Source organism: Lynx canadensis, chromosome B4 (assembly GCF_007474595.2).
Source record: "Lynx canadensis isolate LIC74 chromosome B4, mLynCan4.pri.v2, whole genome shotgun sequence".
Taxonomy (NCBI): Eukaryota; Metazoa; Chordata; class Mammalia; order Carnivora; family Felidae; genus Lynx; species Lynx canadensis.
Window position 1 is genome coordinate 56287832 of NC_044309.1, and position 1153433 is coordinate 57441264.

The 1153433-nt window shown below is 36.3% G+C and overlaps 1 protein-coding gene, 1 long non-coding RNA gene and 1 other non-coding gene across 5 annotated transcripts; 2 read left to right on the forward strand and 1 right to left on the reverse strand.

Annotated features, from left to right (window-relative positions):
* Window positions 1-54766: 54766 nt before the first annotated feature.
* SOX5 (SRY-box transcription factor 5) lies at window positions 54767-921694 on the reverse strand. Of its 3 annotated transcripts, XM_030321940.1 has the most exons (19): window positions 921520-921694; window positions 884653-884729; window positions 788256-788341; window positions 726610-726679; window positions 606448-606559; window positions 408277-408508; window positions 361898-362108; window positions 274681-274767; window positions 259411-259583; window positions 254057-254125; window positions 182582-182702; window positions 159982-160067; window positions 124694-124840; window positions 95128-95305; window positions 83488-83633; window positions 66227-66335; window positions 62996-63169; window positions 56865-57081; window positions 54767-55268 (listed from the first exon to the last, which is right to left on the reverse strand). In XM_030321940.1, coding segments are annotated over exons 5-19 (2256 nt in total). In that variant the 5' UTR covers window positions 606450-606559; window positions 726610-726679; window positions 788256-788341; window positions 884653-884729; window positions 921520-921694; the 3' UTR covers window positions 54767-54964. The 3 variants fall into 3 exon arrangements, with proteins under 3 accessions (XP_030177800.1, XP_030177804.1, XP_030177799.1); XM_030321944.1 differs by lacking the exons at window positions 606448-606559; window positions 726610-726679; window positions 788256-788341; window positions 884653-884729; window positions 921520-921694 and adding an exon at window positions 463430-463573 and having other exon boundaries at window positions 408382-408508; XM_030321939.1 differs by lacking the exons at window positions 606448-606559; window positions 726610-726679; window positions 788256-788341; window positions 884653-884729; window positions 921520-921694 and adding an exon at window positions 463430-463573.
* Window positions 557725-600725, forward strand: LOC115518463. Its single transcript, XR_003970273.1, has 3 exons — window positions 557725-558021; window positions 596523-596584; window positions 598310-600725. It is a non-coding gene; the product is annotated as an uncharacterized LOC115518463 (long non-coding RNA).
* Window positions 921695-959315: 37621 nt separating the features above from the next.
* Window positions 959316-959422, forward strand: LOC115519535. The gene has a single exon (XR_003970544.1). It is a non-coding gene; the product is annotated as a U6 spliceosomal RNA (small nuclear RNA).
* The last annotated feature ends 194011 nt before the right edge of the window (window positions 959423-1153433 follow it).

Consider the following 1153433-nt stretch of genomic DNA (forward strand, 5'->3'; position numbering starts at 1 on the left):
TTCTTAATTTGCAGTCATTTATTAGTGATATAAACATTTTACGAAGATATATGTATATTTTCTTTGCAATTTTCCAATCCATTTGTTCCATCACAATAAAAAAATGGAAGCCAAATGAAGAAAATAATTTTTATACTTTTATTAAATCAATAGATTCATATATTCAGATTCAAAATCTCCAGAGCGGCATATTCATAGCATTTCAGGTCACATTGCATTTTTTTCTGTAAGTCACTTTAACAACTTGAGCTTTTCTTAGTCTTCCCTTTAGAATATTTGTTCAGTGTGACACAGTCAGGCACCTGATATGTTTTTTTCAAAACTATTTTAATTCTTCTGTATGAGTTCTTTATGATGGACCTGGACAGAATTTCATTCCCCGCATATTCATATGTTGAAGTCTTAACACCATACGTGACTATTTGGAGATGGGGCTTTTAAGGAAATTATGGTTAAAAGAGATCATAAAGTATGGAGCCTTAATCCAATAGGACTGGTATACTTATAAAAAGACCCCTCTCTCACCTCCATGAACACAGAGAAAAGGCCACATGAGGGCACAAGAAAGCAGCTGTCTGCAAGCCAGGAAGAGAAGTCCCACCCAAAACCAACCAACCTTACTGGCACCTTGATCTTGGACTCCAGAACTGTGAGTTAATGAATTTCTGATGTTTAAGCACCACCCCCCCCCCCCCGTCTGTGATATTCTGTGATGGCAGCCCTAGCAGATGAATGTGGTGATACATTGTCTGTGTTTGGACACGTGCTAATTGCTAAATCAAGTTTTATCAAACTAACCAGAGTTTGAAAACAGTGATTAAAGCATCTAGGATAGTTATGAAAAAGCAAGTGCATATACAATGATGAATAAAACAAGCTAGTCCAGCATGTGCTAACAGGAAATTTTCAACCCAAAAATTCTGTATGTACTAATTGTTTGTAACCTTAACATTTCCCTTGAGGGATAAAATGACACCTGACAGTTAAATGCAGCTGCGCAGATCTTTTTAGAGTCCATTCTCTGCTCTCATTTCCTTTGACCACGATTATGTTATCATTGAAATTTTAGTATAAATATTATTCCTCAAAGAGGTTTTTTTCTCTCATTTCAAGGTCTAAAGTCACCCCAGGCACTCTATTCCATTATCCTATTTTATTTTCTTCATAGCTTTATCTCAATCTAACATTATCTTAAATGTTTGTCTTCTCTTTTCTTTTTGAATCTTTCAATAAAATATAAATTCAATTTGACCTTGTTTTCATGCTCACTGCAGTATCCTCAGCACCCAAAAACCATCATAGGGACTCAATAAATATTGTGTGAGAGAAACATTTTTGGAACTGACTGCAGGAAATCTTTGAACCAAATTTATGGCCTATAATATGGCCTATATTTTGTGAATTAACTTCAGTTCTTCCAACATTGATACCTTTATTTTTCTTTGTTATTGTCTGATTTCATCTCACTTTGTTATTATCTGATTGCATGTCACTATGTTATATATATGTATCAATGTGAATTGTTGTAAACATTTTTTTTTGAGTAAGGCAGCGTATAAATAAACAAAAATCCATGTAAGTTTAGATTTCAGGTTATTCCCCCAAAATGTGTTTACTTTGTAATGAATCTGAAGTATACCCCAGAACAAGTGTTTAATTATACATAATATATTATTATAAAATATATATTTATTATTATATTATAAAAATATTTGTTTTATGGTATACCTCACGTTCATTACAGGGCTTTATTCATATATACTAGTTTGATTTTTCCAACTATAATAACATGATTTTTGTTCTCAGCCACCTGCCTCCTTCTATGGTCCTTTGTACATTTCTGAAGGTCTTTATCTGTACATTTCTTCCCTGTTCTCTGTCCCATAAGGCTGACCTCCAGAGTGACACACCCTTGTGATATGGACTCAGTTGGCTTCAGACCATGGCAGGCACCGACTAGAGCTGGAGGTTGGGAGGAGATGAAGATAGGGTATTCCTCAGCCTGGACCCAAACCTATGCTCCTTTTCTACCTTGCCACTGGTCTAACCAGTGAACTGACACTATGACCTTGGATCCCATCAGACCACCTTCTTTCCACCAACCCCACCTTCCTTCAGGAACATCATTCTCTCCTTTTACTTCCTCGGACTTAAGGGTTCCCTACTGTTGCCTATCCCAGAGAGCTTTTACCTTTCTGGCTTCCTTAACCCTGACTCACTACCATAAGTAGTTCCTTCATTTATGTCTCTTTAGTTAAAACCTTGAATATGCCACCACTTCCCCCAGGAACCAGATTGAATCTGGTAATAGAAAGTTCTCTGCCTGTGTTTTGGTAGAATAGGGAAGTGGCAAAACTACCCCTAACCATATAGCCAGTCAGTAAATATTTACTGGAAATATAAAATATGCAAAAGGCACCATGTCTTTTTCTATAATAGGGTAATGTTACATAAGACATGATTCCTGTATTCAAGGGAATATTTAAACAAAGGGAAAAATAAAATAAATTCATCTATATATCCTGATGTTAAAAGGAACAATTCCTATCATATCCATTTTGGCTAAGGTCCCAACATCTGAGAACAAAGGATATTAGTACTCTTTCACAATAATAAAGATGTATTGGATCATCCTTTCAGGATTTTCTAAGAGATGACCTATGATATATCAGGCAACATTTAGTCATCACTAACCTTGAAAGCACACAGGGGTAGTGGAGATGTCTAGAGAATCTCATTGAGACCTATTCCTATGTTTTCTCAAACTTGAGAAATTCAGTATCTTCCTCATGACTGAAAAGCAGTCTAATTGTAAGAAGTTGGCTGAATCTTTGTTAGAATATTAAAAAGAATGTACCACATCCTCACCAATGGTAGGATAATGGTTTCTCCTGAAGCCAAATGAGGACTCTTATGAAGGGACATTACCTTGAATTGCCTTGAAACTATGCAAATCTTAACCAAATGAACTCTGGGAATCCAGGGATTGGGTGGTTGGCGTGAGTGACTTGAGAAGCCAGAGTTTCCACTGGGGAATCTGTAAGGAACTCATCAGAGAATAGATCAACATTTGGAAATCTGAACCTGTGCCAGAATCCACATTTATCAGTCAAACTGTAGCTTTGTATCTTTATCTCTATTCCTTCTTCTATTCCATCCCTGAAGGAGTCCTGAGACTATACAGTGAATGGAGGAGGAACTAGAATGGAGGAACAAGATGAAGAGAATAGGCTTTCTGAGCTTTGGGAGGAAAAAAAGTTTGAACTGGAGAAGAGGTTTAACATTTAATTATTGGATTGGACTGAGCTTTTTACTATAACTTCAAATGAAGTAATTAGTTCACACTTGAATATGATGAGGAAGGATTTGGGATCAACCCAAGATATCTCAAGGAGTGAGAAAAAAAAAAAGTTCCAATAGAGCGTGGTGGAAATACAGTGATATGCAAGAATAAAGTTCCTTTTTTTATTTTTATTTTTTAAAGTGTATTTATTTCGAGAGAAAGAGAGTAAGAGAGTGTGAGTGCGCACACGAGGGCAGGGAGGGGCAGAGAGAGAGGGAGAGAGAATACCAATCAAGCTCTGTGCCGTCAGCATGGAGCCCAAAGTGGGGCTTGATCCCAAAAACTGTGAGATCATGACGTGAGCCGAAATCAAGAGTCAGTTGCTTAACTGACTGAGACACTCAGGTGCCCCTAAAGCTGCTTTTTAGTTGGCCTCTACCTAATCCAGTTAATTCAATAATACATTGGTCAATACTTTAACTCAAGGAAGAATATGGATAATCAGAGAAGACCTCAAATTTGCAATTTGTCTTGAGTAAGAAAGACTATATCTGCTCAAGCCACAGATAAAATAAAAACCAGTCAAGAAGACTGGGTAGCTCAGTTGGTTGAGCGTCAGACTTTGGCTCAGATCATAATCCCGCAGTTCATGAGTTTGAGCCCTGTATTGGGCTCTGTGCTAACAGCTCAAGAGCCCAGAGACTGCTTCAGATTCTGTGTCTCCCTCTCTCTCTGCCCCTCCCCAGTTTGTGCTATCTCTGTCTCAAAAATAAATAAATAAACATCAAGAAAGAAAGAGAAAGAAAGAAAGAAAGAAAGAAAAAAAAAAGAAAGAAGTCAGTTTAGTTAAAATGCTCATATCTGTATTTTCTGTATTCTGCATGTGAAAGAATTAAAATCTTTCCAGAGTATCGGCATACAAGAAAGGGCAAAAGTGGAGAGTTTTCAGCAATAATAATAATAATATGCTACAAATTTTGCTATAAGTTTAAATAGAATCTTGGAATACCTTGAGTAATTGGTGAAAATTCTCAAACTAAATAAAATTTTTATCTTGTTTACAGTTTTGACCATATAAATTGTATTTAGTTTGAGAAGTTTTCACCTTCATACTCAAGGTATTCCCAGATTGTATTTAAACTTACAGCAAAATTTGTAACACCATATCATTTATTGTTATTATTATTATTATTATTATTAGTGCTGCAAACTCTCCACTTCTGCATTTTCTTGTATGCCAATAATGTGGGATGGTTTTAATTCTTCTGCATCCAGAATACAGAAAATTCAAGTATCAGTCAATTAGATATAGCAGTAGCAGTAGTAGTAGTAATAGCAAAAATAATAGTAATTTTTAAAGTGTTAAGTACTTATGATACAAGACAAAGGATGAGGTGCTTTGCATGTGACACTTTTAAAAATTTTAACTCTCCTAGGAGATGTTAAATCATATTGTTTTAATTCCTAAGGCATCCTTTAATATACCATCAGATCTATGTAAAAGAAAAAACACAGGTTGAAACCATAGAAGATCATTTTACAGCCAGCAGATTTCAGCGAGACTGGGTTTTATGAATGCTTCCTTTTTCACACCTCTCATATAGTACATGAAATAACTGTATGGAGTGTGATCACTCAATAGGTGTTTGTTAAAGTAATTAATGTTAAGTAAATATTAAATGAGTGTCTATAAGACTGTATTTTTTATATCTTTGTAATAGAGGTTATAGAATATAGAATGATATTTGAATGCCTAGCATTATGTGTATCTCAAGTAAATATAAATCTGTATGTATTTCATTCCATTCATCTTAGCACTATTTATTCATTGCTAAAAGTGATAAACATTCAGCTCAGCAATTAAGGATATTAAAATCTTGACAATGATGATGCCCTAATTGAGGTTAATTTGGGATCTATTAAGATCTGATTGAATTTTTAACCCTGTGAGACGGATATTAACATTCAACATGATTTTTTTTTCTCTTACGCGTCTAAAAAACCTAAGGCAACCTAACAATAAAAACCTGATCTAAAAGATTGAAAATTGTGAAACTAAAACACAGTGTTTTTTAGCAACTGCTATTAGGCAATCTGAATGGAGGTTGTCCTTTGCACCATTCTGGAGTCGTGGCACAAGCTAGTTGGTTGGTAGCCCATTCCATAGATGAAGTGAACACACATAATCAAATTCACACTTCAGCTCCAGTTATCACCTCCTCTGTGGATCCCTTCTTGACCTCCACAGACCAACACATTCTGTCCTCTATGCTCCCACAGAACTTGGTTTATATATTTTTTTTAAGTTTTTATTTATTGATTTGGAGAGAAAGGGAGAAAGAGAGAGAGAGTGTGTGTGAGCACACAAGCGGGGGAGGGACAGAGAGTGAGGAGAGAGAGAAATTCCCAAGCAGACTCGGCACTGTCAGCACGGAGCTTCATGCAGGGCTTGAACTCATGAACCATGAGATCATGACCTGACCCGAAATCAAGAGTCAGTCTCTTAACTGACCGAGCCACTCAGGAGCCCCAGTTTATACTTTTAAATAAACAAATAAATAGCTGGATTAACAAAAATAGGAAGAAAATTAAAATGGAATGAGGAGACAGGGCAACAGCAGTCCATAGATTTAGTCATCTGTGGAATTGAGTCACAGTTTATTAGCAAATTTCATTTTAGAGCAGAATAATGCACACCACGTACTGATTTCCATGAGAAAGAAATAGGAAGAGGAAGAAAGAAATGGCCAGCTGTTGACTTCGCATCTTTTCCAAGAAGACTGCAGTTTGCATCTTGTTCTCAATGGCTATAAAAATTAATTCAAATAATAAAGACCTGTGGTGGTATTTCAGATACAGTGTTTGTTTTCAGGAAGATGACAGATTTTTGAGGAAAGGGTCAGAGTTTGAGCTGCAATGCCTATTGCTCATATTTAGTAGAATATGGAAGACAAACAGATCTGCAGACACTGGGGCCACCTCTTTATCCCAGCAAAGGTGCTTTCTCCCCTGACCTAATACCTCTCCACATCCTGTGATGATTTGACCTTCCCTCAGTATGTGACAGTGCTGCTAATAAGAGGAACATTCTATGTGCACACACACATATTTATTTAATTAACCAAAATACCTAAAAGTGGGCAAAAATTGCGGACAAAGTTAGTATCAGGAAATGGAAGACAGCCCAAATAACGAATGATCCTGAAATCTCAAAACAAATTAAACACTAGACTGAGTGTAAGAAGGGCTGAAAATTAGGAAATAATCTTGTGCATTTTACTGGACTCTTTCTGGTGGGGATAATCAAACCAAATGTTCCATTGTGCTTTGGAAATAGCCGTGATTTTGTGGGAAACCTTTTAAAATAATCTTACACTTACGGTGCAAAACTACTTTTACAACAAAGTGCCATCTCTGTTTTGCAAAGAGAGAAGCTGAGACAAAAATGTAGTGTCATCAGCTGGTAGTGAACTCAAATATGAGTTATTCCAAATTTTCCAATTTTTCCAATTTTTTCAATTATTCCAAATTTCAATGGTTTACCGCATAATTCAGTCCTATGTAAAAATCTGTGATTGGTAACAAAGACAACCGAGTTTGGATCCAAGTATTTGCATTGAAGCTTTGACACTTTAGACAGGTTTCTTTCTCATCTCTTTCATCACAGTTCGTTTCTCCTGAATTAGGGAATAAAATGTCCCAGAAATTGAGAGATAATTTACAACAGTACATGCAAAGTGCTTGGCTACAGTGCCAGGTAGCTAGTAGGACTCGACAAATAATGACAGTAGTTATTGTGGCTATCTTGATTTGCACTGGAAAACAATCACATCTTTTAGTCACATCTGATTCAACAAAATGGTCTGAAGAAACAGTGCCTAAGGGACTCACTGTTGGATAAGTTCTGAATTCAATGGTTCTCTAGGCTCCAATTTTGATGGCAACATGCCCTTAGGTTGTCTCTGTGGAATAGTTATAGCTATTACAGTGATTCTAATAAATAATAAAGGATGGCTTATACAAAAGTAATTTATATTCATGGATTAGCTGGGTACATAGGTTTAATAATATTGACATTACAGTAACATGCTTAATAGCACATTGTCACAGTATCATCTGTTAAGTATTTCTTACCAATGCATTTCATACCCTGCCTAATAAAAATTTGTTAAAGGCAATGTAGCTGCACATATTAATTCTTTCATAAATGTGAACATCACATTCTTGAATGGCACATGACTTAATTCATGATAACTTGGGTTGTGATTATATGAATAGAAACTCAGCCTCAGCTGAATGGGAAGATAGCACATTTGTAGCCTTATTACACTTGGGAAATTGAGATGTGAAAGGAGTGACAACTGCTAAGATCTGCAATAGAAAACATTTGACTAAATGCAATATAATTGCTCCATGTCACGCTTGCCATTCCTTGCCATTCCATCCTCTGAGTCTGGAACGTACCGCAGGATTGCTGAGAATGAACTGACACTGTGATCTTCATCGTCAGCTGCCCCAATTACATTCAGCTGTTCATTTCACCTTGCCCACTTCAAAATAAAATTACTGGAGCTCAACCAGTCACACTTTTGTTTATCTTACTATAGGAATGCTTAAGTGTCATTCACCTATTCAATAAGCATTTATTGATCACCTGCCATCACAAGACACTGGATTAGGCACTGCAGATCCAAGATGAAAGTCAGATCTCTTGTCTACAAAGCATCTTACTCAAGGATGGAGATTGTATGACCAATTAGAGATTGAAAAGAGAGATCATAGGCAAGCTGCAGGAATAGCTGTCAAAGCTTCTAGATAAAAAATGCATCTACTTATGATTTTTAAAAACTTGTCAAACAAATAGTTTGCCTTCTAAAATTATATCACTGATACAAGGCAGCACAAGATTATATAAGTATGTTTTAAAATAGTTGCTATTAAATGAGGGAGACAGGTTTGATTCCCATGTCTACCTTATTACTCATCTTAGAATATTGTTAAAATCGACAAGAAATCTTTCTACCTGCTTTGTGTATTCCCTTTTTATTTTATTTTATATTTTGTAAGCATACCTTTATTTTTATATTTTTACATTGTTATATTATTTTCAGATGCAAAGTATAGTGATTCAACAATTCCATTTATTGCCTGGCACTCATCACAAGTGTACTCCTTAATCTGAATCACCTCGTGTATTCCAATTTTAAATTAATTTCTTGCACTACTTGTAGTTTCCATACTTTATATAAATCATCTCATGTGATAAAATTGAAAATCTTGAGATTTAGGCAACTTAATTAATTTATACTTCAATTGGGGTGTTCCCATCTTATTGAAAAGCATCAGTAGAAAGGTAACAAGCAATTCGTGATTTTTTCATTTCTATATATCAGTAATGTCCTCATTGCTCTACAGGTAGTGTGAATAACATGAAATCAGATCCTCTTCTTTGTCTCTTTTTTTTCTTCACTCCTCTCATATGTTGTTCTTCTGGTTTTCCAGTCTCAATTCTTTGCAAAAACTAACAAGTTGATCTTAAAATTTATGTTGCTATTTGAGACCAAAGTAGTAAAAAAAATCTTGAAATAAAAAGAAGAGAGTCAGAGGACTCAAACTTTCCAATTTTAAAATTTACTTGAAAGCTACAGAAATCAAGGCAGTGTGGTACTGGCATAAGGATAAAAATAGATCAATGGAATAACATTGATAGTCCAGATATAAATGCTCACATCACTACCAGTTGACTTTTGACAAGGGTGCCAAGATAATTAAATGGCAAAGAATAGTCTTATCAGTGAAAGGTGCTAGGACAATTGGATATCCACATGTAAAAGAATAAAGCTGAGCCTCCTACCTTCTCCTATAAAACTCTTAGAAGAAAATACTGAGGTAAATCTTCATGACCTTGGGTTAGACAATGATTTCTCACATATCATATGAGAAGCACAGGAACAACAAGAAAGATATGGATAAACTGAACATCTTCAAAATTAAAAATTTTGAGCTTCAAAGGAAACCATCACAAAACTAAACAGATAATCCACAGAATGGGAGAAAATATTTTCAAATTGTATATCTGATAAAGAACTCATATCCAGAATATATAAGGAAGTATTACAACATCATTAGCCCTCAGGAAAATGGAACTCAAAATCACAATGATATACCACTTCACACTCCATAGGGTGGCTATAATAATAATAATAATAATTTTAAAACCCAGGTAATAAAAGGTGCTGGTGAGAATGCAGATAAATCCAACTCTCATACAATGCTGGTGAAAATGTAACATGGCACAGCCACTTTGGAAAACAAACCAGCAGTTCCTCAAAAGTTTAAACCTAGAGTTATGCATATGATCTAGTCATTATATTTCTGCATATATACTCAAGATAAATGAAAATATATATCTACATGAAAACTTGTATGAATGCTCATAGCAACATTATTTATTACAGTCAAAAATTATAAATAATCCAAATGTCCATTAACTGATAGTGGCTTCTTTCATATAGAGTAATGTTTTCGGTGTTCATCCATGTTACAGTAAATAGCAATACTCTATTTCTTGTCATTGCTGAATAATATTCTATTGTATGGAGATCAAGAGGGAGCAGCCAGTCAGCTAAGAGGCTAACAAGGAAAAAGCAGAGCACTGGAAGCTAGTGAAGAAAATATTTTGAGAATGAAGGAATGGCCAACTCTTAAGTGATGTTGAGAGGCTGAAGAAGATTAGGATTGAAAATTGACCATTGTATCTTTCAATAAATTGACTTTAAGAGTTCTTTGAGTGAAATAGCTGTGCTGTATTAAAGAGAAAAGATGGTAATGGAGAGAAATTTGAGATAATAAACACTGCCCAATCTCTAAGGACTTTTACCATAAAGAATGGCAGAGAAGTGCTTGCAGGAACTGGAGAGAACTTGACCACATCATCAAGGCTGCGTTTGGTATTTTTTTCAAGATGGATGATATTATGTTGTGTTAAACACTAGTGGAAAAATCTAATGACAGTGGAGAAGATAATGATATAAAAGAAAGATGGATAAGTTGATGGATAAGATGGTGAGACGGTATAGAAGTTCTCTTCTGGTTGCTTCTATTTTTTTCTTGTTTTCCATCTTGTATGATATTTTTAAGACTATTTTTCTAACACCATTTTAGGTTCACAGCAAAATTGAGAGAAAGGTACAGAGATACACCTCCTATTCTCATCCTTGTAAAGCCTCTCACATTCTCATCCTTCACCAGAGTGGTGCACTTGTTACAGTATTGTCAATGGAATATGAAACAGGCTTCTGAGCTGTGAAGAGGAGGGAGTCATAGTGGAAGTTTTAAGTATGAAAGAGTCTCTTGGACACTGAAAAGAGTGAACTGAACAGGAAAATGACTAAGAAAATTTGATAGAATTGACAATCACTATCCAAGGCCTACTTTTAGGGTCATAAATTCAAACAGAGGCTAGACATTCTAGTTGTCTGTGAGCGCCACATTCCATTCTTTGAAAGTAAGTCCACAGCAAGAGGAGAGTTAGATTTAACTTGGATTTTTACCAGTTGTAAAAACCCACCTGAAAGGGGAAGAAGGAGGGAAAGTGAGTAAAAGACAAGAAAGAAGAGGTTTATACAAGACAGTATGAAAGTAATGGATAATGATGGGCTGTGCAATCTGCCCTTCATACGAGGGATGTGATGACAAAAGTGACAGTCAACAGTTAATAGGGTCAGTGGATTAGAGGTACTGGTTTAGTAAAGAATTAATGAATTAGAGAATGTAACATGGAATTATACTTTATACAGAGAGCGTAATGCTTTAAACAGAGGTTAGATATTGTGCAGCTACCAGTGTTGACATGGACAAGGTAAGACCATGGGAATGGGTGGCTGGGTTAATGGAGAATGATTAATGAAGGTGAACTCTTAGAACTCTTTTTAATGAGAACTCTTTCTAAATGGATCATCCATGGAGATATGGAAATCACAAAGGCAGAAAGATCTCAAAATAGCCAATGGAAGGAAAACCAGGGAAAGCGTCATTGTTAGAAACAGAAGATTCATTTAGAGCAACAATGTGATGGAAATATTCAGCGAAAAGGCTGAGGTTATAAGGTTTTGTTGTTTGTTTGCTTTTGTTTTTTAATCTAGGGCAGAATGTATACTTGTCAAGAGGAAATGTTTGGGATGCTCCAGAGAGGTAGGAGATGATGTCAGAATAGCATATGCAGAGGTTGTAAAGAAGTACAATTTGCACGGCTAGCTCAAGTTTACAAACTGTGTTTATAGTCACAGATGTGACTGGCCTTGCACACTTCATTCAATAGTTTGAAACCTTTAAACAACATGAGTACATAAAACATTATCTGCCATCACAAATGAAAGATTTGAAAGTTTAACCATTTCACCTAATTTTGTGTCTGGGCAATGAGATAAATCAGAACACCTGATAGTGTTGTGCTGTAAGATGCTGTACTCATTAGCATTATTTCCATTTCCTTTGAGTATAGCCAAGAGCTTTATTCCCACAAACAGAATACATAAGGACTGAGTATCTGTTTGCCAATGGACCACTGGATGGGATGAAGACAGCTCATTCTTTATTCCACCTCGATCTCTGGCCTGTGTGATGATACTGTCAACAAGGGGGTGACACAATGCCAAGTATCGTTGTGATTTTTATGACCTGGACATCTGTCTAGTATGTACTAGACTAGGACCACAAGTTCTATCACAGAGGCCATGGAAAAACTGCCAGATGGTAATGAATTTTAGCCACTGCTGACTTCAGCTGGATACAAACAAATGACCTAAGGGGACCAGATTCCATATCTCACTTCCAATTCTTTCAAGCTAACCATTCTTTCCAAGATATGATTACAAATGCAATATTAATGCAGAAATAAACTTAAGGTCATGGAGTAGCATTAATGTAAATAATTTGGGTAACATGGCAAAAATTAAACACTTTCATACAGATACTGAGCCAAATAATTCATTTCTTTTCTTTTCTTTTTCTTTCTTCTTCTTCTTTTTTTTTTTTTTTTTGCAAACCTTTATACTTCCTTCCTTCATCTGAAAGGGCCAATAATGAAAACTTGTCACATTTGTTTTCCTGTTTTGTTAACCCCCAAATAGAAAAGGTTATTATAATTATTGTCTCGCTCACAACATTCACAGAATAATGTATAATAAAATGATACTTTTTTAAAACAGGAGTATAGCCAAAGGATAGTGTTTTTGCTCAGACAAATTTAATTTTCTAATAAAGAGTGTTTTATATTTGTTTTGTTTTTGTTTTCATTTTTACTTTAGTTTCAAGTCTTACTTTTTTGTATGTATAAGCAATTATCTCAGTAATATAGTAAATGGAAATGACTACTGAATTTTTTACAGGGTCTTATGATCATAATAATGAATCTTAATTTGGATGATAGACGAGATAAAACAGCATTTATACTTAACATGAGCCTGTTTTGTTCATTCTAGTATACAACTAAATTTGTGTATTTTTTGCTCTTTCTCCCAAAAATGAGAAGAGAAAAATACTAACCCACTTATGGTCGTGATTAGCTGGTGTCCAACTAATTAGTTTCAGCTAATTAGTTGGTGAGTTGAATGTTATTGTAACGGTAACTCTTTGAACTCTGAACTCACTTTTGGTATATAAATCCATATGGTAAATTACATGGGCTTTTGGTAGGAACTGTGCAGAAAGGATATAGTAGACAGAGCATAAAAAGACCCACTTTTTAGGCACTCTTTTTAACATACTGCCCAAATATGCGTCTCCTATGCCCCTTCTTCCACACATCCAGTGAGACCATCATGGAAAATCTCTTTCCTGACAAATATTGGAGGGCCTATGGCGAACACTTCTTTCACAGTGCTCAGCCATTAGAAGTTTTACTAAAGGCTCAATCTGAAATGTTGGTTTGAAGCCTCCATAATTTTTAAGAGGTAATATAAGGAAGGAAAATAAACAAAATAATATCAAGTTTCAGATAAATGGAAAGCTGGGAAAAACAGTTTAGAAAAATTAGTTGCATAATTATCTGGATACATTCTTTGAATCAAGGTCTAATATGTCTTATGACATGATACCCATCTTATCTTTCCTACTGGATTATAAATGTTTAGAAGGAAATAACTGTGTCTCATCTATGTTTGTATTTTCCATGGGTCTTCTATGAAACATATGCTCAATAAATGTTTGTTAAATAAATGAATCCCTAAGAAAGTTATATTCAAAAACAGTAAAGTTATAATCCAATGCTTTTTTTTAACTAACTAGAAAAAAGATTTAGGATATCAATAGATCTTTAAAAAATAATTGTTAACTGGAAATTTCTTAACTTTTTACATGTCAGAATATTCTTGGGGAAGCCAAAAATAAAAATTAAAATTAAAAGGACAGTCCTTAGGGGTGACCTACCCTGTTCTCTATGCAGTATCAGGGACTTGCTAACTGGGTTGTCACTCAATCAAAGTGCTTGGGATTTATGTCACTATCCAGGCTTTGCCCAACCTCAGGAACTTATAAGACTGATGGTGAAATAATTCATGTTTATTTTGGAAAAAAATAGTATAGTCCCTAAAACCTGAAGAGCTAATAATCTGGGAGGATTAAATAAGGATTATATAAAAGAAACTAAAATAAACACCAAATATTATGTAAGAAAATGCAAAATGGAGGGGCATGGACTCAAGACCACTATAGACAGTGGTTATCAAAATTATTGGGAGCCCTCAAATCTTTCTCTGTTTTCTTTTTGTATTTTAAAATTTTATTAGAAGTATAATCGACAGAGAGTGTTATATTAGTTTCAGGTGCACAACATATTGATTTAACAATTCTACACATCACTCAATGTTCACCAAGATAAGTGTAGTTACCATCTGTCACCATACAACGTAATATAATATTATTGACTATATTCCCATGCTGTACTTTTCATCTCCATGGCTTATTTATTTTATAACTGGAAGTTTGTACCTCTTAATCCACTTCATCAATTTTTCTCACCCTTCTCACTCTCCTCCCCTCTGGCAACCACTGGTTTGTTCTTTGTATTTAAGAGTGTCTGATTTGTTTGCTTGCCCATCTTTGAATTTTTAAAGTTTCCCATATAAGTGATATCATATGGCATTTGTTTTTTCTGACTTATTTAACTTACCATAAAACTCTTTAGGTCCATCCATGTTGTCAGAAATGGCAAGATTTCTTTATGGCTGAGTAATATAATATTCCTGTGTGTGTGTGTGTGTGTGTGTGTGTGTGTGTTCTTTATCCATTTAGCTATTTAAGGACACTGGTTGCTTCCATATCTTGGCTATTGTAAATAATGTTGCAATAAGCGTAGGGGTTCATATATCTTTTCAAATTAATGGTTTCATTTTCTTTGGATAAATAGTCAGTAGGGGAATTACTGGATCATATATTATTTCTATGTTTAATATTTTGAGGACCTTCCATACTGTTTCCACAGCAGTTGCACCAAATTCACCTTTCCACCAAGAGAGTATGAGGGTCCCCTTTCTCCACATCCTTGCCAATGTTTGTTACTTCTTGCCTTTTGGATACTAGCCCTTCTGACCAGTGTGAGGCAATATCTCACTGTGCTTTTGATTTACACTTTCCTGATTAGTAATGTTGAGCATCCTTTTACATATCTGTTGGCCATCCATACATCTACTTCAGGAAAATGTCTATTTGGGTCCTCTGACCATTTTTTAATCAGATTGTTTTGTGGGGTTTTTTGTTTGTTTTTTAATTTATTTTATTATTATTAATTTTTTGGTGCTGAGTTGTATAAATGCTTTACATATTTTGGATATTAACTTCTTATCAGATATATCATTTGCCAATATCTTCTCTCATTTAGTAGGTTGCCTTTTCATTTTATTGATGGTTTCCTTCACTGTGCAAAAAGTTTTTTTTGGTGTAGTCCCAATAGTGTATTTTTGCTTTTGTTTCCTTTGCCTAAAGAGACATATCCACAAATATGTTGCTAAGGCTGATGTCCAAGAAAGCTGCCTATGTTTTCTATTAGGGGTTTTATGGTTTGGGATCTGACATTTAGGTCTTTAATCCATTTTGAGTTTATTTTTGCATATGGTGTAAGAAAGTGGTCTAATTTCATTGTTTCACATGTAGCTGTCCAGTTTTCCCAGCAACATTTATCGAAAGACTGCCAAAGAGCTTTCTTTAAATGCAAGTATATCTATTGATATTTGCCATATTAAAAGTTAAAATTGTTAAAGAGCTCATTAATTCATCTTTAAAATAACAATAAAAGATTCTTTGTGACCTCAGGGTCACTCCACTCTTTAGGAATCTATGGCCTAGGGAGTCAGTGAAAGAGTGATAAGCCTGGAAGAGTAGGAGAAACTTTTTTTTGTTTTAGTTTTTTTTTAATGTTTTTTTTTTGTTTGTTTGTTTTGTTTTGTTTTGAGACAGGGAGAGACAAAGCATGAACAGGGGAGGGTCAGAGAGAGGGAGACACAGAATCTGAAACAGGCTCCAGGCTCTGAGCTGTCAGCACAGAGCCCGACACGGGGCTCGAACTTACGGACCTGAGAGATCATGACCTGAGCTGAAGTCGGCCGCTTAACAGACTGAGCCACCCATAGAGAAACTTTAATAAGACTTTTCTTGAAGTAACTATACTGGAAAAAGTTCAGGTTTAAAGACTTGGATTTGAGACTTCATGAGTCACTTAAACCTTTTTGTATTTCAACTTCATTGCACTATCCAAGTTTGCTATGAGGATGTACATATACATACATGCACATATATATGTACATGTATATATATATATGTATATATATATATATATACACACACACACACAAAAGTAGAAGGGCATGGACTCAAGGCCACTATAGAGAGTGGTTATCAAAATTATTGGGAGCCTCCAAATCTTTCTTTTTTATTTTGTATTTTGAAAATTTATTACAGGTATAATTGACACGCAGTGTTATATTAGTTTCAGGTGCACGACATATTGATTAAACAAGTCTACACATTACTCAATACTCACTAAGATAAGTATAGTTACCATTATCACCATACGATATAATATAATATTATTGACTATATATTCAGAGGAGGGGGGCGCTTTGTGAAATATAAAGATTTTTGTACCTGCTATTATTTTTGTCTGGTAGGACCCTGAATTGGGATTCAAAGGATGGAGAGTTAGCATGAAGATGTCTAGATCAGAGAGAAAGGAAATGTTTTGTCTTTTTTTTTTAAAAGTTTATTTATTTATTTTGAGAGAGAAAGAGAGAGTGCATGTGCATGAGAGCAGGGGAGGAAAGAGTAGAAGGATAGAGAATCCCAAGCAGGCTCTGTGCTGACAGTGAGGTTGAACTCATGAAACTTGAGATCCTGACCTGAGCTGAAATCAAGAGTCAGATGCTTAACCGATGGAGCCACCCAGGTGCCCAGAAATGTTCCGTTTTAGTGCTGTGTCTGATGATCCACTTTAGTCTTCATTGCACTTGCCCTCCTGAAATAGATATTAATCTTTTCCTTTAAATATTTTCTTTATCAACCAGAGTATTGCTTTCTGTTCTGTTTGATCATCTTTGCCGGTTACTCCTCTCCTCTCTGAACAATTATTGTCGGAGCTCCTCAGCATACAGACCTTGACCCACCCCCCACTCCATCTCTACTACTCCCTAAGCAATCTCATCTCATCTCATGGTCTTAAATAGCACTCTTATGCTAATGAATCTCAAATTTACACCCCTAAACTGGAATAACCAGCTGCCTATTTTACATATCTACCTGAATGGCCAATAAGAATTTCATACTTCTTATGTCTAAGAGCAAACCCTACCTCTGCCTACTACTGCCTGATCAGTCTCCTAGTACAATTGATGCTTGAACAGCACCATTTGTCCACATATACGTGGATTTATTTTCAGTAAGTGCAGTGCAGTACTGTAAATGTATTTTATCTTCCTAATGATTTTCTTAAAAACATTTTCTTTTCTGTAGCTTACTTTATTGTAAGAATACAGCATGTAATGTTATATATGTAATACATATAATATACAAAATATGTGTTAATCTACTATTATCAGTAAGGCATCCAGCCAACATTAAGCTATTAGTAGTTAGGTTTGGGGGGAGTCAAAAGTCACACTTGGATTTCCAACTGAGGAAGAGGAGGGTCAGCACCCCAACCCCCATGGGGACCCCCCATCAGGAGTCAACTGTCCTTATTCTTTCCTATTCTGACTTACAGAATTCCTTAACCTTCTAACATACCCCACAGACTTCTTTTTACAGCTCTTCTCTCCACCCACAATGCTCTCCCTCTAACTGCACCTGTGGCCCTTCCCAGTTAATCTTTGTTCTGATGTCACTTTCACAGTCAGGCCTGATTAAAAACTTCAAACTTACTAAAATGTCCAACTCTATGATCCTCACTCTTTCCTGGCACTTTCTATTCTACCTGATATCTATATTATTATATTATAACATATATTACATACTGAAAGATTATATAATTTTTCATTTTGGTTGTTTCCCTCCCTTGGGTGCCAATTTTGTTTCTTTTCTTTCTACACAAGCTCCATAAGAATAGAAATGTTTGCTTTGTCTGCTACCATATGTATTCCTAGGTCCTAGAATGGTATCCAGTAGGCACTCAAATGTTTGTTTAATATGTAAATGTTTGTATCAAAATCCAAAAGTCATGGGATCTAGAAGCAGCAGAAAATGTCTATGGTGTGGGTAACAAGGCAAAGTGGGATGCCTGGGGGGAAGCAAATGTAATAAGTGTAAACTAAGCTTAACTGGAAGAGTGTTCATGCTGCAGAGCCAGAGATGGAAGCGTGTTCTTGACAATAATGAAAGGTAACCTTAAACCTTAAAATAAAATTTCACAGGATGCTGTGGCATCTTCTTCCATGGAGACCGCTAAAAATAGACAAAGCGATTTCTCAGCCATCTTTTAGTTTAATCTATTTGGAAGCAAAGGCTGAATGAAATGATTTCTTGGTCCTTTCCAGTTCCATTTCTTGTCATATATGAATATGAACTTCATATATGCACAGCTCAAAGAACAATTGCTCATGAATCCAGTATGTACCTGGCCTGCTACCTAATATAGGTAAGGTAGATCATACAAGCCTATTTTTGACAGGCTGTAAATAATAGAGGTGAGTGGGAATACAGATTGAGGATGCTATAATGGTTAATAAGTTATTTTTTAAAGTTAACTTTAGTTTTGCCAATTTGCCAAAAATAATACTAGCAATTATTTTCATTATTTTTTTAACATCTTGTTGTTTTATTGCACCATTACAAAGCATTTCTCAGTCCTCAATAAAGATAAGATTTTCAAGAAGGGAAAACCTGTAGAACAAGTTTGGAGGTTAAAAACTCAGTAATGAATGTTCTTGTTCTTATGGCTTATCTCAAATCCTTAGCATTATTTTAATGTCATTTTTTAATGTGAATTTCCATGCTATTTTAATTCATTAGTCATGGGCTATCATTTTTCGAAGTAATTACTGTAATTTCATCAAATGACATAATTATAGTAAATACTTTGATGTAATTACCATAAATATGGAAAGAGACACCCAAAGGTGTAATAATGTCACAAACCAAGATATTTATGATGTGTAAAGACAAATTATGATGACATTTATGACATGCAATAACATCACAGAGTTCTATGTTTATGTTGTATAAAGAATAATGATATAAATAGAATGTAAAATTACATCATATAGATTAATTTCTTTTATAAATAGTATAGAAACTTGAGAGCTCTACAAGGCTTCAGGTTTGGATTAATAGATCATGGCCACTTGTTGGCATTTTTCCCTTTGAACCCTAATAAATGACTATGGTATTTTATTGGGGGGTGAAAGCATTTCCCCTTAAAAGCACAGACAGACACAAAGCAGAGACACAAAATGAAAAACTACATTTAGTGTTGGGAAAAAAAGAAAACCAAAACACTCATTAGAAGAGTTGAAAAATAACTTTATGTTCAAAAGAAAGTCAGTGTTTTGTCCATATTATCAATTTAGACTAATGGGTCATTTCAGTATTTTCTTAAAAAGAAGTCAGCTTGACCATTTGGCACTCACCAAAGCAAGTATCTATTTAGTTGAGACATTTCTTCTCTTGTCATATTATTGACTTTTGAGTCCATGAGGAGATAGCTTTGCATATCTACAATCTGACTATTGGAATAATGTGAAAATAGGTTTTAAGGAAAAATGAAAATAGAAGACCAGACACCTGAAGCCTAATTTTGTGAAATTATTCTGTTTTTATTGTTAGACGGAGACGAAAAAATACCTTAAAAATAATTCCTACTACAAAGATGTAGTGGTGGAAGGTATTATGGACATCAGTTAATTTATTGATTATATTATTAATGATCAATGTCTTCTGGCATACAAGAGAAAGCCAATGTCAGAAGAAGAGAGACATTTCCTAATAAATTAGTCAAAGGATATTTTGTGCTAGTCACTTGATCTGATGATATCTTGAGTCATGGATTAAATAGCCTGGGATAGTCATTCTGTATCCTTGTATTCACTATGTATTCACAGTGCAGTTTAAAACCGTCTTCCCTCTGTAGCCTTAGTGGTCCTCCTGGCCTTGATAATGTTTTAGGGCATGGTAATTTTCTCTGCCTGAATACTTAATGCCAGGTGACCACGGTGATCATTTTGTTAAGTGTGTTAGCACTTTCCACCATGAGCTGCCCAATAATTACAGGAGAATTATTCTTGGTTTTTGTTTGTAAAAACCAGAGCTGACCATCGGTCCACAGTTTTGTATTTCCTTAAAGGTTTGTTGCTCACAAGCGTTTCTGATCCCAATTTATTATGCATTTGCAAGGGTTCTTATTTGCAAGCAACAGACTCCGCTCCACTTAGTTTAAGCTGTAAATACATTTTTAAGTCACACTTTGCAGTTCACATAATCTCCGTGAGGGCCCCAAATTAGACTCAGAAGCTACACTATTAGCAAAAAATCCAAATATGTCTGGACCGCTTGTAGGAATAATACCACTCACTTCCACAGACACGTGGTAGCCCTTCGTTGGGAGGGTAAGCCTAGAACGTTGGGAAGTTACTGCGGGGGGGGGGGGGGGCTCTGTCCCTGCCAAATCTGACCCTTCATTGTCCCTGAGCCACATTCCTCCACAGGCTTGGGCACCGCGCATGCCCCACGCCTCCCCTTGCTTTTAGCTGCAGGGAAGTCATTGTCTGGGTTCCCTGGGATTGTTGTCACGTGGCTGCCCCTCACCTGCAGCGCAGACAGAAGGGTGAGACCTTGGCCGAAAACTTGACGAAGAGGAAATTATAGTGTGGAAAGCTATCTTAAAATACAAAAATAGTTTTCAAAAGTTTCTGGGCTGACATAAACTTTACACGTCTGCTACATCTGGGAAATACTCTACGGGACCTCAGCTTTAGAAAACATGTGGAGATATTTTAAACTGTTCCCAATCATCTCACTCAAGGTTTACCCTTGGATTAAATTACAAAGATATTTGCATGCTTTTGGAGGTTATCCCACTGTGTCTGTGTAACTCTGCCTTTCAGAATCAGGATGTGGTGATGGAGATGAATATGCAAATAGCTCAGGTCTGAAAGGATAGGAGTTGCTAAAGTGAAACGCTGTTCTAAACTAAATGCCATTGCACTTTTTTAAAGTTTCCTCTGTCATCAGGATCCCAATATCAATTTAAAAGGCTTTGGATTTCTACTACATTGTGAGGGGTCACCCCGACACGTCTGCCACAGAATTGACCGACTTTTATGTATCAGGAGTTCAGTCACAGTTTTTCAAAAAGATTTGGACAGGCAGCAGAGTCAGGAGGAGCTGGGCGCTGGGGTAGCCCGGATGTTAGAATAACACTTTTTTTTTAATTTTTTTTAAAACTTTTTAATGTTTATTTTGAGAGAGAGAGACAAGCAGGGGAGGGGCAGAGAGAGAGGGAGACACAGAATCTGAAGCAGGATCCAGGCTCTGAGCTGTCAGCACAGAGCCCGATGTGGGGCTGGAGCTCACCAACCGTGAGATCATGATCTTAGCTGAAGTTGGTCGCTCAACCGACAGAGTCATCCAGGCACCCCTAGAATAACCCTGTTCTAAGTCAACAGTTTCCATTTTGGAAAAAGTGGTCACAGTGATTCAGTATCACAACAAAACTATGTGCCTCCTCATTCCACTGAGAACCCTGTTTCCAGGGTTTTGCCCCCAATTTAAGCAATTTTCCTAAGAGAAAAGCTCACCTCACACTCCTTCATACTGAGGATGCTGACAGGTTAAAACACAAAATTGAAAGAAAAAAAAAAAAACAGCCCACACAAAAGTTACAGGATTTTGCGGATGTTTGGGGATAAATCATTAAAAACTACCAGAATTTAGTCTAGTGTCATGAAAAATGTAAGGCCTACTTTTATAAAATCTAGCTAAGAAATAGCAGAAAGAAAGAATAATTCCTTTTTGAAGTACTGAGAACCTGATAGCTAAAGGTTTCAGAATGTATATATTTAGCAAAGAGATGACATAAACAAAGAATTTGCAAGTAAATTCAGAGGGCCCAAAAATCATATTTTTTTTTAGTGATTTTTAGTTTTCAATGGCAGAATATTCCCTTAAGTTTACTATCGGTGCTCCCAAGGCAGATGTGAAAGATGATCCATTCTCAATTCCAATTTGTTTTGCTCTATGTGTTGTTTTGTTTTTGAAACCACAATGCATCAATAGTTCACTAGTCACTAGAATTATTTGCCATCCAAAACATAAATGATGTAATTGTAAGCAGCTCTTTTATTTTCCATTTTATTACATTTTAAATTAGTTTTATAGTACCGAATGTTTTAGTTTTGATTGAAAGCTGCACTTTTTTCAGCCCATCTTTAATGAAAACATATCTGAATGGGAAGACTTTCTGAATAGGTGAGTTAGAACAAAAGATGCCTTCAAACCTCAACATGGAATAACAGGGGTGCTACAGAGAGGCATGAAGCCCCTCACCCCCCAAGAATGATCGGTGTATTTAGAACCTGTGAATTCTGGACCTGACTCTACTCCTGCCTTCCTGTGTGCTGTCCTCAATAGCTTATCCAACGTCTCTTGCTTCTGTGTTTATCATCTATTGAATTAAAGGTGGTAGAACAGTATGCCTGTCAAATAGCCACAGTATGATAGGGATATGTTTGAAACTAGTAGAAAGTGTTTTGTCCATCTCCTCAGCAAAATGAAACGAGCCCCTATTGTGTTCTAAGAGTGAACTCAATTGCCTGATTTATGCTGTCACATGTTTGCAAAGAGTGTAAATTGATTTTCACTCAAAACAGACTGAAAAGCCAAAGTGCTTGCCAAACTTGAAATCTCTAACCTGTCTGGAAAAGCTCACCCAAGCCCATGGAATCTGAAGGACTATAAATGTTTAAATCAGGCACTTGGAGAAAGCTACTTCAGCCAGAATCGTTCACAGAGGCAAGCTAATTGTAAGCTATAGACACAAACAAACAAACAAAAAATTTGTCTCAGGAGTGCAATGGCCGGTTTTTCTCTAAATTGATTCACTTTCAGTACAACCAGACTGAAGAAGCTTCCCACATATTTATTCTGAGAAAACTAATTTCTCATGGCAGATCTGTAGATCCGCAGTGTTGATCTGGACTAACTTCTTCTCCACCCCCTCTCCCCCCAACCCGAGGCAGGGAGTGTCTAAAAAGTATTGTCCTCTTGGGATAGAGCCAGAAGTTTTTGAGAATTGGGGAAAAAAACCCTCAGTAACAGCATGATTTGCTATTTAACTGCATTTAAACATTGTGGCCACAAACGTAATCCCAGTTTTTTACAAACCTCAGCTTGAAATCCAGTTCCACGTCTTAATATTCTGTGTTTACTTTCGTCATGTGTCAGGTGGAGATGATGATGGTGCTTACCTCATAGAGCTTCTATGAAGGCTACCATGGTGAAGCCCACAGTCCACAAGAAGATGCACTTGGTAAATGCTGAGTCTTTATCAACAGCTGCTGAATCACTTTATTCTTATAGGTTAGGTTTTTTTTGTTTGTTTCTGTGTTGTTTTTTTTTTTTTTATGTGAAAGAGATAAATGTGCTCCATGATTTTCTAGTGTGACCCACCATCTGGGTTGTTCCAGGACTGGGGCTTTTCATTTTTCTTTTTTAATGTTTATTTATTTTTGAGAGAGAGAGAGTGTGAGTTGGGGAGAGGCAGAGAGAGACAAAGACACAGAATCCGAAGCAGGCTCCAGGCTCTGAGCTGTCAGCACAGAGCCTGATGCACGGCTGGAACCCAGGAACCAGGAGATCATGACCTGAGCCAAAGTGGGATGCTTAACCAACTGAGCCACCCAGGCACCCCAGGACTGGGGCTTTTTGAGAATGTAGGGCATTCCTTGCAAGAAGGAGAATCCCTGCCAGCCTGGGATGGTTGGTCACCATAGCCTTTGATAAGGAGCCATTGAAACAAAGCAAGGTCAGAATTGTGCCAAAGTTAGTGGGACCATGGAATGGAATCAAAACCGGCTGTGTCTTTTTTACTTGGCCTTGTGTCTCTTCAGTGTCATGAAGGCGAATCAGCCATCGCAGTTGTCAGTTGAACAACCAGTGCAGTTATCTCCTTCCTTTAATTATTCAACAAATGAAGTGAACAAAAAATGAACCAAATGTTTCCACAGACTCATATTGAGGATTTACTACTATTATGCGTAGTTGGAAGTCAATAAATATGTGACTTCACAAGTGAGATAAAGTGTGATAGATGACATAATAAATGTAAGGGCAAGGTACAGTCTTTGGACAAATTGTGATTTATTTCCAAACTCATAGTGTTAATATTTGCTAACATCTGCTTCCCTTAATATATCATAAACTCCTTGACAATAGGACATGTGCATGTCTTCTTCACCTATGAGCCTATAGTATCTACAAGAGAGCCATGTAATAGTCTATAAGCATTCATCAAATAAATTATATGACATTAAGAGCATATTCTCACAGCACTTTGTCCTAGTATCATCAATTACGTATTCCCCATCAAGAGATATGTTGAGATCTGAAAGATGTTAAGATCAAGATATTTATCTAGCAATGTATACATATAAGCATGCACACATGAATATAATGTATACTGTGTGTGTGCTTGTGTGTGTGTGTGTGTGTGTGTGTGTGTGTGTAGATCAGGGAAGAATAGGAGCTAAAAATAATGATTTAAAGATAGTCACTATAGAGAGGTTGGTTAACTTATTTTCAGACATCTTCAATGGATATGTACAGATAGAATAATAGAGTGATTGAAATGTCCATTTTAAAAATATGCTCTAATTTTTACAATATTTTTCTACTTACAGAAAAATAGTTCATTATTCACATTTCCATAGTTTTCTTCCCATTGTCCTTTTTCTGTCAAAGGATCCTTTTCAGGATACCACATTACATTTAGATGTCACATCTTCTTAGATTCCTCTTCACTATGACAGTATTTTGGATTTACCTTGTTTTAAATGAACTTGGCAGGTTTTTTTAAAACAAAAATTTTGGGGCGCCTGGGTGGCTCAGTTGGTTAAGCGGCCGACTTCGGCTCAGGTCATGATCTCACGGTCCGTGAGTTCGAGCCCCGCGTCAGGCTCTGTGCTGCCAGCTCAGACCCTGGAGCCTGTTTCAGATTCTGTGTCTCCCTCTCTCTGACCCTCCCCTGTTCATGCTCTGTCTCTCCCTGTCTCAAAAATAAAGTGTTAAAAAAATAAAAAATAAAAAATAAATTTATGTCAAAAAGTTTTTTAATGTTTATTTATCTTTGAGAGAAAGAGAGAGTGAGCAGGGGAGAGACAGAAAGACCGGGAGACACAGAATCTGAAGCAGGCTCCAGGCTCTGAGCTGTCAGCACAGAGCATGACACGGGACTCGAACTCATGAACCGTGAGATCATGACCTGAGCCAAAGTCAGACAGTTTACCGACTGAGCTACCCAGGTGCACCCAGGTGACCTTGATAGTTTTGAGCAATATTGATACGATATTTTGTAGCATGTCCTTTTACTGGGATTTGTCAGATGTTTTTCTCATGATTAAACCAGGTTTGTGGGTTTGGGGGAGGAAGACCATAGATGCAAACTGTTATTTTCCTCACATCAGGCTCCATGCTATCGACACAATTTATCATGGTTGATATTGATCCCGATCACCTGCTGAGATTATTGGTCAGGTTCCTCCACCGTAACTAAGTTTTTAAAAATGAGATTACACTACACATAAAAATTTTCCTTAAAATTATTTATTTTTTTCAAGAAAATTGAAATGAAACTGAAAGATTTGCTGTATAGAGAACTTATTTTATATATGAGGTATATTACTCATAAAAGATTTTCTTCACTATTGCAGTAAACATCTACTCTTTAAACTCCTCCTTTTGCTGGTGTTCTAAGTTGGAGAACAATCCAGACCTATTGCATGCACTCTGGGAAGGAGTGTCGATCAAGATGTCCTGACAAATCTTGGCTAAGAGATTAGGGCTTATTTAACAGAGCAAACTGATGCATTTTCCCAGGTATTTGAATCTTGAATCTTAACACTAAGACAGGAAATAGTCAAAGCTGATTTGATGAGAATGTGGTGCTTCCAAGAAACTGTTCATTAATCCTAGCTATCCTGTTCCCCAAAGCTTTTCCAATTACCGTTCTGATGCCAATTGTTTTCTTTCCTTGATTTTGTGATCTACTCTGTTATCTATTAATACATTTTTTTCTTAAGCTTTGATAGCATTTGTGTCTGTTGCTAACAGTGAAAAAAATCATTAATTGTAGTTCTTTTTAAAAATTTTTTAATGTTTATTTTTGAGAGAGAGAAAGAGAGAGAGAGAGAGAGAAAAAAGCATGAGTGGGGGAGGGGCAGAGAGAGGGAGACACAGACTCCTAAGGAGGCTCCAGGTTCTGGGCTGTCAGCACAGAGCCCAACGCATGGCTCAAACTCACAAACTGTGAGATCATGGCCTGAACCAAAGTTGGACTCTTAACCGACTGAGTCCCCCAGGCACCCCTAGTTATTTTCAAGTAATAATGAAAAACTTAAGAATTGGTGGCCTTATTTTCCACTACATATTTCATCTTAAACAGATTCCATTTCCTTCTTTCTCAGCTTGTGAAAGTTTCCTCCCACTTCCTCTCTTTCCCTCATTTTTGTTAGTTGATCTATTGTTTTTATGGTTTACAAAAACCATAAACCATATAAACCATGGTTTATGACTACGGTGATCAGGAGGGCTTAGTTAAGCTGGATAACAAGCAACCATAAATCTTAACGGTTCAACAAAAAGTTTTTCCCTTACTCATGCTGTATGGTCATTGTAGGTCAACTGAAGGCTCTGTTGTGTGTCTCTTTACTTAGGGATAGTATTTCCATATTCCCGACAGACATGAATTTTCAGGATTTGAGAAAGAGAACAGCATTTCTGTGGATTCTTGGAAATTCCCCCAAATGCAAGTTATTCTGTATGTTGCATCATACTCTAACATTTTAAAATTATAATATATGACCATGTCTATAAAAGTAAATTATTTTTTGTAGTGTGGCTATGCTAAAACTCTCAGAGGTTTTATTTAATACGAAAAAAGGATTCTGACTATGGGTCTAGGGTTCATTTTGGGGTATGATGATCATGTTCAAAACTTAGTGGTATTATTTACACAACTCTGTGACTTTATTAAAACCACTGAATTGTATACTTTGAAGGATGATTTTTATGGTATATAAATTATATCTCAATAAAGCTGTTCTAAAAAAAGAAAACAGATCATAATAAAAGAATAATAAGTTATTATTATTATGAACTGAAACATTGTGACAAGATTTTATATATTCTCTCTCCTTGTATATTTTCCATAATATTTTGTATATTCTACTATATATTTAATATGTTATATGTAATGTATATTAGATATTATAAATGCTAATATATAAATCTTGTCACAATATATTGCTTTATAATAATTAGCTGTACTTTTATTACATATCGTAATATATCTTATAAGCACATAAATGTTATGTTATTTATGGTACATAATAATATATATTTATAAATATATATACATGCACATATATCAATGACATGTGAAAATAATATTTACATGATATTGACATTTGTTAATATCAAACCTTAAAAGAAAGTATTAACACAAAATAAATACCAAATAAAAATCATTTAAATAATTGTAGATAAGACCCCAAATATTTAAATTCCCTTGCCAACTTTATTATTTTTTGGTGTTGAATTGAGGCCCGTTGTTTCTGAATGAGTCTAAGCTTACTCGTGTATGAATACTGGCACACATTACAGAAGTTATCACTTATGGGTATGACACACATCAGTCCCTCAAGTACTTTGCAGACTCTCCCAATATCTTCAATCCTGTATTCTGGTCACTCATCTAGCAAGTTATCGCTTAAGTTTCTGATACCTAAAATGGAAACAAAAGGTGATATACTTCCACAATGTTTTTACTCTTAACTGCTGGCATACACAATTACTTGTGTTTTCACATTTTTTTTAAAGTTTTATTTCTTTTGAGAGAAAGTGAAAGGGACCGTGAGTCGGGAGGGGCAGAGAGAGCCAGAGAGAGAGAATCTCAAGTAGGCTCCATGCTGTCAGCCCTGACTTGGGGCTCAAACCCACGAACCTTGAGATCATGAGCTGAACCAAAATCAAGTGTCAAATGCTTAACCAACTGAGCCACCCAGGTGCCTCAACAAACATTATCTAGAGCCAGATTAAATATAGCCCTTGCTATGGACTGCATGTTTGTGTCTGCCCTCCCACATCCATATGTTGAAACTCTTAAGTTCCAGTGCAATGGTTTTAGGAAGTGGGGCCTTTGGGAGGTAATTAGGTTTAAGGAGGTCATGAGGGTAAAACACCCATGATGGGATTAGTGTCCTCATAAAAAGACAGAAGACTAATGCTCTGCTCTTTCAGTCAAGTGAGGATACAATAAGAAGACTGACATCTGGAAATCAAGAAGAAGACTCTCAGGAGAAATTGAATCATCAAGCACCTTGATCTTGAACTTCCCAATTTCCAGAACTCTTCAGAAATAAATGTCTGTTGTTTAAGCTACTTAGTCTATGGTATTTTTGTTATAGTAGCTTGAACTGAGACAGCCCTGTAAGTTTTAGAAGAGTGACCAACATGGAAAATAGAAAATACTAGGACAGGCATGTGATTTTGTTTCTATCATTCATCTATCTTCAAAATTTAATAGAAAAAAATAAAAGCAAAAACAAAAACAAAAACATTAGCTAAGCCCTTGGTGATAAACTGGCCACCATCTTTAACTTCTGTTGATACTTTGGTCTTGCCTTAGCATGTAACTGCTCTTGGGCTTTTGATGTTGCCAGCGAAGTTTGGGGTCAGCGAGTTCATCTTCCTTCTCTTTGTTAAAGGAAAATTGTGCAGCAGTGGCTGATAAAAATTTTAACGAAGGACACGTTAGGGTCCCAAGTAATCTGTTCAACCAGAGTTGCATCTGAAGTCATTAAACCTTTGGCCTACACTTTCTGGGCATGTGCCCAAATTAAAAAAAAAAAAAAAAAAAATGAAACAAAAACCTCAGTCCCATTACTACTTCTTGCCATAAGTTCTTTGTCTTGGTGAATAATTTGTATATGGAAAAATTATATCTGTTCTTGGCAAATGCTTACTTACACAGGTTTTTTTGTTTGTTTTTTTTTTTGTTTTTTTTTTGACATGAAGACTATTCTCTACAAAACTGAAGCTAAATATTCTTGCCTAACTTTTTTAGATGAGAACATGGGAAGTATGTAGAATTTTTTTTAATGTACTTCTTGCGTATTTGTATTTTTTCTGCTGGTTCTTCTCATTTATTTATGCATGAGGACAATTTCTATGAGTCAGTGATTAAGCAAATACGATTCTAATACCAAGGGGAAGTTTCCTGTACAAATATCATTTTAATAAAATTAAATAGAGGCTTAGTGAGGGAGAGAGGAGGAGTTTTTCATGTAGTATAGAGAGACTATTTTAAATATATATATATATATATATACACATGGGGCACCTGGGTGGCTCAGTCAGTTGAGTGTCCAACTTCGGCTCAGGTTATGATCTCATGGTCTGTGAGTTCGAGCCCTACATTGGGCTCTCTGCTATCATCGCAGAGTTTGCTTCAGATCCTCTGTCCCCCTCTCTATCTTCCCCTCCCCCCTTACTCTCTTTCTCTCTCTCAAAAATAAATAAACATTTTAAAAATGCATATATGTATGTGTAAGTCTCATCTTAGTTACTGATTTATTTAATATAATATATAAACATTCATTGATTATAAATTTACGTAAATGCACACACAATGGTATAATGCATATGCATGTATATTTTTAGCATATTATCTTTAATTTTATTTTCTGTTTTTACCTAATATAGTTATGTTAAATGAATATATGTATCTGTCTATGTGAGCATACACATATGTGAGATTATTAGGTCTTTGCTTAGTCGACTAAAATGGGATGGCAGTAAATATGCTTTTTCTATCTTGCTCTTCTCATTCAACAGAAGTTCTTAGAAATCTTTTCAAGTCAAGTGGTGTGATCTTGTTATTTTTAATGACTTCAAAATATTCTAAAATGGGGCACCTGGGTGGCTCAGTCTGTTAAGTGTCTGACTCTTGGTTTCCTCAGGTCATGATATCACAGTTTTGTGAGATTGAGCCCTGAGTTCTGAGTCAGGCTCCATGCTGGGATTCTCTCCCTCTTTCTCTGTCCCTCCCCCACTATCTCTCTCCATTTAGTTATTAAAATTTAATAACTAAACTTTTAAAAACACGAAATATTCTAAAGTATGGATTAAGCACAATTTGTTCAATCCTATTCATATTCAGTCATTCCATTTGTTTCTTTTTTTTTTTAATTCTAATATCTATGAACAATGCTGCAATAATTATCCTTGAATATATTTCCATACACATTGATGTTTTTCACTGTTTGGAATAGATGCCCAAGAGAGAAATTGTTAAGTCAAAGCATGTATCAGTTGCTGTAGGCTAGACAGTGTGACTCAAATTCTTCCCTCTTTGGTGGCTCCCTAGCTTACCATACTAGCAGCTGGAAGGAGAAAAGAGCATGGAGGAGCACATCCCATGTGTGAGAGGTTTATATAGACCTGGCCTAGCAGGGGTACTGTTAGTGATTGATTGTTTCTGACCCCCTATCCTATTCATATATTAAATTCCTAATTACCAATGCTACTGTATTTGGAAGTGGATCTTTGGGAGATAATTAGGTTTAGATGACATCATCAGGGATGTTGTACATCAAAATGTCACATTGTATATCTTAAATATTGACAATGATCATTTGTCACTCATTCCACAATAAAGCTGAAAAAGTCTGTTGCCTTAGCCACCCAGTCTGTGATATTTTGTTATAGCAGCACAAGTCAGCTAATACAGGAAGTTTCTGATCCTGCTCAGTGATTGGCCAGAATTCCATCACGCAAGGCAGGAAAATGTAATTTAACCACATGCCAAGGAAGAAGAGAAGAATAGATTTCGGAGAGCAGTGGGCATTCTCTTTCAGTAAATGTGTGTGTGTATTGCATTAAATGTTGGTAGTTTGCTTTTCAAAAAGTCTGTAACTCCACATTTCTTTTTTGACTGAACATAGACAGGTGTTTTAGGTCTTTTTAACTTTGGACACTATGAGGATTATTAACTGATCTAAAAAGTTAATTTGCATTTGTTTTTCTGTTTGAATTAAATTCAAACATCTTTTCAAATGCTTCTGGCCACTTGTATTTGCTTCTCTGAATTGCTACTTCATGTTCTTAGCCCACTTTCTAGTTGAGGATTTTGTTGCCTTATCAATTTGTAAGAGGATTGTGATAGTTATTAACCTCTGAATTGCAAATATCTTTTCCAAATCTTATCATTTTCATCCTACTGCATTTGTGGTATCTTTTCCTGTAAAAATGTTACATTTTAAAATAATAAAATGTTCTTTTTTCTCTTATGGTTTCTGGTATAACCTCCTGGTTAAAAACTTCTCCACAAAAATTATGCATATAGTCTCCCACACTTTATGCATAATGTTACAGCACTGCTAAAATTTAAACATTTCATCCATCAGGATATTATTCATGTTAAGAGAGCTAATAAATTGTGGACATGAGTAGAGAGGTGAATTCATAACAGTAAAATTAATTCAAACAAACTTTTTGGCCAAACACTGACTTGTACAATGTAAGACAGGGTTCAATATTATTCTCTTACAAATGTATATAGGTCCAATCTCTAAGTTTTTGGTTTCTCAATGATATTTCAACCAATATTAGAAATATTCTTGCCTTTTTTTCCCATTGCTCATCTTTTGGAGTGTATGAAAACAGGTCAATGAGATCACCATAGAAGCCTCTTGAGATTTTGTAAAGAAATGAACATTCACTATCACACTGTAAAGAAGAGAAGCCTGCTTTTCCAGGCTTCTCCAGGAACTGATCAAATTCTGTGAAATTCATCACTTACTCTCATAGGAAAAAATGTAAGTATAAAAAGTAACTGCAGACTTAAAACCATAAACGTAATAATAAAAATCTATACCATTAAGAAATCTACAAGATGGATGTGAAGTCTCATACACAGACACATTTTTCCCTTCATTCCTTTTGCCTTTATGTTCAGGAAGTAATTGTGACCCATTGATTCTTTCCTTTCATTGTCAAAGAAAAATGTCAAGGTTAGAAACCACTTCCAGTCGCATTACTTTGGAGCCCCATTTTCCTTTCACTTATTCTTTTAAAAGCCCTTTGCTTGGGCTTAGTAGGGCAAGTTGAATGTCTGAGATCTAAAATGTCATAAAGAAATGCTCTTGTTAAAAAAATCACATTTCCATGAACAGAAATATTCAGAACACAAGGAGAGGATAGCACATTTTAAAATACCAGAGTAAACCATGGTATTCTTTCCCCAATCAGCTGTACACAGCTTCTGTTAGATTGTATGCTAAAGGAGCCCTCACACACAGAATGTCACTGACATGAAGAAATTCTAAGAAAAATTTTTAAATGAAGTTTGATTTTCCTGGCAGACATTGCTAAAGCTATTCCAGTTTAGATGTTCTGAGCACAGCCCTGAATTTCAGCACTTCTCCAGTTTCAATCACTTCCACGGGCATATCTTTATTTAATCATTTCAGTTTGAAAGGCATATTTGTTGTCCATTTTAAGCACATTTCTTTCATTATCACTTTGTCACCCAAAAATAGTGTTTTCTTGAGGGCTCATTTTTATTTAGCAAAAATGACCATAATGCCCTTTAAAAGTTGTGAAATCTTCTTTTGAATATTTTCAAATACCTAGAGCCATAGACTTAAAGATTTTCAGAATGATTTAACTTGTATTCACGTATCAGGCTAAAATATGTTAGAAAAAGAAACAAAATAGTAGGTATAGTGGGGCGCTGATTTCCTAATTATAAAAATTGGTACCACTCAAACTATTTTGGCAAAAACATCTCCTGGGATGACTCTGGTCATTTTCTTGAAAACATTTTCTAGTCTAATGCTTAATTACTGCCTAATGAAGAGAGCTGCCATGATTTATCTGGTTTCTCACTCTTCTTTTTGCTGTGCTTTGTGTTTGGAGAATGGCTTGATTCGATAACTTCTCTTATAGCTATAAAACATCATTATGTCCAGAGGTAATGAAAAATGTAATCACTCTCATATATAATAACAGTAGCAAATTTATATTTGGTTTCTGGAGAATTCTGACAAACTGAGGAAAGTTAAAGTCCCTATTCCATGAACAATGAATGTAAAGAACAAACATTGGTGGGTTGGTGAGGTGTTTCTTTTACTCCATGAAGCCCATTAATGGACAACTCTCTAAGACTCAATGTCTTATTGCAGTAATTATCTACTGCTACGTGACAATATTTCCACAAACGTAGTACTTAATACCGCACACATTTTTTTTATCTCACAGTTTCTATTGGTAGGAGTTTGAGCTGTGGTTAGCTAGGCACTCTGCTTCAGGATCTCACAAAGTTGTACTCAAGGTATCATCAAGGCCTATGGTCTGAGGCTTGAGTAGGATTCATTTCCAAACTTGTGTGGTTGTTGGTAGAATTTAGTTTCTTTCAGGGCCGTGAAGGCCTGGTTTCTTGCCAGCTGTTGGTTAAAGGCTGCTCTGAGTGTAGCTCATGACATGACATTATCACTTACTTCTTTAAAGCCAGCAAGGGGGAGAAATTTAGCAAGACCAGTTTCCAATTTTTTTCAGCTTTATTAAGACATAAGTAACAAATAAAATTTGTATATATTTAAGATGGATGACTTGAAATTTTGATATGCATATACATTTTGAAATGATTCCCCCAATAAAGCCAGTTAACATTTTCCATCATCTCACATAATTACCATTTTCTTTCTTCTTTCTCCTCCTCTTGTCCTCCTTCTCCTTCTCCTTCTTCTCCTTTGCCTCCTTCTCCTTTTGTGGTGACAGTTCTTAAAGTCTCTTTTGCTAGCAAATTAAATTATACAGCTTTTCTTTCGTTTTCTTGGCTGGAACCATGGAGGGTGCAGAAGGGAAGAAAAAGAAGGTTCCTGCTGTGGCAGAAGCCCTTAAGAAAAAATGAAGGAATTTCACAGAGATGAGATCAAACATCTGAGAAAGAAGTTTGCCCAAAATGCTTTGAAAGGCAAGGAGGAAGCTTGTTTATGAAAGAGCTAGGCATTATCACAAGGAATATAGGCAGATATACAGAACTGAGATTTGAATGGCTAGGATGGCAAGAAAAGCTGGCAACTTCTACGTATCTGTGGAACCCAAATAGGCACCTGTCGTCAGAATCAGAAGTATCCATGGTGTCAACCCAAAGGTTTTAAATCCATTGCAGGTTCTTCATCCTCACATTTTCTGCATGGAAGATCTGATTCACAAGGTCTATACTGTTGGAAAACATTTCAAAGAAGCAAATAACTTCTTATGGCCCTTCCAATTATCTTTTCCATGAGGGGAAATGAACACAAAACTATCAATTTTGTAGAAAATGGAGATGCTGGCAACAGGGAAGACCAGATCACTAGGCTTATTAGAAAGATGAACTAAAGTATTTATCATGATTCATGTGCACAGGGGAATACAGATATCTTGTTGGGATACTGATTTTATTTCCTTGGATATGTACCCAGAAGCAAGATTGCTAGATTATATGATAGCTTTACTTTTAATTTCTTGAAGAACCTCCATAATGTTTTCCAAGTGGCTATAACAATAGAGGACACAAGAGTTCGCTTTTCTCCACATGCTTGCCAACACCTGTTGTAATTTTGTAATTTTGATAATAGTCATTCTAACCTGTATGAAGTTTTAATTAAAGTAATAGAAAATATTCTGGGGGCACCTGGGTGGCTCAGTTGGTTGGTTAAGTGTCCAACTTCGGCTCTGGTCATAATGTCAAGGTCTGTGAGTTTGAGCCCTGCGTCAGGCTCTGTGCTGACAGCTGAGAGCCTGGAGCCTGCTTCAGATTCTGTGTCTCACCTCTCTCTCTGCTCCTCCCCTGCTCGCACTCTGTCTCGCTCTGTCTCTCAAAAATAAATAAATGTGAAAAATAAAAGAAAATATTCTAAATTTCTCACTATAATATGGAGTAAAAATTAAAAGTTCTAACAATTTTTAATCATGCACAAGGTTACCTAAAGTTGTATTCTATATTCAAACAGCTTAGTAGCTTTTACCTGATCGATGAGTTACTACATATTTCTTTACCATATTTTTTAAGGAAACATTTTGGCTTATGTTTGTTATTTTCAAAATGAAAACATGTATTAATATCAAGCCCTGTGATCTAGTTATTTCATGGATAAAGTGATAACATTTTTGCACAATTTAAAAATCATATAACACAGTACTTTAGGAATTGTTTTCCCAGAACCCCTGTGATCAAGGTCATTGGGCAATAAGTAACCATCAAAGATGAGAAGAGGGAGAATTTAATTGTTATTGAAGTAAGTGATCACAAAGGACTTCAAGAGGGTGACCTATAAAAAGTTTTTGAGACTGGGAGATAACTATAAGATAATTTAGTCCAATGGCCATTTTACATGTGTAAAGACTGGCATACATACTCCCAAGTCATATATATGTATGTATGTATACATATATATACATGTAAAGGGTATGTAAAGCTAGACAGTCAATCCTAGTACATGGATAGTCTACTCTGTCCATTTGGCATGCTATTTCTATTTTTAAGGATTTTCCAGGGAGAAGTAAGGGGTTTTACTTGACTTATGATTTATAAATTAGGTATGGGAAAGAGTTCTTTATCATAAATGGAGTTCATTTATTCCTTCCACGGAGACTCTAAGCTTCTTATTTTCAAAACAAAGAAATGTTTTCCGAGGCAAAATGAATGGAGTTTTGGAGGAGAGATCCAATTGCCTTAAAGAAGGCATGATCTAAAATGTACTAGAAGCAAAAGAGATGTAAATTTGTACATTGTCTGAAAAGAAATTTGGCCAGAAAAATTTCAAACATTCTGACCTGTTATTATCTATAAGGGGGGAAAAAAAAACTGTACCAACAAAGATTTATATACATAAATGTTCACATTATTTATAAAGCAAAAACTGAAAATTATCTATGTGCTTAATTAGAATAAGATAGCCCTTGGTATTCTGAATTTTTCCTTGGGGTTAAGTCCATTCTGATATAAGTAGAAGTGGAATGGTAACTTATCAGGTGGAACCATATTAGCTGAAATCAAGGCTAGCCCAGTTGTACTTTCTTTTTTTTTTTTTTTTTTTTTTTTTTTTGGCAATTTGGCAATTTGGCAGTTTGGCAATTTTCAGAACTGCTGCAAATTATAAAAATGAATTCCTAAGCTGCCAAAAAATTATTGGCTCAAATGAAGGCAGTTTCTATTTGGCTAAACTCTTTAAGAGGATATTTACATTTTGAAGTTTCCATCATTTGTTTTTCCTGAAGTTAAAGGGAAGTTAAACTGAAAACTCAATGAAAATTTTCCTATATTAAAATAAAACAAAGTTCTTTTTCTCCCCCCCCTTTTTCTCAGTTGTTTTTATGAGACTAGATGCTTGGAGACAAAGCTAACACAACAAGAAATTTTAAAAACATGGTTTCAAACAGCCTCACTGTCTTATTGATAAACTGATATATTGTTATTAAACTATTAATTCAGTCTTCAAATTTCCATAGTTCTTTCAGAAACACTGGGAGACACTTTAAGAATAATGCATTTTGTCCATCATTTACTTTCATCTGTCATTTAAATACTGATTTTTCCCCCATAGGGGAAAAAAAAAAGAAAGTTTTACCACTGTTTTCAACATGCTGTCAAGGATGTCTTTATTGTCATCCCAGGAGATGTCTATGCAATTTCCTCTCCCTGAAGGGATGATACACCGACCTTGCTTATTCAGGCAGAATGAAGTAGGTTATGGTGGCACTACCCACCTCCTACATATAATTTCACTCTCTATCAGCAGAGAGACAAAAGAAACTTGAAGAATTAAAATCTCTTCCACTTCATTTTCTCAGTGCTCCTTTTAGATGGAATTTGGAAACTGAGGTTGAACCTTAATTAAGGTTTAAACATTTGCAAACTCCCTCTCAAAGTCAACCCATTCATAAGTGGTCTTACTAACTGATAAAAGAGAGAGAGGAGAAAGGCAGGAAGCATCTTCTGAAACCTCAGAGACAGAATGGGTTCAACAGACATGCCCAGAAGTGGCAGTTGCAATACAATGTGCCTGGGAGAAACTTAACATGTCTGATTCCATATCGCTTCTATCTCCCTTGCTGCTATGACCTGGAGTTTAGAAACTTCTGTTTAGCACTACACACAGACATGTTAATCATCAAAGGAATTTGCAAAGGAATTTATAGCTGAGATTTGCAGAAAACTGCTTTTTTATCCCAAACCTACATCACTCAAGGAAATAAGGGAATATGCACAGAAATGACTACTCTATGTTTAAAGTCTGCAAGAATGACATGACCAGATTCCCGCACCAAAATCAAATGACCAAGGACAAAAGAAATCACTCAACATTCCTCAGATGCCAGTTACCTTTTCATTCCAACCCCCTCCGGCGTTCCCCCCTTCCTAACATAAAATAAGCTCAAATCTCATGCTGGGGAAGATGGTTCTTTGGGACAGTAACTGCCATGTCCTCCATTTGCTGGTTTTCCAAATAAAGTCACTTCCTTGCCCCAAATCTTGGCTTTCAACTTATTGGTCTGCTGTGCAGCAAGTAGAATGAGTGTGGACTCGTTTACAACACTCCTTTGTTTAAGGAAAACACTTCTTACATAAGTAAAAAATGTATATATTATGAGATGCTATGACGACATAGTTTCTAAGAGCAGGTTTTTTTTTTCATGTTTTTGCTAAAATGGTTAAGATTCTGTTCAATTTGTTTTTCAAAAAGTTAAGAATTATATCATACTCCCCAAATTAGGGGGGAGATTAAAGAATATATAATGAATTATTTCCTCAGATTAGGTTAATGAATATAATAAAAATGACCTCCGAAACATTAATAGGACCAATGCCTGGAGGCTGCGAAGTAGTTTGACCAGTCTTAGGGACACGTTACCAAGTGTCAATGCATGTTATTCTTTAAAATCTCAATTTAGTAACAATTACATTTAGTTAATTTTAAGTTAATTTTTCAAGTAATTGCTCTTGCAGATAAGAATAGAATATTCATTGGTATGAAATTATGCCCAAGACCTATTTGCGAAGTCCCCATGTCTATCATCCATCCATCCATCCGTAAGATTTTATTATCTTATTTATTCTGCAAAATTTATTGTCAAGTGCCATGCACTATCTTAGGTACTGAGGATACAGAACTAAAAATGATACATTCCCTTTCCTTAAGGAAGTTCAAAGTCTAATTATCAAAACACATTTGCAAGGTAATAAATACAATTACAATATTGTATTTTAAATAATATTTCAAAAGTATATACAGCTTTATATTTTTAAGGTATAAATAAGAATGGTAAATTGTGCTACAGAGAAGGAAAATTAGAAAAGATTTTATGGAAGACATTTAAGCAGGAAACCATGGCAAAATTATACTAAAATGATATAAATTACTCTGACCTTGAATCCTTAACCCCCAAAATTGGATTACCATTTTCTATTAAAGAATGGAGGTTAAAGAGATCAATTAACTTGCCTAAAGTTGCCTAGTGACTAGAAGTCATTTTGGATTTTTATCTAAGCCATTGTCTCTCTAAAACCTGTGTTCTTTCGTACTCATTTCCATGCCTCCTTGTCTGAGACCCGCTGTAAAGATTTCTCTCCTTTCTCTGCTTATTTTCAAGATCATTGCCACTAAATACATTTCTTCTTTTTTGGGGACCCTTATTGTATTTAGATTCAAGGAACTATAGAATCATAGAAATGGAAGAGATATTTGAAGGCATCTAATTCATCACAGTTCTTTCACAGCAGGGAAAAAGAAAAAAGATCCCAGTGAAGTTAGGTCACTCAAACAAGGTCAGAAAGCTAGTTAGTTGTAGAATAGTTCCAGAATCATCTAGTCCAGGCACATTCCCATATGCCTAAACTGTCCCTTCTCTGGGTGATCATAATATCCAGCAGGTATAGTTCGCTTTAGGGAAAGAACTGGCTTTCTTTTTTTTACCCTTAAAAAACATGCTAAGTATTGGGGATGGGAAGCCAAGAGCCATGAAACGAAAGGTAACAAATACAAAAATAATTCTGTTCAACACAAGAAATGCAAAGGAATTGGGAAGTAAAAGAAGAATCAGGAAGGCAGAGCATACAGGCTGGAGGCTCAAACTGTCAAGGTCAGTGAAGCCTACATGGTATGTTAATTGTGTGGCTACAAGTTGAATCCCCTCGAAAGAGGCCTTCAACTACCTCCATTTTGACCTCAGTCTGTACTTTCGAATTGATTAAGTTCTTTCTAGCTTATCTCTTTTTCTTTTAATTTTTTTAATGTTTATTTATTTTTGAGAGAGAGAGAGAGTGGGGGGATAGAGTGAGACACAAGCAGGCTTCAGGCTCTGAGCCACCAGCACAGAGCCGGATACAGGGCTTGAACTCACAAACGGCGAGATCATGACCTGAGCCGAAGTTGGATGCCCAACCAAGTGAGCCACCCAGGTGCCCCATTTCTAGCTTATCTCTTAACTCAAAAGACCCTGCAGAACCAAGCATCCCATGATGGAACAGAAACTACTCCCTTAAGCAATAGGGACTGACCTAGAGCCAGCAAGACTCCATGTGATGGACCCCAAATGATCCACCAGACCTTTACTGCCCAGCTGCGTGTACCCACTGATCTTTGTCCCACACTTTCCTTAGATAAACCTTGAAGTGTTTTCAGTAGTTTGGAGACCATCTTAGTCTGCTGTCTTCCTGATGTTGGCCTCACTGAAATAAATTCCTGTCCTGTTTCACCACTTCCTCTCCCTCTGTGGATTTTCCCTGCAGAGAACTTGGTCTGTTTGTGGACCTGAAGCCAGGTGTAAATGCACCCCTGCTCCCCATTTACATTCTTTGTCTTCAGCTTTCAGGAAATGCTACCATAGTCATCAATTACCTTATAGTATGGAAATGAAGGAAAATGAATTACATTCCATTTCTGAGATTATGTTGTTAAATAAAAGCCAAATTCATATACATAGTATATATATATATTATATATATACATGTACATACAATGGAATGTTACTTAGCCATTGAAAAGAATGAAATCTTGTCATTTGCAATGATGTGGGTAGGGCTAGAGTATATTATTTTAGGTGAAATAAGTCAGTCAGAGGAAGACAAATACCACATGATTTCACTCATATGTGGAATTTAAGAAACAAAACAGATGGACATATGGGAAAGGGATGGAGGAAGAAAGAGAGAGGGGGACAAACCATAAGAGACTCTTAAAGAGAAAGAACAAACTGAGGGTTGATGGAGGGTTGATGGAGGTGAGTGGGGTATGGGCTAGATAGGTGATGGGTACTAAGGAGGGCACTTGTTATGGGTGTTGTATATAATTGATGAATCACTGAATTCTACTCCTGAAACCAATATTTCACTGTACATTCACTAAGGAGAATTTAAATAAAATTGTAAAAAAAAAAACAAATCCTAAGTTAGTAAGGAGAGACTGTTAGAAAAGATTGTGGAGGGGCGCCTGGGTGGCGCAGTCGGTTAAGCGTCCGACTTCAGCCAGGTCACGATCTCACGGTCCGGGAGTTCGAGCCCCGCGTCAGGCTCTGGGCTGATGGCTCAGAGCCTGGAGCCTGCTTCCGATTCTGTGTCTCCCTCTCTCTCTCTGCCCCTCCCCCGTTCATGCTCTGTCTCTCTCTGTCCCAAAAATAAATAAACGTTGAAAAAAAACATTTAAAAAAAAAAGAAAAGATTGTGGCAAGATGGGGTGGGGGCAGGATGGGACGATTCCAGGGGGAAGGGGGCTTTTTCAATAGGGAGAACACTGACAATAACCCAGGTTAGAGTTATTAGGCACAAAGGGTTGTGGGTTTTTTATTTGTTTTGTTTTGTTTTTATAGGGAGGAATAAACAAGCCTAGAAAGACCCATGAGTGGGAATGTAGGAATATAGGAATATAGGATAGCCTGATGGGAGAGTAGATCAGAGATTAACCTTGAGGCCAGGCTGTTCTCAAAAGGGGCTGTGTGCGAGCTCACTGAAGGTGGGTCAAGTTCAGGGGCCTGAGGGAAGGAAAGAAACTGAACCAAAGTTTGACTAACAAGCCTTTTGCTCCCATAGGTCTGAGAGCACAAGCAGTTCAACGAGTCTTTTATGGCATAAAGGATGGTAAGTCTAGATGGACTATGGCCTAATCACAGATAAAGGGGTGGGAAAGAAGAGTATCCATGAGTCTTAGTTAAATCATAAGGGAAGGGTTGTTCCTCGATGTAAGTCTTTTTCCAGAACACAAAGGATGGGGAGAATTTGTTAACTTTTGCTGATTTCCAGGAACACAGGTACCAGGTAAAATTCCACACTGTAAACTTGAAGCAGAAAGAAGGAATTATCTGTGAGAGCTGAGAGTCAGATAAGAGTCTCATGGAAATCAGGATTCAAAGTCACCAAAATGGTATCTGAAGTCTGCAGAAATGCTAAGAACACTTGTGCACACTCCATGGAGCAAGTCATGGTGGCTGGTCCTCCTCTATTCCAGTAGCAGGATGCTTGTCTGCTCCTTGAAGACAGATCATTTGCCTCTCTTCTCTGTATGTATCCCTAGAACCTGACGTCAAGTAAGTGGCAGGACTTAATTTCTGTTTCTAGTGTTTGTTTCCCTTAATTCACATTATTTTTGTAGAGAAAGCACAAGGGTTTTTTGTGATTGACATAAAGATCATGTTGGTCTGTGGATGCATTATAATGCCACTACAGTATAAAATGCAGCTGTAGGAAGGAGCCCTTGGGGGCCACAGAGCCCTGTGCCCTGTGCGAGGCAATGCGGCTGGAGAAAGGCCTGGGCAGGGTTGCCTCCATTGCAGGAGCGACCCCAGAGCCCTCAGGGAAATCAGCAGGAATCATCTGTGTTGGAGAAAATAGGAAATTCCAAGCTCCCAGTGGAAATAGGATATGAATATCCTATTAAAGATATATCCAATTAAAGATATAATTGTAGGACAGAATTATGGCTTATGTTTTCTAAGCTTATTGTTTAATAAGAATGCAGATGACTCACAGATATTGTTGCTGAGATTTTTGTCACATAAAGTCTTTTCTTCCAAAGTACCGAGGAACAGAATTTCTTCTGAAATGTTACCAATCATTAATGTACAACAAACTGGTCAACATTGGAAGAACTTCCACCTTGTACTGGGTCAACCAGATCAGTTACACAAGGAGTGCCTGCAATTGGACATAGCCTGGATACGTGGTCTTCTTAAACACCCATTTTCACATGGGCAGGCCACCCCCAAATGTACCACAATGGCATTGAATTGAAGAAGCTAATTGAGAAACAACCAGTGCAAAGACACTCGGACCCTCCTCTGTCTTCTGAAAGCAGGATACAAATATCCCATATGAAAAATACCCTCCCTGTACTAAGGAGTAAAGAGATATCCTTATCATTGGAGATAGGGAGTTGAAAGTTAAGAAAACTATAGAAATAAACCTTATTACTTTTTTACTACTCTACTATCCCAGCCAAAATTCCACTTAGAATTCCTTACTAATTAATGCTCACAAACACCTGTTTTCCTTATCCTGGAAATTCCTCACAAATCTATTGTGTCTTTGTCTCAAATGTATAAAAACTGCTTTCCTTGGTCATTTCTTGGGGTCTCAATTTCATTATTGGGTCTCCATGCACACATAAGAAAACTTTGTGGTTTTTTCCCTCCTGCTAATCTGCCTCATGTAAATGGAATTCTTGTCCAGCTGGAAGACCCTGAGGGTAGAGGATGAATTCTCTCTCCCCAACACACACTTGGTGGCTATTTGTTGGGAAGAGATGAGGAAGAAAACTTCACAGCATTATTAGCCACAAATGAAAGTGAATACGCCCTCATATGGGATGATAGTATGAATTGGGGTATTCTTTGCACAATAGCTCTAGCTGATCACTCTAGTCTGAACTCAGACTTCCTGTTACCATGATCTATGTCAAGTAACAGCTGGAGGTTCCCAGAGTCTTGTTTTTTCTTTCATACCCACTACAGTTTGGAGAAGAGGTATAGAGGAAGAAGGAAGAAGCTCAAAGGGATATTCCAGTTGAGAGGAAAACCCATGAAGACTATGTGGTAAAGTAGAAAGAGCCATATGAACTATAGGAAAATAAAAACACGGGAGGCATTAATACCCTTATTGATCTATGATATTATATTTCCATGAAACTGGAATTTTTCTAGCTAAATGTTGTTTATTAGTAGGTTCAATTCTATTGGGTTAAGAAATAGCCCCTGCATGATTTTTTTTTTTTTTTTGATACACTACATTGTTGATTTTGGTAAATGTTCCAAAGCACCTGAAAAGAATGTCAATTCTTTCATCACTGGGGGAAATGTTGGAAATGTTCTATACATGACCATTTGGTCATGTTTGTTCATTGTAGTATTCAGAACTTCTATAATTTTCCTAATTTCTTCCAGCTTGTTTTAATAGCTATTGACTGAACTGCATTAATGTTATGCTGATAGATTTGTGTATTTCTCTGTTTAGTTAGTTCTGTCATTTGGGGCTTGTTTTATATCATTTGAAGTTATGATTTTTAGTATATAGATTTCAAAAATTCTCATATCTTCCAATTGGATTGACTCACTTGAAATATATTTATCTTTTGTAATGCTTCTTATCTGCAAACCTCCTTTGTCTGATGTTAGTAAAGCAATCATAGTTTTCTCTTCATAGTATTTACACAATCTATCCTCCCCCACCCTTTTTCATTCAACCATCTTAAGTGATATCTCTTGTGGTAGCATGCATCTTATTGTATTCAGTCTGACAGTCTACAGTCTAGTCTCCCTTTAAATTTTTTTTTATTCCATTTTTTTTTTTTCTCTCAGAAAGTTGGTTATAAATTCTTTCACCATTCTCTATCTGGCTACTCTAGAGATCACCAAATGCATCACTGATTTTTTTTTTTTTAATGTGTATTTGCTTTTGAGAGAGAGAGAGAGAGAGACAGAGTGCAAGTGGGGGAGGGACAGAGAGAGAGGGAGACAGAATCTGAAGCAGGCTCCAGGCTCTGAGATGTCAGCACAGAGCCAGACGTAGAGCTCCAACTCACAAACTATGAGATCATGACTTGAGCCAGTCGGACGCTTAACCAACTGAGCCACCCAGGTGCCCCTCCTTCACTGACTTCTTGATGCTGCTGGATAATTAGATTTTTTAATCTATTTAGCCTCTTCCCTTGTTTTATTGTTGTCATGAATTTACTTCTACATTTATTTAAAACTTGACAAGGCATTGTGTACAGATCCAAGTCATTTATATTAACACATATATCTACCATTTCCAGGATTCTTCTTTTACATCTGCAGTTCCATTTTTCCATGTAGAATCACTTTCTTTCAGCCTGAGGCAATCTCTAATATTGTAGTCAGATCTGCTGCTGCTGAGTACTCCAAGCCTTTGTTCATTTGAAAATGTCTCTGTTGAAACTTCAATGTTCTAGGATAGTTCCTATGGTATGTAGAATTCTAGTTTGCAAATTTTTTCCTGTAGCACTTTGAAAATATGATTTCATTGTTTTTTAGATTTCATTGTTTCTATTGAGAAGTCAGCTGTCAGTTTTATTGTCACTTTTTCTGATGATAATGTGCTTTTTCCTCTGACTGCTATTAAGAGTTTATCTGTCATTGGTTTTCAATGGTTTTGCTATAGTGTTTATGTATGTGGTTTTCCTTTCCTTTATCCCACTTGGATTACCTGAACTTCTTTAATCTGTGTGGTATCTTTTATTAGCTTTGAAAAGTCTCAGCAATTTTCTCTTTAAATAGTTTTTATAGATCTCTGTATTTTTTTATTAAACTATTTCTTTTTACTAATCTTACTAATCTTGGCCTCTTCTGTGTCTAGTTGATTATTATTCATAGATTTCACCTCTTTATTTTGTCTATTTTTTCACACATTTTAACTATATCAGCTAGAGTCATGTTAAAGCCTTTGTTTGCTGGTTTTAATATCAACCTCACTTGTGGGAATATATCTACTGTTTGTTTTTTCTTTCATTATCAGTCTTTTTTTTTATCTTTTCCTGTATTTAGAATTTTTTTATTCCTAAAATTTCTAAATAAAAAAACTACAAAGGAACTCTTTGATTTCATCTTTTGCCAGAATGGAGTTTCCCATTGTTGTGTTAGACAGATAGGGTGAAGGGCTGATTATCTTACTCTTATCAGAAATTTAGCTGTGTCAAGGCTGCTTGGCAGTTTTAATAATACTCAGACTACCTTAATTTTGTCCTAGAGTGTGGTTTTCCCAAACTTTGCTTGTGAGCATAATGGGTGTTAGTCTCCTCAGCCATGAGAGACTACAGGGAATTCAGTTCTGCCCTTCTAAGGTATGCAGTCCAGCTGTCTAGAATTTTACCTTTTGAAGATAAAATCTGTCAAATGTTTTGACAGGGAGACTAGCTGTACACTTGAGGAAGGTCCCGCATCTCTGGCGGGACTTTGTTTCCCAAGCACTAACTGGCTGTAGACTTCAGTCTTTCTTTGAGAAACTTTTACTATAAATCTCTTGCATCCCACACACAGCCACAGAACTCAGAAAATATGCCATTAGTGAAACCTGTCTTGTATTTGAGGTCCCTTGAGTTTCCAATTTGTTTCTTCAGATCCACACAACTGCTTTGCTGGTGTCCCTTTCACCCAGAAGCTGCCAAGTCTTGCTATAAAAGTTATTTCAGGATTTGCTAATGTCTTCATTAAATAGAAATGGCTAGCAACAATCACCTTCACCTTGGACAGATTCTTGCTTTTTTGGAATCGTGGTTCATCTAGTCTCATTTCTTCCATGGTTTCCTAATGCCTTTAAAATATACTTTTTGTAATTTTCTAGCTTTTTCTAGTTGTTGAGTTGGAGGGTGGCCATTCACCACCTCCTACCTTTATTTAGTAGCTGACATCTTGTGAGTATTCAAATGATTCTTGTTCTCATTTGAAATCTTCTATCACTTACAGTCTTTGGTTCATTCATCATATTCTTATATTGTTTTATTGCTTAATGTATACTAGTCTTATTCCTTGGAAATTACAAATGTTGAGGGAAGAAATGTTTTATATCTTTGTGTACCTATCATAATAGTGAACATAGCATAATTAAAAGCCAATTAGAAACATCTGATGGTTGAAAAAGCTAGTCTGTGGGACACGATAAATATTCATCACAATCACAATTCTGCCAGCTTTATCTTGTAAATCCTCCTCTAATCAATATATCCAGTTATCTATTCATATGTATACCCTCTCTCTCTCTGACCCCCTGCAAGTTGTCTTCATAAAACTCTTCTCAAGGACTGATAAAGTATATAGGAAACAAATCTACAGCTTTTGTGAATCTGCTTACAAAACAAAGTGGTTCTTTGCATTGTTTCTTATCCCTTAAGTGTGAAATCCATCCAAGAATTTAGGGCAATGAAGGTTTACTTCTCATGATCAACTTGCATGCTTCCTTCAATTAAGCAATAAGAATTCTCTAATCCATGTAGTTTCTTCTTTGCCCTGATTGCTATGAAGATAAAGCCTATTTTGTTGTTGTGTGTTGATTAGAGTTGTGTGAACGTGTGTGTGTAATCTATTTTTATTCTTACTCCTTAGCCTTGTTTCTTTATGCGGTATGTGTTAACTGTACTGGTATAATTGTATTTGTGTATTATTACAAGCATACCAAATTTTGAAAATGGGTAAGAGTCTATATATTTAAATAAAGCCAACATGATGCACTGGAGAGCCAGAGGCTCATCAACTTTGACAGGAGTTAGGCTTTTTTATTCCCAGAACAAGGTTAACATCATTCACTTAATATTTGCCAAATATTGAATCATTACCACAACCTCATATGATTCTTATCATTTATTTTTCCTGATTTGTATTTTTTTACTCATAAAAAGCTTTATTTTGATCATGATATTTTTTCATGATACAAACTCAAGGTTTGTGTGTTTAAAATTTACATAAAAAAGTGTAAAATTTACAAAACTTCCTAAAGGTTTCCAACATAAACTTTGGGAATCTGGAAGTATCTGAAAAATCAAGTTACTTTTTAAAGTTTTACTATAACAGCAAGAGACAAAGATAAAACTCTGTCAGAGGATTTTATGAGAAAGAGTCCAATATTTGGGTGACATAATAGGCTATAATACCAAAGCTTTATGGACCTGTGGTATTAGTAGGTTAGGGAAAAATTGATAAGTCTTTAATAACTCTAACATTTTCTTTTCAATAACTATAGTTAGCATTTGTGCCCAAATGTTATACCCCTGGCAAGTTCATTTTCCAGATGTCAAATAAGCTCTGCCCATCAGAAAGCAGATTGTTAATTCCATTCGTGCATGTTCACCCAGTAGAAGACAATGTTCTTTGAAGGATCATTTCAAATAAAAAGGACAATTTGTGTAATTATTTGAGGCTTACTAGTAATGATTATAGTCCTGAATCAAACTTAAGTTCATGCAACCACAATTTGTAAACTTGTGTAGTCAATTGTAGGTTTGGTATATAAGGCAAAATGAATGCTCACTGAGGGCCAATGTTGGAGCAAGTTGAACAAAATTAGTCCTCTAAGTAATTAATAACCTAAATATGTTCTGTGGTGGCTTCTCCAACATTCTACCAAGACCACATTCGTTTATTAAAAAAGTAATCACAAGTGATTTTTATAAACAAAAGACTTTATTTCAAATATATTGTACAGTTTGTGTGTAATTAGGATTGCTTTCCAGACTCTAAAATTTAATACTAAATTGAACAGGCAATATACAAAATGGCGGTGTTTACTTAGGCCTACTGACTTCCTACAGTTGTTCTGGTAATTTTTTTTTTTCTTCTTAAATTGAATCAGTAGAGACATCAATGATAAAACAACTTCCATCCTCTTGGTTCTATTGTGAATAGCAACAAAATACCATTCCATTCCATATTCGCCTGCATATTTAGACAATGGCAGTAATGGGGGAGTAAAATCTCATGAATCTGGACCTGACTAATTGGAAAATAGTGATTATTGTGATCAGAGCTGAACTGGTTCATTCTTGGTGGTAAAAATAGTTTGCTAAGCAAATTGGTAGAACAAACAAGATTGTAGGACAGATGTTTAGCCTGTTTAAGAAAACATAACTATTTTTAAGAACTTTTAGCAATACTATTGCATACACTTTACATTCTAATTACAATGCTTACTTATAAAACAGGTCTTCTCAGCTAGCTCTTAGGTTGCTTTAGTAGTTCAAGAAAAATAAATCTATTTTTTCATAAATATTCTTTAGTTCAGACATTGGACTAATTCATGCTTCCCTTCACCTCCATTGCTATAACTGAGGTTTCAGTGATGGTGTTAAGTTATAAATAGGGCTGACTTCTGAACTTTAAAATTTGGTAAGAATGACAGTGTCCTGATGTCTTAAAAACACATGTGAACGTCCTCAAACACCAACGACTGAAATTGGCAAAATTGAGATAAATGAAAAAAAGAGAATGAGTTTCTTTTCACTATTGCCAGTATTTTTTGGTTGTTGAAGGCATTGACAGTAAGGAAACAATCCGTTATTGCATGCTAGTCCTAAATATTCCATAAGAAACTAAAATACATAAAGGCCAAGAATAGAATGCTTCTAAACTGAAGTATCACAGAACAAAACTAAATGAACTTTATTTGGTAGGAAAGAGAGGGTGGTGGTTGGGACTTAACACCTTGAGTGATCAGGTTTCATAACCAGACAAGATTTTCCCTGCCCACATACAGTTAGCACATCCTGATAATGCTGTTTTTTGAAGTAACAGTATGAGACTGTGACCAGTGTAGCCATAGGCGGTCTATTATAATAAACACTGCATGGGATGTTTATCTCTTCACTTCTACAATGGATATTTTCCTTTCAAATAACCTCAGTTCATTTTGCAAATACTAAGTGGGCGTAGCTTTGTGTGTTTCAGTTATATTTTCAGTGTTGCACTCGCTTGGAGTCTCTGAAGCCTCCTGCTTTGCCCATGAACAATGCCAGAGCAGAGAAACAAGGATAACACACACACAAGCATGGTACTGGGGTACTGGTGGATCAAAAACAATCTACCAAGTGACAGATCGAGAGCTTTTTCCAAACTCTTGCCTCTTTCTGACCCTAAGCTTCAAGGTTTTCACAGAGGCTTAAGGTTAAAGTATGGTAGGGCACCAGATCTGCAAAATTGGACATGCAAAGAAAGTCAATAGGAGAGGAAAACAGCCCCACCTCCTGGTTGTTTTGAAATACCAGCGTGTGCAGCATGATTATTTGGAGCTGTTAAATAGCAACAGCTTTATCTCTATCCCTAGAGATTCTGATTGACTACATCTGGAGTTGGGCCCAGGAATCTACATTTTTAACAGTTAATTCTGAAGCAGGTGGTCCATGGACCAGACTTTGTAAAATACTTCTGTTAAGGGACACAATGGGCAAAGTGTTAGTAGACTATATCCTCTTTATATACTTTATATTTATTTGGACCACATGCTATCTGACCTAGCATCTTGATACTTATTTAAAAACCAAGCAAGCAACCAAGGAAACAAACAAAAGCCCCTGCAGGAACCTATTACACATAGAACTATCAAGATAGAAAAACATCATATGGTGAGAAAGACCAGCAAAAATGGTGGCTTCTCTTTTTTAACATTTGCTTTAAGAATTGAAGGTAGAATCCAGAAGCTAACTTAAGAGTGTTGAACAATTTAGAAACACCCATCATCCTAAATTAGATACCAGCAAGGTGAAAATTATTTCTAGTTCTTAGCAATTCCATAACCTAAAATGTGTATGCTTTCTATACACACAGGATAAAATAGAATTCTAAAGTGTAGAAACCCTGCCCCAATGATAGTGTCAAGCTTAGGAGAAGAACATTAAAAATCCTTCAGGCTGTAGGATTTTAAAGAGTATTAGACTCCATTACCTATGAGAGCTATAGCTTTTGACCTTACTGTGAAGCTAGGAAGGGATGCCTTATAAAAAGGTCCAGGGGTCCTTCTTGCAATGCCCACCATGAAGGACTAAACCCTGAGCTCTCAGTTCAAAGTCAACTTCAGGAAGTGGGGGTAATTTATATTGAAAACTAAATGGCTTTCCATACTTTTGCTCTTTTCATAATTAAAGATTATACCCTCATAACAAGAATTGTGAAAAGAAACACAGTATAATAGGTAAAGAACACATTTGCTGTTTTTATTGGTGCCTTGCATGGCAGTAATACTGAAAAAAAGAGAATGCAAAAACAAAAAAACAAAAAACAAACAAAAAAAACAGGTTGGTGGCAACCCACATCTTTTTTTTTAAGAGTACATAAACTCCTGTTTTTATTGTGGCATGAATGGTAACATAAAACCAAAAACATGAAAATATACAACTTATATTACACTATGTGTTATGAACAAAATATAAATCTATAACTCTATGTTATATTTACATAATTATTTATTTTATTAAATTTCAAGTGAGATGGTAGGTTGCACATACTTTGTTTTAAGCTCCAGGCATTTGATTGTCTCTTTTCTACTTTTTTTCCCCATTTTTACTCATAAAATCCAAAATGTTAGACGGACTAAGAGCTTTAGAGCCAGTGGAGCTGTATAAATACTGTTTTAGTGAACCAGTGACAGACACACTGGGGAGAACAGGAATCAATCAGTAGAAAACTTAACACAACATCATCTTCAACTTGGGAAACTGATAGTTATAGGAAACTTTAAAATTAAATACTGTAAAAGCCTGTCTAAACAAAAACTTATGCCCTATACGACAAAGAGATATCTGAACCACTTTAAGTGGGCTTCATAATTTTCCTTGCAGACCCCATAATTTTTATTTTACTATTAACTTGATAGACAAATATTTTATAAACCTGTTTGCAAATATACAGTTGTTTATTACAATTCAATAATTTACCCATTAGAATGAATGAAAATGTAATTACTTTTGATGTTTTAAATGTGATATAAGAGATTTCTTCTGGAAACAGTAACAACTTCTGGATTAAGAAAATATCTGAAATTGGGACCACAAAATAGTTAAAGATAACTTTCTTTAAATGAATTAAGGTAAAAGTCTACTCCAAAATCAAATCTATGAAATAATTTCATCAAAGACAACTCTTTCATATTTGTTCCTTATAAGAGGGTTTGGTTTCAATAATAGTTATGATCTTTGGGAGGGATTTTATATATGGTTAACTTTTAAATGCAGATGCCAAATAAATGTAAAAAATTGACTTAAGTAATTTAGGTACAAATGTACTGAAGAACAGTTTTGTATTTTATCCAATTGCCAAGCCAAAGTATTTGTATTTTATCCAAGTAACCAGCCAAATTAGTAGTATCTTGTAAATGAGCAACTTGAACCTATTTTCTCCAGTGATATTTTCTTAGATTCATTTTAAAACATGACTATTTTTAGATGAATTGATCACAATAGCCATAAATCAGAATTCAGGCAAGATTATTCCTCAGTACTGGGGTGAGTGTGTGCATGTGTGCGTGTGTGTGTGTGTATGCATGTGTGTATGCACTTGTGTGTGAGAGAGAGAGGGAGAGAGAAAGGGAGCAAGAGAGAGGGAGAATGAGAGGAGATATATGAACGGGGAGGTAGGAAAGGATAGAGTAGGGAAATGTTAGCTTCATTTCAGTTTGATCTTCCTCTCATTTCCTCAACTTTAGCTTTTTTGATCATCATGGGGCACAGAAAAAGAATACAAGGTTTTAGGATCCTTTGTAAAAATGATAAACCAATCAAATGCCAAAAAGGCAATGTGTTAACACAGTAAGTTGCTATTCATAGCACCTTTTATCAAAGGACATCAAAGCACTTTAAACATCAACATAATTTTTTTTCATTTTCTTTTGGGGAAAACCAAGGCAAAGAAATTGCGATAGCCAGCGAATCCTACCTATGTCAGAACAAGAGAACAGAACACAAGGCTCTGGACTTCCTGTTTTAGTCCACCATGGTGTAGTCTCTCTGACATAAACCTAACTAAATAAAATTAACTTCTGAATTTCAGCAGTTAAAGGTCACCATTAACAATTTCATTTTCCCCTTCAAATAAAACAGAATAAAAAACGAACAAAAAAAGACCACACGGAAGTGTTTTGTCAACTCACTGGTAAGTGTGTTAGAATTGGTTTCAGCTGTGATTGCCCTCAGTGGCATCTACCTGGAGCTAAAACAAAGTATTCTTGTAGCCCAAAGTAATGAAATGAAAACAAAGCATCTTTATAACGTGGTGTAAAATAAGTATCCAGCAAACGTGAGAGGTGAACCCACATAAGAATTTGTTAACAAAGACGAAGAACAAATTTTTAAAAATCTGTTTTCACATTGTACATAGTAACGATATAAAACGAGTGTCTATTTTTTTCCTTATCCAGAGTGCTTAAAAACAACAAACAAAAACCAAAAAAAAAAATGGCTCTAGATGACTGTGGCAATTACATAACTAAAATGAGTGATGAGAGCATAAGTTAATTAAGATTGAACACGACCCTCCTATTCACTCCTTTGTATGAAACACCAGAACTTGACGTTGTTGGGGCCAAATTTTTAAAAAGGAGAAAATGTACTGAAGGAGAAGTAAAATTGTGTGGGTGAATGTGTGTGTGTGTGTGTGTGTGTATAAATATATATATATAAATGAGTTGGAAGATGGGAATTTGTTTTAAATATCTAACAGCTTATTGGCTGTACTTCCAAATCAGAGGAGAATAAAATAGAGAGGGAGAAATAAATTATACATAACTTACTAATCTGGGAACAGCTGACCATTATTATTATTATTACTATTATTATTATTATTATTTTATCATCATCATCATTACAACACTAGCAAAAAGAGGCAGTTCAAATGAAAATACAGTCATCAAAAACAAACAGAAAAACAAAACAAAATCTCTGACATGCAAGATATGATCAGCTCCTCCAAGCAAAACCCCAGAGCAAGTCTTTTGAGAGAGAGAAAAATAAAAAGGATTCTTTTTCTTATTTATATGTAAAAATCAAACTTTTGGGTCAGGTTTGAGGGGTGAGATAGCAAAATGATGACTGGAGTGAAAACCATAGCACATCCAAGCTCCTGGTTGGAGTATTTACTGTCTGATGCCTCAGCACAAATAATGGCAATTGACTTTAAACGATTTTGCGTTCATTTGTACAAGCCCTATAACTGTCGTGGCATTTGGTTGGCAAAATCTAAACAAGTGGTTCTGTCACCATCAGTTGTCGCTCTATGCACATACTCTGCTGGAACCAAAAATTGGCCTTCAGTGGATTCCTCTTACAGCGAGTGAAGAGTCGTAGCGACGCTCACTAGGTTCAGCCCGGCTCCATTTTGTTGGGCTGCAATGACTTTTAATCAAATCCTGCTCTTTATGGTATGGGATGCACATGGCCCACAATTGTGAAATGCAAATGGCCTCCGCCTCATTTCATGGAGAGATGAAAAATACCTTATAAAATCATCAGTTCCATTTCCTGATCAGGAAAGGATGGAATGTTGAAGAAATAAGCTAATTCTGTGTTCCTGGAAAATGGCCAAATATATTCAAGGAAAACAATGATTGTTTTGCTCGAAGTTATCAATAGGAAAAACAAACAGAAATCATTAAGTAGCAAACATTAGTGGAACCAACTGATCAGGAAGAAGGGACATCTGGGAACAGTTTGCTAGTAGCTTCCATGTTATACGTGCACACCTCTATTACACAGGGCCGCCCAATCCATCCAATAATCATATTAGAAATTTAAAAATATAATTTCTGAGCCCTATCTTGGTTGTCATTTGAAGTGCAAAGTCAAGGTCAAGGTTGCTTCCAGACCAGTCACTTAGGAGGATGTGGGATTTCATCCCCAGATGTGGGTTTAACTCACAATGGTTCAATGTTATTCCTATTAGTACCATAATCACACACATACATACACACAAAAATCCAAGATCAGAAAATATTTTTTCTCTAAATTTCTTATGTCTCTCTCTCTCTCTCTCTCTTTTCACCTGAGAACAGCACCTACAGTTTCCATTAAAAAAAAAAAAAAGTCAAATCTCACCAGCTGCTGGTATTTCAGGTTTTCCAAGGGATTGTCTAAGATATAACACTGTCCTAACTTAAGAAGGAACAGGAAAAAGGAAAGGAAAAAAAGGAACTGGGTCAACACTTCAGTACAAATTTGGCACTTGCTCAAAGATGTAGTGTGGTGTGCAATAGACAAAGAAAGTCCTCTGAAGAAAATAATTGCTTATTTTGTGGTGGATAGCAAGGAAGTTAAAAACAGGCTCTTTTTCCCTCTTCCCCCCCATGCACAGACTTCCATCTTTAAAGTATAGAGATGGAGAAGGTGGAGAGAAGTAAAGAGAAATTCATCTTTCTTTTTTTCTGTCAGGTGCATTACAAAAAAAAAAAAAAAAAGAAAAGAAAAAAAAGGAAAAAAAAAAAAAGGAAAGGAAAGGAAAAGGAAAAAACCCAGAAGCCCCAAAAAACAAAACAAAACTTATTTCTTTTTAAAAATTGTAGCACAAAACAACAAAACACATTCACAAGCCACTTGTTGGCACTGTGTACCTGAGTGAGAATTTCTAGAACATTGTAGAACAAACAGCCATAAAGTTTATTAAAAAAAAAAAAAGTTGACGGGTAAGACTTCAGTGCTTGGATGTAGCAGCTGAATTACTGGCATTATTTTACCCATAGCTTATTTCAATCTCTTGTTGTTGATATTGTTGTTTGCTTGTATTTTTTTTTCCTTTCCAAGCCTTTTGAGGCTGAGGTCTATTAGTCAGCTGATGTCCCAACTATTTAAGACTAACAGTTAAAGTAACAGTCAGTGTATGAGAAAGTTAATGTGCTTGGCCACTGGTAAGGATGAACCAGCTAGGGCTTCTTTAAGTCCTAAGGTCACAACCATTTTTTGACCCTTATCAGTTGGCTTGTCCTGCAATATGGTTTTCACTGTCACTCCCATAATCTACATCTGGATCATCTTCTTCCTCATCGAACTCATCATAAATTTCTCCGTTGATGTCCTCAGCCTGTATCTCTTCTTTGATATGTGGCTCCTCTCCTTTCACACCATAAGTGCTCTGGATAACGGGCATCCCAGGCTCGGGGCTGCTAGACACGCTTGAGTGCTCCGAGGGCAGGTGAGGGGAGGGCATTCCAGCCATGGCGATGGCTCCAGGGTATACCACACCAGCAGTGGCGATGGGGATCTGTGCTTGTTGCCTGTCAGAGAGGAATTCCCAAAAATACACTGTGGGTGAAGGGATAGTCAGATGCAGGCTTTACTGTATAATGAATCTGCTCAGCTTGTCCAGTTCTAAACTACTGATTTTCATCTATTGCCCAACATCTAAAAAATGGTATCCTACTGTGATTGCAATAACTTACTTGTGTGTCATGCTTTATAGGCATTTACATGGGTTACCCACCTGATCCTCAAAATAATTTTTATTCCTATGTTCCCTTATGCAAAAAACCTGAGGTGTAGAAAGATTAAACAGAAGAACCTCAGTCCTTGACCCCAAGTTCAGTTTTCCTTCACTATAACACTCAGCTTTTTAGAAATAAAGATAATTCAATTTTAATGGGAAAAAAAAAACCCTAAAATATGAGAGCTCTCAAAATAAAACTTGACTGCTTGGAACTCACCGGAACTGAACAGTATCACATTGTCCACTTGGTCCCTGCAGTAGCTGGGGGGACAGGAAGCAGGGTCAGCCTCGTGGGTGCACAGCTCTGCAGCTGGAAAGGGCCCTGGGCTATGAAAGATCCTATGCTTGCTTTAAAGTTGTTGCCACAGTCTTGAAATTCTTAACTTTTTAATAGGAACCCCACACATTTTCATTTTGCTGGGAGCTCCTCAAATTATGTAGCTGGTCTTAGTGGGAAGAGATTAATAGATAATAGATAATGATCATTTCTGCCTTCTTTCATTCATTCATATGTGCTCCTCAGCAAGTGTTGGGTTTCATGCTTGGCTTTGAGAAGAGTCGCGCGTCGGGATATAAATCATGGGCCAATGGACAGAGCAGGCAGACTCTTTCAAGGGAACAGGGTAGAGCAGACTTTATAAGTCTTTTCTAAGGTATCTTCCAGCCATTTCAGAACGGTATTTATTACTATAAGCAGCTGTTGGGATCTTACTAACTTATGTTCCAGATATAAGCAACTTTATCTCTGTGCTTTCTGAGAAAATTCTGCAGAAGCAATGATGTTGCAGTTAGCCTAATATGATACTGTAGACAGCCTTGCCATAGGAGGCAGGGTAAAACCTCCTGAGAACTACACTCTTAGTTTGGAAGACAGCTTTCCCATTCACAACCCTGTGGTGCCCTAAATAGAATCCCCACTTTGTGTGATCTACAAAGGCCACATACGTGCCTTGATAGCCCAGAAATCCCCCTATATTCAAAAGTGAGTGTTTCTTTTGGAATCATTTTTATGTTGTATTTCCTTAACAAAGATGTTGCAGAATTTGTCAATGGGAAGCCTTGGAAGTAATGAAAACCAACAAAGAAAAGAACCGATAATACTTCTAAGTTGTTAATGACAAGCTTCAAAATTATTTACTATCAGATATTTTATCTTCAAGCCAGCGGGAGTAAAGCTCACACTAGAGCCATTGTTCTAGGAACTCGGGGTGGCTTCATATGGATGTATTCTTTTCAGGATCACGTGGGGGCCAGGCTAATTTCTGAAAATACATTGAGGTCAAGTTCTTTTTCAAAATGCTGCTTTACAGCTCAACGAATATGGTTCACATCCCATTACGCATAACAAGAAGTGTTCCCCATGAAAAAATGACGGAAAGGTCCATACCCAACATTGAAGTATTGCCGCATTTCCTGCCGCCTATTCCGCATGATTGCCTTGTATTCACCGATGCGCAGCTTTTTGCCATCCACGAGGCAGGTGCGCTTTGGCCTGGGCTTGTATTTGTAGTCAGGGTACTTCTCCAGGTGCTGTTTGCTGAGACGGGCTTGCTCCTCATAATATGGCTGTTTCTCTAGGTTTGTCATAGCTTTCCAGCGAGATCCTATGAGGAAAAGAAGGTTAGGATTCCAATTTGCACAGCTGCTAAGGACAAGAAAATAAATCTAAAATAAAAATGTTGGCTAAAGTCCAGAAATACATAAAAATGTGTTTGATTAGTGAACTATGACTCAAGAGGTGAGATCTCACAAGAACAGGGGTGTTGGTGGCTGTGTAGAGCAAACTGTGTACCCAAAGTTACAAACACTGGCCAATATATTTTTTTTTTTCCTGGCTGGAATGAACAATTTAGCCAAAAGCGTATATATTTACTTAAAAGCTCACAGCTAATGTTAAGAATACATCTTTTATTTCCACATTAGACCATGATCTAATTCAACTGTGACCTGAAAAATTATGCAAAAACTTATTACATATTTTCAATCTGTGGCTAATTATCTAGTTAGTATTTTTAAGTGGGGGTGCATTACTTACTACAAGGGTTCCTAACATATATAATTCTTCTCAAAATGTTTAAGTATGCTTTCATGAGTGATTGCATTTAAAAATTCATTTCATTAAAACTTAAATTACAAAAAATTATATTAATGAACATGCACCAGCTAACTACCAGGTGCTAGGTAGACACTGCGCTAAAAACTTTACATAAGTTGTCACGTTTTTAACTTTCATCATAATCCTGTAAGATAGCATTTACACCTATTTCCATAAATGAGAAAACTGAAGTTCAAATACACAAAGTAACTCGCCCAAGGTCACACAATTATTAAATTACAAATCTGTGACTCAAACTCAGGTATTTTTTTTTGTTTTTTTGGTTTTTTTCAACGTTTATTTATTTTTGGGACAGAGAGAGACAGAGCATGAACGGGGGAGGGGCAGAGAGAGAGGGAGACACAGCATCGGAAACAGGCTCCAGGCTCCGAGCCATCAGCCCAGAGCCTGACGCGGGGCTCGAACTCACGGACCGCGAGATCGTGACCTGGCTGAAGTCGGACGCTTAACCGACTGCGCCACCCAGGCGCCCCACAAACTCAGGTTTGATATAATTGAAAGTATGCTACAATGTATGTTTTTACATACCTATAACCACCTGCTATCTGTGACTTAGCAGAGGTCAGAATTACAATAAGTATGTAAGGGGTAAGATTTTTCTCTTAATAAATCACTTTCAATAATATATAAAGATGTCACTTCTCGTGATATAGTTTGCGTTAATAATGTCAAGCCAAATTGGTGTTCTCCGTCTTTTCACTTTTGATTTTGGTTTGGACTCAACTAGGATTGAAAAAAAAAAAAAAAAACACACAAAAAAAAACAAAACAACAACAACAACAACAACAACAACAAAAACCAGAACAACAAAAGAAAACAACAGTTAAAAACAGTTATGTTAATTCTCAATATAAACGTGATTTAAATATTTGATTCTATTAGTATGGCTATGCATAGTAGTAAAAGAAGTAGAAGTAATAATTTTTTTTTGTATTAAACACGTGAGGAGAATCTGTGTGTAGATGAAGTGTGTTTATCAGGAAGTAATCAGCTCAACTCTACTCAAATGCACAAGGATCAAAATAACTGGAATTGTGGGTTCTATACCAAATACTTAACAGGCATGGAAGCCTTTACCTGCCTTCCAAAGTCATCTAAGCAAGATCTTCAGGCTTTCGAATGGGTTCATTACTCAACCAAAATTCCATTTCTCAAATGCAACTAGCTCACTGATGAACCGTTCTTCTCTACAAATGCAGAAAAGTCCTCAATATGGGCTGTTTTATTTATTAAAGGAATAGAGTAAAAGGGGCAATATCTCTTCCCTTAGAATTTTTTCCTATCAGAACAGATGTTGCCTGGGTGGGTATATCCACATAGGTGTTACACAAATTTATAAACAGATTTTTTTCCAATCTAGACAGCCAATATGATTTTATTCTATTTACTACAGAAATCCAGGTTACAGTTCAAATCATAGAGTTTATTTTTCCATTCCTTTCTCAAACTTGTGTTTCAATGGCCACATCCTAAATTTGTAGGTACAATCTCAAACTCTTTATTGCCCAACACTATTCTCTAGAGGTATTTGAAACCATCATGTTATTCTCAGGGCAAATATAAATACAGGTAAAGCTATAATACCATTGAACAGGGTCAATTCTTTTTGGGAAGTTTCTTACAAGTATGTATAACAGAATTTTGAACCTCAGATCAGGGAGTGTAAAAGTGAGCTTACCAGAAATAATTTACTTCATAGTTATATAAATACACTGAAAAATGACCCAGGATGGTTGACTTTAAAATTCCCTATCTTTATCACCAGGCAGAACCAAGTAACTAGCATCCTCAATTAGAATAGAAATTGCTAATGGTACTTCTCAATGTCTAAATGTTCCATAAGCTCAAAAAGGATATGGTTTTCTAAGGAAAGGGAATGTTTATGCCTTACTGTAACCCACCCTGGAATGTGAGAACTCTTTTTAGATTTCCTACTATGTGCACCATGCTGTATTAATTACCGGATACACAGTGTGAATCATTTTGTTCCTTATCTTCCTGAGGCTCATATTCCAGTGGAGAAGAAATACATTAAACAGCTAATTAAAAAAATTTATTATTTTAATTATAAGTGGAGAAAGTACAGGAAGCTATGAAAACATAAGGAGTTGGGTCAATCTTTTGTAGGTCAGGAAGGTTTTGTGGAAATGATTCCTATAGGAATCAGAGAGGGAGAGCTTTCTATGGAGGAAGAATAGAATGGTCAGGCCTTGCAGTGGGAAGGAGGATTAGAGGAACTTAAAGACAGTTGATCTGTCTGAAATGCAGAGGAAAAAGGGATATATATATATATATATATATATATATACACACACACACACACATATATATACACACACATATATAGGATAAATAAAAGATACATATTTATATAAAGATAAAACAGATACATATATAATAAAAGATGTGTAAATTCTTAGACAAGCTGGCTTCTAAATCTGGCATGAACTGGAATCACAACATATTTAGACACTTGATAATATAATTTCTCCGGAAGTATCACTGAATCCTAAATTACATTTTAAAAGATGGCCGGAGCATAGTTCTAAGTCTTCTTAAAATTAAGAATCAAGATAGTGAAAGTGGTGCCTGTACTTGGTAAAATGGCCAACTATGCTGTTTTATGACCGTGCGGAACAAATGGTGTTTTGGTTGGTGGCTACTGCAGTTTTCAGTTTTGAATACTAACTTTTGAATAACTAAATGACAAGTTTGGTGTTGGTTTTAATGGCTTTGCAGGTACAACATCCACTGTACGTAGCTACGATGTAAACATTGAGACACACTGGATGTGAATGGTAGGAAAGCATTTTAGGTATCTCCAAAAGAGATGGAAACATCTACTTGATTTAAGATGTGGCTGGTTGCTTACCCTGGACCACGTACAGGGAGTAAGTTCTCCGCTTTTTCGCAAAAGCCTAGCCTTTTACAATGAAAAAAAAAAAAAAAAAAAAACAAAAACAGAGAAGGACTTTTGGGTATTCCTCCTGATGACAAAGAGGAAGATTCAATAAAAAAAAATATGATGTTCATAATAAGAAAAATAAAAGTCATGAAAGTGCTCTTTTCCTTTCTAAATCTGGCGATGCGATAAAAATGAAGAGTTTGAGCTGACTAGCATCGTCATCTCCATGGGGTCTGTAATGAATTTGCACATTTTACTCCAACTACTGTATATCTAATCAGAAAAAGATGTCCCCCATCCCCTGATCTAGCGCCAAACAGTAAAAGGTGATTCCTTATGTTAACAATTTCAGCAGAATGGCTTATTAAAACCAGATTTTAGGGTATTATAAAATGCTTAGAAGCCCTTTAAAATGTCAACTAGGATCCCCAGAGACTACGTAAAATGTCAACCCAGCTCAAACGCCTGTTTTAAGCAGAATGAATTAGCGGCATGCTGTCGGAGGCTGTTATCCAAAACAATCAGTAGAGAGGAAAACATCAAGCTTTCTTTGTACTTTTATATGAAATGGGCCACTTAGAATGATCTTGTGGATATTTGAAGATCACTTATTTATTTGAAGCTAAGACCAAATATTGAGGTCCCAAACACCTCAGTGGTTTTTTTTTTCCTGGATATCTTTAATTAATACAATTCTATTGAAAAGTCCAAAATTAGACAGCACTCTTTTTTCATGTACCCTATTGTGATTTAACTATATGGTCATCCTAATATTCTTTCCTTCAAACCAGAAAGAAACTCTTGTAGCTAGCCACCTCTTTCCCGTAAAGTCTTTTCCTACATCTTCTAAAGTATTTCACATCATCAAAGCTGATATTTCTCTTATACTTAGGATAAAGTTTGAATCAGTGATTAACATTTTCCAGTATTCATACACATGAATTGAATGATATAAAGACAGTTTAAATAATCTCAGTATTTAGTTCATTTTTTCATTTTGACATTTTGGGCTAATTTTGTGATAACTGATATGTTAAAATATGGAATATTTTATTCATTTCTAGAGTTTTCCCCAATGGAACAGATACATTTTTTAAAAATGGAAAATTTCATATGGAAGGTAAAATATGGTCATAAAAAGAAAAAAACAGGTCAGAGATGGTAGCAGCATAAAAATATGCATTTCCTTTTGATCAGTTTAATTTTTTGAATATATATATATATATACACATATATATATCTCCAAAAATATTCCCATTTTCTATATACCTAAAGCTTTACATACTCTTATCTTTTGAGATGACATTAATCTAAAGATTTCAAGATCATTTTAGATGAAAACTGAGACATAAGTTCAAGTGGTTGATGGTTTTTTGTTTGTTTGTTTTGGTCTCGCTACAAATGCATGCTGTGAACTGGATGGCATCTATTACCACCCAGTAACATGAGAATTTGAGAATATGGGAGCATAAAAACACATGTATGTTTAGTAACCACTTTTAGATGACCAGTTCCTTAATGTAAAGGATCAAAAGGAGCACTTATCTGCGTTAAGTACATGTAATTCCAAGTGCATTATGGATTTTAGTAAAGCTTTAGTAACTCAGAGGAATATCACTTATTTGTTGAAGCCCAAATTTACTGATCGAGCTAGGTATTCCTATTCTGTTTTTGTTGTTTAGCTCCTAGCAGTCAGAGAGTAAATAGTCAAAATTTGCTTAGCTCATCTGGTAGCTGGCTATCTGGAAGACGAGCGTGACGAAGATGAGGACGATGACAATAACAGTGATGATGGTGTCAAGTGAACAGCACACACAAAATGGAATCTTCGTTCCTTTTTCTGGGACTTAAACTGGTATACAGTAAGTCTCTTTATAATACTCTTACCTCTCGCCCATATTTTCTGTGTGCTTTAGTGTCTATGCATGTAAGGCAAATATGTACTTTATTATCTCTTAAGTTGAAAGCTGCAATGGTAGGGAAAGTCCCTTTTTACATGATGCTGAAAATGGGCTCAAGGCTACTAAAAGTGTAAATTAAAAACTGCACACACCACATGTTCTTGTGTCCTCTGACATTTTAAACTGATTTTCAATGATAGTACCAGAACAACCATCACCTATGCTTCCATCCCCAGCACATGAAGAATTCTGTAGTTCAAAGGAAAAGAATGAATATGGTCAATACCATTATTACGTAGTTCATACAAAAAGAACTAAGAACTTAGTACAAAAATTTCTAGATTTTAAAGAAGAAAAAATATTGCCACAGTTAATATAGAGGTACACAACTAAATTAGCTATAAAAACTGGGCCCATTTCTCAACCAACATGAAGTGCTCTGTCGTCAGAAGAAAAGGCTCAGTAATGGTGCTTCTTTTTAGAGAAGTAGATAACATGAGCTGCCTGGCCTCCAAAGCCAGTACCTTTCAACAACTGCATAAAACAGAATTGTACATTTATTCCATACATCATGTAACCATCAACAAGTTTCTTACCCAATATCTTGCTGATGTTGGAGTTGTGCATGTCAGGAAAGGCTTGAAGGATTTTCCTTCGCTCATCTTTAGCCCACACCATGAAGGCATTCATTGGACGCTTTATGTGGGGTTCATTGCTACCACGCCCTCTGGATTCTCTATAAATTCTTGACTCCGAGACTCCAGCACTTCCTAAAAATAGGGAACATTGCTTCATGTTAGTGTTAAGACTTTTGGCAATTCTCTTCTTTGCATTACTATCGAATATTTGTCTGTAAAATATCTATTCTAGTATATTAAATATGAATATAACAAGTATATCTGCTAATAGTATTTTCAGTTCTTGACACAGATGCTTGTTTATGAAGTTTCTGATTAAGCCCTGTAGTGGCAATTGTTGTATCTGCATTTTCATTCCATTTCTAATATATTTTTCCTTTTTTTTTTCTTCAATGGACTGTGGACTGTTTCACCATTTACTTTCAAAAGGACACGAGAAACCTGAATACGTGATCTTTGAGGCAAAATGGAAAGAGAACAGTTGGAGTATACCGGTAGGCATGCTGGCATTGTGTAAATATTAAATGGGTGAAGAACCTCAGAAAATTGTGAAACACTAGCACATTTGGCACAATGGACTACAAGTGAGGTTGTGTCTCTGCTACCTAAAGACGGTCAGAACACAGAGTAGTCATGCCCTTTTCCTCTCTCTGAGGTTATAGAAATAAAATGCTGCTAAATAAAACTTTGGGGTGAAAATACAATATAGATAATCTTCTGTAATGTGTTTGGCATTTCTTTGCAATTTTGTGCTGATAAATGCATGAAAGATGCTGATGCATCCATGATAGCCTGCTCCCCAGAAGATATTTGAAAATGGTAGGGAAAAAACAACGAACAGGTACACAACTGTGGTTTCTTAAGAAGTCTACAGCCACATATTTAAGGTGAAAAAAAAATTCATTCCCCTGAATTTTCTCCCTAACATCTAAAGTTATCCGGAGACCCCCTGAAAGTTCCCTTCAAGACTTATGACAATAGAACACGACTGAGTCTGGGTAGAAACTTTGGGAGCTGCATTCATTCCTCCAGGCTTTGCATGACTTTATAGAATAGTTTCACCAGACTAAACAGCTTCTAGAGATACTTGAGTTTAGGCAAAGAAAATCAGGAGAAGCATAAGAAAACACAGAACTGTGATACTAAGTATTACAGGGTTATCTTTAGAAAATATGGAAGAGATGTATTTTGGTAGCATATAAAATGTTTAAATAATTTGGGGATTTCTAGAGCTTGTATCATTAATCAAAGCACTGCTTTTTTCTTCTTTCTTCATACTCCTCTTCCTTTCTTTTCTCAATTAGAAGGAATAGGAATCAACCAGAATTACCCAGACTTGAAGACCTCTATAGCAGCAAACAAAAACACAGCATACCTGTTGGTGGAGTTTCTCATTATTTCTCATTCATAGTATGCTCTTTGGTCTGATGAAGATTGGAAAATATTTTGCATACACAAGCATGACTGAATTTAACAAATAACAGCAGCAAAATTGTTGATGTTTTAATGCTGATTACTATGCTTATATCTTATCATGCTAATACAACTTAAAATTTATGAAATGTCTTATTACCAGTCATTGTCTTTTTTATTGACATAAATGAGTGCTAATATATGGCAACATCTTCCTAAAATGGGTTTGTAACTAGCAAATGATCATTTGCACATCTGCTTTTTCTTGTTCTTACACCTTACAGCAACATAAGCAATAAAATGAACATAGTGTAACTTCATCAAAGCTAAACAAGCTCTTTATATGTACTTAGGCTAGGTTTATCTTAACCAAGTGATGTGGAAAATAGAAGGAAATGATTGGATCCAACAGGCTAGGACAACACTGACTTTTGTTGGATATCCAATTGAATAAGATTCGTTTTGATAAAATTATCTGGCTACCTGGTCAAGTTTGGCTACTTTTGTAGCTGGTGCAGAACTGGACTTAAAAGCAGAATTGGGGACCAAGGTACAGAGGAGACAACTAAGTATGTTGGGGAATTCAAGGCAATCCCCTCTGTCCTAAAGTATGCTTCCTAATGGTTTGCTCTGGTGCAGACTTTTCTACATGCAGGGAACTTCCTCTTCAATAGTAACACATTTGAGGACAGTGCTCTTAAAATGTGTGTTTGGTACTTGACAGTGGAGAGAGGTTCCTAGCTGGGGCTCAAGGTGAGAGGAATAACACTTTCTTCTTTTTCTTTCTTTGCTGTGCGATTAAAATTAGGGTATCAATTTATTAGTTGTCATTTTGGATTTTAGAATGTTCGGAAATGATGCAGACAACAAGAAGGCATGTGAGGAAAGCATGAGGCTGTGTAGCTGGCGTTCTAGTTGGGTTACAAAGGGTAGGGATGACACCGGACTGTACAATAGACAGTATAAGAGGGAAGCGTTTCAAAATGAAAAAAAAAAAAAAAAGAAAGAAAGAAAGAAAGAAAGAAAGAAAGAAAGAAAGAAAGAAAGAAAATCCTGAAGATGTCCACTGAGCCTTGTATTCTGGTCAGAATCTTACAAATGACAACTTGAAAATGAGCAGACAGATACAAATTTCTGAAAAGTTTGCTGAAAAGAAATAGGGAAGTGAGAGATAGATTAGACAGTGACTGTGAGTATTTGCTTTAGAATTGTGCCATCTTGGGGGCGCCTGGGTGGCTCAGTCGGTTAAGCGGCCGACTTCAGCTCAGGTCATGATCTCGCAGTCCGTGAGTTCGAGCCCCGCGTCGGGCTCTGTGCTGCCAGCTCAGAGCCTGGAGCCTGTTTCGGATTCTGTGTCTCCCTCTCTCTGACCCTCCCCTGTTCATGCTCTGTCTCTCCCTGTCTCATAAATAAATAAAATGTTAAAAAAAATAAAAATAAAAAAATAAAAGAATTGTGCCATCTTGAATCCAGGATCTGCCTCTGGTACTTACAGCCTTGTTATGTTGGGGGAAAAAATGATTCAAAATTCCCAGGGGCCAATCTCTTTATTTGTAATAGTATTTACTTCACAGGTTATGCTAGAAATTAATGAGATGATTTGTGCAGAACACTCAGCAGATTGTTTGGCACATGGGAACTGTTCAGTACACATGAGCTCTTATTGTAATGATCAGGTATTAGGCGGCTGTCTTACATACTTTTTAGTAGTTTTAATTGACGCTAAATAGACACTTCTGCACACTATTGGTATATATATGAATAATTTTCACAAACCATCAGAATCTCCACTCATATTGAAATCCATCATGGCATGGCTAAATTTTCCTTCTTCATTCTGTTTAACTGCCAGTTGCTGAGTCAGACTCTCCAGTGTTGTTTTTTCCTTAAAAAAAAAAAAAAAAAGAAATTTATAATGAGAGCTCAGTCTGGAAATTATAATTATTCAAAGACATTTTTTTCTTGGGCCATATATAATACATTAACTCCTGGGAGGGACGGGATATTGATTTATTCACTTTTGCACATTCAGCACATTCTGCTGAGATAACTGAAGCAAATGATGAGCAGGGTTTTTGAAGGAACTCTGATTCTTAGAATCCCCTAGATAGTCTTGGCATTTGGGTTTGGTATGCCTAAAGGGTATATGCTGGGATCCCTGGAGACAATCTTCCTGAATGGTAAAATGTGCAGAGTAATTTCATGAAAAGCAACCTGTTTTGCACCATTTGGAACGCTCTATTTTTAGCCAGACAGTAGAAGTATAGGAGTGGCATGGGGCCCAGAGAAAGTCTTCCAATAGTCAGGTGACCAACTGATAGAAACATAATTCACAGTAGTGCCCTCTGGTTGCCATCTCCCTAAATGCCATCTGCATTCCTCATGCAAGGGTAATGAAGACGTTTAAATATTCATTGCTAATTGCTTGTCAAGTCTCTGTACATTCAATGTGAGTGCCTGCTACTTGGACCACAATTTGATTTGGATTGCTAAGCCAAAATATTGAGTTGGCGAATTATTTGAGATACAAATACACCAAAATTAGATCTGCAAAGACATCAAGTCATTTAAAAGCATGCAGTGCATGATTTGAATTCATGGAGAACATGGCATTACAAACAAAATTATTGTCAAGGAAAATATAATGCTTAATCTAAACCACATGAAATACTAAACTACTTCCAATTAAGGAATTGGGTGATTTTATGAAAAGAAAAAGCATACAATGAAAGGTTTACAACTTTTCTAGCACTTTCCGTCATTGCTCTGAGGATGATTTGGTTCCAAAACAGTTTTAAGGAAAGGATCTATTGGATTTCATAAAATTTGGTCAGGTTTATTTATAATTATTTACCTCATTTTCTGAGGAACACAGTCATGAACTGTTCAAATGAACCCGTATACTGCATAACAGCTACTGACACAATAAATAATCAACTATTTAAGACAATTGTATCATAGGTAAAGGGTCCAACTAATGTTCCCACCAACAACCATTAGGGTATTCAAATTCTTAATGTAGTACATGCTTTATCTCTACAACATCTCTCACAGTATTACATTTATACATACTAGAGAAAAATTCTTTCAAGTTAGTGGCCTTGGAGCTCCTACATCAAAGGCTGTACATGACTTAGTAGAAATAATATTTTTAATTGTCAATTAGTACAAAACACAGCAAGGAAATTGGAAACAAAATAGTTGGTATCAACTCTAGTTCTATAGGATTATATAGTACTAAGTTGAGATAAATTATATATTTAAAAATGTAGAACCTGATCCAATATGTGTGAAATTGGCATTTTCAGCTAATTTCTATGTTCTGGATTTCTTTTGCTGAGAGAGTCTGCTGTATATATTCAGCTGAGAACAGGGGCACCAAGGACACCAGCTAAACAGACCCTTCATAGTAAATGTAGCCATTAAAATAGAAGACAGTTACATTAAAAAAAAAACAAAACACCCACATTCCATCAGCATGATCTGATAGTCTGCAGTCAATGAAGACTTTACTGTACTATCTTTGGGGAATGTACTAGGCATGGATCACCTCTCAGGTTTTGATTTAATGGTGTATAAGGTAATAATGCTACATATTTTAGACAGAGTTTTCCATTCTGAAGCAAAGTCTTTTAAGAAGAAAAAGCAAAGTGAAGGCAATCGGAGTAGAAAAAGGATGAAATGTTAAGTGACTTCAAATGTTCTATGTTGGGCTGTGAACCTTGTGCCATCTTACCAAGAGGCTAAAATTAGCAAATGATGGGTAAGAAAGTTACCATCAGTTTTTACAGTAAGTAACCTCTAACCATCTACCACTAGAACATGCAGTATAATAAAATTAGTTAATTAGTTACCCAAAATGGAATTTACAATATTTCTCAAGAGCATGTCAGTGGCAGAGAGTGGAAGTTAACAGGGTAAACTGTCTTGTTTTTGTGACCCTTTGCATAGCCGATTCCCAGACATGTGAACAGGAAAATGAGACATGACTAGAGAAACTGGAGAATGTGTGGTGTGCCTTTAATTAAAACACCTTAAAATAGGATGTACATCAAAATGGTAACACTGGCACATTTTAAAAACCCTGACAATGAATTCAGAAGACTTTAAGGAACTGAGGTAAGGGGGATATTACAAAACCTAAGTGGTTATATGGTAAATATGTAGCACTATATAAAAACACAGTGGTTATATGGCAAATAATTACCATATAATTCCATATGAAAATTGATCCTATAGTAAATAAAAGTTTATATTCCGCTCTTATGTATAGAGATACATATAAATCATTATGTGGCTAGGAGTCTAGGTCATATACTGAAACATCAGAAGAATGAGTTGAATTTAAAAATAGTTCTCAAAAGGGGTGCCTGGGTGGCTCAGTTGGTTCAGTCTCTGACTCTTGATTTTGGTTCAGGTCATGTTCGCACGTTGGCCTCTGTGATGACAGTGTGGAGCCTGCTTGGGTCTGTCTCTCTCTCTCTCTCTCTCTCTCTCTCCCCCTTCCCGCCCCCCCCCACTCTCTGTCTGTTTCTGTCTCAAATAAATAAATAAATAAGTAAATAAATAAATAAATAAATAAATAAATAAATAAATAACTTTTAAAAAACAAAACAAACAATAGAATAGTTCTCAACATTTTAAATTCAATCTATTCAGGTATACAGGAGGAGAGAGAATCAGCCAAATGTTATAAAGCACAAATGTTGGTACACTGAGAAGATTCCTCTAGTCCTGTTCCTTCCAATGCCACCATTCCCTGGTTGTCCCCTCTGCATTGTCACGTCTAAAATTCAATGATTTGCAATTCTGTTCCTTGGGTCAAATCTTTCTGTTCTTAAAAGCCTCTTTTCAAATGTGCCAATATTACTCAAACAGGTAATATTTTGATTCCCAAAGTCCTTATAATTAATCTTTTCTAAAAAGAGGCAGCTGAAACAAATCAAGCACAGTTTGATATCAGGTAGAAAAGGGATAAATGGGAAGATGCCAAAAATGGTAAAACTCAAGAAATTGAGTTTGGGGAAGCAGAAAAAAATGCTGATTGGCAAAAGTGATAATTGTTTCCAAACTTAGACTCTTAGTCCCAATTGGTTTCAATAAAAAACAGATTATTCAAGAATTTGTACGTAAGAAGAACACCTCATGTCCCCCACCCCAGCCCCCGCACCGCCCCACTATAAGATCAGTGTTCTTGAACACATATCCAGTACAACACTTTTACTTTATTGCCCTTCAATACTATCTAAATGCTGGTCTGAAACTGACACGATTCACTGGTCTTCTCTCCCCTACCTTTTTTCTATCAGAAACAAAAAAAAAAAACGAAAGAAAAATAAACACATTTAAAGAAATACTTGCCAAAATTCTGAAATGCTCTGAGTAATCTCAGAGGGTGCAAACATATTAATTACTACAAATTAGTCCAAATAAAAAGGCTTGAGGGCATATAAAAAAGGACCAAACAAGATGACCTATATGCTTTCTCTCTTGAATAAAGCTAGCAATTGGATAACAACTAGATTTCTTTTGGAAAGATGATTCCCACCTGGCTAATCAAATCTTAGACAATTATGCAGGTTTACTGATACAAGAGGAAACATTAGGTAAAGTCTGTTTTTACTTGAAAAATCTTCTGATCCTATGTTAAGTTGAAAGAGGACCCGAATGAATTATATCTCATCTGTAGAAGAAAATAAACTTTTAGATCACATAGTTTGTTGGGATCAAATAAATCATACTAAAATCCAGCCTTCAAAGAACTATTATTAATATGCTAATATTCACTTGGGCAATTTGGCAGCTGGTCTTGGGCTCTGTGGCTTTTTCAATTGACTTGCATAGTAGAAAACAACACATTGTATTGTTTGTGCATGACACCAGGCAGTGGTGGGAATCAACAAGGAAAGCCAAGTAATATCTAAAGAGATGTGAGCAATGACTTGATTAGAAGTAGTCGGCAAAGATCTGTATATTCTGAATGGCAAAAGACCATAGGGATTTTTTTAATGTTTATTTATTTACTTTGGGAGAGAGAAAGGGAGGGAGAGAGAGTATGCACACTGCACACATGTGTGAGAGTGGGGGAGGAGCAGATAGAGAGGAACAGAGAGAATCCCAAGCAGGTTCTGCACTCTCAGCACAGAGCCCAACAGGGGCTTGGTCTCATAGACCATGAGATCATGATGTGAGCCAAAATCAAGAGCTGGACACTTAAGCGACTGAGCCACCCAAGCATCCCCAAAGACCCTAGGGATTAATGGGAAATATTTGAAAATACAGAAAATGACCCATATAGAAAATAATGGGTTTGGGGACCAGAAACATCACATCTTAACCATACTATGCTCTATACATTAGCTATGTTATTTTAGACAAATCAATTATCCTCTGAGTCCCAGAAACCCTAAAATGGGGTTTAAATATAACAATAGATTCTCATCAGCTTAAAAAATGAAGATATATATGCTTTTAATATTAGGGAAAAAAGTCAGTGAGGGAAATTGAAAAAATAAAGATTCTTTCTAGCATGTATGATTTACAGGAATAGTTCAATATCAGTATTAAATAACTTGTCATGGTTATGATCTTTTATTTTCTTTTTTTTAATTTTTTTTAACGTTTATTTATTTTTGAGACAGAGAGAGACAGAGCATGAACAGGGGAGGGGCAGAGAGAGAGGGAGACACAGAATCCGAAACGGGCTCCAGGCTCTGTGCTGACAGCTCAGAGCCCAGCGCGGGGCTCGAACTCATGGACCATGAGTTCATGACATGAGCTGAAGTTGGCTGCTTAACCAACTGAGCCACCCAGGCGCCCCATGGTCTTTTATTTTCTATGGCTAGAGCAGTGGACAAGTACTCATTTAAAAGAAGAATTTTGGTAACAACTCCAAAAATTGTTGAGATTTTTTTTCATTCCTCTTGTCCATCATCTACAATGATGTATTTAATCTTTTTTATTTTCCAATTGATGCTCAGGCATGATGGCTTATAAGTCTAGTACATACTTAAATTGAAATTTTCTCCTATTCCATTACTTCAACTTATACAGAAAATAATTAAAAATTCGCCATTTATGAAGGCTCAAATGAACATCCTGTTTTGGTATTTCACAGAGCAGTCAAGACAAAACAAAAAACCCCACGAAAACTCCATTTTAAGAGGTGGTGAATATTTCCTTAGTTACCTAATCCAAAATTAAACAATGCATGAGTAAATGGTTCCTCTATTACTCCTTGAAATTGGGATTCATATAAGGTGATGAGCTTTGCTCCCCAGCAGACACACATAGACAGAAAGAGATGGGCTGTGGATCAGCTATCATAATGGACATCCCTGAAATAAAGCTCACAAAGCTATAAAACTCATAAAAAGCACATGCATGAAATGACAGAATAGAGTGTGACTGTCAAATGTTGACTCAGTAACAGTTAAACCCCTTCTGGCTGCACTTTTTTTTTTACGGTCTACTTCTATACTAATGACACAGGAGGAAGAACGAAACAAAAAAGGTTTTTAACCCTCCCAATTATGTGAGCCTCACAGACCACCAAAGAAGATGAAAGATTATTTATAATGTCATAGTGATTTATCAGTTGGAGATTTTTCTCATAAGCTTAAGTAAAATATAAAGAAATAATGCATATGTCTATCCCCTCAACCTTTCAGTTTCACCCTTGCTTACTGAGAACACTGTTTTTGTAAAAAATAACCATCCACCCACATAATCTAACAGCACAAATGGGAGAAAAGGCTTTCTTGCAAATTGTATATAAATTATATACAAATACATACTCTCTCTTTCTCCCTCTCACTCTCTCTCTAACACACACACACACACACACACACACACACACACACACACTTCTCTCCAAGAGTAACAAAAATGCAAATTGAAGAAATCACTCACTAATTTTACTCTGGCCAAATGTAAATGTATCCACTAGGATATTCCCAGACACGTTGATACTCTGAAATCTGGTATTCCTTAGGAATATTTTCCAATCATTTTCTCCATCAGAGAATCAATCATAGAGATATGTGAGCAAAGGGGTTGGAAAGGTCCATAAATGTCCTCTAATCTAGTCATCTACAAAATCAGCCTTATCTAATCTTGATGCTTTCTTTTTCTAAATTCAGAGATTCCCCTAGTGGAGAAAATCATGCATCAGAACACGTAATTTTGTTCCACAGTCTAATTTCCTTTTATGAAATTTGGTAGCCATCTTCATGAAATGTTTCCTGAAGCTAAGTATTCATTTTAATAAATATTTACCCAAATAAATATTTTAGCTACACTTCTTAGAAACTTAGTTTCATCAGGCAATCTGATCGAATTGAAATGTACTGGCAGATCAAATTTTCTTTAAAAAGTATTGTGAAGTTGTAGATGGAATGGTTTTGAAGGAAACACAGTTAGTATGAACTCAAGTCTTAATATACATGAATAATTTTCCAAGACTTGTAGATGGAATTGATGAATGCAGATTTATGATTTTTAAATAATTGGTTTTAAAGTATGAGAAATATTAGAAAGCTAATGACAAATAATTCTGTTTTTCATGAAAGAAGAGAGAAATCTGAGGAACAATGACCTGAGCAGTTAATGGATATTCCAGAAAAGACAGAGCTGATGGTTATAAAAATTAGCTAAGAGCAATTAGTAGAGGATGTAGTGACAATAAAAAACGAGTATGGATTCAGTAACAAAAACAACATTATAACGACTTCAGTTTATTTTTCTATAGGAATTAGAATGTAGACCATGATGCTCGATGGCCATAATATTTTGGGCTTTGGATTATGTTCCTATCAATCCCCTTATTGTCATGCTGGAGAAGTTGCATGGGGCCAATGAAAAAGAAAGTTGAATGAGGTGGGAAGAGCAGATCAAAAACATCTGTCTTTAAATATCTTAAGAATTAACTTATTTAAAAAAAATCAAGTCCTGGTATTGTGAGAAAGGGATAGAATTTGGTCATACGTAGTCAAGAGATACAACACTGACCAATGGTTTTAAGTTATCAGGTGAAAGATAATGAACCACAAAGAGTTGTCTAATAGTCACAAGTCTCTGTCCATTAAATGAGCTGCTCAAGATGTAAAAAAAAATTCCCCTTTCTGGAGATTTTCAAGTATGGGCTATATGACCACCTGCCTAGCATATTAAAAATATGGAAGAGGAAACGCAACATCAGATGACAGGTTGGATTCAAGGCCTTTTCATTTTCTTTCAAACCTTCAATTCTACATCCTACTTTTCTGGACACTCCCTAAAATAAAACTAAAACAATGTGACCAATGTATAAAACTATAAATATTTTCTCTATCCATAAATGACAGTTTCTTAAAAGTTTTTAAATTTCAAAACTTAAGGGCACTCCACTTATAATGGAGAAACCTACAATCATTCTATTATAGTCAAGGAAGATATTGCAAATTATGAAAAAACCTTGAGTTATTGAGGTATATTTTGTGAAGAGACTGTCAAATAGCAATCAGACTTACTGATTCAGGTACTTTGTGAAAGACACACTTATGTACCCAAATTCAACATTGCTAATTTAGTCCTTAAAACTGAGTAAGTTTTAAGGAGAGAGGAAGAAGGTGCTGCCAGAGAGAGGCAGAAGGTACTGAGGCCTGGGGGTGTAACACACAAAAAGGCCACTCAAAGCAATCTGCAGAAAACAAATCAGTCACAAAGAAGGTACACAGGAACACTGCCATGGCAAAATATTGGCCCTGGCTTATTTGTCACAGTTGTGTTTATGGTGTGTACATGTGGAGGAGAGAAGGCAGAAGAAGAAAAAAACTAAGACTCAAGTTTTCAAATGTTTGTGTATGTGGTCAGCATCCAACCAAAATTAAAAAAAAAAAGACTTTGTTATATTTCAAAGCAGGGCAGATATAGACACTGTGCACACCGAGTTAAATCAAAAGGGTTAACATGAGAAAAACAGGAGGCCAACAAAGAAAAATAATAGAATTTATAACTGACACAGGATGTCCGGTAGGTGGGAGGGCAGCATAGATGTAAACACAAAACCTGAATATTGTCTTATATTAATTATTCTATAAACAATTGATAACTCAGTTATTGAGATACAGAAATGTACAGACAGAATTTTTCTCTTTCATTTTTCCATTTCATGGAATAAAAGCTATAAAACTGCTAGCATTCTTATGAATGTAGCCTCAGTAGCCAGTAGTTACCTCAGTTAAATAAATACAATTGGACTATTGGAAAGAGTCATGGCTTGGTCCAGAAAGGCTGGGTCTGACAAATAGAAATGGGCACATCGGAGTTATTGTTCACTTTTCAATTATCTGTGGTTGTTTCAAGGGAAGGGAGAGAAAAAATACAGATTAGAATGGATATTTAAAATTTCAATTCAATAAACAGCTACAACTTCACATGTTTTATCAGCACTGCTTATGAGAAGCAAAATAAATAAGATGGAGCATGTTCTTTTTGTTTTCTTTGCTCCTCCTCTTGTGTGCGGTGGAGGAAGAGAGACCCAGGAAGGGAGCTGACACAGGAAAAACAAAGTAGTTGGAAGAACAATGTATGAATTGTGGAGATGGTGGTTGCTTAAAGGAGATTTTTTTTTTAAGTTGATCTATTATTGAGAGACACAGAGAGACAGAGCATGAGCGGGGGAGAGGCAGAGAGAGGAGGAGACACAGAATCTGAAGCAGGCTCCAGGCTCCGAGCTGTCAGCACAGAGCCTCACGCAGGGCTCGAACTCACAAACCACGAGATCATGACCTGAGCCGAAGCCGGACTCTCAACCGACTGAGCCACCCAGGCGTCCCTTAAATTAGATTTTTTAATAAAGCCTCAAATCATACTACATAATACACATGACCAACACTGGCCCAGGAGCTAATCATCAGGCAGGGGTACTTTCTTGAACTTCTTCAGCCCAGTCCATTAGAAGACAGACTGAACTTCAAGCCACGAGACCTTGGTTTAAAAACTGACCTTCCACCGGAATTCCTGTAATCTCCAATCTCATTTTTATTCTTAATTAAAATTTTTTTAATGTTCAGTTTTATTTTTGAGAGACTGACAGAGACAGAGCATGAGCGGGGGAGGGTCAGAGAGAGAGAGAGGGAGACACAGAATCCAAAGCAGGCTCCAGGCTCTGAGCTGTCAGCACAGAGCCTGACGCAGGGCCCAACTCACAAGCCATGAGATCATAACCTGAGCTGAAGTCGGACGCTTAACCGACTGAGCCACCCAGGCGCTCCTCATTTTTATTTTTAAAATAAAGATGGAATACTGTTCTGCTCATATTACAGTATGAGACTGAAAGCTGATGTGAAATCACTTGGGAAAGGGTAAAGCACAAAATAAACATCAGTAGCCATTATTATTCCTATGACTCATAAACAAGTCTTTCTCATTTGTGGGGAAAAAAAAAGAGAAGAGCTATGATTGAAAAGATCAAGGAGATCCTTGAAATACATGCTAAATTCAGAACATTTTCCTCATAATTTTTAATCTGATTTGGTAGTTTGCAATACACAACAATAGAGAATACAACACATCTAGTAAATATAAGAAGGTAACTGAAAAAACCAAACGTCTGTATCATTTCAGTGCTTTAATGTTTAAATGTCTCTAAGATGACTATTCCATCTTGGGGATGAGGAAAGGACCAAGGGAGAAAAGAAGGAAAGACCATTCTTAACAGATTTTTTTTTTTTTTTATAAAAAGAAAATGTCTGGTCCAACAACAAAAGTGATTCTTACTTTCCTTATGGGAATTAGGAAAAATGGAAATGTGGGCACATGTATGTCAATTTACAACCCCATCACCTTGGCATGACTACTGCGTATTATTCTTCTAGCCTTTTTAACATGCAACATAGAAATATAAAAATATCTAGATCGTTCTCTACATGGTGTTTTCAAACTTGCTTTTTTCAGGAATACTATTGTAAGCCTATCATGTCTTTAAATGCACAGACAATTTCAATCATCAGAGAGGCCTGTGGGTGTCTATCCGAAAGCCCAATTTGGCATGCCCTGTGTGTCTCATTTTATTGGACCATCCTGCACTAACCCCTCTACCAGAATGATGTAAAGAACACAAGACTCTCTGTTTGAAAACATGCACAGCTTTTCTAGGCTTGAAAATTAAACCATAAAAAGTTTACTGGAAAAAAAAAAAACCTTTAAAAAGCTCCTTAAAAACTCACACCATAATTGCTCCCCACCAAGCGTGGGCACTTGCTAGCTGCAAGTTGTGGCACTGTGACAAATGTAGCAAAACTGAAAGCGGGCTATACTAAGAGAAAGAAAAAGTCTTCCACTGGCCATCTGTGAAAATAAGGCATGTGGCCATTAAATGCAGAGGCTGTAAATATACACAAACTCCATGAAGCAAATGGCAAAAAAGGACTAAACTTCAAGCTCAAACAAATCAAAATGTTTAATGCATAGTTACCACTGCTGGACGAAAACAGCTCTGATCTTTGCAGTCTGCAAACTCGGCATGTATTTCAATTAAATACCCCCAAAAAGAAAAGAAAGAAAAAAGAAAGAAATGAAAAGACACAGAAGAAAACCATCTGGAACAAAAGGCTATAGACAGCCCATACTCAATTTCTAGAAACAAACAGCCCCTTTAACTTGCACCAGCCTGTCGAGAATGTCGATTGGAATTATTGAAAGGCTGACATATAGAGTGATGGATGGGTGATGACATAATACCTATTCGCCTTTTTTGTCATGGTCTTTGAAAACTGGCTGCTCTGTGCTGATAATATTCACTAAGGGGTTTTCCTCTCCCCTCCTGTCCCATAAGAAGTGTTCCCTAGCTAAGACACTCAGAATTAAGAAGGTTTTATGAATGAAAAACAAAAGAAAAGAAAACCTAAGGATCAAATGCCAACTTGCACATAAAAAGCTGGTCTAGATTTCCTAATAATCAGTTGCCTAGAAAGCAGTTCCCTATCCATTTTATATAAATTTTCAGAGTAGAGAGCCTCTAATTATAAAAAAAAAAACAAGCATTCAACATCAGATTTTATGTATCTTTTAAAGTCATGGAATAATTAATATGCAAATGTAGAGATTAAAAAATAATACTTTTATAAAGAAATACTATTAATAATTTGTGTTACTGTAGTTTTTCCTAGACAAATTCCAACCAGCAGACTTAAAAGTTGGGGAGCTTTTTAAAAATCACACATGCGTGCTCACACACAACTCGGCGCCCCCCTCACCCCCGACCCCCAGGTAAAAAGCTCCTGCTTTGCCAGGGTGCGGTGATGATCTATCTCACTTCCTCGTGCAGGATTTACCTAACATGACTTTCTCCTTCGTGATTTTTTTCCTCTAACCACTGAAATAGCTGGTTCTAATTTGACTTCTCTAATTCATTTTGACTAAAGGCAACATCTACAAAAGCCATCCATAAATCATTAATTAATTGTAGTATCTTCCACTGAACACAGACGCATGAGTTCCTTCACAGTCACTTTTTCAAAGCGTAACCTGTAATTCACAATTCCTCACATGCCTTGTCCTTATCTAAGGGAAGGAGCATGTGTTAGATAATGCTGAACTAGATACACTGTGTCAGTTTCTGAAGAGTTAACACTGCTGGCCCCATCCATCAGATGGCCAGCGAAGCATCAGGAAAGAATGATGGATGTAAAATTATTACAGGCCTGCCATCCGATACACTTACTGCCATTTGTAACTAATGCTGGGACTGACACACTTTTTTTCATTATTAAACATCCACATTAAGTCAACATTGGCCACTGTCATTTCATGTTTGGCACTCCGTTAAAGGGAAAGAAAGAAGTTGACAATAGCAGAAAAAGAGGAGGTTGTAATGGAAGTTTCCAAGTGCCAGGGTTATAAAAATTAACCTCTGTTTACAAATTAGTCCATATGATATTTGGAAAGGCTTCTCATGAGTATGACTGACAAGTGAAAGAGAAACTGCCATTGTTATTGAATAAAGTATTGTTTAAAATATACCTTTTATTTGCTAAATTTTCACCTCATTCTATGGAAATTTGCAATGAATGTTCACAGAATCTCAGAAGGAAGAGTAAGGCATTTTGCCAGGTATTATTATTTGGAGTAATAGATGAATTCATAGCATGGGTAGGCATTTAGATTTCAAGTACACTGTAGGCAATTAATGTTTGCTTGGTGGATAAATTCTCTACCTTAAAAAACAGATGCACACATCTGTAGGTTTATTTTTGTGAGTGGCATCAATTTTATATATGAAAGTAGGACCACAGTTGGCCTTAACATGTAGAAAGCATGTGTGAGAACACATATTCATTGGTTTAACCTGTCACCTAAGCAACGTTTTCATGTATGTGTGCGCACATGCTTGTGTGCGACTTAATTCTTTACGGACCACAGACAAGGTATGAGGCCCTGGGGACATGTAATGGCACAAGAGCAAAAGTAGTTAGATGACCACAAATATAATACAATGAAAACAAACAGGTTTTATAAAGAAAATGTTTGAGAGCTTTGATATTTTTATAATGCAGCTGTGGCTTTCAATGGCCTTTTCTTACTCAATAGTCATTCTGGTCCTTTTCTTCTCTGTCAACATAATCTTTGATCTTAAGATATCCCTTGCTCTCTAGGAGGATAAGGTCTCTAATTCTGTTCCAAAATTTCATTCCTGGTAAACTTAAGGCAAGTTCTCTTCCTTTGACCAGTAATTGTCTTAAAGGAATGCGTAGGACCCATTTCTACCCAAATGAGATGTTTGTGGAAGTCAGCTTCAGGGGTGCAGTGAAACATCTCTATGTGAATAACGTAAGAAACACTCCAATGTGAATGAAGGAGGGAGGAAAAACATCTCTATGCGAAAGAGGCCTGAAAAGAGCAAAGAGAAAACTCCTTCTCCTTCCTGAGCTGGCATGGTTGTAGGTAGAGCACCAGTTTATGACACTAAGGGAAAAACTAAGCGAATCACAGAGATTTCAACCCTGACATTGCTGAGCTGATAAACTAACACCATGAACTGCCCACTCCAGAACTTCATTATGTGTTAAAAATGAATCATTATTTGTTGAAGCTATTGTGTTTAGACTTCCTGATGCATGTAATGAAACACATGTCTACCAAATACCACAGCGTAGGCATCATTCTCCTAGGTTAACTACATTGGGGGTGAGGGAAATAAGCAAGGAAATTTCTGGAAATTTCTGCACTATTTCAAGTGCATTGGGTTTCTATTATACTAGTACTGCCTAGTGGTATCAGGACAAAAACTGAGGACTTTATGGTTCCCTCTTAACTATGGCTACCTTCAAACACAAGGTCAGAACCTGAGTATGCAGTTGATCATATGGTCAAGACTGTGCCAGGCGGGTGATAATGAAGCAAAGCAGGTGGTTTTGACAAGCCAAATGTATGAGAGTCTTTCTGATTCTTTCTACCTGAGAAGATTTTTTATTCATCCATAACACTAATCTGTGAAGAGCTATGTGATAAAAGATAACATTATCCGAATATGCAATCAGGCTATAATTAACCTGAAATGACAATTATAAATAACACTGTGTCCCAGAGTTTCCAAGAAACCTGACATACACAGTTTTTGGGTATGTTGACACACTTCCAAGAAAAGTAAAAAATGAAAAATCTTTTAGAAGTCTTCAATTAAAATGTGTTTTAGTAAAAATGACTTTCATTATGTGTTTTGGTGCATATTACTAGAAAACATTTGTCCCTATCTTCACACCTCTAATTGTTTTTACTACCAATTACAGCTTTTCAGAATTACGACTCTCTACTTGGGACAACCATGTTGGTCATTTGAAATGTGGAGAAAAGTTTCTGTGTATAAGGTTTGCGTACTCAAGAAAACAGATCTGCACTGCGGATTCCAACTATCTGGGTCTCAGGTTGTGCTAATCACCTTTTGGACAGATGAGAGCGCCAGGCTGGATTTCTTCTCTTTTCCCCTTTCCTTTCTCCCAGATCCTTTCTCTCTTTTTTTCTTTTATCTCCCCCTCTCCTTACATCTCCCATACTTTCCGGGTTTTGGAAATTGGGAATATTGCTTTAGTGACAGAAATGTCCTTTTGGGATTCAAATGGTATGATACAGTGCAGAAATTTACCATCTATTCTGTTTATGTCTTTCAAACGGAAGCAAAATTCCAAACCAACTACTCATCTACCTATGCTGTGGCCATGGATAAAGCCAGGCAAATATAAAAATCTATTAAAAGGTAGGTATTAGGAAATTAACAACGGGATGGCAAAGTGATGTCACTTTATGTGGAAGAATAAGCAGCCACCTTTGTCAACTCAGGTACAGAATCGATCTGATATACCAAAGAAAATGGGTGGGGCCTTTATTCACTTCCTATAAGTAGGCTCACAAACATAAAGGTGCCATGACTGACAGTCAAAATAATAATTTGATTTAAACCATATACGTCATAAAGGCAGAGAACATACTTTCTTGTTCAAGTACATAATACCACCCCCCCATACACAGCAGGTATTAATTAAAGAACATAAATTTGACATTATCACATTCCCAGGAGTTGCACATAGATCAATCATTAATATTGTAGAAATGACAAGCAAGCTAGTTCAATAGGAAAGGGCAAGCACAGTTAATACCTGCTTCTCGGGAGAGCTTCAAAAATCACACTTTCACTGTCAGGTACCAAGGAGTCATTCAGAATCATCTGCTGAAAATATTTACTTACACCTTACAAAAGTTTGCCATGCTATTATAATAATGGAACTGTTTCACTTTCCTATTTTAAGATTTTCACTTAAAAAAACCATAAAAATACAAGACTGTTGCTGATGACATAACTCAGTCGCACTGAAAGGGCACGGTGAAGAGATCTGGGAAGGACAACATTCTTGGGACTGGACATATCTTAATTGGCCAACAGATTTTGGCAGGTATTACTTCAAAAACAGATTTCTAAAAAGTTCTAATTCTACAAAAGAGAAAGGAACACTGAAGGCAGTAGCTTTCAACAAGAGGCAACTCTCACTCCTGCAGCGCAAATAGAGAAGGTGCTAATCAGAGAGATAAAGTATGCTTGGAACAAGTGGAACAAGAAGTGGAAATAAAGTTCCCTAACAATGGACAACTATGGAGTAAAGTGAATGCAGATGGCTCCACTCCTGTTACTTAATCAAAAGGCTGAGCAGAGTCACTGGAGCCGGCATAAAGTCATGTGTTAGAACAACAGCTGATCTGTATTAGAGAAGATTAACTCGCAGTGCCATGGTGGAGGGCCCAGGATTATTTTATGTACTTCCATTGCCTTACAAGCCGTCAGCACAATTATTGCCCTCCGATCTGAATGACTGATCTGTAACCACAGCTAAACAGCATGCTGCTTAGGGGCCTAGGAGCTTCATGAAGATGAATTTCCATACCATCAAAGTGCTTTTAATGGGCTCCCTGATCCAACCACAAGGCCTGTTTTGCAAGTATATAGAACTCAGGATGAAGGCTTCCTGTCCAAAAGGATTTGGTCGGTTGTCACTTGACAATTCCCAGCCAGCACAGGGGAGGAGAGGGGGGAGATAGGTAGAGTTGTCTCTGCTTTGGAGGATTAAAAAAAAAAAAGGGTACAGATGCTTGCTGAATGCAACCAACTGCTGTATCCACAGCTGAATTCAATGCGCTTAACAAATAACGGCAATTTAGCTATGCTTGCGAGGAATAGCTTGAGTCACTTCGCATTAGCATCTGGCTGAGTGTTAAACTCATTTCTACATGGGGAGCAGAGAAAAGGAATTTCTGTTCAAGCATCCTTTCAAGAATGTTTAAATATTTGAATATAAATTCCTTCATGCTTGCTATCATTCCTTCTTAGAGCTGTCACGTTGCTTTTCCCCCTTCCCTTCTGGTGCTTAGCTAGAAAAATTTTGTGCCCTTCTTGCTGCACCAATGTCGCTCTTGTTATGTTGTGTGACTGCAAGGGATGTGTACCTAACCATGCTTTGCTCTCCCCTCCAGGAACGGAGCAGAATTAAAATCATTTCCCCATCCTTTTGACCCATGTTTGGACTAGAGGAAAAGTACAGTTGTGACAGGATCACACATATATTTCACTTTCGCTATGCAGATTGTGAGCTTAGAGATTGCACATCAAATTCCATATAAAACCTGGGAAACCAGAAAGCTATCAAATTAACAATCTGCTCATTCTGGACAATACTGTTTGACTCACAAGCTTCCCATGATGGTTAACTTTCAAGTTGCTGCTAAGTAGCTGATCATTTTTTTTTTCCTCTTATTTACCGTGTCTCTTTAGCTATAGAATTGTGAAAAGGAGACTCGGTAATATTTTAAAATTTCAATTAAAAAAAATCACATATTACCAACATAAGTACATCTCTCTGGGCAGTCTATAATAACACAATATTTTTCTGAATAAAATACCATGCAGCTTAGACACAAGAATTTGAAATTAATGTATCTCAGATGAATTCAGAAGTTTCACTGGGCTTAGGCATAACAACAATGTCCAAGTTTTAAAAAGCACATTTTGTTTTATAATAAAGTCAGAATTTCTAACTGTGTGGTCATCTAAAACTTGACCGTGCTTTGCAGTGGAAACATATTATGACAAGCTCAGGATCCTAGTTACTTAGACTGTGAGCGTGGGTATCATCCAAGCTTATGCTGATTAAAGAAGATTCAGGATTTTCAAATCCAGCTCATCCCCAAATACAAGTTAAGCATCTCTGTAGAGCAAAACTTTCACTCAGACTCAAATATTTCAAATGCCATTCCATTTTAATGCAAACAGATGGCAGACAGGGGGATATTAATTGTCAATAAAGTTTGGACATGGATAGAAGAGAATTATAACTCTTCTCATTTGCAGATGGTTTTGATTAGGATGGGCATGGAGATTTTTCTGTATTGACAGAGCGGGGGGAAAAGGAGGGAGAAGCATCATTCTGAGGATGGTGAGGTGAGAAAACAAAGGAGAAAAGCTTTCAGGCAACAGAAGTAGTTTTGGAAAGTCAGATCTTTTATGAACTAACCTTTTCTGTCCGGCAGTTATTGAGACCTAGACTATTCACAACAGCCACCTTCCCATCAAGCACCTGTTGCTCCCGCCGAAGCTGCTCCTTCATCTGCCGAGCTTCTTGGATTGCCTTGGTGACAGCATCATGGTCATTTAAATAACCTGAAGGTGTGACAGAACAAAGGCTATGTTTTGTATAAAGGCATGGAGAGCTTAACCTTTAACCATAAAAACCACGTCCTTTTTGCGTAATGGCTAGTGTCTGGCACATAATAATTTTTCAGTGTCATTTGTCTACGACGAATGAACGAATGAGTAATTGATAATGACTGATTCACACAGTCATACGTGAACATGCTGCCAAGTACCTGTAATGTATACACAGTATTTAAGTGAAATATAGTTTTTTCCACATGCTTGGAAAGTTCACAATATAATTTTTAAATAAACTTTCAGTTATCTGAATGTTTTGTAGTGCCCAAATAAAACCTATCTTTGATACTTGTTTTCATGTAAGGATCATACTGCAGGATATGGGTATTGATGATTATCACTCTAATTACCGACATTCTCGCAGTGTTAGAAAGGTCAGTTTAGAGTTTGTACACAGCACTATTAGCTGTGTTATGTACAGAAGGAATAAATCATTATTAACTAAGTGAAAGGAGATCATCCCCTCACCCCCCCCCCCCATTGATGGTGAAATAAACCACAGGTGGCAGTGATTTGCTATGGATACAAACTTGTAAGAGGCTAAATTTCAAGCATGGAATGTAACCAAATACCTGTGTATTGTACGATCAGAAATTGTGGCTACTGAAAACTACACTCACATTTAATTCACACTTTTCATAAGACGATCAAATGACCAACTTGTCTATAGCTCCATAATCCAAAATTAGTTAAAAGAAAAAAAAAACAAAAACAAAGAAAAGAAAAATTGCCAAAATAATTTCTTTTAAAGAAGAGGTTTGAGGAGAAAAACTAATTTTTACCTTAATGTTAACACTGGTCACTTATTTATTTGATGCACATTATTATGATAGTCTGCACGACTTTAGGGTAGAATACCGATGGGAAAACACTGTTTTGTAAATATTGAAAGGGAAGCTAATATATCATCTTTCACTCTCCCTATCTTTTAACTAGGGCATAAAATGGCATAAACTGAATCTATAATATGAAATTGCCCAGAAAAGGGACTTGTTTGTGACATGAGGCTAAATCTAACCAGATCCATTGGTGAATTGTGACAGATGGAGGGACTGTGAGACAGAAGGCAGGCACTAATCACACATAAAATGACCGGCTTGCCTCAACATGTTCCATGGATTCCAGCAAACTTTACACCCTAATCCATTTTTAGAACAAAAAACATCTGGGCCATAAATCCTCTAATCTGCCAAAACACGCTATTAAATCCCATGATTTGTTGAAAAACACTAAGATTAAAGAAAGGAAATATAAAATGGCTAACTGCCGTGTTAGGAAAGTGTTATTAATACTCTTTCTTTGTCTCAATTATGAATGTTCTGGTACTAAAGAGCCTTGTCTAATCATGTCAGATTACACATCCTCATCGTATTGCTAGACTCTTCTATCTGATCTGCTGATTGCCAAAAAACATAGAATACTTTCTTGCTGCTTAAACATTCTATTGAAGAAGCTGATGTCAGATTAGTGCAGTGCTTCAGTGCAGGAAGGTTTCTAAAGGATCCATGCTTTCCCCCCACTCCCTTGCTATGCACAGACTAGACCTCATCCTCTGATCTCCTTGAGGCAGAAAGATAAGTTAGTTCCAGTGTAGGCGACAGAAAGGGGAGCCTTGAAAGCTACTATATGTTTTGCTTTTCAGAGCTAAATTCATTGGAACTTATTCAAAGAACAAAACCTCATTGCTCATGATAAATGCTCAAAATACAAAACCCTCATTGCTCAATATAAATTATAAATAAACACATTATAAATTGTAAACAACAATTTAGACCCAGGTCAAGCCTTTAGGGTTAGTGTTTACTTTAAATTATGGTTGTTTTTAACCTTATATTATCCTCAACATCCTGTCTTGGTTCTCTTGAACAACTTTCTTAATATATTATTCTTGAACTTATTCTGTTCATGAACACTACTACTCTAGAAAGAAATACGGCTCTTAGATGACAGTGGTGGTCTCAGTATATGTTCATTTGGTGAAAGATCTGAAGACGATCAGCCTGATTTTCCTATCCTCTAACCCCTGTTTATGTACAACCTGGCATCATGCAGTCTATTTAGCTTCTCCAGAGCACAAGTACATTTTGAAATTGTTTGGCACATGGCGTTGAATAAAAGTATGAATTCTTTATGTTTTTTGGGTGCTGCCAAGATAACATTGTGCAGAAAAAATGATTAATATTGATGCAAAAGGGATGCAAATTATATGGAGGTGAATAACTGACAGACATATGTTCCATAATGTCTATTTCCAGTTTGAGGTGTGTATTCCTATGCAGGTGGAAATGGGCATCCACTTTAAAAGAAACATTCCTGCTTTTAGAGACTTTGGAGTATTAGCTAAAATGCTATATGAAATCTAACATTTGTATCTGCTGTGTTAAATCTTAAAAGCATTTTATACATCACAGAGTTGAATCATAGCAGGGTCGCTTGCTGCTTCTTTACATTTTGTTCTCGTCACAGTCACCAAATTATCAACCTTGCCGATTCCCTCTCTCTTGGCAAATGGCCTCCCCTCTGATTTTGGAAACACCAGTATAAGGGTGAGCTCTCACCTTCCTGCCCCACCCATACCACGACTCCTACCCATGCTCGCTTCAAATCTGTCTCCCTTTCTGCCCACTGCCTCCTCCTGCTTCAGTGAAAATGTTGCCTCTACCTTCATTCAAGGCAAACCCCCGAAGCTCGTGTTCTAGATTTCTACACTTCACCATTGGTCATTCTCTTTCACATTTCTGTCACCTGTATCTGAACTTCTCCACCGTCTCTAACCACTTCAACCTGTAAGTACTTCATTTTCTCCACCTGAGACAAAGCAAATAAAGTCTCTCTCAACTTTGTGCTGCCTTCTCTTTCCAACTCTCTCTCTCTTTACCTTCTAAGATTCTTACCACACTCCCCATTCCTTCCTCACTCTTCCATTTCTGCTACAGTCTTGTTTCAGCTTCCTTGCTTTTTTAAACAGCCAAATCCAAGGTACATTAGCCATGCCTTGCAGAATGACAGCACTGACAATCCCCTCATTCTAGAAAGTCCTTTCTTCCTTGTTTCTTATCACAGCACAGGATCCCCTTTCCTCTCTGACTTCTCCATCTTCATATCCTTGCCTGGGATCTGTTCTTCATCTCTCCTTTGATTTGGTCCAAGGTTACAATTTTCAGAAAAAGTTTGCATTTTGGAGTTGGATAAGCCTGAATGGAAATCCTAACTTTGCCACTTACAAGCTATATAAATTGTACATGCTGTTTTACCCTTTTAAGTCTCAATTATGTTATTGGTTAAATGGAGATAACACCTAGAGACTAGATAATATAAATTTGTGAAGAGTAAATGAGTTAATACAGTCTTGCATAATGGTCCATGAGAGTTACTCACTGTCAGTTTATTTACAAAATGGCATAGTGAAATGGGCAGGACTTGGGCATTGGATTCAGAAGGATCTGGGTTTGGAAAGTGTGACATTTGCCAAATAGAACACTTGATGTCATTGGATTTCCATTTCCATTAACTGTAAGATGAATGTAAGATGATGGGAGAATTAAATGAAATTACACATTTTGTGAAGGAGTAGATAACATTTGGTACCTGAGGAGGCAGTAAAAAATGTTAATTCCTGTGTTTTTCTTTTCTCTTGCATTTTCTCTATATGCTCACCCTCAGCAGTCTTATTGTATGACATTGACAATAATGATAAAATCTGTGAAGGGATATCATTTCTTGTTGGTCCAGAGTTTCAAGGAAAAGGGGTCATGCCATCAGAGTCCAAAATGCCCCAAATGATCACTTGATACATTTTATTTTGCCTTAATTATATATTTAGGCACCAACTTCATCGTAAGATAAGATCAGAAGGAGGGTATGTACTTAGGAGAGGTTTGGTGAACCTCAATCTTAGGAGGGAAGTGGGAAAGTAAAGGTCAACATGACTTCCAGTTAATACTCAAATGAGATTTGGGAAATGTAGGTTAGGGATCATTAATGTAAAACGTTTGTGAGATCCTGTAACCTTATTAAATTCACCAGTTTGGTTTTTTATGCCTTGGTGTTTCTTCTTAATCACTACCAACAAAATTCTCAAAATTAAAAAGGCCCCTTTTATATATTTTCAGAGGCAGAAAAAAATGGGGAGGCCTGGAAATAACCTGTGTTATTTCATGTAATTCTTCCATCAACCTTACATTTGTTCCATTAAAAAAATGGTAAATGGTATAATATGACATCTATTTAAAGTTTATATTTTTAAAGTGGTTTATTGTTATTAAATTCCATGGTCAGCTTCACTTAGGAAACCCATGAACAATCTTAGGATAAAATTGAAACAGAAAGAGTATGGGCTGCTCCACAAGGAAAGAAGCTGTTGAAAGGTAGAAGGAAAAACAGAAAACCACTTGTAACAGGTTGAATTGTGTTTCTCCAAAAAGGTATGTCTGTGTCCTAACCCTGGTGTTTGTAAACGTGACCTCATTTGGAAATAGAGTCTTTGCAGATGTACTTATATTGAGGATCTTGAAATGAGATCACCCTGGATGTCAGGTGGGTCTTAAAGGAGAGAGATCTGATACTGAGACAAAGGGGAGAAGGCCATGTGAATATGGAGGCAGAGTCTGGAATTATGCACCTATAAGCCAAGAACACCAAGGACTACCAGAAGCTACAAGGAACTAGGAACACAAGGCTCTCCCTGAGAGCCTCCAGCAGGAACTAACCCTGCTGACACCACTTTGGATTTTTAGCCTCCACATAGTGAAAGAATAGATTTCCAGTTTAAGCGACCTGGTTTATGGTAACTTGTTGTGGCAGCCTTTGAAACCAAATACCACAATTGGTTTGAATGCACTCTAAAAGTCAAGGGTGATCCCAAGTACTATAAAATATCTGCTACCTACCTCAAATCCTTCCTGATTTTTAAATACACATACCAAGCTTAAATACACATACACATATGTTTAAATACACATACCAAGCTTCTCTACTTGTCTGTCTCATGAGGATCTGAAAAGCAGCATAGAATTCATTGTCTTCCCACTGCCTCAGCCTGTTTTTTTTCTACATTCTTTATCCCTTTCCAGTGGCCTATTCAGTCACCTGAGGGATCTCCTTTACCCCATATATATAACAGGCAACCAAGCTGTGACAGTCATGCCTCCTCCTCAGCTCTCAAATGTGTCTTCTCCATCATGATGGTCACGGCTTTCACTAAAGGCACCTCATGTCTCACCTGGGCTAATGCCTTAAACTCTTAACTGGTTTCCCTATCTTCGGGCTTACACTCCTTGAATCTATCTTCTTTATCTGCTTCCAGATAAAGCATTCCAAAATATCCTCCCAAAGGAATCTGGATCATGTCACTTTACCTGATTAAAAACCCATCTCTTGGTACCTTGGTGCTTAAAGGAGCATTTCATAAGATGATGAGATGTAATATTCTGTGAAAAAATAATTCCATGTTCAAATAAGTGTGGGAAATACTAAATTAAAGTGAAAAAAGGTTTCTTCATTGCACAAATTCCCAAGATCGTGATAATGTTAATGTGCGCTGTGAATCTTCCAGAGATAACAAAAGTATGCAGCTTTTCCCAAATACACTGGAACAAGACACCCTGTAATGTTCCCCCCAAAATGTCATTCTGGGATAAATTCCAAACACTTTACAATGGCCTAAAAGTCTCCTCATGATATCAATTCTGCTTATCTTTCCTGCGTCACTTCCTGCTGGTCTCTCTTGAGTTCTGTGTTTAAGCAGCACAGGACTATTTCCTCTTCCAAGCACTGGCCTCTGTCTCCCAAGCGTTTCTCTTTTGCTGAAATACTCTGTCTTTTTGGTGTGTTTGGGACTTTATTCAGATGTCGCCCCTTCTGTAATGACTTTCCTGATACACCCCAGGCATGCTCCTTGTCAACATTAGAACTTCTCATCTATATGCTCTTTCAAAACCGTATATATGCTTTTACAGTCACATTGCCTTCCATTTGTCTAAGTTTGTCTTTCACACCAGTCTATGAACTACTTGAGGGCATTTTCAAATTTTCAGTTTTTTATTCCTTTGGCCCGTGGCAGGGTCTATTGAAGGAATAAATGCATATTTCTAAGTTGAAAGTATCTACCTTTGCAATTCCAGGGTGATTATTTATGTCATCACATCAATGGAAGCCTGTACCACATGACACATATTTATTAAATCCATGGATTTAACAGATGCTATGAAGGCAATACAAAATCTTATTTACTACATATTTATTTTACATAGGGCTTTTCAGCAGTAAGTAAAAGCAAGGCACATGTGTTTCAAGTTATTTTTAACAAATACTAATTTTTTTCTCAATTGTTGAGGTCACTTATCATCATCAAACTTTTGGCACCCTGATATGTAGCCATTTCTTCATCTGTGAAAACTCACAAGAATTAATTAGATTATAAATGTGAAAGCAATTTGTAAATTGTAAAGTGTTATGCAAATGTTAATTGCCAGATGTTGAGTAATACCCTCAAAATCCTAAAAATCCAATGGCTTTCAATTAAACTATTATAATATTTTTGTTTAATAACCTACCCTCATAGCAGTTTTTCTCATTAAAATTGTAAACTACTGAAATTTCAAGGTAATGTCCTCCTTCGAACTTGAAAACATTTCTCTTCGTCTTATTGAATCAATGTGAGTCTACTACTTTTGCTCAGTGAAGTTTTACTTTTCAAGTGTTAATGCCTCTGAGGAATAAAGGGTAAGACTAAAACATCCTATTATCTTCCAAAGACTTAAAGAACAAGACTGTAGGCATCTAAAGCCTCTCAGACTTCCATCTGCTCATCATCCTGCCAATCATATCACATAGAGAAGATATTTGATTTCCATTTATTGGATGAGAGGATAGAGAAAGGACTGAGAAGAGCATCTAATGCGGAAAGGCTATCCATAGGCTGAAAAGAGAGCATGCCAGCCAGAGACCATGATCCTATGGCCCTGACCTCCACTGGCTGTGAGTTTGGGCACGTTACTTGGTCTTCATGTACAGTTGTTTCCTTGAAATTAAAATGGAAGAAATAAACACAGGGTCACAGAACTGTCTACACTGTGACAAGAACTCACTTAGAATTCCTGGGTAAGCACTTAGCCTCCATAAGCGCTGGTTCTTTATCTGTAAAATAACAAGTTTTGACTAGATGATATGGATATCTGCTCTATCTATTTAAGGGTCTATAATTCTAAAATCAGCATAAGTGAGAAATAGATTAAAATGTCTTGAAAAATGTTAGAAGTATTATACATATGTACAACATAGGTGAAAAAGGCCAATAGAAGAAAGATAATATTTGGTCACAAGATTCTAAACTTATCCATCATTCCTCTGACCTATTCATACCTTTTAAGGATCCCCTTTCTTTTGGAGCAACCTATCCTTCGTGTACCATACCAAAGGTGTTCTTACAGAGTACACTATAAGATTGGTCTCCAACCTCAAAAACTCACTTTCTCTATTTGAAGCTAATAGATATATAGCAAAGAGCCCATGTCATTAACGGTAACTTAAGTTACTTTTAGTTCACAGTTTTCCTTGGTTTATTAATGGCATCATACATTAATTCTTCTTTCAGGGGTGACCTTTACAACACTGTTAATGCTCACAGCTTTTATCCAATGACATTATTACTCATTACAGTTCAGCTTTCAACATCTGCCTTTGCTGAAAAGAGAAAAGTAAATCGTAGTGGCCTCAAATCCTTGGAAAATATGAGAGATGTGTACGTGGTGAAAGGATTTTTAAGGGAAAAAAAGTAAGAGAAGTTTTAGTAGTGGAGAAAGTCAAATGATAAATGTCATTGAATACATTCTTGCCTTTTTTTGGTCACACTTAATCCCTGGAATGCTGAAGTAAAAAAAAAAAAATCCTTACATGATAAAAATGCAAATCTATTAGTTATTTTGTTAGTTAAATATTCTACTTCTAGCGACATTACAAAAGTAGATCATAGACCAGCATTGTGATATTTACAAGCATCGTGTCTATTATGGAAGTGAATCATTCCTGCCAAATAAAATATTTTTTTTTTACATACTTAGGACATGAAAGTAAACCTTATCTTGGAGTCCATTTAAGATGTTGAGCAGAGTAACTGAGTTAAACCATAACAGAATGGTTCATAATGATAAAAAAGCACATGTGAACCCCAAACCTTTTTTAAACTCTCAAAATTAAAGTTTTCATAGTTTCTCTTGTCACTGCTGCCCCACTGCCCCAGACTGGCTTCCTCTTGGCAAATAATTGGGAATTCTACTTTGTGGAAATTGAAGCATTTGAAATATATTCCTTCAGTCTTCTTTCTGTCCATCCCACAACTTCTCTGTAACTTTCCCTTTCTTCCTTCGTTTCGTTCAGTCTCAGATAAAGGAAGGGCTTTGCTCCTTTCCAAGGTTAATCCTTTCTCATGATCTCTTCCATCATCATCCGTGTTCTCTTTCATATCTTTATCTCTGACTCTTCTTCCCCTTGACTTTATACATATATTGTCATATATATATGAACGACTGTCCCAATTTAAAACCTGTCTCTACTCATTCTTCTTAAAATATTCACTTCTCAATGCCAAGCTTACAAAAAGACTGGTCTATATATCAACTGCATTTTCTTTCCTCATTGTCTTTCAAATCATTGTAATTGAAATTCTCCTAAGGCATTCTCCAAAAGCTTCTCCATTAGAGTTTACCTCTCCATGAGCTCTAGCTAAATCATAAGGCTTTCTTTTTCATGTGTTTTTTTAAACTTTTCTGCCAAATGGGTGACCATTAAATACCCCTCCTTTCTGAAACTTTCATTTTTCCTAGGCTAGCATTTTCCTATCTTTATTCTTATTCTAAGACATTCACTTGCTCTTTATCAGTTTTCCCCCTAAAGAAGAATGATGGTTTTAAAATGTGTCCAACAATCCTTTGATATTGCTTCCTTCAGAGCTGGACCTTAATACCGTTTCCCTTGAGTTGGGCTGCATTTGTAATTCTCCTATAGTGAAAAGAATAAAATAGACTGGACGGTGTGTGACTTTCAAGACTAGGTTTATAAAAGGCACTGTGGCTTTCGCTTTGCTCTCCATCACCCACACTGGGGAAAGTTGGTTTCCATGCGATGAGCAGCCCTTTGAAAAGACTCAACAAGGTAGAGAATGGACCTACCAGCCAACAACCATGTGAGTCAGACATCTTGACAAAGGAGCATCTATCCCTAGTAAAGCCCATATAGATGATTGCCGCCCTGCCTAACATCTTGACTGCAACCATGAGGCCTTAACCCAGAACCACTGAGCTAAGCTGCTTCCAAATTCTGACCCCTAGAACCTGTGAGATAATGCATGTTGGTTATGTTAAGCTGCTGAGTTTTGGGTAAATTTGGTATTCAGTAATAGATAACTAATACAGTAGGTGATACCTAGGATTCTTTAGCCCATTTCTCTTTTTACTATATACACTCTTTGTTGGTGAACAACTTCTTTTTTAGGGATGCATATATCTTTTCAAATTAGTGCTTTCATTTTATTTTGTTATTTTAATCCCAGTATAGCTATAATACATTAGTTTCAATACAGTAATTTAATAATTCTGTGCTTGGTTTCAATGTAATGATTTAGTAACTCTATACATTACGCTGTGCTCGTTGTCATAAGTGTACTCTTAATCCCCTTATACCATATATAATTTTACATCTAAAATGCTAGCACCCCTTCACATATCAGAAATATTTATAGTTTCCTCCTGAATATGTATACCTAAATGGCTCCTTGTCTTTTAACACTTAGGAAATTTTTATATTTATGTTTTCCCCTTCATCAGCTTACATTCTAGTCTTCTCTTTTATGGTTAAGGGAGGTATTATCATTCTTACTTTATGAATTAAAAATCCTAGACTCCTCTGTCTTCAACCTGAACCTCACCAGGTACTTTCTATTGAGGGTAAGTTATATCAATTCTTCTTTACTAATATCTCCTCAATCTATTCTCTCCTTTGTTTTATCATTGCTTATTTTTATTTCATGGAACTAACTAACTCTTGTCCCACACTAAAGCAATGGGTTCCCTGATTCCAGTCTCTTCCTGATGCCAATACTCTTCTTTCTTAAAGTTCTGATCAGATTGCTGTCTGGAGAAAAAGTCAAATTTCTTAGGAGAGCATTCAGTCAGATTCCATCTGCTCTTTTCGGTTTTAGCCCTGATCATTTTCCACTACACACTCATTCCATACTCTCGCCAAATCAGTGCATTTCTCAAAAATATGCTATTTTACTCTGGGTTTTCTCTTAAAAGCTAAAATGTCTACGGATATCTCTCTTCCTTAAGACTCCACTTGAATTAGGCTATTCCCAACTTAGCCTTCCTTGATCCTTCCCAGATAGAATCCAATACTCCTCGTTGATTACAAAGTTGTATCTATGTTCTCAAATAGCACTCTCTATGGTTATGACATGGATGACTTTTCCCTTAATTAAGCCCTAAGCTCCTCTGGGGCGCCTGGGTGGCTCAATCAGTTGAACGTCTGACTTTGGCTCAGGTCATGATCTCATGGTCTGTGAGTTCAAGCCCCGTGTTGGGCTCTGTGCTGACAGCTCAGAGCCTGGAGCCTGCTTCGGATTCTGTGTCTCCCTCTTGCTCTCTGCCCCTCCCCCATTCATGCTCTGTGTTTCTCTCTCTCAAAAATAAATATTAAAATAAATAAGTAAAATAAAATTTAAAAACCCTGAGCTCCTCGAAGGCTTGTCTGTACTACTCTCCTTATAACTGTATGCAAATGATAAACATCAATAAATGTGGATTGAAGTAAGTATATACAGTCTAATTTATGTGTTACTATAGTAAAAATTATTGGAATTTTTAAAGTCAGCTTATAGAAGCAGTTTTTAGTATTTACTTATTACTCTACCAAAATGCCAATTATGGAGAAATGAAGCTCTCTACTTTTTATAATACTTTGGTATGTTCAAATAATACTCAAGCAGTATGGAAATGAACAAACGTCATATCCTGATGGGTGACTGCTGATCTAAGTGGAATATATTTCATCATTATGTACAGTTTGTACACATCACAAAAAAAATGGAAACATATTTCATTGATGGAAAAGGCAAGTCACCTAACAACAACATTCTGGAAACATTGTTTTCTGTGATTAAGTCACTTAGGCCTCTTTTTTTTTTTTTTTTTTTTTTTAAAGCTTAAGAACATCTGTTACATCAACAAACATAACCAGTTCCATTAGCTTTTCAGGGGGACATTGTAACTTGGACTTCAGTTATAAATTTCATTTGCATGTTTAAAACAGACCTATGAGGTTCATCAAATGGAAACTCTCCTATGGAACTAAAACCATGCACAGGGTATGCGTGATTCGCCATTAAAAGATGATTTCATTCAATTGCCATAAACAGAAAATCAGCAAGAACAAAAGAAACGGAACTTACCTATTGTGCTAACTCTGGCTGAAGGACTAGCTAATGCTGCTGGGACAGAGGCTTTGAGGGGGCCTGCCCCACTGTTTATTCTCAGAGCTGGCATATGGGGAGAGGTGGGTGATGTGGGTGATTTGCCATCAGAGGTCTTGGGTTTAGCTGATAGGTTCAGTGGCTGTGCCACTTCATCCTGCAATGATCATTAGAACATGAGCTGTGATAAGGAAAGGCTGATCAAAAAATGCCTAGAAAAACACAGGTATACAGCCTGTCATTTCCCATCCAATTACTCTACCAATTAGTGATCTTAACATTCAACCTGAACATCACAGTGTTTGGTTAGCTGTCAACAATGTCACTTCCAACTACATATTATGAAAAACCTTTCGTATAAAGTACAAATTTATACAAATTTATACTTTCTCGAGAAAGTACACAGGTACTCAACTATCCAGAAAGTATATAACTGATGTCACCTGTAAGAAATACTCTTAAAAAGCTATTCCTTGTACTATTCATTTTTATTGAGAGACCATGCATAATTCATGTACAATTATGATGTAGATAAGCTTTTCTCAACCTCCGAAGAACAGGGGTTGAGTCCCAAGCACCCTTATAGCTTGGTGCTTCGGCAGAGATCCTGGAACATCCATGATGGAGGAGTTAAATGGTATGTAGTCTGATCAGAACTACTCTCCAAATTGAATACAAAAAAGAAAGAAACTTTCTAACTTTCTTAGAAAATAATCTTTTCTCCTAGTTTTCACAGAAACAGTTTGGATTTGATCTAAAAGTGAAATTAAACATAATTAACGTTATACCAATATGTACTATTTATTCATATGCAACACTGTTCTAACCACTTTACGTTTTTAAATTAGATTTGTTGTCCAGATTTTCTTTGCAACGTATACCACAATCAATACATTGTGGTATGGGGACCTTTATGTGGTTAATTCAGCATATATGGTGATTTCCAGTTGTTCACTACTTGAATAGGTCAAGTTTACATAGTTTACATTCTATTTTATACCTTTCTATATTAGTCCTTGTGTAATTTCATACATAAAATTTATGTATACAATTATCATTAAAATTTCTACCACATCATTCACAAGAATCAGATGATATTACATCACTTTTCTGATCACAGACTGAAAAATTTATTCCTTTTTTGTGCTCTAAAATTAAAACATCATGTTATATGTTTATATTTTATTGATAACCATATCTACAATGTTACATTTTTCTTGTAGAATAAAAATTTAGCTTCTACTTAGCTACTGTTCTACCTTCATGAGTTAAGAAAATAAATATCTATTTTTCTTAGAATCAAATGGTGCCATTTTATGGCATGAACATAAATATTACTGTGTACAAAATCATATGTATATATGTATATATATATATATATATATATACACCAAAAACCATTGAAACAAATCACTTTATAAAAATGGTAAAATGGTATATGATATCTATCTAAAGTTTATATTTTTAAGTGGCTTATTGTTATTAAATTCCATGGTTAGCTGCACTTAGGAAACTCATGAAAAACTAGGAAAAATTACTCTAACATTTTTTTAAAAATTCTGTTTTCTCTTTCAGCAAAAAAGAAGAGTTATCTGAAAATCTATTAGAATTCAAATGGCAATCTGTGGTCACATTAGATGTGTAATAAGTTGACGACCATTATACTGAATTTATACGGATTCATAGAATCTTGGAAGGAAGTAAGGTAAACTAATTCCATGACTGGTTCACTATATAATTAAGAAAAATTTACTTTAGCATTTTTAAAACAGCAGGGGCAAAATTATGCCTAGATCTTTCAATCTGGAACATTCAGTTGAGCTGGTGAGCCATAATCCTTATATAGGACGTTGTCAACCTTATATAGGTTGACAGAAACCCAGAAGTATTGTGTCCTTTTTCTCTATACCGACAGTATGGATGAATAGTTTGCAAATATGATACTTGGATCAGTACCATCAACACCACCTGGGACATTATTAGAAAAGCAAATTCTCTCTTTTGGAAACTTTGGAGGTGGGTTCTAGCAACGTGTATTTTAACAAGCATTCCCAGGGGCGCCTGGGTGCCTCAGTCAGTGAAGCGTCTGCCTTTGGCTCATGTCACAATCTCACAGTTCATGAGTTGAAGCCCAATTTGGGTTCTCTGCTATCTGCGCAGCGCCCACTTTGGATCCTCTGTGCCCCTCTCTCTGCCCTTCCCCCACTCATGCTGATCTCTCTCTCTCAAAAATCAAAATCAAAATCAAAACTTAAAAAAAAAAGCGAGCAATCCCAGATGACTGTGATGCACACTAACATGTGAAAGCCACCACCATATACAATACAAAGGGAGGTAATTTTTGAAAAAATTATTAAGCTTCAAAACCCTTTTAAAAGCTTCCTCAATATAACGATGTAACATTAACAAAATATATAGTAATCCCAATCTTTAAAATTTTATCAAAGCATAACATATACTACTACTAATAATAAATGAAAACATTCATATGCATAATAAACTAAATGCTACTGACATTCAGTAGACCAATCAAGATTAGAATCCAGATTCTCTTCTCATTAATTCAGCCTGAATATCCTGTCAGATAGGTGCTTTAGTGACTGTTACCCATGCAGCCGTAAATATTCTAAACACTTTTTCCTCTATCAAATGTACCTACTTACTACTTTCTGTGTGAAGCTACCAGCTTTTGTTATGACAGCCTGAAAACTTCCCTGGGCAGTATTTACAACTCTTGCAAAAGTTTTTGAGGGGATGCTTGGAGAAATTAAGGTGGTTGTTTCACTTGACAGTGCAGAAAAAAAAAAAAAAAGAGGAAGGAATATGTTCCCAGAGTTGCAACAGAAGAGATTTATGAGCAAGAGGAAATAGAGCATGAGTATGTGTGTAGGGGGAATGAGGGTCTTGACGAAGATGATGCAGATGTAGGTGCTGATGATAGGAAGCATATGAAATGTCATAGGCTTAGCTGTAAGCACTAAGAACTATTATGTGCACATTCTGAAAAATGACTACCCAAAGCATTTATTAGAGCAAGAGACCCACTGGAACTCTTAATATTCTCCTCCATTCAGGGCAGCACAGATGTCTGAAAGCCAAAAAGTGCAAAGCCCCAAGGACATAATAGAGGTTGACAGTTCCCAAGTTGATAGAAATGTCATTCAAAATTGCCCTTTCATTCTCTTTCATTGTGTGACCAGGCTAATGGTATATTAATAAGAACCCACATGCTTGATTCTTATACTGGTAACTATATAAATAATTTTGACCCATTATATGATATTATTTCACAATTTGGTTCTTCTAATAATTTACTACTGAGCTACTATACCAAATACCTGTTATTCACGACGAATACAAAAATTACAGTACTTTCCCATTTTCTATTAATTATTTTTCATTTGACAAGATGAAAATTTTAAAACCCTAACTATAAAATGAAAGTGGACCATTTATTTATGACCTGCATTCTCATAATTATGAATGTGCGCAATAAATGCCAAAGGTAAGGTTTTTTTTCTAAATGGTTTTCTACTTTGTTTTTTATTTGCAATATCTTATAGGAGAAATTTGCAAGCTTAGCATGATCAAACCCTACTCGTACAAATAAAGCATGCATTTTAAAATTGTAAATAAATATTTTCTTATATAAAAGAATGTAAGCAATTTTCAAGGTCAATAAAGCAGTGGAAAAATACCATTTGTATGAAGTACACCATAAAGCAATAAGGAGAGCAATTTCTTTTTAATTACTTGCCCAATCATTCAATGATGCTGCCAATTGAAATTTTTTAAAATAGCATATTTCATAATTAGCTAATTTAAACACAAAATGATAGTTAAGAAGAATCTTATGTATCTGTTGAGTAGTTACAAAGTTGATATGCTAACCAAATATAAATATAAGGTGAACATTTAAGCTGAGGTAAATGCGTAAACTAAGGTAAGCAAGTTTTAACTAACAGGCTATTACTTACATGTATAGAATTCATTATAAATATTTCAAATCATTTATGTAATCTTCAATACTATGAAGTAATTAATTAATAATCTCAGAGAGGAAACTAAAACTCACAGAGATCTAAAGAAACCCACGTTTTTGGACTCAACATACAATATTCTTTCTATTTATGTAACAAATTTAATCTTAAATTTAAAAAGACATTGATGGAATACAAATTCTGGTATTCAGACTTAACCATATAATTCTTCACATAGTGAACCACACAAACGTCAATACACATGTAACAAAATGAAGTCATACACACATTTGCTATTTATGTACTAACTTCAACGTTAAGACAACATTTGACTTATTTTGGTGATTTTTTGTGCTTGTCTGATCTCCATAGTACACATCAAAACTGTCTTTTGGTAATTCTAAAGAGTTATCAAATTAGATTTTTTTTTTGAGAAAATACCAAGGGTCCATGTACAGTATATCAGAAAATACAGTAATTCAATAATGTGTAATGGAATAACATTTCACACATATAAATACAAGCTTTTGGAACCTATTTATGATTATAACTTCTCCTAATAAAGTGTTGTCTAATCTTAGTTGTCTGGGATAGAATGCAAAACAATTATAATCTAAACAAGCATACTGTTCAGGCATGTTCTGCTTACTTATAGGTACTACAACTTGTCTAAAAGCAAACATTTCACTTAATATCAACTTATGGTCCCAGTAGTAGAAATATTGTGGAGGTTCTGATGAATTTGTATCTTGGCAGTGAAAATAAATACCCCACAGAGATAAATAATAAATTTGGGTAAAGAAAATTATTTGACATAAATATCAAAAGTCTCAGGTGCACTGGAGAAATAGAAGTTTTATCATGAATGCAGAATCATTCCACACACTTAACAAAAACAGTGAAATAACTATATAAAGTTAAAATATAATTTACTCAGATGATTTTCAAATAATATGTTTATTTTAGGAAAAACATGCTACTCTAACATAATTGTATAATACTCTTAATTTTTAATGTGCAAAGACCAAATCGCTCATAAAAATCAAAGGGGGGTATGTGTGATATTCCTTGGACACTCCTGGCTGCCCAAGGGAAAAGGAAAGAAAACAAATGGTTGACTGATAGAGACCATAGTCATGCAGGACAGGAGTCTCCTTCACTTTATGGATAACTTAGTAAACTGCAAGAAAAAGGCAATCTTATCCATAGCCTAATCTCCAGAAACCTATAGACTGTTTCTTGGAGCCCTAATATCACCCTCATCAAGATGTAAGGGAGTTTAAGTGCTTGTCACAGTGATGTGGGAAATAAAGGCAAATGAAAAACTAAATTCCCTTATTGCCTACAGCCCATTGACAAGTCCTTGACACAGGCAGAGTGATCTTCCTCTAGGAGCTCAGCTGCCTTGATGATGACACTTTGCTAGGGACAAAAGGGGACTTGGCTTAACATTATCCTGACCCCCACCCCTTCCCCCTCCCCCCCCCCCAGGATCCTGTGAGTCTTCTGAAACACATAAACATTCCTTTGCAAACCTCCTTTATCTTTTTTTTTTTTAATTTTAAGGCTTATTTATTTTTGAGAGAAAGGGAGACAGAGCATGAGGAAGGGAGGGGCAGAGAGAGAGGGAGACACGGAATCTGCAGCAGGCTCTGAGCTGTCAACACAGAGCCCTATGAGTGGGGCTTGAACTCATGAACCATGAGATCATGATCTGAGTTGAAGTCGGACACTTAACCAACCGAGTCACCCAGGCGCCCCGCAAACCAACTTTAACTCCCAAGTATATGTTGGCAATTATACTCCAAGCATATGGCCCCTGATATATATCTGAAGGATCTCATGACTGAGGCATTACTAAACAGAAATAAATGGTGTTTTCCTAACAGCAGCTAACCTTCAAGGTCCTGGAAACCTTGCTTTCAAAATTCCTTAGAGACTTACACTGTTCCTAACCCCTTCCCAACCTGAAGGTATATAATCAGTCACCCTTCACAACCCCAGTGCAGCCCTTTCTGCCCACGAGTCCTGTCCCCGTGCTTTAACAAAAATCACCTTTTTGCACCACAAGAATTATTTCTTGGCTGTTGGCTCTGAACCCCACCATCACCTCAAAACCCTCATCACCTAAAGAAATCTACTCCTTTTTTTCTATTTGTATCCTTGTCCTTCACGACATAGAATATACCCACATGAAGGAGGTCCTTGGACCATAAGGTGCACCACTAAGGATGAACAGATGATTATACCCTTCAGAATAAAAATTTCACCTTTATTTATACCTTTATCAAAATTTTTCATTGGCAATTTTTATAACAAAATTTTTTCTTTAAATATTTACCTAAAGTAATTATCAAAAAGCAAATATTTATTTGGTAGTTAACAAATTTATAGCATTCTAATGGCAATTGGAAGAACATCTAAATTTATTCAATCATCCATCCATCCATTCATTCATTCTTTATTGAATGAAATTTCAACTATTTATTACTTGCTGTTATATGTTGGGCATTAGAAAAATGCAAATCACTTGACATCTAGGCTTGTGGCTTTGAGGCTGTGTTTTTGTGTGGCAAGTAATAAAGAAGGAAAAAATGTATTTACTTTATATTTAAGCAGTGAAGATGTATGTGGATGTATGTATTGTATTTTATTTAAACTGAATTATTTAAGGACAGTTGGTCTATGTATTTAATATATTCTTTCATTTGTAAATATGATTTGATTCCTTAATAGCCATACAATGACTGAGTAAAAAAATACAGAATTTCAGGCTCCTTCCTCTGTGCTATTTGAAAACTGTGATTTTCCCCATATTTATCACAAATATTCATGGGAAGTAAGTAGCAATAATAACATATGGGAAAGAGTAAAGGCATTCATGAAACATGTTGCAAAATTAATCACCCGGTTGCTATTATCCTCTCTGATTAAATAATCGTATTAAGTTAAGTAGGGAAGTTACACTACAGGTTGAATCGCATAAAGGGCGCTCTGGGGTTTCATCTCTCTCGCCTAGCTCAGCTTTGCATCTATTGTCTAGTCCTAATGGTCACTGCAGGAGCCCTCCTTCACCTTTTCCACCCAAATAAGGCATCTCTTTGTGCAGTTCAGTAGAGGTTTACTAGAGAGAAAAACAAAACAAAACAGAACAGAACAGAAATACCATGAGGATCTCCGAAAAGACTGTAGTGTCCCTGACCTTTCCTTCACGAACATAGATCAGAAAAAAGGTTTGCATTGATGTGCAACAGTCAAGCAAAGTAACACAAGATAAAACTAACTGAACATCTTACATTATTTTCTTAGCCACTAAAGAATTAGGGATCCTACTCATGTGGCTACTCCAACTCCACACTTCACTAGTAGGTTCTCGGTACCTAAAAATCAAGTCTATCATCTTAGAACACAGGGTCCTGAGGCCCCTTTCATAAACAGATGCTTGCTTTTGATCATACAAATTGCAAGATGCCTTGTTAACCAGGCAGATAGAGCTCCAGGAATTCTTTGATAGGTGTGTTTTTTCTATGTTAAAGCTACTCTTAGACTTGACTGTCCTTTAAATCCAAGTCTTAAGTGATTTAGCTGAGGGTAATGTATTCTAACTTTTCATTTAGCTTCCTCATTTTGCCATTTTACACTTTTGCCTAATATATACCTGCTTCTTTTAAACGTGGGTGCCTCTGGTGTAGCTGGGGGACATATGCTTCATTGTGGTAATTTTATATTGTTTTTACATTTAAATTCTTGGCCTTTAATTAACTTATGGGTATTCACATAGTTTTCATCATATCATTTGTTGTTCATCATGCTCTCTGTTCCTTCTCCATTAACATTTTGGTAGAACATTTCCCTTGTTTTTTTGATTTCAGTGACTTAATACCTCTAAACTGTACAAACACACACACACATATATATATTTGAACACAAATAGAGCAAAGAATAAAGAGTGTGGCTTGTGGAATCTCAATACCATTTCCTATCCATTTTTTAATTTAAAAAGTGCTTTGAAATACCTAAGACAAATAATGCCATTGTTTCTACACACAAAGTTCTTCTGTGGTAGCCAGCCTCCAAGATCGCCCCCCCAATAATTCCTGCCTCCTGGGATTTATGTCCCTGTGTATTCTCGTCCCTCCCCCCTCCACAATAAATAGGACTGACCTATACAACCAATAGAGTTTTGCAGAAATGACAGTTTGACTCCTGGTAGTAAGTCATAAAAGACATTGCAGCTTCTATCTTTCTCTTTCTTGGATCACTCGCTTTCAGGTATGGTTTCTCAGTCTCAGCACTATTGACATTTTGGCTTAACAATTTTGTTGTGAGTGACTGTCCTGTGTCCTGTAGGATGTTTAGCTTATCCCTAGCCCCAGTAGATGCTTGTAGCACTCCTGCCCAGGTTTCAGCAATGAAAGCTATCTCCAGACACTGCCAAATATTTCCTGGGGGAGAATGTCATGCCTGGAGAGGGAGGGGAGCCACCTGCCTTGTCATGAGGACACTCAAATAGCCCATAGAGAGGTCCACTTGGCAAGGAACTCAGGCCTCTTGCCAACAGGATGTAACTTGTTAGGCATGCGCACTGAGCCACTTTGGAAGTGGATGTACCAATACCAGTTAAACTTTCGTGGGACTGCAACCCCAACTGACAACTTGATTGCAACCACATGAGACTCTTAGCCAGATCCATCCAGGTAAGCTGCTCCCAAGATTCCCAACCTACAGCAATTGTCTGGGGAAAGTGTTTTATTGTTTAAAGTCACTAAATTTTGTAGTATTTTGTTAGGCAGTGATAGCTAATCCATCCTCAATGAAGGAAGTATAACCGAAACATGTGACGTTCTTTCATTATTCCAAACCCTTTTTTTACCATGATTTAATTTTGACTCCTGGAAAAACACTTGTTTCTCCTTCTTCAACCATAATATATGAATATATTTCATGAATCTCCCTCAGTTTTACTCCTTTGCTTTGCACACCTACATGTAATTCTTTTTACTTTTTCTTTCTATCTCCTTTAGTATCTCCTCTCCCTTCTTTTTAACATTTCTAACTTGGCTTTTGAAACTTTAATTTTTTAATGGTATTTTCAACTTTTTTTAATGTTTATTTTTTGAGAGACAGAGCGCAAGCTGGAGAGGGACAGAGAGAGAGAGGGAGACACAGAATCTGAAGCAGGCTCCAGGCTCTGAGCTGTCAACACAGAGTCCGACATGGGGCTTGAGCTCATGAATCATGAGGTCATGACCTGAGCTGAGGTCGGATGCTTAACCAACTGAGCCACCCAGGTGCCCTGATACGTTAATTTTACATTATCTATCTAACTTCTACTTTTTATTTTCAAAGTATGCTAAAATTATACTGTATAAATACAGTTTCTATACATTTACTTAGAAGAATATTCTATGAGAAGACTTTTAGCTCAAAATACCAAACGAAAACTCACTCACAGAAATTCTGCAGAGTAAATTTTTCAAATGCATTGTGTATTTGAAAAGAGGAAGAACAGAAGGAATACAAGTGTCAACAATAATATTTGATGAGAACATTCATAACAGGAGCCAGTATAAAATGTACGGTGTTTCAGATTCAACTTTGTTTAACCTCTGGTCCCTAGACAACTTCAAATTCCCAATAATAATGGTTATTTTGTCCTCTGGTGCTCATTATATCTGGAAGATTGCTATTATCTTCTAAAATGATTAATAGTTCTTCTACCAAGAGGCTAAAAGAAAGCATAAAGCAGTTAAGAGTTGATGTTAATAATCATACCAGTTCTTCTTATTAACCTCTAAATGCAAACCTCCAAAAGCTTTTTATAAAATGCTTTAGAGAAATTAAAGAGTTGGTCACTCCATGTGTAGAAAGAACATAATGTTTTCTTGGCACCACCTGATCAGTCCTTAAATTCATAATTAAAAAGCATTTGTCATTGTTACTTTCCTGTTAGTGTCACTTGAAGATATGTGAAAAAAGCATTAATCAAGAACTACAAAATTATCAAATGATGAAATGGATTCACACACACACACACACACACACACACACATAAGCATGAGCTCTTGGAGCAATACAGCTTTACAAAATAAACTCTAAGAAAATAGAAGCCATGTGTTTTGGGGATGGCACCTCTACGTGAACGTACAAAATGAGCACACCAACCTCTCTGCCTGAATCTACAAAAGGAATTATCAAAAAGACAGCAGAACAGTATAAACAATACCAATACAAATGAGTATTAACTCTCTGTCCCACTGTCCCATTTGGAAGCCTATTGTTCACAGGGAAAAACACTCATGAAAATAAATAAAACAAATAGAATTAAATACTTTGGAAGACTCTTAAAGGGCTAAAAAAACTTATTTTCAAGAATATCTATGGTTCTTGGGGTGTCTGGGTGGCTCAGTAGGTTAAGCATCTGACTTTGGTTTCCCAGTTCACAAGTTTGAGCCCTGTGTCAGGTTCTGTGCTGACAGCTCAGAGCCTGGAGAGTGCTTCAGATTCTGTATCTCCCTCTCTCTCTGCCCCTCTCCTGCTTGCACTCTGTGTCTCTGCTTTTCTCTCAAAAACATTAAAAAATTTTTAAAAATTAAAAAAATATATATACCTATGGTTCTTTTAGGGATTTAAGTTTTTACAGATCCTAGGAAGAGTTTGGTCTGGTTATAAGCAGATAAACCATCTTTAGATGGCCAACCTGGGAGAAAGGGAGAGAAGAAATAGCAGGCATAATCATACATAAATCATTTAATACTAACTCTCATTTAATTAAATCTAAAATCTCATTTCTATTGCCCACCTATATGCATGTACAGTTTCTAATGGGCACAAGTCCCCAGTAGACTGATGGGCCCACTATTAGTATTTAGTGATTAATGGCAGTTGTGACAGTTAACCGGTATATTGTGTGCAACTGGGAGACTTGAGTAAGGGCCAAATTGTATAGGGCATAGAACCTTGGGGCAGGATGGATATATGTGTGTGTGTGTGTGTGTGTGTGTGTGCGCGCGCATGTGTGTGTGTAATGGATTTGAAGGCGAGTGAGATAAAATGCGAAAGGGAAGACTAAGACAGCACCCTATTATTACTAACAAACCACTGTATTCTGTTTTATTGCATTAGTTGTTTTCTTGAATTGTTGATTGCAAAAAAATCAGAATTCAAATAGATTAAGAGGGTTTTACTCTTTAAAGGAATGTTTCTGATGATCTGAGTACTCATTCTTTACCACACAACTTTGAGGGCAGGCATTAGTATACTGTTTTTATCACCCACATATGGCCTTGGATAGAAAAAATACTAAACATTAACTACTAAATCTTAAGTACACGGATAGTCAAGATTAATCAATGACAAACCCTTGATAAATTGTTTTCCTTTATTGTTTTTTCATAAAGTGTTTTAAAACTTCTTTACGTCTACTATACAATGTAAATGTCACTGTGGCTAGGGAAGAATAGAAACCTAGGCACCACCATAAATGAACTCTTCTCACTACTTGAATTTCATAGTTCTTCCTAGTCTTTAGAGTTTTGTTCCCTTTTTTTCTTGCCTTCCCCTAGAGGTGAAGGTTGACATCTTTGGGACGCACTGCTTTCTAGTTAGAGATGTTAGCTAACACAGCCATTGTCAGTCACTCTTTAGTGTCAGGCTTCCTATTAATTTCTCTTGAAACTTTACTAGGTCACTACATCTAAACCACAATTCCTTCTATTCCATTCACTGTGGACAGGAAAGAGAGGCAGTCATTGAAGACAAAGGGTAAAAAGTCCAAAGATAGGCAAAAATAAAATTTAAATGTAAAACTCACTTCTTTTGCTCCCACTTGCTCTATTATTTTAAAAAAATTTTGAAAATGTTTTTTATTTATTTTTCAGACAGAGAGAGACAGAGCATGAGCAGGGGAGGGACAGAGAGAGAGGGAGACACAGAATCCGAAGCAGGCTCCAGTCTCTGAGCTGTCAGCACAGAGCCCAACGTGGGGCTCAAACTCACAAGCCACGAGATCATGACCTGAACTGAAGTCAGACGCTTAACCGACTGAGCCACCCAGGCACCCCAACTCCCACTTGCTTTAAACCAGACTGATTCTCACCCTTCAGATTAAGGGCAGTACTGGCAATTTTCTTTAATATATGGAATTAGAAGAGTTGTCCCATTTGCTCTGGTCTTTTTTTTTTTCCCCCTCTCTCACGTGGTAGGTTTATTTTTTAATTTGTTCCAGAGTATCATTTAAGCATTATTCCCAACAGTGCTAGTCATGGAGAGAAGGAATTTATATTCTAGTAGTCTAGAACTGGGATTTGGATTTTAAATCTTAGATGTTTAATTTAAATGCAATTTTCAGAAGTTTTTATAAGGTTATAATACCCTTATTCCATGGATCCTCACATCAGCTTTTCTAAAAATACAAAAAGGTATCAAGGGCATGAGCTCTTGGAATATTAGTCCTATAAAACTTGCTATTTGGGATTAGGTGATTTTTACTAGAAATAAAGATTATTTTCCCTTCCCCTAAATATTAATCAAAAATAATGATTTTATAAATATGATCAACTTAAAGTGTTTTTCCTTTCTCCTTCTCTCATAATTAACTTACCAGAGAATGAATAAAGAAAAGGCATAGTATATGTCTAATTGAATACAGAAATTATGAAACTTTTACCTGGGAAAAAGAAACCTCCTCCAAAAGAAATGCTGGTTTTGTCATGAAGAGAGCTAGTTTCTCAAGAAGTAATAAATGCTTACAGCCCTGTACACTATTTGTTACATTAATATTTGGAGGGAGTCAGTTAAATATTACAAAACATAAAATTACATCAAATAAGTTTAGTAAACTAAATATTAATATTTAAAAAATAATTTGAATATTTTTATATCTGTTCATCTTAATGCTGATTTTCTAATACTATTCACTTACTCCCTGACATCTAAATAGCTTTACTAGTTACAAAGCACCCTCACACATTTTGCCTCATTTTATTTTTTTAAAGATGTAATTTATTTACTTTCAAAATTCATTTGAGAGAGAGAGAGCCCGAGTGGGGGAGAGGGGCAGAGGGAGAGAGAGAGACAGGCAGAGAGAGAGACAGACACACAGAGAGAGACAGAGACAGAGACAGAGAGAGAATCTTAAGCAGGTTCAACACTCAGCACGAAGCTCAATGCGGGGCTCGATCCCAGGATTCTAGGATCATGACCTGAGCTGAAATCAAGAGTAGGACACTCAACAGGATGAGCCACCCAGGTGTCCCTGTCTTATTTTATTATCACAGCAAGAATGTGAGATATCATCAATCCCACTTCACAGATAAGGAAGCTGACATTAGAGATATTTAAAAATTTGCCTATGGTCCTAACTTTAGTAAGCTTGGGACTTAAATCCAAGTCTCTGCAATGTAAGCCTAGCAATGTTCCATCTAAATGTCAACAGGGAAAAGGATTGTTAAGGAATAATTTCTCAGAAAAAAATCAGACTAACAACTGAAATCTTGTAATTTCTTTTTCATTTCAAAGAAAATTGTTATATCCCATTATTATAGGGATCATGTAGAACTCAATTTGGGTAATATTAGTCTGAACCCTTGAAAAATGTTTATAATACCAAATCATGAAATATTTTACCAAAGAAGCTAGCTACAAGTAAATTCTACATGTATTCATATATTTAAAGTATAAAATTAAAGAGAACATTTTTGAAGTAAATGCATAAGTATCCTCAACACTATTATTTGAATAAACCTATTTTGTTTCAATATAAAACACACTGCCGTTTACCTACATCCAAAAGCTGTCCAGTCATTTACAGAGAAACTAATATTGCAAGAAATGAAAGAGGGTAGAAAAGACCTTTAGGCCACCTACTGGCTTGACCAAAGGCTATGAATCCATCCCAGGTTTATTTCAAATGAGTTGTGTCAAAGGTTACCCACAGGCCATTTTATAGTGATTGATAGCTGATGTCTGAAAATCTCCTTTTATTTTAATGATAACCTCAATAGAGTCATTAAGGCATTCTTGTCTCCACAGCAGTGACCAGGAGGGAACTGATGTCTTTAAAGAATTTGAAGGGGTGATAACTACTTATATAGAATGTCAGTTAAGGCCAGTGTTTTATGTTATGCTCAGGAGACAAAATATTTTTTTTCCGATGTATTGAAGATGCTTAGCTTGATTATATATTCTGCGTATTCATGTTAAAATATGAAATTCAAGGTATAGGACAAAGAAAATTCAATAAAGATGAAAAGGCTTAGAATTGAGCATCAGGTAAGAGTCTGATTTTAATTATAATGATCTCAAATTTGTATTAAAGCTCTCACAGCATAATGATCCTTAAGTGTCTGTATTGAGTTAAGCATGTCATGAAGCATGAAGAATTGCAAGATTGATTTATCAGATATTCATTTAAGAAATAGGCAATTAAAATAATTAATGTGTAGTGAAACTCAGCTGTAATGCCGCATGTTTAATTTTTCCCAACCCATAACATTAAAAGAATAATACATTTCACAGTCTGGATGGCGTAAAAGATTTTATATAGCAACTGTAATGATATCATTACATAAGAGTTTTGGTCATATCTTCTAGACTGAACTAAGGAGAAGGATTGAGTGCATTTATTTTATATTTGACCTTATTTTAAATGTTGCTTTGGGTCATTAGATTGCCAAATAAAATGAATCTGCATTCTTGATTCTTGTAATAAGGGATGACATACATATATACACACATACATATGTTTATACATGTAGAATATAAACTAATACATGAGCACGTATAGACGGAATAGTTCTTTGCCATATTTAAGCTAGATTGGCAAAAAGAGAAGCAAAGAATAATGAACTTACAAATATAAGAGAGAAAGACAAAATAATTTTCTTGCCTAAAATTTGATTTGAACTTTCCATTAAACAATATAACAAAACTAGCCAGTATTCGTATAAGCCTCTGCCTTTTACTTCAGGATCCACTTAATTCTTCAGCATCTGTAAGGGAGACCATTCACCTGAAGATGTATTCATACTAAACCAACTCATGCTGCTAACATAGAAACCAGAATTCCAATTAATTAATTTATAGCTGGCCAGAATACTGTTGAGTTTTTTAAGGTAACTTTTTCCAATTTCAAGATACTTGACAAAGCAAATTTGACAATGAGAATCAGGGCAGAAAAGAAGTATATGGTGAGTGCTTCATCCAGACCATAGTAAAGGGGTGGTAAATTATGCCTGCTTCAACTGCAGACAATAGTAGTTATGCTTCTCATGCTGCATTGAGATTATCCTCCAGTGATGCAAGCCACTGACCTTTGATACTTCCACCTAAGGGGCCCCAAACTCAGTCACATGTCTGAACATAATATCTTGGTTTGCTTCCACAGATGTTTTGCTTATTTGTTTGATTATTCTTTAACAGAACTAGAGTAATAGTTACATGTCAAATATTATGCTCGGTACTAAAAATAAGTAAGAAATAATCCCTATGCTGAAAGGCTCAGACTCATACAAGGGAAGACAATGGCAATCAAGTGTTGTAAGGGTGCTGGGATACAACACAAGCAGTATGTATCTGTGCAGTGGAGTCATATATGATGGAACAGCCAATTCTACAGAGAGGTGATAACTAAGATAGATCTCATAAGTTGGTGCAAGGCAAAAGGAAAAAACGTAATGGAGAGGAAAAAAAGCACCCCAGAGAGCTAGAGTGGAGCAAACATAAGCAAAAAGAGGTAAAACAAGATGATATAGGAGAGAGTAACTCCATATGGAACACAAAACTTGGGATCAAGAGAAAGGCACAAGTAACCAATCAGGCTAGTGTGGTGGGTGGGGCTAGGTCACAGAATGACAAGAAGGTTAGCCTTCATCCTGTAGACACTTTTCTTTCATCCTTATTCTTCTTACCTCTACTCCCAATGTTCTAGACATGCATTACAGACCACCTTATTTCTTTCTTTATAATTCAGATGAAACCCAACAGTCTGTTCTTTCATTCCCACATGCGTTTGCACAGGCTGTTTTCACTTCCTTCAAAAACCTTCTAAATGGCACATCTTCTGGAAGTCCTTCCTCATTCCCGTTTCTCCCCAGGTTGTATTAGGAACTTTTTCCCTTGCCTCCATATTGTTCTTTGACCAGTGTTTAGCCCATAGTATTTTAATTGTCAGTTTGTCCATCTTCCCCATTACACTGTACAGGGTGTTAATTATTGTTCTTTTTTGGTTCTACCATAGTGTCCACCATATTATAGGTGCTCAAAAAGTTTACTGAGTAAAACTCAGAAAATGTTCTTTCTAAAAGTGACACCTGATGGTGACTCTAGAAACCTCATTTATGAATAACATGGCCATTATGTAGTTTTTTAAAAAGATTATATAAACCAGGGAAGAAACATCTAGCTTTGTTGGCAACTGTAAAGTCTATTTCTATTGCTTGGAAAATGCTTTTTGTTTGTTTGTTTTTTTTGTTTTTTTTTTCCCCAAAGGAAGACATTCCTCTTTTTTCTAGTAGAAGATAACTCCTGTAAATGAAATCATATTTTATTAACTGTGTTTTAAGTCGATCTTGTTTTTTTAAAAATAGGATTCAAGTACATTTTGAAAGAATATTTCAAAATGTTTCTATTTCTTTTTGTCTCATTAAATTCCAATATTTTATTTTATATGCTCAGAATTCTAGAAAATAATATGGTTACACTAAAGGCCCAAAAGTTCACCTGACAATAACTAAAAACATATTACTGACTTAAAAAAAATCACTTGCACAGACACATTGTCTTAGATCGTGTGGCATTAATAATTTAACTGCAAAAATAAACATATAGTGAAAATTACATCACAAATAGTGATAAGTACAGTTTAAATTCATGTTATTAAGATTGAGTTGTAGAATATAAACATGTAATCTAGTAAACATTTATTGAATGCATATTATGGACCAGCCACTTAGAATTCAATGGATAAAGGAAGTGTATCTAATATGATCAATCTTATGAAACTGATCTTTCCTTCAATTATGTTGTTGCAAGTCCATAAACTGCAGTCTCAGATATAATCAGAATTCTACCTCCTTGCAACTCTATGAAAGCTAATAGGAAAAAAACAAGTAAAACCAAACTAAAATTACCCAGTGGTTCTCTTAAAATTGGATCAGAATTATCATTTTTTAGATAAATGACAGCACTATTTGCATGAAAATTGGCACTAAAAATTCCATCAGCTGACCTAAAATTCTTGTCTTGCCCTGTATTTATATAGGATTGACCTGAATATTGAGCTCCTGCCGACTTAAAATGAAACTTTGATCCTCAAAAGAGTTACACAGAGAAGTATAGAAAACACAAATCTGTACTTATTTAAGGACATTCCTATTGCTGTCATAATGCTTTTATACATACTTCACAACAGAATAGTTTTCTTATGTTATTTTGAGTGCTACTGGAAATACCACAAGAGAAAATTTTTGCAGTATTTCATCCTTTCTATTTTTGGTTTCAATTTCTTTTTCTCCTATTTATGAAATATCTACACTGCCAAAAGTCATCAGAATTGTACAACAAACCATAACAACTCAAATTATATAATGAACTAGAAAAATAAGATTCCTTGGTTATTGAAAGGCCCAATTTAAATGAGTCTCATACAAAAATCTCAGTCCTGAAAATTAGTCTTGAAAAGAACTACAACAGAGTTTTAATTAAAAAATATTTTGTGGTTTTATAAAAATGTAGGGTTCTTAGTATTTTCTGGTATTGGCAAACAGTTTGGGAGAAAATGAATTTTTATGTATTTGAGTATACATTTTTCCGCTTCATATTATTCTGGTAATGTAAAGCTTACAAAATGAAAATTCTGGTCTTTATTTTTTTTCTAAATTTAGAGATCTCATCTTTCTCCTTTTGAAAAATGAAAGTCACAAAGGGATTTTTTTTTTTCTTTAATTGTTGGGTTCTGGAAAAGTCACTCAATGAAATTAGCTACTCCATAGTTGGAAGTCAAGGGCTAAAAGCTGTGGAATATTGCAACTGTAAGTCATACAGCTTTGTGAGGAGGGGAGTGTAATTCTAAGAAGCATCCAATTATATTATCTACAAGGAGGTCCTAGACTGGGACAGGGCACATTTTTCCCAAGAAAACTTTAGGACACCTTTGGATTCAGGTTAAGGGAAGCTGCTAGCTGTTCATGATATTTAGACACTTGCATTTGTAGGTATGCTCCTTTCTAAGCAGCACTTTGTTAAACAAGTTCTTAACAATACTCAATACTTTGAGCCATTAAGAATGTGTTTTACAAATTTAATGTTCCTAAGATTATAATTTCATTGGGAAAAATTCTTATTCAATATAGAAAAAATTTCAAATATATTTTCAAGTAAAAGAAGAGTCATAAAATTATCTCCTAGATCCAAAAACAAATCAACAGAAAGAGGTGTTGTATATTTTGAATGCTATTCTGTGTCTCCTATGTCCTCAAACTTGGAAGATACGTAAGATAAGGAATATGCGTGCTTACAAAATTTACCTGGTCATATTAAGCAGCCACTAAATAATAATTCATAGCCAATATGAATTACACCACTCACTGTGTATCTGTTGAAGGCTTTTTTTTTTCACATTTAATACTAATCAATTCATACAATTTCTGGTCTTTGTTTAAAAAGCCCTCATTAAAAATGATTGTTTTCTTTTTTTTTATATGAAATTTATTGACAAATTGGTTTCCATACAACACCCAGTGCTCATCCCAAAAGGTGCCCTCCTCAATACACATCACCCACCCTCCCCTCCCTCCCACCCCCCATCAACCCTCAGTTTGTTCTCAGTTTTTAACAGTCTCTTATGCTTTGGCTCTCTCCCACTGTAACCTCTTTTTTTTTTTTTTTAAAAAAAAAAAAAAAAAGAATTACATGCAACAATAGAATGGTATTAATCATATGTTGGCATGATTAAATTATATTGGTTATATGACAGGCACCCTCAAAAAATCAGAATAGTTACAATGACCAGGTGATGAACAAATGCTTTGCTGAATAAATGAATAATGAATGGGAAAATCCTAAAAAAAAAAAAAAAAAAAAAAAATGATTGTTTTCTAGTTGGTTATTGCCAGTAAAGAGAAACTATATAAATGATGCTGGAGAATTTCATTATCTTGTAATTTTTTGAGTAGGCTTTGGATTAAAATAGTCTCTGTTTCTTGTTAGGCACAATTAAGGCCACTTCCATATCATATGTGCATAGGAAAATGGGAAAACAGGTGTAACTAAAAAAGAATTTCACTTTATAGAATATAATACAATATAGATCTTAGTAGAACTTAGTATATAAACTTACTATCACTAAAATAAATAGGATTTTAAGTGCATTATGAATGTACATGCCTAAAGAAATCATAAAACAATTATTGCTAAAATTTTACTAATAAAATAATCACATTATTTGTAGAAGGTTTACAGAAACTTTATAGAAGTTTCTTTTTTTTTTAAGTTGGTGGCATTGCATATTTACCTGACAAGTGTTTTTTTTAATTTTTATTTTTTAACGTTTATTTATTTTTGAGAGACAGAGAGAGACAGAGCACAAGTGGGGGGAGGGCCAAGAGAGAATGAGACACAGAATGCGAAGTAGGCTCCAGGCTCCAAGCTGTTAGCACAGAGCCCAACGCAGGGCTCAAACTCACAAAACATGAGATCATGACCTGAGCCGAAGTCTGACGCTCAACTCACTGAACCACTCAGGCGCCCCCTGACAAGTGTTTTTTAATAAAATTTTTAACTAGAGACATGGAAGGATGGAAGAGGGGAAGAGAGCAGGAGATGAAGGAAAGGAAACAGAAAAAGTGAGAGAGAAAGAGATTTTCAAAGAAAGTTATCCTCTCAAAAATATTCAATTCAGAAGAATACAGGTTCAATTTAATGATGAAAATGATGCTATTCATAATTTAAAAATACCCTTTTATAGTTGTTTTAAGATTTTAGCACAAAAAAGAGATTGTAGCACATTTTTTACTGACTTTTTTAAGCTAGCTAAAAGTCTGCTTGCTGGGAGACTTGGCAGATCTGTTGAAGTCAGACTGGGTTATAAAGTTTTGGGTAAAAATCAAACATTTTTAAAAATATCAAAAGCAAAAAGATTAATTAGAAATTAGGGTCTGTTTTCTTTTGTGGTTTATTAACATGATCAAAAGATATTAAATAAGAGTTCTAAAACTCTTATGATAGCTAATAAACAGTAATTATAATTTTTAAGGTGACTACATTTGAATCAATACTCATGTGTTAGTATGAAAATATCACTCCAAAAACTCAACCTTGTAATTTGCTTTATATAGGTGGTGCCAGGTACTGTTAAGGGTATGTGTTTTCTTATATTACTAGTGAAACAACCCTGATAAAGTAAGTCAATCTGAAGAAAACTCAGGAAATACTTCAGGTTACATTCACACTCCTTGCACTTACTTGCTGCCCTTAATAGCTATACAAAATTGTCCTTTTCCATCCGTATATCCCTTATCATATACATCACTGTATATACATGTGATGTATATATATCATGAGGGCAGAGATCTGTCTAAACTATGTGCCAGTATCCTCAGGTCCTAGGACTCTGACACATCATAGGCCATTAATAGACTTGTCAAATTAAAATGTCTTGTTCCTCCAATGGCAAGGTACAATATATCTCATTATGGTTCAAATTCCACAGTATTTCTAGGGAAGTATTGTAGAGATGCTTAAACTGTTTTTCAATTGATCCAAAGGATAAAAGGAAAAAATTTACTTCCCTCAAAAACATAGTACCCTAAGAAAGGAAGACAATGAGTAGGTAAGTACAGTTTATGGTGAATGGAAAACATATTATTTCTTTAAATTGAATGAACTTAAAATATAGCTTAAATTCCTGAACAAGAAAAAGTCATACATGATCTGGTCTTTCTCATTATCAACCTCATTTCTTAGCATTCTCCCTTATGTTTTCCGCATTCTGGCTACTTCAGCCTATTTTCTAAACCTTGAATTTCCAGATTCACATATTAGGGTCTTTGCAATTGCTTGTTCCTCCTGTTTGGAATAACTTTCCCCTAGACCTTTGCAGGTACTTTCATTTGCATGAATTAGGTGTCAGACAGGGTTTCCTCTACATCTCTATCTCAAGAAGATTTCCTTGCTTATCCTTAGGAACTTGATCTTTTACCATGTTTTATTTTCTTCATAGCACTTACCAAAATATGAAATTATCTATTTGTTTAATTGTTCATAGTTGGTCTTTTCCTCTTAGACTGTAAGATTTTAAGAGGGCACACTTTTGTTTACAGCTGTAGTTCTACTGCCTGGCATTGAACTTGACACACAATAGGCATGAATTAATACTCATTGAATCAGTGAATGATAGATGTAAGCATATATAAAACACCAAAAAGGAACAGTCCTTTGAAGAATGAGAAAAAGAGCAGAACTAAGAGTTAGGAAATACTTCCATGCAATATTGTTTGGGCTTCTGATTAAGCCAGACCTGTAGTCAGATTTTTTTTTTTTTTTTTGTGAGTGAATACATTTCCTTTTTGCTTGGTCCAGTTTGGGTTGGGTTTTCTATTACTTGCAACTGAAGGAGTACTAGCAAATACAGTTGTCATTCAGTGGAACCACACGCTGAAATCCTGGAAATCTGATTACAATTCTATTTAAATAAGAATATTGCGATGTTAAGAGTTACTCTGAATAAAATAATGCTACATCATGGAGTGGCGGCAAAGGGACCCCTTAAGTAGGTTATTATGTGTTGGACTGAAACCTTTCTGGGTTTCTTCCTTACTTAAGCTTCTATGCTTCTATAAATAAAATGCCTGATACCTTTTGTGAAATAAATGACACTTGAATACGTTGGGCTTTGAACTTGTCTTCAGCTTAGAGTGGTACATCTCTTTAATTTTTTGACTCTTACATCTACATTTAATTACTGTGTTTTCTTATCCCTCTCCATTTTTATAATGTTTAAAAATATCATAGAATGCTTTGTTCTCTCTAGACAAAAATCTATTGAAAAAATATAACTAATGAATATTTACTTATACTATTTTCCATCAATCTAAAGAGGACATTGATATTTGTTGTCCTTTTAAAAACATACCTATACTTTGGTACATCTCTGCGAGAAAGACCATTAAAATTCTTCCTATTTATGAATAAGAAAGATGTATAAACAGAATATATTTGATTAAATAGAGAGGGAATCAAATCTGAGGTCTAGAGAGGTCCTGCATGGGTTCTCTTCTCAATTCTCTACCCAAATAGCTCCAGTACACGTATGGTCTAGAGGGTTGGAAAGAGGTCAATAATCAGCTCAAATGAAGCACTGATCATTCACTTAGGTTAGAAAATGAAGGATTTGAACTGATTTGGAGTACATTTTAGGAAGTCAAAATTGTAAATGCTTTCTTAAAAAGGAAGAGAACCATAGAAGTGGGCTTTCACTTACTTAGTCTCTAACATAGTAATGATTTCCCCTTTTTAGCCATGATGTTCGTGGAGGTTGTTCTAGATCCTCCTGTACAAAGACGTCCTTTCACATTGCTGTTTTTCCTCCCTACACTATTTAGGTTTTAACTGCCTGGTTTTAAAATTAAAATGCTTTAATCACAGCTTTTTGGATGGTGTGTCTTCTTTGGGTTGGATCTATTTTAGAGGGCAACTTCCATTTAGAAAATGTGATTCTGTGGATCTTCCTGTGTCTGCACATGTTCAACATCCTCTTGCTTTCCCCATGGTTTGCATTATTAAAAAGCTTTGACATGGCTCATCAGAGCTGGCTGCTGTGTTCCAGACAGGTTCCTGTCAAAACAAACTCAGTATACTGGGGAACAGAGGCCAGGCCAGTTGAATTCAAAGAACATTACCTAAATCCCTCTGTATATTTTGCCTCTTTAAAAATGCCATGATTATGACTTGTCTGTCTCTTTGTTTTATAATTTGTACTGTTTTTTATGTTACAATTGTGACCAACCTCTCTTTTCCTGAATCATAAGACTATATTGCCAAATGACCGACTTGGATATTTAATACCACTGTGCTCAGAAAAGGCTCTGTTTAAGTACCTAGCTGTTTGAGATTCCTGTCAACTGAATACAGATGAAAAGGAAAGGGGGAGGCTCATCACAGGGGTTCTGTTGATAACACTTCATTTAACATATTTCAGTTTAGCAACACGGACTGCAAAAAAGAAAACTACTTTATTTAAAATGACAGGGTGACTCTGTTATATTCACTGTACATATGTCCCACCCAGGAAGTGATGATAATGATAATGGGTACATTTACAGTTTAACTCTATGGGGTGATTCTTCTCAAATGAATTCACCTCTTGAGTATGACACATCCATATCACATCTTAAAGGCTCACAAAATTGCTATTTCACAGATATTGAAATACCAGAGAGAGAGAGGTGTTCAACAGCTATTCAACAAAACACAAAGCAGGTGTACAGAGCAAGGTATTAGGGAAATTCTAGCATTTAATTGATATGCCAAACAGTGTTTAAAGCACAAGAATAGAAAATGGGCAATTTAAATGTGGTTATAATTAGCTGAGGCTAACACCCCCTTCTGTTCTGAAGTTTTGGGGAAAATGAGATATGTAAAAAGTACCACGTTCAACAGTTTCACAATGGATCTGTGATTTTATCTGTTCTTACATTTATAGATGAATGGCAGTTCCTCTCTTATTAATACTAGTGAAGCACTCTGGATTATTCAGAGATACCACATTCAGAGATGAATTCCAGCCCAGGGTAGTCAATAAAGATTATTTGTGATCTTGACCTGAAAAGGTCTAAGAATACATCAAATACTAGCATTCTAGGAACTTTTACATATTGGAATTTACATCTCTAGCAACTACTACCGCACAAAAGTTTTTGTGGCCAGATAAAATGTAAAAAATATGAAATGAAGTCAACAGTTATATTGAACAGTATTTTTCAAAACTTTCATCATGGAAGTACTCCTGTGAAGGCCTTGGTCCATTTAAGACTTACAAAATCTCTTTGATTTCATTTGCTTTCTCTTTAAAGAATGTGTTTCCCATAATATTAAAAATAATGTTTTTACAGTTAGTGTTAGTGGTGTTTCAACTTGATTGTGGTTACACTGTGTGCGGACTTTGGTATTCAGCCTTTTCCCCCAGATAGCATTACAGAACACGATCTCAAAGTTAGCAAAAAGCTTTGTTTCCCACATCTCCTGTTCGAACTAATTTTCAATTAAGATGAATCATGATTATCCTCGGATTTCTCATGTTCCCAACATAATGCTAATCTTGTATGTGTACCATGGTTTGTGACTCATGGTATTTAGCTACAAAATTCTACCCTGTAGATGAATGTGTACTGATGTAATGCTTATTTGATAGCATGGAACTATGTGTTTGGTACCATTACAGCAAAAAAAATAGATGCCCTAATAAGAGTCATTGGCAATTCGGGCATCACTAACACAAACACCTGGCCACCAAATCAGAAAAGATCTTCATTACTGCACTTGAGAAAGAAGATCAGATAACAATATAGTTCGCTTCTTGCTTCTGAATTTGAAGCAATATTTATAAGGATATTGCAGCTGAAAGAATCTGATTGTGTCTGATCAGCTGGCTAGGACTGTTTCTGTCTTGTCGGAAAATATTTCTTTCCCTTGTCATAACTCCCAGGTGCTACTGCTGAGCAAATGGGAACATCGCTGCTAGAAGTATTTGAAAAGAACAAAAAAGAATTGATTCAGACAATTTACATGCTCCTGTCATCGATAGAGACACAACGTGACCAAGGAGTATGACTAGGGTCATAGCAAAGGTAAAAGAAAAGCACCCAGGAGTTCTGTCTTGTCACCAGCTTTTCAAACTAACTATTCTTGGTTGTTGCAGGCAATATACAAGTTTTCATCAAATGCCAAGAGACATTTCATAGTATTTGCAAGTTGCTCTTGTAATTCTCCCAAGAGGTGGCTACTTTTACAATGGCAAATCACTTAACATGTAAAATTCAGATAGCACATCTATGACATATGAGAATTTCTTGGTAGCATGGAATTGTAAGTCTATTTATTACCAACAATTGTGTGAGTGGTGTGTGAAATTGAGTAAAAATGTTCTTCCTCCTAATATAACTATTTTAAGGCTGACATTGAGTCTATTATTTTTAAGGGAAATCATTTTTTTCTTACAAAACAAATGTTATCAAGAGATCAGTTACTATCACACAGGGAAGGCTATCTAGGTTTTTAAAAGACTGCAACAAATAATTCAGAAAGTCATTTAAGGAAGTATGTTGGTGTAAAAATGAAAGTCACTAATACATTAATGCATCCTGTGACAAAATGCTAAACTATACACAAATCAATTTAAACATTTGTTAAGGAATTTAAACAGTCAGAGCAGCAATTCTGTCTATGAGATTTAAGGACCAATATGGCTAAACAATAACTTAACTAAATCATTTTCCTTAATATGAAAAGTGGAAGTATTTGTAAAATTCCCTTGAAATGGGATCTCTTGTACACAAAAGTTCATGATTTCATACTTTCATTCAGTTATTTACCAATATTTAGCAATAAGCTAGCTGTGAAGACACTGCAAGGACACAAGAATATCTCTGAAGAGCTAAATATATTTCTTTTTGTTGGTTAATGAAAAGAATGGTCCTGGAGTAGAATCCAGAGCGGTGGGGACCAATTTTTAAAGAGACAAGTGTACATGTATTAAAAAGGATTTTATGTAACACATGAGAAATTAAAAAAAAAAAAAACAACTGCTGATGACCTTAATTTTCTAACCATTGGCAAAATAGTTTTCTTGGCTTTTGCCTAATAATATCAAGGCATTAAAAAAAAAAAAAAGAAAGAAAAATTAACCAATGACAATATGTCAGGTATTAATGAAAACAGTTCATAAGCAGTAAGTTCAAGGACATATAACTCAACAAGCAACACTACCCATATTCTCCAATGCAGATTTTGAAGAGACCAGATTTCTTTTTGTGTTTTCATATTTACAGAACGTGATTCCTGTTTGCAGTTTTTTTAGAGGTTCATTGTGAACCCTCTAAAGGTTTCTTTATCATTTAATATTATAAATAATTATGTTCCTAGGCAGCAGCTCAAAGCTCAGTACAGCACTCGTACAACACCACAGGCAGGTCAGGTGACCTTTCTCCAATTCTCCTCTCTCTGGTGCTGAGGACAGACAAAGTGATATGTCTGTCATACGCCATTACCATTAGAACAGAATCTTGTTCTTTTATTACAACTGAACTCCGCCAGATTTCTCAGCAGGAATGCTAAGTGAAATCAATGTCTTGGATTTCCAGGCTGAGCTTGGAGGTCACAGCCACTCTATCATTTCTCAGCATTATCCTTTCTCGTGCGCACACACACTCCCCAAGCCTCCAACTGGCACACAGCAGATTGAAAACAGCATGCATCAGAGGACTCATGCTGTACAATTTTACAGTCTTTTGGAGCCCCCTCCTTTTGATTCCCCCCTTCTATTTTTTGCAAATTGCAAATAAGTTTTGTTTGTGTCCTTCTCTAGAGTTGTGAGTCAAAGGCAAAGGCACACCTAGGAAGAAGGGCAGGCAATAAAACCCAGAGAACATGGTTGATTTTTGACAGCTGCCAATAAGATCATTTCCCTTACATCATCACTTGGATGTGGCTGACAATTCCATTGTTCCAAACAATAAATATATCTTCAACATAAACCATCATTTTGGCTTATGTCAGATAGGTATACAGACACATAAAGCCCACTCATAAAATAATTCCATTGTATAGTAAAATAGACCAATAAAACACACAGAAAATGCCCAAAGGACACTAAGAACTGATTGTTTAAAAATATAAACAGAACAATAAATGATGGCTATTCTAATAAATAAAATAGCTTTGTGAAGTGAAAATGTTTATAATGCCATGTATAAATGTCAGTTTCATGCTGCAAGAAACTAAATTCATGTATTGAAATGGGTCCTCTTTATTTACTATTGGTTGTATCTTTTTGGCCATGTTCTTCATTAAAATGACAACAGTAATATTTATTGGTCGGACTATTTTTAATGCACTAAACTTTACTGCTGAGCTAAAACACAAGCACATTTAAGACATCTTTTCTGACAATAAGAGTGGTTGTAGACAGCGTGCTAGAGGACATATTTTTATTAAATCATGTTATTACCTAAAAAGAGGCACTTTACTGGTTGGTTAAACTTTTAACGTCTTTTACACAATTGCAAATGGGAAGAAACACAATATCTACTACTTTCTTAAACTTGACCTGATAAAAAATTCAAGCAGGCTAGTTTTTAAAAAGTTACACTGAGTTTTAAAGATAAGCCACAAAACATATTTTAAAATTATGTATAATCATAGGTCTAGAAACACAATCCACTTTTTCACTTGTACTAAAAAATGGAGGTTTATGAAACTAAGAAAGTGGCAGAGGATTATCACTGAGATGGATAATAAGTCTGCTTTGCAACTGGTATATAGGGTTGTATAGGATTCTATGAGTGTCTAGAACCATAGAACTCATAAAGTAGTGTTCTAGTCTTGGCAAAACAAATGTTCAATCACTTTTGCATTTGCCATGGTTACCTAAAAAAAGTATCACTGTGACAACTGCTCAGTAAACATTTGAACGGATGGATGAATGAATGAATGAATGAATGAACAGATGCATAAATGGATGAGGCTGATTGACATCAAAAGCTTCCTGATTATTTGAGTAAGTAAATTGGGGAGAAGATAATAATGACAAAAAGTTATTCTAGAGGTAATAAAGAGAGCCCACTAGTTATTTACAAGTGAACTATCTAGTCTAAAATCATAATACGAAATGTCATAATGTAAGCATCATTATGAAACATGGTATGAAATCACATTAATAAATCAAGGGAAAAAAACAGAGAATAATATCTCACGGAATTATTTGTGTGTGATGGTGACTATGCTGCTACAGCTATTTATTTTACTCAAAATTAGCCCATACATGCAATATATTAAAATTGCTGGTCCATGAAGACCTCAAAATATCACTGCTTTAAAATTAAATTTTAGTTAACGAATGTTATAATTATTATCAAATTTTAAAAAATATGCTCTTCTCTGATTATAAAGAAAAGCAGTCCAGATCTTGGGTGCACATTAGGTACAGAACATGCCAAGTTCATTACACGGCTGAAATAGTTCTTAAAGGGTGCACTTGTACATTTCCCAATATCACAGCAGTGTGTACAATAATTTGAACTATATGTTTGCACATATTATGGGTGAATCATGGTCTAGGTTCCTTGTCCAGGTTTAGTTGCGCTTTCAAGTGTATTTACCTCTTAATAATACGGAAAAGGTCCTTAAGAGCTGGAGTAGACTTTCCCAACTGATCCCTTCTCCTTCTCAATTCACCTTCTGAATTAATACACTAACTGTGAAAGGTATCTGTCAGGATACTAGAATAGGATTAAAAATAAATTCTTAGAGTTTCTTTCTCTTTCAATACTTTTTAATTTTTTTCTCTGTTTATTCTTTTGCTCTTTAGTTATTTCCAATATGGCATTTGGGAAATGGAGAACACAAACAATATTCTAGCTAATTCAGCAAAAGTTGTTATTTTGGGGGTAAATTAACTGGGTCAGTTTTCTACTTAACATTTTCTAATAGAAAATATGTGTTGTTACTTCCCTAAGTAATCTCAGGAAAAAAATACTTTATGGTCACTCTTCTGTCTTCCTTCACAGAAAGTATAATGTATTCACATATCCTCATCTAAGACCTTAAGATCTTACAAACACAAAACATTTCAGCTTCAAAGTTTTCTGCTTCTCTCTCCTAAGACAAAGAACAACTTATTTGAATCCTCTTCCTGTCAATCCTTTTTCCATGTTCTCTCAAGAAATGTTTCCTTAGTTCCCAAAAGAAAACTATTTCTAAATAGTCCTACTTCTAACACTATTATTATCTTTATATCTTTCATGGAAATCTTATTGGATGGATGATATATCTAGAATTATACCCATACTGCACCACATTATAGCAGTTATTGATATTTAAATAAAACATTTTCTGTATGACCTATCTGTACTCCTATTTTAAGGTCTATTTCGGTTGCTCTTTTTTTGGGGGGAAACCCCTCCCAGGATATCTCACTGAAAGCAGGGTGTTTGTCCTAATAACTTCCAATGCATTTTATCTGTTACTCTTTATAAGGCTTTGATTCATTTATAAGGCTTCGTTTCATAGAGTATGGGTATCTATTTGATATGACTGTAAGCCACTGGAGTACAGCGTATCTAATAAATCTGTGCATCACTCACATTTCCAACTCTGGCTACCAATGCATGTTTGTTGAATAAATGCATGGCTCAACGTATGTATGTTATTGATCCTTATTGAGCCTACCAGACTCTTAGCTCCTTGAAGACCCAGTGGTTAACCCAACCGCTGGCACATAATATTCAATAAATGCCATTGAATGAAAAGTAAAGCTGTCAATTGCAAGACAGGTAGCTTCTGCAAAGGGGTACCTTGCTTTTGGGTGGTGGGCTGTTTGTGCTCTTGTCTGTGTGAATGCTGGTAGGAGATACAGCAGCACCGAGGTTGCTTTGGGGAATGCCTGGGAGCTTTCCTCCTGGAGATACCTGCATTGCAGCTAGCTGGGCAGCATATAACTGCTACAGAAGAAACAGGAGAGAGAAAGAAAAAGAGAGAGAGAGAAAAAAAAAAGTGACTATCAGTGATAAAATAAATGCACCTCTCAGAAAGTACCTGTATTCAGATGTGGTAGTTTTCCTGTGAGGATTCTTGTTTACCGCCCTGGAACATTTAAAGAAAGAAATTGTCATCTCAATGTTCATGACTTACTTCTCTGGGGAGAAATGACAGATACTACATAGAAAGGATTTCAGCTTTAGGATGTCCAGGGACTCCAAACAAATAACAGTCATTCATATTTACTTTTTCTCAATGGTAGGGAAGACAAGTATATCATAACATTTGGTCAAGACCTCTTTTTGCTCTATTTTAAAATGTACACAGTGTGTTACAAAAGAATGCAGCTTCATATACAAAGTAATTTTCTTACGATTCATATTGGTTCTGTTTTGTTTTGTTTTGTTTTACTTGTTGAAATGGGGACCTGTAACAATTCTTTTTCTAATCATTAGTTGTATAGAAATACAAAAAAAGCCATTGAGAGGGAATGGAAGGAGAGTATTTCAAGAACACTATCTGGTCAGTCTACCTACATTGATAAAATTAACTGGATGCTTGCCAGAAATCCACTTTATGTCATGATATATAAACACAGACAAACCTGAAATTATCTTGAGGATTAGGGTTTTAAGGAATACTGTCTGAAACATGCCCTCTTCCACTAAGCCACTGCATAGTCATTCTGATTAAATAACCAGTAAAATATTCTTCAACAAATCAAATTAATAATAAGAAAATTTCACTTTGATAATAATTGCCATATTATATAGTATCTTAAAACAAGGAGACTGTTTTAGATCAAATAGTCACATCTAATGTCTGGATTAATTCTCTTTTCACCTCCACTTAGCAGTGTGTGAAAATTTTAAGATCTGGATAGAAAAGATGTGCATGTGTGTACAGTGTGTGTGTGTGTGTGTGTGTGTGTGTGTGTGTGCAAGTTAGAACTTCTGTAATAAAAAGACTGGTACTAAAGAAAGAAGCTCTCAAGGGAAAGTACTGTGACATAGTTTATCTTGATTTTTCTCCACAAGAGAAAATTCAAGGGATAAAACTGCTCAGCATAAGCCAGAGACCTTGATAAGCTGGGGAGGGGGGGTCCTCTCTAGAAACAAAACTTTGAAACCTGAACACAGGCATATATTTACATGAAAACACACATACATCGTTCACAGTTTCCAGATACTATGGTCTAAATGAAACAGAGCATTAAAACTATTGATAAAATTATGTTTTTATTATGCCAACTAATGCAAGATACATTCCAGATACAGAAACACCAGAGGAATAAATTTATACTATCAATAATGATTGTCCCTTCTTCCCAAGTGTGTGTGTGTGTGTGTGTGTGTGTGCGCGCGCGTGTTTGTGTACACGCGCATTGGAATAATTATATTATTTTTTATTTCAGTCAGTGAGAAAGAAAAGACTTAATTAGTAAGTCTTAGACTGCATAAAGAGTAAAAGGATATGACGTCAAATACAATGACTGGGAGTTTATCATTTTTTTAAAATATCAGAATTTATCCACTTTCCACACTTGTGTTAAAAACCTTTGCATTATATCCTATAATTCAAAAAAGTAGTTTTTTCTCTCCTCACCCTAAACTGTTCATGAAGTTATTAAGAAAACAACCAATATGCCAAGATACCACTATGCAAATTTAAATTTTGTCCAGTAAAATACATGTATCAAATTACATATACTGAATTAAAAAATATTTAAAAAATTATCTGGGTTGCTATATATTATAAATTTAATACTGTGTTATATATTATATCTTTGTCTTTAAAAATTATTCCAGTGGGTATTATGCCGAGAGGCTAACAATACATATTACTGGTTTGTACACACTAAATATAAGATTGTTTCATAACTACTAGAGATTGACATGGGACATTTTAACATCTGTCGATAGACAAATGTGAACAAAACAATTATTCAAGATTTTAATTTGATTATTAAAGAATTATTTCATAATTTGAAAAAATATTGACTATTTGAGTTATTTAGATAATTAAATAGATGAACCAGTCACTCATAAAAGGTGACTCAATGTTCAAATATTAATCTCTATAGACAAACTCACAACTTGCAAAGAAGTATAAGAGCTACCATTGAAAATACAAGTATAAATATACTCTGAAACACTTTATTGAATGTAAAGGTTGGAGGTGACATACATTTGGAATAAAGAATATCATAGACATTCTTTCATCATTCAAATAAATGTATTTATTTTATCTTTTTAAATATGAAATTAAGGTTTATCTTAATTAAACTGCCCTAGGAAATGCTTTTGAGTGGAAAAAGTAAAAACCCTAAATTTTTAAAATAGGTGGACCCATTTAAATATTTTTATAATAACGGTATGGTATCATCTACCTTACTGGTACTTGCATATAATATAGAGATTTAAAGTAATTTATAATGAAAATAAAATGCCAGGAGCTACTAGTCAATCAGAGTATGGTTAACATTAGGTAGCTGTTCATTTCTTTCAATCTCCCATATCCCCTTCCTCCTATTTGGCTTTCTCCTACTTCACCAAGGTTTGGAAGTAGGAATTATCTATTTCCAATACTTTTTATTTTGTGTGAAATATATGTGCTTCTTACATCTTATAGAAGCATGAAAAAGGCCTCAAGTCTTAGGGGATCTAACACACTTCAAGTATGCACAGATAAATAAACCAGGAATTTTAATACTTCTGGGTCCTAATTTGGACCTAATTCACAAGTTAAAAGGAAATTTCAGTAGTTTTAAAGAAGCTGACAGTGTTCCTCATAGTTGGCTACTATGTAAGGGTGGGCAACTGGCAAAAAAGAAAAAAAAAATGCTGCTGTGACTTATTTTAATTCTATCTTTCAAAAAATTTAAGTTCACCTGTCCATGCATTAAAATGTATGTGCTGGCTAATTTTAAAACAAGGGAATCAAGACACGATATTATTTTATTTCACTTCTTACATGTTCTTGAAGCAAAATCAAGAATAATACAGAACCACTGGTTGATCTTGTTGACAAGGAAGGGTTACAGAATCTAGTGGCAACCAGAAGGCCATCTGAAGTAGTAAGCATCCTGTGAACTATAGAGCCCACTCCCTTATTGTAGATACCTCAATAATTGTGTATCTATATGTTTTTTTAAGTTTATTTATTTTGATAGAGAAAGAGAGCATGAAGAGGGGAAGGGCAGAGAGGGAGAAGGAAGGGGGAGGAGAGAGAGAGAGAGAGAGAGAGAGAGAGAGAGAGAGGATTCCAAGCAGGCTCCACAATGTCGGTGCAGAGCCCGAAGTAGGGCTTGAACTTACAAACTGTGAGATCATGACCTGAACTGAAACCAAGAGTCAGACACTTAACCAACTGAGCCATTCAGGCACTGCTATCTGTATATTAACTATATAAATTTTTTAAACAAAAACTTGGCTAACATTTTTCTTTAAAAGACTGCAGATAGGGGCACTTGTACCCCAATGTTCATAGCAGCACTCTCAACAATAGCCAAATTATGGAAAGAGCCTAAATGTCCATCAACTGATGAATGGATAAAGAAATTGTGGTTTATATACACAATGGAATACTACGTGGCAATGAGAAAAAATGAAATATGGCCTTTTGTAGCAAAGTGGATGGAACTGGAGAGTGTAATGCTAAGTGAAATAAGCCATACAGAGAAAGACAGATACCATATGGTTTCACTCTTATGTGGATCCTGAGAAACTCAACAGGAACCCATGGGGGAGGGGAAGGAAAAAAAAAAAAAGACGTTAGAGTGGGAGAGAGCCAAAGCATAAGAGACTGTTAAAAACGGAGAACAAACTGAGGGTTGATGGGGGGTGGGAGGGAGGGGAGGGTGGGTGATGGGTATTGAGGAGGGCACCTTTTGGGATGAGCACTGGGTGTTGTATGGAAACCAATTTGTCAATAAATTTCATATACATAAAAAAAATACTGCAGATAAAACCAGAGTTATATACAAGATGTATTATGATAAATATACTTTTATGAAAAGCAGTTAAGTTGTTCTAAACATCAGAAAGAAATTGAGAGATCCTAAACATAAAAAGCTAAAGCTTAAAGAGAACACTCATTTCATGAAGTTGACCAGACTAACAGAATAACTGTTTTGCCTTGCAGAATGACTTTACTGTTATCTTGAAACTCTTGTTTTAAGCTCTAAAATTCTCCAACTCCACAGATCATTAGGTTTTCCACTCTCTATATTACTTAAAATATTGTGTTCCTATTTCCTTTCCCTTCCTTTATCCCTATACCTAATTCAATGATTTTTTAAGAAGAAATTCATATAAAATAAAAATCATATAAAATAAAAAATCACATAATCAGTGGAATCTATCCATTGATTACTTAGTGTCTTTTTGGTGCTCATGTGTCCATAAGTGTACACACACACACACACACACACACAAGTAACTCGCTTTTATTTCAACTTGCTCCATAAACACACATTCTTTGTTTCTTTAGCTCTTTCAAGGACGCATGGTTTTCTATTTCTAGTGTACTTCTACTGGAACAGTTAAAAGTAGGATAAACCTCACTAATAGCAGTTCTGAACTAGTGACCTTGGGCAACTAAACCCAGCCACAGTTCCTTCATCTGCAAATTCAGGATAAATAAAACTGAGCTTATCGGGTTGATGTGAGAGATAAATCACATAGTGAGTATCAAAAACTCAGAAAAACACATGGCAAAGAATCCTTAACCAGTAAGTAACAGTTCTAATTATTAAGCAATTAATTATACCAAGAAAGAAACTAACAAGGTAATACATATGTGCTGACTTCCTACTATATACTCTGGACTGTGCCAAGTACAGTGGAGGATACAAAGCATGCTTATGCATAGTTTCTTCCCTAAATCAAGATTGGTAAACATAAAACAATGAGCATGTTAGTGTACTATAACTGCATGCCACTTTTAAAGTTGTGAAGGCAAAGGAAATGAGTCAGTATGATCTCATGTGTTTTCATAGAAGAGATATAGCTAAGCTAGGAATAAAAAAGGAGGTGGCATTCTAGGAAGGGAGAACAGTTTAAAGGCACAGGAGCAGGAATGAGGTAGTTGAGCCAAGGGAATACAGAAGATGGTGTGGAACAGTGAATGGCAGAAAAGATAGTGACTAATTGAGTGCACACCCTGTGAAGAATAAACCAGTGCTGGGTTTGTAGGCTAGTTCACCTTATAGAAGATCTTGACATAAAGACAAAGTGTAAATTTAGTTTGTAGGCAAGAGAAAGCCACTGGATTTTTGAAAGCAATATATGTGATGTTTTAAACTAGAATAAAGATAAGACAAGGTAGAAGTTATGCGGTTATTAAAATTTAGGAGCGATAATTTTTTTTTAAAGTTTATTTTGAGAGAGAGAGAGAGAGAGAGCGTGCATGCACATGAGCAAGCAGGGGAGGGGCAGAGACAAAGGGAGAGGGAGAATCAGAAGCAGGCTCCGTGCAGAGCCTGACACGGGGCCTGAACTTGCAAACCGTGAGATGATGACCTGAGCCGAAACCAAGAGTCAGATGCTTAACAGACCGAGCCACCTTGGTGCCCCAGTAATAATTTTAATGATAACTTGAGTTGAAGTAACAGTTGTGGAAGTGAAGATGAAAAAAATAAAACCAAGTTCATAGCATAGTGGACACATAAATGACTACAAATTAACTGGGGAAAAGAAAAGAAAAATGAAAGAGAAGAACAGAATGTATAGTATAATTTATATAGTCTTTACTTCATAGATAGAATATGTAAGTATTCACCTATCACATATTCTCATTTGTGTATACAATCATTATACTATCTTGTAAGACAGCCAAAACACATGAATTTTCTTCTTTAGTTTTTGAAAAAAACAAAAAAGAACTAAGTCATACAGATTTCCCTATAATTCATATCCTGATATTGAAAATGCTAGAGCCATTCCATCATGGGCTTTCCCTAAGGTATAGCTCATTAAATATTTTTTTTAAATATTAAGGGTATGATGTACTGTATCTATAACAACATGACCTTGAATTATATTTATCTTAGTTAAACTCAACCAGTATTATTTTTTCCTGTTAATGTACTACATGTACCAAAGCACTACTAGGCAGTGGGCTGACAGTTCATTAGTAGGCATTCTTCCTGTTGAACTACAGTGTGGGGTCAAAACAAAAATCTGACGGGATGATGACAAACAGATATTTTAACCTGTGCGAATGAATTGTTGCTAATTTCAGGGAAAACAGTACAGTTGTGTTTGGACAACTGGGCCTTTAAGCCACCAGTAGATACAATTGTATTTTCTTGCAAAGGTAGCCATTTCTACACAGCTATCCTAAACTAGAGGTTGGTACTCAGTGAAAGGGGTGGAGAAATTCCACAAAACAGATTATTTAAATTCTAAGGTAGACTATTTGATTGCTTCCTTGAGATCATAAAATTTTGCCACTTTTTCTTAATAGATTATTTCCCCCAAATTGTTAAAATTACAACTTCACCTATTGTTGCTACTAACTACCATCTGGAGTATTTGGATTGAAAGTATTATGCACTGACAAAAATATCTATCACTGGTTGGTCCCTCAAACCATTTACTGACTAGTAAACTCCTTGAAGGCAAGGATTTTGTCTCTATTATTTAATGCTTTCTCAGGAAGTCTTAAAGGCAAGGAAAATTAGAAATGAATAAAGGCATAAATGAACTGCATAAAATAAAACGATTAATTTTCAACAAACATAAACCTCTGGTACATATTTAATACATATTTAATAATGGCAGTAACTTTTTGTGAAAGACCTTTTAAAAACCTAGAAGGAAAGACAATGTTTTTACTACTTGAGGAATTAGAGAAAAGACGTAACAGTGATGTTGATAAAACTTCCCATTCATCCATTTATTTCATTTACTTACAGGGACAAAGAAACAGTGCATTTCAAAACCTTATCAGCATAGGAACAAAATATAGTATAACATACTTGTTGTAGTCATAATTATAACAGTAAATGAATAAGTCAATGTGGAATTATGAACCAAAAAATTGATAAAGATTATAAGAAAAAAGTTAATACCTTAAAAAAAAAATAGAACCAAGCATTTAAGCATATAGATACTCTTAACTGTTTTGGAAAAGACAAATAGGAAATGCCTTCTTTCTGATAAAGGGATATACACTATTTACTCACTGAATCCTAAATATTTATTATTCAGAGAATAAACAGGTATTTAGCAGGGTCTATGGTTGTTACATAGAAAATGTTCTTTGGGATCCTTTCCTCTTGGTTAGTTCAAGAGATCCTTTGATCTTCGTTAGATTCTTTTCTCTTGGTTAATTTTCTTTCTATTTTTTTCTTCATTTTTTATTTGAGAGAGAAAAAGCACGCGTACCAGCCAGGGAGAGGGGCAGAGGGAGACAGAGAGAATCTTAAGCAGGCTCCATGCTCAGCACAGAGCCCAACATGGGGCTCAATTCCATGTCCCCGGGATCATGACCTGAGCCAAAAGCAAGAGTCAGTCGCTGAACAGACTGAGCCATCCAGGCACCCCTCAAAGTTTAAATTTCATTTGAAATGGGATCTATTTTCATATCTCCCTTTTGTGTGCCCAAATGATCTAAATAAATTTACAGGAGACAGGGAGGACACCACATACTGGCAATTACTCAGGAGCCAGTAGCAAATGATGGTGAATGGTTTCATCCAATTACCTTACCTTCCTTTACTACAGGCATGGATTAGGACATGGGGATACTCTTTGGGAAAATAGTGCAAAATAAGTCACATTCACCATTCTCTCTCCACCTTTACCTTCCCTTTATCTGACTCCCTACATCTCTCCTCCCTATATCACAAATTTCATCATATTAGGTAGGAGAGCTGGGTACAAAAAGCATTTAATGAAAAAAAAATAAAATTATGACTGAAAATGTTGTCTTTTCTAAATGCTATGTAGTAAAACATACTGATTCTTTCAGTAAATTTGTAAACATTTACATTGCCATTATCTGAATGAGGAGTGCTAACAGACGGCACAACGATTTCATATAATTTTTGCTAAATTAATTGTTTAAAATTATTTCTATAAATAGAATCATTTTCTCCAAATGAAATATCATACAAACACCAAAAAATAAAAGAGAGAAAAAAGAGGTATACTATACAAATGAATTTAACATATTTTTAATATTTAATCAAATGAGACCAATAAGGTTGTTTTAGTTTACCCTGAGAACATAAATAGGCATTGGGATGAAAGTTGAAGTCCTTTAATCAGCCTTGAGGGTCAAGAAAGCCCTCACTCAGAAATAAGTAGTAGTCACTTCTAAACTCTCACATACACAAACATGTATAAACCTAAGTTTTTAAAAAGAACATCACAGAACTAAAAGCCCCCTGATTAATAGTCCCTTGAAGTTCAAATATATGTACAGAAATGGCAGAACATTTTGATCTTAAGTGCAGGGACTGAAATCTGGCAACAAAAATTAACATACATACAATGTGTTAACTACTTGGATTAGAGATTTTCAAATGTATGTGTTGTCATTTACTATGATTTAAAAAATAGGTAAATGTGTACTTCTAAAGTTTAAATCAAACTTAAAAGATGTGCGTTAGATCTGATGTGTAAGAAAAGCATTTGTTTGTTTTTTAAGGGAAGAAACAAGGAGTAACATTTGTGAGGAAAAAATTCAGAAAGCAATTTCAAGGCTCCATAAGTGTTATCTTTATAGCTTAATTTCAGCTTCTTAATGTAACTTAAATGTGGAGTTTAAAGAGAAACTAATGTACTGGAGAAAATCTTTCAAAACATATCAGCATGTTTCAATGTGAATAAATTTGCATTGCACATTATTTTTCATAATGTTTCTTCACAGAAAATTATCAAAGCAACTTGAGTTTAAACATGGGACTTCTTTCCCTAGCATTGTCAGCTCTTCTTTCTGATGTTATCCAAGTATATTGCAAGAAAAATAGGATAGGTCTTAAATTTGCTGGATCCCAGGGCAAAAGTGCAAAGAGAAACTCACATGGCAAATTTATAAAAACTTACAATTTACAAATTAACCTAATGAAGTATTTAATAAAATGTTTCATTCTCCCATCCTGACAAACATACCTTCAAAATACCAGAATGCAAATGAAAACCACAAGGATGGCTGTTATAAAAATACTAGAAAATAACAAATGTTGGCAAGAATGTGTAAGAATCAGGACCTTGCTGGTTGCTGGTGGGAATGTAAAATGGCGTAGTCACTATGGAAAACAGTATGGTAGTTCCTCTAAAAACTATATAGGATTAGCATATGATCCAGCAAACCCACTTCTGGGTATATACCCAAAATAATTGAAATCAGAGAGTATAATAGATATTTGTACACCTGTGTTCAGAGCAGCAGTGGTCACAATAGACAAAAGGTTGAAGAAACCCAAGTGCCCATCAATGGAGGGAGGGATAAACAAAGTGTGTTATAAACATACAGTGGAATATTATTCAGCTTTAAAAACAAAGGGAATTCTGGGGCAGCCGGGTGGCTCAGTCAGTTGAGCATCCTACTTGTACTCAGGTCATGATCTCATGGTTTGTGAGCTCAAGCCCTGCGTCAGGCTCACTGCTCTCAGAGCATAGCCTGCTTCAGATCCTCTGTCTCCCTCTCTCTCTCTGTCCTCCTACCTACCTCTCATGTGCTCCATCTCTCTCTCAAAAATAAACATTAAAAAAAACACAAAGAAAATTCTGACACATACTATAACATGGATGGTCCATGAGGACATTATGTTGTGCTAAATGAAATAAGCCAGTCATAAAAGACCAAATATTTATGATTCCATTAATACAAGGTGAGGTGTCTAGAGTATTCATTTTCATAGAGACAGAAAGGATGGTGGTTGCTAGAGACTGGAGTGAGGCAGGGAAATGGACTTAATTGTTTAATGGGTACAGAATTTCATTTTGGGAAGATGAAAGTTCAGGAGATGGATGGTGGTGATTGGTGCACCACAAGTAAATGTGCTTAATGCCACAGACTATACATTTTAAAGATGTCTAAACTGGTAAATTTTATGTTATGCATATTCTCTCCCCAACCTCCACACAAATGATATAGAGGGCAAGTTTTAATTTAGATTCTTGATCTCCTTAGTGCTCCATGTTTGGGCCCACAGTCTGCACTCCTTCTTTTCCTGTCCCCAGCACCATTCAAGAGAAGATGCTTGGCTTTGGTCCTAGATGGCCTAAATTTCTCATCTGTGACTGACTTGCAAATGGCTTCTAAAGTAGGGTCCAGAAGGTGACATGGCTACAAGCCCTGCTAGACATGAACCTTTAAGGAAGTCCAAGATAAAGGCAGAAAGATATTCTAGGCAGAGTAAACACAACATGCAAAGTTACAGTGTCAGCCTTTAAATCAACTGAAAAATATATCTATAAGCATTTAAGAATTTTCTGTATACCGCACAGGACACTTCTTAAAACAGAGGCTCTCCCCTTCCCTTTTTAAAATAAAAGAACATGTTCATTCTACTTCTCTTAGGCAGGATGTGAGGTTATTTGATTTTATAGTCACCACTACTGGAGCAGTGCTAGAAGAGACTAAACAAAAAGAGATCTGGTTTCTTTCACTCAGCGTAATGTTTTTGAAGTTCCTCCATGTTGCAGCATGTATTAGCAGTCTGCTCCATTGTATTGCTGAATGGTATTCCTTTGTATGGATAGATCATATTTGTGTGTGCATTTATCCAGCTGATGGACATTTGGGTTGTTTCCAATTTTAGGCTATTATGAATAATCCTGCCATTGAACATTCCTGTACAAAGTCTTTGTGTGTTTTCATTTCTCTTGACTACCCAATTCCTAGGATTGGACTTGCTGAGTCATAGGGTAAGTTCAAGTTACTTTTTTAAGAAACTGCCAAACTTTTCCAAAGTAGCTAAACCGTTTTACATTTCCACTAGCAGTGTTATGAAGGTCCCAGTTTCTCTGTATCATCAATACTTGGTATTGTCTACCTTTTTGATTACAACTATTCTAGTAGGAGAGAACTGGTATCCACTATACCAGCGTTTCCTCAGTGACTAAGGATGTTGAGTACCTTCTCGTGTGCTTCTTAGCCATTTCTATGTCTTCTGTGGTAAAAATGTCTACTCAATCTTCTGCCCTTTTTTAAAAAAATGAGTTTTTTATTAGTTGTAAGAGTTCTTAATATTCAAATTTGATTGTAAAGAATAAAACCTACCAGAGAAACTGTGTGAGGGTCCAGTTTAATAGCAGTGTATAGCTATTAGGAAAAGGTTCATAATGGTAAGTAATATAATGACAATACAAGAGTAATACATTTAAACATACTTTCCTCTCATGTAAATTTTTATATACTTATACAATGATAATTTTTTTATTCTTTAATTTTCAAAAAAATCCTATGAGAGAAGTACAGTGACGATTGTGAAGGGCTATTCACTCTTTGTCCCCATCAAGGAACATTAGCATGGTAAAGCAAGCTCTGAAAGTTGATGACTTTCAGAAACCACTAAGGTGACTTCTGGAAAAAAAAAAATGAAGACTAGACACTTAGGGCTAGCTCTCAAGACTGAGAATCTTTTCTTGGTCAAGTCTGTGAGGATTAAATTCCTGGGGTAGAGAGTAAATGGTTAAAGTTCTCTCCTAACTTCCTTGGTGGTTAAACCCTAGAAACTGGGTGGGGGGTAGGGGTATGAAACATTTCTCCTGTTGCTTCACCCTCACTACCACAGTTCAGGGAGGAAAGTGACTGGGGGGGGGTGCCTGTGTGGACATGGCAAGGGTTTTCACTTCATCTCCAGTCTAGAGTTCCAACTGGGGAGTTTTTCCCAAGGGAGAGAAGGGAGTGACAATCTGGGTATACCAGGAACCAGGGTCACTTGGAAAAGCTAACTGAAGTAAGTATACACAATGTGAGAGATCCATGATCTGCTGTATTTGGACACAATTCCTAAGGAAACTTGAGGGCAAGAAAGATGCATCAAACAGAAAGAGTACGTAAACCTAGACTTACTATAGATTTTTCCAAATGGAGGATAACTAATAGCTAGTATATCAAGGGTGCAGAATTAAAAAAAAAAGAAGTTGAAGGTATTGGAACATAAGAGCTTCAATATCAGGTTACACAAGGAAATGAGTTAGGTGGACAAAGCCTCTAAGTCTGGATGGCCAGCTGACATCTAGAGGTGAGTTCAAGATGGCAGGGGGGCAAGACACAAGGGAAAAACAAATGTTATCCACTTCAGAGAAGGAATTTTCTGCCTTCAGAGAAAACAGGTGAGCTGTGTGGAAAGCATGTCTGAGGAAACAAGGGGCTGGCTGGTAGGGGCTCCAAGGCAGAGACTCCTGCAATTATGACCCACACATCCTTAAAAGTATCACTCCTGGATGATATGCCTTAGAAAAGCTGGCATACAAAAGTAAAATATTATGTCTGGCTAGAGTGCAGTTATACCATTAAAAAGCTATCATGAATACATGTACAGATGCTATAACGTTATATATGTAAAGCTGCTATCACCAAATGTTAATAATACATAGACAATCTTTATTACTTTATATTAAATTCAGTCCCACTCAGTGTGATACTTGGACAGAATACGGAGCTATCAATGAGGAGTGGAGTGTTGATAGGGTGTGAAGATGGCATCTTGATAAAAATTAAAGAACACATTTGAACTTACTTAAATTGTAAGACCTTTTTCACAGGTATGATGCTCTCAAGCTGTTTCTGTCACACTGCAGATACTGAAGCGTATAAATAAGAGATGCTTCAAATGTACTGGATTTTAAAAAGCTTTCTTCATTTTGTTAGACACCAATAAATCTTGAACAGTTAGAAAAAACATTTTGACTTTTACAATTGAAGCCATTCCTTAAAGATCCAGATATATTTGCAAGAGTCATGCAAGAAAACACCAACGGATAGTTTATCTATCTCTCTCACTCCCTCCTCGATTTTTCTACTCCACAAGCCATCTTCATGTACTGCACAGTAATCCATTACAATATGTTCCAACATCTGCCTCCCCATATGATGTATGACCTATTCGATTGACCCTTTTTATGCCGCTCCAGACTTTCTGCTCATGACTGTGGGAGGAGGAAAGCTCTGCATCTATTCCTGAGGTCACTAACCAGTAAATACATCTCCATTTGGCAAGGTAAAGGGGACACTGGCTGGAAAGGTCTGCAAATCTTTTATATATCAGTGACTATCCTCATAGCTTTAATTAGTTTAATTTATAGGGGGGAAAAAAGGCACTGCTGAAAATCCTTTGAAAGTAACAATAAGAGGAGAAATGCTTATTTATCAAGGGGAAAAACTCTGTTGTTATCACATATTTTTATTCACTATAAGAAAGCTGGGTATCATCAGAAAGACCTTTAAAGCAAATGCTTACCTTTGACTAAGTTCATAATTGTGAAATAATTGCTCATTTTATCCCAATACATTGGGGGTGGCATGTTATAATAATCAAAACATTAAAAATAGTGAGCATTTTTATTCAGTAAAAAAGAGAAATTGTGTGTTAAGTCATATTAAATCAGACTATATATTATTTTGTATATTGTAAAAAAACCTACTTCCAGATTGCATACTTGCTGGAAGCTTGAAAATACTTGGCACATATGGGGAGAGGCAGTGCAAGAGCCATGATTTTCTCAGTGACTACGAAGTGCCACTCACTTTGCTAGAAGTCTGCATGCTATTTCAGGGATCACCATAACACGTCTGTGTGTGCAGTGGGGGTGGTTCAAAAACTTGACAAAGATAAAACAACTAGTAGTTTCAGAAGTCTGGGTATCCCCTAAAGTTTTCCTTTCTACTACGTGTCATACAAATTTACCATATGGGGATAACAATGCTACTATTAAAAATGCTTTCCAGGTGTCTGGGTGGCTCAGTTGGTTAAGTGTCAAACTTCAGCTCAGGTCATGCATGATCTCACGGTTTTTGAGTTCAAGCCCCGCACTGGGTTCCACGTTGACAGTGCATCTCTGTCTCCTTCTTTCTCTGCCCCTCCCCCATTTGCACTCTCTGTCTCTCTCAAAAATAAAAAAATAAAATAAAAATATAAAATAAAAATCTTAAAAAAAATAAGGCTTTCCAAACTTAAACGTTATGTGATGAATTCTCTCTACTGCAGTGGGATTTCCCTAACTGCTTGCCAATGGAAACAGGGATTTTCCCTAACCTCTGAGCCAATGATAGTTTACAAGCCCAGGGGTTAAAAGGCTTCAAGAAAAAAGACTTCTTGCATCACTAGTGACAGAACTCTACTCTCCCTGAAGAAAGCACAGCCATTTAAGATTTTTTTCGCTAGTTATTTTGTTCAATAGCTGGTACCAACAGACAGCACATATGATGGGTTAGAATTAAAAACACTTCTTCCTATGGATTTGTCCCTTATTTTTTCCTTCATTTTCTCTCGTAAACTTTTATGACTAAGAGAAAATTAGATATTATATTAGTGTTGGTTATTTGACTACATAAATTTATCTAAATTTTGAGAGAAATCTGGACACAGAATGGTAATAGCAGCAAAAATAACCATAATAGCTAAAATGTACAGGACTCTTACTGGGTGCCAGGCCCATGCTGTCTCTCTCGGAAGCTTAGGAAATAGACACTATTCTTATTTTGCAGAGGAGGCCACTGAGGCACAGAGAAAAGTAAAAGTCACTGTCCTAAGGCACATATGTCAGAGGTAAAGCTGAGGGTAGAATCCAAGACTTTAAAGTCCATAACTCTTAACCAATGCCTTATGAACATCTTTTCTGGTCATTTAAATACAGTAGTAGGGTTTGGGTCTTTTGGGCAAAGAGTTGGACAAGGCCAGGGAGGGCAATTCTAACAGTACTTCTGACAGAGCCTGGGCTCTTATGATAAGAACTATCTTACGGCAGCTGTAGTGCAGGAAAAGACATGAGAAGCACCCAAGAGGACATTTTTCCTATGATTTTCATCCTCCTTCTTCTTGGCCACTGCCAGTTGGAAAAAAAAAAGGTTCAGTTTGGTCTGCTTCTCAATCATGGTGTTTTAAGGGCATGTAAGAGAGAGCGATGATACGGTCAGACAGATCGGGAAAGGCTCCTCTACAAATACGATTACTTAGGGGTCAGAAGAATGAGAGGATGCAACTGTGTACATGGAGTAGGAAAAAGTACTAGCAAAACAAGCTACTGGTAGGGTAGATCATGACAAAAGCAGAGTACTGGAAGGGCCAGTGAGACTCTAGTGTGGTGGGAGAGATGCTCAAAAAGCTAGATGGGAAGCCGTAATAGTTTAAGAAGAGGAATGACATAATTAGATTTGCATTTCTACAAGACTAGTCTAGCTATAATATGAGAATTGATTGGAAGGGTTTGATACATCTACCCCCCATTTTAATGGAATAAGATTAACATAATCACTTTTTTACATGATTTAAAACTGATTCAAAATCAATTATAGAATAAGTCTGGCTATATACTTTTCAACATTCTTAGTCTCATCCTTATTTCAATATTTGCCACTTCCTGTATAATTTCTGTGGAGAATTTAATCATATTTAAAACTTTATATTTTTATTCAATTCATAGTCACTAACCTTGGTTCTTTTGGATAATTTAAAAAAGAATAAGAAAAATGCATTAAAAATGAGTCATTTGCACTACCTACACCACACATTACTCTTAAATCAATTACAATAATAGAAACACACTCTAATAGTACCTTGCCTTTACAATGTGTCTTGACTGTCATTAGTTCTTCTAATCATGGCAAGCTTCCTTTTCAATCGCACACGACATACTTCTCATATATCGTCAGAATAGTCCAGAGAAATAGTCAACAATTGTTAACTTCTGCTTTCCTGCCTTAAATTGATTGCTTCATTCAGTATTTATTTATTGGGCACCTATTATTTACCAACCACTGTTCTAGACACTTAGAACACATCAGTGAACAGAGATCTCTGCCTTAATGATAGGATTTTAAATGTTTTCCTCCCCAAAGACTTGTTAGACTTTAATCTTTCCTTCTATCTATCTAGTACTTGTCTAATATGCCCCCTATGTGACACTATATGTGACTTGTGGTTATTATGATTGGGAATTTATATATCCATTACTCTTCATATTTGTAAATGAATACTGCTTTTGAAGAAGTGAGGTCATTCTTGAAAGTACATGATTGAGTGATACATGCTTACAACATGGGTACACCTTGAAATCAATAAACCAGACACAAAAGGATAAACATTACATGATTTCACTTATATAAATAGGTAAGTCCGCAGAGACAGAAAGTATAATAAAAGTTACCAGCGGGGGCACCCGGGTGGCTCAGTGGGTTGAGCATCTGACTTTGGCTCATGATTTCACGGTTCATGAGTTTGAGCCCCGCATCTGGCTTGCTGCTATCAGCTAAGATCCTGCTTTGGATCCTATGTCCCCCTCTCTCTCTGTACCTTCCCCATTTGTGCTCTCACTCTCAAAAATAAATAAAACATAAAAAAAGTAGTTACCAGGGGCTGAGGGAAGGGAGAACGGAGAGTTATTATTTAATGGGTACAGAGTTTCCATTTGGGATGATTAAAAGTTCTGAAGGTAAATAGTGGTGATGGTTACATAACATTCTGAAGGGATTTAATGTTATTAAACTGTACCCTTAAAATGGTTAAAATGATAAATTTTATTTTTATGCATATTTTACCACAAAAGTATAATAATTAAGAGGGCAACAGAAAGAAGAAAAAACCAAACACTGTTTTCCAGTACCACATTACGCTTTATTTCTTTAAAACATTTTTTCTAATGTGTTCCCATGTGTTGGTTCATTTTGTACATTAACTCAAGAGAACATATTTAAAGGGGGAAAGGAGTAATGGTATTCTAAAGTAAAAGGAGGTTGGAAATATTAGATTCTTTTAAAAAAATACTTACTAAAAATTACCCTTTTGGAAACAAATACAAACAAAAGAAAGAAGAGTATGTTCTAAATCAACCCAGTCCAGTAATGCTCCTTTCTTTCAAGTTAATGATTGCTCTGAAACAGAAGCTACAAGATCATGTCAACCCTTCATTGACTTTGCAAAAAGCACAGCATTTGCCAGTTCTCCTGTAAAAGGTAGTTCTTTCTTCACTTTCCCCTCCTACTCCAAAGCTAACTTCTTTTTCATATTCAGATGACTGTTTATGAGCTCAATCCTGTTTCAACTGTCACTCTTTACATCAAGGAAAGATAGATGGGACACACCAACCCCAACCTAAATGACCTTTGGATGTGACAAGAGTTTTAGGTCAGCCTTGCTAAATGGAGGCCTTGGTGTATCGAGACATGCCTTGGGGTGAAATTTACAGTGAATTTATTATCTCCCAATGCCCTTTGGACTGCTTCCCACCATCAAACACTATGGCAGCACTTGGAACAGGAAGAAATACATTAACTGGAATCTGATCGTTTTAAAAGGTTACAGCTGCCCAAATATAATTTAATTTCATACTTGCCCTTTGAGGGTTTGGTGTATATTTTCATTTTATGACTGCAAATGATAAAGCTCTTAAGATTCCAGGCAATAAAAAGAGGGAAAAAAAAGTATTTTAAGGGTTAGAAGTCTATTCAGTTCATACTCAATGAGTGAAGTGACAAATTAGCTTTTTTAAAAAAATCTAACATTTCTCTTTTTTATTTGGACCATCTCTTATTCCTCTTCTGATCCTACACGTCTATGTTTGGTTGAAATTAGTATATGAACACTGACCTCAGATCTCAGCCAGTTTGAAAATAAAAAGGTGATAAAAGAAAAAAAAATGAAGATAAAGTCAATCTGATTTAAAGTAAAAATACTTTAGTATAGGGGACACATTTTTCAGTAGTGTTCTCTCTCATATGATTGGGAAAATTTACCCATTAGGGTATATCAACATCAAATTGACTTACCATTGATCTTGTACTTCTATAGTATTTCACACTTCCACAAACTTTAACAAAAGGTTCACAAAATCTTCTATAAATGCCACACCACAGCCTCATTAGTTTAATTAGTAAATATTATTACTATTATTTTATTAACAGAAAGTAAAAGGTATGGTGTTATTAATTCAATGGAATTAATCAGAAAAAAATAGAAGCAAAAATCAGATAGAATTACCTACAGTTTATTATTTTAGCCATCAAAACAAAACAAAAATTTGCCAGACGTCACAGTTCTTTAAATATCAATCCAATAGAGTTGGAGGCAATACAGTATTTTGGATTCGCTGCTAATAATGAGAAAAGCCACATAGTGAAACTTTTAATCTATATGAGCCAAATACAACTTAAAGTTGTGTGTGTGTGTGCATGTGTGTGCGCACGGGCACACACACATATATGTGTGAGCATATCTGTGTACACATATGCATTCATTCATCATTCTTCAATTTAATCAATAAATATTTCTTGGAAGATATTGAGCTAATTCCTGTGAAGTTTATACTTAAAAAATTTACAGATTATTTTAAGAGGGTGTTCCTAGCATTAACAACGAAACAAAGAATCAGCATTTAAGTATTACGAAACTTAAACATAGCAGATAATTATAAGCACTAAGGTATCTTTATTAGCAAATTAATTTCCTGTTGGTATGTCACTAATTTAAATGCATTTTGCATAGTATTTAATCTGCATAACAATTCTAAGGGTCAGATATTACTATCCCTGTTTATAGATTATGAAAATGTAGCCTAGCAAAGTTAAGAAATCTGCCCCACATAGCAAATCCAGTCCTAAGACTCAGATGCTCTGGATGATAAAGGGTAATAGGTTCTGTTCTTTTATTCATTCATTTATGTATCCCTCTCTCAATCAACAAATATTAAAGGCTCACCTAAGGTGGTAACAATGAAAAAGCAAACATTCTCCAAGAATCAGTTCCCAGAAGCTCTTGTAAAAAGGATATTCTCATTTCTCTAAAGATATAGGGATGGCCAATAAGCACATAAAAAGATGTTTAATTTTACTAATCATTGGGGAAATGCAAACCAAAGCCACAGTGAGGTATCACCTAACACCCATTTGTGTGGCTATTATCAAAGTTAAACAAAATGAAACAGCAAAAACCATAGAAAATGACAAATGTTGGCAAGGATGTGGAGAAATTGGAACTCTTGTTCATTGGTGGTAGAAATGTAAAACGGTGTGGAAAACATGGCAGTTCCTCAAAAAATTAAACCTAAGGTTATTAGATGATGCAGAAATCCCACTTCCGGGTATATACCCCAAATACTTGAAAGCAGGGACTAAAACAGATCTTTGTACATCCATGTGCATAGAAACATTATTTACGATAGCAAAAGGTGAAAACAACCCAGATATCTGTCAATGGATGAATGGGTAAACAACAGGTAGCATATACTAACAACAGAATATTATTCAGCTTTAAAAAGGAAGGAAGGAAATTCTGACATGCTGCAATATGGGTGAACCTTGAAACATTATACTAAATGAATAAGCCAGACACAAAAGACCAAACATTGTATGATTCCACTTACATGAGTTACTTCAAATAGAGAGTTCATAGAGACAGAAAGTAGAATGGTGGTTCCCAGAGACTGGCTGGGGGTCGGTGCTGGTGAAAACATCAGGAGTTATTGTTTAATGGGTATGAACTTTCCATTTGAGATGATGAAAAAGTAGTGGAGATGGGAAGTGGTGATGGCTTTACAACATCAAGAACGTACTTCATGCCACTGAACTCTGTGCTAAAAAATGGTTAAAATGGTAAAGTTTATGTTTATGTATATTTTACCATAACAAAAAGTAAATCTATGGAAGCTTAATAAAAATTAGCAAAGCTTGGATCACAATCAAAATTTTAAAAAATAAATTTAAATGCAGAAATTAAACACTTAAGTCCAACAAAATCAGTGGAGAAGGTACTGTAAAAAAAAAAAAAAAAAAAAAACAGCCAAATAAGGGTGCCTGGGTGGCTCAGTTGGTTAAGCATCCAACTCTTGACTCTGGCTCAGGTCATGATCTCATGGTTCAAGAGTTTGAGCCCTGCATTGGACTCTGCCCTGACAGCATGGAGACTGCTGCTCGGGATTCTCTCTCTCTCTGCCCTTCCCCTGTTTGCTCATGTTCTCTAGTTATCTCAAAATAAATAAATAAATAAATAAATAAATATCCAAATGAACAAAGCATGAACAAAGAAATGCTGGAATTAAGGAGAGCAGACAGAGCTGAAAGCCATATTAAAATAGTGGGCTTACAAGGATGCCTGCTGAACTAGAAGATAGCTTGCTCCTCTTAGCTTTGACTGTCTTGTCACAGTTAGGTTTCAACTCCTTGGGCAGTCGATGACAGAACTTCTTTCCCAGGTGGCTAAAAACATGAGGGAATTTGAGGGGTGATGAAGCTGTCTTGTTTCCTGACATGGTAGTGATGGTAGTGGTGGTGGGAGTGATGGTGAAAACTCATAGAATTGTGCATCCAAAATAGTCAATTTTACTAGATGTTCATTTTAGAAATTAAAAAACAATTGAAGATACCATGTAAAAATGGAAAGAATCTTATTCAACAACTTTGACTTATAATTCTGAAACACTTGGGCCTTCCTTCCCAAGAAAGAGACAGGAAAAGTGACAATTTGCTAGCACTGTAGATTACAAAGATTTTTGAAAACATTATAAAATTCAGTCCTGATCTTTCTGTATCTCCAATATCTCCATATGGGTATAAAAATGAATTACAAATGGTTTGAGTGTGCAGGAGAGCAGCTAGCCAGGGGTTACCACCCACCATTTGAGATAATAGGAGTATAAAGTACTGAGAGTAGACTATTAAATAAACAAGGTGAGAAGCAGTTCTTTCCATTTCCACTGATGCTAAGAAACCAATTGTGCTGTACTTTCTTAGTATAAAAATAATGAGCAGAGCTTTCACATCTACATGTTTCCTTTCCAAGAGAACTCACGCTTCTTTCCCAATCTATGAAGCATAGTTTGAAAACATACCAATTCTAATGGGAGAGTGGGTAAAAACAGGACTGTTTCAACTGTTGGTGTTCTGGTCTGAATGGAAGCCTGTATCACTGACATATTTGGTTTTATTAATAGAGAAAATGAATAGGCTAGGATCTTCTGAGATCATTTAGAATGTTATGAATTCTATTTAGAGCAAAAGAAAAAAGGCCCAGATATACTTTCCTCTGATAGTTTCCATCCTTGCCATTTGAATATTCCTAATTCCAATTTCTGACTCCTCTGCTCATATCTGGATTACTCCTGTAATTATTTAGTCAACAAGCAAATACATCCAAAAAAGATAATTTCCCCACTTTTTCACTGTTGTGGGAGAATAAAAAAGTGGTTACAGCCTCAGATCTTGATAAACAAGAGAAGAGAAAAGACCTGAAGAAAAGAGAAGAGGGGAAGAAAGAGGTAAAGAAGGATTAACACAGGAGGGCAGCTAAGAACATAGGAAAAGTTAAGTGAAGAGGGAAAAAAAAGGAGACACAAAAGTAAAAACAAAGAGAAAGATTTCCGACAAACAGGAACAGAAAGGCCAATTTTTAACTTTTAAAAAATATTTATTTATTTATTCTGAGAGAGAGAGAGAAAAAGAGAGACCATCCCAAGCAGGCTCTGCACTGTCAGTGGAGAGCCTGATGTGGGGTTCAATCCCATGCACCAGAAGATCATGACCTGAGCTTAAATCAAGAGTAGGACGCTCACTTGACTGAACCACCCAGGCCCCCCAGAAAGGTTGATTTTTAGAATTATGTTCCTATTTTTTTTTAATTTTAAAAAAAAAAAATTAACGTTTATTTATTTTTGAGAGAGAGAGAGAGAGAGACAGAGCATGAATGGGGGAGGGTCAGAGAGAGAGGGAGACACAGAATCTGAAACAGGCTCCAGGCTCTGAGCGGTCAGCACAGAGCCCGATGCGGGGCTCGAACTCACGGACCGCGAGATCATGACCTGAGCCGAAGTCGGCCGCCCAACTGACTGAGCCACCCAGGCGCCCCGATGTTCCTATTTTAAAACCTTTAGCAGCCCTAAGGACAAAAAAAGTTGGTAGTGTCCAAACACCGTGACTGTAATTAAAAAATGACAGTATTCTGATTACTGCCATGAAGTTATTTTATGTGAGATTGTTATTTATTTATATCTAGATAGCTCTTCCTTTCTTGTGTTTAAGTATGCTGTTAGGTTGTCTATTGGGCAATCTAGTCCTGGTCTGACCTGCTCATCTATCTTCTCATTCCATGGAGCTACCTAATAGGAATAAATAAAACTTTCTTGCCTAATCGGATCTTCAGAGCTAGCTTGATTATTTTCAAGTGTGTAAAGCATTTCTTTTGAACGTCTCAGATCAATAATTGCCTCATTACCCTTGTCTCATGTTTTCCTTGACAGCATATGAATAAACGTGTCCATAAATCAGAGAAGTCCACTTGTAAGGTGCAAAGGCTCCTTCTGGGGATTTCTGGGGCTACTGGTTACTTTCACTAGTCCTTTTTTTGCTTCATTTTTTTCCTTCCTCCATTATATATAGGTAGGACAGCTAGAGGTAGGACAGTAATATGCATTTTACAAATAAGAAAACTTGAGTCATAACAGATTAAATGATTCAAGACCAGAATCCTACATCACTTCAAAGGCAGGCGAGACTAGAACCCTTATTTGTTGAACAATTTGGGTCGTTAGGGGGATAATGATGGTTAGATAAGCTACTTTGGCTGCCTTTACTATGCCCTAACTATTCTTATGCCCTAACTCTCCATGTTGTTAAACTCCCTTCATTGTAACAAACACTACAACTTTCCAGTAGCACATCCCTTCAAAAGGAAAAGCTCGTTCCTTTCCCAAATGATTGCCAATGCCATAAAAGCTCTAGTAACTCACGTGGAATGAAAACATTAGAGAGATAGATTCTATTTATTTTTAGGAAGAACTGAAACATAGGTTTCTTGTAGTCTTACATGTACAAGAAAGATTATTTTAAAAACGTATTTTATTTTCGTAAAGACATTCTGCTTGCATCAAGTACTTGAATAAGATGGATTTCTACAATAACCATACTCCTTGTACTGTAAGACATAATTGCTATATCCTAGACAATTACTTTCTGACTTAAATTACAAAATAATTTGTTAGGCTCTTTTCTTACAAGGGTAAGTACTTGAACCTAGGAGATAATAATGAGGATGACAGCAGCTAATGATGGCTGACAGCTTATGCTATACTAAACATTTTGTATTCAGTATCTCATTTAAACCTTACACTAGCTTTGCCATGCAGGAAGAATATTAGCAAATTTCACATGTGAAGAAACTAAGACTAAGGTATTGAGTACCTTGACCACAGACACACAAACAAGGTGTCTCATAAAACAAAAACCCATAATTCATTATATAGTATATAACATTTGCATATTATTTATTTGTTAGTTTTATTTAAATAGTTAAAAATATTTAAATCAAGTTTGGGGAATACGTTTAACAAAAAGGAGGAAAAACAGCTAAAGCCATTCAAGTCATCTAACTAGTTACTATGCCGCATACTACTAAATAGTTACAAAGCAAAGATTGAATCTATGACAGGATACTTTATGGTTTCATAATGTATTTGATGCTAGCCTGTGTCTAAGGTGACAGTAAAACATCTAAGTTTAAAATTGCTCTGGAAATAAACCAGATAAAAGATGAATCAAATGAAGAAGGAATAAAAATGAAGACACATAGGGCCTAGCTTTTTTTTTTTTTATTGTTTGGTTAAGTGTCTTGGCATAACTTCTATGTTAATCAAATGTTTTAGGTGCATGGTTTATAATAACTTAAGATTCCTTTACAACTAAAGAGCTAATTTAGAGGGATAGAGGGAAACTAGTCATATGAAAAATATTTTGAGCACGTACTTGAAGTGGCTGGAGTTGTAGGGCACAGTATAAAATTCCAATGGAAACTTATCTTAAAGCAACTACCATAGATGGACAACATTTGCTATATAGTTCTGCCTCATTCCTAAAAGGAAGTGATTGCAATTTTCACTATCGCTATTACTTTTTTTTCCATTCTATGTTGAAGAAGTTTTAATAATGGGAAAAGGAAGAGACTGCTGTTGTAATGTTCATGTTGGAGGCATTAATTATGCTGGCCCAATGCTCATTGTAGCAAATCATCCACGAGCATACTTTGAATCTATTCCTCCATTTCTTCCTGTCTACCTCCTTTATCCAAACAGTAGCTAGGTAAGAAAAGGAGTATGACATTAAAGTAAAGGTCAGGATTAAGAAATATGAAATTATTAAGGGTTCATTTCCCACCCTCCCCCCCTTTCTTTGCATGCCCTCAGTTTGGCAGGACAATATTGAGAAACTTCCACAGGAAACAGCAAATTTGAAATATATGGGACTGGCTTCAGTTTTTCATCTGAAGGAAGCAAATAGGGCTCTATTTTCAAGTCTCCTGAAGACATTTGCCAACCACACACAGCTCAATATTGTAATGTGATTTTTCTCCTTGGTCTCTCTCTCAGAACAGTTCTTTCATGACTACAAAATCTTATCTGCATGATTATATAATCATCTTTGAATACTATCTTTCTTCTGAGAAGCAAATAAAATATCAACAAGACTTGTGATATAAACAATCCCACTTTGAACCTTCTATGAACAAATAGATATGAAACAGCATGCTTCTCTGTTGTTTTGTTTTCTAAATTCCTTGATCTTTCAATAGCTTTTCACAAAAGAATTAATTCACAGAGCACAATCACTGAACTCAGCAAAATGAAAGCAATTCAGAAGGTTGTCATTGTTACTGGTATGCAAATCCTACCCATTGTCTTATTCATCCTTAATTTAATAGTCTAAAAGCAAAAACAGCCATTTTTCTCCCCCTTTTATACAAAAAAAACTACTTAAAATAATATATACGAATATATGAGTTTATTTTTAAGGATACCATGGTAAAATGGGAACAAGCTAGATTTAGCTTTCAGTTGCTAGGATCCCAGGTGGTACACTTCTGCTAATAATTGGATTTAGCCAGGTCACCACTTAGAGTCCAAATGGCATCATCAATAAAATTATGGACGTGGACTAAAAGAATGGTTTTAAAATTTTGTTTTAGCAGCAGATTCTTTCATTCAAACAATCTTAGCCTGTATAACTAGATCTATAAAACTTACAAAAGTGAATGTTATCGTTTAGGGTTCTTGGAGCTGCCTGGATTCCTGTGAATAGTTTCAAATAATGGTTTTCAATGAATGGTCTCTGAGGTCCTTTCCATTTCGAATATACTTGATAGGAAAGGAGGTTTTATGACTTTCTTCAAGTTTTACTCCACTTTCACACTGCATTCATTCTTTTAAATTTCAGGCTTCTCGATAATCCATTAAGGATTCTTAATTGACTCATCTTTGCATTCCTTAACATGCTTAGCTGAAGAGCTTACAAAGAATAAATATTTTCTGAGTAAATAAAATTTTTAGGATACTATGGGGTTTATAAAAATAATTTGCTTCCACATTCAAGTTTGAAACCAAAAGAATTTTTTCTTTAAAGAAAGTCATACAAAGTTTATAAATTTTCTCAGATTTATAAGAGAAATAGTTTAGTATGTATATATAGACAACAGAGGAGTAGAATAAGAGTAAGAGTATTCTTACTCTAGAATAAGAATAAGAGTAAATATTCTATCAATATACCTCAAAAAAGAGATATGACTTTTGAAGGGTGATACCAGAAAATCTTTTTTATATTATTTATCTAAAAATGCATATTACATTAAAGGCATCTATGTAAATAACTTATTTTAAATAGTATAAGGTATTTATTTAGAATAGCGTGGGCAGCTCATTGAGACAGTCCATTTGCATTACACCCATGGAAAAACAGGACTCAACAGGAGGCATTCTTTTTCTTTTCTAACTTTTTTAATGTTTATTTTTTAGAGAAAGAGAGAGAGAGAGCATGAGTTAGGAAGGGGCAGAGAGAGAGGGAGACACAGAATGTGAAGCAAGCTCCAGGTTCTGAGCTGTCAGCACAGAACCTGACGCAGGGCTTGAACTCAAGAACCACAAGATCATGACCTGAGCCGAAGTCAGACGCTTAACCAACTGAGCCACCCAGGTGCCGCAGGCATTATTCTTATTTTATAGATATAAATATTGAGACAAAGAGTGAGTAATAGCAAAATACAGAACATTATGCTCCAAGTAACTTCTTATATTTTGGTGGGATAAGTAAACTCATTGCTTCCCATAGATTCTTGTGATGGGTCTTAAAATTGTACCACACAGGGGAATATAAGTATTTCCTCATAAATAGGATGATATACCTCAATTTTACTAACTTGCTTTACCTGCTGACCTGCAAAGTAAATGCACATAAGTCTGCCAAATCCTAATTTGTGAGATTTCCTTTTAGCGATAGTTTTAGGGGTGCCTAGGTGGCTCAGTGGGTTAAACATCAGACTCTTGATTTAGGCTCAGCTCATGATCCCAGAGTCACAGCATTGAGCCCTGACAGTGTGGAGCCTGCTTGGGATTCTCTCTCCCCTTCTCTCTGTGTCCACCTCCCCTCAAAATAAACACACATTAAAAAAAAGAAATAGTTTTAATTTCAGTGAATAACAGTTATTAAACAACTAATAATACCAAGCATTTACTATTACTTAGCACATAATATTTGATAAACTGTAATTAACACTTTTGTTGCTTTGCACACTTTATATATATTACCTAATTTAATCCTCACAAAAAGATATCATTTATGCCCACATTATACAGACAAAAAATTAAGGCATGGAGAAGTTAGGCAACTTGTCCAAAGTCACAGAGCTGGTGAATAACAGAATAATAGTTCTTTAAGGCATGGATGGCTGCAGGTACCACACTTTCAACCATTATGTCACAATGCCTCTCATTAGGCAACAGTGCCTTTTAAAATATTAATCCAAAGACAATGCCTTAATATAATAAAAATTTTTCCTTTAGTCTTTATGTTTCCTAATTATCCCCTGCTAAGAGACTAAATTTTTCTGCATATATTAACTACAAAGACTTCTGTCCTATGTTTACCAGTTGTAGGTAATGCAATTTACATGTTCCAGTTGCGCCATTTGAGACTTCACCATGGCAAAGAATGGATATTATTCAACAGTTTTCTGGTACCAACAAACCTCAGCATTTGCTCCTCTTAAGAGGCATCTGTCTTCATCAGGGTTCTTTAGGTTCAAGATTCTTATCGGTCCTATCAAGGCAATTATGTGAAATACTACTCTTAACGTTGAATTTGTCTTCATAAAAGTTTCCTTGAATAATTAAAGAATACTCATAATATAAGGTCAATTGACAGTTAGGTTGAAGAATAAATTTCTTATATAAATACAATCTGTGAATCTGAAGAATGTTAGTTGCTCTTTCTTACATAGATATAGCCACGACTAGAAAATTGAGTAGTGTCTGCTTTTTCAATGAAATGAAAAAGCTGTACACTTTTTAAAATTTTAATACATTGATATTGTATTAAATTATCCAGTCCTAGGAAAGGATAATTTACTGTTGGCCTTGAGCCTCACAATCCTTTTATGTATGGTAATTAGCCACAAAACATGTCAGAGTAACCTACGTATGTTTTGATTAAGAGAACACAGAATGCCATCAAGTAATGGGCATTGACTGACTTGTGACCAGAAAATCTGGCACTGACAATAGTTGTATTACTTTAGTGTAGGGCGATGATAGGACTTCAAATACAATGTAAATTTTAGCATTTATTTGATTGGCTATTATGATAAAAACGGGTACTATGGAAAAGCACACATGTACTGATGTTTCTGTTAGCATGTAATGACACACCATGAAGCTGCTGGAAACAAGAAAATACAGAAATAGCATGAAAAAGACACTGCTTGTACTGTCTCCATTGTCCAAATGTCAAAACAGCTCCCGGGAACCCTAGGGGTGGTAATAAGTATGAAAGTAGTTCCTACCAGGTTCTTCCTTAAAGGAGATTCTTGAACACTGCTGGGTTCTGACTCTAGCCCATATGGGCTTGGAAAAGTCAGAGAAAATGTTGGCTGCACTTTTTCAGGCCTATTTGCATATGTTCTTTTAGTATGCAGGATGTCTCTATATAATTTAATTGTTGGGTTTTTTGCCTCTATTAATACATATGCAAATGACTCACACTTGCAGCTGTGCTGTATTAATCATATGTGTGCTTCTGTCTGTCTGCCCTGCAGGCTCAGGGTCGAAGGGAGACGCAAAGAGGGAATTCACTCTTCTAACCTGCAAGAAATCTCACTCATGCAGACAGAAGTCCAACAGCAAACAGCGCACCAGGGTTGCAACTGAAATGAGGAGCAGTAGAGCATTTTTCACCCTGTATGAACATGACAAGGACCTAAAAGTTACGCTGAATAGTACAGTGTGTAGGTAGGTAAAGAGAAAAACCATCCTTGTAAGCAATTCTTTCAATAAGAAGGTAAAATTCCTCACATCCAGACCTCTCCATATGGTTATTTCTCCCTTATTGATTTTCTGGGTGTTTCTCTTGGTCAGATACATAAAGCCATGCTCAGTCACTTACAGTGCTGTGGGAAATATGAAGCATTTATCTGTGTCCTGTCATAATTATTGACCTCCTTCGGAGACTGGCAGGAGGTTGATAAAAAGATGAACTTCAGTTTTTTATCCATGTCTGCCTTGATGTTACTGTCTGTCACACAGAAGCTTAAGCCATTTCCACTAGGACTTGCATGTACCTTTGATAGCTATGAAAAAAGACTGATTTCCGTTGATATTTTGTATGTTTCATTCTCTAACGTGATCACGTGACACCTCTCATTTTCTCAACCCCAGAGAATGCATGTTAGTGATGATACCAGTTACTGGAATGATAGCCCATGAGATTTCAATTATGGCAACTTGTAATTTTGAGGCTTTATTCCAAAAATACCATTATGAATTTAAAAAATGATCCTACTGAATTCATTAAAAAGTTTCACTAATTCAGTAAAAAATCTTGAATGAATGCTACTTGCTTATTTTGAGTAAAATATGACAATCCAAGGATAATCTCAATGTTTTTTCCTTTGCTTATCACTATTAATCATTGGTTGGAGTCAACATTTTTGGCTTCCTATAGGTAGAACAGGTGGCAACCATCTTTTGGCCAACACAAATACGGTATTTATAAAGTGAGAAATAAATGGATAAATATTGCCTTCTAATTTCAAATCATAGAAGCCTAGCTAAAAAATAGAAATAGTACACTACATTATAACTATTACTGTTAAAAAATTAATGATGTCCATTAAGTAAAATGCAAATTAATGACAATGAATATGAGGAATGAATGTCAGATGCACTGTTACCATTATTTGGTTTTATTAATTAGAAATAGATGATTCGCTTAGCTGATTTTAACCAGTCCAAACATCCAAAAGATTCAAAGTGTAACTTTATTTGGCTTAAATAATTATCCTCACTTTTTGAAACTGAAATGAAGCTATATTAGTTTTCTGCATACATGAACCACCCCCCCCCCCGAAAAGAGACAATATCAGGAAGATAAATACCAAAAGCATCATTGGCTCTTGAAAGAAAAATACAGGTAGTTTGAAGAGGAAGAGGAAAGAAAAAAAAAAAAAGAGAGAGAAAGAAAGGGAGGGAGAAACATAAAAGGGTAAACCCAGAATATGATATTGTTAATTAGATAGTTACTATTTTGATAATACACTCTTCTATTATCTGGAAATCACTTACTTTAGTTTTGTGTGGCAAGGTGCGCCATATTTTTTTTTTAATTTTTTTTTTTTATTTTTCAACCTTTTTATTTATTTTTGGGACAGAGAGAGACAGAGCATGAACGGGGGAGGGGCAGAGAGAGGGAGACACAGAATCGGAAACAGGCTCCAGGCTCCGAGCCATCAGCCCAGAGCCTGACGCGGGGCTCGAACTCACGGACCGCGAGATCGTGACCTGGCTGAAGTCGGAAGCTTAACCGACTGCGCCACCCAGGCGCCCCAAGGTGCGCCATATTGAGTCAAAGTACCTCCAGCAGTTCATATTCTTATGTATGTCTGTACATACATTGACAAACCATACAAGAATAATCTAATGTTAAGTTGTTTGGTCTGTTTTTGTGTGTATAAATTCTAATTACTTTAAAGGAATAACATAAATTGCAGGAAATGCTAAAACACATTCTCTTTGTAGCAGACCATGGCTATGATGAGATAAAGGGAAGAAAGAGCAGGAGAGATAGAGTTAGGGATTTCTCATATACTGAGAATCTCCTAATAGGGGCTGAAAAATATAAAGTTCCCAGGTCTTTAAATTAATAACATTTGTTCCAGAAATTAATGACATACTGCCTTGTTATATTATTAAAATGATTATTACCCTTAACTCATGATAGCTTCTTTCATTTCGTAAATATATATTGAGTACCAGCTATTTGCTAGGTATTAATCTGAGCACTTGAGATACATTATTGAACAACAATAACAAAAATAACAGTCCCTGCTCTGGTGAAGCTTACGGAGTATTTGGAACAGACAATAAATAAGGAACATAATACGTAACTTATATAGGATGTTTGAAGATAACAAGTGCTATAGGAAAAAAAAAGAATAAGGGAAATAGAAGATGTTGTATATCTGGCAGGGTTATTTTGTGATTGAAACAGGTTAGTTAGGGTAGGTGTCTTAGAGAGATGACATTAGAGCAGATTCTTGAATGAGGTGAGAGAATGAGCCTTCCAGGCAGAGGGAAGAGCATTTCAGGTAGAGGGACAGCTAATATAAAACTCTAAGGTGGAAGCTAGGAGCATGCCTTGGCATGTCAAGGGACAGCAAAGCCCTTAGTGTAGTTGGAGCAGATTGAATAAGGTAGTATGGAGTGAAACTGTCATAAAAATATTTTTTTAAATACAAGTAAAGAAAATACTGTAGTGCTAACCATGGTGCTAGGCATGTAGTGTTCTCCTAAGGTTATTTCATGAAAAGGGAATAAGTTTTTTCTATTATAAAATTTCAATATATATCTTACTGAATTCAAACTACTAGTTTTTTTTTTCTTCCATGAGCCAATGACACCTTTGGTGTTTGTAATTTGGCTATTGTGTTTTTTAAAAGATGAAAATTAATTTATATTGAAAACTAATCATTACTATTCAGCTTAATTCCAATATCATAAAGCAGAGTAGCTCTTTGAGCAAGATAGATACCTAACTTATTATGATGTTAAGATTCATTTTTCACCCTTTCATATAATAGATACTGAGTTCATAAAATATTTCAAACACTTGGTTAATGTAAATGATGATGAGTCACCGTCTTCATAGATTTTGCCATCTGGTAGAAGCCAGAAAGTAGAATTTAAACTTTTTCTACAAGTGTTATGAGAGGGGAAATACAGTGTGCTCTTGAAGCACATAAGAGCTACATTAATCTAGACCTGGGGACAAGGAAATATTTCTTTAGAAAGTGATGTTCTATCTTGCAATCTGAGTGAAATAGGAGTTGGCTTGGTAAAGGTGTGGGTAATGGGGTTCCAGGAAGAGGAAATACCACATGTAAAGATCCAGAGAACTTGAAAACAAGTAAGAGAAGGACATGATCAGATTTTCTAAAATCAGAAAGATTATTCTGATCGAGTAGAGAGAGCATTGGAGGGGGTAAGATGAAGACAGAAGACCAGTGCAGGAGCTATTGTGGTAAATTAGGCAACAAATGAGGGGAGCCTGACCAGAAGGGTAATAATAGGTAAGATGGAAAAAAAATGGATGGATCCTTGCTGTATTTATTAGGTGGAATGCATAGACAATGAATGAACAGATGTAGAGGAAGAGGAGACAAGGATAACTCTCATGTTTCCAGATTGAGCAAAGATGGAGTGGAGCCATTTGCTAGGACCAGAGAATGAGCAGGTCTCGGGGCAAGAAAGAGAACTGGTAAGTTACATTTGGTATTCAGCTTATACTGTCTGTAAACACCTATATATTTCCTCTTGACAGTCAAAAGTAGTTGTCTATATGGATCTGAGGCTCGGGAAAGACTTTAAAGGCAGAAGAAACAGAATGATATCTCACTGTAAAATAAATAAATAAAATAGTCCCTTGGCACAACATTTAATTACATAATCCAGATTAAGCCACTTTTTTCTCTATAAAAAATAAACACATCACAATGCTTAGACTATTTCAACTGCTCCTAAAGTATATAGTAAGGTGATTTTAAAATATAAGGTGTATTTTATTACATGGCTAGAACTTCATTATTTTATCCAGGAACATGAAATAATATTTAAGTAATAAAAAGTGGCTGCATTTAAAACACGTCCTCTTGTTCATCTTTTAAAATAACTGTACTCTTCTTCATTCTTTCTTTAAGGAAGATCCTGGATTTGTGGTTCTACTCTATGTCATCCAAGTATGAACAATGACAGGCAAAGATTGTTTCAAAAGAAAACACAAATGGTAGGCAAAGTCAATCATGAGTAGGAATACATCTATAGGGCCCTTCTTAGATCTAGATGTTCAAAATGAGAGGCTTGAATTAACATATATCTGTGTAAAGAGGGATGAAATTGACATGCAGTCTGAAATAGATAACTGCCCTTATGAATCGGGCTACTTCTTTCAGCAGTGTGATGCATAGAGAGTATTTGTAGAAGTGTCAATTCATCAGCATTTTTGTTATAATTTGGTTAGCAGGTTACTGAGTTAGCAAATGTCATGAGTTTGAAATGTGTTTGCATTTGAGTAGCATTTTTAAATCATGAGTAAAAAATTTGCATGTGTGTTTATGTGTATGTGTTTATTTTTTTTAATTTTACTCATTTATTTTTGAGAGAGGAAGAGAGAAGAGGGAGAGAAAGCACAAGTGGGGGAGGGGAAGAGAAAGGGAGATGAGAGAATCTCAAGCTGGCTCCACACTGTCAGTGCAGAGCCTGATGAGGGGCTTGAACTCATGAACAGCAAGATCCTGACCTGACCAAAAGTCGGATGCTTAACCAACGGAGCTACCCAGGTGCTCCTATATGTGTTTTACTAGTAGCTAGTGGCTTACCACAAAAGAGTTTTGGATTATTAATTTCCTGTTATACCACAGTATTGGTTTACTGAGATCCTAACTAAAACTCATATATGTTAATGGGCACAATGTCACTTATATAAAAAAGATCTTTATTCTACTTATAGATTAAATTATAGTGAAAGCAAGAGCAAATGCATGTGGTGTCTTTTCCTCGTTCTGAAAATGATTTTTTTAGATCTTGATATTTTAGGGGAATCTGATGTATTATAAGGATGGAAATAAAAGAATTTCAAATATTTTAATACCATCTCTGTAGGAAGAGAAGTTTGGATTGTTGCCTAACAAAGCTACTTTCTACTAGAATCCTACAGTGAAACATATTTGCCCCAGCTTCCTCTCACCATTAACCCAAGGGTGAAAGGAGACAAGAATGTCTAACTTACTTTTATTTATTTTTTTTTTAATTTTTTTTTTCAACGTTTATTTATTTTTGGGACAGAGAGAGACAGAGCATGAACGGGGGAGGGGCAGAGAGAGAGGGAGACACAGAATCGGAAACAGGCTCCAGGCTCCGAGCCATCAGCCCAGAGCCTGACGCGGGGCTCGAACTCACGGACCGCGAGATCGTGACCTGGCTGAAGTCGGACGCTTAACCGACTGCGCCACCCAGGCGCCCCATCTAACTTACTTTTAAAATGGACATCAGAAATCTCCAAAACTCCTATTTCTACATTCAAATATATTTCCAGATATGCTTCCCTCTTCCTTTAATTTCACTACTCTTTTTAAGTTTTACTGGTTACAAACCCACTTTCCCATATTGTCATTATTTCCGGATGCCATTTCAAAGGGTAACAAGTGTTATGCTACTTTTATTGTCTCCTTGGCTCTAACACTTTCCAAGATACTTCCAGCTCAAAGAAACACTTACTCACACTGTAGCTTTTTGTGGAAAAGGTAGATTAGGAATGACTGTTATTAACCTCTGTAGAACACAGTATGTCTCAGCTCCTCCTGTGTTCTTCCTGTGAGATTCAACTGATTTTTCAGAAACCCGTCAGGTCTTCTGACAATCCCCAGTGCTGGCCAGATATATTTGTCTCTTAATGCTACAGTATAAAACTCTATTCTTCCTTATAGGTTAAGATCATCTATCATGACAATGCATTTTTGTGCATACAAGTTAAGTTTATTAAGCACAACTGGTATATATCTGGGTTTACAGATATACTGTGTCTCTCAGGCAAAGGAAAATACACAATTCTCACAGGGGTGATTGATTCTATTATTAGATGGTTTGTTATCCTCATTAATTGCATAACTATGAAGTCCATAACAACAGAAGCTAGGGAAGATTTTGAGGGATGCTGATTCAAAGATTTAAATAGTTAATGAAAGATATCTTTAATATAATATTATTGATATTCTTTTCAACTCCGGAGACAAAATTTCTAAAATCACTTGGACATCTGGTAAAGTTATCACTGACATTCTTGAATATATGGGAATATGTATTCTTCAGGGCTAAAAAGGTCTTAATTGGAATGCCTGGATAAAGTTGTGCTCATTTAGGCGCTCGCTTATTTGGTTTATTTCTCTTTGCTTGCCCAACTGAGTTGGCATTAGCAGGAGAATAAAAAGACCTACAGAGTCAAAAATATTGGGTGTCTTGAACATTTTTTAAAATGTAATTTCTGTTAAGTTGCCTTGATTCATAAGTATCTGTGTGAATGTCTTTGACAGTTTTGTTCTTTTTATCTTGATGAGGACCAGTCTGAGATGAAACTGTGTTACACAGTAATCAAAGCAAAGCCTGAGACCGTTTTGTTAAATCATACCAGGCGATAAAAATGTATAATAAGCTCTCTTTAGTACAGAAAACAGGGCCACAAATTAAAAGAGTCAACCACTCAACTTTTGGTTGAGAATCAGTGCAAGGGAAGTCAAAAACAAAAAAAGAGTGAGACAAATATCACTACTCAGCTTTATTTTGCTTTAACACGATAATAGCTGTTTTGCCTGTTTACTTAACCTTTGTCTCCTCTGCATTGTTTCCCGACTTACCTGCAGTTGGAGCGGGCCTAAGCCTGGTGCTGCTGCAGCGGCAGCTGCCATGGTAGTTGGGATCAGCTGAACAGGGTAAGGGTCACCTAAGTAAGAGAAGAATAGAGGTGTCAGCACCTTTTATCTACTCTCCACCTGCAAATTAAACTCCTGCATTCACTCTTTCCAAAAGCCTTCCTTTGTGTGCCTTGCTGGGGCCTAATGAAAAGCTCTATTGTGCAGCCTTTTACTAACACTCTTTTCACAATTCTGGCTGAGAGAGGAATGTGAATAAAAGGCACAAGCAATTAAGGCGGAAACCTCATCCTTTTTTCATGATGTATTTAGGAAAATGGGAGGAAAAAGTGTGCATTGATCAGAAGGCTGCACTTTATAACACACACACACACACACACACATACACACACACACACACACACACACACACACACACCCCTAACAGTCTTGACATGAGCCTACCAACCCTCAGCAAATTTAAAATGTTACCATAAGAGGAACTTAACTAAATTTAATTCCATTTTAACAAACTCAACTCTAAAGATGTAAGCCAAATAGCTTACCTTTTGAATGCAATGTTATTGTCTTAATTCAAATAACCTCTTAAGTAGTGTCTTGTGGATGATTTGAGAATAAAGAAAACATTTTATGCATTGTTTTATATAAAATATTGGTATCCTTATTATCTCAGAGATAAATGTTTATAAAATATATTATAAAGAAAACAGAATATAGATGGTCTCTCCCTGAAGGGTTTTTGTTTGTGGTGATATCTGAAAAACCAAAATCTTAGTAATTCAACATTAAAGTTTTAATACATGTGATCTATAAAGATATAGAGACACACACAAATATATATACATACAATCTAAAAGATTGGAGTATACATTTTTGATGCAATTTTTTTTTCCATTTGGTCAAGAAGTACAATAGACTTTCTGCTTAGAGCCCACTGACATGCTAACAGGCATGTACATTATTGGTATTTGAAATACGACCGTAGCAAAAAATAAAAAAATAATAATTATAAGAACAATTTTTTAATATAGAAAAAATCTATTTTTAGTAATCTAATTTGTGAAAATAAAGTTAATATATCCATTCCAAAATATTTGTTGAGTATCTGCTACATATCAAGCACTGCTCTCAACACTAGAAATAGATTTTTTTCAACTTTTTTTTTTTTTTTTTTTTTTATTTTTGGGACAGAGAGAGACAGAGCATGAACGGGGGAGGGGCAGAGAGAGAGGGAGACACAGAATCGGAAACAGGCTCCAGGCTCTGAGCCATCAGCCCAGAGCCTGACGCGGGGCTCGAACTCACGGACCGCGAGATCGTGACCTGGCTGAAGTCGGACGCTTAACCGACTGCGCCACCCAGGCGCCCCTAGAAATAGATTTTTAAAGAAGACTGACTTGTAGAGGTGTGTTTACTGGGAATTTAATGAAGCTTAAGCTTTGGGATTCTGCGAAGGGCCTCTGGAAGCATGTTTACAGTATCATATGCTTTCATATTTGTCAGCGTTTTTACTTTGTTGTGATTTCTTTTATAAATGAAAACTCTCATTTTCACTTGAGTGTGTGTATTTTAAATTATGTGTATATAATTAAAATAATAATTATAAATAAATAATTAAATATATATTTTTTTAATGTTTATTTACTTTTGAGAGACAGAGCACAAACAGGGGAGGTGCAGAGAGAGACACACACACAGAATCTGAAGCAGGCCCCAGGCTCTGAGCTGTCAGCACAGAGCCAGATGCAGGGGTGAAACTCACAAACTGTGAGATCATGGCCTGAGCTGAAGTTGGATGCTTAACTGACTGAGCCACCCAGGTGCCCCCATAATTACATATATTCTTAAAGAGGACCCCAAAGTTATATTTTTCAGGCTTCAAAATACCTGAATCTACATCTGCTGACTTGGTCTCCCCAGAACTTTTTTTTTTTTTTTAATTTTTTTTTCAACGTTTATTTTTGGGACAGAGAGAGACAGAGCATGAACAGGGGAGGGGCAGAGAGAGAGGGAGACACAGAATCGGAAGCAGGCTCCAGGCTCTGAGCCATCAGCCCAGAGCCCGACGCGGGGCTCGAACTCACGGACCGCGAGATCGTGACCTGGCTGAAGTCGGACGCTTAACCGACTGCGCCACCCAGGCGCCCCATGGTCTCCCCAGAACTTATAGCTTAATGGGAGAAAAAGAAAAAAGATAATTCAATGATTAGTAGAAAATACACTGACTGTTAAGATAGGGAAGTATGTAACACTATGCACTACACCATAGGTGCCTTAAACCTAGTCTAAGAGATCAAAGATGGCCTCCAGGAAGAAGTTAGGTTTAAGCTGAAATCTGAATGAAGAGAAGGCTAGCCAAACAAAGAAGAAAAAGAAGAGCCTTGCAGAAAGAAAAAACATTTTAATGAAGACTTACAGTCAAATGGGAGTGTCATATCATAGCCCAGTCCCTGCACTGCTTTAGAACACAGGTAAACAAAAAGAGATAAATGGGACCGGAAAGGGAATCAGGGGCCAGATTATGTACAGCATTATAAACAATATTAAAGAATCTAAAAACTGAGAACAAACTGAGGGTTGATGGGGGGTGGGAGGGAGGGGAGGGTGGGTGATGGGTATTGAGGAGGGCACCTTTTGGGATGAGCACTGGGTGTTGTATGGAAACCAATTTGACAATAAATTTCATACATTGAAAAATAAAAAAAAAAGAATCTAATCTTCATTCTGTAGGCTAAAGGAAACCATGAATGTAGAAAAAGATGGGTTGAATAAAATCATCTGGGCTAGAGGTTAGAAGCTATAATCAATAGTAAAAAGATCAGAACTCTCTGCAACACATAATAATGGTCTGTACAAGGGTGGTTATGTTGGGATGGAGAATGATGGAGAAAGTCAAGGGATAAAAAGAGGCAACACAGACACAACTTCATGATTGTTTACATATGAGAGTAAGAGAGGACTCAAGGATGACTCTTGTGGTTTTCACTGAACAGCCAGATTGGAGAGTAGTACTGTTTGTTTGGTTTGCAAACATAAATGAGAAGCAAGATTGCCAGGTTGGGCCTGGTGGGGAAGGGGGAGGCCGCGGGGTATGAATAATTCTATTTTGGACACTTTAAGTTTGAAATTACTATTAGATATCTGAGTAGAGATGTTCAATGAGGCACTTGGTAAACACGTCAGTATTTTAGGGGAAAAATTTATATCAGAAATGTAAATTTGAGAGTGGTCAGCATATATCTGGAATGTAAAGCTATAAGCTTTCATTAGACTGTTTAGGAGTTAACTGTAGATAAAAAAAAAAAAATAGGTCCAAGGGTTGGTTGTGGAATATAGTAATATTTATAGTCAGGGAGATAGGCAACTAGCAGAAAAACTAAGGAGAAATATAAATTTAATGTTCCAGAAGCCAAGTAAGGAAAGATTTTCAGAAAGAGTGATTTTATTTCAAATGCTGGATTTAGTAATGTGGAAGTCATTGGTGACTCCAACATGGGCAATTTCAGTGTAGTGGAGGGTGAGAAAGCTTAATTGGAGTGAGTGTGACCAACAGAGGATGATTAAAAGTAGAACTGGAGTCAGGAAGTGTAGACCCTTTCTTTTCAAAATGAAGTTCTTGGAGAATAATAACGGTTATCACCTAGGAATTCGTTAAAAATGTAGAATTTCAAACCCCACACCAAATCTACTTGGACCGGCAGCATCTAAGATGGAACCTCCCAATGACTCTACTTCTTTCCTTGTGTTTACATCCTTGTAATCTCCTACCCTTGAAGAGAAGAAGGCAAAGTGATGCGATATTACTTGTGACATTGGGTTACAAGAAGATTCTGGTTTTGTCTTATTTATCCTCTCCCTAACCCTACCCTGTCTATCTGTCTTGGACTAAGCAGCTATGTTGAGCTGCCCTAAAAAGAGGCTCACATAGCAAAGGCATGATGTTTTCAGCCAACAGCAAGCAAAGAGATGAGGCCTGCAACAGCCAAAGGAGAAAGCTTAGAAGCAGATTCTTCCTCAAGTCAAGCCTAGAGATGACTACATAGTCCGGGCCAACACACTGGTCACAACTATATGAAAGATCCTGAGCCACAGGTTCCCAGCAGGGCTGTGTGCAAATACATGTTTTATTGTTTTTTTTTTTTTTATTTTTTAAATTTTTTTTTCCAACGTTTATTTATTTTTGAGACAGAGAGAGACAGAGCATGAACGGGGGAGGGGCAGAGAGAGAGGGAGACACAGAGTCGGAAACAGGCTCCAGGCTCTGAGCCATCAGCCCAGAGCCCGACGCGGGGCTCGAACTCCCGGACCGCGAGATCGTGACCCGGCTGAAGTCGGACGCTTAACCGACTGCGCCACCCAGGCGCCCCTAATTGTTTTAAGCCATTAACTTTTGGGAGAATTTGTTAAAGCAGCAAGTATATACCTTCTGAATTAGAAATTAAATTTCAACAAGAGTCCCAGACAGTTTGTACTTATTTGAGAAGTGACGGAACAGACAATTCTAGTGAGGTGTTTTGCAGTAGTTATTGGAGGGCATGTGATCCAGAAAACCTTACTTAAAAGGTATACTTGTAAAACTTGTAGAATGCTTGCATGCCAGTAAGAACGATCCAGTAAATATAGGAAAAAAAAAACCCCTGATGATACAGGGGAGAGAGTGGACAACTGACTGATGTTACATGGATAAGGTTTTATTTACCATTTAGTATTTTTAATATCTAATCTAGAAAACACTATCTGAATTTATAAGGGGAAGTTTAGATGTTTAAAAGCTGAATTTGTACTATGCAAACTAGCAAAAATAACAAATATTATAGTATGACTATTAGAATAGGCAACTTAAATACTTAAACTATGTAATTTGTTTCTATTGTTCATTTAATCAATATAATCTTAAAATTAACTATAGCAAAAAGTAGAGGCTGTGATGCCCTTCACAGTGATCATTTTATATAATTTAGTTACCCTGTTGCGAATTAATCAATTAATCAGTACTTAACAACATCTACCATGTGACCAGAACTCTGCTAGGTTCTTTGGGAGGCAAAACAAAACAAACCTTGGTCTCTATCTACTACACATCCATCTTTTCTAATTAAGTGAGAGAATAAAGACGAAAATAAGAGTAAGCTTGGCCTTGAGGATTTGCAGGTAGAGGGGGGATAGATATTTTGGGTGGGTGAAACACATTAAAACATGTATGACATGCTGAAGGAATGGAGAGAAATCAGTTTACCTGATAGGTGATAGAATAAAGTAGAGGGAAAAGAGACTGAAGGGAAGGAGTTGGGAAACTTAATACCCCGCACTGGAGGCTATTTGGATACAACACGGCAATGACTATGAAATAAAGTTTTAGCAAGTATCATTAAAGAAGTTAGGTAGCAGGGGGGTTTTAAAAATGACCCTGGACCTGAGGGCACCTGAGTGGTTCAGTTGGTTAAGCGAATGACTTTGGCTCAGTTCATGATCTCGCAGTTTGTGAGTTCAAGACCACGTCGGGCTCTGTGCTGACAGCTTGGAGCCTGGAGCCTGCTTCAGATTCTGTGTCTCCCTCTCTCTCTGCCCCTCCCCTCGGTCTCTCTTTCTCTCTCTCAAAACTAAAAAAAACATTAAAAAAAATGACCCCAGATCTCGAACCTAAGGACAAAGACTTCCTCATACATTTGGATTGATAGCAAGCACCTGCATAGGTATTTTGGGCACTTCTCAATTACTATTATCTAATTGTTAATAACAAATTGAGTGTGATACATACATATAAAGTTCATTATCAAAATCTAGATTATTCTATAAATTTTAAAAATGCATATATTGGTATTTTATCTTTTATCATTTCATTTTCTAAATTCATTAATGCATATTAATGAATGAATATAGTCAATTTTCCTTTGTATATATGTGGATCTACTTGGATATATATACACACAGTTGCTACTTGAACACAGGGGTGAGAGGTGCCGACTCCCATGCAGTTGAAAATCCAGGTATAACTTTGGACTCCCCAGGGACCTAAGGGCCACTATTAACTGAAAGCCTTACTGATAACATAAATAATCAATTAACACATATTTTATATGTTATATTATTATATACTACATTCTTACAATACAGTAAGCTGGAGAAAGGAAAATGTTAAGAAAATCATAAGGAAGTGAAAATATTTTTACAGTACTGTATTATATTTATCAAAAAAAATCTGCATATAAGAAGACCTGTGCAGCTCTAACCTGTGTTGTTCAAGGGTCAATTGTACATATATGAATGAATAACTATCATGTTATACACATCCCATATTGTATGTGTGAGTATAAATGCATGTATGTATATATATATAAAACATTTATACAAGCTAAATAATTGTATATATGTGTTATAAGCTGAGTTGTGCTCCCTCCTTCCAAATGTATATGTTGAAATCCTAAATGAGGTCACACAGGTGGGCTCTAATTCAACAGGACTGCTATCCTCTAAGAAGAAGAGACTAGGATGCAAACAACACAGGGGGACAACCATGTGAGGACAGAGGAGAAGATGGCCATCTATCTACAAGTCAAGGAAAGAAAATTCAGAAGGAAATTTACCCTGTTGACACCTTGATCTTGGACTTCCGGCCTCCATAAATAAATTTCTGTTGCTTAAGCCACTCAGTTTGTGCTATTCTGTTATGGTAGCCTTAGCAAACTAATGTTTGCCATACACAGCCACACATCAATGTATTTGATGTTTAAGTAAATTGGAGAAAACAAAAGACTGGCAGCTGTAGTTAAAAAGACTGTGATAGCTAATATGTGTCTTTAATCATATACAGTTTCCAAGATATAATTATATAGTCATAAACAGGATATCAACTAATTTTAAAAAGTTTGTGTCTAAGGTACCACATTATCACAACCATCTCCTTTTAGCATACACACATACATAACTTGACCCATGTCTACCTTATTACCAATTTTTCAGACCCAGATATCCAAAACTAGTTTGACTCAAATTTGTCCCAAGTTACTAAGTAAATACAAATACAATAGCTGTGAAGCTGGCCAATATAGCAATTTCACTCTTAATTAAATTCAAAATATATTGCATGCATATGCTGGTGTCCAAAGCAAACACAGAATCTATCAGACTTTAAAAATAAGGTCAAGGGTGGTTCTTAATGGCAAAAGAGTAATTAAGACCTACTGGGGAAAAAAGATCCTTTATTGAAGTAAATACTGTCATCTATTTGTGCCATCCCTTATTTAACAGGTTTATTTTGTAAATACTTCATGAAGTACTTAGTAAAAATTAAATAATGGAAAATTCTGACTTTTAAAGTTCAACCATGTGTAAGTTATTCAAATTGACTTTCAACTAGTTAAAAGTAATATCTTTTACTCTTTCCTAGGTTTTAACCATTTGAACAGTTTTTCCCTAAGCCTTTCCAAAATTAATTGGCTTCTTATTTCAAAGCCAAGTACGGAAAATTCTAGCTCAAAACAATTTTTTTCAAAAAGTTGAAAAATATGTGAGGTATATTAGTCAATTGTTTTTAGAATACAACCTAGCTTATAGTGTCTATTGATATAAATGATATAGCTAATATTAAATAACCCAATAACCCCTTAGAAAGCATGTTAATTGCAATAGTGTTAAAGTAATGAATATTTAGATAATAATAATCCCTACTGACATTAAGAAGGATTTACCTCTCTGATATATAATAAAGTAAGAGAAACAATATTTCCCAACAAGGTTATCTAGGCTCAGGAAGATTGTCAAAGCAAATATATTCTTACCCCGGGTCAAGGACCTACATCCTTTCATCCATGGATTAGTATAAATGTTCTGGAAAGTTTTATGGCATTATTTTCACTGAAACAAGGAGATGCATTCCTTTATTAGCCCTCCATGGTGTTTTGTTGGTTGGTTGGTTGGTTGGTTGGTTGGTTTGGTTTTCTTGACAAATACCAGATTGCCTTCCCTAGGTGCTGGGAAATACAAAATTTAAAACCCATACCCCCCCCCCCCCACACACACACACAATCCTAGCCCTAGACAAGTTTCTAACCAAGTGAGAGGGATAAACATATAAGCCAATTGGATGATACAATGAGCAAATCAGAAGGTAGTGTAGAAGGTACTCTGAAAACCTCAAGAAAAGAAGAACTTAACTTGGAAACAGTGTGAAGAAAGGTTATTTGCTAAAATGTCTATTAAAAATAGCTAGGTTCAGGAACTCCTGGGTGGCTCAGTCATTTAAGCATCTGACTCTTGATTTCAGCTCAGGTCATGATCTCATAGTGGTGGGATTGAGCCCTGTATCCGGTTCCATGCCGACAGCACAGAGCCTGCTTGAGATTCTCTCTCACCTTTTCTCTCTGCCCCTCCCCTGCTCATGCTGTCTCTGTTTCTCTCAAAAATAAATAAACTTAAAAGAATGTTTAAAAATAGCTAGTTTCACTAAGGCATTGCCTTTCAGGACCATTTTATCACCTACTTTCCATGTCTTCTACTTGCTAGAGTCCCACAGTAAGCTTCCACCATTTAGTACAACCAAAATTGCTCTAATTCACCATTTTCTCAGATAGTACTTAAAACATTCTGCTTTTACTACTCTAACTTCCAGGTGGACAGAGCTCTGTAGGAATCTAAGGAAAGAATGACATTAAAAAGGACACTATGGATAGAACTTTTGAAGAAAATTGCTTTCTTTCATCTTAGGGAACCATAGATTAATCAGTGGGTTCCTCTGGCTTGGAAGGAGCCCCCTGCCATTGATCAGGCAGTGCGAACAATAACCACCATCTTTTACTGACCCCTACTTTCGAGGATATTTACTCTCACTGTGTCTGATGCGGTAGGGGAAGGGTAAGCTATGCAGCTAAAAAGGAGGTAGAACACATATCTTATAGAATCTTGTGCTTTACTTCAAAGGCAATGTTAAGTCACTGAAAGATTTTAAGCAGGAGAGTGACATAGTCTGATTTGTGTTTTAGATCAATTTTGTGGCAAGGGATAGAATCGATTGAAAGAGGGAGAGACTGGAGACAGACTTGTTAAATACCACTGCAATAAATCAAGCGGAAAATGATAGTGGCCTAAACTAAGCATAAGGGAAGGAGATCTGAGAGACAGATTTGATGACCAATTTGATGGGAGAAAAGAGAGACAGGAGCAAAAAAAAAAAGAAAAAAAAAGTTATAGTTTGGGCTTTTATTTTAGTAAATTATTTAAAGAATGAATCATTCTTACCCAAGTAGTTATTCAATTGCTCCAACATCCTGTTTCAATAATTCATTTTTTCCTACTAATTTGGAATGTGAGCAACTAGTATTTGTTGAATTTTAGCACTGTTAAAATATTATATATATATACACACACACATCCACATACATATTTACATGTGTGTATAAAATCTCACTTAATCTTCACAACAACTCAGTAGGGTAGATATAATTATTCTTATTCTATAAAAAAAAAGTCCAGGACTTTACAGTAAGTACTATAAACATTAGTACTTGAATAAAAACAAAACAAAAAACAAAAAAACAAAAACAAAAAAACAAAACAAAAAACAAAAAAACAAACCCCAAATGTATTATTTTAGAAAACATAGACTATTTTTAGAAAAAAAGTATTATTTTAGAAGACATCATAGACTATTTTTAGAACACTATGCAAACACAGACTTCAGTTTTCAAATAGATACATTCATTTAGAGCTTATCCAACTAATATGTATCAAATACTATGTGGAGGGCACAAAGAAATAAAAGGTATAGTTCTTGCCTTGATGACACTTTCAGTTTCACAAATAAGACATACAGATATCAAGAGTGAAATAAATCAAAGCCATAAGATGAAAATCAAATGAATAAGAAAGAGAAAAATTACCAGAGAAAAGAAGAATTTATTCAAACTCAAATCATTTGAGAAAGAATTGGAGAAAGGGCTGAGCTTGGGTTAGATCCTCAGTAAAAATATAAGACTAGGGGTGCCTGGGTGGCTCATTTGCTTAAGCATCCGATTCCAGCTCAGGTCATGATCCCGCAGTGAATGAGTTCGTGCCCCTCATGGGGCTCTGTGCTAGCAGCTCAGAGCCTGGAGCCTGCTTTGGATTCTGTCTCCCTCTCTCTCTGCCCCTCCCCAGCTCATGCTCTGTTCTCTCTGTCTCTCAAAAAAAAAAAAAAAAAGAATAAATGTTAAAAAAAAATTAAAAATATATAAGACTAGATAAGATGAAAGAGGTCCAAGAGCCGCAATGCCTGGTACACAATAGATAATAAATATCTGCTGAATGAATAAATGGATACGCCTAAAAGTAAGGATGGGAGGAACCTCCAATGGTTTTTCATTTCCTGGAGCATACACAGTGTATAAATATTCCCCTGAGTTGTCTCTTCTTAGGTCCTCACACTACTCATCATTTCTTGCCTTATAATTTACTTTTATCATTGAACTGTTATAGGTCCATGTACACCCCATTCCATCTCTTGCTTTCCAGCCTTCGTCCAGGCTGTTTTCTTCTGTTTAGAATGTTATTTCTGTGTTCCTTCACCTGGACAACTTCTTCAAATGCTTTTTTGCCTGCCCCACTTCATCCTTTGGAATTTGACTTATGGGTCCCCACTCCAAGTAGCCTTTCCTGACACCTTCCACCTCTCTTAAGTATGAATTCATTCCTTTTCCCCTGACCTCCATCAAAAATTCTAGGCATACGTCTATCATATTACATCTGTTTATGCCCCATTCTCCCCAACTACACTATGAGCAACCTACAGGCAGAGATTCAGTCTTACTCATCTTTAAATCCCCAGTTCTTAGCATAGGAACTGTTAAAGTGCATGGTTCTGTTAAATACATAGCACAGGCTGTTAAAATGTTTACTGACTGAATAAATGAAGAAACAATTCATTTAATTAAGAAATTAACAAATATCAACACAGGAGACCACTCTTCCCATATCAAAAGCTTACAGTTTAGTAGAAGTAACAGATTGTAAGCAAATAATTATACAAATAAGGAACAAATTAGTATTTGGACAGGGTTTAATTCAAACAATAATGATGTGTTAGCTCAGCAACCAATGATACAAAAGTAGAATAGGAAATCAAGAGGAAAGAGAAGCCTAGAGCTTGGGGATATAAGGAAATATGGACCCAGAAGAGGTAAAGAATGTTCTGTAAAATATTTTCATTTATCAAATTATTCTTTTATAATATTCCATAATCTGTCTCTTTTATAAATTTTAATTTTAAAGCAAGTCATATCTCATTGAGTATTTGAAATAAATAATATGAAATTCCTAAATCTTAACACAATTTCTGTTCATTAAAAGGAACCCACTATTATGATGGCATTAAAGTACCTGAGTATGGTCAAAGTGTTTACCAAAAAAGATGTTATATATAAACAAATGACAAAACAAAATCTTTCATTGTGATTGTTCAAATCACTTTAGACTTTCATAAATCCAAGTGAGTTGAACTTTGATTTTTTATAGTACTATGCTCAGCTATGTTTCCTCCCTCCCTCCCTTTTAGGTGGTTAAATTTATAACAATTCCACTAAATCGTCTTGTGGAATCCAAGTCAAGAAGTTCAGAACAACTGATATGGTATACATGAGTTAAGGTAAAGGGGTTTTATTAATTTGTTAGAATAAGACTTTGATACTTGAAACTTGTTTGTGAGAAATGCTAATATTTTATAGGAGACTCTCATAAAATAATAGAAATATTTCATGTGAATTTTGAGAAAATAAGATTAATAATTATCCTTTGTTTAACTAAACATCTATTTTCAAAAGATATTTTAAGATAATTGTTCTCAATTGCTCTGTCACAGGCGTTTTCAGTAAAAAGTTTTTAAAAATAAAAAAAATATTTTTATGTCTTTTTAATGTAGCATAGCAAATGAAAACTTTATCCTATTTAACTAATAGTTACTCAGTTGGCTAGTTTAGTAAAAGGTTATAAATTTTTTAAGAAATGCCTCTCAAAATGGGAAGACATTTCTGATTATAAGAGATAGAGCATTCTTTCTTTACCTCTTAGCCCATAAATTAAATGAATTCTAGTCCTAATGAAAATTCCTGGGTTAATTATCTAAGAAATCTGAGTATCCCTGAAAAGGTGACAATGAATCAAAGAAATCTCCTTTTCCTCCTGCATTCCAGTATTGCTACAAAGGCATATTTAAGCTATTGCACAATAATTCATTTTAAGCTGCTCAAAGAGAATCATTAATTAAGGAACAGCTTCTATATCCAAACGTACATTAGATTACTATGTCTATATTTTGCTTCTGTGTCTTATGAGGAAATAAATGGCACAGAGAAAAACACCCCAAATGATTCAGGTACTTAAAAGCAGTGATTTGGAAGAGGGGCATTGGTATAAGCCACTTATGATAAAAGCAAATGCTAGTTTTTATTTTCCACTTTTAATACTAAGGTTTAGCAAGCATTTCATTTCTTTGACACCTTTTATAGCCTTTCCACTTTTCTGTCTATCATGGTTTTTTGATAGATATTCCTCCTCCTGGAGTGTCGCTGGAATCTGGAAACTGCAGGTTGAAAACAGGAAGTTTCCTAGCCCCTGTAACAATAAGCCTGTGAGCTGTATGTTTGGGATGACTTCTGGTCTAGAGTTTCCTATTAGAATGATACATTTAGAACTCTGAAAATTAAGAACCGTTATGGCATTTCCCCTCCCCCTAAAAAAAAAAGAAAACCAAATAATGCAAAAGTCTTGGTTAGAAGTATAGTGACCTAGAATAAACTCCTGTAATTCTTTTCATTATGTCACATTCTAAATGTTCAAAACAGACTTCTACATTTAATAAATAATAATTATATGTTATATTTATATTGTAATTTAAATTCCTCAGAAATGCACAATTTTTACAATCCCCTTATGAAGTGGGTAGGGCAGACATTATTGTATCTCACTTAAAGATTAAAAATCTAGGGCACAAAGAGGAAATGACTTTGGTCCTAGCCTAAGGGCACAGAATAATATGAAATGGGATTTTGATTACCAAGGTCTTTTGATATCTTGTTTAATTTTTTTTTCAAAAAATTTTTTAAAATATTTATTTATTATTGAGAGACAGAGAGACACAGAGCATGAGCAGGGGAGGGGTAGAGAGAGGGGAAGACACAGAATGTAAAGTAGGCTCCAGGCTCTGAGCTGTCAGCACAGAGCCCGATGCGGGACTCGAACTCACCGTGAGATCATGAACTGAGCCGAAGTCAGTCGCCTAACCAGCTGAGCCACCCAGGCGCCCCTTTAATTTTTTTTTTCTAACAGAATTGACTAAATCCAGACAATTAATAGTTTCAGATTACAAGTCTCATTGATGCTTATTTATAGCTTGACTCAGATGAGTCAATTTTCAAAGTTTTAGACCTTCCATTAACCAACTCAGAGAGCATTAGAACTTAGAGGCAATCTCTCAGGTGAAAACTATTCAGAAAGGAACAAATGAATGAAAGTAAAATGCCATATACTGGGACTAGAAGAGTTCATTTGGGGCAAATATGTGCACACAAAACTGTTTACTGTAGAATTATTTAACTGTAAATATTGTAGACAAAATTAAATGTTCATTAGTGGGAAATGCAAATAGAATATGGTAATCCAGCTTAATGAAATATTATGCAGGAGAAGTTAGATCTAAAAGTATGGAAGAGGATGGGGCACCTGGGTGGTTCAGTCAGTTAAGAGTCTGGCTTCAGCTCAGGTCATGATCTTGCAGTCCGTGAGTTTGAGCCCCACGTTGGGCTATGTGCTGACAGTTCAGATCATGGAGCCTGATTTGGATTCTGTCTCCTTCTCTCTCTGCCCCTCCCCTGCTCACGCTCTGTCTCTCTCACTCTCAAAAATGAATAAATATCTTAAAAAATTAAAAAAAAAAGTACAGAAGAGGAAAGATAGTCGTGATTTTTTTTATTTATAAGTAGAATATAGTCCATAGAACATTACCCTCATATACATTATATATTATTTAGTACAAATCATATATATATATATAACATCTATGTATCATTACATACACATTACAACCTACAGATATGTTCACATTTTACATATCACATATGTGTATCTATATATAAATAAATGTATATACTTATTTATATATAAACACATACATATTTCTATCTATAGTTCTGGTAAATAAGTACCAAATTGTTAACAGTGATTACATATGGGGAGTGGGATTATAGGGGCATATGAGTGTAGACAGACAACTTTCGGTTTCTGTTTTCTATGCTTCTACATCATTTGAGATTTGTGCAGTCAGCAGGTGCTATCTTTAATATATTAGGAAAAAATGCGAAGGGTTGTTATGAGATGACTGTATTAAGTAGGTGTAAGAAAATATTCTTTGAATATAGAGCCAAAATAAATTTTTAGGGAAATAGTATTATTTAAAAAGTCGCTGTAGTTCTTCTGCCCTTTCCACTGGCTGGAATGGGGATATGGTGGCTGGGGAAGATATCTAAGACAGAAACTATAGTTTGTGGAAGGTGGTATAATAAGAGCACAAGCCTGGGATTTGCTCTTATGGAGCTACCACAAGAGCAATGTTTGGACTATTATGTAAGTGAAAAAAATATTCTTTCATCATGTTTCAACTAATATTATTTTGGCCTTTAAAGTAGATAAACCTAAAACAGTATATGATTCCACATGATATTATAAGAGCATGATTTGTTCAGTCCTCATAGAAGATATGTATCTATTGTAGAGTTGGAAGCAAATACTATCTTCACCTGTTTTACTAAATACTTTTTCTGTTTCCATATTTTCCTATCAACCTCATGACTACAGTTTGTCTTCTACTGGAATTTTCTACAGTGAAAGAATATGCACACCGGAAAACAGAGGTGTTTGGTATCACTGACAGTTCTATTCAAATAAATATTTTATTCAAATAAATTTATTCAAATAAAATATTGCCTTTCTGGGCTTACATTTCAGTCTGATGACCTTCATGTGAGGCTGCTACAAAGATGAGATTCCATGTTTGCTGTGGCCAGAAAGATATAAATTTAGAATTCTGAGGGTTAGGCTGGACTATGGCAATGTCATATATGGTATTACCACATTGTGAGGCCTCTTGGCTGAGAGCACAGAGTGTCATCAGCCAAGCACTCTTTCTTTCCATTTGACAAATCTACATTATCAAGAATTATGTCAAAAAGGGAAAAACTGACCCATATGGGTTTATATTTAAATTGAATGGCATGCTTATGTTCTTAAGTGTTAAAAAGCAAACAAGATGGATTAAAAGATTAAGTATATATTTTTGGTCTAGTAAAATCTGAGGAATTTTTTGAAAAAGGGGCTTTTGCTTTTTGTGTTTGCTCATGTGTGTATTTTGATAGTAGTGTGTGTGTGTGTGTGTGTGTGTTGGGAGGACGGGATTCAACAGTAGTTACTAACATAGCTTAGTTATCAGCTCACAGAGTTATGATGCTTAAAATTAATTATGTGTCTATGTTTTATAAATAAGGCACAATATAAGCTATTGTTTTTATACCAAGTTATGACACTTTGTCACAACATACATCTCCCTTCTCTCAGTGATGAATCTTGTAAAAAATACTATAAACTCCCTTTTAGGAAAAAAAAAACACCACATTTTTATTGACCTAAAAACATCCTTCCCATGAGAATTGGAGGGTAGCTTCCACCATAATTGTGGAATGTTATATACATTTTTGCACTCAATTCTCTTTACTTTTTAATCATCTCACATTTTAAGCCACCAGTCTAACTTGTTTCAGATGGCAATTTAAATGATTGGCTGTGCAGGTACCACAGCAATTCTTTAAATAAATATATCTAGATCTAGATATATATTTACTAATACTACTAATTTATATACTAATATAATATATATTACAAATATAATGAATACAATATAAATTATATATATATATATAAATTATATATATATATATATATATATATATATATAGACTAAATTCTACAACGAAGTTGGGTTCACCCAAAGTCATTGGTTTATAAGGTGTTTCAGGGGAGGGGGGGTAGAGAAGAGCTGGTCACAATAATTTTAAAACACACAAACACAGAAGCCTGAATATATGATTACATCCTCTTCTCTCTGCTAACGTACAAAGAACTTACAGTATGTGATCCTGACAACACATGTTTCCTATTTTGTCAATTTGATAACAGCGTACCATGTCAATGGTTTTTAGCTTGTGATTTGGTGATTGTTTCAGCACTGATTGTCAACGACCTGTATGTCAGCTGACACAGTTAAATCAGAAATTAGCATGCAGTCTCCTAAAATGCCAGACACATGGACCCTTTACACGAGAGAGATATAATGGAACCCACATGATATCCCCATTAAACAATGAAACATGTGACATTAACCAAAAACAGGAACACATCAGCAAATATGCCTGAGGAAGTTTATGGTATTTAACTCCTAAACATTAATTTTATTGTGGTGTATGAGGAACTAATTAACTGAGAGTTTCCTTTTTTATTAGAAGCGGAAATACTGTTCAGAAAACTGATGAAGAATAAATACAGCATATTTTAAGTTTATTAAGCTTGGCTCATCGACTTCTATTTATTTAAGCTAATCTCATAAGGCAATTAAATATTTCAATCAGTAACGTTATATGGCTATTTTATTTAGCACATTTCTGAAAAATTAATCAATGTGTTAAAATGTGGAAAGTATGTGAATATATTTCTAGTTTCACACAGCCAAAACAATGATTAAATACATTTTCAAAAACAAAAAAAAAACGAAATGACCTGATCTTTTCCAACATGAGCTTTGGTAAATATACAAGTGGAAAATGACAACAGAAAAAGTTAAAACTTGGTGATTATGATGTAAATAGTTAAGGCTGTATCTACATGAGACAAATGGTTTCCATCAGCACTGTAATACTTTTCTCTAAACAATTCAATTTTCCTAGTCAGAGGAAGCCCCATTCAGGTGTGGTTGAATGAATTTGATCCTGGATAGGATACGAAATGCAATTAATTGCCAGGTGTGGTTTTAGAATATATTCTTTTAAACCAGATCTGTGTTTTCCTGGCACAATGCTACCTAGGTACTAGTTCATATACAATCCCATTTAATCTTTGAAACAATTAAGTAAAATGGGTGTTATTAGTCCATATTATAGATGAGGAAAAGAAAGCTCAGTAACTTGCACAAGGACAATCACAGTAGCAGAACAAGGCAAAACTTAATTCAAGTCCACGTTCTCTCATTCCAAGTACCTTTCAGCTTGTAGTTGTGTATTTCACACTGGGTTAATTAAATCAAAATGAAACAAAAACACAGTTAACTATTTGAAGTCACATAGACAAAGGAATCAACTGGTATAGACAAATGAATCAACTGCTTTATGTATACAATATTGTCCATAACCCATAAGTACAAGATAAATTTTGTTATAATATTCCATTCTATGATTGTAATATGATAGGTCGACACCAATAACCTTCTAGTAAGATAGGTCATATTAAGTTTTTAAATGAACATGTACTAGACTAGGCCAAAAGCTCCTATAATTTCTTGGATTCAGGCACCATCCACAGCTCAATAATTTTTTCATGGCACCTGCAGTACAAAAGAAATACCCAACTCTTCCATTTTGTTAAGTAGTAAAGGTCTAAACAGCTAAGGTAGTTTATGTAGTGTCTGACAGATGTCTCTGTATTTTCCTTGAAATTTTAAAATATGTTGTATGCCCCTGTGAATTAGTAAAGGCACCCTGGTACCTTAGCACACAGTTTGGGAACTTCAGCACTAGGCACATGCCCATCTATGGGGAAAGACTATCTGCAGCTATGTGACACATTCAATTTGACACTTTGGGCTAAACTCTTGAGCCAACTCTTTTACCACTGTTTGTTTTATACTGTATATAGAAAATGGGTTATTTTATTGGATTGCCTTCCTGCAGATTTTTTTATTTCCGCATAAAATGTGTTCCTGTCACAAATTTCTAAGGCAGCTGTTAGAATTATATGACTAGAAATTTTACACCCAAACAAAAAGGAGCAGAGGACTGTAGTTATTAGTGAAAAGAGAAACACCTATTCCTCTCATTCCTGCCTACAAACTATGTGTTCCAAGGGAACACCATTTAACTTTGAGGGTGGGGTGTGAGGAAGCTGTGTGTCCTGGAAAGAGAACTGGAAGTTGGAATCAGTGAAATTGGTATTAACCAAACTTAGGACTTTCAGCCACCTTATCTCAAAAGTTTCTCTCAAGTTTAAAATGCTAAAACCAATATACACATTCAAAATTATTGTGAAATTTGTTAGATTTTTTGCCATATGAGTGAACACAAAAGTGGGGTCTTCTTGCGACATGAAGTATTCTCTAGGTGTCAAATGTGTGTACATTGTATTTCACAAAAGTCTAGATGAAACAACTTTTGTGGTTCACAGGTTGAAGCCTTTGGTTAAGAGGTTAGGATTTCATTTAGACTTTTCAGCAGAGGGAAGTGTACTGGGTCCTTGGACTCCTCAACCATCCAAAGTGTACTTGAACCAATTCATTTTTACACCATTTATTTTATTATTCAGTATTGGAAACTTAGTTTTAAAATTTATTCCAAGAACTTTAATGAGAGTTTACTGATTAAACTGAGCAGGTGCCCACAAACATAATTTAAAATTGGGATTTTTAATTATGCATTATAAAAATTGGGGTGTGTCTACATATAGCAACTTAGTTGACAGTTTTCATAGAATTGACAAGTTAAAAATACAGATTATTTCATTAATTTTTCCCCTGTGTGGAATGGTCTGTGAATTGAGGTAATTGATCAAACCAGTGTTTTTATGTAATTGTTTTCAAGTTATTATATATATTAAAAATATTAAACTTAATAAGACACCATTATCTCTACCACCTTAGAAGTTTGGAAGTATTTTTAGATATTAAGAAATAAGTAGGGGGCCGCCCGGGTGGCTCAGTCAGTTAAGCATTTGATTTTTGAGTTCAGCTCGGGTCATAATCTCACAGTTCGTGAGTTTGAGCCCCTCGTCGGGCTCTGTGCAGACAGTGAAGAGCCTGCTTGTAATTCTCTTTCTCTCTCTCTCTGCTCCTCCCCCAGCCACTCATTTTCTCTCTCAAAATAAATAAATAAACATTGAAAAAATAAGTAAGAAAAGTAATAACTAGATATGGATCCGTGAAGAAGTGTGGTTTCATACTTGATTTCATTAATAGCAAATGCCAAAACAGAACCTGAGATTCTGATAATAATACATCAATATCTGTAAACTGATCTACATAGTCACGTATACGAGTGGACTACAACATTCTTTAAAACTTCTTTACTATGTAGCCAGTTTGCTCTGAAGTCTTTGGTTGTACTGCTATTAAATTATTCTTCTATTATTTACTGACATTCATTTTAACAGTTAAGGGAGAATCCAGCAGTAGGTCTCCATTCTATGCCATACTTCCACTATTATATTTTTCAAAGAGAAAATATCTTTATGTCCAACAGAAAGCTTCTTTTTTTTGAAAACAGCAGATGCCCACTCAATTGTGATGCTTATGTTCCCCAACTTAATGTTCTTATATTATCTTTTCCCTCCTGAGAACATTTGAACTTTCTCGTATAGTTCCAGAGATTTTTATTTTATTTATTTGATCAAGATACATAGTCTAAATAGAAAAATTTATCATCAATACTTTCTATGAATGGACTGATGAAAAGCATTTGAATTTCTGATACCACCAAATATGTCTTTGATATTCGCTTGAAACAGAAATCGAGATGAGTTGGTCAGTCTTCTTCATTGAGAATTAGGTAATCATACTCAAATTAAAACAACTGATGTGTTGTTGGCAATTCTGGGGAGAAAATTAGGAGACCCACTGAAAAGAGATGGCAAGATTTATGTCCTTTCCTATCTCTGTTCTTTCCTGCAATGTGATTAGTGAGGAAATAGCCTGGACTACTTAGTGCTTCCACCCAAACTGAGTCAAAGTGCAAGTGTGTCAACAAGGGTGGTCCTTTCTTGTACCACTGGCTTCTGAGTTTCAGGGTTTGGCATGATACTAGGTTCAGGCTTGCCAGCGGCTGTAAAGGCTATATTCTACTTAATTTCCAAGGTTACAAAAGAAATGGTATTATTTGTAATTTTAAGCACCAAAGGCATAAATATCAAATGGATAATACATGAACGATTTTAGAAAGGGAGAAGTTTCTCCATGCCACATCACATTAACATTGAACAAATTTAGCATGCCAATTCTGGCAAATGGGAGTGAGGTAGAGGTGTCCTTGACCTTTTCCAGGCCCAAAGTTACTCTATTGTTCATACCCAACATGGTTTTCTCTTCAGTACAATATTTGCTGATGGGACTTATTTCTACAGTTACTTAAAAAATGCCTTTCTGGAAAACAGAACTCGTCTATACATACATATTGCAGGTGCAATCTCAGACAACTGATGATTTTCAAAAGTGTCTTTTGTTTTTCTTTTTAATAACCAAGATTACCAAAAAACACATTGGCAACGTGCGTTTAAGGTGAATAGCAATTCCTTAGGAAAATGGAAACAAAACAAAACAAAACAAAATTTTACGATTAAAAACTCAGAATTTAGTATAGCAACAGAGTTTAAAATCCTATATTTAGAATTTAAATTATTCTTACAACTTAAACATTTAGAATATAAATATAGTCCTTAATCATAAAAAAATGTTGGTGTTTCTGAATGAATCAATCTATGAAGATAGAATAATGTGGAAACTAATATTAAAGGAATAAACTCAGGACCCAGAGTGAGAACACCATCTTAAAACACATGAAACCAAAGTCAAGAGAAAGACGTGAAAGAGTAGTTTCAAAACTGCAAAGGGCAAAATATCATACAAGTGTGAATTTTTATAGTCCCGAGTTTAGTTCACTTTTACCTAGACTCTGTAGCTGCAATCTACTCTTCTCAAATGGCTTTGTATATTTAAAAAAAATGCATCCCACTTCTTCAATATTATATAGAGAAATGTTTAAAGACTAAGAATAAATGTTAAAATGTGAAAATCCAAGACATCATTTTTACAGGAAGCGTAGATCTGATCTCTAGCAATGTTGGATAGAGTTTCTCAAATGCAATAAATACTGAAGCATAGCAAGATGTTAATGGGACAATTTATTAAAATATAAACGAACCCACATATACTGGGCTTTACAATACAATATTCTACATGAATATCTAAAAGATGATCATATTTCATTAATTGTTTCCGATGATGTTTTACTTTTATCAATAAAAATATTTTAATTAGCTTGACTTCTCTATATTCTTTCTGGCCATGGTAATAATGTTCCAGGAGATATGTTGCTTAGTGGTCTATTCTCTCTTTGGAATTTGTTATGATTTTTATTTAACAGATTATAGTTGGCATTTTGGCTATTTAAATTCTGGAAAGTGAAATATTAGAGTGTTTACACAACTAACAATATACAATTTCAGTTTTGATAAAAAAAGAAAAAAAGTCATAAAATCACCGGCATCTAAAATTAGTAAGCAATATAAACAATTATCTTGGAATAACTTCTCACTTAGTGCAAAAATGCCCTTGTAGTGTTTGTAACAAGTGGTGATTCATTCATTCATTCATAACAAGTAATTGAATGTTGTACTAAAAGTTTAGACATAACAATGAATAAGACAGAGCCAGCACTTGCTCTCATAGAACTTACATAAAATTAAAATAAAAGGGAAAATATACAGGATCCAAAGGAACTAAGAGAAAGGGATCTAACTAGGTTAGGCAAGTTCTCCCTGATCTGAGTCGAAAGATGTTCAGAATATTCTCAGAAACTTAACATAAGACCATGGGAGAGGGGAAGGGGGAAAAAAAAAGGGAGGGAAGCAAACTATAAGAGACTCTTAAAAACTGAGAATAAACTGACGGTTGATGATGGGTAGGAGGGAGGGGAAAGTGAGTGATGGGCATTGAGGAGAGCAGCTGTTGGGATGAGCACTGGGTGTTGTATGGAAACCAGTTTGACAATAAGTTTCATATAAAAAAAAAAGAAAAGAAAAAGAAAGATGTCCAGAATACTGAAGAGAGTGAACACTCACAATTGTAAGTCCAGAGTCATGAAAGAGTATGGTTTGGTCTAAGAACTAAAAGAAGACTAGTAAGAAATTAGGCTGTAAACGTAGGCAGGAGACAGATAAGGAAAGGCCAACTAATTCACATTAGGAAATGAGTTTATCTTAAAAGGCAATGGAAAGCAATTGAAAAACATCTTCCTATCTTATCTTTGCAAAAACAAATTGAACCTGAAAATTATATTCATATTATGAAAAATACACGAGAAATGAAAGTTATGAAACTGAATTATTAAGAGCAAATATTGGCTTCAGAAGCGTAGAAATAATCTACGTTCTTTTAAAAAGCAACATAAATCCTTTTCTACACTTTTGGTGTGTTTCCTCTTTAAAATAAAAATGCTATATGAGTGATGTCATTTCTTGGTGTGGCAGGAACATTAAATTGCCTAATTTAAAGCCATGCCCTCCACCCACTCCCAAATGGAAAATCAATGGTACTTACTACATCCAGCCTTATAGCTGAAGCCTGGAGGAAGAAGGAATCCTTGCTGGGCAGCTGCAGCCAGTGTCCGTTGATCAGGAGGGAACACGGGAATCATTAATGGCGGCAGTTGACCTTGAACCTGCTGAACGTGATAGAGCGAATCAAAGAGACGAAGTTTTGGTGCTCCATGGTTCCCGCCCTCCTTACTTTATGACAAAAGAAAACCATTTATTCGATTCAATATAGTGGCATACAAGCTTGCTCAAACACTGGCCCTGAGGTCAAGCCTTAGACAGCAAAATTAGAATATACTCTAGTTGGAAGGTGTTACCAAGTTCATTTTCTAACCTGATGAATAATTTCCCTACATGATACCCACATGAAGCATCACTACTTCATACAATAAGGCTTTTTCTTATTGCATTAATGTAATGGTTAAAAAATTGCCCTGAGGTTGAACTAAAATCTCCTTCTATAAATCCTGTTTAGGGCTAATTCTACCTTCTAAAATAAAACTAACTAAACTGGTATCATTTTACATATAAATAGCTTTTATTACTTGAATATAATTCCCATGTCCACATAAGATTGACATTTTTTGAACAAAAGAGCTGGGAAAGAAGGTTAGAGAGTTATGAAGACTTTCCCTTTTGTTTATAGAAAGGTAACTGGGGCCAAAAGAGAACCGACTTGTCCATGGCCATGGAAGGGGAGAGTTAGACTAGGTCTAAAATCAGTCCCTTGAATCCTGCTCTGTGTTATATACACTCTTTTGTCTTCATCTATCCTTTGACAAGCAATTGAACCACTCTTCAAACCACATGGTCTGTGTTTTGGTTGCCATCTATGGAATACACTTTAATTTGCAGATGTCATTCTCAGGATATGGGGTTCACATCAGTAAATAAATAACCCAGCATAACAGAATAACTATCTTCTTGGAATGGAGCAGAGATTTCTAGGAATACAACCTAATGTAGTCATTTATGCAGCAATATCACATTACCGATTAATACAGTGGTTATCATAACTAAAATATTTCCCCAAAATAATTATTAAGCAAAATCTCCCTGATGAACATTATTATTAGATGGTGTTTTTATTAAATATATGACCAAGAACTTAGGATCATGCTAAAAATCAAGTATCTGATGCTTTATTCTCTCTTACTACTCCTTCCACACATTAATTCAATTATTTGGAAAATATTTAAAAATTTTTGATGTTTATTTATATTTTGGGAAATGAGAGAGAGAGAGAGAGAGAGAGAGAGAGAGAGAGAGAGAGCATGAGCAGGGAATGTGGCTGAATGAGAGAGAGAGACACAGAATCTGAAGCAGGCTCCAGGCTCTGAACTGTCAGCACAGAGCCCAACGCAGGGCTCGAACTCAGGAGCCAGCCATGAGATCATGACCTGAGCCGAAGTTGGATGCTTAAGTGACTGAACCACTCAGGCACCCCTGGAAAATATTTAATTGACACTTACCATGTACAAGAAAATGAGCTTGGCAGTAGAAAAACAAGAGTAAACAAGAAAAGCAAGAGCCTATGCCCATTACATTACAGTAGAGATAATGATAGAAGACTAAGAAAACAAATATCCAAAAAAGACTGCAAATTCATTCAGTTGCTAATCCTAACAGCAACCCTGAACACTCCCTCAGATTTGTTTTCTCTTTCTCCCATTGGCACTGAACATTCTTGGGGCACTTATGATTCCCATAGTGCTCATCATTTCTCACTTTAAAAGTCCACCTACAGTTTGTCCATTATTTCATCTTTTACGGTAAACTTCTGAGCTATTCCTGAGATTTTGGTTGGTGAGTGTATGCACTGTGGGGTGGGGTTGGGGGATGTTTGAGAAAAGGGTGGGAGGGAGGGGGAAAGAGAGACAGAGACGGAGAGAAAAATAAGCACTATAAGAATGAGAGATCTGTTTTCAGCAATGACTCTAAATTGGAAGGCATTTCTTTTAGCCAAAAAGATTTTAAACCTATCACTGCCACTGGAGTGAAACTAAAAGGGAATGACAACAAACAGGAATACAAAAAGACAGTGTCTTAAGGTTAGAGCGAAAGGTTTATATCACTACAGCCAGGCTTTTTTGAGCATACTGGAGGAAAGATATACCTGATGTAAAAACCTATGGAAAACAATTGACTAAAGACTCAAAATTAAGAGACTGCATATGGAGCAAGTTGGTAGGAATAAGTGGGCAAAATAAGGGGTAGAAATCAGAAGACAAAGGAGCATGGGGGCTAGTTCAGTGCAAGAAGAGGGCACTGACCAGAATACCAAGCAAGGAAACGAACAGACCCAGCTGCTGTATATATTTTATATTTCATTGTTTGTAAGTTATTATATTTTACACAGTACACCTCCTCCTTTCGAAGACACCACTGGTTATACGATGTACACATAAATTTAACAAGAGCATTTTAGAGGGAAGAAGAAAGGAACTCCAAATGAAACACACAGAAGGGTTATAGGAAGTATCCAAATTTCAGATAGTTTAAAATTGGGGAAACAAAACTTTAAAATTGCAGGAACAATAGGTTCTTGTTTTAGTGCAGTTTTCAAACTTGAATGTATATTAGAATCACCTGGCAAGCTTTGAAAAATTCTCAATGCCCAGACTTCTTCCCACGCCAATTGAATTTGAATCAATAGGGGTGAGACCCAGCCAGCAGCATTTTTAAAGTTCCCCTGATGTTTCCAACATGCATCCACATTGGAGAAGTACAGTTGTATAGAATGCTTTCAGTCACTGTCAACTAATCTTTTTGTCTTCATGTTTCGCCTTGAGTCACAAAGCACCCTCAGGTATGTAAGTAGTTGAAAGGCACACTGCCTGACTTTTGCAGGTTTTGGTGCCCACAGGATAGAACCAGACATTAAGTCAGATTGCTCATAGAATTCCTTCTAATTGAGTCTTTTATCTGTTTTTATATGTCCCTTTTGTGAGAAACTTTTAATGATTTGCTTTTTCCTAGAGAGTCACAACCAAACCCTTCAGCATGGTATTCAAGATTCTTCACAAGTTGTCCTCGGTCTATCTTTCCAGAGATGTTGCCCTGCTTCAGATCCTGTACTTTTGCCTCAAAGGACCACGAAGAGTTCCTTGCATACTCGGTGTTTTTCCATGCCTGAGTGTGCTCTAAAGTGTTTTCTCCTCTGTTTTGAGTGATTTCTCTTTTCCTTTTTTTCTTGGCAAAATTCTACTTATTTTTCAAAAGCTTTTGAGACCCACATAATGTGTCTGCCTGTGAAACACTTCTTTCTTGTGGTGCCAATTTTCAGGCAGAAAGAACTGTTACTTCTTTTAACCTCATAAAGCTAATACAATACTTACTGTATTGAATAATAGTTACTTGTATAACTTGAGCCTCCCTTTTGACCTATGAGCTTATTTAGGAAAGAAGTTGTAACTTACTTATTATTGTACCTCTAGAGAGCTTAGCACAGCAGCTGAAACTACTACATGTATTGATAATTCATGAATAAAAAAACAAGAACAAAAAAACCTGATACAAGAAATTGTATCAGGTATTTATTTTTTGAGAGAGAAAGAGAGAGAGAGACGAGAGAGAGAGAGAGAGAGAGAGAGAGAGAGAGAGAGCGAGCTGGGGAGGGACAGAAAAAGAGGGAGAGAGAGATCCCAAGCAGGCTCTGTGCTATCAGAGCAGAGCCCAATGCAGGGCTTGAACTCACAAACCAGGAGATCATGACCTGAGCCGAAACCAAGAGTCAGATGCTTAACCAATTGAGCCACCCAGGTACCCCTATGTTCCCATCTTTTAAACTACATCTATTTAAAAGTATTTTTTAAGAAATTATTTATTTATTTTGAGATAGCATGAACTGGGGAGTAGGGAGCAGAGAGAGATGGAGAGAGAAAATCTGAAGCAGCATCTGCACTGTCAACACAGAGCCCCATGCGGCTTGAACTCCTGAACCATGAGATCATGACCTGAGTGGAGATCAAGAGTCAGACACTTTACTGACTGCACCAGGCACCCCAAAATTTGAGTATTTGAAAGAACACATTGTAACGTATTCCTGTGCTTTTAAATACCTATGTAGTCTAAGCCTTTTATCTTAGTATGATTATGGAAATGCATTTTTATTTAGTGTTATGATTTGTTTTAGAGCCTAAATTTTCCAAGATCTGCATATATAGAATAACAGAGTTTTAGGGTTGACAAAGATCCTAGAGATTGGCACAACACAATCACTCTGCTGAATGGGAAGAAAATACTGCCTTGGCCATATAAATTGTCCAAGTTCCCACCTCAAAGTAAGAGGCTGAAACTATATGTCTTAACTCTTAACCTAGTACTCGTTTCCTGCACAATAAGAGAAGTTGGAGGGGAAGTTGAAACTACAAGGGAAAGAAAGGAACAACAGTGGTGAATAAGACGAAGTTCATTGTCCCAATGATGGGTTTTCTTTAGATTATCATACAACAGATTATAGAGCATTGTACTAATACTCAGAATAAAGACTAAATAAATATCAAAATGTGTGGCTAATGCACATATGCAACTACAAAGGCATCTCAAAATACAGTTGATCACTATTTGTAGAATCTGTATGTGCAAATTTGCCAGTCAGAAATTTACTCCTTACCCCCTCCCCAAATTTACTGGTACCAGTGCTTTTGCAGTCACTCACAGACGTGCACATACTAGTAAGACATTTTGTTGGCGATTTCACCGTTTCAAATGCACATAAAATCAATAATAAATATTAATAAGGTGTCTTTAAAATGAAACACACATAAAACAAAGTTATATGTTGATCAGGTGATAAAAACGGTGTGACCAAAGGCATTTAGGAACGTAAATCTGTATTTTTCCCAGGAGCAACTGTTTGGTACTTGCTAATTCAGTGTTCATGGCAACTTTATAAAACTCAACTAGTGAAAATAATGAGCATCAATTGTAGTACTGCTGTATCTTAACTAATTTTCAGTTCACTTCTGCTGAAATTTAGTCACCCTTTGGGAGTAACAGACAGATCACATCAAAACAGCATAATGATGTCTGGATAAATTCTAAAACTAGTTTCTTATATGGTTAGTAATTCACACTTACATACTTGAAGTTTTGAGTACTTCCAAATCCTATTCACTATTAACTTCATTTATTTTCTTTCAATTAATGCGTGAAATTCCTTTTAAGCTTCTAATTAAGGTTTAAAATGTGTGACATTAATAATTAAGTTTCAATAAAATTCTTTTGTCACAAAATTTTAGTCCTTTTAATAGGTGGCATGTTACTCCTTAGTTAGAATAACCCACAATAAATTTAAGAGGCTACTTCCTTTAAGATGGTGTATTATGTTTCAACATCATTTATCACTCTACCACATAGTGTAAACTTGTCCTCTAAAATCTTAAGAATCCAACACAAGCCAGTCACATTAGGATAATTGTAAAAAAAAAACAAGTTAGTACGTATCAATAGATACGTTAAATATTATTATAGTAATTATTATAGTAAATATTATTATAATAATATTATTATAGTTAAATATTTTATATTTTATGTAAATGTTCTATTGCAAAACCCTTTAGTGACTCCTGAAACTAATATATCAAGTAGGTACTTAAGATTATTCCTTTAGCTTTCAGTCACATGCCTCTGTTTATTAGTTTATTCACTCAATCAACAATTTCACTAAGCAGAACATGCACTTTTTTCTAACGAGGGATACAAAGATGAGTTCACACATAACACCTACCTTCTAGGAGCTCTGAGTCTGGTCAGGCAAATAGGTATATAGGTAACTATAATCCACTGCCATTAATTCAGTAACAGAAACCTGTGTAGGAGACTATGGAAGCAGATGAGAGACTCCTAATGTAGCCAGGAGAAAACAAGGCAAGCCTCATGGGGATAGGTATACCAGGTACAGGGGCTGAACAGACAGGTAGGAATCAGCTAGGCAAAAAGATGGTAGGGTGGGAAAAGAATTCTAAGCAAAGGAGCAGACATGAGGAAAGAAACAGGGATAAGGAAAAGCATCATGTGAAGGGGACACCATCTGGGCAGTCTGGGATAACGAAAAAGTAAGAGGAAACCAGTGGTGAGAAGGTCTGTCTAAATGAGTCTGTGTGGCAGGGTAAGAAGCATGAAATTCCCCATGAGGCTGTGGGGAACAACCAAGGGATTTTGAGTAGGTTAGGTAGAATACTCTGATGGGTATATGGAGAAGAGATTTAAAAGACCAAGCATAGACACCAGACAGGAAGCTAATTGAGTAAACCTGGCAATAGATTATGAGGGCTTGATTAGTTATAGGAGGGTTAGAAATGAGGAGAAAAAGCCAAGAAATATTCAGAAAAAAGGGGGGTATTAATGATGGGGGGGATGCTATATACATGTGGGTATATGAGAATATATATATATTCTGTGAGTCTTCCCTTTCCTGTGATTTTTCTCAGAGTTCCTGTCACAGTGGTTGAGGAGCAGAGAAGGTGAATTCCAGCACTCAGCTTGGGGAAGACAAGGAGATTGTGGGAAATTCAGCAAGGACATTAAGAGGAAACCAAAGTTGCTTTTGAATGAAAATGGGCCCTGGGCTCTACCCCAGGAAGAGAGACCTGGAAGGGCTTACTAGACTGGAAAAATACAGAAATCAAATAACTAGAGGGAGTCCACATCAGTATCAAGGAGCAATTTGTGTGAGAGCTCAAACAACAGGAAGTTAGGTTATGATGGTACATTTGCTTAAACTACATACACAGATGTTATAATGAAAGGCAGCTGTATGATTTAAGTTATCACAAGTACAAATAAAATGTAAAATCTAAAACTTTCAAATGTTCCTCAGGAGTTCAGTCAGATGAGTACTGTTGTGTTCAAGCACACATCATCTTTAGGGATCAGTTCACCTACAGATGAAATTCAGCCATCTTCAGGGGAGAACACAGCAGCTGTTTAGAAGCACACAGTGATAGTACACAGTAGTTCTTGAGAAAATGAAGAATATAATATCCAAATGAGATTACAAGAGGGGTTTAGGTAGGCAGGATATAATTACCCAAACTGGAGTAACCAGGATCACAAAGCTGACTTTCTACCATTAGCAAGAAGAGGCATGGGATCTTCAATGACCACTAACAGTTTGTGATTTTTCTTTTCATATAAGAGAAAGATTTGTCAGTTTATCCTCTCCAATGCAATGGTCTTTAGAAAAAAAAAAACTACACTAAAATTAAGAGTAAAGGAGTCCATTTTATCTTCCAATTAATCTACTAGGAAAACTAAAGAAAATCTCACTGAGAGCTAGAGACATAAAAACACTGCTAAAATTGCTATGCCTGCCTCTCACCTCCCAATAGCCACACTGGAGTTGTATCACCTCTAATTTCATGTGATTTAAGACAAAGACAAAGTAGCCATATTCTTTTAGAACAAAAATGAACAGCCATGTGGATTTTTTTACATAGTACTCTTCTTCGGCAAAAAGCCACAGAACTTTTTTTAAAAATCGTTTCCAAGGATGAAAGTGACTTTGCCAAGCAAAGTGGCTTCAAAACAGGCCTCAAAAATACTAATAGAAAGACAGATGGTTCTACTAAGAGCTTGGCTGCCAAAATTAAAAAAAAAAAAAAAGTAGGAAAAAAATCCAGAGTGATGCTATTGAAGCTGACTGCAAAGTTATCTGATGACTACAAATACTTTTGTCCCATCGCAAGTGCTAACTCTGCCTCCAGGGCTGATATAGCCAAACTACTAACTTCCCCACATCCAGTCCCCCTGGATTCCCACCCCTCCTAAATAAAACCTGTCAGTGCCAAGCCCCACAAAACAGCACAAGCATGCACTTGATTCTGACTGACTGCTCTGCAGAAGCAAAATATTGCATTGAAGAACTCCTATTTAGGAACAGACCCACAAGGAAAATTGCTTTTCTTTTCAAAACTGCCTGTCACATTTTCTTTTTCTAATTCCCCCTTTCCTCCTCCTCTCTGTCACCAAAGGGCCCCTGGGCCCTATGAGTTTAGATGATACAAACTCAATTTGTATAAAGAAGGCAAGAGGCAGCACCACAGAGAGGTAGAGATAGTTTACAAGGATAGAGAAATAATCCAGTCAAGACACAGTGCAATTTTCTTTCCAAACTACTACTACAATAATACCTCCACTTTATTTCCTTCAGGGCAACTGTCATTTCTTTTTAACCAGATTGCTACTAGATATAATAGAAACTGAAATATTATATGGTCACTGACTCTTCCTTTCAATGGCTCATTTCACGATTGCATTTTTACTTTTGCATGATGTTCTCATTGTTGGCATTGTTACTAGCATACAACCACTTTCAAATGATGTAGAATTAAGACCTCTGTCACTTTAAAGCAATAAAATTTCATTCTTACTATTGTGCAGGTTTCAACTAAGTAGTTTTCTTGTCTAATAGCACCTTTTATTTATATTCAACACTTAGGCATTACATTCTTATAAAGCACCATTTTAATATACATTAAACTCATATCAACCAAAATGATGGCATTTCTTATAAATATGAAACATACTTAAACAAAGTATCTTTGCTGACTTAAGGAAAAATCTCTATTTTAAAGGTTGATAATCATAGAAACTTGAGGGTGGCAAAAATATGGTGTTAAATAAGAAAGCAATTGTGAAGGAGTATGGGAAAAACAGCCATTCAATTTGCCAAGGACAATTTTGCACTGAATGAAAGAATTAAAAAGGCAATGATTAAAATATCTCAAATGATGCATTACTCAGGATTAGGTTATCACCTATTTCTTAAAGGCAATATTTTATGTAGCTCGATAGCTGTTACTTGATAAAAGCAAAGTCTTTCTTTATAATGCAATGCTATTTGTTCCCTCCAATGCGTGTGACTATTTGTATTACTTATCATGGTTCCTGACAACAAAACAGCCCAGTTCATATGAGTATGCATGTTCTCTGTTAGCATGAACAGAATCAGGCTTTGCCAATACTAATACAATCTTATTTTATATCATGCATTACTCTGTCAATTGTCATTTACATGCAAATGAAAGACAACATAAAATATAATGGCCAACATGAAATATAATATATTTTTCAATTATATTTCTCAGGACACCATCATTAGAAAACTTAATAAAATTCACTATTTATTGATTTCTGATTTATGATGTTTTGCTCAATGGCCTACAATAGATTATTAGTGATTTTTTTTTCTCATGCCACATAAATCTTAGTTCAACATAAGTTGTTTAAAATATTATACCTCAAAATATTATCACTTTGTGGGGAGGGTTAAATTGGAAATGACTGCTAATGCATACAGGGTTTCTTTTTGGAGTCATGATAATGTTCCGGAATTAGACAGTGAGGACGGTTACAAAACACCATGACTATACTAAAACAACTGAATTTTATGCTTTAAAAAAGGGTCCATTCCACTCCATTTCACTATTGCATGTGAACTGTACCTCAATTAAAAAAATAAATAAATAAACAAATTTAAAAGACCACATCAAAAAATATACAATGTCACTACTATCTGAAGCAGGATTAAATGTGCTTTGAAATAATCATATCTTGTGTTAGAATCACGTATGATTATTTTTTATTTTTATATTATTATTTTGTATTTTTATAAAGTCCTTTGACATAAATTAGTCCAATTACACTTTATCCTGCCTCTTGGAGATCAGTAGGTCAGGTGTTGTTATTTCAATTTTATTAATAAGGAAATTGGAAATAGGGCACCTGGGTGGCTTAGTTGGTTAAGCAGCCGACTTCAGCTAAGGTCATGATCTCATAGTTCGTGTGTTCGAGTCCAGCATGGGGCTCTGGGCTGACAGCTCAGAACCTGTAGATGTCTCCCTCTCCCTCTGCCCCTCCCCTGCTTGCATTCTGTCTCACTCTCTCTCTCAAAAATAAATATACGCTAAAGAGAAATTAAAAAGAAAATAAGGAAATTGGAAAGGCAAACAAATAATTTGGAGATTTACCCATGATCATATACTTAACCAAACAATAAGCCTAGAACTTATTTTTGAGTCTACTTAACTATAAAACAAAAACGTAATAATCTTCTAAAATAAAAATACTGATTTATTTAAAAAGAGTATAGAAACATTGTCAAAATTCCCATATTATGTGCTCAGCATAAAAATGGATCACATTTAAATTATCTTGCAAGGATAAAATTCTATTATGTTTTCAGAGACTTTTACCACAAGGATGGCATTTTCACTTTGATTTTCATATTTATTTTACATTTTATTTTGTGTTATGTTTTCTGTCCACAGTGTTTTTAAAATTTTCAATGTATATACATACTAATTTAATGATCTGAAAATTAATCAGAAAAAAACAGAGATGTAATAGAATATTACAGAGCCTGGCATATCACAGAAGAATATTTAATACAGGAATTGCTATCCTAAAGATCTTAAAGATCTTAAATTGTGACTCTTTGTAGCCTATTTTGGTAGAAAATAGGAAAAAATTCTTTAATATGTGACTGAAGAATCTACTAAAATGTAGGGGAGCCTGGATGGCTCAGTGGGTTGAACATCCAACTCTTGATTTCGGCTCAGGTCATGATCCCATGGTTCCCAGGTTTGCTCCCTGCATCAAGCTCTGCATTGACAGCATGGAGCCTGCTTGGGATCTCTCTCTCTCCCTCTCTCTCTGCACCTCTCTCTCTCTAAAATAAATAAATACACATTAAAAAATAATTTTTTCACTCTGATTTTCATAAAAAGTATATATAATATTAACATTTATTTCAAAGTTTCCTGAAATCATTACCAATTATTTGACCTTTATTAGTTTACTTCTTGCTGAAATATCCTACACCACTAGTATTTATTCTATGCAATGAGCATTGGATTATGAACGCTTTTAACATTTTCTATTTCTTGCTTGTATTAATTTACACTTCCCTCATTATATTTATGATTATTTCCAGACAAGAGATCTTTTATTCTTTGACTTGTTTTCAAGTTAGAGACCAGGAAGTGAAGCTGAAAACTTCATCTTATTTCTACTCAAGAACTACTTTTTCCTCAAAACCTAACTTAAGTGTCACTGCCTTTATAAAGACTACCCAAACTCCCAAGCAAAATATATTCATTCATGGGTTGAGTGCCCACTTGTGCTAGGTATTACTATCGGTTCTAGGAATATTATAATGAGTAAGACAGAAAAACACTACAGAAAAACTAAAGAAAGAGGAAAAGAAATGTCGGGATGGAGGCTGCAAGTTTAAATATGGCATCAATGATATGGTGCCATAAAGATCTGGAAGAAAGGATACAATAAACCTCTCAGTAACCTGGGGGAAAGTGTTCCAGGCAAATGGAAGAGAAGATGTTAAAAGCCTGAGGTAGAAGTGTGCAGGCTGTATAAAACAAACTGTTTCATTCTTCTCTCTGTACTCCATATAGGGATTCCACTAGGTTGAAATTACTTGTGTCGGTCTCCATGAGCAAACTGCCTTAAGGGCAGGACATTGCAGATTCATATTGGTATCCACAGGATCCAAATTACTGCCCAGAATATAGTACCTGCTCAATTTATGTCAATTGCACTAATTATTTTAAAAGACAATTACAGGGGCGCCTGTGTGGCTCAATTAGTTGAGTGTTGGACTCTTGATTTAGGCTCAGGACATGATCCCAGGGTGGTGGAATACAGCCCTGAGTCAGGCTCCACCCTGGTTGTGGAGCCTGCCTAAGATTCTCTCTCTCCCTCCTTCCACCCCTCTCCCCAGCTTTCCCTCTCCCTCTCTCTCTCTGAAAAAGAAAAAAAAAAGACAATTACTATTAGATAAGGCTACTCATGTTTTAGTCTCAGTGTCTCGTAAGAGGAACAGTTTAATAAAACATTCCTTTTATACAATGGATTTTAGGCTTTATTTCATTTTCATTCAGGATTTAACATTCTTCCCCAAAGTAATGTCCCAAAACATGGCATATAACTGTTGCCAATTTTTACCCCAATTCATGACCTTCCTCAGAGCTTAGTTTTAGTATCGATTATGCTAAGTTAGGTTTTGTGCACTTCATTGTTCCTCGGGAGAAGAGAGAAAGAAGTCTGATGTGTCGTTAGTGAAATACCATAAGAACTACAGTTAGATGTTATTTAAGATAAAACTGTATTTTTTATTACTCATATGGAATGAATACACATTTTACAAGATTAGGAAGTCAATTCAAATGAATACATTGTGTGTCACTGAACACAGTTGAATTGTTTGCTCTTATCCACATATCAAGACATAAAGTAATGTGACTAAAAGGTAATGGAAACACATGAAGAATAGAGTTTAATTTGTAGGCATGAACTTGTATATGCTAAAAAAGAGTTTTTTAAATTTTTGACTAAAAATTCAAGTACATAGATGTATCCTTAAACTACGTATTAATTTTATTTTGTTTAAGAAAATAACTGCGATTATACTATTTACGTTTCTTTTATTCAGACTTTTCCCAGTGTGTAATTTCAATATTTTAGCAAGCAGGTGCTAGATTGATGTGAAGGGCTAGTGTATGGGGATTTGTTTATTTGTAGCATGCAAAGTGTATACTGAAGCAGCAATGAAAAATGTTGTATCTGTGGGAAGAAGCCCTTAACATCAAGTATTCCTGCAAGCAAAACCAAAAATAACATTTCAAACATCGCCCCCAAATGCAACCATATTAGTGGCAGGTTAATGTGCAGTTCTATTGCTTAGAATGTGAAAAATCCATGCTCTTTGAATAACAATGGATACTGCCTCATAATCTCAGTTGGAACTTGGTACTCAGATGCTTCTCACTTGACTATAGTTGAAGACATTCTAGCAGTAAGCCACTCACTAGAACATTTGTCACTGAAAATAAAACGTGTGAAATTCCCAGAAAGGGCATGTTAGATGTTTCTTAAGCTGAAAATGTGAAATATTTTTGTAATTGGACAACCCATTGAACACAGTGTCATTTATATAATCAAAAGTTTTTAAATCTGGTGGAGAAGGAATATTATAAATTATTCCACTGTCGGTACATTCAGTAGGGAACTCTACACTACCTGCAACAATCTATGTCAGTATAGCTAATTTCCCTACTTTGCTAAATTTACTCGATCCTGTACAGCAAAAAGCACTATAACTTGCCCACATATAATGACAATAGTTAAATAAAGGTGAATTATGCAATACCATTGATATTTTGCGAAATCTATAAACTGCTTTTACTATTAGAAATGTTCTGTATGTCATCAAAATTGTGACAATTCTAGCTTTATATGGGTGTTTTGTTAGATGAAAAGAGAACGTGGACTGAATGCATGATTTTTTTCCATCTGCCTGCCCTTTACCAAAAGTATTTGATAGATAATTGTTAATGTTATTAACATCTATTCTGTTTCCCTAAGCTTCTCTCATGATCCTTTTTTTCCATGTTGACTTTTGCACAATTCTACTTTCACTCATCCAAACTCACCAAAACCCAATGAAATAGATCCTTCCATCACCTCCATTTTACAAGGGAAGAAACTGAGGCATGCCTCAAATAAGACAGATTGTAAGTGAAAGAGCTAGAATTCAGGTTTTTCACCATCACACTTTACAGCCACTCAAATAAAGGATATACTTATAAATAAATCTTACCATAACAAAATACATTATAACTTACATGAAAAATTTTTAAATCACAAATATTTTGAACCACATGACTTGAAAATAGTTATTTGAACACATGATTTTAAAAAAAAGTATAATGGAAACAGTATTAAATATCAAATATCCTAGAAAACTCTGCTGCTATAATACACATAGATCCTGGTTACATAATAATCAACATATTTTTTTGATTGAGCCTCCAGGGAAGTTGAAAAACAAAATGAGGACTAGTAAGTTGAGAGTAGGTGGGTAGAATGAGGGTTGCACTGGTGGCAAATGTAGGTAATAGCAACTAGAACCCAGGATGAAGCCTTGGGTCCCTAAAAAGCTGACCTTCAGATTCCTGTACTAACACAGGAAAAAGGAGGGATATACCATTACTGAAAGATAAGTTTAAAAGAAATATTGCAATTAAAGCAGGCATACTGGAATGTTTCTACAATACCTCTGGTAGAAAACCACTGATGAGAATAATGATGGTGATGATGATAATTTGACAAATATTTATTGAGGGCCTACAATGTACAAGACATTTTCCCAGGTACTTAAAATACTATAGTAAAAAACCCCAACAGACTAAAATCCCTGATCTCATTGACTTTACATTCTACTACCATAAAAACCTAGTCATAATAATTGTACGTCCATTATTCAACTACAGGCTTTACCTAACTTGGGTCTGCAATTGAAATCAAAACTTCCTATATGGTCAGTGAAGCCCCAAACTACAAAATTAAAAATAAGTGGTCTCTGGTTTATATTGCCTCCTGGAACCTAGCAGAACAACCCAGTACAGTAGACCAGTATCACCAATTTAGATACGATGATTTCCCACAGATTAAGTTGAGCCAAACATAAAGTCACTAAAAAAATTTAACAAATACATAAAGAAGAATCTAGCATGTATAAGAGCAGAATCAAGAAGCAACAGATTTAGACATTCAAAAGCAGTCAAGTATCAGATGAAGAATAAAAACAATGCTTAAAATGTTTACTTAAGTAAAAGGTGGAAAAATAGAATGAAATAAAGAAAAATTATCACAGATGTTCAGGAAAACTTAAAAAATAATAGAACTTTGAAACTTTAAGAAATGAAAAACAGAATAATTGAAATTTAAAACTCATTGGATTGATAAACAGTAATTAGATATAGGTGATGAGAGAAGTCATTAAATTGAAAATAAATCTAAAGAAATTTGCCAGATTTTAGTTGACAGAAATAAGGAGATGGAAAGTTTACAAGAGTAGTTAAGTGTTAAGGTGCTAGAATGAGATGGTCCAACAAATCCCAGCAAAAATTTTAGAAGACAATAGAAAAAAATAAAGATAAGCACTGTTCTAAAACTAATGGTTGAGAGTTGTTCTGAATTTGAAAGATATAGACCCATAGATGCAAGAGGCCAACTATATATGAACAGAATGACTGAGAAGAAAATATCACTTAATACGCTTTTAAAAAACTTCAGAAAAACAAAGGCACAGAGAAAAATCTTAAAAGCAGCCAGACACAGGGTATCAATCTAAGAATGATAACTCATTTGACAACAAACTTCTAAGCAATGGTACTAGAAGCCAATGGAGAGATAAAAGAAAATAACAGTCAACTTCAAAGTATATCCCAGTAAACAATTTGAAAAATAAATGCAAAATAAAGCCTGTTTTTTTTTTTCAGGAAAATCTACCACAAATTCCTTCACTAAAAGAATTTCTAAAGCATGTCTTCAGAAAAAAGGAAAGTACCCTAAAAAGAATGAGTGAAGAAAGTGGTGAACATATGAGCAAATAAAAATAATTTGTTCAATGAAAATAATGACCAATGCTTGAATTAAAAAAGAATCAGAGCTAATTCCAACAACAATGACATGTAAAATAAGAGGAATATTCATATTTATGGAGTTTTAATATTATTTTATAATCCAAGAAAAGGAATACAATATTTGTCAATTTCAGACTCTCTTACCTTAGGTAGACATGTTAAATTTTCAAAGGCAATCCATAAAAAATAGAAATAGAGTAGATAATGATTAAACCAATAAAAAGAAAAAATGACACAAAAGAAAACCAAACATTAATAGCTAAAAAATAAAAAAGGAAACAACATATACAAAATATGGTGCGAACAGAAAGCATAAATAAAATGAGAGACTTAAGTTTGATCATAAGAAATGTTAAATAGATTAAGCTTATAAATTAAAAAACAGAGATCAACAGATTACATTTTTAAGAAAATCCAGCTATATCTACTTTATAAGAGATATAATTAAATTATAATGCTAAAGAGTATTGAAAGGGATGAAAAAAGGTGTATCAGGCAAAATCAATCAAAATGAATAAAGAAGTTTAAATTATACCTATTTTAATATAAGACAAAATAAACTTTAATACTAAAAGGATTATTGTGGATACAAAGCTTCCAGAAATAGCCATACAAGTTTCATTTCATCAGGGAGATACAATAATTCTAAAGTGTGTATATATATATATATATATATATATATATATATATACACTCACCATATTAATTGGAAGATCTAGCCATAGCAATCAGACAAGAAGAGGAAAAGGCCTCTAAATTGGTATGAAATAAGTAAAAGTTTCACTATTTGCAGATGACATGATACTATATACAGAAAACCTTAAAGATTCCACCAAGAAACTACTAGAACTAATGCATGAATTCAGTAAAGCCACTGGATACAAAGTTAATATGTAGAAATCTGTTGCATTTGTATACACTAATAATGAAGTAGCAAAAAAAAAAAAAAAGACCACAAGAAATTAAGTAAAAAATCCCATTTACAATTAAACCAAAAATAATAAAATACCTAAGAATAAATTTAACTAAGGGGATGAAAAATGTGTACTCTGAAAGCTATAAAACACTGATGAAAGAAGTTGAAGACAGCAAGGAATGGAAAGCTATTCCATACTTATGGATTGGAAAAACAAATATTGTTAAAATGTCCATACTACCCAAAATAATCTACAGATTTTTACAATCCCTATAAAATACCAACAGTATTTTTCACAGAACTTGAACAAAGAATCCTAAAATTTGTATGGAACCTCACAAGACTTCAAATAGCCAAAGCAATCTTGAAAAAGAAGAACAAACATAGAGGTATCACAATCCCAGATTTCAAGATATATTACAAAGCTGTAGTAATCTAAACAGTATGGTTTTGTTACAAAAATAGACACATAGATCAATGAGCCAGAATAGAGAGACCAAAAATAAACCCATGCTTTTATGGTCAATTGATCTACAACAAAGGAAGGAAGAATATACACTGGGGGCAGGGGGAGGACAATCTCTCCACCAATGGTGCAGGGAAAACTGGATAGCTACATGCAAAATAATGAAACTGGACCACCTTCTTATACCACACACAAAAGTTAACTCAGAACGGATTAAAGACTTAAATGTGAGACCTGAAACCATCAAATCTAGCAGAAAACAGTCAGTCATTTCTTTGACATTGGCTGCAGAAACATTTTTCTAGAGATGTCTCCTCTGGCAAGGGAAACAAAAGCAAAATTAAATTATTGGGACTACACCAAAATAAAAGATGTTTTGCATAGCAAAATAAACCATCATCAAAATGAAAAGCAATCTACTAAACAGGAGAAAATATTTGCAAATGATATATCCAATAACGGGTGTATTTCCAAAATATATAGAGTTTACACAACTCAATACAAAAAATAATCCAATTAAAAATGGGCAGAGGACCTGAAGAGACATTTTTCCAAAAAGACATACAGATAGCCAGCAGACACATGAAAAGATGCTCAACATCACTAATCATCAGGGAAATGCAAATCAACACTACAATGAGATATCACTTTACACCTGTCAGAATGGCTAAAATAAAAAAGACAAGAAATAACAAGTGTTAGCAAGGATGTGGAGGAAAAGAAACTCTCATGCACTTTTGGTAGAAATGCAAGTTGATGCAGCCATTGTGAAAAAAGAGAATGGAGATTCCTCAAAATATTGAAAATAGAATTTCCATATAATCGAGTAATTTCATTGTTGGGTATTTACCCAAAGAAAATGAAAACACTAATTGAAAAAGATGTATGGGCCCCTATATTAATTACAACAGTCAAGATACGGAAACAACCCAAGTATTCATGGATAGACATATATAGAAGTATATGTATATATACACATACAATATATACATAACAGAATATTACGTAGCCCAAAAAAGAATGGAATCTTGCCATTTGCAACAACACAGATGGACCTTGAGGGTATAACATGAAGTGAAATAAGTCAGTGAGAGAAAGACAAATACTGTATGATTGCAATCAGATGTGGAATTTAAGAAACAAACAAAGAAAGAGAAAAGAGAAAACAAAACAAAACAGACTCCTAAATATAGAGAGCACACTGGTGGTTGCCAGAGGGTAGGTGAGTGGGGAGATGGGTGAAATAGATAATGGTGGAAAAATAAAGTTCTATCCTCATAATTTATAATGCAACAATTGAGAGCTACAAGGAGAAATTCATAAACCCTCATTATTGTAGGCCATTTAGTACACTTTCTTAATTACTAATAGTGCAAGTGAAATTAGTGAAGACATAGTTAATTTGGAGAGCCCAATTAGAATGCTTAATCTAATGGACATATATAGAATTCTGCACTCAATAATTATAGAATACAAACAGTTTTAAGGCAAACAGGACATTTATGAAAACTGCCACATGCTAGGCCATAAAGCAAGACCCAACGGATTTAACAGATTTAGTAATATGCAAAATTATGATGAAAGCATTTGGTTTTAGAAGGAGGGGAAAATTAGTTTTAAAAAATGGACTCCATAAATAACAATTTCTCTTTTTGAATGAGGAGTTTGTCTAATTTCAGATTTACAGAGGTATATTTTAGAAAAGACTGAAACATTTACCTGGGAATTGAGTGTATGTTTCTATGAAAAACACAATTTGATCACTGAAATATGATCCTTATTTTCTAAATGTGCTTTACCATTGACAAGTGGGATCATTAAAATTGCTGTGTTTGTTCTAATTAATGTGTGGGTGGTTGGCAGGAATTAGAGGTTATTTAATATCATGTAATGGTTAGCAATTCAAAACCTGTACAGTTTGAAGACTGCACTATTGGGGAAAACAATCAAGAATAAATAATTTAAAGTCATTATGTTTTTTAAAGAGTCAACATTACACACAAAGCTTTTAAATTGTGAACATGTATTTTAAGGTCTTTGAACAACATTTTTGTTCACTGAAACAAAAAAGGACAAAAAATTTGTGGATGTTTGAAAAAATATACATGATATACCTAAACATGTTTTCAAAAATTTTGAGAAAATCTTAGAAATAAAGTTGAGAAGATATTAGCAGTAAAGAAATAGAAAGTTGATATAATCTTGTAAAATAAAATGCCATTTAACAAGTTGTATAAAGATTTTGATACAAATGAAGTTTTTAACATTTTCACTAAAATGCCCAGTTTTTAACTGACTTTGTGAACTCAACACACTTTTCAAATGAATAAAAACATACATGATATGGGCATAAAAGCTATAATAGCATGCTTTTATGTATATCAAAATAATTTATATCAATATAAAATAGTTCATAAGAGTTAATATGAAACAATGATTGAGGTAGCTTCTACACAAATTTATAAAGGAAGCAAATTCTCCAATGTGATATGCAAGTCGATAGGAAGAAAACCTAAGCCCTAATGTTGATGTAAATCTCTGTGTTAAACATATTTCTGATTACAGAAGAGGGAGATGCTGAGCAAAGATTTCCCAACATTTCAGTTATTCTGCCTTGTGTCTGACTGTCCTCCCGGCCAGTGGGATTATTCTGCAATTTATTTCATCGCAGGTTTTTAAAAATAAAATGAAATGTACCAGAATCCTGAAAACGTTTGTCAAAATGTCTATTCACATCCTTGAATTACGTTCATAACTGACCCAGTGAATCTATCACCCATTCTAATTGGGTCATTCATCTTGCAAAACTACAGGTTTTCATTTATTAGTTGTAACACGATTAATATTGCCTACATAGTGCTACTTCTGAGGCTCACATGTGGGTCTCAATACTACACACGCATTGAGCAAGACCTGATCCCCATCACAGGGAGATTTCAGTCTGTGAATGTTTCACCTGGAAGAATGCAATAACAGGAGAAAAAAAAACTCACTGTTTTAGTACATGAATTTATCAGCAACAGAAAGCATAATAGTTCAAAATGAAAAGAAATAATAGTATTTCAATTTTATTAGCAAGTCACTTTTACTTGACATTTTGTATGTATTTGCTGACAGTTTTCTTATTAAATCTTTCCCTGTACTAGCCCCAACACCCCATTGGTTTATAAGTCCTTTCACCACATAATTCTGAGTAGGGGAAAAATAAAAGAAAAAAGAAACTTTTCAGACAGGCTTACAGAGTTAAAAATATTGAAGTTAACAAGGGGGTTAAGAAAGATGGGACCAGTAGTGGAAAAAAGGGGAAGGGTGTGTGTGAGTGAAATAAATGCGTGACTAAGAATATATGCAGTATAGAGAAGGGAAAAAACAAAGAAAATACACTTTCAACAACTCAGTTTCAGTGTTATATACTAAATGTATAATCAAGATTTCCAGGCTCATCTCTTTCAACTAGAAATGTGCTCTACTCTTACTTCCATTTCTAAGCCACTATAGGTATTAAACAGCAATTTACATGTGATTTGCATTTTTTTTTTTGTACTTGTGGTTTTGGTAAGTCTTCCAAACCTAATGACTGTTCCTTTGGCCAGCAACATAAATGCTATAATCACACAATTATTGTGCTGGGAACAGTTTAATTCAGCATTTTGTTCTCAACCACAGAACAATTACTCAACAATTTCGGTTAACCAGACTAGCTAGCTGCCTGGAAAGAAAGAGGAATATTCACAAGATCTATTGTCTTACATAAAGGCAGCTACTAGATCGGCTGAAACTTTCTAGTATTGCTCTGCTCTGTGCTTCTTTTCAGGATCTTTCAGATATCTGTCCTAATGAAAATGACAAATTGCAGGTTTTCCTTTATGGACTTGCTGTTTGTTCAGTTCTTGTAATTACACATTTGCATATTTTTAAAAAAGACACATTGAGATTTTTGTGTCTGGAAATATAGACCTAGAGATAAATGTACTTAAAAAAAGCATTTAATATGATAGTTAATGCAAAGAATTGCAAATTCAAAAGTATAAGTTTAGAACTCTTTCTTCCAGCTAGCCCATGGTGCTTAAAGTAATGGTAAACCCTTCTGAACTATGGGTGATTTCATCTCACCAAAATTTACATTCTTTCCTAACAGTGCAACTCATTTAATGTCAACCTTCATTCCAAATTTTAATTTTTAAAATATAAATGAAGGTGATTTATATAATCATGGTTATTAAGGTTCTCTTTGTATTATTTTGTTTAATATTAATTTTACTTTATCAGAGCCAAAAAGTCAGGGCCAAGTTTATCAGTACAAAACTATTTAGAAATAGATCATCAAATAATTTATGCATCTGTGTAAAAATATATGTACACTGAAATTGTCCTGTCCCTTGACTATTTCTCATAAGCACAGGAAACTATTACATTAGCTCTGTATCATACTTCACAGGTCTTGGAAGCTACAGACAAAGAAGTCAATGGTGAACTGGGCCAGTGAGTAGTAAGGGTAGTAGTGGATGAAAATACGCTATCCTAAAAGAAAGAGGTGTCCTTTTCTCTTCCAGCGTTTTTTTCTCTAGTCTCTATGTTTTCTTTATGATTTCTTTTTATTCTCCCACTTTTACTTTAAAAAGTATAGAGGATAGAGGGTAGAGAAATTATAACTTCATGGTTAGAAACATCCTAATTTATAGCAAAAATGCCCTGAAAACTAGAAAGGAAAGAAAAAAAAAAAGCTCAAGCATAAAGATAAACTTTTTAGTAAGAAGTGAAGACAAAAGAAGATTTGACAGTTCTGGCAACTTAAAAATTTTAATTGTTTTTCTATATTTGAATGAGCAAATAAGAATAATGTAGTGAAATACTATATTGATGAGGGATTCTTTATGCATAGATCATTCACTTGCTGAATTTTGTTAGTCTAAGTTTAAGGAGAACCTTTAATACTTGGGGTCAAATTTTTTTCCAGTAACAGAAATCTTTGTTCCAGACAAATCTAATGTATAGGCCTAATGATGAAAGTTTGGCATGGACACTTAGGCTCACCCACACCCACCAGCTCCTCTTTCCTTTTTAATACTATGATCCCACCCCAGGTATTCATGGGAGGACCTCCATGGACCCTATGAGGGCCTGTCAACAAAATTTGGAAACACTTTCTCCTGTTGTTATTATTCAATACCAAAATCTAATAATATATATAATATAGTGAACACTGTTATGTCTAATGAACTGAACCACATGCTCAATTATTATGGTGTCATATAGACTGCAACTTGTAATAATACACAGGTCTATTCTAAGTTAGAGACTTTATACTTACTAAAACATCGAGTCCAACATCTTCTATACAATAGTCACAGAATTGTTTTTTTCTTAGGCATAAAATCCATTTACAATATAGTATAAGCCCCTGGTATAATTTCTAATTCTTTAATCCAGGTATTGAAGTGAGCTATAATTAGAGAGCAAACATTTGTAGAACAGAGCATAGTCTATAAAAAAAGAATGCCAAAATAGTATCAGGTTCTTCTGAATGAAAATAACTCAACTTAGTGCAAAATTTATGCTTAAAAATGAGCCAGATATTAAATTCAGAATGAAAAAAAAATTGGCTATATCCTTGCCACTTCCTGGTTAATTTGGCAGAGGGCCAATTTTCCGATATTATGACCATCCTGTAGCCCCAGTTGTTTTATTTATTTATTTCTGTATTGCATAAAAATATCAGCTTAAGAAGGGAAAATGTGAAATGGATGACATATTTTAGAACAGCTTCTCCCAGAATACAAAAATATTCCCCAACTCCAAACTGAAACAAATAGTAGAACTACCAGGCAATGCCAATTGGCGACTCTCTAATGCCATTCAAACTTCGCAAATACTGGGCTCTCAAACTGATTTTAATTATTCAAAAGAAAACTAGGAAATGATTCAAATATCAATTGCTTTCACAGAAATACAAATTCTCTCTTAAGAGAAGCACATGACATATCTTTTCTTTATCCTGTAACATTGCAGTTAAGTACCTGTTCAGTTTTTCCTTCGCGTAGGGCAATAGCAAAAAGGGGAGTTCCCTTCTGTTGTCCTCAAGATTACATTATGCCCCTTGGAAGTTATTTTTTATTGATAGGGGGTAGGAAAAAATTGTGAAAAGAGATAGATTTACTATTGAAAACTGGAGGAGACAGTAACGCCGAATAAGACATCATTCACTGTGTCTACATGCTTTTCTGTTCGGACACATTCTAGAGACATTTAAAAAATCATTTCTGTGGACAGACAGACTTTGTAAAAAAGAGGGCCTTTTGTAGGTGTTCAATGTCAAGTTACACATGAACCTGTGTAAACTTATTGTAAACTCAGTTTGCTACTGAAGATTTACTTCACTTTTTGGTATTGGGTATGTGCAAAGATGACTGTATTGAGGTTCTCTGAGACAGCATTATGACATTTAAATGTCTTTACATATATTATCAATAGGTACCAGTGACAGTAATGCCACTTAACCTCAAAAAAGTCTCTAGGCCTATGTGTATGGTAATTAAGAAATAATAACAGTTTTTTTTCAAGGTAGAATTTTGTGAACCTAAGGCAAAATAAAATAAGTTATGATAAAAATTACCAGTGCTTCTTACACGCATGCCAACAACTAGCAACCTTTGGAAGTGATTTCATATATATCCAGTATTAAACTTAGCATGGAAATGACAATATTTCCTTAAAAAAAAACACCGTTTTTGGATGAAGTGATTCTAAAAGCAACCACATTTTCATTGATCTAAACCAGCTAAATTTTTGACAAGGAATTCGCAGAATTTTAAATATATCTAAACTCTCGAATAATAAATTGTAGACTACATATTCAGTCTGCTTTTCAACATGACTCATTCACTCACAGAAGCCAGGGGTGCTGTGGCTGGCTTATGGTAGCACTTTAAATTAGTAGTCACACAATAGAGAGCTTATATGATTGCAATGGTCCATATCCAGTAAAACTGCCTAAACACCAAGAATAATGGGCTCAGTCTCTAATAATTCAGAGAGAACCGCTTACAGCTGCACACCACATATGACCATCTCTACAATGGCTAAAATAAAACACCAGGGATGATTTCCTCTGAATCAGTGTTATTGGGTAGCGTTGGTTCATGTTTTTTTCATCTTAACAAAAAAGTTTTGTTTTGTCTTACAATTGGCCTGCCACTGATCACCTTTCACATATTAGCCTCTGCCCTAGAATACTCTAGACAATAGTATTGGTTCCATCTGTGCTTTCCATTAAAACCTGATAATCCTTCAAGAACAGCTGGACCTTCGGTCCCACACACACAAACTCTTTCTGTAGATCTGTTTGGCTGATGCTGTACTTACATCTTGCTTGCAAATGCCTTTTATATGGTCCTTTGGGGTTGTGAAGTAGAATCGCCTGACATCACCAATTCAACAATACAATGATATAGTTCTCATCTCAATTATAATGTGGTATTTAGTCACCTCTGAGCTGCACTTAGAAAATTATTTTTTAGACATGTGACAACATTAATGATAAGCTTCCAACTATACTGTGTCATTAAATAATCAGGAAGTAACATCTCCAGTTAATCAAACAGTTTTGATATACTCTCAGTATTGGAAACACTACAAATCTTACGTTTTACTCAAGCAATTTTTATAAGCAACACAGTAACTTTTTTCACTGTAAAATAAGTTCATTAGATTCATATGACTACATAATAATAATAAACATTTTTAAATGGCAAAATGGGAGTGGCAATAAAGGTACATGGTCAAACTGGTCTATGTAACTAGTGGTTTCTCACTCATATTCTGTTCCTCTTTCTTATTTTCCAGTAGTTTACCAAGTTATCAGAGATCATCTGCTACACACTGCCTAACTAATTGCTATCAGTTGGGTCTCATATTTGCCATGTTGACATGAATAATTCCGCCATTCACTCAAAAACACATCTCAATGTACTCAGTATACTCAATCATGCAAATAATATATATGCTCACTAGCTGTAAGATCTATGGGGCAGAGATTGCTTACAATTTTATCTTTACCACTGAGGTAGTAGGACTCCCTGAAATAGTAGATGTTCAATAAATGCTTGTTGCATGAATAAATAGATGAGAATATATTCTTTTCACTTAAAGATCAGGAAATTGCGTACAATTTTTCCTGTCATATTCCAATATTTCATAAGCATCTCTTTTAGAAAATTGTTACCTGAGAGAAATCCTTAAGCCATGGTACAAACTCATTTTCTTTGGTTTTCCCTTCCGTGTAAAATGAAACTGCTCTTTCATATATTTGACCTTTATTGTTAAGTCAATATTGATATCCTTTTTTCCAGGCCATTTAGATCTAATTTCTTTAACTATTCTAATGCATAAGGATTCTGTTTTCTCCTCTACAGCCGGGCCGGCTATATAGCATTCTCCTACAAGTATAACTAAATTGATACAGACGAGTTTATTCAGACATCCAAGTTGTATATTCTTAATTAGGTTGTATTGTCCTACATGCCTTCAACATCAACTTTTAAAGAAATTGAGAGACTTGATGGTTATCTGCTGCCCAGTGTGTTATCTTCAATGGCTCAGGGTCACTTCTGTTATGCGCATGCATAGCATTCAAGCATTACTTTTCACTTTCCCCTCCACACATACACTGTCATACTACTTTCATTTTTATTGACAGTCCATCTCAAATTCACCTAGGTTGTTTGCATTCAATTTCAATCTCTGTAGTTTTGACCGCCTCTTCTTATCTATTTATATGCTTTTAGCCAGATAAAACTTAATTAGGGCATTCTCCATCGTGTCATCCAGGTTGTAAGTTTTTATCCCATTTGCCAATAATACACATTGTATACATCACCTCATATATCGTTTGAGCTTTGGTATGATAAGATTATGGAAGTATGGAAAAGGAAAAGGCACTGCTAAGGAGGGACGCAGAGGACAGGAAAATATGAGATGAGAATGAGGAATAAAGGATTTTGAAGTATATCCTAGAGACCGGTAAATAATCTCCTGTACTGAGAGATGTGTTCAATTAAAAAAGATACACTTAAAGCACAATGTTAGCGTCGAGGCTACCTGGAGGAAACACGTTTTAATATTCACACATATGCATCCAATTTCATGTTGCATATTGTATATTTCACAAGGATTTCAAATTCAATATGAATAAAACTGAGTTTAGACACTTTCCTTGCAGAATCTGCTTCCAACTCATGTAACCACTATCTCAAATTGGGTCACTTCATTGACTGAGTAATTTTACTAAGTCCTACTCACCAATTAACATTCAGCTCAGGCTTTACTTCCTCCAGGAAGACTTCCCTAGCCCCTAAATCTTTATTCATGCCTCTGTCTCTTCCCAATTTGGGGAATGGAGCATATCTGCACTATTTCATTCATCACACTGAATTACAGTTTAAAAACTTGGTCAAGAGACAGGTCATACTGTAGAATATAAAACAAATTCATCTTTGGCTACGAAATATGCCAGAATTGACAGTCAAATTCTATCCCTTCATTCAATGTAATACATATATAAAAAACCAAAACCAAAACCAAACCAAAACAAAACAAAACAAAAAACCCACGGTCTTTCATTCATTCACTCTATTGTAATTGTAATTTATTTGTGTTGCCTCATATGCCATTGTTAGACAATAAGGTTAAAAAGATATGCCCTAATCAATTACCAAGTTGATAAATATTTATGACCAAATCCCCTACTCTTTATTCCTACATATTTCCAATATTATAATTTAAATTGTCTTCATCTTTCTCCCACTATTCATAGGCTTTAAAACTGGTTTCCACTCAGTCACCAGGTGTACCTAAAATGTAACCTTCTCCATCTTAAAACTCCTCAATAATACTCTCTCCTGATTGTAAAGCACTAATTCTTCAACCTGTAGTGTAGCCTTGACCTTACTCCCTCCACCTACCTTACTTCCTGCCTGCCCCCTTCTGTGCTTCCCTACACACCCCAAATCCCCGCGCACCCCCCTTCCCCTTCCACACCCATTGTTGCCAATATCTCAGTGGCCTTGTCATTCTAGTCACTCTAGCTGAAATGGTCTTCTCCCCACTTAACTCACTTCTACTTATCTTTTACCATTCAGCTCAGGGTGATTTACTCTGGTAAACCTTCCTTAGTTCCTAAATCCTGATTTTTCCTCTCCTGCACTCCTTACCTCCACCCCTTCCCATCCTGGGTGAAGGGAACATGCTTTCACACTGTTCCACTCACCATACACTGAATTACAATTACTAATCTTATTTTCTGTTTATCAACTGGTCTGAGTATCTTGAGGACCCAGCTCAAAGTCCAGAAGAACCAATCAAGTTCAAAGGTTTCAATCATGGTGGAGATTCTATCTTTAGGAAGATCAAATTGGGAGCAATGAGAAGAAAAATTTGGAGAGGCAGCTAGGCCAAAGGCAAGGAGGAAAGGAGGGTGTTGAAATGACTGTGGGAGAAGTTATGGGTACGAAACAAGACAGTGGCAATTTTGGAACTTTTATTTTTTTGGTCACACTATCAAACACGATTATTTTTTCTCTTGTTTAGAGTGTCATAATTCTAGCCTCCAAAAGTGTTACATAGAACATAATTTTCTCTTCTCAAAAACTTAACTGGTTTGAGTCAAGACTATACTAAGTCAAAGAACAAATTAGTAAGTAGGACTCATTTTCTATTGTCTGAAAAGAGTATACAACTGGAATGGTCTATTCTTTGAATATTTGATAGAATTTATATGTAAAACACTGGGCTCAGTGTCTCTCTGTGGGAAGATTTTAAATGGTGAAGTCAATGGATTTAATGGTCAGAAAACCATTTAGGCTTTCTATTTCTTTTTCTTTTCTTCAAATGTTTTATATATTTTTGAGAGAGTGCGAGTGGGGAAGGGGCAGAGAGACAGGAAGACAGAGGATCTGAAGCTGGCTTTGCACTGACAACAGTAAGCCTGATGCAGAGCTCGAACCCATGAACTATAAGATCATGACCTGAGCCTAAGTCACTCAACCAGCTGAACTACCCAGGTGCCTCCAAGTTTCCTGATTGAAGTTTCTGTACATTTTTTTCCCTTTTCCTAAGAATTTGTCCACTTTTTAAATTTAAAAATACATTAGCAAAAATATTAGTTTTATTGCTCTATTTTAAATCTTTCCCATGGCTCAATTTATACCTTTTCTATTGTTTGCATTACTTACTTTTGTATTTTTTCAGCTTTATTCAGGTATAATTGACAAATAAAATGGTTAAGATATTTAAAGTATATAAAATACTCATGATACACCTATACATTACGAAAGGATTCTCCTAAGTTAACTAACACATCCATTACTTCATATATTTAACTTTGTATGTGTGTGTATGTTATATGTGTATTATATAAGTGCAAATTCCACTTATATAATACAGTGTTATCAGCTGTAGTCACTGTTATATATAAGATCCTGAGACATTAGTTATAGTCTTTTTTGTTTGTTTGCTTGTTTAGCAAAGAATCTCACTAAAGATTTGTCCATTTTACAAATCTGTTCAAATAAAAAACTCTTTTGGCTCTACTGATCCACTGCACTATATATTTGATTTTTGGTTCATTAATTTCTCTAGCATTTATGATCCTTTCCATTTTTTTTTGCATTTAGTCTATCCTAGCTTCTTAAGTGGATACTAACTTAATTTTCTTTTTTACTGATATGTAAGAAGTTGATATTGAATAGAACGTACTATTTCAGCTATATGCCAAAACGTGAGAAATCAAGGTTCTTACCAATAAGCTCTGAGAATGTTCAAATGTTCTTGTACAAATTCCTCACACCCTCAAATTCCTTCTTTGCCTGCATATTATTTAAGAGACAGTTTATACTTTCTAAATATTTGGGATTTATTTATATTTATTATATTTTGGTAAGGCTAAGTTAATTACATTAATTGTAAATAAATATTTTTGATACCCTATTCTATAATACTTGTTGAGACATGATTTAAGACCTAGCCTATAACAAGTTTTTTTAATGTATTTTAATTGTATGTTTAAGAATATCCTCTAAATATTAAATGTAGGATTCTCAAAATTTATATTAGGTCATGCTTTTCACTTTTTTCCCAAATATTCTATATCTTTAGTAACATTGTATCTACTTAGCCTCCAATAATGGAGAGGAGCATTTACACAATGATCCACAATGATGATCTATTTCACAATTTCTCGCTGTAGTTCTTTCAGTTTTGCTTCGTAAAATAGGAGAATATTTTATTAGATGCATTCAAGTTTAGAATGGTAATATCCTCCTGGTGAACTAAACCTTCTATCAGTATGTAGCAGCCCTTTTTATACCCAGTAATGCTTTCTGGATCAAAGTCTATTTTTTCAGGTACTGATATAGCTCCTAGCTTTCTTTAGATTGGTCTTTGCCTAGTATGTCTTTCTTTCATTCTTTGATCTTCAAACATTCTATTCACTATGTCATTTTGATTCCCACTAGTAATTTATGAGAGCTTCTGTTTCTCCTCAGTCTTTCTACCTGCTGTATGGTCAGTCCTTCTAATTTTAGCTATTTTTGTGTGTGTATGGGTATTGCATCTCACTAAAGATTGATAATGAGCACATTTTCAGACATCCTTATTTCTCTTAGATTAAGCCTCTGATCAATTCTTTACCCATTTTTATTGAGCTACTTCTCTTACTGTTTTGTCTAAAGAGATCTTGTTTTATTCTTAATATAAGCCTTCTCTTGGATATATGTTTTGCAAAAATTTTCTGCCAGCCATTTACGTTTTCATTTTCTTTACAGTGCTAAAAAGTCAACAAAAGGTTTTAGCATTGATGAAGGTCATATTATTATAATTTTTTTCTTTTAAAAATTTTTAATGTTTATTTATTTTTGAAAGAGAGAGAGAGAGAGAGCATAAGTAGGGGAGGAACAGAGAGAGAGAGAAGGAGACCCAGAATCAGAATCAGGCTCCAGGCTCTGAGCTGTCAGCACAAAGTCCCATGCGGGGCTCAAACTCACTAACTGTAAGATCATGACCTGAGCCAGAGTTGCATGCTTTACCAACTGAGCCACCCAGGTGCCCCTATTTTTTTTCTTTCATAGTTAGTGCTTTTGGGGGGTTGCTATTTAATAATTTTGGCCTAACTCAAGGTCACTAAAATAATTCTATGTTTTCTAGAGAGCTTATGGTTTTATCTCTAATATTTATATCTACAGATCAATTAGTTTCAATTATTTTTTTACATGGGCAAGAGAATAATTGATATTATTTGTTTATATATGAATATCTAAATGTCCCTGCACCATTTGTTTAAAAAGATTATTTTTTCTCCACTGAATTGCTTGGAAACCTTTATCAAAAATCAATTGGAGAAAAAAAGAAAAAGAATCAACTGAAGATCATTTGTATGTATATCTCTGAATTCTCTATTCTGTTTCAGTGATCTATACATCTGTCATTATGCCAATATCACATTGTATTGATTAGCATAGCTTGAAAGCAAGCCAGAAACAGGAAGTGTAAATCCTCTTTGTTCATCTTTTTAAGAATGTTATAAATGTCTATAATAATTTTACAATCAGCTTATAAATTATGACAAAAATAAGATTTTGATTCAGATGACATCAAACCTACTGATAAATTTATGGAGAATTAACATCTTGAAAGTATTGAGTCTTCAAATGAATGAATGTGGTATGTATCTATTTAGCCAGCAAGTTTTGTAGTTTCCACCATACAGGTCTTGAATATATTTTCTCAAATATATCCCCAATTATTTAATTTTTTGATAAAATTTTAAACGATTTTTACATATTTCAATTTTTAATTCCTTGTTTCTAATATTGTATACATTATATCCTGTGTCCTTGCTAAATTCACTAGTATCTTTTTAATAGATTCCTTAGCATTTTACACATAGATGATTATATTATTGGTACATAAATACAACTTGATTTATTCCTTTCCAATCTACATGCCTTTTATTTATTAATGTTGACTTACAGCACTAGAGGATTGGACCTCCAGTAAAATAATGAATAAAAATCTTAAGAGTGGTCAATCTTAGGTGGAAAATGTTTAACAACATTATATATAAGAGTAGAAATTACACACTTGAGAAAATTTCCTTCAATTCCTAATTTGCTGAGATGATTTTACTATGAATAGGTGTTGAAGCTTGTTAAATGATTTTTCTGCTTCTATTGTATTGATAATAAATTTATAATAGATAATTATTTTACTAATCTGGCAAATTACCTTAATTTATTTTTGGATGATAAACCAAATTTGCACTCCTAATAAAAACACCATATAATCCTAATGTTTTCTACTTTTAAAATATTGCTAGGTTCAGTTTGCAAAATTATATAGAATTTTACATCTACATTGATGAGGGACATTGATCTAGATTTCTTTCCTTCACATTATCTTCATTTAATTTTGGGAAATATTCTTTCCTCTTCCACTTTCCCAAAGCGTTTGTGTAGAATTGGCATTACTTTTTATTCCTTAGATATTTGGTACGATTTATCAGTGAAGCCATCTTGGGCTGGAATTTTCTTTGTGGGAAAGTTTTTAGCTCAAAATTCAATCTCTTTAACATTGTAGAGGTAGTAAGGGTATGTATGTCTTCCTGAGTAAGTTTTCAATTAGTCTGTCTCTAAGTTTTCAAATTTTTGGGCATAGAGTTTTTCATAATAACTCTTTCGTTCCATTTTACCTTCTGTAGACTCTGTAGTGATGTCTTTTCTCATTTCTGATATTTCTAATTTGTGTCTACGTTTTTCCTCAGCAGTTTATTTTTTTTTAAATGTTCATTTATTTATTTTGAAAGAGAAACAGAGAAAAATAGAGAGAGAATAGGGGAGAGCCAGAGAAAGAGGGAGAGAGAGTCCTATGCAGACTCTGTGCTGTTAGCACAGAGCAAACGCTGGGCTTAGTTTCAAGAACCATGAGATCAAGACCTGAGCAAAAGCAAGAGTCAGATGCTTAACTGACAGCCACCCAGGCATTCCTTTCTTCAGCAATTTAGCTAGAGTTTATCAATTTTGTAATCTCAAAGAATTAACTTTTAAATTCACTTTTCTCTATCATTGTTCTATTTTACATTTCAGTAAGTGCTACTCTTTATTTTTTCCTTTCTGTGCATAATTTGGGTTTGATTTTTCTCTGTTCTCTTCCCAGTTTCTTATGGTGGAAGCTTATATCTTATCATTTTTCTTTTTAAAAAAATTTTAAATGTTTATTTTTTTTTCAGAGAGAGACAGAGAGAGAGAGACAGAGAGTGAGACAGAGAGAGACAGTGAGTGCAAGTAGGAGAGGGGCAGAGTGAGAGACAGAATCTGAAGCAGGCTCTAGGCTCCAAGCTGCCAGCACAGAGATCTATGTGGGGCTCGAACTTGTGAACCGTGAGATCACAACCTGAGTGAAAGCTGAACGTTTGACTGATCATCCAGGCGCCCACTCAGGCGTCTATTTTTGTAACATAAACATTTGATATTACACATTTCCCACTATGCATTGCTTTATCTATGTCTCACAAATTTGGCATTTTTGATTATTTCATTTTCATTCACTTCTAAATATTTTCTCATTTTTTTGTGTATCTTCTTTGATCCCTGGGTGGCTTAGAAGGGTGTTAGCTTCCAAATAATGGATTTTTCTAGACATTCCTTGTTTATTAATTCCTAATTTAAATCCATTGTGATCAGATAACGTATTTTAAATTATTTCAATCCTTTCAAATTCATTGTGAGCTTTTATGATGCAGAATATGATCTTCTTGCTTAATTCTCCATATGTACTTTAAAGGAATAATTAGTCTGCTCTTGTTAGAGGGAGGGTTCTAGAAATGTCAATTAGGTCATCTTGATGAATATTATTGATTCTTATTAATTTTCCAAGTTTTCTTCAAATATTGAGAGAGAAAATTATGAAAAGCTCAACTATAATTGTGGACTTGTATTTTTTCCTTTTAATTTTAAAACTTTTTATTTCATAGAATTAAGGTTCTGTTGTTAGGTATACAAACATTTAGGATTTTTATATTCGTTTGATGAACTGACCACATTGCCATTATGAAATGAATCTCAATACTCCTGATATTCTTTGCTCTGAAATGTACATTATTATAGGCATTCCATTTTTTCATTAGTGTTGACTTGGTATGTCTTTTCCTAATCCTTTGATTTAACCTGTCTATTTTTATATTTAAAGTGGTTTCCTGCACACAACATAAAGATGAGTCTTGCTTTTATTTTTTAAAGAGTCTAATATGACAATATCTTACTTCTAATTAGTTTGTGTAGACCATTTATATTTAATGTGACTAATGACATGATTAGGAATAAAGCTACAATCTTTCTGTCTTCTATTTAATTTCATGTGCCCTTTGCTCCCTATTTTATCTCCTGTTACTTTGGACTGAGTATTTTTATGATTCCGTTTTATCTGTTATTGGCTTATTAGATATTCCTTTTTGTTTTCTTTTTTTAGGGGTGCTCCATGATTTACACATACCTATTTATCACAGTCTACTTCCAACAATGTTATACTACTTCATATATAGTATTAAAAAAACCTTTCAACAATTTACTTCTGCTGCAGGGAATGTATCATTTATCTCTGGCTGCTTTTAAGGTTTCTTCCTCGTTACTGCTTTTCAGCAATTTGATCGTGTTTCCTCTGCTTGGGGTTCACTGAGGTTGATACATGAGTTTATAGTTTATAAAAGATTTTGAAAAATTTTGGAGATTATTTCTTCAAATATTTTCTCTGCCTCTCCCAATCCCATAGCCCAGCTAAATGATACTCTATTTTTTATCAATATTTTTTCTCTGTTTTATTTCTGGATAGTGTCTTACTGTATCTTTAAATGCACTAATCTTATCTTCTGCAGTTTCTAATCCCATTCAGTATAGTTTTTATCTCAGAAGTTGTACTTTCCATCTTTTCTTGCATCTTCCATTAATTTCTTCATCATGCTCTTGAACATATATATGGAGTGTATCTGTGATAGTTGTTTCAACATCTTTGTCTAATTCTAACATCTGTGCCACTTTGGGTTTGGTTTTCACTGATTGATTTTTCTCCTGATTATGTGTTATATTTTATTGAGTCTTCACATGCATACTAATTTTTGATTGGATGACAGATACTTTGAATTTTGTCTTTTATTTTTTTGCAATCTCTTTATTTGACGGGATTTATTCTAGGATGTTTTCTACTAACTTGGATACAGTTTGATCCTTTCAGTTCTTACTTTTTGTTTGTTTTTTTGTTTGTTTTAGGTCAAGTTTAGAGTAGCTAGCAGCCTAAAATTAATATGGTTCTACTACGAAGGTAGTATCTTTCTTGAAGGATCAACCTAATGTCCCGTGTGTTAGGAATCTATTTTGGTTGGTAAAAACACAACATATTCCTAGTCCCATGTGAGAACTGAGATTATAACTTCTGCCATCTCTTTTCCAAAGGTATTTTTTTAACCTAGTTTTAGTAGTTTAAATACATAGGCACTGATCACTATTCAGTAAAGACTAAAGACCTTACCAAAAAACTGAAGATTTCTAGAGAGTTAAGAGTCAGTCTCTCTCTTTCTCCCTCTCTCTATGCAAAGCTATCCTCCCCAGTCCTCTATCCACAAATAGATCTGTTTACCTGCCTCGATGTTCCTGAACCCTGGCTGTCCCTCAACTCAGAAGGATTGTCAGGCTGTGCCTGGGGTCCCTCTCTCCAGCCAGGGAACTGCAAGCATGCACTGGGCTCTCTCTTCATCTGTTGCCCTTCTCTCAGGGAAAACTGTGCTGTCTACTCTCCAGTGTCTGAATACCTTTGTTTCATATGTTATGACTGATTGTTTAAAGGTGAGATGGTTAATCTGGCCCTTGGAAGAAATCAAGAGCTGTCCATTTACTGACTTTGTAATTCAAATTCTTATAGTTTTCATTTCCACCGAGTTCTTTTTCATATATTCTTATTTTCTGAGTTTTTGATGCTTATTGTTTTTTAATGATTTCATAATTTACTTCCCTAAGCATTTCATGCATATTTATTTTATACTGTCTATATGATATTTACAATATCTGAAGCCCTCAGGGTGGAGGGGCTAAACACTTCAGCATTTCTGCTGACTTCTATTCTTTACAGATTGCTTCTTTGTGTGTTGTGTGATTCTTATATTGAGTATATATTCTTTAATCTTAGTTTGTGGGAACTTTGAGAAACTAAATTAGAGACATTTTCCTCTAGAAAGTACTTGACGTTGTTAGGTTTTCAGGGGCACAACTGAACGACTAAGGCCCCATGGTAGAGTTTATTTTAAAAATAGGTGATGTCCTATTTTTACAGGGTCCCTTCAGGAAGATTTTACTTTTTTTTACCACTGATATTGGTCATGGCCATGTGACTTGCTTTGGCTTATAAAAATGAGAAGATATAATGGGTACAACTTCAAGCAAACCTTTAAGGGCCTTTGCATACTTTTGCTATAACCTTTTGCCCTTCGTCATTAGACTATCACGTCCCAGATCAGAGCCTGATCTTGTATTGAAGAGAATGTGGAACAAAGCTGCTATTTACTGACACACAACGGACATAAATCTGAGTGAGATTTTTTATCTCTAAGGATTTTAGCTTTTTGTTTGCTTCATTTTGTTTGTTACTATGGTGTAAGTTAGCCTAAACTCAGATTAAGCTTCACCATCTCACAGGTGATTCAAAGCTTATTCTCTGATCTTAACATTGGTATTGGTATGTAACCCAGGGACAAGCCCGACTTTTATGGTTGCTCATAGTGCAGTTCTCTGTGTTCTAAACTCACCTAAAAGATTTTTCTTTCTTATATTTATTTCTTGAGATTTTCCCATTAAGTTTCCTAAGGGCAGAAATGCATTAAAATGTATTTTTATCCAGAAACAATTTGTTTCAGCATGAAGAGCCTTTGATTACTTGTTCATTCAAACAGCCACAGGTAAAAGCCCTACAATTCAGGATGAATGGGTTGATGGCAACAAAAGTTGAACATACCATTCTTGGTCGTTAATAGTTAATAGAGAACATGTTAATAGTTTCTATAAATATGTAGAGAAGAATCAAGTTGAGAAAAATTATTCAAGCCAAATAAAAACGCATGAAAATAGATTACTCAGAAAATAAAGAAGAGCCCAAATGAGCTCTTCCTTAGTCTACTGTGGCTACTTATGTAGGATTAAATGGTTTTTTTTTAATTTTAGAGAGAGAGAGAGAGCGAGAGAGAGCATGAGTGGGGGAGAAGGGCAGAGGGACAGAGAGAGAGAATCTTAAGCAGGCTCCACACTCAGCACTGAGCCCAACGCAGGCTGGATCCCATGAGCCTGGGATCATGACCTGAGCTGAAATCAAGAATCAGATGATCTCTGACTTCAGTTCAGGTCATGATCTCAGGGTTCATGAGTTTGAGCTCCACTTCAAGCTCGCTGTCAGTGCAGAGCCCGCTTTGGATCCTCTGTCTCCCTCTCTCTCTCTCTGGCCCTCCTCCTCTCTCTCTCTCTCTCTCTCTCTCTCTCAAAAATAAATAAATAAATAAATAAATAAATAAATAAATAAATAAATAAAACATATGATGTTCAACCGACTGAGCCACCCAGGCACGCCTATCTTTACATGTTTTTATCAGGTTGATAGCTAATAGAAGTTTCAAAAGATTCAAATGGAAATATATATAGCCCAGTCTTATAACTTTTTATGGAGAATTCAGTGATTTAAATAGTCAAACTTTACTGTTTTTGTTGCACTACTTTCAATCATTTGATCTGTAATTTCATTGTACACACATAGTTGTTTAAAGAAAAAGATGTTTGAAAAGAGAATGTGGGCATGCTCAGTAAGTTCCCATACATGGGCATAGCAACCTCACGTCTTCTTACCTCATGAAGACCAAGCATAATCAAAGCTCACAAATAATTTTCATTAGCAATAGCAAATACAAATTAGAATTTTAGAATCTCTTTAAAACAGTTTTTAATAAAAAGCAGTCCTTTTCTCAAGCTGCAGTTCAATTTTGTGTTATTTTTTTAACACTGCTACTCCCTTCTCTAAACTTTTTCTCTCTCCAGCATGAAAATAGCAATGAATAGCTCTTATTTTGAAAAGTTAAACAAGTGAATTGTTAATCTTTATAAACATAATATTAAGCCCAAATACTGTCTTTATTTCCCAACTCGTGTATTTTGAACCAGCAACTATTTATTAATTCCCTCAACACTGACTACCTGTTTCTTTTCAGTCAACCATATTATCATGTAATTATTTAAAATGTAGACAAGACTTTTAACCGAGATTATATGCCAGTGAAAACATTCTTAGGCCCTCAAGCAAGGATGGATTGGTATGAAAATGGAACACCTTTCTCAACATCCTGGTAATTGGTATTGGTTCTCTCCAATGATTACCACCACTCCCAGGGAATTGCAAGTACATAGAAACCAAGATTTCTACATTCTCTTTCATCTCTGTTCTAATTCTATGTGTTGTCAAATATTCCTTCTTCAACCTCAACACATAGTAACATATCAATTTTTTAAATACCAAAACTTAGTGACTGGCATTTCATAGACTAAAATGAACACCCCTGAGCATTCTAGTGGCAAATCACTGAGTAACAAAATATAGCGGTATTTGGGAGAAAAAAAAAATGAAGAGAGACTTACCTCATGGAAGACAACCTGAAAGCATAAGCTAAGTCTCTTGCCTTTGCCCCTGGTTGAAATAGATTCACACCGTCTAGTTTTCCCTTTTACATGTAATAGTGCATGTCTCAACCAGGATTTATGAAGCACTTGTATATTCAGGATTCCTATGTTTAGTGCCTGTGTTACAACATGAATAATATAAAACTTAAGGAGCCCTATTGTATCAAAGATGAAGGTCAGAAGGTTCAATCTTTTAAAAGTTATCTTTTTAAGAGAAAAACTCACTTCAGACAGAGTTTATGCCTGAGTATATTTTCATTTCTAGGTCTCAAAAGATTCTTCCTCAAAGGTACCACCTACAAAAGGTCAAATCCATTTTGATTCATATGCATCAAAGTTGGGTTATTTAATTAAGTGGTAGTAGTTACTAATTATATTTGGATGTGAACCAAATGAAGCTATTTGTTCATTAGAACTAGAGGAACCATATTTTACTTTGACTGAAACAACACTTAAATATTAACTCCTGCTGATATCAATGGGAATCCTGAATAGAGTTCAAGGACAGTCTTTGGCCCTGGCAGTAATCCTAAATCTCTTGAAATGATAAGAAGGAAAAAAAAAACTGAAAAAGGATGTACACAAACAGTAAAATTCAAGATTCTTTATTATTTAGATGTGCATAAATTAAATACCACAGTGAGTTGGACTTATTCTGAAGGAAAATGAACCAAAAATGAATGCGTGTGTGGGTGCACACACGCCCACGTGTCTGTGTGTCTGTGTGCCTATGCATGTATGTTTGTGTATGGAGTAATCAAATAGATAAAGTGACCGTATAGTTTAAATGTAAAAGAATTCACTCATCTTTTCTAATCTCACCGAAAAGGCCACAGTGAGTGCAAGCTTTGAGAATTTCTCACAGAAACCAAAGACCTTCTTGTTATAATTTGTAATTGTCCGTGGGTAACTGCACATTCATTTGAATTCCTGAAAGACTGAATCTTGTAAAGAGAACAAGATGGGCCCATATTAAAACTTTTAATGACTTTAGTAAAAAAAGGTGGAACTTTGCAGCCAGCTGGCTCCATACCGAAAGCCAGGCTGCACAGCTTGAACTTAAAGCTATCTTAACATAATGAATAAGTGCCAATAATTAGCATATGTAGTGTGAACAGGTTTGCTGGCACAAGCAAGTGAAAAACTCCAAGGTAAAGTTATTATTAGGGAGTAATTAGCTCTGTGAAGTAAATGAGTGAAACAATAGCTGCCAGCACTGACAATATGGCTAACATCTGACTATGTGGAAGATAACATTGTAAAGTATTGCTCCCTGAGCTAGAATCTGTTAATAACCATATGTTAGTGTAATTAATGCAGAGTCTTTCTGACCTGTTGTCACATAAGAACAATACTTTCTTGGAAACATTCAAACAGGCAGTCCCACACTCTGGGTAAGAAATAATTGTGAAAGTTGCTTACAAACAACTTTCGCATCTTTATTTTTTTAAGAAAAGAAAAAAAAATCAGTGAATAAAATGCTGAAGGACAGAGAATGAGACGAGGTAAAACTGTTTCCCGTCTGACATGCCAGACATGAAGAATTCAACTGTAATGGGATGGATCCTTCAAGGTGACTGAAATTTAGCATAGATTTGGACAAACTAAGTTAATGGACAAAGTAATTTTAACATGAAATGTTGGAGCTATATATCCAAGGCTTCATGGGAAGCATGTGTGTAAAGTGGACCCTCTCTCACACAGACACACGGACACACACACACCATGCTATGGTTTGAGAAGTACTTAAAAATAATTTTGAGTTCCAATACTATTAAGCATTTTTGCCACTAAATCTAAACTCCTCAGGAACCAGGGCTGCATCCTCTCCACCCTTTTATTGTCTGTGAGGGTTAACAGAATCTTGCACATGTTATCTTCAGTAAGTATTGGTTAAATGTAGAAGACACTTCTGGATTCTCACTGATTTTGAAGATCCAAATAGAAATGCACTGGGGAAATGGGAAAAGGGAATTCATATAATGGGATTTCTAAGAGGCAGTCAGAAAATACTGTAATAAGGGGCGCCTGGGTGGCGCAGTCGGTTAAGCGTCCGACTTCAGCCTGGTCACGATCTCGCGGTCCGTGAGTTCGAGCCCCGCGTCGGGCTCTGGGCTGATGGCTCGGAGCCTGGAGCCTGTTTCCGATTCTGTGTCTCCCTCTCTCTCTGCCCCTCCCCCGTTCATGCTCTGTCTCGCTCTGTCCCAAAAATAAATAAAAAAAAACGTTGAAAAAAAAAAAAAAGAAAATACTGTAATAAATAATAGTAAATAAAACTACATGACTCTTCCCATTAAACAATTCTTTTCCTTCTCCTAAACTTTTATTCATCTTTACCTTTTCATCCTCCTTTTTAAAATTTTGCATCTGTATAGTTTTTATTAGTTTTAAAATGCTTTCATATACATATACATATGTATATGAAATTACACATTTCATGTATGTGCAATTCACTGATCTTTCTACTAGTACACTATTATTTCTACTGGTTCACTAATGTTTCTATTAGTGGCGATGAGATCGTTAGCCATATTTTGTTGAACCTGAATTTAATATTGAATGAGTTGAAAACCTGTCATTTTGTACTGACAAAGTATACTTTCTAGTGCAAAACATGCAGAATCAATTCCTCTCCCTGATTTTGTCAATCATATATAAAAGTAAGAATTTACAAGGGTATTCTCATCAAGCCATTGTCTTAAAGTATTAAAAGTGCCAAGACCAGTTGAATACTCCTTTTTACCAGTTTGTATGATTCTACAATAACAGTGTGAAGACAATTTATAAGATACCTAACAAAGTTGTTAACACCAGCAAGACATATTGCTACAAGTGTCAGAAATCTCAAGTCTACATTCCTCTGTGACAGCAATAAAATGATAAAATAATTGATATTATATATTTATCTCTGAGATATATACATACGTTATACACACGTACGTGCACATACATACATACTCTGCATTTTCCCTCTTGACAAAGAATGAAGTGAAGCCATTCATAGCATTTCTTATTATATACACTTGTAAAAAATTATTAATAATGTACATTTCACTATGGAAATTCAGTTAAATATATAGGTTTGGTATATTTTCATAATTATGAAATTTTTTCATCCAATATTATCTCAAAACTTTATATTAAGAATATAAACAATATATTACTTAAACATTCTGGTTTGGGGCTAAATTTAATTTACCTTGACTATTCTACCTATTCCAACTAAACTTCTCAAACTCAGGTCATGAGGCAGAATACTCATAAACTCCTTAATAAGCATTTCATAATATAAGATAGAGTGTGGAAATATTCATCAATTCTTGCAGAAAGTTCGGTAACTTCAAAACCTAAGCTGTATTAAGTCTTGACAATAAAAGGCTGAGATTTAATGGAAGCTGTTAGTAACTTTTTCAACCTTTTTAGAGGAGGTTTCTTTAGCAATGTCTAATACTTCACAGACTAAAGTGGCCAAGTAAAAGAGCGCTGCATGTTTGAGATCTCACACATTCATCTTCTCACTAAACATCTGTTTAAGGCCTGTGTGATCTACCTGTCAGCACCAGTGATCCATAAAGTGTTTGAACCTCCTGTCACAAACCTCTGAGCTGGTTTGATCAGAAGCTTTGTGCACACTAATCACACCCTTTATCTTTCTAATGTTAGAGGGGGAAAACACACACACATACACACACGCATACACACACATACACACACATGCACACACAGAACAAGGCTATCCTCTCAACCTGACTGTAATTAATCTTTCTGAGGGGGGAACCTGCCTGGCTTGAAAAGCAAAGATCTGATGGGCTGCTGCTCTTTTTGTATAAAGGCCTTATTTTCCTACCAGGCATCTTTATACTTGGGTGGTACCTTTTACAAACCACCTTAACTGTGGCTCAGTGACAGTGAAACAACCTTCAAGATCACCTTATGAATGAACCTGTTGGTAACTTTACGTAAGAAAAGAAACCAATAAAAGGGAGTTCTACAGGAGCTCCTTTAAATGATTCTCTCTTTTTAACTGCATGTAGGAAGAAAGGAGCCAGAATGCGAAGCGGTCCCCTTTTCATGTTCCTTGTAAGCTTCTCTCTCCACTAATAATCCCACTGCTACTTTTCTCTTGCTCAGTTGCACACAAACCATATCAAGAGCTGCAGGAGCTCCTAGACAGAGAACATTTAACATCTTTTTTTTTAACTGTTTAAAGTAATGCTTTATGCATCTTGCCTCTTACCACTATTTGCTTTTTATTGCTTTAAGTGAGATTAATGCCATGGTTGAAATAACTTGGAATGGCGCTGATATTCAAAATGTAATGGACCATTCCCAAGGGACATAATCCCTTGTGTAACAGTTTAAAAACAATTTGGAATATAGTAAACAAAGGCAAAGAGGGAAAAAACAATATGAGTCAGCCATAAAAGTAGATAAAAGAGTACAAATTACAGTCATTTGACAATCTTTCCCAATTACTGGCTGTCTTATGAAATATCATGTTTAGTACTTATACACACTATTGAAACCAAAGACCACATTGTTATTAGAGTGCACATAAGTCCCACGAATAAGATATTTTGTCAATTGCTGTGTAAATTCCATCTAGTTATGCAGACAGATTCTTACAGCATTGGGTAGCACAGACTAACTTAAAATGAAGGCATGTCTAATGCCTGGCCCCAAGTTTACAACAAAACTAGAACAAATAAAAAATTAAAAAGTCTCTACCACAGAGGACAAAATCTATCACACCTTATGATATCTCTGGATAAGTGAACAAAATTAAATTGTACAATGACAAGTTTTCTGAGTATTTTTGGTATTAAGGAAAAATGCATGTATTCAAAATAGGGCTACGCTTTTAAGTTAAAACATACAAAGTTCATATAAAGAAGTTCAAATAAATACTATGTAGAAATTCCCTATTGGTTGAAAATTCTGTTTTAAAACCTAAAAACAATTAACAACTGGGGATTTTTAAACTTAATAAAGTGTTACATTAGCATTTTATGCCAATATAAACTACCAGTGTATCTGTAGATGTGGTGATATTTTAGCCCTAATCAAATATAATTATAAATATATTTGAAATTGTTTCAGAATGGGATAGAGAACATACCCATATCTATGTAATCCACAACTTATGGTTACAAATCACACTTCAGACTGTAATCCATGTTTAAAATACATAACTTAGTTTATAGTTTTAAAAAATTCTCTGTAATGCCCAAATGCCTAATAATAGAAACTACATTTTCCAAATGTGGCAGTTATGAAATAAATAATTAAAAACCAACTTGTGTAGGGTTAGAGGACTGGATTTAGATTTTATTCTCTTGAAAGTATTGCCTTACCAATCAGCTTGAGCTTTCTCCCCAGTGTAAATAAATAAATAATAATTTTTTTTTTAAAGCTATTCATTGCCTTGGCATCCATGGCTCATTGAGAGGTTTATTTTGTTTCTAGGCTGGTGCTTTAGGTCACTCAATCTTTAGCAGACACTGTATATCAAGAGAAGAGCAGCACAGGACTGGACTTTTAAGCTAACTTTTTTCTTTCCTTAAGTTTATTTAGTTATTTTGAGAGAGACAGAGACAGCACGAGTAGGGGAGGGGCAGAGAGAGAGGAAGAGAGACAGAGAGAGTGAGAGAGAATCCCAAGCACGCTTCACACCATCAGCGCACAGCCCTATGTAGGGCTTTAACTCATGAAACCATGAGATCATGACCTGAGCCAAACTGAGAGTCAGACGCTTAACCCAACTGAGTCACCCAGGTGCCCCTTAAACTAACTGCTAAATACCAAAGCAAGCTACAGAAATTCCTGACTGTTGAGCCCTTGAATCCTGACTACCCTGCATCAATTGGTCTAGGTTTCAGGAGCACGAGTCAGACTAAATGTGCAAGGTGATAGCTTAGCTTCAGGGAGGATACAGTGCCATGAAACTTTGCATCCTGAAAAAGAGAAGAGTAGAATGCACAGAAAACAATAATTCTATGCTACAACTTAACTGCCTTTTAAAGTCTCATAATCTGTAGGATCATTCACATTTGCAGCCTGAATTTTTAGCTTTGGACTTCTTTTTTAAGCCTAGAATTAAAATAATTAAACACCTATCCAATCATTTTAAGATCACATTTTTATATTATAAACTTTTTTTTAGCATAATGATACTTGTGTTTCAAAATAGACACTTTAAAAAATTTTTTTTGACATTTATTTATTACTGAGAGAGAGACACAGAACATGAGCAGGGGAGGGGTAGAGAGAGGGGGAAACCCAGAATCCGAAGCAGGCTCCAGGCTCCGAGCTGTCAGCACAGAGCCCGACGTGGGGCTCAAACTCACGAACCACGAGATCATGCCCTGAGCCGAAGTTGGACGCTTAACCGACTGAGCCACCCGGCACCCCTCAAAATAGATACCTTTTTAATCATTCTTCAGAAATTAGCTGAAAACTTAATTTGCACATACGCAAATTCTCAACAATGAATTTGAAAATGTTGATTGTAAAGACCCTTGATTTGATTAAAGCGCACAGAGTTTTAGAGATAGGTTTTGTTAACCATACCAGCCTCTTAGAGATGAGGAAGCTGGGGGCTTTTAATTACTTTTATAGGTATCTTTATTGAGCAATTAATATGCCTCCCACAAAAGAATCAAATATATGCTGTGCAAATACAAAGATAAATTCTATCAATGGTTTCCTTGTAATAAGAGAAGATAAAAATCATTTTAAAAAGTGCAATACAAGGTAGAAGGTAATAATACCATAAAAAAAGTACAGAATGGCAAACGATATAAGAATTCAGAAGAATTTTTTGCTCTAGGAAGATCATGTAACTATTTATGAATAAGAGGACATATGAATTTGGTCTTAGTGTGTATGAATTTTCTAGACACAGGGAGAAAGAATGGATAATACAATTCTAGGAAAAGGAATCCAAATTAGTAAAAACACAAAGGCCAGAGGGTGAGAAAGTGTGAAGAACAGAAGAATAGTTGAGATAGTTGGATCATCAAGTCCATAAAAGTAAATGAGAGAAAACAAACAGAAAAATAAGAGCACCAAATGGTAAAGGGTCTTGAATGACAGGAGGTAGGGAACCATTTAATCTTGTAAGTAGCTAGGAGCTGTCCGAGATTTTTCAGCAATCCATGGACATGCATTAGGAGAGTTACTCTTTAAGAAGGCTTACTGATGTGACAGTACTGCACCAAGGCAACTGCAGAGTAAAGCTTCTAGAGTTAGAACAGTTAGGTTGCCATTGCAGGGATGAGCAGGACGAGAACTTGAATTGGGGACAGGAAAGAAAACATGTAAGCGACATCATGAAGACAAATCTATACAGTTGCAATGTTATACAAAGGGGGAGGGTGAAGAGGAAGACATCAAAAATAAATTCAAGTTTTTGAAGTTAAATGATTGGGAGACTGGATATATGATTATTAGCTATTTCTAGACCACAAATTCATAAAACAAGAACTTCTTCATATACCCTATGATATTTCAGTGACAAATTATTAATACATGGCCTATTTATCACATAAATATATCACATTCAATTTCAACGTATACCATCATCATGGAAATCATGTCATAGAGCTGGAAATTTGTTACATTGACTAAAAACTAAGAGCCAATTCGTTGCTAAGTCCAGAACTGTTTCCCACAAAGTATGAGGTTAGGAATAAACAGAATAGGTTCAGGACTCCTTTAGGAAGACTAATTACAGAAGTATCCTCTAGTGCACCCAGATCCATGGGGTTTTACAGAAAAGAAATTGCAAAATGTATTTAAGTGGCAATAACCTCATGGTCCAGATGTTCTAACAAGTACCCTAATAGGGACAAGAAAGTAACCTTAATTCTACTCCAGTCGGAATATAGACATCATAGGCATTACAGAATAAGGGCATTACTCTTACATCACTAATTTAAACAAGACTCCTAATGTAATAATACTTCTACTAGTTTAGAAGTTGTGAATAGTGTCTGATGTTCCTTTGCTTGTAACCTGCATATAAGCAGATGACTAAATCAGTATGGAAAATACTGAGTCCCTCTAGTATTGATATAGTCATATAGTATTTTGGAAATAAGTTTGATGTGGGAAAGTAGATGAGTTTTGAAAATGTTACTATAGCACAATATCGATTGCACTTTTATTAATAGTAATAAATTTTAAAATAAACTTTTGCCTAGTTCAACATTTCAACAGTTTGAAGCTAAGAAAGACTGGAATGTTTTAGCTTTTTCTCCTATTGTTTTGGTAATAGGAAGACCCATTTTTCTGAAAAATATTATTTCTATAGTACTTTGATGGACAAAGTCATTTACTCAAAAATACCTGGCTTTATTACAGGATATGAAGTTACACACAGGCACACACATACACACTCACCCACTGACACATGGATTGAAAAAAAGTTCTTTATTGGATTAGATAAACAGGTTGTTATATGTGGTACAGAATTTTGCCTGGTGTACGTTCAGTGCATCATAAGATATCAAAAACACTTCTTTCAATACAGACCCACCAGTTCAGCGGGTCCTTAAAATTAAAAATGAGCAAAGTGTGTAGTTCTCTTTTCTTTTAATTACATATGTACTACTCTCATAACAAAAACAGAAGTACTTTATTTTCAGAGTCTTTGCCATTCTGTCATGTTTACTTTAAAAATGTGACATATCATCATGTGTCACTTTAAGAAAATTCTGTTAAAGGCGTATGTCTCCCTAATAGAAAATAAACAAAGATTCAGAATGCACATCACACTACGCAGTTAAAATGTCTTCACACAATTTTAAACTTAGCACCATCAATTAATGTTTACCAAACATACCTTGTGTTTTGGTTTTGGTATAATATTGTCAAACTTTAAAATATAGAAAACAAAATGTATGTGTGTATGTGGAAGTGTGTATGTATGAGTCTATATACAAAGAAAACAATTATGCATTTGAATATGTATTTCTAACAAATGAACAATGTTGGCACACATCTTCAATAGATCTCTGAGGCAAAGTCAGAGTGGCCAAAATGAACAAATCAGGAGGCTATAGATGCTGGCGAGGATGTGGAGAAATGGGAACCCTCCTGCACTGTTGGTGGGTATGCAAACTGGTGCAGCCACTCTGGAAAACAGTGTGGAGGTTCCTCAAAAAATTAAAAATAGACCTACCCTATGACCCAGCAGTAGCACTGCTAGGAATTTAGCCAAGGGATACAGGAGTACTGATGCATAGGGGCACTTGTACCCCAATGTTTATAGCAGCACTCTCAACAATAGCCAAATTATGGAAAGAGCATAAATGTCCATCAACTGATGAATGGATAAAGAAATTGTGGTTTATATACACAATGGAGTACTACGTGGCAATGAGAAAGAATGAAATACGGCCCTTTGTAGCAATGTGGATGGAACTGGAGAGTGTGATGCTAAGTGAAATAAGCCATACAGAGAAAGGCAGATACCATATGTTTTCACTCTTAGGTGGATCCTGAGAAACTTAACAGAAACCCATGGGGGAGGGGAAGGGAAAAAAAAAGAGTTTAGAGTGGGAGAGAGCCAAAGCATAAGAGACTCTTAAAAACTGAGAACAAACTGAGGGTTGATGGGGGGTGGGAGGGAGGGGAGTGTGGGTGATGGATATTGAAGAGGGCATTTTTTGGGATGAGCACTGGGTGTTGTATGGAAACCAATTTGACAATAAATTTCATAAAACAAACAAACAAACAAACAAAAGATCTCTGAGGCAAAAGTATCTTATTTTATAAATAGATTTGTGATTAAAATCATATTTATGGTGTATTAGAATATATTTCTCTATATAAACACATTTGATGAAAATATATGCTGACCAACTTGACATAGCTTATAAAACATAAGGTGGAACATTAGCTATATGTGAACAAAACTAAACAGAAAAAATGTTAACAGGAACATGAAATAACTGCAATTGGAAAAACAGAACTGGAAGCCCTTTAAAATATTATATTGATAAAGCAACTGTCCCAACACGATAAGACAAATCCTAGCTCTTGCTTCAAAATGACATAAACCAACTCATTTCGTTGGAAATTCTACTTCTTATCTTCATTCTCTTTGTCACATAGATGCTATTAATATATTAACTACCATTTATTAAGCATGTCTTGTAAGCTGGGCACTAACTTCACACTTTAATTTACTTCTAATGATCATAACAAACCTGAACTAAGGATATCTTTATTTTAGAAGTGAAGACAGTGAATAAATTGTTCAGGTCCTACCACTAGTGACTAGCAATGCAGCCATTTAAACTGTGTTCTACCTGCCTGAAGAGTCCTTGCTATTTTCAGCACACTTCTCATGATATAACCATGTCAGAACAATGCCAGTAGAACAGTTAACTCAATAAAAACTTAGCCAATCAAGATCACTTGTTTAAAAACCTGACTGAATTTATCAAATATTTTGGTATCATATGAGACATAGCTCCAAAGTGATACATAATTCTTTTTCCAGATGGTCAGGAGTCTAGTGTATGATGGTAAGAACAATGTGTAAAACTGATATTTTAAAATTTCTTAATGATGAAGGCAATTTGCACAGATTTTATCAGCTGAATAAATATGGATTATGTGCAGACGACCCTTAGGCTATGTCCACATGCTTAGAGATAAGCTGTAAGAGACATCTATTGATTATAACCTCAGGACAAACCAAGAAGCCAGAGTCCACATGGAGGAAACATATGATTACAATAACCATCATTAATTATGAACTTTACACGTGCTAGGATTGCCTAGAATTTATATATGAATAAATCTGTAACTTGAAAAGAGTAAATAAGCTTTCTATATTTATGTAACTGCTAGCGAAAGAACCAAGATTCAACAAAGTCCCCAGACACTAAATTCAGAGTGCTATCAACTATATCACTCAATGATAATAGTGTGTCTTCACAAATCACATCTTCACTGAAAAACAACTATGCAGTCTTACCAAAAGTTGAAACATCAATTTATCTGGAATGATAAAGCAGTTTTGTGTATTGACAGTGTTCCTGTATGTCATGCACTCATTCTTCTCTCTACTCAATACCTTCTCAAGATACCTAATAATCAAAATAATTGTAACACAATGAATTAATAATATTAACAGCTATAATAAGCTGGATTATGTTCCCCCAAAAGATATAGCCAAGTTCCTACCCCTGGGACCTGTGAATACACCCTTATTTGGAATAAGGGTCTTTGTAGATGTAATAATCAAACATCTAGAGATGAGATAATCCAGGATTTAGTCTGGGCCCTAAACCCAAACACTGGTGTGCTTATAAGAGATTGGAGAGGGATATTTGAGACACACAGAGACCTAGGGGAGAAGATGATATGAAAATGGAGGCAGAGACTGAAGCAATGCCAAGGAACCCAAACAAGCTGGGCATTCAATGGCAGCTAGAGAAGAGGCATGATGTGGGTTCCCCTTCAGAGCTTGCAGAAGGAGCCAAGCCTGCCAACATCCTGATATGGACTCTGGCCTCCAAAAGTGTGCCACAAGAGATTTATTTCAGTATAAACAACCAAGTTTGTGGGAATTTGTTATGACAGGCCTATGACACTAACACAGGAGCAGTTCTAAAACTAGGGCATGAAAATTTTACTTCCCCAATATATGGTATGGATATATTTGAATTTCTTGGCATTCCTGGGTGATCCAGAAAGTCTACCATCATTAACTCAACCCTGGGAGATTTCTGGGGTGTTGGCTCTATTATTATCTGAATCATGAATGCTGCAACATTATGTAGTTATTCTTTACATTTTATGTTCCACTAGTAGAATTAAAGACAGATATTCTGTCTCTGTCTCTCTCTCTCTCTGTCTCTCTCTCTTTAAGTCCTTTGGCATGAATAGTGTATTAGTTTGTTCTATGACCAGCATTGGTCACTTAACAATATATACTGGTCATGTTTCGTGATTGACATATTTGCTCAGCCCTACTCTTTTTAGTATCAACACAATATTCCATAGTATGAATATAACATATGAATTTATTTTCTGAATCATTCTCTAAAGTATAATGTAAAGGCAGTAGCAGCAGGCTAATTTTTATACCATGAGTTACCACTAAGGTTAGAAATAATTTAAAAGTAATTTTTTACCATGTCTACAGTTGTATGTCATTTTCTATATATCTGGCATTTTGTCATCTCACATCATCACAGGAATGGTGAGCGCAAAACAGAAAGATATTTTGAGAGAGAGAGACCACATTCACATAACTTTTATTACAGTATAACGTTATCAGTGTTCTATTTTATTACTAGTTATTGTTGTTAATCTCTTACAGTGCCTAATTTGTAAATCAAACTTTATCACAGGTATGCACATGTAGAAAAAAGTCGTACATGTCGCATTGGGTCCTATCTGCAGTTTCAGGCATCCACTGGGGGGTCTTAGAGTGTCCTGCCCATGGATAATGGGGGACTAATGTAACTTACAGTTATATTAATTTTATATCATATGATAGGTCAGTAACGTTTAAAAGGTCAGACAGAAATTATATTTTGACTTCTACTCTGCAGAGATCCCACTATTACCCTAAGTACCTCAACAATTTTTATGAACATTAACAACATTAGTAGTTATCCACTAAGTACAGTTATGCCAGGTTATTGGACACAGCTGGAGGCAAGATGCCAGTTGTGATGAAGCAATCAACTGCTCCCATATGGTCCTTTCTAAAGAACGAATTCCATACAGAAATATCAGTGCTAAAGCAAGCAGAACTGAGCATAGAGTCCAATAAGTGATGTTAAAAGGAAAGAGTAATTATTTCTCCAAAGAAATACTTGGCCTAAATAGTTAACAATTTAGTTAACAAAGAACTTCAATCTCACTATCTATCATCCAAACATGATTATCATTAGTAAACATCTTCTGAAATTTGGACTTCGTGGTCTCCAAAGACCTGATAACATTTCCATAATTAAAACTTGATGTAAATTCCTCATTCAGATGATTCTAGTATTTTCGAGTTTACCAATATTTTTAATGCAAAGATACGGAGGACCCTTAAGTTATGCAACACCCAGAAGATACTGTGACCCATTGTGACACTAAAATTCTGGTAAATCTTATGATTTTGTGTGTGTTTACCTACAAATTAATTACTTTCAAGATTAGAAAGTATGCTAATACCTGAATTCTATTTGACTAAAGACGAAGTTAATTCAGAGTTGTAAATCAGCAAGGTACTAAAAAAGCTAGCATTCACTATTATTAATAAAGGAAAAGAAAAAAAATAACCTGTGAGTAGGTAATGGCTTTGTCAGACAACTCTCTTGTCCATTGTTCTGGGCAACAGGAAGGCAAGTTTATTATTTTGTATGTATAATAATGAAAAAATGTGGTACAAGGAAAACGTTGAGAGATGGGGTTGTGATCAACTAAGTGAACTCCTTTCAACACCACACTACTAATACTTATGGTACAAATGAAAGCCAATTATGTCAGTTGTAAAGTAAATACATAATTCTTCTGCTTTTTTGCTCCTGCTCTACTCCCCCTAGGGGGAAAAACAACCAAGAAACAAACAAAAATCTTCCTGGGATCCTGATTACTCAAATTTTAAGATATGAAGCAGAGGAGGGGAATGGCTCCTTTGCTTACCAACAACAACATACATTTGCTCTAACGTTCCACAAACTTTAAGACACACTCATATTACAGTATTTCATTGCTTTATCTCATCAGGTAAGATGCTAATATTTCTAACTCACAAAGGAAGGAGCTGGAGTCAATGAGATTAAATGACTTGTCCAAAGTCATATAACTAGAAAATCGTAAACTCTCCAGCTTCTCAACCCTATGATCTAGGTACTGCCCATAGAGTCTTGAAAGGAAACCAAACCAAACCAAACCAAACAAAACATCATTCTCCTTCTAATCCTGTTCCCATTGCCCTCTCAAGGCACTCTTCCTTAAGACAATGACCATCATCAACACAAAGCAATGCCTTTGTATGTCTCTGTTTAGCTCTTTCAGGTCTTTTGGATTTTCTGTTGCATTTTTGCTCATGTTTTTCAACCCACATTTTCTTTGGCCCTTCCAAGATTTGAAATAGCTAAAAGTAGGGGCGCCTGGAAGGCTCAGTCAGTTAAGCATCCAACTTCAGCTCAGGTCATGATCTCGTTTCCTGAGCTCAAGCCCCATGTCGGGCTCAGTGCTGACAGCTGGGAGCCTGGCCTGCTTCAGATTCTGTGCTCCCTCTTTCTCTGCACCCCCTTTGCCCACCCACCCCACACACGCTCTCTCTCTCTCAAAATAAATAAACATTAAAAAAAACTTTGAAATAGCTAAAATCATTGCCTCAGTTTACTTTTATAATAAATGAAGTTATTATGTCATTGGATTCTTTCCACTGGCTCCTGAAAATCTTAGTAGAAAATGTGAGCAGTGGGCTGCCTGGCTGGCTCAGTCAGTTAAGCATCTGACTCTTGATTTCGGCTCAGGTTGTGATCTCATGTTTCATGAGATTGAGCCCTGTGTTGGGGTCTGTGCAGACAGCATGGAACCTGCTTGGGATTCATTCTCTCCCTCTGTCCCTCCTTCTCTCTCCCTCCTTCTCTCTCTTTTTCCAGATAAATATTTTTTTTTCAATCTGAGCATTGTTTAAAAGGTGTTAAGAATGCCTCCATTATAGTTGAGCAGAATATCTGGGATATTTGATTTTTACCTAATTGTAGTACTTTCTGGTCCCTTATACTTTGCATAAAGATATATAAACACTCTTACTGAACTTCAATACGCCAAAAAATTCCAATTGTGTTAGTTATATACATCACTATGAATCACTACTGATGCATTAAAAATATTTAGAAAATATAAAAAAATAAATATACTTAGAAAAATCTATATTTCAAAAAATTTTAGTCAGTCCTCAACCTTCAGTTTTCTTCTTTTGCCTCAGTAGCTACCCACCAATGATAAACATTTGTATTCTTAATTACTGTTCTTTCACTTGTAGCAAGCTATTACATTGTGAAAAGAAAAAGGCCTGTAGCATTTCTCACCATCACGTTTATTAAGACTGGCTCAGGATTGCATAAGGGGAGAATTATATTTCCTAAGCAAGCAGGTGGGTATGTAGGATTGTAAGAAGAGAGCCTCAATGAATGAGTCCCTATGAGTAGGAGCAGATCATTATAACGGATGATGTGGGCAGACATCCCACTGACATTTAGTACAGCTTAACACAGCCAGAATGGAATAAAACTTAATAGTGGTCAAGGTGGAGAGAAGGGACAAGTAGTAATAAAATAAGTGCAGAACATCCTGAGGTTATTTTCTGTTTCTCCTTTAACTTAAAGCAGTACCATAAGGAAAGAAAGTCTCAGAACCATATTACAGTTACATGAACAGTCAATAGCACTGGGGGAAGATATCTAACTTTGCACATTTTCCTAGATAAGTTTTTGCCTTTATGATTTCAACAGGTAAGTTATGACATTTACCCTATTGTCAAAATGGTTGCTATTAAGGAAAAAAAATTCTTAAATATGTCATTAGCATCCTTAAAATACTTTAAAATGCAAGACACATGACAAGTTCAAGCTATTCTCACTTTTTAATCTTTATGCAAATGAGCCACTACAAGGAACCAAGCCATAAATGTGTGTTTATGGAATAGAAATTTCAAATACAAAATCATATGAAAACTTTAGTGTATTATCACTTTTTAATGCTACTGAAGTCATTAATCACAGTAAGTTAAAAAAATGAACCATGGTAATTATTTTGGGATATATACATTCCTTGAGCTTTCTAGAATATTCTCAGTGAAAATACATAAAAAAAATTCAAGAATTATTCCTTTATGTAGGCATGTGAGTTTCATTCTGAGGCTGTAAAACCATTCAAGATAAGAACAAAACTTCCTATTCTAATCTTCACATCTAGAAAAAGAGATTGGACAAATAAGTTCACCATCTTAGGGTCCATAATTTCAGGGACTTGGCAGAATTATATCACAGAATGTGAATCTAAATTAAACTGGGATGGTTGCAAAATATAATGTTTTCACAAACCACATTTAATCCTTTCACCTTTTCCTGTGAAAACTCAAACAATTTTGAATTCTCCAAGTCTGTCTGTATTTTCCAGGTACAATGTCATCACACATCAGTCTCTATCAAAAACCTCACAAAACATTACACTTAGTTTGAGAGTTTTAAAAAATAATTTTTTCCATTTCCCTTGATCAAGTTTCAAAATGAAAATCAATCAAATATTTATGAAAGGAAAAGAAAAAGAAAGAGGGCAGAAAATGGCTGTTAAATAAAAATGTACGAAGGAGATGGGGTAAATGGGAATTCTAACTCCATGTAGCTCGGAATATGGTAACAAGAAGCTTAGAGAAGAGTACCTCTATTCTGTTTTAGAAAAAAAAACACAATTCTGAGGATTTAATCAGAAAAAGAAGGAACAATGAAGATAGTATCATATCTTAGCATCAGAAGCCATTGATGATCTTTGCAAAGTGGGCAAAGTGATAGCATACATTTACTTGAAAACTTCGGTATGTTTCATAAATGTCATAATCCTGATTTTCTTTAATTAAAAAAAAATTTAACATTTATTTTTTGTTGAAAGACAGAGAGAGACAGAGCACGAGCAGGGGAGGGGCAGAGAGAGAGGGAAACACAGAACCTGAAGTAGGTTCCAGGCTCCCAGATGCCAGCACAGAGCCCGATGAGGGGCTCGAAACCACAAACGGTGATATCATGACTTGAGCCCAAATCGGACGCTTAACTGACTGAGCCACCCAGGTGTCTGGTGATTTTCTTTAATTTAAAAATAACCAAAGAATGTCCCCTGATTGGCTTTATCATTATTTTTTTTCCTCATATAATCTTATTTCTATGATTATGACTGTACAGAAGAAAAACATCAGATACCTGAATTGTGTCACCACATGCATGAGCACAGATTTACCAGATGAATTAAGACCTAAGTGCCCATTACTCAAAGCGGGATTTTGTTTACATGCATTAACACTGTATCCTAGAATGGCCATGTAAGAGATATAAAATATAATAATCATATGACTGTGAGAAGTGAGATTCACAAGATACTATAAGAAATGAGACTCTCTCATGATTAAAAAGATTCTTAGCATTTTCATGCTACCAGGATACTAAACTTTTTTAAAGCAGGTATTTACAAAAAACATGTGACGGATGGTTATATTTGTATTGTGTTCCTTCTCTTTAATTCTTGCTGAAATGATCTGTGGTCTAGGAATGAGTTTGTGTCATAAGCATGGGAATAATTGGGGAGAAAGCAACTGGATAAAAAAGTAAAAAGACAGAGATATGAGGTAGCAGAAGACAGGCTAGAGAGAAGACAGTTTAAAGCAATGATGTGTTGATGGAAATATTTGTAGAACTCAAGATTATGCTTGTAATACATTTAAGAGCAGTTAGCCCTTTTTAATCACAAAAAGACTTCACTCAATGTCTCAAGGGATAAAGATTTTAGAGAAAGATTCTGCTTTCCTATTCTCTTACACGAACGAAGAATATGTTACAGAATGAAACACAAAAAGGGTGTTTTAAAACAATAGGGAACTTCAAGATGGACATTATTTTATAGTGGGAAAAAATCAATTGCATGATGAGAAAATATTTTCCTTTGCAAAAACTGTTATTTCCTATTTTAGGTTCTTAAAAGATCTAGAAATCAAAAAGATTCTTTAAAATATTTTAGCTTTATTTTGAAAGGTCCTCAGCTACAGTTTATGAAAGGAACACTTCTCTGAGAGAAGCAGATCAGACGTTATTTTCATACTAGAACATCACTTTTTTCTTTTCCTTATTTAGTTTATAGTCTAATGATATGACATTATAAATTTTCATCTAAAATGGGTCAGGAGAAGATACTAGCTCCCTGTAAAAATAATCCTTAAAAAACAGGAATGATCATAAACCAATGAAATACACGTTTTTAAAAAGTTTTGTATATATGCCTTCCAAAATGATATACTGATAATTTTAGTGAATCAAAATGTGATTAACATTTCCTAATTGTTCTCTCCTAAGTGATGTGTTGTTTACAATTTGTATGGAAACATTCAAATATTGCTCCATATTTCTTTAGCAAAAGATTTAATATCTGCTCCAAATTCCAGATAAAGTAGCAAACTCAATTTGATGGGCTCTGCAGAATTACTGCTCATTTTGTTTTCAGGAGTGCTTATTATCTTGATTTATTTGATATAATTAACGAGGGCTAAAAGAATATGGTCTACCTCCACTTTCTTATGGGAATTTGGCCTAGCTCTTATTAATTTTGGACCACATCTTCTCTTTCTACAAAAGGAAAAAAAGTTGGACTAAGTTATCTGTAAAGTCTATTTTTTATATTATTTTATTGATCACAGAGTTCCAATTTAGTACTACTCAACGGGTTGGTCTGTGATGAGGTCAGGAGCTTGTCCTGGGATGTAATCCACCAAACTGCTTCCTTCACCAAGAAAGTATTGCAGTGAAAAGGAGTGGCACTGAATTAAAGCGGGTTTATCAAGCTCCTTATCTCATTAAGGACTTCTGCAGCTCACAAACTGGTCTGAGGGCCGTACTGTCCTAACACATTCTTTTTCCTGCTCACTTCGAGCATACCCAAAAGTTTTACAATGATGCAAACACTAATACTCTTCAGTCTTACAGCAATTGAGAAGAATGAGGTAATTTGCAGGTTTCATAGGTAACCCCTAGACCATGCAGTTGGTTGTTCCTTAAATAATTAAGAGATGATATATTAAGTTTAGCCTGCCAGCACACAGAAGAAGCTTGAATTCACCACAGCTATGGTTATTGTGACTGTATCTAAAACTGGGACATGCCCTGACCAAAAAACAAACAAACAAACAAACAAACACAAAACAAAAACAAAACAAAACAACAGTGTATTTATGAGTTTTCAGACTGAAACGAGTTATCTAAATAGACAGCATGTCATTCACAGGAGGGTTGAAATCACCGGGATGTACTGCATCTCTCTTACTAAGATCCAGAGAGTACAGAAGAACAAGTTAACTAGACAGACAAAATATTTAAAATATGAATGCCCTAGAAAATTTAGAGCAGGATACACATACACTGAACATATAAGCCTAATAGTGGAGTAAAAAAACTGCCATTTTCAGAAGTTCCTATTTGTAGAAATTACAGCCCAGGCAATCTGTACATTCTTTCATTAACATCGTCTCAAAATTTAAAAGAAACACATCTCTATCTTATTTTATTATATAATCACGCTGTTTAAGTCAGATATAATAATATTTTAAACATGTATTTTAAGTATTAAATATTTACACAAGCAAAGAAGAAGGGAAATGAAAACTGGGATTCTTCCTCAAGGTAAAAATTACTATCTATACAAGTGGATGACATTTTCATTGTTCGGGTGCTTCAAGGCATCCATTTGGTCAAAGCTAGCTGCTTATATAAATAATGGTGGAACTCATTAGTTATGTGGTTCTACATTTGGATGTTTCAAACTAAGGGCAGATTTTATCAAAGTGTGTGTAAATTATTTATCCATTGATTCATCTTGCAAATATTGACCTCTAACTACAATGCCTTCTCTTTCCCCCTCGTGCAGCTCTTCGCTTGCTGAATAATTTTTGTCTCTCCTCGCACACATATACCGCATTTCTATATACATTACTTCATTTTAAATGTCTCTTAGTGCTTCTGAGTCTGACTGATGTAAGATGTTATTTTGAACATGCCAAAGCATCTAAACGGCTCCAGTCTTTTCTTTTCAGCCCGCATTCCTTGATAAGTGGCAAAGCTTCCCACTTATCAGTCACTCAAAGTGACTGTAGCTGTCAGTTGTGTACAAAGCGCAATCAGTTTGGAAGCGGAGACACCAGCATTTTTCTTCTCAGCTTGAAGCAAACACGTTTTGACTGCTAGTCATTCAATTTTAAAGCATCCTCAATTAGGGGCGGATGAAGATATAAAGAAAACACATCCTAAACACCTCCACCAGGCAACAGAAAAATTTTATTGTTATCTCTTGATTTTCCTCTCGGCAGCACCATGCCTCCACTTTTTCTGGCTGCGAGACACGGGTGCTCGTGACAACACACCCTCTATCATGAAAAGATTGCGATCATATATTATACTGACACTCTGTGAAACCTCTGCCGAGGCCTGCTTATGTTTTCTTTTGCTCTCTCCCACTTGAACCACCCCACAACAATTTAAATAACTGACTTCTAAAATTAAAACGCAATGAACTTTTAGACCTGCTTGGCTTATCAGTGAACAACAACTTTTTATTCAATGAAAACATGAAATCCAGTTGAATGAGGAGAATAAAGAGGAGAAGACTTTGCCAGAGAAGAACTGTGGGAGAAAGAAAATAGAATTAAAAGGGTAAAGGAAATGACTGGTGGCTATGTCAGATGGTCAAGCAGCAGGTGTAGACAGAGATACTGGCAAAGTAGTGGAAAGGAATTCGGAGGTAGAGAGGGGAGTAAAAAAAATGCATTCAGAATTAGATGGTGGTTACAGTAGAAGGAAAAAAATTAAATATATATTTAAATTTTGGCAATAAACAAAGAAAACGAAGGGAAACTGATTTAAAAAGATATGTAGAAACCTGAGTATGTGTGAAGGAGTGTGTGCATACATACACATTCACACAGTGTATACACATATACTAATATAAATCTCTAAATATGTGTATGATATGCAGATTAGCTCATTACTTCACCACTTTTAGTAAACATATGTGCATGCTATGAAAGTTCATTAGTTCACATCTTCTAATTTCCCATTTAGGTGTAACAAGATTGTCGACGTCAAATAATTATTTTTAAAGATACAAACTTGTATAAACATGGCATCCCATCTTTTTTGGCATTTATAGGTGAAGATTTCATTACATGCAACGTTTGCCAATGTAAAACACAACTTTCCTGCATTTGTAATTGTTAATTTCCCCCATTTATAAAAGAGCACTCTCTTACCTGGTTTATTATAGAAAGCAAAAGTAAAATACTTTTTAAAAAACCCTGCCACATGTGCCAGTTTAATAGGTTTAACTCAGTTTGATAAGATCAATTACTCTTATTTTCTTGGGATTATCTGAATTAAATCACTCCTTGCTACTCTAATAAAAAGAGAGAGGAAGAAAGTGCCTTTTAAGTTTACATAGTACTCAACATTCAGGATCTCAGATTCATGCATACACACACACACACACACACACACACACACACACACACTTCTCAGTTCCAATGTCTATAAAATGGAGATAATATCATAACCTATCTGCATTCTTGTGATAATTATATGAAATGACGTCTGCAAAGTGCCAAGTACTTAACAAGCAACGGGCTGCTCTTCTCACCAGTATAATACAAAGTACAAAATGATTTTACAAATCATATACAGCACTAGGGAATGTTGGTTATCTATTTTTGATGGCTCCCTAAAAATCTATTTCAATCCCCTGAGAAAATTATCATCTTGCTTGTTATTACACATACTACAGAGTGGGGAATGTGCCCACAGTTTATTCATTCATCCATTTAATAAATATTTTAAGGCTGCCTTGGTGGCTCAGTCAGTCAAGAGTCCGACTCTTGATCTCCGCTCAGGTCTTGATCTCAGGGTCATGAGTTCAAGCCCCATGTTGGGCGTGGAGCCTACTTAAAAAACAAACAAACAAACAAATATTTTAAATTTTGTACTATATGCCAGGAACTATTTATATGTACTTTGAGTATAGCAGTAAGCAAGACAGATGAAATCACCAACCCCACAGAACTTAACTGCCAGGTATGTATTGTGGCAGTATGGGGTACAGCAAAACCAAGGTACATATAAGGAGGCGAAAAGTAAGGGCTGTCAAGAAACGTAAAAGCAGGACAAATGATGAGAGATGACTTAAGGGATGCAGGGACTAGTTTGGACTGGGTTGTCAGAGATGGCCACCCTAGGGAGGATGCCATTTGTAGAGAGACCTGAAAGAAACGAGGGTCTGACTTATGTGCTGAACTAAGCAAAGTATTCCAGGTCCTCAGAAAGACAAATAAAAATGTACTGATTCTAGGACATTCTTGGAATATTCCTTGAAACCAGGAAGGACAGGTTTCTAGGGTAGAAGGAATGAGGGAGACAGAGAGGTTGGAAGTGGTGCATTCAAGTACAGCCCAATAGACTGACATAAGGAGAGTGAATTTATCTTAAATAACATGATTTTGAGCACGATTATAGCATAATTAAATTTAAAATATCACTCTAGCAGCTTTGTGAAATGTCCACCCAGGGGGTCAACAGAGGAAGTTGGACGACCAACACGGATAGGAGGCGACTATATCAGGCTAAATGAGAAATGATGGTGACTAATGGTAGGTAAAGTTGGTCAACTGATAGATTAAGGATAAAAACCAATGTTGATGGGTTATTTATGAGGTATTAAAGAATGAGAGGATTTAAGGATACTTCCTAGGTTTTGGTGACAGCAACGAGGCATATGGTCTTATACTCATAGTTGGATAAACTGGGAAATAATGAGTTTAGGAAACATAATTAAAGGTTCTGCTTTCAAAATGTGAAACTTGGGTGCCTACTAGCTATGTATTTAAATAGGCTGAGTAGGCAGTTGAATATTTGGCTCTGAGGTCCAGGAGAGAGATCAAGGATGGGAAGATAAATTTTGAATTTATTATCATTAAAACAGTACACACATTGATTAGATGAGTTCATTTAGGAAGTAAGTCAGATGATGGAGAATTATAGCATGATAGCCTTTAAAGGATGTGGAAGAAATTATCATATGAGACTGAGGATGGAGAATAATAATTTATTTTGTTTTTGTTTTTGTTTCTAAGCAGATTGTGGTCTTTTGGAGACCAAATGAAGAGTGTTATAAGAAAGTGGGAGTAATGACTTTATCAAATGTTGCCATATGACTGAGAATTTACCACTTCTAGAATACTTGTTGATGAAGAAGCAATTCCAGTTTCTCTTTTTGCTTCTCCTTGAAGAGAAAACTAGGGGTCATCCTAGTATCATAAACATATCCTTAACATTCTATTTATCTTCCTTTCCATTTTATTTGACTGTTAGCCTTTCTTTTTTAAAGAAAAATAGAGCTAAACACACACACACACACACACATACAAATAAAGTAAAAAGTCAGTTTCTTTTTTGCTATAAGTTACATAAAAATTTACTAGCTTTTGTGTAGAAATTAGCCCTGTGGCTTGAGAACTGAAGGAAATTTGCCATGTACAAGGAATGACTGGAATGTATGTCTTGACTCCTGATGTAACTACTCTTCACAGAACAATTAATTTTATGTTAACACTCCGTTAATTTCATTGGCATCTAATTGTCTTCCCATTTGTCAACTCTCTTCAAAGATGGGAGACAGAAATTCTTTCTAAAGGCTTTGTGAGCAACTCCCTGCTACAGCATTTAGTTTACCACACTAGTAAATGTGTAACCTAAGGTAAAGTAAAATCAATTCATTTTAGGCCAACATATTGACTTCTGGCCTATATTTCCAAATCTGTTGCTGTTAACCTGCTTTGCTTTATTTTGTTTCCCACTATTTGATAATTACAGTCCCATGGTTTTATATAAGCCCTGATGGTCCCTGTTTTGTTAAATGATAAGATATGGAGTACAGAGCCTCAATGAAGAACAGTGCTCAACTTTTTCCACAGGTAATGTTGTTTGAGAAAAGGATGTAAAGTCATGGGAAAGACTGTTGTCAGTCTGTTTTCTGGGCCAGTCTCAGTGATTCCATAATGGCCATACTGGATCAAATGAATCCAGGCTTCACTTCCAAAATGATACTAAAAGATCAGAGAAAGAAGAAACATGGAAATGATACAGAAGTAAGACAGAAAAAGAAAAACAGTAAGGAGGATTATTTGAGATGCCACACAGAGGAAAAGAAAAAAAATATCCTTCTCTGAAAAGTATTATTTATGTTTTTAGTGAAAAGTGTACATCAGGATGAGTGAATTACAGAACCAGAATTACAACTTCCAAAAACTGCTGTCAAAATTACTTCAGCATAGTCATCATACAGAGTTACTTTAACATTATTGAGGGTCTCAATAATGCTATTAAGAAGTTTAAAATATCAGGGTCATAGTTTAAAATTTACATAAATATAAACTCATATTGTTTGATAAATCTATCAAAAAGAGAAAAAGAATGGTGATAGTCTCTATATCTATGTTCCTCATCTCCACTATTTTCCCACTAAGGAAACTAGAAAATATATTCTACATTTACAAATCTTAGTGAAATTTGGTTTTGGAGCCTCAAGCTTTTTCTTTCTACAATAATTCATTCTCTTTACAAGGACTCCTTTATTCCCAGATATTGGTTAGTGTGTCTTAAATATTTTCTCCTATTTAAAAATAAAGCACATTTTTAACTTTGCAAATTTTTAACTTTGCAAATTTTTAACTTTAGCAAATTTTTAAATTTTTAACTTTTTTTTGAGGGAGAGAGAGAGAGAGAGAGAGACAGAGACAGAGAGTGCATGGGGGAGGGGCAGAGAGAGAGGGAGACACAGAATCGAAAGTGGGTTCCAGGCTCTGAGCTGTCAGCACAGACCCCGACATGGGGCTCAAATTCATGAGCTGTGAGATCATGACCTGAGCTGAAGTTGGATGCCTACCCGACTGAGCCACCCAGGCATCCCAAAATAAAGAATTATTTTAAATGCTGTCCTGATTTCCAGTCCAAAGTGTCAGATTGACCATGTGCACTTATCTCTATTCTTTCCTGAGACACCAATAAAATGATAAAAACAAAAAATTTAAAAACCCGTACCAAATAAAGCAATAAAGAATAAGAGATATACACAGGCAATAAATTTGACTAGAGTTTCAGAAGATGAAAAGTAAGTATAGAATGTTAATTAATGTTAAGTGGGTGAAACAAACTAGAGTATACATGGAAGGAGTTAAGTGGAAATGAGGCTTAATTTGCCCTCAGAACTACCAGAAAGTTTTGGGATTTGAAACTCCAGGTATGAGAGAGAGGAGTGAGACCTGGACTGAGAACAGTAGTATTTGGGGCACCTGGGTGACTCAGTCAGTTAAGCATCTGACTCTTGATTGCAGTTTAGGTCATGGTCTCACAGTTCATGAGACCAGTCCCCGTTCAGGCTCTCTCTCTCCCCCTCTCTTTGCCTCTTCCTCTCTCTCTCTCTCTCTCTCTCAAAATTAAAGAAAACTGTAGTATTAGTTGGAAGTGGCTCCATCAGTTCACCTCTACCCCAACTACATCACACTTCCTCAAGAGAAATCCTAAAACAAAGACTTCTGTATCCATGCATGTGATGTATGGCCAGCTTCCTGTTCTCACTAGAGCAGTGTCCACCTGTTGATAAACCTCATTCATAGTCACAGCTCCCAATCAACTTTTCCTTGTATCTCTTTTATTTTTTTTTTTTTAAATTTTTTTTTTTCAATGTTTATTTATTTTTGGGACAGAGAGAGACAGAGCATGAACGGGGGAGGGGCAGAGAGAGAGGGAGACACAGAATCGGAAACAGGCTCCAGGCTCCGAGCCATCAGCCCAGAGCCCGACGCGGGGCTCGAACTCACGGACCGCGAGATCGTGACCTGGCTGAAGTCGGACGCTTAACCGACTGCGCCACCCAGGCGCCCCTCCTTGTATCTCTTTTAAATCTGAATTATTTTTTTTTAAATTTAAGTAGGACTTTAAGCTGAAAGAGAAACATCAAATAAACAAGCAGATAAAAAATGGAGGAAAAGAAAATTTGAGGAAATGAGATTTTAACTTTTTAAAAGCGTCCTCAAATTCCAACTCATTAAGAAATGACAAGAACAGAATTAAACAAGAACAGGATAAACTGAAAAAAGAATTATTAGGGAGAAAGAACAAGCTTATGGAAATTAAAAAGGCAATTTCTCCAACAAAGATGCAATTAAACTGTTTAGAAGATAAATTTCAGGCAATCTCTGAGAAAGAAGACTCAAGAAACAGAGGCAATAATATTGACAGTAAGAAATATATTGATCAATCCATAAAAAATATATCTGCCTCACAGGAGATCCAGAAAGAATTAGAAAAATAAGGAGTTAAAATGGGCAAAGAAAAAAATAGAATTCTTTAGAGCAAAAGAATGCAACTCTTTAGACTAAAAGATTCATGTTGTTTGTAATAAATGAAAAATATTTGTATACATTCCAGTGAAATGTCACAGTAAATAGAAGACATAAAAGCTTTCAGAAAGGAGAAATATTGGTCGCCATCCACAAAAAAATGTCAGATCAACATCACATTTCTTGTAGATGTTAGAAGATGATGGATCAATGGATTTGAAGTATAAGGAAAATCTTTTCTAACCTAGAATTCAATTTGCAGCCAAACTATCAATCAAGTAGAGAGCGTAAACAGATTATTTAGAACATTTTTACCCCAGACACTTTAGTTCCTAAGTATCCCCACACCGTTCCTTTTCTATCAGGAAGTTTCCTGATGTGGTTCCAGAGCAAAATACGGAGATAAACCAGGAGGACATAATAAGAAACAGTGATTCTAGCTCTGGAGAATCATAAATGGGTGACCCAGAATGTTGGCTGGACCAACCAATCTAAATGAAAGCAGGACAGATGGCTAGGAAGCAGGTATCCAGAAAAGCGGGGTTCCAGAGATTTGATTTATTCTTGAGTATTTACAGAGTTATAAAGCAAGTAACATGAGTAACATGAGGGGCAGGGGGAAGAAAAGGCAACTGGAAAGCACAGAGCTACACAGAAAGGAAATAGGAGCATCCATTTTATTATATCAAGAAAACAATACATAGACTTGTATTTTAAATATAAACACCATTTTTTGATTTTTAACTTTTAGGATTAACCAATAGGTAAAGCGTGAGAGGTATGTGTGTATACATACATACACAAACACATGTATTATATATATTTAGAGTAAACATACAGATAACAGAAATTGGCAGTTGGGAATAAGAGAAAAGAGATGCCATCCTCATCTGACAAGGCAAGTGCAAAGAGACTATTTATAGTTGATTGGAAAAGAAAAGAGGTGTAAGTAAACTATTTAAAGCTTAAAAGTACCTGCTGGAAGAATTTAAATGACTTTTATAAAGACATTGTAAGGTGCGGGAGGGGAATAGGAGAGGTTGTCAGGATGGAGATACAAAACCTAAGCAAATCTTCATTTCCAAGTTAATGATATTCAAAGTTGATAAGTCAGGAGCAGCATGATAATTATATTTTATAGACAGTGAAGAAAATACTAAGAGGTTATTAAAAATGAAAATTTAAAATATTCTAAAGTGGCTCCTTCTGAGTAAAAGGATTGGGCACAGTAAATACAGGAGCATATAAAGGATTGGGCTCTGGACAGTTGCTTTCATTACTCTCTTGTACTCTTAGCAATGTGACATGTGTTACATCAGCAAAGATTAAACTATATAGATAGATAGATATCAGTCTATATAGATACAGATATCAATGTATCAGTATCTCTATCTACAGAGACAGATTTATCTAGACAGTGCAATACTATGCTGAAATTCCATCATTAGGTAATTGCCAGGAGATGTATTAAAATATGCTTAAAATATTTTGAAGTGGCTCTGTCTGAGTAGGACAGAGAGCTGCAGTTATCATCACGGCTCCTCTAGGAGATGGCGCCTATCTTCTCGAATTGGAACTTCTACTTCCAGAAAGTGCAAGGAAGAGCAGGAAACCATCCTTAAAGCTACTTCTTTGTATCTCCATATTTTCTCCTTTTACAGTATATCTGAAAGCCAAAAACTATATCCTGTATGGTTGTGGTGTATTTTATTTCCTACAGCAAAACATGAGTCAGAGCTCAAGGAGTTAATGCATTTCCTTCTCAGGTTGAAATGCTACCTTAATTGCATGGTGTTTATTCTTGGCATTTCCAGTCTCCTAAAGAGACAAGGTTACTTTGCAATCTCTTTGTGCTCATGTATGTGCGTGGAGTCTTGTTGAGGGGGGTAAAATGCTTCCAACTTACCACACTCAGAGAAAGAAATCATAAATCAGCAGGTCAGTCAGGTACTATTATTTCACCTTTCACGTTATTATGTTTTCAATACAATTTTTCAATGGATTTTCTTCTGCATAATAATTTATCAAGAATTGCTAAAACTCTTAATGAGCTCAGAGAACTTTGGCTCCAATAAAATGAAACCTTTATCACAAATTGGTTGAGCCCATGACTGCAACTAATCATTCAATTGTACATAAGTCAAGTTGTATTTTTATTTTGTGGGAATAATTTCCCAGGGAAAGAAAACTCATTTGAAAACTTTGGGCCATTAAGCCTTAAATGGTAGAATATCAGTAAAATAAAAATGAACTGGGCCAAGACTTGGGAGACTTGGAATGCAGCCATTCTTCTACAAGTAACAACTTATGTGACATTGGGAAAATCTTCTAACCTTACTTGGTTTCAGTTTACAAATGTCAAAATGAGAGATAGGTCTAAATAAAGGCTATCTAAAAACCCCTTGTAGTTCTAAAATCATATGGATTGTTGGAACATTGAACTTAAACAGTTTTCAGTGGCCACTGCCATGTAGACTATACTCTTTTGTTCCTAGAAATTCTCCTCTTGCTGGAAATACTCATTGAATTTTGCATCATCAGAAACACAGAAGGAACAAGTTTTTCTCTCCTAATAACTTAGGCAAAAACTTTAAGCATTCTGTGCTCACTACATGCCAGGTATAATCCCATTCTTCGAACTAACCCAGTATCACTTGGTTATTACAATTCCCATTAAATAGATGGAAATAATGAAACTCAGAGGGACTAAGCAATTTTCCCAACATCACACAGAAGATGAGGTGTGAAGATGTGAAGACTGAATTTAGGTATGTCTAATTCTAGAGACCCTGCTCTCTATCTTCATTTTTAGTCATTTAATACAATTAAAGTTATATTTCACACAGCTAAATGTAGTCCTATACCACCTAAAGAGCCAAGCTCTTCCTTACATACCATTGAATATACACTGACCAGCCCAGAATACAAACGAACAAAGATCTGTCCTTTGCTCTACCCTTAGCTCTAGACAGAATCAGTGACCCAGATCTATTACTAGTCCTGCAAATGCATACCTTATGAATCAGAAACAATAAGGAGATTATTAAATATCAAATCTTTGCCCCTAAAAGAACACAATAAACAACAGTTGGAAAAGTTTGTCAAAAGGGAGAAGGCAACAGATATGTGGAATCTCTTAAGAAAATTCAAACACTGAACTTTCAGTATGGGAATCATGAGAAATATGAATTTTAAAAGAAGCACATCTTTAAAATTTCTCTTACCATTATCTGAAGTGGATTTCCTACTAGAGCATGTTGTTGGACTGACCCTATTAGAGGCTAATAAGAGCCTAAATAAAATTCCATTGAGTATTATTGAAAAAGGATTAAAAAAAATTTTAAACTGGGACATGCTTCCCCCACTCACTCCCAAAGCTAAAGAAATCCTGTCCCATACAAAGCTTCAAGAGAAAAAGGAACTTGAGTCTCTGGGGCATTCAGTTTGTTGCCTTAATGGAAGCTGAGTAGAGGTCACTCATTCATTTACTTTAAAAGGTTTTGGTAACGGTGAATGAACTCAAGATTAACCGTTGGTCTAGGATCATTATTGGAAACATAAACCACCTAACTGTCCCTATTAGAAACAGGTTGATTTAACGTAAAAAAAGAGATTAGTCAGAAAATAAAACTGCTAAAAGATGGGCACTTAGCATAAGCAAGAGAGTAAAAGAAAAAAAAAGGTTATCTTTAAAAAAATCTAAAGTTATTTTTCTCTGAAATATCTATAAATTTTATCTCACATATTAATGTGTATTAAGAGTGAGCTATCTACAGTAAGTAGGAATGCAAAAAATTCTATTTTTTTAAGGACAGTAAACAAAAATATTAAAGGAAAACACTGCTGAATGGGAGAAAAAGCAGACTAGAAGTTTCTTAGTGTCCCTAAAACTAAGAGTCTCATAAAGAAACAGACAAGTTCTTGTGGGAAGACAAGATATTTTTGGTATTATGACATGATTTTATTTGTAGAATGAACTGATTTTTGATGTTGCAGAGAATAACAGAGAGCTTTCTTGTTTCTTCTTTTATCCTAATGTGTTATGTGAATCGACCTAGAAGACTATAACTCATAAAGTCTTAGAAGACTATAACTTATAAAGTCTTTATAAGGAAGTAATGTAGATTCAGTTGTCAATCCAATTAGAATCAGGCAATTGCAGAGTTAAGTTTTCTTTTTAAAGAGAGAAAAACAGTTCATAAAAATTGACCCTAAGTGATTGAATAAAATGGGTGAATTTGCTAATTCTTATGGCATTTTCTCTTTGAATAAATAACTACAGAGTAAAACCTACTACCACTCTTTTCATCTGGAAAGAAGAGACAGAAATAACAGGCCAAGAGAAATTTTAATAACCTGGGTCATTTCAATATGTGAATGTTTATGCATACACAGACAAGTATAAACATGTTCATACATTTTTTAATTGAATGACATATACTTCAAATGGAATAAAAATGTCTAAATTAACCTCTCCTTTAAAGAGATCTCAGTAAAATGAAGAAATGCTGGGGAACATCATCCTCATATCAGTTAACATAGCCATCAAGGGTGAAAATTTGTCCTGCTCTTCTATCCTGTCAATCTAATCCATCTAGCAGATCTGCCTACCTAATGTACTGCATGCCTTTACCAACATTTGGGCCAAGTTAATGTCTTGTATATTTATAATCGCAACCGAAAGCTTAAAGGTGGCCTTAATTGTGGTCTACTAACATTTCAGTCCACTATTCTACCAACAAAGGAACTGGAATGCATTGTTTTCTAAAGCCCAAAGCAACAATGGCATAACACGTAAGAAAATGCAATCAGGATGAACAATGTAAGTAGGTATGTTGATTTCTATAAGGTCTTAGTCTCTGTATAGAAGAAAAATGAAGTAGATCAAATTCAAAATATACTACCTAAGTACTTTCAGATATCAAGTAAATGTAATCTATTATAAATTCTTATGTAAACATTGATTATGTGAGCACTGACAAAAATAAATTTTGTAATAATATTGATGACTTTGATTTGCCTTCTACTATAGCAGGTTTGATTTTTACTCTTCTTCCTTGCTATATGCTGCTAAGGAAAGGGGGATGAGGGAAGAAGAAGAAAGGGAGAGAAAATATTCTGAAAGAGAAATATGGTAAGGATTTATACGAGCAAATAAAAGTATCTGTTCTACATTTTTAATCATCTATTTCTACACATGTCACTACAGAAGTCCTTCCCATAACTGAACAATCTCTCACTAGACTAAATATATTGTGACTTTCATAATTGTTAAGTATTTGTGAGATTTCCCCAAATCAATGATTTATAAAATATACTTTAGAACTATGCTTTTAGTTAATGAATATACTAGAAGCTGTGAAAATGAATTCCTTTCAGATCATCAGTCTTGCTCAGTACCTTTTTTTTTGCCTGAAAGATTCCCTACTTCCAAGATTAAAAAAAAATAATAGATTAATGGGTTTTGACTCTGTCAGTATCATTTATTTGTGCTAACACTAGAAAGAGGACAAATAAATAGATACAGTATCTCAACATCTCTTAATGTTTTCCTAAAATTACTATTAGTATGACATTAATTCCTTTAGGGACTATTGGTGTTTTGTTTTTTTCTCACTCTGTGAACTAGTGGAGGCCAGCAACTTAACAGTTTGATCATAGAAATTTTAAGCTTTTAAAATTCTCATATTCAGCAAAATTTCTATGAGTAGTCAGAAAACTTTGCTTATGATCTTAGTGCAACCTGTAAATGGTTGTGTAATCTTGGGCAAGCCATTAAACTTGGCTTTAGCTCTCTGGAATAGTTTCCATAGTCATATCATTTCTAGGGCAGGTAAATGTTAAGGAACTTCATTTTAAAAATTCTCTGACTTATAAATTGTAGTGCTCCGTGCTCTGGTGCAAGGAATCTATCCATTTCAACACTGGGCCACTATGACTGAGTTTAAAATCCACATTTGAACGTAGTGGTCGTAACTGTGGCAGGACTCCAAAAGAACTACTGAAGGTGTTGGCTAAATTTATATGGTCAGGTGACATAGCTTATGAGCCTTCTACGTATTCATACTACTGGTTTAGATATATTTTTGCAATTCTGTTTAACAAAGGACTATCTCAGTATTACAAAAATTACAAAAATTTAAAATCACCGGTGTGTCTTCAAATTACAGTGAAACCGAGTGACTTGCAAAGGGCCATACTGCTGATTATGGAATTGCTTATTGATAATGAGAAGTTGCCATAAGCATTTTGTTGTTTTAGATTTTCAATAATTAAAAACATATTAAATGTAGTTAACCTGGTATCACCAACTAAAACTATATTCAAAGACAGCATACTTAGACTGAACAGGAAGTCCAATGAACAGTTTTAAACCACTGAATAACCACTTGCCAGATATGAACATATATAACATCACATTAGGATTTGCTGCTTGTCATTACAGTGAAGGAAAGCAAAGAATCCTGGCTGGATCATCTCACTGATGTTTCTCTGTCTCACCAACCTGTGACTAGCTCACTAAAATTTCAGGTGCCCCAAGAATGAGTAAACCCTGATTGTGCTATATAATACAGGGAAATGAAGTGTACTTGACCCAGTTAGGTAAAATGGGCTAAACTTCGTTGGCAATGAAGTCTAAATGTGATTACATACAAAAGTGAACTAATGTAGACATGTTTGCTTCTGTCTCTTATGGTATTTAAACTTAATAAAATAAATATGCTGGATTCTCAAAATAGAACTTCAAAAGAATGATAAACTTCTTCTTAATAAAATATGTTGGCATCTCAAGATAGAAGTCCAAGAGAATGATGAATTCCTCTTCTCTAACATATGCTTCTAAAGGGTAATGTTACATAGGGTTGGATTCATAGCTCTATGAATCAGATTCCCTTTCTTGCTAGTAATAGCAAGTATGTATTGAGGACCTACTGTGTGCCTTGATACTATGCTGAAATGCTCCACCCATAACTCCATTAAATCCTCATAAATACTCTATGAAATAGGTGCTTTCAGAAAGGGAATTTTCAGAAAGGGAAACAATTTTGTCATAATTCATGCCGCTAGCAAGTGGTGAAGACTGGACATCTCTGACAACTTATTTTTTCTTTTTGTTGGCAATATAGCTGCTTTCTTGTTCTTCATGGATGGCTCCTCACCATCACACGTTTCCATATAAGCAAAATATGCATAGAACATGTCTATATGCACATAGAGCCCTTGCTCTTGGTTCCTCCAGGCAACATGAAGGGTGAAATTCATCACCTTCCCTAACCTCAACCTCTATTGCGTGTGGCTCTTGAGCATACGGTAGAACATACTCTCTGCCACTCCTCTCTAACAAACTTGCCATACCTTTTTGCTTTGCCTCCCCTGCATGTCATTCATTAAGAACACTGATGGGCATGTTAAAGAATAGAGCAAATGAAATCTTTTTAACATATCTCTGCAATAATTTCCTTTCGGTAAAGGATGAAAATGACTGTCCGCTTGCTCAGAATGGAGCTTCCTGACATAGTAGGGCCTGTGATGGCCACCATTTGCAAGATTCTCATGGCACAGGAGGTAACACGGCATGAATTAAGCCAAAAATAATGTTTGTGTTGGAGGTCACTCCAGTAAGGTGATCTAAAAATTAGAAACAGAATATATATATATATATATATATATATATATATATATATATATATATATTTAATTGGAAGTATGTATGAAATTATGATTTCTGACCTGGATCTGTTGCTGAAGCAAATTGATTTTGTGTTGTTGCTGCAGGAGCTGCTGCTGCTGTCTTGCAATCTGTGGAGAAATTGCACATGAAAAATTTAAAAGTATATTGTTGTCCCAGGGGGAAATTACCAATGTTCTGTTTCTCAAAGTTTGATTTGACACTGATTAAGATGATGAAAATAGATGTGCCTGTGCCTCTACACGGTACCAGCAATTCACTCTTAAGTAAGATCAAACAAGGTATTTAGTCTTCTGGAACAGTTTCTTTTGGCCTAAAACAAATGAGGCCTAGGACACTATGACAGTGATCGAATCCAGTATGAAATGGTAGAGTGTCAAAAATCCCTCTTCCTTCCAGGCAATACATTAAGAGCGTACTGCCTCTGGCATTTTTTAGCTCTTTTCTACAAAAGAAAGTATCGCGTCAACAGGGGGTTATTTTCACCTGGGAGTTCAGGGTAGCACAAAATATTGTGTTAGGAGAGGCTGTATGCCTTCGTGAGGTTTTGGTATTTGTTTTTGTTTTTTGGGTTGTTTTTTTTTTTTCATAAATACTGCCCTCATTTCTACCTCCCACAAACCCCTAAACTGCTAAGTCCTCAATGCACTCCATTATGGTTTCTGCTCCCAGTCTTAAGGATTCTGCTCCCACTAAAAAGATTCCTCGTAAAAGTCACCGTTAACGTCATTTTTTAAACTCTAAAGTGTCTTTTGGACCTCGCCTTTTGGCCTTTCATCAAAATTCAACACTGAAGTTTTCTCCCTCGATCTGAACTTTCCTCCCTGACTTCTACGACATCACATTTCTGGTTTTGCTCCTGCCTCAGTCTGTTTCTTCCTAGTTACCTTCAATCGCCCTGTCCAGCCTTTCAATGCCATAGTTGCATATGGCTCAATTTTACACTCAATTCTTCCCCCCAGGTGCCAAGTGTTTACAAATTTGTTTCTCTAGACCACACCTTTGTGTTAAGCTTCAGACCCATTTTTCCAATGGCATTCCCGAGAATACTTCATATTCAACAAGTTCAAAACTAAACTCAGGACTTAGCCCTCCATGCAGTCATCTTTGAGTGTTTTCTAAGCCAGGGACTAGCACAATCACCTCCTGTTATTCACTCTTGTAACACCTTATACATTTACTTAATACTACATAACATACTATGATTTTATCTTTATCTTATTTTTGTTTTAATTAACATGTTACTGTCAACTAGGTCGAAATCCATAAATACAGTGAGGTGAGGAATCGTGTATATTTTACTCACTGTGCAAAGCCTGGTACAGAAGGAATATTGATGAAGAAAGCATGAATGAATAGATGAGAAGAAAATTTTAAATACTTTATTACATGCTGTCAGGTAGGAAACCTTCTCATGAGAATGTAACTTCTAACTTCATAAAAAGTATCACTCTTTTATAAATAAGCTCTAATTCTTACTCTCATCATGTTATAATGAAGATTGTTTTCATTATAAATGTATGTCCCTTAATCTCTGTATCACAAAGCTAAAAATTCAGGAAAAATTTGACACCTGCAGGGTCCATTACTCTGAATGAAAGTAAAGAAACTGTATGAGGAACATGGGTCTACCTGGCTGCACAATTAACTTTTTATTTCCCTTAACGGCACTGGTACAAATTATAGTTATTTATGTGCTTTCATTTTATCTTAGGAACAGGGTTTTTAAAAATCAATTTTTTTTCCCCTGAAGAGAGCAGGAAAGAAATGGTAGGAAAAGGAGTATCCCTCTTTTACTTAAATCTGGTCCTTTCCTCCCACATATCATTTCAGCTGAAGTTTAAATTTAAATGTTTCTTTCAGCACCTTATGAATTCATCAAGACATTGACCACTTCACACACCCCTCCACACTTCCTCCCATTCCAAGCCACTGCTTTCTCCTTCTGGATTATTATAATAGTCTCCTATTGCTCTTTCTGCTTCTGCCTTTGCTCCCTACAGCCTATTATGTATCAGTATCTGGGGAGATCCTTTTAAAATATAAGTTGTGTCATGTTATTTATCTTTTCAAAACCCTCTCACTCAGAGCAGAAGCCAGTGTCCATATGATGCCTGCAAGACCCTGTATGATTTGGCCTCTCTGGTTTCACCTTTTCCTGCTCTTCCCTGTGTACCCACCCCTCCCCTACTTTTGCAACACTGCTCTCCTGTCTCTTGAACACACCAAGGATGCTCTTATCTCCCACGGATATACCTGCCTCTGGGCTTTTGCACTTGCTTTCCCCTCCATCTGGAACCCTCTGTCCCTAGATAACTGCACTGCTCACTCCCTCATCTCCTGCAAGTCTCTGCTCAAATGTCACCCTGTCAGTGAGGTCTTCCCTGATCACCCATTTTAAAAGAGCTTCCCTACCCGGTACTCACATCCCTAATCCTCTCCTTTACTTATATCCCCTATCAACATTTACTATATATTACCAGTTTATTTACTATCTTTTCCTAATTAGAATTCAACACATTAGGAATTTTTGTCTGTTTTATTCCTTGCTGTATCCCAGTAACTAGAACAGAACCTGGCATCAAATTGGTGCTCAGTAGTTATTTGTTGAATGAAAGATGTGGAATGGCAGTGGCAGAGTCCAGTGGCAAAGCTGATCAGTAAACAGGTTCATTAGCATCTCTAAGGGCTGTAATGGGAACAGTAGAGTGTACAGAGTAGGGACACCCTACAATGAGTAGGGAGTTTGGAAAGGAGGGTCAGAAAAGGAGTTCTCAAGAGAAGATACACTTAATCTGAATCCTAAGGAGTAAGTATTAAATGTGTTTCAGAGATTTCCCTGTGTCCTAATGAAAAGACAAAAGTGATCACAAGCTTGGTGGTTATGCATGCCAGCACTGCATGGTAGAGATCCTGGGGAACAAAACAGGCTCTAGAAATCTGACCTGAAGCTTTCACAGGGGATCTTCTCTCAGGCTATGCAGGCATCATTGCTTAGCATCTGTCCAACAGAGGAGAGAAATTCTGGAAGAACCTAATGATTTCTAACATTCCAAGGATAATGTCAGAAAAAGTCAAAAAAAATTCTAGAATCTTTTGACGATGTGTGCAGATGGGCCAGAATGTGAAAGAAGAATGAAGAGGACTTTGCTCTCTATTAGTGATCGCTTGGATTTTTCAGGACAAATATGCCCTTAGATCCACCAAAGGAGGGATTCTCTAAAAAGAAATATCCCAGAAACAGTTTCAGAAGCTGTTAGAATTTTCTAGAATTCAGGTGTTTGAAAGTATTGAGAATTGTGAACAAGAAAAGAGTAGTATTTTTCTAGACTGTCAGAGGCAAACATTCTGAACTTTTATCACAAGGGTAATGCAAGAGAAACATGGGCCATATTCAAGAACGGGCCAAATGTATCTTCAAGGAAACTGATGAAGCATTTCATTAAACATGAAAGCATTATCTTTCAAGCAGAGATGAATGACCAAGTAGGGAAGAGTAAACTGAAAGGAGTCTCCTCAAATGTAACCTGAATATTTCTTCTTTCAACTCTGCTAGTTTACATTTTGAAAACTGCTTATGGGGCGCCTGGGTGGCAAAGTCAGTTGAGCGTCTGACTTCGGCTCAGGTCATGATCTCACAGTCCATGAGTTCGAGCCCTGTGTCGGGCTCTGTGCTGACAGCTCAGAGCCTGGAGCCTGTTTCAGATTCTGTGTCTCCCTCTCTCTCTGACCCTCCCCTGTTCATGCTCTGTCTCAAAACTAAATAAAATGTTAAATTTTTTTTTTAAATTAAAAAAAAGAAAACTGCTTAGGAAGGGTTTTGCAAGGATGTGTGAAAACACAAACACCCGTAGCTAAATAATGGTCTTCTTCCATTTAGGATGGTGAATGGGCTGAGCCCAGAATAGGGGATGGCAAAGGAAGTTAGCCCCAGAAAAGATGTACCATCTCTATATGTAAACTCACCCTAAGACTCCCTTCTTTCTTTCCCAACACTACCAATTTTCTTTAGTGAAAGTTCTTGTGTATCGCCTCCATTTTCCTACTATACATTTGTCAATTCTTATGTCTCATTTCTACCACTAAAGCTCCATAGAAGCCACACTCATAAAAGGCCAACAGTGAGAAACTAAATGACAAATCTAGTAGCTTTGTTTTTCTGGAATTGTTCATTTTCCTTTCTCTACCAGCTGTATGCCACTATCTCGCAAGGATCTACCCTTAGTTCCTTTCCATTTTCTCATGATGTCACCACTATTCTAATTTAGGGCTTACAAACCTGTCATCCCCTTCATGAAACACTCTGGCCCCAGATATTCATATGGCTGCCTCTTTTCTGTCAGGGAGATCTGAACTCAACTGCCAGATCCAACCACCCAATCTAAGAAACATTGCCTTGCCATAGCAATCAATATTTATTAAATTACTGTAATTACATTTCATCAAATTACATATCACTGTCTGAAATTATTTTGTTAATTTCTCTTTTTCTTCATTAATCACTTTTCTCTTTCCACTAGAATTTAGCGGTTTTATCTTTCTGGTTAAGTGATATAGCCTCAGAAGTTAGCACAGTGCCTGGCACATGAGAGACACTTGATTACTATCTGTTGAATAAATGAATGAAATTTATCTACTCCAGTGGTTTAAACTACCATCTCTATGTAAATAGTCTAAGAAATTTAGTTGAGCCCTGTTTTCCCAACTGTCAATTGGTATTTCTTGCTGTTTTTCACATACCTCTAGTTGGAAAACCAACAGCTCTAATTCAAGATGATAAAACCACCTGCTTTTCCGAATTGCCCTCTTCCTGACTTCACCTAGTAACCCTGGCTCAGTATCTTTCCTCATTCTTTTGCCCACTCAAAAAACTCAACTAATCATAAAATTTCCACCTGTTTATTCTTCCCTTCTCTTTTTTCTGTGGTCATTTAAGTTTAGACTCTTACCTAGTTTAGATTCTCACTCCTTATTGAAGTTATTATAATAGGCTTCTAACTAAACTTCCTGTGCCATAACTAATTTTCTTCACATGTTGAATCCTACTTATCTGCAAAGCTCATACTAAACACCTGTTGAATGAAATCTTTCACAGCGTCCTTGACTAGAAATATTCTCTTGACTCTCCATGATTCGATCTGGTACTTTTCGCATGACCTATCAGAAGTTCACCTTGGTTACAATTACTTCTGTGTTATATAGCACGGAAGTAGCTGATTAAGCTTTTTCAGATCAAAGTTTTTTGTTTGTTTGCTTACTTTGTATTTTGCCTTTTTATTTATTCATGTGGGGTGGGAAGAAAGGCTTTTATTGGCCTTTGTGTGCCTAGGAGAGTGACCTATGAATAGCAGGCAAAACAATGCCTCAGGAATTTGTGTCTCAGGCTCTTACTCACCTGTTCTTGTTGCTGTTTGGCCAGCTCCATTTGCTGGCGCTGTTTCTCAATCTGAGATGCAGCCAGTTTCTTCTGCTCATCGTGGGCAGCCAATAGCTGCTCTCGCAGACTGGTCAGTTGATTGATCATACCCATGAGCTGCCTCTCTTTCTCAGCTAGGCTTTCAGGAGTCCCTGAAAATAACATAGCAATAAAATATACAAGAAAAGGGAAATGAGGAGAGAGTGATTTTTCAATGACGATGATTCTCTTGTATAAGAACTATTCTAAATGTAAGGTATATACCTACTATATACCTATATACACAAGCATATACCTACTTTGGATTTTTAACTAAACAGTGAAAAGTAATGGCTAATTCCCCTTTATAAAATATCAGAATGAACAAATATTTTGATTGTTTTTATGTATGATAAGTAATCATCCATAGCTTTTGATTTTACAAGTAAATCAAAAAATGTCTGGGTGAGCATCTACTATTCTAATGTTCTATGCTGGGATCTGACAGAAATAAAAAGAAGCCTAAAGCACAGCTCCCGGTCCTAAGTAGTTTTTTTGTTTGTTTGTTTTGTTTTTTAATCAACTTAAAGAGGCAAGACAAAAACATGAACATTTAAGAACCATAGTTATTAAGAGATCAAGTTATTATCAGCAATACGATTCTCCTTTTCTCAAAAAAGAATCTTAAAGAGTTGGAACCAAGGAATTCTACATGAAAAAGGGGGAAGATATCTATTAGCCAATATAATTTTAGACAGTTTTCTCATCTGCCACTCAGAGGCTTTCTTCAAAAATAGCATATCGTTAGCAGATAAAATATTCAAGATTGAGAATATAAATTTAGGCTATCATGAGGTAATGAAATATGGTGGGAAAACTAAGAGATCATAACATAGCCACCCAAGATTATAGTTAATTCAAGACTTGGAGAAGAAGTCACAGCAGTCATTTAAGAATAGATAAGATGCTCTGGATATTTAAAACATGCAATGAATGTTCTTCGACAGGTTAAAATACTGATTTTATGCACCAGAAAAGTGAGCGGTTCACTGAAACAGGGACAATATCACTTTTAGATGTTCTTTTCAAATTCACCAGATAGACAGGACCCCTATGGTAAAGTACTCGCAGTAGGAGAGAACATACTTTTTAATTACAATTTTCACTTTAATATAAGACACTAAGCACTAGTTTAATAATGCATTTGCCACCTGTATATGTAATTAGATAGAAGGATCTGTTACAACTCAGTCACCCTTCCCCATCCCACTGTATTTCTCTCTAACAATTTATGCTGAAGATGCCTGTGCCTTTTAGGAAATAGTAGCTATCATTAGTGGCTTACAATTTTCATGTGTCCATTTGGAATGGAAAAAGTTTCTAATGTAATTTAGGGCTAGAGAATAAATATCTAGAAAAGAAATTATGAATGAACAGAAGTCAAGAAGCATGCATTGCATTCCTTATGATTAATACCTAGCATTACTCAGGGCAGGTGCCCAATAAATTGTTGCTAATAATTTATTATACTTCAGATATTTGGGTTCTACTGAACAGCTGAACACTTATTCTAAGAATAACAATATAACTGTTGCAATTAGAATTCTAATAATAAATAAATATATACTGGGACTTTTTTAAAGAAAATATTCAAGTGACGTTAAGATATACATCTTCACATGTCATCAGTAAAGAGAAATACATGGCTACCACATTTCTAGAAATACATACTAGGAAAAGTAATACATAGCAGGTCTTGGAATCCTCATTATCTGCAAAGATAATTTCACTTATAAAAATCTAGCCCAGGAAATTATAAGAAATTAAGTATTAAAAAGTGTTTTATATGAAATATTAGAAACAATCTCAATGTCAAATGGGAATAATCAAATAATTATGAACACCCAGATCATAGAGTATTTTGCATCCATGAACAAACTTTGTTAGAGAATATTTAATGAGCTTTTTCATGATATAAAGCTAGGTCAGGGGCACTTGGGTGGCTCGGTCAGTTAAGCATCCAACTTCAGTTCAGGTCATGATCACAGTTAGTGGGTTCGAGCCCTGTGTCGGGCTCTGTGCTGATAGCTCAGAGACTGGAGCCTGCTTTGGATTCTGTGTCTCCCTCTCTCTCTGTCCCTCCCCCCCTCAAAAATAAAAATAAACATTAAAATAATTTTTAAACTAGGTCAAAAAACTGGGTAACAATAAAACACATGTGAAAAGGCAACCTACTCAATGGGAGAAAATTATATATCTGATAGAAGGTTATATATCCAAAATAAATAAAGAACTCATACAACTCAACAGCAAACAAAATAAAACACTTAACTAAAATCCAATCCAATTAAAAATGGGCAGAGAATATAAACATTTTTCCAAAGAAGACATAGGGAAGGTCAACAGGTACATGAAAAGATGCTCAGCATCACTAATCATCAGGGAAATGCAAATCAAAACTACAGTGAGAGATCATCTCACACCTGATAGAATGGCTGTTATTAAAAAGACAAGAAATAATAAGCGTTGGCAAGGATGTGGAAAAAAGGGGACTCTTGTGCACTGTTGGTGGTAGTGTAGACTGGTGTGACTATTATGGAAAATAGTATGAATGTTTCTCAAAAAATTAAAAGTAGAACTATCATATGATCCAGCAATTCCACTTCTGGGTATTTATGCAAAGAAAATTAACACACTGACTTAAAGAGATATATGAACCCTCACATTTATGGCAATGGTTTTTACAATAGCCATGATATAAAGACAGCCTATGTCCATTGACAGGTGAGTGGATGAACACACACACACACACACACACACACACACACACACACACTGGAATATTATTAAGTGATAAAAAATGAATAAAATCTTGTCATTTGTGAAAATATGAATGGAGCTTAAGAGCATTATACTATGTGAACTAATTCAGACAGAGAAAGACAAACACCATATGATCTAACTTATATGTGGTACCTGAAATAAAAAGAGAAACAAGAAACCAATCTCATAAATTTGGAAAACAGATTGGTAGTTGCTAGAGGCATGGGTATGGGGTGAGTGAAATAGGTGAAAGGGGTCAAAATGTACAAAGTTCCAGTTATAAAATAAATAAGTCATGGGGATGTCATGGTGACTATAGCTAATAATACTGTACTGCATATTTGAAAGTTGCTAAGAAAGTAAATCTTAAAAGTCTCATCACAAGCAAACACTTTGGAACTGTGTATAGTGATGGATGTTAACCATACGTACGGTGGTGGTTATTTTGCAATACACACAAATATTGCATCATTATGTTGTACACCTGAAACTAATAGAATATTGTATGTCAACTGTACCTCAATTAAAATAAAGAAAGAAAACATTGTATAAATATCTCAGTGTATGCACATATCTATATTTATAGAAAAAAAAGACTGGAAGAAAATTATATATTAATGGCTATTTCTAGGTGATGGAATTATAAGCCATTTTAATATTTTTATTTTTTAAGAAAATCTTCTACAATTTTATTATTATTTACATACTTAGAAAACATAGAAAAATGTATTTCATGTAAATATGTGGAGATATAACTTAAAAGTCTAAGGTGACATTACCCATTTTCATAAGTGGTGTAATACAATGGGTAAAGAAATATACTCGTTTGTTGATGAGTATAAACAAATATCATTTTGGCATTCAGTATATGAAATATTAACAAAACTCTTTCGTCTTCACTTTGTCAGATTCAATGCTTCTCAGATACACACTGTTTATTTTAAACTCTCTGAGTCTTACAATGGATACTGTCTCAGAGTCAATGAAATATTAAGATTTATGCCTACCCCGAGTTTGTCCTCAGGCCGTAGTAACTTACTTTTACATGCAGAACAGGTATCTCTGAGTGTAGATCTCAGGCGTTTTTTTGTGTTTTTTTTTAATGTTTATTTTATTTTTGAGAGAGAGAGAGAGAGAGAGAGAGAACGCAGGGGTGAGACAGAGAGGGAGACACAAAATCTGAAGCAGGCTCTAGGCTCTGAGCTGTCAGCACATGAGCCCGAAACAGGGCTTGAACCCATGACCTGAGCCCAAGTCGGATGCCCAACCGACCCAGCTATCCAGGCACCCTTAGATCTCAGTTTTAAAATTCAATATGTATAAGGTGAGACTCCATTTTTAAAAAAAATTTAAAAGCATCATTACTCAACATTCTTAGCTAGAAATATTAACATCATCCTCAATTTGCTTCTCAACTACCCATCCTCCTGTATGTATTATATCAACAAATAATAATAATGTTTTCTCAAAATAGCCTGTTTCAGTTTTACTTTTAATTAGTTAAATGTTATTTCTTCAATATTATTATGTTCACATGACTAAATAATCAATAATTATAAAAGGGTATATAGTGAAAGGTCTCCTCTGAATACTGTTCCTTCTAAGGTAACCACAATTACTATTATTATCCTAGTCTTGTAAATGAAGATTTAACCATATACCAGAATATTTCTGCACTAATTTACCAGGGCTGTCATAACAGATGGGGTGGCTTGAACAGAAATTTGTATTTATTGGCTAGAAGTCCAGGACTAAGGTGTCAGCAGGGTTGGTTTCTTCTGAGGGCTGTGAGGGAAGGAGCTGCCCCAGATCTTTCTCTTTGGCTTGTAGATGGCCATCTTCTTCCTGTGTCTTCACATCATCACTCTCTCTGTACATTTCCATGTCCAAATTTCCTTTTCTTTTAAGGACAGCCATCATATTGGATTTAGGTCCACCCTAATGGCCCCATTTTAACTTAATTACCTCTGTACAGACCTTATCTCCAAGTACAGTAACATTCTGAGATACTAGAAGTTAGAGCTCTAACACATGAATTTTTAGAGGGACACAATTTGACCCACACAATTTACTTTACATAAAGGATACCACAGTGTAAATTGCTGCCCTATGGTATGTAGGAAGAGTTCTTGTTCCAGCCTCCCTTCCCCATGTCCACTGACATTTCTCATCAAGTTTTTTATAAATTGTTTTGACAAACTTTCAATAGAACTTCTTTTTTCCCGCTACAAGTTTATCCTCAAATCTGGTGCCAAAATTACCTTCCTAGAAAAACAAATCTACTCATGTCACTCCTATTTAAACACTTCCACTAGTTCCCTATTGTCTTTGGAATAAAATGTCAACTCATTCTTAAGAGTGAAAAGGTCCTAGGGCACTGGGTGTGGCTCAGTCAATTAAGCGTTAGACTCTTGATTTCAGCTCAGGTCATGATCTCATGATTTATGGGAATGAGTTCCATGTTGGGCTCCATACTAACAGCACGGAGCCTGCTTAGGATTCTCTCTCCTTCTTCCTCTTCCCCTCTCCCTTGCATATGCTCGTGCATGCTGTCTCTCTCAAAAATAAGTAAACTTAAGAAAAAGATGAATAAGGTCCTTCTAATTATGATCCAACCTTCTCACTTTTGTTTGTGCATCCTAGGTTCTAGCCATAGTGACTTTTGTACCATTACCCACAAAGCCAATACCTTAACCTCAGCCATTCCTTCCCTAACATTAATTCTTCATGTTCCAGATCATATGTCTTGTTCTTTAAGACTCTTATCCTGATTCTCATTGATAACAGTTGTTCCCTTCTTTTGGAATCCACACAGTAGATATCTTTACTATACTACTTAATCATTATATTATAAATCTGATTTTAACATTTGTACCCTAAAGTTAGCAGAGATAGCTGTGATGGCAACAGTTATAAATGACCGACTTTTATGCCCTCATATGCCTGGCGTGTAGCAAATCATCTAAAATTTTAATGAGTAAGTCACTTTGCTTTAAACCACTCTCAGGTTTAGGAATGCCATATAGCCAAGAGAATAAGGAGATGTATTATCTTACATGAGTTACATAGATGTTCTTCTTTGGTTTAAGAGAGTTGAGCTAAGGAACGTGAGCTTTTGCAAAAGAAGTTTTCTCCACTTTTATAAAAGTACTATGTTCAGATGGTGTAAGCCCTATAGTTTCATCTCTAAATTATCATAATCTTCATAATAATTATCTTCCAGTGGGTGGGGACGGTCCAATAAGTGGTCTACGAGTATTGGAGAAACTAGTAAGAGTCACAAAATATCCTGGACTTTAAATGTGTGTGTGTGTGTGTGTGTGTGTGTGTGTATGTGTGCGCGCGCGCGCGCGTGCACACGCAAACATCACTGAAAAATCCACAGGGCTCCCAAACAAAAAGAGAAACTACTGTTTCTTCACTTAGATTAAGATTTGTAAGAGTCATACAAGTATATAACATAATGGGGACACAAATCCTGTATCTATGAGTTCATGTTTGTGTGTCATTGATAGTAATTTATTTTCATGTTTTATTTCTTTGCACTCTAATGTGTTTTATCTATGCTAGTCCTGCTTCGATTCCCTTAGAATGAAGGATCACTGATGTAAGAGGCAAAAAAAAAATTCTGTTTCAGTTCTTCCTACTGCCTAGTAACTACAGACATGGTAATCATTTGACTCATTGCTATAGTGCTATAGGTTCCACAGAAGTACAGGTCAGAACATTCCTTAATGTAATGTGACACAAGTCATGAAGGAGGGGAACCAGATTGTCACCCCCCTCTCAGTAAGAGATATCACTATCCATATATTGCTCTATTCTTTTGTCTGCCTCATTTTCCATATCTAACTCACTGGAATCCCATCAACCCTAGAACACATAAATTAGCCCATGAATCTTTATTTCCAGTACAACCTCTTGCTCCAGGCCATCAGTATTTCTCACCTTCACTACTGCAATAGTTTTCTAACCATTCTACCTGCTTCCACTTCTTCTCCTATGAAAAGCTATTCTCCAAGCAAAAGTTCAGTGATCCATTTAGAAAGGTAAGCCAGATCATGCCACAGAGCTGTATAAAAACATTTCATCACTTTATACTCCATATAAAATAAAATCCAAACTCTTTACCCTTAAAAAGCCCTGAATGCTCTAGCTCTTACCTTCTTTGGCAACATCTCTTCCATTTCTCTTTTACAAAAATGCTTCAGTCACATGGCCTTCTTCGAGTGCCTCCAATACCAATACACAAAGTTGCTCCCACCTTAGGATCTTTGCACTCCAATTGTTTCCCATGGAAAACTCTGCTCCTAGATTAAGATTTCTCAGTCTTGGCATTGATGATATTTCGGACTAGACCATTCTTTTTCTGGGGAGCTGTGTGGTATAGCATGTCTGGCTAGATGCTAGTAGCACTTCCCACCTAGTTATAACAACCAAAAATGTCTCCAGACAGTGCCAAATTTCCCCTGGTAGAGAACCACTTCAAATGACAGACTTTTCTCTTTCATTCATTTTGCACGTACCCACAGACTTCCTTCAATGCCCTTCAATGCCCCTATTCTAGGTGTTGGGGACACTACAGTGTCTACACCAGAAAAAAAATGTCTGCTTCAGAGAGCTGACATTTAAATGGAAAAGATAATAAACAAATAAACTCAGATCCAACCAGAAGTAATTTAAATGCCAACTTCTCAGACTGCCTACCCCAAACACTGAAATTAAGGAAGACACCATCTCACTTTCCATCACATCACTTAATTTTTATTCTGTTCATAGTAGTTACTACCATAGGTTGAATTGTATTGATATAGTTATTTATTTATTGAATCTTCCATAGAGAATAAGCTTTAAGACAGCAGAATACTAGTTTGTTTTGTTCAATGTTGGATACTCAGAATCTATAGAGTAATGTCTACCACAACATAGACATCTTATAACAACTTCTTAAATGAATAAAGCAAAGTTCATAAGAAAAGAGAAAAATCCTTGATTGACTGATAATGTACAATTCTATGCACAAGGAAAACCCTCATCAGGATTATTCAAATTAAAATACATTTGAACTAATAAGAAAAAAATCTGTGGAAGCTGATATTTCTCCAATATTGTTTTCTTCCACTCAAATGAAATGGACATATGGTTTGAAATAAAATGATCAAACTCAAAGTAAATTGCTAGGAGTTATTATCCAAATACAGTAAATGTAAGAGTAAACTCACTCAAGAAGAAGGGAAAGGGCCTAGAATTTTGACACTAAAAATAAACTGGGGATTATTGTTTCTTCCTTCAAAAAACTTACCAGAAATGTAATTCTTTGTTTCAAAGTATAGTCAATTTTTGCCAGATTTTTTTTCCTTTAATAATTGGTGCTTCTTAGATTATCAGTGTTATAACTTGGACAGGATTTTACTTGGTTTAATTTTTTTAATGTTAATATTGTTGCTTTCAACTGGTATTGTACTTGAAGGATCTAAAAACCATTTGTTGTCCTGCCTTTAAAATTTCTGTCTAATGAAAGAGCCTCTACTATAATATATGCTTTAGAAGGGTAGAAATCTGTCTACTCTACTTGCTATCATTATATCTCCAAAACATAGCACGTGACAAGACAGATAGGAATATCTGTTGAATGACCTAAAAATATAATGAATAAAAACTAACTTAAGTTAGTCTAAATTTACAACTAAAGCTTCTTTCAGTGGTGCTCTTATTGAACAAGAGAGAAAAGGCACACTCCTTCATCAAAGGTATTAGTGGCATCATTCCAATTCATTAAAGGAGTATTTGTTACGTGATCTAACTTACAAACATCTATGAATTGGTCTTTTTCATCAAGAACAAGTTTAATCAAACTTTGATAAAGTTTATCTACATACACTTTACTGCTATGTAGATAACTGAGAGGTTAGATTCAATTCAAATTATACAAGGAATACCATTATTTATTATATGACAGAATAAACTGATTCTATTATATACTGTTAATACTATAAATAGTCTTAATTTATAGATTTCTATAACTGTTTTGAAAAAACAGTGTTTTGTGTTTTGAGTGTGTGTGTGTGTTTTGTTTTGTTTTTGTTTCTGTTTTGTTTTTTTTGTTTGTTTTTGTTTTTTTTTTTTTGCTGCTTCAATATCTTAAAAAGTAGGCTTTGGCTTGGATTTAAATATTCTACTATAGAAAGCTTTCAGTTTTAAAGGCAACTGACATAAGAGTGAAATGGAACACTTGACAAGTAGCTATGATCTTTACTGTTCTTATCCTATGTTGGATGTTTTGCTACTGAGATATGACATAAACAAGATGTGTGCGTCATCATTTTTGTAGTGAAAGCAAGCATCGTTCTTATTTCTTTGTAATTCCATACTATTTATTACAAATATTTACCTTCTGAGATTGTAATTTTACAAACTTTCCCTATGATTATCCCATCCACTTAGTTGGATATTATATAAAAAATGTAAAAAAAAATGTTTTTTAAATCACATCCAACTTGCCACATTACAGACTTTAACATAGCCAATAAAAATATTTTCAAAATATGGCATTTATAAATTGTCATTCATTCATCAAGTGCAAACTGGATCCCTAAGTTTGGACTAATGGTAAGCTAGGTAGTACACAAGGGCAAGGTAAATGCATAAATAGGCTAACAATACAAAACAGCTGTGTGGGCTGGGGACTGAACTGAGCTGAGAACAGCATCACTGCATCTGAGGGTGCTGCATCCAGCTGTGTGGGGGCTGGAAAGGTTTTCAAGTTTTAAAGGATTTTAGAGGTCATCCATGCCAACTTTACTGAAGAGAGACCATCCAGCCTCATGCAAAGAACACCGGCTTCGAAGACAGGCAGGAATAGGGTCACATCTTGACTCTGTCACAGTTAAAGTATGTGGTTTTGGATAAGTGATCTCTCTTTCTCTCCCTCTCTCTCTGCGAGTCTCAATTTATTCCTATGTAAACTGGGAATGAAATGTCTCTGCCATTTTGTAAGGAATAATGTTTACAGTGTGCCTGTATATAGATGGGCATGTAATCAATAGTAATCTGCAACTGTTTTTAAATGAGCAGATAAGGCAATAAACCAAAAGAGTTAAACTGATTTCCACAAGTTCTTGGAACAATCAGGGCAACATGATACCAACTTTTTGGCTACACTATGCTTCCCCAGTTAAGAGAAATGGTCGTTTAAAAAGAGGAAAAGTTTCTGGATTAATTCCATCATTTAATAATCTGGCTGGTGTAAGCTTTGGAGTCCATATCTATAAGAAAAAAATAATGTTCTTAAAATTATCTTAATTTTAGAATCTTCACTTCCATTGCACAAATGAATCTTTATTAAGTGAATGAATGTTATTTTTAAATGAGAGAAAAAAAAGGTTGAGGAAATCATATTTTTATTTTCAAATATAGAATCCAGATTAAATATGTAAGAGTATCTGTTTAAAACATGCATTATTAAGTACCTGCTTTGAAAGATATGTAAAACTTCCTAAGACAGAAATCAACGAGATCCATTGTCTGACCATTCTCTTCCCATTGTTGGCTATGTTTACACACTGGCATAAAGACTCTGGCATTCTGGGGCAGAGCAAGTCAGTGATGTGCAGAAAACATGAAGTCACTTTTTCTTTTACGGACATTGCCAAATTTATTTCAGAAACTTATATGCTGCACAGCACTAGTCTTTCTTCGTTTCTTACAAAGTGGTTTTTACAAAAAGGGAAAACATTACTCATAAGCAACTACAGAGGAACTATAAAACAAGCTCACTAGATTAAAACCATTAAATATTTACTTTATTTAGAAGTGCATGACTATATGTTATGTGCCTTCTTTATGGCTCACTCTTGCATGGAACAAATTTCAGATACAACAGTTCCCTTAATAATATTTCCAACCCTTTTATAAAAATGTACAGATATATTTTTTAGCTGAATGTACAAATGACATAAGTCACCAAGTTACTATTAGCAAAGCATGCGATTCTTAAATAGTTTTTTTTTTTTTTTTTTTGGTTTTAAAAGAATGGGTTTAAAACAACTTTCAAAGTGATACAAACCCTTACATGTCTAAATACTGGCATTATAGTTTCCATGTTTCAAATTTACAAACTCTAAGGATCTCTTTATTTATTACCTGGGATCTGATTCCTTTCCCACACCTGCTTGTTCACAAATTGTCTAATGTTATTTAAACAGAATTATCTCTTTCAAGCCACATACTGAATCCACCTATCTCTTTTATCTCCAAATGTGATGTCACCAAACAGAGGATCTACTTTAAATTTTTTTTTTTCAACGTTTATTTATTTTTGGAACAGAGAGAAACAGAGCACGAACGGGGGAGGGGCAGAGAGAGAGAGAGGGAGACACAGAATCGGAAATAGACTCCAGTCTCCGAGCCATCAGCCCAGAGCCTGACGCGGGGCTCGAACTCACGGACCGCGAGATGGTGACCTGGCTGAAGTCGTACGCTTAACCGACTGCGCCACCCAGGCGCCCCAAGAGGATCTACTTTAACCCACGTGTTGCATCTAAAAATTATGTACTTATCATGAGTTCTAAGAGACCAAAATATTGCTGAATGGCTTATTTCCTTGAATCTATTACTGGCATTCTAGAGCTGTCTGGTGTTTGCCTTTATGTCCCATCTTCTAGAAAGAACGAAATTATAGCTTTCAAAAGAGCCAATTTTTTATTATACCAACTGCAGCTGGCATTTTTCGTAATACAGGATACAACACTTTGCCAGCCAAATTAATGCATTCTGAGCAGGGTGAGAAAGGGTCTAACCAGGGATACCAATGGGAAAGAAACCAGGCTTTAACGAATTCTTCATACAAGGCTGGTGGAGAAACTGATTTGGGCTTATCTGAGTGACCTAGCCAGAAAAACCTCTCAAACAGTGCCCTGCTCTTATAACTTCACCAAGAAAGAACTATTTGAGAGAATTTTGCATGCAGATTTTTTTGGTTGCAATTCTACAAAAAAAAAAAAAAAAAAAAAAAAAAAAAAAAAATTAAGTCTGTAACATACAAATCCTGCAATGACTTTATTGAAAACCAAATGCTCTGTTTAGATTAGTCAAAGCTGCCCTGGATCCCCAGATACTGTCCTCAGGTGAAGTGCCAATGCATTGACCTTCAGTGTAATGGAATTTCATGCTAGCTAAAACAACGCGTGACACTCGTGGTTGCCAACGGGAGTGCAAGCGCTGTTTTTCTTTTTTTTTCCTCTTCTCAGCAACTACAAGGCTATAGGAGATATTCCTTCACCTTTCTCACCACTGTTACTCTGTGCTTCTGCTACAGATAACAACAACAACAAAAACCGTAAGCTGACCCGCCATACTATATCAATGACTGGAGAAGAAATAAGTCATTTTTTCAGGCAGCTAATCAATTTACATACATACATTGTTAGCCAAGCTTTTTTTTTTTTTTTTTTTTTTTTTTGTCAAACTGTTTTGTTCTGCAAAACTGGATCTAGTGTCCTTGTTGTATGTTTTTTAGAGGATTGTTTCTAATGTAACTTTAAAACCTAATCACTTCACATTTCCAAAGTACCAGACCATAAAAATGGAATAAATTCTAACAGGCAAAGTAACCTAACATGGAAAATAATTTCATGCTCTTAGAAGTGGGTGACCTTTACTAACCTGCATTGTTTCTTGAAGAATGATATTGACTTTAAGTGGGTATGACAACTATTTATTGATAGCTAAAATATCCAAACCAAATGCTATTTATTTCTCTTATTTTTAGAAGTTTATCATTTTAACTTTTTAAATAGTAATAGCAAGAAACACTTCTTTGAACTTTGCCAAGCTGTAATATTAATCTTTGTCCAAACGCTCTGAAAGAATTCACGTGCATCAACTTGAAGGTTAGCATTTAGGAACGGAGCTCTGTCCTCATCTGGCTATAATTTTAGATATTCAAGAATGGGCGCACATGTGCATGCAGACACACACACACACACTCATTTACTCACACATTTTCTGCAACTATTAAAAGTTAAATGGGGTGCCTGGGGGTCTCAGTCGGTTAAACATCCAATTTCAGCTCAGGTCATGATTTCGTGGTTTGTAGGATGGAGCCCCACATTGGGCTCTGTGCTGACAGCTCAGAGCTCAGAGCCTGCTTCAGATTTTGCATCTCCCTCTCTCACTGCCCATCTCCTGTTCATGGTCTGTCTGTCTGTCTGTCTGTCTCTCTCTCAAAAACAAACATTAAAATTTTTTACAAAGTTAAATCAAAACTGACCAGTGTAAACAGAGGAGAAAAGTTTCAATCCACAAGACTTGGTAAATACTGTAAAGGCTGTAAATGTCCTAACATATGCAAGATTTTATCAAATATATTATTCAAAATTATCATTCATAAATCATCTAATAATTGAATATGTGCATATTTCAGATTTAAAAAGCTCACCCTTATTCTTCCCTATCCCAACCCAAAACAGTGTGCACGTACATGAGACTTACACCTTTATTTGCTTCATTAAAAAAAAAAAAATGCTGCAAACAGCAAAGCCATTGTTCTCCCATAACTTCTGAGGTGGCATGAAAACCACATTCCTGGGCATGGCATAATCAGAGTGTCTGACCCCCCAAACACCATTAAGTCAAATTCATTTACCCCCAGAGGGCTATACACTATTGTATCCTTTCCACTTTCTAGCCACCTACGAACAATGGATAGTAATTGCAACTGTCACGGGCAGTCAGTAGGAAAAGTAAGCCAGCGCTATTTTCCCAGTTTTCTGCCAAACCTATCCAAGCACCTAATAACCATGCCCCCCAACAGAAGAAAGGTCTACAGTTGCTTTTAAAATGCATCGGAAAACAGCTTTTTGAACAGAACACAGGACAATAACCAAACTTATGCTCTGAATGCGAAGCTTTAAAAAACTCAAAATTAAAGACGGAAACTTCTTTTGACTGAACCGCAGCTTCCTGAACCAAGCCCACAGGCAAGCCTGGAAGAATAGCTGAGCTGCTTTTCTCTAAGCTTATCATCACTGCTGTGGCTGCTTTTAAGTTCGACTTGTGAAGAAAACTAGGGAGGGAAAAATGTTTGTCCTCCAATGGAATGAGATCACAAGGCTTGGAACAGGCGGTCTTCTCTGCTATATGCTCAGTTATCACCTCGGTCAGAGGAGAATAAAGAACCTTGGAGAACACATTCTACGTCTGAGGTGTAAATGGGTTAAAAGCCAACATAATAATATAAAGGCTCTGTGGCCTACGAAAAGAAATTCCTCTGTTCTGTTTAAACTCTGTCTTCAAGCTCTTTAAGGCATATTAATTGCTGTCTGTTTGAATTTGATTCCATGATAGATTTTAGTTACTGATTTTGTTGATTAGCACTCATTCTCTCACCACCAAGTCATACTTGATCATAACCTGAATATATTTAAACTTCAAATACAATGGATAAGAAGTGAAACACTCAGTCAAACATTTTCTGGAAGTTTCAAAATGCTGAGATGCTAGTGTCCTGCCTTTCTGCGGGATGCTGCGAGGTCATAGAGCCATAAGAAAGACAATTGCCTTTTTCATTGGGAGAACACGTGCGCATACATACATATGCAAAAAAGTTATTTATACACATATTTCTACATGTATATTAATATAAATCTGGTGATATTTAAATATATATTCAGCTTCTACAAAAAACCATATAGTGTAATATATAACTAAATATTTTAATATTGATGAATAAGTATTTTTTTCTCAAGATTAATCCTTTAGAACTCAGAATCAAGTGTGCTACTGGCAACAGACAGAAAACCATAGATTGCCTACCATGCTCTGAGAAAACACACTTTGAAATTAACTGAAATGATCATTTAACTATTTTTATATGGGAAATTAAGTCCTTTCCCACTGCTATTAGTAAAAGTTTATTAAGATATGAATATTCAGTATCATCTGAGGTTCATCTAGACTTTTTCTTAGTTGTGTTCAATGTATGATTCAAATAAAAACAAACAAAAAATGTTGCTCTTGTTAGTACAATACAACCTTTTATTAAGCTTTCTCCATTCACCATGTCTGGTTTTAAATGTAAATTATGTACCTTCACACTTCTAACAGTAGAATGTATACACTCATCTCATCATATGCAGTTTTTAACCCTGATATAAATACATTCCTACCGACAAGGTGAATCATTTAATTTTTTTTTAATGATGAAAACCAAAGCCTTTTGAAGATACAGGGGTTTAGTCTGTTAAAATAGCATTCCATTTATCAATAAAGCACAAAGAGAGAGTCAGAGTCCTGACAAGTCCACGTTCAAGCTAGGGAAAAGAAACACCAAAGACAGAATGCATGAGGCAGAAGAGGAAGAGGGAGCAGCACTTTTCACTGTTAATGTTTCTAAACATAAACTTCATTTCAGTACATTTTGGATCAAAATAATCATCAATATGTTACCTTTTATTTCACCAAAGTTCCCTGATCCCATTGCAAGAAGTTTGTCTTTCCAGTCCTTTGAGAGTAGCTTTTCAATACTGGGGGTTTCTAAGGAAAGGAAAAAAAAATGTAAGCAAATCAACATGACTGTCTTTACAATGCAGCTCATTAAAAGTCTATCTGCTAAAAATAAGGCCATCCCTATCTGGGCCCCAGTTCATAATGACTTCATCAACAAACTGATAACAGGGGGGGAAAAAAGAATGTGTTTTGTCACCTGCTGTTTCAAAATCATTAGCTTTTTTCTCTTGCGGAACAAAGCCCTACTAATTCTTTATGACAATGGGTACATATAAACCTGCAGTTCATTGTTTTTCAATTTGGTGAACAAATTCCTGCTATAATAGATGCTTGTCAATTTCAGGGTGTTAGTCTGCAGTCAAAAAATAATTATGTTGATAAAATGCAGGGGGAAAAAGGCAAAGAATTAGCTCTTAAATCTGCTACATGTAATTATATCCCTCTGTGTGTTTACAATTACATCCACTTTATAATATGTGTTTAACATCGTATGGTGGTAAGCACACTGTGGAAAGATTTGCCAGTACCATGAACATTAAAAAAAAAAAAAAAGTTCGTACAAAAGAAGCTTTACAAAGATTGCAAAATCTACCAAAGTGAGTAATGCTTACAATGGAAACCTATTATTTGCTTATTTCAGATTTGTATCACATTCTTTGAAAATGCCCACTGTTGAGACAGGGCGCATATATTTTAAAGAGCAAGGTTATGCTTTAGTCCGTTTTTTTGTGTCTATATATCACATGGTTTTTGACCTCTTCTTTTGTGTTGAATTTTAATGTATAAGTAAACATAAATGCTAATAAAACTCCCAAACATTAAACTCAATTCCAAACAATGTAATTGTATATTCTTGTCAGCATTTAGATGGGTACACAATTACAATGGCTTTCAATCCCACGATTAGCACTGCATTCAGTTAGAAAATGGAGTGTACTAAAAGATAAGTGTCCCAGTATGCTCCATCTAAATAACAATACCCACACTTATTATCTAGATCTAAGACATACACTGCCATTCTCCACATTGGTGTTTATGTGTATTTGTGCTTGTTCAGACATTTGTTTACCCCCTACTAGGAGCATAAAGGGAGTACATGTTAACTTATCAAAGGGACCGTCTGGCCTAGAGACCGTAAGATTATTAGAAACTGGTTCATTTTCCCCACAGTAAAATGCATTTTAAGGCATCATCATCATCTTTGGCTAATGCTATCTACTTTTCTCAGGCCCCCATCTTAGAGCCATTGATTGTCAGAGTCACAAGGCCTGTGTGGAGTTTTCAACAAAGTGGAAGTGAAATTTCCTTGGAAAAACTGACAATATTGAATGCCTGTATTTATTTATTTATTTATTTGCTTTTCTCAGATGTCAAAAGCTTATGGAAAATAAAATAGTGAAAAGCTCTGAGTGATTCACTGTTTTACATAGCCTATAGTCTACACATATGGTGAAAAATATATATATGAAAAAATATACATAGACACACACATAAACACACCTACCACAACTACTGTGTACACATTTGTTATGGAATTTACTGTGGAATGTGCAAAATGCATTTCTTCCTTTGTAACAAAATATCTCCATTTCTTACATTTAAGGAAGAAAGATCCTATAAAATTTACTTTTACTTTTTCTTAAAATATCCCTATTTCTGTACCATATTGTTTTGAAAATGATAATGACAATTCTGAGTAATAAAGTGGATTAAATCTCTACTGTAATCAATATTTCTATTCATTGAGGCCTTCAAAGTAACTTTAAAATACTTCTGCAAGGATTTCCAATGTTTCTACATTCCCAGTAAACACTTCATGAGTGAAATCATTTTTTAAACCTTATCAGAGTAGGTCAGACAAACACCACTGTTTCTTTTTTTCCAGCGCTCCACAAAAATTCTTGAGTAGCATGTAAACAGGGCACAGCCAATACGGTATTTGCAATAGAGTACTGTCAGTCATTAAAAGCTAACAAACCTTTGCAAAGCAGGAATGCAGCAATAGAAATCCATTGTGCGCTAACAATAGGCCCCTGAACCTCCCGGCACCAAAAGCAGACCATTTTACTTTTAAGGCTATTGTCTGCAAAGTCCATGACAAAGCTTTTCCCCTGCAGCTAGACAAAATATTCACTGTAGTGTGCTCAGAAAGAAACAGAAGTCTTCTGTCTAAGTTGCAGAGTTAAAGTAACAGCCGCCAGATTTCTGAAACCTGCAGAACATTCCTAGCCTCTTTATTAACTTACATAAAGATATAAGGCTCCTATACAGAGCCACTTTTTTTTCAAGTACCTTACTTTAAATGTACACTACAGAAAAATGAATAACTTCTTTAAGACCAAGTAATCTGAAAGATGTAAAATCAGAACATATCTAACTCAGAGTTTTCATGCCTGTGGATGAATAAAGTCACTAATATTTGCAATCTGGATGAGGCATATACTTTAAATTCAGATTCAATAAACATTTATTGAGCAGCCTATGTGCCAGGAACTATGTTAGATGCTTTTACCTGTCTGCATTCTCTCATTTAATCATAGCTGATACCTGAAGACTCAGATTGTGTTATTATATCCATCATACAGGTTAAAAAAAAAGCAAAAAGAAGAAAGGACTTGTCTGAGGTTTCACGAAATGTAATAGGCAGAGTTGTTTTTTTTTTTTTTTTCAACATTTATTTATTTTTCTTGGGACAGAGAGAGAAAGAGCATGAACGGGGGAGGGGCAGAGAGAGAGGGAGACACAGAATCGGAAACAGGCTCCAGGCTCTGAGCCATCAGCCCAGAGCCCGACGCGGGGCTCGAACTCACGGACCGCGAGATCGTGACCTGGCTGAAGTCGGCCGCTTAACCGACTGCGCCACCCAGGCGCCCCTAGGCAGAGTTGTTTTGAAGCAAGGTGTGTGTGTGTGTGTGTGTGTGTGTGTGTGTGCGCGCGCGCGCGCGCGCGCGCGCATGTCTGTGTGTGCACGCGCACGTGCGCCTTGCCTACAAATTCCTGACTCTCTTGTCAACAATGAAATGATAATGATAGCTACTATTTTGAGGGATAAGTGCTAAGCGGTGTACCAGGTCCTTTACATGTGGTATCTCAAACTTCTCATAATAATCTTCTGAATTAGGTATTTCCCTAAGCTTTGGTTTCTTAAGTGGTAAACAATGCACCGATATCTAATTCAGAAGATTATTATGAGAAGTTGCCCATATGGAGCTAAGTTCAACTTACCGGATCTCAAAGTCAGGGGGACCAAAAGCATATCATTTCACCCACTTCACCTCTCTATCTAAACTACTATGAAATAAAGAGCTTTAAGCAAGTCCACATCAAGTATTCCTCCAACTGCTACTGTTCTAATTTGTCTCCATTGGTAGTTCATGAAGAAGCGGTAAGAAATGATTTCACAATGGATGGTAACAATGATGGTTAATGATGATTTCACAATGGTAATAAATGAATACAAAGGATGCACAGGTACCAATGGATGAATTTCCCTGAAAATGGTAAAGAATCCATAGGATACACATGACTAGAACTGTAAGATGCCAAATGGCAAAATCCCAATATTTATAATACACCTGTTAATTAAATGTGTGAATGTGATTAAAGTGAAATTTGACACAATTATGTAAGTGCTGCTTCAGTATTTATGGACTAAAAAAGATAGTAGCTATCTACTAAATATTCAATTTTCTAACGTAAGATGTTATTTTTATAAGTACATGTGGAATTGGATTTTATCCTATGAGTACGTATAGTATGTTTGAGGACATAGTTATTTCCCAAAGTTCAAATACTGGATTATCCATTATTTTCACATTAAGATATGCCATAGCTTTCCTTCAAGCACCTGTAACAATTCTCCTGAGAGTTGCTTTGCTCAAACATTAAAGTATCACAATTGCTGTCAAAAATAAAAACTAGTGTTTCCTATATTAAAATAAGTATAAGAGATAATAGTAGTTCTTATTATTTGCATAGCATTTCAGTTTATATGATGCTGTCAGATACCACAATGTTGTCAATGCTATGCATTATTATTATATCCATTTTGCAGATGAGAAAACTAAGGCTCAGAAAGATGCTTTTCCCAGCAGCACCTAGGCAGAAAGTAGAACAGATGGAATACAAAACCAGAGCCTCTTAATTCAGGGATCTGTTTCTTTGGGGGAAAGATAAATATGTGCATATCTTAAAATAAAACATAGAATAAATGGTAAGAAACAAGTGATAAGATAAATTACAGGGAAATGACAGATATCCTTACCAGTCAATCCATTAATATCAAGATGACTCTGATTGGATTACTTTTGTCTCTTTGTGCCATTAGGACCCTTTTGATGTTTGCTTGATTTTCCCTCCTCATCCTTGCCTCTTTTGCTCACATATGTTTCTTCACATCAATGCCTATGGCAATCCCTACCAGTGAATGGCCCCCCCAACTGTGCCAGCCATTGTTACAACAGCATCCTGCCTCTTTAGGGCCTGCTCATTCCCTATAACTCTCACTCCTTTTTCCCTTCAGTGCCAAACACTTTTAAGACTGACTCCCTCATCTGGAACAATGAGACCTAGAGACTCATGCCAACATATTGTAATTCTCCAACAAGCTGCCAGTGCCAAGAATTAAACCACATTCGCTCCAGTGCAGTAGCTTTACACACAAGCTCGGGTTTTTGCTTTGTGTTTATGTAGGTTTTTTTCCCTTAATCTCCCTTGAGCTGCAGTGGCAGAGCTCATTGAAAAATCGAACAAGCAAAAAATATGTATGTGTAATATTTGACTTTTTAAACAAAGTCCCAAGAGTTAGGTCTTACCAAATCTACCATTGTTTATACTTTAATTTTGTAGCTTAAACTAAGCTGTGTTATTTCTGACTTGTGATAGGATGCACATTTAGGGATGGGAGTTGTCTTTGGAAGGAACGATGATATGGCTAAACTTCAAAATATACCAGTACATCCTTCAAAGTCAAGAAGTAAGAGCATATGTAGATTATTCATGCCATAGAATCAGAATGTTAAACCTGGAAGGATCTTTATATATCATCTAGATAAGCATTTCATAAAAGTGATTTACTAAAACATATTGGACATAAAGGGAACCCAAATTGTTTGGTTACTTAAAACTAAAACAAACAAAATAAGCATTTCATTGTCATGTAAATCTAATTAAAATTACACAAATTAACATTTCGTTTCTACAGCATTTAGATCTTTTTATGTGTTCACAAGACTGTCAATCCTTAAATGAGTTATGGATTCTACAGCATTATTTAAATATTTGACCAAGGAAATTACTGTGGGGAGATAAACTGTTTTGCTCAATACAATTTGCGTCATAAATGGTATAGACCAAATTCTTCATTTTACAAACTGAAATTGTAAATTAAGGTTAAAATATGCCTAATATCATAAATCTAATTAATGATACAGGTAGAACTTGAAGCCTAACTCCTAGTTCAGTGTCCTTTTCAATATGCCACACACAGCAACATGTTCTTATAATAGTCAACCTTTTCAAAATGTTAGTCCAGTTTTATTCACCTTATCTAGTTTTGAACAATTATTATATGATAGCTGATCTGGGTGCCTAATCTCTTTTTTTTTCATGTTTATTTATTTTTGAGAGAAAGAGCATGAGTGGGGAAAGAGCAGAGAGACAGAGGAAGACACAGAATCCAAAGCAGGCTCCAGGCTCTGAGCTGTCAGCACACAGTCCAACGAGGGGCTCAAATCCACAAACTATGAGATCATGACCTGAGCCAAAGTCAGATGCCCAACTGACTGAGCCACCCAGCCACCCCTGGGTGCCTAATCTCTTAATCATGTTTCATTAATTCAACACTCTCCCCTTGGAAGCTTTCACTTGATGGCCAACATAAAGTTGAAGAATAAACACAAGTTAGAACACTTGGCCAAATATATTTTTCTTCAAAAAGCTAATTACAATTCAATGTACTGTTATTTAATTATTCAATTACTGATAATAAGATTATTTTCGAGGGGAATATTGGGGTGAATCTGGAAATCAACTATCTGTACGAGTTTAATTCATGTGGACAATATGCACTGGCCTAGACAATATTTGGGGGAAAATATTAAACTATGTTATGGAAGTAATGCAAAAACTTTTATATGTCTGAAAAGTTATTTGTCTATTGAAGACCACAAGCCCTTGCAAGATTCCCATTAGCCAAGCACTGTAGCTAGTCAGCCACTGAAAATGTCAAGTTCTTCTAGGAAACATTAAGAAATAATAAATACCACAACACACAAGAGAAACACATCTGAAATTCCAAAGCGTTAGAATTTCAATAAGCCTCATTTTTATATGTAATTATCCTAAAGTGAATTAAGCTCTACAAATACTTTACTTTTAGTGGTGCCAAAATACTTGTTTGTTTCCACTTGAAAGTTAATAAGAGCTTGTTAACAGAAAGAAAAAAAATTGGCCTGCTGACTCAAGTTTTAAAATGTTTAATATGCAATCAGTTTTTGGACTATTGAAATGTTTAAATCAATACTTACAAGCTTAAATTTTCTTGTTGCACAAGTCGAAACTATTAACACACCTGCCCAATTATACTCAATCTTATACCACATTCTAGAAGAATATTTTTTATCGCATGATTAAACATGCCATAATCAATATGATATAAATGCTACATATCGATAACCTTGGGTTTACTCCTCACAAGATGGCTCTGTATTTTCTAGGCAAAAAGAAAAAAAATCCATTTGAAAGAGAAACTTATGGAGCTATACTGTTGTATCTATTCTATCACTCAGAAAGTAAGTATATTTTCATGCAACACTTTGTTTTGTCCTTGTTTCGAATATTAGATGTCAACAAAAATAACATGCAATTTGAGGGTAGCATTTCAAGAAATAGTTGCAAAGAGGTATTTCTCACATACAAAATCTCACTTATGTTGGGCTACTAGGTATTAAAAAAAAAAGAACAACTAATGTCAAATGACATGATTCCATCACTTACTAGTTTTGTGACCTTTGGCAAGTAGTTTAACCTCACTATGCTCTAATGGACTCACCTATAAACAGTAATAGTAACTGCACTTACTTACCACATATGATTGTCAAAGAATTAAAGGAGATAATTTATTTAAAGCTCTTAAAACACTGCTGAGCACACAGTAACACTTAAAAATGTTGACTAACATTACAGCTGCCACTTAATATACAACTACCCAAAAGAACAACTTCAAAATCAAATGAAACATACATGCATATGCTTTATTTGCCCATCACCAAAATGAACCAGAATTTGAAGATCTCAGGAAGGATAGTAGTACTATCTGTGCATTTTTTATGGCAATGACCCACAACCCTTAGTTTCTATTATCTACCATTCCTATGCATTTTTCAAATGGTCCAAGCCAATAAGGATGATATAGAAAAAGGTGTAGTATCATGAGAAGGAAAAGGACAGTTGTCACTTGCCGTAGGTTAATGTAAGAATTGTCCCAAAACAGCACAGATACACAAAAATACTCAACTAATCTTTGCCTGATTGTTTTTTGACAGTTGTCTTCATAACTTTCCATGGGCTCCATTACATCCTCAACAATAGCTAAAGCTTTAAGCCAGTGCTGTTGACAAGTGAAAGGGGACAACAAATAGCTGTGTAGTGCTCTTTTCCCAGGGTCACTCAACCAGCGTAATAGTTATTATTTTTATTTATTAGCACTGTAGCCCTGTCCTCTATCATGGCTAAGTTACCCCAACCCCCCTGACAGCAAAAGCATTTTAACTTTTAATAAAAATGAGAGAGTGCAGCACTCCTGTGTAAGGCTCTTTCAGCAAAGTGCACAGCTAATGAATACTGTCCATTTGTATCCAAATAATTTATGATGTCAGCAAAGTGTGGGTGGGGAAAGGAAAATTAAGTTCTAGTCATTAGTTACAATCAGAGGGGAGAGCAGGAGGAAGCAAAGGAGTTACTAAAGCAAGAAGGGTAGAATAGACACACAAAAGTAATTTGAGAAAAGAAAACTGGGAAGAAGGTGCTCATGATGTATCAATAACAGTCAACTTAAAAAGGTAAGGCATTTCTCATAAAAAATTATCATGACTATTTTTATTCATCATATAACCAACTTGCTCAGACACCAGTTACAAGAAAACCATTATTCTCCCTGCATTTTATATAAAATACTATTTTCTCAACTGTGCATATGTGAAATAGAGGAAGAAAGTAAAATAGAAGACAAGCTGTATGAACTAAATCATGGCAAAAGGTACATGAGAATCAGGCATAATTAAATACAAGCCTTTTTTTTAAATTATTTTTTATTATCATTTTTTTTGAGAGAGAGAGAGAGAGAATGTGAGCAGGGGAGAGGCAGAGAGAGGGAGACAACAGAATCTGAAACAGGCTTCAGGCTCTGAGCTGTCAGCACAGAGCCCAACATGGGGCTCAAACCCATGAACCATGAGATCCTGACCTGAGCTAAAGTCAGATGCTCAACCAACTGAGCCACCCAGGCGCCCCATTAAATCCAAGTCTTAATTTCACAGACAAATTTACAAACAGGAGTTTAAGACAGCTTAAACATATCACAGCTTAGCAAAGATAAGAATGCATAGCTGTAAGCAAATTATATATACCTCCTGATATATTTAAGAAGAAAATTACCTAAAGATGTATTTGAATTATAAATGAAGCAATCATCCTACTATAGAAGAGTATGTCTTCAGATAATTATCCATTTAATTAGATATTTAAGACCATGATGAAAATGAAAATTAATGACGATATTGTACAATTTTGTTGTTGTTGTTTAAAATTGTGAAAGTAGGTGGTAGGGATGGTAAGGGAGATACAAAAAGCATACAAATAGAAAACCGCTTAAAGTATATTAGAATAAGAATTCCAGTACTTTAAAAATATGACAGAATGTTTTACCACTGGAAGTGAGAATTAAAGCACATACAGCCTGATGCTAACCACTACACATCCTGATCTTCTCTATCACAACATATGTGAAAACAAATCGCAATTTCAGCTTGCCAGATGCCTGAAAAGATATGAACAATAAAAACTGACATGATTCATATGATAAATCAGAGATTGTGATATGCAGGTAGATGCACAGTTGAGGTGAAAAGCTACTTACAATTCAAATTATATCTTTATGTTCTGACACATAGCTCAGTTTTTAAAATTAAGAAAAATATCCTCTGATTTGCTTAAAATCATATATCTAAATTTGCACATATCCTTCTCAACCAAAGTCTCCATCTGCCTTAACAACTTGTTATATTTGGTCTCCCATAACCTTTCATGGATTTGGATCATGTCATTTTTGGAGTAATTTTAGATGAGAAAATACAATACTTATATTTGTAAAATGGCATTTAATGTTCACCAGCTTAGACGCCATCTAATCAACAACGAAAGCTTCGGTTTCATGTGTTAGCTGTGTTATGCTGTGACCCCCCACAAAATGCAGAAGAGTTAAGAAAAAAAATCAACCTGTAAGAGTCTCTTTAAGAAGCATTTGCATTTAAGGAAGAACAAGTGAAAAAAAAACATATAAAGGAAGCAAATAAAAATTTTTAAAAAGTCTAGATAAATTGAAAAAGTGAAAAAGCATAGCTCATTTTTACTTGTCCTGTATCATCAGAGACTTAAACCATTCTCAGTGTTAAAGTCAGTAGGTATAAAATTGGGCATGCAGTATCTATTAGTATAGTCATTTAATTTCTTAATTGAATGAATGCACACAATGATTATCTTTGCTTTTAGTGGCATAATGTACTATCAGAGAGCTATCAGACTACTTTAAAAAATTGGATACTGCCATTTTCATTATTTTGCAGAATTCACACACATACATGCACACAGATTAGGTAGCCTTATACTTTATCCATTTATTCATTTATTTACTTAACAATCACCTATTAAGTTGCTACTGTGGCACCATGACAGGCACTAAGATGTGGCCTCTGCACCTCAAGAAACTCAATCTTCTGAGAAAGATGTATAGACTATCAATGACCAGACACTAAACCTTTGATTGAAAATCGCTACAGTGTCACAGAATTGCTCTTCTATTGTTCCATTTATTGAAGTAAAAACAAAGAGAACATGCCTCATTTAAATATTATATTAATGAACAGTTAATAAATGTGTCAGTAGACTTTTTTCTAAGTGCTATTATGGTAATATTACCCTAAAGAGTTCTAAAATAGTCTATTGTTGGGGCGCCTGAGTGGCTCAGAAAGTTACATGTCTGACTCTTGATTTTGGTTCAGAAATCATGAGATTTCTCATGGTCATCAGATCAAGCCCTGCATCAGACTCTGTGCTGACAGCACGGAGACTACTTGGGATTCTCTCTCTCCCTCTCTCTCTCCACCCCTTCCCAACTCTCACGCATAAGCACTTGCTCTAAATAAATAAATAATGTGAAATGAAACGAAATGAAATGAAATGAAATGAAACAAAATAGGCTACCATTTATCAATCAAACCAGCTATAAAAAATTCTACTAAGAAATTCTTTCCAAAAATGGGACCAATTTCTCATCTTGTCTGTAACACATACTAATTGTATGCATTAAATCACACTAATAATATAGAGTTAAATTAAAAGATAAGAATATGGATAAGAATAGTAGAATGGATTAATTCGACAAAGAGCATGTACTATATATTTTTACAGCCATGGGGGATATTAACAGGAGCAAAACAGAAGCGGACCCTATCCACCTAAAGTTCATAGTCATAGGGAAGCTTCTTTATTTTATTATTTTAAATTTTTTTAATGTTTATTTATTTTTGAGAGAGAAAGAGAGAGAAACAGAGCATGAGCAGGGGAGGGGACAGAGACACAGAATCCAAAGCAGGCTTCAGGCTCTGAGCTTTCAGCACAGAGACCAACATGGGGCTTGAAATTATGAGCTGTGAGATGATGACCTGAGCTGAAGTCAGGTGCTTAACCCCTGAGCCACCCAGGCCCCCCATAGGGAAGCTTCTTTAAATGGTTCTTTATGTCTGTTTGAATCCAGGAATCTGTACTTTCCTGAGACCTGAGGTAATTTTTTTTGATGAGTAACACTGATAATGGGGTATAACATATGGATAAAAATTCTATTAAATCTTCAGAAACTTGAAAACTTTTTTCATGTGGTTAAGATGTGAAATAGAATACATTGAATTCTTCTAGAAAGGTAAAATAACTTTACTAATATCACAGTGTCATTTGAGTAATAATTTAAATATCATTGACTAAAAAATTCAAATAACTCTAATAGTTTCTATGTTATACCTGGATGACATATAGTCATTCAAAAAAGTCACAGTGAAATGCAATAATGAACTACCAGGAGCTAATATATATTTATTTATTAAAAAGGGTGAAAAGGGAGAATTATTATTACTGGAGTATTGGGAACAAAATTTGTTAAAAATCTTAAATAAGGACCACTAATCATGTGACCACATATTTAATACATAAACAAATACATATATAAATAAATAAGTACATATATATATATATATATATACTTCAAAGTAATATACCACCTACATAATATAAGAGGTTCATATGTTTATGTCAGCAGCAAAGAAAGAAGAGAAACTCTTGAAATGTCAGCTAAATGACAAGGGCATCCTCTTTTCAGGTTGAGAACTAAAGGTCTGCAGGTTCAGAAAAGAACAGCAGAATAATGTTACAAGCAATGTGGTAAATCAGGGAAGAATGATGGGATATATCCTGATTATTCATTTAAAGAGATGAGAGGATAAGCAATGACTAATATTGGTATTAATGATAGAAAATAAAATAATCTATACCTTGAATATAGTTAACAAGAATTCTACAGCACAGGACTATGCTGCTTACTTTTCTATATTCTTAAATATATCAGTCTATACCATCTATAGAATCATGTCCCAAATCTAGTAAGTAAAGGGAAAACATTTGAAAGGACAGAAATATCCAGAGAGAGAACAGAAAAGGAAGAGCTGTCTGTTGAATGTCCCCTCTGTGTCTTGTGCTTGAGTTTAACGTTTGGGAGTTTTATTAGCATTTATGTTTACTTATATTAAAATTCAACTCAAAAGAAGAGGTCAAAAACCATGTCATATATTAGAAACAAAAAACGACTTACTTCTCGTGTATGGAATAAACAATGGAGATATACATCCCCCAAATCTTCTCTCTTCACATGTACATATATTTAATATCAAATTTATATATAATTTGAACTCACTTATCTTGTTAGAAACATATCAGAAGAGAGGGGTGCCTGGGTGGCTCAGTTGGTTAAGTGTCCTGACTCTTGATTTCACTTCAGGTCATGATCTCACAGTTTGAACCCTGTGACCGGCTCTCGGTTTGATACTGTGGAGCCTGCTTGGGATTCTATCTCTTCCTCTCTCTCTGCCCACCCCCCTTTCTCAAAACGAATAAATTGAAAAAAAAAATGAGAAGAGAAAAAGTAGGTGGGATAGCAGGGCTCGAGGGATATTCGCCATACAATGACATGTAGCCTATGCTTTCCTAATGACTTATTGATTTAATAGAATAAAATAAGAAAGGTAGGGAAAACTTATTTAAAACAGTGTAGGATTTTGGTGAAGTTCCAATGTCAGCAATGAAAAAATTAAGATCTAGGTTAGTATTTCATCCCCAAAGGATGGATGAATCCAGTAAAGTGACAGACTACCCAATTTTCGGACCTGGGGGTCATAGAACAAGTTTTTACAAACTTGGGAATAGTCTTCTGAAAGCTACAAAGGTTCTGTGTTGCACATGTCAGAAATTCAAAGTGTTCATATCTCTGGGAATTTTTCCCTTGAGGGACATGAAAGCCCCAGGAACCTGCTATCTTAGTTCTCAACAAAAAGGTGCAGAATACATTTAAGCCCCAAGAGGTCTCTGTGACAGAACATTAGGCTCTCTCAACCCAAAGTGAAACAATGGGATGAATATGAAGATGGTTAGCAAAAAGCCTTTCAGTGGCCCTGAACTATTTGGGAAAAAATCTCGTAACTCTCTAGAATGAAGAGTCAGATAAAATATTGTTAACAATGATGAGAAATTAGAAACATTTATTTAATCATATTTATGAATTAAAGGTGTTCCAAATAATAGTTAGATCTTCAGTTGAATTAGAAGCATGTACAAATAAATCACTCTAAGTATTGCAAGCCCGTCCTTATAATCTTACTTGGCAGGAAGGCTAATAATTTATTGCAAGAAATTTGGTACACTAAACTTGGGTTTGCAATAAATGTAATAATCAATCCAACCTGATCTTTACTATTCAAAAGGAGTTAATGTTAAAAGGTACATTAATCTACTTAAAAAATATGTTCATGAAATTAAAAAAAAAACAAGAACTGTTCCATTTCTAAAGAGAAAAGAAAGACATCATTGTTCCATGGCAACTACCAAAAACAAGAAATTACTTTGTTTAATGAGGGGATTCAATTCTTTATAAGAATATTTCCAAAATTTATAAATCACATTAAGTAGACACATAATCTAACAGGTTTCCCAATTATATAGTAGGTGTCAATTTATTATTTTGGTCCAGAGTTCAAGATGTAAAACCTGCGCTATTTATTTCTCTCTTTTCTTCTCAGCAAATCGTTCAGATTATAGCACAGCACCCTCAAAATTATAAAGCAGCAAAGCCAAATCTCAAAACATGTGAAGAGCTGGTGCCAAACGGAGCCTGCATAAAAACTAAAAACCAACACCTTTAAAAAATACTTGATTTGAGTTTAATCGAAACTCGTGTTTTCATACATATTTCAGCCTTTCTGTTTTTCATCGTGACACATTAAGTGCCTAAAAATAATGATCAGTGAGCTTTCACAGCATGGAGGGGAAGAAATAATAGGGAAAAAAAGTTTATTCCACACTATTTGAATTACAGTTAGGTAGTTCTCAAATGGGGCACTACTACCAATCCTTTAAGCCCACCGGCCTCTTACCTACATTAAATTAATGAGCATCTCAGGCATTCATTCTTCACCAGCAGCTCTAGACTCTCCAGTGGACACCTACAATTTACTAAATTACCACAGTGACCTAGGGAGACATCTGTTTTGTTATATACAATATTGTATTATAATATAAGCTAAAAGAATATTTGGGAGATTAAGATGATAAGATATATGTGAATTGCATTTTCCTGGGGTTATAGGGGCCGGTCTATGGATTCTGTGATCTCTTTTCCAATACAAGTTCCTATTTTCCCCATCAGGAAGTAAAGGCCTCCACAGATCAACATTATGAAATACAATACTTACGAACAATCCAATACTAAGAGGTCGCCATTATGCCATGATACTCACTACTGCCATACAATACTTTTATTAAGCCTCAAATACATTAAGCTTGATTATAATCAAATTTTTATAATACCACCTTCTTACTAATGCTCATAACACTTGGCTCCCAGGATGTACTTATAATGAGATGGCCAGGTGTATTTTCATTAAATGCCTCTGTTGGAGTTGCTATAGTGCTTTTGTCTCATATATTTCAAGTTAAATGCTCCCTCTATTTTTATGTTTGCCTCACAATAGCCAGTCCCTTTTCAATGATTAATTTTCTATTCAAAAACAATTTGCTTTTTTTTTCCCTTTGTCCTGTCATGGTTTCAGAACTACGTCTTTCCTTTTCCCTTGTCCACTGCAGAAACTCACCTCCTCCCACCCCCCACCCCCCAGCCCCAGATCACTACCTTCTAGTCTCCAAATTCTTTTTCGGGACATATAGTCCAAATATTTAGGAGCTCCCCCAGCAGGAGGCTACTCAATTAACAAAAACAAAAGCCCTGAATGATCAAGGCTATAACTGAGCCAAGAAGTACTGTAGCCATTTATATTATATGACCTCAGCAGTCTCTTGATTGAATTGCAACCCAGCATTAAATCAAACACTATGTGTTGTGTGTGTGATTTTTAAATGCTGGGTGTGTGAGGTGGAATCAGGGAGGTGAGAGGGGTGGCATAGAGATTTATAAATACTCTCAGGGAAAAAAAATCTCGATTCAGAATGTATTTTCCTTTTCCTTTTTTAAAATGCTCTTTACTTCGTTTTGGGAACGAAGATACATTTGCGAATGCTCGAACTGGTATTCCGAGGCATGTTTAACAACAGAAATAATGGAATCATAATTGATTGCAGCTGTGGAACTGTCACCCTATCAGTAAGCAGCACCTAACTGGCAAATACTACAAGCTGTTCAGATTCCTTTCTGAATTGGGCACTGTAAGAAGACTGGGCATTCTTTATACCATACAACTCAAATCAAAAATCTTCACTGATTTATTTCTCAATTTTTACTAGACTAGAAACAGTAGTGGTTAGTCTGTTGGCATCAGCCAGTGGTTTGGGCAGAGAGGGTAGGGTGCTTGTTTCATAAAGTTAAATACGTAACAGGTTTATAAACATGCTGTATCTTTCTGTCACGGAGGGAGAATTCAGTAAAAACAATCTTCTCAGTACATGAACATTCATAGGAGAAGGGGGAAAAGTAAAGATACCTTTTCAGAAACCCATTTTTGTGAAATCAAATACTATCAATTCTCCATACATATCATGTTCCAATCAAGGACTACCAAGGTTCAATTCTTATCTAGAGAGCAGGCTTTTCTATCACTCTTTAAGTTGTCTTACTTAACGCAGACTTCCCCAAAAAGGAGCAAAGAAAACAAAAAAGAAAGAAAAAAAAAAAAGAAAAGAAAAATAAAGAAAGGAAAACTAATAACTCCACAGTAACTTACTAAGAGAAAAGCTACAGTAAGTCCCTTTTCCTATTTTCTTATATTTGTGTAGCTGTTAGACATTTTGCAAAGGAGGGGAGTACCAGCCAGCCTTTCACAACAAAAGACCCACTGTCGCTGAGCCAGTCCCAGACATGGTGGAAACCGGCCCACAGGAAAAGGCCCGGCTCCAATGTTAGGCCCGGCCGAGTACAGTCACTATATTCACTCAAATTGGCAAACAGGTCTCAGTGTTCCTGGCTTTGAGCTGTGAACAGGGTCGGGATTGAATAACCAATTATACAACCGCTGACTGAGTTTATCCAAGGTTTGCAAACTGCTATAATAGCCCAGTATTCAACCAACTGTTTTATCCTTTTCCAGATATAGTGTCATATCTCCCCTTGTGCTCCATTTACATGTCACTTTATTACATACATCCATTAAAAAGGTTAATACTAGTGTCACACTCAATGCCTACATGTTGCCTTACAGGAGTTCGGCTTCTCTCTGGGGCATTTCGTATAGACACCTTTCTCTGTCTTTCACTTTCTCTCTGCAAGTTAAAACCAAGTTTGCTGTCAAGACTGCGGAACAGTGGATGAAAGAACAGTAGCCAAATGTCAACAGTTTCAAAATACGCCTTATACTATGGGGCTGTTTTAACCCACCTTGGTATATTAAAAATGTGAAAATTCTGAAGTTTGGCAGGTCAGACTAGCACCCAAACCGAAGGGGCACATATAAATTTTTCCAAACATGTGCCTTCTCCTTTGTCAAAATGGACGTCTCAAAGTTCAAGAAGACCTACAATTTTTCCGCATATTTGCATGCCTGCCTTTAATACAAAGTGGTTATGATGGAAATTTAAAAAACAGAAATAGAATGTCAAGTACTTTTCCTAAATCTCTACAAACCTGAAATTCCTGAGTGAGTACCTTCCAACTCAATAAACAGAATCAGAGAAATGGTAGAAATATCAGGTAGTTATGAAGGAGTTGGCATTTTTTTTTATTGATGCCTTGATCTTTGGCCTTTTATTTATCCCATGCTTGGTGTTAACTGGTGTTTTACACAGTGTAAGCTTATCTCCTCCACTGAGGCTTTTTATCTTTAAAATCAATAATACAGATTCCTTCTAGAAACCTAAGTGATAGTCATTGGAATATATAAAATCACATCACATTAATGAAGCAGCCGGCTAGAACTAGGAATTGACATTATGCAAAATCACTCACATCTTTAATATTTGGAGGCCTTTCTTTATGTATAATTAAGAGAAAAAGTACCCTATAAGCCCACAATAAAACATTCATATAATCATGTATTATAATGTAATAAGAGCCAAGCAATAGTAATACTACCAACTACTAATTGAGAGCTTAAGTGATGTGAACTTTTAAGTGCTTTATATATAATTCTTTTTAATTCCTGCAAAATCCTATTTTAGTTTGTTAATAGCAGGTACTTGGTAGCCAGAGTCCGTTCTCTTCATTTATAGTTTAGACATCTTGTAAAATTACTTAACTTCCCGTGCCCCAGTATCCTCACCTGCAAAGTTAGTATATGCTTAATATGCCTACAATCTAGGGCTACTGAAGGTATTAAATGAGTTTCTCAAAGTAAAGTGTCTCATACAATACTTTATGTATTGTCATCATGTTCTCCTCCACATCTCCATCTTTATAAGCAATGTACTGCTCAAATAACCAAATCTTGAGCAGCTCAGTGAGTGACAGAGCTCGTAACAACTTTTGCCTCTTCAAGTAAATCATTATCTTCAAGAATTCTACATATTTGAATGGCTTATTAATAATATCATTCTTCATTTATTCAGCATCTATGTTTAGCAATTTGCAAAGCAAAAGTAGCAGAAAGACTATTCTAATAAAGAAGTCTGGGGCACCTGGGTCACTTGTTTGGTTAAGCATTAGACTCTAGATTTCAGCTCAGGTCATGAGCTCATGGTTCGTGAGTTGGAGTCCCACCATGGGCTCCACGCTGGCAGTGTGGAGTCTGCTTAGGATTCTCTCTCTCTCTCTCTCTCTCTGTAAGGTAAATATACATTAAAAAAAAAAACAAAAAAAAAACAAGAAGTCTAATCTCATTTCTGCAACTCAACTTTGTGATATAAATACCCAACATTTTGAATTCTCCTATGGACTTCCTTTATAACATTATTAATCCCAGCTAAGAGTTTTAAGCATGACTATTTTGGTTATTTTATATCTAAAAGCATAAACACTCCTAATTTCTTGACCCTCATCTGCAATTAGAAGTAATTTGTACACCAAATCCAGTGGTGATGTGGATTGGAAGAAAAGAATGTATGCTGAAAAACCAACTGTAAATTGTAACTATAAAGACTTCTCTGCAGCCCTTTAATTATTACCAGGGTCCTTGCATTAAATTGTAACATGTTGCTGATCTTTTAAAAAGGGGAAACAAAGTGGACTTTTACTTTATGGCAGGTTTTGGAGATACAAAGTGACCAGCCATGAAAGACAATAGGAAAACCTAATTATCAACATAAAACATTAAAATGTTAATATGAATCAAGTGGAGTAAGGCTGCCATTTGCAGGTAGCTGAACAAATCCATTCCATGACTTGATCAGTGGTAATGTAGTAGAGGGAGAAGAAAGTTGGAGTAAGAACTAGGTATGAATCTTGGTGCTGTTCTTTACTAACAAGTGGTCTTAGGCAATCTAGGTAACCAGTTTCAGGGCGCTCACTTTTACTTGTTTATTTTTTTTAGTGTTTATTTATTTTTGAGAGAGAGTGAGACAGGATGCAAGTGGGGGAGGGACAGAGAGAGAGAGGGAGACTCAGAATCCCAGAATCCGAAACAGGCTCCAGGCTCTCAGCTGGCAGCACAGAGCCCAACGCGGGGCTCGAATTCACAGACCGTGAGATCATGACCTGAGCTGAAGTTGGATGCTTAACCCACTGAGCCACCCGGGTGCCCGCAGTGTGCTCACTTTTAAAAGTGAATTATGATACCTGCTTGCCTTACAGGAAGAGAGAGAGGGAGGGAGACAGAGACAAAGACTAGCATGGCGTCTACCACATGTTAAGTGTTTGAGGAGACCTCCTATCAGCATCTCTGTCATCTTCAGCAACATCATCACGTTACCCTCTCACCTCTGTTGTGAATATAGCTGTAAGCAAAGCAATTTTATTGTTCCGCAGTAGTCTAGAACTAGTGACTCCAAGAAGCTATCTGTGTGTTTAAATACATGTATTTTCTTCAACAAACTGATACTTTGATCTGGGCTTACATCTGGACAATGGTAAGGAAAAGGACAAAAAAAGAAATTCTACTCTTATATATTTTGCCTAGAATTATAAATGGAATTAGCCAGAATATGTATCTAATGCATTTCATTCAAGTCTTGGGATAATACAAAAGACTGGCATTGAAAAGTAATAATTACATTTTTTCCTTTTTTTTCTCCAAAATTTTTTAAATCATGGAAAATTATGAATGTTTTGATTCCTGTTAGAATTCTACTCTGATGTCATCAGCATGGCAAAGAGAGAAAGTAAAGGCAGATAAGAAATTCTTCACATTCTATCACACTGAGGAAAAGAACAATTCTGCATTGAGGAGTCCTCAGTCCCTAAACTGAATCTGGTTCCTCAGGCCATTTTCTCTAAGGAGAATAATATAATAATAATAATAATAATAATGTTGGACTATTACACCAGCTAAGTGGAGAAATATGAAGAAAATAATATATAACCTACATAGGTATATATTTAACTACTTAAAATAATTTTTTGGGGATACATCTTTAATCTGAATCCATGGCTCTATAGGAAGATTTCCCCCAGCTCTTTTAGAATATGCAAAAATCAGCTACCTATCTCCTTTTGTGTGTATGCAAAACATAATTTTCCTTATAAAAGATTCTGCATTTGTAATGGCTATGAAAAACATACATTGCTTATCAAATGAAAAAAACTTATAAAACCAAAGAGACAAATTTGTAATCCCAAATCAGTTTAATAAATGCTCTAAATATCATGAATATTGTGTAGTTTGGAGCCACATTAGGCATTGTCTCTCTTCCCTATTTTAGTAATACTACTACTAATAATAATAATAATATCCTTAATATTTATTGACTTTATGTATAGTGCTGTGGTTTATGCAATTATGCCATTTAATTATTATAACAGCCTTCAGAGGTAGGTACCATTATTATCACCTGTTTTACAGAGGAAGTTGAGATTTAGTAATTTCTTAAGGACACACACCTAGTGAGGAAATAAGCCAGGATTCAAATTCCTATCTGTTGATTTTCAAAGTTTGCTTTCTTAATCAGTAACCATACTGACTCACCCAGCCTACTAACATTAATGATAGGTGACACACTGCAAATAGAATTTAGTGCACATAATACAATAGCATTCCGAGCTCCTGTTGGTGATGATTTCTGAGTTCTCAAGGGTATCCCTGGTTATTTGTGCTTAGAATAAAATCCAAAACTCTCTCCAAGGTCTACAGAGTTATATAAGCTTTGGCCTCTGTTCATCTCTCCACTCGTTTTCTGCTACTCTTCCTACATGCACTAGCCACTGAGGCCATGATGACATTTCTCCAACTAGCGAAGTCCACCCTCACTTCTGTGTGTTTCCACTTTGAGTTCTGTGTTCGCTTTATTTCAGTGACTCTTCTCCAAAAACTTCACATGACTGATTCCTCTTATCCTGAACTCATATTTCACCTTTTCAGAAAGGCCTTCTTTAACTTGCCATCTAAAGCAATATATCCCTACTATCACTCCACTCTATTTCTATCAAATTCTCTTTATTTTTTATAGCACTTATCTCTAATGGAAATCTTCTTATCTATTCATTTATATTTTTTTCTCTTCCTTCTTACTAAACTATAAGCTCTAGGAGAACTGGGACTTATCTCTCTTGTTCACTATGTATTTCCATTTCCTAAACTTAAGCCTAGCATATATCAGATACATAAAGGATTTGTTGAATGAATGAGTATATGAATTTCTGCCAGACTCTAAGAGATCCTCTTTGCTTTAAGATGACTCAAGGTTATGTATGATTTGGAAGTCATTCCAGATGTGTGGGAACACCATTATTCAAGTTACCCATAACTAAAGTATAAGATGATACATTTTCATTATCCAAGTTTCATAATTCTCTCTCATAAATGCTATATGTGAAGACAGGTATACTGGGATTATATAGGCAGGGCTATACATGTTATCTCTGATTAAGTATATCAAGAAAGTAATCAGAACAGCATAGGTTATAGGAAACTAATAGCCATATAATTTCCTTGTCTTTTGAATGATTTTGGGCTCACATTTTTCTAATTTTGGATGAATTTAGCCTTTTCTGGATGCATCAATAACGTCAGAAAGACATCACCATTGACCATCATGTCTGCTTCTGTTCCCAAGTTTTTGTATGCACATACACAAATACACACACAATTTCTTACTGCACATACATTTAACTTATATCTACAACTATATATTTCGTGAAGGATCTATAAAACGTGACAAGTGTTTGTGTCAATAAGGCAAAAAAATACCCTTCATTCCTTTACTGTGGAGTTACTTTATACAAATACTTAACTCATCTAAATTCAACTATGTTTATTTAAATTAGGAATTAAAAGAAAAATAAGGGCAAAAAACTAGCAAGTTAGGGCAGATGATTCTGTTTGTCACTGCCCATGATACGGTACACTAAATTGACACCTGTGATTTGAGACTGCTTGCTCTTCCCTCTGTTGGTCTCAGTTCCTGTTTGCTTCTCCCAGCTTGAGTATCTCACTCTGCCAAAAGGGGGTTGCATGTCTAATGACACATATATTTCATTCGTTATGAAACTCAACAAGTTCATTTGAGACATGACCAAAGAAACAGAAACACATTGCAATACTTTCATCGACTGACCAAATGACAGTGGTGTCAGTCTCCACTGTGACGTGTTCCCGAGGTATTTCCAAGGCTAATTCTATCCTTCCCACTGACTTTAGAATCTAAACCCAGTTTAAATGGGATTCTATTGTATTCTTTTAAAAGATGAATCCAACACCAAATCTGCACTTTACTATGCATACAGAGGCAAGAATAAGTTATATATATATCTTTCCTAGACTTCATTTTCTCAAACAAAATTGTACACAATATTCCAATTTTTATAATCTCTTTAAAAATTAACATGAGTTAAGTACTGAGAATATAAATGCCTATTGTTCATTAGATAACTTATATAACAAATATTTATTCTGTTATTCTATGCCCACAGTGTGTCAATCACTATAATATACACTGTAATGACAAAGATGAAAGATATATTTTCCTGACCTAAAAAACACCAGTTAGACTCATAATTACCACTGTACTAGCAGCTATGACAGAAGGATGTTCAGGATGCTATGAAACACAGAATGAGGCTGTCTGACTCAGGGAAGGAAGGATATTAATGCAAGAAGGTATGCAAAAGTAAAACTAGGTTAACTGAGCCAACTTCTGAAAGCTAAAAGGAGTTTTCATGTGAATTAAGAGGACAATATCACCCAAGCAGAGGAAGTAATACAGAAAAGGGCATGGTAACAAAAGGGAGTCTAGCATGTTCAAGAAATCCAAAGACATTTTATATATCTAGGGCATAAGATGGATATCAAAAGTGGAGACAACTATAACTAGAAAGGTACAGAGAGGTCACACCATAAAGAACCTTTGATACCCAAATAAAGAGATAGTAAGGCTTTGAATGAATGTAAGTGTGAACTGACATAATCAGATTGCTTAATTTCCCTCCTTTAGCAGTAAGGGCTAGGGGAGCCAGATTGTATGGTGTGATCCAGTGCAGTGATCTCGTGTTGTAATTCTGTCACTCAGAGTTGTAGATGATTGGAGAGAGAATGAGAAGTTTCATGTCTTCTCCATAACAGAGTGGTGAGGCTCACGGCAGAAACCATGTGTCTAAATGGTTTATAATTTTAAAAGGGCCTGAATTAGGTGTCTGAAACTGGGGCACTGAACCCGCTGGGTAGAAACTTGGTTGAGACCCCATTCATCCCCACTCCACACAAATGAGAGCAAAGCATCTCAGATGAAAATGGTCAGATGAGAGTACAATCAAAGTGAATGCAAGAAATGTAAGATTAGTAAGTCATTTTACCAGATAGGAAAAAAACTGTACTAGAGAAATCATCCCAAGTTTATGACCAATGTGTGGCTTTATTTCTTCCAGCATAAGACAGTTTCACAGTAAAACTATTCCACAGTGATTTTTAATGTTTGACTCTTGTACCTCAACTTATAAAATGGTAGTTTTCACAAATAATCATTTAACAGTGCTCTCACTTTATTGAGTATTAACAAATACTATTTTGAGAAATGCTGAATTTTTCCTCATGATACTTCAACCACAAGAGCAAATTCATGAGCAAATTCATGATAATTGCAAAAGGGAGGGATTACACTTATTATATCATCTGCATCCAATAAAATCACCTGACTTTATTTTCTCTGAATGGTCTCAGACCACTCTAAAACTTTGAGACTTGCTACACAGTGTGTGCCAACAAGTACTTTCACATGACAAAAATAAATGAACAAATACCAAAAGAATTTTAATAAATCCTAATACACAAATTTCACAAATAACCAATCAGGCTTAGTTTGGCAGTTTTTTATTAAATTCATGGACTATGAGGAAGATACCTGTGGTTTTAACATGCATCCTTATAATACAGTCATATCCTTTGCTATAACTATTTCTAGTCCAAAGATGAAGGAAATTTTTTCAGGGTTTGACACAAAGTGAACTTTGAGTAAGAAACACTGACCTAAAATTAATTGCATGATAAATTCTTATTATTTTAGTTTTCTGGCAATTGTTTTTTTTTTTATCTCAAGCATCTGGCTTTAGGAAATTTCCCTATTTTTTTACACATACACACATGCATAAATATAAATACATGTACACATAAAGCGATATGTACATATAAACTGGTAAATAACCTAGTAATCCAGCATATTGTGTTTTAACTAGATAAGAGTTTTGTGTTTTTGAGTGTGATTGTGAGGGTGTGCGTATGCGTCTGTGTTTGAAGGATAATGTTCAATACTGATCATTAACAGGCATCATGATGATCCAAGCAACTTTCCCTAAATCAATGTTGATTTGTCTGTAGTCTCTTGATAAAAATTTTAAGGTCTGTTTTTAATAAAGATTGATATAGTCATATTAGGATTACCTGCAAAATTTGGATACTACAACATTTTATGCATTAAATAGAAGTAATGCATCTAAAAAATTACTTATTTAAATGAAAGCTTTTTAATCCCTAACAGCTTTGTGTCAGCAGAAATGGCAATCATTTTTCCTTAATTTTGAAACTGAATTTTGAGCTTTCCCATTAAGAGTACAGATTGTATGTCATTAAGAGGAAAAAAAAAACAAACCACAAACCAATAAGTCAAAAAAGTAAGCTCAACAATCAGGCATTTTGTACTTTTTTTTTTAAATTGTAAGAGATTGGTTCCTGCTTTCAAGGATCTTACAATATAGCCAGAGAGATTTTTTAAGGAAAGCTGCTATACATAAAGCAAAGGAAAAAAAAAAAAAAAGTACTAACCAGGGGATCCTGATCTTGAGTGTGATGAGAAATAGAGAAGAAAGAAATATGTCAGGGCTAAAATTAGCCCAAACTCTGGAATGAGGCAGTATTTATTTTAAATCAGCAAAGAACACTAGAACAATAACATAAAACCAGGGATAGAGTGAGAAAGCACATACAATAAGTAGAAAAATTCTACTTGGCAATATATTGGGTAGATATTTGTTGAATAATAAGCAATAAAATCAACCATATTTTGGAGGCCTTGGGAAGGTGGTCTAAGAGTGCATTTGATGACATGAACCACATACAGCCATAGAAGTGTTTTAAATGTGACTGTAGGGGCGCCTGGGTGGCTCAGTCGGTTAAGTGTCCGACTTCGGCTCAGGCCATGATCTCACCGTCTGTGAGTTCGAGCCCCATGTCAGGCTCTGTGCTGACAGCTCAGAACATGGAGCCTGCTTTGGATTCTGTGTCTCCCTCTCTCTCTCTGCACCTCCCCCACTCATGCTCTGTCTCTCTCTCAAAAATAAAATAAAAACATTAAAAAAAAAGTTAAAAAAATGTGACTGTACAGGGCCACCTGGGTGGCTCAGTCAATTGAGCATCCGACTTCGGCTCAGGTCATGATCTCGCAGTTAGTGAGTTCGAGCCCCGCATTGGGCTCTGTGCTGATGGCTCAGAGCCTGGAGCCTGCTTCAGATTCTTGTCCTCCTTCTCCCTGCCCCTCCCCCGCTCACGTTCTGTCTCTCTCTGTCTCTCAATAATAAACAAACTTTAAAACAAAATAAAACAAAAATAAAGTATTAAATGTGACTGTAAAATAATAAGAGTGGCATTTGAAACCCTGAGAGGGGCACAGTAAAACAGCATGTCTTGGTAGGGAGTGAGAATTGTTGCAGGGATGTAAGTTTACAGGCTTTGTTCTAGACCTGGGGAGATGAGGCCTGCCGAACTAGTGCTGGGTGTGCAGAAAGTGAAGAGCAAATTCCTGGGAAGAATTGGTGGTACTGCCATCATGGAACAGAAGAGCTCTTTTTGCCAAGAAGATTATTAACCACTTTTATTCCATATAGTGATTTTGGCAGCCATGTTCCCCTGAGGATTCTCTTTCTTCATCTCAGAGTGTCATTCTATGAAGGCTGAGGTGACATTACCCATATTTTGGATAGGGTGCAAGGTACCAAAGGTACAATTTCTTACCCAAGGAAGAATATGTAGCTCAATTTTTCTGCATTTCCTTTCTTTTGTGCTTTTAATGGAAACCACTGCTATTTTTATGGAGGATATATTTTCTCCCTTCCTCCCTCCCTTCCTCCCTTCCTTCCTTCCTTCCTTCCTTCTTTCCTTCTTTCCTTCATTCCTTCCTCCCTTCCTTCCTTCCTTCCTTCCTGTCTCTCATCTTCCACTTTGGCCAGCTAACCATGAGGCTAAAAGCTGCCTCTCTTCTAATCTACATGTTTTGGCACTGCTAACAGATAACTGCAGAAAGAATGGAAGTAAAGAAAACATGCATGCACTAGGTCTGATTGTTAAAAACAGCTATGACTGCCTTCCTCTAAAAGAATGGGGAAAACAAAGCGTAGTTTAATTTTATTACCCATTATCACTCCTGCATTTAAAGTAACTCAAAAATTACTTTGAAATGATAAAAGGTAAAAGAAGGAAGATGGTTTCGGGTAGTCTAATAACAAATGAAAAAAGAGGGACACCTGGGTGGCTCCCTCAGTTTAGCATCTGACTCTTGATTTCGGCTCAGGTCATGATCCCAGGGTTATGGGATTGAATCTACATCCAGCTCTGTGTTGAGTGTGGTGCCTACTTGGGATTCTCTCTCTCTCTCTCTCTCTCTCTCTCTCTCTCTCTCTCTCTCTCTTTCTCTCTCTCTCTCCCTTTGCCTCTTCCCCTCTCATGCTCACACACACTCTCTCTCTTTCTCTCTGTAAAATAAAATTCAAAAAAATGAGAAGATATCAGGCAAAGAAAATTGAACACTTAGAGTAAAACTTTAAAACTAATTGAATATATTTTATTTTCTCCTCCTCCCCTCTCCTCTCCTCTCTCTCCCTTTCTCTCCATAATTTTTTTTTCCTTATCCACCTTTTAAAACACAATCAGCCTTTCTTTGGAGAGTATGCTTTTTCTTTATTCCTAAATCAACACAGTTGGGAGAATTTGAAAAACTGGAGCTAAATTAAGGGCCAAATTCAGACACTACTTTTACTTAGGCTAAGTTAAACTGAAACAATGAGTCATGATGATTGTTACACTGACAGAAAATAATAATGTTTTAAGGTTAAAAGGAACTAAAGGCAACTTACATTAACACGACGACTGGAATTTGATGGTGAGACTGAATATATATGGTTTTTATTACAAACCAGACATTTCCATGGCATTACATCTAGCACATTCAAGGCATGCAACAAATCAGAAACGTCAACTTCATTCTAATCTCCATTGGCGTATCACGAGGTATCCCAGTATGTCTTCAGTTTTCAACATTAAGGAAAGGTTTAGAATGGACGATAGAAGTATAGATCTAAATGTATGTATATACATATGCTTTTGTAAAAGTAGTTTAGAATCACACTCTTCTATATAAGCTTATATCTTGTGCCATCTTCAACTAGGTAGACATAAGGACTGAGTAGATGGGGGGTCCATGCTTTTTCCAAGAATTTGGTAGAAAAAAAACATAATTTTCTAAGAGAGAAGTAAAAAACCCCAGGATTAAAACATAATAGACATAATCAGAGTTATGAAAAAGCAGACTGGTTCCTAAGGTCCTTAAGAATTTAATGTCACTTGTTTGAGGATATATTAACATATCTAAAAACAATGTCAGTCAGAGAGGAATTCTAGGCATCAAAAATGGGGGGGTGTGTGGAAGGGGCACTGAGGATGGAAGAATAGAAGAAAGGAGCAGAAAAGTAGACTCAGCCAAAATGATCAAGGACCTGGGTACATGAGCAAGGTAGAGATGGATGCCTAAAGTTACAGCCTACATAAGACAGGCCCATCCTTATTGTTGTAGGTGCATTAGCTATAAATACCAAATTCATACAGCTCCCTCATTCTAATAACATCCTTACCAACATCTTTATGACAATTATGTTGATTTCCATATGAATCTACCTACAGGAGGACTTCGTCGTGAGGATTTTCAGTATTCTGAACCTAGTAGCAGTTATTCTTTATTTTAAAACTGTACATTTGAATTTTGGCTAAATAAATTAATCTCTTAACAGTGGAATTATTGGATCATATGGTTTTTCTATTTTTAAGTTTTTGAGAAACCTCCATACTGTTTTCCACAGTGGCTTCACCAATTTACACTCCACCAACAGTGCACAAAGGGTTTTTTTTTTTCTCTACATCCTTGCTAACACTTGTTATTTATCTTTTTTGATTTTAGCTATTTTGACAGGTGTAAGGTGACATCTCATTACGGTTTTGGTCTTCACCCCGAAAAAAATGAAAATACTAATTCAAAAAGATACAGGCACCCCTATGTTTATTGCAGCATTATTTATAATATCTGAGATATGGAAGCAATTTCAGTGTCCATTGATAGACAAATGGATAAAAAAGACATGTAATGAGTGCGCGCGCACACACACACACACACACACACACAGAGGAATATTATGTAGCCATTAAAAAGGATGAGATCTTGCCATTTGCAACAACATGGAAGGACCTAAAGGGTATTGCACTAAACGAAATAAGTTGTACTGAGAAAGACAAATGCTATATGATTTCATTCATGTGTGGAATCTAAAACCAAAACAAATGAATAAACAAAAGGCACACTCAGACCTATATATACAGAAAACAAACTGATGTTTAACAGAGGGGAGGGAGTGGGGGGGGGATGGGCAAAATGGGTGAAAGGGAAATGGGAGGTATAGGCTTCCAGTTATGGAATGAAATTGTTACAAGACTAAAAGGCACAGCATCGGGATTAGAGTCAATGATATTATATAGTGTTATATGGGAAGACGGTAGTTACACTTGTGGTGAGCATACATAACATATAGAGATGGGGTATCACTGTGTTGTAACATTGTGTGTCAACCATACTCAAATAAAAAATAAATAAAATAAATTAACCTCCTGAGCTTAGATGAAGTGAATTTCCCACAAAGCATGGATCTGCTCTCAGTGTCCTGGTAAAATCAGATTTACAAGCTTGTAAGCTCTCTGATCATCAAGTTAATGAATGTTCTTCTGTAAGCCGCCTTGAAAACCTTTCTTATGAAGAAAAGCACACTGTCATCCCTGTCAGTTCTCAGTTCAAATGCCACTTCCTTAGCAGACCTTTTCTGATCATTATATCTAAATTAGCTCATCATAGTCACTGCTTATTACAAAGATTTATTTTCTTCATGGCACATATGATCTGAAGTGATCTTATCTGTCTACATCTACTGGAATATAATTTCTATGAGAAACTACTTTGCTAATCAATGTATCTTCTGGCATCTAAAACAATGTGTAGATCAGGGGCGCCTGGGTGGCTCAGTCTGTTAAGCATCTGACTTCAGCTCAGGTCATGATCTTGTGGTTTGTGAGTTTGAGCCCCACATTGGGCTCTGTGCTGACAGCTCAGAGCCTGGAGCCTGCTTCAGATTCTGTGTCTCCCTATCCCTCTCCCTCTGCCTCTCCCCCACTTGCACTCTGTCTCTCTCACTCTCTCAAAAATAAATAAATGTTAAAAAATAATAAAAATAAAACAATGTGTAGATCATAGAAAATAAGTTTAAATGCTAGTTTAATGTTAAATAAATGAGAGACAGAAGAAGTATGCCTAGTTTCTAGAAGTATAAGAAGCAATAATTTGATAAGAAGAAAACCTTAGTCATTGTGCAATCCCTAAAAGATATACTAATTTGAAGAGAGAAGGGAATAATTAAATGATTTTTTTAAATGTTTATTTATTTTTGAGAGAGAGAGAGAATGAGTGTGAGTGGGGGAGGGGCAGAGAGAGAGAGGGAGACAGAGGATCCCAAGCAGGATCTGCTCTGTCAGTGTAGAGCCCAACGCAGGGCACAAAATCAGGAACCACGAGATCATGACCTGAGCTGAAGTTGGATGATTAACTGACTGAGCCACCCAGGCACCCCCAAATGGTGTTTTTTGACTCAACAAATTTAAAAAAAATATTTAGGTTATTATTTTATTTAGAAATATAGAAAATTGGACTAAAACTTGAGTGATTGAGTTGAAACAGAAGTTCACTTTATTCAGCCAAACATGAATTTAAAATGAAAATTACTCTTCTTTGCTTTTGTCCTATTCTAGCGAACAGGTAACAATAGCAACAATACTGCAAAGTAGAGAAGCAGAAGAGAGGATATCAGTCCACACATTAACTACCATAAGAAAATCATTTAGTATAAGCTGCACTTAGAAATTTTCATTTTTATTTTTGTGTTAATTTCACAGTAAGTTTATCCAAATTTTATGAAAAACGTGTTACATATTTTGTTAATGTTTCAGTGGGGTGGAACTGAAAGGCTCCCAAAAGGCCATTAAAATCCATTTCTTCAACATTCAACATACTCTTAGAGAATCTATCATGTACCAGATATTGGACAAGCATCTGGAAATTCAGTAATGAACATGCTGGTCACTCATGGCTTTCATGGACCTTACAACCTAGAGGAGTGTTGTAAGAAATAAACCATCTTCTGTGACCCAGTTATTTCAGTCTTCTTGACAACCTAACTCAATCATAATTTAATTGCTAAACAGTTAACCCCTGAAATTTCTGAGTAAGTCTTTAAAATACCCTGACAAAACAAAGAAACAAGGAGTAATGGAAAGGGCACCGGCTTGAGGATTGGAAGACTGTTCTTGACCTGACTTTTCTACCTGCCATCGGATAGCTTTGGGTAAACTATATACCCTTGTAGGCCTCTCCTTGGAGATGAAGGACTGGATGACAGAACTTCTAAAGTTCCATCCAGACCTGTGGGTGGCTCTCTGATTTATTCAGTTAACACATTACACATTTATATATGAACAGAAATAAAATGGGGACATGCAGCAAAAAATGGTCTTGTGTGAGGACACAGACTTCTCTTCTGTACAGACTTCAACTGATTACTCAGTTTTGAAGTATTGCAAAGCTTTCTTCATGGCATTAAAAAAATGATCATCTAGTTTTTAAAAATGTTTAATATCCATATTTGAGAGAGACGGAGGCAGAGCGTGAGCAGGGGAGGGGCAGAGAAAGAGAGGGAGACACAGAATCCTAAGCAGGCTCCAGGCTCTGTGCTGTCAGCACACAGCCCGATGCGGGGCTTGGACCATGAACCATGAGATCACGACCTGAGTGGAAGTCGGATGCTTAACTGACTGAGCCACTCAGGCGCCCCCCAAAAATGATCATCTATTTAATCAGAGCTTGACATTTCCTCTTGGGAAAAATCACAACTAACAAGTGTGTCTGACACACATTTTTAAAAATGTTTATAATGAATTATACAAAGTGAATTTAATGAGGTGATTGTTTTCCAACCTGAAAGCTTTTACTGAATTTAGACATTTGGACAACCATAGAATTCATCATGCTTCAATATTTAAAATTAGTCTTTAGAAGCTGTAAATCAAAATCTACTTTCTTTAATACCTTATTTTTCCATTTCCATCAGTTTGTTGTTATAGGATTAGTATAAATGTTGAACTGGTGTCATTTGTGTTTAAACTAAACACTGAATTATTTGTGGAAAAAATAACAAGGGACGGATGTTGCAAAATTAAATAAAAACATTTCAGTGAAAAAGTCTAGAGCATTACAAATAGTAAATCAAATAGTAAATTTTGATGTTTATTTCAAAAGGTTACTTTTTATCTAATAACTTTACTTTCCTAAGAAAGAATTATATGAACAAAAAATATAGCTGAGCATTTTTGTTTTGTTTTCTTTGTGTTTTCTTTTAACCAATTCCAAATTCACCTATTAGAAACCCAGAGATAAATCACTTATACAGATAATAATGTTTATTAATGCTATGCATTTTTTAGAAGTGTTCCTAAAACACTGAAGTGATTTACAAGTGGAATACACAGGAAATGCTTTTTGATGTAAAGAATGATACAATTCCCTAACTTTAATAAGCTTGTCTAAATCTACTAAGGAGTCTTTCCAAAATTAAACAAGAATAGAAGAATTATAGATTTTTTTTTCCTGGTGTTGTTAAATTAAAATTTTTTTTTCTCCCATTTTTGTTAGCATTTTCTTTTCTTGTTTGGGCCAGAATTACAAACAGGAAAGCGGACCATGAGGAAGTTTTAAATAGTGGGAAAAACACATTATTTAAGCTCCTTTGAATTTAAAATAAGAACAATGTTTCCAGTTATCAATTCAGTGCTTTTTATTTTAAAAAGAATCATTAGACCATTCTTTTACTGTTGCTTACCTAATTCTTTCACCAAGGATAATGAAGTCTTACTATAATAGAATACAGATCTTAAGAAATCATCAGTTTATCCCAGAACAGCTGGTGTTTCGATCATACCAGAAACACATCTTTTCAGTTAGAATATCAAAAAAGTAGAGTCGACACTCTTGGTAACAGGTTTTAGGCAATAGGTTCAAACTAATATACACAGCTATTTAAATTATCAAAAGTCCTTATTTTAAACACATATATTCTCTTTTCAATGATTACAATTATTACTCAGATCTTGACTGGAAACTAAGGAATTCTAAGGAATTTCTGGGAAAATGACATAAATGGAATAAGATACTACTTTGGAAATGACTGATTTATTTCAATTCAATATTTAATATTTGATATTTCCTAGAGAAAATCTAATAGTGTAGGTATGCAAGTACAACTCCAAAGTATGACAAATGCATAAATCAAATACATTTTTAAGCTAAGTAACTTTACTATTTTCAAATCTTTACTAATATTTGTCTGCATCATTCTCCATTTGTCTTGCCATCAGATAAGCCATGACCCATCAAAGGTTTTTCAAAAAAGTGTAAAATTAAGAAAAACAAAATTAAGAAAATCATTTATGTTAAAATTTTAAATTGTTTTTATACCATAGTAAGACCATTCTTTTGGTTTTAATAGTAAAAGGCAGGGTTTACTGTAATCATAGTTTGAAAAGCACTAAGGCTGCCCACATAGTTCCCGTAAGGTAGAACAAAAACAGGTCAGAGATTGCTATTTGTCCTGTGAGTACTCAGCAAGTTACATAACTTTAGGTAAATCACAGAATTTCTTCTGGTCTCAGGTGCTAGAGTGGAGGGGTAGAGGATGTACCAGACCACATAATTTCTAGAGAGCCTGTAGCTGCAATTTGTAAAAGTTATACTTTTGTTCAAAATTAACTGTAGGTCTATCGCGGTAGATGAAGAGATGAAGCTAGTATTTGTTAAATGAAAGTAAACGCATGGTAAAAGTACTTAAGGCTGTGAATATACGGATCAGGAGGAGATCTGACATTCTGAAGTTCCAACATGGTAGAACGTGCACACCACTTTAAGAATTGGGAAGACTTTTTCTCCCCATCATCAACTCTTGCGATTATTTTAAAAAGTGATTCAGACTCACTAATTACAAAGTAGGATCCAAATTTGGTAATTATTTTAAGCTTAAGATAAAACAAAAATGAAAGTGTGGAGTGTATACTTTTAACTAATTCTAGCCAAATAAGAGGAAGAAGTTCTTAAAAAGAGCCTGCGTGCCTCTGTCAGTTAAGCATCTGACTTCGGCTCAGGTCATGATCTCACAGTTTATGAGTTCGAGCCCTGCCTTGGGCTCTGTGCTGACTGCTCAGAGCCTGGAGCCTGCTTCAGATTCTGTCTCCCTCTCTCTGCCCCTCCCCCACTCACTCTCCATCTCTCTCTCAAAAATAAATAAACATAAAAAAACACAAAAACTGGAAGGGTCCCATGACAGACTCAGCTGCTTTGTGAAACACTTCTTGATTCAAGACTTGTTCAAATAAGGACTGAATGATGAACTAATTACTGGAGATGCCATGAAGGGTCATCATTCTCCCATCCTCTAATTAATGCCTACAAATTTTTTAGGAGTCATCTTAAGCACAGCCTCCTCCAGAAAGCCCTCCTCAGGGTCTCAGTTTGATTTGGGTATCACTGTGCATATTTGCATCCTGGGGTTATACTGAAAAGATGTTTAAATAAACAAAAATTTAACACATTTAACAAGTGGTACTGCAGACCCAATAACTAAAGCATGGTCATGAAAGCCCTATATTAATTGCCAGACATTAAATTCTTGGATGTTGGAAATGCCAAAATGGCCCTGGGGGGAAGGATAGAGACAGCCAGAATAGTAAAGGGGCACTCAGGGGCTTAGGGCACTGGCTAGTAACCAATGGCAAGGAATAGTTTTAATGCTTACTAATGTGTATCTTCTGAATATCAGCTTTGTCTCACCAAAACATCTGTCAGGGTATGCTGTAATTTATAGACCTTATTTTAATTATCATTTTTATATCTCCTCCCACCTAACAGTAAAGTCCTTAAGGGAAGAGACTGTATCTTATTTTCCTATTTTCTTTGTATCCCCAAGAGTTAGAATAGTGCCTAACCCACAACAGGCACTCAGTAAATACTGGTTGGGCTAATATATGAAGTGTTGTATATCAACTTAGAACTAAATGGCTTTTACAATTTAAAATGATATAATTGTACATTACAGTACATTTGCCATCTTAAAATTATCAACAGTGCAATACAGTGGGCATGTAATTTTATAAGATATCAGAATTAAAACACTTTTGAGTTCTTAAGAAAACAAAGCATTTTATTATAGTAAATTTCAAATAGCAATGAGACTGTAAAATCTGATTCATTCTAAAAATGTCATTGTAGGTATTGTTCAGTGTGGTTGTAAACATGACACAAAGTCATCTGATTCTCAGATATTTTAAGTGTATTTATTTATTTTGAGAGAGACAGAGTGATCAAGTGGGGAGGGGGCAGACAGAAAGAGGGAAAGAGAGAATCCCAAGCAGTCTCTGCACGGCCAGTGCAGAGCCCAACTCAGGGCTTGAACTCATGAACCATGAGATCATGACCTGAGCTGAAACCAAGAGTCAGATACTTAACCAACTGAGCGACCGAGGCGTCCCTGACATTGAGATTTTTATGTTGAGTCAGCGGAAGTACTTATACTAGACCTAATGTCCTGAATCCTCACCACAAATACTGCATACTATATTATACTAAAGGACAACTTAAAATGTCTCTTTTCTATATTATGGGTTAAAGAGAATTACACATTTGCTCTAATCCAAGGGTTGTACATATGATGAATACTGCCATCTGAAATATATCAATACTGACTTTCTAATTCTAATTCTAATTCTAATTCTAATTCTAATTCTAATTCTAATTCTAATTCCAATTCTAACTCTAATTCTATTTCTTACAACGAACACCCATTGCTAACATGGGAATTTAGTCATTATGAACAGAACACAGTATTGTGTTTCACGCTGCATATCTGAGAAATAAGCCACAGTGTCTATCTTCCAATCAACCAAAGATACATCAGCTTAGTAGAGGTGGACTACAAAATCTAGGCACATTACAGATACTATTTTTAAAGTGAAATGAGCTATAAATTCATGACATTACAGTTCAAGGTTCAATGACCATATCTATCACTTACACTCACAGGAGAATTATGTGAGAAAAGAGAAAGTACTTTCATTTGAGTACCTGGGATGCAGTAGCAGAAGAAATAGTCTGAAAGGAGGGAGAGTTTTCTCATCATCTGAACACAGAAAAAAAGGATAACTGCTTATATATTTACTTAGCATTGGTATTCCTGTAGATACTATACTAGGCAATATTACAAAAAGAGGGAATGATAGCTAAAACAGGTATAAAAGGGTTTCAAAAAAGTTGCAATATTCATTTTCATTTTTGTGCCCTCCACTTATTAAAAGAGAAAAAAATAGAATTGGACATATAGACCAAAAATGTAAAAATACAAACAAGTGCACAAATGCAGAAAAAGAATGATTTGGAATAAGATGAATTGAGGAGGGGAGGTCACAAAGTAGCATATATAAACCAAACATATGGTATAATTTCCAGCACTTCCTACTATTCAGAGCTACAGGAGAAACAGTTATAGTTTTATGATGTCCATCAGATAAAAAATCAGTTGCATAGGTGTAAGAAAGCTTTTCCTGATGCACAAATCTAAGTGAAAAACTTCCCATGGGTCCTCATTAATGGAACACCCGATTTGATTTCGTGAACCATATATCCTTGCAATAGAGTGTTTTTTATGAACACTTCTTGTTACATTCTTCAATGCAGGTAATGAAATAATGCCAAAGGAGAGTTTGATAAAAGCAACTGTACAAAGGTATAAGAATGGAACATGATGAAATCTCCTTGATTCAGGGATAAAATTTTGAAACCTTTACGTATGTTTGGACATAGAATAATAAGATATGAATATTCACTTTGCAACTGAGTACTTGATAGAAACTGAGCTTTTGGTAACAATTCTGGTAACAGAAGAGTTCAGATTTTATACAATTTGACAAGAACATTGAAAGTAGAAATTATATATTGCTTATTAGATGGAGAAGGATTCAACAAATATTTATTGAGCACATAATGTGTGCTAGGCACCATTTAAACAAAGAATCAGATTAAGTACCAATAAATTGTACTATTTCCATGTTTACTGTAGCTAAAGAAGCCTAATACAGGATAAAAATAAATATGTTAAGGGCCAAAGAGAATATCTGTAACCTTATCCCTAAGGTTGTCAATTAATCTTTTCTTCAGATAGCAGAACTGCCGCATTTAAGTAAAAATGTTTTCAAAACCTTAAACATAAATTATAAATCTCCACGCCGATATAAGAAATATATCTAAGAAATGTAGTTTTATAAGAAGGTAGATAAGCTACTGTGTATAAAAAGGAGGCATGAGATGGTATATGAAGAAAGAAAAAAAAAAACTTTTTCTGACTCTTCCTTGCCTGTTTCTCAGATGTCCTTCCTTAGCCCCCAAACATGCACAACACAAAGAATACTGAACGGGAGTTTGCCGAGTCTCCCATCACTGAGATAGGAATTATATCTTCCATACTAGACATCTGATATCATATACAGCATAGAACATCCATGAAGGTTAGGAAGGGAGAGAAGAAGGGGAGGAAGGGAGGGAGAAAGGAAGGAAGGAAGCAGGAAGGAAGGAAAAGAACTGAAAACCTGAATCTTAATGCCAGGATTATCTGTTTTTCTAATTTAACTCTGATCATTTCTTTGAAATAAAAAACTAACAAATTATGTTAACATATTTTCAAAGCCTGTCTTATCCTGTCCTTAACATACATTTTAAGTACAATAGTAATAATGTCTATTTTAAACAATGAATATGTGCTTCTTCCTATTCTTACTAGTGGTGATACAGCAGAAATCACCTTTTCTAGTAAATGTGATATGAGGGAAAAGGTGAACTATAATACTTGTGATTTTTCCTCAATCTGTCTTTGGCCTGTTCTTAAAGGAGAATACGGTATTTCTTTTTGCATTACTCTCAAAATTGAAGCATCATGTTTATAGGAGCAAAGTCAAGGGGTGAATACCATTGTAAGCAAGAGAGACTTAAATTATTCCTTGGCTACAAGCTATTGATTACAAGAAGTCCAAAATATGTGAATGAATCGGCACAAATATGTCATTACTCCTAGGAAAGCTTTCAAAGCAAGCTAGCTTTTCCTATTGTTTATCTAGGAGAGGGATAGGGGTGTCTGTCCATTCAAACAACCTTCTTAAGTATTAACTTCAAAACAGATTTTGCCTGGCTAGGCGTTTCAAAATTAAAACTGATACAGACAAGATTTATATTTGTGGTATATAGTTTATCTTTCATGCATAACCTATTTTAAGAATTTAGTTATGCGCCAACAGAGCCTCAATTTTTAAATTATCACGTTAGAACCAATTACTTGCATGGTACTACATACAGAAATGTTAACCTAGATCTCTGAAGGCTAATTTCCTATTGTATTAATAACAGCCAAAGTTGCCAATGAATTCCCAGGATAATTTATCTGCCAAGTAAATAAACTTTCAGAAGACCTAAGAAAGAAAATCATATTTACAAATATGCCAACTTCAATTTCAAGGTCTACAAAGAGATCACAGAAAAAGGTAATAGAACACAAAATCACTTTCACTTTTGTTGGAATGCAACAAACAAAATCAAATCTTCTTGATCTAGATATTGCCAGATATATGTGAGGAGGAAAATTAAAAAAAAAAAAGCATATACATAGAAACACTGATATATTCCATACTTTTCAAAAACAACAAATCTGTGCCTCAGTAAAATATAACACTCCAGCTTTATCAAGCTCAACCCCACAAGTTATTCTTAGAATGAATTATATGGTATCTATCACAGTATGTTTTCTATAAGTATTCTTAAGAGAACTAACTATGTAACATTCACCAGTAATAAATCTTTATACACAACTGCATCAAATATAGAAAACATGTCCATATAGAATGAATCTACCAGTTAGAACTCAATATGATAATCACTATAACTATAAAACTGGAAAACAAATGTATGTAATAGAATAACATTTGCTTTAATTTTCCCACTTTATGTATTCTATTTAATTGCCAGAAGATATTATTTCTCTTCATTTAAATAATTTTCTGTTTATGTGAGTTTTATTATTTCATAATCACATCCTAAGTGTTATGATTTAAAAAATATACATAAGTATCTCTTAAATCTGGATAAAATTTTTAAGGAAAGCATTGTCTTTAGAAAATAAAAATTCTATCAAGAACTGAATAGGATACATACAATAAATAACCATAGCTTTTTTATGATATTATACTCTGTTCTCTCATTTCTCTTATGGCTACTTCACTGGCCCTTCTTTCCATGCCTGCCTCCTGTACATCTTTCACACACACACACACACACACACACACACGAAAGTTCTGTGAATAATACTCTTCTCTTTAAAATCTACGTATGTTCGGGGTGACTGGCTGGCTCAGTCGATGGAGTGTGTGACTCTTGATGTCAGGGTTGTAGTTCAAGCCCCACATTACTTAAAAATAAAAAAAAATCTTTAAAAAATAAAATAAAACCAACATATTTTAAGTAGTGATGTTGTCTAGTTCCATTATTACCACTATGTAAATTAATCCTGAACCTTTCTAGCTATGACATCCAGACCATGTTTTCAACTGTCTCCTAAATATCTTTTATTATCTTTTAGTAATAAGTCAACGTATCCAAATCAGACTGTTCCTTAATAAAAATTAGCATCTAGTTATTGAGTTCATACTAAGGACCAAGTACAGTAATAAGCTTTTTACATATATAATCCCATTTTGTCCTTATGCCTGCTCTTTGAGATAGATAATTAATATTCCTTTAAAATCAAGGAAAATTTACCTATATTCACACAGGAAATAATTAGCAAAAGTGGCATTTGGAGTTCACAAAGCTCTTATTGCTTTAACTCTTCCAGTATTCCCTATCTCAGCAAACCATGTTACCAGCCTACCAACTGCTGAGGATCAAAATTTCAGAGAAAACTTCTACTTTTTCCCAGCCCATCTACCAGAAATCAAGACATGTTACACAGAGGAGGCAGCTTTTCTTAAGACAAAGAGGCTATTACCATGGATGTGCAAGGCCATAGGACTCATGCCACACAATAAAAAAAAAAAATGTTCAGGGACCCAAGTCACGAATATGAAATAATAAATCATTCCATGTTCCAGTCATATTATCCAAGACATGGCTTGCCTAGCTGTGCAAGTATACTTGAACTTCCAGTTGTTTTTGTTGGAGAAAGACATTGTGTTTCAAAGCATTTCATCTGCAGTGTTTAATAAACTGGACAGTGATGGCTATTTTATGCACATAAACACTACTGCAATCTATGGAAACTTTGTAACAGTTCTGTATCTATAGTCTGTTCTCTTGTGAATATCAAAACTAAGTTTGGATCAATTAGACCACAAATTAAAAAATTAAATTAAATTAATTTTAAATTTACAATTTTTACAATTTTACAACTGTAAATTTTACAAATTTTACAAATTTACAATTTACAATTAAAAAATCTCCAAGATGATCTGAATTGTGAAGATTAGTTTGTGTATATGAGTTACTGAGACTTAGTAACTAACTTGTAAATGGTGGCTGATGTGTCTCTTTGCAAGTAGCATGGATTAACTGAAACACTGATACTTTTACAGTTTGACAGAGAGCAAAATAAAATGTCTCTAGAGAAGAGTGACTTTAGCAAAAATTAGTAGAAGATATGAAGTAAATTCATCCTGTAGCTTTTTGTGAAATTACCCACTAATCAGAAAATATTTTAAAATTGTATTTATGAATTTAGAATTTTATGTGTGAAAATTCTGTGCGAATAATACATAAAATGGGCTGTTATAAAGAAAACCTGAAACCTTATTTAAGGTATTTGAAATTCAAACTCCATTATCAAGGCAAAACATTTCAAAGACTAAACCAGACAAACCTGGAAAAAACTTGAAACTTTCCTCTTGTAAGACTTTCACCTAGGGATTTTAGAACTTCCACTGAAATTACAGTAATCTTCCCCTAACTGTAAATTCCCCTCATGTGAAAATAAGTAGATATATATTTCCATACTTTTTCATCACTGCAAGAATTCTTGATAAAATACATGCGAATCATGAGTGACTCCAACTTTTAAAATAAAAAAAAAATTGGTAGTTACAGTATAAGCCATTTATTCAACAGGCATTTATTAAGTGCCATATATTTTGTGCCACGGATTCTGCTAGGCCCTCAGGGTTAGGGACAGACTCTCAAATTGGCACATTAGCCAAAAGCAGCTTATAAAAAAAAAATAGCCCTTGAAAATCTTTTTATTTGCCCAGAAGGTACATTATGAATTTTGTGATACCCAACCCTAAACAGTAACAGTTAAGAATAGGAATATTTAAGAACCAACTAAATTAGACTAAAGGAAAAACAGAATGCCTATGTAAACATTAAAAAACATTCTGTATTTAAGAAAGCCATTAAATCCCTACTCTAAGAATGGAGAATGGGTGGAGAATTCTAAAAGGTTCTTGCCCTTCTGCAGAATTTACTCAAGTGCCTGGTGCATGTTAGAATAAGCAGGAAAATGTCGTTTAAGGATTAAGCAAAATAATGGCGAAGCTGTAAAGAGTAAGGATCTGAATTTAGCACATTAATTAAATGTGTATACGTTACAAATACAACACAGTAAAAAGAAAGATAATCCTAGTCTCTGCCTTCAGAGGTGGAATTAACAGCGATGAGGCAAGAGAGTACCAAGGGTACAAGAGTTAAGGAAACTCTTAACTCCTAGGGTCATGCACTTGTCGACTCTGTATTTGCAAGACACAGAGTGAATGCCTTCTTACATTTTGTGACCTAGGGACTGACATTTTATACCAACCTTCCCAAGGGACAGAACGGGTCTCCAGGTTTCTTACTTTCAGAGGGTATGGGGACTAAAGCCGCGTGTTTTGCTAAAGATTAACCTATAAAGATGTATGTGTTTTCTGTATAATCCTTCATTGAAAAGATTAACATAAAATGAATTAACAAGTATTTCACTGAAACCACAGGGGAAGAATATTGGAAAAGTTTTATCAAGAAAGGAATAACCCTCTATTTTAATATACTCATATGATATGAAAGACTTTATGGACTTTCTCTTTAATTGGTGTGCTGTCCTTACTAGTTTATTTTAGTGAATATAAAAATAGGCATTATATACACATTTACCTAAATATATTTTTATATTGATTGACTTATAATTCTAGTTCCCTATAAGGTCTTAACTTCTAAAAGCAAATTCTCTTACTATGAGAGTTTTCAAGAATATAAACATATATAGTTGATGTCAGAATACTTTTCACAAATCATTGATACATGAATCAGTGATACGGATACACGAATCACTGTCTCCCAACAGATTGTAAACTACTAAGTTGAATGAAACATCATAAGAAAACTGTCATGAAATGCTAGCCCTATTCTTCATTTTTCCTGATAGGCTTAGGAGTTGAGTCTTACTTATCTTAGCATTTCCTACAACAGACAGGATAACGTCTTTCATGCAGTAGTCATTTAATAAATTAAGAAACAATCCTTAATTCTTAATAGAATGTTTTGTGTTCCATGTAATTAGAACATGTAAAAATAGTATTTCTGGGGCGCCTGGGTGGCTCAGCCAGTTGAGCATCCGGCTTCGGCTCAGCTCATGATCTCACAGTTCATGAGTTCGAGCCCCGCATCAGGTTCTGTGCTGACACCTCAGAGCTGGAGCCTGCTTCAGATTCTTTGTCTCCCTCTCTTTCCGCTCCTCCCCCGCTCATGCTCTCTCTCTCTCCTTCAAAAATAAATTGAAAAAAATAAAAAAGCATTTCTACAGAAAGACAAATAATTTTATAGTCTTTTACTAAAAATGTGGCTATCAGATACATATGCTCATATATTCAGCTGATCATAAAGCTGATTAACTCAGAACCAATTTATTTAGGTCTACGAAAGAATATCTCATTTTTATAGTATTGGCATTAAAATAATATCACTTCTTAGTCAAACACCATTTAGACACTCCTATAAGTGCTAATCATCTAATAGTGTGTTTTACATGTACTATTTAACTTACATTAGAAAGATGATTTCTAATATTCAAGATGATGTATTAAAAATAGCATGTTTCAAACAAATATACAATAAGAGAACCTTAAAAGTGAACCAGAATATTGAGTATCTAGTATTTGATGTTTATGAGTACTGATACCATTGAGTGTCTAGGCCTCAATGTTTATTCATATTCTATGTTTAAAAAAAATGGAGTTGTTCATGAAAAATGTTAGCAAGAGATGCTCTAGAGAGAGACCTAATCTGTTTAGTCATATTATGAAAAAGGAAAAGATTATATTATGACTTTAAATATAATCTCCCTCTTTCCTTACCTCAACTATGTTCCTCAAATTTTACCTTTCAAGACTCCTTTTGAATATCTTTTTAATAGAGTTAACACAAACTCGTTAAGTCTTGCCTTGTGGCTAAATTGAGGATCAGATGAGAGCCAAATGTGAGGGTGGTTTTTGTGATGTGGGATAAGCATGTATGTGTGAGTGTGTGTTCATGTGTATATGCCTATTAACTCTTCAAATAATCCAGGAAAACAGAAAAAATGCTGAATGGGAGTTTTGTGGGCAGAACTAGCCACGGAACAGAACCTTTGCTGTGCATTATTAGTTAGTGAATTTCCAAAGGTTGCTGCTGTACAATGAAGCTACAGTTTACAGAAGGCCACCCTCAGAAATGTGTGAGTGTGCACCCATTTGTATATATATACAAATATATATATATATGTGTGTGTGTACACACATATATATATATATATATATATATATATATATATATATTTGTAGCATTTCTATTGATTACCATTTTCCCTTCCTGGAAACAATCTTCAAAAAATGGAGGTTTCTGGCATTTAAATCACTGGGTAGTATTTAACTAATAAACTAAAAAATACTCTGGAGTCTGGATGACAAGGTCAAGAAAGAGGGTGTAATTTAAGAGTCTGAACCTTACTGATATGCAGCTCCATTCAGCCACATAAAAGGGAGTCTGGAAAACCCCTAACTGTTACCTATCGATACCCAATCGTCTACCAAATCCTTTTAACTACAACTCAGTTATGATGAATACTTTTAAACTACAATGAATCTACAGTGTTTACAACTCAAATTATACATTGCCATTTCATCCAAAGTCCTTTGCCTAAAGTCTTGCCTGGCAGCTGAATTCTTTCTTTCTTAGTATAAAGTGTAATGCAACATTGAACAAAGCCTCGCAGAACACAATAAGATAGCGATGGTCAATGGAGAAAAGCAGGGAAAGTAAATGTATCATTATTCTAAAGACTTTTAAGTATCCCTGGAGGATAAATTTCAGGGAAAGAGTAAAAGAAAAGTATATTTGAATGAGTAGTCAGATTTCATAAGTCACCAAGCAGTCAAAGGGCACATATTCATAGCTGAGCTGCATAGCTAATGCTGAAAAATCGTATCATGGAGTTTAATGACAGTGAAAGTTGGAGAACAGGCAGGCAAAAAACATGAGTTATCACTGGTCGCGGAATTTTCATATTCCACTGGGCCTAACTAGGAACTAGGTAGGAGGGATTAAGTCTGAATTAAACTCTCAAACTGTATTTAGCTCCTAAGCTGGATCTCGTAAATGAAGACCAATTGTTCCTGACTGCAAAATGATAGGGTTTTACAATTCCAATGCATAAAAGAACGAACTGAAAACTACCTAAAGAGATCAGCAATATAGTAATTTCCATTCTACATTAGTGTGCTTATTCATTGTTATACAGTAGTGTGTGTGTGTGTGTGTGTGTGTGTGTGTGTGTGAGAGATTTTAAACATTTTCCTCATTGCAAAGGTTTAAGGTATATTTATAAACGCGTGAGAGAAAGTGGAACTAAGCATATAAGCTTAGCTCTATATTATTTTACAATAGCTATCTTTAAAGAGAAATTAGTAAATATATTTTATACATCTTAAAGAAAGCAAAACACGACTCTAACTTGAATGTAAAATCTGAAAAATAATACAGCTTCAAAGTGGTCGTAATCACCACCAGATGCTTAATCAGTTTAAATCATATTACGAGAATGGATTCCTGATGCCCTCCTGTTTTTGTGGTACCTTAATTGTTTGAACTCTTCTAAAATAAAAGCATCATTTTTCTGGTTGTTGTTTTGTTTTTTGCAGACTAGGTATTGGCACAATCAGATTAATAGAGATATGAAAACCTTTAAGTTTTCTCTTTAATATTTGCTGGGCAGTGGTTCAAAAATCTGCTTTTAAAGTATTAAGGATATAGATAAATGTGTCTTGGCCATAGAATATGCTCTTATCGAACCCATCGGGATTTGTGGGTACCCTGGCCAAATTCCTTAATTATAAAGCAGTGATGGGACCACTAGGTCTCTCTTGAGTTTGGGGCTATAAAGTATCCTGATCAAAAAAAAAAAAAAAAAAAAAGAGAGACTGCATACTGAAAATTTTGCTCCTTTGGTTGGTCCAAAAACAAAAACAAAAACAAAATCCAAATCTTAGAGCAGGTCCTAATGGATTTGTGAAACAACAACAACAATTCCACAAGTGAGAGCAGATTCTATATACTTAACCTGATTTTGGTTTAGAAGTTCTGGGATAACTCCTGAGGCTTCTAAAACTACGGCACTGTTCTAGGGAAGTCCGAAAGTATAATATTCTGGGGCTATAAAGACATTTTACACACTTCTCTGTCAAATCCCTTCAATTGCTTTCACTTTTTTCAGTAAGGGACACTCTACCATCTAGGCGATCTTTACCTCTCTGAACTCTCTCGTTTCTAGCCTCTTCTTGGCTCATTTCATTCCAGCCACATTGACCTTGCTGTCTTCAAATCTGCCAGGCCCTTTGCACTCTGTTCTCTGACTGGACTGATCTTCTCCCAAATATCCAAATAGCTTGCTCCCTCAACTACTTCAAGTCTTTACTCAAGTGTCATTTTCTCTGGGAGGATTTATAAATTCACCCTTCTCTACATTTCCAAACCTCCACCTTCTGCTTTATTTTTTTTCTAATACCACTTATTTTTATCTGACACACGATATATTATTTTACCTATTTATTATATTTATTATCAGACTTCTCTCACTGGAGACCCGTAAATTCAGGGGCTTTCTCTATTGTCCTCTGCTGTATTTCCTGTACCTAGAACATTGACTAGGGTATAGTAAGCATTCAACAAATATTTACTGACTCAGATTAAATCTAAGGATCTAATTATTTGTTCTGTCTGCCCAAAATAAAGAATTTTTATCCTTCCCTTTCCTGTGGCTGCCATTTTTAAACAATGAGAATTAAGGGTTTATATCCTTAATCAGGATCAGAGGCAAAAATGCAGATGGCATCCTGAAGTTGGGTGTCCCTTTCCATTTGGTTAATCTCACTTAGTGCATATGAATTTTACCTATGTATATATGAGTACATACGTATTCTCATGTACGCATTAGATTTACATTTTACACACACACACATATATAATAGCATATTCCATTTTTCATCCCAAACATTTCAGAAGAATTTAAAAAAAAAACAAAAAAACAGTAGGCCCTTAAAATCACACACATATTTAACTTTACAGCTCTGACCAATTATTCTTCTGACTCTATGATGATACAATTCTGCCCTCAGGAAATAATAAAATACAAAGCTGCATTTAAAAAACAAAACTTGGGGCGCCTGGGTGGCGCAGTCGGTTAAGCGTCCGACTTCAGCCAGGTCACGATCTCATGGTCCGTGAGTTCGAGCCCCGCGTCGGGCGCTGGGCTGATGGCTCAGAGCCTGGAGCCTGTTTCCAATTCTGTGTCTCCCTCTCTCTCTGCCCCTCCCCCGTTCATGCTCTGTCTCTCTCTGTCCCAAAAATAAATAAACGTTGAAAAAAAAATTTTTAAAAAACAAAACTTGAGGGCTGCCTGGATGGCTCAGTAAGTTGGGCGTCTGACTTTATCTCAGGTCATGATTTCAAGGTTCCTGAGTTCAAGCCCTGCATTGGGCTCTGTGCTGACAGAGCAGAGCCTGCTTGGTATTCTCTCTCCCTCTCCCTCTGCCCTCGTCAGTTCTCTCTCTCTCTCTCTTTCAAAATAAATAAATAAAATTTTAAAAAATACTTAATAAATTGAGGAAAATTACTAAGGTAATATGGGATACTTTTTTAAATCAAAGAAATAATTATTAGAATTCCAATAATGTATTTAAATTATTTGTAATAAAATCATTTAAAAATTTTTGATCTACAAAAGGCAAAATATATACACAAATTTTCATAACAAATCTATTGTATAAAAAGAGGCATACTTGGACTGCTTAGCCAAAATAGAAACTTCAACATTACTAATTCAAAAACCAAGTCTGGTTCATGAAAATAGTCACTGTACTATCATTAGAAGTCTTTTTTTCTCCTCTTCAACCACAGTAAATACTTATGAAATGATGCCATCTCTTTAGCTGAGGACTTCACTGCCCTCTTCCCTCCCTCTACTAACAGGAACACTATGAGAATATTTTGGTAAAATCGTTCATTCTGTATTATTTTCTTCCAGTGGATAAAAGTGTAAGGAGTAATATTACAACTTTTTAACCATTCTTACTTATTCTTGCCCTTTAATTTGGCGGTGATAATGCTAAAGATAGTGGTATAATAACAGGTTAATAATAGGATCTGTTTAAAAGTTAAAGTGCGAAATTCCTTGCTAATGTCCATTAATTAATAATGATGAAATGTTAATGCCCTAAAAATGATAATGAGCTTCCCGGGGCACCGGGGTGCTTCAGTTGGTTAAGCATCGGACTCTTGATCTCGGCTCAGGTCATGATCTCACAATCTGTTGGATCAATCCCCAAAACTCTGCGCTGACAGCACAGAGCTTGCTTGTGATGCTCTCTTTCCCTCTCTCTCCCTTCCCCTACCCTGCTCATGCACAGCTGCTCACTGTAGCTCTCTTCCTTTCTCTTTCAAAATAAATGAACTTTAAAAAAATGATAATGAGGGGCACCTGGGTGGCTCAGTTGGTTAAGCAACTGACTTCAGCTCAGGTCATGATCTCATGGTTTGTGAGTTCGAGCCCCACATCGAGCTCTCTGCTGTCAGCACAGAGCCCACTTTGGATCCTCTTTCCCTCTCTCTGCCTCTCCTCTGATCACACGTGCTCTCTCTCTCTTAAAAATAAACATTTTAAAAAATTAAAAAGAAATATGGTAATGAGGGGCACCTTTGTGGCTCAGTTGGTTAAGGGTCTGACTCTTGATTTTGGCTCAAGTCATGATTTCACGGTTCATGGGTTTAAGCCCCACATCAGGCTCTGCACTAACTGTGTGGGACCTGCTTGAGATTATCTTTCTGCCTCTCTCTCTGACCCTCTCTCTGCCCTTCCCACTCTCTCAAAATAAAATAAATAAATATAAAAAAAGATAATGAGCTTCCAAAATCAACTCTATATCCCTTCCCCCCAACAATTTAGCCAAATCTTTCTAATTGCTTGAAACTTTTCTGAACAAAGATATTGTAGGAGTGGATATGAAACAGGTAAGCAGCAAAACCCTCAGCAATTTGAGATAGGGATAAAGTTTGATACAGCAACCAAAGGAATAATATGGAGTTTAAATCTTCTACCCAGGGACGATTTTTTTCACAAGGATGTTATATGAGACGTGTCGATGTATGGACATTAACCAGCTACTAAATAGTTTATTCTAAAAGGTAACTTCAGTATTTCTCAACTTTTGTTGTTTTTATGAAGTACACAGTAAAAAGATCTCTTTGGTATTATTAATATTAACAAAGTTTATCCTACAGAAAATTACAGTGGTCTAGAGAAGATTAAGCATATTAATAGTTACGCATGTTTCTGCTCGAAACAACCATCTAAAGTTTAACAATCTATTTTATCTATGGCGATCTAAAGTTGGACACACCGAATTTCACATTAAATAATAAACTAGACTGCTTTCCATTAATGTAATTTGAAGCCAATCCTCTAAAGGTACTGAATGTAAATATAAAAATTTTTAAAAATATGTCAGTGGCACAAAACACAGTGCACTTAAAAGAACTGAAATATTTTTAGAGTGAGGTCTAAAATGTCACTGAGAAAATGGAGGATGTCATGATACTTTCTCAATTCTGGTATCAAACACTGATAAGGCTTTTTATGAAATTGTGTCAACCCATTGCCTGAACACACTAAGAATTTCATAAATACTTGCTAATAAATGGATGCACCACTGTTAGATTGATGAACCAAAGGAATGAACATAGTGAAAAGAGTTCTTAAAATATAATCATTGATGACAAGTAAGATACGACAACACTTCAAAATTGGGACATAAGTGGTACAATACTTAGCTATCACTTTTCTGTATAAAACAAAACTTCTGTATCAAAATGTGCAAGGGGTTAAGCATCTATACCACTATATAGATGGAGAGCAGAAAATTTTATTCTTACTGTCTCCTTTTGTACCTGTCATATCGAATGCTGCTCTAAAGCACTGCCTTCCCAGAAAAAGAACACTGTGCTGTTCACGTGGCAAACTATGTTTACAATAGTAACTGCCCTGAAAGAGGAAGGTCTATCACCATACAAACAAGTATTCTCATTAGAATTTCTTTAAGAGTGTCATATATAGCTTTTGTGACTTTCCTTATCTGTAAAATTGGGATAATTTTACCTTGTAGGACTGTAAAATTAAATTAGATACTAATGCAAAACACTTAGTTTATTTGCAAAGCTGGTTAAAATGCAAACACATTGAAAAGTGCTCCGTGTTATTACGAGGCAGTTAGTGAGGCACTGGACCACAGTAAGAAATACTACTGTAGGGAATCGCTATACTTGTCACATCCAATTCCTCGTTGGGCTTATTTTCTCAAAAAAGCAGATGGGAAGTCTCGCCAGAAGCAAGAGGTGTTACTCATCTTCCCTATAGCTCCTGGGTCAGTTTTACAACACCCAAACCTGCTGACAGCATGACAGCAAAACTCAGTGGACAGGACTTGCTGGCCACAATAGAACTGGGGACCTAGTCTAATTTTAATACAGTGGTCAATAAAAAGAAAGGGAAAGGGAGAAGGGAAGGAAGGGAAGAGGAGGAGGAGGAGGAAAAGAGAGCATGAAAAAGATGAATAAAAAATAAAAAAAAAAAATAGTGTGGCAACTTTAAGGCCTTGCCCCAATCTTCCAAGTCCACAGGGTTTACAGATTTTTTTGAGGTGGTTGTCAACACACAGGAGTAACTCAAATACAATCAATTCTTAGCTTATCCAGTGGTTTGTCTATCACGTGAAATCTCTGGAGGGTAAGCCCACACTTCTACTGCAGGGTTTGCTTCAAAAAACATACCTTTTGTTGGTGAAATTTTAAAACTCAGCTTGATACAGTCAAACATTACACTGCAAGATTTCTCACCTTTTCTATACAAAATTTTCACTTTTTTTGCGAAGCATGAATTTTTACACCTTAGATTTTTTCTCCACACTTTTAAACTCTTTATTTTATCAAACTTTATTTACAAAAAAAATGTAGGGGATTACTATTAGGTAAGTTAAACTGCAATGATACTTGGATTTAGATTCCATCCTTATTGCTGATTTCAAATGTAAATGGTCCTCAGGCTTTCAGGTGCACTGATAAATTTTATCCTTGGGAGAAACAAATCAGGTATTTTCGTTCATTTAACCATTCGTGCTACTACCGTGTCCTAGCATTTCTACGGAAAGAGGATGGCCTTCAGAATCCACCTTTCAGCTATGAAAAGAGAAAAGCTTTCTTCCAGGAAATACATGCTACAACCATAAAATGCAAAATACCAGACATGGAACAAACTTAAAGGGACAGTTAATTCTCTTCCTTGTTTTTTAAGCACATGAGATTCAATTCAGGGTTTTATAACAGAGTGTGGACATCTACCATATGGTTTAGGTAATAGACACCAGCCACTCACATTCCTCATGTACTTACTAACTCTGTGCTCTTCCATTTCAAAATATGACACATTTATAAAACATGGTTTACTCAAGGATAGCAGTTTATCATTTGGCTGTGTGATTACTCTTAATACTGAAATCTGATTCTCCAAAAAGTCCACCCTGACATTTTTGTGTTTCCAGATATATAGGAGAGATAAGTAGCAACTCTAATTATTTGTAAAATGTTGTGTTTCTGGAGTACAGTTCAATACAAGCCACATAAACATCCTCCAGGTGCATATGTCATTTCAGGTAAAAAGGGAACTGCCCCTTGAACAATTAATCATCTTAATTCTACTACTACCATAATTTACCATCTTACTGATTTCTTTTTCATTGCCTTAATCCTTTGCAATCTGGCTTCTGACATCTTCACTAACTACCTATTTCTTAACCACACTATAGAATATTATTCCACTAACAACTTGTACTCCAGCCACTCAACATTCTTAAAACTACAGAATTAATGAGATGGGGAGGGGGGAATCCTTTCACAATGTATATATCTATCAAATTATCATGATATATGCCTTAAAAATTTTACATTTTACTGGTTAGTTATTCCACAATACAGCTGGGAAAAACACACACACACACAAAACCACATTCAAACTTAACTTCCCTAAAATTGTTCTTTCTTGTTTCTCTCTCTCACCATTTATTCTCTGGTACTCTTCCTCTGAATGTGTCACACGTAGGTGTCCCACAGATTCCGTCCTCCCTTTCTCTTCTAAGGTTTCTATTAAAATCTCTTCCATTCATGCATTCCAACTATCATTACTATGTGAATGCCTTGCAAATTATGTCCTTTTCTGGGGCGCCTGGGTTGCTCAGTCGGTTGAGCATCCGACTTCGGCTCAGGTCATGATCTCAACGTTCACGAGTTCGAGTCCTGCATTGGGCTCTGTACTGACAGCTCAGAGCCTGGAGCCTGCTTCAGATTCTGTGTCTCCCTCTCTCTCTGTCCCTCCCCCACTTGTGCTGTCTCTCTCTCAAAAATAAATAAACGTTAAAAAATTGTTTAAATTATGTCCTTTCCTGATCCCTTGCAAGTTCCAATTTCTCATTAAATTATTAATGTATTGCCCAGTGGTAACTCAGAATTACTATATGCCAAAGAAAACTCATCATCAGTCCCAACAAGAAATCAGGTTCTCTCATGACTCACTCACTTCATTTGATGACATCTTCATATTGTAGGTCACTTTGCATCTTTAACCTCTTCGTTTTTATCTTCACAGACTGTCTGCCACCAAGTCCCATTCATTTCTAACCTTCAAGATTTCTGAAATTGTCTTCTCTATATCCATAAAGCCAAAACCTTATTTTGGTTTTGGCCACCTCTATCACAGAACACTCTGATAGCCCTCTCACAAATCTTTCAACCTTTCACCGCTCATTCTTTCATCAAATATTTAACACTAGTTTGCTATCTACCAAATCCTGTATTAGCCTAAGAACACAAAGATGAAATGACATTATCCCTGACCTCAAGACATCTATAGTCTAGTGGAGAAAGAGACTGTGAAATTGAGTGATTAAATGCTATGAGGTATAAATAGTAAATCTTATGTAAGCATAAAGAATGAGCACAGAAGCCACGTTTCTAAAAAGCCTTTAAGAAAATCCTTCTTAGAAGAGGTGATGCTTCGCTGAGTTTGAAAGGACATGTAGGCATTATCCTGGAAAGTGAAGGGTTAAATGGCTTATAAAATGGTACAGTGTGAATATTATCTCATCAGTGGGAGAAAGTGATACTAGGTCACAAAACCAGAGGTGTCAATGGTTGTAGAGAGAGTTGCAGGTAGAGAAAGATAAAGAGTTGTAGGATTTTGTTTATTTAAATTTTACCCATTTAGCAAATAATTACTTAACTAGGCATCCAATATTTCCTCATCTATCCCCTTATTCAATAAACAAAATTAGGCAACTATCATGTACTGAAGTCATGCTATTTAGTAACTAAACAAGCTTTATGGTCTCAAGATATTTAAACTCTCATGGTAGAAATAAATATCACAAGGTTTATAGTAAGATACAAATTCTGTAAATAAGCAACATAAAATCCAGTGTAGATATATCATCTAAACACAGAGCTACCTGACACACTATAGGGTACCTCCCACCTGAAATCCCACTAAAATGGAAAAAACATCTTAGTGATACATCTATCATCAGCATGGCACTACAGTTTGTTTGGATATCGTTGTTAGCCAACGACCCAAGCAAGTGTGTGGTAACCAAGAGTAATCAATGATGAAAATAGATTTTGAACTACAACTCTGATCTGATCATTCCCTGCTGGAACAATCAATTGCTTTTCAATGTCTAACGTATAAAGTTTTAACTCTTTAGAGTGACATTCAGGGTTTTCTTTTTTTTTTTTAAGTTTATTTATTTATTTTTAGAGAGACAGAGACTGCACCAGTGGGGGAGGGACAGAGAGAGGGAGGGAGGGAGGGAGGGAGGGAGGGAGGGAGAGAGAGAGAGAGAGAGAGAGAGAGAATCATAAGCAGGCTCCACACTGCAAGTGCAGAGCCCAGTGTGGGGCTCAAACTTACAAACCATGAGATGATGACCTGAGCTGAAACCTAGAGTTGGACATATAATCAACTGAACTACCAGGAACCCTATATACTTAGGGCTTCTTCAACCTGACCCTAAACTACATTTGGAATCTACTTTGTTTTCCTTTTCTCAATTTATTTTCCTTATATCCCCAATAAACTAAATTATTTATTCCTTGTGATAATACTTGATGTATTTTAGCCTCTGTGTTTTTTTGTTTCTTTGTTTGTTTGTTTTTATTAAACCACTAAACTATTCATCCCAATTCAATCCCACTTGACAAAGCCCTAGAGGGCCCTCCCTCCATCTCTGTCTATTCAAATACTGGCTATCTCCAGGTATATCACTACATCATGAAATAATCCACTCTTTTCTCCAACAAAATATGTGCCTTTTTAATGGAATCTATTATTTCCTGATACCTTTTTCTTGCATGGAGCTTTTGATATATTTTAAAAAATGTCTTCGATACAATATCATAATTGGTGTAACAAGGTTGTCCCTGTTACTTGTTTTGTTGTATGTCATATTATTTTGTAAGCCCGGGTATTTATCAAAAAATCAGTATAAATAAATTAATTCGTGCATTATTTTATAAACTCATTCATATTAACTATGTTCATCATATTGTTTTAATCTATGAGAAATAATATACTGCAATGGTTTAAAAGCTAGTTTTGTACCAGACATATCTGAGCTCGTCTTGCTTTTACTACCTTTCTAGTCAATTTATTTAGCCCACCTAGACAACAGTTTCCTCATCTATAATAGTATGTGTGTTTGTATGTATGTGTGTGTGTGTATACACATATATATACATACATATATATATATAGAGAGAGAGAGAGAGAGAGAGAGAAAGAGAGAGAGAGAGAGAGAGGGAGAGAGATCTAAAGTGCATGATGCCTGAGGAAAAAACTATATGTTTAATAAATGTTACCTACTATTATTAAAAAGTAGCATTACTAAGTTTAGTATAATCTTTCAAGCTACTCAAAATTAGTTTGTTGTTATGGTGGTTCTTTTTTTTACCTATTTCCTACCATTAACAGATAAAGAGAAATTTTTTTATGTATGTTATACAACTTAAACACAACGTGCTACGAGTCTGACAGATAAGGATCAGACTGGTTGTCAACATAAAAACAGATAGTCAAGCATGACAATTTAGAACAAAGTCAAGATCTTCATCTAAATGAAAGTTTTGTAGTCTGCCAACTTTCTATATACTGCTGCCACTTCCTCATAATAACCTTGAAACTTCATACTTGACTGAATAATTTACTGTATGTGCAGTTAAATTTTCGTATTTGCCTGAACAGACAATATACGCTGTGGAAAGCATCTGCTCACCACTTTTCTAAGGGCATTGTACATACAGATGGAATGCATCCCTGTAATACACTCTTTGAATTTATGAAATAAGAAATAGTTTAAGGTTTAGATAATCAACGTTATAAGTAATCGCATTTTCTTCTGGCAAAATGAATACCAAAAAAACAAAAAAGGCAAATGGTGACTGTGTCTATTCTTTCCCTGCTTTTACTTGCAATAATGCCTTTCCCAGCCAAGAAAAAGTTTCCCCCATTTCCCATCTCAGTTTTTTTTCCCCCCTCGTCTATTAACCTTCCATAGTTCAATGAAAAACCCAGTCGTTTACACTTAGACCCAACATTTCTCAACACTATTCCTAAGAACGCTTTAAAGAAAGCGTGGGGCAGGAATACAGAAGACACCCCTGTCTCACAGAGGAAAGGTCAAGCAGCATGTAGCACTGCCTTCTCCTCCCCAGTCTTGAGCACTCAAGTCAGAGGACCGGGTCTCACTGCAACACTCGCCTCCTAATAGGTGGTGGAGACATGTTTAACTCGGACATAAATACAGAGAGGTCAGCCTGAGTCAGCTTCACTCAAACATTTCTTTTGATCTTTGGCTGACAGCATCAGAATCAATGTAAAATGGAAACCAAAAACTGAGATGCTATTACAATGCAAAAATTATCCTTGCTCCTTTAAAACAACAAAAACAACAACAACCCTTTTTTTCTGTAGTCACAATCCTGGCATGGAAAGAAAACAACACGGTTTCATTGAACAAACTGCAGTCATATTTCTGGCTTTGTTTTTTAAACAATAAGGGTGTTTGGCAAAATCGGGTCACAAGGGAAATACAAGTTACAAAAAAAACATCTATAAATGCTAAATATAGCTCTTCCAGTCATGAGGTGTTACAAATTTCTTCATGCCTATGATAGGCTGGGAGCTAAATCTCTGGGCAACAAGGTGGCTTTCAGGGGCACATAAACATTTTCTGATTGTTTATTTTTACTTTGTGACATTCTCATCTTCCTTTCAGCATTTCCTACCTTTTCTCCACTTCCAGCTATCTGCCCAGGCCCTTTGGGTCAACATTGAGAAGTCCAGACTTCCCACTCAAGAGTTCATTTAGGTGGAGTGCCCTGTATCAAGACCTCTATGAACTCTAAAATTTTTCCTTCTTTCCCTTTTTAAATATATATATATATATATATATATATATATATATATATATATTTTATTTTTGGGAGAGCACAAGCGAGTGAGGGGCAGAGCGGGGGACAGAGGTTTGGAAGCGGGCTCAGCGCTGACAGGCTGACAGCAGCGAGCCTGATGGGGGGCTTGAACTCACGAACAGTGAGATCATGACCTGAGTTGAAGTTGGATGCTCAACCAACTGAGCTACCCAGGTGCCCCTAAAATTTTTATTTCTCTTTCATGACTCAATATTTATTTTTATTTTCATTTTTTTTAATTTTTTATGTCTATTCATTTCTGAACAACAGAGAGAGACAGAGCACAAGCAGGGGTGGGGTGGAGAGAGAGGGGGACACAGAATCTAAAGCAGGCTCCAGGCTCTGAGCTGTCAGCACAGAGCCCAATGCGGGGCTCGAACCCACAAACTGCAAGATCATGACCCGAGCTGAAGTCAGACATCCAACCGACTGAGCCACCCAGGCGTCCCTCAATATTTATTTTTATATATCAATTTAAATTCCGATGTGATTCATTGCAATTTATGAATGGTCAATTTCCTTACCTACTCGTTTGTGTTTACATTTTTAAGAGGGTTATGGGTTGAATTGTATTCACCCAAAGAATCTATGTTGAAGTTCTAACTTAGTTCCTGTGAATCTAACCTTTAATTTGAAATGGAATCTTTGCAGATTTAATTAAGTTAAGATGAGATTATTAGGGTGGGTCCTAAGACTGGGGTCCTTACAAGAAGATGGCCATGTAAAAACACAAAGAGAACACCATGTGACAACACAGCCAGAGATCAGAGTGATGCATTTGCAAACCAAGGAATGGCAAGTCTGGATGGCCAACACCAGTAGCTAAAAAGTGGCAAAGATTCTAAAAGGATTCTACTAAGGTTCTCAGAGGGAACATGACTTTGCTGACACCTTGACTTCAAACTTATAAACTCCAGAATTGCAAAAAAATAAATTTCCCTTGTTTTAAGCCACCCAGATTGAGTTACTTTGCTATGGCAGCGTGAGGAAACTAATACAAAGACTATCTTATAAATTCAAATACATTAATCTTTACCAGAATATGTACAGAATATATTTTTAAGGCATATCTATTTCCCATTAAGACTCCCATTGTATGTTTGAACAAGCATAGTCATATGAACTCTTTCCTCTTTCTGCAGATACAGCTTTGAAAATAAAGCCTTCAATCAACATTTTTTATAGCTTTCCTATTGTCCCCAACTCTATCTCATCACCCCCAACTTCACACATATATTTTCTACATTATATTAGTTTTTAATGACTTTCTTCCCATGTAAATTAGTGTTTAGAGAAACTAAAAATGGGCACCTGAGTGGCTCAGTCGGTTGAGCGTCTGACTCTTGATTTCATCTCAGGTCATGATCCCAGGGTTGTGGGATTGAGCGCCATTCTGGGCTCTGCGCTGAGCATGGAGCCGCTTGGGATTTTCTCTCTCTCTCTCTTTCTCTCTCTCTCTCTGTCTCCCTCTGCCCCTCTCCCCAAACTCATGCTCTCTTTCTAAGAAAACAAAACAAAACTAAAACAAAACTGCTGGTAGTTCTTATTGGCATTACTAAAGATGTTCATTTTTATTAAGATCAAATCCCTAGTAATTACATTAAATATTAATAAAATGTTATATTAATAATGTTATTATAAATATTAATAAAATAGCCAAAATAAAACATGTATTCATAACTTACTATATATACATTCAGATAAATATTAAATACTTAAATGAATATACAAATATACATTAATGCTTCTAAAAATAGGATATTATATTTACTATTATGCAACTTTTTAAACTTAAAATATAAATCACAGACATGTTTCCATATTTCTATGAATAAATTTCTCTAATGTTTAACACTTTCATAGAAATCCACCGATGAATGCACAATAATACACTTACATCATCCTGTATAAAATTTTTAGTTTTTCCACAACAATGTCACAAATGATATACTTTACTAATTCTGACATATATATGTGAGAATGTTCAGCTTCTAATACTGTAATTACTAAGCCAAAGTGCAGATATATTTTAATTTTGATAAGTATTGACAGAGTCCCATCAAATATTCTTTATTCAATGTGAATTACAATATTCGCTTCTAATAAATTATGTAATTGGTACACATGTATATCATATACGTTGTAATCTTTTCCTTTATCTTCATGTACACACATGCTTCCTTAGGGAATGAATGTTATTTAACTAATATATAAATCCAGGGGTAATGGCATCCAAATTTTGGGTGTGTGTGTATGTATGTATGTATGTATAATATCCTTTAGATACACACCCTGTCACATACACACTCATATTGCTATATGTGTTTGCACATAATAAATCCAGAGATGCACAGGAGAAAACACATTACATGAATCCTTATAAAAGAGGAATTGAGTGAGTGAAGGATAGGAGTAGGAAAGAGAAATACTTTCCATTGTACACTTTTTATTACATTTTTAACTATTTATTTTGTGTCTGTAATATCCTCTTCAAAATTAGCTACTTTTTAAATAAATTTATATGAATATGGAGTCATAAATGCCTCAGATATTAATAAACATAGAACTCAGTTAAACTAAGTTAGTGTAATTTATTCCACATCAGTATAACATGAATTCAAGTACAATATTGTTGGCCAGAAATTTTGAGGCTAGTACATTTTTGTGAAAATTATTTTCATTATTGATCTGATTGCATTATTTCTAAACATAAACACTTTCAAGTCAATTTAAGTAATTTATATCTTTTTTTATTTTGAAACATACTTTTTAACAGGAAAAAACTAACACCCTAATTAAGACTTTATAAAAGAAAAATAAAACCTATAATTTTTTGATTTTACAATGTGTAAAGTTAGGATAGGAGGAATATTCATGGGTTCCAGATGGTTACATGAATGGCAAATGAAAGTCTTTCTTTGATAGAGTTGAGATCACTACACATTTTCAGTGAGTTCCAATTGTTGATAATAGACTGAATTTCATAATAGCCTTTCCTGCCCTCCACAATATTAGCGTTGAGAGCTACTGAGATAGATCCCAAATATTGAAATTACACAAGAAATTCCTCTTATGATTTAAAATGTCCAATAGGAGAAGATCAAGCCAGAAACCTTACATTATGCTTGAAAGTGCAGAGTTACTCAAACTGTTAAAAAGAAACAAAACATTTTACTGAATACTTCAGTTTAAGAAAAAAATAAAGCTAGAAGCAACTATTGTTTCTGGAAACACAGAAAGCTTTATAAGCACGTGCAATACTATCTTCTTCTAACTTTTTACTATTTCTCCCACTTTTAGGACTTCCAAGTTGACTTATTGGCTATTTAATTAAATATGCCAAAAAGTTATGTAACGTGTCCACAGAATATTGATAGAAGTGGCATACCGTACATGGTTTATTTACATATTGAAAAACACAGTACCAGAGAGTCTTCTGAAATTATTATTATTACAATCATATCAACGTGTGCAGCATCACAATACAAGCCCCTTTAAAAAAAACCAAAAAACCAAAACACAAATTGTTACTCTACCGCATTCAGAAAGACACACAATGCAGGCTCAGATCTTGGCAACCTGTGAAAGTGCCCAGTCGAAAATTACTAACAGCTGGAGATGACAGTTGTTTTAACAGCTGAGCTGACAGGATTAATTTAAATGCACTGAAATCAAAAGTAGATAACACCTGTTTAGTCTTCTAGGGCCATTCGACAAGGTAGGCCAAAGGAAAAATGCAGAGCCAGAACTGTGTCTCTCTCTCTCCTCGAAGGACATAGGGGCTTCAGAGGAGAATGTCACCTTTTTGATGGAGGTGGGGTTAGATTTCAGCAGCAGGGGGCTGGTCAGCCTTTATCAGTTTTTAACATCTGGTTCCTATAATGTACCCCCTTCCCTTTTTTCCTTCTCTATCCAAGGTCTTTGACCCAAACCCAACAGTGGATAAAGATCACTAGATTTCAAAGCTACAGCTTCTCAGTACAGCTTCCTAGAAATTCTCTTGGGTTAATTAATGTATTCTCTTTGAGCTCCACAGCCACAGCCACAGCCACAGAAGAGCTGCTCTTTTTTTTCCCCCTCCTTTCTTATCTCTGGTTCCAAAATATATCATGTCATGCAAGAGTCTGCATTTCAAATGGTGGTCACAAAATATATTCAGTGGGTTTCTGTGTAGGATATTTGTCAAGAGTTGATGGTTTTCATCTAAAAACCATTTTTCCAAAAGAAGAAATATTGAAAGAAATTTTTTTTGAATTGAGGAACAATGAAACAATGGTTTAGGTTTATATGAATGAGCATGATAGGATATTGTGATTTTTTTCAAAAGGTGCATGTAAGCCTTGATTCATGTGCTCTTATGAGCACAAGTACATACACAAAGCAAAATCAAACAGTTTGAAATCAGAAGTGTTTATTTTGCATCACTTCCAAGAATTAGGACTTAAATTTACCTGAGGAACATAAAGACTACTTTCCCTCACACGAAATAATATTTTGGCCTAATGTTAAGAATCTTAATATGCACAAATCAAAAACCATTCTATTAAAGTGTTTTGTCAAAATTATATCATTTGCAGATTAACACATAGTATATGGAATGGATGCTGAGTAGACATAAAGTTTGCTCTTCAAAATTTTACCCAAATCTATACTGGCCCCCATTTAAAAGAAAGTATGACTCTGTCCTGGGAGGCAGGGAGAGGAAACATCTTCAGGATGAAGTTGGCTTCCTGCTTCGCCAGCTCTAGACACTGAATGAAAAGCACAGAGCATAAGGCTTTTATGTTTCTTTAATTTACAACCCAAATAAAGAGACTAGCCAATAATGATTTCCTTTTTCTCATTTGAGAAAAAAAAATACATGTGCATAAGTAATTTCGAGGAGGCAAAATTTTTGAAAAACCCAAAACTTTGGGGTTATAAAAATGGTTAAAAGTGATACATATGGAAAGCAGAAGCATGATTTAGAATCTCAGTGGATTATGGAAAACATAGGAAGATATACTCTTTGGGGTTGGCCAAACTCCTAGGCACAAAGTATTTCTCATTTCCCTATTTCATAAAAATAAGTTCTGCATTAGAAGTACTTAAAAAATACCTCAATTGCAGTAATCCAGAAACTCTTCTTAAAACAGTCTTACTTAAAAAAAAAAAAAAAAAAGTGGCAAAGCTCTTTTAACCTCACATTAACATAAATACATGAATGGCTTATCTAACAATTCAAAACAAAACAGATTTAAAATTAATTAAAAAAACTTTTTATTCATCTTAATTTTATTCATTCACACACAAAAAGATGCACTAAGTGTAACTGTTCTAAATAAGGACAAAATGTTCTTATTTTTCCAAGTAAAATGCAATGGTACTGAAATATTTTTAAATCTTGGAGACTCATTAAATAATTGTATCCCTTGAACCAAATTGCAACAATATTTTTTTTCAAGCCAGGAAATGAATTACTTCTGGTATTTATAGCTTCTACAACTAATATCTAATCAGTAACTGTATGATAGAAAAAAGCTACTTATGATATATATATTTCTCTTTTTATTAATAATCTAATAACAGGTTCACACAAATATTAATTCTGGTGTGACTGGGGTTTTATTACCTAATAGGCTGCAATAAAGAAACTCTTGGTAGAATAATGACCATCATATTTTCTTGTCAACATCAAAGTTATGACTGTGTTATGGACAGTAAAAGTGTGATGACACACTTTAAATACTTTGGGTCAAAATATGTCTAGCAATAATTTGTTCTTCTTGGTAGTTTCTTAGAGCAATTCTCAAAGGAAAAACACAGATGGGAATTTTTTTTTCAGAAGGAAACATTTATGCTTTAAAGGACAATCTGTTATATGGTATCAGCTATTAGATCTCTTTAGAGAAAGATACCAGAAGAAGATTCAGAAATAATATTAAATAATATAAGCAAGGCCAAAACCAAACTGAAAGAAACATAGGTTATTTATTGTTTCCTTCATATTCAACATCTTCACTGGGGATAGAGGAGAGAGAATAGTAACTCGGTAGAGTTTAAAGCTTGAATTATCAAAATCCCACTTACTCATGAACAATTTTGTTTAAAAAAGATGAATATCAGCATGCTACATCTCAGAAAAATACATGCTTCTCATAAAATGTACACTAAAATACTTCCATTTGAAAGCATCTACATAAAGTATGCAACATATAAGGAAGAAAAAAGACAAGACAGACAGTGACCTTCAAGAGGTAGTTATTGTGAGAACCAAAAGAAATTTGCTAAATGATGTGAAAAACAACCCTCAAACTGTATTTCATTTTTCTTTTACATTCAGTTCTGCCTTTAAAAAAATCACACATTTTCACAAAATCTAATTGTATTTCTAAACCATTAAGTTCCAGAAAAATCTTGGTTTTTCTGTTTTATAATTATTTCAAAGTCTTTCATCTATTGGGAATACAATAGTAATTGTTGATCTATTCTGTCTAATGATAGATTTTTCCACTTTTATAAAAGAAGGAGCAATGCCTTCCCTGCTTTTTATCTCTTTATACAACTCAGAGACTCAAAGAAGATAATTACAAACAATGCCTGAAGAATGGTTCAGTTAATGTTAATTTATACAACAAACTAATTACTACCAAATGGTAAAAATCACATGTGGAAGTCCCTCTCTCCCACGCACATAACTAAACCAGCAGCCATCTGTCTCAGCTTGGGGAGAGCTCAGGGACACCCAGAGAAGATAAGGAAAGGAAGGGTGCAGATGTACTAGCTCATTCACCTACATACACATCACAGGACGTGATCACCGTGTTTCTGAGCCTTAAATGTGTTCAGGAAAAGCGAAAGGTAAATATATAGAAAGAAGGTGTTTCAAATGCATTTTAATCAAAGTACATGCTGTTCTGTAGTCATCACAGGTAGAAACCAACCTTCAGCAAGTAAATGTTTATTTTGTTTTAGACACAACTACATACTTTTAAACTGTCATTCTTCATCCGTGTACCATTTTTGCTCCAGAAGAAAGAACATGCATCCTTGAATTTTCAGAAGGAAGTTTATAATTTCTGAGCTCTGGAAAGTATGTGTCTATATTTTTGACAATTAATAAAATAATCTCCTTATATGTTATGAATGTAATTTGAGATATACATTCTAAACTATGTATATTGAAGTTAGTTAATATATTAAAAAATAAAATAATGCTATTGATATTTTGCCATTTAATTAGCCTATAATTATAGCAAATGCAGCAAAATAAAGGCAATATTTCCCCCCTTAAGATCACAAGGTGAATTGTGGCATTTAAATAACAATAGATTTTCAGGTGAAATAATCTAAATGGGAATAAAAATATTAAAATGCTTTTTATTTTTATAAATTAAAAGAATATTCATTTACAGATGTGTTTCAGGTATGTTTTTAACGGCACTCAGAATTCCAAAACAGAGGAATAGGCTTGGCAAATATTTAGTGAGTGAAAACAGAATGAAAAAAACTAGAAGTAGTGGCAATAATACTGATTTGCCCTAACATATATTCCCTGTGGAATTGAAGAAATGTTTAACATACAGTAGTTCCAAACTCCCTGGAACCGGTTCTCTAGACTTGTCCTTCACATACTTGATGGTAGCTAACCTAATTCAAGATAGACCACACAGCAAACCCTGAAGCAAATAGGTTATAGTAAATGTATTCTCTTTCACAATGAGATGTCCCACACTGCTTGCTTGCAGGCCCTCAATATAAGAGATTTGTACAGGGGCACCTGGGTGGCTCAGCGGGTTAAGTGCCCCACTCTGACTCAGGTCATGATCTCACGGTTGGTGAGTTCAAGCCCCAAGTCCAGCTCTGTGTTGATAACTCAGAACCTGGAGCCTGATTCGAATTCTGTGTTTCCCTCGCTTTCTGCCCCTCCCCTGCCCATGCTCTGTCTCTTTCCCTCAAAAATAAAGAAACGTTAAAAATAAAATTGAAAAAAAAGGAGATTTCTACAGAAGGTAACAAAAAAGATTGTATAACAATGCAGCAGGACCCTAATATTAGAAATGAGGAGGCTATGTAAAATTATCTATTTATTATTTCTCAAGGTTATTTCAGAAAAGTAGACACACAGCTTCTAGAAAATATATTTTTATGAAATTCTTCTTGGATGTTCACATTTTTTTCACTTCCTTTAGCAGCTTTTAAATTATTGGACACATTTTCCTACCATTCATCAACTTCTAACATATAAGTCCTACATGTGTAAAAACTGGAAAAGATTAATTTAGAGGCCATTTCTATTTTGGGCATTCCACTTAACCAGTTAGGGTTTTTAGCAAACAGTGTAGAACATACTCTTTTACACTTCAATGCTGCATTTTAATGCTGTATATAGCAAACAGTAGAAAATTTGTAATTATCCATTTGACTAATATTTTAAAATTATCTATTTTAGTTCTTTTATCTGTACTATTTTTATAGGTTTTTGTGATGATCAATTTAACTCAGGAATATTCTCATCTAAGTTAGAATCTTTTAAATAAAAAGTCTAACTTTGCCTTTTCATTGTCCTTTTAAATACGTCAGAGAAGGGTATAAATTGCACAAGGGTCTTCATCCAAAGAGTCTGTAAATTATGTTGTGATATTTTCATGTAAGATACCTTCATGACTGTCCAGGACTACAACTGGCACCTCTGTTAGAATCAGGAAGTCACTTTAGAGATGTCAGGACTCTGGAATTTTCATAATCTAGAAAATAAGGTAGGTAGGTAGGATGAGTATCAACATTACCCTTGATCTAGCTTGTAATACCTCTGGGGAGGCAGGTACATATAAGAGAAAAAAAATATGATTAAAAAAGAAAGAGAGAATAAGCAGAATAATTCAGGATTCTAGCAAAATCTAACATTAAAAGTGTCTGCCTTTCAATAAAAGTATTGCCTTTCATCAAACTTATTGAAAAAACAATATAGATGCATTATAAGCCAGGGATCTTACAACAAAAGATCTTATCTTCTACCCCAATACATTAATACTAGAGATTCATAGTGCAGACCAACAATAAACTTGATTTTTATTTGATTTACAGTGGAACACCTAATCAACCCAGTAATAAACCTGGTGTATAATTGATCTGTAAAAGTTCACTGTTCTTTTTGACCACATTTCTTAATAAGGAGCTCTCCAAACCTGTTTTTGTTCTTTTTGCATACTGAGTTAACAAAGACATTGATAGAATATCTCTAGAATTATATTTTTAAATTCTATTTTTAAATAAAGAAAGATAAAGCAGTTGTGCAAGGTTATACAGACAACGATGAGAGCAAAACTAGCACCCAGGTCTTCATAATTCATTATTTCCTCTATTAAACTTCCTTCAGGAAGAGAGCTAGAAACCCTAGGGTGGGTTAGAGGGTCAGGTCAGAGATAGCTTATTCAACCATTTAATTAACTCATTGAACTAGGAATCACTACACTAGAAGCTTTGGATAATGGGATGACAGGGACTCTGTCCCTGCCCTCCAGGACAGATTAGCAGACTTTATCCATAAAGGGCCAGAGAGCAAATATTTTAGGCTTTTGTGGGCAACATTACTCAGTTCTACCAGTGTAACCCTAAAGTACATTATATTATGGTACACTACCTCAATATATAAATGAATGTGCCTGTCTGTGTTCTAATGAACCTTCATTTATAGACATACATTTGAATTTCATATAATGTTCATGCATAATAAAATACTCTCATTTGGAGAACTGGATACTTGAGTCTCTGAGAAGGGGCTGATAAGAGGGCCTTAACTTTGCTTGTCCTTTCCATTGGTTGTGCTGTTTTCATCTTTCTAGCATGATTATTCATGAAGCCTTGCTGGGGCAGTGGCCTTTCACAGATTAGGCACTGATCTGACTGAAGGGCTGAAGTTTGGAATATGTCTTCCTGAAGAAGTGCTGTAGAGATGTCTGGGACGCCTAGGAAATGGGTCCTGCCACTTCCATCTACAGGCTGTATTGAGTAGGGAAGAGCCATGTCCTTTCTCCCTCGCTACAATGGGTTTTGTAGACACAAAGGATGTCTCCAATCTGGTAGTGTGTAGATCCTAGGAACTTACTTACATCTGTCTTTCCTTCATTAACCTGTGTGGGTAGCTGTCAACTTACTAGAGGAAAAGAAACTGCTAGGAAATTTTGAGACATTTAAGTATCATTTAGGCCACTTTGACTTCTTTTTTGTAAACAAGTACTTGGTTTTATCAAATGGATTCCAATAAAATATTTTAAAGTAAAAAAAAATATTATTCCTCTTTTGATTTTTTTCAATAATTCAAAAATGGAAAAAAAAAAACTATTCTTAGTTCTCAGGTCATACAAAAGCAGGCAACAGCCTAGATTAGGCCTACAGGCCACAGTTTGCTGACCACTCTTCTAGGAAGTCAAAATCTAATAGAGGAGAGACACAAAGACAAAATTTCTTAAGGGAGGGATGATGGGAGCCGTTAAGAGTTAGCAGAAAATATTAAGGACGAACAGCCATCACCCAGGTGCAAAGTAAGGTGAAAGGCACTGCAACCAAACATCATAAGCAAAGAAAAGCATGGTGGCTGTGAAAAGCCACAGGCAACTCGGCATTACTAGAGCAAAAGTCATAAAGAGTGATGCAGGGAATGGTAGGAAATGAGAAACGAGGCTGGGGAGTTAGACAGGAAGTGAGCTCACTGCAGCTGCAGGCTGACTACCCACCTACGTTAATAAAGGGCTAGGGGAGACCCGATAAAATATACAGGATGGCACAAGTACTACAACACATGCCAGCTGAGGCTCTTTTTCCACTCTTGAGAAGAAATTAAATAGGTCCACTTCCATCCCCCTGAGGCTGCTCCACCATTGTCTCTTCTCCTTGTGCAAGGAACTTAAGAAAATGTATGGATTGCATTTTATTAACTGCCAGCAGGACATGTGAGCATGTCAGAAGAAATGTATTAGTACTTTGTTCTATATGTGCCTCTTATACACCTGTATGTGTTGGAACTTAATCAGTTTGGTTTACAATTGGAGTGATAATGGTGGCGCCTAGGTGGCTGAATGGTTAAAGCTTCCGACTTTTGGTTTTGGCTCAGAATCATGATCGCACAGTTCACAAGATCAAGTCCCGTATTGGGCTCTGTGCTCACAGCAAGGATACTGCTTGGAATTCTCTCTCTTCCCCTCCCTCTGCTCTCTCTCTCTTAAAATAAATAATTGAAAAACTTTAGAAGAAAATTGGAGTAATAATTACAGGAAAAAAACAACCTTTTAAGGAGTTTTAATGAGTTTGGACTAAGCATTTAAATTTTTCATAATGGATCAAAACATGATTCCATAACTTAGTGTGTGTTTTAGTTCTTTGAGTAAGATTTACCTTAGGTGCCAATTATGATCATCACCATCACCATCATCATCATCATCGTTTCTGGCTCACCTTTCCAAATGTCATTCTGCTGATACTAAACCAATAGTCAAAAATAATATCCTCTACTATTTTAGTGAGGAAAAGGCTAAAGATGGATAAAGGGGAAGCAATATATTATATGCCCAGTCTTCTTAACTGGAGAACTTGGGAGAAAGCAATTAGAATATTTTCTTCAGAGCTATAAATTTGTCTCAGAAAGATGTGACTGGGCAGAAATCAATAACTTGAAAATACCCAGACAAGATGGGATGATGAGTTAAACTATACTATATGAAGGTATGTTATAAAAGGGTAGATTCAGTGAATATTGTGAGAGCTTTTTTGCACAAGCACTTAAAGAGAATTGGCTTGGGGCACCTGGGTGGTTCAGTCAGTTAAGTATCTGACTTTGGCTCAGGTCATGATCTCATGGTTTGTGGGTTCAAGCCTTGCATTGGACTCTGTGCTGACAGCTCAGAGCTTGGGGCTGCTTCAGATTCTGTGTCTCCCTTTCTCTCTGCCCACCCCCTCATGCTCTGTCTCTCTTTCTCAAAAATAAATAAACATTAAAAAAAAATTAAATAAAGAGAATTGGCTAGAGCAGTCCTGGTAGCCACATGACGTCCATAGATGACATAAACAACAACAGATATGTATGTTGTATACATTAGATACATAGTATATATAAATATTAACTCATTTTAGAGGATAAATACATGCACTGAAGGACTCTCCTCTCTAATGACAGAGCCTCCTGTACCGCCTCACTCACAGCTCCTTTCACCATGAAAACGCATGGTTTACCTTCCCCAAAAGACTGTGAGCAACACAGGGAGAGAAACTGTATCATTGATTTCTGTCTTCTCATGAAGACTTATAAAATAACCTGCATATACTAGGACTCCATAAATGTTTTCTGTCAGAATGAGAAGAATGAGTGAAGAGGTGAACAAACACAAAGGTGTCACACAGAAAGGAGGTATTGACTCCATGTTGGGCATCAAGAGAGACTTTATACAGATGCCAATAGGCGTCCAAAGGTAATGAGCAAAAAATACAGAACAGAATGCAGAGTTCTGTTCCACACTGAGATCCTCCTCCTCTGTGTATTTTCTTTTTGTCAAAAATTGTTCTAGGTCAAAATTTTTAGTTTAGAGATTAACAGTGAGATAAATGCTCCCAAAATCTAACAGTAATTTCTTATATCTAGTGTGTGTGTGTGTGTGTGTGTGTGTGTGTTCAGTTCATTCTAGGGAAATTTTGGACACCTAACAGTTGACGAGATTGTGTCTTATGTATGTGAACATAAACATATATTTAAAAAAATTAAAAAGAGGGGCGCCTGGGTGGCGCAGTCGGTTAAGCGTCCGACTTCAGCCAGGTCACGATCTCGCGGTCCGGGAGTTCGAGCCCCGCGTCGGGCTCTGGGCTGATGGCTCAGAGCCTGGAGCCTGTTTCCGATTCTGTGTCTCCCTCTCTCTCTGCCCCTCCCCCGTTCATGCTCTGTCTCTCTCTGTCCCCAAAATAAATAAACGTTGAAAAAAAAAAAAAATTTAAAAAAATTAAAAAGAAATCTAAAAACCTGTTAGAGACAGAGATTTAATTCTCTTTAACTCCAAATCTTTAAAAACAATTATTAGACAATATTTTAGATGGTTGCATATGGGTTGGAATTTAGATAAGCTACTTCTAAAGGCAATATTGTATACATCCATCTCTACTTAATGCAATATACTTCAAAACCGGCAAATATTTTTAATTTAAATATTTGAAATTTAGAAAACAAAGGGGGAAAAATCCTGGCAATAAAAAATAAGGACTCCAGGGCTTACAATGTTTTTTCACTTAATTCCTATGCTTTTATTAATCCCTAATTACAATATTCCTTAAGTGGAAAAGATGTGCTAAAAAATGTTCAACTTCATTTTATTTTCAGTTCTGGTGGTTCCTTCCTAATGAGTCCCATGAACTGAATGGAGAAAAGGCCAAGTAAAACAACAAGGTAGCTGTCCTCCCCTTTGCAGAACAAGAATAGCTAAACTTAAGTATCAAGGAGGAAAAACATGAGCAAACATGTTGAATGCCTCCCCCTTCTACTTTGCTCATGGATGTTTCTCTCCCCGGCACTGGGAGCACTACACCCTATAAAGGCTGAGAACTGGCCTGTCCTATTTACACTGCACTGCTCTCGACATCATGACCTCCCCATTCAGTGTTTCTTTTCACTTACACGCAGCATCTTGACACTGGTGGGAAATATTAGAGTGCTGGAACCAGGGCTGAAGCAAAAACCCTAGGGGATGGCGGAAAAAAATAAGCAAAAACAGAGAAAGATAACAAAACTCCAAAGGGAGGAGGGTGTGTTTTGCTCATTTAATTGGCTTTCTGCTCCCCAGTCTTCCACATGCCTAATGTCACACGACAGTATAGAAAGCTTTTGGGCAAATTTCTACAACAAACCATAACTTCTCAGAAAAGAAAGGCCTAAGCAACAGAAATTTAATTCATCTTGAAACAGCAAATCAATTCTTATCTATTAACACACTAAATACAGCATAGGAGCACTGTCCTGTTATAATAAACAGACATGCTCAATTATGGTGTGCTTTCCCAGCTACTGATCTCTTCAGTAATTATACCATGCAATGAGCTCAACATTGATATTATATTAATATGCAGGGAGGAGAGAACTTAAATACAAATTAAATCAAGGCTCGATATTTCAGTGAAGCTTACATAAGGCCTGAGAACAAATGGCATGTTTCTTAGAAGGAGGTAATAAAGGTGATTTGTATAATAACTCATTTTCTAGTTCTAATTAAAAAGTTGAGAAATGAAAACTATCTTAGAATTCTAGTCTCTTAACTGTCCATTTCAAACAAAGCTGACAAAGCTGTCTATCATGTTTCATAATCACCTGTACTTGTCATATTAACAGCAGAAACGATCTTCAAAAAAAAAACATTTTATAGAGACATGTTGCAATAAAAAGTGAATGGCAAATAGCAACTTCTACGGAGACAAAACAAAAAGATAAAGTTCAAGAAAAGGTTTCTTACCCTTTTGCAGAACTGTCAAACAACTTCTATTGACCAAGAAAAGCACACAGTAAACACACCAAAGAAAAGAAATGATGAAAGATGTATTTACTTGTTCAGGGCCTTTATTTTTCTTTCTATTTCACATACACCCACACTGAACAGTCTGCATTGTGTTAATAAATAACCAGGAGCAACCTAAGTGAACAGAGGAGGGGTTTCTATGATGCTGTCAGGTACCAGACAGTTGCTTGGCACGGCTGATACAGTTCTCTACATGGGAGTTGCACGCCCACATGAAAAAAGAGAGTGAGAGAGAGAGAGAGAGAGAGAGAGAGAATAGGTTAATGGATGGATCCTCTTACTTCTTAGGTCCAATTGGAGGGAAGGAAGAACTGTTGGAAAATGACAGATCTTTGGAGTTGTCCAATCCTTTCAATTTGAGAAGGAACAAATCAATTTTACAGACCATGTCCTGCCAGAGTAATGTTTTACCCAATAACTTGCTATGGTTATTTGGAAATTTATGAAACTATAACTTCAAATACTTTAACTTTTATGAGTTTTTTATTGCTTTATTTTTCAAACTGTTTCTAATGTTGGCTCCATGCTTTATTTAGTCTCTGTCTCTGTGTATGTGTGTACATCTGACATATATGTGTGTGTATGTATGTATAATATATCAGATTAATTTGATACATTCTTACTTAATTTGTCTGTTTCTATTTTCTAAAACACAAAAAGAAGACCAAATAACACACATGAATTGTGACTAAAATCCCAACTCAGTGTTCAGGGTGTTAGAGTTTACCTCATTTATGACATTAAATACACAAACAAAAGAGTTACTGTGTTATGCCAGCCTGAGACATTTCAGTGTTTTGAGCTTACTCTTTATAAAAGTTTGCTTCCAAATGTCCCATGACAGTCTTCCCTAAAGCTATGGGGAAAGTCTAACATAAATGAAAATAGGCTAAGTACCAACACTATCATGGTAGAGTTGAATTTTTTGTATATATATATAGGTGCATACATATATATATATATACACACACATATATATACACTATACTATATACACTATATACTATATACACTATACACTATAGTGTATATACACTATACACTATATACTATAGTGTATACACTATATACAGTATACACTATATACTATATACACTATACTATATACTATATACACTATACTATATACTATATACACATCATATATATATATATATATAGGCAATTAGGGGCAATTCTGAATTTCTATTTCAGCTTGTCTGTTATAATGTATAAATATATAGTTTTTTTTATCCACTTATTCATTTATTGCCTCATAAATGTGATATGTAGATGACCTAGGAAATAATTAACTGCAAAGATAGAGGAATAAAAGCTGGTTTTCAACTTCAAGACATAAAAAGAAGGACATGCATTCTAAATTTCACATATGATCTTCCTCTTAACTGTTAAACTTCATCATCCAAAAACAGGAGCACTGAGCACAATCTGCTATCCGAAGTTTATCATCACATAAGATGGACTTTCTTAATCAATCCAAATATCCAGGTCATATGCTCATTCTGGCTTGCCCTAGCCTCACTGCTCCCTTACCATCTTGGCCACACTTCTCCTCAACATTAAGGGTAGTTAAGAAAGGCACACTGGGAGTCCTTGTGGTCTCAGAACTCTGGGAGCAGGTGGCACAGGAAACTCTGAGTGAGCTCTCCACTGACTCTAATGCTGTCCGTGCCTTCCCTGTAAGCAACTCCTATTAAAAAAAAAGACCAAGCATCCACTAGAACAAAACCAAGCAGGCCTATTTAATTAGGGCATTTGCTTGATATCCACTTCTTCATGTTAAACACACAGCCACACAAGCCTAGGAGGTCTGATTAATTTTAATATGCATGGTCGTGACAAGTGCCTTGAGGGTAACTGAGTGAAAAAAACACATACATGCGCAAATACAGAAAATCCTCCAGCTAGTCTAGTGTGAGAAATCAGTTTCAGGAAAATGCTGTGTCTGTTCCCCAGATTAGAGTGTTACTATTCAGCAAGGGCCTGAACCTTTAATGTGAGGGAAAAGAGGGCTCAGAAACAGGTGGCTGGCTCTTCACTCTTAAATAAATGGTATATCCAAAAGCTGTGGCACATAAGCAACAAGAAGGGCTGGCACATTCCGTTAATGTTTACCTCGAAATGCACAGCCTGGGTCAGTGGGTCTTTTTAAAGTGATCCATGTAATTAAAGCTGAAAATCTGGAACTGACAGTTTTAGTGAAGGACAAGAAAAATAGGGGTGCCATATTTATCTGAAAGGTTTAGAAAATATTAAAAGCATTTGGGCATAGAGATGTTGCAGTGATCGTTTACAGAGTCTTCTCAGACAAACTCACGTATGAGCAGGAATCAAATAGAACTCTTATATTAACAGACAAATAGACACCTGAGAAAAGAATCCTGGCTAGATTGTTCTCAGAAAGATAACATTAAGGACATGATATTAAGCATCCTTTCATATTACTAACAAATGTACAAGTTCTAGTCAAAAAGAAGAACAGAAGTTTTCTTGGCCAAATGGATTTCTTGTCCAGACAATCCTGGATCTCAGCTCAGGGACCTACTACTTTATATAAATAAGAGCCCAAAGGTAATCTGTGGGCCATCACAGTCCAAGTCAGAAGGTCTTAAAAGAAAATATAAATTAATTTCCTGTAGCACTTAATGAAATAAAAAACTATCAAGATAAACCGCTACAATGGATACCACTTGAAAAAGAGCTGACAGGGGCGCCTGGGTGGCGCAGTCGGTTAAGCGTCCGACTTCAGCCAGGTCACGATCTCGCCGTCCGTGAGTTCGAGCCCCGCGTCAGGCTCTGGGCTGATGGCTCAGAGCCTGGAGCCTGTTTCTGATTCTGTGTCTCCCTCTCTCTCTGCCCCTCCCCCGTTCATGCTCTGTCTCTCTCTGCCCAAAAATAAATAAACGTTGAAAAAAAAAAATTTAGAAAAAGAGCTGACAGCAGACAAAGTTTCTCTTTAGTGTTGAAAAATTACAAGGCTTCAAACTCCACTAACTGTGCTAAAGTTAAAACACTTCTTCCTGAAGAAAGAGGCTCGGCAGCATTGGAGGGTGTCTTCTTGTCCTGACCTTTAAAAAATAAACTCTTTTCTTTATCATCATTTTATGAGTGTCGATTTCCATACAGTGGTGCCTTTGAAAAGGGTGCCTGCAGGTTAGACTCTAGCTTGCTCAACAAGAAGAGAGACATTTTCCAGTGACAGACTGCACAGATGAACACAGAGTCACAATGCATTAGGAGTAGCCTCCAACAGCAGCGGGAGTGTGAAGGAACAAAACTTAAAAGGGCTCAATTGAAAAGTACCCTTGTTTGTCCTTCAGTGGAACAGCACTTACAAAGCCTCTTCAACATGTACTTTGTCAAAAGGACAGTGAGTAACTAAACAAAAGCAACTCAAACCTCTGCCAATTAAAGTATCTTTAAGCTTTTCCCCTGATCCGTTCACTTTTTATTTTTCCCACCTCATCAAATGTGATTTTAAAACCAGAGTGAATTTCAAAGTGCCCTCTTCTTTGCCCAATTAATGGAATGCTTTGGAATTTTGAATTTAGGAAAGTCAATCTCCATAATTTCCTTATGAGAAATAGTAATTAAAAAGTTGGTAAAATTAGGGGGCAATTCTGAATTTCTATTTCAGCTTGTCTGTTAATGTAATACGGTTCAATTTAGTTTCTAAGGGGCTGCTCAACAGCAGACATTTAAATTATAAGAACAGGCATTGTGATTTATAATGTGAACTCAAACATCAAACATGCAATGCCTGTAGGGATGTTCACAAGGCCAAGTATCGTGTAGCAGGGGCCTATCTTTTCCATAGAATAATTGCATTCAATGCTGTAGCACACCACAGATGAAAATATACTATTTATAATATGTACTTTAGGACCCCTAAAATAAGTCCTAAATCAGGGGGAAATTATACCCATTTAGAGGATCTATTGGTTCTATATGTCAACATATTTATAATAAAAATTAAATGGGCGTTAACTAATTATTTCTGGTGGGGAAAAATGCATAAGTAAAGTATCATAGAAGGTGCAATCAACTAAAGTGAATTATTTTCAAAAGATGTACCAAAATGATACATTACAAAACAATATCTATACATATTTGAAAGTATAAAGGGAGGATAGTTCATGACCAACCACTTATATATACTTTCTGTTTCACAAACAGCTAGTTACAAACTTAAAAACTGTCCAACCCAACTCTGCAAATGCTACAAATGGACTTAAATGAACGGTGTTGTTTTGTTTTGTTTTGTTTTGTTTTGTTGATATTTACCACTGAGGATTTGCACTACATTGCACGGTGTCAGGGTGATATCCACTTAAGTGTTTCCACCTATGAAAACAATCTTTCTCATTGTGTCTGATAGAGACAGAGACATAGATGCAGAGAAAATGAGAATGAAAACCTCAGTATCCCCTTCACATACTGATGGTCTATGGTCTACAGATGACTCAGAGTGAAGGCTTGAAGTATGTCACAACATATACTTTTCCAAGCCTGTACCATTGTTTTTGACTGGTTCTCACAAGAAGAAAACTAACTCTTTTGTGAAGTCTGTACTAAAAGCAATGAACTGTTGCATGTGAAGCAACACTGGGTGATTTTGGTAGTAGGCTGTGCCTTTAGGGTCTTGTAATATAAACTGTGAGTGAAGATTTTCTGAAGTTCAGAAAAAAGAAGTTTGAGTTGTGTAAATAATGACAAAGTCTAGTTCTAGTAGAAATGAAATTTCACAAATAAATGCAGTTTCTTACACACAAGGAGTACACTCATCACGGCACAACAATTTTGGAGGTGTGGGCGTCACACTCTAAGAAGGAAGAACACTGACAGATAAAGATGCTAAATAAAACCAAGCATATGTGGGAGCTGAAAAGGAGGACTGCACGCACACACACACACACACACACACACACACACGGAATGAAAAAGAAAAAAACATAATGGGGGAGGAAAGGAAGAATAAGTGAACCACATAAAAGAAAGCTAAAATTTTAGAAAATTATGAAACTTTGGCCAGAGGAGCCCTCACTTATATTTCTCTTCAGCACACATTCCCATTTATTGTAGAAATAAGAATATACCAAGTCCTCAAATGCAATGTTAAAATGCCTCTCCTAGATCCATGTCGATCACAGTTTGCAACTTTATTTGTATCAATTTAGAATTTTTTTCTTTCTTTTGGAACAGTAATTCTCAAGGTAGAAAATTGCCTAATTTGGGGCGCCTGGGTGGCTCTGTGGGTTAAGCGACTGACTTTGGCTTAGGTCATGATCTCACAGTTTGTGGGTTCGAGCTCTGTGTCAGGGTCTGTGTTGACAGCTCGGAACCTGGAGCCTACTTGGGATTCTGTGTTTCCCTCTCTCTCTTCCCAACCTATGTGCACTCTCTCTCTCTCTCTAAAATAAATAAACATTAAAATAATTTAAAAAAAAGAAAATTGCCTAACCCTATTTTATTTAGGGAAATTTATATAAATAAAAACCAAAGCAACTACCTCTCCCAGGACTTTTGTAACGATTGAGTTTGTTGTTATTGTTACTGTCAACTACACATCCTAAATTTCCAGAATTTTTCAGGTCCGAATCATATTTTTTCAGTACATAAAAGCATTCTGGGAAAGCAACACTGGGAACTAGATAATGTTTCCAGATGCCTAAAGTACCAATGTTTCTAACCAGCCAAGAGGTGATAATGACAATAAGTGGTGCAATTCCAAGTTCTAGTTATAATTATAAAGTACTTACACGGGCATTACCTCATTTGTTTCCTTCAGCAACCCTCTGATGAAAGTAGCGCAGTTAGCATTGCCAACCGAAGGCAGATATTCATTATATTAACACAATTATTATAGCCACTTAAAAGCAAGAAGATATAATGTTTCCTATAATAAAAATAATAAGGTAGGGGCACCTGGGTAGCTCAGTTGGTTGAGCATCCAACTCTTGGTTTTGGCTCAGGTCATGAACTCAGGGTCTTGGGATCAAGCCTTGCATCGGGCTCAGAGCTGGCATGGAGCCTCCTTGAGATTTTCTCTCTCCCTCTACCCCTGGTCACACTCTATGCACATGCTCTCTCTCTCTCTATTATTATTATTATTATTATTAAGAAGAATAAAAAGGTAGATGCTCAGCTTTATGCAGATAAATTCTTATTTAAAACTTAAAAATCCCTCATGAATCCTGAGTTTGGAAATTCTACCCTTGAGGTAACATGCTAGAGTTCTTGGAAGACTGGAGGGAACAGAGAAGGTGTTGAAAGGAATCAGTCATAGTTTTTTCACCATTGGCCTCTAACACGAACTGTGTGTGAGTGGGGGCGGAGGAAGGTGGTAGAACAGAAGATCCAAAATTAAGAGGCCCCCATCTTGAGCCTATTATAAGAAATAAGGACTCCCTCTGCAATGCCTACTCTACACACTTAGAAAAGGACGTTGGTCTCCATGAGGCTGACACACTGTTAAAGACCCAGTTATAACTCTGAATTTTGAAAAATTATTCATAGATCAACCCAATTCACTTCTCACTTTGCCTACAGCAGTGGGGGAGAATTATTGTCTACAACCACTAATCCATAGACAATGCCAACATATTTCCCTCGAGAAATGTGAAATGTTGGAGTCATTTAAAAGATTAATGTGAATGTAAAGTTTTCATTATACATGTATCTTAGTTTTGTATCCTGGATCTTATAATACCTAGTTTTCTGACCTAAGACAAAGTTTTCACTTCCAAGTCACAGAAAAAAAAAAAAACCTGAAAGTACTGATCTCAAAGATTAAATAATGATAGAGGTACACATATGAGGAGAAGAAGTTTGGAGAAGACAGGACGATGAGACAAATAAGGAGGTCAAGGCAGAGTTTGAGTAGGATACAAAGAAAAGAGAATGTTAAAACCAGACCAAAAAGACAAATGAAACCTAGTCCAATTTCAGGGTAGTGTTAGTTAGCAAAGGCTACAAAATGTCAATTAGTGGTTTGACTGTCACACACAGTTAAAATAAACAATCACCTTTTATGTGTCATGCCCATTAAGAAACAGACAGGCACAGGTAATTAAACTAAGGACTCTTCATTCACATACTATTATAGAAGACAGGAGGTAAATAAACAATAGTGATAATGAGGTAATAAGAACTAACAGAAGTGAGCTAGTGCCAATAGGGTAGCCTAAGCCAAATCCTGACAAAGGTGTTCAGAGAAGGCGTGGAGTCTTAAAAGGTGAACAAAAATTCACTGGGTAGATAAGACAAGGAATGGCATTTCAGGCAGAAGAAACCACATATGAAAAAGTACAGTAGTATTAAAATTACAGTACTGAAAGAACCAAAAGCAGTTTGATAAGATAGCACAAGAACTTGTACCTCAGAAAATAGTGAAAAGTAAGGTTAAGGGAAAAAAGGGGTTGAGTCAGATTATATATGGTCTTATGTTCAATGCCAAGTAGTTTGGTGGAGGACAGTAATTTTGTTCCGATTCTAGTTTCTCTGTATAATAAGAACATAAACAAATTACGAAGCCTCTGTTTTTCATTTCTAAGATACAAAATAATGTTAACCTGAGAGTTTTTGAGGATTAAATGAGATAGCTCACATAATATCTGGCAGAAGAATCAGATCTTTGTTAAGGTGTTTCATCTCCCATCCCCAAGACACCAATGGCCCCATTGAGTTGAGGCGGTATAAACATCCTTTCAACAAATATTTTGAATATTTACTACATGCACTACCCTCACATTTAAGGAGTTTAACATAGGGGAAGAAACTGACAAATATATGGACAATTATATTACAGTGGAGTTAGGGTAACAATGGAGGCAAATAATAGTACTTTAAAAAGATGACAAAGTTAGGGGCACCTGCGTGGCTGTCAGTTGAGTGTCTGACTTCAGGTTGGGTCATGATCTCCTTGTTCTTGGGACTGAGCCCCACATCGGGCTCACTGCTTTCAGCAAGGAGCCACAATGGATCCTCTGGCCCCCTCTTTCTGCTCCTCCCCCACTTGTGCTCTTGTCTCTCTCAAAAATAAATAAACACTAAAAGGAATGATGACAAAGTTAAAGCAGTGAGTACAAATAACTCATTCTAGCAACTGAACTTGGAGAGATGAGAAGGAACACACAGAGGTGATGGTAATGAAGAAAAGGTAAGTTTTGCTTCTTGCGTTTCTAGAAGGAAGAGATGCAAATTTGCCTACAAGCTGAAATGGCCGTGGCAAAGAGATGTTTAACATAGCATTGATGTTAATATAGAAAAATGAAAAGAAGCAGCCTGCTATAATCTTTGTATGTAAAAGAATTCTATTTCAAGTATAGTATTTAAAGTTCTCCTCAAGGTACAAGTTATTCTCATCTGCACTGTTAACGACCCAAAGTTTGAATGAAAATCAGCTTGAGAACTTGAGAGCTCAGGACATTTGGGGAAACCTATACTATCTTGGCTTTATTAGGTAAATTAAGATATCTGGTTGCCTTAGATTCAATCAAATTTAATAAACAGTGAAATACTCTTCAATACAATGGTAGTGACATTATTTCTAAAAGACCAAGAAAAAGAGAATAAAGAATGTCAGAATGTATGCTGTAACCGAACAAGACAGGAACCTGAACCTGTAAAATGTGGACTGGATTCTCATTTGGCTTTAACACTGACTTGTTGTGTGATCTCAGGCATATCTCTGCCTCAGTCAGTCTCTGTCTCTCTGTCTCTGTCTCTATCTCTCACAAATGAGGATAGAGTCCTAAAATGTGTCTACATTTTATTCAAATTCTGCATTTCTATTATTCCACAACTATTTTGCTCCCAGACATAATGAAAACTAAAACAAATTTTTATTAAGATACTCTCCAAGGCATTTTTGCTTTAGTACTTTAAACTCAAAACAGCTTAAACTGAGCTGATTTTCAATTAAAACTTTCTGGAGATTTGATCACCACTGAGGCATCAGAAACTTACTTTAGCAGAAAATTATTAAGTAATACTTTATTATCTAATATTTCAAAGGAATTTAGGCACACACGGGCTAAAGAGTAACATTAAACTATTACTGGCAAAATTCTTAATCAGATGAAACACTGTAACTAGTGGTTAACAGCATGGATTATAGTTTAGGTTGACTTCAGTTTGAACAATGCCCCTGACACTTAGTCACACAGTGACATATTTAGTCATGTTTTCTCATCTGAAAATGGAGATAATATGAATATTTACTTCATAAGAGTGGCACTTCCTGAAATTGGGACAACTATACATAGCAGCCTTGGTTATAAGGTTTATATATAAAACCTTATAACCATATAACCATATATAAAAAAATATATAAAGATCAAATGAAGGGTTTCATACAAATTCTGAAACACTACAGTTAACACATTATATGGACTTAACACATGTTACATTTTCTCCCACCAATACATCATTATTTAATCAGTTTTGATGCAGATATTATGTCCCATATTATAATATTCAACCTCATTCATTGTTTCCCTTAGCCTCTAATAGTTAAAGACTAACTGAGAGAGCTTAGTGACTACCAAGTATAATGCAACTGTATTACATAGGCCAGATGTTTTGAGCTGTGAATTTTCTATGAAGTTTGGTACTCCATGTCAGTTAAGAGACAATGGACAAGGAAGTCTCTCATGCCAGAGTTTTGTGAATAATGACAGGCAAAAATTCTGATGGAGGAAAAAGATACAAACAAAAACACATTAATACATTTTCTCCTATTTATAACTTTTAAAATATCTTAATTGGTTGAAAAACTAACGTAGCTGGAATAAAAGAGCCATTTTTCCTTCAACTCATAAGCAAATCTAATTTTCTTTCTAACCATGTCACCTCAGTGGCCTCCTTTTGTATGACACACCATTCTCTTCTAACTTCTGAATTTTTGTTAGTTTGCTGTTGGCAGGGATAAGGTCAGAAATAATAAAGACTTTCTACTGAAATCTGCTTTCCCCCCTCAATGAGAGGAAGCAAAGGCATGAATATGGTACCCTCATAATGATTTAGCTGGGGCTTAATGAAATTTTCATCACAACCTGCTGTTCATTTTAATGGCCTTTGAAAAACAATGGAAAAAATAGCTTGGGGGAAGAAAGGATTTTTCCGTGGCATATATTTGTGAGCTTAACATTTAGTTCCATTCACCCTATCTCCGGTCCCCTCACCCCCATATTGCTGCTCTCATCACAAAGCTATTACAATGTTTTGTAGTTTTTGAGTATAAGTTTTGCAGTTCTTTTGTTACATTTATTCCCATTTTATTCTTTTGATGCTATGGCACATCACAGAACTATGATCATTTGTACTATATATATATATATACACACACACACACACACACACACACACACACAGAGTGCCTTCCTAATACTTAGATAATATCACATCTTGGTATCCACTCTTGTGTCCAACCATAACTTATGATTAATAGAGTATTTAAAGCCGATGTAACTTTCTATTTACTGTTGGGACTTTTACACATCTCGCTGGATATATTTCCCCATTTTTTTCCCTTTTCAGTTAAATAAACATTTGTTGACATTCTATTCCTTTCCTATGATATGATTTTCTGCCTTTCTATAATATTTTTCTAGGTGATTAAGAACATCACTCTATTGAATACATAAATTGCTGCTTGACATATCTCTCAATCGCTGCAGTTACTAAACAAACATTCCTGTCAGGGCAAATTTCCTTATCAATAAAAGTGAGGGCATTTACATTTCTGTGTACCGGAAACACAAACTAGGAATCTTCTATATGTAAACAGAAATGCATTGTAGTGGTCTTGTTCATACGTAAAGTATCTTTCTTGAATTCAGGCTTTTACATGTTTGCCATGGTCAATTTATATTACTGCTTCCATAAAGACAATCTCTGCATTTCTCAATGCCTTCATAGCAGTATCTTGAGCTGAGCTTTTAATATATCTGTATGAGGAAAACTGCAAAACAATTGTGGAAAATACAATAATGAAAACAGTATAATATCCACATGTAATAGTGATGTTTCCTCACGTCAGCTCCTGCTGCTGTGGATGCTCTATCTCTGCTCTTTTGCTTGTGTAGCTGTTACTAGATAATATACTTTTCTCTTAAGTCCCAATACCTCAAAATGTTACCTGCTAAGCAAACTGGGAGGCACTGTCTAGGGTCTTCTTTCCTTTGGGGAATTATTCACTTGGATCTGGCCTGTCATTTACCTCCAAAATAAGGGTCTATGCAACTACTTAGAAGCCAACATGACACCCTGGAGAAATACCAAGGTCATATACCAAATTTCCAGGGAGAACATCATCTCAAGTACACTCTCCTCCCACAAAAATACTTTGTAATCCAATATATAGCACTGCCCTGGTAGTTCTTCCTAGACCTTACACCTGGGCCACAAACGTATCTTAAAGAAAAATTAAAAATTGACATGGGAGGGAAACACTTCCCAACTCATTCTATGAATCCAGCATTATCTTGCTAGAAAAATCAGACAAAAACATTACATTAAAAAAAACAGTAACAGCAACTCTAGACCAATATGACTCATGAACATAGATGAAAAAATCCTCAATGAAGTATCGACAAATTGAATCCATTAATATAGATATTATAAATCACAACTAAGTGGAATTTACTCCAAGTTTGCAAGGTTGGTTCAACATTCAAAAATCATATCACATGAACATGTTAAAGAAGCTAGAGTGTATTGTGCTGAGCAAAATAAGTCCATCAGAGAGAGACAAATGCCATATGATCTCATTCATATGTGGAATTTAAGAAACAAAACAAATGAGTAAAGGGGAAAAAAGAGAGAAAAGCAAACCAAGAAACAGACTCTTAACTATAGAGAACAAACTGATGGTTACCAGAGGGGAGACCAGTGTGGGGGTGGGTGGGTGAAATAGGTGATGGGGATTAAGGAGTACACTTGTGATAAGGGATACGGGGGTGGCTCAGTGGATTAAGCAACAGACTTTGGTTCAGGTCATGATCTCACAGGCTCGTGAGTTCCTGCCTGGTGTCGGGCTCTGGGCTGACAGCTCAGAGCCTGGAGCCTGCTTCATATTCTGTATCTCCCTCTCTCTCTGCCCCTCCCCCAATCTCTCTCTCTCAAAAATTAATAAACATAAAAAAAGGAGCACACTTGTGATAAGCACCCAATGTTGTATAGAGATGTTGAATCACTATATTGTACAACTGAAAGTAATATTACACTGTATGTCAACTAACTGGAATTTTTTTTTCAATTAACTGGAACTTAAAATCTTAAAAAATAAATCATCTAAATAGATGAAAAAAATTGACAAGTTTTAATAACCATTCATGGTAACAACTCTCAGCAAACTAGAAGAAGAAGGGAATTCCCTCAACTTGATAAAGAATATCTACATAAAACCACAGCTAATATATTTAATGATACCTAGAAGCCTTCTCCTTACAACCAAGAGCAAGGCAAGGATGTCCCATTTTACCACTCTTATTCAACACTGTACTGGAAGCCAGCTAATGCAGTAAGACAAGAAAATGATATAGAAAGTATACATGCTGGGAAGGAAGAAATACAACTGTCTTCATTCACAGATAACATTATTGTCTATATGGAAACTTTAAAGAATAAACAAAACTCCCGGAGATAATAACTAAATAAAGCAAGGTCACAGGATACAAGGTTAATATTCAAGATCTAATTGCTTCCCTTTATACCAGCAATGAACAGTTAGAATTTGAAATTAAACATACAATATAGAGGCACAATATAATGGCTCAACTCGTCAAGCATCCAACTTCAACTCAGGCCATGATCTCACTATTTGTGAGTTTGAGCCCCATGTCTGGCTCTGTGCTGACAGCTCAGAGCCTGGAGCCTGCTTCAGATTCCATGTCTCCCTCTCTCTTTGCCCCTCCCCTGCTCACACTCTGTCTCTGTCTCTGTCTCTCTCTCCCTTAAAAATAAATGTTAAACAAATAAATAAAAATACATAATGAAAATACTGTGTATAAGCGTAACAAAATATGTAAAAGATCTATATGCAGAAAACTATGAAACTGAAAATAAATCAAAGAAAATCTTAATCGAGAAATATTTTTGTATTCATGGATAGAAAGATTGAACACTGTTAAAATACCAATTCTTCCAACTTCCCAGGAAGTAATTCTGTAGATGGCAAGACCAGTTCTAAAGTCTACAGGGAAAGGCAAAAGACCCAGAATAACTAACACAGTACTGAAGTAAAAGAACAAAGTCGGAGGACTGACACTTCTCAACTTTGAAGTCATAGTTATTAAGACAGCAAGGTATTGGCAAAAGAATAGACAAATTGATCAATGGAACAGACTATAGAGGGCAGAAGTAAACCCACACAAATACATTCAACTTAACTTTGGTGACGGAACTAAGGAAATTCTGTGGAGATATGGTATTCTCTTCAACAAATGGAGCTAGAACAATTGGACATCTACATGCAAAAACACAAACTAGACAGAGAACTTAAACCTTTTACAAAAAGTAACTCAAAGCAGATCATGGAACTAAATTGTAAAATGCAAAACTACATAACTTGTAGAAAATAACAGAGGAGAAAATTTAAATGACATTAGGTTAGGCAACATACATTTAGCTATAGCATCAAAAGTATGATCCTTGCAAGACAAGAGGTAAGTTCAACTTGATGAAAATTAAAAAATTTTGCTCTACAAAAGAAAATGTTAAAAGAAAAAAAAAAGAAGCTAGCTAAAACCGGGAATCAAATATTTGCAAAACAGATACCTGATATAGGACCTGTATCCAAAATACACAAAGAATTCTTTAAACTGAACAATTAAAAAAAAAAAAACACCTCAATTAATAAACTAGCAAAAGATGTAAACATACACAAAGAAGATATACAGATGGCAAATACACATATGAAAAGATGCTCCACATCATATGTCATCATGAAACTACAAATGAAAATGATGAGATGCCACCACAAACCAATCTGAATGGATAAAATCCAAAGAACTGACAATATCAAATGCTGGTAGGGTATGGAGCAACAAGAACTTACATCCGTTGCTGCTGGGAATGCAGAGTCTCACAACCACTTTGAAAGATGGTTTGGCAGTTTCTTATAAAAGCTAAGCATAATCTTACCATACATTTCAACAATCACATTCCTAGATGTTTACCTAGTTGAGCTGAAAACTTATATCCACACAAAAACCTTCACATAATACTTATAGAAGCTTTACTCTTAACAACCAAAAACTGGAAACTAAGATGTCCATTGACAGGTGAATAGATAAACAAACTGTGGTACATTCATATAATGGAATTTTATTCAGGGCTAAAAAGAAATGAGCCATGAACAGATATGACGGAACCTTAAATGCACATTGATATGTGAAGGAAGCCAGTTTGAAAGATACATACTGTATGATTCCAATTGTACGGCAGTCTAGAAAAGGCAAAACTACAGAGATAGTAGAAAGATCAGAGATTGCCTAGAATTCTGGGGAGAGAGGGAGGAAGGAATAAATAAAGCACAGGGGATTTTTAAGGTTATCAAACTGTTCTGAATGATACTATAATGGTGGACAAGTGACAAAATACATTTGTCAAAACATGTCAGAAATGTACAATACAAAGATTGAACCTTGATGTAAGAAGATTCTACAAGGTAATTTAAAAATTTGAGAGATAGCAGGAAAAACCACAGAAAGAATTTAATGGTATTAAAAATGCTTGGAAAAACCTCACTGAATGAGGTAGAGGAAAGATTACCTAAGTAATTTTTGAAATGAATGGCATCTGTAAAACTAAAGGCAAAGGAATTGCACATAAGTACTATACTCTATTTATAAGGATGTTTCCCATGGCAGTATCAGTTAAAAATTCTGATACTGTTATACATATACACGGGAGTTGAACAATAAGCAAATGGATGGTGGATGGTAGGTTCTGGGTTACTCACAGTTGGGATGGGAATGGAAGCATCCATAAGGAATAAGGCTGGAATGATCCATGTGGAAATGGATTACAGTTGCATACATTAGTAAGAACTCATGTTTAGCTTAATATATAGACAGTTAGACATAGAAATATTTATAGATATGTATGTATAAAGGTTAGCATGCACACATATATTTCTTTGTTCTGTCAGATAAAAGGCCCTAAAGGCAAGGACACCTTGGTAGCAAGGAACACACTTTGTGTCCAGATCTGGCTTTCTAATACCATTCTCCAATAAAAGAAACCAGGGCTTCTTTGAGAAATGGCTGATTCCAGAACCAGGGCATGTAATACCCAAATGATTCTGCAGCACCTTACAGTTCCAGAAAGTCAAGACGTGCTCAAGAAAAAAAAAATCCCACAATCCCACAATCACCGTGATATGTCAATGTGACACAGCGGTCAATAGAAAGAGTTTCCAATGGCCAAAGCTGAAACAAGTTGAGCAACAAAATAAAGTAGAATTGGAATATAAGTCCAAGTATAAAATATTCATGCTGTCCATACTTAGATAAATAAATGATTGAATGAATAAATGATGGAGAAAAGATAAATCTCTCATGCAGAAGAGTTCCAAATTAATTATGTAGATACTGTACTCTAAAGAGGGGGAACACAACTCCCTACTCTTTAAATGTGGGTTGCACACAGCATCTCCCTTCCAAAGACTAGGGTATGGAAAGGGGGCAGGAAGGGTAGCTTTATAGTGGAAACACCCGACAAACACTGTTTATCAGCCAGGTGATCAAGGTCAACATCAAATTCATAAATCAAATAGAGAGTAAGTACCTTTGATATTATGTGACAAAAATGGTACTTTACCTTATGATCTTCCTCCCCAAACATATAACCCTAGTTCAATCAAGAGAAAACCACCAGACACTTTGAATAGAGGGATATTCTACATTATACCTGCACAGTATTCCTCAAAACTTTCAAGGTTATCAAAAACAAAAACAGCCTGAGAAACTGTCACTGCCAAAGGGAGCCCAGGGAGACATGACAACTGAATGTAACATGTTATCCTTGATGACATCCTAGAACAGATAAAGCATACTGGTGAAAACTAATAAAATACGAATAAACTGTGGACTCTAGTTAATGATAATGTATCGCAACCTAAAAGATACAAAATAATTTTAAAAGCATAAAATTGATCGTGCAAAACGAACAGAATATGTGAAACTAAAGATTAAAGAGAATTGCATCATAAGGATAAGAGTTGTTATATCAGAAAGCTACTAATGTAAGCAATTTTTATTTTCCTTTTAATTTTTATGTGTTTTTAAACACTTCTTAAATAAGAAGGTAGTATTTTTAATATCAAGAAAAATTCCATCACATTAAAAAAATTGTCTAGGTCCTCCTCAAAACCCCATTTTTATCTCCACATGGATGAAAGCCAAAAGTCTTTGGCTGACTAGATTATCTCTAAAACTCTTTCCAACTGTAAGATCATGTGAATTACATAAATTATAACTAAAATCCATGTCCCAGCTATGCATCTGGTAGGAACCCAGAAATATTTAATTACCATATGACTCCCAAATATACTGGTTAACATACATTTTGTGCCATATATACTCATAATTTGCCAGTGTCCTAACAACAGACTAGAAATGAGCCCAACTCAGTGTTACAGAGTATAAATGCAGTATATTTTTGGTGTAAAATATGTCTTTTTATGTCACTATTTTTTGTTTGTTTTAAATTTCCATCTGACTCTTAAGTAGAAGGCATGCTCTTGTGTGCAATGTGGCATCCGTGCTTAGGAAGAATACAGGTTTAAATAGGAGTTAGTGAACATCTAGAACATAAAGGGTGAGTATCAGTTATACATAAACTGTGCAATTGGCATCGGTTGTTTTATTTGTTTGTTTGCTTGAATTTTACTTCATGTGCATATCACCCATTGGCTACTACCAGTAACTATTAAAGAGATTTAGAAGATGAAATCTTAAAAGAAAGGCATCATGGAAGCTGAACAAAATGGGAACTTCAGCATAGCTAACAGAGAATAATCAATGATTTTAAAATATACAATAGGCCTAAACCATATTAATTTTGGAACAGACTGAACTAAGGTAATATACGATGCATTCATGAATAAAGATTATAAAATTTAATAAAGTTGTGAAATGGCCTTGGGGACAAAAACTGGAGATGAACAAACCAGCCTGCAGATATTTGGGGTTGTAGGCGGTGCCTATTCCGGGCTCCGCTCTCACATTCTATTCTTGAATCTTTAAGTTTTACTAAACCACAATTTACCCATGTGTGAAAGTAAGGAAGACATCATAACAGAAATTAATGATTTAAAACACTGGGACAAACTGAAATATTTCTGGAAAAAATATCTATCCATCTTCATAGCATTAGGTTTCCATTTCGTACAATTTAACTTCGAATATAAGTAAAAAAAAAAAAAAAAAAAAACAGAACTAGAAGTTAAAACCCAACTCTTGAAATCAGGAGATGGCAGCAACTTTGCTTTCTCTGCTAACCTTTACCTTCTGGCTCATTTTTGATGAGCTCTTCCATTTTCCTCTGCTTCAAGGTGTCAACAACGTCAGCTAAGCTGCCTTTGCGCCGTTCGGGAGTTCCCAGGGCCGTGCTCGACAAGGACTCACCACTCTGCCTCCCACCTTCTTCTGCTTTCTGAGGTGAGGTAGATGAGTTGTGTGGGGCAAATGAAGACATAACTTTATTGCCATCAACTTCCTGAAAGAGAAAGCAAAGGAAAAAAATTTTAATTCTGGAAGCTTTATTTTTTTTAATTGGTTAGGTGGCTTATTTAGCTAAAGCATGAAAAAGCAAAACTTCATTCTGCAAGACTAGAAGAAAGAAAGAAATTAAAAAAAAAAAGAATGCATTAACTTTACAGGCTCATACAGTGTGAGTCAAAGATCAATTCACAGAAGAAATAAAAATATGGAGATTCTCTGCCTTAAGACTGAAAACAAATGGGAAAAAAAGCCTTACACAAAGCCTGTATTGATTACATGTATTTTCCTGCTTTGAAAGTCTTAGATTTTCCTATGAACATCAAATGCACAAGTCATCTGTCCTAAACATCCTCATGATATTGCAATATTTAAATAAGTAACATCATGCACTTCAAATTTCATTTTAAATATCTGCCTCTTCTTGATGGTGCTCCTAATTAAAGTAGGGTCCTTTTTTAGTTCTCCACCTCCCTCTCATGCTTTTAAGAAAGCATCAGCCACACAGGTTATTTTGACATCAGATAGGAATACTGAAAGTTTATTTCTGCCTATGCCAAAGATGTTTCCAATTCTATTTGTTACTGCAAGCATTGTTTCTGTCAATACTCTTCTCTATTTTGCACTGTAAGCCTCACATGTCCTACAAAAGAAAGGTTCTTGCAATCTTTCCCTGTTCATATTTGTGTATGTGTATGAAAAGAATTTATTCTATAATTCTAAAATTTGAAAACATATTGATGTTCTTTTTATCCTTATTTTCCCCATAATTTCTTATCCAACTGTAGCCATCTACCTAATATTTGTGGTATCTTTTGTATAAAGGTACTAAATTGATTTTTCATACATGTGCAAGAGGAGTGTTATTGAAATGATAAAGAAAAATTAATTTTCATACTTAAAGGTTTCCCTTTTATAATCTCTTACTTCCATAATCCTTTAACTTCCCACAAAGCAGATTTCTTAAAAAACTTGTATCCTAAGATCTTTGAGGAAGTTAGTCTCTCTCTAAGTACAGTTCTTAATTCTACAGTATTAAAAGTTTCCATTAAAACATATTTGAAAGGCATCTGGGTGGCTCAGTCAGTTAAGTGTCCAGACTCTTGACTGCAGCTCAGGTCATGATCTCTGGGTCATGGGATTGAGCCCCACATTGGAATCTGTGCTGAGCACTGAGCCTGCTTGAGATTCTCTCTCTCTCTCTCTCTCTCTCTCTCTCTCTCTGCGTCCTCCCCGCTCTCTCTTTTTCTTTCTTAAATAAAAATTAAAAAAAAATAGAAATATATTTGAATGTACACACATAAAATATTCAGAATAATAGATTATATTCTTGTTTATACATTTCTTCTGTAAGACATGTTAATAGGATCCCTTGATCCCAGAACAGTGACAAATCACACTGATTTGATATCTAATGTTTTTAAGGTTAATTCTAACATATTTGACTAGTTAAAAAATATACTAAAATATTTGTCATTTTAACTTCTAAAAGCAGATTAAAATAGAGATGTCAATACAAATATAATCATAATATGTTCATATGACTTTTTGTTAAAGGATAATAATACAAGGCATTAGCTACGGTGTAAGCATCAGTGTGTTGAGGGAGACTAGGCAATGTGGAGAAAGTAAAAGTAAGAAATGTGTGCAAATAGAATCTTCAAAATTATAATTCTACACCCAAAATGGTTTCTATTTCTTATAAACATTACAGAATATGCAGAAAACATTACTATGTCTTAAATGAATATTCCATAGATAATACTTTCATACATGAATCTTAGCTTACAATGTACTTGGATTTAGAAATCAATATGCACAATGTAATAATTACAAGCCCCTTCGGGCTAAGTGAAAGTACACTTCTAGAATTATTTATTTAAAACCCACACATAAATACAAGCAAATCCATACACACACACACATATACACACACACACACACATACACACACACACACACATACACACACACACACACCTGACAAAAGCAATCACAAATCCATTCAGTAAACTAAGGAATGTTTTTATGAATGGTCCATAACACACATTAGTTCAGTTTCATCATCAAATCAGAATATAGTAAAATCTCTGTATTCATTTTCCACAGATCTTTCTTCTCACTTATTTCCAGGGTCAAAGCAGAATAGCCCCAATATTAGCCTCACTTTGAACATTTCTATTCTATACACATTATATGATATGATAAATCACATTATATGATGACAAACGTAACAAACAAGAATTTGGCAGCTGCACTTCATTGCCCATAATTGAAAACTACAAATATCTTTCTATAGAATCTTTAGTAGAGGGAAAGACAACCAAATTATATACAATCACATCGATTAAGGTATCAGAAAATATTCCAAACTAAAGTAAAACAAAATAACATCCCATTTTGCATGTCTCTAATTTTTTACACCTTGCAAAGCAGGGCATATTTAAAGAGGTTATTATCATTTCACAAGTATTCTAAACTCAGTTACCACAACAGTATTAAAAGTTAATTATCAAGGCTAGCTCATGAACAAATATCTTCTCATCTGGCTATTTCACCTGTCTGATTACATTTCAGCCTCTAGCACTGTTAACCTCTTTAACAGTTTTATGTGGTTACCAGATATTGTAGGGTGGGACTCCACTGTTCATTTGCATGGTGAATAGCTTGATAAAGAGTGCTGGCACTCTTCAGTCAAGAAAGTCCTATAATTGTCCATTTCCTCCCTGGGATTGCATTTACTGTACCTAAAGTAATGACTGCATTTTCCTCTTCACTTTGCTGGCAGGCGAACATCCAGAGTCTACTAACAGAAGTGTTCATGGTCCAGACCAGCAATATATATTTCAGCAAGTTTTTGTGAGTGCTAAAGGCAAGCTTCAATATTTTGCAGTAGAGCTCTCAGAACTGCGAGGCAGGATTTCTAAAGTCTAATGATAAAAGAGGGTTCTAAACTTTTAGAACAAAGTTGATAATCTTTGTTACACTTGAACACGCTTTACCTAATCCTGCCTCCTTTGTCACCGTTGCAACCATGAGACAAAGGAAGGGATATGCTTACTGTATCTATCTTTATTTAAATAACTTTTTAAAAAATGCATTCTTAAACTGAGTGCAGCCACTCTGCAAAATAGCATGGAGACTCTGCAAAAAGTTAGCAACATCTTACAACCCAGCAACTACACTACTAGGTATTTACCCAAAGGATACAAAAATACAGATTCAAAGAGGCACATGCACCCTGATGTTTATAGGAGCATTATCAGCAATAGCCAAATTATGGAAAGAGCCCAAATGTCCATTGGCCAATGAATGGATAAAAATGTGGTATACAGATACAATGGAATATTACTGAGCCATTAAAAAGAATAAATTTTTTTAAACATTAAATATAATTGATTGTCAAGTTGGTTTCCATACAATACCCAGTGCTCATCCCAACAGGTGCCGTCCTCAATGGTCATCACCCACTTTCACCTCTCCCTTATCCCCCATCAACCTTCAGTTTGCTCTCAGTATTTAAGTCTCTTACGTTTTGCCTCCCTCCCTCTCTGCAACTTTTTTTCCCCTTCCCCTCCCCCATGGTCTTCTATTAAGTTTCTCAAGATCCACATATGAATAAAAACTTATGGTATCTTTCTCTTCCTGACTTATTTCACTTAGCATAATACCCTCCAGTTCCATCCACGTTGCTGCAAATGGCCAGATTTCATTCTTTCTCATTGTTAAGTAGTATTCCATTGTATATATAAACCAGTCACACACTCTGCTCACTGAGCCAGCCAGGTGCTCCTTAATATGTATGGGCATCACTAGCATCCTTTCTAGTACAACAAAGTTTTTAATTTAGGAAAAAAAAAAAAACACAGCACAGAAAGTTTCGACTATCTTTAACTAGATTCTCATTAGTGCAAGTTCATGATTTTTGGTATTTCATAGAGGTAGCATAAAATGAACTACAGATACCTAGAGAAAGTATGAACAAGCTTTAACATGGTCATGTTTTTCTGGTAATGTGCTGTTTTTGTAAATATCAACAGGGCAAGGCAAAACAAAATTTGAAAAATATCTTCAAAGCCATATTACTTAGGTTAAATGGGTAAAGGTGGGCAAAAGTACAAATGTTCAGTTATAAAAGAAATTAAGTCCTGAGGGTGTCATGTGCAGCATGGTGATTGCAGCTAATAATATTGTTTGTGTATTTGAAAGCTGCTAAGAAAGTAGATCTAGACCATTCTCATCACAAGAAAAAAATGGTTATATGTGGTGATGGATGTTAATGAGACTTATTGTCATCATTGCACATAATACATAAATATTGAATCATTACATTGTGCACCTAAAATGAACAAAAATATTTTGTCAATTATATCTCAACTTAAAAAGCTACATTATTTGGTCATTCTTCAAATTCTTTTAAAAACAGGTGAAAATATATGTTATCACAAATGTCTATTTTGAAACTAAATTGCACTAATTGCACCTGCTCTGTCAAGTTGGGAGATGCCACATTCACTCTAGTACTAGAAAACAGTATCTGAGGGGCGCCTGGGTGGCGCAGTCGGTTAAGCGTCCGACTTCAGCCAGGTCACGATCTCGCGGTCCGTGAGTTCGAGCCCCGCGTCAGGCTCTGGGCTGATGGCTCGGAGCCTGGAGCCTGTTTCCGATTCTGTGTCTCCCTCTGTCTCTGCCCCTCCCCCGTTCATGCTCTGTCTCTCTCTGTCCCAAAAATAAATAAAAACGTTGAAAAAAAAATAAAAAAAAAAATAAATAAATAAATAAAAAAGAAAACAGTATCTGATTATTGTGTAAATACGCAATTAATTTTAAAGCTTTATTGGTTATGGTAGTTTTTCATAAAAGTTCTTAATGATGCCCTGAATTGATTATCCTTTCGGGTTATAGATCTCTTGATGATAGCTGGAGATGCTCTCCCAAACACACATGCACATGCATACAGGCAGACACACACTCATGCAATTGCACACACAATTACACGTACAGTGTTAGAGAGTTAATTTTCTACTTTCATAGTTCCAAATGTGAATTGTCTCCATAAAATCCCCTAGAAACTCTTGTAAATCACAGATTTCAGGACAAGAAGCTTTGACCTAAATGTGTATCTTCCCAGAATCATACTCTAAACTCATCAATACATATAATTAGATGATTTTAACGTGACCAGTTAATACTTGCAAAAAAGAGCCTCAAACTATAGATTTCATTGATATTTTATTCAGATAAACTTAGCTAAAGATATATATGCTAATAAATGAAACTTTTACTGTTCCTAAGATAAGCATCTAGAAGGAGATTAGTATTTTAATTATACTTTAAAGAATAATAAACACCTCGAAGAAAAGAATGCATTACTAATGGCAATCTTGGGCTCTTAACTCAGTGATCACCTTGGGATAACATGCACGTGAATTCAAAATGGAAGGCAGAACAAATTGCTAACTTTTATAAATGAATATTTCCAGTTTTAAAAAGCATACTAGTTCAGTTTCAACTATGAATTTTCCTGAAGACAGAATGTAAACATATGAAGGATACACTGAGGCAAAAACCAACACTTAAAAAAGCTCAACAGAGAACACTAAGAGTCTTTCTTTGGTGAACATGATCAAATTCAGTATTCTGGGAACAGGATATGGTCAGTTCCTGAGACCTATAAAACAAAAGTAAGCACTTATAGTAAGATCTCTGAAGGGTGTCTGTTATACTTGTGATTACTACTGGTGTTAAAGCTATCCAATTTAAAATCTTTTCTAAAGTTTTGCTTTACAAAAAACAAAAAAAGCTGCCTGATGTGTATTTAAGTCCAGTGGTTCACAGAATAAAAACTGACAGAAACACTTTTGTTTGGGCCTATTTTCATAGTTACCTAGACACAGACCTCATCAGGACTTGTCACCTTTCTATACTAGAAAAAGCCACCAATAATACTTTTGTAAAATTACTGAATTTGAAAAACAAACTTTACCAAGTTTTATAAGATCAACAATTCTTAAAGTTTAAATCAGTATAAGATAGACCAATCGAGATTCCAGATATTAGATGAATAGTTCATAAATCTATCTAGTGACCAGCAAGTGATACATATGCTTCTTTTTTTAAGTTCCCTAGGGGTTTCTGACCATACAATGCTAGTCTTGGAAGAATCCAAAGTCAGTTTTTAAGGGCTACTTATATTTATTACTTCAACATCTTATGAGATATCGAAATTCCCTGAAAATTAGTACTCTCAGTCCTTAAAAATCATTAAATCTTCACAATTTTAAAAACAGGAAGAAATTCTAAAATACTAAAATATGTACTACATCTTTTTGCTCTATAATCCATGGAGAAAGTTCTACATTCCATATACTGATTAGTTCTAATTTTTAAAGAATATTGCAGAAACCTTAGAAGTTCATCTGTCTCTGTAATACAGACACAACCCACTCTTGGGGCTGATCTAATATTTTAAATAGTGACAGACCTCATCAAGTTTAAGTGAAAGATTATTATTTTATAAAAATGGCTCCATTATATTTCAAATATAGGATCTAGTCCATATTTCAAAATTTTTTATGTGTTTTGGACAGTGCAAACAGAAGAAGTGAAAGCTGTTTGATGTTTCTTCAAAGTCTAAAAATATGGAATCTTTTAAGGATTCCTTCCCTGTGCAATAGGATGGAAATTCAACAAAAGTCTAACTTGGTTTTTCTTTTTTTGCCAAGCACGGAGATGAAATGTTAGCTTAGGCTCATATTTAATTATTGATCAGAAAACTAAATAAACATTTAAAAGCACATTTTATCTTAAAATGCATTCACATGGGACTAAATAATACAAGACAGGTAATTTATATAGATACGGTTCTCAGATGGTGGTCTGTTCAACCAATATGACTGGCATCACCTGAGGGTACTTTACACATTTTTCTCGGGACTTACCCCAGACTTTCTGAATCAGAAACTCAGAGGGTGAAGCCCAACTATGCGATTTAACAAGGTTTCCAGGGGAGACCGATACTCAGTAAGCCTGAAAACTACTGGTATAGGAAAAAAAACTAAGAGTTAGAGAGGCAAAGGGGGAGATGACTAAAACCTGCAGTGGTCACAATGCATCACAAAAATGATGGAATTTAATGGGTTTCAGAAGAGAGCTGAATGGTAACACATCGCAGGGGGGGACGTGATGGGGTGGAGGGTAAGAATGGCCAATATATGTTGGAGGGAAATGATGTTGACTTAGTTTTTTAACAGTCATTTTGGCACATGTTGAAACAAGCTTCTGTTTGCTGATTTCCTGGAAAATCTGAGATTTATGTCAAAATTGCATTGTGGAAATGGATGGTTTTAAGAAATGTACTAAAAATGTGGTTTGAATTCATTAATAGTTTAATCTGATTTATAATATAAAAATAACACAATAATAGTAGGTTTCCTTTGTTGTTTTTTAAACCAATATCATATATGCCATCTAATTTAATTCCAGTGAGTGAAACAGAAATTTAAGGGCAAATTTTCTGACTCAGTAAGAGACTGTACAGATAGGAAAAACAGTTTTGGAAAGTATCTTCATCTGAGAGTAGATGTTACACGGGCAGAAGTTTCTAATGGTTGCTTTTTAAAAACTCCTTCAGAATCACACTTACTAAGAATCTCAGAAATGCTGCATTCAAGAAAAAACTGTATGTTTTCATGTGCTCTCAAAACCACTTAATAAGCAAAAGTGGCATTTAGAGTATTCTAATACATTAACTAATAGAACCTGTAAAAACAAAGAACATTTTGTGCTGTGACAGTCTCATTATCTTCCTGAGGATTATTTCTGTGCTGTGTCTTACTTGTGTTTAAACAATCTAGCAAATACATTTTACGACATTTGATGATCTCTTCCCTGAGGGCTCAAAGGTCAACCATAAGATGTTTCTAAATAAAAATTAGGCTACATGTCAAAACACTTTCTTTAACACTAGAATTGTAAATTATATAATACTATTTTAAGAAATAAAGAAAAAAAAACATTTATTGTAACCAGCCACTAATTGCATATAATAATTCATCTATCATTTTCCTAAGAAGCCTCCAGAGCATCCTTACAATAGTTGTTAATAAACTTGACTAAATGCCTTTTCACTCTGAGTCTGGAGGAAGAAATGAAATGTGAGGAATTCTTCAAATAGTGATCCGTTTAGGAAATGGCGAGCAATGGACACAGTTTCTTACAGAGAGCAGACCCCCAGTAAAATTAATAAGCTAAGTGTTTGCTAACATCATTTATAATTGGGAACTGACTACATATTTAGTGATATGTGAAATAAACTGTGATCCTCCATGCAGTATAACATGATGTCAGCAAAGCAGTAGAAAGCACTGGCTAAGCAAACCGGAGTCAGGAGTCAAGATGTTTGAGTTCAAATCCAGGCTCTGTCATTTATTAACTATACAACCTTTGGCAAGTTACCTTAACTCTCCAAACCTCAGTTTCCAAATCTATGAAAGGGGATAATTAATGATAAGTAATTCATATGTACTATTATGCAGTATCATTGATCTCTAGAATTTAACAGTAATGAGAATGCTTACTAAAAAATAAATATTATTTCATTCACTCAATTTTCTCTTTCATCCATGTAACATAAATGTTTTGAATGCTAACTTGTAAGGCAGTTAATGATGGCATCTAAGCACAAAGAATCAAGCCAATAGCTTTGGTTCAAATCCTAGTTCCACCATTAACCAGCTGTGTGACCCTCGATAAGTTATTTAATCTTGCTGTGCCTCAGTTTCCTCATCTATAAAATGGGGATTATACTAGTACCTACCTCAATGAGTTGTTAGTGGACTATGAGTTACAAAATAATGAGTTATAGGAGTTAGGAGACTACATGAGTTAATACAGGTATTACAAATCATAAAACTCATAAAAATGGTAACTGGGAAATGACAAGAGCTATATAAGTATTTGTTAAAATAAGCTCTAAGCATTATATTAGGATATAACCATGAACAAAACACATGATATATGAAAATAAATATAGAAAAAGCCAGTCTCTTTACTAGGAAAGTGGAGAAGATATTAACAAGAGACAAACCCCTTTCCCCACCTACCCCACCAAAAAAAAAAAAAAAAAAAAGTATTTTTGCACATTTATGTAGCTTCATAGTTCTTTCTGCTAAAATAAAACTGCATTCATGGAACCAATTTTTTAAAGATTAATTTAGGGGCACGCGGGTGGCTCAGTCGGTTGAATGCCCAACCCTTTGATTTCTGCTCAGGTCATGATCTCACAGTTAATGAGATCAAGCCTGTCTATAGCTCTGGGCTAACAGCGTGGAGCCTGCTTGAGATTCTCTCTCGGTTGCTCTCTGCCCGTCCCCTGCTTGCACGTGCACATATGAGCATGCTCTCTCTTTCTCTATCTCTCTCTCTCTCAAAATAAATAAATAAAAATGTTTAAAAAGATTAATTTAAACTTTTTTAAGGTGGACCATTTTTTAAAGATAAGCTAATACAAACTTTATCTTAAGGAAAAAAAAAGAGTCCACAAAATGTCATGTGAGACATGTGACATTAGTGTGCTTTTTATCTCTTGTTGCCATTATCATGCCACTCAATCTTCACATTTCACAGTTTCCTGGTTCTCCACAAAGTGATAACTCAGAGAAATGATCAAGGAAAGAATGTTCAATCACTCCTCATTATGAAATAAAACTTTTTAAAGTCAAAGTCTGAAAAGAATTACAGTAATGATTTTTCATAAATACATGACACCAATTATGCCATATTTCTACTTTTCGTTCATATTTCTCTTTCTTCTTGTAAAATAGACATATCAAGATTTTTTTTTGTTCACAAGAACATTGGCACCACTAGATTCTCTTGCAAACAAATCTTTTAGTTCCCTTACGCTATAAATACAAAATGGCAACAAAGGTAATATGAGGAAGGAAAGATTACAAGCTAACTCTCCACTTTTCCTATTATCCTCTCTCCTCTAGTACTTGAACAGAGTCCCTTTACCAGTATGTGTTTTTTTTTTTTTTTTTCCAACGTTTATTTATTTTTGGGACAGAGAGAGACAGAGCATGAACGGGGGAGGGGCAGAGAGAGAGGGAGACACAGAATCGGAAACAGGCTCCAGGCTCTGAGCCATCAGCCCAGAGCCTGACGCGGGGCTCGAACTCACGGACCGCGAGATCGTGACCTGGCTGAAGTCGGACGCTTAACCGACTGCGCCACCCAGGCGCCCCTACCAGTATGTGTTTTCACTAGATCACACGGATTTCATAGCCAAAAATCAGTCCATTCTGTTATGTCATTAGACTAATCCCATCTTCCTATTAAAAACAAAAACAAAAACAAAAACAAAAAAAAACAAAAAAAAGCTAAAGGCCTATTTTTCTATACTAATTAAGACTCTCAATAGAGCACTATGTTCACAGCAAAAGTAACACTTTTTCTTCGAAAGGGACCTTTAGCAGGATCTGACTTTATGCAATGATTTGAGATAAAAGAAGCACAGCTTCAGTTCTCATTCCAAAATAAAGATAAGGCATTAAGCAGTCTACATACTCATAAAATTCCCACGCTGGCCCAACTATTTCTTCATAATATAAAACAATTTCCTGAGCCTGTTTTAGTGCGCATATAAAGGCTGTGTTGTAGCACAGACAATCCCTGAGATACTGGCATTCCTTATGTAAAATACTGGGTTCTCTGCAAAGATTGTTTTCACACAATTTATAGGAGTAATGCTATATATAATTTTAGTCATTTTAGTCTGATACTTGTGAAAACTTGTAAAAACATTTCTAAACTATTAGGCATTTTCCTGACCAAATATACAAAACCTTTTAAAATTCACTAATGTTTTCAGTGAAATTATAGCTACTACTCCTGGAGTTCTTAAAGACACTGTTCTGAAAAAAAAAAAAAAAAAAAAAAAAAAAAAAAAAAAAAAAGACACTGTTCTGAAAGTTTTATGGACATAATTTTACGATTCTCAGAGAAATCCCATGCAGACTGTTATTCCTATTTAACAGATGAGGAAATTAAGCTCTGATGGGTAATTCACCCAAAGTAATAGTAGGGAATGGTAAATTGAAGAATTAAGGCCAAGATTATATAATTTTAGGATCAATGCTGGTCATCATTATGTAAGACTGCCTTCTTCAACTGATTAAGGTGTGGAAAGAGATGCCACAGATATCAAAAAATAAAGCTTGTTCTCTCTCCTCAAAGAGTTTAAAATTAAATTTGAGAGGCATTTAAATACACACACACAAAAATCAGTAATTATAACTAAATGGTATAGAAGCAAATTATACATGCAGAAGAAGATTAAAAAGAGAGAACACTGGAAAGCAAAGGAAGGTGGAAACTTCTTTATCACAGCATTAGTACACTGCTTTGGGATCACTTATTTAATTTTCTCTCTATACCCCAAAGGCAGAAAATATGTCTGACTATTCATCGTGTACTCCAGACCCTATTATTTGTGTTTATACACACAGATTGAGTTAATTACTCAACTTATCCAATCTTTATGGATAAGATAGTCTTTTGGTTTGAGCCTACAAAAATAGGTAGAGAAGTAAGATACAGCACTCTCAGAGGCATCATCCAGAAGGCATCACCATTTTCTGAAGGGTTATGAAAGTCAAATAGAATTGTTTACATTTGGGGGAGCCTGGGTGGCTCAGTCGGTTAAGCAGACATCTGACTTCGGCTCAGGTCATGATCCATAGTTTGTGAGTTCGAGCCCCACATCAGGCTCCGTGCTCACAGCTCGGAGCCTGGAGCCTGCTTTGGATTCTGTGTCTCCCTCTCTCTCTGCTCCTCTCCTGCTTGCACTCTGTCTCTGTCTCTCTCTCTCAAAAATAAATAAACATTAAAAAAAATTTAAAAATAAATTAAGAAAAAAAATAATTGTTTACATTTGACCTGACAAGCAAAAGGGAACTATTCTAGATTCTCTACTGGATGATTCTCTTGAAGTAGGTCTAAGGAAGATTAGCAGTGGTGTGGAGAATGAATTGGGAAGAAGAGAAAGTAAAGATCTCCACTGAATAGGAAACCATTATCACCTCACATATGTGATGATAAAAAGCTTTCCACTAGTTTGTAGCCACGAGACTTGAAAGGAACCATCAAATCCTAGAAACGATTTGAAGCAAGTAATGATAGGATTAGGTAACTTAAAAATTAAGGAGGAGACAGTCAAAGATAAACATATTTCTTGCTTGGGAGGTTGAAATAATAATTATGATATAGACAGAAACAGAATGGCCAAACAGGGATGATTATTAAAATAACCAACAGGGATGATTATTAAATAGAGTCGATATATCTAAAAAAAATAAATAAATAGATCTACATAATTAAATTAGTCCATAACATGAGTGTTAGCCTACTTCTGGCCACAGCACTGTAAATAATAGGATTCAAATGACAAGTTTATCGTTTGAGATCTTTAAATTTGTATGTAGAACATTCAAATGTAGATGAGCCTCAAAATATAAGAAGCAGATAAAGAAATAAAGGTTGTAAAATAATGACTTATGAACCATTTATTTCCAGTGAATGGTTAAATCCATTTTAGTAAATTAGCTCTCAGAAAGTGTCTTCTGAGGGAGAAGAACAAATGGCCAAGCCCTCTTCACATATGTCTAAAAATGACAGTTATAAATGGGTATCATCTTCTCTTCCAGTGACTCGGGTTTACCATGTACATTTCTGAAACTTTATGGTTATTTATAATTAGATTTTCAAGGATGAAAGATGTTTTGTAAAGAAAAATGCATACATGGAAATAACAACGAGAGAATATGCAAAACAGAGAAACTGGAAAAAGAGAAGACTCTAGAAAAAAAATGCTAGAAAAAATATTGGGGTTATTCTAGGGAATAAGGCAAAAGGACAAAAAGATAACACTGGAAAAATAAAGGAGAGTATTAGAAACTGACACGTTTCCCTTATCTGTAACGAATAGGCTTTTAAATACTGAATTCTTGGTGCTGTGTGTTTAATCCTAAAACTCTTACCATATTGATGTTAGAGTCAGAATGGGGGAAAAACTACAATGAAAATTATCACCATCAAAATATTCTGCAAAAACCTATGCTCTGAGCGCTTTATTAAGTTGTGATCACAGATGTAAATGTAAGAGGTGATGGTGCTTTTTCCCCATTTATAAACTACTATCTAGGGAAGCTGTTGGGGTATATGTATAAAAAATGAAATTGTATTTAGGTTAAACTAAATCCTATGGAGAACAGAGAGGAGATGTAGTATTTGGATTTTGGAAAGATGTACTCTCTTCCACAATTTAATTTGAATTCCCAACTTCTGAATATCCTTGGGTATTGCTGATATCTCAAAATGATACTGGCTTGGTGCTCCATAACCCACAAAAATGCTGGTCCAAAATAAAGGCATATATTCATTTTTTAAATTTTTTTAACATTTATTTATTTTTGAGAGACAGAGACAGATTGCAAGCAGGGGAGGGGGAGTGAGACAGAGGGAGACACAGAATCTGAAGCAGGCTCCAGGCTCTGAGCTGGCAGCACAGAGCCCGATGGGGACTCGTGCTAGAACCCACGAACCGTGATGTCATATCCTGAGTTGAAGTCTTATGCTTAACCGACTGAGCTACCTAGGTGCCCCAAGGTATATATTCTTTATATATCCCACAGAAAGATAATAGAAGCTTTATTTGTGTTATAAAGCTACATTGTTTGATTAATGGAGCTCCATTTAAATAGCCATTCTCGGGGCGCCTGGGTGGCGCAGTCGGTTAAGCGTCCGACTTCAGCCAGGTCACGATCTCGCGGTCCGTGAGTTCGAGCCCCGCGTCAGGCTCTGGGCTGATGGCTCGGAGCCTGGAGCCTGTTTCCCATTCTGTGTCTCCCTCTCTCTCTGCCCCTCCCCCATTCATGCTCTGTCTCTCTCTGTCCCAAAAATAAATAAACGTTGAAAAAAAAAAATTAAAAAAAAATAAATAAAAAAAAATAAATAGCCATTCTCTTTAAGCCTGAAATATATACACTAAGACTGAATCTCAGGATGGGAACCCAACAGGTATCCCCTATGCTCACCAGCTCTGAGACGATACAGATGCAGAGATTTCTTACAAGAGTCCCTTGCTATCCATTCATTATACTTAGCAACATCAAAAAGGGAAATAATAACTTAAAAACTCCTATTGAGCAACTAGAGACCTTGAACACAGACAAAGGGTGAACACAAAGACAGAATGTTTGGTTATGAGAATCACATTTCATCTCTTCAATTAACTTTTTATAGTGCATTTTTGGTGTTTTCATTATTTTTCTTCTATTCCCTTGGTTCTAACAGAAATATACACATACATGTATATATTTCATTAAGAGGAAATAAGAGAGTTTTTTTTAGTTAAGATGTTTCCATTCACAAAGACTACACATTTAAAAAATAAATTGCCTGAATAAATTCAATTATCTAGAGAAGCAAAGGAAATCACATGCAAATGACATTATATGCAGAGGCCATTCCGACAGCTTCATGTTTATTTTTATTGTTTTAGTCAGTGGAAGGGAAAAGCTGTCAAAAATGTAACATCTCTTCCTTTTTAAAGGTCCAATGTCTCTGGTACTGAAAATTGCATGAGCAATAATCAAGAGAAGAAATCTGTCTACTACTGAAAATAGAAGGTTCAGACTGCCTCCAACTTAATGCCAGCACACAAGCGGGCCACCATACACACCTTGGTTGTATTTTGCCTATAAAAAGCAAAAAACAGCATTTAATTTGCAAGCAGTTAGGTATCAATTCAGTCAATTAAGACTGGTCTAAAAAACAGTATATCAAAAAAAAAGTTAATAAATCCTCATATGTTAAATTAGCCTATACCATGACTATTAATCCTGTCTTCTGAGAGCAGCATTATAAATAGTAGGCACTATATATGACTTTACCAGAAGGTACTTCTTAGCCTTTTGCATTCCAATGAGCAGTAATTAAATATGACATTTTTGCCTTGTTCTTTGAATATGACAAAAATACTTGGGGCAGATTTAGGCTAACTTTTGTAACTGGTTCTTGCTGAAAATCTCTGGCTCTTGACGCAGAATTTATGTGCTACCTGAGTTCTCTTGAGGCATGAATGTACCAAGTAAATGTGGCATATGTTTGTATTTTCTTGCCAATTCCAAATTCATTCATTCAAATCACTCATTGTAGGCCAAATTCTTATCCAATTCCACAGAGCCACCGATTTTCCTGTGAATAGCAGCTTTGTGTATGGTAACAGGGAAGTCAATAGCAGGTCTGTGCACAGAACTATGCAACTAGTGGAAAGGATAAGAATTTGACCACAGGATTTTTTGAGTGTGGTAGAATCTAGTTTGAAATGACCTAGATGATGAGGCTTTCAACACGTTCACTTGGGTGTCAACTCTGAAACTTGACAATTTGAGTCACTGTGAATTTTTATATGGCCATCGTTTATACCACCCTGATTGTAATATGTGTGAGGATAAGTCTTCCCTTTAATATATGTGTATTACAATGTTCTTTATTGATTATAATTAACCTCCGATTTCATTCAGCACCTGAGGGCATATTCTTAGCAAACTCATAAAAGCATCCAGTATTAAATTTAGAAATGTGCCAATCTCTGTATCGGGTTTTTTACTAGGCTATGATCCCTCCTAACAGACCTATGAAGTAGGTATTATTGTTACTGTTTTTATACACGCAGAAATGGGGGCTTAAGCCATTAAATTCAGTGTAAACTGTTCAAGTTCAGTAAGTATTTTGAACCCATGTCTCTGAATCTTTCAAATGTGCTTTTAGCCATTTTGCTATACAGTCTCTCATTAGACTGAAAACACCTAACTGTTCTAATTTTATTAACATCGATCTGATTTTCTGGCAAACGTGTTTTGTCTCCATATTTGTTAACTCTGTCTCATAGGACATTTCTAACACACCAGTTTGGTTTCATAGGGTACTTTATTAACATACTCCGTCTTCTATACTGTTTTTAGTTAGCTCCATCCTATATTTCAATTTCCTTGACTTATATTTCCAAATGAAAATTAAGCCGTTTTGTCAAACTTGTAAATTAACATTTTAACCCCACCCCACCCTCCAACACACACACACACACACACAGCAGTGAAGCATGCACATGAAATTTGTTAACCATGTGATTACTTTTTAACAAGCAGTATCCCAGGTCCTAGAGGGAATACAAATATTATTCTAATAGTGAAATCCAGTATCTTTCATGGCTTCTTCAAAACATTTGAGACTACTGGAGATTTCTTTTCCTAGCTTTCTGATGGCCTAACATCTACTGTTCATTCTTATCCCAGCCATTGCCTGTTTTGACCTTAAATCCTCTAAAACATATTCAACAACCATAAGTTCCTACTTCTCTTTCTAAACTCTCCATCTTAGGAAAATGATCTTGACACTGTGTGTTGAAGATCTCTCAGTGGTCTGCACCAACTTTCAAGAAAAACACATATAACTCCTTTGGATGATACACAAACTTCTTTACTATCACTCTCCATGCCACTTAGTGATACAACCATAATTTAACTCCTTGCTTTCCCTAGGCCATGAACTCCTTAATTTCTTACTTCCCTGCTTCTTTCAAGATAACTGAAAGCTTTAAAATCCAGCTTAAGGGCACCTGGGTGGCTCAGTCAGTTAACCTTCTAACTTCAACTCAGGTCATTATCTCGCAGTTTGTGAGTTTGAGCCCCACATTGGGCTTTGCACTGGTGGTGCAGAGCCTGCTCGGGATTCTCTCTCTCTCTCTCTCTCTCTCCCTCCCTCTCTTGGTCTGCTCCTTCCCCATTTGCCCGCTCTATCTGTCTCTAAATAAATAAATAAATAAATAAATAAATAAACTTAAATAAATAAATAAATAAATAAATAAATAAATAAATTTGGCTTAGGTTTACTTGGGGAGTTATAAATTCTCAACAAATTTTTGTGGAATAAATGACTCTTCTTAAATTCACAATTTCTTTTTAAGTTTTATTTCTATTTATCTTGAGAAAGAGATAGAGAACAAGTAGGGGAGGGGCGGGGGGGGGGGGAGAAAATACCAAGTAGGCTCCACGTAGTTAGCTCAGAGCCCAATGTGGGGCTGGAACTCACAAACTGTGAGATCATGACCTGAGCCAAAATCAAAAGTCAGATACTCAGCCGAGTGAGCCACCCAAGCACCCCTTAAATTCACAACTTCAAATCTTGTGTCTATTCAGGTAAGGTTCACATTCCCATCTCTTGACAGAGAAGTTTCAATCACTATTTCCAACAGTTGGTATTCTACCTAGATTTCTCATTACCTCAAACCCAACACAGACAAAGACGAATTCTGTCACCCAAACCAGGTCACTTCTGTTTTCTCTCCTTACAGTGGCACCAACATTCTCGTGGCTATAGAGGATTAAAGTAAAAATCATTAATTTTGATCGTAAGCAAATCTCCTAACCTCTTAATTTTCCTATCTCAAAATGAGAGATGTGGACAAAAAGAGCTCTCAGATCTAATGCCAGATAGATTCTACAGGTCTGGGACACATAGGTGGCTCAGTTGGTTCAGCATCCAACTCTTGATTTTGGCTCAGGTAATGATATCATAGTTCCTAAGTTCAAGCTCAGCCTGGAGCTCTGTGCTGACAGTGCAGAGCCTGCTTGGGATTCTCTCTCTTTCCCTCTCTCTTTCTCTGCCCCTCTTCCATGCATGTGCAAGTTTTCGTTTTCTCTCTCTCTCTCTCTCTCTCTCTCTCTCTCTCTCTCTCTCCTTCTCTCTCAAAATAAATAAATAAACATTAAAAATTTTCTATAGGTCTGTGAGTGATAAATATATGAAAATACAGCAGGTAATTGTCTCATCTACAATCTTTATTCATCCCTAAAACCCTTATCATGTTATCTTTCTTTTACATAGTCCCCATACCCCCCAAAATATATCTGCATTTATAGTAAGATAAACTAAGAATTGGCATTATTTGCCACCAGTGAAATAGATTAAATGGCCTAAGTCTGTCCCTATGGAAAGAAATAGGTTTTTCCAGGCACTATGCCACCACTAAATGGACAGTAATACCTCTTACTGTGAAAAGCAGATCTGTAAATTAAGCTCTAGCTGGGTGTAAATAACAAAGGAAACAGTAAAAAAAAAATTCTACATACAAACATACAGTTAATATAAAAATTATGGCTTTCATTGCTAATATATGTGTATTTTACATATATACATATGTGTAACAATATATATTTTTAACAAATACATTTTCAACAAATATGTTACAGCTTTAACTGTTCTCAGTATTAGCTGGCTTAATCAGCTTTCATTTTTTGCCTTTTCTGCTTTCAGTAAACTGTTCTATCTCATGACTAGTATTTCTATGAACAAGACAATATTTCTTTTTGTTGATCTCTCTAAAATGCTTAATTATTCATTTGATTTTGCTACACTCTGACTGGTCTGGCAGAGCAAACAATGTTAAGGCTGGGAAGTAAATATATTAGAAATCCATTGAAGCAAGTGGAAATTACTTTTTTTCATATTTGAGCAAGAAAAGTAAACATAGATACTCCTGGTCGTTTTTCATACTGTTCATAAAACCTACTCACTTTTGCTTGTGCATATCTCTGATAACCCAATACTGGGTTACACGTAACAGGTTTGGTTTTGGTTTTGGTTTTCCGACATAGAACAGACAAAAAAAATGTTTGGTCTTGTTTCACAGAACTTACCTGGCACTTTATATGTTTCTCTAAACTACCAACAAGTTAATTATCAGCCAAAATATTTGAAGGCTTTTCTAAAATAGGACACCCATCACCCCTTATTCCCACTCCATCTGAGATTAAACCTTGGTTCAATTTTGGTTCCATGGATCTGGTCTAGAAACAAACCAGAATTAGACTTAACTTATTTAGAGCTTAAACTAGATGATGAATTAATATTTAGTTCACAATATAGGGTTTTTATAAGACCATTTGTGTATCCACAACTTTCATGGTTCCCCAACAATTAGAGATTATAAACTCCAAGCTTCTGATAGCATTCAAGACATTTTACAATCTGGCCTTAATCTGCCTTTTCAACTTGTTTATATTACAACATAGTCTTTTGAGTCAGTCCCATTCTTAACTGGCTGTGTGACTTTATTTTATTCTCTCCACTTTGGTATCCATATCAGTAAAATGGACATAATGATATTTTCTTTGTGGAAGATTATAAATATTATATGACATGATGAATGCAAATGCTTAGCATAATTCCTAGTCCATATTTACAGTTTGATAAATGTTAGTTCCCTTTTACCAGACTTCTTGAAAGCACACTCTAATTGAATAAACTAAGTTGCTTGGGGTTTCACATACATACTGAATAGTAGTTTCACACACATACACCATACACCATACACTTGGGGTTTCACACACACACACACACACACACACACACACACCAATAGTAGTACCATGTGTACAGAACATAACTTTTGCAATCATACCTAGAAGAACTGTTCCTTATTGAGCTCTTTCCTTCAGTCTATTTAGACTATCTCCTTCCCTTCGATTTCCTTCTACCTCATCTTGCATGTTCAAGTCATACCTATCCTTCAAGACTCAGCTTACATATCTTTGTTTTAAGGAAGCTTTCCTTCACTTCTACTCTCTCTTTGAAACTTCTCCAAGAACCACTCTACTGTCCCACTTTTGAAACTGACCCTACTCATTTCTGATTTATTATAATTTGCATATACATGTAGGATGCATGCCGCAGTCCTCTTGAGCAGTGGTCCTGAAAGCATCAGTCTGCAACAAGACAAGAAGCTGCCCCAGAACGGAAATTGATTTTATCACTAGGCACCCTGTTTACTTTAGCTAGTATTCTTTTCATAGCAAGACTTTCTTAATGAAGGGAGGGACATAGACCACATTTTGAGTGGCACTGTTCTAGAACAATGTGCTTAGAAATTTGTTCTTCTCCCTTAGTCAGAAAATGCTGTTATTCCTCTATAAACTCCCATAACATACCATAAACCCTCCATCTGTAACACTCACCACAATATAATCAAAGCCTTAAATAGGATTTATATGTGCATCTATTTTCTCCACCAGACTGTAAGTTCCCAGAAGATAAAAAATGTGCCCTTTTCATGTTTGCATTAAAATATTTTACACATAGGAGATATTCCACAAATCTTGGTTTAACCAAAATGACTTCTCTTCCCTGTCATTACACCAAAAAATGAGGCATTTAAGATTTAGGTGAAACGTGGCTTCCTTTTTTATGATAATTTTGTCCTATCAACAGGTACTCATAATGGACCTTGGATGAAGACAGTATTAGAAAGCGAGTACTGACGTAAGGGTTAAATATAGAAGGTGCTTGGAATGAAACAAATATTAAGGGGGAAAAAGTAGTTGAAAATAAAAGGAAGAAGAAAAGACAATATAGAATTCTATGCCATAAGTAAAGGGAAAGTTGAACTGTCTCTCAAAGATTCAGCACACTATTGAGAAACCACCTATATTTCAACTAGAATATTGCGGAAATGGGGGAATGCGGCAAAAGCATGAGTATAGTGAGGATTATACCTGACTTTCAAACTTTTTCCCTAAAGCAAAGTTTAGAAAAAAAAAATTTTTTTACTCTCTGTATAAACATAGAGGGTTTTCAAATGCTTAACTCATTTCTCTAACACATACAAACTAACTGTACCCATTCTACTTACAGGCAAGAAAGCATGAAAAAATGCCAACTGTAAGGAGTGATGAAAATGTAAAGGTAATCCTAAATTCATGCATATATTTAAAACTTTACATATAACTTTTAAAATTAAAAACTGCAATATTTTAGAGTACTTCTATACAGCAGAAAATCAATGTAGATTCCCCCTATATAACCCAACACTGCTGCTGAGCCTCTTTATAGCTGAGCTATAAGGTCGGAGGTTCTTATCACAATCCCAAAAACTATTCAACCTATCTTTTCCCTTTAGCTATGTAGACAGGACATGAAAACAGAACTTGGTGCTAAACTTCATTCTAAATTGGATTTGTGCCATTCCCAGTGGTTTTGCTGTGTTTGTTATTTCTTAGCTATGGCTTCTGGTTTTACTGATCTTTCAATTTTTTCACTATTGCCACTCATGTAAAATTTATTATGATATACTTTTTTTTTTCTTTTTTCTTTTTTTCCTTTTTCGTAGAGGTGCATAAATGAGGCACTTCACTCACTAAGGAAATCTCTTTATAATTACAGGGATCATATAAAAATCCCCTTATCCACCATGGAAATCTGATAGCTATTTAAATGTAACAAAAATACTTAACTATTCAAAATTAGATGAAGAGACTACAGTGACTTTTTTAAATGATAAAAACACGAAGGCATACATTTTCATCAAAAAATATGAACAATATTTAAAGAAACTAAATGCCTATGTCTATCTCATATATCAATCTAAACGCACCTCAATTACAAATAATTAAAAGTCTTCTTTTTGATGTCAGCTTTTGTTTTATTATGTCTGAATAAACTACCCAGCAAATGAAAAAGAAATTTTAAAAGTATGGAAAGAAAAATATTATGAAATTAACATCTTTTTGTGTGTTTCACTTTTATTAACTTGTTTTTTTCTCTCATACTTTCCACCTATATGTATAGCTGCTGCATTTTGTTACTGAGAGTGAAAAATAACTTGATCTTTCAATTAGGCAGTAGATAAATATTGGGATCAGTTGGTCAATACCACAATTCAAGCTACTAAAGGATTATAACAAAGCAACCTGCAAATAAGAATGACATTCCAAAATCAGACCCAGAATGATAAAACATGGAATGTAAAAAGACTAGGTAGAATTGGAGAGGAGTAAGAACGGAAGTGGTAGGAGCTCTGTATAAAAGGCATCTTTGTAAGACTTTTTCAAAACTGTTTTCTGTGTTTTACCCACTGCCTGAGCCACATCATAAACTTCCCTGGGCCTTAAGAAATTTTGCTTTCGTAAACACCTTCCTCCACAAACAAATAATGATGATGAAGAAGGAGAGGGAGAGGGAGAGGGAGAGGGAAAGGGAGAGGGAGAGGGAGAGGGAGAGGGAGAGAAGGAAGAGTATTATTTTAATTATATGACTACACTGGAAAAATATATTAGTATTAAATATTAAAAAATTTTCTTCCACCTAAAAGTTTACTTGTCTGATTTTAAAAGAAGTCAAAACATTTTCCTGGGCCCCTAAAAGTCCTATGGCCTCTGGGCACTGTGCTTATAGTGCCTAATGGCTAATCTGGCCCTGTCTATCACAATAAGTTTTCTCCCACTTTTCTTTTTTCTGATTATCAGAAGAACATTTAGCAGTGTAACATCTTTGCAAAGTTTCATTTTGCATAAGCTTTATATTACATTTATTCTCACTGAATCTTTTATACAAGTTACATTTATGTACTTGTATGACTTCAACTTGCTGACTGATGATTTTATGAGCTTTTTTCATAAACAGTCAATAATATAGGCACAAACATATGTACAACCACACTGCTGTTCTTCCAGAAGTTATGTGTCTTTTTTGTCATTAAGAGACCTAAAAATATGTTTCTTTTATGGTTTGATATGAGACAAAACATTAAAAAATACTGAAAACTGTATAGACAACCTGTATTATAAACTTCAAAGTTCTAAGAAACTAGATCTTAATTGTTCCCACCATTAAAAAAAAGACATGATAATTACGTGCCATAACAGAGTTTTTAGTTAACAGTATGGTGGTAATCATATTACAATATATAAATGCATCAAATTAACACACTGTACTCCTTAAACTCACAATATTATATCTCAATAAAAATGTAAAACAATAAATAAAATTTAAAAACTGTATATTTGTTCTGTGTACAGAACGGCAGAACTATAAAAACTTGGTTAATTAATTAACATTTAAAGTTTTTTTCTTTTTTTTTCATGACTTTGTTGGACTATGAAATCACAGGTACTTAGTATATACTTTTATGATCATATTAATATTTAGCTGGACTATTTGGTAACTAGTCCACCATATAGATTAGTAGCTCTATCACAAAGTTATTAATACATGCTTCATTTTAGAACGATTGGGAAGGCAGCTGTCTTCAAAAAGAATTCTGAATCTGCCTATGGGATTGTGCAAGAAAAGGAGGCACAGGGGCACCTGGGAGACTCAGTCGGTTAAGCGTATGACTTTGGCTCAGGTAGTAATCTCGTGGTTCCGTGGGTTCAAGCCCCATGTCGGGCTCTGTGCTGACAGCTCAGAGCCTGGAGCCTGCTTCGGATTCCATGTCTCCCTTTCTGTATGCCCCTCCCCCACTCATTCGTTTTCTCTCTCTCTCTCTCTCTCCCCCAAAAATAAACACTACAAAAATTTAAGAAAAAAAAAAAGGAGTCACCAACCTAACCAGCTATGTTAGCCAGATGCACCTTGGAAATCAAAGAAATTATAAATACTCCTGGTAGACTGTCTTCATATTCAGTGATCAATTAAAGCTAACCCAGTAGAATAAAACGTTTTCACCAAATGCATAGACAGACAAAATGACCTTTGCTCTCAAACTCTCTAAACCTGTAAAATATTAGCAAAGTTTAGCTTAATATCTTACTTTCCTCACATGAGACAGCCTTAGCAAATGAAAAAAGATTTGTTAACTTACATTATTTTTAGCGAATAAGCAGAAATTTTTTTTTTCCACTGTAACTCAAGCTTGATATTCGTGTTTCTTATTAAATCAATATCTCTAAGCATTTGATTCCAGGGCCAAGAATTAACTGCAATGTCACTGCTGACACCAAAAATAAACCACTTATTTACATGTTAATGAACCTTTATTATAAAGTACCAGTTTGTATGTCTGCCAGCCAAGCAAATCATTCTCATCAACACCTCAATTGCAAATTCTTTGCATATACTCTAATTACCATGCTATATTTGTTCTTATATCAAATAGTCTATTATTTTGCATTAGATTATATCATTTTCTTTTCTTTGCTACAAAGGACATATAGGAGCCTACTGGTAAAGGATTACTACCACTGTGGAAAGGGGTGTATAAAGGGCATGTGGATGAATTTTTTTAAGAGATCCATGAAGCAAGTTTGAACAGTTGTATGTGGTTAACTGGTCATTGTGCTACCAATATCTAACTTACTATTTAATAAAGAAATTTCCAATAATTTGATTATGAAAGACTTTTGGGATTGAGGAAGATGGCAGCAGAATAGGACCTTAGGCTCCCATTGTTCCATGAACACAACTAGATAACTAACAAATCATCCTAAGTACCCCAGAAATTGGCCTGAAGACTAGCAGCACAAATTCCACAACTAAAGGTAGAGAAGAGGGCACATCGAAGAAGGGGTTCACAGGCACTTTGACATTTTGATCAAAGATGCAATAAAACCAAATCTAATGAGGAAAAAAAAAAGACTTTCACCAGATGTACTTCACCAATGAGCTATATAGGCTTTTTCGTGAAAGTATGGTTATCTATGTGACTCTACAGTGGATTTTTTGAGTAAAAAAAATGTTGACTATTAGGTGCCTAAAAGATGATGATTTACAAAACTATATACTGTTATGTAATAAATCAAGTAATGAGAGATAAGCATAGAAGATGTATAAGAGGCGCCTGGGTGGCTCAGTTAGTTAAGCAGCTGACTCTTGATTTTGGCTCAGGTCATGATCTTACGATTGTGGAATGCAGCCCTGCCTGGGCCTCTCTGCTGGGCATGAAGCCTGCTTAAGATTCTCTCTCTCTCCCTCTGCCCCTCCCCTGCTTTCCATGAGCATAGGCATGTGCTCCCTCTCTCTCTCTCTCTCAAAAAAAAATGAAACATACATGCACACACACACGAGAAAATGCATAAAGCTAAATCGTATGAGAAGGATATTGGACAGATGAGAATAATTTTTATCTGGCCTAGAAATCTAAAGACAATGCATTTCTAGTAAGATTGAAAATATGTCCTCATCCAAATTCTTAGGTGAAAAAAAACAAACTCATGAAAATGGTATTTTAATATGAATTTATTTAAATTTAATCAATTGACACCACAGTTACTCAAAGAGGAAATCAATCGCAGTGCTGCATTTTGTCCAAGGTAGTCTAGGAGGCAACAAGGTAATCAAGTCCAGTGAAGCAGTGTAATAGAGAAGACTACAACCTTATTGCTTTTAGAGATCTCTGTGATGTTTGAGAGGACCCAATAACACCACTGTCTTTCTAAAATTCCCATAAAATAAAAGGTAACAGCAAGAGAACACTTGGTAAAAACACAATAGGGTTCCTCCTGTAATTAAAGATCTCATGTAGAAATTGGCAATATTACCAGTAGCAACTTGGAAGAAAATTTAACCAAAGGCTAACGTTACAGGAAGGGAGACCAAGTGAAATGATAATCCCAAGGTGATCTAGAACCCAAGTTGAAACCAAAGAGGCACAAGGTGAAGTTGAGAAAGCCAGCTGAGTAAAAATATACTCTCCAAGGTGACCAAACCTGAACCAAAATTGAAGTAGTCCTGAGGGAAAAAATTAGTCCTTTAAATCATGAGAAAATGCTCTGAAAAGGCAGACTGTGCCTAAAGTAAACTCCCTCGAGTCCTACAGCCAAACTGTTTTCCATCTCAAACCATGGAGTACCAAAAGGAGGTAAATAGCAATAGGAATTTCTTAGATGCATACTCATTCGAAGTTCAACAACCTTAGGCGTTACTTGCTTTAATCAGACATTTTTTAGGAACAGTGAGGAGTTTAATAGTGAGCTATCAATTTTCATTCTAACATGGTCCCAGCTCAAGGTCATGCCCATAGGATAGTGCATTTTCTTGGTACATTTTTTGTTTGTTTTTGTTTTTAACAAATATTTTAACATTTGTTAAATGTTTTAATGTTTATTTATTTTTGAGAGACTGAGAGTGACACAGTGCAAGCAAGGAAGGGGGAGAGCGAGAGAGGGAGACACAAAATCCGATGCAGGATCCAAGCTCTGAGCTGTCAGCCTAATAGAGTCCGATGTGGGGCTCAAACCCACGAACCATGAGATCACAACCTGAGCCACAGTTGGACGCTTAATCAACTGAACCACCCAGGCACCCCTCTTCATATGTTTTAAATTGAAAACATGTAGCTTGTTAATGTTAGGCCTGTAACAAATGGGTAAGAGGGAGTTTTTACCCTGTCCATGGAAGTGAGTAACCTGAAAACAAATCAGGACGTTTCTGTTCAATAATCATGAATTACAACCTTTTGACTTAAAAACAGTAACACAGAGACATTATCAAGAGAAACTGTAAATTAGTTTTCTAAAAAAAAAAAAAAGAAACCAAAGAATATAGAGAAATTGGTTTGTTCTGTATCATTAAGAAAGCTGTCTGCTGAAAAAGTTTTCATTAGGATACCTAAAGACTTCAGATCATTTTAAGTTCTATAATTCAGGGAAAATCACCCCACTGTTTTCTTCTTGATTAAAATTTCTTATAATTCTGAGAAAATTCCCTACTGTTCTTTCTTTTTCTTGAGTTAAAAGTTCCACTATTTTTTCTTGATAGAAAAAGATAGAAGGGAGAGAGGGAAGGAGGGCTGGATAAAACGGAGGATGGGAGGAAAGGAGGGAAGGAGGAAGGGAGGAACCTGATAAAGTAATATTAAATGCAAGTTGTGAGCAAGCCTGACTTATCCCTAACTTGAACTAGAGAACCTCACCATTAAGTTTGAAGTAGTTATTACAGATTGTAAAAGTGTATTAACTATTTACAACGACTTTATATAACCAACCAATGGATGTTTAATTTTATCAAACATTTTTCGGAGCATTTTCATATAAGATTTCTTCTTGAGCCAGTGAGAATACAGACAAGGGATTGACGAAGCTTCTCTACAAAAGGTCAAATAGTAAATATTTTCAGCTTTAGGGCCACAGGGCCTCCGTTACAACCACTCAACTCTGCCACTGACCCACAAAAGCAGCCATAGATAATAATAAAGCAATGGGCGTGCCTCTGCTCAATAAAACTTGTTTTTCTTTTTCTTTCTTTCTTTCATTCATTCATTCATTTATTTATTTATTTATTTTTACAAATACAGGCAGCGTGTCATATTTGGCAAGCCAGTTCTGTTGACCCCCTAATACAGAAAATGATAATATATGTTTCTTTCCCTGAATTCACCAAAATTACTCTTTTTAAGCATGATCCACTAAAAGCCTAGTAAGGGACTGAAACTTTCTCTTATATATATATATATTTTTAGAATTTCTGTATTTATATGCAAAGTGAGACTGCACTTACTTTTCTTTTGGGATTGGTTTGGTTGAATCATTATGCTAATTAGAAAAGTTTTTATTTTTGTTTTTGTTTTTTGCTTTTATTTTGGCTCTAGAAGAAAGTTTTATACAGCATGGGAATTCTCAGTTTCTTAGAAGTTGAAAATATCTGGCTGGTTATAGTTGGCATTTCTGAAGATTATTCTTCAACTTAAAAAAAAAAAGTCTTTTAACATTATGAAATACTTCCCTAATTGACTTGACCATAGAATCTTTGTTTTTGACATTGTATGGTACATGTTCTTTAGGACACAATTTCCAAAATTCTAGAATAGACTATAACAATTTATACTATCTCTCTAACAGTAATGACATTACCCTTTATCAGTTATACTTCTGTGTATTTGTGTTTGCTCTTTTTCATTTATTAATCTGGAGAAAAGTTTGCCTAATTTTCTCCCACTTCATTTATTTCTTTCCTTGTATCTCTCAGGTTCTGTTCTGTGCCTGTACTGATAGCATTATTATAATGCTTATCTGCCTCTAAAGTTAGATGTTTTGTTCTTTTTTCCTCATTTATTCAATTTAATAATAAAGGCACTGGGGGTAGGGGTATGGGCAAAATAGGTGAAGGGATTAACAGGTACAAACTTCCAGTTATAAGTAAGTCACAGGGATAAAACGTGCAGCATGGGGAATACAGTTAATAACATTGCAATAACTTTGTATGGTAACAGATGGTAACTTCATTTATTGTCATGAGCATTGCATAATGTAATATAATTGTTGCATCACTGTGTTGTACACTTGAAACCAATATAACACTGTGTGTCAATGATACCTTAATAATATAAAAAGAGTGAAAGAACAAAAGAACCAAATGAATAATGGAAGAAACTGTAATTTAAAAAAAAAGTTAAAACTATTAATGTTACTGTAAAAATGTTAAGTTAAAAAAGCTGAGATGTGCAAAAAATAATTAAGGTATTCAAAGTTATAAATCTGCCTATTACTAGAACTTTCATCATTTCATGGCAAATTTTTATATTCATGCTGTTATTTTAAGTAGCTTATAGTTTTGATTTTTAACACAAGAATTATTTTTTTTTTAATTTTTTTTTCAACGTTTATTTATTTTTGGGACAGAGAGAGAGACAGAGCATGAACGGGGGAGGGCCAGAGAGAGAGGGAGACACAGAATGGGAAACAGGCTCCAGGCTCTGAGCCATCAGCCCAGAGCCTGACGCGGGGCTCGAACTCACGGACCGCGAGATCGTGACCTGGCTGAAGTCGGACGCTTAACCGACTGCGCCACCCAGGCGCCCCAAGAATTATTTAGTAGTGTACTTTTTAAACATTTTTAAGTGATCTACATATAGATATTAAATCAAACTTATTAATTATATTTATCAAAGCCTCCATGAATTTGTATTCTATCTAATCCACCTGTGAAAGAGAAAAGGATGCTTTAATATCTCTTAGTATAATTATATTTCTGTCAACACCTCATATTTCTAGCATCTTTTTCTTTCTATAAATTGATATTTTAAAATAACATTTTCCTTATGTAGTTTATTTAATGTCTAAATATTCATGACATTTTATCTCTATATAACAACATAAAAAGACTCTATCCCAGGATTTTGATTCAATTTGGTCTGTTCATAACATTACTTCTGATTTCTGTGTGTGTATGTCTACTATATTTTTACCTTTCTTTTTATTTTTAACAGTTCAATGTTATTTTGTTTTATGTCTCACTTTTGTAAGGAGAATAAACTATATTTAAACAAATTCAGAAAAATACTAATCTTTTACAAGGTACGTTTACCCATTTATATTTAGTGTGATAAGAGACAACTGTTTTTACTTCTTATCTTACAGTCTTCCTCTTTTTGTCTGTTTATATATTTTTTCTTCCTTTTTTTCTCTTAGGTTTTCTGCTTTTCCAGGAAAATACTAGATCACATTGACTTTCTGAATAATAAGGATATCCTCAATACTCTAGTATTCAAGCACTATATTCTACTTATTTCAGTTTCAGAATAGGGGTCTCTATCATTCTACATTCCTGATGTTTATGATGTTGATGTAACAGGAGCCTGTTCTCCACCTCCTACCCTTGGTTCTGAGTCAGGAGGTGATAGAGAAGTTTGCCAGGGTCCTTTTCTGTTACTTTTGATATGTTGCTATAGCATAAGACAAAAAATTACACCTGCTCTCCATGACTTTTTATGTCAAATTTGCAATTTATCTGAAAGAAACCCTTCAAAGTTTTAATATTTAAGTGTGCAGAATGTTCATTAAATATATTAAACAAATAACAGGGACTGAGAAGTGAGGAATACAGGAAAGGTTAATATTTTTGACAACATCACATCGACTTACAGTCAAGTCCTGAACTTCACTGAAAGAATTAGTTGAAAATTTTAGAAATAGTTAAACTTAGGAGAAAGTAGCTACCTAGTGACTCTCTACTTAGAAGAGTTGCTAATGCATCTAATTTGATGAAAAATGCTAGGAAGGAAGAAATTATCAAAGGAGAGAATAAGGAGAAAAAGACAGAGTTCAATAGCTTCTCTAATACTAGCTCCCAGATAATATACAATATACAAAGGCAACTTGGTAGAAATTTCTGTCATTGTCTTTATATTTTTTGTCTTTTCCTTTCTTTGAAAAAACACCATGTTTATGACAATACTGAACAGAAGCAAACTACCTTGATATTAAAAACTTTGTGTCAGTCAAACAGTATGGTACCAGGGTTTCAAAGGAAGAATTTAACCAGTCAGGTGACTCCTAAATTAATGTGTATTTTCTATTTCACAGTTCTGACAACATGCTGACTTGGGAAAAGTGGGGAGAGAGGGCAGAGGGCAGGAGGAAGCAATTTATCGAAAAAAAAAATAGAAAATGTGTTTTATCAAAAGAAAAAGAAAAGAAAATGCATTGCCTCTCTTTCACATCCCTTGTAAGCTGAACAGTCTTTCTGTGTTTCCAGGGTCTGTACTCTGAATCCAGGGTACTGGAGAACTGAACCTCATCCTTGTACTAGAATTACAGCAAGTCTATGGCTCAAAACATGGACCCAGAAAAGAATGCTAAGAGGAACAGTGTTAAGTGGTCAGGAGCAATAGGTGGCCTACAGGGTGAATTCCAAATGTGGCAGCCCTGTGAAAACTCCCCAAGGCAGACTTGGTGAATACATTTTCTGATTATAAAATAAGCACAATCATAAGTGTGTCTGTAAGTCAGTATCTTGCTTGGTAGATCTATAGCCCCAGTGTGAGGATGTATCCTAGTACGGCCCTAAAACAGAATTAAGCTCTAGACAAGTAATCATCTATTTTGGTAGCTCAGGCCCCTTGGAGAATATAATGAAGGTAATGGGCCCTCTCTCTAGAAAAAAAATGTGAGTGCATATATCACATAGTTTCAGAGGGGACAGAGATTCTGCAAAGCTCACCCTGTGAGCCTTAAAGTGATTTAACACACGGATGGAAAACACTTGGCTCTACAGGTTAGTGAGGAAGCATGTCATAGAGCTACACTTTAAATATGGAGAGTCTTCAACTGGGGACATAAAGGAATAGACACTCATGTTATTTTGAAGCTTTACTTTGCCCTTTCCTTTGATTCAAATTTCAATAGCACATACTGAGCACAGAAAAAAATATATATATGATTTTGATTGATTTATCAACATTTTAAGATAGGAGACAAATAGTATATTTCCTATATGTTGAATTAGAAAATACATGAAGGGAACAGCTGCAGACTGGCAGAGGGATGAAGCAAATTAATCTCATGATCTTCTCTCTCTCTCTCTCTCTCTCTCTTTCTCTCCTCTTTTAATAAAGTAATTTTAAAAGTCTGAAAAATGAAGCAGTACCTGGTAAGCTCTGGGAAGAAGAGATAACTTGGGTGCTTCTATTTAAGGTATAATCCTCTTGCGAGTTCTCTTGGGCTATCCCTCCACCTGATGAGTGGGAGAACCAATGTCTGAGCCTTATTTCCTCTATCTCTTCACCACCAACCAATTCTTATGGAAAGTATAGAAATTAACTTTTACACAAATTAACAGGCTATTTGTAGAATAATAAGGGATTAAAATGAAAAGGCAGCCAATATATTCTTAATTCCAATGTATAAAGATGATATGTCATTTTTTAGAACACTGGATAAATAAAATCCTATTATTCTACCCCAAATGGCCATTTGATCTAATTACACCCTATTCACTGTAGCATTAATAGGAAAATATTTTCCTATAATATTTTAAAAATGGCTACTGTGTAACCCCCAAATGCTTTAAGGGTATAAGGGGAGAGAGAAACAGGCAGAGAGAGAGACTCAAATACCATCTCTCTTCTAGGCAGCAATTTCCCCAGATGAAGAGGTCACCACTGTTTAACAGCGCGCTGCCATGTTAATTTAGTATGACAAGATAAAGCAGTAATCTCGGCTCGTGGAGGCTGTAAACCGCCTGCTATCCGGGGACACGCTCAAGTCGATTTGCACTGTATATCACTTTATACAATTGCCATGACAAAGCCCCTTGAGTTCTCACATGTAAATCTCTCTATCCCTCTCTTCCTGTAGCCCCCTCTTTTTCATTCCCTCCCAATGTCCTTCTCCCTGGCTTCATGTCCAGGTAGACCACATCCACTCAGCACTAATCTCTGAAAACTTAATGCTCTGCACATGACAAGGGACACACAACACACACCCCTCTCACAACCACTCTGTCAAGTCCTCCGATTTAAGAGAAGATGTTCAGGGACTTAGATAATCCATTGATCCCACTTGCATCGGCTTTTATATTTCAGTCTGCCGTGTTAAGTTGTCAAGGGGAGCGATTAAACTGATGTTTCGTGATTCGAGATTTACTTTCCTAGGAATGATAGTTTTCAAAGCTTGTCTTGCTAAGTTCTGCTTAAAGATTATCCCTAAGAAAGCTGATGTATCTTTACTGGTATAAATCTAGTAATAAAACTCTAAAGTGTTTTAGGTAAGGACATTTTGGAGATATTCAGGGTTATAAACATAAGAATGTAAAACTGAATTAAATTTGGATTTTTAAAAAATGTCATCTGTGTAGTTCTCTCTGCATGAAGCAAAAACACCATATGTAAAAAAGGGGGAAAAACATGTTTCTATCTATGTAAAACAAAAATAATTATAGAACCACTGAAGAGGACATAAGTGAACAGGGAAGAGTTTATTTGATAGGAAATAAAAAGATCACATGAAGCACATTAGGAAAGTGACAAGTCAAAGTTTTATCCAATGAAACAAAAGCAGAAATACACGTTTAATCATCAAGAATTAACAGCTAGAAATATACACATTTTGGTTAGGTGTGTTAGTTTTAAATGTGACATGTCAGGTTTCTGACAGGTTCAGCTAATATCCTATAAAAAATCCATTTGTACAGTGCCTCTTATCCATATCTCAGCCTCTTTACATCAGCTCAAGCTGCTCTTATTGGTAAAGAGAAAGGAAAGATCAAAGGACTTTAAAAAGCAATAAACATAGCACAAATAAACAAAGGACTGAATCCCTCACAGGAACTCTAAAATTCCCAAAATCAAATAGGCATTTTAAAACACATTGAAATGTAAAAACAAACAAACAAATAAAAACAAAAACAAAAGAATATGCTAATAAAACCATAGTCTCAAACATGAACCTCCTTAACCATGTACTAAAAGAAAAATCACTTGCCTTCCAGATATTCATGCAACAAAAGTTTAGCAATTTTTAAATATACTATTTTCCAAAACACTTTTGCTGGTGTGTGCATGCGTGTGTGTGCATGTACTGATGTTGGTCTCCTCAGGCAGATTATTTGAAGAAGTGTAATATGTGAAGTTACAAGAGAATGCTGTGATTAGTTATCTGCACAGCAACTGCACTGAGAAAATCAGAAGGCTGACAAAAAGGGGGTCACATTAACTGCATATTCATTATACAACAGGCACTGTGGTAGGTAATTATTTCATTTACTTGTTACATCAACTATCTATGTGTAAAGTAACATTTTAACATGTAGATAAGGAAATTTGCACTCAGAATGTCTTTTATGGGCACAGGCTTTATTCAACCATTCAACCATTCAACTATTTTAAGACAATTACTGTGTGTCAGTCACTGTACCAGACTCTAGGGACCTGGTGCTGAACAAGACAGGCATATGACTCCAAAGATACCGGACAGTTTTTCCTTTATTTTTTATTTTTTAATTTTTTTAATGTTTATTATTATTCTTTGTTGAGAGACAGAGAGAGAGAGAGCGAGCAAGCAGGGAAGTACAGAGAGAGGGAGACACAGAATCCAAAGCAGGCTCCAGGCTCTGAGCTGTCATCACAGAAGCCGACACAGGGCTGAAACTTATGAACCACGAGATCATGACCTGAGCCGAACTCGGACAGTTAACCGACTGAGCCACCTAGGCGTCCCTGAGAGCTTTTACCTTTAAATGAGTTTGCATCTCATGTTCAAATTACATCCAAAGATACTGACAAAGTTTAGTGATAAGACCACTGGACCACTTAAAATGGGATGGGAATGTGCGTAATAATCCTGAGGTTACTAAAAGGAAATCGTGATTACTGGGAGCACCACCTCCCCCCCCCAAAAAAAAACCCATAGTGTTTTCTTCTAGTAATTCATAGTAATTAGTCAACAGAACACAAACGACTGAAGAACTACAGCATCTATTAAGTCTTTGCTATGTGCCAAGCATAGTTCAAGAACACTTACGAGAATTCTATTTAATCCTTGTAACACCTGTGTATATTCAGAGGTTCTAGTATCATCCTCATTTTCAGAGGAGAAAACAAAGGCACAGAGTGACACCATACAACTGAGACACCTTACAAAAAGTGGACTTTCTTGGAACCCAAGCAATTCAAGGGTGAATTTAGGCTCTTCACATTCTACATCTTTCAATCCTATCAAAATGCAGTTCTGACTTGGCTGAGGTAGATTTTTCTTGTGGTGGTGGTGGTGGTGATAGTTGCTGTTGATGAACAGCCTTAATAACAGTAAGCAAAAATTTGGCTGCCAATGAACAATATTTATGATAACTGAATCTGTCATAAATATCTGACTGGGAGACTCAGATTATTTCAGATTGATAATCCTGTGTTTTGTTAATAGTTAAAAATACAAAGAAAAAAAAACCTTTTAATGACAAGAGTTTGAGATTTCTATTGGACTTCTCATTTCAAAAGTACTCTTCCTTAGCTTTACCTTTTCTTGTAGGTCACTTAAATTTATAAGAATTGAAAGTATCGGTCATTTAATATAATGCACCATTTTTCTCCCCAATCATAGAATGTAAACATTTCTTTAGGCACTCATTGAACTAGTATTTACTAAGCTAAGTTCCTGCTATATCCCAGGCACCAGAGTGCTTTAGGTATACTGACTTCTTTAAACATAACACTCTCTCAGATGCTATTCTTATCATACCTATTTTACAGATGACAAAACTAAGGTACAGAAAATTTCTATAACTGCCAAATGCCATAAGATATTAAACAGCAGAACATGGAATTTACTCAGTAATTTTGTCACTAGTGCCATGTGCTAAACCACTATGCTTTGCCAACAGTCTCATAGGCAGAGCACAAATTACTCCTAATCTTGATGTGAAAGGTTTAGCAAGTAATCCTTTAAAATCCCATATATTACCCAACAGCCTATGCAGAACTTCTAGTACGCATTCTGAATTAGTTAAATCTCTTGGTCCATTTCAAGCCAGATAAAAAGATTAAAAAATCAAGTTGTCTCTGAGTTAAGGTATAATAGGCAACAATGAATTATTCCACCTGAATGCCCCACATGGATTTCTAAGGACTTTTAAAATTATTTATTCCAATAAACTATAAAACTGATTTCAATGTTTGTATGAGTGGGGAGGCAGTAAGTACAGTTAGTAAGCGCTTGGGTTCTAAAGTCATGACTTCAAACTCTCCCACTTACTTATTAGGCAAATTACTTCACCCAAGACTGTTGTCTGTCTGTAAACTGGGGATAATCACAGTTGTCGAACTCACCGGGCTGACATAAAATTGGCTGAAAAAATAAATGTAGTCTGGCTGGTACATAGAAAAGATTGAAATATTATACATCCCTATTATTAATTATTAGATAACATATTCTACAGAGCATTGACTATTTTAAATCTCCCATATGTGAACTGCGACTATCAGACTATAGATAGGCTATAAGGTATATTCACACAAGACTTTCAAAGTCGCTTCTTATATTCTACTGATGACTCTGGGGAAATCAAAATCTCAGATTCAGAAGAAGCATGTTCTCTGACTCCTGTGTCCCTGGTGTGCAAAGCATGCCAGCCACTGCTACAAAGCCTAAAGATGGATACTGGTAACAGCCCGGCAATATCCCCCTCTCCAGATATATGTTTACACAGAGGGAAGGGTCCAGCAGCAGCAGCAACAGAAGGGGGTACCAGGCTTAGCACCTTATTAAGTCTAACACTGTAAATTATCGTAACCTATTTTTTGTTACTCATTAATATAGGTTTTGACTTTTTACATGATACATATTTTATATTCATACACACTTAAAAAGGTCCTATTTAATAGTGCCTTTGTGGTTATGCTCCTTCTTTATATCCTACCTCCATTTAAAATTGTTTATTCACTCTTAGAATATTATTCTCTCATTTAGGGTTATCGACCAACAAGATTAACTGTTTTATCTCGAGACAGGCTGGATTTTTAAGGGCTAAGAAGAGACACTGAAGTAAACACTGCTTCTCTATATAATGATAACATTGTTTGCTCTGCTGCCGCAGAAGCAGCCTTGACTAAATAAGACACAAAATCCAGTCACTTGTGTTCATTTACTTTATCATGTGATGTCAGTGTCACAGAGCTGCCCAAGGCTGCTCTCCTTACATTCACACCTCATCTGCTCACATGGATCATTCCTAAAAACTGTCTCTGGGAAAAAGTTTTAAAAAGCTTGCCGCGTATGTATAAAGATCTGTTAACAAAAGGAACGATTACAACTGTAAATTTAAGTTAGCTTTACATTTATTTCCCCGCTACAAGTAACAAAGAACTTTCGGCTTTCTCCTCTACAGAGCATAGAAAAACATAAAATTGACTTTGTAAAACAAAAAATGGGGGGAGAAAGGGTACAAAATGATCAAGCTGGTCTCATATTAAAATGCTGTAATGAATTCATTGTTAATGACAGCTTTCATGCCAGTACAAATTATGGGCATCTCAAACTTTGTGGAGGAAGAAAAGAATTTAAACTCACTTAATGCTTTTTTTGTAATTTGTTTTTTAATCTTTATTTATTTTTGAGAGAGAGACAGAGTGTGAGCAGGGGAGGAGCAGAGAGAGGGGGAGACAGAATCCGAAGCAGGCTCCAGGCTCTGAGCTGTCAGCACGGAGCCCGACACGGGGCTTGAACTCACAAACCGTGAGATCATGTCCTGAGATGAAGTTGGATGCTCAACCAATTGAGCCACCCAGGCACCCCTCACTTAATGTTTTTAAAAGCACCTCATGTGGCAAAAATGTTCATTCTGAATTCAGATTGGCATTTCTTAAGGAACCCTTCCTTTTCAGAGTGCTCATTTCTATCTTCCTATTAGATTTTCTGTACTATTGAATTCCTTTCTGTTTTTAAAAAATCCATCACCCCCCCCACCAATGCAGGCATTTGTGTTTGTCTATACTTATAAAAGAGAAAGGTGTATGAGTCTAATTGCCAAAATACATGAGAAAGAGAAATTAGAACGAAAACCCAATACTTCCTTACATTTTTTTTTTTGTATGACTTCACTTTCTTAAGATCCAAATTAAGTACCAGTGTTTGTGCTTTTTAGAGAAACTGCTCTACAAAGATAATTCCTCTCTTTTTAGGTACAGTAGATAGTTGTATCTAACTGATAAAGCCAAGAGGGAATATGGTGTAGGTATTATTTGAAATATTTTGAGGTCCCATTGGCAATTGTAGGTTTCATTCTAATTCCTAGAATTCAGTCACCAACACTGGAAAATTCTTATTTATTTTGCATTCCCTTAAGTGACTGTCCCTTGCAGTTACAAAATAAGAAACAACGAGAAACTCGTTGTTATTATCACTCGCACGAAGTTACTACAGTTAAAGTAACATCAAAATCACCTTATAGTTATGTAAATAATTTCCATTTTTACCAATCTCTACAAAATCTCAAATTTAGGAAAGAAATATGAAGACAAAAAGCAATAATTGAGTTAAAGAAGGAATCAAGAACGTATTGAAAATAGTGACAGAAGCTGTCAAATAATTTAAAATAGAAGCTAGGAACAGGCACACAAAGAGCATAGCATATCTGCTAAAGCACTAGGTCCCAGACATTTGGATTCAATGATAAGCACAATTTCCAAAAATAATATCAAAACTAGTATAGACTTCTAAGTCCTTTTTTCCAGTAAGTACATTAAATATAATATTATAATTTACTATCAACATTGAATCATGAAAGAAAAGCAAATATGATTTCTGAATAAATTGAGTAAATATGCCACATAGTTTTGTGAAGAACTAACTAAAAATCAGTGAAAATTCTATCATAGAACCAACTGACCTTTATTAATCACATACAGTAAGAGAAACCTAGGCCGACTACAGGAAGTTTGGCAAGCCCCCAAGAGGCAATATATGTAAATAAGAAGGAAGTATATATCAGAGCACAATGGTGCTGATTCTCCAACCCTCTCTTCCTTCCTGATAATGGCTCCATTGAGATCCACAAGAGAACCCATTAAGAATGTTTTTCTGATAGGAGCAAACTGAAAGCAAGGAAAAGAGGAGCAAAGAAGGAAAAGAATCAAAGGAAGAAAATGATGAAGAACTGAGAACAAAATATCTAAGGTACAAAATGAAAGTTGGTCCCCAAACTTTTCATTATTTTTAACTCCCAAATACAAAGGATTCTATTATGCAGATCTGAAATAGTAAATGAAATAAAGAGGGACACCTATCCATTCCACAAAATCAGGACCACCAGTCAAGTAAATTTCCAGCACCGCTTCTTAGTGTCTTTGCTATTTCCAATACCCTAGCCAAGTATTTCATCGTTCTTTCCACCTCATTCAAGGTGGTCACACAGAAAAAGAAAGGAAACATGCAAAACCCCAATAACTAAAGTAGTTGATTGTTTTCCTATCAATGTGAGACATGTATTTTACTAATTTCCTCATATTTTATGTTAAGATATTTACAGTATGCTTTGTCTTCAGTATTTTTTTTTAACTTGCTCTTTTCCTCTTTCTTAGTTATTGCTCCTGGGGAAATATGTGGCAAAGGCAAAATTATACTGAACTATTAACTAAAAACCTTATATTAATGATATCCAATGAGATGTAAATAACTGTTAATCTCCTTAGCACTTGTTAGCCTGTATCAGGGTTCTAGTATTTTATAAAAAATTATGGTGATTTTCTGGTTATCTTATCCCCATACTATACAAAAAGGCACATGAAGGAAGGGTTCTTATTCATCTCCCTATCTCTGGTGATAGGTATTCATTGTATATAATTAAGTTAAATCTTTCCACAATACTTCCTATTAAATGAAAGTCATTAACTTCATTAGGCCACATATTCTTAAGCAAACACATTTCCCCGTTACTACAGATTTAGAAGTTCTTATTTATTCACCTGTCACTGGATAGCATTTTGTGGGGACACTCATCAAGTGTCCTGAACTAGCCTGCACCTCCCACATAGCACTTTTTCCCCATGGTGGGAGAGTACATTCCTTAACTTCTCAAGGCCCAGTTAACTTTAAACTCAACAGTAGTACTTCAAATATACTGTGGACATCAAATGAATCAAGGTTTTCCCCACTGATATTCAGCCCTCCCCCCAACCCAAAGGAATGAAATTATAAGGCAACAGGACAAAAAGACCCATTGCACAACTTATCCAGTGGCTTTGATGAACCCCAACTGGTTGTTTTTCACATGTCCTCATTCCTGCTAGCCCTGGGAGTAATTTCCAGAAACAATGCAAGTATAAAGATTGAACAGCTTACATTCAAACACAAGCCTTGGATTATATCTAGATAAACAGCTTCATGTGGTATTTTCTGACAACATTTACAGAATAATGTTGGTAACAATGTAATTTCATTGTATGATAAACATCAATTTACCATAAAAAACAAATACAAACTTGTCACCATTTTCACCTTGTTTCAATTGAATTGGCCTTGTTCAGATAAGCAAGACTATCTCTTACAGAAACAACAGTTTAGAGATAAACTGTGTGAAATCGGGTATGTGTGTGTAGAATTATACTGCCTACTATCATAATTTTATACTGCCACACTGCACATATGGCTTCCAAGCTTACTTATCTGAATCTTTCTGAATCTATTCTCCATGCTATTAAACTGCACACATTCCACATCGTTCAAAAGTAATTACACTTTTGTCTAGAGTGTAGGAGACTGCTCTCCCTAAACAATGAAATTCTCATTATTAGAACTTGCACAATAACCTCACTGGTGTTAACAACAGTATGCATTATACCATCATAATAACTTATGCTAAGTTTGATGTACAAAGGTAACCAGAAATTTAAAAGCTTATAAAAACTGCCATATAGAAATAGGAATCTTTACCACACCATAATTAAAGTCCTATTCTGTGACTTATTTTTAAATAACACATGTATTTTTCTCTTTTCTTTTGTATATTATCTGAACAGTACTTCATACATAACATTATCCTAGTCAAACATTGAAGATACATTACTAATATAAGCAAAGTTCATATAAAGAGTATTTCAAGACACAGCTATAATATAGCAATGAAAATTATTTGGGGGGGGGGCAAATAAGTAATCCCAGGAGTTGACAGTAATCCAGAGGAAGTAAAAACTTTTCTCTGTCACATGTATTAAGTGAATTTCATCATTAAGGTTGGATTTTATACGTTGGAGCCTTGCCATAGTGTTATACTTGGTTCCCAGCTATATGTCCAACTTCTATAGAAGATCCAACTTAACGGGCACCTGGGTGGCTCACTGGGTTGAACGTCTGACTTCGGCTCACGACATCATCTCAGGGTTCGTGAGTTTGAGCCCCATGTCAGGCTCTGTGCTGACAGCTCAGAGCCTAGAGCCTGCTTTGGATTCTGTGTCTCCCTCTCTCTCTCTGCCCCTCCCCTGCTTGTGCTCTCTCTCAAAATAAATAAATAAACATTTTTTTTAAAGAGTTAAAAAAATTATCCAACTTAAAACACTTTTGTCTTCTTTTGATGGACTTCAGGAAGAAAACTGACTCACACTGAATGTTGCTTTATGATAACTAGTGTCCCTGCAATGTTTAAACACACTGACATTAAGATAAATCAAATTATTAATCCCAATATAGTATGTCCCAGAGTTTTCTTTAAACAGTTCCAGGAAAATATTATCAATACAGACATTACATTATATATTAAAATAGATTAAAACATATTTTCAGATCCAATAGATCTTTAAATGTTAAAAAACGTATATATATGCAATATTTATTTCATAGGAAATTGAGCTATCTATAACGTGAGCAACTCAAATTATTTTTTTAATAAAAATTCTGTACTGTTATAATAAATAATTGTATATTTTAAAAGTCACTGTTGGGAAGCAGCCACTCTAAAGTTACACAAAAGTAGTCACTCAACTCAACAGGATTTTAAGAAGTCAAAAGAGAGTTTGGCTGAGATAAGAGTATACCTTCTGTGAAAAAAAACAAACAAAAAAAAAAAACAAAAAAGAGACAATTGACTATTCAGTGACCACAGGTGGTCAAGATTTTCATTTCACATCACATTTGACACTTCAACAACAATCTAACCAGCAGAAGTAGCAATGCAACCAGACAGAAAATGAGCACCAAAATGGTCCCTTAGCTGCCTCTGATGCTGCTACTTAATTTCTCTTCAGACTCCCTCTCTTCCCTTCTGGTGCTCATCTGTAATCACACTGACTGACATGAGGATATGTTTGTTCTCAACAGTTCTTTGCATCATGAAATAAATTCATCTGTATCAGAACTATTATTAAAAACCACCAGAAATTACAGTGATTCTTGCTTGTCTCTGAAGCTCTACAGTGACAGTCTCCAAACCCATGTTTAAAAAGGGGGGAAGGGGACAAGAAGATTTGATTCTCAGTAGAAGTAAAGCCCCGTACTGCCCTTCTGCTCATGTCAGACTATGACTCTCCAACCTTGACTTTCACCTTTTTGAAGATTACATGAAAATCAAAATTTGTCATTAATTGCTAATAAGAGCTTCAGAAAAGGAACCCACAAAATCTGTCTTTTACATACCTATGCAATATGTGTCTCAATATTACACTTATTGGAAATATGACAGTTTCTTAAATAAATATATGTACATAATCTGAAGACACTTCATCTACGATGTACTCTGAATAATGAGTAAACCATTCCAAGAATAGATGCACCCATAGTATCCACACCAATATAACTGTCTGTGAGCTGCTCTCATTTAGGCATTTAATCCATTTCTCCAAAACATTAAGGCAATAAACACAACTTCAGAAAGGAAGAATTATATCTTCATTTGACCCAATTCCAAATGCCTGCATACAATGGATATGAACAAACAACCCTAATTTCTCAAAATCTTTATATGGCAACAATTGTGAAGTGTACAGAACTTTTATTGCAGAAAATATTTTCCAACTTAAATGTTATACAGAGAATAGCTCTATGTAACTTCAAGCCAGCCTTACAGAGATTACTCATCAGTTTTACTTTGTCTCTAAACTATATTGGCAATATAAAATGTGGACCTCTCATGTTTTTTTTTAAATTTAAGAATAGAGTATGAATGTCACACATAAACAGGCAATGAAATCTGGAAACCTGTTTTTTTTTTTTCTCCTTAAATTGAACTCTTTGAAATAGAGACCGTGAAACATTGTCTCTGTTTTCAAAGATATTGAACAGAGAAAAGATAGAAAATGTATTTTCCTGGGGCACCTGGGTGGCTCAGTTGGTTAAGAATCTGACTCTAGATCAGTTCATGATCTTGCGGTTCATCACTTCGAGCCTCACATTGGGCTCTGTCCTGACAGCTCAGCACCTGGAGGCTGCTTTGGATTCTGTGTCTCCCTCTTTTTCTGCCCCTTCACCCTCATGCTCTGTCTTTCTCTGTCTCAAAAATAAACACTAATTTTTTTTTTTAATAAACTGTATTTTCCTACTTAAATAAAAGTTCCTGTTAAGTGAACATGACAATGGCCTACTACCCAGAAAAAGTATAATGCATTTGTGTTGAATAACAATTCTATAAATATATTCAATCATTTTGATAAACGAATAAAATATATAAATCAGCTTAACAGCTGAATATATCATGGCTATTATGACACACTTTCTGAAGCATTCTGAATATATTATGTTAGTATATTCTACTTTAGTTGTTAAATTTCTGGAAAATCAGCATATTCGCCATGAATAGTGCCTTAACAACTCTGCCCAAAACATATTCACTATTTAATCATCCATATGAACTCTGCCAGTAATTAGTAATCACACACTGAGTGTCTATTATGTGGTAAGTATCAGAAATATATTCATATATGTCATATATATGATTGGTATGACTGTGCCTTCAAGGAGAAATACAGTATACAGACAGGCAAACGTACAAACACATAAATTATAATGTAGGCCATGAGAAAAGAATAAACAAATGTCACAGATAAAAGAATAATTCAGCAAGCATTCTGCTTGGGAAGTCTGTGAAAGCATCTCAAAAAGAAGCAATTTTTGAACTCAGTCTTGTGAGAGAAACATAGTTCATCAGGAAGGTAAAATCTGAAAAGAGAATGTCTTTCAGGTACAAAGAATAAAGCTGTGTCATTCGAGGTCACCTGGTATGTTTCTGAACCTGTATGAAAAACTTGGCATGACAAGAATACCGGGTCCATGGCCAGATGTGACAGAAGAGAATACCAAAGCCATAGTTTGGTGCTACTCTATACAGAATTTTATGCTAAGCCAAAGGGTTTTAGACTAAATCCTGTCAGAAACAAGGACACACATTAGTTTCCAAAGTGGGATAAATAATCCAACTCATTTCTCAGGGAAACACGTCCAGTGAATATTGAAAGAAAAACCAGAGAGAAGCTAAAACTCTGAGATCATATGACAGACTTTTCCACAGACTTGTCTACTCAAGAGATGAAAAGCTGATGGAATCAAGAAACATTTGAGGCAGGAACAAATTTACAAACTAGTTAGACGTAAAGTAAAAGAATCAGTGTTCATGTCACTAAAACTAAGTTAAACCACTTGTATCCGGAGATCAGCTTGTGAATCTGATGAAACCTATGATCTTACTCACATGTATGCATAATACAGAATTGTCCACTCATTTTCAAGAGATCCCATAGGCCCTGGCTAAGAACTGCTACTCTAGATGAAGTAGTTTGGGGAAAAGAGTTGTGTTTTATTTAAATCTATTTCCATAGTGCCCAACAACAACAACAACAAACTTGGTACAAAGTAGGCGATTCATAGTTTGTATCCAGTTGAACTGAATTCTCCATTAAAAACTGAATGGTTTCCTTTTCACTAACATCCTGCATCACAGCATCCCCTCATGCCAACTTCAGAATGTAACTTAATATACGTTTCTTATATCCATCCTTGCATAAACTTAAAATAATCTCCCCTTTATCTTTGTGATGTTCTTCTGGTTGTAACTATTTATATCCACTCCTTCAAATTTGTGTGTTTATGTTTAGAGTAATATCACAACGCAAAAAACCAAGAAGCACTCCTTGAGAGAACGCAATGGTCAAAATATTGAGAGAGGAAAGCTATTAGCAGAGATGCAATGCCAAATACAGGGTATGATCTCCTTACCCTGTTGAACTGTGTACTACCATTTTCTCCTTTCCTTTTCCTAATTTAACCTTTTTGAGAGGAGACCAAAAAGTTGTATCATTGCACATAACTAATACGAACTCACAGTAGAGAAAGAAGGTAGGGATATGGATAGTATGATTTAGCTTGCCAAATAAGAGATAATCAGATAACAAAATATGCATGTGCTCTTGTGAGGAGCTTGTAATGTTTATAAGCATGGACTCCAAAGCCAGAATGTCTGGGTAAACAACCCTGGTTCTCCTGCATATCAACAGTGATCTAATCAAGTTATTTAACCCCTATGTGCCTCGGTTTCCTCATTTGTAAAATGAGACCAAAAATAACACCCACTGTATTACTGTGAAGGTCAAATGAGTTAATATGATAATGTGATTAAAATACCACATCTATATAAGTGTTATATAGTGTTAGCGGAAATACTATCCTTGAGGGGAAAATCTTGGCACATAGTCACATACCCAGTGCAATTCTGACCTGTAAGGCTTAAAATGTTGAAAGAGGTATTTAAATCTGATGTGAGTATCAAAGAACAGCATCCATTTCACAGTTATTAGGAGATATCTGATTCTTCTTGTTGATTTAATTCTATATATGGTAATTTAGTAACATAAATAAGTAGGCGTATTTCAGTTCCAAGCACATTTGTGATATATAATAATTTTCTAGAGAAAGCAAAAAAAAAAAGATTTCACAGAATCAACCTTGTCTTTATAAGTATGAGAATGTCTGAGGAAACATAATTTTGTTGGTGTAATCTGGTTCATATTAATGGCCCCACCATCCTTGAAGTAGAAGAGGAGAAGGTCACAAAACCCATCTACCCAAGCAGTCATGTTGAAAACGTGAGGGTGGTTTTATTGGCAGCTAAGTGCCCTGCTACCTTACCAATATGCTGATTGTGTATTTAAGTTCCTAAAAAGGACCTAAAAGCCTTACGTGTGTGTGTGTATATGTGTGTGTGTGTGTGTGTGTGTGTGTGTATGTGTGCACATGCTTATATGTTTCAGCCAAAGATGCTAAGCCACTTTTCTTCCCTCTCGTCCATGAAACCACAGTTTCCTAATCTTCCGCAATGAGCCAGACCCCAGGACAAGGGGCCAGATAAGTTATCCTGAGTTGCAAATTCAGGAATAGGATGCACCAGGGAATTACCGAATTATCAAAACAGCGTGAGTGAGACTGAGTTAGAAATTATTGCAGTTGCATTAAAAAACTGTAGTTTCTATAAAATATATTCTTCTATAATATTCCCAGTACCATAAGGAATACTGGAATCCAATCTGGGCAAAGCAAAGAATTGAAAAACATTGATTTATCATGGTGGAGATGTTCAAAATATGTTGTAACTCTATCCAGAAAAACCTTTTTTTATTATTTATTTTTTGAGAGACGGAGAGAGACAGAGCATGAGTGGAGGAGGGGCAGAGAGGGAGTCACATAATCCAAAGCAGGTTCCAGGCTCTGAGCTGTCAGCACAGAGCTGGATGCGGGGCTCGAACTCACGAACCGTGAGATCATGACCTGAGCCGAAGTCAGGCGCTTAACTCACTGAGTCACCCAGGCACCCCCAGAAAAACCTTTAATAGAAATACTGTGACATCTCACTTTCATGCTAACTTTAAATGTGCTATTTTAACATTATTCTTATATGTATGTTTTTTTCTTCTAATTAACTTGTAAGTGTCTCAACAGCAAAATTCTTGAAAAACAGGGGAAAAAAGCATCTTCTACTTCCTACTGGAATCTATTTACTTATAAAGAATTCTAAGAGGTTAGGAATGAATCTTGTGTATGGCTGTTAAGTAGATGATAATTCTAAAGCAAAAGACTGAAGCCAAACTTATCAGAGGAGCAAACTGGTCAAAAAGTGAGTGTAGGCACAAGAGACCATGAGCAACCTACCATTGTATTGTGCTGAGAGGTGGGGGTCCTATGGCCACAAGTCTCTTGCGTCAGCAGAGAAACTGGCTGAAATTCCTCAGAGTGAGGCTTGTTGGGAAAACTCACATGCAAGGGAAGGTGAAAGGCTGGGAGCCCGTCACTCTCCTCTTCTTCCACTTTCTGTCTGCTTGTCACCATGGCTACCTCTCCATCTGCTTCCCCATACGGAGAGGCTGGTCGCTTGGAAGACATCCTGGAAGGAACAAAAGAGGAGAAAATAATGAAACCTCCACATAAATCCTTAATGCCGTCATTGTGTGGTTAGGGGCCATTGTAACAGAAATGCCTTTTTGTGCTGGCAGAGAGCAGGAAACCATCCAAATACCACTGCAAAGCGCACACAATCAGAAACAATGGCCAAGCAGGTAGCAACAGAACAGTGCTTGTTTGTTGTGAGAATAATACACTAATATAGCACTCTCTTGTATTCTGGCTTCTTAAACAAGAGAATTCACCTAAGAACACTGCATAAGGAAAGACCATTCCATTTTAAAGGGAAAAAAAAAAAAAAGCAAAACATACCCATCTAGTTTTACACTTTGATAGACCTCATTGAAGACAGAACATCTATGAATAACAAATACTGTCGGCAGCTAAAAGAGGGAAAAGAACTAAAATTTCTTTCATCAAAAAATAAACAAAATAAGTGAATGGTGGCCATTATAACAAATTTGCATTTTATTAAAAGTAAGATTATTATGACATGTAGAAATAAATATTAGTTATAAGCAAACCTCAGACTTCATGACAAAAAGTTTGATATTTGCTTAAAGCTTATTAAGAATTGAATAAATTTTACAATTGCCGTTAATCTTGAAACATTTGAGGATTTTTCTTCCCTCGCCTCCCCATTTATTTCTAATATCACATATGCAAATGGTAAAAAAAAAGTGAAAATATAAAAATATTTCAATTTTCATTTCCACAATGCTATCAAAGATTTAGAGGTGGACTCTAGACTTATTTGCTCTTTAGAATACCTAAGTAAGAGAGGGAAATCAAATAAAGATGTTTGGTTTTGATGAGCTAATGCCTATAAGAAAATTCACTTAGACAATTAAAAATTAAACACTTTTTTTTTGTAGTTGAGTCTAAGAACACTATTAGAGCTTAAAATATGTGGCAATTATTCTTAAGCAGATAGTTCCCTTTCTTTTCACTACAAGAGTTATATAGAAGTAGTATAGAGTTAAAATTTCTAATTAAAGAAAAGAACTCTTGTATTTACAACTTGATCTGACCTTGAGAAGGTTGTTATTTTGCTTGACAAAGAGTGTTACCTAATCATCCATTCTTATTCTAGACCAGGCAGGAAAGTCTCAGCTGCCACACTGCTTCTTTCATATATAACCCTGATTTTTAAATTTAAAATTTACTACAAGAAAGATGCTCCTAATCATTGCTGAATAATACTATTCTTAGTGTTAAAAGTTTCAAAGGAATAGAGTATTCGAGTACTGCAGATACTCTACTAAGAATAATAGCACAGTTTAAAAAAAAAAAGTCCCTGGAATCAGACAAACATGAATTAAAATAATGATTCTACTACTTGCTAGCTGTGAGACTTACCTTGAATCTATATCAATTTACTCATCTTTAACCCTTGAATCTATCTCAATTTACTCATCTTTAAAATGAGATGTAAATATTTTCTGGTAATGCTTTTTGAGACTAAACTGTGTAGTGTATGCAAAATGACTTGTAGAGCATTCAGCATTAAGTAGACACTCAATAAACCATGGATACTATTTACTTTAAAACTTTAGGGGCGCCTGGGTGGCTCAGTAAGTGAATCATCTGACTTCGGCTCAGGTCATGATCTCATAGTTCGTGGGTTCAAGCCCTGTATTGGGCTCTGTACTGACAGCTCAGAGCCTGAAGCTTGCTTCAGATTCTGTGTCTCCCTCTTCTCTGTTCCTCCCCTGCTCACACTCAGTCTTTCCCGACCTCTCAAAAAGAAATAAACGTTAAAAAAAACTTAAAAAAATTATAGCTACAGTGTAACCTATACCTCCTCTCCTCAAAAAACCAAAAACCCAACACCAAATCTCTCCAAGATGAAGAAAGCACCTTGCTTTCCAAGAGGTAAAGCAGGAAATCAATTAGAAATATGAAATCTCCTCATAGAGAAATGCTCCCTGGCCAATCATACCTAGCAACAAACTGATCAAACGTATTTGCAATCGTAAAGAAGAAATACTAATAGCAGAAGTCTTGATCAGCTGAATAACAGAGAGAAAGGAAGAAATGGCGGCTACCAAGTAAGCACTATCTAGAGGAGAAGTAGACTGGGCCATCACATTACAGGTGTCTTTAGCTATTTCTAATCTCATTACTATACTTTACTCCACATATACTCTACGTGTGGAGGGAGGAAGCAATGGTCTAGAGGTGGAATGGTCCTAGTCTCATTGGCAACACCACGTCTATCACCAACTTGAAATACTAAAGTATATGTAATAACTCTAAACACTAGAGATACTAACTTCCACTGTTCTGCTTCTATGCTCTCCAAGCAAACTTCCAATTGCCGCGTAGAGAATGAGCTGACAAGAAGAGATTTAAAATACTTAAGGTCTTTGTGAAGCGATTTATCAGAGTAAATCAATAAAAGGACTTTTAATTATTTCTTGTTTTACACATAGTTTGACTCTAAGGGGACCCTGCATTTATTATACAAGCCATAGTATTTATGGTCTGTGTAGCCATTATCACTGTTGGTGAAATTAATAAATTGGTATTCTGGTGTCTACCTCAGTCATGTGTACAATAAGTCTCTTAACTGTCCAAAAACTCCAGGCTGTTGGCAAAAGCTAGTCTCCGGGTTATTAAAGTAGAAAGCTAGATCAGCTGGCCTTTCCTAAGTTAATACAATTCTATGACCTTCAGAAGGCATGACTTTTTTGCTGATCTCTACTTTCTGTATAGCATTATTAATGATTATGAAAATTGAAAGTCCAAAAGTAGACATAAGGTAAATATGGTAAATAGTTAAGACACTGCTACTCTTCTCAAAACATCTTGTCATTTCAGTATCTAAATTATCTTTATGTACCACTGGATAAACAGTCTCTCTTTCTATATATATCATTCTACGGAGCAAAAGCGTAAGGTCTCAAACACTAAACACGAAGGAGTCGTGATGCCAGAAGGCAAATGATTCTAAACAATTATATATTTTATGCTTATTTCAATTCCATTTTCAGACACTTACAGAATGTTCTTAATGTGCTCAAGATGAGAATCTTTTCATATAGTTCAGGTAAAAGATTTCTTAAAGATTAAAAAAAATATGGTGACAAAAATGCCATAGTTCAAAAATAGGCTATTAAGTCAGAAAAAAAGCAAATACTTAAATTATAGAGAGAGCGATCGATCTGCCTACATTCATGTTTTGCCTGACTCATAGTACTTCTAAAAATGTTGATCACAAATCACCAATAGTGTTAGATTCTTAAAGTTTTGTTCATCTACCAAACAGTTTCATTCTGGAGAGAAGAAAGTCTCGTTAATTAAAAAAAAAAAAAAGTACTTTCAATGTTATGTTATTGTTTATTCTGGTCTCCACTTTATTTCTGATTTTCTTTGTTAGGGATTTCCTTCCTCCACTAAATTTCATCTAAGTTTCTTCTTTTTCTAGTTCCTTGTGGTGTAATTTTGTTTATTGGAAACGTTTTCTTAACACAAGCATTTATGGCATAAATTTCACTCTAACATCTGCTTTTGCTGCATCTATAGGTTTTTGAATATTGCATTTTCCTTTTCTTTGGTTGTGAGACATAGTCTGATTAGCTGTTAAAAAAATGTCTTACTTATTGTAAAATTATCTACCGTTGGAATTGTTAAGCTTTCTGTCAATGTTTACTTCATGTATGTTGAACTTGTGTTTTACCCATGCATATTAACAATGATTATATCTTCTTGATAAAAAGCAAATAATAAAGGAAGATACATAATAAGAAAAGAAGTCATGTCACTTTCCACGCATTGGTTATCTGGGATATGTAGGGCTCCAATTCGTATGACTGCTTATGTGGCATGACTGTGTTACACATAAGTGTTGCAGCGCATGGACATTTTGGAACCATCTGAAGAGCTAGGCTGAAGCATGTTCTTATGTATTGATCCTGAGATGACTTTTGTCATTCCTGTGGTAGGTGCTAGACTTGCCAATGAATAAAATGCAGACTTCAAAGAAAACGACATGAGACAGACAAATATAATCCAGTGTGAAACTAACCCATGGAGGTAATAATGATATAATAGAATCTTTAACTTGGTTTTGTGTACAGACAAGAAAATCTTTTTTAAAAGAACTGGTGTCTAATTCTAGGGCAAAAGGGGATCCTCAAATCAACACCATTTACTGATTGCTTACTATGTGCAAGACACTTATCTAACGGGAATTAAAATGTGTAATTTAAGGTCTCTGCTTTAAAAGGTTTATTCATTGGTTGAGAAGATTTGGAGAAATAATAATGAAAGACAGTTCAGGTTAAGGGCCAAATGATACTACATCTAAATACCTGAGGGTTTCACGAGGCCCAGAGGATCCTGGAATACTTAGAGGAATGGTTGACCAACCGAGTTTTGGGGGGAAAAGAAGGTCAAATGGGAAGTCTGGGATAAACAGCGTGGGAATTTCATGTACGAAGTAATGATACAAGCAAAGATGCAGGGATACTTTCAGAAAGTACAGTGTAAATTTAAGTCTCAAGATTACTGGGGAAAAAAGGACATTGAGGAATATGGACTAAATCCTGTCTTTAGACTAGAACATTCCTGGAGTTGCTGAGTTACATGCATGGAATAGATAGAAAACAGCTTCCCTTCTAAAGGGCAACTTGCTTTCACATGAAGTCACTTTTCCTTTATTTGTCTTTGTAACACAATCTGCACAATCAGGCCACTCTAGTCCATATGTGAAAGTGATTTTAAAACTACTGGAGTCCTTTACTATTGGCTAAAGGCTCTCTGGGTGCACTGTAATCACTCTGTAAGTAGGATGTCCCCAACAGTACTCAAACATGCACAGCAAACTTAAGGATAGGGAACAGGGTACGAGATTGCAACATAAACTAAACCATTGGTTCTCAACGTTGGCTGCAAACTAGTATTAAATACTGCTGCCTGAGTCCCACCGCCAGGCATTCTAATGTTATTGGTTCTGGTGTGGAGGTGGAGTATCCGAATTTTTTAAATTTGGTGATTCTAATACACAGTCAAGGTTGCAAGCCATTTGCACTAGTCAGATTAAAGCTCCTCACTCAAGATTTCCAAACTGTAATTCCTGAAGCCTGTGAATACGTTACCTTACAATACAAAAGATACTTTGCATATGTGATTAAGTTAAGGTGATTGACATGAGATTATTTTGGCTATTCTGGGTGGGCCCAAAGTAATCATAAAAGTCCCTACAAAGAGGAGAGGGAGGAGAATCAAAGTCAGAGAGAGTGACTGGAAGATACTCTCTAGCCGGCTTTGAAAATGGATGAATTGGGGCTGTGAGCCAAGGAATAAAAGTGGCCTCTAGAGGCTAGAAAAAGTGATAAAAGATTCTCTCCTAAAACCTCTAGAAGGAATGAGCCCTGTGACTGGAAGACTTGTGGCCTCCAAAACTGTTAAGTGTACAGATTTGTATTGTTTAAACTACGAACCTTGTGCTTACTTGTTACAACAGCAATGGGAAACTAATACACAATGTACACATTATTTCTTTCCCAGCTGGTATTTCCTCAATCTGAAATCTTCTTAACCCAGACAGATATACACTTGCCTGTTCTCTGACTCCATTTAGAGCCAACATCATTTTCCAGCCACGCCTTCCCTGGTTGCTCCTCCTGAGCCAGCACCTCCTCATTCTATTTAGCACCTTGCCCCTCATATATGTTTATTTATTATCTGTCTGTCCCGCCATAAGTCCCAAGAGGGAAGACTTTCTTTTTGTTCAGAGGTTCATACCCAGGACTTAGAATCCTTTCTGAAGATAGCAGTTTTTCAAGAAATATCTGTTACCTGAAAGCTACCATCTAAAACCGACAACTCTCTTACTATTCTCTAACTATGAATAATTGTAAGATCTAGTCCTACAAGACAAGCATGCTTAGAAAATATCTTCATATTGTCATAGAAAAAGGAAATCCAGTTAAGGGATAACAGTATCCTTTTAAATAATGTCTGTGTAAAGGAATTGGCAAACTTAGTTGAATTAGGTTATTAAAATACTTGTGAAAAAAATCTTAGTCATTTTTTAAATGTCTATGTAAACTATAAACATGACGTAATTTTATGAAAGAATGCTACATGGTTAATTATCACCAGACCTATTACTGAGGGATCACCTATTTACTGCTTTAGAATATGTTCCTTAATTCAACTCTAAAAAATGACAGCACAAACCAAGTGAAAGGAATTTGTATATGGAACAAACATAAGATGGAAGGCTTAGAATAGGAAATGCTTTCCTTCCATAACAGTTTTCCTTTAAAGTTTTTCTTTCTCTAAATATTTTAACCTTTGATTAATTCAGACATAAAATCCTAAGAAGCAGTGCCTTCTACTGGTTATTCTTTAGGAATGATGATAGTATTTACTGTAAGGTTTGTAGTTAGGTATAAAAACTTGCTAAATAAATAAATAAATAATATCTATAAAGAACAAACTCAAATTCCTGCTCTTCTACAAAGCCTTCCCTTCCACCACGGTTGAAGTGACTTCACCCCACCTCAAACAACATCATTAATTCTCATTATTAGTCTCCATGAAAAACTGAACATCAGTATAACCTATGACATTCATTCAATAGTTTATTTTTCTTTTCTTCTTAGTACATGCAGTATCTGAAAGTAGAACACAAACACGGGAAATGCAAGAATATCATTTTTTTTTAATTTCTTGGAATCCCCATGACATGTAGCCTGTCTTCCACTTAATTAGATTTCAGTAAGTATAGTTCTACTTTTAACCATTTCACCTGATTTTCCCAAGATTAAGGCTAAAGCTATGACTATATGATAAAGGTCTTTCCAAATTGTGCCATGTTTTTTTTCTCCCCCAAATAGTCTAATCCTCTATGTTGAATAAGATACAGATTAATTATATGGCAATACAATTTCTAGCACACAGTGTATTTTCCTATGAATAAATAAATGAATTGCATGAGTGTCTATTTTGTGCCAGGCAATTTATCTTTATGTTATGGAGGAAACAGGCAACTTAGATATGAAGACCCTTCTGGGTTACTGCTAAGGAAGTACAGTTTAGATGGAAATAGAAGCTATATACCCACTCATCCATTTATTCATTAATGGAAAAACATTTATTGAAAGACTACCGTGTGCTTGCAGATAACAATGTAATTAAGAAATCAATAAATAATATTTTAAGGTAAATGACTTTTTATAAATGTGAGTACTATGGGAGACAGATAATAGCAAGATGATGTCTCACTAAAATAATCAGAGAATGCTTCCTACAAATTACAAGAATTCAACAGGGTAATGAAGGATGGGTCCGATGTCAATAGAGAAGACGAGAAGCTTCCAGACAAGATAAATGACATTAGCCAATTAAAAAAAAATTTATAGAATGATAGATATGGCATGGTTTGGCGAATAGTTTAGTTTAAGCAGAAATTTCTAGGAGCACTAAATGCAGATAAGGATGAAAGGCAGGGACTAAATGACAATGATTCTGATTAAATCCTATCTCTTTTAAATGGCTAAAGCAAAATTTGAAAGTGAAACTGAAGGCAGAAGGGGGCTGGTGATGGTTTGTGTTCCCCAGAGTAAGACAATCGAAACACTATTTTAGAAAGAAAAATCCTCAGACATTAGTAACTGATAGAAGATTGAGGGTGGGAACCAGAAAGGGAGAACAAGTGAGAGAGATAATTCAAACATAAAGAGATTGCTGGATTGTATAATTGAGAGAAAAACACTGCTAGTAAGAAATACATAAAAACTAGAAAGAAAGGCCAGTTTGGAAGAAAATATGACATCCAGTTTTAGAAATAAATCTTTGTTGATTGCAAGATTTTAAAAAGGAAACAGCAGGTACCAGAAAATGGAGAACTTCTGTGGAAGTAACTGAGGTAGCGTGGTCTTTGAAACACCAGTAGAGAGTTAACAATAATTGTAATTATTTCTGATTGCCTTCTTCCACAATGCTCCAAGTCAGTTTATTTATTGTTCTTGTTTTATAAAATAGGAAACAGAGTCACAAATTAGATATCTTTTCTTGCACTATTTGGTCTCCGCACAACAATAGGCAGCACCTCAAGCACAGAACTTTCTCTCCAAGGGAAAAACTGGAAAAAAAATAGAGCGAGGGGAAGGAAACCTTGCAGTCCATCCTACTAAGGGGGATCAGTGTATAAAAAGGATTAGCAAAAAAGAGAAGTCAAAGTGATAAGCAAAGCAGCATAATTATTCTTTAAAACAATTCTACCAAGCCAAACATTTGTTAGATGAACTTCTAAAATTCTGGACCATGACATTTATTTAACTTACAACGTCCGTTAATTGCTCTCCTAAATAACTGTTTTCACTACTTACTCTCTCGCGTTACATTTCAAGCACAGCAGAATGCAGTTTTAAAATGACAGAAAATATTTGAAGGATGCATCTTAAGGGAACAATGAATATGGGACATTAAAAAACAAAATAAAAACTGACAATCCTTCATATCCACAGATTATACTGCTTTTCTAGAAGTTACGGACCTCGGGGCGCCTGGGTGGCGCAGTCGGTTAAGCGTCCGACTTCAGCCAGGTCACGATCTCGCGGTCCGTGAGTTCAAGCCCCGCGTCAGGCTCTGGGCTGATGGCTCAGAGCCTGGAGCCTGTTTCCGATTCTGTGTCTCCCTCTCTCTCTGCCCCTCCCCCGTTCATGCTCTGTCTCTCTCTGTCCCAAAAAAAATAAATAAACGTTGAAAAAAAAAATTAAAAAAAAAAAAAAGTTATGGACCTCAAGTTTTTCTAGTAGTAAGACTATTTGTACAAGACATTTACATTTACTTGTCTGGTCTCTTCTGTAATTAAGGTTGTTGTGAGAAAGCTAATCAAGATTAGGAATTAAACTCTACTGTTTACCAAAGGTATTTTCACAATAGAATATTACTTATCTAATAAGGGAAACCAACATAGACATTTAGCATGTCTAGGCACATTTTGATCCAAATGAGTGAAACAACCAATACTTCCTGCGTGACTTATAAACACAGAATAACAAAAAAATTAGCATATCATTTAAAAGAAATAATAGTTTCATTATTCTTATCTATGAATTTCAATTCTTATTATTCATATTTCATGGTTCAGCCTTTCTGCTTCCCTCTTACATGTTTTGAACATCTTCATTTTCCTACTAAGAGTCAGCTTTGTGTTTACTTTGTGAACATTCCATGTCAATTTTATAAACAAGTCTGTCATATATAATATTCAGAAGCCTTTTAAGTTGCGGAAACCTTATTTGTGGTAAACATGCAGACTTTCCAACTTGTATAATATTTTTTTTCTTTTATCCATAAATCCTCCTTGCCATCAGCTTCTGATACAGAACATGCCAATCTCTATACTTCTCTACACTTTGCTTCCCGCATACAAAGACCTCATTCATTATATTGTTATTTACAAGCATGAACAAGTTCATCAGGTCCTGGCATAAACTATAAATGGAAGTAGAAACACAGATTTCATAGAAATATAAAAATGGACAACACCAAGTAATAAATAAGACTAGACTCCCTTGTCACTCTCAGTACACATTTCATCACTAGAGTAGAAACTTATTTCTACTAGTATTTATAAACAAAACTTACCTTACCATTGAAATCTAAAAACAAAAGTAATTTTTGAACTACAGCTACATAACAATAAATTCATTATTCTCTTCTGAAATATAATTTGAATTTGCAGAAAAATGTTAATACATATTATAAAAGTTTAAATTGTACTTAAACTGCTAAATAAAAATGTTATAGTCACCAAGAAACTTCAAAGGGACCTTTACCAAGGCTGTTGCCTGTGTTTACCTTGTCATATGTTTAGTTTCTGAGATGTTCTCTGCATTGACATCAAGGAGTTCACTGTACCATCCCTTCTTTCTGGTAAGAATGGCACTGCTTTTAACTTCTTTACCACCTTTGTGCCCTTCTCTTCACTGGCATGTCTGCCCTTACCAAAGAGCATTCCCAGCCTTGCCCCCCCTGCCCCCGCCAAAGAGTTAGACATGGAGGGAAGTATAAGAACAAGGAAAAATGAGGAGGTACAGGGTTCTTTGCAAAAGGGGTGGTGACAAAAGCAAAAATATCAGAAGTCAAAGAGAGAGAAGACTGAGAAATAGAATTTAATTCTTTTTAATACCTGAAAGAAATGAGTGCCTCTTTAGGAGTTGGACAAAGGATATTTCAAAAGTGCTTGAATTAATGTGCCTAAAGTAAGCAATACAATTCAGTTTAAAAGTCGCATTTGTTTTTGTTTTCTAAACAAGAGAGAGAAAGAACCAAAGGTAAGCATTTGGAAGCAGTTTATGATAGCAAAACTCCATCCTACAATGATTCAGAATTCAAAATTCGATTCTCTCTCCACTTCCTTTTCTTACTATTTCACTGATAATTACAAATCACTAAAAATTTCACTCCAAAATTAGACCATGTATTATTGGATGAAGACTCTCAGAAAATTTTCTAAATAAAAAGATTGCTTTATTATGAGTAACATAATAGTTGGGTTCTAGAGCCAAAATTTATCTAAACAAATGATCTGCCAGTTAAAACTTCTCATCTTTATGTTTTATTGTGTTATTTTAAAATTAATCCACACTTGCTAAGTGCCTAAAACAATAGTATTCGTGATAAATGAAAAGGTACAAAGCATATTAAATTTAATTAAACCCTATTGTAACCATTCCATAATGTTCTAATGCTTAGAAAAGTTCATGCTAAGTCTGACAAGATTGAAGGTAAACTGATCACAAGAACATTTGATTCCTAAATACAAAGTCACTTTCATAAAGAGAAGAGCGAGCAAACGTTTTTACAGAATTCTACATTTTTTTGAAAAAATTACTGAAACTTTTCTCATGATTTACAACACAAGAATATAGCAAGAAGTACTTCCCACTTAAAAATAAATCCTGACTTCCTGACTTCTTCAATAATTATTATAATTTTATTTCCTTGTCTCAAAAATAGGTGCACCTAAATTTGAGTTATTAAACATTTGATCGCAGAATCTTTTCAATTGTCAAAAACACTAACTTTCAACTAAATCTACCTGAAGAAAACATAAAACAAATGATTAAGACCTTTAAGTGTTGAAGAGAAATTTCTTTTAAGTTGTAGGTAAAATGACCAATTACATGAGTTGTGCAGAAGACAATACAAAACTGTAAACAGCAATTTGCTGTGAATTACATAATCCATGTATTGGTATACATTTGCCATTAATCAGAAACAAACAGAAAAAGAACAATTAACCTTCATTCATCTACAAGTTAAAAGTGTCAAAGTCCTTTCGTTCTGATTATTTATAAATTACTTTGAATAATCTAACATTAAGATTTGTGGTTCTAAAACTTGTTATTACAGTTAGAAAGGATATACTTTTTGAGGAAATAAAAAGCTTTTTCCATTGGAGTATGGGTTTTGCCTTTCTGACAGCTCCAAGTCCACAGGATGTGGAAGGATGATTTAAATTTTACATCAAAACTGTGACTGCACTAGACTTTTTCCCCCTTCTCAAGGGAGGCATTGTTCTTGCCTTTCCATAACCAGGCGTGACAGTGCCAGACTGGAGTCATACGGCTGGTCTCTGAGTCAGCGTGAAAGTGCTCACCTCCTGAGTTTCCCCAGATGCTCGGCTCCTTGTGAGTCTGAAAGCTGAGCACTGAGTAGCCACATACTCCATTCCTGGGACAGATAGAGGACTGAAGGGAAAATGATCTAGTGATTAGCAAAACCATCTCTTCCAGTATGTGCTGTAAAACTCTTTTACTAAGAATTTAGTAAGAGGTAACAATAAAAAAAAAAACACCGTGTATTTAATATCAGTACCACTCTTCTGAACCAAAAGTTGGGACAAATTGTTAACTAGTAGTTGTGTGCTTCTGAGATAAAGAAATAAAGGAAGTCTAAAAAATCAGAAGCTTTTAGAATTTTCTGAGACACATGGTTGCCACATGTATAAATTTCAGGTTATAGACAACTGGATAGAATAGTGAAAGAATACTATATGAAATGCCTATCTATTCTCTAGATCTCTAAAAAGATACCTTTAAAAATTGTCTGTAGAATCCCTGGAAAGGAACAATCCTTTCTGTTATCACAATAATTGGTAATGAAACAGGGATTAATTGTTTCTATTGTTCTGTCCTCGAATGAACCTTTCAGGAAAGTTTGAGAGGTGTCTGTATATATTTTTTTTAATTTTTTAAAACTTTATTTAACTTTGAGAGATACAATGGGGGGGGGGAACATTAAGAGAGAGACACAGAATCAAAGCAGGCTCTAGGCTCTGAGCTGTCAGCACAGAGCCCAACACCGGGCTTGAACATACAAACTGTGAGATCATGACCTGAAACAAAGTGGGCCGCTCAACTGACTGAGCCACCCAGGCACCCTGAGAGGTATCTGTATCTTGTGTATATGTGTGAGCAAGTGTGTGGGGAGGGTTGGGGGTGGGGAGAGAAACAAAGAGACAGGGAGGGAGAGAGAGAGAGAGAGAGAGAGAGAGAGAGAGAGAGAGAGAGAGAGAGATTGAGAGAGAGAAAGGCAGAGACAGAGAAAGAAAAAGAGGTGTGGGAGAAGAAGACTTTACTGTCTAATGATATGTTAATGGAAATTAATTATTTTTTCCTGGACTTCTCTATTAAGGATCTGACAGTACCATCTTAAGCATAAGCATATGCTAACAAGTTTCATTTGCTATATAATTCAAAAGGACTGGTGGAGGTTTTACGTATTTTTGAAGAAAAAAAATTACAAAAATAGAAGCAAACTCCTCCCAAGTTATTAGCCCATAAAAAGTAAAGGAAAAAAAAGCCAAAAGAAATATGATTCCTAAATATTACTACTACAGTGAGTAGGACTAATCTCTTAGTTATTGCTTTCCAAAATAATGCCGCTCAATTTTTTTCATGTTGTTCTCAGGAGGATATGAGTGTCTTTGCATGTTCACATATGCACATATGCACGTTTGTAATAGCCTATAATAATAGTTCACCATAAACACAGTGAAAGAAAATATATTTTCATTCTTGAACATCACTAGTCAGGTGAGGTGGATATGGACAAGCAAAACAAAACAAAACAGTTCTAAGAAAGAAAGAATATCTATTTAGGCTTAATGATATTAATCTCTCTGTAAAAATATCAGGTGAGGTGGATATGCAAAAATATAAAAACAAAGTAAAACAAAACAGTTTTAAGTAGAAAAAATATCTCTTAGGTTTAATGATATTAATCCCTCTGTAAAAATATCATATCACTTATTTTAATAAGTTGGTCATTTTGGCTCTCTCAGGAAACTCTCCCTATGGCAGAACTGCAAATAGGATATAAAATTTATTTTCCAAAATAATATCCTTAAGTTCTGATTTTGTTTTGAGCCTCCCTCTCTCCTATCTCCTTATCCGAGTTTCCTCTTAAAGTGCCCACCCCCACTCACACTCTCTCTCTCCCCTCTCACATTACTGGCTAAGTCTAAATAAATAGCAAATTGTTCCATAATCAAAAGTGACTTATTCTTAGCATGGTGTATGTCTTGAAATAAAATCTGTGGCATGTTTAATTTATTTAGGATCTAATAATGATGACAAAAATAATTAAGTAACCAATCTAGTTTTAATTTCTTTTGTTTTCAAAGGTCATTGTGAAATCAAGCAAGTTAAGCCTTCAAAAGCAAACCTCTAGAGAATGGTGTGCGTGTGTGTGTGTGTGTGTGTGTGTGTGTGTTTCCCCCAGCAGAAATGAGAAAGGAGGCTCACAGCTAAAAGGAATACTGAACATCAGCGTCAGATTTGTTAAGAATGACTGTCTAAGTAGTTCAATGAAGAAAAATATTATGACCCTTACCCTCTTTGGAATCCAGAAAAGTCTGACAAGGAAAAGTTTATACATTGCTAAATTGTGGCCAATTTAGGGGACTCTTTCTTTCCATGCCCCATACAGATTTGGTTACAGCTTGTTCCTACAACAGCTGTTGAAAAATGAATGAAGTAGAAAATATTTATGTTATATTCAAAATAGACAGCAAAGAACATATATACAGTGCAAAAATCTTTCCTAGGACAACAGCTTCTAGATGTGACAGACAGGCATGCTATGCAAAGACAGATTTTCTGAACCTCCTGACAAAATGCAGAATTTGCCATTATAATCATGAAAAGTCCAAAAGTAAGGGTGCGATGCCAAAGATGGTGAGCATCTATCAACCCAAACTCCAAAACAGCGGGATGCAGCTATGGTTGATGTTACAAGAATGCTGAACCTCTCTATTGGTTCCTTTCATGCCAAAGCCTCTTTGCTTGGATGAATATGAATTAAATCCATAAGCTTTCTTATTTTTCTAGCTTGACCTCTAAACTCATTTTACATCTTAACTGTTTATCTTCTTCCCCCCATTAATCTTTCTGGTTTTAGCACGTTCCTTGTTGTTTTTAGGGGGGAAAAAACTTTAAAAGCATGGCCCATACTGCCACTGTGGATGAGTTAGGAATGTTAACTCTTTTCTATAAATGGGTACAAACTATTAGTAGTAACCTAAAGGCTACCCATTTCTTGCCCCTGAAGTAAAAATTCAAAGGATATGGCACATGCCGCACAAAAGACAATCATCAAACTCTTATAAAAGTATGATAAGTATGAAGACATAAAATGATCCCACTACAAGGTTTACACTACATTTCACACAGGGCTAAGTGTGATGTCACTATCACATTTCCATTAAAAAATTTAAAGTATGTCATAGAGATAAACTTTTTTGAAGTAAATCATTTTTCCTCTTTATTTTCTCTTTTCAATCCGTTCCGTGGCTAAGGATATACAATGCAGCTGTTCTTAAAAATACTATGTCACTATCATAGAAATGTCTAATTTTAGATTGTAATTTTAGTCAGTAATACGAGTTCTTTCTTCTTCTGTTTATTAAAATATAGATGATAAGAAATTTCACTGATTAACACAATCCATTTACTTACATTACCATAAAATCTGTTAGGAGAAAAACCAAAAATTTTAAAGGTGTTCACTTTACAAATCCATAAAAGAAAAGAAAAACTAATCAAACGAAAACATCAACACTTTAAAGTTGGAATCTTGCACTTCAGTAGTGTTTACCATTTACCATTTTATACGCAGTCTGCCATATTTTCTGCTGTTCTGTAGTATTTCCCCTGAAGCTTAACAAAGGCCCAGCTGTATAAACCAGTTCTGTCAAAGAACATAGTTAAGGGATGGATAAAACAGGGAGGGGTGTCTAACTGGCTGACCACTGTCTGAGCTTATGAGGATAAAGGAGCCTTGGTGGAGAAAAGTAATCATCCATTGCTTTTTTTTTTTTTTTTAACCTCATTACCACATGCTAAAACATTTTTTTCCACTACCCAAACACCCTATTCCAATACCCTGTGACTTTGTGTTCCAAAGGGGACAAAATCCTCCCCAACATCCCCTTCCCTCCTCTTCTTGTTTTTGTTTGTTTTGTTTGTTGTTTATTATGCTGATTTTATGTTTATGAAGGCATGATCCTTTAAAGACTTCCTAAAATACTGGTTTCCTCTCCATTAAACCATCCACACACAGTCCCCTGAAAACATTTTAAATGGCTAAATAAACTTACTTGTTTTGGATTCCTTTTACCAAAATATTATCAACAGGTTTCCATTGCAAGATAGTTATTTCTGCTAAGGACTCTAGAAAATGACGTATCCCTTTAAAAGATAGTAAAGCATCTATAATTGAGGTGGAATGAGTGCTGAAACCCAGCATGCATCTTAACATTTTAAAGAATGTTTCCATAAAATACTTCAAAGAGAGTTGGCTACATGCACACTCAGAGTGTGTAGCAACATGAGATATGGTCCTGAAGTTTGAAGGAAAGTTTAGAGTGAGCTAATTAATCCTTTCAAAACCTAGCTCTCATGTGTCCAAGAACATCAAACTGTGGGGAAGATTTTCCAGAGATTTAAATATGCATTTCCTATTTTCAAGTTTGTCATTCTTACATACTTTGCTGACATTATTTATAAAGGACTGAAGCCAAATCTCACTCAAAGGGAGCTACCATAACTGCACTGGTTAAAGAGTCAGCGAAACACATTAAATGCCCAAGGAAATCCCTGGGCAAGTGCCACTAGAACTTATATGGAGAGAACATATCAACTCTAAAGTTCGTTCTATTTCAGGGTGTCCTTTGAGGTTGGGACAAATATTTGAATGTTATTAAATCCTCTATTTATCCAAAGGCTGCTGCAGCCGCACTGTAAGACTTCTTCATCCTGCCCTGTCAGTGACCTAGTGGGATTATCCTTTTTTTAGAAGGGGTAAAATATGATTCTTTCACCAATCTTCATACTTTCTATTCAATGTGAAATGTATACTTATAATACTAAATGCATTTTCTTTAGGGTAAACCATGAATTCCAGTTGCTTTAAGAATCTACCTCTTCCCATATTCATGGCTTGTACAGGTACCAGAGCAATAGTCATTCATACTCCACCTTGCTGCATGTGGTAGTCTAATTTCATAAATAACGGAGTCATTTGCTTCTAATAAATGTTTGGTTCTTACGAAACACTCTGAACTTATCAAAGTATATCAAACCAATACCTGCCTATGTTATATTCAACTTATCATACAGGAGAAATGGAATACAGGGGGAAAAATATCCCATGGCAAAAGGAAGCAATGTTTAAAAATTCACTTTTAGGGGCGCCTGGGTGGCACAGTCGGTTAAGCGTCCGACTTCAGCCAGGTCACGATCTCGCGGTCCGTGAGTTCGAGCCCCGCGTCGGGCTCTGGGCTGATGGCTCAGAGCCTGGAGCCTGTTTCCGATTCTGTGTCTCCCTCTCTCTCTGCCCCTCCCCCGTTCATGCTCTGTCTCTCTCTGTCCCAAAAATAAATAAATGTTGAAAATAAAAATTCACTTTTATACCATCATAAACTTCTTTCCATGCCTTTCTTTAAAGTACTTACTAAAATGTCTAGAAATAGTTGCAGATAATGTATCCAACTTTTATGAAACCCACCAAAACATTATCTCACAAAAGAAAATGAAGCCACTAAATGTAGTACCATTCTGTGATATCTTAAGAAAATTAATACTAATTAAAATAAGTATTATATATACACTAAATTTTCTCAAAGCACCTGGGTGGCTGAGTTGGTTAAGCATCTGACTTGATTTCAGCTCAGGTCGTGATCTCACCATTTGTCAGATGGAGCCCCACATGGGCTAACAGAGCGGGGCCTGCTTGGGATTCTCTCTCTCTCTCTCTCTCTCTCTCTCAAAATAAATAAATAAACTTAAAAAAACAAAACTTCTCAAATTCAATACACTTTCCAAAGAGAATATTTTAATTATACTATAACATATCCGCATGTATACAATTTTTTACATAAATCAGTAGCAGAATCTTAAATCTGCTGAAACGTGCTGTGTCTTATGCTTTTCTTGCACTTCTTTGCATTCTTATTATGTCAAACAACCATTAATAAAAAGTTTACAGTGATTCAAATATCTATAAAAATGCTTTTTAAGATAACACATATTTCCTGTTATTTAAATCTTCTTACAAAAAGCAATAAGAACAATAGTATTGTGGGAGACATCTAAAGATATTCTCTAGGACATATTTTTTTTTCACTTTGGTTTTAGAGAAGTATGAATGACTCTCACTACTTGTGCACTGATATGTGCGAGTCACTGTGCAAATGCTGTATTATTTCTCATTATCATAACTCTCTATTGGACTACAGACTAAAATGTAAGAGTTAAAATCATTAACTTCTGAGAAGGAAACATAAAGGTCAATCTTCATGACCTTGAGTTTGGCAATGGTTTCCCAGATTTGACAACAAAAGTAAAAATGACAAAAGGAAAAAGAAACTGATAAATTGAACTTCCTCAAAACTATAAACCTTTGTGCTGGACATGATACTATAAAGGAAAAAGCAACCTAAAAATAGGAGAAAATACTTGCAAATCATGTATTTGATGAGGGACTTGCTTCTAGAATATATAAAGACTTCTAATAACTCATGTATGTATATATTTACATATACATACATATTTACTAAGTTTATATATATTTAAAAATTATGGGATTACAATAAAAGACAATGATCCATGTTTTAAATAGGCAAGAGATCTGAATAGACATTTCTTTAAATAAGATTACAAATTGCCAATGAGCACCTAAGAAAATGTTCACTATCATTAGTCATTAGGGAAATGCAAACTAAAAACCACAGTATGATACCACCTTTCACCCACTAGGATGGCTAAAATAAACAAATGTCAGACAATGACAAGTATTGGAGAGAACGCGGAGACACTGGAACCATCACAGATTGCTGGGAGGAATGTAAAATACTGCTGTTGCTTTGGAAAACTTGGGAAGTTTATAAATAGTTAAAAATAAAGTTATCATATGACCCAGCAATTCTCCCTTCTATGTATACACCTGAGAGAAATGAAAACATATGTCCACAGAAAAACTTGTACACAAATGCGCGTAGCAGTATTATTCATAGCCAAGGCAGTGGAAGCCACCCAAACAGCTACCATTTGATGAATGGACAAACAACATTTGGCACCTCCATACATAAAAATATTATTTGGTAATTAAAAAATGAAGGTTGGTACATGTTACGACATGGGTGAACCTAAGAGGAAAAAGCCAGTCACAAATGACACACAATATATGATTCCATTGCTATGAAATGTCTATAATACGCAAATCTGTATATAAAGTAGGTCAGTGGTTGCTTAGGAAGGGGGTGTGGTAGAGATGGAAGAGAATGAGGAATGACTGCTAATGTACAAGATAGCTTTTAGAGTGACGAAAATATTCTGAAATTAGGATGTGGTGATACTTACACAACTCTGTGAATATACTAAAAATCATTCTATTATACACTAAATGGGCTTGGTATAATAATCTCAAAAAGTAATTTTTTAAAGCTACAAAGTAGACATTATTGCCTCCATTTTATCTATAGAAACAGGCTCAGAGCTGTTACATAATTTGATAGAAGTCTTACTGAACTAGAATTTGGAGCTAGATCTGACCCAAATATCACCACATTTTCATTATAGAACATCTTTTTTTATGAAGGAACTTAAATATATGCTTTAAAACTGATTTTTTTCTCTAAAAAGTTAGAAGTATATTTATCATTTCTGTTGCTTGTGTTTGGATACAAGCTTTTATAGAACATTGTGGTTAGACCCACATTAAGCACGAGTCCTTTTTTTTTTTTTTCTTCTCCTGACATTTTTTTCATTACTTTCTTTTAAACACCCTCTTTGTAACATTATCTTTTTGGAACTATGATAAGCAAATATTTAATGATTGTTCTAAATGAAAACACTGTACAAAATCAGAATTTATTCCTAAGGCACACAGGGCACATGATATCCTATTCTTCCATATGTTCTCAGTGGTGGGTTATCTATTTTTATGTTGATTCTTACCAATCTCTTCATTTAAATGTTTAGAAAAGATACGTGTTACCTTACTGTTATCATAGTTCAGTCTGGAGCAGTTTAACACAGTATAACAATCCTATGAACACAGGTGAAATTTTAGGAAGGTAACTTCACCCCCAGGTTATCTGAAGAAATTTCTAAGGATTCACAGCCTTTGTAAGTAATTTGTGGGATAATCTCCAAAATAATTACCACTAAGTGTTAGTATGTGTTTTTTTTCCATCTTCAGGGCTCAAGCTTAGTCCATGTCCTGTGAAATCAACTATTGTTGGTGCTAGCTGGATAATCAAGTCTTTAAAAAAATTGTAGGGGAAGCAGAATGGATAAGCTGACTGTATTTTAACATTTCCTTTTTCTTAATAGTTTGTTTACAAATGCATTCCCACTATTACAAAAGTAGAGCACGATGCTCAATTATTACTATTCCATGATATATTTTAAGATTTGTTCCACTTATGATAGTAGCTTGAATTGATTTAGGTCAATTCAGCATAGGCTCAGTTAAACAGACATTGATTTGCCTGGGCAAGTAACTTTAAACCAATTTAGAACTCAGCATTTCCTTGAAGTGCATCAGAGGAACTGTTTCAATTTTTATTTCTTTAAAAATGACTTAGACTCTATGAATGTGGAGAACAAAGAAATGCTTTAGAGGGAAAAGGCACAGACATTTGGGTAATAACAACACTAACTACAAACTATGGAAATGTAAGCACTAAAGCAAAGGAGCATATTGTTCCTAAGGACCCAGATACTTTAAAAATCAATGACTATTGGGGCGCCTGGGTGGCGCAGTCGGTTAAGCGTCCGACTTCAGCCAGGTCACGATCTCGCGGTCCGGGAGTTCGAGCCCCGCGTCAGGCTCTGGGCTGATGGCTCAGAGCCTGGAGCCTGTTTCTGATTCTGTGTCTCCCTCTCTCTCTGCCCCTCCCCCGTTCATGCTCTGTCTCTCTCTGTCCCAAAAATAAATAAACGTTGAAAAAAAAAAATTTTAGAAAAATCAATGACTATTAACATTACTAATTAAATAATTGTTTTTTAAATGTGTGCTAGTAGTTCACATTTATTAATTTCATCTTAGTTTAAATTAAGCACAATTTTTGTACTACAGTGAGTAATCTACTCAAAAATTCTAAATGTAAATACAGAAACCTCACATTCTGGTCTTTCTCTCCATTACTGAAACCCATCTAATAAACTTTTTAACCCAGTATAGACTTTTTAAGCAAACTCCAAGTGAATTTACTCACTTTGAATTTTGAAATTCATGAGTTCTCTGTGAGCTACTAAATTTGGACTATAGACTCTTTGAACCACAAACAATATTACTCATTTTTCAGGCTCATGCAAGATCTAGCATAGGGCATAGTAAACCAAACTGGAGGCTCGGGGGTGACATTTAAGAGCGTGTGCTTTGATTGACAAACCTGGGCTGAGTCTCAGTCAGGCTATCTTCTGGCTCAGTGACTTTGACCATGTAACCTAACCTCTCTGAGTTTCCGTTCTTTCACTATAGGAAATATAAATAGTATATTATTTATGCATTGGGGGGAAGTAAATGAGTACAGGGTACATATAAAACCATGCAGCAATGTACCCAACACATTATATATACTGAAAAAATGTTATCTATTATTATTGTTGTTATTTGGAACTCAATTGAGTTGAACTGAATCTAATTTAAACCACTCAAGTGTAAAGCATAGTTAAGGTTAGGATATGACACAATCTAATTAGCTATGAGAAGCCATCTGTGTTTAATATATTTGGACCTATGAAAAGGAGCCAAGAGTTATTTTAATATTTCTATACAGCCAAAATTTTTATTTTTGAATAAAAAAATAAGATTTAGAACTCACTGCACAAGGCTCAGATTTCTGAATCTTGCTGGAAAAGTGAGTAATCAAGATCTACTGTGTAGCACTGCAGCATCTGGGCCCTTCAAATAATTTTAATTTCAATTTAAGTTGAAAGAAATCACTACTGAGTGACACCAAGAGCCTCACTAATGGTCTTCCTGCTACTAACATACTAAAATTTCATCCCATCGCTAGGAATTCAGAATATGGTTTTTGCTGTGTGACATTTATTGCCAAACAACTTTTATAAAATATGTTCCTTCCACCTGCTTCTTGAGGGTAAGCTTAATCCCCTTAGGATAAAGGAGAGTAGGATGTGCTTTAAAAGATTCAGTCATTGTAAAAGTTTCATTAGAAATTGCTATTCACATAAACAATTTCCCCATTCTATGTGTAGGACTTAAGACTTCCAGACAAAGAAATGGGTTTCTATCATACAGAATAAATGTAAAACATGGGTGCATTGTATCACTGCATTTTCTACCCTTGCATTGTAAGGAACTCAGTTTGGCTTAGATAGACACCTCACATTTTGTACAGCCATCTGACTGAGAACCCTGAAGCTGAACCCCAATCGGGTAATTTTTGAAAAATCAAACAATCACAAGAGTGAAAGGGAAAAAAAAAGCCTACGAAGAATTTCTTTTTCACTCTGTGTAACTATTTAGCTACTGAAACTGTTAACACTGTTCTTTATACATTATCATCAATAATTTTAACTACACCCATTCCCAAAATGACTATGTAGTTCACCTAAAAACATTGTGTATTTCTAAAAAAAAAAATGTTTGAAAACAAATTCCAAGAGAAAACAATTGAGTTAGAATGTTCTGTCAATCATTTGGCAAGAAAATCAATTGAAAATGTGCAGTTCCAGGTAGATTTCTGCTGGCTATCACCAAAAAGCAAATTGAAATAATAGCCACTTCAAAATGGAGTGATGTCAAGATAGTTTAAGCACCACCAATTACTTGCCATATGGACTATATCCCCTCAGCTCTTGGAGTATTTAGAAACTATTCAGAATTAATAAGCACTGCTGTCACCATACTGTCAAGAAATGTAAACCCTTATTCATATTTCGGAGGTACTGTGGGTAAATATAAGAAACAGTAAAGAACTATAATCTAAGGGAAAATACATTTAAATCACATTGTCTATTGAACCTCAATGTTAGCAATGTTTTAATTGCCAACACTGGATAAACTATGTTTTATAATAATAAAAAAAACAAGTTTGCCTTCTTGATTCTTGGAAACCCACAGAGCATTATCAAGGAATGCATTATTAGAATTCCCACTTCAGTGTTAACATGGGCATCAATCCAGGAGCCACCATAAAGTTCAGGTCTTAAACATTTTTAGCAACTTGTGTATTAATTTCTGCCTCTGTGGAATTTCTATTAGAGATTTTTGAGTATCTAAAAACAGTGTTAATTTCTAACATTTTATACATGGATTTGTGTGTGTGTGTGTGTGTGTGGTGTGTGTGTGCTACGTATGGCAATATAGATCAAAGAAAACTGTAGAAAGGTAATCTTCCACTATCACTCAACTATTTCTTTTTTTTTAATTTATTTTGTATAGTTTTAGGAGATAGAACCAGAATCAGAACTATTATTTAATATTTATTGACTGTCTACTATGTATCAGGGTGCCCTACACTGAGAAAGCCAGCACATAAACAAATACTTATAATACTATATAATATACAGAAGATTTACAAAGACTGACAAGAAAATAAGAGTTAAAAGCAGACATTAAGAGAAGCTAGATTTAGGCTCAGTGTTAAAAAGAACCTTCTAACTGTCAGAGCCACCAAAAAAAGAATTGTCTCTTGAGATAATGAGATTCACAACACTTTAAGTCTAAACAGAAGACAGATCATGTATCAGAAATACTATAGAGAAGATTCACATGTATCTCTAAAAGTTGGGACTAGTTGACCGCTATGGTTCCTTTCAATGCTGGTATTTTATTCTTCTTAAAAGAATGGGTATGATTTTCTAATACCTCTATTATGGTATATATTATAGTGAGCACCAGAATTTAATGTATCTAAGGTGAGAGTACAAAATGTTGGAAAATGGAAACTATAATAGTATAAATAAAGAAGTTTCATGAGGACCAATCATTTGGACATCTATTAATTATGGATAAATCCTATGAGATGGTAGTTGATAATGTGAATATTTCATAAATTATATAGTATATTTTTTCTTGACTTTTAAAGATAATATTATAAAAACTGTGACTATGTTATACGAGTTATATTCTAAGACTGGTAGTAGATCCAAAATAATTAATCTTTTTTTATTCTTCTTTCAAACCATGAGCATGCATTTATGTTTAATATAAATACAAGGAGACATATGAACATATTATATGTGTATTTTAGTCCTACTAACAACACAATTTAGTATTTTCCTTGACTTTCTTTTTTTCCATTTCCTAATGAATTTTTAGTTTCTTTCATCTAGAACTTTTTTCCTTACACGAAGTATTTGAAAGCATATGATTCCTAGGATTTCTAATTTGGGCTAATACAGGCAGCAATTTTAGCTTCCTCTCTTTCCTCTATGTGTCATGTAACCTTCTACTACAAAGAAAGGACTAATACTAAGTCTTAAATTATCAATTAAAATACCTAAGTCCAGTATTCATCCAAGTCTTAGGATCAACCAAAAACTAAGAATACAAATTTTGGCCTATAACTCATCTCAGGTAACAAATCCAATTCTTGCTTGCTGACTATATTTCTAGGTATAAAGGTTTAGTATATAGTAAGCTTCTGCTATATTTGATCATACTTTTCCAATGTTTTACTTATTTATATTTCAGGGACTTATACATAAAGAGAAAAATGCTCCCTAAATCTGTTTAGTCTAAAAGAGTTATTATAAAAAAGTTTTTTAAGGGGCACCTGGATGGCTCAGTCAGTTAAACATCTGACTCTTGACTTCATCTTAGGACATGATCTTATGGTTGTGGGATCAAGCCCCGCATTGGGCTCCACGCTGGGCATGGAGTAGGCTTGAGATTCTCTTTCCCCCTCTCTCTGCTCCAACCCCCTCTCAAAAACAAAACTAAATACAACAAAATTAAACTAAAAATCAGGATGTATTGCAGGAAATCACAAAAATCCAGAGGCTGGAAGGTGCTGGACAGGTAATATCAGTGAGTAGAGAACATGACTGTGCAGACTGTGGTGGATGGGGGTCAAGGTGAAAAGAACACCGTAGAAAACTGCAGAATACATGCTCAGATTAGAGTGGCTGATGTGACCTTTCTCAGGCCACTAATGTGACCAAAACATCCAATTATAAGGGGAAAAAAAACAAATCTAGATTTTTGTGAGAAATATCCAATATTTTCATGTTAGTAAAACCAAAAGAAAAGCAACAAACACCACTAGCCAGTGGATCAATTTGTGACCTTTGGTTTAATGTGAATCTAAGAATGAACAGAATATTTAATATTAGAACTGTTTCAAGTTATGTCAGTATTTGTTGTCACTGTAGCTACAGTTCTTTTACCTAAATACGGTATTAACGACTGTAGCTAGTACTTATACACCACCTAATAATATATCACTCGAAATGAAATATGTCTCTATATCTACCCACACACCTACACACCTACTTACCCATCTAACCCTCACAACCCTACAGGTCATCACTACTCCTGTCCCTATCTGTGACTGAAGAAGCCAAAAAATGGAGGTAGAGTGACCTGCCCAAAGTCAAACAGCTGGTAGGAGGCAGGGTAGGATTTAATCCTCAGCCTTTAGCTCCAGAATCTACTACACTGCTTGTATTGCAAATATCTATGATGTGAGCTAAATACATAAACCACCTTTTACAAAAACACAACTACCTACCCCAAAATGACTTATCTACTGGCCAATATATTTTTTGCCACTTATGAATGAGTAAGGCAGTCTGGAAAATATAATTTAGATACCAAAATGCTGAAAACTTTCCATGATATGGAAGGTTCATTATAATATTTGACGCTAAAAGCATCCCAGAAAATCCTGTGCACATGATTAGTAGACTCTATGATAAATCTAACCTATTTTCTGTAGCCCTGTTGCCAAATATCAACAGTTAGCTACTCAGCACTGCGTTTCCCTAACAGTCTATTCAGTTATGGCACATTCCCTCCTCTGAAATAGTTTTTCTCACCTCTCTTAAAGAAAAAAAATAAAAACATTAGTTGTAAGACATTTCTAAATAGAAGTATTTTATTATAATAATGATTATTCTGCCAAAAACAACAGAAAATAATCCGTATTTCTAATGATTTGCCATTTGTTTAATTTTAATTGACTTGCAATACAGTTTTTTTAATTCTCGAGCATTGTTTGTAGCTTACTTGGACGTGACCCAAGGTGCATTTCAAATAAGGGATAAACTTTGAAACTGCTCTAATCTTTAAGGGAAACTACCCAGGTAATTAATTCTCTAGATTAGTAATAAACTAGTTCTAAGATAAAATTTCCAGCTTGCACCAGTGACATTTCTGCTTCTGCCATCTCATTCCCCAATTTGATTTAGGTTTCTATTTGAATATAGAAATCACAACTTTCACACAGATCACATGTAAGTTGGAAGTAGAAGCTTCTTGACTTTGTTTCTATGAATCTTCTCAGGAAGAGCAAAAAGAAAACAAGAATGCCACTGGCTTGATCCAGGGATCTATCCCTTATGAGATAGGCCTGCCAAAAACCATTTGTAAGTGGAAGAAAATAAGTATATTAATGGACAAAACCTGAAAAATCTTACCTAGACCTAACTCTCCATAGTAACTCTGTGGTCCTCAAAATAAGCAGTTGGTAAAATATGCGTACAATAGCATGATTTAAAACAAAACTAAAGTTATCTTGCTTATTAAGGTCTATAAGTAATGCTAATAAAGGCTAATAAAGTGTGTTGTGAAAGGAACATATAAAAATGTGTAAATAGATAACTAAGTAGACCTCCTTTCAGACTGACAACTTTGCGAGGACAGAGACCATGTATGTTTTCTTCATTTTCATGTACCTTGAACTAACACGGTGTTGACGTATAAAATATTTGTTGAGTGACTGTCTAAATACACAAAATAATTCTTCCATCAACATCACTTAAAGAATCGCTAGCACATAATCCACCTAATACACCTTTTTAAAGGGAAGCTAAGTTAGAATGGTTCTGTACTACCAAGGAAGCCTAATAAAAAAAGTACGAAAAATAATCAACAGGAGCAGTCCATCAATCAGAGGAGGTCTGATCGTGATTAAATAAAAGCATTTTAAAAAACCTCAAATTTCCGTTCATAAGTAGAATTTAAAGCAGCTGTTCAGCACTTAGCACAATGTCTGCCCTAAGAATTTAAAAAAAAAAGAAAAAAAAGAAGGGGAAAAAAAAGCAAATCATGGCAGCAGTGAAACTATTGCTCTAAGACTTCAAAGTTGATATGACCTTTAAAAAAAAAGCTAAAAATACAAAGGGACAATTTTACATTTTCATATTGCACTGCAGACAAAAAGAATCTGGTATTACAATGTTGGGGCCTCTGTTTTTAACATGAAGCAGAGAGGTGTTTCCCTTAGAAGCAAAGGTCTTAGGGGACATGTCTGTCACAGCAGTTATTTTCTGTCTCACTTGTTGGCAAACTTACATTTCAAAACAACAACAAAAACGAGCCTCCCCAGCTCCCTGTAAACCAAGGAGGTAGAAACAAAAAATATTTCAAAGCAAGAAAGCAAACAGACTGTGAGGACTGAAACTCAGACCAAAGGCATCTGCTCTCCAACTCACACTCCCCACAACCACCCAGCCTTCTTACAATCTTACAGATTTTCCTAAGAGATGTTGCCATTTTAGCTTTGTTTTTCCCTAAGTTCTGGCAATACCCATCACTGCAGGCAAGGCAGCAAAGCCACTAGCAGAATCCAAACCGGAAAACAGAAAAGCTGTTCTGTCTTTTCTTCCCTGCCACTCCATTACTAATTTATTTTTTTCCAAAGTAAAACTCCTTCCTTCTATCCAAAACGGCAATCACTAACTTCCAGCATATAACAATTATTTCATTAAGGGCAAAGAATACAGAAATGATTACAATCTGCAGAGCTACGAAACGGACTGGTCGACATACTGGACAATTTCCCCTTGGGCTCCCACTTTTCTCAGAGAGAAATAATACTGTAAACCAGCTAGTGTGTTCCTCCTTAAAAGAAGAGGACCAAAGCAATCTTTGTTTTCACTCCTTTCTAGTATACCTCCCTCCTGAATCCTACCCAATGTGGTGGTTGCCAACGCAGCTTCCTGTTCAGTCTTGATAGAAAGAAAGAAAGAAAGAAAGAAAGAAAGAAAGAAAGAAAGAAAGAAAGAAAGAAAGAAAGAAAGAAAGAGATCTAATGCCATGATTATCAATATATCAGTGAGAATAAAAAATTACGATTCTTCAAAAGATACTGTTTTCAAAATTCTACCCACACACAGTGCTTATATTTTTCCCATTTAAATTTAGAATTAACATCCCACAAAATAAACCCAGGGTTTGTGTCAAGAAAAGTATCTCTCTTTGCATGATTACAATGAGAACAGGAAATCTTTGCCTGCATTCATGGGTCACTTGTGCCTTACATAAATTTCTCTCTATGATTTACTACATTTAGCTTCCTATGTATAGCTGAAGTTCAAACTTCAGTCTTTACAGGGTAATATTACAGAGAAAAAATGAGATCCTATAGATAAATGATAGTTACCACAACATTCATAGGTAGTAACACGTGTCACACATATCCTATATTAACAATATAGAAGTTCAGCTGCCATTGAATCTGTATTGTTTGAAAATTTAATCCAATTCAACAAGTATTTCATGAATGTTGAAATTGTGCTTGGTATAAGGAAATAAAGATGAATGATTCTTAGCTGATGCACTCACAATATAGTGACATCACAATCTAGTCAGGAGACACAACTGTGGGAAACTCTACAAACAGAGGCAGAAAGCAGGTCCTATGGAAGTCACGGAGGGAGTACATAATTTTCTCAGTCAGTTAAAGCAGGATTCAAAAAGCAGACAACACCCCAAGGGAAACTTAAAGAATGAGGTTATACCAAAGGAAAACCAAAAGCACCGAATTAAAAGAAGTATAGAGTGATATAGAATGGCTTAGTAGCTAGATAAATGGGATGATAAATAGAAGGTCAGATTCAGGTTTATATATTTAATACATCCCTTGAATACCAAGACCATGTTTAACACTGGAGCCTGAGGATGCTGCAGAGGTTGAAGTTATTAAATTAAGAAGTGCCAGGACCAAAAGACACATTAACATAAAACCCATCATCCAATTCCTGCACTAAACACAAAAATCAAAACTTTCCCACGGACTAGAGAGTAACAGCCAATCCTGTAGTTTGGGGCCCTCCATAGCCTGTCCTCAGTTTACCTACCATATACCCTATATCTCAGTCCCACAAGATTCTTACCACATCCAAAGTTGAGCATGATTATATGGTTTGGCATGCCAATGCTCAGTCTTTCAATCCTATGCCAGGAGCTCCAAGAGTCTATACAACCTCCAGGAACCAGTTCAAAATCAGCACCTTTACATAATCTTTCAGCTCCACATTTGAATGTATTTTGCCCTTCTTTGAGCTCCCCAACATTTTGTATCTATTGCAGTTATTATATCATGTAGTCCTGTGATGTTTATGTGAACTTTTCTACTGTCCAAATGAAGGCTGTTAAGGGAAGATTTTTCCCCCCAAATGTTGCCTTAAAAAGTTTTGCATTTAGTAAATGTTCAATGACTATTTTTTTTTATTTTTTAAAAATGTTGATTTATTTACTTTTGAGAGAGAGGGAGAGAGAGAGCACAAGCAGGGGAGGGGCAGGGAGAGAGAGAGAGAGAGGGGGAGACACAGAATCCAAAGTAGGCTCCAGGCTCTGAGCTGTCAGCACAGAGCCTAACGCAGGGCTCAAACCAGCGAACCAGGAGATCATGACCTGAGCCAAAGTTGGACACTTAACTGACTGAGACACCCAGGTGTCCCTTCAATGAGTATTTATTGAATTGTACCAAGATAAATCATTTAGGTATGTTTGTAACTTATTTAAATGACCTTAAAAGTTTATGAAGGTAACAAATATCAAAAAACAAATATGAAGTTAACATCAGAGATAAAGCCTTCTTCCTTTCATATTAGGTATATTTTGCAGTCACTACTACCTTAGCCTATGTAGCTGTTGTGGTAAGCCTTCCTGATTTTTTTAACCAGAAATCATATAAGCAGACACGTAGTATAAAATATCTGAAGCTAAATCTACAATTCTTATATAACCGGACAAATTAAGGTGAAATTTTAGTGAAAATATCAAAAACTGCTGAGGTAATGCTTTCTTCTCTACCAGCTGTTCCTCAGTGATGAGTAAAAATGATACACATTTAAATCAGGTGCAATGGAGAAATATTACAACATTTTTAAGGTCTATAACTTGTAATCTATTGGTATTCTATTCTTCCACTTGTTTTTGTTTATGTTTATTTATTTATTTTGAGGGAGAAGGAAGGGAAGAGAGAGGGAGAAAGAGAATCTCAAGCTGGTTTTGCGCTGTTAATGCAGAGCCTGACATGGGGCTTGATCTTGCCAACCTGGAGATCATAACCTGAGCCCAAATCAAAAGTTGGACACTTAACCAACTGAGCCACCCAGGTACCCCATATCCTTTTACCTGTTAAAATCTTTAGAGAATAATGTAGTATTTGATAAAATGTTAAATATAAGGGAAAGGAGGCTTGAAAACAAAGTATCAAGGAATTCACAGAAAGAATATAGCAGGGAGAGTTTTTAGATATTCAAATTATTACTATTAATTTCAGGGCATCTAACAATTGATAGTTTGACATGGCTTGGTTAAGCCTATATAGTTAAATCCAAATAGTTTTAATTTTAAATTTCTTTTGTTCTTGTATCATGAAATAGTTTAATAGAAAATCCAAGTCATGGTTATTTTCCATGTGTTATGCCAACAAATGATCACAAATTATCACAATGAATTTTTGCAACTATCATAGCTATATACTGTTTTCATGATATAGGGACAAACCACAGTTATGACCTCATACATTAGCACAATACTTTGGCTCTCTAATACAGGTAAAATTCAAATGGAATTTCTCTCACACACCAAAAAATGTATACAGCGCCTCGATAATTCTGTGTGCATTGTATTTGAATTAATTTACTGAATAAATATTAGTGGAGAGTGAGTGGTGCACCTGTGTGACTTTTAGCATCTCCTTAATATTTAAATTATAGTAAAGTGGATCATAGGTGCTCCCTGACATGATATTCTGTAATGTTCCGCACATATAACAAGAAAAACTTCACGTGAAATTTAAGAAAGCAACAGGTAAGTTAGTAACAGGTGCCAGAAAAAGTATTTTTGAAATAAAAATTCTGAAAACTCTGTCTCAAGGCCCAGCGAAATATGAAGATAAATAACAAAGTAAATGGTGAATATCAGTTTGTATGTAGAAAACTGATTACAATGCTATTTTCAAATTTTGAGCACTTTACAACACAGTACAGTATTTCAAGGTGAATATTTAATGCCGTAAATGACCTTACCAAAATATATCTGTTTGAAAGCCAGTAACATTTCTTAGGAAGTAATAGAAAACTTACTTGTTTATCCCATTTTTTCCTATAAATAAATGCATCTCAGAAATGACAAATGTGATACTGGTATATGTCGCTCTGACAAGATTACATACACTATTTTATTTCATTTAATGCTACAATCTGTGGTTAAAGATGATGATTAAAATATCTCACTAGGGAGTATAGCAAGATACCAAACAATTTGAATGGATGCTGGCTATCAATAACCAATATAGCCACACTGGCTACAGCTGCTGTGTATCAGCCCTGCAGGTTACTCATGAGAATACAGCCTCAGTATGGGTATACATATACCATATATAACATATAACACGTATGTATATAATATATAACAGTGTGCTACTTCCACAACACTGGGATGACATGATATTTAAATTAACAACTAACTCATACTTATTTACAATAATATTTTTATATTATTGGATTTGGGTGAATAGAGAATGGTATTCCTCACCCTCACATTTATAAATTCTCTTTAGATAGGCATTTTCATTATTGTATTCTCAGTACATCTTCCAAGAAGTAAATCAATATTGTAAGAAAGTTTCTCTCACCAAATAAATTAAGGGAAAGCTGGATTAAATGAGTTTTCATTCTTTTCTTTACTGAAGGACTTGTCAGAGCCTGTAATATATGCACTAGGAAGACAGGAAAAAAAGTGAGCTGAGTTCTCTTCTTTCTTTTTTTTTTTTTGACAAGGAATCATCTATATGGGAAAAGCAAATTATTATAAAGATAGAGAATCTTAATTCATAGGTTTAATCTACTTTTAATCAATGTTTCAACAAAGACAGCTAAACTTATGGGTTATGTTTAGTATATTCAAAATTCTATTTTTGTTCTATAGCACTTTCTTTGCTTTAAAGCATTGCTATATCCATTTTTTACTACCAAAAGACGCATCATTTTGATGATAGATTTGAGTGATTTTTTTTTGATAGTAGTAAAGAATGTACGGGTAAGGTTGCCCACGAGTTCTGTTTGTCAGAGCAAAATTTTGAAAAACCTGGATTAAAAGGTTGACCAACTTCAGCAGAGAGTGAGATGCCAAGAAATCTTTTTCAAAAGGACTTGAAATAGATCTGCATGAGTTAATAGGATAAAGAACTTTTTGTTGTATGCCAGGAAGGACCCCATGATTCTTATCTATTATCTTCAGTATCAAAATGAAAAAGAAACAAAGAATCTGGTTAATACAAATAAAACAAAGTTTGAAGTATATAATTAATTTTAAAGCCTGAATTTAAAAACTAGACATTCCCTGCTTTGTTATTCTAAAAGGATTGTAGTCTGGACTACATTTATTAGTTTTATCAAAAATTCTTACACATTAGCAGGATCCCTTTTCACTGCCCCTTACCATTATATAGGAACAATTCGAATTCACCTCAAATAAGCTGCATAACCTCTTTGGGGGAGAATCTGGGTTCCATCATGTGAAGGCAGGTAGGGTTATCCTTTCCAATGGAAGCATATCACTTCTGTGAAGAATCCATGGTATTTTAATAAAGGCACTCCCTCTTATTTTTCATCACTTTCTGTTTGTCTCCAAGCTGGCATGTCTCTCTCCTCTTTTTCTCCTGCTCTCTCAATCTCACTCTTCCTCTTGCTCTCTTGCATTCTCATTTTATATACATACATACATGGATACATACATACAGGCAGGGTTACAAGACCCAAAGTCTGAGATAGTATACTTTTCATAATTAGTAGAAATACTCCACTTTATTAAAATGATGATGATCAGGGGCACACGGGTGGCTCGGTCAGCTAAGCGTCTGACTTCAGCTCAGGTCATGATCTCATGGTGTGTGAGTTCGAGCCCCACTTCAGGCTCTGTGCTGACAGCTCGGAGCCTGGAGCCTGCTCCGGATTCTTTGTCTCCCTCTCTCTGCCCCTCCCCCACTCACAGTCTGTCTCTCTATTTATTTATTCTCAAAAATAAATTTTAAAAAAATTTAAAAATTAAAAAAATAAAAATATAAAATGATGATTATCACTACAAATAGCTCTTTTAATTTTCCTGTTTCACCTCACAGGCTATATAATATCTACAAATCACTCTTCATCACTATTTAATGATAAGTTAGACAAGTTATATTGTCTATATTTGTTCCAAACAAGAAAAAAAAAAAACAAACTATGATATAAAAAATCTATCTCTGACAAATGTGCAAAACAGTAAATACTTCTGTTTGGTTCCATTTGATCTTGAAGAACCCTTGGTAGTCTGCTATATGTGGCTTATACCGTAAAAGTCCTGAGTAAAACTGAACTCTATTTACAATTTTTAAGTGTGTTGTTATCATGTGTTCTATAAAACACAGGAATCCTCACAAACTCACAAAGAAGCTCACTTTGAAATTCATTGAGACCATCTCCAAAAGGGTATTACATTTTCCAGAACCCCAAAGACGTGTCCATGAGATGGTGTGAAATGCACTCCAAAGTAAGAGGGGCATCAAAAGGAGCCCTGGAAAGGACGGAACCAGGGCATCTCACGGTCATGGAGCAGCCCAATGAAAATCTGCTGGGCAAATGAGGAAGATCACAGCGTTGTAGCATGACTCCCAGGAGAAAAAGGTAACCAAACCTGAAGGGAAACCAGATCAGCCCCCCAAAATACAGAGCGAAAGCCAAGAAGTCTGAGTAGAGCCAGATGCCAACACCACAGGACCTGCAGCGAGTTCTAGCAAACAAGAAAACTGCGATCTCAGAGACTCATTATCTATTAGCAGAAGACCTTTTGGAGGCAGGAAGGTGGATTTTCCTTTCTGGCTTTAATGGTGCTCAGTACTGTGTGTGGCCAAGGAATTTTATGGGAATTGACAAGTTACACTTTAACTGAAATAGAACTCTTTAATATTAAAGCTCCACAAACTGACATTGGAAAGATGTGTAAAACTTTTCACCTTTAAGCTTATTAGACATCTGAATTTCTAAACCTTTAAATGCTTTTATGCATTTTAATTAATCTCTCAGTTAAAATTGATAAAGAAAAATGAAAATTTATATATTATAAGACAATACGGTTTTCCTTGATTTTTTTAAATATTCACTCCCTAGGCAAAACAATCATTTACAAGTAAGGAAATTAATGTTGGTTGCCCTCGGGCAGAGAACAGACAGCATATCACTTGCCTGACTTTTAATAAAAAATATATATATATATAATTGTCCTTCTGACGATGATCTTTAAGCATCTTAGCTCTTTTGCTAATAAAGTAGTAAGCAAGAGCTAATAAGTAAAAATTTGGACTCCTAAAAAGCAGAAACCAAAAGAAAATTATCTGTTACATAGGTGTCTTAATGTCTATTACCCGCTACTGTGGTAAAATTATCTATTCATTATCAATGAGCTATCTAATTGATGCAAAGAAATATAATTATTTTAATAATTTCCAAATAAAACTTATGATTAATTAATTGACTTTTCTGGTTGTATATGTATATATTTATGTATCTGTCATCTAAAAAAATAAAAACAGAAAAAGTGAACATTAAAAGTGTAGTAGTGTTTCAAACATATACTCTAGAAATTTAAAGTGAAACAATCAGCAGGGAATTTGATATTACCCTACAGACAGCTGCTCCTTGGATAACAATGACCCATTTCCCCCCAAAAATGAATTACTCTCACATTAAAATATGTAAAACCAATAAACTAATACAAAATCCTACAAAATTTTGTTACATTGTGGAAACAAGCAAAAGCTGTATTAGACTATGATATACATGAAAAACAACAAAAAAATCAAAAGTAAAATGATTAGTTTAGAAACTGCTAAAAAGTTAATGCTGTTCCTTTATCTACTATCCTTATTTTTTTCCTCAATAAATACAATGTTTAAATTCTGTATTGTAGCTGAATGATATTACACAGCCAATTAAATGCAGTGGTCTTCAAAGTAGGAGTCAAAGTTCACACATCATGAGACTGGCCATTTAACAATAAATATCCCATACAGAAGAGTGAAATTAAGAATACTTTAAAAGAAGAAAAGAAAAAGAAAAAACCTTTCTTAAAGCAAGAAATCCAAACGTACTCAAATAGCACATGTCGGAATAAGTACAATATATACTTATATAACAATTTTTAATGTTTATGAACATACATGTTTTCACCTGAGGATATCTAATATCTTTTGAAAACAATTTTTAGAACTACTATTTTTTGAGCCCTAACACGACAGCTTGTCCTGAATCAACAGAAAACGTTATATTTAGAAATTCTGCAGTTTAAGAAAAAAGCATTGAAGTTTATCAGATTCCATCAATGAGCAGGATAATAACAACTTAACAGTTTGACCAAATTAAATCATTCTGTAGTGTTTTTATTTAATAAAAAGGCACAATCCACAGGCTGTTCAAAACCAAAACTTCCCTACAATTTCTCCACTCATCCTCATTCTGACCACACAGCGTCTCTTTTCAATTCAAACCATGCATTCTAGAGCTCCCTTTCTCACCCCTCACAAACCTTAGTGGAATGAAGGGCATTAAAAGTAAGTAAACAACCAATAAATGTAACTATGTTACTGAGTCATGTGGGGAGGAGGGCAACATGCAGAGAAAATGGCTAAGTTGTTCAAGTTGGTAAAGCAGACTTTGTTCCATAAACTTTCCAAGAACACTGGTAGAATGCTTCATTTTTAATTCATTCAATCCCACTTAAAATTTACCTGCCGGCAGCAATTTGACTAGGTTATTTTTTGCTCTCACAAAATGCCATTTTTATTAACACATCAAGGAAAAATATAAATATGTTCAGCTTGACATTCTGTCTTAATATTTTGAAGATGAAGCTCATGTAAAGTGCAAAAGAAAGCTCTGTGACCGCTTATAGGGGCAGGGTGATGAAAGCTGAGAAATATTTGAACGAGGGATTCTGGCACATTTATATTGTAAGGAGTAAATGCAGGCACGTTAGGTCCTTCCATTGATGATACTAACATCATCAGGACTTGTATAAACTGAATCCTCTCTGATAATACAGTCAGCATTCACTGGGTACTGACAATGTCAAAAGACAGTTCTGAGTTTTCCATAACTCATTTATTTTAATCCTCAGAACAACCCCATGAGGTATGGACTGTCATTTCTCCACTTCACAAATGAAGAAACTGAGGCAGGCACAGACAAGTTCAATAGCTTACCCAAGGGAACCCATCTTACAAACCACTGAATCAGGCTGGTAAATTAGATAATCTTATTCTAGAGCCTATACTCAAGACCCACATGACTGCTTAGGTCTAGAAAATTCTACCATTTATAACTTCAGTGTTTACCCCTCCTAAAAAAAAACTCTGACAGACATGGATATAGTCAATGTGTGTTCTCCCATAACACTCTTTACTTACTTCTCCACTTACATTTTTCTTGATATACTGCAATTGCTTCCATAACGTCTGTCTCCCGCAGACTATAAGCTTAATGAGGACAAGAGCCATATGTGTCTTGTCCATTATTAAATTTCTAGAAGCTAGCACTATCTAGTATATACAAAGTATTTAATAATATTTCATGAAGGAGTGTACATTTTTAAATGGCTTAAAAGATCTGTTCTCTCTACTGACAATCAAAAATTTCCATTAATAACTACAAATATTGACAATTCACCATCAATACAATAGCTAATATGTATTCAGTTTTCACTATCCTAGGTTCAGCGCTAATTTATTTATATTCTGTTACTCAATAGCCACAATCTCTTTCTTTCCTTTTTTTTGTTCAGAAGAAGAAAAATGAAATTCAGAGAGGTTAAGAAACTAGCCCTATATGCCACAGCTAGTGAAATATGCAGTCAGGAACTAAACATAGACATCTGGCTCTAAAGTCTATGCTATACACTACCTTGAAATAGGGGCAGTTTTCAAACTGCTAAATTCTCAGTTTAAAGAGAATTGGAAAATGTTGGTAATAAAAATGATCTCCATTCTGTAATCTTTTAAAAATATCTTAATATATCTTTTTTTAAATTGTAGAGTGGTAGAGTTAAAATAAGAAAGAATAAACTGTATTTGCCTCTAATTTTATTCAAAATTTTTAAAATATTTTAGAATCCTTAAAAATATTACATCTGATTTTAAAAATGTGAGAGGGTGAATGAAGAATGAGGAAAAGAGTTGAAATTGTTTTGACTGAGATAACTGACTTCTAGCACTTTATATAAAGAGCACACATTGTAGTTCTAAATATGAATTAAAATCTAACAAAATATATGGTGCTTTTACAGTGCTACACTATTAGATAGACATTATAATAAATATTTTTAGATTATTACCTGCCAAAAATTTGGTATTTATGAGAATCTGCAGAGTAAACTTCATGGATAAATTGTTAATACTTCATTGCATTAAGGAAGCTCTATATTCTCAACTAGTACCAAACAGCTCCCTCTGCAAGACAAATCATTATGGCTCAGATTGTTCCTGATCACAGATTAGATGTCCTAGAAATCTAAGCCAATTAAAAAAAAACCTCCATGAATTTGGTACACCAAAACTTGAACTTGATAGGTATCCACTTCTAACAAATCTAATTATAGTCTTAAGTGATTTTATAAAGGACAATGCTCTAATAACTGTCTTAAAATCTGTATTTAATCTGAATCTAATCATGAGGACACAATTAGACAAATCCAGATTGTGAGATACTATGTGAAGCAAATGTCTCGGACTCTTCAAAAATGTTGATGTCGATGACAAGACAAAAAGATTGAAGGGTACTATTTACAATTAAAAGTGACCTAGAGAGATATGACAAGTAAATAAAATATCTGATGCTTGACTTGATCCCGGATTTAAAAAAAAAAAAAAAAGGTAAAAAAGGCATTACTGGGGCAGTTAGGAAATGTAGATATGGACTATATCAAATAATATCACTGTATTGGGGTGCTTGGGTGGCTCAGTCAGTTAAGCATCTGACTCTTGATTTCAGCTCAGGTCATGATCTCCCCCCCCCCCTTCATGGTTTCAAGTACCACATTGAGCTCCATGCTGACAGTGCAGGGTCTGCCTGAGATTCTCTTTTCCTCTCCCTCTGCCCCTCCCCTGCTTGTGTTCTCTCTCTCTCTTTCTCTCTCAATAAATAAACAAAACTTGTAAAAAATCATAATAAAAAACAATAATATCACTGAATTAATGTTACTTTCTTGGCTGTGCTAATGTTATTGTGGTTATGTCGGAGAATGTCCTGGTTCTTAGAAGTGTTAGCCTGCAATGTGCTTGCAAATGAATCAGAAAAGAGAAAGAGAAAGTAAAAGGACCTAAATTTAATAAATAGCAAAACTTGGTGAAAAGTCTAAAGTATATGGATGTTCATTGTACTACTCCCGGCACTTTTCTATTGATCTTGATTTTTTTAATAAAAAAAGAAAAGGAAACAATAAGAAAAGCTCTACATTTGAATACTTGTGCCATGTTTTAGATCATTAGGAAGTTTTCAGTTGCAGCAAATGTAAAGTCAAAAATCTTCTGGGCTGGTGAGTTAGCTCTGCCATCGTGATCTGTAAGTGCCTAAACGTTATCATAAAGAGCAGTCCTAAAATAATCATGCCTGAACCTAAACCATCAATTTTGGTGATGTTTTAGTTGGCAAAATGTAAACAGTGATACTTTTTAATGATTATTCTCCTATTGATAACATGATAAATTATAAAAATCTTGTATCCTACCCTTTTTCCTGCATTCACCACTTCCTCACATTATTTTATTCATATTGATGTGTACCTTCATCTTGTCAAACAAATTAGTTACAAAGTAAGTATTTGCTAAATATTTTTAAAGGAACAAATCAAGATGGAAATGTTTCTGTGTCATCACTCTACATGTAGATGTGCTACTAACTCATAGTGAAAGCATGTAAAATTATCTGCTAATTTAACTCTTTCAGTTAATCTGGGATGACTTTTAGAGTTAAGTCAACCCAGAGGGCCCAATGGAATGCTGTGTTGCTTAATATCTGCAAAGGCAATCCATTTATGAAAGGGGACCATTAATGATAGACAGCCTTAACATGCTTCAAATGAAAGATAACCTCTGCTATGCGGTTATACCAAACTCTAGGGGCTCAAATGGGACACTTTACAGGTACTCGAGCAGATCCAAAAGTGTTTCCTGAGGAAAATTCCTGCTTTGTCTCCATGAACTCCTAAACCTAGAGTCAATTTAAGGACAGAAGTGGGAGTGCCCTCAATCTAGGCAAGAATACAACTCAGTCAAGAACTGATTGTTCCTCATCTCTTAGCAACAGCCTGGATGTAACAACTGTTATTTAAAGGAGATAGTTTAAGGGACATGTTAGCCTTTTCTTAGATCTCTGCCAATATCCTTTCACCAGGAAATCTACATACCTGGCAAACATTAGTTTAGCTACTTATAGAAATGCCTTCCTTCACTAAGTTAGTTATCATTCAATATTCTTTCTCTTATCTGGTCTCTACTAAAAATGGCAATGTAAAGAATGCCTTATGAATTTTCTACAATACTTCTACTGGAGACAATTTAAGGACTCAAAACATATTACTCTCTCACATCAGGGTCCTGCAAAACAATTGTGTTTACCAATAAAATGTTAGGCTTTTTTTTTTTTTTGTCAGAAAATGGTACTCGTTAACCTTATGACTGTCAGGTTAAAAAGAGTATTCTTAGCCAAGGTTTTGGGAAGAATTATCTTCCCTTATTTTATCCACTTGCCTATTTATGTGCACACATACATTAACATATATATAGTGTATACAGTGTATATATACACATATATATATATAGTGTACATAATATAGGTATAATATATAATTTTATAACATATGTATATATTTTTATATAACAAACATATGTATTATATATGTACAATATGTAAAACATATGGGATTCTATGACATGAATATTTTCTTTTTAATATTTATAATCCTTTTAGCAAGTACCTGAAGTTCTACTAAATCCTGTACAAAACACTGGCTTCAATATTATTTATTAAGTACTGGATATTTATATATCAGTATATAGTACAACGTTATTTGCCATCTTTGCTGTGTTATGTGAAATATTCTTGGAATCTTTCCCCATTATTAAGTGTAGAAAGATTACTTAGTTTATTACATGAGTAGTAAAGTGACCAAAAAGATGGGAATTATTATATCCCCATTTCACAGGTAAAGAAATTATGACACAGAAACTTTACGTAACTTGCCAAAATCACATAGCTAATAACAGTGGAGTTGTAGAATAAATTAAAGCAGTCTGACTCCAAAACCCACCCATAAGTACAGTTATATGGTTTCTCCCTGACCAGGTATCAAGAAATCAAAGAAACCACCAGAAGCTTCAGCCACATCTACATATGGAAAAATACTTAAAAGATCAAAAATTAAAACAGAGATCCAATAAAGGTTCAGTTCAAACCTATATTAACATACACTATTTTAAGAGTAAAACTGAAAAATCCAATAGAATAAAACCACGAGGTTCATTTCCATTCCCAAATGCCTTACTGTCCCCAGGAATCTTCAGTCTTTTAATAGTCCCATTATTTTACCATACCTGATTGAGTTCTCTACTCAAATTTACCAACACCCTGGCTCACTATCCTATAAAAGCAGTATGTCATGGCTACAAGTTAGATCAAAGGATTAAGATCGTATTAATTCTATCATTATTTACCAGTTTCTCACAAGGTTTCCATATTAATTTCACCACTGAAGATGTGAACACTGACATATTTAAAAATTACTATAAAGAGGTGTGCTGCCCATTAAGAGAGCAAAAACAGGGGCGCCTGGGTGGCTCAGTTGGTTAAGCATCCGACTTCGGCTCAGGTCATGATCTCGTGGTTTGTGAGTTCAAGCCCCACGTCAGGCTCTGTGCTGACAGCTCAGAGCCTGGAGCCTGCTTCAGATTCTGTGTTCCCTCTCTCCCCGCTCACATTCTGTCTCTCACTTAAAAATAAATAAACCATTTTAAAAAATTAAAAAAGATAGCAAAGCCAATCGGATAAACTTTCTGAGCAAAGATACTGCCTGTCCATAAAGACATTATTTCAATAGGAAGTACCCTGTAAAGGACTTAAGAAAGAGATATTTGAGAGATCTTACATAGCTATACTTCTCACAGTAAAGAAATTGCCATCTATAATGTGCACTGGAAATTGGTATGTCTTAAAAATAGTTTCAAGAAGCCTTTACCAAGAAACCCTTTATGTAACTGTCCACATATCTGGCTATCCACCTGCTAGCACATCACCTTGTGCCATGAATGAATGAATGGATTCAGATAGGAGAGATTAGAAGTTTGTATCACAATCATTGTATATTATGTGTGTACAGTGTCTGAAATTTTATAATAATTATTCACCAACTAAAATAATTCCTGACATAGTAGGCATTTGAAATACATTTGTTGAATGAATGCAGAAATTTCTGCCACTTAAATAATAGATTCTAATGTTCTGGAAGCACGTTTTGTTGTTGTTGTTGTTGTTGTTGTTGTTGTTTACCTAGATCAATACTGAAATTTGATGGCTAAGAGTCAGGTCTTTGGAACTGGACTGTTTGGGTTTGTATACTAGCTCTGCCCTTTGTTACCTGAGAAATTAGGCAACTCTCTTTCTTTCATTTTCTTCTTTGTGGAAAAGGGAGAACAAATGAGATTTTTGTGAGGCTAAGGCTGGCACAGCATAAGTACATACTGAATGTCATTGCTATCTTTATATATATCTCTATTAGTGTATCTCTATCTGTACAGAGATAGAGCTTGGATCACATCTTGTGGGTCAATTTTAGAAACTGTGTGTAGTATCAGCTGGGATGCAAAAGGGGAAGGTATTCCTAGCCAGCCACAAACTTCTTTAAACCCAGTGGAGAAATGACAGATACACATGGTGGCATTTCAAAAGGTAAATATAATTGTCCTTTTAAACATATAATCTCTAAAATAACCCATACAATCCTTAAGCAAACATCTTCCTTTCTATTATAACTCCACGGAAATTTGAAGAAACTGACAGAATTCGTTGGGTAAATGATATAAAGATCTGTGCAAGTCAGTGTTACTACCAAGGCTTTTTCAAAAGCAATAAAACATCACCTTCTTATAGAAGAAAGCTTAAAAAGGAGGACAGTTAATAAACACTTAACTCTTTCTGGTTCATTGTTACCCTACTGAGCTGTGGACTACTAGAATCCAGATACAGACAGAAGTTTTAATTTTCCTCGCTCCATGGAAGGGAAGAGAACTGTGCTGTCCCATAGAAATATAATGTGAGCCACAAATAAGAGCCACACACAGTAATTTGAAATTTCCAGTTGACACATTAAAAAAGTAAAAAGAAACAGGTGAAAATAACTGTAACAACATATTTTATGTAAGTCAGTATAGCAAAATACTGTCATTTCAAAACATAATCAATATTTTAAAAAAATCTTAGTAAGATATTTTACATCGTTTCTTTTCAACCAAGTCTTCAAAATCCAGTGTGTTTTTTATACTTACAGCAAATCTGAATTCAAATTAGCCCCATTTCAAGTTCCTGTCATGTAGCTAGTGGCTACCATATTGGAAAGCACAGATATAGAGGGATTCTAAGAGCATTTCCTTTTACAATTTTCCTAAATCACAGACTTCTTTTTCAAAAACTAAAAGACAATATATCATTGGTAAATCATACAACCTAGACATATCCATAATCTAACACATTCTAATAGCTCAATTTTCCGAATATTTGGAAATGCAAATATATTTCAGCCAAGGAAAAGAAAATAGGTCAAATTACTTAGTCAAAATGTATTTTTGGCTTACTATGTGCTAAGTAACAGTCTATTATAGCTTTTACCAACTACTCCATAAATTTAAAAGCTTATAGTATATAATACTTGCCAATATTCTTTTATTGAGGACTTCTCCCATACCTTTAAGGTAAATGAAATGGGTCAAATAATTAGACTTTGACTATAATTTCCTATCTATAGAATATGTTTCCCTTACTGAACTAGTGATGAAACAGCACTGGCCTGATTTAATACTATAAATTCAGAACAAATGGGAAAGCATTAAATTCAGAAGTGCTTCTGGACCATTAACTTCCATGCTGATTTGACATGCACCATAGTATTCAGGCAACAGACTCAGGAATATAACCTATTCCTAAAGCAAACAGTATTTTATCTCATAACCATCTGGGGTTCTCGTCCTAAGGGCTACTTCTGTAGTGTTGTCTGGTATATTTTAATATCCTGAGGTGTGGAACTAAGACCTACTTTATTAGCAAAACCCATTTTTGCTAGAAAAAGAAGACTGACATAGAGGAGATTATAGAGAGCACAAAATTTTGGCTGAGGCCCTTGTTTTCATTATTTAGTTGAAGAAAATCATTGGTTATATATGCTTTCAAAACCCTATGGTTTTTCTAAGGTACCAATAAAAGTGATACCATTCATAACGTGGACAGTGGTCTCTTTCATATATTGCCTATAGTCGCAAACTTAAGTGCCAAGCAGATGGTTGAAATCTGTTTTGTATAAAATGTGTGCTTTTTTTTCCCCCAACTGTGTTCTTTGTATTCATATTCAGCCTAGGTTTTAGCCATCAAAACACTGGCACTATGTCGATCATTAGCAGCATTTTAGACAACTGGCAACTAAGGTATTCACTGTTCTCCACAAAATGTTCAGCTAATATTTCCCAGATGTATAATTAAGGCAAAAGATCATCTTCTTAAATTGGTATCAGCACTTTGGATGGCTTCTGGCTTTCAACAGATTATATCAGTGGAAAACAATTTTATATCAAAAATAAAGGTTCTGTTTCTTGGATGTTTTTGTTTGCCTGTTACACAGCTGCCCATAAAAAAGAAATCTATAAATTTGCTCAAGCTTCAACTCACCATCTAAGAAATAGGTAGCTAATGCAAAACTCCTCATGTTACTTTTACTACGAAAATCTATGATGTACTATATTTGCATTGATAACTGTCTTCAAGTTATTTAATATTTTCCAATATCCAAAGTATTTGTACAAATAATGCTTTACAAAGCAGTAAATAGTGTGTATGGCTGTTTTTACTCAACAAAAAAATCATTCTTTTTTTCATTGTCCAATAACTTTTATATAAAATAATTCATTTTTATGATAATACACAAATAAATGAATTTTAATTTGCATAAAGCATAGGAATATGTTAAATCAGGAAATTCGTTATTTTAATGCTAGATATACTGACACTTGCAAAAACAACTTTCAGTGTATCATATTTCCTATATATAAAAGGGAAAGAGATGTGCTTTTCAGATATTTTGTTATTAGCACTAAGCAGAAGAAAATGTACTATACTGCTGTTATTTAGGTATAAGTTACCTGGATCAATAGTCATAAGTGCATTTAATTATAGTTGTATTTACTATAAAATTTTTAAAAAGTCAATAAATCTTATAGGCATTATTTCATACGATAACAACTATGTTTATCAAACAAAAATATACAATTCTTTCAAAGTCTGAATTCAGTGGTTTGCATTCAGAGATATCCAAATATTTTTTACAAATTTTCATAAGCTTAAAATGACTCATTACAATTAGGGGATAAATAATTTTATACTCATTTTAAAGCCCATTTTATAACTGCATGGCTGAAACCCAAAGAATTTAAATGACTTCTACATCACAAAGTTTTAATTCTTGATTTAGAAGCTGTAGGAACATACGCCAAATTTGTATATCACTAAATGCTGTATTATAAAATGTATTAGCAGGAAGTTGCCTAACTGGACGATTTCCAGATTTTCTTTCTTATTTAACAGTAGGATATTTGCACATTTCCCTTTGGTCCTAGTTCTAAATGTAGTTCTGGTTCAGTAAGGTCCTTTTCTGTTTGTTTTGTTTTGTTTTGTTTTACAACCTTTATATCGGTACCAGGAGAATAAGAGAGTAACACCCATTCTTTATTCCTAAATTAAAAGTGGCAGGAATAGAATAAAAAATTTCTACATCACACTCATTAAGCAAATAATTAATTCTAACAAAGGGCCAAATCCTATGTTATCCTAAATACACAAATATATATTTCAAACGTACACCTCATTTGTACAAGGACTTTGTCATACCATAGCCATATTTTCAAAGTGCATATAATACAGAAAGTCCTTGGATACGTAGTTAAAAGATTATGTTGCTGATGGTATAACTACACTTTTTTTCCCCCAAACATTGTGTTATAAAAAAAATGCAGTCTGCCGAATGTAACATATTAACAATATGTGAAGCTTGCCTTCTCAGATAATATAGCTTTTTAAGTACATCTTTCATTGTTCTACTCCTTGCTTCACAGAGTTTAACATTCCTTTTCTTGAAATTGCCAGTCACTAACTAATGCATATAAAATTGGTTGTCATGATCCTAATAGTTGCCTAAATTATTTTAAGAAGCACCTAAAGTCTTTCTTTGGACTGTTTGTAATCTTAATCTTGCCACTTTCCTGCCCAGTGTTTTATTTACTTATATAAAGACACAGACTGTCCATAAGCTCCCGTGTTGTCCTGAGGCTCTACTCTCTAACCTTTTCTTTTTGTTTTTTTTTTTAATCTTATCCTTATAAATACTTTCAGCTCTTTGACCCAAAATGCCACTCTCTCTCATGCTTTTCATATTACCCCATAGTTCCCTGTTCAATAATCCATATATAATTTATTTTTCACGATATTGATAATAGTTGAGGATGATGATCTGATGCACCTGGAAGTTTCAACCACATAAAATATGAATCTTCTCTTTGAACATTCAGCTTCAAAATAGTTCATAGCAAATTTGTGAACTTGATCCTAAATAAGAATTATACATAGTACTTAGATTTCAAACTCCTAAAATGTAGTATGGTTACTTGTTCCTGCACACTACCACTCAACTGAAAGGTAAATTGAGAAATGATTCCACTCATAAAGGCTGGTCATTCTTGCATCAGTGCAAAATTTCTGACCACTAGAGTAAGGAGATAGAGATGTCTCAAAGGAGCTCAAAGTGATGAAATTTTAAAGGTGAGAGATTTAGAAACTATCCAGCCCATCTTCACATTTTACAGATGCATACACTAAGACCCAAAAATTCTTCCTAGTCCATAGGGAAGAGCTAGAACTTGAGATGTTACACCCAGCTAATAACACTCTCCACATGGTTTACTTATGAAAAAAACAAAATTAGTAAAGATACTGACACATGTAAATTTCTACCAGAAAAAGAGGAAATCATTTGATGTGTTAGAGAAATACTCACAATCCACAAAATATTGTTCATTTGATCCGTATGCCTTAGGCCTCTGACACTCAACTTTCTCATCTTTATCCAAAATCTCAAATATCCGTAAATTTTATTCAAGCATCCCTTGAGCCACCAAACTTCTTGAATTCAAATTTTCTCTTCAATATGCATGACAATGCTACCCTCAGATTTCAAAAGCTAGAACACTAGTATATTTATTCTTCACAAAAGTGTTAGTGGCTCCCACTTATCTTTTAGTTTACTTATAAAAGTCCATATATTCTGCTCCTTTACTTTGATTCTTTACACTGCTATTAGGATCTTTTGGATATGCTTTTCTTTCTCTAAAAGAATGCTTTTAAACCATTAATTATTTCTAAACTCTTTATAGGTCAAATTGGATCCATTTTATTTTTCCAGTAATGTTAATTTTTTAGAGGCGAATATACAACCATATTTATATCCCATAATCCTTAGGGCTCTAAAAACAATAGCTCTTCCTTCTATTTTCCATATTCTAACTATGTTTAGGACTGGAGGGAAATACAAGTTCTTTCCTGAGAAATGGCATTCAGTGTTATCTTTGGTTTTCTACTCCTAGGCGTTGTATGATTAATGGTACTTGGAATATTACATAAACGTTTTCTTCACATCCTGATGATATTATGGGAGAGATGACGATCTGAATCTGACATTGTACATTTAGTTATCACTCATTCAAAGTTGAATTAATAAATGAATCAGAAATTGAATAGTTTGATCATCACTTCATTCCTTTCTCTACTAAAGGGTATATATTATCTAATGAATCTTCAACATAGATCTCTTGTAGTGCAGGTGAAAAAGAAGAAATAAGAACGTTAATTTTATGGGACATACATATTCCTGTAGACTGTTTTCCAACATATGACGAAACTCAACAGCAAATAAGGAGGGGGAGCATGAAACAAAGAGACATCAGGAAAAGAGCAAAAATAAAGTCTTTGGACTTTGTAAATTATTGCCCAACAAATCTGGCCCAGGTAAATAACCCAAAGAAATAATAGAAGGCAAACAAGTAAGACCTTAACTCTGGAATCAGAATAAAAATGTTTTAGAACTTTGTCAAGCAGCCTATAGTAGCTGTGAATGAAAAAGCATAGCATAAATAAAGCATTATTTTTTTTAATATTATGTTCTCAGGTGAAGGGTATTTCTCATTTTCAAAGTTTCTGTTTCTTTTTCATTACAATGTTCTTTTATTAGATAAGTATAAAGTTGTTTAAAATGACAACTCAACAGCTTCTATATGAAAGTTCTACAACCACTTCCCAAACAAACTATCCTCTTGGCATACTGATCCTAATTAATATAACAAACTAAATAAAAGCAGGAACAAAAACAAAAACAAAAAAAACAAAAAAACCAAACAAATCCAAAATCAGTAATAAAGTAAATCGTTTACTACATTTTAAAATAAATTTTGATTAAAAATGTATCAACCAAACACCATTTGGGCCTGTCTTTTTTTACTACTAGATTAAAATATATATATATATATATATATATATATATATATATATATATACACACACACACATATCAACAAGCAAAGCAGTTTAACCCTTTCCCTTCTTTTCCCAGTAGTGTTCCTGAAGCCCTTAAGGAGAAGATACGTCCTTTCTAAAATTGCTTCTCAGTGTCCCAACTGATCTAACTCTCTTAAGTTGCCAGTATAAAAACCTTGTAAGGCTTTGAGGATGCTTTTTTTTTTTTTTTTTGGCCCAGACAGTAAATTTTATTTCTCCATATAACATCTATTCTGACTGTATCTGATTCTTAGGTTTCAATGTGACAGAAAAGATTGGGATGGGTAGGGGAGGCACATGTGCGCAGAACATAATATAAAAGTCTCTGCATCTCCACAATGAGAAATATTAAAAATGAAGCTACTAATACATTTTTAAGAAAGATCATATTTTCTGTTTCTCAACATTTTCTTTTTTGAAAAACACATTCTTTCAAAGATGTGAAGAGCAGAAATAGAACGCTGTTACATATGAAAGTTTCAATGGATTTGCTGCCAGCAGCTTTTCTTTATAGTGTTCCTCTTACCTACAGTATGTGTTGGCACTGGCAGGTAGCCCTAATTCGTTAGTAGCCAAATTATTTTTGTCCCTGAAGTACGAGAAATCTCCATAGCACATGAATGAGACATGGTTTACTAGTTTACACACATTTTTATAACTCCAAGAAACCAAAACTCATTCACAAATGCTTTCATTTCAGCACAGAGAAGGGCTACAGAATACTAGAGATACCTACTTTGAATTCCTGTTCCCCACTCTCCATGAGAAAATAAAGAGGAAAAAAAATATTTTTAACTTCAATAAAAAAAAAAAAAAAACTTTGGTCCTTAATGCAAGAAAAACAAACAGCTTTCTGTTCATCACACTCCACATTTCAATAAAGTCAAAATATTTCAGTATAAGGTCTTAAGAAAAAATGTCATTTAGTAATAAACCTAAATGTCTTCAGATAAGAATTCATCATGACGGCACAGCAGGTATAGATAATGTGGTTCACAACTAGCATCCTCATATTTCATGATTACCAGCTCCATGTATATACTGTTACACCATCTTCAGTAAGTAATAGAGAAAAAATAGGAAGAAAAAATAAGGAACACTTAGAAATAAACATATAACACAAGTGATGATTCAGCCATAGCAAAAAAAAAAAAAAAAAAAAAAGTCTCTGAATTCTAAGGCAAGACAAAAGTAAATATATTAACACTAAAGAGCCAAGTGACTGAAATGTTACTTAGATAAAAGATTTAAAATACAATGAGACGAGTTCAGGTTTGAATTGATTTAAGGTTCAACACTGACTTCAAATGCCTATGGACATCTACAAGCTTTTGGTTTTAATTTTCCTTCTGTCATGTTTTATGGGTAAAAGTCCTTAAACTACCTTGTAATAGATTAATTACTTTCAAGCTGGGTGACAAAAGGGCATAATGACCGGAAAATGATACAAAAGAAACAGAAGAAGCATGTTAACAAGTTTATCAACAAACCTGGGAAATTCTCATGAAGTACAGATTAAGGTTCAGTGGTTCCAAACTGGCAGCATTCAAGTTGGGTTCATATTTGGGTTTTTTGTTTTGTTTGTTTTTTTAAACCACCTGTCCTAAAACGACATTGTTTATGCTAATTATCTTTGTTTATGCCACAATTCTGTTTGTTTACCACATTCTTTTAAAATACCATATCCCTATAAACAGTTCTCACCAGAATTCTTCTAAATCTTGTTTCGGTCTGGTCCTTCTCGGCAGCCCACTGAGCAGAACGCAGCTCTACAATGAAGGCGCAAGAGCTGGGAACAAGTTTGAGTCTCTGACTCCTCAGGCTGGCAAAGGCAGGGAGTACTGCTGAGGTTTTACTCTCAGGCTCCAAGGGAAAAGGATACTGAATGTGTAGAAATGCAACACCCCCCTATTGGACAAGCAGAACCATACGCCACAGGATCTCCAGAGATGTATGAACTCTCAACTAGTAAGTGAAGGGAAGAATAGATAATGCTAAAGGGAAAGGCATGCAGTTTCCAAACTGCAGGAGAAAACACAGAAATCAGAAAGCATAACAAGTCTTCTCCTGAACCATGATCAGTTCCTGCTTAAAATGAAGGAATATGAAGCATTCTCCTAAAGTGTCCCAAATAAACACTATTCACTTAAGCAAGATACTAACAGTCCTTATTTTTTTTTTCTTCTCTAGCAATATCATTTGATGGTGTTCACTTATAGAGCATTTGATCTTTATATTTAATATAAATGATGATGCTATCAATCAATGAAAAGGATACAAGGAGAGAATGAATGAAGTAAGGAAGAATTTGCTATGTTTTAGTCCATTTCCTGTTCAATAGATATTTTCCACTAACAGGACGATGTTTCATGTTTTGGTCAAATCTTTGAACATCTTTTTACCTGATTGCCATCATCTGGGTCAGACACCTGACATATTAAATTGTATGTGAGTTAGTATAAGAGAGATATGCAGATTGGTTTATTTCCCATGCTGCTAGTTAACCTCATTGAACTTATAAATGAACAACAAATTATGGAAGAAAGCAAAAATCCATCCATTATACTTTTTCAGCTAATCTATAAAAAGGGAGATGTTCAATCTACATAATACACATTGGCATTATACATACTGCTATTAGGTGTTTGGAGAATTGACAGTGGGAAGAACAGACAATAAAGATCGACTTTATCCATGAATGTAATTTTGCTTTTTAAATTCATGTGAAATCGCTTCTAATTCTATAGAGGAGTAACGTACTAAAGTATTAGAGCTGGTCTTGTTATTTGCCTCTCAGGTACGATGCATACACAGATTTTAGTTAAAAGCTCCCTAAGAACAGGTAAATACGTTACCATGTTATCTTAGGCTTATTATATTTGAGAAACATAAGATAAGAAAAGAACACATCAACATGTAAAGTAATCATAACATTCACACATTTCTGTATCTGTCAACTTGCTAAACACTGAGCAGCACACAGTGCCACCTGACATTTAACCCTTAATTGTTCTCGGTGATCAGTCAGGTCTCCTGCTATGTCTTCAGGATAGTACTAGCGTGTGACTGTGATAGAAGTAGTGTGTCCAGTGTTTCAGGTAAGGTTTATTCCTAATAGCTGAATTAACTTGCAAATTATTGAGACAGCAATTAAAACCTATAATCAGTGGTAGACACCCCTTCCTCTACAAAGTAGCAATAAAAAATAAATAAAATGAATTAAGGCATGTATCACAATATCCTAAAAATACAACATCAAACTTATAGGTTTACAGTTGTGATAAGGTTGACAGATGTGAACAGATAACTTTCCTTTGATTCACACCTAGAGGTCACCTCCTGACTTGAATGCACTGATCACTAATAAAGTTTCTAACTAAGCTGAATAAATATGTCTGGGTAATAAATATTTTATTACTATGGCCAAACTTTACGTAATTCAAGTACCGCTAATGTAAGAGATATTCTTGCGGTCCGCTAATAGTAATTTTACATGGTAATTACAAAACAGCTTTTCACAGTACCTGATATATATTTCTGTCTTTAGAAAATAAGCACTTAAAATTTTCCTGATGTCAAAAATTATTTCTTTAGTCAACATGACTACAAAAAATTTTGATGGGAATATAGAGCAAATAAGTTAGAATTTTACTGCAGAAGGTTCTACTCCTGTAGTGGTCTTTTCAACATGTACAAAATAGACAGTCTGTTGTCTGTACCCGTTTTGAGAGAAGCAAAGAGGTGATACTATAAGCTTAATTTGCTTCATCCCACTACCTTTAATCCCAACTTTTTTCCTAGACATCAGCCTGTCTTCGTAAGCAATCATCTTACACTTGCTTTTTAATTAACTCTCTAACATAAAGCGATGAGAAAGTCTAACAAGTAGCTTAGTCATAAAACTATTACACTATAATCAAATAGGATAAATATAAATATAAAGGAAATAATAACACAATGCTATTGATAGTATTAAAATTTGGTTTTTTATTCATCAGAAACAAGATAAAATTGATCTTTAAGGCAAATATTTTAAATATTTTCATTCTAGGAATATGAAAAAATAGAGTATTCTGAAAAGAAAAACCTTATGTCTTGATTTTTTATTATCACACTTTCTTTTAAAAATTTTAGGAGAGTTCAAGTGTTCTTTGTCATGATGCTATTAGTGACATTTAGATCATGTTGCCAGTTATGTTTCCTCTAAATAGTATAATGTAAAAGACATTGCTTACAAATAATGTCTCAGAACATACTTTGCCTATTCACCCACACCTGAGAATTGTGCTTTTCATTACTCATAATCAGTTATGACAGTGATGCTTAAAAATGAAAATAAAATATTTCTACTTGTTTACTTTTTAGAATCACTCTTCAATTTGTTCTATCTCCTGAACATTTTTTTTTAACAATGAAACTGTTACGACTTCTGAATTATTTAACAAGTGCTTATTAGTCTGACAGCATTGACCATGTTCATTTCTAGGGCTGATAATACAGACATAACCAATCTAAATCCAAATTTTGATCCTGATATTTAAGTTTTGAATATCCCTTGAAGTTCAAAATAGTCTACAGGTTGAAAAGAATAACATAAGATGGATAGGACTCTACCAATGAAGTTAGAAAAAAAGATCACATAAAACTTCCAAAATATATGAACCCAAAGCCACTTATTTATAGCCTCTAGAGCAAACTACTTTATTTCATAAAGAAATGTAAAAGTTTTCTTTTCAGATTTCTGACTAAGTTTGAGTGAATAACTCATCTATGGCAGGTAAGCAAACAGAATAAAAATTAACACTCAATGGAAATGACCTACTTATTCAATGAAAGTTGCAATAGTTGAAAAGAAAAAAAAAAGCTGACTATATGTGACAGTGCAGTTATAGCAAATATACCTCCTTTGGAGAATATAAATATTCAATATTAGGTCTGCAAGATATACTCTATGTGGGTGACTATAGATACTCACTCGTACAAATTCAGTGTAAACAAATAGTAATGAATTACTGAGATTTTTGTCTGTATTACCAATTACAACCACAGGGGAAATTATTAAGAAATTGTATATTGTATGACGTTTAAAAAATTATTTCAGCTACTAATATTTCCAAATATTCTGTCTATACTAATAACTCTATTGATGATCAGTTGCTTATTTAATTAGCCAGCAAGAAAAGCATGCCTTTGGGTGACAATAAAATGAAATTCTCACCAGGAGTAAAAAAAAAAAAAAGTTAAGAGATTTGAACATCAGAATAGTAAAGGGAAAAGTTTAGTTCAAAAGAGATAATTGAAAAAAATACAAATAAAGTTCACAGCAGGAAAGCTTGCCTATATAGAGAAATAGGTTACAGCCTGTTAATATGTAACTACCTTTTTATAAGAACAGTCTGTTAACAGGCTTACAAATCAGACTCAGAGTTTTATTTTCAAAAAGTATATAGAGTTGAAGGTAATCATGTGCTACTCTGTGCACGCTAGAAAAATTACTGTGGTATACATATTACAAACTGCAACACCAAGAATTAGTATGTCCCAATGTAAATAACTTCAGTATCTACATACGAGACAGGCTATATGTGCAAACAAAAGCTAACTATTTTAAGGAGTTAATATACAGAACTTTGAAAAAAATTAATTCAAGATTGTTAAGAAAGCTCAACCATTCACTGGAATTATCTTGTGAAGAGGCACCCTAATTAAAAAAAAAAAAAAAAGAGGAGGAAGAAGAGATGAAATGAAAGAAAGAAGACAGTATTAAAGTATACATGTTAGCTATTTTACTTTCTTCCTTGATCTGATGTTGGCTACTCTAATATGTGACCACATTCAAGCATTATTTTATTCTCAATACCCTTCTTCTCTTCCATTGCTTCACTTCTAGAATGTTTTAATCTTTGTCCTTTCTTTTTTCGTCTTTTCATATCAAATTCAGTCGTTTGAGCGATGAACAGCTTGACTTAGCATATTTTTAACCAGCTGGTCTAGCACCTAGCTTGCATTGCATAGTCAGATACAACAAATGTTTATACAGAAGGTAGCTTTCATGAAAATGAAAAAAAGCCTGGGTATCATGCATCCTGGCTTTTTTTAGCTTTTTTTTTTTTAATTCACCATACAGAATACAAAGTTTGAATTCTTTTTAATGGCAAACAAAATTCTATTTATAGTTCCAAAAAATGAACTTATGCTGGGATAAGAACTCAAATTTAAAAACTGCAATGTTACTTATAGGAACACGAAGAGGGCTAAAATTTTTTCAAAGCCCTGTTTTACTTGCAACAACATCAAATGGAAGGATATTACACACATTTCTCTAAATAGGAACTACTTAATTACAAATACACTTCTTCTCATCATAGCAAAAGGGAAAAATACAGTAAATCAAAATTAGTTTAAGACAACTAGCACAAAAAGTAGCTACTAAAACTTAGAAAGGGATCATCCGCATTTCCCTTTTCTTGACGTTTCCAGAGTACTATACTGATACACTGCTGTGATGTTAAATTTTCTTTAAAAAAAAAATCTGCTCTCTTATATCAACAAAAGGTCATGTGCTTTACTAGGCAGCTTCCAAAGTTTTACGGAAGGATCAAATAGGAACTTATAGCCTCTGTTTTAACCACCACTGAACCCTTCTGTCACCCCAGAAATTAGGAGACAGAGATATTGAAAATGGTAACACTCTGCACAAAAGCATTTAAAAAGGTGAAGAAGGGGAGAAAAATATCAATGAAGGAAGAAAGTAAGAGAGGGAATGAGAAAGAGAAAACCAGCGAGTGGAAGCGAGAGAGATGCTTAATGTTCATTTAATTTCCTGTTATAGGACACAACCTAAAAACATTAACAGAAATCTCGGAGACTTTGCCAATCAGTTCAATTTGGTCCGGGCAATCACAACAAAAATCAGCTAACAAGATTGCAGAAGCACTAGCTAAAAGCTTTTCTAACAAACACGTTTTAGGGAAGCATCTTCCAATTGATTCAGAGATGACTGTAAAATGAGAGTTGTACTTCAATATATTAGGGGGGAAAACTGTACTCACCTTTCAAACTCCTGAGGTAAATCAGGGTCAGTAAGCATGCTGGAAAAGCACAATTTCCCTTTGTCACAGCAGCCACCTATGATCGTCTCCAACTGAACCTGTCAAGTGAGTCCAAACCTTCTAAACCAATTGATTTTCTCTCTCTCTTCCCTTCTCTTCTCTCCCTCTCTCCCTCCCTCCCTCCCTCTCTCCCTCTCTCTCAATCTTTCTCTCTCTCTCTCTCTCTCTCTCTCTCTCTCTCTCCCCCTCTTCCCCCCCCCCCACCCTCCTCTCCCTCTCCTAGGACTCCTTGACCAGTCTCTTAAAGGGGTAGCGCACTTCCAGCAGCGGGGTCTGGCTGCTCCCCCCTCCGCGGGAGCCGCGCTCGGCTGCAAGGCACTAGACAACCTCAGGGTGCCTGTCCTTTCCTTTTAATTCGCTCTTCTAGACATCACCGAATGTGAGAAGTCAACTCATTTAACACGTCTCCCATACTCTCTCTCCTCTAAATAATAAGTCACACACACACACACACACACACTCATACACACACAAAACAGTATGATTTTTTAATGCATTTGCTGCTCATTAAAAGAGAAATCTGTATACTAAGAGAACCACGACTAAACTGCATTTATTAACTAATTAAGCAAAAAAATAGATGTTGGTAATATCATTTTTACACAAAGAATTGTTAGTCCCTCTCACCCCTTTCTAGGCTCTCTCCGTGCGCACACGGAAACACACACACACACACACACACACACACACACACACACTCACATACACACAACAATCAGGCATTGTTCTGAGGGAAGAAAAGCAACTTTGACAGATTGAAATATAGCAGAGGCCCCTTCAAGGAAACCTGTAAACAACTTGTCACTCACTCTGTCGGTCTCACTGTTAGCTCGTGCTTTCCACAAAGTGGTGCGAACGTCCTGGCAACCCAACCAAAGTTTCCTCAGCTCCAAACTCCATAAAACACGATGTGCGATGTGGAGGGGAATAGGTATCCACATGCCAAAATAATACACACACGAGGGAACAAAAACCCAAACCACACCAGAAAGATGGTACCAACAAACTGTCCTGTCCGGGATTGCTGGGGAGGTCAGAGGTAGGAAGCGCTCCCCTGGCTGTGGGTCTCTTTAATTTCCTCTGCCCAGGCAGCCACAGATAACAAGGTGGACAAACTATGGCTTTACAGATCCTAAGCTGGCTGGCAAGGCACAGCCTCCATAGCAGTTCCAATTATCTAGATAAAAATCTGGCAGGCGAGGAAGGTAATCAGGTAATGTACCTTTGACATGAAATGACAGAGGCACATACACACACAGAGAAAGACACTTACACAGACACGCATGCAGAGATGGTGGCTGCCCCGCGCACCGCAGCATCTGGTCAGGGAGTGAGCACACACTCACCAACACGAGATAGTGTGCATTCTTCACACACACACACACACACACACACACACACACTCAGTCACTCACACACGCTCTCCACTCCTACTGGGAGGGTTCATTCTGCACAAAAGGCTACATTACAGAGCCCGCCCCAATAAGGGAAAGAGAGAAAAAAAAGCCTTCCATTGTTGAGAGGGCAGGTCAGTTGATTAGATTTTCTGTGGAGAATTCCACGAGGAAATTCCCTTCAAAGCCGAAGTGATTAACTGGGGGCTATTCTGGAAATGGAGCAGACAATGGCTCAATAGTCTGCACAGCCAATGTCCAGGCTGGCACTGAACTCACTTTAAAAAAAAATAAAAGCCAGACTCCCTGTTCTTTTCCACACATTCCCCCCCAACCCCCTCCACTCCTTCCAACTTCCCCTCCCAATTCCTTTTATTTTGCAGCTGGACAACATTAAGGGCCTTTAAAACCACAAGGGTTGACCCCATAGCAGTTTGATTAGGTCCCACTTATTTTTTTCTGGCGACAGGCAGACAGTAAGTTTACTTTTTTAGACATAGACACCTTACACATATTCCAAACAGAAAAACCAGTTATTAACCTTCTCATATTAATAAATGTATTCTTCATTGAAAGCTTATACATTTTTTGACAAAGTTGATAATGACTTAATAACAGGATCCATCATTCACAGGATATCCTAAAAATAAATGTATACATACAACAAAATCAATGTGGAATAAGATTTAAGCATGTCACTATGGAGTTAAGATACTAACAAAACACAGAATGATGACCCACCCTGAAAAAGCTGTTAACAAGGGATGTGGCAAAAATGACTTGATGCTGACATGATTTTCTTTTTCAGCAGTTGGGGAAGGGGGAAGGATATTACTCACTATTCTTGTCATTAGCCTCAAATTATTTTTTTCATTACAACAACAACCAATTCCTACATAGCAAAATAAGTGAATTGTTGCATTTATTTTAAATACCTATTTTTTATTTAAGACCTTATGGGACCTACAATCTAATACAGTCTAATTGATAAAGTATACAAGAAATAATTTTGTATATTGTTAACAGTGGTTATGGGAACTAGGGAGCGGTAGCTGCATGGCTGCGCACACTTTAAAAAATAGTTTTTAAAAGATTTCCTAATTAGGGTATCTTGTTTCATCTAATATCAATAGAGAAAAATGAAGAAGGAGGGAGGGTGAGTTCCTAGGGGCAATGGGAGATGAGATCAGGAAGAGGAGGAGGCAGCAAGGAGAGGATGCAGGGAGAGCACAAGGAGGAGACATAGTGGCAGCATAAAGATAGAAACAAAGATAATGGCCATAAGGCAGGATGCTGAGATCCGTATGGTCCCAGCTGCTGTCTTGCTACAGCTACTACCTCTGGTTGTTTCTCTGAAACTCTAATCCAGAAGGTCACCAGAGCAGGTAAGAAAGCGAGTATGAGTTTCTGAGGCCAACTTTACTAGAAAGGAAAAAAGCTCATATCAGAATCTTCCTTGCCTTTGGTTTTATTTTCATAGACACTTGATCTATGTATTGGTAGGTATACATATATGAAATAAACACAAAGAACATATAGGAAAATGTTAAATGGTTTGGAAGTTAGTTTACAATCTCAGCATGTTTCTATAAACATCCCTATAGCCTTTCCAAAACAAATTATTTCTTGCACAATCATCCCTGCTAAGCAAATTGAAACAGACTAGGAACTAGACAGAAAATCTGCCCAATATAATAATGATTATTCTAATAATGATACTTTGAATTAATGGAACTCCAAGCTCATAAGGAATTTTGTTCACATAGATTAGCTCATGGATCAGAAAAGAGTGAGTACTGGTATATCCTTCTTTCCCAGTGTTTAAACTTGGGCAAGAGGAATTTAAAGTCATACAACTAATTAGTGGCCCATTTGTTACTTGAAACCAGATCTTATTTCACTTGTGACACCATAATACAGAATAAAATAACAATCCAGAATTTATAGCTGAATGAAAATCCCAAGATAGTACTTACTTTTAACAGACCTAAAGGCTTTCAAATAATTGTTAATAAAATTCAATTTGATATAATCTCATTGGCACTAAGTTGGTGCTGTATTTGATGGTTGAATGGAATAAATATTTTAAATGTATCTCTCTAGGCCGTAAAAGTTTTCTCTCGTTTGAGTTCTCTATTGCAAATTAACATTTCTGCAAGACTTTAGGATATCAGCAAAAGAGAAGGCAATTCTAAAATGTTCTTCTCAAATCCTGTTATTGATAATATTATAAAATGATTCAATTGATCCAATGAATCCAATATTTAATAGTAAATTACTATTATAAATACTTTCATTTTATATTAAATGTTAAAATGTGTAAATATTAAATATGTGTTAATGACTAGCACAATATATGTGTTAAATAAATCTATATCCTTTATCAATTGCCTGAAAAGTTTAAGATATTCAATTTGTTATATATCTGATATTCTCACCCAATGTGGGGCTTGAATTTAGGACCCCCAGATTAAGAGTTGCATGCTATTCCAACTGAGCTACGCAGGCACCCCCAGGTAAGTACTACAGCTTTAAAAGGAGAATTCAAGGAAAATTTGTAACAAATCTAATTATATATATGACTAAAATTCAAATTGTTTCATATCCAAGCCCTCTAGGATAAACACGGTAAGAAAAGTTAAAACCAAAATAAATAAGCAAATGATCAGAAAGCACTAATGATAAACTGAATAATAATTAAATTGGTAGGAAATATAAAAATGTCTACAAACAAAGGTACACAAACAGAAATACATCTTCAGAGCAGGAGAGAGCACAAACCACAATAGAAACTCCATAAAACAATTTTTCACTTAATGAGTCTCTTTGACACTGCTGAAACAGTATTCTGGAGAATGGACTGAACCTGAAAAGTGTGCTTTTGAGTTCATGTTGTTTCCATTGCAAATATAAAAAGGAGACTCACACAGGCTAAGGAAATACAAGATATGCTCGGAAACACTGTTGGAAAATTCTCAAAGAGAATATCAGGAACTTTAAAGATCATAGACAAGTTATTTCCAAACTTAACCCTTTCCAGACAATGTTTCAAGCAAGCATTTCTAATATTTTTCTTCTAATTTTATTTTATCTGATTTTCTTTTTTAATGTTTATTTATTTTTTGAGAGAGATTGAGAGAGACAGAGACAGAGAGACAGAGGCAGAGAAGGAGCAGGGAAGGGGCAGAGAGAGAGAGGGAGACACAGAATCCAAAGCAAGCTCCAGGCTCGGAGCTGTCAGTGCAGAGTCAGATGTGGGGCTCAAATCCACGAACTGTGAGATCATGACCTGAGCTGAAGTCAGATGCTTAACCGACTAAGCCACCCAGGTGCCCCTTTTTCTTCTAATCTTAAAAGGAACTGTTTAATTCCTCTACTTTAAGATATAATTGTTACACACCTTCTACTTTAATAACTGAAATTGCAATATGTTGTCACGGGTACAGATTACATTTTGATATTTTATGAATGTTCCTACCATCAAGCTACAGCTTTCACATTTTATGGAATTTGGAAGGTTATTTTTGAGAAATAAAACTTTCAGTATTATAACCACAAAAAATTTAAAGCAAATCAGTGTCAGACAATACCAACATTTGACACAAGAGGCTTTAAGAAAATGTACATCTATTTTTCCCCCACGATGTTATTTACTTCATCACAAAAACGTTTGAAAAGAGCCCACTCTCTTAAAAAAAAAAAAAAAAAAAAAAGAAACACAAAACTTTCAACCACTGTATATCTGTGAGTCATTCACCAAACGCCTGATAAGCTCACCATGACCTATCTATCACGTGTGGCTTCAAACTGACTTAGAGTCTTGTAATTGGACCTCTTCAGAAAACAACTAAGAAATTCAATAGCTCATGGTTTTAAAAATACCTAAACTTTCTATTTCCCATAATGCATTTTTTTGCCAGGAAATCGGCATATAATAAGAGGTTATAAATTCAAGGTTTTTGTACCCTCATACTTTCTGTATTGCCATTTGGTTAGTTAGAATATGAATTTTCCTCAGATCACGTTTTTGACCAACTAGTGTTCTTTAAGTGTTCCTTTTCACTTTAGAAACTCCATTGTCAGACTTGTCTCAAAGAGCTGATGCCATTCCCAGTCATAGTTCCCACTGATTGATACCTTACTATTTATCTCCTTTAGAATAATTTATTTTTTTTTAATTTTTTTTTTTCTTTTTCAACGTTTATTTATTTTTGGGACAGAGAGAGACAGAGCATGAACGGGGGAGGGGCAGAGAGAGAGGGAGACACAGAATCGGAAACAGGCTCCAGGCTCTGAGCCATCAGCCCAGAGCCTGACGCGGGGCTCGAACTCACGGACCGTGAGATCGTGACCTGGCTGAAGTCGGACGCTTAACCGACTGCGCCACCCAGGCGCCCCTCCTTTAGAATAATTTAAAGTGACAAAATGATAAATTTTATTTTTTGAGAACTTTCATAACTGTGAAACATATAAAACAAATTATCTCATAATATTAAAAAAAAAAACTACATTAGATATGTAGCTGTATTATCCCAACTACAAATGAAGCAACCAAGGCTAACCAATAAGTTAATTAATTTATCTGTGGTCCCACAACTAATAGGTACAGAGATGGAGAACATCAAACCTAATAACATCTTTCCTTGAAGTTCTCAAAAGGTACCAAATTCTGACTTATGTCAATATAACCTAATAGTAATTAAATATTGAGTGCACAGGAAAGTGTTCATAAGTATGTTTTAATGCTAAGTGACTGTCCAAACTTTGAACAAAGTTACATGGAATGAAGATTGCCCCATCCTCACAAATAATATCAAAGATGGTTCTTTGTACAACAATTAAAAAGAATTAAATAATAGTACTCTTATCCAATTTATGGTGATAATAAACATCAAAATTAGTACTACTCATCATATAACTTGGCTCTTTTTAACAAAATAATTTCTAAACATTCTCTTTTTTTAAGGAAACATTCATTTTTATTTTATTTTATTTTATTTTATTTTATTTTATTTTATTTTAGAGACAGAGCATGATCAGGAGACAGGAGCAAAGGGAGAAGGAGAGAGAGAGAGAGAGAGAGAGAGAGGAAGGAAGGAAGAAAAGAAAGAAAGAAAGAGAGAAAACGAAAGAAGGGAATATCTCAAGCAGGCTCCACGTTTAGCACAGAGCCCAATGCAGTGCTTGATCCCAGGACCCTGGGATCATGATGTGAGTGGAAACCAAGAGTGGGATGCTCAACTAAGCTGCCGAGGCACCCCTAAATATTCTCTTTCTCAATATGATAATTTTTGGTATCCCAGGGAAAATACAGGAGCCTATTTTGCTGTTCCCTATGTAACTACTTTGCAATGGAATTTCTGTCTTATAGAAAGAATCATTTCAGGAAAATAAGAACAACTGGACTTATACTTTATTTTTTTTATTTTTTTTTTATTTTCTTAGCTCATTACACAATCATCTCTCCTTGTGATAAGTGGTGATTTCTAATGGTTTGCAGTTCATGAGGATGAGAGGTACATGAACCAATCACTCTGGTGGTAAAAAATCATGATTCCTATTGAGTAAAAAATCCATATAACTCATGAAAATAGAAACCATATACATGGGATCATACATTAAAAGAGTGCTCTTAACCATCAAACTTTCTGTATTATTTTCAACCTGGAAAGAAATTCAGGGAATGTACTGCATTGGCATTTTACCTAGAGGCAGACCCAAAGTGAGAAGTAGCACCATAATGTTGCTACAACGTAGGTTGGGTTCTTACTTAGTAGATGATTTTTGCAAAATAGTTTAGTACACATCTTTCAGGGAAGTTTTTCACTATAGATGTTATATGCATTTCTTGATATTAACTAATCAGAGTAGAAATAAGAGATAAAACTGAGTAAATTAGGAAAACATTTGAACATTTAGCTTCACTTTTAAGTTAATTACACCTATCTATCATCTATAGTCTTCCTTTGCACACCAAGTAGATGATAAATCTTAATCCTAGTAAATGAAAATGTTACCTATTAACAACATTGTCTACTTACATCTAGAGCAGCCCAGGTGAAAGAATTATGGCTAAACTGAAATGTAGGCGTTTGTGTTCTAAGATAGCCTCTATTCCCTCCTTACTAGTGGCATGGTTTAACTTAAATCTTTAACATCTCAGGAAAAATGATTTTTAAGGTCCCTCTGACTCTCAAATTCTGACTCCATAATCTCTTCTTCGATAAGTCAATTTATAATGTGCAAAATAAAATTTCCTACCATTCTCAGTTTTATCCCAATTATATATCCTTTTAAAAAATGTTTTGCAACTACTCCCTGTAGCTTATTTTAATCCTTTTAAATATGTAACAACTCGGCATTCACATGTCAATACAAGATGATGAGAAAAATAAATCTATCATTAATGAAAGTTAATTCTGCTAAATTCATTGAAGTTAAAATCATCAGGAGAACTTAACTGGTCACAGAAAATGGCCATGTTTTCAAAAGAACTAATTTTATGACAAAATTCACCTCTTTGTGATTCTGAAAAATTTGTTGTACTTGAATTTTCAAATCACAACTTTCATTTTTTTTCTGATATGTATGAATAAACTTATTAGTACTATCTAATAAAGAGAATTAAAAGCAGTTTCTTACTATACTGAACATGTCATATGTGTGTGATGGTAGTGAGTGGCACGCATGGAGAAATAAACGGAAGCGATTCTACCTTTATCCAGAATTTTAAAACATCAAATGAGAAACTCAAACTAAAAAGTTGAAATGATAGAAATCCTGACAGGTAAATTGTGTTCAAGAAAACCTAGTTTTTAAAATAAATTTTGTGAGCACTCTGTAGAACCCCTGCCAAATAGACAGCTTCTTTTATTTGTATTATTGTTAAAAAATGACTCACTGCCGTAATTTAGAAAATAATTCAGTCAGACTATACACAGGATAAAAATGTAAGAAAACAGATATTACCAAAAGAATGTATTCATTTGATGACTCCATAAGTATGTATCAAATCTTTAACTCACAAGTGTATAGTGTGTGTGTGTGTATGTGTGTGTGTATATGTGTGTATACACATACACACACACATACACACACACACACACACACACACATATATATATATATATATATATATTAACATACATGTATTTGTATACTTCCTGTAATAAATGTATATATATTTGTAAACTTCCCTGAAACTGAAGAACTATTTAGGTATCAAATGGTATATTAGTATTTTAAAATACCTATTAATTAACTCTAAACAAATCATGGATTTGCAATCAGAAACATTTATTTTAAAATCTCTCTTGAAGTCAAAGCATAGACTAAAAGACTATATAAGCATTTGTAACACAGGCCAATATCCTAAGACATCTTAATATGAATATATATATATATACACACACACACACTATATATATATATATATATTATATAATATATACTATATATTATATACACTATATACTATATAAGTTCTTACCAACTAGAAATCTACAATTTTTACACAGATAATTTCATTTACTTTTCAAAACAAATCTAGAGTGTCTCAGTTACTGATATCAGTTCCATGTCATAGAAAAGGTAAGTGAAATACAAGGACAAAAATTATCCAGCTTCTGAAAACACAGCTTGTCAGAGGCAGAACCACAATTTCACACAAGTCTTCTAATTACAAACCTAGTGCCCATTACACTGTGCAGGAGAGCTACTTCAAAAAATTATAGGCAACACAAAATCAAATGATAAAAGTATTAATTAGGGAGACAAATAAAATTCTGTGGGGAGTTTAAGTAACCAGTGATCGTAAAATATGATGACCATTTTCTGAACTTCAAGAATTTAGAATTCATTTGTTGGAGTTAATAAAATATAGATCAGAGAATCAACTGAAAACCCCAGAAGCACTATGAGAATTCAAAATTACAGTGGGGAAAAAAAGTAATATGTAGAAATCAATAGCTTTCATATATATGCTAACACCCAGCTATTAAGAGATAATGAGGGGGGGGGAAAGGCCCTATTAGGATTTGTAGCACAAAAGATAAAAGAGCTAAGAAAGAATGCATTCACATACAAGACTGAATTGAAGAAAGCTTTAACACATATTGAAAGACATACCATGTTCCTGGATAGGTAGCATCAATATCATAAAAAAATGTCTTTTCTTTCTAAATTAATGTATAAGCTTATTAGTGAATTCAAACTAAAATGCCAGCATATGTTTAAAACACTATATAAATTCGTTCAAAAGTTAATGTGAAGCAAACAAAACAAAGAGGAATAATCAGAAAAACTGAAAAAGAATAAGGTCTCAGATCACCAGAAATTAAAATATAATATAGAGACTCAAAAATTTTTTAAAAATGTATATTGAACGGATTCGAAGACCAAAGGAATAAAAAAGAAAGTATTGAAAAAAAAAAAACAACAACAACAACACAGAGTGGGTATTTAGTATATTCTATTTAGTAAGTAGAATAGTAAATAGTAAATAGTAAACTCCAAGCAAATAGGAGTATAAATTCCAAATGGATAAAGATTCAAATGCAAAGAATAAAATAAAACAAAACAAAAACAATAAAACAAACAACAAGAATAATGTAAATCTACCAGAAGGGAAACTAAGCAATTTCCAATATAATCTTGGAGTAAAGAAGTCTTACTAACAATGGATCAAAATTCAGAAGCCATAAAATTAAAAAAAAAAAAATCCAACCATATAAACACAAAAACTTTTAGATGAAAAAGGCACCAAAAAAAAAAAAAAAGACACGAGACAAATTGGGAAAAAAATATATGCAACTAATATCAAAAGAAAGAGTGAGTCTCTATATATGAAAAGGTCTTTGAAATCCATAATAAAAGGATCAACAATCCAACAGTAAAACAGATAAACAATATAACTCGTCCAAAGAAAAGGAAATAGAAATGGTTCTTAAACAAAGGAAAGATGTTCGGCATTCTTTAATACAATCTACAATGACAATGTGATAACCATTGTTTTTAAATCTATCAGCTTGGCAAAAAATCAAAACTTTATTGAATATTTGATATTAAATTGTATTATTTATTCATAAACAATTTGTTCTCTCCCTTGCTATACTCTAAGGTGATGGAGTCTACTTCTTACCTCATTGACTTTGTCTTAAGACACGTTCTTTGCTTTAGACAATGGAATATGGAGCTTTCTGTATGAAAGATTCATTTGGCTCAGCCACCTCATCTTGTTTCTGTCTTTCCCCATGAGAATAGCATATAAAAGACCAGGACTAGTCACCTCAGCCTAGATTTTGCAATAGGAGGAGACATGGAGTCAAGGGTACTCCAGCCCAGTCCAATCAAGCCAACAAATGCAGCTGACCCCCAGTACAACCAGAGCCCTCATGTAACACATACAAGAAAAAAAATAACAATAATTGTAATCCATTGATAGAGTGGGATTGTTTGTTACAGCAAAAGCTTACTACTATTTACAGTCTTGTTTGTGACTTAGGGAAACAGGCACTCTTGCATATTACTATTAGAAATATATATCAATATAACCTTTATGGATGGCAATTTGGAAATATCTACCAAAATTACCAAGCAAATTCCACTTCTGGGAATTTATTAGAGATATACTTTGATATGTGCGGAACGTTATGTATCCAAAGTTAGTCACCGTAGAACAGCATGCAATAGCAGAGGATTGGTAATACCCCAAGGGTCTATTATTTAAGGGTACAACAACACAATGGTATACTATACAGCTATTTAAAAAAAAAAAAAGACTGTAACTATGCACTGAATCACACACACAAAAAAAGATCTTCAGTAAATTATTGACATATATTAAGGGCAAAACAAAATACATAACTGAGAACTGAGCATAGTATGCCACAAAATGTGTGAAAATAAAACATCCAGTTTCTTTTTGCTTGTATATGCATAAGAAAACAATGAAAGGACACATAAGAAAATAAAACAAAAACAATTATAATGGTGGGGCAGGGAGAGCTGGGAACTGACCAGATGTAAGATATGTGAGTTAAAACTTCTTGCTATATGTTTTTTTAGCTTTTTTTTTCATTTTGAAGTGAATCCATTAATTTTTCAAAACAAGTTAAATATACATAAATCAAATTAGTTAAATAACATCTAACAGGACTAAAAACTCCCAAAGGGTTGCCTATAAACTATACATATTTCTCAGGTTCAGATAGGCAAACCCCATGCAAACATATTTGCAGAGGCCTATAATTAATATGTAACATTTTTGTTATTAAAAAGCACTTGGGGCACCTTGGTGGCTCAGTCACTTAAGCATCTGACTCTTGATTTCGGCTCAGGTCCATGATCTCACGGCTGCTGCTGAGATCAAGTCGGGCTATACACTGACAGCATGGAGCCTGCTTGGGATTCTCTCTCTTTCCCTCTTTCATTCTGCCCCTCCACTGCTTGTGTGTACTCTCTCTCTCAAAATAAATAGATAAAAACTTAAAAAAATACTTTAAAATGCATTTTACCTGCTGGAAAAACCACAATTCTCATTTTTAATTATAATCAATTTAAAGATATTTTCATAGAATATGATTTCAATTTCTGAAATAAATATTTCTTTAACTGAAATTCAAAGATCCCAGTGAATCTATTCTTGGGGATATGTAATTTTTTTTCCCTTAAAAGAGGCTATATATAACTCAAGTTTGAGAGATGATAGCTGTATTATAAATCAAAATTCCTTAATATGGCATATTTGGCTCTGTCATGGTCTCCTTATCCAACCTGATCTCTCCCTACACACCATGAACTTCATTCTCCAACTACATTGGAGTGACACAGTTGGAGGCAAACAGCCTGCTATTTCTTCTCTTCAATGCTTTTGGGTGAAATGTGCATTACTCCTAAAATATTTTCCACAGTCCCTTACCTCAATTTATCAGCCTAATTTCTACTCATCCTTTATAGTTTGTTGAAGCATCAGATCCTGTTGGAGTCTTGGTCCCTAATTTGTTATTCTTCTTGGGACTCTCACAATACTCAGTAGAATGGAAGTTCCCACCATTTCCCCCTAAGCTCTATAAAGGTAGACACTGCATCATGTCTATCCTACAGATCATTTCAAAGTTCTGTAGTTCCCACTGCATTCCCGATATAAGGAAGAAACTAAGGAGATTTCAATATCATACATTTGTGTGGGTACTGGTATCACGAGACATTGCCCAATCTGTTTCCCCAAAATGAAACCTGCTCCCCCGTCATCATCTTTACATCTGAGTTTAAGTATCACTTCCTGGGAAAAAGACTTCCCTAGACCAGGATTGAAGTGTGGGAGACAATATGGTAGAGTATCAACATCCACGGACAACAGTGGTGGTATGAACAGCAGGTTGGAAGTTGGAATTTTTTTTGGAGAAAAAGTGATGTTACATTGAATTTGACATAGAGATTTCCAATTCAGAGGTGGAATTATTAACAATGTCCTGAAAATATAGGAAAAGCAGACTGTATTCCATAAGTTCGAAAAGCTCTTTTATAAGATGAATAAAGCACTTAACTACAAAGGATAAAGTTTTAAAAAGGACAAACAACATAATGATGATTTTTTTAAAGAGGCCTATTTGAAAAACCATTGATTTTGGCAATTAGGTGACCATTGATGAGAGATGTTCTTAAAACACAAGAACAGAGTTAGTTCATCTCTGGTAAGATGAAATCATAAATTCTATAGCCTTCCTCTACCACTCTGCAAACACACACAAACATACACAGAAATATTTTATTCCTTTCGACAAATAAAATTCTAGAAACAACATAGGAATTGCACCAGAAAAAGGAAAATATCAACTGAAAGCACACTCTAGGAAAAACAGACCAGTGAGGAAAAAAATGTTGAAATTAAAAAAAAATATCTGAAGTTTTTGAGAAAAAATAAACTAGTCACCACTTTCATAACATAATGGCCTTCTTTATTAATTTAATAATGGCAACAATCCCTGTCAAATACAGCTGCCATCCCAGTTTTCCATGTGTCCAGATGTTATTTTGGCAATTAGTCAGTCACTGCCATTTTTATTGCATTTAAAGTGATCAAGTATGCAGTTGCCCACTGTTGTCCTTTTCTTCCAGTACAAAGGTTTGAATCTTATTTTTGATCTAAAAATATTCCATTTATATCTCTTTGTTGATAGATTTTCCTGTAGCTTTATTTCAAGGTCCTGTAGAAATCATTAGTGACATTATGCCAAGGGCTGAACCTCATAAGTAAGCAACCTGAACAGTTTGATTCACTGAAAAACCAACCTACAATTCACTAAAAGAAAATGTAATAATGATCTTGTCCAATTAAAACTGTTAAATTAAATGGAGAGAATCTAATGATTTCCCCTTATCATTCTGATATTCTGGAAGCATAGCAGGGGAACAATAAATACCAACACATATATTAAAGATGCCTACTCTGTTTTAGTTTAAGAAAAGCAAGCACATTCTTTTAAAAGAAAACTGCACCATTACATAAGGGGCATTCTAATGGAAGCATCCAAGGGCATATAAGGGCAAATAACCTCCTTTTAATTAAAGCATACTTAAATAATTTCTTAAGCCAGTTTAACAAACAGAAAGCTACCTTTTTAACATGTTGAAGCACAAGAGAAAATAAGGATGCTGCCTGAACATAAGACTAGTTATGGCAAATGCAAATAGACGTCAGTTATGTTCTATAAATTCAAAAATAATAAATTTACCTCATTTGTCTTTTTCTATAATTCCTGTCAAATACATATAGTCATGCTTTTCTGTTACATATGTGCAGTTCTGTCTGCATACCTGCAGTTTAAGAAACTATAAAAGCAGACGCAGAATTCACGGAATTGTTCTTGATCCCTGAATCTGACACATCCATATAAGAGCAAAAGTCAGTTATTGGGGGAACTAGACTGGTTAATTTAGTGATCTGACCTTAGAGAGCTTTCAGAGACAATGCTCAGTAGGATTACCACAACTGACGATATCTTGAGTCTTAGCAGGCATGCATGAACAAAGTACAAAAAGTTGGAAGTAAGTTTGAGTCGATGGATTCTTTTTGCCTTTGAAGTGTATACTATTTACATAAGTGTTCTGCAAATAAAACCCATTGACAATAAACTAGTTATAACTGGTCAATAAAAATCTAAAGCAGTAATGCTCAAACTTTTTAGCCTTAAAACACTTTCTCAAAAACAAAAACAAACAAAACTTAGGTAGAAAAGAGAAAAAAATAAGGGTAAGTTTGTGTGTTAGGGATTGGAGCAAGGGAGCAAGGGTAGAACAGAAGAGGATTCTAACCTCTCTCTTCAAACACGGGTAGAAAAGCATCACACCAAAATAATTCTAAATGTCTGCAAGAACAAATTAAGACCTACTATGGGAGATAAATATAGGAGTATTAATATAATATAAACTAGATATTTATAAATATTTTATAACATATACCATAAAATGGCTTATTTTTACCACAAGTTTACCCTTTCCCCATATCTATTATTTTTTTGCTATCCTAATATGCTATATGACTGTTAATTGTCACCCTTATTTCCCACAATTTATATGTATTCTTCAGAAACACTTATTTACTATCCCCCTTGCTTACTTTGCGACCAATCTCCTGGCAGAAAAGACACACCTAAGTTATTAAGTATTTTATGCTTTCCTGAAAGATACACAGCTGTCCTGTTAGCATAGGGGTTCCAGTGTAAGGTGTTAGGAAAAACAGAACATGTTCATATCCCCTCCTAGGCCAACCTGGAAAAGGAAGCTAACATGTGACCTGATATACTCCTAGAGCAGACCGTTAACTGTTTGGACGTGTGAGGTCCAGCATAACATGGGTGCTTCCCTACGTTTATATTCCCTGAGGATGTGTATCCTTTTGCATATTCAGTTTTCTGACTTGAGAAGTAATAGTGTGGGTGAAGAAGAGATAGGAAACGAACACCCTTTTTCTTCTCCTTCTCCCCCCATTTCTTCCTGTCTATTGCAGGGGGAACCCCAAAAATAGATAGATTAGATAGATAGATAGATGATAGATAGATAGATGATAGATAGATAGATAGATAGATAGACAGATAGATAAATGCATTAAGAAGTTTGCTTGAGTAAATGCTGGACTTTTTTTTTCTTTTCCCTTCCCACATAAAGGAAAGGAACAAGTTTGTTTCTCTTGCGGCAGAAACTGAAAGGGAGAGAATTCCATGCCGTGATTGTCACAAACATCTAAGTAATAAGTTTTATATTTCAATGCATTTTATATATCAAAAATAAACACATTGAACCAAAGTAGTTTATTTGAGAAGTGAAACTACAGAAATGGCAATGAAGAAAAAGATACTAAACTGCCTAGTAAAGTTAATTAAAACTTATTAATGTAATGAGTAAATAGGCCCATTTCTGAACATTGGCACTTTAGGTCCATGATAGGACAAATTTTAGGCAATATGCATGCTGAGTACATACTTATTTATAATTCATATGCATTGATTGAATTATATACCAAGATCTCAAAAGCAATACACTGCCGAAACACAAACATTTATTATGCGAAGTCAGAGAACCTAGGTTCAAGTCATAATTCTGCTTTGACACCTCTGATCCTCAGTTGCCTCATTTGTAAATTGGGAATGATAACAATGCCTATCTTTCAGAAACGACGTAAGTATTTAATATGACCATATACATAAAAAATGCTTTGTAAACTGTGAGATGCAATGTGTTAGCAGTTATTACAGCCAATAAGGTATTGTTTATAAACTTAGAAAAGTAACTCCAATGCATAAAATAAATCACACAAAGTCCTATGTAAAATGACCTCTTTCAATAATACCACTCTTCATACCAGTGATTTTATTTTCCTCTTGAGTGAATGATGCTGAAAAGAGCAATAAGATGCTTTCCAGCAGCTGTGTATTTAACCCATAGTCAATTATTTTCAGATTGTTTATGTTGCATACAATGTATATCATAAGAAAGGAAACAAAAACATTAAGATTCTGAAATGAGCTTGTAAATGTTAAGATTATTTAAGCATTTCATTTATTATACGATTTATATGATGTATAGCATAAGCATACACACAGAGTAAGGAAATGAATTTGAAAAGTCAACACTAGGTGGGTCCATAGTAATGAACTGAACATTTCAAATTGAAATGTGAGAAATGTTTCTGTTTAAAATAGATGCATTGCAGCTCAAAAAAAAAAAAAAGCCAATTGAAACGGAGCAAAATGAAAAGCCGAACTGGTATTTTAAGAGGCATTTAAAACATATGTAAATAGGAAATATTAAAAAGTAACTAAATATGCAAAATACTCTAAATTATTTTAATTGGATGATTTAGTATCTGCCAAAACAGTTTCCTTTCATTAAATTATACAGACAATATACAACATAGAGTAGAAATAGGGAGATAGTGTTACTCTATAAGTTATCTAGAATAATAGTTCCCCAGATAAATGTCTTTTCTGATTAAAAACAGTATTTTTTCAAATATCCTAATAATTTCACAATAATTTTAAGCCAATGGACATGAGAAAAACTATGCATTTTATTTCTGTAATAAAACTTTGTAGGATAATAGGATATATGTAAAAAAAATGTCTTGGTATAAGAGAATGAGAAATTGGAAAGACTTCTTAACCAAATATTAGTAATAAGAAATTTAAATGACTACATAGCATAAACAGATTTATATTTTCCTATATGTCTGTATCCTCTTATTGTCCTAGCTTTGATGTTCCTAGTTTTGAAGAATATGAAGTTCTGTTTTGTGGCTGAAAAGATACCTGTGATATCAAGGATATTACAATATACACATCAAGGATAATTGTAGCTTCTGTTTATCAAGTATTACTAATAGCAAAGCTTTGTTACAAATATTCTTCAACCAGCCCTTTGAGGGAGGCATTCTTGTTAGTATCATCCTGATTAGAGTACACAATCAGAGATACTAAGTAACTTACCAATGGTCAAATAGTACATGGCAGAACATAGATTCTACAAACCTCTCTAGTACTGGATCTTGAATCTTTTTCAGCCAAACTTCCTCAAAACAATGTCGATGCTTGCTGTTACCATTTAAACACCTTACTTTCACTGCTTAATGAAATATAGTAGGGCTTCACCCAGTGGTGCTAAAAGTACAATTTCTTTTTTTTTTTTAATGTTTATTTATTTATTTTGAGAGAGAGAGAGAGAGAGAGAGAGAGAGCGAGAGAGCGAGAGAGGGAGAGAGAGCATGCACAAGTGGGGGAGGGGCAGGGAGAGAGGGAGAGAGAAGATCCCAAGCAGGTTCCACACTGTCAGCAGAGAGCCCAACGTGGGGCTCAATGCCACAAACTGTGAGATCATGACCTGAGCTGAAATCAAGAGTCAGATGCTTAACCTACTGAGACACCCAGGTGCCCCCCAAAACTACCATTTCTAAGATTAACAATGACCTCCATGTTACCAAACCTAGTAGAAATTTCATTTTTTCCACTACGTGACCTTGGCCAAACCTTCCTTGAAACAGTTTCTTCTCTTTATTTCCATTACAACAGGGCCCTATTTTTTTAATTTTTTTTTTCAACGCTTTTTATTTATTTTTGGGACAGAGAGAGACAGAGCATGAACGGGGGAGGGGCAGAGAGAGAGGGAGACACAGAATCGGAAACAGGCTCCAGGCTCCGAGTCAGCCCGGAGCCTGACGCGGGGCTCGAACTCACGGACCGCGAGATCGTGACCTGGCTGAAGTCGGACGCTTAACCGACTGCGCAGGGCCCTATTTTTCATCACAGTTCTCTGTCTGTACTTTTCTGGACTTTGAGTATTGTTCCTTCTATGCTCAACGTTTGAATGATGGAGCTGCTTGGTCTGAGCATCAATTCTAACTATTCTCTCTCCCATGGACAAATTCATTTCATCTTTTTATTTTAGTAACATGTACATATCAAGACTCCAAAATGATATTTCTATCTCAGACCCCTCTTCTAACTTTATATTATCTCCACTGGGATGTCTTATGGGTACCTCAAACTCAGCATGTCCCCACAGTAAACCCATCTCCTTGCTACTCTCCCCTCTAATTTTTCTGTCATGATAAATGGAGCCTGACATCCACTCAACTGTTTGGGCCAAGGCTAGGATTCAGTTATTCTTGACACTCTCCTCTCCCTTTGGCTCCCAAATCTGCTTTATCTCCAAGTCTTTCTAGTTCTTTTTCTTAAATATATATCTTGAATCATTTAATTGTCTCTAATGCCACTGTTGCCACAATAGTCCAAAGCATTATCATCTGCTAAAATACTATAATTTCTTCTTAGTCTGTCTCTACCTACTCATTCTCTCCAATCCATATTTTTTCCCCACACAATGCCCAAACTGATGCTCTTCAAACCAAAAATCTTATCGTGTTCTTTCCCATGCATAAAATTCTTCAGTCTTTACCTTTTCCTTAGAATCAAATCCCTAACATTTACTATAGTCTACACAATGTCTCTTTATTGCTACCGAGCTCCAGTCACAGCACTTTATCTCTGTTACCAAGATATACTAAACCTTTTCTGAAAGAAGGTTTCTGTCCTCTGCTATTTTTTCTGTTTGTAATCATGTTTATCCAAATTTATATTTGGCTACTGTCTACTTACACTCTACTTCAACTTAAGTTCTACTTCTTCAGGGTAACTTTACTTCCCAGCTAAGCTAGCTCAACCTAGTTTTCATTGTTGGAGCATTGCTTGCTGATTATTCCACTTATTTTCAAGGTGAAAAATGATAGCTTCATATAGTGAAAAAATTCCAAATATATTCAGCAATACTAGAGCTAAAGTCAGGCACCATTTCAGAGATGGCTGGGTATGCCCCCAGGTCGCAAATCTTCTGTTTCACTACCAACCTAGCAAACACAGTACAAATATTTTGTATGATACAAAAGGGCACAAGTGTGAGGACACGCTCCACAGTGACTTTCTAGTAAGAAGGAACTCTGAAGTTCTGGGGTCAACTGAGCCGTCCACCAGCTAAGTGAGTCATTTAGCAACCTGGAGAAGCCCCGAAGCCTTTTATAGCATAATAGCATATCTGCATGCACAGGTTCACCCTAACATGTTACACATTCTTGCTGTGTAACAGTTCATCACAGCAGCATTCTGTTTTACATTGCCACATTAGTATCGTGTATGCCATAGACTATCACGGGGACAGAAACATAATAACTCCCTTCCTCCTAACAAAGGAGCACCTAACAGACTTTTGGCTTCTTAACAACTATATTGAGTTATAACTCACATACCATGAAATTCACCCATTTAAAGTATACAATTCAATTGTTTGTGATGTATTACATTATCAATTTTTTTACTTGTGGCTATATATATATATATATATATATATACATATACATATACATATACATATACATATATATATGTATACCTCATAAAATTTACTATTGCAAGTATACAATTCAGTGGCATTAATTACGTTCATAGTGTTGTGCAACCATTACTATCATTTATTTCCAAGATGTTTTCTTCACCCCAAACAGAAACCATTAAGTAATAACTTCCCATCCTCTCTTCCCTTTCAGCCTCTGGTAACCTCTAATCTACTTTCTGTCCGTATAAATTTGCCTAATATAGGTATTTAATGTATTCATACTGTATTTGTCCCTTGTATCTGGCTTATTTCTCTCTTTGCATGTTTTTAGGTTTCAGCCATACTGTAGAATCTATCATTCTTTTTTATGGCTAAACAATATTCTATTGTATGGGTGCACCACAATTGCTTACCCAATCATCTGATGATGGACACTGAGAGTGTTTTCACATTTCGTCTATCATGAGTAGTGCTGCAGTGAACACTGATTTGCAAGTACGTATTCAAGTCTTGGTTTTCAGTTCCCTTGGGTACTTAACACTGGGTTGAGTTGCTGGATTGTATGGTCATTCCATCTAGTTTTTTGAGAAACTACTCGGCTGTTTTCCATAGCATTCCTACCAGCAATATAAGAGGGTTCCCATTTCTCCACATTCTTCCCAATACTTGTTATTTTTCTGGGTTTTCTTGTTTGTTTGAATCTTTTGGTGTTTATTACAGCCATCCTAGTAGGTGTGTCAGCTGATGCATTTTTTGGTGCAATGAATACAAATTTATCTAGGGAGATTACCACTGCAGTTACCACTAGCCCTTCTACAGTGCAGAGATTTTGCTTTAAATACATATAAATTAAACACAAAAAGCATATAATTGACTCACAGATGGCAAAGCTGTGTAGATATTTTTTTTCAAAAAATATCTTTTCACAAAAGAGTAGAATAATCAATTTTGAGCCTTTTCATTAATTCTCATATTTTGGAGAATGAGCTAGAATATGCTAAATACTTTACCCATCTCACGTCTGTTAATTAATTTGACAGTTTACATTTTTGGGGAGGGGCAAAATCAACATAGATTGAGAGCTACTAAGTGCTAAACACTGTGCCTGTGCATTTATACCCACTAAATTATATATTCCTCAAGATACACAATAATAGGTAGTTTTATATTCTCATTTTATAGATGAAAAACTGAGGCTCTAAAAGAACCATATTTATTAAAAAAATGGAAAAACTAAATGTTCTCAAAATATTACTACAGTTATTCATTTCTATAATCAATTAATATGTATTATGCTTTTAATGAAATCTTACATATTACAAAACTAAAAAGCTAAGACACTAAACATATCCAAACATATCCTGGAGAATTATAATTTCTTCTTTCTCCTTTTTGGTTTGTATGTTTTTGCTGTAGTCATTGACATTAACATTGTTTATCTTAATGACTTGAACAAAATTCTACACTCTCCTTCTGAGTTAAAAGGAGAAAAGTTTACCTAGATATGATCTAGTATTAAAAGATGAAGGGATTATAGGGGGAATAATCATCATAGATAGATAAATTCACAAGCAGCCAATCTTCTTTCCTTTTAAACTCTAGATTATGATCTTCCAAAAAACAATTAGGTACATGATTAGTTCTCTGAAATCCCTAGGTTTCTAGGCAAGAATGGTAAGAAGATAGTATAGAAAGAGAATGAATCATTTTGTAAGAAAAAGAAAGAGAAAAGTAATTTGTGGATTCATAATTTTAAAATGAATGGATTGATGCAGAAAAGGAAAAACAAATGATTAAGGATTAAGTTTGGGTGATAGTAAAATGATGGAAAACTAGTAGAGAAAAAATTAGAATTAGAATAAATTAATAAAAACTTGACATGTGTTAGGAGAAAAGACAATATTAAGGAAGAAAATTATCTAGGTATATTTGGGAAATTACCTATAAAAGGAGGTTGGCAAAAAGAAGCTAAAATATCAATCTAAACATAAATCTCTTCTATTTAAAGATAAGGTAAAGTACACCACTTCTATTTCACCATACATCTGCCTTGTATTAAATTTGTTACAAAAATAAATTAATGCCCATTAGTCATTTTTTACTAATATGTATACATTCTAAACTAGTCACTAGAAATAGGCCTATAAAATGGAAAATGTTCAAATATTTTATTGAAATAAAAGTAGATTTGCAAAATTTTTTTAAATGTTATATAGATAGCATAAGAACACCATCTAAAACTTCCTTTATTGGTTTTTCATCTTAATGACAACTCAGTACAGTAACATTAGAGCCAAACCTGACCATAACAGTTAAGGTGAATTTGATGTGCTTATATAAAAAAAAAAAAAAATTAAAGCAAGACTAAGTATAAATATGAAAGAACAAATACCCAGTTGATTGATTAGGGTCCTATGTATTCTCTATATCCAGATCTAATCTTTTTTTCTTTTTTCTTTTTTTTTCTTTTTTTTTTTTGTCATTTCTGTTGGTTGGTTAGTTGGCTGGTTGGTTAGTTGTTCTGAAGTATGGTTTGTTTTTTCTTCATTATAGTCAGCAGTGCCCTGCTATGAATCATTTGTTTGTGTTTAGAAGCTTTGAAATTTTATGTGTTTCCTTCTAGTGGGACAGTGTGATGTCACTGGCCATGGGTTTTTGAGACAAACTGTCTAGGTTTATATCCTGTCTCTGCTGCTCATTAGCTATGCTCTGTGCCTCAGTTTAACCATCTCTTAGTAAGGCTGATAATAAAAACTATTTGGTAGGGTTACAGTGAGGATAAAATCAATGAATATGCATAATGTAAGTATTTTACTCATAGTATGCACTATTTAAGTTTTTCTATTGAGACCAGAAAGGAATTCAAACACTTTATACTCTGAGAGTTGTGTTTAATCCACCATGTTACTTAACCTAACAAAAGTTATCCTTCTCAGTTTACTTGTAAGTAAAGTAGCACGGGTAAATTAGGATTAGCATATTCCTTCCAGTTATACACATCAGCCTCCAATATAGATCATGTAACTCATTTTACCTATTAAGCACACCAATGAGTAAAAAAGGCACATATTTATATAATCTTTTTAAATTTAAAGAACAGATTTTTTTATTCAACACTTATTTGTTGACTCTCTTGAAACAGCTGACTTTAAAATAAATGAGAAACAATTTAAAGTCCTTCAGAGTATGGAAGGCAGTGAAATCCTTAGATAGTCATAAAGTAGCATTTTCTGAACTGTTAAAGAAAAAAAAAACGGTCTGACTGAAATTAAATAAACCTAAAACCGATTTTGTCAGAATTGCTAAGAAACTGACAACAGGCAGTTTGACTAATCTTGAGGAAATGGTTGAACAGTTTCTAAAAAGTTTTAGTCACTTACAGACTATGTCTGTATTTTCTATTAGGTGAACACTATATATATATATATATATATATTTGGAAAAAGAAGGAGGAGGAAGGTAAGAAAGAGAAGAAAGGGAGAGAAATGAAAGTTAGCAGAACCTAAGAAATAAATCCAGGGATTAGCCTAATATTAATCATTTTATTGACAAGCAGATGAACTTTTGTTAAGCCTAGAAATCATACGAGTATAAGTAGATTTAAATAATGAAAGGAATATTACCTAGGAGGTGACTTGGAAGTCCTTTAGACATTCATTTGTAGGTGGCTTTACAGATGTCAAAAAAGTGGGTAAACTGTGTCGGTCATTATAATGATACATTTAGTTCCTTTTATATGCCTGGGGTGTACAACAAAGAACATCAAACCCACCGAAGAGACCCTTTATTCACTGTCAACGCGCTCAGTGTTTAAAAACAAAATAAAATAAAACATCAACTTTTATAAAAATCTGATGGCTTAGAAGTAGAAGAATAAACTGTTGTAAAAAGCAAATATAGGAGACAAAGATGGGAAAGAAGTTAGAAGAAAGAGGCTTCAGATTCTATGAAATGGGTTCTTTTCCCAAATATAGTAAAAGACTCTCTTGTGACTGGACTTTGTATGTAACCTCAGTACCTTCTCTGAAATATCATTCAGTTCATACTTGGATAAAAATTATTTGGGAATGAGAAATAGGTACAACAGCAAGGAAATAAGATTTGTATTACGAGACTGTCATCTATAACTTAATGTTAATTAATTTAGTCAAGATTAATTTCTTCCCACTTTTCTTTGAAATCCTCAACACAATATGGAGAGGCTAGGAGGGGAAGTAGTAAGGGATAATTTTTGAATTTGGAACAAGGTATAAAGTGATTTTGTGCTATTTTATCACAACCTCAGCTCCCAACTCCCAAAAAAGTAAAGTCAATGAGACTGAAGTTTGTAAACAGAAAGTAGTATAATAGAAAAATGTGAGGATGTATAACAAGAGGCTGAAAGTGTTGAGGACAAAATTATCTCATTATTTTATCTATACCACCCCCACCTAAGAAAAGGAAAAGGAACAAATGCTTTTCTTGTCCCTCTTGAACCACAAGTACCCCTGACTAGCATTTCTAAACCTGTTTGACCTACAGCCCAGATACTAATTTGTGGATTAAATAAGCTTTTGTGGGCTGGCCAGTTATCCAAAAAAAAAAATTCATAATTTTATTTCTGTAGGAAAATGTGTTGTGAATTCCAAATTCCAAACAAACTATTTGAAACAACCTGTTCACAAGTTTGGGACAGCTTGCACACTGTGTGTTTTGGATTTATGAAGTTAAATGACACCTTACTGGATAAAAACGTATTATGACATGTGATTCATATAACTATTATTAATCTTCAATAAATTCTGCCGGAGTAAGTACCCTAAGGTGTGCTAACTTAATTTAAACCTCTGTAAAATGTAGCTGGTAAATTTCCAAGAACAGATTGACTCACGATATTTTCAATGTCCAAAAATTTGTCTTTTAGTCATAAAGTAAAGAAAACCATGTTGCATATTTCAACACTTATGTCTTCAATCTAAAATAAAAATGAAATCCAAATGTAGCCAATATAAAAAATGAGCCAATCAAGAATATCAAAGTTTAAAACTGTTTCCTTTGATTTATTTTTAATATAGGAAATAAAACTTTATAATTAATAATAGAAAGCATGTACAGTTTTAATTATACATAAAAACTAAAACATAAGACTGTAGATAGATATTCCCAAAATACCATTACTTGTTATTGCCATATACATCATTTTTCTGAGCTATTCATTGTCCTTTGCAATCATTATCCAATGCTCTTCACAGTATATGAAACTATATAATTGTAGAAATAATGTGACATATTTGCTTTCAATCTAAATGATAAGGAATTTATTGCCTCTATCATAAACCAATCTTGAGTTCTAAGCCAATGAGAACACTTAGATTTTTCTCACTCTAGGTTCCCTACCTACCTCTAAACTATGTTGCTCATTTATTTGAAATTTAAGATTTGTCAACATTAACAGAAAGTCACTCAATAACTGATTTTTGCATTGCTATAAAAGAATTAAATAAAATTTCCCATGTACTCTATTGAATGATTTATCACCTATAGACACTATGTACAAAAAATTATTTAGGTAACTTACACTATCAAATCTTTTCCTTCTCCCTTCCTTCCTTTCCATCCTCCTTTCCTTCCTTCCTCCTTTTTAGATCATTTTTTCCTTAGTTCTTTTAGTCATTGCTTTTCTAAATTCAAATTGTATAATTAAGTGGTAATTTTTTTTAATGTAGCAATTAAAACAATATCTATTTACTTCTCTCTGTAAAAGGTGAGGTCAGTAGTAAACTTTTCCTCTACCTCTCTTCCCTTACCTCAAAAAAATTTGCTATAATTTTATTTTTATATTATGAGGGTTGATCATTTATATTCTTTTTCTCACATTACTTAGGACCACTATAGATTAATTTATTTGTTCACAGTAATTAACACAATATTGTTTTTAACTATATACTGAGAAGTAGTATTGACCTCATGAAAAATAAAGTGTAGTATTTCTTTTTTTATTTTTGAAGGGGATGTTTCAAGGGTCAGTATCTAACAAATTCTTTTTCATTCACTTTCTTGTTTCCTTCCCTTCTTAAGATCACCCTTAGCTGCTACTATTACCTGTATTTCATATATTCCTTTTCTTAAGATTCCTCTTTATTTTCCTGGCTAGATCCCCTTGAATAATATAGGGTCAGTGAATAGTATACTAGGTTACTGCATGATTGAAAGTATCTCTTGCATAATATAAAAAAAAAAGTTAATATCTTTTTTCCTCCTAACTTTGAAGACATTACTTCATTTTCTTTCAATATTCACTGCTGTTGATGAAATTTTAATGAAATATTCTAATTCCTCCAACTATAATATTTCTCCATATACATATGCTTTCAATCTATATGATATATATGACATATGTTTTATGTATAATTTGCATATATATATACACATATACATACATACATATAATATATAAAATTTGGGAAGGTTGATGAGTTCCAAAATCTGAACAGAACATGATAAGATGTGGAAATAGCATTAATAAGCCCTATATGAAATGATTACCATGAATATTGGGAGGCAACATCAACAAAGAATCCTAGCCCATATTTGATGAAATGTTTCAAAAATGCTTTTCTTTTAGTAATTTCCATTTTGTGGTTGTCTTATTCCTAACATATCTAAAAAATATGCCAAAAGGGCAATCTGGTATATTCGTATTCACCATTTCAGACATAGGATAGTCTCCTTCTCTCCCCCTCCAAATGACATGCTGTATCTGCTTTTTGTCCCCACCTCTCTCCCAGGGAGCCACATGACTCCCTTGGACCCAAGGGTGAGCACCCACAGCAACAAGGTCTTCAATTGGGAGCCTGGGCAACAAAAGACATGGGTAAATCCTGGCAGTGGTTTGGGCTGTTTGGGAAAGAATTCCTGGTTCTGTGACCTTGAAGTATGGTATAGAAGAGCAGGAGGTGGGGTCTTGGGTATCTGTGTGGGCATATACCCTTGGCAACTCATACCTTCTTGTGAGGAATTTCATGGCCAGAACAGGGCTGATGTGGATCCCTCTAAATGTTCTGGTAATTCACATCTGAAGCTAGTCTGAAGCCAGTACAGGATATTTTAAGATATTTCATAACACTTTAAAATTATGTCTGTACAGTAGGGGTCCTCAACCAGTAGATAGGATCTATGACTAGATCTCCAAGTCTAATTCCATTACCAACATGCCTCCCTTAGAGGTCTGCTGAAATACTTAAGGGAGGACATGGAAGTTGGTAGCACTCCCTTTAGGGATATCATTAACAGCTCCTCCCTCCCTGTAACATTTGTTTGCAGAATTCATAATCTTTCCATTCTGCAAAACTCAAAGAATCAATGAAATGAAAAATGAGAACATGAGACCTCTTCCTTTCACTGAAATTCAAGAATACTGTGGTAGTAGTGATAGAGTGGTAGTGGTCGTCATTATTAGAATTTAGATTATATAGTAATCATGAGACCAATGTTAACATCCAAATTTTGTTAAAAGGTGTATCATGGACTCTAAGATGTGTCAGGTAAAATATCAAAACTAGATTCGGGTTTGGGGCACCTGGGTGGCTCAGTTGGTTAAGTGTCTGACTCTCGTTTTCAGCTCAGGTCATGATCTCATGGTCGTGGAATGAAGCCCCGTATTGGACTCCACCCTGAGCGTGGAGCCTGCCTGGGATTTTCTCTCTCCATCTCTCTCTGCTCCTCCCCCACTCATACTTTCTCTCTCAAAATAAATAAACATTAAAAAATAGATTTGGGTTTTATTTATTATGTGGAATGTTTTTTGATTGTGTTTCCTAATTTTTTATGACCAACATTCTAGTCAATATATGGCATTGGTACTAATCAGGAAGTTACCTAACAGTAATGAACTATTCCTTGGTTATCACCACAATATATTACTTTTCTATGTACAGTTTACACACACGCACACACACACACACACACACACACACATTTGTGATTAGCTCACTTTTTAATTTTTTAAAAAAATAACTGAATGTGGCCTTTAAAATATTATTTCTGAGTGAAAAATCCTGAAAATATAAGCTGAGATTTATTTGCCTGTGTTTTGTTTTGTTTGTTGCCCAAGAAGAAAGTTCTTGGGTATATTTCTTCAAGAGGCTCAGAAATGTTATCAAATTGGTATTCATTTTTCTAAATTCTCACTTAATACCTAGTTGTTATTGTAGCCAATTTGTATGTGTAATTCGTATTTTCTACTAGTGTCCTCAATGATTACTAGGAAAATTAACTAGAGTTCCTTATACGCTGATATGTGAAAATATTGCCTGTGTCACTGTAATATTTATAACAACTCTCTTGTAATATATAATATAGATTTAATAATTTAATAAGTCCTATAGTGTACTACCTCGAGGGCAGAGACCATACCATTTTCTATATGTGATCAGCATCCAGAATATTCAATGAAGTATGATTGATGGAGATATGCACATAGAATGATCTCCTTGAGAAGAAACTGAGTACTAAAGAACACTTTGAGCTTGAACTCTAATTCTAAGCCTTGAGAAATGTATGTGGAAAAAGTTTTTTGAATGAATATAACCATAAACTGCCTTCTTTCCATGAAAGCCCATTTTTATGATTTATAGAACAATGCCTCTCCCTCCCTCACAATTTTTACCTTCAAGCTAGGCAAAATGCTACATCTACATTTGAAGTAGGGAAGAACTGATATGCTTGTAATATTTAAGTGGGTATAACTTTTCCACTTCCTTTACATCTACACTACAGAGAACTGGGCAGTGCATATGGAGAATCACTGCTGTTTTTATTTCATAAGCCTATAGATCTCCCAAATTCAGAAACTGTATGTCTACAGCCTCTCACTGGTCATCCGTTCGAATAAACCAGAAATTCTGAGTGGTATATAAGTTGATGGTGATCATGGTTTGTTGACTGAGAGTCTTGGTACCAGTCACTGATTTTGGAGTTTTTACATCACCTACTCTAGTCCTTAAAGGAGCTCTGTCCAATGGAAATATATGTTATGAATCACATATACAATTGTTAAGTTTTCTAAGCAGCCACATTCAAAAAAGTAAAAGTCGAAAGTAATTTTAATAATTCATTTAACCCAATATACGCAAAATAAAATCAACTCAATGTAATTTTTATTTAAAAATAATTGATTTTAAATTCATATTTCCTTACTAAGCATTTGAACCTGGTGCATATTTAGCACATCGCAGTTTGAACTAGCCACACTTCAAGTACTCAGTAGCCACAGCCACTGTCTACCCTGTGAGACAGTACAACACATTCATCATTTTATGCCTCTGCCAGCCCTTTTCAGGTTCTTGCAAACCACCAACACAGCATGATCAAGAACCTGAGTTAATCTTGGACAGCAAACAGCAGAAAATACTCAGGTTTGCTGATCTCTGGGATCTAGAGTCCATTGCGTTGGACTAAGCCCCAAGACCCAAGGTCCCTAAGGGAACCCTTAAGCATCTGTGTTTAGAGATGGGCAGGCAGCATCCTTCTCACCAATTTATATCAGTGATGAGGCATTGGCACAGACTGTGTGGTGCTTCAGAGATTTGTAAATATCCCTGCTTCCCTCAGTGTCCAGTCTCTATTCGATAGCTCCAAAGCTCAAGTCATGCTTGGCAATTAGAAGTTGAGTTTCACCAAAGCACTGTGAAACGGTAGCACAATGCCATTCTAGTATAATGTGAATAATAATAGGTTCAGAAGATTGGTCTTTGAAGTTTATCTCTCACATGAGGTCACCTGAGCTATTATTGCAGAAAAGGGAATCAGTTTTTTTTTTCATCTGCAAAATAAGGAGTTGGGCCAGATGAGCTGAGAAGTTCCTTCCTATGCTGAAATTGTGTGACTGCCATAAAAATTAAGCAAATATCATAAAAGAATAAATCTAAAATCATTTACTGAATGCACTCAAGCCTATTAAGATAGATTTATAAGTTCATTCTAAATCTATGAAAAGCTAAATTTATGAAATCTTGCTGTAAAAAAAGAGATTTTAATTTTTTAACAGAAAATGAAATTTCTAAGGCATAGGTGGTGACCAAACAGAACTTACAAACTAGATTTTCCTTAAATTTTTGTCCTTATATTTATTTCATTTCATTTCATTTCCATTTCATTTCATTTCATTTCATTTCATTTCATTTCATTTTTGAGAGAGAGTGCAAGCAGGGGAGGGGCAGACAGAGAAGGGAACAGGCGATTACAAGCAGGTTCTGTGGTGACAGCAGTAAGCCCAATGCAGGGCTTGACTCATGAACCAGGAGATCACGACCTGAGCCCAAGTCAAACACTCAACTGACCGAACCACCCAGGAGCCCGTGTTCTAATTTATTATTGGTTACATTATTTTATGTGGAGCGAGAGAAGTCATTTTTAAAGATAAAAGTTCATAGTAGTGTCCTTTAAACATATTTTAAGACAAAATGAATTAAGACTAAAATTAAGCCAAATTAAAAGATAAAATAAAGCTCAGTGGGTAGCTTGCTTTAAAATCATTTGTTTTCTTAAGTACTTTAAGCACCCCCTCTGCAAGCTCAAATATAAACTTTATTTGCATCATTTTAATTTGATTAAAGAAACTGCAGTCCATTTAGAAAATGGCTATTCTAAAATGGTGGAATCAAGATGATTAGTTTTACTGTATTTTAACTTTTATACATTTCCTTCTCCACTCCAATAAGTTGAGATGCATACTAAAAGCAGATAACTTAAACTTCGTAATTAAATTACATTGGCCAAGGGGCGCCTGGGTGGCTCAGTTGGTTAAGCGGCCGACTTCGGTTCAGGTTATGATTTCGCAGTCCGTGAGTTCGAGCCCCGCGTTGGGCTCTGTGCTGACAGTTCAGCGCCTGGAGCCTGTTTCAGATTCTGTGTCTCCCTCTCTCTGACCTTCCCCCGTTCATGCTCTGTCTCTCTCTGTCTCAAAAAATAAATAAACGTTAAAAAAAAATTTTTTTTTAAATTACATTGGCCAAGTTTGTCCAGGCTATTTTGTAATATGTGACCAAAGGAGTCTGCACAGTGAACAAACAGAACTTGAAAAAACTGAAACACCCCTCTTAAGCAAAAAGCCCTCATGGATACACATAGAAACAATTCACAACCCTTCCTTCAAAAGCTCTTTCATTTTTTGTTGCTGAGGAGAAAAGCGAAAGGAAAATTATATTCATTTCCTGTGGCTGCTTTAACAAATTACCACAAGCTTAGTGGCTTAAAACAACACAAACTTATTTGACAGTTTTGGAGGTCAGAAGTCCAAAAGGGATCTTCACTGGGCTAAAATCGAGATGTTGGCAAGGCTGCAGTCTTTTCTGGAGGATCTTTGGGAAAATTCATTTTCTGGTCTTTTCTAACTTCTTGAGGCTGCCTGCCTTACTTGTCTCATGACCCCCTCCAAGTTCAAAGTCCACAAAGAGGAGTCTTTCTCAGAATGCTTTCTCTCTGCTTCTTCCTTCTCAATCTGAGGAGCCTTGTGATTACACTGGGCCCATCTGGATAATCCAGAATGATCTCCTTATTTTAACTGATTGGCAATCTCAATTTCATCTGCGACTTTAATTCCATCTCCCTATGTAATGTAACATATTTACAGGTCACAGATATTAGGATGTGGATATCTTGGGGGGGCCTTTATTCTGCCTCCCAAAGAAACTGTCAGAGTAAGGAAATGAGTCCATTAAAAAAATTTTTTTAATGTTTATTTATTTTTGAGAGACAGAGTGCAATAAGGGGAGGGACAGATAGAAGGGAGACACAGAATTCGAAGCAGGCTCCAGGCTCTGAGCTGTCAGTGCAGGGCTTGAACTAACCAACCATGAGATGACCTGAGCAGAAGTCAGACACCTATCCGACTGAGACACCCACGCACCCCAGAAATGAATTCAGTTTTAATCTATGCTGTATATGAACTGTATTTCATTTTTGTCTAGTAAGATTTGATTGGAACACGATGGTTGGCTTTTCTGTAATCTCAAAGAAGACATAAAATAAAACTCCTGCCCACATGAAGTTTGCAGAGAAAAAAAAAATATATATATATACACACACACACACACACACACACACACACACACAAGTACAAAGTAGAAACCGTGTGGCACCAGGATCTTTCATCACTTTAGGTACTCATTTAGTACAAAAATTAAATCACTGTTATGATCATTAACCAAATTAATGTGATAATGCAGCAATAATAACAATTATATTTCATTACATGAATCATAATATACTACTTGAAGATCAAAATATGTCTTTCATTAATTGGATGATTCATCACTCCATAGAGAAAGTGAAAAATTTGATCAACCAACCATTTGAGCTACATGATGCTAAACAACTGATTTGAAGGATCTTTTATTCCATCAACATAATTTTTTCTCCACTAAAGTGAGACTACTATAGTATGAAGTAGAGGTGGTACCAGATTTTCAAAGCTATCTAAGAATCCTTCCTTTAAATGTTCTAGGAAGGAAGAAATAGTTTGGGTATCATAACCCCCATATTACTTTCTTCAGAGGTATGTAGTACAGACTTTATAAAGTTAGCCAATCTTCATACTCCATTCTCTTCCAGACCAAAAAAAAATTTTTTTAATTCTACTTTAAGTTTCTCTTCTTATTGCACTAATCAAACACTCATATGAAAGAAAAATCACCCTTATCTCTTTGTTAGAAAAAAAAAGAGTTACTTTCTCTTCTCAACTACAAAATGTAGTAGATTTCAGTTAATTAACAGATTTTACTTGCTATTACAGTTAATAATGCTAACTTCAGTGAATGGTTTTATATTCTTTTGAGCACTTACTAAGTGTTAGTACTATTCTAGAAGGTATGGATGTAGTAGAAAATAAGACAAAAAAAAAAGAGGAGACCAAAAAACTACATCAGAAAAAGAGATCAAATGGTGATAACTGCTATGTAGAGAATTAAAATGAATAATGTGATCTAGAGTGACTGGGTGTCCAGACTCTGTGATCAGAGATGGCCTCTTTCAAAAGATGACATTTCAGTTGTGATCTGAAAATGAGAAGTCAATCATGCATAGATTGATAGAAATACACTCTAGTGGTCCAGTGGGACCACTAATGGAAGTAAGCATTAATTCAAGCATGGTGTATTTCAGGTACAGAAGACCAGCAGACCTATAACATAGTAGGCCAGCAGGCTAGAAGGAAAGAGGTACAAGATGGTCTTAGCAAGGCAGTCACAACCAAAATCGTAGCGAATTCTGAAAGCCATGGCAAAATAAATGATGGGAATTAATTGAAAGGTTTAAAGCAAGAAGAGGGTATTATTTGATATTCATTAGAAAAAGGTCATCCTGCCAGCCATGTGGAAGGATAATTAATTATAAAGGGGAAACAGTGGAAGTAGAAAAACAAACAGGATTTTATGATAGTAATCTAGGTGAGATATGATGTGATTTGGCCAAAATAATGTATCAGGAATGAAAAAAAGTGACTGGCTTTGTGTTACCTTGGAGGAGGGGTGGTAGTACATAGAATTTAGTGACTGACTGGATGTGGAAGAGATAAAGATAAGAACCAATAATAACTCACAGGTTTTTGAGTTGAGAAAGTGGCTGGAAGATTGTGCTATTTACAGTGACAGAGAAGACAAACATGGGAGCAGGTTTGTGGGCAAAATGGTCTATTTTGCCCATGTTATATTTGATATTCTAACTAGACATCCGGGTAGAGATGTCAAGTAATCAATTGAATGTATAAATCTGAAAATTTGAGAGAACTGGACTGCCAATAAAAATTTTAGAGTTGTCATACTATTGATGGTTTTTGGTATACAAGATTGTATGAAGTCATCTATGGAGAATAAATAGGTAGAGAAGAGAGCTTGGGCATAGACAAGGAAACCCCCCAAATTTAGAGTTTAAGCAGAGTAGAAAGAGTCAGCAAAGACAAAGAGTCCACTGGCAAAAGTTTAGGACATGATAGTGTGGGGATTGGAGGAAATTAATGTTTACTGCTGTATTCAATATTTTGGATTAGATTCTTTGGACCATGGGAGAAGCATGTGTCTAAGGTCAAGCAAAAGGATTTGAGAGTGATATGGGAGGGAGAAGAAGGAATAAAACTATAAATTAGCAAGCACTAATAACATGATTATATGATTTCCTTCAGAAGTGCTTAACAGGTGTAGAAATAGAGAAGCTTGTCTAAACCAAAGTGGATGCAATAAAAAACCAAAGTGGACTTGGAAGGCTTCATAAGAGTGGGAGAAGTGATACCCAAATGTGTCTGAAATCAACAGATAATTAAATGAAGTTGGAGGAACTGATAGGTTAAGAGACAAAGAGAGACTCAAAGGTTTGAAAATTTTGTAAGACTGAAGGACATGTCTAGCTGGAACAAGAAAGTTAAATCTTTTACGCTACTCCAGGGGAAAACATTCATATTAAATTCCTGTAACTGTGCTCATATAGAATACAATGTGAATAGTGTTTCCTAGATTCATCCTATGTGGCCTCATTGGAGAAATAGAAGATTGCATTTAGAATCTTGAAGAAGAAGTTATGATTTCAGATGTGGGACATTGCTGAATGCTGATGAACAACAGAGTTTTGTCATGTGAATAAATGTCTGAATAGACTGCTAGTAAGACTGATTGAGTGTAGGATATTGAATGGACAGCTCATGAACACTAAAGTCATCCAAAAGGAGGGCATGAAAACTGTTGCAATAGATGATAAGAAAACAAAATCAAAAGAGCTAAAGTTAGAAAGAGAGGCATTGAGATACAAAGAGAAAACTATTTAAACAAACATTAATTAGATTTGAAAGCATATGAAAAATTAGTGTCATTATTAACCAGAATATACTTCAAGAGGAAAAAAAAGGAAGAGAAGGAAGGAACGAGGGAGAGAGAAATGGAGAAAAGGGAGGAAAAGGAGAATAAAAAGAAAGGAAGATAGGTTTTGACAAATTAGGACCAAAAGACTGCTACAGATTATGACATCTGTCCCCCTTAATTGCATTAATCTCTTAAAAGGTCTGCCTTTTTTCCCATCTGGTCCATCTTCACAAAGCTTCACTAGAGAGCCTTTTAAAATGCAAAATGGATCACAGCACTCACCTTCAATAGTTTCCTATAATCCACAGAAGAATGTCAAAGTTCCTCAGTGTGGCAATCTGAGGATTGATGATATGATCACTGCCTAGTCCTCCAGATACATTTCCCACCACATTCTCCATCATTCCCTTTCAATATAATTACTCTTCCTTCCATGCGAACACCATGGCACTTCTCCATTTGTGCCATATGCAGTCTATTTCTTTAAAATGTGATGTACTTTGAAAAGTGCATCACATTCTCTGTGAAACCTTGTTTGATTCTCCACCTGTTCCATTTGTCCATTTCCTGACATCTCTATGCCAAGGAAGAACCAGCACCCTATCACTTCCTACTCTATATTACACATCTGTATCTTCTACATGCTTCCATTATTCCATATATTCACTTGTATTATTTGTTAGCAAAGGTATACAAGCTTCTTTAGGGAACAGACATTGTTTCTTGAGAACAGAGTAGGTGCTCAATAGTTCTTGCTGAATATGTATTATCTAATTTAAGATGGAAGGCTTGATAAAGAACTAATGAAAGAGGCTACATAAGGTAGAAAGTTGGAATAATAATCAGAGCCAAATAGAACATTGTTGATAGTTTTCTAAATATACTTAATTTAGCTTAATAATCTAAAATAAGCCAAATCAGCTTCATAACACTGAAAAATTGGATTGTAAAAATATACTATGCCACGTATACTATATACATAGCACAACCAATGAGGTCTGGGGCAATATCCCATAATCAAATATGTTGATATGTCCCCCATGACATATGTGAATGTACACACTAAATTCAGTCTCTTGTCAGGTCCATTTAGGTTTTTCACAAAATGAGTTACCAAAAATTGTATTACATATTTCCAATTATAAAATGACTCACAAAAAGTTCTCAGACGCAAATAAGGAATTGTAAATATGTACTAAAATGCTATTTCTTAACTTCATAGTCGCAACTGTCATAGGAGCTAACTGTTCTAACTAATTCACTTTCCTTCATTTGGTAATAAAATGATGCATTGACACAATGGATCAAATGCAGTAGACACACGCATTGTGGAATATGAAAGGTTTTCCTTCTTAACTATTTGTATAGTTATGCACAGTATTTTAAGAGAATAAAACACAAATAATATAGACCTAAACATTACATTACAAGAAAAGACTTCCTGGACTAATCCATAACTCTCCGGTAACATGTTAGTCTGGTTTTAAGACTACCTTGTTGATAACTTCTGGTATCACTGTTAGAATGGCTTTAGCTCTAAACCAAGAAACAGACTCCTAACTTTAGAGAACTGAGGGTTACTGGGGGGACATCGGTTGGGGGGGTGATGGGTTAAACAGGTGATGGGGATTAAGGAGGCACTTGTGATGAGCACTGGGTGTCTTATGTATCACTAAGTTCTACACCTGAAACTAGTATTATACTGCATGTTAACTAGCTGGAATTTAAATAAAAACTTGAGAGTGGGGGAAGGATGGCTTTATGTCTTTAAAGAGAGACAAGAGGTACCTGGGTGGCTCAGTTGGTTAAGCAGCCCACTTCAGCTCAATCCAAGATCTCATGGTTTGTGAGTGCAAGCCTGGCATTGGGCTCTGCACTGACAGTGTGGAGCCTGCTTGGGTTTCTCTCTCTCCTCCTCTCTCTCTGTCTCTCTCTGTCTCTCTCTGTCTCTCTCTCTCTCTCAAAATAAATAAACTTAAAATAGAAAGGCAACATAAAGCCTATTTTTGAAATAAACTTAAAACAATAGGCAATGTAAAACTTACTTTATACTATACAGTTTTCTAAAAATTATATTTATTTGCCTACATATGTTATTGGCCTTCACCATCATCAATAATAAAAACAAAAATAATAAATTTACAATCCCAGAAAATCCTGATTGGAGTTGATATTAATGTAAAAAAGCAAATGCCTTCCTTAATAAGCTTCCTTAATATCTGTATCTCAATAGCTTCTCAATATTTTCTGAGGAGCTTTGATGCTTGGTCCATCAGCATTTATAATAACAACTTTAGTTAACAATGACACAGTTTCAAAAGGTAGATTTTTCTCCCTATTGCCCTCAGGTAAATATGACTTCAGAAAATTTGCACAGAAACTGCACAGATGTGCCACAAAAGAGATCCCTTCCTAATTAAGTGGTTAATTTGAACATATTTCTTGACATTGTTTCAAAGTCAAATTATGTAAATAAACAAACTATTAGAAAAATGAGATTTAACACACCATTTGCAAAGCAACCATTAATGATTTGTTTTAACATGAATTACTAAAATACTACTAGCCACCCAGAAGTTTAATATCTTTTATTACATAAGTGCATTTAATTTTCAGGAAAAAAAGTATTTCCATGACTTCATTCTCACTGTGCAATAACCCTTCTATGAATTGTCAAGAAACAATTGTCTCTAGAACTGTTAAGAATGCAGATAAGGGGGGCGCCTGGGTGGCGCAGTCGGTTAAGCGTCCGACTTCAGCCAGGTCACGATCTCGCGGTCCGTGAGTTCGAGCCCCGCGTCGGGCTCTGGGCTGATCGCTCAGAGCCTGGAGCCTGTTTCCGACTCTGTGTCTCCCTCTCTCTCTGCCCCTCCCCCGTTCATGCTCTGTCTCTCTCTGTCCCAAAAATAAATAAACGTTGAAAAAAAATTAAAAAAAAAAAAGAATGCAGATAAGGATGACCATTCAAATATATACATATTTTTCATAATTTCTTCTTTGAGGTCCATATTATACCACAGTAATTTTAGACTCAGAAAGAACTGTCCTTTCATTATATAACAAGTTTCTCAAAGTCAGAGTAAACTTTTAATTCTGCTGAAAAGTTACTTACACGACTCTATGTCACAACCAAAAAAGCATGCATGACTAGAGATAACTCCATGCTGATAGGACTTCTATTGAACCACTTCGCACAGGAGGATGTGGCAGAAAGAAAAGGGATAACAAAACTATGATAGCATCTTACTTCTTGCTCTGCTCTTCTCTGTCTCCTCCCCGTGGTTGGGCATACTGACAATTAAACTGGGACAATTCCACAGTTACTCCATTCTTGTGTTGGACATTTAATCTACAGAATTTATGATAATCATTTAGTTCATTGGTTAGATATCTCAGGCAATTTGGAATTAAAACACCATAAAGCACTTCATACTTATTGACACTATTCAAAACAATAGATGATCAATGAAATATAGAATTTCAGTCTTAACAAGCTGACTTCACTGTGACATCACTGCATGTTTCAAACCGCTTCCCTTTAAAAACAACAAATAAGCCATATTAAAGAACTGAACGCTGGTAATCAGAAAATTAAGACTAAAACATGAACATAAAAAATAAAACAAAAAACCCCACATAAACCTTTTAGTATCTCCCTTTAATTTAGTTCAAGAATACACAAGTATATTTAATTCCTAGACACAATGTTTTGTTGTTTTGTTTTGTTTTGTTTTCCAGTTGGAGCGACAAAACAAGTAAATGCTGTCATATCAGACAAGACTCCAAATTGTCATCATGACAGCTTCATTTCAGATTGTCAACAGGTCACATATTTCTCTCAGATACTATATGGTCCAGACTCAGTCACCTTTCCCCTTACAAACCTCCATCTACTCCCCCTCATTCTCGTAAAGCTTTAAGATATCCAAAATGAGAAAAAAAAATTATACTTCTTCAGAAATCTTTTGGTTAAGAAAATTCTTTTACGTTATTACTTGAAGGAAAGAATAATCAGAGAAAAATTAAGAAGCAATAGGCATTTAAAAAATGTTTCTTCAAAGATGTATCACAAGGAGGGTATCTGAAATAAATGAGTAAAGACATATGGGAATAATGAAATAGGTGGGATAGTAAAGAGGAAATGTTAGAGAAAAATGAAGGAAGGCTAGCAAAAATAAAAGGAATTATTACTTGAATTTTTCTTACATAAAAAAAGCGTTTCAAGTATCTCTTTCAAGTTTTAGAGAACAGTAATAAATTAGCCCTTTTGCTATATAAACCTGACTGAAAAATCAGAATTTCCTCCTACCCAAAGGTGTATGAATGTGTGATAGATATAATCTACAACTATGTATTTATCTATATTTAAATAAATGAATTTATTTTCTCCAAATGACTCCCACATTCAAGGACTATAATACCAATTTCTGTTTCTCTGCAATTTTACTCTATCTTCTTATGGTCTGTACTCATTCCTCCAGGAAAGAAAACTCACATGTTAGTATGGAGGGGCAAGGTGGTGGGAGGAAGGTGAAAGGCAGGAGAGACATCTCTAAATTAAAAAAAAATGATAATCATGAGATATTTTCCTAACAGGCTAACAGATCCACATTTATGGTCACTAGATGTGGTTCGGTAGCAAATTTTCCAAAACTTCATAGATATGAAAATGTTGGAATGAGCATTTTTGTGTGAGTGGCCTAATATAAGAAAATAAGCTGTTATTGTATATATCTCTGTAGATGCTCATGATTTGATGGTCAAAATGTCTAGTACAATTGGACAACAAAGTGACATAAATCCCGACAGTCTAAAAATATATCTATTACCTACAGTATGTCCAGAATCAATCTTTGTGAAGGATGATTATAGTTTGACCTGAGATCTGTCAAGTATATTTTCTTCCAAGAAGTCCCTGGTGCTTCCAAGCACAGGCTCTGCTGGGGATACATTATAGGCTCCAAAATGAACAGAATGTTAAAAACTAACAAGATCTGTGAAAGCCTTTTCTTGGCAAATTTGAAAACAATTAGTGTCTATTAAGTTTTTATTAGCCACATAATAAATGAAACAGAGGACATGATATTTAAATGTATACATTTAACACTCAGCAAGAAATATTATGAATAGAAATATTGATGGAAAAATAAATGCTTGAGAGAAATGGAAATTAACTTGTCATTACTCCTCATTTGCCTACCTGAAACAATTCAGGTAAAGATAGATAGATGATAGATAGATAGATAGATAGATAGATAGATAGATAGGGATAGATAGATAGAGATATTTTTCCCCCCTAAGGAATCCAAAAGTGGCTATCTTACTTTTCAAAAATCTCTACTGCGAACACATCTCTTTATCTTCTCCACCTATCTCCAGGCACCATGACAACTTGTTTGAAGCACTAATTGTGTTACTAGGTCTATTCTTATGCATTGATGCTCCACTTTCCAACCAGAACTTTTTTTTCTTCTTAAGTGAATCTGATTATGCATCCAGGATCATATATACCACATTGTTGAATGAAAGCCTACAAGGTGAAGACTGCCTTCCCACCTCTACCTCTCCAGTTAGGTCTTGTACCTGTGCTCTCTTACTTTCTGAAACAGTCATATGAGTCTTCCTTGAGGCCTTTGAATTCACCATACTCCTCCTGCCATGGGATTTTTGCAGATAGTATCTCCTCTATCTGGAAAGATCTTCCTGCCCTTTCATTGCCTAGTTAACAACTTAAAGGTTTCAATTGTCATTTCCCAGAGAAGCTTTCCTATGGCTCTTCTCAAGTCACAGCTACATGAAACTGCTTCATAACACAGTGTCATTGGTGCATTTTTGTGTGTGTGATATTATAATTAATATATATATATTCCCTATTAAAATGAGAATTCCATGAATGAAGGGAGGATCACTCTTCTTTCTCACAATTGAGTTTCTCTGCCAGTGGAACACTTGGCACATATTAGGTACACAAGAAATATTACTTGACAGAATGAATGAATGAACAAATGAATGAAATGCATGGGGTGGTGCACTATCTTCCTCATTTTCACTGTTGATAACCTATGCTTTTCAGCATAAATAACCAAACAGTAATCACATTCAAGACCTATTATCAGCCCTTTAGAAAATTATCTTCTTCTGGTGGCTTTCAATGAACTAAAAGTATTGGAAGTAAAATGGAGACAGTCTAACCCATGCGCTGAACAAACAAACAAAAAACATGTTTAAACTAAAAAGCATACTCACGTTGATTAATAAGTTGAAGTTATTATCTATGTGGTGTCAAATTGCTACAACTATACAACAGGAAGAAAAAAGATAATCACATCTTCACATATGAAAGAAAAACATCATTGCTGACTACTTGAGTTCCATAGTAATCAGATCTTATTTTAAAACTCCCAGTTACAAGGATAGTGGTCAGTAACCTTGAAGCTAATACTCTGTGTGTAGTAGTTACACATTATTCACCTAATAAAATTCTCCAGGTATGGATTCTAAAGTGGATGTTTTCTTTATTTTTATTTGTTTAATTAATTAAAAACTCCCTTTCTTCAAGATTTTACAAAATTTTGTTTAAAAATTTGTGTTTGCATAAACACAAACCTGCAAAATAATATGTATTAGAAGAGTCTAAGTTCTACCCCTTTCTAGGTCTCCCCTCCACATAAAAATCACAAAATATGGTTTTCCTTTGACTTTTAAATAAATAAGACATCTAGATGTAGATATTTAGGTACCTATATCTCTTTTCCCCATTTTCTTGGTTAAATGATGACTTGGAAAATTTTTCCATCTTGCTTTTTTTCTATTTAACAATAAATCCCAAAGAGCACACAACAAATAAATAATTGTGTATATATCTAAAATATATATTGTGTTGTATATATATTTAATGTCATATATATACATATATATGCAATATATATATATACACACATATATGTATATATATGACATTAAATATATATACAACACACACACACACACACAATATATATATATATATTGTGTGTGTGTGTGTGTGTTTGTGTGTGTGTACATAGTGGTATCCCAATGTGGTTTTAATCTCTATATCTTTAATGGACAGTGATGACCATGTTTTCATATGTTTACTTGCCTTCTGTCTATCTTATTTAATGAACTGTTCAAAATATTTTCCTCATATTTTGAATTAGGTTATTTATATTCATATTATTGAGTATTTTTGATCTACAAAAATTTGTTTATAATCAATATATACAACTCTGATGTATTTGGAGATAAGTATACATCTGTAGAACCACCACTATAATCTATGCCATAATCCTATCTAGCACCTTCAGAAGTTTCCTACTTAACTCTTATTAGTACCATTATTGTTTTTGTAATAAGAATACCTAACATAAAATTTACCTTCTTAGCAAAATTTTATGTATATAGCATGGTATTAAGCATAGGTACTAGATCTCTAGGACTTGTTCACTTTATATAACTGAAAAAAGAAGTAGATATTACTGCAGAAGGTTAAATTTCTAAAGGGAACAAAGTTCAATGTGAACTTGGACCATGCAAATTCTTTTACTATGTCTTATCTTGAGATATATGCCACCTCACTTCTATGGAATTTAAGACTATGAATATACAGAGAAGTGTATTTATTTCATTTTAGTTATTTAAATGACTCCATTTAATCCAATAAAGATAGATCTGCATTATGAGCTGTTTGAATAAAATGAATAAGGGCAAGACAAATTCAGGACTTTAAATGATATCATGTAACACACAGTAGAAGATAGTGTTGTACTGAGAAAAGACCACTAACTTAAATTACAGACACATGAAATCTAATCCATGGATTGTTCTATGATTGTAGTTTAAAAGCTGAAGAAGAACGGAAGATGCTTAACATTGCAAGTCACTGAGGGAAATGTAAATTAAAACCACAAAGAGATGCTGCTTCACACTCACTAAGATGACTATAGTGATAAAAAAAAATAAGTGCTGGTGACAATGTGGAGAAATTGGAACACCCATACATTGCTGCCACAGAAAAGTTTGTCAGTTTCTCAAAAAAGGTAAACATAGGATTACCTAACAATCCTACTCCACGGTATATTCCCCAAAGAACTGAAGATAAATAATGAAGCAACAGTATGTATATGAATATTCATAGCAGCACTATTCACACTAGCCAAAAACTGGAAACAACACAAATGTCCACCAATACATGAGTACATAAACATAGTTTATACACACAGTAGACCCTTCTGTCCATTGGTTAGCCTTTCATGGTTTCAGTTACTGTGGTCAACCAGTCCAGAAACAGATGATCCTCCTTCTGACTTATCATCTAAAGTTAAACAGTAGCCTAACACTACGTCAAAATGCCTATGTTATTCAACTTACTTCATCTCATCACGTAGACATGTTATCTCACATCATCACAAGAAAAGTGAGCACAGTATATACAATAAAATATTTTTAGCAAAAGGGACTGCATTTTATAACTCTTGCTTTAGTATATTGTTATAATTGCTCAATTTATTATTAGTTGTTATTAATTTTTTACTATGCTTGATTTGTAATTCAAGTTTATCATAAGTATGTATGTCTAGGAAAAAATATAGTATATATAAGGTTTAGTATGATCCACAGTTTCAGGAATCCACTGGGGGTCTTGGAACATATCCCCTGCAGATAAAAAGGGACTACTATACATATATTTAATGGAATATTACGCATCCATAAAAGGGAATGGAGTAATGATACTAACTAAATACTAAGACTACTATGTAGATGGGCCTAAAAACCAATATGCTGAGAGAGGCCAGACACAAAAGGTTATAGACTGTATGATTCTGTTTATATCAAATATCTAGAATAAGTACATCCATAAGATAGGAAGCAGATTTGTGGATACCAGGGGTTGGTGGAATGGAAAAATAGAGAGGGCCTGCTTAATGGGTTCAGGGTTTACTTTTGAGGTGATTAAAATGTTTGGAGCTACATAAGAGTGTTGGCTATACCTACTGCGAATGACTATGCCTCTAAATTATAAACTTTTAAGGTATGTAAATTTTTGATATGTCAATTTCAACTTTAAAAAAAATGAAGAGGGGCACCCGGGTGGCTCAGTTGGTTAAGCATCCAACTCCTGATATTGGGTCAGGTCATGATCTCACAGTTTAATTCATGAGATAGAGCCCTATGTGGAACTCCACACTGACAGCATAGGGCCTACTTGGGATTCTCTCTCATACTATCTCAGTCCTCCCCCACTCATGTTCGCTCTCTTTCTCTCTCAAAATAAATAAACATTTTTTTTAAAAAAAACATAAAGTTTTCCTACATGCCTAAACAAAGAGTTCAGTAAATCTCCATAAAAAGCAACAATAAAATTGCCAAAAACAATCATTTCAGAAGCTCTGAAAATTGACCAAAGCTATGAAAAATTGTAGTGAAATGTTTACTCAAGAAAAACTACTAAAAATCAGGAAAATGGTAGAAGTCTGTGTCATATTTTATCCAGGAACTGCTTTCACCCTCTTCACCAGCTCCTTTTGCTGTGTTTCTACCAGGGATGGCAAACTGTAAGTAACATAGCTTTCTTAACAGGTAAGAATTGATTTGGAACAGAGTCTGAAAAGGCCCATGCCCTGAGGTGTTGTCAAAAACAATAGCAATCTCTGTGGCAAACAGTCAAGGAAGGGCAATATCATAGATTATATGAGGATACAGTACTGGTTGGGGTGAAAAACAGACCTGCAGACAGTCAAAAATTTTATAGGGAAATCCAGCAAAAGTGATAGCCATTATGGGCTTTTATGATAAATTCCCACATGTCCTTGCAAGTCTCAGAGGCTATGAGCATGATTTCAAGATCATGGAGCTAGCCCTAGCTATTGCATTTACTCACACTTTGCCTGAATGTGAGACCTTGCTCATGCAGAAAGTCACAGCTGGGTCTGATTCATAAACTCCCTGAACTTTGTGCTCCTTGACTCATGAACAGATCCATTGACAAAGGGTAGAAGTCTTACTGACACAAGATATTTAAGCACAACTTCTGATCAATCATTGACCACTAAATTGATCCAGGGGAAACTGAGAAAGCCAGATTTAAAAATATATATATATATATATATATATATACAAAATAAATAAATGTTCAAAAGATTTAAAAAATTTAAAAAACAAGGAAGAGGCAATAATCATGCACACTGAGGGTGAGATAAAAGCCACAAATTTAGTCCAGGTAAATCACTAAAAAAATAAATAATAATATCTACAACTCCCAGAGGTTGGGTGGGGAGAGGTAATCAGACTCAGAGCTACTGTAATATATTATCAAATTGTCTAGTTTTCAACAGCAAAATAGCAGGACATGGAAATAAATAGAAAACTGTGATCCATATAGTGGGGGAAAAAAACAGTTTGAAGAAACTGTCTCTGAGGGGCCCTAGATATTGGACTTGGCAATTTCAAAAACCTCAAAACAACACTTATAATTATATTCAAAAAATTAAAAGAAACCATGTTCCAGAAGAAGATAAAGTTTGACAACATTGATTCATCAAATACAGAATGCCAATCAAATGTTAAATTATTAGGTTTTTTTTAGTGAAAAGTTTAGATTTGGAAAAATAAAGTAGGTGAAATAAAAAAATTACTGGTGGGACTCAAAAGTAGATTTGACTACCCAGATGAAAGAATCAGTTAACTTAAAGATGGAATAATAGGGATTATCTAATCTTAAGAAGAAAGGGGGGGGGGGAGATTGAGGAAATCTGAACAAAGCCTCAAAATCCTGGGGGGAAATCTTTAAGTGCACCAATATATGCGTAATTAGAGTTTCAGAGGAAAGCAGAAAAGAAAGAGGTTGAAAAAATACTTGAAAAAGGCCAACAAACTTCTAAAATCTGCTGAAAAACATAAATTTCGTATCTAAGAGTTCAACAAACGTCAAGTCAGATAAACAAAACAGGTCCACATCTAGAAACATAATAGTCAAGCTATTAAAAGTGAAAGAACAAGAGAAATTTTCATAAGAAGGGAGGGAAAATGACTCATTTACAAAGAAACCACAGTAAGTTTAACAACAGAATTTTCAAAAGAAACAATAGAGGCCAGAAGGCAGTGGGGTAGAATATATAGGTAAATATAAAATACACAAGTGTGTGAGTGTGTGTGTGTGTGTGTGTGTGTGTGTGTGTGTGTGTGCATGCACACACATGTGCCTTTGTTTCTCTTAGACAACTGCACAAAGCAATTACTGTAATAATAAACTATAATCAAAGTGCTGTGGGGGGAAGCCCTGTCAACTGAGACTTTTATATCCACCAAAACTATCCTTCACAAATGAAGGCAAAATATATTCCCAGATGAGTTAAGAATGAGAGAACTAATTATTAGTACATCTTTCATACAAGAAATACTGAAGAAATTCCTTTGCGCTGAAAGCAAATAACATCTAATGGTAACTTGATTCCATAGGAAAAAATAAAGAACACTATAAAACAGTGGAAACATATGTACTTTTTCTTATTATTCTTTAATAGGTTTTTATAAAAAACAATTTAATAAAACAATAACTATAAAATAATTACAAAACCTTATTGTTACACTCATAGCATGGGAAGATTATTCATATAAATATAAATGTAAGTGTGTCTATATATAAAGAAGGTGGAGGACATCGAGCTGTAATAGAGCAAGAAAATTAAAACAGATAAGCAGATGTAACTTCAATTTATGGAAAGAAATGAAGAGCACCAGAAAAGGTAAATATGTGAGTTGATATGGAAAATTTAAAGTTTTTCCTTTCTTCATCATACGATTTTAAAAGGCATAAAATTGCATAGATCAATAATTACAATAGTGTATTAGTAACTGCATATTGTAATAAGAGTACAAGAAAGGGGACACATGGAACTATATTGGATCAGAGTATTTTTATTTCATAAGAATTAAGTTAATATGAATCTTAACTAGATTATGATCGTATACAATGCATAATGTAATCTCTAATAAACATATAGAGAGAAAATTTAAAGAAACTAGAAAATATGTATTTATCACATAGAAGGAAATAAAGGAGGAACAGAAAAACAAAAGACATAAGATAAATAAAAAACAAATAGTAAAGAGATAAACTTTAGATTCAAAGACATAAGTAGGTTTAAAGCAAAATAACCAAAGAGATATGCCATGTAAACCGAAACTGTAAGAAAGCCAGACAGAAATCAGTAAGGGTACAGAAGAGCTGAACAATGTTATCAAAAACTGACCTGACATCTATAGGTAACTTCTCCCAGCATAATACACATTCTTTTCAAGTGCACATGGAATATTCTCTTTCGTACCCCATATGGTAAGTCATTTAAAAAGTCTTAATGATTTTTAAAGATCAAAATCATACAGAGTATGTGCTCTGACCAAAATGGATTTAAATTGGAATCAACAACAGAAAGAAATTTAGGAAATCAACAAATATTTGGAAATTAGAAACACGTTTCTAAATGACCCAAATATCAAAGAAGAAATCACAGACAAAATTAGATATAGTATGAACTAAATGAAAACAAAAATAAAATAAGTTTATGGGATATCACTAAAATAGTGCTTGAAGAAATTTTATAGCTGTACTTTCCATCTTTAGAAAGTAGAAAAAGAACAAGCTAACACAAAACAATCAGAAGAAAATAAATAATAGAGTGGAATTCAGCAAAATAGAGAACAGAAAAACAAGACAAAATCAATGAAATCTGATTCTTTAAAAATATCAATAAAATTGACAAACCTGTAGCTAGACTGGCCAAGATAAAAAGTGAGAAAACACATGTTACAAAAATCAGGAATGAGAGCAGAAATAACACTACTGATCTTATAGAAACTTGAAGTATTATAAAACCATCCAATCAAAAACTTAATGCCAACAAATTACACACTTAGAGAAAATGTATACATTCCTAAAAAGATACAAAATATTAAAAATGACTCAAGAAGAAACAGAAAAGTCTGAATTGACCTATAATTATTAGAAATTTGAATGTTATTAAAAATCTTCCCACAAAGAAAAACTCATTTCTAGATGGCTTCATTGGAAAGTTCTATCATTTAGAAAAGAAAAATACCAACCCTTTCCAAACGCTTCCAAAAAGTTAGAGGGAGGAGAATCAATTAGGAACTTATTTTATGATGCCAATATCACCCTGGTACCAAATCCAGACAAACATTGTAAGAAAAGAAAATAATAGACCACAATCGTCATGTATGCATATAGACACAAAAATTCTCAACAATATATTAGCAAACTGACCCAGCAGCATATAGAAAGAATTCTATACCCTAAGTGAAATTTATCTAAGTTATTCAAGACTGGCGTAATAATTAAACATCAATTACTGTGATACACCATATTAATAGAATAAATCACCAAAAACAAACAAAAACAAAACAAATAAAAAACAAAACAAAACCATGACCATCACAATGGCTCCCAAAAAGAAAAAATAAGTTGACTAAATCCCGCAACTGTTCATGATAAAAATTCTCAGTCAACAAAAAATAGAAGGAAACTTTCTCAAGACTAAAAAGGGCAACTTGAAAAGAAGAAAAAAATATATATAGCTAATATTATACTTAATAGCAAAAGATTGAATACATTCTCTTAAGATCAGTAAGAAGGAAGTCTGTGCTCATAATTTCCATTTAACATCATACTGGAGGTTCTAACCAGTGCAACGAGTTAAGAGAAATAAATAAAAATCATCCATAGTGGGAAGTTTTACCAGTAAAACAGTCTTTATCTGCAGGTTATTTGATCATATGTATAAAAAACCTGAAGGAGCTAATAGAAACTGTAAAACTAATGACTAAGTTTAGCAAGATTACTGAATACGAGATCAACATACAAAAATCAATTATATTTCTATATACTAGCAATAAATAACCTGTTAATGATTTCATCCACAATGGCATCAAAAACAAAATATTAAGGAATAACTTTGACAAAGGAAGTGTAAGACTTGTGTACTGAAAACTATCCAAATACTGCTGAGAGAAGTTAGAGAATGAATAAATAGACATTCCATGTTCACAGATTGGGAGAGTCAATGTATTAAAATGGAAATTTTCCTTAAATTTATCTACACATTACACACAATTTCTATAAAAATGATAGCAGACCTTTTTTTGGTAGGAATTTACAAGCTGATTATACAATTTATATGGTAACGCAGAGGACATGGAATAACAAAAACAAGTATTAAAAAAAAAAACAAAGTGGGAGGAATTAGACTTTTTTTTTTTATTTCAAGGCACAATATAAAGCTACAGTGATCTAGACATGTGATGTCAGTGGTATAAAGTTCGACATAACATCAACCCTTATATTTATAGCCAACTGATTTTTTACAAATGTGCCAAGGCAATTCAAAGGAGAAAGCAGAGTCTTTTCAACAAATAGTATGGGTACAATTATATTTCCATGTGCTGTAAGATGAATTTAGAACCTTATCTTACATCCAAAGCAAAAAATACTCGCAACTGATTACAGACCTAAATGTAAAAACTAAATTTATAAAATGTTTAGAAGAAAGCAGGACAAAAATCTTTCCGATCTTACAGCATGATGCACTAAAGGAAAAAGTGATAAATTTAACTTTATCAAAATTAAAAACTTTTATTCCTCAGCTACCTAAAGATACCCTAAAGATACCTTTAGGAACATGAAAATATAAGTTATGTACTAACAACAAAAGCATTTATAAGCCATATTTAAGATAAAGGACTTGTATATAGCATATATAAAGAATCATAAAACTTAATAAAACAAATAGTCCAATCAAAAATTCACTAGAGATCAGCATTTACATTTCTCTCTCTCTCTCTCTCTCTCTCTCTCTCTCTCTCTCACACACACACACAGCATATATGTACTCAAAAACATTAATCATTAAAGAAATGAAATTAAAACTTCAATGATATACCACTTGATACGCACAATGATGGTCATAGAATTCTAAGAGACAGACAATAAAAACATGTTGTCTAGAATGTAGACAAACTGGAACATGCATATACTACTTGTAGGTATAAAATAATATAGCCACTTTGGTAAACAATTTGGCGATTCTGTTAATGAAATTTGTGAAACACAAATTTACAGTCAAACCCAGTAACTCCACTCCTAGATATCAAACCTAAGAGATGAAAACATATATCCACACAAAGACCTGAAAAGCCTGAATATGAATGTGATAGCAGCATTATTCATGGTAGCCAAAAAATGGGGGGGGGGGGACAAAAAGTCTAGATTTTTATTAACAGGTGAAAGTACAAATCAAATGTCTATTCATTCAACAGAAGATTATTCAGCAATAAAAACAAAGAGCTGATGTATGCTAATATATTATATATATAATACATATATTATATATGTGTGTGTGTGTGTGTATATATATATATATATATATACATAGTAACCTCAAAAACATTAAAATAAGTAAAAGAAGCCAAATCCAGAAAACTACATATTATATAATCCCAATTATACACAATGTCCAAAAAAGCAAATCCATCAGGATAGAATATAGATTATTGGTTGCCTGGGCGAGGGGTACGAAGCGATTGACTGTATAAATAGGCATGATGGAAATATTCTAAAATTGGACTGAAATGGTGGTTGCATAGATCTATAAATCTGCTTAAAAAATCACTGAATAACATACTTAAAATAGGTGAATTTTAAAGTAGGGTAAATGACATCTCAATGAAGCTGTAACAAATTATTGAAGAAGAGAAGCTTGGAAGATCTTTAATCAGAAGATTGTAACGGAGACATCTGTAATATAAAAAACTTTTTTTTTCAGTAAAATATTCTGATTGTTTTCCTCACTACTACAAAATAACAAATTCATGTTTAAAATGTAACCCTTTTTGGGGATCCTAGGTGGCTCAGTTGATTAAGAGTCTGATTCTTGGTTTTGGCTCAGGTCATGATCTCACAGTTTTGTGAGTTTGAGCCTGGCATTGGGCACCGCACTGACAGTGTGGAGCCTGCTTGGGATTCTCTGTCTCCCTGTCTCTCTGCTCCTCCTCCACTCACACTGTCTCTGTCTCTCTCAAAATAAATAAATAAAATTTAAAAAAAAGAAAGAAAGAAAATGTACCCCTTTTGCCACATCTGGCCACATTCTCCTGTGAGTTATCTGTTAACCATGTTTCTGCCATGGGACCTTTGTGTCTGCATTTCCCTGTGTCTGGTATACAATTACAGAATTAGCATGACACCTTCATAGCTCATGCTTTCACTTCATTAAGAGTCCTCTGAACTGGAGGTGGCTAGGTGGCTCAGTTGGCATCCAACATTGGCTCAGGTTATGATCTCACGGTTGGTAAGTTCAAGACCTGCTTCAGGTTCTGTGCTGACAGCTCAAAGCCTGGAACCTGCTTCAGATTTTGTATTTCCCTCTCTCTCTGCCCCTCCCCTGCTTGTGCTCTGTCTTTCTGTCTCTGTTTCTGTCTCTCTCTCTCTCATAAAATAAAATAAAATAAAATAAAATAAAATAAAATAAAATACAGTACTCTGAATTGTTACCTCTTTGAAGAAGACATCTCTATCTGAAATAGGTCCTCTATACTTACTTATCTTCTTTAGTTTACATAGTTTTTCCTTGTTATATTTCTTTAAATCCCATTATTAAATAACAGAAGTGCCCCAGAATAGTATCTGGCACATATTAGGATCTCAACAAATATTTGTGGAGTAAATAAATCATGCCACAGATAACAACCATCACCATGAACAACAAAACTTGAAACTCTCCTTTAGAAAAGTTTTATAAAATACAGAGAAATGTTAAACATAAGCAAAAATGTACATATTTCACTAACTATAACATAAATTGTCAAAGCTTGGAAAGATTTACTATATATTCACTTCCAGTAATTTTTCAATAGAACAGAATAGAGAGGGGAAAAAAATCCCCTAAAGGGTGCTTGAACCCTCTATTTGCATCTGGAATAGTTTTGCACTGATATCCATTCTGGATTCATTCCTTTGGCTAGGTTTATTACCGGCTGATTTAAATGGGCTATTGACGCCAAAGGCCTTTGTAGTAATCATCAATGGAAAAGAATTATTATCCTGACCCAGTCAGTGAATAGGAAAGCTTTTGTCAGAGCATCCCATGGTCACTCTTATGCACATAAAGAGAATCCTCATCTTTTCATCATGACAGTAGTACAGAAAGAATATTAAAATAAGAGATCATCTTGAAAAAGAAGGTAAGAGAACTCTTTTCACTTATTATCTTGTTAATGGTTTAATGATTAAGCCCAAGACGTTAAGAGAACAAAAGACTAGAGAAAATTAATGGCAAAATGCTTTTCCTGTTGTTGTCCTTACTTGTGTAGTCAATTCTGTTATTATGCATTCCTGGTTTCTCACTGTCCCCTCTATTATTGCTTTTTAAGGGAGGAGCAGTAACGTGTGTGTGTGTGTGTGTGTGTGTGTGTTTGGGAGTGTGTGTGTGTGTGTGTGTGTGTGTGTGTGTGTGTGTGTGCCCGTGGGTGTGGGTGTGGGTGTGGTTGGGGGGAGGTTTGTAGGAGAAACTAAACACAGCTACCCAGCTTCTTCCTCTTCTATCTCTTGGGAGGTGGATGCTTGCAGGGATCACATGTGCTGCTTGGTTCTGTCCCTGTGGAAGGAGGCCTGCCCTGTCCATTCCTTCCACAAGTGGGTGGGCAAATCTGCCCAATCCAGGCACTCAGTATTAACTCCTGGCCCACGCTTTCTGGTATCACCTTTATCTGTAATAACCATAACCTTTCAGTCTTCATCTATCTTACTCCTTTGTATAATGGCTAGTTTACAAAAACAGGCAGGGAAGATCTTTTTATTATTACTCCCCAAACAACTCCAAATAGGTCTTAATTGACCAGTGCTAATATCTTCACTGGTAAAACAGAGGCAGCGAGAATTAGGGACTAGACAGTAAGAATTAGAGAATACCTAAGTCTTAGTACTTAATACCTAGTTTTTGAATTATTTTATAATGTGTCTGTTGTCTTATCTACTAAATGGGCCTGCAAAGTCTTTCTAATTAAATTTAAGGAATTGCCCAAGGAAAAAAAGGATATCTTCTTTGGTATAAACTTCTTAGATATTTTTAAGTATAGCTGCCACTCACTAAGCTGTGAATGATTACAGAGACCAGAAAATATCTGAAATAAGAAACTAAGATTGTTCTTTTTCCAGTTTACTAATTTAGGGACAGTTTGATCCAAACCATTTGAGATGACAGGAGTGAAAAATGGATGAAAAATTGAGGAAACTCTTTTACCAAAACGTTTTCAAGGATTTTCGGCACACATTTTCTAGAATATTATGCCAAATAAACAACTATTCTAATATAAAGGACCCATAGTATCAATTATTATCACTGTCAATCAGAGAATGAAAGCATTCTACAATGGGTCTTTTTTTTTTTTTTTAATTTTTTTTTTCAACGTTTTTTATTTATTTTTGGGACAGAGAGAGACAGAGCATGAACGGGGGAGGGGCAGAGAGAGAGGGAGACACAGAATCGGAAACAGGCTCCAGGCTCTGAGCCATCAGCCCAGAGCCCGACGCGGGGCTCGAACTCACGGACCGCGAGATCGTGACCTGGCTGAAGTCGGACGCTTAACCGACTGCGCCACCCAGGCGCCCCCTACAATGGGTCTTGACAGAACCGACTATTATGATTGTTTCCGCAATGTTTGAAATATGTAAATGAAGACACTTCAAGAAGATTTTGACACAACAGGTTTAACAGATAGGGCCTAATTATGTCAGTCAGTGGAATTCAATTACCAGGAGGAATGGATGGACATTCTAGATGCAAAACTTGGTTTAAATCTACACATATATTTTTAAGATCTAGTTTCAAATAGAAATCTAAGCTCTCAATTCCCCAAGATTCTGTTTTTAAGGTATTATGACCCTCCATTGTAATAGTAACTAGAAAACTAAGTACCCTCTTAGAAAAATATATCATTTCCAAGAAGATAATTTAAATATTCAAATTTTGAATTACTTGTTGGTAAATTTCTATATTAAATAAATTCATCCCTAAAAGTCAGGTATGGCTAATACTTAAAAGGGAGGATGGTAGCTAGTCTCCAAAGATGGCCTCCCCAATGAACAATGCTTTCTGGTATTCATACCCATTGTGAACTCACCTGCTCTTAATCTGGGTTGGCCCTGTGATTTACTTTTTGACCAACAGAATGAACCAGTAGTGATGCTGTATGCCTTCCAAATGTAGCTCATAATAAATTGTGCAGGCTCTTCCAGGGTCTCCTGAAATGCTCACTCTGGAGGAAGCTTGAAACTTCCAGTATCTTATGAAAGCCACAAAGGAAAGGGAAGTGTAAAGATAACCTATGACAGTTAATAAATTTTTCACGTTTAAATTTTTATAAGCCAGAGATATCAAATCACATGTTATTTAAGAATGTTTAAAATATTTGTTTAGTCAAAATGGTATTGTATTTTCACCCATCTCAAATACCTTCTCCCAAATATTCCATAGGAAAAATCTTCTAAATTCAGACTCAAGTTTTCCAAAGTTAAAGAAGGAACACAAAGGAAAGTAGAGACTTCTCTCTGGAATTATTTTGTGGTCTCATGTTCTTACCAAGAAGACATCTTCTAATCTCTAGCATGGTCCTCACTATCTAGTATTTTTTTACCTCCATTCAGGCATCCAAATCTAGTCTGAGATCTGGATTCAGTTTATCACTTCAGAAATAGGACTATTCTCCATATATTTCCTCTTAATAAAACAACTTCTCAATCACTACAAATAGGATTATTTTCCATTTGTTTTCTCATAATAGAACAACTTCTCAATCAAAACAACAAAAATTAAGTAACTACTATATGCCAAGAACCATTCTACTTCTCATTACTCAATACATGTGCTGAAGTCTTCAATCAAGATAAACTTACTACTTAAAAAAAATACATTTTCAATGTTTATTTTTGAGAGAGTGAGATACAGTGTGAATGGGAAAGGGGCAGAGAGAGAGAGAGAGAATCCGAAGCAAGCTCCAGGCTTCGAGCTGTCAGCACAGAGTCCAATATGGGCCTCAAACTCACAAGCCATGAGATCATGACCTGAGCTGAAGTCAATGCTTAATCGACTGAGTCAACCCAGGTGCCCCTACACTTACTGCTTTTTGACCTCCCTCCCTACTAGAATGTAGTTCCAAAGGGGCAGTGATCTTTGTCAGTCTTGTTTACTGTCGCACATCCCAAGATGTATCCTTGAAACAATGCCTGGAACATACATGTATTCAGGAAATATGTGTAAATGGAAGATTATGTGTGTATGTTTGGAGACAAAAACAAAAAGGAAGTAATCAGCAGTGATACACTGCATTGCATCGGGAGAGGTATAATTCCAATAAGAAAAAAAAATGTTATAAATAAGGGCAGAAATTGGAGCTAGAAGTCCCTTTGAATAAATAAGATATAAAAGAGATTAAGCCAAAGGACTAAAAATCAACACCCAGAACATGGGAAGAAAGGGAGCTTGTGTCTTAATTGAAAACTTCCATTGCTACCAGTTGCTGTGCATTACTTAGGGAATCTTTCTTTAGCAATTAGAATAATATCCTAAAATATTAATAGCATCGTGATGCCAAAGATGCCAGTAGACTAAATTCCAAATGACATATAATTGCTAGCCATTTTTTTTCCTGTTTTAAAAAGTATCAGATACATTAGAGGGAAATCATAACAATGATAGAGCAATAAGGTGAAAGATTCTATTTAGAAAATTATTTATAATATTGTAGCCTCCTCATACACAGGAAGAATTGCTTATTTGCAGAATGTCTACAGAAATCACTCAAAATTTAAAAATAGAAAATAACATTCCTTATAATGTATATGTGTATGTGTGTGTGTGTGCGCACACACAGGTTCACCTCACCTAAATATAAAATCACCACGACAGTGACTCGTATCAATGACATGATTATTGGTTTCCTATTTTATCAGGACTGGAAAGTGGGTTTTCTTTTTCGAACTTTATAAACGAACACTTGGTGACCAAATTTCCATTAAAAAAAAAATCCTTTCCATCATTCTCACTTTCTTTTTGTTTTATTTCTCAAAAAAAAAAAAAGAGGATCTCATCTTTTTTGTTAACAACTTTTATTTTGTAGAGTAGCAAGAAATACTGACAGCTCTGGCCCATTTTTTGAGTTGCTCCTTTGTGGTAACAACTCCTTTGTTGCTCATTCTACTTGCTGTGCCTGCAACCTTTTTCATGCCTGAGTTGATGGGAGATAAAATCACCTTAACACTGGAGGCACAGGTTAACTGTAACTGTTATAACAATTAAGGATAAATAAACTGTAATAGGTGATGAGTTTCATTTTGGATAAGCATGCATCAGCCCACCCATTATCTTGGTCAACTTTTTAAATTATACTTAACTTGGGAGTCTTTTTTTTTAAAGAATGGTATTAACATGGACCACTTACCCTGTAATTTGACCAAAAAAAAAAAAGTAGTGTTTTCTTGTATTAATTGGAGTTATAACTGTGGCAAAAAAAAAAAAAAGTTATACTGATATAACTGATGCCAGAATTACATTCAGTTGAAAATTTACTTCAATTTTTCTTCATCAGCTAGAAGTTCATTCTTTTTTAGACATACATCACTTCTCCTAACTTTTCAATGTTTAGTGAACAATCACATACTATTAATTGTTTAAAAACTTATAAAATATCTCCAAATTGTAAACTCTAGCAAGAAAACCAAAAATGATAAATTTCTACAATCTTAATTTGCAAATGGGCCATTTAGGGAGCAAGTTCATACTTATTTTTATTTTACTTTAAACAATTTTCTTCCATAGTGATACAGGCAACCAGAAAGACATGTGTTTCCTTGCAGGACAGAATGAAGAAAAGTTATGTTCATGAGGGTAATTCCAAGCCAACATCACAAAGTAGCTTTCAATAGACATGTTTTTCCACATTAAGAAGAATCCAGAAGAAATTCAGGACAAGGTAATTTCACATGTCAAGGAAGTCACTCTTTTATTAACCACAGTTTTCCCTTCAACTAATAAAAACAAAAATGTAAACAACTGAGGAAATGATGGATTTGAATTTTTTGAAACCCACCATATGAAGGGGAGAATTGTGAACTGAATGAAAACCTTTGTAATCAACCCTTGAACCCTTCTGAATCAACCTTAAAACTCCATGATCACAAAACTGCAACCTCACGAATCTAGGCTTTGTGCTTGTCATTTATGATTTAATAAATAGTACCACACATTGTTAGTTCTCATCTGAAAAACCTCCAAGGAAATCAGAATTGCTTTAGGATGAGAAATCAGCAGGTGGCACTCTTTCCTCTGCATCTATTTCGAATGACTTTTTCAGGGCAGAATATTACAAGTTACTTCATAAGGGGGGGAACCTAAGGTCTTGAGTGAACAATAATAATTCACTACTGAAGACAAGAGACATTTATGCATTAGAGAACTACCAAATGCTTCTTAAATCTATCAAGTTGATATACCCTTTTTCACTGTCTATTAACTCCAGTCGTGTTGGTAAGTAGCTATTCCCATCTCATCTAAGTGATAACTGCATTCTCCTACTAGATGAACACATTTTGTGGTTAAAGAATCCTGTCTTATCCAACGTGAACAAAAATATGTCTCTGCACATACTAAACAGTTTCCTCATTTTCATTTCTCTACCTTCTCAGCATATAATCAATCAAAGCCTTTATAAAGAGATTAGGTTCCATATGTGACTCTAGTAAGCCGAGAAGAGGAATTGGATGGACTGACTCTGCAGACAGATGAGGAAAGAGACACTGGCGTCCTTCTAGTGAGTGCTTGTTAGAGCTCAAATACTTTCTGTAAAGAAAGCTATTTTCAGCAGTGTTGACTTATTTGCTACAACTACTTTTCTGTGTAACTATGCAACTTACTAAAAAGTTTTTCATTAAAAAAAAAAGGTATTGAGAACATGTACCCAAAGCTTAAAATAGCTTAATAATTTTAATGGAAACTATTAATTTTCAGATAAGAAGAGACTACTTCATCCATCTGTTTAAAAGTAGATTCTAAAACACATGTACACACCTAGCTCCTGCCATTAGCAAGAGTAACCCTGGTTTCACAAACTAGAGCAAGATGTTCTAGCTTTTAATAATAATGTGGTATTAGGTAATTCAGCCTTACATAGTGAAAGACTCATAGAAGAGTCTTCTACCAGGAGAAGACTCTTGCTGAGGGTTTGCTCTAGTAAACACATTTGCATCTCGCTTTATTTGAAGTACTCATGGGTACACTGGGAAGCTCATCTGATTTCCTACAAAGGTTCAAAAAACAGTATCATTTGGAGGGCTTAAGTTTGGGATAAGCAAGATTTTGTTTTTGTTTTTATCCATAAAGTCTAATAAATGTTAGAATGAATTAGAATTGCAGGAGTTTAAAATGTTTTCATAGTTTTCTAAGACTGCTTATCAATCTATTTCATATTTTTCTAAGACTGCTTATAAGTCCGATGACGAAGATCATTTGGAGCTGCTCAAATGCCACAAATTGGAATAAGAAAGAAGGCAGATGTTGTAGAGGGCTAGATGAGGGATAAGCACAGAATCAATTTGGGTAGGTGTCTTTTTCCCATTTTCAAATAAGACAAGAAAGATGGGTAATACCCTTTGAAGAGAAGTGTCTACTTGCATATATAATGTACTGAGGACCATTAGTAACTTGCAATTGTTATGAAAATGTTTATGTTCCTTTTATAAAGAATGGGTTTGGGAAAGAGGACTGATGAAGAGACATTCACAGGTGTGAAGCATGGATTCCGCAGGGCATTTTAAAGTAAGCTAGTTGCTCCAATTTAATCAATGCATTTTATGACTAGAAAGCTCAGATAAGCCCATATTTGTCTCTTGGAGCCTCCTTTAACTGTATGTCATCACACATAACCTTCCTGGATGACTGCTCATTATGCATGATGGCATACCAACCAGTGAGAACATGATGCCGAAAGCATTATGCTCATCAGAGGCTGTGGGTTTAGCCAATTCTCCTGAAGAAGCCCTGAGATTTCTGAGCCTTTCAGCCTGACTCTTTCAGCTTCTGTGCCATACTCAGTCCTTTCCCTGGCGACTATTTAAGAGGAAGCAAACAGCCTGGCAACACCCTCACTGAGCAAAGTAAATGGCCACCCTATTTTAAAGACTAAGAAGTTTGATGTACAACAAAAGCAACTGGAAGTGAGTAGTTAGTAAGCCTCAATCTTAGGATTCAATAGGTTTGTTTGATTCACTGAAAAGTAAAAACATAGCTTAAACATTATGTGTCACCACAATACAACGATAGGTTATGGGAAAGCCACTTTGGAAAAAAAAAAAAAAAAAGCAGAAAAGTCAAAGTTAACTTGTCTAGACAAAAACTGGACCTGTAAGTAGCTTCTCAGAGTCACTGATTATTTAGTATGAAATTAAAAATGAACCCTTAAATCCACAATTTGGGGGCCTTGTTCCTTAACATAGACTTTAGGGCGTTGAGAAGCACAGTATATTATTTTATTAAGTGCTTTTTGGAAGAAGGGGATTTAGAGGTAAAACTGCTGGCTTTGTATGGCAAGGTCATGACCTTTGACAACTTTGGAGCTTATCTCTTTCATCTTCTCACTCCCCTGAGACCTCTAACTTGCAGAGGAATCAAGCCTGTAAGCCTGGGCTAGACAGAATTCAGCATTGTTGTGGAGCTAGGCTCTCTCTCTCCCTCTCTTTTTCTCTCTCGTTCTCTCTCTCTCTTTCTCTCTCTCTCCCTCTTTTTTTCCCCTCTAAACAAAACAGATCTGAACTGAGCCAAGGAAACAAAAATGTATTGTTCCTCGCAGATGGAAGCGAGTGTCGCCTAGGTAACCAGATTAATCTCCTTTTTCTCTCCCTTCCTCTCTTGTAGTGCGGTAATCGGTGGGCTCTTTTCACAAAAAAGCCAGCCTCAAAGCTGGGGCTCTAACTAGGTTCCTAATTAGCTGCAATTTACAATGAAGACAACATGATGAGATAATAGAAATTTGCAAAATAATGACATACCTCAGCAAAATATTCCTCCTCCTAAGAACCATTTTTATACAAAAACAATAAAGAGGGCCCTTCTAAAGCAAAGCTGGAAAATGGTGGTGTATTATGTGACACAGAACATTATTGTTCGCCTCTTGTTCCCCCAATCAACAGCTTATTGTTTGGCATCTTAAATAAAAATGACTCAAATACAGGCCACATAATGATCTCCATTGCGCTAATACACTGTATATACTGAGTAGTCAAAAATGTACGGGAGCCAATGCCAGTGGGGCTGATAAAGTAGCAGGGCCCAGGAAGGTAATTTACAATACAATGCAATAAGCATTATTACTGTTCTTAATCACACATATCTTTCTGATTCCTGTCAGGATGCACTCTGACATCAAAAAAGGGCACCCAAAAGGAGGACAGCTAGTTAATGAAATATGATGGATCACATTTGTTTTCATGTGGTGGTTAGCTCAAATGAAGCAGCCTCCAGACTGTTAGCCAACAGTATTCTCTTGTGTGACATCAAAGACTACCATTCAATGAGGGCAGAAAAAAAAAATCACAGTAAGACAGCACAGAGGGAGGAGCTCTAGGAACTGAAAGAAACATTAATAGTAATCTCTACCTTATGCCCAAAAGAACAGAGCATGAGCAAAAAAGGCCAAGGCCAACCAGTCACCGATTTCACAATGAGGATCATCAGCACCTATGCCGATTTATGGAGAATGGAACAGCTAACGTGCAGTGGGCGAGATTTGACATTTTGCTACACAGGAGCGATTTGTCACTAGTGACAGGAGGTGCATACCCTCATGCCTTGTCTGAATCAAGATTACAGCATCCTATGAAACATGGAATCCAAATAATAAAATAGAATTCAATGCCATGTTTTGCATCAACAAAAATCATTCATAAATGGCAACAGATTGTCTAACCAATCAGGGAAAAAAACAACCGTACACAAAAAGTAAGTCCACATTTGCTTATGGACTAGTAATTGTGAAGAGTACAGCTGCACATACTTGAAAACTAATGGCCCCTGGACTTCCCCATAAATAACTATTGACTAAAAACCAATTGGCCAGGGACAGAAAAAAGCATTAACCCCTTGGTCATTTGGCCTTCAGCAACAACAAGACAACTAGTCCCCTCACAAAGTAATTAAAAGGTAACAAGTAGGACAGATTAGATAAGGTGCCAAATGGGCTCTAATGACTTTGGAGGAAAAATTGTCGTATTTGGTAATAACATTTGCAAAAATGCAAAAAAGGAAGACCATCTGGGTGTGTCACAACCCCAAAGAGTTTGGCATCCGTATTTTAGAAATGTGGCAATAATATCTTGACTTGCGTAGGGTTATCAACCTTTCCAAAGATTAAAAAAAAATTTTTTTTGAATCTCAGCCAACAGAAAAAGAGAGCAAAAGGCTGTGACACAATGCTGAAAGCCAAGGATTGGTGGTCATAAATATCTGCGTTTTTGCTTCTAGGTTTTCCATGGATTTGACATTTCCCGTAAAATGAGATCTACTCACCAAACAGGGTTTACTTTTGAGTTTTATGTAATCCTTACAAGAAATGTTCTCATCCATATAATTCATTGAATGACTCAATATAATCATTTTGATGGAAATAACAAAAAGGAACGCGTTATACTATTAAATGACAGTGTAAGGCATAGGGACAAGACTGCTTGGCTTCAAGGCATTATCTAACTTCCTGTAGCCTCTGTTTCCATCTCTTTAAACTGCCAATAATTGTGTTCATATTTAAGATTGAGGAATTAATAATATCAATGCACCAAGCCATATCAACTCAGCTTTACTCCTGCATGTCCCTTCTCCAGGAGCTCCCATGCTGAATCAACTCAACAATTTGCCTTTTCTGAAGCTCACCTATCCTGGGGCAATGGAACACCTCTGCAGAAAATTATGCAATGGCACAGACCCTTGCTGCTACTCACCCATACCCGTGCTCTCAACCCTCAAGAATCCTTCTAGTTGTCTTCTCTCACCTGCTTTCACTCTCCTAAGCAATTGTCCCAAACCTTTGTGACTCTTTATTTATTTATTTATTGAGAGAGAGACAGAGACAGAGAGATAAAGAGAGAGAGAGAGAGAGAGAGCGAGCTGGGGAGAGGGACACAGGGAGAGGAGAGAGGGGGAGAGAAAGAAAGAGTGAGACAGAGAAAGAGAGAGAGAGAGAGAGAGAATGAATCCTAGGCAGCCTCCACACTCAGCATGGAGCCTGACATGGGGCTCAATCTCAAAATTCTGGGATCATGACCCGACCTGAATTCAAGAGTTGGACACTCAACCAAGGGAGCCACCCAGGTACCTCTTTACCACTCTCTTTAAAACACCAAGCCCCATCACTTTCAGATGACCTCACCTTCCCATAAATGTCATTTGCCCCATCTACACACATATCGCTTTCTGTAACCCACCAAATCAAATTCTCTACAGGGTCAGAGGATGAAGCATCTCCCCGTCTGTTTGAAGTTCACCTCCCACTAATGGTTAGGATCCCCTCTGCTTACATCACCTCGGGACTTTACTTCATCAATTTCCCCAATCTTCCTCTATCTTCTATTGACCCATTCCTCTTAACCTATTAACATATTCAAATCATTCTTGTCCTATCAGATCCTTCTTCCACATCCCGTTTCCCTTTAACCACCACTTTGTCACCTTTTTCACAGAGTCTTCTTCCCAGCCCAATCTCACTGATAACTTTTGCATCTGTTATTCTAAAAGTAAAAATTAGATTTTAAAATGTAGATGACATTTTCCCTTAAAGTTTGCTGTCCTTTTAATCATTTGCTTAGAAATGTTCCCCTATATTTTTGATGTATCTATCAATAAAAAGCTGAAAATATTCCAGAGTGAAATGCTCGATATTCAAAACATTTGAGTTATCAGTCTCAAAGTCCTAAACATGATTAAACTATTAGAATCCTAGAAAGTCAGAGTTGCAAGGAATCTTTAGTATATTATTCCTAATTCTGCCTAAGTTGGAAATGAGACTAAGCGTGTAAGGTCAAGCAGCAAGTTAAGAGTAGAGCTGTAACCTGACTTAAGGTTTCCTGGCTCCCAATTCAGTGCTATTTCCTCTACAAATTAAATTTTACTCTCTAAAATACTTCTCTTCACATAGAATTCTTACTCAAATGTTACCAAACACAATATAACGTTGAGTACAACCATAATAGGAGGCTAACTTGAAATCCAATACTGCATTTAAATTAAAATACTTTCTAGCCCTTAATCCTATGAAAAATATATGGACATCTCTACCCAATGGAAGCTTACTACTTTTCACAGACAAAAACAAAACAGAGATTAGAGAAATAAATGCCCAAATCTGGGATCTGAAATGGGATATTTAAATATAGAATTATAGTTTTAAAGATGAAAGGAACCATATAGACTCTATGACCCAACTTCCTGTTGTTTGTTTGTTTATTCTAAAACCTGAGTCTCAGGAAAAAAAAAAATCACCCACCAAATGAGCATCTGTGTTTATTCCACCCTACACCTTTGTCCGAGCTGGAAATATACATTAATAAAGAGTCCATTTCTTCCAGGTTGATCAGATACTTGGAGGGAAGAATAAGTTACCTGTGGAGTTGTACAAAGATCCTAACAAGTTTATTGCAGAAGTGGGTAATTAAATGTTGCCAGTGTCTCAGAGCTGATTTTCCACTCTAAGGAATCATTTTCTTCTAGGGAGAGGCATAGTAATTCAGTAAATTGGAGTTCAATTTTACTTGACATCATCTGATCTTATGTTAGATTTCCCTTCTAAAATATGACAAGCATTGAAGGAATGGAAGCAATTGATAACTTTTACCAAGGGGGGAAAAACTTATTACTAACTTCCCACATGATCCAGCCCAGGTTCCATACTGTGTTGCACAGCCTGTTCGGTGAAGCTGGACTATAATTAGGTCCTTCTAGTAATTAAATCCCTTTTACAAAGTAGAAGACAAAACCATGTGGTACTGAATTGTAGAGTCACATAAATCACATAAGAGTAAATTTCCAATTTACTTACTCTTACAAAGTTTTGACTAAGTAATGTTGAATAGTCCTTAAAGTCTCAAAGGAGCCAAACCCTACACAATATTTAGGTAACCAAGGGTCAAATTTCTTTGATGTGGCGGGGAGTGGGGCGGGGGGTGGGTAGGACACCGTTAACCAGCCTCCTATCCTTCACGAAGATGTGTAGTGCGGTTTTAATCAATAACTACAATTTTGACTTGGGCAACCCCTTTCGTCATTACACTTGAGGGTACTGACAAAAGTGTGGATTTCTCTCCACCCTATCCCAAAGTCAAGACAAGCGACACACATAAAAAGAGCTCTCCCAGCCCAGAATTAGCAACGTTCACTCAGTGCTCTTTACTTAAAGGAAGAAAACAATTAAGTGAAACCTTGAAGTAATCTCATTCTGCCTGTTTAGCCTCTTCATCCCTCAATGTGTGGTTAGCAAGTGTGGCAATCAGGGCTAAGGCCTGCTATCATTCGGCCTTAATTAAAAAAGACACAAGCAGTGGAGCTGTGAATTAGAAATGTAGCTACGCACTACCCCTGATTAATTCGAGGCTCATGTTGGATTAATAACTCCAAACAAAGAACAAAAGGAAATTGTTATGCGAATTGCAGCCCTCCCAGGCCAGACAAAGGTCAAATCACAGGATTTCAATTTCATCCGGAGTCGCTTAATCAAATCCCTCGGAAGGAAGACCATATGTAGTTCTGAAAGCTACCCATTGTAGTCCTCTTGTCGCTGGACCTGAGGGACGGCCCAGTCATCCTCTCAAACTATTCTCAATCGCTTCTCTTCTTTCCCCTTTAATATGACAAAAACTTCATTATTACCAGTGATTAAAGAAGAAGAGGTCTGCCCTGCAGAAAACATCTCAACAACTGCTGGTTTATGGAGGAAGCTGGACACTTGGCACCGAGCCTACAGAGCCTGCTTCCTTTCCTGAGAAAGATCTTCATCATCAGCCACAGAGTCAGAACCACCACAGGGATGACATCATCGGCCCAGCATTGGGAGGGCGGTGGTGGTAATACAATACATTTATCAAGAGATGATGAGGAATGAAGATAACCTTTGCCTGTTAACTAACAGGTAAGTGAATGAAAGGTATAGTATCCACGAGATTCAGAGGGTGTTGGAGCACAGACCTCTCTGAGCTGGCTGGCTTAGGAGTTCTGCGTGAGATAAGGACCGAGGTCTAAGTGCCTCAGGAGACCCGAGAGACATAGCCAAGCACCCCCCAGCCCTTCCCCAGCAGCTCTAGAGTTCATCCACACTTGGGGTTTCCTTCTCTCAGAAACCACACGAAGGATTGATGTAGGCTGAGAATAATGGACTCTCATTAGCAAGACGGGTTTAAGTGGTTTGAAGACGTGACGACTTACACAGCAGCATTAACACTTTGCACCCTGTCAACACCAAAGCGCTACGAAAGGTAACCTCTCAGGACAATTACAACATTGTCCTGTATAATCAAGGCCCAGTGCTCCTCAAATGAAATTCTAGCAAATTAGGTCATTTTGCCAAATGACAGAAGTCAAGTCTTTGGGGGATGTTAATAAAAATCCCAAGGTAGCCCTTTGGGCTAACAAAATCAGCATCAGTATCTTACGGCAATGATGGCAAGTATAATTCTTAATGTGGGTGAATCACTGGAGTGTTTAATAAAGTGCCCTATTTATGACAGGTGCTCAGTAATTCTGGACTCTCAGGATTTGTATAATTCAATCTGATGTGGAAAGATTTCTAGCCTCTACCTTCTGTAGCCAGTACAATAATAGTTGGTACCTCCATGTATTCTAGATTTAGTCATTTGAGAAATTCATTTATTCCCCTGAACTCCTATAGTCTTTTGTCAGGGCTTCCTTTATTGAACTATCATGTTCTCATGTATCTTGTGTTATTCATTTATTCACCCATCCCTTTATGCATTGAGCAAATATTTTTTGAGTGCTTACTATGTGTCAGGCATTGTGATAGGCAGTGGAGATAAAAAGATGACTAAAAGCAGGTAATATCCTTGTTATTGTGATTTTTACAATTTAGTCAACGAGACAGATAACATTCAAGCAATGCTTCAATAAATGCAAAATTAAAATGAGATGTGTATCACAAAGGAGAGATACATGATAACATGAAGTTTTAACTTCTTAATGGAGGCTGTGGGAGCTTTTTCTGAAGATCTGACACTTTTTTTCTCAAGTGTGAAGTAAGAATAGGAATTGAACTTGGTGGAAAGAGTGAAGATGGAGGTACAGTCTCCACTATCTGAGACAGTGTGCCAAGGGGATCGGTCTGAAAGAGGCATGTACCTAGAACTCAGCTGGCAAGGCAGACATCAGCATGAGCTGAAGCTGGTGGACCCTGAACCATAAAAAGCAGCCTCACAGGACATGTTAAGGATTCTGGTGTCACCTAAAAACAATAGGAAACCTGTGACATTCCGTAAGAGGAAGTGGTCAAGATAGAATCAGAGTTGTGTAGCCACTGTAATTTGCCTACCAATGTACAAGATCTCTAGTGGCTGAAAGCCATTCGCTTTTGTCCCTTTCCAGTACCTAGCACAACATAATGGCACCTCCCTCTCAAGGATCAGCAGGGCAAATTCTGTTGATATCATTGTTTCAAAAGTGCCCCATACCCAAGCTGTGAGCCTTTGTTTCTTTGTCTTTTTGTTTGATTGTTTGTTTTGAGGACGTGCCCATCTGCAGAGCCCTTGTTGAAAGGATGGTCTTCTCAGAAAGAGGAGAACCATTTCTTGATGAAAGATAACTTCAGCTAAATTAAGCTCAAAAGCATTTTTTAGCTTCTAATTTTTCTTTAATTCTGGTATAGTTCACATACAGTGTTATATTAGTTTCAGGTGTACAATACAGTGATACAACAATTTTGTACGTAAATCAGTGCTCATCATGGTAAGTGTACTCTTAATCCCCTTCATCTATTTCACCATTCCCCAACCCACCTCCCCTCTGGTAACCATCAATTTTCTACAGTTAAGAGTCTGGTTTTTGGTTTTCTTATGTTCATGTGTTTCATTTCTTAAATTCCACATAGGAGTGAAATCATATGGTATTTGTCTTTCTCTGATTTCACTGAACATTATACTCTCTAGTCCCATACATGGTGTCACAAACAGCAAGATTTCATTCTTTTTTATGGCTGAGTAGTATTCCAGTGTGTGTGTGTGTGCGCGCGCGCACGCGTGCGCACACACACATGCGTGTATGCCACATCTTCCTTATCTGTTCATCTGTTCATGGACACCTGGATTGATTCCATAATTTGGCTATTGTAAATAATGCTAAAAGAAACATAGGGGTGCATATATCTTCTTGAATTCATGTTTTCAAAATCATTTTAATATGCTATTTGATCAATACCATTGAATTAATGAATGGCTTTTAACATAGCTGTACCATTGGAAGATAGCAGTGCCCTCAACAAAACTTCTGATCATGAGTAAATAAATGGCATGCATTCCTCCTTAAAATTTATTGCCATTGTTTGGGTTGGGTGCTTCTCAAGGTCAAATTATGATTTCTGACTTCTGAGATATTCAAAGGTGTAACAGCATTGCTTATCACAAATTAATCCCCATATCTGAAACCTAAAGTTTTCTTTTTTAAAAAATGTTTAATTATTTATTTTTGAGAGAGAGACAGAGCGTGAGTGTGGAAGGGGCAGAGGGAGAGGGAGACACTAAATCTGAAGCAGGCTCCAGGCCCTGAGCTGTCAGCACAGAGATCAACGTGGGGCTCGAACTCACCAGCCGTGAGATCGTGACCTGAGCCGAAGTCAGATTCTTAACCAACTAAGTCACCCAGGCACCCTGAAACCTAAAGTTTTCCGTTTCAATTTAATGGATATCAAAAGAGTTACAAATGTATCTATGAGTTATAATTCCCAGGGAATATTCACACGAGTTATGTTTCTTATGTGACATACAACTATCACATAATGAGCACATTCAGAGAGCATATTCAGATGTTTGTTACACATGATAGAACAGCTGCATCAAGAGCTTTTTAAGGATTATTCAAGTTTCTCTTAAACCCACTTCATTTCCTTTCCGAAAAGCACTATTACTTGATCTGCATAGTTAACAGAAACCTCAGAAGTTGGATGAATGTTAAATTTTTCATATTAGTCTGAAACTCAGAGAAGCTGTCCAAATCTCAGATATAAAATGTACAATTATCTTGTAGACATTTTAAGTCTATGGTGTCTGATTTGGAGACATGAATTTTATCTCACTAGAGAACTTGTTGATTGTTTTAGATAGTTTGTAAACATTATTGCAAATTGTACTAACCAAAATAAGCATCTGAATTAATTGCTAAACCTGATTTTTCCTTTTAATGAATTTTGACAATAGCATATACAATGCTAAATTGGGGCTCATTCAAAATATTTATCCTTAGAGTAGACATGGAAGAATCATAAAAATAACTTCTGCTTAGTTGAGCAAGTAAATGTGTCATTTACTCCGTTATTTATTATTTATTTATTTACATATTCACTTATTTATTTCTTTATACTTTCTAACTGAGTCTTTATAAGAGAAAGCCACGAAGTGCAGGTATCCATTCGTTAACTCGATATTTATTGAGTGCTTGCTAAGTATCAAGTACTGGGAATATAGCATCAACTAAAATAGACATAATCCCTGCCCTCAGGGTGCTTTCATTATCTTTTTGACCTGCAAGGAAAATATAACTTAATGGTTGTCCCATGCCTCTGAAATTCTGTGTTAGGTTTTTGCCAGTCTGTTACACTTTTCTTAAAACATTGTGTAAAGCATTTAGCCATGGCCCCTCATGTCAGAAGCTAATTTAAACTAAGATAAATACTTTGCGAAATTCTTTAATTTTGCTAACTTGTTAGAATACAAAGAGACACATTATTGGTCCAGTATTTTGGAACATAATGGAAATGGAGTATAATGGTTAGAAGGATTAGTTATGCTTCCTAAGATGGCAGATTTCTATCTTAAACACAGTAAATAAAGCTCTATTTTATTTTAACTAGAGAAGAATTTCTTTTGACATCTTCTAAAGGGTATCCGACTCACTCAATCAAAATATCAAGTTGATTTTATATCAAGACAGTGAAATCCTATAGTCTATTATTTCCATCTACATTGCACTGTATCACATTAACTGAAACTAAATTTTATAGCAATACTAATCAATTTAGATTCAACCTCCTAAATAACTGCTTTATGACAGTTATGAAAAGTAAGTAACATTGCTTAAAAATAACCATCGAAATTCAGAAAATAATGGGAATTCATAGGCATTTGCTCAAGATGAATATTTTGCTTCAAAAGAAGTAGAGTTGACTAAATTTGTCTACATTTTAGACATTTCTAAATATGTGTCAGAATTTTCGAGCATTAATTCCAAATTATTATACTCACAGATGCTGCCAAGGTAACAGGTGGAAGGGGTCCATAATGTTAGGGTTGGACAGAATGTATAAAAAAGAACTATAACCCTTAATATCCATAACATACATAATCTGTAACTCTAAGTATTCAGAATTTTATTTGACCTAATCATGAAAAGATTATAAAGTCTGTTTAAGTACTTAGATTTTCACTGAACAAAGTTGAGTAAGATTGTCAATCCACGCCAGATTTTTCCCATAGAAAATTGCAGAAATGTTTTTTTTTTTTTTAATATTTATTTATTTTTTTAAACAGACAGCGAGACAAAGTGCCAGTGGGGGAGGGATACAGAGAGCGAGACACAGAATCTAAAACAGGCTCCAGGCTCTGAGTTGTCAGCCCAGAGCCCAAAGCGGGGCTCAAACCCACAAACTGTGAGATCATGACCTGAGCTGAAGTCAGACACTTAACTGACTGAGCCACGCAGGCACCCCCAGAAATGGTTTCTTTTAACATGATAACCTCTATGTATATAAAAACTGTGATTATTAAAAAAGAAGAAAATTACCTGGTTTCTATAATTATACATCTTTAATATCAAGAGAGAAATCTATAGCATAATATATAGAGAAGTTGAATCACTCACTATGTTGTATACCTGAAACTAATGTAACATTGTGTATCCATTTAAATTTTATATCAAAATCTTTCCATTTACTCAATTTTAAATGTTCAGTTACCTAAAATAAAATTCTTTATTAAATTCATTCCTTTTACTAAATTTTAAATGTGCAGTTACTTTAAAAAATTCTTTAGGGGTGCCTGGGTGTTTTAGTCCGTTGGGCATCGACTCTTAAAATTCCAGCTCAGGTCATGATCTTGTTGTTGTGAGATCGAGCCCTGCATCAGGCTCCTCTCTGAGCGTGGGCCCTGCTTGGGGTTCTTCCTCTCCCTCTCTCTCTGCCCCTCTCCTGCTCATGTTCTCTCCCTCTCTCAAAATAAATAAATAAATAATTTTAAAATAAGTTCTTTAATAAGTATGTAAAGCCATCTGTGGAAAACAATTTTAAAAAACATTATCTTCTTTTTTAGGGTATAAAATAGAAAAGAGAAAGAAAGGAAAAAAATTAAAGTAACAAAACAGAAGGCTCCTGAATAGAGGGAATCTGAGCAAAGTTGGAGAGGATGGGTATTCGTACTAAAAGGATATACTAGAGTAAGAAATGGGAAGATAGAAACATACAGATTGTGATCCAAAGAACATAGCAGTCAGGAATCCGAGACAAAGGTAATCCCAGTGTGTGTCTAAAGGAAAGAAACATTTTTCTAAACTCATACAAAAGGTCTGAAGGTTACATAAACAAGGAAAAGAATCTAGTCTAGAGACAAAGAACTAAAAGTTACCAGTTCAACTCTAGTTCTCTTGCCTAAACATCTCCATTTGTACTTTTTAACATAATAAAGTTTTCCCAAAGAAAATATTATGTTAGAGATAAAGAACAGTGACTCTCTGTCTGGTCTTTCAATATTCATAAAAGGAGGAGTACTTCTTAGTATTGAGAGATTCTCTGCCCCTATCTAGTGGTATCTAATGCATATTACAGGAAAGAGTAAAAATATTCCTCTCAAATCCTCACATCAGCTTATAGCTGATAAGCAGTTGGGCAATGATAAAACACCAATAAGACTTTCAAAGTTATTCACAAAATAAAATACCACACTTAAGAAAAATGACTACACTTTTGGGATGAGCACTGGGTGCTGTATGGAAACCAATTTGACAATAAACTTCACATATTGAAAAAAAATGATTACAGTAACTGAATAAAAGTATTCCATGGAATAAATAATAATAAGCATTTGCAGACACCCAATTTTCTTCTCAAATGAATCAGAAAACTGTGCTGGTCTTACTAAGGTGAAAAAGAATATTAAGATTAGCAAAAAAAAAAAAATAAATAAATAACAATAAACATAGGAACTCCAGATTTACTTTCTAATCCAAAATTCTATAATAGAGTGGATTACTGTATTTAAGTAAAATCTTAGAATCTAAACATACCCAACATAGCTTAATCTTTTTTTGAATGGCCAGATTCAACATAGCTACACTCTTAAAAAGTAGCAGAAGAAAGCAAAATATCTCATGATATTTAGGGTAAACATAGTAAAAAAGGAAGCAAAGAAAAACTAAATTTGTCATTGACAGTTTGGCTCTTTGCTTCCTAAAGGAAATCATTTTGACAGGGTAACCATGGGAGTAAAGATTTCAGTAATACGTACTTCCTGGACTGCAAAAAACAACATATTCTTGATCTGTAAAGAGCTTCTCCACTCTGCATTAGATGCTCTGAGTATAAAAGATTTCTTATCTCAAGAGAGAAATCTAGAGCATAATATACAGAGAAGTTGAATCACTCACTATATTGTATACCTGAAGTTAATGTAACATTTTGTGTCCATTTAAATTTTACATTAAAACTTAAAAGAAAAAAAATTAGAGAGAGAAATCAGAGAAAAAATCTTTTTTAAAAAATTATTGATTACAATTAGTGGCTGGGAAAATCCCATTAGTACGTGGATAGAACTGATAAGGCTGATATAGAGGAACTGTTAACTCTGGCTATGGGTGTTAAATTGTGTGCAAAGATTTCTTTAAAGTTCTCTACTGCACATCAGCAACAGAGTTAATGTAATCTCATCCATTCAGGAGGAGAGAAAGCCACCAAGGAAATAGTGTATCACCATCACAAATTCACACCACACTCCAAGGACCTTACAGCGATTGTGACTATAAACCCCAGGCCACAGCAGCAGTGAAGCATTTAAGAAAGATTTATCAATAGATAAACTTTAAAAAGTTAATTTAAAAGCCCAGTGAACCCACAAAACTTCATATCATATTGGTATAGTTATAGTGTCATTGCTTAACATAAATTCTTCATAGGAAAACATACCGAGATTGCCGCTCGTTCACAATTCACGACACAGCCTATCTGAATCCACCAAAACTCTTCATTCATACTGATAAAACTAGCCCATACTGATTCACATAGCCCTTCTCTTGCTTAATGCCACAGCATGTCTATCATTAATAAATACTCCCATTTCCTCAAAACACCTTCTCCTTTGGCTTCTGAGATTCCAGCCTACTCGAACAGACCCTTAAAATTTGAAATTCTTCATGATCTACACTAGGCATCCTTCTTTATTTGCTTTGTGCGTTATTTACTCCCATGATTCCAAGCAGCATCTGTATAAAAAAGAACACTCAAATCCACTCTCTCGATTTCAGACTATCATATTCTGCTGGCTTCTACATCTTCGTTTGTATATCTTGCAGGTACCTAAAATTCAGCATGTTTAAAATTAAATTCATTATCTCCCCCTGCTCCTCTTCAATGTGTTCTAATTTTTTTTAACGTTTATTTATTATTGAGAGACAAAGAGATACAGAGTGTGAGCAGGGGAGGGGTCGACAGAAGGGGAGACACAGAATCTGAAACAGGCTCCAGGCTCTAAGCTGTCAGCACAGAGCCCAATGTGGGGCTTGAACTCATAAGCTGTGAGATCATGACCTGAGCCGAAGTCGGTTGCTTAACGAACTAAGCCACCCAGGCACCCCTATTTTCTAAATGACACTGTTATTCACTGAAACCCCAAAGCTAGAAAATGAGGAATAATTCCTAACATCCAGAAAATGGTTAGGTCCCATTAATCTTTAGTATCTCTCAACTTTGATATCACTGTTACATCACTCTACTTCAAGCAGAGGCATAGCAAGATAAGATGTGGATCAGTGGATGGTAAATTCCCCCAACATGATTTAAAAAAGAAGCATCCTTTCTTTTGAATGGTCATCCAAATTGTTATGTGAAGGTAATATCACATAGTATTTTTTAAGACCAGGATGAAAAGCCATAAGGAGGGCAGTGTGAAAGCCAATCTGGGATATGGACAGAGGCCTTCCTAAGGAAGCCCCTTGTTCATGTGTCCAACTTTTTTTTACCAATCAAAGTCACCTTCCTGCCTGCAAATCCCCCAATATTAGAACCTGACTCTGCCTTTGAATTTAGGTTACCATGATCTCTCCCTAGAACATCAATGCAGGCTACTCATTATCTCCCTACCTCCAATATTGTTCCCCTCCAATATATCCTTCACCTCACATCTAAACACGTCCCTTAAAAATGCAAATTCCATCACATCAGACTTTGCCATTACCACCACAATTCTAAGAAAGGTCCAACATTTTTAGCAAGCTTCCAGGGCCCTTTTCAATCCAGTTCCTATTAACTACATACACACTATTCTCTCCACTATCCCAAATTTCTCACCTTTCAGTGCCTTGATTTCACCATGCTTTCACTTCTGGGCCATAAAAACTACTCTTGCATGACTTCAGGTTTTGGGGGTAGGATGGATTTCTCTGGCTACCTAGAACATGACATTTGCCTCTTATGCACCTTATGCAGCCAAAACTTTTGTAGCAATCAACATTTTCATACTAGCAGTATTTTTTAAATGTCCGTATTCTTTTCTAGTCTGTAAGATCCCTGGGGGCAGGAGATCATAACTGTCCTATTCAGTGCAAAACTCCTAGCACTTAGCACAGTGCCGATCACACAGCGGGGACTTACTAAAGATTGTTGGATAAATGGAGTTGGCAGTTTCTTTATAATTTAGATTAATAAGAGCCATGGATAAGAGTTTTAAAGTGGTAATATATCAAATTGCTAAAACGAAGGTTCATTTAAAGTTAAACTAAAATTTGGACAGTAGAAAAATATATGCTGATTGTCTCATAATGATATGTGGCATCTTCCTCTAACCTCTTGAATTTACATGCTGCTATGCCCGCACGATACACAGACTAATTTAAAAATCAAATAACAGACTCTAAGAAGTTGTAACAATCCCTGGATTAGTACAGGATGATAACTAAGGGATCTGCTATATTAAATCATGACAATAAAAGTAAAATCCCTCCATCTTTCCCTGGATTACATTTAGAGCTCAAATCAGAGAGCACTAAATGAATAATAATGAATGCATGCCTCTGTGAATGATTGAAGATTGAATCACATTTTAACTAGACTGTATTTATAAGTCCCTTTGGATGACATAATTACAATTCAGACCATATACTAATTAGCAGCAAACATCTATTTAATATTATTTAGTGGGTTTAAAATACATTTTTTTTTAATTTGTTTCTGAAAACAAATAACAGAAAGGACACTTTGCCTAAACACAAGAATGTTAAGGATGTAAGTCTAGGTAAAATTGGTTTTACCTAGAAGCAAACCCAATCAAAAATAAATTGTTACGGCTCAGGTCACGATCTCACAGTTTGTAGGTTAGAGCCCCCGCATCTGGCTCTGCACTGACAGCTGCAGAGCCTGTTTGGGATTTTCTTTCTCCCTTTCTGCCCCTCCCCCACTTGTTCTTAATCTCTCTCTCTCTCTCTCTCTCAAAATAAATAAATACACATTAAAAAAAAGTTACCATTTACAAATGTTGACCATTGTCTTTTCATGTGAGTTTCCTTTAAGTTCCTAAGCTTTTTAAGGTTCCTGAGTTATGGGGGCACCTGGGTGGCTCAGTTGGTTAAGCGACCGACTTCAGCTCAGGTCATGATCTAGCAGTTCATGATTTCAAGCCTCGTGTCAGGCTTCATGCTGACAGCTCAGAGCCTGGAGCCTGCCTCAGATTCTGTCTCTCTCTCTCTGTCTCTCTCTCTCTCTCTCGCTCGCTCGCTCTCTGCCCCTCCCCTGCTCATGCTCTGTCTCTCACTCTCTCTCTCAAAAATAAGTAAATATTAAAATAAGTAAAGTTCCTGAGTGATGAAGATATTAGGAAGAAAGACTTAAAAATTCAGAATACAGTAGTTTGAAGATAATTTTCTTAAACAGGAGGACAGTCAACTTTTAATATTATATTTTTGGATAGCTCTATTTAATCAAAGAATTGAAAAATATCGACAGCTCAGATCTGTCATATCAATACAGTACTTCATACGTGCTAGACTTGGTTCCAAATGCTTTATATCTATACTGATACATTTAATTCTCATGACAACCCTGGGAGGTAGGTTTATATTCACCCTTGTTTTACTGATGGGAAGCTGAGGCCCAGAGGGGTGAAGTCACAGGCTGGGTCACAGGGTGAGGAACAGAATGAGTCTGGATTTGAACTGAGTTGGTCTGGCTCTAGAGTCCATGCTCTGTGTGGCTGTGTTGTGCCAATTCTGTAAAACATGAATCGTGGTAATTTTTGGATAGTTCACTAACAAAAATATTATTTTCAGATTATAGGTGTTTAGGTATTATAGTTTCTAACTTTCAAAATACTAGTTTTCATAAAAGTCATTTATCAGGGAGCCTGGATGGCTCAGATGGTTAAGGGTCTGACTCTTGATTTCAGCTCAGGTCATGATCTCAGGGTTCAAGGGTTCAAGCCCCACATCTGAGCATGGAGTCTACTTGAGATTCGCTCTCTCTCTCTCTCTCTCTCTCTCTCTCCCCTTCCCTTGTTCTCTCTCTCTCTCTCAAAATAAATAAATAAGCATTTTTTAAAAAGTCATTTATAAAATATTACTTTAGCACTCTGAGTATATTGACTCGTAAAATTATTATGTAATGTCCCATTTTACACATCTTGAAGAATGAGAATCACTGGCACAAAGCATTAAAAACAATTAAAGAAATCAGAGTAACTCAGTATGGCTTGAACTTATGATGTAGGGATAGCAGTAAGCTGAGGCAGGGGACATATTACAAAGAAATATGCGGCCAGCTATGACTTCCCAATTTTATTCATAGGTAATGACACCAAAAGTGATTTTAGGCATAGGCATGATAGAGTTAAATCCATGTTTTAGAAGGATCATAACTGACGAAATAGTGAATATAAACTGGAGAGAAGGAAGTTGTTGGCAATGCTGTTGTTGTTAGTAAGCAATGGTGAGAGGCCTAAGTTAAAGTACTTAGAATGAGAGAGGAGAGGACCGCACAAAATCAACATGCAGGTAGTAGATTGATTTGATTCAGCAAATGGTAACACTGGGGCTGTGGGTAAAGTAATAAAATTATGGGGGAAATTGTAGTAATAGCTAATATGACATAAACACCGATGTCCGGACATTGTTTTGATTTTCCACAAATAATCATAGTCAATACAAGAATGATAACATAAGCCATGGCAGGAAAACAAAAAAGGCACATCTCATAAATATTAGTTTTTGTCATGAACTATTTAACATTAAATATCATTTAAATCTGAATTTTAAAATACTATCTACAAGCATTTTGTTCCTGAAAATACCAATAGTTTTTGTAATTTTACCTATAATAATACCAGCCAGCATTGACTGGTAACATATTGTTTTAGGAAGGCTATGATGTAAGACACTAGAAATTTAAGATTGAATACATTTTTCATGTTCAATTATAAAAACCATGATTATAGGTAATATTTTCACAGCAAATTTTGTATGAAGAATTAGTTCAGTGTGGTTGCATTTCCTGCTATTTAAACGGTGGCAGTTGCCAACACATAACATTGAAAAATTAACCCATTCACTAATTCATTTATTCCTTTGAGCAGACCATGCCAAGGGAGTACTGGGTACGCAAAGCTGTACTAAGCTCTTTGGGAAGTCATCATAAGAGAGAACGCGTGGTTGCTTTCTGAAAGAAACTTAAAACATAACTAAAGAAACTACGTATAGGTGAATGTCTAATAGCAGCTAAACATGTCAATGAAAAATATATCGTTTTCAATGAAATTTCCTTCAGGCTCTACTCTCTTCTACCACTTAGTAGGACTAAATGTAGCAGGTCACATATTTCACAGTTTGTGACATTTGAACTTTGTGGGTATTTTTCTTTGCAGCAGGGGTATACTGGAAGGCTCTAAAATGGTACTCTCAGACTGGAAGCTGGATCTGGGGAGGTCCTAAATTATGTTAAAATTTGTGTAGAAGCACATTTTTGAAAAGAAGGTCCACAGATCTCATCAAAATTTCAACTGGTTTCATGACCCCCAATAGGTTAAAAACCACTGGGTCTTCTTTCCCAATAGGAAATTAATCTAAACCATGTTTTTCCAAAACCAGTTGAAGCAACTTTTCTTGTCTATTTTGTTATAATTTTTTCCAAATGTCTTTATGATTCTCCTGCAGGATCAGGGATGGAAGTGATAAAGCGTCACTCAGAAAGGCACCGTCCAAACTAGCTAGCCAGTCTTGAAATTTTCATTTGTAGAATTCAAGATTTTTACAAATCATTTATTCAATGTTGTTGACGTCTAACTTAAAAACAAATCACTTTGAAACTCTAGAGTCACTGCGAAGGGAAATTAAAAGTATCAATCTGGGCATGAAATAAATAATAACAATTAACGTTTCTTATGAGAATCCAAGTTACGATATTTTTAAATGCCACAGTTTTCTGCAGAATCAAGACAGTTCCATTTTGAGACCAGAGGTTTCATCCAGAAGGATAGTTCTCACTGTCCTTCCAAAATAATCTACATCTATAGATACTGGTGTACCGTCAAGTGAGAACATGGTAAATAACATTTTCAAAAACAGTAGAAATTCTGTGACTTCATTATTCTCTTGTGGAATGTAGTGAGTAAAAATGAACCCATATTTCCGGAGAATTTACCTGTAAATAATGCGAATAAAATACGTAATCTCAGGGGTCTGTAATCAGTATGCTTTATTGCTAAAAGTATTACAGTTGTACGAAAGAAGATGTCACGCTACGCCTGACTTGGATCAGGATTAGGGATGGATGAGAACCCTGTCCTCTTGTTTTCACATTTGGTCAGCTGGAGTTTATAGTTGGAAGACAACTGTTCTTTATAAGTCATTTACATATTTTAGAAATCTAGTGTCTATTCCAAGACCCCAAACGTAGCACGTTCAGTCTCAGCTATCCGAAAGCAGAGCTGCTTTGATAATCCAGGTAATTTTCATTTACTCTGATGGAGAAAGTGAAACATTTCCAACACAATGATAAGTCACAAAAGTGTTGACATTTTGAAGAAGACAAAGGGTTCCATTCAGCTTCCACAGAATGAGTGAATAAGAGGGCATTTCATCTTCCCAAACTCCCCTTTTTTTCCCCCTCATTTCTCTAACACAATACACTTGGAAACAAAAAGCAGATTATTAAGTTTTCAAATGAAGCTACTTGTTTCTCTCCCCTCTCTAGATGCCTCACCCCTCCTCTCCCTCGCCCTTCAGCACATCTGGTAACCATGTGTGGTAGTGCTAATGAAGACTTTCCTGAGCGAGTTACAATTAGTTCCGACTGCCGTGCAGCTTTCCTGGGCAGTACCAAAGTCAAAGACAGGAATGGGGGTGCGGGAGAACCTATAACTCTGTCACTCCACAAAACCCAATTCTCCCCCACCCCTCGGGACTCCCTTCACCATCACCCCAAAGGAATTTTTGAAGAAAGGTGTAAGCATATACTTGCACAGAGTTCCCTCCCTCCTTTTCTCCAGTGCAGCATTTTACCCAACTTGATTGAATGGGACAGGCAGGCAACAGGACGTCTATGATCCTTTGAACAATAGAGAATTGTTAAATAGATGCCATTTCCCCTTTTGGTCCATGCCTTCTACTTATCTAACAATTTTATCTACTTCAATAGAATAAATTTGTGCATTTTACTATGTGATGGATTAGAAGGAACTGCGGAAGCCAGTGCACTGTATACAATTAGGCTGTCTTGAAAACGCACACTTGTGTTTACTCTAGGCCTCTTCCCCCCTTCTCAATCAAGCTACTAATAGAGCTGTTTTAAGTTTCAACAAGGACCATATTAACTGCGGGTCTCCACATGAAACAGAATGCTAAACCCCAGCGTCTCCTGATGATGTAAGCTCAAAGTATCCCAAATCCTGTTTTATATTTCGGTCTCAAATCACCATTATTTCTTTTCAATGCTTTTTTTTTTTTCTGTACCTAGCATATTATGAGTCCTCAATACATACTGCATGATGGCAGTAATAGCCATTGTGAGAAGATTCTACATGACTCTGGAAGTAGAAAACTTAATATAATTACTTTTTGGCAACTTGTATCCACATCTTATCCTAATGCCATCTACTTTTTAATTTCATCAACCCTGGTCTTAGTAATATGCACTTACTCAGTAAATATTACCAATGATAACAATCACGCTTTACATTTCAGCCTATTGTATACTCTTACATACACAAAGTTGGAATGTGAACCCCTATAATTATTCAAAGATAAAATAAATATTTACAAATAAAAGTGCAAAATCGGAAATAAAAACTGCTTTCCTAATGGATTTTTTGAAGCTATGACAATGTATAAATCAAACAAAGTAGCATCCCTACAACAAAGAAATATAGCAATATATAAAAAGCATAAAGAAAAGGTATGGGGTTATTTTTTCTTCTTTTATCAAAGCCAAACAAAATAATATCACATCCAGGAACAGTGACCATAAATAAAATTCAATAAGCATATTAGATTCAAAGAATAAATCACAGTCTTTCAACTCATCTGGCCTTACATGTAAATAATTTCTTAATAAAAGAAAGAAAAGCATCTCCCTGACTATATATAATTGAAGATATTTTAACTTTATGCAACTAAAATTTCTACAACTAGTCACCCTCCTACTTTCTCCTCATTCATTACAAAATGTGCATGGTTTAACCACACGATGCCAAATCCTGAGCCTGGAGAAAGTTTTGCCCCGACCTGGCAAGTTGTTTGCTTCCATATCTAGGTGGTACCCCTTCCAAATCGATCTGTCTCTTTCAGAAATGATCAAACTGAAACAAAAACAAAACTCTCTGCAGATCGTTTGTAAGGTATTTTTTCTCATACCAGGAGAATGCTAGCAAATGGAAAAATCACACACACACACACACACACACACACACACGCACACACGCACACACACACATAGAAATTGTTTAAAAGGCTTTAACTGTAGTGATGAAAATATTGAAATTCATCTACATTTCAAGATGCCAATACAATTTTAAAATACAGAATAAGTTAGTTAGCAACACCAATACTGTATTATAGAATGACGTGTTTTTCACCATTAATTTTTTTCTTTATTTTTATGAATAGGAAGTTGACTTTACTAGCAATAATGACAGTTAATGACAACCCAGTGAGTCACTGCCTCCTGGGCCTTAAGGAGGAGTAGGTTCACATATAAATGATAATTAATGCCATTAAACATTCCAACACTACACTTACTTAACAGCTTTTGGCATTCAAACTCTTAAATGCTTCTACTGTACCTTACCAAATAATTAAATACTGTGAAGGTACACGGGGTTAACCTGCAAGGGAACTGAGTGGGATTGCTCTGGTATGTCTCTTGAGAACCACATCAATCTGTAATTTTTCTGTTCACCAATCACCTTTATACGTGGACGCTGTGTTTTTATCTAGCTGCACAATAAGCTATGAATTCAATACACAGTAAGCTGTGCCCCTAGTTTGGTTGACATCAACACTCATTCCTTGGGTTGTTCATGTTTGCTCGGCAAGCTGATGCTGCTTGGCAAGTCAGCCTTCCAGATGTGATTTAAATTCATTTTCGTAAACTGTAGATTCAGTGATGTACATCATGATCATAGCCTTTCTCTCGATATTCCAAGAAGGTGCTTGGAGGAAACACTGAGTACAATAATGGATAACAACCCTCAAGAGCTATTTAATATTGGTAAACGTGTAAAAGGATCTGATTTCCAGATAATAAAGGATTATTTTATTGTATGTACAGATGTTTAAATTAACACACACATTCCATTCTTATCTTTCTTAAATTCAGCAGAATAACTGTAAGTCTTCACAAGGCATGTTATCAATGTAAAAGCAATAAAAAAGTCACCCCCTTGTGAATTACTATTTACAGTATTTCACAAGAATGGCATTCACACCCTCCAAATGAACAAGGTTGTCTCTTTAAATTGAAGGACACTGCCTGCACTCTTCATCAGTTAGCATTAGCAATGGGGTGGGGGGAGTGGGGAAGGGAGAAAATAACAAACCATTTTTCTATCATTTGAACTCTCTTTGACCCTTGTAAGCTATTCAAGTATGCACTTAAGACAATTCAAATAAATAACATATATACCCACGTACACAGCAGATATATAGATAGCAAAAGAGTGAATCCTCATAAAGGAGATAGGCTGATACCTAAGAAATTAACCATCTTGAAGCCTGTTCTTGGCATTGTCATCGACAGCACAAGAGGAATTCCCATATATAGATGGTAATAACATTTCATGACTTTAATCAATAATTATATGAATCAGGGTATAAACTTATGATGAATGAACTACAGCTAAAAGAGCTAAGTGAGTTAAGAAAAGGAAAGAGCCACCTTGTCCCCAAATTGACTGAAAAACTTTCATTCCATAATCATAGTTATACTGGGGGAATGTCAACAAGGCTGGCAAATATAAAATGCAGTGAGAAGTATATGATGAAATATATCATTTAAGTGATATTTAGCTTAAAAAGTTCAAAATATTCTTGTCAAACTTATTTCTGTTCCAAAGTTAAATATAATTTTTTGAAAAAATGTTACATCTCATAAATTGCACTTGTACATATCTATGTTTACAAGAATTATTTGTTCATTTTTACTAAAATATTTCCTCAAAATATAGACTAATTGGTGTCTGTTTAGCAATTCCCAACACTCCTTCTCTATAGTGGCACCATGTGCTATATAGTTTTAAACATATACTTAATGATATTATTACAGGGTCTACTGCATTTTTTAACACAAAACACTAATAAAAGCAGCAATCTTGACTTGGCAGGCAAATGCATAGAATATCATACATGATGCTGTAAATATTTTTAGGATGTTTTCTAAAGTCCCTCACTCCCTTTTTTCCCAAAAAGGGATACAAAAGAAGAAAAGGGTAAAGGTGGAAATTTAAAACATGACAGAACTTCCCTGTACATTTTCTCAATGTTTAGAGAGCTTTAATTATACAGTTTCTAGAAGCAAAAACAAAACTCTACCAAAATTGACGGAGGCAGATAGAGATAAATGAGTCACCACATAAACCTTTCTTTCGGCCAGAAACCATGTGGATGTGGAGGTTTCTTCAGAGCAAAACATGTGTCTTGAGTTCCCAGGAATGTCTACAGTGGCAAGGACAAGAAATTCAGTGGCTCTGAATATTCATCCCACCCAGGCTTTCCTGTTACCTTGTGGAACAGTGACAATACCAATTCTAGAAACCGGGGGTCAAGAGGGAATCGCTCTGTTGTGATTCCCAGTGACCCATAGAGCAGGATTTCACCACAATCCTGTGACATGTGACTGGGTTTGGGTCATTTTGTGACAGTGTCAGCTCCAAAAACCCTAAGGAGGGCTCTTCCCTTTGTGAAACAAATTAATTACACAACCAAATATTGCCACATTCTTGAGCCTACTGACATAATGGAAATTTCAACACCCACCTTGCTTTGTATTTTTTTTCAAAAGAGTAAAAAAAGACCCAAGTAGAGCCCCATATAATTCAAGTAAAGGAAGACAGGGGAAAAAAAAGATGTTTTTATTCACTATCTGTAGTGGGAAATTATGTATTTTAGATCTGAAGTCCAATAGAAAATAATTCAACTTTGTACTACTTACTCTTGAGTGGTACGTGAGACAGAATGAATGGATATTGGTTTGTCTGCTACTTCTGAGTCTTGTAAGCTGTAATACTTTCATCAATATTTACAATGTCTCAGCCCTGTTTACAGATGTGTAATCACATTAGGCTCAACAGAGTTCCAGAGCTTGCTATGACTTTTATGTGGACATCCTAATTAAAAACGATAAATTGTTATTCACACAATCTTCACTGCTTTTTAAAAATCATTTATTATAATTTCTTCTGATTCCTAGAATCAAAATGAGAAAAAAAAATACCTGTATTTATTTCATAGGCTATCCAATCATAGTTTTATTAGGAAAGAGACTTCAGGGGCTCTCCCTCTTTCCCGTATCCGTAGCAGGATAAAACATAATTTCTAATGGTAAATATTAAAGTCAAAAATATGAGCAATCATGGAAACTGTGAGTTTTCCCAACACATATGAGTCACTTATATCCTCAGAAGTAATGAAGCCTCCAGAAAAAAAAAATAGAGATTCAAAAAAGAGACGATGACTTGATGGTTTTTCCTGTGTTTAAGTCAGATTGGCTATGACTAAATAATTTCTCAATTGCTAGACTAAAACAAGCCAAAACAAATAGCTCTTAAAACTTTAAAGTATATTGTGTAGTGATGACTGTTCAAGGTCTCACTCAAGTCAACACTGGAGAGATAATAACACAGATGAGTTGGATGCAAAGGGCTATCCTTAATTCATTGATTATAGAAACAAACAAACAAAAAACCCTCTGCAACATTGTTGCAACCAGAAAAGTAAACCTAAAATAAGATATTCTCACTTGTACATGAACAAATCTGATATGGTTCACATTTAATGATAAAAAGGAAAACATATACACTCAAGGTAGTTAAAGCCCAAATGGTTGCAACAATGGTAAAATATTTCTCTAGGTATAATGAATGTAGACTAATCTGAGCATTTTCAGATCAGTAAACATTCTACCCAAATCCCACGGTATATACATATTAATTTCCCCTACTCATTTGAAATCTTTCATTTTTTTTCTAATGGCACAAATACAAGGAGGATAATATGTTAAACATATTAAATTAAAAACTTCACCAAGGAAAAGCCATTCATTTAATCAAGAAAGTTTTATCAAGTGCCAACTGTGTCCAGTCAGAAGTGGCTCAGTCTTATAGGAAGCTAGACTACACAGATACAATAGAAACACACACTTGTTTCCTAAACTTGCTGATAATAATCTTATTATGGAAACTACGTATGCAAATATCAATTTTTTTAAATTAAAATTTTAATTCATGCCAATGTGATCAGACGGCCAGTCTATTGCAGTGTCCTAGTTCAATTATGTCAGCATTATTTTCCCAGGAAGATGGGACATGATTTCTGTATCAGGTGTGAATAAAACCTAGCACTGTGATGAATATATGGTGATGAATATATGGTGTACTGCATGATTATGGATATATTTTGAAATAAATTCAAAAGACCAGCCTGTAGGAAAAAAAACATAATTCCAAATCTTATTTCTTTAGTAGTTAGACAAATGAACAGATATTAGAGTTGAAAATATCCATATTCCTAACTTCCTCACTGTGTGACCTTGGACAAATTGCTTAATATCCCTGAGTCTTCACTTTCTAAATTATAAAACAGTTTGTGATAAAACTTCATTAAGTAAAAAGATTGCAGATTTACCACACATAAATTCCTACCAGATACTTGCACTTGTAGCGATAATATTATTATATTGTCATACGACACCATGTTCCCTGATTGCTCAAAATCTACATGAATTTTCTCTGATAATTGAAAAACATAACTGTTTTCAATGTTTTTCTACAAATATTTAAATCTTTATTTGAGCTATATGTGTGCAATGCTTATTAAAATTACTTTAACTGTTTGGAATATTTTTTAACACAATGTTGGGGGGGAACTTTATAAAGAACGCCAAGAATTTAATAAATTAAGTATAATTCTAAATTAAAGAATATTTCCCCATTACCTATAATCAAAATATACTAATATTTCTTAAATTGGAAAATCTGGACATCTAGGAAAATTTATTTATCTCCAAAGGGATCAGAGACACTGGAACCAAATAATCCTGAAGATCAGTTTTGATGGTCTTGGGGGGGAATATATGGAGGGACTTCCCCTATCCTCTGAGTTTTGCATATCATCATACTGCCTGAACACTTGTTCACTGGGTGAAACCTATCTTAGTTGTGTGTACATGTTCAGTCCTTCTGTCCTAAATACGAAACATTTGTCAAAATGAAAATACTGAAATTGCGAGCTCCAGAGTACTGCTTACAAGAAAAATGACAAATTCTTGGATTCGGAAGGCAGAGAGAGAAATCAGTTTGGGGCTTAAGAAATACTGTCAGCTATAAGAAGAATTTTATGATAACATTAAAGTATTTGGAGTTTCTCTGATTAAAGACTGCATATCTATAGTACGGTAACTACATATGTTAAAGTCCTTAAACCATGCATGTGATCTATTTGTCAAAATTAAGCTCCTCTTGTGAATTATAGCTTCAAGAGAAAAAAAAAAAAAAAAACAACTTTCCAAACTGTTCCCATGATAGGAGCCTACTGGTGAATAAAATATTGAAAGGGATCTTTACAAAGTTATAAAAATTAAAACACATTGAAACAAAAAAATTGCTGCCCATGCTTGGGAAACATCTAGATGCCTAAGTGAAAGTTAAAAAATACCATTAGATAACAGTTTCTGTACCTGGCTGTGAAGACATAATCAGTAATGCCTACAAAAATATCACCTCTAAACCTCAGAATGTTGTTGTGGTATATGACAAACTAATAAATTTAGGTTAAAATTACTTTCTTTGATATATTGGCTGATAGTAAGTTATAACTGTTGTTTTAAACTTCATTTAAAAATGAACATTAGAGGCACATTAAATAACATTAGCTTCTCTTTTAAAAGCCCCAAATCAATCATTAAAGTTGTTCATTTACTTAACATCTACCGTGCATAAGACTCAGTGCTGAGTAACTGTATTCTAAAGTGATTAACCAACACTGCATTTAAGCATTTTTAAAAAATGTTTCTTTCTTTATTTTTGAGAGACTGTGAGAGTGTGAGTGGGGCAGGGGAGAGAGAAAGGGAAAAAGAGGATCCAAAGTAGGCTCCCCACTGTCAGCAGAAAGGCTGACACAGGGCTGGAACTCACAAACTGTGAGATCATGACCTGAGCTGAAGTTGGACACTTAACCGACTGAGCCACCCAGGCGCCACTGCATTTAACCATTCTTTTTTTTTTTTTTTTTAATTTTTTTTTCAACGTTTTTATTTATTTTTGGGACAGACAGAGACAGAGCATGAACGGGGGAGGGGCAGAGAGAGAGGGAGACACAGAATCAGAAACAGGCTCCAGGCTCCGAGCTGTCAGCCCAGAGCCTGACGCGGGGCTCGAACTCACGGACCGCGAGATCGTGACCTGGCTGAAGTCGGACGCTTAACCGACTGCGCCACCCAGGCGCCCCTCAGTACGTATCTTTATAGTATTATATATACAAGGTAGTAACAAAGCTGTTAAAATCGATAAAACATTGTCAAATATTTATCCTAATCTAGAATCAGTCTTGACTACTGCCCAATATTCTTAGTAGAATCTAGAGTTCGAAAATACATCAAGTGTGCTATGCCAATAAAATTTGGAAGTATTTCTTCTTGACCAAACTATTTTTTTTTTAATTTTTTTTCAACGTTTTTTATTTATTTTGGGAAAGAGAGAGACAGAGCATGAACGGGGGAGGGGCAGAGAGAGAGGGAGACACAGAATCGGAAACAGGCTCCAGGCTCCGAGCCATCAGCCCAGAGCCTGACGCGGGGCTCGAATTCACGGACCGCGAGATCGTGACCTGGCTGAAGTCGGACGCTTAACCGACTGCGCCACCCAGGTGCCCCTTGACCAAACTATTGACATATTCTGAAGTATGACTAACCGGTCTCTTCAAGTTTCTATAAATAAAATAATTACAATGTTCTCCATACTCATAAAATGATTTACCCTTTTAAAAAAAAGTATATTTACTATGCCATTTGCTTCAATATAGCCAGCAGCAATGAATTCTACAGTTTTGTTGTATGTTGCATAAAAAAGTACTCTCTTCTGTTTTGATCATGATATTTGATTTCATTGGGTGTTTCCTTATGAAGAAAGGTAAAGAAATCCACCAATAGGTATGTATTTTTCCTTATCATCTTTGGTGCATGAGGAGAATACTTTTTATTTGAGCTTCATCTTTTACTCATGGTTACAATACAACACTGGCGTTTGTAATTATTTTTCAATAATTTCATTTTCCATTTTTGTGAGGCACACAGAAACTTCAACAACATGTTTCTTAAATAATGTATTATCTAATATGCATCAAACTTTAATTGTCATATCCTAAATATGAATATTAGTAGAAGAGAGACTGGCATAGATGACACAATATTGGGGCATATAAAAATAATTGATATTGCTCCCCACCAGAGCCTGAGATGGCCTTCAGTTCACACTGTGTTGCAAACTACCTAAAGAAGAGATGAATTGTTTCCACAGACTTTCTGGTTCATAAATTTCCTGTAGAAAGGAAGCAATTGTTTTTGTTTAAAGGAAACATCCTGGGTTAGATTAAGCAAAAATCCCATTTTCTGTCAACAGAAGACAAAGCAGAGAGGTAAAAAGGTCAATAAATATCAGAAAGCAAAAATCTAGCCAGGATTTATCAGGTACCTGTTTGTGCAACCATCAAGGGCATCAGGAAACAACACATTTGAATGTCTGAGTTAATTTTCTCCTTTTGTTAAAATATTTTATATTCTGCATAGGCATCATATGCAAACAGATTACTAAACATATAATACAAAAGCCTACCTTTTAAAATAAAGTTCAAAGGCTATTAAAAAGTATATTTTGAATTCAAATTAAAGCATGACAGAGCTGGAGCAATCTTCTCCTCCACCCACAGATGTCTGAACAGTCCAATAGATTTTTCTCACTGAATTTCTCCAGGGGTTAAGGCCAGGGTCCCCCAAGTCCATTAGGGGGACATTTCTGCTTCTCACATCCCAATAATGTACAAGTTTCCTCATACAATTATACATTGCCCAACCAAACTTTTCTTGATCTATATCAGTTTTCTGTGTGGATATGGAAAATTTCATTGAATTGCTCACAAAACATAAATATGAGATATAGTCACCTCTTGAACTTAGACTACTCTAGTATTTCTCAAAAGAAGAAGAGAACAATATATATTTCTTATTTTCCTGGGACATTCCCATTAATAATAGTAATAGAATAAATGTAATTATAGAATATTTAAAGTAAAAAGTCCATCACTTATGGTCATTTTTAATTTGACCTTAAGACAAAGCATATAGCTGTTTCATAGAATTAGGGTAAAGATTAAACAAAATAACCCATGCAAAACACATAGAAGCAGGTGTTACTTGGCCTTCTATATAAGCATTCAAATAATTTATCTATTATACCATTATTGTTGCTATTTTATAAAAATAATAACCATTACTTTTAATAGTGCAATTTGCCTTGAATCATCCATAATTTGCATATTACATACATAAAATATATGTACATGCCTCTGATTTATATGTATAAGCACAGTATTTTCATCCATTCATTTGACAATTATATACTGAGTAATTTCTATATACCTAGGTACAATGATAGGTATTAGAACACAGAGATGGAGAACACAATACTCTACTCAGGAAACATAGTATAGCAGGTAAGTATAAATCTATTACATCTACTAGATAAGTATAATGTAATATGTTATGTATAACAATTGAATTATACATGGTGTATATTGAAAGACAAAATACTGCTACCGTTTCCAGTCTAGAAGGAATATGGATGATGTCAGAAGAGTACATGTTAAGATTTTTATGCTTCTTAGAAACATTCTCAAAATGAGGCATGCTCTCTTTCTTAAGTATGTATGTCCCTTGTCATTATAGCGGTTATATTACTGAACACTTGTTCAGAGTCTTTGGGTACACAATCTTAAAGAATGTTTATATCTCCACATGATGACTTCTAAATTTTTGATTCAAATGGTATTTATCCTATTGAGTTAAAAAAAAAATCCTGTCTCCAAATATAAACTAGTATTCATCTTTGAGGACTCTTCTGTCCTCATGAGGATTTCTACACAGTATATGCTGTAACAAATTAGACCTCAAATGCATCCTTGATTGACTGTATGTCAGCCAGGAGACTATTCTGTCCTCATCACAGTGCCTAACATGTAGTTGCACTCAATAATGAGCATTTATTGAAGGAACAAATGAATGAATGAATGAACTCTGAGTCCCTTACTTTCTTGGAAGAGCTTTGGACAAAAGTGAAATACTCAACATTGTTCATGAATGTAGCATGTTCTCACTAATTTTTTTTTTTCTTCTGGATCTGATGTGAGCATTCAGAAGTCTCATTGTGCTTCTGAAACAAATAATGGCTTTCAAAAGAATCTGAGCAGGACTTGGAAACAACTAAGATTAGTAATATGTCATGCTAGTGGAGTATAGCTGTGTATTAGCCAAGCATAGTAATTAAGGGAGTAGACTCTGGACCCCCACTGTTTGGTTTCAGATCGAGGATCTATCCCTCACTAGCCATGTGACTTTAAGTAGTTACTTCACCTCTCAAGCTTCTCAATTATAAAATAGGAGTACAATAATGCCTCCTCTTAGAGTTGTTTTAAGGATTAAAAGGATTAAATATTTGAAATAACTTTAAACAGCCAGCAGGCACTCTATTGGTGTTTGTTTAATAAATCAGTGGTCATTTCAAAACGCAACTTTCTTGGACAGTGATAGCTTGGGGACAGTGATAACCACTATGTAAGTCTGTTGAACTGGATATGGGAATTCCTTCCCAAGGCTACTTGCAAATTTCCATGTGTGGCTAAGATTTACTCACAAATCAATATGTATGGCTTTCATTCTAAAGCTGACTTGGTCAAAAGTGGCAGCTACACAGGTATGTTTCCAAGTTTGTGAAACTCCCAATCTTTACAGGGAAAATTCCCCATATGTATTACTGTTGTCCTTAAGATTCTCCACTCAAGCAATTCAAATATATCTTTTCTGTGGCCAGGGAATTGCACAGATCCCCCTCCGTTTTATGTTTTGGTTTATCCCACAGCTATTATGTGTCTCCTGTCACTCTGGCTGTTTTGGTTTTGTTGTCTATATTCAAAGGAGGCCTGTGGTTGTGTCTATCCCAAGCGTCTGTGTTTCGAGTTGTGGCGGTTTGCCCCCTCTGTCTCTCATCATTGCTTTTGGCTCAGTCCCTTGACAGGAAATGAGAGATTTATTTTATCTGGCTTGAACTACATTGTTCCTTCCTGACTACTGGTGTTACTTCACTCTAAATAACATGACTTTGTGCTCACAGTCTGCCCAAGGTCAAAGCCTGAGGGTAATAGACACATTTAAGAGCAGAGGAAGAAAATACAACCAGAGAGGAGGAGTGGGCAAGGAGAGAATTTAAAAAAAATAAAAAAAAGAAAGAAAAAAAAAGTAGTGATGCAAAAGTTAATCTTGCAGCAGGTCTAAGTTTCTGGCGGGTTTGAAATGAAATCTGTTCTGAAGAGCTGAAAGGGGAACTTAGCCCCCGTTCCAGATGTTATCGATTTAAAATGACACTGTGAAGTAATCTAGGCTTGAAATTTAAATTTAGTTTTAAAAGAAAGCATGAGTTGTCTGGGAGAAGGGTTTCCAAAGCTTATTAATACTTGTGATATCATAATTGTAGTGTGTTTTTAATAATTTAAATTGGAATAATTACCGGAATTCAAATATTCCTCTTTGGCTTGACACAAAAACACAGAGGAATTGTGATAGTGCATACAGTTAGTAAAGTCAAACTCATTATTAATAAAAAGAAACTTAATGATACCTAAACTTAAGACTTGAAGCCATGAAAAGGTTTGAAATTTTGTCTTATACAACAAAACAAGAATTACAAGAAAATAGCTGAACCCTATCTCCTAACCCATTTATATCTCCTCCATTCTTCTACCCCACTCTCCATCCCCCACTCCTACCTCACTCCCCACCCTCCCCACCCCCTCCCATGCCCCTGCCTTTGGAGGTGTGAATAAAACTTTCTTAGTTTTTTTCAAATACCTCTAGAGTTTCAAAGGGTCAGCAGGATGACCACCCAAAGACATGGTAAAAGAAAACATCTTGGTTTTACTGTGGTCACACCATTTAGGCTGAGCAAAACCTCTCTGGGAAAGTTAAAGATTAGGGAACAGGGAGAAAACTGGCTAATCTAGATATACACTTTTTCTATTTTTTTTTTACCAGATTGTCATGCTCTTTAATACAACTTTTGACTCAGGAAAATGGATTCAATGGAAATGGCCTTTAAATAAGGCAAAAAGCATTTAGATTACACATAAGGCTGGATTTTGCACACAGAAAATTATTTCACATGGGTATTCCATTCTTGGGGAAGATGATGAAATCCACTTTGCTAATGATTTTTCAACACTTATATCGTTCTGTGTGCTGTAAGCATGGCTTATGTTGAAGTCAGGAGGACATCCCTAATGGCATCTTAAAGACTTTAGATGTTTGTGACTTATAACACTTCCTCTAGGAAGCCCCCACTCATCTCTGTGGAACTAAGTGGACATCACTGTACTGGGTTGGCCAACAGCCCAGTATCAAATTCTTTCTCTATACAAATGCTTCGCTCTGAAACTCCGACTAAAAATTATTCTCAGTGCACCTTAAACTTACACAATGTTATATGTCAAGTATACTTCAGCTAAAACAACAACAACAAAAAAGAAATTATTCCTTAGAATCATACTTCCTTGTCATTTCAATTCTTTATGAGATGGTCTACATGTGAAACGAGCCCGTAAATATTAGAACAGGGTAGACACAGCTGCATAAGAATTTCAACACAAGTCTCAATTTGTAACACTAAGTTTTTAAAAGGTAAAGGTGCATAAACATGTTTTTATACATCGTTTTCAATGTTTTCTGATTATTAAATTATAAATATAGTCCTAAAAGGTACACATAAAATGTGATTATTTTCTCCAAGGTGCTGATTAATCAGACAATTAGGCCTTCACCTGAACACCTAAATCATCCACCAAAAGTTTCTCCTTTAATTCTCCCTACACCTCAGGTACACAGAAGGAAACAACAACAACAACAACAACAATAACAAAACAACAAAACAAAAACCAGGAAACAATGTGTTAAAAGAAAATAACATTGATTAGAAGTTTACTATTTTCAACACTGCACTATAGCTGATTTCTGATACAGTGTCACATTACATGCATACAAACTCCAGGAAAAATTAGTGTTATAATCCTCATTTCATAGATAATAGGCTAAAATTTAAGATATATTGGAAATATGCCCAAGATCATAGAGTTTACATGCAGCAACATTAGGATTAAAATTTGCATATGTCTACTTTTTTTTTTTTTTCAGAGAGAGCAGGGGAGAGGGGCAGAGGGAGAGACAGAGAGAAAAAGAGAGAAACAGACACAGAGAAAGAGACAGAGAGAGACAGAGAGAGAGAGAGAATTTTAAGCAGGCTCTATGCTTAGGGCAGAGCCTGATACAGGGCTCAATCCCACAGCCCAGGGAACATGACCTGAGCCAAATATCAAGAGTCAGATGCTCAACCAACTGAGCAAAGCAGATGCTCTTATAAGTGTCTAATTCTAAAATCCATATCCATTAATTATTCTGGAATAGCAATTAAAATTCTAGTTTACATAAATTTAGTGTATCTAGAGTCCAATTATGTATCTCACCTATACAAAATAAGGAGTTGCAAACAAAAACAGTCCTTTCATTCTTCAAAAGGTTAAAAACAAAGTTACCAACTGAGCCAGCAAATTCCACTCTTAGGTATATACCCAGATGAAATATATATATATATATATATATATATATATATATATATATATTACACACACACACACACACACAAATTTGTACCCAAATGTTCATAGCCACATTTTCATAAAAGAGTGGAAACAACCCTGATATCTATCCACTGATAACTGGATAAATACATTGTGGTATATCCATACAATGAAATATTATTTGGCAATGAAAAGACATAAAGTTTTGACACACAACATGGATGAACCTTGAAAACAAACTAAATGAAAGAAGCCAGTCACAAAAGACCATATATTGTATTATTCCATTTGATTTAAAAGTCCAGAATAGGCAACCATATGGAGACAGAAAGTAGATTAGTGGTTATCTATGGCTGTGAGGCAAGGGGGAAAATGTTGGGGGAGATATGAGAAATGACTGCTAACGAGTATGGGATTTCTCTCTGAGATGATGAAAATGTTCTACAATTGATCATGGTGATGTTTACAAAACTACAAATGTGCTAAAAATAACCCTTTAAATGAAGGGATTATTATTTAAATATATCTTAATAAAATTCTCGCCAGGGGCACCTGGGTGGCTCAGTCGGTTAAGTGTCTGACTCAGGTCATAATCTGGTGGTTCGTGGGTTCAAGTCCCACATCAGGCTCTGTACTGACAGCTCAGAGCCTGGAGCCTGCTTCGAATTCTGTGTCTCCCTCTCTCTGCTCCTCTCCCACTTGTACTCTGTCTCTGTCTCTCTCTCTCTCTCAGAAATAAACGTTAAAAAAAAGTTTTAAATAAAACCCTCACTAAAAAAATGCAGTTATGTAACACCTTTGTATCCGTATCATCAGATGAAATAGGCAGCATATTCCCTAGTCAACAAACTACTAAACAAATCTAGCTACCAAAACAGGAAAGAAGAGTTGTTTGTCTTCTATCATCTTCCCTAAATAGTGGCAAAGCTTTGGTCTCCTGGATCCAGGGGGACTTCTGAATCATTGCTAGAGTTGAAAAGACCTCCCTCTTTGGCCAACTATGCTTTGAGAGGAAAACTTGCTGGAAAACATTAGAACCACACACTGGTAGTTTATTTACCCAATGCTAAACCGCTTGTTTGACATTTTACTCTAAACTGACCAATGATTTGAGTATTGTGTAGACAACCACAGAAAACAACTAAAACAGTGGGAAAGTATTATTTTAGAAGTACTTACTGTTTTATTAACACTTAGAGGGGAGAATTCCCTGCTTCTACTCAGATTCGGTTCTTCATGTTCCAATGTGAAGTAGGCTGCCCAATTGTCAAATTTGTCAATATAGTTTTTAGTCCTGCAGCCCATCATTAGATGACAGAAAAACATCATGTTGTGGCAAAGAATCAGTAGGTAGTAATCAAGTGTCCCATGATGTTGACATTTCCCAACCCTCCATAGATTTTTTTTTTTTTAAAGGGAGAATCCTAGAAGTATCAGTGGACAGACTAGCAGGCCTGTGAAGGACCAGCTCTCTGGAGATAATGACACATTTTGTCCTGATAATCTTCAGATGTTAATACCTTAAAAGTTACTCAGTTGAAGTTGCTTTCAAATTAAACACCATTGCTATAGTGTTTCTGTTGTGATTGTCGGAGGGAAGTGGAGCCAGTGCAATTTGTCCATGTTTTACAAATCACCATCTGGCAGGGATATGGCAACATGTGAAATCTTCACAGGACTCTTGTTTTTCTACTATCTGCTGGATAACTAAGGAGATCACCAGACTGCTGGGATGCCTGCCAGATGGTAAGCAGGTATGTTTATGAGTTTAAGATTCTTATTTTCTTTCAATGCTTTCACATGCTGTGGGCGCAGAGGCATAAAAGTGAAAGGGAGAAAGAAATGGGAGTGGATAAGTAAGCGACTATATATGATCATTATAAATGCCTTTGACGTGTCTTGAAATGCGAATTTTCAAAAGTCTACATTCAACCATTTTCTGCCATGTAGAAAAATCACGAGTCCTATGGTCACAGGATTTTTAAAAAATGCTACGTTTTTCATTGTTGTACAAATAGGCAGGTGTAAAGTTTCTTCGGTCCTCTTGAGTAGGCATGCATTCCCCAGAGAATCATAAGTGTCATTGACAGACACTAGATGAGTGTATACCCTGGGCACGGGACTGAGCTAGCCGTTTTAGCAAAATGAAAATGAGAATCTGTTTTATTTTATTTCGATTGTTCAAATAGACAATCACAGGCAAAGAATACCTACCTAAGCAGAGTCATAACAAAAACTCTTGTAAGAATCGGAGATTCACAGGGTTAAATCTGAGAAGTAAATTGTAATCATCCGAGTGGCTTCCATGAAAAGAAAAGCACATCCTAGGTAATCTTAATAAGTGAATGTCACAAAAAAGGTAATACTTGGTATAGAGAGGTACAGTTCTTTAACTTAGGTTTGAATGCCTACTCAGGAATATACCAAAATGACTCAGGGCAAGTTTCTGAAATTCTCTAAGATTCAATCAGCTCATCCATAAAAATGGTGATAACAGTTCTACTCTCTATGATGACAGTGAAACTAGAAATATAAGAAATGAAAATTGTCAGCAAATACGTGGTTGCTCAATAAATGAAGCTGTTATCATTATGATTGATATTATCATTAGCACCTAGAGAGGGATCCTTCTAGACTAAATCCTTAGATTATTTTCTTACATGAATTATATATATACACCTAATCTATTTGGATATTTAGATACACATAAGGTCTATGTTCAGTTGTGTACTTACATGCAAATTTGTACAAATACAAGTATACATGCCTACTAGTAGACAATTCTGTCCAATCACAGAAAACAAAAATTGAGTTTTGCCTAAAAACCTCTGTAATCATACTGAACAAATACTAATACAAGTTTCACAGTTTTGAGACTTGATACTTTGGGCAAATTACTGAACCTGTCTGTGTCCTTAGCCAGAGATACAGGTGGAGAGAATAAAGCCTGCTCTCTAGAGTTATATGAAGATTAAGTGTGATTATTTCTTTTTTTTTTTTTTAATTTTTTTTTTCAACGTTTATTTATTTTTGGGACAGAGAGAGACAGAGCATGAATGGGGGAGGGGCAGAGAGAGAGGGAGACACAGAATCGGAAACAGGCTCCAGGCTCCGAGCCATCAGCCCAGAGCCTGACACGGGGCTCGAACTCACGGACCGCGAGATCGTGACCTGGCTGAAGTCGGACGCTTAACCGACTGCGCCACCCAGGCGCCCCAAGTGTGATTATTTCTACACAAGACATTACACAATGCGTAGCAGAGAATAAATGAAAAAATCTTTTTTTTTTCTTTTTGTTTCCTTCTGTTTCCCCTTTAAGTATCAATTTCTTCCACTTCTAAATTTAGTCTATCTTTGCCCTTCCTTACGTCCTTCTCTCAAGTTTAAGGATAGGTGTTCTCTGATTCTTTCTGGTCCTTCCAGTTATATTCTTAATTCCACCACTCTTTTTACCAGAATAATTTTTCTCCTTAATTATAAGATTCCTGGGTCTATTTTTATCATAAATTCCTATTCATCCACTAGGTTCCTTCTCCTTAGACTAAAACATACTCATTTCCCTCATCCTAACAATAATTTTCTTTAATATGTAATATTAAATAATAATAATACATAATAATAATATTTTTTTAATATTACCAAATGACGGAAGATATAGAAAGCTTAAATATGCCAATGGCCATAGAAGAAATTGAAAAGACTATCGAAGATCCATCTCTTAAAAATGCCAGACACAGGTAGTTGGGGTCTTTTTCTTTCTGATTCAAGTAATTTTATATGGGTTCTAACAAAACTAAGTTGAATGAGAATTTTTTTTTCTTATTTAAGCACCCCCAAAACATTAAAATGATTAAAAGACTCACAATTCTTTTGCAAGGTTAGCAAAACCCTGACACCAAGTCACAACCAAAGCCATATATGGTATACACCTTCCCTGACACACAAAATTATAGGCCAAGCTAACTTCAGAATAAGGAAGGAAAATTCTAGCAAGTAGATCTCAGGAGTAAATTAAAGAATAATGCCCCATTACTATACGGTGCTCATGGTGAGGATGAATGCCTGGTTGAAGACAAAAATATCCATTTAAGCAATTTTTTATAGTTAAAATAGTAGACAAAAAGGGAAAAACCACAAGCAAATTGTTAAAAAAAACTCTTTGGAAAACAGTGCCAACCATTCCAGATTCCTTTAACGCAACTTAGGAAAAGAGAGAAAAAAAAAAAAAAACACCTTCAAAGGGAGTTTATTTGTCACAAATAGCTATAAAACACAAAGTGGTAAAGTAGTCATACTATCTTTTGTTGACCCAACTTCTCTTATTTCTCACTTCCTTTTCTTTTTTCACCAACAACCACATTGCCTGCAAGCCAGGCCAAGTTTAGTGCCTCTTCTCACTCATCTCCTGTATCCTTTTCAACCCGCTGCAAATGCTCGGCTCCTACCTTTTTAGAGAAGCTGTTTACGCAATGGTTACCAATAGCCACTGAATTTCCAATGTCCACTGGCCTGTTTTCCGTCCTCATGCTCTTTAACCACTCTTTAGCAGGTAAGACTGTCGCACACAACCTCCTCAGCTCTTTGCCACCCTCATCTTTCTTGCTTGACTCTCCCCACTTCTTGCTTGGCCTCTCTCAGCCTTTTTCTGCCTCTTCTTCCTCAACCTGCTCTTCAATGTGGAGCACCCCTAGAAGCTTACTGTTTGTGGCCTTTCCTTTGGGCCTGACCCAGAGGACGTAGTTCAAACTTAAAAAGGCATGATAGAAACTATGAATAAAACAAAGTAAACAGAAGACTGCATTAAGCAAAGAATCTATGCATGACTTTCAATTTATTACAGTTTAAATAGAATTTAAGAAACATTGCAACATGAACAATCTCTGCCTCTATCACCTTCAATATGTTTAATGTTACCTAGCTAATCGAAACAATAGTTTCCAATGTTAACTAATGTCTTTTCTGCTATTGCCCTTGCTCAGTTTTCTTAAATGTTACTGACATCTGTAAATAACTTACTAATTTACACACAAAATGTGAAGTTCCTATCTTGATTTTTAACCATTGTGAAACCTATTTAATGGTAAGGCAGCTAGTGCTGTTAGAATTATTGGGATACATGTGAATGTCATTTAGGAGGATTCAATGATCATTTATTCAATGCTGATGACATGTGAAACATTGTTTATACAGTCATATTTTAATATATAAACTCTAACCAGATGCTACATAAATGAACTGGACTGACTTCCAAATGTAAAGTAACAACTTTAACGTTTTAATCTTATTAATTTTAAGATAGCTTACTTTCCCTAATTTGTAAACAAATACTAAAGTCAAAATATCATAAAGAAAATGATATAGGTGCTTTCAAAATGCTCATTACAGACATTAATCTCTCAGTAAAAACTCTTCAGTAAACTAGATCTTCTCCATTCTCTCATCTTCAAATTACTGCCAGTTCACTTCTTCTAGCTGCTACATTCTCCTCCTGTACTCCAGCAAAATTCAGAAACTACTTTTACACAGTACTTGTAAATAAAACTCCTTCCAATCCTTTGTTGCTTCTTTTCTTCCCTCTGATAATTGTATCCCCTAATGTTACACCTTTCAAGTATTTTAGGAAGTCAATGCTACCATACTCTCTTATTGGATACATGCTCTTCCCTTAAAGAAAATATAAATAAAATGCTCAAACCCAGACAACATAACATAGGGCATTATTCATTCACAAAGAAATCCTTTACAAAAAATTGCCCACCGAAACCCTCTAAACAGTGATTTTTCTCTAGTGCATGGAAAGGGTAAGTCAATTAGATAACACACATTTACATTCAACTTTTCCAAAATCATATCAGTTTTGCAAAGTGGGGTACAACTTGTTCTCATCAGATTGTTGCACCCCATGCAACATGGAATCAAAAATGAGCCACAGCCAGACTAAAGAACATGATTTCTGTAACTCCAGCTAGGGCATTTACTCTTCTACAGCAGTGGATTTCAAACTTTTTTTTTTTTTTTTTAACTGTCACAATATTTCTTCAATAGAAATCTTACAAGGATAAGACTTAGAAAAGGGATAAAAGTAGTACGGTTATGTTCTTTTCTCCTCCCTTCACTAAATGGCTTTCGGATCATCTACAAAAAAACTACTGCCTTCCTTGGAGGACAGTTTGAAAACAATAATATTGGACTATTTGCTACTTATTGGTAAAGGAAAGGTCTGGCCACCAAAATCATAATCTGACCACAGATAGAGCCCCAACACGCTCAGTTGAGAACATGCCTTGTTCTTTGTTTAAAATGGTACCCAAGCCACGGGTCACACACAATGAATGGTCAGTGATGGTAACAATAATAATTTTTAAAATAATGAATAGATAAATCTCCTTGACACAGGAATGGTTTCCTTTTCCTGTGCCAGTGGTTCTGTCTGTGCCAACTCTAACGCACACCCCTTCCAGGAATGGCATTCAGCCATCCTGGCAACCAGAATTAGAGCAAAGAAAATATGAAATGTCTCTTCAAAACATAAGTGGAAAGATGAATGCAAAGCCAAGCAAAAAGTACCCAGATTCAACATGCACATTGTTAAATGTCACTTCATAGTAAGACACTTTATGAACGTCAAGTGAACAAGGACATGTATAAATTGGGAGACTGAGAATAGGTATGACCTATTAAAAAAGCATCAGCAAGTAAAGAAACTCCAGAAGAACATACACATTTCCAATTAGAACCGTTACTTTTGAGGAGTGAGGGGAGTGGCAACTGGGTAAAAGGAGAGCAAGAATAGGAAAAAAATTTTGTTGTGCACATTTTTATACTTTCTGAATTCTGAACCGTATAATGATATTCAAAAAGCAATTCAATAAATTGAAATTTTCAAAAAATGAACGTAAAAAGAGAATTCCAGTAGACCATTCTGAAATGTCATGTCAGCATAACAATGAACTTCTTTGGTTTGGGGGGAAAAAATCAGCAATACAATGTTTCATCCTAAGAATCTAGATTTAGGCCCAGTAGGCCCATCGGTCAGGAAAACTGCTTCTTCTACTTCAGATAACTCCTTCAAGAAAGAGGCACCTATTGATTGAAACTAAGGATTCATGTCCTGATTATCAAAGAGAGATACAATGTGGCAAGGGTTGCCAACAGTGCAGCTAACTGATAGGGGTCTTTAAGATACAAGTCAACTGTCCACAGGATGTGGAAAAAGAAAAATCATTGTCTTGCCTCAAATTATAAACCACAGAGGGATTTTCACAGCTCTTTCTTTGTAACAAAGAAATTGCAAAGATCAAAGAGAAATCTTAACCATCCTGGATGGCATATACCCTCTGTTCAATGCATAGTGTTTCCCCCTGTGAACTAGAAACAAGATGTTTATTAACTCACAGGTCTTGCTTTGAACATTTATTTAATCACCAAAAGGTTCTTAGAAGAGAATCATTAAAACCTAATAAAAATTAAAAAGTAAAATTTCCTTCAAAATAGACATTTCAGCCAAATTTCAACATCCCTGAAACATCTTGTCCAACTATTAAATGTGAACAATATTATAAATGAGGAAACAAGAACAAAATGCAATGACACCTAGGAGATACCATGGCCATGGCTGAATAAAAAGAAAATCTTATTGGTAAATACCATGTTTCTGGTTGCTGTTTGAAAGTAACACATACTCCACAAAATCTGTGTTACTTACCAATTGACTAAGCAGGTCACACTTGCCTCTGGGACCAAGAGCCTACAGCACTATGATTTGGAATAAGATAGCATTGAATGTTCTTGATCTTTAATCAGGTCTAGGGTCAGATGTGCTGCAACTGTTTTGGAACTGTTCTTGGCCAAGCCCTCCTGTACATTTAGATTTACACACAAAATTCAAGCATTAGCATACAAGTGCCCACTAAAAGCATTTGTCATAAAAAAAAAAAAAAAAACAACAACAACTAATCAGATGACTAATTGTACATATTGTTGAAATAAATGCTGTACAAAATGGTCAGTGCAAAAAGACTTTGAGGGGCACACAGTCCAAAAGGGATGGACCCACGGATATGGGTCCACACGCATGCATTCACAGAAAGCAACAGACATGATTTATATTTTGAAATAAATGGCTAACTCTTGACTAATATAAAAGTAATAGATGAATTCTGAAACAGCATAAGATGCTTTCAAGTCCATTTAATTCTACAGTTGAAACTTGACATTACTTGGCTGGTTTTGTGGTTCAAAAATAGTTCTCAAACGTACTAATGCTTAACATTAAAAATTAATACTGTATTTTTAAAAAGCAGATATATATCCAATGATGAGGTTTTGGAGTGATGGAGGGGGGCCGAGTTAGGAGCTGACAGCCAACAAAGAATTCTTGAAGACATCTTTGGTGCAAAAAGGGGATTTTATTAAAGCACAGGGACAGGATCCATGGTCAGAAAGAGCTGCAATGGGCTGTAGGTCATAAGGAAATTTAATTTTACCTGCCATTTCCTTCTTGTCTTTGTTCCCCCACATCACTATGGAGGGAAGGGTGATACTAGGGGCTCTAGGAAACTGAGTCTACAGGTTTCTGGAGACTAGGCTATTGGTATTTATAATCAGATGGAGACTCATGTCCTGCATGACTGTGATCTCTATCAGTTAACCATTTGTTTTCTTTCCTTTTCCTTGTTCTTGGCAGCCATGTGTGCTTGAGTAAAATCACACACATTCTACCTGGTGGAGCCGGCGGGGGGGGGGGGGGGGGGGGGGGGGGCAGGCAGCTAGCTTGTGTTTGGCCCTCAGCTTGCCTTCTGTTCTCATCATCCATGGTTGCTCTAATTCTCTTTCATGCCCCTTAATCTACCCAAAGTAATATTCAGAAAAGTTCAACTCAATTCAATCCCATGGTTTGGGAAGGTTGGGTGCAGATTAAAATGGTTCATCATTCAACTGCTTGCACAAACATTTGTGGGTCCCTCCTACTCAAGGGAATGAAGTCACACATTGTATAAAAAGTCCCCCCAAAAGGGAAAGTAAACGTCCATTCTGTTCATCTTACAATGGTCTTTGTTTGTTTGTTTCTTTGTTTTAGTTAGATAAGCTTGAAATCTTATTTAGAAGATATCATCAAAAGAGGGGTACAATGTAATTGGTACATCCTATTTTCAAAGGTAAAAAAGAAAGTAAAAGCCCAGCTACACTGATGATAGGATGGTGTGAAGACAAAGAGAATTAAGGAAGAAAAAACACAAAGATAGAATTAAGAAGAATTAATAAAATATCACAATGAAGGCAAATGTGAAAATAAAAATATAAGAGAAAAATAGAATGAAATAATGTTAAGGGCAATTGTATTGTGAATAAACATAATGAAAAGCACCAGAAGCATTGTTTTTTATTTAGTTTTTTTCCTGTGAAGATATTCAGGGATTTTCCTCCCCTCTCTTTACTAACTAGGAAATTGATATTATTAACACTTGTGTTCACTTTATATAAGTTAAAAAAACTATTTTCAAATGCAGTTTATTGTATGACTCGTAATCTTAAATTGTGGTTTCAATTTCATCGCAAATGCAAACCAACTGACTCATATGTTTCTGTTATTAGTAACCGATAATTTAGAGAAATATAAATAAATGACATCCAAGTGACTGTTAAATTTTTGTTAAGTTGAATTACCTTCAATAAATGTTCAGTTAAGAAAATCAAGTTTTTATTACCACTGCACAAAATAGTCAAAGATATATTATCATCTGCAGCTATGGATACCATTGTTTTCCTAATTTTGTTTCTATTTTTTTCTAATTTCTACTTCTAATTTTGTTTCTAATTCAGGAAATAGTACCTAAATATATTATTTGTGATTTGAGGTATTAATAAGATGACACTCTTGGAATGGCATAATGTAACCATCAGGGAAGAAGTCTGCTGGTGGAAAATCTAAAAATTAGCAACAGCCTTAATTGTTCCATAGTCTTTTACTTTTTTTGTAAAGAGGAAAATATACAAAATAAGCCTTTTTTTCTCCCAAATTCTAAAATGCGGCATTCTTTAAAGTAAATCCTCTGAACAGAATTTGTACATTAGGACTGCCATCCCTTTGCAGCTCTGCAAAGCAAGGTAAGATAGCTTAGCATAGCTTTTATCTGCAAGGATTCCCCGAGGCAGTTTCTGTAAAAGGGTTAATGACAGATGTTTCCATTAAATCTGACCTACCTCTTAATTTTGCCATTGCCTGATAATATCCTGGCTTTGTGCTTATTTGCATGGGCAAATGGAGTCACTCTATAACAAGCAACACACCGCCCTCGTTGAAACAAAAGGTCAATTCATTTTAAACTGATGTGTGCAATATTTTTTGTAGTTGCAGTTAAAACAACAACAAAATACCTTTCATAGGATGCTACTACTTACAAAGAATTAAAAGCCCTGTTTTCTGAACCCCTGGACACAACATACATCTGTAGGCAGAAACGAGTACTACCAATAGAAATCAATACATCTCCTTGTAGGTAACCAACTAGAAAAATCACTTCTGTCTCTAGGAAGTTCCTCTTATTTTTATACTAAATACAACCATGGTACAGTAAATTGTCTTTGCTGAGGAATTAGTTGAAAACTCCAAAATGCTAGCAGCACTTTCTTGTTTACTGAGTGTTATTACTTTTGCAAAGAAAAAAAATAATCTGTAAATATAGAGGGAATAGTTACTGTCTTAGGTTTGTTGAAAGATATAGGCTTTTTAGCCTTTAGGCTGCAGTCCAATGCTACAGTTTATGAGTGGCCAAATTATGTTCCACCAGAAGAAAAGAGTGAGTGATCTTGAAACTTGACCAGGTTGCTATAATAAACCCATTAAAAAATAAAATAATTCAGGCAGTTCACATAGTTATACAAGGCTCTGTTCAAGCCACTTCTTGTGGGAGAATCAAATAATGTTGAGGGTCCTTCCGTGATTCTCATGAAGAGGCATTTCAACTATGTGCTTCCTTTTTGAATAGTCTATAGCAAGGATTCAAGAAACATTGCATTAATCTAACTATGCTGTTTCATTTTATTGTAACATTTAAGGAGTTCACTATTATCACTTGCCAGATAGGTTCTCTCTCTGTAATTATATATACAGTACTATATACACATATACTATATGCATATCATACATCATCTTTATCATTACAGTCTAATCTCTAAGACATTTAAATACTGAAATTCTGGCATTAAATTTCACCTTACTTGGAAAATAGCTCTTCTGTATTTCATTGACAGTAAATCCATACACAAAACATTCCTATTATACCAACCAAAATCTGTAATTATTTCAAAAGGAAATAAGTAAGATTTGTGGGTGGAAGAGTGAACTTGCTAAATAGCTAATTTTTTTTCATTTAAGATAAATAAAGCCCCCATTTGGCACTTGGACATTGCAAATAATTGAAACAATTTAGAAAACTCTCCTTGCCCAGTCCTAAGTGTGTTTTTTTAATGGATTTTCCAAAGAAAATTCTAGTCTCACCATGCTGCCTCAACTTTGTATGAAAATAAGATCAATGGGAAGGAAAGATGAATGATTTCTTAGGAGCCCAGGAAGGTGTTTTCTCTGCTGGTGTATATTCCTATTGCAGCAAGGAGCATATTTTCCCCATCTACAAATTACCTAGATCAGACCCCCAGCCCCAACCTCAATCTTAGATTCACCAACAAAGCTCAGGAAACGGGAAATCATGTTTCCCCTGCTAATTCTCTATGGATAGTCTTTCAAGACACAACCCACAATCAGAAGTATAAAAAAGCAAATGAAAACAAATATTTACTGTGTACATACTTGATACAGGTTTCTCAGTACTATGAAGGATATAGTGAAGGTGATGAGGATACGCTTCCCTTTCTGTACAACCTAATCTCTTCATTAAGTAATGATTAAAGAGCCAAACAAAAATTACCAGACTATGAAAATAAATGTAAAATGTAAAATATAATAATGTAAAATGTAAAATAATAAATGAAGGGAGTTGAACATACTAAGCAATGGGAGAAACTAGGAATTTCGGTCAGGTTACGGTTTGAGTTTATAAAAGTAGTCAGAACTGGTGATTTGTGTCTTAGGTTTGCAATTAAAAACAAACAAACAAACAAAAACAAAACTTCCAAGTAAGATGGAAGAGCAGAAAAATTCTAACCTCACCTCTCCCAGGGATGCAACTAGATAGCACTCACATCAGTGTAAATAACCCAGAAAATGACCTGAAGACTGACAGAACAAACTCCACAACTAAATGTAGAGAAGGGGCCACATGGAAGAGAGTAGAAAGGGCAACAATGTGGTCAGAAGCTAAAGCTAAAAGAAGCTAAATGGTCCCACAGAACTGTCCACAGGAGGAAAGGACACTGGGGCATGAAGAGGAGAGAAAAACAGAGTCATACCAGGGAGCCCACACAGGGAAGATGAATCCCCATAACATTTGGCTTTGAAAACCAGACGCTAAATTCATTGAGTTCTTACAATTAGTGAGGCTTAAAACGTGGCACTTTAAAAATCAGAAGGTTCATGGGACATGAAGGAGAGGAAGAGGAAACTGAGTCCCCAATTTAAAGAGATAACACAAGAAGTTACCCCAGGGAAATACAGCATAGAAGCAGCAGTTTGAAAGATACCTGGGGCATATGGATGGAGATTTGTTAATCTCAGAGCAGATGCTGGAGGGGCAAGGATCACTGGGAGACACTTCCAGGGACAAAGGAGCTGGGGGATGCTACATACCTCGTCCACCCTCCAGCATAAACACACAGACACCTGCAGGTACCACCACTATGCCAACACTCACCACCTAATTTGCTAACGGTGAGCCTTGCTCCTGTGTTCTCCTGTGTTCCCCCTTCCATCCAGACCTCAGCTCCCTACCACAGCAGACCCATACAAACCTTGCTAACTCTGTGTGTCCCACCACTATTCACTTTTGTGGATCTGCCCCCTCCAAACAGCCTGCCTCAGTTCCCAGAGCTGCAGATCCCTTCACACCAGTATACCTCTTGCTGGCACCACATGCTCCACCCCCATGTTCTCTTGCAGAAGCTGCCATTGCATCTTGGGCAAATGCATGGTCTGGCTCAGTTTAAGCCCTAGGCAACCCCACATTGGCCCACTAACAATACAGGGACCAAACCCTGTCCACAACAAGCAAAGAGAGCCACTGCAGACAACTGAACTAAGTCAAGAGTGACTCAGTCACAACAGAAGGGTGCAAGTAACACACATAGGAAACATCAATGAAGCCCCAGTGTCTGGTAAATAGGGGACACTATATTGCAGAACACAGCAGGATGTCTTCTTAATAAGGCCACTACTTTCAAGAGCAAGAGACATAGCTAACTTTCCTAACACATAGAGACAGATACAGAGAGTTAGACAAAATGAGGAAACAGAAGAATATGTCCCAAATGAAAGAACAGGACAAGATCACAGCAAGAGACCTACACAAAACAGAGAAAGCAATACACCTGATAGAAAATGTAAAGTAATAATCATAAGGATACTCAATGGACTTGAGAAAAGAGTAGAGGACCTCAGTGACACGCTTAACAAAGAAAACTTGAAAAAGATACAATCAGAGATGAAGAACTCAATAACTGAAATTAAAAAATACATTAGATGAGGGGCACCTGACTGGTTCAATCCACAGAGCATGCGACTTGCAATGGAGGCATTGTGAGTTCACGCTCCATGCTGGGCATGGAGCCTACTAAAATAAATAAATAAATAAATAAATAAATAAATAAATAAATAAATAAGATAAATAAGAGACTCACTAAAGGAAGCAGAAGAATGAATTAGTGACCTAGAGGACAGGGTAATAGAAAGCAATCTAGCTGAATAAGAGAAAAAATAATAATATTTTATATATTTCCAAATGACATATCTGATACAAGGTTAGTATCCAAAATACATAAAAAACTTATATAACAACAACAACAACAACAACCAAATAATCCATTTAAAAATGGGCAGAAGACATGAACAGACATTTCTGCAAAGACGACATACAGATGGCCAACAGACACATGAAAAGATACTCAACATCACTAATCTTCAGGGAAATGTAAATCAAAACCATGATGAGATACCACCTCACACCTGTCAGAATGGTTAAAATAAAAAACACAAGAAACAAAAAGTGTTGGCAAGGATATGAAGTAAAAGGAACCCTTGCGCACTGTTGGTGGGAATGCTAACTGATGCAGCCACAGTGGAAGACAGTATAGAGGTTCCTCAAAAAATTAAATATAGAACTATCACATAATCTATTAATTTTTCTACTGGGTATTTGTCCAAAGAATATGAAAACACTAATTCCAAAAGATATATGCACCCCTATGTTTATTGAAGCAGCCCAAATGTCCATCAATAAATGAATGGATAAAGAAGATATGGTGTGTGTGTGTGTGTGTGTGTGTGTGTGTATATATATATATATATATATATATATATATATATATATATCAGAATATTACTCAGCCATAGAAAAAATTTGAAATCTTGCCATTTGTAATGACATGAATGGAGCTAGAGAATATAATGTTAAATGAAATAAGTCAGTCAGAGAAAGACAAATATCATGATTTTACTCACATGTTGAATTTAAGAAATAAAACAAAGAAGAAAGACTCTTAGCTAAAGACAGCAAACAGATGGTTACCAGAGGAGAGGTGGAGAGGGGGATGGGTGAAATAGGTGAAGGGAATTAAGAGTACACTTATGAGTACTGAGTAATGTATAGAATTGTTGAATCACTATAATGTACACCTGAAACTAATATAAGTGTTATCTATACTGAAGTTAAAAAACAAAACAAAACAAACAACAAAAACACCGTAATAATGGTATATGCTAGGAACCATACAAAGAAAGAAGTCTATACATTTATGTCATCATCATCTAATGTTCACAATTTCCCTAGGAAGTAGATACAATTAATACTTTTATTTTATGGATAATAAAACCAAAGCTTGAAGATATTACATACTTCTTCAAGGCAACAGAGCTAGGCCTTAAGTCACATAGTCAGAAACCATACCTAGACATTCTGACTCAAGTCTTATACTCTCAACTTTGCTACCTCTCTTGTAGGCACATAGGCTTCAGAATTAGGCAGATGGGGTTACAGTTCCCTTCTGCTATGTGAGCTTAGGTAAAGTTCTTGTTTGTAAAATAGGGGGAAAAAAAGAAGAAAAGAGAAAAGAAAGAAAAGAAAAGAAAAGAAAAGAAAAGAAAAGAAAAGAGAAGAAAAGAGAAGAAAGGAAAGGAAAGGAAAGGAAAGGAAAGGAAAGGAAAGGAAAGGAAAGGAAAGGAAAGGAAAGGAAAGGAAAGGAAAGGAAAGGAAAAGGAAAGGAAAGGAAAGGAAAGGAAAGGAAAGGAAAGGAAAGGAAAGGAAAAGAAAGAGAAAACAATACTGCTCTGTTGACATGGATATCAGTTGTTTTGGCCTGCCTGGCATCTTGTCTTCTAATAAACAACTCGTCTTTTCCTAGAGGAAGGAGGAAAATTTTCAAACAAGACACAAGCATATGACCATGTCCTGGACAAAAAAGCCCCTTATCTTCTTGGCCACAAGGGTGGGTTCAGGGATAACCCAACAAACAAGCCAAACCAAAGGTGGCCTATATGGGACTTGTGATAGAACTATGGAGAAAGAAGACATAACTTTAAAACTTTAGGATAGGGGCACCTGGAAGGCTCAGCCAGTTGAGTGTCAGACTCTTGATTTTGGCTGAGGTCATGATCTCATGGTTCATGAGTTCAAGCCCCACATTGGGCTCTGCACTGACAGCACAGACACTGCTTGGGATTCTCTTTCTCCCTCTTTCTCTGCCCCTCCCCTCCCCTGCTCATGCACTGGCATTCTCTGTCTCTCTTTCCCTCTCTCTCTCTCTTTCTCAGAAAGATAAATAAACATTGATGAAATAAATAGAATTTTAGGACAAAAGATTGAAGCTGCGTAAGCAGAGATCATATGTACAAAGACTGCCTAGAAATGAAGCCAACACAGGGGTGCCTGGGTGGCTCAGTCGGTTGAGCGTCTGACTTTGGCTCAGGTCATGATCTCACAGCTTATGAGTTCGAGCTCTGCATCGGGCTCTGTGCTGACAGCTCAGAGCTGGAGCCTGCTTTGGATTCTGTGTCTCCCTCTCTCTCTGCCCCAACCCACTCATGTTCTGTCTCTGTCTCTCTCAAAAATAAATAAAAACATTAAAAAACATATTAAAAAAAAAGAAATGAAGCCAACACAGAGAAAGGCAAAAAAACATGAGAAGCGAGAAAAACCGCCCTGGGATGGTCATGCCTAAAGCTAAGGAGATGTTGAAATTTTTATTTATATGAATCAACAATACTCCCTCCACTTTATGTTCAAGCATATTTTAATTGGGTTTCTGTCATTTATGACCAAAGGGGTTCAGTCTAATAAATCACTTTAGAGAGATAATGTATACAAAGAACTTAAGATAATACCTAGAATTAGTAAGTGCTCCACAAATGTTAGCTATTTCCCTTGTTATTTTAGGTGTTTTAGGAAACTGTTGTCAGGTTTCCCCCAAAATTATGGATCTTGAATGAAAACCAGGACTAAGAGAAAAGAAATTGCCATGGTTTAGTTTCCCTATACCAGGCATAGTCAAAGAAGAGAGAGACAAGGTTTAAGAAGCCCTAAGTATTAAGTATTAAGAAACACCAAAATGCTCAACGTCACTCATCATCAGAGAAATACATATCGAAGCCACAATGAGATACCACCTCACATCTGTCAGAATGGCTAACATTAACTCAGGCAACAACAGATGTTGGCGGAGAAAGAGGATCTCTTCTGCACTGCTGGTGGGAATGCAAATCGGTACAGCCACTCTGGAAAACAGTATGGAGGTTCCTCAAAATATTATAAATACAACTACCCTAAAACCCAGCAATTGCACTACTAGGTATTTACCCAAGAGATCTAGGTGTGCTGTTTTGAAGGGGCACATGCACTCCAATGTTTATAGCAGCACTACTGACAATAGCCAAATTATGGAAAGAGCCCAAATGTCCATCGATGGATGAATGGATAAAGAAGATGTATATATGTATATACACACACAAACATATATACCACATATATACCACACCATATACATATATACACACAACGGAGTATTACTCAGCAATCAAAAAGAATGAAATCTTGCCATATGCAACTACATGGATGGAACTAGAGGGTATTATGCTAAGCAAAATTAGTCAGTCAGGGAAAGACAAATATCATATGAATTCACTCATATGAGAATTTGAGATACAAAACAGTTGAACATAAGGGAAGGGAAGGGAAGCAAAAATAATATAAAAACAGGGAGGGGGACAAAACATAAAAGACTCTTAAATATAGAGAACAAACAGGGTTGCTGGAGGGGTTGTGTGGGGGGGGGGATGGTCTAAATGCATAAGGGGCATTAAGGAATCTACTCCTGAAATCATTAATGCACCATCTGCTAACTAACTTGGATGTAAATTAAACAAGAAAGAAAGAAAGAAGGAAAGAAAGAAAGAAAGAAAGAAAGAAAGAAAGAAAGAAAGAAAAGAAGGAAACATCAAAAGTCAGCTTTTCTTGCTTCCCAGCCAATGTTTGCATTTCTAGTTGGTCTCACTGTGTCTCCAAAGGATCCGGAAGCAATTATTACCATGTGCCCACTTTATAGTCAAAATATTCAATCATATATCCAAATGATTATCCAGATGGAAATAACATTTTATAAAAACCAAGGCCCACTTTATTTTGCTACTACTATAGTGTCATTGATAACTTTTGTACAAGGCTCAAGGCTCTAAACATAAGGTCTTGCAAAAAACTAAGCAATCTGGTTCTGAAAATGTTCTTCCATGTCATCCAAAAGTCTAAGGTCAGTAATTACATCTCTGGTAATAACTGAGTCACTTAAGGTTTATATTTTTGCCATATACCCATTGCATCAATTTCACAGAAAAGAAACTTTCTTCTGCTTCCTTCTTTGAACAGGCCTTATAACGTGAGAAGCAAGAATGGTTCCACAGGAACTGTTGTGTACCACTGCGTCAATCACAAAAACATTAAAACACGGCTTTGCCAGTCATTACTATATAAAGTATTCTCTTGCTCTGTTGAAAATAGTTTCAAATAATTGCTGTATTCGAACGGGAGTTTTGTTCTTTTTTAATATAGTGATTTGGGAGAGGAAAAAAAAAACATAGAAAAGAAGATATATTCAAGAAACAAAGCAATATTAAAATAGCTGAATCAACTAATTGTCATCAATCATCATATTAGCAAGGGAGTCACACACTGTAGGTTCCTAAGCCCAAGAAGTCAACTCGCATCCTTACAGAGTAGTTGACAAATGGATGTACAACAACAGCAAGAAAGGGACATGAATCTGACATGACCCGTCTAAGCAAAGATAATTCTCCTCTGACTTCAAACGTTATTCTTTTTTTCCTGTGCCCTCTATTGCAGAGCTAATAAGCATTGACTGGAATCAAGTCTGGAAAGATTTTCACCTTACCTCTGACTTATCTTTCTGGTTTCAGCTAAGTTGGTCTTTAACACTGTTAAGTTTGTGGGTTTACATTAGAGAATGCTCTGTAAGAAAAATGGAGATATTCGCCAAAAAGAAACTAAGTGGACTACTGGTCAACTATCGGTAGCTCTAAACGTTCCTGTGTGACAGAGACTGATGAAGGAATGTATTACCGAGTCTTAAAATCAAGCCAACCAAGACTCATACCATGATTATAGACCAGTTCTTCAACTATGGAAAAAGCGGTGGGCAGCAGAAGGGTGGGGCCTCCTGACAGCGCTCTGAAGACATGGCCCTGAAAAGTTCAAGCTTGCCAGTGGGCCACCCCTGGAAAATTCTGTGCTTATATGAAGCATCACACTATGTTATATGCAACTAAATGAACAAAATACCCAGGCTAGCAATTCCTTCAAAGAAGTTTTGAAGCTTAGAAACTGAACAGAGAATTATGCCATGGGATACTGCCAATTTTTTGTGGGGTGGCCCTGGGCAAGTTATTTTGTGTCTCATTTTCTTCAGTGATAGACTATTGTTACCACTGCTATTATTGATAATAAAAACATCCTAACAATAAATCTAGGGACAATATTGTGAGAATGTGTATGGAGTAATTTTAGAATGAGGGAAGAAAGGCACAAAATTATACTATTATAAAGTGCTTTATCAACCAGCATATTACATAATGTGTTATAACATACCATGTGTCCATGGAAACATGAAATCATTCATAATTCTTAAGTACTGCCAGATGTGTAGCTATAACAAATTTCAACTCTTTCTGAAGAATTCACCCACACACTCACTTCTCCAACCAATATTTCCACTGGTAACTGTCAAGAGTTGAGAAATCACAGAATAGGCCCTTATTCACATCTCTGTGGTAATTACATATAGTTTGCTTCATATTTGGGGAAGAACATGTCTTATTCATAATTTTATAACTAGTGACTAGTCCTGTTCTGGTATATATGAGTACTCAGTAAATGTTTATTGAATGAATGAATGAATGAATGAAAGAATGAATGAATGAACAAATGAATGAACAGATAATAGGCACAGTAAATCAAAGAATAAGCCCTAGTAATGGCACTACCTCCACTAAGAAGAGTCTCTAATGCAAGAAATATTTAGAGTGGAGGTGGTCACAGATTGGCTCCTTCCCAACACGTCTATATGCTATTTCCTAGTATTAGTTCATTTGTCATTTGTCATAACTTTCTGGAATGTACAAGTAATCCTATTACGAGAGATCCTTGCGATTCTCAATGGAGGCATCTGGTTTTACTTAAGGATGCTGAATGATTTCATTTTTCAATGGCTGGGAACATGGTACATTACAACTTTTACACAGACTGAAGAATTTCTGATATTATAATATACCTGTGGTAGGTGAAAGAAATCCTCTAACTTTTGAATTAATGTTAATAAGGCACATAAATGTGATGAAATAGAAACAACTCTGGATTTGGAATTAGAGGATCTAGCTCTGACACATATTTGCCCTATGAATTTGGCCTCCTTAACAGTTTTCTCTGAGCCTCTGTTTTCATCTGTAATGACAACTATATGTAACAAAAAAGAAACTCATATATGTGGGGTCAATGAGGCAATTTAGTAAGTTATAGAAAGTACTATGTAAATGGATACAAAGTAGCATATAAATGGAAAATGCCACACGATATAGCATGACAGCTAGGTATAAAATGGCAGAGAGTTCTATGGTATTAATAAACTGAAGAATCCTTAAGCTCAGGGCCCATAACATATTCATTCATCTTACAGTTTTTATGGCTTAAAAAACAAATCAAATGAACCATCAGTGTCATTTGTTGAATTGCAGGCATCTATAAGACATGTGTGTTCAATTCTTAGAATGGGCTTCGAGGTCCCTTCCAATAAACTGCCTAATAGGTATGGTATTCTTCAAAGTGTGGTCCTCCCATAGCCAACATTAGATTGTCTAGTTTTCTTGTTAAAAATGGAGGTTCCCAAAACTCATCCAAGCGGCTATAATGCAATGAATGCATCAAGTACCCAAGATAGCTCTTATGGACACTGCTATAGTAGGTATTAAATTTATCTTTGGACATCCAGTAGCTATGGCACAAGATCAGTTCACTCAGAAAGGACATGTGCTCTTAATTCATATATTGTATAAACCCAACTTTTTAAAGTTTACAAACTGCTCTAAAATACATGAAATATAATATTATAAATGAGAAATGGTTTTAAAACATTTTATACTACTACATAAATGTAAGACACTATAATTTAAAAAAAAAATGAATGCTTATTTATTTTTGAGAGAGAGACAGAGTGTGAGCAGGGAGGGGCAGAGAGAGAGGGAGACACAGAATCCAAAGCAGGCTCCAGGCTCTGGGCTGTCAGCACAGAGTCCGATGCAGGGACCATGAGAACATGACCATGAGAACATGAGAACATGAGAACCATGAGAACATGACCTGAGCCAAAGTCGAACACTTAACCAACTGAGCCACCCAGGCACCCCAAGACACTATAATTTTTAAATAAAGTTGGTCCATAATAAATTTAATTTTTTTAAACATCTATTTGGTGGTTGTCTGTGTCTATGAGACTGTGCTCTATATGGTGGTGAAACATCACTTTGTTCCTTGTATACTGGCACTAAAAAGGGCCTGGCACCTAGTAGGTGCTCAGTAAATAGTTACCCACCAGAACAATAAATACACATAAGTAAAATGCATGTCTCAGAAGAATTGCTGGCTTAAAATCTGCCCACTAGTACATAAGGATGGGTTCATATGACAGAGTTTATGGCCCAGGTTCTCTTTATCAGAAGAAAGGAGAAACACAGGGCACAAATGCAGGCTATCAGCTAAAGAGATTTCATGTATCTCCCTCAAGATACTAATTTTTTAACTGAGGTTAAAAATGCAAACTGGAAAGCAATTATCCTCAATTTCCAGATGCTTTTATTCCAAAATTAAACCCAGTTGCATAGTGTATAAAAGCTTTCCTGAGGAAGAATGACACTTTACACTAAAGGGGCAAAAGTGTAAAATAGTTTTCGGATCTGAGGGTGTGTAATGGTCAGATTGTCCTGCTGTTATGAAAAGAATGACTATTGTGATATTGTGATTTATAATAAAAAATTGGTCTTCGTCCCCATTTCTGGCACAGAACCCTTAGAACTCTTGGAATTTCCTAAGTGATAAGAATGATAAAGGTTGTCTTTTGGTATGTTAATGAGATGACTTTGGGACCTCACATAAAGGAGGGGCTGGTTGCCAAGGACCAAATATGTGATTAGAGGTGGAACTTTCAGCCTTACCCCTTGACCTCCAGGGAGTGCAGAGGGGCTAGAGGTGGAATCAATTGCCAATGGCCAGTGACTTTGTTAATCATGACTATGTGATGAAGCCTCCATAAAAACTCAAGAGGATAGTTTTTTGGTCCTTTGCTTTTTTGAGAGAACTTCCATACTTGGGGAACCAGAACACTTCCATGTGTCACTGAGCAAGACCCTAAGCTCCAGGGAGACAAAAGCTCCTTTGCTCAGGAACTTGCCCTATGTACTTCTTCATCCGGCTATTGATTTGCATCCTTTTTATCCTTCAGTAAACTGGTAAAAGTTTCCCTGAGTTCTGTGAGCCCGTCTAACAAATTAATTTAAACTAAGGAGGAGGTCACTGGAACCTCTAATCTGTAGCCTGTTGGTCAGAAGCGCAGGTAACAGTTTAAAGCTTGTGACTCCCATCTGAAGCCAGGAGGCAGGGGCAGTCTCATAAAGCTGAACCTTTAACCTATGGAACCTGATGCTATCTCCAAGTAGTGTCATAATTGAGTTGAATTCTTGGACACCCAGGTGTCTGAAAATTGTTTGGTGTTGTATGTGGGTAACCTTCCCACACCCCACATTGGAATTTGGTCCAAGAATTTTAAAAGAACCATTGGCTGGCAGAAATATTAATTTCAAGAGCCTGATCTTACTAGTCACCATCCCTGGGACTCCATATCTTGCCTAATCACTCTGTGCTCTCCAATCCCTCAAAGATGAGGGAAGGGTAACTAACTAGTTGCAGGCATCAGAAATGGTGTTAAAAAGACAGCAAGAGAGCCATCTGAAAGTCTCTTGACAGTGATGCTTTTGCTAATCAAGAGCACAAGTTCAGTTTCCAAAGGGATGTTATTTAGCTCTGATTACCCCTAGGGAACACGGGGATGGCTTTAAGAATATATAAGTAAGCAAGGTAAAGTTTGGGGCTTAGATACCTCTAAAATTAATAATCACTAAGTAGGTTCACTGCTAAAGTCCATGATTTTAATTGCCAGTTCTCCACAATGACCACTGTCAATCTTCCTATTTCCTTACATCATACCCAGGCCCTTGGCTTCCAGCAAGCACTAATCCTTACCTCATCTGGCTCTGCTCTGCAAAAGACACAAAGAAAGTTTCAGCATCCACCATTATGAAAACACCTGAATCCTGAATTAATTTGGAGTAGGATTAGGACATAAACAACTTCATTATAAGGAGCTTTATTCTTTTGTTTGTTTGTTTGTTTGTTTGTTTGTTGGGGGGGGTGGCATGGAGAGAGAGGGAGAGAAAGCATCCCAAGTAGGTTCCCCTCTACCAGTGCAAAACCGGATGCAGGGCTTGATCTCACAAACTAGGAAATCAAGACCTGAGCCAAAATCAAGAGTCAGATTCTTAATGGCTGAGCCACCCAGGTGCCCCAAAGGAGGCTTATTCTTGAGAAACAACAATGCTTAACAATTCATGTATTCTTTTATTGTTCCATTCAAAAAATACTTCAATGCCAGGGCTCCTGGGTGGCTCAGTCAGTTAAGTGTCCAACTTTGGCTCAGGTCATGATCTCGTGGTTGGTGAGTTCGAGCCTTGCTTCAGGCTCTGTGCTGACAGCTTGGAGCCTGGAACCTGCTTCAGATTCTGTGTCTCCCTCTCTCTGCCCCTCCTCCACTCATGCTCTGTCTCTCTCTGTCTCTCAAAAATAAATAAACCTTTAAAAATTACTTTAATGCCTTAAGGAACTTATAGTCTGATGACAAATAGTATGACTCAATAAATTGCACATTAAATGAATACAGAATGAGTAAACGCTCTTGTAATTAAAATGGCTATAATTCTTCAATGAATGAACCATATAAATTTGACAAAAAAATATAAATCTTTTCCTGATACTAGTAGAAAAGGGGGGGGCTGATAAATGTACAAAGATGTTAAAATTTGCTCTTGATGCAGAACTAACAGGTATCAATACTAAAACATACAACTTAACTCATGCAGATATTTTGAAGATTTAATAAAATCCTGAACTTTCAGATAGCATGAAATAGAAATCAATCAATAATAGAAATGAAAATATTCTTCAAAAGCTTCTGATAAAAGCAGAGTAAAAAAGATAAAATAGATGCTCAGTAAGTGTTTGCTGAAAGAATGAATCCTTGGAAAAATCCTTTTTGGAAGCATATAGATAGAACTATTAAGAATGAACAAAAAAGTGTGAAAACTAGAATTGATGTTTGTACATAAATAGAATAAGCAGGAAATTCCAGAGAGTAAATATCTAGAGATATATTTCCCAATGTTTATCAGAAAGGCAGAGTGGTACTTTCTGCAGAAATTAGTTACCACATTAATGAAATAAAGCCACCTCTGGCATAAAATGTATCAGTGGTTAAAAGTTCACAGTCAGTCTTAAAAATGTTCAAGAGACACAAGAAGGAAAATGTTACTCCTCTTTGCAAATAAGCAATGGGAAAAAAGGTGGAGAGTAAGTAATTATTCAAACTGGCACAGAGCTGAACCAACAGGGGGACAAACACAGATGGTCAGAGGTTCCACTTAACCTTTCACCTAAAAGTTGCCATCTTCCTGAGAGAGCTAATTCTACCAGTGGTTCAATTCTGATTCAGAAGGAAAAGAGTCACTTTCTGAGTCATAACATCACCCTGGTTTTCCTTTCAGTCCTCTGTTCCAAGCCTACCAAATCCCAACCCATTTTAATTTGTCTAAAGGTGGCCTGGCCAGCACCAGAATTTAATGCTTCCATAAATGAACTCTGATTGACACGAGAGAGGACTCACTCACAGAAAAGCTTGCACGGCTGCCATTTGGTCAGTTTGGGGTTTGTTTTTAAAATCAACGCCAGTTGAGGCTGAGCAGAAGCCAGGGTGTGTTTTTATTTTATGTCTCAAATAAAAATAAAGAGCTGGGTATGAATAATCAAAGTGGCAGGCGCCTCCCTGGATACTTCTAAACCTTCCAAAAGCAGTCCTGGGGCTCAGCAAAATGTAATACGGTCAAAACAACCATGAACAGCATTAGTACCAAGGGTTTGCCCCAGAAAAACAAAATAATTGCCATACAGATTCCCCTTCAGTCCCAAACTGCAGTGCCTTTCAATAATATATTAAGTTAAAATATCTTTTTTGGAGGGTGGTAGCCCCTAAAAGGACTATTCCTAGAAGCTAGGTGGATGTCACATAAAAAGAAGACAGATATTATTACTAGTATAATTCTTAAAAACAAACAGAGATTCTTCTAATTAGCCACATAGACTCTGTCACTCCCTATTAAATAGTAGAAGACATATGGTCAACTCCTTGTTATTCTGGGTTTGATGATCAGTTTTGTGGACTGTACATACTCTTTATTTCCATCACTACAAGTTACATATTCTTTGGATAGTTGACACTAGTTACACAGTCAGGAAAGAGAAAGAAATCTGCGGATGAGAGAAAGTGGTTGAAAAGCAAGAAGGTGAAACTAAAAGTGAAAATAAGCAATAGATGAATTCTTAAAAAAAAAAAAACAAACATTAACAGTGATCAGAAAATCAGCAAATTAAATTGGGATTCTGTAAAATTTATGGATTTTAGTCAACAGTCTGTCCTAGAAAAAGAATTAGAGATGAGGGGTAAGGATGCAACAGAATAGTGGGAAATGCTTCAGATATTGTTCCAAGCATTTGGAACACTGAATCGAAAGAAATCTGAAACTTTGATTCTAACGCAAAATAAAAAGCAAAATAAAGCATTTTAGGAAAAAATACACTCCTACATCATGACACATTTGGAAGCAATTAGCTCTATAATATACATCACGATAATAAATAAAAAACTTATAATAAACAGAAAACTTATGATGGAAAGGACCTTCAGTGATGTATGGTCTGAGTCAAGTTAAATGGCCACTTCCCAGCTGCAGACAGAGGTTATTTAAGATCTGCTATTGCTGATTTTTCTCATGTTCTCATTAAAACATCTCTCACAATGTCTTCATTTCAAGAAAGGCCAAGGCTATTTATATACATTAGCACATTCGCCCCCAGTTTATTTCTGAGATGGAGAAGTATTGTTACTATCACTATACACACAGGGCAGAAAGATGCAGAAGGGCCAGTTGAGAGGACCCTGGAAGTGCCCTGAACTACTCTGATGAGGCACACCATGTCAGAGTTGGAGCCAGGAACAGGAACACATTTTAATATAGCCCAAAGCAGTTAGAACAGCCGTAGAAACGTGTAGGAATTTAAAGAAGGAAGGAAGGAAGGAAGGAAGGAAGGAAGGAAGGAAGGAAGGAAGGAAGGAAGGAAGGAAGGAAAAGAAAGAGGAAGGAAGGAAGGAAAAGAAAGAAAGAAAGAGGAAGGAAGGAAGGAAAAGAAAAAGGAAGGAAGGAAGGAAGGAAGGAAGGAAGGAAGGAAGGAAGGAAGGAAGAAAGAAAGAAAGAAAGAAAGAAAGAAAGAAAGAAAAAGAAAATTGAACATTGAATTCAGCAATTCAGAAAGATCTCTGGGGCCATGCTGCTCCCATAATCAGAAAATCTTTTACATTATCAAATGCTATTCCAGACTTAGAGCCTTTCAATAAGTAAGTAAGTAAGAATGTAGGAAAGCAAGTCTTCCTGGAGAAGGGAATCAACTGCAGAAATTTATTTATGAAATGTTTTTAATTTTATTGTATTAAATCAGAGCATGAAACTGAAGTCATGCTTTCTATTCAGAAGATCTGCCTTAGAAATAGATGTACTTGTTTGTTCTACACCTCAAGTTCATGGCCTTCCTCACCAAAGTCAAGTTTCACCATCACCCTGGCTCTGCCAGTAAAGTAAATGAAATGGGTTTTTTTTTTTGGTATGTAAAATTAAAAGTTTAATAATTTTATAGCACTTGTGTTACTAACAGAGTTTTATGTAGTTTTAAAGCTATAGCATTATGGACATGATTGTGAGCAGAATAGACTTCAACACTGTAAGTGGGGAACCAGTATGGGAAAGAATCTCCTGGATTATGCTGGGGCAGATTAGTGTATCTGCACAAGGAAAATCCCCTAGTTAGGGACCACAGCAGGATCCCATCCATCATATCACATGTTAGTTCAGAGAACTAAAACTCTTGAAGCATTTTTGGCAGCAGGGAGAACTTTTAGCATCATATGCTTTTTTACAAGGCTGGATTTTTCTTTTCTCCCCGATGTGCTTCAAGATTTCATAACATGAGAAACATAGGAGCAAAAGTTAAAATGCTTTAATGGTCCCCATAGGCTATTTAAATAAACACTGTGATTGCAATTTAGACAATCTGGAGTCCATTCAATATTAAATCCTCACCCTAAACTACAGCTACTACACAAATAGGGAATTCATGGTATACTCCACATGGCCATTTACTACTGCATGGATTGCCTCTTGACACTCATGGGGAGGAGCTAGCCAGGCCTAAGATTACACCAGTTAAATCTGTCAACAACTGGAGAGAAAGCTCCACTGAGCAAACACGCTGATCCCTCTCACACAGCGAGTCTTTGTCCTGACTTTGCTACAACTCCACTAATCTCATACTATCTTCAGCAGTGCAAGCAGAAACTTCTCTTGCAACCAGCTGTAACAAAAGATGCCTTTCTTTATTTTCACACACTGTATGTATATATTTATGCTGTCCCTTCCACTCCCTCCCCCACCATTTCCACCCCTTCCTACAGACCCGATCCTAAATAAAGCTTGATTGAAGTAAATCATAAGCTATTCTTCATCCCAGAAAAATACATGAAAAAGTGGCAATAGTACTGATCAGGTCCTTTTGACCAGATCCTCGTAAAAATAATACTCCATGACGTATGGTTTTGTGTGCGCCAGGGAAAAGAGTAGATTCAAGAACTAGGCAGGCAATAAATATCCTAAAATATGGTGTGCCAAATTGAAACAATTGGGTGGTGAAATATGTAGAACCACTGAGTGTTCCTCCAACTGCTTTCTGACATCAGAAGGTTCATGGGATCATGGTGTCCTCTTTCACTTTTATGTACTGTTGAGAAAAATATATTGGAGTAGTATTTTAGCTATGGCACTAGAAAATTATTATTATTAACTGATATTTCTTCTGGTTATAAAATGTAATATGGTATTTATGTTTAGGGAAGAAAACAAACATTTTTTAGGAAAAATTTATTCAATAAAATGAATAATCTTAATTGTACAGCTCAAAGAATTTTTTGAGCTATGTATCTATTTGTGTAATCACCCAGATTAAGATGCAGCATATTTCAGGGGCTCCTGAGTGGCTCAGTTGTTGAAGCATCCGACTTTGGCTCAGGTCATGATCTCAAGGTTCTTGAGTTCGAGCCCCACGTCGGGCTCTGTGCTGCCAGCTCAGAAACTGGAGTCTGCTTTGGATTTTGTGTCTCCCTCTTTCTCTGCTCCTCCCCTGCTCATGCTCATTCATTCATTATTCTCTCTCTCTCTCTCTGTCTGTCTCAATAATAAACACTACAAGAAATAAGATATAGCATATTTTTGTCACCCCAAATGGTTTATTGATGCCCCTTCACAATGGTTAATTCCCCACCAGAGGTGACCTCCATAGATTAATTTTGCCTGGAACAAAACTAGGTTAGTTTTCCAGAAACAGACATGTTTGAGTCTTATATGGCAAAGGTTATGCTGCAAAATTTCTGTACATTATCTCACTTTAAACCCTTTTAATCCTGACCACAAGAAGAGACAGGTATTTGTATCCTAAGTTTCTAAGAGAGAGGATAAGTCACTTGTTCAACATAAAACTGCACTTGAAAAATCTGAATTTACTACACCCAAATAATCACTCAGGCTATATTTATACTGTATAGACCATTAAATACGATCCCCAATTAATGGTTTAAAATTTTAATGTGCTACATAATAATAGTGTTAATAATAATATTAATCCCATTCTGTCCAGCAGGTACTGAGCTAAATGTTTGATAGCATTGCCTCATTTAATCCTCCTAGCAACCCTGTAAAGCAGATATTGCCATATCCGTTTTGCACATGTAGCAAAAAGGGGAAAGTATTTCCCCACGTTTAAATATTAAGTGGATTCAAATCTTGTACTTTCTGACTCACAGTTCTTGGTTCATAGTAAGTGCTCAATAAATATATGTTGAATCACCGAATTAAATGATGAATAAAAATGCTTGATAAAAAGTAGGCTATGTTTTGAAAATGCTAAGCAAAGTTGTTCATCACTTCCATGATGGCATTTACAGGGAGAAAAAAATTACAGAAATTAAAAGTTAGAGAATGTTGGTCTCTTTCCCTAGTTTTCGACCTGAGTAAACTGAAGCACCAAATGATCTGTTCAAGAGCAGAGCACATAGTCAAATAATGTTGATCTGGGCTGAAAATCAGGTTTCTTGAGCCCCATTCCAGTGTTAGCTTTGTTCTATTTCTATGGTTCTGAACCAAACACACTGCATGGGTTTTAAATAAGTTAGTAACTGAATTTGTTAAGTTTATCAACACTTCAAATAGCTGTGGCAATTATTCTGTAATGTGCTACAAGGAAAACCAGAAAAAAGAAGCAATATAGAACAAGGTTACTTTCCTCGAGATGCTTAGATATTTCATCATCAAGAGGAGAATTAACATTATGAGACAGTGAATATTATTAAACATGTGCTCCTGAAAAACAAACAAAAAAACAGCCCTATAAAAGAATGCATGATAAAGTATATCATAAAACATAATCAACCACCACAATTTATAGAACTGATAATACCCTCAGGGAAAGTCAAGAAGGGAAGAGATCAGTGTTGGCAGCAAATATAAAGGAAGTCAAGACTGGCTTAGAAGTTATCATAGGCTCACAGATTTGAGAAGAGAAATCATCCAGTCCAAACCCCTCATTTTATACAAGAGGCAGTGTGAACAGGGAGATGACAGTCTATGCCCATGGCCACAAATCTCCAGTGTGGCCACAGCCACTCACCTCCAGTCCAGGATTCTGTCCATTAGTACCATTTTACCAACTTGTCCATGAAACACTGACAGAGAAAAGTTACTCCTCACCCAAAACAGTAAAATAAGTTAAAACATTAATGAACTGGCTGACATGCCATAAAAGATACATGTAAAAATATTATTTAGCAGTATAATGACTCAATTGCTTCCATTTTCAATGTATTGCAACTGGACTTTGGCACTTAGTACATATTACTTTCTTAAAGATAATTAAAGAAACAAGTAGGGGTGCCTGGGTGGCCCAGTCAGTTAAGCATCTGACCTCGGCTCAGGTCATGATCTCAGTTGGTGGGTTTGAGCCCCGTGTTGGGCTTGGTGTTGACAGTGCTGAGCCTGCTTGGAATTCTCACTTTCTCTTCCCTCTCTGCCCCTCCCCCACTCATGCTTTTCTCCCTCTCTCTCTCTCTCTCTCTCTCTCTCTCTCTGTCTCCCTCTCTCTCATAATAAATAAAGTTTTAAAAAACTCAAAAAAATAACTAAATATAAGTCAGAGAGAATGTCAGGTCACAACATACATCTTCCAACTCATTCAGTGTCCTAAAATGTATAGCTCACAGAAGATTAAAAATAGAAAATACATTTTTACAAAAATACTTTTTTCCTGACATCTTATGATGGAATACATTTTTGTTCTCCATTTAAAATTGTCAATGGTGCACAAGTGATTTCATCCTGTGAACCCATGAGGAATGCAACCACATTCAAGCCTTCCAGCTGTTGTTCATCAAGAATTGTAATATTTATTCTGGAAGGAGCAAACAACAGATGCGTTTGGAGAATGTGAGTTCACCTGGTTTCTATAGCATATGAGCTCAAATTCAATTTGCTCATCAACAAACATCTTGTAAAAGAACCACCACCAAAAAGTTAAAAGTAAATTAAAAAAATAAAAAGCATCAGGTTCTATAAATTTAAATTTCAGACTCCATGTACAATCTTGATTTTAATCCTTATTCTTTCATACCACTCCCATTTTATGCTATAATTAATATCAGTAACTACTGGTGATACTTTTCTGGAAACATGTTTTTTCTACCCATTTCAATACCTTATCCTGCTACCTTCTTTAAAAATGGCATCTTCATTTTCTGGGACAATAACTTACAGTTGTTTTAAAGATGACATAAAATGTATTTTCAGCTCTCTTTCCTGATTTACGGCCACTTTCAACAAAACTGCCAACCAGGCATGAGAATCCATGAAAACACTTCAGGGTCCCTGAACGACCGTCTATCATTTTCAAATGAACATTTGTATTAGACACCAGAATTTTTCAATAATGATTCAAATTTAGGCCTTTTACCTAGCAAGTAAGCACTTCCAATATCTTCTAAAAGGAAATAAAAAAATAATATAAAACGAATTTAAGCAATTGTACAAAACCAGGTAGAAAGAATAGAAAACTTTTACTTATTTATTGTTTCCCTACTCTTGTTCCCAGCTTTTGGCTATTTGATAGGTAATACACAAAAGAATAAAGAAGCATAGAAAAAAAGGGAAACGTCTATCAGATGATTTCTTAATAAATTTGTGATGAAATTTTAGTGGTCTAACAAGTGTTCTTTTTTCAATAATCTATAAATTTCATCTTTTAAAACTAACTGATCCCTTCACCATAACTTTTAAAGAGTGAGACAACTAAAATGACATTAGCATGGAAAATCAAAAGCAACCTTTAATCTTAAATCTGTGAAATTTAAAATAAAATTAGTTCAGGGCTCCTGGGTGGCTCAGTCAGATGAGCATCACACTTAGGCTCAGGTCATGATCTCACAGTTTGTAAGTTCAAGCCCCATGTTGGACTCTGTGCTAACAGCTCAGAGCCTGGAGCCTGCTTCAGATTCTGTGTCTCCCTCTCTCTCTACCCCTGTCCCGCTCACATTCTCTCTCTCTCTCTCTCAAAAATAAATGTTAATTTAAAACAAAATAAAATAAATAAAATTTAAAAGTTCATTGGAGGCGCATCTGGGTGGCTCAGTTGGCTAAGCATCTGACTCTTGGTTTGGGCTCAGATCATAATCTTCCGGTTTGTGAGATTGAGCCCCACATAGGGCTCCACACTGATAGTGCAGAGCCTGCTTGGTATTCTCTCTCTCTCTCTCTCTCTCTCTCTCTTTCTGCCCCTTCCCCACTCATACACTCGCTCTCTCTCTCAAAATAAATTTAAAAATTAACTTAAAAAGATAAAATAAAATTAGTTCATTGGAAATTACATTCTACTGAATATCTGACACTGAATAACTGATACTTCATGGTCAAAATATGCTTACCTTTGTTTCTATCAATGTTCAGCATACAGATTATTCAAATAGATTCTATTCCATCAATATTTATGGAATGCAGATAATCCTTCTAGAATTCAGGGACTGAATAGCGGGGTGTGGGCAAGGGAGTACCCACAGTAGTGTGGGATGGAGCAATGAGAGCCTAATCTGGGGTGGCAGATACTGCCAAATCCTCAATATAGACTACGACACACTTAAAAAAAAAATCCTTAGGCAGTGCAAAACAGGGTGAGAGCCTGAACTCTGAGAGCCAGATTACCTGGTTCAAAGCTTGGATTTGCTTTTCAATAATAGGCAAGTAACATGACTTCTGTGCAACTTGGTTTCCTCATCAGTAGGATAGAGTTTGCGAGGTAAAAACTAAGTCACTATAGATAAAACACAATTACTGTGCCTCACGCAGAATAAGCACCATATACATGTTGGCTATTATTATCTTTTTTCTTAACTGAAGTATAGTTGACACACAATGTTACATTAGTTTCAAGTGTGCCACATAGATGGTTTGACAATTCTGTATGTTATGCTATGCTTCCCATACCTGTGGTTACCACCTGTCACCACACGATGCCATTGACAATCATACCCTATGCTGTACCTTTCATCCCCATGACTTATTCATTCCACAACTGGAAGTCCACTCCTCCATATTCACCCATTTTGCCCATCCCCCATCTCCTCCCCTTTGGCAGTCTACCTGAATAATCTGTATTTTTGTTTAACTGTATTATGGACCTGGTTTCTCTTACTACTTAGAGTATAACATTTGGAGACTAGAGACAATGTCTTACATTTTTATATAGTCACCAATCTCTAGTGCAGTCCTGTTGTCCAGGAGCTACTTATATGTTATATTGGTATATAAATGATAGTAGTAATGGAAGAACAAAAATAGAAGGATTGTTTGAACACTTAGGAGAGAGGAGTTCAACCTAAAAAGGGAATAGGGATAGAAAAAGAAAAAAAAGAAAGAAAGAAAGAAAGAAAGAAAGAAAGAAACAAACAAACAAACAAACAAACTACCAACTTCCAAGTGGAAGTATTCCAGACCAGGAAAATAGCAGGATAAGTTAACATGACATAATTTTTTCTAATTGAGGGAGAGACAAAGCTGGACTTGGATTTTCCTCTATGATTGTATTTTCTCTTGTGTATATGTGATTCCTGAACATCTACTCATCCTTGCAATAAGTACATTACTGTCATAGAGATGTACCATGAAGATGAATAGAAGGACCTATCAGGGGGTGGCCACATTCTACGGTCAAAGTCAAAAGGAAAATCTAAAGCTCTTGGTAATAGCAGCCAAATTAAGCAATTTGCTAAACTATACCATTTACCTATTTGTTCTAAGAGAATTTCACCATAGGACTTGAAGTTACCTGGTAGAGTGGATATCCTGATATTAGCAAACAATAGAACTCATTATCTTATATTGATATTTTAATCATTGTAGCATATTAGATAAAATGGAAGCTTGTTTTAATTAGAAAGCTGAAAAGTTTGAAAACACCTGGATGGTCCAAACCAAGCTTGGAATAATGATGAAAACATTTGGTCAAACACAAACCAAATTATGAGATATTACAGAGATATTACAAGATTTTACTTGATGTATGTTTCTGTGCCATTAATTTTAACAGGCCGTTTTAAACAAATCCAACTGAATGGAAAAAAAAAGAGTTTAATATAGACAGCGTATAGCATTAAGTTCAATGGAACCACACTAATTCCTTTTTGTTGTTTTCTTTTTCAAATTTACTTTTTACTTCTACATTCACATATATTTCCACATAGGAATATAGATGTGCTTGACTTAGCATCAGGCCACACACAGGAGTCAAATGAATTTATCTCCTCCTCTCCTAACACTTCAGTAAGGTCCATGATTTTTAAATCCTGCATTGCCACTAGATCACAAATGACACCAAATTTAGTAGATCAAATCAAATCTGTATACTCAGATGCCAATTCTATAGAGAAACAGTAAAGGATCTCACAATCTTAAATCAGGGAGGGAAAAAAAGAAAGCTACCACCTGTACCTGGATAACTACCAGCAGTACTTATAAAAACTAACTACATTAAATACACTTAAGCATTGCTGTACATTTCACTACCTATTTGATTAATGGCAAAAGTAGTGACAGACAGTTGCAATATGGAATCTAATGTTTATACCCAAACAGTACATCAGTCATTTAGCCTGAATTTACCTTACTCCCACACAAACCTGGTGTCAGGCTCAATGTTTGTTTCTATACAAAAAAAAAAAAAAAAAAAAAAAAAAAAAAAAAAAAGCTCAACATTCAGTTTGAGAAGTCCTGCTTTTTTTCACATGAACAAAACTTGTACGTGTGAAAAAAAAATTCAAAGCCTTTCAAACCACACTTTTGAATTTGCTTTCAACATTTATCTGAAGCATTATCACACCTCTCTCAAAAGTTCTATGCCCTACTCAGAAATCTTAACTATGACTACTGCATCATGTGGGAAATTTGGTTTCTGCTCTTTCAATTGCTTTGCTTTTGTTAATTCTCCAAACATAAAGGTGCTACCTTCATGTTGATAGACCATTTACTTCATTAACAGTCATTGGCATCTCACAGGTTTTCCTATTTTTTTTTTTACTTTTAATGTTTATTTTTCAGGGAGAGAGACAGAGAGCGAGCAGGGGAGAGGCGGAGAGAGAGAGAGGGAGACACAGAATAAAAAGCAGGCTCCAGGCTCAGAGCTGTCAGCACAGAGCCCGATGCAGGGCTTGAACCCATGAACCACGACATCGTGACCTGAGCCGAAGTCGGAGGCTCAACCGACTGAGCCACCCAGGCGCCCCAGGTTTTCCTATTTTATACCATGTAAGGCTTAAATGGAAAATGAAAAATACAGTTGTTGAACTATTCTTTCTACAGGCAAGAGTGTCAGTTAAAAATCCCATCCTTTCACATCAGAGGGCTCTGATCTGAGTCCACTGTACTGCAGAAGAAATGGGGGAGAAAAAAGGCTTTAATTTGAAAAGTGGTTGCTGTAGAACTGCAGACAGATACATAGGAGAGAGAGCCATAATCCAAAGCAGCCCACCTGAATTTGAGAAACTTTTTTTTTACTATTTTAATTAAGAAAATTATACTTTAAAAGGTATGGCGGAAACCACAATTAAGAAAGAAAAAAAATGGTTGAAATAAGCAAATTCAAAGTTTGAATGTTCCTCAGCTAAAATCAAACTGAAAGAAATCACAAGCTCTCATGGCTTGAGTTTTATTTGTTTGTTTGTTTGACTTTTGCTAGACTGTTTAATTTGTGAATATTTTTCAAAGGAGCCGAGGAGGCCAAAATAAAATTACACTAATGTACAATTCAGTACAAAGGAAATACTCAGAATGCACAAATGCCCGCACACAAAGGCAAGATATTACTTCCTTTCACATATATGTCAGATATACTTTAGCAAATCAAAAGAAATGAAGATAACAAGTGGAGAGGAAAATATGGAGATAGCTGATAATTAGATGTGGATTAAGGCAGTAAGGAAAGTGGGGAGAAAGATTACTGCAACTGGAAAACGGAAATGGTCCTTTCCCCCCAATGGTTTCATTTAAATCCAACTTCTAGAGTGTGGGAGTGTTTAGGGTTTTTTTGTGGGGGTTTTTTGCCTTTTTTTTTTATAGCCCTTCTCCAACATGTGTGGCATCTAGCATCTGGGTTTGGGTGGCTTATTATTATCTTTCTAAACATATAGTTTGATATTCCTTTAATTAAATGGTGACCATCACCCAAAACAACTTTTCTGGAGAAGGACCTTGCAAACCCACAAAACCCAGGAATGGGTTTGTTGAACCTGCAGGCAGTTTTGTTTAAGTGAGCATTAAAGACTTGGCAAGCCCTCTGTGTTCTCATTTTCTTATTCTCTATTATCTATCCACTTAATAATTTCTGAAACCTTAATCAGACTCTAACCAAAAAAATCCACACAGTGCTTGGGATAGAATGATAATACCATCTGTTTTCATTCTTATGTGGGTTCTTTCCAGCCGTACAATCCAGCATGCTGGCTGCTTACTTTATAATGATCCTAACATTATAGGTGATTTAAAGTAAAGTCTCCTGTGTCATTTGCCTCTTGCAAATGCACACAATCTATTCAATTCGCAAAAGTCTGGCATATTTTCCTATAAATGTTGGTTGCATTTGAATTCTGTAGATAAATAGGATCAATCCCAACACTTTTACAAAAAGAAAAAAATCCAGAGCTATTTCTTGCTTTTTTGGGTAATGGCTGGTAAGACGGAAAGTTCTTCTAAAAGAATTTATTTGCCATTTGACTTCTAATTCTCTTAAAGTCTAGATGGCAATTTTAAAAATAAAATAGCTAAGCCATCCCTAAACATAGAACTAACTTACTGAGCACCTTTATACAATGACTTTTCAAATGTGCAGCCTTTACCATATTCATTAAGAATTAGATTTCAGCATCATTATTAAAGGATAATAAATAGAGATGCTGGTATCGTTTCCTTCTAGTTGTGGGAACAAGTAAGAATTCAGAGCAAAGGTCAAGTGCTTTTAAACTCTTTGGTACAGGAAAAATCAGCCAACGATATGGAAAAATACACTCCAAATAATTCATTTTTGCAGATTTTAACAATCAATATGGAGCACCATATGATAGATATGGCTCCAACAATCTGTATCAATCATGAAGATTGGCAGTGGCAAACCACACAGACCAATTTTTGTCATGCTACCACAGTCGATTTTACAGACTCTGTGTAACCAAGACTTTCTCTGGTGCTTTCCCTGACACACCACACAGCCCCTTCCAAGATCTGCTTCCAACACATTCAAGGGCTTTTCTGAACCAAACCTCACTGAAAACCTTTGGAGACTGGCACACAATTCTTACGATACTCCATGTTTTCCTTCCAAAGCCTGCATCTTTAATACATTATATTGGGTTTTTCCCATCACACATTTAATGTGTGAAATTTCTAAACTCTTCCCCTTCACTTATCTAAATTGAACTTTGGCAGCCAACAGTTAACTGTTGGAGACTTGCTTCAAAACGATCAAACCCTTTTCTAGATCTGATTGCAAGAAGTCTCAGTGCCAAGATAGAAATTTCAGTCTTCATCATACACAAAATCAATATGTATGCTTTGCTCTGGAAAGAAAGCCACCTTGAAAATAATTAATAAAACATCAAAGCTACATACTACTTCAAAAATCCACATGAGACTAAAACATTCGAGGCAATTAAAAGAAATTATTAATTTATATAAGGTGGTACTTTTCTTTGTGTGTGTGTGTGTGTGTGTGTGTGTGTGTGTATATATATATATATATATATATATATATATATATATATATATATCTCCACACTGAAATCTCAGTTTTGGCTTCAAAATGGCAATTTAAAATCTTAACAACATACCCATACCAATTATGAATGTTACATTAAATACATAAGCTTTGAAAAACCATAAGAATAATTTGAAAATACTTAAATAATATCAAAAGCTACGGAGAAATGCAAACTACATTTTACTGAAACACAATGCATAGGCATATTATTAGAATTTGGAAAAAAGGCATAAATTTTATATTACAGTATGTACGTAAGTGAAAGGAGACCTCCATAAAACACATGCCAACAAAACAAATCTCATGTATCAGCTGCATTTTAGTGTCCTACAGAGTTAACTTTAGTTAACTTTATTTATTCTTATATGCGCCTTGCTTAGTGGTAGATATTTTAAAAACAGGTTTAAAAAAAAAAGGTGACTCAGAAGCACACTAGATATGGAAGACACAGGGAGGGGTGGTGGTGGTGGGAGAGCGAGAAAGAGAGAGGGAGACAGAGAGGGAGAGGGAGAGAGAATGAATCACATATTAGGGAGGTGCCTGAGAAAAGGAAAGCTTGATAGAAGAGATGATATTTCTCTTGGCTTTTGAAGATGAGCCAGTTGTTCAAGGCTGTGAACGGAAGGGTGCACGTCCTGGACCAGGGTGAATAACTGCATAAAGAGGAAGATGGAAAGCTCTGTTTGGGTAAGATAGATAAGGGTCTTGTTTACCTGGCTTAGGTGTTTAGACTCTATCAGCTAGGCAACTGGAAGTCATTAGAGGTTTTCAATCAGGAAGATGACATAACCAGATCTGCATTTTGGAAAGATAACTGGCATCATCAATGAGATAAATGGATCTGTAACAAGAGAGATGAGGCAAGGAGTCTACTCAGGAGAAATCTGTGATACACTGTGACAGATGGTGAGAACCTGCAGTAAGGTGGAAGGAAGCATTGATGCTTCAGAGCAATTTTCTCTGTGCTCTCTGGAAGGCCCGAACCCTAAATCCAAGCCAATGTATTGATTTCAAGGACCCACAAGGCGCTTTACAACTTTATTTAGCACTTCAAGAATATACATCTTTGCCGAGCACCTTTTTAGACATTTCTTAACCAAACCTCTTAAGCTCCTTAGAAATGAAAGGATAATACATTTTCTTCAGTATTAGAGAAAACATTCAAATAGAAATTCTGTTACTATGACCTAGGGCTTCTGCATCAATGTCTTGAGAGCATCTACTGATCTACTTCTCTATTTGTCATTAATCTTGTACATCTGATGATACAGCAAAAGCTACAGTGGTGTCTAATTTCAAATTGTATCTCCCTTCCTTATTAGTTTTGCTCTGTTCAATTTCATGAGCCAGCCAAAATGATGAAAAGACATGGCATTTGTTTGAAATTAGAGGAAAAAAAAAGTAGGGTGGGTAGGAATGCACTAACCATGGAATCAGAGAACAAGGCTTTAGAATTGTTCTAGTCAATATTTTCATTTTAGAGATGAAGAAATCTTGACCCAGTGAGATAAGTGATTTGCCCAACATAAAATTAACTGCTAACAAGCCCACAAGAAACCATGTGATTGTTAACCCATTTTTTCTAAAGCTGTTTATTTTATAAATTATAACAATGTTGTTAACAAAATTTTGGGAAAGAAGTTATTGTTCAAGGATCCACAGAAAAGATAAATATATTTTTACCCTTCTTAAATTAGGAAGAAGCTTGTTTTATTTGTATTTTTATTAAATGAGAGCGATAGTCATTTAATATTTAGCTACACAGTTGCATTAATATCCTAATCCTCTAATGGCACTAAAACATATATAATGAATTTGAAACCATTGATTAAAATGATTATTTCTTCAGGTCCAATATATGAATTCTTAAAGAGATCAGTCAAAGATATCCTTTGGGGTACCTTAATGATGATTTAAATCCTACAGCATGATTGAGTTGGTCAATTTCTCTTTCTTGAGCTGATTTTTAACCTTTTTTTTCTCCCTAGCTACAGCCTATTGATGGTTTGTATTTTGATAGCAATTAACAACTGTAAATGCATTAGTATTTAAGTCCACCTATGAGTTTTAGAACAGTGTAATTATTCCAGGACAGCACTGAACGGGGCTGCTAGGTAGAATTTGTGCATTGCATACATTTCCATTTCTTCATTTATTCAGAATACAAGTAATGTAAGGCTCACTGAGCAAACCTCACAACAATGACACATTGTTCAAATTCAGGAATAAGGGTGTTCTACTTTTACTTCCTATTATTCTAAAAAAAGTAGCAAAATTTTGATAAAGTTACTTGGGGACAAAGTCATGTATGTAAAAATAAAAATGCTCTTCTGAAAGAACAAAATATCTAAACAAAACTTGAAGAAGTAGAAAAAATGCCTTTGCATATTTGTCAGAAGTAGTATTAATAACTGCATGATTCCAAAACACGTAGATATTTTGGAAAAAATATTCAGTAAAGATTAACCATCTCTATGATTCTAACACTAAGAATATAGAGGAGGCTCAATAAATTAATGTTGAATGTCTAATCCAAATTTGATATTAACTAATAAGTACAGCCACATAATCTCTTACCACATTTCTTAAATTCTTCCTCATTACTAGAAAGTAACATCCCCTACTTTAAAAGATCAAAATAAAAGCTGGTTTAATTGACTCTAGTTTTTGTATGCATTTGTGAAGGTGCATATCATTTTTACATAAATTGGAAAGAAACTGTTATTGCTAATACTAGTCTCTATTGTCTGTCTGCACACTTCACCTAGGACTATGGATTGTGTGTTGAAACTTCCAGTGTTTGAAGATCTGCTTCTTTGCCCTTTGAACCGTAAGTCACTTTTGTCCCCAAATATTGTTTGCTGCATTCTGATTGATCTGTGTGCTTTTGCATCTTCCCCAGGATTCCACAACTATGCCACATTGCTTAAACCGTGCAGAGTGAGCACAAATATTTGATAAGCAAAGGTGATTTTTCTAAGTCTTTGTACAGGAAGAAATGGCATTGTTGCTAGTGTATGATTTTCATATGTCTCATTGTGATGGTTAAATTAAAACAAAACAAAACAAAAGAAAACAAGCTTGGCAATGAAATCAGAAAAAAAAAATTAAAGACAATTCTCTGTACTGGTACATATATAAATTAGGATTACCTTAGCTGGGTCTCTGTAATCATTAGCAGTAATGTGCTTATTAACTTGTTAGTTTAATACATATGGCATCAAAGTAAAACCTAATGATGGAATCAAGCAAAATCACAAAATGATCGTTTTCTCTCTTTACCCTAAGCTGAGCAAGGAACCTTTCCAAGCAGTGTGAACTCACTGGCTTCCCCATAACGCTACAGAGCTCACGCTGCCATATAACTGGGAATCGGAGAGGTGAGGTCATTTCATCACTCCTTGGAAAAAAATGCAAAACGTCTGCTAAAATCTGACTTCATTTGATTTACTCTCCAAGACTGTTTTTTATTAAATATGTTTGACTGCTATCTCTAATTAAATGTAGAATTAATTTTGGCAAACTAACCACAGATGCAGTTTATGTTCAATTTTATCAGACAGATTTATTTATAAGCTGTCAACTTCTTGAAAGACTTCATTTTGGAGCAGTTTTAAATTGCTAACAGTAGCTGTAAATGGAGCTACTGTTCTCTGGAACACTAAAGGAAAAGTATGCTATAAATGTCCATTCCATCTGTGAGGAATCATAAAACAATCACATTCCTTTATTTTTTTTTCCTCCGTAGGACCTTTATTAAATTAGTTCAACTCAATTAAAAATAACTTCAAAAACATTTCAGAGCCCTTTGTTTCATGGAATACTTGGAACTCTCTGCACGGAACGTCACCCTTTTAACTAATCCCTTTTAGTAAATGGAGGAGAATAGTGGTATTGTGACTTCAGACAGTGCTTTCAAGGGTCTCTACTGTACCGAATTGAGGTCACTGCAAGACAATGCTCAACACCCAATAGCCATTCAAACATTCTTCACAACTCTATCAAACGTGTCTTTCTTTCTCTCACCCGCTTTCTCTCATGGCAAACTCAGAGGACAATGGAAAAGCCTCTAGCACCATTTATGGTCACCATATTTGCACATGACAAAGTCTATTCTTCCTGGTTTGCCAACTCCCTGTAAAAAGAATGAACCCTAGGATAGATTTTCCCACCATTACTGTTATTCAAACTTATTTTGTATTTAATTATTTTTGTTGTTGTTGTTAGAGGGCTGCTCCATGGCATTTGAGAAGCTGACTTGCTATTTTCGTGCATGTGTAACAAAGCAGAGACTAAATGCAGAATTAAATATGTCACATTATAGCCAGCATATGCATGATGGAGCGCACAATTTAGTACAAAACGGAGACAAATGAGGAAATTGGAATTATTATACCTTGTCTTCTTGTCTAACATTAACAGTATTATAAAACTTACTGTTTACCCATGAACCACCATGCTTGTGCCCCACAAGCACTATTTAGTTTTGCTTGGGAGTTTTTATGGCTGCAGCCACAAACAAACAAAATCAATTGCTGTAAATTTTTCTCACCAGGGCTGCTCCTTTTTGAACGAAGAAAAAAAGAAAAAAAAAGATGTATCCAGAGCATCGTCCTCCAAACAAATAAGAGGAGCACATATTTGCAAGCTATATAGTAAAGTTGTTGCAATGAAGATTTTGATTTTAATTAAGAATGGGATTTGTAGGACAATTAGTGAGATGTAATATTCTTTGCAAGAAACAGTACCCTTATTGGAAATACCACCTAAAATGGAGCGGGGGCATTTGGAGCTGCACAGAGACTTATATCTATGGGTTTCTACAGTTAATGAGAAAGAAAAATACAAGGAAAATGTAGGTACCTCACCTGAAATGCAGGAATACAAATACCGTTTGCCTGGTTTTTTTCCCTCTCCTTAATTTTTCTTTTTAATTTAAACCATAGAAATCTGTGCTGTTGAGATTTCAACCAGGTAATCATCTTATCATTAATACGTTTATGTTATTTCTTCACATTGACTTTAAACCACTGATCATTAGGAGTATACCTCATCTTTTTTGATGATTTTACAAGGACATAATAATATACTTAATAGTAATAAAGGCAACGAACTCTCCAGTTATTTTTGGTATGCTCAGCTGTCCTGACATTAAAAAGAGGGCTTTTTCTTACAGTATAGAAAATAATTTGTGTAATTGCTTAAATGTTGGAATGACCATTTCCTTTACAGTACATAAATTTTCATGTGTTATAAAAACTAACAATGTATTTATTAATCAAATGCCTGATAATTTCCCATGTCTATTCAATTAATTTCATAACAAAATTTTCATTTTTCCTTTATAAGCAATAAGATTAAACATTACCAAGTGAGTTAAGGGATCTCCTTTCTCTAGCAGATGGAAAAGATACTAACAGTGAGTATGTCACCAGATATTATGCTGTCAATAATAAAGGCCAAATACATATAATCACATATATGTCATTTTAAACAGTGTAGTAAGCCCAAAACTCTTCACTATTTATTCTATAGTATTAAGCATATTCTATCTGCCAGGCATTACACCAAACAATGGTAGAGTACAATATACAACGAGGATATCTTAATGCAGTTTATCATATGCTGGAATGACATACATCTAAACCAGTATAATCAGTCACACTGTGTGAAGGGCAGTAGATACACAAATAGGTATAAAATTTCTTTCATTGTACAAATTGAAAGTGCAAATTCCCCACTATGGCAGGCAGGCTGGATAGAATCTATGGTAGCTTTTGAATTCCCACCTGAAAAGCATCATGGGAAGTATATTAGGGTTGAGAATGAGATGTATAGAATTTAACTTGGGGAAGGGGTAAAAAAGAACACTAAAGGGAACAGAAACATGTGGATTATAATAAGGAATATTTAGTGGCCCATTATTTGATGATGCTATTTATATGGGATTAGGGCAAGGCAGGTCTGGAAGTTCAGATTGAGGCCATAGTGTAGCTGGTGGCCCTTAAGTGCTATCCTCAACTGCAACCAATTGGTGTAGGAAGAGATGGGGAGCTGGAAAAGGACTTCCAAGGCTACTTGAGGATTTCAAATGAGAAGGGATGAGAGAATGGGTTTTTTTCTGTGCCAAAGGAAAGGAGAAGATGCATGAAACAGAAAAAAAAAAAAAATATGTGCTTTGGAAACCAGATATGGTGGCTGAGAAGAGGAAAGGAGCCAATGTGATCACAAAGGTCTTACACCAGGCTGGCTGGATCTATAAATGGTTCAACCATGTGAAATTGCCAACTCAATACATCCTTCAAATAATATTTGAAGAAAGGCAATAGAGAGGGAAGAAAGCTCCAAGGACAAAAATGTGGTCTGTGTCTAGATTCAAGAAACAAAAGGATGAAGTAGAGTCAGTAAAATGGTTACATGAAAGTCTCCTGCAGAGCTAGAATTCACACTTAATTTCCTTACTGTAACTGAAAACATGGGAGAGTTGTTTTTCCCTCCAGTGTTAGCTTCAAAATATAACAGATTTCATATTTTGTATAACTTTCCAAAACCTAAAATTCCTGATTCATCATTTTGCTCCTTTACTGTCCTTTAATTAAAGCCCTATGTGTGGCATTTTTAAAATGAAATTTCAGTTTAAAAATATGTCTTCATACACTTTACTTCAGAACACAGTAAAATATAAACATAACACTTCACCAATTCAAGCACGCAACCAACCTACCAGTTATGATAACTTTGTAGTTATTATCAATTATCTTCAATTTCAAAAAATGGTTTCCCTCGTGCAATTTTGAATCATATTTTACCTTCGATTTAATTCTATAACTTCAGTGGAAATTCAAAAGGTGTGTATTGTCCTTTAATAGCTGTCCCATTATAAGAAATGCTAAATCTTAACTATGGCTGTCTTGCTCCTGATTAATAAGCTTTGTAAAATATCAATAATGTTAAATGGAGCTTCAGTATAATCATCTGGATATTTCCTTTATTCACTCTTTTTTTTTAATTTTAAAAAGTTTTTTAAGGTTATTCATTTTTGAGAGAGAGAGAGTCAGAGCATGAGTCAGGGAGGGGCAGAGAGACAGACAGAGAGAGAGAGAGAGAGAGAGACAGAATCTGAAATAGGCTCCAGGCTCTGAGCTGTCAGCACAGGGCCTGATGCAGGGCTCAAACCCATGAACCATGAGATCATGACCTGAGCTGACTGAGCCACCCGGGCACCCCTCCTTTATTCACTAACTACCTTGTGGAGAAAGTGTCAATATCACACTTTCATAAGGATTATGTGGAAGACAGGCTGACTTCAAAATTCCCAAAGACCACCTGAAAATGGAGGGTATGTGTTCTTACAGGGTGATAATAAAGACAGCTGACCCACAGAGCCACCACATTCCAACCCAGTACCTTTGTTCAAAATAAAAGGACCCATCCTTCGGACTGACCTTTCCCAGCAAACAAGAACTTAGCCAGAAAGAGGTGCAAGAGGTGAATGTCAGCTCTGTTCACCCCTATTCATCTCCTCAACTGGGCTCCTTTGGGCCATGGGAAAACTGCACAGTTGAGTCTGGGGCTCCAGCCTACCACATGCCAGGAATTCTGTTCTATGCATTCCATATACATTATCTCCATTAATTCTCAAAATAGCTCTGAGCTGCAATAATTGTGCCCATTTCTGAGGTTAGCTAACTTGCCTAAGATCACAGTTAGTGGCAGCATTCAAGTTGTTGGATTAGCATTCTGACCTCAAAGACCTCATTCTTATCCACAATGAATTATTGCCAGTATCATTATGTTAAACAAATATTTAATTTCATGCTTTTACATAACTATGCTTTGTTAATTATTTGGCTATTATATACATGTATATTAGTAGTCATGGGCTGATTAAGTCCCACATTTACAACATAACAGTTTCCTTGGGTGACAACTTCCTAATAAATGGAGGGAGGTATATCTAGAAAGATATTCCACCAAGGGTTTCAAATTTTGTCAGCTGAAAGAAGAAAAAACTTTTCCATTTTGGAAAAAACAAACTTGTCATTAACAGAAAAGAAAAACTACTATTAATTTTTGGCAAAGAAATTACAAACTACTATTAATGGGACAAAGAAATTAACTCTAAAAGTATCTCTCCCTTTAATGCCCTCTTCAAAATAAAAGCTTATTCAGCACACTCAAATTAGTAAAAAAAAAAAATCCCCCAAATTAAGATAAACAGTATAAGTTATCCACACAGACAAGCGAGCCTATGCTTAAAAACAAAACAAACAAAAAATCAAATTACACTAATAATATTTTACTTGGTAATAAAATAGTTCTTAAAGCATTTCTCAACTCAAACTAGTTTTGCCAAATCAAAAATTTTCTTTTGGGTAGTTAAGAAGGCCAAGAGTATACCAAATGATTTAAAAACCATTTTCCCTATTACCATCCATTTTCCCAAAGGCAGCATTGGCAAACAATTTGGCTGTTAAGGGAGAGAAAACATTGTACATTTTTTTTCATTGTCAAAATAAACCTTAGTTAAGAAACTGGTGGTTGCAAATAATTTAAAACCTCTCAAGTATTGGGTAAAATCAGTATATACTGCAGGCTACATAGCCTTAGAATGTTTTCCCCTTAAGACATGATTCAAGAAACAATGGAGAGTGCGTGCTAATTCCCCCAGTACCTGTATAAATGTCACAAGAATAGAAAATCCATTTGCTTGTTTTTAAACTAATCTTAAACTCACAGACTTTGGATTATAGAATTTCACAAACAAGAAGTGGACGTTGAGGGGGGGAGGAGGGAGAGAGGGAGGGGAAAGGAGGAGGAAGAGTAAACTGCCATACCTTAGGAAAATTTAGTGTCAAAATATATTAATGGAGCTAGAGGGCAGGAGAAAACTTCAGAAATGATTTCCCAGGGACTGATGTTTCACCCATGAAATCAAACTTTAAAAATGATGTTGTTATTTCATTTCTAGTAACTATAGCTCTCTCCATGGAGTCTGAGGGGCCTAAGAAGCCCAGGAGAGTCAAAACATTCAGGAAAACAGTTCTGGTTTTGTTTTTTGTTTTTTGTTTTTCCTTTTAAATTAGTCACTATATACAAATCCACTGAGGGTGGTGAGGATTTTCAAACTCAGTGAACACATGACTATAAAATACAAGAATATAATCAAATATTCAAGGTTTAGAATGTTATATTCATTCATTCAATGAATCATTATTTTTGTCCCAGCAATATTTCAAGAATACTTTCAAAGTGCCAAAGACAGGGTTCCAAGATCTTTAAACAAAAATGACATATAAATATCATGTTTTCACAAAATTTAGAATGACCTGTTTTCTTAATTATTTAAATATACATTTAATTAACTTAGTACCAACGGCTCCTACATATGTTTATACATATTGGACACTGCCCAGGCAGCTACAGTACAACCACATGTTTAAAGAACTACCAAGTGCATTCTCTCTCTTTCTCTCTTTCTCCCTCCCTCCCCACAATGTACATAATGTACATCTATATATCTATATGTATATATATGCACATATATATTAGATTGTTTTTATTGCATAATCATTAGCAATGATAATTATTGTTCCATAAATTACCAGAATATTAATCATAATTATGAGTGAAATGCATTGATAAGACAAAAGGTTGTAACGACAAATTTTCAAAGACAGATGCTGTGGTTTAATTGTGATGCCCTCCTTATGCACATATTTAAACAGTAATATGAAGCAATAAATATTCCTTATCTTTATTACTCATCTTCTCTTGTGTCCATTTTTACTTTTATGTGGTTATTAAAGTATATGGAATAAAACCAATTGGGTGCTTTGCCTACAGGTGTCAGGCAGATCTACTTGGTTACTAGAGTGTAAAGGTCTACATGGGGAAGATAAATTTATCTTTGATAAAATGATTAAAATGGCAGATTATATGCTCTTTATTCCAGCTGAGAGAAAATGCCCTGAAAAGTGATTATGAATGTGATATATTAGGGAGCAAGAAACTTCAATTTAAGGTGTAACCTCCAGTTATAAATTCTGAGATCATTTAATTTTCTACTGCAAATAATATGTTTGGAATATGAGGAAACAATCCATCCCACTTTTCTAGGAAACGATTCTTAAATTTTTTTCCTCTTTGGAAATCTTCCTTTTAACAGTACTTAAAAGTATATGGATCTAAATATTTACAGCCTCCATTTATTCAAGCAACAGGCAAAAATAAAAGCATCTTGTTTCTGCGCACCACCCCCCCCCCCCAAATACAGCCAACAGGGTCTCAGTATAATGAAGAGAAAGACAGGCCTCTTTAGTCTTCACCATTCTTCCAACTAATATCCCAGAAATGGGCCAAAAAGCAGGCAGAGGGATTTACATTCCCCTAGGAATGCTGTGAGCAACGAGTGAGAATCTCTGCGCTTACATTTTAGAATTCTTAAAAGGAAGTATAGACACCCATGACCATAAATCTCAGCTTCTTTGCCCAGTAAATCAAGGTTGTATCAACACAGGGCTACCGAATCAAAAATATATTGATCCTACCTATTTTCAATATCAGTCTAATGGCGAAAGTAGATTTTAACAGAAAGGATTCATTTTGAAGACAGACTGAACTTCTTCCCACCCCCAATAATGATGACCTCTGGAGAAGCTGTCTTAGCAACTGTCCACTGTTGTCATTTATATAATGTGGTACTTTTTTTTCTCATTAATATAAGAGCAGCATAGTATCACAGTTTCTGCTAGCAAAAGCTGCCTTAGTGAGGCTTGCATTGACACTGAACTACCAAACATCGCCATGCATACCTGCCGAATCCAGAAGAGACTATCAAACACTATTTGGTAGAGCAGGGGAAGCACGGAGAGGAGACACACATACGGATTTGATTACTTGAATGTAAGTGAATAATCTGGCAATCTAATATTAATTAAGATATTTTGAATGATTTACTAAACACTACAGGCTAATTTTAGTCTTCCTTCTAGCTATCTATCTTCTGATCACTACTATTTCAGATGATTTGCTGTTTCCACTTGAATATGGCTATAGATTCTTACATTGATAAAATATTTTTTCCCCTAAATCAGTCATTCACAAACGTTTCCATCTCAACACATTTGAGAAACATTATACAATCCTATCGACAACAGCAGTCCATTATGGCAGTAAATCTTAATTAGGGACATATATTTAAAAGAGAAGTAATTTTTAAAGCACCTTGTTCACTCGGCCTTCTGAATTGCACCCCATAGAAGGGTTGTATCCTATGGTTCACAATCATTTCCAATTTACTGAATAAAGTAACAAAATGTTTAATTATCAGTTTTTATGCCTGAGATACTTATAATAAAATTGCTGATGACTCCTTAAAGAGTATTTAGATAACACCAGTAACATACTGGTTGCAAATGAAAAATACTGGTATTCCTCCAAAAGTCAGTAACATATCTGTGTGAAAATATCTGTACATTTCAGAGGGTAAAAATATTAGTGAAGAGGGAAGATAAAAGAAACATAATTTCTAGCTGATCAATAATTCCTTATTTTAGCTCTTGCTTCTAACAAATTCCTCCATATCAAGGAGAGAGCAGATTTTCTGCCTCATCCTAAAAAAACAAAGAATGACTGCTATTCCCTTCCCCCCAGTTTCTATATACAGTCACTAAAACCATCTGCATTCCAGTCGTCATTACAAATGATTGCTTTGCCAGATCTAGTCCCATAAATTGATATATTGGAAAAACTGGCATGAATATTTTAATGCCCTGACATCCTAAAGAATGAGCTTTAGGTTTTATTTTTATATATGAATATTAGGAATGTATATATGATTATACACAAATGTCTTTATATATTCATGCATAGAAAAATCAATCAAATAGAAAACTTAATTTTTGTTAATCTTTTAATGTATATGCTACAGAGTTATATTGTCATCTTTGATAAATGTGGGAAATTGAGGCACAGAAGTACCCTCTAGGTGATAACCAAACAGCATATGACAAAGAGCAGAAAGACTGGTAAAATGCCCATGCCTTATGTGCTTTCCTCTCTGGTCTAAACACCAGATTGCCATAGAGATTCCTATAAGGAATTCTTTAAGATGAGACCTGAATAGTTAAAGTAAATGAAAGATGTATTCTGAATGTGGGGATTCTCAGCTACTATATTTCCTTCTTCATTTCTGTAAAGTTAGTTGGCTCTCTACAAGTGTTTGGGATAATAAAAGCATTTATATAAAGTAGTTCTAGTAGCTTTTTACAATTATTAAACTACATCTATTACATAAGAAATGTAAAGCATATAGGTGTATTTTTCCTTCAATGAAAGGAATTGATACATAAGAGCAGGTATAACAATTTAAGGACAAAGAATCAGTATGCCCAAAATAGGCGTTTAATGACTAAATATTTTAGATGACTAAGAATCAGAATATGTGATTTTAAAATATCTTGAAAACCCCAGAAAATGGAGATTGCCTCATATTGTAATTTTTTTCTTATCCTTATTAATCTTCTTATACTTTTTGTTGACGTAGATCTTGCTTTTAAAGGAAACAGCAAATCCATCATTTGCAAGTGTCTTTTCCAAATCCTTAACTTCACACTCAGTGAAAGTAATTATTTGCCTCACTTTGTAATGATAGTTGGCTAATGGAAGGGAAGCATAAACTCATTCACTTACATTTCTGTGTGACCATGAAGAGTGCTCCTGGAACGATAAAGTGTTCCTTCTTACTATTTGGTTAAAGACCACTGACTAAAACAGCCCGAGAGCTCAAGGAAACATACGGCTCCTGCAAGTGAGACAATAAAATTATATATTAGTAGGATTATCTGTAACAAAGGCACAAATATAAGAAAATAACTATGGTCAGTGAGTCCCCTCAGTGGAAAAAAAAAATCAGACTATTGGACAAATATTTGGATAAATGGAAATATTTGGATTAAAATATATCCAACGTATCTGCAAGTTTTACTGTACATTTCATTATTTTGGTTAACAGCTTACTTGTACCAATACACTCTCAGTGTCAGATAGAGCAAGATATGTGCTTTAAGCACTTCGGGGTAATTGGCGGTGCGTTTTGGGCACCCAATCTGAAAGTAAATCATGAGACCGTAGGGACTGACATTTAGAGACAGACTAAATTGCGTAACACTGAAATATCTGAACTAGAGCTCTGTGCACTTGGGAGGATTTGGAGAGGGATGCCACTGAACACCTGACAGACAAGACTGCTTTTTGTTGTTTTTCAAGCCTACAAGTTGACAGAGAAGTGTCGACACCTTATGGAAAAACCTGAAAAACATTCCAGTGAGCAAGAGTTCTGCTGCTCTATTTTCTGTACTTTCTTTCTTTTAATTGTCATTCAGAACAACTTTTGAAGAACAAAGCCCAAGTGCGTTCTTAAGTTTGGCTCTTTGTTCACCAATTCAAAAAATAAACTTGCTTTGCGACGTTGCCTGACAAGAAATCACAATATTTCAGACACGCTCGACTTCTCAGAGGAATACACAGTAGGTATTGATGTTTTTTAAATATCACAGGTCTTGTATTTAAGCTGAAACACAATAAAGGGAATATAGAATACGAATGAAATAGAATTCTATATCATAACAAAATTATTAATGATATTTTGTTGTACATTGTATCAATGATGTCTTACTGCATGAAACTAATGGCAAAATTTGAAATTTGAAAAGCATCTAAAATAAAAATTAGATTTTCACACAAAAAAAGAGGAAGTATAAAGTGAATAGGGGATACTGTTCTATTATAAATTTTAACGAAACAGTCCAGTAATGGGATGACAGAGGCAAATGGCAAAAACGATTTACCAGCATAAAAGAAATCCATTCTAAGATTGAAACTATAGTATTTTTCTTTAAAAGAATCCAGTCTCTCAAGATGTGATACACGGAAATCCTAGTTAGGTGGGGGCTATTAGAGTCATCTAGTCATTTATTTTTTTCTAACTATTCTTTCATTTCCACCTACCCCCTCCTTTTTCACCTACTGATATTCTACTCATCTATTTAAATGCAAGCTCCCCCATGATGCCTTACCTGAAATCTGCAATCAGACTATTAACTCTTTCCAAGATATTGCTTGTTTAATCCAGCCTCTGTCTGGGTGCTTTGTGGGATGGCATTTACTGCTTGACAGAGCACTGCATTTTTGAACTACTTTACATCCTAGAAAATTCTTTCTCACCGCAAGCCAAACTGAACTCCCTATAATTTTAGCATGCATTCAATAAACATTTAGAGAGTGACACCTATTTAGTATTAAAATGGGTATGAGGTACAAATGTGAATAATGTACAGTATCTGGCCCAATTTAAATCCTGGCTCTGAGAAAGTTTCTTTTCCTCTTGATTTTAACATTATATATGCTCATTATAGCTGTTGAAAACTTCATAAAACATAAAGAAGAAAATAGTGATGACCCATAGCTCAACTACCAAATGGATGGTAACTATTTAGGTTTGTTGTATCCCGTCCTTTTCTGCTCCCTCCACCCTGTGCCCCCACCTCTCTTCAGTTCTCCCCACAACCCCAGTATCTTTTATCACAGTTAGAAGCTAAGTTGGTTTCTGCTTAGCTGGTTACTACTACATACTTTCAAACAGAGTCCACCCAGAATGTTGGTACCCTAGAAGAAGGGAAATCCATTTGACCTCAAGGGCATTGGTTTTCATCCCACCCCTATTCCTGAAGAAAGTCCTCAGGTTACAGGAAAGTGGGTGTGGCTGAATTTATCTCATTCATCGTCTTCTTTCTCTGTTATTTTGGGGAAGAATACATCTCTAAAGAAAACTGTACTTACTTTCTAGTCCTGGGCCAAATGCTATTGATTTTTTTTCCAATTATTTAATTGGATCTACTTTAATGACCCCACCAAGGAGAATTCTCTCTTTACAAACAGGGTCTCTACATTATTGGACCAGCAGAATATTATACTTCTTATCCAGTCCTGGGAAGCGATATCTGTCCTAACTTTTAGAGGCTGAACCACATGGCATCTCTTGAAGTAGTCTGCTTCCCCAGTAAATCGCACCCCACAAGAGATGGTCTGGCCCATAAAGCCTACAGACTCTCCTTCTGGCAGGAACTGGTTAGACCTAATGGTCCTTTGTACTAAAATTGGGGTTAAGCCATTTAACTAAAGGCTGCATGTTGAGCGGACCCTAAGCATCATTATCCAAGTAACTGATGTAAAAGTTTCATAGATCAAGACAAGATACTTGTGTAAAGACACCTATAATTGATTGTAAAAATGTACACAAATTCTTCCCACACCTGTATGAATACCTTTTACAATGTAACTTTACAGCTGCTCCCATTAAGAGGTAAAGTCTATTTTCCCAACCCTAAATCTAACATTAGCAGTGGTCCAAGAAAGTACTTGTGTTTGGGGAGTGTTCACTCTTGCTGCTTTTTAGACCCCAAATATTTCCACACACAGCCTGAGCTAATACACTAGAGGAAGTAAGACCATATGGTGAGATGCCCCAACCATCCAAATTGGATTCATACAAGAATATGAGCTAAATAAAATGGTGGCTGTTTTAAGCCACTAAGTTTTGAGATGGTTTGTTAATAATAAAAAATGGTAATGGGTACAATACCTTTCTTACCCAATCTGTTAATCAATACTTTGTGGTTAGGGCTATTCAACCAGTCAAAATGTCACCAAACTGTGTGTTCCATGATCAACACCCTCAAAGGAACTTTTCTCCATTTTGTCCAAAAAGAATTCATTATATCAAAAGAATATAATATTTTCACGTTTATCTGTATTGATACTTGTCATCCTAGTTCATTCATTTTAACCATTAAATGAATAAACCTTATACTTTGTCGGAAAAATTTCAGTTGTTCATTTTCTTCCAATCAAATATTGCCAAATTGCACTCCAAAGTCACTGTACCAATTTACACTACTACTAAAATTGTAGGAGAGCTCTCACTGCTTTTCACCCTTATCAACATTGATACTGCCATTCATTTGTGGCAATCTGATGAGTATGAATGGTGTATTATTTTAATTTGAATTTCTATCACAAGTGGTGAAGTTGCAGATAATTTTATTGGGCACATAAGTAAGATGCCTGTTTATCCTTGTTGCCCATTTTACTATTAGGTTGTTTTTTTTTTTCTTCTGCTGAAGTTTTAAATGTTTATCATTTGGTGGCTATAGGTTTTACAATATCTCCTGTTAGTGGCTTAGTTTTGTTTTGTTTAGTTCTTTTCATGGTCTCTTTTGATGTATATAGAAAATGCAACTTATTGAGGCCAAATTTACTAACCTTTTCCTTTATGAAATCCTATTTAAACTTGAGGTCATAAAAATACTCCAATTTTTAACTGTAGAATTTTTGAAGTTTTGCTTTCCACTTTCAGATTTTCAAGCCACCTGGAATTTATTCTGTCACCAAGATCTAATTTTACTTTTTTCCATATGGATAACCAATTGTCCTTGCACCATGTACTGAAGAGCCCATACTTTCCCTACCAATTTGTAATGCCACCGTGGTCAAAAATGATGCCTTCATACATGAATTTAACTGTTTCTCGACTCTCAATTCTTCCCTTCTCTGCTCTATATGATGGACTTAAAGCCAATCCATACTGTGTACACTTTTTGGCTGTATAATAAATAATTAAATTTTAGGGAAAGCCATTCTCAAATCTATACTTTTTCAAAATTGTCTTGGCTACTTCCTCCTTTCTTTTGTTTCCTCAAGTAAATCATCTACAAGTAGAGCCTCCCTTTGGGAATGGTTGGTGATAGCCTGAACTTTACTAAAGACTGTGCATTACAAATCCTCTTTTCACCCCTCACCATCTCCAGTCCCAACAAACACATGTGCATGCATGTACGTACACACACACACACACACACACACACACACACACACACAGATTGTGCGATAGACAGAGGAGAGAGTGTTTCTTGATTATTCCAAAAAGCATAAGAAAGGGGAAAAAAAGACAATTATAAATTACAGGATTTTACAATTAAGTAAAATAGAATTTGAATAGTTTCTTTCTTTCTTAACTCTATTAATATAATATTATCTTCCTCAAGCAGGTGATCTCCTCCTTTCTCATCCCATATAATGTTGGGGAACTTTCTTTACTGACTTGCCCTCTCCCTAGATTTTGTTTTTGTGTTTGTTTTTTGAAACTTGAACAGAGTCTAGATTTCAGTTTTCCTGACAGAGGATTCCTGGTACCTCTTCCTCTTCTTCTGCATTGGGATCCCTTTGATTGTACTATCAAAAATAACTTTTTAAATAGCAACTCATTCCTTTAGACTCATCCTCCTTCTTACAATCTGACATTGTATTCCAAGATTACCTTAGTCAACCTCTTAGCCAAACAGTTCATTTTTGCTGATTAAAATTAAATTCAAGGATCAGTTCTTCTCATTGTTACTGTTATGTGTGTGTGTGTGTGTGTGTGTGTGTGTGTGTGCACCAATGCGAGTGCATATCTGAGTGGTAAAATATACATGACATAAAATCACTGTTTTAACCATTTCATAGTGTACAGTTTAATAGCATTTAATATAGTTGACCTTTAAACAATAAAAGGGTTAGGGACTCCAACTCTCCTCACAGTAGAAAATTCACATACAACTTTTAACTCTCCAAAAACATTACTAATAGCCTACTGATGACCAGAAGCCGTACCAATAACAACAATCAATTAACATGTTTGGTACATTATATGTATTATATACAGTACTCTTACAGTAAAGTAAGTTAGAAAATTAAAAAAAAATGCTAAGATAACCATAAGGAAGAGAAAACACATTTACAGTACTGTACTATAAAACCGCAGTGAATAATTGGACTCAGGCAGTTCAAACCCATGCTCTTCAAGGATCAGCTGTATATTCACAATGTTATGCAACACAGCCTCTATCAGTTCCAAAAAATGTTCATCATTCCAAAAGGAAACCCTGCACCCATCAAACAGTCACTCTTCCCTTGCCCTCCCCCCTGGGCTCCTTCACCATTCTACCCTTTTATTTCTATGAATTTAATTACTCTAAGCACTTGATATACGTAGAATCATACAGTATTTGGTTTTTTTTTACAGCTGGCTTATTTCACATAGCATAATATCTTTAAGGTTCAGCCATGTTGTAGCAGGTGTCAAAAAAGCTAAATAATGATCCATTGTGTATCCATAACACACTTTATTGTTCCATTCATCTAATTATGGACATTTGGGTTATTTCCACCCTTTGGCTATTATGTATAATGCTGCTAGATACATTTGTGTAAAAGTTTCTATGTGGACATATGTTTTCATTTCTGTTGGGTATATATCTAGGAGTAAAACTACGAGGTCATACAGTAACTTTATGTTTAACTTTTTGAGAAACTGCCAAACTATTTTCCACAGTGGCTTCACCATTTCACATTCCAACCAGCAATGCATGAGGGTTCCAATTTCTCCACATCCTTACCAACACTTCCCACCACCCTGCTGGATAAAAAAGTTATCTTTCATTGGGGTTTTGATTTTCATTTCTCTAATGACATGACATTGAGCATCTTTCCTTGTGCTTATTGGCCGTTTGTATACTTTCTTTGAAAAAATGTTTATTCAATCCTTTGTCACTTTTTAATTGAGTTGTTTGTGTTTTTGTTGTTATAAGTTACTTATATATCCTAGATACTAAACTCTTATCTTACACAATTCACAAATATTTTCTCCCATTCTGTCAGTTATGTCCTCATTCTCCTTTTTTAAAAAAAAATTAATGTTTATTTATTTTTGAGAGAGAGAGAGCACGAGCAGGGGAGGGGCCAAGAGAGAGGGAGACAGAGGATCTGAAGTGGGCTCAGAGCTATCAGCACAGAGCCAGATGTAGGGCTTGAACTCACAAGCCATGAGATCATGACCTGAGCTGAAGTCAGACACTTAACCCAGGTGCCCCTATTTCTTCTTTTGTTGCTTATACTTTTGGTGTCACATCTAAGAAACTACTGCCTAATTCATTTTCATAAATATTTGCCCCTGTATTTTCCTCTAGTACTCTTATAATTTTTAGTCCTTATTTTTAGGCATTTGATTCATTTGGAGTTAATTTTTACATATGGTATCAGTTAAGGATCAATTCTACAAAAAGGATTTTGCCATCTTTTGTATGTAAATATCAAGTTGTCCAGCATTAATATTAGTTTAAGAAACTAAATTACCAATAAGTGAGCAATGAATTCAGTTCAATGTGAATAGTCTTCTCTCATTTTTTTAAATTTCTATGTGTTTTTATTTATTTTTGAGAGACAGCAAGACAGAGTGTGAGCAGGGGAGGAACAGAGAGAGAGAGAGGGAGACACAGAATCCGAAGCAGGCTCCAGGCTCCAAGCTGTCAGCATGGAGCCCGACAAGGAGCTCGAACTCACAAGCCATGAGATCATGACCTGAGCTGAAGTCAGATGCCCAACCAACTGAGCCACCCAGGCACCCCTGGTCTTCTCTCCTTTCTATAATTGGTACCCAAATGTTTTATTTTCACGATATCTGTACTACTATCTATCACACTCTCATTTGATGTACATCTTGGAATAAGCTGTGAACTTTCACTGTTGCATAGGATAGAAGTTCCATCCTATCTCACCTTTTTTTTTAAGTCCACTCTGTAATCCACCTTCCATATTATTGCTATTTAAACTTTTGAGCGTATTTGTATTTCACCTGGCTATTCTTGCTTTATTTTCAGAGAAGTTCTGAGCATTTACAGAGAACTGAGTTCTGAGAATCTAGAACATTCTATGTCACACCTATCAACTTCCAAAGTTTCCAGCTTTACCAATTTACTTCCTTATCTTCCTTACTTTCCATAAGTTTTAATCACTAGAATGGTGTGATAATGTCTGGAAATAGGTAGTGGTCAGCGACTTTTGTAAGGCATCATGAGCCCTTTATTATTAACAGAATTGGTTACAGGTAAAGCTTAACTGAAACGATGTTAGTGCTCACCTCCTTATTTCACCACTTAGATCTATTAATATCTACATTAGTACTTTTCACCATGAGTTCTCTATTACAAATTTCCTGCTCTTAGGGTTTCTAAAGCCAATCTTCTATTTTTAATCTTAGCATAATATTACAAAGGTAAGACTGCTTTGGAAATACTTAATTTAGGATACTACTTAACAAATCCATTCTCACACACACACACACACACACACACACACAAGCTTTCAACTGCTTGGGACATTGGTATAAATTTGACCCCTCTACTGAGTTCCTTCACCCGCTGATGTGCTAGCTGTACCTGTAAATTACAAGACTTATTAACAAGGGAAGTTCCCAGAAATGGTCATAGGGCTTAAATGGATTTGAATGCTATCACTGTCTTGATAAACTACATATTCTTTTTTGGATAGCAAAAGGAATCTAAAGGAGAGACTGGGTGGCTCAGAAAGTTAAGTGTCCAACTTCGACTCAGGTCATGATCTCATGGTTTGTGGGTTCCAGCTCCGCATTGGGCTCTGTGCTGACAGCTCAGAGCCTGGAGCCTGCTTCAGATTCTGTGTCTCCCTCTCTCACAGCCCCTCCCCTGCTCATATTTTCTCTCTCCCTCTCTCTCTCTGTCTGAAAAATAAACATTAAAAAATTTTTAAAAAGGAATCTAAGAATGTGAGAACAAAAGCAACATTGTCTTTAGTAAGACAACTTTCCTTTCCAAAAATGCTATGGCTTCTTCGTCTTGAACCCTCAGCTCTCACCTTCTCCGGACTCTCCCTGAAGAGGCAGGTCTGCCCAGCTCCTGGACACACATTGACCAAGTGTGTTATTCCCACCAGAAGGAAAGGTCTGGCTCTTGCCCATCCCTCCAATTTTATCTTCTAAAAAGTATGCTCCCCACCATTTGTGATGTTCCAACCACACCCACATCCTTCCTGTTCCTTGAACCTGGCAACATGATGCTCACCCCCAAGACACCTTGCTTGCTGTTCCCGGACCAGGAAAGTCATCCTCTGCAATTCTTGTGACTGACCTGTCCTCATCCTTCAGCTCCAAGTTCAAAGGAAATCTTTCCATAGAGGCTCTAAATGTCTGCATCCTCTTTCCTTCCTTCATTACTAACACTCATGTCAATCTGTAATTACCTTTTTTAACTTCAACATTGTCTCCTGCCCCCAGTACAACAAAGTTGCCACAGCAAGACCTCATTTGAATTGTGTTTGCTCTGTCCACAGTTCCTAACATATAATAGGTGCTACATGTAATAATAAGCAACTATTGGAAAACTGAATGATCAGAACAATGCACATCAACTTATTGGTAAGAGAGTTAAAAAAAAATATGTGTATCATTCACATCTCTATCTTCTCTGCAGACTATGAATGGCAAAATATTACTTCTGGCTTTCTCCCCAATTTAATATAAATTGCTATGATATACTCAGAGAATGAAAGTTACTTTTAACATTAATCTAATAGAAATTGGATGTATCTGGTCTTTCCATGCCAAAATAATCACATAGTTTTTAAAAAATATATATAGGAAAACATTTGGACTATTCAATATTTTCAATCATCTGTGTACCATTACCTTCCATTAAATTGGATTCTTACAAGTTTAGTACATATCTCTGTGTCAGAGGATTTTCTCTAGCCATGTCTCTCACTTGGTTCTATTTCCCAAGTATAACCCTCACATTACAAACAACTAGGCTCCAAATCTCCACTAAATTATCTGTTCTTTACTGAATACAGAATTGTTGTTTTGGCTGGAATTAGTCAGGCACAGTTAGTACAATAACACTCAGTGCCTTCCTGTGTAGCACCTGCTACATGTTATTTATTTCTTGTTAGCTACATAGTACAACAAATTGTGTCTTTTAACAGCTCATTGAGTAGAAGAAGAGAAAGTGATGGCAGTGGGATTGTTGAAAATGTTCAATGGTGTCAATATATTTCTTCTCAAATAATCCAGCTAGTAAATTTGCACTAATAACATTTATTTCTTTGGAAAATTTCTCTGCCATATAATTTCCAAATGACCTTGAGCAGACAGCAGCATGAGTAGAATAAGTACAGACAATGACCCCTGGCTTTTAATCTGTTAGCAAAGGTTATTTTAATTGAATAAATGCAGTATATGGAAATGAACCAATACTTCTTTTCAAAAAGCTTAAAAATGTTAAGGCAGCATTTGGATGTTAAATTTCAGTAAATTATTTACAGTTTTTTGGATTTAACAGTATGATTAAATGCCACATTGTTAAGAGAATAAAATCTATATTAAGAACTTTTCCAGAGTGTTACACAGTCATTGGAACATCTTCTAGAACAGCACAGCTGTACTAAGGTCTCCCAAATCTATGTGTATGCACACATTTTACATTTCTCATCAAATCCACTAATTCGGTTTTACCAATGGGCACGATTCAACAAACAGCACTTGAATAAAGCGCAGGGAAAAGCAGTGGCTACTATTTTTTTTTCCCATCTGTGAATTTTGCTTTATTATGTTAGAGACTCCAATTGAACTTTGTTTCAAGCTATTAACCTATGACAGAAGACTGTGGAGATAAGATTTCACTGACATATAGAACAAAGAAAAAGAAAGAGTGTGAAAATTACAATGACAAGGTTGCCTTAGCAGTTTTGAGGTGGTAAAATGAAATCCCTGACTAATAGGCCTTGCTAACATAGGAAGGGTGAGGAAGTGAAGAAAGAAGGACAATCTTGGGTTGAACTCGAGAGTCTTCCTGAGGACCCATAATAGATACACACTGCTGTTGCAAACTTCAAACTGCAAAGCAAATTAAAGTGTGCCTCTAATTGTTGTAACTTGTGCAAGAAGTTCGCATGCAAGAATAAATTAAGAAGCATTAAGAGTAAATTGTTGATGTTATCTAAGCAGGCTTTTTTTGTGTGAGAAAACACCAAAATCTTTGTGTTACATTTTATAAATTATTCAGTCTTCCTGGTTTTCAGGAACTCAAATATCTTCAAGGGTTACTTCCTCTCAATATCACTATCTTAATTTTCAATTGAACTAAAAAAATAAAGTATAAGAGCATTATAAAATAGTCTAACCTATGAAAGAATTATTCATGAAGATTATATAACATCACATGAACAAGCCAATATTCTGTACCAAAGTTAGGCTCTAAATGCTGATTCGGGTAGTATTTCTCAAATATGGGATAAAAGATTATGTGCAAGATGTAATGGAGACATGAGCTTATTGTAACTCATTAACAACAAAATCTTCTTCCTGAAAAACAATGCCAATGTTTTCCTTCCTAGCCAGCATACGTGTCTTCTGATGAGAGAAAATCGTTAAGGAAAGTCTTAGAGGCTTAAAGCTAGAAGGAATGGACTATTCTAGTGTTGTTTTTCCAGAATGAGCCACAAGGATACGAGAAAGTTTCAAGTCCCTATTTTGCAAACAAATTTTGAATCTCTTTATTTTTAAAATATTAAAATTTCACATGCATTATGATATATATATCATATTATGTGTATGTATAATATGACATAGATATATGTGTGTGTGTGTGTGTGTGTGTGTGTGTGTGTGTGTGTATATATGATAAAAAATTTTACCTGTGTTATTAGTTGGATCATTGTGAATATACACACAGGAACATTTAATGAATGTATGTTTAACTAGAACTGAAAAACTACTGTGTTGAGAAATACATAAATCAGAAAAGATTATCACAATGAAAGGATTTAAAAAATTCTATACTGAAATGACTATTGTTAGCGTCAATTGCTTATTTACTTTAAGCAGTAAGTTACATCATCTATAGATTTTATTGATCCAAAGGCAAAAAAATAATGCTCACTGGAAAAGATACTGTTATAATCTAGAGATCACTTCTGGGAAACCAAAGGCACATCTTTAGAAGATCATGTAACCCAGAGAGTTCATAGATGTAATTTAAGTAACCTCTGAAATTTTTCCATTAAAGTAATGAATTAAAAAAATAAATAGCTTATAGTACCTAAGACACATAGAGAATGCTTACTGACACCATAATCATCACTCTTGATACAGTGTCACTGCAAATAATTACTAACTCACAGCTCATGATGATGCAATATGTGCCATTCTGATATCCCATCAACAGAAGCCAGTGAGCAGAGCCAAGAAAAGTATCCTTTCAGACATGACTCCACTGAAGGAGATCTTTGCAGATGAGCCTGGATTAAGTCACAGCACTTCCATATCTTGAATGCAATATTATGTCCCAACATGCTATTTGGGTTTTATGGTCGTTTGGTTTATTCTTGGACAGCCACATAACCAAGGGCCTTTGCTCATCAGTAAATAAAGTCTCCGACAACTATTGTTTCACTCAAACCACACATAATCCTGGCAGACTGGACTTCTTATTTTTAGTAGTTCAGATCACCACATTACTATAATCTATAAGTCTCTGGATGGAAAGAATACTACTAAGAAAAAGCGACACAGTACATTATTCACTGAAGAATGAAGACAGCCATTACTTTTGGTCCTTCTGATAACATCAGTTATAATGTTGGTAGCTGATAAAATTATTTCACTGGTTCTATTGTCCCTTTTTTTGTCATGTCAAAGATGAATTTGTCCCTAAAACACACTTACTTAAAGTTTATATTAACAGCTTTGCTTGCAAGTACTCTTGTTAGAAAAAATATATAAGTAAATGAATTAAACCCATTTTGCTTTTTAAAATATTTAGATGGAACCATGACAAATCTATAACCAGTCAACTAAGGAGCTGGTGAAATATAATGCAATTTCATAAAATATATAGTTGTTATAATTCAATTTTCAATGGAGATTATAAAATATTTCCTCAATTCTAACAACAAATTCTTTTTGCCAGTGAGTTACTCATTTAATGTAACTATATTCAGAACATGTGAATGAAAGGGAATTTTCTGATAGGGAAAGGATTCAGGATAAATTTTTCTAAGAGACAATAAGGGCAGAAAGCAGCTTTAGTACAATCACAACCAATTCAATAATTACTTCTGTTTTTTCACAATTTAGGAAATCATGTCTCATTCTTTTCCCTGATACTTAAGAAAATCCTCCCTCAGTAAGAAAAGAGATTACTGTACCATACTACTACTTACTTCTTAATCTTAAAAATGTTAAGAAAAAATGGATGCCTGGGTGGCTCAGTCTCTTAAGTATCCAACTGTGGATTTCAGCTCAGGTCATAATCTCATAGTTTGTGAGTTTGAGCCCCACGTCAGGCTCTGTGCTGATGGTGCAGAGTTTGCTTGAGATTCTCTCTCTCTCTCTCTCTCTCTCTCTCTCTCTCTCTCTCTCTGCCCTGCATTCTCACTCTCTCAAATTAAATAAATAAACTTTAAGAAGCAAGAAAAGAAAAAGAAGAACAAACCTTTGCCCTTGGGATAGGGAAAGATTTCTCAAATAAAGCCTAAGAAGCACAAACTACATGAGAAAACAATTGACAAGTTTGATTTTGTAAAAGTCAAATATTTGCACTTCAAAAGACAATGTAAAAAAATGGAAGGCAAGCTAAAGAACAGGTCAGTAGACTTGGAATACATATATCTGAAAAATAACTTGTATGCAGCAAAAGGAAAAAAACCTCTTATAACTCCAAAATCAAAGAAACAATTCAATATAAAACGGGCAAAATTTTTGAACATACTTTTTCATGAAAAAAGATGATTTTTCATTTTAAAAAGCAATGACCAGGGGTGCCTGGGTGACTCAGTGGGTTAAGTGTCTGATTTTGGCTCAGGTCACGATCTCACGGTTTGTGAGTTCGAGCCCAGTGTCGGGCTCTGTGCTGACAGCTCAGAGCCTGGAGCCTGCTTCAGATTCCGTGTCTCCCTTTCTTTCTGCCCCTCCCCAGCTTGTACTCTGTCTCTGTCTCTTAAAAATAAATAAATGTAAAAAAAAATTAAAACAGCAATGGCCAGCTAGCACACAAAAAGACAATTATGTTAATCATGAGGGGAATACAAAGTAAAAGCACAATGAGATACTACTTTATACCCATCAGAATGACTAAAATGTAAAAGACTGACAATGCTGAGTGTTGCTGAGGATATAGGACCAGTGGAACACTCAACAATACTGCTGGCGGGGATCTAGAAATGTTGCGCCTACTTTGAAACCCCGTGGCCAGTTTTTTATTAAGCAGTATATAAACTAACTATATGACTCAGCATTCCATCCCCAGGTAATTACCCTCAAAAAATGAAATATGTGACTAGATAAAGACTTACACACAAAAACGGTCAGGCATCTTTATTCAGAATAGCCAAAAAATGAAAACAACTTAACGTTCATCATCAGGGGAATGGATAAAGAAAATTTGATATATCTATACAATAAAATCCACAATACAGAATGAACTATTGATAAACACAATAGTGTGGTAAACCTCAAAAAGTATGCTGGATTAAAAAAATAAAAAGGCAGACAGGGGCACCTGGGTGGCTCAGTGGTTAAACATCCGAATTGGCTCAGGTCATGATCTCATGGTTAGGTAGTTTGAATCCCACGTTGGGCTCTGTGCTGACAGCTCAGAGCCTGGAGCCTTCTGCGGATTCTGTCTCCCTCTCTCTCTCCCCCTCCCCCATGCATACTCTCTCTCTCTCTCTCTCAAAAAATAAACATTAAAAACAGGATTTTTTTTGTTTCTGTTTTTTTTTAAGGCAGACACAAAGGAGTACATGCTAGCATGATTCCATTTATTTGAGATCCCAGAAAAAATGCACACTAATCTAGAGAAAGCAGATCAATGGTTCAGACCAGAAGCGGAGGAAATGACTGCCTTACAAAGGAGCATCCTCAAATTTGGAGGCTTGGAAATGCTCTGTGACTTGACTAAAGCTTACCGATTTGTACATGTTAAACGAATGCCATTAATTGTATGTAAATTACACTTCAATAAAGATAGTTTTAACAAAAGAAGTACCTCCTCAAGTCATTGTTTGAAAACTGTGTCAATAAATATGATTGTGCATAATTATAGACTATTCTATTGGCAAAATATCCAAAAGTACATCTGGCCTCCAGGCAAACGAGGCAACGTAAAATGTGAAATAATTCATGCAAAGTGTATCTGCTAAATATTATAAAGACAAGTGAAGTCAAAAGGGTTGAAAATCACAAGAAAAATTGGAATCCATGTGACTGAACATGAATAAAAGAAATTAGAAATACCCGAACAGAGATGATAAATTTGATTAGCTAGTCTCCAAGACCAGTGAAATCTAATACAAAAACCAAATAAGACAAAGCTGCCAAAAAATGGAGGTGCGATAAAGAACAGCCCTAAAAGTATTGAGTTAATACTAACAATCCTAAGTGGAAGAAATGAAAATTAAAGCAAGCATTTTATTTTTCATATGCTCTTCCTCTGGCACTGTGCCTGTGTCTGGCTACCGGGTCCCTCTTAAAACTCTTCTGTATTCCCTTCAGGCAAATTTTGTTTCTTGTGCCCCAAACAGGTTATAACACCTAGGTTAAAAACAAAACAAAACAAAAAAACAAACAATAACAACAACAACAAAAAACTCCTCAGTACTATCTGCCTCTTATATATCCCAACTGTGAGCATCTTTGAGGCACCAGCCCTCTTTATTTGGAAAAACATCTAAAATGTGCCATGCATGAAATTACTCTGAATACTTCTTATGGTACTAGTGTAGTTGAAGAGATTACAGCACAAGGAAGAATGAATGTGGATTGATAACACCATTTCAACACTCCAAGTATACCTTGTTGGTAAGTATATTAAATGTGGAAGGGCATCTTGTTTTTCTCAAAAAAGTTGTGGAAGTAGAAATATTTATGGCCTCATAGGTTATAACAATTTTTAACAAACTACCGCTCACACATTAGTGAATTTTAAAGCAGAAAGGGCCAGGGATTCTTGCTGGAGAAAAAAAAATGCATTAGTGTTTCACTGCTATTTAGTGGAAGTGTGTTTTACTCCTTTTAAGATAAAGCTCCCAAAGGAAGGGTTTAAAAGGAGTTCCTGCATCTTTAACCTAAGAGGATGAAGACCTTGATATGAAGAAAGGACAAAGCTAAGATTGCAGGGGAGAGAAAAGAATTGAAAACAATCAATGTGTTGATGCCAGCTTAAAGAGGGTCACCGAGAGATCAGCTTTACCTGCATCTGTTCCTTAATTAAAAAGAGAAAGATGACAGTGTCCACTACTCATCACTATGGTAACATTTAAATATCAGGCAATTTAGACCAGCAGTCCACTCAAAAGCAAAGCCAAATGAATGTTTCAGTAAATCCATATAATATATAGTCTTCAAAAAAACCAAAAATCTGTGGCAGGGCTACAGATAAAGTTTTAAAGTCAAGTTGAGTGTTTATTTTCCTCAGGCATCTCATAAGTTAGAAATATCAAAGAAAACATGCTAACGAAGAGGCAGAATAGGATACGAAATGTGTAAAGGGGAAGGCTTTTAAAAAAGCTTTTGAACAGATTTCGATTGTTTCTCTGTACAAGTTGTATTACATTATCTTTTGCCTTTCACCATTTCTATGATCCGAGTTACATCCGCCCTAATTGTCTATGATTTGCATTGTTCACTCTGTTCCATTTTTAGTCTGCAGAAATATATTTTCACTTACACTAATTATTGTTTGTGTATGTTTTTTGTTAATTATAGATTTTCCATCCTTTTATCTTCTCGTTTCCCATTTTCTTCATCCAATTCATGCATCATTATTACTGTCATCAAAGAACGTTAATTGGTGAAAAATGTGGTTTTCTTTTCAATAAATCAAGCTAAACTTGTAAAACTTCTCATTACCTGAGTGATGTTGTGTGATGTCCCACATACTGTATGACTGATATTGTCAACAAGTCACCTTGTAGGTGTTTGTTCTCTATGTATCTTTCCAAAGTAAAAAGAAAACGTAAAAAGTTTAAAATCATGTTAATTATGACCAGTATAAACACGGCATTTGTTTTTCCACCAATAGCATATGTATCTGTTTTATATTTTATACAGATTTTTATAATATCAGAAAATGATTATTATCAAACATGACTTTCTGATGCGCTGCACTTGTAAAATGCATATTAGTGAATAGAATATTACCTTTACATATTTAAGTCCTTTACAAAGAAACAGGCTATTTTCCTACTTAAATGTTACCTTTCTCAGAACAGTAGCAGTGTCCTGGGCCAGATAAGTATTTTTCAAAAAAAAAGAAAGTAATAACACTGTTTGCGTAGGCAATATAGTTTTCTATTGATATTGAGTTCATATATGGTCATCATTAATGCTATTTTTACTTGAACATGATAAAGCTATGTGATTTAGCAATATTCTAAGTTTTCTCCACATCACGGGGCATTTATCTCTACTCTTCTGGTCCTGTCTCCAATACTCTGAATAGTAGCATATTTGAATCCTGTAGGCTTAATATTATAACAACATTTTACTCAATCAAAATGAATCTTTACTTTGAAGGTTTTATTATACAGCTACTACAGAGAGTTTCCTTGAACATCTTACTTTGACGGTATAATTTTAAGCAGAATTTTTGTAATCAGTAATAAATTTTTATATCATCAATTTTCCTTATTCTTTCTTTAAAAATGTAACTATCTCCTGGCCACATATATAGCAGCACCAAGTTTCACTATGACTACTTTAAAATAGCTAGCCAATTTAAATGAAAGAACACAAAATAACTGGTGAAATTCTTTTCTTTAAATAGTGTGTTGAAAAACTACAAAAGCATCACTCCCACTTTTAAGATATTCATCTTTTTCTAGTTTTAAAAAAGTATGCACCTTTACTGCTTTCTGCCTCATTAAGGATTTCAAAAAAAGCAATTTAATTCACTGGGAGTTCCTTTGACTTAGGGCACCTGGGTGGCTCAGTCAGTTGAGCGTCCGACTTCGGTTCAGGTCATATCTTGCTGTTCCTGAGTTCAAGCTCCACGTTGGGCTCTGTGCTGACAGCTCAAGAGCCTGGATCCTGTTTCATATTCTGTGTCTCCCTCTCTCTCCCTGCCCCTCGCCTGCTTGTGCTCTGTCTCTTTCTCTCTAAAATAAATAAACATTTAAAAAAATAAAAAAAAATAGTAAAGACAGTCTTGATCTTGTAAAACACTTCTGAAAGTGAGAAACAAGTTGGGAAGTCTCACCCACACTCACCTGCTTCCTTATGCAAATCCTACAGCTAGCTGCTTCTCATATCCACTAGGGGGATCATTACACAGTAAAAATAGATTGGTCTCTTTATAGGTGTTTTCTTACTTTCTCACTTAATAGCCCAAGGAAGAAAAATAGTTTTAAACAACAATAACAATAAAAAAGCACTGCAACAGAATGAATGGTCAAATATTTTATTAATATTGGAAGTTAAAAAATACTTGTTTTTTTAAGCTACTATTTTAAAACCTACATTTGGAAACAAAGCCGACAGCCTATGCCCTAGTTTCCAAAAACACTGAAGGCAGAAGCGGAGCCCTTGGAGAACATATATCCAAAAATTCAAATACGGCATAGCACAAATTTACCTTAGGGCTAATCTCACTGAAATTTTTGTCTGATGATACGTTATTGGAATAATGATGTTCACAGTTTTGAAAAAAACCTTACAAAAATCATCGACTGCATCCCTCTGTCCATAAGGGATATCATTCACCAGTGGTCCTTCAATAGTTTTGGTCTATGGATTACTTAAACAAAAACATAAAACTGAATATTTTGTAAGTCAACTACCTTGCCCCATCCTCTTGCCAATGCAAAGAAAGCTTTCAAAAATTCGTAACAAGCCTATCCTTGTTTTTTGTAAAGCCCAAAGAGTTGCTATCATGTAATAAGATCTTACAAAAGTCATAGAGAACTACAACATGCACCTTTACAGCCCAGCAGTAATCTAGATTACTAGAAGTAAGAACCTTCTCTTACTCAGTTTTGTATAGTTAGCCCTGGTCCCATATCAAGTGTTCATTAATTCTTTCAGAAAAAAATGGATGACTGACCTAGGAAGAAATACAACCACTAGCTTCCCTGTGATTCAGATATAATGATATACAGTTCAGGTAATCAGGGAAATGCTACATTCTCAAATATCTCCATAAAGAAGACATTAGAAGTATCTCATTGTTGAGGATTAAGGTGGTACAGATTTAAAGAATCCTGAGGGTCTGTTTCCCAAATTTTACATTAAGTCGGAGTTTCTCAACCTCAGCATTATTGAGAGTTTGGGTTGTATAAATACTGTGGGAGACTGCATCCTAGACCTCTGTTTACTAGACGCCAATAGCATCCTCCTGTTGTGATGAGCAAAACTGGTTGCAGGCATTGCCAAATGTCCCCTGGGGAGTAAAATCACACCCAGTTGAGAACATTGCACTAAGCAAATCAAATTTCTGAACTTGAAATCACCAAGAGAAATCTGGAAAAGGCTTCATGGAATATTTTAAACATTAGATAACATCTATCAAAGGGCAAAGTTGACAGTTATCATCTATACCTTGTGCTGCAGGAAATAAAGAGCATGTGCAACTCAGCCTGTGAGTGATGTATTAGGCTAGTCAATCCTGTCAGATTTTGAGTCTTACCAAGTCCAAGTACATTACCAGAAATAAAAGTCATAATTTAATGTCATTAATAATAGCATTGAAAGATATTAATATATCAGTTGTTTTAATACTACACAGATCTGTGCATATCATTGAGAAACAAATCTGTTATCTGCCTGGTGTTGCTAAAAAAAAATCAATGTTAATCGAATCCATATATTTTAAAGTTGGAAATTCTAATAATTCAGGTTTGTAAGCTCATTCTTATAACCATGATGTTCCTTATATGTAAACCTCTAATAAAGTGGCTCTTTTAAAAAGGCTTTTTTGTTAAAATCTCAAAGCTGAGAAAAAAAAAACATTAAACCTAGAATTCTTCTTCATGTTAATTCTTCAAATATGTGATGAGTCATGGGAAGCCCTCAAAAGCTTTCCCTTTTCTTTAGTAATCACAACTTCAATCATTACTCATAAATTATTTTCCTTGACCTTTAATTATTTTAGGTTAATCCACCATAGATATTTTCTACTCCCTCTATACTCCTTCTTAATGGAACAATCTCTACTTGGTTCAGCTTTTGTAGACTCTTGCCACCACCAAGAATAGTGAGATATTAACAGTAGCATATTTCTTTCTATATATAAAGTAGCTAAGTGTTTTAATCATCACAACAACCAACCAAATAGGGAACAAGGAACCTTTAGCAAAAACAAACAAACAAAAGAAAAAAAGCGACTCTAGATCCTTTTTTACCATGATTCAACTATGAAAATATGGGCAAGTATTTCAAGATGTTTAGATGATTTCACTACTGGAATAAATAATAACATCATCACCAATGATAGTCTGCTGAAACCAAAAGATCTGATAATTATCTAGATCAAGGGTTTAGCGAACTACAATCTGTATGCCAAATTCAGCTTGTCATTTGTTTTTGTAAATAAAGATTTATTGGAACACAGCCACACTCATTCGTTTGGGAATTCTCTATGGCTGCTTTTATACTATACTGGCAGAGATAAGTAGTTGCAACTAAGACCATCTAGCTCTTGAAGCCTAAAATGTCTACTTCCTGGCTGTTTATAGAAAAGGTGTGTTGGCTTCTAGGGGAAAATATTCAAGCAAGACTTCATCAAGTAGGAACAAGTAGGTGAAAAGTGCTAGATTTGTAATCATGTGCTAGATTTATACTCAGAGAATTGCCTTATACTACTTACTTCTAACTCATTGCTTTTAAAAAGCATCAATGGAAAGACTTTGTTCAGAATTCTGGTTTTCTTTTTAAGTTTATTTATTTTGAGAGAGAGAACATGAGCACAGGAGGGGTGGAGAAAGGAGAAAGAATCCCAAGCGGATTCCACACTGTCAGCATGAAGCCTAACGTGGAGCTCGATCTCATGTACCGTGAGATTATGACCTGAGCCGAAATCAAAAGTCAGACTCAACCAACTGAGCCACCCAGGCACCCCCCAGAATTCCTGAGTTTTATTTCACTATTTGGAAGCTTATTCTCCTGTTTCTTATTAAAGACTGAAAAGTAAAAAAAAAAAAAAAAACAAGAAATGTAATCCTACGATTTAGATCACTGTTTCTCCACCTTATCAGACCTAAGACACATTTTTAAATGTTAAAGGCCCTCAGGATAAGATTTTTATTATCCCCTTACTATTTTGAAATGAAAGCAACAAATAATATAAATTATAGACACTGATTTCAACAAAATCAATATAATTTCCTAGCTGTAATATAAAAAAAGAAAATAAAGAGGAAATAATTTATAATAAAATCATATGTATTCAAAGACATAAATGTGCAATGTATCTATACTGGAAAATCGATTAAGTTAGACATTTGCAACTACATGTAGAATCCCTAAAAATCCAAAGGTGAAAATGCAGATTTACACAACTGAGCTGTCATTTGGTATTTCATGTATATCATAAGGTGAAGTGATGCTTGGAAATGATGAACACCTTTAGTAAAGTTCCAAAAAAATACAATATAATCTTTCTTTGTTTTATCATTTTTTGGTTGCATTTATAAAAAATTAATGTATATTTAACTATACAAAACCCTTTGTTTTGGCATGTAATACAAAGTTAGGCTTTTGGTTCAGGTAACTATAAACAATATAAAATTTTAATTATTACACTGTAATATTCAGTGTTTCTGGTTTAAGATTGTGGACATTCTTCTCCAATCTCTCAGAGATACCATGAAGTTGTAATAATGAATTATAAAGAGATTAAAACACACACACACACACCAGTGAAGAAAATGGTATGGAATGATCAGCAGATTAGAATTTTTGACATTTCTGGACACTGAAAAGGTACAGGAGAAAGAATGACTGATCAAGCAGAACAGAGAAAACTTCAACCTAGAAGAGACATAGAGGCACTACAAATGAAAATGTGACTGAGTGCCCTGTTATACTTTAGGAAGGTTCAGGATTTGGAAACTTTTGCCAACGTGGAGTGCTAGAAGGAATATGAAATGGAAAACCTGACAATTATGGGAATCAAATCCCAAGTCATCCACTTCATCCCGGTGTGCATATATTCTGCAACTTGGCAACACAGAAAATTCCCATGAAAAAGAGGAAAGGCAGGAAGGAATCAGGGAGGTAAGGAAAGAGAGAGGGAAGAGGGGAAGGAAGAAACAACTGGAAGGAAGGAAGGAAGGAAGGAAGGAAGGAAGGAAGGAAGGAAGGAAGAGGGAGGGAAAGGGGTGAAAGGGGAAAAAAGGAAGGGTTTTTGCTAATGAGATTGATAATCCTCTGAGAAAAGACCTCTCTGATTTGAAAGATTAAGGACAGTTTAGAATTGTGGCCATTTGTCTGACCCTCCCCAAGTGAGGTTTGCCTGTCCACAAGCCCTTTACCAGACACAAGAGCTGACCCAACTTCTCCTTTTACAATTTTATGTAAGCAATCAAGAATCAGCAAACACCTGAGAAAAGTTTGCAGCACAAAAAGGAATGACCAAATTAAAAAAAAAAAAAAAAAAAAAAAAAAAAAAAAAAAAAAAAGATTATAGGAAGAAAAGATAAATCAGGGAAGGGGAGTTTTAAAAAATTAAATCTCAAATTAAAATCTTCAGAGAGATTTGAAAAGATATTAAATTTATAAAATGGTAAGATTCCATAAATAATGAAGTATCAGAGAAGAAAGTGTATTTAAAAATTAAAAATAGGCTGAATTTTTAAATTCTGAGATAGGCTTAACTGTTGAATTGAACAAATATACAAATGGAATTTATAAGAGAAAGGTTATGTATGAAGGCTCAATATACAGTTTAATATACAGAATGAGATAAAAGAGAAAATAGAAATTAAAAGATATTAATCCACTCTATAAGATATTATTCTTTTTAATCAACTTTTTAGGTTTATTTATTTATTTTGAGAGAGGGAGAGACAGCACGCATGAGCAGTGGAAGGGCAGAGAAAGAGGGAGAGAGAACCCCAGGTAGACTCTGAGCTGACAGCGCGGAGCCCAATGCACGGGGCTCAACCTCGCAAACTGTCAGATCATGACCTGAGCTGAAATCAAGTGTCGGATGCTTAACTGATTGAGCCACCCAGGCACCCCGATAGGCCAAAGAGTGAAAAAAATGAGGATATGAAGAAGTCAAAAATTCCAAACAAAGAAATAAGGAGAAAGGAAGGCAGTTAGAAACTTCAACACGAAAAACAAAGGGCTGCTCAAAAAGAACATGTAAGTGTAGTTTGCCTATTAAACGTACAATCAAAATATGCATAGTTCTAATAAGGTCAAGCTGATCTTGAACTTTTAGAATCAACATATAGATAAATAATTGGACATTTAATCATGTTTTCAGAAAGTGAAAATGTTATTATACTGACATTGTTCATCCAGAAGTTTAGAGGACAGGAATTGTGGAGGAAGGTGGAAATGTAACCAAAGAAAAAGATAGTAACGCTAATAATAAAATGGAGTATCAAGAGTCATAGTGATATTCATTAAAGGTATAAGGAGATCCCCATTTTAAAAAGATAACCAACAGAGAAGCAGAGTAATATAACTACATCAAAGTATAGGAGAAAGAAAGGTGAGAGAATGTTATAAATGAGCAGAATACTAAACATAGTTGCCTCAATGCCCAATTTGATACAGCAAGAAATACTAATATATGCACAGTATTTACAGCAGAAATTGTTAACATACATTTGGCATGGACTTCACTGCCAGTCTGGTAAAGCCTATGGAATTATTCTCAAAATATTATTTTAAATGCATATAATAAAATATATGGAATTTGTAAAGGAAATATATTGAAATACAAAAATCTAAACAAATGCGAAATATAGCAATGTTTTCTTAATGCATTAAGTGACAAGATATAATTTGGAAGGAGAGATGAATGTAAACAATATACCAAGGTCAATTTTGTAACAATTGAAGGTCATAAAAATATTTTCAAATTCTATCACTGATAGTGTTACAGTACTGACAATGCTACCATGGATTATTGCTTATGCTAAATTTCAACTTAGATGTAACTTTTTCTTTTTTTTTCTTATCCAAGCACACAGGCTTCCTGAACCCTATTCATCCACTCTAGGTTAAAAATTCCTGATTTAGAAGTATGGAGACGAAGCCAAACTAAATAAAAATGTTTGACTCTGGAAAATGCCATAGGGCATATTGGTACAGAACTGCTACTGTATATTGTTTGATTTTTTTAAATCATATGTATGTAAAACTTTGATAACATTTAAAATACTTAAAATTTTAAATGTACATATATAATATTTATGTATATGTATGTGTGTACATACATATGTATATGATATAATTAATATAATATTCTGGACCCTATATATTTCAAACTTGATTCACTTATCTAAAAATGAATAATTCCTAGACCCTTACTTACCTTGAAATCATTGGCACAGACAGTTCTCAGTGCCCCAGTAACAGACAAACAATTAAAGGGCATTAAGCATCTTGATAATATCAATACAATTAGATGAGATTAGTTGACATGATCACAGATATTTTTTTTAATCCCTAGGAAATCCCTATTCAGCAGTAATTGTATTTATTCACTTGTAGGCAGAAAAAGTCATCTACAGATGAAAGCAGACATCATATTCTTGGTCAAACCTGAAAAAGCTTCTAATAAAATAGAATGTACTTGATCTAACATTATTCCTTAATCAAGGCATCTAAAACAGCAAGGCAAATAACATAACAGGAAAATATATCATAACAACATAGGGTTATTGTAAACAGGAATTTGGCAGATAATAGGAGAACAACTTAAAATTACACAAATGTATCCCTATTAATACTAGCAGGAACTGAGATTATGCATGTGAGTGTTCTCTGTAGACTGAAAAGACAGGCTGAAGAGTTTTGGTCTCAGTAATGAGAATAATGACAGGTCTTTAGATATACCCCTTAACCTTTCTGGGTCTGTTTCTTCACCAAAAAAAAAAAAAAAAAAAAAAGAGGGTCTATTTTTTTTTTAACTTTTTTTTTTTTTCAACGTTTATTTATTTTTGGGACAGAGAGAGACAGAGCATGAACGGGGGAGGGGCAGAGAGAGAGGGAGACACAGAATCGGAAACAGGCTCCAGGCTCTGAGCCATCAGCCCAGAGCCTGACGCGGGGCTCGAACTCACGGACCGCGAGATCGTGACCTGGCTGAAGTCGGAGGCTTAACCGACTGCGCCACTCAGGCGCCCCTAGAGGGTCTATTTTATAATGATATTTGGTCACACATGATTCTTAAAATTCTGAGTTTAATCTATGATTTAAATTTAAATTGTAGTTTTGTTATTAGTGTTAGATATAAAATAAGCATTTGGTTGTTTGAAAAGAGTATTCCTTCAAAAACTAAGAGAGTATGAACAATGTGGGGAAACTTCCTCTGGGTATCATGCTCTGTATAACAAATCTAAAATTCTTTAACTTCTATAATGAACAAAAAATTACATAGAGGTTTCCTATTTCATTAAAAACTACACATCATTAGAACTATTCATCATCAAACATCGTGAGAAACCATTAAGAAATGAGAGGCAATATATTGAGCATGCTGTATACATGACTAACTGATTCACACTTGAGGTTATATTTTACTTTACAGATTTTATAAAATCAATGCAGATTTTTAAAAATATCTCTGAACTTGGCAAGAATCACACCTTAAATGTAATTATGTAAAACCATAATTTATAGAGTACTACCTCTACTTAACAATATACTCCACTCAGTTTATCCTTTTACCTAAAACAGGTAATAATAGAATATTAAAAATAAATATATTTATTTTGATTACATACAATTATTTCATTGAACTTAAAAGACCTATTACCTCTTTCATTTTAGTGTATTATTAAACAATAATAAACATAGAAAAATTCGCACAAGTCTTAGTGTCCAATGCAGTATCTGTAACAATTGAATGTATCTATGAAATCCTACACCAAGATCAAGAAATAAACATTACCAACACTCCAAAAAGCCCTCCCCTTGTATTCCATTCTCATTACTAACATCCCCAGGGTAACAACTATTCTTGTACTATAAAGAGCACAGTTCCGTTTGTCAATTATTGTACCTCACATAGGTGGAATCTTACAGTATACAGATGATTTTGGGCTTGACTCATATGGTCACCATTATGTTTGTGAAATTCATATACAGTTGTATGTAGTTGTAGATCAATATTTTCATTACTGCACAGTTTCTCATTTTAAGAACAGACAACACTTTATGCATTCTATATTTGCTGGGCATTTGGGCTACTTCTTGATTTGGTCTATTAGGAACAGTGCTACTCTAAATATTCTAGTACATATCTTTTGGTAAATATATGTATGCATATCTGTTGGACACACACTTGGAAATGTTATTGGAGTTATGGGTATTCATTTACATGTTCAACTTTAGGAGATATTGTCCAACAGTTTCTCAAATAGTTATGCCAATTTACATTACCACCTGCAGTGTATTAGATTGATCTCCAGTTTGTCCATATCTTCAACAACACTTTTTCCCCCTCTGTTTAAAAGGCCTATTGCTTATAATTTAGTAAACGTTCATTGAGTACTTACTGTTAGCCACTTTAAATTAGCTACTTTTCTAAATGCAATATGTGATAAAGATCCAGAGAGCAAAAATGCTTTTCTATTCCAAAATACATGTTCCAACTATTATTTCAGAATTGTCCAACTCTCTATCATCTAACAAAAACAAAATGCAAAATGCAAAACTGATTTTATTTGGAACAAGAAAGGGAAGTATTACAAGGTCTTCAAAAAATGAAGAATTAAATATCTCTTGTCCTAGGTAGTATCAGAAAGTCTAGCTACCTATTAGACACCTTGAGACTAAATAAAGAGACCATATATTTAATTGAGAGCAATAGAAATAAAATATGCCTGTAACTTCCCCTTATGGTAGAAGACTTAAATGGATGATCCAAGGATCTGATCTGACTTAAGAGTTATGTTTTTTTTAGTCTTCAGTGTGGTTGTCTCCCTCTTTTTTGAGAAACATTTAAAAACAAGGACATTTTACATAAATATCTAGACTTCTGACTTTTCTTGAAAAAAAAAGGGTGGAAAACATTAAACCTAATAAATGAGAAAAATAACAACCTCTTTTGTTTGAGGCAAGTGCTCTCAAATATCCTGGGGCCCCTGTTATCCTCCATTATCCCTAACATGAGATCTGGTCCCACAACAGAACTGAGCCTCAACCAGGCAAATCTGGGAATTGCTGAATTCTTACCTTTGGGTTCAATTGACTTATTGCTTTACCATCCTCAGTCTGGTTTAAATGCTTATAAAATAAACAATTCTGTGGCATCAGCATTTCATAAAAAGCTATCAAGGGCTTAGAGTATTTTAGAAAATGGCTTCAGATAATATAATATTTTATGACTAGGGACAATAACCACAGACCCAGGAATATGTCATAACACAGGGAAGGACTTGATTTACAAGCCAAGCAGGACACTGGAGTTGGGGTTCTGGGTTTCTCCCCTCAAAAAGAAGTTTCTTCTTCACTTTTAAGAGTTAAAAAATTCTAAATGGCTCAAAGAGGGTCAGAAGTATCTACACAAGATCAAAGTCTAGTTCATTAAGAAGGGGAGGGTTACGGGGCACCTGGGTGGCTCAGTCAGTTAAGCATCTGACTTTGGCTCAGGTCATGATCTCACGGTTTGTGAGTTCGAGCCTTACATCAGGCTCTGTGCTGACAGCTTGGAACCTGGAACCTGCTTCGGATTCTGTGTCTCCCTCTCTCTCTGCCCCTCCCCTGCTCATGCTCTCTCTCTGTCTGAAAGAAAGAAAGAAAGAAAGAAAGAAAGAAAGAAAGAAAGAAAGGGAGGGAGGGTAGGTTATGTCTCAAGATGAACTGCCACCACGGATTAAAGCATATTATCACTCTAAACACAGCAGTACCGTCATAGAAGGTTACATGTCCTTTTGGTATTTTGTCCACAGGACAAAAGGGAACAACAAGATTAGAATATTTAAAGGTAATCTATATCCTAAAAATACACCAGAATAGGAGAAATCAGATATTAGGCTATTTGATATAAGGCATAACAACCCCTGGAAGAGCTCAGTGAGCTAAACTATCAGATCTTTATTTTGCTCCCATTTCTTTCCTGAAAAATCTGTTAAAGAAATTTTCTTAGAAGCAATTTCTGTAAGTGAATTAGAGGTCAGCAGAACATAACTCTACACAAAAAGTGAAGGACACAGAGTGATGTTAACTTGAACTAATGTGATGCTTACTTAAGGAGCTGAGAAACTGCTATTGGGCTGTGAAGCCATTAGAGGCAAGTTCAATGTCGACCAAGGTGAGAGGTTAAGCACAAAGCTCACCAACAAAAACCAAGATTTGACCAGCAAGTTCTTGTCAATATCATTATAGAAAGACAGCAGAGCAGTCATAGCCTGCTTTCTACTGACTATGAACTTCATCTGGCCTCACTCAGGTGTATGGACAAGTACACCATCTTCAGAGCAACTACCTCAGTGTTCATGCCCTCTGATCCACCAGCATCCTGAGGGATGTTTCCTTTGTGTCTTTGTTGAAAAGAAGTACTTGCATAGAAAAGACTCTATTCACCAGTGCCGATCTGAATGAACGAACGAACGAACGAATAAATAAATGAATAAATAAATAAATAAATAAATAAATAAATAATTCAAAATAGCAGATAATACTGTAAAAATTGTGTCAGGATATATCAGAAACAGATACAGTTAGAAAAACATTTTCTCTCCTTTTTAAATTCCCTGAATTACACTGAATATACACACTAATGAGCAGCATAAAAAGTCCTACTCTAAGTTATGTATAGGCAAGTTTTCATAGAAAAGCAACTTCAATTTATGCCTTCCACAAACTCTTTCCCTTCATTAAAGCTTACTTGCAGGCCATTTTTCATCACCCAACCATCAAATAATTGGATAATTTATCTACAAACATTATAAGAAAGTTGCATATTCTGTAGTAAGTTATGGAGTATATCTCAAAAGCAATATAAATTACAACAAGATATACACCTTTCTTGTTATCCCTGGTACCAACCTTGAGATTCAATCAAGAGTTGACTATAAATCATTTTGGCATAAATATCAGGCATATTCCAAACACAGAGAAATAGTTACAATTGTGTTTACCGAAACAAACTACGTATCATAACTGACATGTAGAATAGGAAGATGTTCTTTCTAAAGTAACCTCGCCCCACCAAGGCCCAGGGTTGAGCATCTGGTCGTCCAGACTGGGTAAACAGCCCATACCCTCTCATTCTCACAATGTCCCTCCAGAAGCTGCAGGCTAAGTTCAAGAGTCTCACCTTTCCCTGAAAGAACAGTACCATCCTTCTTGTGATAAAAAATAAAAATTAAAAAATAAATAAAATAAATCAATCAAACTGATGCACTGTTATGCTGATTTTAAAAATGCAATTAAATTTCTAGTAAAATACTTGTGTGAAGCTGCATTTTCATTTTTAAAAATTTCTTAAAGTTTATTCATTTTGAGAGAGAGAGAGAGCAAACAGGGGAGATGCAGAGCAACAGGGAGTGACAGAGTGAGAGAGAATCCCAAGCAGGCTCTGCACTGCGGGGGCTTGAATCCACAAACTGCAAGATCATGACCATGACGTGAGCTGAAATCAAGAGTCGGACGTTCAATGGACTGAGCCACCCTGGCGCCCCTGAAGTTTCATTTTTAAAAGAAATCTAGAATACTAATAGACTCATGTTGAATACTGCATGCTAATTTTTAAATTTATTTTTTAAAAAAGTATCTCTATCTTCCCCTGACCCCTCCACCCCCCACCCCCCCTGCTGCCACTGTCCAGATCTATTCTGTACTTGGACTTCTCCTCCCACGTAATATAATCTTTCATAATGTGCCTGCTCAGCAGCAAACCATTCTTATTGGCTAATGCAGTTTTTAAAGTAAGTAGAAACATTTTGCTTTGTATTTCCTGCACATAAATTACTTGGAAACCAGAATCACACAATACACACAACAGGTCTGTTCTAAAAACAGCGCTAGGACATCTGAGTATGGCTTTTCCTGACAAAACCACTCATTGATTAGTTCACAGAAGAAGGTGAAAAATCAAACTCCTGACACACTTCAGTAATTCCTCCAGCAAAAAAAAAAAAAAGAATAATTGGACAGTGCAGGCCCCAATGAAAATAACATATATTAAAATCACCTTTAGTTATGCAAATATTCTTCTATAAGTCAGTTGTGGAATATTATGGAAAAAAAAAAGAAAAGAAGTGGATTTTGGATGGTTTCTCAGGACTGCAGCACAACACAAATTTGGTCTTACTTAGAGAAGAACTAGGGTCCAGTGACTTATATTCGCCAGTGGTCTCCATTGGAGACTAATGGACTAATTCAATAAAATATTTCTCAAAGATAGCCACTATCCTTTCTAAACCTAAAAGGGGTTATTCAGCTTTTATTATAATTTAGTCATTCAGCATATAATAAGTGAAGAATAACCATAAATACATGATGGTAGTATCTGTGACACATATTCGTATGTGTAAAACAGGGTTTTGTTTTACTCCAGATTCCATTCTGAATAATGTAGTGATATCATAGATCGCCTCAAACTCTAAGCACAAAGAGAATCTCTGTGAAAGTAAGATGAGAGACATTTTCTGATGATTATAAATATCACTAAATCTTCTAAAAGACAAAATCATGAATTACAGTAAAATTAGATTGACTTTTAATCCTGGGTCAAAAATATACAAAAACGCTTACTTTTAATGCAAACACAATACCCCATTGTAAATTTTCTTTTTATGAACTTATTATGTAGGTCAAACTTTCCTATAGAAAACTTTGCTATAGGAGGACTCTCACAGCAATTCCATAAGGGACATGAAGACCTTGAAGACCTTAACACAGGCCCCATCAGGAAACACCAGGAATGTGCTTACTTCTCATTACCTTTCATTTCCTCTATTTTTCTTTCCCTAAATCCCAATCACTTCCACTGTGAAACACCTTTTGATTCCCCCTTTTTCCCTTTCCCTCAGGAATAGCATGAGGTACAAAACATTTATCCAGTCATTGAGTTATTGAGCACCTATGAAATCTGTAGGAACATAACTACCTCAAGCGTGATCTAATGTCATGCCTCCCAATCACTGCAGGCAAATCTCTGCCCTTCTGGTTTCCTAACTTTCTTTGACTACGACCTCTATGCAGTAATAAAAAGAAAACTCAGGGAACATTTTTAAATTGTCTCTATGTAGTCTAACAGAAGTGTTGATGTTGAAATAATATTCAGTTTCAATACCCATACTTTAACCTCCTCTGTCACTCCTTCAGCATTTAAACAAAGTAACAAACTAAAGTCTTTTTCATCTTGAAACATAAAAGGAGAAAAACAGAAACAAAAACAAACAACAACAAAAAAACTTCCCCCAGACATCACTTTACTTCCAAAGAGAGATAGGTCTGGAACTTTCTTTTTGTTTTGACATTCCCTCACTTCTTATTCTCTTCTCCACTCACATCATCTTGGTTTCTGTACCATCTTTCCCCCAAGACTGCTGGTACTAGACCTCTTGTGACCAACATACCACTGAATACCAGGGGTACTTTGAGATCCACACTTTGCTTCACATCTGAGGAGCACTTCAACCACTGTGGCCACGTCCTTCCTTACGAACTCCCTAGGCTTTCAGGACACTCCACTTTTACAGGTATTATTCACTATATAATTACACCCATTCCCATATTTTAACCCCCTGCCTACACACCAATGCCTTCAAAATCTGCATCTCCTTCCTGGACCCTTATTACACATTGCAAAGCCCCCTTAGCCAAGTATCTACTCAATATCTCCATTGGAGGCCTTTCAGAAGATACAAAATCAATGTGCTAAAAACTGTACTTATTCATGTGGGTGCCCCTTCCAGTACTCCTTATTCAGTCAGAGCACCACAAAGCACCCTGCTGCTCAAGGGAAAGAAACAGGAAATCATCCTCCTTCTTCTCACTTTACCTGTCCCCCACCTAATTCATAAATAACTATGTCCTCCAGAGCCTGCATGGCTTAGGCTTTTAATCTGCCACTTGTCTGCATGTCTACAACCACCATCCCATTCAGCTCAGTAAGCACCTTTTATTTAGACTGATGAAAGAGGCTATGGAAATATTTTTGTATATATTTACAAGTATGTATATACACATTCTGAAGAACCCTGTCATTCTCTAGCTGAAATACGTTCCTTGGAATCCCTCTGTCAAAATCTTAAACGTGTGCACAGGATCCTTCATAATCTAGCTGTGTCTAGCCCCACCGTCTTGTCATTCAGTTCTCTCTGGTCTGCAGTGAACAGCTCTCTCTGGGGTCATTGCCCATGATGCACTGACTTACCTCACCATTCACCTTCACATAAAGTTCTGCCTATGTGGAATCCTTTCCTTTCCTCACATTTTCCACTTAACTATATCCTGCTTCAGGTCCAATTTTATGTTTCTCAGCCCTCCTTGATGCTCAACAAACCGGCTCTATAGTTGTGTGCTTATATTAAGTATTATATGATTGGCATATATTACAAGTGGTTTTAACATGAGATTGTACATTATAAATAAATATCATAATATTTTCTTTTTAAGCGTATTTACTTCGTGGGAAAGAGAGACAGAGAGAGAGAGAGAGAGAGAGAGAGAGAGAGAGAGCGCGAGCATGCATGTGAGCAGGGGAGGCAAAGAGAGAGAGAATACCAAGCAGGCTTGATACAGGTCTCAAACTGAACTCATGAACTGTGAGATCATGACCTGAGCAAAAACCAAGAGTCGGATGCTTAACCCACTGAGCCACCCAGGTGCCCCCATGATATTTTTCAAATAAAGGCCCAACTTAATAAAATAAGTTAGTTATCTAGTTTAGCTCGTCATTTTATGAAGGCCATCCGGTCACTGCCATGGCACTTCTAAATTTTTGCATTAGATTCATTTACAAGCAACTTGGAGGCAGAGGCTGAGAAGGTTCCTAAGCTTTTTTTTCCATACTCCTGCTACGCTTCCTGCTGTCAGAGTGCAGAATGAAGTTGAAGACCCATTACAGACTTGGTAAGGCACTTCCATTCCTGAGTCTCCTCATTGCCCTTCCCCACTAAAACAACAACCCCCCACCCCCACCCCCGAGTATGATACATTCTCCCACCCTGCCTTCAACATCACCAGACTCTAATTTGGGAAGCTTGGGCCACAAACCAAACACATAGAGAAGTAAGCACGTTTCAGAACAGTATTGTCTAGTTTGGTTTAATTTTTACATCAGTTGCTTCCTATTGCCCTCAGATTAGCTCACAGTCCCCATGGCAGTCTACCATTTTCCTTAGGGAAATAAGATCCATTCTGGCAGACACCTAGCACAATCTGCTTGGACTTGATGAAATGCTTTATCATGGATAATTTTTATCCTTTGAGTCACATTTTTTTTTCTTCTATGAACATCTAGCCAGCCTTAGTTAGCTTCTCTGGAGGTCGTTTTTTGTTTGTTTTTTTTGTCCCTCCTTTTGATGAACATCCTTCCTCTTGTTAGCAGTGTTTGTACTGCTATTGGTGGTATTTTCCTTGTTGTTGTTGTTGTTGTTGTTGTTGTTGTTAATTATTGTACAGAAGGATATTTTTACTTATTTATTTATTTTGAGAGAGACAGAGACAGCATGAGCGGAGGAGGAACAGAGAAGGGGAGAGAGAAAATCCCAAGCAGGCTCTGAGCTGCCAGCACAGTGCCCAACCCAGGGCTCCAACCCACAAAACTGCGAGATCATGGCCTGAACTGAAACCAAGAGTCAGACGCTTAACTGACTAAGTTACCCAAGGGCCCCTCATTGAAGAATATTTTAAATTAATTACCAAATAGATGAGTTTTCTTAGTAAGATCATTAAGTTTATTCTGTTAGTCTTTTGATAAGTATTTCCTGAGCAAATATTCTGTGTCACCACTGTGCTAAATATTAACAGTAGACTGTGAAGAAACAGGCATTGACCTTTACTCTTCTCTCATGAAGCTGACAGTCTGATGGTGAAGATAGGCAATAAACAAGTAAACACAATGACATAAAAATCTGCTTAATTTCTGTAAATATATGAAAGAAACATGGTGAAGAGCTAGAGAAAAAAGTATCAATGACATACTATTGAGATAGGGTAGATAGGAAGAACCCCCTAAACTTGACATTTTAGCAGAGGCCTAAAGAATGAGAAGAAACAAGACTTTGGGGTGGGAGCAGGGAAAGGGGCAGTTTCACACAGTAGGATTAGTGTCTGCAAAGGCTCTGATATGGGGACAGCTTTTGACATGTTCCTCACATTGAATGGTCATGTGATGTCAACTTCATAAGTGAGAGGATAGTGGCTCAAGTTGAAGTTATAAGAGGTAAGCAGAAGCTATATTCTGCAGGGCCTTATTGGCCAAGGCAAAGAATTTGGATTTAATTCCAGTTATAGTGAGAAGCCACTGGAAGGCTTCAAACGGGAACAATATGATATGATTATAATACAATCTGATTTATATTTTAATGGTGTCCCTGGGACTGCTGTTGAGGAATGGATTTGCGAAAGAGGGGTGAGGTGGTAAGCAGAGACACCATTTGGGACACTATTGCTAGAATAGGAAAATAACAATGGAGAAAGAACAGAAGTGGAGAGTTTCCATATTTCTTCCAGATACCGTGTGCAAATAGAAACACTGGGAAGTGTTGATAGACTTGAACACAATTATGCATATTTACAAGAACATCTGACTACTCTGACTACTGTTAATCTATACATTCAGTCATGACTTAACTTCACCTTGTGATTATACTGGCTATAATTAGTTGGATGGATCATACTCATTTAAAGCAAAGAATAATTTAGAAAAAAATACTGAAAATACATCTATAATGAAGGTTCTTTTGAAGGAATGTTAAACACATTTTCAGTTGAATAACCCATTTTAGTTATTAGCAACATATTAAGAGTTTTAGTCTATATCTGTTAAAAACAAGTTCAGTACAATAGAAATATCATTTTTGTCATGACTAATGTACTTTTTATTATTTTCTAATGGGATGCTGTAGACTGTGTTAGCTACTCATTTCATTGGTTCAGCATGCTATCCTTTTCCTCATCTCATAAAACACTCCTTTTTCTTAGAGGGTATTCCTCTCCTATACTGTGGTTTGGGTGTGTACAGGGCCCATACCTGGCCCTGCACTTGATCTTACGGACCACAGAAAAATTGTGCAGGGATGGGTATGTATCCAAATCAGGCATTCTTTGAATTTTTTTGAATTGCACATAGAGAACGGATCTTCCTTCTCAATGGAGAGCTACAACTGTCCTTGCGGATGAAGCCTGAGTCTGGCCTGAGTTCTAGTAATAAATTAAAACAGAATAAGCTAGAAGATAAGAGAAAAGAAGTACAGAAAACCAGAGATACTAAAAATCAAACCAGTTTAAGTTAGTCTGAGTTGAGTTTATTTCACTGCAAATGAAAGATTCTTAACTTATATAAAATGAGATAAATTTAATAAAGAGAATCCAAAAGATAATTGGGTGAAAAATTTTAAATGTTAGGGTCAAAGTTTAAAAAGGTTGAAAAATCAACATTATAGTTTTAGGTTTTTGTGTATTTTTTTAGAGTAGAACTCTCTATATATTTTTACATAATTCTAAAATGCCCACGGTAGGGGTGCCTGGGTAGCTCAGTTGGTTAAGTGTCCTACTCTTGATCTTGGTTCAGGTCATGATCTCATGGCTGTGGGTTCAAGCCTCACATTCTCTCTTCCCTTCTCTCTCTGACCCTCCCTTGCTCATACACACACACATATACTCTTTTTGTCCCAAAATAAATAAAATAAAATAAATAAAATAAAATAAAATGCCCATGGTAAAAATTCCAAAAAATGGATATATGTACTTATGTGTGTGCATGCATTCATGTGTGTATGTGTGTTTAAGACTGCCTATGTATAGCATATATCTGGAAAGATACTCAAGAAAGTTGCCAGGAGAGGCAAGAAAACAAAGGGAAAGGAGTCGGTGAGAAAACCACGGGATATGTTAGAAATATAACCAAGGAGCAGAAAAGTCAAATCTGAAATAGCACATCTGAAAGCAGTGAGTGGTGTGGAAAAAATATATAGCTGATACATTCAGCTGCTTCAATAAAATAACTACATCTGATTATTACTGAAAAAAAAAAACAGTGAGTCTAGAGCAAATAATGTGCATGACCACTGTCTTCTGAAAGTTTTAGCTTTAATGAGTAAGATATATATATATATATATATATATATATATATATATATATATTTATTAGGAGAGAGAACATAAGAGGATAAGACCAACCTCCTTATCTGAATAAAAGAGAAGGCAGATGGTAAAAAGTCACGTTCTCATAAAAATCATGTTCTAATAAATCTGAATCTACTTCAATGTGCTGGACTTTCAGAATTCAAAAATTTTTACTTACTCATATGTGGATATTTCATTTCAACTGATGAAGTTTAATTAAGGATGGTCTGTTGGGAAGGGCAGCAAAAGAAAAAGAAGTGTATAGTTTTCTAGACTAATGAGTATAAAAATAGGGGTGACAGAAAAGGAAAAAGAGAAAGTGAGCTCAGCACACTTCCTAAGTCCTCAAGGAGAACAGAGAGGAGTCAGGGGACATGGTGGTCTTAGGAATCCACAGCGCTGACCAGTGCTTCTCCTCCTCACTTTTGGCTGGCTCCTTTCATGTGGATATTATTCTTTTTCCTCTACACACCCTGTGTGGGCAAATGTGCTCAACTCCTGGCTCTCTTCAACTAGCAACTATACCTCAAAGACAACCACGTGTATGTGTGTGTGTGTGTGTGTGTGTCTGTGTGTGTGTGTGTGAGAGAGAGAGAGAGAGAGAGAGAGAGAGAGAGATTTATATATTCAACTCTCATTTCTATCCCAAATGTCAGTTCCATATTTTTACCTCTCTTTCTAGGTGTCCCAAACCACTAACATCTAACATATCCACAAGTGACTCATTATTTTCCATTCCTCAAACCTATACCTCCTTCTGATTCCTAGTTAAATTACCACCATTCACCTAATTATCCAAACTAGGAATCTCCAAATTGCCCTCAAAAATCCATCATTCAAGATTCAACTCCAATGATACTGCCTCAGAAAACTTTTATCAACCTCCTCAGAGTTATTAACCTTTCTGGGTACATCTGTAGTATTTTTTAAATGTCTTTATTACAACATTTATAACACTGTGTTGCATGGTTTTATTTGTGTGACATTCTTTGACATTACACTGGGAGTTTCTAGAGGGCAAGAGATCTATCTGATGCATTTTCTAAGACCCAGAATCCAGTACTATATTTACTGTATAAGTAAAAGCTCAGTTATTGTTCATTGAATTTATTTATTTATACCACTAGATTCCATTCCACAAAGTAAGGGTAATCCATTTTATATTGAAATGCATTACTAAACTAACATTTTAAATATGCCGCATTAACTTTACATATATTTATAATCTCACCGTAAGAATATGCAGAAGATGCGCATGTACAACAGAAGTGAATATCAGGTGGATGTTTTTAGATCTGCAGCTGCTATTATTTATACTTAAAGAATTGTGAAGTATGTGAGTAATGGTGTATAGTGTATTTTCATGTGATTGCCATGTGTAGGATATGTGAGAAAAAGAGAGAGAGAGAGAACAGTACACATCTGTGTTATTAAAACTGTGTCTATGTTTAAAACAAGTATTTTCAGACTTAACAGGATCACTGGGTACAAATCTACAACCTCTACATTTTGTCTACACTGAACTAGATTGTCAGCATTTTTTTTCTTTATTTTTCCCCCCTCTCATGTCAGAAGGAGACTTCAGATTCACTCAAGTCCTAAAGGACTCAGGGAGCATGACCACGTTTTGTTATCATTTGTTAATAATTTAAGGGAGCTATTTGCTCTACCATCCTGTCAAGTTCCCCTTCCTATCTCTTTTCAACACCTAATGATAAGTAAAAAAATAAATAAGAAAGTTAAGTTCAGTTATATTCAACAAACACGTACTGATCACACAAATACCAAAGCATTCTACCATGGGTCAGGATGCAGAAATGATAGATTTGGACAACACCCATTCTCAAATAGCTTTCAATGAAGCAAAGTTAAAAGTTCATAATAAAATTTTTAAACCTTTCTGATCTTATCATGTGTACCCAGTGTGCAATCCAATAAGTAAACCCTTGGCCACAGTGCAAACGTTTCTGACAGGATGACTAACTAGTTTTTATTTATTTTTTAATATGTAATGCCTTTTACAAAAACAAAAATTTCCTTATTTGTTTTCTTACTTTAGAGGAATAATTACATGCATGATTTTTTTTTTTTTTTAGTTTTTCATGCCCCGCTCTGGAAGTTAGTACCAGAATAATAAATGTCCATGACTGCTCATGTGAAGTGGAAAACAAGGGAAAAACAAGGGAGTGGGGGGCTCTTATAGGTAAGTTACTCAGGAGGAAACTATACCGGGAATATTTATATACATGGGCTGGAATTTTAAGAAAGCAACCCTAGTCCAAATTTATATAGAAGTTGTACGTTGTGAAATGATTACCACAGTAAGTTTAGTTAACATCCATCGCCACACATACGATTTTTTTTCTTATGATAAGAACTTTTAAGATTCACTCTCTTGGTAATTTAAAATTTTTCTTCAACATTTATTTATTTTTCAGAGATAGAGACAGAGCTTGAGCAGGGGAGGGACAGAGAGAGAAGGACACAGAATCGGAAGCAGGCTCCAGGTTCTGAGCTGTTAGCACAGAGCCCAAAGTGGGGCTCGAACCCACCAACGATGAGATCATTACCTGAGCCGAAGTCAGATGTTTAACCAACTGAGCCACCCAGGTGCCCCTCTCTTGGTAACTTTAAAATATGCACTACAGTATTGTTAACTATACTCATAAGAAATCTATGTGTTATATAAGAAACTTCTTGGGGCACAGTGGTTCAGTTGGCTAAGGTGGCTCAGTTGGTTAAGCATCCGACTTCGGCTCAGGTCATGATCTCATGGTTTGTGAGTTTGAGACCCGCATCAGGTTCTGTGCTGACAACTCAGAGCCTGGAGCTTGTTTCGGATTCTGTGTGCCCATCCCTCTCTCTGCCCCTTCCCTGCTCACACTCTGTCTCTGCCTCTGTCTCTGTCTCTCTCTCTCAAAACTATTTTTTTTTAAAAAATAAAACTATTCTTAAAACTATTCTTAAAGAGAGCATTTTAAAATGCTCCCACACAAAATAATTGACTCTAAATATTTTAATTCTGGTTTTGAAACCAAACAAGCAAAATCAACAACAATTTAATCACAGCCAAATGATGATGGAAGAACATACAGAATTCATAAACTGAATTTTAAATCCTGGCATTCTTAAATATAGGATAAGATGCTCTAGAAGAGAGGGCAGGAAAAAAAGAAAGGTTAGACTGTTGCACAACACATACACGTAGTCCTACATTTCCCTGGAACACGTGTCAATGCTAAGAGTAGGCTGCCCATAGTATTAAAAGTCCACTACACAAGGAGACTGGATCCCTGTTTGTGAAAATTAAAATCTATCTAACAATTGTGATACTAGAAGACAAGAGGATCTACTAACTGATTCTACAACTTTTAATATTTGTCTAGGATTTCTACCACAATAAAAATAAAAATAAAAAACACTGATCGGCATACTGACTTCCTGCTCCTCTTTAATAAGAAGGAAAATCAAATGCAGAAATGCAGAAAGTTACTGATGAGATTCTGGGTCTTGGTACTGTGAGCAAGTAGATCACTCAGGACATGTCACTCCCTGGAGAAAGAGTCACACTCACGGCTTTAAAAAGTCATGAAGGAAAGTCCAGAGTAGTTTCCTTTCACCCAGGGTAACTGTTTTATGAACTATGCTACTGGCCCTGGCGCCTTACCTAGATGTCAAAATCATCTGGAACATCCTCTACATTTAAGAAAGATAAAGAAGAGAGGACCGTGGTGTGAAATCAGAGGGGGTGAGGACTGCCTTCCCTTTTTAAGAGCAGCATCAATTAAACCCAGGGGAGGCGGGTACAGTTTACTAGTTAATTAGTCCAGGGATGAGGTTCTTTCATGTGTAATTCAGAACAGGAACACCTGGTGTGCGGCTCTTCAAAGCACAGGGGCGGGGGGCAGGGAAGCCAAACAATGCAAGAGAGGTCACAACTGAAAGCAACAGCACAAGAACAAAAACTGTTTCTCTCTGACCTTCACCCTGCTGTAAATAAAATGAGATTCCTGAGGGTCCCTCCCTCATCAGTCCAGGGAGAACAAACAGCTTCTGGCCCACTTGGGGAGTTCTAAAAAGACATGGTGTTAACTAATTGTTTTATAACCCAATTAAAAAGAAAACAGAGAGCCAGAGAAATGCAAATAGGGATATAATGATTATAATCACATTCTGATATATAGCACACACCAAAAATATTGGCATGCTCTTTCTCTGTTGTGTGCCCAGGGCTGCCCAGGTAACATTCAACAAAATTAGGTAGGGAGGCTTCTACCTTTGGACAAATTACCTTGTTCTATTGAATCAGAAATTGAGCAGTTTGCTAATGGAACACCTCTCCTTGTGAATTCTAAAATGGTGAGGTCATTTTTTTTTTTAAACTGTTGCTTCTAAACATTCTGGTTGTAGACAGGTTGATAAATGCAGGTGAAGAAACATTAATGTTTAAATTGAGCCAAATAATATATGATTTCAGCTGTGGTATCCATTTAAAGAAAAAATAATAAATCTTTAGGGGTTTTATTAGGGGGTTCATTCAGAAGGAATGAGGGAAAGTATCTTGGAATGGATGGAATCTGGTACCTTTTAAAAATGTCCACCATGAGAAATTCTACAACAGAGAACACAGCATCTGAAGATACCATGAAAAAAGCCTGCCATAAAGAGTTTTAACCTAATTTTAAAGATTGCAGGTTCAGAAGAAAATGGCTTAACAATTTCTAGCATTGGTTATACTTGTTTTTGCTCTGGGGAAAACTTTAATAAAAACAGCTTTACATCCCACTTTCTATCTGTGTGGCAGGGGTTGGGGGAGGCGTGTATGTTTATTTACCACACTCCACAAACACACTAACGAAACCAGGGTTCTGATCCATTAAATCAAAGACACTTGAGAGACAGGGAAGTGGACAAGAAAGCAAAGAAATTCTGAAAATGTTCTTAGCACATCTCTGCAGCTCTATTATCTATATTAAGAATGAACAATGAGGCAGAGATAGGAGAGTTGAATAAAAACACAGGATTATCTGGTGGCTCAAGTAAAAGAAAAGTCACTTAAAGGGATAGTAAAATTAAGTATAGACAATGGACTTAGACTTGCATGTGTATGAAGATTCTCCTTCATTTTTTAAAAGTTTATTTATTTATTTTGACAGAGAGAGAGAAGGAGAGGGAGAGGGAGAGGGAGAGAGACAGAGAGTGAGCGAGCAGGGGAGGGGCAGGGAGAGAAATAGAACCCCAAGCAGGCTCTGCACTGTCAGCACAGAGCCATTGCAATGTGGGGTTCGAACCCACAAAGCATGAGATCATGACCTCAGCCGAAATCAAGAGTCAGACACTTAACCAACTGAGCCACAATTCCCACTTCTAAATTTTTTTTTTCAACGTTTATTTATTTTTGGGACAGAGAGAGACAGAGCATGAACGGGGGAGGGGCAGAGAGAGAGGGAGACACAGAATCGGAAACAGGCTCCAGGCTCTGAGCCATCAGCCCAGAGCCTGATGCGGGGCTCGAAATCCCTGACCGCAAGATCATGACCTGGCTGAAGTCGGACTCTTAACTGACTGCGCCACCCAGGCGCCCCAACAATTCCCACTTCTAATCCCTCCTCAGTAACAGCAACCGATCCAAAACTGAGCCCCCTGTCTCTTAGAATCTCCTCAAAATCCCCAACCTCAAAAGTTATCCCCTCCTACCTGTTGTCAGGGGATTTCCATGGTTCTTTGGAATTCCCTTCTTCACTACAAGACAATAAATATGATTTTGTCAAACTACAGTCTTGTTCCGGGTGGTTTTGGTTGATTGGGCTTTTACACATTCAATAAGCAATTACTGAGTATCTACTAAATGGAATGCACTGTTGTTCTGGGAAAGATAAATGAAAATAAGTAGTATCCCTTGCTTTTCTGAAGTGCTACTACCTTGGAGAGATAAGACAGATCATAATAATAGAAATAAATGCCACATATAATAATCACAACAGGACAGATATAAACTATGTATTCTGGACATTCACAGGACAGAAGGATGACTGTCAGGACGGGACCTGGGGATGCTTACAGGGAAAGTAGCATATGACCTACATGGTAACAGAGAGCTCATTGAGGCCTGGGAGCAGACAGTCCAAGCAGAGGGGAAAGGAAAAACCCCACGTGGAGACTGAGAAGACCAGTATGTTCATGGAACGACAACCTATTTCATTTAGAACACAGAGTATGCACTTGAAATTACTAGAAGTCAGCCTGAAATCTGAGACTAAAAGAAATATATTTGGTAGGTGGTAGGAAACCACTAAAAGTTTCTGAAGAAAGCACTAGCTCCATGAGAGGTGTACTTTACGACGATTCACCCTATAACGCTATGAGACGCTGGAAAGTATTACAGAAGAAAAGTATGCATTCCTGGCCCTTGTTACAACAGACCAGCAGACTTGATTTGAGGAGACTAAGAAATAGGAATAGAAACTGCCAGACAACAATGGAGGTGGAGAGAGGGGAAGGGAGGGAGATTGCGCTCAACTCTGAATACACAGAGGAGTGGGAACTGACAGCCAAGGAACAGAGTAGGGGGTCAGTGGCTGAAAAATTAGTAAGAGGAAACATCAGGAGTAAGGAGAGATTTCTGACTAACCCAACCTAACAGGATCTTTGCTGAAGGTAGGTCAGCATGACCAGACATCACCAGAAAGACGGCAGGAGATGAATAGCCAGGCAGATATCAGGGGTGGGGGTGGGGGTGATCAGATACTAAAGAAGAGGGACTCTGGCTAAACTGACTTACCAATATTCTTGCTAAAACTGGGCAATTCAGAGGTAAATGCCAAAGCCCAAAAACTGCTTGAGTTGAGAAGAGAGTGCAGAGGAGCCTGACTAAAGTTTGGTCAAGGACATCCCGTAGGAATACAGAGGCTACTTAAACCACCCATGGGAGCTGATCAGGGTTCAAAGTAAAATGGCAAAAACAGGGATGGAAAGGAAGGAAGAATCGAAGACAGACACTAAAGGCAAAGTATTAAGACAGTGGTGACCGATAGGACTTGTGAATCAAGAGAGGAGTCAGGGTGGGTTAAGGTGTGCAGCCTGGGTCCCCATGAGACCTATGAAGCCCTTAAAGGCAGAGGGGAAATCTGATGGGGAGATAATGCACTGGAGTAGTTCTGGGTTTGCATTCCAGCACATTCCACAGCAGTCCAAATTCCTATCCTGTCTCTGATCCATTTTAATCACTAGCCTGGAGAAAGTGAGCCACTGAAGAAAGTGACTATTCTCTAGTGAAATATGGGTGTAAGTATTATTTTCAGTCATTACTAGCTATGTGCACTCGGCAGTCATTTAACTTCTCTAACCCTAAACATCTTCTTCTGTGCAAAGAGGATTATAATAGTATCTGTGTAATAGAGGTAGTGAGATGATTCAGTCAGTTGGGATGTGGAATGCTTGACCAAACACTGCTAGTGTTTCAGTAGCATTCAGCCCCTGGGGTACCTGGGGTAAGGGTGGGATGGAGTGGGCAGGTTTGTGTCATCAGGGGCTCTTTCTGGCCCCTACAAACATAATAAAAAGGGATGACTCTCCATACCTTTTTTTTTAAGCCACTTTAACATCAAATTCCTATTTGGGAAAGGACCCTTGTTTCTACTTCTAAAGTTTTCTGTCTGTTTGGGGCTGTTTTTAAAATGTGGATGTTATCTCATGCATTCAATCTGGATTGAAGGCCTTTAATTTGTTGCTCTATCTCAAATAAATTAGAGTTTTTAAAAGACTACTATGCTATAAAAATTCTTTTTTTAGATCCATTCTCACTCAAAATCTTGTGCTATACTTCAAAAATACAGTCTACTCGTAAACAGGGAAAGTGATCTTCCAGTTTCCAAAACCCAGCTTCTTTTTATGGGTTTGCAGTACACAGGAAAAAAAGTTAATTTATTAACTTTAATAACCACCAAAATAAATGCAGTCATTATTGACAATTACAGGTGGCATATGTGGTCTAATAAAGTAAAATGACATATATCTGCTAGGTACCTTCACTACTGGGATTCTGCTGTACCTTGTGGGAAGGATGTGCAGTAAGAGTGGAGGGAGCTAGGGCTGGGGGAGTCTGATATCCATCTCCATTCACAGAGTTGTGTAACTTTGTTCTGGCATTTCTAACATTTGCCTTGACATCATGCACAAGTTTCCAATTTAAAAAGATTTCTTCATCTTAGGTCACAATGAGTAAGAACACATGAAAGCTCACTGGAGAGAATCAGTGAAAAGAAAACAAATGTAAAATGTATAAAGTCCAAAGCTGTCTTCACCCAGGATCATAATGCTGTTGAGCCTTTTAATGAGCTACGATCAAATCCACCACCAATTACTGAGATGCAGCATCTCTTGGATTAGAGTGGCCCACTGTTGGGCAGTTTAAGATGGAAAGTAAAGAATGCGGTAGCTGATAGAACTTAAATACAACGACCCCAACTGGAAGCTTGGCTGGACTCTAGCCTTAACATGCAAAAGGCATCATACTACTTTGGAGGCCATTAGTGGATAGAACTTTGATTTTCATCTCATCCTTAAATATAAACTTTTAGCAATATCTTGCCACTTAAAACAATGTCAGAGTAAGTTTCAGTATATCAACTGAGAGAACAGAGGCATACACACTTGTTTATCCCTGTGTTCTGTAGCAGAAGTACCAAAGCAAAAAAAGGAAATGTGCTTGCTTTTGACAATTGAATTTTTCTCATGTTCATCTGCTGACACTTTCTTACATTGTAAGTTTGCATTTATTTTGCAAGGACTATATTGATCCTACACACAGAGATGACACCACTCTCCTCCAGGCTGGCCTGTCAATCAGCGTACCGTCTCTTCACATACAACATGTTCCATATTTTCTTTGCTAACATAGCCAGTGGTGTTTTGGTTTAGTTGTATGTTAAATTAATCCTACATTTTCATGAACACTTAAACATAAAATCTAAAGATTAGGAAGCAACAAGGCATTTATTATAGAAGCATCTGTGTGTGTGTGCAAGGTGGAGGTGGGGAAATGAGTTTGCAGGACAGGTCAGAAAACACACATTTTCATTTTAAACATATTTTGTCTTAAAAATACAGGTCTAAAATTCTACCCTTATCAAGTGACCTGTTCCAGGTACATGGAGGCAAAGGAGCAGATAACAATAGGTACACTTAAGAGACACGCAAATTTGTCACATCAACTTCAACTATGTGCATCTATAGCATGATACTGGAGACATTCCCCATATTTAAAAAACTGCCGTAGAAAGTTCCAGCTATTGCAACTGTGTGTGTCCCAGGCAACATAATAGATTATGCCTCGACTCCTTAAAGAGCACCCTGATAATATGCAAGGCTAAAATGTCAGAAGCTATTAGAAACTCTCAGATGCACAATATATCTCCATCCCTGAGTTTTCCCCTTACACTGCGAAACACCAGACAACAGGCATGCAAACTGCTCAGCTGCAACTGTTCCAAGTCGAATAATTACAACTTGTCAGAAAGAATTAATTTTCCCATTTCTCATAAAGATGTGTAAAAATTACCATGTTATTATACACTGACACTCTCTGGAGGCAGACACAAAATTTAATTTTGAATTCTTTCCGCATATTAAATTAAATCCATAAATAAGAGTTTAGGCATTCACTCGGAAGCATATGTTCATTGGGAGCGAAAGCCAACACGAGCCCGGCTGTAATGGCTGTTGTAATGTTTTAATAGCTCGCTTCTTCTAAGCACCAATAAATTTACATGATCATAACAGTCGTGGGCATACAAGAAGCCCATTACTGTCTGGGCACAGGCAGCAGCGTTAACAGGATGGAAAAATGGAAAAAGGAAAAAAACTCTTAAATAAAATTAGGCAACTGCACTTGTCAGCTGCTCCATGATTGAATTTTTAATATTGTGGTCAATTGGTCAAAACAAATAATGGGATAAAATATTTTAATGCATTTAGAACCTGTTTCCGTGGTTAGCCCACAGAATAGTTTTTTGTTTGTTGGTTTTTCAAAAAATGGACCATTTCAATCTTACTGTTTTGAACAATTTTTTTATTTAAAGATCCATGGTATAATTTTTAATCTCTTAGAGGACATTTGCTATTTGAAATTGGGGCACCTAAAATCCAACTCAAAGGGTGATTCTCTTTAGCCAGTAGACTCTCACCTTAGGAAAACTGGGGTGCTAAAATGGGAGCCTCAAGACCAGCCTTGCAGGGCACACAAGTACATTACCTGCCTGGCCTCTGCCTGTACCAGAGAATGCTTTCCTTTGGAGACACAAATGATTAGAATCTAAACTGAAAAGAAAATACTAAAGCCTTCAGACCCTTGTTGAGGTGGTACATATTCAATTTAGTAGGGTTTCTTTTCTGAATAAATAGCTTACTTCTTAACTTCTATGAACAAATTCACCCTGGTTGTAAAAATAAAATGCATATAAACCTATACCATGTTTCACATTACTTAAGTATTTTTCAAGGATAAGTAGTCCAAAGTAAGAGATGGTCTTAGAGTATATGTGAATGCTAGCCATGCTGGCCGCCTGGCACTTCTGATCCTAATCACACAGATGCTGTCATTCATGGGAAGCCGTGGGGGTGGGGGTGGGGTGGGCATGTTAGCAAAGAACCAGAGAGGAAGTCATGTTCAGAAGTAAAAGGTTTTGCAAGGAAGGATATGTGGATAGGCCAAGGCTTCTTCCATAAAGCATGATGAGTGATGCATGTCTAGAGAAGTGATAGGAATTAAGGATGTAAATGAGAAAAAAAATAATTTTTTGAAAAATGGCCTATGGATTTGAGCATATTCACCCTTGTAGATAAAGACTATAGTCACACAGAATGCTTATCCCTATGATCTGTCCTAACTGAGAGAGTAGTGCTGCTTAAAATTACACACACACACACACACACACACACACACACACACACACACACAGAAAGCACACTCAGTTTTGAATCATGAGATATTTCATACATATTCAGATTATCAAAAAAAGTCCATGGTTTCAGAGTTCTCTATTTGGGACAAAATATTAAACTTAGCATCTTGCACCAAAAAGACAATAACAAATTCTTCCCCTTAAAAATAAAAGATCTTGGAACAATGTATGTACTTGTAAATAGTCTATAATTAATTATTGTCATTTAATAGAAAGTCAGAATAGCTGTTCTACTTTCCCAAAGCACGTATAGATACAACCAAAATCTCTTATTAAGAAACTGAGGTTTGGGGTGCCTGCGTGGCTTAGTTGGTTAAATGCCCAACTTTAACTCAGGTCATGATCTCATAGTCTGCGAGTTTGAGTTCCCCATTGGGCTCTGTGCTGACATCTCAGAGCCTGGAGCCTGCTTCGGATTCTGTGTCTCCCTGTCTGTCTGCCCCTTCCCCGCTGGCACTCCATCTCTCTCTCTCTCTCTCAAAAATAAAAATAAACATAAAAAAAAAGAAACTGAGGTTTCTTATGAAATGAGTTTCATATTTTCAATTAAATTTGTGGAAAAATTAAACTAAATACATATCCTAATATTTTAGGTAGCACAAAACTATATTTCTATCAAGTAACACATATTAACAAATATATAGTTTCAAAAATCACTAATCCTCAAAAGTTGCAGAAGAAAACAACAGAAAGTATGTATTAAGTATTCTGGATCAGAGCTAGAGGAACAAATATAAAACCATTAGAACATGCTAGGGAAAAAGACACACCTTCCCAAAACTTCATAAATCACTCTGAAACCCTTCTGCAAAGCTCTCTCTTCACTGCTAAAAAAAAAAACAAGAGATGTATGGAGTGTTTTAATCCTCTTTTTAAGTCTTTCTTCTCCTACATGATTTTATCCAGGGTGTTAGTAAAATGGTTTACCAGGTGAAATATATTTATATCCAAAGTGTTGCAAAGTATTATTAAATGAAGGAAAATCTGTCATAAGTTTTAAAGAGAAAATGGTTTCAGACTGTACTAGACTAATGGAATATAGTGGATATACTGAAAGGGAATTAGGTTTTCACAGCTAAACATGTTTATAGGCTGATAAAAATGAAAACAAGCTTATTAATAGCATAACCTGTGATGTGGAGAAAGATTTTGACTAAGAAAAAATACTAGATTAAACTATCTTTTTTCACACAGTAGGTCTCTTGTATTGTAAATGGTTCGAATAATCCTTCAGGAGCCAAATGGCCCTTTGCCCATTTCAGAAAGGACATTCATTGTCCCAAAGGACAAGTAACTTGCTGACACTAGTTAAGCTTAATACACACAAATGAAACCCATTTGAATAACAGCGTATTTCATTCTCAAATACTATAAACTGGTCTGTTTATTTATTATTTATACGACTACATCAATGTGCCATATGCCCAAAATTCTAGTAACAATGTAAACAGGTGGTAATAAAAATGTGAGTTATTAGGGTCTAAAATCTGATAAAAGGCTAGTTGGTATAGTTTTCAGGAGACTAGGGAATGTAATTACCCAAACTGTTGAATTAATCACTGGTTGAATCATGTTTATATTTAGGTGTGGTGGACTTTGTGAATGGAAAGGAATTCTTAATTATAAAATGAGGTAAGCATTTAAAGTCTGCCAGAGGTTTCTTTATAATAAAATACCTGGGATCAAATTAACCAGTCTTTACTTCACATTCCCCCTTCATGTGCTTCCCTTTGAATCAAATTTTGAGAAATACAGAAACTTTTTCCTTGTCCTACTTTTTCCCCCTTTTGAAAAATGGAACTACTACCATCAACAGAGGCATTTTTCTTCCAAGAAAGAGAAAGACATTAAACACACTACTGGGTGCTCACTAGTAGGGTAGGGAGAGAAGAAACCGGGGGGAAGTGGACACATAGATCTGCCTCTCTTCTCTCCAACTTCTTTCTCCAGTCTCTCTTTTGAGATTGGGCATTAATTGAAGATACATGTAACACTGAGCACCTCCTACAAATGAAAGGAAGATTTAGAGTATTGGTTTTTATATGCATAAACAGAAGCATCATAACTCTAATGAGGTATAAAATTTGGATTATGGTATATCTATTTTAGACTATGTCCAAAGAATATGAATTACTAGTAACACTATTAGGGGTGTACAGAAATACCACCTTTTCTATTTTCCTTTTCCTTTCTAAAATGGGAAATTGGTGGAGTGTGTATTTGATAAGGATACCCTCTCTAATCTTTGACAAACCTATTAACTTTTGATTCTCATCAACATTTACTTTTTCTATCCACTTACCTATTTTGTTTTATCTTTAAAGCACATACTATTGTGATAAATGGATTTGTTATCCCACCAGAAACAACAAAGTAGACAAAATTTGTGAAGCAATGCTTTTTGAAATATTGGAAATCCAGCACAAGAGGACACTGATCCCTGAGAACAAGGAAATAAATGAGACCAGCTCTATGATTGACCCAGGTTATTCTCTTGAGAGAGTTTGCAGGTGGTGGATCAGGATAAGGCAGCTCAGGTGAAGTTGACAGACTCCCTGAGTTGAGGAGACAGAGCTGAATTCAGGAAGATAAAGGCACCTAGGGTTTATAGGACCAATTAGTGGAGATGAGAGAGCTGCACAGAGAGTTCAGGAAATGTGTAGAGGATTCCTCCAAACATTTAACAGAATGCTGATCAGCTCATGTGTGAGGTAACTACCCAAGGCTAAGGAAAGAACAACCCTCAAAATTAGAGGAAAAAGTAACTAGTGTTCATATAGGCTAGGAAGAGGGCCTATACCCACCAGGCGCACTAGAAAGACTCACAATTCAGAGCTACATTGAAGTACTCAAAGTACTTTAATGTACTTCAAAGTGTCTTGCCTTAATAATAGGGAAAACCTGGCTGTAGAAAACATAATGGTTTGGTCCAATCTAACAAAACATAAAAGCAAGATCCAACAGTATTGATCTATTCCTAATGTGTCCCCCCGAAAAGTTTATAGGAATACAAAAATATCCAACATCTAATGAGGTAAACTTTATAAAATTTGGCATCTGATAAAAAAAACAAACAAACAATAACATTACCAAGCATGCAGAGAAGCAGGAAAATATGATCCAATATTAGAAGAAAAATCAATCACTCAAAACTGACCCCAAGCTGACAGAGATGTTAGAATGAAGAGAAATGTTAAATAACAATTGTAACAGCTATATAGTTGTATTCCATATATTTACAAACCTAGGCAAAGGTAGAAAACAATAAGTAAAGACATAGAAAATACATTTAAAAAAGAAAATACTCAAACCTAACTTCTGAACATGAAAACTACAATGTTTCAATGGAAGAAGAAGAAAAAAATCACAATGCTTAAAATTAAAAGCACACTGAATGGGATTAATGACAGATAAAAGACTAAATGAATTAGTAAATTCATTTAGACATTCACATGTCTTCTATGTTGAAGACATAGAAATACATGTGTCCTAAATGAAAAATTGACAAAAAGCCTCAGAAGAGGAAGAAGAAAAGAAGAACAACAACAGCAATAACAAAACCAACACAGCAACAAAAACAACAGAGAATCAGTGTGTTGTGGGACAACTCTAGGAACTGCACATTCTGATATATGTGCAGATGGAGTAACAAATTGAGAAGGGAAAAACAATATTGGAAGAAATAAAGGCAGAACAACTTTCAAACTTGATTAAAAGTATAAACCCACAGATAAAAAAAGAAGGAAAACAATGAACGACTTTGAATTCTATACCCAGCAAAAATATCTTTTAAAAACAAAGGGGAAATATGAAATACAAAATACAAATACAAGAAACAGAAGAATTTATCAACAGTAGATCCATCACACAGAAATTTAAAGGGAAGTTCTTCAAGCAGAAGGCAATAAATGAAACCATATGGAAATGCGGATCTACAAAATGGAATTCAGAACACGGAACACAATAACTACATGGATAAATTATATTTGTTTCTAATTTATTTAAACCATTTTAAAAAATAATTGACTAAAAAATAAAAACTATCTAGTGTTCAGTTTACAACATGTAGAAACAAAGTATATGACAAAAATAGCATAAATGCCAAGAGGGAAAAAACTGGGAATACAATATTGTAAGATTCTCATACTAACAGGGAGCAGTATAACATAACTGAGTTGGACTATGACAAATTGAAAATATATTGACTATAAATCTTAAAACAATCCTCTAAAAATAGTTGTACCTTATATGTCAAGAAGAAAATAAAAATATTAAATTAACTACATCTCAGTTTAAAATATAAATAAGTAAAATATTAAATTTTAAAGCAAAAAACGACAAGGGGACAAAAGGCAAGTTGGACACATACAAAAGAGTAAGAAGGTGGATTTAAACCAAAATCTGTCAATAATAACATTAAGCATAAATCACCTGAATTACTGTTAAGAGAGATTTAGAGTGAAATAAAAAACAACAATTAGCTACATGCTGCTTATAAGAAACCCATTTTACATATAAAGACATAAAAAGGTTAAACAGAAATGATTACCAAAAAATATACCATGATAGTATTAACTGTAAAAAGCTGGAACAGTGATAGTAATATCAGATAAAGTAGATTTCAGAAAAAAAACAAACAAACAAACAAACATATAACCAGGAATGAAAAAGATTGTTTCATAATAATACACAGGTCAAATTATCAAAAGGACATAATGATCCTCAACATTATAGACCAGATACCAGAGGAACGAATTAAATGAAGTAAAAACTCAAAGAAGTACAAGAAAAAAATTCCCACAGTCATAGATATCATATCCTTTTCTCAATAATTGACATACAAGTAAACAAAAAATCACTAAAGATAGATTTGAAAAATATTATCAACCAATTTGACATATTGACATTTTTAGTACACTCAACAGTAGCACAATATACATTTTTCTGAGTCTATATGAAATATTTACAAAAAAAGAACATAATCAGTCCATAAAAGAAGTCCCAATAAATTTTAAATGATTCATATATAGCATGTCAAAATTTGTGGGATATTTCTAAAACAATATTGAGGGGAAATTTGTAGCTTTCATGTCTATATTAGAAAAAAGGAAAAATCTCAAAGAATGGGCCTCAGTTTCCACCTTAAGAACCTAAACAAAAAATATAAACAAAGCTCATAGTAAGGAAAAGATGGGAAGCAATAGAGGTCAATGTGAATTCAATGAAACAGAAAATTAAAAAAAAAAATCAATAGAAAAAAATCAATGAAACCAAAATCTGGTCCTTTAAGATCAATAAAACTGATAAATCTCTAGCAAAATCATCAGAAAAGGAAAAGAAATAGAGATGAGACACGAATTACACATATGAGGAATGACAGAAGTGGCATCACTAGGGATTCTTCAGATGTTAAAATGATAGTGAGATAATATTATGACCAAGTTTTTGCCAAAAAATTTGACAACATTTACAAAATATGGACATATTCATTGAGTGATACTACCAATGCTCACTTAGGAATAAATAAGTGACAAAACAGTTTTCTATTTTTAAAAAATGAGATTATAGTAAAAACAAAGAAAAAACAAAAACCTCCCACAAAGAAAACTCTAGGCCCAGATTTCGCTGGAAAATTCTACCATGAGTTAATCAATAATTTCTTGCAAATTCTCCCACAAAGTTGAAAAGGTAGAAAAACTTCTCAATTTCTTCTATGAGGTGAACATAATTCAGCAATGACATACAAGAAAAACTACAGACCAATATCAGTCATGAACATAGACACAGATATTCTTAACAAATGTTAACCAATTGAATCCAAGCAGAATGTATTACCTGGAATGAAAAGTAGTTTTAAAATTTCAAAATAGGCCAATGTAATTTATAAAACTATCAAACTAAAAAGAAAGACTATCATATCATTGATCATATCATGATCATATCATTGATTATATCATTGATCATATCAATACATGTACAAAAAGGATTTATTCTATCATAAAAATTCTCTGTGTGTTAAAAGTAGGAGGGAATCTTCCAAACATGATAAAGAACATCTATCAAAAGAAACTTACAGGGAGCATCATACTTAAATATGAAAGAATGAATGGTACCTCCTAAGATCAGGAATAAGACAAGATGCCTACTATAATAATTTTTATTCAACTTCTTAAAAAAATGTTTATTTATTTATTTTGAGAGAGAGTAGGAGAGCATGCACCTGCATGTGAGCGGGGAAGGGGAGGGGAGAGAAAGAATACCAAGCAGGCTCTGCATTTAGTGCAAAGCCTGACATGGGGCTCAATCTCACAAACCATGAGATCATGACCTGAGCCAAAATTAAGAGTCAGATACTCAACTGAGTGAGTGTCACCTCTATTGAGGGGATTGACTGACTGAGGCACCCCTCTATTCAACTTTTATTGGAGATTGTATCAGAGTGCAGTAAGGTAAGAAAAAGCAATAAAAGGCAGCTAGATATGAAAGCAATAAGTAAAACTGTATTTGTGGACAACGTAATTGTCTATATAGAAAATCAGATTGAATTTATAATAAAGATAATTAAAGCTAATAAGTTAGGAGGGTTGTAGAATTTAAAGGCAATACAGAAAAATCCAATTGCATTCTACATACCAAAAAGGGAAATTCAGAAATTGAAGTTTAAAATAAAATTATCAACTATAATAGCATCAAAATTATGAAATAGGGATCAACCTGAAAAGAATGTGAAAGATGTATATACTGAATATTATAAATCAATGCTGAGATAAATTAAAGAAGACCTACATCAATGGAGAGACAGATAATACTTTGTTCATTAGTCACAAGACTCAATAATGTTAAAATGTCAATTCTCAAATTATTCTATAGATTACAAACAACAAATCCAACATAATCCCAATCAAATATCCCAGAGGTCTTTTAAAAAAATTTTTTTGGAGAAATGGACAAATTCATTGTAAAATTCACATGAAATGCGAAGGCCCCAGAATAGCTGTGACACCTTGAGGAAAAAATATAAAACTTGTGTAATAACCAGAAATTTTATGTCTTATTATGAAGCTACAGCAATGTGGTATTATCATAAAGAAGGACAAATAGATCAATGAAACATCAGAGAGAGTTTAGAAATTGACATACAGATATATAGAAAACTGACTTTTGACAGAGGTACAAAATGGAAATTTAGCAGAGAAAGGATAGTCTTTTCAAAAATTGGTGCTGGAACAACTGGACATCCATATAGAAAAATAAAAATGTCAATCCACACCTTGCACCATACACTAATAATATTAACTCAAAATGGGGCACAGATCTAAAAATAAATCCTAAATTTATAAAATTTCTAGAAGAACACATAGAAAAAAATCTTTGTGACTTTGGGTCAGGCAGATATTTCTTAGATACAACACCAAAAGCATAATCCCTTAGGAAAAAAAAAAAAAAAGTTGACCTCATCGAAAATAAAAAAAAAAATCTATTCCTCAAGGACAGTTTTTGAAAATGAACAGTGAAGTCACTGGCCACAGGAAAATACTTTCAAATCATGTATTGATAAAGGACTGGTATCCAGAATATATCTAAAAAGTCAATAAGAAAACAAATATCCCAATTAAAATATGGGCAAGAGATATGCACAAATACTTCAACAAGAAGGTATGCAGACAGCAACTAAGCACATGAAAATATTCTCAACATCATTAGTCATTAGGTAATTGTAAATTAAAACCAGTGTGGGATATAAAAAATGTTTTTTTAATTTATTTTTGAGAGAGAGACAGAAAGAGCGAACGCGCATGAGTGGGGAAGGGGTAGAGAGAGGGAGGGAGACACAGAATCTGAAGCAGGCTCCAGGCTCTGAGCTGTCAGCAGAGAGCCCAATGTGGGGCTCCAACTTGTGAACCAAGAGATCATGACCTGAGCCAAAGTCAGACGCTTAACTGACTGAGCCACCCAGGTGCCCCTCAAATGACTAAAATTTAAAAGACCTACCACACCAATTGGTGGTAAGGATGTGGAAGAACTGGGAAACAGTGGCAGTTCCTTAAAACTTAAGCATACGTCTACCCTATGATCCAGTCATTCCATTTCTAGGTATTTACTCCAGAGATATTAAAAAACATGGCCATAAAATAGTGGACATGAATGCTAACAGGGGCTTTTTTGCCAATAGGATAAATTAAAATGACCAAAATACCTTTCAAAAGATGAACAAATTGTTTACATATATACAATAGAATACTACTCAGAAATAAGTAATAAATTGTTAATACAACATGGATAAATCTAAACAATTATGGTGAGTGAAAGAAATCAGACCAAGGGGGAAAAATGTACCTAATGTATGATCTCGTTTGTCTAAAATTCTAGAAAATGCAAAGTAATCTATTGTGACAGAAAGAAGTAGGGACATGACTGAATATGTTCATTATCTATTTTTTTAACATTTTAAAATATTTATTTGTTTTGAGAGAGAAGTGGGGGAGAGAGAGAGACTCCCAAGCAGACCCTGTGATGTCAGTGCTGAGCCAGATGTGGGGCTCAGTCTCCTGAACCGTGAGATCATGACCTGAGCCAAAAGCAAGAGTTGGACGCTTAACCGACTGAGCTACCTAGGTACCCCTAATATGTTCACTATCTTGATGGTGGTGACTGTTTTGTAGGTCCATACATATTTCAGTACTTAACAACTGTGCACTTCAAGTATGTGCAGTTTATTACATATCAATTTTATCTCAATAAAATTAGGAACTATTATTATACTATACACATATTATTTGTTTTTATTCTTCTGCTGGAATGTAGAATTTATGCAAGCAAGGATTTTTTTTTCTATTTACCCCACTGCTATACCCCCAATGCTTGATTGTCAGTAGTAGGTGCTAAACAAAGACTTTTGTGATGAGCAATATAGGAAGATTCTCAGGCTCTAGGTCATCCAAGTGCAGAAACAGTGAGTTCACACACAAAGATGTAGATTATAGAAGTTAAGAAAAGATTTGCGTTGGAGTAGGGAATATAGTATCAATTAGGAAATGTGAAATTAAGGTGTCTGGAGCACTAGATGCTTAGTAAGCAGTTATATTAAACAAGGTAAAATGCTAAAGGTATAAATTTACCACTAGCATCCAGGTGGTAATCAAAGCTATTGATTTCACTGAAACTACTGAATGAAAATTGACAAAATAAGAGGGAAAAGGTCAAACAGAACCTAGAACAAAATTATCATTTAAGAGATGAGAAGGGAAGGAGATGCTATAAAAAGGATTAAGATATGGCAGCTAAAAAGATGGAGAAAAAGCTGACTTAACAATGTCTCAAAAGTCAATAGATAACAAAAATTCTAAAAAGGAAGAACAGTGAACAACTCACACAAAGCACAGACCCTAAATAAAATAAGGGCTGAATCCTAGCTCTTGGGCATGGTAATGGAGAATATCTTCGGTTCAGTCTAGAACAGAATTGTGACAAGATTGGTGAAGGCAATACCTCAGTGGTGAGTAAGAAAGTTTTCAAACACAGAGTCAATGAGGCAAAGACCTTGTTTTAGGTAGGTATGATGGTAATTGCATGGGAGATGAATTTAAAGAGAATTAGGAAGTCCATTTGTAAAGCACTGTACTGGAGTGAGGTGAAGAGGGTCTATATAAAAATGGTGTAGGGGCAACTAGGTGACTCAGTTGGTTGAGGTTCTGACTCTTGAGTTTGGCTCAGGTCATGATCTCACGGTCTATGAGATCTAGCCCCATGTTGGGCTCTGCGCTGACAGTGTGGAGCTGCTTGGGATTCTCTCTCCCTCTCTCCCCCCACCCCCCACTGCTTTCAAAATAAATAAATAAACAAAAAATGATATCAGTCAATTGCATGGAAAACTACTGCACAACATCACAGACAAAAAAATCATATGACTTACTACTGTACTAAATGTAAATATCAAAAGAGATTGAGAACTAAAAGAAGATCCCATGTTTAAAGTCATGGCAGATTGGAAAATAGGAATGAGATCCATCTGGAGAAGATGAGAGGAACATTTTTATTTACTAAGTAATTTTATCTTTCTCTAGTTTCCTATTCCAAGTTTTAGAGATATTTGCAAAGGTGTAAATAATAAATCTATAATTCATGAAAAAGAAATCCTACACAGTCACTGGAATTTTTATAAAACTAAGATATGCCAACTTAATGAGACAGTGTATCATCTTTGATTTATTTGAGTGTTATTGGTAAAATCATAGCCATAATTTCACCTGAATAATTATAATTGAGGAAAAAATCTCTCTGCTATATTTGTTAAAACTTTAGCTAGTTGTTGTTGGTGATGGTGGTGATGGTGGTGATAATGATGATGACGATGATGTGTGTGTGTGTGTGTGTGTGTGTGTGTGTGTGTGTGTGTGTTAAAGAAACTTTGAGGTGACAACAGTGTCTTCAGGGCATCATATTAGTTGCTTGGTGTTTGAAAGGCAACTCCTTCCTGAGCTACTCAAACAGCAAAATGAACACGATATACTCTCCAGCTGCTGCTATGCCCTCAGCTTGGGTCAGAAGTAGAAAGAAAAATTTCTTGCTGACTTTTTTTTTAAATTAGGGCTACAGAGAACTGATTTCTCTCTTTCTTATAAAAGTATGATTTCATAGAATTTGAGGAAAGAGTTAAGTAAACTTAATATTTCTCTAAGACCACAAAAACGAAAATATTTTCATTCTATCATAATTCCATTTCATACATATTCCCCTATACTTTATCCTTAATCATAAATAGCTTTGAAGAAGCTAGGAAAATGCCTCATCTCATTGAATTCATTAAGAAATATTCAAACATTTAAAACCTCTATTTCCCTCAATCACTGAAAGGCTTTCAACTGATTTGTTTTCCAACATAGAGGCATTTTCTATTCTGTTGAAATCTTATCTTGAATCTTTGTGAATTTCTTTAGACTTTCATTAATATACTATGTACATAAATAAAAATGTAAGTTTTCCTACATCTTGGGTAAAACTAGGTTTTTTTTGAGAGTTCAAAGATTTTTTTTAGTCTTTAATTAGTTAAAAGTATATTACAGTATTTCATATGTCATTGATTAAAGAGGTCTTTTGTCTATTTGTTAGCAATCCAGCATGACTTTCATGCACATTTTATGAGTTTTTATCTGGTGGATTTTAACTACCTTGAGCAAAAGTACTTGGATAGCACTTGTAGAGGGTTGATGCCCTCAGAAAGCAAGCTCTGAGTTGTTCTTAACCAGCTCTGCTTTGCTCCAGACCTGTGTATCCCATTTGTGCCTTGGATTCATCACCTGTGAAATGGGGATATGTTTTGCTTGGAGCAGCTTGATGGGTTTGAAATAAAATATAACAGAGTATCACCTTTAAAGAATCTCAAAAAAAGGCCACAGTTGGATACAAATTAATATAAATATGCTATTCTCCACCCCCCAGTACAATTTATCCTTGTTATACTCTCATTGTTGTTTGTTTAAATCACCTTAAATTTGACAAAGGCTTTTGAACTTATCAATCTATTGAAATGAATATCATAAGATGGGACAGAGATGGGACAGCACGCATTATTTGGTGACTTGGTTACAAAATTGAGTAAAGAAAGCAAAATGAAGGTGCTTAGTGCAGCTCAGCCCAACACAGAGGGGGAAAAAACTGTAATCATACCTAATTAGGGTTAAAATAATGTTTCCCTTTGAAATGTTTGATTAAATTAGTTCTGTTTTACTACACAAACATTCTTGATGTGGAGCACACTGTAGAACTCAAAGACTCTGATGAGTTAAAATGGTGCAAAGTGTTCTTGCGCCCTGTGTGGGGCAGAGCCTGACAAGGAGTGGCTGTTGTTAGCAGATGTCTGGACCATCGGTGGAGCCAGGATGCTTGCTCCAAACAGCAGGCCATCATTTCAACCTTTGTTGCTTCTCCCAAACCTCCCATTGTGCTTTCAATTTAACAGGATCGCAAGCAGACAAAGACATTTCTTACAATTTGCCCTTCAGTTCAGAGATGAATTCTATTTAAACTTGTCTAACCTCTCATAACATATTAGTTATTGTTGCCAGCCTGTGTGTGTCCCCTGGCAATGAGCTACTCGTTCTGGGAGAAGAAGGGGGTGCCCTTCAGTTTGATAAAGCAAGACCAGATTTACTGGCACACTTACAGGATGCTTGTCTCAAGATCGCAGCAAATTTAATTAACCTTATTACAAATATGGTTTTCTTGATGATTACATCACAATTTGGTCTTACTTCGCCTACTGCTGTTTCAAAGCAATATATGCTTTCTAAAGTAGTTTTCTAGAAAAGCTCAGACTATTGGAATAAGTACACTTATCTTGGCCATGAACCTCTCCTATGTATGCTCCTGTATACACACACACACACACACACACACACACACACACATATATACATATATATATATATATATATCAACATCTTCTTACCCGGATCCTTATGACATTACCTTTATTTCAGTGAGGTATGCAGGAACAGTGTTAAGAAGCAACTTTACAATAAAATTAAAGTGATTCTAAGACTTCAAACATACGTAAAAGTTCTGGTGTGGAAATCAATGCAAGATTCAATTGCCGTCTGAAATTCTTATCAAAGAGACTATCCTGGTCTATGAAAAGTACAAGGGATTTTATGACATTCAAACCACTAATCAGGCCCTTAACAAATAAAACGTTATCATGTAAACACACACACCCCTAAATGTGTGTTTATCTCCAAAGTACTTCTGTCTCCCTTGTCCATGAGACCCCCAGTCGCTAGAAGTAATTTAGGAGACTGGAAATGAACATTGAACCTACCACACTAACCCTCAGCACATGCCCAGAACTCCCCACCTCCAATTTAACAAGCTTTCCTTTATCCAAGCAGCTCACAAGAGCCCTCTTCCTCTCAGAAATTTCCCCCGGGATACTAGGAGAATGAGAGTAATTCACACCTACCCGAGAGTAACTCTCCTTTCCATTTGATCTCAAAATATACAGGTGTCCTTTTGCTTCTAAATGGTATGGGCCTGTGGAAACATGTGTAAAATGTAAGGCTTTAGAGCTACTAAGATCTAGGCTGCCCGACTTTAGATGATAGTCAGCAGCACCAGGCCTAATCAACCCTGTTTGGGTCTGTTACTGAGATATAAATTTTTTATCTCAAATAGGTGGCTTTAGTTGGCTAAAAGAGGAGGACATATGAGAGACTGAGAGGCTTACTGAACAACAAAGGACTTGAAAGTGTTAATGCCCCTTCTGCACAGCTGTATGGAAAGGTCTGATCACTAACAGGCTGGCTCATACTCTTGGTAAGGACAAAAGAGAAAAAGCCATAAACAAGTTAGGTGCGCAACAATCAGAAAACTGTTAGCCTAAAAACCCATTCAGTGGGATGTTGGGGAGACATTAAAGAAGATTTATGAAGAGTTTATAACAACAGAAAAATGCTTATACTTTAACGTTAAAGTGAAAAACAGAACACAAAAATGTTTGCAGAAAGAATAAAATACTTGGATGGGGAAAAAAAGTCCACATTGGAAGGGGTCATATTATGGTGGTAGAAAAATTCAGTTATGTTCCTTTTATTTCTGCCTTGATTTTTTCATAACATAATAATACATAATATAGCAATTATAATTTAGTATATTATAATAAATAATAACAATGTGTCATTTATATAGAAATAAGTTAAATGTTACTGTGAAAATAGGACTAATTTTAAAACTTCTTGGAGGTTAGTTGAAGAAGTAAATTATGCCTTATAATTGGAATCAATTTACATTATTAGATAAAAACTTTGAGAACATTTTCTAACATTTATTAAGCCTGTGCTAAGAACCTGAAATAGAATATACACAAGTGTATCCTCCTTAAGAACAAATACTATTGTATTTGTATCAGAGGGTCTCCTCACATTGAAGGTCCTCTATCAATACCTGAACCTGAACAATGAATATAATGAGAATTCCTAATTCCTATTATTTCCAGAGGTTTCTCCTAAATAAATTACATGTATGTCAACCCTCATAAGATAGGAGACTTCAGTCAGCCATACCCAACTGGTAGGCTGGGGAGGACAGACAAAAATATATTCATAACTTCTAAGATAGACGAGAATTGTTTCCAATAGATTTTTTTCTTTACTTACCTTTGTTAAAATATTTTGAGTATTTTGAAATACTCTTTATTATAAGACTCTCTATTTTTTGGACATTGTTCCTGGTGTTACTATCAGGACATGCCATTATTTTGAAAACAAACAACAAAAAAAGCTGCAGCCATGAAAAGACTTTGGGTTCAGAGGTGCAGAGAGCAAGAAAAGCCATCTAGAGCCATTTTTAGCTCACACGGTGGCCTCCACACTGAAAAATGTCTTCCCTTGCAGCATGTCAAGTTCTCCTCATGTAAGCTGTCTAAAATACCATGAATAAGAAATTCATGTAGGTTAACAAATAGCTGGTAAAACAAAAACAAAAACAAACAAAAGATAAAGTAACGTGCTTGAATCTGAACCTGTCTCTTCTGAATGCTTAGTTGAGCTGTGCTAAGAAAATGAGAGTTTCGTGCAGAGTAAAAAAAATCGGTGGTCTAGCACAGAGCCCCCTGAGAAAGGAGGGTGGGCCTGGCTATGGGCACCTACATGCCAGTTCCAGGGTATCAGGTACTTGAGAAAGCTTGAAAAGAGCAGCAGCAGCAGCAGCAGCAGCAGCAGCAGGTGAAAGTGTAGAGATGCTTCTATTTTGAAATTCTGTTTCTAATTTCTTTCGATGTCAGCAGATGTTACTTAGTAGGCATATTTTTTTGGACACTGCTGCTGTTCAGACCAGACCCTTTCACCCGTGGCGAGTGGTTTGAGTCCCAACTCCCAGCAACCAGGGGCTTCGTTTCTCCTGCTTAGCATCTCCACGTTTTCTTCAGAGGACTCCCCTTTGTCTACTGGGGCATCTTGCACTGTAGGATTGTTGGGCTGGAAGTACCTGGCAACATGTTTCTTATTCCCTTACTCTAGGCCCTGAAGGCTCATAATCCATGACTGCCTCATAGGGTACTGTAAAGTACTCCTTTGCCTTCAGATGATAAAGTTAAGCATATTTAAACTTCTTAAAATATATAAATATCTGATTAAGTAAATATCTCCAAAACATTAAAATTCTTCATTGAACTAAATTAATGCTTAGAATTGCATACAATTATCATAACACATTCAAATACCACACTAAGTTAAAAAATAGGTGAGATACATTCAACCCTATACTCTGTAGAAGTTATAAGTTTAATTAGAACAATGAAACAAATGCACAGAAACAAGTTACAACTCTCTTCTCATCTTTCAATGCTAGTAGGCATATGTTTTCATTTAATCTCTAAATGCTTATTGGTTCCCTGTCGATTGATTTAACATGTCTAGGGCAATGTAAATGTTTTAACTAGATATCTAGTTGGGATTTGGTTGGGTACAGTGCAGACCCAGTCCATAATAATAATCCTATGAAAAATGTACTTTAAATTCCAACAATTGATTTGCAAATGAATTCTTGTTATAGGGCCTGTCCTGATAGAAATGTAACACTGCTTTCATATTATGTAGACTATTAGTCAGCGAAGTCACTCCCCTTGAACCCATCTGTCACATTAAGTGCAGTACCAATATTTACTGCATTACAAAACATATGTAACTCAAGAGCAATAAAAAGAGAGAGTAATAATATGGCAATGTGCATGGGCTCCAGCATCCATCAAGCAAATCTTATCTCTTATTCTTCTCTTATATTTGGTTTGTTTGTGTTCTATACAATAATCTTGAACGTTCTGAAATAAGATGGTATATGTAATTTTTTTAGTGCTTGCTAATTCAGAACACCTAACTTATTTTACTTTTTTTCCTTTAAAAGGAGAGATTTTGAGACTCAGGTTAAAGGTGAACTAGTTATTAAAGGAAAGGCAGTTTTGCCAAGGTCAGGTTTTTCAAAAGATAAATTCAACACATTTAGAAAACCAAAACTTTTCAAATGATTCTACTAAATTACTTAGCATGTAGGTCACATTAGCACTCTCATAAAAGGGGGTGAAGCACTAGAAAAGACAGCATATCATTTCATTGCTTTACACAATAGTTAACAGAGTGAAAATGTTTATTTAATGAAACAAAAATCCTTGATCCTCTTGGAATTGACAAACCACTAATATTACATTTACAAATTTTAGAATTTAATTCTATCCAGAGAAATATTTTATAGAATAAATCAAACTGAATTATTGTTGCTCGCGAGGCCATAAAAATATTCACATTTACTCAGAATGAATATGTATTTAGAAAAAAATATTGATTTTATAGAAATTAATTGACACAAATTTGTAACTAGTAGGTGAAGTACATTAATCTTTAAGCCTTTAATATTTACTTACTTTTGAGAGAGAGACAGAGTGCAAGAGGGGGAGGGGCAGAAAGAGAGGGAGACACAGAATCTGAAGCAGGCTCCAGAATCTGAGCTGTCAGCACAGAGCCTGACACAGGGCTTGAACTCACAAACCATGAGATTATGACCTGAGCTGAAGTCGGATGCTTAACTGAGCCACCCAGGTGCCCCAATCTTTATGCCTTTAAATGTAGCTTTCAGGTATGGATAATAATTTAATGAGACTGCTTAGTAAACATACTTTGAAATTAAATTTGCCCCTTCAAAGTAGGCTCCTTGGAAACAACCTTATTCCAGTCCATTGCTCCGTTTTTAGAATTGTCATTCACAAACTACAACATATTTTTGGGGTACATCTCAATAAGCAAAACTCCTCTGATGGCAAATGCAGTTTTAGAATCAGAAGTCATGGGGTGCCTGGGTGGCGCAGTCGGTTAAGCGTCCGACTTCAGCCAGGTCACGATCTCGCGGTCCGGGAGTTCGAGCCCCGCGTCGGGCTCTGGGCTGATGGCTCAGAGCCTGGAGCCTGTTTCTGATTCTGTGTCTCCCTCTCTCTCTGCCCCTCCCCCGTTCATGCTCTGTCTCTCTCTGTCCCAAAAATAAATAAACGTTGAAAAAAAAAAATTTAGAATCAGAAGTCACTTTAAGCCCATTTTTGTCTACTGAATTGGTTAAGAACACTTGGTAATATATCTGGTTAAATTTTTGAAATGTTTCCATAAAGTTATGAAGTGTTGGGGCTGTTTTATTTGATAACTTCAAAATTATTCTGAAATTAAATATAAAATAATATTTTCAAAATTACTGAAAACAATAGCCATCATAGACCAAAGTAATAATCTTGAATAATGACATTCATTTGAAGGGACATGATGTATCATGGTATGAAATAATTTTTAGGTATGTTATATACATAGGGATTTGGTAAACCATTGTTTACATTTATTTTATCTGATTCCCTGACTTGACAAGTCCTTATTTCATTCACTCATCCATTCACCCACCCATCCATCCATCCATTCAGCCATTCATTCATTTATTAATCGAACATGTAGTGAACTATTATAATGTGTCAGGCTAAATCCAAGGGCACAAGATGAATATGAGTACCTTCTTCTCTTTTGTATTCTTGGATATTCCCCTCAAATATTACACATTCAATTATCTGTTTCTAAATAGAAAATTGTTTTAAAAATTAGAATCTTAAGGAAAACATTTATTTTGTAACAAAGTCTGTTCTTAGAAAAAATATTCAATGAATTTACTGACTTTGAGATTCTTGTGTTTTCCCTGTTACTGCCAACAACTAGAATAACCTGTCACTTGGTTTTGAAACTCAATAAATTTCCCCCAGTGAACTATCCATCATTTAGGCATAGAAATGACTTAATCACCCAGCATCTCATTAACTGAACTCTTAACCATATATTATCTCATTCTCCTTCCTTAATTTTAGAAGATAGCATAGGATAATAAAACAAATGCATATTCCAGGCTTATTTTAAGGACCAGGTTCCAGGGAATATTCTGGGATCAGAATATTTGAACTAACACTCTACTCATTCAACACTCATATCCAAGTAATTGACAAGGTGAATAATTATGCAGAAACATAATGTTGACAGACTGCAAAGATCTGCAATCCTTATGGATGCAACATTATTCTGGATACTGTACTTGGATAGAAAAGTATAGTCTCTTCAATGTTTTCAACAACAGATCATTATAAATAACATATTTTTATAATCTTTTAATAATTTTTCTACTTTTTAGTATTTTTATTTTCTAATAAAATATTTTTCAACTAGGATATGCCTTTAGGCAAAAGCCTTCTATCCCTGGATAATCAATAACCGAAGGTTTTTTTTTCCCCCCAATAATACGTTTTAATATAAATTATCATTACCTCTAGAATAGTCCAGGCAAAAATCTGACTTATTGCCATACACACTGCTCAATCAAGAGAATAAAAATGAAATATCTTAGCTTTTAGCTTTACATGTGATTATTTTCTCCAATATGAAGATGCTAAAGTGATGAACATGTCAAAGGCAATTTTGTCTAGAAAAAGGCTGAGAAAATTTCATGAGGAAAAGTAATATACAAGAAATTATGTGAATGTAGTTAGACATGTTAAATTTTATACTATTCTTGAAGTTTTAATGATCATAATATCTATAGTAAGAAAAATAGGAATGAAAGAATATCACCATAAATCATATTTCATCAACTCTGATTGTGATGCATGTGGTAGAAAGAGAGAAGCTGGTGATCAGGAGAACAGGGGAAGTTAGGTGAACTTTATGACCTGTTTTGCCATTTGCATTGCACCCTATAAGTTCAATGTTGAACCAGTTAATGTTTATAATCAAAAAGTGATATGATTGACTTCCTTTGATTAGAAAGATCACTCCACTGGCAGTGTGGAAAATTGATGCGAGAGAGGAGAGACTGGAGGAAGGAAGATCAGCTAAAGACTACAAGGTGAAAGGATGAAGGAGGCTGAACTGAAATCATGGTTACATTGTGAGAGAGGGAGGAAAGGATGGACACAAGAGACACTTAAGAGTAATGGACTCAATTCAACCCCACTGAAGTGTTTTCTTTGTATTTTTATTTGCCTAAATTGAATTGACTAAACATCATCAACATTAATGAGAAGAGTAGCTTAATATAAAAAAAAAATTCTAGACAGTGAAAATATGATGTTTTTAAATTTTTTTTCCAACGTTTTTATTTATTTTTGGGACAGAGAGAGACAGAGCATGAACGGGGGAGGGGCAGAGAGAGAGGGAGACACAGAATCAGAAACAGGCTCCAGGCTCCGAGCCATCAGCCCAGAGCCTGACGCGGGGCTCGAACTCACAGACCGCAAGATCGTGACCTGGCTGAAGTCGGACGCTTAACTGACTGCGCCACCCAGGCGCCCCAGAAAATATGATGCTTTTAAAGGGAAGTTGTAAACATAATTTTTCAGAAGATGACTTCACCACATACACCCCTAGACACAAACAACAACACATTCATAAACATGCACACCCTTCACCTATAGAGCTTTAAAATTAACAAAGCATTTTCAAATATATTACTCAAGAATCACAACAACCATACTGAAATAGTCATCATTATCCCTGCTTGCAGTTATCTGAAACACAGAGATGATTCTGTGTGCATGGTGTCATCAAATTGTGATATGATCCACTTATTAATCCCAGACCTTCCTACTCCAAGATGCTGTTATCCTAACATCAAGAAGTTTGTTTTTTTTTTTTCTTTTCTGCATGATAGCAAGTGATGGACTTCTAGGAAAGCTCCAAAGGACCTTTTCTAGAAAGACTTGAATCTTCCACTTATGAATCATATAATGTTAGTCAAGCAAATTACTTCTCACTGAACTTCAGCTGTTGTGAAAATAAAATAGAAAAATAGACTAAAGGTGCCTTCAGCATTGCCTAGCACTCTTCTAATTCCAACCCCCCACCAGCTCTATATGAAGCAAAAATGTCACATGGACCATGTTTCACTGCTCAAGTTTGAAGTATATAGAGGTAAACTGAATACACAGGATATGTTTACTAGAGCAGATTGCATAAATATGAGAGAGTCTGTGCCAAGGCCAGATGTTTACTATTAATGAACATCAGCTAAGGAGACCAAATAAGAATAATAGAATAAAAACTAATTTAAGATTAGTATTATAGAGGTCAGGAGATGAAAGTTTCAAGTAGTGATTATACCCAATAGAATCAAATGTTGCAAAGAGCAAAAGAGGAGTGATAACTCATGAAATTTCATTGAATTTGAAGATTTAAAACGAAAGTTATTTCTGGGGCACCTGGGTGACTCAGTCAGTTAAGTGTCCAACTCTTGATTTTGGCTCAGGTCAAGATCTCACACTTCATTAGATGGAGCCCCACGTTGGGCTCGCAGCTGACAGCGCAGAGCCTGCTTGGGATTCTCCCTCCTCTCTCTCTGCTCTCCTCCCACTTGTGCACTCTCTCTCAAAATAAATAAATAAACATTTAAAAACAGTTATTGTTCATAATAATAAAACTTGCCATCTATAAACTTGGTAAAAATTTAAAACTTACAACATATCTGTTAGTGAGGGTCCAGGGAAAAAGGAAATTCACACTTTGTCCTTCAGAATATCAATTGGAGCAGTCCAGTATTCAGTAACAAAAGCCCCCAATATGTACACCCCTTTCCCAACAATTCCAAATTGAAAAAAATTCAAAAAAAAAAGCTCATAACTCAACAAAGGATACAAAAGTATGATTTTGAAAAAAAAATATGGTTTACCTGAAAATTTAGTAAAAATCATTGATGAGGAAAATGCTGTTCTGAGCTTGAAGACATGTTATGTCTTCAACAACAGTGGCAGTAAACAGAAAGAAAAAGATAAGCAGAAGAAACATTTTTAAAACTCCTGAATCTAGGGTGCATCCCTGGAATTTGTTTTTCAGTAATTAAGTTGATAAAAATCCTACTGGAGTTCAAGAGCTTTTGACATGTTTTCTCCAGTATGCTTTTATTAAAAGAAGTACAGTAGACCAGAACCTCTAGTAAATAGACCAGGTACTTCATAATCTCTAGCTAATCCAATGATATACAAAGGTTGAGGATGCTTCTAGATAAACAAACTAGTGCCTATGATTTAACCACACTCATCTAGATTTAGCCAAAATCGTCTTCATAACTGAACAAATGGCTCCAAATAAGTTTGATGTATGAGAAGACAGAGTTCGAATATTGACTGTTCACACCAGATTTCCCTCATATAGAGTACATGAATCTAAATGCCATGTATCAGACAATACCACAGAGCAGAATTTTAAAATACCAAGAGAAACAGGAATGAAGAAGTGTTGACCGGTTTTATCAGGAAAACTGCAAATTATCATACCCTGCATTTCTGAATAGAGAAAAAGTATTATCTCAGAATCCTCTCAGGACAGAGACACAAGAGTAGGAAAATTTTCACTTATCCTCTTGGAAAATAAACTTTCTGGCTAACCAGGTTTATGTAAAGAACGTATCTTGTTTTGGAAAGGAATCCTGCCCTTACTCCCTTTTTCTCTCAAAGTTATGGGTTACCTATTTTGTCCTCTGGAATCTTTAACAACAAAGGTACTTGAAGACACATTTTCAACAGGTCTCCTTCAGCTTAGAAGAGATAAGGAGTCATTGCCTGGTGGGTCATCCACTTCCGACAGAGAAGGGTGACCCAGATGATGGGCACTGATGCCCTCAGCCTTCTTCACTTCAGTAGGATTTGTCTGGCCTTTTTTTGGTTTGTTTCCAATGTAGGTAAATGAGCTCTGCAAATATTAACCAGTGTCAGGCATGCTGTGAGCCTCTTTCTAATGAGGCCCTAAGGATGTGAGCTGGAGGAGCTATTTCAGCTGGTCTAAAGGCAATACCTAACAGTCAGACTTTTAATTTCACTTAAGTGCAAACCAGAGAAGGGTAGCCCTGGAAAGCTTTTTAAGTATGAAGAAATATGCTCAAATCATAGCATAATCTAGTTAATGATACAATAGGGCTTTCAAAAATGACCTAAAGCAAAGGATAAAGCAAATGATTAAAAAAAGAATCCCAAACTAATAACACTGCATTAAAAAGGTCTGTTATTTTGAAGTGCTCCTTTGCAGACACATCTGCATTTATCTTAATAAACAGTAGGCTTTCTCATTCAGGTTCTGGGAGGTAGCCATATGACAATGATCTTGGTGCCAGAGTTATTTGCCGATACTGCATTAGAGAAGATCAAACTTCAGTAATGCTCTTTTTGTCTACTCATCACACTCCTGAATCTGGGCCTTCTCCTAAATTAATTCTCTTCTTTGTGTACTTATTCAGTGCTTTATATTGTGCAATCTCTGTCTTGTAGACTTATGCCAACATTACCCGGTTTGGGTTCTGTGCACCTAGAACAGAAGGATTTTGTCAGTCTGAACAGCAATGCAGAGTATGAATGCAGCATGGATCTTCAAAATGTTTTTCTGATAATGATGATGAATCACTTCTGAAAGGTTAGTGACAGCCAATGAAAAGGTGGAGGTAATTATTTTTTTAACTTCCTGTTCAGTAAAATGACCTCTCCTATAATTTCCCCTGATTAAAAAAATGTATATATGGATTTTTCTTTCTTTCTTCCTTCCTTCCTTTATTTCTTTTTTCTTTTTCTTTTTCTTTTCTTTCTTCCCTCTCTTCCCTTCCCTTCTTTTCCCTTCCCTTCCTATGCCTTCCCTTCCTTCCATCCATCCATCCATCCACCCATCCATCCATCGATCCATCACTGGCTAGCTAGCTAGTATATCCCAAGGCAGAGAAAAGCACCAGGAATCCCTGGCTCTGCAATTTGGAAAATGACAAAAATGGCAGACAAATTCAAATCACTCACCAAGATAAAATTAGCTCAAGAGAAGAGAAATAATACAGTAGAAATTAAATTGCATAGTACATGTTATAGGTTATTGAGTGGTTTATTACAAAAATAAACATATATATTTGCCCATGGGGCAACTAATCTTTTTCTATGTATATCTTAGAAAATAATATCTAGTCAGGAAATAATTCTATAAGTTTGTACCTTTCACTCCATTCTCTCCAGTGAGTCCCGTGGCACACAATAATACTGTGTTCTACGACATAGTACACACTAGCTGTTATGAGACAGGGTAATACCCATCGGTAGCAATTGTAGATGATGCTTTATTGTTCAGAAATACGAAATTCAGAGTGTATAAACTTAAAGTGTTCTTCCTTAAATTACTGTCAAATCTAAACATTATAATAATATATGCTTTCCTTTTTTAATTAAAAAAGCTCCAATGCACATACATATTTTTATCTAGTTTCTCACTCCTAGGCATATAATATTCACTTTTGAAAACAAAATGATCATTTAACTCATTTACCAAGAAGAAAAATAGTAATTCTATTTCACCACATGTCCCATGAAACGCCATTAAAGGATCAATTGTAACTTAGACTCATCTGTCCCAGTTGCTAATTATACTAGGTGTCCAAATAAGCAGTTGATTCACACCAAATCACTATCAATGTGCTAACTAGCAAGGCAGCACTTTTCTGTGTCTATAACTATTTATGACAAAAAAAATGAAAACTGAGGAAACAGATGGAAGAATAAAAGATACTTTTTACCTGTTATGTGAATGCTTCCTGCCACAACATATCCCTGCTTTGTTCTCCCACTTTTCCATTTTAAATTAGTAGAATTTGTTAGTAAAAAAGAGTTAACATGCCATTTGCTCAATTAGTTCAAACACAGAATTCTGTGACATAATTTTAGTGTTAATATTGAAAAGCACTGGGGGCGCCTGGGTGGCTCAGTCAGTTAAGCGTCCGACTTCGGCTCAGGTCATGATCTCATAGTTGGTGAGTTTGAGCCCTGCATCAGGCTCTGTGCTGACAGCTTAGAGCTTGGAGCCTGCTTCAAATTCTATGTCTCCCTCTCTCTCTGCTCCTTCCCCACTCATGCTCTCTCCCTCCTTCAAAAATAAATAAAAACATTATTTTTTTTAAATATTGAAAAGCACTTATGACAATTCTTATTTTTCAAGTAAAAAGATATTTTGAAAGTCATATTTTTAAAAAGCCATAATATAACTAAGCAGTATGAACTAAATTGATTTTAAATAAGCAATGTTTTAGGATAGAGGAAACTAAACATACTTCCATATATCATACAAATACCCTCACCTTTCATCATTTGTTACAAGGAGTACAAAAATATAATAACATTAACATTTTCAAAGTACAATTCAAAGACCTTTTGGGTACACTCAGTTAACACTTGATATAAATTTGTGTGTGTGTGTGTGTGTGTGTGTATGTATATACATGCACATCTGCACGTGTGCACGCACACACACACACACACACACACACACACACGCAGAAATGGAATATTACTCAGCCATAAAAAAGAATGAAATCTTGCAGTTTACAAGGATGTGGAGGGAGCTAGAGTGTATTATGCTAAGCAAAGTAAGTCAGTCTGAGACAGACAAATAGCATATGATTTCACTCATATGTGGAGCTTAAGAAACAAAACAACTAAGCAAAGGGATAAAAGAAGAGAGAGAGAGGCAAACCAAGAAACAGACTTTTAACTATAAAGAATCAACTGATGGTTACCAGAAGCGAGGTGGGAAGAGGCAGGGGTGATGGGTGAAACAGGTGATGGGGATTAAGGAGTACACTTGCTGTGATGAGCGCCAGGTGATGTGTGGAAGTCTTCAATCATACCGTACACCTGAAACTAATAGTACCCTGTATGTTAACTAACTAGAATTTAAACAAAAACTTTAAAAAATATTCAGCGCACTCATTTTCACTTCTTTTTTTTTTAATGTTTATTTGTTTCTGAGAGAGAGAGAGACACAGAGAGAGAGAAGAGATAGCAGAGGAGGCACAGAGAGAGGGGGAGAGAGAATCCCAAGCAGCCTCTGCAGCTGTCATGCAGAGTCCGACAGGGGGCTCAAGCTCAGGAACCGAGAGATCATGACTTGAGCCAAAACCAAGAGTTGGGTGCTTAACCAACGGAGCCACCCAGGCACCCCTTCGCCTCTTTTTTCTTTGTTTTTCTTTTTTTTTAAATTTTTTTTCTTAAGTTTATTTATTTTTGAGACAGAGAGAGACAGAGCATGAACGGGGGAGGGTCAGAGAGAGAGGGAGACACAGAATCGGAAGCAGGCTCCAGGCTCTGAGCCATCAGCCCAGAGCCCGACGCGGGGCTCGAACTCACGGACCGTGAGATCGTGACCTGAGCTGAAGTCGGACGCTTAACCGACTGAGCCACCCAGGAGCCCCTCGCCTCTTTTTTCTAATGGATAAAAAGTGGCGTAAGTAAAAATGTATATGCAACTTCTTTTGCAGTTTTTGATTTAGAAAGAAATACAAAATAGTTGTATTTCTTAAAGTCATAAAGTAAAAACAAGAGCTCATCGGGGACCAGGGGCATTCTCGGCAGACAGAAACACACAGGAAAAGATGTGTTTGTAGGTTGATATGACTGGAGTCTGGGGGAGCCCAGGTTGGAGAAGAAGGGAATACAAAGAACGGTTGGTTAGAAAGAAGAGTTAATGGGGTAAGCAGTGTTTTAACCAATGCAGACTTTTTAAACTATACTAAGAAGTTTGAACACAATCTAAAAATACGAAGAAAGCTAGCAAAAGATTTTATGGAAGGCAGAGATACCATAAAGATCTAAGATATATGTAGAGAATATCTTAAAGAAAAGCAAGACTGGAGGCAGGAAGACATTTAAGGAGGAATTCTAATAACCCAGGAAAACAATTAATAGGATGGGTGAACCTGGCCAGTGGGAGAAAAGATGAAGACAAGCGGCTGGGCTGAGCAGAAATTTAAGAGAAAGAACTGATATTATATGCAGGGAAGGGTAATGAGTTGGGAATGACAGCCAGGTTTTTGGGTTAGTGTCATTTGTGAGGAACATATGGAAAATTCAAGAAGAGGAGTAACTTTTTAAAAGAAATTTTCCTGAAGTTTATTTATTTGAGAGAGAGAGAGAGAGAGAGAGAGCGCTTGCGTGCATGAGTGGGGGAGGGGCAGAGAGAAGGAGACAGAATCCCAAGCAGGCTCTGCAGCTGTCAGTGCAGAGCCTGATGCGAGGCTCAAACTCACGGACTGAGATCATGACCTGAGCCAAAGTTGGACACTTCATCAACTGAGTCACCCAGGTGCCTTGAGGAGTAACTTTATTTGTTTCTTTTCAGAACAGCAAAGGGGATAGTGAGTAGCAATGAATTGTTTAGAACGTGTCACATTTGAGTTGTCTATGAGATATTCAACAAACGTGTCCAAGAGGCCAATGGATATACAAACCTGCTATTCAAGAGAGAAGTGTGAAGTGGAAATATAAATGTAAATGTGTGTGTTGTTAGCCTATAGTTTGGATAATAACATCTTGCATGTGAATGAGATCCTTAGTAAGTATACAGAAACACAGGACACAGAAGCAAGGACATGAACACAATTGCGGCTCTCCTAATTTCTTAACCCTAATGATCAGATTACCCAAATTTTGATGAGCAGCCAACTCACTTTACTCAGGTCACCATTACCTATACTGACATTTCTTTCTTGTTACTGTCTGCCAATGGGTTTTAAATTTCAATCATATTTTTGCTTCCTTTAATTTTGTTCTATTTATTTTCCCTTGAAATTATGCTTTTAAAACTTACACATACAGTTACATGCTGAGCTAGTTCATTCATTTAACTAACGCGTAAACATTAGATGATTTCAACTTCTTCGCCCCTAAAAACAGCATTGCAATGAATGTACTTTAACTCACATAAGCAAAGTACATTTTTTTAGAAAGTTATTTCTTTATTTTGAGAGAGACGGTGTGAGTGGGGGAGGGACAGAGAAAGGGGGAGACAGAGAATCCCAAGCTGGCAGCACAGAGCCGATGCGGGGCTTGAGCTCACGAACTGTGACATCAGGACCTGAGCCAAAACCAAGAGTTGGATGCTTAACCGACTGAGCCACCAGACGCCCCAGCAAAGTGTTTTATAAGAAGGCATTTACTTGGAGACAGAATGGCTGGGCTCTGAGGTGATCCCACCCTTATGATTTCAGGAAATAGGAAATGAGGTAGAGAATTACTAGGTGAATAGAAACGAGGAAAATAGCTACTGAAGGAAATAATGAATATGGACATATGCTTAAGTTGTAAATGTCATTCAGTTGCTATTATTAACATCTTCCTTCCTTTTTTTTAAGCTAACTTTGTTCTATTTAGTTTTTCTCCATGTAATATAAGAAGGACCAAAAAATAACGATTATTTCCTCATGATGTTCTATCTTCGACCTTTGGAAGATGACAATAGTTCAATGATAAAAAAAAGAAGAAGAAGAAAGAAAAATCATGAAGAAATAAATTTGGGATCTAATGTAGATTATGTGCTTTTCTTGCAGTATTGAAATGCATATTAAATCTTTTGAAAGCTGCAAATATTGTTATTTGAGTTTAACCCAATATTTGGCAAACTTATGTCAGTTAGAAGCCTCTTCCAAGCACACCTATTAACAATTTACAGAACTAGTCACCTGTGGAGCTGGCTGGAAGAAATAGCTTAACTCAGTGTTCACTGTTGGGTTGATAAAACCTTCAGGACTCTCGGGACTTGCCCCTGGCATTAGGGGTTGACCCCCTCCTTCGAAACTATGCCCCTGACCCTCCACCATACTGGGACTTCTCAAGCATATACTGGAAGGGAAACAATTTCTTCTGTCACAAAATACTTAATCCTAGGTGGATCTGTAGAAGGTACACATTTTCTTTGTCTTCCTAAAAAACAGGAACTTGTTATTCTAAACCATATTTAGTTTGTTTCTGATCAGCTCAGCTACCAATATCTTTATTTAACAAACATGCTATAATGCTTACCATGTGGTAGGCACTACTGTCTAGTGATTTACAAATGTAAATTTACTAAAGCCCCCAAAGACTCTATGGGAAAAGTGCTCTGACTATGCTTTGTTTGCAGAAGGGTAAACTGAGGCTCAAAGAGATGAAGGGAAGCAGCAGAGCCAAGGTGCAAAACCAGGCTGGTGCAGGCTCTTCTATAGCCTCATTTCTGTTTTCTGGTATCAGTATGTATTATTTAACACATATAGGGCGCCTGGGTGGCTGAGTCATTAACCATCTAACTTTGGCTCAGGTCATGATCTCACGCTTCATGAGTTTGAGTCTTACATCTGGTGAGTTCGAGCCCCACTTTGGGTAAAACACGAGCCCCATTTCAGGTGGGCCCTGCTTCTCTCTCTGTCTCTCTCCCTCCCCCCCACTCTGTCCCTCCTCTTCCTGAGCCACACTCACTTGAGCTCATCCTCTCTCTCTCCAAAAAACATTAAATTAAATTTAGTTTGATTTAAATTAAATATATATTCAATCATATAAACTCCAGTGTGTATATATACATGTTTTATATATTTATATCTACATATTTTATATATTACATGCTTAATATACGTTTAGACTTATTTATATATATTATATAGTATACTATAGATATAGATATACATAAGGTAGTTGACCTGACAAGAATAACTGTCTAAACTTTTAGAATTAAACTGTCCCTTTATGGTGAGATCTTAGATTGATTCAGAATTGTGCTAACCTAATCACGGCCACACTTTATTTTCTATTAATAACAACAAAGCTAGGTTTTATTATGCTTTTTTTTCCCACTAAATGTGTGTTATGGCCATTTACAAACCCATTTGGTACTATTCTTATCGTTGAGGTTTGTTTTCTTGCTTTTTAAAATACATTGCATTGTCTTACTTTAAAAAAAAATCTTCAATAATTGCAAGGAAGTGGGGGGAAAGATCAATGACCTGTAATTTATATTTCAATAGAGATACTAAAATAAGCTGCTTTTATTTTTTATTTATTTTAGAGAATGGTTTTTGGAGCCTTCTTTTGACAGCTACTATAACCCTATACTAAAGCAGGAACTGCTTGGAAAAAAATCTCCCTCTCCCAAAATATCAATAAAATGAGCAGAAAAAATTAGCTTCACAGCAGGGCACTTTAATGAGACACAGAAGCAAATCGGACAAGGCAGATAATATGATGCCTTTTGGAATATAATAGAGAATAGAATTAGCAAGTATAAAAGAAGTCCCATCATTGTGTAAATCAAACTCCCAGGGGGGAGGAAAATCTTATATATCTATGAAAGATGGGCAGGCAGGCATGTGCCTATAGCTACTAGGGACTCATTCTTGTGTATGTATTTATGTATATAAATGCAAATGTGTCTGTATATATTATCCTATGCAGAGCCTAGTATGCTATCACTGTTGTGAATAACAGCAAATAAACATTATTACTACAATCTGAATTTCCATGGAGAGAGAAAGAGAGAGAGAGGGAGGGGGAAAAAGGGGATGTGAAGCTCTTGAATGGAATGTAACATCTCCCTTGTAGACAAATCAGCTCCTTCCAAAAAAAAATGAAACTAAATTTTAGAGGAGAAGGAAGTGATTCTTACAATGAATAGTAATGACGACATAAATAATTAAGGATCCCTCAAGATTAAAAAGTCCTTCTCAAGTAAATAAGTCATTTTTATTATGACATACCTCAAGGTTACCAACTTTTGCTATCTTCTCACTTAAAAGAATAAGTTACTGACTTATAAGATGCATTATTTAAAATTCTATACACGGAAAAGTGACACCTTATAGAAAACTTCCTGAGATCTGTTTAAGTTTCCAGAAAAAAACTTCACTTCAAATAATTATGGTCAGAATTCATCAACTGTAATGCAGACCATAGACTTTAAAAATTCAAGCTCTCATAGTAAATTCTTACTCCAAATCAGTTCCTAACAAGTAGATTTAAATAAGTGATATTAAAAGATATTATACACGATAGTTCTATTACTTGCATATTGTCTTCACAGTGTTTCCACAGTATTAGCACCTTAACACAAAACGCGTTTGATGCCGATATAAACGTAACAGTCATTTGTTCATTCAATATTTACTTCATACCTACTTTTCAACTATACTTTACAGCTACTATATGGCACTAGAGTCAAGATAGAAAGTTAGACAGAAATGATAAGCCGGAAAAGAACAGGACTCTGGAGTTGGAAAGACCTAGATTACAATGCCAAATGCGATATTGCATAACTGGCTTTGGGCAAATGGTTACTCTCGAGAACTTTGGGGTCTTCTAGCTTTTGCCTACATATGCCTCACTATACATATGTACTATGCTCTCAATCTGACTGACCTATCTACCCTCTCCCCCATAGTCCCAAGGCTGGCCAATTTTATGCATAGCTATTTGAAGGGCTAGAAGAAGGCGCTCACAAAGTGTATATTTGTCTCAACCACAAAGGGTATTCTAGATGAAAACAATAACAGAGGCTCATAGACCAAGTCTAAGGACAATGGGTTAGTTTCAGAGGAAAGTGACACTTTTAAGCACAGCAGGTTATATGGCTTAAGATTGTTTCCTAACCTCACATTTTTTCTCAGGGGCTTGTGCCAGAATCTGAGGGAAAGAAAAAGACAGAAATGAAATAAAAGAGCTGTTTCACAAAATTCATGGGCAACACTAAAAACACCAGGCCACCCTCCTTTGCAGCCCACAAAACAGCAGGCAGCATCATTGCAAGGAGAGGGCCACATTGCAAGGAGCTCAGAGGGTGTCTGATGAAACTGCATCAGTCAGAGCAAAGGAAGAGAAACAGCAACCACCACAGGATAGGGCAGATGCCACGTTTGGGAGCACAAGCGAGACACATTCTCTGGTGGGAAGAAGCCAGGAGAAGAGGCAGGAGTCACTCTGCTTTTCCACATAAGGAAAATCTTATTTTGCCCTCAGACGTACATTGCTATAGGAGATGTAGACTTTAAAACTTGTCTTAGGAAACTTTGTCACGTAGTACAGTTTTTTCCTGGTGCCATTTCTTAGCCCACTGCAAACCTATCTCCTCACATATGTACATATTCAAATGTAAGCATTAAAACTTGAAAATCAATGAAGATTTATACTACTTAGTTTGCACTTAAGCAAAATATCTCCATGGGTTTTTTAATACACAAATTACCAAATGCATTATGAATACATATGGCACAAAAATACTCTTCCCAATTATCAAAAATAGTGGAATTTTGGCTCTCACTCATGCAGTCAGTCTATTAGCCAAAGTGATCCTCTGGAATCAGAGGACACAGCATATTGGGACGCCACTAATGAGAAACCCCTGCCAAGTCACTGTACCTGCACCACTTCATCTGCAACATCGTTACACATTCATGTAAAGTTTGGGGATACTGACCCCTCCCCCCAAACCACCATAATGAAGGAATGTGGCTTGGCTAATAGCTATCCTGCTGAAACACCATTTCCAAGTCGGCTTAGTCTAGCGAGGATCCAGAATACAGTGGTTCTCGGCAAGTGTTGTTAACAGCTAAATTAGAGTGCCCTAGAAACAGGACAAAATGAAAACTGGATAGTTTATTCCCCACATATTTTACCTGTAAGTATTTATCTCCATCCTCGGAACATATTTTGGGGCCATCCCTAGTCGTAATTTTAGGTGTGTGTGTGTGTGTGTGTGTGTGTGTGTGTGTGTGTTTTCTAAAAGGAAATGGACACTTTTAAAAGCTCTAATTAGTATTTGGTCAGCCCTTTAGGAGGTAATGTAAGACACAGAACCTGCTTTCAAATACCATCTCTGGGGGTCACATCATATAACATAAAGATAATGTGTTGGGCAGTGGAGTGTGCACAGGGTACTGTGGAAGCATGGAAAGAAGAGACCCCTGACATTCTCTGATTGAGGGGCAAAGTTCCCACTTTTACAGAGAAATCAGTATTTAAGTAAAGTCTTGAAGTTAGGGTTGAAGTTTATGAGGTCTTCCAGACAGAAAGAAATCTAAGCAAAAGGAAAAGAATGTGGGTAGGCATGAGAATACAGGAACACGGCATTCTGAAGAGTGACAAATAAGTTCACTATGGCTGGAGAACTCGTGTGTCTGTGTGTGTGTGCGCCTGTATGTGTGTTAATAGGCTTGGAGGTGGGAAATAGAAACAAAGTCTAGGCCCCAAACCAGTGTATGCTTCTCTATGTCTGGATTTAATGTGCCCTACAGAGTCTCAGAAGGATTTCAAAACATGAGTAACAGGGTAACATTTCCTTTTAGACATTTTCTGTTTGGAATGGACAAACTGACAGAGGGGAAGCCAGTAAGGAGGGCAGCTCAGGAAAGAGGCGGCCGGTTCCCTCTTGGCAGGAAAGAGAAAAATATCTGAGGGAAAAGCAGAAAGATGCAGGAGATTACTGTCCCTACCGTGAAGAGAATGTGAGATTTCACGTATCAGAAATTTCAAGTAAGTTAGAGAGACGTAAACAGGCCCAATAAAATATAGTTCATTATGCTATCAAAGCATAGTTTTCTCAAGAGAACAAGAAATATTGTGAAGTGCTATGGACAGAGGTCCTAAATCTTTATTATTGCACCCTCAATAGGACATTATTAAAAGCACCCTAGGAATCTTTTCATAAAAATTAGGTGCTTCCCTTTGAAGTCCCACTTTCTATTTTAAATTCCGATAGCAGAAATTCCAGAAACTAAAAAGAAGATTTACTGGGATGAGAAGGAGGAGAAAAGCAAGAGAAGAGAATGACCGTGAGGCAGAGTCCCGAAGGCCGAAGGCTGGTGCCTGGAATTCTCAGCAACACTCATGCGCTGCCTTTCCTCCCCTTTCACCTCATCTAACCTGTCACACCATCCCAGCCTCTCACACACATGTGGACACTTGAGTTTTGAGCCATAAATCTTGCAAAGTCTGTCAACTGACAGCCTAATAACATGAAAGGAGTATCTGCAAACAAGATGGTTTTGAGCCATTGCTCATGACCCTGAACAAATCAGGGCCTGGTTCCCCTTGCAGGTTAGAGCCTCTCCTTTAATCACGTAACCGGGCAGATTGATGTGACACTTAAGAAATAAGCCAAGAGGTCTCTGTTTTCCAGCTATCTCCTGGTCTCATTTACTCTTTCCCTAACAATTAAGTCCAGCTTGTCATATTTTGAGACCTAATCAATGTATAAATGAGGGGCGGCTGATAATCTGGCCTTTTCTGCCCTGTATTAGTTATTCACAAAGAAGGCAACCTTTTCCAGCCTTCTACCTGGTAATCATTGAGAAGCATTCAAATAATGACACAGTGAGGTTAAGGGCTAAGGCAGTGGTTATCAATCTTGGCTGCACAAAAAAATAATCACCTGTGGAGTTTTGGGGTATGTGTGTGTGTGCGTGTGTGTGTGTGTGTGTGTGTGTGTTAGGGGGATGGTATTTTGATATTTTAATATAGATGCTTAAGTCTAAAAGCAAAACTAATAAATCAGAATTTCTGGGTATTGCACCCAGGCATTTTTACAAGAATCCACTGTACATTCTGATGTTCAAAGTTAAGAATAAAAAGGTATCAGCAATATACCCCCAATTTCTACCATCCATGGCACTGATTAATCCACAAAATGATGTTTTTCAAGGGAACCATGCAAAAATGCAGATTCTTAGGAACCACCATGGCCTGTTGCATCAGAATCTTGGGAAGTGGGCCCCAAAAATCTGAGTTGTGACAGCCTTCCTAGGTGAATTTTAGATTTACCAAACTTCTGAGAACCACTAGGCAAGGATTTCAAACAGCTGCTTTGTTTCCTATGTCAAACTCCAGCAGATACAATTATCACTTGGGGAATTGGAAGGAGCCTAAGGGACACTCACTGGGACCATGCCAAATTACTATTCCAGATATTAGTGAGGAAGGAGAATGTAAAACACACACACACACACACACACACACACACACACACACACTCACACTCTCACACACACACTCACACACACCAAAAATGAGGAGGAAATAAATCAGTTTCCTGCCTTAACAGTAGAGACACTGCTCAGCGGGAAAAATAATCGCCAAGCGACCTATGAAGATTCCAGATTAACAGACAGAAAAATGCAGAGATGCTGAAGGGATTCACTGCCTCCAGCCTTTTTTGACAGTCATACTTCTGGAAGTACTGTGCAGAGACTAAGAGCTACTTCTTCATTATGAAGCATTTCCTGGCAGACCCCACGTAAATGCCCTAAAGTGTAGGCCACAGTTGTTCTAAAACTAAAGGACGCAAATATTCTCACCTTTGCTAATTATATTTAGAATTCTACTTTAAATGCTTTACATGGTAATTACACAGCCCTCCTCATCACTCATGTTTTGCCTTTCTGGCATCTCTAGTGTCCTTCATATAATAGGAATACTTTTCCAGCAGGGGTCCACATAATATTTTCAGTTAAACTGGAGTGACTGGGTGACCCCTCCCAAAGGGGAAAACAACCCCAAACCAAAATAAAACTAGGACATACCAAAAAAGTACAATGGTGATTTGGGTTGACAGTGTTTCTTTGGAAGCAGTACTCTGCTCTCATAAGCTCTGTGTTCACAATGGTGGATAAGCTTCCAGTTTCCTGCACTGCAAGCATAGCACACGCTCATGGAGGCAAAGGCTCACAGTCTTCTGCACCTACAGACTATAAATTCCTCCCATTGGCGCTGTTCATCCCTAGCGGGCTCTATGAGACGACACAAGATCCCTGGAGCCAACAGTGCAAGGGCCAATTACCTTAGTTTACCTTACCTTAGTTTACCTTACCTTAGTTTACCTTACCTTAATGTGAACTGTAAGAAATATCAAATAAATTAAAAATAGATGTGAGCACTAATATTACCTGCTGACTGTACTAAAAACAAACGAAAAGAAAATGATTTTTGCTAGAGAGGACTTCCCTGATGTCACAGACCTTGTTACTAAGGCATCTCCACTCCCTCGTCTTGAACACCCTGTCCTGAGAACTGACCCCTCTATCATAAAGCTAGCTGGTTTTTCTTCCAAAGGCAAGGCCTGTCAGATCCCATCAAAAACAATCCTGATGAGACTCTTCAGACAGGCAAAAATTGAAATGTTTAAAAAGCTAAAAAAAAAAAGGGGGGAGGGGAGGTGTGTAAATTTACTGGGGAAAGCACACTTACTTATCTTTATTTTTTTTAAACATTTATTTATTTTTGAGACAGAGCATGAACAGGGGAGGGTCAGAGAAAGAGGGAGACACAGAATCTGAAACAGGCTCCAGGCTGTCAGCACAGAGCCCTACATGGGGCTTGAACCCACGGACATGAGATCATGACCTGAGCCAAAGTCGGACACTCAACCGACTGAGCCACCCAGGCGCCCCCACACTTACTTATCTTTAAAGATGAGCAGAGATGGGGCGCCTGGGTGGCGCAGTCGGTTAAGCGTCCGACTTCAGCCAGGTCACGATCTCGCGGTCCGTGAGTTCGAGCCCCGCGTCGGGCTCTGGGCTGATGGCTCAGAGCCTGGAGCCTGTTTCCGATTCTGTGTCTCCCTCTCTCTCTGCCCCTCCCCCGTTCATGCTCTGTCTCTCTCTGTCCCAAAAATAAATAAACGTTGAAAAAAAAAATTAAATTAAAAAAAAAAAATAAAGATGAGCAGAGAAATACTCATAAATGTATTAAGTAGTACTTAAACATATAGTGGTTTGCCCTAAGTCAAATCACCTGCCAGATACCAGTCCCATCCACAGCCTGCTGTGGTTTAAACAGCCTGCTACAATGAGCACGCTTCCTCCCAAGCGACTGAAAGACTAGTGCAAATGAGCATATGGTGTATAGCTGATAGGCTACAGAGTGTTTGATTTTAAATAAAGAAGGGCCACTGCTGAATCCAAGATCATCGTGGCAGTGAGAAGTCTCTTCCTGTTCCCTCATTTTATATATAGTGCACAGGACAGAGAAGTGAAGGTCCAAGGTAATCTTGGACTTAAACGTCCTAGGTTTCTCATATTTTTGACTCCCCCATCACTCATCATACTGTGAAGAAAGGTATCTTCTTCCCTGATAACTAGATTTGCAGCTGCAGGCTACAAACAGCTTCTTTCTTTTTTTTAATGTTTTATTTTTTTTTTTTTGAGAGAGAGAGCATAAGTGGCGAGGGGCAGAGAGGGGGACAGAGGATCCAAAGTGAGCCCCATGCTGACAAGCTGGCAGCAGCAAGCCCGATGTGGGGCTTGAACTCACAAACTGCGAGATCATGACCTGAGCCGAAGTCAACGCTCAAATGACTGATCCACCCAGGTGCCCAACAAACACCTAGTTTCTGATGATTTCCTGGCTGTGACAATTCATAGTACTTCACATTACATTTAGGGCAGCACAGCCAAGCTTTGTTTTCATCAATTTGGTTTAGATTTGATGACTGAATGGAGGAATCACAGAAGACTTCTGTATCCAAACCTAAGTTGTGTTTGAAGGACAGCTTAGACCAAGGTAAGTAACAATAACCAGCATTTATTGGGCCTTTCCGTGGGCTAAGAGCTTATTACCATTTATTATTATTTTATTAAATTATTACCATGTATCCTTCTCACTAACATTGTTAAGAAGGTGCTATCATTACCTCATTTTTTGACTGAGTTAAGTGAGGTAGTCTAGAGGTTAAGTTAACTTCTTTGAGGTCACATAACTGGATAATAAATGTTGGAGCCTGATTTCCAATACAGGTAATCTGATTCCAAAGACCTCTTTTAAAAATTGCAACATTGTGTCTCATTTAGAGAATACATTCAAAATGATCATGATAAAGACCCTAGGAAAATGTAAATGTGATATTTTGTCAAATGCACTGTGATACTTCATGGTTATTGTGTAAATAGAAGATCTTGGGGGCCATGAGTGTCAGAATAATCTAGAAACAGAACTCAAGGCCTTTATCTCCAAAATTTTCTCTTTCATGTATTTTTGATTTTGGATTTATAGTGATGCTATTATTTCTATATTCGATGGTTGTTTCTATTTTAAAGGTATGTTTGTGCTCATGTCTCTCCCCCTTAAGTATATTCTGTGGGGGATATTTCAGACATTGTTCATATAGATAATGGTGTACAATTTTAGCCTGAGGGCTAAACAATGGGTCCTATTTTCATTAGTCTCTTGGGACAATTAAATTAATAACACTCAGCAGGGTCACCAGACTCTTGTCAAACCGACCATTGAGTCTTTCGCATTCAAAAGATACAGTGCTATAATTGACCCAGGACTATGTTTTAATTTGTGTGTCCCAATGGGATCCTTGCCAGAACATCAGATTAAACCAACCCTAAATAGCTTTGCCATTTGTTTCAAGGATGAACATAGCACTTTAATTTTACAAATGGTGTATACTTGTCACCAGACTGCAAGGCAGCCCAGACAGGGGCGATGAAACTGTGAGCACTACCTTGACAACCCACAGAAATCAGTCAGCACCATTACCTGGGTGTCTATGGCTCAAAGCCACAGCAACAAAGTTCCTCTATGGAAGTCTCATGAAATAATTAAATATTCAGTGTCATCTTCAGATCATGAGTCGGGTCAGTTTTTTTGTTTTTTTTTTTTCTTTTCAACGTTTTTATTTATTTTTGGGACAGAGAGAGACAGAGCATGAACGGGGGAGGGGCAGAGAGAGAGGGAGACACAGAATCGGAAACAGGCTCCAGGCTCTGAGCCATCAGCCCAGAGCCTGACGCAGGGCTCGAACTCCCTGACCGCGAGATCGTGACCTGGCTGAAGCCGGACGCTTAACCGACTGCGCCACCCAGGCGCCCCTCATGAGTCGGGTCAGTTTTTAATTTGGAAAGTATGATCACACTTTCCTTAAACACAGTATCAAAACAAGAGCATGATTTTTTTTTTTTTTTAATTTAAGCACTGCAGTATCTGTTTCTACTCACATTCATTTTTCTTTGGTCAAAATATCATGAAATGAAGAGTTATTAGGATAAGGATAATGTAGTGAGGGAGCCTCAAATGCAAAGACCTAGAGAGGTCATTTGAGTGAGTGCCATGGGCTCGTGGGTCTGCAGTGAACTGTTGAGTAAATGGCCTGTCCAGAGGAACAGCAGATACTCCACTGCTGCCCACTGTTCAGCACGGAAATGGGGACACTGTGTCCCAGAAGATACACTTCTCAAGAAAAGTGAGAAATACAGATTTTTAGATGACATTTACTGATGTTTAAAGTTGGCAATTACTTCCAAAATGATTCAAAAACCTGTGTAGGCAGATTTGGCCCCTTGGTAAAAACTCTTGTTAAAACGATTTAAGGAATTTTTCTTTGTTTTCCTTCCACAATTTCTTTTTGTATAGAAAACAAAGCTAAGTTACTTAGCACCTACTATGTTATGGAATTATATGCAACCCTATACAATAAGTTTAATTATTCCTATTTTACAGATGGGGAAACCATGAGAGAGATCAAGTAGTGATCCTAAGATCACTCAAGTAGTGTTTTCATCTAGGTCTGCCTAACTTCAAAACCCGTGTCCTTCCCATGATGCCCATCTTTGATGGGCTGCAAGCAGGAGGGGTTTGGAGGACAATTTCACAGTGTATAATCTTCCAACAGCAAGGTTAATTTAAAAAAAAAAAAAGCAATGTAAATGGATAGGTGCTACCATCTGCAGGAAAAAGAACTGACCTAGAGTAATGGTTTATCAACATATACATGATATTATAGTGTCTCTTAGATCTAATTAAATATCTCAAAGGTTATCAAGAAATCTAAAATATAACACAAGTTATTTAAACTGTGAGCTAAATAAACATTTGAGCTCTTTTTATAACTCTTTATGTAACCGAATGGTATCTAGAAAACCAAAAGGAAAGGAGCCGATTAAAAAACAAACAAAAAAAAACAAAAAAAACCTTTATTTTTTAACACTTTGCATGGAAAAGGTGCCCTGGTAAGTTACCTTGATAGTTGGCTGAGTATTCTGGTCTATTTAGTGAATTACTGAATTAACTCTTCTAGGAGAGAGGAGGGTATATTTGCCTCCAAGCCTAGTGAAAAACGATCTCACCATACTTCAGTTAAAACTATCTCACTGCCTTCACCCTCCCTCCATGTCCAGGAAATAATCTTTAGAAACGTATTAACAAGTGACCAAAGGAAACCTTTCTACTGACGAGATTTCTAGTTACCTTGATAATTAAATGTCTCGGCATAAATATATCTGTCAGCTTTTTGTATATTTGGTTAGCACAAATTACTCCCTGGGATCTACTGACTCCTAGAAGAACAATTGCTAATAAGCTTCTAAAGCTTAAGTCTGAGGATCTGTAGTTACTATACAGACCTTTCAAAGTCCCATTTGGCCCAGTTTGAAAGTTTGTAATCCCTTAACAATGCTGGGGCATGCACTGAGGCCCCTTTACACCTGGCATGCCTGTGTCTCCTAGTCTGTTCTCTTAGTCAACATTCTTTCGGGTTTCTTCCTCAGCCCGTTCTCCTCCATCCAAATTTCATAAAGCATAAATTCAAACTGCATAGAAGTTAAAGCATCTCTATATGCTACAAATTTTTAAATTTCCTTTCTACATATATACATATTTCAAGTTGCATTCTTATGAGAATTTCAATTCTCTTCATGGAGCATATATTGCAAAAGTTTAAGAAGTTAATGTAACTAGTATAATTCCATCACCATGCTAGTCAGCCCACTCATGGCCCAGAGTAAGCATGAAATGGGAGGTGTCAGTCTGTCATCTTCTACACTCAGATCTCATTGTGTCGCTCACAGTGTGAGCATCTTACCATCAGGGTGATTCTAGTGTTTAAAGAGAAGAATTTTTCATATCGCATGGCTCTCAGCACAAGCTGCCTACATCCTCCGCATCTCACCTGAAGAGGTAACAGATGTTCTGATGCCAAAGGAAAAACTGGCTGCACTGCACATTGCTGAAGAACAGTGCATTGGCCCTATTTATAGGGCTTACTGGGATTTTCCAAGAATTCATGATACCAGATATTCACCTTAAAATTAACTCTGTGAGCGGACTCCTTCAAGTGGGCTTGATTCCACTGAAATGCAAATTAGATAGTCCCTAGTTAATTATGATTCCTCTTTCTTCTCCACTCTTGTAGGTTTGAATATCATACCCTGTCATTCAATATTCAGTCAACCAATCCTGCCTCAACTTTCATTCACCGAGGATAACCAGGGCAAAATTTGTGACTGACTAGTAAGATACAGCTCACTAATAAACATATAGAAATAACAAATACAGATTCTCTTCTCCTTACCTATTTATACTGTTTCAGTGTATACACTTCGACTTCTATGTGATCATGAGTGTGCCTCACTTCCTCTTATATACAGAGGATCATAATAGGGCCTGCCTTTTAGAATTGTGACAATTGAATGACATGGCACATGGGAAGAACCTAGATTGGTGACCGGCACATAGTAAACAATTTAAAAACATTCAATATTGTTGTTCTTTTTTTAAGTGTACTGGATATATTGTTCTAGGTTCTGGTAAACAAAAATGAGTAAGATTAAGATATTCCCTTTAGGGGCGCCTGGGTGGCGCAGTCGGTTAGGCGTCCGACTTCAACCAGGTCACAATCTCGCGGTCCGTGAGTTCGAGCCCTGCGTCAGGCTCTGGGCTGATGGCTCAGAGCCTGGAGCCTGTTTCCGATTCTGTGTCTCCCTCTCTCTCTGCCCCTCCCCCGTTCATGCTCTGTCTCTCTCTGTCCCAAAAATAAATAAACGTTGGAAAAAAAAAAAAAAAAGATATTCCCTTTAGACAGATGAAAGTTTGGGGGGAAAGAAACATAAAATGAATGATCATAATTCAAAAGTAGACTTCCACATATGTCTTCTTAGAATTTGGTCTTAGGGGCACCTGGGTGGCTCAGTTAGTTAAGTGTAGCCAACTTTGGTGTCGGGTCAGGTCATGATCTCACACTTTGTGGGTTCGAGCCCCACATTAGGCTCTGTGCTGACAGCTCAGAGCCTGTAACCTGCTTTGGATTCTGTGTCTCCCTCTCTCCCTGCCCCTCCCCAGCTCACACTCTGTCTCTTTCTCAAAAATAAACATTAAAGAAAAAAAAAATTTGGTCTAGAATTTTCAAATGGGTATGTTTATGACCTCCCCAGTTTGTAGCTCCACGTATGTACAATGTAAAACTAACTCAACGTTTTATCCTTGTATGGTGCCAGATTTGTTTTCTATGAAGTGCCTTCTATTTAGAATTAAATCAGAAGGCAACTCATGGGTTGTAAAGAACAATAGAGCTTACATGCCTTGCATGCAATTTGTCTAAGTCAGAGTTTCCTCATCTATATTTTCACTAAATAACCTTCTTTGAATATCATCCTCTAAATTTTCAGAGATAATAGTTATAAATCAAGATCAAGAGATTTCAGGAGATGACAAGTGAAAATGACAATGAACAAATACTACCTTAAGGACAAAAAGGCATTAGTGAACCACAGCAAAACTACCCAAAAGGACAAGGTATACAATTTAAAGGGAAAGGTCTTTTTTAAATGCCCTGATTGAAGGAGGCCCATTTGCAGCTTTGGGCTTATTTAATAACATTAAGCAAGAACACTTAACTATCTACAAGAAGGACCGAGAGCATAAATCAGACATCAGTCCACATATTTCAAGATCAAAGCTGTAAAACAAAATGATTTGTGAGAGCAACTAAACAGTTCGAATATATTATAGCTTTTCAGAGAATACTTAAGCATATTAGCTGTCCAAATTAGGATGTTGTTATTGTTGATGGAGCCAAAAAGAAAAATGTATGCCATTGAGATATTCTCCTTCTCACCTACAGGATACTTTCAGTGAAAGTAAAACTGTTTCCAACACATCTTAATGATGGATTTTTGATACAGATATAATTCATTGTAAAAGTCCTAACTATATGATTAGGAAAAAAAATCCAAATTTCCAAATGGTTAATTCTTATGGAAATACTGCCACATTTACCAGAACTATAATTTGCATCAATTATGAGATTTCTCCCACAAAGAAGCTGAGAACCATAATCCAGCACCAAAATGTAAGGAAACCACTAAGTATTCAGCACTGGCCATTCAAAAAACTATTTTGAATCCTAGTTTTCTTTGCAGTTCACAAACAGCTGACATTGCCACAATTTAAAAAAAATATATTGAAAATAGTATGCATGCATTTTCTGGCATCCATGCATCCAATGAATGACTACATAGGTCCCCCTGTCTTTCCCCACAGATGCATTTATGTTGCATTTGCTATTGTTGCCAGTGCCCCATAAGGAACAGAACTGAACTGTCCTGCACGTAATTTGTCTGAGTCAGAGTTTCCTTATCTGTAGTTTCTCTAGACAGTAGATACCTAGTAAATCGTTTTAAATATATAGTGTATGAATTATCTGGGGCTTAAAGCAACATACTAGAAAAGTCCTACACACATAGAATATTAGGGACAAAAAGGCAATTTTCAAAAATTCCCAAATAATTCTTATCCAAAGTACCACATTATTTTACTGTTTTGATTTTGTTTTTCTATAATACATAACAAGGAATGATTGCTAAATCAACATGGCTTGAGCACAGAATCTGGACTCAAACTGCAAGAGTTTAAATCCTGACTCCACCACTTTTTAGCTATATTATGTTGGTAAATGATTCGACTTCTGTGCCTCAGTTTTTTCTTCTGTAAAATGTGGGTATCAGTAGTACTTCTTTTTTTTTTTTAATTTTTTTTCAACGTTTTTTATTTATTTTTGGGACAGAGAGAGACAGAGCATGAACGAGGGAGGGGCAGAGAGAGAGGGAGACACAGAATCAGAAACAGGCTCCAGGCTCCGAGCCATCAGCCCAGAGCCTGACGCGGGGCTCGAACTCACGGACCGCGAGATCGTGACCTGGCTGAAGTCGGACGCTTAACCGACTGCGCCACCCAGGCGCCCCAGTAGTACTTCTTTCATAGTTTTGTGCGTGCGAATTATTTGAGTTAATGTATTAAATTATTTGAGTTAATGTATTAATTTTTTATGCATGCAAATTATTTGAGTTAATGTATTAAAGCACTCAGAAGCGTGCCTGACATGGAGTTCCCACTCTTTAGGCAGTGGTTGTTATTATTTACTTTACTGTATATATTTTTTCATATTATATGCATTGTCTTTGTTCAAAAGGTTTAATTCAACCATGGAATCAGCAAAATGACTTGATTCTGATTTTCAGGAAGGCCTTTAAAGAAAAAAAAATTACAAGATGGAAAAATGTACTAATCAAATGACATCCAGCCAAGTACCAGTGCAAACCAGAAAGAAATCTTTAGTAAAATAAGAGCTCCAACTTTGTTAATCTCATTTGTTGTATTATCAATAACAAAACTAAAGTTATAAAAAAAATTATGCAAATACGAACAAAACAAAAATCCTGGAGAAATAACTAATATACTGGAAGATGACGGTAGAATCACTATTCAAAAAGATTTCACCAAAAATTATTACATTTAAATTCAATATTGATAAATGTAAAGCTGGCAAGAGAAGCCAACACAATCTACCTGTACAAACATAAAAGTGAAAGAGAAATGGGTTCAAGCAGTTTAGATAAGGGTTTTGGCAGATTGTGAATTCAACATGAGTTAACATATTACATCACTTTCCAAACAGCTCATGTAATTGTGTGTGGCATTAATTAGAGTCGTCACTTCAAATAAAGATACTAATAGCCTTACTACTTCTCTACGTTGAGCACAGGGGCTGTTTTGTTTTTTAAATTTTTTAAACGTTTATTTATTTTTGAGAGAGAGAGAGAGAGAGAGAGAGAGAGCGAGCGCACAAGCAGGGGAGGGGCAGAGAAGGAGGGGGAGACACAGAATCCGAAGCAGGTTCCAGGCTCTGAGCTGTCAGCACAGAGCCTGACACGGGGCTCAAACTCACCAACCATGAGATCATGACCTGAGCCAAAGTTGGACACTCAACCAACTGAGACACCCATGTGCCTTGCACAGGGGCTGTTTTGATTCTGAGTGCTACAGCTGAAAAAAGAAAGGGTATTCAGGATGACAACCAGAGTGAGGCAGAATCTGGGTGATACATTATGTGCCTGAAGGATCTGGAACAGAAATATTTCAAATAAGTGCCTTCGATTATTTGAAAGATTATCACAGAAGAGGATTTATACTATTCTGTACAGGTCCAGAGGCAAAATGAAGTAGAATTATAGGAAGTTAGCTTTTTGGCTCAGAACGAGAAAATATATCCTCACACATAAAGCTGTTTAATGGACTGCTTTATGTGACACAGTGTCCCTTGTCTCTGGAAATCTTCAAGAAAAGTCTCTATAATGATTTATTCACTCAGTCAGTCAATCAACAAGCATTTATTGTTTTGTGATATTTTACACAGCAGTGTCTTAGTGCATAAAATCTGGTGAATAAAATAATGAAGAAGGATATCAGTGTTTATTAAGTGCTCACAGTAAGCTTGACACTGTGCTAGACACTTTGAAATACATTATCTCACTCCCCTTGTACAAATTCTTCTCTACTGCAGCCAGAGAAGTTTTTAGAAAGTAAAAATATGCTCGTGAATTCCCGCCTTAAAGACAGTTAGTCACTTCCCACTGCTAATACAACAGACAAGATTTAGCATTGCCTAAAGGACTCTGGTCCCATCTATTTACAAACTCGGCCTCTATCCAGCCATGCAGCTGGTTCTTAGGCCCTTCCACATGCCATATTCCCTCTGTCCACAGAGCTTTTGCACAGTTTCCTGCACCTGGGGTCATGTTTCTCACCCTTCTGTACATGGTTAACTCCTCCTTCTCCTACAGACTTAAGTTCAAATGGCACACTGTTAGGAAGAAAATGAGAAAACATAGCCTAACTCCCACAAGCATGTAAAAAACTGTTATTATTTTGCATAGTACTGTGCACATCCTCTTCATAGCACTTACTATATGTAATTTTGTTTTTGATTGTATTGCTGTTTAATCGCTTCTTGGCCTTTTGGCTAAGATCAAGTGATTGTGTTGCTGTTTATTGGATACATGTCTTTCCCATTTGCTTGAAAGTTCCAGAAAGGCAAAGTTTGTGTCTAATGCTGTTTGTTTTAGGAGGTGATAAAGCCTCATGTTGACTATGAGAACAGATTCTGGAACCAGACCACCTGGGTTTGAACTCCTGCTTTGCTACTCCCTTGCTGTGAGACCTTCACATGTGCTGAACTTCTTGTACCATAATTTCCTCATTCATAAAAGGGGGAGAGTAATAGAACCTGTTGTGAGGATTAAATGAGCTCACACATGTAAAGCACTTGGAGCACTGCCTGGCATATAGACATTCCATAATAAAGACTAGTATTTGTTTGTTGTTGAATCCCAGAGTTCCACAGAAGGCCTGGCACACAGAAGATACTTAATAATATTTGTCAAACAAATGAGTGAATGATGAAACTAAGATGGAAACATTAGAGACAGATCTTGCCTTTATACTCAGATGATGCTTGTTATGTACCCCCCACTAGATTACATGGGAGAGGCAACAACAAAATGCTACAGGGACATAGAGGAGGAAGCAATAAATTTCACTGGGAGAATGTGGGAGGTGAATATACCTCATCTTTAAAGAATAAGTGAGGTATCAACAGGTAGAAACAAAAGAAAAGGTGTTCTTGGCACAAAGAAACAACAAGGACATTGAAGTAGTACTTAGGGAATCAAGAAGAGTCTAAGATACAGGCCCCTGGCCATCTTAGTCAGGAGAGCATGCAATTTTGATCTTGGGGTCATGAGTTCAAGACCCACGTTGGGCGTAAAGCTTACTTAAAAAATAACAATAAAAATTTAAAAATAATTTAAAAAAGGAATAATACGAGGTAAGTGAATGTAGGTTAAATCATAAAGGCGGTCATGAGTAAATCAGAAAAGAATCAACATGAATGCTAAGAAATGGGAACTTTATTCTGAAGCAAACAGAGAGTGATCAAAGCCTTTGTTCATGCCACAATCTTATGAGTTATTCAATTTTTTTTGTTTTGTTTTACATTTATGGAATGATCAGTTTACTAGACACAATCCATCAATTGAATTAATACTAAAATAGTCCAAGCAAGGTATGATGAGAGCTTTGCCTCTAGGAATGGCAATGGGAATAGAAAACAGGAATGAGAAAGCAAAACTAGTTGCCCCCAACAAGGGATTTGTTGCATTAACTCTGATACATTCAAATGGTAGAATAAAAAATATGATGCAGTCATTAAACTAATGCATAAGGAATATTTAGCTACATGAGAAGATGTTCATATCATCAAATAAAAAATTAGGCTCTAAAACATTACAGTATAGGGGTGCCTGGCTATCTCAGTTGGTTAAGCATCTGACTCTTGATTTTGGCTCAGGTCATGAACCAAGGGTTATGGGATTAGGTCCCACATCAGGTTCTGTGCTGATAGCATGGAGCCTGCTTGGGATCCTCCCTTCCTCTCTCTCTCTCTGCTCCTCCCCCCACCAAATAGATAAATACACATTTAAAAAAATTACAGTATGAATTAGTTTCTATACAAAACATATATGTTGTTAATACACATTATATCTTGACTAGTACACAAATTTACTTTTTAAAATACAAAATGAAAATCTTATTTGTTATCTCCTTTGGTTAGTAGAATTAAAGTTGTGTTTTTATTTTTTATTTTTTTCAATATATGAAATTTATTGTCAAATTGGTTTCCATACAACACCCAGTGCTCATCCCAAAAGGTGCCCTCCTCACTACCCATCACCCACCCTCCCCTCCCTCCCACCCCCCATAAAGTTGTGTTTTTAATACTATTTTCTTCTTTTTGCTTTCCCCACCCCCAGTCTATCCCCAATGAACATGGGATCCTTTTGTAGGAAAAACATACAAACAAAAACATGACAAAACATATTGATAAAAAGTAAAAGTAGGGTAAATTTTCAACAGAAATTCTGGGCAGGAGAATGATTAAAATGTAGAAAAAGGTATATAAGATCATCAGGAAGAACAAGGATGATTCCAAATTGATCTCAGCATGATCAAGATGTGAACCATTAGGAGAGGAAAAACACAAGAGCATGATCAATTTGTCCCATACTATAATAATACGGCTACTTAGCAATGCTTTGATGGCTTTGTTCTCTGATCATACACCTTTCTCCTTTGCAAAGACAATGATTGTTATTGACATGGTGTGTTTTTCTTCATCACTGGATTGATGTACTTGCATGAAGCAAACCAGATATCAACTTTCACAGGAAAAAATATGAATTGCAGCACTGCCCAGGATCCTTCTGAAGCTTTAGCAATGGAGTCACAACCTGACTGCAATATAATATTAAACTCAGATATACTTGGGGCTTTGGACATTTTAAAGACTCTTGAACAGTTTTAAAAAGAAATAACTCTGGCTTAAAAAACTCAATCCCACCCCAAGGATATTATATCCAGGACTTTTACTTTGGTTAGCTAAGAAGAGTAGCTTCACTTCCAGTAGACAGATAATTCTAGAGGAAATATCTAATAGTATCATATTTCATTAGTGTAGCTGATAGAGCTAAAACCGGTAATGGAAAATCACCTAAGAAAACAAGAAAACATAGTATTCTAACCCATTAAAGCTTTGTTGCCTTCTGAGCTATAAACATGACATCTCAACATTAAATTTACTTCTTAAATATCTGCAAATATAGTAAGAAGCTGAGAGCATGTTAATTTATAGCAAAGAGCATAAAGCATCCCATTCAAAGAGAAGAATCAGTTTGAAAAGGCAATGACAGAAATACATTTTCTTCAGATCTGTACTTTATCTGAGTGTTTTTATAAAATTAGGCATTGTGATTTTTTGGTTACTATTAATCTATATATTAGTTTAGATTTACATCTCTATCCTTCACCTCTCACCCTTCTTCCAGTTTCATATTTCTCACTATCTACAGGACAATTACTTGGGCACTCTTTCTCTGAATCTATTATCACCCCTTCCTAGCATGCTCTTTGCCAACTATCCTCATTACCACTTATCCTTGAGGTTGTCTGCGTTTGTTAATGGAGTCTAGCATTGTCTTTCTGACATGAGAAAAAAAAAAATCAACTGTGTCTCAGTCATCTGTCCAAAATGCAATCTCATGGAATATGAGAAACTATTCCTTGTGCAGTCTTCCGTGCCTTAAGGACAAGCCAAGTTTGACTTTAAAATGGCCTATTAATATCACTACTTAGCAACAGAGTTTTAATGTAAAATCTTTCCGAAAAATCTTTACTACAGCAAAAGGAATATGTAACTTCTGCTGTTCTTATAGATTTTAATGGATTTTTAATCTACCGATGGTAGGCTGTAAATTCGAGCTCAAAGGAAACACAAGTGCAACTCAATGGGAAGTTTTATTGGATTGCTTACAGAGAATTATAGTTATGATCAAAAGCCAGGAGTGAACAAAGGCTGAATGCTTCTCTTCTCTTTTCAAGTGATTTGAATGCTTCATTTCTTCCTGTGTACTTCCTAAATTAGAATTTAAATGAATAAGGCAAAAAAGCCTAAGTTAGGCAGCCTGAGGATGAAGCAGGAAAAGCAAAGTTTTGGAAAATGCACAAACGACAAAGAGTTCCCTGAATAATCAATACTTTGAGGTATTTATATCCAAGAATTATTACCAATTTATCCAATGTATGTTTATTCTTTGTAGTAATAAATGCATCTATTATGTATAGACTGCATGGAGAAACAGGATCAGTTTACTAACCAACATCTATTCAATATTTAAAAGTTAAGAAAGAAAATTCTGTTTTCAAAATAATCAGTGAAGATTTTATAAAGAGGAAGACATGTAAACTTGAGCTAATGGCTGGCCACAGTATCAAGGACAGGGCCTGTGCATATAGGGTCTTGAATATCTGGCTATTAAGTGTAGATGTCATCCAACAGGTCACTCAGGGAGACATTAACCATTTTTGAGCAGGGGAGTTACAGGACCAGAGCAGTGATTTAGTGAGACTAATCCATTTGTAGTGTGTACAGTACATTATCATAGAAAGAGCCTGGAGGTAGAGACACCAGTTAAGAGGTTAATAAAATGCTGTGGGTAAGTGACAATGACTTGCACCATTCTCTTCTAATAAAGGAAATGTGTAGTTATAGGAAAGCGATTTCTAAAAAATGATTTGTTGAAAATGATTTTCCATTAGGTTTCATGATACTGCATGATAGATATTCTACCAGAAACAAAAAAGGAATATCTACAAGCATAGAAACTGTAAACTGAATGCCTGCACGAAGTCTACCATATCCCATCTCATTTTTGCTACAAGAGCTTTTCCCCATATGCATCTCAAAGCTTCCTCTCAATCCTTAGCAATTATTGAAAACTTCCTTAATAACAGGGCTTTGAGATAGTTGTTAGAACTTGAACTCTTATGATAGTACAGACATTCAGCATCCACAGTCTCTCCTTGACTTCTAATTTCTGAAATATATGATGAAAGCATAACAAACAGGAACCTGTCTGTTCTCAAATACTTCAAAGGCCTGAGAGTCAGAGATCTATCCATATTAAGTAAACCCTATTTGTCTTTTAAATTTATAAGTTTGAAATTCTGTGAAATTCTCTCTCTCTCTCTCTCTCTCTCTCTCTCTCTCTCTCTCTCTTTTAATAAGAGAGCTGTTTCTCACATTCATGTAATCAGTGATATTCAGGATACATACTCTTCCTTGGGGTTCTGTTGATAGGTGATTTCAATCATGCTAACACTGAACCAGCTATGAATGTAATGGTAAATGAGTAGATTGTTTCTAAGCAAGAACCATAAGTAAGTGTGTTCTCAAGTCTTACATAGATGGTCTCATCACAACACCCGATTATCTCTCCATGGAAGCTCAGTACCGCCTTCAAAGGAAGTCTTTGTGTCTAGGAAAAGCAGTTTATCAAATCTGACAAATCTTTATTATATATAGCTATTCTTTCTTGGTCTATAGTCCTAGTTCTTGTCCACAAATCTTTCATTTCATTTTTCAAGCCAAGTCATACTGTACTTTCTTTCTCACTGGGCCCATATACCATTTTTTTTTGTATTTTTTGCTATTTGTATTACTTTTTCATTTTTAAGTTTATTTATTTCTGAGAGAGAGAGAGAGTATAACTGGGGAAGGGACAGAGAGAGAGAGAGAGAAGGAGAGAGAGCACGAATCTTAAGCAGGCTCCTCACTACCAATGCAGAGTCCAATGTGGGGCTTGAATTTATGAACCACAAGATCATGACCAGAGCCAAAGTCGGACGCTTAACTGACCGAGTCACCCAGGCATCCCCCATTTTCTTTCTAAAAAAATTATGTGAAGAATTATACATATAATAAATATATAATAAATCAAATCATGGAGTGCCTGGGTGGCTCAATCGGTTAAGCTCCCGACTCCTGGTTTCAGCTCAGGTCATGATCTCACCGTTTGTGGTTTTGAGCCCCACATTGGGTTCTGCACTGACCGTTTGGAGCCTGCCTGGGATTCTCTCTATCCCTCTCTCCGTCTGGCCCTCCTTGCCATTCTCTCTCCCTCTCAAAATAAACTTAAAAAAATATTTAAAAAATGTAAAAATCATGAAATCAAGACATTGCTCAAATATTAAGACATATTGAGACAAATTCCAATATTCAACACATTTGAAATACTAAGCTTACCAATGATAGAAATACTATAACTCTTAACAATAAGAGTAGAAGGACTTCTATTAGTGACAGAACAACAGGTATGTTAATTAAAATGAGGAAATTTAACCAAGGATGTAATTACCTTGCAAATATGTTTCCTTTCAGTTAGGCAATAAGATAAAGTCAAATCCATGTGTTATTCAAAGTCCTAGTTAGGAATTTGTGCTTCTTTTAGATCAAAATGAGAATTTGGGGAGGATATCGTATTCAAAGAAGTCAATATTGAAAACCTAAAGTTAAACCTCAGTATCAGAAAACCAGCGAGAATTGTAAAAACATGTTTATTACCTGAGAAGCTCCTGTACTGGGATAGGATCCACTAAAGAAAGAAGATAGTGTTTTCATTCCCATACATCAGGATGTCACTTTTAGACACATGAATATATGTATATAGATGAAGAAGACAGGCATTACCTAAACTGTGATTCATAAAATTCTATTAGAAAGGAGATGCCAGTTGCAATAAATGTATTCCTATTATGAAGAACATATAGTTGTTAAAAACCTGTATAGGAGTCTCCTCCTTTGGAGAGACTTCTCTGGTTGATCTTTTCCTCTATAGGAGGAAATGTGGAGAATAGGGGAATGTGGCCAGATGGGGAAAGAGTGGTTTAGATGTTAGGGGGATTTAACAAACAACTGGACTCTGTCAAGCACTGGTGACAGTCAATGTCAATGACATCATGTGGTATCATTAATATCATATGTCTTTATGATTCAGATTGTATTTAAAGCCATTGTTGGCAGCCAACACTCCTAGTTAGGTAAGCTTTGTATTGCATCCAAGATGCCATTGATTTGAGGACAACCCTGTATTTTATGTATCCCCAGGAAAAAAAATTCTCTGGCAATTAAATTATGACAAAACATAGATTTAAGATCCATCACAATCTCATATGTTAAAATGTGCTAAAATTGTCTTAAACCAATAAATTTTGGTGTAACTTTCATACACGTTACAGGAACTTTGAGGGGAGAAAGTTGATGGCTGGGAGAAAACAGAACCTTCCTTTGGTTGACATAAAAGTGAAAAAAAGAGAAGAAAATGAAGATCGTGTTCTCAGAATTTATATAAATTCTCTCTTCTCTGCCTTGCATGAATTTGGAAATAAGATAGGAGGTAGCCAAGAGAAGACCTCAGAGCAAGAAAGCCAAAGACAATATGAGTTAGTTCACTGTCTGGCCTCAAAGGCAGACCTCATAGTGCTAGCAGCTGGAGGCCTGCTTTTGTCTTTTCATGCAAAAGCACAGTGTCAGTAACGTAGTGTTTGGATTTTGCTCCCTTACTGGAGTAAAGTTTTGTTTCCTCCACTTAGTTTCCATGAGTTTCACCTCCAGGCTCTGTCATCAGGTTTTCAATCTTGGTTAAAAATTTAGTCTCCTCCTGGGGCGCCTGGGTGGCGCAGTCGGTTAAGCGTCCGACTTCAGCCAGCCAGGTCACGATCTCGCGGTCCGTGAGTTCGAGCCCCGCGTCAGGCTCTGGGCTGATGGCTCGGAGCCTGGAGCCTGTTTCCAATTCTGTGTCTCCCTCTCTCTCTGCCCCTCCCCCGTTCATGCTCTGTCTCTCTCTGTCCCAAAAATAAATAAACGTTGGAAAAAAAAAAAAATTAAAAAAAAAAAAATTTAGTCTCCTGGGACAATCTGCTACCGTTGCCAAGTCTCTGTGATGCTCACAGACAGTTTATCAGTTTGACTGCTTCTTACTATCTGTGGATGGAGTTTCCAGTCATGGCACGGCGCCCTTATTCCCTGGAACAGCCCACCGCTAGACGTTCAGCACCTGTACGGCAAGGTATTTGCCTACCATGAAATCATCCGATCCCGTGTATGTATGAACTTCCTCTTATTGCTAAGAGATGCTCCAGTAGTCTACTCCTTGGTGGTGACATTCACCAATACTCCGTTTTCAGCCGTCTGTAGTCCCAGTGACAGCTGGGCCCTGATCCTATCAGGTATAGATATTTTCAGATTCAGTGGGCAAGGCAGGGCAGTATTAAAGTCTTTTATTTGTGTATCTTAAGTGTCCCAGATATGATTTAAAAAAAAAAGATGTATTAGAGAAAATGCACAACTATCCAGTATTGGGAAGAGAACATTTCAGAGGCTGAATGGAGAAGCGAAAAGCCCCATCACACAGAACCCAGAGCAGGTTTAATCTCAAGCTAAGATTCCAGAAAAGCCATGAAGAGTAATTTATAATTGGGGATTATGTGTAAAAACCAGTCTGATAAAAGATAAATTATTTAGCGAGGAAAGCACCGTATTACAGTTTCTAGTTCATTTTAAAAGGAAATGTATTTTCTCTCATTTGTTTAAAACTGGTTAGGTGGGTAGGTCAAAAACATGAGAATTATTCTTTTCCACAAAGAAAAAACTGGGACAAGAGAGCTAAGCAACTTACCCGTTTGGAAATGATAGAACTCGTGAGAGCCAGCATTAACAAACAGCTCTTTTGACACATGGGCTTATGCTTTTCCTACCATATAATGCTGTTGGCAGGGTAAGTTTTAAGATTAATGGATGAAATTTATGCTTGGGTTAGGACTCAGTTACTTTGAATTTTGTTTTATCATTTCTGTTAAATAAATAAAATTACAATAAAACAACAACAAAAAAAATCACTTTTAACCCAGTAGGAATATAATAGGATAAATACTTGATACAGTTTTTTATTTGTTTTATTTTGCTCTATTTTTTTTTGGACCAAATAACTCTCTTCAAGAGTAATACATCAAATGTGGTTCTTTTTAATATGGTTGGCATCCAATAAATGTTGATTTGATAGAATTTTATCTTTCTGTAGATTATAAAAAATGATCATGAGTGAAATATCCAATTCAAAACATGGCCATCAAAATTATGACATATCAAAATATTGCTCTTAAAATCAGATACATATCCTTCTGCCTTACAAATCCAAATTTAACATGCTTATCAATGAGGGAAAAAAAAGATTGACATTTAAGATGAAAACGAACATGTCATTCTGAGGCTTGAATGGAACTTTACCGCTTTTTAATTCTAAGTGAACTAACACTCTGCATATTCTCCTGTGATTCCTCTCTAAACTCAGCAAGTGTCAATTATCTTCTCTGCCTTGCAGCATCTTCCTCCAAGGTAAAGAAGAGCAGGTATATTTGGGCCATATCCATGATAGCAGCCCATGTCAGCCACCATATCTACTGTACCTCCTGCCAGTATTCCTTTTCATTTGTTCCTTTGTAAGGGTCCCTTAAAAAAAACTAAACTAAAACAGAGTATACAAATATGGAACACAAATTATTAATGCAGACTAAAGGATTACGCCTCTAACAAAACACTTCAGTTCCATTGTAGTATAGTCTATAGAAGATTAAAAGAACACGACAGCTTAAAACTAAGGAGAGATGCACCCCAAAACACTACAGCTCCATATATCTAAGCAATGACAACAATAAAAATCCCAAACAAACAAATAAACAAAAACAAAACCTGCAGGAAGACATTAGGAGGCAGAATGTAATTACCCGATTTGGAAACTGACCAGGACACCGCGGTTAAAATCCTTCTTGCTACAAATGTTCTGAGGAATCTTTAATGACTACAAATGGTTAGGACTTCATGTCCACACCTCATCTGAAAGATGATGACAATCAGCAGTTAGTCCTCCCTGCCACTACCCAGGGAATAGAGTCAATTCTGACTCAGAGAATAAAGGGCCACCTACAGAAATCACAACCAACATTTGCTATCCTTGGCTGCCTTGGCGAACTGGTCTATGTGAAGCAAATTACTGAAATATCTCGAGTATCACTGCCATGTTTTACTAGAAATATACAGTGACATAATCCCTCATCTCATATAGAATAATGAATTAATGCTATGTACACTTTTTGGGTAAAAAATTGTTAAATCCTATGCTTTGGCTGAGATTTAATAATGAACATGTACCTATCAGTGAGGATTAGATGCCTATTGTTTAATCTATGTGTGGTTCCTATCACACTAACTTATTTTTGCCTCTTACATTTTTTTTAAGAAATGGACTCAAATGCAGTAATTAAAATACATTACAGTAGTGCAAGTGAAATTTGGAAAACTGCCAACATTTTCAAGAACTTATAATTTTCTTTTTCAGAGGAAAAAGTAGTTTTGACATCTTTGTGCAAAACAGTCAGTAACAGTTACTTACAATTTCAGGAAAATCACTGTTTTAATCATGACCTTTCAGCTGTCCTTGATTGAAAAAAAATTGGCCACCTACAGAAATAATTCTGTTGGGCCCTCATCTCTCTACTGATTGATGGCCTCATGTGGTTCTACATGTTCACAATTATAAATAAAACTATATAAAAGTGGCAGAGCTGGCTTCCATCTAAGTGGAATAAAACAGTTCTAATCGACAATAAAGGGGACTTTCTTTAAGTGACATCTTTCTGTATACCTGTATCAAAATCAAATGGTACATTTATCTCTGATTAAATGTGTATTCTTTTGGTCACCATTCACTACAACCATTAATTTAGCATCCATTGTGTAAAAGACACCGTATTATACTCTGTCGGGGGTGATGGAATGTGGATAAAACAGTTTCTGCAATAGAGAACCTATTATCTGATGAAATACTCAACCAACTAACATATAATGAATATGGACACTATGCATACACATGTGAAGATATCTTGCTTGCCTATACATATGCACAAAAACTGAGTTTGGTTAAATATAATTGTATAAAATACATATTTATACTTCAGCAAAGATATATCAATATATATAAACTTATAGATATATGTGTATATTATGTTACACCAGAAAACTTTTAAGCTAAAATATTAAAAGTCCCTAAGTGTTAGAACAGGAGCTTTTCAATAGAATGAAAACAAGACTCATCCCCCTAGTTAAAGGTTTCCCACCTACGGTACAAGCAACAAAAATAGAGCTGGCATTCAGGACTCCATTAGAAGTTTATTGAAGCTCTGTGAGGTTGGAAAGCTTTTAGGAGTTCAGCATAAATCATTCAATACACTAAAAAAAAGACTTAAAAAGATTTTCCCTTTGTATTCAATTTCTGTGAGTGATCTCCAATTTACAACCTTATGCTCAGCCCAGAAATTGAATTAATCAATACAATTATCTCTTTAGAAATCTCTTTTGTCAAGTACGGTAGTTCATAGAAGAGAAAGGAAGATTGAGATTCCTTAGATTAGTAGGCTTGATGGCAAGATGCAGCTATACTGAAGGGCTGTTACGAGGAATGGTATAGACTCCAATACTGTTTTGTTTGGGAAATTACAAAAATTAAGTGATCCTTACCTCTAAAACAAAAGCCTATTATCTACCAGTTGCAGTCTAAAATAAATTTTTATGGAAAACAACACTAGAAAAGTATTTATATGATCAGATTGTGAATACCAATAAAGAAGTTATCGCACGAAATTCTACACTAAAATAATCACCTTTTTAAAAACAAGTAAATTCACATTTCCAGAAGTCACTAAATTCTTCGTAATCAAAATATTCAGTTCACTTCCTGTTGCTGAAGCATTCTTAGTAATGGTTTAGGGCCATGATTTCAACATAGAAACTAAGAAGGAACTGAGACAATTAATTATTAAGCCAATTTAGGCCCATTTAATACTTTCACATGAAATATTCAAATAATTAGGGCAAAAGTTTTTTTTTATATTAATTAAATTATCATACATATTTCCTTTGTGCATGTAATAATCTTTGGCAAATTTAACATTAAAAAGGGGAAAAGAAAAATGCAATATACCTGCCTAATTAGAATTAAAAACAGCTACTAAGAAACTAATTCATAAACCTAAATGATACAAACTACTCTCCTTTTGGCGATTGCTCCAATTTCCTCTTAAAGAGTTAAAGCCAAATTTGACAATAATATATAGAATTGAGCTAAAAAATAAACAATCTATAAATCCTTGCTTAAAAAGAATTCAACTGACCAACATCTTCCATCATTTAGAAAATATACTGATGTTAGGGATTTATCAAGAATAGAGCTAAAACTCCCAAGAAATATCCTGGAGTAAGTATAGTCTAACTAATTGTTTACATATTTTCCACATAGAAAGCTGTGGATAAGTATTTATTTGGTTTGGCCCGGGTTTGTACTTTTTTAAAGAATAATTTTTTAGGGGCGCCTGGGTGGCGCAGTCGGTTAAACGTCCGACTTCAGCCAGGTCACGATCTCGCGGTCCGTGAGTTCGAGCCCCACGTCGGGCTCTGGGCTGATGGCTCAGAGCCTGGAGCCTGTTTCCGATTCTGTGTCTCCCTCTCTCTCTGCCCCTCCCCCGTTCATGCTCTGTCTCTCTCTGTCCCAAAAATAAATAAACGTTGAAAAAAAAAAAAAAAAGAATAATTTTTTAATGTTTATTTATATTTGAGAGAGAGAGAGAGAGAGAGAGAGAGCGAGCATGCAAGCAGGGGAGGGGAAGACAGAGAGGAAGACCCTGAATCTGAAGCAGACTCCAGGCTCTGAGCTGTCAACACAGAGCCTGAAACGAGGCTCAAACTCATGAGCTGTGAGATCATGACCCAAGCCAAAGTTGGAGGCTTAACGGACTGAGCCACCCAGGTGCCCCTGTACTATCTGTTTGGAAGTACATGGTTCTTAAATATAAAGCTGTTGAAAATTCATTTGTTATCAAAACAATATTATATATTAAGCATATTACAATGACATGGTAAGACAACAACTGTACTATAGACATATGTAAGAACAGAATAACATTGAGGTACCACCGAGCTAGTCAGAATTCCTATGAATTATCATTCTATTGTAATATATTTTACTGACGTGAACTCCACAGACAAATCCCACATATATGACAGCATTTTCTAAATGGAAAAACTGAGGTAGCATAGAAGACAAAGGTAAGTTCAATCAGGTGAAGGTCAATCAGGTGAAGAAACCACACACTGTATTTCACTCAATCTTCAGTCAATATTCTCTCACTGTTTAAAAGCAAACCCTTTGTTTTTATTCAAACACTGGGATACAAAGAAATAAATAAGTTCATGGAATTTTAGTCTTTTGAATTTGAAGCATACTGCCTCCGGTGGATATTATCCTGATTAGCAATTTTTGTTTCACCGGGCATAAAGAGGAAAATACACAACTCATAATGCTCTATCCTAAAGGAAAGAATTTCTATCTCAATAACTAGCCATTTATCAATTAGCATTTTGGAAGATGGAGATGGGGTTTAGTCAGTTCACTATCTTTAAACTTAAGTGATGTTGTCTTAGTTCCTCATTTCCAAATTAATTTACTATTCCCTTCTAGGCCAGTCTGTGCTAAGTAGTTGCTTACGATCCTACAGAAAATACTCCATTTAAGAGTCATAGATTCTTATCACAGTCATAGTGTGTATACCTATATTTTAATAAACATAATTCGGAAGGAGACTATAGACAAAGGAAAGTTTGGGGTATATTTTAAACAATAAAACAAACTCCTATCTTGTTCAAACCAATGTCATTCAGGTTTCTGTTACTTGAAGCTGTATAAAATGCTTAAGTGATGGGGTTTCAGAATTTGGTCCTGGTCTGCCCACTTCTCATACACTTTTGGATTGCCTGTTTTCTATTTACATCAACTTGCTCATCTGTAAAATGAGGATAATGGAGATACCTTTCCCTAAGCGCTACTCTGATAATTAAATGACATAATCCATCTAACACACATAAACCAAGTCTAAATGTTTAATGATTATTTATTATTATTAGTCTTATTGGACTGCTCATACTGGAAGACAGCATCTCATCCATGGTTGAAAACGAGGCAAAAGTTACCAACAGGATATGGCAGTCAGGGAACACAGATCTTCTACCAAATCCATCACCCAAAAGGGGAATGGAAAAATGTTTGGGATTAGAGAGATAGAGAGGGGGAGAAGGAGAGAGAGGAAGTGGGGGGAAAAAGAGAGAGAATCATGCTGTCCCTTTCCACTTGGATAATAATTTGCTATTTTTCAACCAGCTCTTCAGGATGTGATATACACTTCAAAGACTTCCTTTATATAAGATTTAAACATATTGTCTACTTGTTTATCAGAATCTCTCTATTTGTGGATGTGTTTGTATGTATTGATATGAAGAACAACAAAAAGCTAATAAATTCCATCTGAGCTCACTGTGAGTGCCCCAGGAGGGCAGTCTGTGTCTTTTCTATTTATCACTGAGGCCCTTGTGTGATGATATATGAAATAATAACCTGATGTGTTACCTCTCCCCATTCATTTGGGTCATAAGGAACCAGAGGGGGAAAAAATCTTCTGCTTTTACATATGTAAAATTACTGTTTATGCATAACGGGAAAATTGTGAGTGCTTTGGGCACTTTTAATTTAGGGAGAAGGAAGAGTCAAGGCAGGAAGAAGCCTCAAATGATAATATAAGGGCCCTGCCCTCCTACTGACAAAGGGGAAGATCAGAATGAAGAGGCTGGGATGAGATTGGAAACAGTGGAAATCCCTTTATGTTTAGGCTCCAAGCAAAACAAGGACTAAGCTAGCTTCCTGAGTGGCACTCTATGAGGCAATAGCCTTGCAGATATCCCATGACAAAATGAAGTAGGGAGAAATGGGTACAGGTATGTCTTCATGGAGGGTCAGATTTCCAGAGGCTGTGATGTCCCCATTTGACCCTCCATGGTGTGGGGGTTAGCTCAGGAAGGGTACTGATGGTCTGAAGGGGTCTCACTGAGGATTGTGATAAAGGGATGCAGATGAGAGCCACAGTATGGCCAGTGTGACTGAGGTTTGCGAGATGCCAGCAGGGATGGATGCCCACGACTGGAGCTAATGACAGGACAATTGTACAACTCATTTGTTCCAGTAGAGAACAGGTGAGGGCTGGAAAGCAGACATCACTTCTCACCTTTCCTCTTACCCTTGAGCAGTTAAACGTATCAATATCCATCTCCCAGAACCAAAATGTCAGAGTAATTATTTCATGACCCACAATTAAAGCACACTGCAATTTCCCATCACAACAGCCAATTCCCTCTGAGTCATACATTGAATCCATTAAACTGAGAATCCCTATGTCTGAAAGACTGCCTTCTAATGAAAAAGGTGAGAGTTACTGTCCTCTACATCCAATCATATCTCTGGTAAACCAGGGGGAGAAGTTCAAATGCATGGCTTGGAATAGAGCCCATGCCAGCAGATTGTGCTGGGTAGAAATAACACTAGTCTGTCTAGGTAAGATCAGTGCCAATGGTTCCAACTAAAATTAGAAAAAAGGAGACAGTACCTTGGCTCATGCTTATGTTGGAGACAAGACTCTAACTCCTGCTAAAGCCAAATGATGGCAATTCAATTCCTGCCTGCCAGTTGCAAATCCCTATGCTACCGCTGCAGTACTATCAAAAGACATTTACAATCCAGTGCACCTAACAAGAGAGGTGATTTCTTAGATTAGTCATTTAATGGGTGAGCAACTCAAGTGCTAGCAACTTGAAGGTATGCATGCATTTATTCTAAGAGGTTATTTTCCACAACTATAGGCAAATTGTTGAAGAGAAAAATTAATAGAACCTTATTAATCTGAGGTTGATAAAGGGTATTATTAATTTATTAATTTTAGTGATTTTTTAAAAAAAAATCAAGGATAGAATGACCCATTCCCCCCACAAAACATCATCAAAAGATTCACAACACTTTTCATGAATTTCAACAAATATAATTTTGCTCTAATCTCATACGTGTCATGAGGCACCATGCCATAGTGGAATGAAAACTGAGCCAGAAATCAGGAAATCTGGGTTCTTTTTCTGGCTCTGTCACTTATTAACTGTGTAAAATGATGCAAAATTTAACCTCTTGGAGCCTCAGTTCCTTGTCTACAAAATCAGTGACTTGGATAAACATTATCTAGTTCTTAGAGTCTGTATTCTCTAAATCATTACTGAGTAAATGAAATTTTAAATTTTATATGGTTTTTATAATATATCTAAATATTAAGTCTTTAATAAATCCCAGACTTGTAAGGCGAATATATGTAATAGACAAGGGATTCTGATTCTAATGGTAAAGAATTAAATATTTTTTTTTAAAAATTTCATCTGCTCTGTGATGGCAACACACATAATCATAGATAAGGACAATGGGATAATATTTGTGTATCTTAGCAGATACCATAAACTTTTGGTAAATGTCAAAGTCATACAAAGACCGACATCATTTCAGGTATTCCTCAAAGAAAAGAGTGTACTGCTGCAGGAAAGAAGGAACTTCTCCAATGCCCAAGAGTAATTCAGGAAATGAAAACTTGGGGGAGGCTCTCAAGTGCTGAATGACATGACACACTCAATATTCACCCCAAGGTCTCTGTCAGGTTTAAACTGCTTTTTATTCTACATAGGTAAGGTAATTGCACTAGTGCCCCTGTCTTCCCAAGATTTTCAAGAAATCTACAGAATTTTACTCAAATCACCCTAATGCTCAAAATACTAATTAATGTCTTACCAGAGCAGAACTTGGCTCCTCCACTGAGTGGTATCCAGCCTGGGAAACAGACCTCCAGTCTTCCTGATTGGTGCTAGACTATGAAAGAACCATCTTCATCAAAGACAATGCTTAACTCGTAATGTGATCAACCAGAACTGAAGTTCTGGTTTCATTTCTGGCACTAACTCTTGGGATTCTGGGCAAGTCCTAAAACCTCTCTGTTAGATGCCATTGGTAAAGATGCTTCTTGAGTAGCTGCACTATATAAGAGTTATATATTCCTAAGCCCTCAAAATACTTCCATGCCATATACTGCATTATTGTGGAAGGAAAATCTATATTCTATCTTCCTTTAAGTCACAGACCCTTTGGGAAGACCTGATAGAATCCAATGATTTGTATCCTTTCCTTAGAAAAAAAACTGCACCAGAATAATCTTACATACAAGAATTCGTGTGAATTCATGTAAAAAGGGGTTCTTTGATGCTAGAAGGAGGTTCATAAACTTAGGTGTACATCCTGGTCTTGAGCACAAATCCTTCCTGTATTTACTAGCTATGTGATTATGGAAACAGTGAATCTGACTTTCTTTATCTACAAAAACGTAGATATTGAAATTGATTTTTTTGCCTACATCTTATAACTATGTTGAACATGAAATTTTTGAATAGAAAGGTATGTGAAAACAAATTGGTGGTACAATGAACTCTGTGCAAATGGATGTTGTTCTTGTTCCCTTAGTCTTCTAATGCTGTCACAGAGCGCTGATAAGTACTACCCCCACCCTGTTGGCACCATCAAGCTTGGGGAGATGTGAATCACCAGACCCTGTGTCTAACTTAAGAATCTAGACTCTCAAAGTCTGACTGATTGGCTGTACTGTGTACTGTGTCTTCCAGTACTTTCTTTCTAGCTTTTGTCTGATTATGGATCTCTTCACACATATCCGCTGAACTGAATATACCAGCTCTGGCTTCTGGCCCTGGAAATATTGTCATAATCCAGAGTTTTATACCTACCAGAATACACTTGGTCCTTCACTGACATTAAATCTTGATCTTCACTTGAGCGCTTAAAATTATTGTCATTGGGCTCCATACTTGACATTTTTGCTCTCCTCCATTGGTGTGAATAATTAGAAACCATATTGCTAAGATCATTATCTCTGTTTTATTGGAAAATAGACTAGCAAATGCAAAGATATAGTAAGTACCCTCAAGGCTTACACAGTGTGTGACAGAGCCAGTTAACAGAATAAGACCCGATTCACAATGCTACATACTCATCACTCTATTACATTTTATTCCTTTCTTCTTAGAGCCTAGTGATTACCCTCTTGTACAGCAAAATCTTTATGATAATAAAGAAGAATGGATAATACATACATACATCTTATTTAAGACATTTTTTATTTTTCAATTTATCATTTCATTGTGAAATAATCTCATACTTCTGAAACACTGAAAAAATAGAATTCCCAGCTTTCTCACATACTATCATCTTACAAAACTACAGTACAATTATCAAACCCAAGAAATTAGCATTAATACAACACAACTAGCTGATCTACAGACCTTACTGAGATTGCAACAATTGTACCACTGATATCCTTTCTTGGACCATGAGCCAATGTTTAGCTGTCATATCTTCTCAGTCTCATTTCATCTGGGACAATTCCTCAGTCTCTCTTTGATTTCCATGACCCTGACACTTCTTAAGACTACTTCTGCTATTTTATAGTATGCCCCTTAATTTGAGTTGTCTGATATTTCCTTATGATAAAATTCATATAATGGATTTTTGGCAAGAACATGACAGAGATTATTTTTTGTGCCTTTCTCAGTGAATCATAGGAGTGGCACATGATGCCAATACATCCCATTACTAGTGATGGTGGTGACTTTGATTGCTTGCTTAGGTTCTTCCATTGAAAAGTTACTACTTTCCTTTTGTAATTAGTAAGCATTTTAATATACTATGTAAGTAGCCTATTTATCATATTTTCATGACTAATTTACTATCCAGTGGTGATTCTTGCCTGAAAAAAAATTATTACTCTAGTGTACCACATGCGATTTTCTATTTCCATCATTCATTCTATAGTTATTAACTGGTATTCTACACCCATAAAAGAGTTTTTTTTCCTCCCACATTTATTTATTCAATACCTTTTATAATATCATGAGCTATATTGAATATAAGCCAACACTATTATTATTTTCTCACCCAAATGTCCCATATGTGGCCATTGGGAGCCACTTCACATTGGCCTATGTGTCCTTTCAATGTGTTTCCATCATTTTTTAGTCTTTCCTTACTTTCTGGTACCACAAGATGTTCCAGTTTCTCATCATATACTTTTCCTATTCTGGTGCTAGAAACATCCATTTCTATAAGGATTCTTGGTTTCTTTTATTGGAGAATGGTATTTAGAAACCAAAATCCAGGTACTAAGTGTGCTCATCACTACTGAGGTATTATTGCTCCTAAGCGTCTCAATCAATAAGATAGGGGATATAAATGCAAATACACACACACACACACACACACACACACACACACACACACACCTATTTCTTTGTTTTTATATCTGTACATCTGCGATACATACTTAATATTTAAACACACATGACTTCCTAGTGATAACTCCGATTCCAATTCAACATCATAGGGTTTGTTCTACCCCTCTTTATTTCTTTACAGTGAGAAAAATAGCCATCATTAATGACAATCCTATGACACATTTAAAGCAGTTTCAGAATGTTAAGTTTTACCCCTACAAAAAACAGAATCATTAATCTATATTTTCTAATTGGAGTACAATAGTTCCTTCTTAAAAAAAATCTTAGAGTATCAAGTCAAAACACTGTTTATCAAAGTTACTTAGATTAGCTCTTTTTTCCCCACCCCATTCATTTGTAATTCCTAGAAATATAATTTAGCTTACTAGATATTTTTGTTGTTGTTTTTCACGTGGGGATCCCAGAACACCCTGGTTAATTTTAATTATTTATTTATTTTTGAGTATGTGAAACAACACAGTTCTAAAAATCAGAACTATACAAAAATAAATAGACAGATAGCATTCATATAAATGTCATTCCCCCATCACCCCTTCTACCCTACTTCCATTCTCTCAATCCACATTTACTAAGCCCAACACCTGTAAGTCACCAATTCCATACGTTTCTGGAGTTTCTTTCTTATTTGTTGACCCCAGTTAGCAGATCTATGTATATTTCTTTATTTCCTTTTCATTATGGGTAACATACTTTTGCACTTTTTCCACTTGGCAGTATAGGCTGAAAAATTACTCTATATTTATTCATTATCTCTACAATTGCATGGTACCATATTATATGGAGATGCTATAGTGTAGTAGTATATTCAACTACTCCCATATGCATGAGCATTTAGATAGTTTTTAATCTACAATTATAAACAATGCCACAATCAATAACCTTGAGCTTGTGATTCTCATATTGTTAAAGGTGTGTCTTCAGGATAAATTCCTGGAAATAGGATTGTTGGATCAAATGGTATATATATATATATATATATATATATATATATATACACACACACACACACACACACACACACACATATATATATGTAAGTATATATAAGTATATACATATATATGTGTATATACATATATATGTGTATATACATATATATATATATATATATATATATATATATATATGTGTGTGTAAATTTGTTAGGTATTGCCCAATTCCTGTTCAAAGGATTTGTACCAACTTTTATTTCTATTAGCACGGTATGAGAATAAAGGCTGTGTTTTTATCTCTGCCTCCAAATCATCTTAGGACAGATGCTGAGCAGCATTTGAGTGCTTGATTCAGGTTTACTTCTTCTGACTATAGATATTATCTAACCATGGTGCTAAAACTCAAAGAAAAGGTTTACATAACTGTAAAGGAAGAAGAACAGAAAGAACAAGGAGCTGGAAAATCACTCTTTAAAAAAAAATAGTTGCCTTTGATCACAACAGCTCAGGATGGAAATATATAGCTTAGCATCTTCACTTCGAAAGTTCAAAACACCAAGATTTTATAGTAATTTTCCCATGGCCGAGATTAAGTCCTGCATCCTTTAAGTCCCCGAGCACCATACCAATATTACAATTGGCACACAGTACTGCAGTTATCTGCTTAAATGTTTGTCTTATGTTAGACTTTTTAGTTTTGAAATAGAAATGATATATTGATCAACACATTTATCTCAACTCCTGGCACAATCTTCAACATATAACATTCCTGATGAAATTTTCTTAAAAGACCATTAAAATAAAAAGAAACATTTCTTGAGTCCTTCCTCTGTGCCATATAACATCCGACATGTTTTACGTGTATCGTCGCATTTCATCCTGGTAACAATCATACAAAGTTGGTTTTACTATTAACCCCATTTTACAGATGAGAAAACAAAGACTTAGAGAGGACACATAACTTGTCTAAGGGGATGTATTATGAGGGAAAAAACCCTTAGGATTTGAGTAGGATTTGAACTGAGGTTGGTCTCATTCTAAAGCACGTGCTGCTTACCTTTACCCCTGATTGCAGTTGGAAATAGAAGCCTTCCTGATGCCCCTTATATCACACTTACATAGGCAAGTTTTATTCTGCCTACTCTAAGGCCAGGACCAATTCTGTGTTACAGATTTCAGGCCAGCATGTCACTATCAAGATGGAAAGGAAAAGTGGTGGTTTCAATGGTTTCCAAATAGACTCTGAAAAAGCTTTCGGAGATTTTTACCTTTTGGCAAACAAAGCTTTGGCTCCTCTGATACATGCACACATTTATTATACCCTTGTGACTGTGGTTTATGTACAAGCATCTTATTTAAAAGAGTTTTTAAAAGACTGAAATGTGATTTCCTTTCTGACAGCAAAGGAAAAATAAAAAGATGTTCTTTGCCCTCCTGTTCTAATCTGTATTTGGAAGTCAAGTCTGCAGTTCCCAGAACTCTATCACCAGCTTGTTACATTTCCATAAATCTGTCTAAGAATACAACACTGTTCACCCAAAAAAAAATGTAACATAAACTGTAAAACACATGCACATGATACCTGAATCCAATTCGCCCTCATTTTGTATATAAGTGAAAATAAAGCAATGCTTTAACTCTTAGAAATGACAATATCACATTATTTAGATAAGTGCCACCAAATCATTATTGAAATTCTGATAGCATTTGCCTTACTGGTAAAAGAAAATTACCTGTAATGCATAGTTTAAATAATTACTTTTAAACAAAAGCTTCTTTTCTGCATTGCTTATTTATCTTTTGAGACCAACTCAGCGGGGCTATGTATTTTATTAAAATTGCCTTCAGACTGCTAATGGCAGGGCGTCTGTTAGCACAGGAAAAGTGATGGCAGTTTGACTCCTATTCCTAATATTGGGAGTTAGTCCAGACACTTAAGAGCCAGAACTCTGCTGTGCATTTGACTATGTTATCAACACTTTACTTGCTAATGATACTAGTGACAGCATTTCAATATGATGGGTCAGACTTAAATAGGAAAGCTTATAATTGTGCTTACAGAACCAATGAAACTCCCTGGCTACCCCCCCTCCCCCCGCCTCCCCAAAATCCCTTTTATCAGCAGATCAGCTGGTGTTAAGCTTCAAGACTGGGAATTATTTGGTAAGCTTCTGCTCAATGTTTTTTTTTTTCCTTCTCCACTTCCCACCTTGAATGGGGAGCCTCCATCAGCACCTGATATCTACCCGTTCAGAAAATGACAACTGAAAGCCTTCCTGTGGTGCAACCGTGTGCCAACTACCCAGCAGAAGGTCACACTGATGACTCCCCTGTGGCTTTTATTTTCCCCAGGGAAATCCACAGCCAGGGCTGACTGCTGCCAAATATGCTGAGTGCCACAAACCAGCAGTGCTAAGAACCCCCTATCCTTCTTGATGGGAAGCAGTAAGCAACTGTGCCGAACACCTGTGTCAGCTCCTGTTCCTGGGGACACCCCAGGCAAGCACTCATTCAGCATTCAGGGATAGGGCTCCCCTCCTCTTACTGGCACTTCTGTCCAAAAACTTCTCAGTAGTCATATGATAATAGTTATGTTTGTCAGATCTCTATAACATCAGCGTGTTTAACTACCGTTAAGGAGGGTGACTTAAATAATTCGTGAGTTAAATATTTTACTCTCAGTGTCTACAGGGAATCAGTACAATTAATGTGTTTCCTGTTATTGTAAAAGTAAAAACAACATTCTCCATCACTTCCTTTTATAGTTACTCCAACCAACTTGAGGAAGAGGAGACAGTCTGAGCTGTGGAAGGCATGCTTCCATAGATAGACAATATCTAAATCAGTCTTTTTCCTGTAAGTGACGGAGAATAATATGCTCAGTTCAACCAGTGAAGATTCTAGTCAAGTATGGGATGGAGAAAAAGGCAATAAAATTAAAACAGTACCTGCCACAGTTAAGACTCAGTAAGAATATATGAATGAATGAATCAATCAATCAATCAATCAATCAGTGAATGAATCAATGAACAAATTAAAACTGAATTAATGACACTTAAATAATTTCAATACTTAAAAAAGATTCCATAATTCAGAAATGATTATATTTTAATGAGACAATAAAGCCTGCATTTAGTGCTTACTATTTGCAGATCACTCAGGCAGGGCTCCTGCAGACATTAAAAATAAATAAATGAATAAATAGGGGCGCCTGGGTGGTTCAGTAAGTTGAGCACCCGACTTCAGGTCAGGTTACGATCTCATGGTTTATGAGTTTGAGCCCTGCGTCAGGGTCTGTGCTGACAGCTCAGATCCTGGAGCCTGCTTTAGATGCTGTCTCTCTCTCTCTCTCTCTCTCTCTCTCTCTCTCTCTGTCCCTCCCACTGTCTCTGTCTCTCTTTCTCTCAAAAATAAATAAGCATTTAAAAAAATTTTTAAGTAAAAATAAATAAATAAACAAACAAACAAACCAAAGCCAACTTCAGAACCACACAGCTGCTCAAACAGCAGAACTACAATTCAAATTTCAGAATTTCTTTTATTTTGACTCTTCCATTTGATTTTCTTCAAAATTCCACATGGCATTAAGACTCTTAGTCTTTCAGGGTGTTCCTCAGCCGGGATTGCCCTTCTTCTGCTAAAGAGGACACTTTTGCTGTCAAGTTTAAATTCACGTAGCTTCATTTTCAACTCTCCTGCCACATTCCAGAAGAGGCATGGATACTTCCTGAATATATCAGCACTGGCAACTCAAATGTAAAGATTCTCAAATCAGTTGGTGTCTCTTCACTAATAAAAATTTAAATAAGTAAAAACGGGCAGCCTTTTCTGATTTCCCACATCCATGACTTGCAAAGCTTTCATTTCAGTTACTCAAGGTTTAAATTCATCCCTTATTTTTCTCGTAAGTCAAAGTCTATTGATTCCATCTTTGAATTTCTGCTTATAACTGTCCCTAAGTGTTTTTATCTCGGTCCTGACTTTCTGGATCTCGTCTGATTATTGCATTGGTCTCCTCTCTTCCCCTTGTAACCTCTCCTCTTTCAGTCAACCTCATACTACTATCCTATTAGTTAATTAATCCAAGCACAGACCTAATCATCATCCACATTTTCTAAACAAACAAAACTTTTCAATAACTTCCTAGGTCCTGTTGAATTAAAAGTCAAATCACCAAAGAGTCAAAGTCCTCTTCAGAGAGTTTGAATTATAAAGTCTCTTTATGTTGTAAAGAGCTCAACATATCTTCATAGTCACTATTGCCTTTTGTATACCCTGTGCCACATCCAAACTCACCCAAGTCCAAAGAGAGACTTCAGAGACCAGGACCTTAAATATATACTAGGCAACCCCCCACCACCACCCCCCTACCTCTGTGTCTAATATCTCTGCTAAGAAAATCACATGCATCCTTTAAGACAAGTACTGGCTTGCCTATGAAGCTTTCTCTTTTCTATGAACCCTCAAATAATGTTACACTGTAGCTCTTGTTAGTCTATAATACATTTTATCTTGCATTATAATATTTGGTTTTGGATCTTCAAACTAAGTTTATTTAACACATGCTATAAGCAAAGTACTTTGAAAGGTGTATTTGGGTTACAGTGGAGAACAAAACAGATTAATTCCCATCAAAAAGCAGGGAAGAGTCTTTCAAGGAAAAAAAAAGTGTGATGGGAGAGAAGGGAAATCTCCTGCACTCGCTGTGGCAGAAAAGAACCTGAGCCACCGTAGGCTCAAGGATAACTGTCAAGTGTGCATGTGAAGTTGAGGTAGGCATGCCCTCTCCCCTGAAACAGAATTCAGAGAATAATTTCTTTCTCATTTAATCATAAAAGTGATTTTTATTCTTATGATTAAAAAGGAAAGCATTTTGAATAAATAAAAATTTTCAAATATATACATTTATTTGTTGCATGAATATTCTGATAGCCAATAACGGAATCTAAGCTTAGATATAAGCTTATAGTTTTAAATTCATTTATTAATGTATTCATTTAAAAATTTAAAAAATTTATGGTAAATTATTTGGAAACTGCTGCCACAAGACTGATAATAGAAGGCAACTGTTAAATTTATTTTTTAATGCTCACTTTGATTCTTTCACATGATAGCAATGAGAATTTAAGAAACAACTCTTCCAAGTATCAATAATATCTACTCGAAGTGATTTTTATGAAAATAAATATGGAGATTTTTCTTTATTATTTATATGAAATAATCTCCCTTATTTTCTCATTTGTATTAAAAATGGTCACTTCTAGTGTAGGTGACTCTTAATTCAACCAACTTTTATTCACCACCTAGTATGTACACACTGGCTTAACAAATGTAAAGGAACTCTAGAGGTAACAGTAATAGTATGCTTCTCCCTTTGGGAAAAGCAGTGTTGATCATTTCTAGGCAAACGTGTTAAAGATCCCAAGTCAGCTGTAAGTTTCAGAGCTGGTTCCAGAACTCATGCTCTCTAATTCCTACTAATTACTCCATGTTTCCTCCTTATAAATAGTCTAATAGATCATGTGATAATTATAATAAAGCCATGACATAATTTCAAGCATCTTCCCTTACAAATAGAAGATAAAATTCATGACTTGTTGTGGACTCGTACAAGGCTATGTAGTTTTGGTTGAAATTATAAATGACAAACAAATGGGAAAATCAGTATGCAAAGGAACAATCAGACGCACATCATTTTTAAATATTACATATCATTGTCATTAATGTCCCTATTATAAAACAATAAGTTATTATACACTGCCAAAAAACATGATTCAAATTCAAAAGAATTATGCAAATTAAGGACACGGAAAAGAAAAATGAGAGCTGCACTATTTAACATTAGCTCCTGGAACACAATCATCCGTCAATATCCTGATCAGATAATGTTGCCCTGATCATTGTTAATTTAAGTCTATTTTCATTCATAATTTATATTCCGTGTCAAGAGAAATCTTTTAAATGCTTTACATACCCCGTAAGTCTGAGTGATCCGTAAAACACGTGAGCCATATGATTCCCTCTTACTGGCTAAAATCACTCTAATGATTCCCATCTCGCTCAGAAGGATAGGCAAGGTCCTGCCACGGTCTACCAGGACTATACAATAGACTCCACAGGAGTCTCCATAGGAGACTATACAATAGACTCCTTCCCATTTTCATGTCTTACTTGTCCACTACTTAATCTTTTCCTGTCACGTTGCCTTTCTCGACAATCTTTCAACATAGCAAGTTTAAGGAGTATCTCTTCACCCGTGTATATCAAAATAGTTCCCTCTCTCCATTTACATTTGTGCTTCAGTTTCTCCTTAGCAGAAAGACTTTCCTCACACACATATCTTTTAATTTTTTTTAATGTTTATTTATTTTTGAGACAGAGAGAGACAGAGCATGAATGGGGGAGGGTCAGAGAGAGAAGGAGACACAGAATCTGAAGCAGGCTCCAGGCTCTGAGCTGTCAGCACAGAGCCCGACGTGGGGTTCGAACTCACGGACCGTGAGATCATAACCTGAGCCAAAGTCGGACGCTTAACCAACTAAGCCACCCAGGCGCCCCTCCTCACACACATATCTGAAATAGTCTCCCATCATTCTGTTTACTCTGCTTTATTTACTTCTTAGTATGCACCCCCATTAACATATACAGTTGACTCTTGAACAACATGCGTTTGAACTGCATGGGTCCACTTATATGTGGATTTTTTATAGCACAGGACTGTAAATGTATTTTCTCTTCCTTATGATTTTCTTAATAACATTTTCTTTTCCCTACCTTACTTTATTGTACAGTATAAAATACATATAACTTACAAAATATGTGTCAATCAATTGCTTATGGTATTGGTGAGGCTTCTGGTCCATAGTAGACCAATAGTAGTTAACTTTTTGGAGAATCAAAAATTAAACACAGATTTTCAACTGCATGGGAGATGAGCACTCCAAACCCCCACATTGTTCAAAGATCAACTGTACATTAAAATCTTCACGTAATGTTATCCTCCACTAGAATAAAAGCTTCAGGAGCATGAGAACTTCTGTTGCATGAATTAAAGAATGAATGAATAATCACCCTTCCATTTCATCCAGCCAAATAGGAAACGTCTCCAGAGAAACAACAGTTAAAAAGGAAAACAAAAACTTAAAGTTCTTGATATTTTTCAAATATCAGTATAATCCAAAGTCAAGTATTAGTATCAATTATGTTTTATATAAACTATACATTGGTGGAGATGGCAAATGATGACACTTGTCACGTGTGTGCACAAAGTTGTGCACAGAATTGTAAGTATTCCATAACCTGCAAGTCAGCATAATGCAGTAGGCCTGCATCATATCAAGAAACACTGATTTACTTCTGTTATGATTTCATATGACACTGGGTAGCAATTTAAATTTGTAAAATAGGTAAACTGGAGTGGATTCTATCTCCCAAGACTATGGGATCTATAAGATACTTGTTTCTCCTTCTTGATTTTGCTTCCAAACATGCAAAACTCAACAACTATATTCAATTTAAGGTCAATACTTATATATTAGCTGGATGCCAAGAAAACCTACCACTTTTGGCTCAATTTATTTCTTTTCAAGGTTTAGTTGAACACTGTTTGCCAACTGAAAATTTGGTCTACCAACAGTACACTCGTTATGAAAGTATTGCCCAAAAGGAAACCTCAAAGCTGCAAGAATCAGTGCAGGCATACTTATAAATCCAGTCAGTTAGACATATCATTCTAAATACATCTCTTTGTAGAACTCTTACCTACTTAAGCTAAGAACAGAAGCTTGAGCATATTTATTGTATCCAGTTATACGTGAAATTATCTCTCCTTTAAGCTGGAGGGTAGTGTTCTCTCAATACATAACAATAATAATCTGTCCGGTCCCTAATGCTAATGCTAAGAAATAACAAAATCCCTGAATCGTCCTGGCAGAAGAATTCTGAGCTTAGTTCCTTCCTGAAACGTGTTTTTACTAGAAGAATTGTGATCAGACTGAAGGACAGAAGCATTTGTCCCTCTGTGTGATGAAAACTGAAAATCTCAGGGAAAGTTGTTCCGTAACAGACCTGGATTTGAAGGAGCTAAGTTAAACTCTGGGAGAGCTGTGGAAGTGATACGTATGACAGAGGTAAAGGCTCTCCAAGCTTCCATAAATAATTAAGCAATTGTACAGAGAGATGTAATCACTATTTAAGACAACTGGGAGACTCCTCTGAAGCAGGAGATGACCACAAAGCCATTAGTTACTCATGGGGACATTCAGGGCAATGGAGACCCCAAACGGCAGCATGGCTCCAGCTTACTGAGGAATATGATTAACACTAAACGTTCTACAATGCTGACAATGTTCATAGTAGACCCTTTGACTATTGGGATCTTTCTATTTACAGAGAAATTGTATTTTAATTAACCTTCATTTTACACATGGTAGTCAACTTTCAGTAGTTCAAATTAGTGCAAGCAAACAGATTGACTTTAAAGTGTCAAGAGCTTTCAGAGGTGGGCCCAAGCCCAGAGAATATAGCAGAAAAGAAAGGAAACTTGACTTCAATGATGCCAGTGTTATTACAATAACTTAATGTTACTACAATTGCTTAATAACATTTTATGTTTAAAGTTCTGATTTTGGAAAAGTTATCAGGAAATCTTCATTTAAAAACAGTTTATATGAGAATAAGAGAAACCAGGGTATCTATATAACTTATTAGGTAAGAGACTTCCTTCTATTCCTGAATATTTATTTGAATTATTATTTTTTAATCTTTAAATCCTAAAAAAAGAATACCCAAATGCCAGACTTTTTACATAAAGGTGTTAGTCATGATTTGCAAAACTGAGAATATACCAAGTAAGCATATTCAAGAAAGAAACAAGTGGCAAGAGACTTGAGAACTCTAGAATTGATGGCAAAAGAATGAACAGCAAATGATAATGCAAGCGTCCTGACCTGCTGAGCCTCCCAGGCCAATTTCTCCTACTCCTGATGTCCTTCTTGATGTTATCTATTTCTTGCGATGCTAAAAAAAAAAAAAAAAAAAAGGAAAGTAGTGAGAAATCAAAGTAATTCCAAAATACTCAGGTGAACAAATCAAACATCATAAAGAGAGTTAAACAAACTTTCTACTACAAAACTTTGAAAGAAATATTAAATAATTTCATCATAGTAATTTTTTCTAGATCAGATTCATAGCCACACAAAATGTCAGACTTACAAGACATTGCAGTTAGTGGCTGATAAATGAATAATGAATGAACAGCTAAAAAACAAATTTTATAAGTGACAGTCAAGATATAATGACAATTGAAATGTAAAAATGTGAACCAGTTATTTTAGAGCTATATTAATTAAATAGCTTTTAAAATTCTTCATATTATAGGGGCACCTGGGTGGCTCAGTCGGTTAAGTGTCTGACTTTTGATTCTGGCTCTGGTCATGAATGCCCTGTTGTGAGATTGAGCCCCATGTCAGGCTCTGTGCTCAGCACGGAGCCTGCTTAAGATTCTCTCTCTCCCTCTTCTCTGCCCCTCTCCCACTCATGTGCATGCACACATCATCTCTCTCTCAAAAAAATTTTTTTAATCTTTGTATTATTAATTCAGTCATATAAACATATATATGAATATGTAATTCTGGGACTTGTTTTATAGGAAAAAAATTTTAACCTTCTTTATATTCATTGATGGTTAACTTAAAATATATTTATAATGTAACATTATTTGTAGCTGAAATACTTTATGGAAAACATTCTAATGTGCTCTAAAATTTGTTAAATGTAAATTATTACTTATCAAAGCACAGTGCTATATTATACTAGGACACTAAGTTGTATAAGAATAAAAGTTTACAAACTTACTAGATAATTTCTAGATTAAAAACAACAAGAATAAAAACAGCAAAAAAAAACCCAGAAACTTTTATACCCAGTCACTCTTTCAGAGTCATACGCCAGTGTCATAATGACCAAGGTTTAATCATTGGTCCTATGACAGAAGAGCTGAATGTCTTTGGAAATTTATCTTACCCATTGGAGGCTTATTTTCTTAACAAGAAACTATAAGAAACTATAAAATAGTTTCATTTCATTTTGTCATGAATCCAAAAATCCAAAACATATAACTATTTTATCACAATTTTATTATTTATTGATGTATGTAAAATAATTTGGTAAGGGTGAGTTCATCACTTATTCTACCTTTTCAAACTTTGGCCCCCAGAATGTTTAGTCATCATTTTGAAATGTTTAAACATTAATGATTTTTTTGATATTACTATATGATTACTAAATTGTACAAACATAAATTATATAAAGTTTCTGCCCTAAGATGGTGGAGTTACCTGTATCATCAACCAGATCATGTGGTCAGTATTCTGTGTGTGTGTGTGTGTGTGTGTGTGTGTGTGTGAGAGAGAGAGAGAGAGAGAGAGAGAGAGAGAGAGAACACATGAGTGAGTGGGGGAGGGTTGGAGAGGGGCAGAAGGAGAGGGAGACAGAGAATCCCAAGCAGGATCCATGCCCAGCACGGAGGCTGACGCAGAGCTTGATCTTATGACTGTGAGATCATGACCTGAGCCAAAATCAAGTGTCAGACACTTAACTGACTGAGCCTTCCAGGTGCCCCATGTGGTCAGTATTTTGAAAAGACTTAAAAGTGATACTTTTAGGATGACAGAATTACACTTCCAGAATATTAGTCTAAAATACTGTAACCAGAGATTTGGAGGTGATCTAGGGCCAGATTACTCATATAACTTTTGATTATTAGTTTATACAAAACTTTTTATTTTTAAAAGCCTCCATTATGGGTGATTTCAGGCATACCTAAATTCTTTTAAAGTATATAGAAGAGTGAAAAGGAATTATTCACCAAGACCCAATGGGATTTACCCTCGGAATATAAAATTGGTTTAACATCTAAATAGCAAACAATGTAACACACCATACTAATAAAATAAAAACTCATACAATTATTCAATAGGTCCGAAAGATATTTGACAGAATCCAACACCTTTTCATGATAAAAACACTCAACAAACTAGCAATAGAAGAGAACTTCCTTTAACCTAATAAAAGAGCATCTACAGAAACCCACAACTATCATACTTAATGATAAAAGGCTGACTGCTTTCTCCCCAGATCAGGTATAAAACAAGGATGTCCACTCATACCACTCGTATTCAACATTGTACTGGAGGTTACAGCCAGGTTTGTTAATAAAGAACAAGAAATAAAACACATCCATTGGGGCCCCTGAGTGGCTCAGTCAGTTGAGTGTCTGACTTCGGCTCAGGTCATGATCTCACGGTTCGTGAGTTCGAGCCCTGCAACGGGCTCTGCGCTGACATCTCAGAGCCTGGAGCCTGCTTCAAATTCTGTGTCTCCCTCTCTCTCTGCTCCTCCCCTGCTCACACTCTGTCTCTCTCTCAAAAATGAATAAAGATTAAAAAAAATTTTAAAGAAATAAAACACATCCAGATAGAAAAGGAAGAAGGAAAACCAGCTTTTTGTAGATAACATTATTTTTATTTAGAAAATCCCAAGGAATTCACTAAAAAACCTATTAGAAAAAATGAAAAAGTTCAGTAAGGTTGCAGGATATTTGATCAATCAATTAAATTTCTGTATACTAGCAATGAAGATTCTGAAAATAAAATTAAGAAAACAGTTCTATTTACAACAGCATGGAAAAAATAAAAACACTTAAGTATAAATTTAGTAACAGAAGTGGAAGACTTGTACATTAAAAACCAAACACCACTAAAAAAGACATCCCACATTCATGGATCAGAAAACTTAATATCCTTAAAATGAAGACACTCTCCAAATTAATCTATAGATTCAACATAGCCCTATCAAAATTTCAGCTAGCTTTTTTTGATAGAAACTGATAAGCTGATCCTAAAATTCATATGGAACTCAAGGGATCTAGTATAGCTAAAACAATGCCGAGAAAAAAAGTTGGAGAATATAAAGTTCTCAACTTCACAACTTAAGGCAAAGCTATAGTAATCAAGACAGTGTGGTACTGGCATGAGAATACAAATACATATCAATGGATGGCATGGAATTGAGAGTACAGAAATAAACCCAGACATTTATGGTCATTTGGTTTTTGACACACTTGCCAAGACCCTGGAGGAAAGAAATTTGGTCTGTTGTGAATAAAACTGTTCTCTGAATTTCTGTTCCCTGATTCCTGGCACAGAGCTTCAAAAACCTTTGGAATTCACCAAGTGATAGGCATGCCTTTGTTATGCTATACTTGCCTCATAACAGAGCCCCTAGATAGCTTCAGGATGGGAGAGGTTGTGGAAAAAGCAATCATGTGATTTGAGGACTGGAACTTTCAGGACCCCAGTACCCCAGACTCTGAGGAAAGGGGCTTGACATGGAGTTTAATCACATGGTCAATGATTTAATCAATCATGCCTATGTAATGAAACCTTAATGGAAGTTCTAAACAATGAGATTCAGAGAGCTTCCTGGTGAGCACTGATGTTTGGGAAGGTGGCACACCCTGACTCCCCAAAAACAGAACCTCCTAGGCTCAAGACCCTTCCAGACACATCCTGTGTATCTCTTCAACTAAGTTATTCATTTGAATCCTTTATAATAAAACAATCATAATATGTATAGCACCTCCCTGAGTTCTATGAGTCATGCTAGTGAATTACCGAAGCTAAAGGAGTATTGTGGGAACTCCCAAATTTGCAGCCAATTCTGACAGGCAGAAGTGCCCATTGCCTGGGGACAGTACTTGCAGTTACTTTCTGAATAAGAGCAATCATTGGGGACCTTACACTTTAACTTCTGGGATCTGATGCTAACTGCAGATATTGTCAGATTGAATTGAATGATAGGACACCCAGTTAACATCTGAGAATTAGTATTGGAACATAATAATAGTCTTTTCAACAAATGGTCGGGGGCAACTGGATATCTATACGCAAAAGAATGGAATAGAACCCCTACCTCAATCCCATGTAAAAAACTAACTCAAAATGGATCATATAACTAAACGTAAGAGTTAAAACTATAAACCCAAGCCATAAACTTGCCAAGCCATGCCAAGTTTAAATACCACTAATAAAATAATAGGAAGATGTTCTACTTTTAAACTAGTCTTCAGAGATAGTCTTTCCACAGAGTTCCAAGTACTATAATACAATCCAAGTATAATTGTCACCTTATCAGGACTGATAGTGAAAGGAAGATGTTTTTAATCCAAACTATGGTGATAGTTCAGAATACAATTTGTTAAAAGTTGGAATTCACATAGATACTTTAGTGATTTTAGAATTCTCGATTTAAGAATGACTATTAGGGGTGCCTGAATGGCTCAGCTGTCTGACTCTTGATTTCAGCTCAGGTCACGATCTCACAGTCTGTGAGTTCGAGCCTCTCATCAGGTGCCATGCTGACAGTGCTGAGCCTGCTTAAGATTCTGTGTGTGTGTCTCTCTATCCCTCCCCTACTTTCTTTCTCTCTATCTCAAGATAAATAAATAAACTTAAAAAAGAATGACTGTTATAAAGTTTTAGCTGCCAAATGAAACAAGGTAAGTATATGAGAAAACATATACTTTAAAAATATTAAATTTCAGTGACATAAAATTGAAGTTTCCCAATACTATCTAACTTTTAATTCTAATATGAATTCATTAAAAAAATGGGAGCTACATTATTTTATGGGGCTGTCTCAAATTTACCCAATTTCATAATGGTAAAAGAGTTCTATGATTAAGCAGCTTGATCCATTCCAGTTATGTAACCTATTAGTGGCTAATCTCTTTATTTAATACATGTTGACTATTCAAGCATATTTTCTGCTATTAGAATTTAAGTAAGTTCCATTCCCTTCTCTAAAGTGCATTCATACACTGCTTTGGTTTAAGTTGGAGATTTGCTAAGTAACAACCATCATCTATCTATTCAACACTCATCTATTCAACAAAAAGTACCTGAGTACTTATCGTAAGATACTGTATACGTTATAAGGTAGAATTTAGAGATAAAAACAACATGTGTTTTGGGATTATCCAGAATGGAGTATGAGTTCAGGCCTTGACTTATAGGTTGCAAGATCTTTCTGAACTTTAGTTTTCTCATATTCAAGGTGATAATTGAACTAATGTGTTTCCAGAGCCCCAAAGTAAACAGTAATTTTTCCATTTTCTGCGTACTCTGAAGGCTAGGAAGATTAATCACACATGGATTCTGTACTTGAGAAGTTAACTGTACAATAGATATTATAATGTGTATAAATGAATTAAATAAGGTGAAAAATTATAAAGTAGGAATTTCCAGTGATAAAATAAGTGAGATCATCCATACCAGATAAACATAACATAGCATCACCATTATCACCAAATGGAAATAGAATTTATATAGTTGATTACCAAGCTAATTAAATAAATATTAAGTAAAAAATAGATCAATCATGTTAGTTTGTTCCCAGGAAATTCTGAGTAATTGAAAGTTAAGTTGAACGTTATAGAAAAGATATTTACTTTTAAGTATCATTCCTTAAGATAACGAAAAACAAATACCACATCTCCTCTATTGAAAATTTTGATAACTCAGGCTATCCTAGCTCCAGCACTTTTTTTTTTCCTGACCACTGGAAAGTTACTTTATGTCTTGGTTCCTTTACTTCCTCATCTTTTAAAGAAGAATTATAATAATGCATGCCTTATATGGTGTTAACAGTATTAAGTGAGTTAATGCATGTCAAATTCAAGAGTGCCTGGTCCATTGAGTACCACTATTATTGTAGATAATCAATGTTATATCATCTTTTTACTCTTATTATAATCATTCATGCCATAGCAAAAAGGTACAGGTATTTTAATTACCATTCAATGGGAAGATGAAATGTCATAAGGGAAGATTACTCGTGCATACATATTGGAAAAACCAGGGCTTTTTCTTTGAATCACTCATAATGGCAATCAGAATGAAGTTCTATGATTGGATAGGACTCTATTGTGTACCATCGTCACAGGCAGAGAATGAAGAAGCAGTTCTCCCAAAGGAAAGGACTTGCATGGGTGGTGCTGCATGCTGAAATACGAAACAACAGTTGCCTACTTACATCCACCTACTATGTAAATAGAAATAGTCTTTGCTATAATTCAGATTTTTTTAATTTATCTGAACTCAGAAGATATTAAAGAGGTGATTTACATAAAATTACAACTCTTTAATTAAAAAGTTCTTATAAGACTGAAGGGAGATTCCCCCCCCTCACCTTCCACATCTAATTGGCCATGGAATCATGCTCATCCCATCTCTTAAATATCTACAAAATCTGTCCTTTCCCCTCCATTTCAATAGCTATTGCCCTTCTCTACATTCTTATTCTTCTCTTACAGGGCCATTGTATGTTTCTTAGATGTTCTCCTTGCTCCAGTCCCAAACTCTACACATGGGACAACTTGACCATGTTATGCAATTCTTCTTTATCTACTCTCCCTCAAGACTCAACCCAGGAGCACCTGGGTGGCTTAGTCGGTTATGCCTTTTGTGAGATAGAGCCCGGTGTTCGGCTCTGTGCTGATAGCCGAAAGGTGACAATGCTAATTTTAGAATTACAGGAATTTCTTACTTTCTTCTTTTGTTAATCTACATTTTCTAAACATTTCACAAATAAATAACTTTTATAATAGCATAAAGTTATTACATACAATAACAAAAATTTCATACAAATTGTATATTGCTATTTAAGTGGGGGAAAGAAAGGATTTTTATAAAGGCTCTCAGTTGGTACTTAGTGACCTCATAATAACCTGATCTTTCTCCTCAGCACACAGATGCCCTCTGGGGTACCGTATCCAGGTCCATTTCCTGTGCAGTAGCCAAAAGTCTTTCAAAAAACCGTTTGTTATCAGGGCACATAGATGGCTCAGTCAATTAAGCATCCAACTCTCAATTTTGGCTCAGGTCATGATCTCACGGTTAGTAAGTTTGAGCCTCATGTCTGCTTTGGCACTAGCAATGCAGAACCTGCTTGGGATATTCTCTCTCTCTCTCTCTGTCTCTCCCCGCCCCCCTGCTTGTGCACGCGCTCTCTCTCTCTCTCTCAAAATAAATAAATAACCTTTAAAAATTACATAAATAAAATAAACAAAAAACCCATTTATTCTTTTATTATGTATTAGATACCTTATCTATACCACTTTCTTACTTCACAGCCACCTATGAAGTGTGCATTCTTAATACTTAACAAATGAGAATACGGAGGTGAACTTAAGTGTCCAGGGTTACATGGTTAACATGGAGCAGAGCTGATCCTTGAACCCAAGACAGCCCGCATCATAATCCATTTTATTTCCAACAGGCCACATAGACCTCTTCAAAATATACCTGTTTATGTATCAATTCCCCACTTTATTTTCTTTTCAAGTGTTTGCTAATACATCTTAACTTGATAAGTGTCTTGCAACACACGTAGTATATGATGCCAAATGTCATATGATCACTACTGAGCCAATGGTTCCTCTCTTTTTCTTCCTCTCTCTCACTGTGGGATTGTAGGCGATCATCTCCCATGTTCAAATGCTCCTTCTCAGGCCGTGGTGTTTGGCAGAAATCAGTGATTTTTCAGAACGTTGGAAGGTGCCCACAACTGGCACTAGTGAATTTTTTGTCACTTCAAAGCACCTATGGACAGTCCTTTGCTTTTCCACACAAGAGTAAGCTTAGGAATGCTTTGCTTCATTCTAGGTCAGGCTGCCTGCAGGTATGGACCTTTTCCTCTGCTGCCTTACTGCCAACTTCATTAAATACACTATATGCCAAGAGTTCATTAATACCATACTGTAATCAACATCTGAGTGAGCGTATACAATGGCCCCCATGCAGAAAAAGATTCCATTGAGTCAATAGATAGCAGTAATTCCATTAGTGATAGTGAAAGTCATCCTACACAGTAACCCTCCTCTTTCTTGTCTGTCTTATACCACCCACAAGGTTTTCAGAGGTAAGTGCAGGTTAAGTTATTTTTCTTTATATTTTCTATTTTATTACTCTGTATCATATTACAGTATTGTAATCATTTTATATGAATATTTTTTGGTTGTGGAATGAATCATCTGAGGTTCCATTATTTCTTATGAGGAAATTTGCTTTGATGTACAAGTGCTTTGGATTACATGCATGTTTCCAGAACAAATTATGCTCACAAACCAAGGTTTTACTGTATATCGAACAAAATAATTATTACTAGTGTAGAAATGAATTAGGTTACAGTGGGAAATATACAATAATTGGAGGCCTCCCCCTGCCACCTGTCAGTACCCCCTTCTTCCTTTTATTTCCTGCATAGCACTTACCATCTCTAAAACTAGTTTTGTTACATGCCCTTACCTATTTTCTCCATTGCTTTACCTCTAGCACCTAGAAAAGTACCTGATTTAAATTGGAGTTTAATACTTAGTGGATGAATAAATACATGTATTCATGAGAACAGGTGAAAACTCCTCTCTTTAAACTAAGCTATGTGTATCTTGACTAATCTACTAGCCCCTCAGCTTTTAAATTTTCATTTCTTTAATGCAATACTGCCTAAGGTTTTTATGAGTTTAAATTCTTTCATTCAATAACTCTTTGAGCACCTACTATGTACCAGATAGTCTAAGCTACGTGATAATAACAGCAAACAAAACAACAGACAAAAATCTCTCATGTAAGATACTGTAAGATATAGTCTGGTAAGTGAAGAAAGACCAGAATATAACAAAATATGTTGGATAGTGATCAGTATTTCAGTGGCAAAATAGCTTGTGGTTAGGAATCTGAAAAGATACTCTACAACTGGGTAACTGAGAAAGAAGACATTTGAATAAGGAGGTGAAGGAGTAAGACTAGTATATTGGGGGAAGAACTTTTCAGGTGGTGGGAATAGCATGCCAGCGTGACTGTATTTTCAGAGTGGCTGTAATGCAGTGAATGAATGAGAGTTAACAGGAAATGAGATCAGATAAGTGAGGGAGGGAGAAGGAAGGATTGTGTAATGCCTTGTAGGCCATTGTAATACTACTGGCTTATATTCTCAGAAAAATTAGCAGCCATTGAAGGGGTTTGAGCAAAAGTGGAATTTTCTGTGGGTAACTCCTCCTTGTCCTGACCATCAAACCCATGGTAGGTCATTTTGCATCTCTAAATGCCAGTAATAATCCCCAGACCTTTTTTTTTTTTTAATTTTTTTTTCAACGTTTATTTATTTTTTTTGGGACAGAGAGAGACAGAGCATGAATGGGGTAGGGGCAGAGAGAGAGGGAGACACAGAATCGGAAACAGGCTCCAGGCTCCGAGCCATCAGCCCAGAGCCCGACACGGGGCTCGAACTCACGGACCGCGAGATCGTGACCTGGCTGAAGTCGGACGCTTAACCGACTGCGCCACCCAGGCGCCCCATTAATCCCCAGACCTTTTGACAACTAAAATGACACCACTTATTTTCAAAGCTATGTTATAAATAGAGTGAAGGTAGGTCTGAAGAGTCTATTTTAATATTCCAGGCAACAGTTTGTGTTATCTTGAGCCAGAATGGTAGTGGTCAATTCAGAATGTATATTTTTGCAGAAAGGATTTGCCAGTGAATTAATTGGATATGGATGTGAGTGAAAGCTAGAAGCCAAGGATGACTCCTAGGTGTTTGGAATGAGCAAATAGGATGGAGTTGCTATTCACTGAAGCCGTGAAGACTGAATAGGGATGAAGCAGATTTGGTGAAGAAAGCAGGAATTCAGTCAAGACTCATTAGGAACTACTATCTAAAAACATGTATCTATGTTTAGTGTAAGAATTTTGTAAAATGAGGTAATGGGTACTATTTCTAAACTGATGGATTTTGTTAGAGTGCTTTTTATGAAGGGATAGAGTTTACAGAAATAAATAGTAGATAAACAAGTAATTACTAGTAACTAATCGTAATGTATGAACCAGCTTAAGCAATCAGATTATATCAAGAAAAGTTTGTGTTTTATGTTTTTTAAATATCATCCAAAGGAATGAGTCTAATTGTGGAATTTCAAATGATAAATGGTATGTTAGGCGGCAGGCTTTTAATGCTGTTAAAATCCCACCAGGCCCATATTACTTGGAGTAGATGTCCTACAGTGAGATTAGGCTCAGCCTTGGAAAAACAGTGGGGGCACAACAGCCCTGAACCTCACTCATTGACTAATAAGTACCCAACGCTGTAGAGTCAACAGTCAATATGTGCAAAGTTTTCTACATCCATGGTCAAGTTAAGGATCTCAGAGGAAAAGCGGTATCCGGACATGGTTTAGAGATTCTTTAGCAGCTGAATTTAGTTGTTCCTCCATAGACAGAAGAAATTATCTGAATCAACACAATGAGCTAATTGACACAACACAAAATTTAGAGTTGGCAAGAGGAAGTATCCAATTGCATGACTGCTAGAACTTTTCCCTAGTGATAGCAATCTACCTGCTCATAAGAGTAGAAAAGTTGCATTTTGAACAGCAATGCTCATCATATAAACATGAAGTTTCTCTCCAAATGTGTCGTTGAATAGCCTAACGTATATGGTCAGAAACCTTTCATTCTTTTCAGAATTCTATCACATTTATGAACATTTTACCTCAATATTTTCTATTAACATCCCCTATGATTTGACAACAAGGGAGGTATTTGCATTCAAAAAGAAGTCCTTGCACTCACACATATACACAAGAGCACTCTGCTTCCTTCAGAACATGTCATCTTTTTCCAGAAGGACTGGGCCCATTGATACCCACCCTCTTCCTCTCTACAACATCTGTGGAAGGGAGGTGGATGCAATGCTTCACTCAAACTGCATCTCCAATCACCAGTTAGCTAAAGAAGTTAGAAGGCTCAGGCGAAGGTGGTCACTTGCCCTGAAGTGGGAAGGAATGTGATAAGGAAGTGCAAGTGGCAGACAGATGCCCCATGGGCTTCACATTGTTGTTTCACAGAAGGACATACTGTGTCATAATGAATTACCGCTAATTTGAGCCAGCAGTACTGTTAGATTGAGGCCGGCAACCCAGTATGATAAACAGTGCCTGCAAGTTCACCTAATGAGGGGACAGGACTGCTCCATAGCACTGCTTCACTCAATTAGTGGACAAGGCTTTTAATGCCGCTCTGCACAACTAAAGCAATTTTGATTACTTAGAGCTAAGTCTCCATTTAGAATGTTTCGGAAGCTGAAACAGGGTTTCTTTCTTTCTGTTTTTTTTTTTCCTTTAATATAATTTATCTTGAGAGTATATGAATGGTAATAAGCTATTTGAAAGCCAATCACATTATTTCCTATTTTTCCCTAAGTAATATTGAAATACATTTTTTTAAAGTTCAAATGATAGAATTTACTCTAGCAAATGAAATGTAAATAAAATAGCAAATGATTAAGGATATGCTGAGGGTATGTGTGTATATGTGCGCGTGTGTGTGCACGTGTCTGTGTGTGTGTGTGCGCGCGTGCGCGCATGCGGGCACTATGTGTGTCTCTCCGTGCCAGAATTACAGTTGGTGAATTTCATTTCATCAGCCAACATTATCAGGAGGGTTGCATATTTATTCTATATATCCACATTTAAAAAAAAATTCCAGATCTTGCCTTCTTTGGCTGGGAGCACTTATATTTCATAGCTTTTGATATGGGGAACTGACGTCTCTACTTGGTTATTTTTTTTCACTATGTCACTGCATGATGAAAAGCACTGATATGTGGAACGATACAACTTTCTTTAATATCATGATCACTGACTTAAAACTAAACAGAGGATATTTAGGCTTCGTAAATTCCTTTCATTCTCATTAGAAACACACAGGGTGTTCACTCTATACATCACTATAGTCATCTTCTGGCTTTCTACCTATACACTATGTTTAATTCTCAGACTTCTTGAACTTGGTGAAACTCTATGAAATTTTGCCTATTTAAGGACAAGGTCATTGAGTAAAAGGAATTACTCAAGTGCTAGACACAAAACAGGTGCCAATAAATTTTTATTAAACTGAATACAAATTCCACACCAATAAAGAAGTAAACCTCATGATTCACATGCCCTTCTTCCTTTGCTTCCCTCAGGTGAACAGCGACATCAGGATCAAAAGATGAGAATATGACCCCATAGGTTACTTTATTCATCATCAAAGTCATGGGTTCTCCCCCCACAAAAAAAAAAAAATTGCCTCAAGAAGGCCCAATACACACCAATTTTTAAATAATGTACATCTCCCATCTTTGTTTTATAAAAGAGGTATACGACCATGCTGAAGCAGTGATCCAGAGCAGAAGTTAGGAAGAAGTTTAAAATATTAACATTTTGGGTCGGGGTGCCTGGGTGGCTCAGTCGGTTAAGCGTCCGACTTCGGCTCAGGTCATGATCTCGCAGTCCATGAGTTCGAGCCCCGCACAGGGCCCTGTGCTGACAGCTCAGAGCCTGGAGCCTGCTTCAGATTCTGTGTCTCCCCCTCTCTCTCTGTCCTTACCCTGCTCGTGCTCTGTCTGTCTCAAAGGTAAAAAAAATATTAAAAATATTTTTAAAAAATAAAATATTAACATTTTGGGGCACTGGGTAATTAACCATTATTGAGCCTTAGTTTCCTTTTTCCTTTCCAGTCATGTTTCATTTTCTTAAAATAATTTTACTAATGACTAGTCTCTTGCCTCCAGAAGGTTAACTCCAAAAGCATGTTACACTTTCAGGGAGATAGTTATGTATTAGTAGAAAATGGTACATATTGGCGTTTTCTAGTAAATAAAAAGAAAAAAAAAAACAATGTGGCTCAGGAAGCAAGTAATATTTCCTATAATGTATGTTTTTTAATAATTGTAAAGACTTAGAAACTGTCAAAGAATATGCACTGATTCTGTATCCTCCTCTCCTGAGAATACACGATATAAAATCACATCATTGGCTCAAATTATTGCCAAAATGAAAAAACTATTAATAGTTTCATTTATTTTCCTCTCTTGTCAAAAGGACTACTAGCATGGGAGAGGAAGAAGCGATTATTGGTAGTATAGAAATGCAAGAAAATAATAATTAAGGAATAAATTTAGTGGGAAAGAAAAGAAATAAATAAATTTAATGGGAAAGTACCAGTAATAGATACAAAGCAATAGGTATCAATCTCATGATTTCCCTTCATTGCCTTGTACCAACGATAATCATCATTCAGCTTTCCATCAATGTTAGTATCAAATATTACAGATATTTTCCCATTCCCATCCCATACATGGTACTTGAATTTTCCAAAAGTCAAAACTATATATAAAGGTAACTCTGAGGACTTACTTCCATCCCCATCCCTTCTGTTCATTCTCATCCACACGTTATATGTAATTATTTTTATTAATTCTAGCTTATCCCTCCTGTATTTTTGGTAACAATAAGCAAATATCCATTCATTCTTATTTGTCCTTTCTTGTGCAATATACAGCATACTGTATACTATGAGTAAAGTAGAGAAAAGTAAAGAGTCTATAGATACTCTCTTAAGTTTTTAAAATTTTCACTAACAATGTATCCTGGAAATGTCTCCATATTAGTGCTCCATTATTTTTTACAGCTGCATGATACTTCATTATATGGACACACTTTCATTTATTCAATGGATGGAGATTTAGGTTATTTTACAGTATTTTGAAATTGCAAATAATTTCATAATTAATAGCCTGCATGAGTATTTTTTCAAATCCTCATAGGATTCCCAGAATATCACTGGTGGGAAAGGAGGCTGCCTGAGTCTACTCTGCATAGTCTACAGCTGTCAGTTACCTCTACATTTCTGATATGGAAAAGGAGTAGGATCGGGAAGCCTGAATTACTTTTGATGTTTTCACTAGGGCTCAAATGTATTCCTAGTCTTGAATACAGATCTATAAGAGAAAAGTTCTAAAATTTTAGAACTTTAAAATGTTTTTTCTTCCTCTCAGAAGACTTTCTTGAGACCTTACACTAACCTAAACCCACTAGAAGTCCTAAAAACATAAGAGCCAGGGAAACATTTGCCTATGTACAAGCATCTCTGTAGCAAGAAACAACTCTTAACTTTCTTTACATTTAGAACGCATATTAAGGGCTTGAAAATAGTAATTAAATGAATAAATTAAAAGATCTACTGAATCCAATCTGACACAAAAGCTTGGACATCGTTTTCAGAAAACAGACACCTGCGTTAGTTCTGAAAGCAGGCAGGTGTATTTAGCAATAGTGTTTTCTACTCTTCCCCAAGTGAGGCAGCCTTGCAGCAGTCCCAAAATAACGGTTAGATATGATCTCCATTTGTGGCTTGAGATCACTGAGTGCCCAATGGCACATTCTCTGCTGTTGTCATAAACGCCACAGGAATGATGACAAATGGCTCTGAAGAAGAGTAGAGGTCTAGACAACAAGCCCAGAGAGAACTGCCAACACCAAGAGGGTGTGGTCAACCAGGCTACGGGGCCTCACACTCTCGCTGAAGGGACCAGAGTTTCCTCAGGGGATAAAGGGAAGAAGAAAGGAAAAAAAAGGAATGGCTGTGTTAGTGTTTGCCAAAAAAAGTCTGAGAAACTCCTGAGAGACGCCAAGAGCTTGGTAAAATCCACCTTTCCTAAGACTATCATTGGTCTTATCCTTGCCCTTAGAAGAGAATGAAGTACAGCTAATACTAAGAGGCAAGCTCAGGGATTTTAATAAAGAATACAAACTAGGTGAATACTGTTGCACCAAGACTTGACTGATTTATAACACAAGGTTTTTTATTCAATTGTATCACTTTAAAATCACATATCTGATTCCCCTGTATTCTTTTACGGTAAAAAAAAAAAAAAAAACACCCTCGGGTGTGGGTGGCCCTCTAAGCAGCAAATTCATTGCTAACAGAAGCATGTTGTTATATCAGCATCTCATTATCATATGCAGGGCATTAATTGAGGCACCTTATTTAAGGTGGGAAAGAGCTTTACTAAGAGAAGATGATTCAGCACAGTATCTTCTGATGAGTGATGTCATCTGAAACCCTTTTGAGAAGTAGACGGAAGAAAACTAATATGTAAAATGTGAGCATTCATTAAGTTTATTTACCAATAAGTTATATGTTCTATTTTTTTTTAAAGTTGCTGTGGTGATATTCTTACCCATTTTTCTCTAAAACTGCCCTGTCACATAGTAATATGTATATAGACTAAACTTGTTTCATTTTTAAAAGGCATCCCAGGGAGATGAGATGTGGATGGGTGTGAAGAGTCGATCTGGGGAAGCAAATGGGTACAGATGCCTCCATTGACAAAGGGGAAAGGCATATGGCGTCCTTCCTTCCTGGTGTGCCCAGGGCTCCGAGAGAGCTCTAGATTTCCCAGCGATAAGTTTCTGCTTGTGAGCTCCACTGGGAAGATATTTTGTATGCCACAGAAAACCAAGATGTTTGCGTTCCCACCAATCCAGGGATAAGGCATTTTCTTCATACAGACACAAAACATACAGTATATGAATGTTTAATGGAGGCTAAAACTGGGAGAGGAACAGAAAACAAGAACAGAGCAGGTTAAAAAAATATCTGGTTTCTCTCTATCAAAATACTAATTAAAATTCATGTTCATGGGGATGATTATACATATGTTTTTGAACTAAAAGTCTAACCTGGCACTATTTTTTGGCCTTATTTTTGTGACAACATTTTTGTCCATATGGCATGAAGTGAATCATTTTACATCTTTTTTTAAGCTCTATGTGTTTTTCTTGTTGTCTATTCCCTCTTCTCCCACCACACACACACTGGCAGCCGCTACCAAGTTACCAAATGCCAACTCAACCCTGCAAGCTGGCTACATGGAGCTATATAGTACTGGCATTTTCCTTTCTTTGCAGAAATATTCTCTCTCTCTCTCTCTCTCTCTCTCTCTCTCTCTCTCCACACACACACACACACAAGCACGCACGCACGCACGCACGCATGCACCCACCACCACTGAAGCACCCTGAATATCTCTCCTTCATTCCCATGCTCATCTTTTGGTTCCTGAAGATTCTGCCCAGCTCCAGTGTGTGTGTGCAGCACTGGCTGCTGGTCTGTGGAGTGCCACACCAGTTTATTTAGTGCCTCTCATCCCTGGCCTTTCTTCTCCATGGCACTATGACAATTAGTGGCTCACTTAAAAACTGCTATAAATTAATGGTTAATCGAGCCCATGTAATTAGTTTAGTCACAGCAAAGTGCAAAAATCATGATTGTCCAGTGGTCTCCTTTTCTTCTTCGTTTTGACTCATAATAATCTATGTCTGCTTTTTCAGACAGAAGAATGCTTCTTATGTGCAGCACAGCCATACTGCCTGGCCGTTCGGGTCCCGCATGGCACACGTTTTGTACACGTGCCGCCTCCGCCAGTATCAGGCACTGCTGAGTTTGTATGGAAGGGCAGCAACTCCACCTAACAAATGTAACTTTAACAACAGTAAAACAACCTAATAGCTTAGCATGCCAGGGGGCTAATGTGGCGGGCCATTTACTGCTGCACTAAATAGCCCCGGTTTGATTCTCATTGCCAAGTGTCGAACTGAGAATTGCAAGGCAGGAGTAGCTCCTAATTCATTAGATAAAGGGGGTCATTGCTCATAGGGCTGGGGAAACTGTAGAAGGGTAAGAAATTAAACAAGGCGTTCCCTTTCAAATGCTACCCAAACCTGGACTACCTGGGATCCAGGATAGCAGAGTCACTGAAATATGAGGGCTCTATCCTGGCATCAAATCAATGTGCCGACTTCTAACTTTGGATCTTTGTTTTATTTTGCAACATTCATCTGGAAAGAGGCTAGAAGGGGAGGTGATCCTAATACTGAAGCTACTATTTATTATTTGTAAATCACTTTGACACCGTTGGAAACAAACCAGCAACATGAGAACGAAGTATGATTTAGCCTTGACTGTAAAATGAGCCACTACTGAGATGTTCCGGCCAGCTATTCTGCCTCATGTGTCCTGGAAAAGTTGTTGTGGACAGTTAGGAGTTAGGACGCGGCTAATCAGCTGGGCAGGGAAAGACAGCTAATAAAAAGGCAACAAAAAATTCTTGTTAGCCTTGCAACATCTCATACTATTGTCTGTCTAGCTTTTTTTCTCATTTTTTTTTTCTTCCATGCAGTCATAAAGAGTTCTAAGTTCAAACTCTCCTGAATAGTCACAGTAAGACTATGTGGACAAAATAATTCCCTTATCTTCTATTTTTAAATAGAAAAGAAAAAAAAATCAAATATTTCAAATGAGATCTCTAAAATGGGACATCTTTATTTCCTGAACATTAGTCCTAAAACAACTGATTTCTCTAATTCTTGCCATCACTCAGATTGGCCTTGAATTACCTCCCAATAGGCCTCCCATGTGCTTCTAGATGAGAGTGTGTAATGGGGGATCTGTTAATTAACTAGAAGCAAAGTTGCGCGGTGGGGATCAAACACTGGATACGTCCTAAAACTCCCACAGAGAAGATGAAATGCAGCGCAAACTTTAAAGACTTCCCGTCATTAGCTGAGACCTTGCTGCTCCTGGCCCAGACCCCTCCTGTTTCAGAGAACAATGAGGACAATAATGGCAGAAATGAAATCGTGCACCCAGGAACAAAGGAACGAGCTATTTACCCATAGAAAAAGAAAGGGGGGAGGGGGGAGAAAAAAAGAACTTTCTTTTTCTGTGGTTCCTGTCTACTTTTAATTAATTTACGACTGCCAGGGAATTGCACAGAGAGCACACCCAAAAGCACTGTATGGAGCACAGTGTTAATATATGTAACATCTACTGTTTACTTCCAGGAAAAGTGCAACCGGCTGGGGAGAGGGAGGTGCAGAGGAAGGAGAGGGCGTGCAGGAGAGAATGAATGAAAATGAACAAATTGTTGGGCTGAACTTTCACTCTTATGATCAGGGTTCAAACTGGAAATGATAAAAACAAAAGAAAACAAAGCAACACTGGCCCAGAAGTAATATATCCACCTAGATCAGTTCTCTGTCTCAGGTCTCAGTAAAAGGCAGGAATTGTACTCTGACACAGAGCTCTCATTCTGCAATTTTTCAGAGGTTTCCTGGTAACTTCCGTAGAAGTATACGTAAGTATATAATCAATAGCAAAAGCACACAATCATGATGTTGACCTGTTGTTCTATCCTGCTTCCTGATAAGATGTAAATCGAAAAAATTATACTGAAAATTGAGCTAACTACTGAGTAACAAAACCTGACTACAGAAGGACCTCATCTTCATTTTGCATTCTGCATTTTTGCAGAATTCAAATCAAGAGCTTTTCCACATATCTAAAGCACAAGCCTTCAACAGGATTAAGAGAACAAGAGTTGAAGCGCCTGCTTTGAGATGGACCAGGAGGATGAAGAGAGCCATTATTTAGAAGGGCTGATGGCCCTGTTCCCTCTCTTCAAATTCAGTTGAAAATGACCACACTAGAATTATTTTCTTTTTAGAGCAGAGTGACAAAATTTACTCCTCTGTTTTCAGGTCACATGTTTAGAACAATCAGTGGAAACTCTGCAAATGGCTGAAACAGGAAAATCGCACAGGAGTATGTTTTGTGACTGCTTCCCTTCTTTCTCACTTATTTAATATGAAAGGTATGGGGGGTACTGAGTGGCTCAGTTAAGCATCTGACTCTTGGGTTTCGGCTCAGGTCATGCATGACCTTGTGGTTCATGGGTTCGAACCCTATGTCAGTCTCTGCGCTGACAGTGCAGAGCCTGCTTGAGATTCTCACTCTCTGCCCCTCCGCCCTTCCCTGCTCATGCTCTCTCTCTCAAATTAAATTTAAAAAACTTACAAAAAATATGACAGCTTTGGATTTAAATAAGCTTACCAAAAACTCAAGTCTAAGAAAAAAATCATATAGTTCAACCAACTGAAAATACAGTATAATCAAAAAGGAGTATACAGGTTAGAGGTTCACCATTAGTTTCTTGTATGTTCTAACCTGTATTAAAAAAAAATAAAAAGACCCATTGTCAATTATTGAGAATCTTACCTAGTGTATCCACATGTAAACTCACAAGAGTAATGGATTCCCCAGTACATTTTATGATTGCCATGACTATCTATTTACCAATGAATGATAATATAGCAGAACAGCAGAATGGCATGATAGACCAGGAATGAAAGAGCCTACAGTTATATTTCTGACATCTAAGAACTAACCATGTGTCTTCGGTAACATTGTTCATTCTCCTTAGTCTCAGCTTCTATAGGGATAATGACTCTCCTGATTACTCCATAGTGTTAAGTGTTGAATGATACAGCATATGACAAAGTATTAAAAAAAAAATCAATTTGCTTTCAATTTCACTATCCTCTACTGTTCTAGAACAGTGCTGGGTATTTGGGATCTAGAAATCAATAACAGGATTACCAATTCCTTTGGAACTTCATAATTCTCTTCAACGTTTCTGAACAAATGTGGAAATCCATTTAGAAACAATGACTTTCTTATAAATCACTCCAGTTAACTTCATCCTGCTTTCATTCACCTTGTATGATTTTTTTCTACTTACTATAATATTTTGTAAGCAAGATTATATTATTTTCTCTAAACATAGCAATGACTTACCTCATTTCCACTTTATTCAACAATTCTCATCTTTCTATTTATGCAACATTCTATTTATACAATATTCTCTAGAATTCTTAATATTGTTTCCTAATCATTCTGTTTTATGATAATTTGGGAATAATTCTAGAAATGCCCTTTATATTTAACGAGACTTCCATGGGTAGTATTAAAATAGAAAAAACAAAAAATAGTTAAGACAAGACCACACGTGATAGCTGTAAATGTATAGGGCAATTTCTTAACATAGAGAGAAATCTACTAATACTTAATCTCTTCAGGATTCAAGTAACCAAAAGGTAGAAAATAAATTTATTCCTAAAAGAGAAGAGAATCCTGATCATTAAGATTATTATTACTAGAAAAGTACCCTAAGACAGAAAGACAAGCTAAATAGTGCTAATTTCTAACTCCCAGAATGACTGCATAAGAGTGAAACAGCCTCCTGATTTAAGAAATCACTGAATTGGCTAACAATATAGCCTGCCTTTAACTGTTCTTGCAATAGCTTTGAAAAGTAGCCGGATATCACTGTCTGGCATTCTGTTTGACCTACATAGTATTAACATGTTATAAAAGTATTTTCCAGTATTTAGAAACCAAGAGAATCCATATTTCTGACACCTTTTGAAAACCTGGAAGATCTGGCAATGCTACGCCTCAGCCTTTCACATGGCAGCAATCTACTGGTACAAAATGGAAGCTGCCCATGTGGTAGAGACACATACTCTTGGGTTCATCCCAGTCCTCACCAGTTCTGTCTGGCTCCTGTAGATAGTTGAGTTTTTGACACTTGAGATTTTAGAGTAGGCTTTAGGGGACTGTAAGAGTAACATATTCAAAATCTTCTTCCCAGAACATGGATTTTATAGCTGTTCCTCATATATCTAGCCTTTTAATGAAAGGCAAAGATGTGAAAATCAATAGAAAAATACAGATAATAGTCATACAAAAGAAATAAGTAAATAAATAATATTTAAAATAAGTGCAAAGAAAATGGGATAAGGATAAAAAATTTGTATAGAACATTCTAGTCAATATGTGAATTATAATGAAAATACATAAAAAACATAGGAATAATATCGAGGAAGATATAAGCAAAAATAAAAAAAAAGATAAAATAGGGAAGAATGTATACAATCATAAAGATAAGATATGAGGAAAAATTAAAATACAAAAAGTATACCATAGAAAAGTTAACACCATAGACTAAAATTATGTTAAGGAAACACAGGTACAAATTACAGAACTCAGAGGTTAAAGAATAATAGTGAAAATGCAGGAAAGGGAAAAACATTAAATTCAAACTGGCAAGGCAGAATCTAAGGTTTAAAATTCTATTGCATAAGCAAACTTTAATCTGAGGCAGCTGTAGACAGACAGCCACTCTCCTACAAGCGGTCCTTCCAAACTTGAGTTTTCTTGAAGAGACTACCTAATTGGCAACGGTTTCTGAATCTGAAACATTCAAAATACTATTGCAATAGATGATACTGTCAATCATGCTATTTGATCCCATTTGGATATGTATAGTCAGTATAAGAAAGGTGCATATACACATTTGGCATTCAATAACCAGATACATTTTTTAAAATAAATCCCTAGAAAGAATATAAGTTATCTTTTCCAATATGTTCAGTTTTAAACAGATCAAAGGTTGGAGCCACATCACACTTTTTATTTGGGAAAATATATCCAAATGAATAAAGGAAAGGTACAACTTGCTATCTGAACTATCAAGAACAATCTTGAGAGGAACTTTCTTTGTTTCGAGGGATCTTTATTCATTTCCAGTTTTGACTGTCCAACAAATCCAAACATGGATCTGAGGCCAACTTCCCCACACTTCCTATTGTGCTCCGGCTGTTTCCGCTTACTGTCCTATATAATGTGCGCTCAGGAAACTGAAGATAATTTTAGTATCAGTTTAAAGGGCCATGCCAGAGGACCTGTAATACTTGACTGCATAATCAGGCAAGCAAATATTTTACAAAATGATTATCTTCAATAATTTTTCCGTGTCACAGGACTTTAAAATGGTTCCTTGTATGTAAATTTCTAAAATTACTGACCTTTACCACACAAGCACCATCAATTTACTTTAAAATTCCAGTCTGGAGAATATAGGGCTTTCTAAAATGTAGCACATTTACCTGTCAAATTAAAGAGAACGAGCTAAAGACAAAATTTTTGATGGCTTCAAGTTATAACAAGGACTATCACAAGTATGTTTTGATGGACCTCGAAGGTTTTTACACTTGTTAAAGGCTACATCAGTGGTCTCAACAGGGGTCAATTTTGCCCCCCAAGGGAACTCTGGTACTGTCTGGAGACAATTTTGTCACAACTGTGGGGACAACAGGGAAGGAAAGAAGGTAAAACAAGCATGTAGGGGACAGAAGCCAAGTTTGCTGCTAAACATCCAAAAAGGCACAGGACGACCCTTCCCCCACCCCCACTCCTATCCAAATCCTCCTCCCAAAAAGTCAACACTGCTGAGGATAAGAAACCCTGAATTACAGTAAATGGGATCAATTTATTATGACTGCCGTACTTTCTGTATTTTATTTTGTTTTGCTTTTTCATCTCCACCCCTGCAACGGCCCTTCATTTTTCTGATTTGCTGCATTATTTTGCTGTGCTCAGAAAACATTGTTTTCAAGCTTATTATACTACATAGTCTAGGAAAGAAGCTATCTTATGAGTAAAGCTTGGTAGCTCAGAGGGATAGATTAATTCATTAATTTTAAATTTTCTAGGCTTGTTTTGGGTTCCTATCTGTTCTAGCTACTAGAAATCACCAGACTTCAATGTGTGAAGTACTTCAGTGGTTTATTCAAAACTAAAGCACTAACAAATGAAAAAACACATAAAACAGCAGAAACCCTGTGTTTGTTTGGACTCCACTAGTACAAGATTAGCAATGTCTTGGAGAAAGCTGAGCTGAAATGTACCTTCAAACCTATGTAATAGAATTATTGTAGCCAAATGAATTTCATAAACAAGACCTGAAAGTGAAGGGCTTATCTTTTTAAAAGAGTATCTTTCTTATACATGTTTAATATTTTATGTATTTATAATGTGAGATTTAGGTGATACTTTTATATCCTAATGACACATAATTTTCATCTAGAGTTAACTTTCTATAGTCAAATTCAGCTATTTTTGATATTCAAGAGTAATACAATTGAATCTCTTATGATTACTTACAAGACTTTCCTTTAATTAGTCAAAAATTATAAAATTGTAGAAATAGATTACTTTGCATGATCCACTCCAGGGATGATAAAAAAGCAACTGTAATCAGATGATAGGATTTGTGTTCTTCTCATACTCTGCTAATCTGTATACCTAGCACTAAGAAGCACTGCTTGATATTCTAACCCAAAATATTAATCGATCAGGCTACACATAAAATTCACTAACTTAGTAATAAAAGAGTTATCATATGTAAGCTTGAGAAATTGTGATGATGAAATTCAGAATTTCCATAGGAAAATATTTGGAACTCCAGATTGTTGCAGGCTACCAGGGCAGAAACTGGGCCGGCGGGGGGTTGGGGGGGTGGGTACAAAAGGCTCAAATTCTGATTCACTGCAGCTGACACCACCTCAGCAATCTTTCCCTGATTTATGTACCCAGGGCTATTTGGTTATAGTTTCCTTACCTTCTAATTAGAAAAATCTGAAAGGCAGTAGTGGAAACCAGGGAGGAGTATAATCAAGAGGCAGAGTTGAGTAAGTTTGCAAAGCACTTGATTGGCAATAAGAGACATTTGCCAGACGCCATTTTTTGATTGGAAGTTTTCAGCCTTTAACCATAAGGACTCTAGCTTGTATTTTGGTAATTATTCAGGTAGAGTGCCATAAGGGCATTGAAGCAGGTGAAAGTAATAAACACATTGGGGAGTTCAGGGAAAGGTCAAACTCTGCCAAAAAAAAAAAAAATAGGTCAGTATCTACAGCTCAGAAAACGAATACAGATCTGGAATGCTCAGTGTGTCCTCTGGAAGCTTAAAACAGGGCACCACTTGGGAAAAGGATCAAGGAACTTTGCCAAAGTCTCTTGATCATTAGAGGTTCAAATGCCTATTGGAAAATGAGATGGTTGCCAAGAAACTGTTTATTTTCTGCAGAAATTGGTGCAATAACTCCAGAGTATAACTCCTGGTATGTTCTGAATTTAGCATGTTATTGGTTCTGAATAAATATTTTATTTTCAGGCCTCATTTGCAAGTCAAGGCCACTGAATCATTTCAATGGTAACAGTCAGGGAGAGGGGGTTCCCCAGGGTTCCCCAGAGCTGCTATGGGTCCTGCCTTTCTAAGATTTGGGGCGCTGTGACACTCCAATATTCTATAATTAAAAAAAAAAAAGCTAGCTAGGTTACTGTGGTGTAAAACGAAATGAACCGTAATTGATTAATCCAACTTTAATTGGTCAATACCAAAATCATCAATAAAGCAACTTTAATTCACATGTATAGAATAATGGACTAATAGTAACCATTTTGACAATTAGCAATGCAAATATATTTTCTAATTTCCTTCAAATTAACTTAAAATTTGGGTAATTTAAATTCCAAGCCTGGATCTTAAAGAAAGATTTTTTAATAAGCAAACTAACAAGAAAAAAGTAACATTTATTACATATATAAAATAGAGATGTACTTTTTGAAACATGAATGATGTTTTTAATATCTCATTTAATTATTTCATATGTAAAAATCTTGTTTACAGAGCTAGCCTACAAAAGTCAACTCGGGCTACCTTTGCCCTATATTTCCAACGAATTCTCTGTTGCATCAAACATGAACAATGATTATATAGTAAGTTATAAAGATAGTTAAGGTGAATGGTATGTTTTAAGTAAGTTAAAAATTTTTAATATTTCATTTAAAGAATTCCTTCAGATTCTAATGGTGACCAGAATGTGTCAAAAAATAAGTTTATCCTAATTCCACATTTAGGATAACAAAGCCAATGCACCTATATACTTTTAAATAAAACATGTGGAATATTTCCACATGTTCAAAGTGAAGGAAGAAAGTTTGCCTCCTCCATCTAATTTCCTTTTCCCTCTTCACTCTCCTCTCCCACCACTATACCCACCCTTGGGACAGTGATGCTACTATGCACATGTTTTGTATCAATGAGGACAGTAGCAGCTTCTGAGACTGTGAGGGAAAACAACCAGGGTAGGGAAAAGAATGGAACAGCCAGCATGGCCTCTATACATCCCTAGTCCTTCCTCTTCACAGCCCAGAGAGAACCCCATCACAATTAAGAAGCGTCATAGTGGTCCTTGTGTTGGCAACCTCAGCTGAAGAGGGGTGATTTTCTCTATGATCCAAGGTACCAAAACTAAAGACAAGTGGAAACTGTCCATTTTCTTACTGTCAGCCTCCTTGTAGGATAACAAAGAGAAGTCAGCATATTTAATAGCCATGACACCAACACATGATTTTTTGGAAAACATGAAGTTTGGAAGAAGGGATTGATATGAAAACCTTTTAAGAGTAAAATGGTATACCCTTCTCTCCCAAGATAAATAGTAGAGGGGCAGGGAGGTGGGGGGGGTGGTGTCGGAGGCAGGGAGATGAAAGGAAAGAAAAAGGAAGTGGAAGGCACGTATAAAAGACGTATTTATAGGGAGCTAAGTTCTGGGCCAGGCACTTTACTGAGTACAGTCTTGCTGCCACGAAATGACTTTTTACGCCGCAAGAATCCCAGTGCCTGAGCTCCCAATTTCTACTTTCTCTGTCCTCTTTGATCCTACATATTTTACACCATCCAAACCCTAAACCTAGCCTTAGACACAATAGAATCCTAATTCCCATTTGTATACTCCACATTTAAGTGTGCTCTAAGGCAGGACTTCTCCCCACCTCTAACATTCAGTGTCATAATAGAGAGGCTTAATCACATATAAACTGCCTCTCCCCATTGTTGTTTTATTTCCCAATTGTTCATTAGCATGTGGGCCACAGGAGCAAACAAAGGTTTGACAAATGAATAGATTTCCCTATTATTTATAAGCATCTATTTATGTATTAACTACAATAGAAATGCCAAATTTTGGTCAGGGTGAGAGAAAAAGGTAACAACCTTCAGAATCCCAACAATATCATTATTCAATATTGCATTACAATTGCTGTTCAGAAGAGGTTCTGAGTGGAATAAATATGGAAAGTGAATTACTGCACTCCACTGAAAGGGAGAATCCTATCACATAATAACTGTAATAATTGACTAAACTATTTATAAATGCTTAGAGTATGGCTGCTTTGGCAGTAGCTCATTTAAACAAAAAAGAAGATGTGGTCTTCAAATTCAGTGCTAAATTTTCTTAGAGACGAGAAGGAATAAGGTAGAACCTAAAGATTCAAAAATATCAAATTTCATCTTTGGCAAAAGATTTAAGGTTTTACATTGTTGCCCCAAACTGCATATTCTGATTTTTTTTTTCCAGGCTTAATCTTGGCCTGGTGTGCCTCATTTTTATAGGACTTCTGAAACTAGAAATCGCCAGCATGGGGAGAGACCATTAAAGGCAGAGGTGTCTCCTATAAGCACAACATGTGACCGGGTAATATTGTCTGGATTAGCGGCTTTACAACCTAACTAAGCCCCGGAGCTACAATTATCTGGTTGCATTAAACTGAAATCACCTGAAAAACTTCACACTGAACAAACCCTTGGAAATGTCTAATCTGCCAGTTTACACTCAGAAGAGAAAGTGGAATTCAGTGGTTAAAGACAAGAAAACAAACTTTTCTACTAGAAGTCTCATCTTAGAGCCAGTATAGAGCGACTATTTGGTTCTAAATGTCTGAAGACATTTCTGCAATCTATTTTTATGCGATTATTAAAACTTTTATTCAAAAAGGAGATTTAACCTGACCATTCCCTTTCAAGCCAATGTCCTAAGTATATATGTTTGATGAGGGGATAGAAGACATAAGGAATAAAACTGCATTGCCACACAGGGAATACGTAGCTCCAGATATGAGGCCTTATGCTAATTTTAGCAAAATGTATGTATCTTTTTATATACATAAAGTTATGGCACTATATAAAGAGATCCTTAACTGTGACATATACTGAAATCCTATTTACTGCCTGACTATCCATTTTAAAATATAAAAACTCCAAGCAGTGGTTGTATTCATATTAAACAGCCTCAAAAATTCATTTTCGTTATCTATAGTGTTTTCTTTTGCTTTAATTTATAAGATGTGCCTAAATCATAAGCCTGAAATTAAAATTCTAATTTTAGGACAAGGTTATGGCTATTTAATGGCAGGTCAAAGAAGCTGATGGTTGGCTCTAAACTGGAAGCCTCACTATTGTGCCTGCCATAATACCTCACTTGCCAGCATTTGCTTGCTGTCCTATGTCATTTGTCAATATTAATGCTGAAAATTCATTGTGGTAGGTTGCAACCTATTCTATAAAACCACATTTTCTAAAAGAACAATACAGCTTTCTGTGCAAAGATGCAACGTATGGCGATTCTGCTATGCTATATCTCGAAGTCAAATGCCAAGATTTCCAGATGATGATATTAAATTCTTAAACACGTGTAAGTCATCGAAGTCTTTCTCTTACACATTATTGTTTGATTGGCCCAGTTCCTAGTTAAGTGATAATTTAGCTACCCTTTCCCCCTTCCAATAAAATCAGGACAAAAACAAATTCCATTTTCCATCCCACACTAATGCCTAACTATACATCTCAAGACTGCCAGGACTGGCAGCTGAATTTCACTCCAGAACATTTACCCTTGGTGGAAGTAGAGGAAATTCACACGTAAAATGATGCAATTCAACCAATGGTTGTTACTAGTGAACAACACCTATGATGACCGTATTGCTTTTCATATTCTACTTTTCCACAAAAATTAATATGCAATGTACATTTTCAACTTGAGTTACTTATTACTGTACAGATTTGTCTTAATGGCATAATTTAAAAAAAATGCATAATTCAAGTATTCACTGAGAATGGATTACTAAAGCTCTTTTCTATGGCTAGAGTTTCAGAATTAAGTGTAATAATTTATATGTGGTGCCATGAAATAGGACGACTGATTAGATGTACTCTGAAGTCCCTCCCTCGTGTTTTTTTACAAATCTGTAACAGTAGAGAATTCCTAAGCATGCCTGGACATTCTTGGAAAGAACATAAGGTTCAGAGTCCAGCTTTCTCTTATTTATAACTAAGCCATATTATTTTGCAATTAAAAATAAAGTGTAATACCAGAGTATACCAAATACATCTAAAACAACAAGATATTTTCCAAGTAGTTAAATAAATGTAGACTTGGGCACAACTTAAATAACTTCAACAGAGATAATTAGATTTTAAATACTTGAGTGGCTTTGCCTGAGTTCATTACAAAAAAAAAAAAAAAAACAACTCTTTGTTCCTATGTCATGGTTTAAAATTTCTTTCAGTGAAAATTTAAGACACAGAATACTTTTTCAAAATAAGAACAAAATTCAAGGCAATTAAAAACAATCCTTCACTCTGTTACTGGCCATGATTATGGCAGGAGGGTTCATAAATCACAACTAAGGTTCACATCCAGAGATGATCTGCAATGAAACTCATCCTCTGTTTTTACTACTGCTGCACAAGGTATGCTCTAAGGATCCAAGCTTCACTCATAGTTTGCAGCGTTCAGACGACCAAAGGTGCCTCTGGAGACGACACTGCAAAAAATTTACTTCTCTTTCAGTCTCAGTGGAATATTCAAGCTTATTAGGCTGCCATTCAAAAACTGTGCAGTAAAGACCCACAGCATGCAGGTCTGGCAAACGGCAAGGTTACATTTGTAGGATATCAATATTCTTGATTTCTCTTCAACTTATGTTTCTAAAATACAGTAAGTATTGGATGATTCATGAAAATTAATCAGCTACTAAAATTTCTGCCTGTTATTAAAGCCATGGGGAAGAAAGTAAGTTTTCTTACACTATACAAGTTTAATTTTTTAATGAATATAGGCACTTGGAAAGAAAAAAATAATAATATTAGGGAGAATTTGAATTTGAATAATATTCAGAAGAATTTGCTGAAATCATTTGTCACTCTCCAGCTCTATGAACCAAAAGAATCCATTACTGTCAAGACTGCAAATTTTTCTCTGGATCGGTCAACTGGCCAGCAAAAGGTACTTGTCAGTTTTGTGAAGTTTTGTGAAGAAACTCAAAGATTTGCACAGCAGAAATAAATGTCATAAGGATGGGGGGAGTATTAATAAAATTTGAAAACCTTAAACTGAACTAATTGATTTAGAGCTATCTATTGGTTAGAAGCTATTTTCTGATAGATGAGTGGAGAGAAATGTTTAACCTGGTTATGGCTATAAATACTGCGTCTCTTCTAAATTAAATCAATTTTCTTGATGAAACTAATTTCTTGCCTGAAAGGTATTAAAATAATTTCATTATAAAGAAGGTTTTGCTACAGTTCTGCACATTCCTCCACTGAAGCAAACAGTTCAATGCATATGTCATGACGTGCAAACTGTTTTTTTCCAAAAAAAAAAAAAAAAAAAAATGAGGGCATTTGGAAAACACTGTGATGTGAAATAGACTAACATGAAAGTTCCATTTTCAACATTGTCTCAACCTGAGCTCTATTCCCAATGAAGCTATACAAATACAGTTTGTTTCGTCTCCTATACCATTCTATTCTCTTCCAAACACGTATATACAGTAATAATCAAAGCAGTGCAAATTAAAACTGCAATGAGATATCACTTTTCTATCCAACTGATACAATTTTAAAAGAAGATGATACCCAGTGCTAATAGCTGGGGAGAAAACAAATCCTCATATATATTTAGTGAGAGTGTAAATTTATACACTTTCGAATGGCAATTTGGCAATATGTGTGGAAATTCTAAATGTGCATGATTTTCAGCCCAGCAACTCCACTTCTGGTAATTTATCCTATCTAAATAATCACTTACATGTGCAAAGATACGTGCATAAAAATACTCATTTGTAGCATCATTTGCCAAATAACAGAAAACAACCCTAATGTCCATCAACAGGGAATTAAGATTATGACACCATTTTAAGGGAGGGAAAAGGATGTCTTTACACCTAACCAGAAGACAGAAAACAAAACATAACTTATCTCTGGGAAAAGGCAACTGTGGAGGCTTTTCAATATTTTTTTACAATATTTTTTCTTTTATAATCAGAAAGAAAGCAAAAAAAAAAAAAAAGAAAAGAAGGAAAATATATATGTACAGCCCTATGAACTTAGAACTCTAGATCATTTACTTTTATATCATAAAACATATTATTTAAAAGCATGATTTACTGGAGACATGTTTAAAGACTTTAACAACCAAAGCTGTATTTCTCTATTCCAGCTTATAAATAATCTCTAATATTTCCTTTGTTTCATGGAATTTATTATGTTTTCTATGTAAAATGTGTTTTTATGAATATTATGAATATATAAAAATATTCTACTTTGAGGTAAGACCAGCAATTTCTATCTTATATTTACTTTAACTACAACCAAAGCATTAAAAGTAGGGAGTGCTCAAAAGTACACTATTTATTAATTCAAAGAGGAAAAAAACCCTAAAACTGTTATTACAAATATGAACTATATTATTTTAACTTGCCCTATATTTATAAATTTAACATTGTATTTTCTATGAGTGATCTTCTCCATACAACCACTCCATTTAACAAGCATTATTCTTTATGTGTTGTTTGGATATAATATTTAAATAAAGTCATTCTAAAAACCCTGAGTTGCCTCATAGAATACTAGTGTTATGGAATGATTTAATTAACCACTTATCAAAATAAAACAGAATTTTTCATTAACCATGCATATGATTATTATGTACTTAAATTATATCTGTAATTATTATTATAACTGTATATACTGACAGTCCCTTAACACAACCCCAGAGAATAAGGTCTCAGTTTTAAATTAATAATGGATTTTCCATCTAACTATACTTGGAACTTCTACCTGACCAGAGATATTCTTAATGTTGAAACAGCCAAAAATAACCATGATTTTTTACCATTCATGATCTATGTATCTCTTATATAATGGTTCCAGAGTTAATCTGAGCTCAAATCATTTATCAGTTTGTAAACTGACCAGAGTGATCACCTATTATGTTAGGAAGATTTTAATTGTGAATGTAGGCAAGTTAGTGTAAAGTCTGGTGTTTTACCAATTGTTGTTTTCTTTTTTTTTTTATGTTTATTATCTTTTGAGAGAGAGAGGGCATGAGTGGGGAGGGGCAGAGAGGGAGACAGAGGATCTGAAGCAGGCTCCATACTGACAGCAGGGAGCCTGATGAGGGGCTCAAACTCATGAACCATGAGATCATGACCCGAGCCAAAGTTGGACACTCAACCAACTGAGCCACCCAGGTGTCCCCCAATCATTGTTTTCTATATTTGGAGGTGAAGAGAAGAAATCGAAAGCTTTTCCACTTTATTGTATGCAATTTATCTAAACTTGAGGCTATGTCATCTACCATATAATGTAGATCAGATCTGGCTGGAAAACCTTAAATCCAGGAGTAATTTGCTACCCCCCATAAATAAAGATGGCTCCCCATGGGTTAGCCTGAGACACATTGGTAGTAGTGGAATCTAGAGTTGCACAAAAAGCAAATGGAGGCATCTTTGTATCATGCTGTCTTCCTCTGACTTTATCTTCCTGCTGGCTTTCTCTCAGCCCCTCCTATCAATGTACTCCCTGTCATTCCAGGGCCTAGTCACAAGCTGACAAGTTCCAGTGCCTGGAATATTCTTCTCCCCATTATTCCCAGAGGCAGGACAGAAGAAAGGTTAAGCATTTGGATGCTGGAACAGATCCCTAGTGTTTATTTTCCCTCTGCAAACTGGGGTGAATAACAGTGCCATCCTCTCAGGGTATTTAGGAGGATTAGATAAATTTACACAGGTAAAACAACCATCCCAGTGCCAGGGACAGAGAAAGCGACCAATAGGGTTGCCTATTACCATTACTATTATCATTTATATTCAGGGAAGCCTTCTCCAAACATGAGGTCAAATCCTCCTATTTAAGGGTTCATCAATGTTTATTATTCTCTTGTAGCATTCATCACAGTCACATTTTTACATTGCTTTGTGTAATTGTTTAACAATACTAATTTTTCTTTTCTTTCTTTCCTCCCTCTTTTTTTTTTTTTTTTTTTTTTTTTTTTTTTTTTTTTTTTTTTTTTTTTAGTAGGCTCCATGACCAACATGGGGCTTGAACTCATGATTCTAGGATCAAGAGTCAGATGCTCTACTGACTGAGCCAGCCAGGCAGTATATAATACTCATTCTTATCCCTAGACTGTGAATTCCATGGTGGCTAAGAATATGATTAGTGTTTTGAGAGTTTTTTGTCTGTTTTTGCTTTTTCCTTACGATTGTAACCCAAAAATCTAGGCTGAGCATCTAGTGCCTAAAAGGACTCCAATAAATACTAGTGAATTAGTTACTGCATTAGTTAATGAATACAGAACCCAGGAAATAGAAAACATCTTTTTTAAAAGAAACAAGGGAACTTGTTTAAGAAATTTAAAAACAAAGGGGCGCCTGGGTGGCTTAGTCGGTTAAGCATCCAACTCTTGATTTGGTTCAGGTCATGATCTTACCTTTGTAGGATAGAGCACCACATCACTCAGGCTCTGCACTGACAGCACAGAGCCTGCTTGAGATTCTTTCTTCCTTCTCTCTCTGCTTCTTGCCCTGCTTGCATGGTCTGTCTGTCTATTTGTTTCTCTCTCTCTCCCTCACTCTCAAAATAAATCAATAAAAAATAAACTTAAAAAAAAAAAAGAAGCTTAAAAACAAAGACAACCTGACTTGCCTGAGATTGAGCTGGAGACGCTAATTCAATCTGCAGATAACTTGACTCTATATCCTGATCACCCTAACACCAATAGGCAGACAGGGTGACATGCTTCGTCCATTAAAATTTGAGCTGTGGCCTTAACCAGTTTGGAGTTGTGGAGGAAGAACTGTAAGTGGGTATTTATACACACAAACCTGTATATTATACAACCTACATCTAGAAATTGTTTATGCAAAACTTAGCTAATTTTTAACAAGATTTAAAACCCAAACAGCAGCAACAACAAAATTTGGGTAAATAAGCACGTAAATGAAAGAGACATAACACAGGTAGAATATACAGCAGGTGAGGAAAAACAAACAAACAAACAAACATGTGAGTACAGGAGTCAAATTTAATATATAAGGAGATAAATCAACAGTAAAGGAAATGTTCTTTAGTGACCAAGAAGGGAAAATATCCACTCCTGATATTTTTGTATTAACCTGTAGACAATTCTACATTCTACTTATCTAAAGGAGAAAAATGGCTTCAATGTACAATCATATATGTATCAAATATTTTGTGTTTATTAGTTCATCTGCTAGACACTAATATCATTGGATAGCATCACGTTACCATTTCAGATCTGGGTCAAATTGAGTCTTTGGCCATGAAATCTATGCCTCCAACATCACAAAATTGGTATGCATACATTTAAAATTTCAACTAGTCTTGTTGAGCCTATATTTTAATAATATTTTCTCATAAAACTTTTACTTGGTTGTCATATCATGTTGACTATTAAAAATTGCTTATTTCAATTTTTGAGATATTATTTTTCCTGTTGGCTTCTCAAATTATTTATAAACACTAATTTTTTTCAAAAGGGTGTTTCAAGTAAAGTATCTTATGACAGTCATATCAGTCACTGTCAGTCATATAAAACTCAATGTTTCAAAGTGAAAGAAAAAAAGCTCAAGGAAATTAAAATTATAATTTAATTCCAATTATTACCAACCTACCATCATACCACCTGAGTGAAACTGTAAGAGACCAAGAGCCAGGAATACATTCTCATGTTATCAACTTTCTTTTTTTAATTCTGAAATTTTGGCTCTTTTTGCCTCAGTTCTTCCATATTATAAACACTGACATGTTGGCAGCTAATCAAGTAATGATTGGAAAGTGCTTAAAGCTTAAATATTCTTGGAAGAGAAGTAGTGTACAGGTGCAAAGTAAAAGAAATTTTTTAAATGTTTCCCACAAATTGAGAGAAAAAAATCATAAAATTCTCAGGTCATGTTTACAAAAGGATAAAGCGTTCCAACAGCACTATAATTGCAGGGAAATGGGCTTGCCTAGGGTTGATTCATCTCACTGATTTATTATTATATACTCCTAAATATTTCCAAAAAGCTTTGAGACAGCTTATAATGAAATACAAAGCAAAAAGGCCATAGGTAAATGATAAAGGGACAGAGAATTTATGAAATAGCCATGCCAAAACCCAAGTGAAGCTTTAGCAACTGGTAATAATAAAAAAAAAAATACAAGGTTCCTACCAATTTCAAAGGAGAAATATGATGGAATATAAAGACTGCATTTAAAAAATTAACAAACTAAAGCACGCCTGTTCCTCCAGAAAGGAAAAAGTTACCAACCCTCAACTACACAATTGATTTATTTTTGAAGACTTTGAAGAAGGTGCAGTCATTTGTATGTGTGTGTGTGTGTATGTGTGTGTGTGTATGTGTGTGTGTATATATATTTTTTTTTGGTGTACATATATATATATATGAGTGTTTCCAATGTGCCAGACACTGTGCCAGGGGGTAGAAACACCAATAGGAGAAAAAAAGGCCTGGTCTTTACTTGAAACTCATAGTTTAGGAAAGGAGATTAACATTAATCAACTAATCACAAAAGGATAAGCATGCAAGTCCAGACTAAGATAGTACTGGTGGAAAGGAACAGAGTATGATAGAAACAAGGAACTCGTTTGAGGATTGAGGGAAAGCTCCTTGAAGAAGTTAGGCTCAAATGAAGTCTGTTTGATGATGAAGAGTTCACTCAGAAAAGGATGAGGCTGGCTAAAAAGCATTTGAGAGGAGGGGAGTCTGTGCAAAGACCCAGGGTCAGGAGAGAGCTTGGGGCCCTTGTGGATCAGAAGAAAAGATCAGAGTGTTGAAGCACTGAGCACTGTAAGATAAGGCGGGACAAGTTCTATGGGAGCCAGAGAAGCTGAGCCTGTGGGAACATTAAGTCTTTATCCAAAAGCTATAAGAAGTTCCTGATGGCATTTCCAAAAAACAAACACACAGAAAAGCCAGAGATATTTTGTACAAGACTATTTCTCACACTGTCTTTTAAAGTTTAGGGTCTGGGAGAAGTCTTTCTGGGGCTTATTGTTCAGGACAAAGTTTTACCGAACTTGACAGAAAACAAATGTTTGAGAAGGAATTGTGTAAAGCCTCCCTTTGCAGGGGAGGAGAAATAACAAGAACAGAATTTCCTGGAAGCCCATGTTGGGGGACTTGAGAGAAGGGCTTGTAGAAGAGAGCCTGTCTTTGCCATGAGGTGATTTGCCTTTATTTTTTTTTTTTCAACGTTTATTTATTTTGGGGACAGAGAGAGACAGAGCATGAACGGGGGAGGGGCAGAGAGAGAGGGAGACACAGAATCGGAAACAGGCTCCAGGCTCTGAGCCATCAGCCCAGAGCCTGACGCGGGGCTCGAACTCCCGGACCGCGAGATCATGACCTGGCTGAAGTCGGACGCTTAACCGACTGCACCACCCAGGCGCCCCGAGGTGATTTGCCTTTAAAAGAAATTAATTTTTTTTAATGTTTATTTATTTTGCCAGAGGGAGAGAGAGGGAGAGAGAATGGGAGGGAGGGACAAAGAGAAAATCCCAAGCAGGCTCCATGTTCAGTTAGGAGTCCAACACAGGGCTGATCCCACAAACCGCGAGATCATGACCTGAGCCAAAATCAAGAGTCAAATGCTTAATGGACTGAGCCACTCAGGTGCTCCTGGAGAACCTCCCCCAAAAACAGGCTCAGAAAGCCTGTTTTATTTATCTCAGAAAATACGCTGTAGCCTTCAGGGAGCTAGGGCACAAAAGTAGGAACCCACTGATTTCTGGTATTAGATGGAAGAAATGGGAAGCTCTGTTCCTTTCTTTTGTCTTTTCTCTTCTCTTTTGCCTTGCATTCTCTCCCTCTTTTCTTCATGGACATTTTTTTGTTGTAGCTTCTTTGTTACACACTCTCTTGCTGTATCTCAATATGCACAGCCCCTTTCTTTCAAACTCGATTAAGTTTGCCTGTTTATGTTTTTCAGAATATTTTGTTCTATGTGAATGTATGATAGTCACAAAGCAAATGATGAAGAGGATCTTTTCATTAAAATGGTTGAAGGAAGGTGGTGAAGGCTAAGAAATTGCCCAATAGTGAAAATTCATGAGGCTGATAGTTAAAAATATGCCCCTTCAGTAGAAGAGGTACCAAAGAATGGTTTCTATGGCTGTATCGGTGCATCATGCCTGGGTCATTGATCATCTCTCTGGGCTGACAATATTTGTCCTAAAGAAATCATTTCACACTTGCCCATCACATTACCCAGCACAGAATAGTGCTTAGTAAATGCTTAGTCTTGAATGAAATGTTTTCTCTGTAATGGGGAGGGGAGAGTGAATACAAAGAGGTCTTTCATAGGATTGTATTTGCCTGAAAACTCAAATGCTCTTCCATTTGAATATTCCCTTGAATATTTTCAGGCCTTTGATTTGTAAGGTTGATAAGAATTTCCCAATTCATTAAGAGTAAATATTGACAAGCAAGATTTATCTTATATATCTATAGAGAAATGGGGTCAAAACAGAAATACAGCTGTCAGTGATACATAACAGAAGGCCCTGATTTAAAAACAAAACAAAAAAAAAAAAAATCATACCTGTTTTAGACCTTTCAGGAACACGTTTCAGTGTTGTTTCTTTTTTTTTTTTCTTCCTAATCTTACATCTAATCAGACAGCAGCCTGTAACTTTTCTCATCATTACATATGGCCTATTGACAGTTGACAACAACTTTACTCATCATTACATATGGCCATTTACAGTTGACAGCTGTCAACCAGGCAAGTTCACATACGTTGCTGCACAATCACATGGCATTGCAAAGAGTGGGGTGAGAACCCAGGCCAACATGCCATTGATGAGCCTAGAATGAACCACTGCAGCTGGAAACTACCTCACGGAAACAAAATAGATCCCACCCTTGTACATTTTACCTCAGTCTCTCACCATTAAAAAACTACTACCATATTCAAATTATTTATTTTATTTCACTTAGTACGCACAGAGCGCTTTTGTTCTGGTACTTATTTCTGATACTAGTGCTTTTCTTCCCTTTCTATTCCAGTTGATTTCTTACAGAAAAAAAAAGGGGGGGCGGGGGGTGGTATTGTAGTATTTACACCACAAGCAAATCCTGCTCCTTAAGATACAGAAGAAGGTATATCTCCACTTTAAACTTGACCAAGCGCTGCCTTTAAATTCAATGAATGAGAAACCATAGGAGTTAGGAAACAATAGTTCTATCACAAAGACAGAGACTTCAGTAATCTATCTAAAATGCCTATTTTCAAAACCACTTCTAGTTTGATGGACAGTAGAATAAAGTTGATGCCAGTACGAAGAACTTAAAGTTGGAAGTTTGTGATGGTCAAGTTTTGTTCTGCGTGTGTGTACATGCACAAGTGAATGTATGAGGCAGCATCTTCCCCAATGTCATTTATTCACCCAGAACATTTTATATCATTATTTCAGTATTTATGCCTACCTATTTCAAGCAGGTCTTATGAAAGGCATTTTCGTCAAGACACAAATCACTTGCCATTAGTGATTTCTAACCTTTATTACCCCAGCAAGAGATAGAGAACTTTTGAGACACAGCCTAAACATGTCAAAAGGTTGGTTTTCCATTAATACCAGCAGGAGTAGAAAATGACACTGCAGTTGTCCTTGGAACAGAGAAGCTGACAGATTTGCTGAAAGGTTCAGCCATTGTAGGCTTTTGTTAAAAACCTAAAGCCAGCAACATTTCTCTTTGAAGTTCTGAAACATCTTGGAATTCAAAGAGCTCAACAAAGAATAACATGGACAATTGAGTTTTTCAAAACTCCATTTTAATTTAGCTTTTAAAATATTATGCCTAGTCATTTAGACTGTCAACTCATTCAAAAGTACAAAGTAAGTTCATTAAGAATTATCACCTAAGGTATCCAAATAGATCTCCAATTCAAAGGATGTATGCCAAGGTCTAATACATTTAATTTAAATGCTTACCTTTCCCCTGGGCATTTCCAACAATTCTAATTGAAAGGCACTTAAGAGAGGGAGGTCTACAATTCTGAGTATTGTACACGGGCTCTCATACCGAAGGCCTTTTCTATTCAGAATGTGAAAAATCAGATTCCAGATCACTTGTCCTTTATAATTCCTGTAATCTTTTCCAGTTAAAATTAATATCTGAGTATTACAGTAAAAACCAACATCCAGGACTAAATTTCCTGGAGTTGGCAAGCTATATTATTCTGTATTGGAATACTCAAAAGAGAACTGTACAATGTTTGGGTAGCAGCAACAGGATGAGTGAGTCAGCTGAGACTAACACAAAAACTTACTTCTAAGATCTGTGTAATTAAGCACACCGTACTCTTTCAACATAAATAACAGGTCTCACTTACTATTCCCATAAATCCAATATTTAGAAAATTTACTTGGTCCATTCTTATCCTGATTTTTTATGATGGCTGATAAAATTTTAATGTTGGTCTGATTAACTGCCCAAAAGTATGCAAACGTTGAACAGCAGCCTCAAAATATATGTCAGAAATATGACTTGGAATGTCAGAAGTTCTTCTATTCCCTCATTCAATATTTAGATGCCCTCCTTGAATTCCAAAAATAAATAAATAAATACCTTCCACATTTAATAAAATAGCATAAAATAGCTATTACTGCTTGTCTCTTTGGTCTGACAATCCATGCTATACCCTAAATATAAATTTGATTAAAAGTTCCAGTCTTCTTTAAGGAGACAGCCCAGTCCTTACTGAACTGGGATGGTCAGACATTCAGAAAAGGAATTAACAAGGCATATACTTTATCACAGCCCAAAATACCTCAGTATCACAGATCCAGTTATTGAAAGAAGTACTGCTAAAAAAAATGTGATTTTTGTCTAATTTGCCAATTTAAGTTTGGTACTTTTTCTTCATTCCATAAATCTCATTCATTTTTGCTTTTGCCAACTTTACAAAATGAACAAGTCTCAACAGTGAGGAAAGGGGTAAAGAAAAGAAAATATCTCCTATATACTCATATAAAAATGAACACATTTCCTAGAAAATAGATTGATTTCTCTCATTCCATAGGGGAAAAAGTGGCTATAACAAACATTTCCATTGTTATCAGCTCTATGGAAAATTAGGAAGACAATGAAACAAGTTAATTTCCTGAATGCCAGGCTTGTAAGAAAAATAGCAAAGACCTATGAAATTCTACCTCTAGTGTCTATGCCAAAAACAGTTGCTGTTACAATTTGCCACACTTGCCTTAGTTTTTACATAGAGAATGTGTTTGGTTTCACAGGTAATTGGTAGCCTTGAGCACATGTAACTTACAATCACTGAATGAAAAGATTCGCTTTGGTGAATTAAAATGGAACAATTTCTCCAAAATAAAGGGAAAAAGGCAAAATAAAATGTTAAGGGGATTAATAGGCAAGTGTTTCATCTATTTTTGCATTTAATTTGATGTTATGAAAGCTTTAGGCATCTAAAAATATACCCCTTTTATTTTCTAAGTCTGCAAGATTTGGCTTTTGGAATAGAAACAGTTTAGGTGGGGAGGGAATTGTTGAATTCTGTATCTATGTTTAAAAAAAAAAGGGGGGGGGGGGTTGACCATAACCCGAGGCCCTAGCTCCTGCAGAGTGCCTGTTGTTATGAAAGCAAGGTGCTCCACACGATCTAATCATAGCACTAAACCTTGTTACAAGCCCTTTTACAGCTCCAATATCTGGGTTACATGGAAACACGCTGGAGAGCCTCCTTGTACTATGAAATAAATGTCATTCTGACTGGCATCCTCTCTTCCAGCAAGTAATTTCCCTCCGCTGATAAATCGATACAGCAAAAACAAATGAGAGCACACAATGGGCACAGTGAGGATTACATTTTTATTCATTTCAGAGCCCCTGCAGCCAAGTTTTTTAAGTACAATGGCAGAAAATGATGCACTTGAGCTAGGAAACAAGAGAGATACATAGAGACATTGAGATAAGAAAAGAAAGACAAAAAAGAAGAAAGGAAAGAAATAAGAACAAAGAGAAAGCCAAGAGACAGGAGGCAAATGTGTCCCTATCAAGCAGTTCACACGTAAACTTCTGTTTGAGAGTAAGATTATTATTTGAATTCTTGTCCAGCTCTTCACAGATATGATCAGAGAAAACACACATCTTCTTTTTTCACTTCTTTATTGCAGATAATTTGAAAAGGATCTAAGATCTTACTTTTTATTTGATTGATTAATTATTGATATCAACATAAGATCCACACATGACAACTTATCTATAAAACCCACAACTAGAAATGGTAGAAAAGACAAAATCAATCTTTATTCATCTCTGAAAGTCCCCTCAAGTCATTTATGTTTTTCATTGTCTTTAAGGCAAAGATGGAAAGGGCAAAACAAAAGAGAAGCAAGAACACAGTGACTATTCATAAGAGGGATGAAAAATTCCCATGAAGATGTCTTTTAAGATTGATTTCATTAAGTCCCAAAATAATTAAATAAGTTTCATTGAAAAGAGATATGGTGCACATTTTAAAGTGAAAATTCTAAGATATTTTCTCTTCGGAAGGGAACAGAGAAAGAACTATTCCATAAAACCCTGAAAACTCCAAATTTCCTGTGAAGAAAGAGTATTACATTTTCTGTTATTTACCGTGGCATTCAACTCTTCTGAAGGCAATGGATCTTACCAGGAGAGAAATATAAAGTCTTAATATGGCTTTTAGGTGATATGCTATTGTAAACTTTAAACTAAAAATTATTGGCCAAGTTATTCAACTATCTGTGCCTTAATTTTTAAATCTATAAAAATAAGGATGATGTTAATAGTAATCTCAGCACTTTTGAGAGAATCACATTAGTATAAGCAAAGTGTTGAGAATAGTTCCTAACTCTGAGTAAATGTGACCATCGTCATCGTTGTCACCCATTACTTCCCAAGCTACAGTAGTTATTTGGGTGTTTTCAACAATTTTTGTTTGGCCTACAGGGTAACAATGTACTCACACAATACATTCTTGGGGTCACTGCACAGTACTGAACTAGATGGACTAAGGGTCTCATCTGGCCACAGATTTTAAATATTCTTAACTGTTTTGTCTCAGAGTCAATATCTCAGAGTCAATATACTCCCTTGGAAGAGCAAGTTAGAATATGTATCACTATATCCAATCCTTAAGTATTCTTTTAATGTTCTCTTTACTGAAGTCTGGAAGATAGCGTGTACCTTTTTCCTCCATAAAATATGTGTAACTAGTATTTCCCATGATATTTTCAATGATCATTCTCAGTCAGTGTTTAATATATTATATTCTTAATGCTATTTATGATCTTTCTCCTTTGGGGTTTAATTTGATTATTCTTTATACTTTTAAGTGTTCGGATTAGTATATGTTTATAACTCTTTATTCATTCATTACTGTGCTCCACTGGCCATCCATTTTACTTCTTAAGAAGAAGTAAGAAACAGAGGAATAGCTCAAACTGGTTTGTACTACAGACTTTGATAACAAACGAAGAGAAACAAGAAAAGAAAGCAAGGCATATGGAATGCTCTGGTAGGCCCTCCTGGCCTCTGTCATCTTTTCTTTCTTGTATCATCAATAAAAAAAGAGTGGATATAAGCCTACATTAGTGTCTCTTAGTATTTTTTTCACTATCATTTTTCCCAGTGAACATTTTTATAAATTTTCCCTAATAGCCCACCCGATGAAATTTTAATACACCCAGTATATTGTTATATGTACCATATGTGTATCTATACTTTTTGAAAGGGGGATAATCCTTTCTTCTTTTCAAAACCAAGTTTTACCCCTTTATGGTAACATCACCTTTTGAGAATACACAGGCTAATTCACATTAGGAAGACAAACCACTTTCCACTTAGCGCATCGGGTCCAACATGACTACAGAAGGTAAGTTGGAAGCCAGTTATAGTTGTAAGTCTGTGTTTTGTTTTTCGCAAACCTTTAAGTACTAATCCATGGACCCTTAGTCCATCTAGTTCAGTAAATTTACGTTACCCCAAAATCCAAAACGGTACTTTGAAAATGGAAAATATACGGTAGTTTGTGAAAGATGCCCAAGAAGCTACAAAGCAGTTTAAGGACAAGAAGTAAGGAGGATGAAGAGTAAAGTGGAATTGTTTCCAATTAAAGCAGCTAGGGAATTAGGTAGGTGGAATGTAATTATCTACATTGGAGTTTGGCCAGGCTTCTGGGCTCTTTTGAGGAAAAAAAAATGAAAGAAAGAAAGAAAGAAAGGGGAAAAAAAGAAGAAGAAGAAAGCTCTGTGATCGCTAATGAATAGAGAGGTAGGTCCAAGCTGAACATCTCATCCAAAAAAATGGAGTAAGATTTCTAAGTCCTTCTTTCCCGGAACATAAGTGGTATTCTCCTTTAATGAATTTGAAACTACTTATAAGCCCCTTACTTCAATTTGAAATAATAATTTCATACAGCAATAACCTTAGAAATGGGAGTGTTGGAGAAGACAGTAAAATAGCTCCGGCAATCAATGAAAGAGGCACAATTTGTAGCACGTGAGTGTCAAATCTGCAGCATTTTGAAATACAAGTGTTGGAGTCACACCAACACATGTCTAAAATTGAACAAGTCACTTTACGTTTTTAGGTTACCTGAAGAAGTAATTAGTAAAACAGGTTAGTTCTGCTCAAAGTACACAGGACCTTCCCCAATGACTGGGCCGCCAAGGCAGTGTAATGAAAACTGATAACTTTACCAACTCGGGAAGCCCGAGATGTGTGCCCAATAAATGTAAGCAGACATTATATCCTTCATAATCAGGGTAGAAGGAAGATGTGAACTGAATAAATGCTTGAAAAAAATCATAGCTTCTATTAGATGCAAAGATTGAAGTGTTAGACACCTTTAAGCTCAGCTTTCATTTAATTTATGGCTTTCCTTTCTGTAGTCTGAAGGGAGTGAAAAATTCTTCTCTCTAATTTTTTCCCCTTTCATGACTTGACCAGGAAGATGAAATCGGGGTACTTTAATTACCATTCAGAGCCAAAGGCTTGCCCTTTGATATGGAAATCCCACTTCTGTGACTGCCTTTTCCCCAGCCCCTTCTCCTTCCAGTTGCCCAACAGAATTTTAAGTAGCTTTGTCACCAGCTGATAGTAAAAGCTAACTGTAGCTCTTTCCTGTTAAGTTCTGTTTTGAGTTACACTATGTTTCTTTCACCAAATTGGAAAAGCTGAAAGCAAGAAGGAGGGGGAGGGAAGGCAGCAAGAGATAGAGGGAAAGGGAGAAAGAGAGCGGATGTGAATGAGAGTATGACCAACTCTATCCATTAGAGTCACTCAATTATAGTTTCTACGCTGTCTGCATGAAGTGTGGCCCATCCTGCACAAAGCCTCTCACTTTAAACACACACACACAGAGCACAAACCGATGAAAGCTGCCATGTAGAGTTACCCCGTTATTGTCATCTGCCTGCTGCATGACTCCAGGCTTTGCTATAATTATTAATTGCACTTGTCAACTGTCATTAATTCCTCTTTAGCATCCCTGTCTTTGAGTAATTAGACAGAACAGCCTCACTGAGCTCATTGTTTAGAGTCCCTTGAAAGAGCCCACTGGGCTTTCTGCAGAGAAAACCATCAGGAATACAATAGAGCACTTCTCCCTTAACCCTTTGGAAGTGTGAATGGAAGGGAAAGTGCTCTCACAGGTTTGGGTGGCCTGCTTTACTTTGCGGGTGCATAAAGTCTCTGTCAACTACCCCTTACCTGGAACCATATTTTAAATGTTTCTTTCCAGCAGAGAAGAGGTATTTAAGTTAATTAAAAAGTCTTGGGGAAAACAAAATTTCCAAATTAACATCATCAAGTTTTTAATCATTTTCTCATTTATCCTATGCTTTCTATGTTGGCGAAGCCACATTTCTCAGAAATAATATTTCCCTGTTGATTACATACATCTACAGACACTGCAACACACACACACACACACACACACACACACAAACACATACACGTGCAAAGTTTTTTCCAGGTGACTTTTGATTTCTCTAAGTTATAACTTAGATTCTAAATTTTAGATTGACAGGATTGAAGCTCCTTTTTATTTAGTCCTTTTACCCAGCCTCCTATATAATGAGTCAGTTGACAGTGCTTTAAATTGTACAACTGGTAGCTCTGAATACATTTTAAAATTTTATTTTAAGACCCCTACACTGAAAATTAGGCCATATTTGATGTTTGGCCCATGGTATCTAGAAATTCCCTGAATTCATCCAGGGATACATTTTGTGCAATAATTCCAAATGAGAATTAATATGTTATCATTTTGAATCACATAATGCATAAGAAAGCACTATAAAAACTGTAAAGTGCTATAAAATGTCATATTAGTATTTTATCATTATTGGCTTATAAAACTAAACTCCTTTGATGCTGTTAAATCTATTTGCAGCTTTAACTTCTTTAAATATGTCAAGAATAAAAAATATTTAGCCATTTTCTAATAATAACACTGTTAATAACAATATCAAAATAGTTATTTGTTATTAGTTTAAACCACTCATACAGTAAAACTTCTTGATCTAGCTGTTTCACTGAAAAGGAAAATTATATGAATTTCTCTTTAAAAATTTAAGGTCTATGTCATTTTAGAAAATACATGAGAGTAAATATGATCACTAGGGATCATTAGAGCTATTTCCTATATTATCTTAGCTATGAATTTTTTTCAGATACTGGGTGAGTACATTTTAACAATAATAACATTTACTAAAGTCGAGATATGTGTTCTAAATACTTCATATACATTAGTTCATTTAATGTTCAAATCTCTATGAAATAGGTACTATCATCTCGAATTTAGAAATAGGAAAACTAAGCAATGAGTAGTTAAGGAAGTCGTCCAAGATCGCACAGCTAATGAATGGCTGTCAAGATCTGACAATCTAACTTCTCCAGGAGCTAAGATACTCTCCTATGCAGGTGTCCATTCAATAGGTAATAAATTGAGATTTGTGACTGTGTTTCCTAAAGAGCAAAATGTATTAATATATCTGAAAAACTCGTCATAAAAGTATGACATAAACATACACTGGACATCTTAGGAAGCATCCAATACAGTCAAAGTGAAACTGTGGTGGAGGTGGGGAAGAGACAGAAAATGAGTTTTGCAAATGTTGGATATTATTTCGGCTTTGGCACTGTTATCACTGTGTGTAAATGCTAGGTTAACATAAGAAAAATCCATTTTGATTTATACACACACAGACACACACACACAGACACACACATGTATTGAGTATTTACTACATAGATAGTCTATGCTAAGTAGTATGTAAGGCACTGAAGAAATATAGAAGTATAAATTATGATTCCTAGCTAAAAGGAGTTGTCAGACTTACTGAAAGGACAGAATTTTGAGAACCACACAATTAACATACTACAAAGTGCTAAATGGAATACAATCAATAAAATAGATTAAATGAAAGATCTAAGATCAATGATGCTAGAAGAAGGAAAAATGTGACTTATTAAAAGGAAAAAAATTCTAAGTATCAGGGGCATCCAACAATGAATCAAGCTGATTTGATAAGCAATGAATATCTATCACTAAAAACACTTAAGTTAGGTAATGATCAATAATGAACAATATAAAAGATTTTCTGCAGTGGTGGTGAGGTTGAACCAGCCTAAATAATATTGTCTAATATCATCTTGCACGTCTTAGATTCCATAATCCCGTAAAATAAACTTTTAGCAAGGAAGGGAAACTTTATTTTGCTTGTTCTTTACAGAGAAGTCATCCTGAAGAAGTTTGGTATTGAATTTGACTTTGAATAATGAATTAGAGATTCAAAAGTGGTAATAAGAGTAAAATAAAAAAAATAACTTACAAATAGAATTACACGTGCAAGGAGAGGAGCAGAAATAATAAACATGGGAAAGACAGCAAAAAAGCCCTACCTCACTGACATGAAGAACAACTTGGAGGAGCAGGCATGGTGGGGAGGGGGTAAGTGGCAGGGGGGGCAGCAAGTAAGAGAGTAAAAGCTGTCTCAGCAGAAAGGAGGCCAACTCTCAAAAGATCTGGTCAAGAGGTTTTTCATGGATTTAACTGTAAGAGAAGTAACTATGAGTTTGAGCCCCACATCAGGCCCTGCGCTGACAGCTTGGCACCTGCTTGGGATTCTGTCTCTCCCTCTCTTTGCCCCTCCTCTGCTTGCTCTCTCTCTCTCTCTCAAAATAAATAAACTTAAAAATAAAATACAATGCAGAATGGGAAAGAATAAGAAATACTAAATGTTAGAGAAAAAAATAACTATTGTATACCTAAAACAAGAGTACATTTTGTAACTTTCTTTTTATACCTTACTATTCTCCTTTTGCAATGCTTAAATAAATATGACTGAAATTTTTAGCAAAAAATTTAGTTGGAGGAGGTCCAAAAGCACAAACTTAAGTTATAAAATAAAATAAATAGGTCATGGGGATATCACGTACAGCATGGTGTTCTACATTTGAAAGTTGCTAAGATATATCTTAAAAGTCCTCATCACAGGGCTGCCAGGGTGGCTTAATCAGTTAAGTGATTGATTCTTGACTTCGGCTCAGGTCATGACCTCACAGTTGGTGGGTTCGAGCCCCATGTCAGGCTCTTCATTGCCAATGCAAAGCTGGCTTGGGATTCTCTCTCTCCCTCTCTCTCTCTCCCACGTTCGCTCACTCTCTCTCAAAATAAATAAATAAACTTTAAAAAATGTCCTCATCACACAGAAAAATTTATAAGTACATATGGGGACCAATGTTAACTAGACTTATTGTGGTGATCATTTTGCAATATATACATATATCAAATCCTTATGTTGCAAACTTGAAACTAACATAATGTTATATGTCATTTATACCTCAATTAAAAGAAAAGCATACTATGGGGCGCCTGGGTGGCTCAGTCGGTTGAGCGCCCGACTTCGTCTCAGGTCACGATCTCACGGTTTGTGAGTTCGAGCCCCGCATCGGGCTCTGTGCTGACAGCTCAGAGCCTGGAGGCTGCTTTGGATTCTGTCTCCCTCTCTCTCTGCTCCTCGCCTGCTCACACTCTGTCTCTCTCTCAAAAATAAATAAAGATTAATTTTTTAAAAAAAAAAGAAAAACATACTTTATACAATGACCATATCTACTCAGGATAATACCGTATTTAACAAAAGGTAAGAGAGAAAGAAAGAACAGGAAAAAAAAAAAAAAGGAAAGACAGCTAGCTGATGGACTCAGTGTGAACAAAGAGTACATGAACTATAAATGACTCTATAGTGAAGTATCTATCATTCAGTCAAAATTATATTACTTAGATATGCCATGGCTATCAACAGCCATGCTCAGGAAATACATCTACCCTGTTTCTATTGGGGAACTGATATCACATTTTATTTTTGATCTTTTGAATTCCAATATTCCCTATTCTCCCCCAAAACCCATACCATAATACACGTCAGAGAAATCTTTATGAGATTGGACAAAACATGCTAAATATTGACATTTCCCCCACGGGGGAAAAAATCAATGCCATCTTACTATTCATCAAATTAGACAAGATTACACATAAGCTCCTCAGGTTGAATTTGACAATATGAAATGTACAGATTGACATGTCACTACTGCCTTGATATTTCTAAGCCAAATAGAACTACACAGTTTTTCCTCTACACCATTGATCATGCTGTCTCAATTCTCTCCTTATTTCCACCATTCAAGACCCAACTCAGATATCATGGTTTTAGCTATGTCTTTCTGGATTCCCACTTGTTCTCCACGGCTTTCACCCCCTGTCGATGAAACCACTTCCTCTTCTGATACAGGAAATACAACAGAGAACATCAATTAAAAGTCGGTTACACAACTCACAGGTATCATTAGATAAAAACAGACCAATTACTCGGTGGCAGCATAACTGGTAAAAGGAGTCAGAAATTTCTCCCAAATAGTTTTAGAGAGTGGATGCTATAGGTTGCAATGAAAGTTTTCTGCAGCACAACTCTTGGTAGTCATAGTGCATTTTTTGGGCTCTTATAGCAGCATTCGATCTGGACCTATGACACCACGCTAAAGCAGAGGTCATAAAGGGCATTTACTTGGGGTTATTGGAAAGTATTCAGGGACATACCTCTGCATCTCTGGCTTAGTTCAGAGGTAGACTTTGAAGCCTCTCAAAAGAATTGCATATCCCTCAAACCATGTTCCGTAAATATTGCTTGTTGCCACTGGGTTTCTCCTAGATGCTGTGGGGCAACAGATTTGAAATTGTTTTCTCTGAAAGAAGTGGAGTTCAGATACTATACATGGCCAAACACTAAATCAAATGCCTATGATTAAACTAGTTGCAAGCTGACTCCCATCTTGAGAAAACTGGCATGCCTACCAAAGACCACATCTGGATGCTAAGTACTCAGAATAGAGACATTGACCCTCTGCATTCTGCCTTTTAAAAGAGGGACTGATATAAACCACAATTTTTTTATCCATTCATCAGCTGATGGACATTGAGGCTCTTTCCATAATTTGGCTATTGTTGAGAGTGCTGCTATAAACATTGAGGTATAAGTGCCCCTATGCATCAGTACTCCTGTATCCCTTGGGTAAATTCCTAGCAGTGCTACTGCTGGGTCATAGGGTAGGTCTATTTTTAATTTTTTGAGGAACCTCCACACTGTTTTCCAGAGTGGCTGCACCAATTTGCATTCCCACCAACAGTGCAAGAGGGTTCCCGTTTCTCCACATCCTCTCCAGCATCTATAGTCTCCTGATTTGTTCATTTTGGCCACTCTGACTGGCGTGAGGTGATATCTGAGTGTGGTTTTGATTTGTATTTCCCTGATGAGGAGCGACGTTGAGCATCTTTTTATGTGCCTGTTGGCCATCCGGATGTCTTCTTTAGAGAAGTGTCTATTCATGTTTTTGCCCATTTCTTCACTGGGTTATTTGTTTTTCAGGTGTGGAGTTTGGTGAGAAACTTAACAGAAACCCATGGGGGAAGGGAGGGAAAAAAAGAGGTTAGAGTGGAAGAGAGCCAAAGCATAAGAGACTCTTAAAAACTGAGAACAAATTGAGGGTTGATGGGGGGTGGGAGGGAGGGGAGGGTGGGTGATGGGTATTGAGGAGGGCACCTTTTGGGATGTGCACTGGGTGTTGTATGGAAACCAATTTGACAATGAACTTCATGTATTGAAAAAAATAAATAAATAAAAGAGGGACTGATATACTTTTGCCTTCCTCACCCCCACCTGCACCCCAGCACTTTCTAGCACTTTTGAAGCCCAGGATCTCATTTTACTTATTATTGTATCTTCTGCAGCAACCAGTATCATGCTTGGCACATTATGGTATGACTGTCACACAGAGATGCATCTTTGCTTCCTTCTTTTCAATCCAACTCCTTATACAACCTCTGATAAAATGCCGGAGTGGACAGATAAATGGTAGGCACACCCAACATGGGTTTCCATCAACATACGGGGCATGCATCCCATGCTGCCACCAAACTGACTCACAAAGAAATCACTAAAAATAAGATGAACCAATATAGAATGTGTTGAACTTTATTTCTGTCCATTCTGACTAATTTTGGAATTGAAAGCAGATGGTTAAAATCGAGAAAATAGACTAAAACCCTAGTTAATGACCATCTTGGAGACTGCTGTGCATGTACTTAATATATGTTTAACTAAGAGAAGCTTGCTAAGCAATATTTATATGTATAGTATTCTACTTTCTCAGGCTACTGTTTCAAACTAGTGCTTTCTCAAAGAAATTTTAAATCAGATTTCACCTCTGGTCACATTCCTGCACACTTGTACTTTCTAGGAGTTATGCAGCCTTAATCCTCTTGAAATTTTAGATCATAATTCCAAGAGTTATTAGGTTGGAAAACAGCTTCTGGGCAAGTGATGTTATTCAAAAAACTTTTTATACCAGAAATAATAGTTGGATTATTTCTGCCTCACAGATAGTCTTGAGGTCTGATTTTTAATATAATTCTGACATTAGTGTTCCTTCCTTTTCAATAACAATACTTCTAAAACAAAAGGGAAAGATGGGGGAATAAATAAAGAAAACACAATGGTTGTTAATAAATATAAAGGTTAAAATTAGATTTGACCTTCCTTTTCTGTACAGTTTACCCTATTCTTCTGTATTCCAATGACATTACATAAATACTTTGATATTTGTTATTTAAGGGTGTATCAATATCTTGAGTTCTTTTAAGTCTCTAGAAGTGTTACTCCTTTTTAAAGTTGCTGGTCATAATGTGTAAATTTTCTTTTAAAAACACTATTTATTTTTGAAAAGTTATTCCTATTCCTAAAATTAAAATATTTACCTGTACTTTATTTCAGTACAGATAAAGTTTAAAAATAGAAAAAAAGGGGTTATGCACCAAAGTTCACTTATTTAAGTATCTAACTGAGGTGTGTTAGTAATGGAAGAACATAGAATTCATTTTATAGAAGTTTCTTTCAGTCAAAAAAGACAAGTTCATCTGAACAATTTATCAAATATATTTTACTTTATTTTAATAATCTGCTGCATCCAATGGGTGTAATAATCACTTTTTCATTGAGGTGTTTGGTTATAAAAATGAGAATAAAGGGGGAAGTGCAGGAGACTTTAAAAAATCCAACTGTGGGGCGCCTGGGTGGCGCAGTCGGTTAAGCGTCCGACTTCAGCCAGGTCACGATCTCGCGGTCCGGGAGTTCGAGCCCCGCGTCAGGCTCTGGGCTGATGGCTCAGAGCCTGGGGCCTGTTTCCGATTCTGTGTCTCCCTCTCTCTCTGCCCCTCCCCCGTTCATGCTCTGTCTCTCTCTGTCCCAAAAATAAATAAACGTTGAAAAAAAAATTAAAAAAAAAAAAATCCAACTGTAGACACATCTGTAAATTCAGGGACATGATTTATGCTCACAATAATGAGTTAACTGTGTCATTAAAGAAAAGTGACTATAGAAACAATAGAACAGTACTGGAAGAATTTAATGATGGTTTTTAAAAAGCAAATGTTTTCAATTTTTTTTAACATTTATTTATTTTTGAGAGAGAGACAGACAGACAGAGACAGAATGCAAGTGGGGGAGAGGCAGAGAGAGACACAGAATCTGAAGCAGACTCCAGGCTCTGAGCTGTTAGCACAGAGCCCAGTGTGGGGCTTAAACTAATGAACTGTGAGATCATGACCTGAGCCGAAGTCCAACGCTTAACAGACTGAGCCAACCAGGTGCCCCAGTAAATATATATTTTTTAAGTGTTTATTTATTTATTTTGAGAGAGCGAGCAAGAGCAGGGGAGGGGCAGAGAGAGAGAATCTCAAGCAGGCTCCATGCTGTAAGCACAGAGCCCAAAGAGGGGCTTAGTCTCAGAGCTGTGAGACAATGACCTGAGCTAAAATTAAGAGTCAGATGCTTAACCAACTGAGCTACCCGGGTGCCCCAAAGCAAATATCTTAACAAGGAATAGTATCTATGGTCCATTATATAAGATTTAGAATTTATTTTCAAAGGATTCTAAAAATCTTATTTCTGGGGTATTATTCTCAGCAATAATGGGACCAAGTGGAATTCGCATGAAGGCAAAAGGTAGCACAACATGAAGAACTGAATTTTATGAATAAACCCTGAATAAACATGTTGGCAGTGTTAAAGCATTTTATCCTAACCGTATCGACTTTAATGTATTAAAAATTCTGAAAAACACTTTTCCTCTTGATTTTTTCCCAATTCAAAATCAGTACAAAGAATTTAAATATGTTTATACAGCAATCTGTGTATATAGAAAATGCTCTCATTAGAAAAACTACGTATGAAGTACTAATGTTATCGTTGTCAAAATTCCTATGTCATTTTTCACAGAAATAGAAAAACAACCCTAAAATTTGTATGGAACAACAACCAAAAAAAAAAAAAAAAAACCCTCCAAATAACCAAAGCAATACTGAGGATAAAGAACAAAGCTGGAGATATCGCACTTCCTAATTTCAAACTATACTACAAAGCTACAGTAATTAAAACAGTATGGTACTGGCATAAAAATAGACACAAAGACCAATGGAACTGAATTGAGAACCCATAAATAAATCTCTGCTGATAGAGTCAACTAATATTTGACAAGGGAGCCAAAAATATTCAATGGGAAAAGGATCCTCTCTTTATTAAATGGTGCTGGGAAAACTGGACAACCACAAGCGGAAGAATAAAATTGAGCCCCTATCTTACACCATTCACAAAAATTAACTTAAAATGCATAGACTTGAACATGAGACCTAAAACTGTAAAACTCCAAGAAGAAAATGCAGGGGGAAAGTTCCTGATGTATGGATTAGTACATGGATGCATACAGTTAAAATACATGCATCTTTCCTTGAAATAAAAGTAATATATGTTTATTGAAGAAAGGCAACTGGGGCACCTGGGTAGCTCAGTCGGTTAAGCATCTGACTCTTGGTCTCAGCTCAAGTCATGTTCTCATGGCTTTTGAGTTTGAGCCCCACGTCAGGACCCATGCTGTCAGTGCAGAGCCTGCTTAGGATTTTCTCTCTCTCCCTTTTTCTCTGGATTCCCTCACTTGTACTTTCCCTCTCAAAATAAATAAATAATGTTTTTTAAAAGAAAGAAACAAAGGCAACTAACACATGTAATCAAAAAGGTGAAAATTTTAAAAATCAGCCATAGTTCTTTAATCTAGACATATCCTTTCTGCATTTTTCATATCTTCTTCCAGAACTTTCGTTCTATGCATGATCCACACACCTCTGTGTGTGTGTGTTCGTGTGCGTGCATGTAACCACATATCCACTCAATAAATATTTACCATTGCCCAGGTTCTGGCTTCCCATGTTATTACATCATTTAAAATTTTTTTTTTCATTTTATATATTTTAGAGAGGGATGGAGAGAGCAAATGCAAGCAGGGGAGAGGCAGACAGAAACGGAGAGAGAGAGAATTGCAAGCAGGCTCCATGCTGTCAACACAGAGCCTGATGCAAGGCTTGATCTCACAAACCATGAGATCATGACCTGAGCTAAAAAAAGAGTTGGATGCTTAACCGACTGAGTCACCCAGGTGCCCCTACATCATTTTTACATGAAATTAATATTCCATCACATATACACACAGTTTTTTTAACATAGAGCCAATTTTAATATGTTGATTGTTTACAATTTTATGTTACTATAAACACCATATATGAAACGTTAACTAACTTCCTAGAAGCACAAACGTCAACATTAACTGATTTTAATGTGTACTGTGTGAAACGAATCTTTGGTGCAGGGATGCAAATGACACCACCAGCCTCAGTCAAGGACAGGCCTAATCTCACTGCAATCTTGTCTGCATTGGTTATTGCAGCATTTTTCATCTTTTCTAATTTGCTAAATGAACTATCTTAACTGATTTGTATTTCATGAATTTTACAAAAATCAAACATTTGATATGTTTAATCCCCATTTGAATCCTATTAACTGAATATTCAAATTATTTTTCTACTTTTCTATTAATTTATAAGCAGTTTAAGTTATATTTTATTTACATACATTGAATATATAACATTTCCAATAGTTTTAGCAAAAATAGCACTTTATATCAATAAAGTATATTGCAAATATATTTCTCATTTCCTTATTTGCTTGTTTTGTCAGTCTTACCATTTAAGAAGCCAAAAAGCTTTTATGTTTATGTGATCAAACCTAACAACATTTTTCTTTGTGACTTCTGCCTTTGGTATAATGGTTAAAAATAACTTCTAACCCTCCCCACACTTACATAAATATTCACCAACACTATCTCTTAATACTCTTATAGTGTCTTCTATTAAAAATTTAAATCTTTAATCCTTCCAGAATTTATATTGGTAATGGCACAGGAATTGAATTTAACTTTTTTTCTAAATAGTTAGAAAATTGTCCTTAAACCATTCCTTTCACACAGATTTGAAATGCCTAAAATGACACTTGTATCAAAAAGCTTTAAGAGGGAATGAAATTCCCTAATTACAGGTCAAACATCATGTTTATATTATGTTATGCTATGTCATGTCACATCATATTATATTTTAAAACACCAATTATTCACTATAAAATATGTTTTTTTTTTTAATTTTCTACAAGATGCCGAGATACATGCATCATGTAGGAAAGTAAAAAAAACTTCATGGTTCATAATTACATTAAAAATTAAGAAATATTTATTACACTTCATAATGATTCCCAGCAATTCAACATCACTAATTTACGCAAAATGTATTTTCATTTACAGAATGTGACCGTGGGCAAGACTTCTTCCATTGAGAAGATGTATAACCTAATTATGAAAAAGTTCTATGGAGACAGTTTTGGTTCAAGGTTTTTTCTCAAATTAAATTATTATTGTTAGAACTGCTTCTCTGTTGCTTAGTGTTCTAAAGTAAGACACAAAAATAAACGATGGCTTGCTTATATACATCATTTAAAAAATTTCTGGTCAACAGTTCATGCCATTATTTTACTTGGAAGGAAAAATTCTCTTAATTATAAACAATTGCTGAATAAGAGAACAATGATCATTGTTATTAAATTATTAAGACATATATTATCATCTGACTTTAAAAAGCAATAAACTCTAAATTTCCTATAACTTTTGGATGATTCTCATTCATCATTCCTTATCAATCAGAAGCTGAAAGCCATAGCCAAAGGAATTATACATAGACCATTCCTTTCTGCCAGACGTTTTAGGGCTGTTTCAAGTACATCAGCAACAGCTACTCAAAGAGCAATATCTTGTTCCGAGACCAGTACAATGGAGCATCTCTACACGACTGCATTATGTTACTTAAATTGATATACATTTTGAAACGAACTCTGCAATTCAAATTGTGCTAATAAAATTCCTCCACTGCATATGTACATACATTCGAAACACCCAGAAAATAAGCTTAATAATTTTATGCAAAACTATTCAGATGGATATTAGAGATTTGTAGGTAGAGCATGAAGATGATCAAGTATAATCAGGCATTTATACAAATAAGTTTGAGTTAAGGAAAAAAATGATACAAGTACAATGCTCAGTCGATTAAGCGTCTGACTGGATTTTGGCTCTTGGGTCATGATCTCATGGTTCGTGAGTTGGAGCCCCTTGCGCTGACAGATTCCCTCCTTTTGTCCCTCCCCTGCTCGTGCGCATGCCCATGATCCCTCTGTCAAAATAAACTGTAGGAAAAAAAAAAAAAGTATAGTGCCCTTAGATTTAATAGGCTGTTAGCATGCTTTTCATGGTGTTGTTACTTACAACATTTCATTAACTTGAGAAAACTAAGCTGAAAGTTTATCAAAATGAAGATATTCCAGAAATTGAGGTGCAACAATAAAGTACGATCTACAATGATGTATCAAGGGTTATTAAAAAGAATGAGATATAGAAATTTGATACCATTCAGGAAATATATAATCACATGATGAGTTATTAATTAACAAGGGATTCAAATCAAAGACCAGCTTTGAATCTGTTCTACCATATGGTACAATAGAACTGTGGGTCAGGTTGTAGAGCATGGACGATTAGTTGTACAAGTAAGTAGCATCACAAGCCCTGTACTAATATAAATGTACAAATCAGTGCCTCCTTCCTTTTTAAAAAATCATAACTGGTGTTTATATTTCAAAGGGTCGTTGGATTTTCCTATGGCCTTTCAGTCTTCCTAATTACTATGTGTTCAGAGTTATGCACATTTTTATCCACAGGTGACAGACCTTTTTAAAACCAACTTCAATCACATTCAGTATTTTGTTTTGGTGGTGGTTTTTTGTTGTTGTTGTTGTTGTTGTTGTTTTTCCCTTAAACTGCCACCTACATTAAAATGTAAGACTGTGCTGCTTGGAGTTCTCATTAATGTTGCACAATTTAGATGATAGATTTGTCAACAAAGTGGCTCATGCTCAAAGGCCAGTGAACCCTGTCGGGATAAATGCCTTAAAAATTGTATATTGCAAAGTAATCTTTAATTATAAAGAACTCACTTGACAATTTGCAATATATTGGGATTATTTTCCTTTTTCAAGCAATAAAGAGTTTTACTCTCTATATTAGGGTGACTGAGGAAAAAAAAGTGATTGGATTTGATAAATAGTTAAAGCAAAGAGCTTGCTTATTTGCAAGTAAAAGAGAAAGGTGACCAAAAGTCATGTACAAATAACAACTATTCAGGATCGCAAATTATTAACTAGCTAAATGGTTAAAGCAAATAACTATAAATGCAGTGACATTTTAAAAGAATGTTAACGCAGAAGGAGATAAGCAAAGCAAAAATAACTGCTATCAATGTTTTAACTAACCACTATCCTCAATTTACCTCTGCAAAATCTTGGATTCCCAACATCTATGTAAAGTACTTACTTTTGTTGTGTAATTTTTGTTCAATGGAGTATAAAATCTGATATTCAACTAAGCCCTTTTGTGGGTATTGTTGACATGTGCAAAAGGATATTTTAACATTGCAACACATTTGAAAACATACATAAATATTCATAATTCTATAGCTTGTAAACATTTTCCTTCTATTCAATCTAATGGCAATGTCTTAATCCTTCATTACATTTCTTTTTTTTAAATTTAAGTTTATTTATCTATTTTGAGAGAGACAGAGCGTGCACACAGCAGGGTCAGAAAGAGGGAGACAATCCCAAGCAGGCTCCACACCAACCGCGTGTAGCCCCAATCAGGGCTCGACCCATGAACCGTAAGATCATGACTTGAGCCTAAGTTGGATGCTTAACTAAGCCACCCACGTGTCCCAGTGATCATGACTTTTGTTTGGTAATATTTGGTTGATATTTTTTTTCCATTTATATTCATGAGAGGAATTTCCCTGTAAATGCACTTTTTCAAGTGATACTTACCAAGTTTTGTACCAAGTTTCCATGACCTGATAAAGTAAGTTTGAGATTATCACTTCTGTTTTTTAAAAAACAACTTATGGGGGCGCCTGGGTGGCGCAGTCGGTTAAGCGTCCGACTTCAGCCAGGTCACGATCTCGCGGTCCGTGAGTTCGAGCCCCGTGTCAGGCTCTGGGCTGATGGCTCAGAGCCTGGAGCCTGTTTCCGATTCTGTATCTCCCTCTCTCTCTGCCCCTCCCCCGTTCATGCTCTGTTTCTCTCTGTCCCAAAAATAAATAAACGTTAAAAAACAACTTATGTAAATGTAGAATTATTTCTTCCTTGAATTTGTCTGTGAAGCAACCTGGGTCTGGAATTTTTTTTTATAGGACGATTTTTGATTACTGAATTCAGTTGCTTTAATGGTTACAGAACTATTCAGGTTCTCCATTTCTTTTTGAGTAAATTTTGCTACACTGTATTTTTCTAGGAATTTGACCATTCATCCAATTCTTCATATTTACCAATATAAACTTGGTAACATAACGTTCATAATATTTATTACTGGCTACTTAATATCTGCACACTTGTGATATAGCTTCAGTCATTCTTGATACTGGTTATGTGCCCTTTATCACTTGCTCTCTGGTCTCATCAGAGGACTGGAAAATTTATTCATCTTTTACAACAATCAATTTTTGGAATTGGAATACTGGAATCAAATATTTTGGAAATATGACAACTTCCCACTTTGTTAATTTTGCTCTTGCTTTAATTCACTCCTAGTGTTTATTACTTTGAGTTTTTCTTTTCGCTTTTTTTGAAATGCCTCTTTATTTTCACCCTCTTTTCTCGTAACAGTTAAGATATAAATTTCCCATTAAGTACTTCTTTTAGGCATTCTACAATTGTTGTATAAAGTTCAATTTCCTTAGAATATTTAAAATTACTATTGTGATTTCTCTGGAATTTTGAAACTTATTTTCTAGCTATACATTTTTAAAAATTATTTGCAACTTGATTTCTAATGAAATTGGTAGAATTCCAATTCTTTTAAAAATGGTTGAGACCTATTTTATGACTCAGCATACAACCAATTTTTATAACTTTTCCACGTATTCTTCAAAATAATATGTGTTTTGCAGTTGTATGCCAGGTTCTATATATGTCTATGAGGTCAAGTTTCTTACTTTTGTCTTTCAATTCTATATCCTTACTGATTTTTTCTGTCTACTTTATTCCATCAATTACTAAAAGTAGGTTAAAATGCTATTGTGGATTTGCTTATTTCTCCTTGCTGTTTTGGCTATTTATCCTTAATATATTTTGAGATTATGTTATTGTGGGCATTTAGGCTTTAAATTATTATATCTTCCTATTGAATTGAAACTTCAATTATTTACAAAGTGACTCTATCTCCAGTAATGGTTTCAGCTTTAAACCACTGCTGAATCAGTACAGTTACACCAGTATCCACGTGATAAATATTAGCATGGTACAGTGTCTTCTATTATTATTTACATTTCACACATGAGGAATTGGTGGCTAAGGAACATACCCAAGAGAGACAGCCATCAGTGGTGCAATCAGGAACTCAAACAGTGTGTCTCCCAAGTCTATGCCTCTCAACATCATAGTTCTCTTGTAAGTTCTAAAGAGTCAAGTCAGCTTAGGTTCGGGCGGGGGGGGGGGGAGGCGGGAATGCTCTCACTCTAATTTCTGCAAAGGATTTCTCATGAATTGCTCTCTAATTTGATTTTTTATTTAGCTTTGAGTTAAATTCTCACTCCTTTAATATTCTAAGTTAACATAACACTTAAAAGTTCCTTAACACACACACAAAGAAACATTCTTAATCCAGAACTGCAATACTCAACCTCTTTCACTGATACACAAGAAAGAGAAGTCTCTAAATGTTCTGCTCTTTGCCTTTCAAATAGGCACGATTACCAACAACTTCCATGTGCTTGACGCACACCACTGAACTGCAGCACAGTATCTCAATCTGCCCTAACCCATGTTGGCTGCAATATGATCAAGATTTCTGAGTGACCAAATGGCTCTACTGAGAGGGAACACTTATTGCAACCTGACTGCAGGAAAAAGTCAAAAAGGATAGGTGCTAAGCTGTTTCATCTCTCCTTGAATAGACATATTTAGTATTTTTATTAACAGGAACATTAGGCAACATATAAGCCTTTTGGAATTTCATATGTCTTCTACGTCTCAAGTTTTAATATCAAATCATACTTATTCAAAAAATTGTGTAAACTATGAAGAAAATTAAAATTGGTCATGATTCCATGATCTAGAGCTAATAATATTTGATGTATTAACTTTTAAGTATTGTTTTCTGTCAATTTTATGTATTTGCAATATATATGTATAAGTGAATGTATATGTGTGTGCATGTACATAAGTGTGCACACACACAAATTTATATAATGTATCTTTAATGTGGATTCTGACTTGTTTAACTTAATATTGTATTATGCATAATTTCATGTCCTTAAAAATTCTTTAAAAATATTTTATTGACTGTGTAAAATAAATGTACTCAAATTTATCCAACTACTGCTTCATGCTGGATAATTTAGTCAATCTCAAAATTTTCGCATCATAAATATATGAAAATGAACAAATATATTTATATAAATTTTGTCTCTTTCTTTAATTGTTTCATTAAGTTAGATTCCTGGAAGTGAAACTGCCAAATACTGTTAATTGGGCCCAATATCCAGTCTCTTATTCTTCCACTGTAATAACTTCCCCAGACTTATCTCCCAGAATAAAAACTACATTTTCCAGCCTTTTTAAGCATGGCTTGGTTGTTATGACGACATTCTAGCCAATGAAATGTAAACGGAAGGGATGTCAATACCTTCCAGAAGATTTCCTTAAAGGGAGGGAGCATGATCTTCTCCTACTGATACTTCCTTCTTGTTGCTAGGCTAGGGACAGGATTACTGGAATACCAATTCTGGACATTCTAAAACACTAGGTAACAGTCCCGTGTTCAGAGTAACAGAGCAAGAGACGAAGGATCTGGGTCCCTCATGACCGTGGAACCATCCAACCAGCTCTGAACTGCCTACACAGACTTCACAGACTTTGCAAAGAGAAATACACGTCTAGTTTTTTTTTAACTATTTCAGATGACTTATAATCAAATCATTTCCAAACTAGTGGAAATTTTACGTAGAATGCTTTGGAAACATTTAAGGCTCATATCAGAGATGGCCAAATCACTTCTTGAAAAGTTGAACAAAGATAACCTTTTCCCAACATTATTAAAAGTACCCATCTCCCCACATTCTTGTTACAACATTATCCTTCCAAACTGTTTTTTTTTTTTGTTTTTTTTTTTTTACTGGTTAGATAGTAAGTAGAGCATAACTCTGCATTTCTCTTATTAGCATACTGCATTAGAATTGTATTCCTCATAAATTATTTGTTCTTACATTTTATCGTTTATGTTTTTAATTTATTTTTTAACATCTATTTATTTTTGAGAGACAGAGAGAGACAGAACGTGAGCGGGGGAGGGGCAGAGAGAGAGGGAGGCACAGAATCCAAAGCAGGCTCTAGGCTCTGAGCTGTCAAACCACGGGGCTTGAACTCACAAACCATGAGATGATGACATGAGCAGAAGTCGGAGGCTCAACCCACCGAGCCACCCAGGCGCCCCCTTACATTTTCTCTTTTAAATTAAGATGTTAGTGCCTTCTGATACTAAGACCCGTTTACATGTGATGTTCACTATATTTATTAGAAGTAGCCCCAGGTTTACACTTGCTGTTTAATTGTATTGATATTGGTGTTTTCACTTGTAAAACTACACAAGTTTCATATTTGCAATAATCCATTTGTGACCTATTCCACTTCTGTTAGCATAAAAATCCATTACTCACAATGCTTTCTTCCATATTATATTGTTTGATTTGTCTATGAAAATATGAAGTCTTATTTATAGATACTTTAAGGATATTATTTAGGTTTTAACAATTAATTTTTAAAGAAGTTAACCAACACAATTGATTCTAACGGTTTTCACAAATAAACTTGCATCTTGAAGTTCTACAAACATAAGTCATAAGACCTTAAGAGTCGATTAGCGAATAAGTTTTAGTCCACTATGCAAAAAGATTATTTTTCCATAATTCATTTTAAGAAAAACAAAAAAAGAATTCCTTTTCCATCTTATTCGTGACAAACTTCTAAACAAAGGCTCCCTTACCTCCAACCTTTTCTGATGTCACCCACATGATAGTCAGCCAGGGGATAATAAAAGGATTTTCAAGTGTGGGTCTGTGGTCAAACTTTCAGTTCCTGTTCCCAGAGTGTAACTTTTTTTGAAAAGACAAACAAGCATTTCATAAATGCACTCACAGATAGATGCCCACTAAATATTTCTGCCAAGCAAACTGAAAAAATATCTGTTTGGCCTGAGCAAAATTGCATTTTTGTATGTGTGTTTACAAAAGCGTACCCCAGGGTACTTAATAGCCAATGGAAATTTTTATAAAATGTGTGACCTACCCATTGTGACCCAAAATATTTCCTTTGTAGCAACAACAAAAAAGCAGGAACAAATGTTTTAATGTTTCTCCGTTTTTCAATGGAGACAAAAAACTTCCACAACTTCAAGAAAAGTATATCTCATTAAGAAAACTAAAAGAAATGTTGCTATCATCTGCTAGTTTAGACATTACCTTCATAATGAGTTTCCAAATTATAATTACAAATCCAGTTATCATTTGAATATAAAAGATTATGTACTATAGTTTTCTATGCATACGTCATGTATTTTACTTATAAATTAAAAAAATAAGAGAAGGCATATAAACTTTCCAGTTTTGTGAAGTAGTAAGTGTACTAATCGATTTTTCAAAGGTGTGCATTATGTATTTTATGAATATACCTTTTTCCTACCCAGTGCAGTGCCAAAGTTCTCTGTTCAGCTTTCAGAATCTTGTAAACAGATTCACACAGGAATTGTGTCATCAGCAAGAGGAATCCTAGAAAAAATAAAACACCATTACCAATGCGTTGTTCCATGGGGTGTCTGGGTGGCTCAGTAGGTTAAGCATCTGACTTCAGCTAGGTCATGATCTCCTGCAGATTCTGTGTCTCCCTCTCTCTCTCTCTGCCTCTCCCCTGCTCACACTCTGTCTCTCTCTCTCAAAAATAAATAAACATTAAAAAAATGTTTAGGGGTGCCTGCATGGCTCAGGTAGTTAAGTGTCCAACTTTGGCTCAGGTCATGATCTCACAGTTCATGAGTTTGAGCCCCACATCAGGTTCTGTGCTGACAGCTTAGAGCCTGGAGATTCCTTCAGATTCTGTGTCTCCCTCTCTCTCTGACCCTCCTCCACTCACGTTCTGTCTCTCAAAAATAAACATTAAATTTTTTTTAATAAAAAGATGTTTAAGAAAAAACAATGTATTGTTCCATCTTAATAAATGTATCAACATAGAACTTTTGGAAGTAGAGAATTTTCAAGGTTTTTTCCTAAGATTTACAAAGTAAATCTGTATATGTATACTTACATAAATGTATATAAAATATATAAATATAATAAAACCATTATGGGAAAAGAGGCATTAATTTGACACTGTTTAATGCTGCCAGAATTAATCTAAAAACATATGTGCATATATAGTTATCTGTATACATACATATATTGTTATCTGTATATACACATATATATTAATCCCCTCAGAAGTTGTTCATTTTGCTGATTTTCATGTAAACATCCTACAGATGCTTTAGGGCAGGGAACATTAAGATAAATTCTTATTTCTTAGAATGATTTATGAGAGATCTTCAGGTGTCCTCACAGGCCCTTTCCTTGATTCCATTCAGATGTATGATATTTGATGACATTGAATGAATGACATTGAATGAACGACATTCATTCATTCAAATGTATGACAACGACAGTCAGCACCATAACTGCTTAGTGGGAGTTATTCAGGTATCTCTGCATTCACATTTCTTGCTATATATCTCTAGGACTGTGCTGCCAAGCTCAGCTTCAGAAATACTGCACTTGCCATTTTCATGAGTGAATATAGCTCTGGCTTGATTACCAGTGTCCCCAGTTTAGACAGAAATGGCCTCTGCTATTGGGGTGCCTGGCTGGCTCAGTCAGTTAATCCTCCAACTCTTGGTTTTGGCTCAGGTCATGATCCCATGGTTCCAGGGATCAAGCCCTGCATCAGGCTCTGCACTGACAGGACACAGCCTACTTGGAATTCTCTCTCTCCCTCTCTCTCTCTGCTCCTCTGGCATTCACACAAACTCTCTCTTTCTCAAAATAAATAACTAAACAAGAAAGAAAGAAAGAAAGAAAGAAAGAAAGAAAGAAAGAAAGAAAGAAAGAAAGAAAGAAAGAAAAGGAAATTGTCTCTGCTACTCAGTTGAAATTCCTAGGAATCAGACTTCTGAAAGCAGGGAACCCATATATGGTGATGTAGCCACAGCCTCTGCCCCAGCTCAGTGTTTCCAGTATTAGTTCAATTCAGGGGGAGCTGAATAATGCTTCAGTGTTCATTCTTACTAGACCATTGATTATTCAGTTTTGATTACAAGATTAATGGCATTTGAGCAGGTTTATTACCGTATTGTATCTACGTGAAACATGATGGGTAGGGAGGGATTCTACTTCATTCCAGTATCAGAACTTTTACAAACACAGAAATCCAAAAGTCACCGCACTGACAAAGACTCCACATTGTATCATTAGTGTGCTAATTATTCCACAGGAGAGTATTCCAAAATGAGAAAAGTTATTACAAATTTTGAGTATCAGAAATTATGCTGCTGCAGTAAAATAAAGCTTGTCTATACATAGTCCATTAATTAAAAAAAACTCATTTCTTTTCATTAAAAAATATACTAAAAAAGTATTCCAAACTCTACTTTTTTTCAAGAAGTGAAATGTCACATCTGACCAAATAAATAGATTATAGAGTAGAATTTACTTAAAAATGAAATAGAAATTTTGCCATATCTTATATGTTGGCAACACAAAAATATACAGGTGGTAATTTTACCCACAAGAGGGAGCCTGTATTTTTACATTTTTTGTTACAGAACTTGACAAACTTGAATTAAAATATAAAATTCTCAAAATGTTTGTTGATACCATATTATGTCAGGTCAATTTTTGAGAAAGTCAGACTTTAGTTGGCATAATTTTATTCAACCATAACATATCACTACATCAGATGATTGGAAATATAATTAGAATTTTTAAAATTTCCTACCTATATTGTAACTTTTTTTCATGTGTGAGAATGAAAATGTAACTGCCAAACCAACCTAAGAGAAAATTCCTTTTAGGTGGTTGTAACATTAGTTGGGTAAAATTGACTAGAATTATTACGAGTGCTCTGCACATAGAAGTGAAATGATATTTCAGTCATCCTTTTATCAGAAAAGAGGCTTGTATAAACCAATAATTTTCTATGCATTTGTGGAACAGGAAACATCCTATTTAAAACATTACTCTGATGGCCATTCTCACCAATATTACTTAAAACTTGCCTAAGTAAGGGCATAACTGACATGATGCCATAATGAACTCTCCTTTCTTAGAGTTGGGAATAAAAATGTTTTCTTTAAAAAGAATGTAAGCTTGATTCCTTTGTATTCTATAATCTCCCTAAACAATATCTTAAATTACTAATACTTATGCTCTAGGTTTTATAAAAATAAAATGCATTCATCAACTTAAAAACTAATCTTATACAAAAATGGGGGCAACTCTTAACAACCCAGACTGATCTGCTGTATCACATTCAGAGACAATAATAATCCAGCTGAAATTTGTTTTGTGAACCCTCGTAAAGCGCACAGAAGACAGATAACAAACGGTCCCTCTCCCTCAGAGTCCTTCTCGGCTACTCCACCATGTTAAATAATAGGGGCAGGGAGTTGAAGAAGAAGGGGTTAATCACTGCTGCCGTGCTTCCTTCTGGAATTCCAACCTACCCATTCAATCATTGTTTTTTCTCCCACTAGGGACTGTGAATCTAATGGACCTAAAATCAATACCTTATAAATGACATAAAAAATATATTCATTTTATGGACTAATGTACCCTAGTGTCTGAATCCTATTTACACCCTCTACTTTAAAAAGGAACAACAGACCCATTTCTGCCAGTAAAAGGTTACTCAGTCACTCTGGTGACATGCTGCAGAATGCACTGTCATCCTAAAGTGCAGCAGGAGGGAAAGATTGGTGGCTGCAAACCTCTACTGTAAAAACTTTAAACCTGGTGAGGCGTGCTTGCATGCAGAAACACAATCAGGGAGGAGCATGGAGGTAGCCTCCTAGAGTTCACCATGTTCCGAGGCGGGGTTTGCAGGTCTCCGGTTCCATTATCAGGTTTCACAACTTACATAAAAGTTTGAGTGCATCAAATATTACATATTATTAAAAAAAACAAACAAACACAACTTCCATTTAAGAGTGAATTCTATAATGACTGAAAAAACTGGATAAAAAATCCTGAAAGGCAGAAGTGCTCATAACGTACCGAAGAGATGTTAGCCAAGTAAACGTAATTGTGAGATTACACCACATTAAACCACAATCATAAATGAGCTCTGGGGAGACTGAGGGCATTTCATCTATCAGATGCACCAGTAAAACAACCAAAAAAGATACATGACTTTCTGTTGTGTCTTTTTATATATTAAGAAAATCTATATATACTAATGAGAAGGTTTTATATTTACAGAATATTCTTTAATCCGAAGGACCCACATACTTGCTTCAAATACCATTATTATCATTTAGAAAGTATCATGTTTAGCTTACTAAAAAACTCTCCACTTATAATCTATTAGTAACTTTATTTAGAGAGTATCTTCTACTTTTAATATTTTTTTAAGACATCAAATATAGAACAACCCTGCAAAACACAGATGCCTGCAATGCAAAGATAAAAGTATGGCAAAAAAAAAAAAAAAAAGGTAAAAAAGAAAGGAAAAAGAAAGCTAAAAACTGAAAACTAAAGGAAGATCTATTTTCCTGAAAAAACATCATTTGACTTACTCTGTTTCAATGGGTACAAATCAGAATAAAGAATAATGAACAAGAAAAGCAACTTGAAAACAGATACTTTTTGAGAGAATTCTAGCAACAGGTCAGACTGAGATTCCCTGTTCAGTTTTACTGGTTTAAAATCCATATAGTTATAAAATTACAGTTTGAAATAAAAAAAAAACTGTTGTTCTTTATTCCAATTGCCAACCAGAGCCATTTATCCCCTATTAGATAAAGTATAATAGACTCTACCGAAAGGGTCATTGGCCTTCCATTTAATGATATTGCCAGCCCCAATCTGCATTTTCCCGGCAATGTCCCTCAACACAGAATAAATGGCTGATCTCTTCACAATAACAGCTGATTTCTATTTATTAAGCTAAAAAGGTCACCATTTTCTACGGCTGGGCCGCCCTGCACTATTGATAATTTTATGCATAAACAAATGGCAAATTTGTGCCACATAAATATGCATTAGCAATTACTTTTTCCTCGGGCAACGCTCACCGCATGCAAATGTGTACCTCGAAGGGCCTGGTAGCTTTTGTTTTAGCTCTTGAACAGTGAAACAAAAGAGCACAATAAACAATTTTAAAATTGCCAATCAATAAGCAATGCAAATGCAAAGGTAAATGGCAAGAAACTTGCTTAGAAACAACAAAACAAAAAGCGAGGTGGAAGCGGTTGGTGGAAGGATTTTCTTTCTCATATTAGTTCATTTCTTTTCTCTTCCATAATGAAAAGGCTAAAGTACTCTGGACACAGAACAGCTAGCGAGGCTGGTGCTAAAGCAGATGGCAGATGGGAAAGTAGAAAGTATACACATGCTGAGTAAACACACACATACATACACACACCCCGAAAGGGGGTGTGGGAAAAAGTGTGTTCCTGTGTGATTTCAAGTGCATCACCCATTCAAATTTCTGAATTTTCAATTTCAGAGATTCAAAGACTTTAAAACTGGGTGGAGCTACAGAGATACATAGCCAAATCTCAATTCCACTGCACTTTGCCGCGTTGTTTTCTAACATCCTCAGACAAAGGGAATATACACTACCAATAAGTAGGATTTTTTTAGGAATGTGAAAAAAAGGAGTAAATGAGGAATATACAAACAAGAGATAAAAACATCTACATGCCCAGATGTTAGGATTAAAAAAAAAAAAAACCTTATCTCAGAACAATTCAAGAATAGTTCTCAGAGCATCAAGATAGAGAGGTAATGGGCTAATAAGGTGAGAAGCAGCAATGGTAAGGAAGTCTAGGAGGAAAAATAAGTATTCCCCTAATTTGAACATGAAAACAAATGATAACTAAAGAAAAAAGTTGGCATTTTTTTAATAAAAATGATCTTTAATAATAAGAGGTTTTTTTTTTTTTTTTAAGTGCTGTCACGCACTGTTCTAAGGGCTTTACACGCTTAGATCCATTACACTTGATCTTCACAGAAACCTCTATAGGTTGGTACATTTCATAGCACGGAGGAACAGAAAGGTTAGAAAACTTGACCAGTTTACTTAAGGCTGTGCTAGGTCTGGGCTTTGATCCAGTCTGATGCCAACACCTGCAAGCTTCACTGCTGCTTAATACTGCCATCCATTCCTCAAAACCTATCCATTTTGACCTGATTGGACAATCGCTTTCTCAATGTGTAGATGGCTTTGCCTTTGTATAAATAAGTCACACTGTATTTTAAAATTTTTAAATTGGGACTTATGTGAGTTTCTTTAATCTAGTTGTTAAAATACCTCAGCTTCTGTAAAATACGCAATTTATATATTAATATAAGAGCACATTAATACATGTACACTGAGAACATGCCATAGTCTTAATCATTTGGGAATAGAAACACGCGTTCTGATCCCTATCTTGATCTCTATATAATTGAAGGTTTTACTATTACACAAAGGATTAACAAATATTAACAAGAAAGGAGTAAAGATAAATAAGTATTCTTGGGCTAAATGCAAATAGGTAAACCTGAATATCTAAAGTCAGCATGTAGCTCTCTCCTGCTCAGAGCCAAGATATTCTTCAAGAGGGCCTCTTAGAATCCTGATATGGATACCAAAAGACAAAACTCTGTAGTGAAGACCATGAAATTTCTGCTTGCAATATTTTTCCCCTGATAATATCAGTGTTGGTAGATCAGGCCTGTTGTTAGCAGATTGATTATCTTTGTGTGACTAAGAGAAAGATGCTCTCGTAGGTGGGCCATTCAGAAAGTACATTACCCACACAACCATACAGGATGCCCTAAAAGAGACTTTATAGTTTTCTTGGTTAGAAAAGTGTTATTTCTACTATAAAAACCCACTGTCTTCAAAAAAAGAAAAACCAAAAATCCCACCTTCTTCTGAGATTTTTGAATCAAGTACCCACTTATTAATACAAAATCAGTACAGATAGATTCCAATATGATAGTAATATTTTATATGTTAATTCAAATAATTACATATATCCCCATTTTGCTGTTTTAATTTTCAGTCTTCATGGCTGAACATATAAAAACTCAAGTACTGGGGTGAATGGGTGGCTCAGTTAGTTAAATGTCCAACTCTTGATTTTTGGCTTAGGTCATGATCTCAGGGTTTGTGGAATCAAGCCCCGCATTGGGCTCTGTGCTGACACTGTGGAGCCTGCTTGGGATTCTCTCTCTCTCTCTCTCTCTCTCTCTCTCTCTCTCTCTCTGTCCTTCCCCTGCTCACACACACTCTTTCTTTCTAAATAAATTTTTTAAAAATGTGAGTATGTTTTTTTATTATTAATTAAATGCAATAAATGTGTGCCAAAGACCGTTACTATGCAACAGGCCAAAGTTTTAATTACATCATTCTTTGCCCAATTCCTTACTCTCTATGCAAGGTAAAGATTTCAACTGGTGTGTTATATGGACATTGCAGTGTCCAAAGATTCAGTGTAGCAGAGGCTGAGTCAAATAATCAAACTGTGTGTTCCAATCCCACTTTCATAGCAAGAAAGTCAGATATAGATAGAGGGTACATTTGAGGGGTTCAGAAAAAATCAAAGTAAGCAACAGGAAGTTCTATCTAGGACTCTGTGTAGATGGCAGGGAGAAAGTCACTGCCTCATTTGTCCTGGGTGAGGATCTGCCAGTCTCTTTGCTTTAGATCCTTTCTTTTCCCATCTTCTGCCCTGCTGATCTTGACATGGGCTAATCCCAGTAGGACAAGTTTCCCAGACTACTCTGAAGTTGGCTTCCAGGTGAGTTCGGTTTCTGGAAGGAGACTGGAACATGATGTAAGGTGTAAACATCATGATGTGCATGTGCATGGGTGCATGTGTGCACGAGTGTGTGTGTGTACATGAGCTAATGCACCTTGGGCTCTCTCTCTCTCTCCTTCGTTTACTTTTTAAAAAACCCTTTTTTTAAATAGACAATTACACATTCTAAACAGAGACATGAGTAAAACAAACCCATGAACCATCTCCAAGTTTCAACATCTATCAACGTTTTGCTATTTGAAATTTTCCTGCTTTTCCTCTGCTTTACTAGGTGTCTTGGGCAGAAGCCCTCTCTCTACTCGGCTCTACTTCTTACCAGACAGGTCCTCATTGTTTCAGACTCCATCCAGTAACCCTGATAACCCTGCTTCCCCCCTTTTGGCTCCCAGCTTCTTGCTGTTCCTGATCTCTAGGTTGCTTTTACAATTCATCATTATAAATGTGTAACAATTATTCAATATTACATGTCCCCTTTTAAAATAATCACAGTGGTTTCTGTCTTCTTGCTTAGACCCTGACCATACAGAATTATTATTTTACTCCACTTCTTATCACCTACTGTCAGAACCATTATTTATCCTTTATTCATAGCACCCTAGAAGCAAGTCAAGGCCACCTAAAGCATAGAACCTTTTCAATAACATGCTGGTCCAATATTTGCCATGCCTGAAGTACGGTACTCCATATATAACATTCATAATGTATTCATGTATCAGATAAGCTATTCTTACTCTGTATCTTCTGTCAATTACTTATTGATACCCTGTTTTTTATTGCCATGTCTGAATCTGTGGGCCAATGAAAGAGCAACAGAGATCTACTACTGCTCCAGGAAATTCTACCCACTGCCTAACACCATGGGAATCTGCCCAGGCTATTTTAAGGAGGTAGCTCAATCTGTCATGAAAATACGTTTTTCCAATGGTAGATGGCAGAGACAAGTTAACCAAGTTTATGTCTTAGACAAGACATGTTTAACATACAGGCATTTGTTTATTCATAACAAAACATGACCTTCTGATGTTAGGAATGAATACAAATGCACGCACACTCATACATACATACACACACACACACACACACACACGCACCATAAAAATGATTTATGTTAGATGGCTCTTACAAAATTACACTTTGAAAAATTACGGGACTATGAATCAAACATATAGATTAAAATTCTCTGAAACAGACATGTGCTTAATAATTAATGGGAAAGGATACAAACAATATTTATGATTTTAACTTACCCAAAACACTTGAATAATTATGCAGTAATCATTTAGCTCGATGAAGACATACTTATCAAATGTGAACTCTAATCTGTGAGGAAATTCTAAAATACATAAAAGAAGATCTTAAAATTGAAATGATGGACTTAAATCAAGCTACACTTTCATCTAGTTTAATATCAAGGCTTGTTATAAAAATATGGAGACTAAAGATAGTTCATGATACTTTGTGATTTTTAGTGGCAGCAATCACAGTGTAAGCAAAGAATGAGATGTGGCAGCAGGGAAAAGAAAGCACAGTTGATAAGCATAGAGTGTCTGAATCAGAGTTAGGTAAAACCAATGACCAATAAGACAATTATCTCAAATACTGGTTCAGAACTGGTTCCTACCCTATAGGTAAGAAACTGTGTAAGGATTCAACACCCAGAAAAAGTCAACCAGAAATATTCTATGTATGACAACTGTGCTAAGTCAGGTACAATTAGAAGATACAGTCAGCCTGAAAAAGATCAAATTTAGGAGAAGGGGGGTGGGCAATCATTAGGTACAAAAAAGGATTTGAAGGCCATTTGGTCAAGTGTGGACTGGATATGTTGTCCCATGGTCCACACAAAAGAACAAGGTGTCATTTTGAGTTTTGTTTCCTCAGCAGGGTTATGTGGAGGTAGATTTCTGGACATTGTGAAAAACAACGTTTAAAAAAAAAAAAAAAGCTGTCCAACAGCAGGATTAGTTGGAGCAGAGCCAGATAAATGATTGAGTATTTAAGCAAGAGCTCTGGATTCCAACAGAATGGGTCACTTTCTGGCTTTGCAACTTGCCATCCAAGTGATCTTGGACACAGTGGCATGGGCTATGAATGCTTTGGTTTTCTTATCTGCAAAATCTTCCAAATATATATTCTATACTGAGGAAAGGTAGAGAAGCCCAAGCAGAGACTGCAGGGCATCTGCCAGAGGCCTGAGAACAGGATTTCTGAACTGAATGGTATATTGCATTGGGTAGCTTTTAGGATCCATTCTCATCTGAGAGAATTATCCTATTTCTCCAAGTTCAAGTATATATCTTCATGTAATTCCAGGCAAGCAAGGCCAGCATTAAATATTTAACAGGGGAAAAGTTTGTGGCAATTCTGTATTGAAAAGGTTTGGCATCAGAAAAAGGATAGTCATTTTTGACCAAGAAAAGATAAAGCCATTATACAAAATATAAAGCTATTATTAAAAAACTCACAAAAGTATTTTAGTCAATAAAAGGCACATAACATCATAAGTCAGATATATGATTGCTTAAATCAGCAATATCTCCTTTTAATAAATTTACAATATTAACTGTATTTTTTTATTTTTTTAAGTCTCTAGTTACTTAATTTATAGATACTTCCTGGTTCCTGAGGAAATATAAACAAAGTACTTATGCTTTTTGAACACTGAGTACTGCTTCCTTGCTGTCAGCCAAGCCTTTCCACTACTCCTTCAACCGCGCCGTCTGTCCCAACCCCTCAGCACATGGCAAACAAGAACACAGAAAAGTGAGTGAAGCAGGACTAAAGGGCATCTTCAAAAGAAGCAATTCTTAAATCCTGTTTTGCAATGCCTCAGGGTTCCTCTAGTTATTTCAAGGAATGCTCTGAGATTTTCGAGAAATTCTTAAAGTGATTTTTATTTTTATTTTTATTTTTTCATCCTAACAATTATAGACATCTTTAGATGACTTTTCAAGGCATTTTCACATAAACTGTCTGATTGGATTCTCAGCAATTCTCAAAGGTAAGTATGACAGGGGCTGATCCCTCTTCTACAGATTAAAAAAACTCAGAAGAATTATGACTTGATCCCAAATCACAAAACCACAAAGCAGCAGAAAAAAGGCAAGAACCCAAGTCCTGTCTTTTTCCTGTCCACTATGATCTATAACAAATCACATGGAGTACTTTAGGACTCGGCAGAGGGGTCATTTTGAAATCCCTCAAACTATGGAAGCATAAATTTACTTCTGAAGCTGCGAATGTTTATCAGGATTATTCTGTACTCTGTATTTACTTTCTCATTCATTGACTAAGTATTCCCACTTTTAAAACTGGGAATAACATAGTGTTTCTCAATGGAGGGTGATTTTGCCCCCTAGGGGACATTTTGCACTGCACTGTACTGTCTGCAGACATGTTTGTGACACTGCGGTGGGCGTGGGGGGAGGGGTGTGAGGAGTGGGGAGAGAATGGGTACTACTAGCATCTAATAGGGTACAGTCCAGAGATGCTTCTAAACACCCTACAGTACACAGGATAGCTCCTTACAACAACGAATTATCCAGCCCAAAGTGTAGTGTTGAGGTTGAGAACCCCTGGATTAGCAGTATTTTTATTTAAGCCATCTGTTTTTATCTCTTATTTTTGTTACATACTCATAATAACGTTTTCAGAATGTAACATTTGCTGAGCACTAATGACTGGTTTGGCATAAGGCTATAAGCTCTTGGGTAGTCACTAATTCCACAGAATGCCCTGTGCCTTAATCTTTGCTGTTCGACAATACATTGAGCAGTGGTTCAAGTGACACGGAGGTCACCATTACTGAGATAAATGGATCATAATAATTTGTCATGGTATTTATAACATTTTGCTTCTAAGAATGTTGAAAATAAAGTGATGCAAATGGGGACAGTCAGAAGCACACATTCTGATAATATGAAATGAAAATGGAAATTTGAGTTAACGGAGTAACTTTTGACTTTTCTGTTTATGTATAGCATACACCAAAAAATCCCAACAATGCATATCTAATCTTAAAAGTGAATTTGGCTATCTTTTTTTTAATGTGGCAAATTATTTTAATAAACATTATAATAATTAGTAATGTCCTCTTTGCAGAAAAGGCTGTCAATTTTTGCCCTTACCCTGTTCACATTCTTCACTAAAGCCAGAGCTCTCAATTCTATCCCCTTTCGGGCAAGGTCCAGGGTGCCATGTTTGGACTTAGTTCCATCTTTTTTTTTTTTTTTTAAAGTAAGCTCTATGCCCAACACGGCACTTGAATTCATGACCCCGAGTTTGAGTTACATGCTCTATTGACTAGCATGACCAGCCAGCCAGGTGCCCCAAGTTTCAGTCTTAATAAGAGCCAAATAAAAGACCTGATTCTGGGGTAGCAAGTTGCTTCCATCATAAAAATGCTGCATGGTATATCTCCTATGTGGTATCTTGCTTCCTTACTCTTTACCCTTTTGTGTTCTCAAATACGCTGTCAGTCTGAATAGTGAATTAGGATTTAGAGACAAACTTTTTTAGTTCACATATCCCTTTAAGGAATCTGATGAAAGTGGCAAACCCACACTCTACAAATACAAATTTCCAGGTTGAAAGACCATTCTCTGTGGGTTTCTGTCTCTTGTGTTTCCTTCTGAGTGAAGGCACCAATGACCTTTCCTTGGAACCACCTTTTCAAGGATATTTGTATACAGAAAATCAAAGATAGTGTCTCCCTTCAGAACTAAGGCAGGTTTGTTTACTGTCCAGGGTAATAAGGATAATGTCTCACTTAGTGGCAAAGGTCAGGCATGTTTGTTGCCTGATATAAAAGAGTCAGGTTCCCTAAGCTCAGGTTTTCTCCCTCTGAAGTGTAAGCATCCTCAGGCTGTCTCTGTATCACCATACGGAAATTAGGGCTCAGGGAACTTGTACAAATGCTAATCTTCTGGCTACTACAATTACTGTGACTGATAAGCTGTACTTTGTCACTGATCCAAGATTTTCTGTCTTCTCCCAGCATCCATGAAACTGTGGCAAGAAGGCTGATGTACTGGCTTACAAACAGAGTAAAAATCTCAGGCCTTTCATGGTTCTTAACAATGCACACAAACAACAGTAAGCATGTCATTTTAACAGACGGCCACTTTGTCCCCATATCCAAAATCAGAAGGCTAAAACGATCTTTATTTCTTAGTCAGTAAACAGAATGGGATGGTCATAGACTCTAGTATCTGAAAGTACCTTAAAAATCACATTATACGATGCACACTTTATTTCAGCAATAATAGTAGTCATAGCATTAATTGAGTGCTTTCTAAATGCCAGGCATTTTGTTTGGAGTTTAAAAATATCACTTAAGTTCATTCTGACAGTAACACTGATAAGGCAGCCATTATTAGCCTCATTCCACAGAACAAAGTTCCATGTAAATTAAGTAATTTGACCAAGTCTACATAATCAATGTTGGAGACACGATCTAGGATATGAATTTGGCTTGTGTCCTTAATCACCTTTCTTTTCTGCCTTCCACTCTGAGCTACACAGTGGTGACAAAATGACATGATCCCTGCCCCTGAAAGGCACATGCCTTAAAGAGAGAGAGAGAAATTAATAACTAGATAGCTTCAGTAGAATGCCTTAAGGGCTTTGAGGGAGTATGCATAGGGAAGGCACCTAGCCTCCCCTAGGAGTCAGCAATAGCTTCCCAAACAAATGACTGAGATAAATCCTGAAAGATGATTAGGAGTAAGCCAGGTGAACAAGCAGAGGTAATCCATCTCTTGATTTTACCTGTGAGGAAATGGAAGCCCAGACACAGGGCAAAATCACACAGATGCTTTGAAAAACAGGGTTGCAACCTGATGGCTGATGAATGTTCACTATCTTTTGCTGCCCTCAAAGATTATGTCTCACTTTTTATTAGGAAATAAGCAATGCTCAGGATTATCTACTTTTTATGCTGTTATTTTATCTCTTTTATTATTTTTTTAACATGAAGTCATTACGCATCGGGCATCCAAGGAAATAATATATGAACATAGTGTAATAAGAGTATCTCTTTGCTAAAATGAGCGTAACACATCATAAAGTATTCAAAGGGTTAATAAGTCACTTGGAAATTTAAATGTCATTTTCTATTAGATTTTATTGAAGGACTTATCATGATTATAGACAAAGTTCCAACAAGGTCAACATCAATGTTCCAAAGACATGAGCAGGTAAGCTAAAGAGAGATCAAATAAATTGTTTAAATGTTACCGCATAGGTAGTTCTCACGAATGTCTCTGCAGCCAGTCTAACTTCCATTAACATAGTTAGAAACTCTCTGATATGAAGAAAATTACTATAACTTCAGATATTACTCTAAGGGGCTATTGCTGTAGAATAGAAATGAAGAGATGTAGATAAATCTGCTAATGTTCATCTTATTCACATAAACTGTGCATATAGAAGCAGAAGCAAGAAAATCAAGGGAATCATGCTCAATAAAAAGATGAGCCCAGTTGCAACAAAGTTACAGATATAGTACATTCATATAGATTTTGAGAGAGATTCAGTACAGTCTGGTAGATATTCAGAATTGGGAAGTGAGGTAACAAGAAGTGTTTATCCAAAGACCAAACTGTTACCACAATATTCCTGGTTGGCCAGACTCTGATTATTTAGAAGCATAACATCACCACCACCATATGAAAGACACTACGATGGTTGCTGGGAAAAATGTAGATGGATATGCTATGAATATGCTCTATAGCTACCAGAGATCTAGTGGAGGTGAAGGTAGCAATAACACACAGCTAGATAAAATACTGCTCATCCAACAGACATTTAGGGAGTGCCTGCTCTATGCAAGGCACTGTGATAGGCTGACTACTGAAGAAATCCTAGTGGAGGTGCACCTGAGGATTGGAACTAAGGAGAAGAGGGGCTAATAGCTTCTTGCATTTCAAAATAAAGTGATTTCCAGTTCTTATCTGAGCCAGAACTGAGCAATGGGGACAAATTACCAAGATCAATCATAGCCCAGGATCAGAATCACTGACATCAGTATTATCAGTATTATTCAATTTCATCAAACTGAGGGATCGCTTAAGGGGTGAGTGAAAAAAAAACTGTTCAACAGAATTTGACTAAAAAGGAAACTAGTGCTTGTGATTTCATCACTTGACAAACCACTTAAAGCTGCACAAATGAAATTTTGACGAGGATTTTAAAAAAACTACTGAGAATAACACTTTGCATATTCTATTAATTCAAACAAATCCCTAGTTATGTGACAAATGCTTATCAGTATTTTAAAAATACCTGAAAATATGGTTTATTCATCACAGTTTTTTATAATTTTTATAATCTGCCAGTACAGAGCCCGATGCAGGGCTCAAACTCACGAAACCATGAGATCATGACGTGAACCAAAACGAAGTCAGACACTTAACCGACTGAGCCACCCAGATACCACCATCACAGGGTTTTTTTGTTTGCTTTTGTTTGTTTTTTGTTTTTTGTTTTTTTGCGGGGTGCCTGGGTGGCTCAGTCGGTTTATCATCCAACTCCTGGGTTTGGCTCAGGTCATGATCTCACAGTTTCATGAGTTCGAGCCCCACGTCAGGCTCTGAGCTGGTGGCACGGAGCCTGCTTGGGAGTCTCTCTCTCCCCCTCTCTCTCTCTCTCTCTCTCTCTCTCTCTCTCTCTCTCTGCCCCTCCCCCACTCGCATGGTCTCTGTATCTCTCAAAAGAAATAAAAGAAAGTTAAAAAAAAATTTTTAATGTTTTTTCTTTTTTTTTTTGATAGAGAGGGAAACACGGAAACTGAAGCAGGCTCCAGACTCGGAGCTGTTAGCACAAAGTCTGACATAGGGCTCAACTTACAAACAGTGAGATTATGCCCTGAGTGGAAGTCTGACACTTAACCAACTGAGCCACCCAGGCGCCCCTCCCATCACAGTTTTAAACCAATAAAAGGACCATTAGATACATAGCATTTATCCAACTGTTGCAAAATGTGTCCACATTAGGGGAGGATACAAGTTTTGTGAGGCCTGAAACTTATAGCATTTGGGATGCCCTCTTTAAAGAAATACAGAATTATGACCTTTTCATATCTAATCACAATTTCATAGAGAGAATTTTATGTATGGAGGAGAATCATGTACACAGAGAATTTTATAGAGAGATTTAGAGATACATGACAAGATATTTTAATCTTTCCAGTGGTAGGGTTGATAGAATTTTGTTGTTGTACTTGTTGTTAGAGAAAGTTGAAAAAAATTCTTTCATCTTTCCAATTTGTTTTTGGTAAGGTAATGTAAAATTTTCAGACCATATCAAATTTTGGAAAACCTTTCTCAAGTTTCTTATGAGATACAGGATTTGGAAGAATTTTCCAGAGGCTAGCTCTGGCTCTATCCATTCAAACCCAGTTTCTCTTCCACTACTTATATAATTTCAGTGTCTGATGACACAAGAGATGTTCATTACATGGTGTGACTCTGGCCCTGAAGCTTGAGGGCCACTCTTTACACTGTCAGATGAGCCAACAGCAGGATCATTCCAAGCCCATCCTGGCACAGCTACTAATAACATAACCATAGATGAAAATGACTAGATGATATACATGTATCCCACTCAGCCTAAACTCATGTTATCTCCAAAGTGATCTCCTTTCATATGATCCCTCAAATACCGACACCACTCCAACACTATAGGTAAAGGCAAAAAGTGACCGAGAGGAAGCTGCAATACAAATAGGTATGGATACAAATCATTTTTGCAAATTTAATGAAAACACATGCCCATGTGATCACTTTATTAGGACTCAACCAGAGCCATGGAATGAACTTAAGCTTCACTTGCTTCAAGGTTAACCTGCCTCTGGTCTTCATCAAAACTTTTTAATTTTTGTGACCTTAAGTTTCAGGTGGCAAACTGGCCATCAGTTAAATCAGTTAACATAAACTATTATGTTCTATAAATCTACAATAACAACTCTTTAAAACTCACATGGCTAAGGCTGTATCTACAAAATGAATCTTCAGCATCATGTGCAAATACCTGTGGATGCACCAGCAGAGATGGAAAAAGGATATGAATATCTTGAGAACTGCTAAATGGCAAAATACTAAAACAATTATGAACAAAAACAAAAAGGGAAAGGGGAAGAAACTTCTTGGATTATGCACTTTAGAGACATGCATTAATATTCCAGAAGGCAAGCATTTGTAGACCAAAATAGGCACTGGCAGGACTGTACTGATTTTCTACTTTCATTCTGGTTTTTTTTTAAGCCACCACCCTGCTGATACAGCATATTGATCCCAGTTCCTGAAAACTGAATTATACTTTCCTACTTTACTATTAGACCTGGGTTGTGTATGTAAGTTCTTTAACATGTCTCTTCCCTAAATGGCATAAATTATCACATCTAACTTACCTCTTGTGATTGTCTAGTGAAATAAATCACCATGAGAGAACAATAAATAGTAACAGAATAGAAATAGCTACATTAAATGGTAAAGTGCCATTTTTAATATTATTCTGACAACCTTAAGTCCCATAAAAAATAAGATATAGAAGTTGCATTAGAAATACATGCATTTGGGGGCATCTGGGTGGCTCAGTGGGTTAAGCATCTGACTTATGCTCAGGTCATGATCTCACGGTTTGTGGGTTTAAGACCCTGTCCGGCTCTGTGCTGACAGCTCAGAGCTCAGAGACTGAAACCTGGAGCCTGGAGCCTGGAGCCTGCTTTGGATTCTGTGTCTTCCTCTTTCTCTGCCCCTTCCCCAATTGTGCTTACTCTCTCCCTCTCCCTCCCTCTCTCTCTGTCTCTCTCTGTCTCTCTCTGTCCCTCTCTCTCTCTCTCTCTCAAAAATAAATAAACATTACAAAATTTTAAAAAAAAAGGAAATACATGCATTTGGAACTGCAGACTCTAAATGCTAAACAGAATTCTGATGTAGGGACCCCACAGAATTTGATCAAATGTATCCATCTGTTCATCTTCATGTAAATAATGCTCACACAACCAGTGCTGGGACCTCTTCTAGGACAGTCCCTGAGACTTTTTCATTACATCTGTCACTTCCCCTGTTTACAGCTGCCTCATCAGTAACTCATGGGGTTTTCTTCCTAAACATTCAAAAGCCATCCTGAGGAAACAACACCAGGAAAAAGTTATTTCTATATTTCTCCTCTCTCTACCTGATTTTCTCCTTGGTAACTAACATTAATATCCAATGTAATATCCTCTTCATGGAAGCATAGAAACATTTCGAGAAAGCCCTTTGGTTTTTCACTTCTGCTTCTTGAACCCTGAGGGGACTATCTCATAAGCAAATGTGAATGCCCCCAAGCACGTCTTCACACTCTGAGAAAAAGAGTTCCTCTCACACTTTCTGCCTCTCACTTGTGGCACGAGAAATGGAGTTATCCAAATGCACAGTATCCAACCATTTTAAACAGTCTATGCTACTGACATCTCTAACAAAAGCTCTAAGGGGAAACAACAGTACATTTTTATATCTGTGGATGGATAAGATTGTTTCGGGGGCTGCATCCTACAGAAAGCAACCACGTTTCCCTGAAAATAAAGCGACCTTCCTGAACACGACCTAGTTCTGACCTGGCAGAGGGATGAAGCAGGTGACGATCAAATCAGGGAAATCTAACATCTGGAAACTGAAGGATACACGGCTGTTGGTCTTGCAACTGCCCATCACTACATTCTCTGTGTTCTTTCCTTCTCAAGAAAACATGACATCTTATACCCCCAAAAGGTAAAATATGGAACTCCACTGACACAGTGTAGTATAGTATGGGAAAGAGCCAAACATTCTCAAGCTTGTAGGATTTTTCAATGACTAATGACAAATCTCCCCCAAAGGTTTAATATAGATATATTTAATCATATATACATATATATGTCTATATGAATGTATATATCCACCCATATATATGTACAAACTTCTAAGTAAAAGAAATTATGTATACATACACATGACAACACATATGACATGCTCACATTCCTGTTTATTTTCTTTTATTGGCAGCAAGTTTTCTCCTTACTAATTACTCTCTCTATTGCTGGAGGACCCCAGATCTTAGCACCCTCCTCTACAATTAACAAACGCATTTCCTCCAATTCTCCCTGTATTAACAAGCACATTTATCCACTCAGAGCCTTTGTTGCAACATAGAGAATTAAGTGGAAGAATGATTCATGTGCTAGTTATCTCAGACATCCCCCAAACACTTTAACCCTGAAATGTAAAACTGCCTGCATGGTGTATCTAGCTTGAAGAAATCTAAAGGGAAATGTGTAAATACTAAACTCTTTGCATCATCTACGCTCACTAAAGGGTCCTTTGCTCTGTGAAACCAATACTGGTTTCAACATGGCACTTTTCATTTGGTACATCTCATATGCTGCCTTCCTCCTGTATGAATCAGGACCCGTGTGTGCTATGAGGCCGACTGATTTTGTTAACGAATATTAATATATAAGCTTTCTGTTACCTGGTATATTATTTTGGGATACATATCATCTTTGAAATATGAGCCACTTATGAAAAGAATAGAGGAAATATGCCAGGGTGGCTCAGTGGGCTAAGCATCCGACTTTGGCTCAGGTCATGATCTCACAATTCATGGGTTCGAGCCCCACATCAGGCTCTGTGCTGACAGCTCAGAGCCTGGAGCCTGTTTCAGAGTCTGTCTCCCCCTCACTCTCCGCCCCTCCACCACTTGCACTCTCTCTCTCTCTCTCTCTCTCTCTCTCTCTCTCTCTCAAATTAAACAATTAAAACAAAAGATTAAGGGAAAATGAAATCTGAGAACTAACCTAACCTAAGATGGTGCTGAAAATTTTCATAGTATCTTTCACTAGAACACCAAACAAAACTTTATCTGAGACTTCATCACAGGACATTTAGCTTCTGAATTAGCAGAAATCTCTTTAGAGGTCGATTTCATTTCTTTAAGATATGATCATCCAAATTCACCTGCCTCATCTTTTTTCATCCATTGCTTTCAGTAGCAGCATGGCAAAATAATTTAATGGGAAAAGTGACTGTTACAACATGATTGTGAGATCATCCCACTGTACATCAGGGAAGTCACAAACACTTAAGACTCTTTTACACTGAAGTGCCCCTCCTACGGTGCCCCTCTCCAAAACTGTGTCCTGGGTCGGACATAAGAATTCTCAACAGACCAACATGCGATTTACAACAATCAGGTCCTGGGCCGGCGCTCTCTGCACGCTACCTTCTCCCTTCACCTTTGATCCGGCTGTCAGTTACAAGCATGACCTGGATTTTTAAATATGATACCAAACTCATGAATAAATAGGAAAATATCTTTTGAAGGTTTGAGAAGCAACAGTTGTGGCATTCTCATTGTGATTTTTGATGATCCAACTTTCTGACAGTAGCAACCATGTAAAATGACAAGGCAGTAAAAGCAACGTGAAATCACTATCCTATGCAACCAACATGTTCTCTAGATTTCTTTTCCTAACTAAGGCATTATCACTTCACAGCTCTAGAAGGCAAATCTGTACTCATCAGATATTGTCATCTTAAGAAAGAACAGTTTAAAAAATGCTAAACCTTTTTATTTCTTAGATAGTATAATTTCTGCCACCTGGACATCCATTCACTCCACATGGGCCTACACAGACAGACACACAGACAAACACACATACACCAACATGGCCCTGCTGTTAATCCCCATTTTTACCTGTCACTCCAACTTCCAGACAAGTCAATGAATTAATAATATTTTTTTTGCTATTTAACAGTCACAGACATAAAGGTAGCTATGCAAATTGTTTTACAGTTTTAACTAAGATGAGACTAAAATATAGTTTTTATTCTTTCTTATTCATCTGCTTAAGTTTCTTCCTTGTAATTAAAATTGTGGATCCAAAGTATAATTTGGTCAAAATCTCAAAATAGTGAGTGATGCTTATTACCAAGGAGGCTGATCTAACATGATGTGTATTTCAGAGGACAGCACTTATGTTTTTTAAATCACCAGGTCTTTCTGTTCAAAACAATCAGTGCTGGGCTTTATCTTCCTCAGCTCTCCCACTCTCAAAAGCTTCTTTTCTTCCCAGTAAAACAAGCTGTTCTTTCGTTTTTCCACACATCATGAGCTAAAAACCAATCCAGCACAGGTAGCTGTAAATAGGATGTCATTAACCACTACAGGTGACCACAGGCTAAATCAATTAAACCAAATAGGTAAGATCTCTCTGCTCTCCCTTAAATATTGCTAAACCTATAGAACCACTTGACATCATGAACAGAAAATTTGTAGCAGGCAAATGACTCCACAAGCCAAGAAAGTAGGATGCCTTTTAAGACTCTTTTCTATTCTCACCGCATTCCCAGTGCTTCAGATCAGGGCAAGAACTTCAGGAACAAGGGCACTGTGCAAACACAGAGTCAGTAGGTCTGGAACTGTGCATGACTGCTCAGAATGTTTTCCCAAGGAAAAGAATCGCACAAAGGCATAGTGTACCCCCTGCTAAGTCACCACCCTCTGCTGGGGCCTGTGAGAACATGGTGCAGGTATAAAACTCCTTCAGCCAGACCTCACTGCTCTTTCCTGCTTTTTTCCCCACTCCCTATTTCCTTCAAATTCTCACTCCCACATGGCTTTGGGATGACAGATTCAAATATATGTGGCATGTTCACTATCAATGAGGAGCCATTAACCACACACCCTCCATTAAACATTACTCCTGGGGGTTGCGGGGAGGGGAAAATGGGTGATGGGCAAATGAGGAGAGCACTTGTTGGGACGAGTACTGGGTATTGTATGTAAGTGATAAGTCAGGGGAATCGACTCCTAAAGCTAAGACTACACTGTATGTCAGCTAACGTGACAATACATTGAAACAAAACAAAACAACTTTTTCAATAGTGGCAATTTTAAGTTAGAAGGAATTGGAGTTTAAAAGATCTTGCAGGACATTATCAAAATTCTGTTCCAATTTCAAGACTACTAAAATGTATGTGTGTTCTTAATATTTAAAAAAAAATAGTGTCAAGATATTTTATTCTGTGGAAATGAGTAATAAGGTAAAAAGAAATAGCTAGATAAAACAGTATCTTCAAATAGTCTGTCGCTGTACTACATCAGCATTAATAGCACTAATAGAGCAGCTATTACATGTTACACATTATTTTGAGTATTTAACATATACTTTTTCATTTAAATATCAGAAAAATACGATGAGGGAAGTACTTTGATTCACCCACATTTTATTGCATCACACAAAGAGGTATCATGTTAACTTTTATGATTCGAGTGTCTTTATCTCCTTGTACTATATTTATTTTTTAGAAATTTATGTTTTTATGTTTGAGAGAGAGAGAAAGAGAAAGCAGGGAAGGGGCAGAGAGGGAGGGAGAGAGAAAGCGGGGAGGGGCAAAGAGAGAGAGAGGCATAGGATCTAAAGTGGGTTCCATACTGGGACACCTGGGTGACTCAGTAGGTTAACCGTCCAACTTCAACTCAGGTCACGATCTCACAGTCCATGGGTTCAAGCCCCTTGTCGAGCTCTGTGTTGACAGCTCAGAACCTGGAGCCTGCTTCTGATTCTGTGTCTCCCTCTCTCTGCTCCTCCCCTGCTCACACTCTCGCTCGCTCTCTCTCAAAAATAAATAAACATTAAAAAAATAAAAATAAATAAAATAAAGTGGGCTCCATCCTGAGAGCCCCATGTGGAACTCAAACTCACAAACCGTGAAATCATGCCAAGAGGCAAAGTCAGACACTTGACAGACTGTGCCACCCAGACGCCCCTCTTGTACCATCTTTAATGGTCTCCTAGCACTGATACTAGACTAAATCACATTTCAATGATTGCCCTGGGTACCTTTGACTCTCAATTTCTCTCCAATGTAAAAGGGAATTTAGCAATTTACAAAATGCTTCATATCTGAGGTTAAATCCCTAACTTCAAATGTCAAAATAACTACAAAAAATTGACCTAAGTCTGAAAGAATAAGATTTATACAAAGTATCTCTTATTCTTGGTATCTAGTCAGGTGAGAATGTCATATTTTCAGTATTTTTCCTTTTGTAACTGCCAAGTGTTTATACCTGGGTACATTAAAGAGCCTTAGAGATTATAATCTATCAGGGGTTCATATTTTACAACTTACTGCCTATTGTTTAAAAGATTTAAAATGTTCTGCACAGCATCTTCAAATCTCCAGAGAAAAGATGCTATATAAATTCAAAATAAACAAACACTAGAGAGTTTATGTGGTAGCACTTGTGATTTTCTTGATATGCCTTTTCAATTGACTCATGGACATGATTCATTTAATAAATTAATTTCAGAAAAAGAAAATGAATTTATCCCTAGTGAATGTCATTGCTTCTTACTATATTAACTGAGTGCTTCCAAAGTTCTCATCAAGAAAGGAAAAATTTATCTCTTCTGATTCGATGCTTATCACCTTTGCCTACCCTTGATTTTACGACCGTTTATCCTACTTTCTATGCAGTATTTAGTTTGCTAAGACTAAAGAGTGCATAATAACCCTTCATTTTTCCAAGACAATCTCAAAGGCAAATAAAATTCTAAAGGCATTTTCCTGAAAAACACACAGAAGTACACACTTTTCCTTATGAACTTGAGTGAGAAAGAAACAATGCTGGAATTTAGGGCATACCCGAAAACCAAGTAAAACACTGCTGTCATCAACAATTTAAAACTCATTCTAAAGTAACATTTTCAAAAGCCACAATAATATATCTGTAAAGGTTGACAGAATCCTGAGACTGAAATTCTGCCAGTGGTAACTTCTGGGTTCAGAAAATAGAAAAACATGCCAGAAAGGGAAAAACCTGAGGAAGGATGGGTTGGGGGGAGGGAGGCCCTACATTAAGAATTAAAGTATACTGGAATTCAGATATGTCTGCATTAACTATACACGTTAGCTAGTTGCAGGAAGCCTTAAAAATGGTGTTAAATGCACCATCTGGAATCTTGTAAAGTGAACTTTTACCTGATGGTTAGTGGCAATTTATTACTAAACACAAGAGAGATGTGTGAGCTATTTTGGACTCAAACAGGACATTATCCTTGCAACAAGACCAATATTCACTAAGCAACATATCCACTGAACAGGAAAACAGACCATTGAAATTGTGGTAAAGATCCTATAGCATAATGGATTTCAGTCTGTGAACCAAGAGACTTTTTATTCCTTATGTTAATCTTCCCTCACAAATTTTTTCTTTCAGGAAGCCATCCAGTAATAGTTCTTCCAAAACTATAATCTTTCTTCAACTTTCAGATTTTGTGTCTTAAAAACAGTATATTGCCTATTCATATAGCCCCCAATTCCTAGGTAACTGATAGTCTACACATCACAAGTATGTGAATCCAGCATTGGGACTGTAATGCTGGGGGGGGGGAGGATCAAGAATTATTAATTTTTATATTTCTTTTTGCTATACCATGTTGTCCCTGTGCATATTTTATACATGTATGTATTAATTGAAATTTAATCTGTTTATATACAATGCTGACCTCAACCTTTCAAATTATCCTTCTATAGTTTTATGTGGAAAATGTTCCTCCTCCACAAAATTTTGGGAGTAACGAAACTCCAGGGTTTGCAGACTCCTAACACTACTTTAGGGTTGCCCCAGTGCTCCCTGCCAGAGGCCAGCAGCTGCCATCACCCTCTGCCATGTGGAAGACCCAGATACAAGAAACCTGTGATCTCTGCTTCCTAATTTGCCCCCAAATGAATGTATAAAGTCACTGTTGATCCTGACAGTCTAATGCCAATATTAGTTATTGAAAAAAGTATTCCTCTTCAAGAGGCAATTTAATTCTCTGAGACCTATTCCACTTTGTACTGAAATGCCATGACAGCTGTCTTACGCAGTTGTCCAAAATGCCTTAAATGTCTGCATTATTCACAGAAAGCATCAATCTCAGTAGATGTATTTTATGATAACCATGGATATATCTCATGATAATGATGAATATATCTTATGACATACATAATCATAAATACATCTTATGATAAACCATGAATTATGCACTTTCAACATCTCCCCAATTTAGTGGAACAGCAGAGGTCAAAACATAACTTTGTAGAAAGTTTCCAGCAATGCTAGAACAATTATCTACTTTATGAAATACTGTCATAAAGCAAAGTAAGAAAAATATCCCAAATTCTTTAGTCCCTATTACAGCTTCTAACAATGTATGGTTCTGACTAAAATATATTTACTTTTGAAGTTATTCTTTTTTGGTTATTTTTTAAACCAGTGTGAGTGAGCCCATGTACACTTGTGCAATCCTGGATAGAAAACGGAGAAAGATGCATTTTCTTGTCTCTGGATACAGGAAGTCAATAAGCCATGCAGATATCAGTGATAAAATCACTGTGATCAAAGTTGACTTTAACACATCGAAAGCGTTTTCCCTCAGTGCTGTTCTTAGGGCAATATATATCAACTAGGTCAATTCTGATGAATCATGAAGCAAGGGTAATTTTTATATACATACAATTATTCATATTCACATATGTAAATATACATTCATAATGTCTTTATACAATCTTTTAAGTTTTATTTATCTATTTATTTGTTTTGAGAGAGAGAGCATGCATGCAAGAGAGGGAGGGGCAGGAGAGAGAGTCGAAAGCAGCTTCGTGCTGTCAGCACAGAGCCCGAAATGGGGCTCGATCTCTTGAACCATGAGGTCAGGACCTGAGCAGAGACCAAGAGTCGGACATAATTGACTAAACCACCCAGGTGCCCCTCAAAATTTTCATAAAAACTTCACCATAATATGGGGCGCCTGGGTGGCGCAGTCGGTTAAGCGTCCGACTTCAGCCAGGTCACGATCTCGCAGTCCGGGAGTTCGAGCCCCGCGTCGGGCTCTGGGCTGATGGCTCAGAGCCTGGAGCCTGTTTCCGATTCTGTGTCTCCCTCTCTCTCTGCCCCTCGCCCATTCATGCTCTGTCTCTCTCTGTCCCAAAAATAAATAAACGTTGAAAAAAAAATTAAAAAAAAAAAAAACTTCACCATAATATAATTTTTGTTTCTCTTTATTATTTCAGCCAAAAAATAAAATCCAAGTGGTGTAAGTTCTCATCTTTTTTGGCATGGTTCCAGTCAGATGCAAGAGAATTCAGCGATATCACAAATAATCTGAAGGTGTTTCTATATTGTATGTATGCAGTCCTATTCTCTCCCATCTCTCTCTCTCTCTCTCTCTCTCTCTCTCTCCCTCCCTCCCTCCCTCCCTCCCTCCCTCTCTCTCATCTCACCTCACACACACATACACACACATGCACTCACACACACTCCTACATATGTATCTCCTTAAGGTTTGTTTAAAAAAAAAGATATGATGAAATAACATGTGTGCTTGTGTGAATTCAGCATCATTTTAGATTTATTCATAAATATCTTGATTTCCTGGACTGCTGGATATATCTGCAAAGGCTTCTGGAAAACAGTTTTATAAATGTATGTTTCACTATAATTTGTACTAAGATACTTTGTAAGAACCTGGAAAATGTTTGCAAAGAGCTCCAAGGTGTTACCTCTTTTGCTTACAAAACATGGGAAAAGTAGGTTCTAAAACAGAAAAATAGGGTTAGGTCACATGGGACTTGGAAAATTTTCCCAAGCATTACAAGTTTCTAAGCATTACAAGTTGGTGGAGTTAAGAGAAATCCTACAGGGCAAGCAGAAAAAAAAAAGGCATTGTAGACTCTGCTAGGGGCTTCAGTGTGGCTGGGTGTTTAAGTTACAGCCCACAAAAAAAATGGTAGAGAAAAATGAACTGCCAAGGATTTTAACATTGAAAGTGAAGAGAGAATATAATCATTGTTGCCCAGAATCAGTCTCCTAAAATGAGTGATTAACTAGGGACAGGGTCCAATGTGTCACAATGGGACATATCAAAAGCCATTATAGAGGGACAGCTGATGACAACAGCACTCAGAGTGGGGAAAATGAAATTGCTGACTTCACATTAGTTATGGGGGAAAACAACAACAGTAACAACAACAAAAACCTAATTTTCCAAAAACAACACAATCAAAAAATTGCACCAAATCTAGAAGCACACCAAGATTCACTATGAATTCACTAAGAGGAGCCAAACGAAAGAGCATATGTAAGAGAAGACAAGGCTTGCAAAAGAGGCCATTTTGGGGCATCTGGGTGACTCAGTCGGTTGAGCGACTGACTCTTGATTTTGGCTCAGTTCATGATCCCAGGATGGTGGGATGGAGCCCCATGTCTGGCTCCATGCTGAGCCTTGATCCTGTTTAAGATTCTCTCTCTCTCTCCTTCTCCTCCTCCCCCCACTCATACTCTAAAATAAAATATTTAAAAATTTAAAAACAGAACCCGTTTTTATGGCTAGTATTATTATAGAAAGGGCACCATTAAAGCAAACATACATACACACACACTGACACTAAAGATGAGAGGGATAAAGTATAATTTCCAGGAAAATTTTGTAGCCACATATAGTTTTTTAATATAAACAATGTGAAATCTATACACATTCAATAGAATTCAGATATTCCTTGAAAAGACTGATTTATCTTATCCAAAGTTAATAAATAATAATACTATAGCATATTAATACTATATGGCATAGGGGGGAAAATAAGAAATTAGACATGCTATCCATCAAAAGTCAAAAAGCACATATTTATTTGCCCACCGAAGAATGGGAAGTAAAACATATTCTGTCCCTGATATGAACAAAGCATCTTCCTAATCCCTGGGAATGGGGACTCCATTTATACCCTAGAATGGTTTCTAAAAAAGAAATGAAGGCCAGCTTTCCTTGAAATGTTGTCAACTATAGGTATGCATAAGTATGAAGAAGCTTCACTGAGTTTTAAGTGCTGTAACATAGGGATTCCAGACGTATTTCCTATAGTTTAAGGAAGTTTGAGACATAACACATTTGTATTAAATGGCTGTGCCTCCACCACCACTCAGTAACATCCCATGTAAGTAAATGATGGACACCTTATTCACAAGGAGGGGATAACACAAAGGCATGAATGCCACGAAGAGGGGATCATGGGAGAGGCATCTTAAAGGATGCCTACCCCAATAGGTAAATTTAACCTCAGATAGTTCTGTGGAGTATCTATCTTTTCTGAAAATTGGGGAAAGATAGCAGTCATTCAATTATACGTTCCGCTAAAGCATAACGTTGAGATTATTGAACTAATGAAGCTCTAAACTTCTTTCCCATCCTAGTATACAGAGATGCTATGAATCTGTGGCATAAAGCAGACAAAAAGAAGTCACAATTTAATATATGCCTTTAAAAGTCATGACTGAGAGTACAGGAGTTCAAAGAAGAAAAAATATCACATAGGGAAGAGTAAAGGAAAAGGGTTTTGGCAGGTAGATTCTGGAGTAAAGAGAATTCCATGTGAAAGGGATGACATGGACACAGAAGACAAGCATGGACATGGGAAGTAGAAAGTCTTATGGAAATTGAAATAGTCTTGGTTTTAGACTAAAGACATCTGCTGGAAGAAGACTAGAAAATGAACCTGCAGTGGAAGATTGCGTTAGAGCAGAGAGGATCATGAGTCCCAAACCAAAGAGGCTGAACTAAGTTAAAGAGAAGCCACAGAGGATTTCTGAGTAAACTAAGAATCTCTGCAGAGCTGCCATAGTACAAACACAGTGCTAGACTGCCAGAGGAAGGCGGCCACCATCTCACAGTTTGGCAGCCATGTTGTCTGAAAGAGGGGTGTGGCTACTGCAATAGAAAGGTGAGCACATTCCAAGGCACTGGTATGTGAAGACTTCTCTCTTGTTCTCCACTTGCTTTTTTTTTTTTCTTTTTTTAAGTAAACTCTACCCCCTACTTGGGCTCAAACTCACAACCCTGAGATTAAGAGTTGCATGCCCTTTCTTACTTGGTGTGCATCTCTCTGTCTGTCTGTCTCTCTCTCTGTCTCTCTCTTTAAAATCTCAATCCCTCTCCTGACCCATATTTCCAATAGGTCCATTCAGTTGATTAACAAGCACAGCAAACACAGCATGTGTCCCAATTTACTGGTCATCTCAAACCTACTCTCCTCTCCTATTCCCTCTCTGTTCCAGCAGCATTATTAATTCAGTGCCCCAAGACAGAGGATGGGTAGTATTAACCCATTATCCCTCACCCTCACCTTTCAGCCAGTGTTGATCTTCCTTTAACCTTCTATTTCCCAAATTCCTGGCTTATGTCAGGTCCTCAGGAAGCCTACCTACCACAACCTAGAGATAACTAAACTGGAGGCATCTTCCACTCCAATCAATGCCTGGTCTTAAGATCCTGGAAGAATTTTGACAATCAAACCAAAGGGATGAGTTCAGAAGACCCAAAGACAACTGATATTAGATTTTTCTTCCAGTTTGTTAGAATGGTGGCCTGAGAGTCAAAAAATATGTTATCAGGGCACCTGGGTGGCTCAGTTAAGCGTCCAACCCTTGGTTTCTGCTCAGGTCAGGATCTCATGGTTTGTGAGTTTCAGTTCTGCATCAGGCTTCATGCTGACAGCATGGAGCCTCTCTCTCTGGCCCTCCCCTCCTTGCTTTCTACCTTTCTCTCTCAAGAATAAACAAACATTTTTTAAAAATGATATTATTATGATGAATTATGCTATTATAATATAATGATGGCAATAATTCTGTTAAATAATAGAAAATACAGGAAATGATATTGTTCAAACACATGAGACTGTGTTCTAATGTTTATCCACGGTATGCACAGAGATCTCTTCAAGGATTGGTAAAAATCTTTCAACATGTAAAACTATAACAAAGAGAGATGTCAGTTCTTATAACTAAACCCAATATACTTTGTGACAGTGACTGTGATTCTGTTGGACACTTGGTATACAGAGATGGAGACTGGGGAGGGGCGTCATTATATCATTTCTGAAATATCAGTGGCTTGTGATGAAAATGAATTCTGCTTTGAATTCCTTACGCAGGTAAGAGGTGACTGGTAGAAGGCAGGGAGGGTGAGGCAGCCTTCTTAGATTTGGCTGAAGAGATTAATCTTTATGTTATTGCTAGGAGAATACCCAGGAGAGGGAGAGGCAAGGAAAGATATTTGTAAGATCTCCACCTCAAACTCCAAATTTTTTTAAAAAACAAAACAAAATAAAAACAAACACAACTCTGCTTTTAAAGGGATGTGTTCTGCTCAGGAAACTTTAAAATCAGAAAGTGTAGATCTGACCTGTTTAGAACAGGTCTTGGCAGGTGTAAACTGAGTACCATGCTCTGCTTAAGGCATTGCCAGACTGAGCCTCACACCCAGCAAAAATTCTCAGGAAGCTGGAATTCAGGGCTGGCAGGAGATAGGGTGGGTGGGGAAAGTTGGCATTTGGTGTTCACCTCTGAGGAGCCAGGGGAACCAGGCACAGATTGGGTGATGCCTGCACCACCAGCTCAGATCCTGGAGATAAGAAGATGGGGGTTTGGCAAAGCAGTTCAAAGCTTGTTGTAAAAGTGTTTTTACAATGCCAGTAGCAGAGTGACCCCCAAAAAACAAGGGGGCAATGTCCCTTAACCTATGATTCTTCCACAGAAGCTGTGGCCTGGGATCATGCGAAGACTGTGATTTGTAGAACAAGATCATACCCCATAAGCAGAGCACAGAGAGCCCTGGCCAGCATCACAGAAGGAAAAGTTTTTAGACTGCCTTATAACCATAACGAAGTGCATGATCATTCTTTTGGTTCTTCTTATAGAGAAGACAAATGTTTGTTGTACATAAATGGCACCCATGAAGAGAACCCACAATGAGCAGGAAGAAAGCTAAAGAGTGCTTGGAGGGGTAATACTATAAAAACTTTGGAAATTTAGAGAGTGGGGTATTATCTGCTCACATTCAGGATAGCTGAAACCCAGAGAGTGGAGAGAAAGGAGGAAAAATGTCCTTTGAAGACAGATCCCAGGTAGGAAGATGGGCTGAGATGGTGGCTATCTTTCTACTTCTACCCCTTAATGTGAACCAAGGTCAAAAAGGTGCTCAATTCTCAGGCCAATTCCCAAACAAGAGGGCAAGAGAAGGGAAAAAGAGAATACAACTGGAGATGCTGGGCATCTTCATACTTCAACCATATTATATTACACCCTCCATCTCCTGCCAAAGAGCAATGTTCACCTACCAAAGATTTCAGGACCAATTAAAGGTGAGAGCAATGGACAAAATGGCGTTCAGCTTTTTAATGGATTCAACTGTCATAAGACTACTCCCAGGGGAACTGCCATGTTGGGGAGCTCTTGGTTGACAAGAACTCCTCTTATAGTAATAAAAACCATAGGGTGGCAGCTTACAGGGTTGCATGTAAAAGTTTTGGATGTCATTCAACATTTACTGAAACTTATGTTTATTAACTACTGTATATATTTACAAAGGAAACTTAAGACAAACATAACTATAGCTATATATTTGCCCATGAGAAGATAATTTTCAAAACAACTTACTTGAAGTAATTTTGAAGTGTGACAGTGGAGCTACATATTCATATAAGCATGTGTAATTTTCTGAAAATCCACAGTAACTAAAATAAATGGATGAATGAATACATATAAAAATAAATACATGAGTAAATCAATAAAGAGCTAAGGAACAACTTTAATATTACCTCTTCCCAAATCACCAATCTGAATTTCATGTCTTCTTTGTTCCTAACCTAATTTGGCATACATACAGTGGACCTTTGATAATCTTGTGGAAGATGTCCTTTGACTTCTTCAACAATTCCCAAATTTGCAAATATAGATCTATTTTTTGAGGGCTTATTGTTCACACATCACAAATCTATTGACAATCTGCTATTGTCTAAGTCTAATTTCACACCACAAGTTCACAGCCTCTCTAGATTTCACTGAAGTTTGATTTCTCACTTGATGGCCACACTTCACAAAAGCAAGGGAAGAATAAAAAAGCCTAGCTTTTTGGAATGTAAATCCCACCTAAGTAGTTACTTAAGATTCCTCTCTAAGGGGCACCTGGGGGGGCTCAGTCGATTAAGGGTCTGACTTCAGCTCAGGTCATGATCTGAGAGTTCATTAGTTAGAGCCCTGCGTTGGGCTCTGTGCTGACAGCTCAGAGCCTGGAATGTGCTTCAGGTTCTGGGTCTCCCTCTCTCTCTGCCCTTCCCCCACTCACACTCAGTCTCTCTCTCACTCTCTCTCTCAAAAATAAACATTAAAAACATTTTTTTGAAGATTCCTTTCTAGATGGTAATTAAGTTGACAATACTAATAGTAGATTTCATTGACTGAGTGCTGACATGTACCAAACACTTTATAAATTATCTTTATATCATCTCTAGGTAATATCAATTCTCACAACCAATTCTTTAAGAGAAGTTTCCCCATCCCCATTTCAGATGAAGAAGCTGTAGAAATTTGAAGAGAATGTCCAAGGATATGATGAAGGACTCAGACCAGGTCTTTTCAACTCCAAAACCCAGATCTGTTACCTCCATGTTACACCACTACCCCACTAGTTACTGCCTCTAACACCCTCGCTGCACATTTCACAGGTTTGCCTCAGTAAAATCACATATTACTACATCACAGAGCTCCAGACAGAGCCTAGTGGAAAAAGTCAAAACTATGAATGTTAATAAAGTATCTACTACATGATAAAACTAACCTCTTCCTTGATGTAAGCTACCCTCTTTTCTAAAAATTATGGTATTCATGGTATACAAGTTTCCTAGAATAAGAGAATTCAATGAACTTCTCGAATACAAACTGTATAAGAACTTTCACTCACATCATCTCTACCATCATCACCACCAGGGTCCTCTGAAAGAGGTATTATTTTTCCTATTTACTAGTGAGAATAAGGATATAGCTAAAAAAAAATCACATTCCTTGAAGACACAGACGAGGCTTTTCTCATTTATATAGTTGTATGCTTGTATACACAGAGCCTGTCTCTGTAAATGTTCAGTAATAAATGGGCCAAGTGGAGGAAGTGGGATCTGGCAAGGACAGTGTCTTTCTTGTTTACCAGTGTATAGCTAGATGTTTAATAAATGCTTGCTGAAGAAAGGGAGGAACCAAGGGAGAGAAGGAAGGGAGGAGTTCTTCAAATCCTACGCTCTTCTGAGCTCAGAGTACTACTAGACCCATTCTCTAACATCTTTGGATTTACAACATCTAGTACAGTACTTGCTACTCAGTACACTCAATAAAATTAGACTGACTGTAGGACTCCTACTGAAATAAATCAAAAACAAACAAGCAGGACACCTGGGTGGCTCAGTCTGTTATGTGTCTGACTTTGGCTCAGGTCATGGTCTCATAGTTCATGAGTTTGAACCCTGCATTGGGCTCTGTGCTGACAGCTCAGGGCCTGGACCCTGCTTCAGACTCTGTGTCTCTCTCTCTTTCTGCCCCTCCCCTGCTCATGCTCTCTCTCTCTCCCAAAAATAAAATAAACGTTAACAATTTTTACAAATAAACAAGCAAACAAAAACAAAGAACATACAACTATAGTTTGCCCTTGAACAATGCCAGGGTTAGTGGGACTCTCAACCCCCTGCAGTCAAAATTCTACATACATCTTCTGACTCCCCCAAAACTTAACTATTGATAGCCTACTGCTGACTGGAAGCATTATGAAGAGCATAAACAGTCAATTAACATGTATTTTGTATGTTATATTATACGTTGTGTTCTTACAATAAAGTAAGCTAGGGAAAAGAAAATATTATTACAAAAATCATAAGGACGGGGGCGCCTGGGTGGCTCAGTCAGTTGGAGCCTCACCTCGGGCTCTGTACTGATAGCTCAGAGCCTGGAGCTTGCTTTGAATTCTGTGTCTCCCTTTCTCTCTGCCCCTCCCCCGGTCACATTCTGTCTGTCTGTCTGTCTGTCTCTCTCTCTCTCTCTCTCAAAAACAAATAAACATTTAAAAAAATGGAAAAAAAAAGAAAGAAAATCAGAAATGGGAGCCTAGATGGCTCAGTAAGTTGGGGATCTGACTCTGGTTTTGGCTCAGGTCATGATCCCAGGGCTGTGGGATGGAGCCCTGCATCCGACACTACACTGAACCTGGAGCCTCCTTAAGATTCTCTCCTCACCTCATGCTCTCTCTCTCTAAAAAAATGAAATTTTTTTTTAATTTAAAAATTAAAGGAAGAAAATCATGAGGAAGAAAAAATACATATAGACTACTGTACTGTAAAAAATCTGCATATAAGTTGACCCACACAGTGCAAACCCATGTTGTTCAAGGATCAACTGTACCTCTCAATACAGGCAGAGACTTTTAATGGAGAACTAAACATAACTCAATGATTAGGCCAACAACTACACCCCTTCCCCCCCAAAAAGACAGATAAATCAAATCAAATGGAACAGAAAATCAGAGAAACTGAAATGTCTACCTATGGAAAATTGAGTGTTAAATGTACAGAGACACCACCATGGCAGAAATTCATAAACACATACCCAGCACAATATAGTCCTCCAGAGACAGTTAAGTATTATTAGATTCTTCAGGTATCCAGTTCCCATACCATTTAATAACTTAAAAGCAAAGGTCACAACAGTGCAAAGAATTGCCAATCAATGTGAAAAGCAGTGCTGTTAAATACATAGAGAAACCAAATTCACACATTCTCCTCCCTTCTGGCTATGATTTTTCAAATATAAACTGCAGAGACAGTAAAATGATGATATCACCATAGAAGAGATGTTCTTAACAAAAATGATCATATTCTTATTTTCTTCTTCCTTGGGGAGCCTTCATCTCAAGATAACTTTTAAATAGAAACAACCAGCTTTTCAACAGAGCCTGATTATCAATTTGCACCTCTGGCAAAGGAAGGCCTAGAATTCTATTGTTTTGTTAATTGTCAATTTGCATCTTTGAAAGGTGTTGCATTTTCTCTTCTTTCTAGCAGGTTAAGACTAATTCTGTATGTTAATAAATATTATAAACACTTTCCACAGAAACACAGTTCCCTAAAAAGTACTTTATTATTGTTATTCTGTTTTCCTCTACTTAATTACACCTTAGATATTAAAGTTGATTTTATAAAAACCAGTTAAGCTCTTATTTAAACTGCTTTTTCTTCAGAAAAAAAAAAAACTTATGCTTTGAAATACACATTTAGATAAAATGCTGTTTAAAGGTTCCAGTTATTGATAGTCATGAAAAAGTTACAAATTAATTAAGGCAAAATTTTATACAGAGAACTTTGATTTTCACCTTGAGTATATGATTTGAAAACACTCCTTCCTTTCTCTTCTTCTGGTACATAGCATAAAAATATTACAAGTCAACCCAGAAACTCATTGGACAAAGTAACATAAAAGATAGAAATACAAGTTGTAAAAAGCATGGGGGGGGAAGGAATACAAACAAGATAAATATTATTCCTGACACTTAAGTTTACAAGTAACAACTTGGAGAACTAAAAGTTCTTAACATGCCCTATCACTACTAGTTCCGGTACTTGATTTGGAATGATACGATCTTTCTGATATGCTTGTCAAAGCAGGTATTTTTTAATACACTGCAACATTTGCCCTATCTGATTATTAGATATAAAATACTAAGTCAAATATTATATGGTAACTCTCAAGCATTTGAGCTTAAGGATGTGGTGTTTTAAAAGATCAAGTGATCACTTACCATTAGATTCAAGTGAGGATGTTTAAAGGCCACCTACCACTAAAAAACATGGCTTCACATGTCATAAGTAGTTTTAATTTACTAAATTTATCCATATTCCACCTTTTTCCTAAAAGGATTTGAGAGGGGTGATCCTTACTTGTGTTACTTTGGTTTCACAAGTACAAAATCATGGGTAAACAATATTTATAGCAAACACAATATATTTAACATGTCTGTAAAATGCTTTGTAAAATATGAATGTTACATGTATTATTTATTACTGTCTATGGGCTTGCTCCTAAACCAGGTCATCACTCCAAGAAGCATCTATTTAATGATATACCCTTACATGATAAATATTTAAAGCTTTCTTGAAAGTATCAACACCTTGAAAAGAAAGTATCTTTAACATTTAAATCAATTTCCCCAATTCAGCTTATCCTCAGCCCCAGGATATTTGTGTCACACACACACACACACACACACACACACACACACACACACACACTGTGTGTATAAAAATGAACCCATTATATAATGCCTTAATACTGTTATATATTCCTTTAATAAAATCTGTAATATTGGTCAAACAATCTATTCTGGAGAAAAATGCAGAAAAATGATAATATAGTAAGTGGAAGGAGAAGTCACAGAGATTTGGTAAAGTAATGAAGAGTTGAGTTTAACAATGCAAGGAGTTAATTCTAAGTGGAAATAACTCAATCATGTCAAGTAACATCAAGGAATCAGAGAACACATATTAATAGCTTAACTGGTTTAAATATCTGAGCTATAAAGGACTTTCAGTGTTTTGTTTTCTTTTTTTTTTCCACTCACTTTTCTTTTTTACTTAAAAAAAATGTACACACTTCCAAATTTTAAAGTGGTTCTGGGACAACAGACATCTACTTTTGTATTTCATAAACTTTTTGTCGAATACCTACTATGTGCCAAGTTTGTTGAACTAATTTTGGAAAAAAATAACCAGAGTTTGCATGTGCATATTTTAGGAGTGGGACTGAATATAATATTACACAAATGAATTTCCAGTTTTAGCTCAAATCTGATGTCTCTGGGAAAAATAAATAGAATTTATTCAACTATCACCAGAGAATAATTTTAACCATTTTATGTAAGTTGATTGGAATTGTTTTCAGGTTGAGTTGTTAATAGAAATTTTGAAAATGGATGCCCACATTTTTAAATTTGGGGGCATTATTTAATTCTGCTTAAAAGCTGATAAGGTTTATATCAGACATCTGGCCTCCTACAGGATCCCAGAATCCATGCCTTCCAATGGTCAGGAAATGACTATCTGCCTCCTTTTTTTATAGTGACTAGGAACAGGATGTCTGGGAGGTCCTTTTAAAATATATAAGACAGGGGTGCCTGGGTGGCCCAGTCGGTTGAGTCGGTTGACTTCGGCTCAGGTCATGATCTCACAGTTTGTGAGTTCGAGCCCCGCATCCGGCTCTGTGCTGACAGCTCAGAGCCTGGAGCCTGCTTGGGATTCTGTGTCTCCCTCTCTCTCTCTGCCCCTCCCCCTCTCGTGCTCTGTCTCTTTGTGTCTCAGAAATAAATAAACATTAAAAAATTTTTAAATATATAAAACAATAACAAAGCAAATACATGTTGCATCACAGGCAAATATTTAGCAGGGTTCGAAGGTCATAAACTATACCAAAAAAAGTATATAGAACCTAAGGGTTTAGTGGAATTACCTTTACAACAAATGATAAAGAATTATATGTAAATTCAGCTCGCAGAAATTGGTACTTGAGAAAAGAAATTAAGGACTTTGGTTTACTTAATGAAGAGAATGAAAAATAACTTCTTTTCAACTTACACTGAGACCAAAACTATTTTCCCCAATCCTACTGACAATAGATATATAGGAACTAAATTTAAATCACAATGTAAAGGATATAAGTAATATGTGCAACACTTTCTGAGGTTTCTGCTAGGTTTTTTTTCCCTTTATTTTCTAGAAAGGGGGAAGAGAGGGAGAGGGGGAGAGACGGTGGGGGGGTGGGGAGAGAGAGAGAAAATTAAGCAGGTTCCATGCTTAGTGTGGACGGAACCTGACACGGGGTTCAATCCCACAACCCTGGGATCATGACCTGAGCTGAAATCAAGAGTCAGATGCTCAACCGATTGAGCCACCCAAGTGCCCCTCTTAATATTAAGTTCTTAATTACAACTTGTCCATTTTAGGCCTTATGATCATGTAGCTCCCCTCTTCAAAATGCCCCAAGACTTTGCCATAATATTTGCAATAAAATCTAAAACGCTTTGCCTGGGTCAGGCCCTTGAGGATCTCCACTCTGCATATATTTGCACCACAGGACAATTTATTACATTTATTTGTGCTTCAGGGTTTAGTTCTTATATCCATAGTCACATTTCCTCTCTCTCTTTCCATTTTTGTCTATGCTCACTTTCTTGCTGATGACTCTCACATTTAGATTTCCAGCCCACACTTCTGTTAAATATTTCTACTTGGATATTTAATAGGAATTTCAAACTCATGTTCCAAACTGGTCTATTCTTTATCCTCAAACCTGCTTTTCTCTTCTCCAAATCTCAGTAATTGAAAATAGTCAAGTCCCATTTACTCAGGCCAAAATCCTCAAGTCATCTGTGATTTTTCTCATGCATACCACATATTCACCTGATTCCAACCAAGTGACTACCACATGTTCATAATAGTGATTCACAAATAAAGATTCTCAAATCTTTATGACTAAATCTTTAAAGGATCCTAAATCAAGGTTTTGACCACTTCTCACCATCTCCCCTGCTGATATAATCAACCACGATATCTTATTTGGCTGAGGGCAATAGTTTCCCAACTGGCCTCTTAGTTACCATTCCTTAACCAAATCTTGGTCTCTCTACACTCCAGCCAGAGTGATCCTTTTAAAACATTATTAGGTTCTCTCTGCTCAAAACCCTATCAAGGTTTCTCATCTCATTCAGAGTCAAAGCCTAAGTCTTTACAATGTTTTACAAGGGCCTAAATGGTCTGGCTCCAATTGTTCTCTGACTTCGCGACCTGCTATTCCCTTCTTCATGCACTCTGTTCCAGCCATATCTGGATCTACTACTCTTCCTGAACACATCAGACATGCTCCCATTTACTATTCCTTCTTTTATATGTCCGTTATATCTGTCATTCCCCCATGAAGGCAGGGATTTTTATGTGCTGTGTTCATTATTATACCCTCAAGTACCAAGAAATGTGCCCAGATCATAGTAGGTATTCAGTACTTATTTATTATTAATGCTAACATGGCTGCATCCGACTACTAGCTCCTCTAAGCTGTTTGTCTTGTTTATTAATGCATCCTCAACATCAAGAACAGTTCCAGGACCATAATAAATATTCAATAACTGTTAACTACTTAATGGATTAATTAATGGACTAACACACTGGCAAGAAACAAAGCATTAACATAAAGGCACCTCTCTGAAATCAAATAATATAAATCACTTATTTACTTCCACCTTACATCCGCCTTCTCTCTTCACTTACATACTTTCTTCAACCTTCCTTTTATTTTAACTCATCTTTTGTGCTCTCACTAACTAGGTACAGTTAAGCTACATTTCCATTTCTAACTCTCTATACAGAAACACTGCAAAATAGATGAATTGAGGTAAGAATGTACACATCTCCAAGTTTCCCCATATATTCCTGCAATTACCATATATTCCTTACTATTTAGTTAAAAGGAAGAATGTAAATTACAAAAAGATATTAAAAGGTAAAAACAAAAAAACAAAAACGAAAAACAGAAACTTCTTTGAATATTAGTATTTTAAGAAAATATGAATTTACCATATTAGGAAGATTATTTGCACGTCCTAATAATTTTCATTATTATGTAAAATTCATGTATAAAGGCACCTCTTCTTCAAAGTCTCCAATTAATACATATAGAGGCTATGACCAAGTTGATTTATCCCTATCCCTTACTAGCTTTTTTACGACTTTCATTACCAGAATCAAGAGTAGCAAACTCAAAACAAAATACAAGTTTCTTTTTTTTAATAATTATCATTCAGCAAATCATTTAGAAAGCTTTACTAATTTCCTCTAGTTTCCAAAATAAAAGAGAAACTAGTTCAGATAAAAACCATCCTTGCTGTACCTTTCCAGCATGTGGTCCTCTTTATTCTGAAGGCCTTGGGCACAAATGAAAGTTACAATTTTAAGTCCCACAAAGAAATCTTGAAAGTGCCAAATACCTGTTCATCTAACTCTGCTTTCAGAAAACGGAGGCATGTGACTCTTTTTGAACCTGCCTTCAAAGCTAAGGATCTTCAGCCACGGGCTTCTCTTTCACATCACTTGGGCCCACCGGTAATCAGACAACTGTGAAGCTGCCTGTGTTACCTCGAAAGCTTTGTAGCCTCTGCAGGCACAGCCATGCTGGAGACAGTCACCTGTGTCACTTGTGGTATTCAGTTGGTTGGTAATTACGGAATAAAAATCACTAGAGTCCTCATATGTGAAGGAAGTGCCAGGAAGCAGAAATCTCTCAAGATGATTTTAAAATGACTAATTTCATCTCTTGCTCTGTCTTTGGAGTAAGCAGGAGTGGGGTGGGGTGGGTGTTAAGTGGGAGGGGTGGAGAGTCCATGTTGGCATCCACTCATGCCTACCAACCAAAGGATCAGAGGAATCACCACCTCTCCCATTCATGTGAAACTTTACCTAATGAAACACAATCATTTGTTCGCCTCTCTCTGACATTCAACAATAGACTTGACATTGGCACAATCTATCTGAATAATCTGCCGTGAGAGCACTTTTTCAAAGATGGCCAGTTTCCCATACAATTGGCAGAATTTTCAGCACTCTTTAAACTCAATCATCGCAAGTGACTGGATTTCCCCATTCTGGCCCTCTAACTTTTGGGGGTGGAAGGAAAAAGGCAGCAGAAAATCTGAAGAAATACAAGTTAGTGCACAGAAATTCACAAGCTTCAATATCTCGTAGCATGTACATGGGAATAATGAAACAGAGCTGTGCCAACTACATTGAAATTCCACATGTCGTTTCAAAATGTATTTTGAGAAAAATAAAAAATTTTAAAGTTAAAAATAGAGGTTTGCTTTAAAAAGCATTCCTTATTAGGTAGGATAGTCTTCATTTAAATTTTTTTTTCTGAAAGCAAAATAGGGTTTCTTTTTGAACAAATCCTTTCCAGTCTGCAAGCAAGAAACTGGTGGTAGCATGAGATAATTTGGTCCTAAGACAAGATTTTAAGAAATGGAAAGCTTTTTATAAGCTTTAGTTTGTAAAATTATAGTAACCTTTTATCCAGTGGTCAGCATCTTACAATTTCTAATTCTGTGGAACCAAGGAGCAACCAAACTATCAAAAGGAGCAAGATGAAGCCAGCTCTCTAAAATTATAGAACTTCAGTGTGTCATAGAGGAACTCCTATAATGAAAGAGACTGAGAGAAAGCTGAGCATCTTTTATTTCACTCCAGGACAATAATTGACAGTTATGTTTAACAATGGGTGTCAACCATAAAATATGTTCTGTGCATTATTTTAAGAAAGCAATTTGTAGCACATTTTAGGAACTTTTCCATCTGAATGGTTTGCATTGAATGAAAGATTCAGTTATCTGAAACACTACTTGTTTTCAAGACTTGCAATTTTGAACATAACAAATGTCATCTGTGTAAAGCAAACTTGAAACTTGACTAAGTATGTACCCAAAGTGAACAGCATAATCATTATCCCAGTAATAGGAAAGAGTTTCCTAAACTCTTTGTCAACACTACAGTGATACATATTGGATAATGATCATTAAAGCATTCATGGTCATTTAACTCATTTAAGATCTTCATTTCTACCCCTTAACTGCCTGGCCCTTAAGTGCCTTCACCTAACACCAGCAAAATACCAACAGCATTCTTTCCATTGTTGCTGGTCCTCCCCCACCCCTGAAATCTTCAACTCCATCCTCTCTTGCTCACACAATCTCCATCTCAAGGAACTATGTATCCATCAAGTACTCTCGTTGACTAATGCTGACAACATCTCTCTGACTTCACCAAGTCATCCAGACCTTCCCATCTTCCTTTTCTTTCCATCTATTGGGTACTTCTTGGCTTTACTTCTCTTTGTTGTAATTCATCGCTTAGCTGTACTCTGTTCGCACCCTCACCTCTTTTTTTTTAATATGAAATTTATTGTCAAATTGGTTTCCATACAACACCCAGTGCTCATCCCAACAGGTGCCCTCCTCAATCCCCATCACCCACCCTCCCATCCCTCCCACCCACACCCTCATCTCTTTATCCCTTTCTCTTTTCATCCAATATAATCTAAAATTGTCCAAATCTAGATCAATTAAACAAGATAAAAGACCTCCCCACTATTTGCTCTTTTTTTTATTCCAAATTTTATTTAATCCAAATAAAATTTGTATTACTCCTTATTCCAAATTTTATTAACTCTAAATAAAAATATATCGGGTGCCTGGGTGACTCAGTCAGTTAAGGGTCCAACTTTGGCTCTGGTCATGATCTCATGGTTCAGTAGTTCAAGCCCTGCACTGGACTGTGTGCAGACAGCTCAAAGCCTGGAGCCTGCTTTGGATTCTGTGTCTCCCTCTCTGCTCCTACCCCATTCTCTCTCTCTCTCTCTCTCTCTCTCTCTCTCTCTCTCTCCTCCCTCTCTCTCTCTTTCTCCGTCTCTCAAAAATAAATATACATTAAAAAAATTTAAAAATATATATATACCTATATGTCACAGCCTTGTTTGAATCAGGGTATAGCCATGCAACCAATTTCTAAGAGTATAAGTCAAAGTGGTATATGCAATTTCTGGGATGTGACATTAGCTGAGAGGAGAGAAGCATGCCTTTCTTGTCCTCTTTATTTTTCTCAATGTCTGAAATATGGCACACCAGCAGCTATACTGGATCTTGAGGTAGGCTTGGAAATGGTAACCTAATAACACATGAGAACCCATGTCCTTGAAACCATAGTTGGTCATGTTAGTTCCAGACTAACTGCCTCAGGCTGTTTTGAACAAACAAGGGAACTTTTATCTTGTTTAAGCCTCTGCTATTTTAGTTTATCCTATTGCTGGAAGGTAATCTAAGCTTAAGTAAGTATGTTGACGATGTGCCTTCTTTACTTTGATACTTCTCAATGCCTCAGTTTCCTCTTACATAAAATGAGAATAATAATGATGTTCGACTCATAAATAGGTTGTGAAGATTAAGGATTTAACATTGTTATATAATAAATGTCAAAACTGTTAGTTATTATTATAGCACTATCTGGGTACAACCCAGTGTTGCTGGGGAAATCTGCAAAACTTTAAGGATCAGTACCTCTTTTGAGAACTTAGTGCTGATAGCACAACTTCATTTGTTTTTAGTAATCACCTAACCCAATTTCTTCGACGATTATCTGTACACTAACACCCTGCTGAACCTTCACCCCTATTAACCAGGTTCCATGTCAGTAGATGACACTTTATACTAAGAAAAACTGAGGCCACAGGCATCCACTCTTCCATAAAGGGTGACCCACCTCTACCGCTCTGTCTCCTCACTCATGCTTCCTCTCTGTCTTCCTGAGGAGGAGGAGACTTTTATTAAGGCTTACCTCTCTTCCTGGCTCTGCATGCCACCCTCTCCCTTTTTTACTTCACCCCCCCCTTATGTATTCTTTCATATTTCTGCTCTTCTATTGACTTATCTTCCCTTTACCAATAAACATGGACAGTTTCTAACAATTTTAAGCATGAATATTTGTGTATTCCATTCAAGCATAACATATTCGCTCCCTTTCCCTGTTTATCCACATATCTGGCAAATCCCCACCATACTCTAAAGCCCCATCAATAAAGTAACAAATTATTTCTTTACTTCCAAATCCAATACTATGTTACTCGATAACAACCAGTCATCTATTTTCCCAAGCCAAAAGCTGAGTCACTTAAACTATACTTCTTTATGCCTCATAATCAATTAATCATTAATTATTGATTTTACCGTCTTAAAAATCATCCTTCCTTCTCTCTCCATGATGCTATTTTCTTTAAGTCTTTTTCACAGCCTACCTGAATTTGTGAAATAACTATTTTCTCCCCTTTAAACCCATCCAGAGAGGGGCGCCTGGGTGGCGCAGTCGGTTAAGCGTCCGACTTCAGCCAGGTCACGATCTCGCAGTCCGTGAGTTCGAGCCCCGCGTCGGGCTCTGGGCTGATGGCTCAGAGCCTGGAGCCTGTTTCCGATTCTGTGTCTCCCTCTCTCTCTGCCCCTCCCCCGTTCATGCTCTGTCTCTCTCTGTCCCAAAAACAAATAAACGTTGAAAAAAAAAATTTTTTAAAAAAATAAACCCATCCAGAGAGATCTTCCTAAACTGCTAATCAAAAGATAGGATTTTCTCACAAAATAAAATACAAACTCCATGGTATGATGTAAAAGGCCATTCCTTCTGAAGAATCTAATTAGACATCCTACTTTAAACCCCTAAAGCCACGATTTTGCACTATCAAATTAATGCTATGATATAGTTTCATCTTTCTTGGAACAAAAGTTCATCCTTCAAACACCACCCAAATGTCACTCATTCCCTGATGCCTTCCATGATTGACAACCTTTCCCGACAAAATTAACAGTATATCCTTCTGAGTAATAATTTAGCAGGGTGTTCATACTATGTCATCATTCACGTCATGGTTTATTGTGGTCATCTGTTTTTGCTTTGTTTTTCTCTAGCTTTATTGAGATATAATTGTTTTCTGAGGTAGACATATAACATTATGTGAGTTTAAGGGATACAATGTGATAAGATACTGCAAAATGATTTGATATGTTGGTTTGATGATCTGATATACTGCAAAATGACTGCCACAGTAGTGTTAGTTAATACCTTTATCACCTCAAATAATTACCATTTTTTTTGTAGTGAGAATATTTAAAATTAACTCTCTTAGCAACTTTCAAGTATATAGAACAGTATTATTACCCACAATCACCATGCTGTACATTAGATCCCCAGAGCTTATTCATCTTATAATGTAAAGTTTGTACTCTATGACCAATATCTCCCCATTTCTCCCACTCTGATGCTTCTGGCAACAACCATTCTACTCTCTGTTTCTGTAATTTCAGGCTCTTTTTGTTTTGTTTTAAGATTTCTCCATATCAATGATATCATACAGTATTTGTCTTTCTCAGTCTGAGTTATTTTACTTAGCATAATGTTCTTAAGGTGTATATACATCACAAATGACAGGATTTTCTTGTTTCTTGTGGCTAAATAATATTCCATTGCTATAGACAAGCTATAACAATTAATGTCTGTCAATGAATGAATGGATATCTAGATACATAGATATCTTAACAATCTAGTGTCTGCCAATGGAGGAATGGTTTAAAAAGATATGGGGGCGCCTGGGTGGCGCAGTCGGTTAAGCGTCCGACTTCAGCCAGGTCACAATCTCGCGGTCCGTGAGTTCGAGCCCCGCGTCGGGCTCTGGGCTGATGGCTCGGAGCCTGGAGCCTGTTTCCGATTCTGTGTCTCCCTCTCTCTCTGCCCCTCCCCCGTTCATGCTCTGTCTCTCTCTGTCCCCAAAATAAATAAACGTTGAAAAAAAAAAAGATATGATATAGATATCTATATCCTTTCTTAATTTTTTTAATATTTATTCATTTTTGAGAGAGGGAGAGAGACAGAGACAGAGTAAAAGCAGGTGAAGAGCAGAGAGAGACAAAGACACAGAATCCAAAGCAGACTCCAGGCTCTGAGCTGTCAGCACAAAGCCTGACACAGGGCTTGAACTCACAGACTGTGAGATCACAACCTGAGCTGAAATCAGACACTTAAACGGAGCCATCCAGGCGCTCCATAGATACCTGTATCTTTTTTAACCATTCTTCCATTGGTAGAAACTAGGTTGTTAACATAACTTAGTAATTGTATATAGTGCTGCAATATACATGGAAGCACACATACCTCTTGAAGATAACTGATTTCATTTCCTTTGGATATACACCCAGAACTGGGATTGCCAGATCATATGGTAGTTTTATTTTTAATTTTCTGAGGAACTGCAATGTTTTTCATAGTGTCTGTACCAGTTTACATTCTTAACAACAGTGCACAAAGGTTCCCATTTCTCCACATCTTTGCTAACACTTGTTATTTCTTGTCGTTTTGATGACAGCCATTCTAACAGATGCGGGGTGATGTCTCATTGTGGTTTTGAATTTGCATTTCCCTGATGATTAGCATTTCAGGTTTTGCAATTACTCAATGACTGGATGTTAAGCATCCTTTCATATATCTTTTGGCCATTTATATGTCTCCTTAGGAAAAATGTCTTTTCCATTCCTCTACCCATTTTTAAATGGAATTATTTGCTTTTTTCTATTGAATTGAATTCCTAATATATTTTGGACATTACCCCTTATCATATGTATGACTTAAAAATATTTTCTCCTATTCCATAGGCTGCCTTTTCATTTTGTTGATTCTTTTGCTATGTAGAAGCTTTTTAGTTGATATAGCTCCACCTATTCATTTTTCCTTTTGTTACTTATGCTTTTGGTGTAATATCTAAAAAATTCTTTGCCGAGACCAATGTCAAGATTTTTCCTTATTTTTCTTCTGGGAGTTTTACAGTTTCAGGTGTTATGATTATCTTTCATCCATGTCAAGTTCATTTTTATGAATAATATAAGATGGGAGTCCAATTTCATTCTTTGGTATGTGATTATAAAGTTTCCCCAGCACCATTTATTGAAGAGGCTATCCTCTCTCCCTATTAAGTGTTCTTGGCTTCCTTGTCAAATAATAGTTGACCACATACGCAGGGATTTATTTCCAGATTCTCAGTTATGTTCCATTGGTCTATGTACCTGTTTTAATTCTAGTACCAGACTGTTTTGATTACCATAGCTTTGCAGGATACTTTGAAATCAAAAGTATGATGTCTCCAGCTTTGTTCTTTACCAGGACTGCTTTAGTTCTTCAGGGTCTTTTGGAGTTCTACACAATTATTTTTTTCTATTTCTGTAAAAAATTCCATTGCAATTTTAACAGGGGTTTCATTAGATCTATAGATAACTATAAGTAGTAAGGACTTTTTAAACAATATTACTTTTTTCTGATCTATGAACACAAAATACCTTTACATTTATTTGTCTTCTTAAATTTCTTTCATCAAAGTCTTATAATTTTCATTATACAAATATTTCACCTTCTTGATTAATTTTTCCTATGTATTTTATTGTTTTTCATGCTATTACGAATATGATTGTTTTTCTTATTTCTTCTTCAGACACTTCACTGTTGCAATATGGAAATGCTATTGATTTCTGTAACTTGATTTTATATTCTGCAACTTTACTGAATGTGTTGATTAATCCTAACAGTTTTTTTGATGAAGCCTTTGGATTTTCTACATATAAAGGGGGACCTAGGTGGCTCAGTTAAGCATCCTACTCGGTTTTGGCTCAGGTCATGACCTCATAATTTCGTGGGTTCAAGCCCCGCGTTAGGCTCTGCACTGGCTGTGTTGAGCCTGCTTGGAATTCTCTCTCTTCCTCTCTCTATTCCTTTCCTGTACTTGCACTGTCTCTGTCTCTCTCAAAATAAATAAATAAATAAATAAATAAATAAATAAATAAATATCATAGAATCTGCAAATGAAGACAATTTTCCTTCATCCTTTCCATTCTGGATGCGTTTTATTTCTTTTTCTTGCCTGATTATTCTGGCCAGGACTTCCAGTAATATGTTATAAATAAGAGTGGTATGAGTGGGCACCACTGTCTTCACCCTGATCTTAAAGGGAAAACGTTCAACCTTATGCCAGAGTGTAATGTTACCGTGGGCTTGTCATACGCTGCCTTTGTTATGGTCCTTTGAGTCCTTCTATACTCAACTTCTTGAGAGTTTTTTTATCATGAAAGATTATTGTATTTTGTCAAGTGCTTTTACTGCATCTACTAAGATGATCATAATCTTTATTTTTCCTTCTATTAATATAGTGTATCATATTTATTGATTTGCATATGGTGAGCCATCCTTGCTTCCCAGGGATAAATACCACTTGATTATGGTATATGATCCTTTAATGTGTTATTCAATTTAGTTTGCTAATACTCATTTAGAATTTTTGTATCTATGTTTATCAAAAATATTGGCTTGCAGTTTTCTTATAGTGTCCTCATCAGGCTATGGATTAGGGTAATGCTGGCTTCATAAAATGAGTTTGGAAGTCTTCCCTTTTCTTCAGTATTTTGGAAGAGTTTGAGAAGCCATCAATTTTTTGTTAAATGTTTGGTAAAATTCACCAGGGAAGCCATTTGGTCCTGTGCTTTTCGTGTGTGTGTGTGTGTGTGTGTGTGTGTGTGTGTGTGCACGCGCGCGCGCGTGCTCTTTTCTTTCTAGGAAGATTTTTGACTCTGAGTCAATCTCTGTAGTCTTTACTGCTCTGTTGAGATTTTCTATTCTTCATAATTCATTCTTAATAGGTTATATGTTTCTAGGAATTTATCCATTTCTCCTAGATTATCCCCTTTATTGCCATATAGCTATTCATAGCATTCGTGATCCTTTACATATCTGTGGTATCAGTCATAATGTCTCCATTTTTCTTTCTTTCTTTTTTTTTTTTTTTTTGAGGAGGGCGGCTAGAGGGAAAAGAAGAGAGAGAGAGAATCTTAGGCAGGCTCCATGCCCAGCGCGGAGACCTGTGCAGGGTTTGATCTCACAACTATGAGATCATGACCTGAGATGAAATAACTGAGCCACCCAGGCATTTTTCCAATTTTTACCTTTTTTTCATTTATGATTTCATTTGAGTCCTTTCTCTTTTTTCTTAATCTACCTAAAGGTTTGTAAATTTTGCTTATCTTTTCAAAAATCAGCCGATAGTTTAATCAGTCTTTTCTATTTTTTTCTGCTATTTCATTTATTTCTACTCTGAGCTTTGTTATTTCTTTCCTTCTGCTAACTTTGGACTTGATTTGTCCTTTATTTAGTATCTAGAGGTATAAAGTCACAATGTTTATTTGAGATCTTTATTTTTTTTTTTCAACGTTTATTTATTTTTGGGACAGAGAGACACAGAGCATGAACGGGGGAGGGGCAGAGAGAGAGGGAGACACAGAATCGGAAACAGGCTCCAGGCTCCGAGCCATCAGCCCAGAGCCTGACGCGGGGCTCGAATTCACGGACCGCGAGATCGTGACCTGGCTGAAGTCGGACGCTTAACCGACTGCGCCACCCAGGCGCCCCGAGATCTTTATTTTTAATGGAGGCACTTAGTGCTATAATTTTTTTCTTAGAACTGCTTTTGCTGCATCCCATAAATTTTTTCATGTTGTATTTCTATTTTCATTTATTCCAAGACATTTTGAAAATTTTCCTTTTGATTTCTTCTTTGACCAATTGGTCATTTAAGGGTCTATTTTTCAATCTCCATACACTTGTGAATTTTCCAGTTTTTGTCCAGTTTTCTATGCCCAGTTTTATATCACTGTGGTTGGAAAAAATACTTGGTATGACTTTAATCTACTTAAAATTTGCTTACACTTTTTTTTTTGGCAACCTATCACATAATCTCTCCTGGAGAATGTTCTGTATATACTTGTGAATAATGTACACTTGGAAAGAATGTGTATTCTGTTGCTGTTGGATGGGATGTTCTGTATATGTCTGTTAGATGCATTAGGTCAATAGTATAGTTCAAGTTCAATGTTTCCTTATTAATTCTCTGTATGGATAATCTATCCATTGTTGAAAGTTGGATATTGCTGTCTCCTACTATTATTGCATTGATGTCTATTTCTCTCCTCACATATGTTAATATTTGCTTAATGTATTTTGGTGCTCCAATATTGGGTGCATATATATTCATAATTGTTATATTCTCTTGATGAATTGACACTTTATCATTACAAAATGGCCTTCTTGTCTCCTCTTAAAGGTTTGGCTAAAAATCTGCACATCTGATATCAGGATAGCTATTCCTGCACTCTTTTGGTTTCCGTTTTCATAGAATATCTTTCATAGAATATCCAACTCTTTGCTTTGGCCCTACATGTATCCTTAAAGCTGACATGAGTCTCTTCAAAGAGCATATTTTAGGTCTTGTGTTGTTGTTTTTTATTTATTCAGAAGGAGAGAGATAGAGAAACAGAGAGTGGGGGAAGGGGCAAAGAGAGAGGGAGGCACAGAATCTGAAGCAGGCTCCAGGCTCTGAGTGTCAGCACAGAGCCTGACACGGGGCTTGAACTCATGATCCATGAGATCATGACCTGAGCAAAGTCGGACACCCAACAGACTGAGCCACCCAGGTGTCCCTTGTGTTGTTTTTTAATTCTACCAGCCACTCTGTATCTTTTGATTGGAGAATTTAATCCATTTATATTTAGAATAATTAGTGATAGGGAAGGACTACCTTTCTCACTCTCACTGCCACTGTCAGGACTGCACACAGGGAGTCAGCCACAGACTGGAGGGGGGTGTGGGTGAGGCACACCAAGTACTTGGAGTACCTACAGGCCAGCTGGGGAGATTGTAGCTGAGACATCCCCAGTGGTTCATGGGGGGGGGCTTCTTGGTGGAGTTCATGTCACAGTTAGTAGGATACATATCACTCTAATGTTTTTCAAGAATCCTATCTGCTCTCCCAGCTGCTTTCTGTCCCTGAGTTATGCAGCTCCTGATTCAATGTTCCTCTCCTATGTGTTCAACTTGTATTTTTTTCCCTCTGATGGTGTGCTGGAATTTCTCCTCTGGAAACCTGGACTTCTACAAAGACTCTCTCATTCATGGGTGACCAAAACCACGGCTGAAGGGTCATGGAACAACACCTAGTCCACAGCTGGGACCAAGGTCTATATGACTATTACACCAAATGCATGGGGAGGTGAGATACCTCCAAGGTCCCTTGGCATAAGATGCTGGATCCCAAAGCTTCCACAAAACCACTTTTGTCCAAGGATGGATGCCAAATTGTTGGTGTTGAGGGGTGGACATGATGAGGAACGTCTATACAGCCAGATTGCTGACAACACTCGTATGGTAAATGGTTTACATTTCTATTAGACTGCTACACTTCTTATAGGCAGGTCAGAATTCCCTTAACTTTGCATTCTCAGTGCACTCCACAGTGATAAAACTATGGGATGAGCACAAATATATATAGAAAATATTTGGGAAAAATTACACAGGTTGCACAAAACCATCAAAAGTGGAACAATCATTACTTTCACAGAAAAGGATTCCCCTTCCTGCTCTCTGTTTCAATTCTTTTGGTTTTCATACAATCAAGTTAAAAACTATTCTAGAAAATGTTTCTTCCTAATTATTAAGCAACTAGCTTTAATAAGAGAATTTTCTCTTTATTTTTTCCTTTGAATATTTTATTTCCAACTCTTTAATCTTGAATCCTATTTAACTCTATCTCACTATTTATGCTTTCAATGATTTCACACTAAAATGGTTGTTCTCTTTCACCAGATTTCTCTAATTTCTATTTTTATTCTTCAGAGCAAATTCTTATCTAGTGTCTTTGCTCTTAGTTTTAACTTTTTCCCTGGACAATATCAGCAGATTCAATTTCCTCTTGCACATGTATGGGCATAGTTTGACTACACAGCTAAATCAATTCATCAGCTTTTTTGTGACCAATCTAATACAACATTCTTCAGATTCTAAATTTTCTACACAGTGTACCATCTATAAGAAGTGAGCTTTGTCTTTTTTCCTATGCTGTACTAACTCATCCACATTTCCTTTCCTTGCCCCCTTGTTAGCAGGCCTATTTGTCTGAGGATGTTAGGTAGAGTGAATACTATAGAAAGAGCTGTCAGACAAATTCACTCCTTGCAAAGTTAACTGGTTTATCTATGGATTAAAAATGGTTAGGGGCGCTTGGATGGCTCAGTCCGTTAAGCATCAGACTTCACATCAGGTCATGATCTGGCGGTATGTGGATTCGAGCCCTGCATCAGGCTCTATGCTGACAGCTCAGAGCCTGGAGACTGCTTCAGATTCTGTGTCTCCTCTCCCTGCCCTTCACCCACTCACACCCCATCTCTCTCTCTCTCTCTCTCTCTCTCTCTCTCTCTCTCTCTCAAAATAAATACACATTTAAAACTTTTTTAGATGTTTAAAAACTCAGTTCTGATATTCATACTTGATAGATGAGTAACCAATATTTGCGAATTAATAAATTCCTTCATTAATTAATAAAATTCTATGTACTTAAGATATTGCTACTCCAATTTATGTTTGAGCAAAGAAATCTCAAGTGGGTAATCATACTCATAAAATTCTTACTAGTTATATTTGCATGAAATTGGAAGATTAAACATTAAATAACTGCAATTAAAGAGATACATGATGTGTAATATTGATATCTTACCAAAAGGTGAACATATTTTTTTCACATTGAAGTGTTTAAAGACTTACCATATAAAAACTAAAGCATATAATACAATAAATTTGTGTAATAAGCCTCTACATGTATTTTTTAAAGGTTCAGACCCATGGATATCATGTGTTCATTTCATATTTATGCCATAATAGAGACTATCTTAGTTTTATAGTGTTGACTTGACATATGTGAACAAGCAAATATTTGGGCCATTTAGTTAGAAGGTAGAAAAATCACACTATATACATATAGAACACATTTTAACATTTCAAGGAAGACTATTTATTTACTGTAAGTAGAATATTTACTGAGCACCTGAAGTAGACTGGGTAAAGAATCATTCATTTAAAACAAGCTTGAATTAAAACTGAAATTGGAAAAAAGAGTTATATTATGTGAATGAACTTCAAAAGGTTCAGAATTTGGCCCTAATATACTCACATTCTCATCCAAACTGGAAATCTGAAATACTATGTTGAAAATGGCTTAAAACTGTCTTTTTTGAAAGACTGCAGGACCTTTATTTTCTCCTTCCCACCAGACTATAAATGCTGGAAGAACAACCTGTCTTATGGCATTTTGGGCACACAATTTTCCTTCCCAGCAATAAATTGGAAGTACAGAGTTTATGTCTGTTTGATTCCCATCTGTCAACTAAACAGCAGTGAGATCAAATCCATCATTCAATTTCTAAGGCTGTTTATTAGCTATATGCTTGATCATGGCCGTTTAGTTATCACATTCATAAGGTGAAAAAATCAAGGTAGTTAACCTATGCCACAGTGATGGTAAATTTAAATCAGATGTACATGTGTTGTTTCTCATTGGCTGCCACACATTATTATCATTAGTAACGTGTACTTAAGTAATTACTTAAGGTGCTGTTTTTGATTCTACTTATGACAAGTTAAAAAGATCACCTCCCCCCAGATGGAGAGGCATCTAGAAAGCATAAAAACTAAACAAGATAGCAAAGTCTGTGCTAATTACTCCTGTTAATGAACAATGCTTATTGTAATAAGAGATATTATGGAGGGAGGTGATGGAAATAATGACATCTTTGAAAGAAAAATCATGTATGTGTGTGTCCACACATGTGTGTATGTCCTACTATTCACTCCAGTACAGATTTCTCTTTAAGGCTGACCTAAATTTTCTTTCCTGTAAAAAGGCTGAAACTGTTATGTTGGTGTCTCAGTGAGCTGATGTTTCTCACAAAGATTATACTGAATTGTCTCACATTTCTCTGTTATACCTTTGATAGCAAGTTAAAAGTGGAAAAAGAAAAAAAGACTACTTGCAAACAAGAAACCCATGTTAATGAAATTCTGCATTGCGTAGTAGTCAACTTTTTGTGTGAGGAATAAACCAAAACCATACTCACAAGAGGATAGGCAGGAGTGTGGACTGGAGGCAGGGCAGACCACTGGTTTCTGTCATAATCCCCACACGTTATTTTGGTCAGTCTTCCTAGTCATTATTACCTCCAAAGATGCAAACAAATTCAAGATCAAGCCCTCTCTCCCATTCGAACATAAACCATGTGTTACTACTGTGCTACTGAGTATTTTTTAACCACATTTAATTTTTTTTTTACGTGTGGTCTTCTCTACATGTGGTCTCTGGCCCAGCAGCAGTATCATCTGGAAACCTGTTAGATATGCAGAGTCACAGACCTCACACAAACTTACAGATTCAGAAACAATGGAGGTCAACCCATTCATCTGTTTCAATGAGTTCTCCAAATAATTATGTACCATTGTAATAAGGCAATGTATTAGTTTTTGTAATATAAATTATTCCATTCATTCTCAAAACAGTTTAGTGAGGTTTTAGAATAAAACTAACAGGTAAGGATATATAATTGTAGGAGTAAGATATATATATATATATTGTTAAATTAGTTAGTGACAGAGTAGTGATAGTCAGGTAGAAAACTCCAGACACAAATCATAATAATTTTCTAGCACACTATAAAACTTTATCTGTAACTTCAGCATACCATTTCATAAAGTTAACATATGAATAAAATAATGTGGTAGATTTTCCACAATATATTAATAGTAATGCCTTTATGTCATAACATGTTTTAAATGGTAATATATTAAAGAATATGTCCACATAATTAAAAATCATTACCATATTTTAAATGCTCACGAGGAGAAGAAAAATGCCCCTTATAAATGTTATCAGGTTCAGGGTACTTTGTTATGGTTTTAAATCACGGAAAAATGTAAACGGTCTCTAAAATATTAAAGAGTGGGTAAAAAGGTTATGTGAGAAGATTTGGTTCTTTCTTGGTATTAGTAAGTGGTAGTGAAGGGACTGTTCCTGCTCTGCTGTTCTTTAATTTTGTTTGGGAAGGGGGTATAAAGTTTATACTTCAAATGGGAGGAAAGTAAAAAAAAAAAAAAAATTAAAAAGGAGAGCATGTTTTGGGGCACTTGTGTGGTTCAGTAGGTTGAGTGTCCAACTCTTGGTTTCAACTCAGGTCATGATCCCAGGGTTGTGGGATCAAGACCCACATCAGGCTCTGTGCTCTCTCTCCCTCTGCCCCTCTCCCTGCTCATGTTCTCTCTCTCTCTCTCTCTCTCTCTCTCTCAAATTGAAAAAAAAAAAAAAGGAGAGAAAGTTTCATTTCCCTCAGCTAAGTTCCTGGAGAATAACTTGACACAATTTTTTGAAAAATATTGCAAAATGACTAGGGATGATAGAGAAGAATGCTTCAGTTATTTAAAAAATGTAGTAAGTTATTATGTCTAAAAACTGCCATGGATTAAGTATATTAAGGATTTTTACCTTTAAAGGAAAGACAATGACCTTAAGACTAGGAGAACACTTTATTAAGACAAAAGTGGACTGGATAGTTCTTTGCTGTCAGTTGCTCAGATTCTATGTTTTAAGAAGTAAAAAGAAAGCATTTTGAATGTGGGTCTCACATTTCTTCAAATTTTACTTCAAACATCCTTTTCCTCAAAGTTGGTTTTGAGATGTAGCAACTGGTAATTAAGCATTGTTCATGGTATTAATTCATTAAGTCTTTTGTTTAGAAAAATCCTAATCATACTCCTCCTAGTGTTCTCTTTTTCTGGGTGAGAAATCAAGGTTCAAACATTTCTATCCACTGTCTTTGCTAGAAGAGATGGATAAATATATTACATTGAGTGTCAGATAAGCTATCTTCTGTCTCTAATTAGAGTTCTATCAAACTATCTCTCTCTTATTTAATCTTGAAATTCTTCTTTAATAACTATGTACATTAGTTTTCCTATTCATAACTAAGTATAAGGAAGGACTATTTTGCATGTGTAATTCTATAGGTAGTTATGACTCTTACTCATTTTTGAACAAAGACAAGTTCTTGCAATAACTGTACTACATATATGAGCAGTCCTAATATCCCATTTGTTTTTAAATCATTATTTAAAAAATGCTATAATCATCTCTTATGACAAATATATAGCACAGTAGTTAAAAGCCAGATAAAAAGGATAAATTACTTAGACAAACTTTTCTATTACTTATGTCCTTAGGCAAGTTACCTAATTTCTCTGTGCCTCAGTTTCTCTGTGTGTAACCTGGAAATAACAATACCTATTGTATAGGGCTATTGTGAACTTTCAATGAGTTAATACAAATAGAAGAATTAATAGAATGCCTAACTCCGAGGAAATATTCAATGAAGGTTACTTACTACTTTAGTTAGTACCTTTTATACCTGAAAAAGTTATTTAATCTTTTTAAGCCTCATACTTCTAACACGTCACAATGCAAATATTTTTCCCTTTCTCCTTTAAATACAAACCACAAATTAATAAACATTCGAGGTGTCAAAGTGTGGTAAGTAGCTGAATTTGGGCATATTGTTTCCTTAAGTAAAAGACAAGATAATTCCAGTTCTAGTAGTTCTTATTAGCCTCATCCTAAGATTTGAAAAACTATTTGTAAAAAGAAAGTTGAAACATAAAACTTTAAAATAAAGAGTATTAATTGAACACACAAAAAAACACACTAAAATGTTTGATTGTGAAAATCAAAATGCAGACTTTCGGGGTGCCTGGGTGGTTCAATTCATTAAGCATCTGACTCTTGATTTCAGCTCAGGTCAGAATGATCCCAGGGTCATGGAATTGAGCCCCACATCCAGCTCCGTGCTGAGTGTGGAGCCTGCTTAGGTCGGTCTCTCTCTCTCTCCCTCTCCTTCTCTCCCTCCCTCCCTCTGTCCCTCTCCCTCCTTCTCTCTCTCTCTCTCTCTAAATTAAAATAAAAAGCAGGCTTTCAGTTGAGCTGGTACTATGAATTTTTTTTGATTTATATATCCATAAATATAAGAGTATAATTTTTTATGACTTACGACAGATTTAAATTTCAACTATGTTTTTAAATAAATACATATCATATCTCAGACATGGTATTTCAGAGACATCTCAGATAGCTATGTAAAGAAATCATAGAGGTAAGAGTCACTGAGAAGCAACAAAAAGAGCTGTCAGGACATGCAATCAACCTGGATGTAGAAAGATAAGACACTGCCAATAAATTCTCATTGTTTTCCCCTTGATGAAGAATCTAGCCATGTGCAAGTATATACTAATATGTGAAGAACAGTAAAGAATAGCTTCAGTGGAGGAAAGGTATTTTAGATATTACATAAAAAAGGACATTCTCAACCATGTGGGTTGTTAGATACTAAAATGAATCCCATGAATACTAAGAATGAGGGTTCTAGAATGGGATGAAAAAACCATCTCCCAAGTGAAAGCAATAATATCTTCATCACACCCTTGTTTTGAGGAATAATTAAAGAGGAGAGCACTTTATATAGGGGTAATAATAGTAACCACCCCAAAAGTAGGAGAGAGAGAGAGAGTGTGTGTGTGTGTGTGTGTGTGTGTATTACGTAAGGTACTCAGTACTTAGCATGTGCTATTTGTTATTTTTTGGAGTTGTCAGAAAAATTTGAAGTCAAGCCTCTCAACTTTGGGCTGAACCTTTTTACAGGCAACTCCAGTCCCAAGAGCCTAAATTCTATGTGTTACCTCCAACTTTATCTCATAATATCTCAAAGTCCCCATTTGACTATGGAACCACAGATGAGTAAAGATACACAGGAATATATATACTGCAAGCTAGGAAGAAAAGCTGAATTTGAATTTTGGTTCAACCATTTATTCACTCTGTAATTGAGGACAATCTCTTATCTTTCAGAGCCTAAGTTTTATCATCTCTAAAACAAGGACCAAGAGAACCATGTGGCACTCTGGTAAGAACAAAATAAGACCACATGCATAAAGTGCCTTGTATAGCATCTAGTAAATCATGGTTTCCTTTTACTTACTTTCTGCCATAAAAACTGAAGAAAAATCTTTCAGCCTATTCATGCCATTCCTTATATATTTAAAGCCATACAAGAGTTCACCTTAACCTGAGTGTCTGCAAAGAGAGAAAGTATTAAGAGCCATCTATGATGTGATTTGGAGCGGGAACAGACTTGGTATGAGTTCTTTCCTGACCTCCCATATAGAATTGACTACTTTCTCCTCCTTGAGGGATCATTGTGCCTTTAACAAACTCTCAAGGATCCCACATATTTTTATTCAATTGCTCTTGTTTATATGCTTACCTAGCCCTACTAGATGGTAAACTTCAGGAGAAAATAAAGAACATCATATAGATGATGAGTAAGAAATTTTTTTGATATTTTTGAGGGCATGCAGCAATATTGTGCTATTCCCTACAATGTCAAGCATGTTCCTGTCTCAGGGTTTTGCATTTTCTGTGTGTTATACCTGAAATACTTCTCTCCTAGATGTTGGCATGGTTCCCTCCCTCACCCTTTGCAGGTGTTGTCGCAAATTTCACTTTCTCAGCAAAGCCTTCCCTAACCAACCTATTTGTAATGTGTATGTGTGCATATACGTGCATACACACACACACACACACACACACACACACACTGCACACTCAGTCTCCTGTTCTCCATTACCACTATCTGACATAGTGTTAATTATTTCTATTGTTCATTATCTGCCTTCCCCATTACAGAGTAAACTTCATGAAGGCAGGGTGATTTCATCTTTTCTGCTCATTAATTTGCTTTTTGCAGTGTCTGGGACATAGTAGGTACTCAAAAAATATCTGCTGACTGAATGAATAAATTTCACAAGGATATAGCATTTGAAAGAGGAAAGATGAGTACTTCTGATGTATAGCAATAGGCACATCTATATATATTTAAAATGTATGCTATGATTAAGCTAATCCCTTGATATTGCATAACTGCTCAGAACACATTTTATGTTACTTGATATACTGCGGTTTCAATTTCTTCTTCAAGCAAAGGAACATGCTTTCTTCTCAGGGGAAACAAACTAAGTTGATTCATCTAGTGTTTTTTCAGTTTTTTCTTATCAACACAGATCAAAGTATGCTGAAAGTACCCCTCAAGGTGATGTAATACCTCCTCTTTGATTTACAGATGAGGAAACTAAGCATAGATGAAGACTTCTGAAGGTCATTGTCAACATTAGAACTCAGTTCTTCTAACCAAATCACAGGACACTTCTGAACAAATCTATCTTTCTACAAATGATTTAGAACTAACAAAACCCAAGTTATCTTCTTTGCCCACATGGTATCTGTGCCATTTAGACGATGTTTAGTGGTTAATGAGCCAATCTAAACTATTCAAGGAGAAGGCAAAGATCTACCCATGTGAGCAAATCCTGTTTCCTAAATAAGCCCTCCTCTCAACTTCTATATTTGAAACCTTAACAATGTGTCCACCTGGACTTCTTGGAGAGCTCTGGTTTGCGAGGACAATATATGCTTTGGTTCATCTACGGAACAATCAGCTTAAGGAGTTGTATTCAGATATTATTAATGTTTTCAAACCCACTTCCTATTTTCCTGCTGAAATCCCTGCCAAGCACACACTTCAGCAGACACTAAAATAATTTGGGTAGTTGACATTCAATCCAAATTTTCTATGGAAATCTGCCAGATTTGACATCTGTGAGAAAGTGGGTAATTTTTATTATCCACAGAGAGCAAAAGCTTAGTTTGATATTTCCCTACCTCCACACATTTCCCCATAGTGGAGCTGCTACTCAGATATACACAAAAAGTGGGTAGCAAAGAAAATTACTTAACTCTTTCACCCTTGTCAGGATATGGCAAATGCTTAATTAAAATGAATTTTAAAGGAAACCTAGCAACAAATGAAACAAATTTCAGAGACGCAGGAAATGTAAACTACCTTTATTATCATCATTACATTTTTCCTAAAAGCTATTTAACTATGTTTTATCTGTTGCTTTAATACAACTATTTGTCTTTAAAGCCTCTTCACTTGGTTCGTAAAGTGAAACCAAAATTTCAAGTTGATTTTCTTTTTAAAAGGTTTTTAAAAACCCTAATAACATTGGACTCTGCAGTACCACAAAAGCATGCTTGAAATCACACAAAAATATTTCTATTGTCATAAAATTTTATTTGCAAAGAGTTAAGACTAAGATACGTGTTTAAGGTTGTTTTTTTTTTTTTATCTCTTTAAAAGAAAGAGATAAACCTAGATATTGCCGTGTTCTTACATGTTATATACTAAAATCCTACCAAGATTTATACTGCAAAGAAACTGTGTTAGTTTACTACATTAGCTCACTACCATAACACAGGGAATTTCTCCCACTCACTGTTCCAATCTTCCTGTTTAGCATGACTCAAATTAGGAAATTAAGAATGATTATGGCATCTGACAAAGGTTTAAAAGTAGTCAGAGGGGTAGAAAAGCATGGTAAATTACTCATTTTACAAAAGTACAATTCAAACATTGGTGGTATGTCCTTAACTTTTAACATAAGATGCCATTAAAAAATTCTCTTAACATTTATTTTTGAGAGACAAGGGGGCAGGGGAAGAGGCAGGGAGAGAGAGGGATACAGAGGATCCAAAACAGGCTCTGTGCTATGAGCACAGACCCCAGTGCAGGGCTCGAACCCATGAACTGTGAGATCATGACCTGAGCTGAAATCAAGAGTTGACCGCTCAACCAACTGAGCCACCCCGGTGCCCCAAGAAGATGCCATTTTAAATATATATTTAAAAGCCTAGAGATAACCACTAATGGATTTATAAATAAGATATATAACTCCCAAATCACTGAAGCACACAAAAAATAAACATACCTGTGTCACACAGGATGAAAAAGAAAAACAGGAAACATAGATAAAAAAGAAGTTGTCAAAGTCAGGTTAATACATCAATTAGGATAATAAATAAAAAGTTAAATTTCCCCCGTAGGGGGAAATATCAGGTTGACTTAAGAAACAGATTAAACTTTTTTCATAAGAGGCATACCTAAAAAGACAAGTGGTAGAACATGCCTATGTAAGGGTTGGTCTGGGCCTGGGCCTCCAGGGCAAGAGGCCTGCTGCTTTCCAAGGTGGTGATAGAGGGCAGGATGCATGCTGCTTTCCAAAGTGGTGACAGAGGGAGAGACTGAGTCAGCTCAGCCTGCATATTTGAAGCAGTCAGGACCTTCATTTCCCTGGGATCAATCCTACCTGGGTCTCAGTAATAATACCACCATGACATTTTGTCTTGGCTTTATGGAGCCAAGCTTCCTAAATTATCTGTCTACAAGGTGCCCCTCAAACAAAAGCTCCACGAAGGCGGGGCGATTTATAAATTCAGTTCAAGGGGGCCCTGCCTTCGGAAGTAATCTGGCACATGGCAGACAGGGCAAGCATATGTTTTGAATGAATGCATGAGAAAATAAATGACTATGTCTGTATAGCATGCTCTAGACCTACACACAATCCTTTGACTTGATGCATCTCCCCCGCCCCCAACTTCCAGTGAAACGAGTAAAAGCATTTTCTAAATGTTAAAAACACATACACTGAAGAATAAGAGAAAGACTATCAGTTGTGAAGAGATTTCACCAAGGTTCCAGAAGATGGAAAGCAGATGGAAGAGCAATGACTGATGAAGGAGCCATCAGCTAGAATATAAATATATGGCTGCAGCTGAAATGGAGCCAGTTTCACAATCGGAGCTCCAGTAGAGGGGGCATTAGGCACCATGGAGAAGTAGAGGTGGGCCAGAAGACAGAAGTACTCACAGAAGCACCTGGTAAGAAACAGTTCATTCCCCAAGAGCCATATTATCCCCATGTAAAAAAAAATAAGTTCTTTATTAACGAAATTGTCCCAACTGTCAAAGAAAGAAGTAGGCCAGCTGGTGTGGAAGTCAACACCCCCAAGTAAAGCCTTCCCTATTTTACTTCAGCAGTCTGCCAAGGTAATGCAGGCAAGTCACCCATTTTTAGCACGGTCAAGCCCCATGACTGTCACTTACCTTTGAAGTGGCATTTCTGTTGCTTTATTCTTAAAAATGATGGGCAGCAATGGATTGCCTAATTTCTGAGACAAGCCCACAGTACAAAAGATAAACAAACAACAAAAGCCCTCTGGAATTTATTAACAGAAAGATCTCAATTGTTAATATACTTGCTTTGGGGTCCCCTTGTTAGACTCAAGAATATACAGCACCCACAAAGCAAGTTTATAAAAAATGAATAATTGGAAAAACCAAAAGAAATTAAAATTAAAATATAATTTTAATAAATAAATGAAGTAAATTATGTGAATGATTCCCAGAATACAGAATAGAAAGGGGCAGAATATTTGAGAGAAAGGATAAAAATTCCATAGATAATTGAAACAGAAAGACTAAGAACTAGCCAATATCATCTCCAAAAAACATTAAAGGAAGGATATTATTCTAGAAAAAATAGCAAAGAATCTCCCAGAACACAATAAAAAGATAAATGTTATGAATGAAACAAGATCCACACCTGCAACATCAAGGTCAAATTTCAGAACTCTGGGGATAAAGAGAAGACCTGAAATACTTAAAAAAAAAAAAAAAAAAAAAAAAAAGAGGCTAAGGCATTGTCATCAAAGAAACATAAACTAGCCTGGCATCTGATTTCCAGCAACACTGGATTCTAGAGCATGAAAAAACATGGCTTCAAAACTCTGAATGAAAATTATTTTGCATTTTGAATTTTAAGCCCAGTCATGCTATGACTCCAAGAGAGAAAAATGATACTTTGAGAATGTATGACCTGTGGAGGGTTAAATGACATGAAACTCAGAAACTTATTTAGCTTCATCTACCAATAAAATTTAGGGATAACTGAGAGAAACCATGAAAGAAGAAGATATGAAGAGTTTGGGAAATAAGAGATCTGACTCAGGGGAAAAGCTAAGCATTAAGCAGCAGTGATACAGTCTAGATTTGAATAGGTAGTCAGAACATTGCGAGGAAAAAAGGGAAATGATTAGGACAGATAATCTGACTGAAAGTTTGTAAAACTAAAGGATGTCAAAGAGGTGAGTGGCGGAGTAGAAGAATGTAGTGACCATTTGAAATATGCACTAGAAATGTTCTCCATCCATACTGGAACCCAGAGAGCAGGAATATCCTAAATATTCTCAGTGGTAGATTGGATTATCTTTTAGACTCAACCTACAGACAAATCACAGAAGACTTAAGGATGGTTACAGTACAGAAAATAAATGTCAACTGTAATAATGTAAAAGTGTTGATAGAGGGTGGGAAGTCGAACAGAGTCAAGAGAAGCAAATGAAAAGATGAGAATAAGAACGTGCTCTTTCTACACAGTGATAATCAGATAAATTGTCTATCGCTGATTTAACAAGAAATGGAGGTTTCAATTTGAAGTTGTTTGGAAAGAAAGAAAACCTTATCAAAATCAACCACATAATGACAGCCCAAAAATATATCAAAAACTATGAAAGATATCAGAAGAGTCAGCACATTAGACTTTGAATTCCTATTTTTTGTTCACCAACAAATTCTTCCAAACTTTTTTAGAATGAAGATACAAAGCATAGAACATAGGAAGCTACTATATTCATAATATTATGCTACTTTAACACTGATAGGAAGTCAGAGAAAGTTACCAGCAAAAAAAGTATAGAATAAACTGATGATTTGCAAATTTAAATAAATTTCTAACTAGAATACTTTCTTAGAATAAAATTTTTAAGAAAGTTCAAGATGTAAAACAGATTAAAATAGAAAGATTTTCGTCAAAAGGACAGCATGTAAACAAAGCTCTTTTATGAATACAGATAGGAAAGGTCTAAATAAAATGCAGGCAGGCTAAACTTAATGATATCTTAAAATACTTATTATTAATCCAAGAAGAGTGTACTACTAGTGTATCTATCAATAAAAGGATTCATACCAGTGTGATCAACTTACTAGAGGATAAAATGGCATTTTAAAATGTGAAAAAATCTACTTGACGTTTCACAACAACAACAAAAAAACTTTCGGTAAATTAAAAACAGAAGTGTAGGGGCGCCTGGGTGGCACAGTCGGTTAAGCGTCCGACTTCAGCCAGGTCACGATCTCGCGGTCCGTGAGTTCGAGCCCCGCGTCGGGCTCTGGGCTGATGGCTCAGAGCCTGGAGCCTGTTTCCGATTCTGTGTCTCCCTCTCTCTCTGCCCCTCCCCCGTTCATGCTCTGTCTCTCTCTGTCCCAAAAATAAATAAACGTTGAAAAAAAACAGAAGTGTATTATAAAAATTATTTGGCCTAATCCAATAGGCCAGGAAAAAAAACAAAAAAACAAAAACAAAAACAAAACCCTAAAAGACATATTATACCACTAATAACGGTGCAAAGATAAGGTTGTCAGCTTTCAATATCATTAGTTGTTTTTTGTTTTGTTTTGGTTTGGTTTGTCAATGCTCCTTTAGTAACAATCCCAATGGACATTTTTGCATATTTCAAAATGCATCTGAAGTTCACCTAGTAAAAAAAAAGGCGGGGGAGGGGAATGTCCTTAAGATTTACTGAGGAGCTATATCAACTGAATGAATGAGTGACAGTACAGGCACAAGAATTGACAAGATCAAATGAATAAAATAGAATGGAAACAATTTCATACAATAGTATAACCCTGAAACAAATCCTAGTTTATATAATAATTTAATAGAGGGATTATTTAATGAATGGATGAGGGAACAGACAGCTATTTGGGGAGAATAGTATACCATAAACAAAATTAAATAAGAAAATAAAAGATTAAATATAAAAAATAATAAAATAATTTTTAAAAATTATATGAAAGTATACAAAAGTAGCTACATTTTCTGAATATAAAAGAGAAGTTAGAAAAGCAAAATCATAAATTCCAATGCAGAAATAAAAAAATTTATATTGAGTAAATTAAAATTGAAAGTCAGGTTAAACACTGAGAATATATTTACAACAAATATAAGGGAAAATTTAATATATTAAGAGGATTTATAATCAAATAGAAACATATCTGAAGTAAAAAACAAAGGATATGAACAGAACAGAACTAAGAAATACAAATGGAAATAAACACAGAAAGATTTAGCTTAGCTAAAAATCAAGTGTCAAATTAAAAGAAGGAGATACCTCTGAGTGCCTACTATTTTGTCAGACATTGATATTAAAATGTCTAGTCTTGGCAAAGGGACAGGGATACCAGTCCCCTGTTCTATACCTCTGATGGAAATGCACCAAAAGCCTGAAGAACAACACTCTGCCTTTTCACTTAGTGGTTCCAGTTCTAAGGATCTGTCATTAGGAAACAGAGATTGAAACAAAGTTTTATGCCCAAAGATAAAATTTAGAACAAGTGCCCACCCACAGAATGGTCAAACACATAACAGTACATCATATAAACTAGACCATATCCACATGATGACAAATCCTTAGAAGTCTCACTAAAAATACTTAATTTCATGGAGAATGATCAAAATAAAGATTAATAAATGTCATAGGTAACACCATATCTCCAGTTATGATCCTAAATGTATAGAAGAAATAGAGAACTGGATAAAAATATATGCAACAGTACTAGTGAATTTTCTCTGGCTCTTGAGATAAGGTAATTTCATTTTTATAGTATTCTTTATTTCCAAAACTGTCTGCAATAAGAAAATAGTTCCTTCATTCTAAAAAACAAACATGACAGCTGTTTTGAAAAAAAATACAAGAATTATTAGATCGTTAATTCTTTTGTCTCCAATTCACCCATTCTAATGCTACAAACCACAGCAAACAAACCCCTCAGCATCATGAAAGACAAGTTCCCCTTTGCACCACCTCTCCATTCCTTGAGATCCAACAAATGTAAACCATTCCAATAGGCAGCACTGTAGCCATCCAGTAAGTAGCTATTGCAGAGACATGAAGGGGGGAAAAGCCCTTGCTTCCTTCCCAAATCATTCTCCTTTCACCACATGATTCTGAAATCTCTAGAAGAGAGAGCAGGACCTCTCATTTTCATTTTATTGTATCATAGAAATAGCCTTTATTGAGCATGGCAACATGCGCTAGCCAGTGTTAGATGTGCATTACATACATTAATGTAATCCTCCCAGCAACTATTATTGTCCCCATTTTACAGCTAAGGAAACAAAAGGTGGAGAGGTTAAATTACTTGTTTAGGGTTACTCAGAGAGTGAGAATCTGGAGTTCAAACCACGCAATTTGGCCCCAAAGTCTATGCCCTTATCAACTACTATGCTGCAAGGAATACATCCTTGGAGGAATTAAAATATGTACCCAAATTTACATTATAGTGTGAGATGCTTCTCTTCTTTTATTAAAAATGTTCATTTATTTATTTGGGTGGGAGGGGGGGACAGAGAGAATCCTAAGCAGGCTCTGCGGTGTCAGTGCACAGCCCAACACAGGGCTCCTTCTCATGAACCATGAGATCATGACCTGAGTCGAAATCAAAGTCAAGAGTGGAATGCTTAACCAACTGAGCCACCCAGGAACCACGCCTCTTTTAGGAGCAGGCTCTGCTTGGGAAGAAAGTACTAGTATTTTGAAGGACAGGCAAGTGACACTGGAAAATACATAAAAAACTTAAATTGTGATCTTGAATATAAACCTCATTAATTTTTCACTGTCCTTAACTCTGCATATAACAAGGTTCAGACTAGGCATATGCTCTGTAGATTCTATTTACAATACTCTGCTTTCACTAGCCAAATTTTCAATATAATTTAAAGGCTTAGGAATTGGAATATTTTATCAAGTATATTTTCAATAGCTGCTGGTTCTATGCTAGGAATATTACCTTTTATGCATCCATAAAATTAAATTCTACTTGGCGCGAACACGCAATTAACTACTACTTCCTAAATTTAGACTTGGAAATAAAATATGGGGATGTGATTTTTTATGTCAAAGTTCAGCATAACACTCAGGCAATCATTCAAAGCTGCACCAAGAACTGTCCTGAGATGGGCGGAGGGGCGGGAGGACAAGATCAGTAAAACAGGATCCCAGCCATTGACGAGTTCCCATTTAAAGCATCCGTTGAGAAGCAAAGAAAATTAAACAGGAAATTTTTGCATGAAGACTCAAGCACATCATTCAGGTACAACTGATTATGGTATTCTCATATGGTAATAATTCTTACTTCCATGAAGTACAGATTATATAAACCACCTTGCTTTACTACCTAAATATAGTTTGCTAAACAAGAACAGAGCCTTCCCCTTGTTAGAGGTATAAGAAATAATAATAAAACTAAAATATCTGAGAAGTATACGAGAGAAGAAGAGAGGACAACGTGCGAGCAAAGCTGACACTACAGGGAAGTGAATACAATCCTCGTTTATTAACAAGAAACCAAGTTGAGCAGGGAATGAGGATGGGGCTCAGATACTTCACAGTCAAATGCAAACCTCTGGGCATTTTCCAAGCAAATAAGCTTTGTAATTGGAACTGTATTAGCCAAAATAATTTTTTTCATGTAGTTACCCACAAAATGCATGCAATATAAGTTTAAGTTAAGCCACACTTGGATGCTTACAAAAAGGAAACTCTAAGAGCTGAGATCCCAGAATTCTCTGTTGCAGTTAATGATCTAGATGGCAAGGGATCATCACATTACCAAAGCTTAACCAGAGCCTAAGCAATAATCACCCACTCAGTGTTTTTGGAAAAATCAAAAAGATAATGTCTCCAGGGAGAATTTTAGAAGAGTTTCCTTTGTCTACACGGCTTTTAACATCTGAACATATGAACAACATTCACTCTACTTCCTGTAAGGTTTTTAATCAGACACTATTTCCAGTTCATAATCCTCAGATGTATTAACACCATTATCCAGTTTATTGGCTTTATATCTCTGAATCCATCTTAAAAGATTTGGTTCTCACATTGCCTCTTTTTGGTTTAGTAGACATTACTTGAGTTCTTAAAAAAATGACATTTCCACAAAATAAACTGAAAATGAACCCACCCCTAGAGCAGAGAAGGAAATTTTTGCTAATGGGTAAAACTTCAAAGACACTGAAACTTTAGTCAGTATGGTTTTTATTAGATTAACTGTAAATAGGTCACACAGGATAAACTGTAGTATTGTCATTTGGCATTAAGAAATGATGCACAAACTTCCTAGAATCACATGTATTTGGAAAATGTATACGCACATGTAGTTTTTTGCACCAGATGAGTACCTCACCATGACTGAGACGCACTCCACATTGTTGTTAAATGTAAAATTGAAGGAGTAAAACATTTTAAATCATTCACCTACAAGACATCAAAGACCTGTCTTTTCCCTGGTTTTTTGAAACACACATACAGGTAATGAAAACTTTATTTACCTCGTTGAATACAAATCCTCCAAAGCCCAGTATCAGCTCATTTCCAACATTCTTTAATACCAAGGCCTGGATTTATATAAACATTCACATTCATAAAATATTTTATTTTATAGCTGTTGTAAATATTTTACTTTATTGGTGATTTGCTTAGATATTTCAATTATTTTCTATACCTCATACAAATTATTTGAAATCCTTAGTGGGTATACATACTATGATGTGTTAAAGTGCTAAAAGGTCAAGATATCTATAAAACAAGCCCAGACCAGAAGAGTGTGCTCTGTTCTAAACATAAAACTCATTCCATATTATGTATGTAGAATATATATATATATATATGTATGCATGTGTGTGTGTGTATATATATATATATATATGTATGTATGCGTGTGTGTGTGTGTGTGTGTGTGTATTCTAAAAAGAACAAGGGAGACCAATGAAATGCAGAAAAGTGAAATAAATATATTATACTTTGGACCTATAATTAGGAAAAAAAAACTGATGCTTCATGCTTGAAATGGTAGTAGTACATCAAACTGTACTTTTTAGGTTGACCAGAGTCATCTCTGGATTTTGTTTTCAGGTTGATATTTCATTTTATTTATTCCACAAATATGGATTGGTCATATACTATGTGTCAGGCAGTATCCTTGGGACAGGGTGTGGTGCTGAACAAGGCAGTCAGCTTCCCTGATCTCCTGGAGCTTACAAGTTTAACGGCACAAACAGACATTATACAAATAATCAGACTTTGTCTCTCTGTGTCTTTCTGTGTCATGCACCCCCCCCCCCACACACACACACATATACACACTTACTGAAAGTAAGTACAGGATGCAGTACAGTGGAAGTATGGGGAACGTGTGAAAGAATTCGACCCCCTCTGGGAATCAAGAAAGGATTCATGGCAGGGCCCTTTGGGCTCATATTGAAGGAAGAGCTAATGGGGCATGAATACGATGGGCAGCAGAAGGGAGAGCTGGAGCAGAGGGTACAATGTACACAGTGGCTCCGAGGTCAAAAGGACATGGTGATTATAAGCACAAAAAGCAAAAAAAAAAAAAAAAAAATGTAAATGTCAAGATATGAAGCCACAGAGATAGCAAGACAGGAAACTTTAAAGCCTTGTTAGGCAGTTGGGTGTTTATTCTGAGAGAAGTAGGAGCCATTGATGGGTTCTGGGGAGGAATGATAGAATCAAATTTGCATTTTCCTAAGATTATTGGATAAAATGAGGAAAATAGAACACAGAAATGATTGCATAAAAGGACACCATTATGTGGCATCGATGTTAGTATAGTGAAAAGATGCTGGCAACTCACACTGGGATTACAATGCTAGATATCACAAGAGGACATTTGGGGCAAGGTAGTCATCAGATGAAGAATGTGCCACAAAAGTCCCCCTTCAGGATCCAGACAGTCATTTCCCCAGCTCTAGGGAAAGGTAGCTGCTCTAGGGAAAGGGAGACTTTCCAGAGATGGAGAAATGACTGTCTGGATCCTGGAGGAGTACCTTCATAGCACACCCTACATCTGATAACTTCCGAGAAATGGAAATTTCTCTCAGCTTAAGGGACTGACTTCCCCAAGGTAAAATCCTCCCTGGCAGTAGCCAATATCCAATGTCTGGACGTGGTCTGCTGGGGCAGGGTGGGTATGGTGGCCCAGTCTGTTTATGTACATTAGGGTTAATAAACAAGGGCTGACTTTGGACGTAACCAGTGGCCTTGTCTAATCCTGCTTGCCTCATCTCTTACAGACGTTCCTGGGAGCCCTCTTCCATAAACTCTCCACACATAATCTCCATCTCAGAGTCTCTTTCTGGGGAACCCATGCTAAAACAGCACACAAGGGCTTTTCTGTTTGTTTGTTTTTAAATCATCAGGTAAGTTATTTCATACTCATTACTTCATTAACTGCTTTCAAAGGTAGTGTATTTACAGAATGGATGTTTTAAGATCAACTTAGACCTGGACTGAACCAAATAAATTAAATTCCACCTATTATGACAATATCATAGCAAAACTTTGGCACCTGATTCACTACCCAGGGAATTAAAATCCAAGCAAGAGACTAGCTTGACCCAGTTAATCCACCTACAGGTTTTTTGTTCATTGGTCTCCCACTAAAACTGGTAAACACTGCCATTAAAATATCTGGGAGCTAAAGCTGGTGAACGAGTATATGACTCTGGAGTGAACCAGCAGACACTAAATGGGCTTGTCTGATCTATACAACAGAGCGTTCAACCCAGCGATTTGAGCACATCCTTTCTGCTTCGTTGGTCACCAATGGATTTTCTGTTAAGTTCAATTGAGTCTGGCACTCTTTTTAGCCTTTCTCTTTTGAGGGAAAGGCTGATGCTGTTTAAAGGTCTTACTCAAAAGCAGAGTCCTTTGATTGAGAACCTCAAAAAAGACTATATCAAGAGCACACCTTTTAATACAGAGCTACACACTCCCTTATTTTAAGCCCAGCGAGGGAAGCCTAATTGTCAGAAGGATTTTTTTTATTAGTTCATTTTTATGAAGTGCACATCCCCACTGTGGCAGTTGAATCTGGGGAGAAGACTCAGTGAGAACACTGATCCATTGTATAAATTTAGTGCAGTCAGTGGTTCTAGCTCTAAGAGCCATTTGGGCAACCAAATCAAATTTGTATTGTCTTTGGCTCTTCGGGCCTCCTAATCTAGGAAAAAGGCACAGTGCTATAGAAATGTCACAATATAAAAGTCCTTATGTTGTGAAGTAATTTTAAAAGTGATTAGCAATCTACTTGCAATAGAGTTTTAGTTTGAAAAGGTATGTGGGTGCAAAAGTACTTGATTAATAAAAAAATCAATACCATCTCTTGATTCTCTACTTTTATAATTATGATTTAAAATAGGAAAAAAAAATACTAGTCAGATATGCTTCTCAATTGTCTGTTGGCTCTTAGATCTAACTAAACCTTATTCAGTTCTACATCACAGGGGCTTAAAACTCACCCATAATATTTCTCCAGGCTTCATTGCTAACTAGCTTTAAATCACATTCTTACGATGAGAAGAAGAGTCAGAAGAAGTGGGAGGAGAGAGAAGCCTACTCTCTCTACTTCAGGAAACATCTTTACCAACAGCTGTACTCCCTTGGGGGGGGGGGGTCTAGTTCCCACAAGACAGCCCCTCCCTCTAAAGGCAGCTGACATGTGGAGTCCAGCCGCCACTGGCCAGACTTGGCTCCTGAGTTCTGCTAACAGTGGCTCCTCCCCTGGTTCCTCCAGCTCTAAAGGTAGTAGTGGCTTCCTGCTCTCGCCCGTCTCCATCTTAACTAATGCCTTGTGCTCAATTATCTCTACAGAACCATCGGACACGGGCTCTGTTTTCCTGACTGGTGCCCAACTGACACAGAGACAATCCAAAATTACTTTAGAACCAGGTCCTAATTTATGGCCACATATTGTTCTAGATGTCTTGTTTTAAATTCTTTCTGCCCAGAATTTGCAGGAAATCTCAAATTATAAACAACGCCAAACATTGGGATTGGGTTCTCAGATCGGCCCATGAACTTTGATTTAAACTTAAAAAAAATTTTTCTGTCACTATTTTTACTTATTTTTATTTTCTCAGTTTTACTAGGGATAATTGACAAAAACTGTAAGATGTTTAAAGCGTACAATGCAATTTGATATACATGTACACTTTGAAAAGATTTCCCCCCTTTGATTTAACATATCCATCACCTCATATATATCCAATCCCCCTCCCTTTTTTTTTGTAAGCTCTATGCCCAACCTTGGCTTAAACTCATGACACTGAGATCAAGAGTCACATGCTCTACCAACTGAGCCAGCCAGGCTCCCCACCCTGCACTCACTTTTAATTACTTCATCCAAATTCTTTAATCTCAATTTCTAACCAAATCTACACCCCCTATCTAGACTTCTCTGCTGAGGTGCAGACTTACATTATCTCCATTTTCTTACTAGTTATCTGTTTTAAAATTTTTTTAATATTTATTTATTTTTGAGAGAGACACAGAGTGTGGGAAGGGGAGGGGCAGAGAGAGGGAGACACAGAATCTGAAGCAGGCTCCAGGCTTCAAGTCATCAGGTCAGCACAGAGCACAACATGGGGCTCAAACTCATGAACCGTGAGATCATGACCTGAGCCAAAGTCTAAGACTTAACCGACAGAGCCACCAGGGGCCTCTCTTACTAGTTATCTTTAATGGGATGTCCTACATGCATCACAAATTTACTCTAGACCCATCTGCACCAATTGTCATCTTGCCCATCTTGTTTCTTTGATTATTTGCTATTAAAATCCTCATAGTTATCAAGGTCAAAAACTTTGACATAATCCAAGGACTTCCTCCTTTCTTTCATATCCGGTTGGTCACTAAGGCTTACAGAGTATACATCTCAATAGCTCTTAACATATCTTCCCTATTATCTATTTCTCCTGCCACTGCCTTAGGTTAGAAAGTCCTCTCTTCTTTGGCCACTTCAACAGCTTCCTAACTGACTTCCCTGATGTTAGTCTTCCTACCCTTCCATTCAACTCCACAATGCAACCAGAGTGATCTATCTAAATTATAAATCTGTCATTCATGTGATTTGTATTTATTTATAGGATCCACAAAGCATTCAGAATATACTACTAAATAGTAAATTAAAAGTTTTATCTGACTCCTACCTTATTTTCTTAGGCTCATCACTTCCCCATACCTACACTTCCCTCCTGCCATATCAGACTCATTTCACCATAAGTATTCACCTAATACCTACTTAACATCATTTATGCCTGTTGCTTAGAATGCATACACCCACTTTTTAACATATTTTTTTGAAAAAGAAAGCAAGTGGAAGAGGGGTAGAGGGAGGAAGAGAGGGAGGGAGAGAGGGAGGGAAGGAGAGAGGAAGGGAGGAAGAAAGGGAGAGAGACAGACAGACAGATATCTCACAACTGTGAGATCATGACCTGAGCCAAAATCAAGAGTCAGACACCACTTAACTGACTGAGCCACCCAGGAGCCCCTATGTCCACTTTTTAAAACTAGAAATTATCAATTGTTCTAGAAAGAAAGTTTAATGCTCATCTCATCTTATATCACAAATATATATATATATATATATATATGGAAGTAAGGGATTAACATTATGGATCTAAAGTGTCATGTGAACTAAGTGCCAAGCTAATGGCTTGTGTAGTCTCCTAGAGGTCTAGACTGTCTTCTTACTCAATGTCTTTGTCTTCCTCCACTCCCTATGATAGATCTGCATGTATCACTTCTCTTCGAGTTCTTCTCTTGATAATTTATTCCCTCTACTTTACAATCTTTCAATCAAGGTCACGGCAACATAGAGAAAGAGAAGTAAGGTAAACCAGCTTGCTCCTTGGCTCTTTACTTCCTCCTGGTCCCAACTCATACCCTTTTCTGTTTGAACTCAATACAGTCCTTTAGGGAAAGACAAAATGAGGACACAGAAGAAATTCACATATATATAGATTATATATTATTAACATGGTTTTTGGTTAATATATAATATGATTAATATATTGTATATGATTTATAATCATATAATTATATGATTGATAGGTGATAAATATAAATAGAACATATATCTATTTGTAAAACTGAGCTAGGGTGTCATAACATTCAGTCAAGGTCATTAATCTGCTCTCAGCTTCACATCTGGTAGATTATGTCTTATTGAATCCTAAAGACAGTATAGGCACATAGCAGAGACTTAACAGAATGTTCCTGTCAAAGAGTAAGCATCTCTGCTTGAGCCACAGCTAAGAACTTGGCTCTGAGGGGACGAATCCAAGGCAGAAATAAGCAGTGGAGAAAGGGAAATATTTGGTGGGAACAGGGGAAGCAAAACTTGCAGCCAGGAAGCCAAGTGCAAGATGTATAAAGTGTAAACTTGGGGATTTTTGGCAAAAAGGTTTTAGTACTACTTTATAATTTTGGAGGATGTAAGAATTTAGGCACCTGAGAATACATTGCCATACACATCAAAGAAATGGAAATCATGTGAAACACAGATGATGCCTTGAAAATCTCTTTTATATTCCTTATCTTTCCACCGTGTGCTCTCATTGCTACTTGGCCAGCTTGCAGTTTGGTATTTGGAACAAACCGCAACAATGTGAAGAGCGGCTCTGGCGGCACCAAGGACTACTGTTCTCTCTGAATAGTGCCACACCAAGTTTCCAAACTAGAGAGGAGTACAGATGACCACTGCATCACACCGTTTCACTGACAACACAAAGCCAGAGAGACCAGCCTCCATGATCTCACGAGTCGACCTTTTTCAAACATTCAAATGACTGTACAGTTCTCATCACTTAGAGAATGCTTCTGTGCTTCTCATTCTAAGTGGAATTCGCCAACTGAAAGGGATGTGCCTGGGTCATCTTTTTTTAGTGCACACCAATGTGCTCTGAATAACTGAAAAATATTTTTGACAAAGGTCAAAAAGGCTTCAGGCGGAAATACAAAACAAAGGCTTGTACTCTAAAAGCAAAACTTGGAGGATGTTGATTCTGCACCCAATCATAAAGTGTATTATTGAAAATGAACTCTTATCAGCAAATGAAACCATCTGGGTCCCAGTTATACTTATAAAGAGGAAATCTGGGTTGCTTATAAAGCCCACCAAAATCATACAAAAGAATGTGTACACATACCATATGGTACGAGAGACTTTTAATGATTAACAAAAACAAACAAATAAAAAAAAGCCACCGTATTTGCTCAGCCTGATTACATGCTAATGGCCAAAGAAACAGGTTCTTCTGTTCAAATGCACTGTGATACAGTACAGCCATATTTCTCAAACTGGTATGTCAGCTGGACTCCTGAGGCTGTGTGGTGGTATGATGGAGTAAGGCAATATCGTGGGTGAGACAAGTCCTAACTTCCTGGTATGTCAGACTTGGAAAAGAAAACTAAATAATTTGAATGTAACTCAAACATTATTTTATTTTAGCACAAACACAACTATGTTGTAGGACAGGAGGCAAAATTCACAAGGAATTTTATCAGAAATACTAAAGTTCATAGGACTTTCACTTTACAAGATTTAGGGTGACCCAATCTTCAGGGCCTCTGACTACAGACTCCAAGGTTCCGCTCATGTTCTAAGTGCCTGAACACTCTCCAGGGACTCTGGACCCCCCAGCCCTTTTTCTCAGCTGGTTTTTCACTGCACAGCCATTCAAAAAGTGCTTTCTTGCTCAATTACTTCATGTTTCAGCTGAATCTTCCAACCTATTTAAAAATCTCATTAAGAACAGGGTCAAGGTCTTCTCATACCTTTACTTGTTAATGAGTATATGAGGTATTACCAAAAGTCATTTTAACAATAAAACTATGAATATTGATACTCCAAATGAAAAATTTAGAAATTAACACTTGCTAATTCTAAAAGAATGACAGTGTTATTGCACGTAACCATTTAGTCTTCGTATGTAAAATTACCTTAAAAGATTAAATATTTTCATCTCCATTATGTCTTTTGAAATACTTAAATTCTTTTTTTAAGTTTATTTATTTTGAGAGACACACACAGACAGAGACACAGAGAGAGAGAAGGCAAAGGGAGGAGCAGAGAGAGAGAGAGGGAGAATCCCAGGCAGACTTCATGGGATCAGTGCAGAACCCAATTCAGCGCTCGAACTCACAAAACTGTGAGATCATGACCTCAGTGAAAATCAAGAGTCGGACGCTTAACTGACTGAGCCACGCAGGTGCCCCTGGGTTATTTAAACTCTTAAACTGCATGGAGATAAACTAGGAAGTTTATCCCCACCTCACTGAAGGCATTAATAGAATTGTCATGAAGGAGGACATACCAGTCTCGGGTACCACCGACTTAATTTGGAGATTATTCACATTAGCTGCACGCTTTTTCTGTTGCTCCTTAAATACACCTATTCCTTCTGTTCTACTGTTGCACATTTAGTGTAAACCGGGCAGCCCAAAAAGGTGTCCTTCTCATTTCATCCCATAAACCACTCATACTGTGCTGTCTCAGGGTTTGATTGTCTGATCCAAGTATACTTGCACTGCATCAGCTGTAAGTTTCCACTGATATGTCATCCTATTATGAATCTGTTTCTGCTTTTCCTCAAAGTCAAACTTCCAATCCTCCAGATTCAGACTCCTCTATTGAAATGCAGGGGAATGAACATCACTGATGCATTGAGGGAAATTTTCTCAGAATCCTTCCACATTACTGATAGTCTTAGATAAATGTCAGGTGAGAAGTGGGTAAGAAAGGTCAGATGACAAGTTTCAGAACTGCCATGACGTTGTGAATCATGAATAGTAGAGAATGATATTCCAAAGTAGGATAAAATTTCCAGACATATTTAAAACAGAAAAAATATATATGAGGACTATAGCATAAATGTATTATTTTACTGAGGCAGATATACATCTTTCAGAGCTACTGATACTTTAAATAATGTTTTTTCCATCAAAGAAAATCAGTATGTAAGGGGTATCTGACAACAAGATATGTTTGAATTATAGTAACTTTTGCTTTTACTTAAGAAAACATATTTAAATGATCATAGCTGTCATTCTGGTAAACTTTAAAATTCCATATGATAACAACTCTAAGATGAGACCACAGTATTAAGCTATCTGTCATGAAATGACCCTGCTAAGTGAAGTTCTAGACAGTTTTCAGCAAAGTACCCAATACTAATTGCTTAAACTAGGGCCTCCAGAGTCTCTGAAACCACTGTAGTGAGGATTAATGAACTGACCTGGTCCCAGAAAACTTCTAGAGACGCTTTGAAGTACTTTCAAGTATAAAATGAATGCAATGTTTTAAGTAGTGGTTCACTGGTATTTTACCAAGGTAGACAGATATAAAAGGAAATTCTTTCAGGTTGCAGTCACTTCAATAACAAGATAGTTAACAAATAAAAATGAAACCTCACCAAGTTAACATACCACTTCTCAATATTTTTTTAATTGTGCAATAAGAGACATGAACCATAACATTAATAGGTGAGTCAATTACTATTTTTGAAACAAAATGGATAACGTTTATCATCTCCTAAGATACAAAGAGCCCTACGAAGGAAAGCTAAAATGTAGTGGAGATAATGCAGTCCAAACTCCTTCCATGTCTAATGGTCCTTCTATGATCAACCTCTTCTACATCCCTCCAAGAATATCATCTGCTACTATGTGACTATCTTTTAATTCAAACATACCTAGCTCTTTCTCAGTCCAGGGATTTATATTTGTGGACTGCTCTGCCTGGAAAGCTGTATTTGGCTCAGGAGAGAGCAGGCTCCATGGCACAGGGCATATCTTGGACACGGCTTTGCTATATTCACAACAACTTACCTAATGAGGTGCCCCCCTTTTCCCAGGTCCTCTCTTTCATATAGTCTTCCATACTTCCTTTTTTAAAATGTTTAATATGGTTAAGTACATATACTATTTACTATCTTAACCATTACGGTGTACCATTCACTCGTGTTAAATATATTCATGCTATCGTGCATGCTATCTCCAGAACTTTTTTCATCTTGCAAAACGGAAACTCTATACCTGTTAAAAAACAAATTCCCTTTCCCACCTTGTCCCAGAACCTGGCAACTACCATTCTACTTTCTATGATTTTAACTAGTCTAGGCACCTCATATAAGTGGAATCATATTGTACTTTGTCTTTTGTAGCTGGCTTATTTCCCTTAGCCTAATGACCTCCAGGTTCATCCATATTGTAATATGTGTCAAAATTTCCTTCCTTTTTTAAGCTGAATAATAATCCATTGTAGGTATATACCACATTTTGTTTATCTATCCATCCACTGATGGGCATTTGGGCTACTTCGACCTTTTGGCTATTTTGTTTAACACCATCATGAACATGGGTATACAAATACCTCTTTGAAACCCTGCTTTCGGGGCGCCTGGGTGGCTCAGTCGGTTAAATGTCTGCCTTCAGCTGAGGTCATGATCTCACGGCTTTTGAGTTCAAGCCCCAGGTCGGGCTCTGTGCTGACAGCTCAGAGCCTGGAGCCTGCTTTGGATTCTGTGTCTCCCTCTCTCTCTGTGTCTCCCTCCCTCCCTCTCTCTCTCTCAAAAATAAATAAACATTTAAAAATTAAAAAAAAAAAAAAAAGGATAAACCCTGCCTTCAATTATTTTGGATACCTATGCAGAAGTGTACTGCTGGATCATATGGTAAATCATATGTTTAATTTGGGCTCCATACTGTGTTCCATAGCAGCTATCCATTTTGTATTTCTACCAATAGTGCACAAGAGTTCCAATTTCTCCATATCCTCATGAACGCTCATTTTATATTGTGGAGGGCTTTTTGTAGTAATCATCCTGATGAATGTGAGGTGGTTGTATATTCTTTTTTAGCATGTATCTACCTTTGTTCATTTATTCATTTTTTAAAAATTTCTTACTAAAGCAGCTTTTGAGATCGACTTGCCAAAGGAGATAGAGAAACCAATAAAAAAGTTGTGATAGCTTCTTTCTGAAATGGTTTGGGTATAGTCTGGAATTAAAAGCAAGTAAAATCAAGTAAAAGTAAATATCTTACTCGGTGTGTACTGGCAATAAGCACCAGAGCTAAAAAGGCTCTTCATTATTCCTCCCATAGAAAGCTTAAAACTGAGTGAGCCCAGCCTGAACCGGGATCTGCTCTCTCTCACTTACTTGTTCAGATGATGTTTGGTCAATTATTTCACCCTCACTTCCTCATGTGAAAATGGAAATAAAAGAACTCACTTATTGGAGTGGGGTGTCTGTTTGTGTGAGAATTAAATGACCATATCTGGGACATAAGAAAATGGCCAATAAGTAGTAGATATTATGTTTAATTACACACTTTTGCCTGCATTGTTATGTTACAAAATTCCTGCACATAGTCATGAAATTTAAATACCACCAATTTACTATCTCTTATGGTCTATGGAGCAAATGAAAATTTAAAACTATAATAAACTTACTCATTAGTCATGATTTCCTGCTTTATCATCCATACCTCTATCCTTATCTTATTCATCATTGTATCCCCAAGTCCTAGCAAAATATTCAACCCATAGTAAACATACAACAAAATATTTAATAGGCATGGCAATGATTATTCATATATCCCTAGCTAGGATTCTACAACTTGCTTGTCACTTTTGTGCAGAGTTCTGTGGGACTATTCCAGGAACTCCTAGAAAAAGAGTTAAGAAATAGAGACGAATTTTGATATTTTTCTGTCTGAGAAGCAGTCCCCCAGATCATTAGCAGTTTGTGGAGAGCCACTGAATTAGAGTGGCCTTTAGGTAACTAGGTTGAAAGAACTGCTTAAATTCCTTTCCACTATACTTAAAGTATCATTTTTATTGTTATTAAAAATTGCTAATGTCAACTGAATGAACATGTTACCCAGTTCATGGCAGCCTAAACTGCTGAGGTAAGAAATTATAATGAATAGTTATTAGAGTGCAAACCATTACATGAATGCAATGGGGAGTCACAGAGCAACAACTAGATAATTTCTGTCTAACTATTGGGTAATTAATGCAGTAAGAAAATAACATGTACATATTGGAAATAAGGAATTATAGATTATTTGCACTTATTTTCTTTCCGTGGCAATTAAATTAACTATCTTTGATTTCTCACCTGTTACCATGGTTATTTTCGATGATCCAGGTCATTAATGTCTTGAATATAATAGTTACATTAAAATTACAGCTCTTTCAACTTTGCAAAAAGATTCTAAAGGTACTGTGAAAGAGAAAGCTGTTGGCTTAAGGGAAAAGTGCTGCCTGTTGAATGAAATTGTTTAATCATCTTAAAGCCAAGCAGTCCCATACTTTGTTCCTTCCTGATTTCCTCCTGTAGTATCACTGAGATTTTGTTCACATAGCACAGTAATGAATGGACAGGTGTTTTTGTGACAGTAAATTTTAACTATGCTATTAACTACCTACTTATGTTGTTAATTCTTCCTCTCAATAATGGAATGACAAGTTCTCTCTACCACACTATAGAAAATTTGGGGGTGGGGAGAAAGGGACACTTGTGTGGCTCAACTGATAAAGCATCTTACTCTTGATTTCGGCTCAGGTCAGAATCTCACAGTTGTTAGATCGAGCCCCATGTTGGGCTCCATGCTGGGCATGGAGCCTGCTTAAGATTCTCTCTCTCCCTCTCTCCTTACCCCTCTCCTGCTCATGCACACACACATGCGTTCTCTCTCTCCCTCTCTCGAAAAAAAAAAGGAAGAAGAAGAAGAAGAAAGGAAGAGAAAATACGGGGAAAATAATATATATTAATTATATTATGAGAAACAAATATTGAAACAAAACCAACTCTCAGTTCTCTAAAAAGAAAAAAAAAATGTGAATAACAAACCAAGCTCCATTGGGTCCATGACAACAGGGTCCAACAGCTTCATGCCATAAATCACCGCCATGAGACTTCTCTCTGGAATATATGTCCCACTAATCATGGTCGATGCTGACTAAATGTGAGAGTCATACTGTAAAAATCAAGGCAGTATTTTCCTAATTCTTTTCTTTTCTAATTGATTTCTGTTTTCAAAAGTTAGTTTACTCATATACTTATGGGTTTATTTATACATCTACTCAATTATTAACTTGTTGGGGCCTTGATTTTATGTTCTGCGGGGCTTTGTACTCTGTCCTCTTCTTCTCTTATTATATGCCTTCTTCCTAAAGCACCCATCTAATCTCCAGCATCCCCCTAATATATCTGGGCCCAGGGCAAGCAGATAAATGGAGGCACCCCTTCTCTGTGGCCAGCCCCTCTCAAACAGCTCTCCTCTGGCCATCCTTGGACCTAGGGTTACACATTCCAGGGCAAAGTATGACCCCTGAAGGACAGACCACGCAAAGAGCTTGCACAGGCCTCATTAACAGGTATGAAGTCTTTGGACAGAGAATTACAAGGTATAAATTTCCTGGATCATGTCTAAGATAGGGTCTAGTAGATTTTTCATCGACCCAGGAGTGAAGGAAGAAGCCGAGAAGGGTGAGGCAGAAGGCCCTCTAACGCACAAGGTACATAGAAGGGGTTCCAGTATCCCAGATCATATTTTACAAAGAATATGATATACCTGAAAAGCAGACAACAATAAATTAACTGCCTTAACTAAATTCCATATCTTAAATCCTCTCTGTCTCCAAAAGCTGTCCTTCTTGCCAATAACTTGTATCAATGTGTTATGTCAAAGCAGGAATATGACATGGTGACTCACGAGTTCAGCTACAAGATTTGTATACCCTCAATGCAACAACCTTTTTATTTGAACAAAGGAGGGAGTCCAGAAGATGAAATCTTCATTTCCTGTAAATAAATTTTTGAGGGGCCTCTTCACTACTTACACTTCTTGCATTGAGTTATGCACAATTTAAAAAAAAAAAATCCAATGTTTATTTATTTTGAAACAGAGAGAGAGAGAGAGAGAGAGAGAGAGAGAGAAAGCAAGGGAGAGGCAGAGAGAGGAGACAGAATCCCAAGCAGGCTCTGCGCCACCAGCACAGAGCCTGATGCAGGGCTCAAACTCACGAACTGCGAGATCATGACCTGAGTGGAAATCAGAGTTGGACGCATAACCGATTGAGACATCCAGGTGCCCCATGTTATGCACAATTTTAAACTTCATCTCAAGAGTGCACCAACAAGCCTAAAGCACTGCTTTTACATTCCTCTTTAACGTCAGAAGAATATAGAAAAAGTTTGAAGCCAGGCATTCAGATGTTGCTGGAACAGAGAATGAGAAATGGTGGCAGGTTGACAGATTACTAGAAATATGTGGCAATAGGGGAGGTCCCCTGCATAAATGAGCACTTTTCTTCTGTTGATTCATTTATTCCTTTACTTAACAAATATTTCTTAAGAACCTACTATATCCTACCCACTGTTTGAGGAATTAGAGAATCAGTGACGAACAAAAGTATCAAAAGTCCATACTCTTGGTTATAACTCAAGGTTATAGTCTAAGTGATTTGATTAAAATTGGCCAAACCATCACATTAATATAAAATTACAAACTGTGAAAAATTCTCTGGAGGAAAATTCAAGGTATTCTAGCCTGGTATATAACAGGTGGACTCAGTCGATTGGGTGGCTTAGTCGATTGGGCATCCAACTTCGGCTCAGGTCATGATCTCACAGTTGGTGGGTTCAAGCCCCATGTTGGGCTCTGTGCTGACAGCTCAGAGTCTGGAGCCTGCTTCAGATTCTCTGTCTCCCTCTCTGTCTGCCCCTCCCCTGCTTGCCTGGAGCGCGCGCTCGCTCTCTCTCTCTCTCAAAAATAAACAAACATTTCAAACAATTTAAAAAATAACAGGTGAACTCAATCATATCTGGGACATCAGTAAAGGCTCTCCTGAGGAAATGTCATTTCAGCTGATCTGAAATGAGTAAGTTGGACATGAATAGCTTACTAGCCAGAAAGAAATGAAAACTCAATGGCCCTAAGATGGAAAGGAAATACACTATGTGTGAAAAACTGAAGAATGGCCAGTTGGCATAGAGAGCAGAAAGCGAGTTCTAAAAGAGTAGCACAGATCATGCAGGGTGTTGCAGGCCATGTACACGTTCTGGTCTTTATCCCATGCACAGTGGGATAGAGAAGGGGGAAGGCCTATGATCAGATATGCATCTTTAATCTTTTTGTAGTATTGAGCATCAACTAGAGCACAGGGTGAGAAGATATAGAAAAGACTCTCAATAGAGAGGTGATTGCAGAATCCTGGAAATATGGAACCTTGGCCCAGGATGGATGGTGGTGAAGATAAAAAGTTGACAGATGAACAATAGTTTAGGGAGGTAAAATCAACCTAGGATGTCAAAGAAAAATGAGAGGGAGCATGATGTTTTGGCTAACACAAGATGTATGGGGATGTCATTAGTTAAGACATGCACCCTGAAGAAGAATCAAGTTTGGGCGGGTGGAGAGGAGTTCCATTTTGCATCTGAAGGCCTAAAACACAGGGTGGTAAATCCTCATTTCCCTGATAAAATGTTCATGATTGATATCATAAAAAGAGAGGTCCAATCAAGAACTCTTAAACTGAGAATGAGAGATTTTTTGTTTGCTTACCTCTATCAACTCAGTCTAAGAATAAAAACTAAGAAACTATGTGTGTGTGCATGTGTCTTTTAACTCTCAGTTTTTAAGTTTAAAACTTTTTAAAACCTCATTAATATAATGAATTTACAAGAGTTTAAGCTGGAAAAGATCACATAAAGTGTATAGAGTTGAAAAATGTGCTTCCCCAAAGCTTGTGATTTGCCCAAAGTTACTCAGTGACTGAATGATATTGTCAGAAACCAGCCCCAATTCTGGTAACCAGAGCAGTGCTCTTTCTGTGACAGGGATGGTGTGCTTTCCTAGTCTGGTTGACAGCCCACATCACCTGGGGGTGAGGAGTAGGGAGTGTGGAATGGATTTTACACACACACATGCTGGACCCTCATCCCCAAGATTCTCTTCCCCAGCAATCTGGAGCGGAGTCCAAGGGTCTGTACTTTTAAATGCCTTCCAGGTGTTGAAGACTGGCCTGATTCAGGACCCACTATATTTAATACCCTATACTACCTCTCCTTAGACCATTATATAAGGTTTGTAAATAGAGATTTAAAAAACAATTTTTTTTCTAATTAAATACCTCCAGTTTATAAGGCAACTAAATGTGTTCATTATAAAAAATATTCATCACTGGAGTGAAATCAAAGGTTGAAAATTCAGTTTGACATAGATGTGAAATATAAGAGGCTTTACCATTGCTATCAAAATATATTTCCAGTACAAAAACAATCCCTTATATATCTCCTTTTTATAAAATAAAAATCACTCAGTTGTGCCCAGCTTTTTAGAAATTAAAAATAGTTTTGTATTCATTAAGAGTAAATGTCTAATTTAGTTATTTCACTTTATGCTTTATTTTTTCTTCCTTTAAGAAAGATACAACAGGTCAAAATCCAGTCCAGCCTATTCTTTGTGTGCTCTAAAAACACAAAATGACCCCCCCCCAAAAAATATGGAGGGGGGATGTTGTAAGACTGAAAATTTTTGTATAAGCAGCATTAATACCAGATTTTATAAACAATGTAAACAAGAGAGTAAACTTGGAAAATTGAGCAAAATTGGATACTACCAATAAAGCAAAAAATAATCCTTTAAGTATTGATAATCAACCTAGACCTCAGTGAAAGGAGTCACAGGGATCAAAGTGAAATGAAGAGTTATGAAGGACATAAACGAAGGCACAAAGGGGGGCAGGGATTGTAGGTAGGGAACTAGCACATCTGGCTTTAGTAGAGAATTGAATATAGTGAGTTATTTTTGTCTGACTGACCATTATGCCACAGAAACATGCAAATGCTTTCCTGGTTTCTTTCTTTTCAGATTCCATAGCACCTTTGTTTCTCTCTGTTCCTTCTCTCTCTCTCTCTCTCTCTCTCTCTCTCTCTCTCTCGGTGGCCATTAACTATACTGACAGTTTGACAGGCTGAAATAAGGAAATAAAACACTTAAACATTGTTTCCTGATGTATGCATTCATCTCTGCTGCCAAACACAGATATTGAGGAGATACTTCACTCCTCCTGTCAGCTCACTAAATTACACCCCAGCTCGCAGGCAACACGGAACTCAGGTCTCTCCCTCCCAATGAGGCTCAGTTCCTTCCAGAAGAATATGCAAAGGCTGCCTTCCTTCTTGTTGCTGAACTACTTCCTTTATCATTTTGAATACCGAATTTTCTTAAGCTATGGATTAGATGTCTAAGAGCTGGTTACTTTCCTACTTTTTAAAAGCTGTCAGAATTCAGTTTTATTTCTTAGAGTGTGATGCGATGAGTAATGGCAAATGAATACTAAACCTTTGGTTAAAGGTCTACCCATTTTACAACCAAGGAAGAGTTCTGACCTTTCAAAACTAGATACTGATTAAGCTGACACTGATTCTCTGCATAGGTCCAGTGATAGGCAGAAGAAAGGTTGATCAGGACATCCCAAAATGTACCATATCACAAATAACAGATGCTTCCTCCATTATTATTTGCATGGGGCAGCTAAAGTCAGACACCTGTACAGCAAACGTGGAAAGTCTTACAAATAAAAATTTATTTCAGAGGAGACTGATGGGGATTAAATTTTGAGAGAATAATAGATGAGAGGGATAAAAGGAGGGATAGTGGCTTTCAATTGGTTATTACCTGCTTTTAACCACATGAATATGAAGAAGGAGAAATTTCAAAGCAAAATATTTAAGAATCGAAAACAGAAAGGATAATAGAAGTAAATCGCTCACACTTCTTTGCTTTATTCTCTCAACAACACTGATTTAGCAACTACTATGTAGAGTGTACAAGTGTATGTCCTCTGAACGATGCTAAAGGCACTCCCAGCCTGCCTGGCTCCTAAGGAACTTCCAGTCCTAGAAGACATGCCACAGTCATAAGGAACTAAGGGCAAGGTGGAAGGTATTTCCAAATGGAGGTACAGATAAAATGCTGTGGAAATTCACAGGAGGAAGGAATGCCCCAACCCCCACTATCTACAATTAGGAAATCACAACTCCGTTGGCTAAGAGATCAAAAAACTCCCCTATTTGGAGACTTAAATATTTCATTGTAATTACTTGTTTTATGTTATGTGCCTTCTCTGTCAGGCTGTAACATCTGTGAGTCCCCATGCCTTATCTTCTCTCTTCATGACTATACTTTCAAAACTGACACAGTGGGTGGCACGTAACATACTTACTCCCAATAAATATTTGTTGAATGGATGAGTGAATTATCTTGTGATTATGAGCACTGACTGAATCTGACCTCCTGAGAATGGTTTTCTGAGTTTCCGATTCATATAATTCCCTAACTTCTAGAGAAGATCACCAATAAAACAGATGGGGGACTCGCATAAAACTGCTGGACACCTCAATGATCATAGCATACTATATTTAACTAGCACAACTGCCAAAACATAGCCATGACCAAATGACCAGGTTTGTAGAATTAGGGTATCCTTTTACTCATAAGGAGCCTCTTTTACAATCAGATAATCGTTACTGATTACAGGATTAACCGTGAAGGTGATGCACAAGAAAACTTTCTGTAGTGTTTCTTTCTCTTCTTTGCTTCATATTTTTTCCAAGGAAAAATACTTTTTAAAAATGTCCTTGCACCATCATCCAAGAATGGCAATCCAGCTATTGCTAATATAAATTATCAATACAAGTGAAAAGTTACTACAGTGAAGATTAGAACACAGTAATGAAAGCATAGGTCATTAAACAAATCCATTTGAAGAACAGTTCAACCAGATAAGATTAAATACTTTTACAATAAACTATCTAGTATCCAAATCATTTTGCTTTATCAAATGTCATCTGAAATAATATTAGCTACTATTTACTAAGCATTTATTTATAGGCACTAGGCATGGTGTTACAGGACTATTTCTTCACTGAAGTCTCAAGATTACCTTATGAAAGGGTAATTTTTATCCCCACATCACAGATAAAAACACTGAGGCATGGAAAGACTCTCCTGGAAGTTGGCGAATCCAAATCCACCACGGTCTGAAACTCCAAACCATTTATTTCCATTCCAACTATTCCACTCTCAGCCTTCATTATATAATGCAGCAATTATATTTACTTTGGCTTAAAATTCTCAAATATTTCACAAGGAAATTCTTCTTAGTAGTGGTCATAACTTTAAACTGAGCTCTTTCAAGTTACTATAACATGCAAAATATACAAGAGTAGCTACCTGACTTGAAAAATATATCAATCATAACATAACATTTGTTATCTCATTGAAGAAGACTGAAGCAAGCTGTCTGACTCAAAATACCATTTTGATTATGGAATAAGGGATTATACATGAGGCTAGGGTTGAGCAAAGCCCTGAGAGTTGAGTCTTGCTGGGGTTTGAGGGTAAGTCAGGACATAAACAGCAGGACACTTTTCACTAATTTCTCCCATGCCTCTTGCTTTTGCTTTGTCCCACAGTTTTCTGAAATGTCTTGACAAGGTGTTACCTTTTAAAACATTGAAAGGGGCACTTTGGGAAAAAAAAATGTTCTTCTTATTCCCCTTTAGCCATAATTTGGGTGAAGTATGAATAATTCTGACCACAAAAGTTACACTCTGTTGTAATGTATCGCCTTCTAATGGTTTCTTCTGGACTTAAGGGGTCAAAAGAAAAACCTTGGTTTTGCCATGCCCCCAGATCCTTCTCTAAATTTAATTAACATATGTTTTATTAAGGGATAAGAGGAAGGCTAAGATTTTTGTCCTCAGCTTCTGAGACAACAAAATGATTTTATACATATCCCACCCTTAACCAAAGACTATCTCCTATCACCACACTTACATCTCTCTTCAATTCTATTTATCTTTTTATTTATACATACTTTAGGGAGAGAGACAGAGAGCACAAACAAGGGAGAGGGGCAAAGGGACAGAGGGAGAGGGGGAGAGAGAGGGAGAGAGACAGAGAGAGACACTCTTAAGCAGGCTCCACATTCAGCATGCAGCCCAACACAGGCCTCGATCCCACAACGGGATCATGACCGGAGCCAAAATCAAGAGTTAGATGTTCAACTGACTGAGCCACCCAGGTGCCCCTCTCCTCAATTCTATTTTAAAACTGAATATTCACTCATAATAACACTACATCTTTAGCTCATAATATGGAAATATAGGTAGTAGAGAGAAAATAGAAATGGCAGTGGAACTGTACAGAGACAAGAAAAAGAAGGAAGGAAAAAAAGATGGAAGGGAAGGAGACAGTGTCTTTTTGTTTAGCCCACACCCTCTGGTAAAGTTAGAGGTTTGCTGTAAGATAAAATTGCCTCTTTCACTACTCAATGATATTTTATGTCTATGTAACTTCCTTCTCAAATAGGTTAATTACAGAGGCAATTAGTCTAGCTACACACAGGATGTCACTATTCCCTTATATATATAGAACCAGCACACATGTTTCAGGCAGAGAAAAATATCTATAAAGACCAGTTTCAAAATGGAATAGAATTCTGTGCTGTGAGATGCTATTTTGCCTAGTTTGTGTTAAATTTCATTGTTTTCACCGTCCTTGTTTACTGAATAGCCTTTATGTCTTATTATTATTGTCGAAGTCCTCTGTGTGAACTAGGTAGGTCTGCTCAAATCAGAATAAAAAATCCAAAAAGGAGAGGTATCGTGGCACAAGGTAACTGAATAGGAATAAGTTGAGGCCTTATTAGCAAGGCAAATGGATAGGAAAAAGGGAGCTGGAACTGAAAAAGCTAATTCTATATTAGTTTAAACAAATGTTCTGACCTATACAGCTCCTAGGTTTTTTGTGCAAGTACTGTATTTTACATATTCAGAGTTTGGAAATTAGGGACTACTGCAATTCTGAGAACAAAGGGTTCACAGCACGAGAAGCATTCGAAGTGAGCTTTTCTAAAAATTGACGATATGTAGCTCTGGGTAGCATGATCCAGTCTTGGTGACACATGTGGAATTCACAGGAAGAGCTGTTAAGTCACTAATAATGGCATCCATTTTAGCCTGAAACTCCTAACTACTGATTATTGCTTATATATTTATCAAAAACAAAATGATAAAGTGCTGTTCAAAAGCATAAATTGCTGTATCTAGTACTAAATGCATATTCATAGAGGGCACTGTCCTTCTTGATGGTAGCTACCCAGGAAGACAAAACTCCAAGACACTAATGACACACTAACATCTGTGGTTCATTAGCTCGCTTGTTTACTGCGGCAATAGTGAAAGCAAGGTCCTAAGGTCAGATCCTCATATTAACCAGTGCATTCCTTTCTCTTCTTGGGCCATAGATTATTTTACTCACTTCTGACTGGCCGTCTCAAATGAGACTTGCCATTGGTCACAACAGGGCCTGAGAGAGAGATACAGTGACCATTAGTACAAGAAAAAGAACTCAAATCCTACTTCCTGCTGAACGATGACTCCCCTGCCTTCTTTTCACAAACGGAGCACTACATACTGCTCAAAGTCAACCTGGGAGTGTGTGCGTCAGCCCCGGGGATCCCTCTGCCCGGGTTTGAATCCTGGCTCCACCTCTTACTAGCTGTTGAGTCATGGCAAGTTACTCAATTTCTCTCTCTCTCTCTCAATTCTCTAAGCTGAAAAATGGGTATAATAATAGTACTTGGTTCCCAAGGGACTTAGGAGGCTTAAATTAGATGCTACATGCAAAGACAAAGAGCAATAAGTGGCAAAAAAAAAGAAAGTCCTCAAAGATAGTAACTGTAAGTATTCTGTACTGAACACAAAGTGATGGGCTTTTTCTCATTTTACGTGCGTGTGTGTGTGTGTGTATTTAAATCTGGAGGTCTTGCATTTAAATTTAACCTCCTTTCAGAAAAAGAAGAATTGTACATGGTGGTTCAGATTCTACAGGATAAGAGAACTGATGTTTGTAAATCCCTCTCTCGGCACCAGAATCTTCCCACAGTCTAGTCTGGTTCAGCGGTGTCTCTGGGATTTCAATCCAGCTTACCTGAGTGTATAGCAGCAGCAATGTAGAAACGGGCTTTCTTCCTCAAAAACGAATCCAAAGCTACTGCTGATGACACAGGGATGAGCAGGGAATGCAGTGATCTCCCTTCTAGAAGATGAGCAGTGCCACTCAGAACTTCTTAAGTAACTTTTGTGTAACAGATCATTGGCTTATTGCTTCTACTTGACCTTTTTGCCCTATTTCCTCTGGGAGTTTGTGAGTGGGTGAGTAAGCCAGCTTCGCAGCTAGGCAAATAAGTTGTTTTGACTATAGTGCCTACAGATATAGAGATATCTGCATATGCATATTCTTTCCAGTGCATGCACCAGGATAGCTCCAGAAAGTATGACAATTAAAAATGTATTGCAGAAGTAATAAAGGAGCAAATTAGGAGATTTCCTTCAGTGTAATAGCCAAATAAATAATGTTTGTTATTACAAATCACACACATGTGGTTTCAGTCTCATAATCTTTTCACGTGGGATTGCCTGATGAGATTTAGTCCTTTTGTGGAGGATACGAACCTCAAGTTTTAAAATTATTGATCTTGTATTTTTAGCCACCGTAACAGCTGATTTGAACTGACTTCATGGACAACCAGATCAATTGTGTAGATGGTACTACTTAGTCGGGCATGGGGGAAGGGAATCAACTGAAGCAGCCTATGAAATGGGCGATAAAATCACTATCAGAATAGACACTACAAACACAATAGAATTCTTCACAGCCCAGTTCTTCTTTACACAAATTAGGGCATAGAGCAATTCAAATCAGCTCCAATGCCAGGACTGTGTGATCAGGTAAGCAGTCAATACCAGGAGTCAGCATAAAATCGCTATGAATCTGACAGTCAGTTATATGGGTATTATTCCTTCCTCTGTAACTCGACATTTTAGATGAGTTTGGTATTTAACAATTACTCAGATATAAAGTGACCGATTATTCAGAGGGTTTTTTTTTCTAATTCTTTCAGATCCCGGAAAGAAAATCACAATGAGTTTTCATGGTAAAAAAATGAGAGCTATTAGTGTAACAGAATTACACACATAATAAAATGGTCTCATCTACCAGTAGAATCAAATGGTTTATAAAACTCCATTCCTCAAACACTTCATGCACAGAAATGCAAAAAAATAAATATTATTATTTCCATACATACTGTATTTATAGATACAAAAATATACAATTACATAGCTGTTAATCTATTATTACCTTTATCCTTATTTAATGTTATTTAAGTGATGGAAATTTACCTGTAAAGTGGCATGTAACTAAATTTTGCTGAATTGGTTTTACTGGTACTTTTCTCCTGTTTGCTCTGCTTTTTCCCCTTTTCTCTCCTACCTGGCTCTTGACTTTGTGGGGCAAAAAAAATAATAATAATTTAGATTCATCTTTTTTTGCTACATAAAGTTTCAGTTTCCCCTCTCATTCTTTCTTCTTTCTGCCATTACCCGTGGAAGACAGCCAGAAGCCACACTGGAGAGGTGCCAGGATATCCTGCTCTCGTGCAGTTTGAGTGCCTCTGTGTATATATCTCTGCTAGGCTTACCTAAGTCACCACTTACAATATTGAGTAGAAAGAGCAGGTTGGAATAGTCAGCATTTATAAGTCAACTGGTTACATGATACAAAAATATATAGCCAACTTCAGAATTTATAGCAATAACATTTATGTATCGTGTTACTCCTAGAACAGTCCAATTTATAAAGTGCCTATCGTGTATACATAAGGAATAATCATAAATCATTTACATTAAACAGTGTCAAGTAGCAAAACACAACTTTCCCCCTAAATTCTGCACACTAAGATTAATGAGGTTTTTGAAAGGAAGCACACTAAAAAAAAAAAAATCAACTCTGATTCATCCTAGGTGGATAACATATCCATATAAAGGAGCAGGTGTCTGTAGTATGATTTAGAATACCTATGGAACATCTCTGGAAAATATTAACTTTCTCTGGAGTAGAGAGCCGTCCATGAAATAAGCTGGGAATGTGGCAAGAACCCAAGTCTGTCACCAACCTCAAGCTTTTTTTTTTTTATTTCCTTCTCAGTAAAGAATGGATTTAAAACAAACAAACAAAACTTTAGGCCCTATTTGACCAATTGTCTGACATGTTTTCATCTACAGGCACTTTTAGAAAATGTGGGAAAGATTATGTAGATTACCTGCTTTGTCTCTTTGACTTCTAGTTGGAGAAAAATTCCAATCAGTGACCAAAGCTATCAAAAGTTCTAAAGTGAAACTCAAATATGTATGTGGATTTTCTCCTGTTCACTCCTTAGCTCATTCCTTATTCAGACAGGCAGCTGTCTTTGGAAATGTATGCTTTGGGGTCTCGGATTAAGCCCATTCCTTCTCCTTAAAAAGCCCTTAAAATAAATAATAGGGAATGCTTTGACTGTTCAAGTCTTTAAAAGCATTCAATCTTATCTGAAACTCACACCTACACAGCTGAATTGGACATCATGTAAGAACAATATATAGTTTCAATTGCTCTTACGGTATTTTGGTCCTCTATCTTTTGTCTTTAGCTAAAGCATTACAAGAGTGACACATTCTTCCTGCTTTAACTTATAACCTTAAAAATATCCATGGATTGATTTTAACCAAAATGGAAGAATAACAACATTTTAAATCATATATTTTAAAAAGCTTGTTCTTTACAAACCTCATTTCTCTAAACTCCACTGATGACTAATATTACCATGCAGATAAGCAATTCTCTATCTTGGTTAGGTCTAAAACTGAATCTGAGAAGCAAGCAAATGTATAGCAAGAAAATCTGTAAACCAGTTTTCAATGAATGAACTACCTGCTGTTTCCTATTCACAGATAATTGACACCGTGTAAAGATCTGCTATAATCTGGAAAGCAAAACAAAACAAAAACCATACACACACAGCAATAATGGACCCACGAACTTTTCAAGTCAAGTAAGAACTGGTGGCAAACTGAGGTTTTCAGGAGGAGTTTTTAAAAATAATAACATGTCAATCTGGAAAGCCAGGTATATTATGGCCTTTGCAGAAATATTTTGAAACAAGGTGGACACCTTCTGAAATAGCTGTAGCATTTCAGTAGCATTAATCGGTAGGGAAAAATAGAATGTCCTTCTCCACAACTGACAATACTGAACTGAACACGGAGCAGTGACAATTCACTTTAGTCTTAAGTCATCAGTCACTTGTGTCATAAGATTTGGTCACTTTAGTCATAAGATTTTGGTTAAAAAGGTTATCCATTCATGAGGAAGAGTATTAAAACCTGAGAAGGTTTTTGCTTGTTTGAAAGAGACAAAATGTGGCACAGAAAATCCATCTTCAATTACCACGCTTATTCTCTAAAACTATCTGGCATCCAAGGTGCCTGGGTGTTTCAGTAAGTTAAGCATCCAACTCTTGATTTCAGCTCAGGTCATGATCTCGGGGTTGTGGGACTGAGTCCCGCGTGGGGCTCCACACTGAGCATGGAGCCTGCTTAATATTGTTTCTCTCTGCCCTACTCGTACTCTCTATCCTCTCTCTCCCTAAAATAAAAATAAATAAATAAAAATAAAAAATAAAAATATCTGGCAACAACGGAATTCTTTTCCATTTTTGAGGAGTATTTTGATTCACTTATGAAGAAAAACTCCTTTTGTGCTCAGTGATGCAACTTAATATCCCAGGCTAACTCCTTGTCAAAAAATTGAGAATCCATGTAAAAGTAAGGCATAATGATGACTGTTATCTTGACAATTGCTATGTTACTGCCCACATTATTAATTCTTGTAACCAATATTAATGAGAAGTACATAATCACTATGTCGGTATTTTTAAAGTATCCCTATTTTCCAATGATTGACCTATATTTTCTTGACAATTGCTATGTTACTGCCCACATTATTAATTCTTGTAACCAATATTAATGAGAAGTACATAATCACTATGTCGGTATTTTTAAAGTATCCCTATTTTCCAATGATTGACCTATATTTTCTACCAATTCTCCTAAGATTTTTCAATTAAAAATAATTTTAAGGAAATAACCAACACGTTCCAAAATAAAATTGAGTGTAAAAACAAACAAAAAAGGCAAATCAACAGGTAGTTTGGGCCAATTATCAAATAATCACAAATTATTTTCATAGACCTGATTCATATTTTTCTGAGTAATATTTCAGTTTCTTTTTTTAATTTGTGCATATATAGTTGACACACAATGTTACATTAGTTTCAGGTGTACAGTTGGGTGACTGGACAAGTTTATACATTATGCTATGCTCACTACAAGGGTAGCTGACATCTATCCCATTACATCACTATTACAGAATCATTGACTATATTCCTTATGCTGTGCCTTTTATTCCTTGATTAATACTTCTTTTAATTAAACTGACCAAATTGAAGGGACTTAGGATGCACATAAATGCAGGTCCCAAGAGCAATAAAAGTTATCGACCCAATATTGGAAAACTTTTTTTTTCCTAATAGAAGTCTCCCAATGTTGCCTGTTTAAAGTTCTTATCTTGAATAAAAGATTTTGCCTCAGATCTCACAATGTGAGATTGAGCCCCATAGTCAGGCTACATGTTGAGCGTGGAGTCTGTTTAGGATTCTCTCTCTCTCTCTCTCTCTCTCTCTCTCTCTCTCTCTCTCTCTCTCCCCCTTTCTCCCCCTTCCCTATTCATGCTCTCTCTCAAAAAAAAAAAAAAAAAAAAAGAGAGAGAGAGAGATTTTTGCTCTTTTTCCTTATACAAAACAATAGTTACAGAACCACCTTCAGGGTGAACCACTCATTTCTACTTTAGCTAACAAGAAAATACAACTTCTTTATCGTTGTTAATTTGATATTATCAAACAAGTAGTTATAGATTATACTCATTTTGTGTCTTTATTCAGGAAACAATCAAAGTAAAAGCTTATTTTCCTTAGACAGCTATGGATATCAATACTGTTTTTTGTTTGTTCCAGAAGGCATAGATTCAAGTATTACTTTTTAGAGTTTCTTAACCTAGAATCCATGTATTGTTAGGAAATCTATAGGTTTCTGTAATTATACGTAAAGTTTCATGTGTATATACCCATTGTGTTTTTTTTTTTTCTGGCAGTAATTTATTTTTTTTTGCTACCTACCATCCATATGCCCTCATTCTGTTACAAGTACCCCATTTCCCTCTGGGAGGCAATCCTAGTGCCTAGTCCATGGAAAGTGATAAAGCTGACTCTATCTCTTGCTCCAAGAGAGGTGTGCAGGATTAGTCTGCGATTTAATCAAAACCAATTAGCACAAAGAGACTTTTGATAAGGCTTCCGGGAAAGAGGTTCTCTTTTTCCAGTTTGATCTGAATAAAGCCCAAGGGGATGCTAATACTCAGCAATGCCATTGCCACCATCTTGCTCGCAAATGAAGCCAAGACTGATGCTGTATTATTAGTGGAAGCAAAGAAATGGAGAGAAGCTGAGTCCTGCTTACATTATTTTAATGCATAAGTTAGCTCTATGCCTAGACTTCCCATATTTTAGTAAACAACACACAGACATGCATGCACATTCATACCATCTTTCTCCCCAACATACGCAGAGCTGACTTCTTCCTTCTTCAGCTTAACTGCTACTGGCTTTCTCTGATCTATGCTATCTAATAAGAATTCCACTCTCAGTATCTTTACATCTGTCCATCCTACCTGTCTCCTTACATGTGCTCAAAACATATGCTATATGCAATATCTTAATTCAATGCATAGGAATTTGGCCAGTTTTCCAGCCCTTTTCTGTCAAACTATACAAAGTACAGGATTATTTTGTAATTTGGGGCGGGGGAGATAGGAGGGAGGAAAACAGACTTTAAAAACTGAAGATTCAAATAGAGGCCATATTGTAAATTTCACCAATGATGGACCAAATTGAAATTTTTATTAGACATATACGAGAAAACATATTTCAGTTAGGCAAATTATCTTTAGCATAGATTAGGAACAAAGGATTTTTATGCATTTTAATCTGCATTCCAACCAGACTTAGCTGACATAATTATGGGGCCCCTAAAAGTAACAGTTAGGGTTTAGAAGCACGCCACTTCTTTTGAACTGGCTCTATAAATGCCAAGAGTGAGTATTTCAGATTAAATGAATAGATTAATAAACATCTTTGGAATATCCATCATTAAGGTTGATTTATGTTCTATTGCCAGCAATAATTCAAGGAAATGCCATGCTATTCAAAAAATATTTCATGCCGTTCTCCCCATTTTGCCAATGATATGACAACATGTAAGTATGACAGTATCTATATTCTTTCGTTGTACTAACTATACTCAAAAGCCGATAGAAATTAAACCACTTTAAGTTTACATGGGCATCAGCACAAGAACCACTCATATTTATAACTCTGATGAATGGCCTTTCATTTATAAATTTATAGTGTATCCATAATTTCTTTAGGGAACCAAAATGCTCATTCAAAAAATTGCCACAACATTTATCTATGCAAAGATGATGGATATGGTTTACAAAATTAAATGCTTTTAAAAATTAAAATCATATTGCAAAAAAAAAAAAAAGGACAGGTTTTTTCCTTGGGGTTCTCACATTTTAAAATGATCACAACTGCACTCTCAGCACTTATAATGCTTAATCTAGATAGCGTATTAATATATGTATTAAATATTTTCATATATATTGTCGCTAGTGTTCTGCAGCATCAGTGTGAACTACTGGACATCAAGTACTCATAAATTTATTTTATTTTCTAATTCTATTCCACTACATTAAGCTATAAAATATATAAGGTATAATTAGAATGTAATATTTTATATGTATATTACTGCATTTGCTGTACTTATTTCCTCAGGACCACTCCGAGCATACTGCATGGTGTACTGTAAGCATGGACCATTATAAAGTATAATTTAAATAAAATACGTATTTGCCAAATATCAACATCCTATTTTTTATACTTGTTATTTAAGTTTATCTTTATTTATTTTTGGGAGAGACATAGAAAACAAGCAGGGGATGAACAGAGAGAGAGGGAGACAGAATTCCAAGCAGGCTCCATGCTGTCAGCAAAGAGCCCAATGCGGGGCTCAAACTCACGAACCAAGAGATCATGACCTGAGCCAAAAGTCAAGAGTCAAATGCTTAACCAACTGAGCCACCCAGGCACCCCAATAGGGCATCCTATTTTATCCCAGTATAGACTTTGTTCAATTGGAAAAATCAGTTAAGTAGAAGAAAATGAAAGGTAAAAATTATCGCTAAAGTAACCAGTAAAAAGCAAAGTATCAACATGACAATTGTGAAGAAGAAATGCACACTGCTGTTATGTATGATGTGTTCTGGTGACATTCCTATTCTCCCTTCATTTCTCTCACATACTATCATAAGTAGGAAATGCACACAAATCTCAGTGCTATGTTGTTGGTTTTATTTCTGAAGTAGTTTTGCTTTTTAAAGATCTATCCTACTATTAAAGAATATATAAAACGATTGAACCTGAGTTTACTTATTTGATAGTCATATGCACAACTATCTCCAAATTGGTAACTTTATCATTAGCTCACCCAGTCAAAAAAAAAATGTGTTCCAAATGCTTGCAAAATTCATACGCAAAATATTTCTTACATATTGCACTCTATTTTGCTTAAAACCAACATAATGTTAAAAAAAATAATAAAAGAAAGAGTTTACATACCCCAGTGGATCGCTAGCTCCTTCTGGACAGGAACTTATTTATCATCATCTTTGGGTTACCAGTGGCCGGCACAGCACCTAAGATATAAGGCATCCCCCATAAATGTGTTTGAATTAATTCAATGATAAAGTGCTGACCAGAATCCATTTGGAAGGAATGAATTCAATGACACAACCATTCTATACATTAATCCTCTTCCTCTGAATCCTACATTATTAAAATAGCAGTGCACGTTCTTATACATTTGAATGACAACTTTATTCTGAAAATCATTCTCAAGAATAACTGCTTTTAAATTATTATTATATACTCTTACTGTCCTTTGGGTTTGGTGAAGGCAATAAAGTGTTTGAAATCATGTACTTTTGAGTTAGGCGGACATAGATTTAAATCCTGTTTCCACCATCATTTTATTTACATGGTTTATATCTTATTTACAATGCTTAGCATACTGCCTGATACATAGGATGCCCTCAATAAATGATAACTACTATTTGCATTCATGACTCTTTCCCTCCCTCCTTTTCTGTGTGGTGAAGAATGACCTTATCCAAGGAAAGATCTGGCTTTGTCTTTGGCTACAGAGAGGTGATCTCTAGGGCCTCCATGTGTCATATCTGGCAGGAGTGTCTTTGCTTGCCTGAGGGCTTTGGCCACACAACAGTCAAACAGTGTGATTTTGGATGGGGGATTGGGGCCATGCAGTATCAGTTTTGCCTCTAGAAGGAACTGGAGATTAAAGGTATCAACCCATAGTGACATCCAGGAAGGGCTGGAGACTAAAGGTCAACAACTTGGGCAGTATGTAATTGCATCCCAATAAAAACTCTGGATGCCAAAGTCTCAAGTGAGCTTGCCTAGTTGACAATGCATGCTGTCACAATGATACTAGAAAAGTAATGCCTCCTGACTCTATCAGGAGAGCTCACTGAAAGCTCTGTGGTTGGTTCTGCAGGCCTCAAACTCAGACTCAGTCTCAGCCTTATACTTACCAGCTTGAGACTCGGCCTTACATAATTTTTCCCCTGGCAGATTTTAATGTATAGCCTTTCCCTGTAGTAAACTACAACTATGAGTATCATCTGTTTTAGTGAATACTTCTAGCAAATTGTCAAACTTGAAGGTGGTTTTAGAAACGTCTGAAACTTGGGAGCTGGTGTCAGAAGTGAGGAGTATGTGGAGAAATATGTTTGTAGTTGACCGAGTTTGTAGTTGACTAATCATACGGCTGGTTAAACTCTTGTACCTTCCTTATTTAAATCTAGAAATTCCCCAAACTTTGAAAGATATTTTACTTTACCACTCAAGTTACCTTAACAGAACTCTCACTATTAAAAATCACTTTGAAGTGATAGTGTTTATGTATAGATAATATGGCCTTGTCTTATTTTTTTCGTTGCTCACAAACAATAAAAACCACCCCCACCTCCACACTCCCAGTAATAAATGCAGAAGCATGTTTTGTTGGTTTTGTTTTGTTTTGGTAATGTGAATGGTAGTAATATTCAGAAGTGAATGAGTCACAAACAAGTAAAATTTCTAAAAATTAGTAATAGTTGATCTGTCAAGGTCAGATGTTAGAAAATTAACTTCATCAAAAGACGTGCTAGTTTTCAAACAAAATATTAATTAAATCACACTTTCATTTGTGCTTTTACTAAATGCTTATACTGCACTCTGCAAGAGGCTGTTCACAATCTTGTTGTTGGTAGTTTTTTTGTTTTTTGGGGTTTTTTAAGGTTATAAATACAAATTTGGTAAGCAGAATTTAAGACGCCCCGCCCAAATCCTCCCAATTGGGGAACATGCTCTGCATAGTCCCGAGATATGTGAATATAACAGATTTGACTCTGATGAATAGGTTATATTACATAACACAATAGACTTTAAAGCAGTGGGGTTATCTGGGTGGACCTAACCTTTTAAATCTTGATCTAAAGGGCAAAGACAGAGAAAGATGGAGATTTGATGCATAAAGAGGATTCAATACACCATTGCTGGCTTCAGGATGGCGGGAGCAGCTACAGAGCCCCCAGGGAAGCTATGGACCACCCCTGATAGCCAGCATGGAAATAGGGACCACAGTCCTACAACCAGAAAGAGCCGAGTTCTATCAACAAGAATGAGTTTGGAGGCAAATTTCTGTTTCCCCAAGAATGTGCAGATAATGAGAACTCAACCAGGCTAACCTTGATTTCAGCCTGTGGTTCTCTGAGCAGAGAGAGCCATGCCATGCTAGAGTCCTGACCTAGAGAACTCTGAGCTAGAAAATGGCCACTGTTTTAAGCCACAAAGTTTTTGCTAATTTGACACACACCAATAAAAGCTAATAAACACAAGAACAAAACTGCATATGTTTGACTGACCTCTGTTCAGAATTTCACTCTGAAAATAGGGACACTTATGTGCTAAGATTCATTCACCATGTAGCCCCTAGTTTACCATAGCCAATACTGAAAATTCATAAACCCACTCTGAACAAGAAATACAGACAAGATACTATGCCATAAGCTATACACTGAATATTTGTGTCCTCCAAAATTCCTATGTTAAAACCTAATGCCCAATGTAACGGTATTAGGAGGTGGGGCCTTCAGTTCATGAGGGTGGAGCCCTTACAAATGGGATTCCTGCTGTTATCAAAGAGACCCCACAGAGCTTCCTACTCCTTTCTACCACGTGAGGTTACTGCAAAAAGATGGCCATTTAGAAAATGGGCTCTCTCCAGACACAATGTGCTGATGCCTTGATTATGGGCTTCCCAGTTACCATAACTGTGAGAAATAAACTTCTGTTGTTTATAAGCCACTCACTTTATGGTATTTTATCATATTAGCTAAGACTAAGTATGGACTAAGAATGGAATGTTTTTATTGCCTATAAACAGATAATTTGGAAACCTCAACTCTCTCTCTCCTATATGGAAGGTGTTCAAAAAGTAACTTGAATATGCTGTGAATTATCTCTTGATTTTCTTGAGCCATCTTAAGGGGTGGGAACAGGCAGTGCTCAAGCCTTCTTGAGACATACATGGGAAACGACCATATGCTCATTGCAGAATGACAAACTCTCTATGTATCTAGAAAGAGGTTGGAGGTCACTTAAGAGGAATCTCCCGAGAGTCTTCATAGAACCTACTGCCACAGCTGCTCCCCGTCTCATTCTCTTTTCATTCATTACTACAATGCTGCCATATTATTTTTAAAAAAAACACAAATCTTATCATGTGGTTCCCCCACTCAAAATAACCAACTGTGATGGCCCTCAAGATAAATTTATTCATTGGGGCGCCTGGGTGGCGCAGTCGGTTAAGCGTCCGACTTCAGCCAGGTCACGATCTCGCGGTCCGTGAGTTCGAGCCCCGCGTCAGGCTCTGGGCTGATGGCTCGGAGCCTGGAGCCTGTTTCCGATTCTGTGTCTCCCTCTCTCTCTGCCCCTCCCCCGTTTATGCTCTGTCTCTCTCTGTCCCAAAAATAAATAAAAAACGTTGAAAAAAAAAAAAAGATAAATTTATTCATCCACTTATATGCTAACTATTTAAGTGTGTACAATATGCCAGGTTCTGGGCTAGGTGATAGCGACACGATGGTAAGTATGACAGACAAGGTCCTGCTCTTCACTGAGCTCTGCTCTTTCAAAAATATACTTCTTGTCTTATTCATAAAAGACTGTTTTTTAAATGTTTTTGTTTTTTTTTTTTAATTTTTGAGGGGGGGGTGCAGAGTGTGAGTGAGGTAGGGGCAGAGAGAGAGGGAGACACAGAATCCGAAGAAGGCTCCAGGCTCTGAGCTGTCAGCATAGAGTCCGACACAGGGCTCGAACTCACCAACTGTGAGATCATGACCTGAGCTCAAGTCCAACACTTAACCAAATCAGTCACCCAGGCACCCCCTATTTTTAAAAATGTTTTGATGTTTATTTACTTTTGAGAGAGCGCCCACCCGTAAGCGGGGGAGGGCAGAGAGATAGGGGGACAGAGGATGCAAAGCAGCCTCTGTGCTGACAGCAGAGAGCCCTATGCAGGGCTCGAATTCACAAACCATGAGATCATGAGCCAAAGTTGAATGCTTAACCAACTGAGCTACCTATGTGCCTGGCTATAATTAGTATTTAATCCTTAACTTGGGTTTCACTCCTCTGGGAAGCCCTCTTTGACAATTTTAGGCAAATTGGGCACCCCTTCTCTGTGTTCCCATAAAATACTGTTCCTAACCATATAATAACATCGACCATGTTGTAATAAAATTGCATGAGATTACATATCTGAATCCTCCATAAGCAGAATATAGGGAGAAAATTCAAGAAGCGTATACATTCCAAATTCCTAGAGTCAATAAGAGATTATGAATGAGTAGTGCCCCTTGAGAGGAGCTAACCCTGGATCTACTTCCTTCTGTAGGATGGGATATACAATATATATACACAATGGAGAGAGTATCCTAACTTGAGAGTAAGAACTAATCTGGGAGGCTAGCTCCCAGAATGAGATCCTGTGCTAGCCCACACATCTTACATTATGTTATGCTGTGATGATAATTCCTCCTGACCCTATACACCCTCTGTCTCAATTATGAGCTCCTGGAGGTCTGGCCCTTTGAAGACTCCAGTATGCAAGCTGGGAGGTCAGCTACTATCTAGCACAAAGAGGCTATTAATCAGCTTACCTAGTGAGACAACAATCTTGAATGACAGAATTTGAGAGTGAAAAGTTGTTTCAAGTTTTCTAAAACATTCCCTGTGAGAAATCACAAGTAAAATGTGGATCCTAACAGACAGAGCCAATATAGGAACTCTCATGTACTTAGGGAGGAAGGGGAAAAGAAGTCTAGGGCAAGGAGAGATGCAGAGCTCAGAGACAGGGCCCAGGCTTTCTGCACATCTTGTTATTTAACCTATAAGGAGGTGGGGCAGGAGAATGTCAGCTGGATAAAAGGAATCCAAGGGCCTATGGGCTAACACTTCTCTTTCATGGACATCACTTGTTGGGGAGAGGATGGAGGAGGTCAGAGGCCTCTCAGAGGATCCCTGTTGTAAGTCTTGTACCCACCTAACCTGCGAAGGAGAAATGAAACACTGGGGAAGGAAGGTTCCCAGGCAGACTGAGTTAAAATGGGCTATTCTTCACAGGTTGTGTGCATGTACAAAGGACCTGACAACTTCTGTGTTCTGCTCCATCTTCTCCATTCCCAACGTGCCCCCCCCCCTACACACACAAACACACACAAACGTGACACAGAGGAAGACTGAGAAAGCCCTGAGATGAGAAAAGGAAGAAAGACTTCAAGGTAATGGTAGGTCAGTAGCAGCGGCTCCAGTTCAAAATCTAAGTGGGGCTAACTACACCATCAAGAACAGAAACCTCTACTGATAGAGACAGTATCAGAGAGCAGATGCCAGGAAGGATACAGAGGACATCCCCAGGGCCAGCAGCCTTAGATATCGTGCTCCACACTCCCGTGTCAGCCACAATGATTGGTACATAAACCCCTCAAGATGGTTTTGTTAGTGTGGACAGGGGAGGGGAAGCAGGAAAGTGAGGTTTGTGAGGCACCTAGAAGGGCACAAAATGTAAGGAGCCATCCGCCTCAGGGTCATGCAAGCACAGGGCTGCCACCAGAGAGGGAAGCCTCCTTACATTTTACACCCAAGGTGCCTCTCTCACCCACCCTAGCCTAGTCCTGGGTCTGGATGGGGAAATAGAGAAACAAACAGCAAGAGATGATTTGATAGCAAAGACACTGAGTTATTTTGTGTTATATTGCATTTATTTTTAGTGCCTGTCAATCTGCCCAGTAGGGTAGGGACTCCAGAATAAGAATGCATTACAGAAACAGCTCCATTTTCTTTGTATATTAGAGTATAAGTGGATAAATTGTGAATCTATTAGATGTGTCTCAAAAATTATTATAATGTTTAATCAGATTTCTCTATGTAAATTACCCAAATCACTATAAAAATCATTTTTTCTCTATACTTTTATACATTCTCTAAGCATATCATGTGCCTGTTAAATCACATGCTACCTCACTCAACACTGAAACAAAATCAAGAACATCAATTTCTTAAGCGCCAATAAAAAGATGGCCACTTTACTCCCCTGCCAGCCTACAGCATATTTCCTAGCATCCTCTTGTGAAGTCTGCCAAAAAGACACATGATCTAAAATCTTAAATTGCTATAAATCTGAGATACTATGGCAATTTGCCTAATTTAAGCCATTAAGACACGTGTCGTGGTTCCTTCCACAAATTTCAAGAATGTTCACATGTTCTATTTAATAACTCCATAGGTAGCAGTATTATGTAGGAAACTGCTGCTAGGACCTGCAGGTTTTACCTTTGTTCTCTACCAAGTAGCTGAGTGTTCTTGGATAAGTCACTTATTCTTTCAGGGTATTATATTCATCACACTAAAAGGCTAACCTAAACAACTTCCAAAGGCCCACCTGCTCTTCTAACATTTCTACTTCAAGGAGGCAGTATCTTCTAATGTTATTGCTCAAAAAATTTATTTTCATGAGGCAGTAGTACAGAAACACACACAAAGTGAAACTGTAAAAACAGGATCATTTCCTCACTGCATTCTGTAGGTGAGGAAAATTTGTTTACTAGGGTAATGACAAAACTGTGCCTGGAACCCAGGGCTGCTCTTTACCAGCTTGGTGCTCTTCCTGGTGATTTCTAATCCTTTTGGAAAGGCCATTAGGGCTGAGAGTGCCGGCTCTGAAGCCAGCCTGCTAGGTTTACATTCCTGTTCTCACTCATCAGCTGTGTGATCCTCGCCTCAGTTTCCATGTCTACAAGATATGAGGAATAACACCAACTGCAAAGGGCTGTTGTGAGGAGTAAAATAATGAGTACAAAGCAAACGCATAGGACCCTTCCTGGCAGCCAGTAAGTACTTAGCAAATGTTGGTCTTTATTACTACTCTGATGGCACATGTGGACAATACAGAGACCAAAACATTCTGTGTGTACACAGAAGAGAACATAAAAGGCTTGCTAATAAATACCACTGGAGATTTACTCATCTAAAAAGTCCATTCCTTACTCTCCTAAGCACACCATATAGATAGCAGAAAGGAAATTTTTGTCAGGACTAGAGATAAAAGAAATGTGAAGTCATTTACTAGCAGAGTTTTAGGGAGGAACCCTAGCTTCCCACCTTCATTTTATCATTAGTAACTGGATTCTGGAAAGCTAGACCATGTCTCCAAGTCTCAGTTTCCTTCTTGGAACTTTTCCTATCCAAGGATACTTCTGGAGGTTTCTCAGACGTCATTCATAATTGAGGTCAAAAAGGAGATTCCATATATTAATTTTAATAATTCTCATTAAGTGAACAATATATAATCTTTAATTACCAAATCTTTTGTTTCCTTGTTTCACATCAGATTTCCTGCCATTATTAATTTAGGCATGATTATAGGAAAACATGCATAATTTGCAATTCAAACAGTCTTTAATCTTAAAAGGATTTCCATGGGTGGAAGAAATGGTGAACAAGTGCCCCAGCTCTGTCCCTTGCATGGCCCACCACTTGCGCAAGGGATCTCAACTCATAAAGGAGGAGCAGCGCTGTATGGCTTTAAAATGACTTCATTCCCATATTTACATATTTTTAATAGGGCTATGATGAATCTCCTTCCGCTTGACTCCTATTTTGAGCTGTGATATTTTAATCTCCATTCTTGCTGCAACTTAGCAGATGAATGTGCAGTGTGACAGAGCTCAGAGGAAATAGTATAAATAAAGCAAAGTGGAGCTATGACATCTCACATTTTATAGCTTTTTTATTGTAGCCGAAGCATAAACAGAGCACAGCTGTGTTATACTTACCGCTGTGAGCACTCCCTCAATCCGCACCCCCTATTGCTTTTAAAAAGACAGTGCTCTTACTCAGAAAGCTATGGCTGTGGATAGCATGGCCCCACCAGGGCAGCCTCTACCCCAGACCTCTCCATTTAATGTGTTTCTCCTCTTATAGATGTAGATTTGTCAGGTTCTGTATCATTCGTCCGACTGAAAACCAATATGCCAACCGCAGCCCAGACTGTACTGCAGCAAAAGTGCACTGCTCTCACCGAGTGGAAGACAACACCACAACCAAAACTATAATTTTCACTCCTTCTCAACACACACATTGCACCCAAATAATGTCCACACACTCTCTTAATAGAAGACACACAACTAGCTGGAAGTATTCAAAATAGTGCACTCTCTTAACGAGAAGCCCCTTCTAAAATGAAGAAGTTATACTTCTCACTTTCACGTTAATTCTTAGTCATGTTTGGGTGAAAGTTGGAAATGCCAAGAGGGTGAAACAGAGCGAGAGCTAACAGAGTGGCACTGAGATGAGCAAAATAATTTCACTTGCTGAGACAGTCATCAGAGTTTATAATTTTCCAGGCTTGTTACATACTTCAATAAACCTGAAGAAGACACAGTAAACCAAGCAGCGAGCACATTCCACACTCTGACAAATAAGAAATTATGTATACACAGGGTCCAGGACAAGCACCTGATCTAAGCAAAGCCAATCAGAGTCCTTCCCTGAGATATTTTATTTAAGTAGGATGGAAAAAGCAGCAAGCTATGAAATTCCTGAGCTGGCATCCATGGAGACATTCCTCCCCTAGGGAGAAATCTCTATTGCAGCAAGAAAGAGTAAAGTCGCTATCTAAAGTGACAGGGAGACAAGGCAAAGGGATCAAACCCTGAAAGAGGAGGACTCCATGGTCCCAACTTCTCCCTAGGCCAGTCCTCAGAAGCCATTCCTGCCTTCCCCCAATTTGGTACTTGCCTTCTTTGTATTCCTTTACCCAACACATTTCAGCTTTTTCTTTTAAGCCACCTCAAATCAGGTTTCATCATAAATAAATAAATAAATAAATAAATAAATAGCCTAACTATTACATCTTCTAGAAGAGACACTCTTTTTCAGTTGGCTTAGGATTTTTTCTTCTTTTTTCAAATACCACCACACTCTTTGTGGGAAGGAGGGAAAACCCTCTGGGCTTGTAAAGGAATGTGTAATGAAAATTCAAAGACACATGCATCCAAGTGAAAAGAATATAGGGGCATAGTAGCCTATACACCAGCGAAGTGAACTGAAAGACAGGAAGATTGATTTGCATCATCATTAACATGGAAGGAGAAAAGCACAAGAACACAATAACCGCAAGAACCACCTCCATTGACAAACATAATTGTTTCGAAACAACAGGCCCAACTGGGCTAACACAGGGGCAAAGTTGGTACCCCAAGCTTCTCAGCTATCTATCCGCCCAAAGTTGCTCTTCTGCCAAGCTCATTGTTTACCAAGCTGCCAGCCCAGCCCAGGGATCTGATTAGCAATTTGCACTTTTGTGAGAGGATTAACAGAATTCCTTTGTTTTGATGTCGGATTATCAAACTGCATCTTTAAAGAGGTGTGACCTCATCCAGATTCATAAGCCTGCTCCCTTGAGAATGACTTGAATTTTACTCTACTTGCGCAACATATAATTTCATAAAGGAGTTACTGTCAAAACATGGTACTCAATTCTTGATGTGTGCGAAGAAGCACATTTGTAATGTAAATAACCTCAGAAGTTTTGTGATATTTTAAAATAACCCATCTGGTGGGAAAACAAGGATTTTCAACCCATTTGGTTCCAGCACTGTAAATTAGTGTGCATCTAGCTCATAGAACCCAGAGATAAACCCCATTCCCAAACAGAGACTCATGATGCTTTTCTTTTCAAGGGCAAGCATTTTTAATTGTCCCATTCTCTTGAAATATTTTGAAAAAGGAAAGCAGAATGAGCAAAAGAATACACTGAGGAAAACCAAAGAATTCGATGGCTAAGTTCAACACGATGATGATATCAGACTGTTTATAGTGCATGGTCTGTGTGTCCAGCTTTACCTAAATAAAGATGAAGGAAGAAAAAACAACTCAGGTTTATATTTCATTGACTAATAGGCAACTAATCAGAAAGAGAGTCTTGGAAATTTCCACCAAAGTTGGGCACAAGTAAAACTTTCAAAGGGGGCATGTGCAGGGTGGTATGCAACAGACTGAGAAAATTAGTCTGCAGACTTTGCACTGGTGTGATTTTTACTTGAGGTGGCCATCTCAGATAGAAGGCACAAGAACAGTGCGGGCTGTGAAAGGCATGCATTCCTGGTGTGAGAACTGTATCTTGGGAAGTACAGAAATGCTCATTCAGCTACAAATAGCAAAAGGGCAGTCTGGCCACAACAAATGCTCAAAAAGCCAGACACTGCTGCAGATGAAACGGCAGCTTTAGTTGTTGACAAACTAAAAATCAAAACAAACAAGCAACCAGAACATCCTGTCTCATAAAGAGGAAGTATAATTAAATATGTGTCTATTTTTAATATTAATACAGATTGTTACCCAAGGTTGATAGATTGGGAATGTTTCTTTCAGTTAGGCAGGCCCTGATAAATCAGGTGAAAGGTATGTTTCTCTGTACATATGTATGTTTGTAAGTACAATGCATATACACATGGCTATTAAATCGATGGTTCTTTTTTAATTAATTTATTTATTTAGAGAGTGAGAGAGAAACAGAGCACAGGAGCAGGGGAGGGGCAGAGAGAGGGAAACAGAAAGTCCCAAGCAGGCTCCACACTGTCAGCTCAGAGCCCAACATGGGGCTCGAACTTATGAGCCATTAGATCATGACCTGAGCCAAAGTCGGACACTTAACCAACTGAGCCACCCAGGTGCCCCTGAATCCCTTTTAAACAGCTTTCTCTTATATTTGAAAATAGCCCTTCTACATGGATTATTTGCTAGTTTTGCCTTACTAACTAAATTGGAAGTATCCTTTAAATGTGGATCATGGAGCGCCTGGGTGGCTCAGTCAGTTGAGCATCTGACTTCAGCTCAGGTCAGGATCTCACAGTTGGTTGGTAAGTTTGAGCTTCACATGGGGCTCTGTACTGACAGCTCAGAGCCTGGGGCCTGCTTCAGATTCTGTGTCTCCCTCTCTCTGTGCCCTTCCGCCACTCATGCCCGCCTGCGCTCTCTCTCGCTCTCTCTCAAAAATCAATAAACATTAAAAAAAAATTTTTTTAAGTGGATCATGTCTCTTAAGAGCCTCATCCAGTGGCCTGCATACAGTTTGGTGTTCAATAAAAGTTGGATAAATAAATTCAAAAGACTTGTAGTTAATTAAACAAATACGTCAGGGAGAGTGGGAGGAAAAAAATAATTTAGTAAGAATTTGACTTTAACCACAAAGCTGCCTATATGGAATTCAAGAAGAAAACAATGTGCATTATTTATACTTTCTGTAACCATAAATATAGAACACCAGCCAAAATCAATCTTGAATTATTCATTTAGTCAACATATATCTGTAGAATGTCTCCATTTGCTAGGAACTAACTTGGGTTCCAGAGATAGAGCGGTAAACAAAACTAACCACCTCCTTGCCCTCGTAGAGCTAACATCCTACTCGGGGAGAAAAAAAAAAAAAAGATAAATGAATTGATATTATGCTATGTTAGTTAGAAAAGGTCTAAGGACAAAAATTAAAGGGGTGATAGAAAGTGTTTAGGGAAGTGCTAGATAAAGTTTTAGAGGAGAAGGAAGGGCCTCACTGAGAAGGTGCCATTTGAGTCAAGACCTGAAGGAAGGACTGGTATGACTAACTTGGTAATGGAGCAAGAGCATTATAGGTAGAGGAAACCTTGTAGAATGCAAAAGCCTTAAGAAGGGTGGTGCCCAGCCTGTTAGAGAAAGACCAATGGGCAGTATGGTTACTGCGCAGTGAGTGAGAGGAGGAGAAGCAGAAGGTGAACTCAGCAAACAGAAGGATAGGGGCTGACTCTGCTCCATGAGGGTCACGGTTAAGGACTCCCCTGAGAAAGGAAGCCATTGCAGGGTCTGGAGCAGAGAAGGACAGAATATGACTAATCTGATTTACACTGTAAAGGATCACCCTTGGCTGCCATATGAAAACTGACTGAAGGGGAACAAAGGCAGGAGTCCAGTTAGAAGCCTACAGCCGCAAGCGGAAATGATGGTGGCTTGGACCAGACTGGAAATAGTGGAGATGAGGAAAGGTCCTCAGAGCTTGGAAATATGTTGAAGGTCATGCTGACAGAGTTTTGCCAAGGGATTAGGTGGAGTATAAGTGAAAGACAGGAGTTGAGGATGATGAAAGTTTTGGGGTCTGAGCAATGAGAAGAATGGATTTTCCTTTACCTGGGTCAAGGAAAGATTTCCAGGGAAACAGGTGTGAAGGGCACATCCAGGGCTCATATAGATGTGCAGTGTGGAGTTGCCAAGGAGCCATTCCGGCATGTGTGTGTGGAGTTCAGGAGAGAGGTCACAATGTAACAGAAATTTATATTTCCCAAACAACATTCTTCCTAGCTCTGAACACTACAAGCAATTGTTTTTGAATGAGTCTTTATTTAAAAGGACAGAATTTGCAGGGTCTAACATAATGGCCTTTTAAAAAGTACAGAAATCCGTAGCCAGACATTTGCCTTTAATAGAAACAATTTCTTAAAGATCATACACTGATAAATCATAGGCAGTTAAATTCATGCTGTCAATGCACATAATGAATGCTAAAGGAATAGCCTAAGTTTGGTCATCTGACCTGATAGGTCTGGAGATCAGATAATTCAGAACAAATATTTAGCACCATCCCTGGATGTATATGTTTCACATTTTTCCAGGAATGGAAAGGAAACTTACATGCTCATGCTTCTGAAGGTCTGTTGATGATACCTCATACTGAGCACATGTTTCAGCTTCAAGATTTATGTAAAATTTTAAAAATAAACTTAAAAGATTAAATGTTTTAAAGTTCTTAATTATATGACTTGACCTTTAAATAACTATGTAAAAATGACTTTGAGAACTGTATATTAATTACATTATAGTCATTTTCATCATCACCATCATAGCTATCTTTTCTTAAGCTCTACTACATCCCAGGCCTTGTGTATGACTTTTATAATACTACATATCAGACTCTGTGTGCTCTATGTATTAAATCATTTAATATTAACCCCACATTATTCATAAATATTTGTTACACTCAAGCCAAATGTCTCATGAAAGAACTTTATACAGAAATGTCTTCTATTTCATTGTGAAATCAAAAACAACAGCAAAGAATAAAATGTACATAAATACGGGGAATTGGAAGCAATTGAGAAAGTTCTACTCCTGGGTACTTGTCATGTAAGTGGGAAATGTCCATCTGAACAATAATCCTATACTAAATGTCCTCTACCAAATTAAATGCCCTATTCCAGTGAAACATCATCCATGACAATGAATTGACAATAATTTGAGTTGCTGGTTAATAAAAATTAATATAGCACTTGTAGAAATAAAAAGTAATCTAAAACTATTGGCCTTTAGTAAAGAGCAAAATTACTGTACAAAATATTGAAAGGAAAAAAGTTACATTTCTAAAAATCCAACCAATCTAATCAAGTATTTATGATATGTATCTGGATGTCCAGAAACAAATTAAAATAGAAAATATACTTCCACAGTCTTCAGTATTTCTTCCAAATCCTATATCCACTCAAGTTGGCAGGACATAATCAGTGGTTTATTTGGATATTGTCCACAGTTGTAAATGAGCATCATCGTTTCTGTGTTTTGGCAATGGACCATGTAAATGATTATACTGCTATATGTTTAATGTAGTAGATATAAAACATGGCACAAAGTAAAAGTACCAAGTTTAGAAAACCATCTCATCAAATAACTTCCCTAAATTCCTCAACGTAAGTAGCCTGCAGACGGTAGGGTTGCCAAATGTAGCATCTCCATTAACACAATCACTCAAGTAACTTTCCATTTCTTCTCCTATCACTTTCACCCCATATCCCAACCCTCTAGATCCCGTTTATAAAAAGGAGTGAAGAGTGACATAAAGTGTGCCTCCTGGCCAGCACAGAGTCAGAGGTGGGTTCCATGGCCGATCTAGCACCCCCTCTACAAATCCGGAAGGAAATCTACTGAAACACACAGGAGAGAAGACACACACGCTTCTTTGACATCTTTCATGTTCGTGAAAGCCGACTATAATTTTCTTAGAATATTAAAGTGCCATATTTTTACTGTCATTTTAAACTAAAAAGAAAAGTAGGGCTAAAATACATAATCAGTAAAATAGTTAAGTAGGCAAATTTTATTTCTCCAAATCTTACATCTTCTTTGACAACAAGCTTCTTTTTCTTCTGCCACTTCTTTCCTCAGACCTGCCTCTGACCACATTAGAGTTCAATTTATTTGTCAGTGAAGCTGAGCTCAAGGCGAACACCCCATACTTATAACATTCCCTTTGCTTTTTCATTCTCATCAAAATGTACCTTCTTTACCATGTTCTATTAGCCCAGCCCAAATTTTGAACTTCTAAAACCACAGCTAGCCAAGTGATAATACAGTTGCTGCCAATATGCCAGAGATTAGAAGCAGAAACTTGGGAGTTGCAAAGGAAATTTCTGAGGTAATTAATTCAACTCTTCACTTCAAACTAGAATCCTCTATGTAATTTCTCTATAGTCATCTCAGACTCCGTACAACTCTATCCAGAGATCAAAATGCACTTCATTTTTTTTAAATAAGTAAATCCATGTTGACAGACTGGAAGGCTCAATTTTTTTTTTAAATGTCTTTATTTTTGAAAGAGAGACAGAGTGTGTGTGAGAGAGAGAGAGCGCAAGAGCGTGCACGAGCGGGGCATGGGTGGAGAGAGACAGGACAGAGGATCTGAAGTGGGATCTGAAGCAGGTTCCATGCTGACAACAAAGAGCCTTATGAGAGGCTCCAACTCAGAACCACAAGATCATAACCTGAGACTGTCAGTCGCTTAAATGACTAGGTCATCCAGGCGCCCCCAAATGTCCTTCATCTTGGTGTAAAACATACAATTTTAACTTTACTGGTCTCGGTTCTAGAGCTATGCATAATCATTTGTGTTTCAAACCCAGATGCAAGCCCACCTTTCACCCAGTTCTGTGTCCTGGGTTGCTGACTTCTATAACATATCAAGAGAGCCCCTTGCTCCCAGGCTTCCGGTGGGGTTTTGAAAATGAGAGGCTTCAGCCAGAGATCAAACAGTAAGAAAAGAGTGAGGTCAGGATACGTTATTTCTGCAGCTCCCTCCTTGCAAGTGACTTTCAGAGTCTGGTGGTATCTATCTCCCTAGTCAGGTGGGCCTCTCCATACAGCTCCTTTCTCCTGGTCCCTTCAGACCTAGAGGTGGTGACAACTCTCTGCTATTATTATCCCCAGAGTACTTCACCATCCTTGTTGGTTCCTTTCAATAACTGCTTTATTGAGATATAGCTCACATACCACACAATTCACCCATTTAAAGTGTACAATTCAATGGTTTTTTGACATATTCATAAAGTTATACAACCATTACCACAATCAATTTTGGAACATTTTCATCTCTCTGAAAACAAACTCCATACTCGTTAGCAGTCATTCTCTGTTTTCTCTCAACCCCTCAGCCTAAGGCAAACACAAATCTACTTTCTGTTTTTAAAGACTTGGCTATGTGGCTATTTCATATAAACGGAGTCATACTATATGTAGTCTCTTGTGACTGGCTCTTTTAGCTTATCAAATGTTTTCAAGGTTCATCCATGTTGAAGGGTGTATCAGTACATCATTTCTTTTTCTTTCTAAATAATATCCCATTGTATAGATACGCCACATTTTATTTATCTATTCATCAGTTCATGGATATTTGGGTTCTTTCCACTTTTTGGCTATTATGAGTAATTTTGCTATGAGCATTGTGTGCAAGTTTTCATGTGGACATGAAAGATGTTTTCAACTCTTGAATGAACTTGAGAATGGAACTGCTGAGTCATACGGTAACTCACAAGGTTGAACCTTGTAAGAATCTGAGACAGACTCTTCCAAGCCGTTGCCCATCTTAGACTCCCATCTGTGATGTACGAGGGTTCTGATTCCTCCATGTCCTCTACCAATACTTATTATTACGTCTTTCTTATTGTGGAAATTTTAATGAGTGTAAAGTCTCTTACTGTGGTCCTGGTTTTCAAAACCCTGTCTATATCCTTATAACTATTCCTTTTATTAAATTCTCCTCAAATTATTCCACCTAAGTCCATCATCTGTTTGGGTTTTATTTCATCATCTATTTCTTGCCAGACCCTGAATGACTCCAAGGCCAATCCTTTTTGACATTTTGAAGGACTGTTTTGGAATCCTTCCTAAGTTTCTCTTTTTCAAGCTAAACAACTTCTCATAGGAACTATTAGTATCCAGATTATCTACCCCTATAATTCACCAGCTTTAGGCATTAAATTGTCAATGTCCTTAAAATTATTTTACCCAGAAGTGACATATCAACTGACTAGTATACTTTTCACCAGGTGATTATTTCATTGGTTATAGACACTATACTTCTTCTAATAATGCTGTTAAAGGTGACACTACCTCTTATCTGAGCAGATAGATCTTAACTGTTGGTTCATACTGAACATGAAATCAACCTGAATATCTTAAAAATGGACTGTCAAACTCAAATACCCCCTACCTATAATTGGCCAATTGATTTCAAAATTATATGTAGAATTACTTTTACACTGTTAAATTTCATCTTGTTAAGTTTGGGCCAGCACTGAGTCTATCACTGACTTTCTAAGTACCAAATGAGATAAAATGGGTTAAAGTGGCAAGTGTGTCCTTGAACAAAAATGATAAAGTGTTAGTCCTCTTGCTTACTTTCTTCTTTCATCAAAGCTCTTTTTAATGAATAGACAAGGCTTAGCATGTCATATGTGGTCAAGTCTAAAGAAACAATTAGATGGACCCTACCTAGGAGTGTCCATTCTTTCTATTACATCCATTACAAGCCAAGACTCTTGGGGTCCCATTGCTATGCTAACCTACCCTAATAGCCTAAATTGCTATTTCTTGTCTTTTTGACACTAGCCATTCTGACAGATAGATGATATCTCACTATAATTTGATTTGTATTTCCCTGATGATTAGCGATATTGAGTATCTTTTCATGTGTCTGTTGGCCATTTGTATGCCTTCTTTCAAAAAGCATCTATTCAGGTTCTCTGCCCGTTTCTTAATTGGATTGGTTTTTGTTTGTTTGTTTGTTTGTTTGTTTGTTTTGGTGTTGAGTTATAGAAGTTCCTTAAATATTTTGAATATTAACCCTTTGTTGGATTATCGTTTGCAGGTATCTTCTCCCATTTAGCAGGTTACCTTTTTATTTTTTTGATGGTTTCCTTCACTATATAAAAGTTTTGTTGTTGTTGTTGTTGTTGTTGTTGTTGTTGTTGTTTCGTTTTGGTGTAGTCCCAGTGGTTTATTTTTTAATTTTTTTTTAGTGGTTTCTTTTTTTTTTTATTTTATTTTTTATTTTTTAAAAATTTACGTCCAAATTAGCATATAGTGCAACAATGATTTCAGGAGTAGATTCCTTAGTGCCCCTTACCCATTTTTAGCCCATCTCTTCTCCCACAACTCCTCTAGTAACCCTCAGTTTGTTCTCCATATTTATGAATCTCTTCTGTTTTGTCCCCCACCCTGTTTTCAACGTTTATTTATTTTTGAGACAGACAGAGACAGAGCATGAACGGGCGAGGGGCAGAGAGAGAGGGAGACACAGAATCGGAAACAGGCTCCAGGCTCCGAGCCATCAGCCCAGAGCCCGATGCGGGGCTCGAACTCACGGACCGCGAGATCGCGACCTGGCTGAAGTCGGACACTTAGCCGACTGCGCCACCCAGGCGCCCCATCCCCCACCCTGTTTTTATATTAGTTTCCCTTCCCTTATGTTCATCTGTTTTGTCTCTTAAAGTCCTCATAGGAGTGAAGTCATAGGATTTTTGTCTTTCTCTAACTGACTAATTTCACTTAGCATAATACCCTCCAGTTCCATCTACATAGCTGCAAATGGCAAGATTTCATTCTTTTTGATTGCCGAGTCATTCTCCATAGTATGTATGTATGCGTGTGTGTGTGTGTGTGTGTGTGTGTATATATATATATATATATGCCACCTCTTCTTTATCCATTCATCCATCGATGGACATTTGGACTCTTTCCATACTTTGTCTATTGTTGACAGTGCCGCTATAAACATGGGGGTGCATGTGTCCCTTCGAAACAGCACACCTGTACCCCGTGGATAAATGCCTAGTAGTGCAATTGCTGGGTCCTTGCGTAGTTCTATTTTTAGTTTTTTGAGGAACCTCCATACTGTTTTCCAGAATGGTTGCACCAGCTTGCATTCCCACCAACAATGCAAAAGAGATCCTCTTTCTCCGCATCCTCGTCAGCATCTGTTGTTGCCTGAGTTGTTCACATTAGCCATTCTGACAGGTGTAAGGTGGTATCTCATTGTGGTTTTGATTTGTATTTCCCTGATGATGAGTGATGTTGAGCATTTTTTCATGTGTCGGTTGGCCATCTGGATGTCTTCTTTGGAGAAGTATCTATTCATGTCTTTTGCCCAATTCTTCATTGGATTATTTGTTTTTTCAGTATTGAGTTTGATAAGTTCTTTATAGATTTTGGATACTAACCCTTTATCTGATATGTCATTTGCAAATATCTTCTCCCATTCTGTCGGTTGCCTTTTAGTCTTGCTGATTGTTTCCTTCACTGTGCAGAAGCTTTTTATTTTGATGAGGTCCCAGTAGTTCATTTTTGCTTTTGTTTCCCTTGCCTCCAGAGACGTGTTGAGTAAGAAGTTGCTGCTTTCTCCTCAAGGATTTTGATGGCTTCCTGTCTTACACTGAGGTCTTTCATCCACTTTGAGTTTATTTTTGTGTATGGTGTAAGAAAGTGGTCCAGGTTCATTCTTCTGCATATTGCTGTCCAGTTTTCCCAGCACCACTTGAAGAGACTGTCTTTATTCCATTGGATATTCTTCCCTGCTTTGTCAAAGATTAGTTGGCCATACATTTGTGGGTCCATTTCTGGGTTCTCTATTCTGTTCCATTGATCTGAGTGTCTGTCCTTGTGCCAGTACCATACTGTCTTGATGATTACAGCTTTGTAGTATAGCTTGAAGTCTAAGATTGTGATGCCTCCTACTTTGGTTTTCTTTTTCAAGATTGCTTTGGCTATTTGGGGTCTTTTCTGGTTCCATACAAATTTTAGGATTGTTTGTTCCAGCTCTGTGTTTGTTCCAGCTGGTATTATTTTGATAGGGATTGCATTGAATATGTAGATGGCTTTGGGTAGTATTGACATTTTAACAATATTTGTTCTTCCTATCCAGGAGCATGGAATATTTTTCCATTTTTTTTGTGTGTCTTCAATTTCTTTCATAAGCTTTCTAAAGTTTTCAGTGTACCAACAGTTTATTTTTGCTTTTGTCTCCTTTGCCTGAGGGGACATATCTAGAAAAATGTTGCTAAGGCCATGATGGCTAAGAGATTACTGTTTACATTTTCTTTAGTTATTTTATGGTTTTAGGTCTCACATTTAGGTCTTTAATCCATTTTGAGTTTATTCTTGTGTATGGTGTAAGAAAGTGGTCTTCCTTCATCAAAGTTCTTAATACAAATAATAAAGAGGATAAGCCAATGAATAGAATGGGTAGCGTCTGACTACAGACCACTCTTTAGATTGATAACCATTATACTAATCTATATCCTTAAATAAGGTTCTTCAGCTATTAATCCATGTTACCATACTGTCCACCAAACCAATTTCCTTCTTAATTTCTCAAAATTTTATGATATGTTATATAAGTACATTTAATAAATGATGGTATCTGTTAATAGAGTAACTGTATTTAAAAGAATTAAGTTACATGATTAGATCTTAGAGAACCCATACTACCTTCTTGTGAACACCATTTTGTTTTTGTGTTCAGAAATTATCTACATAAAAACACAATCTAGAAGCTTACTTAAATCCTTAAAGTATAAATAAAAATAAAATATAAATATAAAAAATCTTTTCTCTCATTAAAATTTTTTTTTATTTATTATTGTTGAGAGAGAGAGAGAGACAGAGAATGAGTGGGGGAGGTGCAGAGAGAGAGGGAGACACAGAATCTGAAGTGGGCTCCAGGCTCCGAGCTGTCAGTACAGAGCCCGATGTGGGGCTTGAATTCAAGAGCTGTGAGATCATGACCTAAGCCGAAGTCAAGCACTCAACAGACTGAGCCACCAGGAGCGCAATTTTCTTTTATTTTAAATTTCAGGTAACATTTACACATCTTGAGTCTTCTGACACTTCTTTTCTCCTACATTCTGTTTCAAATTTTGCCAACAATGGGTTTTTAAAAATGACTTCTATTTAGTAACCACCTCACTCCATCCTGTATCCTTCCCCAATACGTAGGAGTTAATTATAGGCACTCTGACCATTCAACACTTGAAATCAAAACATCTAAAAGTCACCCTTGATTGTTCTTTTTCAACCCCCCCCATCCAAACTCCCATCAGCTAGAGCTCTTCAAAATATATGAACTATATACCATTTGACTACTTCTCACCAACTCCACTACTGTCAGTAGTACCAGCCAGAATTACCTCTCAATGGACTACAATAGTCTCCCCACTGATATCTGTTTCCACTTTTGCCCCCCTCTAGTCTACTCTCCACACAGTAGTGAGTAAGCTCTTAAAACTGTGTATCTGACCAAGTCACTCACTCACTTACAACCAGCCTCCATCTCACTCAGAATTGAGTCCAAGTGACCTGACCCTCTTTCCTTCCCAATGTCATTCCCTTGATGCTCCTTCCCACCCCCACCACCTGCTTCAGCTACACAGGCTTTCTTGCTGTTCGTGAAACTTAGCAAGCTCAGTGTCTCTTCTGGCTCTTTACCTTTGCCACTTCCTCTCCCTAAAGTCTCCCCATAGAAATTTCCATGGCTTGTCATAACTCAGGACTCAGGTGTCATCTCCTCAGAGAACTTTGCCTGGCCTCTTTATCTAAAATGGCACTTCCAACTCTACTCCTTACTCTACTTCATCTCCTTCTTCATTCATTTGGTTTATCACTATCTTGAAGTATTGTGTATTTATGTTCTTATTTCTGTCTTCACCCCTAGAATCTAAGCAGTTTCAGTGCAGGGGCTTTTTCTGCCTTGTTCATCCAATATATTTCTGGCCATCTATAATAACAACCTACACATAGTGAGCACCCAAAAAATTTTTTTTAGTAAATCGAATGAAAACCCCCAGGGAACAAACATAATACTATAAATTCTGATCTTGGTGGAAACAGGGAGAAATACAGAAGAGTGAGGACTGCTTTGGCAAGTCTTCCAGTCACACTGTGCTTTAGGACCCCCACATGAGAACACAGTCTTCATTCATGAACTACATCAATCAACAGACCAACAGGTCCAGTCTGAATCTGCTGATATCAGAGAACTGCAGCATATGAGAGCCTTCAATCTCAAGTGTGGGGCAGGAGTATTTTTTTCCCTATCTCAACCACCACTCTCCCAATTATAATAAATGAATAAAGTAGATTGAAGTTAAGGAAAAATAAAGCAAAATTAGAAGCTGGCAAAAAGCAAACCCACTGCCTGGGGCAGCCTGGGGCTGATGGATGATGACAGCTAGCAGACAAATCCTGTTCCCCATTCTAAATTCTGTCTACTACACAAATTAGCAAGCTCATCAATATCTGCACGGCATTTACCTTCTGCAGCAACAGCTGCTGCAAAATCACGAAGCTGACTTTTTGGGTTGTGGTCCTGCCGATGGGATGCAATTACAGGCCAATCGGGGTCCAAGATAACAGAATGACAACCCAGTATTACAGGAAAGGGTTTTGCAAGGGCTTGGAGGAAGACCAAGGGTCACCTGTATTGAATCTATCACTTGCCCCCAACTCCTCAATAACTAGATGTCTGAATGAGGAGATGTAAGTTAGTAATTAACCTGTGCTACCATTTAACCATGTAAAACTTAAAAACATTACGTCACTAAGCAGAAACTTGTAAGATATATAATCTCATATCTGGATTCTGCTTTAAACCTGGTTCTTTTTTTTTTAATTATGGTTCTTTTTGGGGTGCCTGGGTGGCTCTGTTGGTTAAGCATCTGACTTCTGCTCAGGTCATGATCTCAGACACTGGAGCCTGCTTCAGATTCTGTGTCTCCCTCTCTCTGTCCCCCCGCCCCCTGTTCATACTCTGTCTCCGTCTCTCTCAAAAATAAAAGTTAAAAAAAATTTTTTTAATTATGGTTCTTTTCATGAAAACTTGTACTCAGTGTAGAAACTATATTTAAAATCGCAAAACCCTTGGGGCACCTGGGTGGCTCAGTCGGTTGAGCCTCTGACTTCAGCCCAGGTCATGATCTCTTCGTTCATGAGTTCCAGCCACACGACGGGCTCTGTGCTAACAGCTCAGAGGCCTGAAGCCTGCTTTGGATTCTGTGTCTCCCTCTCTCTCCACCCCTCCCCACTCATGCTCGCTCGCTCTCTCTCTCTCTCTCTCTCTGAGATAAATAAACATTAAAAAAAATTTTTTTTAATCTCAAAACTCTTCCATCCTTTAAAAAATTATGACACAATACAATCTTATATTTTAGCATGAGAGAAGAAATTTTGCCCCTCATCTTCAGAGAAGGGAGAAGAGATAAGACCAAATACAAGAAATACAATATATCTTTCCCTAAAAGTTTAAAATGAAATAGCAAAGAGGAAAGAGACTTTATGATTGATTTTACAAGGAATGGTTTATATGCACCTTTATGATGATAAGAATGGCAAAATATTCTTAAAACATCCTGCACTGGGAAAACGAAACTATGAGTGGCTTAGTTAATGATACACAGTAACAGTTTTGCCGAACTGAGACCCTGACCAGTACTGATTAGGGGAAAGGTGATTAAAAGAAAATAGAAGAGAGACTAGAGGGCCTGGGTCTATTTCAGGCATTTTCTCATTAAAGCCCTGAGATTTTTCAAAGTGGGTATCACTTATAACAAGAGAAACTTGTCTCTCTGTCTGTCTATGGCTAGTCATGCCCCTTCAGACTAAGAGGCCACACAGCAGTAGAGACATCCCAAGAGAAGGCAAGTATCCTCACCTGAGAAAGAAAAAGAAAAGGTCATCAAGAACCTTATTGCAGCTGAGAGAAGCCAAGACACAGGATCCACTTACTCCTTGCCTTCAGCAAACTCTACTGATTTCAATAATCAGTGTGCAGGCTGCCTCCCAAGCTTAATGTGTGCAGGGACCCCGCTCCCTCCGGCACTGCTATTCCCAGCTGATATTTGTTGACAGTTGAAGATCTGGCTACTACTGGACATAGATGTCAAGATCCTTGTCGTTTGAAGAGATCTCACGGGGCAGGGGTAGTCACTCCTGCCTCTCCTCTGCTCTCAAGCATCTGGTACCTCTCTTAGTAAGGCATTTTCCAACTCGTACAATTGATATGTATACAAGTGCTAGGATCCCCATCAGGTTGTGAGAAAACGTATATTTTCCTTTGGAGTCACCTCTAGAATACCACCTAAAAGAGTTACTCAATGCTCAATAAGTAGTGAGCTAAAGGGTGTCCTTCTACTCACATTGCCCTTAGTTAAAAATGAAGATGAAAACATAGGAGAAGGGCAACAATAAAACAGTATTTTTATTTTTTCACAATGGTGGTATTCTTGTTGGCTCTCTACAGAAATCTAAACTTCTTTTTTTTTTTTTTTTTTTTAAGTATGATACATGTTTTCTCTAGATGGTGAGCCTCAGGAGACCAGAGACAATTTGTTCTCCCTAATATAATGCTTAATAATCTTGTAGATTCTCAATAAATGCCTGTTGATTAATGAGCATTCTACTAAAGCCAGCTAGATATTGATGATTCTCCCATTTTTCTTCCCGTCACTCATTATACCTTTCCTAAAAAGGAAACTTGTTTTAAATGATCAGTCCCTTTCTTCTTCAGTGAAGAAGACCTTTATCGAAAATATACCACCACAGGGGTGGGGTCTGTCGGGGCATTCACTCAGGCATAGAGCCTGGAGGATGAGAACAGATAACACAGAACTGTATTTAAAAGAAAAAAAAAAAAAAATCCTGCCATTGCCTCTGGTCTTTGGAGCCCAGAAGCCAGGAATCAGTGCCCGGGGTCAGCCTCCACAAGGCTCAATTAAAGAAGATTTTAAGAGAAGAGCCATTTTAGAAATGAGAGTATTACTGTTGACTTGAAGGAAGTAGCAATAACAGAGAAAAGAGAAAAAAAAAAAAGGCTCTTTCTCTTTCCATATTGCTCTCTGATTCACTGTGTGACTTCAGACGTATCTGTAAGTTCTCTGTGCCCTACTTTCCTTACCTATGAAGCTAGGGGAAAAACCATGAAGTTCCATTAACTGTCAATAATTTGAATAGGATTAAGTTATATATTTTTACATTTTGTAATGTATTTTGACATTTTGTGACCCTTCTAAAATTCCCAGAAGATAGCTGCATGGTAAAAGTGATTAATACTATAGCATCCTTTTTGTGGAAATAAACCATCAATAATGCATTTTCAGGATTGCTGTCTTCCCCATTATCTATTCTAGGGTGCTAGAAATAAGTAACTTGTGTTATTTTGTGGACTCTGACAGGCTGGTGCCTTGTCACACTCTTGCTTCTAATCTTCCAGAACTCTCGAGCTGAAAACCACTTTCAAACAGGGATTTCCTGGGTACTGCTAACACTGACATCAAAGCCTTCAGTTCAAGGGTCACATCTTCTCTCCCACTCCCCTGACGTCTCTGTCTGGCCTGAACTCACTGAACGAAATGCCCTCTTTATCTCGAAGAAGTGCAGGCTGCTATGAGAAGGAGTCTGGGGAGGGAGGTTATTGGTTGCAATTGTTTGAAAGATTCTAATAATTGCAGCTAGGGATCCATCCTCTCGTGTCACATAAGTTGGAAATGGGTCAGACATAATGCATTTGGTTAAGTGTCTAAACTGAAAAGGTGCTATTTTATTTTAAATGGCATAGTCTTTACAAAGGCTAAGGTTACTGGTGCGATGCTCTCTCATTTTAAAACGTATCAGGGACATGCCCTCTGAGGGTCATGCTTTCATTTGCTGATGTTAATTCTCAGCTGCCTGCTTCTCGTCCTTCATTGTACCCTGTGTCTTAGCTGGGCACGCTCCTGATTCCCTGCTATATCCAGACGGTCCATGTAAATAGTGTTTATGTTAAGGAAGTCATGTTCAGTGTGACTGGAGCACACGGAAACTGATGTTGTTGTCACTTTAGATTAAGCTCTTATTTTAGGAAAGGAGGCAATTGGAGCAGGCAGCTGAGTGGCCGAATGAAATATTCAGCTCATTTCATTTAGAGCTGCCCGGTTTCCATTGTTCATGCTGGCAAGGCTGGTTAACTCTGTTGGTGCCGGCACAGCAACAGCCCCCACTTGCTCATGCACCCACACTCAGGCTTCCTCCAGCTAACATATTTTAGTCAGCCATCAACACACATAGAAGTAACCAGGTGAGGGGCGCCTGGGTGGCTCAGTCGGTTAAGCGCCCGACTTCGGCTCAGGTCATGATCTCACAGTTTGTCGATTCGAGCCCTGCATCGGGCTCTGTGCTGACAGCTTGGAGCCTGGAGCCTGCTTTGGAGTCTGTGTCCCCCTCTCTCTGTCTGTCCCTGTCCCACTCATGATCTGCCTCTCAAAAACAAATAAACGTTAAAAAAAATGTTAAAAAAATTAACACGTAACCAGGTAAACTATGCAGGCACAGTCACCCCTGGGTGCATCTTTGTGACCTCTTATCCATTTATACGCCCCAAGTGGCTGGTTTAAAAAGCATAGACTATGTCTGAATCTCCAGGTACAACTGGAAGATAAGATGCTTAAAACAGCGTTTTTGTGTTAAAGTGAAAAATGTGTTTACCAAAGGAAGATGATGGGCTTAATTCCTTGAAACGTTGTAAGTACTGCCTGTAACAAGGAGTTGTTTAAAACACAAGTAGATACTATCATTCCAAAAATGCACTGGTTACATAAATTTTTGCTGGGAACTTATTATTTGGAAAAACTTTTACAGACAGCACCTTAGTAGCACTTTGCTACTTTCCTGGGAGTGTCACTGACTATGTCCCCGCCACTTTTGGGAATTTGAGGAACCTGTTCTGAGACTCTCCTACCATTCTGTTATAACCCAACTTGGTCAGAGTCTTCTGACTACTGAAGCCTTTTCTCTCTCTCTCCCTTTTTCTTTCTCTGTTTCTCTCCCTCCTTCTTTCTCCTTCCTTTAAAAAAGAAAAAAAGGGGCGCCTGGGTTGCTCGGTCGGTTAAGCGTCCGACTTCAGCTCAGGTCATGATCTCGCGGTCTGTGAGTTCGAGCCCCGCGTCGGGATCTGTGCTGACAGGTCAGAGCCTGGAGCCTGTTTCGGATTCTGTGTCTCCCTCTCTCTCTGCCCCTCCCCTGTTCATGCTCTGTCTCTCTATGTCTCAAAAATAAATAAACGTTAAAAAAAAAAAATTTTTAAAGAAAAAAAAAAAGTTGAGCCAGAAAAGGTGACTGAAGGAAATGATTAAATATTGTTTCCATATATCAAAATTCTTGGTTAAATGAAGAACTTTTAATAGTTTTCACCCATAAGAAAATGTCTGGTAGAATGAATCACTTCATCAGCTCAAGATCTTGAGAAAGTAGAAATTCTTCTTAGCTACTGCTTACTGATATTACTTAATGTCTATATAAGGTGCCAGTCATCACTGAACAATAATAACAAATTGTTACTATGGAGATGCATTCAACTCTAAATACAAAAATAAGTGACAAGTATATACTAGGCTCTATGCCTTCATGGTATCTAAATATTTAATAAGTATTTATTATGTAGATCCAGGTTTTGTGGGGCCACAAAGCTTATGCAATTTTAGAAAGAGAATACAAATTAAAATGATTAGTTTAATATGAAAGTAAACATCCACGGGCGCCTGGGTGGCTCAGTTGGTTAAGCATCCGACTTCAGCTCAGGTCATGATCTCATGGTTCATGAGTTCGAGCCCCGCAACGGGCTCTGTGCTGACAGCTCGGAGCCTGGAGCCTGCTTCGCAATCTGTGACTCCCCCTCTCTCTCTGTCCCCTCCCCAGCTCAGACTCTGTCTCTCAAAAAATAAATAAATGTTAAAAAAAATTTTTAGGGACGCCTGGGTGGCGCAGTCGGTTAAGCGTCCGACTTCAGCCAGGTCACGATCTCGCGGTCCGTGAGTTCGAGCCCCGCGTCGGGCTCTGTGCTGACGGCTCAGAGCCTGGAGCCTGTTTCAGATTCTGTGTCTCCCTCTCTCTGACCCTCCCCCGTTCATACTCTGTCTCTCTCTGTCTCAAAAATAAATAAACGTTAAAAAAAAATTTTTTTAAAAGAAAGTAAACATCCACAAAGCAAAAATCCCAACAAACTACTATTTTAAAATGCTGAGAAATATGAAAAAAATCACAAAATCTAGAATAAAACAGAATATTCATATCAATTAGGTCCCTGACTACAGTTCTCTGATGCTTTTTCCCCCTACAGTTGTTGGCTGCTCTTTGTAAATATCATTTTCCATACAGAAAATATAAAGGTAATCCATTCTTGTATCTAGTATGTTGAATCAAAATTTGTTTTCAACTATACATAAGTGGAATTCAGAAAGCATGCAATTGCACACACACAGTGGTTCTTGCTGCCTGTATCACGGCTATAAGTTTGTGCCCTAAAAATACAGATATTTGAGAAATTCTATTTGTGTAATATCCATCAAAAATTGAAAAAAATATACAATGTGTTAAGAACAGTATAAACTGCATCAGTCATTAAATTCCTAACAGGAAGAACTTCTATTGTGACTGGGCATTGATACAAACCATACCCTCTGTTTATAATATGATACATCTAATAACAAGAAAGGTTTTTCCACAGAGTAGCTTCTGGCTCTGTATGTTCCAAACCTAGTCTCACCCTTCCATCCGCACGCATAGGACAATGTGGCCTCTGGCTCCTGGGCTCCAATGTGGCCTCTGTGTGTCAAATATTCTAGTCAAACGTTCCAAGGTGGAACATCATCAAATAGCTTCATGATACATGGAAGTGTTTGCAAACAACACAACTATATCGCACTTAATTTAAAATAACTGTATCCCCACTTTGATTCCTCCTTCAGTAGACCCTCCTCCAGACCAAAACAAAGCCATGGCCTCTCCAATTTCACCACAAAACAGAAAAGGAATGGAGGGAGGTTAAAGTTGGAAGCACTGGTCACAAATGATTGCGGTTAAAATAGCTTGCTTTGCAAATTTTACAAAATGTAGGTTCATGTGTACACACTGCCTCCAACTTCTCCTCAAACCTACAGCAGAACTCCAGAATGAAGGACTCTGGAGCTTTGTTTTGTCTCTGCTGAAATAATTTACTCCTTTCCTGGATGAAAAACAATGTTTTTGTTTTTTTAAATAACATCAGGTATTTGTCAATAATTTTGAGTATAAATATCTATTAAAATAATTTTATTTTAAGACACAGTAAATCCAACTGGTATTTAACAATAATTGGGGAATTCAGTGAAAAATTTAAAAAAATGGTATCTACAGAAAATTTTGTTCTTGGAATTACAAAACTATTAGGTACCAATTTTCTGAAAAAAAAATCACAAAGACCTTCTGCATCTAAAGCAGAAACAAAATGTGGAATTAATTTTTTTAAGATGGCCACATATTTCAGCAGCTAAAAAACAAGATAACAGTTGAGAAGAGCATGCTCAGTTAGCCACCGGTGGGAAGACTGTGGAAAGATGAATTTGGAACCTTGCTTTCCTAAGAGCCTATGAAAATAAATAAGAGAAGGAAATAATTCCAAAATTTAATTTTGATGGTTTTTCTCCTGTGCTCTCATAAACACAAATTGCAGTCTTATAACACATTATCAGTAAAAAATACAGACCCCTTTACTCATTGTGTAAATAGGTATAGTATAGTTCTCCATTAAACAAAATATTAAATCAAAATATTTGATTTTATGAACTATTAATGTAAAAAAAAATTTCTGTATTTTGAAGAAATCAAGTTTCATTCATTTGAAGCATCTTTAAAGATCATTAGAAAGATACCCATTCTTTGTGCCCATATTGACTAAAAAAGATAAAATAAACTTTCAATCCAATTGTCAGCTCCTAAGAAATCTAGTCTATAATTCAGCATATTCGTGAAAATAGCTGAACTTCCCTAAGTTTGAAAAGAATTCCCAAACCATTCATTGAGAGTTTAAAGGAAAAATTGGTCTTAGACTTGGGAATCAAATTCCACTTGAGACTCTGGAGATAAATGGCCCATCTCTGAAGTGGGTTAAATGACCTGCTTATTTTCATATCTTTCCATTTCATTTCTTTTCTTCCTTCCTCCTTCTTTTCTTTCTTGAAACCAGAGGAACTGGGTAGCCTTGCCACAAAAACCATTAGCAAATGAAATGTAAATTATAAAAAGTATTTCAAGATATCAAGTTTGTGAAAGAGGGTCGGAAAAGAATGAAACATTTTGGAAAGTTGCTGAGGAACAGCAAAGCTAAAACCAGAGCAGAAACCCCCAAAAGTTAGCAAAAACAGACAATAATGAACAAGACCAATTATAGCCAAATCAAAATCAACAAGGAGCATTCAAACTCATTCCAGTACCTATACCACCAGATCAAATTTGGACCTGTCAAATCTAGTTTCCTGTTTCACTTCTCTGGTAACCTAAATAGAACAAATGCTTCATTGTCATAGTGTTGCTACCCCACATATATCTCCGTTTCTATTGGTAATGCAGAATAAATCCATCCACACCCTATACATATATAACAAACACACATGCATGCACACATTTTGAGGAGTGTTTTCCAAGGTGTAGATCTGCCAAAAAGTTCAAATACAGTATGTAACAGAACTGAAACTTATTACCAAACATTTTAACAAAGCCTAATGGAAAAATGACCTATAAATGTCACTGCCTAAAACAGAGGTCGGCACAGTATGGTCTATAGTCCAAATCTAGCTCACCACCTGTGAAATGAGATGATTTAATGAATGAACATTTATAATCAATTAAATGATTGAGAACATTAACTTTGAGCTACAATTATGAAATGTCTCCCCCTCAAAATAATTCAATATTTTCTCATTATTAGACTTCTATTTAAAAAAATCCTTAATTATTATTATATATTTAACTATGTCAATAAATTTTGTGGAATTTTTTTCCTCTCTTAAAGTACTTACATAATATCCTCAAATTTGCCCTCTCATCGACAATACCTAAAATATTTACTATCTAGTACTTACCAGAAAAAATTTGCCAATACCCGGTTTAAAACAATCTGATCTATAAAACTGTTCTACCCCACTTATTTCTAACTTTTATAATATATGTATGTGTGTATATATGTATGCATTTAGAGTGTATAACGTAAAGACTCACATAAAAGATTTATAACTACCTCCTAATGCTTCCTAAATCACTACCAGGAAAAGGCTACAATAACTACCCCCTGAAAATAGATTCCTATGCAGAGCTAACAATAATGGATGGCATTTATCTCACCTCAGAATAAAACTGAAAGTAGGTACTAATTTTACCAAATAATTTAGTTTGAAAAAATTAAAATTATAATACCCAGTGCTAGTGGGGGCGTAAACAAGAAAACCCATTTCCACATTAACTGAAGCAGTGTTAAATGGCACAATCTATCTGAAAAGCAATTTGGTAATAGATTAACAAAATCCATTGAAAATACTTTGACACAGGTAAATACCCTTTTTTGTAAATCCAAAAATATGAAACATACACACACATAAAGATTTTCAATACCCAGTTACTTATGATTGTAACCTGCCCCTACCATTCACCAAGTATTAGAAGAAAACTTGGCACTATCTTTCGTTCACACCAACAGTCGATAGTTCCTCCCCCTTAGTCTTCCACATCCTTTGCTTCTTCATCTCTGCCTTGGTTTAAGAACCTGCCACTCATTTCTCATCTTGGGGCTGGATCTACCAAGTGAGGCCTAAGCTTATACAATTTGAAAATGACAGAAAAGACGGTAAAAATTGTAAATACAAAATCTGCATCACCGATGCCATCCAACAGTAAGAGAATTTTAAGAGAAGCAGAACACAGGGTAGTAATATAGAAAGAAAATACGACTAAATGAAGTTAAAAACACACTTGTTACAAATTTCACAAAAACATATGACCATGAGAACATATTTTAGAGTTCCTACCCATACTAGAGTCCCATGCAAGCCAAGAGTTTTTAATTTAAGCTTTATTTCAGCTTCTTGCTATATCTGGCTCCTTACCAAACCCTCAGTTCCTAAGGTTAGTAATTTCTAAGCCATCTATCCAATCTCATTGCTGAAGATTAATTTTTCTAGAATGAAATTCTAAACACATTCCTTCACTACCTGAAAAACTTTCTTGCCAACAGTATACCTGGCACAAATCCCTCCATGAGATCACCTCCACCTACTTCTCCAACCTCATTCTCTGTTGTTCCAGACATGCTGCATTATTTACAGTTCCTCGTAATGTTATTTCAATCCTCCCATACCTTAGCAGATGCTCTTTCCTCTAACAAAAATATATTTTCTTCTCTTTTCCAGCTAACAGATTTCTCCTCCTGGTTTTCTATCCCAGCTTACCTGTTAAAGGTTTCCCAGACCTGACGACAGAGTTGATAGCAAGCTTGTTGGCTAACTCTCCTCTAGTACTGCACTTACCACCCGTGATCAGGGCTCATTCACTGTGTGTTTCCCCTGATACATTAAAAGCTCATTCAGGGCTGAGACCTTGTCCTAGCCATCGTTCCCCAGGTGCCTGCATTAAGTACTCAGTAATCCTCAACTGAACAAACGAATGAAAAAAGAGGAGAAGCAAGTATGCCAAAAGGTTATTTTTTTGCTTCTGCTTATTGATATTTTAGCAGTTTTTTTACCCTTGTTTTAAAATACTTTTGTTATGTGGCTCTATTTGTTTTATACTAGGAAATCTAATTTATAATAAAATATTTCTTTGAGACTTACTCTAAGTTTCATTATATCTGCTATCTAATTCTCTGAAAACTCTGCACACCTGTGCCAGGCTTATTTCTATGGCCAACAGTCTACTTTACTTGAAATCATATTTAGATCCCTGTACACAATTAGCTAAATAAATATCATTAGTGCAGCTTCATTAAAGTGTATTTTCTTAAATATTTCTCAGTGCACATAGTTCTCAGTAAGTGAGCATCTATTAGAGTTTTGGCAAGAAAAATCTTATAATGGACTTATTTCTGTAGGTATATATTTCAAGCGCTGACTGGAAGGAATAATAATTTTTTGCCATCTGGAATAAAACAGTGACGAATACTACAAGACTCAAATTATGTTCAGATGCATGAAGCCACGTTTCCGAATCACCATTATAATTCCTATCTCCCACCTAGGATGCACTAAAGAATTGTTTTTAAAAGGAAAATATCCAAAATAATCTGATAATTCCCCTAAATATAATCCTCATTGAAGCTGAATATATTTTATCCTTTTTTAGTAAAGCTATCATTATCATTATCCAGTAACTGCCTGCAGAGACTTTATAGCAAACATTTTACCCTTTTTCTTGTGTATGATTTAAATGTGTTGTTTTATTACATATTGTTTAAATATGCTCTACGTGAAGCAGCCCACATACACAGCATATTTAGATATGAATACAGGTTAAAAGCACCAAACTGCAAACCACAGGCCATAGGAATAATATCCCCAAATAAGAGCTGATACCCTTTTAGGGGCTTCAGAGCCATTTGAATCCCCTATCACCTAAACACTTAGTTCAGGTATAAGTTCATTTTCCAGCTTATGGTGCAATGGCTTCATATTGGACCTCTCCGCAAACATGTTCCTGTTTCTTCTTTGTTTAAGGCATGTTATTCTGAGTTCATGTGATGATATACCTTATAGATAAATATAAGCTTTTTTTTTTTTAATTTTTTTTTTCAACGTTTATTTATTTTTGGGACAGAGAGAGACAGAGCATGAACGGGGGAGGGGCAGAGAGAGAGGGAGACACAGAATCGGAAACAGGCTCCAGGCTCTGAGCCATCAGCCCAGAGCCTGACGCGGGGCTCGAACTCACGGACCGCGAGATCGTGACCTGGCTGAAGTCAGACGCTTAACCGACTGCGCCACCCAGGCGCCCCGATAAATATAAGCTTTTATTCCTGGATAGATCCATGCCTCAACCAGGCTGGTTTGGTTGTTTAAAGAAAAGACTGTATTCTCATTACACAAGCCTGCATGCAAGATCCATCTGAGATAAAGTGTAGTACAGCAGGAAGAACACCAGCTTTAGAGTTACACAGCTATGGAATCCCTGCAAAAGCATTTCAAGGTCTGTGTGACATGGAGGTCATTGGGCCTCTTTGAACCCTGGTGCTATGGGTTCAGTTGTGCCCCACACACACCCTCCTCAAATTTATACGTTGAAGTCCTAACTCCCAGTGCATCAGAAGGTGACATTTGAAAATAAGGTCATTGCTATAATTAGCTAAGTTAAGATGGGGTCATAAGTGTGGGCCCTAACCCAATATGGCTGGTGTCCTTATTAAAAAGAAAAAAAAAAAAGAAGAAGCAAATTTGGACAGAGAAAGACACTTCTAGAGGAAAGATGATGCGAAGAGACAGGGAGAAGATGCCATCTATAAGCCAAGGAGAGGGAATAGATCCTTCCCTCACAGCCCTCGTAAAGAACCAACACTGCCAACACCTTGATTTTGGACTTTGAGCCTCCAGAATTGCGACACAAAAACAACAACAGAAAATCGTGGTTTAAGCCACCACCCCTCTGTGGCACTTTGTTATGGCAGCTCCAGCCGACTAATATACCTGGTTTCCTCAAATGTCAAATCCTTAATGTAAAGGATGTAGTGCCATTATAAAGATTACAAACCACATTAGAGGTATTCAAAAGAGGGTAGGATATATGTTTTTTATCATTTGAGATATAATATTTGAAGTATTTTATTTCATATCCTTGAATCTTGTTTCTCTCCCCATTCAGGCAGTCGAGTTGCCACACTCTGCACTCATAGAATTGGAAAATTATTGTCAGAGCAGGGGAGCATGGGGTAGGAGAGAGTGTCCATTATTGGTTTTTGAGTTCCAAAAGCCTAAGATACTCTGGGAAACTGGAATGATTCCCATGCATAGAAAAGAGACCTAGAAGAGACTCTCCTATGTATTAATAAAGCTTAGAGCAGATTTAGATCCCTTTTGGTAAAAAAAAAAAATAATAAGGTGGTCAATATATACATAGACATTAGTGGATCCAGGTCAATTTAGGGGTGGGTAATTGCACCTTTACCCTCCTCCCACCACCTCAACTCATCCTACTGAGGTCAGAATGACAGGCCTTTGGTTCAGGAGATTCAACTGAGTTACCTCCATTAAATAGATATAAAATTCCAAAGTAAAAGGCCAGATCAAAAATCAAGATTTTAAAAGAAAATCATGAGACTGGTTGGATGGCTCTAAAGCCAACAAGATAATGTAAAGGATCAAAAGAACAGAGATTAGGAGAAGCTTTATGAAGAGCTTCTTGGATGGAGCTGCTACTCTATGGTAAGTCCCACCTCCCCCCAAGTAAGAGGGATGGAAGGTGCTTCTTTTTGTCTCTCAATCATTTAGAGAGGCTTCAAAGGAACAAGTTAGACAGCCTGAATGCATACCCTAGAGTTTGGGAAACCCAATGGACTGCTGACTAATTCTCCCCTTGAAAATCCAGAGGACAAGAGAGTCAGGCTAGGAGAAGCTCTGGAATCTGAGAAGCACCTGCACCCCTCCTATCCACAGAGGTTCATAAGATCCATGTTTTCATCAATGAGGTGTGGGCCACATATGAGAGAACCAGCCTGCAGCCCAAGATGACCATCTGGAAGTATCACTGATACACCAAATGAGAGTTCAGGTAAAACAGACTGTCTGAAAACCAGAGGCTCCCCTGGAAATAGCTAGAGGAGAAGCCCTGCCCAAGTCAAGGGAGTTGAAGCCAGATGGGTCCAGCAGGGGAGCCACCAAAGTGCCCCGAAAGTGGCCAAGTGGGTGTCAGTTTTAAACATCACCAGGACCAGAAAGCATGGAGCCAGCTTAACATAGCACCATTTCAAGAACAAAACATTCTTAAGCTATTTATTTCCTCTTCTTTCCCATACTCCAACCAGGGGTTTAGCAGTAGCTAGCCAGTGGGAGAGGAAGTGACAGATAAAAAGAGAGAAAGAAAAAAAAAAAAAAAAAAAAAACACAATTCTCCCCATACAACTTTTGGCCCAACCCATAAATGGTTCCAGATAAGAGAGAGGAGATGATTGATATTAAACTAACTTTCAAGCTATGGTTATGGTCTGAGATTAAACCTTCTAATTTCAAAATGAAGACTATGTTTGGAATCTAAAGTGCCAAAAAGAATTTCTTCTTCTTTTTTTAATCTAAGAGTAGTCCTGTTAGGGATGGAGCCTGCCTGAGACTGATTTTTTTTTTCTTAAAGGCAAGGGAATACCCACCACCCTTTCCCAATTCATTTTAAAGAAACAAGTAAAAGAAGTAAATTATTTTTGATTGATTTCCTAAGTTGTACTTGTTCAAAATACTGTTGCAGAGAGAAATCCTAAAGATGTTGGTGGGAGATAACAGTTTGGGGGGAAGGATCTTCTTTCTTGGATACAGTCTGGACCTTAGAAATGGCCAAGTGATATGTCCCGGCAGATGGGCCCAACTGGCCTTGCAAAGGACTTCATGCAATAGTATGAAATAAGAACAATACTGCAAGTACCCTGTGCTGAATTCAGAGTGGCATGCCAGGAGCAAAGAGTTTCATCCCACCCAGAAAGGGTTTTATGGTTCAGTAGGATATGCCCAGGAGGTACCTGAAAGAAGCTTAGAGAAAGAGAGCAGAAGATCCTCAAAGGAAGATCAAGGTATGCCTCAGCAGTTGGCTACAAGTACTGATGAGGGATAGGAGGAAATCTGTGGCTAATGAAAAGATGGCAGCCCAGGAACAGGTATGACACCCCTCAAAAGATACCCCTTGGTATCTCATAACCTTACCTAGAACTCAGATGCAACCTCAGATTGCTTCCACATGGTTAAATGGAAGATCAAAACATATGTAGGGGGCACCTGGGTGGCTCAGTGGGCTAAGCATCCAATTCTTTTTTTTTTTCAATGTATGAAATTTATTGTCAAATTGGTTTCCATACAACACCCAGTGCTCATCCTAAAAGGTGCCCTCCTCAATACCCATCCCCCACCCTCCCCTCCCTCCCACCCCCCATCAACCCTCAGTTTGTTCTCAGTTTTTAAGACTCTCTTAAGGCATCCGATTCTTTATTTATGCTCAGGACATGATCTCATGGTTCGTGAGTTCAAGCCCCGAGTCAGGCTCTGGGCTCTCTGCTGTCAGTGTGGAGCCTGCTTGGGATTCTCTCGTTCCCTCTTTCTCTGCTCCTCCCCCATTCATGTTTTCTCTGTCTCTGTCTCTCGCTCTGTCTCTCTCTCTCTCTCAAAATAAATAAACTTCAAAAAGTACAACGTAGAGTTAGCCACAGAAGAATAAAGAAATTTACATGTCTTGGGGCACCTGGGTGGCTCAGTTGGTTAAGTGTCCGACTTCAGCTCAAGTCATGATCTCGTGGTTTATGAGTTTCAGCCCCGCATTGGGCTCTGTGCTGACAGCTCAAAGCCTGGAGCCTTCTTTGGTTCCTGTGTCTCCCTCTCTCTCTGCCCTTCCCCCGCTTGTGCTCTGCCTTTGTCTCTCAAAATATGAAAAAAACATTTAAAAAGAATTTTTTTAAAACGTTACACATCCTACATGCTTATTAGGTAGAGAGAGACATACCTGCCACATAAGGGTAAGCTTGTCCAAGACTTCTAAGGATCCTCTGGAAGCGTGTCTTTACACCACAGACTGGTTAAAAAGCCTAGAAAAGAATTAGAGTTAAGTCATTTAGAGGAAGATTCACTGTGTAAGGAGGCCAACTCTCACATCTTAGCTGTTGGGGAAATACCAGTAGATTGTGATAAGCTGAGCAAGACAGAATACAAAACATTTACTACTATAGAACCCATAAATTCAACCTAGACATCAGCAGAAGGAAAAAAAAAAAGTTAAGAAACTAGAAATCAGCTTCTTCAGTTTGTTTTTTAAATCAAATGCTCCAAATTCCATAACACAGAAAAGTGAAGGAATACAAAGGAATTTAAGGTTCCCATCCTACAAATGTGAAATTTTTTAAAGTACCAAATATGTTTTTACTGAGAAGAAGAAATCCAAATAAGGGAATAGATTGTGACAGGAGTGCTACTTTAGAGAGAGTATTACACATAGACCAGGATAAAGTAAGTAAATCAGAAGGAGGCACTTTCCCAGAAGATGGAATAGCAAGTACAAAGGCCCTGTGGTGACAGCATGCTAAGCATGTCCAGGGATAGAAAAAGGCCACTGCAGCTGCAGCATGATTAGGTAAGACAGAGAGAAGCAGAACATGAGTGAGTTTGGAAAGGACAAAGGAAAGGCTTTGGATTTTGATCTAGGAGCTGGTAGACAGCTATCCTTTTCTTAATTTTTTTTTTTTTTTTTTTTTTTTTTTTTAGTTTTGAGAAAGAGCACTCCAGAGTAGGGGAGAGGGGCAGAGGGAGGGAGAGAAAGAATCCTAAGTAGGCTCCACACTCAGGGCAAAGTCCAACCATGGGGCTCAATCCCACGACCGTGGGATCATAACCTGAGCAGAAATCAAGAGTCAGGTACTCAACTGACCAAACCACGCAGGCGCCTTAAGCTGTCTGAGTAAAACAATTTAGTTTGAGATCATTAATGCTGTAAGAAACAGAGATTCCTATATTCTTTGCTTCATTTCCCTCAGTGGTAACATCTTGCAAAACTATAGTACGATATCAGATCCAAGATACTAACATTGATAGAGTCAAGACAGACATTTCCATCATCTTAAAAATCCCTGGGGCACCTAGGTGGCTCAGTTGGTTGAGCGTCTGACTCTTGATTTCAGGTAAGGTCACGTTGTAGGATCAAACCCCACATCAGGCTCTGTGCTGAGCAAGGAGCCTGCTTAGCATTCTCATATTCTCTCTCTCTCTCTCATTCTTTCATTCTCTCTCTCTCTCTCTCCCTCCCTCCCTCCATCTTTCCCTCCCTCATACACTCTCTCAAAAAAAGACAAAAAATCCAATTTCCTTTTTATAGCCATAACCATTTTCCCTCCCATCCCACCTCCTCTATAAACGGTGAAAATCACTAATCAACTTACAATTTCTATAATTTTGTCACTACAAAAATATTATAAAAATGAAATCATACAGTCAACAGAATTCTCTGGAGATTTATCCAAGTTGGAGCATCAATAGTTCTCTCAATTTTATTGCTGAGTAGTGCTCTATCAAACGGATCGTTTAACCATTCACTCATTGAAGGACACTGTGTTGTTTCCAGTTTGAAGTTATTATGAGTAAAGCTGCTACAAGCATATGCATACATGTTTTTGTGTGAACAAAAGTTTTCCTTTCTCTGGGATAAATGCCCAGGAGAGCAATTGCTGGGTTGTACTGGAGTTGTCTGTTTAGTTTTCTTTAAAAATCTGCCAAACTATTTTGCAGAATGCTTGTACCATTTTACATCCCCATCAGCAGTGCATGAATGAGCCAGTTTCTGTGCATCCTTGCCACCATTTCATGTTGTCATTATTTTTTATTTTAGCCATTCTGCTTTTTTCTAATGATCAGTGATGCCGAACATCTTTCATGGGCTTATTTGCTATCTGTTATATATACTTTCTTATGAAATGTTTCTTCATGTCTTTTGTTCATTTTCTATTTGGATTTTTTTTACTGTGGATTGAAAGATTATATTCCTAATACTAGTCCTTTGTCAGATACATAGTTTGCAAATATTTTCTCCCAGTCTGTAGCTTGTCTTTTCATCCTCATAGAAGGTCTTTCACAGAGCAAAAGTTCTTAATTTAAACATAATCCAATTTATCATTTTTCCTTTTATGGATTGTGCTTCTGGCAGAAAGTTCAAAAATACATCACCTAACTCTAGATCCTAAAGACTCTTTTTTTCTTTTAAAAATTTTATAACTTCAAATTTTACGTTTCAGTTCATGATACATATTGAGTTAATTTTTGTATAAGCTGTCAGACTTAGGTCAAGGTTCATTTTTTGGCCTGTGAATGTCCAATTGGTCTAATATCATTTGTTGAAAAGGCTGTATTGAATTGGTTTTGTACCTTTGTCAAAAATCAACTAAGTATGTTTGTGTTGGTCAATTTCTGGATTCACTGTTCTGTTCCACTGATATATGTGTCTATTCTCACCAACAAGATCATACAGCCTTGATTACTATAGCTATATAATAAATCTAGATATTTGGTGAGTTAATCCTTGTCACTTTATTTTTCTAATTCAAATTCATTATACTCTGATTCCTTTGCCTTTTCATATAATTTTTAAGATAATTTTGTCTACATGTACAAAAAAATCTTTCTAAAAATTTGATAGGGATTATGTTAAACTCTATGTCAGTTTGGGGGAACTGTCATCTTTGTAATGGTGAGTCTTCCAATCCATGAACATGGTATATCTATTTTTAGATATTCCTAGATTTCAGCAGATAAGTCTTATACATGTTTTGTTAGATTTATACCTAAGTAATTTTTTTGAGTAATCGTAAATGATATTGTATTTTTAATTTTGGTGTCCAGGTTCATTGCTACTATAAAAGAAAATAATTGATTTTTGTATGTTTATATTATATCCCACTACTTTGGTGAATTCACTTATTAGATTGACAAGTGTGTTTTTTAAGTTCCTTGGGATTTTCTACATAAACAAAAATATCACCTGAAAATAGGAAAAGTTTTATTTTTTCTTTCTGATATCTATGCTTTTAATTTTTTTTAATTTTTTTTTAATTTTTTTTTCAACTGGCTAGAAATTCTAGTACTATATTCAGAGTGGTGAGTAAGACATTCTTGACCTAGCTCCTGATCTAAGGGGAAAGAATTCAGTCTTTCATCATGAAAGGCAAAGTTAGTTGTAGATTGTTTTGCATCTTTTTATAAATGATCTATATCAAATTGAAGAAGTTCCCTGTTCCTATTTATCTGAGAGTTTTCATCATGAATGGGTGATAAATTTTGTCAAGTGCCTTTTTTCTGTATGAATTGATAAAATCATATGACATTTCTTCCTTAGCTTGTTATATGGTGAATCACACTAATAGTTTTTCAAGTACTAACTAGCCTTGCATCCCTGGAATAAAACCCCAGTGATCATGAAATATATGCCATTTTATATATTGCTGAATTCTATTTGCTAATGTTTTGTTGAGGATTGTTGTGTCTGTGTTCTTAAGGGATATTTGTGTGTGTGTGTGTGTGTGTTTTTACTGTACTTCTTGGGTTTTGGTATCTAGATAATACTACCATAAAATAAATGTTTTCTGGAAGACACTGTAAAATTGGTGTTACTTCTCTACTCTAAGTGTCTGTTAGAACTTTCTAGTGAACACATCTGGGACCAAATATGCCTTTTTGAAAGTTTTAAAATTGTCTGTGCAATGTCTTTATTAATTATGGGGATACTCGACTTATCTATTTAATATTAAGTGAGTTGTGGTAGTTTGTGTTTTCTAAGGAATTGGTCCATTTCATCTAAGTTGTCAAATATATATGTATAGAGTTGTTTGTGCTATCCTCATATTATCATTTTGATGTATGCAAGGTCTGCAGTCACACACTTTTTCATTCCTGATATTGGTAATTTGTGTATTTTCTCTTTATTTTTTGTCAGTCTTGCAGGGATTTATCAATATCATCAAAATTTCCAAATAATCATATTTTTTCATTGATTGTTCTGCTTTCAATTTTCTTGGCATTTGTTCTTATTATTTCTCTTCTGCTTTCTTTGGGTGTATACAGCTCTTCCTTTTCTAGATTCTTGAAATGGGAGGTTGGATTAGAAAAAAGGAAAAATCTCAAATGAGTAATGTATGAATTTAGGGCTGTAAAGATCCCTCTCAGCACTTCTTTATCTCTGACCCACAAATTTTGATGTTGGATTTTTATTTTCATTCAGTTCAATGTATTATTTATGTCCTCTGAGACTGCCTTTGTGACTCGTGGATTATTATTTATAATTCAGAATGTTGCTGAATTTCCAAGTGTCCAGAGACTTTTGTGTTATCTTTCTGTTATTCACTCCCCCCCCCCTTTTTTTTTTTTTAGTTTAGAGAAAGAGAAAGCAGGAGTTGGGGAGAGAGGCAAAGGGAGGGGGAGAGGGAGAAAGAATCTTAATGGGGCTCCATGCTCAGTGCAAAGCCCGACATGGTGCTTGATCCCATGATGCTGGGACCATGACCCAAGCCTAAATCAAGATTCGGTCACTCAACCAACTGTGCCACCCAGGCGCTCCTCTGTTATTCACTTCTAATATGATTCCATGGTCGTCAAAGAATACATTCCATGTGACTTTAATTCTTCTTAAATTTGTTGAGATTTGTTTCTGATCCAGGATATGGTCATTATTGGTATTTATTCCATAGTCACATGAAAAGAATATGTATTTTGCTGCTGATTGGTGCAGTTTTGTGAATAGCAATTAGAGTCTGATGTTGAGATTTCTATATCCTTGTTGATTTTGTCTAGTTTTCTATCAATTGATGAGGTAGTGGTATTGAAATATTCAACTATATGTGAGTTTATTTCTCTTTTCAAATCTGTCAACTTTTACTTCATGTATTTCACAGTTCAATAATTTAGTGCATGCATATTTAGGATTGCCATGTCTTTTTGATGGACCAATTCTTTTATCATTATACAATAGCCTTGTCTTCTACTGGTAAATTTTTCTTTTCTCTGAAGTCTACTGTATCAGATATTAATATAACAACTCCTGCCTTTTTAATTAATATTTTCATTATATATCTTTATCTCTCCTTTTACTTTCAACATGCCTATATCATTATATTTGAAGAGAATTTCTTATAAACAGCATATAGTTAGGTCTGATTTTTAATACACCCTGAGAATCTTTTAATTGCTATATTTAGACCATTTATATTTAATATAATTATCGATATGTTAGGGCTGAAGTCTGAAATTTCATTTTTTGTTTTCTGCTTTTCCCTATTTTTCATTTCTCTTTTTTTTTCTGCTCTCAATATTTTTTATAATTCAATTTTGATTTATATGCAGTATTTTTGAGAGTCTCTGTATAGCTTTCTTAGTTATTGCTTTAGGTATGACAATATATACATAATTTATCATAGTCTGATAGTGTCATCATTTTACCACTTTGAATGAAGTATGTCATGAATCATGCCCTACTAAAATTTTCTACAAATATGTGAGATTGACAAATCAAAAATATAAACATCAGAATAAATGTAGCTATATGAGGGGCGCCTGGGTGGCGCAGTCGGTTAAGCGTCCGACTTCAGCCAGGTCACGATCTCGCGGTCCGTGAGTTCGAGCCCCGCGTCAGGCTCTGGGCTGATGGCTCGGAGCCTGGAGCCTGTTTCCGATTCTGTGTCTCCCTCTCTCTCTGCCCCTCCCCCGTTCATGCTCTGTCTCTCTCTGTCCCAAAAATAAATAAAAAACGTTGAAAAAAAAAATTAAAAAAAAAAATGTAGCTATATGAGATACTGTTTTGTTTTCTCCCCAAGCTCTCCTGTTTCCCTTCACCTGAACTGCACATATATTCATACCTCCACTAAAAAGATAACTGAGAAATGAATTGAGATTAGCTGGGGTGAGGAGTGGAGAACCTGACTCTAATTTGAAACATCAAGATTTCTGGCATTTGATATATATAATCTTTTGGATATACAACTTTTAAAGATAATCTCTAAGAGAATGTGTTTTCTAATGCATTAAAATGAATAGAAACTTGAAAAATTTTGAAGTCTGGACAAAATTTTCTCTCATTGTATTTATCGAGGATGTAAACCATCAACCATTCATAGTCTATTAAACTTGTGAGTAGGCTTAACAATTACCTAGACTATTATTTATTTTATACAAAACACATTTCAGAGAGATGAAGTTAAGTTACACAAGGTCACATGTGTGTCAGTGATAATGTCGAACCTAGAACTAAGGTCTAATGATATGGAACTACAAAATGAAGAATAAAAATATTAGATTTTTACCTAAAGTATATATCAAAAGTCTGCTTGGGAATGCAGTTATGCCTCATTTCCTTAAGAAATGCAAAATGAGAACATGGCAGATGGAATATCATCACTCATCTACACTGGAATTTAACCAGGACACTGGGGTTTAAACTTACGTGCATGCCAAAAATAGCAATTGGTAACAAATAAATGGCCCAACCACTGATATTACTGCAGACACTCCCCACAAGAGGTTCCAAACATGAAAGTGTAAGAGTTAGTAGGTCCTTTTCCATCGTGTATCAGTAAGTCTTATTCTATCTATTCAGTTCTACAAAGTGGCAAATTTCAAGGACACTGCCGTATTTTCCACATTATGCAGTTTTTACTCACTTTAGTCGTAAAAACACTTAATTGTGTGCAAAAGGAACTGTCCTCAATCCTAAAATATACTTTATACTCCCTGATTCATTTTATGAAGGATCAAACCTCTGGCATGTAGCTCAGAGTATCAGACTTCTCCTTTTAGCCATGAAATTTTCTATGATCCAAACTGCAGAAAAAGTACTCGTTCTACATCTCCCATTTATATTCACAGTCAGATACTATAATTAAATAATAGAGTTTCATTTACTTGGGCTCAAATCCATTAATTTTTTTTCTTATTTTTACTCATCTCTTTTCTCTGAAATGTATCCCAGTATTATTATTATCCTTGAGCACACAAATACACAGACTGTGAATCTGTAATGAGATCTTCCTATTTTTTTAGAATAGATTTTGCTTTGATTAAATGTCTACATTGCCTTTACTTAGATGTTTTCTAAATTTGAACAAATACCTGATCCTACTGAAAAAATAAAATCAACCTTTAACAGATGACCTCCTAGCCAAATACATGTATTATATTTACTCCAGAGAAAAACTGGTTCACAAGCTAACTTGGGTTCCTTGACCCGATGCCAGCAGAGGGTGAATGTGCTAATGCTCTGCATCAGAGTGAAAATTCAAAAGCCCTTGCCTTCCAGCCCCATGGACTGGCCAAATGATGGAGCACTGCTCAGCATCGTGTACAGAGGGAGCCACCTACCTTCCTCTCACCCAGTGGTGCCACATGAGAGGAGTAGCAGGACAAGAAGGAGTAAAGGTGTTAAACACACCAACAGGGAAGTATCTGCATTGGAAAGAAAAACTAAGCTATCCAGCTGTCACTGTCTCCAATTCTTTAACCAGACGGAACCACCACACTCCTAGACTTTTTTCACAAGAGAAGAGAAAGCTTGCAAAATTTGTATTCACACGTCCAGTGTTGTGCTCTCACTGCATGCCTATGAAACTCCCTTGTCAACAGAGCTTTTACCCTTGCCTTTTTCTCTTTTTCAGGATTTCTACTCCAAATCCCCAGCACACTTAGAGCAGTGATCTCAGAGGCATTTCTATAGCTGATGCAAATTATATTTCTTTGTTTGCCTCCTAGAGATTGGGTGGGAAAGAGAAAGAAGTGTAAAAGCCCCAAAGTGGCCGCTAAAACCCAAACAGCTGACGAAAGCTCATAACATTTTTCACTAGTTTACTGTGTAAATGCCCCTGCTAATTTAGAAAAGCCTTTGTGGTTTTTAACATTAAAAATTAAACTAGATGTACTCCTATGCTGATGTCCATGGCCTGAAGATGAAGTTATACTTTACCAATGAAAAATCAGTAAATGAACAGATCAAATACCTTCAATATGGACCATGAACTATTATTAGGAGGGCTATCTAAAAATGCATTTTTCACTGTTAATTGGCCACGTTTCTATAAAAGAAGACTTGTTTTCCTTTCCAGCCATAGTACCATCATGGATCAAATGTAAACTATAAAATAACTGACCTAGTTTCGATAAGATACAGCATAATATTTTAATGCTTTTTACAACACAAAGCCATTATTTCTGACTAGAAGCAAAAAACACTAATAATACACCAAATTATGTATTCAATGAACAAAAAGTAATCCTAAATTAACCTCTCAGGTGATATATTAAAGACAGAAGGGACAAAGATGGTAAGAACTACATACCAATCTGTGGATTAGGCTGGTATACTTTGTTCATCCTATAGCTCTCAGCCCAAACTGAAAGTGTAGAGTAAAACAGTATTCAGGCCACCTCTATTAATAAGATGAAAACCCTGGTCTTCATATTAATGTCACAGACAGTTCACCCCATCTCTGAGTACCAAGTCAAATTAAATAAATACATTGTTGAGCAACACCTGTAATGTACTTTGTTATATGAGATGGAGAAAACAAAGTCATTAAAACTTATTAATAAAGAAGCTGTGATCTAAGTACTTCAAAGTTAAAAAAGTCATTAGCAGAGAAAGAAGTAAAACAAGGAATACATTCCAGAACGCCAGGAAAGGGGTTGCTACAACAAAACGTATGTCTGCATGTTAAAATATAAAAAATTAAAGAGCACCTAAAATACAGTACCAAAATTATAGAAAACTCATTTTTGATATCTGAAATTCTTGGGTCACAAAGAGATGAAAAGGAAGGCTTGGAGTTGCAGTGAATCAGTAGGTGGTCTCTCCTAAGTACTGAAAGGGCAGGAAGAACCTGAAGAACAAGACCGCCGCTGGCAGGCCCAAGCAAGATCGGGGCAGGCCCTAGATTTCGGAAGGAGCCAGAGATAACAGGACCCAAACACTTTCATCATCTAAGGAGCTCTAAGCATCAGTCCACATCCACAGCTCAGTCTGCCCTTGTTTACTTCCCCAAGCATTTTTCCGTTGACAGATCTTGGACTAACATACTCATGAATCTCCACCTTATATCCAGTCACCTCCACAGAGAACGGAGGGAGCAGTCTGTGGCCAACCTACTTCTCTTCTGTGAGTATCTTCCATGGCCGTCATCTGAAATTTCTTTGTCATATGCAGCACCTTTACAACCACAAAGAGCTATCAAAGTATTGCCGTACAAATATCTGAGTAAGAAAACATGATAACTGAAATACAGCCTTAGGAAAGCGAATCCAGCCACTCAACCATTATGCAATAATTCCAGATAATGGTTCCTGATTTGGTAGGGAAGGGGAGGGGAGGGGAGGGGAGGGGAGGGGAGGAAAGGGGAGGGGAGGGGAGGAAAGGGGAGGGGAGGGGAGGGGAGGGGAGGGGAGGGGAGGGGAGGGGAGGGGAGGGAAGGGAAGGGAAGGGAAGGGAAGGGAAGATGAGATTATATGAGGAAGGGTGGGCACTGAGTATCTTAAGAGGACTGCTACTTAAGATACATAAAATAAGGTCTATTCAGTAGATGCTATTTTTATTTTGAGAATTTCTATTCAAACACAGTTTAATAAAAATACTAAAATATAGCAAAGTGATTAGCATAAATTCTGGAGTTTATGCTGGGCACAGTCTTCCTATCTGGGTATTCTTAGGCAAATTACTTAATCTCTAAACCCAGGTTTTATCTGCAAATTAGAAATAATACTTACCAGAGTAATTGTCTACTCAGGATCTCATTGAAAAAAAAAAACATGCTGTCCCTATTCTCACACTTCATGGTTCAAGTGGGTCTGACCCACACCTCCTCTAGCTGTACTTTAGGGATGACTGTTCAGGCCTGAGTAACCCTCGACCAGTTATGGGAAGCTATGTGGGGATCCCCATCACCACAACAATTGCTAGATCTCCCTCACCACCACCATGATTGAGGTTATTTAGAATCTTTCAAACCTAAAAAAAAAATCAACTAAGAGAAAAGTAAAGCCAAGTGACAGAAAACCAGAGTGAGAGATGGATGTCTTTCGACATACCATGAGTTTAAAGGTTATTTTCTGTTAGGGCACCACTATATTCCCTTTCTTACTTCAAATATTTAGCATAGGCTTTTGTCTAAACTACTACATGGAGTTTTTATATTTGTATGTGAGGAAAAACTGAGATAATACCCATAAAGCACTTGTCATATAGCCAAACTTAATAAATGTGAGTTATTTTTAGGTCCAGAATGAGAGATTATCTAAACTTCCCTTTCCAACATGACAACATGAAAAACAATTTTCATGCGACTCATTAAGGTATCAAGGGTTTCTATTTTCAAAAAAGTCATAATCAATAATATAAAATGTTGGGGCGCCTGGGTGGCTCAATCGGTTAAGCATCTGACTTCGGCTCAGGTCATGATCAGGTTATTGGGTTGAACCCTGCATCGGGCTCTGTGCTGACAGCTCAGAGCCTGGAGTCTGCTTTGGATTCTGTGTCTCCTTCTCTCTGTGCCCCTCCCCCACTTGCACTCTGCCCCTCTCTCGTAAATAAATAAACATTAAAAAAATAAAATAATAGATGTTAATAATAGCTCAAAGACATAGAAGAGAAGTCTCAAAAGGCAGCAGATAATTTGACCAACAAATGAACTGAAGACAAAATAATACTTACGTCTTCAGAGAAAAAAGAGAGAAGAAGACTCTTGGGTCTAGGCTGGTTACTGAAAGGCTTCATAGACATAGTATTTCAGGTGGGTTTTGAGAAACAGGAAAGCTCTGGAAAGTTGGAGGGAAGAGTAGACAACATTCCAGGCTTGCATCTACGATAATATGGGTGGTGGTGTTAAAGCCCAGGAGGACACTCTTTAACCTATAAGACAGGTTTTTCGAGAAGAAGCCAAAGAAGAAAAACTAGAACAAAAAGCTCAATTCAGATGACAGCTGTGAAGGGCAAGTTTAATCATATTGCACAGAAAGTGGTTTTTCACTGAGATCATCTGGAAGTACAAAGGGATGACATTAGGTTGCTCCTATAATTCACAGTCAGCAAAATTTTAAAAATTAATAAAAATCAGAGGAATGTCTTGAAAGACTTTTATAATCAAATCACACATCTTTGGATACATTATATCATATTGGCTTTTTCCCTCCTTTTTTCTTATTCTGACCATAATTGGTCATTATTTTACTCAAATTCTACAGCCAAACCAGTTACAATACACAAATATACTCTAAGGCATAATGCAAAAATAGTGTGGTTTTCTTCTCAATATCCCTTCCTCAGCATATAAGAGCTATGTGATTTGAGAGATTGAGCCCAACCCCTGTGGTGTTAAATTTAAAGCAACCATGGTAATCCCATGCTCCTTACCAGTGATTGCTAGTAGATGTTCCTTACCAGCAATCTATCTTCTTCAGTAGGTTGCCTTTTCATTTGTTGATGGTTTCCTTTGCTGTTCAAAAGCCTTTTATTTTGTTAAGGTCTCAATAGTTTATTTTTGCTTTTGTTTCCCTTGCCTTAGGAGACATATCTAGAAAAATGTTGCTAAGGCTAATGTCAAAGAAATTACTACCTATGTTCTCTTCTATACATTTTATGGTTTCAGGTCTCACAGTTAGGTCTGTAATCTATTTTGAGTTTATTTTTGTGTATGGTGTAAGAAAGTGTTCCAGTTACATTCTTTTGCATGGAGCTGTCTAGTTTTCCCTCACTGCTTTTTGAAGAAACTGACTTTTCCCCATTATATTCTTGCCTCCTTTGTTGTAGATTAACTGGCCATGTAAGCGTGGATTTCTGAGCTCTCTATTCTGTTACATTGATCTAGGTGTCTATTTTTGTGCCAGGAGCATACTGCTATGATTATTACAGCTTTGCAATGTATCTTGAAATTTAGGATTGTGATACCTCCAGCTTTGTTCTTCTTTCTCAGGCTTGCTTTGGTTATTTGAGGTCTTCTGTGGTTCCATAGAAATTTTAGGATTATTTGTTCTACTTCTGTGAAAACTGCTATTCATATTTTGATAGAGATTGCATTGAATCTTTAGATTGCTTTGGGTAATATGGACATTTTAACAATATTAATTTCTCCAATACATAAGCATAGAATATCCTAATGCAAATCAATACCATGAGCTATCACCTTACACCTGTCAGAATAGCTAGAATCAAAAAGACAAGAAATAACAAGTATTGGCAAGGAGGTAAAGAAAAAGGAACCCTTGTGCACTGTTGGTGGGAATGTCAACTGGTGCAACCACTATGGAAAAACAGTGCAGAGGTTCCTCAAAAAATTAAAGATAGAAATATCATGCAATCTAGTAATTCTTTTTTTCCAATGTTTATTTGAAAAAGAGAGAGAGAGAGAGAGTGCACATGCGAGTGGTGGAGGGGCAGAGAGAGAGAGAGAGAGAGGGAGAGGGAAAATTCCAAGTGGGCTCCACGTTCAGCACAGAGCCTAACATGGGGCTTGACCTCACAACCATGAGATCATGACATTAGCCAAAATCAAGAGTCCGACGCTTAATTGACTGAGCCACCCACCCCACAATCTAGGAATTCTATTATTGGGTATTTACCCAAAGAAAATGAAAATTCCAAAAGGTATGTGCACCCCTATGTTTATTGCAGCATTATTTACAATAGCCAAGATATGGAAGCAACCTCAGTGTCCATGGATAGATGAGTGGATAAAGAAGATGTGGAATGTGTGTGTGTGTGTGTGTGTGTGTGTGTGTGTGTGTGTGTGTGTGATAGAATATTACTCATCTGTAAAAAATGAGATCTTGCCATTTGTGACAGTATGGATGGACGTAGAGGGTATTATGCTAAGTGAAATAAGTCAGAGAAAAACACTATATGATTTATTTCACTTATATGTGGAATCTAAAAAACAAAACAAATGAATAAATGAACAAATAAAAAGCAGAATCATCACACTTAAAAATACAGAGAACGGATGGTGGCCAGAGGGGAGGTGGGTGGAGGGATGGGCAAAATGGGTGAAGGGGATTGGGAGGTACAGGCTTCCAGTTATGAAATAAGTCATAAGAATTAAAGGTACAGCATAGGTGATGTAGTCAGTGATACTGTAATAGTGTGGTACAGTGGCAGGTCATAAGTACACTTGTGGTGAGCATAGTATAAACTTATTGAATGCCTGTGTTGAACATCTGAAACTAACGTAACTCTGTGAGTCAACTGTACTGAAAAAAAAAAAAGAATAAAGCTGGCATAGAGAGGACGGCAGAGCTAAGGGAATTGCAGAGATAAGATGCTGCAAGCACTGGACAAAGTCAAGCCAACAATCTGCCCTATCGCTAATGGCTGGATATGTGAAATAGTATTTTCCTTTATTACTAAATCTGGTTAGACTTGCTTTTCAAATACTGCCCTAATTTCTTTAAAAAAAATAATGAGGCAGTATACTTGTGTATCATTTGCAAATAACTGTGATCCAATAATACATCTAATCTCATGGGCCTCTGGTTATTCCTAGAGCCTCTAGAAGACTCCAAACAGTAAGAAACAGGATAAGTAAACAAGTGGAATGGAAGATCTCTATGTATCAGAAAGGTTCTGTCCAGGTGATTCATTTCAGATGAACAGAACACCATCTTCTGAAAAGATGAAACAGTTAGTTGTCAGAGTCACTCAGACTGGTCCTGGCATTCTTGTCAACAAGGGCAGTCCAAAGTTATACATAACCAAGTTTCTTAAACACACACACACACACACACACACACACACACACACACAAACTTTAGATCCTACACTTCCTCTTTCCTCCTACACAGCTAAGTAGGGGCATTTTATTCCCTGATCATATTAAGGAAAAGAAATCCTCACAGATGAGGCTCTGCCTAAAAAGGATTTTTTGAGCAAGCCGATGTTATGTTTTATTGCCAAACAATACTTTGTGGTGCAGTCTCTAGAAGTGCAATTAACCATGTAAACCAACTATGAAATGGACTATATGCAGTAAAATGATGAAATTTTCCTAATGTTCACTCTTGTGTAAAAAATAATTTTGGAATTTTTAAAGAAATACATAAATAATATAATGTATATGCCAACTTCTGAGGAAATTACTGCAGCGGATACACATTGGTGAATGGTGATCAAGAGGAAGCAATCATGCTAAAAAATAAAGGTAGAACTCTATGCATAAGAGTCTATAAACACAGTAACTTGTGGCAGATTATATCATCACTAGACAAAAGGGAGCCAAATATAAACTATGAACAAAGACTTTGCCCACGGTATTAAGCCAAAGAAATACTAAGATCAGAAACATTTTAAATGTATACATTATAGTTCATAGCTAAAAGATGATATTCTTCCATGGCTGAAATGTAGTTCTTTAAAAATATTAGAACTTCTGACAGACACCACATATATTGGGACCATTTTAATTATTTTAAATGTTTATTTATTCTTGAGAGACAGAGAGAGAGAGAGAGGAGAGACAGCCAGCCAGACAGACAGAGACACAGCATGGGCAGGGAAGGGGCAGAAAGAGAGAGAGAGGGAGACACAGAATCCTAAGTAGGCTCCAGGCTCTGAGCTTTCAGCACAGAGCCTGATGCAGGAGCTGAAACTCACAAGCTATGAGATCATGACCTGAACCGAAGTTGAACCAACTGAGCCACCCAGGCATATTGGGACCATTTTAAATGTCTTTGTTTTGACATGAAATTTGATAGCCCCAAATTAATACTTGAGTACTAGAAGTAAAAATTCTAAATTCACATAAAACAGCACTGTCTATTTAGGCCTATAAATAATGACCAAGCAAGTAGCTTGTGCATAGAAAACATACCTAGTGTTTAGAAAACAAGAAGTAGATGGAGAAGTAGATAGGGGCAGGATGTGTACAAAATGTACCTAGAACATCTTGACATGCCACATACCAAGGACGCTATCAAATATGACTGCAGTTAGGTCAAAAGTCATCAGGAGTAAACCTGAAGAGATTTCCATTAGACAAGGGTGAGACAATTTGAGGCTTCAAAAAGACTAGGAATTGCAATAGATCAAACTCAGCAAATATGCTTAAATTCATGATTTCATGATGGTATTTAAAAGAAATTACTTGGTTACCTTCTGAGGATGACAGGAAGCTGTTCTATCCAAATGGTAAAATATTTGCCCCTCAAGGTGAAACACACCCTTGTTTTCATCTTACCCCCAAAAGGTAAATAAGATACAAACTTCTGTTACTGTTGCTAAACACCTATTAGCTCCAAATATTCTACTTTGTTTAAAAAGATAATGGGTTGGCGCACCTGGGTGGCTCGGCTGGTTGAGCATCCAACTCTTGATTTCGGTTCAGGTCATGATCCCAGGGTTGTGGGATTGAGCCCTGCGTTGGGCTTTGTGCTGAGCATGCAGCCTGCTTAAGATTCTCCCTCTTCTCCCTCTGTCCCTCTCCCCTGCTTGTGCTCTCTCACTCTCTAAAAATAAATAAATACATAAATAAAATGAAATAAAGATAATGCATTCATTATACTAAAGCCACACCCTCTTTTCTTTGCAGATTCTAGCAGAATGAGTTGAAGAATGCACTGATTCTAATGTTGCCTTCTCTGGCAAATCAAATAACCTCTTTCCAACCTGAGTAACCGTTAACTGCATTTAATGTCACCAACTCTCATCACAACTGGACAAAGGCATTCTTCGGCAATGTTTATCATTATTGCAAGTTGGTTACAGCTACAATTTAAAAGCTCAATATAATCCTGTCTGTAAAGGTTGACTGCACAGTGACCTTAGTCAAAGTACAATCTGTTCCATAAAACCTAAGCATGGTCCAAGGAAGTCTAAACAAATGGGTCCATCAATGAATAGGAGGAAAATCCTTTGTTTTTAATAAAAATCATTCATTACACTCCTTGCTGTAATTACACACACACACACACACACACACACACACACACACACACCATGAGTTAATGTTCCATATTTCACAGTTAAGGAAATAAGTCAATACTGGATATGATCAATATTGCTAATATTGATCAATATCTGGCTCTCCTCTTCCCATCCCAATGAAATTAGGAGTGACCATATAGTTAGTTCTAGCAAAGGAATATGAGAAGTAACGTTGGTCACTTCTGGAATAAAGTAACTGCCAGTGCTCAGCTCTCCAATCCTCTCTTCCTTGGCCTGGGAGTTCATGGAAGCAGGCATATAAGGAGGTACCTTAAAATTAAGTCCAGAAAGCAAAGCTAACATGCGGAGTCACCTAAACTCACAAGGTTTGTAAATGAGACTTTAGGATTGTTTATAACAGCAGCATAACTTATTCTAACCCAAACGATGTGCTACAATTCTGTGTTTTTCCCAAATATCCCTTCCACAAAAATCTAATAAAAACTCTCTTCCTATATCGATTGATTGAGGCTAACCAAATTAATTGCATTATGGAAATGAAAGGATTTAGAATTAATATTTTCAGGATGGCAAACTGTTTGAAAATGTTATTTACATTTGATAAATCATGCCTAAAAACTATAACACAACAAATCTGTACCCTTATAAATACAACTTTATTCTAGGATTTCTCTACTGGACAGAGAATGGTATGAATATAATATCACATGCAGTAGCCACTCTGAGCCTAGTTCTACCTTAACAACTATGGGCAGACATAAGGGAAAGAGCAATTGTTGATGACATTTATCAAGTCTCTCAAGTCTCAACTGATTCTGAAATAAACTGATAAGGCTTATATTTTATTGACCTCCTAATCCTTGGAACCAAAAGTACCTGGTAAATGAAATTTGTTTTTCATGATTTCCTCAAATCTGCTTGCTTTGATGAATCCAGTATACTACCAAAGAGTATTAAAATATAAAAAATCCATTGTGAGGTTTCAATAAGGCTCAGTCCAAGACTTTTGTTTGATGCTTTCTCTATGTAAAAATACTAGAGCACTTCTAAAGTGGAGCTTTGCATCTTTCCTTACACGGAGAACATTTCATATAGTGGTGTTGTGTAAAAACCATGCGACATTCCCAGGAAATATAATCACCTTTCATCCAAAGCCTCAGCAATCAACAGTTTGAAATACTATTCCCTGCTGAACACACAGGTATTTACCTGGGTCATGAACTAAAGTGGCAATTGTCCCAAATATTTCTATTCATTTGATGGGTGCCATAGGAGCTTAAATGGACATGGTGGTGACAGCAATGTATGGACTATTGATTTGAGTGTGACTGAGGACTAACAGAATCGCTTCCTCAGCCACAAAGGTGTCCTAGGAGGTCTGCTAGCCCAGAATGACCTAGTGGCTTTTGAGGTGTATGGGTACCACCCGACACTACACAATAATGATAGAAATGTATGGAAAGCAGAGATAAGGGCTCCAGCATGTATCTTTGGCAGCAAAATTCACAACATTTCATTTCTTAAAAAAAAAAAAGACAGTGGGCAATAATTACACAGTTTAATTACTCCTTTGGGTTCCACAAAGAGCTAAATAAAATAAAATAAAATCACCAGCCACCAATCTGCTACCTGTGGCAGCTGAAAAATATTCTAGTGAAATTCAGGGGCAAATAGTGAAATGAGCATCTCCCAAATTGTTTGAAAAGGATCTTCAGTCTAAGAAGAACTGACAGCACAGCTTTAAGAACAGATAAAGCACTGCCTCAAGGATCTGTCTTGCTTCCTTACTTTTTTAAAGTAATACCTTCATTTGCATAGTAATAACCCAATTATTGTAAGATTAGGTGACAGGAATCTCATTATTGCTATTTCCACAAAACAGTCAATATTCTATTCAATATCTTTTAATGTTACGCACCTTAAAACATAATTATTTCAATATACCCTCATTCATCTTTAATGTAATTTTCTTTTTTAAAAAACCTTGCCATAATTGTTGGTTTTTATGGAATATATTAGTGTTTAAACAAGCACTTTTCCCCTCAGGCTGCTATGAGAACAAGCAGAAGAAATCAACAGCTTGGGGGCATTTCTGCCTCCCCCCCCCCCCCCCAGGAAGAAGTCCACCAAAAGACCAAAGGCACAAACACTGCTACTGAAAAATCTGTTGTAACAACCTCCACACTCTTCCCAACACTGCAGTTTCCCCTCCTGCTCTTTCACTTCATGCTCCACAAAAGATGCTCCCATAATGAATTTTCGTCTTAAGGCAACTTCAAAAGTGTTAGCAAATACATTCTGTTAAATTTCAAATTGTATGATCTGGGCTCTTTGTGAGTGAGTGAGTGAGTGAGTGAGTGAGTGTGTGTGTGTGTGCATGTGTGTGTGTTCCCAGACCACACTGCCACACTGTAGTATCAAAAAACAAAAAAAAAAAACAAAACAAAAAAAAACCCACATCCGAGACAGCTGACATACTGGGGAGACCATCTGCCCACCATAGGTTTACCTGCCATAGGCTTTTACAGTTTCAATTACAAGATAATCAGTACAATAAGTGGCTGGTTACCAGATTAACGTGGGAAACAAAGCAAGGAAGTAGAGGGGAGAAAGAGAAAGGACTGTCTACATTAAGAAACTATAGAGCCATACATGCTATTACTCCAAAATGATATCAGAATTAATGTACAGTGAAAATAGCAGTTAGACTTTGTCATGAGAGGAAGTAATATCAAAGGGCTGTGGTTTGGAATCTGGAGTTAACACTCCTTGACTGTGGCCCTACTGACTACTATATTCTTTAGGATGTTAATCTCTCCGAACTTTGTGAATGAATATTCCCTATTCATGAGTATTACCATTAATTTATAGAAAGAAGCACTATGTTCCCTAGTCAATGCCAGCTAAGTTTTCTCAAGATATAAACTTTATCAATCATTAACATGATTCATTAGTGTTTTTTGCATGTTCTGATGCAGAGAATCTCAACAGATGTCCCTGGGAGCATGCCTAACCACAATCTTACCATCACACACCCAAAGCATCAAACCACACTCCACTCTTCCCATTCTTGACCTTTGAGTAAAACTGCAAGGCTGACCAAACACCTTTCTGCATGTTTAATGAATTTTTAGGGGATGCTAATTGTATTTTGTCTTTTTTTTTTTTTTTTTACAACAATGGGAAACCACCATTCTTTGAAATGAGTTTGGTTGCTATAGACAATTTTTCCCCAAGCAGAAAAATTATATAGGCCAATTTCTGTTTTAGTAAGACTTTACTGGAATTAAGTTGTATAGCTTATCTCTTTCAAGTGGCTGGGCTGCTCCTCAGAAACTACTCATAGCAGCTAGGACATGAGTCAGGCAGACATTTAGGACAAACCCCAGCCCTTCAGAGAAGAATAAACTCACAGAGCACACTTTCAGTCAAGCTCACCAGCCTTAGTTTGTGGCGAATATAGAACTAGAATTCAGTCTCCAATCTCCTATTTCAGAGCTCTTTCAATTTTCTCTCACACATCATTTACAATCCAGACTTCATGGGAAGAATGGCAGTACACTACATTGATGGAGTGAGGTTGTATTTTTATCCCTCACTAATACCACCATCAGATGGTCAACCAAAAAAACTCAAACAGTGATAATTAAAGTCGACATTATATGCAGGTATCAGACAATGCACTATTTTATCTAAAATATCAGAACCACCATTTTTTAATGAAAATCTGAGGCCTAAGAGGTGTAGAAAATTGCTCAAGATCACAGAACAACAAGTTCCAGGGTCTGGATCCAAAACCGGGTCTGCTTTCATTTAAGTTGCTGTCATACAAAGTTTACATATATAATTTACTTTGTTTTTTGGCTTGGACTTTTACAACCCTGTCTTTGTTGAACACACCAGACACCCTCCAAGAATGCAGAGAGATTGTACATGGCAAAGCTAACCCCAGACTATCCGGTGTCCAAAACTCCATGTAGTCTCATGCTTCCTTATCTTTGGGCATGATATTCCCTTTTTCTGTAACACTCTCACCTTCTTCTATTGACTTCATCTCTCATTGTTTATCTACCAAACTTTTATCCATGCCTCAAAATCATGGTCAGTCATCACCTCTTCTGAAGCCTATCCCTACTTACTACCCAACACATTCCAGGAGAATTAATCTTCCCTTCCTCTACTATTTCTGAATATTTAAGCTATATATTCAATTACTAAATGTAATGATTAGTTTGCATGCCACCTCCCTGAAGGAAAGCTCCTTGGGGCCTGGTTTAATTCATCTTGGTATCCACAGTACCTACAAGCAATATACTTGAAATGGAGGTGTTGTTTTATAAATGTTCAACTGGTACTGAACTAAAGATATCTATCCAAATTCACTTCTACCAATTGTCACATTCTTCTTACATGAAATATTTCTGTCTATGCCTTTTCTATACAAAAAATAGTTCTTGTTCCCCTCACCTCACCAAGAATGCTTTATGCATAATAGGTGTTCCAGAAAAGTTTGTAGATTTGCATTGCTTACAGGATTTTTTAAAAAAGAGAGGGAAGGTCAAATAAATAAGATCTTACAGATTGCTTTAAACTTAGTAGAGAATGTTAGTAAACTTCTCCCTTCTTGAATCACCTTCAAAGCATGGTATTGTATCATGTGAGGGTACAGAATAAGTACACTGTACTGAAAACTCGATCACTGACTCCATGGTTAAAATGCTACTTTTCATGAGGATTAATTGAGTGCAATCTTTTATCTGTTCCTATTCAGCATATGTACTGTATATCTGCTATGCATCCGAGGACAGCTGCCATTCTATTTACAGCATTATCTAAAAATGGCAACATTAAATCTATCTTCCATCTCTTTGAGATCTTTTTCAACCACAGAATCATCTCAGATGTTCTGCTTTTAGAGCAAAATATATGAGGTGTGAATGTGTGTAACAGTAAAAGACTAACAGGCAGAAATTCACAATGGTGGAATTATCCACTGGGGGTTGATAAAACTTCCCTCCTTTTCCTATCTCAAGAAAAGCTACGGGAAGGGAACTCGCGAACATCAGGGGGCAAATTAAAGAGGTAGCCAACCCTGCCCTTACACCCCTATCAGGAGTCTAAGAGCCTAAATATTGATTTTTCAGGGCTCTGTTGCTGACGGTAGTGATTTTGAACATTGACTGAAAAACAAACAGCAGAGGTGTGTGCTGATAAACCTCCCAAATACTACATCACATTCCAGATTTTTTTTTTTGAGAGAAAGTTAAAATTAATCAGTCAGTATTGTAAGAGAAAGGAAAAGCTCTGGCTGTGTTATTTATTATAACTCTCCATATTATATTTAACACAAATTCTGTTAACTTCACTGAGAGCTATTATCACAAGAGGCAAAAACCTGATTTTACACAAAAACAAACAGTACTACAATCCTGACCAATCTGAACAACTTGGGAAAATTTATGCTCCTTTAATTGCTTTGTATTCAAAATTTCAAATTTCAAAACAAATTCTTTTGTCTCATCAAGCTTAAAGTCCATTTTGAGAGGCAACTGGGTGGCTCAGTCAGTTGAGTGCCTGACTCTTGCTTTCAGCTTAGGTCGTGATCTCCTGATTTGTGAGTTCAAGCCCCACATTGGGCTCGCACTGATAGCACAGATCCTGCTGGGGGTGTTTTCTGTCTCCCCCCCCCACCCCCGCCTCTGCCCCTCCCCAGCTCTCTATCAAAATAAATAAATAAACTTAAAAAAAAAAGTCCATTTTGAAAATCAATGTGGCAACTAAACAGAGCAGAGAGCTGTCCTTTCATGATAAGGATCAGCTACACTTAAGAAAAAATTAAAATTTAAATCCTTCCTTTAAGAAGATACTTTGTTCACCATGGAATTGGTCTTATAAATATGGAAGCCATCATTCTAAAAGTACTTTGCAACTTGGGAGTAGTGCTGTGAATTGGTTGAGGGTGGAGCCAGACTGCCTGGGTTCAAATACCAATGCTACCATTTACTAGCTGTGTGACCCTGGGCAAGATAAATAACCTTCAGTGACTTACTTGCATGGTTTCGAGGAAAAATTGAGCTAGCACGTATAAAAAGTGGTTGGGATAGTGCACTCTATGTAGAGAGAAATAAAAATATGTTACTAATTTTCATTATTAGAATAGTCTCTGACTCAGAATGTAAAAATACATGAATTGGTTTCAATATTTCTCAAATGGGAATGGGGTGAGGAAGACCCACAAAAGAAAAGCTTTTACAAAAGAAATTACAATGATACAGTCACTGCATGTTGCTTTCTCAACTAGCTCTTTTGGGGGGAACAAATTATACACACAGACACTCAGACACACACACACACACACACACACACACACACACACACGTATGTCTGAACTTTACATGAGCACAAATACCTGCATTTCAAAATGCTAGCCTTTATAAAAAGGCATGTTTTGTGGATCATGCAATATGTTCTTTACAATGTCTAATGCAGGCAAATATACAAATGTTTTTGTCAATAAACCTCCACATTATTTTTATTTAATTAAACAAACAAAAAAGCTAAAGGATCCTAAAAACAACATCCAGCACAACACGTGACATATATATTGTTCCCAGTTCGGCAAATGGCAACTCAATAAAGGGGACAAGTTGCATAATGAAACACTCACACCCTACATCTGTCATTGGCATTTTCAACTGTTTCAAAAGCTAGGTCAAGTGAAGGTGAAATTACTAGTTATCAATTTTTCACTGATACGAAATTTGAAATTTTAGAAGAAAAATCAATGTTATTCCAAAAAGCCAAATCCATTAACAGTTTTTCTTACCATGCATTTTACTCTAAAATTTACATTATCACTCATCAAACCATTTTTTAAAAAATCTTGGGAGGAGCAATTTAAGTACACACCAATAGTCTATTTGAAACATGAGCTAAAAGTTAAAGATTTCAAAGTGGAAAATACATGTTACACTTCTTTAAAGAAAATCTAATGCATAATTTTTACAAGATGCCAAAATCATCAAATCATTCATGTTATTAATCTTGTGTGTTTGCTGACTGGCAAGGCTTCCAGGGAGTCTGTCTCTAAAGGACTATAAAGCTTTCAAAATACAGTTATGAAAAGTGGTAAATCCACACTTATATTACCACTAAGACAAGAAGGTAGGTCTTCAAAAACTAGTATGAAAATTTAACCGCAACAAAATTATAGTTAAGAAAATTCTAATTTCATGTATATATTTATGAGTATGTGTGTTTAATATGTAAAATTCATTAAACCTAAAAGTATCAATAAAAGTAAAATAAATATCCACTCTATGAGGTAAAACAGAAAAAAAAAAACAGTACCACACACACATTGATGTAGTTATGGTCTTCTGCTGAGGACAGTAATTTTGCTTCATTACAAAGATCCCAGTCCTTGGAGTTAAGACATCAGTTTCTGACTTTATTGTATTCTCCTTGTTGATGCATTAGCAACTACATTTCCTAGCCTCTTGGATTACAGAGGTCTGTCTGGCAAAAAAAAAAACCTCATTTTCAAAGACCATTCACAAAATAAAACTTTGTAAATTTTATCTCCTTTGACAGCCATCAGCAGTAACTTTATTATTTATGCCAAGATAGACAACCATGGTGGGGTCTTGGTTCTACCACTAATCAGCTTACTTGCCAGTTCTGAGCCACAAATCTAGTCTATCTGAAATCCGAGTGTTGAAATGGATTATATCTGAGGTGTCTTTATGCTTGAAAATTGTATAATTAAGTTACCTTTTCCATATGGGAATTTAACCAAAATTCAGCTTTACTGCAGAAAAGATGGTTAAAATGTGCTCCCCAATCCCACAGAAGAGCAAATACAAAGCAGAAAGCTGTCTTAGTATTGTTTTTAAGAAAAAGGTCATATTCTTTGGTCTACTACAGCCAAGCAGTGTACATCTATCCATCTCTGTGTATATTTCAGATGATAAAACACAGGCTCTGAGAGATTATGCAATATACCCAAGATTATAGAGCTAGCAATTGGTAAAGCTGGGGTTCAAACTCAGACCCTTCTGACTGTGAGGCTTGATGCTTCACTTCTCAGGACAAAGCTCATTGAGAAGATGATAACCGAGAGGTAACTCTATTGCTAAATCTATTAAATAGCCCACTGATGCTAAAGTTCCCATCACTTCCTACATTTCTTATGAAAGTTCTATCCATTCCTTGGTACCCAAGAAGGTAATTTCTATCTTTCACAGGGAAGTTATATTCAAGTATACCACACTAGCTGCTAATGACTGGCTAGAGAGGCAAGAGTTAAGGTAAATGACTTGGTACTTGATAATGCATTTTATGATGATAATGGTACTTCTTGAAAATTAGTCAGACAGGTATGGGGGCTTGGTAACAGATTCCAAGCAGAGAAAAGAAACAAAACAATGTACTTTCTAGTGCTTTTCTAGCAGGATTTCAAGATCTCTCTGATTACCAGGGGGAAATTATTCCACTCTTTCCACTGGCTTATGGTTCCCTCAAAGCTTCGTGACAATGTTACCTCATCTCAGAAATCTCAAAGACTAGCAGATTGAGGACACTGAACAAGCAAGCATGTTTAATGTGACATCTTACAACATATATCCCAAATGTCCTCACTGTATTTTATTGTAGTTTTCAGCACAGACTGGAGCCCACAGACCTGGATCTGAATGTTGGTTCTGCCATTTACTAGTGCTACGAGTTTGGTCAAAATTATAAATCTCTTGCTTTAGCTTCTTGTCCATTAAAGACTGATATTGCCAGGAAGCTCATGAAATTGTTGTGAGGAGTCAAATCACATATATAGAAGGACTGAGCACAGTGCCTACCCCATGAGAAGCTCCCAGTAAAAGTTAGCTGTTATTACTATTATCAAAAAGCAATAAGGGGTGTCTGGGTGGCTCAGTTGTTTGAGCATCCAACTCTGGCTTGTCATAATCTCATTGGTTCATGGGTTCTAGCCCTGCCTTGGGCTCTGTGCTGACAGCTCAGAGCCTGGAGCCTGCTTCGAATTCTGTGTCTCCCTGGCTCTCCCACTCATGTTCTCTCTCTCTCTCTCTCTCTCTGTCTCTGTCTCTCTCTCAAAAATAAATATTGTTTAAAAAAGCAATAGGATATGAGAATTTGTATTTTTTAAAATAACCCTGATGACAGAATGCTGTTCATAGTAGTAATTAGGTCATGGAAAAAAAGTTCCACTTTAACAAGTTGCATACAAGATTAAGGACGTACATAATGTCGTATTTTTTTTAATTTTTTTAATGTTTATTATTTATTTTTTTTTTGGGGGGGAGCTCATATACAGCATGAGCAGGGTAGGGGCAGAGAGACAGGGAGACACAGAATCCGAAGCAAGCTCCAGGCTCTGAGCTGTCAGCACAGAGCCGAGGTGGGGCTCGAACCCATGAACCGCGAGATCACCACCCCAGCCGAAGTCGGACACTTAACCGACTGAGCCACCCAGGTGCCCCCATAATGTTTCATTAAAGGGGAAAAAATACACACATACAACTGATCCAATTATTAAAAAAAAAAAAAAAAAAACCTAGATGTCCACAAAAAAGCCTGGAATGTCTAGATGCATTCAGCAGTTGTTATTTGTGAATCAAATTTTATTTGCTTCTTTTTTGCTCACCGGTGTTTTCTCAATCTACAATGACTATTTTGTAATAAAAATTTCATCTTTAATTTTCTTAAAAGAACTATATTCATACTTCAAAAATTAAAGTGAAATTTAAAAAAATCTATATGAAGACAATGTCAGGTAATAAATATCAGAAGTTAATGCCCTGATAGGATTTATGATCTACTATAAAATTAAAAGCCTGAAAATCAAGGTGATTATTTTCAGATGGTTAAAATAGTGCTTAAGGCTTTGTATTAAGCAAAACAGATGATATGACATATTAACACTAAATATTTTTAAAATCCAGGGCAAATCTATAATACCTTTTAAAATTCAACATGTATTAGTTTCTAACGATTTTTCCATGGGTGAAATGATACAGACTTATCTTTTAGCACCAAAAGACACCCGATTTGGTGTGTAGTACACACTCATGTATGGCTTATTATCTACTCATAGAAGTTGGCCACAGCAAAGTGGGATGTTTCTACAAAAATGAGTAGGAAAAATTACTAAAATTGTTTTCAATTGGACTGAAGGAAAAGTACTGTTAAACGGACATTCGAAACATGCTTTTTGAAGCAATCAACAAGTAATATTCTTTTTGAAGGGGATCATGGGAGTTAACTCGATAAGAGCAGCCCCTTGGCTAAGGATGAACTGTTCATCTTGCTTTGGTCACGACAGAGTGCTAAGGATAGACGTCCATTTAAAGGTTGTGATGTAGTAATCAATATTGAATTCTCTGATGTTTTAAATGTAAGGCTGATCATGCAGGGAAACTGAGGGGGAGGGTGGGGAAATCACAGAAGTAAGAACCCAAGTTCATTTTGCAGCCCTACACTTGAAAATGTAGCAGCGCCCCTCATCATCTTCCTGAATCTCGGTGACTTCTCAGTAGTTCTGCCCACATTAGACCTTCTTTGTAAATTATGCAGACCAAGCTGTATGCCTTGTTCTCTCTATATGCTTCCCCAAAAGTTTACTTCTCTCATTATAAATCTTTGTTTTCTATATAAAACTCAACCTAAACCTGAAATGCTAGCTTCTTGCCCCTTAAATGTGAACAAGGACATGGTCTACCATGTCCAATGTCACTGACAATATGGGATTATTCAGAGATACACATGGACAGAACAGAACAGGGAAAGAACTGTGTCTCAGAAGTTGAGAGAGGGGAAATTTCCCAGATGAAAGACGTGAATCACAGTGTCAAACACTATGAGATATGAAGTCAGGTAGCACTGCAAAGAGACCACACAATCTGCATATGAGAAGGTCATCAGTGTCCTTTACCAGAGTAGTAGAAATGACTTGGTATGAGTGGAATAGTGATCATGGTGGGGAAGGAAAAGTAAGGGAGAAATTGAGGAAAACAATTACAGAGAATAGATTGCCTTCAAGGTGCTAGGGCTATGTAGAGAAAGAGAGTCACAAGGCATTGTATGAATTTGTTTGAGCCTTGGAAGTGTCATGGTTTGACTCCTCTGCCTGAGAGGGAAGCCATCCTCTGTGTCCCAACAGACCCTTTGTTGAAATCTCAAAAGCTGAGCTATTACTAGCACTACTTCCTGGACATGTTCTGCACTCACCAGAAAGACCCCTCTCTTCTCGGCACTGCCCCTCCACCAACTAATGGAGATGTGGTATTGCCTGCATATGTTCCCTTCCATTCTCTCCTGGTAAAAGGACACCTTTCCTTTTAGAGAATACATTCCAAGCAATTTGACTGGAACCAGCCACCTCCACTCCAAAACATGGAGGCATTTAACTGAGGACAGCTCAATGGAAGCATGCCATCTCCCTGGCCACCTTGAATGATTCAAAAAAGGCACAGAATCCTAAGTAGGCCAGTCATAAGAAACCTCCTGGGCCTACCAAACAACAACAACAACACTATACACTCTTTCTCTGGAAATACTAGTTAAAAGAGTGTCATAGCCTAGAGCTGCTTCTGTAAGAAGAAAGCTGCCTGTGCACAAAGCTAATATGGAGAGGAGCAGAGTAATGGGAAGAGGGATGTGTACTCTGTCCTGATGATATTAGTTGTGCCTAACGTGTCATTTCCTGAACTTCCTCGTGATATGAGCCAATAAATATACTGTTTGCCTAAGTTATTTCAAATTGGGTCTTTATCATCTTCAAGAAGAGATTCCTAATCCCATTCACACCTCACTGATTGTATGTTTCTGAATATTGCAGGAATCTGTACCAAGGGAATCCCTCTATTCCACTAGATTCTACATTTCTTGAGGGCAGGAAAGACATGCATCTACCATAATGACTTACACATAGTATCTGACCAATAAATATTTACTAAAACAAATGAGCAAAAGCAGTTCCTTTATGGTGCACCATCAAGAGCTAAAATTAAACAACTCAACAACTAAATGAGAAGATCACAACGAATAATATACAGTGATCTGGTTTGCTGTGCTGGTTCCCCTCCATCTCTCTAACAAGACTGTCGTAAGCATGTTTATTCCTGTGTCACTCCTAGCTCCATCTCCTTCTCACCTTGTTCACTCAAGTGGGAATGGAATATTCATATTTTAAACTGGATTTACAGACGTGGAAATTGTCTGTCTACGCAATTGTCAATCTTTTTGAGAAGATTAAAATTGCATTAAGAACAAGAATGAGGGATAACTCATTGTTAGACATAGCCCTTGAAATCAGGAAATATATGTGCTAGCATGATGCCCTGCACATACTGCCTGTTGTTCAATAAATATCTGTTAAATAAGGAAACATCCTAGATGGGGACAATTTGAAATTTCAGTCAGTAAAAATCTGAGTCAAATTTAGACTGCTGACTAAATGGAGAAGAAGAGAAAGGCAAGAGGTAAAGGACTAAAAAAAAAAAAAAAAAAAAAAGTCTTTCTTGGCTTGGACAGCCATATTCTGCTACTGGCCAGTGTCCCAATACTGGCTCTTCCTTGTAGTGTGTGTTTTATGAATCCCTAGAGAATCACCTTGCTGTGGTTCTTGGGCACTGGCAATGCCATAAATGCTGACTGAAGGAACCCCCTCAGCTCCCACATCAGACCATCAAGCTCTAGTCTTTCTGCTAAGGGTGTCTTCCTCTGGACAGGAAATTCTTCAGAGTAGGGGTGGGAGTGGGGAGAGAGGCAGTGGCTGAAGACGCCATAATTGGCTCCCTTCTAGAGGATTCACATATCACCAACCTCCAGGAGACCACAACTTTTTCTACTAGTTGTGGAAATGGGGTTTATTCCTACTGCATCCCTGTCTCTTTGCCATGGGCTCTCGCCTTCTGACTTTTGCATGCTTATGATGGGCACCAGAACCTATGCTCCCATAGGCCAGCCCATACACCAAGCTCCCTGAGTGGTTCCCCCACATCCTGTCCACATGAGTTTTGTGGGACCAGGAGTGAAGAAGAGGGAAGAACGAGAGCAATACCTATGCAGCCTTAATTCTCTAAACTTGAATTCTCACTACCAGACTCTTCATCAATCCTATTATACTCTTCCTTCCTCTGCCCCTCACATACCCTCTCCAGGTGAGAGAGAGAGGCAAGCTGCAAAATAAGCACACAAATGAGATTTCTCAGTCTCCTAGCAAATCCTGAAGAGACGGTTTGACCCACATTATTCTTGGTCCTTTTGGAGCCCTGCCACAGCTCTCATACAACTCAGTAAGTCAAATATAATGACCTGTTATATAGGTGAAATTACTGCATATCCTGGTTTTGAAAAACATGACTTTGCTATGATTTGGGCCACATCCCACAAAGTTCATGGATCCACCTTTTACCAGATAATCATCTGAGGTTGCAAGTCGGGAAAGAATTCTTACCGTAGGAAATTCCCATTTACTTTTTTCCACTGGTAGGGCTAGGATGAGAACCCGGGATTTATTTCCCAATCCAGAGCCTGTCTCCTGACACACTGAGGAAAGAAACAATAATTTTCTAATATAACCCTGGAAGCAGAAAAATAATCAGAAATGAAAAGAAAAAAATCCCTCCTCTGTCCTTCTGTATAAAACAAATAATCCTCTACATCATCCTACACTGCATGTGTGATAAGGGGCTCCATCCTCTCTTGTATCATATTTGGTATTCATGCAATCTTTCTCCTCCTACAGTCCACCTAATCTTATGAAACATAATTCTTTTCTCTCTTCCTCCTCCCTACACACACTAAATTCCTGATTCTCCTGGAGTATGTGCAAACTATTACACTAACCTTCTTTTAAACCAAGAACCATACTTCAACCTAAAACAGCTGTTGGACAAGTGTGTTTACTATTTTATATTATGAGCTTGGTTTTTAGCATCTTTTATGACAAAAGCGTTGATTTTTCCCCTTTACAAAGTGGCTGTGGCATTCTGTGGAGGCATGCTACAGGCACAAGTTCATGGCAAGTTCAGAGGAAAGGAATGTTCAAAGAAAACCGAACCCAAAGCATTGTGGGTAGTGATATGGAAAGTTGACAAAACAATGATAAACAATGGGGGGAAAAAGAAATAATTAAGTGTTCTGAAGCACTGTATCAGCATTTTATGCATTGTTAACTTTTTTTTTTAGGAAACTGTTTTATTGTGTGTGGTTTCATGGAGAGATACTAACCCAGTCTGTTGAAACACCCTTCTGCATGTATAATGATTATAAAACTTTTTTTTTAATAAAAAAGAAAATGGGCAAATATGTCTGCCTGAGATAAGGCCTTCTGAACAAAAATATAATACATGGAAATCCTTTCTTGAAGTGCTTTGTGGATTTAAGGAGGTAGGAAACTTAAAACAGTAGAGTTACAGTAAACACATAAGTCTAAACAAGGTGTGAAAAATTGAACTATATGCTGCAACAGGCAAAACAAGAAGTAAAAGTAGCTAACAGAGGAAGGTAAATGCTTTACAGATACAAAGGTACTTCTGAAAAACAATTTGAGCTCCTGAGATCTGTCAAGGAGACACATTTTGAATACTGGTAAAATGCAATCCTACATCAATCACAGTTCAGCCCATATTTACTGTCTTGTTAGGTCCATTTCAATGTAGATTATGTCCTTTTATTTGCACTCATTTAGTTTCTGGAATGATTTTAGGCACTACGGATTTGTGAGTGGACAGAACACACAAAACTCCCTGCACCCATGAACATTACATTCTAGTGAGCAGAGAATACAATCAAGACAATAATTAAGCATATGTGTATGAGAACATGGTGCATAAAAGGAGAAAATAAAGCAAAGAAAACAGATGTATTGTCAGGGGTTGGGGCAGTAGGGGGAGGTCTGCTCTTTTAGGGTTTAAAAGTCATAAGAGGAGAAGTTAATGAGGTCACAATTGATCAGGCTTGAAGGAGGTAAGAGAGTAACCGTCCACTTAACCGAGAAGTGTGTGAGCAAAGAGCATATTCAAAGGTCCTGAGGTGGGAGCCATCCCAGTAAGTTAGATGAATATGAAGAAAACTAGGGTAGATGTTGGAGAGGAAACAAGGAGTGGAATGGTTCATAATGATTTAAAGAGGTAACTAGGGAATGGGAAGGGTCAGGAAATCATAGGTATTATAAGGACATTAGCTTTTATTCTGAGGGAGAGGAGAAGCTATAGAAGTATTCTACAAAGTGACATGATCTGAGATATCATATGCTAACCATTTCTTTCCATAAGACATTACAATATACAAGTTTTGAAGCCTTTTAAAAAAAAATGTTTGAGAGAGAAAGTGCAAGCAGGGGAGGGGCAGAGAAAGAGGGAGAGAGAGAATCCCAAACAGGCTCAGCACCATCAGTGCAGGGCCCAACATGGAGCTCAGTCCCACAAACTTCAAGATCATGACATGAGCTGAAGTCAACAGTCAGATGCTTAAACAGCTGAGTCACCCAAGCACCCCCAAATTTTCAAATTTTTTCCATTTTGTGCTATGTTTTTTAAAACATCTTTTATGGGCCTCAAAACCTAAAAGGACAAGACAGGGCCAGGAAGTAAAGACAGAAGTGAAAATATTGTATAATGGTTACCATAATATCACTTTCTTTCCATGAATACCTAAGATACTACATGAATTAAGTGATTTTCATCACACCCTGCTAAAGATCACTGATTGAATCCATAGTACCAGCCAGTAAGTGTGATCTGCCTTAGCATACCAAACCAATTTGATTCTGTCATATCTTAGAGAGACAATTTACTTCTTCTTTATATAAAACAGGTCGCTAGAAAGAAAGAAGGGACATACATTGTTGATGTTGATGTCACTCAAGTAACTGTTCGTTTTGTTCAGCACATGTAAGATGCTAGAACAAGAATGAGTTGTCATAGTTTTAGAGATGTTTGATAAAGAAGCACTGAGACTGGATAGCTGGAGGAAGGATAAAATCTCCTAGCAGGCCAGGCTGCACAATAATCAGTATTGACTCAAATCAGATGCTATTGTGCATTATCAATATAACAGGCTGAGACTGGAGTTTTCTTTAGAGGAAAAACTGTTTTGAAATAACACGGTAAAGCAGGCTTTTTTTTTTTTTTTAATTTTTTTTTTCAACGTTTATTTATTTTTGGGACAGAGAGAGACAGAGCATGAACGGGGGAGGGGCAGAGAGAGAGGGAGACACAGAATCGGAAACAGGCTCCAGGCTCCGAGCCATCAGCCCAGAGCCTGACGCGGGGCTCGAACTCACGGACCGCGAGATCGTGACCTGGCTGAAGTCGGACGCTTAACCGACTGCGCCACCCAGGCGCCCCGGTAAAGCAGGCTTTTTCAACACCCATTCTAGTACAGTGCTACCTACAATAGCTGCAAAATGTCCTGCTTTCTTGTCAACTATAAATACAGGACTTGGTCAGTAAATCCTTCACTTATTATTCCATATTCAAAAATTTGAGAAGCTTCCAGAAACCTACAGTCTTTAAACTAGCGTTTAACAAGGAAGTGGATATCGGGGAGGTATGAGGAACTGAGCTAGTTCGGGATAGGAGGTTGCTGATATTTCAAGGTTCTCTAAACACATTTCATATTTCAATGCTACAACCTTCTTGAAATGTCTCTAGGATAAAAGACAAGGAACTATTCCCTTTCAAACAGAGGAATTGGGGTCTGTAAAACCTAATCATTAGGGACTTAGCCAAGTTAAAGATGCATTTCAAAGTCTGAAGAGAAGAAACATTCCTATTAAGCATTCAACTATAAGCCAGGCCACTGTATTTGTGTGTATGTGTGTTTGCATGTGTGTGTATTATGATTCCCACTCTATACATGAGGAAATTGAAGGACATATTCAAGGTAGATGCAGGAGCTTGGGCAAGAATGGGAATGCAATATTTCAAGGGTGAATGCAAATGGCACAGAAATAGAAAGTTAGCAATGGGACATGAAATTTATACGAATTTACCTGTAGAAGATGCTCTTGTGTACTATTCACCCAACAACTAAAGATCTTCCCTTCAGTTTGAAGCACTCACTGCCCCAGCTGCTGGCAGCACTGAATGCTAACAGCTCACAGCTGATCCCCTCTCTGGGCACTGGCTCCGTTGAAGGGAGCCTCCTCGCTGGAGGCTAAACTCCTCCCCAGGGGCAGCAAATGTCTAATGACTGCTAAATAAAGAGGTACAAAGGACAGCCCCCTACCTCAACTCAGGATAACTCCGAATGGCCAGCCCAGCTCTAGAGCTCCCCATAGGATTGGCTGTGTCCTCTGCTGCAACTGCATCTCAATTCAAACTCTCCATCTGCCCATCCTGCTTCCCTCACCCCTCATAGGTATTGTTCCCAAGAGCACACAACAATAAACCTCATAGATGCAAATACCAGAGGCTGAGAGTATGTTTCCAAAGGAAGCAGACAAAGGCAACACCACAAAAAAATAGACACTAGATGATAACGTTTCCCACTCTCTGAATGAATGAGATTAAAACGTAGTGACTGATTCTACTGGGCACTTCCATGGGCTAGTGTTAGTTTCTAATGCAATTCCCATTATAACTGGAAGCAAGTCACAAGTACTCATACTGTTACAAAATGCTTGTGTTTAAGTTAAAATGATAATGAGTCATTGACTTAAATGAGGAATTGTCAATTAGTAAGTGATTTTATAGGGACTGTGAAGTCCCTCTGTATCTCATGGAAGCTATCTGGTGGTCAAATCTGGTATCAAATATATCTAATTAACTGCATATCCCTTAACACAGTAAAACTTGTTTTCTTGAGAAGCTTGATAAATATTTTATTAATTCTGTAATTGTGTAGGAGTCCAAGGAGAGTAAAAAAATGTGGCAAAAAGAAAAATATATTTCATAGTAACAGACTGCTGAGTTTCATGTAGATCCAAAGAGAGACTCATTATTAAAGAAATAACTTGAACATTAAGACCAGGAAATAAGGATCATAAGGAGTCAGAATGGGTTAAAGTGGTAACATAAAGAACATATCAGATATACCATACTGGGCATCAGTTAAGATACCTCATGATGATTTTGTCGAGGTCAAGGCAGAGATATCAGCTGAAAAATAATATAAATAGCTAAGGTTATAAAATGCTGGACAACTATATCCAGAGAGAACAGCTACCATAATTGATAGTTGGAAGGAAAATTTTTGGTGGCTCCACGTTTTCTCTTTCTCATCTTGTCTTGGTGATCTACAAAGGAATGGGGGCACATAAGGAGGGCCTGGATTTATAGGCTAGAAGCAAGTGTTGATGCAAACAGGGCTGACTTTATTTTCTAAGGCGAAAATTCACTAGGACAGGCACAACATGTTATCTAAAGAATTATTATACAATCTTAATCAGAACTGTACAATACAATCCTACAACAGGCAATAACATGAAGTAAAAAAGGTATCACAGCACAGGACTTTCCAGATTATGGAGACCTCAAAGATTAAGTGTTACTCAGAAGACACTGGCAACTGACATTTAACAAATATATATTGAGCCTCTCACATATGCCAGGAATTGCTTTATGCACTGAAGATACAGCTATGAACAAGAGATACAGGACCCTGTTGCATTCTAATGGTGGGAGAAGCAGAAAGATAATAAATAGCTAAAAAAAATCTATTATGAAAATATCCTGTCATGATGACTGCTATGAAGAAAACAAAAACATGGCACTATGATAAAGAGAAACTGAAGCTACCTTAGACTGAATTCAAGAGAAAGCCTTCCTGAAAAGGTGGCATTTGAGCTAAGGGCTCAATAGCAAGTTAAAAAATCAGCCATTTGAAGGTATGAGAGAAGAATATTCCAGTCAGAGAGGACCAATGCTAAAAGGCCTCATTTGGATAAGCTTGGAGAGCATACTCATTTGGCTGAAACATACTGAGTGAAAGATATCAAGGTTAAGAGTTGAAATCAGAGACATAAGCAATAGTCAAAGCTTTATGCATTGATACATGGAAGAGACATAATGGATTTGTTTGGAAAGATCACTCTGGCCGATATTCAAAGAACCAAATACTACAGGGGGAGGTGGTCAGAATGGAAGTTCAGAAACCATATAAGAAGCTATTGCTCTATGGGGCTCCTGGGTGGCTCAGTCAGTTAAGCCTCCGACTTTGGCTTGGGTCATGATTTCATGGTTCCGGACTTTGAGCCCCGCATTGGGCTCTGTGCTGACAGCTCAGAACCTGGAGCCTGCTTCAGATTCTGTGTCTCCCTCTCCCTCCTCCTTTATGCTCTCTCTCTCTCCTTCAAAAGTAAATAAACACTTAAAAAAAAAAAGAAGAAGAAGCTATTGCTCTAGTAGGCAAGAGATGATGATAACAGGAAGCTCTACAAAAGTGAAATTTAACGAGACCAATCATAAAGCTTGTTTTTATACCCACAACCGCCCCCCCTCAACGACAGCACAATATAAGATAGGAGATTCATGAGTGAGAGAAGCACAGATTTTAAAAGAATAGGGTAAAATAAAATGGTGGGGGTATGTCAAATGACATGGAGGCCAACCTGCAAAAGCTTCCAATGGCCAAAGCTGGAACAATTTGAGCAACAAAATGAATAATATAGTATGGAATTATAATCCAAAGTATCAAATATCCATGACTCCACACTATTTTTAAATAAATGATTGAATAGATAAATGGGAGAAACTGACAAATTTCCCATATAGAATTCCAAACAATTTATGTAAATACTCTGCCTCAAGGAGATGGAGTTTAACTATTCACATCTTGAGTATGGACTGCTCTTCCAAAGAGTACAGTATAGAAAGAGAATAAAGTAACCTCACAATAGAGAAATCATAGCCAGGTGATCAACGTTAGTGTCAGTGATAAGTCAAGTTGACAGTAAGTGCCCTTGATATAGTAAAAAATAGTACATTTTTGTGATCTCCCTAAAACCCATAACCTCAGTACAATCATAAAAAAAAAAATTAGACAAACACAAATTGAGAGACATTCTATAAAATACCTGATTGCCAAGGTCATGAAAAACAAAGAAAATCTGAGAAACTCTTACACTTCAGAAGAAAGTACTGAGACATGACAGCTAAATGTAGAATGTATCCTGGATAAGATACTGGAACAGAAAAAGGACATTTCCCTACAAACTAAGGAAACCCAAATAAAGTAGACAGTTAATAGCAACATGCCAATGTTGGTTACTTAGTTGTGCCAAACATAGCACAGTAATATAAAATGTAAACAGCAGGAGAAACTGGATGGAGAATATATGGAAACTCCATACTGTCTTTCAACTTTACAATTTAAAACTATTATAAAATTAAAGGTTATTTTATTAAAAAAAAATCATAGGGACCTTGGATTGGTTCCCATCAACAAAAGTATGGCATCTAAAAAATGGAAGCCAAAGGCCTCCTTCACTTAGTCTTGTTGAAACACAGCCATAGTGCTATGGGGAACACAGTACTGCTAGGTGCCATGCTTGGAGAAGAATGCAGAAAAATGCTCCAGAAACGAGAGTAAGCAGAATGGACAGAGGACTTAAACTCATGACACGTGAGAAACAACTAAAAATACTGCAAATACTTAACCTAGGAAACAAGGAAAGCAAAACAGCTATCTCAAAATACATGAGGGTTTTGTTTTTGTTTTTGTTTTTTTTTTTTTACAAATAGTGAGTATTGGACCTTCTCCTAAGTCTGAAACTGCGGCACTTGGTAAAAATGGAGGGAAGACTGTGAGTGGGAAAATATCTATTCAAGAAAAGGAAGAACATTTTAAACCTAGCATTGCCTGCCCTGAGAGGCAAACACATGCCCTTCCAATACTGAGCATTCAAGCTTCTGCTGGAAAGACGTTTGTCCAGCAGTTGTAGAAGACGAGATGGGTATTTGAACTCCACGGGACTTTCTAGGTATTCAATACAAAAATTTAATGTCGTCCTGCTTCTCTACCAGCATTTAACTGTTGATAAAACTGGTAGTGCCCCACATCAAGGTTACAGTAATTTGTATATTCTATTCACTTTTAATTTTTTAAGGAATTTATTAATTTTACCTTTTAAAATGTATTATAAGGTAGGTAGTAGTTAGACCTTCTCAACTCTGTTAATAGAATAATATGGGGGCGCCTGGGTGGCTCAGTCGGTTGGGCGGCTGACTTCAGCTCAGGTCATGATCTCGCGGTCCGTGAGTTCGAGCCCCGCATAGGGCTCTGTGCTGACAGCTCAGAGCCTGGAGCCTGTTTCAGATTCTTTGTCTCCCTCTCTCTCTCTGACCCTCCCCTGTTCATGCTCTGTCTCTCTCTGTCTCAAAAATAAATAAAACGTTAAAAAAAATTTAAAAAAAAAAGAATAATATGGAGTAACATATTCATACTTCTTCAGCACAGATCTCACTCTTGAATTCAAGATTCACCTATTGGGGGCACCTGGGTGGCTCAGTCAGTTAAGCGTCTGACTTCGGCTCAAGTCACGATCTCGTGGTTTGTGAGTTCAAGACCCGCGCTGGGCTCTGTGCTGACAGCTCAGAGCCTGGAACCTGCTTCATATGCTGTGTCTCCCTCTCTCTCTTTGTCTCTCCCCCTCTCCCTCTCCCTCTCAAAAATAAATAAAAATTAAAAAAAAAAAAAGATTCACCTATCCAATTGTTTATTTGACCCCTCCACTGGAACATCTGATACACATTTCCAATTCAAGTCGTCCAATACAAAATTTGTTTTTCCATCTAAACCTCCCTCAGTCTCATCAACAAATACCAATCTATACCTAATCTCTGTCCATTTATCTCCTACATCCATTTCATTAGCACAGCCTCAAAAACCTGTATGTTGTACTCACTTTGGCAGCACATACACTAAAACTGGAACAATACAGAGAAGATTAGCATGGCCCCTGTGCAAAGAGAACACACAAATTTTTGAAGCGTTCCATATTTTTTGTATAGTAACATGATAGCTATTCTTGTGGTGAACATAGCACAACATATGAACTTGTTGAATCACTAAGTTATATGCCTGGAACTAATGAAATACTGCCAACTACACTTCAATTTAAAACATTTTTAATTTTTTTTAATTTTTTTTAACGTTTATTTATTTTTGAGAGACAGAGACAGAGCATGAGCAAGGGAGGGACAGAGAGGGAAACACAGTATCTGAAGCAGGCTCCAGGCTCTGAGCTGCCAGCATGAAGCCTGATGTGGGGGCTCAAACTCACGAACCGTGAGATCAAGATCTGAGCCAAAGACAGATGCTTAACTGACTGAGCCACACAGGTACCCTTAAAACATTTTTTAAATAATAATTTAGGGCACCTGGGTGGCTCAGTTAAGCATCCGACTTGACTTCGGCTCAGGTCATAATCTCACGGTTCGTGAGTCCCAGCCCCACATCGCGCTCTCTGCTGGGAGAGAGCATGGAGCCTGCTTGGGATCCTCTGTCCCCCTCTCTCTCTCTGCCCCTCCCCTGCTAGAGCATGCTTGGTTAGGCTTTCTGTCTCTCAAAAATAAACATTAAAAAAACAAAACTTAAGGGGCACCTGGGTGGCTTAGTCAGTTAAGTGTCTGACTCTTGGCTTTGGCTCAGGTCATGATCCCACAGTTCCTGAGATTGAGCCCCACATTGGGCTCTGCTCTGACAGGAGGGAGTCTGCTTGGGATTCTTTCTCTCCCTCTCCCCTCCTCCCCACTCATGATCTCTCTTTCTCTCTCTCTCTTTCACGCTCTCAAAATAAATAAATTTAAACACTGTTAAAAAACAAAAGTTAAAAATAAGTAAATAATTTAAAAACCTTATATGTTTGTTTGTCAACTTCTCTCCATCTTAACTACCAACTCTAGTCTAAACTATTCCTTCCTACCTAGACCATTGCAATGGTTTCCTAACTGGTGCCCCTGCTTCTACGCTTTCTCCTTGAAATTTATTCTCCACAAAGCAGCCAGAGATTATGTGCCCATGTGTGCAAAACACACACACACACACACACACACACACACACACACACACACGGTCACATCTTCTTACACACACACTTATTACACATCTCTTATAGTTTACCATCACACTTCAAAAAATTTCTAACTCCTTACTCTGTGGTCTGGTTCTTGTCAATCCCTATAAACTCTTCTTACCATTTTCCTCTTTGCCCATGCTTCAACCACATTAGCCTTTTCTCTATTCCTCAATAACCTCAATTGGTTTCTCCCTTAGGGATATTGCACCAGCTGTTCTCTCTGCCTAATATGTTATCCCATGATCTTCAAATGTCTGGTTCCTTCTTGCTATTCTAAAATAGCCATTAAGGCACTCTTCACCACGTTTTATCTCTCTGCATAGTACTTATCACTAGTTGACATGGTCTCGTGTTGCTTTTGTCTGCGAGTTGTCTGAGAACAGGAAGCTTGTATACCTTATTTACAGTGTAGCCTCAGCACCCAAAACAGAATTGGAATATAATAAGCAGTCAGTAAATATTTGCTCGATGAATAATTTTAATAATATGAGAGATGATGACTCATGTGTCATCTGACTTGAAATGTTCAAGTGTACTTTTCTAATATTCGAAAAAATAAAACCAATCTTCTAAAATACAATGAACAGTTAATTCATAATAAAAATCAAATGATGGTTGTCTCCTATTTTTCTTCAACATTTCCCAAATTCACCTTGGCACATTCCAGTCTCTGTGTGTATGTCTGCAATATTGCCTGACTAAAATCATTTCTCCTGGAATGCTCTCTAATGCCCAATATCATCCATGTAAATATAATTTGTGAAAACATTATCCACTTTTAAGACCCAATGACACATGTTACCTTCCCTTTGATGCATTCTCTGATTAACGTCTATCTTGTGTGCACCCAAAATACTTTGGTCTTTAATGACAACCCTCATCTCAGTGAGAGAGCTAGGTATTAACAGATAAGAGTTTCTCAAATTTGGTTCCTTAGGACACCAGGTCTTGAGACAATGTGTACAATTCACATGAGCTTGGGAAATACTGTGAAATATATATACTACTTTGGGGGATTCACAACACAGTAAAATTTAAGGATCTGGAAAAAGTCCCATGGTAAGTACTGTGTAGGATTTAAGTTTCTGGAACCCAAATTTTGTTTTCCATTATTTGATCACAGAATCATCAACTGTTTAAAAAAAAAAACAGATATCATTAACATCTCACAGAAGATAGCCTGAGATATACCTGAATAATGGTTAAGACCACAGGTTTTGGAAGTTGCTAAGTTGGATGACTTCAATTTTAATCTGGCCTCCAACAATTATTAAAGGAGTAACTATGCACAAGTAACTGATCTTCTCTGGGGCTCCACCTTCCCATCTTTGAAACAGAGTTGAACAGGACGATCTCATAGGATAAGTGTAAGGATTGAAAAAGAGTGGCATGGTCCCTGAGACCTAGTAGCCACTTTGTAAATGGTAGCCACCACTAGAATAGTCATTTTTATCACGGTTGTACCTCAGTGTTCACTTGAGTATCTCCCACAAGATGGAACAGACACCATGCAAAGAGACTTAAGGGTTTGCAAACTGTGGGCATGCTTTGGGCAGAACAGCTAAGGCAAGAATCCTCGCACCAGGTCCCAAATGCCTCAGGCCTCACACCATCCCTATTGCCTTACATAGAGTTTAATTCAAGATTTATGTTACCATCCTTGTCTTCTGAGGCATTAGAGTTTACAACCCCTTACTTGGAAGTCCTCAATTAATATTTGTTGAATTGCTTGATCTCAATGGATTCTGACCTCCTTCAATTCTCATCCACCAGAAACTCCCCACCACCTCAAAACAACACCTAAAATCTTTAACATAGATCTCTTTCAAAAGAGTGGTTCACTCAAGCAATGATTTATATATTTAAAACCTAAGTTAGGAAGAAGGTAAAATGTATAGCTCGAAAAATTCTCAAGTCTGATGTGCACTTCCTTCACCAACTGGTCAATAAGACAGTCCATAGTGCTGAAGAAATTCAGAGAATAAAGAGGTCCCTTGGGACTGGCTGTTAATGCCAACTCCCAGAAAGTAGGAGGCATTGTTACATGGAGGGAGCTACAGCTGATGACCTCCAGAGGGCCATTTCACCCCTGAGCTTCTATTCAATCATTGGAATTTAAAATAGAACACTAAAAAGAACTTTAAGAGATCATCAAGGCCATCCCCCTGCCTGTTAGAATATTTTTATATCTCCAAGTTCAATGTTGAAGTGTGAAGGCTCAAGCTGCAAGAGAAATTGATGGGTTAGAGGGCAGGAAAGCTTAGGGGGAGAAAAGAGAAAGGAAAAGAAAAATCTGAGGATAAAGGAATTTATGCCCTCCCAATTAACCTTACCAAGGCCCTCAAAATTCCCAAGGCAACCTTGATTCTACCTTTCTTTCTTTTGTTTTCAAATATGGAATTTTCCCCAGGACTAATGTTAGAATTGAGCATATTCTTCCTTTGATTTATGAGAACATTCAGGGAATATAAGGTCATGAAAGTTACCAAACCAGCTGGCTTCAATGCAAAGTAATTAAATAGAAAGTCTTAAAAACTTAAAATCCTTACTAGACTTGTTTCAGAAGAATGTTACATTTATCCTCTTTCACATTTAAAGTACTCATTCTTACATTTTTAAAATATTTATTCTAGATTTACGTGAACCTTCCCCTGATGATAGCAGTGGACCCAATTCAGAAAATCTGAAATTAGAGCATCTGTATTTGTGGTTAAAACTACTCGTGAACAACATTTCAGGAAATACGTGGTTACGGTAATTAGATAACCATAAATGTCTGTTAGAGTTCAGAAAAGCAAAGTTAAGTGCTGGAAATTTTTTCCTAAAAGAAAAAAAAAAAACCACTACAATGGGACATAAACAGAAACAAAAAAAAACAAACAAAAACAATAACAACCCTGATTTCTTAAGAAGTTGAACAAAGCTGCATACTTAAGTGGTTATGCTCTAAACCTAAATGCAATCTACTCAAAGGGGCATTAAGATGTGGGTTTATGGGGCGCCTGGGTGGCGCAGTCGGTTAAGCGTCCGACTTCAGCCAGGTCACGATCTCGCGGTCCGTGAGTTCGAGCCCCGCGTCGGGCTCTGGGCTGATGGCTCGGAGCCTGGAGCCTGTTTCCGATTCTGTGTCTCCCTCTCTCTCTGCCCCTCCCCCGTTCACGCTCTGTCTCTCTCTGTCCCAAAAATAAATAAACGTTGAAAAAAAAAAAATTTAAAAAAGATGTGGGTTTATAAGCTTCCCTATACTGGGTAAAATGCACATACCAAGAATTGTGCTATTTATTTTTAAATTCCTTTGATATGATCCTTAAATTGTACTTAATAATACCTTATAGACCTGGGCCCACCCAGGGGCTTTCATGACCCCTCTACTCTAATACTGTCTTTAAGGCCACTCGGACCCTTTGAAAGCCTCTTACGTTCTAGGTTTTATAATTCCTTTGTAGTACACATATTCAGATACACACAGGTTAGTAATTTCTCTAAGAAAAATGATGTTTGAAATGACACTCTTGCAGGCGTACTCCTGAGCACACATGCACAAGTAAATCACCTACATCCAGCAGCTGGAAAACAGAGCCAATTTCTGGTAAATGGACATGATAGCCAATTAAAGGACACCAAGTGGTAGCAAGTCTAGATGGTGAAACATGAGACAATTTTCTGTGACTTTTGCTTGAGGAACCAAGGCATGCTTTAATAGAGTGGCTTCAGGTGTTGATACTCTATCAATGTCTACATCTCTCTGATTGAGCGTGACATAATAGCTGTTTCATTTTTGAAGACCTAGCATTTCCATTTTCTTATATCCTATAGATATCCAAGAGCGAAGAGAGTTGCCACATTACATATCTCCAAATAAAACCATAGGGTAGTCAAATTAATCTAATTATCTGTGACCCAATTTGATAATACTGCTAAAAGCAATGTTAGAAAGGACTTCTCTAGAGTATGTTCTTTCTTTTCTCAGTCATTCTCTTGTTCTAATAATCTGGCTGAGAAAATACTCTTTCACACTGAAAATGCACCTGCTTAGATATTTTATCCATAAACTTGAACTATGAAAATGTGTGCTCTATTTACAGGTATTTGGAAAATGTAATGATGAGACACTCAAAATTGTCATCACCTTAATAAAGGTCTGAAAAATTCTAAAGATTGATCCAGCATCATTTTCACATTTAACAATTATACTCAAGCAAGTATTCTCAGGTGACTTAAACAGGTTCAGCAAAGGTCAGAAATATCACTTGCTCATAGCTCTCTCTATGAGGCTGGCTGGCCACAGTGAGTTTTCTACTTGCTTCTTTCATTTCTCACTTTGATCCACCCTTGACCCTATTGACTTTGGTCTCTGACTCACAGATACAAACATGTGGCAGGTTTTATGGTATTTTAGAAAATAATTTTGTGTTAACAGAGATGAACAATTCTTTATGGGAATCTTTAAGGTTTATTTATTTTTGAGAGACAGAGAGCAAGGGAGCACGAGTGGGGGAGGGGCAGAGAGACAGAAAGAGAGAGAGAGGAAGAGAGAGAGAATCCCAAGCAGGCTCAGCACTGTCAGCATGGAACCTGAAGTGGGGCTCGAACTGGAGAACTGTGAGATCAGGACCTGAGCCAAAATCAAGAGTCCCCAGTGCTCAACCAACTGAGCCACGCAGGCACCCCTATGAGAGGCACTTTCATTCCAATTGTTCCAATTAGGAATTTACACTAAAACCTCATCTTTGTTGTTGTGTTTTTGCTTTGTTTTTTGTTTGTTTTGAGTGAGGGAGGGGCAGAGAGAGAGGAGGGGCAGGAGAGACTCCTAAGCAGGCTCTGTGCCTGCCGTGCGAGCCAGAGCCCTTCACAGCGGCTCTTGAGATCATGACCTAAACTGAAATCCAGGGTCGAATGCTCAACCGACTGAGCTACCCTGGTGCCCCTGAAACTCCATCTTTGGAAGCAAAAGACTTACTCCAAAAACCTCTGTATTTTTTTTCTCATTTCTTCTCCAATGTACTGTCATTGTGAATTTTTAATATTTATAATGAGCAAAATTATATGCTTGGAATGTGCCCTTCAACATAATGGTATTACAACTAAATATTTATTTGAATTATGTTTATGGTAATAATAACTAATGTGTTTTTTTTCACACCATAGGTTAAAAAGTCTGCAGCCTCTAATTTGACAGGAACTCTATTATCACTTTCTGCAAAATTAGACAGGAAAAAATATTAAGACATCTAAAATCTGACACAAATAGAAATCTTTCTCTCTTTTAAAAAAAAAAAAAAAACAAGAAAGATGATTAGATGCTGCCTGACGTCCCATTTTCAGGCCAAGAGAGGGGATACAGAGGTTCACTATCTTTTCCACCAAGTAAGACCCTTGCAAGAATGCATTGGTATGTAATAACACTGAACTTCTTTAGATGTAGATAAAGTTAGCTTTATCTTCTCGAGGGTCTTATCCATTCAGCCCCCTGTTTCAACTAACATCAAAATACCTTCACTACAAGGCCCCAGCACAGAGGGCTAATCCACAGCACATCATCTGTGAAACATACCATCCTCATACTTGGAAAATGACCAACTAGAGGTGAATAAACAGCACGGAGACAGAAGAATTCCCCTACTCAAAACTGGAACAGAATCTAAACAAAATCATTTTTTTGTTTTGTAAGTTCCAAAGTAGGCTGATTTTCTCAGTGATTTGTAAAACTACCTACTTGAATTTTTTTTTAATGCATCTTACTGTACTTGAGCACTTTTTGTTTTGGTCACAATTACAAACTCTAAACTCTAAAAGCCAATGCCATTTTTCATGATGCTTTTGGAGAAATCTGTAGGAGGGACCTCTTAGAAATAAGTCTACCCTTCTGCAAAGCTTAGCAAAGTTTAACTTTCTAAACTTAAACTTTTGCAAAGTTTAGCAAAGACTTCACATCAGATTATTTTGATTAATTTTACTTTAGAAAATGCACACACATAGCCTATGTTCAAAATAACACCCACAAACACACCCGGAGATTCCAAAGTTTAGCATTTCCCCCAAAACATCTCTGAAAATGATAGCACTCCAATAAAGACTGATATTCTGCTGAGGATAAGGCCATGACCCCAAGATGCTAGAAAACCAACCTTCTGCAGTAGAGGCTGAGTCAAATGTCAGTCCAGGATGGAGGCACTCACTCCAGCTGCCACATGGTCCAGCTGCTGCTAATTCCTAAGTGATTCCTCCTCAGGATCTGCCCTCCGGAGGAAGAGAGATGCCATGGCCAGAGTCTCACACACCTATGAAGGGTTTAGAGCGATGGAGGATGGGCACCCTTGCCTCCTTCACAAAAAACTCTGAAGGGCCAAGAAGTACCCAAGATCTCCAAGGTTCCGTTGAGGCCTGTGTGGTAACTACATGTCAGTATAGCTCGTCCCTCTGCCTGGTCCCGGGGGCCTATTCCCTCACAGCTGTTGACCTCAAGGGCACTCCCAGTCTCCAACTTAGCACCTCAAGGCACCAGACCCAAGAGGCATCACAATGAGAGGAGCTGGAGGGATACCAAGATATATTACAATGCAACATTACTTCTTTTATAAAGGTAAAGAAACCTCAGCCAAGAACAATTAAATAATTTGCATTGAATCAAGTGTCTAGTCAGTCCTGGTAACAGCTCCTCCACCTTTTCACTTCCAGGTGGGTGTCCTTTATTAGAAATTATTTTCCTGGGGCACCTGGGTGCCTCAGTTGGTTGGGAGGCTCAGGTCATGATCTTGCAGTTTGTGAGTTCCACGTCCTCGGTGGGCCCTGTGCTGATGGCTCAGAGCCTGGAGCCTGCTTCAGATTCTGTGTCTCCCCCTCCCTCCCCCTCCCCAGCTCGCACTCCGTATGTGTGTGTGTGTGTGTGTGTGTGTGTGTGTGTGTGTGTGTGTGTGTGTGTTTGTGTCTCTCTCTCTGTCCAAAATAAATAAACATTTAAAAATTTTTTAAAAAAAGAAAGAAAGAAATTGTTTTCCTCAATGGACTTCAACTAGACTTCACCTGAAAAAAATCACATTGGCTTTTAAGTCTGGCCAAGTAACAGTTAACAGTTTATCTCTCTACAGCCTCCCACATGCCATATTTAGATTTCTAGAAACTCTCCCAAGGAAGAAGAATCATCCAAATGGGTTTGGAGAGATTTAGGGGATCAGGATGGTTGAGGTAGAAATTAACGTTTTCTTCTGAATATCTACTAGGATGATGCAAGAAACTTTACATAACATTATCTTAATCTTCATGACTCAATGAAGGAATATTTCTTCTCTCATTTTATAAATGAAGGAACTGAGGTCCATTTGGGTCATGTAAGATCTGACTCTGAAGCCACTGTATGTTCATCCCACTGCCTCACTGGGACTACAAATAAACATCCTCTGTACCCCGCCCCCTCTTGTTTACCACGTTTCCAAGTGTGAGGCCTTGGTTATAATTTACCTTCCCGATGGTCCCAAGTATAGCTTCACTACATAATATACTTATTAACTTGACTCACTAAAAATCAACAATTGCAAACTTTTCAGAATGTTGTTTAACATTTATGATCTCATAGTGCCAAAAATAAATAATTTACTCTCAGGGGTTTGTAAAGCTAAGACATATTGTTACAATGTTCCTCACCAGGATAAAAATTTACAATGACATCCCTTAACTAGGCACTTAAGAAATCATTTGGCAGTTTACTTTTTGCCAAATGCCATACATTGTTCTAATGTCAGATAGAAAGTAAAAGTTATTTATAGACTGACATATAACACTATTAAAGCTCAATCTTATATGCAGCAACACATTCCAAATAGAGTTCTCAACACTACATTTTAAAGCGCAAATCACTGTATTCAATACCAGCATATGAATGTCTTCTTAATAGAGTACCAGAGGTGTTACAAAGACTCCAAAAGGGGAGACAGTTGAAAGAAAAATCTAATAATGTCAATGATATGTTTTTTACCTTAACCTAAAAATTAATTTTTTGTGACTAAACTTTTATAAACTGGTTTTTTTGCTATCTGTGATTCATAAGACTGCTATTGACATGAGCCAGGTTAAATGTTGCTTTTAACAATGTTGAACTTTGGGGACGCCTGGGTGGCTCAGTCGATTAAGCGTCCAACTTCGGCTCAGGTCATGATCTCACGGTTCATGAGTTCAAGCCCCACGTTGGGCTCTGTGCTGACAGCTCGGCGCCCGGAGCCTGTTTCGGATTCCGTCTCTCTCTCTCTCTCTCTCTCTCTCTCTCTCTCTCTCTCTCTGCCCCTCCCTGGCTTGCATAGTCTCTCTCTCAAAAATAAATAAGCATTAAAAAAATTAAAAAAAAAAAAAACAATGCTGAACTTTGACATTTTAATTTATCTAAGCAATTTTTGAAAGATTAGCATTTCTGTTTTGGATATATAGACACAATATTTTACAGCCTGTGGGGCTGTTTTTTCATAGTAAGATCAGCCTTTGTATAATTCTCATTCAGGGGAATTCTGGTATTTGTCGTTTTATGAGCACAACCAAACTGTTACACTTTTTTTTTTTTTAGCGTTTATTTATTTTTGAGACAGAGAGAGACAGAGCATGAATGGGGGAGGGTCAGAGAGAGGGAGACACAGAATCCGAAACAGGCTCCAGGCTCTGAGCTGTCAGCACAGAGCCCGACGTGGGGCTCGAACTCACAGACCATGAGATCATGACCTGAGCCGAAGTCGGCCGCCTAACTGACTGAGCCACCCAGGCACCCCTGTTACACTTTAGTTATAACAAGGGGGCTTCTGAATTCCTTAAATAAAAGGATTTTAAAATCTGCGACAATTCTTTAAATAAATTTAGGAGAAAGACGTAAAACAATTTTTTAACGTAAACTGATGGGCACGCTAACAATGGTAGAGCTGTCTCCCATTCTTGCATAAATACACAGAACAGTACGTTCTTATTTGTTCCTAATACGAAGCATGACATCTTGAGGCCTATCAGCTGGTTTTACTTTACGTTAGGCTTAAAGATCAGTGGACACTGCAGACACAGGAAGATCAGGCGAAACAAGAAGCGAGATATTAAAAGTGTTCTCTAAACTCAGAATACTACTTTCCATCTTATTCTGTAATGAAATAAGTGTTAATTACTTCCTAAATAGAGCTGCAAGATAAAAAAATACAGGACACCCAAGTAAATTTGATTTTTTTAAGCGTATCCCATGCAGTATTTATGTTGTGCTTATGAATCACCTGAATATCTTGTTAAAATGCAGGTTCTGGTTCAACAGCATGGAATGGCGCCTCAGTGTATCTTTTTATTTGCTGAATCTGCCAACCCATCTTAAAGTATTTTGAAAAGAAGAAAACACTGAAGATAGTATTGGTAAATGTTCACTGGCAGACTAATAATTGCAGTTAATGAATGGAATGATAAATTATTCTTTAGTTACAAATTTGTCTCAGTGTCTTCTCTAAAACCTCCAAATTAGTAGTAAAAATAAAACACATATTTTCCCCACCTTCACAGGTCCATTATCTAATCGGTATGTTCACCCTTGGCTAAATATCAAAATCACCTGGACAGCTTTTAAAATCCTGATACCCAGCCACACTCAATTAAATATTAACCTCTGGGGTAGGATGGGACCCAGGCATAGATGTTTTAATCTTCCCAGGTGATTCTAATGTGCACTTAGTCGGAGAACCTGCCCTAGGTCCCTACTCTACAAAGTATATAAGCAACATCAGCCCTGGCTGGCAACTTGTTACAGACACAGAATTTCAGGCCCCACCCCAGGCCTTCTGAATCAGAACTTGCATTGTAACAAGATATTCAGGTGACTCATATGCACCTTACAGTTTGACAAACACTACCCTAAATCATTTATAGATAACAACTAAAGGCAGCCATGTTTATGACTTCCACGCTATTGCTAACTGGAATCTAGAATATTCTAACATAGCAAAACTGGTCTAATTAAGTACAGTTACTACAGCAGAGACCAAAGAATTGTCAGTACTCTCCCACTGCATATCACTTTATAGACTTCCAACAGAAATAACAGGAACTAATCAAACACACATTGGATAGAATGCTGGAGGCAATACCCAAAGGGCAGCATACCTGATTCTGGCCCAAACCCCACAAACCAGGAAACCAAGATCTAAATAGCAATTACTGCTTCCTTTTTCCCCTAATCCCAATCCTAGTCAATAAAGCTACCTAGTCAAGGTCTTTGCCCCCAAAGTGCTGGTGTATCTATAGTAATCACTGACTTCTGTGTTTTCCAGCTATGAATTCAAAGGTTTCTTGTATATGTTCCATCAAGCAACTGAGGCTTCTTTCACAAATGATAGTCTATAGAAACCTAGCATGGTAACCTCCTAAATGCAGCAGAACCAAGCATTCACATCAAGGCTGAAATCTATGTATCATGATTTGAAAAGCATCTGAAAGGCTTCCTGTCAAATTGTCCTCCCCAGTTTATTACCAGAGTTCTCCTAAGTAAGTTTCTTGCGTTAAATAATGTTTTTCCTCTTCTCCGGTGAAATATAAATGCTGCACTCCGAAGGAGTTAACGTGTTTAATTTCTCAAAACTTAGTGTTGAATTAAATTTTCAAATTGTGTTTTTTTACCTGAAAGAAGAGATTGATGAGTTCTGGGTTACTGAAGGCGGTAAGAGTCAGGGAAAAGAATAAAGAAAGCAGCACAAAGAAGCAGTACAGGATACCAAAGAAAAACTTTGTCTAATGTCTAATGTAGTATTTAGAATGTCTAATGTCTAATGTTTAATCATTTTGCTTCCACCTTAATACTTAAGGATAGCACTTCCAACCCATTCAAGCAAAAATTAATACTTCATATTTGTATAATTTCATTTTGTAATTTATTTCTGACTCAAACTATAAAAGAACTATCTCAAGAAGTAGACAACTGCAGAGTTTATCTTAAAAAAATTTAAGGGAAACAGAAGATAGTAATTTTTAGTTTTCATACATTATATATCACAACTTACAAAGCACGGAGCTGAAAAAGAGAAAACTTGAGGTTATACAGAGTGTACTTTTGAGTGAATAACTTTTGAACATAATTCTAGTTTTATTATATTTCATGAAGTGAGCAAGGGAAATTGTGTCTGCATCAATGTAGTGAAGGAGTTTCTCATCTCAAAAGCCTATCTGTATTGATATCAGAAAAGGGTAGGGGTGCAAAATGACAGGAGCTGGCCTGCCCTTTCACCTTCCTAACACGGCTGGTGGCAGCAATGAAGCTTAATCAATGCAATGGAAGTGACATTTTGCAGTCAAATCAAATTAAATGGAAATGAAAGGAAAATCTGAGGTCCAACCTAAAGGCTGTTCCTCTTACCACTGAGGTCATCTCCATGGCAACTAAATGCTACAAATGTGTAGAGTAAATCCTTAACAAATCTGCAGAAAGCATGTCCAATTGAATATGATAGTGTCTGTCACTGTACTTTGCAGCTTTCCAAGAGCTTACATTACAAGTAACAAAAACGACTTTAGCCAGCAAGTAAGCAGGACAGCCCAGTTAATCTGACCACTACTCAATGACAGGGGTGCTCGACTTCTGAAAGGATGAACTCTAAGTAAGTGGAAACTTAAAGACAGACCAAGTTAAGTGGATTAGGGTCACACTGCTGTGTTTTCTAGAATTGTTTCCACTTGGACTTATTCAGTTCAGAATCTTCCTGGTCCCTTTAGCAGCATTTTCACATCACAAGGAATAATTTATATGGGGTACATCTGATCATGCCATTATCCTTTCTCAAGTACTCCCTCAGACATTGCACTTCCCCCTCTTTCTGAGAATGCAGTGAGAGCAGATAGGTTGCAGGGTTACGCGAAGGCAGCACGGTACTGGCCAACTGCAACAGAGCAGCAGTTCCTCCTCATGTAGTTTCCTCTGCACAGACTCTTGCGGAAGACTTTAACTCATCCCTCTATGCCTCTAGGTAGTTGACTGTACCACGTGGCCAGTCCAAACCGCCTTGGGTAATCTGGAATTCATTTCTTGTCGGAGACCATATTTTGTTGAAGAAAATAAAATAAGATCATTGAACACTCTTCCCCTATAACTGAACAACCATTAGAGTCTTCCTGTCCCAAGGACAAGAATTCTCATGTATCTGTGTATGTTTGGCTTGAGATTTGGGTGCCCTCTACTACATGACAATATCTTTACAGAAGGAAGAAAAAAGATCAACGTCTCAGTACACCGAGTTCACCCACTGACACATACTCAATTCGTTGTTCAAGCTATACAACAAGAAATGTCACTTTGTAGGAAGATTCACTGCACTACGTTTGGCATGCTCTCCATTGGTCAAGTAATTAAGTCCTAAAAGTGGCCACTCTTATTCTTGCAGTTTGCTACTGATGCTGTCACTTTGCAATATGAAAGATGTCAACAGATTTATACCTTAGGATGACAATTGGATATGAAGTGACAGTTTTTGCTCAAATGCATAAAACCATGGGTCGTTATATTCTATCCCCATTAAAATAGCAATTCATACTAAATAATTTCTAGGAAGAAATCCCTGCTTTCTGAATGGTGATTAATATAGCAACAATGCTAACTTAACATAACAATAGTTCCCATAAATATATCATGGATTATCATCTTTTTTTCAGTAGCACTAATTTACTTTACTTGGGGTGGTATGTCTTGGAATTTTCCAAAATCTTTGTAACAGTAATAATAAGGCCTAACCTCCATTGAGCACTTACTCTGGCAGTGATGAAAGCCAAGCAAAATAAAAGTCTGTTGTGTGAAACATCTTGCTCCCACATAGCACCAATGTTTTAAGGTTTATAATAACTACAAACTCATTCTGTTTCATATTATCATCACCATAAAATTATACTTCAGTTTAATATAATGGAATATACTCTGCTCTTTGGGACTTTAATCCCAGTTCAGTTATTAATTAATAGCATTCTGGCTTGCATCATTTTCTTCTCTCTTGCCAATATTCTAAACTGCAAAATGAAGCTGATTCTACTGGTCCTTCTTACCTCATGAGATTACCCAAGGATGCAGTGATAATGTGGAAGACCTCTGGAGAGTATCCAACAATATACAAGATCTGTATCTCATCATATTATTATATTGAAATAATACATATTTATTATACTGAAATATTTACATAGCATAGGATTATATTATTCTCTCACAGAGACTATTCTTGTAATGTTAGGAACACAGCTAAATACTCATATTTACATTTTGGTAACATAGTAAGCCTCAGTTTAATTGGAAAACTTCAGTTTTCCTAACTCCATACCTATAGCTCCTAGTAAAAATTAATTCTTATTTAGCAATTCTGTGTATAAAATTTGATAGAAAATATAATAACCCAGATGAACACTCTGCAATTTTCTTTTCCAAAATCATTACTGGGTATCACATTACTCCCTTAGGATTCACTTCTATTCCTACGGTCAAATGCTAAAAGAGAAGAAAAATTAAAAAAACCTTATTTAGGTCTTTGAACACTGAGTTCTGATAAGTTTTTATTGTATTAGACCTTTTTGATCATTTAGAGAAGATGGAACAATATATTAAAGAGGACCCCATCCTGCCCCCAAGGTTATTTTCTCTTCTGACTACTGCATTCATTATACATTTAAAGACCTGGGGCACCTGGGTGGCTCAGTGGGTCAGGCATCCAACTTCAGCTCAGGTTATGATCTCATGGCTCTTGAGTTCGAGCCTCACATTGGTCTCTGTGCTGACAGTTCAGAGCCTGGAGCCTGCTTTGGATTCTGTGTCACCCTCTCTCTCTGCCCCTCACCCACTCATGGTCTGTGTCTCTCTCTCTTTCAAAAGTGAATTAATGTTAAAAAAAATTTTAAGCCATATTTACATTTTTCCAAAGAAGACATACAGATGGCCAACAGGTATATGAAAAGGTGCTCAACATCATTAATCATCAGAGAAATGCAAATCAAAACCACAATGAGTTACCACCTCACACCTGCTTAAATGGCTATTATCAAAAAGACAAGAAATAACAAGTGTTGACAAGACTGTGGTTTTAAGGAAACCCTTGTGCACTGTTTGTGGGAATGGACACTGGTACAGCTATTATGGAAACGGCATGGAGGTTTCTTTAAAAAATTAAAAAATAGAACTACCACATGATCCAGCAAGTACGCTTCAGAGTATTTATCCAAAGAAAATGAAAACACTAACTCAAAAAGATATGTGCTTCCCATTATTTACAGCATTATTTATAATATGTGCAGCATTATTTACAATAGCCACGATATGGAAGCAACCTAAGTGTTCACTGATAGATGAATGAAGAAACTGTGGTATATATATTTAATGAAGTATTATTCAGCCATAAACAAGAACAAAGTCTTGCCATTTGCATCAACACGGATGAAACTTGAGGGTATTATCCTAAGTGAAATAAGTCAGAGAAAAATAAATATCATATGATCTCACTTACATGCAGAATCTGAAAACAAAAAACAAACAAAAAAAAACCCCACACATTCACATAAACACCAACAACAACAATTTGAGCTCATACATACAGAGAACAGATTAGTGATTTCCAGAGGCCAGGATGGGGTGGGAATTGAGGAATGGGGGGAGAAAGTTAGAAAGTGTAAACTTCCAGCTATAAAATAAATAAGTCATGGGGATGTAATATACAACATGATGACTATAGTTAATAATATGGTACTGTATATTTGAAACTTGTTAGAACTGTGTATCTTAAACGTTTTCATCACAAAAAAATCTGGTAACAATGTACGGTGATGCATGTTAACTAGACTCACTGTGGTGATCATTTCACAATATACAGAAATATTGAATCATTATGTTGTATACCTGCAACTAATATAATGTTATATGTCAGTTACATTTAAGTTAAAAAATAATCATAAAGCCATGTTTGTTTTCCCTTTGAAAGTTCTGGCCCGCCTTGATCCAAAAAAAATATTTGGGGCAATCGGAAGTGTTTTATCAATCGTAGATTCTAAGTTTCAGTATTTCAGTGGTACTCTCTATGTACAGCTGAATTTGAAAACAAAGACAGGAAGCCCTGCCATAGATTATCACAAATCACACACTCAAGGAAACAGAATGACAAGATTTAAAAGTTACTGTGTCATATTTACTTTGGAAATTACCATTATAACTGAAATACAGTTTGACAACACAGTTTAAAACTCCTGAACACTTAGAGATTTTATCTAACTAATAAACTTGTGGCTTCATAAACCCACAAAGCTCCTGTGATACTATCTTATTCGAAAAGGGTGTGAGCGTGCCAGGTGTAAGGAAGCAGATGCAATCTATGGATTGGTGAACCGCAAAGTGTCTGTCTATTTTCAGAGATTATAGGGATGGTGCTGGTGCCATTGGTTAAGATAGCAAATTGATTTCTTCAATAAACTAGTGCCCTCATTCACTCACCACAATTTTCTAAAATTGCCCTTTTGATCTGAAGCTTCCAATCCTGATCAGGCATCATTTTTTATTTTGGAACGCTGAAATCTATACTCTTCAGCTCTTTTTTCCTTACATGACTGGAAACACAAACCTTTCCCTCCTCATTCACTCCACTGAAGTTGGATACTTTTCTTTAAATTTCCTTCCATGTTTATTGTTTTTTTTTAAAGAAATAAAAGTTTAAACCCCAATCTTAAATTTCATAAATTTAAAAGTGTGTTGACAAATAGTGTTACCTACTGGCAGTCACATACAAATTAATGGCTGCTTCAGATAAGATGTTTAGATTTTCAGCTTCCCTCTGATGGAGGGTGAAATCTATACTCTGGGAAATAATGGAAAATGGATGTCTGCAAAAATATACATATGCATGTGTGTTTATGCAGGCTTACATGATGTGTGTATGTAAGTACATATATACCAGTAGTTCACATTTTGGAACGTAAAGCTTGTGTTCGCTTTGTCTTTTACTACCACTGCTACTTCTAATAAGTGTTAGTTTCCTGAGAACTTATTACACATAGGCACTCGCACTCCTCTAATTACACATATTAATAAAAATCCCATGAGATAGGAACTGTCATTAGTCCCACTTCATACATGAAAACCAGAGGCACAGAGTTTCATCCCTTGCCCTAGTCTCATAGTCAGTAAAAAGGGCTAGTAATACAGGTGCTTTCAAAAGGAATCATGTTGATGTGCACACTGAAATGAGAAGTACATGAAAAGTAATCCTTTTCTGACTTTCTGGTTGGTTACGTGTTTAGGCTGTGGGATACCACCAACGAATCCAGGGCAGCTACAATGATGGTGGTAATGACAGCGGTTGGAATTGGGCAACGCTGGAGGCTGAGGACACTGCAGTCATTGAGACAGTGGCAACTGGCTGATGAGGAAGCACATTTTACAGATATTTAAGAGCTGGACTTATCAGGATTTGGTGACCAGCTGGACGGGGCTATGGCAGTACACAGAAGCACTGCATGGGCTCTGGACCAAGTTGCCTGCAATGAAAGCCTTGTGCTGTGTGAACCCAGGCAAGTTAGCTAATCTCTCTGGCATCTCCTCTTCATCGGTAAGATGGGAATGTAGCCATGGCATACCTTCTACATCAGGCACTGTGAAGATTAAATTAGTTAATATATGCTATGTATTTAGAACAGTGCTTAGAACACAGGAAGTACTATGTTGGTGTTAGTTTTTAGAGATATGATTATCTACGAAGATTTGTTGATTTCCCACGCGTGGCCCCAATATTAGAAATGCATAAGACTAATCCTAGCCTTCAGAGAACCCAGAACCCTCCTGTATGCACTCAGATCAGAAGGGTTTAGTTACGTATAGCCCCACAAAATAGCTCTTGAGGTGTCTTCTCCTATTCCCACTGTTGTTTTTTTATTACTTCATATATGCCTAGTCTCTCAGTACTTAACATCTTTGTTATGTTTATGTCTACCATCTATTGCTTTAACTGTTTTATTTTTAAATATTCATATTTCTTTTCCTGTGTTTCCATTTTCTTGGTCTTCAGGGATTCTAATGATGTTTTCAAAAAAGAAGATGAATTATTTCTCTACTGAACTTTACAATGCCTGGCCTGCTTTTGCCCTAAATTTTGTAATCTGCCCTTTCTTTCCTTTATTTCTGCTTTGGTTCCTGATTTATATTTTAGTGTTCTCCACTTGGCTTCTCTCTTTTTTATGGACATTTCTGGGTTGGATTTCTCCCCCTTGTGTACTCATGTTCTAGGTTCACAATTTTGTGATGCCTTTTATTTAACTCATGCCTTTAAACCTTCAATTCTGTAGAAAAGCACAAAAAGAACCACTTTCTGTAATGCCCCAGGTTAGCACATTATGAAAATGTTAAACAAAACAAAACAAAAATCCCCAGACACAGAGAGCTTATGAACAGATATCTATTCTCTGTGGAATGAAGGAATCTGGTTTCACTTTGTAAAGCTCACTTTGTGGGTGCTCAATACACTACACTAAGCTTTAAATTACTACACAGGGCATCCACAAGGGAGGATAAATGCTGTATTCCAAAAATCTCTTCCTCCATCAAGCTAACTGATTACAATTGGAGTTTCCTCAAATGAGCTTGTTTGATAATTTGTCTCATTACTACTGAAAAGGAAATGGAAATCAAGGACTTGAGGGCAGGAAGCAGGAAGCAAATATGATCAAAGGTTATATTGTATGAGATGCTGATTTTGTGCAAATGATAAGAAATGAAAGATCGGTGCAGTATCAGATAATACATATATATAATAAACTTGTAAGCTATTAACTAGGCTAGCATACACTAATATTACAAGCCATACAAAGTCACTGTATGTGAATAAGCTCAAAGTATCAAGTACAGATGTCTTTAAATGAAAACTGAAATACAGACGACGTAGAAAACCAACACTGAGTGCCATTTATTACTTTCCTACTAATTCTAGGTTTAGAATGTACTTTGAATTTGATTGCCCAATTACCCACATCTATATTATATCATCTCTAAGCATCATTACAACATCAGCCTCAATCTTGTGGGAAGAACTGTAAACAAAGGCCAGTTGGCTAAAGATAGATCATTACTGACACATCCACAATAAGGGAGGTAACTAGGAGTAATGAGTATAATCAAGAGAAGTAAATTTAGGCTAAATACCAAGAAAGAATGTTCAACACTGAGGACAGATTAAGGCAGGAACCTTCCAAGATAAGTGATGAAGATCACTAAAACACTTAAATCCATTAAGAACAGCTTTTCATTCATAAGGGTATCTGATAAATGATTCCAAACAGCGAGAGTGCTAGAAATGAGGGAATTCTCTCTTGTTAGCTTGGGAAATTAAACATAAAGATATAAGATGATGATGTGATTTCCTCACAAAATAGGAAAATATTGCTTTTACAAAAAAAAAAAAAAAACCTTGTTATTGACAAGTATTAGGAAATAGTGTCATGGAAAGCATTTGGAGTCAGAATGATCTGAGTTCAAACCTCACCTCTGTCATTTACCAGGTAAGTGAACTCTTTAGCAAGAGTTTCCACAACTGAAGATGAGTACACAAAGGCTGACTTCCAGGGTTACTGTAAAGTTTAAACATGATAATATATAAATGAATCCAAGGATTAATTAATTACTGAGCACAGAATACTCCCTGGATTACTCTAAAAATTAAATAAATGGTAGTTAGTAGATTTTCAACTCTAACTTTAGTGAGACATTTTGATCCATTACCATTCATAAATAAGCATATTTTTTTCTTCAAAGTAGTCAATCAAAAATCAGGATTTATTGCTGTTTTACAGATGATCTGAGGCATATGTTTTAAACCCAAAATTCTCCCAGACATCTAGCTAAGTTAGGTTAGGATAGGTGCTGCTATTTTAACATAATTCATAAAAGTTGCACACATCCAGAGAACTGGGCCTTTTGTTCCCTGACACTCTTCTTTGCTCTTTAATGTGAAAAATGATGAATTTTAAACTTCAGTTAACCAGAACATTAGATCTGAGCTATTCTGGAGAATTATATTTTATTTTGATTTAATTTTTCTGACTATACAAGTAGAAATTTATCCTTGTCTAAATCCTCACTATAAAAAATTATGCTAGTATATATTATTATAGCTTTCTGCCTTAGAAGTAATATATCATGAACATAATCTTCCTGTAAAGGAGACTTATAGTACTCCCACCATCATTATCTGCATATTAATTATCACTGTAAAGTACCGAGGATGTTTAAGATGTATGACACTGAGTCATGTCATACTGACCCATGGTCTTGAAGTTGTTTATATTAAATACCTAGAATCTACTTGTTTCTTCTAAATGTTAAATGTGGGGCATGGTCGGGGGTTGCTCTGGGGACTAACGATTTAAGATGATTCTAGAGTTCTGGTGAGTTGACAGTTTAATAAAAACAAATGCTAGTATGTGTTACTAATGGGATAAATAAGCAGACTTTGTACTACAACTTATAAAATCATAAATGAACCAATTAAATAAAAATGGTGTGGATTCCACACATCAATTATATTAAGTTAGCAAAAAAAAAAAAGTTTTTCAATAACTTTATGCACTTTTAATAAGCAACGGCATTAGTCAGTAAAAAATAAGAACTCTGATGCATTTAGAGCCTATAGATCTAAACCAGACAAAACAAAGCCTCATAAATGTGTTTGTTCATTAATTTTTAAAAAGCCAGACTTTGAGTTGTTATCATGTCAACTGGCACCAAACCCTACTCAATTTAGTGCAACTACAAAGTGGAACCCATAGTCTACAATGGCAGGGTTTTTGATCACACTAATTAACAGCCATTTTGTTTAAAATAAACAGATACGAGTCTAATTGCCTTTTTTACATAAGAAAGAGAAGATCTTAAAAGTAAAAACATGCAAAAGGAAAGATCAGACAAACACCACTCAGACAGATAAGCAATGTGTGTGTGAAAGGAACCCAGAGGAAGTTGGGGTTGTTCTCTGGATTGACAGCCCAGTGGAGCAAAGGGAATTAGTCTCTCAGAAAGGTTAAAGGGAATTGAGAAGTGTACGTCCTGTTGGGAACCGTCCTGTCATGGTTTCCCCTCACAAAGTATTGTACCTCAGTTTCTAATGTGGTAAGCAGTAACTAACAGGTCTGATAATGTTAATTAGGAGAGAACCTCTGATTATGGACAAATCATCCCTTCTACCCTCTAGAACGCCCTTTAGGACAGGGTGTGGTGCAACTAAGGGTTCAAAGAGAAACTGCACTGGTTCACTAAGTTCCAGATGTTTTCCTTGAATTTTCTGTCCAAATGAACCCATTGATTAGTGGCCTGTGTTTTCTAAGGGTCCCAAATAGTCATTAATATAGATGACTTTAGGGGCGCCTGAGTGGCTCAGTTGGTTGAGCGTCCGACTTCGGCTCAGGTCATGACCTCGCAGCTAGTGAGTTCGAGCCCCGCGTCGGGCTCTGTGCTGACAGCTCAGAGCCTGGAGCCTGTTTCAGATTGTGTCTCCCTCTCTCTCTGACCCTCCCCCGTTCATACTCTGTCTCTCTCTCTGTCTCAAAAATAAATAAACGTTAAAAATTTTTTTTTAATATTGATGACTGTACTTAGAACTTATTTTGATTTATACACCAACAGTTGAGTTTGTATACATGCTGAATTTTCATCTCCCTAGCCTGTCAGAGCAATTCCCAGAGACAATTAAAAAAGGTTTCAGTTTCCAAAGCCTTCAATAAGAACATTATCAGGGGCGCCTGAGTGGCTCAGTGGGTTGAGCGTCCGACTTCGGCTCAGGACATGATCTCAGTTTGTGAATTTGAGTCCCGCAGCAGGCTCCATGCTGACAGTGCAGAGCATACTTGGGATTCTCTCTCTGCCTCCCTCCTCCTCTCTCTCTCTCTCTCTCTCAGAATAAACTTATTTTTTTTAATTTTTTAATGTTTATTTATTTTTGAGAGAGACAGAGTGCAAGTGGGGGAGGGGCAGACAGAGAGGGAGATACAATCTGAAGCAGGCTCCAGGCTCTGAGCTGTCAGCACAGAGATGGATGCAGGGCTCGAACCCATGAACCATAAGACCATGATCTGAGCTGAAGTCAGATGCTTAACCGACTGAGCCACCCAGGGGCCCCAAAATAAATTTAAAAAAAGAGCGTTATGGGGCGCCTGGGTGGCGCAGTCGGTTAAGTGTCCGACTTCAGCCAGGTCATGATCTCGCGGTCCATGAGTTCGAGCCCCGCGTCAGGCTCTGGGCTGATGGCTCAGAGCCTGGAGCCTGTTTCCGATTCTGTGTCTCCCTCTCTCTCTGCCCCTCCCCCGTTCATGCTCTGTCTCTCTCTGTCCCAAAAATAAATAAAAAACGTTGAAAAAAAAATTAAAAAAAAAAAAAAAGAGCGTTATCAGATACGGTTCCTTATTTTAATTAAGAAACAATATGCTAATTAGTCATCACCATATGTATACATATATAGTGTTATATATGATGTAACATAAGCTACAAAATAACATAATTGAAAAATTATACCTACCGTGTCACCTATGGTGATTTACTTTAATATATAATCAGTATAATAAACATGTCACTCATTCTGCAGTACACAAGAGAAGATCTTTCTTATACTAAAAAGTATATGAAATTATAATAAAAAGTCATCATCTACTTTTAACCTCTGCCAAGATTTCCCCCTTTGGTTACTCACAGAATATTAACTACTCAAAAGCATTTGTCTTTCTATTAATCTTTATACCCCCTGTTTCTGGAATAGTACCATACAGAGGAGGGGCTTTCCAAAGTTTTGGGGGGAACCACTTTTAAAACTAAACTAAGATGATCGGTATACAGTATTATCTGCATTCATAATACGGTTAAAGCTGAAACAAATGCTGTGCTCCTGTATGTTAACAATCAGTTCTTCAGGAGGAAAAACTGCAAATTTCACGGTGAAAAACCCACTGATGGCTGATTTCAAGCTTACCACCCCACCATGAAGTCCTTGAACACAGAGTTGGGGAGAGATACAGACAAGTGGCTCCCAGGAGCCAGCCTGCAAGAGCCAGCTTTGTCATACCGCTGGCTCATCTCAAAACCCCGTAAAAATACAACAGCAAATTCCCGGCAACAGGATTTAAGTTGACTATGGTGTTTTCAACCACCTACATCTACGAAGCTGTTAGAGTTAAATTTAAATATTTAAATCTATTGCCTTCAGATCTCACAAAACATTGGGGCATTTTTGTTTTTCAGGTTTTCTCTTCCATATCAAACAACCAGAAAAAAAAAAAAAAAAAAAAAAAAAAAAAAAAACCTCTGATCACTCTTAAACAAATCCAAATGATACTCATCTTTAAGAGTCCAAGTACAGGGGCTCCTGGGTGGCTCAGTGGGTTAAGCGTCCATTTCTCAGCTCAGATCATGATCTTGAGGTTCGTGAGCTGGAGCCCCACATCGGGCTCTCCACTGACAGCTCAGAGCCTGGAGCCTGTTTCAGATTCTGTGTCTCCCTCTCTCTCTGCCCCTCCCCCACTTGCACTCTGTCTCTGTCTCTGTCTCTCTCTCTCTCAAAAATAAACATTAAAAAATTTTTAAAAAAAAAAGAGTCCAAGTACAGGTGTAAGACTGAGCATCTCACAACTAATTAGAGTTGGCCAGTGGTCAGAAAGGAGTCCACAAAAATCTAGCCCCTCTAGTCCTCATCAAATATCCTAATGTATTTTCTAATATCTGAGATTCTCAAAAGACTTATAACCTGAAAAGGAACTGGGCGATTTTAATGTTAATTTATCAAGCTTATATGCATATCTGACTGCTATGTGGATACACAAAAGAGGAAAACTGAGCACTACTTAGGAAAACAATAAAATCATTGTGATAAAAATCATGTGATAAAATTCCTGATTAATCAAAAATGTGTCCAATAAAGGTTGGTACAGCGTACTAAACTTTAAAGAAACATTTACTTAAATATATTTTATTAGTATAAAGGGTGCTATAAATTACTGTCTTCTTAAGGACTGAATGACTGAGGGGAGCCTGGGTGTCTCAGTCAGTTAAGCACCCAACTCTTGATTTTGGATCAGGTCCTGATCTCTCAGTTTGTGAAACTGAATCTTGCATCAGGCTCTGCACTGACAGTGTGGAGCCTGCTTGGGATTCTTTCTCTCCCTCTCTCTGCCCCACTCAAGCTTCCTCACTCTTTCTCTCTCTCTCTCTCAAAATAAATAAAATAAAGTTTAAGAAATAAAAGCACTACTAAATGACTGAAGGATATCAAGTAGAAATCAATTAAATTATCCAATTTGAAGAATCATTTTTACATGTGAAATAAAATAGTTCTATACATATTTTGTTGCATAAATAGTAATACTATTAAATATATTTAATTTTGGCTTAGATGCTTGGCTTGACAAGATTTATTAAACATAATCTGGGGTGCCTGGGTGGCTCAGTCGGTTAAGCGGCCGACTTCGGCTCAGGTCATGATCTCACGGTCCGTGAGTTCGAGCCCCGCGTCGGGTTCTGTGCTGACCGCTCAGAGCCTGGAGCCTGTTTCGGATTCTGTGTCTCCCTCTCTCTCTGCCCCTCCCCTTTTCATGCTCTGTCTCTGTCTCAAAAATAAATAAACGTTAAAAAAAAATTAAACAAACAAACAAAAAAAACATAATCCTTCTTAGAATGACTTACCTAACAAAAAATAACTTGATTTATAATCTAAGAAAACTGGTTGCCTATGTCTGGTGCCTTAAAATCTTGTTTGAATAACTCCATGTCGATGGCACACCCAATGCAATATCATTTTAAGTCTTGATAGTTATCATGGGGAAAATGTGGTCTGTAAGAAAAATTTAGAAGACCACTATATCATGATTTTAATAATTTTATATTGCCATATGCTTCACTCTATACCTACATCTAAAAATTTCGCAATTCATTTGAAATGAAAAATAGTAAAATTCAATGACTATCAAGTTAATAACATTTATTTTATCTCACTTTTATGAATATATCAAAATTTAGTGTATTAAACATATACAAAAACAGTAGTTGGTCAGTCTCTCCCACAGGAGCATGAACACTTTGAGGGTAAGAATCACGTGCTATCCATCTAAATATCCCCTGCACCTAGCACAGTATCTTGCAATAAAAAAGCACCAAAAAATGTCTGTAAACTGAGCTGAAGACTGATAGTGATGAGCGTGATATGGAAAGGAACAAAAGACACTGTGAACTAAGTGTGGGGACCACTTACTATCACCTCTCCTTGTTTTCTTGGCTCGGGACATTCTGTGTATTAACAATGTACTAGAACAATGAGTACCTAGCAAGAGAGAGACTAAATTTCATCAATACAGAAGAAAAATGCATTTTATTAGAGGAAAGTCAATAGGCTAATTCTAAAATTTAATTAGAAACAGAAGAGAAAACTTTACCATCAGCTCCCTGGAAAGAAAGCCTAGCATGCTAAGCAGTGCTACCTGGTGTATGCTCTGAGGGTCATTGCCCCTTCTCCAACTGTTCCTTGTTTGCAAGGAGAGAGGTACAGCATCTAAGAGTAAGACATAGAAAAGTTTGTAACAACTTGACAGAGTCCCCTCATGTCTGTTGAATCTAACAACGAAAAATCAGGGCTTGGATTTTGTATATCTTTGGATTTCTCCTTTCCATTTTTCAAATCCATGGTTACGGCATTTTATAACAGCATCAGTCCATGACAGATTAGAAGTTAAAAAACAAAAAACAAAACCGGTCCTCATCACGGACAGTTTGCAAAGCCCTGGTGTAGAGTGCAGTGATGCTCTGGAGAATTCAACGAGGACCCACAAAGAGATGTTCTAAGGTGGTCAATTTTTGGTCAACCATTAAAGCAAAACAAAATAAGGCAAAAGAGCCTTTTAACAATGAAAACTGACCAACAGAAGATGTGGCTGACAATTACCATTGCGGTAATTGTTCAAGAGGAAGTTGGACAGCTAGAAGCGAGTGGGACTCCAGCCCAGCTCTTATGGTTGGTTGTCTCTGCTTCCACCTTCCCTCTTGTCAGCAAGCACACCACACTGCATGCATACCGGCCTTGGCCTCCTCCCCCAACAGTTCCTTGAGGGCAAAGACAGTATCCCATTGGTGTCTGTTTCATCCCTCGACACAGTGAGGTTCACAAAGTTTACTGGAAAAATAAATGTCTGCCATTGAGATGGACTAAAATTACATTGAAGATCTAGTCTGTGATTCAGTGATTGACAAGAATGAGAATTCCAACCTGAGGAAAGTTTCATGATACATTTCAGAAATAAGGTTAAACATTCCAGAATTAGTGGGTTAAGAGCCTCCCAATACCATTTCTATTTGCATACTCATACATAACTTCTAGGATGGAGATTTAAATATTTTTTATATATTGCTACATATTAGATTTAGTGAAAGAATTTTATGACTCACATACAATCACAATTTCACTATCAGAGTGTTGAAAATGACCACTGTTTGGCAGCTTTTAGAAACATTAAATGCCCTGGCTATGAAAGATGCATTTTGAAAATATAAATTCTTCATGACTGTACGTGAATGACAGTCTCAGTTTGATTATAAGGAATAACTTTTAAATAGGTGAATCCCTTAACTTCTCTGGGTTTCAGGGTCTCTTTGGAGTGAGATAATACTGTCACTTGTGTTGCATAGTATTATAAATTGAAGAGCTTGGTGAACACTGTTCAGCTGTTAAGTATTTACCTCTTATCTACTTATTATTTGTATTTATACTTCTTTATATCTAGATACAAGCATTAATCATTTAGCTAAAAGCACAGTATGCTAGATTCTAAGTGATCAGTACGGTTTGTCTTTCTCATGAAGCCTATTAAAACAACAACAACAACAACAACAAAAACAAAACGGCAAATCAAGTTACCTTCAATTGGAAGCTACCAGTTAATTAAATAATTTGCCTAAGAATCATAAATTTTATTACTTACCAAATTGATTGTAAGGAGGCTAAAAAAAAAACAGACAACTCTACAAAAAAAACACAAAACCCTCAAAATAAATATAATTAAGCATAAAAAGTGAATTTGTCCAACACCTAAGGAATCCAAAATTGAGGACTATCTATCTTGTCACATCCCAAACAATGTTTCTGGTACTATACTGAAAGACCTTTTTAAATTACTACTGAGATGCTAGAATTAATCTTGAATTTTGTTCTTTCACCTGACATATCATAAAGTCTCACCACTATTTAAACACAATTTACGGTATTTGACACTCAAACTTCAAGTTCCTAAAGGAACAGATTTCCATTTATCCATTAAGATCACTGAAGAATACATTTACATCTTTCTGTCTGTACTTCTCTCATTATTTTCTTGAAAGAAGGAGTAGAAACAAAGGGAGTCTTCTATAATGCTGTAACTCAATAATTTTATCAGAAGACTGCAATATTTACTGACCATTCACATATTTCACAGTTTATGAAAAGAACTCTATTATTTCCCACCTACTTAAAGGAAGAGCCCCCCCGCCCCCAGGTGGCCAGGATGGAAGTCAATATCTCGAGCTCGATGAATTCTAAACAAAAGTCAGAGCTTATTACTGTTCCTATTCCTACTCAACCTGCTCTATATCCTGTGTTTTCCATTTCTGTTAATGGCAGCTTCAGCCTCTTAGTTACCTAAAACCAGCAGTTCTGAAGCACTATTTGTCCATCCTCTCACTTTCCACATCCAGCTGCCAAGTCTTGACAAGTCTTCCACTGCAATGTCTCTTTCCATCTGTTCCTTCCACTGCATATTCTCACATACTAGCTCAGGACCTCATTATCTCTTGCTTGAACCAGTGCCCAAGTCCTTCTCCATTATACCTTACTTATAAATGCCTTTGTTTCCAGGATCTCCATCTCCCTTCCGTCCTACTTATAAACGCAAAATGACAATATCCTGAATAAATTCAGAGAAGTTTGATCACGTGACTCCTCTGCTTAGAAATCTTAAACATCTTTCAAAAGCCAGACAAAGAACATCCAACTTATTCAAGGACTTCTATTATCGGGTCTCAATCTACCTTCCCAACTTTATTTCTCACTATTTTCCTTATTGATATAGTATGAATGGATGCCTCCTTCAGTCTAACCAAGATGAACTCCACACTGTTCTCATTAGGCACCTGATTTCCAAACTCTGAATCTTCATTTACGTTGTCCCTTCTACCTGAAACGCCATCTCTCTGCACAAAGGATGTCTAAATTTCATGCATTCTTCAACATAGAAGTCAAATGCCAGCTCCTCCTAACCTTCCCCAACCACTCCTCTCTGCCTCCTATTGCTGCCTGTTAGAAATATGCTCCGCTAACACCTTAATCTCTCTTATTGTGCATGTGATTTCCCACCCTGCATATTTGTTTTCTACATGTTTTACCTCCCATACTAGAAAATATGCTGACATCTAAGTGTTTACTATGATCAGACACTAGCTAAGCACTCTACATATGTGTTTCTGTATATAGGATCTCATCTACTTGTTGCAAAAACCCTGTTACAGTTGAAGAAAATGAGCTAAAGAGAGGTTAAAGAACTAACCCAAGACCACATACTTCTTAAATAGCAGGTGTAATATAGCTTCAACTCTGAAGTGCTTAAGATAATACTTGCAAATATTAGGACTTAGATAAAGATATATTAAATGAAATAGATGTTCTACAAAATTTTACACACAGAATTCTAAGAATGTGGACAATATTAACTCATTTAATTCCGAGAGCTATACAATTCCTATTTTTAGAAGAGGATAACTGAAGTAAAAAGACACAGCTACTAACTGACTAGCTAACTAGCTAACTTGCGCCAAGTCTGGCCCCAGAGTCTACATACTGAACCATGGGGCCATTCTGCTTTCTCAACACTGGGCCTTCATCTACCCTCAAGAATCTCAGTACAGTCTGGATTATCTGCTAGTATGGAACCATTTGACTAAATTCAGAAAATTTTGAAATTAATTCTTAAAATATCCTTGGGTAAATCTGTCTAATGTGATCCGAGAGAACTCTTGATTATTTATAATCATAGAAGCTGATATATATGCCCATCGAAAACCTTATAGGTTGAGAGGTCTTAAGTAGAAACGCAAAACATGAACAGAAGAACTATGTTTAACTTCAGACATTAGAAGAAAATTGCCATTTCCCCTCAGTATCCATCCTACGCAGCAACTCTCAAACAGCAACAACTCCTAAGACAACAGAAGAAGTAGAAGAAATGCTGCCATTTATGCATGGATAAGCTGTACACTCACACGCTGAGAAAGATTCCCATATGGGAAAAGAAAGAACATAAACAAAAGAAATATGCCAGCAGAGGAACAAAAATTGCCCTTAAATGACAGTTTCTCCTGACACAGAATGAAAGATAAGTATAATTCCCTAGAGGAGAGAATGGGGAAATCAGAACAGCTTTCATTTGGCAATGATAACATATTAAGAACAATTTTACTCATAGATTTTTCAGTCTTTGGAATGCTGACACTCAGCATTACCAGAAATGACATTCTACCCACTACGATTACTATTATACATATCAATAAATATCAGAGTGAAGATGTAAGAAATCCTTGATCAGTGTGGATGCAATGTTAGATCTCCTAAGGAATAAAATCTTCACACTTTCTCACTGAAATTCAATTTCAGTCTGTCCAACCCTTCTACAAACAGTATATTTATGAGTCAAGTATACAGAAAAAGTAGACACTCCAAAGTTCTTCATCCTAGAAAATGTATATTTCAAAATATTTTTTCATTCATGCGACTCCATTTTATAGTACTTTTAAAATTTATATAGAATGTGTCTTTAAAAGACCACAAGGAGCACAGGAAACCACATAAATGTGGATAATTGACATGTTGTATTCGCACACTTGAAAATTTACAGTAAGAGTACTGTGAATAAAAGGTTGCTCTAAATTATCTCACTGATATATGTCACATGTCAATGTTTATTTTTCAATGGAAAATCACTTTTGGATGTTTTTGTTCTTTGATGTGCATGTGTGTCAATATATAAGAACATATACATATGTAAATAAACATAGAAAGAAATATATTTCCAGGGCTACGAGGGTAGCAGTTAGAGTGAAAATACAGAGAACCGCAGTGAAAATGCAGAGTTGAAACAATGTTTAAGACAACTCAAATTCGGTGACAATGCTACTTATTTCCTCAGTTTGTTGACTAGTGAGAGACAATGTAGATAGATGCCTTCGTTTTCCTTTAAAAAAGCAGAAGGCTTGGGGCGCCTGGGTGGCGCAGTCGGTTAAGCGTCCGACTTCAGCCAGGTCACGATCTCGCGGTCCGTGAGTTCGAGCCCTGCGTCAGGCTCTGGTCTGATGGCTCAGAGCCTGGAGCCTGTTTCCGATTCTGTGTCTCCCTCTCTCTCTGCCCCTCCCCCGTTCATGCTCTGTCTCTCTCTGTCCCAAAAATAAATAAACATTTAAAAAAAAAAAAAAAGCAGAAGGCTTTTCTAATCTTCAAAAATAAAACTGTGTGTTGATGATAATGTTTCTTTTTCTTTTACACAAAAGAAATAACACCATGCAGAATTTTTCTGGAAAGTGAAAACACCAGGTGAATTAACTTAACTCTTGAGCAATTTTCTCTTTCAGTGAAAGTTCTTAGGGGCTTTTCTGAATCACTCATCACAGAAACTAAACCTTGTTTGGGGCAACCCCATTCTTTGTCACTTTATTTCAGTTATTTAAAATGCACCATAAGTTTTCCTCTCAGGTGAGATGCTAATCATGGGGGGGGGAGGGGGCGCCATCTTCTTAATCAAAACTGAAAAGTAAATGAGGATTTGTATACTTTACTATTATTCCAGTTTCCAATGGTATAGGAAGTCCTTTGTTTAAAGGATGCATTAATGATCATCTATAGAATCTTTCAACTTCTTTTAACAGTGATCTGCCCACATAGATCATTTTACTTGAATGGTACTAGGCTCAGGGGATGAACATCTACATTATTGACACATTTGTTTAGAAACTAGGTGATAATTTGCCTATATTGAGTCTAAATTGGCTATAAATTGGTATTCTAAGCAATTTCATATTGTAAGTTCCACACATAAAACTCATTTTACAATCAATTTGTGCATTTTCTTCATCAGTTCTGTCTGTCTCCAAACAACACACGAGGTTCTCAAAGTGATTTTGATAAATTAAAAAATATATATATTCTCTCTATACTAAAAGCTATAGTAATCAAAACAGTATGGTGCTGGCACAGAAAGAGACACACAGATCAATGGAACAGGAAAAAAAAAGTCCAGAAATAAACCCATGATTACAGTCAATTAATCTTTGTCAAAAGAGACAAGAATATATGGGGAAAATGGGAATATAATGGGAAAAAGTCTCTTTAATAAGTAGTGTTGGAAAAACTGGACAACTACACGCAAAAGAATGGAACTAGACCACTTTCTTACATCATACATAAACTCAAAACGGATTAAAGACTTAATTGTAACACTGGAAACCAAAAAAACCTAGAAGGAAACATAAAGAGTAAATTCTTGGACATAAGTCTGAGCAATATTTTTATGGATCTGTCTCCTCAGGCAAGGGCAAAAAAGCCAAAATAAACAAATGGGACTACATCAAATAAAAAGCTTTTGCACAGTAAAGGAAACCATCAGTAAAACAAAAAGGAAACCTGCTGAATGGGAGAAGATACTTGCAAATGATACAACCAATATAGAATTAATATCCAAAACATATAAGGAACTCATACAACACAGTATTTTTACAAAAAACAATAAAAAATAGGCAGAGGATCTGAAAACACATTTTTTCAAAGAAGACACACAGATGGCCAAAGACACTCAACATCATTGATTATCAGGGAAATACAAATCAAAACTACAATGAGCTATCACCTCACACCTGTTGGAATGGCGATTCTAAAAAAGACAAGAAAGAAAAAGTGTTGGTGAGGAAGTGGAGAAAAGGGGATCCTTGTGCTCTACTGGTGGGGATACAAACTGGTGCAGCCACTATGGAAAGCAGTATGAAGGTTCCTCAAAAAATTAAAAATAGAACATATGGGGGTGCATGGGTGGCTCCGTCGGTTAAGCGTCAGACTCTTGGTTTTGGCTCAGGTCTTGATCTCAAGGTTTGTTGGATTGAGGCTTGTGTCAGGCTCCCCACAAACAGTGTAGAGACTGTTTGGGATTCTCTCTCTACCTCTCTGTCTGTCTGTCTCTCTGTCTTTCTCTCAAATTAAATAAATAAAACTAAAAAAAAAAAAAAATAGAACATATGATCCAGCAATACCACTTCTGGGTAATTATCCAAAGAAAACAAATACATTAATTCAAAAAGATATATGCACCCCTATGTTCACTGCAACATTATTTACAGTAGGCATGATATGGAAGCAACACAAGTGTCCACGGATAGATGAACAGATAAAGCAAGATGTGGTATTTATATACCATGGAATATTACTCAGCCATAAACAGAATATCTTGCCATTCACAGCAACATGGAAGCTATTATGATAAGTGAAATATGTCAGAGAAAGACAAATACCATATGATTTCATTTTTATGTGGAATCTAAAAAACAAAACAAACAAAAACAGAAACAGACTCATAAATACAGAGAACAAAACGATGGTTACCAGAGAGGAAGGGAGTGTGGGGGGAAGAGGAGCTGGGCAAGAGAGACAAAGGGGGTTAAAAGGTGCAAGCTTCCAGTTATAAAATAAGTAAGTCTCAGGAATGAAAAGTACAGCACAGGGAATATAGTTAATAATATTATAATAAGTTTGTATGGTAACAGATGGCAACCACACTTAGGACGGTGGGAATTGTGTAATGTGTAGAATTGTCAAATCACTGTGTAGTACATCTGAAAATAAAATAACATCGTATGCCAACTGTACATCAATTAAAAAAAGACAAATAAATATATATAGTATACTACATATAATATAGTATATACTACATCTATACATCTATACAGCTACATATCTATCTATATACACACACCTATGAGCATATGCATGTATATAGATGTATAATGTATATAATACATACACATACAATGGAATAATACATAGCCATAAAAAGAATGAAATTTTGCCATTTGCAACAACATTAATGAACCTAGAGGGTATTATGATAAGTGAAATAAGTCAGACAGAGAAAGACAAATATTGTGTAATGTCACTTATATGTGTAATCTAAAAAACAAAAAAATAGAAACAGACTCATAAATACAGAGAACAATCTGGTAGTTGTCAGAGGGAAGGGGGTGGGGTTGGCAAAACAGGGGAAGGGGATTAAAAGATGCAAACTTGCAGTTATAAATAAGAGGATACAATGTGCAGCACAGGGAGTATAGTCAATAATATGCAACCCTTGTGTGTGACAGATGATAAGTTGGATTTATCATGACAATCACTTTGTACTGTGTATATAAATGCTAAATCACTGGGTTGCACACTTGAAACAAACACAATATTCTGTGTCAAGTACACTTTATTAAAACAATTCGTTCTCTATGTAAGAAAAGCATGTTTAATCAGATATATGTTATGTTACAAAGGCTTAGGTACTGATGATATTTGTATTGTACATTACATTTCGAGTTTGTAAATGCTGCTGACTTAAAAGTGCTGCAAGATGCTGCTAACTTAAAAGGTCTGCCAGAAACGTACGAAGTCTGTAGTATGGATAAACATCACCTTCCTGTATGGAGAGCCTTTGGTCTCAAAAGCCTTACAAAGGAATAAATTTGGTTACTTATCATGTCTCCTAGCATAGTACTCATTTAGCCACATTATACATATTTGGTTCGAGTCTTTTCTCATAAGTCAAACCTGTCAACTTCTTAATCTTTTCTGGTCCTTGACTCTGTTTCCATTAGGCTTAGCAGGAAGGTAGCATTTTACTAAAGACTTCCTTCCCCTCTTCTTAATTTTGATTCAAACTTCTCAAGGGCAAGGACCAACCATGTTTGCTTGAATTAAAAATGAGTTACAGAAATAAGATACTTTATTGGAGATAATCTTGAATCACCTTGCATTTTGCTAGGTGACAATGTTTTAAATCACACTGATCAGGAATACTGCATTTGTTGCTCCCTTCTGCTAGAAAAGAATGGATCACAGCTGAACACATTCAGACTTACACTTCCACAGGAGCTGTGTGTGTCCATGTGTGAATGTATCCATGTGTTTGGAAATTACTATTACTAAATGCCTTGTGATAAAATCATTATCCCAAAGAAGTTGAGTTACATTTTCCTAGTGGGAATTAACATCGTACATGCATCATAACAAGCCGTCCTTGTTTTTCCTTAAAAAAACCATTGTTTCAAAATGATTTGTGAATTCAGTTTCCAGTGAATATGCAGTACCTCTTCCCCAAATACACAGCAGCCCGTCCATCAAATGACTATAGCCATCATCAGTGTGTACTCTTCTCAACCCATTGTTTTGTCTAAGATTCAATCCAAAAAGTAGAAATCTCAAGGTGGAAAAAAAAACCCATAAGTGAATGAAGAAATTAAATAACATAAGGCCCTTTATTGAAGATAATTTTAAAAAACCTATGAGGGAGAACGTATGCTTTTGTGTTCAAAGGGATGAGAAACTCTAAGAGAGAGAAAGACTTACAGCAGATTCAGAAATTGAAATTCAAGGGAGGATTCACAACCTTCTGATAGTTGGAGAAGGGAATAAGAGCATTTAAGTACTGGGGAAATGGCCTGTTCAAAAAAAAAAAAAAAAGAGATGACTTCAGGTAAAATAAAGGAAGGAAGTAAATGCAAGTTATTAAGCAGAGCACTAATAATATATCACAGCAGAATGAAGACTGAAATATGTGAATACTGAATCTCAACAAATAAGAAAAACATAGGCTAGATAATAAAATAATATTTGGGGGTTCTTCGCTCCAAACGTGTCTCAACAATTCCAAGAGTTTCTAGCCCTCATAATCAAAACTCCAGTCTTGGAGGCTATGAAAAAAATAACTTCAGCAGTAGTGCAGATTAGGACAGGAGCAGTTCAGAATTGGCATTAAAGCCATAGAATTGTCAAAACTGCTAGCAAGACTTTTTAGCAATGGAGAAAGAGAGCAGACTGGACCAGAAAGGCTTTGCTGAGTCTCTGCCATCGGCTTGTTATGGCACAACCATTCTACACTCACTTGGTTTATTCCTCTGTAGAGTTTGTCTAATAAGTACCCCTTCCATTTGTTGAGATGGCCAGAAAGATGTGCCTAAAAGTACCCACAAAAATGTCTAACATATAATAGGTATCAATAATTGTCAACTATTTCTAGTATAAGTCTAAGACCTCTTTGTATAACATGATAAATGTTTGTTGCCACCTCTCCTCTCAACCCTGAAAGCTTGTCTTCTCTTTTCCACCTGTTATAAATGTGTGAGTCTTTCAAGCAACTATTATTACAGTAATTTTATACATATCCACTACATGTCTCCTGACAATAATTTTTCCCTAAGGGCCTTTTCAATTTTTGTTACCATTTTGGGATACAACATATATAATAGATTAACTGACAACCCATTTCCCTTTTCAACAAATAATCTCAGAACTCAAGAATCTCAGAACCTAAGGAGACTCAGAAGTGACCTGGTACAACAATTACCAGATGTAGAGTTTCTCCTCCGATATCCTAACAAATAATTAAATCAACCTCCAGGGCCTATGTTCAGGAGGTCCACTATTTCTAATGAAAGCCCACTCCAATCTGAAGCAGTTATAATCAAAGTCTCTTCCTTTGACTGAGCGCCACCCCCCGCCCGCCCGCCACCTATCTTCCTATAATGGCAGAACAAGAAAGAAATCAAAGTACACTTGTGTCCAATGGTCTTTTGCATTTGGGAGCCAGCACCTTGACCCCTGGGGCATTCTCCTGTCTCCTCTCAAGCTTCCTCATCATTCTGATTGGGATCTCCAATAATATTTTTAATGTGTGACTTGAAATTAGTTAAAAATAAGACTCCTAGAATGTTACAGAATAGATGCACTTCTATATCAGTATTACTGCCCTTGAACAGATGCTCAACTTCTCTCAATGCAACCCAATACGAAACTAGTTTGGGGGGTCAGCCTAAACAATCTTAACAACACAATAATGTTAATCCATACTGAGTCCCCTAAAGTCATTAAGCGCTTTCCCTTGCAATACAGGGAAATCACTTCTTTGCTGTCTTCTTGTGTGTACAGACTTTATATTGATCCCAGTAGCAATGACCTATTCCACCCTGCTGAGATTGAACTCTGATACCGTCAAGCAACATACTGTTAATTTATTCCAGGAGTCTTGAAGGCTCTTCAAATGTGATCATCCTTCCAGCAAGGTGCTCAGTGAGAGAGTGAGTTGTATACCACAATAAGGGACAAAGTCCTCTCGCAAGACACCAGAAGTTTTCACTATTACATAGACCCATGTAATCAGCATTCTTTGACTCTAAAGTCACATTTTCCAATGTCATCAACAAATGCCTTGCTGATATCTAAATACAGTACCTCAACCATGTCTGGCTTTTTATTCTTTTAATTAACAAAGAAACACAAAACATCTTGTAGGATGCCTTGGCATCTAAAGAAAATAAATGAAAATTAGGTACAGTGACCTGTATGCCACCCAGAAAAGAACACTAAAATAACTTCCATGCCATAGGCATTTGCTAAAATCAGGGGTTAATCAAAACAACTAATCAAAACTTGTCATTGACCAGCCTAGGTCTCTATACCCCACCAGTAAGGTAAGTCCCTAAATTATTCCTTGAAAACATTGTAGATTTCCAATAATCTAGAATTAGAACTAAAGAATTACGTCTTGCTTCATTTATCTGAAAATAAAATTTAAATTAAAAAAATTGGGGGATAAGCTCTGCTTATATTTTATATTTAATATTTCATACTATTATATATCTTTATATATTTTACATGAATGTTTATAGTATTTTAACTTTCAAAATCCAACCTGCATTCTTTAAATATCTGCAATGTTCCTTTTACAAAAATCAAAAGGGAAAAACTATAAAGAGACTTTATACATGCGAAGTTTGCACAACACAGAATATTTTATGAATATTCATTAAAAGGGACACAAAACAGGTATACGAAGAGGCTGGATTTGTAAGAAAAAAATATTACCCTAATATTTCTTTGACTATTTTCCATAGCCCATTTCTTTATTTAAAAACATGTAATCTTCCTTAATACTTCATTTAAAATCGGAAATTACCCCAGAGCAACAAAAATTACTTCTGTAATTACTAACACTCTACTTTAAGAGATATGTCACCCAAGGAAAGACAGTGAATATTTAGATCAGGGTCCCATTCAAATAGGTTGTCATTGTCACAACTTTCAGTGTCTCTACCAAAGAAACAGCTGCCAGGAGATGAATAAATGTCTCTACCTATCAGATTCATACCACAGTTGACCCCCTGTCCATGGGGGTATGTTCCAAGACCCCCAGTGGATGCCTGAAACCACAGATAGTACCAAACCCTGTATATCTAAGTTTTCTCCTAAACATACAAAGTTATGATAAACTTTAATTTATAAATTAGGCACAGTAATAGATTAACAACAATAAAATAGAATAATTATAACAATATGCTATAATTAAATTTATGTAAATGCAGTCTCTCTCTCTCAAAATATCTTATTGTGCTATACTCACCCTTCTTGTGATGTTATCAGATGAAAAAAAAGTCTACGTGATGAGATGAAGTGAGGTAAATGACACAGGCATTGTGACATAGCATTAGGTTATTATTGGCCTTCTGATGATACCTCACAAGGAAGATCATGTACTTTGGGACCTTGGTTGACCACAGATAACTGAAGCCAAGGAAAGGGACACTGTGGACAAGGGGGGACTACTGTAACCAGTGTCTTTTTTTTTTTTTTTTTTTTTTTTTACCAAAAAGGAAAACTCAATACATGTTTAGAGTCAGGGTGATGTTAGGATTCATTACATTCCATACCAAAACTTAGAAGATAAGAGAAGTTTGGCTCTTATCCTTCTCTGATAGCAGGATCAGGAAACACCTTGATCTCCCAATTAAAACTCAGTAGAGGAAAACTAAATAAGACTTATTTCCCTGGAGCAAAACTAAAATATTTAGTTTCTAGTTTGTCAAACTGTCAAAGGTGTGGGCTTTAAAAAGAGGGAAAAATGCAGATAATTAAATGATTCATTATGGATCTGTTCAACCGTGACTTAAAATGTTTGCTTTTACTTAAGGTTAAAAAATCCCTCCACCACTTATCCTATAGGCCCCATCCTATTATTTATTTGTTACAAAGAGTTGCCAAGTTCTCACTACAGATATATGTTCCATATGCATTTCATGCCTGATCAATGAGTTACAAAAACACCTACAATATCACTAAAACTGCAGTTAGATCAGACTAGAAATTTTGCTTTTAATTTTGAAGATGTTCAATATTAAATCTTTTATCCTGGCACAAGTAAGAATTGTCAACACTTAAAAATCATTCTGCAATCCCAACACTATTCCTATCCAGACCGCTTTTAAGTCCAGGATGTATTCTGAAGCATACAGGTGATCTTAGGTGATTTCCATTAAGTGACATAATAAAATGTACATAGAATTCAGAAAGTATCAAAAAGGGATACTTAATCCAAAGGGATTTCAAAGATTCTATAGTTTTAAAATATCCTAATAGAAAGTTAAAGTCAGGATGGGCTGAGATCCCAGCAAACTATATTTATTGTGCTAATGTATCATTTGTCTTCTGGGCAAGTAACTAAAGGTCATTTGTTCTTCATGGCAAGTGTTGAAAATAGTTTACATTGAAGGTCTGACTTAAAGGAACAAAGTGAAACCCCTCAAGCCTAAAATGACCTTTTTATGCCAACACAGATGTCCAAATCTCTTAAAGAGGGGAACAGTGATGTTTGCACTCTGATTTCTAGTTACTTCAACTCTCTTTTCCTAAATGACTTTGATAGAGATACTATGCTTATGGATCTCAGTATACTTAGCCATCAGAGCCAGGTATCAAAGTTGAATGTCCGACTGAAAAGGGGCAAGTTTCCAAGCCTACAATTGTCAAATAAGAGGGAGCTGATGGGAGACAGAGGCACGTGGTAAAATCTGTTGGGGGTGGTGGAGCAGGGTAGAGGCACTTCCATTCCCTGGGGTCCAGTGGGCTTCTGGGAGGCTGCTTAGACATCCCACACAGTGCCTGGCAGAAACCCAACAAGGCCTAGCCAGAGCATGCCTCCTTCAGAACAGTCGGGGTATGAGGGAAGAAAAATAGAAAAGTAAATAAGGCTGACAATTAAGGTTGCAGGCTATCTGACTTGATGAAAAACCTTCATGCTTCCAAACAGCTGGGAGCTTTTAGGGATTCTTGTCACCAGATATTAAGGAAAACTCAGAATTGTCAAGGGATGAAAAAGATACATCTATCCAATTAACCTCTCCCCATCTTCAGGGGACCAGTTGGCCATATTCCTTGCCACCCCAAAGAAGAGTCGGGGCACCTCTCAACAGAAAATAAGGCTCTGGCAGAGACAGAGGGGTATATGTTTTCACTTTTTCTTCCAGATCAGTTGGGGACGATTTTTCCCTTATGCTTTGCTAACCACACATTGGAGTTTCTGCCTATGGAAAATAACCCACAAAGGCACCCAAAACATTTCTAACTTTTAATGGGGCCCATGAAGACACCTAGACTCAAGTTCACTTTACACCATCCACAGAGACAGATGGCCAAATTGATGTCCAAACCCTAACAGCAAACCTCCCTTGGGTTCATGGGTCCTCCTCCAGTTTAAGGCAGACTTCAGCCATTCATGTGCTCCTTTGTCACATTAGGGAGGCAAAACAATAGCACAGAACAGACATTGCAATGAATAGAGAAGAGACTGTTTGCCTTTGGGTTACATATTCTATCAAGACGCAGGGCAAGAAAATGTATCCAGGGCACCTAGGACAGATTCAGATTTTAGTTTGAACTTGTATGGAGTTCTTAACTAAAGAAAAGAATTGCTTCCTGTAATTTTGCACTGTGGTTTCCCAAGATTGTTTATGAGATGGGCATTGAACATTCAGGGGGTAAAAAAGGGAAAAGACAGATTGTTTTTTTAGAGTACTTTTAGTATCATTTGTCTTCTATTTACTATAAAGTAAATTTAGCCTATTGTCCCTTTTTTATGGAGCATTTTCTTTAAAGATGACCATGAGTACTCTGCAAGCACATTTTGAAACAGGTATGAAGCCAGTATGCCCAAGTGTGGCTAAAACCCGAAGAGCTATTTTTTTCCACTTACACAGGAAAATTCAGGGAAAAATTGGTTACATGGGCAACTCACAGTTTCTTTTGGAATGCTTTCATGGAAATTCAGGCTGTATTTGATACACACACCACATTTTTTTTAATGGTGTTGTGTGGGTGGGTTGGAGGCACATGAAGAGCTTCAAAATCCATATAAATATCCCAAATGGGCATGGAGAAACTCTCTCATTTCCTTTTTATTGTCTATTGCTCATTTGCTAACTTACTTGTAGCGTGATACTCTAATACTCCTTTATGCCTATTTTAACTTAAACATTAGCACCAGCTTTCTAAAACACATGGCTAAAAATGATTCCACTGGTGCTCTCAAAAGAAGATTTTAAAAGCAACAAAACACCAAAAATCTGCCACATTCAAAATAAGAGGTAAGACAACCTTAGCCCTATTCTTTTTATCTGAAAGCCAATCAAGACAGACAAACCAACAAACGCCTAACATCTTTTTCTTTCTTTCTCTCTTCATGCCAGGCTTGCTGCCTGGGTGGTAGCTACTCATGCTGGTTTGTGCACACTTGGAGTGAAGGGACGAGTTAATGGGGAAATTACAGATGACTCTGTGTGGTGGGTTCTCTGATTTACATTTGTGGTAAAACCCACGGCAACTGATCTGTAACTCTGACTTGAACTGGGCCTTTACATGGAAATTTTCCTAGCCTGTGGCAGCACCTAAAGACTTTCTGGGAAAGGTTAAGGAGCCTCCTCTTCCTAAGGTAGCCTTTGTCAGGGTATTTTAACCTCCTTTATTTTACTAATCATGATCACCCCTTACATCCCTCACCACACCCATCTCCAAAGGTTCACCAGCATCACATGCTGGTGTCTGGTTTAAAAAAAAAAAAAAAAAAAAGTTCTCAGGCAATGCAAATTGATAAATCTTGGGCTCTGAATTTTAGAAATAATATTTGAATCAAAAAGTGAAGATGCACAAAAGTCCTTTGAAGGACAGTAGTAACCAAAGCATATTTAATTGACCCATAAAGGACAACAGTGGGATAAAGGACAAATGGAGGGACAAAGGAAGGGACGTATGGAGTTCTGATGAACACTAGGATCACATTTCAAATCCAGGGCTGTCCGATGCAATTAACACTCACTCTAAAAGTATGTCTGTAATGGAACTCAGTCTACCTTCCTTGCATCGTTTTCCCTTGTGGCACAAGAAACTGCTTTGCCTTTCACCACTGTAGAGATTTGCTGTCTCACACCCCTAGTACAATTTTTTTTTTCCTTGAGGTAAATTATGAGCCAGCAAGTCACTACATGTTCAGAATGTATTTGCTGAATTGGGAGCTCAACATCTTCACTCCATTTAATTACTTTGAAGCAATCAAGTATAAGTGGCTTTGGTTAAAGCAAGAGCTACAAGCAGACACACATCCTCACCAAATTTTTGGTCATACTGAAATTCTTAAGCTCAAGCTCATCAAAAGAGGAAGGAAGAACTACCATCTGTCTCCCCTTCATATTTAGCCTGTTAACTTCATATAATTCAAACTGGTTAAAAAGGGCTCCACAATTCAAAGTGCAAGTGTACCACCAATAAAAGTTCAACAACTGAAAGAGCTCTTGATTTTGGTAATTAACTAAAATTCACAAAATAAAGGAAATAAGTGCCTTCTGATTGTTTAGCCTCATTCCCCCAACTTAAAAGCCCCTCAGAAGTCCCACCCTCTTTGCTACAAAGAAGACAACAACATATTTCCCCATAGGAAATATCTTGCCTAAATTAAAATAAATTGCATACTATAGTACATCTATCTCTGGACAATTGCAAAGAATTGAACAGGTTCTGGGCCATAAGGTACAAGACCAGCAATGATCCTGAAATGATGAAAAGCAATCATTTCATAGACTTCAGTAAAGTTGCTTTGAAAAGTCAATGATTCAATCCCCTCAAGTATTAATAGAAACAGAGACTCGGGGCTATAATAAACACTTATGGCCATCTTGTCATTGGCAAGTGATACTAAACAATCTTACCATAACTGAATCTCTTCTCAGAGTCTACAATGACACTTCATGTATTTTGTTCTTCATACTTTGAATGAAAATTGGCCTTTTATGAAAGAAGAGCTGTAAAATAGTTTGGATTTATTGCTATACACAAGGTCTCATATGTTAAATTTAAGATATAAAGTTTTAGGGGTGTATTAAAAAAATTTTAAGAAATAACACATTGAAAAAAGAAAATTCAAACATATCTGAATACCATTCAAGCCTTTTGATGATTTCTTTCCCCCTTCTCTGCTTCATTAAGTAAAATATTTTACTTGCCATGAGTACAATTGATAACAGAACATGGTTTTTCTTGGTGTTCGATGCTTCTATTTACTTTATGTGCTGGTTTGCCAACAGGGCATGTTATCCCAGAGGAATCCAATCTCGTCTTAAGAGTTCTTACTTGGTTTTTGTGAGCCTTGCCTAGCCTACAGCTCCCAATAAATTATATCCTCCACACTCTGGGGTTTTATCTGGGGGTGGGAGAGTGGTGGGCCTCTTATCATTTTCTTCTAATGAGCAAGCTTCAAATCTCTAGTTAAAAGTCAATGTCAGCAGTATTCAGACTTGTCAAGATCATCAAAAACAAGGAAAGTCTAAGAAACAGTCACAGTCAAGAGAAGCCTAAGAAATATGATATTAAATGTAATGTGGTATCCTGAGTGGGATCTGCATCAAAAAAAAGAAAAAAAAGAATATTAAGGAAAAACTAAGGAAATCGGAAAAAAAAATGTGGACATTAGTCAATAATAATGTATCAATAGTGATTCATTAATTATAGTGTAACTAATGTGTCTTACTAACGTAAGATGTTAATAACAGAGGAGACTGTGGCCGGGGGCAGGCATAAGACAACACTTTGTACTGTAACTTCTCTGTAAACCTAAAACTCTTCTAAAAAAAAAAAAAAGTTTGCTTTAAAAAAGTCAGCATCAGTAATGATGCAATTGAACACTCTTAAAATGCAGAAGCACTGTATCAACTGATAACAACTTCCTCAAGTGTAGAATGTACGGACCGATGTGAAATAAATACAAAATTGAGATTAGCTCTTTAGAAATAACACTATCCATTGAGATTCCCTGCCCATAATGAAAGTAACTTCAAGGTTTTCATGCTTTAAAAAGAGTAAAAATGTCTGGATAAACCATACTGATGTGTAGAACATATACATGGAGTGACTGGATAAGAAGGAACTCCATACACTTCTCTTCCCCTTACAGCAGATAAGACTAGGCAGGGTAATAAAAAATATATACATAGCTCCTCTTGCATTTATAAAGTATATAAAGGCAAGAGAATCGTGAGACCTGATGGGTTTACTGCTCCCTGTAGATCAATTGCCAAGGCAAGAAACTGGAATACGTTTTCTAATCCAGGCCATCCAATAAAAATGAAAGCAGATAATAATACCTTTGAAAGTTTCAAAGTGCTTCACATTTATTTTTTCATTTTACCCGCACAAACACTGTCTGAAACATATAGCATATATTATTATTATCGGAGTTTATGGAGAAAACAAAGACATGGAAAGGTTATGAAACTTACGTGAAGTTACACCATAAATAAGTGACTGAATTCAAATGGGGATCTAGCCCTCCCAAATTCAACCACCCCATCTTAACTTGTAACTGGGAATAATGTCCTTTCCAGAAAAGATTTTTTTTTTAATTTTATTGCTGTATTTTATAGTGCAATACATGGTGTTCTAAGTATAACACAAATCTATGGTGAGGCTGTTCCAATGTATCACAATTTCCTATAAAACATAAATGCTAAATGAAATGAAAAAAAGCTATGATAAAGTAAAACAAAATTGGTCATGCTTTCCCTCAATAACGTATTGAAAATAAATGCCAAAAAATAGTATCGCTTACAGAATTAAGTATAGAATTAATATTTGCAGAATTCAACAAATTTGTTTCCAAACGTGTATGACTGGAGTGTCAATGTTGAATCTGCCTATTGCATATTATACCATCCTTGCCTTGAAAAAGGAATTTTATTCTCTGGTACCATAACAGCATGGCACCTTGGAACACTCACTGCTAACTGGCAGTCAGAAGCTACTTTTGTTATAAAGTTGTTAACAGAAGAGTTAAAATTCATCTCGTTCTCAATGAACCATTGTCAAGTTAAGGATACCTAGTTACAACCTGACATTTACTCAAGAAGCAGTGAAATTTTGTTCTTGTTCAATTTAGCTACAGCTAAAAAAGTATTAGAGTGATTCGGTCATTCAATGGCTATCCACTGAGTGTCTACTGTGGGCACCAGGATATGGATCTAATATGAATAAATCATGGCCCCAGTATATTAGGAACTTAGTCTAATGAAGGGGAGTCAGTACAATTAGGCACAGAATCACAAGACTTGAAGGGAATATCAGAAACCCTCGTGTTCTTACTCCTTTTCCTTCTTCCACTTAGAACTATAAATGAGCCCAAACGGTAATTAAAGTTCTGGGAAAGTTATTCAGAAAAGATAATTCACAAAATGGTCCTTGGGAACTTAATTCCAGAGAATTTAACCTGGTTACATTAGAGTGTATCAACCAGTAATGAATCTGGATGAGGATTTCTTTTCGGCTTGAGTGAACATTCGAGAACAATGGTTTGTTTGAGGTCAACTTCGAGAACAACATCAAAATGATACAAGTCATTTCTAGTTTAGGTCCAAGGATCTGATTAAAGAAAGTGTTTTAAGTTGTCAACTAAATCTCACAACACACTAACATCTGATATTGCAGCATTCATGAATAACTGCCTATTAACTAATGTAACCAGAGAAAGTGTAGATTGGAGAATAAAAATCAAAAGAGCCATGGGGTTGGGAGGGTGCATTATGGCAAGGAACACAGACCTACATCTAAAGTGAAGTTCCGAGAGAGTCTTTTCCTGGCAAAGTCAAAGATGAAGTTGGGATTTGACTCTGGATAATTTCTAACTACTATAAATCACTCTAGGTTTTTAAACTATATTTGAGGATACACATACAGCGGGTCCCATAACTTTATTCTATGACAATAAATTCAGCTGAATATGCCACAGTGATCTAAACTGTTCAAGAGAGAACAAACTTGAAACTGTCTAATGTCATAACCAGAGTTGAAGTAGAAGAACAATCATCTCCATACTTGTTGATCCAAAAAGGGTTTTAGGGGAGAGGGAGAAGTAGTAGAATTCCACAACCTTTATAATTACAACTCCTGCTCATTTTCAAGCAACTCTTACACAAGCAAAAATACCTATAAAGAAGAGTAATGCCTGAACATCAAGAGGTTACTTAAAGTTTACCCAAACTTTCTGAAAAAGCCAAATTGGACTACAAATCCTTAGAGACACGGTTTGCCTCTCTCTTTTCTGACTTTAACACTATGGAAAAAGAACAATAATTAGAAAAAGTATCATTCACGTTTAACACGTCTCCCAGATCCTTCCTTATTATCTAAAAATTAACCAGCTTCACTCTTACATCTGAGGAAGTGAGAATTCCAGGAATTTTGACTGTCTGGCTCAGTGTACCCAAGCTTCACAATTTCCAGGTAACTTATGTAATGTTACTGGGAGTAGCAGAAGAGAAACAAAACAACCGTACAAAAAGCCTTAAGGGATTTTTCTATTTGGCTGGTTAAAATGTTCAGAATTATTTAAGAGTTGGAAAAGGAACAATAAACCACACCCTCAAAGAGCTCCAGTCTGAATTCCACCATTCGTTTAGACCAGGCTTTCCAATCCAAAAATTTAGTGTATTAATGAGAATAAAAGAAAAGAGCACCCAAAGAATGTGCTGGTATAATCTGGGCTTGCCTGAAATCAAACTTATAAAACATAATTTGGTTAAAGAACATAGACTGAGTTTATTACTTTACACCTTGCTCTTTATGAATACACAAGTTCTACTGGCTTCTTCCCAAGGTACAAAAAAACTCATCTCTCCACTATTTGTGGTTTCTACAAGCACCACTAAGCATGGAATTTGTTATGACACAGAGCTGTCCTAGGCCTCATACTAGAGGAAGCTCCGTGGGGAAATGACCTTACCTATAACACAGGCCTTTAGCAAAGACACTGAAGATAACCCTGTGAGGCCGCCACAGAGAATATCTATAAACATATGTAACTACAGAAGTTATAGAGCATGGCATCAGTGGGGACAAAGCCAGGCTACAGTTCATCACATATGTTTAGAGTTGAATCAGTTATGAAAGAAAATTAATAAAACGCATTTAGATTGTCACTGTTTACAAAACTGCTGGAATCCCTGTCTCCAAAATATTATTTATTGAAGATACATCTGTCAGCTGCCACAAAATAAAGTAGAAGTTTTTGTCTCAGTCTGTTTCTTTTTTAAAAACTAAAGTTCTTCTGTTCCACCTTTTAAACTACCAACAGAATCATCCTAAACTCCCAAAGTGGGAAGGAGGTCAAGGATTGGTTTGAGAGCCTGAAAGACTTTGAAAAAGAGCCTTCCAGCAATGACACGGTAAAGAGCCTTTGTCCCAATGTTTAGGGATTTATTTATTAGGCATCTGTCGGGCAACATTCTCAGTGTTGCAGAGGGATGATTTCTATTAAGACTCATGCTAGACTAATAAGGTAAATAATATCATTATCGCCATTTTACTGGTGTGGAAACAAAGTCTAAGACAGTTAAGTAACTTTCCAAAGATCCAGCAAGTCAGTGACAGAGCTGGGATTCCAATTCAAGCAACCTGACTTGCAGTCACACTCTTTGCCCCTTTGCTGCACTGTCCCTATCAAATTAGCTTACACTCTTTCCAACCCCATCTTCCTCAAAGAAGCGTAAGTTTGGCCGACAGTAAAGAGCTGAGTGTGATCCTGATTCATTCTGCTTCAGTAAAATATTACTTCCAAACACTGACAGCAATGATTTCTCAGGATCCCCCCAGCTTCATTCATTCAACAATTTGACAAATATTTGCTGACTGTTTTTTATCTATGAACAAAATTGACTAACACATAATCTCTGCCCAAAAAGAGTTTATACTCCATTACTTAAAAAGGACTATACAAATAACTGAAATAAATGAAATGAATTGCAAAGAATCAGATCATTACACTCTTGTGCCTAAATCTTTACCAAGAGCTTAAAATCCACACACACTGAATGAACGCTGGCTCACAAATCTCTGCATGAGCTGGCCTCTCCCCACCTCTTCAGGACATCTCTTACTACTATGTGCACCTACCCCCCCCCCCACCACCACCACCCCAGGCTGGATGTGCTGCAGACACTTGACCTCTCTTTTATTCTTGAAACTCACCAAGATTTCTCCTGTGTCAGGACCTTTGGGCCTTTTCCTTCCTCTCCCAGATCATCCCATGGCGGGCTCCTTTTTTTGCATTCAAATAACAGCCTAAAGGAGCCTCCTTTCCAAAGAGGCTCACCCTGAACCATTCAATTTGATCTGGCCTACAGTCCCCTCCCTCTCACCCCAATTCTAACATTATTATCTAAATGTATTCACAGCATGAATTATCCACAGAAATTAAGTGGGTTTTTTTTTTAATTTTTTAAACATTTATTTCTTTTTGAGAGACAGAGCACAAGCAGGGGAGGAGCAGAGAGAGAGGGAGACACAGAATCCAAAGCAGGCTCCAGGCTCTGAGCTGTCAGCATAGAGCCCAACGCAGGGCTCAAATTCACAAACAATGAGATCATGACCTGAGCCAAAGTCAGTTGCTTAACCGACTGAGCCACACAGGTGCCCCAGAGAAATTAAGTATTCCTAATTTTTATTGACTTGCTTATGGTCTGCAATCCCAACCTCAACCAGAAAAGAAGGCCCACAAGACTAGCAGCCTTGTTCTGAATCTCCCAACAAGAAAGATTTCGTAAAGCCAATAGCATGAGGTATGGATGTTAATAGGGATGTGACAGGTCAGCAAAGGTGGGGCATGGGCACCGCAAGGAATGGGAATCACACGAGCAAACACACAGAGGAGAGAAGTCTGGAGAATGCTCAAGAAAGACGCAGCAGTCTAGTCTGGATGATATGCATCCAGACTTTTAAGAAGTAGACTGAGGGGCGCCTGGGTGGCGCAGTCGGTTAAGCGTCCGACTTCAGCCAGGTCACGATCTCGCGGTCCGGGAGTTCGAGCCCCGCGTCAGGCTCTGGGCTGATGGCTCAGAGCCTGGAGCCTGTTTCCGATTCTGTGTCTCCCTCTCTCTCTGCCCCTCCCCCGTTCATGCTCTGTCTCTCTCTGTCCCCAAAATAAATAAACGTTGAAAAAAAAAAAAAAAAGAAGTAGACTGAATCACTATCATGGTGTGACTTCAATATCAGGAGGAAGAATTCTGTGGGTAGTAGAGAGCCACAAAATGTTTCTCAGCAAGGAAGTGACATGGGCGAAGCATAGCATAGCACGGCATAAGGAAGATTAAAGGCTAATTTAATAGTCCAGGCAAAGGATATTAATAACATTTTAAGTCACTCAGATAAAACATTAAAAATCTCTGCCTTTTTTTAACATAGAAGACTCCCAAGAGAGAACAGGAAGAAAACTATGAACTTAGTGCTGTTAACTATTGGAACACAAAGTACAATGTTACGAAGTATAAAGTTGAACACAATGATGAAATTTGTTTCTCTAATATCTGTTCAAAAGCCTTTTGCAAAATAAACACAGATTTTATTATATCAAACCACCCAAAGTGACTCATCTCTTTGGAAATGCGTCTCTGGCATCTTCTTTCCTCAGGCTTCAAATTCTTTCAGAAAATCAAGCAGATTAGTGGCCTGATGACAGGACAGAAGTCAGAACTTGAAATCCTAAATCCACTTCTGCCACTGACTTGCTGTCTGACATGGAACTTTATATCACTTTTGTATCTGTAAAATATCTTTATGTGGTGAGTGTTTTATAAATTAACAAATCACTGACTAGGAAGTGGTATGCATTTTCAAAATAATCTTGTATCTAGAGGCTTTTAATAAAGTCCCTTACAGAAAAGTATTCTTGAATTATCCTGTGCCCATTTATTTCTCAATCAGGCACTGATAATAGAAATATTCACATGAATGCATACATGTGTGAGTGTATGAATCTCACAAACAGTGGCTTTGTCCTTAAAAAATTCCCAGATAACAAAATTGGGGGGAAAAAAAGTTTCTTTTAAAAAGACATGATGATATAAACACAAGAAAGTTTAAAATAACACTTGTATAAACTGTTTGAATTGAAGAGAAAAAAAAACACACCCCAAAAGAGTTTTGTCAGAATAAAAAGAAAACAAGTCCCAAATCCTGACAGCAACATAAAAGCCAAATTCTCCCCCTTCCTTTCATAATGGCTTTTCTATTGCGCTTCATTTTGACCTTTCATTACTTTCCCAACATTGAAGAATATTGCCTTTCAAAACTCTCCATTTCTCTGCCGGCTGTACTATTATTCCTTCTCCCATTGTTGGGAGTTCTTAGCTACTGCTGTCCCAACATAAAATGCACAAGCTTTGGTTTCTCCCAAACAAATATAAACCAGCATCTTTACACACTTTCCACTTTAAATTCATACCCAGCATAAAAAAGAAAGATAATCATGGAACCATAAACATGCCAAGACACAGAAAACAGAAAAGTGGGTGATCTATTTGCTAGAAAAGCAGCAATCCATCTTATAATCAATCTAGAGCCAACACACCCTTCCCCCTCAGCTGCAACAGGATGTGTGTGTATGAAAGAACTCAAACGGCCCTAATTCATTAGTCAGAGCTTGGAGGGTGGACCAGCAGCATGATCTGATTGATAAAGTTTCATTACAAATTAGCCCATCTCTTTGATGAAAACAAGCAAGGCAGAGACTGTACCATAATTTTATTCTCATAAATTAGCCAACCAGACAAACACTAAACAGAGCTTGCCACATGAGGGGCAAACTAATTTAATTAATTCATACACAGTACCTCGTTAAGAGCAGTTGTAGCACTAAGGTTGGGATCTTGTTGAGTTTACACTGTTTTTCAGAGAGATGCCTACTTAGCTGTCAGGGATGAGAGGCCAGGATAGGGACGAGATATATGCCTTTTTGAACTCTTTCAGTGGGGAAGACCGAGTACAGGGAGGAATGACATGAACATGCCCTCTATTCCCACAACCCAAACCAGCACATGCAAGACTTTTAACCTAAGTGTTCATTTTAATAGATTGCATTTTGCTTTTGCTTTTGTTACATGTTCCGTTCTTTCAAGGAGTACGGAAGACAAATGCATTTCCTCACTGGCACAGTATAATTCTTACTTGATATGTTAAACAGAAGAAGAAGGAGGAGAAGGAGGAGGAGAAGGGGGGGGGGAGGAGAAGGAGGGGGGGGGGAGGAAGAGGAGGAGGAGGAAGAGGAGGAGGGGGGGAGAGAAAGAAAGAAAGAGAGAAAGAAAGTTAGTTGATTATAAAGATTATTATAAATTCTTCTAGATATTCTTGGGGAAAGATGCATATGAAATGCTCTCCAATGTCTTCACATCCTGAAAAGAATTCTCTACCTTCTACAGGTTCCCAAGACATAATACTTGGAAACAGATTTCTTGGCTGCGGCTACACACTTCTAAATACCCTGATTTATTTATTTAATATTTCTTTCTTTTTATATAACTTCTTAAAAACACAATTCTTCATAAATTCACAGGACAAGATCTTAGTTTCTAATTACCATTCTACAATGACACATGTCTAAAAATAAGGGGACTCTTGGATATATCTGGTACCAATGATGGAACAAGAAAAATATAAGGTGGGCTTGGAACATCTTGTCATACAAGAAAATAAGAAAGTGCTAAAAAAAAAAAAAAAAAAAAGAATAAGGGTATCTCAAAAGGACACAGGAATCAAACTGTGAGGGAGTCCCAATGGCCAACAGAGAAAGAACCTGAGCAATAAAAATAGATATTATTAGACCATAAATCATAATAATAATAATTATCCATGAGTCCAAAATGCTGGAATTAGTAAAATCTTGATAAAAATTAATCACTAAATATGTAAATAAATAAGTTACAAGAAACAGCTCTTCACCATCATGACAAGTTCCATATAAATAATAGAAAAAAGAGGGATATATAAAATCACCATTAGAACACCAAAGTAATAAATGTTACAAGCAAGATCCACTGATGGGTACTAAAATTAGTGGGCAAAGTTGAAGAGGAAACAGGACATTTGCAGTTTCTTGTATTCTCTCAAGATATTTATTAATTCCCTGGGAAAAATAATAAATTTACAGTGGATAAATGTAGCAGATATCGCCTTAACATTGTGGCCAAAACTAACATAAACATAGTATCATAAAATAAAATGTGCCCCTTCATGTGATGTCCTGAGAAAAACACATCACGTCTGTGGTACTCTAGTCAAAAATATATATCCTCATTCTGATCATGGGAGATCAAACCCAAATCAAGAGAGATTCAACAAAATAAGTGACCATTATTCATCAAAGTTCAAGGTCACGAAAGACAAATAAAAGCTGAAGAACTGTCACATCTTACAGGAGACTAAGGAGATCCAACAGCTAAATGCAATGTGGGATTCTAGATTGGATCTTGGATCAGAAAAATAACAGTAATAAGAGACCTAGTGAAATTCGAATAAGGTCTATATTTACTACTAGTAGTGTATCAGTGTTAGTTTCCAGATTTTAATTATCATACTATGGTTATATAAATTAAGATGATTAGCAGAAGCTGGATGAAGGATGCAAGTAAACCCTGTATTATTTTGACTTTTCTATAAGTCTAAAATCATTTCAAAACAACTTAAAAAATAACAGGTCAAAAGGAACAAGGGAGAGTGGGAGGGACTCTAAAATAAAGCTAATAAATCTCATTGTAGAACCACCACAGTCTAAGTGAACAGTCATCAAGACTGAACAACAACGTTTTGAGTTCCCCAAATTAGAAGTTTTTTCCTTTCAAATTATAGGGGAACATACAGTAAATGTTTTATTTTCTTTAATTCCAGGGCTGTTTCCCTGTGGGTTTGCTTCATAGCAGTCTTTTTAATTTGATTAATAACTAGTTGAGTTAATTTGGCCATTTTATAGTCTAATTTTCTTTTAGAGCTATTCTGATCATTATTGTACAATTCAATAATTTCAACACTTATGTCTTTAAACTATGAATTTATCAGACTCTAGGCCATGTCAGGACTTCCATGGTTCTTATTTTTACAGGACTAAATGGTTAGTCTTCTAATATCAGCCCCAGGACAGACTTTAGAGTCCTGAAATTAAGATCTTCAAGGTATAAATGTGTACATTTAAAAAAATTTAAAAATCACAGGTCACTAAAAGGCTTTTCACTTAAACAAATACCTAATTCACAGGTATATTTTTAAAAGTAAAAATAGTTATCAACTGGGGCGCCTGACTGGCTCAGTCAGTAGAGCATGCGACTCTTGATCTCAGAGCTGTGAGTTCAAGCCCCACATTGGGCATGGAGTCTATCTACTAGAAAGAAAGAAACGAAAGAAACGAAAGAAAGAAAGAAAGAAAGAAAGAAAGAAAGAAAGAAAGAAAGAAAGAAAGAAAGAAAGGAAGGAAGAAAAAGAAAGAGAAAGAAAGAAAATAATTAACAACAAAACATGCAAATGTAACTACTTTAAGAAGAATTAATAATATTCCACACAAATAAAGCATGCCATAATCTCCTTCATGACTAACCTAAAATTTAAAGCCTATGGACATTATTTTCAAAACACCTACCATGTTTCCAAAATTGATGTCAAAAGCAAAAATAATGAAGATAAATTGTGTACATAATGCTCTTCCTCCCTTTGGCTCACAATGGCTAATGATGTGAACTCTACTTTTCTTCTTTGAAAACAAAACCTGATCTTTTTTGACTTCATATCTACCTTGATGAATAGATTAAAAAGCCTAGCAAACTGAGCTTCAAACTAATCCAAACGAGGTGCAATTACAATATTTCTAACCACCCTGGTTGCTCTCACTTTTTTTTTTCATGCTGCATCTAAGATAAGATGAGGTGCAGGTGAGAAAAAAAAAATCAAAACTATTTAAAGTATTACCTCTCAATCCTGGGGGTTGCAAATTGTGCATAGAGAGGAGGCAATACAGATAAGGAGAGACAAAAACCCAGAATCATTGTGGGAGACTTTAGGATTTACTTGTAGCATTAGCAAAACAGTTTTGAGATCTGAATATGTCATAAACCTATGCCTAAAACTGCATAAGACAAGAAGACCCCGTTGTGCCTGCTTGTTCTTGAGGTGGGGTTTTTTTTGTAAGCCTCAGAAATAACTACTCAAACTGCTAAATTAAATCAATACCTGTATAATATCAGTATCGAGCTTGAACAAAAAGCTTGCAATGTGGAAAACCTTGAGTTATATCTGGAACAAAGAAAGAAGCCATAGAAACAACAGAGACAGTGAAGTGGAAACTCATTGGAGGAATATAATCAATATGAGAGAACAGATGTCATGAAAATTAAAAATAAGAAAAAGGTGGTAGTTTTCGAGATGTTATTGAATTATGTAACAATTTTTAAAAAGGAAGAAGAGTCAATACGTATCATGCTTTTAGCATGGAACTTCTTTTGAATAGGTCCACATTTAGCCATCAGGTAGATAAACCTAACCATGCCAACTTTGTAAACACACCCAGGGAAAACAGGTGCTCTAATAACAAGAAACCACTCACACTGTCACACCACTGTTACACAGCTAAGTTTGTCAACACCTGAGGCATCCAACCAGCCAAGTGGATCAAAAGCAGTTTTTTTTTCTTTATTTTACAGGCAATTATTACACAACTTCTCAAACCCATATGCACCAAGAGCCCATCATTTTTTATGTAAAATATTGTCCTAATGGCATGTCATTAAGATTAAAATTTTATCACTCCTATACGTGGAAGGCCAAGGATTGGGTATCTGTGGGAGGTGGCGAGCAGCAAGCAGAGGGCAGGTAATTTCTCCTCCAAACACACACCATTACCTATCCTCCTTTTTTCTCAACCGCTTTCCACAGCTCTGTCCAGTACAGCTGAGGCACACAGTTACTGCACTTAGTTCTGAGCATGTTATATATATTTGCTAACTTAATCATCAAAGGAACATTATGATGTTAGTCAATTATTACAGATGAGGAAATTGAGATATAGAAGAATTAAGCAAATTATCCAAGGGAAATGGTCAGGCTGGGATTAAATTGGGGGATTTGGGTTCCACATCTGATATTCTTCTTCTTTTTCTCTTCTTTATTGAAGTAGAGTTGACACACACCATTACATTAGTTTTGTGTGCACAACACAGTGATTTGCCAAGTCTAGACAGTATGCTGTGCTCCCCACAAGCATAGCTGCTATCACCATACAACGCTGTTACAGTGCCATCAGCTATATTCCCCATGCTGTACCTTTCATCCCTGTGACTTATTCATTCCATAACTCGAAGCCTGTAACTCCATTTCACCCATTTTGCCCATCCTCCCCCCACCCCCCGCCCATCTGATATTCTTAAGCCTTTACTGTCTCTTCCATTTGGGGAATTTCTAAATACCATCTTTTGGAGTAAATGAATGGTACCAACACATGACACATAACTCACCATAAGTTTAAAGCACTAAAGTCCTTCCCACTTCTCTCTCTGTCATAAAAACCCCCAATACAGTTTCTAGACCTCTGGGCTCTGAGCCTTTGACTCACTGTCACTTCTGGTTCGGCCTATCTGCCCCTGCCTCCTCGGTCCATTTCCAGAGGACAGATCTCCTGATTTCTATCTCCTAGATCCCTGAATTAGTGTGGTACTTTTCTTAACCATCTGTTTAGTTACTGTGGATAATTAAAGTAATATAACATATAAGAAATTAAAGAGCTAGTTATTATTCATTGGAAAGCTCAGAACTAGTAAAAACAATGACAAAAAGTTGGGGTGTTAATTAAAGTAGTTTAATTACTTCAAGCAGCAAACACATAAAATATATTTTCTAAATGTGTATATCATACACATTTACAAAGGATGTAAAATTGGGGTTTATTCGGATGGTACTATTACACAAACACTTCTGACTCACACCCTAAGTGGAAGTTATGAGAAATCAGAATATATCTTTTGATATATTCATAGGCTGACCTACTAATAAAATTTCAGGTCAAGCAGCTGTTCCCAAATTTCCATATGAGTAAAAATCTGTTTTATTCCGGTTCTGGGCACAAAAACTAACGGCCTTATTTTGAGGAATGGACGCATTTGAGAATCTGATAAAGGCTATGACTTATTTAAAAAAAAAAAAAGTACACACACCTAAAATTTTACACACAATTTCATAGAATCCATAAACCCCCTGATTGTCATCCATGCGCTCTAGTTTAAGAAGCTCTATCTAAGGCATAAACAGAACACAAAAACACATACCTCGGAATGACAACATTTACAAAGTTGGTTTGTACATCATTTTTCCCATTAGTGTGAGCCATGACTCTGCGTAAATATAATTTGTATTAACAGTGATATCATGAGGACAATGCCCCCAAATCTAGCCTTAATGATACCTATTTGACCACGGCCATTTATAATTTACTCATCCAGAAAACTCACACTGCATTTCATTCAGGGCCCAAAGTCCAGCCCACTCAGGAAAACACTGTTACCGCCCTAGCGTGTGTCTACGCAGATCCCTTATGCGCAAGCAGAGAAGCAGCGGCAGGCATGCATCCTCTTTTCCCACCTGCTGTCCACCTACAGGGCTCGTTCGCCCAAGTTACGGTAGAAGGTGTGATTCTAGCGCTCCTCCGCACTGTACAGCCTCCTGAGCGTTCCCCCTGGTGTGAGCATCCTGCACTTCATGAAAATTCAGGGAAATTTTATTTTATTTTTTAATTTTTTTAACGTTTTATTTATTTTTGAGACAGAGAGAGACACAGCATGAACGGGGGAGGGGCAGAGAGAGAGGGAGACACAGAATCGGAAGCAGGCTCCAGGCTCTGAGCCGTCAGCCCAGAGCCAGACGCGGGGCTCGAACTCACGGACCGCGAGATCGTGACCTGAGCTGAAGTCGGACGCTTAACCGACTGAGCCACCCAGGCGCCCCGAGAATTCAGGGAAATTTTAAAGTAATTTGACCCCAGGCTGTGTTTGCTTTATAAATACACTTTGAAACTGTTCCTCTTAGTATGACAATAATAACGATAGTAATAATAATATAGCAACACTTCCATAAGCGACCAAAAACATCGATGGGACAATAGCATATTTGTTTGTAATCTTTTTCTGTCACTTCATAGATCATAAAAGTCTTTACGCACCAATAGTTACATTTTTCACAATATTATTTTTTTTTCAACGTTTATTTATTTTTTTGGGGACAGAGAGAGACAGAGCATGAACGGGGGAGGGGCAGAGAGAAAGGGAGACACAGAATCGGAAACAGGCTCCAGGCTCCGAGCCATCAGCCCAGAGCCCGATGCGGGGCTCGAACTCCCGGACCGCGAGATCGTGACCTGGCTGAAGTCGGACGCTTAACCGACTGCGCCACCCAGGCGCCCCTCACAATATTATTTTTAACAGTTGTATACTATTCCACTACTTGGGCTACCATAATCTAAATAATATCCCATTTTGGAACATCTCTGTTGTTTTCAACTTTTACCTATTTCAAATCTAAGAAGCAAGCACAGCTAACTGACACAAAATCAAAATTAAGAAAGCAGGGGTGCCTGGGGGTGGCTCAGTCAGTTGGGCGTCCAACCTCAGCTCAGGTCATGATCTTACAGTTCATGGTTCAAGACCCACTTCAGACTCTGTGCTGACGGCTCACAGCCTGGAGTCTGCTTTGGATTCTGTGTCTCCCTCTCGCTCTGTACCCCTCCTGCTTGTGCTCTGTGTGTGTGCGTCTCTCTCAAAAATAAACATTCAATTTTTTTTAATTAAGAAAACAATTTTAAAATATGAAAATGAACAAAAAGGCACCAAGATGTATACAAGTTTGTATAAAACTGCCTCAAAGAACAATGTACAGATTCAATGCACTCCCTACAAAAAGACCAATAGCATTTTCCCCAGAACTAGAACAAATAATACTAATACTTGGATTGAGCCACAAAGACCCCAAATAGCCAAAGTAATCTTGAGAAAGAACAAAGCTAAAGGTATCACAATCCCAATTTTCAAGATATACTACACAGCTACAGTAATAAAAACGGTATGGTGATAGCACAAAAACAGACACATAGATTAATGGAACAGAATAGAGAGCCCAGAAATAAACCCATGTTTATATAGCTAATCAATTTACGACAAAGGAGGCAAAAAAATACAATGGGGAAAAGACAGACTCTTCAATAAATGGTGTGGGAAAACAGGACAGCTACATGCAAAAGAATAAAACTGGACCACTTTATTATGCCATACACAAAAATAAACTCAAAATGTATTAAGGGCTTAAATGTCAGACCTCAAATCATAAAACTCCTAGAAGAAAACATAGGCAGTAATCTCTTTGACATTAGCCTTAGCAACATTTTTCTAAATATGTCTCTTCAGGCAAGGGAAACAAAAGCAAAAATAAACTATTGGGACAACACCAAAATAAAAAGCTTTTACACAGTAAAGGAACCATCAATAAAACAGAAAGGCAACCTGGAGATTGGGAAAAGACATTTACAAATGATACATCTGATAAGTAGTTAATATCCAAAACACATAAAGAGTCGACACAACCCAACACCAAAATAATAATAATAATCCAATTAAAAATGGGTAGAGGACTGGGGCACCCGCATAGCTCAGTCAGTTAAGCATCTGACTTTTGATTTCGGCTCAGGTCATGATCTCACAGTTTGTGAGATCAAGCCCCATGTCAGGCTCTGTGCTAATAGTGAGGAGCCTGCTTGGGATTCTCTCTCCCTCTCTCTCTCTCTGCCCCTCCCCCACTATATTCTCTCTCAAAATAAATAAATAAATAAATAAACTTAAAAAAAAATGGGGAGATGGGGCGCCTGGGTGGCGCAGTCGGTTAAGCGTCCGACTTCAGCCAGGTCACAATCTCGCGGTCCGGGAGTTCGAGCCCCGCGTCGGGCTCTGGGCTGATGGCTCGGAGCCTGGAGCCTGTTTCCGATTCTGTGTCTCCCTCTCTCTCTGCCCCTCCCCCGTTCATGCTCTGTCTCTCTCTGTCCCAAAAATAAATAAACGTTGAAAAAAAAAATTAAAAAAAAAAATGGGGAGAGGGCCTGAATAGACAATTTTCCAAAGAAGACATACAGATGGCCAAGAAACACATGAAAAGATGCTCAACATCACTCATTATCAGGGAAATGCAAATCAAAACCACAACAAAATATCACCTTACACCTGTCAGAATGGCTAGTACCAAAAGGCAAGAAATAACAAGTGTTGGTGAGGATGTGGAGAAAAGGGAACCTTCGTGCACTGTTGGTGAGAATGTAAATTGGTGCAGCCACTATGAAAAACAGTATGGAGGTTCCTAAAAAATTTAGAAATAGAAATACTATATAATCCAGTAATTCTCCTGCTCAGCATTTACCCCAAACTAATAAACAAAAAAACACTAATTCAGAAATATATATACACCCCTATGTTTACTGCAGTCTTATTTATGATAGCCAAGATATGGAATAAGTCATGGGAGTAAAAGGTATATAGCATAGGCAATGTAGTCAATAATGCTGTAATAGTGTTGTATGGTGATAGGTGGTAACTACACTTGTGGTGAGCATAATGTATATACACTTATCAAATCACTATGTTTTACACCTGAAACTAATGTAACATTGTGTGTCAACTATACTTCAATTTAAAAAAAACTGCTTCAGAGGGGTGCCTGCGTGGCTCTGTCAGTTAAGCATCCAACTTTGGCTCAGGTCATGATCTCATGGTTCATGAGTTCCTGCCCCGCCTCAGGCTCTGTGCTGGAAGCTCAGAGCCTGGAGCCTGTTTCAGATTCTGTCTCCCTCTCTCTCCACCCCTCCCCACTTGCACTCTGTGTCTCTCTCTCTCTCTCTCAAAAATAAATAAACATTTAAAAAAATTTTTTAAAAATGCCTCAGAGAAAAATGAGAGGCAGTAATGAGTTTGAACAAATGATTTAGGTAGTTTGTGTTCTACCAAATTGCTTTCAGTAGCACTGCTTTAGGCAAATCATCTACAGTGAAATGAATTTCCAGTTTAAAAGTATGATACTTTCAACACAACATGAGAAACTGAAGGCAGAGTAAGTATGGGATTTCATGGAAGGGAAAAGTAACATTTACTTTAGCTCAACAGAATTAACAATGGCTTCCTACAGATGCAATCCCCTGAGCTGAGCCTTGAAGGATGATTAAAATTTAGCCAGGTAATCAAAGTGAAAAAACCAGCATTTTTTCCCATCCTATCCTTATGCAGTCTGTATTTCAGGGTAATCAAATGCTCTTGGTGATGAGGTAAAATTCCTCTTTATAGAAGAGTTCCAGCCAGTACATGTGGAAGAAATTACAGAATTCTACAATTAATATTTTGCAACCCTTAATGAAATAATTGATTCAGGCAGTAATCATCAATGGATTAAACCATTAGTTGCACAATGATTGATGGTGACTTTTATAAGGGAGGGCTGAGGCTGTCACCACTTGAACCCACTGATCAATCTTAACACCCTAAAAGACAGACAGACAGATAGGCAGGCAGATAGATAATGGAAACTAAATCTAATCAAGCCTCCACAACTAACTTATAATTATAGGAAATACAGTGGATAGAGAGCCAAGTTAAGTAACACCACAGAAGATAAATAAATAGATAAATAAATAAACAAACAAATAAATAAAGGAACATTCTATGTGACAGCTGACCTGGATTCTGCAACAAGAAAATAGCATTAATAGAAGAGAGGAGTGAGAACTGGTTTTGATTAAAAAAGAATTAGAGACTTAACCAAATTTAATATGTGGTATTTATTTGGATCATGATTCAAAAAATCAAATTGTAAAAATATTTTTTTGCAACAACTTGGAATTTTTTATTGTTCACAGAAAAGTGGGTGATCCCAAGGAATTGTTGCCAATTTTGTTATTTGATAATGACGCTGTTGTTATATATGAAATGTCCATACTGAAGTAGGATGGCCTACTAAAGTAGGGGTGAAATTGTATGGTATCTTGGGTGTGCTTTTAAATACTTTTAAATTCTTCTGCAAAGGAAAAAAAAGGGGTGGGGGTGGGGAGAAATAAATGAACCAGCCTGTCAAAATTTTAATGTTGAATACAGGAACGCTTTGTACTTTTTACTTTTCCTTCTGTGATTATTTGAAATTTTTTTATAATATTTTTCTTTCAGTTTAACCAAGTGATAAGAACAGGGAGGCATGAGTTGTAGTCTTGTGGACCAGTCAGAGAAAATGGCATAAGCAACCATTCTGACCAAAGAAACAACATGACTCAAGAAACAGCAGCACAAGGTAGCACCAGGTCACAGACGACCTTGAGTGCCATGGTAAGGAGTTTGGGTTTTACCCTGCAGAATATGGGAAACCAGACAAGGGTTTTAAGCAGAGACTGCTGTGGTTAGATTACACTCTAGTCTAGACCATCACTCCAGCATACCTGAAAAGAGTGGATTTCAGAAAAATGGTAGAAAGGAAAGCAAGCTTAGAGAAATGAAGTTCAGTCTGGAGGCTGCTGCAAAACTAAAGAGAAGGGATAATAAAGGAGTAAAAGAGACTAGGAGTAAGGTAGAGGGAACACGAACTAGTCATTTCAAAGAAAAGAAAGAACAAGAATCAAAAAGTGACTTCCAACTTTCTGAAGAAGTGGCCAAGTGACTTTGACATTGAGATAGGGAATTCAGGAGAAAAAGCATATTCTGAAGAAAGGGGAAGGGAGGAAATGATGAAGTTCATGTTAAGTATGCCACATTTGAAGCTTCTGTGGGGCATCTGAGCTAGTTACACATGTACAGCTCATCAATCACAACCAGAACTATGGATTCAAGAATCTTCAGAATATGGGCAGCAGCTAAAACCCCAAGAATGAACAAGAACATTCACTCCGTGGTCTAGGTGTTGTGTCTGTCATGACCCAGGGTCTAGCTCAGTAGCTAGCATGGTGTGGGATTCTTGAGAGGTACTAAATCAATGGTATATACGAATGCCTTAGGAGAACATAAAGAGTGCATGGATCAGTGAGCTCAGGGCAGAACTCTGGAGGCCCAAAGCTGAAGAGTGAAAGCATAAAGAGAACCCCTAAAGGAAGGAACTAATAAGGCACAGTTGAGAAGGAAGACAGAGAACCACACGGCCACAGAAACAAAATGTCCATTTGCTGGGCAAAATCGAGGTACCTGAGGATGTTAGCCTCCTGCATCTCTGAGGCGAATGACCTACTTTTCTCTTCCTAAAAATAAAGATAAGTAGCAGCATGATGGCCAGTCGGTAGACAATACCGCTATCTCTGTGACCATGACCATGTCATTTAACCTTTCTCTTCGTTCCTTATTTTTAAAATGAAGCCTATGAACTATATTATCTGTAAGGTTACATTCAATTCTAAAATTCTACAAAAGCAAATCCTTTGGTTTAAAGTGATCCGAAGATAGTAAGAGCCAAGTACCCACTTTGAGATCCATTACATTTTATGCTGGACTTCTGTTCTACTCACTCTCTTTGCTTTGCTTCATCCTCATTTCCTCTCCACCTTTCTTTTTTTTTTTTCTATAAGTTGTCTCTAAATTGCTTCAGGGTGAAAGTGATGGACCTTATATGAACATAAAAATGACCATGACATTTATGGCAACAAATAAAAGATGACAGATGAGGAGGTATGTCAGGGCCAGAATTTATTTATGTCAATATTTCACAAATATAAGAAATACCAATAGATAAGTTCCTAAAACTCTCTTTAGGGATAAAGACTAATTAATAGTGATAGCCAAAATGCCATTAGTCCAGAGAGCACAGAATAACAATCATGAGAGCACAGAATACTGGACCTCCTAACCTATGGGAAGTTAGACAGACGTGCTCATGTAGAATGTGCTGGCCTCTCATCAGCAAGCTATAAAAAGGCCCTTGCTTTTATTTGATCTGCACTTCTATATGGTTGTCATGCTCTTGGCCCAGCAAATAACTAGAAAATTAGTTCATGTTACTGAAGCAAATCCGTTAACTTTGGTCTTATCTACACTAAATATGTAAATCATGTCAGACAGATTGTACTTTAGCATTGGAACCAGAAATCTATTTACAGTCTTAAACCCCAGACAATGAATCTGACATTCCCAATCTTCTAATATTGTTAGATGTTGAGAATATCGACCACAAAATTTATTAAAAAATGATCTGATTTCTTTTCACTTAATCTGTATTAATGGCTTCACAAACCATTTTAAGAATAAATAAGAAGAAAGTGTCATTGAATGAGAAGTTTTATGTTTACTACATCAGAGAAATTATTCAAATAGACTGGAATCACTTTTCTCAAATTAATCTCACAATCGGGTAGCTACAGAAAACAAGTGGATTTCTTTAAATTTTTTTAATGTTTATTTATTTTTGAAAGAGACAGAGACAGAATGTGAGTGGGTTAGGGGCAGAGAGAGAGGGAGACACAGAATCTGAAGCAGGCTCCAGGCTCCAAGCTGTCAGCACAGAGCCTGACGCGGGGCTCGAGCTCACGAGCTGCGAGATCATGACCTGAGCCGAAGCTGGTCGCTCAACCGACTGAGCCACCCAGGCACCCCAACAAGTGTATTTTCATGCTCAAAATAGACATTTGTTCATCTTGCTACCAACAATCAACACACAGGTGAGCACAGTGTATTTTGGAATCAATTACACAACACGGAATACAGACACACAAAAAAGGATATTCTGCACGTTGACGATGAAGTATATAAATAAATACATATTCACCAACCAGAATAAAGGCTATGCATATGACAGGAATTTTTAACTGAGGTCTGGTTCTCTGTAACTCAATCAACTGGTTCCAATTTTCAAATTTCTAATGATCTTAAAAGAGTTATGTCCCCAAATGTTGATTAAGACAAATTAAATTAAACACCTAAAGGAGGGGTCATTATATAGGCAGGAAGAGAAAAACCAGGCAGGAAGGCCAGGTAGATAAGTAAATGGGATACAGATCACTGGCAACAGAAATTGGATAGTTAAAAGTTATCGGAAACACATGTATGCATCTTTAAAAATACACTGGCCTGTGTAACAGCCCCAGAGATTCTGACAGTGCCCGAATGTTAAAATTCTACAGGTGATTCTGATGATCATCCAGGACTGAGATCAGGGGATCTAAATCACGAGGTAGGAGACCTGAAGACAGGGAACACATGTCAGGTACTAGCATGTTTTTGAGGTGAGGATCTGGCCCCAACAAGAATTTCTTACACACATGAATCTTGATCAGGAGTTAGTCCCAGGATATGAGTACTTGCAGTGAACAGCAAGTAAGTGTTCCTGGCTGAAAGAGGAATGAAAGAAGAGAAGCCAAGGACAATCTTTAGAGTGCATTCCACTTATTTTCACAATCACACAAATCTTAGGCAGTTGTAACAAATTGCTTCATATGTGAGCGTCTTGCCTTCTCTCCACTCCCAAAGAAAGCAAATTCTGCAGGACAAGGGAATGTGACTTATACTTCCTTGGAATAGGCTAGATATACAGAAGACATGTAATAAATTACTATAACTACTTTGTTACAAAAAAAATCTCCAAACTACCCCCCTCCCTTTGCTCTTTGTCCTCCTCCCTGAAGTCACACAAACCAGAAAAATTCTTTTGATTTTTGCTTTCAAATATCTGAATTTATTTTTAAATTCATATGATTTTTAATTTTCTAAGTTAACTATAATCTGAGAATCTATCCACCTCCCACTTAATCTACTCTTACATCTTTCTCCACAATACCCAAGGTTCCAGGATTATGTGAAATCTCTATGTCAATTTACGTGGCATAAACATAGAAATTACTGATCAGGAACTATCAAAAAACATTTAGTCACTCCAAATTGCATCAATCTGATTATTTCTAAATATAACATTTCAGTTCGTTTTGCAAAATCTTAAAGGAATTAATTCAATAAACATTTATGGATCACCTCTGATTTTTATCATAAACTTTAGTGAGCCAGATACTCATTTATGTTTGCTCAATAAAAACCACCTTGAAATTATCACTGCAAATACATTTTAAATGATTATCCTTTATCTTGATCAAATCCAATATTGAGTCAATTATTGTTTAAAACAATGAAGTACCACTACTTAAATCTATATTCCAATCACAAGGGAGAACAAACAAAAGAATCATATAAAATAAAAAAAAAAAAAAAGATTGTTAACTCTTGGAACTTTGCAGCAAAGTATTCAAGCATGCCGACCTTCCTCTCTGCCAGAAGTTCAGAAACTTGAATCAATTCTAGGTAAAGTGATATTCTGTTCAGATGTCTTAGATTTGCCCAGTTTAAAAGCTGTCCTAAAATACTGATACTTGATCTCTCTACTACTGGAATAGTAATCTACATAATTTAGGAAAGTTGCTAAGACAGTCATAAGCTCTAAATCCTTTTTGAAATTAACCACAAAATCCTACCTCCATCCCTCCCGTTTTCACCAGAACAGAAGTTTAACAACTGACTCTTATTTTATTTCTAAAGATCAAAGTTTAATAAAACTGAAAAATACTTAAGACTTAAATGTAACACCTTTAACTTATGAAGACAATGTGGATATATGCTCCTTTTTTTTTCCTTCTGTATCTTGACACACTGCGTATCTTCAGCATAGTTAAAAAGAGGTAGAGAGAATGGTACAATAGAAAGAGATGTGAATTCACTGCAAGTCCTAAGTGCTGTGTTCTAATCTTAACTTTATTTGTAACCAAAGAGAATTTGCTTGAGCAATTCATTTGCTCTAGAACTCAATTTCTGCATCTACGAAAGAAAGAACTTCATATTAAGTTATTTTTCAGGTCTTTTCTACATCCAGGATCCCAGGTATACAGTTACATCTAAATTCAAGAAGAATCTGTTCAAACAAGGACTCTGTAATCCAACCAGTCTTTTGTGTTAACTTCATAGGAAAAAAATAAAAATCAAGTAGGCAAAGTGAGGTTAATTTGAGCAACATTCAAAGTGGTTTTTAGGTACTTTCTCAAGGTAGTTAGGAATCCAACATGGTCTCTTCTTACAGATGAAACCTCCATATTTAACTCAATACAAAGGCAAGGACTGTTGCTTTCCCAAATGAAATCTCTTGTTTGTAGCCTGGCATTTATTTCTTCTAATCAAAAGACAAGCTGAATACTAGAGAATAATTAAAAGGATCTTCAATATATGTCTATGCCTTTCCTCTCTGACAAACTAGGGGTCAAATTCAGACCATTATGTTTCTTTACATTCTTTTATATTTATCTGGAAACAGCACAAGAATGTTTGAGGGACAATGCTATTACTACTCCCCATTCTGACTTTAATTATAGTTTTCAGGACTGCCACTGGGTTTGGTCTCTTTAAATAAAAGAAAAAAAATGCCCCACTCATATGCATATTTCCCCTGGAGCAAATTCCTCTTATCTTCTCAAACTGTCATGACAAGTTTGTGAAATTACAGAACTATACAATTTTAAAGATATGAAACCCTAGAGATTTTCTAACACAATTCCTATCCTAACATAAATGGTCCACTATTTTCTCTACAAGACTTTTTCACTACTCTACAAGGTAGTCCTCTCCATTGTTGGACAACCCTAGTTTTTTGGAAGCTTTCCATTTCATGGTACTACAATGACTTTCACTTAATTGCTGGTAGTTCTCTGAGAGCAACATGAAGCCAATCTACTATCTCTTCCACATGCCAGATCTTCAAATATTTGAAGACAGTTGTGGATGGCCCTACATAGGCCTCTGATCCTCCTTGAGTTTATCAGTGGGGCCTTGCAACAATTAGCCAATGGTGTCTTTCAACAGTACCATCAAACTGACTAACTATTTAAACCTCACATTCTTTGTTTCCCAAGACACCACTCTCAGGAGTCTCTATCATTCTAGCCTTACCCACTACCTTTACATTTATCTGAACATTGAATCCTGATTGTTTGATCAAATATGTAAGCTACTACTACAAGATGTTGTCACCTAAAGTTCTGGTGAGCACACTTTTACTGAAGTTGTCAATAAGTACTCAAAGACAAGGGCAAGGTCAGTGCCCACATTCCAATAACACTGATCTATTAATCATTTATCTATGAGCTCAGTTGTCCTTCCTGCCAAAAATCTACCTAAATATCTCATGTTATTATTTACCCATTTACCCAACAGGTTTTTTTTTTTCCACAACTATATAAGCAAGTTCTTTTGTAAGCTGAAATATACATTCATCTTGGACTGGAAACTTAAACTCATTGTAAGAAGTTCTTATTCTATTCTTTATTCCAGTCTAGGCTTTCATTTCCGCTTAAGTATGCTGAATCCCTACTTTCCAGTTTGGAAACAAAACAAGAACCGAGTAGTTCTTCCTCTGCTATGTCAATTATTAATATTATAGTCCAATGTTATCATAGTAGATTTTTAAGAGCAAAGATCTCATTATATTTTAGTACTCACAGTGCAAACAAGATAATGTGGTATAGAAAAGGTTCCCAATAAACATCTGTAGAATGAATGAATGACCATGATCATTAACTCTCCTCAGGTTCCTGCTTTTCTTAATAAGCTCTCACTTTGTACCCCTTCAATCTTGGATACTTACCCCATTAAATTCTGAGCTTATCAAAGGCTCCTGATATAGTTACACTTTTATTTAACTTCTTTTCTTTCTCAGCAGGATTATTCTCAATTATATAGTCAGAATTACAATTTTAGAGCATCTCATCCTTCGTGAGCTATATTTCTTCTTTATAATCTCTGTACATGGAATTATAAATCAGGCAACATTCATGCTTAATTGGTATTTTCAGTACAATTTTTTGTTTCTTCCTGCATTCTTTATGTTTCAGCTTCCAAACATTTAGGCTCCTAACACTAGAAAAGATAAAAATAATAATATAAACTTGTTCTTTTGTATCTCTAAAGCTTTTATATTTTACTTGCAATGTTCTAACTCCTTAATCTGTAGAATGATTTAAAATCTTAATACTTACTAAACAATAAACGAGAAAATAAAAAAGTATTCTAAGGAATTTAAATACTGAACCTAAAATACACATTAGCTTTCAAAACCAGGCATATTATAACTGATCCTTAAAAATCATACTTAGTAATTTAAATTATAGAAGTGCCTCATTTACGTATCAAGTGTTTTCCAAACCTCAGCCGTCTGAAATGGTTGTAACACCCAGTTCTAGCCCCCATGTCTTGCTGCCTTTCAACCAAAGAGGAAACATCTTAAGCAGCAAATTAATAAATTCCGAATAGCATTTAAAAATGGAAATATCAAAAAAAAAATGAAAGTCTCCAAAACTGCCTAAAATCATTCATAGCACTACACGCCCGTGCAGCTCATATGAGAAGGGCCATCACTTGCTGAGTGTGAATCTAATGGCCACATCAACAGGCACTAAACCCAGAAGCATGGAAAACTCAATGGAGAAAGGCAGAGAAAAGATAAGATAGGGGAAGTAGGAAGGCGGAGAAAGTAACAAAAGACAGAAGCAGAAGAAGTTTAACGCAATCATTATAAGCAGACAGAAAAAAAGTCGTATAACCTGCAATCCTTGAGGATCTCAAGAAATGATAGCTTGACACAAGAATTCATATCCTCACGGGTGACTCAGACCACCAATGGATGTTTAACCCTGACCAAACATGTTACCTACTAACAAAGGAAACATGTTTCTGTCAAGGAAAACACATTTCTGTTTTTCTACCGCTCCCCTCTGCCAGTTTTAAAAATTAACAACAGGTAGATAAGCTTATATTTGTACCACAATTCTCTCAGCAAAACACTAAAAAGCTGTCCTTTCATCAGAATTCAAATTAACTTAAAAATTAATAACATTGGGGGGGCGCCTGGGTGGCTCAGTCGGTTGGGCGACCGACTTCGGCTCAGGTCATGATCTCACACTCCGTGAGTTCGAGCCCCGCATCGGGCTCTGTGCTGACAGCTCAGAGCCTGGAGCCTGTTTCAGATTCTGTGTCTCCCTCTCTCTCTGACCCTCCCCCATTCATGCTCTGTCTCTCTATGTCTCAAAAATAAATAAACGTCTGGGGCGCCTGGGTGGCGCAGTCGGTTAAGCGTCCGACTTCAGCCAGGTCACGATCTCGCGGTCCGTGAGTTCGAGCCCCGCGTCGGGCTCTGGGCTGATGGCTCAGAGCCTGGAGCCTGTTTCCGATTCTGTGTCTCCCTCTCTCTCTGCCCCTCCCCCGTTCATGCTCTGTCTCTCTCTGTCCCAAAAATAAATAAACGTTGAAAAAAAAAAAATTTAAAAAAAAAATAAATAAACGTAAAATAAAAAAAAATTAAAAAAAAAATTAATAACATTGGGAAGCCTGGGTGGCTGAGTCTGTTAAGCACCCGCCTCTTGATTTTGGCTCAGGTCATGCTCACAGTTCCTGAGTTGGAGCCCCTCATCAGGCTCTGCACTGAAAGCACTGATCCTGCTTGGGATTATTTATTCCTCTCTCTCTCTGCCCCTCCCCCACTTGCGCTCTCTTGGTCTCTCAAAATAAATAAATAAAAACTTTTAAAAAATTAATAACATAATCCTGTTGTAACTCTACCTCTACAAACATTTGGAAATATTATGTATATCAACTACCACTATTTTCATGTAGAAAACCACTCCCATTTCACTACAAACAATAAATAGAAACTGTAGTTTCAACATACAGAACAAAGTGCAATGTAGTATCTTTGAATCCCTGAGAAAATCAGTTTCTCACTATCTGAATTCGTGTTTTATATATGGCTTATTAATCATAAATTTTATTAACCAGATTTTAAACAAACCTGATTTTAAGTCACCTTAGAAAAGCTCCATGTTAAAGCTCAAAATCTCCCATCGTTACTTAATCAGAAAATGCTGGGGAAAAAAAAGAAGGGGTAAGAAACTAAAAGGTAGTTTTTCTTTCCTCCAGGAAATACAGAGAATCACTTCTATATCAGCCAAATAATTTAGAATATTGGCAGCTCAAATTGTCATGATTGACACAAGTAGATAACACTCAAAACAAACCCAGTGCTAGGGAAAATTGTATCATAAGCAGTTTTGTGATCCATTTTTTTCCCCTCTGCAAAACAGGTAAGAGAATCCTCAAAGATATCACACATAGTCATTTACATACAGTATCATTTTATGGAATTTTCCAAGGTGTTAATTAAAAGTTTTAATGAATGCTAATCATCTGTCAATTTCATTGGCAATCTCTGTTCAACCATATGCTTCTCTTTTACACCTGTAAGTTTTTTTAAAACCATTACTTTAAATTGTTTTACTTCCTTAACATGATATTTGTATTAATATTTAGGAAACAAAACGTTTGCAATCCTATATAGCAACCTTCTATAGCTCTTTTATGTATTTTCTAACTTCCTTAAATAAGGTATGTGTATGTAAGATTTGCATGATCATTATAGTTCCAAGAGAGGATCTAAAAATCTTTACTCTTTTTTAAAGTATCTTTATTCTTTTAAAGTTAAACTGGTTTTATGCCCGGGAAACAATTCTGAGCCAGAAAATTAACCATGGCGTTGCATCCTAGAACCTGAGAAATGAAATCCCATCTCATTAAATCCCTGTACAACTCTTGCTACCTTAATCTTTCTCTGGTTCATATGCTTTTACATTCAGTCCTTCATTCATACATTTTTATTCACAGAGCACTCAGAAGTACTGGGCATATAGCAACGGACGGAATGTTCAAATATTTCTCTCCTCAGTGAGCTTACTTACATTCTAGTTAAGGGAGGCAATAAGAAAATAAGAAAATGTATAGTAAATGCAAAATGGTAATAAGAACTGAAGAGAAAAATAAAGCAGGAAGCAGTGAAAGAAAAGACGGAGGGTAAGTGAGTTCTTAAAGAGGGGTGGAAAGAGTGATGAGATAAGGTGGCCAAGGAAGGACTCACTAAGAAAATACATTCGCGTAAAGACCAAAGAGGGAGAGAGAACAAGCCATGCAGATATCTGGAGGAAGCAAGTTCAATGCAGACAGAACAGCAAGTGCCAAAGCCCTGGGGTGGTAAAAGTGTAAGGAGAGTTTGAGCATCAAGTGTGGATGGACCAGACTAAACAAAAGGGAAGGTATTAGGCTATGAGATCCAAGAGGTAGGACAATAACAAATTGTAATACCATGGCTATTGATCCATGAGACAAATGGAGCCATTAGGGGCTTTGAACAGAGGAGAAACATGATCTGTCTACATTTTAAAATGGTCCTTCTGTCTGTTAAAAATTGGCTAGAGATGGGCAATGGTGTTAGCAGGGACATGAGCTAGGCTACCCAAATAACCCAGATGATAGCTTGAACTCGAGTGATAACCAAAGAAGTGGTAAGAAGCAGTCAGAATTTGGATATATTTTGAAGGTGGAAAAGACAAGATTCCTGAGAGAGTAGGATATTAAGGAAGAATAGCATAACGATGAATTCAAGGATTTCACCTGAGCAATTGCAAGAATGTAGCGGTCACAACTGAGATAGGAGAAGCAGAGAATATGAGGCAGGGAGGGGGAAGCAGCTCATTTTTGTACCTATTATATTAAATTGCCTGTTAGAAATTCAGTGACAGATGTCAAGTAGCCAGTTGGATATAGGAACTTAAAGTTCAGGAGAGCTCTGGTATCCAGATATATATTTAGAAGTCATCAGTGTACATATGGCATTTAGAGCCATTAGACTGGATGAACAAAATTTTTCTTTTTGATAGAAATAAGAAGAGGTCCAGGGATTAAGCCCTAGGGCGCGGCAATGTTTAGCAATTGCAGTGATGAAGAGGGACCAAATAAAGAACAGAAAAGCAGCAGTTAGTATGTACAAGAAAAATCAAGAAATGGAAGCCAAGTGAAAAAGATGTTATGAAGCAACAAGAGTAAACAACAAGTTCCAGAGCTGCTGGCGGGACAAGAGGACTGACAAGCGATCATAGCAGCATGGAGGCCACTGTTGACTTGAACCAAGAGCAGTTTCAGTCACATGATGAAGGCAAATAAATGCCTCTGTGGTTTTAAAAGAAAAAGAGAGGGAAGAATTCGGAAGAAAAAATTACACAACGTTTTCATGGAATTCCTCTTTAAACAGATAGAGACATATGTGGAGTCACTGGGGAAGAGTGACATCAAAAGACTGTCTTTCCTCTACAAATGGAAGAAACAACAGGTTGGTAGGTTGAGGGGAAAGATCTAGCAGACAGAAAAAACAAAACAAAACAAAACAAAACAAAACAAAACAAAACAACAGACAATGCAAGAGTCAGAGTGGAGCGTAAGTGGAATAACGGATGGGCAGGCCAGAGGAAACAGACCATAGGATCTTGGGCACAGGCGGAGGAGCCTTTACTAAGATCACTGACACTTGATACACAGGAGAGAGGAGAAGGCAGAGTATACGCGGGCAGATGCATAGCTATGGTGATAGAAGTTTTGAGAATCCTCTTCTTGTTCCTTCAGCTTTTTATAAGAAATAGGATGCGAGATCACGAGTTGAGAGTGTGGATGGCAGTGGAGGCATGACAAGTGTAACAAGCTTGAGACAAAAGGAGAAAAGTGGGTTCTCCCTGCCATAGCAAGCCAAGCTCTCCTCCGCCACCAAGCCCCAGCAAACACTATTCCTTTTCTCAAGAAATCTGTTTTCCTGGATCATCGCACAGATTCTTCCTTCTCATCATTCTGATTTCAACTCAAATATCATCTTCTCTGACCACCCCAACCAAAGCAGATCCTGGGAACTACTATCATATTACGCTATTCCGTCTTCATACAAATGATCATATTTCTTATTAATAGTTTATTTTCTGTCATGCTCACCAGACGGTAAGCTCCTTGAGGGCAAGGGCTGTCTAGTTTGTTCACTGCTTTATCCCCAATGCAAAGACAGTGCATGGCACATCATTGGTACTTAATTCACCAATTCACGGGCTACATTTTGCGACATTTTAACCTACTCAGAGAAATATTGCCTACATGAGACATCTGCTTATGGTACTGTGATTCTAGATGGAGAGAACCCACATAAATAAAGGATCTGGAGAGAAGTGGGGGGAATAGTAATTCTAGCTGGTAATTTTTATTACCACTTGAATAGCAGAGTTAAAACTTGTGGCGTCATTGTCCTTGCTGAACACTGAAATTAGTTGTAACCTGGTTTGGGACATGACTTGAACTGACCTCTAATTATGTCACTAGGACAAGAATCCCATTTTCAAGTTCCACCAAAAAACACTACCGGTAATGGGGACTGTGTACTTCTGTATTTCTTTTCATTTTCTCTACTGTAGATTATTTCTGTCTCTTTAAATGTTCCTAAATACAATCCAAAGAAAATAAAGGGAATTTTCTGACATTCTGCAAGAAGCTCAAGTCACATTACCCCGGACCATATTCAACATCTAGGTCCAACTCTCCACCTTCAAGCAGCTTAGGGAGCATAGACATGAGCACTTAACCAACTAGTGTCTTGGGGGAGCTGAACGTCCCACTCATTTCATAAGAAAAACAGCTATATTTTTGAGAGACAGAGAGAGAGAGCATGAGTGAGTCACTACCAGTTGTAATAAGTGTAAGTATCAATTATTTTAGAAATGGTGAATTAAGTTTACATGGTTTTAAAAGTTACTGTTCCTTTAGGGCACATTACTTATTTGACTCAAATGGATGACACTAGCAAAACATTCATTTACAAAAAGCTACCCTCCCCATGCACTTCCATAAATGCAAGTTTAATAATTTGAGTTACTTTTGTTTTATTTCAGGGCCACCATCAAGAAAGAATCAGCTCTTATGGCTCATTATGCAGCATTCTCATGAGAAGGAAGCCAATGAACTTGAGAGGACACTGTGTGTTAACATAAGCCGTGACTAACGTGCTCTCTTCATAGCCACGTCTCAGGATCCCATTTATACAAAGTGGCAGAGTTGGCTCTGCTGGTTTTGAACTGTACATCCCCTTTTATGGAAAATATCAACAGGGATTTTTTTTTTTTCATGGCTGGAGGTCTTTTCCTCATCGAAATATTAAAGTCTGATAAATCTTCCCAACTTACTGGAGCATAATCATGCTTGCTACTCATTAATTAGGAGCAGGGTGATAACTATTAAAAGTTGAAAGAGTTTCCTGGCGGTTGCAACAAGTTTCAACATGATCCTAAGCTCTGTCAATAACCACAAGGGGAAAAAGAAAGCAAAAGGAAAATGCCTCTCTAGAGTGCTTCATTCCTGAGACAAGGGTGAATGTGACTGCTATTATATCACTCTCATTTGAAGGATGTCTTAACACCATAGGAGGCCAAAAGGTGGACCCAGCCATGTCCAGGGTGGAGGATACAGACCAGCAAGAGAGTCAGAAGAGCTGGGTTCTATGATCAATTCTCTTACTTATCCATGTGACCCTCAATTTCCTCCAATGGGGTTGGAAGAAGAATTATAGATGTTCCAGTCTACAATTCTATTTTCTATCTGCCAATGTAAAACCTTGAAGAAAAATTTGCAAAACACTCCTAAAAGCCCTGGGCATTATAGCTTGTCTCCTTTTACTAGGCAAATATTCATAGTTTGATAGCTGGTATTGGTATGCCACTTTTCAATTACAGAATATTTGAGCTTTTATATATATTACCTCATTTATGCCTCTGAGCAGCCTTGCAAAATACATTATAACTGTTTCCTTCACAAACTAGGGAAGAAAGAGAAGGCAGAAGAAGAGATCAAGTGGCTTTCATAACGTTGGAATGGAGGTGTCATACCCAGAAATACTTGTCCCTGTCACTTCGCTTGGAATTATAACTTTATCATTACAAACCGAAATGTAGAGACCAGTTCCTACATAGAAAATGGAAACAGGCAATAAATGTGGAGAGAATTAAAAATAAAAAACCTTTGAGAAAAGAAAAATTACAAATGGCTCCATGAAGTCAGATATTATATCACATTACTTTACCACACTGGGTTTTTTCCCCACCATTTAATTCACCGTTCTTCAGAGAATTCAGCCTAAAATAAATTTGTCTGCAGTGGCAAATTTCCTAAAACAAATATTAAACATGGCTACTGGGATTTCTGTAGCATGTTATCAAAATAATGAGTTATAAATACTCGATTTATATACCACATACCTATTACCAAAAAGAAAATACACACATCATCCCCTAGGCTCGAACTAAAATTTATATTTACATTTAGTCAAGAAAAAGAAAAAGAAAACAAGAAGTAGAATCTGAGGAGAGCTCAGGTATAAAGGTCACAGGAGGTGCTGTCAACACTCAGTGGTACCGTCAGAAACCTCATTCCAAACTGCAGAACAACCCAAATGGACATAACCCAAAAGCACACCTTGTATTTCCCCCCCAGGGGTTGTAACTTGCAGGACTAGTACCATTCCATCTGAAAACGATAAAGTTTGAACTTTATCAAGAGGTATACAGCATACAAAAAAGGTCATAAAGCCATCAACAAAAATAACCGTGTATCTGGCTGCACTAACTACGGCTGCTCTACATGTCACCAAAGCAAGGAATGAACAACTGACATCTATTTGAATGTGACAGTTTAAAAAGGTGTTCATGTAACCGACTCATTTTAACTCTCACAAAAATCCTGTGAGTTAAACCCAATTATTACAAGTGAAGAAAGGGAAATTCAGAGAAATTAAGTGGCCCGAGACAAGAAAACCCAGATGATGGCTTGAGGTTCTTTCCCTGCGATGCTACTTCTCAAGCAGCGATACAAAACCAGTGGGGTGTGTGACAGGAGTAATGGGCACATATATTTAAGCCATTAAGAACTAGGAGTAGTCTTATAAAAAGAATACATAGAGGTGCCTGGGTGGCTCCCTGGTTTGGTGTCTGACTTGGGTTCAGGTCATGATCTCACGGTTCATGAGTTCGAGCCCCATCTTGGGCTCCCGTGCCGACAGCTCAGACCCTGGAGCCTGTTTCAGATTCTGTGTCTCCCTCTCTCTTTGCCCCTCCCCTCCCATGCACTCTCTCTCTCAAAAATAAGTAAAAACATTTTTAAAAATTTTAAAAATACATAGAACTTCCCTAGAAAGGCAATTTTTATTGCCCTTCTCCACTCACTATCCAATATGTAATAAGAGCTAATGTAGGGATTTAAAGTGTAAGAAAAACAGAAGGGAGAGAGAAAGGAAGCACAAAGAGAGGAAGAAACAGAGGAAACATAAACTTCCTAACTTAGCTAAATAAGTCTATTCTCTTCTCTGGACTAGAGACTGTAATAGCAATATGCAATCGTAGAGGGTAGGTTAAAAAGTGATGTCTTAGCTCGGTGCAGTGGCAGTATGGTAGCCAGTGAGGTTTATCCAAGGTGCGATTATTGCTAACTGATAAAGTGACGTCTTAAAATTGAAACCAAAAATATGTACTTGTAATTTACATAGAAATATTGAGGTAAAGAAAACTGTTAAAATCTATTAAAACTGTTGGGATCCCACTGTACTTTAAAAAAAAAAAAAGTTGTCTAAGGTAAACCTGTGGCATTATTATGGAGGTAACAAAAGTTATTTACAAAGCAAAATCAAACTTAATTCAAATTTAAAGAAGTTGATAGCTAATTCAAACTAATTCAAACCTTATTTTCAGGGTACACATTAATTTCAATTTTCCCCAGTAGTCACCTCACTAGAAAAATTTGTTCTATGTCTTAATCCTCCTCAAGAAATGGCAATTCCCTAAGTAATTCAAGTTTTTAAATTATCTGCAATGAGAAAATAGTACTTAGCTATTTTCTCTTAAGCCAACATTCTTTGTTGAACCTACTTTAGTTTGTATCAACCCTTCTAATATTATTCCTGGTGGTAGAGCATTCCAAGGAACTTTAAGGGTATCAAAGTGAGGGATTTGGACATGGTGATTTCTGAAATCCCTCCAAAATGAAAATGATACGATCTGGTGAATAATCACTTTATTATTAAATATATCTACAAAATGATAGTCTTTTAAAATTTACTATAGAAGTTACTATAAAAGTTCTATATAAGTTAGTCACGAAATTTTATGTGTATATATAACTGCGCATGTTTCTTACTTTTAATCTATAGAAATGATCTATTTGCAAGCAACTGCAACAGTCTACAAGTGGCTAGACTGGTCTTGAAGAGCGAAAAAATAAACTCAGATGAAACTCCCTGAAATCAATAAAAGCATGCTATTTCAAAGGGGCATAGGCACCCCAATGTTTACAGCAGTGCTATTGACAATAGCCAAAGTATGGAAAGAGCCCAAATGTCCATCGATGGATGAATGGATAAAGAAGATATGGTATATATATACAATTGAGTATTACTTGGCAATCAAAAAGAATGAAATCTTGCCATTTGCAATTACATGGGTAGAACTAGAGGGTATTATGTTAAGTGAAATTAGTCAGAGAAAGACAAATATCATATGACTTCATTCATATGAGGATGTTAAGATACAAAACAGATTGATATAAGAGAACGGAAGCAAAAATAATATAAAAACAGGGAGGGGGACAAAACATAAGAGACTCTTAAATACAGAGAACAAACTGAGGATTGCTGGAGGGCTTGTGGGTGGGGGGATGGGCTAAATGGGTAAGGGGCATTAAGGAAGACACTTGTTGGGATGAGCACTGGGTGTTATACATAGGGATGAATCACTGGAATCTACTCCTGAAATCATTATTGCACTATATGCTAACTAACTGGGATGTAAATTTTTAAAAATAATTAATTAATAAATTAATTAAAAAAGAAAGAAACTCCCTGGAATAACTTTTATTGTTTGACAATTGAGGCAACCTCTGACCAATAATAAGTAGAAAAAAAATCTACATTTAAAATATTTAGACCCTGGAAATACTGAATTATAATCCAAAAAACCAAAAAGACATACGATTTTTCCACTTGAACACCTTATCTTAGCTCAGAATTAATGGTTTTGAAAGACTGTGTTTTTTTCTGGGGAACCTGGGTGGCTCAGTTGGTTAAATGTCTGACTTTTGATTTCAGCTCAGGTCATGATCTCACAGTTCATGAGTTCGAGCCCCACATCAGGCTCTATGCTGACAGTGCAGAGCTTGCTTGGGATATATTCTCTCTCTCTCTCTCTCTCTCTCTCTCTCTCTCTCTGACCCTCCCCACTTGCACTCTCTCTCACTCTCAAAAAAAGAAATAAAAATAAATCTTTAAAAACAGAAAGACTGCATTTTTCATAATTTGGAAAGAGCAGGCACACCAATCTATAAAAATGGACACATTTTTGTATGTCTGTTATAATAAACACAAAAAGCCTTGAAGTATATTCTGCTTATGCAAAGTATAACTTCTAATTAATGTAACATATTTTAAATCTATTTTAAACCTTTACAGATAAATAAGTATGGTCCTTCAAATAACTGAACTTAAGAAACCATGTATTCATCTCCCTGTTGCTACTATTGCTTAAGACTTTTGGAGCTTAACACTTTTCTAATGTTCCAATTAATGACTGACCCAAGACAATAGATCTGTTACTTCAGTGCCACAATTTGTACTGCCCTGCACACCCACTCCCCTTTTGACTACCTGCCTCTTTTATGCACTAGATTTGGCTGAAGTATATTTTTTGACTATTTGAAATATAAAGCCTTTCTTCAAAGTTAGAAAATTTGCCCACTGAGGTCATCAAAAGAGTATGCTGCAGGCTCTATGATAGCTCTAATGGAGGTGCTCCTGGAATATTCTGAGCAACTGCAGTATCATTGAAAGAATTACATACCTTTGAAAGTGACTATGCTGAATTAGTTCAACACTCCTTTAATACAAACTTAAAAAAAAAAAATTAACATTTATTCATTTTTGAGAGACAGAGAGAGACAGAGTGTGAGCAGGGGAGGGCAGAGACAGAGGGAGACACAGAATCTAAAGCAGGCTCCAGGCTCTGAGATGTCAGCACAGAGCCCAACATGGGGCTCGAACTCACGGACAGCAAGATCATGACCTGAGCCAAAGTCGGACGCTTAACCAACTAAGCCCCCCAGGTGCCCCTCCTTTACACGAACTTTTTGTTTTTAAAAAACTGAATTAGTTTCTAATCCTCTGACTTAAAAATGAGTCTTAATAAGTAAAAATGTAAACAAAACATTTTTAGGCATTCTATTTCATCCAGACATATACACTAAGGATCAAGAACTTCTCTAGAAATGTGAAGAAAAAAAAAATAGCCAGAATTAACACGAGGACTTTTTGGGTAGAGAAACTATTCAAACTGACAATAAAAGCTGCAAAGTGATCAACTTTGTTAAGTAAGCCTACAGGGAGGACATATCAAATGAAAGTAGAAAGAATATAGCTTAAGACAGAAATCACTGAGTCCTTTCCCTCCCTGTGTTACAGGAAAACATCCATTTAAGGGGGTACACCCTTTTATCTACCTCTCTAATACTCAATTCATCTCTCTTCATCTGACAAACTCATATTACTCCAGACAAGCAAAATATCTAGATTTGAGTGAATAGCATATCCTCCACTGTCCTATTTTGAAGTCCAGCTACCTGTAATTCAATCCATCATATTTGGAACTATATCCAGAACCAGACAATTCTAATCTATTGACTTCTCAACATGCACACATGACCCAAGCAACTATGTAAAAGTCAATGGAGAAATAGAGAATAATATATGAGACAGGCAGAAAAGGTATTAGTCAGATGCTGCATCAAGTTTATATATCCTTTAGATTCCCAGAGAACACAGACACTACTGAAAGAGCTATTTTATCTGGATGCATACTATCAAACTTCCTGAAAAGAAGAGACAAGAAAAGAATGCCTTACAACATTACCACGGGTACACTTCAACTTTTCAGTGAGATTGTTTATCTGAAATAAATTCACCAATAACGTCCAGCAAAACAGATAAATTTCATAAGACCGTAAGTAAAACAGGTTACTGTTACAAGTGTCATTATCAATAAAAAGACTAATGGCCCTTCAAACTAAAACTACCATCTTCTACATGTTTTAACTCCCCATCTATTCCTAAACAGTTCCATAATGAAATAAAAAGTGGTCATTTGTAAAAGCACTAGATTTGGAGGAGACAAAATGAATTACAGAGTTTTCAAAGTGAACATTCTAAAATGAGTTTATTAGTAGCTACCCTGAAACCAGATGACTTCAAACTGTTTAAAAACCACCCCTAATGCTTGCAAAAGATTCATTCATTTCAATGAATCCTTTTACTATACTCTGCATTTAAGATTTCCATCATAGCATAACTTTTCAATAAATTATCATTTAAAGTTTTAAATGAATTCTTTTACCTTTATGCCTGTGACACATAGATGTATTTCTAGGGTTTTTTTTTCTTTCTATTCCAAATTAACATTAAAAAATATATAATGAACCTGATATTCTATTGCAATTAAACAGTAGTCCTTTCAACTCTGCAAACAAGATGTCCAAATTAAAAAGATAAAGTGCCAACCCTTAAATGTGTTAGAGTCAGTGTTGACTTTAGAACTCAGAACCTCTCAATCCTGGATATGGAAGATAATTTGATGTTAATAGTTTGATGTTAATTTCTCACATATATAACACAGTTGTTGCTGCTACATGGAGCACAGGCTCTTTATAACAAATACCCTACAGATCTTTAATTGGTAGTTAGGAAACATGCTTTTCCTAATCATCGAGTCTCTTTTAAATATTATATTTTTAAATACCCTTTTAGGGAAACTAATGAGGTAAAGATACGAGAGGGATAAAGAAGGTATGTTGTTTTCAAAATTAAAAATTTCAGGACATCAGTCCAGCAGGCATAAAACAACGTAAAACAAATAACTGGATAATCAAACAATAAAAGCAAACTAGAAATAATATGAAGGCTTTTTTAGAAACTATTATTGCACATATGCAATAATTACTTCCATCAAGACTTTTATTATACATTTGTTTTTATGGAATCATAATGCACAAGTACATGCTATTGTTTAAACACATTCACCACATACCCCATAACAGAATATGATGACAATATGTATTAAGGATAATACAGAAAATGTGGCTAAATGCATTCTGTATTATGGTTCCATAATACAGCATGCAAATGGTTCTGACTAAGCAGACACAGGAGACAGTCGTTAGTGCGCACGCTGTGAATGTATATTATGAATAATGCATAAAACTTGGCTAAATCCTAATGAGTCCATTGACATCCTATGGGGTCCAAAGGAGGCTCAGATCCCAAAGCATGGCCCTGGCACATTTCTATCCACCAATCATTGTAAAAAAACAATACCATGAAAACAAAGGACATTAAACAACATGAATGCACTGTCATTCTAGGTAAAGCTTTTGAAATAAGCACAAAAATTAGGAGAAACTTTGAAAGGAGAACTAAAGTCCATCTTACATCATCACCCCACTTACAATTTTTCAAAATTATCTATTGCAATTTAAATGGGACAAAAGCTGCAGTTGCAGGTTTGATGTTATTTCTTTTCTCTGGTTTTCTTCGGGGAGCTGCTATTACAAGGAAGATCTAAGCAGTCCCTAAGAAAAGTGGCCAAACTCTTAGACCACGATGGAAGAAAGTCTTCCTGCTTTGAATGAGTAATGCTTACAAAATGCATTACAGCCAATTAAATAAGGAAATAGAGATAATGCGTCTGAAAGCAGTCTTTATGGTAGAAACTCCTGAAAATTCTAGTTTTTACACAGCTTTTTAAAGAATCAAAAAGAATGCCATGGGCATGTCACTTGCAGCACATTAAAAAAAAATCTGTGTCCCCCCCCCACCCCAAAGGCCATTAAATACTCTTAACAATGGAGTCCTTGAAAAGAGGAACCATGGCTATTATCCCTAGATGGGTGTGCCCCAAGATGAACACCTATATGAACATGCTCAATGCGTTCACTGAGCCAAAATGCAGAGCCGAGCAAGCTGTGCTTGAGATGCACAAATTAAGGATGTGACAGAGGCCTGTGCATCCCAGCCTTCCTTGGAAAGGGAAGGCAAAGGACAGCTGCTCCTTGGCGGTGCCCCCAGGGGTGGGTGGGGAATGGGCACTCTGGGAACACATCCCCAGAGAACAGGGGAGAGACCAGGGCTGGCCCCTCCGGGAAGCAGAAGCCAAGAAAAACCCTGCACTCTCCGAAAACACGCAAGAGCAAAGGGCAGGAGTGAAAGTTCTGGGGATGGAGCCCTGGACAACTTGCCTGGCTCCCTGAGGTTTTCCCACACACTCACCAGGTACAGAAACCAGGCAGAGTCAGGGCAAAGGCCGAAGTAGGAAGTTGCCATGGAACCCAAAGTGTGGAAATACAGGAACTCCTCCATCACCGAACTGTAAAACTAAAACGCAGGTCACTTACCAGCCCATATTTGGGCTCAGATCAGCTCCGGGCCTGGTTCTAATGGTAATTCAGTGTACAAGGTATGAAGTGAGGGCTCCCTGGAAGACCCCTTCTGCAAAACGATATTGCTGTATTTTCCCATCCCTAACTACCAGAAGAGCCAGAAATTCTAAGTCTAGTAAATGTTTATGAAAAACAACCCTTCATACATTTCTATTTAAAGTACAAATACTCCTGGGTATAGTTAAGTTTAAAAAAAAAAGATGTATGATACATTTGTGTTTGCTTTCTTTTGTGAAAAGAACTAGGACAATGAAGAAGCCCAGCATGTCTGGGGTAGATACTGGGTGATTTAAAAACGGTTAAAGACGGGACACACTGAGAGATTAACTTTGCTCGCTTTTCCAATAGGACTGTCTCTGGCACAACCAAGGATTCTGTGATGAGGAATTAAGACTCTCAACAGACTCTTAAAGTTTAAAACTTCCCCGGCACTATCTTATTATGTTTGTATTTACACCTGGGTAAGCGCTGTCACTGTTGCTAGAGCATGAAGTATGAAAATCATACAGAAAAATAAGGTATCTGTTGTGACCACTTGTGCTGTTTTCCCTGTTCTAAAATTTGCCTCGTAGCAAGTGCAACAGAACACAATTCTGTTCCTGATAGAACCATTCCTTAAAGCTAGTCTGCTTTTGAAAACCATTCTCCACCAGGGCCTGTCCCAGCTCCTCTATAAGCGGCTGACAATTGCTTCACTCCCCCAAGTGTTTCTTCACCCCTCCCAGATGCCACCAAAAGAAAAACAGAAAGTCTCTCAGTAGCACTTTGCTTCGCAGCAGGAAGCTGTACTGTTTGTGATATCCATTTTGATACAAACCTAAATTAGGCCTCTGGAAATAGGTAATGCATAAAAAGAAGCGTTTTGTGTCACCAAATTATTATTATAGGTTACTGTTAACCCTTGGAAGATAGAGGTGAGCTCGGCAGCTCCCCACTGAGGTGACGATTTGTCATGAAATCACAGGCCCTACCTCGAAAGATGGTTCAGGTGAGCTTGCGATAAGGCAAACTATCCGGTTGACCTATAGGATTCTGATAGCTAGTTTAAGCCGGGGAAGCTACAAGAAATACCAGTTAAACAAAAGGATCAGCACAGCATGTGGAGCCAGCAGTCGGCTAGCACAAGTTTTACAGCTGACAGAGCCTAGGGATGTAGGGAAACGAAAACGGCTCAGGATGTTTTACTATCAGACAGATTTAAGACTCTTCTCTTCGAAAGCTCTCCTTGCAAAGACATGTTGAGGGGCAAAAGTTCAGAGCCACGGCTATTTTTTTAAAGGTCACTTGTGATAAAACTGGTAACTAGTCCTGTTGAGATAATAAATTGGAAAATTGAATACCCTGATGCTTCTATTTCTTCAGATAGCCCAGATGGTAAATAAATTTTGTTTTTGAAATTCCTTGCGCAAAAATTTCAGTTTCTGGCCCATAACTGAGATTCAGAGAAATCTAAGAACTGACCCTAAAACTATCCCGGCGTCTCAATCCTAACTCCAAGTTCTTGAAAACATGTGGCATTGTACCTTTTCTAGTTTAATCTTTGTAATATTTGATTCTCTCTTATTCTTCTTTCTTCATCACTACATTAAAACAAGCAGCATTCACAATGTTAATAATTATAAACATAACTGAATTCCAGAATTCAGTCGAAGACCGCTTTCTATGAACCTGTATGTAACCTGATGGAAACACATCGAACACGCATGACCTCTTCTCGTCTTTCAGTCCACCTCGGATCACATGCCGATTAAAAAATGTACAGGAGTCATTATGTCATACGATAATAACTCGGCTTTCCCTTCTTCCACAAGCATTCTCATTCCGTGTTTTGGTAAAAATTATCACATGTGCCTGGCTTATCTCATTAAAATAAACAGACACGACTGAGTTCATATCTCTTGAGACACAGTAAACACAATGCAAAATGTAATTCCTCAAATTGGAATAACTGATATCTACTGAATAAATAACTGAATAATTAAAGCTTCTTCAGAGTGCGAGTCACAAGTTTATGTCGAAGAGCAACAGAATTATTCTGCGACTGGTATCATGGAAAAAAAATAGCTAATAAGAACAACCAAAGTTTTATAAGGAGTTCAGTAGACTGTGGCCACCAGCCAAATTTCATAGCTGCACCACAGCTTTAGCTGAGTTGCTAAATTTGAAGGCAGAGTAAATGTTCTTCTCCCCTTTCCTAGACACAACCCATAAAATAATAGGTTCTCTTTAATGTCTAAGAATGTTGTTTAGGTCTCATTCAAGTCAACAACAAGAGCTTCAGTCTCAGAAAAAGCCTAGGCAATCGCATTAAGCTGCAGTATGTAACACTTAAACAGCAAAAGTCCTGGAATCACTTGCTTCAGAGTGAGGCCATCACAGGATCCCGGTACAATTTCATTCAAGGAATTCCGACTAGCTAATTGCTTGGCATCCTCAGGATCTCTAGGTATCATCTGAATTCCAGCTACTGAAATTAAATCTCCTATGTTTCCATTTTCTAAAATAATTCCTCCATTCAAATATCCAAGAGCATTACATCTGGTCATAGTTAAAGCACCTTGCTGTTGACAAGGCACTTTCTTGAAAGTTTCTGCAGGCTATGTGTCACACACCGTGCTTACCTGGGCGGTCCATTCCCTGGGAAGTCGCTTTTCCTGCAGCCTCCTCCTTAAAAATATTCCTACACCCATGCTGATTTTGTATCTGTTCAGTTCAAATTTAGATTCATTGGTACTTTTCCATAGTTACATTTCTTGCTCAGTTGATATGTCCTTTTATTTATTCTGAAGTTTTCGATGTAAGACAAACAGGAATACCACCTTCTAAAATTACTACTATCCTACCATCCTCTGATGGAACATTAGTGGGAAGCAATATTCTCCAAAGCTATGAAGCATACACTGCCCTAAATTACATTGCAGTCGCTGCCCTGAGCTCACACATTTTTGAATAGAAAGGCTCCCAGGGATCTCTCTGTACTGACTGCATTTACTGCTTTAAAATATTTTTAACCCAGACGCTGAAGTGCCAGCCTTGCAGTTCCTCATGCTAATCCCAGCTTGGGTGGCTGTTCTTAAGGGAAAGCATTCAAAACATTGTAACAGTGCATCAACTTTGACCCTTTTCACTTAAACATGAGACTCTTAAAAAAAGTTTGAATTCCAGAGGGAATCACTGAACTTTGACCTGCTTAAAATTAGTTTTGTTTTAGTGCCTTCATGGTGACTCAACAGGCCAATTTTCCAGACACTTAAGACGTTTCTGCCCCTGAAGATTCCAGTTTAAGTCCACAGCTATGTTTGCTGGTCAGATCAGAACACTTTGTCCCAGGGTTTCAAGCAACAAATTCCCAGATCTCCATCTCTTTGCCAGATGTTGGCATTAGTTGGTATTAAGCTGGATCTAAACACATACACACACACACACACACACACACACACACACACACAACACATTCAGAGGAGAGGCTCTATTTTTCTTTTCTTGCCACATACAGTCTTTTAGGAAACAAAGTTTTCCACTCAAAATTCGGTCATGGAGAAATGTTTATCAGGATTATATAAACATTACTTACTAGCCTAACTCCTACAAGAATAAAACTCCTAACTTTTGGTAAGCAGTACTATGATACATTTATAATACAAGCTTTCTGAATCTACTTTTCTTAATGGGGAACAAAAAGGTACTCGGGTTTTATTTTCTAATCTGTTACAGATTTTTTAAATTGTCAGTGAATAATTATATTGCAAATGGACCCTGACACAATATTATACTTTCCTCCAATGGAATTTCAAAAACAACATTTGTTGTGAAAAAATCCATGACAATTAATAGGTAAAATAAAGTTACCAAAGAACTAAAGGTATAGATATAGCACAATTCATTCAGTTTCATTTAATACCTCAAAACTGCTCCCCCTTTTAGGTAAACTTGCTTTTTTGCAAAAATAAAACAGCACGCAATTTCATTAATACAGTCTAAGATGTTTAATAAAAATGAAGTAATTATTAGTCTAGAACAATTCTTGCATAAACTCTGTGCTTTAAATTTTTTAGAACAGTCGGGGATAAAGGCATTCAGGAAAAGAAAACCCATTTAGTACTACGAGATCAGAAAAAAAAAAAGAAAAAGAAAGAAATGTTAACACAGTTAGTTAGCCAGGAAAAAAGAATCAGTATAACACAAATCAGTCTACAAAACTTACATACCATGTTAAACAAGAAGACTTTATTGTCTCCAGGAGTTGAGTTAGCTATACTGGAAAGCAACACAAAAGTGCATACGAGACCATATTTGAACGCTGCTTTGCACTTAAATCTATCAATTTTCAAAGAGCAACCGATGACATTCTTGAAATACAGGCATTTGATCCCTATTGTCAATGCCCAAAGCTGGAAATCAGAAGCTACAGGGTACAGTGTCACAAAAACTGATCACAGAAGAATTTATTTGTTTTCTCTCCTATTAAGCAGCACTAATTCCAATGCTAATACTCAGAAAATAAAAACTATTCAACTGAGTCTCTCTGGCAATTATTTCTTTCATTTCCTACCCATTTAAGAAAGAACACAATAAGGATGTTCAGGGGTGCCTGGGTGGCTCAGTCAGTTAAGCGTTCAACTTCAGCTCAAGTCATGATCTCGCGGTCCATGAGTTCGAGCTCCGCATCGGGCTCTGTGCTGAGAGCTCAGAGCCTGGAGCCTGCTTTGGATTCTGTGTCTCCCCATCTCTCTCTCTGCCCCTCCCCCGCTCGCTTTCTTGCTCTTGCTCACTCTCTTTCTCTCTCTCTCCCTCTCAAAAATGAAATAAACATTTAAAAAATGTTTTTTAAAAAGATGGTCAAATTGGGGTAAATGGTGAATGTTTTGGATATGTACATTACTGCTTCATTTTTATTTTATTCATAAATCATTCAACACATAACATTGTGAGTGGTAATGAATGGCCACAGATTTCTTAAATTAAGAAAATATTTTGAATTCAATTATTTTACATTTCAAGCGCATGTAACTGGGTTCTTTACTGATGGCTAAGAAAACAAGCACTAATAGTTTTAAAAATTGAGTCAATTACTTATGTGAAGAGGTCAACTAAAATGAAAATTTCAAATGCTAGCAAATAGTACCTCCAATGACATGAAAATAAGTATGAATTATGCAAGATGTTAATGAAAATACATATATTTATAGATAAGACAGTGAATGGTAGTATTTAAATAAAATTATACAGAGACATTCCCATGTAAGGACCATTATCTGAAGAATCTGCCAACAAAGGATTAGCACTGTAGTTGCTTAATCCTTTAATTGTCTTAATAATAAAATATGCTACTAATTGTATAAGGTATTTTGGCCCTGCATTCCAAAAGACATATTTACATTTTTCTCTGTATACGTTGTAAAAGCTAATATACTGTGTCATTAAAAAGTAATGTGACTGGTTTTCATACAAACATACCATCTCATCCACATGCTTTCCCTTCACAGTGGTCCCCTTAGAACACGATTCCCTTACCCTACAGATCAGCCATCAGTCACAGTATTTCTACCACCTTCTGAAAGTGCTTTCTAAGTCTGGAACACACACGCGCGCGCACACACTTCTAAATATCCTCAATGGTGACAAATTTCATAATTTGAAAGTCAATTTTAGCCGTTTTCATCATTTCAGGGAGACATTTATAGCCAACTCTGGTGAATAAAAAAAAGGATGATGAATCTTGGTATAAAATACGAATAGAAAGTAATGAGATGGATGTTTTAGTCAGGCTTGCAAATGATTCAAAAGACAATTCTGAGAGGAAGTTTTCCAAAATGTTTTGAACAAGGGCATCATTGAAATCAGGGTATTGCTACTCTGGGTGACAGTCTTGAAAAACAACATTAATATGAATGCATAAGTGATAGCACAATTGTTTTTAAAAATCAAACTTGGTACTTTTCACTCATACTCTGCATATATGAAATAAGCAGATATGCATTTTCATCTAGATGGTCATATATGTACATTCTGAAGCTTCCTCTGGGTAAAACGAACCATAGGTTGATTTGCAAAATAATATATACAACATAAACTTAACTCTTGATCGTGCAAAAAAAGAAAAAAAAACTTTATTTCCATAGTCAGATATTTACATCCATCCACAATCTGTAGGCTTCTATAAACTTTTTTCTCTCCTATATACAGTCAAAATCTAACAAGAGCTCGCTGTGGGGTTATGCATAAAAACTGCAAATTTAAACAAGGTGCGATCGTATACTTTTTCACACATTATTGTATCATGCTGCACCAGAACACTAATGTATGCACAGTTCCAAAATAGCTTGGGCTATTACTGCACAGGCTTGAAAACTACTAAATCCCAATAAGAGCACGTTTCAAAAACTGTTCCTTCATTATTGCACGCTAGTAAAGGTTGCTTTTGCTATTTATATTTTACAAAAGAAAAAATGCAGAAATGTCTATGACATTGCCTCATAATTCTGAGGTCTTACTTATTAGACTCTTTGTAGTTATAAAAGTTGTTTCATCAATATAAATATGACAATTGGACTCAATACTATTTAATCGACTCAATTATGGAACAAGTGTGCTTTTTTCCTTATGCTGCCCTACTTTCTTTTAAGTTGCATTTGAATTATTGATGAAGTTGCAATAAAGCATTTCTTTGTTATACATATTTAGAAGTAGAGAATGATGTTTCGTGGTTAATTTTTAGACTGATAGTGATAAAATAAACACACTTGTTGTCCTTTCAAAGAAAGTCAATAGCATGGTACAAGCTTAAAAGATTGACTTTTCCTTTTTTCCTACTGTCTTGAAAATATGTTGGGCAGAAATCATGAATATAAATACAAATATAAAAGGAGAAGATAGTGAGCAATGTGCACTATAGAAAATACAAGTAGGGTCTTCCTGGGTATTGAAAAGATTTACACCTGTGATAAATTTAGGTTCTGTTATTCCTCAAGTATTCAGAGGACTTTAGTTATGTGGCAGGATGAGGAACCCAAAAATGGCAGAATGAATAGTTTTGGGGACAGGGACATTTCTTATTTAGACTCCCTAATCATTACACAACTGATGCCACTTCCACTCCGTTTTCCAAACAGTCAGAATGATCTTTTTAAAATGCAAATCTAAATCCTTTAATCTCTTGCCCTTGCTTTTTTGATAAAAACTCCAGATCCTTAGCAGCAACTACAAGACCCTGCGTGAGACAAGTCCTGCCTCCTCCTCCAGTCTCATTCTTTGAAACTTTTGCCCCTCTCTTTCGCCACTCTGGTTTTCTTTAGTCCCTCAATACTCCAAGCTGTAGCCCACCTCAGAGCTTTGCACATGCTGTTCTCTATTCCATATTCACCCACACCTTCTCCACCTAGTTACGTCCCCTTACCTCTCCTCATATCCCAGCCAAAATGTCTCTTCCTCCTGGAAGCTTTCTTTGACCTCCAGAATAAATCAAGCTACCCTATAACCGCTTTATAATTTCCTATACTCTTCTGTCATAATGCACTCCATAGTAGTTATCACTAATACCATAGCACGACTGTTAGTCAACCTACATTCACCAAGTTACCAGAGTAATGGATGAGCTCCATTCCCTCTGTGAAACACACTATTGGCCATAGCACCCTCGTGGCAAAAAGGCCACTCTTAACACACACACACACACACACACACACACACACACACACACACACACACACATTCTCTCTCTCTCTCTCTCTCTCTCTCTCTCTCTCTCTCTCATACCATTTTAATTGCCTGCTTGATCCTAAGTCCATTTATGCCATTTCTACTTCCTATTGGGTAAATTCATTAAACATTACGTAACTAATAAAATATGAGGACAAAAGTGTTTTTAGTGGCACTAGATTAAATGTCTTAGAAAAAATAAAGGCAAATTGTTTTTAATAACCACTAAAGTTCTCTTTACTTCATAAAATTGGGATAAAACTCAAAAAAAATCTACGCAAATTCTGCACTTAAATTCCTTGCCAAATGCCTTTAAGCTTCCCAGCCATTTTTAGTAAAAAAAAAAAAAAAAAAGCCATAGAATATATATTATGGGTGTAACTTACCCAAGAAGATGACACAGATCATCACTCAGGGGACCCATACTTAAAAGCCTTGACTATACATCAATTGATAGGCAAACTGATAAACAAGGATACACTGATTGATAAAGCACATGTTTAAAATCCTAAAATATTTAAAGTACATATCATTTCTTTAATATTCTATATAAATAATTATGTTTATAATTTTTTTAAATCAACAGTGCAGCTAGCAGTCATAATTAAAATGAAGAAGAGAACGTTCCTCTATGCTATTTATTCACACAATTAGATGATTAACCTCCATCTTTCCCACTAGACTGGAAGCTCTGTAAGGGCAGGGACCAAATCTCTTTTGCTTACCATTGTAACCCCATTACTGAACATTTGTCACATGTGACAAAGACTTGCAATAAAAAGATTTTAAATGAGTGAATGGTAATATTAATCAAGCACAACAACATTCTTTATTTCAAATTATTAAGATCAATATGCAAATAGTTATACAGAGAATAAGAGCAAATGTGAATGTAATCACTTGAAAATTTCAAGGCACAGTACTTCAAGATCACATATGTCCTCTACTCAATAATGGAAAGATCATTCTTGTGTATATTTTTTTAAAATCTTAATTTTTTAATTTTTTTTTAAAAAGCACTCTCTAGCACAGGGAAGTTTCTGCTTTTTAATTTATGAAGTACACTTAAGATTACGTAGTTAGGAAAACCACACTCAGATATCACCTCACGCCAGTCAGAGTGGCCAAAATGAACAAATCAGGAGACTATAGATGCTGGAGAGGATGTGGAGAAACGGGAACCCTCTTGCACTGTTGGTGGGAATGCAAATTGGTGCAGCCACTCTGGAAAGCAGTGTGGAGGTTCCTCAGAAAATTAAAAATAGACTTACCCTATGACCCAGCAATAGCACTGCTAGGAATTTACCCAAGGGATACAGGAGTACTGATGCATAGGGGCACTTGTACCCCAATGTTTATAGCAGCACTCTCAACAATAGCCAAATTATGGAAAGAGCCTAAATGTCCATCAACTGATGAATGGATAAAGAAATTGTGGTTTATATACACAATGGAGTACTATGTGGCAATGAGAAAGAATGAAATATGGCCCTTTGTAGCAACGTGGATGGAAGTGGAGAGTGTGATGCTAAGTGAAATAAGCCACACAGAGAAAGACAGACACCATATGTTTTCACTCTTATGTGGATCCTGAGAAACTTAACAGAAACCCATGGGGGAGGGGAAGGAAAAAAAAAAGAGGTTAGAGTGGGAGAGAGCCAAAGCATAAGAGACTCTTAAAAACTGAGAACAAACTGAGGGTTGATGGGGGGTGGGAGGGAGGGGAGGGTGGGTGATGGGTATTGAGGAGGGCCCCTTTTGGGATGAGCACTGGGTGTTGTATGGAAACCAATTTGACAATAAATTTCATATACTGAAAAAAAAAAGATTATGTAGTTAGGTTTCCTTAGGTATCTAACCATGATTACCATATCATTATTAAGACTTCTGTATACTAGTTCCAAATCTGGCTACCATTTAATTTTATCTGGGCGCCTGGGTGGCTCAGTCGGTTAATTTTATCTGTAATGCAAAGTAATAGTAATGCTACCTGAAATGTATTTATCCCCTTTCTTCAAGAAATTCAAAGCAACCAATATCTTTTAAGCATACTGCTAAGTATATAAATGAGAACACAACTAAAATGAATTTTTATTAACAAAATAAAAGATATTAATCAGGAAGGTGAGCTATCTGAAGTTCAGGCACAAGATCAATCTGGGATAATTCTTTTAAGCCATGCTGAGTTTTGCCAGAAAATGCTTATAAACATTCAAAATTCCAAAGGACATGAAGGAATTCACTAAATTTATGAAAGGTTTCTTTTCATTGCTGAGATGATGTAAATAAAGGTGTCTTTTCATTATTACATGTAACTGATTTATAAGTTTATGAATCAGAGAAAAATAAGTAAAAGCATTCTGGAAAATAAGGCAGGATATGGCTCATAAATTACAGCCAGATATACACAGGGGTAATGGTGTCAGTGTGGCCCCAACCTTTTAGCTAATTATGAGGAATTGTTAAACAGAAGGAAACCCTAAGTCATTATGACCCTGGCTAGCACACACAGACACACACATAGACACACACTCCCTCCTCGATTTGTAAAATATTTTAAAGCAACACAACTGTATTCTAAAACCTTATTTATTTTTTAATACTTGGGAGTTCATATGATCTCATTGTAACAGTTACATGGGTCAAATGCAAAAAACTGTCAAAATTTGTCTCCAGTACAGTTTTTCCCCATTTAATATATAACTTATGCTCTAGAAATCTAGTTCAGAAGTCTTTAAGGTGGAGGCAAAAAATAATAATAATCTATTGGCATGCTAGTAAAAATATTATGACTTCTATTTACATTATTCATTCTATAGATATTCTTTATTCCCTCTTTATCTCATTCCTTTTAATTTCTATTTTTGTGTTCACCACTAGTAAAATAATAATCTTTTTATTGATGATGTGCATACATGATCCTAAAAATTAGGAGAGCAGTGAATTAGATGCCCATCTGGGAAGCTGAAAAACCTAGGCCTATACTCTTGTCCACATACTGGGCCAGAATGCCTCCTCCCTTACCAATACATGGAGACATTATCCCCATCACATGTTTACATCCAGTCAGTTGTCCTACTTCCAATTAAAATGTTCCCCTGGCCTCATTCATAAAGACATTTTATCCAAGGCTGGAATTATTTATTTTCCCCCCTGTCACCCATTTTGCCTGCCCTCTCTTCACTTACCCCTCTGATAACCATCAGTTTGCTCTCTGTATTCATGGGTCTGTTTTTGCTTTTTGTTTGTTGGTTTGTGCTTGTTTTGATTTTTAGATACCACATATAAGTGAAATAATATGTATTTGTCTTTCTTTGTGTGAATATTTCACTTAGCATAATACCCTTTAGGTCCATCCAAGTTGTCATAAAAGGCAAAATCTCATTCTTTGTTATGGCTGAGTAATATTCCATTGTGTACATATACAACATCTTCTTTATTCACCAGTTGATGGACACTTAGGTCACTTCCATATCTTTCCTGTTGTAAATAATGCTGAGATAAACATAGCAGTGCATGCATCTTTCCAAATTAGTGTTTTTGTTTTCTTTGGGTAAACAACCAATAGAATAACCAGTTCATATGGTAATTCTATTTCTAATATTTTGAGGAAGCGCCATACTGTTTTCTGTGTGGTTTTATTTTTTAATCTAATTATTAACAGATTGCCACAGGGGCCCTCATTTCACCACATGAAGAAGTTCATGTTAATGCCATTCTATTTCTTTCCTTCATCATTTGTTACACATTACAGTCTCACATGCTTTAGGAAATGGATTATGGATGACGTCATCTAATTTTTTAGCTAAATTAACCCTCATGACATGGACAAGTGTTTTGTTTTTGTTTTTTTTTTTTTTGAAATTTATTGTCAAACTGGTTTCCATACAACACCCAGTGCACATCCCAAAAGGTGCCCTCCTCAATACCCATCACCCACCCTCCCCTCCCTCCCACCCCCCATCAACCCTCAGTTTGTTCTCAGTTTTTAAGAGTCTCTTATGCTTTGGCTCTCTCCCACTCTAACCTCTTTTTTTTTTTCCTTCCCCTCCTCCATGGGTTTCTGTTAAGTTTCTCAGGATCCACATAAGAGTGAAAACATATGGTATCTGTTTTTCTCTGTGTGGCTTATTTCACTTAGCATCACACTCTCCACTTCCATCCATGTTGATACAAAGGGCCATATTTCATTCTTTCTCATCGCCATGTAGTACTCCATTGTGTATATAAACCACAATTTCTTTATCCATTCATCAGTTGATGGACATTTAGGCTCTTTCCATAATTTGGACAAGTGTTTTTAAAAGACTTCCTACAAAACAAAACAATAATCTAGGGATTTCCAAGTAATACGAATAATGTAAATATAAATGAACATGGGAAAATGGCAAAAGTGTATCTCATAGACACTGCTAGCTCTTTGTTAGTCACGTTTCAAGGAAAATCTATAAGAATTCAAAAAATAGAGGGGTGCTTGGGTGGCTCAGTTGGTTAAGCATCCAACTTCGGCTCAGGTCATGATCTCATAGTTTATGAGTTCAAGCCCCCCATCGGGTTCTCCACTCTCAGCCCAGAGCCCACTTTGGATTTTGTATCTCCCTCTCTCTCTCTGTCGCTCTTTCACTCCCATTCCCTCTCTCTCTCAAAAGTAAATAAACATTAAAAAATAATTTAAGGGGCGCCTGGGTGGCGCAGTCGGTTAAGCGTCCGACTTCAGCCAGGTCACGATCTCGCGGTCCGTGAGTTCGAGCCCCGCGTCGGGCTCTGGGCTGATGGCTCAGAGCCTGGAGCCTATTTCCGATTTTGTGTCTCCCTCTCTCTCTGCCCCTCCCCCGTTCATGCTCTGTCTCTCTCTGTCCCAAAAAAATAAATAAACGTTGAGAAAAAAAAATTTAAAAAAAAAAATAAAAAAAAAATAATTTAAAAACATAGAGAAATTCTCTGGAAGGCTGTTTGTGGTGGATGCTGTGGTATGCTACCTGGTGGCCCTCATCTCCCAGATGCCAAGAGTGTTGGCTACTGAAGACTCCCTTCCTTAAGAACTGCCCTCATCTTGGGGCGCCTGGGTGGCTCAGTTGGTTGAGCGTCCGGCTTCGGCTCAGGTCATGATCTCACGGTTGGTGAGTTCGAGCCCCACATCGGGCTCTGTGCTGACAGCTCGGAGCCTGGAGCCTGCTGTGGATTCTGTGTCTCTCTCTGCCCCTCCCCTGCTCGTGCTCTTCCTGTCTCTCAAAAGTAAATAAACAGTAAAAAAATTTTTTTTTTAAAAACTGCCCTCATCCAAAGTTCCATCCCCTCCCCAAGGATGGCCCACATCCAACAACAACCTCTGTGAGGTTACAGAGGCCTGGCCCCCTTGCCTCGTTTCAGGACATCTCTAAGAAGCCATCCAGTTCCAGAGCTCCCCATAGATTAGCTGTACCCTCAGGTGTGGCACACTCAACTTCTCCATGGGCCCATCCTGCTTCTCTCAACCCCTCACAGGTGTTGTTCCCAAAAGCCCTTGCAGTAAACCCAGTGCACACAAATTTACACGTCAGAGTTGGTGTCCAGGAAATTCTGATGTACTGCCACTCTTACTTCTACTGTCATTTAAGCAGACCCTTGCTCTAAGTGTTTATTGTGCCCTAATGAATGTGTGTGTGTGTGCGCGCACACACACACACACACACACACACATTCTGTAGAATCATGCACTCTAAAAATTTTACAGATGGGACACCCCTAAAGTATTAATATGTCACCAAATATGCAAATACAGCATTCTAACTGCTGACTTAAGGAGCCAGATTTTCATTTTTTGGCTAACACATCATTAGTTCATTCACAAGCAAAGCAAACCACATTACTCAACACTACAAGGTTCCCCAAAGCCCACAAGACAGAATCTCGTGAATAGGAGTCTACAATAAAAAGATCACCCTGATCTGACCACTTTCCACAATCACAGCCTCATCTCAGCTTGTCCCCATCATGCTCTACTGACACCAAACAATCTGTAATTTCACCAACACACCATGCCATTTCTCACCTCCTTGCCTTTTTACTTATGTCACACTGCCTGGTTGGAATGCTCTCCTCCCTTCTAGGAGCACCACTCCCTGCCATACTTAGCTTAACTCAGAGCCTTACTAAGGGCAGGTTTCTGGGAACAGTGTGTCTGAGTGCAGGCAACACAGGGGTGCAAAGTCTGCAGAAATGTTAAGAAGCATAATATAAGTAAAAGGCAGGGGGCTTTTTATTATCATCTGGCTCCAACAATTCTAAATTATGTAATAATAAAATGGTCCTTCCCACCAGGGCTGACTGCCCCAAAGGTCCACCTTGGATATGCCACTCACCCAATTTTAAGCCTTAGACTCAGGAATTCCCAGTAAAAATTGAGCAATCCTAGTAAAACGTTAGGTTTGAATACAGGTCATTATTAACCCCAAGAAAACTAAAAAAGTTGTATAAAAAGTATAAGTAATAAATTCATGATACTCTCAGAGATAAACAACATTTACAAAGTCAAAGTGACTGTGTTTACTAAACTGATTTAACCCCCCTACGCACACACAAAAAAAGATGAAATTATATTGGAAGAAAGGGAAAAGGAGTATGTGTGGTTTTAGATAGGTGAGGTACAGGAAGATGTGCAAAACAAAGCCAAATAGTAGCAAATAGACTGATAACTTTTTTTTAAATAATAAAATAAGGAGTAAACATTTTATTTAGAAATACAGAGTTGAAAGTGGTGGCAATGGGTAGACATGATCATTAGTAAGGCAGGAGTGTTATTTTATTATGGAACTTTGAGTTTATATAACACACATATAGTATTCTACTATGTATTTAACTGATGAATAAAATACTTAACTCATACATCAATTCACTTAGTAAACCTTCCCCAACCTGGCTCTCAAAATACTCTATCACTACACCTATCACACAGATACATAATTACCGGTTTATGTTACTTGCTCCCCTATCAAATCAACATTCCTTCAGACAAGAACCAACATTTATTTATATTTGTATCCCCTGGCAAAAGTGATACTTAAATTTAAATTTAAACCTGAATTCAATAAATATTTACTGAGCTCCAAGTAGACAAAAGTAGTAACAAGATACAGGTTTCTGATTTCAAAGGATAATATTTATAACCATAAAATGTCATCATATGGTAGAACTCATTATTTGCCAAGGATTGTTTTAAGTGCTTTGTATCCATTCTACCATTGATTCCTCGCAACTGCTTACTGATATGATTATCACCATTCTGCAGATGAGGGAATCACAGACTGAGAGGTTAAATAAATTGCCCAGCTCGAAAGTGTAAATGATGATCCAAAATAGGGGTATAATAATGAACTACAGCATCTACTTCCAAGGCACAAACTCACAATTACATCTCAAAGGATAAGACATGTTCACAACATGCTTACAATATGGTACAATATATAATTAAGTCATAAAAGTGGTTACAGATGTAAATAACGTAAGATCAGAAGGAGAGATCTTCGGTCAGTATATTCTATGAGGATACTAAGAAAAAGTAAAATTTAATTTGGAAATTAAGATATGGGTAGGGTTTCAGGAAATCTATATGAAGGAATGTTATATACAAAAGGAACACATAGAAATGTGAAGGCAAATACAAAGATGTAGACAGAAGGCACTATATGTTTTGTATCGAATCTTTCTTCCTGAATACTTAAGGGCTATAACAGGTACAGATCCAGCCAGCAGAGATCCCAGGAGAGATATGGTCTTAAGCATCTCTTTTCTAAACCTATGAAACATGGAAACAATGGGTAATTACCAGAGGGAATATCCCATTAGGTTACTGGAATGAGGCTAAAAAGTAGGGTTAACAAAGCACCTGGACCTGGGCGACTTTCCATGGTTTTTTGTTGTTTTTTTTTTTTTTCTTCTTCTTTGGAAATCTTTCCTTGTGTCTCTATCTCTAACACTACTGCAAGAGTCCAAATTTCAGCCGCCTTCTTTCCTTATACAAATAACAGCAATACCCTCCTTATTAGCCTGTCCAAATCCATTCCGGCCTCTCTTAAATTTGGTCCACCTGCTATAGCCACAAATTTTATTAGTTTCTTGCTTAAAACTATTCAATGGGTTTCTTATCACCCTTATTATAAAGACTCAACTCTCCAACATGGCCCATCAGGTTTAACGATCTGATCCCAACCTACCTCTAGAGCTGCATTCCTTAGTCATTCGACTACAGCTATGCTGGCCTTCTAATTCCAAGAACGTATCCTTCCCCCTTTGGAATCTTTGCACATGCTACTCCCCATGTCTCAAAAGTTTTTTCTCTAGTCCTCTTTATCTCATTAGCCATTCTTCAAATGTGACTTCCTCATGGCAGCCTCCTCTGATTGGCCCCCCTAAATAGATCAGATACTTCTCCCACAGATTGTATATACTTGTGTGAAATAGAGTTCCACAATTTGCAATCATAAATGCAGGCAATTCACTAACGTTTATCTTCCTTTATAGGCTTTAAATCCTTGTGTACAAGATGTGTGTCCCCTCTACACATCACTGACATTTAACATGGTGTCTGGTTCATAGTAGGTGTTCAATAAATATTTGTTGATGATTGAATGAATGAATGAAAGGACAAAACAAAAAGAGAAAGCCGAAATACAGAGACAAGTTGATTGAGAACCAAAGAAAGTCAACTGATGAGCAAGTCTGAAGTAGCTAGAAAAAGCAATTCTGGAAGAATTGTCTGAGCTGACTATGAGCAGTGGCTTTTTATGTAATGGCATGGTCTCTGGCGTGAGCATTCTGAAAAGAGTTGATATGGCTGACATGTTGCAGACAGTTGGGGAGTCATCTGGGAAACTGTGTTCAGCTTGAATCCAGATCAGAAGCAAATTATTCTCAAAGGGTAAGTTTCAAATATGAGCCTAAAAAGATAGGAGACTTGGAGATAGATTTTAAGGCCCCCAAAAACCAGACTTAAGAATCTGGGTCCCATCTGGCATTCAGGCACTTTGAATTTTTGAGAAAGGGGCCACATGATCTAAATAGCATGTCAGGAAGATTGACCTGACAGTGGTAAACAGAGCAGATTGTAAGGAGAGACGCTAGTTTGTGGAACTTTGCAATAGGTCAGAAATGAGCTAAAAAAAGACTGTCCTCGAGTGATAGAAGTATATATATATAAGAAAGGGAAAATAAAAACATCATTTTGAGGGATGACTCAACAGCACTTAAAATATACTTCCTATATTACCATAGCTAAGAGCCCATGCTTCAGAATCAACCACTCTGGGTTCAAGTCTCAGCTCCAACACTAAACAGCTATGCTACTTTTGGGCAAACCCAACATTATCTGTATAATGGGGCAGCATTTGTATCTAAATTAGAGAAGTACTGGGAAGAATCAATGAAAATAAAAAAATTAAAAAACTGCTCAGCACAATGCCTGAAGTATGAATCAATGTCAACTGTTATTTTGTGCTAGACAGAAGAAAGGGCACAGCGATGGCATGCCAGGGAACATATTTTTGGTGGGTATGTCTTCATGTCCAAGAAGATAGCCACCTATACTATAAAGACTTAACTCCTGTCCTTCCTTCTTCTGCCTGATCTTCATAATGTCTCATAATTTACTTCTCTGGCTTCTGATCTGGATTCATGCTAAACCCATTCTATGCCAACTCTCTCAGGGACCTTGTTCTTCAAGCTGTTTGAGCCATTTCTAAACTTAGGCTTTCAACATTTTTTTTCCAACTTGCCCTCTTACTCTAATGCTGCCTCCTAGAAGCAATCCTACATATGCAACTTGAAGGTAAACCTTCTGTGGCTAAATATACTTCTCTCTTCCTAAGAAATGTCAGAAAGATTATGTTGAAAGCAAGTGCAATGTTAAACTCGGTTTTTAAGAGTTAACAGTGAGTAATTTTTTTTTCTCTAAGGATAGGTAATAGCATCAGATTCTGAAATTAAGCACAGCAGGAAGAAAAAGGCTGCATAGATTTCACAGAGTATCACAGGCCTCTGCAATAAAGCACTTAAAAATGCCTTGTATTGCTAATTCTTTACACAATCTCCTTTTATTTCCAAAGCAGTATGCGGGGCTTGAGCCATGAGACACGCATTGATGTTAACATTACACTGCCTGAATTAGAGCCATTTTTCTACTGAAACTCCTGTTAGGTTTAGAATTACTTTTTACCATCTTTCCCGCAATACATTTTCTGGCCTGACTTCCCAGATCAAATGAATGGTTGCCTCTTCTAACAAGGCTGGACCTACCTTTGTAGTCATTATCTTAGCAAACATCCTTCCCCTCAAGATTCCAACAACCAGGCCTTGAGCTCTATGGGAAATGTGCCTACTCAAAGGTCTCTGAGTGGATGAGGGCAACTCTCTGCTTCACTGCTTTCAATCCCCACTTCCCCCTCCCAGGCCCTAGTCAGGACTCTTCACTCACTAATTGAACTATTCAACAAATACTAATTAAACAGCTAATGTCAGCAAGGCACCGCACTAGGCACCATGGTGGATTTTCGAAACAATAAAGTGAAAATGGCACTGGAGGCAAAGGCCCGCTTGGTGACAGACAAACTATCATATGGAGACTTTACTAAACTCTAAAGAGACTGGGAACACACAGTTCTATGAAGATTGCCAGTTTCATGATCACAAGCTATTGGTTAGCAATTGTAAAGATTTTTTCCTCATTTTACAAGACGTTTTTGTGTCATTTAAAAGCTTTCTTTTCCAGTCCATGTGGAAACCCTGTCATTCGTTCAATAAATATTTATTGAGTACTATGACAGTATGGAGAACAAAACAGACTTGGTCCCTGTCCTCATGTAGTAATTGCTGCTCCCAAGATAATACACACAAGCAGTGGCCTGGTGATTTAATCCTATACAAAACTCAGGTTGGTTTTGCATTGTTTATTTGTTTTGTATGAAGGCACTTTCCTGTAAGGACCATATTAGACTAATTAAAACCCTGTCCTTGTCTTATCTCACTAGGATTCCTTTTCAGCATACCCTTTCTTGACTCTTTATCCACAGTAATCACAACCAAACTATTCTACTTTCCACATATCACTCTCTTCTGTTTTTATTCATTCATTAAACAAAGGTCTTTAAGCACCTACTCTGTTCCAGATACTGTTTTAAGTATTGGGGATACAAAACTGGAGAAAGAAATCAACCTCTGGTTCTCAGCATACTTAGCCATCTTAGATTTGTCCTTACAGAAAGTTCTTTCCAAACCTAGAATACCCATAACTACCACCCTTCCCCCAATCCCAACCCAATTTGTGACAGGTGCCCTCACTCTTGACTTTAAACATGCTAATGTTCTACACATTTAAATTTAATAAACGCAATTTATATTTTATTTCAAAACTTCTAAAACCACATCATCAAAAAAAGTATAACAATTCAGCAATCAGTTGTGCTTTATCTAGGCATTGCCACTATTCTTTGAGATCTTACTTTAATTTCAGATGCCATATACATAGCCTAGTACCAAACTAAGTCAATACTTTTTTTTAGCACTGGTTCCCAAACTCCTATGTGCAAAAGAATTGACAGTCGTGCTCGTTAAAAATGTAGCATTACAGGGCAACTACCACAGAGATTCAGATTCCCTGTCTGAATGGGGGCCAGAAAGGTAGAGTTTTAAAAATATCCCAGGTAGTTTTCAACTGAGTGACTGAGTGATCACCTTTGTGAAATACTGTTCTATCATTTCCTTTGATGTCAGTTTTTAAGTATTCAGAATCTCTGTTTCAAGTCACAAAGTATTTCCTATTAAGTGCAAACAACATGCATCTGTGTTATATCACACACACACACACACACACACACACACACACACACACATTTGTTAATAAATGAACCAGTGGGGTACTTGATAATCATATTCAACATCCAGGATTTAGTTCACATCTCAGGCATCACTTTCTGTGACTTCTCACCTGTTCCTCCTAATCATCCCCTGTGGTGGACAGGCAGGTAAGGTTCATGCCCCCACACCAGCACGTTGGCCACAGCATGATGGAAAGAACACAAGAAGCAGAATCAACTAGACTGAAATTCAGGCAATAATTCTCCTGCTTCCTAGCTGAGGGAAACAGGCCAGCGCCTGACCCATTGGAGTTTGTTCACACATCCACGAAAAGTGGCTGATACCCACCTAACAGGGGGGCTGTGAGGATTAAATGAGATCCTGATCCATGCCTAGAACAGGATCAGTGCTCAACAGCTATTAGTTTCCCCACTTTTCTGTCATGCAGGGCCGGGCCTTCGAATCAAAATGAAGCTCAGTCTGAAAGGCATGTGGGCTCAACAACCATTTGTTCTGCAGCTGCTCTGTCCCAGGCATTGTGACTGCATCAGGAATACAACACAGTGCCTTCATGGAGTTTACCTTCTGATGAGAAGTGTTTTGTCATACTACCAGTTACCCCTTTCAAACCAGGCAGCAATGCATGCAAGCACATCTTTCACTTCTCACTTCATCCACTGAGATTAACGCAATGCAGTGGCCAATGGTGCCATGATAACAATGACTTTGTGGTGGGGTGCCTGGGTGACTCAGTCGGTTAAGCATCTGACTTTGGCTCAGGTCAGGATCTCGTGGTCCGTGGGTTCAAGCCCCGCATTGGGCTCCATGCCGACAGCTCAGAGCCTGGAGCCTGCTTCGGATTCGTGGTCTCCCTCTCTCTCTCTCTGCCCCCCTTCCCCCACTCACGCTCTGTCTCTCTCTCTCTCTCTCAAAAGTAAACAAACATAAAAAACAAAAAAAAAAAAGACTTTGTGGTGACAGAAAGGTTAAGAAAATCCCAAAAGCAGTGATAGGGAAAGAGAAGCAGGGAGGGAAGAGCATTTCAGGGGTCTGAGTAAGTCCCTAGAAATAGATACTGGGAGCATTAAGGTTCTTTACATATTGACAGAACTGTTTGTCTGTTTAGTATGCATTAAAATTAGCACTTCGTTTCCTGATTTAATGTAGAAAAGACACTACTATCCTGCTGGTAGTGTAGTATCGTGGAGTAAGGCGAGAGAGAGAAGAAAGACAAGTCAAAGCAAAAGTATAAGAAATAGTATGCACTTGTTCAAAAGCAGTTCCCAGTGCAAGAGTAAATTAATGAGACTGATTGTGCCAGATCCACGGGAAAGACTGCCAATACTGCATAGTAACACTGAGCATCGCAAGAACTCACACGCAAACCTCAGTCACGCATCAAACAACCTCAGCTTTTCGTAGCCATGAATTACACTGGGAAATCTTAGCACACATCAGACTTGGGGGCAGGCCCTAACCCAGAATGGGAATGGACCAGCAACTAGAGAGGGTATGAAGCCTGGCACAGCAGAGGATTAAATCAGACATTTAGTGAGAAACAGCATCTAGAAAACACGTCGTCGAAAGTACTAACATCTCTTTTCTTTTTCCTCTCACAAATGTGAAGTTCATCAGCCTTTTTAACATTAAAGTAACCAGCACTCACTATTTGGGGAAAACTATGCCAAAGGCTCACAGTAAGCAGTCCTCATCCTGGGGCACAGATTCCTAGGGGGGTCAATTTGCTTGAGGAATGTGTCAAAAATTAGCTCCCTTTCCTGCCTCCCACCCTCCTTGAACTCTGACGTGTCCCCATGCCAGTTCCCACACAACACCCAGAACCATGTAAAAAATCAGGGTCCCGTGAATCCCACTTGAAATTAATATGTTAAGTCAGTGTCTAACGCCCAAAAAATGCTCACCAGCATACACAGAAGGATCGCTCTCCATTGCGTTACTGAGAATCAGTCTGCATCTGAACGACACGGTCTTCATTCCTCCACCACAACCTCCCCCCCATGCTGGCCCAAAAAAAATAGCAACAACTCAATTCTCAGTCCAATAACGTCTTTTCTCAGATGTTGTTCTCCCAGTGGGTAGAAGAATGAACTGCTGCAATGCCACCCGCTCCTCTACAGTTTCTTTTAATTTAAAGTTACAACAGGAGGGAAGAAAAGAGACTTTCTATTAAGGGACAACTCCCTGAAGGGTCTCTTAGCTGACAATCGAAGGACTGCTCATGGCAGTGATCAAATCTAACGCAACAAAGTGCTGGTGGCTCTGTGACTCATCACAGCAGGAGCTAGCACTGAGGGCCACTTGAGTTCAGTGCTTTGTGTGCGGCAAGTTGGTTTAGGAACAGTAACATAGGGGAGCAAAGACTTGCAAGGTGTTTGAGGCTCAAGATAAAATGCAGACTTACAGTGCAAGTTGCTTCTCAACTGAATAGGAAGCCTAGAGGGGTAAGGAAATGAAGGGAGCACTCTGTCTACCTCATGCTTCAGGGCAAATTACCTGAAGATGGCCAAGGTCAGTTGGTCTATTTGTTGTATGGTTTCTAACCTGATAAAAAATAAGGATTGAAGCAGGAGAAATAAACCGAGCTATTTTTAAAAGGCGAGCCTTAAAGATGTTTGCTTGCAAAAACAATGCCTTCTAATTACAGCTAATATCTATTGTTTGAGTATATTTACTCTCACCTGACACAATTCAGCTATACCTTTCCAGTTACATATTATGAGTACATTAAAAAGAGTTCAATACAGTAAACCCCCCTTATCTGTGGTTTCACTTATCTGAGATCACCCACGCCCCCGACGCAGATGATCCTCCTTCTGAAGGGTAGACTAACACTACGTCACGGTGCCCACCTCATTCACCTCACCTCATATCATCACGTGGGTATTTTATCATCTCACATCATCACACAAAGGGTGAGTACAGTACAATACGAAATTGTGACAGAGACACCACATTCACATTAACTTTTATTACAGTATATTGTTATAACTGTTCTGTTATTATTATTGTTGTTAATCTCTTACTACATCTAATTTATAAATGAAATTTTATGATAGGTACGTATGCATGCATAGGAAAAAACATAGCATATATAGGGTTCAGTACTGTATGTGGTTTCAGAAAGGCATCCACTGGGAATTTTGGATGTATCCCCCAAAATAAGGGGGGGGGGCTACTATATGCTTTGAACATTTCCTCTATGCCATACATGGTACTATGGATTTATACGTAATTTCATACAACCTCATTTAATGTGACCAGGACTCAGTGAGATGATATTATTGTTATGGTCATTTTACAGGGGAGGAAAATAAAGCATCAAAGAGCTTAAAGAAATACCGGGTCTTTTTTTTTTTTTGGTGACAAGTCCACCGACCAGAGCTACTGCTACTAACCTCTGGGCTATACTACCAAACTAGAACCATACCACTCAGATCTCCTGTTGCAAGATTATAATGGACTCAGCGCCCCACTTGCTGCCCCTAGGTCTCTAGCAACAGTGATGCCCGGAGGCCATGCTTCCAGGGGGCTGCTCCTAGCCAGCGAATGAATACTCCTCCAATGGCTGACTCTCTTCTGCCTTGCCAAACCTTTCCTGGATTGCACTACAGTACAGCTTCTTTCTACTCGACCCTCCCTCCTTCCGTCTCTCCTTGCATAAGTATCAAACATGGATCACAGCTGAAAGGCTCTCCCAGCCTTCTGCTTCCTCTTCTTACCTATCTAATCCCCTTTTGTCATCTGCTTCTCGAGGAATCCAAACTAATGTAATAACCAGGTCACTTACTTACTTTTTTAAAGCCCTTCCTTATCTTTGGTCAGTTTTATAGGTTCCCCCCACCACCACCCTGCTATCCAAAAGTTTGCTTTACACCATTTTGCTTTCATGAAAAACCTACATTAGTACCTGTTTTCACTAATCCAAAGAGGATTTCTGCTTTTACAAAATGGTAATTGCTTCTTCACTTTAGGCCATTTCAGCTCACAAAGGGTTTCACTGGAATGCTCTACTTCCAGATAGCGGGGGGAAGCCTATAGTTAGAGAGAAATTTTCTGTATCACTGGAAAGAGAAAGCATCCAGTAATTTCTCCATGTTACTATACATCATCTCTTCACACAGGTAATAGTATATTTATTGTGCCTTTCTCCTTGTCTCCAGTATAAACAAGTCTATGAGGTTCTCTTTGAAGAAACTGCTGACTCAAAGGGCAAACATTGCAAAGTCAGATTTATTTCTTTTTCCAAGTGGAATCTCTATCTACACGTACTATAACTTCATATTACTGCAAGGTAGATGACTGACTATGGATAAAGTCATGATAAATTTTCACTAGTTTGTATCTGTAATGGGAAATCAAAAAGGACAACAAGAAGAGAGATCTATAGTTAGGTCCTAAGGTTTTTGTTGCCTTTACCTATTATGTAGGATAAAATGCTAATTACTGAAGGAACATTTCTATGAATAAAAGATAGAATTCACACTTGCACCAAATACAGCATCTTAATAAAACCACATTGTCAGAGATCATATATAGACATTAACTGAATCACTATTTTAAAATGTTGATCTCAGCCTCAAGGAAGTGATATATTTTTCTTCTTGGACTCAAATAAGTCCAGTACAAAGCAAGTACGAAATTAACCTTCAAGTATTATTAATGATCAAAAAGACTTGACTGGAGGGAAGACAAGTGTTGCTAACATTTACTAAGCACCTGGTTCATGACAAACCGTAGTCTAGGAATTTGACATATAATATCGACTGTAATCCATGCAATATCTCTATAAGAAAAAGCATTATAGTCTCCACCTTTAGAGGTCAGTAAAAGGGCCACAGAACTCCAAGTGAAGTCTTGGAAGAATTATACATAGACCTAAAATGAGAAGCTCCAAAAGCTAGTGGGATTGCCTCTTGCATCCTGGTTCTTTCCTAAGTTCCCTACCTCAAAGACTTTAATTGGTGCTGCAATGACAACACAATACCTGAGCTTCCAGAGAATTCCAACTGGAGAACAAGCCAGAGCCCTCCCATCCCGCTGAATGAGGCACTATCTGTCCCCTTTGGACATATGATACTATATAATCACAAAATAATTGAATGAGAAGTAATTGAGCATCAGAGATAGAATCAGGGTTTGTTTGTTTGTTTGTTTTCCTTTGTAACTTACAATGAACTTTAAGCAATGAAGAATGAATAGACCTGTATCTATAGAATTCAGTAGCACCTCTCCTGGAAATACGTTTTTTCTTTTTCCAGTTTTTTTTTTTTTTTTAGGCTCAGTTTTTAAAGAGTGATTGTTTAATGTATTCTTTAAATGCATTTATTTCCCTCCTACTTTTATCAATATGCCTGCCCAGCATCCTTACCTGTAAGCAGAGTAATTACTTGCCTATAAGGTACAATTTGAGTAGTACCAAAAAAATCCTTATATTCATAAATGTTTCTTCTGGCAGTTTCACTTGATACCTATATTCACAACTCTTTCTCTAAGGAATTAGATGGTCATAATAAACTGCAACAATAACGGTAATAATAATAATAATAATAACCACATCTAGAGAATTAAACCATAATGAGCTATTAACACCTTTGAATTAATTAATGAGCCAGAGGTTAAACTGGACAAATGAGGCAGGAATTCAGAAGGGTCCTTCAGAGCAAACGGGGCTGTTATCAGGGCCCATCCTATAGTTTCAGGCCCCTGATCCGGAGAGCGTTCAAAAGCACCCATGCAAGCAGGTACAGGTGTAAGGGGTTGAGAGAAGCCACTCAAAAAGCTATATTCCCTTAACTTTAAAGACAAGGAAACTGAAAATGGTAAAGTTTATTAAATACCACCACAGAAATGTCTGAGCAAGGCCCAGCTAAAAGTGACTGAGAGTACCTGAATATCTGCCTGCTACCGACCCATAAGTGCTCCATTTCTCCCCCTTTAAATGTAAAAATTCATTATTTTTAAGCAAAAAGTTAGATCTGTGCTTTATATTCTTGAAATTTTCACTTTACTCTTCATTAAGAGCAACTTTTCATGCAAACGAATTCTTGGCTTAACTGAAAATCATTAAATAACTTTTCTACATCTAAAATCTTTCTCCTGTTAGGTATGAGTAATTATTTACGTTACATCACACACACAGAAAATAAACAACAAAGACCCCACTCACATTTGAGAATCATTTACCATTCCCACTCCCCAAAGCTCCCCGCAATGGGAAATGGAATAACAAGACTGATCATAATTGGATTAAGAACTATAATTCTTTAATTCATTCATCAAATTGAGACATTTGGAACAGTTTATTTACAGAGTTGTTTAGACAGTTTTGTGTGGTGTTTTTTTAAGATAAACCAAAATGTCTTTCTGAAAGAAGTTTCAGATCCCAAATCATTAACATATGAAAACCAAATGTAGACAATTTACAAATGGGTGTTTTAAACAACGTTTGGAACAAAATTGGACTTTTATTTTATTAACTATCTACAAATCTAAGTTCAGGATATAGTTTATTTGAAACAGCCAAGCACTTTCTTTGCCTTTAAAATAAGCCTACAATTCTCAGGCTACAAAATTGTGATGAGTATGTGAGGGAATGCTTTGACTTTAGGCCTAGAAATAAAGTTTTCCAGGTTACTCTCAAAACTCTAATTATAGCATCCCCTACCACTGCAGGTGATTGGATATCGCGTGAAACATCCAGGTTATGCCAATCAATTATACCCAACAATTTTACCTGATGGAAATCTAAATAGTGTTCAACCTTAGAACTCTAAGTTATTTAAAATCCAGTGTATTGGGGGAGATTACTAAAAACAAGTTTATTCCTGCTCTGTATTTTACTTTTATACATATATATAATCTGAACATGACTTCAAAACAGTGATTGCCTATCAAGAATACAGCTTTTCAAGAGGATTGTATATTCTTTTAATCATACCATAGTTTTCATTTGCTTTAAAAGAAAAAAATTATTCAAGCATTCAAATCCATTCTTTTAACTGGAAAATGAATTTTAAACTTTCCATATAGGTCATGTCTTTCCCCTCAAAAAGGACCAAAAAAAAAAAAAAAGCCATCATACTGAGTATAAACTTTACTCTTTTATTTACTATTTACTCCATATACTCCACAAATAACATCTTTATAAACATATATTCATTTTTTTTCTTGTACAAAATAATGTGTCAGTCAAAACAGGATGTGCATTTACATGTATAGGACTAAGTTAACTTGAAATAACCACTGAATCTCAAATGCCTGGTTATTTACCAAATAAGTTTGAGAGTTTTGAATCCTGTATATAACGCGCCATTCAACCAGAACTGTTTGAGCTCAACAACAAAACTAATGCAGAGTTTCTACATTAAGAGTTGAAGCTCTTTTTTCCTATACTAAGAGTTTACTCTACAAGTCTGTCAGATTGATTCAATATTGCCCATTCAAAAAGCTACAAAAAGATTTTTTATAAACCTACAAGCAAACAAAAAATCTCTATTAATTCTTCATGCACAAGATTGTTAGAAGACCACTGGAACGAAAGAAAAAAAAAAGGTTTTCAAGCGAGTATGCTACTATATAATTAACACAAATAACTAAATAATTATGCACATCCCTTCCCACCCCCACAATTAAATGTTTTTAAACAACTCATGTGATGAAAGATCTACCTTTTAGGCAAACAAAAGCAATCTCTACCAGTCTGAGGATTTAAAGCTGTATTGCATCAGTTTTAAGTGATGCTTATGATTTTATCTTGTATAGTTCTGAAGAATAAACAGTTGATGACATAATTTGCAGAACTTTGCACAATGCCTAAGAGAACTTTCAGTGTAAGTACTTTTGATTTTAAATCATTGTGGCTGAATTTATCTAGGCTTCAGCCTAGGAGCTATATTTAAATCAGGAAGAAGCAACCCCAGAAACTTTGTCCCATGTATCTACATTTGAAACCAGATTCTTTCCGTATCAGAGCTAACAACAGTTCACATACAGCTGAATTCCTTCAAAATTAGACAGATCAAAATTTTTGCGATTCTGTAAAGACTCTAAGACATTGTCCGTCCTCTTTTTAATTCTGTAAAAGTCAAACTTAAAAAACATTTCCGTGTACTTTAAAACCATCTGGCCCTTCACCTAATCACTCTTGGCAATCGAGCCTCACTCCTCTAATCCTGATCAAAAACTCTGCTCTGTTTTTTTCTGATTGAAATGCCCATTGCCTACAAATCTCCCACGCGCCTACTTCATTGGCTTGTTTTGTTTGCGTGGGCTTTTTTTTTTTTTTTAAGGATACTAGGGGCCATTATTTATGAGCAGCAAGGAAACAAATCACTCTGTCCAGTCCCTTTGCAGATTCCCACACTTATTACCCAAAATCCCACAGATCTCCCTTGGTCTTGCCCTTGACTGAAGAATTGTGTTGAGCCTGAAGGCAGTCTCTGGGGAAATCCGGCTCATGCCTTTCCTGACCAACTACTTTGGATATCTGGATATTGTGAGGCTCCCAACTGGGATAGAACAAATCCCTAAACTTTTCTGAAGAAGTACAGTGGACTGCCACCCAGACTGCCTGGATATGGCTCTGCATATTCACAGAGTTCCTCCTTTTGACCTGCTTTAGTTGAGAAGGAAAGACATTAAAATGAATTCACATTCACCACACTCTGCATTTAGTCACAGAGGCCAGCGTCTTCAGATACTCACCAGGGTCCATCTATTTATTAATAAATTCGCTTTGCAAAGTGCAAGGGAAACGACTATTAAAATATGTAAACAGTGCTTCATGTACCTCCGACGCCAGCAGATCAACACTCAAGAAACTGCTGCTATCAAACGCAAATATTTCCAAATCCAATTTGATTTTAACTCAGATAACCTCTTTTCCTTGCTCATTACTCTAGCCCCACAGTGCAAGCGACATTTCCCAAGCCCGCGCTTAAAGTGACACAACACGTGAGTGGTTTCGCTTCGTACACGGAGGGAGGGGGGTGTGGGGGGAAAGTAGCTGCAATTAAATTAACGCTTCCGGTCTCTGGAATCCCTAGAATTCTGAAGGATGAGACTGGTCTCCGAAATTCCAGGCGGGAGAGAGGAGGACTGGTAGGGAGAGGGAGTGCAGAAAGCGAAACAAAAAGACTAAAGGGGGGGTGGAATATTAAGACTGTGGGGTGGGCTGGGGGTCGCCTTTATATTCCAGGAAGGGGAGAGAGCTTTGTCCAACTTTCAGGGTCTGTGGTCTGGCGTCAGCCCAGATGCACACGCGAGCCTCGGGTCTTCCCCGCACTCCTGCCCTCCTCTCGCATCACCACCTCCACCGCCACCACTTACAAAACAATACCGGCAACAGCGCGCAGGCTCCCCAGCAAACATCTAAAGTTATCCCATTTCCTGAACGGGGTCCAAGCCCACGCTCCGGGGTCCCCCCCCCGCCGGCCGCCCCCCCGGAGGATGCCAGGGCCACCTCAAGTCCCGAGCCGCCTCCCGCCTCCCCACCCCCCCTCACCCCCAGCCCAGTCCCCCTCCCTCCGTACTTGAGGAAACTCCGGTGGCGGCCCCCTCCCTCCTCCGCCGGCTCTCCAGCTGGAGCCGGGAGCGAGTGCTGAGTGGCGGGCACGGCGAGCGGCTGAGGGGAGCTCTGCGCCTTGGAGGTCTGCCCACAACAACATCGGGACGAACAACAAAGTTAAAACGCTGCGATTCACGCACCTTACCGGGTCTCCTTAATGTCTCCTCTGGCGTGGGATGCAAAGTGGCACAGTGGCGGGCCGGGGGCCCCCGGGAGGAGACTGGAGATGGGTTTTGGTGGCTCGCCTTTTTCACTCTGTGTGTGTGCGGGTGCGTGTGTGTGTGTGTGTGTGTGTGTGTGGTGCGCGCGCGCGTGTCCCCTCCCCCCCGGCTCTCGCTCGCTCGCTCGCTCTCCGCTCCCCGTGTGGCTCTCAAGGACGAGGTGAAATCCCTTTGCTTGGTCATGAGGCGGCTTCAGAGACAAACAACACAATGCGAGTGCAAATAACAAAAGGCAAAAAGACAGTAGGAACAATGGGGGAGGCGAGGGCAGCGCACCAGCCGCGTCACCGCGGCCCGCCCGCCCCGGGGGGTGCGGCGGGGGCGGCGCGGGGGCGGCGCCGGGGGCTCCGATCCCTCCAGGTCGCCCCGAGCTCCCGCAAACCCACCCTGAGCGCCTTGCGCAGCTTGCCGCCTGGCCGCCCTCTCTGTCCATCCGAAGGAAAGGAGCCCCAGAGTTTGCTTCCCCGTCTGCTGCAGAGTAACGATTGAATAAAGCGGTGATTACCCAACCGTGCAGGAATGTTAAAAAAAAAAAAAAAATCTGCCCCCGCTTAAGGAGCGATAAAATGAATGGCAGGAGTAGAAGGAGGCTATCTCTAGATCTCGGTGGAGCTCGCATCTAAATACGCCATTCGGGTTTAGTCAGGTCCCTTTGTCAACTCTTCCCTGCGCTGGAACCTCACCCGCAGCCCTGCGACCATTACCTGGGCCCCTGCTCGCCCCTCACCGCTTGCACAACCGTAAGCTTGCACGGGGGCGCGTGTGGGGGTCTGCGGGTGTCCGCGGAACCTTCTGGGAGGCGAGCCGCCGTCTGCCCGGCGCGAAGGCTGGAGCGGGGAGAGGTTTGCTTTTTAAAGCGACCACTACCTCCCCACCCCCGAGCCCGGCGGTGCGCCCGCGGGTCCCCGCCGCCGGCAACTTTGAACCCACCTACTCCTTGGGGTGCGGGGAGGGGGGAGAAAAGTTTTCGGGCGCTCTCACCCCTGCCTCCGGGCTGGTTGAACTGGTTTTGTTCTGTGTGGGTGAACCCCAAAGACCCAATGCCTGAGGAACCTAGGAATGATATTTAGGAGGGAAAGGCTCCGCGCTGGGCTTCGACTCCGGCGACACCTGGAGTCAGCGCGTGAAGGCGAGAGAGACCCTCAGAGTTACATCACCACGGGAGGAAACCTCCGTAGGTAATGCCCCGAGCAGAAGCTGCGGGGCTGATTTAAGTGTGTGCTCTGACAGCTCCCGGGCTTATCTCTTCCAATCTTACTTTCATTGATTTATGACAGCTGCGGGTTGCCGGGTAAAAAGAAGAAAGAAAAGAAAGCAAAGAAAGTAAAAGAAAGAAAAGAAAATGAAAAAGTAAAGCCAAGAAAAAGAAAGAAAGAAAAAGAAACAAAAAAAAGGAAAAAAAAAGAAGAAAAAGAGGGAAAGAAAGAAAAAAAGAAAAGAAAAAGAAAAGAGAAGGGAAAGGGGAAAGAAAGAAAAGAGAAAGAAAGGGAAAAAAAAAGAATAAGAAAGAAAGAAAGAAAAAGAAAGAAAAGAAAGAAAGAAAAGAAGAAAGAAAGAAAGGAAGAAAGGAAGAAAGAAAAGAAAAAAGAAAAAAAAAGAAACCCTATTAAATCTCAAACTAGGGTAGAGCAGGGATGGGGGGTACCACTGATCTTCTTCACCAAGGAGGCAGCGGGTCTGGAAGAGGGTGATGGAGAAGGGGACTGAAACACAATACGAGCAACACGTTTCTTTTTCTCGCTCTCCCTTCCTCTTCTCGAGCCGATTTTCATGTTCTCTTTCCTCATCTCGGTGATTTTCTTCAGTTGCGCATCCATTGACTGAGCCGCGTCCCTGGGCACCCCTAGCATTTCCCAGAGTGCAACAACACCACCAGGAGATCAATGACCACAGTCTGTTTATTCTTCACGCGCCTGGAAGAGCAGGGCGCTGAAGCTGCATAGGAGGAGGCTTAGGGCTTGCCTGTCTGTGCGATTCTCTCTCAGACTTTTTCTGGCTGTTTCTAAATGGCAGTTAGTAAGCAATGCAGTTTCTTAATGCACGCAACACATACCAATCACAATATATTCACCTAGAAAAGTGATACATCCTTTCTCCCCCTTTCCACCCTTTGTAGATTTGTTTCTGGAACTGGATTGCTAATACCTGAGATTTTGCACTTGCCTAGAGTGGAAACTTTCTGGGGTGTTTGATGATTGATTATTTGGTACCTGGTTTCTAAAAATGGCTAAACACCTTTCCTTGGAACAAAAGTGAGAATGCAAATCTTAATAACTCAAGGCAAATTTTCAAAGCGTAAGCACAGTTATTATCCACTCCCACAAAGAAAAGCTTCCTCTTCCACAAATATTTGATAGCACAGAGCCCAGTAATTAAGAGAACAATCAAATAAACTCAGGGCTTTCATGGGGACTCTAAATTATCATCTGCCTAGAATTTATAAGCAGTGTAATCATTTGCTGCTTGGATATAGCTCTGGATATGGCATTCTAAATGTGTATCCTTAAACAATTTTACTATGTTTTCTTAAGTATTTAATGAGACAGACCAGGGATAATAATAACATTCAAATTGCTGGATCAATGTGTCTTCACCAACTGTGTGAAAAAAATTCTCTGCACGTGTGCATGAACACCTTTCCTATATGCTACTTTTCCTCACATTTCTCCAATCATGCAAGCTTCATGTCAGACCCATTTGCATAATAAGAATATAAGAATTCATAAGAACTTAATAATTGCACTATACTTTGAATGTAAGTATTATTTTTATTCTAAGGAGTTCTTGGCATACATTAAATGATTTATTTTCATAGTACATATGTAGTTGCTTTTCACAGTTAGCTATTACTATGTCAGACCCAGATCCTTATATAATGTGCAAGAGGCGAATCAGTCCCAGCTACAAAAAAAAAAAAAAAAAAAAAAGCCTTTTAGTATACCAATTATATGAAAATATATAACATTTGAAGAGAAATTGCTGTTTACAAGTTTTAATCCACTTCTCTCAGACTCAGTGAAAATAAAAGGGACAGAGTGAATCTTTTTTCCCTGGCTCTCTAGACAATGGGCGACAAACATGCCTGCCTGGCCTGACCCCACCAAGCAAAGCACTGCTGTCTCCAGCTTCTATAGCTTGTTCATTGTAACAGCTCCTGGGGCAAGTGAGCTTCCTACTGGCAGGAGAGGTGAGGCTGGGCAGAGCGGGACAGGGTGCAAAGTTGCAAGCTGCCTGGTAAGATACAGAAGAATCACCAACCTCTTCCCTTTTGCTCCTACAGGCAGCAACTTCCAACCATTAGGGTTATTGAAACCACATGCCCTTAAGACTCACTCATGATCATTACATAGCAACAGCATAGCTGATCAAAAACTTCAGTGGGATGTTTGTTTGTGTGGGCTTTTAAAAAATAGCCACGTTTGAAGTGGGTCTGACACATTAAAGATCAGTGTTTCCATTTATCAAGCATTACTATGTGCCAGGCTCTTGGCCAAGTGCTTCTTCTATGTATTTTCTCTCTACTTCTTACCACAAACTTGTAAGAAACGCTGCATCCCTGTTGTGCAGATGAAAAAAAAAAAAAAAAACCAAAGCTCAGAGAGGTTAAGTGACTTGCCCAAAATCACATAGCTTCTAAGTGGTTGTGCCAGAATGAGAATCCACACCGCGCCAGCTCTAAGCCTGTGTTCCTCCACCTCACCTTGATGCCACTTACACTTTATATTAGAGTCAGTTTTCAGCGGGAAATGTTAATTCATTAAATGGGTAGATTTAAAATGCCAAATGTATCATATGGAACGTCCAGACATGAGCTGCATTGGTATTCTCATATTGGTCATTACATAACTGTGAAATTTTCAAGAAAATTGAAATGTGCCATATATTAAGTATACATATCTACTATATGTTAAACATGAAATGCATTTAGGAATGTATTCAAAAACATAAATTTGTCTTATTTTGTAGACTAAGCAATTGCATATTATGTATGCATATATATATATGATGCATATTATAATAACAATTACTAAAGTTTTTGAATCCCTATATCTTTACAAGCATATCCTTAGTGCTTTATGGGCATGAACTCAATCCTCACAACCACCCATGAGGTATGTGATTTTATTATATTATTTTACAGATAAGGAAACTGAGGCACAGAGATAAACATTGGAAAACATTTTAAAAAAAGAAATTTTAAAAGACTCTTAATCACTTTGCCATGCTAACTTATATACACACACAATATACCTACATATATTCATGGACATGTATATATATATATATATATATATATATATATATATATATACTATACATAGATTTCAAAATATGGGGGAAATTAAGGCAAAACAACTGTGATTTGTATCAATCTGTGTTCCCATATTCTCCTATATTGATGGGAAAGAGCTTTAATTTTGTCCAAGGTATTCAAGATTCTTTAAAAATGTTTGAGGCAATTTTAATCCCCCCAACATATTTGGAGATATTGAAGAAATGCTAGTAAATATTAGGAGTGTACAATATTTGACCCTAGCTGATTTGCACAAAGTTCACGTTGGATTTTTTTGGTCATCTGTGTTAAAGACAGCAGAGACAGCGTACTTGGGAATCCTAAAGAAGATAGAGAGGGATAATAATAAAAAAACATGAAAATCTGTGGTCTGAGAAGTGGAGGGAAATTTAGGTGATGCAAGAGACCCAATATGGAACACCATTTTAATGGTTATGAATTACCCATTAAAAAAAAATTAGTGTAATTTGTCAACCTTCACTCCATTAACAAGAGTGTACTATAAAATGGTAATTTAAGTTTAGTGATTATGGACTGAACCACTGACACCACTCAAAGGAATCTTAAAGTACTGGATAAGAATCCCAGGTACGTGAGTGGTTTATACCATGTCTGTTTTTACCTGTCTCACCAAACACTGTATGCCTATCAAATTTTAAAAGTGAACTTCTTCAAATCAACCATCTTCGAGAAAGTATCTTAAGTCTTCTCTTCTTCTTCTCACCCTAAATGTAAGATAAGGGATTATCTATGAAAGAAAAAATAACCAACAACAATCTTCCTTCCCTGGGCATTCTTAATCCTGATTACACCCGAGATACCCACATCTAAACTATTAATTTTACTGAGTTTGATGTGCCTCTTCAGAAAAACCGAAAAAGACATACTATACCTAGCAGATGCCACATATTAAGTGCTTACTGGAAAAAAAAACGTTTAAAGCCCTATTACAGATACATATGTTTCCATTTAAAAACTACTATGAAATCGAGTGTTCTTTTATTTAAACATTCCCCTGTGGTCCTAAGAATTAAGGATCGGTAGTACTATTAACAACTCAGAGCCAGACTGAACTGAACGGGTTACAAACAGTTGGTAAAACTGCCAACACTGCTTTTTGCTGCCGAAGTTGACTGAAATGTGACAGAGCATATACCTTTAAAAAAGAATTCGCATTTTTTAAACTGTTATCATCTTGGTAAGTATTTAGGATGAACTGTTTAAAACTTTCAGCCACAGTTTTGAAAAGGAGAAATAATATATAAAACCTAAATCCTTTACCAGCCAAAACCACAATTGCATTGTTCTTAGTATTGAAGTGTTTATTATTCTTATTGTTAAATTTTCCTTATTTGTGAGAAAAAAAAAAAAAAAAAACAGAGAGAATGAGATTGGTTCTATTCAGGCAAAACATTTGTAGTCCCCACATCTTGTCTCTTAATTTACTATTTCTCAATTTGTCTTCTGTTCTTTAATCTTAAATAGTGAGTATACAATGTGGGGGAGTTAAACATGTAAAAGTAGTGTTTTGGTTTTTTTTAATATGTGGATTTCTTTCAGGCCTAACGTTCACAGTATATTCTGTGTTATCTACTGCTATAAAATTTGAATCATAAATATATAGAGGTTTACCTTCAATGAGATACATGGATCTTTATTACTATTTTTAAATTTTATTTATAATTACTTAATTTACATTGAAGTTAGATAACATACAATATAGTCTTGGTTTCAGGAGTAGAACCCAGTGATTCAGAACTTATAACATGACACCCAATGCTCATACCAACAAGTGCCCTTCTTAACGCCCATTACCCATTTAGCCCAACCCTCCACCCGACACCCCTCCAGCAACCCTCAGTTTGCTTCATGTATTTAAGAGTCTTTTATGATTTGCCTCCCTCTCTGTTTTTATCTTATTTTTCCTTCCCTTCTCCTATGTTCATCTGTTGTGTTTCTTAAATTCCACATATGAGTGAAATCATATGATATTTGTCTTTCTCTGACTGGCTTATTTCACTTAGCATAATACACTCTAGTTTCATCCACTCTGGTGCAAATGGCAAGACTTCATTCTTTTTCATTGCCCAGTAGTATTCTGTTATAGATAGATAGATAGATAGATAGATAGATAGATAGATAGATAGATGCCACATCTTCTTTATCCCATTCATCAATTGATGGACGTTTGGTTTTTTTTTTTTTATTTATAAGGAAAAGGATAATGACTGATATATTTTGCTAACTTAGAATTAGTAACAGAACTAATTGTCAAGCAAGGCAATAAAATATTAAGCTTGAGTCCCAGTAAGGTTTATGTATTTGGATCTCTGAATTCATGATGACTCTTGTTTCTGTTACTTCTTTCAAATTTTTGGTACTGTATTACCAATTGTGTCATATATTAGGTGAAATGTGGTAGAGGGTGAAAGAATGGACAAAATGAAAGGTCAACAAAAGCATAAAAAATGAAGAGGATGGTTTTAAAAACACACAAAAATGTCCTTCTTATTGAAATCCCAGGAACTTATTTGAAGAGAGTAAATAAAAGTTCCATATCTATGTATCTGGAATTTCTACCCCCATCTTCTCCTTGATGGTGATACACTTAAACAAATTTAGAATTTAATCCATAGGTTGATTTTCAAAAGAACATGTTAAATTACTGCACATTGTTTTGTATGCTCAAAATGGCTTCTTTCCAGGTAACTTCGCTCCAGGAAAGAGTAATCAATTGGATCATTACCCTAATAGTCAGGTTTGGTCACACTGCTTTCAGTCATTTTAAACACTTCTTGGATTGTGCAATATGCCCATTCATTTTTAAGCTACTTTTAATTTTTGTTGCAGAAACAAATGATCAAACATTTATACAATAAAAAAAAAATTGATTCCTATAGGCAGCCTCTGAATTCTGAGTTTTTACCTGGACATAGCTGGAACCTACAATGTATTTTTCTGTCTCTCTATAGTAGGAAATTATAACTACAAAGCCTCATACATTTTCCAATCCAAAAAGAAGTAAAAAGAAATAATGAGATGATTTGTCCAAAGCAGGATGAAGGATAAAGACATAACTGAGTGTGGTATTGTTTGTATTTAAAAAAAGAAAAACAAACAAACAACAACAAAAAACCTCTAATAGAGTTAACAGTAACATACATTGCTATACATTGCTAAAAGTTCTGAGCATGTTGGCTTGAAAAAAGATAAGAAGTCTTCAAATTCACATCTGAGGGTCTGGGTTTATGTGTACAAAATAAGAGAGAGTCTGGAGTACAGAAGGAAAAAAACTGGCTAAATCATTGGAAACAGAACGAACATGGTAGTGGCAGAAGAGACAGATGATGAGTGATTGAGTAACTCTCTTCATGAATTGTTTAAGATAAAAACATTAACCAGCTGTTTTCCAACTTCAAACAGAATAGAACTAGATATAATATAGGACACTGGAATTAGAAGACCTGGATTTGAATTCCAGCTCATAAAAAATAAAAGGTGTGGATCTTTGATTCCGATTTAAAGTATGAAAAATGAGATAAAGGGATAAAGAGGCAGAGGAATAAAACGGAACCAAGAGTGAGTTCACCACAAAATGCACATCCTCCTTTACAGTTCTGTATCCTTCATTCACACTTATTTATTGAAGACCTTCTTGTGCCAGAGATGTACAAATTTGATTTTACTCTCTCCAACAGGCAAGAAGGAAGAAAAAGGATCTATTTCCATATATCCAATTGTTAGGGAGAAGCCTAAATATTGTTCCTCACATCAAGACCCAATAGAAAATTTTCCTGGGGGTGTCCTCTTCTCAAGGACACTGAGTAATGTTAAGACATGCTTCCCATTGGTCAAGATAGTAATGAGTTTCAGAGGATTGTTTCTTATAGTTCTATTGGAAGAGACACCCCTCTGTGGTCTCTCTTGCTCTTCTATATCCTGCAGCACAGGCCACGAATGCAGTGTCCACTCTTTATCCCAGGCCATTTCTCAGGGTTGTGTTTACAACAAGCAAATTATAAAAGATGAAATAATGTCACCCTCCAAAGCAAAGAGTAGGCTTACTTACTTCTTGTTATAAAAGCAGTGGAGTCTCCAAACTCATTGTTCCTCATCCACCATGCAAACTCACTGCAAGTATAGCACCCAGCCCTGACCATTCTTAGGCACGTTCAGTCTCTCTTTCCCAAAAATCAACCCTGGACCATTCTGGTTGGCTCATTCTTTGGGTGACAGCCCTGAAAAATGTGGGTATAGGGAACCAAACTTAATTCTGGTTCAGCCACCCAGAATATCTCTTGGGACAAGGTTGTAGATCATAAAAATGATAACCACTTGGTTTAATACACTGCTTACGGAACTTTCCTATATGGCCCATGTGGGCCAAAATGGAATACATAATGAGTCTCCAAGTTTTGTAACAATGCCTTCTCTCATGTGCATCTCTCCTTTCTAGACAAAAGGTCTAGGTCAAGTCAGAGATTAAAGAAAGATGCTTAAAGATGATTAAAGAAAGTAACTGGGATGGATACATCAATTTCATAACTATAGGAGAACAATCCTGACCCTTGGAGAGGAAACACCTCAGATCTGAGGAGGCACTAAAGGTAGAGTGTGAAACAATTAATATTCTCTTTGTCTCCTGGACTCAAGCACCACAGTCTGGCAAGAAGCAGCTTCAGCTCCCAATCTGACCCCTGGCTGGCTCATCATCCACACCCATGTGCTACAAAAACAGAAAAACTCATGTGGACTTGCCTGGCCCCAAACTATGCTGCTATACCTGATGCCTTCAAAAACAGCTTCAAATGTGACTGCTCTCAAATATATACAAATACACACATTGATGCAACCTTGTTTCACTCTGACTGACACAAATTCATATGCTTCTGGTGCCCAGCTTCCTTAGGTTATGTCATGTGTAACATCAAGGCTTCAACTAGCTGATGGCACTACTCATAAGGCTTAAACATAACAATGTAATGGTGATCCAGCACCTACGTGGCTCAGTCAGTTAAGTGTCTGTCTTTGGCTCAGGTCATGATCTCATGGTTCATGAATTCGAACCCTGCGTCAGGCTCTGTGCTGACAGTTCAGAGCCTGGAGCCTGCTTCCGATTCTGTGTCTCTTTCTCTCTCTGCCCCTTCCCTCCCCTGCTCACTCACACTCCCTCTCATTCTCTCTGTCTCCGTCTCTGTCTCTCTCTCTCTCTCTCTTTCTCTCTCTCATCTCTCTCTCTCTCTCAAAATAGACATTAAAAAAATACAAAACAACAACAACAAAACAATGTAATAGCGATCCAAATCAAGTCTCACACACAGCACATGCCTGACTGGAATGACCTAGAATACAAGCATGCTGTCAGATGTTACAGCAGCCATTTTGTGACCAAGAATTATGAGTACATACTAAGGATGGCTTAGAAGAAATGAAGAAGCGATTTGGGTTCTAAAAGAGATTAAGAAGTTTCCCAAGTCCACTTGACTGCCTACCTCTGGGTTTCTCATTTATGTGAGACAAATAAAGCTTTTATTTTTATGCCATGATTTTGCTATTTTCTGTTACTTGGAACTGAGTACAGTTACTAAGTAAACATTTTTGTTTGGGTCTAGCATTCTTCTCATCTTCTGGAAATTGCTCTCCATTCTCGATATGAGCAGGTCTTCCTCTGCGTCAGTTATATTCCTTTTCTTTCATGCACCACCTCCTTGGAGACTGGTGTGGCTAGGAGGAATAGCCCTATTCCTGGCCTCATTTGTGAGACTTTAAGTTCCCGAGCTGCTTTCAGCCATGAATCCACCTTTGTGGTGGCAGTTTGAGAGAACGAAGAGACTGAAAAAGGTTCTCGGGGCATTTGAAGCCATTATTCCAACCTGAAAGGTCATCTGAGCCACTCTTGTTTCTATTGTCCATTCTTTTGGTTCTTCTACTTTTCATCCACTCTAGTATCTTTCTAATAGAAATGAATTTTATTTTGTTTCAGTTGCTTTAAGTTCAGTTTCTTTCATATGTGTGAGTATAGTAGCTAATAGAGGAGTTAGAGCAAGTTCCCTGTAATAGACTGAATTCTTGTGTCCCCTCAAAATCCATATGTGGAAATCCTAACCTCCAATGTGATGGTATTAGGAGGTGGGATTCATGAATGAGATTTAGTGCCCTTCCCAAGAGACCTCAAAGAGCTCTCTCACTCCTTCTACCATGTAGGAATACATTAAGACTGCTATCCATGAATGATGAAGCAGGTCCTCATCAGGTATCAAACCCATTGATGCCTTGATCTTGGACTTCCCACCCTCCAGAACTATGAGAAACAAACATTTGTTTTTTAAGGCACTTATCCTATGGTATTTTTTGTTATAGCAGCCTGAACCGGCTGACCAGTGTAGAGCTCATTTAGGAAGCACTACCCCATTTGGATTGTTTCTCCCTTTCTCTCTGCCCCTCCCTCGCTCACACTATGTCTCTCTCTAAAAAATAAATCAGCATTCAAAAATTTAAAAAAAAACAGGGCACCTGGGTGGCTCGGTTGGTTAAGCGTCTGACTTCGGCTCAGGTCATGATCTCCTGATTGGTGAATTCGAGTCCTACATCAGGCTCTGAGCTGTCAGCACAGAGCCTGGACCCTGACTTGGATTCTGGGTCTCCTTCTCTCTCTGCCCCTCCCCCACTCACTCTCTCTCTCTCTCTCTCTCTCTCTCAAAAATAAATAAACATTTTAAAAAATTAAAAAGAAAAAGACACTAGCTTATTCATATGAGACCTGGACCTAAAGTCACAGGGAGAAATATTCATGGAGCTCTTACTGATTGTCAGGTATTATTCTAGGTGGTGTGAATTCATTGATAATCCAAAAAGATCAGGTCCTCTCTCTGCAAAATCATTAATTCTACAGGATCAAGGCACATAGTAAGGAAGGAAATAGCCAAAAGTATCAGAGAGTGCTTGGGGGGGGGGGAGGGGGAGGATGTAGAATAATAGATTCATTGAAAGAATTACTTTGGACTAGGGATTGCATTTTAATTAGGAAAGACCTTCCTAAAATGGTGATAATGTCATTTTTTCCCTCCTACTTCAGGGTCAGTTCCCTGCTTTCTGGAGTACCCTACATCTAGCCAGCTTTACACATGCCCAGTACCAGAGAGTAGGGGCAAACTCTGTCTTTTCCCCTTTGGGAATGAGAATCCTAGAGGCAAAAGATGCAAAAATCCTTTATGCATATCACCAGGAAACATCAGAGCCTTATGTGAAAACCATTCCTAGAAGACTGCTGATATCCTGCAGTTCTAGAGGAACATTGTAGATTCAGTTATATCAGAATTCTAGCAATAGCTGCTTGCCCTTATTCATTCATGTGTTGTTATAAGGATCAAATGAGATGAGAGTCGCCAACATATTTTGAAAACTTCAAAGATGATCACATCAAGTGCTATTGGATTTTAAAAATAACTTGTCAAAATTAAAGATGCGATACACTTATTGAAGCAATAAAGAGATTATAAAATTCCATTCCTATTTAATTGAAAGAAAGTTGAGAAAACAGTCTTTGATATACTATTAGATTGGAACTTAGTAGGAACAGGACTAGATAAACTTTTACTATCCCATTAAGTGTACCACTAACAGTATAAAGGGATTAAATACTAAGACATTTATATGTGTATAAAAATTTATCATAATTTCAGGAGGAAAAAAATGACAGTATAATAGAAAAAGATAGGATAAAAGAGGCAGACAGGGAGAGGTTAGGGCCTGAGGTCCCTGGGTGGGGAAAAACACATATTTTGGAAAAATGCTGGGAGGTTGACCACAGCAAAACCCCCTTGGGTGTGAGGTTCCTCTTAAGAATGTAACAGGCACTACCTACTCCCCCTCAGGTTCCCCTCAGGAATTTGACAATCAAAATACCTAACTAAAAAAAGTAAACCATAAAACTTATACGAGGGACGGTATGACAAATCTGACTCCTCACAAAATGGAGTTGGGCCAACCAGGAATGGACAACCCAGCACCTAGAGTTATCCAGCCAGTAAGGGTTGAACCTGAGAAGGAACCAGGGGAAAGTGATGAGGTGCTGACCAGAACCTTATCAAACAAGGACCCCTGCCTATAGTCTCAGGAATTCACCTTTGAATGCCTCCTCTCCGTAAAGACAGCTTTCCTACCATTCTTACTTTCTTATCTTCTACTCTAATAAACTTTTGCCTGCTGCTCATTCTGTGTCCACCTCTTCATTCTTTGAAACAGTAAGACAACAAACCCCAGGTTTTGAGGTAAAAAAAAGCCTACAACAATAGCATTGTAAACAAAGTTAAAATAGCCTCAAGGAATTAAATGTAATGTAAACAGTAAGAAATTATGACATAGGGGCTACATTTCTTCTCTCTTCTACATATAAATGCAGAAAACCTGCCTATTGAAAGTTCATGTAAAGACTTTCTAAGATTCAAGCATCTTTTAAGGTTGAATTTCTTTAAACGTGCCCTGGTCTGCACTGGTGTTCATCATCATTCAATGCCACAGTTTTCCAGGGAGAATGCTCCCCTATGGCATTGTCAGAACCTCCAGCCTTGGCCCCTGCTGTAAATGGAGTTTTAGAAATGAGCTGACGGTTATGCAGCTCTGAATCTCACTACACCTTTTGTGAAATTGTTCACCCCATCTTCCTTCTACCACCAATACCTCTCAGTACAATACAATACTAGCAAAACTGAGAAAAAGAGGATGACTTCGTAGGAAAAGGAAATTAAAATAAACCGGTTGAAATCTTTCAAAGTATAATAATTCTAGCATAATTGAGGACTAAAGAGCTCTCTCTTTTTTTCAATTTTAAAAATTTTGCAGGGGACTAGCAAAGAATACTTAGCGCCTTTCTTCAGGGGCCACTTTCATGTTGGATTGATCTGAAGCTATTGTGTATGCTGAATTATGCTGCCAGCATGTGGGAGGAGACAGGAGAGTTCAGAGGAGCTAATGCAGTGAACTGTGGCCCTCGCACACAATTAGGATGATGGCACTTCATCTGGCCAAGTTCCAGCGTGGTCAAGCCTGCAGCTCCCGCATCTATACCACCAGCTGCGGCTCAAAGTGCAGAAAATTCTAAAACAAAGAACCTAGAGGTGAGAATCACAGATTTGAAAAAAACATTTACTTCACTTGCTCTGTCTGGAGAATAAGATTAACAAAAGTGTTAAGAAGAAGTTAACACGGACTGAGAACATTTTTATGTCAGGTATTTACTGTGCTAAGTATTCATATATGCATTATCTCATTTAATCTCCATAAGAATCCTGAAATAAAGTACTATTTATAATCTATATTACCAGTGAGAAAACTGGGCCACAGAGAGGACAATTAACTTTGCCAAGGTAACACAGCTAACGTCTGCCTCATAGAAATGCTGGGAAATGCAAAGACAGCAACAAACCTTGGTGGTGTGCACTGGTATCCAAAGGGGAAAAAAAAAGCAGATATGTAAAGGAAGTGTTAAATTCTTATTTTATATTTTTCAAGATTTTAAAATTCCCTTTTATAAATAAGCAGAAAGACGGGGCACCTGGGTGGCTCAGTCGGTTAAGCGGCCGACTTCGGCTCAGGTCATGATCTTGCGGTCTGTGAGTTCGAGCCCCGCGTCGGGCTCTGTGCTGACAGCTCAGAGCCTGGAGCCTGCTTCAGATTCTGTGTCTCCCTCTCTCTCTGCCCCTCCCCCGTTCATGCTCTGTCTCTCTCTGTCTCAAAAATAAATAAACGTTGAAAAAAAAAATTAAAAAAAAAAATTAAATAAGCAGAAAGAAATTTAGCTTTGTAACACATTATTAAATATATTCCAAATGGATTTCTGGCTTTCACTCTGACACGTAAAGAACTTGGTAGTCATCATTCCAAACATTCTTAAGACAGAAAAGGCTATGCAAACAAAACTTCAGTGACTTTTCTTGGACCAATCAGAGAACTGAGATCACAGGGTAACAATCACTTGAGAGACAAGCACTTGAGAGACAAGGCTTGCAGAACACCGAAATGGTAATTTTGATGAGTTGCTGGTGGCTGTAAGTGAACCAGTGTGAGCATGAGAAACTCTTATCTTAAATAGTCCCCACCTTGCTTTGGTGGACTTGACCTTCAAGTCTCATTATGAAGATCCATTGTCTCATAGCTCTTTCCAGGGGAAAGGAAGTAATCATTGTGAAATAATACACTCAGAGACTTCTCCATAATAAAAGTCTACTCTCCAAGGGAAAAGACCTTACCAGAGATTTATTCTGGCTAGAGGAAGGGCACTCCTCCTAGCCAGCCACTCTAGCCTTCTGGTCTCATCGGTCTCACCTAAGAGGGGAAAAATATAGTCCACAGGGCTTTAAGAAAACAGATGGAGAGTCCTGGCAGCCAAGGAAGGAAGTAGGGAATGAGGAGGAAAATCTATACCCACAGGAGAAATATTTGTGAAGGTCACAGCTCAGCCCCAAGACACAAGCCCACTAAAAGACCAAGATTTAATCAGATTATAGAATGTTCTCCCCTCCCCTACACCTTACCATCACCATAGCAGGGCTTCTGTGGTTCACCCGTAACAGTGGTTCACAGCTGAAAGAATTGCAAGACGCAGACTCTCTCTGAGGAGGAGTATTTAGGGAAGCCCAAAGTCAGGGGGAGAGATAAAAATAAGGACACCAGAGAAATTTGAAGCCTTTGGCATTAGGGCTACAGCAAACACAAACCCAGCAAGACTCCTTGTCATGTTAACAGAAATCTTCACAGTAAAGCCCTATTTACCCCAGTCTCTAAGATCTGAAACAGCATGTCCACCTTTTAACAACAACAACAAAATTATGAGCCATGACAAAGGCAAGAAAAAAACAGTCTGAAGAGAAAAAATAATCATCATAATCAGACTCGGATATTAGAAATGTTAGAATTACCAGATAGTAATTAACATAACTATGACTAGTATGTTTAAGGGCTTTAATGGGAAAAAAGTAAACAACATGTGAGAACAGATGGGTAATGTAAGCTGAAAGGTGGACAATATAAGAAAGAATCAAAAAGATATGTTAGAAATCAAGTGTACTGTGGGGTGCTTCAGCAGCTCAATTGGTTAAGTGTCCAACTCTTGATTTCAGCTCAGGTTATGATCTTATGGTTTGTGAGTTCAAGCCCCAAGTCAGTCTCTGTGCTGACAGCTCAGAGCCTGCTTGAGATTCTCTCTCTGTCCCTCCCCTGCTCTCTCAAAAGAAATAAATAAACTTAAAAAATTTAAATAAGAAATCAAATACACTGTAACAGAAATGAAGAATGTCTTTGATGGGCTTATAAGTAATTGCAATGACTTAGGGAAAAACCAGTGAGCTTTAACATAGGTCAATCAAAACTTTCCAACCTGAAATACAAAGAGAAAAAAAAAATGAATGAAAAACAGAAGAATATCCAAGAACCATGGGATCATTTCAAAAGGTGTTACATATGCATAATTAAGAAGCCAGAAGGAGAAGAAAAAAACAGGCAAAAGAAATATTTGAAGTTATAGTAGCCAATAACTTTCCAAATTAAATATGGATACTGTACTGGATTGAGTAGTGTTCCCTTAAAATCCATTTCCGTCCAGAACCCCAGAATGTGACCTTATTTAGAAATAGAGTCTTGGTGGGTGGAATTCCTCAAGAGGAGATCACACTGAATTTGGGTGGGTGCCAAATCCAATGAATTCTGTCCTTATAATAAGTTCATGTGAAGACGCAGATGTACTCAGAGAGAAAATGGCCATGTGAAGACAGACGCAGCTGAACTGATGAGCTCCACTCCAAGGAATGCCAAAGATTGCCAGCAATTGCCAGAACCTAGGAAGAAGCAAGAAAGTATTCTTCCCTACAGCCTTCAGAGGGAGCACTGCCCTGTTGACACCTTGATTTCAGATCTCTAGCCTCTAGGTAAGTGAGAGAATAAATTTGTTGTTATCAGCAATCCAGTTTGTGGTAATTTGTCATGGCAACTTTAGAAATTTAGTAAACATCAAACCATAAATCAGGAAGCACAGATATCACCAAGCAGAATATAAATATATATAGAAATATGTATAGAAATCCAATAAATATATATATATATAAATCCACACCTAGGCAAGCCATATTCAAACTTCAGGAAACCAAAGTCAAAGAGGAAATCTTGAACAAAGCCAGAGGGGAAAAATAAATCTTACCTACAGAAGCACAAGGATAAACTCTAGACTTCTCAATAGAAACCATACAAGCAAGAAGAAAATGAAGTGAAAAATCTAAAGCATTGAAAGGAAAAAAAAAGCTTACCATTCTAGAATTCTATATCCAGCCAAATTTGTCCTTCAATAGATTTATCCTTCAAAAGTGAAAGAGAAATAAGGACTTTCTGAGACAAAGACTAAGGAATCCATTGCCATCAGACCTGACCTGCAAGAAATGTTGCAAGAAATTCTTCAAGCAGAAGGAAAGTGATAGATGTCAGAAACTTGATCTACAAAAAAAAAAGGAAGAGAAAGAAGAAATAAATGGAAAATACATGGAAAAATTAAATGTTTTATTTTTTTATTCTTGATTTTAAAAATAATTGTATAAAGTAATAATAACAATGTAGTGGGTGATTAGAGCAAATGGATAAATGGAATGAGCAATGTCACAAGGGACAGAGGGAATAATACTCTGTTCTAAGGAGCCTGCACTGTGTGTGAAGTAGCATTGCGTTATTTGAAGGGGAATTTTTTTTTATGTATTTATTTTGAGAGAGAGCACATGCAAGAGTGGGGGAAGGTCAGAGAGAGAGGGAGAGATTCTGTCCTATCAGTGCAGATCCTGATGTGGGGCTCAAACTCTGACCTGAGCTGTAATTAAGAGTCAGACACTTAACCAGCTGAGCCACCCAGGGGCCCCTAAAGGTGAATTTAGATTAGTTTAAAACATATGTCTTAAGTCCTAGAGAAAACCACTTAAAAATTTGAAAAACAGTGTAATTTATAAAGAAGATAAAATTAATCACATGCAATGCTCAATTAGACCAGAGAATTAAGGGAAAAAAAGAGGGGGAGGAAACAACAAATGCAACAAAGAAAAAAGTTATAGATACAGATATTAATCCAATGTGATCAATAATTTCTTAAATGCAGATAGTCTAAATACATCAATTAAAAGATATATATTATCAGAGTGAATAAAAAAGATACAACTGAATGTTCTCTACAAGGAAACCAATTTATTTATTTTATTAAAACATTTTTTTTAATGTTTATTAATTTTTGAGACAGAGAGAGACAGAGTGTGTGCAGGGAGGGGCAGAGAGAGAGGGAGACACAGAATCTGAAGCAGGCCCCAGGCTCTGAGCTGTCAGCACAGAGCCCAATGCAGGGCTCAAACTCATGAACCACAAGACCATGACCTGAGTTAAAGTCAGGTGCTTACCTGACTGAGCCACCCAGGCGCCCTGAAAACCAATTTAAATATATAGACTCAGGTTAAGAGTAAAGGAATGGAGAAATACATACCATAATGAAATTAATCAAAAGAAAATTGGAGTAGCCACATTAATTTCAAACAAAGCCAACTCCAGAACAAGCAAGATTTTCAGGAAGAAAGAGAGGCACCATATATTGATAAAGGGGTCAATGTTCTAAGAAAACATAACAACCCTAAACATGTAAGTACTTAGCAACAGAGTGTCAAGATACATGAGGCAAAAACTGATAGAACTGAAAGAAGAACTAGACAAATCCACTATTATAGTTGCAAATTTTACCTTCTTTCTGTCAGTAATTGATTATTCCAGCAGACAGAAAATCAGCAAGGATATAGATGATCTAAACAGCATTATCAATCAAATTAATCCAGCTGACATTATAAAATATTCCATTCAATAATCCATCAGAATATACATTCATCTCAAGCTCATATACAGCATTCACCAAAATAGACTACATTTTGACTATAAAACACACCTCAACAAATTTAAAAATATAACACTTACATAAAGTATGTTCTCAGACCAGTTTAATTAAAGTAGAAATAAGAAAGACGACAGATAGCTGGAAAGTCCCCAAATATTTTGAAATAAAAATGCTAAATAGGATACTTCTAAATAACCAATAGGTCAAAGAATAAGTTTCAAGAGAAATTTAAAAATATTTTGAACTAAATGAAGCTAAAATGAAAACTTACTAAATTGTTTACTGTAGCACTATGTACAGTAGCCAAGATATGGAAGTAACCCAAGTGTTTATTGACAGATGAATGAATAAGGAAGACATAGCATATATATACAATAAAATATTACTCATTCATGAAAAAGAATGCAATTTTGCCATTTACAACAACATGGATAGACCTGGAGGGTATTATGCTCAGCGAAATAAGTCAGACAGAGATAGACAAATGCCATAAGATTTCACTTATACATGAAACCTAAAAAACAATACTAATGAATAAACAAAAAACACAAAAGCAGAAACAGACCCATAATAAAGACAGGAAATTGATAGCTGCCAGAGGGGTTGAGAGTGGTGAGATGGGCAAAATGAGTGAAGGGGAGTGGGAGGTACAGGCTTTCAGTTATGAAATGAATAAGTCATAGGGATAAACGGTATAGCTCAGGGAATATAGTTAATGGTACTGTCATAGCGTTATACGGTGGCAGATGGTGGCCACCCTTGTTGTCAGCAAAGCATAATGTATAAAGTTGTCGAATCACTATGTTGTATACATGAAACTAATGTAACACTATAGGTCAACTATACTTCAGTTAAAGAGCTAATATAAAAATTTTTAAAAACTTGCTAAAATTTGTAGGATATTGCAAAGGAAGTAGTTAGAGGGAAATTGATAATATTTAATGCATATATTATAAAAGAAAAAAATCTAAAAATTAATACTTCACCTTACCTTACGAAGTTAGAAAAAGGAGAGAAAATTAAGCCTGAAGCAAGCAGAAAAAAAACAAAAACAAATAATAAATACTAGAGCAGAAATCAATGAAATTGAAAACAGAAAATAATAAAGCAAGAAAACCATAGGCTGATTCTGATTCTTTGAAAAGATCAACAATATTGATTAACATTGATAAACATCTCTCCTGGCTAACAAGAATAATGAAGAGGGGATACAAATTATCACTATGAGAAAAGAAAGAAGGATCATCATTACTGATCTCATGAAAAATAAAAGGATAATAAAGATATGCTTTAAACAAATAAATTTGTTTAGAAATCAGATAAATGAAATGGGCCAACTCCATGCAAGACAACAAACTGCCAAAACACACACACACAAGGAAACATAGATTGCCTGAATCACCCTATATCTACTAAAGAAATTGATCAATAATTTACCTTCCAAAAAAGAAAGCACAAGGCCCAGATGGTTTAATTGGCGACTTCTACCTAACATTGAAGGAAAAAATAAAACCAATTCTCTACAATCTCCAGAAAAAAGAAGCAGAATAAATACTTCCCAACTCATTCTATGAGGCCAGCATTACCCTAATTCTAAAAACAGATAGAGATATTAAAAGTCAAGAAATCAGGGGCGCCTGGGTGGCGCAGTCGGTTAAGCGTCCGACTTCAGCCAGGTCACGATCTCGCAGTCCGTGAGTTCGAGCCCCGCGTCGGGCTCTGGGCTGATGGCTCGGAGCCTGGAGCCTGTTTCCGATTCTGTGTCTCCCTCTCTCTCTGCCCCTCCCCCGTTCATGCTCTGTCTCTCTCTGTCCCAAAAATAAAATAAACGTTGAAAAGTCAAGAAATCAGACGAATATCTCTCATGAACATAGACAAAAAAATCCTCAAAAAGATATCAGGAAATTGAATCTAACAATCTATAAAAAGAATTATATCCTTTCAAAAGTGTAAGAATTTCACATTTGAGTATTTTACTCTATAGGTTGGTCAAGGTTGAAATGTAAGACAGGAACCATATAAGAAAGCAAGTCTACGATAACAACTGAAATGTTTAGCTAATTATATATTTATCTAAAGGACCAAATATAATATGGTTCTGGTCTTAAATTCATGTATATATGTATTCATTAATTCTGCTAATAATATTACCAATACTAGACTACTTAGGAGCTGCTCTAAGTTAGGCACATGTAGTTGTTTTGTACATGCCTAGACTACAATTTCCTCCACAAAACCTCATTTATGCTTATTCTTATGCTTATTTTAGTAAGAACTAAAACAGGATTTTTTAAAGAACAAAGGAAATATGTTTATGATCAATTATCAGGGTTTCTAACAAATAAGATATTTGGTGTGGGATGGGTAGAATTCTCTACAAAATTACCTTAATTAGCATTACCTTAATTATTTCAGTGAGGATCAAGCAGGGGAGGCATATAATGTAACCCAGGAAACTTTCTGATGAGCTCTGATTTGAAGATAAGCATATATCACAAAGGAAGTGAGATAAGAATTATACAAAAGACTGATGGTAACCAGAAGGGAGGTGGACAGGGGTGAGGGAGAGATGGGAGAAAGAAATGATAGGGATTAAGAAATGCACTTGTCCTGATGAGCACTGGGTGTTATATGGAAGTGTTGAATCACTATATTGTACATCTGAAACTAGTATTACACTGTATATTAACTAACTGGAATTTAAATAAAAACTTTAAATTTTTAAAAAAATGTTTGTGTGTGTGTGTGTGAGAGAGAGAGAGGGAGAGAGAGAGAAAGAAAGCATGAGCAGGGAAGAGTCAGAGAGAAAGGGAGACATAGAATCAATTCAAAGCAGGCTCCAGGCTCTGAGCTGTCAGCACAGAGCCCGATGTGGGGCTTGAACCCATGAACCGCGAGATCATGACCTGAGCCGAAGTCGGACACTTAACCGACTGAGCCACCCAGGCACCCCTTAAATAAAAACTTTCAAAAAAAGAATAATACAAAAGAATGACATGTATTTTTAAAAATAGTATCAGAAAAGTTAAAAGCCCAGAATAAGCTGAGGTTATTGGGAAAGAAAAAATCTTGAAGCAACCAAATAATATTTTTAGCTACTGAACAGAAAAATTAAAAGAAAAAATTAGGTCTCTTGCTTGAGATAATTAATATAATTCTGTCAGATGAGAGTGTGGAGGGAGAATGACATCATTTCTACATTGTTTCCATCTTTCTATTAAAAAGAATAATCTTCAGAAACTAGAAGGAATAGGGCAAACATAGACAAGACAGCTAAAGTCCAGAATACGCAGAAATAATAGAGTACCTATTGCATTAAAATAATCTAGCTTTTCAGGTCCAGGTCAATCACAGCTTAGGGTGAAGAACTAATGGACGGTCTGCTAACTACAACTACTAATCTTCAGAAACAATGACAGCCGATACATGCATATACATATAAAGGTCTCTCACGCAAGTCATAAGGGAAATAGGAGTGAATATTTGTTGCATGATCTCATATATGTAAAGAAGTAATAAGATGTATGTACATATATATCCATCTACATTCATTACAAAATAGCCAGAAAGATGTACATCAAGTATTTACTAGTGTGCTATTTTTAAAATGAAAAGTGAAAGCAAAAACAATAAATAACGAGATACCCATACTATAGGAAATATGAAGTGGAAAAAAAATGGGGGTTGAAAGAAATGTTTAATTAGACAAATAATCAGATCCCTTCACTTCTAAGATTACACATATAATCTCACACACACGTACCTAATTGGTGGGGCCCAGTACAAAATGAAAATATGTGGTCTATGTTCAAAAATTACTAAAAATTTTGGGGTGCCTGGGTGGCTCAGTCGGTTAAGCTTCCGACTCCTGATTTTGGCTCAGGTCATGATCTCACCGTTTGTGGGATGGAGTCCCTCAATGGGCTCTGTGCAGTCTGCTTGGGATTCTCTCTCTCCCTCTCATTGTCCCTCCCCTTCTTGCTTGCTTACACATGCACTTTCTCTCCCTCTCTCAAAAATAAATAAACTCTTTAAAAAAGTATTAAAAAATAAGTAAGGATTTTAATACTCCAACAGCAAATCATTAAACCAAGTGCAAAACTCTTTTAAGCATGAAGCCCTGTACACTGTCCAGGTTGCATATTCATGAAGTTGGTCCTGACAGACACATACATACACTATCTACATATACATACATACACATCTATGTATAAATACACATATACACGTATACATACATACATATATAGTTTTTCTTAAATGCAAGGATTATATCCTTAGAGAAGATGATGCATACTACAAATGTGTGGTTCCATTCTTGAATGCTAAGATGCCTACTGATCCAATAACTCTGTACTCCTTCCTTGCCCACTAGCCTGAATGCATCACCTCTCTGTCTTCTTATCAGGGTACATCTTCTTATTGCCTGTATCTCACCTTTTGAGAGCTCTAGCTCCTCCATGTAGTTCTGTTTATGTTTTAATAGACCACATCACAAGCAACGATAAAAAAAATCACTCCATGTTAATGGGGTGCAAATTATATGTGAGGAGTTTGTCAGAAGGTTAATATCAAGACCTATAAATTTGCTATTTCTCTCCTGCGTTTTCCCAAGGTAACATTAATACTTACAAAAAATAAAAAAAAATTTAGGTACTTAATAGACAATTACTATAATACAATACCAGCCAGCAGAGTGTGAGTGGGTCCTAGGGCTTCTTCATGGCTTCTGTATCATGCAAAGGGGATAGAGAGATGACACGTACATGATGAATGATGATGATAGATAGATAGATAGATAGATAGATAAGTAGATATAATACATAACAGAGTAGAGCATATTGAAAGAAGACACAATGCCAAGATCATCCAAGTCAAACAAATTTTGTTACAAATGATTTCCAACTGCCAGAGTTGGAATGGACCTAAATCTTAAAACAAAACATCATTTATTAAATAATTATCCTGTACTAATCACTGTATATGTATTTTCTCAATCTTCCCAATAATCTTAAGTTAATTTTCACTCTTTTTATTTTATAGATGAAGAGACTAGGGAAAAAATTATATATTTTGTTAGTATCAAATAGACTCTAAATGTTGGATCTGATTTCTTTGACTTCAGGGAATGTAATTATCCTGGCTATATACTGTCCTGGAGGCCTTAAATATTATCTAACACATGTATGTTTCTAACATTAAATTCTTTAGTATCCAACCCAGTGGTTTTCCAGTCCATCCTTGAATTCCCCAATTGGGGAACTTCTCTAAAACAAACTAGTTCAGGTTCAGACAGCCAATATTTCTTTATGGTGGGCCAATATCTCTTTCTCATAACATCAAGTTATTAGCTCTAGCACCGCCATTCATGAGAACATGTCTGATTTCCTTTCCACTTCATACCCTTTCAGACACCTGATGAACAATTTGAAGCTAACTATTCTTGCCCAAGAATCTTCTCTTCTCTAGGCTGATATTTCCAGTTCTTTCAGATGAAACTCAGAGAAAACTATTTTGAGTTTTCTCCTCCAAGGACTATTTCCCTTTGAATATACTCTAATTTGACTATGTTTCCCAGATTCTCAGAGCTGAATGCAACACACCAGGATTGTTCCAATCAGCAACCAGAGCTGGACAGTCACATCCCTCATTCAAACCATCATAGGTCCATTATTAGCACACTTAATAGTGCAGTAGCTTGCTTTCTTTTTTTTTTTAATCTTTATTTATTTTTGAGAGAGAGAGAGAGAGAGAGAGAGACAGAGCACAAGCAGAGGAGGGGCAGAAAGACACAGAATCTGAAGCAGGCTCCAGGCTCTGAGCTGTCAGCACAGAGCCCGACATAGGGCTCGAACCCACGAACCGTGAGATCATGACCTGAGCCGAAGTCAAATGCTTAACCAACTGAGCCACCTAGGCACCCCTAGTGCAGGAGCTTTCTAGCAGCCACATCATACTGCCAGCTTTTACTGAAATCACATCGACAAATCTTTGTTATACAAGTGCCAATAAGCCAGCCTATAGGAATGCAATTTTGTGTGTGTGTGTTTGTGCATGTGTGTAAGAAAGACAGAAATAGAGAAAGAGATCCTAGTGTTAACTTTCAAATTTTCCCATATTAAGTTTCATGTTGTAATATTTGACCCTTCTTTGCACATGTTGGAGTTTTTGTTTTTGCAGATCTTAACACCATCATACATGTAATTTATTTAACTCCAAAGATTATGCTCAGATACAAACTTAATAAGCATTCTTTTATATTTTCCTCTAGGTGTCTGACAAAAGGAAAAGATGAACTGGACAAGATGGAACTCTTTGGCTTGCCTCTAGAGACCATCCTCTAGATGGACATAGTAACTTTGGCCCTATTTTTTGGACATACAACAAGTAATGTATAAAAATACAAAGTATGTCGCCCATTACTTTTCATTCTGTCTAGGTTTGATTGGTGCCATGCATGAAAGATAAGCAGGAAACAGAGAAAGAAATTGTGGTATCTTACAGGGAAGTGCTATATGTCAACATAGCTGATTTATGTGGGAGAAAGGTTTTCAAGGCAGGACAGTAGAGCAGCATTCCTGCAGTTCCCTAGAAAAGCAGGTTCTCTTCTTTGAAGTTGAATGAAAATAAACTTGGGATATCAGGGCAGATTTTCTTTGTTCTTCATTAGTCTTGGAAACAAAACAATAGAACTTTTCAATGAACTGCTCCCCCATCCCTCCCACACATGTATAAAATACATGTTAATAATCACAGTTATAAGTAAAATTTATTTTCAGTGTATTCTAATTTTTTAAAAAATTCATCCTGTTTATCAGTGTGATAGGACCAAGAAGCCACTGAAGAACCTGGGGAAGCAATTTCTTGGCTTTTAAACTGGCCATCAAGCAGTTCTTTAGGATTCTGGGTTAACGTTACAGGATTTTGATGTAGATGGATAAAAAGTGTTACTTATCTATGCCTGTTTCATGGTTGGTTAATGCCCCAACACTTTCTGTAGGAAAGAAAGACAAGTCTCCCAGTGTGCAAAAAGCCAGTGAGATGACACTCAGAGTCTACATTCTTGCCTAGAGAGTTTGGGAAGACAAAAAGCTGTCTGGAAGAATTCAGAAAGAGCTATCATACAAATACAAATTGTCATGGATTTCAGAATTTTCCCTCACGTCTGTGATCTCATGATATATAAGATTTTAATTTAATTTTATTTTATTAACAGATCTACTCTCTTGGGACACCTGGGTGGCTCAGTCGGTTCAGCGTCTGACATTGGCTCAGGTCGTGATATCGCAGTTTATGAGTTCGAGCCCCACATTGGGCTCTCTGCTAACAGTTCAGAGCCTGGAGCCTGCCTTGGATTCTGTGTCTCCCTCTCTATCTGCCCCTCCCCCACTCACGCTCTGTCATGTTCTCTCTCTCTCTCTCTCTCTCTCTCTCTCTCTCTCAAAAATAAACATTAAGAAAGGAGATCTACTCTCTTAACAAATGTTTAAGTGCACAATAAAGTATTGTTGACTGTAAGTACCATGCCGTTTGACAGATCTCTAGAACTTACTCATCTTGCTTAACTGAAACCTTATGCCTGTTGATTAGTAGTAACTCCTTTTTTTCTCCCTCCCTCAGCCTCTGGCAATGGCTATTCACACTTTGATTCTATGAATTTGACTATTTTATACACTTCATGTAAGTAAAATCATGCAATATTTGTCTTTACGTGTCAGGTTTGTTTCAATTTCATTTAGCAGAAAGTCCTCAAGTTTCACCCAGGTCATTTCACATTGCAAAATTTCCTTCTTTTTAGTGTTGGAAAATAAACCCCCGTATGTAATAAGTCACTTTTAAGAGACTTTTATTCTTTTTTTTTTATATGAAATTTATTGACAAATTGGTTTCCATACAACACCCAGTGCTCATCCCAAAAGGTGCCCTCCTCAATACCCATCACCCACCCTCCCCTCCCTCCCATCCCCCATCAACCCTCAGTTTGTTCTCAGTTTTTTTTTTTTTATGAAATTTATTGACAAATTGGTTTCCATACAACACCCAGTGCTCATCCCAAAAGGTGCCCTCCTCAATACCCATCACCCACCCTCCCTCCCTCCCACCCCCCATCAACCCTCAGTTTGTTCTCAGTTTTTAACAGTAAGAGACTTTTATTCTTAGCCCATGTTCTCTCCACAGAACTTATCTTTGCCACACCATCCCACCAATCATCCCACACACACCTGTGTGTACGTGCATGTGTGAGCCCCGGTGGACTGGTGGCCAGCTTCTCCACCTGGACTAGCCTGACAAGGGCACAAGGAAACCTTCTCTCCGTGCTCCCAGGATGACCGGTGACTGCAGCACCGCCAGTGGCAGCAACAGACCGTCACTAGTGCAGCTGGGTGGGGAGAGGGCAGGAAGGCTACTCCTCCTACCTTCTCAATCCTCATTCTCATTCTGCATCTCCTGCTTTTCTTTCATTCCACTATCATCAACTTTTCATTCTTGCTCTTTTACCTCTTTTCGTTCCTGTATCTCTTCGAGTGCGTGTGTGTTTAAATAAACTTGCGTCTCCTGGCCTCTTCCTGTTTTTAACTTTCTTATTTCCCATCTCTTCTTCCTATCTGTATCTTCAGACACCTTTCTCCTCCGGTCTGTACTACACCCTCTCTTCTATGTAGTCTCTGGGCCCTCATGTTCATCCATTCTGATTCAATCCCTGGACTTTGTTCCTTCCTTCATCTTTAGTCACTGGTCTTTGGTTCAAAAATGTCTTTTTTCTTTCATTCTTCTTATTTACTGCAGTTCACTTGTTGAAGGAAGAGCCAGCCTTCAAACAACAAAATAAGTGAATTTATTCTCAGATGAAAGGTCAGGAATGGATAGTCAGTACATTGAAAATGTTGACAAAGCTATAAAAAATTCACTAGTACCTAAGACTGCCAGATGTGGAGGAGAGGGAATGTATGTATATACACACAGCTAAATTTGATTGTCAATTTAAAATAAACAATAAACGATAAACAAAGACTGGATCCAAACAGTGTGTCTAAATAGTATGGGAGACAATGTGAAAGTTATCACATGTGTACAAAATCAATCCCTGTCACAAAGAAATCACAAAGAATGTAAAGGGTTAAGAAGTTTAAAAACACCAGAAATAACCAGAAAACAATGCAAAATAGCATATAATTAAATGTTTAACTGTTTCTAATTGTAAGTCTAATACAAGTTCAGGCATTGATCTAGGGGAACAGCTCAGGAACTGTTCTTGGAGTGGAGGATGCGACACGGGTTTAAGGGATGAAATACACTCTCCAAGCAAACTAGAGAAACAAATCATCCCAGGTCTTCCCCATATTTTCCTGGCTCTGCCTTCCAATACTATCCTTTTCTCCGACAACAATCCTAACTAGACTTCAGGGCACGTTTAGTGCCATGTACCACTGGGAGATCTTTCCTTCTTTAAGCCCTCCATAGCACTTTTCACCACGACGTGCCATCCATCCATCATCTATCCATCGATCCATCCATCCATCGATCCATCCATCTCTACATTGTTGTTCTGGCTAATTTTGGACATACCTCTTAGGGACTATCTGCTTTTTGAAGGAAAATGCCACATCTGTACAGAGCAACTATTCCACAAACTTTGATTTAAATGAATGAATGAATGCATCTTGGAACATTGACTCTTCACTGATTGTCCACAACTACCATCTTCAACACTTCTAGACTTCTTACAGGCAAAAGTGGACACTTTTTCTTCCAGACATCCATAGCTCCTAACGGTTTTAATATATGCAAAATATGCTGCTATATTGCAACTATTCGGATACATGTTAATTTCTTCCACCGGCCTGTGAGCTACGCCTCCCCCACTCCCCCACTCCCCAGTTGTTCTTTGTAACCCTGGTGCCTTTTCAATACGTGCTAAAAAAATGAGGTGGAAAATACTCTGTAGGAGAAAAAAAATCTTTTTCTGTTTTACAGTAACTTTGTTCTTATATTGATTAAAGTAAGTCATGTACTGTAAATTAATAATAGCTATCTATACTATATACAGAAAACCCTATTTATAGTCAAATAAATAATAGGTGGCACATATTGCATCATGAAACAGGCCCAATTCTTTTTAGATGCATATAATTTAACTTCCCAGTTCCTATAAAATGTCCCTTTGAAATGTGACCTCATTATAATTTGTTTCAATGTATACAGTAGATAAATATATTGCTCACTTTTAAATAACTGCATTTTTATGGTAATATATTTACAAGAACATGATCATTATTTATAGGGTCTTGGGTCTATTTGGAATTATTGTTTGTAAATATTTGTTCCTGTCTATAGCAAAAATTTTTCCATGATGCTCTAAGTCCTTTCCACAAGCTTTTGTTAGCTGTATTTGGAAGATCTCCAGGCAGCACAAATTACTGAGAAACAATACAAGACTTCAAAAGCATGTTTATTTGCACTATAATGTGGAATTCACTACCACACATAGGTATTTTGAGGCCTTTACTCTCATTCAAACAATAGGAGATTCTCCTGTAAAAAGTTATAATAATTCACTACAATTTTCTTCTTTTGCCTCTAAAGGCTTTTTTTAAAAGACTTTTTTAATACTACACTTCTGGGGATCAAAAGGAAAGAAGAGAAACCTAGTCAGGTATGATTAACTCCCTGTGCAGTGCACCGATGCTCAACCAGGCCTGCAGATTAGAATATGGAGATTTTATAAAAGTCCCCATGCTGAGATCTCACCCCAGACCTGCTGAATCAGCATTCCTGCTGGGGGGCTCTGGGCATGAATTATTTTCAGAAGTTGTATGGTGAGTCTGGTATTCAGCCACCATTTGAAACTACTACAGCAGCTATTATTTAAGGGGAATAATCTCCAGGAACTAGAAGTATATTTTATTTTAGAAAATGATTAGAATTACGAAAAATACGGTTGATGTAATATACTTGCTTTTCACAAATTATATCTCTTCTTTTCAACTGAACTAATTATTCTGCATTCTGATTAGGCTTTTTCTTATTCATAGAAATAACTAAACAACTGACCTAATAGCACAGTTAATTATAATTATGACATCTCATCAGTTTGGCAACTGGTTATTTCTAACCAATTATTTTGATTATCTTTTAACAACCAAATATGATTGGCTATTCTGCAATTCAAACTATTTTTCAGGAGGTTTAAAGAAAAAAACATTTTTGTCTTATTGACTTGGTATTTATTAAAGGAAAATCATTACCATGATAAACAGGGACAATTATATATTTATATGTAAAAAAAAAACAGTTCTGCATATATGTTATTGATCTTCAAGTATTCCAAACCCTGCATCACAATTCAATCAAATTACACAATGTCTAATTCATGTACTTATAATATTTAGTATAAACTTCTATAAATCTATTTAATTCCCCCATTATTTCTTAAATACATCCTTAAAGAAATAGATGATTTGCCTCCTTGCTAAACTAGATAACAACCCAAAAATCAACTCTAATAGATTGAAGTTGATCACATGAAAAATTACATAGTAACAGTACATGGTACTTTTTGAATGTTCATAGAAAGCATTACTTTATGTAAATTTTCTTCTCTCAACTAAAACAAATTTACCCATCTTTACAACCACAGATTTTGCCAAATGTTAGGATGGACAAGAACAAAAAGTATTTCTGATCTGTGTGTCACAAATGTTTTTGAAGAAACTTTCGTTGATATTTTTGGCATCCATTATATTATATTATTTAATTAACCTGGTTTAGAAAGAAATAAGGTCATTGTGTGCATTTAAATCTTGTTGGGATAATTCCATGTTCTTTTAGGATGGAAGAACATTACCCCCTCTAGTGGATGAAGGTAAAACGTATGGCCTTGATGGGTGGAAAAGAGACTGGGCTTCCTTAAAACGTCATCATCTAATAGGTTGATGGATTAATTTCCCTAGTTCATAACTTCATTTCAAGCATTTGTCTAGGAAAAGGTGCTATGTCACACATATTTCTTATATTAAGATGTATAATGGTATTTGGAATCTAACACAGTGCAATAAAGGAAATGTAGTTCATGCCAGGCATCCTGTTTCATATTGAAAAGAATAGATTTAGAGGATGCCATCTTAAAATGTTTACTTCTAATGAACAAAGCACCATAAAAACATGTTTTTTTCTAATCAAAGAAAAAAATAGAACAAATCAAACTCACTTTTTTTTAACCTAGAAGTTTTAATCATAGTTATGCCTAAAGTACATTTTTTCTATTAAGTTGAAAGCACCAGCCTTTTGACTCTAGCATCTTTATTTATATAGAAAGTTGTTTGGAACCTATTATTTAAAATTTTCTTTTTTAAAATATTTATTTATTTAGTTATTTATTTATTTATATTTTATAGGGCATGAGTGGGAGAGAGAGGCAGAGGGAGAAAGAGAAATTTTTTTCAAAAAATGTTTACTTATTTTTGAAAGAGCACGAGCCAGGGAGGGGCAGGGAGAGAGGGGGACAGAGGATCCTAAGCGGGCTCTGTGCTGACAGCAACAAGCCCGATATGGGGCTTGAACTCATGAACTAGGAGATCATGACCTGAGCTGAAGTTGGAAACTCAACCAACTCAGCCACCAAGACACTGAGAGAGAGAGGGAGAGAGAGAGAGAGAGAGAGAGAGAGAGAGAGAGAGAGAGAGAGAGAGAGAGAGAGAGAGAGAGAAAATCTTAAGCAGGCTCCATGTTCAGCAGGGAGGCTGACATGGGACTGGATCCCATGACCCTGGGATTGTGACCTGAGCCGAAATCAAGAGTCAGACGTTCAATCAACTGAGCCACCCAGGCATCCCTCATTTAAAATTTTCTACTAGAAAAACACATTTGTCTTTAAAGTTTAGTAGCATAATATATAATATATATACTACACACACACAAATACACAAATTTGGGAGCTGGTTTATTTTCTGAATTCATCTATTATCAAATGATCCATCAAGTTCTGCTCAAATATGGAAACTTAAGGCCATTCAACCTACTTTAATAGTTGGCTTTAACATCAGACAAATAGAATAAAAAATCCCTGCTCAAGTGTGAACTAGTTTTACTTTCTCTATTTAAATCATCAAAGTCAAGTTTCAAAGGTAGTGTCTGTGAGTTTATTGTATTTATCACTAGTAAAGTGAAGTTGTCCTCAGTTGCCTCATCCCTAATAGATCTTTTAAAAATATGCAGCAAATGGCTTTGAATTACTGTTAATATTTTCCCCTTTACTAAGTCAGATTTGATTGCTTCCTTAAATATATTTTGAAATATTTGCAAACAGGACTAACACACACACACATGCACACATACCCTGAGGCAGCCCACGTAAGTGGGGCATATCTCTTTTCCTTGGTAACCCCTCAATAGCCTCTTATTGGCTGTCAAATAGGGAAAAAATAGGGAAAAGAAGAGTGTAAGCTTCTCTGATGGAAAGGTAAAATCAGCGGTAAACTATCAACATAAGCTGTATATAAAAATAAATCTGAAAATATTTACAAAGCAATTACTAAATCTAGCAACTATCATGATTGAATGCATTATGAAGAAATACATAAAGTCATTTTTACCTTAAAATAAAACATAGTTGGAGAAAATATTAAGATTGCATAAAACAGAAGACTTAACAGCAGGTCACAAGTAGACAAAAACCCCCACATTTTTCTAACTATTTCTCAGCTTGCAAAGTGTTTACATACAAATCATTGCTCAGTTTCCTTATCTGCAAAATAAAAATAAGACCGACTTATATCACAGAATTGTTGGAAATTTTTAATAAGATAAAGTAAGATAACATATTACGTTTTTAAAACTAGCCAAGTATTTGGTACATAACAAGGAGTCAATACATATTAGTTCCTTGATCTTCATGAAAACTCTATAAGATAGGAAGTTTATATATTATCAAGCTTCATTTTACGGTTGAAAATCAGACTCATACATGTTCCCAGAATGATCAAAAGCAGCACAAAGAAAGTTCTCTCTTTCTCTGTCTCTCTGTCTCTGTCTCTTTCTGTGTGGATAAAACAATTATGAGTAAATAAATGAAACTGGGAAAATGAAGAGTGGTGAGTAAACCTTTGGACTGAAATAGACGTCTTAAAATGTGTGGTTATACGTAAGATGGTAAAGGCAGGTTGAGGACAAATTTAATATGAGGCTAAGGAGTTTATTTTTTTTTTTAATTTTTTTTTTCAACGTTTATTTATTTTTGGGACAGAGAGAGACAGAGCATGAACGGGGGAGGGGCAGAGAGAGAGGGAGACACAGAATCGGAAACAGGCTCCAGGCTCCGAGCCATCAGCCCAGAGCCTGACGCGGGGCTCGAACTCACAGACCGCGAGATCGTGACCTGGCTGAAGTCGGACGCTTAACCGACTGCGCCACCCAGGCGCCCCAGGAGTTTATTTTTTAATATTGTAATTATTTATTTTGAGGGAGAGAAATGGAGCAGGGGAGGGACAGAGAGAGGGAGAGAGAGGGAGAGAGAGGGAGAGAGAGAGAATCCCAAGCAGGCCCCCTGCTGTCAGTGCAGAGCCTAACACAGGGCTCGAACCCACGAACCATGCGATCATGACCTGAGCTGAAATCAAGAGTTGTATGCTTAACTGACTGAGCCGCCAAGGTGCCCCTAAAGCTAAGGAGTTTAGATTTTATCTGAAGCTCAGCAGGGTTAAATGTTTGCCATAGCACAAATTGTAAGTGAGGTACAAAAGACCGAAACTAAATTTTAGAGGTCTTTACATTGCCCCAAAAGCGTGAACAATATGATCAAAATAATGTCGTAATGACAGTTTTCAGAATGGATAGAAGAGAAGGAAATGCTGAAGACAGAGAGGTGAGTTAAACTGTTGATGGAGCTCAGATGGAGGTGGAACATTGGAAACAGGAAGGGATTATAAAAGAATGAAAAGAATATCGCCAAAACTACAATATGGGAGTTGAGAAAGAAGACAGGAATATATAGGCAAAGGTGATTTTGTGGTTTCTGGTGTCTGTCACCATTTATAAAAATAGGGGATTTGGCTTGATCAAGACTTTTCAATTTTATTTAGATCTGCTGAACATATGCATCTTAATATGTTGAACAGTTTCTTTGGGAGAGTAATTGGATCCTGCCACTAAAGCATTCACTGTACAACATTTTTTTAAAGCTAAGGAACATTTTTTCTCAACCAATGAAATCATGGACTCTAGGGAATCCTGTATTTCTGAAGTCAACTTCCCTTTTTCAAGGTAACTTTTGCACACTTCATCAGTTGTGGTCGAGGTTGGACACCTGTGGGTACCACCAGTGCCAGCTCTAGGCAAAACTGTGAAGCAGCCCGGTCAGATCTGGCGAATCTCTTTTCCCTTTTCTGTGCCTCTTTCCTGCCTTTGAGTGCTATCTCCAGCTCGGTGTTCTGCTGCCCACTGGGGGTGAGCTACTCAAGGCCTACTGAAGATTTCCATCACCTAGAGAAGTATTTGGCATGTAGAAGGTGCTCCCAAATTTCAGGTGTAGGAATCAATGGCGTAAGTGAAAGAATGAAAAATATTGATGCATGAATAAAATGCCTGACAAATTTATTCATTCTATGATTTGGGGCATTTAATTTGGGCAGCCCTCCCCAAATTATCTCCATTGAAAAACAGCTGTATGAAAAAGTATTATATACCCTAATGGAAGGAATCATTACTGAAAGATTTCAGACAGCAGTGGAGACCGAATTATGAGAGCAAGGGCCTCCAGTTACAACTTTAAACCATATGAGGAAGACAATCATCCACACACAAGGTTGGCTCCTTTTGACAGTGGTCCTCATTTTGGTTGTCACCCACCATTTAATAATTATTGGTGAAAAGAAATTATGTTACACTAAAAGAAAATTCTGTATAGTGGGTCGTATTAATTCAGTATCACTATCTGGGCCTAAAATAGAACTTTACTCTCTATAGCTCTTCTTACAACAGCCAACCTGAACATCAGGTTGAACGTGAATATCTGCTTTGCCTTGGGTCTACCCAGTATGCCAGGAGGCTCCCCTTGTCAGTTGCCAAATTGCATAGCCAGGGACCAACAATATGATGATTTAATTTGAATTTCAGTTGCTTCAGTTACTCATTGAAGACAGGGCCTTGACTAAAAGTGAAACCAACTTTCAAGTGCTGGTAGTAGCAGTGTACGTAGAAATAAATTATAATGTTTATGGTCACTGAGTTTTATTGCTTTCATTTAAACAACACAGCAATGTTTCTTATAATCTGTGGTGGGGAGATGCCTCACAAACATTTGGTATCATAGTTCTAATGGGCAGCCAGAGATTTCCATGTCTGTGAATCCCTCTATATTTTGAATTTGTGTCTAGAAGCTGTGGGAGAATGACTTACTTTCCAGCTCTTTTCGTCAATGGCTTCTCTGAGTTTTTGGCACTTAAGCTTGTGGCTATGCATCTGGCCAACAACAGGAAACACTGTCAAGAAAATGGGAAGAGCTTTAGCTCAGTGTTCTGATTCACTGAAGAACATGAGTGAAATTTTGCTCTTAGTTACGTCAGGTCTTAATGGCATTCCCCAGGTGACCATCTAGTTGTTATTACTCATGTTCTTGATTAAAATAATGAGTTCATGTGATTACGAAAATCTATGCATGTAATATTAGTACCCAAACATGGATAAGTTTAGATTTTCTGTTAAAAAAAATGAGTACAGGGGCGCCTGGGTGGCTCAGTCGGTTAAGCGTCCGACTTCGGTTCAGGACATGATCTCATGGTTTGTGAGTTCGAGCCCCACATCGGGCTCTGTGCTGACAGATGGAGCCTGGAGCCTGCTTCAGATTCTGTGTCTCCCTCTCTCTCTGCCCCTCCCCTGCTTACACTCTGTCTCTCTCTCCCTCAAAATAAATAAACATTAAAAAAAAATGAATGCAAAAGCGTGAATGGTAAACTAACATGTGGGTCTTATAACTCACAACGTTGTGTATAGTACTACATTTGTTTATATTTATTTGTATTTTAAGCTTGTTTAATAGAACCAGGTAAATTACAATTTTTGTATCATCCAGTATAACAAGATATTACTTAATGAAATCACAACCATAAATATTAGACTGCAATTTTTCAATATGTTTTAGATACCTTTTAAAAATGTGTACAGTTTTACTAAATTTATGCAGTTTTTAGATCTGAGGTTTTATTATAATTCTTCCTATGACAAATCTTAAGGAAGTAACTGAAGTTCATGCGACTTGTTAAAGATGGCTTGATAAATTTCAGAAAATATGTAAATAAAATAAATTAATAGAACATGAGGTTCGTTTAAGTTACTGATCTTGTTTTACAAGAACACTAAGGCCTGGAGTTTGTGTACCCCAACAGATACATGTATTAGAGACTCCAAAAACACTGTATGGACTACCCACTTAAAAGTAGTTCTAAATTGGGGTGCCTGGGTGGCTCAGTCGGTTGAGTGTCCGACTTCGGCTCAGGTCATGATCTCACCGCTCGTAGCTCAGGTCATGATCTCACTGCTCGTGGGTTTGAGCCCCGCATCAGACTCTGTGCTGACAGCTCAGAGCCTGGAGCCTGCTTCAGATTCTGTGTCTCCCTCTCTCTCTGCCCTAACCCATTTGCATTCTGTCTCTGTCTCTCTCAAAAATAAATAAACATTTAAAAAATTAAAAAAAAAACCTAGTTCTAAATTTTTATTTTTATTTTTTGATTAATTTATTTTGAAAGAGAGAGAGTGAGTGCTCACAGGAGGGTCAGAGACAGAGGGAGAGAGAGAATTCCAAACAGGATCTGCACTGTCAGCTTGAATCCTGATGCCAGGCTCAAACTCATGACTTGAGCCCAAATCGAGAATCAGATGCTTGACTGACTGCGCCACCCAGGCGCCCCAAAGTAGTTCTAAATTTTTATTTAAGTGTTTATTTTTTGAAAACATGGCAAGTTGGGGTGCCTGGGTGGCTCAGTCAGTTAAGCATCCAACTCTTGATTTTGGCTCAGGTCATGATCTCACAGTCTGTGGGATCAAGGCCCATGATGGGATTCTCTCTTTCCCTCTCTCTGTCCCTCCCTCCCTCACACTCTCTAAATAAATAAATAAGTAAATAAATAAATAAATACACTTAAAAATAAACCATGGCAAGCTATGTAGCTTTTTATGGAATCAAGTATTCAACAGAACATATTTAATCTCATTTAATATAGGGCTCATCTGATAAAGTTTAATGTTTAAGTATTGTTCTTTAATGACATCTATAAGAGGTCCTTAGTGTCAGTCTCCCAATGCTCAATCTCATTGTGTTACAGAAACAGTAAAGAGCCTTTTTTTTATGTTGAAATCTACTGATCAGGCCCCTTTAACAATAAAAATAAGGTACATAAGTAAGAAAAAAAAGTATATTTAAAGAGAAAATTCAGTTATTGATTATAAGTTTATATTTTTAAAAAAAGGGCCTGATTTACTGGTAAGTATAACAAATAAAAATGCTTTTCAATTTCATGGGTAGGCAAGTATGAAAAACATAGTGTATTTATATAGATAGATGGGAGGCAAGAAAAGTAAAAACAAAAATAAACCAGAAAGTAAAAATAGTGGGGGGAAATAAAAATGTAAACAAAATTAGGGAATTAGTGACTTGGGGAAGGACCTACAGAAGAGACAGAAAAAGTGACCAATCCACATTAACAAACTTTTGGGGAATAATATTTTCATTGTATTGTTTTAGGACATGGCTTAAAGGACTCAAAAAACATGCTGCAATTTTATAACCTTGGGCATAAACAGTAGATTGCTTGTAAGTATTTTTCTACCTAGATGAATTAGCTCTGAAAGAACTGGAGGCTGGAAGTGGCTAATAGAACTGAACTCCCTGATTCCTCTTACCATAAAAAAGAAGAAGGAGAAGGAGAAGGAGAAGGAGAAGGAGAAGGAGAAGGAGAAAAAGAAGAAGAAGAAGAAGAAGAAGAAGAAGAAGAAGAAGAAGAAGAAGAAGAAAAGAGAAAAGAAAAGGAAAGAAAAGAAAAGGAAAGGAAAGAAAAGAAAAGAAATGATGGTCCACCCTTTGACCTGGAAGTTGGAAATTAAGCTCATACAAACCTGAAAATGTTGGTCTCTCTCAGCCTAAGGCACAGGCATAGAGAGTTCACCCTGTATATGCCTTATTCCTAGTGATATCCCTTTGAAGCACAGTGATTTTGCATTGGTTCCTCAAACCTATACTTTCCCCCCTCCGTGGCCACTGTATTTATTAGGTCACTTTTTATACAGGGTCAGGGCATAAGCAGGACTGCTACACATTAACACATATTGTTGCTGTGATATTTTTGTTCAAAAGTGTAATGGTGACATTGAAGTTAATCTCAAAATCAGCTGTGAAAAAAACTATCTAGAAAAGGTTAAAATATTGACATTTCTTTAAAAAAAACATTTAGTAGGACTGTATCTTCAATAGTCTTTAGAATTATTTTCATTAGTTTTGCCTACTTCCTAATTTTCTAGCTGCCTATTTCTTATTTTATTTTAGCAGATATTTTTAACCTAGAATCTATTTAAAGCATCAAGATAGGCAAAGAGTGGAAAATCATTACCGGAACGTTTGGTTGTTAAAAAAAAGAAGAAGAAGAAGAAGATTTGCATCATTTTTTTTTCTTTTTCTCTTTTTCCTTCAAGGGATAGTGCTAACAACTTTTAAGAAATTCTAATCATGTTCCTGGCCAATTCAGGGTTGAGAGGGGGTGGTAACCATTTTATGGATTAAGCAAGGGGTCTCACACATTTCCCCCATGAGACTTCATGCCCATTTTTAAAAGAGAAGGAAAAATGCCTCTTTAAGTGAGAGAGTAGTACTGAGAAGAAATTCAATTTCCCATCTCTAAAAGTTATAACTGCAAAGACATCATGACTAAACTATGGTCACTAACTTTGGGCATGGCTGCTTTGCCAATTCATTTTCCAAATGGCAATCTAGTGTTTTCTGTCCTCCTGCTCAATAGTTTCGCTGAGTGTTGGTGTTTTCATAGTGAATTCTAGGGGGACTAATTTATTACACTTAATGCTTTAATTTTTAAAATTTATAGGCATTAATTTTTCAACCACTGATACAATCTGAATTCACAGCCATCCCATATCATATATGGGAGATGACATTATTCCTCCCACCTATAGCTCCCATGTTCTTTGCTTTGTAACATCTCGTGACTTTCTAGGCAGCATTTAGTATCCTTGTCACACTATTGGGTCGGCTAAATGTTTTGCCTTGGTCAATGGAATGGAATGACGTATGACACTTCCATACAAAGACAGCCCTGGTAGCCTTGGTCCTTCAGTCTGGGATGTGAAGATATATAGAATAGACCGGAACAGGCCGGGGAAGGGTCCAGCAGAGCCAGACCAACTGACAGACCTGTGAACCAAAAATAAATGTTCACTGTTAAAGGCCACCGAAATTTGAGGGCTGTTTGTTACTAAAGCAAAAATGGCTAATAGACCAAAGCATAAAAAAATAACAATTAGGGATTCACATTTGTTTGTTAAAAGAATGGAGAAAGGAAGCACTGCAGATTGGGGTAGAAACAAGAGTACAGTGCAGCTAGACAATGCTTCGGGTAGGTTTCAGTGGTGCATTCCGCTTACTCACTTTGAATATTGGATACTCTATTAGTTTTCTACCACCACTTAAAAATTATCCCCAAACTTATCAGTTTCAAATAAGAAGCATTTATTATGTCATGGTTTCTGTGGATCACGAATCCAAGTCTGCCTTTGCTGGGTGTCTCTGACTCAAGTTCTGTCAGGAGGTAGCAGTCAAGCTGTCATCTGGAGCTGTGGTCTTCGCCATAGACTTGACTGGGGGTGAAGGTGGAGGACCTATTTCCAAACTCAACTCACGTGGTTGTTGGCAGGCATTGGTCCCCTGCCACATGAATTTCTCCATGGGGCTTCCTTAACTACACAGCAGCTATTTTCCTTCGGAGCAAATGATTCAAAAAAAAAAAGCAAGGCAGGGCACCCAAGATGGAAGCTGTGGTCTTTTATAATCTAATCTGCCATATTCTTTTCATTAAAAATCAGTCAATAAGTCCAGCCCACTCACAAGGGGAATACAGGATGTAAATACCGGGAGGCAGGGGTTGTGAGGAGCCACCTTAGAGGCTGCATACCAATCAACAGCACTGGATCTCTCTGAACTTCAATTTCCAAACCTGTAAAATGGGTATAGTTGTACCTACCCTGCTTACCTCACAAAACTCTTTAAAGGTCAAATGAACAAATACATGTAAAAATGCTTTGTAAATTGTAAAGTATGATACAAATGTAAGATGCTTTTGTTCGTCTGGGTCTTACAAGAAGCAGAAGCACAGATAGGATTTAGGGTGTAAGGATTTACTAGGGGAAGCATCTGTAAAAAGAAATGATGAAGAAGGTGGTGGTAGGGAGCTTGTCAGATCGCAATTAGTGAAGAAGAAAGAAGTGTTGTGGAGAAGCTTGCTATGCCATGTACGGAAAGTTTGGCAAGCCTTTTGCAAACCAAAGCAGTCTGTCAGAGAATCTCTCAGGACACAGTCGGCCTTAGTATCCACACTGCACTCAGTCATTGGCTGTGAGCAGCCCAGGGGAAATTGAGCCTTGGTGCAAACATGGCGATAGCTTCAACCTCATCAGTAAGAGAACTAGGTTCCATTCTTGTTTCCTTTGCTTGAGCTCTATCTTGGTGCCATTTCTAGTGTTTCTAGTTCTAGAACAGGGGCCATCCTGAAATGGCTGCCAGGGGCCCTACTGACAACTGCTTGTCTAAATTTCCTCCCAAAGCTCTTGCTCGATCTGTTGGAACCTCCTCAATCCAGGCTGAACCTCTGGGTCTGACTGCTGGGCTGCACCAGCATCTGTTAAATATTGCCACACCCTCTGGACACCACGCTCCATGCACTGGACCAAACTTCCTCCCTGCATCTGTATTTGGGTCTGTTTTTCCAGGGATCATCTCCATTCTAGGAGATGGTTTTCATTCTAGATCTCAGTCCCTCCCAGCCTATTCCATTGGCCTGCGGTTGTTAATCATGGTTGGGACCAGATTGCTTGGGTTTTAATTCTTACTCTACCACTCTCCTCTTAGGTTGTATGACATCTGATAAGTCAATTAAAATGTGTCATTATAAAATGGAGATGATAACAGTACTTACCTTATAAAGTTTTTCACTTTGCTTTGTTTGTAAATTGCTAAGACAGTGCCAGGCACATAGATAGTATTCTGAAAATGTTAGCTATTATTATTTGTTACCTCAAAGATTTATTTACTTATTACCTCCCAATGTACAAAATTAAATGCCCTATGCCATTTAGAGTCCTGCAGTGATTTGGATTTGGGTCAATCCCATTTCAGATTGGGATACAGACATAAATAATATGGCAGAGAGAGAGAGGAGTTAGAAGAGAGAGAAAAAAGAGAACATTTTCATGAGCTTTGGTTCAACTTCTTAAAGTTTATTTATTTATTTTAGGAGAGAGAGAGAGAGAGGCAGAGAGAGAGAGAGAGAGAGAGAGAGAGAGAGAGAGAGAATCCCTGGCAGGCTCCAAGCTGTCAACGCAGAGCCTGACTTGGGGCTCAGTCTCAGGGACTGTGAGATCATGATCTGAGCTGAAATCAAGAGTGGGACGCTTAGCAGACTGAGCCACCCAAGTTCCCCTGGTGCAACTTTTGAAAGCCTGTGAGTTCACTCCTAGGCTGTTTGTGTTTACCTACTAACTCTCTATTGGGCTCCAAGCCTCATTGGTTTAACTCCTTATCTACTTTTTCAACTCTGGTTGGTTAACTTCATTAGATTAACTGTTTCTCATGGTTAGGTCCTCGGTCCCACCCCCAGGTTTTGCCTCCTAATATCACGTTCCCATTACCAGGTTCTGGATCTGAACTCAGCTCCAGATCTGTTATGTCATAAATAGATGATACTCTTACAGATGCCCTGACTTAAGTCTCATTTATGAAAGTTAAATCTGTGGGGATCCCAACCAGCCTTGTCCCCTTCATCTTGTTCAGCATCCATAGTCATCTGACGGACTGGGGAGTCAGGGATTAGGGAACAGCCAGCACTCATTCTTAGGTGTTTTTGTGCAATTTCGCTACTTCTTCCTCTGCTTTCACAATAGGCTTGTTTTCTTAATTTCCTTGTTACTGCCTGAAATAGGACTATCAATAAAGAGAAACAGTGTAGAATTTGTTCTAGAAAAGATTGAGATGCTTTTACTAGTCTTTTACTTTTCCTTTCTTTTTTTCTTTCTTTCCCTTTCTCTTTCTTTCCCTTTTTTTTTTTTTTTTTATTATACCTGTTCCCAAAGGCACTAATTCAGTATTGTATTTAGGTTTCAAGAACACTGAATGGAGAGGTTTAATTAAAAACACTTTCAGAAACAGCCCTGTAGCTGAACACAGAACTTCCATTGCCTCCTTCTCGGGCACAGTTGTGCTCCCCCCTCTGCTCCTTTTATCACTTCATTATCTCAAGCCAAATGTTGATTTGGTCAATTTCCTGTTTGAGTGTAAGCCAATCCCTTGAAGTTATTTCAGTATTGTGGTTCTTAAAACACAAGGTTTCCCTGTTATACTTCCACCATTTTAACACTTCATCTATTGTTTCTTTTTTTCTTAATGACAAGCACCAATGGATATTTTCAAGTCTACTACTTAATAACTCCATGTGTTTTTGATACCCTAAACTCCACTGGTCTGTGTTGATAGTGACTAATCCTCTGAACTGTTAAAACAGTCTTGTGCAAATAAGAGGTACATCAGAGGAATTTTTTATATGAAAACTTTATTTAGGGAGCCACTTTCTTTCCTGTATTTGCTTATTCAAACTTTCCATTTCAACTTGTTTTGAAATACTGTCAAACTACATAAATCAGAGTTTCCTTTTTCAATTTTATTAATATAGCCTGATAAAATGGAACCAAAATTCTTGATTAAATGTTCTTTAAAATTGGTTATCCTTGATATAAAAACACCTAAACCTTTTGCCAATTTCAGAGCTATAAATAAAGGTCATTTTGTTTACTCTCCTTGTTTTATGTCTAGGGACACTAAGGGTCATAAAAGTTATGTGATTGTTACTTGAGAAAATGATATTTTCGCTCCAGCATGCGAACTCCCTCAGGTTAAAGCAAGACGGTGTCCTTTCTGGTCTTTGTAATTCTTGTCTTTACTGGTTTTGTTTTTAAATTCGGTAACTGTAAGTTAGTTTTTAAGATCAGATTTATGGGGCACCTCAGTAGCTGAGTTGGTTAAGAGCCTAAATCTTGATTTTGGCTCAGGTCATGATCTCACAGTTCATTGGATTGTGCCCCACATCAGGCTCCATGACGCCAGCATGGAGCCTCCTTGGGATTTTCTACCTCTCTCTCTGCCCCTCCCCTGCACTCTCTCTCTCTCTCTCTCTCTCTCTCAAAAATAAAATAAATGAACTTTTAAAAAAAGATAATATTTATTTAAATATAATTTTCTATGCTAGAAAGTTAATTAATTTTAAGTGTATACTTTGGTTAAGTTTTGACCAATGAATACAGTCATATAACCACCACCATAACTGAAATACAGAACATTTTCATTTCTCTCCAAAGTCCCCTCACACTCCTTGTTCTATGGCCTGGTTCATGACAGTCCCTCTCTTTTCTTTCACTATAGTTTTGCCTTTTCTGAAATTTCATAGAAACGGTATCTTACAGAATGTAATTCTATATGCCTGGCTTTTTTCACCCATGCCATATACAACTGTAGTCTGTTTCTTTTTGTTACTAAATAATATCCCATCATTTAAATATAACATTACTTGTTTACCTATTTGCCAGTTGATGAACCTGGCTGTTTTCCAGTTTCTGGACACTATGAATAAAGCTGCTATAAACATTCATATTCAAGTTTTCGTGTGGTCATATGTTTTCAATTCTCTTTAGTAAAAAGCTAGATATGGGATTATGGGTTGTACATTAAATGTATACCTACCTTTAAAAGAAACTGTCTCTTGATTGTACCATTTTGCATTCCCACCAACTGTATATGAAAGTTCCAGTTGCTGCGCATTCCTGCCAACACTTGATATGGTCAGTCTTTATAAGTTGAGCCACTTTAATTGGTATGCAATAGTGGCCCATTGTGGTTTTGACTTCCTTAATAAGTAGGATATGGAGCATCTTTTCATGTGCTTCTTTTTCATTGGCATATTTTCTCTGGGGGGAATGCTTATGCAAATCTATTGCTCATTTAAAAAAGGGGGGGTTTGTCTGTCTTCTTATTAAGATAGGGAGCCTGGGTGGCTCAGTCGGTTGGGCATCTGACTTTGGCGCAGGTCATCATCTCATGGTTCGTGGGTTCAAGCCCTGGGTCAGCCTCTGTGCTGACAGCTCGGAGCCTGGAGCCTGCTCCAGATTCTGTGTCTCCCTCTCTCTCTGCCCCTCCCCCACTCATGCTCTGTCTCTGTCTCTCAAAAATAAATAAACATTAAAAAAAAGATAATAGCATTGCAGGTGACAGACGGTAGCTACATTGTGCTGAGCATAGCATAATGTATAGACTTGTCCAATCAAAATGTTGTACACCTGAGACTAATGTAACACTGCGTGTCAACTATATTTCAATTTAAAAAGAAAGAATTCGTCGTGTACTCTGGACACAAGTTCTGCATTGGATATATAATTAAAAAAAAAATTTCTCCTGGTCTACAACTTGACTTTTCATTTTTTAAACCATATCTTCCAAAGAACAAAAGATTTTAATTGATGAAATCCAGTGTATCACATTTTCTTTTATGGTTTGTGATTATTGTGTCCTGCCTAAGAAATCTTTGCCTAACTGAAGATCTAAAGAACTCTCTCCTATTTTGTAGTTTTAGGTTTTGCTTCTATGTTTATGATCCATTTCGAATAACTTTTGTATGTGGCTTGGAGTCCATTTTGATGCTCCGCCATTCTCCTCATAGCACTGCCCTCTGCTGATTCTGTCCCCTGCTTCAACTGCTGCTTAGACCAGTCTCTTCCTCTGATGACATCACTTCCATGTCCCCTGATACTTCATACCGATGTTCCTAAAGTCTGCTCCTAGAGGGTTTCTTCTGCAAGTGATCAAATTATCCCCCCTTCAAAAGGTTAATCCTTCTCACAAAACTTCTCTCTACATTTAAGTGTTTGTTCCCTCATACCTGCTTGTTACAGAGTTTAGGGAAACAGCTGCAGCCAATTTCATTTAGTGAAAATACAGTAAGACTCCAGTTTAAAAATATATATATAGGAGAAAGGTCTTTTTGGTTAAAGTTGACTGGAGCTCAAAGAATATTTAAAAATGTGTCCTTCCATTCAGGGAAAATGTTATCTCAAAGAGTAGATTCTCTTGGTGATACACTTATTTAAGTCTCATTTGTGAAAGCTAAATCTTTAGGGATCCCGTCCAGCCTTGGTCGCCTTCATCTTGCTCAGCATCCGTAGTCTGTCAGTGAGGCTCTAAACTGGAAGAAGTGGCAGTAGTCCTTAGAGAGACTTGGAAGTTTTGCAATCCGCAGCTGAATCTTTCTTACCACAAGTAGGAAGGAAGAGATGGCACCTCGCCCCCAGAGAGTAAGGAAGGAGTCTACACCCAAGCACACATCCCTGTGCTCTTAGAAGACCAGCAGTTTTGTGATATGCATTTTGACTTAAGGAGGAGTTCACGAAACCATAGTAGATGCCCCATAGATGGCCACCTTTTGGAGAAAGTGGTTCTAACTTTACTTCTGTCCCAACTGTGACTGCTATTGCTCAAGCAGTTTCTCTTGGAGAAGTGGAGATAACTATGGCCCTTGCCACAGTGGATGGTAGTGAGAGGAGAAGCCATCGTGTAAAAGCTGGCAGGGAGTGATCATCAATCTGAGAGGTGCTTATCAACCACTTACCCAAGGAGGGCCGCCATGTCTATGTCACCAAAACAAATGCTGCATTTCAGAAATGTGACATGGGTGGATCGCTCAGTTCAAGGTTGTTTTCTGAAGCAAATTAGGACCATATCATGATTTCTTTTCAAGCCCACCACACCTCTCAGAACCAGGGGCACTGTAATAGAAACAGTTGTTCTGTTTACCGTGAAGAGACTTTCCATCACTCGATTCTCAAATCTTAAGGTTATCTGCTTGGACGTACAGAATCCTATTGTAAAGCAGGCATGAAGATTACATTTAAACAAATAAATAACTGATTTCAATTTGCAGAACTATAAATTCACATACATCTTGATAGAAACAGTATTACATTTAAGTGAACACGCTTAATGTATGTGAAAGTCACCATGGAGCAGCCTCAAAAGATCTTGTCTGCTTTTAACAGAGACATTTGAACGTAAAGATCATGTTCTCTTATTTTCTTCTCTGACCATCATTTCCAAGCACTCTGAAACTGTTCAATAAATATTACTAATCTCCCTTGAGGTACACAGATCGTGACCACAGACGGTTACTTAACCTGGAGAAAATGAAGAATAAATATTCCTAAAGCTTTGATATTCACACATTGTTATTTTTCTGTCCCTACAGCAGAACTACTTGTACACGGGTAATTCTACGTAAAATTAGTAGATACTCCTACAACATGACACTAATATCAATTTTCTTCCTTCTCCTGAAACTGAGCACCAGACCCTGCAGCTGGGCGAAGAGTATTTCTTACCATTCTTACCATTTGACTTAATATTCTTATACTAACTGGCCATTAATTAATATAATCTATTTTAGTTTATTTAATTTGAGAGAAAATGAGGGAGGGGCAGAGAGAGAAAGAGAGAGAGACAGACAGACAGACAGACAGACAGACAGACAGACAGAATCTCCACACTGTCAGTGCAGAGCTGGATGCAGGGCTCAAGCCCATGAACTGAGATGGTGGCCTGAGCAGAAATCAAAAGTCGGATGCTTAACCGACTAAGCCACCCACATGTGCCTAGTTAATATAATTATTTAAGGCAAAATTGTATACCTTCTTTCACATTAGTTTTATTGTGAGCAAGGGGAAGGTAACATTATTCTAAACTCTTCAGCACTTTGTCTTTTAAAATAAAGAGTAAAACCATGTCACAGTGAAAGTTTGTGATTCAGTGAAAATAATAAGGCAACATCAAGGGTGTGTGTGTGTGTATGTATGTATAAAATTACCACCCAGAAAAAAACAAAAGAATAAGATCAATCAGTTAACATTAATATGTTTGAATGCTGAAATTTAGCAGAGCATGGATTAATTAAATTGATATAGCATCTCCAGAAGTTGTTAATATTATTGTTCCAAGTTAGGCTGCAAAAAGGCAAAGGAATTAATTAAGCCTTATATTGGATAAGACTAGAGCACAAATTAAAAGGCTCCTAACTGTAAGTCCATGAGGAGCACTTACTAGTTGAAGGTCACACTGCTGGTCACACGGCTCGATTACTCACTTTAAACTGTAAACTAACTAGACTATGGTGAGTCAGGCTTGTTTCCTTTCTCTTCTTCTCTGGCCTCCCTGGGGGCCTTCTCAATTCAAAGAAACTCCAGGAGAAACAGGCCACTTACTGTGAATAATCCGAAACAATCTATAAATTCAAAAGCAGTTGAAATTCCTAGAAGAGATTGAATGTTATAAGAATAAACGGGTTAGTATTTTAAACACAGAACTGCCCTTGTTTAATATCAAGGGAGAGTTAGTGGGACACAGATTTTACAGTAACTTTCATTATTTATGTAGCAGTGTGTATCACTCTATACTTTGGGAAATGGAGTCTGTGCACTCAGCCCAAGCAAATTTTATAACAGAGGGGTTTTTTTTCTTTCCTTTCTTTCTTGTTTGAAGATAACAATAGCAGCATCTGTAATTAGCGGTTTTCTACTTATGCCACAATAAGGCCAAATACACAGAAGTCTTACTTAGAAACATTTAGACAAAACAACCTACTGCTCTAAGAGGGAAAGGTGACCCACATTAAGACAAATTCAAAACCAGAAACTATAATTTATCAGAAATAATATTGTTATTCATGATGGCTACAGAGCAAGAAAAGGGAATTATTTTTACGTGACTTTTCTAACTGAAAGGCTTGATTTCAAATATTTCGGATATATCATTTTTAAAAAGAAGGAGACAACACACTTCTGACCCTCCAATCTATTTCCAATACTAAAGAAAGACAATTGAATATTTGGGGTATCTTTCAAAAGACTTCACCTTCTAAGGACACCATCAAAATTTTACCCTCCCGAGAATTAACATCTTTGACTGTTCATCATCATAAGAAGAGAGAGAGAGGAGGCTGTTCTGTATTTATTTTTATTTACTTTTTTGAAAATGTTTACTTATTTATTTTTGAGTGAAAGAAAGAGAGAGAGAGAGAGAGAGAGGGAGAGAGAATCCCAAGCAGGCTCTGTGCTGTCAGCATGGAGCCCAATGCAGGGCTCAGTCTCATGAACCATGAGATCATGACCTGAGCTGAACTCAAGAGTCAAATGCTTAACTGACTGAGCCACCCAGCGACCCCTATTTTTAAATTTGGATAATCTAAGTACTATTTCTCAAGAAAACACATGGAACTAAAAACAAAGTTACATACAAGTGCAAGCCAAATAAGGGAACTATGTCAAATTTAATTCATTTCAATTCTCATATACATTCAGATTTTACTTTGTATAAAATTCATTAAGGGAAAGGCAAGCAAAATATAAATTCCTAGCCTAATAGAGCTTACAAGATCACTAGAAGTATACAAATGTTAAGAATGAATCAAAATGTTAATTGTATAGGAATAAAGTACAAGGCGTTTAATGATATAAAAGAGATTTCCCATTTAATTGGAGGTGTCAGAAAACAGTTTAAGAACAGAGAGTTAGTTCAAAGGATGCATACTTTCGACATGCAAACATAACAAAAGGAGCATGTGCAAGAGGAGAACCAGCCACTGACCAATGAGAAAAATTCTATTCAGAAACGGTGGGGTCCACTTCGGTTGCCAGAAGGGTAAAAAGGAGAGAAAAAAAAATGTGGGCAAAAATTTGTAAAAGTAGTCGGGGGCCAAATCTAGTTTTGAAGGTCCACAGAGTTTGTCTTAACTTGGTAGGTCATCAGGAGATTGTGTTTTGAGAAACTATATAGAGAGCCATTATCTATTAGTGAACTTTAGTTGAACTGAGTATTTGCCATAGTATAGAGCATGAATATCTATTTTAAGGTAGAGATTAACCACGAATGTTATTAAAAGAAAGAGAGATAGTTTTATTTTTAATTTTTTTAAGTTTATTTATTTATTTTGAGAGAGACAGAGACAGCAAAAGTGGGGGAAGGGCAGAGAGAGAAGGAGAGTGAGAACTCCAAGCAGGCTGCACACTGCCAGGGCAGAGCCCGACACCGGGCCTGAACTCACAAAACCATGAGATCATGACCTGAGCTGAAACCAAGAGTCGGACACTTAACTGACTGAGCCACCCAGGCACCCTGAGAAATAGTTTTAATATGTACTTATTATCAAGAAGGGTTATAATAAGTATTATCTAACAAACACAATGTTAGCAGATAGTCTTCAATATATTGGAGGTAAAGAAATCAAACTGTGTAGCAGGTTAGTTTATTTATTGATGTATCCTTATCGTCTACAATTATTGTCTGGTGGCATAGCAGGGTGGCATAGAACTTCTCCATGGGTGTTACTGAAGCTATTCTATGGCTAGATAGATGCCTAGAACCACTTCATCAAATATGTTAACATTCTTCTGCCTCAATAATCCTTGCTGTGTACGAGAGAATGGGGTGCTGTGGTCTTTGGTGAACACATCCTGGGGGAAAATCCTTATGTTGGGTACATGTATATGTGGAGTTTTCTTTTATTCAGGCAAGAATAGAACCCTGTTAGATTTCCTAATTTTCATAATACAAGATTAAATTTACTACTTGCTTATTTGATGTCCAAAGGATCTGCTGCAGATCAGCAATGAAGGTACCATTATTCCAGGTCTTGCTAGAGAGAATGACTTCACTGTCTTATATCCTGTGTTTATCAAAGACTTGGCAGGAGAAATTGTTCTTAGGGATACTGGCTTGAGGAATGATCTATCACATTACTCCTTTTGGAATTCCAAGAATTCCTGACTTCAATATTTCCAACAGAGACCACATATTTAGACCATGTCACCTTTGGCCTCAACAGAATGACCTACATTCTGGGTTCACTCTTGATGTTGTACATTCTATGGATTTTGACTAATGTATAATGACATGTATCTACCATTATAGTATCACACAGAGTAGTTTCACTGACCTAAAGATCCTCCATGCTCTGTCTCTTTATCCTTCCCTCCCTCTAACTCATGGCAACTTCTGATCTTTTTATTATCTCTATAGTTTTGCGTTTTCCAGAATGTTATATAGTTGGACTCTTACAGCATGTAGCCTTTTCAGATTGGCTTCTTTCACTTAGTAGTATAAGTTTAAGGTTCCTCCGTATCTTTTCCTGGCTTAATAGCTCATTTATGTATGTACTACAGTTTATGTAGTACTACTGAAGGGTATCTTGGACGCTCCCACATTTTAGCAATTATGAATAAAAATGCTATAAACGTTTGTATGGACACAGATTTTCAATTCCACTGGGCAAATACCAAGGAATGTGACTGCTGGATCATATAAGAGCATGCTTAGTTTTGTGAAAAGCTGCCAACTATCTTCCAAAGTGGCTGTACTATTTTGCATTCCCATCAGCAATGAACGAGAATTTCTCTTGTTCCACCCTCAGCAGCATTTGGTCTTACCAGTGTTCTTGATTTTGGTCATTCTAAAGGATATGTAGTGGTAACTCATTGTTTTAATTTCCCTGATAACATATGATGTGGAACATCTTTTCATATGCTTATTTACCATCTGTATATCTTCGTTGGTGAGATGTCTTTTAAGGCCTTTGACCCTTTTTTAATTGGGTTGTTTGCTTTCTTACTGTTGAGTTTTAAGGGTTCTTTGTTATATTTTAGATAACACTCCTTTATCAGATATGACTTTTACAAATATTTTTCTCCCAGTCTGTGGCTTCTCTTCTCATTCTCCTGACTGCATTTTTCACAGACCACAGTTGAAGTCCAGCTTCTCAATTACTTCTCTCACAGATTGTGCCTTTGGTGTTATATTTAAAAAGTCATTGCCATATCCAATACAAATGGCTATCTAGATTTTTCCTACAATGTCTTCTAGGAGTTTTTGAAGTTCTGCATTTTATATTGGGTCTATGATCCACTCTGAGTTCATTTTTGAGAAGGATGTAAGGTCTGTGGCTAGATTCAATTTTTATATGTGGATATCCAGTTGTTCCTCTAACGTATATTGAAAATACTATTTTTACTCCGTTGTATTACCTTTGCTCCTTTTTCAAAGATCATTTGGTTATATGTGTGTGAGTCTATTTCTGGGCTCTCTATTCTCTTCCATTAATCCAGTTTTCTATTCTTTCACTAATCACACTGTTTTGATTACCATAGCTACATAGTAAATCTTGAAGTTGGGTAGTGTTAGTCTTCTGACTTTGTTCTTCTCCTTCAGGATTGAGTTGGCTATTTGGGTCTTTTGCCTCTCCATTTAAACTTTAGAATCAGTTTAGCCACGTCCTCAAAATAACTTGCTGGGATTTTAATGGTGATTGCATTAAACTGATAGATCAGGTTGGAAAGAACTGCTGTCTTGATGATGTTGAGTCTTCCTATCCATAAACACAGAAAATCTCTCCATTTATTAAGGTATTCACATAGAACTCACACTTCACAAAATTCACACTCTTAAAACTTCAGAGTTTTGTAGTTCTACTCACATAAATCTTTGTCAGATTTATATGTAAATCTTTTCTTTTTCTTGGTGTTAAGGTAAATAATATAGTGTTTTTAATTTTAAATTCCAAAAGGCAAGGGAATTAAAAGCAAAAATGAACTGCTGGGACCTTATGAAGATAAAAAGCTTCTGCACAGCAAAGGAAACAACCAACAAAACTAAAAGGCAACCAACGGAATGGGAAAAGATGTTTGCAAATGACATATCGGACAAAGGGCTAGTATCTAAAATCTATAAAGAGCTCACCAAACTCCACACCTGGAAAACAAATAACCCAGTGAAGAAATGGGCAGAAAACATGAATAGACACTTCTCTAAGGAAGACATCCGGATGGCCAACAGGCACATGAAAAGATGCTCAACGTCGCTCCTCATCAGGGAAATACAAATCAAAACCACACTCAGATATCACCTCACGCCAGTCAGAGTGGCCAAAATGAACAAATCAGGAGACTACAGATGCTGGAGAGGATGTGGAGAAATGGGAACCCTCTTGCACTGTTGGTGGGAATGCAAATTGGTGCAGCTGCTCTGGAAAACAGTGTGGAGGTTCCTCAAAAAATTAAAAATAGACCTACCCTATGACCCAGCAATAGCACTGCTAGGAATTTACCCAAGGGATACAGGAGTACTGATGCATAGGGGCACTTGTACCCCAATGTTTATAGCAGCACTCTCAACAATAGCCAAATTATGGGAAGAGCCTAAATGTCCATCAACTGATGAATGGATAAAGAAATTGTGGTTTATATACACAATGGAGTACTACGTGGCAATGAGAAAGAATGAAATATGGCCCTTTGTAGCAACGTGGATGGAACTGGAGAGTGTGATGCTAAGTGAAATAAGCCATACAGAGAAAGACAGATACCATATGTTTTCACTCTTATGTGGATCCTGAGAAACTTAACAAAAACCCATGGGGGAGGGGAAGGAAAAAAAAAAAGAGGTTAGAGTGGAAGAGAGCCAAAGCATAAGAGACTCTTAAAAACGGAGAACTGAGGGTTGATGGGGGGTGGGCGGGAGAGGAGGGTGGGTGATGGGTATTGAGGAGGGCACCTTTTGGGATGTGCACTGGGTGTTGTGTGGAAACCAGTTTGACAATAAATTTCATATATTGAAAAAAAATTTTTTTAATTCCATTTGTTCATTGCCATTATATAAAAAAGTAACTGGCTTTGTATATTCACCTTAATGCTACAAACCTGCTATAATGGTTTATTGGTTACAGGAGTTCTCTGTCAATTCTTTAGATATTCCACATAGACAATCATGTTATCTGCAAACAAATACAGTTTTATTTCTTCCTTCCCAATCTGTGTATCTTTGGTTATGTATATTGTACCTGAATGTACATTATACCTCTCTGTATCATACCTAAATCTAGCTAGGGGCTGTGCAGTAGGTCCTCCCTTACTGTTTAAGATCTGAGAAGATTTTAGCAGCACTCAAATGAAGAATGAAGAGGACTGAGGTAAATCTGTGTGCCCCGTGCATTGGCAAATCTGTATGCCCTGTCTTGGTAACTCTACATTTCTAAGAAAGAATACATTGGCGGGTGGGAATGGGAGGAAAGTAAATAAGGAGCTTATATAGTGATTAATTATTGAGGCATTATTATAAATGCATTTAACTTATCACCTTCACAAATTACCCACTGTCTTTGTTTTTATTAAAAAAAATCAAAATGAGTTATGGATGGCACCATGATAGTCACCCATCGCTAAATTAACTCCTAATGCAAGTTGCTATATCAATGGAAATAAATTATCAATTATTTGATAATCAATTATCAATTATTTATTTTATTTTTTATTTTATTTTATTTTATTTTATTTTATTTTATTTTAGAGAGAGAGAGAGAGAGAGAGAGAGAGAGTGAGCGGAGAGTGAGTGAGAGGAGCAGAGGGAGAGAATCTTAAGTAGGCTCCATGCTCAGCACAGAACCTGATGCAGGGCTTGATCCCATGACCCTGGGATCATGGCCTGAGCCAAAATCGAGAGTCAGATGCTCAACCGACTGTGCCAACCAGGTGCCTCTCAACAGAAATTATTTTTAGGAAGATAAAAGTTGGTGTTTAGCCAATGGATGCCCCTTAATTTGGATTTACTCATTTGTATGATGCTTAAGCTTTGATATACATATCAGGAAGTACATTGCCCACAGCATGTATCCCAGAAGCAGTTTCCTTCAATATAACTGTCTATACATCTGCCTGCATTAACTCACAAAAGTACTCTGTTCACAGGTATCCAAAATGAGGTTCTATCATGTATAAATAGTGAGCTAAATGTTTAAAAGCCCATTATTCAAGTAATATCAATATTTCCCAATTACATGCCCTTGTCTACATTGTAGACAACCTTGATAAAAGCATTTCTTTTTTGTTTTAATAAAAAAATCAGTTGGAAGTAAAAAAATTTAGATATGATGCTCTGACATTAGATGCTGTACATTATGTTCCCTTCCCAAGAAATATATTGTCTTTCTACTAGCATATATACATAGAACAATGTTCTAAAACAACTCCATTTCACATTTGGTGTGTATATCATACCTATTTAAAACAAACATGTGAATTCATTCTTCGCCAAATGAAGAAATTCTCATAACCTTAATAAGCTCATTCTAGATGCAATTTTAGAGAAATACCTGGCCTTTCTCAAAGTCTTATGTCTGCATTTAATTTTGGAAGGTGACAGGGTCAAAGAAACCTAGGTCAGATACAATAGTTGCTGATGTAGCTACATCTTGTGTCAAATTATCCCACTGCTATATGTATACAGTTTTCTTGCCGCCACTCCCCACCTTTGCCATGTGTATTTGTTCCCTTCTGTGCTCTCTTTCACTGTGCACCCATGGCTCCCGCCTCAATTTTCGTTATCTTCTTTTTTGTTTTGTTTTTACTTGTTTGTTTTGTTTGTTTGCTCTACTCTTTCCAATGTATGCACATGCATGTGGTGAAGCATATATATTTGTGTGTTGATATATGTATATATGTATATGTCCATCTGTAAATCTTTGTCAATTAAAACAAGTACATGCATGTGTGTGGTTGGCTATGAGGATATAGCACACAGATATTAGCCTATATAGGGACATTTGGGGACAAGAAAAATTGTAATTATTATCTGAATCCATGGTGGATTTAAAATGTATGATATCATGGAACAAGTTATCTTTGAATTTCCTTCCTCTCCATTGCCTTTTTTAAAACACAGTGTAAGGAATATTTTTATGTGCCAAATTAGGCAGAATGTTGATATTAACATCATACTTTTTCACAGCTTCATGTAGGAGTATATAGTCTCCCATTCACTGTAAGAAAAATATCAATGATCAAACATACAATCTATTTAGTATTAAAAGATTAATTCATTTAGATGTTCTCTCTGACTTGATAGACAATCAGATTAGAGAAGTTTTATTGGTGATGTTATTTCTAAAGGTTTTAATACTCTCTAGGTGGAGGAACTTTTGGAGATGGTTTTGCTGTGCTTTCAAAGATCACTTCTACTTGCCACTGAAAATGTTGTAATATTTCAAATGATCTTAAGGTAAGTGCTAAGCATTTTTCTGGACCTTATTAAAAAATTGTTAATAAAGAGTTTTTAGGAATCATTTTGTTCTCCAACCACATTTGAAATTCATTTAGAGTATAAACAATTTTTTAAAGATTAGTTTTTTGTTATTTATTTATTTATTTATTAATCAATAAATAAATTTTTTGGAGAGAGCAAGTATGCATGGATGGGCAGAAGGAGAGGGAGAGAAAGAATCTTAAATAGGCTCCACACTCAAAGTGGAGTCTGACACAGGCTTGATCTCAAGACTGTGAGATCATGGCCTAAGGTGAAGTCAAGAGTTGAACATTTAACTGACCAAGCCACCCAGGCACCCCTAAAAAAGACTTTTAAAGTTGTGTAAGAAAGGATAAAATTTCTGTGATTGTTACAAACATTAGTTAATAAGGAAAGCAAAAAGTATAGCAGAATTTGTTACAGTACTTGAAAAACTGATTCAAAAATTCAGAAAGAAGAGACAATGTACCAGAATAGCCAATAAACTTTTAAGAAAGAGAAAAAATTAATATTGGTAATTTTCCATTTTATATATGAATGCAAAATTTTAAAATACATATATTTAAGTAGTGTATCTTGGACAAAGAGGTAAGCACTTATATATTTGATAGAATAAAGAAACCAGAAAGAAATACACATAAACATTTAGAAATGGCTGCATTAGGAATCAGCAGAAATTATGCAATAATCAATAAATACTGTTTGGAAATAGGAAATTTATATAAAAATTAAGTTAGATCCCTACATAACAAAATACATGAAAATAAATTACAGATGGATTAAACAAAATATATAAATAATAAACTAAAAATATTAGAAGAATGTGCAGGAGAAATTTTTTATAATCTTGGTGTGATGAAAGCTTTATAAACAAGATCTAAATTCAGAAGTCATAAAAATACTACCAGATTGGATTATATAAAAATGTTAAACCTCTTTATGTCCCAACATCATACTTGAAAGAATAAAGACAAATGACAGCGTAGGAAAACATGATAGAACTATGTAACTCACAAAGGTTAAAGTCTACAACTAATAATAAAAACACAATCCGGTAGAAAGACAAGAAAAGAACACACGTAAACACATGTAAATACAACATTTATGTGTGTGTGTGTGTGTGTATAGTGTATATATATACACTATACACACACACACATATAATGAGAAAAATATGGATCTGTATAATGTATAACAAAAAATCACAATGAATAATTATGAAAATTCAAGTAAGTATATATGAAATTAAACATACACAATCTCCAAAGTGTCATAAATTTAAAAAATTATACTACCTAGTATTGATAAAGATAGAAATGGACACTAACATACATATATATTGGGTAAATTGGTATAGCATTTTGGGTAGACCTTTGGTGGTATTTTTTTAAATGTTTATTTATTTTTGAGAGACAGTGAGAGAGACAGAGTGAGTGGGGAGGGGCAGAGAGGGAGGGAGACACAGAATCGGAAGCAGGCTCCAGGCTCTGAGGTATCAGTGCAGAGCCTGAGGCAGGGCTCAAACCCACAAACCATGAGATCATGACCTGAGCCAAAGTCAGAAGCTTAACCAATTGAGCCACCCAGGCTCTCCTCTTTGGTGGTATTTTTAAATCTAAATACTCCACTTTAAAATTTATCTTAAAAAAATACACATATATACATATACTCAGCTATGAATGTGCAAAGGTGTTCATTTCAGAAAAGCTTATAATAGTGAAAAGCAATAAGCCATACAAGCAATCATATTAAAAGGAATGATTAGGTAGATTATAGTATATCTAGTACAAAATACAATGTATCAATTAGAAAGAATGAAAATAAACATGCTCTGATACTTAGCAATCTCTTAGACTTATAGTAAGCCAAAAAAATCAGATTGTAGAATGATATAATCACATATATGAGAAAAACAATCTTTACTTAAACGTATGTACATACATACACACATATATGTATATAAATGTCACAAAAAGGATATATACCACACTGGTAATAGAATTTCCATTTTGTGAAAGGAAGTGAGAAATGGGGGTGGGGAAAGAATAGGATAATTTGGAACATAAGTGATGGAGGTCTTTGAGTTTAATGAGTTTAAGTGATGGAGGTCTAAATACTTTTGTGTACTTTAACTTTTTGCAATATGCATACATTTTTCATTACTTTAAGTTTAAAACAATACATTTTGTTGTCCAAATCCAAAATATGATGTATAGTCTTAGCAGTGTCATATTTTACTAATTGTTTATTTTTTGACCTGTACTGGAAAGCTGTACTCACATTGATGTTTAGTTTAAATGCCAAAAAAGATTTTCCAAATTAAATTCCAGGGAGATGGCAGAGTGGGAGGATCCTAGGAGTGCTTCATCCCATGGATACAACTAAATAACACCCACATCAGTGTAAGCAACCCAGAAAATTACCTGAAGGCTGGCAGAACAGACTCCACAGCTACATGTGGAGAAGAGCCACATTGGTGAGGAAAGGCAGAGACGTGGTCTGGAGCTAAAGGGACCTGTGGGATTGTCTGCAGGAGGGAACAGTGATTCCACTGGAACAGAGAGGGGAGAGGAGCAATCCCCATGCCAGGCAACCCAGGCATAAGGAACTCGCATGGGGGAGATGAATCCTCATAACATTTGGCTTTGAAAATGAGAGGGAATGAATTTTGTGAGTTCTTACAATCAGTGGGGCTTAACACCTGGAACTTTAAAAATCAGCTGGCTTGTGGGAAAGCCAGTAGGGTAAGAGGAAACTGAGTCCCAGCTTTTTAAGAGCACAATTAACAGCCCCTGGAGACAGAGCATAGAAGCAGCAGTTTGGAAAATGCCTGGGGTATACCAGAGGAAGATCTGTTTACTAATCTCAGAGTGTGTGCTGGAGGGGCAGGGAGCATTGGGTGAATTCTCTAGGAATAAAGAAGCTAGTAGGTGCCATTTGCTTCCTACATCCCCTAGTCTAGACACACAGATACCTACAGGAACCAGTGCATTGCCAACATGCCCTATCTAACATGCTAACAGTGTGCCCTGCCCCTGCATTCCACTGCAGACTGGCCTCCTCCAATATGCTCTTGGTAGCAGCCCATTCAAAGCAGTGCCACAAGCCTGGCAGTGTGCAAACATCCCTAATAAAGCCAGCACCACTATAAAGTGACTCCTGCCTCAGAGAAAGGGGAAGTTAACAACCACATATACCACTCCTACTGGGACCCCATATACCACTCCTACTGGGACTCCTACTCCTGCCCCAGGGAGAGGGGAAGTTAACCACATATACCACTCCTACTGGGACCCCAGCAGTGGGCAGGGAGTAGACATATGGTCTGAAGGCATGTTCTCCCCATCAATGAAAACTTCTCAGGGGACAGCACAAGGAAAAGTGCCCTGCAATTCTATGTCACTGTACCTCTGGAAAATGCCTGGTCTGACTCAATCCAAGCCCAAGGTGACCTCACATTGGCCTACTAACAACACAGGGACCAAACCCTGCCTGCGATAGACTAAGAATGCCATTGCAGATGACTGGAATGAAGGCAAAAGTGGATCATGCACAACACAAGGGCACACACAAGACACATAAGAAACCCCTGAAGCACCAGGTTCTGGTGAACAGGAGATATTTCACATCAGAGCACTACAGGGCTTCTTCATGAGGCCATTACTTTCAAGAGCAGAAGACATAGCTGACTTTCATAACACAAAGAAACAAACACAGAGAGCTAGACAAAGTGAGGAAACAGAGGAATATGTCCCAAATGAAAGAACAGGACAAAATCACAGCAAGAGACCTAAATAAAAATAAGTAATATGCCTGACAGAGAATTTAAATGAATGGTCATAAAGATACTCAATGGACTAGAGAAAAGACTGGAGCACCTCACTGAGGCCCTCAATGAAGAGATAGAAAACATAAAAACCAATAAGAGATGAAGAAATTGCGTATTTAAAATACATTAGATGTAATGAATAGTAGACTAGAGGAAGGAGAGAAATGGAGCTTTGACCTAGAGGACAGAGTAATGGAAAGCAATCAAGCTGAACAAGAGAGAGAGAAAAAATAATAGAAAAAGAATATAGATTTAGGAAACTCAGTGACAGCATCAAGAGTAATAACATTCGCATCATAGGGACCACAGAAGGAGAAGAGAGAACAGATGTCATAAAATATATTTGAAGAAATAACAACTGAAAACTTCCCAAATCTGGGGCAGGAAACAGAAATCCAGATCTAGGAGGTACAAAGAGCCCCCAACAAAATCAACCCAAGGAGGTCTACACCAAAATACATGGCATTAAAATGACAAAAAGTAGTGATAAAGAGAGAATTTTAAAAGCAGCAAGAGAAAAGAAAACTGTTACATACAAGGGAAATCATGTAAGGCTATCCACTGGTTTTTCAGCACAAACTTTGCAGGCCAGAAGGGAGTAGCGTATTATATTCAAAATGCTGAAAGAGAAAAACCTGCAGCCAAAAATACTTCATTCAGCAAGGCTATCATTCAGAATAGAAGGAGACCTAAAGTGTTTCCCAGAAAAACAAAAGTTAAAGGAATTCATGACCACTAAATCAGATTTACAAGAAATGTTAAGGGAACTCTTTGAGTGAAAGGAAAGATCATAGGTAGGAGTAAAAAAAGTATGAAGTACAAAAGTATTAAAAAATAAGTATATGTGTAAAAAATCAGTCAAAGAATTCACAAAATAAAAGGATGCAAAGTATGACATCATATACCTAAAACATGAAGGGGTAAATGAGTAAAAAATGGGTTCAAACTTAAGCAACCGTCAACTTGATACAGACTGCTATCTGCATAAGGTGTTGTATATCAACCTAATGGTAACCAAAAATCAAAACCAGTAATAGATGTGCAAAAAGTAAAGAGAAAGGAATCCAAGTATATCACTCAAGAAAGCCAACAAACCATGAGAGAACAAGAAAGGAACATGAAGAACTACAAAAAATTTTGTAAATCAAACAATAAAATGGTAATAAGTACATATCTATCAACAACTACTTTGAATGTAAATAGACTAACCATTCCAATCAAAAGACATAGGGTTATAGAATGGATTTAAAAAAAGAAGAAGAAGAAGACCCATCTATATGCTGCTTACAAGAGTCTCATTTTAGACCTAAAGACACTTGCAGATTGAAAGTGAAGCGATGGAAAAGTATTTATCATGCAAGTGGATGTGAAAAGAAAGCTGGGGTAGCAGTATTTATATTGGACAAAATAGACTTTAAAACAAAGACTGTAACAAGAAACAAAGAAGGACCCTACATAATCATGAATGGAGCAATCCAACAAGAATATATAACTGTAAATATTTATGCACCCAAAATGAGAGCACCCAAATACATAAAGCAGCTAATAACAAATGTAAAGGAAGTAGAGGCACCTGGGTGACTCAGTCGGTTAAGCATCTGACTTCAGCTCAGGTCATGATCTCACAGTTTGTGAGTTTGAGCCTTGCATCGGGCTCTGTGCTGACAGCTCGCTTGGAGCCTGGAGCCCGGAGTCTGCTTCAGATTCTGTGTCTCCCTCTCTCTCTGTCCCTCTCCCACTCATGCTCTGTTTATCTCTCTCAAAAATAAAATAAACAAGCAAACAAAAGGAAGTAACTTGTATTAATACAATAATAGCAGGGGACTTTTAACACCTTACTTACATCAATGGATAGATCATCCAGACAGAACATCCACAATGAAACCGTGGCTTTGAATGACACATTGGACCAGATGGACTTAATAGATATAATCAGAACATTCCATCCTAAAACAGCAGAATATATATTCTTTTCAAATGTACATGGAACATTCTTCAGAATATATTAGCATATTAGGCCACAACACAAGTCTGAACAAATTCAAAAGATTGAGGTCATACCATGCATCTTTTCTGACCACAATGCTATGAAACTAAAAATCATCAACAAGAAATAATCTAGAAAGAACATGAGTACATGGAAGTTAAATAACATGTTACTAAATAATAAATGGGTCAACCAAGAAATAAAAACAAAAATAAAACATACATGGAGGTAAGTGAAAATGAAAATACAATGGTCCAAAATCTTTAAGATACAGCAAAAACTGTTCTAAGAGGGAAGTTTATACAATACAGGCCTACCTCAAGAAGCAAGAAAAAACTCAAACAACCTAACCTTACACCTAAAGGAACTAGAAAAGGAACAAACAAAACCTAAATCAGTAGAAGAAAGGAAATAATCAAGATTAGAGCAGAAATAAATGAAAAGGAAATTTAAAAAATTATAGAACACGAGTGCCCGAATGACTCAGTTGGTTAAGCCTATGACTCTGGATTTAGGCTTAGGTCATGATCTCAGTTTGTGAGATTAAGTCCCACATCAGGCTCTACACTGACAATGTGGAGTCTGCTTGGAATTCTCTCCCTCTGCCCCTCCCCCTTCTCTCTATCAAACGAAATAAACATTTTAAAAAATTTTTTAATGTTTATTTATTTTTGGGACAGAGAGAGACAGAGCATGAACGGGGGAGGGGCAGAGAGAGAGGGAGACACAGAATCGGAAACAGGCTCCAGGCTCTGAGCCATCAGCCCAGAGCCTGACGCGGGGCTCGAACTCACGGACCGCGAGATCGTGACCTGGCTGAAGTCGGACGCCCAACCGACTGCGCCACCCAGGCGCCCCCGAAATAAACATTTTAAAAACACAATAGAATATATCAATAAAACCAGGAGCTGGTTCTGGTTCATTTACAACAAAATTGATAAAACTTTAGCCAGATTCATGAAAAAAGAAAGAAAGAAAGAAGAAAAGAAGAGTACTCAAATAAATTCAGAAATGAGAAAGGAGAACTAACAATCAACACTACAGAAATACAAAGGATTATAAGAAAATATTGTGAAAAATTATATCCCAACAAATTGGACAACCTAAAAGAAATGAATAAATTCCTAGAAACATATAACTTCCCAAAACTGAATCAGGAAGAAATAGAAAATGTGAACAGGTTGATTACCAGCAATGAAATTGAATCAGGAATCAATAAAGTCCCAACAAACAAAAATCCAGAACCAGATGCCTTCACAGGTGAATTCTCCCAAACATTTAAAGAAGAGTTAATATCTATTCTTCTCAAACTATTCTAAAAATAGAAAAAGGAAATCTTCCAAATTCATTCTATAAGGCCAGCATTACCCTGATACCAAAACCAGATAAAGACACTTCAAAAAAGAGAATTACCAGGCCAAAATCTCTGATGCACATAGATGAAAAATCCTCAAGCAAAATATTATCAACCGAATCCAACAATACATTTAAAAAAATCGTTCACCACGATCAAGTGGAATTTATTCCTAGGATGCAAGGGTGGTTTGACATATGCAAATCACTCAACATGAAACATCACATCAATGAGAGGATAAAAACTATATGATCATTTCAATAGATGCAGAAAAAGCATTTGATGAAGTTCAACATCTACTCATGATAAAAACCCTTAACAAAGTAGGCTTGGAGAGAACATACCACAACATAATAAAAGCCATATATGTAAAACCCACAACTAACACCAGACTTGATGGTGAAAAACTGTGAGTTTTCCCCCTAAAATCAAAACAAGACAAGGATGTATACTCTTACCACTTCTGTTCAACATAGTACTGTAATCCTAACCACAATAATCAGATAAGAAAAAGAAATAAAAGGCATCCAAATTGCTAAGGAAGAAGTAAAACTTTCACTATTTGCAGAAAATGTGGTACTATATACAGAAAATCCTAAAGACTACACTAAAAACTCTTAAAACTAATAAATGAATTCGGTAAGGTTTCAGGATAGAAAATTAACATATAGAAATCTTTGCATTTCTATACTCTAATAATGAAGTAGCAAAAGAGGAATTAAGAAAACAATCCCATTTATAATTGCACCAAAAATAATAAAATAACTAGGTATAAACTTAGGACATGAAATAACTATATTCTTAAAACTATAAAACATTGATAAAAAGAAATTTAAGACCACGTAAACAAATGGAAAGATATTCCATGCTCATGGATTAGGAGAACAAGCAAGTACTGTTAAAATGTCCATACTACACAAATCAGGCTACAGACTGAATGCAATCCCTATCAAAATACTAACAGCATTTTTCACAGAATTAGAATAACCCCAAAGTTTGTATGGAACCACAAAATATCCCAAAGAGCCAATGCAATCTTGAAAAAGAACAAAACCTGAGGTATCACAATCCCAGATTTCAAGATACACTACGAAGTTGTATTAACCAAAACACTGTGGTATTGGCACAAATATAGACACATAGATCAATAGAACAGAACAGAAAGCCCAGAAGTAAACCCATGATTATATGGTCAATTATTCTTTAACAAAGGAGGGAAGGATATACCATGGGAAAAAGACAATCTCTTCAACAAATGGTGCTGAGCAACTGGACAGCTACATGCAAAAGAATGAAACTGGACCACTTTCTTATACCATACATAAAAATAAAGTCAAAATAGATTAAGGACTAGATGTGAGACCTGAAATCATAAAACTTCTAAAAGAGTACAGGTATTAATTTTTCTGACATCAGCCGTAACTACATTCTCTAGATATGTCTCCTGAGGCAAGGGAAACAAAAATAAAAATAAACTATTGGGACTCCATCAAAATAAAAAGCTTCTGCACAGCCAAGGAAACAATCAACAAAATAAAAGACTACCTACTGAATGGGAGAAGATATTTGCAAATGACATACCCAATAAAGGGTTAGTATCCAAATTATATAAAGAACTTATAAAACTCAATACCCCAAACACAAATAATCCAGTTAAAATGGACAGAAGACATGCATAGACATTTCCCTAACAAATATATCCAGATGGCCAACAGACTCATGAAAAGATGTTCATCATCACTTACTATAAGGGAAATGCAAATCAAAACTACAATAAAATATCACCTCATGTGTCAGAATGGCTAAAATCAACAACACAAGAAACAACAGGTGTTGGTGAGGACTTGGAAAAAAAGGAATACTCATGCACTCATGCAAACTGGTACAGCCACTATGGAAAACAGTATGGAGGTTCCTCAAAAAGTTAAAAATAGAATTACCCTACAATCTAGCAGTTGCACTACTGGATATTTACCCAAAGAATACAGGAACATTAATTCAAAGCAATACATGCACTCCAATGTTTATAGCAGCATTCTTTACAATAGCCAAATTATGGAAGCAGTCCACATGTCCCTTGATAGATGAATGGATAAACAGGCAGTATGTATATACAATGGAATATTACACAGTCACAGAAAAGACTGTAATCTTGCCATTTGCAGCAACATGGATAGATCTAGAGAGTATAATGCTAAATGAAATAAGTCAGTCAGAGAAAGACAAATACCATATAATTTCACTCATATGTTGAATTTCATAAACAAAACAAATAAACCAAGGAAAAAAAAGAGACAAACCAATAAACAGACTCTTAGCTGTAGAGAATAAACTGATGGTTTCCAGAGGGGAGGTAGCTAGTGGGATGGGTGAAAGAGGTGAAGAGGATTAAATGTACACTTATGATGAGCACTAAGTAATGTGCAGAATTTCTGAATCACTATATTGTACACCTGAAACTAATAGAATTCTGTATGTTAACTATATTGGAATTAAAATTAAAACAAAGATTTTTCTAAATTTTTGTTTAGTCAAACAACTCGTAGAGCATTTCAAGTCTTATTTTGTTGCCATCACCAAATCTTGAAATTACGATGGAAACAATGTCTAATATTATTTTCTATTTTCAGCCAAGATGTTGAATTATATCATTAATATCCAATTGCCATTATCTGTACAATTAAGAATTACTCTATAGCTTGACTCAGAAAGTGTTTCTCACTTCTTATACAAATTACGATTGTTAGGATTTTAATGAGATCCCTTTATCTGTCTTTACCTAATAACTTTAAATTGTCTCTATTATTTGAGATTTAATGGTTATGATTTCTCCTTCCTATATATAGCCCATTTTCAAAAAAAAAAAAAGGGCGAGAAGAGAGAAGACAAGGTAGTATGTATCTAGAACACAGAATCCCAGTCATTTCCTAAGGAAAGGCCATCCTTCATTTTCTAAATTCTTTAAAAAAAATTTTTTTAATCTTTATTTATTTTTGAGAGAGAGAGAGAGAGAGAGTGCGCACACAAGTGGGGTAGGAACAGAGAGAGAGGGAGACACAGAATCCAAAGCAGGCTCCAGGCTCTGAGCTGTCAGCACAGAGCCCAACGTGGGGCTTGAACTCATGAACCATGAGACCATGACCTGAGCCGAAGTTAGATGCCTAACCAACTGAGCCACCCAGGCACCCCCCCATTTTCTAAAATCTTATGAAAACTAGTATAGGCATCTAAATTCTACCTGCCAACAGTAGGAGCATTAGGGATGGGGGTGGAGAAGGAAGTATAGGGAAGGGCTTCTTTCCTCTCAGCTAGACTGCCTTTAATGTGTAATGAGTGAACTCCTAGGCAAAAGTTATCCCACACTACAGAAACCAGCCTGAGTGTTAATTCCTGATTTGCATGGTTAGAAGATAAACCATACACATCGTTGACCTTTTGGGGGACCTCTGAGGTAGATGAGTTAGAAAACTTTGGCCTTCCATTCAATCGACTGGAAACTCCTTAAGGCCAGGGATTTTGCTTTATATCAGCATCTCCAGCACGTAGCATTGTATCAGGCATTTTAAAAAGTATTACTTTAATGAAGTATGAATTAATTGAATGAAATATCATTAATTAAAATGAATGAAATAATGAATGAACCAATACACAGTGAACCTCACAAAACCGTTGAAAGAGTTGTTACTATGTCAATTCCACAATGTACCAAGGGAAAGAAGAAGACCCGAAAGATAGAGGATGCAATATACTGAACAGAGTTCACCAATGTTCTCCTCATGAGAGGCCATAATTGATATACTAAAAGCCATATAAAAGATCCTTTAGTTATATATTCTGAGGGTCCCAGAATATTTATGCCCTTAATGGGAACAATTTTACAAACTAAACAATCCATTTTCCTTCCTGAAATATAGTCACCTAGAATCTTACCAGACTAAGGGTATTCATTTGCCTTCAATTACTAATAATCTGGGTCAACCCAACTGTAATCTCTTGCTAAAATTCTCAAGAATAATATAACTTTAATATCTAGGGATGGTTTATAAATTATACTGTTCCCTCAAAGCCTCTGATTGCTTTTGCATGCATATTTGTGCTTTCATAATTCATAATTTATTTCCTTCTCCCCTCCTCTCCTACAGTACAACCTCTATTTGAATAGAAAGAGCTTTAATCTAAGTCAGAGCCAAACCTTGCGAGTCAGGAGGAAGGCAAATCTCCCGAAGTTCAAAATCATTTTGGTTGCTATTAACAGCCTTGCTCTTGTACCAGTTTCAGCACTGAGTGCTGAAGCTTGGAGCTTTTTTATCTGTAGCCACTTATTTTGTCTCAGAGTATGGTGAGGGTCCCCAAGAAATGACCCAGAATCAAGTGCTGGGGAGGTACTGAACTTTTATAGCCCGAGACGAAACACAAACTTGAAAGTAAATTTCATCATTAAAGCTAGAAGAAATGACAATAGGATTCCTGCTTCTTTTAAGAGCCAACACCAGAACACCCACTGGCAGTGAACACCAGGTATTGAAGATTTTTTCCTTTTAACAAAGGTCATCTTCTTTATCCAGCTGCCTTTTTGTGTGGTAAGACAAAAATCGACTCAGCTCACACAAGATTTACTTTATGTTTCTCCTGAATAATAGACTTTAATGTATGCAATAGAAGTGTTAGTTGCCACTTCTGAAACAAATTACTGTTGTGATTTTGAGGCTGTTCTGATTTCACCAATAACAACTAGACAATCAAATATGTTTTGCAGTTTATCGTGCATTTCACCAAGAGTTTAAAAGTTCATTTTCATGGACTGTTAGATTCAGGTATATTGCAACCATGTAGTTCTCATTATGTACATATTTGTCCAATGTAAACTGAGGTGCTAGGATTTGACTTCTTTCTGAATATCACATAAGGCACCAGAAATTTTAAAAATAAAACTCCCACTTTGCTGATTTTGGTTAACAGTACGAATGCATAGTTGGAAAACAAAAGCTATAAGGAAAGAATAATAGCATCCATAGAATTCGAGTTACTTGGTTGAGAAAAACAGAGAGAATGACTTACTATGATTCACATACTGGTAACCGCACAGGATCTAAGGTCTTAACTATTTATACTAAGGTCTTAACTATTGCCAAAACTATGAAGAACTTTCTGGCCAGAGGGTGGGAAAATTATTAAAAGGATATTATAATATAATGGATATGATATTATCCATCTAATTTGGCTTCACTTTGCATGAAATCTGAATTACACCCAGTAAGTCTCTTATGTTGTGAATCATTTGCTCCATTGTTCATTTTGAATTTTAGTAGACTCTCTTGATTACTTAGGAAGAACTTCTTTTCACCCCCAACATAGACATGAAGACTGTGTGTTGTAGTTAGACCCTAATAACTACTCAGTTACCACTCTGCTCCATTATTCATGGGAGTGTCAATCTGGAATAACCCTCTGGAAATAGTTTAGCAACAAAGACAATAATAATAACTTCATCAATAGAGCTCTTACCAAGCACCAGGAAATTTGCTAAGCATTACTTTTATTATCACATATATTAGTTGGATGCTATTGTTTTTTATTCTTTACATATGAGGAAACTGAGGTTTCCTCAGTTCACTGGGGCTGACTTTCCCAACTACAGATGACAGAAGTGGGATTTGGACTCATGTACATCAGACTTTAGCATCTGTGCTCTTAATCTCTCGATCTAGATCAAGATTTAATCACCTCACATCTTTTGACTATTAGGAATTATGTTCCTGGGGCTTTATTCTAATAAAATAATCTTTAGTACTTGTGATGGGATGGAATGTGTTAATTAATATTGGAGGGTTCTTAGATTTCTCCCTAGTTAAAGAGAATTCTGTCATTCCCAGCTCAATCCCTGCCCACAACCTCTGAGATGAGTGTATCTTGGTCAGAATGCTAATGTTATACAGATTCTGAGCAAAGTAAAAGAAGTCAAGAACTAGAGGTTGCCAGGAAAGTGGAGAAAAAGGCTGGCAGAGAGTAAACATCATGTGATTTATAAAACTGGGGTTGGGAGCTTGGAAGTTTGGGGAGGAAGACAAGAGAATTTAAGAACTGAGATTTGGGGAAGAGAGGAGTATGAAAAATATGAGAGAGGACATTAATTGATCCTTTTAATGTCTTTTAAGATTGTGACTCTTAAATCATTAGTTTCAATTGGGCATGTGTTAGAAATGCAAGTTCTCAGGTCCCATCCCATAACTACTGAATCAGAATCTTTCAGGGTAGAGCCCAGCAATCAGAATTTTAGCAAGTTTGTGCATGCATACATTTGAGAAGCACTACTTTAAAAGATATGAGTAAAGAACAGAATACCTTTCCAATTGTTTTTTGCCTATTGAGATTGTACCTTTTTAACTGTGCACAAATATGGGACCAAACTATGTAAGTCACAACTTAGGTAAGGTTATATCCCTAATTCTTCATAGTGCTGCATATCACCTTATCAGTTAAAAACCAAATGATCCAAGTGTGTGAATAATTAGGTAGATAATGCTATACCCACTCAACAAAATATAATATAAATATCAAAATGTGTCTATCATCCTTTTAAGAGGCAAATATGATTTGTGAATCATATATGTAATACATCTATATGTTTGAGAAACTCAGCAGAAAAAAAGACCTGACTAAACATATCAAAATATTAACTATTGTTATTTCTAGGTAGTTAGAATATGGGTTATTTTTCTTCCACTTCTTTCTATATTCCAAGCTTCTGATATTTTCTATAATAAGCATGCACATAATTTTTAATCTAACAGCTAAAGTGTACTTTCTGCTTTGGTACTATCCCTGGAGTGAGGGAAGAGCAGGAGTGTGGACAGGGGACTATTATACTTATCAGCAAAACCTCTATCAAATTTAATTTGGCAAATTATTTCAATTTTGAAAATAATTACTTGATACTATGTTGGTAATTCTGGATGTACATAAATTATATATATGCATACATATAATATATAAATATATATATATGTATTTAAAGATTTTCCCCTATAGTCTCTTCTAACCCACACTTCATTTCATGTCATCTTTCTTACACAAAAATCAAGTGATTCATTTTTCAAGCATAAGTATTAGTTGGGATAACACTGAATGTTTCAATTCCAAGCTTGCATCGACACCTTAAAGCATGTTCAAGGCAGAGAATGACAAAGGGCAGGAAACCCTAGAGATGGGAGAGACCATCTTTCTTCTAAAGGCACATAACCCTGATGGTTACATGTAAGCTAGCTAAATGCTCTACAAAACTTGGGTGTTTGAGATATTTTGGAAATTTCCATGTTTTAAAAAATGTTTATTTATTTTGAGAGAGAGAAAGAGAGTGCAAGCAGGGGAGGGGCAGAGAGGGATGGAGAGAGAGAAAATTCCAAGTAGGCTCTGCACTGTCAGCACAAAGCCCAATGCAGGGCTTGAACTCACAAACCATGAGATCCTGACATGAGCTGAAATCAAGAGTCAGATGCTTAAACCACTGAGCCATCTAAGTGCCTCAAATTTCCATATTTCAAAAAAAAAAACACTCTAGGACTTCCTAAGGGTCATGACCCCAATTTTGAATAAGAAGGCATTAGTTATTATTCTAAATAGAACTCTGATAGCTTATCTTTCACCTAGTCAAACATTTAATTATAAAGATTAAACTACAAAAAAGGAATCTACCATGAAACAATGGGTATGACAGTAAGTTATCATTTTTTGAATGATACTATCTCTCAGCTAAAACCCAGTATAATGGTTAGTACTCAAGAGAATCTTCTCCTCGAAAAATGGAGTAGATGAATTCAAGAAAAGTCTAAAATACCCCAGACATCAATTAGAGCATCACAAGAGTAGAAAGAATAGGCTACTCAAAGGAGATACATGGAATTTGCCAGTGGATTGGGGAGAAAGCTGTGCCTCTGATACTTTCAAGGGGATAAGCTAGTAGCAGTTAAAATATGCTCGAAAATATTATTCAGTAGCCTTAGACTGTGTGAAATTCACCAACCTGTAAATTTTAGGGATTTTTACCTACCTTGATAGGATCAAAATTGTTTCAGAAAAGCCAGCAGTCAGAAAATAGGCAAATGGCATAACAGAAAGCACATTCTACCGAAACCATATTCTGCACATGCGGAGCTGTTTCCTTGGACAATTACAATTTTTTTAATGTTTATTTTTGAGAGAGACAGAGACAGAATGCGAGTGGTTGGGGCAGAGAGAGGGAGGCACAGAATCTGAAGCAGGCTCCAGGCTCAGAGCTGTCAGCACAGAGCCTGACGCGGGGCTCAAACTCACGAGCTGTGAGATCATGACCTGAGCCGAAGTCAGATGCCTAACTGACTGAGCCACCCAGGCGCCCCTCCTTGGTCAATTCCTTAATGTTTTTCCAGTTGTAGTGCAAATGACCCCAGGAGAACAATTTCCACAACTTTTCTTGGCAAATTACCCCACAATCGAATTGGAAAATTTATCTGATATTAAAGTGAAATTTTTGGCATGATATACAAAAATTAACACAGAATGGGTTATAGACCTAAGTGTAAAATCTAAAACTACAGGGGTGGTGAGGTGGCTCAGTCAGGTGGCTCTGACTTCATCTCAGGTCATGATCTCACCATTTGTGAGCTCGAGGCCTGCCTCAGGCTCCATGCTGACAGCTCAGCCTGGAGCCTACTTCAGATTCTGTGTCTCCCTCTCTCTCTGTCTCTCCCCTGCTCCCACTCTATTTCTCTCTCTCAAAAATAAATAAACATTAAAAAAATAAAAAATAAATAAAACCATAAAACAAACAGAAGAAAATGTAGGGAAAACCTTTGCAACCTTGAATTAGGCAAATATTTCTAACATATGATGCCAAAAGCACAATCCTTTAAAAACGAAGTTGATAAATTGCTTACATCAAAATTAAAAATTGCTGCTCTTTGAAAGATCTTGTTAACAGAGAGAAAAAAACATGGCAGACACTGGAAGAAAATATTTTCAAATTATATATCATATGAAGAACTTATATTCAGAATACATAATGAATTGATACGTCAATAATAAGAAAGTGACAATAAAAATCAACAGAAGATGTAAACATGCACCTCACAGATGGCAAACAAGCAGAAGAAAAGACGACCATATCATTATTTCTTAGAGAAACAGAAATTGAAATCACTATTATATGCCTATTAAAATGGCTAAAATTAAAAAGACTGACCACATCAAGTGTTGGTGAGGATATGGAAAAATTATTACTTATATATAACGCTGGCAGAAATGTAAATGTACTTCCCTTTTGGAAAGTGATACAATCCCTTTGAAAAACAGTTTGGCAACCTCTTAAAAAGTTAATCTAGCCATTCCACTCCTAAATATTTATCCAAGAGAAATAAAAGCATATGTCCATATAAAGACTTGTAAACAAATGCTCGTAACAGCTCTATTTATAATACCTGAAATCTGAAAACAACCTAAAAGTTCATCACCAGATGAATGGAGAAACAAACCGTGTTATATCCATCTTAGGAAATACTTCTCATTGGTAAAAAGGAATACTGAGTAAAATGAGCCAGAGGGAAAAAAAGGAATACATAATATGTGGTTGCACTTATATGAAATCACAGAAAAGGCAAGTTAATCTACAGTGACAGAACATGGATCAATGGCTGCCTGGGAAAAGGGGAGTAGGGGTGGGAAGGGGCAGAAAGGAGAGACTACAAAAGGGCAGGAGAAAACTTTCAGGGATGACAAATATGTTCATTATCTTAACTGTGGTGATGTTTTCACAGGTGTATATGTGTAAAACTCATCAAATCATGCACTTTATTTTCTTTTAATTGAGGCATTATTGACATATAATATTATATTAGTTTCAGCTGTGCAACATAATGATTCAATATTTGTATATATTATGAAATGATTGCTATAATAAGCCAAGTTAACATTTGTCATCATTTAAATATGCATAATTTATAGGATGCCATCACAACAATAAAGTTGTTAAAAAATAAAATGAGAGGCTCCTCCTTTGGTTGAGCCTTTTATCATTTTAATATCATATGTTTGATGACATTAAACCTTCTTGTACAACTTTTCAATATTAAGTTACTAAAAGATTTTCTGTGTTTAACTTACTATAAGAATTTCCATTTTTAAACAATTTCCCACTTGGCTCTGTTGTATAAATAAGAATTGATGAGTCTGTTTCCCCTTGTCACTCAAAGATTCTGCCACCTCAAGACAATCTGAGCCTGTTTCCTCAACACTTAAATGGAATAGATAATTTACATAGGACTATGAGGATAAATGAGATTATATTTTTATAAACTCTAAAGTGCAATACAAATGAGAGTTTGGATTATTATCATTATAATTAATGATATTTAGCATAATTATTTCTAGCCTCTATACAGCTAGTTTTTCTATAATCAATAGTAACAATGTAATAAATTCATAGCTGGCAGGAATAATTCTTCCTGTCCCTTTTTTTTTTCATTTCTCATGACACCTCATGTAATTCTCAATGTATAATAGAGATTCAATAAATACTTGAGTGATAATATTTTCTCCTCTCATTATACATAAGGGGAAAATGCTATGGAAAAATTAGGATTGTATTGAAACACTAAGTATGAATAAAAGAACACTAGAATGGGAATCTAAAAGTCTGGATAATTTTTCTGAAAATAGATTTGATGGCGTTTGAAAAGTCTTCGTTGGGCTCTCTAGATTTCAAATTCCCAGGAATTTCAAATTCTTGTAAAAGTGCTTAAGTCCCACAAACTGAAAATACATATGTTTCTCATCACTACGAACGTTCACTACTCCTTCATTAATAAAAGGATGGTAAAAAGTTAGTTTTATGATGAACATTTCTGATTTTCAGCTCTGAAAAACTGCATATTCATAGGGAGGACACTAGGAGAGCTGGATCAAAAAGATAAGAAAATAAGTGTGTGAAAGATTTTTATCCCTGGTAGTTTTTTAAATTTCAAATATATATCACAGAAAAAAAATCAGAACTTGTTATTATTCCTTTTATTTTTCAGTTTAGTAATTTAAAAACTCTTTGAATTATATTTTTGGGGAGAGGGGCACTCTAAACTTATTAGTGTATAGGACCTCTACTGAATTGACTGGAAAGACTATAGAATAGAACTACTTCTTGGATGGAGGGAGCAGTGTATCACAGAACAAATATGTTTAATAATTATGTTTAACTGTCCCTAGAATCAGACATCTCATATATCTCTCCCTAAATCTATTATAATTGCTCATTGAGGTATAGCATTGTATCATATTAGAAAATCCCCCTTTTTTTCCTACTATAATTGGAAGCAACAAAATGGCATTAAAGAGAAATTTTTATTTTTATTATTTTTTTAATGTTTATTTATTTTTGAGAGGGAAGAGGGGCAGAGAGGGGGAGAGAGAATCCAAAGCAGGCTCCAGGCACTGAGCTTTCAGCACAGAGCCCGACGTGGGGCTCGAATCCACAAACTGCAAGATCATGGCCTGAGCTGAAGTCAGATGCCCAACTGACTGAGCCACACAGGCACTCCAAGAGAAATTTTTAATCAAGTGTTGATGCCATTGAAGGTTCAAGCACTTCAAGCTTGCTAAAGTGTTCAACTATACAGATTTAGGGGACCTCTTGACTTTTTTATTTGTTAAATAAAACACTTCTAGTTTTCAATTCAACAACTACTTATTAAACACTACTATGGGTTAAAAACTGGAGATATGGGTCGGTCAGAAGATGGCGGCGTAGGAGGACTCTGGGCTCACCGCGCGTCCTGCTGATCACTTAGATTCCACCTACACCTACCTAAATAACCCAGAAAACCGCCAAAGGATTAGCAGAACGGAGTCACCGGACCCAAGTGCAGACGAGAGGCCCACGGAAGAGGGTAGGAAGGGCGGCGAGGCGGTGCGCGCTCCACGGACTGGCGGGAGGGAGCCGGGGCGGAGGGGCGGCTCGCCAGCCAAGCAGAGCCCCCGAGTCCGGCTTGCAAAAGCGGAGGGGCCTGACGGACTGTGTTCCGACAGCAAGCGCGACTTAGCATCTGGGAGGTCATAAGTTAACAGCTCTGCTCGGAAAGCGGGAAGGCTGGAGGACAAAGGGAGGGTGAGCTGCGGAGCCTCCGGACGACAGAGCTCAGTTTGGCAGGGAACAAAGGCGCTCGCCAGCGCCATCTCCCCCGCCCATCCCCCAGCCAAAATCCCAAAGGGAACCGGTTCCGGCCAGGGAAATTGCTCGCTCCGAGCAAACACCCAACTCTGTGCTTCTGTGGAGCCAAACCTCCGGCAGCGGATCTGACTCCCTCCGGCTGCCACAGGGCCCCTCCTGAAGTGGATCACCTAAGGAGAAGCGAGCTAAGCCTGCCCCCCCTCCCGCCGTGCACCTTGCCTTCCCACCCCAGCTAATACGCCAGATCCCCAGCATCACAAGCCTGGCAGTGTGCAAGTAGCCCAGACGGGCCACGCCACCCCACAGTGAATCCCGCCCCTAGGAGAGGGGAAGAGAAGGCACACACCAGTCTGACTGTGGCCCCAGCGGTGGGCTGGGGGCAGACATCAGGACTGACTGCGGCCCCGCCCACCAACTCCAGTTATACACCACAGCACAGGGGAAGTGCCCTGCAGGTCCTCACCACACCAGGGACTATCCAAAATGACCAAGCGGAAGAATTCCCCTCAGAAGAATCTCCAGGAAATAACAACAGCTAATGAGCTGATCAAAAAGGATTTAAATAATATAACAGAAAGTGAATTTAGAATAATAGTCATAAAATTAATCGCTGGGCTGGAAAACAGTATACAGGACAGCAGAGAATCTCTTGCTACAGAGATCAAGGGACTAAGGAACAGTCACGAGGAGCTGAAAAACGCTTTAAAGGAAATGCAAAACAAAATGCAAACCACCACAGCTCGGATGGAAGAGGCAGAAGAGAGAATAGGTGAACTAGAAGATAAAGTTATGGAAAAAGAGGAAGCTGAGAAAAAGAGAGATAAAAAAATCCAGGAGTATGAGGGGAAAATTAGAGAACTAAGTGATACACTAAAAAGAAATAATATACGCATAATTGGTATTCCAGAGGAGGAAGAGAGAGGGAAAGGTGCTGAAGGGGTACTTGAAGAAATAATAGCTGAGAACTTCCCTGAACTGGGGAAGGAAAAAGGCATTGAAATCCAAGAGGCACAGAGAACTCCCTTCAGACGTAACTTGAATCGATCTTCTGCACGACATATCATAGTGAAACTGGCAAAATACAAGGATAAAGAGAAAATTCTGAAAGCAGCAAGGGGTAAACGTGCCCTCACATATAAAGGGAGACCTATAAGACTCGTGACTGATCTCTCTTTTGAAACTTGGCAGGCCAGAAAGAATTGGCACGAGATTTTCAGGGTGCTAGACAGCAAAAATATGCAGCCGAGAATCCTTTATCCAGCAAGTCTGTCATTTAGAATAGAAGGAGAGATAAAGGTCTTCCCAAACAAACAAAAACTGAAGGAATTTGTCACCACTAAACCAGCCCTACAAGAGATCCTAAGGGAGACCCTGTGAGACAAAGTACCAGAGACATCACTACAAGCATAAAACATACAGACATCACAATGACTCTAAACCCGTATCTTTCTATAATAACACTGAATGTAAACGGATTAAATGCGCCAACCAAAAGACATAGGGTATCAGAATGGATAAGAAAACAAGACCCATCTATTTGCTGTCTACAAGAGACTCATTTTAGACCTGAGGACACCTTTAGATTCAGAGTGAGGGGATGGAGAACTATTTATCATGCTACTGGAAGCCAAAAGAAAGCTGGAGTAGCCATACTTATATCAGACAAACTAGACTTTAAATTAAAGGCTGTAACAAGAGATGAAGAAGGACATTATATAATAGTTACAGGGTCTATCCATCAGGAAGAGCTAACAATTATAAATGTCTATGCGCCGAATACCGGAGCCCCCAAGTATATAAAACAATTACTCATAAACAGAAGCAACCTTATTGATAAGAATGTGGTAATTGCAGGGGACTTTAACACCCCACTTACAGAAATGGATAGATCATCTAGACACACAGTCAATAAAGAAACAAGGGCCCTGAATGAGACATTGGATCAGATGGACTTGACAGATATATTTAGAACTCTGCATCCCAAAGCAACAGAATATACTTTCTTCTCGAGTGCACATGGAACATTCTCCAAGATAGATCATATACTGGGTCACAAAACAGCCCTTCATAAGTTTACAAGAATTGAAATTATACCATGCATACTTTCAGACCACAATGCTATGAAGCTTGAAATCAACCACAGGAAAAAGTCTGGAAAACCTCCAAAAGCGTGGAGGTTAAAGAACACCCTACTAACGAATGAGTGGGTCAACCAGGCAATTAGAGAAGAAATCAAAAAATATATGGAAACAAACGAAAATGAAAATACAACAATCCAAACGCTTTGGGACGCAGCGAAGGCAGTCCTGAGAGGAAAATACATTGCAATCCAGGCCTATCTCAAGAAACAAGAAAAATCCCAAATACAAAATCTAACAGCACACCTAAAGGAAATAGAAGCAGAACAGCAAAGGCAGCCTAAACCCAGCAGAAGAAGAGAAATAATAAAGATCAGAGCAGAAATAAACAATATAGAATCTAAAAAAACTGTAGAGCAGATCAACGAAACCAAGAGTTGGTTTTTTGAAAAAATAAACAAAATTGACAAACCTCTAGCCAGGCTTCTCAAAAAGAAAAGGGAGATGACCCAAATAGATAAAATCATGAATGAAAATGGAATTATTACAACCAATCCTTCAGAGATACAAACAATTATCAGGGAATACTATGAAAAATTATATGCCAACAAATTGGACAACCTGGAAGAAATGGACACATTCCTGAACACCCACACTCTTCCAAAACTCAATCAGGAGGAAATAGAAAGCTTGAACAGACCCATAACCAGCGAAGAAATTGAATCGGTTATCAAAAATCTCCCAACAAATAAGAGTCCAGGACCAGATGGCTTCCCAGGGGAGTTCTACCAGACATTTAAAGCAGAGATAATACCTATCCTTCTCAAGCTATTCCAAGAAATAGAAAGGGAAGGAAAACTTCCAGACTCCTTCTATGAAGCCAGTATTACTTTGATTCCTAAACCAGACAGAGACCCAGTAAAAAAAGAGAACTACAGGCCAATATCCCTGATGAATATGGATGCAAAAATTCTCAATAAGATACTAGCAAATCGAATTCAACAGCATATAAAAAGAATTATTCACCATGATCAAGTGGGATTCATTCCTGGGATGCAGGGCTGGTTCAACATTCGCAAATCAATCAACGTGATACATCACATTAACAAAAAAAAAGAGAAGAACCATATGATCCTGTCAATCGATGCAGAAAAGGCCTTTGACAAAATCCAGCACCCTTTCTTAATAAAAACCCTTGAGAAAGTCGGGATAGGAGGAACATACTTAAAGATCATAAAAGCCATTTATGAAAAGCCCACAGCTAACATCATCCTCAACGGGGAAAAACTGAGAGCTTTTTCCCTGAGATCAGGAACACGACAGGGATGCCCACTCTCACTGCTGTTGTTTAACATAGTGCTGGAAGTTCTAGCATCAGCAATCAGACAACAAAAGGAAATCAAAGGCATCAAAATTGGCAAAGATGAAATCAAGCTTTCGCTTTTTGCAGATGACATGATATTATACATGGAAAATCCGATAGACTCCACCAAAAGTCTGCTAGAACTGATACATGAATTCAGCAAAGTTGCAGGATACAAAATCAATGTCCAGAAATCAGTTGCATTCTTATACACTAACAATGAAGCAACAGAAAGACAAATAAAGAAAATGATCCCATTCACAATTGCACCAAGAAGCATAAAATACCTAGGAATAAATCTAACCAAAGATGTAAAGGATCTGTATGCTGAAAACTATAGAAAGCTTATGAAGGTAATTGAAGAAGACTTAAAGAAATGGAAAGACATTCCCTGCTCATGGATTGGAAAAATAAATATTGTCAAAATGTCAATACTACCCAAAGCTATCTACACATTCAATGCAATCCCAATCAAAATTGCACCAGCATTCTTCTCGAAATTAGAACAAGCAATCCTAAAATTCATATGGAACCACAAAAGGCCCCGAATAGCCAAAGGAATTTTGAAGAAGAAGACCAAAGCAGGAGGCGTCACAATCCCAGACTTTAGCCTCTACTACAAAGCTGTCATCATCAAGACAGCATGGTATTGGCACAAAAACAGACACACAGACCAATGGAATAGAATAGAAACCCCAGAACTAGACCCACAAACGTATGGCCAACTCATCTTTGACAAAGCAGGAAAGAACATCCAATGGAAAAAAGACAGCCTCTTTAACAAATGGTGCTGGGAGAACTGGACAGCAACATGCAGAAGGTTGAAACTAGACCACTTTCTCACACCATTTACAAAAATAAACTCAAAATGGATAAAGGACCTAAATGTGAGACAGGAAACCATCAGAACCTTAGAGGAGAAAGCAGGAAAAGACCTCTCTGACCTCAGCCGTAGCAATCTCTTACGCGACACATCCCCAAAGGCAAGGGAATTAAAAGCAAAAGTGAATTACTGGGACCTTATGAAGATAAAAAGCTTCTGCACAGCAAAGGAAACAACCAACAAAACGAAAAGGCAACCAACGGAATGGGAAAAGATATTTGCAAATGACATATCGGACAAAGGGCTAGTATCTAAAATCTATAAAGAGCTCACCAAACTCCACACCCGAAAAACAAATAACCCAGTGAAGAAATGGGCAGAAAACATGAATAGACACTTCTCTAAAGAAGACATCCAGATGGCCAACAGGCACATGAAAAGATGTTCAGCGTCGCTCCTTATCAGGGAAATACAAATCAAAACCACACTCAGGTATCACCTCACGCCAGTCAGAGTGGCCAAAATGAACAAATCAGGAGACTATAGATGCTGGAGAGGATGTGGAGAAACGGGAACCCTCTTGCACTGTTGGTGGGAATGCAAATTGGTGCAGCCGCTCTGGAAAGCAGTGTGGAGGTTCCTCAGAAAATTAAAAATAGACCTACCCTATGACCCAGCAATAGCACTGCTAGGAATTTATCCAAGGGATACAGGAGTACTGATGCATAGGGGCACTTGTACCCCAATGTTCATAGCAGCACTCTCAACAATAGCCAAATTATGGAAAGAGCCTAAATGTCCATCAGCTGATGAATGGATAAAGAAATTGTGGTTTATATACACAATGGAATACTATGTGGCAATGAGAAAAAATGAAATATGGCCCTTTGTAGCAACGTGGATGGAACTGGAGAGTGTAATGCTAAGTGAAATAAGCCATACAGAGAAAGACAGATACCATATGGTTTCACTCTTATGTGGATCCTGAGAAACTTAACAGGAACCCATGGGGGAGGGGAAGGAAAAAAAAAAAAAGAGGTTAGAGTGGGAGAGAGCCAAAGCATAAGAGACTGTTAAAAACTGAGAACAAACTGAGGGTTGATGGGGGGTGGGAGGGAGGGGAGGGTGGGTGATGGGTATTGAGGAGGGCACCTTTTGGGATGAGCACTGGGTGTTGTATGGAAACCAATTTGTCAATAAATTTCATAAAAAAAAAATAAAAAAATAAAAAAAAATAAAAAAATAAAAAAAAATAAAAAAAAAAAATAAATAAAAAGAACTGGAGATATGGAAGCTAATGGCACAGCCCCTGCCTCCAAGGAGTTCCAGAAGAGATCACAGATAAGTTAACGAAATGTAACTCTACAGAAACAAGCTCTCATGTGGTCCAGTCTTAGAGCAGTTAAGAAGCATAGTCAGACAACCAAAAAAGTACCTTTGAAATAAGTCAACTTGTGTATCTTAAACTCTAAGAAATGAAGTACAACTTTTCTTTTAAAAATTGCCTTTTCATCCATTTTATTACCATTTCAGTGGCCTCTGCCTTTCTTCCAAACACCAAATGTTTCTTCCTCTTCCCACCCCAACTCTGTGACCCCCATGAAATTTTGCTTTGAAACAGCCTTATCTCCTGATTTTTCTGTAAACCTGCGCAAGAGAATCCTAAGAGTAAGGGAAGAAACAGACTGACCAGGACCAGTAATCTCTGTAGCAGCCAGGAGTAGAGAAAGGGCTAGAATTATTTACATGCTAATTCAAAAAAAATATTTTTATGTTTATTTATTTTGAGAGAGAGAGACAGAGTGCAAGCAGGGGAGAGACAGACAGAGAGGGAGACACAGAATCGGAAGCAGGCTCCACGCTCTGAACTGTCAGCACAGTGCCCAATGCGGGGCTCGAACCCATGAACCATGAGATCATGACCCGAGCTGAAGTTGGGTGTTTAACCGACTGAGCCACCCAGGCACCCCTACATGCTATTTTTTTGCCTAACACAAAAGTATATGAACTAGCATGAAAAGTCTTATAATAGAAACATGTACAGGGGTGCCTGGGTGGCTCTGCTGATTAAGTGTCTGGCTCTTGATTTAGGCTCAGGCCATGATCTTGTGGTTTGTGAGATCAAGCCTCACGCTGGACTCTGCACTGACAGAATGGAGCCTGCTTGGGATTCTCTCTCTCCCAATCTCTCTCTGCCCCTCCCTAGCTCATTCTCTCTCTCTCTCTCTCTCTAAGTAGATAAACATTAAAAAAAAAAATACGTACAAAGATGAGTACTAGTTTAAAGGAAGTACTAAGAAAATTTCACCAAGGACATCTTGCCACTTAGGTTCTGATGGGAGGAGGGATGTGGTGAATGACAAAATATGTATCTTTGAACTTGAGTAAATTAGGAAGACCAACAAAAGCCCTTGAAGATAACACATTTCTTCTATGAAGCTTACACCCCGGTTAAGGATATGGTAGAAATGTACAGTATAAGTAACCGGACATTTCCTTTGGAACAGACAATATTTTATAGAGGTATACACAAAAATGGTCATATGAAGGTGTTTTGACGTAATAGGATTAAAAATAAAATAGGGCAAATAAAAATCTTTCTAATTCTTTTTTAAAATGTTTTTATTTATTTTTGAGAGAAACAGACAGAGCCCAAGAGGGAAAAGGGCACAGAGAGAGAGGGGGGGGACACAGAATCCGAAGCAGGCTCCAGGCTCTGAGCTGTCAGCATAGAGCCCCAGATGGGGCTTGAAACTCATGAACCGTGAAATCATGACCTGAGCCCCAGTTGGATGCTTAACCAACTGAGCCACACAGGCACCCCCAAATCTTTCTAATTCTAATACGTTATGTTCATTTATGTGATTCTGAATGCAATTCTAACCCACATGACATAACTGGCAAGGAGATCAAATGTAGTGGTATTGAGAGACTTCAATTATCAAGGGAGCTGCAAGGAAAATCATTCTGCTAAAAGTGAAATGTCTGATAATTTCTTGGCTTGCTTACCGAAGGTGTCATTTCACAGAAAGAGGAGGTAGTGAGGGAGGGTGCTGTAACTCTGAACTTCATTCTAAATACAAGGGAGAGCTACTTGGTCAGGTGGGCATCACTGGGAATTTAGGAGAAAAGAATTATATCATTTTAGAATTCACAACAACCACATAAAGTAACACCAGATATATTTATATTTTTGTCCTCCATTTGAATGGTTTCATTAAATCTGAAGAATTATCAAGTACCTACTATGTGCTATACTTGTTTATTCATTACATGTATGTGTAGAGAGAGTCTCTATCCTTGAAAACTTTCAGAAAGGTTAAAGAAATCAACAAAAAGCCCCCACCATAGATTCACCATGCTGTGAATTTAAATGTATCACATAAATGATAATAACTCATATTTCCCTGGATCTGGACTCTAAACTCTAAACTACTTGCAGAAGATTTCAGACTCTGCAACTACTCCCCCAATACACACACACACACACACACACACACACACACACACGGCATATTCAGAAAATGACCCAATTCTGGGAATTTACAGAAATCAAAAAGAGACATTCGGATTTTCTCATTCATGGAATTGGGAGTGTGAGCCAAGTTTATCTATAAATCTGATAGCCCCAGCTAAGAATCCTGTCTCTCCCTAGGAACTAGATAAGGACAGGGATGAATTTAAGTGACAGCCACCACCCTACATCATATTCAAAATTACTCTTCCTTTCCTGAACAGACTCTGTTCAGAGGTTTTGTTATTGGGCCAAGATAACACGTCTGTCTCCATCTCCTCTGAGGTATTCTCTGCTGCAAAGCTCCTCAGTCTCTCACTAAATAGACTTCTAGAAGGCTTGCTACACTAGCTTACACGACTTGTCCTAGTGACAGATTAAGCTCAAGATGGGGGCTCCACCACAGGTAATCTTTTTTATCGTTCAAGTCTATGGGGACGGGAACAAGCTCAACTATAACAATCTCGAATTTAATTTTATGTTATCTCAACATGCAACAAAAGAAGGTAGAGATCGAATGGAACTATTTAGGCCATTTGGGGAATCTTCTTCAGGTCATATGTAAAAGATGAGAAAGACACACAACCCAAAATGAAAAAAAAAATTTAAGAGAAAAATTAAGCTAGAGAATTTTGTCAACAAAGTTGAACCTCAGGGTAAGGATAAGTGTGCAAAATAGCCAAAGACCAGAGTCTTAAAGCTACCGTAGAGTGAAGAAGGAACAAGGTAAAAATGGGCTCAGTATTTGAATTTCATCTCATTATGCTAACAGATTACAGCAGAAAAAAGCTACTCATCTCCTAATTTGCTTCTCTTTTCTCCACTAGGAAAAGGGTCTTCAAACTGAAAAGAGTAGAACAAACATGGTTAAGAGGAAAATAATGCCCAAATTAGCTGAAGAGATGAAGAGAGAGCTCCCAGCTGTTTCAAATAAATTCAAGCCCCCAAATTCAAGAAAATTATTCTCCAGGCACCTGGAGAATTTACAGGTGTGATCTCAGAAACACT

What these genes read in the sequence shown, in the direction of transcription:
- SOX5 (XM_030321939.1), bottom strand. Translation starts at nt 463,467, where the DNA reads ATGCTTACTGACCCTGATTTACCTCAGGAGTTTGAAAG. An exon ending in CCTCTCAGCACAATACAATG is followed by an intron (nt 362,109 to 408,276) that starts GTAGGTTGCTCA and finishes TTTCTCTTTCAG; the next exon opens with GAAGTTGATGGCAATAAAGT. An exon ending in AGCCAGAGTTAGCACAATAG is followed by an intron (nt 83,634 to 95,127) that starts GTAAGTTCCGTT and finishes TCACACCTTCAG; the next exon opens with GTTATTTAAATGACCATGAT.